Source organism: Leptopilina heterotoma, unplaced genomic scaffold, assembly GCF_015476425.1.
Source record: "Leptopilina heterotoma isolate Lh14 unplaced genomic scaffold, ASM1547642v1 Lhet_114, whole genome shotgun sequence".
NCBI classification, from domain to species: Eukaryota; Metazoa; Arthropoda; class Insecta; order Hymenoptera; family Figitidae; genus Leptopilina; species Leptopilina heterotoma.
Window position 1 is genome coordinate 1,349,566 of NW_025110833.1, and position 899,065 is coordinate 2,248,630.

At 24.6% G+C, this 899,065-nt stretch overlaps 24 protein-coding genes, 6 long non-coding RNA genes and 1 other non-coding gene across 66 annotated transcripts; 12 read left to right on the plus strand and 19 right to left on the minus strand.

Annotated features, from left to right (window-relative positions):
- Window positions 1–5,222: 5,222 nt before the first annotated feature.
- On the minus strand, window positions 5,223–78,440 carry LOC122508298. Its single transcript, XR_006302210.1, has 5 exons — window positions 78,229–78,440; window positions 77,671–77,920; window positions 74,881–75,045; window positions 39,863–39,873; window positions 5,223–5,293 (listed from the first exon to the last, which is right to left on the minus strand). It is a non-coding gene; the product is annotated as an uncharacterized LOC122508298 (long non-coding RNA).
- A 14,007-nt stretch (window positions 78,441–92,447) lies between these two features.
- LOC122508291 lies at window positions 92,448–97,833 on the minus strand. The gene is made up of 5 exons (XR_006302208.1): window positions 97,746–97,833; window positions 96,541–96,674; window positions 95,206–95,357; window positions 94,973–95,092; window positions 92,448–92,693 (listed from the first exon to the last, which is right to left on the minus strand). It is a non-coding gene; the product is annotated as an uncharacterized LOC122508291 (long non-coding RNA).
- Window positions 97,834–101,850: 4,017 nt separating this feature from the next.
- LOC122507388 lies at window positions 101,851–104,439 on the minus strand. The gene is made up of 5 exons (XR_006302117.1): window positions 104,110–104,439; window positions 103,775–103,892; window positions 103,518–103,609; window positions 102,085–102,232; window positions 101,851–101,971 (listed from the first exon to the last, which is right to left on the minus strand). It is a non-coding gene; the product is annotated as an uncharacterized LOC122507388 (long non-coding RNA).
- Window positions 104,440–107,430: 2,991 nt separating this feature from the next.
- LOC122507350 (epithelial discoidin domain-containing receptor 1-like) lies at window positions 107,431–374,913 on the plus strand. Of its 4 annotated transcripts, XM_043620026.1 has the most exons (20): window positions 107,431–107,533; window positions 110,742–110,943; window positions 111,205–111,510; window positions 111,832–111,989; window positions 252,104–252,283; window positions 258,466–258,571; window positions 282,057–282,288; window positions 290,979–291,126; window positions 291,793–292,103; window positions 306,472–306,679; window positions 322,475–322,814; window positions 323,448–323,635; window positions 325,683–325,861; window positions 333,555–333,677; window positions 336,645–336,754; window positions 345,624–345,824; window positions 346,348–346,440; window positions 371,799–371,940; window positions 373,687–374,059; window positions 374,605–374,911. In XM_043620026.1, the coding sequence occupies exons 5-19, from the start codon at window positions 252,175–252,177 to the stop codon at window positions 374,026–374,028; spliced, it is 2,832 nt and encodes a 943-aa protein (XP_043475961.1). In that variant the 5' UTR covers window positions 107,431–107,533; window positions 110,742–110,943; window positions 111,205–111,510; window positions 111,832–111,989; window positions 252,104–252,174; the 3' UTR covers window positions 374,029–374,059; window positions 374,605–374,911. The 4 variants fall into 4 exon arrangements, with proteins under 4 accessions (XP_043475961.1, XP_043475948.1, XP_043475955.1 ...); XM_043620013.1 differs by having other exon boundaries at window positions 373,687–374,913; XM_043620020.1 differs by lacking the exons at window positions 107,431–107,533; window positions 110,742–110,943; window positions 111,205–111,510; window positions 111,832–111,989 and adding an exon at window positions 166,001–166,446 and having other exon boundaries at window positions 373,687–374,913.
- Window positions 374,914–388,223: 13,310 nt separating this feature from the next.
- On the minus strand, window positions 388,224–399,886 carry LOC122508268. Its single transcript, XR_006302206.1, has 6 exons — window positions 399,850–399,886; window positions 399,090–399,331; window positions 398,414–398,752; window positions 393,674–393,797; window positions 390,908–390,974; window positions 388,224–388,346 (listed from the first exon to the last, which is right to left on the minus strand). It is a non-coding gene; the product is annotated as an uncharacterized LOC122508268 (long non-coding RNA).
- Window positions 399,887–400,197: 311 nt separating this feature from the next.
- Window positions 400,198–400,360, minus strand: LOC122508909. Its single transcript, XR_006302274.1, has one exon. It is a non-coding gene; the product is annotated as a U1 spliceosomal RNA (small nuclear RNA).
- Window positions 400,361–408,902: 8,542 nt separating this feature from the next.
- Window positions 408,903–420,156, minus strand: LOC122507380 (F-box only protein 33). Its single transcript, XM_043620053.1, has 7 exons — window positions 419,571–420,156; window positions 418,887–418,981; window positions 418,597–418,788; window positions 416,045–416,449; window positions 415,358–415,606; window positions 413,332–413,524; window positions 408,903–411,627 (listed from the first exon to the last, which is right to left on the minus strand). The coding sequence occupies exons 1-7, from the start codon at window positions 419,808–419,810 to the stop codon at window positions 411,496–411,498; spliced, it is 1,506 nt and encodes a 501-aa protein (XP_043475988.1). The 5' UTR covers window positions 419,811–420,156; the 3' UTR covers window positions 408,903–411,495.
- A 1,012-nt stretch (window positions 420,157–421,168) lies between these two features.
- LOC122508780 (protein GPR107) lies at window positions 421,169–450,274 on the minus strand. 3 transcript variants are annotated; one of them, XM_043622334.1, is made up of 10 exons: window positions 450,077–450,274; window positions 435,094–435,204; window positions 431,925–432,088; window positions 431,281–431,435; window positions 427,817–428,034; window positions 427,564–427,697; window positions 427,070–427,337; window positions 426,150–426,422; window positions 424,060–424,229; window positions 421,169–422,748 (listed from the first exon to the last, which is right to left on the minus strand). In XM_043622334.1, exons 3-10 carry the CDS (start codon window positions 432,050–432,052, stop codon window positions 422,595–422,597), a joined length of 1,500 nt encoding a protein of 499 aa, XP_043478269.1. In that variant the 5' UTR covers window positions 432,053–432,088; window positions 435,094–435,204; window positions 450,077–450,274; the 3' UTR covers window positions 421,169–422,594. The 3 variants fall into 3 exon arrangements, with proteins under 3 accessions (XP_043478269.1, XP_043478265.1, XP_043478257.1); XM_043622330.1 differs by lacking the exon at window positions 450,077–450,274 and adding an exon at window positions 435,420–435,850 and having other exon boundaries at window positions 421,169–422,736; XM_043622322.1 differs by lacking the exon at window positions 450,077–450,274 and adding an exon at window positions 435,420–435,848.
- On the plus strand, window positions 436,378–439,033 carry LOC122508797. Its single transcript, XM_043622351.1, has 2 exons — window positions 436,378–436,568; window positions 437,520–439,033. Exon 2 carries the CDS (start codon window positions 437,626–437,628, stop codon window positions 438,835–438,837), a length of 1,212 nt encoding a protein of 403 aa, XP_043478286.1. The 5' UTR covers window positions 436,378–436,568; window positions 437,520–437,625; the 3' UTR covers window positions 438,838–439,033.
- LOC122508791 (alpha-tocopherol transfer protein-like) lies at window positions 445,006–460,763 on the plus strand. The gene is made up of 7 exons (XM_043622340.1): window positions 445,006–445,159; window positions 452,397–452,620; window positions 455,758–455,917; window positions 456,000–456,061; window positions 456,690–456,883; window positions 457,907–458,120; window positions 460,145–460,763. Exons 2-7 carry the CDS (start codon window positions 452,446–452,448, stop codon window positions 460,351–460,353), a joined length of 1,014 nt encoding a protein of 337 aa, XP_043478275.1. The 5' UTR covers window positions 445,006–445,159; window positions 452,397–452,445; the 3' UTR covers window positions 460,354–460,763.
- Window positions 460,764–460,795: 32 nt separating this feature from the next.
- LOC122508773 (U2 small nuclear ribonucleoprotein auxiliary factor 35 kDa subunit-related protein 2) lies at window positions 460,796–466,144 on the minus strand. Its single transcript, XM_043622309.1, has 5 exons — window positions 465,273–466,144; window positions 462,882–463,186; window positions 462,422–462,718; window positions 462,077–462,304; window positions 460,796–461,767 (listed from the first exon to the last, which is right to left on the minus strand). Exons 1-5 carry the CDS (start codon window positions 465,531–465,533, stop codon window positions 460,993–460,995), a joined length of 1,866 nt encoding a protein of 621 aa, XP_043478244.1. The 5' UTR covers window positions 465,534–466,144; the 3' UTR covers window positions 460,796–460,992.
- Window positions 466,145–466,293: 149 nt separating this feature from the next.
- LOC122508804 (dnaJ homolog subfamily C member 24-like) lies at window positions 466,294–467,020 on the plus strand. The gene has a single exon (XM_043622365.1). It carries the CDS (start codon window positions 466,500–466,502, stop codon window positions 466,953–466,955), a length of 456 nt encoding a protein of 151 aa, XP_043478300.1. The 5' UTR covers window positions 466,294–466,499; the 3' UTR covers window positions 466,956–467,020.
- Window positions 467,021–467,354: 334 nt separating this feature from the next.
- LOC122508809 (F-box/WD repeat-containing protein 7) lies at window positions 467,355–481,789 on the minus strand. Of its 2 annotated transcripts, XM_043622375.1 has the most exons (9): window positions 481,575–481,789; window positions 480,401–480,614; window positions 479,313–479,542; window positions 479,055–479,157; window positions 476,252–476,773; window positions 472,922–473,329; window positions 472,138–472,453; window positions 470,493–470,666; window positions 467,355–470,275 (listed from the first exon to the last, which is right to left on the minus strand). In XM_043622375.1, exons 2-8 carry the CDS (start codon window positions 480,605–480,607, stop codon window positions 470,503–470,505), a joined length of 1,950 nt encoding a protein of 649 aa, XP_043478310.1. In that variant the 5' UTR covers window positions 480,608–480,614; window positions 481,575–481,789; the 3' UTR covers window positions 467,355–470,275; window positions 470,493–470,502. The 2 variants fall into 2 exon arrangements, with proteins under 2 accessions (XP_043478310.1, XP_043478305.1); XM_043622370.1 differs by having other exon boundaries at window positions 467,355–470,666.
- A 5,595-nt stretch (window positions 481,790–487,384) lies between these two features.
- LOC122507601 (roquin-1) lies at window positions 487,385–498,856 on the minus strand. 2 transcript variants are annotated; one of them, XM_043620407.1, is made up of 16 exons: window positions 498,662–498,856; window positions 496,518–496,680; window positions 495,203–495,410; window positions 492,363–492,581; window positions 492,091–492,266; window positions 491,610–491,943; window positions 491,233–491,467; window positions 490,857–491,023; window positions 490,496–490,731; window positions 490,204–490,311; window positions 489,874–490,085; window positions 489,651–489,769; window positions 488,948–489,089; window positions 488,579–488,648; window positions 488,114–488,302; window positions 487,385–487,715 (listed from the first exon to the last, which is right to left on the minus strand). In XM_043620407.1, the coding sequence occupies exons 2-16, from the start codon at window positions 496,677–496,679 to the stop codon at window positions 487,596–487,598; spliced, it is 2,697 nt and encodes an 898-aa protein (XP_043476342.1). In that variant the 5' UTR covers window position 496,680; window positions 498,662–498,856; the 3' UTR covers window positions 487,385–487,595. The 2 variants fall into 2 exon arrangements, with proteins under 2 accessions (XP_043476342.1, XP_043476350.1); XM_043620415.1 differs by lacking the exon at window positions 496,518–496,680 and having other exon boundaries at window positions 498,662–498,853.
- Window positions 498,857–499,970: 1,114 nt separating this feature from the next.
- LOC122507659 (cyclin-dependent kinase 9-like) lies at window positions 499,971–503,432 on the minus strand. 3 transcript variants are annotated; one of them, XM_043620510.1, is made up of 9 exons: window positions 503,414–503,432; window positions 503,101–503,212; window positions 502,646–502,860; window positions 502,466–502,550; window positions 502,292–502,382; window positions 502,016–502,182; window positions 501,610–501,851; window positions 501,329–501,476; window positions 499,971–500,555 (listed from the first exon to the last, which is right to left on the minus strand). In XM_043620510.1, exons 3-9 carry the CDS (start codon window positions 502,750–502,752, stop codon window positions 500,208–500,210), a joined length of 1,188 nt encoding a protein of 395 aa, XP_043476445.1. In that variant the 5' UTR covers window positions 502,753–502,860; window positions 503,101–503,212; window positions 503,414–503,432; the 3' UTR covers window positions 499,971–500,207. The 3 variants fall into 3 exon arrangements, with proteins under 3 accessions (XP_043476445.1, XP_043476430.1, XP_043476437.1); XM_043620495.1 differs by having other exon boundaries at window positions 503,313–503,418; XM_043620502.1 differs by lacking the exon at window positions 503,414–503,432 and adding an exon at window positions 503,318–503,336.
- A 505-nt stretch (window positions 503,433–503,937) lies between these two features.
- LOC122508156 lies at window positions 503,938–549,053 on the plus strand. Its single transcript, XM_043621297.1, has 26 exons — window positions 503,938–504,325; window positions 505,205–506,127; window positions 507,193–507,330; window positions 508,740–508,900; window positions 510,191–510,259; window positions 510,474–510,583; window positions 510,943–511,157; window positions 512,098–512,206; window positions 512,613–512,707; window positions 513,156–513,219; window positions 514,112–514,187; window positions 514,412–514,636; window positions 514,842–514,947; window positions 515,393–515,621; window positions 518,081–518,216; window positions 527,781–527,933; window positions 527,994–528,018; window positions 538,717–538,803; window positions 540,956–541,088; window positions 543,300–543,565; window positions 544,307–544,421; window positions 544,499–544,554; window positions 544,683–544,808; window positions 544,950–545,279; window positions 545,481–545,859; window positions 548,294–549,053. Coding segments are annotated over exons 3-26 (3,537 nt in total). The 5' UTR covers window positions 503,938–504,325; window positions 505,205–506,127; window positions 507,193–507,328; the 3' UTR covers window positions 548,564–549,053.
- Window positions 549,054–550,176: 1,123 nt separating this feature from the next.
- Window positions 550,177–551,785, plus strand: LOC122507677 (transmembrane protein 98-like). The gene is made up of 4 exons (XM_043620524.1): window positions 550,177–550,527; window positions 550,629–550,738; window positions 550,820–550,952; window positions 551,137–551,785. The coding sequence occupies exons 1-4, from the start codon at window positions 550,363–550,365 to the stop codon at window positions 551,410–551,412; spliced, it is 684 nt and encodes a 227-aa protein (XP_043476459.1). The 5' UTR covers window positions 550,177–550,362; the 3' UTR covers window positions 551,413–551,785.
- Window positions 551,786–551,910: 125 nt separating this feature from the next.
- Window positions 551,911–556,258, minus strand: LOC122507654 (ATP-binding cassette sub-family F member 2). Its single transcript, XM_043620480.1, has 9 exons — window positions 556,099–556,258; window positions 555,551–555,730; window positions 555,033–555,436; window positions 554,632–554,795; window positions 554,103–554,330; window positions 553,635–554,022; window positions 553,238–553,429; window positions 552,940–553,143; window positions 551,911–552,687 (listed from the first exon to the last, which is right to left on the minus strand). The coding sequence occupies exons 2-9, from the start codon at window positions 555,723–555,725 to the stop codon at window positions 552,544–552,546; spliced, it is 1,899 nt and encodes a 632-aa protein (XP_043476415.1). The 5' UTR covers window positions 555,726–555,730; window positions 556,099–556,258; the 3' UTR covers window positions 551,911–552,543.
- A 650-nt stretch (window positions 556,259–556,908) lies between these two features.
- On the plus strand, window positions 556,909–559,154 carry LOC122507684 (putative uncharacterized protein DDB_G0289963). Of its 2 annotated transcripts, XM_043620537.1 has the most exons (7): window positions 556,917–557,120; window positions 557,698–557,748; window positions 557,891–557,926; window positions 558,040–558,081; window positions 558,252–558,266; window positions 558,346–558,424; window positions 559,067–559,154. In XM_043620537.1, exons 1-6 carry the CDS (start codon window positions 557,028–557,030, stop codon window positions 558,406–558,408), a joined length of 300 nt encoding a protein of 99 aa, XP_043476472.1. In that variant the 5' UTR covers window positions 556,917–557,027; the 3' UTR covers window positions 558,409–558,424; window positions 559,067–559,154. The 2 variants fall into 2 exon arrangements, with proteins under 2 accessions (XP_043476481.1, XP_043476472.1); XM_043620546.1 differs by lacking the exon at window positions 558,252–558,266 and having other exon boundaries at window positions 556,909–557,120.
- Window positions 559,155–559,828: 674 nt separating this feature from the next.
- On the minus strand, window positions 559,829–561,986 carry LOC122507706 (26S proteasome non-ATPase regulatory subunit 13). The gene is made up of 5 exons (XM_043620566.1): window positions 561,825–561,986; window positions 561,625–561,738; window positions 561,075–561,401; window positions 560,458–560,790; window positions 559,829–560,301 (listed from the first exon to the last, which is right to left on the minus strand). The coding sequence occupies exons 1-5, from the start codon at window positions 561,938–561,940 to the stop codon at window positions 560,034–560,036; spliced, it is 1,158 nt and encodes a 385-aa protein (XP_043476501.1). The 5' UTR covers window positions 561,941–561,986; the 3' UTR covers window positions 559,829–560,033.
- Window positions 561,987–562,119: 133 nt separating this feature from the next.
- Window positions 562,120–567,799, plus strand: LOC122507698 (sorting and assembly machinery component 50 homolog). Its single transcript, XM_043620558.1, has 8 exons — window positions 562,120–562,308; window positions 562,603–562,665; window positions 562,761–562,829; window positions 562,901–563,119; window positions 564,394–564,605; window positions 564,680–565,058; window positions 565,185–565,473; window positions 567,511–567,799. The coding sequence occupies exons 1-8, from the start codon at window positions 562,288–562,290 to the stop codon at window positions 567,693–567,695; spliced, it is 1,437 nt and encodes a 478-aa protein (XP_043476493.1). The 5' UTR covers window positions 562,120–562,287; the 3' UTR covers window positions 567,696–567,799.
- Window positions 567,800–568,729: 930 nt separating this feature from the next.
- LOC122507715 (kinesin-like protein KIN-7I) lies at window positions 568,730–573,786 on the plus strand. 3 transcript variants are annotated; one of them, XM_043620593.1, is made up of 10 exons: window positions 568,730–569,193; window positions 569,400–569,572; window positions 569,708–570,598; window positions 570,678–570,765; window positions 570,927–571,690; window positions 571,759–571,972; window positions 572,176–572,337; window positions 572,700–572,997; window positions 573,151–573,430; window positions 573,624–573,786. In XM_043620593.1, exons 1-10 carry the CDS (start codon window positions 569,049–569,051, stop codon window positions 573,681–573,683), a joined length of 3,075 nt encoding a protein of 1,024 aa, XP_043476528.1. In that variant the 5' UTR covers window positions 568,730–569,048; the 3' UTR covers window positions 573,684–573,786. The 3 variants fall into 3 exon arrangements, with proteins under 3 accessions (XP_043476528.1, XP_043476512.1, XP_043476520.1); XM_043620577.1 differs by having other exon boundaries at window positions 569,400–570,598; XM_043620585.1 differs by having other exon boundaries at window positions 569,400–570,598; window positions 573,151–573,413; window positions 573,624–573,662.
- Window positions 573,787–574,148: 362 nt separating this feature from the next.
- LOC122507735 lies at window positions 574,149–582,827 on the plus strand. Its single transcript, XM_043620603.1, has 6 exons — window positions 574,149–574,265; window positions 575,479–576,687; window positions 578,953–579,166; window positions 579,350–579,459; window positions 579,558–579,932; window positions 582,126–582,827. The coding sequence occupies exons 2-6, from the start codon at window positions 575,566–575,568 to the stop codon at window positions 582,270–582,272; spliced, it is 1,968 nt and encodes a 655-aa protein (XP_043476538.1). The 5' UTR covers window positions 574,149–574,265; window positions 575,479–575,565; the 3' UTR covers window positions 582,273–582,827.
- Window positions 582,828–583,291: 464 nt separating this feature from the next.
- Window positions 583,292–586,098, minus strand: LOC122507757. Its single transcript, XM_043620639.1, has 4 exons — window positions 585,821–586,098; window positions 585,572–585,695; window positions 585,185–585,474; window positions 583,292–584,950 (listed from the first exon to the last, which is right to left on the minus strand). Exons 1-4 carry the CDS (start codon window positions 585,962–585,964, stop codon window positions 584,633–584,635), a joined length of 876 nt encoding a protein of 291 aa, XP_043476574.1. The 5' UTR covers window positions 585,965–586,098; the 3' UTR covers window positions 583,292–584,632.
- Window positions 586,099–586,279: 181 nt separating this feature from the next.
- On the plus strand, window positions 586,280–592,946 carry LOC122507744 (cystathionine gamma-lyase). The gene is made up of 8 exons (XM_043620613.1): window positions 586,280–586,889; window positions 589,162–589,312; window positions 590,090–590,371; window positions 590,655–590,789; window positions 590,971–591,106; window positions 591,355–591,507; window positions 592,041–592,206; window positions 592,513–592,946. The coding sequence occupies exons 2-8, from the start codon at window positions 589,172–589,174 to the stop codon at window positions 592,655–592,657; spliced, it is 1,158 nt and encodes a 385-aa protein (XP_043476548.1). The 5' UTR covers window positions 586,280–586,889; window positions 589,162–589,171; the 3' UTR covers window positions 592,658–592,946.
- Window positions 592,947–593,195: 249 nt separating this feature from the next.
- LOC122507751 (solute carrier family 35 member E2A-like) lies at window positions 593,196–599,583 on the minus strand. Its single transcript, XM_043620626.1, has 5 exons — window positions 598,768–599,583; window positions 596,613–596,864; window positions 595,298–595,484; window positions 594,757–594,960; window positions 593,196–594,167 (listed from the first exon to the last, which is right to left on the minus strand). Exons 1-5 carry the CDS (start codon window positions 599,024–599,026, stop codon window positions 593,969–593,971), a joined length of 1,101 nt encoding a protein of 366 aa, XP_043476561.1. The 5' UTR covers window positions 599,027–599,583; the 3' UTR covers window positions 593,196–593,968.
- Window positions 599,584–599,892: 309 nt separating this feature from the next.
- On the minus strand, window positions 599,893–602,819 carry LOC122507779 (prenylcysteine oxidase 1-like). Its single transcript, XM_043620688.1, has 7 exons — window positions 602,458–602,819; window positions 602,079–602,285; window positions 601,515–601,659; window positions 601,129–601,432; window positions 600,846–600,969; window positions 600,419–600,777; window positions 599,893–600,225 (listed from the first exon to the last, which is right to left on the minus strand). Exons 1-7 carry the CDS (start codon window positions 602,558–602,560, stop codon window positions 599,974–599,976), a joined length of 1,494 nt encoding a protein of 497 aa, XP_043476623.1. The 5' UTR covers window positions 602,561–602,819; the 3' UTR covers window positions 599,893–599,973.
- A 2,639-nt stretch (window positions 602,820–605,458) lies between these two features.
- On the plus strand, window positions 605,459–887,743 carry LOC122507790 (basement membrane-specific heparan sulfate proteoglycan core protein). 21 transcript variants are annotated; one of them, XR_006302150.1, is made up of 58 exons: window positions 605,459–605,582; window positions 674,184–674,385; window positions 674,767–674,963; window positions 675,383–675,530; window positions 676,448–676,616; window positions 678,563–678,723; window positions 682,439–682,576; window positions 683,263–683,460; window positions 684,833–684,949; window positions 754,689–754,796; window positions 772,734–772,862; window positions 774,761–774,880; window positions 775,665–775,778; window positions 780,604–780,711; window positions 793,259–793,375; window positions 798,310–798,459; window positions 804,355–804,504; window positions 808,730–808,840; window positions 813,354–813,461; window positions 813,946–814,086; window positions 818,669–818,779; window positions 819,256–819,408; window positions 819,982–820,104; window positions 820,711–820,773; window positions 822,501–822,515; window positions 823,304–823,528; window positions 824,003–824,140; window positions 824,221–824,469; window positions 824,649–825,525; window positions 825,715–826,020; window positions 828,662–828,872; window positions 829,093–829,233; window positions 829,324–829,617; window positions 829,896–830,113; window positions 830,245–830,470; window positions 836,577–837,224; window positions 837,300–837,732; window positions 840,031–840,330; window positions 842,335–842,483; window positions 842,884–843,067; window positions 843,286–843,558; window positions 846,605–847,162; window positions 847,245–847,659; window positions 849,780–849,993; window positions 850,177–850,453; window positions 850,582–850,842; window positions 851,267–851,527; window positions 855,462–855,731; window positions 871,352–871,503; window positions 871,751–872,058; window positions 875,007–875,491; window positions 876,596–876,761; window positions 880,771–881,164; window positions 881,356–881,725; window positions 883,866–884,067; window positions 884,379–884,729; window positions 886,197–886,619; window positions 886,837–887,742. XR_006302150.1 is itself a non-coding variant. In XM_043620734.1 (57 exons), the coding sequence occupies exons 1-57, from the start codon at window positions 605,508–605,510 to the stop codon at window positions 886,856–886,858; spliced, it is 12,804 nt and encodes a 4,267-aa protein (XP_043476669.1). In that variant the 5' UTR covers window positions 605,459–605,507; the 3' UTR covers window positions 886,859–887,742. The 21 variants fall into 21 exon arrangements, 2 of the variants coding, with proteins under 2 accessions (XP_043476669.1, XP_043476695.1); XR_006302151.1 differs by having other exon boundaries at window positions 675,386–675,530; XR_006302162.1 differs by lacking the exon at window positions 840,031–840,330.
- LOC122507848 lies at window positions 628,884–632,245 on the minus strand. The gene is made up of 3 exons (XR_006302175.1): window positions 631,748–632,245; window positions 631,428–631,586; window positions 628,884–629,403 (listed from the first exon to the last, which is right to left on the minus strand). It is a non-coding gene; the product is annotated as an uncharacterized LOC122507848 (long non-coding RNA).
- On the minus strand, window positions 860,266–893,500 carry LOC122507838. 4 transcript variants are annotated; one of them, XR_006302174.1, is made up of 12 exons: window positions 893,402–893,500; window positions 892,456–892,583; window positions 891,495–891,881; window positions 884,523–884,734; window positions 871,799–871,958; window positions 871,279–871,533; window positions 870,785–870,916; window positions 869,714–869,841; window positions 869,239–869,394; window positions 866,341–866,650; window positions 862,240–862,306; window positions 860,266–860,392 (listed from the first exon to the last, which is right to left on the minus strand). It is a non-coding gene; the product is annotated as an uncharacterized LOC122507838 (long non-coding RNA). The 4 variants fall into 4 exon arrangements; XR_006302170.1 differs by lacking the exon at window positions 893,402–893,500 and having other exon boundaries at window positions 871,279–871,529; window positions 892,456–892,680; XR_006302169.1 differs by lacking the exon at window positions 893,402–893,500 and having other exon boundaries at window positions 892,456–892,680.
- A 385-nt stretch (window positions 893,501–893,885) lies between these two features.
- LOC122507862 (protein-S-isoprenylcysteine O-methyltransferase) lies at window positions 893,886–898,565 on the minus strand. Its single transcript, XM_043620814.1, has 3 exons — window positions 898,229–898,565; window positions 895,348–895,827; window positions 893,886–894,965 (listed from the first exon to the last, which is right to left on the minus strand). The coding sequence occupies exons 1-3, from the start codon at window positions 898,424–898,426 to the stop codon at window positions 894,783–894,785; spliced, it is 861 nt and encodes a 286-aa protein (XP_043476749.1). The 5' UTR covers window positions 898,427–898,565; the 3' UTR covers window positions 893,886–894,782.
- Window positions 898,566–899,065: the final 500 nt, after the last annotated feature.

The window sequence follows — 899,065 nt, forward strand, 5'->3', positions numbered from 1 at the left end:
TATAAGAGGAAAAAAAAAATCTCTAGGATTTGCTCTCATTTTCGTTCGTCCCCGCAGGATGTTACTAATTTACGATAAGACTCACGCACCGAGGGGAATCCCTTGGTGTCGAATACCGGCGCCTGGAACCGTCGAATATGAATCTTCGCCACTAGAAAATGACGGAGATTGCTCTCTGTTTCTCCTTCACCCAGCATCCGTAAAGATCTCGACAAATCCCCTCTACCCCTCTCCGAAAAATCCCAGAACACCCCCCCTGGTGTCTTAAATAGCTCGGACCTCAATGGCGCCCTCAATTATGTTCCAAAAAAATGGGACCACATGCTGATTTCTCTCTTTCTCTATCCTTTCAATGTGTTGTCCTCATTTTCTTTATTTTTCTGCGACTCACTTATCATTCCACTGTTGGCTATATAGAATGTAAAATAAATACTTATATTATACAAATAAACACAAGAATGTTTCTGTGTCAAAATTTTAGATGTCATCGCTGTTAAGGAGAGTGGAAATCTCAGTGGGAGATTGAAAGTATAAGCGATGCAAAAGGTAAATGTCTAAATTTATGGTTTCGCGTGTGCACCGCCATTGGGGTGAGACGTTTGGTCAGTGGGTTGCATTGTCCCCCCCCCCCCTCCACAATCCTCTTTTCACTGTATATAAATATATATATATACTATATGTTTGTAAGACCCATGAGAACGATTTAAAGATTACTCGCCGCGTGCTGCGAAGATTATTGCTGAATCTGCTCAGTGTCAATGGCCCAAAGAGTGGGAGAGAAGGAAAGAGAGCAAGAGAGCAAGAGAGAGAGAGAGAGAACTTTAAAAAGCAGCTGAGAAAGCGATGATGTCATAATAAGAGACGAGGACATTAATTTTCATTCGAAGACAGTTGCCTTTCGACGGAGCTTTATATCTATACGCGATTGAGACATTCAAGACAGCTTGTCGAAATTCCTGAGATTTTTATCTCTTTTGTCTTTACTTCTTTTTTAATTTTATTTTTCAATGTAATTACCTTGTTTTTCAATTAACAAGAGATAACGAACAAGTTGAAATTAGGTACCGACATGGGTAATAAAATAGAAAAACATGTCTAAATTAAAATTAAGGTAGAAAAGAGAAGAATAAGAATTCATTGGAATTAGTAATTGTATTTTATGGTAGCTTTTGAAAAGGAGTAACATGACATGTATTTAATTTTGATGATAGTATCTATGCTTGAATCTAGTTTATTTATTTATCTTGACTATAAATTTCAATTTTATTTTGAAAAGTAATTACAATTTAACGATTTTCAATTTTTGTTTTATTAAAAAAAGTTCCATTTAGAAATGATAAATTACTTTTTCAGTTATGTATTTTCTTTTGTTTTTTTAACTTGAGCATTTTTAATTAAGTTTATGAACTTAGGTAGTCTTTAATTATTCTATTAGTATTCTCCACCTAATTGCAAGTGTAAACTTTAAGCTACACTTTTATCAAGTTTTTAAACTAATTAAATACCTTACAATTAAGTCCGCATGCACTTAGATATCTATATTCTTCAGTACATATGCACTTGAAGACCCCGTCTTGAGTACATGTGCACTTGGATAATCTAGACTTAAGTACATGTGCACTTAAAGACCCCCACAATAAAGTATGTGTACACTTAGAGACCCAATAAGTGCATGTGCACTTAAATACCCCTATGTTCCAGTACAAGTGCACTTAGAAACCCCTATTTGAGTACATGTGTACTTAAACAACCCTATATTTAAGTACATATGCACTTAAAGATCTCCCTAAGTGGAAGTGTACTTAGACGAAGTAGACGAAGTAAAACAGATTTTAAAATTAATAAACAGAACTTAAAATTAAAAAGCAATTTTCTACTATAGTAATTAACAAGAAACAAAAGAAAAAAAAGGACAGCAGGAGAAAAAAAAATTCGACTCTTGTTTTTTTATGGTTATGCCCAGGGCCTTTTTCAGTTTGTAATCAATATTTCAGAAAAAAAAGGTAGGTTGGTAATAGTTCTGGCGATCTGACTGACATTTTTTTTAAAAAGAAACGAATGTAGAAGGATTTCTCTCCTCACTATATATTTTTCGTCTTTCTACCTCTTTGCCTGCCCTTCATTTCTCTCTTTCTCGCTCTTTTTTCTCTTCATTCTCTCCGCTTCTCTCTCCTTTTTTCCCTCTCTTTCTTTTTCCCTTTTTTTTTCTTTTCTTTCTCTTTTCTAAAAAGCAGACTGGCTGGTGTGCTGCGCTTGAGTTTCCCAAACCAGCTCGAAGTTCACTTTATACACCAACATTCAACAAAGCCTCTGCTCTCCTGGGCTTTATTAAAAATTGAGAATGCAATTTACCGCGGCCGCGGAACCGCTCCTAAATAAAGGAAGCCGAGACGACAGCCCGAGACGTTTTACCTTATGCGTATAAGTAACCAGCCTCCTTGCAGGAGAAAACATTCACATTGCTGTCGCCAACAGCATTAACTACCTGTATACCCAGATCATCATTTCTTATACATATATACAGTGAATGGTGGAAGAAAAAAAATGGGGGGAAAAGAAGCTAAGACTGAATTCTTGTCAGGGCAAATTGTGCATTGATTACGTAATTCTATTATTATTATTATTCAATTTTATTATTCAAATTTTAGTTCTACTTTATTCAAATTTTATTTTTGACTTTACTTTACATTTAACTTTTCTTTTCTTTTTTCATTTTCACTTTCATTTTCACTTTTACATTCACTGTTACTTTAACTTTTCATTTTCATTTTCACTATCATTTTTATTTTTACATTCACTTTTCATTTCCATTTTCACTTTCATTTTTACTTTTACTTCGTCAGATTTTTATTTTTACTTTCACTTTCCCTTTGACAGTTTTTTCTTTTCATTTTTCTTTTCACTTTTTTACTTTGAAAGTAAATTTCTATCAAAGTGAAAAAGAAAATAAAAACAAAATTTTGTCATAGAGAATGTAACAAAGTAAACATGACACTGAAAATCTGTCAAAGTGAAAGTAAATATAAAAAATGAAAGTAAAAATGAAAGCAACAAAAAAAATCGTAACCAAAACGGACAATAAAAATCTCTTAAACTGAAAGTGATGAAACTCTTCCAAAGAGATGGAAAAAGTGAAAGTGAAACTGAAAGTGAAAGTCAAAAGAAAATTACCTAACAACACACCCCCTGCCAAAATCAACAGTTGAGAACTAAAAGTTACAAAATCAACCAAAGACAGTGCACAATTAGATGATAATAGAAACAATAGAAAGCTACAATCCAACACTCAGAATAGTTGATTCAATAAAAATCAATGAACCCAACTTGTAATTAGATTTCCCTCTATACAGACAAACATAAAAACTCCATGTAACTCCATGAAGCTTATTCCGGAAACGAAAAGCGGAGCCAGGAAAGTCTTGTTTACGGGTCGCGCATCATTGCTCGATCGTATATCTGCAGATAAATCCCCTATAAAACTGCCATTACATCAATGTTTATCTAGAAAGTTCTCATTCGTAGCCAGAATGGAGAATTCGGAATTTTAAAATATACACAGAAATGCATCGCACAACACAAAATCTTATACATTGTTTCTCCGTTTCTATACCGCACGCAATAAATTTTATACTCGCTTCTTTAGTTTCTTTATTTCTTTTAAGTCTCTTCTCCTACTTTCTTTCATTTTAACTTCTTCGATTTATCTATTTCTACCACATAACATTCATTTTTCTATAATTTCATCTTGTTGTTAACATTCATTTTATGAACGAAATTTTTAACGAAAAAAAAATTTATTTCATTCAAATATACTATGTAAAATTTAAATTAGAAAAAAAAAATTTTTTTTACTAAATATTAACCTATTTAATACACAAGTAATCTTTTAATTGAATCAAATAAAAATTTCTCCACTATTATAATAACAATTTTAATAACATCCACTTTTCTGTAATTTTATTTTGTTTTGTTAATAAAAAAATAAAAATTTATTTAAACCGCACAACATGTGAAGAGTTTAGTTGGGTGAATAAAAATCGGGTATTGCTATTGCGAAAACTCATTGCATAAACATTTATACCCTACTCTGGGAAAGAAAAGAGAATTCAGTTGAGAGGGGGAAGAAGGTAGGATAATCCGATAGGAGGATTAAAATTTCGGTATGGAATTTTATTCAAAAGCGTTTTTTCATTCACTCCTGATTTCATTTTTGTTTTCCAACGAATGGCGCTGAATTTATTTTTCAATGTATACTATATTTCAATTTCCTCTTTTTTTTTCTTTAAATATTGTACTACGTTCAAGTACACCAAATTTTTGGGGTTAGTAAAAACAAAATGTCTACCATTTTTCTATATGTATAGCACAGAATTTTTCAAATGGATCACATAAAATTAAAAAGAAATAATTCTTAATTTATCATTACTATTATCTTAATAGAGATAGAAAATTATAAATGAATAATGAAACAATTAATGAAGTAAAAGAATTAATTAATATCGTAAATTGAAATAATTTAATTAACTAATTTTTCTTCTACTTGCAATAAAGACTCATGGTGGCAATTCTATAATGAAGGTTCAAACATTTTCCAACGACATTATTTTCTAATTTTGACCCTTTTCTTGCTGAAAAGTTAGCAGACTCTCTTTCTCTCTGTATATACATATATATATAGAAGAGGGTTTTTAGCTTGATTTCAACGCGAGAAGGAGCGTGGTTAATGGCGCTCGTTTCATTAAATTAATTAGCCAATCCGTGTGCCTGCTGTGCAGTGAAAATATATATACTATTGCGCAAATGGGACAAATTCTTGATATTATTTTTTGTAAACAAGTCGCGAAGAATTTTGATGTAATGGAAATTAGAGGCAGAACTTTGTGCGGCACACTCGTTAAGGGAATTTAATACTTCGAGAAAAAAAAATGAGAAAAGAAAAAAAAATCTGCCTCCACTTAGAGGCAGGTGGCCCCCCGGCTCAAATCAGTCGTGTTACGTTAACTGAATTCAAATTGATTCTTATAGTGCTGCGAGGCATTAGCATAATTTATGTGCCCTACCTAGGCCAGCCATTGGAGGCTGGCAATAAACCTTTTTGTTATATTTGTATAATATATATTAATTTATATAATGTATATTATTTTATATAATATATAGTAAATAGTAAATGCCCAATTCATCAAATATATATACAATATTATATTTTATTAAGAAAAAAAATTTACCAATTTTCTTAGCGAGACCTTTGCAGTTTCCATGACTTACGGGACAGCTTCAATAAATAAATGCCGTACTGAAACAAAAAAAAATAGAAAATTAAATTTACTGTTAAAAAAATATACAAGATAAATAAATATACAAATAAAATAATGAATAAGTATCTAAATGAATAAAAAAGTAAATAGTTGAGTAGTTAGATAAATAAATATATAAACAAGGAAATAGTTAATTGAATAATAGTAAAGTGGATAAATAAATAAATGTTAACTAAAAACAGAAAAATACACATTTTTATTCATAATATTTTATTTGTTTTATTTTTTCAGCTTTTGTTATCAGTCCACGCAGTTTTTTGGTTTTCATTTGATTACGACATGAGTTTAAATTGAAAATTACGAAAAATTTGAAAGTGTGAGTGTTTGTGTGGATTGCGCTTTTATTTATAGCTGATAACTGTTTTATTCGTATGACTGAATCAGCGTTAGCACATTTGAGCTTTTCCTGTAAGCTTCGGCTTACAATACCGCAACAATGTTCAGTCATTGGCAAAACAGTGATTTATTGTTTAAACATGCTGCTCTTCCCTTACATTCATTAGTGGCAACAAAGCAATTATCAAACAGTTTTTACCAAAAAGAATTCTTACAAAAATATATTTTTGTTCTCTGAAAAAAAATTTTCTAAAATGTATAATGATTTCATTCATTAAATTCTATTTGTTAAAATAGATTCTGATAAAATTTATCCACAGATTGTGTCAGGTTTATTTAGTAAATAAAAACTTTAATTGAAATACTAATTAAAGTAATTAAAATAATTTTTAGTAAATGAACGATGATAACAATACTCGTGGTAAGAGCGTCTGCGTCTGAAGAATTTTTACTGTGCGCTAGGCTTTTATATGCAAAGAACAGGGCAATGGTGGGGGGAGGCGCATGCGCTACAAACGCAACGTCAATGTTTTTCCGCCAGGGCAGTATGAATGTATCACGGAACCCAGTCTTTTAGAAAATTTTATATTTATCAATTTTTCAAAAAAAAAACATTTATTTTTATAACTAATAGTACAATAATAATAATAAAGATAAAAATAATATTAATTTTTTAGATTTAATGCAAATGTTTATCCAATTTTAACAGAGCAATGTCCAATAATCTAGAATGAATTATTTTATAATCATTTCTTTCCTCTCTGTAATTTGGCTTATTTTTATAAATTCTCATTCCATTTATCCAAGACTCATATAACATAATTAATAATTTTTCCATATATCCTTTTTTTTCTAGATTGAGATAATATTTTTCTATTTGATACAGTTCGTCAATAAAAATTGGTGTATTCAAAAATTTCACAAAATACTCATTATTATTGAGTTTTCTGTAAATACCCACAGACTTATGTGGACTATCTTCAAAGAACCTGTTTAGAACAAATTTTCTATAAATTTTCAAAGTTTCACTATAATCGTGAATTTTTGTTTTTGTTGAACAATACGGTTTAAAGTCTCTATACGCGTGTGTTTTCTCATTATTCACAACTAAATTCGATTTACTGCAAATAATATTTTTGTTTAAATGAAAAATTTTAAACACGTCCTCGTTATTCTTTACAGTAAAATACAAATTATTTCCCTTAAAAATCGTATCAACTATTCCAAAGAATGATCCATTGGGATTATCGAAAAATTCTAATTTATCGTAGGTTTCATTTGTCCTTTCATAATCAAAAATTGAAAAATATTCTGGTACCTAAAAAAAAATTTCAATCGTCAATAAGCGTAGTACTTTTTTACAGTTAATTATAATAATTCATACGTTTGCAAATTTATATAAATATAATTTATACAACTATGATTATTTATACAAATATAATAATTTGTAACTTTAATAATTTATAGAAAAATTACAATTTATATATTTAATTTTAATTACAGCAGGCTTCACAGTGCCTCTAAAAAGTATTTTAGGGAAAAAAGGGGACTTAAAATTTAAAAAATAGGGGACTTTTAAGGGACCATAAAAATTAGTTAAATAAAGTACTACTCATAAGACTATTATTATAAAACATAAAGATGACCGACTGACAAAATCATTAGTTTATTATTATAAGAATATTGTTACTGTAATTTTTTCAAAATTACTTGTATCATTTCAATTCAATTAACATTTTCTAGAATTTTTAACTAAAATTCTACTTTAAATCAATAACATCAATTTTTATTCAATTCAACTTTTTCTAAAAAATTAATTCCACAGAATTGTTAGTTAAAAGTACGAAAAACAAGAATTTAATTCTACGAGAAATCAATTATTTAAATACAAAAATAAATAATATTAAATGTTTCTTAAAATTTAATTTTTACGAAGAATTGTATTAACAACTTTTGAAAATATTTAATTTCTTTTAAGGAATTTAATTAAAATTTTAATTAAGTTTATTATATTAAAGAATTTTATAACAATTTTTGAAAATAATGGAAAACTTTTTGAAGAATTTTCTTAAATTTTTTAAAAATAATTGAATTCCTGAGCAGAATTTAAATAATAATTATTGAAAACAATTGAATTCATAAGAAGAGTTTTATTAAAATTTTTGAAAATAATTGACTTCTTGAGAAGAATTTAAAAAAATATTTTGACAATAATTCAATTCATGAAAAGAATTTTCCTATCTATTTATAAAAATAATTTAATTCTTGACGAAAATTTTTAAACAATTTTGAAAATAATTTAATTTCTGCAAAGTATTTTATTATTTTTCAAAAGAATTGAATTCTTCTCATAAATATTAATATTTATCAAAATAATTGAATTTTGGAAAAGAATTTTATTAAAATTCCTTAGAATAATTGATTTTATGGGAAGAATTTATGCGATTTTTTTGTTTATCAAGCTAATTGAATTCTTTTGCAAAATTACTTAAAAATTTTTGAAAATAATTGATTTTCTGCGACGAAATAAATGTTATTTATGAAAATATTTGAATTATTGCAACGAATTTTACTGTTTTATTGAATAAATTGAATGTTTCTTAAAATTGAATTCTTTCCACAAGATTTAATAAAATTTTAAATAATAATTGCATTTTTCAAGGAATTTATTTAAAATTGTATTAAAAATATTTGAAATTCTGCGATAAAAATAATTGAACTCGTAAATGAAATTTTATTATTTATGAAAATAATTGAATCTTTTTATAGAGTTGTATCAAGAAGTATTTTCTATAATTAAATATGTTGATAAATTTTATGAAAATAGTAAATATTTAAAAACATTGAATTGCGAAAAACTTTTGAAAATAATTGAAATTTTGCAAAGTATTTTATTTAAATTTTTGAAAATAATTGAATTTTTGGCGAAAAATTTTGCTATTTATAAAAATAATTGAATTCTTGACGAGATATTCATTAAAATTTATAAAAATAATTGAACTTGTGCAAAGTATTTTATTAAATTTTGTTTAAATAATTGAATATTCTAGAGAAGAATTTTAATATTTATCAAAATAATTGAATTTTAGGAAAGAATTTTATAAAAAATCCTTAAAATAATTGATGTTATGGGGAGAATTTTGTTGGTTATCAAGCTAATTGAATTCTTTTGCAAAATTACTTAAAAATTATTGAAAATAATTGATTTCCTGCTACGAAAAAAATAGGGGAAATTTTCAAAATAGGGTACGTTTAGAGGTCAAAATTAAAAAAAGGGGACTTTTAGGGAAATAGGGGACAGACTGTGAAGCCTGTTACAGTTAAATTTACAATTACAAAAAAAATGTATTCACTTGTTTTATAAGATCGTTCAAATGAAAATTTTTCTAAACTCACCGAATGGTAATCGCCCAACATTTTAATTGTATTCCATTTGTCTAAGACATCAATACGAAGAATTTCCCAAACTGGCGCAATTAGAACGAGCGAAATATTTGACAATAATTTTGATACATCCGTATTAATGATAATTTTCTCAAGAGCTAATAATTCTAAAACTGTCACATTTCCAGGACAATCCTTTCTATTTAAAATTTGTTGCAAGTTTAGAATATTTCCCTTAGCTTGCAACTTATAGGTTCCATTAATACTCAGTGGAGAGCATAAAACATCTATTTTCCAATTCATTGAATTATGCACAGTAATAAAAGCATTCATCAATAAAAATCTGTCACTTCCATTAAAACTTGAAACATCTTTATATATTTTGGACATTTCATTAGAAATATCATTATTATTCACACTCGATTCGTACATATTTATTAATCTCTTAAGCCATGATTTCTTCACTTGCAAATTATGATTAACAAATCTATTTAAGATATTTTGCCATATAATTGAATTGTAATTAATGTCGGACATAAAGTACATGAAACAGATTAATTTGTTAAATGACAGTTTTATTTCTTTTTTACAATTATATGATACGAATTCATCAGATTTAATTTGAAAATCGAAATTCCTTTCGAAATAATATACACTACTTAATGATGACATATTAAATAATGAATGATCAATTAGTAAATTATTTCTCATAGAGAAAAGTCCCTTTTTTAACGATCTTGAATTTTCATCAGAAAGCTTAAAGGGATTAGAAAATCTTATCAAATCACTATTTCTCTTAACAAATTGTAAAATACTTTCTCCTTGCAGATTGTAGGAAAAATTTGTTATTTGAATGGGAAGGCCTCGATATTTTCTGTTGAGATATTCAGATATTGCAATGCAATGATGATGACTTTGTACATCCTCATTCGAAAAATTAATACCACACCAAAACTCATAAAGTGCTGTAGTTGATTTTGAAAAATTTTCAACTTCTACTTGATTTTTTATAAATTTGTGGAAAAATTTTTCTTCTATTTCATTTATTGCACTTTCATTTAATACATTTATTGGAATAAAAATAATTGATCCATGAAATAAATAAGATGGTCGTTTTTCAATGTGAACTTTATCTGAAATATTGAAGTGTACAATTTCTGATGCTCTTCTAAGCATAAGTTTAAAGTTCTCATCGCTATATTCTTGACATGTTAGGGCAATTACATATGTTTCGATTGTTTCCAAAGTTACCTTTGTCAGATATGTTGATAATATTTCATTCGGCATATTTTTAGGATAGACAAAAAAGGAAAGTTTTATATCCTCATTGTAATATAAATAATAATTTCTAACTATCTCGGTGTACATTAATTGTTCAAGGTCAGAAAAATTTTCTTTCCTCTCTGGCAGTACTCTAGTATTATTACTCAAAATTTTAGCTAATTTTATGCCATAATCTAATTCATTTCCTATAATAATCATTACTTTCTCAAATTTTTCCTTTTGATCGACAATTATTGAATTACTGACGTGTTTTACTGTATCCAAATGTTTATAAAGTACAAAAAGATTGTCAACTGTATTGGTAGCAATATTTGTGTTATATCTCTCTCTCAAAAATATGTCTTCCTAAAAAATTACATTTTAATTTAATAATAAAAAAGCAATAACAATAGAATAATAAAAACAATAAAATTACCAAAAGAATAATAATATAAATAATAAAAATAATAAAGACAATAACAGCAACAAATTTAAAACTATTATAAACTTTTTGTCAAAATTAAAAGATTTTTCAATTTACCATAGTCCCATTGTCGGAATGATTCGAGTCTTCTGATAAACAGAAAGTATTAAATTCTACAAGAAGCAAAACTAACAGTAAGACTCCTCTATGGACTTCCATCTTTCAACAAACGGAAACTATCAAACAGTCTAACATGCCAACTAAACTATTTCCAATTTATAGACCTTCTTTTAACAACCAAATTTTTTTTATCATTTTTCGTTTTTTTATAATAATTCAACTGTTATAATATTTGATTAAAATTTTACGATTAAAATTAATTACACTGAAACCCTACTTATTTGAACATGGCTCACGCAATTCGACACGAAGTGTTGCGTTTTTTTGTATTTTGGTCGACATAACTCTTTTCGTCATTGTGTACATTTAATATTTACAATTTGTCATAAAAATAGCTGCATAATTAATTAACAAGGTAAGAATTCTGATGAAATGTAAATATATTCTTATCAAAATGGGTGTGTAAACAAATTAATAATATAAAATTCAAGAAAGCAATTCTAATAATGTAAAGTCATATTTAATATGACAATGTTAGTTTTAAAGAGAATTTAATAAATTTATTCAGAATTTTAGGTCACTGAAAAATTTACTCTACTTTTGGAAAATATTAAAAATACTTTAAAAAAATATTTTTTAACATATTTTTTATCTATAGGTATTTTATGAAAATAATTATCAAATGAATAAAATAATTTTTATTTAAACCAATTTTAACTCAAATACTTTTGTTTCCTTTTTTCGAAAAAGGTAGTTTTAAATAAAATTAATTTACATACATGAGATTTATTTAATAGATAAAAATTTATTTAAAAAGATTAAGAATTTAACATAGTTAATAATAATCTTTGCTACGGCAACTCTCGAATAGTTCTGGCTTTCCTGTTCCACGCTCGGCTTTTATATGCGAAAAACGAGACGGTGGTGGGGGGTCAGCGCACGCGCCACAAACGCGATGGGATCGTTTCTCCGCCAGGGCTGTATGAAAGCATCGCGGAACCCTGTCTTTTAATTTCGATTAAAATTTTATACTTTTACAATATAAAACAATTTATAATTTCGTAAAAGTAGACAAATTTTTGTAAACGCACAACTATATATATTTTTTAATATTAATAAATCGTTCTAATTATTGACCAGCAACAATAACAGCAGAAAACAATGATTTAAACTCATTTTTGTAATATACAGAAACAAAGAAAAGACCATTTGGGTCATCCCGAGTGACCTTCGGTAGTAAATTCACGACGAAATTAATGTTCCATTAGGTGTTTGGTGTGTTTAATAGGTTTTAGGTGTGCGCAGAAATTGGGGGAGCGAAATTACTATATGAACCTTGTCTTGTACAGCATATTGTGGAGAGTAAACTCATTGGGGGCTAAAGGTGGGTTGCTTAATAGGCATATATATATATATATGTGTGTGTGTGAGTTAACCTAAAAGGTGAATTCTGGAATATTATGGTATTTGTTGTGGGTATTCCAGTGTACTTTGAATAAGGGAGGAAGGGCGATGAGCAGCAACTCTCGTTCGTCGTTATCACGCGCTCCTTCTCCCCAAAGGCCATTTCTATTTGTCCTCCTGAGAGGGAAATCGTGTCACAGCTTCCGCCAAGGCACGCGCGTTCACCAAAGAACTCCGTAGAAACACGAGAGGCTTGTCGTTGTCTGCAGGTATATATCCGCTTTTATGGTCGGAACAAAAAACAAGCCAATACTTAAAATACAACTTGATAATGCTCTTTGAACGTGGACTGTGAAAATATCATGATTCAGGATTATTTTTCTTTTCCCTTGTATTTGCATTAGTTACGGATGTAAAAATCCTGGTTTTTTTTTATCTCGTTATTGGTATTCCGACTTCGCTATATCCAGTGTCTTTCTGAGGTCGTTAAATGTGAAATTATTCGATTCCTCTTTGTCAGGTCTTTCTGCTCAAGACTTAAAATTACTTTTCTTGAGATCAACCAGGTTAAGCAAAGTTGAGTAGGCTTAATATTTTGATTGGTGACCGCTATCAACTTTTTCCTTCCCAACGCTTTTTTTCTCTCCAAGAAAAGAATTCTTTCTTTTCTTGAATGCGGTTCGTGAAAAAAATTCTTTCCTTTCTTGAAAAAAAGAGCAATTCAAAGCGACAGGAAAAGAAATTCACAAAAGGGAAAAACAGCAAAATACAAGAACGAAAAAAGAACCGACATAACATTTTTTTAAATTCAAAATTGTATCTTTTTGTAACTTTAGCAAAACGATATTTAATACTCCAATTAATTCTCTAAATAAAAATTCTCCACATTTATTAAAATATATTCTTTTGTTAATTTATTTAAATAAAAAATTTTCTCATTCAAATAAATGACAAAAGGAGCGTCTTCTATCTACACAATCATAAATATGATAATTCCCTTCAACAAAATATCGTCTTTTTCAACTCGTTTTGCAAAAGTACAAACGAATTTTCGAGAGAGGGAGAGACTTAAATTTATAACGATGATTTTCTTGAGGAATGTGGTTAGCTTTGAAAGAACGCGATAGAATATATACATGTGTAAGTATAGGTTCGTTTTCTTAGAGATTTTTTTCCCTTTTCTTTTTTTTTCATCTTGTGTGCATCCAACGAGGAGAATGATTGGTATACGATAATGAAAGAACACGTCAATATTCATGCGGTCTTCGCGCGCCATAATAATATGGTAAATAAAGACTCATCACTTTTAGGTTTACGATCCGTGAATTATACCATAGCGACTTTTCAGTGACATGATTATACTTCACGAGGCGTTGATAATTGCGGTCAAAATACAAAAAAAGGAAAAAGAAATACAATATTTCAAGTTTTACCATTTCGATTAAATTATTATTTCCGCCTTTTGAAACAGCACTGCACATTAATCTTGCAAGTTCAAATATCTTTGTGATGTTAAAATTTTTTTAAATTTATACTATTCTTATATAATTTTTCATAATTTTGTAATTTAAAAAAAAAACCGGGGGTTCGATCAAGTAATTTTATGTTGACTCTCACTTTAACAGATAATCAACAATGTTTTACGCAAAATATTATTATTATTTTTATAACTTATTTTAATAATATTATTAGTTATAATAATGATAATAATAATTATTTTTGAATTGTGATGAAATAAATAATCGGAGGATGATATATGGAATAAAAAAATTCCTATTCTTTCTAGTCTATCCGGTAGATAATAATTATTATTAGTAATAATAATAATTACACTTATTATTGTTATTATTATTAATTTCGTGAATAAATTACGAAAACAATTTTCCAAATTGAAAACTACAATTGCCTATAATTATTACTATTATCATTATTTGAAAGCAGCTCGTTAGAGAAATTGCGTGATTAATCCCAGTGCAATTGGCCATAGTGATTTCGATGCACTTCTCTGAAATTTGGTCGCAGGGGCACACTTGCAACGATAATGTTCCCTCTGCGACCTATGACTCATGTGGAAGCCTCAGATGGCTAAGCTGCATGTTCTCCAATTCTGGTATTATTATCCAGCCACTGCAGACGCAACTTACTCCCTCTATATGTACTTTTTATTACAATTATTACTCTCTCTATTCATTTCTTATTTGCAGAAAAAAAAATTCAAATTTCCCTTTTGTCCATTTCTTATGTCAATTAACTCTTTTTTTTCATTTCTTATCAGGAAAAAAAATCAAGGAATGCATTTTTTTTCTATTTCTACAATACAATTAGGTATTATACATTATGACAACCGAATCGAAAAAAAAATTTCGCCTGTAATTGACTGATTATAATTTTATTAAATAAATTTTCAAATTGAATTTTCAAAGAGAGTGTTTATCATTATTACTGGACAAAATTCTGTGACTAATCTTTCCTTTACATTGTACTATTGAAAATTTAATGCTTAGTTCACTTTTGTAATTTATCATCTTTCAATGATGACAATAACTCTTTGTTACTGATCCACCAACGCAGATGATGCTCATATACATTTACGCAAACAATTTTTTATTTTCGAAAAAAATAGTGCTGGCTTTGTGAAAAATGTCGTCTGCAAGCAGCTCACACGAGAGAGAAAGAAAAAAGGAAAGAAAGAAAGAGAACGAGAGAGAGAGAGAAAGAGAGCAAGAAAGATAGGCACTTTCTAAGTGTGCCTCCTCTTGAGAAATGAGCGACAAAGACAAACTATATACACCAGAGAACAAAATCGAGATGGAGAAAAAGAGGAATAAAAAAAAAAAAAATTTGAAATAAAAAGTAACTACGAAGGTATATAGGAGAATGCATCAGAAATGGAATGAGAGAGGAAAGACGAAGACAATACGAAAGGAAATACACTATCGGGCACACTCTTTGACAAGGCCGACGACAATGAATTATTCAATCGGCTAATCCCGCCCGTGTCGCGATTGCGAATCGGCAAAACGGGCAAACCTCACATCATGTCTCGATGTTGACTGGAGATCGAAATTTTTATCCATTTTTTTCCTTTATCCCCTTCCCAACTATTCTCTCTTTCTTATTCTTCTTACTATTCAATTATTTTTCTTTTTATGCTTCAATTTAATTCGATTTGTCCCTGACTATACATGAAAAAAAAAACGCCGCGTTTGCAAACGTGACTCCTAATAGGACAGCCCTGATTTATTTTAATACTAATGTATTTTTTAAATCTTTTTTTTAGTACAAATTTTAGAAATCAGCTTCAAAGAAAATGCTTGCTCAACGTATTTTTTTAAATTACTATTGAAGGCAATTTCGACAAATTACCTAGAAAGTAATCTTAACTTAAAATTCGCCATCTTAAATCCGCTATTTTGAATTTTTAAAAAATGTGTCCACTCACTGTTTAAATTTAATTTATAAATTTAAATTAAATTTGAATAAAAATAAATAAAATTTTTTACTAATTTTAATTAGTGACTGACTTTTTGCGTTTGAATTAGTAAATTCAACTAATAAATTAGCAGAAATTGCGTTTTTTTAGTAAACTTTACTAATTCAAAAATCAAAAGCAAAAAGTCAGTCACTAATTTAAATTTTAAATTAGTAATTATGCTAATTCCAGGGTTACCACGCCTTTGCTCTTTTCAAGTTCCCTGACTTTTCCAGGTTTTCCAGGTTAAAAAACGGAATTTTTCCAGGTTTTTAATACGAAAATTATTCGAGAATATCAATAACTTCATTTTTAAATAAATATTTAATTATTATAATTTTTTTATATATAAATTAAAATTTTCAAAAATTTGAAATTCAATAACTTATAAGAATATTATTATAAAACATGAAGATATCGATCACTCCGAGTCTTCGACTTGGAGTGATCGCTTTCTTCATGTTTTATAATAATTAAAACTTGCTACTTTGTTACTGTAACTTCTTCAAAAAATTATTTTCATTATTACGATTATTCATTTCTAGAATTTTCAACTAAAATTCTTCTTTAAGTCAATTTTTTAAAAATAATTTTTGAAAAAGTTCTTTGAGAATTTTCAAATTTTTTTTTTACAATTTAATTTTATGAAATTTTGATTATTCTGACAGTCCTCAATTAAATGTATTATAAATTAAAAACTTTAAATAATTAAAAAAAATTCCATTAAACTTTCTGAAAAAAATTAATTCTACAGAATTCTTAATTAAAAGTATGAAAAGTTCAAATTTTCAGTGATTTTAATTTGAAACCTTTTGAAAATTCAATTATTTCTAAAAATTCACGCTATAATGCTTTCAATATTCAATTATAATCTAAAATTTTAAATGAAATTGATTTTTAAATCAATATTTATTAGAAAATTCTACGAGATTTCAATTATTTAACTACAAAAATAAATATTTTATTAAATAATTAAATGTTTCTTAAAATTGAATTTTCATATAAAGAATTTTATCAACAAAATTTTTAAATAATTTAATTCTCTTGACAAATTTTAATAAAATGTTTAAGAATAATTTCATTTGTTGAGAAATTTGATGAAAATTGTATTAAAAATAATTGAAATTCTGCCAAGAATTTTATTATAATTTTTGAAATTAATTGAATTTCGGAGAGGAATTTTATTTTTTATACATAATTAAAATTTCTGTAAATTTTTTAACATAATTGGATTTCTGCGAAGAATTGGAATACTTTTGAAAATAATTGAATTCCTGAGACGAATTTTATTAAAATATATTTTTTAATAATTGAATTCTTTTGTGAAATTTTATTGAAATAGTAGACATTGAAAATAATTGAATTTTGACAAATTTTTGAAAATTATTTAATTTCTACATAGAATTTTATGAAAATCATTTTGAAAAAAATTTTATTGTTACAAAGAATTTCATTATTTATAAAAATAATTCAATTTTTTTAAAGAATTTAATTAAAAATGTATTGAAAATAACACTAAAATTGTAATAAATAAATTGTAGCAAAAGTTTTCTAAATAATTAAATTTTTTTGCTGAATTTTAATAAAATTTTTAAGAATAATTACATTTTTTGAGGAATTGCATTAAAATTGTATTCAAAATTAAAAATAATTGAAAGTCTGCGATGAGTTTTATTATGAATTTATGAAAATAATTGAATCCTTGTAAAAGATGTTATTATTTGTGAAAATCATTGAATAATTATTTTAAATTAAAATTTTATTAAAAATTTTTAAAAACAGGCGAAATTCTAGAAATTTTTTTAAATTCCATTCTATTTCCAGGTTTTCCAGGATTTCCAGGCTCTGTGGCAACTATGAATTCAAGTTTAGAGAAAAATTTAAATATTTATTGTTAACCAAAGTTGAAAAAATACCTTCTCAAGTGATGACAATGTAAAAATCACCCACCTTATTAAACAATATTAATATATTAGATATTACTATAATATAAATTAATTTTTTTATTTAAATTTAGTAATATTATTATGTATATTTATTATTATTATTATGTATTCCAATTTTCAAATAAACCTTAATATTTTTTATTTATAACAAAAACGAAACTTATTTCAATTTCCTCGGATTTCTGCCTCAGAAAAAAATGAAATTAATCCCATTCAGCCAACAATATTGTGTATCTCTTTAATGAAACGAAATACTCTTTTCAAGAAAATTCAAAGAGACAGATAACAAAAAAGAGAAAAAAAAATCTCGGAAATTTTAACGACATTTGTTAGACGATAATAAACAATATGTATACATATATCAAGAAAAAGAGCACGTCGTTGATATTATGTTTTTTTTCCTTCTTTTTTGGAATTAAGGGATACATGCGTGGCAGAGTAGAATAAAAGCGGGAGGCATCTGTTGCGCTTCCGTGAACAACATTTACATAATCGCAAGACTCGCGGTTTCGTCTCTGAGTGGCAGTTTCCATATCTCGTTCCCTTTCTTTTCTTATTTATTTGTTTTTTTTTCTTTCTCTCTGGGCTTTGTATTTTGTGTAGCACGTTTACCATTGTTGAGAGAGAAAGAGAGAGAGAGAGAGTCATTTCAATCTCTCAAGGGTTCCAGACGTCGAATTTTTCCTAACGGTTTACAGAGTATTGCGCCGAGACGAAATAAAACTCTTGAATATTATTGCCAAATGGAAAAATGAAATAATAAAATCGAATTCAAAAATTGTCATTATCAGTAGTTTGATTAGAAATATATTAGAAACGAAATTACATTACCAACACCCATAAAACGAAAAGAGAACGCAATTTGCAATTGTCATAAATATTATTTATCAAATTATGCTGATCAATCACTAGAGAAATAGTGATTCTAATAAATTAGTAATTTCACAATACAAGATTAGAATTATGCATTAGCTTGTATCTGATAGACATTCGGTATGCATAACAATGAATCCCTTTCTGGGTTATCACCCTTTTTAGTTGCGAGAGCATCCCTAACATTTTGTGGGGCGTGGGAGATGCTCAAGGGAAGACGTTAGTACAAGACTGTGGAGTACAAAAGACGGAAGTGAATGATATGATTTGCATGACGTTGCGCGAACTTCATGCCTGCCAAGCTGATCGTCTGCTTCCCGTGAAGATCGACGGACCCACGCTTATATCTATATACATATATATAATATGAATATAGTCGTTAGAACGACCCACCTGCCAACCTATAGATGCGAAGTGACGCGCAATTCTGCATACGAAATGAGCCACAGTAGCATTCACGTTTCACAGCTTCTTCGATGTTCTCTTTCTTGAGATATCACAAGACCAACAATGAAGCAGACATATTTATTAATCTCTCGCTGTATGGGTTGCAATGTTCTTTTAGGAACTGGAGAAATGAAGAAGAAGAAGAAGAAGCAATAGTAGTAGTAGTAGAATGATCATCCGTTTAATTATCAACAGAATTAAAAGTATCAACACCTACACCTAATAAATCAGTTCAAATTTAATGATGATCTGTATTATTATTTTTATGATTATTAACGACAGCAGTTGATATTTCTGATGAATTATTTTCATCAGTGATGAAAATAATTCATCACTGCTGCATTTGTAGCTCTAGCTGCTGCTATCAATAAATATGCTTAATTAAAATCTGTTTAATTCATTTAATTATTAACAACAGTATCATTATCGTCAGCATCAAAAGTAGTAGTGGCTGCTACTGATAATAAAACTACTTATACACTAAATAATAATTCATTCTATTGTTACAAACACCAACTTCATCGTGAGCAGTTGTAATAGAAATAGCTGCATCATCACTATTAGTAGTACTATCAATAGCTACTAATAAATTAATTTAAACTCAATAATAATTCAATGAATTGTTAACAGTATCATCATTACTATCACTTGTACCATCAGCAGCTGCTAGTAAATCTTTTGGAACTTATTACTAATTCATTTGATTTTTAACATCATTAAAAACAACAATAGCTTATAAATCTGTTTGGACATGTTACGAATTATTTTAATTGTTAACATCATTATTATTGTCAACAGTGGAAAAAGCAATACCAGCAATATTAGCAGATGTAGTACAAGTAACAGTAGCAGCAGTAGCACTTAATAAATCTGATAAGACTTGATGATAATTCGTCTAATTATCAACAGCATTAAAGGAAAAAGTAGCAATTAACAAATCCGTTTAAAGTTAACGGTAATCAGTTTAATTACCAGCAGCACTTAAAGCGGAATTTGTTAAAGCAACACCTACTATATCTGTATAGATTTAATGATAATCCGTATTAATATCAATATTATCACTATCACCAAAAGCAGTTGACACTTTTGTTCAGATTTAATGATAATCTGTATTAATATCAATATTATCATTGTAACCAACTGCAGTTGACGTTTCTGTTTGGACCAATTAATAATCTGGATTATAATCAACAGCAGCATTATCATAAACAGCGGCTAAAAAATTGTTTAGACATAATATTGTCTACAGCATCTACATCTACAATTGTCAACAGCATCAATATCATCTTATGCTGATAAATCCGTCTTGATTTACTAATTTGCCTAATTATTATCATCATTAGCATAATCAAGAATTATCATCAGCAGCATAATCATCATTGTCATCATCATCATAAGCAACTAATAAATCTCTTTCTAAATTTAATAATACTCCCTTTAATTTTCCACACCATCATCATCTTCATGATTATTATCATTATCAACCGATAAATCTACACTATCATCTATTTAATAATTAGATAATGATATCTCTTTGTAAATACAGAATCAGATTGAACAAAAAATAAAAAAGCTTATAGAGTACAAGAAAAAGTTCCTAATTCCACAGGCGAATGAATTGTTAAGATTGAATTCGATATTTTGCTATGAAAACTAATCTATATCCTAATAGAATTTCCAATTGCTTAATGATGGCGCTATCGTGGCCTCGTCCTTCTCTCTCACTCTCTCTCTCTCTTATCGTGTTTCCTCTTCAGTAACTCTACGCCACCGTTGTTGTTATTGTAACGCGTTGTTGTCGCGCAGAGGCGGATTTCACTTCGCGGAAGGAACATTGTGCAAAAGCTATTTGGCAAATAAGATTATTACTGCATAAATAACTTTCTTACACCAGACAGATAATCCTACCTATTTTGCCTTCGCACACCCAATGCTATATATACATATATATAACCACATATACGGATATGTGAAATTACCATTGCGTGGTTAGTACACGTTATTTTCGCAAAAGCTTTTGAATGCATCCGTTATTTATTTTACTTGGAGGGAAACTTTTATAATATTGTAATTCATTTAAGATGATGAAGAAGAAGGAGTGAATTTAATGAAGACACTATAAAAGTTTCCTTTTATATTCATTAATCGAAAATGAAAATATTAAATTGGCTTCATGCATATGATCTGCATGTGGATTTATGATATCAATGTATATGTGAATATGTGTACGTGTGTGTGAAAACAAGTAGCTAACTATGTGTACATTACACCGCAGACAATGTTAGCGGTTTTCCGGGTTTTCGAGTCTACAACGCATACATAAGCTTCAATATGACATCTACTATAACCGGAAGGCATATTCCTACAACGCTATATTTGGAGACAAATCTCTCTCCCTCTCTATTCCTCTCTTCTCTGCTCCTCCTCAAATTCCTATTGTTAACAAATTTTGAAACTTATATTGCAACCATGAAAATTACTTGAAAATATATTTCGACATTCATGTTTCACAAAATGAGAAAACATCAAAAATTCTCTTCTTTTGTTAAAATTTAGATTCGAATTTTTGAAAATTAATTTTCTTTTTTTTATAATTATATAATAAAATTATTTTCAACACAAATTGAGATTTAGAGAGTCAAAGTCCATATTAGTGACAATCGAACCAATTTGAATAATTGATAGAAAGATTAAATAAAAAGTTTATTTTAATTAAAAAGAATTAACTAAATTAAAAATAAAATTTAAATGGATTCTATAATGTTCTTCGTTTAACAAGAAAATGACTTTTACTACAAGGGAAATTATGATAAACGAAAATAGATGCATAAACGTCCTCTTAAACGGTATATACATAATTGTCATATTATTCCTTATTATGTACCAAAAGTGTATATGAAGCAATATCCAACTTTGCTTCTTCAATGTAATTTCTAACTCATTGAAACTTTGCCAACAAGCGAATGGCGTTCTTAATAAGCACATCTAATACTATTCAAGTGAAGGAGTATTACACCTTTTATACTTAAATCCATCTTAATATTCCCTAACGTTTTTCCTGTTTAAAATATTATCATAATATAATAATAATAATAATAATAATAATTATTATTAAACATTATAATTACTATTATTACTATACATTATTAATATTAATTACATAATTAATATTAAAATAAAAATAGAGAAAAATGAAAAATACTTTAAAAAATTTTAAAAACCTAACTAAAACTTTAAAATAGTAAAAATTTTAAACATTAATTATTATTTTTTTTTATAAAACTTTTGTTATCTAACTGCTGTTAGTGCTTTTAGTGATGTTAATAATTAAACGGAATATCATTTGGCATAAGCATAGATATATTAGATACTGCTGCAACCGCTATTGATGATAATAATAGTGATAATGATGCTGGTAACAATTAAACTGATTATTATCATCAAGTTTCGACAAATTTATTAGCTTCTGCTGCTGATGATGATGTTAACCCCTTCACTGTCAGTGGGCTCTATAGAGCCATAAAAATGTCGTGCCCTGTATGTCCATGGGCTCTATAGGGCCATCGAAAAAAAAGACATTTAAAAGTTAAGGAATCTGGCTAAAAATCCTTACTTGGGGGTTTTCGGGGTCGCTGAATCCAAATCCGTTGTCAAAAATTCAAAATTCAAAATGGCGGCTTCAAAATGGCGCCCAAAAAAATTTTTAAGTCAACGAATCTGTCTGAAAATGCTTTAAAATGCCTACTCGGGGGTTTTCGAGGTCGCTGATGATTCCAAATCTGTGGTCAAAAATTCAAAATTTAAAATAGCAGCTTTAAAAAGGCGACAAAAAAATTTTTTAAGTTAACGAATTCGTTAACTTTTCAATTTTTTTGGTCAATATTTTAAAGCCGCCATTTTGAATTTTGACTTTTCGACCACGGATTTTGAATCAGTGACCTCAAAAACATATAATATGACAATATCATGATTTAAAAAAAAAAAAATTTCTTTTGAACACTTATGGCACAAAAACTTTATTTTCACTCGACTGTGAAGGGGTTAATAATGAAACGGAATATTATTAAGTATAAATAACTTTATTACTAGCAGCAGCGTCTGTAACTATACTGAGACTGCTAAATATAATGATAATGCTGTCAATAATTAAACAGATTATCATTAACCTTTGACTAAAACGATTATTATTATTAGGATTATCAGCTAATGTTGATGCTGTTCTTCCTAATTATAATCCGTTCAATTATCAACAGCATTAAAAGCATCAACATCAGCTGATAAATCAGTAGATATTGCTGCTACTACTTTTTGATGATGATAATGCTGTCAAAAATTAAACGGATTATCACTAACTTTCGAAAGGATAATTAGCTCCTGTTATGCTAATGATGACGATGATGTTATTAACTGATTGGACAATTGTTATCAACAATTAAACAGATTATCACCAGAGAACAATTATCTCTGAATATGTATTACTTGCAGTTGTTTGTAGAGAAAACACTGAAATTTATGTTGTTAATAATTAAATTAATTATCATTAGGTCTAAACAGGTTAATCAGCTGCTGCTGATTCTTTAGATTCTATTGATGATTATTCAAATTAACATTAAGTTTAGACAGACTGAAAAATTATTTCTAGTACTGTTAATGATTTAACAGATCAGCTTTTAGTCCAAACAGAATTATTAGCTTCTGTTGTTGTTGATACTGTTGACAAATAAGCAGATTAGCGTTAAATCAACATAGTTTCTCCAACTGTTACTAATGATATTAATAATCTTGATGGTTTAGCTACTTATCATTTACTCTAAATAGAAGTGTCAACTGCTGTCACTGACAACGATGATGTTAATATTAATACCGATTATTATCATTAACTCTAAACAGATTTATCAGCTGCTGCTTCAAGTGTTGCGGACCATTAAACGTATCACCATTTACTCTGAACAGTTTCTTCAACTACTGTAGAGACTGTAGATGATAATAAATCATTGATTAATAATATAATAATAATAAATTACTGTTTAGTACTAAATACTGTTTAAAACTATATTTTAAATACTGTTTAATACTATATTAGAAATTATTATCCGTACACAAATTATTACTATCAACACGTTTTTTTCTCTCCTGATTTAGAGAAGTGAAAACAACTTTTTTTTCCACATTCCAGCAAGAAAAAGCGACATTGAAAAGTCTCTTAGTTTCGAAATGTAGGAAACCATTATTTCTATGTCTCTGAATTTACTGTGGCCCTACTCCCAACTGTTTTTGGACAATAGTTGCCTCTATATGTATATACACTCCATAGATGGGGAAACGCGTGGTCGCAATATCTCGGTTGGCCCACTGCCAGGACACTTCGAAATTGCACAGTACTTAAAGTTATTCAGTCAGTGGTACATATGTTGAGTGAATACCTTTCCATATTGTTATTCATTTCGAAAAAAATCAATACTTGGAACCAATTTTACATTCAATGGTTAAACCGAAGAAGAAAATTAACTTCGAAAGAAATTTCTTCTTACCGAAACTTCTTTTTGCTTTATTTGGAATTTCTTTTTGGAAATTTGTTTCATTGAACTCGGTTTTTTGGAATTCTTTTCGAAAATTTCGTTTTGAAACACGGGAAAATCGAGTTTTGAATTCCGTTCGAAAGTTTGTTTTATTCATCCCGGTTTTTTGGAATTCTGTTCGGAAATTTATTTCATGAAAAAACGTACAATACCTACAAAAATTCATTGTAAAATTTTCTGCTAAAGTTTGCAGAGAGACAAAAAAGCCAAAGAGCGTAAAAAATTTGTCATCGATAAAATTAATAATATGCAAACGATATTCGCAGCAATTTAATGTCGAAATTAAAAATGCAGGCACCACTTTGAAGTTCGATGTACTACATAAAAGTTGAAATTTCTTTCTTTTTCTTCCTTCTTTTTTCCCAATGCAATTAAACGAAATTTACGATTTGCCTAAAGCTATATATGTATAGACTTTCAAGGAATGACCTTTCTCGCATTAATAATTCAGAACCTTCCAATGGAATTCGAGGTACAAGCCCTAGCGCTTGCATGTGTATATATATATATAGAGAGAGAGACGATGTTCCACATTCACGTTTGCACGTGAATTTTCATGAATTTACTCGTGCACAATCGACACGGACAGAGAAGTTGGTCGCGTTACAACACCACCCTGGAGCATTCCATAGTCGTATACAATTACTTAACTTTGGCAAACGGACCCTTGAATTCACACAGCTCTAGACTTCCACCAAAACTCATGGAATGTCGCGTCAATTACTTATCCCTAATTGTTCCTTTGCTCCAAAGTCGCCTAACGTGGCTCCAACTTCTCACCCTCTGGATTCCTATATAGTAGCACCTCTCTCTCTTTCTCCCACTCTCTCTACCACCATTGTCATCTTTGGTTATTCTGGTTATTTGCTTATATAGATATAGTACACAATCCAAAAACAACTCGCACAATTTGCCCTTGTTCGAAATCAATGAAATTTGCAATTCAATATTATCGAATCTCCACTTTCCCCACCCCCCCTTCTCTTTACCTCCCCTCTGCGCTCTCGACTCAAAGTAAATGAGATTTTAAAGTTAAATTATTAATAAAGGAATTAATTTTGTGAATTCATTGGGAGATTCATATAGAGAGGATTTTCAACAGGATTTTCATAAAATATCACTCTTTTGATTTTAGATTTAATAGAAGGAATTATTAATAAACAGAAGAGAAAAGAATCCAAAGTAGGTTAATATTATTAATTTTGTATCATTCATTTGCATTTTGTGGGGGGAGATTTTTTATGCAATATAAATCGTAATTCTTTTATTTTTTACACTGAAAAAAAAGTTCTGGTTGGGGTATATTTAACACGATATTCTAGTTAAAACAACCAGAATTCTGGTTAAATTAACTAGAATTCTGGTTAACCTAACCTAACTTTTTTTTCAGTGTACACATTTTTATTTTAGTTAATGAAATTCTCGATGAAATTTAACTTCAAAATAAATTTTTTCTGATACTAATAGAAAAAATCCAGTTATTGATATTGACAAGAAATAACCATAGGAAATATCCTCTTTTATAAAAATGGTTTATTGTTAGAATTTCTTTCTGGGAAAATAATTTGAAAATTCTTTTTTTTTTCTTGAAAAAATGACCATCCACCTTGTTTTGAGTAAAAATTTTGTGATTTAATTTCTGTATGTATATGTATATTGAGGGAGGATTGTTAAAATAATTATGGGGAGGAATAATCTTTAATTTTGGTATATCGATGTTGCGTAATTATAGGAAAAGTATATTAACGAGATAATCGCGGGGATGAAATGTATAATGAATGTAGTATTACTGATTTTGGCAGAAGCGAAATATTTCATTAGATTCGATAATAATTGTTGTATTGTAATTAAATAGTACGGAGAAATATGGTAACTATGTCGATAATAATTAATAAATCCGCTCAGACTTAATGATAATTTATTTACTTGACTATTGTTAATATAACTATTATCAATCTACTATGTACTTGACTATTTTTTATATAACTGCCAACAATAGATAAGTAAATAAATTATCATTAAGTCTGAGTGGATTTAAAAACATTATAATGTTAAAAATTATAATTATAATGTTATAATGTTATGTTATAATGTTAAAAATGAAAAATTATTAATAGCGTCACTGTTGTAAAAAGTAGAAGTAGTAGTAGTTGCTACTGCTAAGAAAGCTATTTATAATTAAAAATAATCCGTTTTATTGTTAATAACATCATCACTATCATTATAGCAGTAGGAACAGTAGCTATAGCTAATGATGGTGATGATGTTATTGACAATAAAACGGATTATTTTAATAAACCTATCGAAACTTAATAATAATTCGTTTAGTTTTTGACAGCATTATCATCAATAGCAGTACCAGTATTATTACTAACAAATCCGTTTAGTTCAAAAAATGATCAAACCATTGACCAACATCATCAATAACACAATCAGAAACAGATAAATCTACTCAGAAATAATGCTCTCCACTTAATTACCCAACGGAATAAACCAAACTCCTAAAAATTTTCCCCTTGAACGATTCCGCCATCGAGCGAACCATCGAGCGAGCCATCGAGTTTACATTAATCTGATTACTTTGTTTTTCTAACATATGGGACGACGTTTTTTTATTTTCCTTCACAAACGTGTGTTTGAAGGGACCGACGATGTTGTTACTTACGACGATTAAAATAGATTATCCGGAAAATTGAATTTAACACTTGACTTGTGAATGGAGGAAATGTGCATTACGAAATTATAAACAAAAATGGTTTTCAATTTTGTATACGTAAATGTATTCCCCTAATTTAATAGAAAAAACGATATCTTATCGTCTGTTACTGGCATTAAAAATATCAATCCATCAAAAATTTTATCCGCACTATAGTATACATATATACAGTCAAACGGAATTCGATGTCTCGAAATAAATCCAAAAAGGCTTATGGTCGACATAAAGTGACTTTAGGGCGAGAAGCACATAACCTACCAGACATCTGTCTATCCTTCTTCTTGTTCTGGTGTGTATAGCTGCTACTGTGGCTTCCACCGAGTATAATCCAATTTGTGCCATCCCCCTTAGTGACTAAGACGCGCGCGCGCGTCACTTTCAACGACGTGCTTCGACTTACAAATGGAACAATAATATTGTTTTTCTATGTTCAACGGGCACGAAGATCCTATCTCTTCTTGCCATTATTTCCGGGAAGAAATTAACTTTTCTTAAATTATAGAGAATTAAACCCCTTTTTTGTCTCTTTTTCTATAATTATATACTTGCTGACAAAAATTTCATATACGCGACAAATTTTCATGTTTTTGGCTCAATTATAAATTAGGACAAGTTTGTAAAATTTTATTTCTTTTTTCCCTGGCATTTTTTGTTGTTAATTATTACTTCTGAATGCGGAAGCGAACCTGTGTGCTATTTACGAAAACTGACGATAAAAATGAAATTTTAATAAAAATTTCCATAGTAAAAATAACGACCAAATTTGTCTGACTAAACATGTCTTTTTCTACTACAACTTTTTTATTCAAGTATTTTGCTTTAAACGTGATAAAAATTAATAAAAATAGCAAAATAAATAAAAAAATTAAAATAAAATTCTAATTTTTAACTATTAAAAATTATAAATTACTGACAAATTTGACCGTCTGACTATAAAATCGTTTACTACTAATGTCAAAATTTCGACGAATTTTCTAGTCTGACAAAAATAAACTCTTACCATTAATGTCTGCATTTAAAAATAAGAAAATTTCAACGAAAAAATAAATTTCCGAAATTTTCGGCTGACTAATAATGTCCTTTTCTACTAATTCCAAAATTAGTTTTACTAATACAAATTCTGATATTAATTTCAAAATTTACAAAAATCCACAGAAGCTAAAGTGAATAGAAATATTTTGAATTATTTGTCTGACTAAAAATGTCTTCTACTACTAGTACAAAAAAATACAACCAAAATTTTCACGTCCTACTGAAAGGAACTTTTACCACTTTTTTTCTACTTATTTCAAAATAACTAAATTTTACCAAAAATTACTGAAAATTAAAATATTTTCTAAATTTTTGTCTGACGAAAATTGTCTTCTACCACTAGTATCAAAAATTAAAAAAAAATAATCAAGTCTTAGTTAAACGATTTTTGCCACTTATTACAAAATGACAGAAATCCGAAAAACTGTCCGAATTAAAATATCTTTAATATTTGACGACTAAAATGAAATTTTAGTCGTCTGACTGAAATTTACTTTTATCACTAGTTCTAAAAATTACAAAACCAGCAGTAACAGAAATTACAAAAAAGTCTTGCTAAAACAGTTTTTGATAATAATTTCTAAATATTAAATACTCTCTAAATCTGAATCAGCTAAATTTCACTGATTCTCAGCAATAAGTATGCCACTATTTTAAAACAGCGTATATGCGCTAATTAATCAGTGAAATTTCACTGATTATTTAGTGAAATTTCACTAATTCACAGCGCATATACGCTAATTGAAATAGTGGCATACTTATCGCTGATTCAGATTTAGAGAGTAATATTCTAGAAATAACGACTAAATTTAAATATTTTAAAAATATTTGTCTGATTAAAAATGACTTTTACCACTAAATTTAAAAATGTCAAAACTTTCAGTATCCAAGCTACAAAATTGGTTTTGCTAAAACAATTTTTGTTATTAATTTCATAATTGCAAAAATTCTGAAGAGCAACAGTCAATAGAAATATTTTCGAAATGTTTTTGTCTGTTTAAAAATGTCCTTTTCTACTAATTCAAAAAATATTATCAATTCCAAAATGTTTTATAGGGGAACAAACTTTTACCACCAATTTCAAAAATTCCAAAAATTTGAAATTCCTGTCGAAGACGATTTTGCAGAAATATTCTGTCTGGCTGAAAATTTCCTTTACTACTAATACCAATTTTCAAAAAATTCGGAAGTCTTCCAAAAGGAAACTTCTACAACTGAAGTAAAAAACTAGTCAAAATTGTAAATTTCTGATTATTTCGTCCCACTGAAAACGTCTTTTACCACTAATACCAAAAAAAAATTACTCGAAAAAATAGTAAAAGTACCATTATTCCAAAAAATACCATCATTCCAAAAAAAATACGAAAATTTATATATACAGAAATGTTATACGAATAAGAAATCTTATTTGCAATAAAAAAATCTTGAAGAGTAAAACATCTATATATATATATTGAGTCGAGAGTAGTGCTCCAGTGTATAAAAGCCCAGTGTTGTCGTCCACCCTTCATCGAATAGAATTCACTGGCCATTGCGCAGTCCATAAAGTTCTCTCAGGGCCTTTTAGAATAGTGCGCTCTCTTTTCCCCTCAGGACGTGTTAAGGTGCACCCCATCTCGGGCATCAATAGGAATGCCATTTGAAGGCGCTCTAAGAAACTGCTAATAGACTTTAGGAGCTAACGGAGCAAAGCTTCCAATAAGGGGCGGAATGGAAAGAAAGCGAAAGTCTACTATATATATAGGGAGAAGAAAAAAAAACCGCTGCAAGCTACATTATGAAAATCGAAGAGAAGTTTCGCTTCTTTTTATTTTCATCTTCTCTACACTGGTCACACAGAAAGAGAGCTTACTCAAAGAAAAAAATATTTTCTCTTTTTCCGCTCTCTCTCCATGACAATGGACTAAAATTTTCTTATTTTTAACTCAATAAATAAAATAAATAAAATAAATAAAATAAATTTATTTATTTATTTATTTATTTAAGTTTGGACGGACGATAATTGCCTAGTGACAAATATCAATATTTCATTCATTTTCGTCTGACAGAAATTGGCTCTTACCACTAGTTACAAAAAGTACAAAAGACGTCTTGGTAAAAAAAATTTTCACTACTAATTTAAAAAAATTAAAAATCTTGAAAAGATTCTATTGAATAAAAATGTACTAATTTTTTAATTTTGTAAAATAAATATTAGTTCTTATTATTTTACATTAACAATATCTATTTACAATAATGTCAAAAAATAAGCAAAAATAAAAAAATTAATTATTTAAGATTCCGTTTGGAATTTAGTATAATGAACGAGTAGAGAGAAAAAAAAGATGAAATTTTTTTCCCTCCCGCTTTTTTGTAAAGAGTAAAAAATTATAAATTATAATGTCGAGATACTTGAATACAAATATGCTAATTCGATAAATAAATTGAAAAATATTTTGCATAGAATATAAGTTTGATCGTTAGCGTACAACGTTTCGTGTTGTTTCTTTTCACTATTATACGACTTTTGAGAACTTGTTTATATCGTAAATGTACCAATTAGCCCTGCATTAAATTATAGTCACTATATATGAACCATCCTTTACTCCGTGTGCATAATTTCTTTACATAATTCACCCATTTGTTTACAATAATAATTCCTATAGTTTCCATGTCAATTATTTATCATCATGTAATTATTTAAATTTTTTGTATTAATAAATCTTTCCTTTTTTCTTGTAAATGTAAATAAATAGTAAATCGTCAGTGAGTAAATAAATAAATATTTAAACAGTAAATAAATAAGGAAATAAATCATAAATAAATAAATGAAAAAATAAATAACAATAATAAATAAGTAAAGGACAAGACGAAATAAAAAAAATTATAAAAACTAATCAAAATTTTATGAGAGGATTTTTCTTTTTTTTTAAGTTTGCTTATGTCGGTCGATTACAACTCATGATTTTCTGATTCGATTCGGCCATTTAGAGAATAAGATTGACCCTTCTGAAAAAGAGGACTTTATTTTACTCTAATGGGCACTACAAGAAGTATTGCACTCGAAGGGCTCTCTACGCTAAAGGAGTCCAAAGATGTTTTTCCCGCTGGGTCCCTCAAGTCTTTTCTTCAACGAAATTTATTCTCCTCAAGTAGTAAATAAAAGATAAGGGGTGGGTCGATCTTTCAACTCGGATAATTAATACATCACTTTGTTTTCTCTTTTTCTTTTTTAACAAGTCAAATGAAATAAAGAACAATGTATAACTATTTGTTTCAAGCGTAAGTGACATATGTGTTGTCCAAGACAATTTTTTAGTTTAGTGGTAAAAAGCTTTTTTAGTCGCAGACAAAAATATCTGTAAAAAAATATTCGCAGACCTTTAATTTTCTTTTTTATTCTTTCCTATTCGTTTTTCTATTTTTTTACTTTATGTATTTTCTACATTTTCTATTTATTATTTTCTACTTTCCAGTTATTTTATTATTTCTGTATTTTCCAATTTTTATATTTTCTACATTTTGTATTTTCCACATTTTCTATTTTTTATTTTCTACTTTCCAATTTTTTTACAATTACTTTCTGTATTTTCTATCATTTGTATTTTCCACTTTTTTCTATTTTTCCTAATTCCTACATTTTTCAATCTTTATTTTTACCATTTTCTATCTTTCCTATTTTCTACTTTCTGCTTTCTGTTTCTCGTACTTTTCTACTTTAACTTTCTCAATTTTGTTACATTTTCCACTTTTTTAATATCGATTTTTTACACTTTCTACTTTTCCCATTTTTTACTTTTTTCTTTAATTTAATTTTTTTTATTTTCTATTAAAATCCTTTTCAATTTTTTCTACTTTCTACTTTATTTACTTTTTCTATTTTATATTATTCCTATTTTCCACTTCTAAAATTTTTATTTTCCTTATTTTCAGTTATTTCTATTTTTTCAACTTCTTATTTTCTTCTTTTTTATTTTTCCCATTTTCTATTTTCTTCTTTTTTTCTGTTCTATTTTTTCCAAATATGAATATCAATAGTTGTAAACAATATTTTTTGTCAATAATTCTCCAAAGTTTAAAAAAAATGTATTCAGTAGTACGAGTAAATTATAGTCAGACAATCTATTTCGTCTCTATAATTTCAATCAAAAATTGATTATTTCTAAAATTTTTATACCAATAATAAACGGTGGATTCACTAAAACTACAATTCTTGAAAATTTTATTGATATTAGTAGTAAATAGCAATTTTAGTCAGACAGAACTAGAAACTCTCTAAATTTTAATAGTTTATTTAGTTAATGAGTTTACTATTTATAATTTATTAAATTTATTTATTTTTACAAAATGTTTGTCTGACTGTAAATGACTTTAACCACTAGTATCAAAAATTACAAAACTACTAGTACCAAAAATTACGAAAAAAGTCATAATATTTGTCTGCCTAAAAATACCTATTTTACTAGTACCAAAAATTATAAAATAATTATTAGGTCTTGGTTAAACGATTTTTGATACTTAATTCAAATTAACAAAAATTGTAGACAAACAGCTAAATAAAAATATTTGTCTGACTGAAAATGTCTTTTACCACTGGCCCCAAAAGTAATAAAAATTTAATTTAATTCTAGTTAAATAATATTTCTACTTACAGAAAAATAATAAAAATCCTAAAAAACGGCTAAATAAAAATATTTTCAATGTATTTGTCTGACTAAAAATACATTTTACCACTACTATCAAAAATTACAACAAAATCTTCAAGTCCTACTAAAAAATTGTTGTAAATTTTTCTATTAGTAGTTAAAAGACATTTATAGTCAGACAAGAAATCTCCGTTGTTTTCGCAAATAAAAATATCTTTCTACTTATAAACCTAACTAACAATTTACCCTTTTTATTCTGACTTTTATTATTTTTAGAAAAAAAAGTCCTTGACATTTTTTTTATAATTTCAATAAAATTTCTCCCCTTTACTTCCAAGTTACTTTTATAAAACATACGAGGGAGAGAGAGAGAGAGAGAAAAAAATATTTTTAACCCATTTAATTCGAGAAAAGCATCGGTTGATGTGTCAGGGGAGAAATTCTAAAAGTTATTTTTCGAAAAGGTCGATCCAATCACCTGAAAAGCAGGAGAACTCGGTGGAAGAGAAAGGGGGTGATATATAGAAGGAAGAACAGGAGAGTGAAAATACCGAGGGTGATCTACCCGAGCATCGTGGCGCCATCCCTCGCAGAAAGCTTGAACCCCATTCACCCTCAAGCAACCCTTTTGTTTCAAGGGTACAAACCGGATTCTCCAAATCCTAATGATAATTATCTCTTCTCTCCCGAAGGCAAAAGCTGTCTTCTAATCCAAAAAGGAGAAACATTAATCTATAATATGCTTGAGATAATTCACGAGAACTAATTTCTTCTTGAATTCCTTTAGTGTTAATGTTTTTTTAAATAGATATCCTTTCCGAATCTAAAGATTTACGATTCGTTGGATAGTCTTATAGAATCATGCGAAACCTTTGATCGACGTGCATGAAACTTTTGATCTTTGTGGGCTTTTAAAATTGACTCAAAGTCCTGGCCAAGAAGTGTATTTTGAGTCTTTTGCCTAGATGAAGAAGAGAAAAAGGGTTTTTTTTTAAAGTGAGGGTGTGCTTTTAAGACACATCGACCTGTGTATAATTCCATCTCGTGACAGCTCGCGGAACTGGATGATGAACATCAAGTGCCTATTGAAAGTCAGAGAAGTCAAAGGAAGCCCGCACTGATGAAACTTTCGAGTTAATTATATTGAAACGAAGACAAAGATGAGGATACGTCATAGTGGATTTAATATTTGAAGAAGGGGAGTTATAGCTCGAGTGGAATATGTACAAAAAATGTAAATACGAAATATAAAAGAACATTAAAACCTTTTTTTTAAATTTATTTTTTACTGAGTTTTATTACTTTTACTACTCCTATTAAATTTAAACTGTTACTACTTTGACTGACTTTGACTGTCTTTTTCTACTTTCACAATTTTTACTGTTTTTACAACCTTTACTACACTCACTATTTTTACTAATTTCTATTACTTTTACTACTATTAAATATTAATATATTAAAATTTTTACTACATTGACTAATTTTTAAAATTTTTACTATTTTTACTATTCATACTAATTTTTACTTTTACTATTTTTACTGTTTTCACTAATTGCTACTACTTTTACTACTATTACTACATTAAAATTGTTACTAGTTTGACTAATTTTTACAATTTTTACTACTTTTACTATTTTTACTATTTATACTAATTTTTACTACTTCTACTATTTTTACTATTTATACCTACTAATTTTTACAATTTTTATTAATATCACTATTTTTAATAGTTTGACTAATCTTTACTACTTTTAGTATGATTTCTAATTTTTACAATCTTTATTAATTTCACTATTTTTATTATTTTGACTAATTTTTACTACTTTTTCTACTTTTTAATTATTTTTACTATTTACATTGCGTTCACTTACTTTTACATTTACTTAAAAAATTAACAAGATAAGTAAAATAATTTATCTGACTAGGAATTACTGATACTACTAATAAAACTTAACCAAAAAATTCAAAGCCTCATAGAAGCCCGAATAGTTTTCGTAATATCTAAGATTTAAAACATTGTCTGACTAAACATACTCTGTACTACTAACCTTAAAATACTAGAGAATAAAGTCATTCTAAGTCAATATTTTACTACTAATACAAAAATAGGAAAGAAATTCTACTCAAATTACTTCACTTTTTAAAATAGTTTGTCTGACTAAAATTGACGTTTACTACTAATATTAAAAATTAAAAGGAAAACGTAGTTATTGCAACGGTACTAATTTTTAACTTTTGTAGACTATAGGAAACTTAGTAGCTATTTTGACTACAACTGAATTTTATTATCGATACTTAAAAAAAATATATACGTCTGACTTCAAATTACTTCTACTACTAATTCCAAATTTTCAATAGAGTATTAATAGATGCAGAAAAATATTATTTCTAACTGAACTAATAGCAAAATTATAAAATATTAAGAGATGAAGCAAAAATTAAAAGTTTTCTAAGGTTACGTCTGACTAAAAGTGACTTTTGATACTAAATACAAAATTTTATATTTAAATAAAATCTTTAAATTCTCTTAAATTAAAATGTTTTAAATTATTTAAAATTTAAGATCCTTAAATGCTCTAAAATTAAAATTTTCCCACTAACCCCAATTTTATAAAAATATAGACAATTTGTCAGACGATTAAAAAAACACTTATAAAAAACTACTATAAGTGGAAATATTTTCTTAATTTACGACTGACAAAATATATCTTTTACCACTAGTACCAAAAATTACAAAAGAATAATGAATAATCAAGTTTTAGTTAACCAAAATTTTTGTTATTACTTTAAAAATAAGAAAAATTATCAAAAAGAACTATTTTTAATAAAAATAGTTTCGTAATGTTTGTCTGACCAAAAATATCTTTTACCACTGTGGCCCCAAAAATACCAAAAGTTATAAATCTAGCTATAGTTAAACGATTTTTTCACTTACACTAGAAAAACAATAAAAATTCTAAAAAATCGAGTAAATCAGAATATTTGTAAAATGTTGTCTGACTAAAGGTGCTTTTCACTACTAGTTCCAAAAATTACAAGAGAATTATCAGGTCTTGCATAAACAATTTTTGCTACTTTCACCAAAATAAAAAATATTTTGAAAAACCGATAAATTAAAATATTTTCAAAATATTTGTCTGACTGAAAGTGACTTTTACCACTAGTTCAAAAATTACAAAACCATCAGTAAATAAACATAATAAAAATAGTCTTTGGAAATCAATTTTTGCTATTAATTTTAAAATAACAAAAATCCTAAAAAGCCACTGTCAATAGAAATACTTTCGAAATAATAGTCTGACTAACAATGCCGTTTCTACTAGTAACAAAAGTTACAAAATAATTTTCGGGTCATGATTAAACGATTTTTTCTACTTATATCAAAATAACATAAATTTTAGAAAAACGGCTCATAAAAATTTTAAATATTAGTTAACATTATTTAAAATATTTTCAAAATATTTGTCTGACTGAAACTTATTTTTACCACTACTTTCAAAATTACAAAACCACCGGTACCAAAACTGATGAAAATAGTCTTACTCAAACAATTTTTGCTATTAATTTCAAAATAACAAAAATTCTAAAAAGTCACTCTAAATAGAAATACTTTTGAAATGTTTGTCTGACTAAAAATGCCGTTTCTACTAGTAACAAAAGTTGCAAAATAATTCTCAGGTCTTGATTAAACGATTTTTTCTACTTATTTTAAAATAACAGAAATTTTAGGAAAACGGCTGATAAAAATCTAAAATATTATTTAATATTATTTAAAATATATTCATAATATTTGTGTAACTGAAAATTATTTTTACTACTAGTTCCAAAAATTACAAATTCACCAGTACCAAAAATAAGAAAAATCCTAATAGATAGTCAATAGAAATACCTTCTAAATGTTTGTCTGACTAAAAATTATTTTTACTTCTAGTGCCAAAAATGACAACAAAGTTTCCACGTTCTACTGAAACGAACTCTTACCACTGATATCAAAATTTATGATGAAATTTTGAGTTGTCTGACCGAAACTTTCTCTCACTACTAAGAGTCAAGGTCGAACTAAACAAATTCAGGTTAAAAAGACGCTAATAAGTAAAAAAACTGCAAAGAAAAAAAAGAGAGTAAAAGTGAGCAAGAGAGAGAGAGAGAGAGAGAAAGAGATCGAAAAAAGTATCCGAAGCAAGCGAGTTTCACTATAAAAACAAGAGTAAAGCCGAACGAGAGCAAAATATATAGTGATGAGAAAGGGCTCATCTCCTAAATACTAATTAGTGATGGAAACTTCCCCTTTCATGTTGATTCGTGCCTCTCCAGAGTTATCTCCAAGTTCGCATTGTTCTTCATCTATGTATATCTCCAACTCTTCGCGAGTTTCACCCCCCACTCCATCCCTCTTTACCACTCCCAAAACTATAGACGCAACAAAACCCGTCAAGGTTGCCATTAGGGGTTGGGCAATAATTTCGAAAGCTACGTCGAGACTTTCCAAATATTGTGCTAAGCGTTTAGGAGACTCAGTGACTCTGCGCAAATGTCAAGAAGTAGAAATCTTCTTTATAATTCAACCCCCTTCGCGTTCACCTCCTCTTCCCAAAGGAGGATTAAAAATGACAAAAAAAAATGTGAAACAAACTTTTCAGTTTCATTTTAATTAACGTCCTTCCCTAAAGTCTTCAATTATTGTGGATTACATTTTATCAAAGTTGTTCCGATCTTTTCATTATATTTGATATTCTAATAATATCTTTTCAAACATTATTCATGAGCTCTCTCTCATAAGACTTTTGGAATATTCGACAAATAAAAAGAAGAAGAAAAAATGGTGAACAATCTTATTGAATCTGAATAATAATGAAAGGAGGGTCTCTTCTAATTATTTTCAATTTCACGAGATATCAGATTCTTTCCCAATTTTTTAAGAGGCAAAAGAAAATTAAATTTCCCTAGAAATTCTAATTCGAAATTTTATAAAATTTTCATGTAATTGCAGAATTTCCATTTTGTAATTTTGTCCAAAATTCCTATCGAATTTCTATATCTTTTTGTGGCAGAATTTGACATTTTTAATATCAAGGAAAAAATTCTGCCCAGTAAGTTGGAATAAAATTTTCAAAATTGCAATTTCAAAAGTCAACAAAAAACTTTTTAAAAAATATTCTCGAAACAAGGGAAAGGGTTTAAAAATTGCAAAACAAAAAAAAATGAATTAATTTACACAATTCATTGAAGCGAATGAGAGACAAAAATTAAATGTGTTTGTCTTGCTGTGTTTTTGTTTAGTTGCACTTTTTTGCTGAGCAAACCCCTGCGCTTAACACCAAGAGTACGAATTTTGGGTGCCAAAATGCTGATCCACTGCGGTCCATTCGAAATCGTGAAACTTGCAGAGGCGTTAAATTCAGACTCTCTATACACCCCCCGTTGAAATTGAATTAAATCGTTTAACGACCTTATGTTTAGAGGGGAGAGAACCCTTCCCTCGTTTCAACTACCAAAACCATTTTGGGAAGCCCGCACACTGGCGCAAGCGAACGATGAGATAAATGTAATCAACATTGTAACCCTGGCTACTTGCTGTTTAAACACATGAAACCAGATTGAAGACTTCATTACATTAAAAGGAAAATATTTTTTCCACAAAAAAAAAGAAGTTTTACTACTTTGACTGAGTTCTGTACTATGACTGATTTTTACTACATTTACTATTTTTACTGATTTTTTACTAGTTTTATTAAGTTTACTGATTTTTACTCTTTTTACTACATTCACTACATTTTAACTCTTACTATTTTTACAGCTTGTCCTATTTTTACCAGTTTTACTACGTTTTTAATTTTTTATTTTTTCTGCAACTGTCACTAAATTTAAACTTCTACTATTTTTACTGCTTGTACTATTTTTATTACTTTGACTAATTTTTACTACTTTTACAACTTTTAATATTTTTTACTATTTTTTTATTTTGACTGATTTTAACTTGTTCAGGGTTGCTACAAAAATTTAATTTTATATTTCCCTGAATATTATCAAAATTTATTTAAATAATTGAATTTTTTTGAAAAATTTTATTGAAATAGTCGATATTAAAAATCATTGAATTGAGAAAATTTTTGAAAATAATTGCAATTTTGCCAAGAAATTTATTCAATTTTTTGAAAATCATTGAATTTCGGAGAAGAATTTTATTATTTATAAAGATAATTGAAATTTTTACGATAAATTTTTAAAAATTTTTAAACATTATTAAATTTTTGTAATCATTTGTAACTTCTCCAAAATGCAATTTTTTCAGTGTTTTTAACTAAAATTCTTCTATAAATCCATTATTTTTGATAATTAATTGGATAAAAAAAATCTAAATTCTTTAGAATTTCTAATTAAATACATTAAAAATTGAAGTTTTATATAATTTTAAATTAACACCTTTTGAACTTCATCTATTTATGAATAAAGTTATTTAATTATAAATTATTGGCAGGAATAGAAAAAATTGAAGGTTTCTTTGTAATTTTGTAGTTTATGAATAAAAAAAAAAAATTCCGAATTTTCTTATAAATTCTAAAAATTTATTTTTTTTAGTACTTTTAACAAAAATCCCTGACTTCCCTGACAAATTATACTTTCCCTGAATTTTCCCTGAATTCCCTGACCTATGGCAACCCTGTAGTTATTGACTGATTATTTTGAGTAGTTTAACTACATTTATTGAAATAAAATAAATTTTTTACTCTAAAAATTTAAAATCCGGGGTAAACACAAACAGTTAGTTTTAAGCGATTCACTGTAACGTATATTTTCTACTATCTTATAAAATTGTTTAAGTGAGATAAAATAAAAACCGAATGAAAAAAAAACAAAAAATGCTATGATTTTTAAAGAAAAAACTTACATTTTTGTAGAAACTTAGTAATTCTTGTTGTATTTACCTCAACTGACCCTGAAAGTAAACAATAAATATATTAGTAAAATGAAAAAAATAAATAAGTAGAATTAAAAATTAAAATGTAAATAACAACTTAAATAAAACAAGCAATTTAATAATTAAGTATAATAATAATGATAATAATAACAATAATAGTAATAATAATAATAATAATAATATGAATAATAATAATAAAAATAATAATTATAATGATAATATTAATAAAAAAAAATAATAAAAGAAATAAACAAAAAAAAAAAAGAAATAATAGAAAAAATAAGTAAGTAATTATCCATAAAAATTTGTGCCGATTTCTACTAAATATCTACTAGACTTCAAGAAGAAATTCAACAGAATATTTCAAAATCACTTTACTTTCTAAAAAACTATATCTATTTTTCTTCATTTAAAATTCAAATTTCTAAACTAGTCTTTTCAAGAAAAAAAAACTATTACAAAAAAGTCCTCTCCCAATCTCAAGATAATCACTCTTTATCTCAATTAAGCGCTACAATTACATGCATTATAAAATGATGCTGGTTTTTCAAAAGAAACGTTCACACAATTTTTGAGGATACATAAATTCTTTGATAAATTGTAGTCGCTTCATTCTCAACTTGTATCAGGGGACTCCCCACTGTGTCGAATCTATTCCTATTTATAAGTCAACGAAAGGAGTATCAAAGAAACACCGGGTTTATACAGTTTCTTATACATATACTTTTTTCCTTTTTCAATGTTTTTAATATTTATTACCAAAGAGACAAGTTATTAACTTGATAAATAATGTGAGGGGAAATTTTAAAGAAATAAAAAATTAGGCAAAACTTGTAATTGAGTTGACTAATCAAGTTACCACAGAAAGAAAGAGAGAGAGAGAGAGAGAAAGAAAAAAAAGATTTATAATCTAGAAGTTCCTCTTTTATATACTCTTTATTCATTCAAAAAATTGAAAGTTAACCAGAAATGATTTCTACGTTTTTTTAACCCCGTAAAGAAAGACGACATTTGAAAGATCTTAAAAATAATTTGTGGGACAATAAAACAACGTTATTTTTCGGATTTCATAAACATCAGAAATTTGTCATGAATGTCTCCAATCAAAATAGTTTATTCAACTTGACTGTGAGTTGAAATTTATTGCGATAAATTTGCTTTAATATTTATTAAATATTATTATTTCAAAAAATTTTCTATATATTTTAAATATTCCTCCAAATTATATTATAATATAATAAAGGTGCCTTTATTATAATATTCTTCAATATTACAAATACTTTTAATATTATAAACATTTTCAATATTATAAATATTTTAAATATTTTTATCTAATTTATGATTCAAATTTTATCAGAAAAATAAATTGTTTAAATAAACAAAGTCATTTTTTTATTATTTTTAACAGGCAATAATAGCAAATTTTAAATGCTGACAATATTTCAGAATTTTTGTGTCTGGACAAAAATGCCTTTTACTACTAGAATAAAAAATGCAAAAAAATTTCATTTTGAATTAAAATCTATTTTCAGAGACAAATAAAAAATATTTTTAAAGTTATATAAAGGTTATAAAAAGAATTCGCAATTAAATTTAAGCACATTCAAATTCTTGTGTCTGACTGAAAAAAACTTTTACTACTAGAACAAAAATTAAACAAAAAATTATTTTCCTAGAAATAAAAAATGTCCACAAGTAATGATCCTAAAAATTGATGTATTTTAGAAAATTTTCGATAGGAATATTTAAAAAATTCTAAATCCATTGTCTGACTAAAACCTTCTGTTACTACTTGTGTAAAAAAACATTTGTTACCAAAAAACCAAACAAGACTTTGATATCATTAAACTAAAAATTGTTTTTTAATACAGATACCAAAATTAAAAAATTCGAGAAAAAGTTCAACTGAATAGAAAATAAATTTTCGAAATTATCGTCTGACTAAAAAATCTGTTACTACTGAATTTAAAAAGCAAAAAAATCTGCAACTTTCGTAATATAAATTGTTTTTAAGAACTGATACCAAAAAGGCGAACATTTGTAAAAAGTTCAAATGTAGTTAAGAAGATTTTCGAAACGTTTGTCTGACTAAAAACATCCGTTACTACTGGCACCAAAAAAAACAAAAGACTTTGATATTTTTCGACTGAAAATTTACTTTTGCCACTGAAGCAAAAAATGCAAAAATTTATAAAAAAACTTCTGACGTATTTTAAAACGATTTCAAAACTGATGTCTGAGTAAAAAATTCCTTTACTACTTACACAAAAAAATAAAAAAATAAATGTTTTAACAAAACGAAATAAATTTATTTTTTTCCTCTTTAAACAATCAATTTCATAAACAAAAAAACATTCTAATTGAAATAAAAAAAAACCCTACTACAAAATTCCATCACATAGCAAAGATTTTCGTAAAATAAAACAGGCTTTGTTTTTATGTTTGCAAAGCAAGAAAACATTCGACTTTTCACATTTCTTTCTATAGTAAAAGTAAAACAAAAAGAAAAAAAAAGACTTGAATGTGATTCTAGAAATAACGTTTCTCACTAGAAACTCGTATATGCGGTCGAGGCTGTTTGTATAGGCTATAATTTTCTGGTTTTGTACTCTCTTTCTCCTTCTCTCTCACAACCGTGTAACGTATGAGTTTTCCACCGGAAGATACGGCGAGCCGATAATAAAAATTCATGCGAAAATCAATAGCGGTATCCTGGTTGGGTTGGAAAAAAAAAGAAAGACTGGAAACATACGTGTCAACGTACAGTGCGATAGAATGGGAAAAGTTTTATGATGATAAGAGTGGCTCACGTGTCACACCGCAGAAGGGGTTCGATAAAAGTATCGAAAAAATGATGAATCCTCTTCAAGCACCGATCTTATCTTCATTCTCGTTTCTAACGCTTATATACATTTATACTTTTATTCAAAAAGAAAATCAAAAATAAACTATTTTTCTTATCTCGAATAAATTATATAAAGAAATAGAGGAGACTTTGTATACTTCCCAAGTTTTAAAGCCCTTCATTTGCTTTCTAATCCTTACATAAGTAGGAAATTCAAAAACAATTTTTGATACTGATTTTAAAATAATCAAAATTCTGAAAAATTTACTGTCAATAAAATTACTTTTCGAAAGTCTGTCTGACTAAAAATTTCTTTTACCACTAGCATAAAAAATTACAGAAGAATTAACAAGACTATAATTTTCTTCTTTAAACTTACAGAATAATTTGCAAATCTGACTGAAACGATTTTTACTTCTATTAAAAATGAATATAAAAAAAATCCTTGAAAACTACTGTAAATAAAAATACTTTCAAAAAGTTTGTCTAACTATAGATGCCTTTTACTACTAGCATAAATATTACAAACAAAATTTTGTTGACACAATTTTTTATACTAATTTCACAATTGCAAAAAGTGTTAAAAAAACTCTTGTAAATAAAAATACTTTACACATATTTGCCTGACTAAAAACAACTTTTACTACTAGTATCAAATATTACAAAATAATTTTCAAATCTTCCCAATGATAATAATTTGCCTGCTTATTTAATGTTTATTTAAAAATTATTTAAATCGTAAAAAAACAAAATTAAAATTCTTTTGAAATTTTTATCTGAATAAAAATGTCATTTTCCACTGGAACCAAAAATTACAAAACGAATTTAAACGAATTAACTTTAGCTACTAATTTCAAAATGATAAAAAACAATAAAAAAAACTACTAGAATAAAAATACTTTTAAAACGTTTGTCTGAATAAAAACAACTTTTACTACGGGAGATAAAAAGTTGAAAAGAAATTTCAAATCCTGATAAACTAATTGGTCAGTTTTTGTCATGTTTGTCTGACTAAAATACCTTTTTCCACTTGTACGAAAATTTACAAAAAGAATTTTCAAGTTCCATTGAAATAGCTTGTACTGACACTTTAAAAATAATAAAAACCTTTGAAAAAAACTAGCGTAAATAAAAAATACTTTCAAAATGTTCGTCTGACTAAAAATGCTTTTTACCACTGACACAAAAAATTACAAAAGAATTTTTAAGTACACCAAAACGATAACTTTTACTACCAATACCAGAACACCAAAAATAAAGGTCTACTGAAAAAAAAACTTAAAATAATTTTACCTAACAAAAATTTCCCGGAAAAAACCTCGAAGCACGGAAGTGATAAACTTTAATATAAAATTCACCCCCTTTCCTCATTCACTTTTTCCCCCATCGGTGACGTGAAACAATTTCACGATGAATTCGAAACGAGGCAAACTTGCTTGAATTATCATTTCAAATAGTTGAAGATTAAATTACGGTCTTTCGCAGAGAATAATAAGGTTTGTTTTCTCTTGTGCCGAGGACAATTTATTCCGCATGGTAGATTCAAAAAAAAAAAAAAAAAAAAAAAAATTGTTCTCACTGCATGTGAACAAATTTATTTGTAAAATACAATTTTTCAAGCAAAAAATGAGAAAATATTTTACTGTATGTTCTTCTATATTTTCTTTTAATTACTAAACAAGAATATATTCTATGACACGAACCAAAAAAAAACATTCACCCTTTTGTCGTTGTATGGTTGTTTTTGAGGACACAATTAGTCCTCGACCAGACTGGCGCCACGGTCCTTGTAACCCTGTTTTTCGATCGAGCTAACAAAAAATCTTCGAACCGAAATACATCGCCTCCATTTATCATTGATTTTTCAACCATCATTAGATATCCGTCACTGACATTTCAAGATCATTTATTCAACAAAACTTGTCGAGGAAAAAAATACAAATCCTTACTATTCAATTTCTTTGTATAATTAAAAGTTACGTATGCGATTTTTTTTACTTTTCCCCAAGAGAAATTGATTTTCCCCTTGGTTTTTTGTACCATGTGGAACAGTTTTACTCTCCTGATTTATTTTCGTATAAATTTTATTAATTAAATAAATAATTATTCAAACTTTATTCAAATAATTATTTTTTGTTCTTTTTTTGGTACAAGTAGTAATGGATGTTTTTAGTCAGACAAAAATTTCAAAATTCTTCCGAAGTACTTTCGAACTTTATGTTAATATTCACCTTTTAGTATCAATTCTTAAAAACAATTTATATTCCTAAGATTTCAAACTTTTTTGCTTTCTTAATTCTAGTAGTAACAGATTTTTCAGTCAGACAACAATTTCGAAATTCTATTTTCTGTTCAGTTGGATTTTTTCTCTGATATTATAATTTTGGAATCAGAAGCAGAGAACAATTTTTAGACGAATGGTATTAGATTCTTTTATTTTTTTTTTTGCTACAAGTAGTAACGGTTGTTTTTAGTCAGACAACAATTATGAAATTATTCCCGAAGTACATTCGAACTTTTTCTAATAAGATTCGCTTTTTTCTAAGTACACGGAGAGACCCACATTCGTAAAAATTACTAAAAATGGTTGCAATGACCGGAAATAAGGGGACTTTTAGCATAATGTGCTACAGAATTAGATAAATTTACAAAAGAAATAGATAAATTTGCTACATTGAAATAGCAAGTTTTAATATTTTTTGTAAGAGTTGTAAATGTAGCAAAAATTGATTATAGTTTTCTCTAATTTAATTAGACAAAATCTGACAAATGAAAACATTTTCCACTAAAACCTTCTATCCACTGTAGTAATTTTTGGTGAGCAAGTGTGGCTAGCGAGTGCAGTCATATGGCGCCTGCATTTCTATTGGTTGCTAACTTCGTCAATCTCCGTAAATGAGCCGATGCCATCCGATCATTGACAGTGACTATGTTTCGCGTATGTAAAATAAATTTGGATATTATCTACAATAATTAAATATAAAGTGAAACGTAGGTCGTTCGGTATCTCAGAAATTGACCATTATAAATTAATAAACTTTGCATTTATTCCTGTCCCAAGAACTATGTCTTATAATAAGTTGTTAAAAGTAAATTGCTTTCTCGTAAGTGCTGTAAATTTTCATCATTCAATATATAAGAAAACAAAGATGTATACTTTCAGTGAAATTCGTTGTCGTGCGTGCAGTTGTGTATTAGTGTATTAATTAACCGCGTCTATATATATAAGTGAAATAAACATGTGTGTGTCTTCAAATATATAAGTGTGTGTGTGTGTCTGTGTATGTAAAAATCCTTCCAGTTTGTCTCCATTAGTCAAGAATTGACGGGAAACCGGCGACAAAAATCCGTATTTTTTCTTTCACTCTTTCTTTCTGCATTTACAAACGACTGTAGTAATTTTACGTACACAATACTTCTGAGTTTACTACAGTTGTTTGGAACTATTGGACGAAATAGTAAGAAACTTTGCTAATTTGGTGAACATTTGTCGGGATTAGTGACTTAGTGTAGAAAATAGTAAAAAATACAAAAAGTCCCCTTATTTCCGGTGGTTGCAATGTGAAAATAGTAAATTCTAGTGTGATTTTATACAAAAATTAGTAATCTCGGTCTCTCCGTGTAGTAGAAAATTATTTTTGTTCCTAATAACAGTGATTTAATTGCTTTTTGAATTTTTGATTCTAGTAGAAAAAGATGTTCTCAGTCAGGCAAGGATTTAGAAATTTTTGTATTATTCAGTCGAACGTATTCTATAATCTTGTAATTGTTGGCTCATCATTTAAGGACAGTTTTAAGTCCTAAAATATTAATTTTTTGGTAGAATTTTTGTTCTAGTAGTAAAAGACTTTTTAGTCAGACGCAATAATTCGAATGCATTTCAATTAACTTTCGAGAATTGTTTCGAAATTTTTTTCAAAAAAAAGTTCTAGTTTAAAATAAAAATCCCCCCTTCCTAAAAAATGGCAGAGAGGGAGAGAGCAGAATACTATTTTTTGGAAAACATATCACAACTTTTTCCGTATCCACTCTTTCTAAAATTCCCAACGAATTTCCCCAAAATATTGCACTTTAGAAAGAAAATGTTATTATACAGGTGAATCATTTTTTCTCCCCCAACTTTTATTCGTTAAAAAAGAAGAGATAAAATGGGATTAAAGAAGAAGAAGACGAAGAAGAAAAAAAAATTTGGCCCCGTTTTTATTTCTGAGTCAGGATAATATGCACTGAATGTAAAATAGACGCCATTAAGATTTTCGTGATGATAAGTTTTGAAAGAAAATCCGCTCAGCAAGTGCGACGCAAAAGAAAGAGAGAACTGCGAAAGCAAAAAAAAAGAAAAAAAATTTTAGAAAGAGAGAGAGAGAGGGAGAACATAAAAGCCAAGTCTCTCGCAGCTTCTTTTTAATTCACCTCTCACGAGAGGTCGAAACGTCGCCAATGCGATGGATACCCGCAATATCGACCTGTCACTATACATCGAGTGGCACTCCCAATGGATTACGAATGTTTTCTTAAAGGAAGTGTATCCTCTCTTCGGGCCAGCAATTTGTATTCAAGATAAACTGTTATTGATGCCTTTCGATATATCAGAATCCTTTAAAATGGATGGCAATGTCCCCGAGGAGGGGGTGCTACGTCGGCGGTCCATTTTATTTCATTTAAAAAATTTAAAATAGATTTAAAAGCCTTCTACTTATAGTCATTAAATTCCTTTATCCCGTATGAAAAATTCATTCTCCCAAACCAACAGTCCATGAATTTAATTAAAAAAAAATTATTCTCACTGAAAATTTATTAATTACAACAACAATATTGATAATTTTAATGCTAATAATAATTATTATTATGATTGTTATAATTATACTGAAAATAATAATAATTCCCAAACTAACAGTTCGTGAATTTACTAAAAAATTATTTTCAATAAAAGTTTATTAATTACATCAACAATAATAATTATAATAATAATTAGCAAATGTTACGCACGCTAGCGCGCGGAACAAGATATTCAATTTATTATTATGCAAATTACAAAATTTTTTATTTTCAAATATGAATTTTTGAATAATTTTACATTCGAACTTTAAAAAAAAATTGAACTATTAATTAATTTACTAATTAATTATTCTTGTTTATTAATTGCAAAAATGTTAATAAGATTCTTCGCAGGAATTCAATTATTTTCATAAATATTAATATTCTTTGTAAGAATTTAATTATTTTTATAAATAGAAAAATTCTTTACAAAAATTCAATTATATTTAAACAAATTAAAAATGTTATTTAAATTTATAAATAATAACATTGTTTGTAAGAATTCAATTATTTTTATAAATAGAAAAATTCTTAGCAAAAATTCAATTATTTTTTAACAAAATCTTAATAACATTTTACGAACAAATACAATTATTTTCTAAAATTTTAATAAATCCTTCGAAACAATTCAATTATATTTAAAAATAGTAAAATTCTTAGAAAAATTCAATTATTTTCAAAAAAATTCCACGAAAGAATTGAATTTTTTCCAAAATTTTAATAAATCCTTCGAAAAAATTCAAAATTAAATTTATAAATAGTAAAGTTCTTTGCAGAAATTCAATTATATTCCAAACAATTTCACGGCATAATTCCATTTTTTTCTTAACTCGTTATAAAATTTTTCAAAAGAATTCAATTATTTTCTAAAATTTTAATGAAATTCATTAATTAAATGTTTAATTTCAGTTATTAAAGAACACGATTATTTTAATAAAAAACACGATTATTTTAATAAAATTCTTCACGAGAGTTCAATTATTTTTTTAAATAATAAAATTCTTAAAAGAAATTCTATTATTATAAAATTTTTTGATAGTTTATTATTGTTATAATTATATTGCAAAAAATATTTTTAAATTCGAATAAAAAATATTTTTTAAATTCCCTTTAAAAGAAATTTGGTGTATTTCCCCCAATATATAAGAGAATTTTCACTAAATGAAGAGGAAGTTTAAAGTAAATATTTAGAAAGCAAATATTTCTTTAGCACCTTTGTTTTTCTTCATTTTATCGCAAGTTAACGAATAATAGAACCTCGTACAGCCTGGGGTAAAATTTTAAAAGGGCACTAATAACTTATATGTCTTGAGAGCGAATGACAATTTATATGCTAAATTTTGAACTTGAAATATCGTTAAACATATAATTCATCTTCAATTGCGAGACGAATGAATTATCCTTACTCATCATCAACCATTATTAAATTAAAGTTGATGCATAATAATTTATCCAAATGCAAACAATAATTAAAACATAAATAAAAAATCCCCCCCTACGAGTGATAAAAATATTTAATCCACCTAAAGATGAACTATTTACAAAATAATCCATTTTTTATAACATTTTTCCTCGTTCGGCAAAGACTTTTAGCACTTGAAACTTATGAAAATATTAGCAGCATCACTGCACTTTGAGAGCGAAAGTTAAATTAAGAAGTTTTGTAGTTTTTTCTCTTCTCTCTTTTTTTTTGTAACTTTTTTTCTCGCACTTTTTCTTCGCGGTCTAAAGACACACTCTATATATATATATATATATATATATATATATATATATATATATATATATATATATATATATATATATATATATATATATATATATGTACAAGAGTCGTCAAGCAGTAAATGGACAGGAGCCATAAGTCGCGACGGGACAAGGGGCTGTGGATTATAGAAGATGTCGCAGGAGTGGTGAGCTGTAAACATTCGCCCAACCCCTTCGGCAAACATCCTTGTCGTAAGTCGTATTACAGTGTTGTATAAGGAGTTCTAGGATCCGCAATGTCTCCCCCCTACACCCCCTCATCCTCTCGCGGTACGAACTTACTTTAGAAACTCAATATGTGTAACGAGAAACTCTTTTTTACTTTTATTATTATTTTATCCTTCATATGAAAAAAAAACTATGAAATTTTATTTTTTGAAGCAAATATTTCGTATAGTAACCATTTTCTTTTATTTTACTAACTAAAAATTAACTAACTCTTTAAGCTCTTTAGTAAATAAAATTTCTACTAAATTAAATATTTTGAAAATCATTTTACACGGGAAATTTTACTTTTCTTGCAAAGGGTATATATTTCACAGTAACAAATTGGTAGCAATAGTATTAATTTAATGTCAAAGAGGGCAAATTGATTGGAATACTTGGTATCAATTTGGTATGTTTTAGTATTAACTTTGGTGAGCTTGGTATTTGTATTATTAACAAGTACAAAAAAGTATTGAATTAATACAAAAAAATATGTCAAAGTATTGGAAACTTCGGATCAATTTAGCAATCATAGTATGAATTTGGTACTTCTGGTATCAATTTTGTTACTTTTGATATAAATTGGTACCAAAAGTTTCAAATCGATTTGACAACTTAAAATAAATTACTTACTAACGGTAAGAATCTGGACAATTTTTTTAATATTAAGACAATATTGATACCAATTAGTACCGAAAGTATTAAATTCAGGGCTCGAACCACACGGAAAAAATAAATTTAGCAAATTTTACGAAACTGTTACGGAGTAGCGGATACAGCTTTTTACGAAACTGTGTTTTGTAAAATGTAAGGAATATTTCAGTATAAACTTCTAAAATATTTAGGATAAACTACGAAAGTTCTGTACTTTATACAGAAATATTCCTTACATTTTATAAAACTCAGTTTTGTAAAAAGTTGTATCCGCTACTCCGTAACAGTTTTGTAAAATCTGCTAAATTTATTTTTTCCGTGCAGTGAAAGTATTTAATAAATACGGACTTTACGGAACAATTATTGACAAATTTACAAATTTCAATTATTCGTAAATTCTTCAATTAAATAAATATGAGAAAATAAAAACTTAAAATAATTTTAAAAAAATTCAATCAAACCTTTTCAAAAAAATTAATTTCAAAATTTAATTATTTTTAAAAATCCACGCTATATTGCTTTTAATATATTTTTTATTATTATCTAAAATTTTAATTGAAATTAATTTTTAAATTAATTTTTAATTGAAAATTTTACTAGATTTTAATTATTTAAATACAAAAATAAATAATTTATTGAATAATTGAATATTTCTTAAAATTCAATTCCCGCATAAAGAATCGTTATCAACAAATTTTCAAATAATTGAATTTTATCCACAAAATTTTAATAAAATTTTTAAGAATAATTACATTTTTCGAGAAATTTGATTAAAATTGTATTAAAAATAATTGAAATTCGGCGATGAGTTTTATTATTTGTAAAAATAATTGAAAATTGAAACCCTAAGAAAAATTTTATTACTTTTGAACATCTTCTATAAATCCATTATATTTTTAATAATTTTTGAAAAAGTTTTTTTAAGAATTTTCAAATTTATTTGTTTATGCAATTCAATTTTACAAAATTTCAATTATTCGTAAATTCTTCAATTAAATATATATTAAAAAATAAAAACTTTAAATAATTTTTAAAAAAATCCGCAATTAAAGTTTCTCAAAAAAATTAATTCCACAGAATTGTTAGTTAAAATTAAAAATATGAAAAATTCAAATTTTCAAAGACTTTAATCTGAAACCTTTTCAAAATTCAATTATTTCTAAAAATTTACGCTCTAATGCTTTTAATATTCAATTATAATTTATAATTTAAAATTTTAACTGAAATTCATTTTTAAATCAATGTTTATGAAAAAATTCTACTAGAATTTAATTATTTAAATACAAAAATAACAATTTATTGAATAATTGCATTTTTCTCAAAATTGAATTCTAATAATAAGTAATTTTATCTATAAATTTTTAAATAACTGAATTCTTTTGACGAATTTTAATAAAATTTTTAACAATTTTTTCGAGGAATTCGATTAAAATTGTATTAAAAATAATTTAAATTCTGCAATGAGTTTTAATATTTATAAGAATAATTAAATTCCTAAAATGAATTTTATTATTTACGAAAATAATTGAATCCCCTTAAAAATTTTAATATTATTTATGAAAATAATTCAATGATTGTAAAGAAATTTATAAAAAAATTTGTAAATAATGAAATTCGTGTGAAATTTTTATTAATTTTTGAAAACAATTAAAATTTTGTGTAGAATTTTATTAAATTTTTTTTTTAAATAATTAAATTCTTTTGGAAAATTTTATTAGAATAGTAGATACCTATATTAAAAATCATTGAATTGAAGAATATTTTTGAAAATAATTGCAATTTTGCCAAGAATTTTATTAAAATTTTTGAAAATATCTGAATTTCGGAGAAGAATTTCATTATTTCTAAAGGTAACTGAAAATTTGACGAGAATTTTTAAAAAATTTTGAATATAATTGAATTTTTGCGAAGAATTTTATTACTTTTGAAAATAATTGAATTTCTGCAATCATTTGTAATTTCTCTAAAATTATCCAAATTATATCGTACAATTTATAAACTTTTCATCCCTTTTGAATCAAATTACGGACTTTACGGACCTTTTCTAGTATTAATTTGAAACTTTTTTCTGCATTTTGGTTCCTTTATAGTATCAGTTAGTATCAAAAGTAATATATTAATTCAGAAAAATATCAATTTTTCTGAAAAATTTTAATAAATTTTGTACTTTTGTAATCAGTTTTTAAATTTTTTGCATCAACTCGTTACTTTTCAAATCAATTTGGTATTTTTGTGTAAATTTTGTACGTTTTGTATCAATTTGAAAAATTTTGAATCAGTTTGATACTTTAGTACTGAATTAATAATAAAAAAAATACTGAATTAAATTGGAAAATTTAGTTTAATTTGTCAAACTTGGTATCAATTTGGTACTTATGGTTTCAATTTACTAATTTTTCGTATCAATTTGCTTCTTTTGATATCAATTGGTACCAAAAGGATTAAATTGAAAAGAAAATTTGTTATAAATTTGGTACTAAACGTGTCAATTTGTAAATTATTTTTCATCCCTTCACTATTGATATCAATTGTTAAAAAATACTACTAAACTGCTGAACAAATGTGTCAATTTGACTGGAAAATTTAGTATCAGTTCAGTAATTTTATTATAAAATTGGTACTTCTTGTATAAATTTGTTTATTTTTGTACAAGTTCGGCACTTTGGAAATCAACTAATAAAAAATTATAAAATTAAGACAGAAGTGTGTCAAATTAATTGAAAATTTTTTGTTCACTTTAGTACTTCTGGTATCAATTTGGAATTTTTAAAACCATTTTGGTACTTCTTGTATTAACTAGTGCCAAACGTTTTTAAATTAATACAGAAAAATATCAATCTTACTGGAAAATTACAACAAATTTTGTACCAATTACCAAATTGATTACAAAAGTAATCAATTTGGTAATTTTTTAATCAACGTGTTACTTTTCGAAACAATTTGCTATTTTTGTACAAAATTGGTACTTTGGTATCAAATTTGTAATTTTAAATTAAGTTTTCCAAAGAATTTGTTAAATAAATAAATTCAGACATAGGCCAATATTGCTCGTTACTCGTTTCTATTCTCTTAGCTAATATTGACTCAATAGAGTCGATAAAAATTTTTCCACCATTTAGTCCTCACTCCTAAAAAACTATCAGTCTGTATATTTTCCTATAAAACTAAATCGCAATAAAATAAATTAATAAAGATGTCAAGGTAAATACCTGCATTATTGAGAAATACACTGGAAGCAATTGAAATCCCAATAGGGATCAGGAGGTGTCAAAGTTGAAACCTTTACCCTCTTTTGCTGCGGGGGAAAAAATACACAAGCACAAAGAAAACTTATGTATGAGACGGGGAATCGTCTTATTGGTTGAAATCGAGTCAGTTAGGGTTGAGAGAAAGAGAGTGTGTGTGTGTGTTAAGGGAGAAGAAGAAGGAAAGTAAAAGACGACGTCTGGGACCTTTAAGCCGCATATGTGAGGGCTCCATAGTTATATGTCGCCAAAAGGCTTCATATACAGAGTTCAGATATTGGATCTATCTGATTTTCAATTATAATCGTAAGTTATCGGTGCGAAAAAAAAGAAGCAGAAGAGAAAAAGCGATCGTTGAAAAATGCATGAGACGGATTTGGAGACAAATAGAAAATACCAAGGGTAGAGTAGGCGCGCACCAATTTCAATGAGCCCCAACTGTTCCTTCTATTTTTTTCTTCACCTCCCTTTATCTTTGCCCCCTTGTGGTTTGCAAAAGTCAAGTTTGTCTAAATAATAAATTGAATAACCAACTTTTTAGTGCCTCTTCCCTGCTCTAATATCAACAATATTTTTTACAAAATGGGTAATATTTTTTTTTCTACCAAACTATTCACGGTAGAGCAATTTATTTACTTCTTTTTTAGGGTGAAGGGTAAGGGTTCTAAAAACAGCTGTCTTGAAGTGAGACCCAGGGTCATTCACGGTTCAATTATTTAATTTAATGTCCTAATCTAGCGAAACAAATTTTTCCAAAGAGGATTCCCTGTTGGATTTTAATATTATTTTTTTTCTAAAGTGCAACTTATCTTAGGTGGCAGTTATTCACATAAATCTTCTGCTGGAGATGATGACTTTTTTTCCTTTGGAAATAATTTTTTATTTGGTTTTCGATTTTACACTTATATTGATTTTTACTTCTACTGTCAATTCGAAGAAAAAAATTGATGCCAAAAAAATTATCCAGCATATAATTGAATCGAATTTTTGTATTAATTTTATACTTTTGATATTAATCTACCACAACAACAATTTCATTAAAATTAAATAATAATTTACTAACATCATTTCTTTTTATACCTTATTCAAAATTACTAATTTGATAGCAGAGTAACAAATTCGTACAAAAAATACCAAATTGATTCGAAAAATACAAAATAGTAAAAAAAGAAATTAATTGATTCCCGAAGTTCTAAATTTATTAAAATTTTTCAATAAAATAGATATTTCTCTTCTTAAATTAAATACTTTTGGTACTAAAAGATACCAAAAGCACCAAAATAGTGAAAAAAAATTCCAAATTGTTATAGGTACTAGAAGTATCAAATTCAAACCAAAATTAGGTACTTTGCTTTGTAATAAATAAATGAATAAATAAAAATTATTTATTATTTGTTTAAAATTCATAATAAATTTATCATTTCTTTTTATAAACTTAATACTTTTGGAACAAATCAATGTTAAAGTTACTAAGTTGGTGAAATTTCTAAATTAAAAAAAAAATTTCCAGACTGATACCAAAAATACCAAATTGGTACCAAATTTTCGAATAAATTTAACACTATTCATTATTTATTTAACACTTTTCGTACCAAATAGTTTTAAAAGTAACAAAATGATAAAAAAAATTTTCCAAATTAAAGCAAAAATTATTTAATTGATACCAGAAGTACCAAATTGGTACCAAGATTGCTAAACTGATTTGAAGTTTCCAACATTTTTATATTTTTCAGTGATTAATATAATCTTTTTTACTAATTGTTTTCTGAAATAACAAACTAATTCAAAAATTAATAAATTATTACCAGAAGTACCAAATTGCTATCAAGATTATGAAATTGATACCAGAAATACCAAATTCATAATTAGGTTACTAAATTGATATGTAGTTTTCAATTCGGTGACTTTTGTTTATTAGTTCAATAGTTATTTTTATATAAATTTGTATTTCAAGTGACAAAGACAAACTAATCAAAAAATTAACGAATTGGTACCAGAAATACCAAACTGATACCAAGATAAACCAAATTAATTTCCAATTTACGAATCAATTTAATTTCCTTATCATTTCAACACTTATGATACCAATTGTTTTCAAAAGTAACAAAATAATAAAAAAAAATTCCAAAGTGACACCACAGTGATACCAATAATATTACTAACTTTATCTTTAATTGTCAAACAATTGTTACCTTTCTATATAAATTTAATAACTTTTATGCTAATTGTTAAGTAAAATACCAAACTGATTCCAAAATTCACAAATTGATAACAAATATATCAAATTGATAAAAAAATTTCCAATCAATTTTACATTTTTTTATACCAATTCAATACTTTTGCTACCAATTTGTCACTGTAAAATAAATTCCTTTCTCAAGAGAAAAAATAATTTCAAGAATAAAATAATTTTCAAAATATTCAATTTAATAAAAAAAAATAATAAACTCCCTTTTCAAGAGAAAAAATAATTTCTCGATTAAAATAATTTTCAAAATATTGAATTTAATAAAAAAAAAAAAAAAAATGTTTCCATCTCGTTTGGTACAGAACATGGGAAATACAAGCTGATCCTATTGCGCGGGGTGAGTTTGATAGTCGCTCGAGGGGTGGCAGCACGCTTCAACATCCCAGAGTTACCCGATTGATTAAATTCTTTTTTTAACATTTTCAATTTTACCATTTTACACTTCTATAAATTTTCCCAAAAAACAAGTTACAATACCGAATATTAATTCCTTTCCTCTTCCCCAAAAAGAGTCAATGTAATAAAAGATATATACACCAAAAACAATTTTATATTTATAAAAACTCTTTTTTTTAATAAAGAAAATATATTTTCCACTTGTTTCAAAAAGTACAATTTTTTAAAAAAAAAAAAAGCAGAGCAAAAAACGATCGCCATAAACCAAGAGGGAAAAAAATCAGTAGCTCACTTTCTCCAACGAATGTCACTTTGTCAAGGTGCATTCATCTAGCAACAATCGAGCATTTAGCTTGATTGCAAACGCAATGGGTGAAAGGTGGGGGGAAAGGGGAGTTTTGAAATACAAAAGGGCGGACATTGAAAAGGGAGAGTGAGTGAGTGAGTGAGAGAATAGTCTGGTTCCTTGCCTTTCAAAAGCAGAGTAGAAACTGGTGGGACATACGATCTAACTTGGAGAGTTTCGTATTCCTGGATAAGGAGAATGATTGTTCGATCGCGGTAAAGTGCGCGCCCTCTCTCTCTCTCTCTCTCTCTTTCTCTCACTCCCTCAACCTCCCAAAAAACATTCAATTTGCGCAGTATCGTTTTACGATGAAATTTTAAGACTGAATAAAGCGACATTCTCTTAAGCGACAGGAAGAAAGTCCAAATTTCGTTTTCGCATCCTGAAGAATAAACTGTAATATAACACCATTCTAAGGATGTTCCTCTAAACATCATTTTCTTTTTTTTTATCTTCACGCTATGGAATTTACTCTTATACACACACACATACCAAAAAAGCTAAAGTAGATTTGGTGTTAAAAGCAATTCACGTGAAAATATATATGTGTACTTTGGATAAATTACTATGCAAATGAGTCGCTTCAAAATATAATTAACTTAAGTTTGTGTGTTAAATAATGCAATTTTGTGTATCAAAATTTTCCAAGGAGAACTTATCAAAGTCAAATAAAACTTGAAGGTGGTAAATAACATTTATTTATGATTAAAGTTTAAGGGGAAAGAGAGAGAGAAAGAGAAAGAGAAGGAAAGGGAGAGAATTTTAGAGCGAACCTGTCACTGAAGTTTGAATGATGAATAATTAGAGTTGGAGACACGTGACGCGCGCTCTTCTATGGTAAGACGTTGTACACATTGGCTTAACTTCCGTTTTGCTATTTAACAAATTATAAAGGTGCCACACAGCGTTTTTTTAAACTAAAATTTAGCGTCGAAAGTTTTCCATAAATAAATTGCGATCTTTATTAAAATATGTATAAATAATCTGGTTCACGCTAGTGGAAAATATTATCAAGTACCATATACTTGAATTTTAAAGGAAAGAAAAATTGGAAAAAGAAACATTTTCCCAGTACTTTTAATAAAAGTTTAATAAAAATTAATAAAAATAGTCAATACTAAAGTATTGCTAAAATAATTCTAAGGTTTTACAAAAGTATTACTAAAGTAATACCAAAAGTTTACGAAAGTATTACCAAAATAACATCAAAATTCTACAAAAGTTTTACCAAACTAATAGTTCCTATTCGTCAAAATATCAAAGAAATTTCGCTCACATTCGATTTGGCAAGGTGTGAGAAAATGAACCTCAGAAATGGCGTCGAGTAAGTGCAATTATGCTAATCAAATCAAAGTAGCCCAAGATACTAGAGCGGACACGTCTCGTAATGAGTGGTTGGATCGCAGAAGAGACTCTATTAGCAAAGGTTAACCTCAAAGTTCCACGTTGAATGCTCTTTCCCAGGGTTCCGTACTTACAACAAAGGAAACCAGTCACCTTAATTTCCTTCGAGGCCCTAAGAAATTTAATTTCGCTCCAAGGACTTCTGTTTCAACATTTACAACTTTCTTCAAGATAAATATTTATCCCCAAACAAGAACTATTACTTTTTTCCCCAATTAACTTTATTAGATTTAAAATTCTTTATTTTTGATTTTTCAAATCAGTAGATAAGATTTCTTTCCAAAATTAGCCTTAGATTTTAAATTCAAATTTATTTTTTGTGAGAGAAGATGTGAAGATTTCTTTGTAACATTTGCTCCAAATTTAAAATATGAATTTATTTCTGAAATCAGTAGTAAAAGGTAGTAATGGTCAGACTTTGTACATTGTTATAATTTTCGTTGTCAGTAGTAACGACCAGTTATGTTCAGACAAAACATTTAGTAAATTAACTTGTTTGGTATTTAAAGGAAAATAATATAATTTTCTACTATTGTAGTTTTACTCGAGAAAAATTCGATAGCAGTAGTAAAGCTCAGTTTCAGTCAGACAAAGCAGTTCTAGCGTAATTTTGTTATTCGTGGTATAAGTAAATAATAGTCAGACTTTTAAAATCATGATTTTAATTCAGTAGTAAACAAGTGTTGTAGTCAGACAAAAATGATAAATTTCTATTCTTTTAGTATCAGTAGCAAAGGGTAGTTTTAGTCAGACATAGTATAGTTTTATATAAATTTTGTTCTTAAGAATGTTTATTTACAAAATAGAATGTACCTCAAATTATTTTTGCCTAATTAAAAATTATGTTTGTTACTGGTCCGATTAAAAATTAAGTTTTCTAATAGAAACAAAGCTAACTGTCTGACTGGAACTGACTCTGACTACTGGTAGCAAAAATTACTATGCCTTCCAAGTGTTTTGTTTAACTAAAAGTTATATTTAGGGACCGTTCAAAAAATACGTAACGCTTTAGGGGGGAGGGGGGGTCAAGCTATTTGTTACGGTCAGCAAAAAAAATGGCGCTAATGTATACAACATTGCGTTACATGGGGGGAGGGGGGGGGGTCCAAATTTCCGAAAAATAGCGTTACGTATTTTTTGAACGGCCCCTTACTGCTGGTACCAAAGTTACTGCATCTAAAAATTTATCTGTCTGACTAGAACTGATCTTTACTACTGACAACAGAAAATTACTTTACTTTCAAAAAGTTTTGTCCGACAAAAATTAACATTTACTACTGGTATTAAAATTACTGAATTTAAATATTGGTTTATCTAACTAAAGCTAGTTATTACCACTGATAGAAAATTTTTTTGAAACTTCTAACTGTTTGGTATGATTAAAAATTATTTTACTACTGCTACCAAAGTTACTAGACGTAAACATTGATTTGTCTGACTGCAACTGGATAAGACTACTTGCAATAAAAATTGCTGCACTTTGGAACTATTTTTTCTAAATTAAAGTTACATTTACTACTTGTACCAAAGTTAAAAGTTCTAATATTAATTTCTCTGTTTTATTTTTTATTTTCTTAATAATTTATTTATGAATTTTTATTATTTTTTATTAAATAATTTAACTAAATTTAACATTTACTACTGGTAATAAATTAACTAAATCGAAAATTGATCTGTCCGACTATAACTGACTTTTGCTACTGATAGCAGAATTTACTGTAAGTAGATAATGTTAGGTCTGACCAAAATTAACATTTACTACTGGTACCAAAGTTAGTGGACCTAAAATTGATTTGTCTGACTAGAATTGTCATTTACTACTGATAGAAAAAATTACTCCATTTTCATACTCTTTTGTCTGATTTCCTTCAAAAATCCAAGTACCAAAAATCAAAGAATCCTATTTTTCATTAACACACCAATTCCAAGACAGAAAATTTAAAAATTCGAAATTCAATTCTCAACATTTCAATATAGTTGCAATAAAAAAACGATATTAATAAAAAATTCAGTGAAACTTGTATTTTTTCAGTTACTTTGGCTTCTAAATAAGAGAGGGAAAAAAAACCTGAACGAAAGCAAGGGCAATAAAATCCCCTCTTTATATATGAACCTTCATAGAAGAGTTTCCTCTTGTAGATGAGAAAGGGGATGAAAAAAAAGTGAGAGAGAGAGAGAGAGAGATAAGAAATTAATTATTAATTTCACAGTAGTGAAAAGCGACGGATTCTCATTGCCCATGCCAACGTAAAATTCGCGTATCTGACTAACGCCGAATCGAAAAAAAATTCTTTTACCCACTGTCAAAAAAAAACCGGATCTCAAAGCTTTACATTATCCATGTATAAAATTACTTCCGTATAAATTCGCAGTTTAATTAACCGTACATTTTTCATACACGTTATTTTTTCCAAAGGAAATCTTCATTTATACTTTTTTGTATTTGTAACTAATGTAAAAATAAAACATAATACTTGGTCCTAACTTGGTCCCGAAATTACCGAATCATCTGCTACTTCTACTCGAACTAAAAAATAGTCGAAAAATATAATTTCATAAAAAACCAATCATAATTTCAACCTGAGTGCTCCATATAAAAAAATAAAAATATAAAAATTTTATAAAAAAATTAAAAATCCAATAAAGAATATAAAAAGTTTACAAAAAATTTTATAAAAATAGTTTTAAAATTAATCTTTATAAAAAATACAATAAAAATTTTTATAAAACGTTGTTTTAAAAATTCATAAATTTGAAAAAAAGAACAATTTCAGTTTGAAAAAAAATATAGAAATCGTATATCAAATATTGCATCACATATTTCTAAAAATTTGTGAGTTTATAACCATTTAGGTGATAAAATCAGAAACAGTAGTGATATACTCAAATGATTGATGTGAAGCATTTAGAATGTAGAATATTAAAAAAAATCTATTTCCGGGCGTTGATAGTTAATTTTTTTTTTGGGAACGGTACCGAGAGTGATGCATTACTCGCTATGTGTATGTCTCTTCTGTTATTCGTCCCATATATATACGTTACATTCATTTATGCTTTCAAATATCGAAACTTTAATAAAACTAACATTTGTTGCTGCCACACTGTGAATGCGAAATTCTATATATAGAAAATCTCTTTTCTTTTCCTGTTTGTCGAATCTTTTTAAATCGAAAGATGTACTTTTATGTGTAAATATATAGTGCGCACATCACATTTTTTACCATTACATTTACAGTATAGCGTTGATGTATACACAAATATACATTAACTACTTGTAAATAAAAAAAAGTAAAAGAAGAGATATTGAAAAGAGGTGGTTGTGATTGAATATAAATTTTACTTTTCGAATGTAAGTGGTATGAACGAAATTCCTGCGATACTAATGGATTTTGGTGTGGGAGAAAAAAGAAATGTAAAATTTAAAAACTGGACTGATAATTTAGAGAACAAAATATTTTTTTCAGTAAATAAATATAATATTTAATGATTATTATTTTTCCATAAGAATTAAGATTTTCAAAAATTTCAAATTCAAAGCTTTTTAAAATTAAACAATTTAAAAAAAAAATGTTATAAAACATGAAGAAATCTATCACTCCGAGTCTTCGACTCGGAGCAATCGATTTCTTCATGTTTTATAATAATTAATTAATTAATTAGTAAAAATGACCGACTGATGAAATAATTATTTTATATTATAAGAATATTGTACCTGAAAGTTCCATTAAACTTTTTTAAAAAAATTAAATATACACAATTTTCAGTTAAAACTTTAAAAGTATTAAAAATTTAAACTTTCAAAAACTATGATTTGAAACCTTTTCAAAATTCAATTTTTTCTAAAAATTCACGCTATAATACTTTCTCTTTTAATTAGAATTAGTAAAATTGTTTACTAATTCGAGTTAGTGACTGAATTTTTGCTTTTAAATTAGTAAATTTTACTATTGAATTAGTAAAAACGAATATTTATTAGTAAAATCTGATAATTCAAAAGCAAAAAGTGAGTCACTAATTCAAATTACAAACCATTTTTACTAATTCAAATTTAGAGAGTTTAATATTTAATTATTATCTAAAATTTTAACTGAAATTCCCATTGAAATCAATTTTTATTAGAAAATTCTACGAGAATTCCATTATTTAAATACAAAAAAAAATTATTCAATAATTGAATGTTTCTTAAAATAATTAATCTCTCATGAAGAATTTTATCAACAAATTTTTAAATAATTAGAATTCGAATTTTAATATAAATTTTTAGAATAATTTCATTTTTCGATAAATTAGATTAAAATTGTATTAAAAATAATTAAATCTCTGTAAAAAAATTTGATTGAATTGAAAACTTTTTGAAAATTGAAATTTTGACAGGAATATTATTAAATTTTTTGAAAATAATTGAATTTTGAAGAAGAATTTTATTATTTATAAAGATAATTGAAATGCTGACGAGAATTTTTTTAAACTTTTGACCATAATTGAATTTCTGCGAAGAGTTTTATTACTTTTGAAAATAATTGAATAATCTTGAGACGAATTTTAATAATATATTTCTTTTTAAATAATTGAATTCTTTTGTGAAATTTTATTGAAATACTAGATATTTAAAATAATTGAATTTTGATATATTACTGACATTAATTTCATTTCTACGAAGAATTTTATTAAAATTATTTTGAAAAAAATTGAATTGGCAAAAAGAATTTCATTAAAATTTTTGAAAATAATTTAATTCTTTTAAGAAATTTAATTAAAAATATATTGGCAATAATACCTATTTGAATTCTAATAAATAAATTGTAGAAAGGCTTTTTAAAATAATTGAATTTCCTTCATGAATTTTAATGAAATTTTTAAGAATAATTATATTTTTTGAGAAATTCCATTAAAATAAATTGTATTAAAAATAATTGAAATTCTGCGATAAGTTTTATTATTTATATGAAAATAATTGAAAACCTATAAAGAATTGTATTGTTCATGAAAATAATTGAATCCTTGTAAAAATTTTATCATTTATGAAAAATAAAAATTGAAATTTTCTAAAATTTTAAATTAAAATCTTTTGAAGTTCGTCTATTTATGAAAATTGTAAATGCAACTTTTTTAAAATTGAATTAATTTTGAAATATTTAAGTAAAATTAGATTTCAAGAACAAACACAATAACTTTAGAAAAGAATAATAAAATTCCATGACTTTTCCAGGTTTTTTCAAGGTTTATAAAATTTCTTGACATTTCCAGGTTTTCCAGGTTTTATTTATAATTATACTGTTTTTTTTGGATTCAATATTTCTAAATTATATAATATTTTATTAAAACCAATTTTACTAATATAGTAATATTTCTAGTAAAATTACTAAGAATTGAAAATAAATTTCAGGTTTAGAAAAATTATGGTAGCAGTAGTAAATATCAATTTCAGTCAGACACAATTGTTATTGAAGCTGCAATGATTTTTGCTATAAGTAGTAATAGGAAGTTTTATTCAGACAAATCAATTTTAAGTCCAATAACTTTGATTATTGCTATCATTTTTTCTATCAGTAGTAAATGTCAGTTATAGCCAGACACATTTATTTTCAGGTTTAGTAACTTTGTTTCCAGTATTAATTGTGTAATTTAAGATTAATTTTTAATTAGGTATCTGAAGTCAAAACCAATTTTTATTAACTATTTAACATACGTAATAATCAATAAAACTTGTTATTTACTTCAGGTAATTAAAAATGAATCGTTAATCGAATAAAAATATCCCTAAATATAACCTATAATATATAATTTAAAATTCTGATGAGGAAAGTAATCATTAAAAATTCATGTTCATTAACTACTAACTCAATCTAAATTTTTTCTACAGTTGAAACTTTCAGCACATAAAATATCCTCCCACTATATAAATAATTAATAAAGTAAAAAAAGAACATAATATATATGTACTATTCTCTGAATTTTCAATATAATAGCTAATAAATGAAATTACATGCATGAGAGGAGATTTTATAAAATTACATGTACATTAAATTCATATAATTTTAGATGAAATTAGCGCACGAATTGTTTAATTATTAACTTCCCCCGTTTACATATTTAGATATTCCATTATATGCACTTTATATGAACGCAGAGTGTAATGGTTGAATAAATCTTGCATTAAAAAGGGTTTCACTTTGAGAAATTCGATCTGGCGTTTGTGAACTGTCGGCTTAAAACTCGTTGTCTATGACTGTATTTATTCATATTCCCTCATCTGTGTGTGTCAGACTGTTAAACTGACAGCTGTCTATAGATTTTACATTTCTATACGTTCACCATTCCAACACACACATATACATCTATAATAATTACTTTTTAACTGCATTCAAAATTGACAGATAATTATTACCACATTGTAGAATTAAACTTAATTAAACTTAAATTGAACTTAAATTTAACATTATCTCTGTTTTCAAATGCACGACAAAACATTAATTGCATTATGAAATAAATTATTTGCAGTAATTAAAATTTTTTTTTCTTTTATAATTCATGTTATTTCGACTTCATATTATTTTTTATAATTTTATTTTTTTTAAATTATATTCAATTAATTAATAAAGTTAATTAACTCTATATTTTCTGCTATGTTGAAATGATTTCATTTTTTTTAATATTTAACTTTAGTTTAATTATATTGAAAAAATTTACTTTTTTATTTATAATATAATTTTTTTATTATTATTAAATTAAGTCAACCAGTAATATGGAGTATTTTATAAAAAAATTGTTACGTGTATTAATTTTTTTGTCGCGCAAAGAAAAAAAAGAGGAGACTGTATGAGAAACACTGTTTATAGATAACGTGCGTTTAGTACACTTGTTCCGCCATATGGGGCTCGTTGAATGATAAGAAATGCCTTTGGTCTCGCGTGTCGCATTATTTTACGTTCTATTTTGAATATTTATAAGGGTTGTCCGTCAGTCGTGAATTTCCATTTCTAGAGTCGCGAGAGACTGTCAGAGTAGATTGGTCAAAAAGAAATATAAACCAGATCCAACAGAAATATTAACCCCCTCACTCTTTCCACCCACCACCCTCTCTCCTTCATCTTTGCTCTTTTATTCACATCCGCAAAGAACAAACTAAAATAGAAAATTCTTTTTTTCGCACAGTAAATATTAATAGTCTAGTCATTTGAATATTTATTCTTCTCTCAAGTGTACCAGTTTTTTATGATTCCTTTAATATAGTGCGAATCTAATAAAAGATGAATACTAAAAATTCATTTTTAAAATTTAAAATTAATAGAGAATATGAAAAAATTGTTTACTTGCTTCTATAAATAATAGAAGTAGTAATTTTTTTCAATTATTCGTATTTTTTAGTATTTATATATTATTTTTCATTATTTTTTCATTATTTTATTTTTATTTGATTTTTATTTTTTTTATTAGATTTTATTTTCTATTTATTATTATATTTTTATTATTTTATTGTCTATTCTTTATTTTATTTATATTATTATTCAATTATTATTTTCTTTCACACTTTCTCTATTTACTTTTTTAATATTTCATCAAATGGACTATTTTTACGGTTTATTATACTTTAGTGTTATTATGGGATATTTAAATTTATTTATATATGAAAAATATTTTTATTAATCTTTTGTTTGTCAAGTTTGATTCTGAGGAGAGAAATTTTTTCAGTCGTATTCGACTGCTTGTGTTATTTTCTGTGAAAACATTCGTCTCTATCAAGAAGTTATCCATCGTTCTCTATACAACACGATTGTACGTGACCACTCGAGATTTTATTTTCAGGGAATGATACTTAAAAACCCAGAGGTACAAGGACTTTATTCTCGATTCTCATCGTTAATACAAAGCGTTATTTTTCAAAAATTTCGATAACTGTTGTTTTAATAATAATAACAACAAAAATAAGTAATAATGATAGTAAAAATAATAATAGCAATAAAAATTTAAAAAAAAAATAGAAATAATAATAATTAATATGCTAAAAATTCCAGTAGAGAAAGAATAGTTTTAGTCAGAAAAAACAATAGACATCTAGTTTCAGTAGAAAAATACAGTTTCTGTCAGACAAAGAATTTCTCAAGTAATTTTGCTATCAGTGGTACAAGTAACTAATAGTCAAACAGTTGAAATCGGAATTTTAATTCAGTAGTAAACTACAGTTATAGTCAGACTAAAATCTAAATTATTTTACTTTTAGTGTCAGTAGGCAAAACAATTTTGTAGTTAGACAAAGCAATTTAGAGCCAATTTTGCTTTTACAAATGTAAAAAAAACACTTTTCGTCAACCGAACAATAAAAAATTTTCCCCCAATTTTAATAACTCCCAGTAGCAATAAAAGAATCTCACTGTTGAAAATTACCCCCGCCTATAAAAATATCTAATTAAATCATTTTATTTATGATCCTGTTAACCCCTCGATTTGGCATTTCAACCATTTTGATAAATGAAAATAATAATTACAGTACGAAGAGAGAAAAAAAAGAAAGGGTATTTCATAAAGGCAAATGATGATGATGATAATAGTAATAATAATAAGAAGAATAATAATAATTTCAAAACCCATATTGCTTTTTTTCGCACATTACTTTCGCCTGTATAGTATATACATATACATGTATAGATTGCGTGAGGGCTGAATCAGGGATCATTCGTCAAAATTATTCACGGTCACGATATCAACGGTTATGGAGAGGGAAACCTGAATGCCGACCCATTCTCCACTTCTAAAGCCCTGCAGGGTGCAACTTTGTGTGCGAAGTGATTAAATTCCGTATGGAAACTCATGATGCAGTAAGGGTGTGTTTTGGCTATATGGTGTTTGTTACCCTTATACGCAACAGTGGCGCATACCATTCAATTTTCAACACTCAACTATCTAATAATCACACAAATCAAAAATTTAAATAATTAACATATTTTTCTTCACGCGGTGCGAAAAACGAGGGAGATAAAATTTAATTTCTAACTTTTATTGTAAGTTTTATTTTTTAATTTTAACTCCCTTCTTTGGTTGCTATTTGCTCCCAAAGTGTTTTACAGTGCACTTTACTTCATAAAGCGGATAAAAATATTAAAGCACTCAGAAAATTATTTTATAATAAATAACCAAATAAATTTTATTATTTTATTTTAATGTTTTATAATTATTATTCTCTTATTTATTTATTATTATTATTATTATTATTATTATTATTATTATTATTATTATTATTATTATTATTATTATTATTATTATTATTATTATTATTATTATTATTATTATTATTATTATTATTATTATTATTATTATTATTATTATTAATATTATTTTGTTTGAATCAGAAAAAAATTTATTTGATTTAAATAACTGATAGCTTTACTATTATCAAATAAATAATTACTTTAAACAAACAATTTTTATTCAAGTCAATTAAATTGTATTTGAAGCAATAGTTTCAATATCTGAAGCAAATAACATTTTACTGACTCAAATCAAAATTAGTTGATTCAAGTAAATATTTATTTGACAATTAATAAATAATCGATTATTTGAATCAAATAAATTTTTCTCAGTGTATTTAACTGAACAATATTCTTAATTCAAAGAAATAATTTTTTTAAACGCAACAAGCACATTTAAATAAAAATTTACTTTCAAGTAACAAAATTTCACTATTACAAAAATGTACCAAATTTATTTTTGAATGAACCAAACTGGTTCAATGTAACAAATAAAATAGCTTAATTCATCAGTTTTGTTAAGTTAAGTTAATAAATTAATAAGAAAATAAGAAAAATAATAATAAAAAATAGAAACAAATAATAAAAACCATATATAATTAATAAATGTAAAATAATAAATAATTAAATATGTTTATAAACATTTTCCCTGACTGAAAGTCTTCAAAACGGAAAATTTCCAACAAAATTTATTTTATTTAAATTTAAATAAACAATTACTTGTCTATTATCAAATAAATATTTATTAGCATAAAGTAATTTTTATTTAAGTAAATAAAATAATGTTCACCTCAAATACTAAAATTATTAATTTAAATACAATTTTGTTTGATTTAAATAAAAATTATTTGATTCAGGTAAAAAATATTTGATTCAAACAAAACTCATTTAATTCAAGTATAAATTATTTGATTCATGTTAAAAATTATTTATTTCAATTAAAAATTATTTATTTCAATTAAAAATTATCTGATTCAAGTAAATATTTATTTAATAATGAACAACGAATAGATTATTTGAATCAATCAAATTTTCTTCTTTAGTCTAAAATTAAAATTGCGTCGAAATATTATTTTTTTGGAATTGAAGAAATTGAAGAATTGAAAAAAAATTCTAATTTTTCGAATCAAGATACACAGATAGAAATGAAAAGAAAAATATTTCTTCTTTAGTCCAAAATCAAAACTGAGTCGAAATATTATTTTTCTTTGAAAATTGAAGAAATTGAAGAATTCAGGAAGGAAATTGAAGAAAAATTCCAATTTTTCGAATTAAGCTACAAAGATTGAAAGGAAAAGAAAAATATTTCTTTTTCAAAAAACAATTTTTCTTTTACGTGGGAAATTAGTGAGTAAAATTTTTTTTAAAACCTCAATGTCGAGTGTGTATGTGTGTGTGTGGGTGTGTTGATAGATGCTTTTGGTTTTAGAGATACAAGCGTGACGGAGCATATAGGCTTCATTGCAACAATGTAATCTCTCGAAGCTTTCAAGGTTTGTGAATGGATCCACCTGCCCGCTATGTTATTGCCCATGACGTCACGGGTCATAGTTCGTCAATTACTCGACAACCCGGATTTAAAGCAGCCTGCACAATTTTGACATGACAATGCATTGTTCCATTTGTATGAGTATGTATGTGTGTGTGGCTTTACGCTAATTGTCATTTTCGTTTAAAATAATCTCCCCACCTCTAATGTGACCAGAAAAAAGAGCCTTCATAACACTGTCAACTAAAATCCCGAAAAAAATTGTCACTATTTTCGTTTTTCCCCAGGGGTGCAATTTTGTATTTTTATTTCAAATTTGACTTTTAATTTGTCTTCTACGTGTCTTTGAGATTATTATTGTTTATTATTATTTTTTTTTTATATTTTCATTATTTATTAATATTATTATCAACGCTCTGTATTAAGATTGAAAAATTAAACTTATTGAAAAATTAAACTTTTTATTTGATTTTAAAAAGGATAAAGAATGGGTAAATTATGCATGTTAACGTGGCTGCGGGTAAATCCATTTGTTCAGGGTCCCTAAGGTTCTGAGTTCGATCCCACATTCATAAAAATAATTTTTTTTCTTAGATTTTAATCCAAAGTGTACAATAATTATTTAATTAACTATTAATAATATATTCTTCCAGATAAATATTTATAACTACAAATATTTAACAAATATTTAAAGATTTACTTATTTAATACGAAAATATATTATACGTAAATAGGTAAAATAAAAGTTTATGTCAAAAAAGTCTAAATAGATGAAAATTTGCAGAAAAAAACACGAAATTCAATAGAGAACAAAAAAAGTAAAAATAAGAAAAATCAATTTACGAAATACCGGAACCATAAGAGAAATTGATGAGTGAGAAGAGATCGTTATCTATATATAGTGTTGCATTTTGAATAATTCAAACGATGGCAACTATAATTGTGTTTATGCAAATTTTTTGACGGGAAAAGGGGTTCTCTCGAATGTTGATTTCCCAAGGATGTGCACACGCGTTGATAAGAATAAAAAAGGGTGCGACGGAGATAACTGAAAATGATTGAATTCATTATGGCACTTGGAATGTTGTCGACTTTGATTATCTTCGACAATTTTCTCCTCACCATGCAATAATAATAATAATAATAATAATAATAATAATGAAAATAAGGGGTGGGAAATGGAATTTTCTTTTTTCATTAGTCGTTTCTATACGTGTATATACATAAAGAGGGGGAAAATTTTTTCTTTTAGAGAATTTATAACGTTAGATAAATGTTTAGATTATATTTCAATGATTAATTGATTAAAAACATTGAAAGAGGGAAGAGCTACAGAGAGGAAAGGGTGCCACTTTTCTATTCTCAGCACTTTAAATTTCAAGCATATGCACATCATCCCTTTCTGTTTTATATAATATGGACAAGCAAGATTCCCTGCGATTAAAGCCAAACATCACCTCGATGGGATTATCTAAATTGGTTCACGAAATGAATTAACGCTTCTCATCGGCTGCAACTTCCCCCCCCCCCCCTCTCGATTTCTCCCTCTACTAACTTTAATTCATCTTTAATCTAAAGGGCCAATTGAATACTAAATATTTTATAGTACTTAATTAGAATTCTCATTATAGAAAAATATTCCCAAAGTAACAGAATTTTTAATAAGATTATAATTTTCAGTAGAGAAAGAATAGTTTTATAGACAGACAAAAAAGTACTAAACAGTTTTTGGTATAATAAGATAGACTTTTTAATTTTTATGTCAGCAGAAAAATACAGTTTCTGTCAGACAAAGAATTTATAAACCTAATTTTGCCATCAGTGATACAAGTAACTAATAGTCAGACATTTGAAATCGGAATTTTAATTCAGTAGTAAACTATAGTTATAGTCAGACTAAAAGTTCAAAGTATAGTTACAGTCAGATCTAAACTTTTTTATAAAGATCAAAGTTCATTCAGAATAAGTAGTAAAAGACAATTTCAATCAGACATAATATTCTTAATGTATTTTTGTTATTAATAAGAAAATTGCAGTCAAACCTTAAATTTTCATTTAATACTTTTTTTAGTAGTAAAAGAAAGTTTTAGTTTTTATTCTTTATTTCTTTGTAAACTTTATGACAGTAGAATAAGCAAACTTCAGTCAGACAAAACATATCAGGAAAGTTTAATAAATGATTTTAGTCAATAGTGGGCTAACAGTAAAATTTACTATTTTTGGAGTGTATTTTCCAAAATAAGAACTATTATACTTTTTCATAATTTGACCCTAAATAATAATTTAAATTTAGTTTTAATAGTAGAAGTTAATTCTTATGTAAAATTTTTATCAGTAGAAATATACAGTTTTAGTCAGACAAAGAATTTATAACGTAATTTTGCTAACAGCAGTACAAGTAAATAATAGTCAGAGATTTGAAAATGTCGCAATTTTAATTCAGTATACTGAAAAAAAAATTTAATTGATTCAAATAACCTATTAATTGACTATTATCAATTAAATATTTAATTGAATCAAATAATATTTATTGGTGTCAATTAAATGGTATTTGAACCAACAATTTCAGTATTTGAATAAAGTACCATTTAATTGACTCCAATAAATATTATTTGATTCAATTAAATATTTAATTGGATAATAGTCAATTAATCGGTTATTTGAATCAATTAAATTTTTTTTCAGTGTAGTAAACTACAGTTATAGTCAGACTAGAAATTCAAATTACTGTTCTTTTGGTGTCAGTAGGAAAAGCAAATTTTAGCTAGACAAAAAATTTTTAGAACGAATTTTGATATCACAAATGTCATTCAAACTAATACTTTCCAATTTAATGTTTTTTTATTAATATTTTTTACCACTAGTACAACAAACATTAATTTAACTAGACAAAAATTGCCAACTATTACAATTTTTGAGTTAGTAGAAAAGTACAGCCGCTGTCAGATGAAGAATTTCTAATCTAATCAGTACACGGAGAGAAGAGTTGCAGTAAATGTGACAGAACGCGTTTAGTAAATCATTTAGTGCACCGGTTAGTGGCGCCAACTGTATGTTTAGTATAATACACTACGACACCTCTCTGTTTAGTAGAATATACTGTTTGCTCAGTGTATCTTACTATCTTACTAAACAGTGCAGTAGATGGCACTGTCTGTACCGTCAGTCCAAACCTAATGATTCTGTTTAGTAGATTTAACTGCCATGTCAGTAGAATCTACTACGCCCTTCTCTCCGTGTAGTAAAATCCACTTTAAGTCAGACAAAGTAATTCAAAGGGAATGTGAATTCTTATAAGTGAAAGTGACTTAACGTCATACTATCCAAATTTTTACTTTGTCACAATGACGAAGGACAGTTTTTTCCTGACAAAAAATTGCAGTGTCAGTAATAAAAATCATTTTTGATAGACAGATTCTACAGAATTTTTTTCTATTAGTCAGAGCTCTAAATTATTTTATGCATTAGTAGCAACGTACATTTTTAGCCAGACAATACTTCCAGAAAAATCAGGTTTCAGTGGAAAAAATTGTTTGAGTCAGCCAAGGAAATTAAGAAAATTTTACCTTAAGTAGTAATTGGGGCATTCCACGCCAAGTCGGACACCTTTTGACTTTTGCATCTCCGATTTTTTTCAAATATTTTTTTTCTTTTAGTGCTGGTTGAAAGGAACTTCCATGATTTTTTTCAAATTTTTTCATGAAGTAATTTAAGAGATCTGGGTTTTTGAAAAATCACGTTTTTTACATAAATTTTTTTTTTAAATGCTTATAACTCGGCCAAAAATTGATCAAATTTGACGTTCGATATATGAAAATTTTTGTTTTTACACGTAGTTTTTGATAAAAATATTTTTAAAAAAATTTTTTTTAATTTACCAAAAAAATTTTAAATTTTAAAAATAAAATTTAATTTTTAAGAATGTATGTATCGATCGATTTTTTTCAAAATTTTTTGTAAGAAACTGGTACTAAATTAAGAATTTTTAATCCTTGTCTGATTGTGGGCAAACGATGGGATCTATTTATTTTGTAATTTTTAATTTTTGTATACGCAGTGAAAACGGTAGGTAGCCAAATGCGTAACTTGACATTTGACCAAATCACGCAAATTTTTCAAACCAAAACTGTTTTCAGACTGAGTCTCTCCGAACTTAACCTTCTTACTGTTTAAAAAAGTGATTTGATCAAATTGCAAGTTAGGCATTTGGCTACCTACCGTTTTACAAAAATTAAAAATTTGAAAATAAATAGATCCCATCGTTTGCCCACAATCAGACAAGGATTAAAAATTCTTAATTTAGTACCAGTTTCTTACAAAAAATTTTGAAAAAAATCGATCGATACATACATTCTTAAAAATTAAATTTTATTTTTAAAATTTAAAATTTTTTTGGTAAATTAAAAAAAAAAATTTTTTTAATATTTTTATCAAAAACTACGTGTAAAAACAAAAATTTTCATATATCGAACGTCAAATTTGATCAATTTTTGGCCGAGTTATAAGCATTTTAAAAAAAAATTTATGTAAAAAACGTGATTTTTCAAAAACCTGTATCTCTTAAATTACTTCATGAAAAAATTTGAAAAAAATCATGGAAGTTCCTTTCAACCAGCACTAAAAGAAAAAAAATATTTGAAAAAAATCGGAGATGCAAAAGTCAAAAGGTGTCCGACTTGGCGTGGAATGCCCCAATTGTAAGTTACATTCGAATATTAATTTTTGTTTTTTTTTAAATCAGTAGTAAAATCCACTTTATGTCAGACAAAGTAATTCGAAGGAAATTGTACCTAAATTCTAACAAGTTAAAACGTCATACTATCCAAATTTTTATTTTCTACCAGTAACAAAGGTCAGTTTTATCCAAAACAAAAGTTTTCAGTATCAGTAGTGTAAGACAGTTTCAGTCAGACAGTTTCTAAGATATTTTTTCAATTTTCCCCAGACCTCTAAATTCTCTTATTTTTTAATGTAATTATTTATCCAGACACTATTTTTCAAACATCTGGTTTCAATAGAAAAAAAAAAGTTTTCGTCAGCCACGGAATTTATAAAAATTTTAATATTAGTTGAAATTGTAACTTATATTCACATATTAATTTTTGTTTTTTTAATCAGTAGTAAAATTCACTTTAAGCCAGACAAATTAATTCAAAGGGTATGTGGATTCTAACAAGTTAAAGTAACTTAACGTCATACTATCAAAATTTGTTTGGATCAGTAATAAAGTACAATTTGACCCAGACAAAAGTTTTCATTATCAGTAATGTAAGTCAGTTTTAGTCAGACAGTTTCTAGGGTATTTTTTCGATTTTCACAGACCTCTAAATTTTTCGCTAAAATGTTTCAAAAAAAATGTTTTCAATAAAAATGTCCAACACTGCATTCTATTCAAAAATTTCTTTTATGAATAAAAATTCAATTAAATACAGAAACAAGTGATAAATTCAAATATAAAAAAATCCGAATGAGTCTATTTACTTCAGGATATCAGTACATAGTCTGATAAAAAAAACTTGCTATCGAATTGAATTGCATTGGATGACAGTAATTTACAGAAGCTCGGCGTCACTTTTACTACTCGTTTTGTTTTCTTTTTTTTTTTTGTTTTTTTGTTTTTTTCTATCAGAGATTTTTACGGGAATCCATTACCCAGAGATGGTGTAACCCGGACCATCTCCGAGGCCGACTCGTCACTGGCGCCACTTTATGACCAAAGAGTCATTTATAATTCGCGGTGTAGGACTGTGATTTTTCACTTTTATCGCATTTTTGTTACAACCCTCTCTGATTCAGTGTATGCTACGGACAGGCAAAGAATAATACACGAAAGAACGTTGGGAAAATTAATTATTACTCACTGGATAGTCGAGAGAGAGGTTGAGAGAGTTCATAGACTAGAACGCAGTACATTTGTCTTTCTCAAATGAAAATGTACTTAATGTTCTCGAAATTTTGTGTCACTATTCGAAAAATAAAAACCGTTGCCATTTAAGAATAAAATTAAAATACGAAACTAACGATCGAAATTTTAAAAAAAAATATTATTTATGTCATATTTATTGACCAGCTATGCTAAATAACCTTGGTCACAAGTAAATAAAGTCCTTATTATTACCCTAGAGTAGTAATGAACACTTTATTTACCAACTATGCTATATCACCTTCCTCACAGGTAAATACTCATTATTACCCTAGAATAATAATGGTCACTTTATTGAATAGTTATGCTGTGTGACCTTTCTCATCGGTAAGAAAAATTATTACCCAAGGGTAATAATGGGCATTTTATTAACCAACTGGGCTACATGAATCCAGAGTTGAATAAAAAATGTTTTAAATAAAAAATTTAAATATTTACCATCGATGAAAATGGATGACGCCCGATTGGAATCCTTCCAAATTCGAAGAACACAACACATTCACTAAATTTATTTTTATACTTTTAAACGCGCACTGATTCCAGAATGATTGATAAATTATTTAAGTGTTTTAGGTTGCAACAAATTACTCGTGACGTTGGAATCTAACAGGCAATATTTTTTAATCTATAAAATTATTACTTTCAAAGCAACCAAAATAAAAAAAAATTTTTACAGAAATTATCAAAGCATGCTTTTTCATTTTTTGTATTTTAAACTATTTTTCTAAACCATCAATTGTATTTCAATAGAAATTTTCAATATTTCTTAAAAAAGGTTTTAACTTCAATTAAATTAATATTTTTTAAAAATAAATTCAGGCTTCGCATCATCTACAAAAAGCAACTACTTACTACTTTTTTACTATTTGCTACTGTTTGGATAATTTGTTTTAAATTTGTGACACTAAAAACTTATTTTTTCTTTTTTTTAAATATTTTTAACCCGCTAATAGTTAAAATAATGAAATTAAAATGTGACGTGCTCCCAAGAAAGGAACCTAAGTTGCAAAACATTTTAGGTTATGTTTATAATTTCTGACGTAAAAATACAAAAAAAGAATAAAATAACAATTACAAATTATTAATGTTTCAGTCTTCATTGCATTTAAAATATTCAATAAAAAATGTTTTCAAATTTATATAATTAAAAAGAGGCTTTTAATCAAGATAAATCTAACACAAACATAACCATTAAATTTTTTGCTTCTTCAGGGTGTCTAACAAGGATTGAGAAAATAATTCCCTGACTTTTCCCTGGCTTTTTCCCTGACTTTTTACTAATTTTATTTCTGCTTTCTAGGGACAAAAATATGGTAACTGACATATATTTAACAATAAATTAAAATCTAAAAAAAAAATTAACTAAAATTATCAAAAATTCGAAAAACCGAATTTCTTAAAATTCAACATTTTTTCTTCTCTTTTATGTCATTTAGCTTCACTATTTTTGGGCTCTTCAAAAACACTTTACTTATTTAATAGTCTTCACCCTTTGATAAAAAATTTAAAATTATTAAATATTTAAAATTATTCAAAAAACCGAATTTCTTTAAAATTTAACATAGAAAGAAACGATAATAAAAATCTTCTAAGTTTAGTTAGATTAAACAAATTTTTTACTCACAAAAATTTTAATTTTCGTATAAATTTTTAGAAATTTCCCTGCCTTTCTTAGGTACTTTTATTTGGAGCTTGTCACATATTTGTTTTCTTCAAAATAATCTTAAATTCAGGAATCACCTATTCACATCGTTTCATTAATATATAAAAATTGTGTTACTAAACTTTATTAATCCCAATTAATATTATAATCTTGTCAAATTTTAATCCATTCAAATTTCAAAAACTATAAAAATTTTAAGAGTGGACAAAAAATTGCAATTTAAAATTACATTAAAAAAATAATAATTATTTTACAAGTTAATTAGTTTTATCTTACATTTTTAGCACTTTTTTTGGAAAAATTATTCCTTTCATTCTATTAGAATAACAAATATACTGGAGTGATTACTGCAACATTATTTTTGAGTTAGACTTTTATTGACATTTTTTATGAATTTTGACTTTTAGAGTTGTCACGGGACAGTAAAATAAGAAAAGTAGGGAAATTTTATCAAAAGTAGTAGAAAAGTAGTAGTAATTGTAGTAGAAAAATATCAAATTATTGAAAAACTCAAATTTATCTTTGAATTTTCTTCTCACTTTAAAAACTTTACAAACAGAAAAGAGTGCCACAGTTGCAATTTTTAGAAAGATTCAATTACTTTATCAGTTATTTATTTTTGTATTTACATAACTAAATTTTCCTAAAATTATCTGATAAGAATTGATTTAAAATAGAATTTTAACTTAAATTTTAGAAAATAATTGAATATTAGCTTTATAAGTTTGTTTCAGAAATAATTAAATTTCAACAGGCTTTTAAAATTTTAATTTTAATTTTAATTTTTAATTAAAAATTTTAATTGCTGTAAAAACATAATTTAAATATTTATTTTAAAAATAATTAACTTATATTCCAAGAAACTTATTAGTTTTAAATAATTTTATTTAGAAACTTTTAAAAATAGAATTTCGAAAAAATTGCCTTTGTAATTTTTTAGAATTAAGTTTCAAAACGTTTAACATTAAAATTATTTAAAATTTCAATTCCAATTCAATCAAAAATAAATAACAATAAGAATTTTAATCTTTATTTAGCAAAAAATTTTATTGAAGTTTTGAATAATTTAATTTAGAAATTCTAAAGAAAATAAACTTTTTAAAAAATTGTAATTAAAATTTTTTGTAATCATTTAAATACTCAAAAATAATTTTAATTGAAACATTTGAAAATTTTGTCAAATTTCACTGAAACAAATTTTAAATTTTAAAGAAATTAATTTTTTTTACTTTTCAAAATTATTTTGAAATATAATCGTACTTTTGAAAAATTTGGAAAATAATTGCTAAACAATTTAGAATTGCAGTTATTACTAGTATAAAGAGAAGTTAATATTCTTTCTGTGAATCAGGAAAATTCATAATGAAATTTACTACTTTATTTAAATTTAATTAACGAGTGCGAAGCCTGATAATTAAATACTAATTAATATTTTCCAAATATTACTGTAAAGAATTTAACAATTAGCTAATTTTCATTAGAATTAGATTAATTAGAATTAGTTAGAATTAAAGTTCTCAAATAATAGAATTTAAATTACTGATTTTGTCAAGAACAAAATTTACCTTTTTAGGTAAAAGCAAAACTGTTGTAATCATCTTTCAAGTATAGTAAATTATATCAAAATAAAAAACCACGATGAAAATTTAACAGAACCAACTAGTCACTCATAATTTGTAACATGTCCACAACACTGATTAATTAGAAACCACTTTAAAAGTTCATTAACTTTCAAAAAAACTAACTAAACAAGACATAAATCAAGCAAAACGGTTTAAGAACGCGCACAGACTCTAAACTTTCTCTAAGTTGGCCCTTAAAAAAACAAATAATTGTGTAGTAACAGTAATAATAAACTAAAACAATCTTATTTAAATATTATAACAACCATGTGAAAAAGTTACCAACAATTTACCTGGAGTAAAAATAAAAACCAACAAATTTCAGAAAGTGATTCCCGGTAATTTTTTCCATTGGGCATTATAATGCATATAATTCTTATATTTTTATAAGATATATTTACTTTTAATTTAATTTAATTTAATTTAATTCTATTTAATTGTGAATTCAAACAAATAAATTAACTTTTTTAGTAATAAAAATAAAATTAGAAGAATGCTTACAATTTCGATGGATCGCCTCCAGCAAAGACAACGATTCCCAGTTAAGTGACAATGATCTTCGAGTCAATCGTCCTCAGAGATCCCTTCTATAATAATTAATCGAAATATAAGAATTCCGAAAACAACAATTTGTTGTAAGAAGACCGAGGCCTCATGACTCAAATTTCTCGTTACTGGGATTTGAAATTTCGCGACCGAAAAGTGACAAACGGAGGAGGAATCTGAAAATCAAAGTATATAATTTTATCAATTTTAGAAAAAAATTATTGAAATTTCAAGAGGAAAAAATTAATACTACACATATAAATATTATGCAAAAAAAATATAATAATGAAATTAAGTACCTATAACAATTATTTACAAATAATGAGTATTGTGTACGAATAATAAGCCTTATAAATGTGCACATAAAATCACAATTTTTTCTTGACAAAATAAAAAAAATTTCTAATTCACATTTATTTAAACATTTTAAACACAACTTATTAAAATTAAAAATTTAAAGTTTAAATAGTATAACAATATTTTTTACCTACGTAAATTTCTATACAATGCTAAACAACAATAATAAAATAAAATTCAAAATTTCATTTTACTAAATATCTTGATTGAATTCTGTAAATTTTTTCAAAAAACAATTTAGAATTATTAATACTTTTCGCCCACGAAATAATAATTTTGTTAAGTATCTATTATTTAATAAGCAGATTTAAAAAAGATACTCTTTTGATACTTTTTACGAAATTTTGTAGAAAAAAAAGTTTCTTTTGATTTTAACAGGAAATTAAAATTTGGTTAAAGTATTTACTTTAAAGATAAATTAATTTATTTCCACAATAATATATTTAATTAAAAAAAGTTTATGAGGGATAAAATGGTTGTTTACTTTCTCAACTTGAGAACGCCAAGGTCATCACTAGGTGGCGTGAAATTTAATTTTATCAACTGAACTGACATCTAGCGGTGACCTTGGCGTTCTCAAGTGAAGAGTAGCATCTCCATATTGAATCTCAAGATGTTTGTAATTTTACAATTATTATTTATGATCAAAATCCAGAAAATTTATAGATTTCTAGATCAGAAATCCAGAAACTTTTCTTAACAATTAAGAAAAATGGATTTGAATTTTGAATTCACTTTAATTTGCTATTTTTATCTTCTAATTTTTAAGGTTTGTCTTTACTTTTTAGTGACACTAACACAGTTTTTAAAGATATCAAATTGAGATAAAAAAAACCCCTCAAAAACGTTACATCGCAATAATTTTGATACGTTTTTTGTCTCAATTTGATATTCTTAGACAAACTATGAAAAATTAAAAAAAAATAAGAAAAAATAATATATCAAACTGCACTCACCAAATCCATGAAATGCCAGGAACAAAATCGATCCCATCAAAACGAAACTCCTGTAGACGATGTTGATTTTCCAAATCCAATGGAATAATAACCAAAGAAAGAATGTCCCAAATGGACTCCATAAATAAAGAAATCTGCAACATATGAAGAATAATTATTAAAAATGTAATCTTAGATGCAATAAATTAAAACTAAAGAAAAGCAAGAAAAAATTACAATTTTAACTTTAGCATAAATTTAAGGGGGAAGGTAAAGTTAATTCGGTGAAAAAAGGCATGTTTTAAGAATTTTTTTTCTCGATGCAAAGGGTTTTGATTTATTATACCAATTTCCATAAAATAGGGAAAAATTTGGACAATATTTTTGTAAATTTGCCTTCATAAATATTAAAAATTGAGTTGATGGTGGTAAATCGGCTTTGCAACAGAGAACTTATTTATATTTATGTAAACAAGATTTGAAATTATTTACAAGTTTGTGTGACAACATGTTACAAAGATATTATCCCTTGGTTCCTCAACCGAGACAAGAGTTTAGAAACCCATTAGGAAATTAGGCTAGTGGGCAAAATACACACCGAACAATGTTCAAGATTAGTATGCGAGTAATCAAATTTCTAAAGTGTGTTTCACAATTTAATGTAGCGTCACTATTTTGAATTGCCTCTATTCATTATCACTAATAACAATTTCCAGAATTTATTCTACAAAGTTATTTTTACATATTGTACGAAATGTTCCAATTAAAAATGACTTTTTTAATGAATTAACAATAAAAAGAACTAATTTCTTTCCATTTAAATAGAAATTTCAAAAAGAATTTAATTATTTAAAAAATATCCCTCGTAGCGAAATTTTTCCCTTATTTTAAAATGTATCTTTGAAAAATATCTATTAAGAGAGAGGAAAATTTATCAACAAAGTAATATTTAAGTCACTTCTAAATTATCATAAAAAAAAGAATTTTTACCCAAGAAGAAAGCCTTGTAATCCTCCTAATTCTACTTCCCTAGTTTCATGAGGACAACATTTATGATGTACGGCATAATTACGGCGATATTTTAAATGAAAAGAAGACACCGTGTCCCTCTCTCTCTCTCCCTCTCACGAGACTCCTAATGCCTTACATTATTTCATTTTAAAAGGATTCTTGTGTACTTTTTTCTCCTCAATGTGAATATAAAAACTAAGCATATAAAATTTTTCGTTTGGACCTAATTTCTCCTAATTATTTCCGCACGAAATTTTTAAGTCATAAAAACGAAATTTGGTATAGTTAGAAACAGAAAAGAACAAAACAAAACAAAAATAAATAAAATATACAAAAACAGGGTTGCCACAAAAATTTAATTTTGTTTATCCCTGACTTTTTCCTGACTGATTTGGACTTTTTCCCTGATCTTAAAGAACATTCTGATTCACTCTAAAAATTATTAGATACCTACTCAAAAAAATGTCCTTTTACATTTATTTTCAAATTTCTTTAATTGTAAAATTATTCGAAAACATTCATAACTTCTTTTTTAAATAAATATTTTTTAATCATTATTATTTTTCTATAGGAATTAAGATTTTCAAATTCAAACCTTTTGAAATTCAATACCTTATGAGAATATTATTATAATTATAAAACATGAAGAAATCGATCACTCCGAGTCTTCGACTCGGAGTTATCAATTTCTGTACTTTATTCTGAAATATTCCTTACATTTTACAAAACTCAGTTTTTTCTAATAATCTGTATCCGCTACTCCGTAACAGTTTTGTAAAATCTGCTAAATTAATTTTTTTCGTGTAGAAAGTAATAATTGAATTGAAATGATTAAAATAGTTTCATGTTCTATAATAAATAAATATTCTGATAAGTTGTTGAATTTCAAAAAGGTTTGAATTTGAAATTTTCGAAAATCTTAATTCTTATAGAAAAATAATATAATGATTAAATATTTATTTAAAAATGAAGTTATTGATGTTTTCGAATAATTTTACAATTAAAGAAATTCTTAAATAAATGTAATAGAACATTTTTTTGAGTATCTTATTTTTAGAGTGAATCAGAATATTCTTTAAGGTCAGGGAAAAAATCAAAATTGTCTCAGGGAAAAGTCAGAAAAAACAAAATTAAATTTTTGTGATAAAACTGCTTTTTCACTCCGCACTTTTTTAGGGCACACACTAAAAAAATGGGAACTTGTGAGAGAAATTTAATTTCTGTTTTTTTATATTTTCTGCTCTTGTCTTTTGCTCCGCCTATCGGTTCTTTAATTTAGAGTGGGGAGATGAGAGCAAGTGAGACAAACTCAACTTTGCGCCTTTTTCGCTCCCCACTCTCTCCATACGCTCCGCCTCTCGTTTCATTTTCACAGAGTGGGGAAATGAGTGCGAGAAGGACAGTATCAAGTAGCAAGCGAATAACAAAGAGAATAAATTGTATCTACACTTTTTTGAAATTTAATCATAAAAGCTAACTGCATTGGGATTTAAATATGAGGCATTCGGAGAGAAGTGACATTAAACTAATGTGTTTCGTTGTAAGTGCTTGCTCTCCGTCTCGAGAATACATGCTTCCCAACGCTTCAAGCACTTTGGAGAAGATAGTCAGTACATGTATGTATATAAGGACCGACAGGGTCAGAGGTGTACATTGGCGCCTACAAGTGTTGGCAAATTAGATTATACATGACCTCACCCTCACCTTGTACCCTTTTTTTTTATTTTTTTCCTCCAGACATAAGAAGGAAGGAAAACATTGTACTCTCCCGGCTAATAAGTACCGTAAGTGCACACAGAATCGATATCCTCTTTAGGAGAAACGTGATCCTAAAAATAAAACTCTTTTTTTCTGCTCTTGAACTAAATTGAGAAAATTTGGAAATTTCTCTCTTTCTCTTCAAGGGAAGAAATTTATTTAATTATGTAAATAAGAAAAAAAGAGAGTTAATATTCGAACTACAATTTTTTTTTATTTTTTCGTCTTTAAGTAGAGTTTGTTTAATTAGAAAAAGGGGATAAAAATGAATTTGGATTGGAGAAATTGTTCTTTTAATATGGGTTGCTTCTGCTCGGTTTTATATGAAAGTCACAAGAGACTCGCACGCATTTCACTTTAAGTCCAATTCACAATTGCTATCGAGTACAATATACAGTACGTAAGCACACATAAGAACATTTATAGGTGCACAGAAGGCTGGCTTCAGTTGTAAAGTTGCCTGGCAAAAAGCTTTTTTGTATTTCAAGGAGGGGGGTTATAGAGTGAAGCGAGACGAAAGAGCAATGCATTATGCAACAACTGTTTGAAGTTCTCTTTTTTTTACACTCGACCGCTAAAAACTCGGATGAAACAAAAGAAATCACTATCAAGAAATATTCTGTTTTTTTGTTCTTTTTTCATATTTATAACCTTTCTTATTATATATAATTCAAAAACTTTTCTTGAACTTTATAATTCAAAACTATAATTTTTGGTTTTCTTTACTTTTATATTCTTATTTATGGTTTTTCAGGGTTGCCACACACACACCCTGAGAAAAATATAATTTCTGTAATTTCTCCTGAAATATTCCTTACATTTTACAAAACTCAGTTTCCTAATCTGTATCCGCTACTCCTTAACAGTTTTGTAAAATCTGTTAAATTTATTTTTTCCGCGTACAATTTTTAACTAAAATTTATTCTTCTGTAAATCAATTGGTTATGATAATTTTTGAAAAAGTTCTTTGAGAATTTTCAATACCATTTGTTTACAATTCAATTTTACTAAATTTTAATTATTCATAAATTCTTCAATTAAATATATTTATTAGAAAATAAAAACTTCAAATAATAATTTAAAAAAAAAATTCAATTAAACTTTTTTAAAAAAATTAATTCTACAGAATTATTAGTGGAATGTATGAAAAATTCAGATTTTCAAAGATTTTAATTTGAAACCTTTACAAAATTCAATTATTTCTAAAAATTCACGCTATAATACTTTTAATATTCAATTATTATATAAGATTTTAACTGAAATTCAATTTTAAAATAAATTTTTATTAGAATATTCTACGAGAATTCAATTATTTAAATACAAAAATAAATAAATTACAGAATAATTGAATGTTACTCAAAATTGAATTCTCATAAAGAAATTTATAAACAAATTTTTAAATAATTGAATTCTTTTGACGAATTTTAATAAAAATTTGATATAATAAAATAATAATAATAATAATAATAATAAAACAATTTAAATTCAGCGATGAATTTTATTATTTATGAAAATAATTGAATTTCTAGAAATTTATAAAAAATTTGTAAATTATTGAATTTCTGGGAAATTTTTATTATTTATAAAAATAATTAAATTTTTGCATAGAATTTTATCTAAATTTTTTTCATATTGTAATTGAATTCTTTTTGGAAAATTATAAGAATTAAAATAGTAGATATTAAAAATCATTAAATTGCAGAAAATTTATGAAAATAATTGTAATTTTGCAAAAATTTTTATTACTTATAAAGATAATTGAAATTTTTACGAGAATTTTTTGAAATTCTTGAATATAATTGAATTTCTGCGAAAAATTTTATTACTTTTGAAAATAATTGAATTCTCACAATCAATTGACAAGTCATCTCTAAAATTCAATTTCTTTTAGTGTTTATAACTAAAATTGTTCTATAAATTTATTATTTTTAATAATTAGTTAAATATATATATTAAAAAATTAGTTAATTTTAGAAGAATATGAATTATTAAAATTTTTCAAATTCTAAGTTCTTTTTTCTAATTAAAATCATTCAAAATTGAAATTTTACAAAATTTCAAATTAAAACCTTTTGAAGTTGATCTATTTATGAAAATTGTAAACGCAACTCTTTTAAAATTCAATTAATTTTGGAATATTTAAGTAAAATTATTCATTAAAAAATTTCTAATTTATTGCACAAAATTTTTCTATCTAAATTTTTCTATAAATTTTTTTTTTTTATCATTTTATGATAGTTCTTTAAGAATTAAGATAAAAAAAGAAATTATTGTCAACAATAGAAAAATTTGAATGTTTTGTATTATAATTCTAATTTTCTTAGGAATTCTAAAACTTTAATTTTTTCTAGTTCTTTTAATAAAAATCCCTGATTTTTCTCTGAATTTCCTGACCTGTGATAACCCTGAAAAAAGTGTAAAAATGAAGCGACACCAAGGAATACTAAAACAAAAATTGAAAAGGGAAAACTAACAAAAAAATCCAGAAAATCCTCCAAACAAAAATATAAGAATCCTCTTACATTCATCGTCACTTTTATAAAAAACAAATAAAGAAAAATAAATTATAAAACCCAAATGATAGTACCAAAAAAAGAAGTGAAAATTAAATTACAAAATTTGCAGCTAACAATTTTTATACTCCGCTTTTTTAAAAAAACGCCCTCAGGCTGACGATTATTATACGAGACGCCCTTACATGAAATTTTACTTTCCAGCAATTACTTAACGAGCCTCAAGACCATCGTGTTTATCCGGCTTGGCTACCGCATTCTTATATGAGCTATACACATGGCATAAGCGTTGGCGTGTAAAAGCAGCACAAAAAAAAAGAGAATAAAGAAAAAAACTTTATCCCGAATAGGGAAAGTTCATCTATGAAGCATTATTTCACTCGACCTCATCTACATATACTCATACTCGATCATTATTATTTATTACTGTGACAACGACAAAATTTATTATCCAACCAACAATAGATCTCAAAACGTTAAAAAAAAATAAAATATTAATGAGAGGGAATATTTTAAGTCAAATTTTTCCCGTTTTGACAAAAAGCTTATACATATAAAATTGTTGATAATATTCAAATAAATTATTCAATGTTTGTTAAAGCCGACCGGTTTGTACATTGCAAATATGGTAGCTTACTGGTACTTTTCCACTTACTGGTCATTTTCGTTTACTAAAAGTATTATTACTAATACTATTAATGCCTAAACTATAGTGTTCCAAAAATAGTGTTACCAAAACTAGTGTTATCAAAAATAGTGCTACCAAAGAAAGTGTTACCAAAAATAGTGCTGCCAAAAATAGTGCTACCAAAAAAAAAAATTATAAAATAGGTTCAAAAAAAAATTTTTTTTTCCTGCAGTTGGTGGAATAAAGAAAAGTTATTCGGCAAGCGAGTCACGAGTGGTGACATAATGGTGTAACTGTCGCGTTCATCATTAGTCACTGGTGCATGCGTACTCACGTATTCCTGTTAGAATTTAATTAGCGCTCCTTTGCTATTCTGCTGTTGAGCCCATGACTATGGTGTGGTGCTCTCTTCCTCGTATAATTTATTCATTTTAATTTGTATCATCTTACATCATTCTGGCAAAAAAAGGAGTCGAATGTCGTCTCGCGCCCTTGCCGCACTAAAAGTGCACGCCAATAAAAAAAAGGATACTCTCGCCACTTTAACACCCTCGTATAAAAGAACATGATGTCAAATTTTTATATTCTATACACTCTCCAAGAAGACATCAAAATTATTTATAAACAAATATTTTTCAATTTACCACAAGAAAGTTGTTACAAAAATTTGATTTTCTTTTTTTCTAACTCATCTAGTATTTCTAAACAAAATTTTTACTTTTTCGAAACCCTAAAGAATATTCTCACCCACTCTAAAAATTATCCCATGTCAAAAATTCCATAAAAGTACCATCTGGAAAATCCATAGAACTTCTACATGGAATTTCCGTGGAGATTCCATGCAAATTATACAAGTTTTTTATTTTAATAATATTTTAACATTTCAATTATGATTAGAGTCCAATAGTTAGCTAAAACACAGGAGAATTCAGAAATTTTTTAGAATTTATTTCCGATTCAGAAAACATTGGTGTCTTAAGAAGCGACGCTGTTCTTAATAATTTTTTTAAAAAATTTTGGAGTCTAATATCAAATTTGAGCTTTTTTCGAATCACGGAGGTGCTCAGTAGTTTTTTAGAATCTCGTCTAGTAAATTTTTTTAAACAATTTTTGGAATCTAATATCAAATTTGATTTTTTTCCATCAAATTCGAGTTTTTTTTAATAAAGAAGAGCTTTTTTCGAATCACGGAAGTACTCCGAACTTTTTTAGAATTTATTTTCGATTCAGCAAAAATTTGTGTCTTGGAAAACGACGCTGGTGTAGACAATATTTTTTGACAATTTTTGGAGTCGACTATCAAATTTGGGCTTTTTTTCACCAAATTGGAACTTTTTTTATTAAAGAAGAGCTTTTTCCGAATCACGGAGGAAGTCAGTAGTTGTTTAAAAATTTACTGCCGAATCAGAAAACATTTGTATCTTGACAATTTTTTTTAACAATTTTTGGAGTCTAATGTCGAATTTGTGCTTTTTTTAATAAAGAAGAGCTTTTTCCGAATTACGGAGGTACTTCGAACTTTTCATGAATTTATTTTCGATTTAGAAAAAAATTGTGTCTTGGAAAACGACGCTGGTCTTGCAAATATTGTATGACGATTTTTGGAATCTAATATTAAATTTGAGCTTTTTTCTTTAAATTGTAGCTTTTTTATTAAAGAAGAACTTTTTCCGAAACAAAAATCCTTCAAAAGTGAAAATGAAAACTGAAACAAAAAGTTTCAAAAACTCCTTTTTTAAATTTAATATCGAAAAAGAGAACAACCCGGAAAGAAATAATTCCAATTTTTCTTCAAATCTCGCAATCAATTGAATGTAATTTATCCTAATGCATTTCATGCATTTCGTATCGAAGAAGCCTGTATAGGAAGCTAAATGTGTAAATGTGTAACCCTTCGATGTTACACTGTGTGTTATGGTTTCCAGACCCAAGGACTTGTGTTTCAAGGGGTTGGAGATGACTTTCCTTCTTTGTGTGTCCTTGGGGAGCACTATAACCCTCGCCCATCGCAAATGTATTGAATATAAAAGTACCTAAGTAGATAGTTCTTAGAATAACATACAGTACGTTACGAGTGTCTATAGAAAATACATACATAGGGGTAGTAGGAGATCAAGTTTTTTTTTTGTCGAACAGGGGAGTGGGATTTGGAATACTTTCTCTCATGTAAACGAATAATAACCACGAATTACGAGACATCGTGTACATTACAGGGAGAGAAATAGATGTGCCAGAAAATATCGACATAACATTTGGATTTTCCCTACCCCTATATATCTTTTTTTCCTCTTTTCCCTATAAGGGTGTCAAGAGTAAATAGTAAAATGACATATCAAATAGCTTTCGTTTACTAAATTTGATCACGTTTTATTTTATCGATACACTTCCATTCGAAAAGTCATTTTTTTATCATTGCAACACGACGAATTGTAGTTTAAAAGATCCTAGAGGATAGATATACACAGGGCTCGAACCAGTGAAAGTATTTAAAAATGCGAACTTTACGGAACAAAAATGAAAAATTACGGACCAATTACTGACAAAAATATAACCAGTCCGAGTCAAAAAAAAAAAAAGAAAATTTTATACTTAAAAATATAAATTAAATTTCATTTCAAAAATTTTTAAATAAAATTCTTCTTTAAATCGAATTATTTTTAATAATTTTCGAAAAAGTTCTTTAACAATTTTCAAATCCATTTGTTTACATTATTCAATTTTACGAAACGTTAATTATTTGTAAATTCTCCAATTAAATACATATTAGAAAATAAAACCTTCAAATAATATTTAAAAAATTCAATTAAACTGTTTTAAAAAAATTAATTTCAAAATTCAATTATTTCTCAAAATTCACGCTACATTGCTTTTAATATTCAATTATTATCTAAAATTTTAACTAAAATTCATGTTTAAATAAATTTTTATCAGAAAATTATGTTAGAATTCAATTATTTAAATACAAATGATATGCAAATAAATAATTTATTGAATAATTAAATGTTTCTTAAAATTCAATTCCCATAAAAAATTTTATGAACAAATTTTTTAATAATTAAATTCTTTCGGCGAATTTTAATAAAATTTTTAAGAATAATTACATTTTTCGTGAAATTCGATTAAAATTGTATTAAAAATAATTGAAATTCTAGGATGTCTTTTATTATTTTTGTGAAAATAATTGAATCCCTACACGGAAAGAAAAAGTCCGTCAACCATTAATGGATTAGTATATTACTTTGAGACGGGACACTTTTTCCGTTGATGGTTACTTAACTTTACTTAACGATTGAAAACGAGTCATGGATTGATTAGAATGCCAGTATGTGACCAATTGTTTTAGATTTAATGCTGAATTGTTATCAATGGCTGTTTGAATGTTTACGAATCATTAGTGAAAGTTTGTGAAACGTTAGTTGACTCGTATTCTAAATCGGCGCTCTTCACTAGCGCATTGTTGCGCAGTGTACCGATGCGCATTTCTTCCGGTTTCTCTATAGTCCATGTGTTTTTGCTGTCTGCTATACATATCCCTATATACTATTATGTGTAATGTGAATATTTAACTTAACTAACAATTTGCAGTTGAATTGCGTCTAGAAATTGACCTCGATGAAAATATATTTTCTTTTATATTTCTCGCTAATTAAAAAGTAGTTATTAGTGCAAAATCATTTCTCACAAGTTGTGAAAAATTTTGTTATTTGGTATATAAGAACAGTTCGCTTCTAAACTTAAAATGTTATAAGTGTGCGTTTCTACGTGTAGTTATTATAAGTGCGAAAATGTGTTGGTCTAAAGCGTCTAAGAGTGTAAATAAAATATCGGAACTGTGCAACGAAAAAAATGTGTTCATTCTGTACCAAATAGTGTCTAAAATTAGGGATAATTCTGAAAGAAGTTGAATTTTTTGAATGCTTTTGATAGTCATAGAAAATTTAATAGACAGTTTTCTAAATTTTAGTGAACGAGTTTTATATATTGATGACAGTTTTCTAAATTTTAGCAAGCAACTCGTCTCTGATTGTGACTCAAAGTATGTTATCCATTGAATGATTTTGTGTCCCGTCTCAAAGTAATATACTAGTCTATTAATGATTGACGGACTTTTTCTTTCCGTGTAAGAAGAATTTTATTGCTCTTTTATAATATTTAATTTTTGCGAAAAATATTATTATTCTTGAAAATAATTGAATTCCTGCAATAATTTGTAACTTTTCCAAAATTCAATTTTTTTTCGTGTTTTTAAGTAAAATTCTTCTGAAAATGCATTATTTTTATAATAATTTTCGAAAACGTCATTTGAGAATTTTCAAATTTATTTGTTTACAATTCAATTTTACCAAAACTTTGGATTATTCATAAATTCTTCAATTAAATATATGTATATTAGAAAGTAAAAACTTTAAATAAATTCAAAAAAAATCCTCAAATTAAAGTTTCTCAAAAAAATGAATTCCACAGAATTGTTAGTTAAAAATATAGAAAATTAAGATTTTTAAAGATTTTAATTTGAAACCTTGTCAAAATTCAATTATTTCTTAAAATCCACGCTCTAATACTTTTAAATTCAATTATAATCTAAAATTTTAACTGAAATTCATTTTTAAATCAATGTTTATTAGAAAATTCTACCAGAATTCAATTATTTAAATTAAAAAAATAGTTACTTAAATAATTGCATGTTTCTTATAATTAAATTTTCATGAAGAATTTTATTAATAAATTTTTAAAGAATTAAATTCTTTTGACGAATTTTAATAATAAAATTTTTAAGAATAATTACATTTTTTGCAAAGAATTAGATTAAAATTGTATTAAAAATAATTGAAATTCTGCAATGAGTTTTATTAATCTCTGTAAAAAAGTTTTATTATTTATGAAAATAATTGAATTATTGCAAAGAAATTAAAAAAAAAAATTGTAAATAATTGAATTCCTGTAAAGATTTTATTTTTTATGAAAACATTTGCGTAGAATTTTATTACATTTTTTTTAAATAATTGAATTCTTTTTGTAAAGTAATTGAATTTTGGAGAAAAGTTTTATGATTTATAAAGATAATTGAAATTTTGACGAGAATTTTATTAAAATTTTTAAAAATAATTGAAATTTTGCAAAGACTTTTATTAAAATTTTGGAAAATAATTAAATTTCGAACAATATTTTTCTTATTTATGAAGATAATTGAAATTTGGAAGAACATGTAATTAAAATTTTTGAAAATAATTGAAATTTTGACAAAAATCTTATTAAAATTTTTTTGAGTAATTGAATTTCGGAAAAGCGTTTTATTATTTATAAAGATAATTGAAGAAACAATTTTTTAATTTTTGAAAATAATTGAAATTGAGACAAGAATTTTTTAAAAAAATTTTTAAATAATTGAATTACGGAGTAGTGTTATTATAAAAATTTTATTTATTTATAAAGATAATTGAAATTTTGACTAGATTTTGGAGATAAGTTTTATTATTTCTAAAGATAATTGAAATTTTGACGAGAATTTTTAAAAAAATTTTGATCAAAATTGAATTTCTGCAAAGAATTTTATTATTTTTGAAAATAATTGAATTTCTACAATAATTTGTAATTTCTCTAAAATTCTCCAAATTATATCGTAGAATTTATAAACTTTCCGTCTTTTCTCAATCAAATTACGGACTTCAAGCAAATTTACGGACCTAGTTCGAGCCCTGATATACAAAAAAGTGTACGTATGAAACAAACGGTGGGTAAAAATACACCTAATCGACACCTAGGTGATGGGTGTCACCTACTGTCTAGATTGTAGGAATATTTAGAGAAAATAGATGTAAAACGTGAGTTTATGGATATGCCCGTTGGGTCTGTAAATTATTGTCGCTGCTTTTACGATCGAGCATACGGTTTCGTGACAGTATATTGATAAGTGTCATCTGTTACTCGAGGGGGTTTATGGCAATTTGAAACATTTTAATTGCAGATTAAACACAGAAGCGCCGCTATTGTGGAGTAATTATTCTACATAATCTCCCGCTGACCACTCAGAGAGATCCTAAACTGTTACTATGGGGGTATTCCATTCCCAGTGATATGAGTTACAGTATACGTTATTATTCGTTTAGCGAAAAAAAAAATTTTAATTTCCTCACGATAAATAAACATTTGGAAAAATGTAATTTTCATAACAGGGAAGAAAAATGTATGAAGTAACTTTTAATATTTACAAAAAAGTAAATAAAACCTAAAGGGTCTCATCAAACTAATTTCACTAATTTCACAATTAAAAGAATGTTTCCAAACTGGGTCAAAATTTAAAACTGCGCATGAAAAATGTAAGCTTTGGCTGCTCTATAGTTTAATACATTTCCGGAAATATTAACATAAATTTATTAATTAGGAAAAATTAAGAAAACTATTTAGAAAATTTTATAAGAATTAGAACTATTTAAAAAAGTTTTTCTTTTCTATATTGTATCAATTTCTTCTCTAATTAAAGAAAAAATAAGAATATTCTCAAAGCAGGGAAAGGCTTTAATAAGAAAAATTGAATTAAATCGACTCACCGAATGATGAATCCCACTTTGGTTGATGGATGTCATATGCCAAGTATTTCTCAATAAAAGAAATACTGATTTTTAATGATTCTCCAATTACTTATAGGATAATTATATTCATATTACTCAATATATAATAAATTCTCCATCTCAAAAACGCATTGTTAATCCAATTTTACAGAAATTATTTTTCCTCTTTTATATCCTTCTTTATGTTTATTTTATATTTTTGGAGTGAATAACTGAAACATAAACAATTAAGAAATTAATATAAACTTAACTACTAATAAATGCATTAATAATTAATTTCATTATTAATTAATTTTCAAATGACAATTAGATTTGGTCGATGCTTGAAAAATTCTATAATAAATATAAACAAACAGAAAAAGAGAAATTTACATACCTATAACAATTTTTTTCCGAAGAAAATATAAGACAATCTCCAAACAATGGCAACATAACCTTAAAATCTCGAAATAATGTAAAACACCCGATTTGTAGTTAATTGTACACCAGATTGTTTTTAAATATCGATGATAATACTTTGGTCTTGAAATTCATGTCATAAGGGAGTTTGTATAATCCCCATTTTTTATGACAACCGAAAATCAGCATCATCACAATACTTGAAAATAGTATTTTTAATTGTTTCTACTTATATTGCTCTATTGAAATTCTGAAACAAATGAAAAAAATTCACAAACGTAAATACCAAGAATGGAGCAAATTTCACATAACCTACAAATCTTGATAAACATTATCACATATTTACGAAATTTCTTTTCTATTTTCATTATTACTTTTAGAAAATATTGATTCGATAAGCAAATATAATCTCAATTATGTAAAGATCTTGCTAATAATCGATAATATATGCCCGATTCAAGAAAATTTGATTTTGGATTCTGACCATTCTGACAAAAATTGACATTTTCTTTTTTCCAAAAATATTGACTTTTTTCATTTTTTCTCGGAAACTTTTACAATATATCAATTATTAACGTTAAGGAAAAGTTATTTACCGTAAAATATTCATAATATTTGTTAGGATTAACACCAAATGAGAAGATTAAAAATTTTCCAAACACACGTCAATCTTTCTTGTGTGGACGCCATGACAGTGAATTGGCGTGCAGTGTGAAGGTAGCAGCAGTGCCGAGAGAAAGGCGCGTTCACATGAACACAGTGGGGGAAAAACAGGCGCGAAAATTCAAATTTCACTTAAAACATTACTTATGTATTTAATAGATAAATAAAACAATTTCTATTAATAATAGTTTGCAGAATGCAACAATTTAAAATTGCAATTATTTTTGTGTTAAAATCAACTAATTAAAGACTTATATAGTATTAATTAATACTGAAGAGTTAATTAATAATAACAATGTATTAATTAATACTATTAAAGTGTTAATTATTAATATAAATAATTTTTTAAATAAATAGCATAATTTATAATTCTAAATTTGCAATATTTATTGAAAAAATTATTAAAATAAAAACTTCCTAATAAATTTTTAACACAATTGTGTTAAAAAAAGCACTGAAATTGATATATAAAATTATTTTTTTGACAATTAATAATTGTTATTTATTTATTAATTTTTTATTATATTTTATTATTTATTAATAATTAATTATTTTAAAAAAGTTAGTTTTGTATGTAATAGCAGAATTTAACAATTTTAATTATTAATTACTTCATGTAAAAATTACCGAATTAACAACTTTTAATATTAAAAGTAATTTGGTAATTTTAAATTAATAATTTTATCATTTCTCTTTAATTATTTATATAAATGTTTTAAAACATGAAAATTTACCAATATTTATTTCATTTTTATAACTTAATATTTAAGAATTATCTAATTGTTAAAAAAATAATTTTTCTATACTATTGTAATGAATTAACTATTAATTAATTAAAGTAATAATTCATTAAATTAACTGAATAACTGAAATTTTGAATTATTTTTTGCTGAAATTAACAAATTTTCAATTTTTAATAAATTTTTGAATTTTAAATAAAAAATTAATTTTGTTTTATAATTGTAAATTAAACGGTGGAAAAATATTATCAAAAATCAGTTATTAAATTTTTTCTAACATTTAATACTTAAAGTATTAAATGTTATAATAAATTTCATAAATAATAATAAAAATAAATAAATTTAAATAAATTAATTGCATTAGTTAATCAATTAAATAAGATTTAAAAAAGAAATTTCTTACTGAACAGGAAATGATTATCTTTTCATAAAACAATAATTAGGACTTTTCTAATGTTTTAAAAATTGTTATCAATTAATTATTTATCAATCATATTAATGTTAGCTGATTGTTAAATTTCAATTAATTTCTTCGAAATGCATTTAATTGAAAATTTCCGAATAACGACTATTAGCCTATAAACAATTGGCGTTTATGACCATAATATTGAAGGGAAAAGATTTCTATAATGATTTGGAAATTTCAAATTAAAGATTCTTAAATTTTGTAAACCTTTAAACGAAAAAAAAATGCACTCAGAAAAAAGTAAAATATCAACTAAATTCACTACTTTTTTAGAGACTGACTTTTTTTTTATTCATTTACAAAAATATTTATTCTTTTTTATTTAATTTCATGATTAAGCAAATGTTTACTTAATTTATTTTTTTTATTCATTTAAAATTAAACTGGCATTCAATTTATTTAAATTTAATTTAATCAATTAAATGAGTAACAAAATTAATAATGTTAATTTCATTTTCTTTAAAATAATTAAATTAAATCTGGAAAACTTTTTTGTATTAAAAAAAAAAATTTTTAATAAACTTATTTATTGAGTCTTAAAAACCTTTGATTTATAAATAAATCGTTAAAGAATTTAGTAAAATAATTTTGTTTTGTTGATATTTATGATTTTTTTTCTGAGTGTTTTTTGTTTTATTTATGTTTTCAATTGTTACTTACTTTGATATTTTTATAGTATTTTAATTTCTGAATCAAGTCAAAGAACTTAATCTTTTCGGATTCTGGATGGTTAACAATGGAATCACTGTTCTCTGGAATCTGCTGTACTTAAACTTCAGTCTGAAAATGAAAGATTGTAAAATTATTTATTTATTATAATTAAGAATAAATTTTGTAGAAAAAATAATTTTAGGCATAAATAATAATAAATTAAAAATTACATATTACTGCACCTATTTTTTGGAGAAAATTTTCCATCTTGACATTAACTAAAAGGCTTTTAATTGTAAGATTGTCACTTCATTATGGCAACAATAATTTTGCAGAAGCACACGTCCATGGAAGATTGTTTTTAATGGTTTTTTGTCTTCACTCTATTTAATTACTGTAACAGATAAAAAAATTTTATAAATATTACAAATTCAAGCATAATGTTTATAAACAATAGCACACAATTTAACAATTATGAATTACAAAAATATTTTTTTAGATTAATTAAACAACAATTATTATTTCAGTGTTAATTGCAAAATAAGAACTTTTAAATATACCAGTCAGCAGAAATTAACAATTCCAAATTTGAATAAATTTTTGTTTAAATTGACAAATTAGATACTTCTAATTAACTTTTTAGCTCAGTTGGGTTAAAAAAATTTAACTGATATTAATTTATCGAAATTAATTTCATTTTAATTACTTGAAATATTTAATTTATTTCAATTATTTTTCTTTTTAAATACTTATGAACTATTTGTTACAATAAATTTTATATATAAAAGCAGAATAATAATAGAATATAAGAATTCATAATTATTAAAACAAAAATAATTAAATTAAATTACTTAATTTGTTTCAATTATTTTTGTTTTAATAACTATGAGTTGTTAGTTAAAAAATTATTTTTATAAACAATAGCAGAGTCTAATGATTCCAATTTTTAATTATTTTATTCCAAAACTAATAAGTTAATTACTTTTGGTAAATTTTTAAAAACAGAAAACTTTACAAAAATTGAATTCTTTTTTATATTTAAATAATTATTCTTTTTATCCTTCAGTATTAACTTAATAACTTTTTAATACTGAAATATTCATTGTTAAAAAATAATTTTTATAATTAACATTTATCGAAATTTAACAATTTTAATAAATAATTATTTGTTACAAAAACTAAACATTTATACACTTAGTAAAATGTTAATCTGCTAAATGCACTATTATTTTGTGTAGAATAAATTTTTTAAATTCTTTTACAAAAGATCAAAGTTCTTCTTTTAATTAATTCACTAATGAAACGATTATTTGTTTTAATTTTTTGCATTCATTTAAAATTCAACTAAAATTCAATATATCATTTAGTGTTATTAAAGAAAACTGTAAAAAATTATAATTCTTTTCTATTTAAAATTATTATATTGAAAATCAATTTTTTGTGTTGGAAAAGAATTTTATATAAACTAAATTATTGAGTCTAATAAATAGATTAAATATTTGGTAAGTTAACTCGAAATTTTGTTGATATTTATAAATTTTTTCTGTATGTATTTAATTGATTTTTGTAATGAATACCTTCTGCGATACGGTGAAAGTACATTTTTTTCTAAAGTACGTTTTGAAACTTCGGCATTTGCTGATTCTGGGTTGTTAACTGTTATCCTGTTGTGTTAACTGTTCCCTGGAAACTATTGTACTTCAACTTCCGTCTAAAAATTAAAAATATGTTTAAAATTATATTTTTATAAATTTTATACTCTAGAATAAATTTTTCTTAAAAAATAAATATATAAGTATTTACAAAAAAAAAGGAAATAGAATGCAAATTTACATAATTCTGCATCAATTTTTGAAGGAAATCTCCAAACATGACATTACCTATTACATATTGTCGCATTTGTTGCAAAGTGGTTTTTATTCTGGTAACTCAATGTTTGCTGGATCACACCTTCTCGAAAGAATTCGCAAATATATTATTCATTTACTCACTTATTTTCAACCCTTTTTTCAAAATTACTTATCTAATTGCAAAAGTTTAGATAATTTTTACTTACAAAAAACAAAGAGCTTTGACACGAACTTTAGAAAATGGTTTGCATTATATTTCGAAATTCAGGTCATTCACCCGATATATGTATGTTACTTTGTAGTTTATGTAAAACAATAAATAATTCCATTTATTACTTTATTTACTTTAAAATGATACTATTTGTCGCATTGTAATGAAGGATTCTTACGATTGTCACTACCGTTAATACAGTATGTGAAATGACTTAGAAAAAAAGGCTTTGGAAATGCACATATTTACGAAAATTTTTTTTTCTATTTTCATTATTACTTTTAGAAAATATTGATTCGATAGGCATATATAATTTCAATTATGTAAAGATCTTGAAATTGAATTAAATTCAGAATTGAAATTCTGAAACAAATGAAAAAAATTCACAAACGTAAATAAAGAGTAAATATCAAGAATGGAGCAAATTTCACATAACCTACAAATCTTGATAAACCTTATCACATTTTTACGAAACTTTTTTTTCTATTTTCATTATTACTTTTAGAAAATATTGATTCAATAGGCATATATAATCTCAATTATGTAAAGATCTTGATAATAATCGATAATATATGCCTGATTCAAGAAAATTTGATTCTGGATTCTGAACATTCCGACAAAAATTGACATTTTCTATTTTCCAAAAATATTGAAATTTTTCATTTTTTCTCGGAAACTTTTACAATATATCAATTATTAACGTTAAGGAAAAGTTAATTACCGTAAAATATTCATAATATTTGTTAGGATTAACACTAAATGAGAAGATTAAAAATTTTCCAAACACACGTCAATCTTTCTTGTGTGGACGCCATGACAGTGAATTGGCGTGCAGTGTGAAGGTAGCAGCAGTGCCTAGAGAAAGGCGCGTTCACATGAACACAGTGGGGGGATAACAGGCGCGAAAATTCAAATTTCACTTAACCCCTTCACAGTCGAGTGAAAATAAAGGGGGCGCATGATTATTCCCCAAATGTCATTTTTGCGAAATGTCATTTTTGCGAACTGCACTTTTGCGAAAAGTCATTTTTCCGAAATGTCATTTTTGCGAAATGTCATTTTTGCGAAAAGTCATTTTTACGAAAAGTCATTTTTACGAATTGTCATTTTTGCGAAAAGCCATTCTTGCGAAATGTCATTTTTGCGAAAAGTCATTTTTACGAAAAGTCATTTTTACGAATTGTCATTTTTGCGAAAAGCCATTCTTGCGAAATGTCATTTTTGCGAAAAGCCGTTTTTGCGAAATGTCATTTTTGCGAAATGTCATTTTTACGAAAAGTCATATCAGCGAAAAGCAAATTTTGCGAAATGTCATTTTTACGAATTGTCATTTTTGCGAAATGTCACTTTTGCGAATCGCCATTTTTACGAATTGTCACTTTTGCGAATCGACATTTTTACGAAATGTCATTTTTACGAATTGTAATTTTTTCGAAATATCATTTTTGCGAAAAGTAATTTTTGCGAAATGTCATTTTTACGAAAAGTTATTTTTGCGACAAGTCATTTTTGCGAAATGGCATTTTTACGAATTGTCATTGTTGCGAAAAGCCGTTTTTGCGAAATGTCATTTTTGCGAAATGTCATTTTTACGAAAAGCTATTTTTGCGAAATGTCATTTTTGCGAAATGTCATTTTTACGAATTGTCATTTTTGCGAAAAGTCATTTTTACGAAATGTCATTTTTGCGAAAAGTCAATTTTGCCAAATGTCATTTTTACGAATTGTCATTTTTGCGAAAAATACAATAGTGAATCTATATATACTACTAGTTTACTATTGTATTTTTCGCAAAAATGACATTTCGCAAAAGTGACAATTCGTAAAAATGACATTTCGCAAAATTGACTTTTCGCAAAAATGACATTTCGTAAAAATGACTTTTCGCAAAAATGACAATTCGTAAAAATGACATTTCGCAAAATTGACTTTTCGCTAAAATGACTTTTCGTAAAAATGGCTTTTCGCAAAAATGACATTTCGCAAAAACGGCTTTTCGCAACAATGACAATTCGTAAAAATGCCATTTCGCAAAAATGACTTTTCGCATAAATAACTTTTCGTAAAAATGACATTTCGCAAAAATGACTTTTCGCAAAAATGATATTTCGCAAAAATTACAATTCGTAAAAATGACATTTCGTAAGAATGTCGATTCGCAAAAGTGACAATTCGTAAAAATGGCGATTCGTAAAAGTGACATTTCGCAAAAATGACAATTCGTAAAAATGACATTTCGCAAAATTTGCTTTTCGCAAAAATGACTTTTCGTAAAAATGACTTTTCGCAAAAATGACAATTCGTAAAAATGACATTTCGCAAAATTGACTTTTTGCTGATATGACTTTTCGTAAAAATGACATTTCGCAAAAACGGCTTTTCGCAAAAATGACATTTCGCAAGAATGGCTTTTCGCAAAAATGACAATTCGTAAAAGTGACTTTTCGTAAAAATGACTTTTCGCAAAAATGACATTTCGCAAAAATGACATTTCGGAAAAATGACATTTCGCAAAAGTGCAGTTCGCAAAAATGACATTTCGCAAAATTGACATTTGGGGAATAATCATGCGCCCCAAAATAAAGTTTTTGTGCCATAAGTGTTCAAAAAAAATTTTTTTTTTAAAAATCATGATATTGTCATATTATATGTTTTTGAGGTCACTGATTCAAAATCCGTGGTCGAAAAGCCAAAATTCAAAATAGCGGCTTCAAAATATCCACCAAAAAAAATTAAAAAGTTAACGAATTCGTTAACTTAAAAATTTTTTTTTAGCTTTTTTAAAGCAGCCATTTTAAATCTTGAATTTTTGACCACGGATTTGGAATCAGCGACCTAGAAAACTCCCGAGTAGGCATTTTAAGGTATTTTTAGACAGATTCGTTAACTTAAAAATTTTTTTTGGGCACCATTTTGAAGCCGCCATTTTGAATTTTGAATTTTCGACAACGGATTTGGATTCAGCGACCCCGAAAACCCCCGAGTAAGGATTTTTAGCCATATTCGTTAACTTTTAAATGTCTTTTTTTTCGATGGCCCTATAGAGCCCATGGACATACAGGGCACGACATTTTTATGGCTCTATAGAGCCCACTGACAGTGAAGGGGTTAAAACATTACTTATGTATTTAATAGATAAATAAAACAATTTCTATTAATAATAGTTTGCAGAATGCAACAATTAAAAATTGCAATTATTTTTTGTTAAAATCAACTAATTAAAGACTTATATTGTATTAATTAATACTGAAGTGTTAATTAATAATTACAATGTATTAATTAATACTAAAGTGTTAATTATTAATATAAATAATTTTTTAAATAAATAGCATAATTTATAATTCTAAATTTGCAATATTTATTGAAAAAATTAATAAAATGAAAACTTTTTAATAAATTTTTAACACAATTGTGTTAAAAAATTCACTGAATAATTGATATATATAAAATTATTTTTTGACAATTAATAATTGTTATTCGCATTTATTAATATTTTATTATATTTTATTATTTATTAATAATTAATTATTGAAAAAGTTAATTTTGTAAATAATAGCCGAATTTAACAATTTTAATTATCAATTATTTTATGTAAAAATTACCGAATTAACGACTTTTAATATTAAAAGTAATTCGGTAATTTTTAATTAATTATTTAATTTTTTTAAAATTATTTATATAAATGTTTTAAAACATACAAATTGAGTAATATTTATTTCATTTTTGTAACTTAATATTTAAGAATGATCTAATTGTTAAAAAATAATTTTTCTATATTATTGTTATTAATTAACTATTAATTAATTGAAGTGATAATTAATTAAAAATTAACTGAATAATTCAAATTTTGAATTACTGAATAAAATTAACAAATATTGAATTTTTAATAAATTTTTGAATTTAAATGAAAAATTACTTCTGTTTATAATTGTAAATTAAAAATGAAATTATGGAAAAAATTTTACTGAAATTCAGTTATTAAATTTTTTCTAACATTAATACTTGAAGTATTAACTGTTAAAATAAATTTTATAAATACTAACAAAAATAAATAAATTTAAATTAATTAATTGAATTAGTTAATCAATTAATTTAGAAATAAGTAAGAAATTTTTTACTGTCTGGAAATGATTATCATTTTATAGAAAATAATTGGGACTTCTCTAATGTTTGTAAAATTGTTATTAATTAATTATTTTTCAACCATATTAATGTTTTTGCTGATTGTTAAATGTCAATTAATCTTTTCGGAATGCATTTAATTGGAAATTGTCGAATGACTAGTAGCCAATAAACAATTGGCGTTTATATAATGACTTGAAAATTTCCAATAATGATTCCTAAATTTTGTAAACCTTTAAACGAAAAAACATATTTGCACTCAGAAAAAAGTAAAATAGCAACTAAATACAACTAAATACTACTTTTTAGGAAACTGAATTTGTTTTTATTCATTTACAAAAATATTTATTCTTTTTTATTTAATTTCATGATTAAGCAAATGTTTACTTAATTTAATTTTTTTTATATTCATTTAAAATTAAACTGGCATTCAATTTATTTAAATTTAATTTAATCGAATGAATTACTAACAGAATTAATAAAGAACTATAATTTTATTTTATTTAAAATAATTAAATTGAATCTGGAAAACTTTTCAGTATTAAAAAAATTAATTTTTAATAAACTTAATTATTGAGTCTTAAAAACCTTTGATTTATAAATAAATCGATAAAGAATTTAGAAAAATAAATTTGTTTTGTTGATATTTATGATTTTTTTCTGAGTGTTTTTTGTTTTATTTATGTTTTCAATTGTTACCTCTACTTTGATATTTTGATAGTATTTTAATTTCTGAATCAAGTCAAAGAACTTAATCTTTTCGGATTCTGGATGGTTAACAATGGAATCACTGTTCTCTGGAATCTGCTGTACTTAAACTTCAGTCTGAAAATGAAAGATTGTAAAATTATTTATTTATTATAATTAAGAATAAATTTTATAGAAAAAATAATTTTAGGCATAAATAATAATGAATTAAAAATTACGTAATCCTGCACCTATTTTTTGGAGAAAATTTTCCGTCTTGACGTTAATAGGCTTTTAATTGTAAGATTGTCACTTCATTATGACAACGAAAATTTTGTAGAATCACACGTTCGTAAAAGAATGTTTTTAATGGTTTTTTGTCTTTGCTCTATTGAATTACTGAAACAGATAAGAAAAATTTTACAGATATTACAAATTCAAATACAAAGTTTATAAACAATAGCTAGCGCACAATTTAACAATTCTAAATTAGAAATACGTTTTTAGATTAACTAATCTGCGATTCTTGTTAAAGTTTTAAGCACAATAGTGTTAAAAAGTTTACTAAAATGATTTTGTTCAATAATTAATACTTAAGTGTTAATTGAAATAAATAAATTTTATATATAATAGTCAGCGGAGATTAACAACTTTTCTAATTTGAATAATTTTTTATTAAAATTGACGAATTAGATACTTCTTAGTAAATTTTTTGGTCCATTTGGGTTAAAAATTTAACTGAAATTAATTTATCAAAATTATATTCTTTTTAATTTATTTAATTTAATTATTTAATTTATTTCAATTATTTTTGTTTTAATAGTTATGAATTATTTGTTAAATTAAATTTTATAAATAATAATAGAATATAAGAATTCATAATTATTAAAACAAAAATAATTAAATTAAATTACTTAACTTGTTTCAATTATTTTTTTTAATAACTATGAATTGTTAGTTAAAAAATTATTTTTATAAACAATAGCAGAGTCTAATAATTCCAATTTTTAATTATTTTATTCCAAAACTAATAAGTTAATTACTTTTGGTAAATTTTTAAAAACAGAAAACTTTACAAAAATTGAATGCTTTTTTATATTTAAATAATTATTCTTTTTATCCTTCAGTATTAACTTAATAACTTTTTAATACTGAAATATTCATTGTTAAAAAATAATTTTTATAATTAACATTTATCGAAATTTAACAATTTTAATAAATAATTATTTGTTACAAAAACTAAACATTTATACACTTAGTAAAATGTTAATCTGCTAAATGCACTATTATTTTGTGTAGAATAAATTTTTTAAATTCTTTTACAAAAGATCAAAGTTCTTCTTTTAATTAATTCACTAATGAAACGATTATTTTTTTTAATTTTTTGCATTCATTTAAAATTAGACTGAAATTCAATATATCATTTAGTGTTATTAAAGAAAACTGTAAAAAATTATAATTCTTTTCTATTTAAAATTATTATATTGAAAATCAATTTTTTGTGTTGGAAAAGAATTTTATATAAACTAAATTATTGAGTCCAATAAATAGATTAAATATTTGGTAAATTAACTCGAAATTTTGTTGATATTTATAAATTTTTTCTGAGTGGATTTAATTGATTTTTGTAATGAATACTTTCTTCGATACGGTGAAATTACATTTTTCTTTCTAAAGTACATACGTTTTGAAACCAGCATTTGCTGATTCTGGGTTGTTAACTGTTATCCTGTTGTGTTAACTGTTCCCTGGAAACTATTGTACTTCATCTTCCGTCTAAAAATTAAAAATATGTTTAAAATTATTTTTTTATAAATTTTATACTCTAGAATAAATTTTGCATAAAAAATAAATATAAGTATTTGCAAAAAAAGGAAATAAAATACAAATTTACATAATTCGGCATCAATTTTTGAAGGAAATCTCCAAACATGACATTACCTATTACATATTGTCGCATTTGTTGCAAAGTTGTTTTTTTTCTGGTAACTGAATGTTTGCAGGATCACACCTTCTCGAAAGAATTTTTTTGTTTCCCGTATATTGTTATATTGAATTTCTGTAACAAAAACAAAAAATTTTATTACTGTCTCCAAAATACGTTAAATAGTACCGAATTTCGCGAAAAATGTCACTTAACCTAAAATTTTCGTGTCTTTACAGTCTTTACAGGAAATACGCAAATATATTATTTATTCAGTCAGTAATTTTAAATAATTTTCTCATAATTACTTATAAATTACTCAATTTCTAGAAACGGAGTAATTCATACTCACCAAAACAAAGGACTTTGCCTTCGTGATCTGAAATTTATCCTCCAACTTTTGATAACTATTATGTCGACATTTAAAAAATTCGTGAAAAATATTCATCGTTTAGTATATTGTTTTTATATTTTTTTCTCAAAAGTGCATATTCTTTTTTTATAAATATCAATTTATACTCATAACAACAACAAAGTGCTTCCTGCGCATAGCCCGACAAAATTTTGTATTTCAGGTCATTCACCTTATCTTTCAACAACTTGCAGGTCTTTCAGGAAAACATTTTCGTTTTTTTCACTGCTCTTGTAGTACAAATTATTCACTTTAATTCAATTTAATGAAAGATTCTTCCGATTTTTCAAAACTTTTGTACAGATTCTAGAAAAAAATGTCGGACGTGAGAAGAAACTTGTCGCCTGAATGTAGGCGAATGTAGCTTAAAGGTGGGTTTTCATGAATGGAGTGGGGGAAAAGCAGGGTTGGATGCTTAAGAATTTTGGACAAATATCTTAACACTTGAGAAAAAACTTTAAATATAACATTAAATATTTTAATTGATACAAAACTTTTTATTTATACTTTATTTATTATGAAAATATTAAATATGTTACAGATAACTGTATATATATGGTGTTTTTCCGTTCAGGTAATGCGCAACTGAAATTACCATAAAAAATGCGCAGAACCTAACCGGAAGTGCATCATATATGCAGAAAACTGCATATTATTATCAAATTTAAAAAAAATGCAACTTTTTTTAAAAATATTTTGTTAACACACTACTTCATGTTGTTAACAAATGCTAATTTGACCTAACCTCAAATTCGTGATAAACTCTCAGTGGTGATACAAACAATTCGACAACAAATTTATATGATTATTCATCTATTTTCATGCATTTTCTAAAAAATGTTCATTGCATTTATAAGAAAGGCAATTTATACTTACTAGAACAAAGTTCTTTCACTATCCGAAGCATATCCCGACTAAATTTTGTAGGTTATTCATCTCAGTATTGTGAACTGCAGGTCCTGCAATTATACATTTACGTCTTTTTCATTTCTCTAGTAGTAGAAAATTATTAAATTTGATGCAATTTAATTAAAGATGCTTCTGACTTTCCAAAAGTTTTGTACTCACTTTCATAAAATGTCTGCCGTAAAGTGTCGCCATCTTGTCGCCTGAATGTGGCCGAATGCAGTTCGAGGGTGGGTTTACATAAAAAAAGTGGGGGTATGTCAGGGTTGGGTGTTTAAAATTTTCTAATAAAACAAATTCGTCAAACACCCAACCCTGCTATTCCCCCACTCCATTCATGGAAACCCACCTTTAAGCTACATTCGCCCACATTCAGGCGACAATTCTTCTCATATCAGACATTTTTTCTAGATATTTACAAAGTTTTTTTAAAATTAGAAGAATCTTTCATTAGATTGCATCAAAATGTATAATTTTCGACAACTAGAGCAAGGAAAAAGGGAAAATTATTTTCCTAAAAGACCTGCAAGTTCACAATCACGGGATGAACGACCAGAATCTCAAAATGACAAAAGGACTTCAGATTCTCCAGTCAAAGCAACTATTCTGTTTTGGTAAGTATAAACTGCTTATTTTCTATTATTACAATAAATATTTTCAAGAAAATATACAAAGTCAATTGATTAAATGAATATTTTATTAGCAAAATGTTTTTACCTACACTAAGGTTAGAGTTTATTGAGAATTTCTAGTCAATCAAAAATTGCTTTTACTAACGAAATATTACTATAAAAAGTTTAATTTTTTTGAAATTTGATAATAATTTAATGTATTTTTAATATAAATAATATGTTTTTTGAGATTGATGATAAAATATTTAATTTATTAATTATTATTTACGCTTAAGTTTAACAAAATTCCTTATGCACCCAACCCTGCTATTCCCCCACTCCATTCATGGAAACCCACCTTTAAGTCACATTCGGCCAGGCGATAAGTTTCTTTCTCACGCCAGACATTTTTTCTAGATAATCACTAAATTTTGAGAAAATTAGAAGAATCTTTTATCAAATTGCATCAAAATGAATAATTTTCAAGTACGATAGCAAGGAAAAAGGCGAAAACATTTTCCTAAAAAGCCTGCAAGTTCACAATCACGGAATGAATGACCAGAATCTCAAAACGCCAGAAGAACTTCAGATTCTGTTGCCAAAGCACTGTTTTGGTGGTTTTGTAAGTTTATTTTTTATCATTACAATAAATATTTGCAAGAAAATATACAAAATTAATTATTTAAATGAATATTTTGTTGGCAAAATGTTTTTGCCTACACTAAGTTTAGAGTTTATTTAGAATTTCTGATTAAACAAAAATTGCTTTTATTAACGAAATATTACTATAAAAACTTTAATTTTTTTGAAATTTGATAATAATTTAATGTATTTTCAATATAAATAATATGTTTTTTGAGATTGATGATAAAATATTTAATTTATTAATTATTATTTACGCTTAAGTTTAACAAAATTCCTTATGCACCCAACCCTGCTATTCCCCCACTCCATTCATGGAAACCCACCTTTAAGTCACATTCGGCCACCTTCAGACGACTAGTTTCTTTGTCAATTGTCAACTATTTATTTTTCTTTCCGTACAAGTTTCTTGACAATCGTAAGAATCTTTCATTTAAAGTGCATTATAATGAATAATCTTGAAGTGAAAATGCAATAAAAGAAAATAATTCTTGTTTTACAAAGTCTACAATTTCACAAATATAAGTTGAATGACCTAAATTCTAAAATACAATTCGGATGAACTTCAGATGTTTCTATTGTTATTCTTTCCTCTGGTAAAATATTTCTTTAACAATAGCGTAAATATTGTTGAGAAAAGGAAAAAAAATGACTAAATGAATAATATGTCAGTAAACTTTGTGTTTAAAGACAGTAAGAGTAATGTTTATCATAAATTTTTGAGGTTAAGCAGAAATCGCATATTATACTGCTTTTGTGCCTATAAATTTATCTTTCATTTGTTTTAGGAATCCCATAAAGCAGAAAACACGCAACAATGAAAAAAGTCCGTCAAAGTGGTGTGATAATGCAAATTACCTGCTGCCATAAACGAGCGTCACGTTTACAACCTGCAGTCAATGGTCAATGTCACGTTGGAAAATTTACTTGAAAAAAAGTTGATGCAGATTATGTAAATTTGTAATTTATCTCCTTCTTTCTTATATGCATGCTTATATTTCTTTATTATATATAATTTATTCAAGCATATAAAAATGAAAACAAAATAATTTTGTACATTATACCTTTAATTTTTAGACTGAAGTTTAAGCACAGCAGGTTCCAGGGAATAGTGATTCCAGTTAACCACCCAGAATCAGCGAAAGATGAAATTCCGAGACCTGATGCTTCAGAAAGTAACATACTTTCATCTTTTGGAATAATAGGTACAAAACATTTTTATTTAATTTGAATTAAAATTAAATTTATTGAGTATGAATCAGAATAAAACATAAAATACACTCATTAAAAATTCATAAATATTAACAAAACATTTTAATTTAATTTGAATTAAAATTAAATTTATTAAATATGAATCAGAATAAAACATGAAATACACTCATTAAAAATTCATAAATATTAACAAAACATTTATTTTTAATTAATTTTTAAATTATATAAAATAATATTTGGTAAATAAAATTTAAATTAAAAAAAGTAATAAAAATTTTGTCGTTCATACGAACGTTCGAAACTTTAGGGACATATTTAAAATAAAACAAAAGAAACAAATTTTTCTCAATTCTATTTTAACATTTTTAAAATTAAATTAAATTTTAACAATTTTAAAATTAAATTAAATTTTAAATTGCATTTAAGTTGAATTTTAAATTAAAATAGAAAATTGAATAAAATAGATTCAATCTATTTAGTACTTAATAAAATAATGTGAAAAAGAATTGAAATATTTTGCAAAAAAATTAAAAAAAATTCAGTCTACACAATACAGTAGTGTATTTAGTTAATATTTAACTTTTTTCTGAGTGTAAATGTTTTTTCAATTAAACGTTTATGGTGTGAATAAAATTTCAACTGTTTATCTGCATTTTCCGAGTAACTAAAAATGTTTTCGTTTTAATTTTATAGCCGTCAACTCGAACCGTTTAGTGGTTAATAGTCCTTTTTCATCAATTTTCAGTTAAATAGATTCCGAAAAATCAATTTGAAACTTAGCAATCAGCTAACATTGGTATAGTTGATAAATAATTAATTGGTAACAATTTCTACATTACCGGAAAAGTACCACCTGATTTTTATCAAAATATAATCGTTTTTTGCCGTCTGAGAAATTTCGTAAATTATAATTAACAGAAATTATTACAAATTTGAAATTGTTGAATTGTGCTAAATAATATATATAAATATTATTTATTTTAGCAATTAATAGACCTATAATTTCTAAATGTTAAATAATTTTCGTAAATGATATTCGGTAAAGTTTTTAACACAATTTTGTTAAAAAAATTTACCAAAAATCGATAATTCGTTAATTTTAACAAAAAATAATTCAAATTTAGAATTGTTAAATTGTGCTTAATATTATTTATAAAAATTGTTTCTTCTGGTAATTAATATTTGTTAAACAATTGTTAAACAATTTTCGTAAATGATATTTGGTAAAGTTTTTAACAGATTTGTGTTAAAAAATTTACCAAAAATCGATAATTCGTTAATTTTAACAAAAAATAATTCAAATTTGGAATTATTAAATTCTGCTAATTATAATTTACCAAAACTGTTTTTAAACAATTAATACTTGAGTATTAAGATTGAAATAATTAAAATTTGATTAATTTCTGTTAAGAAATTTACCAAAAGTAGGTAATTTGTTAATTTTTTCATACTATAATTGAAAATTGGAATTGTTAAATTCAGATAACAATTATTTATAAATATAACTAAATTTAAAAAATTATAAATTATTAATTGTTAAAAAAATAATTTTCTTAAAATTGCATTAAAGTTTTTAACACAGTTGTGTTAAAAAATTTACCAAAAATCGATAATTCGTTAATTTTAAGAAAGTAATAATTTAAATTTGGAATTATTAAATTCTGCTAAATAGGTACTATTTCTAAAAATTATTTCTTAAATAAGTAACACTTACGTGTTAAGATTGAAAAAAAATTAAATTTTGGTAAATTCGTGTTAAGAAATTAACCAAAAGTCGATAATTTGTTAATTTTGACATGAAATAACTGAAAATTGAAATTGTTACATTATACTAACAATTATTTATAAAAATAATTTAATTTAACAAATTCTAAATTATTAATTGTTAAGAAAATAATTTTTTTAAAATTGCAATAAATCTTTTAACACAATTGTCATAAAAAATTTAACAAAAAAGTCTACAATTCGTTAATTCTAACAAAAAATAATTCAAATTTTGAACTATTAAATTCTGCTAACTATTATTTAGAAAAATTATTTATTAAACAATTAATATTTAAGTATTTGTATTAGGATTAAAATAATTTAAATAATAGAATTTAACAAATTCTTAATTATTAATTGTTAAGAAAATAATTTTGTGAAAATTGCATTAAATTTTTTAATACAATTGTGATAAAAAATTTACCAAAAATATCTATAATTCGTTAATTTTTAGAAAAAATAATTCTAATTTAGGGTTGATAAATTATATTAACAATAAATTTATAAAAATAATTTATTTTAATAATTATTTTTAATCATTAATTATTAATATTTTTATTATAATTTAATTTCATGAAAACTTTTAACACAATTGTGGGGCTGTTCAAAAAATACGTAACGCAATTTTTCAGAATTTTGGACCCCCCCTCCCCCTATGTAACGCAATGTTGTATACATTAGCGCCATTTTTTCTGCTGACCGTAACAAATAGCTAGACCCCCCCTCCCCCCTAAAGCGTTACGTATTTTTTGAACGGCGCCTGTGTTAGACAATAATTATTTCAAATTCGGAATTGATAAATTGGGCTAATATTATTTATAAAAATATTTTATATTTATATTTTTATATTTTATAATTAATTAATTATTAATTGTAATTATTAATTAATAATTAGTTATTTATAATTAATTAAGAATTAATTGTTAATTGTTAATATTAATTATTAATTAACTGTTAATATTTATTAACAATTTATTGTTAATTGTCAATATTAATTAGTAATTATTTGTTAATATTTATTAATAATTAATTGCTAATATTAATTAGTAATTAATTGTTAATATTTATTAATAATTAATTGTTAATATTAATTAATAATTCATTGTTGTTTGTTAAAAAAGTAATGTTTGTAAATTAATTGCATTATATTTTTTTAATACAATTATTAAACAATTTTCCAAAAGTCATTAATTCGTTAATTTAAAAAAGTATTAAAAATGTTTAATTCTTAAATTATGCCAGCAATTATTTATAATCTTTTTAACAATTAATAATTTTTAAGAGTTAATAAATAATATTGCTAATATTTGTTCGATTTAAAACAGGCGCCCAAATTCTTGAGCACCCAACCCTGCTATTCCCCCACTTTTATCATGTGAACGCGCCTTTAGACTATTCTCACGCGTAGTTTCTTCTCTCATCCGCCATTTTTTCTAGGTCATTGCCCCCTGAGCATTAGTGCGTTAAAATGTGTTGATAATCATAAGAATCTTTTATTAAAGTACAACAAATCGTATAATTTTGCATTAATAGAGTAATAAATGTAATTAGCATTGTCCACAAGCATTGAGTGAATGATCTAATTCTAAAATACAATGCGGATAAACTTCAGATGTTCAAGTCAAAGCGCTTTGTTCTGGTGAGTACAAATCGAACAAATTACTCCATTTTTAGAAATGGAATAAGTAATTTTGAGAAAATTGTTCAAAATAAGTGTACAAATGAATAATATATTTGCGTATTTCCTTTAAAGACATAGCGAGGACAATGTTTCTCGTAAATTTTAGGTTATGTGAAATTAATACGAAATTCAGTGCTGCCTACTGTATTTTGGAGTTAGTAAAATTTTATTTATTTCTTTCAGAAATTCAATAAAGCAACTTATTTTATTTTGTTTCAGAAATTCAATAGAGCAATATACTGGAAACAATTAAAAAAAAACTCCTTCGAGGAGGTGTGATAATGCAAATTTCCTGTTGTCATAAAAAAGTTGCAATTTTACAAGCACTTGAACAGAATAAGAAAATTCAAGATTAAATGTGAAAATGTTTAAGAATTTTTGAAGATATTCATCAATTACATCCGATATTTTAAGAATCAGAATCGGAAAAAAAGTTGAAAGACAAACTTTATACGCATTTTTCATTTTTTGGTTATGTTGTCATTGGAGATTTTTTTTACATTTCCTTTGGAAAAAAATTATTAGGTATGTAAGTTACTATTCTTTTATTATTTGCTAACATTTATTATATAATTTCTCAAAAAATTTAAATTTAAATTCAAGGTTAAAAAATTAATTTTGTAAATTATATTTCTAACTTTGAGACCGAATCTAAATTATATTGTGTTTTAAACTTAATTAATTATAAAATTAATCATTAATTGCTTCCTCATAAAGAAATTATTAATAATAATAATAATAATTATTATTATTTTATTATTAATTTATTTATTAAATATCAAATAATGATAAATAAATTATTTATTATTAGTCGTAAAATTAATTATTAATTGTTCTATGTTTCAGTTTTTGGTTCGAAAAAATATATTGAATAAAAAAGGATATAAAGGAGGAAAAGTAACTTATGCACATTGGCTTTGGCATATTATTCGAAATAAAGGTTCATTTGCTGAGGAAGACGCGATGGCATGGCATCGATCGGCCAACGTGGGATTCACCGTTCGGTGAGTGGTTTGTATTATTAATTTAAAAAAAATTTTTTTGAATATTTATTAATTTAAGCCTTTCTCTGTTTTGAAATTTTCCTCATGATTTTCCTTTAACTAAAGGAAATTACACTTATATAATTTATAAATAAAAAATTATATTTTTTAACTACAGTTCTAAAATTAAGAGTCTTGCCATAAAATTTTCTCGGCTTTTCTAATTTATTCTATACAATTTATATAATTTCTATAATTTATTATATGAATTTAAAAATTTATTTTATAAAATAAAATAAATTTTCAATTGATATTTATTAATTACTGTGCTGATTTAAAAGAGTTAAAATTTTTCGAAACAGGGAAGGAAGAAAAACAAAATAGTGACGTAATTTATAAAATACACGATTTTGTATAGTAAATTTTGAATACTACATTACAATTTTCGACAAAAGTTTCTTTGTTTAATTTCGTTAAAAAATAAAATTGCAATTTAATCAAATAAAAGCAAAAAAATTTTTTTTTAATTAATCAAAGTTAATTAAAAAATTATAAAAAGTTATCAAATTTTATAACTAGATTTATTTTTGAAATTTCCTTGAATTCAATTGTTAGTAATTTCTTTAACTCACAATTTTCTTTTGTTACTTAGATTTTTATTTTACTTCTGAATAAAAATTCGAATTTTTCTCTATTCAATTCTGAAAGTAATTTTTTTAAAGGATCAGAATCGAAAGTTGCTAATTTCTTTGTTTACGATGGAAAAATGTTAAACTACAACTCATTTAAAAGAAAAATAATTTACTTTTTGAAGATTTACCAAAGTTTAGTGGTTAGTTAAGTTTAGTCTAATGGATGAGTTTTTGAACCACAACCAGGAGATAGAATTTTTATTCTCTTTGGTATATTCTGAACTGTAAACTGTTCTTCCAGTTTACATTCACAATTCTTATTTTTACGTCACTGTTTTGTTTTTTCAATTATTTTTCTATAAATTTCTTAAATATTTTGTTGTAATATATATTTATTTGAAAAAACTTATTTTTAAAAGCTGCTATAGCGCTTTTTCAAATCAAAGTGAATCTGAATATTTTTATGCACTTTTTCGTGACTTTTTTTACAACTGTTTTCGGGAATGCAATAAGGTATAGCAGACCTAGCGTAGCTCCCTTTAAATTCAAAATTTTTTTTTGATGAAAATTAGTAAAAATATTTTCTGGAATATAATAAGGTAGAGCTACCAAAGCTCCCTTTTTATATCTGAACATTTAAATTTTATATTTTATAATTCGAAACGTTTCTTCGATTATAAAAAACATATCTTTTTGACTATTTTTTTATTGTTAATTTACAATTCTCTAAAGGTAAAATTTTATACAACTGTAATTTAAATAATTTTATCCAGTCAAAAGTCAGTTTAAACTTTTATTTCTTTTTGAAGACTAGTTAAATTTGTTTCTAATTTCTCTATTATATTCAAAATTTATTATAAAGTTAAACCGATTAACAATTTAGAAGCTTGTTTTCATAATTTTAATCAACTGCTGTTAGCAGTTTTAATTTCTTTTTTCTATACTTTAAAGATAAGTTGAACTTTCTTCTCGCTTTTCTATTATATTTTCAAATTTTTGAATGATATTAAAGTTAAAACTGAATGCAATCAAAATTTCAAAGTAAATGTTTGGATAATTTTATCCTAGCTTTTGATGAATTGTTTTTCTTTCATAAAATTGAGTGATATTGAGTTCAATATTTAGGTATGTCCCGGGACGTTATTCTGAGTTTTATGCATCTTGGCTGCATGTGAGACAAGCGCCGAGCGAATATGATTTAGAGGTTTTACCCAAAACTAAGAGGTAGAATTTTTAAGCTTGTTTGATCTAGTTTCGTTCTTTAAATGAAGATCGAGGTGGGAAAATGAAAACTAGTTAAATTTTCTTTTGTTTAAAACCAATAAAAAATTTTTTGAAAAATTAATTTGGTGCCAGTTTCAGCTTCATTTTTGTTTCAATATTAACATAAAATTTTCCAAAATTATATAGGTGCCAACTGGGTACCTAATTCTTCGCAGAAATTTAATTATGTCTAAAAATTAAAAAAAAATTCTGGTCAACATTTACAATTATCTTTAGAAATAAAATTCTTTTCCAAAATAAATTTTCAAAAATTTTAATAAAATTCTTGGCAAAATTTCAATTATTTTCAAAAATTTTACTCAATTCAATGATTTTCAATATCTATATAGATACTGTTTTAATCAAATTTTTCAAAAGAATTCAATTATTTAAAAAAAATTTAATAAAATTTTACCGCAAAAATTTAATTATTTTCGTAAATAATAAAATTTTTACAGAGATTCAATTATTTTCGTACATAATAAAATTCTTTTTAGAAGCTCAATCATTTTCATAAATAATAAAACTCATTACAGAATTTCAATTATTTTCATTACAATTGTAATCAAATTCCTCGAAAAATGTAATTTATTCTTAAAAATTTTATTAAAATTCGTCAAAACAATTTAATTATTAAAAAATTTGTTGATAAAATTCTTTATTCAGAATTCAATTTTAAGAAACATTAAAATATTCAATAAATAATTTTTTTGTATTTAAATAAATGAATTCTAGTAGAATTTTCTAATAAAAATTGATTTTAAAAAGAATTTTAGTTAAACACAAATAAATTTGAAATTACTCAAATAACTTTTTCAAAAATTATTAAAAATAATGGATTTATAGAAACATTTTAATTAAAAACACTAAAAAAAATTTCATTTGAAAGAAGTAACAAATTATTGTAAAAATTGAATTACTTATTTTCAAAATTAAAAAAAATTCTTTGCAGAAATTTAAGTATGTTTAAAAATAATAAAATTCTTCTTAGGAATTCAATTATTTTCATAAATTATAAAATTATTTAAAAATTTCTTGATGAAATTATAATGAGAATTGAATTTTAAGAAACATTGAATTATTTAATAAATTATTTATTTTTGTATCTAAATAATTGAATTCTAGTAGAATTTTCTAATAAAAATTGATTTAAAAAGGAATTTTAATTAAATACAAATGAATTTGAAATTTCCCAAATAACTTTTTCAAAAATTATTAAAAATAATGGATTTATAGAAAAATTTTAATTAAAAACACTAAAAAAAATTTAATTTTGAAGAAGTAACAAATAATTGCAGAAATTCAATTGTTTTCAAAAGTTAAAAAAATTCTTTGCAGAAATTTAAGTATGCTCAAGAATAATAAAATTCTTCTCAGGAATTCAATTATTTTCATAAATAATAAAATTATTTAAAAATTTGTTGATTAAATTATTTATGAGAATTGAATTTTAAGAAACATTGTAACAATATTTTTGTATTTAAATAATTGAATTCTATTAGGATTTTCTAATAAAAATTGATTTAAAAATGAATTTTATCTAAAATTTCTAAAAATTTCTTTTTCTAATAGAAGTAATTTTCAAAAATTTTTTTTTAACAATACTTGAAATTTTGTTAAAAAATTATAATAAAAAATAGAAATTATGCAAACTATTTAACAAAATTTTAAAATAATCTAGTTAAAAATCGTAATTAACAAATAGAAATTATAGGGATTTGTTTTCTAAAGATATTTAAAATTTTTTCAAAGAATGTTTTATAAATAAATTAATTTTTGAAATTAATCGGGGAATCGGCTTCGTGGAAATGGTCATCGGGGAATTTGCATTCGGGGAAATATCAATTCGGGGGATTGTATTCGGGGAAATGACCGGGAATCAAATTTTGGTATAAAAATGATGCAAATTATTTTTTTTTAAAATGAACAGAATTTTGTTAACAAATTGTGATAAGAAATAGTAATTTTATAAAAAATTTTCTTAATCTTAATTTTTTAACAATTTTCTAACTTTTATCAAAATTATGGAATTTTACAAATTTTATAGGAAAATGAATATTAGAAATCATTACTTTTTAGAAAAACTTTTTTTTAGAAATCAAAACTTGTTAGAAAAACGTTTTTTAGAAAACAGATTTTATTAGAAATCGCTTTTTTAGACAAAAAGGATTAGAAAATATTTTTTAGAAAAAGTGACCACCTACCTTGTCAGAGAACTTTTTCGAAAATTAATTGACTTAAAGAAGAATTTCAGTTAGGAATTCTTGAAAATAATAATTGAATTGAAATGATGAAAATAATTTTAAAAGAAGTACAATATTCTTATAATATAAAATAATGATTTTGTTCCGTAAAGTCCGTATTTTTAAATACTTTCATTGGTTCGAGTCCTGCTTTTGTTTCATGAAGCAGAAACTAACACCCACTTAATTTTGAAAATTAAATTTTAATGTTAATTTTATTTGTTTAAAACCAACATAAAAGTTCGGAAAAATTAAGTACCTTTCCATACATTGTATAATTTTCCTTTTCTCTTTTAAGAGATTTTATTTTATACTCGTACAGTGAAAATTTATTAGTTTATTCAACCCAACAAATCAGTATAGTTGGTAACAAATTGTTCGATAATTAAAATTTTATTATTTGCTTTGTTGGTTCGTAAAACGCACACCCACACGCAATATTGTTTAGTAATTCTGCGCACCGAATATGATCCACTATTCTCTCCCTCTCTTTGACGCTAACCATCCATATATAATAGTTTATGTCGAAAATAGGCGCACGTCATATCTATACCTATGTGCTCTGTGATAATCTGCCAAACGCTAACCACGTGTCAGCCTCGATGATGTCTGTCCCACCAGTCAACGTTTTATTGATGCTTTCAAAACTCTCGTAAATCTCGACTCTACATCATCCACCGATTTTATTACACCTAACGATATCTGTTCTTCTTTCTTTTTTTTATATACAATTTTTTTTTACTCGAAAATATCTATCGATAATAGATGTAGAGTATGGATTTTTTCTGTGTGTATAGTAAAATATGATCCTTGAGGAACATTAAACATTAATGTTAATATTAATAATATGGTATTAATCATATTTTTTTTATGGTTTCTTCGGAGTGGAAAATAGATTTACGTTGGTGACAGGCTTTAAAAAGAAGAAGAAGTAGGTTTTACTCTTTTAAAAGTAAAATTGGAAGTTTTATGCGCGATCTTGCTTGAGAGTAATTAAAATGTTAGTCTGGAAAAGACCCTTTTAATTTTCTGGAAGTCTAAGCACGAATACTCCTGGGTTCAGCCAGACTTGGTATCTCGAACGACATCTCGTATTAACACATTCCATTACACAAGCCCATTATGGTGGCGCACTATCGTTACTGATGAGCTCTGGGAGTCGGTTGCATAGGTATTTTTCCCTAGTGACTCATGGTGTCCATGTTCTAAAAACCTGACGAAATTCGCTTTTGTTTCTAATAATTTTTTCAAAAATAGGGTAAATAAAAAAAGATTAAAAAGTTGGATTTTTTATTGTAGTTGGTAGATATTTATTGCATTATAAAATTTTTAAATAACAATTTTTAACTCTCCGTCACTCGCAATTGTGAGAAAAATCAACCACCAGTTGCGGTTTTTCAAAATATTTTTCTTAAAATATGTAGACTCAATTAATATAAAATTATTATATGAATTATTTTATATTTAATTTAATCTAAATATTAGTTTAAAATAATAAATTGTTAGAACTCTTTAAATTTTAATTACTTAGAAAAAATTAATCTGATACAGGCTTCACAGTCTGTCCCCTATTTCCCTAAAAGTCCCCTTTTTTTAAATTTGGCCCCTAAATGTACCCTATTTTGAAAATTTCCCCTATTTTTTTCGTCGCAGAAAATCAATTATTTTCAATAATTTTTAAGTAATTCTGCATAAGAATTCAATTATCTTGATAACCAACAAAATTCTTCCCATAAAATCAAATTATTTTAAGGATTTTTAATGAAATTCTTTTCCAAAATTCAATTATTTTGATAAATATCAAAATTCATCTCAAGAATTCAATTATTGTCAAAAATTGTAATTAAATTCTTGGCAAAATTTCAATTATTTAAACAAAATTTAATAAAATACTTTGCACGAATTCAATTATTTTTTATAAATTTTAATGAATATCTCGTCAAGCTCGTCAAGAATTCAATTATTTTTATAAATAGCACAATTTTTCGCCAAAAATTCAATTATTTTCAAAAATTTAAATAAAATTCTTTGCAACATTTCAATTATTTTTAAAAGTTTTCCGCAATTCAATGTTTTTAAATATTTACTATTTTCATAAAATTTATCAACAGATTTAATTATAGAAACAACTTGTTGACACAATTCTACAAAAAGTTTCAATTATTTTTATATAAATAATAAAATTTCATTTACGAGTTCAATTATTTTCATCGCAGAATTTCAAATATTTTTAGTACAATTTTAAATAAATTCCTTGAAAAATGCAATTATTATTAAAAATTTTATTAAAACTTGATGAAAGAATTCAATTTTAAGAAACATTCAATTATTCAATAAAACAATAAAATTCGTTGCAATAATTCAAATATTTTCATAAATAACATTTAATTCGTCGCAGAAAAATTCATATCAAATAATTTTCAAAAATTTTTAAGTAATTTTGCAAAAAAATTCAATTAGCTTGATAAACAACAAAATCGCATAAATTCTTCCCATAAAATCAATTATTCTAAGGAATTTTAATAAAATTCTTTTTTAAAATTCAATTATTTTGATAAATATCAATATTCATCACAAGAATTCAATTCTTTTGAAAAGTAATAAAATACTTTGCAGAAATTAAATTATTTTCAAAATTTTTTTTTAAATTCAAAATTTTTTTAAAATTCTTCTCAAGAAATCTATTTTTAAAAATTTTAATAAAATTCTTCTCATGAATTCAATTGTTTTCAAAAATTTTTATTTAAATTCTTCTTAGGAATTCAATTATTTTTTAAAAATTTAATAAAATTCTTCAAAAAGTTTTCCATTATTTTCAAAAATTGGTTATAAAATTCTTTTATATAATAAATTTCATTAAAATTTTAATCATATTCCTTAAAAGAAATAAAATATTTTCAAAAGTTGTTAATACAATTCTTCGTAAAAATTAAATTTTAAGAAACATTCAATATTATTTATTTTTGTATTTAAATAATTGATTTCTCGTAGAATTAAATTATTGTTTTTTGTACTTTTAACTAACAATTCTGTAGAATTAATTTTTTTGCAAAAGTTTAATTGAATAATAATTGATGTTATTGATTTAAAGTAGAATTTTAGTTGAAAATTCTAGAAAATATGTTAATTGAATTGAAATGATACAAATAATTTTGAATTAATAAGCAATCCTAGAAAGTTTTGTCGTTTTCTCCAACACTTGATTTTTTATATATTCATCATTTTTCAAAAAAAAATTCCCATTTCTTAAATTTAACTTTGACTTCTGCCAATTGTGGTTAACAAAATAACATTGTTTATAATTTTTTCTCATCCAGCGTTAATTAATAAGTAATCCTAGAAAGTTTTGTCGTTTTCTACAACACTAGATTTTTTTTATTCCTGATTTTTCAAAAAAAAATTCTCTTCGCCTTACGTTTAATTTTGACTTTTGTCAATTGTTATTAACAATTGACATTGTTTATCATTTTTTTTCTTATCATAATGTTTTGTCATTTTCTCCTGCACTAGATTTTTTTTATTTTTGATTTTTCAAAAAAAAATTCTCTTCCTTACGTTTAACTTTTGACTGCTACCAATTATTATTAACAATTGACATTGTTTATAATTTTTCTTCTCATTCATCATTAATTCTTAAACAATCATACAATGTTTTGTCATTTCCTTCCCCCTCTAGTTCTTCTTTATTCTTGCTTTTCTCAAAAAATTTTCCTTTTTTCATGTTAAACTTTATTGCACTCATAGAAAAAAATATGTGTTAAATTTGTTGCGTGTACTTTTCAGATGGTGTTGTTTTAACACAATTTTTGTGTTATTTTAACCCCACTTAAAATGTATATTAATTTAACACCTTCTAGTGTTATTTTATCACCAATGAAGTGTTAAAATCACACAGTGTCGGTTAAAAATGTTGCGTGTTGTTTTAACACTACTTTTAGTGTTAAAATAACACTTCTTTTTTCCTGTGCTCTTCCGAATGCTTCACATTTGATAGATTCACTTTTAAATAATGTTAAAATAATTAAGTAACTGATACAATTATTTAAATTTGACTATTTTCTTAGTTACTTATTTACTATTAATTAGTGATTTTATACTATTAATTAGTTTTCTTTTACTACCCGTGCAGAAATTTTGACCGGGGCCATGGCACTTTGCCCGATCTGGCCGCCCTGTCGGGACCCGGTCGGGGCCATGGGATTTCCCCCGATCTTTTCGCTACCCAGGTAGAATTCCAATACTGACTGCATTTTATTATATTAAAGCTTGTTATTTGATTATTAAAGAATGGGGAGTATTTACTTCAATATTAATGATTATTATTAATATTTTTGTAGTAAATAAACTTTTATGAGTGTCATTAAAAATGTAAATAGTTATTAGAATTGCTTTTATTGGACTAAGTTTTTAAAAAAAATATTTTTCTTATTTTCTTTCATTAATTTAGACAGACTATCTTATTTAAATTAATAATTATTTATAATTATTATTATTGTTAATAATTATTTAAACCTATACTTTATGTAACATTATTAAGAATTATACACAAAACACTTAAAACTAAGACGGAAAAATATCGCACGCACGGGGGACCGAACCCTAGACCTCGAGGACGCAAGTCGAATACACATACCGCATAGCCACGCAAGCTTGGAAGCGACCTCGCTTAAACTTCCTTTTGAATCATGGGACCGTTATATACAGTGTTATCATAATAAATTGACTGTATCATATTTATTTATAGAAAAATTATTAAAAATGTATGTTATATATATATATATATATATATATATATATATATATATATATATATATATATATATATATATATATATATATAAATTAATATGTTTATCATAATAATATGGTAAAAATTGTTAATTTAATTATTTATTCTATATTATTTATAATTTAACTATTTTTTAAAATAATAAAAATTTTTTCATTATTAATAATTCACAATAATACTAAAAATTATTAATTAATAATAATTTATTTTTTTGCCTTAAACATGGAATTTCAATTTAAGTGTGAAAAACAATTAAGAGTTTTTAAGAGTTATAAATGTCAAAAATAATATGTTAATATTATAACCACAAAAAAATTTAACATTTTAGGCAATATTTTTGGTTATCACCATGATAACATCGACAAATGGTTCACCTTCGACAATTGGTGCGTTTGTCCTATTGTTTTAAATTAAAGGAGAATAAATTCTTAAGACATCCCTCGAGGACAATTTTTGAGTTTTTAATTGTTTATAATTTTTATTTTCAAATTTCAATCAAAGTTAACAAATTAACACAATTTTTTAAAAACGGACGTTTATTTTCTTATTCCGTTACTGCACATGCTCTAAATCAGTTCAAATTAATCCAATATTACCAGCAGACAATTAAAAACCCATAAAGTAATATATTTCAATTGTCATAAACAACATTAATTAACAAATAGTTAACTTATGATCCTGTCCAACAGAAAATTTTTGTTGCAAATTTTCTTTTTTACTTAGGTTCTTTTAAAGAATATATGTCTTTTTTGCTTATAATATAACTTATTTAAATATTTAATATTATATATCCGTGGTCTTTTAACATTATCTAAATAAAAAAGTAAACGTGAAAAAAAAATTTTTGGTGGAAAGGAACAAAAATTAACTATTTGTTAATTAATATTATTTGTAACCATTTAAATAAGTTATTTTTTAAACAAAAAGGACACATATTTTTAAAATGAACTTAAATTAAAAAGTAGACGTGAAAAAAAATTTTTTTGGTGGACAGGAGCATAAGTTACATAACTATTTGTTATTTAATATATTGTTTATAACAATTTAAATAAGTTATTTTTTAATCAAAAAGGACAAATATTCTTTAAATAGACTTAAATTAAAAAGAAAATGTGAAAAAAAAATTTTTAGTGGAATAGGAATCAATGTTAACTATTTGTTAATTAATATTGTTTATAACAATTTAAATAAGTTATTTTATAATCAAAAAGGGCAAATATTCTTTAAATGAACTTAAATTAAAAAGAAAAGGTAAAAAAAACATTTTTTAGTGGAAAGAAATCAAAGTTAACTATTTGTTAATTAATATTGTTTATAACAATTGATATAAATTACTTTCTGTTTTATTAATTATATGGTGGTCATATTGTATTAATTTGAACTGATTCAGATCATATGCAGCAACGGAATAAGAAAATAAGCCTCCTTTTTTGAAAAATTGTATTAATTTGTTAACTTTGATTGAAAATAAAAATTATAAACAATTAAGAACTAAAAAATTGACCTTAAGGGATGTCTTAAGAATTTATTCGCCTTTAATTTAAAATAAAGAATACTGAAACCGGTTAAGAATTGTAGGCTGTAGACAGTTTTGAACAGTAAATTGTAAAAAAAATCCCATTGTGCGCTGTTTGTAGATCCTTGGGCAAACCCGGTCTGGTCCTGGTCGGGGCCACGAAGTCGGGGCCAGATCATGAAATCCCGACCGGGGCCAGGGCGGTAATCGGGAACAAAAGTGGCGATTTCTGCACGGGTATTAATTAGTTATTTTTTTCAACTAATTCCTGCAGCAAAAAGTGATTTTACTAAAAATTAGTTATTTTCAATTAAATCAGATTTAAAGTGAAACAAAAGTACATAGTTGATTTTCTAATTCGCCCCAAAATAAAAGGAGTGACTTGTATATATGACGATGACAAAAGAATAGAATTTAGGTGTCAGTAAATAGAGCGCAGGATTTCAGATTATCCTATATAGAGAGAAGCCCTTTTCTATCTCATTCAATCTCGGTCATGGAAAGTCTTTGCTATAGGAGAAACAATATACAAAACGGGGTATGAGTTACGAAAGAGGGAGATTTTCGCGTGTTTCACGTCCCGGGCGCGGAACACTGAGCATTCTAGATGCCACACGGCGGAAGATAACATTTACCCCCGTCCCTAGAAATTCTAATCCCCTTTTCAGACGTCACGACTGTTGTGTGTATATACATATATATATATATATATGTATATAACACAGTGATCCTTACTCGTTCTAGGGAGCAACAGCAGCTGACGAGCGTACAAAAGTTTCTCCTGTCAGCCAAACATTGCGTAGAAAGTACGTACAGCAAACAACAATATTCTCTTTATGTATATATATGTTACCGGCAAAGTATGTAATCAGGCATTTTATAAAATACCTAGGCAGTATATAAAATGCCTGTCTGTCTCAGGCAATGTGTATAAAAAAAAGATTTTCTATACATTGCCTAGGCATTATATAAAATGCCCACTAGACTTTAGGCAAAGTATAAAATTTAGTTTTATTTCAAATAATATACATTTTTCTGTTATAAAAATATTAACTTTCTTTTGTAATTTATTTGTTACAACACGGCATACTTGAATGACATTTCGACTGACACTGGACCTTATTTTTTATGCATAAATATTTGTTGCTTTGACAGTTTTTTACAAGAACATTTTACAAAACCTTGGCCTGTTCCTTTTTCTCGGTAGCTTTAACATTATTAACATCACTTATCAACTGCTTATACCGTTCGTCTGATAAAAATATACTGTTTTTTGCCATTGCATTTTTAATTTTAGAAAATTCGGAAAAAATCTATCCCTTGTCACTGAAACATTTCCTATTTCTGCACTCATTTTAAGTTCAAATTTATGTTTCTGCGACTGATTACCTCAAAATGTGAGAATTGACTGACAAAATTTGTATTTTCTGTTAATTAAGTATTATTCTTAAGAGTTAGAAATATTGAACTTCATTGTATAAAATTACTCACTGCTAACATGCAGCTATGTAAACATAGCTAAAATACTTATTGTTATATACTTATTATTTTCTATTTGTAATAGAAAAATCGTGGAAAGTGTTTATAGAAAAAGGTAGACGTTTCAAGCTGCTGAGACTATTATATACTTTACCTTATGCTCGATGGGCATTTTATAAAATACCTAGGAATTTTATAAAATGCCTAGGCAATATATGAAAAAATAATTTAATTATATACATTGCCTGAAATGGACAGGCTTTTTATATACTGCCTAGGCATTTTATAAAATGCCTGGATTTCATACTTTGCCGGTAACATATACATACATACATACCTTTTTAGACAAGCACTCAACGGGGAAAAAAATTTTTATTTTATCTTTTCATTATATTCGTTTTTTCGTCTGGAAAAATATTATTCGTATTAAGAGCATTATGTCCAGGAAAAAAAATTTTAATCTCATTTTTTGGAGAGGAAAATTCATTACCTCTCAATTCATATTTGAAAACAAACCGAATATGGTTCTTGATTCTAAATAGTTGTGTTTGTTATTTCCTTTTCTTTTTTTTTTTGATACCGGTAAGAAAGTGGTTCTTGTATTCGTAAAACGGAAGTAGAAAAAAAAGTTAATTTTCCTTTTGAGATAAAATATTGTAAATAATGCATGAAGTGTTATTGGAATTTTTTTTTGTACAATTGGATTATGTGTGTATAGAAATTGAAACGTCCGTCTTGTGCTCGAGACCGGAAAACGTTCTTTAATAGAAAACTAGTGTACACGGTAGATGATGGTCTCTCTCGCTTGTATATTCGACATAGGGTTCGGTGACGGGCAACAATGCAAGGATTATTTTATAAACACGAGCCCCACAGCGTGAGTAACTGAGGGTATTGTTGTTACTTCTGAACAAGAAATCCCATGGTCCTTTAGATCACTGAAAATTCTATATATCATGTATAACTCACGTGAACTGGGCACTTGAAAGATCTGTCGACTTCCCTCATTCAAAAGTCTCTTTCTCTCCTTTTTTTTCTCTCGCTCTCTTTTGCTCTCTCCTACTACACTCCTCATGATCCGCTTAGCATTTTTAACATTTTTAATCCATTTACAATTGAGTTACCCTTTTGAAATTAAAATTAAGAAATTATCTTTATCTCATTTTGCTTTGACACATCAAAACACTTTTTTTTATGCTGTAGGAGAGAAAGGATTTAAGAGTTAATTATATCGATTTTTTGAAAATATAAAAATTAAATCTTAAAAGGGGACTTTTACCATTTAAAATCAATGATGAAAGTGCCCTTTTAATATCCGAAGCCTCAATTAGCAGTTTTACTCTCTAAATTTGAATTAGTAAAAATGTTTACTAATTTCAATTATAAACTGATTTTTTGCTTTCAAATTAGTAAATTTTACTAATAAATAGTTATTTTTACTAATTTATTAGTAAATTTTACTAACTCAAAAGCAAAAGGTCAGTCTTAATTTAAATCAGTTAGAAATAACTGATTTAGAAGCAAAAAGTCAGTCACTAATTCAAATAGTAATATTTCTACTGACATTTGTTTAAAATAACTGATGTTTCAGTAAATTTTTTTTACTGTTTCAATTAGTAAAGTTTAACTATTTTTTTAAAAATAATTATACAATTAACGAGGAATTTGATTACTTAACAGGGTTGCCATTCAACCTGAAAATCTAGAAATGTCAGGGAATTTTATAAACCTTGAAAATACCTGGAAAAGTCAGGGAATTTTGATCGGAATCCTGGAAAATTATTCTTTTTTAAAGTTATTGGGCATATTCTTGAAATCTAATTTTACTTAAATATTTCAAAATTATTTGAATTTTAAAAGAGTTGCGTTTACAATTTTCATAAATAGATGAACTTTAAAAGATTTTAATTGGAAGTTTTAGAAAATTTCAATTTTGAATGAATTAATTAAATAATAAAAATTTCACACGAATTCTATTATTTACAAATTTTTATAAATTTCTTCACAATAATTCAATTATTTTCATAAAGAATAACATTTTTTTACCAGGAATTCAATTATTTTCATAAATAATAAAATTCCATACAGGTTTTCAATTATTTTCATAAATAATAAAACTCATCGCCGAATTTTAATTATTTTTAATACAATTTTAATGGAATTTCTCGAAAAATGTAATTGTTCTTAAAAATTTTATTAAAATTCATAAAAGAAATTGAATTATTTTAAAAAGCCTTCCTATTATTTATTTATTAGAATTTAAGTATTATTGCCAATACATTTTTAATTAAATTTCTTAAAAGAATTAAATTATTTTCAAAAACTTTAATGAAATTTTTTTTGCCAATTCAATTTTTGTCAAAATAATTTTAATAAAATTCTTCGTAGAAATTCAATTAATTTCATTAATATATATATCAAAATTCAATTATTTTAAATATCTTCTATTTCAATAAAATTTCACAAAAGAATTCAATTATTTAAAAAGAAATATTATTAAAATTCGTCTGTAGAATTGAATTATTTTAAAAAGTAGTAATAGAATTCTTTGCCGAAATTCAATTATGGTCGAAAGTTTAAAAAAATCCTCGTCAACATTTCAATTATCTTTATAAATAATAAAATTCTTCTTCAAAATTCAATTATTTTCAACAATTCTAAAAAAATTCCTGACAAATTTTCAATTGTTTAAAAACTTTTCTTAATTCAATAAATTTTTTTACAGGGTTTCAATTATTTTTAATGCAATTTTAATCTAATTTCTCGAGAAAAGAATATAATCTTAAATCTTAAAAATTTTATTAAAATTCGAATTTTAATTATTTAAGAATTTGTTGATAAAATTCTTTATGAGAGTTCAATTTTAAGAAATATTCAATTATTTAATAAATTATTTTTTCTGTACTTAAATAATGGAATTCTCGTAAAATTTTCTAATAAAAATTGATTTAAACATGAATTGCAGTTAAAATTTTAGATAATAATTGAATATTAAACTCTAAATTTGAATTAGTAAAAGTGGCTTGTAATTTGAATTAGTAACTGACTTTTTGCTTTTGAGTTAGCAGATTTTGCTAATAAATATTAGTTTTTGCTAATTTAGTAGTAAAATTTACTAATTCAAAAGCAACAATTCTGTCACTAATTCCAATTAGTGAACAATTTTACTAATTCTAATTAAGAGATAAAGTATTATAGCGTGAATTTTTAGAAATAATTGAATTTTGCGAAGGTTTCAAATCATAATCTTTGAAAGTTTGAATTTTTCTTAACTTTTAACTGAAAATTATGTAGATTTAATTTTTTTAAAGAAGTTTAATGGAACTATTTTGAAATTATTTGAAGTTTTTAGTTTCTAATACATGTTTAATTGAAGAATTTTCGAATAATCGAAGATATTTCATAAAATTGAATTATAAACAAAAAAATTTGAAAATTTTCAAAGAAATTTTTCAAAAATTATTAAAAATAATTCATTTAAAGAAGAATTTTAGTTAAAAATTTTAGAAAATAATTGAATTGAAATGATAAAAATAATTTTTATGAAGTTACAGTAACAATATTGTTATAATATAAAATACAGTACCGTCCGAAATTGTCAGTCCACCCATTTTCAAAGGAATGACAAAATTTTTTTAACATAAAATTCATGAAATGTAAAATTTTTTTTGGTTTATATTTTGAAAGACGATAAAATTTTGAAAAGAATAAGACCTTACAGAAGTCATTTGGCCAAAATTTGTAGAAGATATTCTTAAAAATCGTCATTTTCAATGTTTTACAAAAATTTGAATAACTTCTAAAATAATGAACGCTTTTTAATAATCTTAGGCTTATTTTAAAGACCATTTTCTACAGAATAAGAATTACTTATAGGCATTAACCTGTCATTTTTAACTTGGAATAAGCATGACGTCAAAGTTGGACAAAAAAATTCAAAAAATTTGAAATAATATTATTAAAAGAAAAATAATTTTTGAAATTCAAACATATATTTTTATTAAATTTTCTTGAAAAATCTACACCATATCATGTTTTATATATGTTCTAGAATAGTTTTTAGTACAAAAAATTGATTTCAAATTTTTCTAATTTTTTTGTCCAATTTTGACGTCATGCTTATTCCAAGTTAAAAATGACAGGTTAATGCCTATAAGTAATTCTTATTCCGTAGAAAAAGACCTTTAAAATAAGCCTAAGATTATTAAAAAGCGTTCATTATTTTAGAAGTTATTTAAATTTTTGTAAAACATTGAAAATGACGATTTTTAGGAATATCTTCTACAAATTTTGGCCAAATGACTTCTGTAAGGTCTTATTCTTTTCAAAATTTTATCGTCTTTCAAAATATAAACCAAAAAAAAATTTAGTTTTCATGAATTTTATGTTAAAAAATTTTTGTCATTCCTTTAAAAATGGGTGGACTGACAATTGCGGACGGTACTGTAATTATTTCATCAGTCGGTCATCTTCAATAATTAATTATTTATTTATTATAAAACATGAAGATATCGATTGCTCCGAGTCGAAGACTCGACTCGGAGTGATCGATTTCTTCATGTTTTATAACAATTTTTTTTTTAAATTGTTTAATTTTAAAAAGGTTTAAATTTGAAATTTTTGAAAATCTTAATTCTTATGGAAAAATAATAATTATTAAATATTTATTTAAAAAAGAAGTAATAGAATATTTTTCTGAGTAATAATTTTTAAACTTAATCAAAATATTTTTTAGAGTGAAGGAAAAGTTAGAATTTTGTCTGAAATTCAAGGGAAAGTCAGGGAAAAACAAAATTAAATTTTTGTTGGCAACAAATGTAGTTTTAAAAACCTGGAAAACTTCCGTTTTCTAACCTGGAAAACCTGGAAAAGTCAGGGAATTTGAAATGAGTAATAGCGTGGCAACCCTGCTTAAACAGTTAATTAGTTAGAAACCTGGTTAGTTTATAAATTAATCCTAAACTTTTTCAAGGTAATTAGTTAAATAATTAGTAATTTTACTAGTTAATCAGATAATTACCTAATAACTTTATTTGCTAATTAGGTTACTAGTTAGTAACTTAGTAAGGTAATTAGTTGGAAAGCTAGTATCTTGGTTAGATATCTAATAACTAGTAATTAGTAATTGTAATTAGTAAGATAATTACTTACTTGTAATTAGTAGGATAATTAGTTGGAAAGCTAGTATCTTGGTCAGATAGCTAATAACTAGTAATTAGTAAGATAATTAGTTACTTGTAATTAGTAGGATAATTAGTTGCTTGTAATTAGTAATTGTAATTACATAGTTAGTAACTTGCTTAGATAATTAGTTAGTTAGTTAGCAATTTTCTTAGGTAATTAGATAGTGAGATAGTAACTTGGTTTATTAATCAGTTATTTTATTATCTGAAAGAAAAAATTATCAAAAAAAAATTTTTTTACACACAATTACGACAACAATCTAGTTTTATTTTTTATAGCTATTGTGGCTCGTGACTTTAGAAAAATATTATTTTACTTGACTCAATACAAAGGCCCTTTTCCCCTTTTCGATTACAAAACCTTCTTTCTCCTGTTCACTCTTTTTTTCTTCTGGAAGTAGTGGACCACTGCCAACTGTCCCACTTCCGGCACGAGCCAAATAAAATTCTTTAATATGCGAGCACATGGATGTACGAGAATAGAAAAAGTAATGAGGGATCAAAATTAAAGGGATTGAAATTTCTGTCCACATGGAATCAACTTTTTTTATATTCCAATGTTTTTTGGTATTTTTGTTTAGGAGTTTGTCATGTTTATAAATAAGGATAGTTTTTTGAAAAATGGAGAATTTTTCTAAATTTTAATAAGAAAATAGATTTATTAATACATTTTTTTAATGTTACTTAATATTAATACATTTTTTTATTGTTAGTTAATAATTGATTACTAAATTTAGTTTTTGTTTAGTTGATTAGTTGATTAGTTTAGAATTTGTTTGTAATTTCAAAAAGAGAAATTTATCCTCATATAAGAGATAGTAAAGCAATGAAACTAATTTTAAATTGATTGCATTTACGTAATCTCTTTGTTGGCTTATTGTTTCCAACGGAACAAGCGCGTGGTAGGGAGTTGATATTTCAAACGCACCTGACTCGAGACAAGCCTTAATAAGAATACGCCTTGATGTAATCCCTTTCGTCCAATCCCTTTATTAGAATTTCCCTTATTCCTTTAGTCCAACGGTTTATATAGTTCAGTTTGCTTATTTTACCTCAAAGCAGACAATTTCAAATAAATAGTTTCCTTTGATTTATATATATTGCGTCGCGTCGTTTGATAAATTACAGACAATTGTAAACATTGAGAGATTTATTTAGATGGAATTTATTTTCATATTATGAATTGTATATTCCACAATTATGTTCATCTGATTTCATATTAAACTTAAATTTTTATTTTTGTCTTTTTTACCTATCTTCTATGCTTTAGTCTCGAGTCTTATGTTTTAGTTTTGGGTCTTGTGCTTACATTTTATTCTTATGGTTTAATTATTTCGCTGTTGTGGTTGAATATTATGCTTTACTGTTGTAAAGTCTTACGCTTGAGTTTTATGCTTATGATTCTTATGGATTGATTACTAGGTTTAAGGTTGTCCACAATGGGTACTTTCTATGTGTTTATGTTGAACACAACAGGTTTCTTTGTATTCTTAAGGCTATGTCCACAATAGACATTTTTTATATCTTTATGCCTAAATTCTTACACTCAAGTCCCATGGTTATTTAAATTAATTCCTAAAGTAGCGACTGCAGAAAATGATTCTTATTATTTCTAATTATCCACCATCTACGCCAAATCCATTAAAATCCAGTTCCAAAAAAGAAAACCATTCAAATTTTTCTCCTTCTCTTGCGGGCTAAAAATGCGGAAGAAATGAAGCTTAAGATAAGGATAAAGGATTATAAACAACTGGAGGAATAAGAGAGCTGGTTAAAAGGGTCATGAAAAGATGGGTTCTTGAAGGGTAGAAGTGAGGTGAGGGAAAGAGGGGGGGGGGGATGAGAATGTTGCGAGAAGGCCTTTTCGAGTCGTTAATAATAATTATGAATTAACGCGCCTCTAAAGCCACACGGGAATTAAAATCACCGCAAACACAAAGTTATGACGAGGATTTATTAAGGCCTTATATAACCAAGGAAGGTGCGCGCGTATCATACAGTTGCTCGTTTTCATCCACGGTCATGTATATGTATTTATAAATTGTTCATATATACACAATTCTTGTTTGAATAAAAGCATATTCTCTGTACTTCCTCAACGCGTATACCAACTATGCAATACTCCAAACTAGGTCCAATTACCTTGTGTGTTATAACGTGCACTACTCCTCTCCTTAAACTTTATGTATAGAAACATTCTCTGCCCTAGAGTCACGTGACTCGTGCAAAACTTTTCGTCTAAGATCCTCTCTCACATATTGTTGCACTCTCTGTTTTCAAGGGAAAACTCCTCTTTTGTTATTAATGTGCGCGCAAGAAGAACGTAATAACTTCTCGTCTAGTTTACAAGAATTTGCCTTTTGTCAACTTTGTTTTCTTCTGTGTCGAAAAAAAATTTTTTTTAGTTTATGAAATTTATTCGTTGGGTTGATGTTAGTGTGTTCTTTTTTGGAGAATTATTGGTTAACTATTTGATATTAATTATGGGTTTCTGTTGCAAAATTATTTTTGGTGATTTATCTTAAGTGATTAACTATTCTTTTCTTATGCTAATATTTTAATGGTTTATTTATGGTTTTAACTTTATGTAAGTAGTGGTTAATTATTGTTTCTCTTATAGATATTTTATTGGTTTATCTTTGGCAGGGCTCGGATTGTGCGACTTTTTCGACTTTTCTAAGGAAATATGACTTTTTTCGACTTTTTTGTGAAAAAATGTGACTTTTTCGAGATTTTTTTAGTAAAATGCGACTGAAATTTAAAAAATTTTTAGAAAATTAAAGCATAAAGTTTTAGTCAAAAAATGTACTGTTATTTTTCGAAAACATCAATAACTTCTTTTTTAAATAAATATTTAATTATTATTTTTCCATAGGAATGAAAATTCATCAAAAGATTCAAATTCCAAACTTTTTGAAATTAAACAACTCATAAAAAATTGTTATAAAACATGAAGAAATCGATCACTCCGAGTCTTCGACTCTGAGCAATCGATGTCTTCATGTTTTATAATAATTAAAGAGGATCGAGTGATAAAATCATTATTTTATATATTATGAATGAATTGAATTTTTGCGAAGAATTTTCTTACTTTTGAAGATAATTAAATTTTGCAAAAAATTTTATCAGAACTTTTAAAAATAATTAAATTTCCATGATAAATTTTATTATTTATATAAAATTTTGACGAGAAATTTAAAAAAAAAATTGAAAATAATTGTTTGTATTTTTAGAATGAATTTTATTATTTATAAAGATAATTGAAATTTTTACAAGAAGTTTATTAAATTTTTTACAAATAATTAAATTTCAGAGAAGAATCTTATTATTTCTAAAGATAATTGAAATTTTGATCAGATTTTTTTTAAAATGTTTAAAAGTAATTGAATTTTGAAGAAGAATTTTGATATTTTTAAAAATAATTGAAATTGTGAGGAGAATTTAAAAAAAAATTTGAAAATAATTGAATTTCTGCTTAGAATTTTCTTACTTTTAAAGATAATAGAATTTTGCACAGAATTTTATCAGAACTTTTGAAAATAATTAAATTTTCATGATGAATTTTATTATTTATGAAGATAATGATAATTTTGACGAGAAATTTAAAAAGAAATTTGGAAATAAATGAATTTCTGCGAAGAATTTTATTACTTTTCAAAATAATTGAATTTCTAGGATAAATTTTATTATTTATAAAAATTATTGAAATTTTGAAAAAATTTCTTTTAAAAATGTTGAAAAGTAATTGAATTTTGCAGAAGAATTTTGATATTTATAAGGATAATTAAAATTTTGAGGAGAATTTAAAAAAAAATTTTGAAAATAATTGAATTTCTGCAAAGAATTTTATTATTTCTGAAAATAATTGAATTTTGCAAAGAATTTTATCAGAACTTTTGAAAATAATTAAATTTTCATGATGAATTTTATTATTTATGAAGATAATGATAATTTTGACGAGAAATTTAAAAAGAAATTTGGAAATAAATGAATTTCTGCGAAGAATTTTATTACTTTTCAAAATAAATGAATTTCTAGGATGAATTTTATTATTTATAAAAATTATTAAAATTTTGAAAAAATTTCTTTTAAAAATGTTGAAAAGTAATTGAATTTTGCAGAAGAATTTTGATATTTATAAGGATAATTGAAATTTTGAGGAAAATTTCAAAAGAATTTTGAAAATAATTGAATTTCTGCGAAGAATTTTATTACTTCTGAAAATAATTGAATTTTGCAAAAAATTTTATTAGAACTTTTGAAAATAATGAAATTTTCATGATGAATTTTATATTATTTATAAAATTTTGACGACAAATTTAAAAAAATTATTTGAATATAATTGAATTTCTGCGAATATTTCTATTACTTTTGAAAATAAATGAATATCAGAGAAGAATTTTATTATTAATAACAATAATTGAAATTTTGACAAGAATTTAATTAAAATTTTTTTTAAATAATTGAATTTCGGAGAAGAATTTTATTATTTGTAAAAATAATTGAAATTTTGAACAGATTTTTTTTAAAAATATGTTAAAAATACCTAATTAAAATTTGGCTATGAATTTTATTAAATTTTATTAAATATTATTCCGGATTGTTTGATATTAAAGTATGTGTTGTCGAGAAATGTGATTTTTTTTACAATTTTGACAATTTCGAGTTTCCTTTATGGCGTTTTTTCTAAAATTTCATGCGACTTTTTTCCGACTTTTTCGGAAATTTTATGCGACTAAAGCGACTTTTTTTGAGTCTTAAAGACGATCCGAGCCCTGCTTTGGTTCCACCTATTGGTTTACTGTGGATTATAATTTTTTCTGGTGTATCTGTTTGAATTTGGTTTTAATCCTTGATAATTTATCATTTATTTTTGTTCTAACAAGTTTATCTTTAAGTTATGGTTTATATTTGGTTGCATCTATTGGTTTTCAATGAGTTACAATTTTTTTCTGATTTGTCTGTTAGAATTTGGTTCAACTGCTGCTTAATATTTTCTGCTTTATGGTTTATCTTCTCTTTGAGTTGTTTGTCAACTGTTAGAATTTATTTGCAAAACCAATAATCAACCATTCTCCAAATTGTACTTTTTTGAAATGTATTGTTTCCAAATTGTTCTAAAATTGTATTTTTCCAAGTTATACTCTTGGAACTAATTATATCAACACTATTCAAAAGCGTTGTTCAAACTACAAATATATTGTTTAACAGTAATTAATATAAACCTCACAAAGCCAAAAGTGAAAAGAATATGCTTCTCACTAGAGATGGTAATTAATAATTAAAAGCTTGAGACGGTTTTTGGGGGGATGACGGGAAACAAAGAAGATTTGTTTTTCGAGAAAATATGCTATAGACGAAAACCGCGATGATCCTTCCTGTGGTGATGGCGGTGGTGGTGGATGTAAACAAAAAGGATATGTAAACCTGAGTTGTAAATGAAGGCCTTTAATATCGAAGGAAGGCATTTTCGAGTACGCCGACGCTTTACCTGGGTGCTTCGTTTAATTGAATTATTAAATTTACTCGGGTGTGAAGGATAGGTGCCAGGGGTTGGCTAATTGCGAGACTAAATAATGGAAGAGACGTACTTGCTCTGTTCATCCCTGCAACAATGTTGTACGATGAGAGTGAGAGAGATGGGGGAGAGAAAGATAACGATCCACAGAGAAAGAGAGGAAGAGCGTTGAGTGCTCGCTGAATAAACAAATACCAAAGTGCACTCATTATTTAGAGCAATGTACCTGTCGACCAACGAATGCCTAACGGACGGGTCACTGTGTAAATATTTCTGATCCTTTGACATGACAAATATCGCACGTATTACATATTCGACAAATGATTTCGCGCCCCTTCCCATTAGAGGTTATTCGAAATTTTTTAATTCCAGGAAAATAACATTTTTTTTACACTCGAACCTGGATAAATGGGACTTTAATGAGATTAAAGAACATTTCTTACCGATGAATTGCTTTATTACTCTATTTAAATTATTATTTTATAGTAAAATTATCCTCTTAATTTTCTATACTTCTTTTATTAAAGGAGACTTTTGAGTTGGCAAAAAGTATTTTTATAGTCGAACATATTATAGTGATAGTTGAGATTTACAGTCGAACCTTGTTAAATGGGACAAACAGCTGGTTCCACCAATTGTTGGGGAAACTAGTGAATGAATTAGATAAACATTTCCTGAATTATTACTATTACTTTCGTTCAATTATTTTCGTGATTAAAAAATATAATTTTCCGCTTATCAGGGTTACATTGATTCAGGTTTGATTGAATGGAGCTAAATTATTCAGAAAAGGGTGAAAAAAGTTGAAAAGATTGAAAAATGGTTTTTTCCCTTGAAAATTAAATTGAACAATAATTGTAAATTGTAAATTTTTGCAAATGAAATTTTCCAAAATTTTTCTGTTTGACTCGTCTCAATTTCATTGTGTTACACTCTATTCAATTAACTATGTACTTGAAATTCGTCAAAATTATTTATCAATAGCGTATTGTTCATTGTGTACTCGTACTAATTAAAATTGTGTCCTATTGTTTCGCTTTGGAGGGAATAAATATCACGTGTATTGTTTAACACGTGCATAGAGTGGCTTCAACGAAAAGCATCGGTCAAGAGGTCATCTCTCTCTACTGTATTCCCTGTAACAATGTATACCAGAATTTTTTTGTTTTTTATTTACAAAAAACAGTAAAAAGAAAAATTAATTTTCGAATCGATTTATATTCCTCTAAACATTGTAGTTTGTTTTTGGGTAATTAAATTTTCGCGTGTTCATCAATCCAAAAGTTTCCACGGTGACTTCACCATTGAATTTTAGAATCGTAAAACCGTACCAAAGTATCATTGCAGTTTGTTGTAGTTAGTTTCCGAGGAAAATAAGTGGTGCCTTCCGTTCTTCTGGCGACGCTGCAATAAAGTACCCTACAATTTCGAACTACTTAGGAAAGTAGTCGTAACCGAAAATATCTTCTCCGTCTTTCTGGCATCGCTTGAATTCCTTTACTGATGGGAAACTGGAACTTCACCTCAACGTCACTTTAAACACTCTTCGGCAAAACGTTTCTTGAATTTTAATTCGAAAATCTCCTTTGGAAAATACTTTACGTTGAGAAACGACATTTATAAATGAGATAAGAAAATGACTTTCAAAAATACAACCCATAGATTGGCAGACAAAAATGTTTATTATTAGTTTGTTGAATCTTCTTTTTTCTCTAGTTTGTTTCGTTTTTTCTTTGTTCCGCAGTTGAATGCGTTTATTTTGATTAAAAAGTATTTATGTACATTCTTTGTTGCTTGGTTTGAAATGTTTTCGAATTTCGTCATTTACTTGCGTTTCTATTCAGCAGTATTTGCGAATTTAATGGCTCGTATTTGGTTTCAATCGAATTTCAGTTTTCTACTTCAGTTGCGAAACTAATTATCAATCTTTATAATTGAGTAGAAATAATTTCGAAATTTGTTTTCATTAACGGTTTAATTTTGGTTTTATTTGTTTGATTGTTAGCTTTTGTGTTTTGATTCCAGTTTCGAAACCAATTATAGACCATTAAAATTATGCATAAGTAGATTCAAAGTGGGAAATGATTTTATTTGACAAATAATTTTTCGGTATTTTCTGATTTTGGTTTTAGGGGTTTGAGTAAAAAAAAATGTTAGTTTTATTTTTCAGTGTTTCTCAATATGTTACATTCTCATCACATGAGAAGGTATTATTTTTTTGGGGTTTATCTTTGGTTCTAACTATTGATTGTGTAAAATACTTTTGTTGGTTTCTTTTTTGCCTCTCTAAATTACTATTGATTATCTATTGTTTCTTTGAAGAATATTTTTAACGGTATATCTTTGGTTCAAATTATTAGTTAACTAGTGGTTATTAATTTTTGTTTCTCTTGCAGACTAGATTTATTGGTTTACCTATGGTTTTAACTATTGTCTCAGTACTGGTTAACTACTATTTCTATTGTATTTTTATTTTTTAATCGTTTTTTTCTTTCAAAATATTAATTTTTAATTATTAAGTCAGTTATTATTTCTCTTACATACTTTCTTATTGGTTTATCTTTGGTTTTAACTATTGTTTAAGTAGTGCTTAAATAATGTTTTTTTGTAGATATTTTAATGGTTTATTTTTGATTCAATTTGTCTTTTGTTGAAATTATTGAATAATTTTCGGATAACCATTGTTCAATTTGTAGATTTTTATGGTTTATTTTTGGTTCTAACTACTGTTTAAGTAGTGATTAACTATTCTTTTCTTATGCTGATATTTTAATGGTTTATTTTTGGTTCTAATTTTATTTAAGTAGTGGTTAATTATTGTTTCTCTTGTAGATATTTTAATGGTTTATCTTTGGTTCTACCTATTGGTTTACTGTAGACTATAATTTTTTCTGGTGAATCTGTTTGAATTTGGTTTTAATCCTTGATAATTTATAATTTATCTTTGTTTTAACTTGTTTATCTTTAAGTTATGGTTTATCTTTGGCTGCATCTATTGGTTTTCAATGAATTACAATTTTCTGTTGCATCTGTTAGAATTTGGTTTAACTACTGCTTAATATTTCCTGCTTTACGATTTATCTTCACTTTGAGTCGTCTGTGTGCTATTAGAAATTAATTCCGAAACCATTGATCAACCATTAGAATTATCAACAATTGATTATGTTTAGTATTAATATATCAATAATTGCTTACTGGTTATTGTAAATTTTTTATCATCAGTTTTTGGAGACGCTTTATTATTTTGGTTCGTTTCTTTTTATTTCGTCTCTATAGTCAAACAATAGTTAGAACCTAAATACTACTATTAAATGGTTTTTATTTTAATGGTTCATTTTATAGATTTGCTTTCAATTTTTTCTCGTATTGAAGAAGTGTTTAAAAAATAATGTTCCATTTTTCCTTTTGTCTGTAGAAAACATATCAAACTGAAATATTTTTCTTTCGAAAAGACACATTCTGTCAGAGTGTAAATTATATTTTCGTTCATAATTTGACTGTTATTGTTGTTGTGAAAAGAAGAAAAAAAAATTATGAATACAGTTCTAATTTGACGATAATTATGAAAAAAAGCAGAGTTCTCGCGTTCTGACAAGATCTATTATTGCTCTTGGCACAGGTTCCAAAAAAATTGTGCCTCTTGAAAGGAAGCGAAGGCGACACAGCCGATCGAAAATTTGGTTTCTCCGAACGATACGCAGGGCTAATATTATTTTTGTGTCTGAGTTTATATAACGTTGACTGCTCTTCAAGTACAGTGAAACATGGAGGTGACTCGTTTTTTTTCTTCTCTTTTTTTTTGCTTTCGTTTTGGAGAGTCGTTGACAGGAGGTGCAACCACAGAAATGAAAACGTCGCCTCGTCTTCCTCCAGATGGACGACGTCATCGTCTTTCTCGTTATCTTCTTCTTAGATTCACGTCCACGCAAAGATTGTTTATACAACTTCACTGGTCGATACAAGCACAAGCAACGTGAATTTATTTTGACAGACTACAGGCACGATTCAGTTTTATAACACAAGTTTCCTCTTCTCGTTAACTTAACCAACACTTTTGGATATCAAAATTATATACATACGAATCAGTTAAATTATTGCAAAAGAATTTTTTTCCGCTTGTAAATTTAACAAAAAAATTAAATTGAAAAATTTGTTTTTCCCGTATTTAATTTTTAATTTTTCTATTTTGGACAAAAATAATATATAAATAGAATTATAAATAAATAAATTCAATTCGAAACGTAATTCTAATATTTAAAAAGTGATCATTAACTTTTTAAGAAAATATTTAAGAAGAGAAATTTTTTGTTATAACACTTGGAAACATTTTTAGAATGGAAAAAAATTAGAAATTCTTCATTACTTTTTTTGTTTTATGAATAAGAGTCTGCGTTATACTTATTTATAATGGCTTGACGGCAACACGTCCGGTCACCTGTGGTGCATCTTGGTTTGACAAACGACTCAAAAATGTTTTCTGGTGCGACAGTAATCGGTTTAGTCTAATAATAAATGTTTTCAAATTTACGACACGTTAGGTTCTCGTATACATCTAATCGTTATTCTTAATGAGAACATGAGCAACTAGCCTTTTGCGATACAAATCAATATATCAAATTCCCGTTTTAGTCGCGCATATGCATATTGCATTATATTTTCTTGAATAATCTAACATAACTGTAAGATTATTTTCCCAAAAGAGATCAGCAAAAAAGGAATTTTGCTGGTACTGTAAAAATACATTTTTTTTGTATTTACTCTCTAATTTTGAATTTGTTAAAAGTAACTAATTTGATTATAATTTTTAACAATTAGTTAGAATTTTACATAATTAATTATAATCTTTAATTTAAAACCTTTGGAATTTGAAGCATGCAGCGTGTATTATAATAACGTAATTTACAACAACAACAACAACAACAACAACAACAACATAAAAAAACAAATAATGCAACCTTTCATCGAACGCGGATTGACTAAATTGCGATTAATCGCCATTGAGTTGCAATTTATTTATATTCCGGAAACGTGTGGGACGAACAGAATGTTGAGGAAATGTGGGTGGAAAAAGGGGTGAGGGGGAGGGAAATAGCAGCATAATCCTGGGTTACGCGTTGGTTCGTATATTAAATTATTAATGGACTTTTCGTGTTTTCGCGAAAATGGTTGCCGGACGTTTTAAAGTGACGAGTCTCCAAAGCTTTTGTGGTCGTATGACTGCGACAAAACTTCCCTTCAAAGTACCACCATAAACGATGTAGAAAAGTGGAGCAAGTTTTGTATCTGAGAGAAAATGAAAAAAAGGGATCAGAAAGAGAATGAAAAAAAAATAGTGTCGGGAAAGTTTTGAGAAAAAATTACTTTACACATTTTATTTCTATGGTAAAATTTTATTTTTTTTAGAGAGAGAAAGAAGGAGTTTAAAAATTACCAGTACGGGCAATGAAGAATATTGAAATTTTTACTTAGGGGGATAGTAAATTTTGATGGTGCAGTCAAACCTCGCTAAATGGGACTTTGATAAAAGGAGCGTAAAAGTAAATCTATTAGAATTTTTTAGTTTTTTTCACTCTAAACTAATAGGATCAGGAAATGGAATTTTTCGATTATTTTCTTTAAAGAGGGATTAATAGTACAGATTTTTATTTTATTAAAGTTGCCTTTAAATAGGTTCGACTGTAATTAAAAATATAGTGATCCGTTTTATATATTCTTTTATTAGGATACAACTTAGCGAGGTTCAAGTGTAATTTAAGATTTAATTCATTTTAGTGTTTTTAGCGTCCCACTTATCCAGGTTCGAGTGTGATAAAAAATTTAGTTTCTCTGCCTATTAGTTCAATAGATTTTTCTTGTTTCAATGATTCACTGAATGATAAATGATATTTACCTGAATGTGTGTTTAACATAAAAAAATATTTATTTGATTGAAATAAACATTGGTTATTTCTGATAAATTTTTTTCTAAGCGTACCATTAAAAGATATGATAGTAAATTGTTAAAAGTTTCAAAGTATTTTGTCACCTATTGAAAAGATTCTCTCACCAATTTTATCTTCAAAATATATACAATCTTTTTTTCTACATTCATACATTTATACAATTTTAGAGTAAAATAAAAAAAAAATGAAAAGTAGATGAAACGCTAATTTGAAAGGAAAACATGGAACTCAACGGCAAGCCAGATTTAATCTGCAAAGTTCAAAGCTCGTTAGTCTGAAAAAATATAGGAAATTGCAATTTGCTTAATCCGATGAAAATTTGCTGAAAGTTGGTTTTGTTCGCGAGTGTAAAAAAGTTAATTATTTTTATCGAACTTACTAATGAATAGAGTTAATAATGAATTGTGTGTTTGTCTTGCCGCACGATGGACTGCGTCGAGCGTCAATGTTTTGGTGAAATCGATCGTCCACGAAGTGGCAATCACATCGAGAGTGAAGACTCGATCACATGATTTCCCGTGGGTGCAGTCATTGGGTAACTACCACCATCTTGTAGTTTTAGAGTCGTTTTTCTTTTCAAAAAAAAAAGTAGAGAAAAAACTAAAAGCGAGATGGAAAAAAATTGATAAAGGGTAGCTTTTCATGCATAACGAAAGAATTTAAGAAAATGGAAGTTTCGCGGAAAATTCCAAAATTATCAAATTCTGAAGATTTGATAATTAACTCTGGTCATCTTAACTTTAGTTGATGGTGGAAGAAATTTTATTTGTCGATTCATTTGTTTCAGATCTGGTCAATATCATTTTTTTCGTTTATAGTCAAACAGATGTAATGTGCATTCTCAGCACAGCTATAGGTAGTGCAATGCATTTCGTCTTCGATATTACGTTTATTCTCCTCCCACCTATTTCCATCGTGAAAAGGAAGATATTACACATAATGCAAGAATATATATCGACAGAATGGACTCTTACTGAGATTTATTTTTCAATGCGCTCAGTGTTGAAAACGATACTCTGCGGGAATATACACGAAACGGATTTTTGTAGGGCATACATAGAGGAATACCCTCGCGGTTTTTTTCTCCGCAGACGAAAGAAATAAATTACCACTTTTGCAAAAAAATAGTCCCTCATGAAGTTCCAAGTTTGCGTATGTTCTGAAAATCTGTTCTGGAATCGAAAGAAAAATAGGGTTATTAAAGAAATGTTAGTACTTTTTTTATGGAACATTTTTGAAATTGTTTTGTATCATAAATGTAATATTATGTTTTGTATCATTTTTGTTTGTAACAGGACCGTAATAATTGTTGTCAAACTGCTTTGTAACAGGAACGTAAAGTTGATTATTTTTTTGCTTAGGAACATTTGATAAACGTTCAAAAATGTAGTTCTAGTTTCTGGAACTATTACAGAATATATATTAGTGTGATGTTAGTGTTTAGATGCTGTAAAGGATTCAACAGAATTATTGTAAATATAGTTACAGAAATGTTCAAAAATGTAGTTGTAGATTCTTGAACTATTACAGACTATGTTAGTGTCATGTTAGTGTTTAGATGCTGTAGAGGATTTAACAGAATTGTTACAGAATTTTTGCAAGAATGGTTATAGAAATTTTCAAAAATTTAGTTCTTGATTTTGGAACTATTACAAAATACGTTGGTATTTGAATGTTGTAGAGAATTAAACAGAATTGTTGCAAGAATGATTGTTCAAAATGTTACAGATATGTTAGTGCCATGTTAGTGTTTAGATGCTGTAGCGGATTTAATAGGATTGTTGCAAGAATAGTTACAGAAATGCTCAAAAATTCAGTTCTAGATTCTGAAACTATTACAGAATATGATAGTGTTATGCACTTCGAAGTGAATGACATTTGTAGTAAACTTTCATTAACTTTTGCTACAAATTCCGTAAACTTGTGCACCAAGTGAAACAGACTACTTTCAATCAGTGCCGTAAAAATTAATTTCCCTTTATTACTGATTCAAATATAAATTGGGACTATTTTGATATTAGAGTAATAAATAACGGAGGTTTAATTTAAGTTGAAGAATATGATTCGAAATGTGGGCGAAATTTTAATATACAGGGAGGGGTTCGCTGGACCGTAACAAGACCACACGCATTGGACTGCAACACCCTGCAACAGTCCTCGATCATTAGAATTTCGATAATATTCGAAGGCTCTCTCCTGATCCCGTGGTATTAGACGAGTGTTACCCTATTGCTCTGTGAGAATTCAATGGCAGTTGAAATGACGTCATGGAGAGGCAAAACGTAATAATGAATTAGGGTACTATACACAAGCCATGGATAAGACCTGTATCACCCTTCGTCATTATATTATATACAGCGCGACATGACATGTGCTACACTAAGCTGCAAGAATAAGACTTTATATGATCGTACTCGAAAAAATGTCGTTTCGAATGAAAGAAATATTTCGCCCTCTATCAAAAAATATTGGGGTAGAGTTAAAGATACTAGAGTTTTGCTATGCGAGGGAGGTGACAATGACTCACTCAAAAACCGCAGGCATTGAAACTCCTGCGGTGTTTCGCATTTTCCCCCCGCGGCGTTATACTGTTTATTGTATTCCGAAAAAGGATCGTCAAGTGCGCGTACATTGCTAGCTTGCAATTGATTGTTTACATTTTTTTTGTAAATTTTAGGTAGAATATTCTGATGGATTTTAGGAGCAGAAGTGTAACACGTGTGATGAAATTCTTCGGTAAAAAGCAATTCATAAATATTCCCGATCAACTTAAAGTTAGATTAATTATACACACGCATACACGCAGATGTTTGCTTCATTTTATATCCATTATGTGTGATTCATCAGATTCTAAAACAGAGGGGTTTTGAAGAGATCCTTTCACGTGTCACTTAATTGCTTCGATACAAACTGCAGATGATGATGGATCATCTTTTCGTATTTAAACGGCAAAAAAAACGAAAAAAAAATTATCAAACTAATTTTGTTTCCATAGTGTTTTTCAATGTAGAAAAAAATTTTTAGAAAAAGGTGTTCTTAATAATTTATGAAAAAGACTATTCTTATTTTTTTAGTAAGTAAGGATTTAGATTCTTTATGAGAAAAAAATATTTGCAAAAGATTGATTTCATATATCATTGCAAAACTGTTTTGTTGATTGCCATATAGGCGTGAGATTCATTCGATTCAGTGATGTTGATGGATCATTTTTTATGGACTTGCGCACAAGTTCTCTATTCGAAATATGGACACGGCACGCGTTGCATTATTATTGGCAAACCCACTTTCAGCAATATAGACTCACTATCTTTCTTAATCAATCTCGATATGCCTCTAAAATGGACCTTTCCAGCTGCCAAAACTAATTGTTCGTTCGTAAAGGGTGATCTAACTTCTAAGTCGTATTTCATAATATGCCACGCGTGCCCTTCAACGTTTCATAATTATATTTAAAAGGGTCCATATACACACTTTGCATATATCACTTTTTCCAAACCCTTTTTGCTGTCATTGATTATGATTTATGCGAAGCGGGAGGAAAAAAAATTGAACTTACTTCTTTTTTTCTTTGCTCCTTCTTTATTATTGAATTTGGAAATTCTTTTATGTTTTTTAAATTATGAATTGGGGTTCTCATCTCTATTTTTCTTCTTGAATGAGTTGTGGTTTGAATAGAATAATAATAATCGTAGCGCCATTCTTCTTGAGCGGAAGCGTTTGGGAACTAAAGTTATGATATAGTAGCGCCACTTGATAGGAGCGAAGGCGTATGTGAACTAAAATCTTTTCCAACAAATAACTTCACGACTTTTCTTAATAATGCTAATTTTTTCGAATTTATTCGCGACTATTTTGCATTTTTGTTATTTTTTTTTTTTTTTGCAACGAAAAAGAATAACCTAATTGGATATATATAACTTTAATAATGAAAAGGAATCAGTGGAGGAACTTTTAATATCAACTCGGGAAGCCTCAAACTGAAGGAAAACTTTGGGAGACGTTAATTCCTTTATTTTAATAATACAATAAAATTTCAATGAAGTTAGGTAAGGAATAAAGGCAAGCAGATTACGTATTTTTTCTTTTTCTTTCTCTTTTTTTTGCTACTCAAGTTAAAAAGTGGAGAAGAGTTTTCATCGAAACTTCCGGGAGAAAACTGTACAACACCCATTGCGGCCAAAAAGGAGTAATGGGGAGAAGGGGGAGTTATATAATGGAAATTTTCCTTGAAACGCAATTAAAATTCAGTCCAACGAACTTGATACGTACTATGTATATAGGTCTATATATATTTTTGAGCTTCTATAGTTTTTACTGGAGGATCTTAATTTTCGTCAGCTTTCTAATCAAATTATTTAATTTGCACCCCTTGTGTCCCTTGAATCTCGTCGTGCCGTCAAAAGTTAACAACTGACAAGGAGGAGGCTAGCCACGAATTTTACTGAATTATTCGGGATTATTGCATTAATGTTTCCGTGCTAGAAGTTAAAATTTTCACTTGGGATCGAACAAAGTATAACCGCACAAAACATTTTAACTTTCCACTCAGGTAATGATAAAAATTTTCCAACCAATTCGTTTCCATTGTCTTTGAATTCTCAATTTTTGGAATTAATTTTTTTAGAAGACTGTAGGTACTACTTCTCACTATTTCTACCTATTTCACAGTTTTCTTGAAAGTATCAAATCGAGTTTTAATTTAAAACATTTTAGTTTGTATATTCCCGGGTATTTTTATACCTTACCGACACTTCATAGAATGGAAACTAACTTACAAAATTTAAGGCACTCGAAAAACTTTTTCTCTTTTTCAAACTTAAAAGATTTCGACTAGAAAATCAAAGTATTATTGGATTTTATTGAATATTATTGCAATAAAATTAGTAAGTTTAATTATTTTTCGCCCTCGAAAAAATCGAATGATGTCTTTTTTGAAGTTCAGAAAGGTCTTAATCCATCAACCTTTCCCTTCTGTATCTGATAGATGCAATACGCACCGTTGACCATTTCGCTCGAATAATCCTGACTTTGGTAAACTTTACTATATATATATAAATAGTGGCAATAACTTGAAGAAATCGTTTTTTTTCTCCTCCTGCAAAGTCATTTTAGTCTAGATTTGACAGGTTTTTTTTAAACGCTCATCAAACATTGCTTTGAAACGGTAACGAATGATTTTTTCGCTTCGTCAGTGATCGACCCTCATTTATCTTCTTACAATTGACAGGTCTTGGGCACGTTCTCATATATTTATATGAACCCGTGTGGAAATCTGCCCAAGTTAGCCCAGTTAAAAACTGGGAGCCAGCTGGGCCCCACCTGGGCTTCCCATTTTCATAAAAATATTAACATTATAATAGAAAAAGTCTGAAAATTAAATATAACTATTCACAATAAATCATTCTACAATTAATTCATAATAATAATAATCATTATTATTTTAAACAATTTATTATTGTCAATAATTATAAACTTTTATTGTACTACACTAACAGACATTTAGTTTTATTGAAATTTTAAAGTTGTTCCAGCTGAATTTATTTATTTAATAATTAACTCATCAAGGTATAACGGTTTTTAATACATTTTAATAATTGTTTAAACAAATAATTGTTGTTATTTAATAACTTTTGATACACATAACTTAGAAACTTGCAATTTTTTTTCCTAATTTTGCAATTAACTAATAGGAACGACATAAAATAAAGAAAATTTATGGTTTTAACAATTCAGAAATTGTTTAAACAAATGATTGTTGTTATTTATTAACTTTTGATACACATAACTTAGAAACTTGCAATTTTTTTCCTAATTTTGCAATTAAGTAATACGAACAACATAAAATAAAGATAATTTATGGTTTTAACAATTAAGAAATTGTTTAAACAAATTATTGTTGTTATTTATTAACTTTTGATACACATAACTTAGAAACTTGCAGTTTTTTCCTAATTTTGCAATTAACTAATGTAAATAGTAAATCATTCGGATGTTTTATGATTTTAATTTTAACAATTTATCAAATGTTTAAACAAATAATTGTTGTTATTTACTAACTCTTGACACATAGCATCTAGAAGAATGAAGTTTTTTCTTATTTTGCAATTAGTTAATCAGAGTAGTAGTAATTGTAAAATTAGAAAGAAACTGCAAGTTTCTGGATTGTTTGTATTAAAAGTTAATAAACAATAACAATTATTTGTTTAAACAATTTCTGAACTGTTTAAATCATAAAATACTGTTATTTCATACTTTTCAGATTAGTTAAATATAAAATTAAAAAGAAACTGCATTTTTTTAGGTGCTTTGTGTCAAAAATTAGTAAATAACAACAATCATTTGTTTAAACAATTTTTGAATTGTTAAAACCTTAAATTATTTTTATTTCATGTGGTTCGAATTAGTTAATTGCAAAATTAGAAAAAAACTGCATCTTTCTGGAAGCTAGTGTCAGGAGTTACTAATTAACAACAATTATTTATTTAAACAATAACGACTGCAATATAACATTAGTAAAATTTATTATATATAATAACAAAAATCGTTTACAGTGAAAATTATTAAATAGTTTAGTTTTTCTTTAACATTTAATAATAAAACTTTGATGTAATTATGGTCATCTTCGTACATGAATTGACAATTGACAAACATGTTAACATTTTACGGAAGCATTTTAGAGTTTGTCTATTGACCCACTCACGGTGGGTTCCGGTCAGGCGAAATAATATTATAAGTGGGCGTGAGCTGGGTCCTACCTGGGCTTCCCAGTTTTTGAGGACCCACATCAATAATTATATAAGCAAAAATTTCTAAGTCCAAACCTAAAAATTTTTTTTTCAACAAAAAATTAATGTTTATAATGACTAAGATTAAGAAAAAACGTGTTTTTAACAAAAATGTATTCACAATATTTTTTTTTATGTAATGTCCACATAATTAATTAGTAAAAATTTCTAAGTCCAAACAATTAAAAAAAAATTTTTTTTTAGACCAACAAATTAATGTTTATAATGATTGTAAACAATAAAAAACACATTTTTAATAAAAATGTATTGATATATTTTTTTCATAATAATATAAATATTATTTTAAGAATATTTATCGTTTATTATTACATTATTAATATTGTTATTATTATTATTAAACTATTTATTTGTCACGGTGTATTCGTATCAGTAAATGCTTTATTGAATCATTACAGCAGATCAACAAGTCACTGACAATAAAACGTCGGTGTTCAGTAGTTAGTCTCCGTAGTATAGTGGTTAGGGCGTTAGTCTAGTAGTCCGTAGGTCGTAGGTTCAATCCCCGCGTGCGTTAAATTTTATTTGTTTCTTAGGTTTGCGTTTATTCCGATTTTTCTGCATTGTATTCGTATAAGTATGCAATTTAGTGATTATATATACCGTTTAATAATTTAATTAACAAATTTCTAATTTTTTTATAAATTTTTAATTTATGAATGAAAGGATATATATTAATTCCCATATATATGCTAACATTATTTATGAATTTGCTTTTGGTCACAATTTCATTAAAAAAAGTAAAAATCGTTAAATAATAACGTTATTTATTTATAATTCGACTTATTTGTTATTAATAAACAATTTATTCATTAATTTGAATGAAAACTAAATCTATGGGCCCCAGCTGGATTTTTCCTAGGTGGGCTGTGGCTGGATTCACCGTTACAAGCCAAGGAATCGCCCACCTGGGCCATCCCTGCTGGGACCCACCTAGAACCTGGGAAGCCCACCTGGGACCCACCGTGGGCCCACCTCACTTTTCCACACGGGAAACGAATTGTTGAGAGGAAATTGTGTAGCCTGAGGAGCTATTTAAATGAAAAAATTAAATATATATTTATGAAAAATAAAAAGCAATTAAAAATTTTTAATTTAGAAAAAAAATGGTTATTTATGAAACATTTGCTCTCTAATATTTGCAAAACTATAATATATAAAAATTTATATGTTAGTAAATCGTGAGGTATTAATAATTAAAGATGACCAAGTAATAAAATAATTATTTTATATTATAAGAATATTGTACATTTTCAACATTATTTTCATCATTTCAATTCAATTATTATTTTCAAAAATTTTTAACTACAATTTTACTTTATATCAATTATTTATAATAATTTTCGAAAATGTTTTTTGGCAATTTTCAAATTCATTTGTTTACAATATTCAATTTAACGAAATTTCAATTATTCATAAATTCTTTAATTAAATGCATATTAGAAAATAAAAACTTCAAATAATACAAAAGAAAATTCAATTAAACTTGTTCAAAAAAATTAATTTCAAAATTCAATTATTTCTAAAAATTCACGCTATATTGCTTTTAATATTCAATTATAATCTAAAGTTTTAATTGAAATTCATTTTTATGAAATGAAAATCAATTTTTATTAGAAAATTCTACAAGAATTTAATTATTTAAATGTAAAAGTAAATAATTTATTGAATTATTGAATGTTTCTCAAAATTCAATTTTCATAAAGAATTTTATTAACAAATTTTTAAATAATTGAATTCTTTTTTCGAATTTTATTAAAAATTTCATGAACGTAATTACTTTTTTTAAGGAATTTAATTATAATTGTATGAAAAATAATTGAAACGCTGCGATGAGTTTTATTATTAGTAAAAATAATTGAATCCTTAAGAAGAAATTCGGAAATTCTGCAATTAAATATATATTGAAAAATAAAAACTTGAAATAATTTTAATAAAAATTCTATTAAACTTTTAAAAAGAATTAATTCTACAGAATTGTTTGTCAAAAATATGAAAAATTAAGAATTTCAATGATTTTAATTTGAAACTTTTTCAAAATTTAATTATTTCTAAAAACCCACGTTATAATGCTTGTAATATTTAATTATAATCTAAAATTTTAACTGAAATTCATTTTTAAAACCATTTTTATTAGTAAACACTACGAGAATTTAATTATTTAAATACAAAAATAAATAATTTATTAATTTCATATTTCATGAAATTAAATTCTCATAAAAAATGTTATCAATAAATTTTTTAAATCATTAAATTCTTTGGACGAATTTAAATAAAATTTTTAAGAATAATTACATTTTTCGAGGAATTTGATTAAAATTGCATTAAAAATAATTGAAATTCTGCAGAGTTTTATTATTTATGAAAATAATTGAATTCCTTTAAAAATGTTTATTATTTATGAAAATAATTGAATGTTTGCGTAGAATTTTATTCAAATTTTTTTTAATAATGTAATCACGGTAAATCGTTAGGTATTAAAATAACACCAAAAAGGATTAAAATAACCCAATATAGTGTTATTTTAATCCATTTTGGTGTTATTTTAACACCTAACGATTTACCGTGATTCTTTTGAAAAATTTTATTGAAATAGTAGATTAATAATAGATTATTTTAATCCTTTCTGGTGTTAATTTAATCCTAGTGGGATTAAACTGTTGCAGATTATTTTAATCTATTCTGGTGTTATTTTAACACCTCACGTTTTACCGTGTTTATAAATATTTATTTTATATTATATTAAATAATAATTAATTAAGAATAATTAATTATATAAGATAATTAATAGTTAATAAAAAATAGTATCAAAACAGTACAAATTTTTATTTTATAATTAACACTATATTATTTTATAAATATATAAATAAATAAAAAAATTAAAAAAAATTTTTTTATTTTATAAATATATGTAAAATATTTTTTAAAAAAACTCCGTGAGAAAAAATTTTAAATTGTTCGATCATCGGATTTCATTATAATCCTAATATGAAATAACTTCATTGTAAATTTTTCGAGCCAAAAGCCACGAAATAACTTTTTAATTAAAAAATTTTTAGCCTGGTATGTCGGTAAAAATTTACCAGTCGAGGCTTGTGGAATATTTTAATTTCCCCCGTTGCATTAAAAAGTTTTATATGTTTTTGTGTAAAGTGCATATTGTACCTAGATATGTACGATGAATTCAACGTTGGTTAATATATAAAATGTTTCGCAAATTATTTTTTAAAATAAAACAAAATTGAAAAATCGTTCTGTAAATGAAAGTTCGATGGTTTTTTTTTTTTTTTTTTTTTTTTTTTTTTGACAGAGAGCGTTTTTTTGATTTATAGAAAAAGAATGGAATGGAAAATTTACAATTTTGGATTAGGGAGAAAACTTTTTTATAGTTGTGATAAAAATTTTCCTTTTTCTGTTTATTAGTTTTGATTTGATGTTTGAGTGCGGAATTGATTTGGAGTGGAGAATTTTGTTACTTAAGAGACATTGTTTACCAGTTATAGAATTTCTATATAGCAAGTCTTATGGACTTTTCGCGCTCTCTCTTTCGATTCTTGTTCAGACGGGCGAGAAATTATTTTCTATCCAGTAGTGTTGACGTATATTTTCAAACCTATATAGCTAAAAAATTGATGGTTTTTTTTTGTTGGTAAAAAACCAAATGGTTTTTTTTCTTTCATCGGAAAAAATATGCTGTTCGTATTTTTAAGGATAAGAAGTGCGATCTTCTTTTTTCCCCTATCACTTTCCATTGTATCAATTTCATAAAATATTTCTTTTAATAAACTCCTCATTAAAAAGCATGAATGGTAATTTTTGTACAAAAGAGATATTTGTGATGCTTTTCTTTGATAATTAACTCTACTGGTAAAAGTTTAATAATTTGTTTTTTTTTGGGGAGAAAGTTATATTTCTCCCTTGTAAATAGAAAATTAAGTTCGATATAGGGATCCTTTGAGGACAACTTTTTATATAGGTTTATAAGTTAGGGGGTTTGTCATTTTCAAATGGATGTATATTTTGGATGGTAAAATGATTAAAGGGATTTTAGAGGATAATATTGAAGAAAAAGTGTAATCCCACAGTTGCATAACTCATGATGGGCATAGGATGAGATATATGTATACGTATAAGAGAATTAGTGTTTTAGCTTTCGAAAAGCGGTTGCGTATGAGAAGAGAGGGTGGAATTGGATGTTACGTTGCGGGACTCAGGTGTGTTTTCAAACCCCCGTTTACACCCCTCGCCACACTCTTGCACGAGGCAAAATGGTATGGTCGATATGACTGAGCTTCACGACCTCCATCCTCTCTTCTCTTTTCTCCCTTCCTCTCTCTCTCTACTCGATACCCTCTCCCCCCCTTACTTCTCTTATCCAGTGCTATATTAGTGGCATTCATGGAATTTCGCTTTTATAATATTTAATCACGTTGAATATTGGAGCACGCTGGCAATGCGAGAGCCAGCCTGTAAATTATTTCACGAGCGGCAGGATTCAAAGCTACCAACCGTTCTCGCTCACCCTCTTCTTCTCACACAGCCACCTTGCCTTCCCTAACCATGTTTGAACAAGTAAAGTTCTTTAGTTATGCGTTTACAAAGTCAGAGACTCGAGAAACTGCCCGGTACATTAACTTTGTTTCTTATCATTTTCTGTCAAAATTGCGTCTTTATTATTTCATCTTTCTCTCTCTCTCTCTCGTTCACTATTTCGCTCTCTTGCTTTTATTCCGATTCGCGTGTTTTAAACATTCATGTTTTGAAATTCAGGAATGTTCTGTTCATTATTGTTATAAAATTGTTTGCTTTTAGTTTAAAATTGATAAGTTGAAAGTTTGCGGAAAATTAGTGTAAAAAGAAAGGTCCCCACTCTGCGCGAAATTAGCGAGAGGCGGAGCTTAAGGTGAAAACTCCGCCTATTTCTTGTCATAGAGTGGGGAGATGCTGTTTCGTTCCTTCTTGCACTCATCTCCCCACTCTGCGCGAAACTAGCGAGAGGCGGAGCTTAAGGCGAGAACTCCGCCTACTTCTTGTCAGAGAGGGGGAAATTTCAGTTTCTTTCTCTCTTACACTCATCTCCCCACTCTGCGCAACTTAGATAAGAGGCGGAGCTTAAAACAAATTTTTTCTATCTCACTTAGTAATTGCCAAGAAACTAATTTTCCATATTCTCATATCAGAAATAATCAATTTTAAACCAAAAAACCGATTATTGATAATTTCGTCAACAACAATCTGGAATTAAATAATAATTTCCACACAACAATCAAGTGGCAAATGTAAGGAAAGATTAAAATTGCATTAAATTTCCGGGAATTAGATGTATAACAATATTAAGTGTCGTTTTTCGAGACCTCAGGCGGTATCTCTCTCCCGTTGAGCTTAGCTTTTATACTGCATATCAGCCAGAGCGAAGCACAAGGATTTTCTGTTGGATGAGACCGACAGAAAAGTCGTGCTCCAGGGATTCGTTCCCCTCCCCTCCCCTCCCTCTTCCTTCTCTTCGTTTTGTGTTGTGCCCCTTCTGGATTTCGCTTTAATGTGGAAAAATAACATTCGCTTAGCACCAACCATAAGTCCACCCACTCAGCCTACACCAAGAGGGATAAAGACTGATTCCGTTATACCCCTGTAGTATCATTTTTCATAACCCTAAAGCAACCGCAAATATAACCGCGGGAAAAAATAAGTCGCTTATTTTATTCTTGCATTTATTAATCGATGGAGTTCATTTTAAAAAAGAGAAAATGTTATCTATGTGTTGGAGAATTTTTACGGGTGGGATAAATTTAAATAAGAATTCTGATTTGTGGTTCTTATTTTCTTTAATGATTTGAATCTCGAGAAAAATCTCGTTACAGTAACTGTTAGTAATTGTAGCGAGATTTTTCTAAAGCCGAGGGGGTATATACTCCCGTATTGGAGTGTACACTCTTCTTGTAATAGTCGTGTAATATCGCGTAATAGGGCGTAATAGTACGTTATTAGGGACCGTCCATAAACCACGTAGCCCCATTTATGGGGAATTTTGACCCCCCCCCTCCCCCCATATAGTACGCTATTACATGTATTAGCGCCATTTTTTCCTCTTGTCGTAGTCAATTGCTTGACCCCCCCCTCCCCCTCAAGAGGCTACGTGGTTTATGGATGGCCCCTTACGTGGGTGTAATACCTAGACATATCTCTGTATTGCCCTGTAATACCCTGTAATACTTGGTAATAAGTGTAATTTTAGCGTAATAAGCGTATTGGTGTGTACACGTTTTCAACCAGTAAATACCCCCTCGTCTAAAGCGGACAGTTTTTGGGAGTAAAATTGCGAATTGTACGGTGGCGCCACTCGACTGGGACGGAGGCGTCTGTGAACTAGGATTAGAATTAATAACGTAGCGCCATTTTATTTGTGTCTTGTAACTTCTTAATAAAATTTTCCAAAAGAATTCAATTATTTAAAAAAATAGTAATAAAATTCTACTCAAACATTTAATTATTTTTATAAAATAATAAAAATTTCACAGGAATTTGATTATTTACAAATTTTTTATAAATTTCTTCTAAATAGTTCAATTATTTTCATAAATAATAAAATTTTTAGTTTTTGGTGTAATAAATGTGTTTTTTCTCTTGCTGGTCTAAAATTATATATTTGTTAAATAAAATTTTTACAAGGAATTATTTTCGTAAATAAAATTCTTTTTAGGAATTTAATAATTTTCATAAATAATAAAACTCATTGGTGAATTTCAATTATTCTTAATACAATATTGTAATGGAATTTTTCGAAAAGTGTAATTATTCTTAGTACTTTTATTAAAATTCGTCAAAAGAATTCAATTATTTAAAAAAATTTTAATAAAATTCTTTATGAGAATTCAATTATTCAAAAAATTATTTATCTTTCTATTTAAATAATTGAATTCTAGAAGAATTTTCTAATAAAAATTGTTTGAAAAATGAATTTCACCCAAAATTTTAGATTATAATTGAATATTAAAAGCATTATAGAGTGAGTTTTTAGAAATAATTAAATTTTTAAAAAGTTTCATATAAAAATCTTTGAAAATTAAAATTTTTCATACTTTTAACTAACAATTCTATAGAATAATTAATTTTTTTGAAAAAGTTTATTTCAATTTTACTCGAAATTATTTTTTTGAAGTAATTGAAAAATTTTCTAATCATTAAAATTTTGAAAAATTGAATTGAAAATAAATAAATTGGAAAATTCTCAACGAACTTTTTCAAAAATTATTTAAAAAAATGGATTTATAGAAGAATTTTAGTGCCAAACAAACGAAAAAAATGTTATTTTGGAAAAATTACAAATTATTTCATTAATTTAATTATTTTCAAGAGTAATAAAATTGTTGGCATAAATTTAATTATTTTTAACACAATTTTAAACAAATTTCTCGAAAAATGTAATTATTCTTGAAAATTTTATTCCATTCAAAGAATTCAATTATTTAAAAATTTGTTGATAAAATTCTTTATGAGAATTGGATTTTAAGAAACGGTGGTGCAATAAATTGTTTATTTTTGTATTTAAATAATTGCATTTTATTAAAGATTAATAATTAATTTCAGTTAAAATTTTAGATAATAATTAAATATTATAAGGAATATAGCGTGAATTTTTGGAAATAATTGAATTTGGAAATTAATTTTTTTGTAAAAGTTCAATTGAATCTTTTTATATTATTTGAAGTTTTTATTTTCGAATATTCATTTAATTGCAGAATTTAGGAATAATTGAAATTTCTTAAAATTGAATATTGTAAACAAATGAATATGAAAATTCTCAAAGAACTTTTTCAAAAATTATTAAAAATAATTGATTTATAGGAAAATTTCAATTAAAAACACTAAAAAAAATTTAATTTTGGAGAAATTACAAATTATTGCAGAAATTCAATTATTTTCAAGTGTAATAAAATTCTTCGCAGAAATTAAATTATGTTCAAAAATAATGAAATCCTTTATAGGAAATCAATTATTTTCATAAATAATGAAACTCATTGCAGAATTTCAATTATTTTTAATATAACTTTATTAAAAATTCTTGAAAAATGTAATTATTCTTGAAATTTTTTTTTATTAAAATTCGTCAAAAAAATTCAGTTATTTAAAAATTTGTTGATAAAATTCATTATGAGAATTTAATTTTAAGAAATATTCAATTATTCAATAAATTATTTATTTTTGTATTTAAATAATTGAATTCTCGTAGAATTTTCTAATAAAAATTGATTCAAAAATAAATTTCATTTATAATTTTAGATAATAATAATTAAATATTAAAAGCAATATAGCGTGATTTTTTTATATTATTTTTTATTGTCTAATATATATTTATTTGAAGAATTTACGAATAATTGAAATTTTGTAAAATTGAATATTGTAAACAAATGAATTTGAAAATTTTCAAAAAATTTTTTCGAAAATTAGGTAATTGATTTAAAGAATAATTTTATTTAAAAATTCTAGAAAATAATTGAAATGATGAAAATAATTTTGAAGAAGTAGGTACATTACAATATTCTTAGGTATAATATAAAATAATGATTTTATCACTGGGAAATCTTTAATTATTATAAAACATGAAGAAATCGATGCCTTTGAGTCGAAGACTCGAAGTTATCGATATCTTCATATTTTATAGTTATGAAATATTTAATTGAATGTTTTAAGTAAAATGTTTTCTTATTTGACTTCGACTGGTTATATTTTTGTCAGTAATTACTAATTAGTCCGTAATTTTTCATTTTTGGTCCGTAAAGTCTGTATTTTTAAATTACCACTTCACATAATAATTATAATGAAAATTATAATTATTAAGACATCCCTCATCAAATAAAACATACGCGTATTTAAATTCGAAAAAGAAGACGAGAATTTTACTGATTTATATTTACAGTTATGGAAAAGGTACATGAGAATAAAAGTGTAAATATAAAAATATGATGGCTTGAATTGATATTGAATGGTACGATCGTAAATTTAAGGACAATGTGCCATCGTGAATAACGTGATTATTTCTGCGATATATATATTACTTGAATGCGTGAACGCATATTCTCTCTCTCCTCTCTCTCTTTACGCAAAGAGCAAAATAGTGTCAAGCCACGAGGCCCAAAGCAACAGCAGAAACAAAAGGGACTCGCATAAACATAAATCTTTGTTCAGTTTCACCCAAAACTTCTCGGTCCTTGTTATTCCTTAGGGCTTGAGGGCAACTGACGAGGGATCTTGGATATTTTGTTTCGCCATTAATAACCACCATGTCTCGAGGAAATAAATTAACAACCTTCCGACATTTCGCGAAGGGACCTCAGAGACCAACAGCTTTTCTCAATTAATCCTGCGTTTATAACCATGTATATTTCTATAACACAATTTCGTTATTTTTCCTCCGCTTACATTCCAATTCCAGAGATTCGATAATTAATTTCTTCTTAATTTTCAAAATTGGTAATAATTATTGAAATTATTCTAAGTAAGTGTTAAAGTTGTAAATTATTCTAAATTGTGTAAAGCTCTTGGAAAGTTTTTTTTATTTTTAGTAGAGATTTTTTCTTTTTCGAATGTTTTTTTTTATACTTTGATATTCGATTTGAAAGCGCATATTATCGCATATTTTGAATCGCTTCGATGTTGTCGAGTATTATACACTGTCGATTATAAGGGGAAAATTAGTCCAGCTAATTCGTTTAGTTATCGGCCTGCCACCATCTAGCATTGTCAGAAGCATTGAATTTGACAATAGAATATATTTATTGAATCTGATTACGAATAACATAGACGCCAGGATTAAAATGGATAAAGACAGCGAGTGCAGTAATTCATCACATTATCATCTCAAACCAATTATTATCGTACATCAAATGTCCAGTATTTTTTTTATTTCGAGAATTAGTTATTTTTTGACATTATAGTTTGACAATCGTACTTGTAAAAATTATAATACGTTCTCTGACATATGAATCAAAACTTTTTTCAAAAAAATTAAATAAAATTATTATTCGCTCTTAAGAAAATTATTATTTCTTAAAAGTGAATAATTTTTTCGGTGTATTTTTTATAAAAAATTAACTGAGCTATCTAAAGAAGATACAGTTCTACTTAGAAATATTTTTTTGTCTAGTTACAGTTTTTTTTACTATTAATTATAAAAATAAGGGAATATTTAATTATGTCTGACTATATACTTTTATATTTACTACTGATATTAAAAGTTCCAAAACAATTTGTCTTACAAATTTTTGTTTACTTCTGGTTTCAAAAATTTACAAGTTTAGTAATTTCCATTCTTTTACTAATTTACTTTCATAATTAAAAAGAAATTTTATGTCTGACAAAAGCTGTCTTTTACTACTGGTGTCAAAGTACCGATAATTTCAAATTTATTTTAATTAAAGAATTAGGTAATTAAAATAAAAAATAGGAATTTATTTTTTTACTTAAAACAAGTTTTTACTAATGTAGGGTTAACAGTAGTGTCTGACAAAAATAAGCTGTTACTACTAACATAAAAATTATTCTCTTTTATCTAACTGTAAAGGACATTTACTACTAGCGTAAAATACAGACAGTTTGACTGAAGTTTACTTCGAAAATACTTTGTCTATCCGAAACTGACATTAACTACTTTCTAAATTTGAATTAGTAAAAATGTTTACTAATTTGAATTAGTGACTGATTTTTTGCTTTTGAATTAGTAAATTTTACTAAAAATTTAGTAGAAATGCTTATTTATTAGTTAAATTTACTAATTCAAAAGCAAAAAGTCAGTCACTGATTCAAATTAGTAAACATTTTTACTAATTCAAATTTAGAGAGTTCTTATTAAAAAATTGCAAAATAATTTACGTCCGACTAAAATTGACCTACACTACTTACACAAATATATAAAAATACTTAAATTTTACTGTCTGATTAAAAATTACTTTCACTACTGATATTAATTCGAAATTATTTTGTCTGACAAAACTGGCATTAACTACTTACTGAAAAATTAAAATAATATGTCTGACTAAAATTGACCTACACTACTGACACAAACATTTACAAATACTTAAATTTCACTGTTTCGGTAAAAATCACTTAGACCATTGAATCAAAAAAGTTAAAATGTTTAAAGTCTGACTATTATTTTCCTTTCACTACTGAGATAAAAATTATTAGAAATTTAATTCTCCGCAAAAATATTTAAAATTACTTAAATTTAAGTGTCTGACTATAAATGACTTTTACTACTGATTCAAAATGGAAAAAAAATTTAAAGATTTAAAAAGGGTTAAAATAGTGTTTTTGTCTGACTATAATTATTTCTTACTACTGAATACTGATTTTTTTTTACTTTATACTAACGTAGAAAATAGAAAGATATAAAATTATTATTCTGTCTGACCAAAACTTGACTGTTACTACTGATTTTAAAAGCACGAGTAGTTTAAACATGCCTGACTAAAATTTACTTTTACTACTATAAAAATTTTACTATTAAAATTACATTAAAACAAATTATAAGTTTCTGGTTTTTCTGTATTTTCTCTTTATATTTTTTATTATATAAAGATCTTTATATTTTTTTATTTTTCTTAAAAAAAAATTTTGTATTTTTCATAGGACAGTAAATAAAAAAAAAACTTGTATTTTTTATAAGACAGTGAATAAAGATTTTGTACTTTTCATAAGAGAGTAACAGTAAATATAAATTTTACATTTTTCATAAGACGGTAAATATAAATTTTTGTGTTTTTCATAAAAGTGGAAATAAAAAATTATTCTCTATTTTACATGTACAAGATACTTAATATAAATTACATGCTATTTTACATAAGACGGTAAATATAAATTATATTCTATAAAGACACAAGAGTTAGTGATTCTTGGTAACTATTGAATTTTAAGTATAAAATATATATATGTATACAGTCAAAGTGAATCGTTGACCCAACATTTTAGTGCCGTTCGATATTTTCGCCTACACTCACAGCCCTCAAGCTAGAACTATAGTAAAATACAAAACCAACTTGGCATACACCTGTCTGATATTTGTAGTAGGACCAATTCCTCCTCTTCGAGACCATTTACCAGTAGTTTCTGACGGTCTAAATAATCCTGGCAAACATTCTAGTTGCCTTTATAAACTGTCTGCTATCGACGTGCCTCAGTGAATAGTTATACTTTGATCACTTTAAACTAAACAAAAAAAACAGCAGCAGCAGTAGCAGCAGCTCTTTCCATTACGTTTAGTTCGACTGCAATTTTGTTTTCAAAATACATTCTCATTCTTCATTTAATTCTCTGTTCATGATGTTTCACATATTAAACAATGAAATATCCATTATTTAATTTCACATGAGATAATAAAAATTTATTCAGAAAAAAAGAATATTAATTTTTTTATTCAATTCTGTCAGTTTGCTTTTTAAACCCAAATAGAGTAAAAAGGAAATTTATAAAAATCGAATAAAAAATTATTAATATTAATTATTCTCTGATGATTCAAATAAATATTTTTTTATTAGTATTCGTTTGATTATTGAAATAAATTTTTTCTCAAAAATATTCATTTGCTAATTAAAATAAATTTTTTTTTGAAAATATGCATTTAATAATGTAAGTTTTTCTTTATAAAGTATTGGTTTAATAAATAAAAGCTGGTCTAGGTAAAAATTTTTTTTTTCGACGTGATTAAGTTAATGATAAAAATTACAAAAAGGTATTTTATAAAATGAGATAAATTGAATAAGAATGATGATGTTAAAAATGGAGCAAGAGGAAAAGAAATAGTAAGAGAATATATTAGGGAAATGCTGTTCACTAAAACTGATAATTATTGTCGAGTTTATCTTGCGCTTCTTCCTTGTCACCGCATGAATCTCACAAGCAGTTCCCTATCTCCCCGAATGTCCAGTGGCCTGGATGGGTATGTTAGTTAGATAGTGGCAAGTTGCACGTCACCTCGCAATCATTGTGACCTATATATATATATGTATATAAATGCGGGGAAATTTATATATCTATATATATAATATAAATTCTCATATTATATTGAATTTAGATATCTCTCGTAAAATAAAATACGTTGTCGAGTCTTGTTACGTCTCATGTCTAATATCATCGTTTACACCAAAGAGACACCTGTCTCTTTCAGGAAATTCACTATTTCCGTTTCTTGTTTTCTATATGGAACCAGTTTGTTTGCTTTGAAAATAGCATTCTGTATATATATATACATCTAAAACTCGCAATAATTGTAATTGACATGGGACAGTTGACAAATAGCAGTAAATCTGGTTTTCTTCGTTTAATTTGACATATATCTTGAAATTAGGGTCGAAACAATACTTTTTCTCTTTTAGAGAAACAATTTTTTATCAGCATTTTCTCTGTCGGTTTTGTACATTTTTGTTTTTGTTGAACGATCTGAAATAATAATTTGTTTTTTTAAAAACCATGAAACAAAAAACAAAATATGTAAATGACTACAAAATAAATGAAGCGAAAAGAATAAATAATGCAAAATAAGTAAATAAATTCTGAACAATAAATAAGAAAAAAAAAGATAAATAAAACGAAATAAATAATTGCAAATAAATAAATAAATTAGGGAAAATACAAAATAATTGAGACAAGAAACTAAATAAAATGAAATAAATAATTGAAAATGAATAAATAAATACGAAACAATAAATGAGAAAAAAAAATAAAATGAAATAAACAATTTGGAAATAAATAAATTAGGGAAAATTAGACAAAAAAAAGAAATAATAATAATAAAAATATCAAAGTATCAAAAATAAATAAAATAATAAAATTCAGTATGAAAATTTTTGAGGTCTTTAAAATAAAAGATGAAAAAAACATTTTCTATTTAAGACAATATAGTTATTGTAGATAAAATAAAAATCTAAAGTCTTATTCATTTTTCAATTTAATAAATTTTTTGTGCTTCTACTGTTGGAAAATAAATATTGCATGCCTGCATTATTCACTGAGAGGATTAAAAAAAATTTATATATGTACAATAATGTGAAAAATGTATAAAAGTAGCAAAATAAAATCCCTCAAGAGGCATCAACCATCCATTTTTTTTAACGTAGAAATATATTTTATAATGAATTCACATAATGCATCAAAAAAAAAAAAAAAAAAGTTGAACAAAAAATTATTATGGCAAATATAGATAAGAAAAGTTTTTCGTTCATCATCATCTTTTTTTAATAACGTTCATAAATATAGAATTTTTATTTATTTTATTTATTTTTATTGCTATTTTCCTTTTTTTATTGTGTTTTATATTTCCAATTTTCTTTGATGTGTAATTTACCTCAATTTTTATTTATTATTTACGATCATTTTTTTCTTTTCAACATTTTTTTTCCTATTTATTATTTGCTGTATTTTTTACATTATTTTTTTTAATTATTTATTCATAAATGGAACATTTTCAATATTTTTTGTAAAAATTATTTTTGTAAAATAAAGAGAGAAAAAATATCGCTCTTGAGAAAAAAAATGTTGATTCAAAAAAGTGAAATTATCCATCATAGTATTTTAACATCAAAAGTACCTTTTATCAATCCGTTTCATTTCTCTTATGTTTTATTTCCTTTCTTTTCGTGGTTGAAACCAGTGAGTCTCTTTTGAGTTATGTCTACTTCATGCTTGCTCATTCTTCATCATGTTAAGTTTCATGTTTTCTTTTGCCATAACAATTTTTACGTAAAGTTGAAACATTTTTTTTTTTTTAAACTCTCAAACTTATTTTCATTACTCTTTTTTGTGGAAAATAAATAATAATAAATGTTAGCAAATAAAAAATAAAATTTAATGAAGATTAATAAAAATAGATAAATGGGCTTGTGTGGAAATTAACGAATAAATAAAATAATAAAAGAGAATTTTATTTAAATAATAATAAAATGAAAATAAATAAATCACAGTTGTTAATGTTTGTATGGAAATTAATAAATATTTATAATATACTTATAAATAAATATAAATAATAATAAATTCAGTAATAGATTTTTGCAAAAAAAGAAAATGAAAAAATATTTATTTATATTTTAATTTCTAAATAGAAGAAATCTTGTGTGAAAAAAGTCTTTGAAATTTGAATATCTAGGTGAAGATCCAAAGTGTCCTTAAGTTTGATTGCTTTCGAAACTAAAACGCTTGAAAATGTAAAAGCTCTTGGCCAAAAGAGATCCTCTGTACGCATTATAATCGAAAGCTTTCAAATTTAAAAGGGTTTTGGAAATTCGAAGATATTTTTACATTCTGAATATATAGCTCTCGGTGAAAAAACGTTTATACATTTCTGTATATCATTTTCTTTTGTTGGTAAAATTTTTTTTGTTCAATCTTTCACTTTTTTTAACAACATTATTTTCTATGTGAAAATAAACATATTTTCAAACACAACATTTTTTCTGTGTGTCTATTGTTAGTAAATGCAAAAAAATTTTTTTGTAAGGAAAATTTGTAACGTAATTTTTTTGAACATAAAAAAATTTCATATTATGTTGAATTATGTTTTGGAACGAGGAAATTAAATAGTAGATTGAGAAAAATTTATTCCCACACTGCTAATTGTATTAAAGAAAATAAGTAAATTAAATTTTTTTTTGTACATGTAGTACACTAGAGATAATTAAACAGTTTTATAAGCAATTGTAATTACGTAATTAAGAGTATGTAGGTTTGTTCCAGTTTCTCGTTAAAGTAATGTATTTACTTAGATTCGGACTTAATCAGTATAATGCAGGGCAATTGTTAATTAAGTAAATTTCATTTATTTACGTATTGAATTTGTTGACATTTTATATTAATGATAAATATTTACAAATTTGTTACAATTTACGTTTTTATTATCAAATAGCAATTTATTTTCCAATGGAGAACTCTCATAATTTGCAAGTATCTTCTCTTGCCTGTTTACTAAAATTCTATTAGCTTTATAAATAATATTTTTTTAATATTTAGATTAATGTTGATCAGCATTCATTTTAATATTAATTAATATTAATTTTTCTATCAGTTTTTCTATTTGTTTCTATTTTCTAAAGAAACGCTTCAAACTAAGTTCCTTTCCATTTGTGATTTTCAAATTTTCCCGCGCTGTGCGAACGTAGATGGCGTAATAGTTCTCTCACAAGCGCTATATTTTTTCTCGCGTAATGTAATTTTTTAAACAGTAAACGACAAATTTAATGTAAAATTATTTATTTATTAGAATTTCTCCGCGAATTAGAGGAAATTTTTAAAAATATTTGTATTTAATATTTTGAAAAGTAACAAATTAAGAAAAATTTTGAAATACCTAATAAAATTCTGGAAAATTTATGAAAAGGAGAAATTCAAGAATCGTCGTGGAGAAATTTTTTTCTAAAACAAATTACTTCTTTCTGTTTACGTTTTTAAATATTCCCGCGCTTTTCGAAAGTAGATGGCGTAGCAGTTCTCTCACAAGCGCTGAAATTGTTCGATATAATTTGAAGAATTTTAGAGACATTACAAATGATTGCAGAAAAATTCAATAATTTTCAAAACTAATAAAATTCTTTGCAGAAATTCAATTATTTTTCAAAATTTTAATCAAATTCTTGGCAAAATATCAATTATTTTCAAAAGTTTTCTCAAATTCAATTATTTTCAATATCTACTATTTTAATAAAATTTTCCAAAAGAATTCCATTACTACTAAAAAAAACTTGAATAAAATTCTACGCAAACATTCAATTATTTTCATAAATAATCAAAATTTTTACAGGAATTCAATTATTTACAAATTTTTTATAAATTTCTTCGCAATAATTCAATTATTTTCATAAATAATAAAATTTTTTACAGGAATTCAATTATTTACAAATTTTTTATAAATTTCTTCGCAATAATTAAATTATTTTCATAAATAATAAAAATTTTTACAGGAATTCGTAAATAATAAAATTCTTTTAAGAATTCAATTATTATTTTCATAAATAATAAAACTCATTGCAGAATTTCAATTATTTTTAATGCAATTTTAATCGAATTCCTCGAAAAATATAATTATTCTTAAAAATTTTATTCAAATTCGTATAATGAATTTAATTATTTTAAAAATTGTTGATAAAATTTTTTATAAGAATTTAATTCTAAGAAACATTAAATTAATAAATTATTTACTTTTGTATTTAAATAATTGAACACTCGTAGAATTTACTAATAAAAATTGTTTTAAAAATGAATTTCGGTTAAAATTGTAGATTATAATTAAATATTAAAAGCATTATAGCGTAAATTTTTAGAAATAATTGAATTTTGAAAAGATTTAAAATTAAAATCATTGAAATTCTGAATTTTTCATATTTTTAACAAACAATTCTTGTAGAATTAATTCTTTTGAAAAAGTTTAATTGAATTTTTTTAAAAATTATTTCAAGTTTTTATTTTCTAATATATATTTAATTAAAGAATTTCCGAATAATTGAAATTGTGTAAAATTGAATTGTAAACAAATGAATTTGAAAATTCTCAAAGAACTTTTTCAAAAATTATTAAGTTACAAATTATTGCAGAAATTCAATTATTTTTAAGAGTAATAAAATTATTATTAAGAATTCAATTATTTTTACTAATAATAAAACTCAATCGCAGAATTTCAATTATTTTTCATACAATTTTAATTGAATTGCTTGAAAAAAATTATTATTTTCATGCAAGTTTTAATAAAATTCGACAAAAGAATCCAATTATTTAAAAATTTGTTGATAAAATTCTTTATGAGAATTCAATTTTAAGAAATATTCAATTATTTAATAAATTATTTACTTTTGTATTTAAATAATGGAATTCTCATGGAATTTTTTATAAAAATTGATTTAAAAATGAATTTTAGTTAAAGTTTTAGATTTTATAATTGAATATAATAAACAATATAGCGTGAATTTTTTAGAAATAATTGAATTTTGAAATTAATTTTTTTGAAAATGTTTAATTGAATTTTTTTTAAATTATTTGAAGTTTTTATTTTCTAATATGCATTTAATTGAAGAATTTAGGAATAATTGAAATTTCGTGAAATTGAATATTGTAAATAAATGGATTTAAAAAGGCATGCCTTTTAAAATTGCCAAAGAACTTTTTCGAAAATTATTAAAAATAATTGATCTAAAGTATAGAATTTTGATTAAAAATAATTGAAAATAATAATTGAATTGAAATGATTCAATTAACGTTAAATAAAAAACGTAAAAGAATATAAATATCATATATAATGAATTAAATAAATTGTAATAAAAAATTGAATTATTAACAACAATTGACTTATGTAAGCGAGAGACAAATAAAATTTTGAAAACAAATAAAAATTTCATCTTAAAAGCTAAACTAAAATGAATGCAAATGCAGTAATGGGAAATGAACTCGGCATGAAAATGTATTTTGACAGTAAAAGATGAAAGGTAAAGGAGTAAGTAAATTTCGACCCCAAGAGAGAAGGAAAAAGAGAGTGCAAGAGAGATGGTAGATAGTTGGAGTAAGAGAGGTTGAAGTTGAAGGAACCGGCAGGTTGTTCTCCTCGTGGTGGTTGCCGGTAAAGTTCATCGTGTCGCCGTAGGTCACGATGGCGCTTCGCTGCTCCAATCTTCTTCAGTCAGTCGCGGGACGCTGTGCGGGGTACTCATTGTATTTCGTCATAACTCAAACCCCCATTCATCATTATCATCACCTTATATATCATTATAAATCACAATGAAGAAAAAAAATTTTTCCCCATATTTTCATCAATGAAAATTATATTTAAATATAATTGACATTTTTCCTCGCACAATCATTTCATATTTATTTTTTTGAAAAGAAATATAATGACGTCAATTTTTTAAATAAATTGTGATTTGTTATTTGTGTGATTTTATTTTTCTTTTGCGTCAATTGTTGGTTATATATTTGATAGTGACAATTTTTTACAATATTTTATAAGTGTCAAAAGAAGCGAAACATTTCTAGTGATAACTAGTAATAATTGTTAAATATTAATAATAATTTAGAAGAGGAAATTTATTCAGGATGGAAAAATATTTTCACTGAAGATATAAATTTTCCAGGACAATAATGGTGAGTGTAAATATGTTTTTTCGAATTTCGGGAAAATTATTTATTACCATTTTTGACCTTGTTTCTATTTTTGTCACTTGAAAGTAATGTAAAAAAATAATACTTATTAATTTTTACCTGGAGTATACAATTTTAGAAAAATAAAAAATATAATGTTCTAGAAAGAGAGAGAGAGAGAGAGAGAGGAAAAAAATTGAAATCTAGTTTAACTGGAATGTAGATTTGATTTTGAATTTATTTACGTCAGTTGACAGTCATTTGGAAGTAAATGACATTAGTTTTATGAAATGAACACGAATGGAAAGCATATATTATACAAATTGCACTACTTGTTGACTTCAGGAAATTGTTAGTAAAATTTAATTGACATTTTCGTTAAAACTCGACATTTACCAATACAAATTTATCAAAAGGCGCAAAATATCTTTTAAATCAATTTTTCAATTCATCCGGAACCAATTTTCTAATTAATCGCGTATACTTGATTAGATGATTTGAAATTCTAGTTTGTAAATTAGATATCAAAGCTCATTCGTTATAATTTTCCCACACAAATTGATTTTGATTTTTTAATTCCAAAGAAAGAAAATTAGATGAAAGATTGAAAAAAGTAAAAATATAAATAATATACAAAAATAAAAGTGGAAAAATTTTATTATTAAAAATACTTTTTCATTTTTGGAAAACATTATATTTTTACTTCAAAGTACAAAAACTTTTTTACCATTATTTTCTTCTTTGTATATTTTATTTTACAAAGAAGACAAAAATTATTTTATTGAAATATTTATTTCAATCTATTATTGAAATTATTTATTGAATTTTTATTAATTTTATTTTATAAATGTTTACTAAATACGATTTCTGTTTATTAAGATAAAAGAAAAAAAAAGTTTTAGAATTCATTGCTTTTGGAAGTAAATGAAATGAATTGATTTGAGAACGCGTCGACGACATTATAATATGCCGTAAAAAACTATAAGCGAGTTCTTGGTTGAATGACACTTGGTGTCTCTTTTTATCTTGTGATTTTGCTCGTTTCTCTCACTCTGTCATTCTCAAAGGCGCATGCGAATTCGGCAAAAGGACAAGAGAGGTGCTTAACGGGGGAGTACATTCTTTTGGAATTACCACCCGTGAAACACTTCTTACATACCTTCTTTCCCAAAGTTTTTTCCTCTTAAGCCCCCCCCCCCCTCAACTACACCCCCCTTTTTTTATAAAATACTCCTAGATTCACTCTGAGATAAATAATCAATTAATCTAATTAGATGGGTACGTTCAAAGAGAGTCGAGAAATTTTTTTTATGTTTTAATATCACTTTTTGATCGTTTAGGGACGGGTGAAAAAATTTGTCTCGTTTCCTACTAACCCACATATTTGTTTGAAATTTAAAGAAAATATATTTTGAAGCAAGAAAAATTTTACTTGTAAAGAAAAATTTTTTTTATTATAGAAAAAAATCTAATGGAAATTTTATTTCTACGGATAATTTTATTTACTATTTTAATAACTGAAATTTTAACTGATGCGAAGAAAGTTTATTTGAAACAAAATATTCATTTTTATATAAACAAATAAATATATTTGTATAAAATAAAATGAATATATTTATTTATAAACATAAGTTTCTATATTATTTATTTGTAATATTTTGAAATTGTAGAATTTTTAAAAAATTTTGAAAAGAGAGAATCGAGAATCATGGAAAAAAGACTTTTTTATAAAAGAAATTACTCAATTTTGTTTGTGCATTTTCAAATATTCCCGCGCTTTGAGCGAGAGTAGATGGCGTGGCAGTTCTCTCACAAGCGCTTTAACCTTTTCTGCTCTTTATAAAGAAACTACTAGAAAATTAATAACTCTTGAACGCGAATAAATTTCGAAATAAATATTTCTTTGTTTCGAAATAATTAAATATATTTACATTATAAACAAATAAAAATATTACAATGAGAAATAGATTTATTTGATTCAAATAACGGATCAAATAATTTTTATTTAAATTAATTAAATCGTATTTGCTTCAGATACTGAAATTATTATTGGTTTGAATACAATTTATTTGATTTAATTAAAAATTATTTGATTCAAGTAAATATTTATTTGATAATATAGACAAATGGAATCGGCTATTTAAAAAAAAAAAATTTTTTTCAAGTTGAATTTACTTGTAAGAAATAAATATTAAGCTCTGATGATAAATAAATATTTTTATACTGACAAGTATCCAAAATACTACTTTTGTTTATAAAAAAATAAATATTTAGCTCAGATGAAAATATAAACTTTTACAACTGATAAAAATCATTAAAAATATTAATTTGTTAATTTTAATTTAATTGGTTAGGAAAATAAATAATTTAATTTAAAAAAAATGTATTTATTTATTTAATTTCAATAAAAAAATTATTATTTTTATTGATGAACGATTAAATATTCCAATTATTTATTTAAAACAAAAAAAGTGGTTAAAAAAATAAAGATTGTATTTATTTGCATACAAATAAATGAATATAATACTGCTACACAAATAAATAAATTTAATATTTACATAAATAAATAAATGTCCGGAATATTAACTTGTCTATAGACAAATAAATTTCATTCTAAAATAAACATTTAGTTCTGATGGAAATAAATATTTTTACATTGATAATCGAATAAATATCGAATATAAAAATTGTTTATTATCAAATAAATATTTAGCTCTGATGCAAATAAGTAAATTTTCACTGTTAAATGAATAAACATTGAGAATATTAGTTCATTTATATTCAACAACTTTCTATTCATTTAAATAATAATAAATAACAATAATATAATGATAATAATTATTTAAATAACAATTTACTATTTTAATTCACTTTTTCGTTGTTTTCTTAGAAATTTGTCCAATTTCTTAAATCCTATAAATAGTAATATACTCTTGAAATTTAAATCAGTTTAAAATAACTACTCTCCAAATCTGAATCAGTGTAATTCTATTTTTAAAAATACTGAACTATCAGTCATTCTTCACTGACTGGACGATTGAAAAATTACAGAAAATTTCAGTGACGCACTCACTATATTTGAATCAGTTAAAATAACTAATTTAGAAGCAAAAAGGCAGTCACAGATTGTCAGTATATGATTTTTAACTGATTCAAATTTAGAGAACGCGTTGAAAATTTCAAATGTTTTTTAATTGAGCAATTAGTGAAAAATGACTGTTATTTAACTCAATTTTTCACTGATTTTCATAGTGAAAAAATCAGTCACAGATTTAAAATGTAATTTTTGGATTGATAACTTGTTTAAAAATAACTGATTGTCAGTTAAAAGTAACTGATATTTCAGTACATTTTTCTGTCTGATTTAATCAGTCTAATTTAACTAATTTTTCAGTTACTTTTTACTGATATAATAAGTCATTTTTCACTGATTTTAAGAGTTATTTTTTTCTGATTGCAGAAGCTAATCTTCAGTCACTGATTGGCAGTTAATTAGCAATTTTTAACTGATTTAAATTTATAGAGATTTACGAGATTACTCTCGTAATTTGAATTTGTTAAAAATCTCATTTTAAACTGACAATCATTTGCTACCTTTTTGCTTCTGCAATCAATTAAAAATAACTGATTATCAGTGAAAAAATTACTGATTTTGAGAAAAAAAAAAATTAGTTAAATTTGACTAATTGAATTAATTACAAAAAATCTACTGAAACATCAGTTATTTTTAACTGACATTCAGTTTTTTTTAACTGAATGATGAGTAGAAATATTACTAGTTGAATTAGTGACTATTTGCTTCTGAATCAGTTAAAAATAACTGATTGTCAGTGAAAAAATTACTACTGATTTTCAGTAAAAAAAATTAGTTAAATTTGACTAATTGAATCAATTACAAAAAATCTACTGAAACATCAGTTATTTTTAACTGAATGATCATTAAAAATATTACTTGTAGAATTAGTGACGAATTTTTTGCTAATAAAACAGTTATTTTTAACTGATTCAAATTTAGAGAGTAAGAAAATTAAAAGAAATAAATTTATTAAACTCTATAAAAGTGAATTTAGCTCTAATGAAAGTAAATATTTTTTTAACTGATTGCATAAAGGTGTGAACGTTTAAATTAATATTTTCATTATTTATATTATAATGTACGCAATAAATGACAGGGACTAACATGAAAAAAAAAATAAAATAAAACAAAATGAACAAACATATATATGAACGTGAGGCAAAGTCGTCCTGTATGATGTGCGGAGATGGCAGGCGTTTATATTCTATTTATATATATGTATAGGGACACGTGTATTGCGCAGGTGTATACATAAATACACAGAATGCCAAGCGAATTGCTTTTCCATTGATTAACGAAACGACCATTAGTGAAATTAATGGCACGCACGATCAATAGGGCCCGCGCGTTTCGTAACTTGCAAATCTATGAATTAGATAGGAGTTAGGAGTATCTATTCGATCTTGAACAGATTTCTCCGAGATTCTGTAAGAGAGAAATAGAGATAGAGAGAATGAGAGAGGGGGGGAGGGAGGGAAGTTACGGAAATCCAGTTTGGTAAATGGAGTGGCTCGATACAAGAGAGCGAGCCAGATTCTAAGGCAGTGGGATGTAATTGATTAGTCAAAGAGATTGGATTTAATTTGTTAGTCGAATTATGTTAATTGCCGCTTCACTGCTATATTCACGAACGCAATGTTGTTTTTCTTAAATGGTTAAAAAGAAAAAAATGTTTAGTTTTTAACAATCGTAAGGGCCGAGAAAAAAAAGTGCTGCACCATTTTTTATGATTTTTTTTGTCATTACCATTTTTTAAAATTTAGATCGTTTTGGATGATTTAGAATTATTTTTGCTTTTGCTAAAATATATAAAAATCTATATTGTAGACAAGACCTTTATGTTAGAAAATATTCACCTTTTGACTTGTGAGGTATGACGAGCAACATTTTTATTATTTTCTTGATGAAATTGTACTCTAAGGTTATTTTTACCTTTTAATATTTATTCTATTGTAGAATCACCATAAAGGACCTAATTTAAAATAAAGAAGGGTTTAGGCCTTTTAACTTGAAAGATTGGAGCTAAATTTTTTAGTTAATTTTATCTTGTTTTCTTTTCTTATTTTGTATAAGTATTTTCTACAATTGACAACATTAATTATTCCATTGCAGAATCACCATAAATTCAATGAGGATTTAAGGATAAAATTTAAGGAGATATGACGAGCAAGATTTTTATTTATTTTTTTTTAGCTTAAATTATACTTGAAGGTTACTGTTGCCTTTTAGTATTCATTATATTGTAGAATCACCATAAGAACCTAATTTAAAAAAAGGTTAATAATTTGAATTTTCTGGTTACTGCCTTCTTGAATTTTTGAAAATATTTTGAAACCACGATCGCCAGTGAATAACATTAGCCCTATTGTAGAAATAGCCTAAATGGCTAAAATTTCAAGGATTCTATTTACCTTTTGACCTGAATTTTGTGGAAATATTTCTTCTTGACCTACATTTTGAGATTATTTTTATTTTCTAAATTGAGAACATTAATCTCATTCTTCATTCTGTATTATCCTAAATCATCCTAAATGATCTGAATTTTAAAAAATGGTTTCACCTGTTGATCTACGAGTTGCCTTTAATTTTATGATTATTTTTTCCATCTTGACCTGTATCTGGAAATTATATTCGCCAGTTGATAACATTAATCTCCTAGTAGAATCACCCCAAATCAATTTCAATTGAATTTCAAACACCGTGTTCACCTTTTGACCTAAATTATTGTAGAATCACCCTAAACGACCTGAATTTAAAAATTGTGTTTTCAGTAAAACATTTCGTAATTAAAGACTACAATTTTTTATTTATAGAGAGCGATGAAGGCAAAATTAAGAATTTTTTTAAGTCTAAACTTTTGGAAAAAAAAATTTTTTTTTTGAAGATTTAAAAATTTGAAATTAATTTACTTTTAATAATTATACTAATACTAAAATTTAATAATATATTATGATAATGATTCATCTATTTTCAGTAGCGCCGCCCACTTTTTGAGTTGCTTCTTGTCCGCTTTGTTTATTTTATAATTATCCTCCTCTGTAAATTCTGTCGACGAACAAACGAATTGCGCCCGCGGTTATTTATGTTTGTTTTTGTCTCAAAATGGAAACCAGTTAACGCAAGTTTAATGAATAATTATATAGGGATATTTTTTTGAAAAAATTTTTGTTCAAGATATAATAGAAATGATTTTTTTATAAGTCTGTTTTGTGTGTAGTTATATTTTATTATATTATTATTTGGAAAATTTCATGTTTGTCGACTTTCATTCAATAGAAAATTTGTAAAAACAACAATGGAACGTTTGTTTGAAATTGTATGGAAAGTTCCGAATTTTCCTCTGGAATATTTTTGGAAAAGTTTTAGTATAATTTAAATTTGTAAATTCTGACGTAACGTAAGAGCCCTTATGGGGGAACGCAATGTAACGGACCCTGGGAGGGAGGGGGCCATTAAAATATTTTAGTAAAAAATTCCCCCGAATCAGATTTTTTAATATTATTATCTGAACATTTTACTTGGTATTCCAGAAAATGTTCTAGAAGATTAATTAGTATCTTGTAATGTTTTATTTATGTTGTAATTTTCTGAGGCTGGTAAATTTAAACTTGAATTTTTGAACAATAAAAGAGTGTATTATAGACATTGACGTAATTTTTTGCAGTAGTAAAAGTAATTTTCAATCAGACTTGGACATTAATGTAATTTTTCTTCAGTAGTAAAAGTAATTTTCTCTCAGACTTGGTCATTGACATAATTTTTTTCAGTAGTGACAGTAATTTTTGGTCAGACTTGGGTATTATTATAATTTGTTTCAGTAGTAAAAGTAATTTCCATCCAGACTTGGGTATTGACGTAATTTTTTTCAGTAGTAAACGTAGTTTTCTACCCAACTTATAATTCTTAATTTTTTCAGTAGTAAAAGTGATTTTTAGTCAGACTTGGGCATTAACGCAATTTTTTTAGTAGTAAAAGTAATTTTTCGTCAGACTTTTTTTCTGTAATTTTTCAGTATAGTAAAAGTATTTTTAGCACGACTTTTAAATTTCCGTAATTTCTAAGTAGTAGAAGTCATTTATTGTCAGACACTAGTCAAGAAAAATTTATTTCTAATTCTTGTTAAAGTTTTAAGTAGTAAAGGACAATGGGGGCCCGTATGGAAAAAATAATGTAACGGCCCCTGAGGGAGGGGTGCCTTAAAATATTTCAGTAAAAAATTCCCCCGAATCGGATATTTGAAAATTACCAGAACATTTTTCACGATATTCCAAAAAATGTCCGAGAAATTTAATTGAACTTTCTTGTAACATCTTATTATTCTTATAATTTTCTGAGGTAAATTTAAACTTGAATTTTCCACAATAAGTGAGAGTGGATAAAAAAATATTTTTCAAAGTTCTAAAATATTTATATCGTATATAAGGAGGCGATTCATTAATATTCTAGCGAGGTGTAAGGAAAAAAAAATCAAGTCACAGAGAGAAGAAAGTCGGAAATAAGTCGGTCGAAGTTTGTAATATTTTCTGGTATAAGCATATACGGGAATATGTCCACGATTCGTTAAACACCCTTAAAACAGGGTTGAGTTTTCCTCATAGTATAATGCAAAAGGGATGGTATCTCACGCGAGAGCCAAGGCATTATTCACATACAATGACTTGCTTGTCCTATAGGCGACGATGTCACGCACGCAATTACTTCGCGGATCGGTGGTTCGATAAATATTTTCCTCGAGAATTCTCCTTCTCTCTCACTCACTCTCTGTTTCTCTTTACAAAGGTTCGTGCAATGTATAACAGTGATATACGTACAAACTTAAAAAAAATTATACTTATACGTTTTTAGTATAATTATACACTCTAAATCTGAATTAGTTGAAAATAAGTAATTATCAGTCAAAAATCTTGGGTAATTTTTTGTTTTAGCAATTAGGGATGAATAAATAATTATTAGTCGAAAATAACTGACTATTAGTATAGAAAATAACTAATACTAGTAGAATAAAACTATTTAATGGTAGAAAATAATTAATTAGTGGTAGAAAATAATTAATTAGTAGTAGATAATAACTAAATACTCGTAGAAAATTACTAATTAGTACTCATCTCTAAATTTTAATCAGATAAAAATGTTTACTAATTTAAATTAGTTCCTGACTAAAAAGTTAAACATTGATTTAAATTAGTAAACATTTTTACTAATTTTTACTGACTAAAAAGTGAGACACTAATTTAAATTAGTAAACATTTTTACTAATTCCACTAATTAGTTTAGTAAAAAGTAACTAATTACTAGTAGAAAATTACTATATTAGTACTCTCTAAATTTGAATTAGTTTACTAATTTGAATTAGAGACTGATTTTTGGCTTTTGATTTAGTAAATTTCACTAATAAATAGTAATTTCTACTAATTTATTAGTAAAAATTACTAAATATAAAGCAAAAAGTTAGTCACTAATTCAAAATAGTAAACATTTTTACTATTTCAATTTTTGAGAGTAGTATAGAAAATAACTAACTAGTAGTAGAAAATAATATAAAATTATTAGTAAATTATTATTTACGCATAAATTCGTAAATAGTACATCTGATGAGTTTGCAAAGAATCTAAAAACGTACATATACACTGTAAAAAAAAGAAGTTAAATTTTAACTCCCCCGGGGGGTCTATAAAAGTCGCACCCATTGGGGAGTTAATGCCAGGGGAGTTAAATAAAGAGAGTTAAAATTTCACACCCAATTGCTAACTCCCTAAGGAAAAAATAACTCGCGCGGGTGTTGAATGAAGGAAGTTAGAAATTAACTCTCTTTTGGAGTTGATTTTTAATTAACTCGAAAAATTTCACTCCCAACTCCCGAGTCCGTTAACTCCCTAAATTTTTTACAGTGTGTAATGCATCGTCAAAGCATTCCAAATGGTATGTAATTTCACCTCTGCACGATGACCACTCCTTTAATATCGGTCCACTGAGAGACAAAGCTTATAATTATTTTTGCGTTAAAAGAATGGCACTCTCTCACGCTTTGGAAAATTAGTTTATCAGCAGTCGCAATTCATTATGTTATTAATGCTTTTTAATAAACGGGTGGCAATTTTTTTTTCCTTCTCTTTCTTTCTTCTTCATATCGCGTGCTAAACGTATAACGAAAAGAGGGGTGGATTCTATATTTACGCTACGTCACTTTCGAGGAAATGCCTCTTGTTGGCATTTTCTGTTACTATATACATATATATAGTATGGGGGCGGGGTTATTTTTTTATCTTTTAATGAAAAATTCGATTCTGCAGAGTAATTCTATTAGAGGCAGATTTTGATAGTCATGAAAAGTATTTTCTAAATTGGGGTGTGCTCGATGTGGGCCGTTTAAAAATTGTGGTTTAGGAAATGGGAGTCAATATTGGATAGTGAGGGAGGGGGGACGCTCTGTTTAGTAAAAATGCTTTTTTTTATTTTGTGTTAAATATTAATTTATTTATTTATTACCTTTTATTTTATAGTGTCACTTTCTTATAGATACGCTTCTCTTAGCAAAGTTACTTTTTGGCCTTTTTGTCTTAGTAGTAAAAGCAATTTTTGGTTTGACCTTTAAATTTTCTTAATTTTTGCAGTAGTGAAAGTAATTTTTGGTCAAACTTGGATATCGACGTAATTTTTTGAGTAGTAAAAGTAATTTTTTACCTGACTTGGAATTCCTAATTTTTTCAGTAGTAAAAGTAATTTTCTGTCAGACTTGGGCATTGACGTAATTTTCTCAGTAGTAAAAGTAATTTTCATTCAAACTTGGGCATTGACGTAATTTTTTTCAGTAGTAAATGTAATTTTCTACCCGACTTAGAATTCCTCATTTTTCAGTAGTAAAAGTCCCGTTTTATTTTCAGTAGTAAAAGTTATTTTTAGACAGGCTAGTGTATTTTTGAAATTTTATCTGTAGTAAAATTAATTTTAAATTAGACTTTTGAATTTGCGTAATTTTTCAAAGCATTAAAAGTAATTTTAGTCTAACATTGAAGTCAAGAAAAATTTTATTTTTAATGGTATCAGTAGTAACAGTAATTTTCAGTCAGACTTTTAAATTTCCTGAATTTTTTCAGTAGCAAAAATAATTATCACTCAGACTTACAAAATTTTTATTATTTCAGTCAGTAGTTAAAATAATTAACGTAATTTTTTCAGTAGTAACAGTAATCTTTTGTTAGATTTTTTCCCCTAATTTTTTCAGTAGTTGAAGTAATTTTTGGATAGACTGGAACATTGAAGTAATTTTCCAGTAGTAAAAATAGTTTTTAGTTAGACATGGACATTAATGTAATTTTTTTAGCAGTAAAAATAATTTTCTGTCAGACTTGAGAATTAACGTAGATTTTTCAGTAGTAAAATTTATTTTCAGTCAGACTTTTGTAATTGCGTAATTTTTCTCTGTTGTTTTACTCAAAAGTCAGACATTGAAGTCAAGAAAAAATACTTCTGATGCTTTAGTAAGTAGTCAAGGTCAATTTGAGTAAAACGTAATTTAAAAAATTGTAACTTTTTAAATTAGTAGTAATAGTAATTTTTAGTCGGATCTTTAATTTTTTGGCAATTTCTATCAGCAGTAAAAGTAATTTTTAGTCATATTTTTGAATTCTCTTAATTCTTTTCAGTAGTTATATGTAATTTTAGTCAGACATTGAAGTCAAGAAAAAAGAACTCTATTATTTTATTAAGTAGTGAAAGTCGATTTGAGTCAGACGTAACATTAAAAATTATAAATTTTTCTTATACTAGAAAATATAAACCATGTTTGAAGAAAAATGAAGAGTTCACTTTCTCTCCGATTCGGAATTAAATTTTTCCCGTCAAAGTAAGAAAATCAATTGGATGAAAGGCAAAAAAAAGAATAAATAAAATAGAAAACAAAAAAAAATTGAAACACAAAAAGAAACTAAATAAAAAATAATTCATTCTCTTTGTTTCCTCGTGTAATCGAATTCAAGACAAAAGAAGAATACAATTACGAAATTCCACGGATATTGTGTTTGAAATGTTTAGAGCTTTGAGTACGATGGCGCTATGACGTTTACAATCGTCGTAACTTTTCTACTTGAAAATTGGGTTCGCAAGATTGAAAAGCAAAGCCCGCGAAATCATAAATCGCCGTCGTTATACGATGCCAGCGATCCAAAGAAGAGAGAAAGAGAGACTTATTTTACTCGCATTCTTAATGGAAGCTTGGCATGCCATAGCAACGAGAGAGTATAAGGTCGACCTCAATCCTCCCGCAGGCTGTTGAATCGAGTCGAGAGAGAAAGAAAGAGAGAGCGAGAGAGAGAGAAAGAAAGAGTAGCTTCAGATCCTTTCGTTTGAGAAAAATCAGGAAAAACCTATATAATGGTTTTGTAAAGGGGTTTGAGGGACTAAAAAACCGTAATGAAATCTTGTTCCTTCAAGTTTCTATTCAATCCGAGGATATAAAAAATTATAAGAATGTCAGGACTTCCTTTCTTTTCTTTTGAAATATACGTACAGTATTCATGTGACACTAATCTTTTTTCTTCAAATAAAGCTTAAAAGCACTGTTACATTTATGTTTTTCAGTCTAAATTCTCTACTTCCACAAGTAACCATTAGAAATAATAGAGTAGCACTATTTTGGATAGAAACATTGTCAAAAATTTACATAACCTCGAGCGAGAATACTAAATGTAGGAAAAGTGCTTTTTTATTATTAATTATTTTTCCCTTTCTCTCTATTTTCTCGAAAAAATAAAATAGTTACAATTTTATTATTTATTTTTTATTCTTCTTCGACAATAAGTGGAAAAGAATAATTTGACTGTAGTCTACCTAAGAAACTTGCTACTACTGTTACCATGAAATACAAATTTTAACACGACTGACTAAAATTGACCCTTACTACTTAAAAATTTAGAAGAATTAGAAATACTATTTTCTTGACTAGTGTCTGACAAAAAACGACTTTTACTACTTAAAAAACTATGTCAATTCCCAAGTCTGACAGAAAATTATTTTTACTACTAAAAAAAAATTACATCAATGTCCAAGTCTGACTGAAAATTATTTTTACTACTAAAAAATTACTTTAATGTCCAAGTCTGACCGAAAATTACTTTTACTACTGAAAAAAATTAGGGGAAAAAATCAAACAAAAAATTACTGTTACTACTGAAAAAATTACGAAATGAAACAAGTCTGACGCAAAATTATTTTAACTACTGATTGAAATTACAAAAATTTTGGAAGCCTGAGTGATAATTATTTTTGCTACTGAGAAACTTCAGGAAATTTTAAAGTCTGACGTAAAATAATTTTAACTACTGATAGAAGTTACAAAAATTTTGAAGATGAGTGATAATTATTTTTACTACTGAAAAATTTAAGGATATTTATAAGTTTAACTGAAAATTATCTTAACTACTAATTAAAATTACATAAAATTAGAAATCTGACTAAAAATTACTTTTACTACTGGAAATAAAACGGTTTAACTAAAATTTTTTTTTATTGAATTAAAAGTTACAATTTTTAATACATCGTCTGACTCAAATTGACCTTTACTACTTAAAACAAAAATTAATTATTTTTTTACTTACTGTTGATTCCTGATTGAAACTTATATTTATCAGTATTAAGAAATCGACGACGACTAAGATGTCTGACTGAAAATGAGATTTACTACTGACACTAAAAATAAAATAAAATTGTAACTTTTTATTTTTGGGAATTTTATTTCGATAACTATAAAATACACTCCCTGAATTTTAATTAGTAAAATTTGATTAATTATCAGTAGTAAAATGCAGCAACGACTAAGATGTCTGACTGAAAAACACTGTTAACTTAATAGTATCAAATTGCAACGAATTTATATCAAAAATGATTAAATTAAAAAGTGATCCAAATTTTTGGCATCAATTCAGTAATTTTTCAAGAATTAACAGATTCATTACTTAAAACTAAATATTCTGATTGAATTAGTAAAAATTCTACTAATTTAAAATTACAGAGTATTTAAAAAAAAACTTCATCTTTATAAAAGTATTTAGAAGTCTTTATAAAAGTTTTTTTATTACCTTAGAATATTTAATAGCAAAAAGAAAAAAATTCCACTACAAGAAATGGTAACACCCTTTACAAACAGGAAAAAAAGAAAAACAAAAAAGAAATATTTATCTATTTGCTCGATTCGTCTGACTGCTTATATCCCCTTAAGATGATGGTCTTGTCATCTGCTGCGCATCGTTTAGCAGCGTGTGACCTGAAATAGCGTTTATAAGCTTACTCATGAAGTACTTGAATGTGCGGGCGAGTGTTCATAGGGATTACAGGCTCAAAGAGATAAACCGACAGACACGCGAAACTGGCCAATGCTCGCTATAATTACTTACTTACAAATAATAATAATCGCAGAACAGGTGCACCATTACAACTCTTTATATATATATACAGACAGTAATTAGTGCACTCGAGTCGACAGAAAAAATAGAATGAAAAAGAAAAATAAGTAAATAAAAAATAAAAGTCCTCCGCCCACAGTAATTTAAAAGTAGACTCATTAATTATATTCCCGATTCCCATCAAGTTTGTTCACTTCAATTTGATCATTAAATGTGGAATTTTGTCACAAAAAATTGATTTTTTTTCACTTTAATAGCTTTTTTATTTCAATTTGTTGATTTTATAAATACTTATGAAAGTGAAAATAAATATCTACCGAAGTGAAAATGAAAAGGAAAATTAAAAACATATTGAAGTGAAAATATAAATTTACGTAAGTTATCATGAAAGTGAATATAAAATTTATTAAAGTAAAAATGAAAATAAAGGTCTCACAGTAAATCGTGAGGTATTAAAAAGTGTTGCAGATTATATTAACACCAAAAAAGATTAAAATAATCAATTTTAGTGAGTCTTCGACTCGGAGTGATCGATTTCTTCATATTTTATAATAATTAAAGTTGACCAAGTAATAAAATAATTATTTTATAGGTATTATAAAAATATTGTACTTCTTCAAAATTATTTTCATTATTTCAATTCAATTATTTTCAAAAATTTTTAACTACAATTTTACTTTATATCAATTATTTTTAATAATTGTCGAAAAAGTTCATTGGCAATTTTCAAATCCATTTGTTTATAATATTCAATTTCACGAAATTTCAATTATTCCTAAATTCTTTAATTAAATGCATATTAGAAAATAAAACCTTTAAATAATATAAAAGAAAATTCAATTAAACTTTTTCAAAAAAATTAATTTCAAAATTCAATTATTTCTAAAAATTCACGCTTTATTGCTTTTAATATTCAATTATAATCTAAAATTTTAACTGAAATTCATTTTTATGAAGTGAAAATCAATTTTTTTTAGAAAATTCTACAAGAATTTAATTATTTAAATGCAAAAGTAAATAATTGATTGAATAATTGAATGTTTCTCAAAATTAAATTCTCATAAAGAATTTTATTAACAAATTTTTAAATAATTGAATTCTTTTGTCAAATTTTATTAAAACTTGCATGAACATAATTACTTTTTTCAAGGAATTCAATTATAATTGTATGAATAATAATTGAAACGCTGCGATCAGTTTTATGATTGGTAAAAATAATTAAATCCTTAAAAAGAATTTTATTACTCTTGAAAAAAATTGAATTTCTGCAATAATTTGTAACTTCTCTAAAATTAAATTTTTTTCTAGTGTTTTTAACTAAAATTCTTCAATAAATCCATTATTTTTAATAATTTTTAAAAAAGTTCTTTGAGAATTTTCAAATTCATTCGTTTATAATTCAATTTTACAAAATTTCAATTATTCGGAAATTCTGCAATTAAATATATATTGAAAAATAAAAACTTGAAATAATTTCAATAAAAATCCTATTAAACTTTTAAAAAGAATTAATTTTACAGAATTGTTTGTCAAAAATATTAAAAATTAAGAATTTTAATGATTTTAATTGAAAACTTTTTCACAATTTAATTATTTCTAAAAATCCACTTTATAATGCTTGTAATATTGAATTATAATCTAAAATTTTAACTGAAATTCATTTTTAAAACCAATTTAATTAGTAATTTCTACGAGAATTTAATTATTTAAGTACAAAAATAAATAATTTATTAATTTCATGTTTCTTTTTCTTGAAATTAAATTCTCATAAAAAATGTTATCAACAAATTTTTTAAATCATTAAATTCTTTGGACGAATTTTAATAAAATTTTTAAGAATAATAACAATTTTCGAGGAATTCGATTAAAATTGCATTAAAAATAATTGAAATTATGCAATGATTATGCAATATTTATGAAAATAATTGAATTCCTAAAAGAATTTTATTATTTATAAAAATAATCGAATCCCTGTAAAAATGTTATTATTTATGAAAATAATTGAATTATTGCGAAGAAATTTAAAAAAAAAATTTGTAAATAATTGAATTCCTGTACAAATTTTATTATTTATGAAAATAATTGAATGTTTGCGTAGAATTTTATTCAAATCTTTTTTTAATAATGCAATTCTTTTGGAAAATTTTATTGAAATAGTAGATATTGAAAATCATTGAATTTTAGAAAACTTTTGAAAATAATTGAAATTTTGACAAGAATTTGATTAAAATTTTGTAAAATAATTGAATATCAGAGAAGAATTGTATTATTTATAAAGAGAATTGAAATTTTGACGAGAATTTTTTTAAATTTTTTAACACAATTGAATTTAGTGAATATGTTACTAAGTTAGTTAGTAAGTTAGTAACTAAGTTAGTAACTAACTTACTAACTTACTATTCTCCCTGGAGAAGCTAAATTCGTTGGTTTTTTACAAATCGTTGACTTTTTTTTTTTGTTTTATTTAAAGTAAAATGTCATTCATAGTTAAAAATAACACCAAAATAGATTATTTTAATCCTTTCTGGTGTTATTTTAACACCTCACGTTTTACTGTGGCTATAAAAGCAAAAATGAAAATTGAAATCTATTACAGTGGAAATTAATTGAAAATAATTTTCTATCAAAATAAAGGTTGGACTTACTTTTGTTCCGATTCTTTAAAAATAACTAAATTAAATATTTGTTAAATTCTAGGTTATGTTACAGAAAACATTTTTTTTGTGGTCATTTTGCTTCAGTAGTTAGTAAAAAATAACTAATTATTAGTGTTGAATATTTAATAGTAAATTATTATTATTTATATTATTTAATAGTCTATTATTAAATAAATATTCATTTTCTTAAATCAAATAATTGAATTTAATTGAATTGAATTGAATTTAAATTAATTAGAATTGAACTAATAATTAGTCATTATAAACTACTTAAATATATACCTTTTCCTTTTAAAAATGATAAAGCGATATGAAAAATAATGACATTGTTTACGTTGACAAGTATGAAAACAAGGGAAAAAGATAAAAGCGCGCAGGAGTCGAGTGCGATGAACTTTTAGGAAAAAGATTTCCTAACCTACATATATAACCTTTGGAATCCCCTTTGGCGTCATGTCCGGATGTCTGGATAAATATATATATATGTATATATATGTTGTGTAGAGGAATAAATGTGTGTGTGTGTGTGTGTGTGTGTGTGTTGGAGGGCAAACAGGAAGCGGTGCGATGAGCAACCGGGCTGCTAGGTGCACTATCTGTTTAAATGGAGAGGGGGGTGGTGTGAGAAGATTCCAACAGTCCAAACATTTGCTCAAGACCTTCCTCGATGCACTGCTCTAAAAGGTATAACAATATTAGTAAATCGAACAATATTAATGAGGCTAACTACTGTTCGATGACAAAATTCACTAGTTTAGGGAGTGTGTTGTATCGTCCTTAAAACGTTATCTTATAACCGATCCCCTGGGGCTGTAATTATATTATTCGATTCGCTATTGTCCACCTCTGAATTTCGACAAGTTTTTGATACTTTCGGTGCTTCCGTTGTTTGAAATTATGTTAAAACTTTGTTAAATTGTAATCTAGATTTTGGGATTAAAATTCTGGATTTAGTTTCGATTAGATCCGACATGATAGATTAGAGGGAAATAATGGAGGAATTTTATGAGGAAAGTCAGAATTTCATTTCATATCAGAATACAGAAATTAATTTGTAGATACTTCGAAGAAATGTTATTTCTCTCTGTAATTTTTCAAATATTCCCGCGCTTTTCGATCGTAGATGGCGCAAGAGTTCTCTCACAAGTGCTAATCTTTTGTGAAAATTTTAGCTCTTCTATATTGATGTATTAAAATTTTTAGTACTTTTTTCCAATAGAGTTTGTCTCACCTTCTAAATAAGTAAATAAAACAATTTTCTTTTTAGCAATTTATTGATATGAATGACAGTCCCTTGTAAAATTATTTATTCGATTCTTTATCTAAACACAGAAAATAATTTGACAACTATAATAATTATTAATAACCATAATGAAAAAATTTTCTGTGAAATACTCCAAGAGAAGGTTATTTCTCTATGGGTTTTTCCAAATGTTCCTGCGCTTTTCGATTGTAGATGGCGCAACAGTTCTCTCACAAGTGCTACTCTATTACGTATAAACTTAAGCTCATTCAAGAAGTGTTAAAATTTCAATTCTTTTTTTAAATAATAGACTCTTAAATGTAAAAAAAATTGACTAATTTTTTATTTACACAATAATTAACTTCCTACATCATATTTAACATTTATGGAAAATTAAATTAATATTTTAATTTTATTCAATTTTTTAAACTTTCTTTAAATTTTTTACAATTTTTCAATTTAATTTACTTAATTTAAAATAAATAATAACATAATAAAATTTAAAAAAAAACAATAATTTACGTATCTAATTGTACTTGTTATTAAGGTCTTGCATACATCATAAATTTTTTCTTCATATCAGCTGAAGGTTCAGTTTTCTTGTTAGCTTTCTGCTTTCCATTAGTTTTCTGTTCTTCATTAGCTTTCTGTATAAGTGAAAGAGACTCAACATTTTTACCATTAGTAGTTGGTCTTTCAATAATTGTTTGAAATTTTCCAAAAAATGTGAAATCAGAATTACTTTTTGAAGATGTTTGTAAATTTTTCGTACCATCAAAATTTACAACTCTATCGGAAATAATTTCCCAAACTGGTGCAGAAATAGTTAATTGCATTCCCTTTACACCGTTCCTTGAATGATTTTCATTAATGATAATTTTATCAATAGCTGTTAGTACCATAACTGTTATTTTTGAGGGACAAGGTTTCTTCAAAGCTTCACTGAAGTCCAAAACTTTTCCAGTAATTGATAATTTGTACTGTTCATTATTCAGTTTAGTGCACGAAAAACTTGTATCTGGCGACTCTGTCTGCTTTAAAAATAATAAAATTAATTAATTACAAAATAATTAAATATAATTATTAATCAGTAGGCACGGGAAAAAATTTTGATTCGAATAAACAATTATTAATCTATTAACAAATAAACATTTGTGACGCGCTCCCAAGAAAGGTACATAAGAAGCAACAAATTTTAGGTTATGTTTGTAATTTTGGGAATTAAAAATCTTAAAGGAGATCAACTCTCAAAGTAAATCACTAATGGTTCAGTTTTCATGACATCTAAAATAATTAATAAAAACTAATTTTAATTTTTTATAATAAAAAGAGAATTTTAATTTAGGTAAAAATAATTCAAACATAACCTGCAAGCTTTTAGGTACCATTTTTCGGACTGCCTCACATTTATTTGAATTGAAATAATTTTTATTTAAGTAACTTAAATGGTATATTTGCAGCAAATACTAAAATTATTGGTTTAAATATAATTTACATGAATTTATTTATTATTTTATTCCAGTAAATATTTATTTGGCTATAGACAAGTAATCAGTTATTTGAAACAAATAAATTTTTTTAAGGTCTTTATTGTCTATTACTATAATTAATTAAATTAATTTTTTTTGACAAGAAAAAATTTCTAATTAATTTTTGTAAAAAAAAGATTAGATACTGTTTTTTAAATGAAATATCTGGGATATTACTTTAATGAAAATGTGATTAAATATTTAAGAACTCGAAAAGTAATTAAAATTATAATAATTTTGTTGGATAAAAATCTAATTTTTTTCAACTCACTTTTGTGACTTCCGTCAAACAGAAAGTACTAATTTGTAAAAGAATGGAAAAAACCAACAAGACTTGCCCACGGATTGCCATTTTTGAAAAAGTGAAATTAAAACTTTCAATGAAAGAAAGAACTGCAATACCGTAACAATTTAGTGTTGAATATATATAGGTCGTTTTCTCGATACATTTACTTTTCGTAACTATGGTAAATAATTGTATTAGCATATTATTTTTCACACTCCCGTTCATAGAAATTCAACTGTGTTAATATTTGAACGTTACGTATACGGCGTAACGTACATAATAGACGGTGACGTCCATGAAAAAAAGAATTTGATTCTTAGTTTTCTATTATAATATTTAAATGATTAAACTATGATAATATTTAAATGTTCTCGTTCGTCATGAAAAACGTCATTATAAAAACAATTTTTAAGTTCTTATCGTCATTTGTTTCTGAGTAATTTTTTTTTTGAAAATTCTTTTGAATTTCTTTTTTAAAAGTAAACAATTCTGAAAATTCGTATTTTTATTCCATTATTTATATTCGTGGAAAAATTAAGTACTAAAAGCACTTTTCAAAAAAAATTTCCACATGAGAAGACATCTGGTGCTAAAATTTCCTTTGTCAGGAAGACAACTGATTGACCAATTAAAATATTACTGGAAATTTCTATCACGCATATTGAAAATTTCAGTTATATTTTAATTGTTTAATTAGTGAAAAATGACCGAAATTTCAATCATTTTTAACTTGATCTTCAGTGAAATTTCACTGATTCAAATCGCGAGAATAATAGAGTCACTGAAGATCAGTCAAATTTCTCTGGTTCAGTTTTAGAGAGTGCATTATTTCCACTATTTGTGGTAAACTTTCATAAAGATGTTGATCTAAATTGTCTCGAAAAATTGTTGGCTTCCTGGTGTTATTTTTTTGCTACTTGTCACAAGCTTTCCCGAAAATTTTAACCGGTAGATAATAATTTATGATATTCCAGTCCTTTATTTTTGCGAAAATAAAATTAAATTGAAAGGAATTAAAAGCAAATCATGTTACATATTCCTCACGAAATTATAAGTAATCAAAAAATCTGCGAAGCAACTCTGCAGATTTTACCGGTAAACATTTTCACGTGGGAAACCAATTTCCCTTTTCGCAATTAATTGAAATTAAGAACAGTCCCTTGAAAGAATTATTTATTCTGTTCTTTATCAGAATACAGATATTAATTTGATAATTATAATAATAAAAAATAACTATAATGGAAAAGTTTTCTGGAAAACACTTGGAAGAAAGGTTATTTTTCTTTTTGATTTTTCAAATGTTCCCGCGCTTTTCGATCGCAGATGGCGTAGCAGTTCTCTCACAAGTGCTACTCTCTTGTGTATCAATTTTAGCTCTTGCAATGTTATATTAAAAATTTCAGTAGGAAACTATACGAAATTTTCGTGTAAGAAATTCGGTTATAGTCTGTACGAATTTGAATATAATTCGATTAAAAATCTGCTTCAGAATTTATTCTGAATGTAATTATTTATTGGAGGAATGGAAAAAAAGAAGCTTGGAATAGGAAAAAGTGTAAAAATTTCAGATTTTTTCTAAATAATACTCATAATTTTTTTAAAATTGTTTATTTTATTATCACAATAATTAACCTCCTACATCGTAGTTATAACACTTACGGAAAAATAAAATAATATTTTAATTTTATTTCATTAAAAAATTTTTTTTTAATTTTCTATTTTAATTTACCTAATCCTCGGAGAACACCTCTTATTTAGATCATTTTTCAAACCTCAACCATCTAAAGTCTTGCAAACATCATAAATTTCTTCTTCATTTGAGGATCAGTTTTCTTTTTATTTTTCTGTTCATCATTTTTACCGCTTCTAGTTTGTCTACGAATAATTGTTTGCAATCCTCCAAAAAATGTGAATTTAGAATTACTATTTGAAGATGTTTGTAAATTTTTTGTACCATCAAAATTTACAACTCTATCGGAAATAATTTCCCAAACTGGTGCAGAAATAGTTACTTGCATTCCCTTTACACCGTTCGTTGAATGATTTTCATTAATGATAATTTTATCAATAGCTGTTAGTACCATAACTGTTATTTTTGAGGGACAAGGTTTTTTCAATGCTTTACTGAAGTCCAAAACTTTTCCAGTAACTGATAATTTGTACTCTTCATTATTAAGTTTTGTGCACGAGAAACTTGTATCTGGCGACTCTGTCTGCTATAAAAATAATAAAATTAATTAATTATATATTTTTTTTCATGATTAACGGGCTTAATTATTATAATATTAACAAATAAACAATATTAATTTCTTGAAGTTATTGAGAGAAAACATTTCTAATTAATTTTAAAAAGAAAAGAGTGGATACTAATTTTTAAATGAAAAATCTCAAAAAGTAATTAAAAGTTGTAACAATTTACATGGATGGAAATTTTATTTTTTCTTTAACTTACTTTTGTGACTTCCGCCAAACAGAATGTACTAATTTGTAAAAGAATGGAAAAAATCAACAAGACTTGCCCACGGATTGCCATTTTTGAAAAAGTGATATTAAGACTTTCAATGGAAGAAAGAACCGCAATATCGTAACAAATTTAGTGTTGAATATATATATATAGGTCGTTTTCTCCATACATTTATTTCCGTAACTATGATTAATAATTGTATTAGCATATTATTTTTTATATTCCCGTTTATAGAAATTCAACTGTGTTAATATTTGAACGTTACGTATACAGCGTAACGTACATAATAGACGGAAATGTCAATAAAAAATAGTTTGATTTTTATATAGTTTTCTATTATAATATTTAAATTATTAAACTATGATTATATTTAAATGTTCTCGTTCGTCATGAAAAACGTCATTATAAAAACAGTGTTTAAATTCTTATCGTTATTTGTTTTTGAGTAATTTTTGTTTTATTTTAAAATTGTATCGAAGCTCTTTTATCGAAAGTAAATAATTCTGAAAATTTGTATTTTTTTATTCTATTATTTTTATTCGTGTTACGAATTTGGTAACTTTTACTGCATTTTCTAAAATCTTAACTTTTTGACAATCAATAAACCAATTTTCTTTTTGTCAATTAGTAAAAATTAATAACAGTCCCTTGAATAATTATTTATTCGTTTCTTTATCATAATACAGTTATTAATTTGGTAAATATAATAATTAACAATAACGATTACAAGAAGAAATTTTGGAAATACTTAAAAAAAAAGGTTTTTTTTCTGTTATTTTTCAAATATTCCCGCGTTTTTTATCATAGATGGCGCAGCAGTTCTCTCACAAGTGCTAATCTCTTGTATATAAATTTTAGCTCTTCTAATATTGCAATAATATTTCTTATCTGGTAATAATAATTTCACAGTTTCTCATTATAATATTTAAATGTTATATAACTTTAATAATATTTGAAGGTTCTCGTACGTCAGGAAAAACGTCACTATAAAAACAGTATTTAAATTCTTATCGATATTTGTTTATGAGTAATTTTTATTTAGTTTGAAAATTGTTTCGAAGCTCTTTTATCGAAAGTAAATAATTCTGAATATTTGCATTTTTTATTCCAATATTTATTTTCGTGAAAAAATAATTTGGAAACAATTTTCTGCATTTTCTAGTCTAAATTTTTTGCAATTTAAACGATGGAGACTTTTGTTAATTCTGGAGTAAATTTGACCAATTCCAGAGTGAATTTTATAATTTTCGTATTAAATTTTACTATTACCACAAAAAATTTTAGAACCATGTGAGAAAAATTGACTTTACGTAATTGGTAAAATTTTCCTATGCTTAGGAATAAAATTTAGTATGAAAATAAATAAAATTGACATCTGACGTACTATAAAATCGACTATTTCTGATAAATAAATTTCACCTCCATAGTAAATTTTACATAAAATTTGTCAAATTTACCAAGATACTGTAAAATTTAACTTTTAGTAATATAGTAAAATTTTCTATTTACGAAATAAATTTTAGACGCACTGTAAAATTTACTTTGAATGTAGTAAAATTTTCTATACTGACAGTACCAAGTTTTACTATAAAAATTAGTAAAATTGATAAAATTTCGTAAAAATTTACAATTCTTATAGTAAATTTTATTAGAGAAATTAATAAAATTGACTTCTGAGTTTTGACGTAGAAAAATTTACTATTTTTACAATAATTTCTAGTAACATAGTAAAAATTATTCTTGAAATAAATTATAGATGAATAGTAAAATTTTACTACGATTGTAGTAAATTTTATTAGAAAATTTAACATAACCAGTTAACCACTGAAGTAAATTTTATGTGAAATTTGTCAAATTTCCCTAGGCACTGTAAAGTTTATTATTTTTGCAATTATTTTTAGTAATATAGTAAGATTTACTATTCTCGAGGTAAATTGTAGTAATAGTAATATAGTAAAATTTACTTTGAATGTAGTAAAATTTAACTGTTGTTATTGTAAATTTTATTAGAGAAATTAATAAAATTTACTTGGGACTTAGTACAATTTTACTATATGAACATAGTAAATTTTAGTATGAAAAAATTTATTGTTAATAGTGTGAAATAGAAAAATATTTATAAAATAATCTCTAAATCTTATTTTCCTTTTTTCTACAATATCGCAAGTATTAAAAAATAATTTTCCAGCAGTACGTTCACGATAAAATCTCCTAAAAGAGAAAAAAAAATTGCCAGAAAAAAAAATCTATCCTGACAATTGAAAGAAAAGTAAATTTTTGATGTGATAAAAATGTAAAGCAATAAATGAAAATGACAGGGATATGTATATACAGTGTAGTAGAGGTTTCTGGTCAAATTGTCAATTTTAGTGTCGACCAGTAGGAGATTTTAATTAACAGGACGAGAGAGAGTGTATGCTATAAACCGGATGGACATATAGATCGGGGGAAATGTGGCCTATAAACCCCCATGGGATTACACGCGAGTAAGCCGAGAGAGCACTGCTATAGTGGCCGTTTGGGTCATTTTGTCTCGAAAATGCGCGGATGAACGAACAAGGCGATCGGTTTGTATATTTCGACAAAGTTCTGCCGGCTTTACGTTTGTTGGCGCCCATTGCTTGCAATGAGAAGGACCAGAGAGGGAGAGAGAAGGTGTTTTGCGTGAAGAGAAATGCGTTTCCGGTTTAAATTGACCCGAAAACGGCATGCGTGTCAACCACACACAAACTACATGTATATGTAAACCAATGGGATATTGTAATGCGCTCAGTTCACGATTCGTTTTACTACCCCATTCCAATTTAATGTTCCCGTTTTATGATTTGCGCATTTCTACTAGAAGTTGATTTTAATGGTTGAAAAAAACGTTAGGTCTGTACAAATGTGTGTGTGTGTGTGTGTATGGGCAATAAACGATTGCTGTCAATTATCTTGAAAATAGTCTGTTTTTAGGGAGATTTTAGTTAGGTTCTAATGGAACCGGGTTGGACCCAGGTTTCTTTTGAAAGTGTTAATATTAATTGTTGTAAAAAATTACTTTGGGACTTTTTGGGTATATTTGAAACCCTTTGGTGTACCCTTTGGGTTATTGGCACCCATAGGTTTTAGAGCAAATGTTTATTGAAAAAATTACTTTTTGTATTTAGCATTTACGCCTTGGTACAAAAGAGTTATTTTTTCCAATAAACAGTTGCTGTTCATCATTTTAACCCTAAAGGCCAAGACTTTCTAAAACCAACCTTAAACCCTGGGTGCTTGACACCCAGGCTTTAAAGTACATTTTGTAAGCTAGAATTGAATATTATCTTTTAGAAAAATTATCATAAATAATATTACAATAATAATAAATAATATTCATAAATAATCATAAATAAAATTACATCATAATAATAATTGTTTGATCATTCAAATAATTAATTGAATCATGAGATTTAAAATGGAATCTCCACCTGCGAACGTCAAGGTCGCCGCTAGATGGCAGTTGAGAAAACCGAATTTCACGCCATCTGATGATAATCTTGGCGTTCTCAAGTGGTAAAATGAAACCGACATTTTATATCTCAAAGACTTTTCTATAATTAAAAAAGAAAACAACTTTTTTTTGGGAGTATTTTTCTCAAATGACTTTAGAAGAAGAGTTTAATTTAAGGGTGATTCTCCCGAAATACTCCTTTTTGTGAGTTACAAACAGAAAATAAAAAAAATTATTATTTATGGATTAATGCAGTCAATTATATTGAGCTTTCAAAAATCTACCACCTCTATAGCATGATCATGCTAACTTTTAGCTTTTAAAGTATATATTTTAAATTAAAATTTACAAAAAAATTAAGAGGTTAAAATTTGGCGCCGGCGTTTTTTATTATATATATTTTTCTATTTACAAAAAATTATTTAAAAATTATAATTTATTAATATTATCTATAAATTTTATAGATTTTGAAATACTTACAGTTATCAAAAATCTCTTTAATCAATTGTCAAAAATTATTTTTCATACATTTTAGGTTCACTTTTCACTGGCAGTTTGTAAACAACCGACAATCATATCAATTTTTAATTTTTATTCAAAAAAGTGAGAGGAATGACGATTTCAACATTTTTTAATTTTATTTAATTGACAAATAATTTTCCTCCAGCTTAGAATGCCCTATCATGTTTATAAAGGATAACTTTATGTGAAAAAAATTTGCGATCAATTTATATATATTAATATTGTTTTTATTAGGGGTGAGAGGAATGACGCTTTAGGTTGTGAATCTCTGCTTATGTCTCAATTTTAATTTTTTTAACGCAAAATAATGACATTTTTTAAAAAGTAACTTAAGAAATTAATATTAGAGATGTTAATTTAAATATTGATCACAATAATTAAGCAATATCTCTACCCACAGCAAAAATATTGGATAATATTCAACGAGTGAGAGGAATGACGCGGTACTACATGACAAATTTCATTTTCTATATTTAAAAAAACTACACGACATATTTTATTTATATTTTTGAAAATTATTCTTAAATATCATAACTTTTAGAAAAAATTAATAAAGTACCAATTTTCATGTTTTAAATAATTGTTTTACCTATTGAAAAAATGAAAAGCACTTAGATGACAGGTTAGAAAATCGATTTTGAGGTGGTAAAATATTTTAAAAATGTATTAAACAATAAAATTTTACAACTTTTTCTTGCAGAACATTTAGAAAAAGTGATAAAATAGGGAAATATGACTTGGTATTTTCCCAAATGATTATAATTATTTAGAAAATCTTGATAACATGCAAAATGAGGTTTTTTGGAGAATCACCCTTAAATATAATTATTTCATAGAAATTATTTTTAAGTTTATTTTCTATCTTATAATATTTCTAATGAAATATTTTCTTTTATTTTTGTTTCAGGTGAGTAAAACAACTTAATTATATATTTCCTGACGAGTTTATTTCGTAAGTAAATACATATATATTGAAATATAATTATATATTATCTGTAAGATATAATTATATATCAAAAGGATAATTTTAAAATTCTAATTCGTTCATTTCGTGAAAAGTATCAGCTTCGCAGTATTTTTATGGCATTCATATTTAATTTTAATTTCAAAAACAAATGCCAAAGTGTGAAATTAAAATAGTAGATTAATATTTCTTCTGGGAAAATAAAATTCTAACGACAAATTTTAATTCAGGGTTAGGATTCTTTATTTATTATTATTTTTAGAAATAATAAAATTCTTCTCCGAAATTTAATTATTTAAAAAAATTTGAATAAAATACTTGGGAAAATTTTAATTATTTTCAAAAATTTTCCTTAATTCAATGATTTTAAATATCTACTATTTTAATAAAATTTTTTAAAAGAATTCAATTATTTAAAAAAAAATCTTAATAAAATTCTAAGCAAACATTTCATTATTTTTATAAGTATTTAAAATTTTACAGTAATTCAATTATATTTACAATTTTTTATAAATTTCTTCTTCATAATTCAATTATTTTCATATAAATAAAATTTTTTACATAGATTCAATTATTTTCATAAATAATAAAATTTTCTTAGGATTTCAATTATTTATAAATTTTTGCAATAATTCAATTATTTTTATAGATAATAAAACTGTTCTCAGTAGATTAATTATTTTCATAAATAATAAAACTCATTGCTGGATTTTAATTATTTTTGATACAATTTTAATCGAATTCCTTAAAGAAAGGGATTATTAAAAATTTTATTGAAATTCGTCAAAAGAATTCAATTAAATTTAAAAATTTTGTGATAAAATTCTTTATGAAAATTCAATTTTAACAAAAATTGAATAATCAATAAATTATTTATTTTTGAATTTAAATAATTGAATTTTCGTCGAATTTTCTAATAAGAATTGATTTAAAAATGAATTTCTGAATAATCGATTTATTATTTTTGAAAATACCTAATTGAATTCTTGCAACGAATTTTATTACATTTTTTTTTTTTTAATAATTGAATTCTTTTGAGAAATTTGACTACTTGTAAACATAATTGAATTCTTGCGAAGAATTTTATTAGGATTCTTTAAAATAATTAAATTTTTTTGAAAAATTTTATGATAATCTAAATTATTATTATTGATTTTTTTCCAATTTAATATTTCTTTTTATTGAACATTATTTATTGAAAGTTATTGATGTTTTGGAATAATTTTACAATTAAAGAAATTCGTAAATAAATGTAATAAAAAATATTTTTGAGTATTTAATAATTTTTAGAGTGAATCAGAATATTCTTTAGGGTCAGGGAAAAAGTCAAAATCAGTCAGGAAAAAGTCAGGGAAAAACAAAATCACCTGGCTCTGCCCGGGACAGGTAAAAATGTCCCAATTCGCCATCTTTGGCGAATATTGGGAAAGTACTGAGTATCAGAAATTTAGGTCAATATTCGCACCAGTATACAGTAATTAGAAATAAACAACAAAAAATTAGATTTTTCAACAAAAAAAAAATAAATTTTTCCCAGTATTCCCAAATCGCAACAATGATGTTGAAATAAATGACAAGAGAAGAAAAAATAAAAAGCAAAATAGATTTATGGACTTGAAACGATTGTTTTTCACGGGACGAAGTGACGTAAAGTAAGCCAGTCTTATGGTGGAGAGTATCCTGTTGATCCATACATATATTCTGGAATCCCATAAGTTTTGTGGCTCTGCTGCGCACAGGAGAAAGAGAGGTGGGATTTCGCAAGACATGCCATACGTTTGTCTGGCACCTCGAAATGTTGCACTGTGGTGCCGCACCACCTCGGAACATCTCTGTTTTACGCATAGCCACTGGCGTAATAAAAGTGATCTCTTCTTTGGTAAATGTTTTTCCCCTATATTCGAACTCATGCGTTGCTCTCTGAATACAAAGAATACAGTGTAGTGGAGCCTATAACGAAACAGTGTCGGGTGCAGAAAGAAAAAAAAAACAGAATAGGTTCTTGTTGGCAGACATGGCCAGGGGTTCCGGTGTGAGAGTCGAGCATGTGGCAATAAACAATTTGTTACCGGGGTTGGCTAGCGGAACCTCATCTCGGCTTTGTCCCCATTCTCTCTCTCTTTCTCTTTCACTCAACAACAACCCATTCTATTTCCCTTCTTGCCGCATCATCTTCCTTCTCACTATCATCCCTACTTACTCTTTTTTTACAAATATTTTTTTCATTTTTGATTCGAAAAAATTTTTTCGGTTTCAACATATTTCAATTTTTATGTTTTTAACTTCTTTTATGTGTTTTGACTACCTGCTATGCAACAGGCCATGTAAGCAACAGAAAAAATACTTCTTTTATTTTTTTTTTTAGTTGTAAATTATGAATTTTGAAACCCAGCTGAAAAAGTTCTGTAGAATTTTACTAGAATCATTCTATATGAATTCTAGTGAATATTCTGTAGAATTTCACTAGAACGATTCTATAGAATTTCTACTATTCTACTAAATTTCAGTGATTTTTAATTAGAAAGAATATAAATTTCGTAAAATAATTTTTTTAACATTATATTATTCTATGGTTACTACAGGGCTCAAACTAGGTCCGTAAATCCCGTAAAAGGTCTGTAAATTTGCTTCAAATCCGTAAAAGTCAGTTTTTTTGAAAAAAAAGTTCGTAAAGTCAGTAATTTGATTAAAAAAGGGCAAAAAGTTCGTAAATTGTACTATATAATTTGGAGAATTTTAGAGAAATTACAAATGATTGTAGAAATTCAATTATTTTCAAAAGTAATAAAATTCTTCGTAGAAATTCAATTATATTCAAAATTTTTTTAAATTTCGTCAAAATTTCAATTATTTTTAGAAATAATTAAAAAAATAAATAAATAAATAAAATTCGTGTCAAAATTTCAATTATTTTTGAAAAATTTCCTCAATTTAATGATATTCAATATATCTATTATTTTAATAAAATTTTCCAAAAGAATTCAATTATTTAAAAAAATGTTTACAAAAATTCTACGCAAACCTTTAATTGTTTTCATAAAATAATAAAAATTTCGCAGGAATCCAATTATTTACAAATTTTACATAAATTTATTGGCAATATAATTCAATTATTTATAAATTTTATATTCTATTCTCAATATAATTCAATTATTTATAAATTTTATATAAATTTATTCGCAATATAATTAAATCATTTATAAATTTTATATAAATTTATTCGCAATATAATTAAGTTATTTTTAAATAAATAACATTTTTACAGGGATTCAATTATTTTTCTAAATAATAATATTCTTTTTAGGGATTAAATTATTTTCATAAATAATGAAACTCAATGCAGAATATTAATTATTTTTAATACAATTTTAATCGAAGTTCTCGGAAAATGTAATTATTCTTAAAAATTTCATTAAAAATCGTCGAAAGAATGCAATTATTTAAAAATATGATGATACAATTCTTTCTAAGAATTGAATTTTAAGAAACATTCACATGTATTTAAATAATTGAATTCTAGTAAATTTTTTTATTAAAAATTGATTTAAAAATTAATTCCAGTTAAAATTTTAGATAATAATAATTGAATACTAAAAGCAATATAGCGTGAATTTTTAGAATTAAGTGAATTTTAAAATTAATTTTTTTGAAAAAGTGTATAATTGGATTTTTTTTATATTATTTGAAGTTTTTATTTTCCAATGTATATTTAATTGAAGAATTTACGAATAATTGAAATTTTGTAAAATTGAATTGCATAAACAAATAATTTTGAAAATTGTCGAAAAACTTTTTGGAAAATTAATTGATTTAAAGAAAAATTTTAGTGAAAAATTCTTTAAAATAATAATTAAATTAAAATTATGAAAATAGTTTTGAATTATTTTTAAAAAATTCTTCAAAATTTCAATTATCTTTACAAATAACAAAATTCTCTCTAGGAATTCAATTATTTTCATAAATGATAAAACTCATCGCAGAATTTCAATTATTTTTAATCAAATTCTTCGAAAAATGTAATTGTTCTTAAAAATTTTATTAAAATTCTTCGAAAGAGTCCAATTATTTAAAAATTTGTTAATAAAATTTATTGTTTATGAGAATTCAATTTTAAGAAGCATTCAATTATTTAATAGATTATTTATTTTGGCATTTAAATACTTGAATTATCATAGAATTTTCTATTAAAATTTGATTTAAAAATGAGTTTTAGTTAAAATTTTAGATAATTGAATATTAAAAGGATTATAGCATAAATTTTTAAAAATAATTAAATTTTGAAAAAGTTTTAAAATAAAATCTTTGAAAATCTGATTTTTTTATACTTTTAACTAAGAATTCGGTAGAATTAGGTTTTTTTGAAAGAGTTTAATTGAATTTATTTTAATTATTTGAAGTTTTTATTTTCTAATATATATTTAATTGTATAATTGCATAATAATCGAAATTTTCGTAAAATTGAATTGTAAGCAAATGAATTTGAAAATTTACTAGTCTGTAACTGATATTTTGCTTTTGAATTAGTAAATTTCACTAATAAATTAGTAGAAATTTTCAATTAATAGTAAAAATTACAATTAATAAATTTACTATCAGTAACTGTCATTTTGCTTTTAAATTAGTAAATTTTACTAATATATTAGTAGAAATTTCCATTTATTAGTAAAATTTACTATTAATAAATTACTATTTGTTAGTAAAGATTTACTTATTCAAAAACAAAAATTCAGTCTCTAATTCAAATTTAGAGAGTAATTGAGCATCGACGCTAATTTCAGAGATATAATTTCGAAACTAAATTATAAATTCACTTTAGAAGAAAAATAGTCTATCAACTGTTCAAAAGTACAAAGAGAGAAGGAATATGAAAAAAATGTGTGTAAAAAGAGTTTTTTTTTAAAGTTAATTACTGAAGCTTCTCGATAAGTGATTTATAATTGAGGAGATGAATTTATCCGAAAATATGATTTCCGGTCTTTTAATTAAGCTGGGATGTAATAGGTGGAGCTGAAGGAGGAGACGATGATTAATGAAGTACGGAGGGGGAGAATTTAGCGAGAGAGACGAGTTTAAAAGGGCGTTTCAGACTTTGCGGTTGAATTAGCGTCATAGAGCGTGTACATTCTGTTGGTTTTAAATATAGAAAATCGTGAGAGAGATGCGAGTGACAAAGATGAGAAGGTAAGGTTTTCTCTCTCGTCTCCCCACTCCGCAACTTGTTTGCCAATCGCCTACTCTCTTCTCCCCACTCCTGGAGTCTATTTAGCAAAGGGGCGGAGCTAGAGAGTGAGACTTGATCTTTCTTCTCTCTCGCTCTCATCTCCCCACTCTTGTTGCCTTTCCCCCTCCCCGCGAAAATAATTTTTACTGCTCCTAGACTGACAGATAAAATAAAAAGTTAATTAAGAACCGATTTTACATTAAATTGAAAATGACTAAATAAGTAATGAAGATATTTATTTATTTAAATATTTGTTGATTTTTTTAGTAATTTTTTTTATTCATTAATTTACTTATGTAGTTATTTACTTACTTGTTTTCAGTTATTTTTTTATTTTCATAATTCTTTGTTTATTTTTTTGGGTCTGATGTAGTCGAGATTATTATTTACAAGTATCAACAGCTTTTATTTATTTGTTAATTCAAATAAATATATTAAAAAAATTGTAGAAAATAAAAAAATAATTCATCACATAGGAAACATGTATTCACGTCTAAGCTAAATGGATATATCGTCATCATTCTAAGGGGTTAAACATACACTTTAGACAAATGTTTATACGCCTCGGTATAATATCATAAATTCAGCGAACTACCACTGTTGTTTCTCTTGTTTGTGTAAATTCCAGTTTTAGTATTGAAATACTCGGGAATCGGTGCTCTCAAGTGTTGTCCTTTATTTCAAACATTTACTATAAAGGACAGTACACACATAGGTACTTCATAACTTATCGGACAAGGACTTTTATAAGGGCCATTACTCGAAAGCCTGGCTAATCTTCTTTTATGTACTTTTATTGAAGGCTACCACCTCTCGCACCATGACCTCATATTCTGCAATTTCCCCAATTTAACGACAAGTCCAGCTTTATAATTTATACTTACTTGTTTTATCTTTCACTGCTCTACACATTTAGATATAAATTCAAAGACAATTTTACACGAGTAAATATGTTTCTACTTGTGAAATAAATAAATAAATAAATATCGAGCTCTATTTCGAAATGGGGAAATATTTCAAGAATTCAGAAACAATTCCTGTAGAATTTATTTTCAGGTTTAGATTTAGTAACAAACTGGGAAAATTATTTTCTAATTCTTGATTCAGTTTAATAGAATTTTTCCTCCTTGGTAATTATTTGCCTTTTTTTTCTTTTTGGGCGGAGCCAAAGTGATGAAGGGGTGGGGGGAGTACGCGCTTGCGGTGGGGACCGCTTCTCTTACAATTAGCCTCTTGTAAACTGCCTTATTGTACAGTAACTTTATCTTAATTAATTAAATTCATTTAATTTAATTCTTGTTCTTTTCGGAAGTACACCCTAATTAAAATTAAGAAAATAATTTTAATTAAAATAATAGAATCAAAATAGTTAGAATTAAAATAAATATAGAATTACATTGAAAATTGAAATTAAGATATTAATAGTTAAAAGTAACATTTTAATAAAATATGTTAATATAACATTCACCCTGAATTGGAATATTTTCTCATTATTTAAAGTTTCATATTTTGAATTCAAAAAATGTTTATTGATCAAAGGTTTAAGGGTGAATGTACAATAAATGTAATTAGAATTATTTCAGGAAAAGATGTGTGTATAAACTTGCGATGAAAATTATAAACTCGTAAACGACTGTTGTTCATCGTGACGTTGACTTAAGTGTTTTCAGATTAATGTAGTGCTATTCATCGGATACCTAATTAACAAGCACTGACGCTCTCTGCCAGTATTGTATACCGTGCGCGAGTCCTTTGCAAACTCACGCGCACCGTGAATTTAATTAAATCGTTCTTGCATTTGATAGACTCGGCAAAAGCTTCTGGCCACGCCTTTTCTACAGTCATTCTCTCTATATATAATATACTATATATAAGCGTAATTAATGTTAGTCACAAAAACATTTTCCCTCAATGGTAAAAGAGACTGATTACAAAATCGCGGGTAAAAATGATTCTTCAAAAATCTTGGAAAATTATATTTCGAGTATACAGCAGACATTGTGAACATTTCTTATTATTTTAAGTAAATTATATTATTAATTATAATTAATAATTATCATAATTATTCAATTTATTAATATTTATTATTAATGATAATTTGTATTTATATTAATTAGTAATTTTAATAATTAATAATAACTATCGTTAATAAAAAAAATATTGTGGAGAACATTTCGAAAAAGGTTAGTTTCAAATATTCCCGCGCTTTTCGGTAGTAGATGGCGCAACAGTTCTCTCGCAAGTGCTGCTCCAGGGTTCCCACGCAACCTGGAAAACCTGGAAATGTCAGGGAATTTTATAAACCTTGAAAAAACATGGAAAAGACAGGGAATTTTGAGCGAAATCCTGGAAAATTGTTATTTTCTAAAGTTGATTTTTGAGAAATTTTAATTATTCCAATTCTTCTGAAATTAGTTAAATTTTTTAATATATATTTTTAATTGATTATTAAAAATAATGGATTTATAGAAGAATTTTAATTAAAAACGCTAAAAGAAATTGAATTTTGAAGCAATTACAAATGAAGAAATTCAATTATTTTCCAAATTAGTCAAAATTAGTAAATTTCAATTATCTTTATAAATATAATTAAATTTGTCTCCGAAATTCAATAATTTTCAAAAATTTCAATAAAATTCATGGCAAAATTTCAATTATTATCAAAAACTTTCCTCAATTCAATGATTTTTAATAAAACTACTACTTTAATAAAATTTTCCAAAAGAATTCAATTATTTAAAAAAAATTTTAATAAAATTCTACGCAAACATTTAATTATTTTCATAAATAATAACATTTTTTAAAAGGATTCAATAATTTTTATAAATAATAAAACTCATCGCAAACTTTCAATTATTTTCAATACAATTTTAGTGGAATTCCTCGAAAAATGAAATTATTCTTAAAAATTTTATTAAAATTCATCAAAGAAATTCAATTATTTTAAAAACTTTTGCTACAATGTATTTATTAGAATTTAAGTATTATTTTCTATAAAGTTTCAATTAAATTTCTTGAAAAAATTAAATTATTTTCAAAAATTTTAATGAATTTCTTTGTAACAATTCAATTTTTTTTTCATAATAATTTTAATAAAATTCTTCGCAAAAAATGTTAATACTTTCAAAAATTGGTCAAAATTAAATTATTTTCAATGTCTACTATTTTAATCAAATTTCATAAAAGAATTAAATTATTTAAAAAGACATTTTAATAAAATATTCGTCTCAAGAATTCAATTATTTTCAAAAGTAATATAATTCTTCGCAGAAATTTAATTGTATTCAAAAATTTACAAAAATTCTTGTCAAAATTTCTATAATCTTTATAAATTTTTTCGGAATTCAATTATTTTAAAAAATTTTAATAAAATCCTTAAGGATTTTATTAATGGCAAAATTTCAATTCTTTTCAAAAACTCTTATAAAATTCTTTGGAGAAATTCAATTATTTTTAATTAAAATTTTAATCAAATTTCCGAAAAATGAACTTATTATTCTTAAAAATTTTATTAAAATTTGTCAAGAGAATTTAATTATTTAAAAATTTGTTTATAAAATTCTTTATGAAAATTCAATTTCTAGAAACATTCAATTATTTAATAAAATATTTATATTTGTATTTAAATAATTGAATTCTCGTGGACATTTTCTAGTAAATATTGATTTAAAAAATGAATTTCAGTTAAAATTTTAGATTATTATTGAATATTGAAAGCAATATGGCGTAAATTTTTAGAAATAATTGAATTTTGAAAAGATTTTTAATTAAAATCTCGGAAAATTTTAACTTTTCATACTTTTAATTAAAAATTGTGTAGAATTAATTTTTTAAAAAAAAGTTTAATTGAATTTTTCTTTAATTCTTCAAGCTTTTATTTTCTAATATATATATTTAATTGACGAATGTCAGAATAATCGAAATTACGTAAAAATTAATATTGATAATAATAATTGAATATTTACGAAGAATTTTATCATTTTTGAAAATAATTGAATTCTTGCAGAGAATTTTATCAATTTTGAAAATAATTGAATTCTTGCGAAGAATTTTGTCACAATTTTGAAAATAATTGAATTGTTTCGAAGAATTTTATTCAAATTTTTTGAGAATAATTAATTAAATTAAATTTAGAATTAATTTTTTTTTAAAAAGTATAATGTAATTTTTTTTTAATTATTTGAAGTTTATAGTTTCTAATATATTGAATAGAGGAATGTCAGAATTATCGAAATTTTAGGTAAAATTTGAATTGTAAACAAATGGATTTTTAAATTCTCAAGGAATAACTTTTTCAAAAATTATTTTAAAAAATTGATTTAAAGAAGAATTTTAGTTAAAAATTCGAGAAATGAAGAATTAAATTGAAAATAATTTTGAAGAAATTACAGTAATAATATTTTTATAATATAAAATAATGATAGTATCAAGTTTTTTAATAATATTCTTATTTGTTATTGAATTTAAAATTTTCGAAAATCTTAATTTCTGTAAAATAAATTATAATGATTAAGTATTTATTTAAAAACGAAGTTATTGATGTTTTGGAATAATTTTACAACTAAAGAAATTCGTAAATAAATGTAATAGAACAGGAAAAAAGTCGTTTTGTCTGGAAATCATGGAGTTTGGTAAAATTAAAAATAAAATTAAAAATTAAAATTAAATTAAAATTAAAAATAAAATTTGGTAAAATATAAATGAATTGTAATTAGTAAAAGTTAGAAATAGAATATAGTTACAGTAATAAATATAATATTATAAAGTAAAACTAATTATAGCTAATAAACCTAAAATATCTCCGAACAATAACTTTATTGAATACCCATAGGCGAAAGGAAGATGAAAAATTTATTTTTTATTGACACGTCACACTCGGTGAAAATAATGCCATTAGAATGATGATGTGCTCCACTCTATCGTACAACAACGTATCATTTTGACCACATTGATAATGAGTCTCGAGTGTCACAATATACGTTATGTACTCCACTGAAGGTTATATATAATTATTACACCAGTGGTTAGAGTTATGGTGTTTGGCGAGGGGGGAGTACATAGAGGAGAGAGGGGGATAGGTGATATTCGATGATCATCCAACACGCTGGATAATCATCAAATGAAACGCGACTGCTTGTCAATATCAATACCGCGGGTACCACCTCGCAAATTCAAACCATCCGTTGCGGGTCACAACACACAAAATTGTTGTTGAATGTATTAATTTTATTTAAGCTTCACAAAAGGTTCATTATTGTTATCCTATTATCGTTTAATGGAAATTAATCAATTATACTAATGGCACTCTGTCTCCGTTATTATTTTGATATATTTGAAAGTTTTTTTCAGAAGTTTAATAAGAATCTGATGGACAGTACAAAAGTTAGTACAAAGCTACTATTTTGTATTTAGAATTGAATCAAATTCTTTTCGGTCGAATAAAGAATTTTATTTATTTATACTTCGCAAAAAGGCTATTATTTTTCAAATATTCCCGCGCTTTTCGATCATAGGTGGCGCAGCAGTTCTCTCACAAGTGCTACTGTCTTTTGTAAATTTAACACTTTTTAGCATTCCCGCTCTTTTTTATAGTTAATTCCGCAGTATAAAATAAAAAAGAACTAAGAAACTGGTTCTTTTGGGCTATGTTAGCTAAATCGGTTGTTATTTATAAAAAAAAAGATTTTTCCACTTTTTTTCTTCCACCTGCTTGTAAGGAGTATAAAATTCTGAAACGATATTCAGAATCCATTTCGTAATATAATCAACGTACCATTGTATTCATATTACTGAAATTAAAAATAATTTACTGTTTTGATCCAGTATAGTAATCATCCACTTATCGGCAGTTAACCCTCTAACATGTAGTGTCTCGATCGTTGCCTTTCATTAAAATACAACTCCACATCTAACAAGACATAAATCATTTTTTATTTTCTCTCTAAATAATCATAAACCAACACAAGTGTAAAATTTTTTTCTTCAAGACATTGCGTTGAGAAAAAAGAAATACTTCATTTATTTCTCTCGGGTATTATAAAATTTTTCCTCAAACCAAAAGGTCACTGGTTTATTCTCTAATTCAAAACAGAAAAAAAAATTGCAAACTACCTCTTGGAATGATAATTTTCTAAAATGGAAGAAAAAAACAATGCACTTCCTACTTCAAGAATTATTATTATATAGGAAAAGAGAGAGAAAAAAAGGATCAAAAATCGGGTTGAAACTGTAGGCAGTTGGGTATTTACATAACGAGATTATTTCATTTTCTTTCGAATGGAGCCGTTAAAACTCTATGTTAATGAGAGAGTTGTGAAAGGTATTTATATATATACGTGTATGTGTGCGATCTGAATAAATGCGTACGTAAAAAGCAGAAATGTATTTGTATTATTATTTGCAATTCTCGAGAGTTGCATTTATGATTCATATATCTCGTACTGTCCGAACATAAATCCCTTAATATGATTCTAAGTGTAAATTGATTAAGTGCTCGCGTGTAACAGGCTTCGGTCAAGACTCCTAATTGGTTGTCTGCCAGCTCGATGTGTATATATGAACCTTTTGTTATTGGTACTGAAATAAACCATACAGTCAACGAGCCTGGATCAGAATTAATCGAGGATCGGTTTCATTAGTTTCGTATTGTTTGGAAATTTTTTTACTCTCTCACTTTTTTTTGCTTAACCTTCGAGTTAGGAACGATTTTTTTCTAACGCTGGCGACTACCCAACGTTGTTCAAATATTTTATATTTAAAAAAAAAAGGTTTTAAAAGATCAAAGATTTTTAATGCAATTGTTGCGAATCACCAAATAATAATTTATTTTACTATTAATATTTATTTTCAATTATTTGCAGTATCCTAAATAAATATTTGGGAAAAAAACAAGAAACTGTTAAATAATAAATAATAATAAAACAATTTGTATTTACAAATAAAAGTGTACAAACAGTATTTTATAGCGTGGAAATTAAATAAACGGAAAGAAAAGGATAGGAGGAAATTTTTCGCCATGTGCAGAGCATTAATAATTTAAGAATCGAAACGAAGCACGACATTTAAATTTGATACCAAAGGTGGGTGGGTCTTTGTCCGTGACTCCTAATTCCTCTTCTCTTATGCACTGTCGTGTCTCTTTGTTTTCTAAATTTTTCGATCCGTTCCCTTACCTTCTTATTTGTAATGATAATATTCTCCTGAAGATGCTGTTGTTCGTTGTTCTATTTTTTACACTAAGAAAAACTGTGTCTCTTATTTTCTACAAATTGCAAATGCGACGTTGACCCACGACCCGCATTATACAGACTAGAGAAAAATAGTAAAAATTTGAATAAAAAATTAAAATAAGGTAAAGGTCCCAATTATGGGACAATTTACAATTTTGTCCCTATTATGAGACAGTATTACAAAAAATAAAATAAATGCAATTAAAATTGGTCATAAGAAATTTCTACTTATTTCAAAAAATTTTACACGTTAAAAGAATAATTATTTGTGTATAGCATTTAATTTAATAAGAAATGTTTATTTGCATTTTAGCTTTTAAATTAAGGTAAGCCAAGTTTTTCGTCAGACTACCGTCCCACATTAGGTGCACTTATTATTTGCTATCCCTATTATGAGACACACAGGAAATATACAGCAAACATAACCTCAAATATTTTCAGTTTTTTCGCATTAATTTTCTACCAGAAAAATTAGTTTTATAATTATTTTTTAAACCAGAATTTGTTTATTGTATTTTATTCTTTATAATTAATATTCAAATTATTAGGATAAGTCAATAGAATTCTAATTACTTATTGAATTAAATAAACGTCTCATAATAGGAACATTCATTATGGGACACCCGTACATACAGAAATCATAGTCCCATAATTAGTGCAGTGCAGAGTTTCATAATTTAATTAATATTATTTTTATTTCATGAAAAATAACCATTTTAGGGTCTAAATATTATTCATAACATATCAATCTTTCAATCTATACCCTAATTATTCATATTAACACTCCCGATTCCAAGAAATTTATCATAGAAATTTAGTTTAGCTTAAACAGCGTCCCATAATTGGTACTTTTACCTTATTGAAGACTGAAAAGAATCAAACAAATTTTTAAGCAGTCGTTAAAATTTATTTAGCGTAAATACAAGAAATATTAACTTCTATAACTATAATAAAAAAAATTATTTCTTCTTTGTGTTAACATTGAACAATGGTAACAATAATTTCTCTAATTTTCGAGATCTGCTAATTATTATTTCACAAAAAAAGACAAAAGTTGAACAACTAAATCCAATTCCGATCAAGAGGAGCAAAACTCCATTAATATTACTTGAATCATTCGACTCATCAAGGGTAGAATTATGCGAAGTAGAATCGATAGAATCTTTTCTTTTCAAAACATTATCGTCAGTCCATTTTTTTCTTAAACCAACTTCCAAGAAGGTGCCAACTAGTTTATTAAAGTGTTTAGAATACGGTGAATTTTTCTCCAGTAAGGAAATATGTACAGTTTGCCACAGTGATTCATCAAGAACTTTGACAAAATTCAAACCAAATTTTCCCTCGAATAAATTCATTACTTCAACTTTTTCCGACGATCTAATAAGACAGGCAATTTTTCTACTCGTTATGTTATTTAAACAATTACTTACAACATTCGGTGTTCGGATACTATCATCAAGAATGTGATTGACAATACCAAGATTGTATTTTTCGATGAATTTCGCAATATTCGGATCGGCGATTAGTCGCATTTCGGAATTATTAAGATCCTTGAGGGTATTTATTAAATGTCCGGAGGTTACTTCAAAATTAACGGCAGTAAAGCCAGCCATTATTGCCGAGGAGTAGAGAATTCCTGTTATTTGTACCCAGCCGAAGATTATTTGCTCTTTAAATTCTGGTGGATCGCCATATGATGGATCTTGAAGGACCATTAGGAGAATATCCAAAAATTGCCAGTAGCCACGTTTTATAATGTAGAAAATAATCCAAAGTGTTAGAGTGAGGAGGAGTATTAGAAGTGCCGTTTCCACAAGTAGCAATTCGCCGACAATGACGAGAACGTCTTTTTTTATAATTGGTACCATGATGAGAAATGTTTCGATACCAAAAATAATATCGTCGTGAACTTTATTCTGAAGGCAACCGGTGATTGTCGCCGTGTCGACCATAATATACTGGATATCATGATTCTCCACTTGTTTTAGAATACCAGTTTGCACATTTTCGCCACAACCGTAATTTCCAACACTCTCCTCTTTAGAGGGTAGAATATTTAATCTGAAGTTCATTAATTCGGACATAGTCATAGCAGTTGTTGCACTCCAGCCGGAATATTCGATTACATGATATGTGGAATTGCGTCTAACGTGTACTGTAGGTGGACGATTATATAAACCTCCATTTAGAACGTAGCCATTTAAATTGTGTAGCTTCTCCGGAAACCAATCAAATTTTATTCCAAATTTCAATTTTTTCGTTATATTTTTAAACGGATTGTAGAAGTAGACAAAGGTATTTTTTCTTTCCGGTTTGGTTAATAATTTTCCAACCTCTTCTTCTTCCTCTCTGTTTTCAATTACGGTCACATCGAGGAAACGTTCAGTCCACATCCACTGGAAAAATTCGGAGAAATTTGTCGAATTTTGTTTGGTTAGAAAAATGAATAAACACTTTGGTTGCGTGTAGTCTTGTACTATTTTTTTGATTACCATCACTGGTGTTTGTAAATCAGACGGTAAATCCGAATCCGTAAGGATGAGAAATAAAGTTTCTGTTCTAGTGTTAAAAGGATTGGTTCCATTTAAGGAATTCTGGAGTATTGTGGTTCTAATTTCTTGAAAAGTGAATATAGAATAGGGAACATTTCCCATAGCTTCACGAGTGTTTTTATTATATTCAACAAAAGTGTCAAATACTTTCTCATTGACCAAGAACACTACTTCATAGACCTTTAATTTCGTAGCTAGGTATTTTGTTATTTCACTCCACCAATTTTTATTATCCAAGGGAACAGAGAGGTGAAAACCAAAAAGTACGACTAATAACGATAACTTGAAAATAGACATTTTTTAAAATTATTCTAAATAATAAAAAGAATATTTGTGACAAGAATTTTTAATGTTCTTTAGCAGAACTGAACTTTGGACATACTGACAAATAAAGTACTGTAAACTGCAACTTGCAAACTATTACTAACTTGTAGAAAAGATAATGAAAATGCAACAGAATTCGCAGGAAAACTGATAAGAGAAAATTATACAGAATTGAAATTACCTATTAGAGAGAGTCTGACAATTTTAAATTATTATTTGATGCAGGAAAGAAGTTATTGATGACTTTTATTTTCTGTAATTGGTGATAAAAGTCAGAGTTTATTATTTACTGGGAGGAGCATTTTCAAAATTAGAGAAATATGTTGATTGTTATCTGACAAATGAGGAATAAAGAGCATTATTGGCTGCTTGAGACTGTGTTTATTTTAATGTATCATCAATTTTATTTTCTTCCTGTTTGAAATTTGTATAGAGAATAGTTTTTTGTAATGAAAGTCTTGATCATGATCCATTTGATATTGCAGAAAGTTTTAGTTCGATTTTTTCCACTGTCTATAGGAGACTTCTTTTTGTATTATGTTTAAAAATTCAGTAGCATAAAATTAATTCATAAAAATGATACCATAGTCTTTTGTTTGGTTCAAATTTATTTTGCAGATTTAAGATTACGTTTCAGATCAAAAATGATTTAGCAAATTAAAAAACCTTTATCGGATTACAAAATATTTAACGGAATAAAAATAGTATCTTCGCTAATTCAAGACTATGAATCAAAGATTATTCAGCGGATTATTAAGTATAATAATAATAATTATTATTATTATTGTAATCGTAATATTGAAAATAATGAATACCAACGATTTTAGAAAACACTTTAATATTATTTATGGGTTGAAATAAATTTTTCGAATGGCAATAACAATAACAGATGGTTTAATCGTGAAGAGGTGAGATGTTACTACTAGTAAAGTAGATCAGAGATATCAACAAAAAGGGACAAGTACATATCTCTTCAAGTATTGTATATGTACATGTATAGCCTCTAGAAACGGAGCAGGAAGAAGCAAACAATATCGTGGAAGAAGACATTTCACCGATATTACATTTCAAATATGGTTATGACTCTTGTATGTATGCATACATATATAGCTATAACTATATATACATATACATAATACATTCAGTACTCGCAAACGCTCAACTGAATTTCCAAATATATTGCAATCACGTGCACTTGTACCTAACCCAGTTAAAGAGCTTCTCTGAGCTTTTCTCAATCTCTTTTGAATACCATTATAAAATGAAATTTGAAAATTTAACTATCAGGAAAAAAGATCTTCCAGTTAGAAGTTCTCTTCTACATTATATTTATATACCATTCTGTTTCTTTTGTATTCATTAAAATAAATACAAATTTATTATTTTACATTGGAACCAATCTATGATTTTTTGATTACATTCAGTTATTGTAAAGTAATATACAAATATAATATGTATAACATTTAAAGTTTAAACACTTGTAAGATTTCAAGATGAGGAGATTTCTTTTTTTTATTAATATAAAAATGTTTCTGTATGAGAAATAGAAAGAAAAACTTGTAATGGAAGAAAATTCTCTGTCTGGAATAAAAAGAAGTGGAGTCGTCACAAATGTTTTCAAGTAAAGTGGGCAAAGTGTTCAATTTCCCGAAGGTATTTTCCTTGACTATTGCAAATTTTTGACATTGTATTCTTGTTTTGCATGAGCACATGTTTATGCAATATAAATGTATATGTACATATTCGAATAAGCATTTCTGTGAATGTAACGGTAAAGCGTCAAACAATTGGACATACACACAACACTCGGATGAGGTGAATTTTCATTGAGAGAAAATACATATATATATCGAAAGCAATGGTTTGCATCTGCAAAAGAGCACTCGAGTGTGCACTCAATGCAAAATCATCTATATAACAAGCCAATACTCCCCAAAATTGATGTCTGAAAGGTATTATTTTCGCTTAAGTGGACAATGAAGATGCATTTTTTTTTTTGAGTCATATAACAGTATAAAAAAATATTTGTAGATTTTTGTTTACATTTTAAAACACAAATATTTACGTATTGTTCCTGTTTTTACTGTATTAGTTGGTTACCGCATAGTAAATATTAGAATAGGTATAAAAGAGAAGCAGGTGAAGGAGTAGAAAAAAACGAAATATGAATATATGAATTCAAGAGAGCTACTATATTGAATGTCACATCTGTCGTGTCGTATTGTGTAAGCACTTGTTCAAATCATCCGATTTACTCTGTTCCCTATATATTCTAATCGAATCCCTTCCATCACTTAAATTCAGACCAAGTCCCAGTACACAATTGCCATCGATATAAATCCAACAAGCCTGCTTTTACCATGTGCTTTCATCGCCTCAGATTTACGATCGAATTAACATCAAAGGTATAATATGCCTCCGCATTAACCGATTTGGTCATATATCGATTAATGTAAATTTGCCCCTTTCGTGAACGGGTGATTTTTCAAAAAATGTTAATTTCCCTTCTCTATTCTTCAATTCTTTTTAATCCCATTAATCTGACAGTTAGTCTTTTATCGGGTAATCTAATCTGCAAAATAATTCTGAATTTGCTAAATAACCTTTAATTCTCAACATAATCTGCAATTTGAAAAATAATTTATTTATATTCTACTATTAAAAATTATTCGTAGCTAAAAAAAACACTGCAACTAATTTGTGTAGTTTCATTATTAATACAATGAATAAGAAACACCAAAATAGTGACAAAAAAACTAATGCAGGGTTGCCACAGTTCAGGGAAATTAGAGAATTCAGAGAAAAGTCAGGGATTTTTATTAAAAGTACTAAAAAAAATTTTTTAGAATTTATAAGAAAATTATGAATTATAAAATTCTTCGTAAAAATTAAATTTCAAGTGTTTATTTTCTAATATATATATTTAACTGAAGATTTTTTAAATAATTGAAATTACATAAAATTGAATTGTGAACAGATGAATTTGAAAATTCTCAAAGAACTTTTTCAAAAATTAAATGAAGATTTAAAGAAGAATTGTAGTTAAAAATTCTAGAAAATGTTTATTGAATTGAAATGATGAAAATAATTTTGACGAAGTTAGAGTAAAAATATTCTTTTATAATATGAAATAATGATTTTATCACATGGTGATTTTTAATTATTATAAAACATGAAGAAAGCTATTACTCCGAGTCGACGATTCGGAGTGATTGATTTCTTCATGTTTTATAATAATTCCCACAGTTTTACAATTTCAAAAAAGTTGAAATTAAAAATTTTTGAACATTTTAATTCCAATGGAAAAATAATGATTAAATATTTATTTAAAGAAGAAGTTAAATTGATGTTTTCGAATAATTTTACAATTAAAGAAATTACTAAATTTATATTAGAGAATTTTTTTGAGTATTTAATCATTGTTAGAGTGAATCAGAATATTTTATTAGAGTCAGGGAAAAAGGCAAAATTTAATTTGGAAATCAGGGAAAAAGTTAAATTTTTGTGGCAACCCTGTAATATTTTAAATTATTACCACGATAATATACAGACGATTTTTTTTTATAAAAGGATTATCAAAAAAATAACCTGGCGCTATTATATTCAAAAATTATTTTCACGTCCACGAAACATGAATTGTTAAAATTCAAAGGTCTACATAATAGCATATATGAGTTTCGAAAAAAAATACACAAAATATTATTGAACGAAAAACCTGTTTATGGTATTATACAATTTTTATTCAATGTTCATAAATGTTTTGTTAGTTTTTTGCGCATTCATATCGATGTATTTGTTTCACATTTTCTTCTCTTATTTTTTTTTTTATTTTTTTTATTTTTAACGTTACCAATGTGTTGTTTGCTCAAACTGGATATATTCATGGTATTTTCAGTTTGGTCCTTTGTAACTGGAAATGTGAAGCTTTTCATCCCTTTACACACGTCAGTTTTTCATTGCCTGTATTTGCTTTCATTGTTTCTACTTTGGACTATGGCCACGAACCTGACGTGAATTTTCCTGTTTTTGATCTGACACTGGATTGGTATCTACAATATTTCTGTATATATATGCGGTAACAAAAGCTAATCGAGGTTCCTGGAGACAGGTAAAAAAAAAATGCATGTCAAAAAAAGAGGCCTCTTTTTTACTGTAAAAGTTGAGAAGGGGAATAAATGTTTATTTTGGATTGTTGTTTCTTTTGATGATTGCAATTTGAAAATTAAGTTATATACTTTGGGTATAGTACAGAAAGAAAGGTTATAGAAAAGTAAGGCTTAGCTTTGATTTGATGAAATTTTCCCCAAGTGAATTCAGTAATTAGATGTTGGAACCCTTCCTTTCTGGAAAGAGATTTTTTTGGAGGAGTGCGAAATCGGAGCAAGTGTGAAGGTGATGAACCATGAACATAACGTGGAGAATATTATTTTCTTGATGGGTGTAGTGAATTCTCACAGCAATAAGACAAGAGCTAGAGGGAGGGAGAGAGAGCAGCCCTTCTATATTGTTACTCTAACTCACTTACATACGGAATTGCTTAATGACGATACTCGTTCGCTCGTTCACTTATAGTTTAGCATGGCAGGGAAACCGCAATATAAGTGGATGGTGTCCTGTGAGCTTCTGCGCTCTCCTCCTTCTTCTTCTTCATCTCCTCTTTCCTATACTATGCTTAAGTGCATCGAGGGTGAGAGAATTCTGAGGGTTCTATATACTGTACCAAAGTCTAAGAGATTTCCACACTTGAACGATTTCACTTGATCGATTCGACTTTTGTCAGACAATCATGAGTTTCTTCCTCGATTCCGCAAGTGGTTCTTTTCTTTTAAATCATCCAGAAGTAGACGATTTAACTGTATATATAAGACTTTGGAAAATAGAGTATTGAAAAGTTGCAGAAATACAAATTTTATACTTTTTGGAAACAAAATTTATTTTCAAAAGAAATTCTAAATGTATGTCAGCTAATTGGAAAATTTGTTCTTCAAAAATAACATAGCGAAAGAATCATATACTAAAAAAAAACACTGGCAATGTTGTCGCTCAGATCAGCAGAACTTTGGTATAATGACCAACGGAGCATTAGGTCGGTAACTGTCTACTAGGCGCACTTTTTTATTTTCTTCACTTAGGATTAGCTGGGGATTTAAAAAGTTTGAAAACTACAATTTAATATTCGTCGCAGGTGTATTTTTGTGCTATTTAAGAATATATTTTTATTTATTTTTTTCGACGCAAAGCTTTTTTAAAGGTATTTTAGCTTCTGAGAACAAGGCCGCCCAACTCGTGCCATACGGTTTTGCATAGGGGGGGACACACAAGGAGAGACAAGTGTATACACATGTTAACCCATCAATTTCTATTATATGTGTGTATACACTCACAAAGACACGGACCATATACCCCAAACTATCATATACCTCCACTGACGGGGATAAATGTCGTCGTTGCGCCGCTTAAGATGAATATCGGGTCATATTTTAGAGCCCCAGTGAATTATGCCTTTTGCTCCGTCAAATGTGCTAAACATTTTCTCGCCGAGTGTATTATTTTAATAATTGCCGAATGCTTTGAGTCTGCTGAGATATGCGATAACCATACTCCCTTTGACAATAATAATCTCCAACCGAGTATTTTTCTAAATTACAATGATCTTTAATTTTCTACCAAGACATAAGTATTTGTTGGTAAAATACTTATACAGAAAATAAAAATTTTCCCCAAGATAATATATTAAATCTTTTTTGAAATTCAATAAAAAAAAACCGCTAATAGGTGTCGACCTCCGATTTTAAATCATTTTGTCACCGCAGCCTACACGTACGAAATTTTTTCGCATTGTAATCATTATTCACCTCAACAAAAGAATAGCAGTTCTTTTGTTGATGATTACATGCAAAAAAAAAAATTCATACCTGACGAGAATAGTTTTTCAAATTCAAAAATACAGACGACAACACACAAACATTGAATAAAGAAAGAAAAAACAGAGATATATTATAAATTAGCAATAATTAGTTGATGTTTATGTAAAAGACATTGTGAGCACACGCACTTTATTCTCAGTGGGCCTTTTGTGTATAGTGAGAAAGTCAAAAAAAGAAAAAAACACTGCAACTAATTTGTATGAGCGCTCTTTGTGCTATGCGCACAGTCGTAAAGTCACTTGTCTATCGTAGAAATGAACGCTAGTTGCGCATATCACTGAAAGAGGTTAACTACGAGACTGGGAATAAATTTGCCGACATGCTGAGCTGACAAACAGCCAATAAAGCGTGTAGAAAAACATAAATAAAGTTTCTTATTATTAATACAACGAATAAGAAACACAAGAATAGTGACATTGCAATTTATGTTTTAAATTATTAATGTCACGGTAATGTTATGACTATATTGAAGTATTATCAAAAAATAACCTGGCGCATAGTTTATTAAAAATGGTTAGAAATAATTCGTAGTTAATTAAATAAAGGTTTTGTTAAAAAAAACCGGGCAGATTTTTGTAATCGATTAAACTCATTTTGAAATATTAAACTAGAGAAAACATAGTCATTTGAAATTAAGATATTGACAGCCAACTGGAAAATATATTACTCCTATGGGGGTATAATAAATGTCAAAGTCGAAAATATATCTTGCAATATGTGCGAAAAAAAAGTGTTTTGTTAGAACATGCCATATGGATTTTACTCTTTTATAGTAAAGGTCACAGGTCGTCCTTTTCATGTGCGCAAGTTTTGTTGGTTACAAATGATGAACGTTGGGTGACATATATATATTTACTTAGTTAAAACTTTGCTTTTCTGTTCTTTGCCGCCTTGCTTGATGTTTTAATGCACTTTGAGCGCATTATTAATAAACACGTAAGTAGACAAAATCTCTCTCGCACTCACAGTCGCCGAATGCTAAAACTGTATGGCATTGAGGTTTAGCCACAATTCGCAAGGGACGGAATACTTTGATGTAATCTTTTTGATAATTTCATCCGCAACTGAGACAAAAAGCTTCTTTAATTATATTCCTCTTTTGAAAAGTGCTAAAGCTTCAGAGATTATCAGTAATATATTTCATCAAAAGATTCCCTTCTCTTAATTTACTTTTCACTTCTATGTTAATGCTTATTTAAAAGCCCCAGCATATTTACCACTTTTATAAAATATCCGATGAGAGTAAAATATTAAAATTATTAAACATGAAACTATAAAGTAATTTTTTGTTTTTATCCGATAACCATTTATGGATGTACAAGATCGTGTAATTTATAATTAGCTGTCGTTGGGTAAAGAGAAAGAATATTTACCAAACCACTATAAGAAATTAACGATGACACGCTGAAAATTTGGGATGACATAAATGTTTGTTTCATGAACGATTAAAACGTTAATTGAATTCTCATTAAATCTGTCGACATTGTTGCGGCTTCGTTATCGATTTTCTTTATTGACAATTTTTTGTTCCTTATTTTTTTACTCCCCATGCGGCATCGAGTTATCTTAAAGAGAAATGCCAACTTTACGAGAGGCTGTAAGGTCGAGAGGCACCAGTGCGCTTAAATGCGTGATATACGAGACGTACGGGCTACTTGACAGGTACTATTATCCACGTGTACCTACAAAAGTTTACAGGTACTTTCTACCTGTGGAAGCGTGGGCACTTGGAGAAACCTGAAACTGTCACGTAAATGAAAAAAGTTTAAACAATAGTAAACACAATAGAGGCACATAAAAACGATCTCGCGAAGAAATTATAATTAATTTTGATTTATTGAATTCAATATACATATTTAGTATCGGATGTAACAATTCCGAGCGCCAGGTTATTTTTTATAGTTTACAATTTAAAAAAATATTTGTAACAGGGGAATATAGTGTTGAACCACCTTTTGAATGAGTCCGGTTATTAAACTCTTCTAAAATTAATTTTTAAGAAGTTTATTTTCTTAAATAAATACTCTAGCATTAAAAAAATGAAAAGCATTCGTTGAATTGAAAGAAAGAGATGCTTCATAAGCCATAGTAATGGCGAGATCAAAAGAGCGATTAGTGGCCTTCAAAGTGATCGTCTCGTCGAATGACAAAGTTTCCATTACCATCCCCCTTCACTTGATTCGCGCAGGATCATAGCTATATGAGAATCATTCGATAGAATTTTATAACGTCGCCGACATTTGCGACCGGAAATTAAATTCTCCATCTAGCTTCTTTAAATTCTTCGTTTAAGAATAAATTTCATGAATTATCTGTCGTGAAAGGATTCCTGTGGCTTATCGAAGTTTCCATATAATAAGACAATTTTTTTTTCTCCTCCTCTCTCTCGCGATAATGTTACGATTTATTCACTATATACTTACACCCACCAACACAAACTTGTTACCTTATTTAAATTACTAAATGACCTTTGAATTCCACTTGTATGAAAAAAATCATCTTAAAATACAATCCCGCGACTTCTTAAAGTCGATTTTAAGTGTCTTGTTCATATTTTATTGATCGTGAATAATAATCGAAAGGGTTTTTACGCAATATCAGACACTTAATCATTGATAATAATTAACGATCTGTATGTAATTTTTAGTACATGCAAGAGGATTATTGTATAGTTTGTTCAGTTTTATTGAACAGTAAAATAAATATTGTCCTTTTTTAATGGTGTTTAAATATTTATGTTTTTACTTGCTGTCAAGATTATTTCTTGTTTACAGAAATAGAACAAACTTAATATTTGAACGGTTGAGAGTTTATTAATATTGCTTTGCAAATTAGATGTATTTTACTTTTTTTATGAACTTTTTTCAAAAGTTAATTTTAGTAAAATTTATTTTATTCTATATTACAATTTTGATGAAGTGAAAAGCTAGTTTTCTTTTTATCAATATCGATAAACGTATAGAGGAAAACACAATTTCTCTAAGGTAGAGGTTGGCTCTCATTTTACTTCGTTTTTCGATTCGATTATTTCTTGGTAAGATCATAAAACTTGTAGCACACTTTCGTATAACTATATGGAAATAAAACGTATCGGTTGGTGCACGTTCGTCGTAAAATAAATATGAATAAATAAATCGAAAGCTTGTACGTGTGTTTAAACCCACTTGGCGTCATTTGGTACGTGAAAGAGAAATAGACATCGAAAAAAATTACTAGACGCATCCATTAGCTAATAACGTTATAGTAAAATTTATTCTCACATGTGAATCCATCAGGGAAATTTTACATTTTACACTTCTTTTAAAGATGGTCGCACTGTTGAATCTGAAATTAGAAATTTAGGACAATTGTACTTAGTGAACGTAATATATTTCTACTTTTTAAATTGCGCCAGGTTATTTTTAAATAAATACTTATTAAAAAATTATTATTATTAAAAGGGTTTCGAAAATTACCGATATGGACTTGTTTACATCGAGATGGTTCGAGGAGTTACTAAAGTTGACGTAGCGTCAGAGTGGGGGTAATGGGAGCAAGTGAGATGCGCCTCAAATTTCTCTCTCGCTCCCATTGCCCCCACTCTACAGTTTTCCTCCCCACTCTTCATCTAAGAAATTCGCAAAATACTCAAAAGTATATAATTCTATTTCTAAATAGAATTCCATTTATTTATCGATTTTTTCATTGCATATTATATATTATTTATTTTATTAGATATTATTTATTGTTTTAATAAATATGAATTATTAAAATAAACTGAAAAATGCGAATAATCGTTGGAATTATAAAGCTTTTAATAGCTCACTGTTTTACCGAGGAAAGTTTAATGTTGCGTCGTGAATAGTACTTTAAAGCGATTCATCATCGGAAAGATGTGGCCGGTGATAAGAATTCAAGTCCCATTTAAAATCCCAGTAACGTAAATGTTGCCGAAAAAAAATTCTCCTTGCAATTTTGCGAGCTTCCCTCCTGTGTTTTTCGCATCGTGTCTCAAGTCCCCTTTTCAGGATTTCGCCGAATCGATAGTATCTTCCTGCGAACACCCAACACGCATGGACCTCTCAGCGAGAACGCGTATTAATGATACTACTGATATTTTCTCTTTCTCTCTTTTTCGTTCTGCATAATCATTTATTTTCCCTTTAAAACATTATATCGTTCTCTAAAATATGTTCGATTTAGAATTGCGTGTAATTAATTTAGTCGAAAAGGAATATCAAAAAAATTTTGGTGCAAAAATGTTTTTTTAGATTTCATTTTATAGGAAATATTATTTTTTTTGTGTTGATAAAAGTATTTTTAAGATAAAAGTTCGGCGAATGAACTTTGATCCTTTTAAAAGTTGAAACCAACAAGTCTTTTTTTATTTTTCTCAAGATAAAGTTAAACTATCTGTGAATTCTTCTGGGATGTCTTCTTCGTTTTTTTGGTTTCAAGGGATAAAAATTTGTTATATAATATTAAATTTTATTTACACTTCGAGGGGGGAGGGACAATAAATGGTAATATTTATTTCTACAATTGCGCCAGGTTAGTTTTAAATAACTTTTTTATACTCAGGGAAATAGATGGAATTAAAAATAAGTGTTTATTTTCAAATAGAAACCGTTATCGAAAGCAAGGAACAAATAATGAATCAAGGGGTTATTGTTTCAAAAATCGAACTGCCTCTAGATAGGTGGAAAATAAAGCTTATCGTAGAGCTTTCTCGATACAATAAGAGCACAATGGAACGTAAGTTCGGAAATCGACCTTTGTATACATCAACTTCCGTCGGTTGATGCGGTGTCCAGAGACCGATTCGAAAAGGCGAGTGGGTGGGTGAGAAAGCTGACTATAGTGGTTGAAGGTCCTTGGGGGGATAAGTGGGAGAGGTGGAGGTGTTTAGAATGTGGGTGAACGAGAATGAGCTTAGGTTGGTTGTGTCTTGCGTTTGTCCTCGGGGGCTCAGCTGTGGCAGGAGCGTTGTGATCGATGTCTTTACTCTCCGCAATTTGAACAATGTCTCGTTGTCTTGAGCGCTCTTGAACGTTTGCACGCTCGCCATTCCTCGCATTCTCTTCTAAAATGAACATTATACCAGCGTGAGGGATGTGGGTCCATTCTTATTTACAATTATACAAAAACAGTCTTCAAATTTTTTTCTCTTCCTCACTACTCTCTCTTTATTTTATTTTCCACACCACAATCATTTCTCTCCAACAATAGAAAGTTTTCTTCTTTAAAAATAGAAACTCACCGCAAAAGTTAAAATTGCGAACTAGATTGTTATTCAAAAGTTTGCTTTAGGCTTTCTGGAAAAGAAATTTATATGCAAAATAACGAATTAGAATTGTCGTCAATTTACAATTTTTGAAATTATTATTTATTTAAAGAAGGAAAGGAAGCTACTTTTTTCTGAAATGAAAAGCCGACTGAGACTTACGAGGAAAATAACTAATAACGCAGTTGGTCGCAGAGCATGCTTAAGAAATTTTCATCCCAAGTGGAACGTTTGTTCAGCTAGGATGAGACTTATGATTGCGTGGAGTTTCCATCGTGGCAAAAAGCCTCCAATGGAAACTTCACTCTCGTACTTTTCCCGCACCCCCCTCTCCTATGCACTTCATCTCGACTTCTCTCTTCGCCTTTGGGAAACCCGTACTTTCTGCACCACCGACGGAATAGTAAATAAGAATGGACCCGCACATACTCCATGCCGAGCACAACGTTCATTTGCTTCAAGTTACGGAGAATTTTAAGCGCCTCCCTTACTTATTAGGTTCCTCTAATGCAAATTCTGTTCTAATATTCATCGAGTCTTTCTATGCTTTAACTATCAAAGAAGAAAATTTGCAACGGCATTAAAGTCTTAATAAGAAGTATTGTGGTACAAAACATACTGAACAATTCCTATTTCTACATTTATAGATAATAAAATTCTAATATTAAAAATATTTCTTACAGCATAAAGTTTTTATATAAAACTAACCTGCCGCAATGATACAAAAAAAAATATTTTTCTTCCACTTGGAAAAAATTTTGAGACGATAAATAGCGACAGATATATTGGACAGAATATGAAAAGCCTCAAACAACTCTGTCGTCATTAAACCTACTAGAAAACTAAGTATTCTCGACTTTTCGGATTTTTGCTACTCGTGAATCGAAAGTTCAAGAAGGGATTTGGAAACTGGAGGGCAGACAAAAAAATGAAGGAAAAAGAATGTTACAATCCGCTGCGAGAATTATCGTGCAATTTTAATTCCAAGAGAAGAAGCGAGAAGCTTGAGCTCGTGTGAGGGCAGATTAACGGCTTAAAGCGAACTCCGCCTAGGAAATGGACGTACGTATCCATAGTACATTTCAAACCATTTCCAGAAGTCTGGGCGTGAAAAATTCTTAGTCGTTTTCCACTTTCTTGTCGATGGAACTTCGATTCGTTAGGTGAATTACTTACTCGGGGACAAAAAAATGTTTTACACAATATAAATTTTTAAATGTTTATTAGAAATTTTTTTTTATACATTGTTCCTACTAATTTCATTTTTTTCAAACTGTTTTATTTGCTAAAAAGAACTCCACAAATCTCGTATTCCATTAAAAGCCACTCTTTGTAATGACCACAAATCTCATTATGAACCACAAACAGAAGAATTAACTTATTCTACTGTTTGAACAAAGGACATTCTTGAAATTAAAACCCATTTTGCAAACATTCTCGAGTAAGATTTAGATATTGTTGCATGAAGGACAGAAATGACTGTTGCTAATTAATCTCTTTAGCATGGCTCAAATTTAATTAATTTCAAAGTTATGTGGTCAGTACTCCCTCTCGGTGAATGGCAGTCTCGACTAAAGACCCCCTTTTTTTCCTCCTTAGTAGACAGTTCTAAAACCGCATACACCATATCAAGGGAAGACTTTGAAAATCCGATTTGAGGTCCTGCTTGTTTGTCCAAGCTCACTGTACCCTTCTTATAAACTCAACCAACCAAAGTTGATCGACTTGCAAATCAAAATTTCAATTTTCCTTTAATTAAAACTTTTTCCCTTGTAAATAATATTTGAAAACTTTTCTGTATCAGTGATTGAGATGATTGTAAATTTAATCAGTTTTAATCAACTCTCATTCCTTTTACTTCTTCTTTATTAAAATCTTATCTTGAGGCAACTAGTATTTTAGTTGGTAAATTTTAGAAAAGGAGATTGTAATTGATAACTAATGTTAAAGTGCCAATAACAATTTTAGGTCAGGTCGAAGTTGTGGCGGATTTTCCATTAAAGCTCCACGTGAAAGTCGAAACGACTTTGACCTGTCTTTAACTCCTGTTGGAAAACTTTGGATCGAGTTAGGTCATCAGACTTATAGGTGTGTTGATGATTTGTTGAAATTTTATAAATAACTGTATGAACTTAAGGGAGAATAAATGTCAGGATGGTGTTAATCATAAAGTATTAATTTATGTTTCTAAAGTTCGCGTCAATACTTTAAACGTCGAAAATAGTTTTTCGGAATTTTTGGATCTGGTAAAATAAATTTTTCAACGCTCAGCGTCGACGTTAACATCAGAGACTTGTTAATCTCTCTTACATATAGTGAACTTCCACTTGGTTAGTAATGAAAATTTAAGGATTCATTCAAAAATAACCTGACGTAATTAAAATTTTAAATGAGGGGAAAAAATAATATTCTGGATTGTATTTTCGTAGTTGAAAAAAATGTTGAAAAATTGAAAAAAATGTTGAAAAATTTCTTTTATCATTCTATATAACTTTAATTATCTTTATAATATTGTTCTTATTATAAATAAATATAATTTTTTAACGAAATCTCAAGTATTTTTTAAAAAAAAATTAAAAATTAGAAATTCACCTTTATTAGAAAAACAATTTTTAGAAAATAAAAAATTAGGAAATACGTTTTAGAAAAACTACTAATACGTTTTTTGAAAAACCATTTTTTTCTTTTATTTTTAAAAAACCTTGAATTTTATTGAAACAATTGAATTAGTTTGTGTTGATTATTATTATAGTTAATAATAAAATTTCATTTCTGTAACAAAAAAATAACAGTAAGAATAAAATAGTAATTTATTCAAGAGCTTTCCAAATTAATATTTATTATTGACTTATTCAATTCTATGAGACTCTGATTTTGTGTACGAAATTCAACTTGGGGCATCAATCCCCACATAATTCAATTTTCATAACTTTCCTTGATATAATGAAATTTATGGGAATCTTTTTATCCGAGTCTCCTTAACATTCCCCTTATATTCTGAATTTTCTTCTACTTCTCCTATTTTCAATACATTTGTGTGTTATACTGAACACCTAACTTCAGTTTGTGAAGAAATAGTACAATGGCCGATAGGGGATAATCAATCGCGGTCTCGGAACGTGTCCCTTGAGAATTTTGGGACTCATGTTTACGTTCGCGTGCTAATTTGCTCTAACCTAATGAGAGTTGAAATCCAAGTTTACTCAAAATACTCTCTCGTTTGCTCTAACCGAAGGCAATTTTCTTATTAAATTAGAGCTTTTGTGTTTTGTATGTTTGATTTTCTGACGAGGGAAATATAATCCCGATCTCTTGGAGGAAAATATAAAAATGAATTATTCAGTTTGAAAAAATAATCAAATTAGAAATTTCAATGAATTATAATAATGAATCCCGAATCAAAAGAAAGAAAAATATTCTTTGATTTACATAACTTCAAGGTACGTTTCGATATTTAATAAAAAAAAAATTCTATTACTAAATAGGTACAGAAAAATTATATGTCACTGATATCCAATTGATGATTTTTCTTTTTTGCAATTAAGTAAAAAAGTTTAAAATCTTCTAGCACGTGTATTATGAGTTCAATTTTCTTCGTTACTTCACACGGAGCGCTATACAACAAGAATTTATTGGTTAAAACCCTTATCGACAGGAAATATAAAGAAACTACATCGTCAACAAAACCTGTAACAAGGTTACCCCAATAATTATTTTTCGCAGAGGATTTATTTTATAACTTTATTTTCCTTCGAATCCACTTTTTTCCTTCAGGCGCGCACTGTCCATTAGCCGGGAGATCGGTTCTCGGTGGAAAAATATTGATGCCATCAATTAGAAGACAGTGCCGACGGAAGAAAACACAGGGAAAAAAGAAGAACAAAAAAAACATTGCTACAACTTGAGAAAAAGTATTTGAACCTTGTTCTCAATGTTCGATGTCATTAAGTTAAGAATTAGAGAGAGTTAAACTTTACAAAAGTTTGTAATTGTAGTTTGGTTGATAATAGTCATAATAGTAAATATAATTGTAACAATTATAATTTGTTCTCTTATACCTATAACACAATTATTCGTAGTTAAAATTTATTTTACTATAAAATAATTAAAATTTATTTTCTCACTTTGTCAAGTTGTTTAGGCAAAATTTCCTCTGATGAGAAAAAGAATATGTTTTGTAGAATTGGTTTTTGTTCTTTATAGATGAAATTGTTTATGTAAGAGAATAGTTTACTAATTTTTTCTCGAAAATTAATTGACACTAGTGATAATAAAATTTAATAATTAGAATCAGAATTAATTTATTCAGTGATGGAAAATAATTTTTCCGAAGAACTATCAAAACTCTTTCTTCTCAGTTTCAAAAGTAGTTGCGAATTGTTTTTAAAGAAAAGAAATTGTGAAAAATGGCGTTATGATTGAAAAGCTAATCGCACACCTGTCGCGAAGCAACTCTTGTAAATAATCGGCCTAGCGGGTGATAATTCACAGGTATATTTATCACCATTGTCCCTCGATATCTTTACACTAAATATCCCGTTTCAAGTTTCTGCCTTGCGAGAACCTCCTTTCGTAGAAACCATTCATTTTGTTCCACCTTTTTCTTATAAATGTGCATGCAGCATCCAAACCATGTAAAATCAATTTTCTCCTTGGCGAAAACAAAATTGTCCAACTATTTTCACTTTTCATAATACAATTTTTGAATTATTTTGACATATATACTATATTTATTTAGTTATCAATTTTTATTAATTTTTGTTTTATTAAGCTTTTATTTCAGGTTTTACAAGTTATTTGCTCCTAGAAATTGCTACAATTTTTTTGTGTATCCAAACCATTTGAAATAAATTTTTTTCTTTGCAGAAAAAAAATTATTCAACTGTCGAAAATATTTGCCAAGGGGCAAATAATTCTTAATACTTGAAACAAAAGCTAGAAATTGACAACTAGATAAATAAAATTGATATGCTTATTCTCCACCTGAGACCGCCAGGGTCACCGCTAGATGGCAGTTCAGTTGTTAAAAACAGATTCCACGCCACCTGGCGATGACCTTAGCGTTCTCAAGTGGAGAAATTAAAGCACCATTTTGTAATTCGAAAAGTTTTACATAATTGAATAAAGAAACTACATTTTTGGAAGGATTTTTCTCACATGATTTTAATAGAAGTAATTTAATAAAATTATTTAATAAAAATGAATGTTATTAATTTTATTTTAGAATAAAAATTATTTTTGTTTACATTTTTTATTTATTCTTTTTTTTATAATAAATTCTAATAATTATTTTCTTTTCTGTATGTTTCAGGTGAGTTAAACAACATATATGTTTCCTGTCGAGTTTATTTTGTAAGTATAAATACACATTGAAATATAATGAGATATTACAAGAAAAATATATAAAATAAATAATAATAAATAAATGCCAAAGGAATAATTTTAAAATTCTAATTCATTTATTTAACGTAAAATATCAGCTCCGCAGTATTTCAATCGAGCTGATAATTAATTAACTTGAAACAAAAATATCGGAAAATATATCCCTTTTGCAAAATTTCTTTTCAAATATTTATACGCGATGTAGTCTGATTTAAATTGTCATTAAATATTTTATATATTTTACTGAATTTTAAAAAATCACCTCTCTTAAAGTGAATCCTCTTTTTAAAATTTAAAATTTCTTTTTTTCCTTTCATAAAATTTTTTGGCAAAAATTAATGATTTAAAAAATTTTTTCATAAAATTTTTCACAAGAATTTAATTATTTTTATAAATAATACATTTTTTTCACGAGAATTCAATAATTTAAAAAATTTTAAATAAAATTCTTCACAATTCGATTATTCTGCAAATATTTTTTTTAAATTTTCAAAAGAATTGAAATATTTTGAAAAGTTTCGATAAAATTCTTTACAAGAATAAAATTTCAAGAAATATTCAATTATTTAATAAATTATTTATTTTTGTATTTAAATAATCGAAACCACGTAGGACTTTCTAATAAAAATTTATTTAAAAAGTAATTTTTGTTAAAATTTAAGATAATAATAATAGAATATTCGTAATGGTTTTATAGTAAAAAAATTTTTAAATTATTAAATTTCAAAAGATTTTTAAATTGATATCTGTGAAATTTTTAATTTTTTTTAAATTTGTAGTAATATTTAAATATTTATTTTGAAAATTTATTAATTTTTCGAAAAAGTTATTAAAGTATTGAATAATTTTATTTAAAAATTGAAAAAAATTGAATTTTAGACGAATTACAGTTGTATTTTTTAAAAATAGTTTTTCAAAAAGGTTTTACATATTGAAATCTGTTAAAATATTTTAATTCCTGTGCAATTATAAATAATTATAAATATTTATTTAACAAAAGTTATTCAAGTTTTAAATGTAGAATTTAATTTTGAAATTATGAAAAAAATTAGTCTTTTGGAAAATTGTAATTTAAATTTTTTGAAGATAGTAAAATTTATTCTCCTTAATAATTTAAAAAGATTAAATTAAATTTCTGATTATTTGTAAATTTTTACAATTGTAATTGAAGAAAATGCTATGTAAAGAATTTTATTTTACTTTTAAAAATACTTTTAAAAATTATTTTAAAATATAAGAATATTTTTTAAGAATTTTAAATTAAAATTTAGAGTTTTTGCTAATTTTTTCTAAATCAAGGGGAGATTTCGACTATAGGGGAGAGTGGGGCAAAATGGGGTACCTTTTTGAAATTGGCTGTTTACAGAGAACCAAACGAATAAATCGATTCAGCTAAACTTCAGAATTCTTCTTTGTACACTTAGCTTTGAGGAAATTATGATAATAGCAGAGAAAAAAATTTTTGAAAGAACTTATATCGTATTTTCTAAGAAAGTGCTAAAATCCCATTTTGCCCCACCCGTGGGGCAAAATGGGGTGGCATCACATAACTATACAAAACATTGAGTATTTTTTCAAAATTCATTAAATTCTTGTTGTATGAGATTATAAATACAAACAAAAAGTAGGATTCTTTATTACTATGAAAAAACAAGTAATATTTATTAGAATTTAACAAAAAAAACATGGATATTGCAAAATATCTATATATCGATAATGAAACATCGATAGTATAAATGCCTCGAAGCAAAAATATCGATTCTTCTGCAGGAAACCTTTAAATATGCATAATATAATGTTTTTAAATAGTTTTAATGAAACGGCGTAGCTTCCGGCATGCCCCACACTTAGGTACCCCATTCTGCCCCACACTGCATATTAAAACAAAATGCAATGTTTACAAGTTATTGTAAACAATTAAACAATCTATTCTATTGGAAATTACTCTAGAATAAGTACTGAAAAAGATCCCACACTTGCCAAACTAAATGCATTATCCCAAAAAGTTTGGTAAGCACTTTAATTTTGAAAAAAAATTCATATTTTTTTTGCTTAAAACTTAAAAGTTGTATAACTTTAAAAAAAAAAAAAATTCTTTCGAGTGTCTTCATAATTAATAACAGTTTCTGATCAACATGAATAATATATGTCGAGGATAAAAAAATTAAAAGTACCTATCATGGAAAAACAGAGGTACCCCATTTGACCCGCCTACCCCATTTTGCCCCACTCTCCCCTACATTTTTAAATATATCAAATAAATTATTTAAATCTTCCATAAAATTAATTTTATAGTAATTTTTTTAATTGAAAATCAATGGTCAGAAATTATTTTGACCCTTTTTGGATTTTTATTTTTCCTAAAAAAATGATAAATTTCTGAATTCATCATATTGTAGACAATGTGTTTTTGTATCTTGAAAGAAAAATTGCTAAATGAAAAATTAATTTTTACAATTTGTGAAGCATTTTTTTTTTTTTTTTTTTTTTTTTTTTTGAAAAAGAACAGTGATTTTAAGTTTAAAATGAATGGAAAGCGTAATTACATGAAATACGACTGTGATTACTGAATTTATTTTATTTGGTACTTATTTTACATATATGGTATAGATGTTTACATTTTGTATTTAAAAATAATTTCAGTAATAATTGCCATGGTTGAAATGTAATTTCTCGCAAGTTGACAAATTAATCGCCTAGCTGGTTTTATACACTCGCAGAATTTTGTAACTACAATATTTTGATAACAACTTCCCAGACTTATTTCCTTTAATCGTAACTTTCTCGAGTGTCTACGAATTTGAACCGGAGCTTTTAGCCCTTTGTGCAAAAGATGGCATTCGCACGTCGTATCTTTATACAAATTTACACAACCATCTTGATACTACACACATTTTACGATCTTATGAACAGGTCCTCTCGAGTGGTTTCGTGCGACTGAATAAGTTGCAGTCATTAGCAAATGCGCACCTCTAGTATATAGATATTACATTACATAGACATTTATACGTATATATAATTATAAATACATATACATACGTATAAATACGTATATATTCGTATATATACTTATATAAACTTACATATACTTACATATACTTATATATACTTACATATACTTATATATACGTATATGTTTATTTAACAAAATGCAAACGTTTCTACATAACGATAATGAATCCCATTTCAGTAATGAGGTCGCAGACCATTGAAAATCGCATACACCCTTACGATATAGTTGGAAACAAAACAGTTGTCGCCCGTTGGATATATGCATATATATATGTATACATATACAAGTTGTCTTGAAAGCGCGTAAAAGTTAATGAATACGAAGATATAACCATTTCAAAGAATCAGAGAGTAAAGCTAAACTCTTCCACGTTGCGCGAGGAAAGGAACCTTTTGCCAATTTCTTTTTTTTTCTTCTTCTCACATTCACTGGGCTTTTTTCCATTTTCTCCTCTTTTTTTCGTACCCTTTTTCTATTCTCTTTCTTTTTTATTATTTGCGCGACTATTCCTATGTATATATATATATATATGTATACATATAACAGCGGGCACCTTTAAACGAGAGATTGAATTTATCCACTCGGAACGATATTAACGGGAAAATCCTCTGTGTCCTACTGTCAAGTGAAAAAAAAGTTACTTTTACGAAGTGCCTGACAGTATTTTCCGTTTAAGAACTCATCCAGGTAAAGCCGAATTGGAATTCTAAATGCTTTTCTCGATATCGTTGAAGTAATGAAAAGATTTATTATTTTTAGATGATTGTGCGAGTATTTTTTTTTTCTATTTGAATTTTAATATTTTCGTTCATTGTTACATGTTTCTTTTTGACTTTTGAAAAGGTTTTAATATTTTTCTCTGAAGGATTTGGTTACGTCACTATTTTATTCCTATTGTTAATATTATTAGTAATTATTATTATTATTATTATTATTATTATTATTATTATTATTACAATTATTATTATTATTATTATTATTATTACAATTATTTATTATCACTAGTTACAGTTAATTTTCTTGTATTATCCTCTGTCATTATTATTGTTTCTATTTATATAATTATTTATTCGAATAATTTTTGCCTTTGAAAAATTTCCCCCTTCGTGAGGAATTGAACCCTCGACTTCTACTCACAAATCTGGAACTTTAACCGTTCGGCTACGTTACTTCATTAAACAACATTAAACAGCAATAAGTAATTAGAATAATAAAATTACAAACTAATGTAATATAAATAAAAATTAAAATAATAAAATCTTGTTTGCTTTTTGTTTTCTAATTTTTTTTTTATTTTTTATAATTTTTCTTTATAAATAAGATTTCAAATTTATCAATTAATGTATTCAAAATAAATAAATTCTTATTGATAATTTTTACAATATTTATGAAAATAATTGAATTGGAAATAATTAAAAAATTTTAAGTAATCGTGTTTGTTAATAATTGTAATTAAAAATTTGATTATTAAATTTTGTTAGTATTTTTGGAAATAATTGAATTCTTTGGACAAATTGTATAAAAATTGTACTAAAAATAATTGAATTCTTGCGTAAAATTTTATTCAAATTTTTTAAAGTAATTGTATTTTTTCGAAAAACTTTATTCAAGTTTTTAAAAATAATTGAATCTTTTCGAGAAATAATATTAAAATTGTATTGAAAATAATGTAATTCCTATGAAAAATTTTTTATTTATAAAAAATAATTTAATTGTTGCAATGAATTTTATTTAATTCTTAAAAAATAATTGAAAATAATTGAATTCCTCTGAAGAATTTTTTTATTTACAGAAAATAATTTAATTCTTGCCAAGAATTTTATTCAATTTTTTAAAAATAATAATAAATATTCGAAAAAATTTTATTAAAACTTTTGAATAAATAATTGAATTTCACCAACAAATTTTATTAAAATTGTGTTGAAAATAATTGAATTGCTGCGATGTATTTTATTATTTATAAAGAAAATAATTGAATTCCTGCAAAGAATTTTATTATATAGTAAAAAACAATTTAATTCTTGCGAAACATGTTTTTTAAATTGTATTGAAATTGAATTCCTGTGAAGAAATTTATTATTTGTCAAAAAATAATTGAATTCTTGCGAAGAGTTTTAATGAAATTTTAAAAATAATACATAATAATTAATGAGTTAATAAGTAATTTTTTTTTAAATTTTGAATCTGAAATTATTTAAAGATTGAAGATTATATTTGAAAATAAAAAATTTTGTAATAATTGAAATATAATATAATTATTATAATTATTATAATAACATTATGAATAATAAAAATGAAGAATAAAAATAATAAATTAAATGTTAAGAAATATATTTGTTTAATATTTAAATGTATGAATTACGAAAAACGCGAAATTTCGAAAAAGACGAAACAAAAATTTTTAGTGTCCCAAAAGGAAAAATAGAAATGCGATCAATGATAATTTTATAAAAGAATATCGCGGGAAAAAAAATTGAGGGTGTAACACTCGTAGCTCGTTAGAAGCTTGTTAAAAGGAAGCTGTGCAAAGTGACAGAATGCGTAAATCTACATACATAAAACTTCAACACAAATCCAACTGTTTGCAAAGAAGCATTTCGGATCTTGTTTCTTCACACTTTATCTCATCCTCCTATTTCTGTCATCCTTATAGTATTTGTTTTTTTTCCTCTAGAGAAAAATTATACAACTCCAATTTTAATGCATTCTCTTTTAAGTCGTTGTTTATTTTCACGAGATAGCAGATATATTCTAAAATAATTTTTATAAATAATTTTTTTTATTTATTTAAAAATTTTAAATAATATAATTGATTTGCAATTGCATGTTTTAAGAAAACAGTGAAAAAAAAATTTTTTTTTGCAAAAATCAAAATACCACGGTTTGTTAGAATTTTCCATTTTCTTATTTTCTATTCTGGTTAATTGGTATTTGTATTTTTTTAATTTGAATTTTGTATCTACTTTTATTTTAATTTTTTTCATTTTATCTTAACTTTTTTATTTTATTTCAACTTTTTATTTTTACTTTTAAGTTTTATTCAAATATATTATTTTCTCAGTGCAGTTTTTTACTAATTTTATTATGAATTATTTTATTTCTTTTTTTTACAATTTATTTCTGTAAAAATTTGTGAATATTGTTTTTGTAAAAGAAAAATGAAATAAATGTGTCGACTCGGGAAATTTACGTAAGCAGAAAGTGGGTCAAATTCAGTAATAATTTTATATTATAAAAATTATTTTCGAAAATTATCTTTTATCCCGTGAGAGTGTTGGAAAATTTTTTTTGCAAAGCCAGCAGAATTTACTTTTATGTAAATTTTGTCTTACGATAAAATCTAGATTACTGCTATTTGCATTAAAAATTTATTCTCTCATTGCACCCACTTAATTTCTGATTCTGTATTAGTTAAAATTTTAGAACAAAATTTAAATTGCTGACCGATTTTCAATTACGACTTTAATTAAAATTGATTATACGTTTTCAGTATTATTATTCATATATAATTATATATACTTATAATTTATAATATTTAAAATTATTAATAATAATAGTTGATAATAGTAATAAAAAAATAATAATAATATTACCTTATAATAATAATATTAATAATAAAAATTATTATTATTATTATTATTATTAAAAAGTCCTCCAAAATTTTATTATTAATATTTACCAAACTGTTCGAAAAATGAATTTAATAAATTATTATCAATAATATTAATAATAATAAAAATTAATATTGTAATTATAATATTAATATTTTAGTTATTATTTTATTATATTCTTTCGTTATATTTATTTTTTCCGTCTATATAAAATAAATAAATAGAATAAATATTATTATTAATATTATATATGCTCTAAAAAATTTTTTTTTACTAATATTGCAATAAAAAGTATGTCACTGATTCAATTAGAATCTTAACTAATTCAAATTTAGACAGTTGGTTTTTTCCTCCAGCTGAAAAATCTCACTGATTAAAATTTCGGAAGCAAATTCGAAGAATAAATCATAATAAATGCACATAACTTGCCATGAACCTTAATTGCCGGAGGCATTCTGTTTTTGCAATTATATACCGTCTCACTTTCCAGAATTGCAATATTTCCAGTTCAACAGATTTGTGGATAGTTTTTTTTTCTTTTCTAATTTTTCTTTTTTTTATTTTTGAAAAAAAAGCAAAAAATAAAAATTGAAAATAAAATTGTCAACGGAAATTCTCACCGCGTTCTGTCAAGCGTGACAACTTTCACGGGAATTTTTCTCCAATGTGTGACGCCGCCAACTCACAACATACCACGTGGTTCTTTGAGTTTTTAAATAAAGCCAGACATACCGCACACACGCGCCACGTTTTTTTTTTAAGCTATGGGAACGAAATAGAGAAAGAAAGTCAAAATGAGAAAAGAGAAATGAACAAAGAAAAAAGAAGAATGCTTGGAAAAAAAAGAGAAAGAAAAATGCACAATGAGGGAAAAAAAGGGTCGGTTTATGTATGTAAATCGTCGTGATGAGGGGGGAGAGAAAGGGAGGGATTTGTTGTTTGTTGTTCTTTCCTTTAGTCGTGCGCTTTTGCCCATTTCGTGCGAGGCCATTTGTTTTATTTCAAAAGCAACAAAACTGAGAAACGCTCAAGTTTATTTGGCGCACTCAAATCAATCGCGATTTGAATTTAAGACGGGAAATTCGATCGTTTCTTTTAGTGGGAAATTAGTGTCGTTAATGAAAAGTAAATTGAAAAGTAAAAAATTTACTTAAAATTATCGTTTACTATAGATTTACTATGGAACGTTTTCTACTTTAGGGAGGAAAATGATCGTTTTTTACTCTAGGGAGAAAAGTGACCGTTTTTTTTGCTCTAGGGGAAAAAATAACCATTTTCTGCTCTAGGGAGTAAAAGTACTTCTTTACACCCTATATAATATAAATAGCTCTTTATCCTAGGAAATAAAGCAACTTTTTTAATCTTCAGAGACGAAAATGAATATTTTCAACCCTAGGTAAGAAAATACAGTATTTTTTAACTGTTCCTACTAATAATATAATTATATAATTTAATATAATTATTAACATAACTATATTAATATAATTATATTTGTTAATATAATTATTGTATAATAAAAATATATAGTAATTACATGACAATTTAAATTGTTAGTTTAAATTATTTTCAAATTTATATTATATTAAATTTTTTTCTCAAAAAATAGTAATTTAAATTTAATTATTAATTTAAAAAATGAAAATTACAAAACAACTTTATTTTCCAAGAACTATATTAAATGAAACGATTATATTCTTGTAAACAATTTTGTTCACGTGTGGATTTTATCATTACAACAAAATAACATGCTCTTCTCAGATTTCTGATCGAAGTAGATATTAATTTAACTGAAAGCCATTTCTTATCGAATCTAAGTGGTAGTGTTAGGATGAGAGAAGGGGTTAAGGGGGGGGGCGAGAGGGGGTGGTTACACACGAGATTGAATCGATTACACGACGTGAGGAAGAAGTAGAAGAAGAAGAAGAAGAATTTAGTGCAACCTTATAAGAAACTTGTTTTTCACGATGCCGCGGTAATGTTATGGCCCCTTGTGCATTTTGAGACGCATACGTCATTATCCCTGGTTCATCTTGCAATTATAAATCATAAAAGAATAGCCAGTAAATATCGGGAGAAACGTATGTGTTTAACCTTTATAACCCTTTATGATTCAAACTCTGCAATACCACAGAACTGTAAACAATTTATCGATTTTGAAAATTTTACCTCAAAAATTCAAATGCTTTATTTTTTTTGTTTCTTTATTCCTTTATTTTGTTATTTCTTTGTTTCTCAACTTTTTGTTTCTTTATTATTACGTATTTTTCTATTTCGGGGCTCGAACTAGGTCCGTAAATCCCGTAAAAGTCCGTCTTTTTTAAAAAAGGTCCTTAAAGTCCGTAATTTCATTGAGAAAAAACGAAAATTTCGTAAATTCTATAATATAATTTGGAGAATTTTAGAGAAATTACAAATGATTGCAGAAATTAAATTATTTACAAAATTTTTAATAAATTTCTTCGAAACAATTGAATTATTTTCATATGTTAACAAAATTTACACAAGAATTCAATTATTTAAAATACAAAATTTCATAAAATTTTTCGAAATATATCTAAAAAGATTTTTATAAAATTCGTCGCAAGAATTCAATTATTTTAAAAAAATTAACAAAGTTCTTTTCAAGAATTCAATTATTTTCAAAATTAATAAAATTCTTCACCGAAATTCAATTACTTTTATAAAGTTGAATAAAATTCGTTGGAAGAATTCAATTATTTTCAAAAGTAATAAAATTCTCCACCAAAATTCAATTATTTTTATAAACTTGAATAAAATTCGTCGCAAGAATTCAATTATTTTAAAAAAATTAACAAAGTTCTTTTCAAGAATTCAATTATTTTCAAAGGTAATAAAATTCTTCACCAAAATTCAATTATTTTTATAAACTTGAATAAAATTCGTTGGAAGAATTCAATTATTTTTAAAAGTAATAAAATTCTTTGCAGAAATTCAATTATTATTTACCAAATTTTTAATAAAATTCTTCGAAATAATTCAATTATTTACATTAATAATAAAATTTTCACAGGAATTTAATTATTTGAAATATAAAATTTCATAAAATTTTTCGAAAAATATCAATTCTTTAAAAAGATTTTTATAAAATTCGTCGCAAAAATTCAATTATTTTCACAAGTAATAAAATTCTTTGGAGAAATTCAATTATTATTTACCAAATTTTTAATCAATTTCTTCGAAATAATTCAATTATTTTCATAAGTAATAAAATTTTCACAGGAATTCAATTATTTAAAATACAAAATTTCATAACATTTTTCGAGAATTATCAATTATTTAAAAAGATTTTTATAAAATTCGTCGCAAGAATTCAATTATTTTCAAAAGTAATAAAATTCTTAGCAGAAATTCAATTAGGTTCAAAAATTAAAAAAAATTCTCTTCAAAGTTTCAATTACCTTTATAAATAATAAAATTCTTCTTCGAAATTAAATTATTTTTAAGAATATTAATAAAATTAAAAACCTTTAATTATTTTCATAAATAATAAAATTTTTACATGGATTCAATTATTTTTGTAAATAATAAAATTCTTTTTAGGAATTCAATTATTTTTTATATAATTTTAATCAAATTCCTCAAAAAATGTAATTATTTTTAAAAATTTTATTAAAAGTCAAGAAAAGAATTCAATTATTTAAAAATTTATTAATAAAATTCTTTATGAGAATTCAATTTTAAGAAATAAGCAATTATTCAATAAATTGTTTTTCTTTGTATGTAAATAATTGAATTCTAGTAGAATTTTTTAATAAAAATTGATTAAAAAATGGATAAAAGTAAAAGTACAATAACTTATAAAAGTATTTAACATTTTTTAAAATTTATGAAAATAATTTAACGTTGGAGAAGAATTTTGTTATTTATAAAGATAATTGGGATTCTTTTTCAAATTTTGAATAGCGCGAATATTTAGAAGTAATTGAATTTTGAAATTAATGTTTTTTAAAAAGTTTAATTGAATTCTTTTTATATTATTTTAAGCTTTTATTTTCTAATATATATTTAATTGAAGAATTTACGAATAAAAATTTTTTTTTTAAATTAATTTAAATAATTAATTTTTGATTTAAAAAAATGTTTTCAATATTTTAAAAATGATAAAGAAATGAAATTTTCAGACTTTATTAAATTCTCCTTTAAAGATATATTATATGTATTTTTCTAAATTGCTTATTTCAACAAAAAAGTTAAATGGCAAAATTTCTTAATCCTTGCATTATTATTATTTTTTTTCTCGAAGCAAGAATTTTAATTTTATCCAAATTTATTTGTCATTAGTGTCTTGAATTTCAACCTTAAATATAAACACAGGAAACACCAAAAGTTGTTTCGAGTTCTTTTAATGAAAAAAAAAGAAAGAAAAGAAGAAACATTGTGCAAGATAAAAACGAAGAATATTTTAAATTCAAATTTTTGCTGGTAAAATAAAAATATCTTACTGCAATCGCAAAGTTTTTTCCCCATTTAAACAAAACACATGTTTTTTAACTTTCTAGAAAATAAATTTTAAGTTGTAATTATTTTTCTTAATGTGAGAGTAAATTATCTTTTTAGAAAAATATATTTTTTTAAACTTTTTTTATTTTCTTTTTCTTTACAATTAGCTTTGTGGAATTTTATGTTATGTAATAGTTTTGAAACATGTTTCACGTGGGTAATGATAATAGTAATATTATAATAAATAAAAACAAGAAATTACATTTCTAGAAAAGAAAATACTTTTCGCAAAACGATACACGCAATTAGCCTAATTAACATGACTATTAAAAGTGTCGATAAAAAGGTGGGTTGCATATTATATTATATATCAAAAGGTAACGGCATAATTACATGTCTGTGTAGATATAACGATTATTAAGAGAGCGCGGAAGACAGATATTAAATTCGCGTGTATAATAATTCCTTCTTCTAATCATCATAGAAGCATAAATAATGGTGTGAATAAAATGATGTCAGTAATCACATGTTTTCGAAGGTTTCACCTCTCGCGGTTTTTTTCAAACTCTCGTACATTATAGAGTCTTATTAAAATGATTGTGGTATATATACATATTTTGTTTATACACATGTGCGCGTTTATGTCTGTGATGTACGGTGAGAAAGAGAACTTTTGTGTGTCGAAGGAAGATTAGTGACTTAAGAAAGGCACTACTCCACAGCGTTTAATGGATATAAAATGCATTCGAACATTTTAAAAGCGAGAACAATTATATCTGTAACGAGATAAGCACTGAAAGCTCCTTTCAAGAAGTCTCGATGATTGAGAAATATAAATATATATACATAATCGTTTCGTGAGATATTTTATTCACTTTAAATATTCGCAATATTAAGAGCAATAGTCTCTTGTGTTATTTAATTCGATATGGATTTGTTTTACTGTCGAATACTTTCTTGGAAAGGAAAAATTATTGTCTCTTTATTATTTTTTATGCAATATTAAATATTTACTGTTTGGTATTTTCTTTTTTTTTTTTTCTCCTTCTTTTTTTTCTTCTACTTTTATTGATGAATATCGTTTATAACCAGCGGTTCTTATGGCCTATTATTACCTTAGGGCAATAATGTGTACTTTATTGACCTTGGGCAATAATACGCCGCTCGTAGGTCAATAAGGTATCCATTATTACCCTAGGGCAATAATGAACCGCTCGCAGATCAATTAAGTATCCATTCATACCCTAGGGCAATAATAATCAGGGTTGCCACAAGTCTTGGAAGTCAGGGAATTCAGGGAAAAGTCAGGGAAAGTAAAATTGGTCAGGAAAATCAGGGAAAAGTCAGGGATTTTTAGTAAAAGTATTAGAAAGAATTGAATTTTGAAAATTCATGAGAAAACTCTGAATTTTGATGTTTTTTTTGTGTGCCTCATAAATAATTCTAATACAAAACCTTCAATTTTTTCTACTTCTACCAATAATTTCTTTTTAAATAACTTAATTTTTCAAGAACTTTCATAAAATTATTGACTTATAAATTATTTAATAAACAATTTTTACAATTTTCATAAATACTAGTTTTGTAGAAGAATTTTAATTAAAAATACTAAAAAAATTGAATTTTGGAAAAGTTACAAATAATTCCAGAAATTCAATTATTTTCAATAATTTTTTTAAAATTCTCGTCAACGTTTCAATTACCTTTATAAATAATAAAATTCTTTTTTGCAATTCAATTATTTTTAAAAATTTTAATAAAATTCTTGGCAAAATTTCACAGGAATTCAATTATTTTCACAAAAGTTTTAATAAATTTCTTCGAAATAATTCAATTATTTTCATAAGTCATAAAATTTTTATAGGGATTCAATTATTTAAAATACAAAATTTCATAAAATTTTTCGAATATTAACAATTTTTTAAAAAGATTTTTATAAAATTCGTCGCAAGAATTCAATTATTTAAAAAAAAATTAACAAAGTTCTATTCAAGAATTCTATTATTTTTATAAATAATAAAGTTCTTCACCGAAATTCAATTATTTTTATAAACTTGAATAAAATTCGATGGAAGAATTCAATTATTTTCAAAAGTAATAAAATTATTCGCAGAAATTCAATTATTTTAAAAATTTTAATAAAATTCTTGTCAAAATTTCACAGGAATTTAATTATTTACCAAATTTTTAATAAATTTCTTCGAAATAATTCAATTATTTTAATAGGTAATAAAATTTTCAAAGGAATGCAATTATTTAAAATACAAAATTTCATAAAATTTTTCGAAAATTATCAATTTTTTAAAAAGATTTTTATAAAATTCGTCGCAAGAATTGAATAATTTAAAAAAAAATTTAACAAACTTGTTTTCAAGAATTCTATTATTTTTATAAATAATAAAATTCTTCACCGAAATTCAATTATTTTTATAAACTTAAATAAAATTTGTTGCAAAAATTCATTTATTTATAGAAATAATAAAATTCTTCACAAAAATTCAGTTATTTTTATAAACTTGAATAACATTCTTTGGAAGAATTCAATTATTTTCAAAAGTAAATAAAATTCGGAAATTCAATTATTTTTAAAAATTTTAATAGAATTCTTGGCAAAATTTTAATTATTTTTAAAAATTTTCTTCAATTCAATGATTTTTAATAATCATTATTTTAATTAAATTTTCCAAAACGATTCAATTAGGTTTTTAAAAAATATTTTGATAATTATTATAATTATTTTTTATACAATTTTAATTGAATTCCTCAAAAAATGTAATTATTCTTAAAAATTTTATTAAAATTTGTCAAAAGAATTCAATTACTTAACATTCTTTAGGAAAATTCAATTTTAACAAGCATTCAATTATTCAATAAATTATTTATTTTTTAATTTAAATCATTAATTTAAATAATTAAATTCTAGAATTTTTTAATAATAATGGATTTAAAAATGAATTACCGAATAATCGATTTATCATTTATGAAAATAATTGGATTCTTGCAACGAATATTATTACATTTTTTTTTAATTATTGCATTTTTGTGAGAAATTTTACGACTTGTAAAACTAGTTATTGATGTTTTCGAATAATTTTACAATTAAAGAAATTTGTAAATAAATGTATTAGAACATTTTTTAGAGTATCTAATAATTTTTATAGTGAATCAGAATATTCTTTAGGGTCAGGAAAAAAGTGAAAACTTTGTATGGAAATTAGGGAAAAGTCAGGGAAAAATAAAATTAAATATTTGTGACAACCCTGATAATGAATTGCTCGCAGATCAATTAAGTATCCATTATTACCCTAGGGTAATAATGAGCACTTTATTATCCTGGTGATCATTATTGCCCTGGGGTAATAATTTGTACTTTCTTCACCTGTGAGCAAGGTAAGTAAAATTACCATTATTTCCCTAGGGCAATAATGAGCCGCTTGCAGGTCAATAAAGTGTCCATTATTACCCTAGGGCAATAATGGGCTCTTAATTTAATTTAATAAATTAGTAAATGAATTATTTGAACCAAGTAAATTTTTCTTTCAGTGCAAGAATATAAGCAAAAAGTAGGGAGTTGTATTTTTTAAAACTGTTTTTGAAATAATTTTCGGTGGAGAATTTTGAAGACTGTTATCACTAAAATGAAAAATACTGACCTTGTTTGTAAATTATAATTATAATTAAATTATAATTATAATTGTTAATACTAAATGGAATTCTTTCCTTACGATGATGAGAACGATTCTGGTTAGTTTGAGGACATAAAAATATGCAATTGAGATTATAAAATTGAAATTACGAGAGGGGTCGCATGTCACTTTTCTATAAAGTCGTTGTTTCAAACTTAAAAGTACTTGACTGATACTTGAAAGAGAGCGAGAGAGACAGAAAGAGAGCTCTAGAAATCTGGTCAAGGTTTTACTTGAAAGAAAAAAGTTTTTCAACTTCCACTTTGAGGTATTATCAACAGTTTTCTGTTCACTTGAGAAAATTTTTATTTTGTCTAAACAAGTATTTTAAGGTAAAAAAAATGTATTTTAGAAATAAATGTTTTTTCTCATTTCTCCAAAGTGGAAATATTTTTTTCTATCTCTTATCTAGATTTATATACATAAATGCAAAGATCACTTTTTGCTATGTAGAATAATTTTTTCTTCTCTCGTCTTTTTCATTTCCTTCTGTCATACACTTTTGGCAAGCCTGCAAAGATTTCACATTGAAAAAAAAATTTTTTTCTTATTCACTATATTATATATATGCACGCGGTAAATTATTTAAATTTGATTTATGAAGCGACTTGTCATCTATTTTACCGAAAAAGAGAGACAGAGAAAGCCTAAAAAGCGAACATCTGCTCGAGAGCAAAGAAATTTCACTTCAGAAGTTAGGCAGGTGACGATTTACTGTTCCATAACATCATCCATAGATCATATTATAAAATATTGTTCCATTTAAATCTGTCGAATTAATGAAATTTTTTTCCCTGGTTTTTTTTATTGGGCAAGAGAGAAAAATAATAATAAAAAAAAAGTATTTCAAGCATTCCGTATTTGATATGAAGAAATAAAATAGAAATTAATTTTCCCATATGACGAGAAATTGCTTTGCTTAGTCATTAGTGGATTGATTTGTTATTTTATGGCCGAACTGATGACAATCGTGATTAAGTGATTCCTTTGATGGCCACTTTGACAGTTATTTGCCGGAGGCATTTCAATTAAAACAACAATAATATATAAACGTAACATGTTACAATTTCAAAATTAAATTACCATACTGCTATATTCTAATAAGCGAAATAGATGCCTTTGTTTAAACATTGTTGAAATTAGTGATGAATTTTTGAAGAATTTTGTAATTGTTAATTAATGTTTTGAATTTACGAATGGACTTATTTATTTATACTTATTTACATGTATATTGTTTATTTACTTTATATTTATTTACATTATATTTCTTTACATTTTATTTATTTGCATTATATTTACTTACATTATGTTTATTTACATAACTTTACTTTATATTAATAAAATTTACTATTATAGTAGAATTAGATTTAAATTATAATAAATATTAATTGTAATTATTTTTTTGGAAATTTGTTTCAAAAAGCGCGCGCTATTTCGACCAATAGGAAGCTATCTGTAGGACATGCGCAGTCGCGGTTCATGATAGTTGCTGGCGTCCCTTATTAGGCCTTGCATTTCGCCCCAACATTTTTTGCTTTTATCAGCAAAAAATGTTAATTTAATTTCAGCGATTGAATTTTAATTGTATATTATTACTAAATGATTATCAAATCATGTTTTTCGGAAAGTTTCTTGTTATGTTTTTGTAGAAATTTTCAAATTTATAGTTTATTTTGAGGTTAGGTCGACTTAGAACGTTGTTATCTTGAACGGAATTTATCTAACAATTTTAATTCTAAAATTAAAATATTAATACTCTTATCTTAATAAAATGAAGATATTGTTATATTTAAAAAAATATTATATATTAGAAATAGTATACCTATTTTAAAATTTAAATGACGAAAGAAATTTTATAAAGCCATATAATTTAATTAATAAAGATCTTAAACTTATTTGTCTGGCCTAATGGACATTAGGGCAAACAAATAAATTTAACCCTTTAATGGCCGAGTTTTTTGCCGTTATTATAAACGTATAATGTTTAGTAAATTCGATTATTCTATTATTTAATATGAAAAAACAATTTTTTTAAACATGTTCCACCCCTTAAAACCACCCCTAACGTATATTACTACCCTTAAAAATTGATAATTAATCTAAGTAATAAATTAAATATTTTTTAGCTCCTGTCAGCTTTATAATTATTTATAAATATTCTCTGGTTGTTAAAAAATGAAAAAGAATTATAAATAACCACTTGAACATCACCCTCAAAGTCAAATAATCACCTCTTGACGATATTAATTTTTGTGAATATTTAAAAAAAATCTATAGATTCTAAATGCATCTAAATTATAAAAAAATGTTTCTAAGTGACACAGATATGGATAATAATGTTAATCACCCCCCCCCTCTTGGAACTCACCCCTATTTAATAATTATTCTTACATACTGTCAATAGTTTAGAACAATTAAAAAAGTCATTTTTATTAATTCTATACGTTTCGAAAATACGAAAAAATATTTTTATGGTGACTGGGTAATGATAGTAAATATAAACTACCCTTAAAAAAATAACCCTAAGGTCAAATAACCACATTTTTATGATAAAAAGTTTTGTATTAGATTTTTAAAAATTATTAATTCTAATTGATTTTAAATCATAAAATGTTTTTCAGAATTACACAGTTATAGATGAAAATAATAATAAACAGCATCCTCAGAACTCACCCCTATTTAATAACTGTTCATAGATACAATTATAGTTTAATTGGAGAAATTTGTTATTATCTTTGTATATTGGGTAAATGGTTTGATATATTTTTTATCAATGTTGAACAATTGTGATTCTGAAAACTGGAAAAAGATAATTTATATTAATTTTAACCAATTTACGACATTTTACCTTTTGCAATTTTTATTCCTTTCTCCTTTTTTCTTTTATCGTTCCATACTGAAAGGATTCATTGGAAACCCCCGAGTAACAAGTTTCCGGCAAATATGATGAATTTTTAATTTATTGTCCGCCATATTGGATCCGCCATTTTGAATTTTTAAAAACTGACATCATATTCGTAATCAGCGACCCCGAAAACCCCCGAGTAACAAGTTTCAGGCGAATATGATGAATTTTTAATTTATTGGCCGCCATATTGGATCCGCCATTTTTAATTTTTGAAAACTGACATCAGATTCGTAATCAGCGACCTCGAAAACCACCGAGTAATAAATTTTAGGCGAATTCGGTAGATTTTTAAATTGTTTTGTTTTTTGGGGGTAGTTTTCATTAATTTTCTTTTTACCCCGAGGAAAATTTTTGTTATTAATTTTTTTTTACAAAGATTACAATATTTTTAAACATTTGTTACTGCGTAAGCCGAAAAAAAAAATTTTTTCTTAAATTTATACCTTTTTTACAATTTTTGTCATTTTTCGCGTTTTTTAAAGGGGTGTATTTCAGAAAGGGTAGTTTTTTGGAAAATGAGAAGCATATGTATTTATTACTCTCGTTCACCCCTTCAAAATGAGACCTTAGCGGATTTGATCCGTTAAGTTTTAAGAAAGTTATGATTTTTTGAAGTAGGTGGTACGTATGTGTACCACTGGCCATTAAAGGGTTAAGATCTTTATTAAAATCTATTATTAAAAAAATAATAATAAATTTTTGAAATCTATTATTTAAAATTTAAATATTATATTTTAATATAAAAATATTATTCCTTCGGCTGATAATATTTAAGGGAAAAATAAAATAATTTCTTTCACATATTCCTGGCGCTTGGGAGAATGTGAAGTTGCTTATATAGTAGACAAAAGTGACGGAGGAGTGAAAAGTAAATCTTCAATGGAAAAGCGAAAATGCAGAAACGTGCCTTAGAACGCTCTGCTAGAATCAGGAGGATCAATTCGCAAATTCATGCGTAATACTCCTCCATATCCTCCAGGATCTTTCGCAGGTTCTTTCTTTGAAGTACTTCTACATGCTTCTCTTATCCCCGCATATATATACATACAATATTTTCCCGTTCTTGTCAAAAAGTTATTTTTCTTATACAAAATCCCTAAAGCACATTTTAATACTTCTCGTATAAATTTCACTTATACTTTTTGCAAATATATAAAATATAAATTCCTTAAAAAATTTTTTTTCTCTTAATTTATTTCTTACTATTTACATTATTGATTATTTCCTCAATTTATTTATCATTATTCAAATTATTTTATTAGTTTATTTATTATTTACCAAAGACGTAAAAAATTGTAAGTTGTTTTTAATTTTTGGAGTAAAAATACAGAAAGAAAATCAATTATTATTAGAAATTATTAATGTTCAAGTCTTCATTACATCTAAAAAATGTTCCAAAAAACAAAAAGAAATGTCTTTTTAAACTCATAAAAATTGTCCTTTGAAAATAAAAATAAACTTGGTCGAGTGGATTAATTTGCATATATCCGAAATAATTGAATAGAAGTTCGATTCCCGTTAGATTCAAGAATATTTTTTTTTCACTTATAATAGAAATTATTTTCGATTCGATAGTTTAATTTTCAAAAACAATAATTGAACATGTTACAAGGCTAGAAAATTAATTATTTTTTTACGTTATTTATCAATTTAAATAAAAAAAAAATAATGTATTTTGAAACAAGAAAAAAAAGTTGAATGTTATATAGAATGTTTAATGGTACATAAGTAAAGGGGGAAGTAAAAAGTTGTGATAGCGTAACTTCAGTGGAATGTTAATGTCAGTTAATTTTCTGTAAAACATCGAGGACCTGGGTCTCACAATGTGTTGCTTGCAGTATAATGTATTGGTGCGAAAATAAACTGGTTTTCTCTGAAACAGAGAAGTGTAGTTGTTTTTCACTTCCGCGAGTGAGACAGGTTGGATAGTGTGTACAATATAATATGAAAAAAAAATTCCAAATAATTGCCGTTATAGACCGATAAAATAACGAATAGGTAAAGTAATTTTTATTTATTTATGTTTTTATAATAAATCTCCGGAAAAATTTCTGTAAATTAAAAAATTTCGGATAATTTTTACTATATCCAGAGCTAAATTTTATTACATCTACTCTCTAAATTTAAATTCGTAAAAAAGTTTACTAATTTGAATTAGTGACTTTTTGCTTTTGAATTAGTAAATTTTACTGATAAATTAAAAAGTAATTAATATTTATTAGTAAAATTTACTAAATCGAAAACCAAAAAATCAGTTACTAATTTAAATTAGTAAACATTTTTACTATCTCAATTTTAGAGAGTGAGAATAATTTTTACTTCTTTGGATTAATGTTACTACATCTTGCAGTAAATTTTACTATTTTCGCAATAAATTTTACTATATGCGAAAAAATTAGTAATTACTAAATTTTACTTAGACATACAGTAAATTTTTTACTACTACTACTTTTTTCTAATTTTACTATCTCGAAAATACTTTTTTTTAAAGCTTGTAAAATTATTTAAACGTATTGTAAAATTTACTATTTCCGAAATAAATTTAACTACTCTTAAAGTAAAATGGACTAAAATTAGTAAATTTTACTTTGCACGTGCGGAAATTTTTGACGGAAATAAATTTTAGTTAGTAAATAAATAAATTTAATATAAACGTAATAAAATTTACTTCGGAAATAGTCAAAGTTAATAAGAAATTCTCAGAATTTCTATCAGGCAATTTAGATTTTACTCTGGAATTAGTAAAAGTAAAAGTTATTTAGTATAAAAATTTACAGTACAATTTTTGCGAATAAAATTTTTTTTATTGATAATTTTTCTCAACTGATGAAAATTATTTTTTAAATAAAAATAACTCATTTTTAATAATAATAAGTGAATATCTTCCTTAAAGTTTCAGGAACTTATGTCAATTTTTACAATGTTTAGAGTAATTTTTACTAAATGCGAAGTAAATTTTTTCTATATTCGCGAAATAAATTTTACTCCTTCCGAACTGAATTTTACTATTTAAGTAATAAACTTTATTATTTCCGAAATAAATTTTACCACCTCTGAAGTAAATTTTAGTTAAAGCTTATAAAATTTACTTCGATCGTATAGTAAAATTTTACTATACGACTATTTCTATTTCCGAAGTAAATTTTATTTAAAGTCAGTAAAATTTACTTTGATCGTACAGTAGAATTTTACTAGACGATTATTACTATTTCCGATGTGAATTTTAATATTTGTAGTAAAATTTACTTCAGAGTTTAGACATAGTAAAATTTACTACCGAAGCAATAAAAATTGATTTTAGAAATGCTCTGAAATCGACAAGTTTAGACTTTACTTTCGAATGACTAAAAGTTTCTTTATTTTTTTTATCATCATGTACTATAAAAATTTAAAATACAATTTTTTGCAAACTTTTATCTTCTTCTTTCTAAATTGTGAATTGGTAAATTTTTTTAATAATTTGAATTAGCGACTGATTTTTTGCTTTTAAAATTCATTTTATAATAAATTAGAGGAATTGCCAATTTGAATTAATGACTGAATTTTTGCTTTTAAATTTTATTTTTATTTTAAACAAAAATAATTTAAAATAAATAATTCAAAGTAAATTAATAATTGAAAATTAATAAATTTTACTAACAAATTAGTAGAAAATACTATTTGTGATAGTAAAAATTATTAATTGAAAAGCAAAATGTAATTTACTAAATCAAATTAATAAGCATTTTTCCTAATTCAAATTTAGTGTTTTTGACAACTTTTTTGAAAATAATTTCGCTATTGTTAATTTTTCTACATCAATAATTTTTTTTTCTAATTTTTCCCACCTGATAAAGTGTATTTTTAAAAAGCCTCTCACTCTTGTTTTCTGCAAAACCAAATAAATAACTTCAAAAGGCCATTATCAATATGTATACCAGAACCCGCAACTTAAAAAAGCAAACAAACACCCAAGTTCCTTTTTTATATATTTTCTCGGAAGAAAGTTTTGAAGGTAATTAAAGTGAGGCCAGTGATCGACCGTTAATTGACTCTCTTCAGGTTATATGTATATGTATATATACGTGTATATATAAAGAATAGAGGGAAAAACGTTCCAAAGAACAATTTTCGAAGATTTATTACTGAAAGGGTAATAGGCCGGCTTTTATATGCGCCAAAAAGAGAATATCTTCGCCTAAACAAGTACAAACAAAATAATTTTTATTACTTCCTCTCTCTTTCTATCTATATATAGTATACATGTTCGCCTTTTTGAATATATTATTATAACCGATAAAAATCGCAAATCATTCCTTGATAAATTTTTTTCATTATGAAATTAATCAAACGAATAAGAAAAAGAAAAGAATACGCATTTTGTTTTAACACTAAGAAATTAAATGCCAATTAAAATCTAATCTGTGTAAAAAAATCTCCTAAATCAATATGTACATATATTTGTATGTGTGTGTGTGTTTGTGTGTTTTGCAATGCGATAAAAAAACATTTCTGAATTAAAATTCGAGAATGGAACACTTCATCACGAGAGAAAGTAATAAATTGAAATTCTAAAATGGAGGATCGATCAATAAAACATTGCTATTTGAATCCATCATATTATTTTTCTCTTCCTCTCTTTTCTGTCTCGATTTTCTCTCTTTATTTTCTATCTCTCAGTGTTGAAATTTATATTTTTAAATAGTTGTATTTCGTTCGAAAATACATGTGTATCTCTCTATGAATATCTATATATATTTATACAAATATATAAAGAGAGAGAGAGAGAGAGAGAGAGAGAGAGAGAGAGAAATTCTTGGAGCGGTATATTTCGCGTGTATTAATCTGCATAAACTCATTCCTATGCAAATGAAGAGATTCGACATTAAACTAGGCACCTTGAAGCCCACAGCTTATTTCGCGGCTTAGGTTAGAAATGTAGGCTATTTATGTATATCGCGATGTGCCGATAAATGCATTTTCCTTCGCAATATCTTCGACAGGATAATTCCCTCCTCACCCTTTTTGGGTAAGAAGAGGGACTATGCTAATTATCCTCCTACACAGGAACGCGCAAACTTTTCGGTGGCTTAACTAAACTTGTTTATTTTCCCCTAAAATAATTCACTTTCTGTAAATACTAAATAGTATATATGTTTCATGCAGGAATTCATCAAATAATTCTTCAATTTTTATTTATTTCAAACATCTTTTTCAAATTTATTTACAACTTTTATTTCTTTATTATTATTATTATTTTAATATAATTTTATTTATTCATACAACTCAAGCGTATACAGTAAAAAAAAAATTAAATTTTAACTCCCCAGGGGATTCTGTAAAATTCGCACCCATTTGGGAGTTAAAGCGAAGGAAGTTAGACAAAGGGAGTTAAAATTTACACAGTAAAAATAAGATTCAACTCCAAAAGGGAGTTAATTTAATAATTAACTCCTTTTTGGAGTTGATTTTTAACTCGAAAAATTTCACTCCCAACTCCAGTGACCGTCAACTCCTTAAATTTCTTACCTACTTGTACAGGCGCATACTAAGTTCCCCTTTATAGCCCAGTGGTCAATAAAGTGTCCATTATAACCCTAGGGCAATAATGAGCACATTATTAACCTGAGAGCAGTCCATTATTTCCCTAGGGCAATAATCACTGTCTTAGCCGCACTATTATTGCAGGACTCGAGCTAGATCCGTAAATTTCGTAAAGGTCCGTAAATATGTTTGAAGTCCGTAAAAGTAAAAGACAAAAAGTTCGTAAATTGTACGATATAATTTGGAGAATTTTAGAGAAATTACAAATAATTGCAGAAATTCAATTATGTTCGAAAATTTTTAAAAATTCTCGTCAAAATTTCAATTATCTTTAGAAATAATTAAATTCTTCTATTCGAAATTCAATTATTTTAAAAAATTTAAAAATTTAAATAAAATTCTTTGAAAAATTTCAATTATTTTCAAAAATTTTCCTCAATTCAATCAGTTTTGATATTTACCATTTTAATAAAATATTTTCCGAAACAATTCAATTATTTAAAAAAAAATTTCATAAAATTCTACACAAAACTTTAATTATTTTTATAAAATAATAAAAATTTCACAGGAATTCAATTATTTTCATAAATAATAAAACTCATTGCAGAATTTAAATTATTTTTAATACAATTTTAACCGAATTCCTCGAAAAATGTCATTATTCTTATATAAAAATATTATTAAAATTTGTCAAAAGAATTCAATTATTATTTAAAAATTTGTTGATAAAATTCTTTATGAGAATTGAATTTTAAAAAACATTCAATTATTTAATAAATTGATTTTGTATTTAAATAATTGAATTCTACTAGAATTTTCTAATAAAAATTGATTTAAAAATGAAGTTCAGTTAAAATTTTCGATTATAATTGAATATTAAAAGCATTAGAGCGTGAATTTTTAGAAATAATTGAATTTTGAAAAGGTTTCGAATTTAAATCTTTGAAAATCTGAATTTTTTACATTTTTAACTATAACAATTTTTTGGAATTAATTTTTTTCAGAAAGTGAATTTGAAAACAAATAAATTTGAAAATTCTCGAAGAACTTTTCCAAAAATTATTAAAAATAATGCATTTATAAAAGAATTTTAGTTAAAACCACGAAAGAAAGATTTAATTTTGAAAAAATTACAAATTATTGAATAAATTCAATTATTTTCAAGAGTTATAATATTGCTTTTAAAAATTAGTTATTGTTCAAAAATAATAAAATTTTTTATAGGGATCCAATTATTCTCGAAAATAATAAAACTCATTGCAGAGATTCAATTTTTTCACAAATAATAAAAATCATTGCATTGTTTCAATTATTAATATCAATTTATAATAATTGAATTTTAAGAAACATTCAATTATTCAATAAATTATTTATTTGTGTATTTAAATAATTGAATTTTAGTCGAATTTTCTAATAAAAATTGATTTAAAAATTAATTTCAGTTAAAATTTAAGATAATAATTGAATATTAAAAGCAATATAGTGTGAATTTTTAGAAATAATTGAATTTTGAAATTAATTTTTTTGAAATAGTTTAATTGCATTTTTTTGAAATTATTTCATGTTTTTTTCTAATATTTATTTAATTGAAGAATTTACGAATAATTGAAATATCGTAAAATCGATCTCTCCGAGTCGAAGACTCGGAGTCATCGATATCTTTATGTTTTATAGTTATAAAAATTTAATTTATAGTTTTAAGTAAAATGTTCTCTTATTTGACTCGGACTGGTTATATTTTTGTCAGTAATTGATCCGTAATTTTTCATTTTTGGTCCGTAAGGTCCAAAGTTTTAAATAATTTTTTAATACCTTCACTGATTTGAGCCCTGTTATTGCCCTAGGGGAATAATGGTCAATAAAAACCACAGGTCAATAAAACTCATTATTACCCTAGGGCAATAATTAGTATCTTATTAACTTATATTAATTAGTAAAATATACATTCATTTTTTATTATAATATTAAATAAAAATAAACCTTAGGGCAATAAAAACCGCAGGTCAATAAAGTACTCATTATTACCCTAGGGCAATAATTAGTATCTTATTAACTTATATTTATTGGTAAAATGCAAATTCATTTTTTATTATATTAAATAAATATTCATTCAATTGATTATATGAAAAAAAAAAACATTTTTAATATATATTTAAACTACTACTATTTTTACTAGAAGTAGGAAGTATTCTAGTAGGAGTAGTATAGTAGTATAGCAGTAGGAAGTCGAGTATTTGATCCTATCCGGAATTAATAATAGAAGTTAATAAGCAATTTACATTTTACCAATGAAGTATAGTAAAAGTTACTTTGTATATTTATCCCTCCATATTGCGTTTGGTTAAGAACTAAGAAAATAGAAATATAGCCTCTATACACCAACAAATACATAAACTGTTTTCGTTTCTTTTTTCTCTTACTTTTTTCTTTCATAAATATATTATACTTGAATTACTTTTTTATTTATTTTATATATTATTCTTTCCAACTTGTCTTTTATTAAAATTCGACTTTTTACAATTGCCATTATTTCTCGCTTTTTTCCCTTCCTATATAATTTCATATCTCATTTTCTTATATGCTCCCTATTATTTGCTCAACTACTTATCAAAGAAGTCTTGACAATCAGATGGGTATATATAGTATAGAGGTAGATTCGAACTACACTCTCTAGTCTAGAAAGAGAGAGAGAGAGAGAGGGATTTGTAAGATGTACTGCATATATATTTATGTATGTTTAATGAAAGAGGAGACTTTTTGCCCATAAAATTCATTATTTATTTAAATGTAATTGAAATTATTGTTGCTATTGTGTACAGTATACAAGTTTGTCTCGATACTTTGAATGTTAAAAAAAGATTTTTTACCCTTCACACCTGCGATACTGACGTGGTCAATAGGGATTCGCTTCATATCGAGCATTGTAGAGTCGTTTTCCGTTTTTTAGATTCGTTGACCTTATATCTATACATGTGGAAAGAGAGAAATGGAGAGAGAGAGAGAGAGGAGAAAGAGAGAGATGTATTAGAGCTGTTGAATTAGGTGTCAATCTAGAGATCGATTTCAGATACGCTTTCAGAACTGAGAGTATAGCGTCCTGAATAACTATAGAAATTACCCTGGTACGTGCATTCACGTGAATGCATAGCCATCGAATACGTGGTCATTCTTATGCACGAGTAGATCGAGAATAGAACTTTCATGTTACAATTTAAATATTCTCTGTAGGAAGATAAGTGCTTTTTGAATTCTATATATTTATGAATATTTTAGGGAAATGTAATTTTTTTTTGTAATATTAATTTTAAACCTTATTTTCAAATTTTTATTAAATCTTTCTTTAAACTTTTACCTTTTATTATTAAAACTAAAACTTTTATTTTTTCATTATATAATATACCCTCTAAATTTGGGTCAGAAGCGCGATTTTTTAATTTGACTTTGACATTTACTTTTTGACTTCCGAAGTGTGTCAAAGTCGATTCGATTTTTTCATTGCTGTTGTAAAAATTGCATCAACTTTTATTTAACTTTAGGTAATTTTCACTTTGATTTTAACTTTTAAAATGAAAGTCGAAATCAAAATTAGAGTTCAAGTCAAAGTCAAATGTAAAAATCAAATTCGAATTTGAGGTTAAAGTCAAATGTAAAAATCAAATTCGAATTTGAGGTCAAAGTTAAATTATAAAATTAAACCCTACTTTAAGTTTTAAATGATTTGAATCATGACTTTTTGCTTTCAAATTATTAGTTAGAATTTACTAATTGGTCAATTGCAAATGGCTGATTGTTAAGGTTCGTTCATATACCACGTGGACGAGAAGTTTTCACTTGATAACAAATCAAATATCATTTTAAATTTAAGAGCATGAGAAAATACTGTTTAAAAATTTATTAACAGAAATATATATAATGAAACTGTAAAAATAATATTTTTCTATTTCCAGGTCGACGAGACATGATAATGATGAGAACAAGGTGAGACAAAAAGGAGGGAAATCCCCTCAGTTATAAAGCTATGGTGAAAGGTTTCGGACGTCACCTCGAGAGGGAGCCACCAAACGTCCACTTAATCGTCTTCATCTTCATTCTCCTTGCTGTTACAACAACACGTGGCGTTGATCTCTGTAAGTAATTAAATCTTATTATTTTCCATATTCATTATTTATTTTTCTTAAACAAAAGAATTTTTCATTTACTAAAAAAATTAACTTTATATTTTCACTATCAAGATAAGAGTCCGTTCAAAAATAATTTTTCCCTGATTCATAAAAATTTTCTAGGTTATTCCATTCATTTATCCTATAAGTTAATGAATTTTAATTTAATCGCGTCTTAAATGTCCGCTACTTCAAATTATTTAACAAATAAATATACAAATAAACATTGGCGGAAACATTTTTTGAATTTAAATCTTATTTTCATAAACTATTGTTTTTTATAATTAAATAATCAATTTTTAACAAAATAAATGATCTGTTAAAATATTTTTCAATTTAGTCTAGTAATTTTTAAAAATATTGGAGCACAAAAAAATATTTCGTCTATTTTAACGTTCAAAAATTTTGGGAAAATTTTATATCCACGATGTTTTACGATTTGTAAACAATAAGTAACTTTAAAAATAAAAAAATAAGGTTAAAATCGATTTTAGTAACCGCTATAAATATTATTTTACTTTCACTAATAATGCGCTTCGATTTTTCAAAGATGGTCCAACCTTGACTACACTTTTTTTTAAATGTTTCTAACTTTTTTAATTTTATAACAATTAATTTACGATGTTTAGCAAACGTTTTCCTCTTTCATAGATCTTTCTAACAATATAACTCAATTGCTTAAATTTAATTTTAAAAAAGTTTTACACAAAGTTCAAACAACGGTCCAACCCTGACTACTTTCGCCTACTTCATGGACATTGATAAATTTTATTATATTTACTTAATTTTTAAATAAATAATAATAATATATTATAATATATTTCTTCATTTTCTTCTTAGGGATTCAATTATTTTCACAAATAATAAAATTGTATTTTTAATACAATTTTAATCGAATTTCTCGAAAAATATAATTATTCTTAAAAATTTTATTAATATTCTTCGAAAGAATTCAATTATTTAAAAATTTGTTGATAAAATTTTTTATGAGCATTGAATTTTAAGAAACATTCAGTTATTCAATAAACTGTTTTTTGTATTTAAATAATTGAATTCTAGTAGAATTTTCTAATGGAAATTGATATAAAACTGGAATTTAATTAAAATTCAAGATTTTAATTAAATATCAAAAAGATTAGAGCGTAAATTTTTAGAAATAATTGAATTTTAAAATTAATATTTTTGAAAAAGTTTAATTGAATTTTTTTGAAATTATTTCAAGTTTTTATTTTCTAATATTTAGTTAATTGAAGAATTTAAGAATAATTGAAATTTAGTAAAATTGTATATTGTAAACAAATGTAATTTTATTAAAATTCTTCGAAAGAATGCAATTATTTAAAAATTTGTTAATAAAATTCTTTATGAGAATTGAATTTTAAGAAACATTCAATTATTCAATAAATTGTTTTTTTGTATAATTAAATAATTGAATTCTAGTAGAATTTTCTAATGGAAATTGATATAAAAATGGAATTTAATTAAAATTTAAGATTTTAATTGAATATCAAAAAGATTAGAGCGTAATTTATTAGAAATAACTGAATTTTAAAATTAATTTTTTTGAAAAAGTTTAATTGAATTTTTTTGAAATTATTTCATTGAAAAATTTTATTTAACACTAAAATATAATTTAATTTTGCAGAAGTAACAAATTATTCCAGAAACTTAATTATTTTCAAGAGTAATAATATTCTTCGCAAAAATTAAATATTGTTCAACATTAATAAAATTAAAAACTAGATTATTTATCTATTTTATTTATTTATTACTTATTTAAAATATATGTCAGCCTAACATAAAATTAAGTACATTAATGATTATAAATTTTTACTAATTAATGTTAATTAATTAAACACTTAAAAATAAAATAAAAATAAATAAAATTCTTCTTAGGGATTCAATTATTTTTACAAATAATAAAACTCATCCCAGAATTTCACTTATTTTTAATACAATTTTAATCAAATTTTTCGAAAAATGGAATTATTCTTAAAAATTTTATTGAAAATCGTCGAAAGAATTAAATTATATAAAAATATAATGATAGAATTTTAAGAAACATTCAATTGTTGAATAAATTATTTATTTTTGTATTTAAATAATTGAATTTTAGTAGAATTTTTTAATAAAAATTGATTTAAAAATTAATTTTAGTTAAAATTTTAGATAATAATTGAATATTAAATGCAATATAGCGTCAATTTTTATAAATAACTGTATTTTAAATCCTTATTATAAAACATGAAGAAATCGATCGGAGTTATCGATATCTTTATGTTTTATAGTTATGAAAAATTTAATTTATAGTTTTAACTTTTAAGTAAAATTTTTTTTTTATTTGACTTGGACTGGTTATATTTTTGTCAGTAATTGGTCCCTAATTTTTCATTGTTGGTCCGTAAAGTCCGTATTTTTAAATACTTTCACTGATTCGAGCCCTGTTATATATCTCAATTGCTTAAATTTATTTTTAAAAAAAGTTATAAACAAAGTTTAAATGATGGCCCAATCCTGGCTATGTTCGCCTACTTACTGGACATTGATGAATCTTATTAAATTTTCTTAATTTTTAAATAAATAATATAATTCTGTTGTCAATGAATAATAACTTGAATTAATTTTTATTTTAAAACAGTTCACTTATTTTAATTAATTAATCACTTAATGATTCTAAATTTTTACTAATTAATGTTAATTAATTAATCATTAAGTGATTAATTAATTAACATTAATTAGTAAAAATTAAAAATAATCAATGTATTTAATTTGAGGTTAGGTTGACATATATATTAAATAAATAATTAAAATTGATAAATAATCTAGTTTTTAATTTTTGAGGAGCTCGACAACAAAAATGAGCCTATTGGTTTTTAAACACAACATTAAACGATGGTCAGTCAAGATTATACGGGAAATTCAAAACATGCGCATAATTATTCTTGGTGCGAAGGAAGAAACCCTGTAGACACCAAAATATCCATGTATAGAGCAAATACAGTTATTATTATTAACGAAGGTGCCGGAAACCTCGACGTATATCGCTCCCTGGAGTTCGTGGGCTCTCGTAATTTTCTCTCTCATTCCCTCTCTTAGGACTCTCTTATACATAAACTCGAGACTATTCCGTCGGTGTGTATACATGTTTTCCTTTTGTTGAGAAGAGTCCAGTAACGAGCTATGGCTGACCAAACGTGCCTTATCAAGCTCATAAATCGAACATAAATAGCCATTGCCAACATCGCATAGTAGGTGATTTTAACTTGAAACAACAAGGTGTGAGTTGCTCACTTTTTAGCGCACTTTGGTTTTTAAAACACGATAAAATGTTTGTTAGAAAGGGGCAATAAAGTTTGTAGAATGCGTCAATGATGGGCTTTCAAGTGTTTTTTTTTTCTTCTTTTTTGTTTCCTTAAACTTATGATCTTTATAATATATATGTGTGTCTGTGTTATATGCGTATTATAAACTGTCAAGTCCTACACTTATTTTTTATGTTGAAAGTTAGTGTTTATCATTTATTATATTTTTATATGCTGTTTCAGCAAATTTTACACTTTTCTCTTCGCAACATGTTACCTGTTTTTGTTGCGTTAAAAAAAATTTTTCTTGGGGTTTTTAAATGGGTATTAGATCCCCTAGGTTCTAAAATAGGTTTTTTATTCCCTAGGTTCTAAAATTGATTCTTTGATCCCTAGGTTCTAAAATGGGTATTATATCCCCTAGGTTCTAAAATGGGTATTCTATCCCTTAGGTTCTAAAAGAGGTTTTTATTCCCTAGTTTTTAAAATGGACATCTTATTCTCTAGGTTAGAAACCATTTTACGCCCCAAACTTTAAAAAAGGTATTTTATTCCCAAAGATTTAAAAAAAAAGAATTTTTTGAAAAATTACAAATGAAAAAAAAAATGAAAAAAATTCAATTATTTTCAAAAGTAATAAAATTCTTCGCCGAAATTCAATTATATTCAAAATTTTTTTCAAATTCTGGACAAAATTTCAATTATCTTTAAAAATTTTCCTCAATTTAATGATTTTCAATATATCAATTATTTTAATAAAATTTTCCTAAAGAATTCAATTATTTAAAGAAATTGTAATAAAATTCTGCGCAAACATTTAATTGTTTCATAAAATAATAAAAATTTACCAAAAATTCAATTATTTACAAATTTTTTATAAATTTCTTCATAATATCATAAAATTATTTTTCTAAATAATAAAATCCTTTTTAGGAATTTAATTATTTTCATAAATAATAAAACTAATCGCAGAATTTCAATTATTTTTAATAAAATTTAATTCGCATTCCTCGATAAATGTAATTATTGTTAAGAATATTATTAAAATTCGTCGAAAGAATTCAATTATTTCTAGAAACTAAAAAAAATCTTCTCAAGAATTCAATTATTTTCAAAAGTAATAAAATTTTTCAAAGAAATTAAATTATATTCAAAATTTTAATAAAATTCCTGGCAAAATTTCAATTATTTTCAAAAATTTTCATCAATTTAATGATTATTATTATATCAATTATTTAAAAAAAAATTTCCTAGAGAATTCCAGTATTATAAAGTATTTAATAAAATTCTACACAAAGCTTTAATTATTTCCATAAAATAATAAAAATTTCACAAAAATTCAATTATTTACAAATTTTTTATAAATTTTTTCGCAATATAATTGAATTATTTCTCTAAGTCATAAAATTTTATTTAGGAATTTAATTATTTTCACAAACAATAAAACTCATCGTAAAATTTCAATTATTTAAAAAAAAATTTTTTTCGAATTCCTTGATGAATGTAATTATTATCAAAAATTTTATTAAAATTTGTCAAACGAATTCAATTATTTAAAAATTTGTTCATAAAATTCTTTATGAGAATACAAATTTTAAGATAAATAAATAAATTTTAAATTTTAAGAAACATTCAAATATTCAATAAATTATTTTTTAATAGTTGAATAATTGAATTCTTGTAGAATTTTCTAAAAAAATTGATAGGAAAATGGAGTTCTGTTAAAAACAAGTGAATTTGAAAATTCTCAAAACACTTTCAAAAATTATTCAAAATAATGGATGTATAGAAGAATTTTAGTTAAAACCACGAAAAAAAAATATAATACAATTTTTATCAAATTTTTCGAAAAAGTAATTATTCTTAAAAATTTGATTAAAAATCTTTGAAAGAATTAAATTATTTAAAAATATGATGATAAGATTCTTTATGAGAATTGAATTTTAAGAAACATTCAATAATTCAATCAATTATTTTATTTTTGTATTTAAATAATTGAAATCTAGTAGAATTTTCTAATAAAAATTGATTTAAAAATGTATTTCAATTAAAATTTTAAATTATAATTGAATATTTAAAGCAATAAAGCGTGAATTTTTATAAATAATTCAATTTTGAAATTAATGTTTTTGAAAAAGTGTAATTGAATTTTTTTTATATTCTTTGAAGTTTTTATTCTCTAATATATATTTAATTGAAGAATTTGCGAATAATTGAATTTTCCTAAAATTAAATATTCTAAAGAAATAGTTTTGAAAATTGTCGAAGAACTTTTTCGAAAATTAATTGATTTAAAGAAACACTTTAGTGAAAATTTCTTAAAAATAATAATTGAATTGAAATGGTGAAAATAATTTTGAAGACTCGGAGTTATCGATATCTTCATCTTTTATAGTTATGAAAAATTTAATTTATACTTTTAAGTAAAATGTTATCTTATTTGACTCGGACTTCATGTTACAGTTAAACCTGTCGGAATGCAACTCTACTTTTAAAATTTTTTTTTTGTATTCAAAACTGTCCAACAAGAATTATTTTTACTTAGTACTAGAATATTGTAAAAATATGATAAAAAATTAAATTATAAAAACTATTTGTTAAGGATTGTATATTGTAATAAAATTTGAAAAGTTGAGTTGCATTCTGACAGGTTTCACTGTATATATAAATATAAAACATTGGGGAAAACCCTTTCGGTCAGTTGGCTATTTAATCGCTTATGATTCCCCTTTATGTGCATACATATAAACATAAATCTGAAACCTTTTGCCCTTAGGCCTCTTTGAAACAGTGCTATGATTCCCACTCGATATATTGTTTAACAGTTATTATATATTATGTTTTCAGCACAATGCATTGCACCGCTGGGCATGGAGTCAAAAGCAATACCGGATGCCGACATCACTGCAAGTTCCAGTTACGACAGCAGCAACGTTGGACCACATCAGGCTCGGTAAGTTTTTTACCTCTGATTTTAATATTTATTTATTTATTATTTTTTTGCCCTTTTAACTCTGTGACTTCGAGGTTTAAATCTCTTAACCAACTTCTGTTAGTTGGGAATTTTTTTGCCTAAATTTTAAGATTTCTCTTTAACTGAATTTGAAACTTTTTAATTTTAAATTATTTTAATTTTATTTTTAAAGTTTTTTACTCTCCGATCGAAGTGGGAAAAATTTTTTAAACGCATTTCGGAATATTTCTAATTAGGAAATTAGTTATTTAAGTCAATTTTTTAAACGACGAATATTTTCGTAATTACATTTTATTGTAGATTTGTAGATCAGTAGTTAAAGTCAATTTAAGTCAGACGAAGATTTTCCTGGTCTTTTCCTTAAAATTCAGTAGTTAAAGTCAATTTTAGTCAGACTAAAATCAATTATTATCAATTATTAATCAATTATTTCTCAATTATTTTTAACTTGACAATCAGTATAGTTCAAATTAAGTTTTGAATGATTTTTGTAATTATTTTATATTTGAAATCAATAGTTAAAGTCAACTTTAGTCAGTCGAAATTTTACTTGATTGTTTCCTTAAAATTCAATAGTACAAGTTAATTTTAGTCAAACAAAGTTTTTCGTAATTATTCTAAATTTTAATTAAGTAGTTAGAGTCAATTTTATTCAGACTAAGCGTTTCTCAATTTTTTTAAACTTGTTAATCAGTGGTTCAAATTAATTTAAGTTTAACAAAGGTTTTGATAATGATTCTTAACTGGAAATCAGTAATTAAGGTCAATTTTAGTCAGACAAAGATTTTCTTCATTATTTTTACTTGAAAGCTAGTAGTTCAAGCTAATTTTAGGCAAACAAAGCTTTTGTTAATGATCCCCAACTGGAAATCAGTAGTTAAAGTCAATTTTAGTCAGACGAAGCTTTTTTCAATTATTTTTACTTGGAAATTAGTACAGTCAGGTCTCGCCAAGTGTCGTTTTCAGTAAGTGTCACGACTCAAAAAGTGTCATCGTTCAAGACCCGACAAGTGTCACTTTCCCCACTTTTTTTTACCCTCTCCAATGCTAAAAATGGACTTCCCCAAACCGGTTTGCAACATAAACCAATGAAATGACCACTTTTATTGAAGGGGCGTGGCTTTGGTCACTGACACTTACTGAGACAGACGGTCCCAAAAAATTCCCAGTGACGACACTTAGCGAGACCTGACTGTATAGTTTAAGTTAATTTTAGACAAACAAAGCTTTTGTCAATTATCTCCAAGTGGAAATCAGTAGTTAAAGTCGATTTTAGTCAGACGAAGCTTTTCCCAATTATTTTTACTTGAAAATTAGTAGTTCAAGTTAATTTTAGACAAACAATGCTTTTCGCAATAATTAACTGAAAATAAGTAGGTAAAGTCGATTTTAGTCAAACAAAGCTTTTCTCACTTATTTTTACTTGAAAATCAGTAATTCAAGTTAATATTAGACAAACGAAGCTTTTCCTATTTATTCTAAACTGGAAATCAGTAGTCAAAGTCAATTTTAGTCAGACAAAAATTATTTTTTAAGTTATGTTAGAATAACTAAAAGTTTTCGTAACTAATTCATTTGGGCAAATTTGACTATTTTCTAAGTTTATTATTTTTAACGAATTACTGAAGCAAAAAATTATCCAAGATTTTATCAATAGTTATTTTTAACTAATTCCGATTTAGAGAGCACGTAGTTGAATTTTTTCTGTAAATATTTTCCAGCATGAAATTCAAATCAAATTCACTTTATTGATAAAAAAAAAAAATCATTTATAATAAAGTGGCAAAAACTTTGAAAAATAGGGAAATAATTTTTACATTTTCGATCGTTTTTCGTTTTTATTTATTTATTTATTTTTTTGAATGTGAAATGAACGCATGTGGATAAAAATAAAGTTTATATTCATTACGCGAAATATCAGGAACAAATTGGAACGTGTGTTTTAATTGAGTACATATATATACAGCACCATGAGCATATAATATAAATTCTGCTACATTTTTTATTTTATTTTTTTTTATTTTCGTTTAAATACAAGTATTCGAGTATATATACTTGTATCATTTATACTTGAATTAACCAATTAACTTATGATGTTTATCGTTTATTTCAATGTTTGCCGTTAACACGGTATGTACATATAATATAATATTCTTCATTTTCGATCATAATTTATTTTTATATATGCTATACCATCTCAAATCATTTTTCTTTGCGAATTTTTTTCTTTTTTTTAATTTTTGATCAAAATTATCCTGTCGCATGGTATGGGGCGTGGTTGCAATTAAACGAATGCTTGATTCGATACACTTAATTGCAATGGACAGCAAGCTATTTATTCTCATATCGTAAGTTTCTATAATGTACAATGGTGCAGTATCTCCATTTTGTACTTGTCGGATTCTTGTTTCGTTTGTTTGATATTTAATGACAGGTGACGTGAGTAAATGGTGTAGTTTTTTTATAAATGTAGTATATTCAACAATTATGAATTTTAAAAAATATTTTTTAGTTAATCTAATCCCGTTTTTTTTAAAAAAGGTCAGTAAAGTCCGTAATTTGATTAAGAAAAGACGAAAAGTTTGTAAATTGAACGATATAATTTGGAGAATTTTAGAGAAATTACAAATGATTGTAGAAATTCAATTTTATTCAAAAGTAATAAAATTCTTCGCAAAAATTCAACTATGTTCAAAAATTTTTTTAAATTCTCATCAAAATTTCAATTATCTTTATAAATATCAAAATTCCTCTCCGAAATTCAATTATATTCAGGAATTTTTATAAAATTCATTGTAAAATTCAATTATTTTCATAAAGAATAATATTCATTGTAAAATTCAATTATTTTCATAAAGAATATTATTCAATGTAAAATTCAATTATTTTCATTGTAATTATTTTTAAAAAAATTTCTTAATTCATTGATTTGTATGTCTATTATTTGAATAAAATTTTTCAAAAGAATTCAATTATTTAAAAACAATTTTGGCAAAATTGTACATGAATATTCAATTATTTTCTAAAATAATGAAAATTTCACAGGAATTCAATTATTAAAAATATAGAATTTGAATAGACTTTTTCGAAAAAAAAGTCAATTATTTGAAACTTTTTTATAAAATTCTAGACAGTAATTCAATTATTTTTAAAAAATTTTAATCAAATTCCTCAGAAAATGTAATTATTTTTAAAAATGTTATTAAAATTCGTCCAAAGAATTCAGTTATTTAAAAATTTGTTGATAAATATTTTAAGAAACATTCAATTATTCAATAAATTATTCATATTTGTATTTAAATAATTTCATAGAATTCTCGTCAAAATTTCCATTATTTTCAAAAATAATAAAATTATCCTCCTAAATTCAATTATTTTCAAAAATTTTAATTTATTTTTTTTATTTGGACCCAAGGCCACAATATAAACAATTTTATTTGACAAAAATTAAGGTCCTGAAAACACTCTACGTTTCAAAAATTTTAATAAAATCCTTGGCAAAAATTCAATTATTTTAAAAAACTTTCCTCAATTCGATGATTTTTAATATATATTTACTACTTTAAGAAAATTTTCCAAAAGAATTCAATTATTTAAAAAAGTTTTTAATAAAATTCGCAAATATTTAATTCTTTTCATAAATAATAAAAAATTCACAGAAATTTAATTAATTATTTACAAATTTTTTATAAATTTATTCGCATTAATTCAATAGGTATTTATTTTCATAAGTAAAATATAGAATTTTTTCATAAACATTTGATTAAAAAATGGATTTCAGTTAAAATTTTAGATTATAATTGAATATTAAAAGCAATATAGCGTGAATTTGTAGAAATAATTGAATTTTGAAAGTAATTTTTTTGAAAAAGTTTAATTGAATTTTTTTTATATTATTTAAAGTTTTTATTTTCTAACATTTATTTAATTTAAGAATTTACGAATAATTCAAATTTTGAAAAATTGAATTGTAAACAAATGAATTTGAAAATTGTCAAACAACTTTTTTAAAAATTATTGAAAATAATGGATTTATAGAAGATTTTTATTAAAAAATTCAATTTTGAAAAAGTTGCAAATTATTGCAAAAATTCAATTTTTTTAAAAGTAATAAAATTCTTCGCCGAAATTCAATTATATTCAAAATTTTTTTTAAATTCTCGTCAAAATTTCAATTCTCTTTAGAAGTAATTCAATTCTTCTCCGTAATTTAATTATTTAAAAAAATTTTAATAAAATTCTTGGCAAAATTTTAAATATTTTCAAAAATTTTCCTCAATTTAATGATTTTCAACATTTTTATTATTTTAATAAAATTATCCAAATGAATTCACTTATTTAAAAAAATTTTAATAAAATTCTACGCCAACCTTTAATTACTAATTTTTTATAAATTTCTTCGCAATCTATAATTAAATTATTTTTCTAAATAATAAAATTCTGTTTAGGAATTCAATTATTTTCATAAATAATAAAACTCATCGCGGAATTTCAATTACTTTTAATTAAATTTCTTTCGAATTCCCTGATAAATGTAATTATTATTAAAAATTTTATTAAAATTCGTCAAACGAATTCAATTATTTAAAAATTTGTTGATCAAATTCTTTATGAGAATACAAATTTTAGGAATCTTTTAAATATTCAATACATTATTTTTTTTTTGTATTTAAATAATTGAATTCTAGAAGAATTTTCTCATAAACATTTGATTTAAAAGTGGATTTCAGTTAAAATTTTAGATAATAATTAAACATTTAAAGCATTATAGCATGCATTTTTAGAAATAATTGAATTTTGAAATTAATTTTTTTTATATTATTTGAAGTTTTTATTTTCTAATATTTATTTAATTGAAGAATTAATGAATAATTGAAGTTTCGTAAAATTGAATATTGTAAAGAAATGGATTTGAAAATTGTCAAAGAACTTTTTCGAAAATTATGAAAAATAATCGATTTAAATTTTAAAGAAGAGATTTTAATTAAAAATTCTTAAAAATAATAATTGACTTGATAATGATTTTATCACACGGTCATCTTTAATTATTATAAAACAAGAAGTTTTATAGTTATGAAAAAATTTATAGTTTTAAGTAAAATGTTCTCTTATATTTGATTCGGACTTGTTATATTTTTGTCAGTTACTGGTCCGTAATTTTTCATTTTTGTTCCATAAAGTCCGTATTTTTAAATACTTTCTATATGTTTCGAGCCCCGAATTGGTCAAAAGTAACTAATTCAGAATTCGAAACCTAATGAGAATTTTTTTAAGCGCACTACTCACCAAATATCGAATTATCAATCAAAGTATCAGAAAAGGAAAAAAGAAGCATCTTTTGAGAAAATTGGACTCGTTTCGCAAATCTCTTGTATATATATAAAAATATAGGTATATAATTTTCTTTTTGCTTGCGGTAGCCATTTGAGTGAGAGTGAATCGCTTTTTAAAAAGAAAGGTGCCACCGCGAAATTTTAGGGCGTGGATTCTTTAAGGCACCCTTTTTATCCAGTTTAACTTGTTGATTTAGCCTCGGGGTTCAAAATTATTATTTTCAAAAAAAAAGAAAGAGAGAGAGAGAGAGAAAAGGAATAAAAAACTCGACACCTTATTTGAAATCAACCCAGAGGCAATTGCGGTATTAAATTAGATGGTGACGAACTGAGGTCCATTTTCGCGGTCGAGGCCCTGCATCCTTCGCATCGAGAGCTCGAGTGGACCATTCAGCCATGATATTGTCTGCTGTAATGGAATGTATTAATATCAGAGCGGGCCCAGCCATAGAGAGAGAGAGAGAGAGGGAGCCACATGAAAAAAGGATAAGTTGAAAAGAGAGGATGAAATATATATGAAGAGAGAGATAGAGAGAGAGAGAGAGAGAGAAAAGTGGGGTCAGACACGGAGATGTGCTGCTCTCGAATGCTGTAGACCTCCAGCAGTTGGTGCTGAACGTCCCATGGGAGAAGCTTATAAAGCGTATACCATTACCGGACCAACAACTCGATGTGCCTGCCACTGCATTAATACGTAACTGGATGAAACGTGTGCAACCTCAATTTCATATTCATACACTGTCCAGACACATGCATTACGATTAATCTTCCTCTATACTGACCCTTCTTTAATATGCACAAATTTCGATGATGAATCAACATTTCGGATTATATATTTTAGCTACATGTGTCTGTCTATGTATATTGTGTTGTTTTCAACACGCAACATGTAATTTTCATGCATGTTGCGCATTTCAATTTCCGGGCTTGTTTTGTATACAGGGTATTTTGAAAATGTTTCTTGTGTTTATTTTGGCAAAATGAAACGTGATTTTTCATAGTTAACATCATATGTCGATTCCATTGATAGTATAAGTTCACTGAGAAAAGAAATTATTTGATTCAAACAAATTTTGTTTAAATCAAACTTAAAATATCTTTGCCATACAGTCAAACATATTTAAGTTTAATTCAAACATATTTTCTGGTTCAGTTTAAGAGATTATATATTGAAATCAAATATAAATTGTGATTGATTTTAAATTATCTGTAGTCAACTTTTAAGTTTGATTCAAACATAAAATTTTTAAACATAATTTTTGTTTAAACCGTAACAGAAAATATGTTTGAATTAAATATAATTATTCAAACAAATAATACTTTTGAATCAATGCAGTAAATATTTTCTATATATTGAGATTAAACTTGCAAACTAATTTCAATTAAACAAAATCGTCTAACATTATTTTTGTGTTTCATTTAAGTATAATGTTTTCTCAGTGTTGGATTGATATACTCTCTAAATCGGAATTAGATAACAATTACTAATTATTAGTAAAATCGTGGCTGACTTTTTGCAACGGCAATTAGTAAAAAATAACTGATTGTTAGTAGAAAATGACTAATTATTAGTATAACAATGAAGGGAGTTAAAATTTACACAGTAACAGAGTGTCTACTGGTCCTTGAAGTCCTGTAAATGTCCTGGAAATTAAAAAAATGTCCTTAAATGTCCTGGATTTTGAACTTTTGTCCATGAATTTTCCATATTTTGCTTTTCAATATTCAATAATTTAAAAGTTTTACTCAAATTTAAAAAAATAATTTTTTTGATCCATCAAAAAATAATTTCAATTTGTCCAGAGATGTTAACTATTTCAAATAAATCTATTTCAAATGCAAAATAGAAAATGCAAAATGCCTATTTTCATTTTACATTTTAAATGCATTTGCCGAAAACCATTTTGCATTTTGATTTGAAATGGTTTTTTTCATTATTTTGTATTTGAAAATGCAAAATACAAGAAAATTTTTTTTATATTGTAGCAATTTTTTCTTTTAAGGAGATTCTTCGGCTAATTCATTTTCTTTTAAATTTTACCAAACTTTATGGGAAAATATTCATTTTTACATACTAAAAATGGAAATTTTCAGGTTCAAAGTTTTAATATTTACATAGGATTTCACATCAAGCATTCGAAAATGAGATATTTTATTTAATTGCTAAAAAAGTTTTCTTACAATTTTTTCAAAAAATTAGTTTATTGTATAAAGTCAAATTAATAGAATAATATATAAAACAGTTTCATAAGGGATACAATCTTATTTTATGGAAAAGTCAAAAAGTTACGTAAAAATAAAGTTCATTTAAAAAAAAGCATTTTATTTTGTAAAACCATTTTGAAAATGCGTATTTTCTATTTTGCATTTGAAATAACTTTTTGAAAACTATTTTATATTTGAAATACTTTTTGTGATACCATTTAGTATTTAACATTTTAAATAGGTTTTAAGACCCATTTTTAACATCTCTGAATTTGTCATTTGATTAAAGAATTTTAAATCAAAGATTTTAATTTTAAATTTTTTCAATATTCAATTATTTCTAAAAATTCACTCTATAATATTTTTAATATTCAATTATAATTTAAAATTTTAAGTGAAATTCATTTTTAATCAATTTTTATTGGAAAATTTCCCGAGAATTCAATTATTTAAATACAGAAATAAATAATTTATTCAGTAATTGCATGTTTTTTAAAACTGAATTTTTATGAAGAATTTTATTAAAATGTATTATTTGTGAAAATAATTGAATTCCAGAGAAAAATTTTATTATTTATGAAAATAATTGATTTCTTGTGAAGAATTTTATTCAAATTTTTTTAAATAATAATTAAATTTTTCAGAATTTTTTAAAACTTTTTCAAAAAAATTCAATTTTATCCAGAAATTTTATTAAAAAATTAAAAATAATTGAAATCTGACAAAGAATTAAAAAATTTTTTTTTTAAATAATTAAATTTTAGTGAAAATATTTATTTTTGAAAAATAAATTGAATTCTTGGGAAGAATTTTATTAAAATTTCTTAAATAATTGAATTTTTTAGAAGAATTATATTTTTTACGAAAATAATTAAATTGTTTCGAAGAGTTTTACAAACATTTCTGACAATAATTATATTTGTAGAAAAATATTGTATTTTACGAAAATAACTGTATTTCATGACCGATTTCATGATAGTTTTTCAAATTTATAAAGTATTTTATCAAAATTTTTAAAAATAATTGAATTCTCAAGAAAGAAAATAATTGATTTCTATCGAAGAATTTTATTTAATTTCTTTTAAATAATTGAATTCCTATAAAAAATGTATTATTTGTGAAAATAATTGAATTCTTAAGAAGAAATGTATTGGAAACAATTGAATTGTATAGAAAAATTTTATTAAAATTGCAATTTAATGAACTAAATCTTGTAAAGAATTTTGTCAGCAGTTTTTTAAATAATAGAATTATTAAAAGAATTTTATTTAAATTTTTTGAAATAATTGAATTTCTCAGAATATTATTTTCAATTTTCTTTATATATTAGAATTCTTTCGAGAAACTTCATTAAAAAATTTAAAATAATTGAATTGATGCGAAGAAATTTATAAAAGAAATTGGTAAGTAATTGAATTCCTGTTAAATTTTTATTACAATTTTGTTTAAATAATAGAATATAAAATTCATATAAAATATAAAGATATAAAAAATAGTTGAAATGAGGAGAATTTTTAAAAATAATTGAAATTCTAACAAGAATTTTATTAAATTTTTTGAAAATAATTGAATTTTGGAGAAGAATTTTATTATTTATAAAGATAATTAAAATTTTGACGAGAATTTTAAAAAAATTTTGAACATAATTGAATTTATGCGAAGTTATTTAAAAGTTATTAAAAAAGAAATTATTGTCAAAAATAGAAAAAATTGAAGGGTTCGTATTAAAATTCTTGACAATTTCATAGTTTATAAGGCAAACAAAAAAGAAACCAAAATCCAGAATTTTCCTATAAATTCTAAAAATTTAATTTTTTCCAGTACTTTTAGTAAAAAACCCTGACTTTTCCTTGAATTCTTTGACTTCCCTGACTTGTGGCAACCCTGTTACACATATAAACGTCCTGGAAAAATAAGAAATCTGTCCTGGAATGTCCTGAAAATGTCCTGGAATTTTAAGTCATATTTTCAGTAGACACCCTGAGTAAAAATAAGAATTAACTTCAAAAGGGAGTTAATTTAATAATTAACTCCCTTTTGGAGTTGATTCTTAACTCGAAAAATTTCACTCCCAACTAGTGACCGTCAACTCCCTAAATTTTTTACAGTGTAAAAATAAAAAATTAGTTCGCTCATTAAATTTTTAATTTTCACCAATTTTTTACTCATTGAATTAATTATAAAAAAAATTTATTTTGCAAAACCAAAATCAAATTCGTAATGACCAATGCCAACAGGGTTGCCACAGGTTAGGAAAGTCAGAGAAAGTAGAATTGGTCTAGGGAAGTCAGGAAAAAGTCAGGTATTTTTATAAAAAGTACAGAAAAAAATTAAATTTTTAGAATTCATAAAAAAATTCTGAATTTTTATGTGTTTTTTTCTTGTTTGCCTAATAAACTATAAAATTATTCCAAGAAATCATTATTTTTTTCTATTTCTGACAATAATTTCTAATTAAATAACTTCATTCATAAATAGATGAACTTCAAAAGGTATTAATTTGAAATTTTATAAAACTTCAATTTTGAATGTGTTTAATTAGAAATTTTAAGTAACTTGGGTTTTTAAAAAAAATTTAATTATCTAGATATAAATAATAAAATTCTTCTCCGAAATTCAATTATTAAAAAAAAAATAATAATAAATTTCTTAGCAAAATTTCAATTATTTTCAAAAATTTTCTCTATTAAATAATTTTCAAAATCGACTATTTTAATAAAATTTTCCCAAAGAATTCAATTATTTAAAACAAATTTTAATAAAATTCTACGAAAACATTTAATTATTTTCATAAATAATTCAATTGTTTTCATTAATAATAAAATTCTTTTTAGAAATACAATTATTTTCATAAATAATAAAATTCTTTTTTAGAATTCAATTATTTTCCTAAAAATAATAAAACCTATTGCAGAATTTCAATTATTGTTAATACAATTTTAATCGAATTCTTCGAAAAAATTCTTAAAAATTGTATTAAAATTCGTCAAAAGAAAAAGAATTCAGTTATTTAAAAATTTATAAATGAATAATTCTTTATGAGAATTCAATTTTATGAAACATGCAATTTAAATTTTAGATTATCATTCAATATTAAAAGCATTAGAACGTAAATTTTTAGATATAATTAAATTTTGAAAAAGTTTCAAATTAAAATCTTTGAAAATCTGAATTTTTTATATTTTTAACTATAACAATTCTGTGGAATTAATTTTTTGGAGAAACTTTAATTACGGATTTTTTTAAAATTTATTTAATTAAAGAATTTACTAATAATTAAAATTTTGTAAAATTGAATTGTAAATTTCAATTATCTTTATAAATAATAAAATTCTCCTCCGAAATTTAATTATATTGAAAAAATTTAATAAATTTCTTGGAAAAATTTTAATTATTTTCAAAAATGTTCTCTATTCAATGATTTTCAATATCGACTATTTTATTACAATTTTCCAAAAGAATTCAATTATTTAAAACAAATTTTTATAAAATTATACGAAAACATTTAATTATTTTCATAAATAATCAAAATATCATAGGAACTCAATTGAGGAGCTGGATTCTATAACCGGCTCTTCGCTCGAACTCACGCAGAAGATAGTCCCTTCGTCATTTATGTCATGAAAATTTAAAAGTCAAAAAAAAAATATTTAAAAATTATGACGTTGTAGAGGAGAAAAAAATACATCTTTTTTCTATTTACAATTTTGTTCTAGAATGCAAGTTATTAATACTAAAAAATAAAAACTAAAAATTTTTTTTCTGAAAAATTAATTACCTTTTGATAAATATATCGTCATTTCTCAGTCAAATATTAATGAAATGAACCGATTTTTTTTAGGCATGCACAATATATCTTACCGAAGCCCACAAGCCAAAGTAAAGTAAAAAAAAACAAATTGTTTATTAATTATTAATTTTGAAAGTTGTTATTTACAACAACAGGAATTTCAATTTTCAACGAGAAAAAGTATGCGACGAAATTTCACATTATGAAAACTTCTCGCGAGAAAGTTTTTCCTTTATTATTCAGGAAGTTTTTCCAAAAAGAATTAAACCGATTCGATGAGAAATAAAGAAAATAAAAGAAAAATAGCGAAACAGTATTTTCGTTCGCAGCGAAAACCCTGTTCGGCAGCCATGTTTATCATATGACTCGTAGCTTACGCACGCTCACACACTCACGCTGCTGTGTAAAATAGAAATGTGTGCGTGCGTACGTTACAAGTCATATGACAAACATGGCTGCCGAACAGGGTTTTCGCTGCGAACGAAAATACTGTTTCGCTATTTTTCTTTTATTTTCTTTATTTCTCATCGAATCGGTTTAATTCTTTTTGGAAAAACTTCCTGAATAATAAAGGAAAAACTTTCTCGCGAGAAGTTTTCATAATGTGAAATTTCGTCGCATACTTTTTCTCGTTGAAAATTGAAATTCCTGTTGTTGTAAATAACAACTTTCAAAATTAATAATTAATAAACAATTTGTTTTTTTTTACTTTACTTTGGCTTGTGGGCTTCGGTAAGATATATTGTGCATGCCTAAAAAAAATCGGTTCATTTCATTAATATTTGACTGAGAAATGACGATATATTTATCAAAAGGTAATTAATTTTTCAGAAAAAAAATTTTTAGTTTTTATTTTTTAGTATTAATAACTTGCATTCTAGAAAAAAATTGTAAATAGAAAAAAGATGTATTTTTTTCTCCTCTACAACGTCATAATTTTTAAATATTTTTTTTTTTGAGTTTTAAATTTTCATGACATAACTGACGAAGGGACTATCTTCTGCATGAGTTCGAGCGAAGAGCCGGTTATAGAATCCAGCTCCTCAATTATTTACAAAAAATTCAATTATTTTTAAATTTGTTAGAAATTTCTTTGTAATAATTCCATTATTTTCATAAACTACACAATTTTTTATTACAGAGATTCAATTATTTTCGTAAATAATAAAATTCTGTTGAAAAATTCAATTATTTTCATAAATAATAAAACTCATAGCAGAATTTCAATTATTTTTAATTCAATTTCAAATTTCAATCGCATTTCTCGAAAAAATGTAATTATTATTAAAAATTTCATTAAAATCCGTCGATAGAATTTTGATTTAAAAATTTATTGATAAAATTCTTTATAAGAATTCAATTTTGAGAAACATTCAATTAGCTATTTAATAAATTATGTATTTTTGTATTCAATTATTTAAAATAAATAAATAAATCATTAAATTTTCGGAGAATTTTCTAATAAATATTGATTAGAAAATGGATTTCAGTTAAAATTTTCGATAATAATTCAACATTAAATGCATTACAGCGTAAATTTTTAGAAATAATTTAATTTTGAAAAGGTTTTAAATTAAAATCTTTGAAAATCTGAATTTTTCATACTTTTAATTTTAACTAACAATTCTGCAGAATTAATTTTTTTCAAAATGTTTAACTGAATTTTTTAAAAATTATTTCATGCTCGTATTTTTTAATATATAATTAATTGAAGAATATTCGAATAAACGAAATTTCGTGTAAAATTGAATGTTGTAAACAAATAGATTTGAAAATTATTAAAAAACTTTTTAAAAAAATTATTAAAAATAATTGATTTAAAGAAAAATTTTAATTAAAAATTCTAAAAAATAATAATTGAATAGAATTGATGAAAATAATTTTTGAAGAAGTTACAGTAATAATATTCTTTTATAATATAAAATAATGATTTCATCACTCGGTCATGTTTAATTATTATAAAATATGAAGAAATCGATCACTCCGAGTCGAAGACTCAAAAAGTCGAAGACTCAAAAAAGATTTAAATTTGAATGTTTTGAAGAATATTAATTCCTACGGAAAAATAATAATTAAATATTTATTTAAAGAAGAAGTTATTGTTATTTTCGAGTAATTTTACAATTAGAGAAATTCATAAATAACAATCTTCTCTCTAAATTTGAATTAGTTAAAAATAACTAATTAGTAAATAAATAACTAAAAAAATAGTCAAATTTCACTAATTGAATTAGTTACTAAAAATTTCAGTCATTTTTGCATAACCTAAATGTGAATTTAACTAATAATTAGTCATTATTAACTATTTCATTAGTAAAATATTACTATTTATGTCAGTGACTGACTTTTTGCTTTATTTTTTTAAAATTATTTTGTAATTCTACGTCTGATTGACATAAAGAAAAATGTCGGAATTTTCTTTCGTGATTCAATGAAGAAAATAAGAATCAAAATTTCCAAGGAACACGAAGACATTAATTGTACAATTTTTTCCACACACACATACATACGTTTGAAATTGAATGAAACGATTTGAGAAATTTTCCCCTCTTGGTCATTTTAATATGTCACACAACGGTCTGGAGGTAAATTGATTGAATAAAATCCTGGACATTTGACTTAAATTATCCAACGCGAGTATATACGCTATATACACACACTGAAAATTCCAATGCAGACAGAAGTCGATGAAATTAACTCCTGGACTATGCATTATCTATAACTTTTCTCTCGACACCAGGAGCATATATTGTGATTTATGCAAAAGATTTCTCGCAAAAAAAAAAAGAATTTCCTCGTTTTCCTGCATCCTAAAGATTGACAGTTTCCACGTGCTTGAAATATTCAAAAACGACGAGTTTATCCACTCTTTTCAAATGTTACCTGCTCGGAATTTTCAATAAATTATTTCCTTCCAGAAATATTATTTTATAAAAATCTTTATTTTTGAATTAGGTTTTCTTTTTAACTGTTGAAAGTTAATTGATTATTTCTGTTTTTGAATTTTGTATTCTTTTGTTCTTTCTAAGCGTTGAACTTTCTTTTTGAATTTTTGCAAAAAGATGATTTTCTGAAGAGAAAAAAATGTTGGTAGCTAATAAGGATGTTAGGATGTTAGCAACTTGAAATTTTAAATTTGCTCTAGTGCTTATTTTTGCTATGTTATTTATGCAGCAGTTTTCTGACTCTCTCTCTCTCTCTCTCTATCTTCGGAACTATCACCGAAAATAGACTGACTTTAAGCGGCTATAAATATTAAAAGATCACTTCCTTGGCTTTACAACTCATCCCTTCTACCATGACTGATGCAGTTTAACTAAATAGCTCAAAACTGAACATTTTCTGTGAATTCTAAAATGAAATGGTCCCTAAAGGGGTTAATTTATCAGGCAAAATTTGCATAAATCGTCACTGTTAATGCTCAAAGTCAGTTTGCAACAAAAGTTGCGAGAGAAAACAGGAAATTCTATTTTATTTTTTGCGAGCTTTTAACTTTTTGTCTCTTCACTTTTGATATTAACGGAAGGAAGTTGTTATATTGTGTTTCTTCAATTTTTTTTTTTTCAAGTCCAATTTAGAAACAAATTATACTTTCATATGATAATTGTAGTATTAAACTTTACAAACAATAAATTTTAGACGTTCTGACATTAAATTTTATGGAAATAAACTTTTTCGAAAATTAACTTTTTCGAAATTTTTTTCTAAATTTAGAGAAATTAACTTTTCAGGGAATTTTTTTTTTAAATTTTATGGAAATTAACTTTTATGAAAATTAACTTTTTTTTCAATTTTACGAAAATTAATTTGAAATTTAACTTTTCCAGAAATTAACTTCTTTGGAATTTTTTAAAAATTTTACAAAAATTAACTGTTTGTAAATTAACTTTTTAGTTAAAGAAATAATGCATTTTGTAACATATTTATTTTTCTATACTTGATATTTTTGTATTTTTGTAACAGTTGACCTGTTTTTTTATTGTCTTTTTATTTTTATATTTTACTTTATTAAAAACCGGATCAAATTAATTTCCCTGAATATTTAAATCAAGAACAATAATTTAATTTAAAAAAATTAATTAAGATGGGCATAAAATTAAAAATTAATTAATTAATTTAAATTTGTACCGAAATTAATTACTTTTTGCACAAGTACTGTATTTTCTAACCCATTTGTATTTTAGTATTTACTCGATATTTTTATATTTTTGTAACATTTGACCCGTTTTTTCTTGCCTTTTTATTTTTATACATTTCTTTATAAAGAACCGAATCAAATTAAATTCTCAGGATTTTGAAATCAAAAATAACAGTCCAATAAAAAAATTTAATTAACCGTTCAATGTAATTTGAATTTTATTTTTGAATTGTAACAAGATTATCGACTGCTGAGACATGGAGAAAAAACGATATGATATCAATATGTAATTGATTCTTCTATTTACGAATACAGTCTATCAATTTTAATTTTACTTCGCCTCTTTTTTCTATTTGAAAACTATTTTTATTGGTTTAGTAAATTATAACAGAGACTTACATAGTCTTTTATTTTTTTTATATCTGGTTAGTTTCCATTGTATTTTTATCATCTAAATACGATTTTTGGGTATTTACCCCCACTTTTCTCAAAATCCTGACGTGATGGACAATTTTGGAACCCAGGATCGTGTTTAGAGGACAAAAATATGTAGAAAACCACTACAATGTCAAAAATAAGGAAAATCTATTTTTTTATCTTTACCCCCACTTTTTTCAAAATCCTCTACTTTTTTCTATTTGTCGCATATAGAAGTTAAAGTACAGATTTGAAGCATTTTTTAAAAAAAAATTTGAAATTTGCTCTATATTTTCGTAAAATAGAACATTTCTGTAAAAATAAAGTATTATTTTTTTAAATTTTCAAAATTTGATGTATTTACAATTGCGTTTACAATTTTCATAAGTAGATGAACTTCAAAAGATTTAATTTGAAATTTTGTAAAATTTCAATGAATTTAATTAGAAATTTTAAAAAACTTATAGTTTAAAAAAATTTTAAAAACTAAAATTCTTCTGAAATTAGTTCAATTTTTTAATATATATTTAACTGATTATTAAAAATAATGGATTTATAGAAGAATTTTAGTTAAAAACACTAAAACAAATTGAATTTTGAAGTTATTACTAAAAAGGTTGAAGAAATTCAATTATTTTCAAAAGTAGTAAAATTCTTATCAGAAATTCAATTATTTTCAAAAACTTTTCTCAATTCAATGATTTTTAATATCTACTAGGTACTTTAACAAAAATTCCTAAATGAATCAAATTGGTTTAAAAAAATTTTAATAAAATTCTACGCAAACATTTCATTATTTTTATAAATAATAAAAAAAAATGTCACAAGAATTCAATTATTTACAAATTATTTTCATAAATTATTATTCAATTATTATCATAAATAATAACATTTTTTACAGGGATTCAATTATTTTCATAAATCGCAGACTTTCAATTATTTTTAATACAATTTTAATGGAATTCCTCGAAAAATGTGATATTCTTAAAAATTTTATTAAAATTTATCAAAGAAATTTAATTATTTTAAAAACTTTTGCTACAATGTATTTATTAGAATTTAAGTATTATTTTCTATAAAGTTTTAATTAAATTTCTTGAAAAAATTAAATTATTTTCAAAAATTTTAATGAATTTCTTTGTAACAATTCAATTTTTTTTCATAATAATTTTAATAATATTCTTCGCAAAAAATTTTAATACTTTCAAAAATTGGTCAAAATTAAATTATTTGCAATGTCTACTATTTCAATAAAATTTCATAAAAGAATTAAATTATTTAAAAAGACATTTTAATAAAATATTCGTCTCAAGAATTTAATTATTTTCAAAAGTAATATAATTCTTCGCAATAATCCATTTATGTTCAAAAATTTAACAAAAATTCTCGTCAAAATTTCAATTATCTGAATATAAATAATAAAATTTTTCTCCGAAATTTAATTATTTTGAAAAATTTAAATAAAATTCTTGGCAGAATTTTAATTATTTTTAATACAATTTTCATCAAATTTCTCGAAAAATGAAATTATTCTTAAAAACTTTATTAAAATTTGTCAAGAGAATTCAATTATTTAAAAATTTGTTGAAAAAATTCTTTATTAAAATTCAATTTTGAGAAACAACATTTTTCTTCGAAATTTAATTATTTTCAAAGATTTTAATAAAATTCCTGTCAGAATTTTAATTATTTTTAATACAATTTTCATCAAATTTCCCGAAAAATGAAATTATTCTTAAAAACTTTATTAAAATTTGTCAAGAGAATTCAATTATTTAAAAATTTGTTAATAAAATACTTTATGAAAATTCAATTTTAAGAAACATTCAATTATTAAATAAAAATATTTTTTTATATTTAAATAATTGGATTCTCGTATAGAATTTTCTAATAAATATTGATTTAAAAATGAATTTCAGTTAAAATTTGAGATTATAATTAAATATTGAAATCATTATAGCATGGATTTTTGAGAGATAATTAAATTTTCAAAAGGTTTCAAATTAAAATCATTGAAAATTTGAACTTTTCATACTTTGAATTAAGAATTCTATATAGAATTAATTTTTTTTTTTAAAGTTTAATGGAATTTTTTTGTAATTATTTAAAGTTTTTAATTTCTAATATATTTTACTGAAGAATGTCCGAATAATCGAAATTTCGTAAATTTAAATTGTAAACAAAAGAATTTGAAAATTCACAAAGAACTTTTTCAAAAATTATTTTTAAAAAATTCACTTAAAGAAGAATTTTAGTTGAAAATTCTAGAAATGAATAATTGTAATGATGAAAATAATTTTTCAAGAAGAACTTTTTCAAAAATTATTTTTAAAAAATTGACTTAAAGAAGAATTTTTGTTGAAAATTCTAGAAATGAATAATTGTAATGATGAAAATAATTTTTCAAGAAGAACTTTTTCAAAAATTATTTTTAAAAAATTGACTTAAAGAAGAATTTTTGTTGAAAATTCTAGAAATGAATAATTGTAATGATGAAAATAATTTTTCAAGAAGTTACAGTAACAAAGTAGGAAGTTTTAATTATTATAATATGATTGTTATCTTCATGTTTTATAATTATATTCTTATAATTATGTTATTGAATTTAACATTTTTGAGAATCTTAATTTTTATGAAAAAATAATAGTGATTAAATATTTATTTAAAAATGAAGTTATTGATATTTTCGAAATAATTTTCGTTTTAAAAACCTGGAAAAATTCCGGATTTTTAACCTGAAAAACCTGGAAAAGTCAGGGAATTGAAAAAGAGCAAATATGCGTGGCAGCCCTGATAGTAGATTGAGCAACTAGTGATTTATTTTCGCCATTCTTTTTAGAGGAGTTGAGAAAAGTACTACTTTCGCCACTCTGTCCAGAAGAGTTGGGAAAAGTTCCGCCACGCTTCTTTAACATGAAAAGTACTTCTTCCAGAGCAGGCGTGGGAGAAAAATATTTTTGCATTTGTTGAAATATGAAGCATCGTGGACAACAATACATTATGGAAACTAGTCCGATATCAAAAACAAAAATTTAAATTTTCGCAAAACTGTATTATTCGAAATGGAGTTTAAAATGAAAATTTGACAAAATATGTCAGCCTTCATGGAGAGAGAAATTTTGATTTTAGTATTTATTAAACCATATCCTCCAGTATGTTTAATTAATGACGTAACGAATCTAAACTTTGTGTACATAAACTGTATGCATATGAGAGAAATCTGACAGTATGACCGAGGTTTATCGTTGTCGTCTTCGCGTGTGATGAATGTAAAACATGATTATTAGCACCAGTGTATAGTCTCAGAATCCGGCCCTCTCTCATGTTACAGTAGTAGTAGTAGTTGTAGTGGTAGTATAGAAGTAACAGTAGCAGACGGCTTTGCCAAGAGTCGTATAAACGGTCCACGCAATTAGAGAAGGCGCTTCGCACACCGTTCTCGGTTCATCTTTTATTCATGCCAACCCCTTTCCCTCTGCTACCGCCCTTTTGCCAAAAGATTAAAACCAAAGCATTCCTTCTTCTTCTTCTTCTTCTTTGCTTGTAGAAGAGATAAAACACCCAAGAGGTGTATCAGTCATCATCTCATCTCGATAAGCACACACCACTTTCAAAAAAAAAATAAAAAAAAAAATATCCCCGATACGAAAAAATCAATTTGCCATCAAATGAGGGGAGCCATTTAACCTACCTATTAAATGTAATTCTGTGTGTATAAATATTTGACGAGCGAGACTGCGCCACTTGGGCATTTAATATTCACAGTAGCCTTGATGGAAATTCGATATTGTTTATTTTCCAACTCAATTCACTTAAACCAATAATCCTTTTTTTCCAACATCTGCGCATAATAAGTTTAAAATTTGGGGCAATTACTCTTTATTGGAGATTTACTTTATGGTGAGAATATTTTTTAAACTCGTTAGTGACTAATATTGATTGACTAAATTTTTTTTTTTAATGATTTTAAATGTTCACTTGTAAACTTATATTTTTCTTCAAATGGCCATAAGTTTTTGTGTTTGACAGATATTATTCTCTACGTAGTCAAAAAATGGGTTTCCACAGGTCAGGGAAATCAGGGAATTCAGGATAAAGTCAGGGAAAGTAGAATTGGTCAGGGAAATCAGGGAAAAATCAGGGATTTTTATAAAAGGTACTGGAAAAAATTAAATTTGTAGAAATCAGAATGAAAACTTTAAATTTTTTGTGTCTTTTTTCTTTTTTGTTTGCCTCATAAACTACCATGAATTCTAATACAAAACCTTCAACATTTTTTTCTAATTCTTACTAGAATGAATTTTTTTTTAATTATTTAATTATTTCAAAAGTTTTAATGCAATTATCTTGATAAATAATAAAATTCTTTACAAAAAATCAATTATTTTTAGGAATTTAAAAAAAATTCTTTACAAAATTCGATTACTTTCATAAATAACAATATTCATCACAAGAATTCAATTATTTTTAAAAGTATTAGAATTATTCTCCAAAATTTAATTATTTTTAGGAATTTTAATAAAATTCTTCGAAAAAATTCAATTATTTTTAGGAATCTTAATAAAATTCTTTGCAAAATTCAATTATTCTCACAAATAACCAAAATTCTACACAAGAATTCAATTATATTTAAAAGCATTAAAATTATTCTCTGAAATTTAAATATTTTTAGGAATTTTAATAAAATTATTCGCAAAATTCAATTATTTTTTGGAATAAACAAAATTCATCAAAACAGTTCAATTATTTTTAAAAGTATTAGAATTCTTCTCATAAATTCAATTATTTTCAAAAAGTTTAATAACATTGTTCGCAAAATTCAATTATTTTTAGTAATGAATTTCTTCGCCATCATTCAATTATTTTCATAAATAAAATTTTTACAGGGTTTCAATTATTTTCGTATAAATATAATAAAATTATTTTTTCCAATTTAATTATTTTCATAAATAATACAACTCATTGCAGAATTTCAATTATTTTTATAATACAGTTTTAAACGAATTCCTCGAAAAATATGTAAAATTATTCTTAAAAATTTTATTAAAATTCGTCGAAAGAATTCAATTATTTAAAAATTTGTTGATTAAATTTTTTATGAGAATGGAATTTTAAGAAACATTCAATTTTTTATATTTTTAACTAATTATTCTGTTTAATTAATTTTTTTAAAAAATGCAATTGTCTTGACAAATTGCAATAACAAATTCTTTAAAAAAATTCAATTATTTTTATAAATAAAAATCATCACAAGAATTCAATTATTTTCAAAAATTGAAATAAAATTCTTTTCAAAATTTCAATTATTTTCAAAAGTTTTTCGCAAATTAATAATTTTAAATATTTACTATTTTTCATAAAATTTATCAAATAATTTAATTATTGAAAAAAATTGTTAATAAAATTCTTCGCAAAATTCAATTATTTTCAGAAATTTTAATTTTATTCTTCTCAAAATTTCAATTATTTAAAGGAAATTTAATAAAAATTCTTCGTATGAATTCAATTATTTTTATAAATTATTATTCAAATTCTTCTCAGGAATTCAATTATTTGAAAAAATTTTAATAAAATTCTTAAAAAAGTTTTCAATTATTTTCAAAAATTGTTATAAAATTCTTTAATATAATAAATTTCAGTAAAATTGTAATTAAATTTCTTAAAAGAAATTAAATATTTACAAAAGTTGGTAATAAAATTCTTTGTAAAAATTAAATTCTAAGAAAAATCCAATTATTGAATAAATTATTTATTTTTGTATATTTAAATAATTGAATTAGAATTTATTAATTAATTAATAAATATATTATTATTATTATTATTATTATTATTATTATTATTATTATTATTATTATTATTTATTTTGGAATTTTCTAATAAAAATTGATTTAAAAATGAATAATTTTAGTTAAAATTTTAGATAATAATTAAATATTAAAAGCATTAGGCCCATTAGGGGGGAATATTTAGAAATAATTGAATTTTGATAAGGTTTCGAATTAAAATCTTTGAAAATCAGAATTTTTCCTACTTTTAACTAATAATTCTGCTTAGAATTAATTTTATTTTATTATTAATTCACCGGGTATATCTTTAATTAATATGAAGACATAAAGAAATCGATTACTTCGAGTCGAAGACTCGGAGTGATCGACTTCTTCATGTTTTATAATAATATTCTTATAAGTTATTGAATTTCAAAAGATTTGAATTTGAATCTTTTGAAGAATTTTAATTTCTATGGAAAAATGACAATGATTAAATATTTATTTAAAGAAAAAGTTGTTAATGTTTGGGAATAATTTTACTTTTGAAGAAATTTGTAAATAAATGTAATAGAACATTTTTTTTTTTAAATCTAATAAATTTTGGAGTTCGGTTCAATAATGTCCACTCTTCTCTATCTGTTTTTTCTTCCGTCATAATTTTGTTGTTTCTAAATATTTTTATATTCGAATCATTAGAAATGTTTTCTTCTTCTAAGTTAAGAATTTTCCTAAAAAGCAAAATATTCAAAATAATTCTCGAATAATACAGGAGAGAAAAAAATTATAAATTAACTCGTGTATAATACACAAAATTTGTTTTGACTTTAATAGTGATGATTCATATGCTTCCTTATTACTTTTGTTCTTGAGAAATAAAAGTGATTGACATCCTTCTCACAAACTCTTCTCAACATTATTGTACACAAGAAAGATCTTCACTTGTGTAAGTCTCTTTTGAATAGCAATTGACCTCTCCGCAGGCAATATATTTCAGACGATAATCGTTTATGACTTTGCCTTTGTAGTACCATGTTTATTCAAAATATTTATTGTATTCATTTTCATTATGGCCAAATGGAGAAAAAAAAATTTTTTTTAATCACTAATTTTTTCTCCATTTTAATTTTTCAACACTTATAATATTAACATTTGCAAATTAGATGTACGGGACGAGATATAGCAAGAGAGAGGGAGAAGGAAAGAGAGACAGGGAAGTCTTTTGAATATTAATGAACCAAGTTCATTAAAGTTTGCTTAACTGTCATCAACTTCTGAATGTGGCATTAAAGATCGATAGAATTATTAAAACTGGTTCGTTTCATAAAAAAAAAATGTTTATTCAATTTTTATTAAAAATTATTTTTTTTTTCATTCTTGTCACAATTTCTCTATTTTATAGTAAATTTTTCTCTTATTCAAAAGAGAAAAAAGAGAAATTTTCTATTTTATGATTATTGCATAATTACCAGTCGGGACAATTTTAGGAAAATTTAATGAACATTGTGAATACTATGAATATTTTATGTAAATATTTTTTCACTCAGGTAATTGAGAGTGCGGATGCAATAATCGATTGTGGGCGTTTTTTAGTTGAAAACTATTAACTTTAATGAAGAGGCCGAATGGAGGCGGTTATTGCATCCGGGATTCTGTATTTTTTTTTTTAAAAACTAATTATGGAAAATTTATTCTATATTTATTTTATAAATAAACAATTTTCTTTTATATAGTAATAAAATTATTTCTTCCGGATACATTTAAAATTTTTTCTCTTTTAGAAAATAATTAATTTTTCATTTTATTTTGATTTCAGATTAAAGTCCGAGAATCACGGTGGCGCATGGTGTCCGAAAGATCAAATAACAACAGAGCCACGAGAATGGTTGGAAATTGATCTTCACACTGTTCATATGATTACCGCTACTGGTACTCAAGGTCGTTTTGGAAATGGCCTCGGTCTTGAATTTGCAGAGGCGTATTTGTTGGAATATTGGCGACCACGTCTTGGCAAATGGGTTCGCTATCGGGACGTTAAGGGACAAGAGGTGAGTAAACATATTTTTTAATTTAAAATTAACAGAATTTTTTATTTTATCAAATTTGAAATAATAATACAGATATCCAAAATACAGATATCATTAAGCAAAAAAATAATAATAGTAACAATTAGAAATAGGTAATTTTTTGTTAAATTTTTTTTTTCAATGGAGTATTAAAATTATGGCTTTTTATTACACATTTAATTAAAATAATACTTAAAATTTGAACAATATTTATCACCCTTGATACGATTCGTTTATTTACCAACACATATATGAGTTCATTAAAAATTAATTAAAATTTTCACTCAACATTAAAAATTTACAACTGAAATTTTATGTTCCACATATTTTTGTGTACATTCGATTTTTATTACATTTTCCAAATTATAAAATACTTTAATAACTGCTTTATACGCATAAAGTTATAAATGATTCGTAAAATTATAAATTCTCTGCAAAATAATATTGAAAATTTTCCCTAAAAATTAAATTCAAAGAATATTGTTGTTAAATTAAATTCTACAAACCGATACTTCAGTGTAATACAGTCCTATCTTCTGGTAATATTTAGTACAGTCCTATCTTCAGGTGATAGTTTGTATCGTGCTGTCAAAAAGTAGGGTTAATGTATTAGCTGTTTTCTAAATGCATTTAAGTGGTTCAATTTTATTAATTCACACTAAATTTTTATATATAATGATAAAAAGTCTCTCTTAAAATATAAAAAAATTATTGTTTTGAATGTAATCAATATTTTAAGTACCGTAATTTATTTTTTTTATTCATACTACAATTTGTCAAATTAGACATAGCACGGTACAAAACATCACCTCGAGATAGGACAGTTTAAAGTATTACCAGAAGATAGGACTGTATCACACTGAGGTATCGAAACATATTTTGATATTTTATGATTTTTTAATAAAATTAATTGAAAATGTTTGTCTGATATAAAATGTATTTAGTAAATAATATGGATAAATATTTGTTTATTTTTTAATTACTTAAAAAAAAGAAAAAAAAACAATATGTTGGGAATGTTAACAATTTAATGTAAATGAATTGAATTATTATTGAATATTTGATGAGACTTGAATTTATACGCGAGGGAAATGTACAGGAAAAAAAAATTCTGAGTATTTCTTGTTTGGGTATGTGAAAAATTTAAAGCATTGAATACCTTAATATAATATTTGAATCAGACAAAACGTACAGTTGGAGAATGCTGAAAAATATTCTGCTCGCATTTTCAATTTTATAAATATGAATTTTTTGAAAAAGAGTGATAAAAATTATTATTTTCTGTATTTTCGAAATATGTTTTTTAAAATTAATATTCTAGATTTTATGAATTAAAAAAATATTTATTTGTTTTAAATAATCAATTTTTGGACTATACAAAAGTAACAATTAGAAAAATAAATAAATAAACGATTAACAAAAGAAACAATGACCAATAACTAATAATAATAATTATTATTCTCATTATTAGACTAATAATAATTATTACATTTAATCAATTATTTTCTAATAAATATTTTTTTTGTATTAAATAAATTTTATTTAAATCAATTCATTTATTCCAAATACATACAATTATTGTTTGAAATATACGGATTATTTAATTAAAATTATTTGTTTAACGAAAATATTTATTTGATGGTAATAAAGTAATTAATTATTAGAATCATAAATTTTTTGTTGTAAAAATTTAATTGTTAAATTAAATACAAATTTTTTAATTCGTAAATAATTTTGTTTATTGCTGTAAAGTAGAAAATGATTTTAAAAAAATGTTACAAAAGTAATTGCAACTCATTCGTTATAACTCAATTTGTACTTGATATTTTTATCCGACATTTTTCAATGTCCAAAAAACAAAAACAAATTTCCGACATCTCATGCGCGTGAAATCTTGTAATATCGTTTTTTTTATATAATGACGAGCATCAGACAAAAGGGGACTAAACTTGCGTCATGAAGAAAAATCAGTTAGACGAATTGCACGCGAATTTATATTATAATGTGTATATATATATATATATATATATAGTTTTTGTATCGCGACCAATCGCAGGTCGAGAAGGTCCAATTCATCAAGTCGAAAGAAGGTCGAAGGTCTCAGAACTTGAGAAGCAAGAATGAGGCACCCTTTCTTAATCTATTATTATCGTGTCACGCAAACCTCCTTTCGCTTCACTCTCATGTCAGACTTTTCATCCGGCATTACAAATCTTGTGAAAATCCGATAATTATAAACGATAGGCGTGCAAAGGTGTTCATATACGTGTATCAAATAAAAATATGAGAGTTAATTTCGGGTATTTTAGATCCGAAATTTATTATTCTTTTTTTTTTTATTCATCCGAAATTTTTTGATTAGATTTTAGATCGAAACTTTTAGTTTTGGTTATATTTTTAGCGTAACTAAAAACTTTTAGTTTTTAAACGGAAATGTTTTGGTGAACTTATTTTAGTGTTACAATCGAACCTGTCGAAATGCAACTCTATTTTAAAAATTTTTAATTTTCTAATTTAAATTTTTGTTGAAAACACTAAAACATTCAATTTTGGAGATATTACAAATAATTTCAGAAATTTAATTATTTTCAAAAAAAAAAAAAATTCAACTATGTTCAAAATTTGAAAAAATTCTCGTAAAAATCTCAATTATCTTTATAAATAACAAAATTCTTCTCCAAAGCTCAATTATTTTCATAAATATCAAAAAAATTCTTGTTCTAATTTCAATTATTTTCAAAAATTTTTCTAATTTAAATTATTTTCAATATCTACTATTTTAATAAAATTTTCCAAAAAGAATTCAATTATTTAAAAAAAATTTTAATATAAAATAATGATATTATTACTTGGTCATCTTTAATTATTATAAAACATGAAGAAAACGATTGCTCCAATAACAATAACAATACTTTTATAAGTTGTTTAATTTAAAAAAAGTTTGAATTTGAAATTTTTGAATGTCTTAATTCCTGTGGAAAATCCTGTTTCAAAAATAAGAATAAAAATAGGAATTGTGCAAATATTTTTCTTCTTTTTCTAAAACAAAATAATAATTTTGTTAAAAAAAATTGTGATTTATAAACAAAAATAATGCAAACTATATACATTTGTTATTTCTTAATCAAAGTTGTTTAAAAATTTTCTAATTTTCTTTAAAAATAAAGAACAAAAAACTGCATAACTTAAATTTGACAAAACATAATATTTAACAAAATTTTAGTCTTTTAATGAAAAGAAGTGAAAATTTTTTGATGATTTCTATTTGTCATTACAATTATGAATTTATTATAAAATAATTATAAAATAAAAATAATTGTAACATAATAATATAATATAAAATCTATCCAAAGTTAACAAGAAACAAAAGTATAAACAAAAGACAACTTTAGATTGTGAGGTACAGAAAAAGTGAATGAATGAATGAATAAATGAATGAAAGAACATTCAAATTATTATAGTTAATTTTGTTTGCATTATTAACGTTATTGTTGTAATTTTTTATTCTATATTTTACATTAATGTGGCATTATTATTTTATTTTGTTCTTTTTTGCTTATTATTATTTTTATTTAACGTTTATTTTCTATCATTTTAATTTTTTTTAAATTTTGTTGCATTATATTTTTATTTCATTATTGTACTATATTTTTATTTTATTGTTTTACTACACTTTTGTTTTATTGTTTTACTATATTTTTATTTTTGTATTATATTTTTATATTATATTTTTATTTTTATATTATATTTTTATTTCTGCATTATATTTTTATTTTCGTATAATGATTTTTCATATTGAGGATGCGCTTGCGCAGAACATAAGCGCAGAAGTGGGAGCAATAAGTAAGAGAGAGAAAAAGGTAGACTTCTCTTTCTCTCCCATTACCCCCTCTCCGGTACTTACGATCCCTACTCCTCACAGGTTCCTTACATACCAACAAACCATATTTTTATTTATACTTCATTATCAATTTTCCTTCTCTATTAATTTTTATTTATTGTATTATCATTTTTATTATTATTATTAATACTATTTTTATTGTTCGATTTTCGTATAACTTTTTATTCTTATATTTTAACTTTCTTATAATTTTTTCTCGATTTTTGTTGTACTTCTTTTCATTTTACTTTCTTTTATTTTATATTCTTATTATTTTTTTTATTTTTTATCTCTATCTGAATCTTATTTTTATCTTATATTCATCTCTTATTTTTATCTTCTTCTTTATACTCTTATTCTTTTTTTAACTTACTCCAAAAAATTATTCACTCTCCATGGAGAATAAAAAAAAATAAAATACTTTCAAAAAACGTTATTTATTGCAAAATAACTTAATTTAATAAATAATAATGTAATTACTGGCACGTCAGTGAGAAGAAAATATGATTTTAATCAAAGGGGAGATTTTTTCGATGATCCTATCATATCCTGAAGGAAAGGATATATGGAACGAATAGGAAAAGGGACGTTTTGCATTAATGAGTAATAAATTGTCGCGAAATCATGCTCGAGGGCAGGAAATCACTTCTGAAGGGAAGAAGAACTAAGAGAGGAGGGGTGAGAGGGGGGATTAAAGTGTCGTACATAACGGGTCGAAAAGACACGATCTATAAGCATCAGCTGGCGATAATAGCGCGTTTACGAGCGTCATACTGTCGCTCTGTTATACTCCTGTAACATTTCAGCTGCGAGATGAGTTTCTTAAAACTAATTAATCGCGCAACTGTAACGCGAATTTATACCGTTCACAACGATGACCTTCGTCAGTTGAACGAAAGAAACGTCCAGAAATTGTTTCTACCTTTTTTCCTTGTTTGCTTGTCATTTAAAATTTTTTGTGATTTTTGGAAAAATTTTATTAACAGTTAAAACGTTATTTAGAATTTATTTAGTATTTATTCAATATTCATTTAGTATTTATGTTTAGAATTTATTTAGTATTTATTTAATATTCATTTAGAATTTATTTAGTATTTATTTAATATTCGTTTAGTATTTACATTTAGAATTTATTTAGTAGGTATTTATTTAAGCACTTTAAAAAATACTTAAAAATTGTGTTTTATTGACTCGGTTATTTCTTATTATCATCATTTTTGTTAGCATTTTTATTACAAGAGTGGCTTATAAATATACAAGTTCTGTTTTATATTTTTGGGGAGTAAAAAATGCGAAAGGAGAGTCTTTAAACATTAGAGTCATAAGTGCAGGCGGTGATCACATTTGCAAAATGGAAGTGAAAAAAGAGAAACAAGTGCATATCGGAGTAATGATGGTTTTATAGGACGATGCCCTCGTTTAAATAACATTCTTTCCTTTTAGTTTATATAGAGGCGATGAGTCAAGCGCAGACTCTACTCATCGACCTCACCGCAAAGTTGAAAGTCATCGACAGCGCTTGCATTTGATGAGTTGATATCACTGCAACGTATCACGTGTGTGCGCGGCTGTAAAAAAAGCGTCTCTGAATTGCCCCGACTAATGGACCATATTGAATGCTGGAGATTATGACACAAGATGAATTTAATGGAGAAAGAGAGAGTAGAGAGAATAGCAATTTTTTACTCTGTGGAGTTTGAAATTAGTAGTTTTAGTCCCTAGTAGTAGAAAAAAAGGGTTTTTATTCTAACTGGAGTGTAAAGGAGTTATTTTATTCCCTAATTGGATAAGGAACTCTTTTTTTTTATTTTTGAAAACAAAAGGGTGGTTAAATTAACCTAGAGTCCAAAAAAAGATGTTTTACTCACTAGGGAAAGGATTTTTGCGCCCTAGTGTAAAAAAGTGCTATTTTACTCCCTGAGTTTTAACAGTTTTAACTTAGGAGAATTATTGAATGAATTTCGATGATGATGATGATAATAATAATAATATTCACAAAGTTTCCTAATAGAAACGTTTCGGAATTGATTTGAGAAAAATTGAACGCGCCTTTCACATAAAATAAAAATAATTTGAAAATTATGAGCGAGGGCAAAATCTTGAAAGGCATTTTTTTTCTTGTTGGTATGATTAAGTAGACATTTGAGCACAAAGAAAGCGGAAGTATCTATAACAATTTTGTGAATATTTAAAGGCGCAGCTAAAACACACTTAAACGCAAAAATTTTCGGCGACTCTGCACAAGTTTGGCGCGAGTGCGAAATACGTGAATTTGAAGTGTCTATAATTCAAGCTCGTGACCTTTTTTGCCTATCGCAGCAAGCACTAAAAACAAATTTATTGCGACAGGGAATGCATTTAGCGGCAGGCGCTTTCTTCTATGTCCGCTACATTTTCGTATATATACTATATACACACCAACCTCAAAACAGATGCGTGTAATTTTTTCTTCTTTTTCCAAAAGTATATACGCATCACTGATGCATATAATTTAAAATTACACTTATATTGAAATAATATCCAAATAAAAAAATATTAATTTTTCGTATTTTATTTCAGTTGCTTTCGATTTCGAAAATTTAACATTTATGCAAAGAGGAATTTTTAATTATTGCTCAAAGTTTTTATTTCATTTTATTTAAATTAAATAATTAAATAAGAAAAAATCATCTATAAAATATTAATAATATTATATTATTAATTAACAATTACCTAATAAATATAATTTAAGGTAACACAAAATTAATTGATAACAAACGATTTTAAAAACTAGGAGCAAAAAGAATGTAACAATCATGTTACAATAATAATAATGATTATAATGGAAGAAACGAGTGAAAGTATATATATATATATTATATATAAATAAAGACGAGGGAGCAAAGGCCGAGAAAGAGTACCCGGTGTTGGTCCGCCTCAAAAGAGACCGCCTGCTGGTAATTAAGGCCAGAGTTGGAGTACTGTGCAGAAACTTTTTCGGTCTCTGTCTTAAATAATAAATAGTGTCACGAAAAACGCGCGCACAGTAAAAGCACGGTTCTCATTAGCAGCTATACGGGACGGGAAATCGTGCGCGGCTTCATCGACGGTTTAGTCGCGAGATGAAATGTGAGATTTCTTCGAATTCATCGTATATAAATTCCAAAAGCAAAATTCCTATTTTCACTTGCAATATGCGTAACGAATGGTGATGTGTACCGTTTGTGATGTATTTATTTTTACTCTAGGGGGAAAAAGTGTTTTTTTTTATTCTTGGAAACGTTTTGTAACATTTTGTAACTTTTATGATTTTTATAAATTTTATAACTTTTACAACTTTTGTAATTTTTGCAACTTTTATAACGTTTACAACTTTTGCCATTTTTATAATAACTTTCATAAAATTTTTAACTCTAGGAAGTAAAATAGATATTAGTGGAAAATTTATACTCTAGGGGGGAAAGCAATACTTTTTTAACTAGTGAGTAAAAAAGTTCTTTTCGAACTCAGAGTGAAGGTTAAGGATAAGGTTAATTATGTTAATAAGAAAAGAGAATCTTTCTGTCAACCTTTCCAAGTGTGTTTTATTCTATTATAACAATATTTAAAGTACAATAAGAAAAGAAGTTCACGCAATAAGAAGAAAACATTTACAATAAAAGAAAAAACTATTCAAAAAAAAGTTTAAGTTGATGATAAATCATTATTTACGATAGTCAACAATGACGGAGGCAAATAGAAGGGGCATTGAAGATAATCATCCAGTGAAGCTTCTTGTGAAGCTCTTCTTCTTCATCTTCTTCTTCTTCTGCTCATTCTTCGAAATGGGATGACCGTATAGTGGTAAGACGGTTGCTCGTTAAAACGTCAGGTGCTCTCGACGTGAAATCACAGACATTTTCCTTGGACGAGGTACCAGTTAAGTCGAGCCAGAGTAATTATTCCCTATTAACGCAGCACAGTTTCACTGACACAAACATATTTTCATTGCCACCACATCGTCTATATAGTTGAAAATTACGTCAGAGTTGGTTTCTTCTCAGTTTACTTACACACAGAGGCAGAGAGGCAGACACATATATATTAATGACATTTATGTTTGTATTTAAAGAAAACCCAAAGAGAGGTGCGAGGGTTGAAAACGAGACGTAATTCTCCACTATTTTGTGCACTTAGCAACTAATGGGTAATCAAAAGTAATATCTTCCTATTTTCATTTCCCATTCTCGCCTCTTCTTATATAGCGCATAATAAAGATTTTTGACCTCTTGCTGAAAATTACTTCCTGCAAATGCATATGCAGTGTTTTTATCTTTAGGAGAATTCGTTTTGAAAGAAATAATCTGATTTTTTAAATGGGAATTCAAAAAAAATTAATGTTTTGGAATATTTTCACTGAAAATAATTTTTATTTAATATCTGAGTTTGAAATTAAAAACACTGTGTCTAAAGCGGAGATTTTTAGGTTAAGTCGATGCTTGACGCATCGACTTAACCTAAAAATCTCCTTACAAAGTTACAAAATGAAATCGTTACTGGAATCGTAGTCAATGCCTTGGAATTAACCAAAAGTTTACATTGTGGACTCGGCCTTAAATGCCTTGAAATTAACTATGTCGACTTAACCAAAACTTTCCATTGTAGACTCAACCTTAAGAATCGAAATCCATGCGTTTCGATTCATCGCGTTTTGGACAATAATTTTATTGTCCACAACGTCATCACATTTTAAATCTAAAATTTAGAAGATGAAGAAGAAGAAGAAATCTAAAATTTAACCTAGAAAGTAACGAAATTTTTTTCTCTTTTTCAGGTAATCAAGGGCAATACGAACACCTACCTGGAGTCAAAAACCGAACTCGAACCACCGATCTGGGCTAGTAAAGTTCGCTTTATGCCGTACAGTTACCATCGACGAACCGTCTGCATGAGAGTTGAACTTTACGGATGCTACTGGAGCGGTAAGATTATAATCAATGATATAACCCTTTTTTTGCAATACTTTTCGAAAAGAAATACACTAGAGCTATAAATTTGGATAATTATTATTAATGTTCCAATTAAGCGGTAGCAATATTGGTAGTATGCCAAATTCCCCAATGCGGCCATTTGTCACAATTTGCAACAGTGTGAGCTAACTATAAAAATCTGCATGCCAGGAAGTTGTTTCAATTTATATAGATATTTATACTGTTCTCTAAATTTGAATTAGTTTAAAATAATTATGATAGTTAAGAATCAGTCACTGATTCAACTGTAGTAACCCAACCCTGGGTTCCCCTTCCCTTGACTAACATTTTCAACAAGGTGATGGCTATGGTAACTGTTATCATAGCAAAATTATTATAAATAAATTATTATACCTTAATTTGTTAAAGTTGCAATTTAAGAAATTAAAAACAAATTCGTCATTAAAGTACGATTTTTCTTTTATTTATCGAGAGAGAAGAATTTTTTCTCTGTCTCCCGATAAACAAAAAGGAAAAATTGAATGAATTAAATGAATTTTAATTACCGAAGTAATATGCAAATGAGATAGGTATTGAATTTGAAAGAGTGGAAATCAGATAAGACAGGTTACAACTTGTTGTAATATAAAGATTATCAAACTCCTTAATCATTTCTAGATGGTGTGGTCTCGTACTCGATGCCTCAGGGTGATAAGCGGGGCAATGACTGGGAGTTCTTTGACGCGACTTATGACGGTCATTGGGACGGTGAATTACGACGAGGCTTAGGTCAATTGATCGACGGTAGGAGAGGTTCGGATAATTTCAAAATGGGCTACTACGATTACGATCGTGGACAAGGATGGGTAGGCTGGAAGAACGACACTCGCAATGGACAGCCAATTGAGATCAAGTTCGAATTCGACAACGTCAGGGAATTTTCGGCCGTTCACATTTACAGCAATAACCAGTTCACCAAGGATGTTCGGGTGAGTGATGATAATCTTTATTTCTAGTAATATATTTAGAAATAGTGTCAAAAAATATTAGCACGAACTGAATGGCGCACAATATGAACCACAAAGCTCACTCCTTGAGAAAATAGAAAGCAATTTCGATACTTGAATAGAAAGTGAGCTTCCTTCGGAGAGCTTAATAGACCACCCTCCAAAGAATCGGTGAATTTTTTAACAGACCTAGTTCCGAAATGTCGAGATTCGCGATTGTTACGGAGTTGAGCTGGGTATTAAATTTGTTTCACATGGTCACAATGGCAGGGTTTGGGTAGCCATCATGAATTTCACAAGTAACCCTAGGGTAGCCTCTGTTTGCCCGGGATCAAACTATAGACACTGTATGTATGTATATAGGGAACTGGTAAAATCGCTTCCGCTCGGTTTAGTGTGGTGTGGTTGTGACGTTCCTTGGCAGCGAGTTGAATACCAAAGAAGCATGGGCCAACGATCAACAGGCTTTACTCCGTATACACATTACCAACACTCACCACGCGGTACTTCCCCTTTCTCTACCTCTCTCTATATACACCATCATATTCACATAGCATCATAGCCTTTACGTTTGTGTGTATATATCTATATACACTCGACGAAAACGTCTTGCCGTCGCGCCGTTCGACGATGCTGCTCCATACCTGCTGCTTGATTGAATATTCCACTCGACGCTTTATCAGGGATACGCCTGTCGAATCCCAATATTCCATACACACAGTGCAGTTTCGTCGATGCAGCTTACGATACCCACATTGTATACCATCGGGTGCCTCGCCTCATTGACGTTATTCCATTACATATATATGGACCCCCCCCCCCTTCTCTCTCTCTCTTCCCACAATTGAGGGATGAAATGCTTCAAATGATGCCCCAGAAAAGCATCAAGGATATTTGATTTTCGTAGATTTAACGAAATCTTATTGAAATAGGGGGAATCTTGAATATTCTCTAAATTACAATTGTCATATTCTTTTTCTCTGGATGGTAAAACTTATTTCGAGATTTCTATTCAGGTATGTGAATTTTTACTTTACTGACTCCTTCCTTACTCATTTTTTTTTTTTGTTCGTTCAGGAAAAAAGGGAATTTACTGTTTGATTTATTTAAGAATTGTAGTGTATTAAGGCCAAATTTTTTAGATCGAACTATCCTACTTTTTTTCTTGAAAAACTGTAAGAAATATTGTTAAGGTTCGAGTGTAATTGTATTATATAACCTACAATTTAAGTGCCTTTACTATTTTTTTCAAAATTTGGGCAAAAAATTTTCAGTTAGATTTCTGAATTATCGACTGATTAAATACGTTTTGGTATTAAACGTCATGTCGGTAAAGTTTTTTCTTTATTGTTCGTTCAGGAAAAAAGGAAATTTACTGTTTATTTTTATTTATTTTTTTTTTTGTCTTTTCCGATTTCAAAGTATTTTTTTTATAATTTATTTTATAATTATTAAAACTTTTGCACATCACTGCTCTTCTTTATTATATTTTAGAGTTATTCACAAAAAACTAGCTTAATTTATTTAATATTTTAAGAGAAAAGTGGTCGAAAAAATTAACATTGATTTCTGTAACAGTCACATGCTGTTAAGGCCAAATTTTTTTAGATCAAACTATTCTACTTCTTTTCTTGAAAACTATAAGTTAAATTGTCAAGATTCGAATGTAATTGTATTATGTAACCTGTAATTTAAGTGCCTTTACTATTTTTTTCAAAATTTGGGCAAAAAATTTTCAGTTAGATTTCTGAATTATCGGCTGATCAAATACGTTTTGGTATTAAACTTCATGTCGATAAAGTAGTTGGACGAATTTTGAAAAACTATACCCGCATAACTGAGTCGATAAAACAGAATTTTAGGCGCAAAATTAAATTAAACTTCTAATCTCCGATTTAAGGCATTTAAAATATTTTCAAAAATATATTTATTTTCAATAAATTGCTTTTTTGTTTACTCACTTTTTCAATAATTTTTCTTTTTTAATGTTTTGAATTTTAAAATTAATGTATAGGTTTTAAAAATCATTGAATTCTTAAGAAGAAGTTTAGCGAAAAACTGAAATTTTTCGAAGAATTTTATTTAAATTTTTGTAAATAATTAAAATTTCTCCGAAGACTTTTATTAAAATTGTATTGAAAGTAATTGAATTCTCGCAGAAAATTTTATTATTTGTGAAAATAATTTAATTGTTTTGAAGAATATCTTTGAATTTTTTTTAAAATAATGGGAGTTCTTTTTAATGATTTTAATTGAAAATTTATTTTTGAAATAATTGAATTTTATGAAAAATTTCTTTCAAGTCTTTAAATCAATTGTGTTTATTGTTAATAATTGTTATTAAACATTTGATCATTGAATTTTATTACAATTTTTTTTTAATAATTGAATTCATTCGAGGAATTTTTATAAAATATTGAAAATAATTGAATTCTTTCAAAGAATTTCTTTAATTTGTTTAGTATAATGAATTTTTTTAATACTTGTAATTTGTAATGAATAATTTTATTAAATTTTTGGTAGAAAACTAAATTCTTTTGAAAAATTTTATTAAACTTTTCGAAAGTAAATACATTCTTTTGAAGAATTTCTTTAAGGTTTTTGAAAATAAAGTAGTTTTTTAAATAAATTTAATTGTAAATATTAAAAATAATTGTAATTTGATTAATGAATTTTATTAAAAGTTTTTGTTTACACTGAAAAAAATACATGAGACATTTTCAACTACATCCCCTTAGTAGAGTAAAAAGTAATAAAACGAACTACTTTTTTAGTTAGTCTGGCTACTTTTGATACTTATTTTAACTGTTTTATGTACTTAAAAATTATTAATTAAATTAATGTAATTTTACAGTTAACTTTGTAACTGCAGGTATGTTATAGAAATGACTACAGAAAGCAGTAGATTCTACTACTTAAAGTAGTTCGATAGACTAATTTTGTAGTAGTTTTTACTTCTTCTAGGAGTTGAATTATTTTCCATGTAATTTATGTTACCGTCAACTGGGGCTATTTTGTGCATCCGGGGGCTATTTTGTGCACGCGAGTTTTTTAATGAAAAAAATTATTAAAATGAATTATTTTAATCTGCTATTTTGTAAAATGAAAGTTTGATTACATGACAATAGAGAGCACTAAATGTTATTATTTAATTCTTTGGCAATTAAGAGAAAAAAATTCCTCAAAACGAAAAATTTGTTTAAAAAATTTTGAAACTTCGGAAAAATTATACCAGATCTTCTAGAGTTTTAATGTGTCTCATAAACTGTGTTAGACATTTGTTTTCAATTGTGTTGTGATGATACATACGTAATGCGCTAACTTTTTATTCATTATTTTAAGAGAAAAGTGGAAAAAACTGAAAAACTAGGATTCCATGGGGCTATTTTGTGCACTTAAAAAAATCAAATATTTTTCATAAATATTTTATTTAGTAAGTAAAGAAGATTCTGTTTATCATTTTTATACATTTTTGTCTTACTTTTCTGTCAAAAAACTGTAAATACGTTAATTAAAATCATTAAAATGATTAAAAGCTCTACCGGTGCACAACGTAACCTCAAAAAATGAACATTAATTAATATTTATAAGTTTTTCAAATTAGTTTTAAAACTATTTTCTCGTTTCTCTTAAAATAACTTGAAAATCATATTAGATATTAAATTGTTATCTATTTAACCTTAAAAATATTTATTTCAAGTTTTTTAAAAATATCATTCAAAACCATTAAAAAAGCTCCTATTGAAATGATGTTTTAAAGTTTTTTATAAGTGTTTAAACGATCATTTTATAATTATATTAGTATATTATTATAAAATATATATTAAAAAAGAAAAAAATTTTATTTACTATCTGCGTAATATACAATTTAAAGAAAGATTGTTAATTTTTAGTAAATCCAGATTTTAGCAAAATTTTAGTGCTTTATTTTACATTTTTTGTATAATATATCTACAAAAAAAATTTTACTAGGTCATTCTTTTTTTAATTTACTCTCAAATATATACACAAAAGATTTCATGAAGCAGAAACGATTAAAAAAATTGTTTACGCAACATTATAGAAAAACAAAGTTCGATGCACAAAATAGCCCCATCCCGGGAGTTATTGTGTTCACGACTTTCAATGACTATAACTAAGACAAAAAAATTTTTTTCTTTGCAAAATTTATAGGAAACCTTCAGAAGGATGTCCACAACATATATCAAAAGTTGATTTTCTTTATTCTCTTAATTCTGAATTTAAATAAATCTTTGAATAAAAAAAAAGCTATTTGGTGCACAAAATAGCCCCGGTTGACGGTATAGATTTTTATAGAAGATTATCAACTGTGAAAAGTTGTAAATGCAACTACTTTAAGTAGTAAAATTAACTACAGTTATCAGTTGAACTGTGTCTGGAATGCCTATAAGTATTAAGCAACTCATCGAAGCGGGCGAGCGTGGTTAGGTGGTTAGGTTATCGGCTTACGAATGTTAGGGTCGAGCGTTCAACTCCCGACGTTTAGAGATTTTTCTCCGTTAGGTATATAGACATTAAATAAATAAGGTATAGGTAAACAAAAGTGGGTAGGGGGAAATATAAAAAAATACAACTCGATAATATTTATAATAAATTATAAATAATTTTATTTTACCATTTTCAGTAGTTACTTTATTACTGAGTTATCTTAGTAACTTTAACTACATATCAGCAGTTAATTCTACTGCAAAACTGTCATTGGTTCCTATTTAACTAAGAAAAGTAGTTAATGCAACTGTATTATCACTTCATTCAACTACATATCTGATAATTAATGTAAGTTCAAAATTATCTTTGGGGACTTATTGAACTAAGGAAAGTAGTTAAAAGTAGTCAAATCTACTAAGAATTTTTTTCAGTGTATAATTGAATTCTTCCAAAAATTTTATTTAAATTGTTTTAAAATAACCGAATTCTTTAGAAAGAGAAATTTTATAAAAATTGTACTGAAAAAAGAACAATTTATTATTAATTAATAAATTTATTATTAATGAAAATAATTGAATTTTTGTAAAACAATTCATCAAAATTTTTGAGAATAATTGAATTCCTTTGAAAAATTTTATTATAATTTTTGAAAATAATTGAATTTGAGAAATTTTATTAAAATTCTATTGAAAATAATTGAATTCCTGCGAAGAATTTTAGAAATTATAAAAATAATTGAATTCTTGCGAAGAATTTTATTATTTATAAAAATAATTGAATTCTTACGAAGAATTTTATAAGAAATAATAATAATAATTAATTAATAAATTAGTTAATAATTGAATTTTTTAAATTTTGAATTGGAAATTATTGAAAAATTGAAGTTGATAATTGAAATTAAAAAATTTTCAGTGGCAATTTTTAATTTTTTGTGAAATTATAAATATTTAAAATCAAATAAGCATGCTCTTACTTTAATTAATATTTAATGCAATATTTGTAATTTAAATACAATTTTAGTAATTTAAATGCAACTTTCCAGATCTTAATATTTTGATATTATTTGTGATTTTTTATTTTGTACTCATATATATATAAATGTAAACGTTAATGATGTATTTTTCACGTGCTTTTAAGATTCGAGATTCAAATATATGATAATTCCCATGAAAGTTGTGAATTTTTAAAAGTACGGACGCATGTTCTACTTTGTAATTCAAAATTCGTCCGGCAAAAGAAAAGGTTACGTGCGCACACTTGAAGCTTTCCTTTGAAAGCAGTTATTTCAACTGGAAATCAGAATAAATAATGGAAAATGTTTGAAATCATTTTAAATATGCATTATAAAAGCCTTTTAAAGGTAAAAATGGTGTAATACAATATAAACGTGCTTCCTTAAAACTACTGCTTTAGATATATTTCCGGGTATGAAGAGAAAAAAATAAAATTGAAAATGAGAATAACAAATTTCTCTATTATAGAGTAATGCAAAATTTAATTATCAAAAAATTCTAATTATAAATACAAATAGGAAATTAATTAAAAATTTATTATTTAGAAAATAAAGTAAGAAATTTTTGCAAAAATTGCACAGTGGGGAATTTATTTCGGAAATTTTGAGATTGCGTCCGAATTTCACTGTAATTTTTTCCTACTTCCGAAAGATTTCAATTGGAATTCTGATCGATTTTCAATTGGAATTCATATTGCAACTGTAATTAGGTTACATTGAAATTTTGATAAATGTAATTTCTGCAAAAATGAAATTCAGTTAAATGGAATTTTTGCTAAAATTAAATTCAGTTGAATGGAAATGTTGCTAAATGGTACTTCTGCTAATAAACTGAAATTTGGTTTAATAGAATTTTTGCTAAATTGAAATTCGGTGTAATAAAATTTCTCGTAAAATGAAAATCTGTTTAATTGCTAAATAGAATTTCTACTTAATTAAAATTTGTTTAAATGAACATTTTGCTAAATGAAATTTTTGCTAAAATATGAGTAATGAAAATTTTGCTAATTAAATTTTTACTAAAATGAAATTCGGTTAAAATGAAGTTTCAACAAAATTGAAATTCGGTTAAATAAACATTTTCCTAAATGGAATTTGTGTTAAAATAAAATAAAAATAATTTATGTCTACTAATAAATTGTTTAAGAAAATGAAACATTTATTAATTTAATCTTCTACTAAAATAAAATTTTGCTAAATGAAATTTCGGCTAAAATGAAATTCAATTAAATAAACAATTTACTAACTAGAATTTTTGCTAAATTCGGTTAAATAATATTTTTATTCATTGAAAATTAAATAAGTGCAACTTTGAAGAAAGTAGAATTCCAATCGAAAATTGTTATCAGAATTCTTCGAAAATCTCCAATATGCAATTTCCAGGAAATTTTTGCAAATTTTTTTTTTATTGCAAAATTAAAAATTAATTTTACATTTTAATAATTATTTTTTCTCCCCCAAAAACAATCAAAATCCGTAATGGAGTTTTTTTCTCTAACACTATCTTTGATGCAAAAAAAAAATCATCCGCAGAATTTTACAAATTAAACTTCCATCTTTTTTTGGGTATAGAAAAATCCAAGCCATGAAAAGTCGAGTCAAATGCTTTTCTTTTCTTTTCTTCTCTTTTTTTTTGCTTGAAAAATCCTACTGTCGTTGAAACACCTCTCATTGTTTTTTCCCCTATTCGTTCTTCTCTATTTTTTCATTTCTATATACCAGCCAAAAGTAAAATTTTTATCCAAGATAACTGTATACTGTGTACCTATATATATGCATGTGAGAAACGTTAAGTCTCTTCCGCGAGCGGAAATGAATTTGTGTATTCGTATGACAGAGATGGAAAATTGTTGAATGTAACATTTTTTTCGGATGATATCGTGTAGTTAAAATATTTATAAACATTCGTAGTAGTTTATAAATAAGTTTTCAATTATTATTCCTAAAGGTATGGAATATTCCATTTGGACATTTATGGAATATTTCAAAGGAATATTCCATTCATGTACATTGAATATTTCGTTTGAAAGTAAATATTTCAAAGGAATGATCTTTTCACACTTCTGAAAAAATTCATTGAAACGTAATTTTTACTGAATTCCAGTTACGCAATATTCCTATGGAATATTCCTAAATTATTCTAACGAAATATTCCAAAGGCTGGGAATTTTAATGTTTCCACGAGGACAGAATATCCCAGAGGAATATTCCTAATTTTCTAATTAAATATTTTAGAAATGTTAATAGAATATTCTAGAAAAGTTGTAAATTTAGAAAGGAATATTTATATGGAATATTCTTGTAATACTCCAATTAAATATTCCTTCTATATTCCAGTTACAATATTTCGATGGAATATTTCTTTATTATTCCTGAGGAACAATCAAAACATGAATATTTCTATGGAATATTCCTTCTATATTCCAGTTACAATATTTTGATGGAATATTTCTTTGTTATTCCAATAAAACATTCCAAACTTCGGACATTTTAATATTTCAAAAATGTGTATGAAATATTCCCAATGTTTCAATAGAATATTTCAGGAATGTGAATATTCCTTCTATATTCCAGTTACAATATTTTGATGTAATATTTCTTTGTTATTCCAATGAAACATTTCAAACTTCGAACATTTTAATATTTCAAAAATCTGGATGGAATATTCCCAATGTTTCAATGAAATATTTCAGGAATGTGAATGGAATATTTCTATGGAATATTCCTTCTATATTCCAGTTACAATATTTTGATGTAATATTTCTTTGTTATTCCAATGAAACATTTCAAACTTCGAACATTTTAATATTTCAAAAATCTGGATGGAATATTCCCAATGTTTCAATGAAATATTTCAGGAATGTGAATGGAATATTTCTATGGAATATTCCTTCTATATTCCAGTTACAATATTTTGATGGAATTTTTCTTTGTTATTCCAATGAAACATTTCAAACTTCGAACATTTTAATATTTCAAAAATCTGGATGGAATATTCCCAATGTTTCAATGGAATATTTCAGCAATGTGAATGGAATATTCTGTGCTACTGGGGACATGTAGTAATATTTTATATAGCAATATATTATATACAATATATATATATAAACATATTCGTAGACATCCACAATTTGAATAATATGATTCGTAAATGTTATAATTTCCGGAGATGATCGCTACTAGTTTTGATGTATACATATTGATTTTAATACGCTTACGTGAATCTATAATATGTAAATTGGGATCGGTCTAGACTGTTGACACTTGTAGGTAATAAGCATACGTATTTTATGTGAATAGATGATATAAAATTTGTGTATATGTGTCGGTTTTGTATAAGTTTGTGGTTTCCCTCCTCCCCCCCCCCCCATCACCCCTTCTCTGTTCGTCATCCGGATATTGACAGTGGTCCAACTCGTCCTTTCCCTATCTATATAGGTTTACCCACACAATATTGGCCTTTAATCGACCAGTAACTTTTTTTAATGTCACTGATAGTCTCAAATTTAATGTCTCATGGGTATAAGCGAGTCCAATATTCGATTTTATAAAACTATTTACTATATAGGTAGTTTCCATCTAGTCATTGACACTTGTTTTTAGTTCGACTCCATACCGCTTGTGAGAGAACTTTCATGCCATCTGGACGGTGACTTGTAGAATTACAATGGCGCGAAATTCAAATTTAATGAAACGAAAAAGCGTTGTAAGTGAACTATTTCTTTGTAATAAATGGTGTATTCAAAAATTAGAAGATAAAACTAAAAATGAGGTATTTAGCTATTATTAATTAATACTATTATGCTATTATTACTAGCGTTGTTGTTATTTTTAATATTATTAATTAATTTTACTATTATTCTCCACACTATTATTATCGCTATTATTATTCCCACTCAAATAGTTTTAATTATAGTCGCTATTTCCTTGTATTCTGAGAATTTTTATTCTTTTTCCATTTTTTTATTCTCGCATCGAAAACATACATTCATTCTAACCGTGTGTATTTCATTCTCCCGTTCTATATTCTCATTGTGAATTATTCGCTTTCGATTAATTGGGAAAATGGTGGATTTATATTTAACGTATTTTTTGGGATGGATGTTAACAAGGGAATAAATAAATCTATTGATATTGCGGCTATCTTTTGAAATAGTAAACATTCATTGCTTTTCGTTTTTATTATTTAGTGTGACAGTACGAGAATTTTCGAAATTCTCTTAAGGGATTATTGTTTTCTAAAGTTATTGTACTTATTCTTGAAATCTAATTTTACTTAAATATTTCAAAATTAATTCAATTTTAAAAGAGTTGCGTTTACAATTTTCATAAATAGGTGAACTTCAAAAGGTTTTAATTTGAAATTTTAGAAAATTTTAATTTTTGAATGAATGAATTAAATACTAAAAATTTCACAGGAATTCTATTATTTACAAATTTTTTTTTATAAATTTCTTCTTCGCAATAATTCAATTATTTTCATGAAGAATAATATTTTTTACCAGGAATTCAATTATTTTCATATATAGGTTTTCAATTATTTTTATAAATAACAAAGATCATCGCAGAATTTCAATTATTTTTAAATTTTTAATACAATTTTAATGGAATTTCTCGAAAAATGTAATTATTCTTAAAAATTTTATTATAATTCATCAAAAAAAAATTTATTTATTTTAAAAAGCCTTCCTATAATTTATGTATTATTTTCAAAAATTTTAATGAAATTCTTTTTAACAATTCAATTTTTTTTCAAAATAATTTTAATAAAATTTCTTTGTAGAATTAAATTAATTTCAATAATTTATCAAAATTCAATTATTTTTAATATCTAGGTATTTCAATAAAATTTCACAGAAGAAGTCAATATTATTTAAAAAGCAATATATCATTAAAGTTCGTCTTAAGAATTTAATTATTTTCAAAAGTAATAAAATTCTTCATAGAAATTCAATTATGGTCAAAAGTTTAAAAAAATTCTCGTCAAAATTTCAATTATCTTTATAAATAATAAAATTATTCTTCAAAATTCAATTATTTTCAAAAAATTTAATAAAATTCTTGGCAAAATTTCAATTATTTTCAAAAACTTTTCTCAATTTAATCAAATTTTTTTTTACAGAGATTCAATTATTTTTAATGGAATTTTAATCTAATTTCTCGAAAATGAAAATTATTCTTAAAAATTTTATTAAAATTCGAATTGTAAACAAATAAATTTAAAAATTCTTAAAAAACTTTTGCAAAAATTATTAAAAAATAATGGATTTATAGTAGATTGTTTAGTTAAAAACCAGAAAAAAATTCAATTTTGTAAAAGTTACAAATTATTGCAAAAAATCAATTATTTTCAAGAGCAGTAATATTCTTCGCAAAAATTATATATTGTTAAAAAGTAATAAAATTCTTCTGTAAAATTCAATTATTTTCAAAAATTTTCCATCACAGAATTCCAATTATTTTTAATACAATTTTAATCGAATTTCTCGAAAAATGTAATTATTTTTTAAATATTCATTAAAATTTGTTGATAAAATTCAATTATTTGAAAATTTGTTGATAACGATTCTTTATGAAAATTGAATTTTAAGAAACATTCAATTATTCAATAAATTATTTATTTGCATTTTATTTGTATTTAAATAATTGAATTCTCGTAGAATTTTCTAATAAAAATTGATTTTCATTTCATAAAAATGAATTCCAGTTAAAATTTTTGATAATAATTGAATATTAAACTCTAAATTTTAATTAGTAAAAATGCTTTCTAATTTGAATTATTGACTGACTTTTTGCTTTTGAATTAGCAAATTTTACCAATAAATAGTCGTTTCTACTAATTTAATAGTAAAATTTACTAATTCAAATTTCAACAGCAAAAAGTCAGAAAGTTCATAGCATGGATTTTTAGAAATATTTGAATTTTGAAAAGGTTTCAAATTATAATCTTTGAAAGTTTGAATTTTTCATGCTTTTAACTGAAAATTGTGTAGATTTAATTTTTTAAAAAGTTTTATGAAACTTTTTCGAAATTATTTCAAGCTTTTATTTTCTAATATAATATTTAATTGAAGAATTTCCGAATAATCGATGAATTTTCGTAAAATTGAATTGTAAACAAAAGCATTTGAAAATTTTCAAAGAAATTTTTCAAAAATTATTAAAAATGAATGAATAATTAATTTAAAGAAGAATTTTAGTTAAAAATTCTAGAAAATAATTGAATTGAAATGAGAATAATTTTTATGAAGTTACAGTAACAATATTCTTATAAAATATAAAATAATGATTTTATCATTCGGTCATCTTTAATTATTATTATAAAACATGAAGATATCGAAGTAATGGAACATTTTTCTGAGTAATAATTTTTAAACTGATTGAGAATAATATTCTTTATTAAACATTAGAGTCAAGAAGTGATTCCTTATAGTAGAATTAAAACAAATATTAGGTATAAATTTTATTTATTGTAAATTTGATTTATTATAAATTTTATTCAAACTCCATTATCAGATATATTTCTAAAGCAAATAGTGACAAGGCAGATGGACACTCGGCATTATTACGCGACCGCATATAGATAAACGAGCGCTTTTACAGGGATTTGAATCGTATTCTGGTCGCAACGCGGCACGCTTTCGAATTGAATATTCCATACCAGACTTTCGACAATCGCAAAACGTTCATTGTATACCCTATACATAGAAACGTTGAGGCACGGACAAGAACAAACGAGCTTTGTATAAATTTATACATTTGTTTTTTTTTATTTATAAACTTTCGTTATTATATATTTATACCGAAAAAATGCGTTCCTTTTTAGTTAACTTTTATCGATAATTCGCTGTCTTGGGGCATTTCTTTCGTGAGGTTTTACGTATTTTTTGAACCGCCCCTAAAAGAGTTAAAAACCTCTTTGGGGTAAAAGGCGCATTTTTTAATAAAATAATTAATTAATACGGAATTTTTTTTATTTTTCATGTTTCTTAATATCAAACGTTTTAATAGCTAATACAATTTTTACTAAGTAACGAATATTTAGTTAAATAATAACAGAAATTTTTTGAATTTCTATATTTAATAGTATTTTTCTATACTTTTTCCATTTTGTAGTAAGCAAAAAGATCAAATTAGCCTAGTGGTAGACGCACTCGACTCGTAATAAGTAGACTAGGGTTCGATCCCCGCCGTAAAATTCTCAAATAATAATTTATACTTTTGTATTTTTATCATAGAATACTCGCATTAATCATTTATTGCGAGTATATTCTATATTAGTTGAAATAATTTTATCAGAAAAATTGCGATAAAAACATATTTTTCAATATTGACATATTTTTTTTTTGCGCTCTGAATTGTAAATGTATATATAAATATTTTAAGCATTTTTCTATATTATTATTCATTTTTCCCGAAGCACGATTTAGTCACGAGGAGAGATGCTGCAGTCGCACTAAAAAAAACATTCGAGTTTCTCTGTTATTGATGCCTCAATTGTTCCGTCGTTTGTGTCCGTTGGACGTTTCATTTAAAATTACTCTTGGATACTTTACACGAGAATACACGAGTGACACGTAATGGACTGTGTCTCAACTTAAATAATGAAATAACATTTTTTTTTTGAAAAAAAAATTCTACCAATATTAATCAGATGTTACCGTCAACTGTCAAATTGAGAGTAATTTTTATTTTTATCTGAAATTCATTGGAATATTTTATCATTTATTTATCATTTTTTTTATTTTATAATATTTTTTACATAATTGTTGATTATTTATAAATAATTTATTTTGCGTCTGCAAAATAAATTATATTTGCATTTGCAAATATAATATTTAAGTAAAATATAAATATAAATAAATAAAAAATAAATAAATAATAATTATATAAGCAAATAATTATAAACTATTAGAATTTGAAAAATATTTTCATAAATTTTTGCACAAATAGTTCTTATTTAAAATGCATTAAAAAAAAATTCTCTGATTTATATATATAACTGAATGATGTAGTCGATCGAACTTGGAAAATTCAGCGCAAAGTTTAATAAAAACGTCTATGAAAGTCGTATAAGAACGTATATTCACGTGGACAGACTTGGAATTCTCGTTTCTTTCGAGCCACCTCAGGCAGTTTTTGATCTCTCGCATACGTCAAAAAAAAAATATATAGAATCGAAGGCTTTAGAAAAATGCTGCCTTTACAATTTTCTCAAACAATCAAACTCTCAATTTTTATTTGATTTAAATAAAAATTATTCAGTTCATGTGAAAATATTTATTTTTATAAAGGAAATTTTGTTAAATATTTATTTTCAATGAGGAAGGTTTAAAATTTTATTTATATTTTAATTGAATAGTTATTTTGATTTAAATAAAAATTATCTAATTCAAGGAAAGATATTTATTTCCAAAAAAAAAATTATTTTAAATATTTATTTTCGATAAAGAATGTAAAAAATTATATTTAGAGTCAAATAATATTTCTTTACCATTTAAAATAGAAATATGACTGAAAACATAAAAATAAAAGAAAAAATTTAATTTTAAAGCAAAGGAGTAATAAAAATTGTAATAAAATAATTATTTTTTTTACAAGACTCACTTAATATTGTCTTCATTTGTATGTAAAACATTTTTTTTTATTTCTTGTCTCTAAAATCCACTTTCATGTCCTTATCAGTTATATTCATATAGCCGTCAAGATGAATATAACGTCTTGAAATTTAATTTTTTCTTTTGAAAAGGGGTGAATTAATTTTGTATAATGAAAAGGAGAAGAAAGTATATATAGAAAAGATGGTAGCAGTGTATAATGAAAATGAAATTAAATTTTTCTTGTATTTATTTTTCATCTCATTTTCTCTTTTCTATTTTATAATTTCAGGTTTTCTCTCAAGTTGACATTCTCTTCAGCATTGGCGGAAAGTACTATACGGGCGAGCCAATCACTTACACGTATATGGAGGATAATATTTTCGAAACACCCCACAACATCTCAGTGAAGCTGCACCATCGTGTCGGTAAATTTGTGAAACTGAAGCTTCATTTTGCTGCTAAATGGATTATGGTCAGCGAAGTTAATTTCGATTCTGGTAAGTGAATTTCTAAACTGCAAATTATTACATACTTTCTAATTAATTTCTCAAATTTTCGCCTTTTGTTTATACTAAATTCCAAATCATTTCATTTATTTTAAAAATAAAATTAAAAGAGAACCCTTTGGGGTAAAAGGCACATTTTTTAATATTACTGCGTAATTGTTTTTTAATTAAAATTTAATTTAAAAATTTAATTTAAATTTTCTCTTTTAGTTAAAATTTTCATTTTCAAACCCAGTTATTAAGAGAAAGATATATTTTTTATGAATATTTTTTCAGAAACAATAATTAAATAATGAAACAATGAAAAAAGATAGTGTGGAAATATTTTTAAAAAGCAATATTTTGATTTGATCATAAATATTGTAAACATTAAAAGAAAAATTGCCTTTCGATGTATAAAAAAATACGCACCTCAAAGGGTTTTTTACAACACGTTTTATGCATGACCTAAAAATTTTTAAGACAATTTTTTTAAAAACATTTTTTATGACATTAAAAACGATCGTTATTGAAAAAAAGAGAAAAATAACTCTCTGCGCATAGGGAAATTTTTCCCTCTATGAAAAAGAGAAAACCAATTGATTATAAATTTGATAGGGAAAGATATAAGATAATACCGCGAATTGTTTTGCCCCTTTTTTCTCCTGAAAGCTGTTTGTGACGTGATATGATTTGCGAAAGTCATAATACATACCATAGAGATTGGGAAGTATTTTTTCCCTTTTTTTTTTATTTTTTAATATCGTTTTTTTTTATTTATTGCCTCTTTTTTTTCGCGAAATCATAAAATAATATATATAGATAGATAATTTTATTTCGATCCGAGAAGTGACTCGAGTTTTCTCCCTGCGTCGAACTGTCAATCATGTAAAAATAAATCCCAATCGTGCAGATACACGGGGTAATTGACAATAGCTTATTGAAAATCTGCCAGTGCGAGATTTAAATTAAGCAACACGCGATTTATGGGAGACAGCTAGGAAAAATATACACAGAATGAGAGTAGAGAGAGAGAGAAAGAGTGAGAGAGATAGGGAGAAAGAGAGAGATAAATTCAATACATTCTTCGCTTATAAAGTCCTATCTTGAAAGGATTTTGTTGCCAGTCTAGCTTCTATAAATCACTTCACTTTCAATGTTTATATCTCAGCGAGACTCTTTATTTTAAACTTCCTCGGATTTCATTTCAATTTTTTGTTTGTTCCCCGATATTGTCCAATTGTAGAAAAAGAATTGTTAACTCAATACAAAATTTTATTTTTTAATAATAATTTTTATTATTTTTAAGGATAACTATAATAGTAACAATAATAATAACAATGATAACAATAAAAATAACAGTAACAATTATAATAATAATAACTAATTGTAATAAGTTTGTAATAATTGTTATAAAAAATTATTATTAACAATTATATTTAAATAATGACAATAATTAGTTATTAATAATTATATAGAAAAGGAGGAACAATTTTACACTTTAAATTTAAATACTAGGGCAAAATTAGTTTGAAATAGTTAACTTAGTTCGATTTTTTGTTTTACTAAATTTGAATTTCGCGCCATTGTAATTCTGTGAGTCCCCGTCCAGATGGCATGAAAACTCTCTCGCAATCGAGATAGAGTCACCGGGGTTATATACATATAACTGACCGTTAGAGATTATATTATTTTTATATTTTAATTACTTTTAATAAAAAATGATAAAACAAAGTGAGTTATGAATATGTGCTATATACTTATAAAAATCTGTTATTATTTATTTTTGCACATAAAAAATAAAAAAGTAGAAATAAAAATTAAATATTCCGCTATTATTGTAACGACTGGTAAAAATATTGTCAATATAATTGTAACAATAACTTTAATAAATAATGTTATAAACAATAATTATAATTATTGTTATTATAATTCTAATAATTAAAGGAACTTATTAAACAGAAATTAATTTAGGAAAAACTAATATTTCACAGAATATTATTTTAACGAAAAGTGTACAAATCACTTTTCCGTTTTGACAAAAAAAAAAAATCCAATTATGTTCAAAATTTTAAAAAAATTCTCATCAAAATACCAATTAATTATTTTTAGAAATTTTAATTAAATTCTTCTCCGAAATTCAATTATTTTCAAAAAATTTTAATAAAATCCTTGTCAAAATTTCAATTATTTTCAAAATTTTTCTCATTTCAATGATTTTCAGTATCTACTATTTAAATAAAATTACCCAAAAGAATTCAATTATTTAAAAATAATTTTAATAAAGTTGTACGCAAACATTTAATTATTTTTATAAATAATAAAAATTTCACATAAATTCAATTGTTTGCAAAAATTGTTTACAAATTCCTTTGCAATAATTTAATTATTTTTATAAATATCAAAATTTTTTTATGGAATTCAATTATTTTTTTAAAAAATAATTAAAAAACAATTTTAATAAAATTTTACACAAACATTTAATTATTTTCATAAATAATAAAAATTTCACATGAATTCAATTGTTTGCAAAAATTGTTTACAAATTCCTTTGCAATAATTTAATTATTTTTATAAATATCAAAATTTTTTTATGGAATTCAATTATTTTTATAAAAAATAATTAAAAAACAATTTTAATAAAATTGTGCGCATAAATTTAAATAATTTTCATAAATAATAAAAATTTCACATGAATTCAATTATTTACAAAATTTTTTTAAAAATTCCTAAGCAATAATTTAATTATTTTTATCAATATCAAAATTTTTTTATGGAATTCAAAATTATTTTTATAAAAAATAATTAAAAATTCTAGAAAATAATAATTGAATTGAAAAATGATGAAAATAATTTTGAAGAATTTACAGTAACAATATTATTATAATATAAAATAATGATTTTATCACTCGTTAATTATTAATTAATTTAAAACACGAAGATATCGATCACTCCGAGTCTTCGACTCGAAGCAATCGATATCTTCATGTTTTATAACAATACTTTTATAAGTTATTGATGTTTTTGAATAATTTTGAAATTTAAGAAATTCGTAAATAAATGTAACCGAACATTTTTTTAAAAAAATTTTTTCCTTCATTTTCTAAAAATTTTAAATAATTTTTTAACAATTAATAATTTTATTTAACATATTTTTATAAATAAAAAAGAGGAAAATTTTCATAATTTAGATCAGTAGAAAGAAATCTGTTATAGAAAAAAGCATATAATAAACAAAATTTATTTGTTAATCATAATTTTTAAAAAGTTTTTTTATTGATTGTCCTATATATAATAAATTTGATATTGTTTAACTTCTAGCATTTTCTTTAGGACACGAAAATGTATATAACATTTAATTAATTGAATTAAAATTGTCAGAATAGATCGTATGTAAATATTCAAAATAAAAATTGTAATTTTCTTTTAAAAAAAACTTAATGTTAACAAATTAAATGCCAAAAATTGAACAATATTATAATTTTCAAAAAATTTTCTAATTTTAAATATTTATTTTTTTATTATAAATCATGAAAAAATTTCTGCATGTTTTCGATTTTTCAAACAATATTTTTTAAAGAAAAAAAAAACGAAAGCATACACAAAAACTAACTTTAAAGTGTGGACAGACAGAATGAAAGAATTTACGAAGATTATTACAGTTAATTATTTCTAAGGACATTATTATTTATTAAATATAATTAAAACGAAACGAAGTCTACAAGTATCAGTATGATACTTTTACCACGGTAACCCAATCTCGATTGCGGGAGAGTTTTCATGCCATCTGGACGGGGAGTCACAGAATTACAATGGCGCGAAATTCAAATTCAATAAAAAAGTAAACTACTTCAAACTATTTTAAATTGATATTAGCCTTCCATTTAAATTCAAGGCATTAAATTGTTCCTTCTTTTCTGTATAAAACGCAGATAATACACTGAAACCCCACTTATTTGAACATGGCCCACGCAATTTGACACGAAGTGTCGCGTTTATTTGTATTTTGGTCGACATAACCTATGTTGGTGACGTAATTCGATAAATTGACATGATTGGTTGGTTTTGTTTGAACTCAACCAATGGGAATGTAAGTATCTTTCCATTGGTCGCGTACTGCGCATGAGCTAAAATAAGTGGGGTTAGGATTGATTCTAACTAAAAATAACTGAAGCAAAAACGGGTTCAAATAAACGAGACTTTAAATAAGTGGGGTTTCAGTGTATTTATTTCTGTATATAAAGCAAAAGAAAATAAATATTAGGTCTATTATTAATAATTAGTATTATAATTTTGGGTAATAATGGAGAAACAAAGAGAGAGGGAGAGAGAATAAAAAGTCGTTAATAAATATTAAACTGCTCCTTTTTGGTTATCCTTGACTTGGGGTTGGATGTAGCTCGTTAAATATTTTTCTATTAAGCAAACAAAGTGCAAATAAACGTCGTTTGGTTTGAAACCGTTTCATGAAGCTTCATTATTGGATAATTGAATATATGAGCTGAGAAAATACGTCGAATTATGTGTATTTATATATACCCATATGTGTGTCCTGTATACACGTGGAAAGATACTATTGAAGAGAGAGAAAGAGAGAGAAAAAGATAGAGAGAACCCTTTGTAAATGGGTAATGGTATGGTATATATACGACGTGTGATGAGAACGAAGCTTCAGCACAGTGGGTTGCTAATGACCATCGTTGCAGCCATTCTGCTTTGTCCAGAGGCTATTTTCCATCCTGTTTCCAACCCCCATCTCGGTTTTCTCACACCCTCCTCCCTTAAAATCCCCCAACCTTCCCTCTCCCCCCCCCACTCTTCCCCATTCCAAAACGTTCACTAACTCCCGGTGAGCGCCACGACTGATAATTTTCTATACGGACGGATATCTTTCACTTTACATCCGATACAGTTCCGAATTTCAATACCCTTTTCTCATCCAATAAACCGAGTTTTGTTATTTCACCTTTATATTGAGAAAATACACAACAAAAAAGTGGAAAATCCTCATTGAATTCAAAACAAAAAGGTGTTGTGAATTATTTTTCTAAAAGCAAAAAAGAGTTATGTGGGTTTAAAAAAAAATATTCTTTTTTTATTTTTATTGACGAAAAAAACAAGTGCGAATGAAATATGAAATTTGTGAAAAAAATTTCGTAAAACTTATTTCTGTTTGACAATTTTTTTTTTAGTGTAAACTTTTTTTTGATTTGGCCAGAAGGGAAATAGTTTGGAATAGTGAAAATTTTGGGTAATGAAAGAAAATTTATGAAAGGCAAATTTTTGTTTAGGCGATACATTTTTCGTTTTAGTGACGAATAAACATTCGTTTGGCAGAATTTTTTGGGAGGAAAATATTTTTATTGAGTTTCCAATCTATGTTCGGTCGGTAAAGCAGTTTGTGTGGGAAATTTGAAAATTGAAAGACAATGCTGTTGTGTGTTCTGTGAAAATTACTAAAATTTTTGTAATCAAGTCAATTAGTCAAATTTAACTATTTTCTTAGTTATTTATTTAGTAATAATAATTTATTTAGTAATAATAATTCATTTTTTTTAATAATTATATTTGCTCTAAGAATAATTAACGCTTTGTGCTCAAATAATTATTTGGCATTTTGCCTGCTGAAGTTCAGTTAAATGAAAATATTGTTAATTGGATTGTTTGCTAAATAAAAATTTTATTAATACAAAAAAATATTATTAAATGGAATTTCTGCCAAAATAAAGTTCAGTGAAATATATTTCCTGATAAAATGAAATTCAGCTAAATAAAAATTCTGTTAAATAGAATTCCTACTAAAGATAAATTTGGTTAAATGAAATTTTTTCTAAAAAGAAAATTCGGTTAAATGGAAACATTGTTAATTAATTTTTTTGCTAAATAAAAATGTTATTAATAAAATAATTTGTTTAATGGGATTTCTGGTAATATAAAATTCGGTTGAATAGAATATTTTGGTAAAATGAAATTTAAGTAAATAAAAATTCAAATGGAATTTCTGCGTGTAGAAAATTTAGTTAAATAAAAAAGTTGTTGAATACATTTTGCAAAATTTAAATTTGTTATATTTTGTTAAATTTTGTTGTTATTTTGTTAAATGTCGGTTAAATGAAATTTCTTCTATTATGAAATTAAGTCAATTAAAAATATTGTTAATTGGATTTTTTGCAAAATGTAGATTATATTAAGGGAAATTTTTATTAAATGTCATTTCTGCTAAAGTAAAATTCAGTTAATTGGAATTTCTGTTAAAATAAAATTTGTTTAATTAAATCTCCTAAAATAAAAAGCAGTTAAATATAAATTTTGTCATAATGAAATTCAGCAAGTAAACAATTTTTTAAATAAAATTTTTGCTTACAGGAAATTTGGTTAAATAAAAACATGATTTCTACATATTTCTAGACCAAAGAAAAATTTCATAATATAATTTAAAATAAATTGTAAAATAAATTGAAATTAATTTGTAATTTCAGCTCAACGAATTTCAGTGAAATAATTCAAATATAGATAAAAAATCTAGATAAAAAATTAAAAGTTAAATCAACAGAAATTTAAAGAATGAAACAAAAAAGAAAAGTAAGTCCATGTTTCACGAGTTTCGTGTTATTTCATCTACTTCGAAAATACAAGATTCTCGCACATGAATCACTTCACAGATGCCATGGATTATTCCTGAAAAAATAGAGATTGCGAAAAATTATTACACACACTATTTTTTTCTATCAATATTTATTACAGGATAATACAAAAAAAATCCCACTTTGTTTTCTTGTGACTCGCTCCTTTTGATGAAAATTAAAAAATAATTTGTTTGCTTTCTGTTATTGGCCTTTTGTTCCCTAAGGTCAAAAAAAAATAAGTTAAGTTTCATCCTCGGTTTCATCTCATAGTAAAAAAAGAGAATAAGTTGAAAAATTCTCCTCTCAATTTGAAAAAGTAACAAAATTGAAAGTTCCACAAACGAAGAATATTTGTTTTCTCTCTCTCTCTCTCTCTTTTTTCTTTGTCGACAAAAGAAAGGTCAATGTCTAGCCTCTCTCTGAACTCTACCACATTCCTCCTGTTGTCTTTAGTTGGCGTCAAGTATATTCTTTTCGCGAGAGCAAGTCAGTGAAAAGATTTAATTGGATGCGCGTATTTTTCTCACCCTCCCTCTCTTCTCCTTCACTCCCTTTTTGTTCGCATCGTTCTTCACTTTAGCTCTTACTATTTCCTTCATCTTCTTCCATCTAATTTCCTACTCTTTTTTTCCTTTTCATTCTTTTTTTGTCTTTTTTTTTGCCTTTCCCTCTCGTTTATACTTCCTCGGGTTGTCATGTTCGAGAAGAGAAGGAACGACATACACTCTTATAGATATTGCCGAGACGAGACGAAGATCGCTTCACCCTATTTACTCGACGATTCATAAAAGACTCGAAGCGATTCGACACGATTGCTCGACTTCTTGTTAATAACCGTGAAGGAAAATAATGGTGCCTTTTCCAAGACTTTCCATCGATTCCTGTTATAAAGAATAAAGAAATAAAAAAAAAGTCTTTTCTCTTTCTTATTTTAAAATAAGCATAATTGGACAAAGAAATACGAAACTTTAGCAAGGTCCCTCCCGTTTGGTTATAAGATTGCCTTTTCCCTTGTCTTCACGGTAAAAAAATTGATTTATGGCAGACATTTTTTTATTATGGTCTCTTCTTAATGAACTTGACATCAGATTTCAATTTCTTGTAATGATGAAAATTATCAGTTTTCATTTATCATTTCTTAAAGAGGGAATGAAACATCATTCCTTAAACGGAGAATAAAAATTCAAACCATAAAAATTCAGTTGTTTAACAACTTTCTTACTAGATAGAAAATGTTCCTTAGATTTTCTTCAGTGAATATGTCTAATTAAAATAATTTATTTTGTCTATTTGCATCTAAAAGGGTTTTTGATCGTCTTTCCAAATCCGTTGGAAAATTTAAAAAATATTAAAAAATACCAAAATGGCGGCCATTTTGCAAAAAAACTTTAAATTGAATTTACTTCAAAACCCTACCTTTCTTTGCACGAATTTTTTTTGGGAATTGTGTTCATGGAGAAAAATATTTTCCATAAGAATTTAAATCGGGCACAATTTAAATTCTTATTTACCAAAAAAAAATTTGAACAAAAAAAAAGGTGGGGTTTTTGAGTAAATTTAATTTAAAGTTTTTTTGCAAAATGTCCGACAGTTTTGTTATTTTTTAATATTTTGAACTTGAAATTTTGAACTTCAAAAGATTTTAATTTGAAATTGTGTAAAATTTCAATTTTAAATGAATTTAATTAGAAATTTTAGAAAATTTCAAAAACTAAAATTTTTCTGAAATTAGTTAAATTTTTTAATATATAATTAATTGATTATTAAAAATAATGAATTTATAGAAGAATTTTAGTTAAAAACACTAAAACAAATTGAATTTCGAAGCAATGACTAAAGATTGCAGAAATTCAATTATTTTCAAAAGTAGTAAATTTCTTCTCAAAAATTCATTTATTTTCCAAAATTTTAATAAAATTCTTGGCAAAATTTTAATTATTTTCAAAAATTTTCCTCAATTCAATGATTTTTAATATCTACTACACTCGATTCTTGTTATAACGAATCTCGTTACAACGTTCTCTCGTTATAACGAACATTAAAACTCTCGATACAACGACAAAAAAACACGAACGAATTTAAGAATTTAATTTAACCAAAATTTTGGTTAACTCTAAAAAAACGACAAAGTTAATCAACCCTTAACTTTATTTAACCTAAAGAATCTAGTGATCCGATTATATTATTAAAACTACTTACTTTTTCTTTAAACTGATTCCATAATTCAGAAACTTTTAATATAAATAAATACACTTTACGAAAAATTTTGCACGTATTTGACGTTTTGTACTGTTAATCACGGATAAATTCATGCGTTTGAATAGAACGTGAAGTAGGATCCTCTCCTTCCGTCGTAATATCGAGATTTTGAACTCCCGAGATCGTCGTTATAACGAGAATCGAGTGCTTTAATTAAAAAAAACCCCCAATAGAATTCAATTAGTTAAAACAAATTTTAATAAAATTCTACGCAAACATTTCATTATTTTCATAAATAATAAAACTCATCGCAGACTTTCAATTGTTTTTAATACAATTTTAATGGAATTCCTTGAAAAATGTGATCATTCTTAAAAATTTTATTTAAATTTATCAAAAAAATTCAATTATTTTAAAAATCTTTGCTACAATTTATTTATTAGAATTTAAGTATTATTTTCAATACAGTTTTAATTAAATTTTTTCAAAAAATTAATTGTTTTTCAAAAATTGTAATTAAATTCTTTGTAACAATTCAATTTTTTTAAAAATAATTTTAATAAAATTCTTCATAGAAATTTAATTAATTTAAAAAATTTGTCAGAATTCAATTATTTTCAATGTCTACCTATTATTTCAATAAAATTAAATTATTTTCAAAAATAATATAATTCTTCCCAAAAATTCAATTATGTTTAAAAATTTTAATAAAATTCATGTCAAAATTTCAATTATTTTTAATACAATTTTCATCAAATTTCTCGAAAAACGAAATTATTCTTAAAAATTTTATTAAAATTTGTTAAGAGAATTCAATTATTTAAAAATTTGTTAATAAAATTCTTTATGAAAATTCAATTTTAAGAAACATTTATTATAATAAAACATTTATTTTTGTATTTAAAGATATTTTAATTCTCGTAGAATTTTCTAATAAATATTGATTTAAAAATGTATTTCAGTTAAAATTTTAGATTATAAATTGAATATTGAAAACGTGGATTTTTAGAAATAATTAAATTTTCAAAACGTTTCAAATTAAAATCAATGAAAATTTGAACTTTCCATACTTTTAATTAAGAATCCTGTAGAATTAATTTATTTCAAAAAGTTTAATAGAATTTTTTTTTAATTATTTGAAGTTTTTAATTTCTAATATATTTAATTGAAGAATGTCAGAATTAATCGAATTTTCATAAAATTGAATTGCAAAGAAATAGATTTAAAATTTTCTCAAGGGACTTTTTCAAAAATTATTTTTAAAAAATTGATTTAAAGAAGAATTTAAGTTGAAAATTCTAGTGATGAATAATCAAAATGATGAAAATAATTTTTGAAGAAGTTGCAGTAACAAATTAGCAAATTTTAATTATTATATAAAACATGAGTCTTCGACTCGGAGTGATCGGTATCTTCATGTTTTATATAATAATATTTTTATTTGCTATTGATTTTGAAATTTTTAAAAATCAATTCCTGTGGCAAAATAATAATTAAATATTTATTTAAAAATGAAGTTATATATTGATGTTTTCGAATAATTTTACTTTTAAAGAAATTTGTAAATAAATGTAATAGAACATTTTTTTGTGTATTTTATTTATTATATTATTTATTATATTTTATTTATTTATTTTTATTTTTTTATATCATTTCGCGAGTGAATTAGAATATTCTTTGGCAGGGAAAAAATGAAAGTTTTGTGTGGAAATCAGGGAGTTATTTAATTTGGTAAAATATAAAATAAATGTACTTTTAAAAACCTGGAAAAATTCCGTTTTTTAACCTGTAAAAGTCAGGGAATTTGAAATGAGCAAAAGCGTCTAAAATTCTTTATAAAACAATATTTTGAAGGCGAAAATGATTTTAACTTACCGAACATGTTTAGCCTGCCTGATTTGAAATCAATTCGGTTGAGGAAAAAATTTTTTTATTTTATTAGGAGAGAAGAATTCTATAAATCAGAAAAGTCTGACTTAGTTAGATCAAAATTTATTGTAAGCATAATTGAAATAATGTATCGAGCGGAAAAGCGGTAAAGTTTAAAGGTGTTCGACAACTATTAGAGACTTTGTCGAACAACTTCCGTCGCGCGTCGCGGCATCATCCTCACTCCTTGTGTTTATATACACGATTTTGCAGAAGATGTCATGAACATTCGCATGCTTGCACACGTGCAGCTGCTACTGACACTCAATGTCAAACGCAACTAATACACTCCTTGATCTCTCTGACTCGGTTAAAATGAATGCGCTTCTCGTTTGCCAATTTTAACCTCTTTGATTTAACTCTCAAAATGGAAATGTACCATGAACATGGTTTTGTGAATCGACAGTTTTCTTTGCTCTCTCTGGCTCTCCTTCTCTCTCTCTCATTTCATTCATTCTATTCTCTAGCTTAATCAGACTCGCTTCCTGTCACGAGCCATTGTACCAAACTAAGGACTTCCCCCCTAGAATTGGGACTCAAGGAGCGGATAATTTCGAATGCTCCAATTGCTCTCTCATTCCATGAAACTTGAGTCCTGCGTTTCATGAGAGAGAAAAGAATCGTATGGATAATTTTTGAGATAAAATTTCTTTTTCTAAACACTCGTTCGGTGGATGATGTTTTATTTCTAGACAGATCTTTATCTGACAGAATCTTTTGTTTAACAATTTTAATTAATTAAGTGGGAATCATTATTATTATTATGTTTTAATAATAATCCCTGAATTTTCTGACTAATTCTACTTTCCCTGAATTTCCTGATTTTCCTAACCTGTGGCAACCCTGATTTTGTAAATTGAATTTTAAATTTCTAACCAGCGACTCAGAGATAAACATAACGAACATATTAAAAAGCGGTACACATTCTCAAATATAATGTGAAACTTTGGGATTTCTGTTTTCTGCAAAAGTTATCTACATAAAGGAATATACACGTGACGGTCGGGCGTCAGCTGTAGCCACGCGACTGAATTCCACCCGCGAAGCTCAAACATGATGTGACGCGAAAGAAACTAGAAATAAAGAAATGAAGAAGAAAAAAAGAACCTCAGACTTCAGACGTTTCGCTCCTTTCAGAAAGAGACCTTTCTTTTTTTTTTATTGTCATTCTTTCCCCAACTTGTAATTTATGTCCTTGTTCTTATTCCATCAAGAAAAATTATTAGTCCCTAAATTCTAATTTTCATCCCTCAAAAAACACTTGTCCCATACTTCCATGTCATGAAATGATAAACACGCTTTTGGAATACTGTCATCTGGAAATCTTGCGGCAAGTTTCGCAAATTTCCCCCATCTTCGAGTGTTAAAAAATTATCAAGGTCCTTTAATTTTTCCCCACTGATAATACAAATATTTTTCCTGTCAGTATAAACATTCTGTTATACATACAGTCTCTGGTGAATGTTTACCGTCTGCTTTTTAACTATAAAAAAAAGGACGCGCATACCAACACACGGGGATATTCTTTTCTAAAGAAAAAGGAAGACTCATATTTTCAGTGAATTTTCTATAGTGATGAGAGTTGGGAAAAGACGAAGCGGAGGAGAAGGGAAAAAAAAGGAGAACTATGAAAACTTTGGAGCTCGCTTTGGAGAGTTATATACAGTTTCCGCGCGCATTGGCGCGCACAGTTGAGGGGCGCAAAAGGTTCCTCTGGTTGAGTTTGGTACTGCTGCAACACCTGACACCCCCACATTGCAAAACCACCGACCCAACGCCATCAACCATCTCTGTCGCCGTCATCATCCGCCTTCCGTGTAACAGCCAGAGAGAAACCCCTTTTCAGTTTACCCGGCGTGCAAAGAATGTTTAATATCAGATTTCATAGAAGGCGGGGTGAGAGGCTCGAGCTGGCACGTAAAAGCCGATATCAAACACGACGACAGCTTTGTTTCCATGGAATAATCCTGTCGGGAATCCAGCGGTCCGCATACCCGTCTAGTCTCTCTAGGTATAAAGTCGTGCGTGTACGTACGTCGAGGTACAGTACTTGATCCTTCTCTTTATCCTCATTCCTTCCCTCTCCTTCTCTGTCTCTCTTTCTCCCTCTTTTTCCCTTTCCTCCTCCTCTAGTAACTCTTTTTCTCATTCTGACTCTCTCTTCTTCTCTTTATCTTTCTTCATTCTTCTTCTTTCTTCTCTTTATATTTCTTCACCTTTTTTTTCTTCTTCTCATCTTTCTTCATCTTCTTCTTTCCTCTTCTCTCTATCTTTCTTCATCTCCTTTCTTCTTCTTCTCTCTATCTTTCTTCTTCTTTCGTCCCCCCTAGAGAAACAGAAAGGGAGAAAGAGTAATTCAGACAGAAATACAAAATCAAGATGAGGAGGGTTACTAAAGAAGGAGTCCATCCTCTTTTGCCTTTCGATTTTCTCCTTATATTTGTACTTTCAAGTAGCTAACAACAGTCAAAAATGAAAAGAGAAAAGAAATAAGACGTTGAATTGGTACTGACATTTACTACCGAGACGTGAAACAGGCGCGCGCGTATACGCGTGTCACTTCACGCTAAAGTACAAGGTGAGAAACACTCCTTTTGCCAGTTGTGCTTTTCAAACAAAAAAGAAAAGAAAAGTTCCTTTCATCAGTTGTCTTCTTTGATATGGACGATGCTCGAAAACAATTGGGAATTATTATCCAAAAGAGAGAAAGAGAAAGCTCCGCGAATAGTTGCAGAAAGTTTGTGATGCAATTATACAGAAAACGCGATTTATGATTAAAATAGTTTTATCCAAGGAATTTATGAAGAAAGAATTCGGGGGAAAACTTTCATTTATACTTGAAATTTTCACCAATTTTGAAAATTGGTGACAATTTATGGCGGTGGGGAAATGGGAGATGTAGGGAAAGTTTGGAAGTATGCTCCATATCGTGTTAAGGATTTTGGATTACTTTTTATTTTTTTTTGCTGTTGCATTTGTGAAAGGTTTAGAAGGGGTAGTGATAAAGGTTTTGGTGGTAGTGGGTCGCCAGAATTCAGGAGTCGGATCTTTGCGAATTTTGGTTATTATTTTGTGGTCAAAATTTAGAAGCTGGATGTTGGCAAATTTTTGGATTAGCATCTATGGATGTTTTAGGAGTTAGGATCAGTAAACGGTTCAGGAGTAGCATCAGCAAAGGGTTTAGATTTTAGAAGTAGTTTTAGCAAACGGTTTAGAAGTATGGCTTCATCAAAAAGGTTAAGAGTAGCTTTAGCAAAAGATTTAGGAATATCTGCAGCAAAAGGTTTAGAGGAATAGCTTCAACAAAAGTTTTAAGAGTAGCACTAAAAAAAAAATTCAAGTACAGCATCCGATATAGATTTATGGTTAGCATCTGTAGAAGGATTAAGAGAAGCTTCTGAAAAGAATTTAGAAGTGGCATCCGATAGAAGTTTAGAAGTAGCATCCGATAAAAATTTAGGAGTAGCATCGAACAAAAATTTAGAAGTATCATCTAATAATAAATTAGAAGTATCATGCGATAAAAATTTAGACGTAGCTGGTGATTAATATTTAGGAGTTGCAGGCGATAAAAATCTAGGAGTTACAGATTACGAATATTTAGGAGTAGCAAGCAATAATAATTAAGAAGCAGCATCCTAAAAAAATTTAGAAGTAGCATCCGAAAAAAGTTTAGAAGTAGCATCCGATAAAAATTTAGGAGTAGCAAACAATAAAAATTTAGAAGCAGCATCCTAAGAACATTTAGAAGTATAGCATCTGATACAAATTTAGAAGTAACGTCCGATAAAAATTTCGGAGTATCATCGAACAAAGATTTAAAAATAGCATCTAATAATAAATTTGGAGTATTATGCGATAAAAATTTAGGAGTAACAGATTACGAATATTTAGGAGTAGCAAACAATACAAATCTAGAAGCAGCATCCGATGAAAATTTAGAAGTAGCATCCGAATAAAGTTTAGAAGTAGCATCCGATAGAAAGTTAGGACTAGCATTTTAGAAAAATTTTGGAATAGCATCTGATTAAAATTTAGGAGCATTCCTTTCATCTGGTGAAAGGAATAGAAGTAGAATCCGATAAAAATTTAGGAATATCATCCGATTAATATTTAGTAGTGGCATCTAACAATGGTTCAGGAGCAGCATCCAGTAATAAATTAGGAGTAATAAAAAAACAAAAAGTAGTGATAACAGTGTTAATAGAAACAAATTTTTATTAATGATCCTAATAATAAAAGTATTACAAAAAGTAGTGATAAAAGTATATTAACAGATTTTACCAATGCTGCTAGTGATAAAAAGAATTATAAACAGTGTAGTGACAAAAGAATGAAAAGAAACAAATTTTTATTAATGATACAAGTGAGATTTACTATCACAATCATTAGCACAAGAGGAATTTGAATATTTCAAACTTGAGAACCGCTGAATGCGAGTCAGATCCTTTTTGATAAATTCGAGCAGATGTGCATGTCCAGGGATAAATTGTAGGTCATCCTTCTTGTCCAAGGCCAAAGCGAACATAAGTATCCATGCTGCGTTGCGATTTCAACTTTGCAATTGCTACATCATCCCCGTGGAGATAATCTCTTAAGAAAAGCAGCTACCCATGTTACATAATTCGAAAAATTTACATTAAAAGTAGAAAAAAAAATCCATTTCTATTACTGCAAATTCATTTTCTTGTACCACTATACGTTCTACATTTAAATGAATAAAAGTACAACGAAGAATGTAAAGTTAAAAACCAGACACCTATTAAATTTACATACATGCAGTAATGAATAACATCACTCTACAAGGGACATAAATTGTAAGTTATTGACATTCATACTGAAAAACAAGACGCATGATAAAAGAAAACAGTACTCTCTTATTTCGAACCTGTATCTTTATTCTTCCTGTATTGAAAACTCTGTTTTTTTATTGAAAGATTAAAAAATTTTTTCTTTCTATAATTAAAATAAAGTGGGAGACAGAAAGAGAAAGGTAAAAGGTAAAATAGAAAAAGTAAAATTTACAGAAGTATGATTTTTCTTTGTGTTACAGATGTGGCTCATGGAAATTTTACCGTTGAAGATCTATCATCGACGGAATCGCCGGTGGAGAACGATGTACTTATTGAAAAGAATAAAGTAGCGGAAGGTGAACTTCCTGTTTCCACGGCAAAGCACGATGATCCAACTTATATGGCGGTCGTGATCGGAGTCCTAACTGCTGTAATTCTTCTTTTAGCGGTTGCCATTTTTCTGATAGTTTCACGACACAGACAACGTAAATGCTTCGCGAGTCCAATGACAGGAAGAGCTCCATCTCACTTGGGATCAACATGTGCCACAGTTGAAAAGGGTGCAGCACTCATGGCATACACACTCGAGGACGACGAAAAGTAATTATATTTTTTCAATTTATTTCAAATTTTTTAAAATTCCTACTTCCTCTCTCTCTCACAGGAAACATTTTTCCCTTGACGAGATTAATATCGAGAATATCCCTTTTGATATAAATGTCCTAAATTCTGCTATGAAATTTCAATTTATTTAAATGTGTAGGAAGAATTTTTAAAAATGTGGATAATGTTCTTTTTTCTCTTCATTGATTTATTTTATCTTTTAGTATAATTATTATATGTTATATTGTTTGGTAAACTGAAAGTTAAAATTACGTTTCGAATCTTTAGTTGTAAAGCTCATTGTCTGTCATTGATTCATTGTTCTTTGCAATTAAATCATTAGATTATTAATTTTATCAATTATAAAGTAATTAAATTAATTGACAAAACACAAGAGGTGGATGCAATTGGCAAGTTTTAAAAGATTTTTATTGAAAGATATTTTATCGGAAGAAAATGGTTGTTATCTCGATGGATCGGTTTATTTTACCCTCGAATGACGTTGCTCGTTAAGGATGGTCCAATATAATGTTCCAATAGAGACCGGACGTACTGAGAGTCAATATCGACAAGACTTGAACGTGAACGGCCTATAATCTGTTTTCTCAATAACCCTGTTAATTTTGACAGGTACGCTGGCGGTTCTCTTCCCACTTTGCCCCGAGATCTTGGAAATCGACTTTTGGATATCGTGAAACTTGACGATTATCAGGAACCATATCAAGCCCTCAAGTATGCTCCTTATTACAGTTACAGTACTGTTGTGATGGAGATGAAGGACATGATTCTACCGAGCAAGGGCATCAATTCTAATACAGGTAATATCTTCTTAATTCATTCAATTTTAATAATTATTTAGTTTAAATATTTACTTAATTTTAATATTTATTCAATTTCTACTAATTCTTTGGACAAATTTGACTAATTATTTATTTGTAAAAAAAATTAGTAAAATACTTGATAGACATAAATCTACAATTTTTTTTAGTTATTTGACATAACCTAAAAATTACACGTGGCGCGCTCCTGAGTAAAGTAAAGTACCAAGAAGCGACAAATTTTAGGTTATGTTTTTAATTTGTTTAGTAAAAAAAACTAAAAGATAAAAAAAAAAAAAAAAAAAGATAATTATAATTTCATTTGTTATAATCGTTTATTTTAAGTTTTTAAAATAATCGTGTTTATCATTAATAAATTATAATTAATAATTTTCCTATTAAACTATATTAAAATTATTCATAGAAAATTAAATTCTTTTAAACAATTTTATTAGAGTTTTTGTAAATAATTACATTTTTTTTTAAGAATTTTATTAAATTTCGTCAAAATAATGTAATTTTTTAAAATAAATTTAATTTGAATTGTTTAGAAAAATTTTATTACAATTTTTAAAAATAATTCAACCTGTTAGAGAAATTTTATTAAAATTATCTTGAATATAATTGAATTCTTTCCTAGAAATTTTATTAAAATTCTATTGAAAATAATTGAATTTCTCGGAAGATTTTTATTATTTACAAAAATAATTGAATTCTTGACAAGAATTTTACAATTTATAAAAATAATTGAATTGTTATGAAGAATTTTATCAGAATTGTTGAAAATAATTGAATTTAAATAATACTTTTAAAAATAAATGCATTCTTTCGAGAAATTTTATTAAAATTGTATTTAAAATAATTGAATTCGTCCAAAATATTTTATTATTTATGAAAATATTTTAATGTTGCGAAGAATTTTCTTATTTATAAAAATTATTGAATTTTTGAGGAGGATTTTATTATTCATAATAATTATTGAATTGTTTCGAAGAATTTTATCTGAATTTTTGAAAATAATTGAATTTTTTGAATGAATTTAATTAAAAATTTTTGTAAATAATGATTTTTTTGAAAAGAATTTTATCATAATTGGCGAAAATAATTGAATTTATATTGAAATTTTTGAAGATAATAGAATTTAATTAATATTTCTAAAAATAATTGTATTTTTTCGAGAAATTTTATTTAAATTCTATTAAAAATAATTGAATTTCTCGGGAGATTTTTATTATTTACAAAAATAATTGAATTCTTGACAAGAATTTTACAATTTATAAACATAATTGATTTCTTTCAAAGAATTTTATCAGAATTATTGAAAATAATTGAATTTTTATTAAAACTCTTGAAAATAATTGAATTTAAATAATATTTTTAAAAATAATTGCATTCTTTCGATAAATTTTATTAAAATTGTATTGAAAATAATTGAATTCCTCCAAAATATTTTATAATTTATGAAAATATTTTAATCTTGCGAAGAATTTTCTTATTTATGAAAATAATTGAATTATTAAAAATTTTGAAAATAATGATTTTTTTAAAAAGAATTTTATCAAAATTGTCGAAAATAATTGAATTTATATTAAAATTGTTGAAAATAATAGAATTTAATTAATATTTTTAAAAATAATTGTATTCTTTCGAGAAATTTTATTAAAATTGTATTGAAAATAATTGAATTGCGAAAAATTTTATTAAAATTTTTGAATAACAATAATAAACAAGAATATTTATTATTTTAAGTGAATTCTTTAAATCTTGAATCTGTAATCATTCAAACATTGATACTTATTCTTGAAAATATAAAATCTTTTAATTTACAAAATAATAATAAATGTAATACCGCGTTCCGCTACTTATTTATAATTATTAGTATTATTCGATCATGATAGAATTTGGATAATTTTTTATTTTCGCTTAAATTTTTTTCGAAATCCCCTTTAAGCTGTAAACACTAATATCAGTGCTTTTGGAATTGTGCGTACAATGGAAGCCTTTAACCGCAATCAATACAACCCGTTTGCTTTATCACCCCCTGTAGCGGTGTATGCCAACGGTGCAGTTGACACATCCTACGATTATGCGGTACCGGAACTTGGGAAGGTGCCTCTTCTCAACTCTGATTGTTCTAATGGAGGAAGGCCACTGTCAAGCGCTGGTAGCGAGCAGGACAGTATTTTTTCGAAAGCCACCAGAAACAGCAAGGCGGAGGATAAAAAGGTAAGAGAGTATTCTTTTTTTATTATTACTTTACTATTAAATATTGAGTATTTTAAAAACAACAAATAGTTAAATATATTTAACTATTTGTTGTATTTAAAATACTCAATATTTAATCATAGAGTTCAATTACACCGCCGATTTGAGATTATGGCTTGGAAACTTTTAAACCGTAAATAGCGGAACGTAAGTAACGGAGTGGGGCCAATGAGAAAGAAAGAGAAAAACGGACGTTTCTCTCTTACTCTCATTGCCCCTACTCCCGCGTCTGCGCTCTGCGTTTTACGAGTAAAAATCTTGAAACCCTTAAAACTAACTTTAAATCACCTGTGTGAAAATAATTTGAAAAATAATTACCGTAGCAGATAAACTTCTATCTAATTTAGACTCTCTTGAATTCCATGTATCGGAGTTAGTTGTTTTTATAACCTAAGAATTAGTTTAAGAATTTTTAATTTTCTTAGTCTGATCCAACCTAACCTCAACGAAAAGTTACTGATCTTATTTTGAAATAATCTATTTCAACTTTTAATTTTTATTATTAATATTCTATTTAAAGAAACATAATTTTTATGTCATGTGAATTTATTTTTAATTACTTAAAAATACTTCTATAATTGAATAATATGCGCTTTCCGATAAAGTGCTTCAATTATTGGAAGTGCACAATTTTCTAAAGTGGCGTTCTTGGCACAGGCTAACATTCGAATTTTCGGTTCAATTTCATTGCGTTGCTGTAGATTATCTTGTAGACAGTTTTTTTCTGTACATTTTTTTTTTTTTTTGATAAATTTCCTTTCTGTTTATAAAAATTTCCTTACTTATCAATTTTATTAAATTTCTTTAAGGAAAATATAGAAATCGGAATTGATAATAATAAATAAAAAAAAAGAACTCAATTAATTTAAGTTGGTAAATTTTTTTTCCAAAAATGTTTGGTGACATTTTTTCTTATACTTGGAAATAGTTTTTTATATTTTATGTAAAATTTATTTATATATTTTATAATTTTTTTACTTGGATTTCATTATTCGTTCAAATTTTCAATTTCAGATGAACTAAAATTTTCCTATATAAATTAATAATTTCCGTCCGAATTCCATTAAATTTTGAAATTAATTGAATATCTATTAAATTAAATTGAATTGAATATTGAATTAATTATTAAAATGATTTGAATAATGAATTGATGCAAATTGAAAATTAAATTAAATATTGATTTGATTTTAATTGAATATTAAATTGAATTGATTTAAATTAAATATTGAATTGATTTGAATTAAATACTAAGTTGATTTGAATTGAATATTAAAGTGGTTTGAACTAAATATTAAATTGGACAATAAACTCATTTTAATTTTAAATTCATTGGATAATTAAACTGTATAATTAATTCACTTTAACTGAATATTTAATTTGCTTTAATTAATATTAAATTCATTATAATTTATATCAAATTGAATATTGAAATGATTAGAATTTAAATATTGAATTGAATATTAAATTGAATTCACTTTAACTGAATATTTAATTTAATTTATTTAAATAATAAATTCATTAGAATTTATAACAAATTAAATTGATTAGAATTAAATATTAAATTGAATATTAAATTGATTTAAATAAAATAATTAATTGAATTGAATATTAGATTAAATTTTAGTTAGTTAATTAATTGGATTGGATTTAATTGGAATGGATTATTAAATTGAATATTATTTTAAATTTTAGTTCTTTTGAATTGTATATTGAATGGAATTGAATTAAATTGAATATGTAATTTATTTGAAATTAATTAAATTGATTACTTTACTGAATTGAATATTAAATTGATTTTAATTAATTATTGAATTAAATAAATAGAATTGAATATAGAATTTATTTGAATTAAATATTAAATTGAATTAAAAATTTAATTTATTTGAATTAAATATCAAATTGGACTGAAAATTTAGTTGATTAAAATTGAATATTGAATTTATTGGAATTTATAATGACTTGAATATTGAATTGAATTGAATATTGAATTTATTGGAATTAATATTGACTTGAATATTGAATTCATTTGAATTAATATAAAATTGAATCCAATATTTAATTGAAATGTAATGTTAAATTATCAACTTAAATGAAAACTTTTCCAAGTGTGCAAGAACTCTTAAAGTTACGAATAGGTACTAAGGAAAAGAAAAATTAACCAAGTAACTACATGAATATTTGTCAAACAATTTTAGAGTACAATTAAACGCGATGTAATGAGGATAATTATTATTTAAATCTCTGGAAAAATTTTAATATATTTCCCGACACACATTCGTTATATATAAAGGAGTTGGAAATTATAGAGAAATTATTCTGGCAACCTCTACATGTAATTGACCTCGAAGCACTACTCTAGGTATATATCTGTATATGTACTTTATGTATATATATATACATATACTTTATGTATATACATATATATATATATATATAAAGAGAGATTTACTGCCATTCGAGGAAGCCTTCATGGATTCAAGCTTGCACACCAGGTGGATGAAAACTGGAGCACGAAATTCACCCAGTGAAATTGACCAAGAAAGAAAATTGATAAAATAGAAGAAAAAGAGTATTTGCTCAACTTCTTGTCTTTTATGTAACATCTCGTTGATTGTGTGGTGTGGTGCTTCCTTTCTGATTTTAGTTGAAGCAATTTTACAGTAAATCAAATTACTTTAGAGACTTTTTTTTCTCTTTTATACAACAACAATTTTTCTTGATGAGAATTTCAAATGTTGTTACAATGTAGTTTTTCAAAGAAAAAAAACACGGGATAATAGTTTTGCTCCAGTTTTCGTAAACGAAAAAAAATAGTTTCTATGCTGCTAGTAAAATAATTAAAAACGAATCTGACCGACAGTCAAGACAAAAAGTTAAAACTCCATTTTGTTTTTGTTTTTTTAGTAAAAACCAACTTAATTATTTATTGAAAATATTAATTAATTATTTATAAAAACAATTTAATTATTGCGAATAATTTTACTGTTCATAAAAATAATTGTATTGTTTCAAAAAATTTAATAAAATTTTAGAAAATAATTATTGAATTCATTTGAAAAATTTTATTAAAAATTTTAAAAAATGATTGAATTCTTTCGTTAAATTTTTTTAAAATTGTATTGAAAATACTTGAATTCGTGCAAAAAATTTTACTATTTCTAAAAATAATAATAAATAAAATAAAATTAGGGAACGTTCATAAACTACGTAGCACGTCTAGGGGGAGGGGGGGTCAAGCAATTGTCTACCATAAGAGGAAAAAATGGCGCTAATACATGTAATTGCGTCCACGTGGGGGGAGGGGGGGGGGTTTGAAATTTCCAAAAAATTGGTCTACGTAGTTTATGGACGTTCCCTTATAAAAAAATATGAAAAATAAATAATTTTCTATTAAAATACAAAAATATAAAATTGAATAAACTTTTTATTATTAACAGAAATTTTTCCTAATAAGTCAGAATTTTACTTAATAACAAAACAATTGATATCATTATATGGAATATTTGGAGATTTATTTAATAATAGAATAATTTATAGAAGACAAAACGTGACAAAAGTGTAATTCCATTTTCGTGGTATAAACTATATAAGCCCTTAAGTTGGAGGAAGTTGCTTTGTTGCAATTCAGAGGGAAACAGACTAGTTTCATAGGTAAAGTCCTCTCCTAGAATTTCACTAGAATTCCAAAACGCTATACTTACAAATATATATATGTATACGTATACGGTTATACTGCTTCCTGCTGTAACATCGAAATGCGTGTATTCGTATGTAGGACCTCGTTGAGGGAGAGAATTTCCAATTAATAATTTAAATCAATATGGCGGAACGAGTGCAGACCATTCGGGGCAGATATATCTCCCACGGGTCCTCTATACTTCTATCCCCCAGCATGGAAAGCGATCCTACCGTGAAATGTTCATACAGTGGTAGTGTGTGTGTGTATATATATTTTAAACGTAAGATCTATTTTTCAAGCGTGCATTACCAGATGAACAAGAAGGAAACGTCAATTATTTTTACTATTCTTTCTATATATATAAATGTTTATTACAAAAGGGAAAAAATTACGAAATGAGAAAAGTGAGAAAAAAATACTGTAGTGTCAATTTAATAATTAAATTAAATTAACAATATGATATTAGATATTTATGTTATTATTATTATTAAATTCTGTAAATTAAATAATTAAGATATGTGTATAATCTATGCATTTAGTTTTCTACTCGAAAGTAGAAAGAGTGATTTTTTCCCTAGTGTGCAAAATTACACTTTTCTACGTATTAAGTGAAGTTCCTATTATTTAGATGAAACTCAAACTGCTGTACATTATTATTTTTTTATTTTAAAATAATTTCATAATCAAAATTTAAAAAAATCACTTAATTAAGTACATAATTAATTATTATTGTTTATATTTTCCAAAATTTTATTATAATTCTTAGCAAGAATTCAATTATTTTTATATAAATAATAACATTCTTTGGAATAATTCAATTATTTTTATAAATAATAAATTTTTTTGCAAAAATTCAATTATTTTTAACAAAATTGTAATAAAATTTCACGAAAGAATTTAATTTTTTTCTTAATTCGTTATAAAATTTTTCAAAAGAATTCAATTATTTTTTAAAATTTTAATAAATCCTTCGAAACAATTAAATTATTTTTATGAATAGTAAAACTCTTTGCAGGAGTTCAATTATTTTCAAAACAATTTTAATTGAATTCCTCGGCAGAATTAAAATATTTTCAAATATTTCAATAAAATTCAATTATTTCCTAAAATTTTAATAAATTCTTCGAAAAAAATTCAACTATTTTTATAAATGTACTAAAATTCTTTGCAGGAATTAAACTATTTTTAATCCAATTTAAATAAAATTACATGAAAGAATTTACTTATTTTCAAAAATTTCCATAAAATTCAATTTTAACAATAATTTTAAATTCTCTAAAAATAATTCAATTATTCTCAAAATATTACAAAAAATTCTACATAAATATCAAATTACTTTCAAAGCAATTTTTAAAAATATTCGTCAAAAAAATTGAAAGAATTCAATTATTTTCAAAAAACAATCAAATTCTTCTGATGAATTAAATTATTTTGAATATTATAATTATTTTTAATAAAATTCTTTAAAGAAATTCAATTATTTTCGAAACAACTTTAACTGAATTTCACGAAAGAATGAATTAGTTTCAAATATTTCTATAAAATTCTTCAAAACAATTCAATTTTTCCTAAAATTTTTTTTAAATTCTTCCATCATTTCAATTATTTTTATAAATAGTAAAATTCTTTGAAGAAATTCAATTCTATTTCATACAATTTTAATAGAATTCTTTAACAAAATTTAATTATTTTCAAATATTTACTTAAAATTCATTTATTTCATAAAATTTTAATAAATTCTTCAGAACAATTCAATTATTTTTATAAATAGTACAATTCTTCTTAAGAATTAAATTATTTTTTTAAATAATAAAATTCTTATCAGAAATTTAATTCTTTTCAATATAATTTTAATAAAAGTTTTCTTCATAAAATTCAATTGTTTTTAAAATTTTCAATTAGAATATTATTAAAGAAACTCGATTATTTTAAAAAAATGCAAAGAAATTATTCAAAAGAATTTAATTAGGATTTTTAAAATTTTTAATAAAATTCATCGCGAGAATTCAATTATTTTCATAAATAAAAAAAATTCTATACATTATTGTAAACAATAACTTTCGATAATAATTATTTTCTTGCTTAGAAATAATTATTGAGTCAGTTCAAAAAATAGTAGACTTTTTCTACTCCCCTGGGTTTTTAAATCAGACTTTAAAGTGAAATTAATATTATTCAAATATTAATGTCTACTGATGTACATTATTTTAAATAATATAATTTTCTTTATAATTTTTTATTTATTCAGGAACATTAATTGAGTCAGCAGAAAAATTGTAAAACTTTTTTACAACCTTACATTGTTTTTAAATTAAAATATTTTATTAAATCCCCATTATTTAGAGTTTAATGTCAACTGCTGTACATTAATATAAAAAATTATTATAATTTATAATTTTTTTCTAACTCAGGAAGATTTACTGAATATTGGAAAAATTGTGATCATTTTCTACCGTCCCAGATTTTTTTAAAAATTGACTGTTCAATAAATTTCCCTTTAGTCAGACATTAATGTCAAGTGCTGTACATTATTATAAACAATATGTAATTTTTTGTTTGTTTTTTCTTACTCTGGAATATATTTTGAGTCTGTAGAAAAAATATTGACGTTTTCTATCGTCCTTGATTTTTTAGAAATTAAACTCTAGTGAAATTCTCCTTATTGAGACAGTAATGTCAACTGCTGTACATTATTGTAGACAATAACTTTTGTTCATAATTTTTTTTTTTTTTTGCTTAGGAACATTTAATGAGTTAGTAAAAAATAGTAGACTTTTCCTACTTTTCTTGGTTTTTTTTAAATTAGATTTTTCAAAGAAATTGACATTTTTCAGATATTATTGTCCTCTGCTGTACATTATTTTGAATAATAATAAATTAAAATTAATAATTTTATTATAATTTTTTACTTACTGAGGAACATTAACTGAGTCAGCAGAAAAATTGTGGATATTTTTTACCCCCTAGATATTTTTAAGTTTGACTTTTATAAATGAAATTTACATAATTTAGATAGTAATGTCAACTGCTGTACATTACTATAGATTAATAATTATTGTATTACTAATTTGTTTATTAATTAGTGACAAGTGTTGAGTAAACACACAGAGATTTATTTGATTTCTACTTGCTTTTTCGATTTTTTAACTCTATGATAAGAGGGGTTACTATTTTTCTCGTATCTAAAGAAGGCCATAATTTCCCTAGTGTGGAAAGTCACGCTTTTTCCCCTCCAGCTCTCAAATTAGTTATTTTCTACTAATTTTGATGAATCGATTTAGTCTTATAAATAGAGAAATAATTATAAATAATTATTCACTCTCAATCTAAACATAAATATGCAATAAATTTTTTTAAAAAAATGTTTTAAACTTAACCCAAGAACATTAATTCAAAATTTCATTTCCTGAAACAACAAACTGTAAATTCAGTACCGAAAAAAAGTATTATTTCTTTAATGGTTTTTCCCTACACACATTCTAAAACAATAACGTATTCATATTCTCAATATCTTCCGAGAGGTATTAGCGCCTTGAGGCCCGAAATTAATTTATGATTTTCAACCCGAATGGATGGTAAACATATATTAAAAAAAAAAAGAATGCAAAAGAAACATAATAACGTGCGGGCATCATTATCGATAGCATTCGGCACGACCCGTAATCATTTGATAGCAAGCATCGCGCCTTCAATAATTGCGCCCCAATGCCTTCGGGTTTGAAATGAAGAAGATGGTCGCGCAACGACTCAATCGAGATTCAGAATCGAGGGACATAATTCATTCGGGCAACGGCACAGGTCCCATAGATCCTGATGGTTTCTTTACCTCATGGTTTTGTATATAACGATATATTTTATCTTGAACCCTGTCGTGATCTTTGATCGTGTATTATCGCGTGGAAACTCTGCACGAGGTATTCTTGCACTCTCTCTCTCTTTCTCTCTATATATATATTTTGTATCTATATGTTTCAGTCACCAACGCAACAGGAGGTACTTTCCGCCTTGAAGAAACGCCTGGAACAGACAAGCGTGCCGCTCTTCCCACGACATAGACTTCGCATGCTCTCGAAAATTGCCGATGGCGCCTTTGGCTCGGTATGGATCACTATATTTTGTTAATACAAAACTTGATTATTTATCACTTAAAGAAAATAGCCAATTTGCATCTGTCCATTTTCAATTTATCGTTTCGCGAATCATACATATATTAATGGCGAGGCATTTATTCTATATATTATACTATAAGCTATTGTTTTTTTGAATATGGATATAGAATCATTAATTTTGAGCACTTTCACCAGGAAATACTTTTTTTTTTTTTGTTCTTGTTATTGATAACGTAGAAGAAAATTTGTTGAAGAAATGAAGAAGTACTCTATTTGTTACAGATTTAAAATTTGAAAATAATTTTTTCCGAAATATTCAATACAATTGTGTTGAATCCCTGCATTACCGACATACTTTTTAATGTTCTTTCTTCAAAAGTTGGTAAAGTATTTTCGAGATTTAGGAAAAATTCTTTTATTTGGGGTGTAGACTAAGTGCCTCTGCTATTAGTTTTCGATTTTGGGGAAAAATTTCGTTGTAGATTTCTAGTTTACCGACAAATGATAAAAAATGTGCCCACAGAAACGAGCACACATTTTTTTAGACGCTTAAATTTTCAAAAAAATTTTTTCCCTGAAATATTTCATACAATTGTGTTGAATCCCTGCATTACCGACATACCTTTTTGTGTTCTTTCTTAAAATGTTGCTAACGTATTTTCAAAATTTTGGCAAAATTTGGTTGTTTGCAGTGTAGAGTAAGTGCCTCTGCTATTAATTTTCGATTTTGGGAGAAAAATTCGTTGTAGATTTCTAGTTTACCGACGAGTGGTCAAAAAATTGAGCACAGAAACAAGCAACACATTTTTTTAGACGCTTAAATTTTCAAAAAAAAAATTTTCCGAAATATTTAATACAATTGTGCTTAATCCCTGTATTACCGACATATTTTTCTGTGTTCTTTCTTCAAAAGTTGGTAAAGTATTTTCGAGATTTTGAAAAAATCCTGCTATTTGGAGTGTAGACTAAGTGCCTCTGCTATTAGTTTTCGATTTTGGGGGAAAAATTTCGTTTAAGTTTCTAGTTTACCGACGAATGGTAAAAAATTGCTCACAGAAACGAGCACACATTTTTGTAAACGCTTAAATTTTCAAAAAAAATTTCCCGAAATATTTAATACAATTGTGTTGAATCCCTGCATTACCGACATACTTTTTTGTGTTCTTTCTTAAAAAGTTGGTAAAGTATTTTCAAGATTTTGGCTAAATTTGGTTGTTTGCAGTGTAGACTAAGTGCCATTGCTATTAGTTTTCAAATTCAGGGATAAAATATTGTTTTAAACTTCTAGCTTACCGACAAATGGTCAGAGAAAATTGCCAAATGACTTTGTTGAGGTTTTTCTTGTAAACTAGAAGATGAACTTCGTATATTTTGGCTGAATTCTGTTATTTTGGCATCTGAACTTAGTGCCCCAGTTATTAGTTATCGAATTCGAATTTTGGTAATTAAATTTCAAAATTGAATTCTAAATTACTGACGAAATGACCGACTTTTTTATCACATTGGTCATTTCGATTTTATCCAGATTTTGAGTCGTAAATTAAAGTGCACTATTTTTAAGATTTTGATAGCATTCGTTTGATTTGGGTCCAAGCTATGTATCTCAATTGCTTATGAATCTGACTAAAAAATTAAATGTGAAATTCCTAAATTATCGACAAAAGATTTTTCCGTTCTTTTTCGAAATTTATAAATTGTATTTTTTTAAATATTTTCCCATAATACGTCTGCCAGGCGTCTAAGCTAAGTGCCTCAACTATTGATTTTCAATTTCTGCTACAAGTTTTAAAGCTAGATTTCTTATTTACCGACGAACTTTTCTCTCTGTTCTTTCTCGCGAAGTCTATAAGTGGTATTTCTTAGATTCTGGCACAGAATTCATCTTTTTGACGTGTAAGCTAAGTGCCTTCCACTTTTAGCTATAGAAAGTAAAGATAGATTTCTGATTTACCGACAAATCGATAAAAGTACATTTTCGAAATGGAAAAGTATTATTTCTTAAATTTTGGCTCAGGATTCGTCTATTCGACATGTAAAATAAGTGCCTCAACTATTTAATTATATTTCTGTCTATAAAAAGTGAAGAAAGATTTCTTTTTTACCGATAAATAGTTTTTCTGTTCTTTTTCCTACTAAAAAAGGGTTATTTCTAAAAATTTGGAACCGTATTTGTCTATTTGCCATCCAAACAAGGTGCCTTTACTATTTAATTATAATTTTGGTAATCAAAAGTTAAAATAGATTTCTTTTTTACCGATAAACAGTTTTTCTGTTCTCTTTATAATTCAAACTGTGTTACTTTTCAAATTTTTACACAGAATTCGTTTATTTTACATCTAAGCAAAGTGCCTCTGCAATTTTTTTTCTCAACTGTGACTATAAAATTTTTTCAGCTAGATTTCTTCATTACCAACAATAAACCTATAAAAGTAAAGTAAAAACTTGAATATCTTAAGGTAAATGTCCAGTAGTAAAATTTTCAATTCCAAATTTCTCAATGTTTTTCCTCAATCTCAAAACTTTTTTTCCTTCGCCACTTAAAAAATTTAATCTAATAAAACCATTATTTTCGAAATAATAATCTTCATCAAACGATAAATTGCTTTTTAAAAGTACTTATTTTTTCCTTCAAAATGCTACCAACAGCTGAAGGAGTTACTTTTATTTGAACAATATCTAAAAGTTTCTTTTTCCGATAATATCGAAATTCGATTAATTGAATCAAACAAGAACTTCATACCCAGCTGTGGTCCTGAATATATCCTTAAAAAAAAGAAGGAAAATTCATCCTGAAAGATTGTATCGATTTCTCGTGTGAAATTGACTCAGAGATTTATAGATATTTTATTATATATATGTATATACAATTATATCCAATTGGAGTGGAAAAAAACCCCAAACACGTATACAGTTCCTTGGAAAACGATTTCTAAGAAAAACATTTATGCTAATACAGGTATACGTGGCAGAAGCTGAGGGAATTCCAGAGTATGGTACCACAACAACCCTTGGCAAGCGACTTGTAGCCGTCAAGTTTTTACTGCCGGAAGCAAACGAGAAAGAAAAGTAAGTACACAACTTACGATTTGCATTTATTTCGCCACAGTCTTGTTTTGAATTGAGTATTATTGCTACTATGAATTCCATAAGAAAATAAGTTTTTCGGGTTTTTTCTTTGCATTTAGGATAGGTGACTTTTTCCCTTTTTATTTATTTGTAAATTATTTTTTCTCTCTCCTTTTATGCTTTTTATTCTGATACCCAAAAATAATCAAATTTCTCTCTCTCTCTCTCTCTCTCTCTCTATTTTTCTCTCTCCTTTTATGCTTTCTATTCTGATAACTAAAATTATTTTAAATTATTTTCCACTTTTCTCTTTTTGTATTTAGAATTTGTTGAAAAAATAATTTAGGATAATTTTTACTATTTTTAAATTTTTTATAGAATATTTATTTCAAAAGAAACTATATAGTTGTAAAAAGTAATCGGTTTTACACTAGTAGTTTTTTATCTTGAAGTATTTTAGAGAAACAGTGAAAATATTGTTGTAGTGGGGAGATGAGAGTGACAGAGAAGGACATGCTTCTTCTGTCTCGCACTTATATCCCCACTCTGTACTCAATGAGCGGGAGGCGCAGACGCAATTGCGCTCACGTCAGAGAAACTCTCCTATTGGTGGAAAAAAGCGCGCTTATTTAAATCGCTGTGATATAAAAAAATTTAGAAAAACAACGAAAACAATTGTTTATAATAATTTAATTCAATTGTAATATAATGTAATATAATACCTATAATAATTTTTATTATATTAATTAAAAAAGTAATGATTTAATGTTATTAATTATTTGCTAATAATCATATTTATTTATATTATAATAAATAAATTTTTTATTATTTATTTATTTTATTAAATAAGTTGTTAGAAATATATCCTTCCATAGTTAGTTAATGTTGAAATTGTATATGATCTTGGGAAGGTAAGATTTGAATAAAAAATTCAAAAGTGTGTCGTTAACACAATTCAAATAATGTTGGTTAACATTAGTTAACTAACAAAGGTATTTAAATCCAAAAAAAGGTTCTTTGTTCAAAAAAAAAATTGTTTAATTAAAAATAATTTTTACATTATTATAGGGTCAAAGAAAAATATCTTTGATTTAAAGAAATTACTTTCTTGCTTTTTTCTTGACTAAAAAAAATATTTATTTAGTTTTAAAAAAAATTTTTTTTAAATCAAAGAAATTAATTTTTATTTTTATATTTAAAGTTATTTAAAAAAATATTTTCCTCTATTCTTTTTCTATATTTTTAACAGACCATGATATTTATTTAAATTCATTACTAAATTATGTATTATTATTGTTATTATTAGGTAATTATTATTTCTATTATTTATTATTTATTATTTAAATTTATATAAAAAAACGATTTCTTTGTTTCAAACAAATTTTCTTTTTTATGTAGAACTACTCTAAGAAAAAAAACTTTTGTTAAATTAAAAAAATAAGTTTCTTAGACTCGTTTTGTTTCATTCAAAATAAATTTTCTTTCAAATAGAAATATTCAAAGAAAATTTGATCTAAAGAATTTTTTTTATTTAAAAAAATGTCTTTGTATCCAAGAAATTTATTATTTAAATAAAAAAAAAATTATTATTGATACAAGGTCAAAGAAGTAATTGTTTAATTTAAAGAGGAAAATTTCTTTAAAACAAATAAATTGTTTTTGAATGAAATAAATTTTTTGTTGAATCAAATAAATGTTCTTTGATGCAAAGAAAAATTAATTGTGAATATAGATATTATTATATAATATTAAAAGACAAATACTTTCATGAATGATTGATTAGGCCTTTTATATGAGTATAAAATAGTCACTTTTGAAAACTCCCTTCGAAAAGTTTCCATAAGAAGAAAGCTAATCTTGCCATTAGCGTAAGTAAAGTCCTTTGAAGGAAGTATCGTACAAAATTGAACCACACAATGAAAAGCTTTTGTAGAAACTTCGGTTGCAATGTACTTTATTCATCAAGTCCTTGTGAATTCTGTACAGTCTCCATAATATTCCTTTTTTCCTTCTTTTATTCTTTTTTTCTTCTTATTCTTATTCTTTTTTTCTTTTTATCGTTTTTTTCTCTTATTTTTTTCTTATTCTTTTTTTCTTTTTATTCTCTTTCCTTTACTATTCTTTTTGTCTTATTATTTTTTTGCCTTTTCCATTCGTTTTTTCTTCTTATTCTCTTTTCCCTTCTTTGCTTCTTTCTTCTTATTCTTATCATTCTTATTTTTACCCTTTTCTCTTCTTTTTTCTTGTTATTTTTTTCTATGATTTTTTCGTGTTATTTCCTCCCCTCTTCTCTTATTCTTTCTTCTTATTTTTTCGTTTATTTCTTTCTTATTCTTTTTCCCCATTTTCTCTTTTTTTTCTTTTTATATTCTTTTAATTTTTATTACAATTTTTTACCTTTTTTTATTCTATTTTTCTTTTTGCTTATTATTTTTCCCCATTCCATTCTTTTTTTCTTGGTTTTCTTTTTTCTTATTCTTTTTTTACTTTTTTGTTATTATTTCTCTTCTTTTTTTCTTATCCTTTTTTTGTATTTTTTTCCTTATTCTTTTTCTCCTTTTCCCTTCTCTATTCTCTTTTCTTATTTTTTATCTGATTTTTCCTTATTCTTTTTCCCTATTTTCTCTTTTTTTATTTTTATTTTCTTTCAATTTTTATTATTCTTTTTTGCCCTCTTCTTTTATTCTATTTTTTTATTGCTTTCTTATTATTTTTGCCCTTTCCATTCTTTTTTCTTCGTTTTCTTTTTATTATTTTCTTATTTTGTTGATATTATTTTTTCCTTTTCTCTTCTTTTTTTCTTATCCTTTTTTCTTTGTATTCTTTTTCTCCTTTTTCCTTCTCTATTCTTTTTTCTTATTTTTTATCTGATTTTTTCTTATTATTTTCTCCTCTTTTCTTTTCTTCTTCCTTCTTATTCTTTTTTTATTTTTTCCTTATTATTTTTTTACCTTTTCTTTTTATTTCTTAGTATTTTTTTCTCTTATTCTTTTATTCCTCTTCTATTCTTGTTTATTTTTGTCTTATTGTGTACTTTTTCTTATACCTTTCTTATAAATTTTTTCTTATTTCTTCCTCATTATTTTTTTCTTCTTTACTCTTTTTTTTCTTTTTATTTTTTAAATTCATTTTTCTTACTTTTTCCCCTTTTCTTTTCTTCTTTTTTCTTATTCTTTTTTTATTTTATTTTTCTCATGTTTCTTCCTATTTTTCTAATATTTTTGTATTCTTTTCCCCTCTTTTCTCTTCTTTCCTCTTATTCTTTTTTCGCTCGTCCTCTTCTTGTTTCTTATTTTTTCTGTTCTTATTTCTCTTTTTAATTCTTTTTTCCTCTTTTCTCTTCTTATTTCATATTATTCTTTTTTCCTATTTCTTTTTTATTATTTTGTCCCGTTTTTTCTTCTTTTTTTCTTATTATTTCTTTCTCTTCTTATTCTGAACTTTTCCCCCCTTTTTTCGTCGAGTATACGCCTTAACTTTAAAGTAGAATTTTCGGAAGCAGACGCAGAGAAAGATTCAGTAAGAACGATAATTCGACATCCTATCTTGGCCTAGACATCAAAAAAGGCCTCGTCGATTCATTCAAAGAAATAGATTTGCATACAATGACCGGGGGGAGATATACAGAGTCGATTCACAGACGGTGAATCGTTTCCTCCGCAAGCGAAAGGAGAAAAGAGATGAGAGAGAGAGAGAGAAAGAGAGACCTAAAAGGTATTGGAGTAAAGATTCCTTTTTGCGATGACAAAACTTCTTTTCCTTAGAATTACAATTTTTGCACACGCGTCATTTTATTTATTTATTTTACTCAATACTAACGGAATTTCTTTTTCTTTTCTTTTCTTTTCTACAAAGTTTGCAATTTCCATAATACCTTTCGCGTATTAAATCATTCCTCTGAATTGATTTAATCAAAAATTATTTGTAAATTTTACAAATGTAAAGTTATTTTCTGTGAATATCCCCTTAAGGTCTCGTTGGCGTGTTTTCTATATATAAAAGTAGAGAGAAAGAGAGAAGGGTCTGTTTTATATGCTGGATTATAAATGAGAAAAGTAGATGAACGTATAGACGGCAAAAGAGGCGCGTCTTTGCCAGGGAGGCTGTGCTGACGGAAGATAAGGATGTTTTATGCTTCATAGCTGGTATCACGTGCAACAAGCCCAACTCTCTCTCTCTCTCTTTGACTCGACACTTTATTAAAAATAACATAGAGGGCTCTCGACCCTTGATCTTACCCGGCTTTTACCCGAATGCCTCGCGGGCAAAAAGGATGCGCATATCATTTCCTTAAAGGGCGATTTTGTCGCCCTTGCGCCGCTTTTGCTCATTTTACTGTCATACGATTTTTCACTCACGATGTAACATCAAAGACCGGAAGTTTCTAATCCATTTCCCAAAAAAATGGTCTTTCAACACTTTTTTCTCTTTTTTAATCGAAATTGAATTTGATTTTTATTTTATTCTATAGGGTTATTTATTATTTTATTTATCTGATTTACTTAGCTCATATTATTTATTTAAATGTATATTTTACTCTCTAAATCTGAATTAGTTAAAATTAACTAATTATTAGTAAATTATGACTAAGTATTAGTTAAATTTTCTTTAGGTATGTTAGATTATGTTAAAAAAACTGAAATTTCAAATTTTTAAATTTCTTTTAAATTAAAGAAAGACTATATATTTATAGTTATTTATTTGCTAATAATTAGTGATTTTCTACTAAAATTAGCTATTTTTTACTAATTCATGAAGAAAAAGGCAGCCACGATTTTACTAATAATTGGTTATTTTTAACTAATTCTGATTTACTTAAAGTATAAAATGTTGCTGTGGACTTTTGATTTTTGTAATTTGTAAACAATAACTAATTATTAGTAAAAACAAGAATTAATTATTTAAATAATTATTATTAGTAAAAAAATTAATTAATAGTAAAAAACTAATAGCCGACTTTTTTCTTCAACATTTAGTTAAAAATATCTAACTATTAGTAAAAAGATAACTAATTATTAGTAGAAAAGTAACTAATTATTTATAAATAAATATTTGCAAAAATAGTCAAATTTTTCTAAAATTGAATCAGTAATTCACTACACGGAAAAAAAAAGTACGTGAATTTTTCATTGACTCGGTACTTGACTTTTGGATACGACACAAAATACTAAAAACAGTCTAGTACTTTTGCATGAGAGTTTCAAAAGCAGTCAATGAAAATTTCTAGTACCTTGCTTGAGAATTTCATTGACTTTCAAAAAAACTGTAAAATAAAAAAATAATTTCCACTTGTTCACACCGTTTTTCTGAAATTCACTCATTCATTCACATATTTGGATAATTAATCACACAAACAAAGAACAATTATTGTATCACTTTTCGACGCTCGTCAACACTTATGAACTAACCTATAACACACACATATATTCGCGTATAACTTAAATATAAACACACACTTAACACTTAAAAGTACGTATCGAATTGTTCTTATATACCACATGGTGAAATTTTTCACGACTTCTGAGACATGCTATTTCACTGAAAACTGAGACTTACATAACATTCTGTTTTGTGAGAAACACAAAACAAAAAATATTTTTTTGAAAGTCAATTCTTGAAGACAAATATATATTAACACTATTTGTTTTTCATAAAATAATAGTATATTCACATCTGAAATTAACACAAACGGAAACAGACGATCAGCTGGCATTTACCTTGGGTAGAAACGCGCAACGCACACTGCGCATGCTCTACAGAATTTTCAAGCGCAGTCAACTAATCTTTCACGTACTTTATAAAACTGAACAAATGACTTTTCGTTAAAATTTAAAAAACACTGTTGCCCATACTAGTACTAAAATAACTCTAGGACTTTTCTATATTTTCTAATAAAAAGTATGATACAGCCTTGTACTTTGTGTTCTATCCAAAAGTCAAGCACTTTCAAGGAAGGATTCACGTACTTTTTTTTCCGTGTATTAACAAATTTTTGCTCTTAACTTTTGTTTACAAAGTTTATTTTCTATAAACTTCAATTCGTAAAATTCTGACTTTACTAATTCAAATTTAGCAAGCTGATTGGAATAGTAAAAAAACTATTTCGATTTAACTAAATTAGATGTTTTCTACTACCATTCAATAATTTTTTGTTACCAAATTTTTTATTAAAAAAAAGTAGTTTTTTACCATATAGTATTTTTCTACTATATAATAGTCTTCCACCATCTCTCCAAATTTGAATTAGTAAAAATGATTACTAATTTAAATTGTTGACTGACTTTTTGCTTATGAATTAGTAAAATTCAATTAATTTGACTAATAAATAGTAATTTCTATTAATTTTTTAATAAAATTTACTAATTCAAAAGCAAAAAGTCAATCAATAATTTAAATTTAGAGAGATCGTAGTTTTCTACTTTAGTTGATTTTTACAATTATTTTTCTGCAAAAATAATTTTGTACAACAGTGTTTTTCTGATACAGTATAGTTTTCTACTGCATCAGTTTTTTATTAATAACAGTCATCCACCATAGTACTTTTCTTCTTTAATAGTTTTCTGCAATATTTATTTTTTACTTAAGTTATTTTTTACTACATTCATTTTCTACTATAGTAGTTTTCTAAAATATTAATTTTTACTAAAGTTATTTTTTATTACAGTAATTTTTTATTACAGTAATTTTTTATTACAGTAATTTTTTACTATAGTAATTTTCTACAATATTAATTTTTTACTAAAGTTATTTTTTATTACAGTAATTTTTTACTATAGTAATTTTCTACAATATTAATTTTTTACTAAAGTTATTTTTTATTACAGTAATGTTTTACTATAGTAGTTTTCTACAATATTATTTTTTTACTAAAGTTATTTTTTATTACAGTAATTTTTTAGTATATTATAGTTTTTTACTATATTATTAGTTTTCTACAATATTAATTTTTTACTAAAATTATATTTTATTACAGTAATTTTGTACTATATTAGTTTTCTACTATAGTTGTTTTCTAATGCAGTCCTTTGTTACTAAATTCATTTTTTACCAAAGTGCAATATTAGTTTACTACTACAGTAATTTTTTACTAAATAGTTTTCTACTATAGTAGTTTTCTACTATGGTAGTTTTCTACTATAGTAGTTTTATACTACAGTAGTTTTCTACTATGATAGTTTTCTACCATAGTATTTTTTACTATAGTAGGTTTCTACTTAAGTATTATTTTGCCATAGTATTTTTTACTGTAGTAGGTTTCCACTTAAGTATTATTTTGTCATAGTATTTTTTACTAGTGGCTACAATTAGCTACTAATTATTAGTTAAAAGGTTAAAACTGTTAAAGATTCATAAAATAATTGAAATCTTTGGAATTAAATTTGATAAGAGTAAAATAAATAAATAAAAAGTAAGAAAAAGAAAAGAGGTAGTAAAATTATTGAATAAAAATTCCCCCCAAATAATAAAACACAAGAAGGATTACTGTGAAAATGAAAAATTACCAGACTTAAAAAGCAACCAAAATTGGTTAATATTTTTTTCATTATTATTTTTTTTGTGATGAGGGAAAAAATAATAATCTTACATTGTACTTTATATGCATATAGCGTGTGTATAGTGTATATAGGTATGTGTTGGAATGGCAATTAAGTAAAAAGTTGCTAAGACCAATTTTGCCAACGCGATTAGAAGCATTTGGACTTAATCGACTTGAGCAGACGTAAATATAGTCTATTTTGCATAAAGCTGTTTGGCTAGCAACGTAAATCCACGTTGGCGAACGACTGGTACACACAAGATTCTCGGTTTATGGTTAATCGATACGGCAGTAGTTTTGTTAACATCGACATTAAGCTATCACGCGAGAGTACTATTACCTGCGTCTATCGTAAGCAGTTAAAGTACTACTTGATGACGCTGCGCTAAAGCTTCAAGAAACCTTAACAAGACTCCTAATTGACCAAACTGTATACATATATGCTATTTCAATTTTCATGTGAAATGCGATTCTGCTTCATTATATTTCTAGATTTATTCTGTTTTATTTAAAAATATATGTGTAGATTTTGTAATTTTTTTCGTAACGTTGAAATTTTTTTAAAATTATTTCTGTTTGTTTTAATATTCAGTTTCTTTCAGTTTATTTAATTTTAATTATTTTCTTTTAATTATTTCCTCTTAATTATTTTCTTTTAATTATTTGATTCTAATTATTTGATTTTAATTATTTGATTGTAATTATTTAATTCTAATTATTTTATGAACAGTCAATTATTGATTGTAATTATTTAATTCTAATTATTTGATTCTAATTATTTTATGAACAGTCAATTATTGATTGTAAAACACAAATTGTGTTGAAAGATATTATTTCAGTTCTTTCCGAATCGGAATTTTAACTTTGAATTTGTCTTCCTCTTTTACACAAAAAAAATTCAAAAATTTTTATTTTTGAACACAGAATTTATTTTATAATTTATCATAATTATTTATTATAATTATAATTTATAAATTTTGTAATTTATTTTGAAATATAATTGAAAATTTCAAATAAGAAGTTGAAGAACAATAACAAAGTAATATTACAGAAAGTTTCAATGTCAGGTAATGAGAGAGGGAGAGAGAAGCAATACAATACAGGTCATAAACGGTTTATTTTGACTAGACTCACAGTCGTTTCTCTATTATATTCTTATGCCCCCACTCTTACTGTATTTTTCTTTTAAAATATTTCAATTTAAACGAAAAATTTATTTCAACGAAACCTAAAAATGTAATAATTTATTAATTTTTTAATAAAAAATTAAAGCAATAAATATTAAAGTTCAAAATAAATTTGAAAAATATGAAAAATAAATTTTTATTTCAGATTAGATTTCCAGAGAGATGTGAGAATTTTGGCAGCACTGGAGGATCGTAATATTAGCCGAGTATTGGGTGCGTGCTGTCGAGAGGAGCCTTTTTGCGTTGTAATGGAATACTTGGAGCACGGTGATCTTTGTCAGTTTCTAAAAACCCACATCACTGCTGAAGATGCTCACTCAATGCCAATTGGTGTCAAGACACTAAGGTAAATTTTTATTTTACTATTTTTGTTACTTTTCATTTTTTTAAACTGCAAAAAAATTTTTAATTTAACATTTAGAGTCGTTTTTGGATTTTTTTATTTTAAATCATTTTTAAACAGTAACAATAGAATAGTATTGTATTCATTCTCTTAATTAATTAATATCAATTAAATTTTAATTTTTGTGTGACTCTTTTAATTAACAATAGATAGATTATAACGATAAGAATAAAAATAGTAATAATAATAATAATTATAGTTCAGTAATTAAATTGTTTACAATAAAAAAACGATAATAATAAAGAATTTTAATAGTAAAAATAATAATAATAGTAATTTTCGAAAAGTTTAAAAGAAACTTTATGATATCACGCTCGAAGAAAACTCGTAAACTTGTTACTTTTAACAGTAGTTTATAGAGTTTCATTTAAATTGCAATGAAAAGTGAGAAAGGAAAGTTTTAAATATTTTCAACGCTATATGTTTATGAAATTAGATGACATTTCCCTATTGGTTCACGTTTCAGTTTCAACTGTCTCATCTACATGGCAGCGCAAATCGCGTCGGGAATGCGTTACCTGGAGAACCTAAACTTTGTTCATCGTGACCTGGCAACCAGGTGAGTCTCATAAACTTTCCTCTTTACATCACTCATTGAATCCATTGGGATTTTTAGTAAAAGAAAAAACTTTATAAATATATATATATATATATATATATATAAAATACGAACACAAAAGAAAAAGAGAACTTTTGCTTACTTTTCTTTAAACTATATACACTACATAACAAATTAAAGATAATCCCCCTTGGGGAAAAAAAGGAATGAAAAAATTAATTCTTTCAAACACTTTGAGAAAATTTAAACCAAGTTGAGAGAATAATTTTTATTTAATTTTATTTTAATTGAAAGCAAAAAGTCAGTTTTAGAATTTTATTTAACTTTATAAGAATAAGGGGACATTCAAGTATTATGAAAGTATATTTTTAGGGTTTTTTACCCCCCCCCCCTTCCCACCTCTATCTTACGTAAGATAGTTAATTTTTTTTCCTTTATTTTATAAAAATCTTTTAAAAATCTCGGGAGTTTTAGTTTCAATTAGAAATTAAAAATTTTGATTAACAAATTTAATTTAGAAACATTTTTTTCCTTTATTTCTAAAGAAAATTTGGACTTTTGTTTCAAAATTTTAAAGTGAAAAAAAGAAGTGGTGCAAATTTTATAAAAATCTCATAAAACTCTCAGTTTTTTTCTAATTAAAAATTGATTGATTATTAAATTGAATTTTTATAAAAATCTGTTTCTATTATTTCTAAGAAAATTTTGTAATTTTGTTTAAGAAATTGAAATGTGAAAATAGAAATAGTGCAAATTATTTCCTTTTAAAAAAAATAGAATTTTCTAAAATAGTAAAAGAGAAATTCTGCAATTTTTTTTATCTATTTATAAATAAAATTTCTATGTTGTAAAGAATATTTTTTGAAAGAGTATAATTAATTTTTTTCCCAAAAAGAGACTTGTAATTTTGTGAATAATAATTATTATTATTGAGAAACAAAAAATATGCAAAATATTCTTCATTTATTAATAATATTTTTTTAACAATTTTTAAATATTTTTTGTTTAAATAAGAAAAAAAATTTGCATGATTTTGATTTGTTAATTACAATTTTTTGTCATAAAATTCAAATTTTTTTAGAAAAAAAAAAGAAAATTTGTGCTTAATTTCTAAAATTTTAATAAATACTTCGAAACAATTCGAAGTACTTTATTACAATACTTTATTAATAGTACTGTAAAAAATTAAATGTTTAGCATTTATAACAATATTCTGGATTTTTTTGTTTGACTCGTAAATTATAAAATTACCACGAATTCTAAAAAACATTAAATTTCTTTTATCTCTGACAATAATTTATTTTAACGCAATCTTAACAAATATTAAAATTCTTCCCAGAAATTCAATTATTTTCAAAAATTTTAAAAAAGTTCTCATCAGCCTTTTAATTATCTTTATAAATATCAAAATTCTTCCTCAAACTTAAATTTTATTCAGGAATTTTAATAAAATTCATTATAAAATTAAATTATTTTCATAAATAACAATATTCAATTATTATATAACAAGAATTCAATTATTTTCAAAATTAATAAAATTTTTCGCAGAAATTCAATTACTTTCAAAAAATTATAAAAAATTGTCGTCAACATTTCAATTATCTTTTTAAATGAATAGCAAAATTTTTTCGACAATATTCAATTATTTTTAGGAATTTTAATAAAATTCATTGCAAAATTCAATAAATTATCTGTTTTTATTTTAATAATTGAATTCTTGTTGAATTTTTCTAATAAAAACTGATTTGAAAATTAATTTCAGTAACAGTTTTAGATAATAATTGAATTTTAAAGAAGTTACTAATAATTGCAAAATTTATAGAAATCATTGAATTTTGTAAAAGTTTCAAATTAAAATCTTTGAAAATTTTAATTTTTTATACATTTAATTAAAAATTCTATGAAACTAATTTTTTTCAAAAAACTTCATCGAAATTTTTCAAAATTATTTCAAGTTTTTATTTTCAAATGTATATTTTTAATTGAAGAATTTCCGATAAATAGAAATTTCACGTAAAATTGAATTGTAAACAAATGAATTTGAAAATTCTCAACAGAACTTTATTAAAAATTTATAAAAATAAAATTGATTTAAAGAAGAATTTTATTTAAAACTTGTAGAAAATAAAAATTGAATTGAAATGATGAAAATAATTTTGAAAGTCAGGGAAAAACAAAATTAAATTTTGTTAGAAATATCGTTGCGATTTCTATACGAGTTGTTCAAATAATAAAATTTAAAGAAAAACTTTTAGAAAAATTATGTTTTTTAAAAAATGAAAATTTTTCATTAAATTTCAAAAAGCAAATTTTTTAAAGTAACAGTGGCAAAAAAAATTTTACAAAAAAAATTTTAACAGTAACAATTAAAGAAAAAAATGATAAAAAATAATGTTTGCCTACTGTAAAGTCTATTAAGTTACCAATTACTAGAAACAGAGAGAGAATGTAACGGAAACATAATATTTGAAATTTTGAAAATGATTTATGCCAATTAGTTGTGTAGGGTTTAATGAAACTGAAACTACTGTACTTGATAAGTTTGAATTGCTTCATTCCTTGTTTCAATGGTGGAGGATAATAGGTAGGAAATAGATATTAGGGAAGGGGATGGTTGGTTGTTAAGGCGTTATAGTGTTGTTACACAGCGAGAGCGCATTGTTTTGTACACGTCAGAACTTTATGAATGAGCTTTGATCTGACTCGAGCGTTAGATGAATTGAAACGGGATATAGCGTACGCGCGTCTAATTATCGACCAATGGAAAACGACTCTCCATCAGAATTGCGATCGCCCTCGAGGCAAGAGAAACCTGCTAGCTGCCTAACGAATCCAATGCTGTGGTGATTTCCCCTGCGGTTTGTTCGTCACAGTCTCATGTTTGTTTTTGGCTTATGGAAATACACGAACCGAAATAATTTCATTTTATCGAGGAATGAAAATCGATGCCCTCATCATGATTATTGAATTTTATACGTACAGTAATTTTATGGTAATTTGCGAAATTTCATTTCTCTTATTCTGTTTGTGAATTGATTATTTTGTTTTTCTTTTTGGTTATTAAATTATCGTTTATTTTATTAGTAAATAGAGAAGGAGAATTTTTAATTAACGAGTTTTTACATATTTTTTTTACTATTTGAAAATGCAATTTTTACCACTTGGAATAAATGTTGAAAAAATTCCACCAGCCGAGGGGGATCGAACCCTTGTTTCCTATGATCGTAGATCAGAAACATATCCACTTGACCGAATTGTAGACACTTCGAAAAAAAAATTTGGCAAAGTATTCTAACATATCTTTTCTAGTTAAATTTGTAATATTTTAATTGGAAAATTTTTTTCTTAATCGACAGTAGAATTTTCTTTTCCCTCACGTGAAAATATTCCAGGCGAACTTTGTTTAATTACTCCCGAGAAATTTAGAGTAATTTCCCTAAATAAACCTGGCTGACTTAACTCCCAACTAGTACTTAACCTGACGAATACTTTCAAAAATTGCCTCTTTCTAAGACTGACTTGTCCAACTACCATAGAAAATATTCGAAATTCAAGTATTTATGTCTGACGAACACTTGTTTTTACTACTAGAAAAATAATTTTTTAAAATATTTTCTCTGATAAAAAGTAAACTAAACTACTAGTACAGAATTTATTAAAAAATCTAAGTTTTATGTCTGACTGACACTTGCAGGGCTCAAAAAAAAAATTCTTCGCAGACATTCAATTCCATTCAAAACTTTTTTTAAATTATCGTCAAAATTTTAATTATCTTTATAAATAATTAAATTCTTCTCCAAAATTCAATTATTTGCAAAAATTAAAAAAAATTTTTGCAAAATTTCAATTATTTTCAAAAATTTTCCTCAATTCAATTATTTTCAATATCTACTATTTTCATAAAATTTTCCAAAAGAATTCAATTATTTAAAAAAAAATTTAATAAAATTCTGCACAAACTTTTAATTATTTTCAAAAAATAATAAAAATTTCACAGGAATTTCATTATTTACAAATTTTTTTATAAATTTCTTCGCAATCATTGAATTATTTCCATAAATAATACAATTTTTACTATGGGATTCAATTATTTTCGTAAATAATAAAATTCTTTTTAGGAATTTAATTATTTTCATACATAATAGAACTCATTGCAGAATTTAAATTATTTTTAATACAATTTCAATCGAATTCCTAGAAAAAATTCTTCATAATTTTAATTAAATTCGTCAAAAGAATTCAGTTAATTAAAATGTTTATAGATAAAATTCTTTATAAAAATTCAATTTTAAGAAACATGCAATTATTCAATAAATAATTTACTTTTGTATTTAAATAATTGAATTCTCGTAGAATTTTCTAATAAAAATTGAGTAATTTGAAAATGAATTTTAGTTTAAATTTTCATACTTTTAACTAACAATTCTGTAGAATTAATTTTTTTTGTAAAAGTTTAAATGAATTTCTTTTGAAATTATTTCAAGTTTTTATTTTCTAAATATTTAATTGAAGAAATTAAGAATAATTGAAATTTTGTAAAATTGAATTGTAAACAATTAAATTTGAAAATTGTCAAAAAATTTTTTCAAAAATTATTAAAAAATAATGGATTTTATAGGAAAATTTTAGTTAAAGTACAAAAATAATTTAATTCTGAAAAAGTTACAAATTATTGCAGAAATTCAATTATTTTCAAGAGTAATAATATTCTTAATATAATATTGTTCAAAAGTACTAGTAATAAAATTCTTCTCTGAAATTTAATTATTTTCAAAAATTTTCCATCACAGAATTCAATTATTTGAAAATTTGTTGATAACGATTCTTTATGGAAATTGAATTTTAAGAAACATTCAATTTTTCAATAAGTTATTTATTTTTGTATTTAAATAATTGAATTCTAGTAGAATTTACTAATAAAAATTGATTTAAAAATTAATTTCAGTTAAAATTTTAGATAATAATTGAACATTAAAAGAAATATAGCGTGAATTTTAAAAAATAATTGAATTTTGTAATTAATTTTTTTTAAAAAGTTTAATTGAATTTTTTAAAATATTATTTGAAGTTTTTATTTTCTAATATTTATTTAATTGAAGAATTTACGAATAATTGAAATTTTGTAAAATAGAAGTAAACAAAATGAATTTGAAAATTCTCAAAGATCTTTTTCAATAATTATTAGGTAAAAATAATATATTTATAGAAGAATTTTAGTTAAAAACATGAAAAAAAAAAATTATTTTTGTAAAAGTTACAAATGATTGCTGAAATTCAATTATTTTCAAAAGTAATAAAATTCTTCTCCGAAATTCAATTATTTTCATAAATTTTCCATCACAGAATTCTAATTATTTGTAATACAATTTTAATGGAATTTCTCGAAAAATGTAATTTTATTAATTTTGTCTGACAAAAACATACCAATACTACTGGTACTAAAATTAATAAAAAGTAAAGTATTTATGACTGACTAAAACTTGTCTCAACCTTACTATTTGAACGAAATAATTTATTTTGTCTGACTATAACTATAATTTATACTACTGATACAAGTTGCAATTTTAATATTTATGTCTGACTTAAATCTGTCTCAACTACTGAACAGAAATAATTTTTTATTTTATTTGTCTGACTGAAATTTACCTATACTACTGATACAGAATTAACTGAAAATTCTAATATTTCTATCGGACGAAAACTTGACAGTAGGTACTCATTAATAACGCAATAATTTAAATTTTGAAAATAAATAAAATTTTACTTAACTACTTGACTTTACTTTTTACTACTGATTATAAAATACTGTAATTAAAAATATCGCGTCTAATTAAAACTTGACAATACTACTAAAACAATATAATCTTTTGAAAAAATTTCTCTGATTAAAACTAGTGTCTACTACTATATCGAAAAAAAAATTATTATCTTTTTTGTCTGACTAAAACTTGTCTATACTACTGAACTGCTACAAAAATAACTTTAAATTCTAATAGTTGGATCACTTTAGAAATTTTTCTTTTTTCATTTTCATTTTTACTTCCGACGAGAAATTCCTGGGAAGGACTCTGAGAATTTCTCGGGCATGACTCCTGGGAACTTTTTCTCATGGGAAATTTGTTTTAGTCATCTAATATTGTTAAAAATATTATTTAGTATAAGTAGTAGAGACAGATTTTAGTCCGACAAAATAATTAAATGCTGAGTTTTCTTGGTATCAGTAGTGTAAACAAGTTTTAGTCAGACAAAATAAATAAAAATATTTCTGTCTGGATGTAGAAATAAATTTCAGAATTCTAAAGTAATTTCTGTATCAGTAGTAGAAATTATTTTCAGTCAGACAGAATTTTTAAAAGTTTTTTCTGCTTCAGTATTAGAGACATAAGTTTCAGTCAAATATAAAAATTGGAATTTGAAGTTATTTCTGTATTAGTACTAAAAATTACTAAAGTAAATCACTATAGAGTACTTCTCGAGAGTGTCTACAAAATATCATACTACTATTTTCACTTTTAAATTTGTTTTCTAATTTTAAATTTCAACAAAATTTTAACTAGAGTACAAATTTAATTTCTCATTATTTAACAATAAAATATTGAAATTAGTTTCATTTAAGGGTCCAATTAGTTTTAATAACTGCAGTGCAAATTGTTTTATCCCCGAAATGAAATAAATCGTAGTCTCTCTCTCTCTCTATATATATAAATAGGATAGAAGGAAAATTCCCAGGCTCATGGAAATTAATTTGAGCTTTTGTTGTACGACGAAAATGATTCGAAGCTTCCGATATACGGTCGTATAAGTGTGCAATTTAGGTAGGAGGTGATAGAGTTTACTGTAATTCTGGGTTGAAATTGTTCTACGACCCTTTCAGTGTCTCCTAGTGTTAGGGAGAAGTGTAGGAGGAGGAATGGCGTGGAAGAGAGGGGACGAGGTGTAATACCTTTGGTAATGGCCGGTAGGGCACCCTACGTTCTATTAAGATTTACGAGCCATCAATGAGAGACACTGGCTTGCCGGAAACTAGGTTCTGCACCAGGTACCTATCGGCGTGTATATCGATTCGACAAGATGTGTTCTGCAATTCAATAACCGAAATTTAGGTGTGCATGTGTGAAAAAAAAAGATAGTCTTTTTGGTTAATAAAGATATTTTACTGGGAAAATTAAATCTTGAGTTGTCTGACAAATAACTGACATTTACTACTGATTTGTTGGGAGTAATTTCCATTTTTACTTCTGACGAAAATGGGCTTTACTACTGATAAAAAATATATATAATTTTATTACAAAAAATACAAAAAAATTAGAACTTTTGTGTCTGGCTTAGCTCTACTACTGACCTATACTACTAGTAATAAAATCATTCAAAATTCAAGTTTCATGACTGACTAAAATTGATTTATACTACTGATACAGAAATTATTATAAATTCCAATATTTAAGTCTGACTAAAACTTGCCCCTACTACTTGAAAGAATTAATTTTTTTTAAACAATTTTATTTGAATAAAAGTTACCGAAAGTTACGAATAAAGTAATTTTTTAAAATTCTACTATTTATGTCTGACTAAAACTTGCCCCTACTACTTGAAAGAATTAATTTTTTTTTAATAATTTTGCCTGACCAGAACTGATCACAGTAAAACGTGAGGTGTTAAAATAACGCCAGAATGGATTAAAATAATCTGCAACAGTTTAATCCCTCTAGGATTAAATTAACACCAGAAAGGATTAAAATAATCTATTTTGGTGTTATTTTTAACTATGAATAAAATTTTACTTAAAATAAGACACCAAAGTCAACGATTTGTAAAAATTCAACGAATTTAGCTTCTCCAGGGAGAATAGTAAGTTAGTAAGTTAGTTACTAACTTAATTACTAACTTACTAACTAACTTAGCAACATAGTTACTAAATTCAATAGTGTTCAAAAATTAAAAAAAAATTCTCGTCAAAATTCCAATTCTCTTTATAAATAATAAAATTCTTCTCTGATATTCAATTATTTTACAAAATTTTAATCAAATTCTTGTCAAAATTGAAATTATTTTCAAAAGTTTTCTAAAATTCAATGATTTTCAATATCTACTATTTCAATAAAATTTTCCAAAAGAATTCCATTATTAAAAAAGATTTGAATTAAATTCTACGCCAACATTCAATTATTTTCATAAATAATAAAAATTTTTACAGGAATTCAATTATTTACAAATTTTTTTTATAAATTTCTTTGCAATAATTCAATTATTTACATAAATAATAACATTTTTACAGGGATTCAATTATTTTTATAAATAAAAAAATTCTTTTAGGAATTCAATTATTTTCATAAATAATAAAACTCATTGCACAATTTCAATTATTTTTAATGCAATTTTAATCGAATTCCTCGAAAAATGTAATTATTCCTAAAAATTTTATTAAAATTCGTCCAAAGAATTTAATGATTTAAAAAATTTGTTGATTACATTTTTCATGAGAATTTAATTTCAAGAAAAATGAAATTAATAAATTATTTATTTTTGTATTTAAATAGATGAATTCTCGTAGAATTGACTAATAAAAAAGGTTTTAAAAATGAATTTCAGTTAAAATTTTAGATTATAATTAAATATTAAAAGCATTATAACGTGGATTTTTAGAAATATGTAATTAAATTTTGAAAAAGATTCCAATTAAAATTATTGAAATTCTTAATTTTTCATATTTTTGACAAACAATTCTGTAGAATTAATTCTTTTTAAAAGTTTAATAGGATTTTTATTGAAATTATTTCAAGTTTTTATTTTTCATTATATATTTAATTGCAGAATTTCCGAATGAATAATTGAAATTTTGTAAAATTGAATTGTAAACGAATGAATTTGAAAATTCTCAAAGAACTTTTTTGAAAAATATTAAAAATAATGGATTTATTGAAGAATTTTAGTTAGAAACACAAGAAAAAATTTTATTTTAGAGAAGTTACAAATTATTGCAGAAATTCAATTATTTTCAAGAGTAATAAAATTCTTCTTTTAAGGATTCAATTATTTTTACTAATAATAAAACTCATCGTAGTGTTTCAATTATTTTTCACACAATTATAATTGAATTCCTTGAAAAAAGTAATTATGTTCATGCAAGTTTTAATAAAATTGGACAAAAGAATTTCAAATATTTAAAAATTTGTTAATAAAATTCTTTATGAGAATTGAATTTTCAGAAACATTCAATTATTCAATAAATTATTTACTTTTGCATTTAAATAATTAAATTCTTGTAGAATTTTCTAATAAAAATTGATTTTCATTTTATAAAAATGAATTTTAGTTAAAATTTTAGATTATAATTAAATATTAAAAGCAATATAGCGTGAATTTTTAGAAATAATTGAATTTTGAAATTAATTTTTTTGAACAAGTTTAATTGAATTTTATTTTGTATTATTTGAAGTTTTCATTTTCTAATATGCATTTAATTAAAGAATTTAGGAATAATTAAAATTTTGTTAAATTGAATATTGTAAACAAATGGATTTGAAAATTGCCAAAAAACTTTTTCGAAAATTATTATAAATAATTGATATAAAGTAAAATTGTAGTTAAAAATTTTTGAGAATAATAATTGAATTGAAATAATGAAAATAATTTTGAAGAAGTATAATATAAAATATTGATTTTATTACTTGGTCATCTTTAATAATAATAATAATAATAATAATAATAATTATTATTATTATTATTCATGTTTTATAGTTATAAAAAAATTTAATGAACTAAAATTTCATTCATTGTAAAAAATAACACCAAAATTGATTATTTTAATCTTTTTTGGTGTTAATTTAATCTACAACACTTTTTAATACCTCACGATTTACTGTGTTATGTCTGACTGAATTTTGACTCTACTACTGAAACGTAATATTATTTTCTATTTTTTTGCCTGACTATAATTTACTTATTCTACTGATAGAGAAATTACTCGAAATTTTAATATTACTCTCTGATTGAACGTTTTCTTTACTGAAATAATATTTTCTATAAATTTTATCTCATTTAAACCTGCTTAATACAAATAATACAATTACAGAAATTAATGAAAATTTGTCTGACCTAAATATACATTTACCACTGATATTTGAGCAAAATTCATCATTACTATCGATAATTACTACAGATTTTAACAAAATGTAATGGAATTTTCTGACTGATTTTTACACACTTTTTCTACTGATGATGTTAGTAGAAAAATTATCTCAATTCTTTCTAAATGAAGTAAAGGAGAAATAGAATAATTTATAAATTATATAAAATGGATAATGATTTTGGAAACGTTGATTACATTTATATTAAGGGTATATTAAATGCGAACCATTGTAGAGAAACAAAGCTTCACAAAATCAAAGCGTAATTGTACAATTATGGCCTTCACTATAGCAATATGCCGTTTAGCTAGATTTATTCAAAACCTTCAGGCTTAAATAAACAGAGAGCTCTGTGCTCGAGTAATTAATTAAATATTATGTAATGCATTGCCTGCGCAAATACAAAGCATTACAATGCTAAATGAATTGTCAAATTTGGATATTTTCTTTAGTTATTGGCTCTATAAAAGACAAGTTTCTATTACTAAAAGTGTTTTTTCTACTGGAAATATTTTTTTAATTGGAAATATTTTTCTACTTAAAATATTTTTTACTAAACATTTTCCCAACTGAAAATATTTTTTTTCTAACAATATTTTTTACTAAACATATTTTTCCAACTGAAAATATTTTTCTACTAAAAATATTTTTTACTAAACACATTTCTTACTCAAAATATTGTTAACTAAAAATACTTTTTACTAAAAATACTTCTTACTGAAAATAATTTTTTACTAAAAATATTTTTCTAAATGAAAATATTTTATTACGAAAAAAATTTTTCCAACTAAGAAATAAATTTTTTTTTACTAAAAATATTTTTCTAACTAAAAATAAATAAATATTTTTTACTAAAAACATTTTTCTGACAAAAAATAGTTTTTACAAAAAATATTGTTTACTAAAAATATTGTTTACTGAAAATATTGTTTACTAAAAATATTTTTTACTAAACACATTACTTACTACAAATATTGTTTACTAAAAATACTTTTTACTAAAAATATTCTTTTACTAAAAATATGTTTCCAACTAAAAATATTTTATTACTAAAAATATTTTCCCAACTAAAAATTATTTTTAATAAAATTATTTTTTTACTAAAAATGTTTTTTGAACTGAAAATATTTTTCCGACTAAAAGTTATTTTTAATAAAAATATTTTTCTGTATCCCTTTGCCGAAAGTACTGTCTTCCCGGTCTGATTTGGCTCCGGGAATAGCGACTTTTGTGGCCGGCTCGACAGACCCAACGAGCGCTCTGATTGGTTACAAGAATTTCAACACACGTACATGTTAGCATAGCAACCACACAGACACGTTAGTTACAGAGCTCACGTTTTGAAAACAACTGACAGTCATCAAAATAATGCATGAAATTTCTTATTTTCTTTTATTATTTTTTAAATATTTATTTGTAAAAGAAAATTTCTTGTTTACTATTTTTTAAATTTTACTTACAATTATTTTTTACTTATAATTTTTTTTTCATGCCCGCCCCGACCAGCTAAGTCTCGGCTTCGCCTCGACTTTGCAAAAGTCGGGCGGGCAACTTATTCAGCTATTTTATTATTCAAACAATAATTATTTAACGTACTTTCGGCTGGGGATACAGAAAAATTGTATACGACACACGGCCAGAAATTTGGATACCCTAGCGGGCGTGATATATAAAGCCTCGGCTTTGCCTCGGCCTTATATATCACGCCGGCCAGGAAATCCAACTTTCTGGCCTAGTATCGTAATATACTATTTTTTACTAAAAATGTCTTTTGAACTGAAAATATTTTCACTGAAACAAATATTCTTTGTCTAATAACATTTTTCGTACTAAAAATCAATTATTTTTCTACTAAATTGAAGTAATTTTTTTAACTAAATAATAGCTATTTTTCTACCGAAATTAGAAAAGTTAATTAATTTGTTTTTGGCTGAGAATTAGTTCATTATAAAAAGATAATTTTTACTAATTGTCAAAAACTAACAGAAGTCAGTTAGATAAAAATTGTCCGTCTAATAAATTAATAAATAAATCAATAAATTATTTTTCTACCCAAAAAATAATTTATTTTTCTCCTAAAAAGGAGTTAATTTTACTAAATACTGAAACGAAAAAGTCATCTTAAATATTTCTATATTACTAACAATAAGTTACTTGAAACTAATTCATATTGAGCAAAATTCAAATTTTCATAAGAAAAATATTATTTATATTCACATTTTTCCACTCATATTGAGAAAAGTGAGAGGCTTTTAACATTTTTTTATAAATACATATAAACATGCAAAAGTTGACGGAGTATTAAATATATATATATATATATATATATATATATGTATATACTAAAAACCGTTATCGACTTATTTACGAGTTTTTCCATCATATGATGCACGGCTAGTTTTTAAATGGAACATGAATCTCGCGTCTCACGGTAAATCCTCGCGACAACCGTGTAACGATATAGAAGAAGAGAGCGAGAGAGAAAGGAAGAGAGTAAAAAAAAATCAACAAAAATTGCAATCGTTTTCCCATAACGGGAATATAAATATCGATAAAAGTAGGCCAAATTGATGCGACGACAATCCCACGACGACAATAGATTTAGTTCAAGCACAAACGTCGGGAAAGTTTGGTAACCGATAAAATCCTTATACTCGCTGTGGAAATTTCAAAACGAAAAAATTGTCAAGTTCAAGCGATTGACTTTAAATGCTCACTTGAAAAAGCCGAAGAATAGAAACTGGGATAGACTTTCTTTGAGAAAAAAAGAAGTTTGAAGTAAAAAACTTTTTTTCTTTGACCTAGTTTTTTTGTTTTGTTCTTTGACCAGAACTTATTTTTTGTTTTACGCACAATTATTTTTTCTTGGAAGAAAAAAAAATTCACTATAGTGAATTAAATTTTTTTTTCTATTCAAAATTTAGTTTTTAATTTCTAATAATTTTTATTAAAATTGACTTTGAAAATGGTAATTTACCTAAATCGAGATTAATAATAAGTTATAGCAGACACGTCTGACGAAAATGGACGTTTACTACTGTCAATAAACTACTCTAATTCGAAGGTTTGTGTCTGACTAAAACTTCCATCTACTACTGGAAAGAAACATTTTTATCAATTACGTCTGATTATAACATGACTCTACTACTGAGAAAGAAATTATTTTAAATTCCAATATTTATATCTGTATTATATTTAATCACTTATAGTACTGATAGAAAATTATTTAAATTATGTACGTGTCTGACTAAAACTTGACTATATTCACTGATAACGTAATAATCTAAATATTAGGGCTGACCAAAATTTGTCTGTACTACTTTACTACTACTTTACTTTAATACTACCTAATTAACAATTTTTACAATCACGTCTGATGAAAATTGAAACTTTATGTCTGACCAAAATTTTCTTCTACTACTGAATCTTAAATAGAATTTTTAAAATAATGTTAAATTATCTATACTACTAATACAGGACCTATTCGAAATTCGAGTACTTATGTCTGACTTAAATTTTCGACTACTACTAGACTTAAAAAATATTTTGAAATATTTCTGACTAACACTGATCATACTGACTCATACTTTTGTAAGAAAATAAAACTTTTAACCAATCTGTCTGATTGAAACAGAATTATACTACTTACATTGTACCCAGGCCAACTAAAAATAATGTATACTACTAATTCAGAAATTACTCGAAATTCCAATTTTTATGTCTGACTGAAAATTGTCTCTACTACTGAACCAGAAAAATACTTTCAAAAATTATGTCTGACTAAAACTAGTTTCTACTACTGATACCGAAATTACTGAAGATTTTGAAATTTATTTCTGACTGAAATTTCTAGTATTTATGTCTGACTAAAACTTGTTTTAACTACTTGGATAAAATAATATTATTATACATTTGGACTGACGAAATTCTGCTGAACCGTAATATTTTACTTATTTAATTTGTCTGACTAAAACTTGTCTACACTACTGATACAGAAATAACTTAAAATTCTATTTCCGTCTGACTAAAAATTGTCTTTTCTACTAGACCGGAATAAAAGTTTTTACATTTTTTAATCAAAAATTTAGAATTCCTTGTCTGACTAAAACCTGTTTTTACTACTTGATAAACATGTTATTATTAACCATTTTGCCTGAATAAAATTAATTTATACTACTGATACGAAATTTACTTTGAATTTTAATATTTACGTCTGACTAAAATTTGTATCTACTTCTAAAACATAAAATTATTTTCTTTAAATGTAGTAGGACTAAAATTGACTTACAATAATTTTGTCTGACTAAAACTTTCTATACTACTGACTCTGCAATTATTTAATTTATCAATTTTTACTAAAATCTACTTTGAAACTAGTAAAATTTACTGTGCGAAATAATTAGTAAAATCTAATTTGGAAAATTCTAAATACTTTTTACTTTTTACTTTCTAAATGATAGAAGTTTTCAATCTTTTTCTTTAGTGATAACAAAAAAAAAATTAGGTTAAAAATAATTGCTTGGAGCCTAAAAATAAATTTTTATTTCATTACTTGTTTCGATTACATTTTTTTCATTATTAGTGCGGGAAAAGAAGGAAATTGAAACTATTAACGAAAATTTAATTGTAACATGTAAATTCTGCTTCGTATTTTTTAAAAAATAATTCTATACATCCTAAGAATATTTTTTTTTGCGATTTGAAATTCCAAGAGAGTAGAAAGGATATTTCATTCGTTTAGAACTTTGTCGATACAAAGGATATAGAATGAGTCATTAGAGAAATTGTGAAAAGAAATCGATGCTTGATCAAGCAAGAATGTAATTCAATTGATTTAGTCGAGAGATTGAAACACCTTAAGGGTTGCACGACAAGCATAGTGTACGTATTTCTCAATTTTCGATTTTATCTTCAGTATCGAAACTTGTTCTCTATTTTTATTTTTAAACTCAGAAATAGGGTTTATTCGATTCGTAAATTTCACTTAAATTGTTTTTTTTTAATTATTTTTTTATTTTATTTTCAAAATGTTATTTTATTATTTTTTAATTTATTTTACTTACTACTACTTAATAATTTTTTTTACTTTAGATATTGTCTTCTTTACTTTTTTAATTTATTTTATTTATTGTATTTTACATGATATAAAAAAAAAAATTTTGAAAATAGTTTTTAACCTTTAAATTCATTTTCTTTACTTTATTCATTTTATTTTCTTAACTAATCTAATCTTCTTAACTATCTTTTAATCTTCTTAATTTTATTAATTTTTTTATTTAATTTCTTCTATTCAATACGATAAAAAAAATTTAGCTGGTTCAAGTAAACAATTACTTGCCTATTACCAAATAAATTTTTCTATGTATCAAATAATTGTTATTCGAGTCAAGTAAATGATATTTGCTGAAAATACAGAAACTATTTGTTCCAATACAATTTTTTTGATTTAAATAAAAATTAGTTGAGTCAAGTAAATATTTATTTGTTAACAGACAAGTAAACGATTATCTGAATCAAATAAATTTTTTTCTATTGTAATTAAGTGAGTATAAGAAATAAATAAATATTGAATAGATTGTTATTTAAAAAAATCATTAAGTAAATTGATAAAATTAATTAACTTAATTATTAATTATTATTAATTAATTCAATTAATTGAATTAATAATTAATATTCAAGTAATTTTTATTCGAAAAAAATAAAAATTATAGATTCGATAACACAGTTTTTAGTACTTTTTTGTAATAATTAACAATTCCAATTAAATTTTTTTGAAACCCAACTCATAATAGCGTGCAACATTCCAAAAATTACGGGAAATTTTCATTGAATGTAAAATTTTAATTAAATTCCAGAGTTTCCGAGACATTACATTCTGTTTTCATTGTATTACATTGCTCAAGTAATTGAATTATAAATTCAATTTAGGAAAAAAAAAAAATTTTTTTTGTCTAATTTCCCAAGGCATGATTACAAAAAAGAAAAAGTATTTTTCTTCTATTGAAAAAATTTTTTCATAACTTATCTAATTAAACTTTATAATAATTTATATAACAGAAAAGAATTATTTGAAAAACATCTCTCACAAAGATATATCGATTTGAAAGAAAGTTTATATAAAGTTAAAAGAGGAATAAAAAAAAGAAAAGAAATTTGATTTTAAATCTTCGATAAAAAGCAATTCGCCGATTTTAAGTAATAATTTTTCAGATTGAAATCGATTTTACGGCAAGTGGAAAATATACTATAACTTTATAACACTCTAAATGCCTTTTGTTCCGACTTGGGTTATAAATGTAGTTCCTCTCCTCCCTTTCTGTAACTTCGAATTTCTCCTCTCTCTCTCTCTCTCTCTCGACCGCTCTCACCCTTCTCTCTCTCACTCTCATCTGAGATGCACAGTCCGGTCAAACTATCCAAGGATCCCATTCATTTATTATGCAGTCGTATGAATATTATATATCGCTCGAGCCCTTCACCAATGAAAATCCATTTCCGATGTAAGTCCTGAAATGCGTATGCAATATCGAGATCTACAAATTCAGCGCTTGGAATTAGCTACTGAATGGAATGGCTATTAAAATTTATGACGGCTAAATTCCTCTTCAAAGAGGACATTACATATTATATGTATATATATCCTTGCGGATAATTTGCTTCAATTCTAGCGAACAATGGTTTACATATTATTGCATAATTACAATTCAAAGGGAATCGAATAAATTTCTCTTTATATAATATTGAAGGAAAAATGGATATATTTTTATTTTAATAGTCTTTGAAGTGAAACGTTTTGTTAAGTACTTTTTCCCTTAATTAATAAGCGGAAAAAATTATAATTGTAATTATAATTAATTAAAAGAAAAAAAGGGAAAACAATTATTATTTAACTATAATAATCGTCGTATTCATTCTGTCCAGTCTGTCCACACCTGAAGTTAGTCATGGTTATTCTTTTGTTTTTTATTCGTTTTGATAGAAAATAGAAATAAAATATAAAATAACGATTTTTTAACAAAATTCATGCTTTTGTTTTTTATATGTTTTGATAGATAATAATACATTTCTTTATTTTGTTTTTATTTTTTTAATTTAATAATATTATTTTTATTTCTCAAATAATTCAAAAATATTTTTATTAATCTAAAAAAATTATTAATATTATTATATTATTCATTATTTCCTTTGATTCTAAAAAATTAGGATTTTGTAACAAACATTTTAGAAAATTAACAAATGTAAATCCTGTAAAATATTTTCTTTTTTTTAATATGAAAAACTTTATTACTTAACAAAATTTTGACTTCTTCCTTGACTCTAAAGAATATTCTGATTCTCTCTAAAAATGATTAGATACTCCAAAAAATGTTCCATTACATTTATTTACGAATATCTTTAATTCTAAAATTATTTGAGGACATCAATTACTTCTTTTCTAAATAAATTTTAATCATTATTATTTTCCCACAAGAATAAATTATTTTTAATAATTTTTGAAAAAAGTTCTTTGAGAATTTTAAAATCCATTTGTTTACGAAATTTAAATTATTCAGAAATTCTTCAACTAAATACGAATTAAAAAATAAATACTTCAAATAATTTCAGAAAAAAATTCAATTAAACTTTTTTAAAATAATTAATTCTACAGAATTGTTAGTTATAAGTATGAAAAATACAAATTTTTAAAGAATTTGATTTGGAACCATTTTAAAATTTAATTATTTCTTAAAATTCATGCTATAATGCTTTTAATATGCAATTATCATGTAGAACTTTAACTGAAATTCATTTTGAAATAAATTTTTATTAGAGAATTCAATAATTTAAATGCAAAAATAAATAATTTATTGAATAATTACACGGAGAAAAATGAGTTTGCTATTATATGGATAGCGAATTTTTAGCTATTGCAGCTAATAATTAGCTGTTTTAGCAAAAAAAGTTAGCTATTTTAGCTAATTATTAGCTGCATTAGCTAACAATAATTGCTATCCATATAATAGCAATTAAGGTTAGCTAAGGTAGCTAAAAATTAGCTGAAATAGCTAACTATTTTTCTCCGTGTAAAATTTCTTAAAATTTAAGTCTGATAAAGAATTTTATCAAGACATTTTTAAATTAATTTTTTAAAGGCACAAATATGAAATTTTATGCAAAGTTAGCAAAGCAGTGATATATTTTGTAAATTTCAATTTTTAACGAAATTTTTAAAAATTTTTTAATTATTTTTTGTGATTAAGCAGTTAAATGATTAAGTACCAGTTTTTATTGTTAATAGGCATTATTATTAATTATCTATTAATACTAGGAGAAACTACACGCGCGTTTTTTTAGCTGTCACCTGTAATAATTTCAAAAGATAACATTTTTGTAATTTTTCATAAATTTTTCGAAGAATTTTTTATTGAAATTTTGTAAAGATAATCGAATTTCTTTTGAGTAATGATAATAATAATAATAAATTAAATACTTTGTTTGGCGGGCGTGACATTTACTACTTATTTATATTATTTATAAAAAAATTTTAAATACAAATTTCATAAAATTCAATTATTTTTTTAATTTTTAAATAAAAAATTATTCCAAAATAATTAATAAAAAATAATTTTTTCTCGATAGTTTTTCAAAAATTAAATTATTTAAGAAAATTAATTTTAAATCTGTAAAGTCTAATTATTGTTAAAAACAGGAAGAGTTTGAAATATATAAAATCTTTTCAATGCTCAAGAATAACATTCAGAATTTTCTTATGAATTCTTGAAATTGAATATTATTCCAGCACTTTTGATAAAATTTTCTGACTTTTTCCTGATTTCCCTGAATAAATTTAGAAAAATAGTGATTTTGTGTAGAATTCTTCTGAATAATTGAATTTTTGAATGTTAATGATATGAAAATAATATTAATTAATTTTGACTAGAAAACTATTAGAAACAAAATAACAAATAAATAATTAATTGTAATTAAATGTAATTTATTTTTGATAATTAATAAGTCAAAAATAATGTAATGAACATATTTTTCATTATCGTCTCATTGGCATTCACGCTTTCATTAATTTTCATGTGACATGTAATGTAAAAATTACATTATTGTTATATATATGTTAAAAGTGAAACAAGAAACTTCACGCGCGCTTTAGCGCGCGTTATTTTTGCTAGTTAAATATAATAATCTTCGTATTAACTATATTCATTCTGTCCGCAGTTTGAAGTTAGTTTCTGTGTACGCTTTTATTTTTTTTTCCTTTAAAAAATATTGTTTGATAAATCGAAAATATTCCGGTATTTTTTCACGATTTATAATAAAATAATATTGGAAATTAGAAAATTTTAAAAAAATTATGATTAACAAATAAAAAATATACCCATTTTGTTTGTTATATGCTTTTTTACACCAAAAAATTATTATGCAAATTATTCTCCTTTTTATTTATAAAATATACTAGAAAATTGTTAATTGTTAAAAAATTTTGATTAAGAAGTAGAAAATTTACCCATTTTATGCATAATTTTTATTTCTCAATAACAATATTATTTACAAACTCATTTTTTTCTTTTAGAAAGAAAAACTTTAGTTATTCCCGTTTCTTGTTATTTTTGTAGAAAATTCTCAATTTTCATAAGGAAATAATTTGCATCAATTCTATTTATTAATTTCAATTGTTTTAATAAAATTCAAAGTTTTTTAAAAATATAGGAAAAATTTTTTTATAAATTATATTTGTAAATTAGGAAATTTAATTGTCAATAAAACTGAAAATTTTTGAAGTTTTAAAAAATAAATGAAAACATTTTTTATTTAAAAAAATGATTTAAAATTTCAATTTCTTAAAAACATTTTGTAATGGTATAAAGATTACCCAAATGTTTCTCAAAAAAATTGGGATTAAAAACAGTTTAATTTTTTATTTACAGGGCAATGATTTCGAGCTTAAAAAACTTATAACCGGTTCTTTGATAGGGACCCTCAATTATTTTCATATTCTATTATTACACGCAGAGAAAATTGATATTAAATTTTGTAAAATTATTTTACAAATTAGGGAAAAAGTGCAACAATGAGAAATTTTAATATAAAAAATACTAAAATTTAAGAAAAGTTATGAGAAATTTAATATATTTATATCAAAATATCAAAAATATTGATTAAATTCTAATATAACTTTACTAAATTTCTCATATGTTTTCCTAAATTTTAGTATTTTTTATATTAAAATTTCTCATTGTTGCACTTTTTCCCTAATTTGTAAAATAATTTTACAAAATTTTATATCAATTTTTTCTGCGTGTATCTAAAATTTAAACTAAAATTTATTTTTCAATCAATTTTTATTAGAAAATTCTAAGAAAATTCAATTAATTAAATACAAAAGTAAATTATTTATTGAATAATTTAATGTCTCTTAAAATTAAATTCTTTTACATACTTTTATCAACAAATGTTTAAATAATTCAATTCTTTTGACAAATTTTAATAAAATTTTTTAAAATAGTTACATTTTTCAAAGGAATTTGATTAAAATTGTATTAGAAATAATTGAAATTCTGCTGTGAGTCTTATTATTTCTGAAAATTATTGAATTATTCAGAAGAAACATAAAAAATTTGCAAACATTTGAATTCCTGTGAAATTTTTATTATTTTCGAAAATAATTAAATATTTGGGTACTATTTTATTAAGATTGTTTTTAAACAATTGAATTTTTTCAGATAATTTTATTAAAATAGTAGATATTAAAAATCATTGAAATGAGGAAAATTTATGAAAATAATTGAAATTTTGACAAAAATTTTATTAAAATTTTTGAAAATAATTGAATTTTGATGAAGAATTTTTTTATTTATAAACATAATAGTTGGGATTTTGTCTAGATTTTTTTGTAAATTTTGAACACAATTGAATTTTGTGATAAGAATTTTATTACTTTTGAAAATAATTGAATTTCTGCAATTTTAATTTTTTTAAATTTAATTTTAATTTAATTTTTTTTTAATTTTAATTTCTGTAACTTCTTCAAAATTCAATTTTTTTACTGTTTTGAACTAAAATTCTTCTATAAATTCAATATTTTTAATAATTATTAATTAAATATATATTGACAAATCTAACTAATTTTAGAAGATTTTAAATTGTTATAAATTTTTCAAAAATCGAAGTTCATTAAAATTTCTAATTAAATTCATTGATCATTGAAATTTTGTAAAATATCAAATTGAAACCGTTTGAAGTTTATTTATTTTATGAAAATTGTAAACGCACCTTCTTTAAAATTGAATTAATTTTGAAATATTTAAGTAAAATTATTCATTAAATAATTTATTTATTTTATGATAGTTGTTCAAGATTTAAGTTATTTAAAAAGAAATTTTTGTCAGACATTAAAAAAATTGAAGGTTTTGTATTAGAATTTGTATAGTAATTTTATAGTTTATGAGTCAAAGAAAAAAGACACAAAAATTCAGAATTTTTATATGAATTTGAATAGTACTTAATATAAATTTGTCTGACCAAAGCTTGTCTTTACTACTGATTGTACAAATAATGAGAGATTAATTCAAATGTGTCTGACTAAAATTTACTATTACTACTAAAAATGAAAGTGAAGAAACTTCAGTTAAATTTGACTAAAATTTATCTTTACTACACTGATTGTACAATTAATAAGAAATTAATTAAAATTTGCCTGATTAAAAGTTTACTATTGCTACTGGAAATTTAATTATTATTATATTATAATTACGCGTCGAAGATTAGTAAATAATATTATTAATGATAATAATTACGTAAATATAATAATAATATATAATACAGAAAAATTAGTTTACATTTGACTCACCACAATTACCTGTTACTATTCACAATTTAATTTGAAGAAATTTACTTTTAATAAATGTCTGATAAATGTTATTTATCTTTACTACTGATAATTAAAGAAGTAAAATTAATTTAGAGTCGTCTGACCAAAACTGTCTTAATCTACTGCATCTCTAAAAATTTTGATTATTGACAAAATTTAAACTCTTGTTCGACTAAAATTTACCCTCACTACTGCAAATTAAATAAAAATTTATTCACACCAGAGCAAAATTTACTTCTTCTACTAGAACATTAATAAAAAAATTCCCAATTTTCCCCAAGTAAGACTTGACCAAACCAAAAAGAAAAAAATAACAAAATGTACAAAATCACTATTTTCTCGTCTAGAACAAGAAATGTTTACATTCCCCAAATATTTTCGTGGAATTTTTTGTAAATATTTGAGTGCAACATTGTGGGTTGGTAATCAGTTATAACTAACCAATCAGAATGATCAATAACGCACTGCTAATTACCCACAGGAACTGACTCGAAATCGGAGCTTTGTCCTGCTTTACCAAATAAATTGATTTCATCAGTTGAATAACTGGTTACCTTATTTGCTCTTTAATTACTGGTTCGTGTTTATGTCTCGTTTAAATTGACAACAATTAATTAAGATTATTGATTATCTATGATTAATTAATTATTCCATCAAATTTAATTAATCTACATATCAGTTGTAATTAATTTTATCGAATTATCCTGTCGTTATATACAGATTTCTAAAATTAAACATAATACATGTATAATAGAAATTTTATTGCATATATATATATATTGAAATAGTCATTTACTTATAGACCAATCGATATTCAAGTGGAATAGAGAGAAAAAATATAATATCATAAATTTATTAACGATAATAATAATAATTGTATTAACGATAGTAATTAATTACATTTATTGATTTTAATTTTATTTAAAATTTGATTTAGAACTTATATTTGATAATTTAAATTAATATTTAGTAATTTAATAAATCTAATAATTTAATTCATATGGAATATTTTAATTAATTAATTAATATTTATTAATGTAATTAAGAATTTAATTAATTACAATTTTGAATAATTGATTTTTATATTTGTCTACACTGAAGAAAAAATTTATTTGTATGAAATAATTTTTGTTCAAGTTAATTAAATTAGTATATTTTCCTGAAGTGCTTGAATTATTGGTTCAAATACAATTCTTTTGATTTAAATAAAAATTATTTAATTCGAGTAAATATTTATTTGATTATTCTTTATTATTTTTTTTTTTGGAAAGTATATTTAGCAAGTAATCTTTTATTTGAATTAAATAATTTTTTTTCGAAGTACACTTACAATTTTTTCCCTTATTTTAAAAGAAAAAAATTTGGAAAAATTTCGTAAAATAACCGTATGTTTAGGCCTTTTATTGAAAAATGATAAAAAAAAGGACGATTTTAAAAAAAGGAAATATTTTATTTATATAAGAATATTTAAAAAAAAATTTTTGCTATCATTCAATGTGTACTTGATATAATGCACTTTACATTATTTCATGGTTCATGAATTTCATGAATAAATTTTAAGAAAAGAGGGAATATATACATGTATATAGTATATGTATATATCAGATTTTAAAGTTTCCTTTTTATCTTTTAACCTACTTTAAGTTTAAAACCTAATTGTACTGCTGAGAAGGAAAAAGAAGTTCACTGTAACTGAGAAGATTAATATGTGAGGTTGAAGTCAAAACTTTTCCAACTTGAAAAGATAAAATTGTTTTCAAATAAGGTTAAAAGGATTATGAAGCAAGTGTAAAATTATCCTGAATACTACGAGAGATATAACTTTATTTTCAAAAAACACAAAGTTCCAATTTCATTATTGGATTAAATTTTCTATTTTTCATTATATAGAGGGATTATTAGTTTTTATTCAATTTTTAATTGGGGATGATTTTTATTTTTATAATCAAAGAAAAGATAATTTATATAATTCGAATAAATAATTATTTGTATCAAATAATATTTATTTATATATTTATCTACTACTTTATTTTATTATACTATTATATTATTATTATATTTTAGAAAAAATTCAATTTTTTTCAAAAATTTGAATAAAAATGTTTGAAAGAATTCAATTATCATGAAAAATGTTAGTAAAGTTATTATCGAGAGTAGAATTATTTTTATAAATAATAAGTCTTCAGAAGAATTCAATTATTTTCCATATACAATTTTAATACAAATTCTGAAAAGAAATTATTCGTTCAAATTGCAATATATTTTTTTAATTACAATACAATTTAAATAAATTATTAATAAATATTATAATAATTCAATTAAATATCTTGTTAATAAAAAATTTATTCGTTTATTTGAATCAAATAATTTTTTTCAGTATTATATAGTTCTTTTTAAATATAGTTATTTATATATAGTTAGTTATTATTTAGATATTATTTAGATATTTGTATCATAGCAGCATTTTTGCTTAGCTCTGGACCAATGATGATAAAATGATATATTTTATAGCTAAATTTGCATAAACGTTGTTTATCGCGTTTCCGAGTGAATCCTGTTGGCAACTATTGTTCATGGAAAGTTTGCAAGCCGCATCATAATCTGAACAGAGTGTGCACAACTAGCTGCAAGCACAATTTTAAGCTTCCGGCACGCCGCATGCACAGAATGCGCACATACGTATGCAGATATGCAGCTGCAATGTCATGCATTGCATGCCACTGTCGTTTCCAAATCGATCTCTAATCTTTTTTTTTCCTTTTTTCATTTATATCTATTTCTTTTCTCCATGCGGGCAGCAAAAAAAAAATTGCATTAAAAGCGTCTGAATTCTTTAAAGAAAAATGAAAAGAAAAAAAAATGCGCACTCTATAATCGAAAGCCAATAATTTCAAGTAAAGTCGGTCATGGAATAAATTTCACATTCAACATTTATCCAATATCTTCTAAGCTTTAAACTTGTATATTCAAATAGACTTGTATATTTTAAGTATTATAATCTTATATAATATTGGCGAATATTCTTTTGTTAGTCAAGTATTTCATTTAAATATTTAATATTTAAATATTTATTTAAATTACAAAAATTATTAAATATTAAAATATTGATTTAAATTCTTTAAATATTATTTTGAAATTATTTATTAATAAATTACTTTATATTAAATAAACAATTTAAATCACAGATTTTTTAAGGATATTGCAAATTGAGACAAAAAATGTATCAAAACGTTGTTTCGCAACTATTTTGATACATTTCTTGTCTCGATTTGAAATCCTTAGAAAGTCTGTGATAATAAAATGTTATTTGTGACATTATAATTTCTTGTCTCGAAGACACAAAAAAATTACAAAAATACTTTCTTTTTTAGGAATTGTTTAGTTGGAAAGGCATATCATGTAAAAATATCGGATTTTGGAACTGATAATGAACTATACGCTGGTGATTATTACAAAGTTGATGAAACTATTTCTCTACCTTTACGTTGGATGGCCTGGGAATCATTATCATTGGTAAGTACTTTTCTTTAATAAAAAAAATGAAGTTTTTCAGTCATGTAAATAATTTTAAATTTATTAAGTACTATAAATTTGAAATTTTAAATTATTTGAATTTATCCTGTAGATATATTTATGTCTGACTAAAACCAGACTACAAGAATGAAAAAAATTTTTAAACTTCTTTGTCTGACGAAAAACTGACTTATACTACTAGTATAGGACTTATTAAAAATTTTAACATTTATGTCTAACTAAAACCTGTTATTACTACTTGAGCGAAATAATTCTTTAAAATTATTTTGTCTGATGAAAAACTGACTTCTACCCCTAGTACAGGATTTATTAAAAAAAAAATTTATTTGTCTCTGCTATTGATAACGTGAAGTTTTAAATATTAAGTCTGACCGACATTTGTCATTACTACTTGAAATAATAATTATGTAAACTTGCTTTGAATTCAAATGGCCATCGGTTTTTTTGTATGCAAGATATCAACTTCCGGTTGGTACCAAAATACCACCTTTGCGCCCATGATGCTAACATAATTTTTTGTCCTAACTGCATGGAAAGTATGTCATTGAGGGCACGGACGATTAAACGCTCATATTAGTTAAAAATTAAACTCTATATAAATGTTAACTCTTTGAAGTCTATAATGATACAAGTTTTAATATAGAAATAAGAAAACAATGTATTTTGGAAATATAGTAATTGCCAATTTTTATAACTGAAATGTGAACAAAACCAAATGTGTCATAACTTTTTTTAGAGAAAATCGAAAAAAAATTACACATTTTTCTAGACAAAATAAAACAAGTTGAAAATGTTTGCATTTTTATAGTCAACATAAAAAGAAACTCGAAAATATCACATTTTAATGAAGAAAATCGAATAATTAACATGCGGGCGCAAAATACTCTTCCGCCTGCTCGAAGGTAGGGGAAGCGGGCGCAAAATATTTTGCGCCCGCTCGGAGGTAGAGGAAGCGGGCGCAAAATATTTTGCGCCTGCTTCCCCTACCCCTGGGTGGTAATGAGTTACTTTGCGCCTGCTCTAAGTGCCCGAAATTACATACTTTCCGTGCAGGTAGGACAAAAATATATTTGAGAACGATTTTTGAGATTTTAGAAATTTTAAATTTTCAACATGTAAATTTTTTTTTATTCAAATGGACATAGCTTTTTTTGCATGCAAGTTATCAACTTCCGGTTTGAACTAAAATGAAGCTTGACTCTTGGCCTAACTTTTGTCTCATTACGAGTAGTGGCTAGGAAAAATATTTGAGACTGTTTTTTATGATTTTAGAAATTTTAAATTTTCAACATTATTCAAACATTATTCAAAAATAAAGCTTGACTAATTCCCTAACTTTTATCTTCTTACGGGTCTTGGCTAGGAAATATATTTGAGAACGATTTTTGAGATTTTAGGAATTTTTTTTTCAAATTTAAACTTCTTTCAATTTAAGTGGCTATAAGTTTTCTTGTATGCAAGATATCAAGTTCTGATTGGTTCTGGTATTATTTATAAATTAGTAAAAATTACTATTCAGTGGTAAATTTTACTAATTTAATTGATTTTGAATAGAATATAATTTCATTAAATAAATTTTACTCAAAATATATGAAAAATAGCAAGTTAAGAAGTTGAAAGTTTAAAAATTACGAGTTAAAAATTGTAAGAAAGTATTAAATATATAAATAATTGGTAAAATGAGAAAAATAATTAATTGGATTTTTTTGTTTTTGAAAAATATAGGGTAAATATACAACGAAAAGCGACGTTTGGTCGTTCGCAGTGACTCTTTGGGAAATTCTAAATCTTGGAAGACGAGTTCCCTACGAGCATCTCACAGACCAAGAATTAATGCAATGTTTAAAGCAATTGCATTGCAATAGCAGCAGCGATTCAACTGAAGACAACGAAAAAGAAGACGTCCTCACATTATTCGACTATCTACCAAGACCAACTGCCTCATCTAAGGACATTTATGATCTCATGCTAGAATGCTGGCGACGAGAAGATTTCGAGAGACCCACATTCCGAGAGATATCGCTCTTTTTGCAAAGGAAAAATCTTGGTTATGCACCAACCTCTTGATATTAGGATTTACTCACTGCAAAATACAAAGGTACTTATGATAAAATTCTTTACAAATAAAAGAGAGAGAGAGAGAGAGAAAAACAATAGAGAAAGAAATGGAACTCGAGAAATCTTAAGAATTTCTGCTTCTCCTGATTTCTTGATATAAAAATAAGAAAAGTGTCAAGACCCATAAACTCAGGACTGATAAAAATTATTTATATAAAATATATATATTCGACTAGCGAATATTTTATAGTGTTGACAATTTAAGAAATTAGGAAGGAAATTTTTTCAGAATATTGTCACACGAAATTTGAAATTGTTAAATTTAGTCGAAGATATATGTCTGTCAATTCTAAAGTATTAACTAAAATTTTCAAAATTATGCGATTTTTTCAAAATTACGCAAATTTGTTTATCAATTTCCTTTAGTTATTTAAGCATTTGTTTTTGACATGAATTTTAGTTGATATTTATGAAAAATAGAAGTAGAAAAGTGAGTGGAAATTTTATTGACTTCTTTTTGTGAAGTTTAAGGAAAGGAATGAAAATTTTTTACTTTGACTTTCACTTGTTATTTTCACTTTTTAGAATGTGGAAATAAAAGTTGGAGTGAAAGATAAATTTTTCCATATTTTTATCGCACATCTGAAACACTCAATGATCGTAGTGAATTTGCTAAATACTATGGCTATGACACATCATAATTGTAACTCTCTATAATAGGTGGGATCAATGAAACTATTAGATTAATATTTGTAAATATTATAGTTGTATATGGTAGAAATCGTTATTGCTGCGTATTAATAATATTAGTAATAATAATAATAGTGAAAATAATTATAATTATAAATATAACTATAATTGTAATAGTAACATTAATAATAATAATATAATAATAATATTAATATTATTAATATTACCAATAATAATATATACATCCAGAAAAAAAATGTATTTCAAGTTTAGACAAATTTTTATTAGTGACAAACTAAATTTTGGTATAAACTAAATTTTATTTCTTATAAAAAAGAAAGTAAATTTTGTTTGTTACAAAATAAATTTTAATTGGAAACTAAATTTTGTTTGCTACAAACTAAATTTTATTTTTTAGAAAACAAATTAGATTTTGTTTGTTAAAAACTAAATTTTATTCGTTCTAAAAAAACTTTAATTAGAAACTAAATTTTATTTTAAACTAAATTTTATTTCTTGCAAACTAAATTTTTTTTCTTACAAAACAAAATAGATTTTTTTTGTTTCCAACTAAATTTTATTGTAAAGTAGATTTTTTTTGTTTCCAACTAAATTTTATTGTAAAGTAAATTTTTTTTGTTACAAACTAAATTTTATTCTTTACAAAACAAAGAAAAAGTTTTTTTGTTATAAATTAAATTTTATTTCTTACAAGGAAAAATAGATTTTATTTGTTACCAAATAAATTTTAATTAGAAACTAAATTTTGTTTTAAACTAATTTTTAATTCAAAACTAAATTGTGTTTGCTACAAACTAAATTTTATTTTTTACAAAACAAATTAGATTTTGTTTGTTAAAAACTAAATTTTATTCGTTCTAAAAAAGCTTTAATTAGAAACTAAATTTTGTTTGTTACAAGCTAAATATTATTTCTTACAAAACAAAGTACATTTTTTTGTTATAAACTAAATTTTATTACAAAACAAAACAAATTTCATTTTGTATAAACTGAATTTTGTTTCTTACTTACTAAATTTTATTTTGTTCAAACTAGCAAACATTATTGAGATTTAATAAATTTAATTTAATGGAAATACTTTATTCAGTTCAGAGAAACTCTACTGTCATTTTAATAAATTTTATTTTGTTTAAAGAATAATTTTATTGTTAAACAAACTTTATTGAAGTTTAATACTATTTCTATTAAAAATCAATTTTACTTTATTCAACTAAATTTTATTTACTTTATTAAACGAAATACAATTTATGTAAAATAAATTGTATTTTATTTAAATATTAAAATTGAATTAAATAAATATTATTTGTATTATAAATAAATGTTATTTCGTTCAACTAAATTTTATTATAAGCAAACTTTATTTAATTCAAATTATTTTGTATTTTAGTTAAAAATAAGATATTTTTTTATAAAAATTTGCTCCGTTTAATTAATATTTATTTGAATTAAATGAATCTTCTATTTGTGTTAAATAAATTTTATTTAGTTTTTATAAATTTTGTATGATTCAAATAAATTTTATTTGATACAAATAAACTTTATTTAGTTCAAATAAATTTTATTTGTTTCAAACAAAAAAATATTTGTATTAAAAATATTTTATTTAATTCAAACTAATTGTATTTTAGTTGTTTCAAACAAACTTCACTTAAAGTAAATTAATTAATTTCAAGTTAATTATATTTTATGCAAATAATCGTGACATATTTTGAATAAAAAATATATCTGGTTGTGTATATAATCAATAATGTAATAGTAATAATATTAATAGTAAAAATAATAATCTTAATAATAATTGTATAGTAATAGTAAAATTAATTCTAATTTTAACGAATAGGAATAAAGATAAAAATAAGAATATTATTATTAATTATAGTATTAATTAATATTATTATTGTAATATGAATATTAGTTATAATGTTGATATTAATTGTAATATTAAAATTAATTATGATAATAATATTAATGTTGAATATTAATAATTATTATTTATTATTATTTATTAATAATTAGTAATAAATGTTAATATTAATTACAATATTAATAATGCTTATGATAATAATATTAAGTTACAATATAAATATTAATTGTTATAATAATATTACGTTACAATATAAATATTAATTATAATAATAATGTTAATCATAAATAACAATAGGTACATGACTTTCGTTGGTAACGTGACTGATAACGTGAATTATTTTTCAAGATGCAATTTAGTGAATAAATAGATCAAAGATCATTTGAAAACTAACGAATGGCTGACATATCGGATATAGATTATTTTTTAAAGCGATTACAACTGTCACTCTTGCGATGCTCTATTTATTACAAAATATGACAGTGACACTCGAAGTTAAACGAACAAAAAAAAAGACTTTGAATTTATATATATAAAAAAATATATATATTGAAAGCATATACAAGTAGCATAAATACGATAGTAATTAATTAATTAAAAAACTAATTAATTAATTAATCGATTTAAATGAGAAAAAAAATGTTACCGTTATTGCATTAAAATACTATTTATATATAAATAAAAAAAAATTGACGTAAAATCGCTATTCAAGGAATAGAAATTAATTAGCGAATTAGCCGTACGTTATTTATACAGAGTAAGCATAACGCTGCCTTTGGCTATATTGTTGCCCCTATTGCTAACAAGTAATTTTACTTGTTTACTGAATATGTGATAATTTATAAATCAATGTACCTATACCTATATGTACTATATCTGTCGATTCAATTATTGTAGTGGAAGAATTTATTTGCATTTCCTGATGGTATTTTATTTTCTCCTCTCAATTAATTAATAGTAAAGTTTAATTGAATTCAAATTCAATTTAATTGACTTAAATAAAAATTAATTTATAATTAATTTAAATTAGTGAGAAATTTATTGATTTTATTTTTAAATTAGTTAACCTAAAATCCAATGGAAAACGTTTGCCTATAAAAAACTATTTTTTCATATATATAAAAATAAGTTTATAAATTATTTATCTAAACTTTTTGAAACAAATCTTGAATAATAATTTTAATCTGTTTAGCTAAAAATCTTTTTTAAAGATTAAACAATTTTAATTTAAAAAGGAAATTAGTTTAGAGTATTTTTTAAAAAATTTTTTGAATTTTTTTTTCAACAATAGTTTCTTTATTCGCCTATCGCGATTAAATTTGAAGTCTATCATCATCATCATCATCAATATGCAAATTTTTCTTCCAGCAATCTTTGTATTAATCCAATAATCTACATCTCACTCTTGCGTGCCTCTTTCCAGTAAATAATTACATCATATCGTGTACAATGTAAATTATTTAAATATTTCCACTTTTCGTCGAAAAGCGATTTTTAATATTTCTGTAATTATTTTTTATTTTATTTTAATGCTTCTGTAAAATTTATACATTTTTTTAAATCATTATAATGAAATTCTTTTATAATGATTTTAATTTATTTAATTTACTCAAAATAATTATTAAATTTTTAACAGTAAAAATTCGAAACAAAAACATTGTTCAAAAGTGATAATTATTAATTTAAACAAAATTTATTTTTATTACGAATTACATTTTTAAAAATTGTAATTTAATTTTCTTTGATTCAAAAAAAATTTATTTGATTAAAAGGAAAATATCTTTGATTTATATTTTTTTATTTTTCTTAAAAAATTTTTTAAGTGCAAATAATGAAAAAAATCTAAATTTATAAAATTCATGAAAAAATATTGAAAATATTTAAATAAATTTGTATTACTTTATCATTTTAAAAGTCTATACATACGATATCGTATAATATACTAATAACAATGAAAACTATTTCAAAGAAAAAATGTGAAGAAAAAATAAAATAAAAAATGATTGTGAAATATTATTGTAAATGAAATCTTCGCTTTATCTCTATATATATTGTACTAATAATAATTATATTGTATTTAATTCATTTTAAAAATGAACGCTCTGCGATTAAGTTATTATTTTTTTATTATACATATCTAAACGTAAGAAAAAAAAATGTATTTTTCACATTCGCCGCTTTAAAATTGTAGAATGAACAAATTTTCACTGCGTAAATTTGTAAGTTTATAGATTTTAGATGTAGAAAAAAAATTTTCTCTCCTGCAAAAAAAAATTATTACATTTTTGCAGACTTGAGTTTATGGAAAGGAATTTCTTTTTCATTTCAAAGAAAAAGCGTAATTTCCGTTTTTCTTGCACAAAAATTCTATTTTAATATTTGAATGTTGATGATTCAAATTGTAAATGATTCAAAATTTATTTATAATTATAAACAAATAATGTTAATTATAAATGAGTCTTTACAATGATTATTACAAATGGTTTTTACAATTTTTATAAGTAATTTTTACAAACAGTTAAAATTATTATTATAAATAGTTACAATAATTAGTATAAATAATTATTTAAATTAATTATTATAAATAATTTTTCACCCAGAAAAAAGTTTTTATTGATTTAAAGAAATCATTTGCTTGACTTGTTTCTTCGATTGGAAATTAATTTTTCTTTGATTGTTAAGAATTTTTCTAAACATTATTTGTAATAATTATTGTAAAATCGTATTATCGTCTATGATAATTTATTATGATTATAAAGAAATTTTTAATTATTTACAATTAATATTTTATTAATTAATCATATAAATATGAAATCAATCGCTATTATTGCAATATATTTATAATTTATTTACAAATGTTTCCTAATTATGAATTAATTATAAATTTATAATTATAAATTATTTAAGTAATTTAATATAATCATAAATTTTTAATAATTTATAATTATAACTATACAGAAATAACATTAAATTATTTCCATTTTAATTTTTTTAATATCCCATCAGTTGGTGAGCTCTTTGATAGTTCCCAAAATGTACTAGAGAAATTTAGAAACTAAAATTATAAATCATTCCCCTAAAGCTCTTATTGTAGTTTTATGAATAAAAAATGTAACTGACAATCACGCTTAAATCTTAAAGACTGAATTTTTTTTTCATATTCAACATTAATGGTTACACGCTATTCTAATCGAAAATACGAAAAGTATTTTAAAAAATCTTTTACTTTTGGTAGTTTTTGTTTTTCTTTTGCTAAATAAAAATTAGAAAATCATATACAGAAAAAAGTCATATCATCTCTTTTTTCAAAATTAAAATTTTAAAATAATATTTTATCAATTTAAACAAAATTTTTAAATTTAAATTCTATTATATTTATTTATTGTAAATACTATGTATATATAAGTTTGTATAAACTAGAGCTCACCCATTTTTTTACTAAAGATAGTTATAAATTTATTTTTTCCCCAATAATTTTTATATTCTTGTAAATATTATCAATTTTCTTTTTTACTTTCCTTGAGAATTTTTTTTACCTATATTTTAATTTTTTCTCATAAAAATTAGAATATAAACAATATTTGCGCACTTATGTATTTGAAAATTAATTACGCATAAATGTATATCAATGAATAATATATATATATATAGAAATGGTAAAAAAAGGAAAAATAAAAATGTACAACGACTTAGTAACTAAACTGCCTGTATTATAAAAAGCGATAAGTGAGAATTAAATCGAAGAAGCGTATAAAAAATATTATAAAAATAACGTAGTTCTGTATATATTATACATATTTAAATAATAATTAACAAATATTATTATGTGAAAAATGCGTAGATTTAAAACTAGTCATTGTATATGTACAATATTATTTCCAGAGTAAATAATTTTAAAAACTGTGCAAAAAGAAAATAGTAATTAAAATAAAAAATATTTGATATAATTAATTTAAAAAAAGAAAAAAAAAAGAAAACATCGATTCAAAGTGTCTCGAGAAATAAAACACAGATTTTAGAATATTATATATTATATAAAATTTTGAGAAAGGGAAAACAAAAAATTTTTCAAATTCAACGAATTATATTTAACAGAAATCAATTTTCCAAAAAAAAAAAATAGGCGAAAATAAAATTGTAAAATTTGAACAGCAAACTGTTCAATAGAAATGTTTCTTTCGCACACTGCCTTTATGACTAATAAAAAAAATAGAACAGAAAAAAATTTTTTTTTCTGATGTTAAAAATTATTGAAAATATTCAAATATTGAAAATTATTGCCATATATTGATCCGTTCCATTTTGCTATGGATCTTTTTTATTTCGAAACAAAAAAAACAAAAGAATTGAATGTGTACAATTAGGTTTAGAACTCTGTCATAATTATATTATATTATTATACATAAAATCCTATGTGATAATTATAAATTAATCCCCCCGCGTGATGGAGAAAACTACAAACTCTCATACTATGATATTATCATTAATTAAATAAATAAAGAAAAAGGAAAAAAATCGCCTCCTTTTCAAGCGGAAAAAAAATTACCAACAGTCATTAAAAATAAAATTTTCTCTATAAAATGTAATGAAAATTACTTGAAAAATTTTTTATACATTTTATGAAAAAATTTAACAGTGGATTTATTTGATTGTTGGCTTTAAAAAAAAAGCTATTTTCATTGTTGTAATTAATAAAAAGAAGAAGAGAAAAATAAAGAAAAATGCATTGTTCAAGGTTTTAGTATGTAACATACTGATTAAAACGAAAAAAAATGTAATTGCAGTAATTATACGAAGAGAGTAATAAATCAGTTGCTCAAATTGTAATGCTTATTTCTACAGCAATAAACATAATTGGTGGATTAAAATTATTAGAGAATTTTTATTATTTTACAAATGATACATTAAATTGCATGTTATTCAAAAATTAAAATGTATAAAAGTTTCAGTTTGTTGGGATAAAAAATTATGTTTCTTTTTTTTCTGTAGCATTTTATACAATTCTTTAACATTTACATAATAATTTTTATTATATTTTATATTTTATTATAATATAATTTTTATTGTCTTATATTTTATTATTATTCGGTAATGATTTATTTATTATTATTGTTTTATTATTCTATACTGCAGTTGAAAATTATTATTACATACAGTATTTAAAAATTATTATTTATTAATGTTGTTAATTGTTTTTAAGTAATTCTTGAATTAATACTTTCATTTTTGTATTTTTTTTTTATTCTTTGTTATTCAAGAATATATTTTTCTTAATTTTAAAATAAATTAGTTATTAGTTAATATATGAAAAAGCCTTAAATTTTATTTGTTATTTTGATGAATGTAATTTTTATAAATAAAAATTAATTACAAAATATGTTTTTAGAAAAATTTACAGATTTAAAATTTTTATTTTAAGTTAATTATAATTTTATTAATTATAATTAATAATGATATTGACAACAGTAATATCAAAAATTTAATTATTGAATTTCATTAAATTTTTAATAATTAATAACAATTTAATAAAATCTCCTAATTTCTTAGAAGCAGTGACTGAAATCCTTCGTGAGAGATCGGAAGAAAAATGGGAGTCGAGACAAGGCACCGAAACATGATACGAACTTGCCCGGAAATATTCGAGACCTCATTAGTAGCTTAGCTCTCATTAGATTAGGACGTTATTTGCAAAGTATTATTAATATTTTTTTTTTAATTAAAAATAGCGAAAGACTTTTTTGTATAAAGTGCTTTTGAAAAAAATTTAGCTAGATATTTTTAAATAATTTAAAAAATATATAATAATTATTATTAAATTTTTATAAATTAATTAGAAAAGTAGAAAACTAAGTAGGTGACTTTAGGCAAGAGAAAATTATTTTCAATGTTTTTTCAAGTGATTTAAAAACGACAAGAGGAGCAAATACAAGACGCAATAAGGGGTAAGTCTATGAAATATCAATATTAGTAATTCATACACTCAAAAAAAATGTTTTATTTAAATCTAAAAATCGTTTTTTTAACTGCATTCTATTTTAGTGAAAATTCAAATTCAAGTTTCTAGAAATGAAAATAGGAGAAGTATTGAAAAAAATAAGAAAAATTAAAACTAAAAATATTAAAAATAGAAATATATTTTACAAATTTTAATTTAATTATTCTTAAAAAATTAAATTTTTTTTTATAAAATATTAAAATTTTGCATTTTAAAACATTTTCCCGAAACTGAAAATAATATTAGATAATTATTCACTTTTAATTTTAAAAGTATAAAACATTTAAAATAAAAAAAGTAAAAAATAAAACTTTTTAAATATTAAATTTTTATTAAAAATAAGTTATTAAAATTGTTTACTAATTTTTATTGCAAGAATTTTACACTTTTTTCAGTAATTTCAATTTTTTTCTACTAAAATTTTAGTTGAAAATTATTATTTTTATATTAATCGATAAACTATTCAATAATTCCTAGTCAGAAAAAAAAGTTCATCCCCTATTGTAAATAAGAAAGTTGATGACCTTGGGTGTTATCTTTGTTGTTAGGAAATTTGTTTTGTGCGGCAAATAAAATTTATTGAAAATTCAAATTTTAAATATTATCTAATAAATTTATTAATTTATATTTCCATTATTTATTATTAATTTCGATTTAAAAATCAGTATTAAAAATAAATAAAAATTGAGCAATAAATAAAATTAAAAGTTTTGTAATTATAGACAAAAAAAATAAATATAAGTTATTAAAAATTTTAATTAATTTAATTAATTTAATTATTTTAATTTTTATTTTAATTAATTTTTTTTTATTATTATTATTATTGAATTAGAAAAACAAAAAAAAATAATCAGCATAAAAATATTATTTCATTTTTACAAATTTTATTTTCGTACTATAAAATTTGAGTGGAAAATTACTGAAAATTTTGAAATTAAATAATTTATTTAGTCGACGTTGAAATTATTCAGAATTACAAAGGAAAGTTAATCCCCTATTGTAAACAAGATAACGACCCTGACTATTGTTAATAAAAGTTGTTTTCTTTCCGTCCTTGTCTATCTTCTCTTTGAGGGCAATAAAAGTACGAAATTGAAATTGAGCCCTTTTCCCTTCTTTTCTTTCCTTCGTGGAAAAATTTCCCCTTCTACCATGAGATTGACATAAAGTCCCAGTTCTCCGATCTCCTTTGATGAGGAAAAGGCTAGAAATAATTAAATTCACTTTTTCATTTGATAGGATATTCAAGAATTCTCTGAACAATAAAACAATTTTAAGAAGAGGAATTTTCCATCAATTTTCGGTCATCTCTGATTTAATGAGTAAGTAGCAAAAAATATAACTATTTATTTTAAATAAACAATTTCTAATTATTAGATATTTGTAATTAAAATTATTAGAAAAATACCACTAATTGAAAATAGTATTTAAAATTACAAAAATTCTAGCAATTTATTTTAATTATTTTTTTATTCATTGCGTTTTTTTAATTCTTCTAATTGTGAATTATTTCATATATTATTTTTCTTTATTTCCATTGATACATTATTTTAAATATTTTAATTAATAATTTATTTACTTATTCAAAAGTTAAAAGATAAAAATCAATTTTTTTAATTATAACTTTTTATTTAATATTGATACATTATTTTAAATATTCTAATTAATAATTTATTTACTTATTCAAAAATTAAATAATAAAAAACGATTTTTTGTATAATATTTTTTTTTAACAGTGCTTACTATTAGTAATCAATTATTTAGGAAATAAAAAAACATTCTTTTTTAATAAAAACATTTTATTAAGTCTCATAATTATATTGTTAATTTTAGTACAATTCTTTATAATAGCAATTTAAAATTTATTTTTTAAAAAAAATTTTTCCAATAAAAAATTACTAAATTTCCTATTTTTTAAAAAATTAATGTCCACTGCTGTACCTTATTTCGAGCAGTAATTACTGGTTATAATTTTTTTTTATACGCATCAATATTTACTGAGTTAGTAAAAAAATTAAAATCGTTTCCTAATTAATAGATTTCTTTTAAATTAGATGTTTTTCTCAAATTTCTATTTTTCAAACATTTATATTTTTCAAACATTTATGTCCACTGCTGTACGTTATTATAAACAGTAATTACCACTCATAATTTTTTTCATACGCAGGAATATTTACTGAGTTTGTAAAAAAATTCAGACCGTTTCCTAGCTAATAGATTTCTTTTAAATTAAATGTTTTTCTCAAATTTATATTTTTCAATCATTAATATCCACTGCTGTACGTTATTATAAGCAGTAATTACCACTCATAATTTTTTTCATACGCAGGAATATTTACTGAGTTTGTAAAAAAATTAGGTACAATTTATTTGATTTTTTCATTAATATGTTTTAATCTAATTAACTATATATTGCTTCCTTGAATTAAACGTGTAGTTAGATAAAATAAATAATATTTTGTAGCTGTATAATTAAAAAAATTTTAAACGTAGGAATTAATTTTAACAATTTATGTACTTTTTTCTACGATTTAAATTTTTTTTACAGAGACATATTTTTTTGGAGCCATCGAAGAGAAGTCTACAACGAAACAAGAGTCGAAAGAAGACACCGTCGCGTAATTGAAAAATGATTTAAAAATCTTCGATATCTCATGAAGTATTTAGCTTTTATTGTATTAGGAAATATTATTACTTAGCTAGGGATTTTGAAACTAAAAAAATACAATTGTATTAGCTAGGAAATTATCAAAGTATGTAAGTAGTTTTAAGTAGAAAACAACATTTTTTATTCTTCAAAAGGATTCATCATCCGGCGTCAACTTTATCTCAACATTAAGGGGTAAGTCAAAAATAATATTTTATTATTCTTTATCTTCTCCTACACCCAGAAAATGTTTTATTTAATTAAAAAAATCTATTAACTTTATTCTTTACTTTAAAAAAATTATTTTAAATTAATTTAAATAAAATTGTATTAATGAAAATTTTTTTTAATAGCATATTACTTTCTTCTTTTTCTAATAATAAGACTTTACTCCATGATGTCTGCTATCTGAAAGCGCCATTTTGGTGCATTTTAAATAAAAATTGTTCTAATCTCTCTCTAAATTTGAATCAAATGAAACCTATTGTTTTGAATGAAAAAAAAATTCATTATCAGAAGTATTAAAAATTCGACATATGATTTTAAAAATAGCAATACTTAAAGAATCTGCTTTTAATGAAGCGACAGCTGGGTGTAGGTTTTAGTTTAAACAGTAGTTAGTATTTATTGTGGACACATGCTTCTAAAAATTGAGAAATCACTGACCGTTAGACACCCTGTTAAATTTAGACTTTGGGCAAGTTAAATTTATTTCAATTAATAAACCGTCAATTGAAACGAAAGTTAATCTATAAGTTTAAAACATTTAAATTAGTCGAATTTAAAAGTTTAAAAATAATTATAAAAATTTAATATTCTAAAGTTTGAAAATAAATTGAAATATCATTTTCTCAATTTTTAGAAATATTAAACATTCATAGTAGATTATATATTTTTATTGACAAAAAAATTAGTGCGTACTTTCGTCGTGCCAAAAAAAAAGATTTCCATAAATTGCAAAAAAAATAGTACTAAACCTTCTCGTAAGTTATATTTTACAAATTTTGCAAATTTTTAATTACCTACAAATATTCTGTTTTTAAATTTTAGTAATTAATTTAAATAATTTCATTTTCTTAATTAAATTTTTTATTCATTTCTTCCTTTAACTTTTTCCTTAATTTCTTTATTAATTTTTTCGATTTTAATTGTGTATTAATTTTAATTCACATTTTTTCTAATGCAACTTAGGCGTATTATGGTCACTTTATCTACCTGCTGTACCTTTATTGACCGCTCGCAGGTCAATAATAAAGTACCCATTATGACTCTAGGGTAATAATGGTATTGACCAGTGGGTTATATGGGAGAACTTAGCAAGCAACGGCACAGGTAGCATAAGAGTGACTATAATACGCCTTTGTTGCATAAACTAAAGTATGTAACATGTATCTAGAGAAAAGATATATTTGGCTCAGAACCAACTAGACTTTTTATTTGTTTCAAATATATTTTATTTACGTCGAATAAAATTTTTATTTGAAACAAATGAAAAGTCTATTTGTTTCATTTTCAAATATTAATGTCCACTGCTGTACATTATTTTAAGCAGTAATTACTGGTTATAATTTTATTCAAACTCAGAAATATTTTCAGAGTTTGCAAAAATATTAATAATAATATTTGTTTATTAAATTGAAATAATCTCCATTGTTTATTTGGACAATAGAAAAGGTCAATGACCCTGGATTTTGCGCGCGGTTTGGGAGGGTTTGTACCAGTCAGGTAGCAGTGAGCCCCTCTGGTCTCTTCACTGTTACCTGACTAGTATTATCCCTTCCGGGCCGCGCGTAGCGGCCCGGAAAATGAGTCGCTCATTTTTATTTCTTATTTCAGGAACTTCTCTTCAACATTCTGCATCGAAAAATTGGTGTCTGAAGAAAAATTATTTTTCTACTCAACATACAGTGTTAGTTCCGGGAGTGTCGAGTTTTTTGTAACAATTTTTATATATTTAGTTTTAATTTTTTTTAAATTAATTTTTCTAATTATTTTTCTTTCGAAAGTGATTGTATTGTCTTATTAAGTGAATTATTTTTTTTTTTAATAATGTGTTTGGTAGAAAAAAGTGATATTATAATAATGTGTTAGTGAGTGTTGAAGTATATAAATGTGTGATTTTTTTTTTCTGAAGAACATCGTGGGATAATCAACTGTGGATGAAGATTTGACTTTGGTAAATAGGGTAAACCGTGAGTTTTTCTAATTTTTATAATTGAAACATTTTACTTCAGCATATGTTTCTAAAAATTGAGAATTAGTTTTTTTTATTTTTTCCTTTATAATTTTTAAATTTGCTTTTTCTTTCTTTTAAATTTAATTTTAACTTTAAATCTGTATTTTATTATTACAAAATTTAAAATTTTAAATAATATTAGATGAATTATAAAGTAATAAATAAAGTTAAATAATATTATTTCGTTTATAATTTCTAATTTACTTTTTCTTTCTTTTAAATATAATTTTAATAATATAAACTTTGTACTTATATTAAAATTCAATTTTAAATTAAGACTTAACTTTATTATGATTTTAATTACGAAAAATTTAGTTGAAACGAAAGTTAATTTACATTAAAAAAACATACTTACTTAATTCAAATACAAAAATCATTTTAGATCATTTTGTTTGGAAATAAATTGAAATTTCATTTTCTGAATTTTTAGAAACATTAAAAACTCATAGTAGATTATATATTTTTATTGACAAAAAAATTAGTGCGTACTTTCGTCGTGCCAGAAATTGTAAAAAAATAGTACTAAATATACGTTTATTTAACTCAAATAAAATATATTTGGTTTGAATAGAGGTTAGCTCGGCATATAAATTCGGACTTACCTCCCTTGTTGCATAATGTACTACTATTATTTACTTGATATTTATTTATGATTTCGTATTTTTTAAAACAAAGAAAAAAAATTTGCAAAATTATATATACAAAGGGAAAAAGGTTTTTGTTAGTACAATTCTTAAAAATAATAAAAATTTTATTTTAGAAAAAACTTTTATTTTACTTCTTAAAAAAAGTACATTTTTTTTGTAATTCTTCTTTCTTCTTAAATTAACGCAAAATAACTGTTGTCGATCCAAAGGTAGCATCAGACTTGAACCATCTAGAAAACAGAAAATAGACGAAGTTTAGAAATTAACAGGTAGATAGAATTTTATTGTTAATTGAATGGCACGCATGAGGTTTACGTACTTTTATTTTTGTTGAGAAAAATTAAGGAAGAAGGAGAATTGAAAATGTCTTCCAGTAAGAAACTTCAATTTCTCTTCATTCCTTATATTTATTTTTAAATTTAAATCAGTTAGAAGGAACAACAGTCATAATTATACATCATTGATTTCGATTGAAACTAATTGAAATTTATGCTGTATTATTATCGCTAAAAATACTTCTGATTGATTTAAATAATCGAATTTTCCTCCAACACTTTCCATCCTTAGTTCCTAAACCTCCTCTCCTTTTTTCTACTCTTTCCGATTTTTCTATCCCCTCCCTTTCCTACTCTTACAATGGAGAGTTAGTTCTCTGTTGGTGGAAGGAGTAGTAGGAAATGGAGGGGATAGGGAAAGAGGAAGTTGGCGACTTCTCTCTCTCCCTAGGGAGAAAAAGAAGTCGTTTCCCAAGTGGGAGAGTTTTACGACTTTCTCTTCCACTTGTGATAAATCTCCCCCACTTGGGAGAAACCAAAGTCGTCCTCGAGGAGAGAGTTTCCGACTTCGATCTCCTCGAGTAGGGAAGTTGGAAATGACCGAGTCTTTCCACTTCTCAGTAGAAGTCGAAGTCAAGGAGAGGAGCACCACAACTCTCCTTGAGAAAGAAAAAGAGGGGGGTGTACGTCAATTTTTTTCCCATCTCTAGAGGTCGGTATTCACAGTGACCTTCTTACCCGTTCGACTTCTTCTGGAATTGAGAAAGTCGCCATCCCCTTTCTGAGGACGACTTCCGACTTTTCTCTCTTCCTACTCAAGGAGAGTGAAGTCGACAACTTCTCTCCTTGAGGACGACTTCGTTTCCCAGGTGGGGAGAGAAAGTCGTCACACTCTCCCCTGGGAAAGGTAAGGGGAGGAGGTAATTCTCAAGTCCTTCACTAGGGAGTCTGTGAAGGAAAGAGTTGGTGGAAAGACTTTCTTCGGAAAGAAGACTTGTTGCAAGTCTTTTCCACCAAAAAGGAAGGGAGGGAGAACTGATGTCTGCTCTTCCATTGGTCAACAGAGACTAGCCGGTCCCCCAGGGAAAGAGACGACACTTCATCTTACTCCCAAAGAGAAACTTCTACTTCCGGAGAAGAAGTTTCCCTCTACTCCCTAGAGAGTAAGAGAAGCGCGTTTTCCCTAGGGGAGACTGAGTCCCTCCAAAGGAGAGGTGACATCAGCTCTACTAGGTAGATAGAGAAGTCGGTCCCCCAGGGAAAGAAGACGACACTTTGCCTTATTCGCCAGGAGTAAAGCAACCACTGCCAAGAGAATAAGTAAAGTGCGTTTTCCCTAGGGGAGACTTAAAAGACAGAAAAAAATAGGAAGACATGAGCAAAAAAGAAGATAGAAGAAAAAAGATAGTTGAGAGAATAGTTAACCCAGTCGTTCACCAAAGAGACAGTGAACGACTGAGTTGGAAAAGTAGTCGGTCCTCCAGGGAAAGAAAACGACATTTTCTTCTTATTCGACAGGAATAACCCAATTTCTACCAGTAGTGAGAGAAACTGTCCTATTCTCCAGAGAATAAGCAAAATGCGTTTTCCCTAGAGGAGACTGAAGTGAAAAAAAATACAAAGAGAAAGAAAAAAGATGATCACTTCCTCTTATTTTTCAGGCGTAAAACAATTATTACCACTTTTGGAATAAATTGTCCTACTCCCCAGAAAATAAGTGAAGTGCGTTTTCATAAGAAAGTTAAATAGGAAATTTGATAGATAAATTGATAAATAAAAAGAAGAAAAAAGAAGTCGTTCCTTCCAGGGAAAGACACGATCACTTCATCTTCTTCGCCAAGAGTAAAACAATTTCTGCTACTTGTGGGAGAAATTGTCCTACTCCTCAGAGAATAAGCGGAAGTGCGTTTTCCCTACAAGAAACTAAGATGCAGATTAAACTGGTAAATATAGAGAAAAGTTATTTTTTTGGGAAGGGGCAAAAAGGAAATTTTTTTCTAGGGAAAACCAAAGTCACTTCATCTTATTCGCCACAAGTGAAGCAGATCTGCTACTGGAGGGGGAAGTTCTCCTATTCCCACCGAATAAGTGAAGTGCATTTTCCCCAGAGGAGACAGAGATGGAAATACCTCAACAGATGGAAAAAACAACGAAAAATAGAAAGAAGAATTAAATCTGAATCGATAAAAATTTCACAGATTCCAATTCAGAGGATGATGTTTTTTTATAAATCAGTGGAATTTCACCAATTCTCACTGGAATTCAACTAAAAGTCAATAGTTTTTACTGATTCTCCGTGAAATTCCACTGATTTATCAAAGAAACCTCGTCCACTAAATTTAAATCTGGGAAGTTTTCATCGATTCAGATTTAGAGTGTGAGAATGGAATTTTGAAAACTAAAAAATGACTTTAAAGAATGAAGTATCAGAAAGGATATTGTAAGAATTAAGTAGAAAATTATGTGAAGAAAGAATAAAGAAAGGAAAATAAAATATTTGTATTTGTTTTACTTACCCCTCTGCATTTCAGGTGATTCCCCTCCTTTTCAGAACGAAGAATGTTGCTAAAGTTGACGCCGAAACTGGAAAAATAAATATTTCAAATTAATTTTCACATAAATAAATTAAATATAATTTTTCATAAAAATAGCAATCTAAATATTTTGCAGCTAAATTATTTGAGCAGTATTATTTTTAATTACTACATGGAAAAAAAACTTCACCTGGTAAAGCAATATATTCTCTAAAATGTACAGTTTTGAATGAAAAAGTTTTAGAAATTCACTAAAAAGCAGTATAATAAATTTGTAGCTGTTGCAGGTAAAGTTTTTTCCTATGAAATCTACTATTAATATAAATATAAAAACATTAACGAAAATTTTCATAATATTTTAAAGAAAAAAAGATGGTTGAAATATTTATTGGACTTACCCAGGATTTATAAAGGACGAATGGAAAATTAAAGAAAAATTTCTTTCTTCGAAAAAGTTTTATGTTGTTGGAAAATTCTTGTTAAATTTTAAATAAATAATTAAAATATTTAAATAAATAATTTAAATATAAAAATTTGAATAAAATTCACTTATTTTGTGAAATAATATTTTATATTTAATTTAACTGCGACACTATGGAAAACTACTCAGGAGAAACAATTTACAAAGAAAGGAAAAGAGGGGGAAAGAACTCAATTTTCATTTGGTACTTTTGTTGTCAATGAAGAAAGGATAGACAAGGACGTAAGGAAAACAAATTTTCCCAACAATGACCACAGTCGTTACCTTCCTTGTTTACAAGGGGGGATTAATGACTTCTTTTTCTAATCGTCAAGGATTTTCAAAATTTTCAGTAACTTTCCATTCGAATTTTAACGAACAAAAATTACATCTTCTCAATGAAAAATAAAACAATTTTACATGAAAATCTTTAATTTTTTCTTTCAATTTTTAATATGACTTTTATTTTTAATTATATTTCATTTTTCCTATCTTTATTTTTAAGTAAAAAATTTATTTGTCTTAAAATATTATTTTGTTTTTATTTTCTAATGAATTTGAAATTAAAATTTACAAGAAAATTTACTTAACATAAAAAAAATTGTAATAACAATTCTAGGGGTCGTTAATGTTGACATTAATTTCGACAAATTAGTATTTTTTAAAACAGTTAAATTTAAAAGGAATCTAATGGGTTAAAAAAATGGAGCATTTTTTTAAGTGCTCTAAAAATGTTCCTGAATATGGAAAAAAAATATAAACAATAATTATCGTTTGTATTAATGATTATATTAATGTACATCAGTTGACATTAATATAGAAAAAATTTGTTTTTTAAATTTATTATATTTAAAAGTAATCTAATCTGTTAAAAAAATGGAGCAATTTTTTTTAGAACTCTGCAATTGTATGGAAAAAATATAAACAATAATTATTGTTTATATTAATATACAACAGTGTACATTAATGCCAAAAAATGAGTATTTTTAAAAAATTTCCATTTAAAATACCTCTAGTAATCAAATTTTTTTGAGAACACTGCAAATTTGTTTGACTCAAAATAATCTATCTTGAACTAAGAATGAAAATATGTAATTATATTTTTAATGTTCTAAAACGAATTTTACTTTTGCAAATAAAAAATCAGTTGCAGTGATAATTTATTAGATTTTAACAAAACATTCATATAGGGTAAGTGCGTCAATTGCTGCGGGTGCTTCAGTTTCTGCGGCATTTTAATAATTTAAGTGAATACATTTGTTCAGGGCACAAATAATTTTGAAATTTTTTTTAAAAATTTCTTAACGATGTAAGTTTTAAAATAGATATAGGAAGTATATACCAAAACATAATATTTATGTATTTTATTTTAATTAAAAGTTGACGTGTGCAAGGTTTTATTTATTTTCATTGCTAACTTTGCTGGCAATGCAAAAATACCTACATAAAAAAGTCTTTATTATTGTTTTTAGACTTAAAGTGGTTATTACTATGATGATTTTAGATAAAGAAAACCTTGTTTTAAAAGAAAAATTAAACTTTACTTTATTTTTGTCTGTTATTATATTTTATTTTTAAGAGTAGTAATTAACACAGAATTTGGGCTTGATTTAATTACTGCGCCCTCAGAAAATCAACTAAGACTGGTTACAATAGACTATCTATTTTGAAAAAGAGCAAGAAAAAATTATGAAAATGAAAGAAAAAATGAAGATTATGGAGGAAAAACTAAAGAAAATTTAATAAATACATAAATTAATTAAGGAAGAATTCTGTTATTAAGTTTTAACTAAATGTTTCAAAAATGTGATAATTCAGAAATTATTTGTTACTTTTGTTAATATATGATATATATTTATTTGTAATAAATTTATATTCTATTCAATTAAACATTGATTAAAATCATTGTCCCATTTTGATTTCATAGTAGTTTGCGGTATTATACACATAAACACGAAATTATGCGCAGAAACTGACCCACAGGAATTAAATTCGCGCAGCAACTGATGCGCAGCAACTGACTCAAACGCGCAGAATTAAACGCATTGAATATTATTTTTAATTCATTAAATTTATTAAAATAAATTATATTTTAGAGATGTTATTTATTGTAAACATATCTTAATAACACAAACTACAAATTTAATAAGACATAAGTTCAATTTGATCAATATAAAAATTATATTTTATAGTTAAAAGACGTCTTGACCAAAATACCGCAGGAATTAGTACACTTACCCTAGTAAAGAAAGTAAAAAAGTACTGTATTAGTAATTTTTTTGACTTACCACTTTTCATCTTTTGTTTCCTCTTCCTTTATAATGTTAAGAACGAAGATTCAAAGTACAACTTTAGTGTCCTGTTGAATACTCTTTCCTTTATGTTCCCTCTCAAGACTAGAGTGCGATGTGTCTGCAAAAAAAAAAAATTTTAAATTAATTAGAGAAAGAAAAAAATATAAATTATTGAAATTAATTCCCACACCCTGAGTAATTTTCTATTGAGAATATATTTTTATATAAAGAAATAAATTTTATTAAACAAGATTATTTTTTATTTTAAAAATAATGGATTAAATTATTAATAAATATTGTTAAACAAAAAAATTTCTAATAAAAAAATTTAGTTTTTATATTTAACTTTCGTATAAACAAATAATAATTTATTCATTAAAATATTGTATCAATGAAATTAAAATATAATTATTTAAATAGTAATTAATAATTAATTTATTTATAACGTACTATTTAATAGTAATTAAATAGTAATTTTAATTACTATTTTCAATTACTGTCATTTTGATAAAAATTTTAACTACAAATAATAATTAGAAATTAAAAAAAATTTGTAATATTTTTTGGTAGTTACTCAGTACATCAGAGATGACCGGAAATTGAAAAGAAATTCCTGTTTGAAGCTGTGTTGCTCTTTGGAGAAATCTTGAATATTCTATTCAAATAAAAATAGTAATTATTTCTTTTTATTTGAGCTATCAGAAATACTTAAATTTATTTTTTGGCGAAATAAAACTTCACCTTATCGAAGGAGATAGAAAAACTGGGACCTGATGGAAAACTTAGCATGGTAGAAGGGGAAATTTTCCATGAAGGTAATAAAAGAAGGGGCAAGGGTTCAATTTCAATTTCGTACTTTTATGGTCTTCAAAGAGCAGGTAGACAAGGGAAGAAACAAATCAACCTTCATTAACAATGGTCAGGGACGTTATCTTGTTTACAATTTGGGATTAACTTTTCCCTGTAATTCTGAATAATTTTAACGTCGACTAAATATTCAATTTACTTATTTACAAAATTTTTTAGTAATTTTCTACTCAAATTAAATATTTAAAATAAAAAAATCTTTGAGAATATAAATCTAAACACATTTGATCCTATTTTAGTAAATAGAATTATTAAAATTCTGTGATCACGCGAGTGTCATGAAGATGAATACGATCCGAGGTGCATACGACTGTTTATGCAACACAGACTGTAATAAAAAAAGCTTAGATCGAAAACACTTTTTTTATTTACAAACACCTGAAGACAAAAACGAGATAATATGTGACATACTACTAGTGTACCGATATACATTCAAACGTACTAAAACGTTTTGTCGCGCGGGGGGGTTCGGGGGGTCTCCCCCCGACGGGGTCCAGGGGCGGAGCCCCGGTCAGGGGGTTCGGGGGGCGAAGCCCCCCGACCACAAAAAAACCAACTTAAAAGAATAATATTAATAATGTTTTTTGACATTTCAAAGAACCGCATTTAATAATACCCCAAGCCACCGCACGCATCGGGGGGCGAAGCCCCCCGAAACCTAGTCATGTGCTTCGACATATTAATAAAAATAATATCATTAAAGAACAAAAACAGAATTTTTCACACGAGCGATCGCGAATCTTAGGTTAGGTTTTGACAGTAGAGTTGGTTGCCAGGGACCCTCACCAAGCGCGAATGCGCATGCGCATACATTTGGTGAGAGTCTTTGGGAACTGTGCGTCTGACAGCATCTAGTTACATTATATCCAACTTCTGTACAGAAATAGTAACATTATAACCCGGTTATTGGGTCTATAATGTAACTAGGGTCTATAATGTAACTAACACGAAATAAAGTGTACTCCCCTCCAGCATTATTCGCACCGGGCTATAATCAGTAACTTACAACCTGCAAAACAGGTGGCGTAAAGTGCGTATTACAGTGCTGTGTTGCATAAAATAGAAAAACATCGTTCCACAAAATTAATGTACAGCAGTGGACATTAATGTCTTACAAATTGTAATTTCATGAAATGGACTAATTTAAAACAAATCTTGTTTTACGTCCTTAATTTTTTTCATACTCAATATATAATTATCATTGTAAAAAAATTATAAACAATTATTAATAAGTACAAGAGCGTACAGCAGTTGACATTAAAGTCTAAAAAATTGGAATTTCATGACAAAATCTAATTTAAAAAATAGGAATTTAATTAAAAACTACATTTAAGGCAAATCTACAGCTATAAAAAATGTCTAATATTTTTTTCCAAACTCAGTACTTGTCCCTAAGTAAAGAAAAAATTAAAGCCAATAGCAATTGATAATAAAATGTACAGCAGTTGACATTAATTTTTTAAAAATTTGGGATTTTATTAAAAAGTCTAATTTAAGTCAAATCTACAGCCATAAAAAATGTCTAATATTTTTTTCCAAACTCAGTACTTATCCCTGAATGAGAGAAAAATTATAACAAATAGCTATTGATTACAATATGTACAGCAGTTAACAAAAATTTTTGAAAAATGGAGATTTTAAGAAAAAGTTTAAATTAAAGCAAAACTAAAGCTATTAAAAAAGTAAAATATTTTTTTCCAAACTGAGTACTTGTCCCTGAGTAAGAGAAAAATTATTACCAATAGCTATTGATTTTAATATGTACAGCAGTTGACATTAATTTTTAAAATGTGGAGATTTAATAAAAAAGTTTAATTTAAAGCAAAACTAAAGCTATCAAAAATGTGAGATATTTTTTTACAAACTAAGTACTTGTCCCTGAGTAAAAGAAAAATTATTACCAATAGCAATTGATTATAAAATGTACAGCAGCTGACATTAATTTTTAAAATGTAGAGATTTTATAAAAAAGTTTAATTTAAAGCAAAACTAAAGTTATCAAAAATGTGAAATGTTTTTTTTACAAACTGAGTACTTGTCCCTGAGTAGGAAAAATTATAACCAATAGCAATTGATTATAAAATGGACAGCAGTTGACATTAATTTTTTAAAAATGGAGATTTTATGAAAATGTTAAATTTTAGGCAAATATACAGCTATAAAAAATGTCTAATATTTTTTTCCAAACTCAGAACTTGTCCCTGAGTAAGGTAAAAATTATAACCAATAGCTATTGATTATAATATGTACAGCAGTTGACATTAATTTTTAAAAAATTTTTAATTTTACTAAAAAGTCTAATTTAAAGCAAATCTATAGCCATCAAAAATGTCTAATATTTTTTTCTTAACTCAGTACTTGTCCCTGAGTAAGCGAAAAAATATAACTAATAGCTATTGATTATAAAATGTACAGCAGTTGACCTTAATTTTTGAAAAATGGAGATTTTATGAAAAAGTTTAATTTAAAGCAAAACTAAAGGTATCAAAAATATGAAATATTTCTTTCCAAACTCAGAACTTGTCTCTGAGTAAGGGAAGAATTATAACAAATAGCTATTGATTTTAATATGTACAGCAGTTGACATTAATTTTTAAAAAATGGAGATTTTGTGAAAAAGTTTAATTTAAAGCAAAACTAAAGCTATAAAAAATGTGAAATATTTTTTTCCAAAGTCAGTACTTGTCCCTGAGTAAGAGAAAAATTATAACCAATAGCTATTGATTGTAATATGTCCAGCAATTGACATTAACTTTTAAAAAATGGGATTTTATGGAAAAGTTTATTTTAAACTTAATCTACTGCTAGAAAAAATGTATAATATTTTTTTCCATACTCAGTACTTGTCCCTGTATAAGAAAAAAATTATAAACAGCTATTGATTATAATATGTACAGCAGTTTTTATTAATTTTTTAAAAATGAGGATTTTTTTGAAAAAGTCTAATTTAAAGCAAATCTAGAGTTAAGAAAAGGTGCTATATTTTTTTGTGATCTTAGTACATGTCCCTTAGTAAACAAAAAATTATGAACAATCATATTATTTATAAAAATGTACAGCAGTTGGTATTAAAATTTAAAAAAAGGGAATTTTAGAAAAAAAAGTTTAAATTAAAGCAAATTTATAGTTGAAAAAAGGTGATTTTTTTTTTGTGAAATCAGTACATGTCCCTGAGTAAGCAAAACATTATGAACAAAAATGTTGCTTATAAAAATATACAGCAGTGGACATTAATTTTTTTAAAAAAAGGTATTTTTTAAAAAAAAGTCTAAATTAAAGCAAATCTAAAGTTGAAAATAGGTGCTCTATTTTTTTGTGACTTTAGTACATGTCCCTGACCCGTGTAGAAAAATTTCTTGGCGCTAGCTAGCAGTGCTAGATACATGGTAAATTTACATGCAGTCTAGCGCTGCTAGCTAGCACCACGAAATTTTTCTACACGGGAAGTAGGCAAAAAAATAGGAACAATCAATATTGTTCATAAAAATGTACATCAGTTGCCATTAAAATTTAAAGAAAGGAAATTTTATTAAAAGTCTAATTTAAAGCAAATCTACGTTTAAAAAAAGGTGCTATATTTTTGTAAACTTAGTACATGTCCCTGAGTTAACAAAAAATTATGAGCAACAATATTGTTTACAAAAATATACAGCAGTGGATATTAATATTTCTTATTTCTTTAATATTTGTTATTTCTTTGTATGAATGAAAAATATTGTTTTATGTGTTATTCTGAAATAAATTTTACTTTTAAAGAAATGTATTAAATCAGAGAAGGAATTTTTTTCTAATAAAACATTTCCGTGGATTTAGGATTGAATAAGGATTGAATATAGAGTAAAATAAAGCAGTCATTTTTTGACTTACCCCTCGTCCTCTGTGAATGAATTTTTCCATAAAGTTGATGCTGAATCTTGAATGCTCTTGCAACTTAAATTATTTTGTACTACTTAAAATTAGCAACTAATTTTTTAAATTTCCTATCTAAAGTAACTACATTTTTTTGTTTGTAAATTCCTATATCTAGATAATTGACAATACAAATTTTCTTTTCATGTTCGTAGTACCATTTCTTCCAGACAGAAGATAAATTATTTTAAATTCAACAATTATTTTTTAGAATTCCATGAGTAAATATTCTTTTACAATAGGTGAAAAATAAATGATTTGTAGCACTTTCCTATAGGCCACTCACTTTCATGATTGCTGTAAAATAACAAAAAAATATATAAATTGTTAATAACGAAAAATATTAAAGTTAATTACTAATTTTGGTAAGTAATTAAATTTGCAACTAATTTAAAAATTAAATTTCACTGTGATAATTATCAATCAATTATAAAAAGGTTTGGTGATAATTTAATTTTCACTTTTAATTTCAAATAGTGAAGATAATAAAATAAAATAATAAATTTTAATTACAATTAGTAAAGATAATAAAATGAAATAAAAAAATAACTTGCAAAACTAATTCACTATTGGAATAGAAAAAATATTTAATAAAATTCAATTATTTGTTGAAATAAAACATTTAAAAATTTACCTCTATAAAAGACGGCGATAAACAGAGTGAAGCTTCGGCAAAGTCACTCAGGTATAAAAGGCATCAGGAATCACCCACAAAGAGTAGAAGAAGAAGGGGAAAGGGCTCAATTTCAATTCTGTAATTTTATTGCCGTTGTCAAAAAGATAGACAAGGACAGAATGAAAACAACCTCTATTAACAATGCCGAAGGTCGTTGTCTTCCTTGTTTACAATAGAGACTTAACAATTTCTCTCTTTTTCTGAAATATTTAAAAGTTGGTTATTAATTTTGAAATTAAATATTTGCAAGTTTTCAGTATTTTCCCTTCAAAATTTAAAAAAAAAAATTCGAACTGCTCAATAAAAAAAATTAATAAAGACTTTTGCAATTTTTTTTTATTAATTAATAATTATTTTTCAAAAATTCAAATTATATTATAACGTTATGTAAATTCAATTGTTAATTAAGCATAAAAATAAGTATTTTAAAATAATAATTTATATTTATAAATAATACTTTAAATAATTATTATTAGAATTAATTAATAAGCATTATATACAAAATTCTATATTCTACTATAAATAACAATTAATACTTTTTTATTTACTGTGAATGATTTAATAATTAATTTATTAATATGAATTAAATTACTTTAAAATATTATCTATTTCATTTTATGTTAATTTCCATTCTTGTAATTAATAAATTTAATAAATAAATAAAACTAAGTTTCACATTTTATTTTCCTACTCATAATTAATTAATTTACCTACTTACTTGTTTACCTAATAAAAAATTCCTATGTAAAGAAAGCTATATTAAGTAAATATTGCTTATCAGCGCGTATGCAGTCGCGGATAAAATAATTGAAACTTAATTAATTAATTTTTACTAATAAAAAAAATATTTTTAATTAGAACCAATGTAATAAATAAGTATCTATACTTTTAATTTATTTCCAAGTATACTAAAATTGTAATTTTATTTTTATAAATAATACTGAAAAATTAATAAAAGTAAATAATATAAAAACAGTACAATATTATACAGTAAATACATTTAATTATAACTTTACTAAATTTTTATATTAGTAAAAAGTACCTAATTAAGTTTGAATTCTTTTATCCGGGACAGCGCGTACGCAGTCCCGACTAACAAAAATTATACGTCCGAGATATCCACATTAGGGATATTCGCAAGGGTCAGCTCAACCTAAAGTGCAATGGAAGAGCCTCGCCCTGGAGGAACCGCCTTGGTGATCACGGTAGCCTCTACGCCAGGTAAGTATGCTTACACTCGTTTCGCCTCGGCTTATATACACTTGATCCCGCATGTCAATTGCGAGAACAACTGATAATTGTGCACCCTACCGAACAATTTAGTAACTAAACTCAGCTAGCATACCGCGCCTGCGCAAAATTGAATTCACTAATGAAAAAATGGCGCGAATTTTCAAATAGCAGAAAATATAAATTTACCCTTTCTCATTGGCTACTGAATATATCGACAAACTGCGCATGCGCGTTATGAACATGAATCTCATTTGGCGCCAACTTTTGAATTTCTGAATTTAAATACAATGTTATTTTTACATCCAAATGCAGGAATTAATAATTTATTCTTATTTAAATCATTAACAAATAATGTAATTAATAATTAGAATAAAGATACTTTTTGAATAAATTGTATAATTATTGGCATAAATAGATATTTTCAAATATGTTTCTCCTTAAAAGCCAATTAAAAAAAATATTTACAAAATAAAAAAAATAGTAAATTATTCAATAACAATATTAATATATTAGATTACTCTGTAAATATTATTATTATTCAATAACTTATTATTTTTTTATAAACACAGAATTAAAAAATCTTTACAAAATATTAAATTATTCAATAATATTAATATATTAATAGTTTCTATTTATATTATTATTGAATAGTTTAATATTTTTTTAACAAATGATTACAAAACATTTACAAAATTTAAAAATATTAAATTATTCAATAATATTAATATATTAATAGTTTCTATTTATATTATTATTGAATAATTTAATATTTTTTTAACAAATAATTACAAAACATTTACAAAATATAAAAATATTAAATTATTCAATAATAATATTAATATATTAGTATTATTTTATTTATATTATTATTGAATAGTTTAACATTTTATTTATTAACAAATAATTACAAAATATTTACAAAAAAAATCAAATTATTTATAATATTATTTTTTTATATAATAATAATATCAATATTATTTTATTAATATGATTATTAATAATTACTCAAAATAAAATGTACTATTAAATTCTTATTAAATAATGAAAGTATCGAATATTTTTCTATCTAATTATTTGCAAGAAAATAGAAAAATCAACCACAGACTTTTCAAATAAAAATACACTAAATACAAAAGTTTCCCTTGCCGTAAATGATTTATTTTATTTATACATTGTTTAAAATTCAATTAATTACATTAGTGACACTTTCACATTGCATTAACAATATTAAATAAAAAAAATCAATAGATGGACCAATTTTATTTCTTTTTTTTTTTTAGTTTATCGTCAAGCAAATATTTGCGACAGTGATATTTATTATTTAATTTGAAGGAGTAAAAGTTGTTTTTTTTATAATATTTTCTATGCATGAAAATTGTAAAAATTGGCTAAAGAGAAAAAAAAGCTTAAATGTCCAATTTTTATTTTTCAAATATAATTTTTTTTCTAAATTCTCTTTCGAAATAACAAATATTAATTATTTATTTACTTTTTTAACAGAATATTATTTTTAAAAATTTCGATAATTATATTTTTTTTAGTCATTAAACGTATTATAATTAATTTAAATCAGCTTATTGAAAGTATTTAAGTCTATAAACGACATTAACTTCATACACCAAATAAAATTTTTTTTTTATAATTCTTCGCAGACATACCAAACAGTAAAAACAGTTGCATTTTGAATAAATCGTTTTTGTCCATTTTTTAACAATTCTGCAATAATTTTTTCTAAATAAAGTTTTTTGTTTAAAATAATAATTTTCTATAGTTGATTACAATTTTATATTCAGTTACAATTTTTACAATTATTTTTCAAAACAATTTTTTAAAAAAAATACAATTTTAAATTAAATAAGAATTAATAATTTTTTTATTCAACAAAAATAGTTTAATTGATTATTAATTGCTTATTTAATTATTCAGTAACAATTAATTAATATAATTACATTCAAAATTTTTCAAAAAGAAATGTTACTCTGAATATTAATAATTGCTTCCGTAATAATTTCTTTATTAATTAATAATCGATTATTTGATAAATAATTACTTTAAAATTAGTAATTTATTTATATTATTTAATAAATAATGAATTATCGATTATTTATTCAATGAATAATTAATTAACAATCGCTTATTTATTAAATAATGAATTAATAATCGCTTATTTATTTAATTAATAATCAATTATCACTCATTTGTTCAATAATTAATTACTTAACAATTAATGACCAATTTCTAATGATTTAAATTTTTACACTATTTTTACTGAATTATTTTTTCATTGCTGGTATGTTTTCGAATATATGACAATTGATTTCAAAATGCAGTGTTCAACTATTTACAATGTAACAGTCTTAGTTAGAAATTGTATTATTTTTAATAACCCATTCAATCGCTTTATAATCATTTCTCTGCTTTTTAAGAAATAAAAACAAGCCTTCAACATTCGAAAAGAAAATTACACTATTATTCAATTAATTTAAAAACGATGTACATTTTTTTTTCGTTGAAAATTTGAAGTGATTTTTTTTTACTTTTGACGGCGAATTTATTTATTTCTTTTTTTAAATTTATTTGACGCTTATTAATTTATTATTTCTAAAACAGAGAAAAATATCCAGTGCATGCTTAATTAGACATGATAAGTTTATCAATATTTATAGAATATTAATTATATCAATTTTTTTGTTTGTTTATATTATTATTTTTCCAAGGATAATCTAAAAATGGGACATTGACAAAAATTGTATTATTATTTTTTTTTTCATTTTTTAATTGTCGAAACTACTTTTTTTCAATTTTATATAATAATTTATACGACAAATGTCAAAAATGTTTTCAAGTCTCAAATATTGGTATAATATAATGAATATATCTTGCACATTTTCTTTTTTTTATATATAGTATATAAGCGAAGTTTTTAATAACAAATATAGTTAGGTAGAGAAAAAAATTTTTGTTTTTTTCTATTGATGAATAATCGATGGACTTAGGCAAAGAAGATAAAGATATAATATTATTTACTATATATTATATATTATATATTGTATATTATATATTATATAGTATATATTATACATTATATAATATTTTATACTAAATATTACATAATATATATTATATTATATATTATACATTACATATTACATATTTTATACCACATTGTTATTAATATTGTTGTATAATAATCTTTAATATATCCTAGCATCCAGGCAGATAGTATATAACACTCGATATAATATTATCGTCGATATATTATCATTTTTTCTAACGTCAGTATGGACGTGTCAATTTTTTTTTCTTCAATAATCTTTTACTTAAAATTACAATTTTTTTTCTTTCTTGCTTTTTTAAATCAGAGAAAAAACATTGTATACGGTTGTTAACACAGGAAACTTTTTTTTAGTAAATTGTCATTCCATCGACTGAGCCCCAAAAAAAAAATACATTAAATAAGATGTAGAAATTAATCCTCTCTCTATATTCGATCTTTCATTTCAAGTACATTCGATAAAAGTGTCTTTTATAAGAGGCGATATTAAAAAAAAATAAAAAATAAAATGTTTCAAAAATCTAAAAATTATTCTTTTTCTCACTCATTCTATAAATGTTAATTTTGATAATTCATTTTTAATATATAATTTCATTACTTCAATTTAAAATTATTGAATTTATTTTTTATTAACTTTGTTTTAAATTAATTAATTAATAATTAATATTAATCCATAATAATTAATAATTAATATTATATTAATCAATATTACTTAACATTAGTTAATAAATTCAATTCATTCTAAATCAAGTAAATCGAATTAAATATTAGAAATAAAATTCTCAGTTTATATTAAATTAAAAAAAGTTATTCTTCTTTCAATTGATTTAAATGTGAAATGTATACGAAAATTCGAACCAGTTTCAACGAAATAAAAAGTTTTTTCTTTTATACATTGCCTTATAGAATAATTCAACAACCTTTCTTTATTATCAGTCTATAAAATGAAACGACTAAAAAGAAAATCATTCAATTTGTTACTCTAATGTTGATAATTAATAATATTAATATATATAATTTTTGCATATACATATATATGAAAATAAAATTATAGCAACCATACAAAAAATATCAATAGAAAATAAAATAAAAAATGCTTTAATAAATTCTCGATTACTTATACTTTTCATTAATTTAAAATTTAATGAATCAAAATTTAATTTAAAATTAAATCAAAATTCAATATAAATTTAATTTACAATTAAATCAAAATTTAATTTAAAATTAAATTCAAATTCAATTTAAAATTTAATAAATAAAAATTTAATTTACAATTAAATTAAAATTCAATTTAAAATTTTGTGAATCAAAATTTAATTGTAAAAAAATTAAAATTTATTTAATCAGAAAATAATTTTTAAAAATTGTAAATCATTTACTAATTGAATTTTCAAATAAAATATTTAATATAGAAAAATAAATTTAAAAATTTTAATTTGAATTCAAATTTTTATAAATTTTTCCTTAAAAAAAATTCAGAATTACAATTGGATTCTTTTCTTTTACATATTTTTGCGACAAGAGTAATGGTGTCGCCGAAGATTATTGTTTCTTTTTTTTGAGTGGAATGAGTACTACTTGATATTGCGTTAAAGTCTCATAAAACTCTTATAAAAACAAAAAAAAGATTGAACTGAATGCATTTTGTGTGGATGTGTTTTATTCGTTCGTCACATGAAACCGCGTAGAGTGCTTCATGTATATAGAAACTTGTAATACTGGTCGTTAAAGTATCCCGATCTTTTTTTCGAAAAAAATTGCTCTTTAAAACAAAAATTTCTCAATATATATATAAAAAAATAATTATAAATCAAATTTACAATTCCAAGTTTTTCAATGATAAATGATAATTCTAATAAATTTTAATTTAACATAAATAATATTTAAACGAAATTTTAATTTCTACAATTACAATTTTGTATTTTTGTAATTAATTTTAAATTTTATTTTTACAATAAAAATTACAATTTTAATTCTGAATTAAAATTTTCATTTGTATTTCTATAATGAAAATTTGGCGCGCCAAAAATTTTTTATTTTCATTTTTATTTTCATTTTTAATTGAAATTTTCATTTTCAATTAAAATTCTCATTTTCATTAATATGAGAATTTTGATATTCAATTACAAGATTAATATGAGAAATAAAAATTCAAAAAATTTTAATTTAACATAAATAATATAATCGAAATTTTAATTTCTACAATTACAATATTTACTTTTGTAATTAATTTTAATATTTTTATTTTTACAATTAAAATTTCAATTTTATTTAATTATTAATTAAAATTTTCGTTTTCAATTAGAATTTTCATTTTTATAATTAAAATTTAGCGCGCCTTAAAATTTTTTTCTTCATTCTCAATCAAAATTTTCATTTTTAATTTTAATTTTCAATCAAAATATTTTCATAATTAAAAGTTTCAATCAAAACAATTTTTAAACAATTTTCAACAACTGCTTTTTAACAATTTTTGTAAAATACTTTCGAAAAACGAAATAAATTTTTTTTCCTTTTTTTCTCTAATTTTCTCTTTCGAATTAATTAATTTTAAATTGTTCGAATTTTTTTCAGATAACAAATTGATTTCCTTATCGATAGTAAAGTGAAATTAATAATAGTAAATAAAATTAATAATAATAAAAAATATTATAATAGAAATTAATTTTAATAATATTAATAAAGAACATTAATAATTATTAATCATTAATATTATTTTGTTTTACTGATTATTAATATTAATATTTATTAACATTGTTAATAATGTATATTATTAATATTGATTAACGAGTATATTGTTATTAATGTTTATTAATATTATTTATTAATATTATTTATTCATATTATAAATATCTTGTATTATTAATATTCATTTACATTATTAAATATCAAATACAAGAAACATAAAAATATTTTCAATCAACTTGGAAGAGTAAAATTTGACATATAAAAACAATGAGATCGTAGATCGAGAATCTTGTTTTTAGTTTTTGACTCGTCAATAAAGATATTATTATAAATATTGGAGACAAAGTGGAAAATTGTCCATTTATAATTCGGCGACTCTATAGCAAATTTCACAGATCACGATTCGACATTATTTTTTTTTTTAATGCTCAGAGAATATTTTTCTACTTCACACACTCTTTCTCTCTTTCTCGCACTATTTTTAATTCGTTCATCCGATTTCTCTCGCTCGTTCGCTCACTTTTTCTTTTATCTCCAAATCGAGAGTATCTCCCTAAAGATTTTTTTTTAATATTTTGTGTTTATTTTACTTATTTTTTTTATCACAGATGTTTTAACTTGCTCGCCCTTAAAAATTTCTTTTTTTTGTGGCAGCCCACTCGGATCTATATGTATATTCTATTCTGTTATTATTTGTCACACCCCCTCAATATTAAACTTCGGATCACAGCTCTTAATTCGCGATTCTTCAATCTTTTATATACGCAAAGAGGACATGCTTGTGTCTGACTAAGGCCTGCCTTAGTAGAAAAATATACATTCGATTCTTAAAAAATAGATCTTATATCACTTTGTTTTTTCTGCAGCTAACCGTACGTTCTCGTTTTTTTTTTTTTTTTTGATATTATACAGTGGAATATTCTTTTTTTTTGATTCAGTTAGCAGTTTGCGCTTTTAATATGTATTATTTTTTTCTTATTTGTTTATTTTGTTTTCAAGCTTCGAGTGAGCTCAGGGCATATAATCAGATCTAAGCTAGCTTTTTTTCGTACCACCTCTCTCAATTATCACTCTAAGTGATTTTTATTTTTTCTTCTTCTTCTTCTTTTATTATCATTATTTTTAAACTTCTTTATGACTAGCGTTTTACAATAATTCTTCAATGAAAGATATACATATTGAAACTCAAACCATAAAATTGGGAGATAAATTTACTTTGCTGTTATATTTCCATTAGTTTGAAAGCATCCAGAGAAATGGATTTTTTTGATCACGAGAATACGAAGTCAACAATCCAGTTCTAAAATACGTTACGGCTCAGTCTTATAGGTTTTTGTTTTTTTTTTTATCATCGCGCTAAATATTTTTGCGCTGTGCCCACTTTTTTTTGGATTGTGACTCGATTCTTTATTTTCTTCCACTAGAATTTTCAAATCAATTGCTGTTCAATTATTAATCGAATTATTAACATGTTAACTAATAATAATATTATAACAAAACATTATTATCAATTTTACAAATTACAATTGTCGCAAATTTTCATTTTTTTTTTTTTAATAAGAATTTTATTTGCGATTTTGAAAATTCTAGAATCGAGAGAACTTACAAGAGATTGGTGGTATATATCACTTATTTTTGTTGTATTTTGTTCTGAACAACGCACGCACTTTTCGCTTTCTTTCTTTTTTTTCTTTACTTGTTTTTTTTTGTTTCGGAGTACGTATTAGTTTCCATTTTCTTTTTCTACGACCAACGATTCTTTTAATTATTAACTTTGCTTTTCTTTATTATTTATGCAAAACAAGTGAAAGAATTACACAAAAGTTTCCGCAAAAAATTCGCTTCTAATTATACATATGTAGACTTATTTGTGAGAAATGAGGACAAGAAAAAAACGTGAATCGTACATAAAATTAGTTTAACTTACTAAATACAGCACCAATTTCTTTTTTAATTAACAATTTTTTAAATTTTTTATCGATTTAATTTAACACATCGTTTTGTGAACGTCAGACTGAAATTAACTGAAACTGACAATTTTTTAATTTATTAAGACTAATTTTTTTCTTTTTTTTAAAATTTAATTGTATTTTTAAATTCAATTTTTCCAGATTCTTTTAATTTCCTTTTTTTAAATTAAAAGATTTCTTTAAATCAATTCTTTCCAAATTGCAATTTCTTTTAATTCAATTTATTTAAATTAAAAAATTTCTTTTAATTCAATTTTTTACTTCAAAAATTCCTTTTAACTCACTCTTTTTAATCAAAAAATTTTTTTAATTTAATATTTTAAAATATAAAAATTCCCTTTAATTCATTGTTTTAAAGATTCGTTTCATTTATTTTTTCTTAAATAAAATATTTTTTTAATTGAATTTTTTCAAAATTACAATTTTTTATAAATCAATTCTTTCCAAATTAAAATTTTATTTCTTTTAATTCAATTTTTTTGAAGTTCCTTTGGATTTCCTTTTTTTTAATTAAAAAATTTTTTTGAATTATTTTTTTGTAAATTACAATTTCCTTTAATTTATTTCTTTTATCTCAGATATTTCTTTTAATTCAATATTTTTGTAATCCAAAAATTCTTTTAATCGACTTTTTTGAAGATTCTTTTCATTTCCATTTTTTAAATGAACGATTTCTTTAAATTAATTTACAATTTTTTAAATTCATTTTTTTAAAACAAAAATTGTTATTAATTCACCTTTTTTGAAGATCCTTTTCATTCCCTTTTTTTAAATGAAAAATTTCTTTGAATTCAATTTTTTAAAATAAAAGATTCCTTCAATTCATTTTTTTCTAAATTACAATTTGTTTTTTATTAGAGTTGTGCAAAAAGCTCGATCGAGTATTTCAAGCTTTTCGTTTTTCTAGCAGAGCTGAGCAGAATCAATCCGAACTTGAACCAAATTCCATCCGACACGTGCAGTATTAAACCTAAAATAATTTTGAGCACTTGAATTTTTCGAGCACTCAAATATTTTTGAGTAACTAAAACTCGAGCCTGGTTCGAGTATCGAGCCCGACTCGAGCTCGACCATGCTATTCGAGCTTTTTGCACACCTCTATTTTTTATTCAATTCTTTTAAATCAAAAGTTTCTTTTAATTCAATTTTTTTAAGTCAAAAAATTTTCTTTAATTTCAATTTTTTTATTCAAATTAAAAATTTCTTTAAATTTATTAATTGATGAACTATTTAAATATTTGATTTCCATGGAATCTCAAATCACGATTTCAGAATAAATACCGAATTTACAAAATAATTGAGATAAAAAATAATTAAATTTCAAAAGATTAATTTTCGGAAATAATTGAATTTTTTTAATCAATTGAATTTTATAAATTGTTATTAGATAATTAATAAAATTCAACTAATTTTATATTCATATTGTACTAGTTAATTAATAATATTCTAATTAATGCAATAATTATTGTATTAATTAAAATAATATATAAAAAATTGCCAATCCAAAAGTTAATTTCAGTTTACGATTCTAAAATATTCCCTTTTAATGTTAAAAAATTCCTTTCTTTTACAACTCAAAAATTTTTTTCCTAACAATAGTTGTTCACGTTCGTTGATGTTTTTTTTTCTAGTTTATAATTACAGTAGTCAACACATTCATGATGCGTTGAAGATTGCCACGAAATTTCACGCTTTTTCTCTCAGGTGCTTAGGATTATTTTGGATTGTTGTCGCGCTTTAATTCATTTGTTTTTCATTTTTATTTTTAACGCTTGGCGCGACTCAGGTACATATTAAGGCCCGTTCCTTTATTTAATTATTATTATTATTTTGTTTCTTGTTTTCCTCCATTAATCTTGTTGGACAAGTATTTTTTTAATTCATCTAAGTCACTTCGTATTCCTGATGCTCCCTAATTCTCTAAAATACTATCTCTTTTTTTTAATATTTTATTTTCGCTTTTCGTTTATAGATCAAGCTCAACATTATTTTTGCGCGGAACTTTACCTTTTTTCGATAAGTAGGCAATGACATTTTTGGAATCATTTTTTTTTCCTCTATTTTTTTTCTAAAAGAAAAAATCGTCTGCGAGTTATTTTTTTTAAAGAAATCGTAAATCACATTTAGCATTATATATATAAATAAATTTTTCGACGATTGATATTCCATTTGCCTATTGCGTTCATTGGCCTTTTTTATACACATGAAACATTGAAAAATTTAATTGCTTCAAATAGATACATTTATAATGATTAAAGACTAAATCATCTAAGATTATTTAGATATTATTAATATTTTGCGCTCTCTCAAATGAGAAACGGTTTTATTTTATTATTTTTTTTTGCATTTTTCCCCTTTTTTATACACGTGCATCCGATTGGTTTTGGTATTAAAAATAACCTCGGAATGCTATAATCGATATTACTTCGAGATATTCGTTCTTGAAAACGATTTATGTAAAATATTCCTGACTTTTTTTTTTGATGTTCAATTTATAACTTTCGCTTTCACTCGTTCTTTCCTTCTATATATCCCGTTCATTCTTTATTTTTAACACTTTCACTCGTTTTTTTTATTTTTTGTGTACGTGTTTTCTTTTTCTACAAACTAAGTTTCTCAGCAGGTTGGAAAAATATCTGTAAACGTCCCTAACTATGTGTGTGTGAATCATAAATAAAATTTTCTGATGGAAGATCTTAGGAATTCAGACCTGTTCTTCTCTAAATCGGACGTCATTTTTTTATTCATGGAGCTTTTCTCTTTCTTTCTCTTATTTTTTTTAAATCCTTTTTTCCCTATTTAATATACATTAATATTTACCCTGTGTAATGGGTTTTAGGTCACGTGGGGCCCTAACGTAGCCCTGTTGTCTAGTTGGATTTTTTTGTTTAGTGACAAATGCGAGATTTCCTCAGGAAATTTGATATAAAATATAAAATAATCGCGTCGTCAATTTTTTTTTCTCACACAGAGAGACTTAAAAATGGAAATCCCTGATTTTTCTTGTTCAATTTTTTTTTAGACAAACATATTCCAGGTCTATTTTTTTGTGAATGAAAAATAATCCAAAAACAATATAGATTTCAAAACAAAAATTTGTCCTGAAGATTCGTTTCATTTGATTATTTTGGTAATTGGTTATTTGGTCGAAGAACGATGGACAATTACATATAATATTTGTTCTAAATTATTTGGACTATCAGTTTGCTACTTACGTCATTTGCAGCTCTTAATTGTTTTTATATCGCAACCATTCACGATGAGACATCATCAGAAAAAATGTAGAGTGATGTATGGAATCCATGGGAAAAAATAAGAGATGAAAGTTGTTTTGGTTTTTTGTTTTTCTTCGAAAATGTTGTTCTTTGTCGATTGATGATTTGAAAGACTTCGGCTTGGAACCATGTGAGAAGAGAATTTACTTTTGATCGTGAAGTACCATTGGCATTATTACTTCTCGACTGTCGCCAATTAAAGGATCGATGACAACCGCTGGAAGTCGTCCATCACTTATTGGATCCCAACGAGATCCTAAAATCTCCTTGATTTCCTGTCAAGAAAAGAAAATATTAAGTCTCCAAAAATACAATTAAATAATAGACATTTTTTTCTATTCGATGTCCTTTTATAATAATAAAATTCTTTGGATAAATTTAATTATTTTTATAAATAAATAAAATCTTTCGGATAAATTCAATTATTTACAAAATAATTTCAACAAAATTTCCTCATAAAATTCAATTATCTTTAAAAATTTTAATAAAATTCCTTGAAAGAATTCAATTATTTTTTTTAAAAAGAATAAAATAATTCTGAGTTATTCAGTTACTTTCAATACATTTGAAATAAATTCCAGGGAATTATTTTAATTTTCTTTAAAACAATTAAATTATTTTCAAAAATTTTAATAAAATTCTTGTCAGGAATTAAATTATTTTCAAAAATAATAAAATTCTTCGCAAGAATTCAATTATTCTCAATATAATTTCCAGATGAAATTCAAGTATCTTTAAACATTTTAATTGAATTTCTCGAAAGAATTCAATAATTTTCAAAATTTTAATATTTCTGAAAATTTTAATAAAATTCTTGTCAAGAATTCCATTATTTTCATAAATAATAAAATCTTTTGGAGGAATTGAATTATTTACAATATAATTTCAATAAAATTTCCTCATAAAATTCAATTATCTTTAAAAAATTTTAATAAAATTCCTTGAAAGAATACAATTATTTTCAAAAATTTTGATAAAATTCTTTAGATGAAATTCAATTAATTTTAGTACATTTTTTTTAAATTCCTAGAAGGAATTTAATTATTTTTAAAAGTCTTTAATAAAATTCTTGAAAACAATTCAATTCTATTCAAAAATTTTAATAAAATTTTTGCGCATGAATTGAATTATTTCAGTTTCGAAATTATAAAAGTTAAAAAAATTAAGATACCAATTTTTTTAAATTCACTTATTAATGCAAATCCTTTCTTAAAAAAGACATGGAGTGGAAAGGTCGAATGTATCGAAAAGTATCGAAGTAAAGAATGGGCAATGAGAATGTAAAATCTTAATAGAAGGGTGTTTTTAAAATTGTTTGTACATGTGAAGGTGGCGCTGCAGTCGTATGTTATTTAAAAAGAGCGCGAATATATAAATTTTATTTTTGTTAAGAGAAAGTACTCATAATAAATCTTATTTTGCATTGTCAAAAAAAACGTCAACATTTCAAATATAAATAAGCAAATTATTAACTGAAAAAATTTGAATATTATTATTAATGAAATAATGGACTTGGACAATGGACATATAAAAACTAGCACCGTAGACGGCCGCTTGCGGCCGTCGGAGGAGCTAGTTTTTGAAAAAATAGAACAATACCTAAAAAAAAATATATAATTAAGTGTTTCTTTTATAAAATAAATATCATTAAATGTATTTTCCTGTACAATAAAAATGAATTTTCCTGCAATAATTTATTTTATATTTTAAAATGTTAAACTAAATGTATAAATTAAATTGTGCTTTTTAATTAAAAACAATTTTGTTTAATTAATGTTTGTTATTATTTAATATTCAAAATATTAAATTAGAATTTCATTAATTTAAAATTTCGATGCATTTAAAAACAAAAATTAGCAAAAAAAAAAAAAGTAAACAAAATAAACTAACTTCAAACATAGATTACCGGAATATAAAATTACTAATTATTCTAGATAATAAAAAAAAAATGACAATTAATAAAATTTAAAATAGCTCACTTCCATAATATTTTCACCATCGTATGATGCTTCGTCAGCTGCGATATCACTTTCAGAGAATACAAGCCGATGCAATGTATTTCCGCGGAGACGTGCGATTGCTAATAAATTTTCCTGAGCATACTTATGTCCTATGAAAACCATTTCCACCAATTTCGTGCATTTCCAGGCCACAACAACCAATGGATCCGGACTGCAAGAAATTTTATATTAAAATATTTTTTATACTTGCTTACTTTTTTTCTTTTTTTTTACAATTTGCAAAAATAAATTATTTTATTTAAAAAAAATAATAAACGTAAATAACTATATTTCCCCTCCCCCTATAGGTATTATATTTTAATAAACGTAACTAAAAATTATAATATTTCAAATTAAACATTCATTAACTACATTTCACTCTATTTTCCAAATATTGAAAACAAAATTGCCAAACTATTAAAAAATTCAAAGAACACTTTATTTTCAATTCGATCTTTTTTTCTAATTTTCTCCTCAAATGACAAATTATAGCGATAATTAAAAACAATTATAAATTTCATAATAGCCTAAGCAATAAAAAATCGATTCTGATATGATTTTTAGCGCAGAATCCAAATCTCGGCCTTGAAACTATTGATTAAAATTGTCGGATTATGCTCTTTTTATGCTACTTTTGAATTATTTACTTTCAATAAAATAAAAATTTAAGAAAATATAGGGTAACTGTACCAATTGTCGAGGGTTTTAGGCAACATGTGACTTTGACATTTTTTTTCTCGGAAGTAAATGCACTTTAAAATTTGATTTTTGTATATTTGGACGAAGGATCTAATAATGTTTAATATTCATATTTATTTTTTTAATATAAACTAAATTGTTAAGCAAAAAATATATTTAAAAGTCAATCGAGCAAAAGCACCATTTGTCGATGGTCTTGTGCTAATTTCTCGAGGGTCTATTCCAATTGTCGAGGGTATGACATTTTTAAACATATAACCCAATATAACCTAACAATTAACCTGTACAGATATCAGAAAATCGAGTAGATATTAATTTTTTCGATAAAAATATTATAGAACATTACCAGAAAACAAATATATTTATTTAACTATAATTGAATAATTTATAATATCGATATAAAACATTTTTATAGTAGATGATACAGGACAGAAAATTATTTAACTGTTTTTTAAACTTTTATAAATAAGTTAATTAAAATTAATCAATTTTGTTAATCAGACATTAATTGAAAAAATAAATTAATTTAAGTCACATTAAATTTGTAAACGAATAAAATAAACTTTTATTACGAACTGTAAATATAATGGTTAATTATAATTAAACTATAGTACAAAATTTTTTAGTTTTAAATAATGCATTTTTTTTATTAATTTTTTTTCCCTCTTCCTCGTTTTTTTGGTTGATTATTTTCTGTTGGTTGTAAATTTTTGGAGCATTTTTTTCTTTTTCTCTGTACCTATAAATGTTTGGCATTTATGTTTGACGTTTAGTAAATAAACACTTAACCATCGATAAATGGTGCATCAGCGAAAAAAGTGACTACACCAATTTTCGAGTCATTACCTCGAAAAATGGAACTGTCAAAAAAAAGGAACCAAATACCGATGATTTGCTTTTAAAAAATATTAAATATTTTTTTTTAACAAAAAAACATGCATACAAAATTAATTTAGTTCGTGTACAAAATTATAATAATAATTTTGTACACAAAAAGTCATTATAAATACGTTTAATTTGCTTTTCTAAAAATCTGTTTTAATCAACCTGAAGTATTAAGAAAATGGAGATTCGTGTAAATTTTACAGCAGTGAATTATAATATTAATTAAATAATTATTTTAGTAGAATCGCTACGAAATTTGTATATATAAATATACAGTTGAAAATACAAAGATTATTTAGAAATTTTTTTTGTTCTTAAATATTATATATTATACTATTTATCTAAAAAAGAAAATTATTATCCTCGACAATTGGAGCACCCTCGGCAATTGGTGCAGTTACCCTAGTAAATTATTAAATACCTGTTTGGTTCGTGTGGATCAAATGTTGCAGGCAAATCTTTCGTATGATCAACAGAATCAATCCACACGAGCGATTGAAGAGTGTTTGGATACCAAATCGATATACAATGCAATGCACTTATATTGATATGTTCGCAAAAAAGTGCTTTCAATTGCGTTAAGGGCATTGCTGGCTGAAGAATTTTTGAATCAAGATCTTTTATAGCCACATAAGCGTGGATCAGATTCAAACGCAATTCACACGCGGGACTAAAAAATTTGCACATTATGATAATGAAAACATTTTTGTATTAATGGCAATATTTCAAATATAGTATTTCTTTTAATAAAATGAATAAGAAAACAAGAAATAAATAAAGAATAAATAAAAAATAAAAAGAATAAATAAAAAAATAAATTAGCAAAAAAAATTAAATTTGTTGATTATAACTATTTTTAAAATTCACAATTTAGTTGTAAATTATAAATAAACTATAAATGTAAAATATAAAAGTAGAAAATAAATAAAGTATAAAAGTAAAATAAAAAAGTACAATAGTAAAAAATAAATAAAGTATAAAAGTAACAATAAATAAAGTATAAAAGTGAAAAATGAATAAAGTATAAAAGTAAAATAAAAAAGTACAAAAGTAAAAAATAAATAAAATATAAAAGTAAAATACAAAAAATGTATTAAAAAAATCTTACTTTTTTTGGGTAAAATTGTCCCATGCTTGATTGGAAGTTCCTGGATAATCATCATCTAAGCCATGAACGTGAATAACAAATCTCTCAAGTACTCCATTATCCAATGAATTAAGTAATGTATCGTTGACATAATCATAATCAATTGTCAATACAGTTAATCGGCAGAAGGAACTAAAGAGACTAGTGTCCAATTCTAAAAAATCATAATGATCCGGATCGTCTTTTACTGATGCTAAACAGAGGGAAGTCAAGTGTTTGGCATGATAATGTTGTAAAGGTTCCAAAATCATACTAGCACTCGATGTCAGTTCTTCGATGCATCCTAAACTCAGACCTTCTAAACAATTTGCCGTCTCAATTATTTTTACAAGCGATTCCATCACTGAACTTGAAAATGTTCGAATCCTGAAAGAAAACAATTTGGTCGAACATTAAAATTAAATCAACATTAAAATACTAAAATTAAATTGAAACTAAAATTGAATCTAAAATTAAAACTAAAATTGAATGTAAAAATAAAACTAAATTTAAATATTAAAATATAAAATACTAAAATTAAATATTAAAATAAATAATATCGACTTTATGATTGACAATTAATTTGTTAATGATTATATTCATATTTCAAATATAAAATTCAATTTTTAAATAACTTCAGATTCAAAATTTAATAAACTTCTTTGCAAGAATCCAATTATTTTTATAAATAATAACATTCTTCGGAAGAATTCAATTATTTTTTATAAATAGTAAAATTCTTTGCAGGAATTCAATTATTTTCAATACAATTTTTAAAAAAATTCCACGTAAAAATTCAAACATTTTTTAAAATTTTCGAAAGAATTCAATTATTTTCTAAAATTTTAATAAATTCATCGGAACGGTTCAATTACTTTATATAAATAGTAAAATTGTTCGCAAGAATTAAATTATTTTTAAAAATAATAAAATTCTTCTCCGGAATTCAATTATTTTCAAAATTTTCAATTAAAATTATTTAAAAAACCGCTGCCAAGTTGTACATTTTTATAATTTTGGTGTTCATTTCATGAACACTTTGCTTCCTCATAGAAATAATAATAATTGAAATATAAGAATTACTTTTTATAAAAGGGTTAAAAATCATTTAATCTTGGTCCAAAAAACGTGTTTTTATATATTCTATAAAATGGTAATAATAGTTTAATAATTACACATAAGTTAATAAACAAGAATGTTGAAAAAATGATATTTTCCACAATTTTTGATTTTTCAAATACCAATAATTTCATAATTTCTGCCCGAATCAGGTTAAAAAAACAGGTCAATCGAAGCGTTTTTTAATGTTCTTCAAGTTGGTAATAATTTTTTGAAGTTACTTTTACATAATTTTAAAAAATTTTTATAAAAGTCTTATTTTTTAAAATTTTAGATTTTTAAAAGTTTAATATCTCCGGTTAATATGGACGAAAAATGTTCAATTAGGGCTCAAAAGATGCGTGTGAAAAAACTCTACAAAACTAAAGAAAAAGATTTATAAGTGTCCCAACAGTTTTTTAAGTTATGTCCAAAAAACGTTTTTTTACAAAATGAAAAATGCAAAAAAAAATAATAAAAAATAATTATTAACAATAATTATTAACAGACACGATTATTTTAAAAAGTTCAAAAAAATTCCTTGTTTAATTAAATTATTTTCAATATTTTCAATTAAAATTATTTTTAAAAAAACTCAATTATTTTTATAAATAATACAATTTTTTGCAGGAATTCAATTAATTTCAATATGTTAATAAAATTTCTTGAATAAATTAAGTTATTTTAAAAAATTATATGGGAATTTTTATTAACAAACAGGATTATTTCAAAAACTTGAAAGAAAATATTCACAAAATTCAAATTCAATTTCGTTCAAAATTTTCAATTAAAATTATTAAAGAAACTCAATTGTTTAAAAAAAATCAATAGAAGTCATTAAGATTTTCAAAAATTTTAATAACATTCTTCGGAAGAATTCAATAATTATTTTTATAAAAAGTAAAATTCTTTGCAGGAATTCCATTATTTTTAATACAATTTTAATAAAATTCAATAATTAAATTTTTAATTATAATTATTAACAGACACGATTATTTTAAAAAGTTGAAAAAAAATCTTCACAAAATTCAATTACTTTCAAAATTTTCAATTAAAATTATTAAAGAAACTCAATTATTTAAAAGAAATGCAAGTAAATTTTTCAAAAGAAATGAATTAGGATTTTCAAAAATTTTAATAAAATTCTTCGAAGGAATTCAATTATTATTTTCCAATTTTTACACCATAATTCTTTGCAAGAATTCGATAATTTTCAATAAATTAATTTTCAAATTGAAAACATTTAAAAAGAAAAATTATTATAAAAAAAAGTTAGGAAACAAAAAAGCAAACAGCAACCAACTGCGAAATACGAACAGATTACCGGAATAGAACGATTGATTATTAATATAGATTTTGTTATTATTTTTATTTATTCATTTTTGCAATTATTTGTATTAAAATAAACAAAATTTGGTTATTACAATTTTACTTACCATTCATCTTCGTTTTCTATTCTAATGGGCCACTCATATGTACAATTAGTTGGTTCCAAAAATAATTTACGTAGTTGTTTATTGTTGCTTAATTTTTTTAAAAGATTTACGGCTTCTTTCACATAGACACCAGATGTTTCGCAATTTACTGTGACGTCTTGCACACTCAAACCAAAGCAACTCATCAGGAACCTGCAATGAGAAATTATAAATTCATAAAAGTTAAATTTATTATCTAATAGACTTTCTCTTTTTTCCTCTCTAAATAATAAAAAAAAAAAAAAAATTACCTTGCCCATGCCACGCTGTCTTCATCTTTGAACGAAAATGTGATTTTCTTCCAGAAACTTGGATGGAACAATGCATATCTCCAATTTTTACAAACCTATTAATTAAATTTGTGAATAATTAATTTCCTTATTTTTAAAAGTAGAGATAAAAGATTATTGAACATAAAGATAAAAAATTTAATGAATTCATAATAATTTTTCTTTCCTTATTTAAAAAAATTAAAATTTGAATATTTTTCTAAAAACAACATTTTGTAAACATTGAGTTTATAAATATAAAACGAATACAAAATGAGTCAGAAAATTTATGTCGTCACAACAAACTAAATGTAGAAACTTTCACCTAAAAATTATAAACAAAGACTTATTTATAAAAATACAAAAAAAAATTGTTCATCAATTATAAAATAACATTAAAACTATGCTTTCTGTTTAAATTAAATATGAAAAACTAATTACAAAAGCAAAAAAATTTTATAATTATTTTTTCATAAAATTTTACATTATTAAATGACCTTCAAGTTATTCACGAGATAAATAAATACAAAGTACGTTTCTCAATTTTCAAAGGAAATTACTTTATAAATACATAAAAACCAATACATACAAGAAAAGTGATAGTATAGCAGCATTAAATGGAAAAGAAAACGGGGAAAAAGTGAAAAAAATAAATAAATAACGTACCTGAGATGCTTGCAATCGACTAAAATGTGGTAGATAAGAAAAAATTTCCAGCAAAATAACACTTGGCAAACTATCCCAGGGTGTGTTATCATCTTGAGCCATTTCTGACGTTCCTTCAACAATTTTATTACACGATGAACAGCTGTTTGTCTTTGATGATGGCGTTAAATGTTCCTTTAAATTCTCCTTCTCCACTGATTTTTCCAGCAACAATTCGTCGCATTTTTGACCTCGTACCATTTTCTGGCCAGCAGAAATCGGCTGGCAACGATTTATATTTCGTTTCTATTGTGTGAAATGGACGATTACGAATAAAACCAATATAACACGCACTTGCGTTCTCTATATAGCCTATTCCCAAGCAGTGTTTAATTTTTCGCGTGTGTGTAAATATATATGTTTATAAAGAGATTAACTTGACGAAAAACGAATTTATCCGATAATCAATGACGACACAACAGAAAACGAAGACAGGCGTTTGCAAATATACAAACGTCGAACATTGAAGGATATATGCGTCAAACTAAATAATTATAAATTACTGAATACCCCAACCCAACCGCCCCTGCCGAAATTCACGATCTGTCAATTCGCCCAATGTCATTTTTATAATGAGGTTATGTGTTTTCACCGTTAGATAGAGCTGGGGAGGCGTTTTTCTACTTTATCGACAAGCAAATAAAATTTTATTTCAAATAATTCGAGATAATTATATAATTTAAAGAAAAAACAAATTAATTAAATTCATTAAATTTATAAATTTTTAAAGAATTTTAATTAACTTTTATGGCAAACGATACGAAAAGAAAAAAGACTTTATACATTTCACACTAGAAGCAAGAGTAAAATTTCTTAAAAAAAAAGAAAACTATAATAACGAATTAGTTGAATTTTTTTTCCTAATTGTTTAACAAAAAAAGTAACAATTTAACAAATATATTAATAGATAAAGCGGTAAAAATTGCAAGCGATTTTGAAAACCACGTGGTCGACATATTTTTAAAAACGTTTAAAAAATGCCAATTTCAAGCATTTCACTTCAAGGAAAGTTAAATTACACACTACTAATCTTATTTTATCAGAAAATATGTTCAATTTGTTATAAATAAATGAAAATATTTAAATAAATTGAAAAATACATACCCATTTTTTCACTTGCACGTTGCACGACACAAGAAGCCCTCTGGTTATCGAAGGAACTAACTATCGATTATTAGATATCGATATAAAAAATCGCGCCAAATTCAAAAGTAATCATGCCTCAAAACGCTAAAATTAAAATAAAAATAATTATTTTTTATAAATAAAATATTTTAATATTTAACTAATTTTGATAATAATAATAATAATAAATAATAATAAAATTTTATAAATAAATAATGAATTATTTAATTATTATTAGTTATTAATTTATAATTATTATCAATTATTCGTAATTATTTTTAATAATTAATAATAATTATTTATAACTAATAATAATTTGTCATTTATATAATAATAAAAAATAATAATAATACCTAATAATAATAATTAGTAATTATTAATTTTTTTACCGAATTTATTTCGTACTATTAATTTATCGCAGAACAAAAACAACATTTTATTAACTAACATTTTTATTTATTAATAATTATATTAATTAGTCAATTAATTTTAACTAATTACCTACATAATTTTAAACTATTCAAAATTTGTGCTCTTCGGCGTCGTTCAAAAAAATGAGGACAAAAATTTAGAAATTCTTTGCATTTATATAAATTTACATATTTTTTTTATGTAAATAAATGTACATAATTTTGAAAAATGTAAATAAATGTTCATAATTTTGAAAAATGTAAATAAATTCTCACAATTTTGAAAAATTTAAATAAATTAATACAATTTTAAAAAATGTAAATAAACTCGCACAATTTTGAAATTTACATTTACATTTACATAAATTTATATAAATTACAAAGAAGAAACTTCTTTACCAAAAAAGAACGGAAAGTAAAGAAAATAAAATAAAAATTTTCACTTTTTTCGGGGAGATATTTTAAGTAAATTGACGAAGATCTTTGTTTGTCGCATTTTAAATACCTACAAAAGCTTTTTCTACATTTTCAAAAAATGAAAATGACAATTTTTTTTTTAATTTTACTCTTAACTCGCGCATGGAAAAAAAAACACACCCACCCACACACCTCATGTAAATTCACTCGAGATAAATTTCTTTTCCAAAATCACAATTATTTTCAAGGTCGATACAAATTTTCATAATCAGATACTTAACAGTATTATTCTAAATTCCATATAAAAATGATTATAAGCTTATATCATCATCTTCTATTATAGCAAAAACATTCATTTTTACACATTCATTCTACTTCTTCCTTTTTCTTATAATATATATATAGCAATATTTTTAAAGTTATCACGGCAAAATAATCATTTTCTTTTTAAATTTATTTTAATTAATTTATATTATAGTCGCGACACTTCGATTAAGTTGACTGCAATGCAAAAATTTACAAGTACATGGAATGAGAATAATGACGCGAAATGATAATTAGAAAAGAAAATGAGAAATAAAATACTGTCCAACCTTTCGTTAAAGTGAAATTTAATCCCACTTGAAATTATAAATAAAATAAGAAAACAAAATTCTCATAAACTAAAAGATAATTTCGATTCGACGCTATTTTTTTGTGAATTTGGAGTTTTTAAGTAAATCGCAAAAAAAATTAAATATATTCATAAAAATATTTTCAGAAAATAAATTTTAAGAATATAGTTTAAGTATTTTTTTTTTATCAAAGAAACTTTCTTATCGGCTCGGATGGAATGTTACTAAATAAGCAGAAAGAAGTCTCTTCGCAAAAAAAAAAATTTACAAAAAGAAAAAAAGAACAGTCAACCTTATAATTTTGTCGTTTCCTCAACAATGTAGATTCATTTCATGCTGTCCTTTCTTTTTGTTCGTAGTGCGTCATCAGTCACAGGATTCTCGGATTTTGGCGAATTGAATTTTAATTTTCAATCTATTCAATCGTATTCGTGCGACGACTCCATTCTAGCAACGAGACTGTCCCTTTCCTCTTGTGTCGATGGCACTTGAGATGTCGTGGGCCTTATCACCTTGCTCACTTTACTGAGTCCCTCGGTCAATCCACTACCACCCGTCACGCTGGAAAATAGACTGCAACGGTCATATTAGATTTTTAAATAAACATTCTCTCAAAAAGGCTTCACAGCTAAAAATAATTAACAGAAAAATTTTTTTTTCTCTCTAAAAATAAATGAAGTAAAAAATAAATAATAGTGCAGAAAAGGAGGAATGCACGATCTAATCTAGAAATGAACATAAATTTCTTGGTGCTTTATCAAAATTGCCACTTACTTGTTAAAATTAAAACAAAAACGTCGAAAAAATGTTTTTCCAAAATCTCCAATTTCAAGATACGAACAATATTTACAATAGCAAATTTATTAACAGTAAATATTAAATATTTACCTAAAAATCTAAATTATCTTAAAACGTTAAATTTTATTTTAATTTATTAATTAGTTTATTTTATTTAATTAATTTTAATATTTATTTACAAGAAAACTTTCTATAAATTACAATAAATCACCTTTTTCTAATAAATTCAAAAAAAAATTTGAACAAAAATGATTTCTCTATTTTAAAAGATATTTGAAAATTTACTCTACAGGGTTATTAACAAAAAAAGAAAAAATTGGGATATAAAAAAAGAAGTTAAAGCAATAGATATTAAAATTGGAGAAAAATAATTGAAACTCTTTCTTTTTTTTAAAAAAAAAAAAAGAAAATTGGCAGAAAAAAAATCAATCCCCCAAAAGTAGTTCATCAGTCGTTGAACTCTAATTATTTACATGAATCGTCCCTCCAAACTGTTGCGAATATTTTTAAAAGAAATTTATAATGAGTCGACATAATATAAAGGACTTTTAGGATCTTTAGGAATTTTGCTATGAAGCCTGAAATAAAATAGAAAAGGCTTCTCTTCAGCAAATGTTTATCAAATCCCAAATGAAAATTTACTGCATAAAAAAAGAAGTAGTAAAATCTAAATAATAAACAAATAAATAATTTGGTAAAATTAATTAATAATTTTGTTATTAATTTTTAGTAATTAGTTAATAATTCAATAGTAATTAAAATTTAATTTCAACAAAATACCAAAATAAAATGTAAATTAAACAAAAATATAAATAAATTTAAAAATATAAATTAATTAATTTAAAAATAAAAATTAATTTTTGCTACTTAATTGAACGTTAAAATTTAATTTCAATAAAACAAAATGCAAATTAAACAAAAATGGAAATAAATTGAAATACAAAAATAAATAAAAAGCAATGAAAGTACAGCTTAACTGTAGCCAAAACAAAATGAAAGATGCATTTAAAACAAACATAATTTTCATTTGGGTCGAAAGTAAGATTTTGAAAAATGTAAAAAAAAAGTTTTTCGATATCTACTCACACTACGTCCATTTCATCATCGTCATCTCCCTGTATTAGTTCATCGTTCAACGTGAAATATGGATTTGCGGAAGCTGGCCGGAATTTATAACCGGTCAACACGAAGAAAACATAAGTTGCCATCTCTCGAAACATTTCATCCAACCATTCATATTGGAATGGAACAGTAATCTGCAAAAAAATTTTACCAACAAATGTTACCAATAAATCTAAATTTCTATTCAAATAAAATTCAATTAATATTCGTATCATTAAATAATTAATAATTCTATTAATAAATCTAAATTCGAATTAAAGTAAAATTAAATTAATATTTATTTGAAAATTAAAAAGTTTACTAACAAATCTAAATTCGAATAAAAAGGAAATTCAATTATTAAAATTACATATTAATATTATTATTATTAATATTATTATTGGGTAAGAATTCCTGAAGTGGGCCCCTATTTTTCATTGGGTCGGTGGATTTTTCTCATTCTTATATGTTTCGATAGCCTATGATGGCATAATAAAAACTTGTAAATAGTTTTCCGAAATTCGAATATTTGCCAAAGTTATTCAAGGTCAAAGTTATTTGTAGCGTTTTAGTAAATAGCTAATTACTCGCGATCGGATGAACCGATTTTATTAAAAATTGGAGGAGAGTTTACCTAAAGAATTGTACTTTAGATAAATGATCAAAATTTTAATTAAAAAATATAATTTGTTTAAATAAATTAACTTTTTAATTTTTGGGGTTAAAAAAAAATTTGTTCTCCATCTTTTTTTTGGATTTTTTTTAAATAATCAAATAGAGAATACTTTTAAGATTTTGTTTCAACAATAAAAAAGTAGGATTCTCTATCACTTTAGAAAATATAATATTTTTAGTTACAAATTTTTTTGAAAAGTTAAAGAAATTTGAAACAAAACAAATGAATGAACTAAACTCGACAATTTTAACCAACCAAGTTTAGTTCATTCATTTGTTTTGCTTCAAATTTCTTTAACTTTTCAAAAAATTTTGTAACTAAAAATATTATATTTTCTAAAGTGATAGAGAATCCCACTTTTTTATTGTTGAAACAAAATCTTAAAAGTATTCTCTATTTGATTATTTAAAAAAAATCCAAAAAAAAGATGGAGAACAAATTTTTTTTTAACCCCAAAAATTAAAAAGTTAATTTATTTAAACAAATTATATTTTTTAATTAAAATTTTGATCATTTATCTAAAGTACAATTCTTTAGGTAAACTCTCCTCCAATTTTTATTAAAATCGGTTCATCCAATCGCGAGTAATTAGCTTTTTACTAAAACGCTACAAATTACTTTGACCTTGAATAACTTTGGTAAATATTCGAATTTCGGAAAACTATTTACAGGTTTTTATTATACCATCATAGGCTATCGAAACATATAAGAATGAGAAAAATCCACCGACCCAATGAAAAATAGGGGCCCACTTCAGGAATTATTACCCTATTATTATTCAAATTATTCAAAAAAAAAAATTGAAATTCGAATTAAAATAAAATTCAATTAATATTAATAAGAAAATTAGAAATTTCGTCAACAAATCTAAATTTCAATTTTAATAAAATTCAGTTGTTATTAATATCAAATTTTTTTAATTTTACCTATAAATCTACGTTCAAATTAATATGAAACTCAATTAATTTTAATATGAAAATTAAAAATTTTACCAACAGATCTAAATGCAAATTAATATCTATGAAATTCAATATTAATATCGAAATTAAAAATTTTATCGTCAACAAATTGAAATTCGAATTAAAATAAAATTCAATTATTACTAATGTCAAAATTAAAAATTTTACCTACAAATCTAAATTCAAATTAATAGAAAACTTAACTAAAATTAATATCGAAATTAAAAATTTTACCAACAAATTTAAATTCGAATTAAAATAAAATTCAATAAATATTAATTTCAAAATTAAACATTTTACCAACAAATCTGAATTTCAGTTTAAATGAAATTTTTTAATCTTAATTATAATTATGAAAATTAAAAATATATTTTAAAAAACATCAGAATTTAAATAATGTTTCTTAAATATATTTAAAATAAATGTTTCCAGTTAAATACCTTCATTAAGTACACTATAATCCTAGTGATGTAAATGTAACAAACTATGATAATGTAGAAGTGCCGAAAAAGCTTGAGTTTTCGTAAATTAATAGCAGCCTTGCCGACAGTGTGAGAGGCTTCTTGAAGATGTCGAATGCTCCAGACAACTGGGAACATTATCGCACCACAGCAAAGTAAATCGACCAATATGAAAACGTCCCTCCAAGTTTTATGCTCTATATCACCCTCTTCACTCTCCTCAATTATAATTTCCGCCACGTTTGCTAAAACCTAAAAAAAAGAAATAATCAAAATTTCTCCATTAGTCCGAATTTCTTTTATATCCATTTTTTTCGAAAAATAGTAATTATTATCTATTTGTTAAAAAATCGAAGTCTTTCCATTAGTTTGAATTTCCTTTATATTTAATTATTTTCGAAAAATATTATTATCTATTTGTTTACTTATTAATTATGATTAAAGTAATTAAATTAAATCACGTTCAAAGTTGAAAGACATGAACTGTGTACAACAAATAATAATTAAATTAAACGGAGAATTAAATTTCGTTTCTGTATTTTAAATAAAATTTTTAACAGGAAAGATAAATTTACATTTTGTTTCCTTTTAACTTAAAAAATTATAATAAATAATTGAATTACATAGAGATTTTAATTTCGTTTCTCTATTTTTAACAGGAAAGATAAATTTGCATTTTGTTTCATTTTTACCTGAATATTTTCTTCTAATAAAAAATTATAATAAATAATAATTAAATTATAGAGAGAATTTAATTTTGTTTCCGTATTTTTAACAGAGAGAAAAACAATGTATCATTTTTACTTTGAAAAAAATTATTAAAACAATTTTTTTGATAAAAATAATAGTTGCAAAAATTTAATAAATAAGAAATTAGAAATAATATTGAAAATGTTTACCTGAAGTGGTATAACAATCATAAATACTTTCTTATCCTTATCGGCTAAAATGTGTTTAATGAATGTCCAACCAGTTCCAATTAGTACAATAGTTATGAATAGAACAGCTCCTTTCAACAAATGCGCTATATAGTAGAGAATAGCCCAGGCTGCAACATGTTCTCCCTTAGTTTGGATAAAATGATAATTAATTCCATGAAACAGAAGCGACAGTGACTTAAGATAGACCAGAATTGCCATAAGATAATGTATCTTGAAAACTTGATGCCTAAAAATAATTAAATTAAATAAAAAATAATTTGCCATTACATAAAATATTAAACAATTTTTGCTACATTTAAAAACAATTTCCCTTAAACTGTTTTTCATTTTTCAATAAAATATTTACAATCTACAAATAACTCACGATAATAAATCATATACTTTGTAATTTATATCTAATTTAATAATTATATATTTTATAATTTATAAATTACAAAAAAAAAAGAACTAACTTGCTCTTCTTTAGAATAAAGACCCAAAAACATCCGGAGAGAAAAAAGAGAAGTGCCATCATGAAGTATAATGCAGGTAATGGCATTTCGCCAGCGCTCAGATAATTATCGTGGTTGCTCTCTCTAATGTGCATCTATTAAAATAATTCAGAAAATTAATTGCTGTTTGAATATGAACATCAATTAATTACAGCTTCATTACAATATTATTAAATCATATAAATGAAATATGTATAATATCTTCATCACTTACAGTAAAATCGACAAATACATCATCATTTTTGTAATTAGGACAACTATGGAAATAAAAATTATAAAGTCCTTCCTCTTGTTTCGTATAAACTTTCATGAAAAAGCTCGTGTTGTAGTATTTTTCTCCATTTTTCACATCAACCGTCATTGGCAATTGAAGGCGGGAGCACACATTCGTTTCCAAATTTTTCTCACCATTTTCAGCTGATTTTCCCAGTTCTGCAATATTCAAAACAATTTTCAATTAGAATTTTCATTAACATTAATTAACAAAACTTTTAAGTTTTTAATTTTTCTATACAATTAAAATTTGCTTTTCATTAAAAAAAAAATATATAAATGTAATACAAACACAAAAAATAATTTATTAGTAGTATTATGTAATTTACAGAATTTTTTATTTTCAAAAATAAACTTCAATTATTGCATAATTTCAAATTCAAAATTTTAAAAATTCACTTATTATGTACATAATTAATTATTGTTCATTATTTTCAAAAATTTTACTAAAATTCTTCGCAAGAATTCAATAAATTTTTCGAAACAATTTAATTATTTTTATAAATAAAAAAATTCTTTCAGAAATTCAATTACTTTAGAAAACAATTGTTATAAAATTATCAAAAATTCGAAAAACTGACTTTCTTAAAATTCAACATTTTTTCTTCTTTTTTTGGCATTTAGCTTCAATATTTTTGGGCTCTTCAAAAATACTTTACTTATTGAAAAGTCTCCACCCTTTGGTAAAAAATCTAAAATTATCACACTGAGAAAACTGGAGTATTGGACTAAACATCTGGAGGGACAAATCGTTCATATTTGAGAGTTAGCTATTGGATAACAATCTAAATGTTCAAATACACCATTGACAGACATTCGTGCCATTTCTCTTGGAAGGAAAATGAGTTTATAACAGAGGGACATATTAACCATCTTGAGAAATCCCTTCCTTATCCGGCGCGAAATGAATAAATATGGCAACCTAACCCCTATATTAAATACATAAAATGTCAGAAAAATAATTTCGCGCGCATCAGATCGTACACATTTTCTGCGCAACTTTTAACCCTCAGATCTTGCCTCAGATATAATGGGAGAGAATATACAAGTAGATTTCCATTATCAATTCAAAATTTATTTTAGAAGGACTATTCAACTCTCTTCATAAGCAAAGAAAACATACACTTTTTGAACCTCTGAATTTGACTCTCCAGTTTTCTCAGTGCAAAAAACCGAAATTTCTTAAACCGAATTTCTTAAAATTCAACATTTTTTCTTTTTTTTTTTTGTGGCATTTAGCTTCAATATTTTTGGGCTTTTTAAAAACACTTTACTTATTTATGCAGTGTGTCTAACAAGGACTGAGAAAATAATTCCCTGACGTTTTACTAATTTTATTTTTGCTTTCTTGGAACAAAAATATGGTATCTGACATATTTAACAATAAATTAATATCTAATGATAGAAACAAACGATAACCTAAAAATCTTTTAAGTTTTGTTAGATTAACAAAATTTTTTATTCACAAAAATTTTAATTTTTGTATAAATTTTTAGAAATTTCCCTGACTTTCAATGAAATTCTCTGACATTCCCCCGACTTTTCCATGACTTTTCCCTGACCAAAAAAATTCTCTAACTTTCCTGACCGTTAGACACCCTGAAAATCGAATTTGCTATTTATAATTTTAGTAAAATTATTAATAGTATCTATTCTTTGAGAAAATTCAATTATCTTCAATATTTTAATAAAATTCTTCCAATTAATTCTGTTATTTTCAAAAAATTTAAGAAAATTCTGAGATGGATTAAATTATCTCCAAAAATTTTAATAAAATTCAATAATCAAATGTTTAACTTCAATTATTAAGAAACCTGAAAGCAATCTAATTTTGATTAATTTTCATTTTTATTTTTAATTGAAAATATGTCATTTAATGTTTTTGAGAATTCAATTTGTATTTTTAAAATTTTTAATTAAAGTTCTTAAAAATTTGATTTTAAAAATTTTTAATTAAAGTTTTTCAAATTTTAATTTTCAAAAATTTTACATTTTAATTATTAAAAACCTTTTTAATGAAAACATTGAACTTGGTGGATTCCTCCATCTTTTAAATAATAATAATTGTGACAAATTAGATTTTTTTTACTAATTATTTCTTTAATTTGTAATTTAAAGTTCTATAAAAATTAGATTTTCAAAAATTTTTATTAGAATTTTAATTAGAATTGAAATTTGAATTTAATTTCAAAATTTATATTAAGAAAAACCGTTTTAGAAGAAAATTTCCCTCGTGTGACATAATCGAAACCTGGGGTGAAATAAATTTCTTATCTTATTGGCGTTCGGTGTGTGAGGACAATCACCTAATTCGACCCTCAGAAATACATGAGATTCAAGTTATTTATAAGAACGAGAACGAAGCCGAGTATTTTTAGCAACGACCAACTAAACTTCCCGCTGCTAGATTGATCTTGTCATTACATGACCCGAATGCAAGGAATAAATCGATTAAGAAGTTTACAATTCCAACAATTTTTCCTAATCACCCAAAGAGGAGAAAAATAAAAAGTTTGTCAAAAATTAAGTTTAAAAAATCCCCTTATTCATCAATTTATCATTAAAATTCCTCGTCTATCAAAATCTATTTTCCAAATTACAAAATTAAAAAAAACGTACCAATTAATAAAAAAAAAATTCTCTCCGCTTTAAAATGAAAAAAAGAAACCATTTCTACCATAAAATACAAGACGATAAACGATTCGATTAAATGAAATAGTAAACTGGAAAATAATTTTCTAGATTTGTCACTGATAGTACAACAGTGATTCAAGCAAACGGGATGCCAAAATATCGTCCACCTGTTGAGTGTGCAGTAACTCTATGAATTTATTAATAACTTCTGTGAAGAATAAATGTGCGAAATGTAGGAGGTTTATATTTCGAGAATTTCCTGTTTTACGATTGAAAGCATTTTCAAGAGAGAAAATTATAATAATTTCTCAAGATGAAGGAGCAATGTTCTCACTCGAAAAAAGAAGAGAAAAAAAAATTTTCATCTATTATTAAGATATAATATTTACACGCCAGATGTTACGTGTTTATAAGTTGCGAGAATTTGCAAAGCAATGAAAGAAATAAATTCGAGAACAATGTAACGGACTATTCTTCCCATCGTCACAGCTCGTTCAAAACTACCCCATTGGAATCATGCCAAAATTACGCGTGTCCTCTCATAAAATATCATCTCTTCAAAGAAACAGCAAGAATTATATTCTCAGAGACTTTTCATCAAGAAATTCATTTTCTTTCAGTGCGAGGAAATTTTTTTTTTTTGCTCCTCTAAGTTTCCATAGAAAAAGTTTTTTTCCTTTTGCAAATAAAAAACAATTTAAAAAAATAATCCAAAAAAATAAATTTCAATCTATATCGAAAATTCAATAATGAGGAAAATGAAAATTTTACCAAAACCGGAAGTGTTGCGTTTACGACGTGAAATGAGAGCGCTATCACTGAATGGAGTTGATAGAGAACCTCTCTTGGCTCGAACAGCTGGCATCATGCTCTCATCTTTGTAAATGTGAACTGTATTAACACTAAGACTGCAATTGACTCTCATTCTGCGACAGATAATATTTATTTTTAGAAGAAATTATCCATTAAATTACCAAGACGAATTATCAGAGATTGAAAATCAAAATCCAAGATTGAAAATAATTCTCTTTTCTTCCACTTGAAATTTTAACTAATTTTTGATTAATTTAATTTAACAATTAACATATAATTTAATTTAAATTATATATTTAAATATTATAAATAAAATTGTAATCTATATTAATAAACTAATAATTACTAATTTTAATTTTAAATTACACTTTGAAAAAAATTCGGAAAATATTAAATGTTTCGAACGTTGAACATTTTTTTGTCACTCCCTTCGAACTTCATTGAAAAAATTTCATTCATCTGAATTGAAATTCATTCATTTGATACGTTCAAAACTAGGGAAATTTAACATTTAGTTTTTCTGAAGAAAAATCAATTATTTTGATTTTCATCTCTAATTGAAGAATAAAAGAGAATTAAAGATTAAATCAATTGATAATTACGTGTTATTTTTTAAATCCATCGTGAAGTATATAACTTCACTGTCGTCCTTTTTATCCCATTCCGATTTTGGATTCGATGATCCTTGCAATAGACATTTCTCCTGATGACTTTCAAGATAAGGATTCATTGCATCACTTGTCGTTCGGTCCAAGGTGAAGCCAAACTAAAAACAAAATTAATAACACTATTAATAAAATTGTAAATTCTAAATTATAATTATAAATTTTTTCTAAATTTATAATATTAATGACAATTCAATTAATCAATAAATAACAGAATATTATATTTTAATAAAATTCCTCTCAAAAATTGAGGCCTTGGATCCAATAACTCGCCCGACGCTCGAAGGCACGCGCTAATACCAGTCGGGTAGCAGTGAGTGGCCCAGAGGCGCTCACTGCTCACTGACTGGCAGTTGCGCGTTCCTCCGAGCGTCGGGCGAGTTATTGGATCCAAGGCCTCAATTCAATTTCTTTCAATAGAATTTTTATAAAATTTCTTGAGAGGCTTAAAATATTTTTAGAAAATTTTAACTAATTTCTTCGAAAGATTTTAATTACTTTTATAAATAATAAAATTCTTTACTGGAATTCAAAATATTTTCAATCAAATTTGAATAGAATTTCTCGAAAGAATTGAATTACTTTTACAGATTTTCATAAAATTCTTCGAAATAATTAAATTGTTTTCAAAAAATGTAATAAACTTCTGGGAAAAATTCAATTATTTTCAAAAATTTTAATAAAATTTATTAATCAAATTTTAAAACACAATTATTGAAAAACCCGATTATTTTAAAAACTTAAAAGAAATTTTTCATAAAATTAATTACTTTTCAAATTTCTAATCAAAATTAAAAAAAATATTATTTTTAAAACATTCAAAGAAATTCTTCAAAACAATTCAATTATTTTCAATTATTTTTATAAAGTTTTAATAAACTTGACCGTGATGAATGTATAAATTAATAAATAAACAAATTTCTTGGAATGAATTCAAATATTTTTATAAATAATAAAATTCTTTGATGAAATTCAATTATTATTAATCAAATTTTAATTAAATTCTTCCCGAGAATTCAAATATTTTTATAAATAATCAAATTCTTTGTAGAAATTCAATTATTTTTAATCAAATTTTAATAAAATTTCTCAAAATAATTTAATTATTTTCAATACAATTTTAATTAAATTTCTCGATAGAATTGAATTTTCAAAAAAAAAAATTTAATAAAATTCCGTATAAGAATTCAATTATTTTTAAAAATATAAATTAAATTCATCTCAAGAATTGAATTATTTTTGTAAATTTAATTAAATCCTTCTCGGGAATTCAATTATGTACATTCAATACAGTTTTAATAAAATTTCTCAAAAGGATTCAAATATTTTTAAAAAATGTAATAAAATTCTTCAATGAATTGAATTATTTTCAAAAATTTCAATAAAATTCTAGGAAGAATTTACCAAAAAGTGTTAATGAAATTAAATAATAAATTTTTTAATTAGATACAATTATTAACAAACAGGATTATAATTTTCAATTAAAAATATTAAAAAATATATTATTTTGAAAAAAATCCAAAGAAACTCTGCAAAAAAATTTAATTATTTATCAAAAGTTTCAATAAATTGTTTCGAATAAATTCAATTTTTTTCAATAAAAATGAAATTTTAATGAAAATTTCTCATAAAATATTAAATTATTTTCAATATAATTTTAATAAAATTCTCCGCAAGAATTTAATTATGACTTTTCCAAAATTCTTCAATTATTTTTATAAATAATAAAGTAAACAACAAAAATTTTGCAAAAAAAGTAGATCCAAGGAAAATTTGTTTGAATAGCAAAATAGGGTTAATCTCTTCTTCATAAAATAATGAAAGGTAAATATATTTTCAGATAATGAAAACTTTCATAAAGCTGTTACAGTCGTTTCACGGCATTTAAAATTCCAAAGCGTGTTATTGTTTGAAAATTTCGTGCCAACGTCTTGTTTAATATTCGTATACTTAGTTACTCATTTCCTGTAAAGTAACGCCCAACAATGACTTACGATCATCATCAAATTTCTCCAAAATTTTGCTGAGTTAGACAAACAAAAATTAAAATAAAAAAAAAAAAGTAAAAAGAATATTAAAATTAAAATAACAAATACATAATAGCCAAAGTAATACTTTTCAGTAATAATTTTCAACAGTAAGTAATTAATAATTAAACTAACAATTTTGAGTACTAAGTAATTAATAATTAAACTAATAATTGTCAGCAGTAAATAATTAATAATCAATCAACTAAATTCCAGGAAAATAACAATTAACATATTTCTGACTAAATTGACAAAAAAAAGGAACAAAAAGTAAATTGAATATTTCGATTCGAAATCGAAATCAAAATTAATTCCATATTTAGACAAATGATAATTTGCATAAGTTTCGAAAAGAAATAAAATTTCTTCTATCGTGAAAACTGTACTATATCCAATTTTTGTAAGGAACAAATAAAAATCGTCCTCTATAAAATATTATTTCTTTTGGCCTTGAACTAATATTGATAGATTAAGATTCCTTTATTCAGCTTTCATACGTCATCGTTAGAAATCGATATCAATTGAAAAATACATTAGATTTTAAGGTAATTTACGACAAAAAAAAATAACAAAACAAGTTCTTTTTTCCCAAAAACTAAAAATTAATCATAAAAAATTCAAAACTATAACTATAATAAAAATAGACAATTTTTTTTCTATTTTCCCCATTCAAGGACGCACGTTATTTATAATTTTGTTTACATAATTCATTAAAATTTCCCCAAGTGTGTTAATTCTTCCACATTTTCAAAAAAAAAAAGAATTTTATAAAAAAATTGAATTAAAAAAATAGTTCCATTTTTACATGAAAGAAAAGAAAGAAATGAATAAATAAAAACGTGAAAGAAAATTTCTAAAGCGTAATTAAAAAGTATTATTGAAGTCTCAATCTTAAAAATCAATAACTCATTTTCATTCGCTTCGAAAGATGAAAGTGGAAGTTATTCCTGTGCATTAAAATAGAAAAGCATAGAAGATAAAATGGATTTTTTAGATTTTGTAGAAACCAATTAAAAATTGGAGCAAAAAAGGATTAGTCATGAATTGCAATAAGAAATGTAATGTTTGGAAATAATTACCACATGATTCTCATTGTAGGGACTGGCCTTGAAATTCGTCAAATTCACACTTAAAACACCTCCCAGGTAAAATCCAAAAGTACTCAACGAAATAAATCGTCGATTATCGTTCTGAAATAAAAAAAAAATAATATTGTCCAGTACATAATAAAAAGAAACATTAGCGTTATCTTAAAACCGGTAAGCCGATAAACTTCACCAATTTATCTTTTGAAAAATAAATATTCTTTTCCCAATATAAACTTCTTTTTAGCGTTTTTTTTCAATTCTCTTAAATAATCCTGATTATAGTGAAAAATTATTTATGAATAGTGGAAATTATTTACCCTTATTTCCAATTTGTGTATCCTTGCGGTGGCAATGCTCAATGTCAAAAGGAACCATAAGGAACCGATAAAGTAATTTTTTCTCGACATTATGATAAGATTTTTCTATTTTTAATTTACAGGATTTACAATATTCACATTACGAATTAATAAACACAGAAAACACGGAAATAGCCTCGCCTTGTGTGTGTGTTTCGTCGCACTGGGATAACACTAAACCCTCGGATAGTAAAATAAAAACTGAACTAAAAGAATATTATAGACAGCACTAGACCAATCTAAATTTTACTTATTTTCTCTTCAATTTGTAATAATTTCACGTGACATTAATTTTTTTCAAAGGGAATAATTGATTTTTTGCAAGAGTACTAAAATACATGAGCAGATTTTGCCATCATCAACCTTTTTAACAATGAACATAACCTATAAATCAATATTTGACGTTTTGACAGTTCTGTTTTATCAACAGTTTTTTTTATTTACCGACACGTAAAATATATCTCACAGTTCTTTTTATTTCCACCAGAGAAAAATCAGTATTTTTTTTTTAAAAAGCATGTTTTTTAAAATTATTTCAAAGATTTGGAAGGAAATAATTTTTAGTTTTTTAAAATAGTTCCTTTTTTCCAGTGTGTGATAAAAAAATTTATTCTCTCATATAAATGTATTAATTATAGAACTTGTATAGGAAAAGTGTAAACTGTAAACAATTTTGAAGTTGGAGACACGTAACTTTTTTGTTTTTACCCAATTTCGACTTTTTATAAATAAACAACTTAAACATTCAACCAAACAAACCAAGTAACTAAAAGAAGGTAAAGAAAGTAACAAAAATTTTCCCTAATATACCAGTTTTCCAATGAATAACTCAAATCAAGAAATGTCCGAAGTAAGATTAATGAAATGTTCTGCCTCAAATTTGGAGGTTATGTCTAATTAAATTTCTTTTCCATAACAGGAGACATTTGAGGAGCTTTTGGATATTATTGAAAAAAATTTCGCTTCATTACAAATTTTCGACTGTGAAACTAAATCTAAATTTATCGAATCAAGCGGATTTTTATTCACAAGATCAAATCAGTTTGAAAATAGCGAAAACATTATCAACCCACACAGGTGGGAAAAATATTTTGATAGAAAGTTTCCAAGGTTTGTATATATATTCTCTTTGTTTATTTATCAGGGTTGCCACAAAAATTTTATTTTTCTCTAACTTTTCCCTGATTTACAGACAAAATTTTGACTTTTTCCCTGACCCTAAAGAATATTTTGATTCACTCTAAAAATAATTATAGATAGTCAAAAAAATGTTCTAAATTACATTTACTTACGAATTTCTATAATTGTAAAATTATTCGGAAACATCAAGTTTTATTTAAAATAAATCATTTCGATTCAATTATTATTTTCCAGAATTTTTAACTAATTCTTCTTTAAATCGATTATTTTTAATAATTTTTGAAAAAATTCTTTGACAATTTTCAAATCCATTTGTTTGCAATTAAATTTTACGAAATTACGATTATTCGGAAATTCTTCAATTAATATATTTAGAAAATAAAAACTTGAAATAATTTTGAAAAAATTCAAGTAAATTAATTATTAAAAATAATTGAAATTCTGGGATGAGTTTTATTGTTTATGAAAATAATTGAATTCCTAAAAAGAATTTCATTATTTATGGAAAAAATTGAATCCCTGTAAAAAAATTTTATTTTTTATAAAAATAATGGAATTATTGCGGAGAAATTAATAAAAAATAAAGAATTTGTTTTTAATTAATTTTAATTCTTTTGGAAAACTTTATTCAAATAGGTAGTAGATATCAAAAATAATTTAAGGTAAATAAAAACGAATTAAAAATAATTTAATTGAGAAAACTTTCAAAATTATTGAATTCTTTCGAGAAATTTTATTAGAATTGTATTAAAAATAATTGAATTCCTACAAAAATAATTCAATTTTTTGGAGAAATTTTATTAAAATTGTATTGAAAATAGTAAATTGTAAATAGTAAATTGCAAATTGAAACCTTTTGTAGTTCATCTGTGGTAACCCTGTTTATCTAAATGTTTGTTATTTACACTTTTTGTATGTTAGACAGGTAAAAAACTCCCAACAACAAGAGAAATCGAATGGCAATGAAAATTCACAGAAGAATTTAATTACGACAATAAAAAATCGGGTTTTTGAAAAAAACCAAAAAATGAAGGACGAAAAACCGGAATATATGGAAGTGGAGGAGTCGAGTGAGGAAAAGCCAATATATCCTCGCATTGGTCCTAAAAAATCATTTCCCTCTTTCTTTCCCTTACCGCCAACACCGACAACGACGACAACTTTTACAACCGGCACACCTTCAATAGTGTTGACACCATCGAAACTTGCGAGATCAAGTCGTTCGGGAATAACAAACGTCTCAAGTTCATCGGAAGAAGAAATAAATCCCCTAAGTGTTAGCCGATCATTCAGTCAATTTACATTCAAGCAAGCCGACACTAATAATTTAAAGGAAAATCTAAATCTAACACCAATTAGAAATTCAGTCCCCAAAGAAATTGTCAACATAAAACAGGAGCTTGAGAAAGGAAAAAAAAAATTACGCCCACTGATGCAAGAGAAGAAACAGAAGCCAATTTACAGTTGTTCTTGTTGGCAAATTATTTTCTTTCTACTACTTCCGATTGTCGTTGTTTTGATTTCGGCAATTTTCAATCAACCAGAAACAACAACAATGTTCTTTAATCCAAAATTCAATTTTACAAATGTCACGGAAAATCTTCCAAAACAAGTTCACGGACAGGAGAAGGCACTGCGTAATCTCATCAATTTTCTCACCCTAGACAGTACAAATTTCAAAATTCTAACATTCGTTGGCGGTACAGGTGTGGGAAAAACTCACGTGGCAAATATTATCAAAAATTCCCTACCGAACAGTTACTATCATTTCGAATATTTTCCACCGATTTACAATAAAATTAACGAAGCCTACTCAAAACTATCGATATGTCAATGTAATGTCATCGTCCTCGAGAATTTATCCACCGAAGATATATCGGATGCCGCATATTTTTCTCATTCACTAAAAAAACGTGCGTCAAATCTTTGTGTTTTAATTCTCGCTCTATTTAATACACAAGTCACCGATAATTATCTGAGAAGAAGTTTAGACTTACAGGGAAGTGTGAGGAGTATTGAAAATAATTTCGAAAAGGAAGACGTACCGGTAAAATCGATAGTATTCGAATCACTTGGAGAGGAGTCGATAGTAAAGTGTATAAAGGACGCAATTAATGAATCACATCTTAAAGTTTCCGACGAGGATTTCAATCGACTAAAGGAGCATTTATTGATGTCGAACAGTGGTTGCAAGGGAGCATTTTCAAAGGTTCAACTTTTTGGAAAAGTCGCTGATTAACGGCGAAACTATTTTGTCGAAAAAAAAAACGAGAACTGTGATTTAGATACGTAAGAAAAATTTCTCGTCAGAATAAAGACACTAAAAATGTGAAATTCAAAGAAATATTAAATAAAAGGTAATAAAAAATAATAGTTAATAATTAATAATTACTACTTAGTGATTAATTAATAATTAGTAACTAATAATTACTACTTAGTGATTAATTAATAATTAATAATTACTACTTAATCATTAGTAATTAATAATTAGTAGTTAATAAATAATAAATTCACCAATAAAATAGAATTTCCCAATAGAATTGAACAGAAAATTTTTGATACCTATAGCAACTTCAATTTTTTTTCCAAAAATCCATCGCTCTTTTAAAGAAATTATTTTCTAATTTTCTAATTATTTTTGCATTGTACACACTATCGTGATATCCTGTATTTAAAGTAAAATATGGGTTTGAAGACTTGAATTACATCTTCAAAATTACACAAATATTTTATTTTTAATAAAGCTATTTTTAATAAATAAATATTCACTGAAATAAATGTGTTTTTTAAAAGTAATAAATTTTATATGGAATAAGAATATTTGGAATTTTTATATTTGTGTATTTTTGGAGTGTAATATATTTTTTTTTATCAAAGACTGTATTGTTGTAATGTGCTATTATTAATATTATGATATCTGTATAATTCTGGATGAAAAAAAAACCACGAGTTAATGATAAAAAATATTTTTTTTCAATTTAATGGCTAATTATTGTTTTCCACGTAACTTTTTTTTTATAGACTTGGATTATTTCGTTATCCTGATTTTATATCAATAAAATTGTTTAAAAGCCGCATTTCTCTTCCGCATTAGTATTATTTTTTTCCACTCATTTCAGAATTGTAAGTTATGCTTTTTAATTACAGAATTAATTAGAGAATTATTCACGAAAAAAAATTTTAAATCTTATTTCTGATTTTTAATTTTTTTCGTAAATAATTCTCGAATTTATAAATTATAAAAATTATAATCTTGGAAAAATAAATGGAATAATAATTATATTGAATAGAAATAGGAGAAAAGGGGGAAATTAAGAATAAAATAGAAAATTATAGAAAATTAAATTAAATTCAACAGAAATGATAAAAAAAATAAAATTATAAATTATCAAAATTTTAGAAAAATGAAGAGAATAAAAATTATATTTAAATAAGAAAAAGAAGGAGAGGAAATAATTTGCCTTTCGAGTTAATTTGAGTCAAGCGCGTAATTTAAATTAACTAGCTGACAAAGTAACAATTTCCACTTATTCTTTATTTTCAGCTTCGCAGAGAGCTATTAATCGTATTTCACTTTCTTATTATTATAAGCACCCAGGAGTTGATTTGATATTGCGTGTCAAACATCGTAACAAAATTGTTACAATATTACGACCGTTATGCAAAGTCAAAAGAAACAACAAGACTACTATTCTAGATTCTCTCTCTCTCTTTCGTTTACTGGGTCAGAACTTTCAGAACGTCTCGATTTTTTTTCTTCCTTACTTTTTTTTATAAAAGAAATCCTATTATTGTAAATTTGAATCGGATATCCTCATTGCAAACGACGAAATTACGCGAAAAGGAAAAAAAGACGAATTACAAAAGATTGAAATCAGAAGTAAAAAAAAATTTTCAATGTAGAAAAAATAATTCCCCAATGTTTCTGTAAACTTATTTTTTGTTTAAACAAAATTCTCTTTTTTGATAGAAAAAAAAATTCTTTTCGAAACAAAAAGTAAGAAATGAACTCGATTTGGTAAATTCTTTTTTCCGCACTATTTTTCATTTTTGTCTTGGAGTGTAAAATAATTGATTTATAAATAAATATTCCAACTTTCAATGAAGACTCTATTTCATGTGCCTAATCTCTAATAGTGTAAAATTCTTACATAAAATGTTATTATCGCATACGATTTTCTTGCACAAGTTGAATTCATACAATATAATTCTTTTTTTTCAACGTTCAATTTCATAATTATTAAGTAATACCTATATTATTCCCAACTGTAATGTAATACATTTAGCATTTTTCACTTGAAGTGAAATTAAAAAGAAAAATAAATTTAATAATTTAAAATATAAACACGAACTTTAAATTAAATAAAAAGGGAAAATGCATGGAAACAATATCTCGATATGAATTATTTTAATGATACACACTGTGAATTTATGTATATAGCGTTATACTATAAAATTGATGATTAATTCTTTATGTAATTTTAAACAGAACGGGGAAATTGAATCATAAAAATTATTCACATATTCAATGTGTTTTAAAGTTTTTTTTAATATTCTTATCAGAAAAAAGGGAAAGCAAATATTTTGATTTATCTTCTGTTACTATTTTATTATTAATAAAAATTATAATACGAATTTAATTAGTCATTATATTACTAATTGATTTATTATTTTAACCAGAAAATATTACGCCCACATATTATTGTGAAAATAAAATTTTTTTTTTTTTTAAATAACAACTTAAATATTTGAATAATTTCAAATTAAAAAAAAATATTTTATTCACTCATTAATTATTATTTATTATTTTCAAAAATTTCAATAAAATTCTTCGCTGGAATTTAATTATTTTTAATTCAATTTCAATCAAAATTACCGAAAAAATTCAATTATTTAAAAAAATTTTTAATAAAATTCTTCGAGTATTCAATTATTTTCAGAAAGAATAAAATTCTTTGTAGGAATTCAATTATTTTTATGAACAATAAAATTCTTCGCCGCAATTAAATTATTTTCAATATAATTTAAATAAAATTTCTCGATAAAATTTACTTTTTTCTAATTTCTACACAATTTTAATTCAATTAGCTCGAAAGAATCCAATTATTATTAATAATATTCACAAAAATTGTTTATAAAAATTTTAATATTTTCAATACAAATTAAATTTTTCAAATAAATGATAATTCTTTTTTATACAATTTTAATTAAATTTCTCAAATAAATATATTGATTTTCAAAAATTTCAGTAATATTTTTCGGTAACGATTTTATTATTTTAAAAAAAATTTTAATAAAATTCGCGAGAATTAAATTATTTTTATGAATAATAACATTCTTTGTAGAAATTCAATTATTTTTAATACAATTTTAATAAAACTCAAAATAATTCAATTCCTATTTTTAACAAATTTAATAAAATTCGATGAAAATTTCAATTATTTTCAAAAATAACAAGAATCTTTTGAAGAATCCCATTATTTTCTATATAATTACAGTTCAATTGCGTCCAAAAAAAATTAAATTGTTTTCTATACAATGTTAATAAAAATGCTGAAAGGAATTCAATTATTTTACAAAATTTTAATTATATTTCTCAAAAAAAAAAAAATAATAATTTTGACTTAAAGTACAAAAGAAAATTTTCGAATTCTAAATTACAATAAATTTGAATTTTAATTAAAAATTCTTTAAATTATATGAAAGAAATAAAGGGAACTAATATAGAAAAAAAACTAATTCGAAAAAGTAGACTAACTGAAAATTTTCTTTTAGAAAATAAAATGTTGAGTAGATTAGATAATTATACACATCTATATAATACGTATGCAATAAAAAAAATGACTCAAATCAGCTCGAAAGTCACATTTCTTTTTGTATGATTATTTTTTTTCAAGGTGAGGAACTGTAATTTTTCATTATAATATTGATCAAATGAAAGTATTTCTCCTCCCGGTTCTTCTACATATAGCAACGCGAGACTGTAATAATTATGAAAGGGCCTAATCTAAAAATCTCGGGAAGAAGATTTCTTAATATCTAAAACTTTATACGTGGTCGTTATACAACATTCATGATGAAAAAAATATAGACGAAAGCTTATAAATATATCCCAGTAGAATTTTTTTTTCACCCAAAAATTATTCCACATATGGAAATTAGAATTATTAACATTATCACTGACGTGATTGTGGTCTCTTTTTTTTAACTCCAGCTATTAAAATGTTAATATTGTATAGAGAATAATTACAATATAAACAATTACGTTTTGTCGAGTATTTGAAAGCAAAAAAAAATTTTTTTTGCATAGTATTGGTTTATTTTTCTTTCAGTTTGCAAACTTTTTTACGCGCATGTGTCAGTCCTCGTGTCTTTTTAATTATTTTTTTAGGAAAAGACAAGAGTCTTTTCTTCTCTTTGGTTTAGACTTTTAGAAATAATTTTTGCAAAGAACAAGAAATGTTTTTTCTTTAAGAGAATTTATACAACAACAATGATCTACCATGCGTGCCCGTGAGTCATGTTCGTTTCTCCAATTTACGTGTAAACTACGTTAAGAAGCAAATCTTCAAGAACTTCCTAAGACTTTTATTGTCCTCTACATTTGACTTTCTCTCGCGATTTTAGACAATGTTGAGAAATATTATCATTCTGTCGAATGTTATTAAAAGAAGAAAAAAAAAGTCGCTCATAAATTCCTCAGCAAAGAACATTTAAAGACTGACTATAAATTTTAAATGCGTTTTCGTTTATTTTGAAACCAAGTTTAACATTATTGCAATATTGCAATATTTTAAGCATCAAATAATATATTTTTCCTGTTTTGAAATTTTTTTTCTTTTCATTTTTACTTATTGGTCATTTTTCAAATTATTTTTAATATAGAATTCTTAATTTCTATTTTAATTTTAATTTCAATTTTTCAATTTTACATAAATTTAATTTTAATATTATTAAAATAATACATAATATTAATAAAATAATAGTTAATATTATTGAAATAATATTTAATACTTAAATTAATTTATTATTTTATTTAATTTATTTTATTAGATTATTTATTTACTTCTTTTGCTTTTTTTACTATTTTTGTTTAATTAAGTTAAAATTCAAATTTTTAATTACATTTCAATTTCAATAATTATATTAAATTTACAAAGAATATTCTGTCTTTTTAACAATGTATAGAAAAATCGAGATAAATTTTCCTTTAACGACAAATGACGAAGGTTGAAATTTGCTCATTAATTACATTCTCAGTTTATGCACTTATTTAAATATTAATACTCGACACGATCAACATTGTTATTCTTATGTATATTTATTAAGTTAAATTGTTGTAAAAAAGTACATATTAAATGCAAAAATCTATTAATGATTTACTAGAATATTTTTTTACTTTCATACGTAATCTGAACTTTTCTCACAAATGATTATCAATTATGAAACTTGCTTCTGTTTATTATTATTTTTATAAAGGAAATGTATCACCAACAGAAGTGATACTAAGATTTATACATAATTTATATTTTGAATATTACACTATTTAATTAAATTAAATAAAATAAAATTATTTTTATAAATAATAAAATTCTTCACACAAGTTGAATTATTTTCAATTCAATATAAATAAAATTTCTCGAAATTTTATTTACACTTTCAAAATGAAAATGAATTACTTTCGAAAAATAAAATTCTTTAGAAGAAAATTCAATTATTTTTTAAACAATTTAAATTAAATTTCCCTTCAAAAAAATTTAATTATTTTCCCCAAAATTTTAATACAATTCTTCGAAAGAATTCAATTACTTTCAAAAATTTAATAAAATTCTTCGCAAAAATTAAATTATGTATTTTCATTTCAATTACGAATAAAATTTCTCAAAAATTCAAATTTGGAATAATTTCAGATTCGAAATTTGAAAAATTTATTTTTTAACTAATTAATTATTATTATTTATCTACCAAAAGATATAGCAATTTTTATAAATTTTTACAACGAAAAGTAATTGAATCAGAAAATACTACAATTAGAAAAAATTGAAAACTACCAACAATTTGAAAAATTGGTCTAAAAACCAACTGTATTGAAAGAAGAAAACAATAAAACAATAAAATTAAAAAAACAAAACAACAATAATAAAATCTTTCAAGAATCTACAACCACGAGAAAAAGAAAACAAATTTAGAACTATTTTCAATTACTACAGAAACTGAAGTTGCAAAAAGTTTTCAAAAATCCCAAACTATTATTTTAAAAAAATTGTACTTTGCACGAGAGAATTTTTTTCGCGACTATTGAACCTCCTTGAAAAAATATATTTGTCCTTCAAAGGTGAATTCAGGATGAGGAATATCTTTTGTTTTATCATTGAGACTGATTAGTGAGTCAGGGACCACACGACGTCGTTATCGAAAGACTAGCCATCTTGCAAGTCAAGATGGTTTAAGAGAGTGGAGAAAGATACGCACTGCTGACGGAAATTATAAAAGTGGGCCCCAGTACTTGTGAAGGGGGCAGTCGTTCAATAGTGTCGCGGACGAAGACTTCGCTTTTAGGGGTACGTTTTTTCTCCACTATAAATTGTAAAACAAGTACGTTTTATATCCTAAAACGAATAATAACAATTAATTTCGTTCAAATAAATGTGTGCCAAAGAAATAATACAAAAACCAAAAAACAGTGACAAACAATGAATCGTGAAATTAAAAGATAAATCGTGAAATTGAAAAAAAAATTGTGCTTTTCTTCAAATAATCCATTTGAATATTTTCTTCATTCGATGATAAACCGAAAGAGAAAGTGAAAGGATCTACATAAACCAATGCAGGGCAAAAAAAAAAAGTTTTTGTTTAGTACCAAAATTGCATTTTTATTTTAATTAAATTCAATTAAATTTATTTTTGTCAATTATTATTCTTTTTTATTCTCTATAATTATAATTTTTATTTTACTTTGTTTCATTTCTACTCTATTTTATTTTTTCCTCTCTTCCTTTGTTCTATTTACTTCACAGTCGAAATACGAAGACAAAAATTATAAAAAAAATTTTTTTTAAAAAGTTTTTTCGTTTGGATTTCTAATTTTTTTCTAAATTAATAAAGTTCTTTCAATCCGTTCGAATTTTTTCTCAAATAATTTAATAAAGTTCTTTCAATTCTTTCTAATTTTCCACTTTTCGAATTTTTTCTAAAATAATTTAATAAAGTTCTTTCAATTCTTTCTAATTTTCCAATTTTTGAATTTTTTCTAAAATAATTTAATAAAGTTTTCAATTTCAATTCTTTCTAATTTTCCAATTTTTTCTCAAAATAATTTAATAAAGTTCTTTCAATAATTTCTAATTTTGGAATTTTTTCCAAAATAATTTTTTCAAAAATCTTTTTTTTTTACTTCTAGAAAATATTTTAACAAAATTTATGAAAAGGGACAATTTTAATATTAGAAAATGTTTAGAATTCAAAATAAGGAATCTTTTGAATTTCGTATTACGTCGAATATGACAAGAAGAGCACGTCAATGGCAAATATTTAATTCAATGTCAGAAAAATCTTTTAATATTCACTAAGCGATTCATTGTAGGTCAAAGTCAATACGATCGGTGAGTCCCAAAAAAAATGTTTTCTTAAAAATGCGAAACGAATGAAATCTATTTTTGCTTCCTCGAGGAAGAATTTTTAAATTCGTAAACTAATAGTTTTAATTAGCATACTATTTACTAAATTAATTTTAATTAGTACAGTAACTACTCTACTAAATTTAATTGGTATACTAATTACTCTACTAATTTTAATTAGTATAGTAACTACTTTTCTATTTTTAATCAGGCCTGTTTTTAATTAGTATACTAATTAGTATACTAATTACTATACTAATTACAATACTGAAAAAAATTTTCCAGAAAGAATATTTTGAAGATACTAAAAAAATTTTGCCAGAAAGAATATTTTGAAGACACTGAAAAAATTTGCCAGAAAGAATATTTTGAAGACACTGAAAAAATTTGCCAGAAAGAATTTTTTGAAAACAATGAAAAAGTTTGCCAGAAAGAATATTCTCAAGACACTGAACAATTTTTTGAAGATACAGAAAAAATTTGTGGGAAAGAATTTTTGTAAAGAAATTTTGTCCCTCGAAAAAATTCTCACTAGAGGAAAAATCAACTCCAACAGTCTAATTTGAATTAGCATTTTTTTCCCTCCATTAATATAATTATTTGAGGATAAAACTTGCATAATGGTAATAGGGGATGTCGCTTCTCATTTGAAGAAATGGGAAATTGAAACCATAATCAAAAACTGCTTTGCAATTTCAAGTTCCATAATTACAGTTATGTCAAGCATCATAAAAGGATTGCGCGAGCAGACATAATACCAACGATAGGGCGATAGACGATTGACGTCTCATGAACGCAGAAACATGATAACTATTGCTTTCTATGCGGAAGAATAGTATTCTTACATACACGTATATATATATTAACACACAACTATTAACCTGAATAGCCAGTTTTCCAGACTGTATACCATTTAACAATCCACATTTAATTCCATAGTTTGAAACTCTTATTCAATAATATATCCAACACCAATCAGGGTCAAAATTATAAAATTAAATCTTATTCATGCTTTGGTAGTTTCAATTTCTCGTAATGAATATATTATGTATCTCAAGGCTAAGGTGCTCGAAAAACTGTACAAATTTTTTAATTTTAATTTTAGAAAAAAGTTTTTAAAATTGGAAATTTTTTCATTTTTTTTTAAATTGAAAAAAGAAAAAAGCAATAACTTTTTTTTAAAAATTAATTACCAAAATTAATCAATTACTTTAATTATTATTACAAAATGTAATGAAACGTAATTTTAATTAATTAGGCGATTATTTTGATTAGAAGTATTTCGGAATAATTTGAATTGAAGATTTAAGGAAATTAAAACGAAAAACGAGAAGCAGAAAAAAAGGACAATTTTTAATTAGCTAACAACAAAACCAAACAAAATATAAATAATTTTTCTGCTTGACAGCAAACCCGAAAGCAAGAAACAATTATTTGATAACGAAAGCAAAAAAAAATAATTATTTGCCTGCCATCGAAACTAAAATAAAGAAACAATTTTTATTTTCCTGACAACAAAACTAAAATAAAGATACAATTTTTGTTTTCCTGACAACGAAAACAAAATAAAGAAACAATTTTTATTTTCCTGACAAACGAAACCAAAGAAATAGAAATAATTTTTTTTCGCCTGACAACAAAACCAAAATATAGAAACAATTTTTATTTTCCAATGAAAAAAATGTTTAAAACAATAAATAAAGATTTTTCAATAAAAAAAAATCTTTTAAACATTCGATAAGGATTTTTTCAATAAAAAGATTTTCAAAATAATATATAAAAGATTATTTGAATAAAAAAAAATTTTTGAAATATTAGATAAAGATTCTTCCAATAAAAAAAATCTTCAAAATATTATTAAAACAAATGTTTACAAATTCCAATTGAAACGACAATTAAAACCACAAAAATCTAATTGCAACTACCGATAATCAAACAATCACTATTCGAAACATTCTATACACAACTCGAAACAATCAGAATTGCAGAAGAAAAAAGAAAAATAAACACCAGCAAAATATTTAACTATGCAATAAAAACATTTCCTCCGTCTACTGTGAAGCAATAAATAATTTGTCCACGGGACCAAGAAAAATATTTTTATTATCCCTCACTCGCAAAAATTATAAATACCTGAACTACTTTTTACTCATTTTTCTTTTTCTCTAAAACTAAAAACTCTATACAAAATTATGGAAACAACACTTTCAATTAACAAATCCACTTAAAAAATATTTCTGCTACTTTAGAAAAATTTTCATTCAGCAAAAAAAATCAATTTTTTTCTGCTAATTTAGAAAAAAAATTTCATTATTTCTAGAAAATCAGAAAAAACAAATTCTTCATTTTTTTCTGCTAATTTAGAAAAATTTACATCATCGGGAAAAAATTTTCCATTTTTTTCCTCTCCTTGCAAATATTTCTTTCAATGTAAACGGTCAAAGAATAAAATGTAAATTATGTTTACAACCTATTTTCTCGACAAACTTTGCGATGAAAAAAAAACAAAGAAAACAAGACTAACTATGAGTCCATAGTTAGTCTTGTTTTCTTTGTTTTTTTTTACTGAAAATATTATTCCATTAGAAAAAAGAATTATAATTCAACATCTAGATGAATATTAAAATTGTTGTTTTCCATAGGTACAAAAATATACAAAAAAAAACTAATTTTTCAAGAAGGGAAAAAACAAAATGTGTAAAAATATTTTCTGGAAAATATTGCAGCCGGAAAAACGAAAAATATCTCTATTAATAAGTTGAAAATTTAAATACATATAGTAAATAAATAAATGTAATTATCTAGTGTATAAATAAATTCAAATGTAAAGTACATAAATAAATTTATACACTTATAAATAAATTCATATTAATTATTATATTAAATTTTCTCTTATTTTTATTTTTTATAGTTGAAAAAATTGTTAAAACAAACGATCAGTCAATCTTGTATTTAATATTTACTCTCTAAATTTTAATTTGTAAAAATGTTAACTGATTTGAATTAGTAACTGGCTTTTTGCTTTTGAATTAGTAAAATTTGCTACTAAATTATAATTTCTACTAATTTATTAGTAAAATTTACAAATTCAAAAGCAGTCAAAATTTTAGTTATAAAAATCGAATTTTATTAATAAATAGTAATCTCTACTAATTTATTAGTAAAATAGACTAATTCAAAAACCAAAAAGTCTGTCATTAATTCAAATTAGTAAACATTTTTAGTTTTTTACTAATTCAAATTCAGAGAGTAGACTTTTATTTATCGCTTTTTGTGCTATTAGTATTAAGTTCTTTTGTACGAAAGGGTTCATTTGAAGCCCGTTTATACTTAAAATAAATATTACTATCTATTTGTTTTTTATTATATTTACATACATATATAAATAAAATTTATATTTATAATATTTTATTTATATTTGTAACATAATAAAATACATTAATATTTTTTATGTATTTATATTATTTGTATTTTGTCTAAATAATATATACAAATAAATATTTACATAAATAATTATAATCCACAATTATATAAAAATCGATCTAAATTTGCAAAAGAAAAAGAAGAGAAAAAATCGTCAAAAATCTAAAGTGATCCAGTTGATTAGGTTTTTTTTGGGGTCATGAGCGTGCGATCGTTCTTTATTCATTGTTAAAAATCGTGCGAATCAGAGAAGAAACAAAGGTGGGTTAACAACCGAACCAGCCTCTTATGCAATATTGGAGAAAGTTGTTGCAAAACACTCACACATGCATAGAATCGTTTCCCACAAACACGGAATATAAATGAATATGTGTTTGGGTCTCGCTCTGTGTGTGTGTGTTTCTCGAGTATTATTTGTTATATCATAAGCACACTTACTTTTGGTCCAGCGATTATATTAGGTGTATGATGCAATTTTACGACTACGCATTAAGTAATGCCGTAATATGCTTAACAGATCTCTAGAAATGCGAGCAACGTGTCATGAATTGGCATACATATATGTATACATGCTTTTTTTTGTATTTAAAAACATGTTGATCGAAGAAATTAGGTCACCAGGTCATTTCACATACATTCGCACAGCTTCCCTGAAAGAAAAAACCGAAAGTGAAATTAATTTCCTTAATTTCATGCCTAATAAATTATTCACAAAAAATAATTCACTACATTAAATACTACTTGCAATTTAATATCTTGCATATGATTAAAATAGTTTCTATATGTTTATTATAGAAAATTTTTTCAGTTTTCATATTTTTTTTTCTCCAAGGGGCTTAAATGTCAATCAAAATTATCGACTCGATATTGCGAAATGAAAATTATCAAATTAAATTAATAAATAGAATAATGTTTTAATAAAACTAGATCAAAATTTTGTATATTTGAATCTATTTTTTTGTTTATATTCTATTATTAATTATTTAAATTTTCAAATTAGAGAAATTTTTATTTTTTGTATTAATATTCGTTGTATTCTGGTAATATGTTCGCAGTTTGAAGTTAGTTTGTTTCCTTCTTTGTTTCCTGAATTTTTAAAAATGTTTTGAATTTTAAAATTAATGTATTGAAATTCATTAAATTCTTGTGAATTATTTATCAAAAAACTTGAAAGTAATTATTCCTTTGACAGTTTTTATCAAATTCAAAATAATTGAATTCTTTCGAGAAATTTTAATAAAATGATATTAAAAATAATTGAATTCTCTCAAAGAATTTTATTATATTTATGAAAATAATTCAATTCTTGCGACAATATTTATTACAATTTTTAAAAATAATTATTGGCAAAAATTTTATTAAAATTTTTTTAAATAATTGAATTCTCTCAAAGAATTTTATTATTTATGAAAATAATTCAATTCTTGCGACAAATTTGATTACAATGTTTGAATCCTTTCGAGAAATTTTATTAAAATTGTATTGAAAATAATTGAATTCTCTCAAAAGAATTTTATTACTTATGAAAATAATTCAATTCTTGAGACAAATTTTATTACAATTTTGGAAAATATTTTAATCCTTTCGAGAAATTTCATTCAAATTGTACTGAAAATAATTGAATTCTCTCAAAGAATTTTATTCTTTATTTTTTACAACTTTTGAAAATATGTGAATTTTTGGCAAGAATTTTATTAAAATTGTTGAAAATAATTTAATTGTTTCAAAGAATTTATTACATAGAATTTTTTTAAAGTAATGGAATGTTTTTAATAAGTTGTATTGGAAATTTTGAAAGCAATTGAATTTTAAGAAGAAATTATTTTAACTTTTTTTTAAATAATCGGGTTTGTAATTGTAATTAATAATTTTGTTATTAAACTTTATTAAAATTATTGACAGAAAATAAATTCTTTTGAACAATTTTATTAGAGTTCTCATATAAACAATTAAAATTTTTTTGCAGAATTTCTTGAAAATAGTTTAGTTTTTTCAAATAATTTTAATTGAAAATTTTGAAAATAATTGAAATTTACAAAAAATCTTATGAAAACTTTTGAGAATGAAAACTTTATTACAATTTGTTAAAATAATGGAACTCGTTCAAAAAATTTTATTAAAATTGCATTAAAAATAATTGAATTGTTTCAAAGAATTGTATCAAAATTTTTAGGAAATAATTGAATCCTTGAGTGAAATTTTATTAAAATTGTTTTGAAAATAATTGAATTTTTCAGAAGATTTTTATTATTTATAAAAATAATTGAATTCCTGCAAAGAATTTTATTATTTATGAAAGTAATTGAATTTTTTTCGAAGAATTTTTATTATTTATAAAAATAATTGAAATCCTACAAATAATTTTACTATTTATGAAAATAATTGAATGCTTGAGAATAATTTTTATTAAAATTGTTAAAAATAATTAACAAGAATAATTAATTATGTACTTAATAAGTGAATCAAATAATTTTAAAAATAGCAAATAAAAATTTTCTACCTTTAAAGTTTAAAGTAAATTTTTTTCAATTATTTAAATGATTTGAATATTAAACTATTTAAATTTTCTAATTATTGAAAATAATTTTAATAATAAAATGATGCATAATTTTAATAATAAAATGATGCATATTTAAATTAAATTCAAATTTATCCACTTATAAAGTATCATCTTTTTGTCAAAGGAAATTAAAATTAATTAAACAAATTAATATAATAAATAATTTCATAAATATACATTTTTAAAAATAATTTTCAGACTGTGATTCGAGTGAATTAACGAAAAAGAAAAGAATCGAAAAGAAAAAATGGGTGGAGTCGAGTGGGCAACCGAAGAAGATGACTACGAGTGTCCTTTGTCCAATGAGACACAAAAAATGGCAAAAGAAGAACTTCGCGAGGACAAGAACACAAGGGATCAGGCTTTGGAACAAATAAGAAATTGGGTAAAACTTAATCCAAGGATTGAAAATTCCAGAATGGGTGAGGTTCCACACATACATTATATTTATAATAAAATTGTGCAACTTTATACGGAGAGAAACTTATATAATATAAGTCTTAGAAATTTATGACAAGTTTTGTCATTATAATAAATATGGGTGGCTACAGACAATTTTAAATTATGTTACAAAATTCAATTATCAAAAAATTATTATCAAATCGACTCAAAGAAAATTCCCTAAAAAAAAAGAAATCTCATTATGTAAAAAAAATCCAATTTCCTTTTTTTTTGCAAAACCAATAACTAAGTGACATAATTTCGGGAAATTGATTCATTAGATTTATACTGAAATAGTGAAAGTTAATTACTGTTCTAATCAAGCACTACTGTAATAATTTATAATTAGAATAATTTTCCAATTTTTCAAATTCTGCAAATACTGCAAATTCTGATTTTAATCAAATTAAATCAAGAAGCAAGAATATAATTAATTAATTATTAATTAGCCAATTTCGCTTTATTTTTTGGGTAACTTTTGGAAATTTTCGTTATTTTTGTAAAAAGTAGGAGATAAATAACTCAAGTGTACTTTGAGATGTACTTTATTCGAAAAGAAAAGAAAGGTGAAAAAACTTAGAAATAAATTACAAGAAAGGCGAGGGTTCTCAAGGTAAAAAAGAGTCTGAAGAATTTAAAACATCGCTCATTCATGATTACGAAACTCAAGGTTACTTTCTATTGCACTTCTGGTATCTCGAAATAATTTTCATCTCCTTAGAGTTCAATTAAATTAGTTTAAAAGCAATTACTTTCCTACTAAAAATAATTATTAGAAAAAAACAATTACTTTACTAAAAAAGAAAGCTAAAAAATTACCTAGAATATATTTATCACGTAAAAAAAAATTTTTAACTACAAAATTAATAACTAGATTTTAAAAGTACAAAATTAAAAAATAATTTTTATGCAGATACTTAAAAAATAAGTTTTATGAATAATAATAATAAAAACGAATTTGTGACTTCTTAATTAAAAAATTATTTTGAAGCGAGAATTAAAAATTGCAGTTTTAAAAAAATCAATTATGAAGAATAAATATGAATTTTCGACTCTCATCGAGATAAAAGGATTGAAAACATTGCAACATAAACATTAGAAGGGAATACAATGTCTCAATATATGTGACATTTGGATAGTGTAAATGGCACAGATTTCACATCATGAATTTTCACAGAAAACCTTGAAATCACTAATTTTTTTTCTTGTAAAATTCTTCGATTCACGAGTCCAAATTTTCTAATCAATAATTTCCTTTTCGTTAAAATTTACAAAATAGAAATACAAACTGAATAATTTTTAATTACTTTGATTATTTAGTAAGACAAAATAAATTTTAATTTTAATTCAAGTAAATTATTATTCAATAAGTTATTATTCAATACATTCAGTAAATTATTTAATTCATTCAATAAATTCTTCAACAAATTAAATAAATAATAATTAAAGTAAATAAAAAATGTCTATTTTCAAAATTTTGTAATACTCCCAATTTATGTACGAAAATATAATTTTTTAGCAATTTTGGAAAATATTTGAATAATTAAATAATAAGGAATTTAGTGTTTTATCAAGTGACTAAAATAGTATCTAATTAATAATTAATTATCAAATTATTATTAAATTCTAATAATTAAATAATTAAATATCAGTTAGGTTCAACTAGATATAAAGTTAATTGATAATCAATATCAATAACTAAAATAGTACCTGATTAATCTCAAATTTCTAATTATCAAATTATTTTCAATTATTAATTATTATCACTTATGAAATTCAGGGTTGCCACAAAAATTTGAATTTATTTCAGACAAAATTTTTACCTTTTCCCTGACCATAAAGAATATTTTATTTTACTTTAAATTTCATAAAATTTCAACAATTTGAATATATTTCTATTAAATATGTATTCAAAAATTCAACGAATTTAAAGAAAAATTAATAAAAAATTTTCAAATAACTAACTTCTAAAAAAACTTTAATTAAAATTAATTAAAATTCAAAATTTCTAGAACTTAAATTTTAAATACAAATTTTTTATACTCTTCGTAATTTTTGTAACTTATTTATAATTTTGTATTTGAAATAATTTAATTCTTGCATAAAATTTTATTAAAATTTTTTTTTTAAATTGAATTATTTTGAAGAATTTTTTGGAAATTTTTGAAAATAATTCCATTCTTGCGATAAATTTTATTAAAAATTAAAAAAAAAATTGAATTCTTATAAAGAAATTTTTAAAATTGTTGATAAGAATTTAATTCTTTCGAAAATAATTTTATTATTTATGAAAATGAATAATTTTATTATTTATGAAAATGATTCAATTCTTTCGATAAATTTTATTTTAATTGGATTTCTCCTAAGAATTTTATTTTTTATAAAAATAATTCTATTCTTTCAAAAAATTTTATTAAAATTGTATTGAAAATAATTTAATTGTTTATGAGAATAATTGAATTTTTACAAAGAATAGAAATGATTAAAATTAATAAAAAATAAAATTCTTTCGAGAAAATTTGTTTTATGTAATTGAATTTCTGCGAAGACTTATTATTTATAAAAATAATTGAATTTCTTGGAAATTTTTTTGACGAATTCAATTAAAATTGTATTGAAAATAATTCAATTCTTATATAGTATTTCATTGAAAGTAGAAAATAATTGAATTCTTTCAAGAAATTTTTTATAAGAAGAAAAAATAAAAAAATTTGTTTTATGTAATTGAATTTCTACGAAGAATTTTTCTAATTATAAAAATAATCGAATTCCTGTTTATGATAGTTTTTTTAAGAATTAAATTATTTAAAATAAATTCAATATCAATTCTTTAAAATTCGATTATTGATAGAAATAGAAAGATTTTAAAATCAACTTGAATATTTAACTTTCCCTAACTTTTCCCTCAATTCACTAATTTCCTTGACAACCCTGAAATTATCATCAATTATCAAATAATTAAACATCAATTACAGGTTCATCTAAATATAAAAATAATTGAAAAATCAATATCAATAGTAATGACAATAACATTCTAAAATTACAATTTTACAGAAAAGTGAAAAATTAATATTTTAAGGCGGAAAAATAAGAGTGATTTTTGAAATTTTTTTCACAGATGGTCGATTTTTCCTGAGATTTTTACGATGCAAAAAATTCAATGTGCCGATGAGTCAAGAAGCTATTGAAAGGTATCTTTTATTACGTCAAGTTTATCATCCAGCATTCAATAATTTGGACATTACCGAACCAATAATGGAAGAATTACTTTCCCTCGGGTAAGATTTGAAAAAGAAAAAACAATATTGAAAACAAAATATAAAAATTGAAACTGTAATTAATCATTTCTTAACTCTTTAGATATCTATTCGCGGTTCCTGGTCGAGATGTTAAGGGGCGTCGTGTGATTGTCGCTAGACCCGGTAAAAACTCAGCGTTACGATTGAAAAAAAGAAAAACCACACAGACCGAAATTATTGCACTTTTGATAAAAATAACTAATATTGATAATTGATATAAATTAGAATTAAATTCAAGAGAAGAAAACGAAACTAAACATCTTAACGCTGACTATCAAAGACATGAGGGAAAAAATTACAATATTTTCCCCTTTTTTTATATAGAAGTAAATAAAAAAATAAATATGAAAATATAAATTAGAAGTATAATTTAAAATATAAATTATAAATATAATTCGTTAAAACTATATACTTTCAAATTATTCAAAAACTGTCTTCGTTACAATTAAATTGTAAATTTCAAAAAGAATTCAACTCTGAAAATCGAAATTCAAATTTAACTCTGAAATTCACTACCAATTGTTATAAAAAAAATGACTGAATTACGATTTTTTACAGTTATTTTCCTATTTCAATTTTTCCGTTAATATAAATAATGAATAAATATTATTTTTTTTAAATTTCTTTTTAATTTGTTTTAATTCTCCTTTTGTCGATTTATGCTAATTGTGAAAAGTTTGTTCCCTCATGTCTGTAATTAAAAATCAAAAGGGATATATTTGAAAAGCATACCGTCTATTTTTTCCTCTAGGAGTATTTGATCCGTATAAATATACAAATGCCGATATGTGTAAAATTCATGGCATCACTTATGAATCGTTGATGGAAGACGAGGAAAGTCAGGTTCGAGGTTTCGTTCATTTCGCAGATGGTGCAGGTGTCAGCTTTCCTCATTTAACCCTCTTTACACCAAAAGAGGCAGTTCGCATCGTCAAAAATGGTGAAGTAAGACATTCCTATTTTCCTGCAGTAGAAAAGAAAAAAAAGCATGAAAAACCGATTAGCACAAGACAAATATTTGCAAATTAAATATATAAATATTTCAGCACAAGTGAGAAATATTACTTTCATTATTTTTGCAACTATTCATAATATTTCGCAAATTTAAAAAAAAATCATTCTTTTCGTATTTTTTTTATAAACCCGTGTATTTTATAAATAAATAAATAAATAATTAATATTATTATTATTTCCATTATATTATTTATAATATATTTATAATAAAATATATTTATAAATAATAAAATTGTAAATAATAATTATAAATAATAACTTTATTAAAAAAAATATTTTAAAATCTAATTTGTTAGTAAATTACACTGATTATTCGCTTCACTAAATTGAGAAGTCGTTGCTCTTTATAAATTTTAATTTCTTAATGTTTATCCATTAGGCAGAATTATGAATATTTTGCAAGATAATTTAAAAGTAATAAACACTTCAAAATCCTGTGATATTTATTACTCGAAATGGGTCATATGCAATTAACATATCCAGTTATTTTGTGTGTTGGTCATAAGTCTCTCCTTTTCTTTTTTTTTTCCTCTAAAAAGATAATTTAGAATTCTTTTCCTCTCCTCTTTTCTCCTCTGGTTTCGATCTTAAATATGTAGGTCTCTGGTAATAAAGTTCGTTTTCGTTGACCCAGGAATGATTTTTGTCCCCCATTTTATAAGTGTGCACAACTTCCAAGGCCATTCACGTAATATAAGAATTTCATAATATTTCTTTTAGACACACCAACGAGAAAACCGGTTGAGAGTATAAATTTTAAAGTTTCAGCGAAATATCCATCAGCTGTTTATCAAAATTACCCAAAAAGAGAAAAAGAAAGAAATATTCAAAATATATTAATTTAAATTTAAATTTACTATTTACAATTTTCTATTATTTTAACTACCATAAAATTGAATTTAAAAAAATAATTTAATTGTAGAGTAAAAAAAATGAATCTTACCTTTCGTCTAGCGAACCGTGCCAATGAGACATAAAGAAGTACACGCAATCAATGCCCATCCATCGCTCAAGTTTGCCTTGGATTTTGGAATGTCGCTGATTTCTGAGAAGATTAAGAGTCGCGTTAAAATTTACACAAGTCTTGAGGATGCGAAAAATCATAAAATGGACACGAGTTTACTGCCAAAAGAATATGGCGGTACAATGCCCATGAAAGAAATGATTGGTAATAAAATATAAATATAAAAATAATAATACATTTATAAAAAAAGACTGTACGCTAAATATTTCAATGTTAGCAAATATTAACAAAAAATATTACATTTTTGTCATATTGAAAATTAATTATTATTTATTAATAATTAATATTAATAATTAATATTAATTAATAAAATTAATTAATTAACCGGTCTTCTGTTCGCAGTTTGAATTTAGTTCATTTTATTTACTTTTTGTTTACTAAATAATTAATTTCTTTCAAGGAATTTAATAAAAATTGTACTGAAATTAATTAAATTCTTCTAAAGAATTTTATCAAAATTTTTAAATATAATTCTACTCTTTCAAAGAATTTTATAAATTTTATAATAAAATTCCTCCGATGAATTTTTGTAACTTGTTAAAATAATATAATTCTTAAAATAAATTTTATTAAAAATTTAAAATTTTTAAAAAGAATTTAATTGTTATCAAGAAATTTTTAAAATTGTAGATAAGAAATGAAATCTTTCAAAAAGAATTTTATTATTAATGACAATGATTCAATTCTTTCGAGAATTTTTATTTTATTTGAATTGAAAATAATTGAATTTCTCCTAAGAATTTCATATTTTATGAAAATAATTCAATTATTTCAAAAAATTTTATTAAAATTTTTAAAAAAAATTCAATTCTTATAAAGAAGTTTTTGAAATTGTTGATAAGAATTTAATTTTTTAATAAAATGATTCAATTCTTCCGAAAAATTTTATTTTAATTGAATTTCTCCAAAAAATTTTATTTTTAATGAAAATAATTAAATTATTTCAAAAAATTTCATTAAAATTTTTGAAAGAAATTGAATTCTTTTCATAGAATATCAAATTCTTAGGAGAAATTCAATTATTTAATAAAACTGATTCAATTCTTTCGAAAAATTTTATTTTAATTGAATTTCTCCAAAGAATTTTATTTCTATGAAAATAATCCAATTATTTAAAAAAATTTTAATAAAATTTTTGAAAAGAATAGAATTCTTATAAAGAAAAGTTTCTAAAATTGTTGATAAGAATTTAATTATTTAATAAAAATAATTAAATTATTCCTTCGAAAAATTTCATTTTAATTGAATTTCTCCTAAGAATTTTATTTTTTATGAAAATAACTCAATTATTTCAAAAAATTTTATTAAAATTTTTTAAAAGAATAGAATTCTTATAAAGAAGATTTTAAAATTGTTGATAAGAATTTAATTATTTAATAAAAATGATTCAATTCTTTCGAAACATTTCATTTTAATTGAATTTCTCCTAAGAATTTTATTTTTATGAAAATAATTCAATTCTTTAAAAAAATGTTATTAAAATTTTATTGCAAATAATTAAATTCCTCAAAAAAGAATTTTATAATTTATGAAAATAATTCAATTCCTAAAACAATTTTGAACAAAATTTTTGTAAATATTTTAATTCTTTCGAGAAATTTTACTTAAAATTGTACCTATTGAAAATAATTTTATTTTGCAAAGAATTATTTTATAACTTATGAAAATAATTTAATTCTCTCGAGAAAATTAAATTTTTATGAAGAATTTTATTAAAATTGTTGATAAGAATTTCATTCTTTAGTGCAGAATTTTTTGAAAATCTCTGTATAAATAATAAAATTTTGACGAATTTGACGAATTTCAAATTAAAATTCTTCTCAACAAATCAATTGTTTATGAAAATAATTGAATTCTTGAGAAGAATTTTATTATTTACAAAAATAATTGAATTCTGTGCAGGATTTTATTATTTACAAAAATAATTAAATTCTTGAGAAAAATTTCATTATTTACATAAAAAAAATAATTGAATTCTTCGCAGGATTTTATTTACTAAAATAATTAAATTCTTGCGAAGACTTCTATTATTTCCTAATAAAAATATATTTAATATAAAAAAAATTTGTTTAATTTTCATCAAAATAATAAAAAAATAAATACCTCGTTTCGCGGCGTAACATTTACTAGCAAAATAAATGAATTAATGAAACGCAAATTTTGTGCAGATCTATGGCGAAAGGAATTACTCGCAATCCGGCCAACACTTCTTAATAATGATAAAATGCGAGTGCGTATGGAATTGTACTCGGAGAAGGCAAGAGAAGGTGCAGTTTCCGCATTGAAACAAGGAATGAATTGCTTCTCCGCATCGTCAAACAGTGATCCGACTATTCACGGAATCAGTGGCTCGTTCCGAAAATTAGAAGTAGATTAATATTTCTTTTTCTTGAAACAAAAAAGAAAAGAAGTGTAATTAAAAGTATAGATCTATTTTTTTGATCAAATCATCTTTTTTGATACTGACAATCACGATCCACTTTTTTTTTACCGGTCAATTTCCGATCGATAAAAAACGAAAATTTGCAATTCAGGTCTTGATTATTCATCCCTTTATGTTAGAATAGGTGAATCACATTCTTCTGCACCATAATAGCACTATCTTCAATTTCACTGTCATCAACTTCTTTCCTTAAATTCTCATCAAAAAAAGTAAGATGAGAAATAGGAATAAAATCACTTATCTTCTTGTAAAATTATATATATAAATATAAGAAAATTCTATTCGCACCTTTGATAATCTTGTACAGTGTGTCTATCGGAATAAATATATTTTTAGATTAATAATCTTGATATTTTCATGACTTTATTTTCCTTCCTTCCTTCCTTCTCATTTTGTTAATCACTCAAAACTTGAAAATTAATCTACATGTATTTTTAAAGAACTATACAATTTTTTTTTTTATTTTTCATCATCATTCAGTGGAAAACTTTTTTCTCTTCTTCGTTTTTATAAAAAATACTTTTTTTTATAAATGCGTAAATTAATTAATAGTTTTACAATTAGAATTATAAATTATTTTTTCTCATCACTCTCCGATTCTGTCGTGTCCCATTCGTAATATTCAGGAATGGCAAACTTTTCCTCCACTGGTTTCGGTTGCAAATGTTCATTTGGTGTTTTCACAATATTTGTTTCTAGTGTTTCAATAATTGATTCCTCATTTTGTTCTTGTGAACTTGATGATGAATTTGTTGACGACGCTGGTGAACTCGATGATGAGGAGTTTGATTTTTCCTTAACGTTGGCAACATCATAGTCCCATTTTGATTCGATTTCTTTAGAATTTGATTTTGTATCTTTCGTGTTGTCTTCATTTGTATCGGAATTGTGGGAACGTTTCGTTTTCTTTCGTGAACTGCGATGTTCCTTTGATCTGTCTCGTTCGTGGCTTCGTTTTCTATGTCGGCTGCGATCGTTTCGCGAACGACGAGATTTACCACTGGAATATTTTCGACGTCTGTGTCTTGAATCACCATTTCCATTTCTATGCTCATCTTCGTAGCGACTTGAACGTCTGTTGGAATTTTTATAATGTTTCGAGTAATATTCCTCTTCTGATGTGTCATCATAGTCGCGATTCATTTTATTATCATTGTGATGATTGCGAAATCTACTGGAAGACGGATAATTGTTACGCTTTGAATTTTGATAACGATCGTCGGAATAACGACGACGACGATCGCCGTCCTTACGATCTGGCTCTGGATCCGGTGAATCCCATCTCCAGTTCCGACTATTGTTATCCATATCGCCACGCACCGAATCATCCCAATTATTTCCTTTATTTCTGTAAAAGAAAAACGAAAATTCCCTTTTTTTAAAATATTTATTAGAATCATTTTATTTGATTCTTCATTTTAGTCGTTTAAATTAAAATAGAAATAAAATAAATAAAAATGTATTTCTATCTTTATTTAAACGACTAAAATTTATTCTCTTTTTATTTTTTATAATAAAAAGAGATTTAATTTTTTTATTAAATTCAAAGATTTTCAAAACATTAATTTAAAAATTGAAAACATTTTAAAAAGAAAAATTATTTTCTTAATTATTAATGATCGAAATACAACAATTATTAACATCGATTTATAATTACCTGCTTTCGCTTCTTCGACTGCTTTCGTCGAGCCTCTTGACCCATCTCGGTGGACTCTTAACGTCATATTCATTATTGGGATTTCTAAAGACATGCAAAAAATTGCAAAATCGTCCTTTCGGGCAACGAGCCATTCCACAAATTGCCGTCCTCCATGATTTTATTCCAGTGAATTCACAATGAATTTGTCGTCTCGCAAACCATCGTCCTTTTAGTTTTCGAACCGCTCTAACAAAAAACCACCAGACAATTATTTTTAAATTTAAAAATTCTTTAACAATTTTATTCAACTTGATTAAAAAGTTTTCTACTAATTCTACATGTATGAATTTTAAATTTATTCACCTCGCAGCGTCACGTTCAGTATAATATTCCACATAAAGATTGCCACGTAAATGCGCTTCCGAATTACGACAGAATTTCAATGTTTTAATTTTACCAAAACTTTCAAGTTCAGGAACAACGTCCTTGTAGAATTCCTCAAAATGTTGTCGCAATTCTGCACGATCAACATCAAGAAATGAATCATTATCACCATCAGCTGGATTATTTTCCAATGAATAATGAGAATAAAATCCGGGAATTAATATCACCTTACTGAGACCAACTTTTTGATGATTTCTTGAGCAAACGTCGCCGTATCTTAAATTGGGAAATGTAAAATTAGTAAACTAGTGAAATAAATCAAAACTAAAAGCAAAAGTATTAATCCAAAAAGATTTACACGGAGAAATAAATTTAAAATATATTTAAAGTATAATCAAGAGAAAAATAAAAGTTTACTATCGTCGAAGAAATATTTTACCTGCACGATCCAGTTTTCGTGAAGAATTGACATATTTCCGCATTTTTCGATTGCGTTTCTGTAATCGTACGAAGAAATTCAGGAGTCTTCGCTCCATTATCAATGTAATCATTTATTTGCTTTTGTATTTCCTCCTGTCTTTCAAGTTCCTTTTCTATTCGACGTTTCTCCTCCTCCACTTTTCGCCGTTGCGCCTCTTGCTTCGTCTCGTACTCCTTTCGAATCATCTCTTCTTGTTCTAATTGCGCTTGTCGTGCTTTTTCTCTTCGTTCTTGCAGAGCTCTCCATTCCTCCTGAGCCCTTAACTATAAAAAGAAAAAAAAGATTAGAAACCTATAAATTTAATTAACCGTATAAAACAGAAAAACTAATCACAAAACTATTTATAATTTTATTTTTTTGACAAAGCTTTATTTCACAACTTGACTCAGTGTATCAAAAAATAACTTAATATTAAAAGAAAATATCTTTTTAAAAACAAGTGTAAAAATTAAATTATTTATTTGAAAAAATTAATGTAAATTTTAATATAAATGTTAATGTTCATATAAATGTAAATATAAATATAAATGTAAATGTAAATGTAAATGTAAATACAAATGTAAATGTTAATGTTAATATTAATGCAAAGTATGAATATAGAAAAGACGAAAAATGTTTCGTGGAGCAAAACGTTTTTGATTTAAGAAAAAAATTACCATAATGGCACAAAAATCTCTTCGAATCAAGAAAAAAATTATTTACAAAAATTCTATCATTGTTGAAGAATTTCACAGATAAGATAAGTTTTTAAAAAAAAATATATAAAAAGTATTACAGTTTATATAAAAATGAAAAAAAAAATCCGAACAAGAAAAAGAAGACAATTTTTTCACAAATACTCGAAATAATTAACTTATATTATTGACTGAGGTCATCCACCTTTAGATACTTCTTTATAGCTTTACTCTCTTAATTTAAACTCCATAAACCACCAGTTATTTAAAATGCAAAATAAAAAGTTAATAAAAATAAATTACCAGTTTAATAAATAAATTTAAAAAAACAATAAATAAAAAAACAAAATAAAAAGGTAATAAAAATAAATTAACAGTTTAATAAATAATCAATTTAAAAAAAACAAAAACAAAATAAAAAGGTGATAAAAAGAAATATTACCAGTTTAATAAACAAACAATTTAAAAAATTACCAATTTAATAAATTATCATGTTAATAAATTACCAATTGTAATAAATTATCATTTTAATAAATTACAAATTGTAATAAATTATCATTTTAATAAATTACCAATTGTAATAAATAATAATTTTAATAAATTAGCAATTAACAAAACGAAAACTTGCGCCGGAAAAAAATAAAATGAAGATACTCTCCGAATAAAAAAAAGGTTATAAACTATCAGGAATTTCTTCTTTTTCCTTTTTCCTATTTCTCAGAAAAGAATTTTACAAACGTGAATTCACATTTCATAAAAAAAAACTTACAATAAAATAATCCGGTGGTTTTGGTGCACATACTGTATCACTAGTTGAAATCATAATTAAAAAATTTTCTGCGACTTCATACACGTGTTGTGTTTACGAGTTCACAAACAAATGAATAAATACATTACTATATTAACAATTTTCGAAATAAATGACTACATTTCACGTATTGTTTAAACAAAATACTAAATATTATCAATTTTTATAAATAAAAAAGGACTAAATTTGAATTTTTTTTTTGTTTTTTTCTTTCCACAAGTGGAATAATAGAAGAAATAGAATAATTTCAAATATTGAAATTAATTTAAGTAAAGGGAAATAAGAAAAAAAAGAAAAAAACTTTGAAAAATTCTGCAAAACTTTCTAGAGTACTGTGTTTAGTTGACAGTTGTGTAAACTTGAATAAACCTCGCTGTGTAATAATCAGAGGAGAGTGATGGTTTTGTTATAATCAATAAAATACTATACAATGCTCTCTTATATCCACATTTACAGAAGGTCTTATAGATTCTAACAATTATTCAAAAGTCCTATAGACTCTATGTTCCTGTAGGTCAATTGCCTCACGGTTTGTTGAATTTTTTATAAATCTAACACTTCCAGGAGTTCAAGAGCCAAGGTGTGTTATACGTAATTGAACAATAAAATTATTTTTTATAACGAGGTTGTTAATTGTATATTAAGAACGATAATAAATCTTATTTTTATTATCAGTAATGATTAGTATTGGTAAAATTAGTTTTATAGTTAATAATATAGTAAATATTGTAGTAAATATTATAGTTAATATTAAAGTTAATATTAAAGTTAATAATATAGTTAATATTAAAGTTAATATTATAGTTAATTACGAATTAGGTGAATATAAAAATGTACTAAAAGACGAAAAAATTGTTTTTCTCTCACCTCCTTCTCCCACCACTCATGCTCCCCTTGAATTCTTTCCTGTTCCTCGACAATTTCCTTTTGTTTTTCTTCCTCCTCTTGTTCTTTAATCCAGTTTGAATATTCCGCGGTTTTTTCAAGTGCCGCCCTCAAACGTTCAGCGTCTGCGTCACGTTCCTCTGCTGCTCTACGACGAAGACGTCTTCGTCGTTCCTTTTTTACTCTTCGTCTCCATTCTTTATGACTCGGTTTTTTTCCACTAGCATTAACACTAATATCCATAACTAAACATATCAACCACAAAATATCTCTTCACGATTCCCTTTAATTGACAGATATGTTCATTCTGCCAATTACCTGCCTTACTCTCGCACTGTTCGCACTCGACTACACGTGTTTTCCAACTAACCGCCATATTAATAAAAACTACTTTATTGAGAAATTTTCCCAATTTTTCAACTCTCTTTTTTAACAAATACACAATCATAAAGTCAGGGTAAAAAACACTTTTTAATCAATTTCGTACTTGCTACGAATACCGGAATTATTTTACACGTTTTACACACAGAAAAAAAGATTGTCATTGTTGGATTTTTAACAATGTAACTATCGCTATCAAAGGGGAAAAATATACAAAAAGCGCGAATATTTAGAGAATCTAAACATTTTTGTAAGAGTAATGTATTTAATTAAGAAAAAACATTACCTCTTGTGTATTGTATCACTGGGAAGTAATTATTTCGGTGACTGAATGTAAAACAATAAAAACTTGAATAAAACTTGTGAAACGTTAATAGAACGTTTACTTACTTGAATAAAACGATATTCAATAATATTCAATTCAATTCAATATTAATTATAACAAAAAACACGAAAAACTATCAGAAAGATGCGAGGGAAGATTTAGTTAAGCTGAGTTCATAGAGGGGCGGATAAAGAAAAGTCCATTCTCAATTATGCACCAATCAAAAAAAACTTACCTTAAAGTCCCATTCACAGTGTGCGCCTCAAGTGTCCAAACATGTGACGTAAAAACTAACCTAAAAATCAAAACATGTCACATGTGCGTTATTTACTCACAAAAAAATAAAATATTTATAATGTAAATTACAAATATGTAAATAATATAAAATATTACTTTAAAGATCAATAAAGTCTTATTTTAATAAACTCAAGTGTTAAAAGCAGCTCTCTAAATTCATATTGTTTTGTTTTCCGAATGTTTTTTTTTAAATTGGAAAAAAGACAATGAGCGCCAAGGATTTTTACGAAATTCTCGGATGCTCCGAAAAAGCGACTTACGAGGATTTAAAGAGTGCTTTTCACAAATTAATATTGAAATCTCACCCTGATAAAGTGCACGACTCGAATAAGGATGCCGACGACTTTCATGAAATTCAAGAAGCGTGGACCATTCTCAGTAAACCTGAGAGCAGAAAACTTTATGATGCCGAACGTAAACAAGCGAAATTAGAAGAGGAAAGTATTGTCGTCCTTGCAAGAATTACTTCCGACGAACTCTATCCCAAGGATGAAAAATTCGCCTATCAATGTCGATGTGGCAGTGAATATATCATTGACAATGAGGACTTGAAAAATAACGAACAATTTTACGTCGCTTGCGACGAATGCACATTTTACATTCTAGTTCAAGTCAACAAAAATTCTCTAAATCTCTCCTCTTCCGCTTCATTCGGAACTTGATTGTAAACTGCAAAAAAAAAATCAATTTCGATATATGAAAATAAAACCGTTATATTTTACATAAATTTTGTTTTTAAATTTTAACCTAAAATACAAAAAATAAATTACGTAAAAGTATTTATAATAAATAAAAGTATTTAAGAGTATTTTTAAATATTTCAGGGTGGTCACAAGTTTCAGATTATGAATTTCCCTGAAAATTTACTGACATTAAAATTATTCTTTTTGCAGGAAAATATGAAAGTTTACGGAAAATGAATAAAATTTATGAATTTTAATTTTTTTCATGTAATTTCCCTGATTTCACTGACATGTGGCCACTCTGTATTTGGATAATTTTCCTTCTGTATTATTCAATTTCTATGGGATTCACATTAATTAATATTAACTGTATTGAAATTTATTTTCTATAAAAAGTTTTTTTATTCGTTTTTCATTAAACGGTTATTTTCGCCTGAATAATTGCATAAGAAATAAATGCGAGTGCAAAATGCAGCAACATTTTCTATTTCTTATAAAAAATGATACAACAGATAACACATTATTATAATTATAAACTATTGAGCAATATACAAATAAAACACGGTCCAACCATGTGACATGGATCCAGTAATAAAAGAAGCGTTCGCACGAACTGCATTTTCCAAAATATATATAATAAATAAATAACTTAATTTACCCGGTAAATATACTAAATTATTTTTTTTTCAATTCTAATTTCCATCGAGTTTAATTAATTACTTCATTTTTGTATTATTTTGTTAGTCGAATGGCAATTCGTGACAGTATTGCACAAAAATAATTAAAATTTCACAACTTTCATTACTGGACCATGGCGAAACCAGACTTATTATTTTTTCACAGATGTTTCCTAAAAACGTCGTTTTTCTTTTAATGCAAAAAACCCTTTTTTTCTCAGCTTTGTGAATAAATCGATCACTGATATTGACTCAAAAGGTTCATAGTTTTGCATTATTATTTTTTACATTACAAAATCATTTTCATTTGCATTCGATTCCTAATTGTTACGATATGAGTTTATAAATAAGAGGCAAATGATTTTTTTTCTAATCCCATGTCACACCTGCAGACATTTAAAAATAAAAAGAAAAAGTTTATAATAAACAGACTTTTTTTTCAGGCTAAACAGTCTTTTTTTTTATTTTTTAAATATAAAGATGGAAGAGTAGCCTGATTTTTTTTTTGACACCACTGACTGTTGTTTTCTTTTTAAAAAAAAGTAATAAAAGTCCTTTCATTCGAAATATCTATTTGATGTTCTATAAAATTCTAAAATTTTAAATTTTTAACACACATATTCTGTCTGCAAGTCAATCATGAGATTATTTTAATTAATTATTAATCGAATGGATGATTCATTCATTCAGATGAAAAAGAAATTTTTTTTCATATATACAATTTACGTTAAATATAAATAGAAAATGTATGTATGAAAAAAAAAATGTGCGTTCTTCTAAATCATTCGTTACTATTTTTTTTCATTTACTCAGAAAGCACTTATTAAATAAAAAATAACAATTTTCATCGTAAAACGATGACGAACAGTTAAATTGTTAATAAATATTAACTAGATTTAATCAAAATGGTAAAGTAAAAACAGTGTAACTATTCCACACGTGTGACATGTTTTTCTCAAACGTAAGTTACACCTTTGTCCATTTTAATATCATTTCGCCTACCTCGGTACTTTTTCAATTTTGTATTAAAAAAAAAAAATATCTTTACTGTGAAGGCAGTTATTATTTTTTCATGAAAATTTTATATTCTATTTTTTCAAACGAAAATATTCTTTTCCCGAGACACAATTAACTAAATATACATTAAACGCAATGTATTTACGATTATTAGAACATTAATTATCAAAATTTTGCATTCAACTGAAAAATATGAGCGTGAAAAATTACTGCTCTTATTATCAGAGGAATAAATCAGAATAATTTCAAATTTCAATTTATAAACCGAACTGACAGACAAATATTAATTACTTTCTTTTAACTAAACGTAACAGCCGAACGAACAATTTGGACGAATGTCCTGTCAGTATAATTTTCTTCAAAATACTATATGAAAATTTAAAAAAAATATTAAATATTCACTTTTCTGAATAAAAAAATATCTTCAAAAAATACGTGAAATAAATTTTTTCCTATTTACAAATATTTGTTTAATTAATTTAAGAAGATTCGATAACAGAAATTAGTTTTTAAACTAAAAGTGAAAGGGAAAAATAATTCAAAATAAGTAGAAATGATTCTAAAATAATAGTTTTTTCAAAGGCTCATTTTCCCTTTTGCACATTATTTTTAGTTTGAATTTGAAATTACTCGAAACTTCTTAAGAACGAATTAAACAACGAATCAAAAAGTTAGTCCAATATAAAAAAGAAAAGTTTTCAAACTTTGTTAATTAGCAAACTTTTGTTTTTAACAAATTGAAAGTTACATTTAGAAACGTAAACTTTAGTCTTCATAAGAGAAGAAAAGTAATAAAAAATAGAATAAAAATTCTTTTACACTTTTTTGACTAAATAATTCTTATAGAAGAAAATTGAAACTAACTTTTTGTCTCTTAAAATCAATCCGAATTTCGATTGAATCGATTTTCACAAGACTGAATTTTCCTAGCGCCCAATTATTACCTACTATTTATTATTAATATTATTATTACTATTACTATTATTATTATTGTTATTATTATTATTAGTATTTTATATAATTTATATTTTTTCCGAATTTTTATATGGCAGATTTTGTCAATTGTCGAATTTCCATTTAATATATTATCTAAAATTTATTTAAATGGAAATTCAATTCAACAAATTCAATTCAAAGTTCAATAAAATTCGATCCAATGGAAATTCGGATTAAAAAAATTTCACAAAAATACCCCCTGCCTTCTCCCTTTCAATTATCAAATGACCAAGTAGACTTTGCGTTAGTTTTGACACCAAGTCGATTTATTTTTTGTAATTTTGAAGTTCGTCTGAAGAAAAAAAAAATTGAAAAAGAGTCAAAACTACTGCAAAGTCTGTGTGGTAAATATAAACAATTAAAATTTCCGCATAAACCTTCAGTACAATTTATATATAAAAAAAAAACAAAAACTTGCCTGGATTTATATCGCCATTATCGTTCTCGATATAAAGCAATAATGAACCTTGTAAGTTCCGAACTCCTCTCATTAACTTCGAGTCTTTTGAGTCTCATATTTTTTTTTCCTCTCTTTCTTCTGTACACTGCGATAGGTACATTTCACATTTTGTTGTTTGCTTTTTTCAATTCGGTAAAATTAATCTCCATCTGCGTCACAAAAAGACACAAGGATGATTAAACGACTATTTCCAAATGCCGCTTACCTTGCATTTCCGGATTTTTCATGTGCAGTCTTATCACAATCACACCACTTAATACATGAAAAACATTGTACAGTAGATTGGTTAAGCTACCTAGTATTTTTTAAAATTATTTACAAAAGTCACGTAGCGAATTTAGATTTTTGTTTTGTGTTTTCTCTCACCCTCAAAAACTTATTTCACTTCCACGTCAAAATCGAGAACAAGAAGTTTTGTCTCCTCAGTTCCATTACGACTGCCAACAGCACACACGAGTTTTGTATCACTCGCTCGAATTCGCCACACCACACCACCGCTTCCGCCGCTCTCTAATGCTACGAGATTCCTTATGAAATCACCTGCGAAAAAAAGAAAAGAATTTGTAATTTCCAACATTTTAAGAAAAAAAATAAAATTTTTAGGAGCTAACGAATGTGAATGTATAAATTCTGGGGTTGACAAAAAAATTTAATTTTCTTTTTCCCCAATTGCCAGAAAGAATTTTGAATTTTTAACACAGACCCATATAAAAAAATTCTAAAAGACTTCATTTAGATTTAGAGTTTAACTAAAAAGATAATTTTTAAAAGCAAAAATTCGATTTAAAACTTTAATGATGTTTACCTTAAAATACTTGATTAATGCAAAAAAATTTTAATAAAATCCAATTACTTTTAGAAATTAAAATAAAGTTCTTAAATAATTGAATTGAATTCTTTAAACATTCAACTTTTTACAACATTTCAATAAAATTCCTTAAAAATTAAAGTATTATCACAATCTTCAATTACATTTATGTATCAAATTAAATTATTATCAGAATATTTCAATAAAATTCTGTAAAAAATTAAATTAATTTCAACAATTTCAACAAAAATTAATTAACGACTACAATTTAATTTTAAAAAATTCATTAATCATTCATTAAGTTCATTAATCATTCAATTCTTTTCAGAAATTTCAATGAAATTCTTTGAACGTTCAATTATTTTAAAAACTGTTAATAAAGTTCTTAAGAAATTCAATTATTATCAAAATTGTTCAAGAAATTTATATAAAAAGTTAAATTGATTTTTAAAATTTTTAATTAAATTCTTAAAAAACTCATTTAATTTCTAAAGTTTCAATAAAATTTTTTAAATAATTCAATTCCTTTCAGAAATTTCGTTAAAATTCTTTTAACACAGAATAATTTTCAAAATTTTCCATGCAAAATTCTTAAAAATATCTAAAAAATGTATTAATGAATTGTTTACTTAATTTACAATTTTCATCTTTTTCTAAAAAAACAGGTCAAAAATATGAAATAAGCTATTTTTGCCAAACTTCAAAGCCAAAAATCATTACAAAGACCACGCTGAATTTCCAAAATTTAGTGATACAGAAAAGGAAGAAAATAGTTTGAATTTTCGGAAATGCCCACAATTTACATCTTTTTCAAAAAAACGGGACAAAAATTCTCGAATAACTTTTTATTTGAGAATTTAATTATTGAAAAAAATCTAATTATCCACATTAATAAGAGTAATATAAAGATATTGTTTTTAAAATTCATTGTGATTGAAAAGTTTTTAAGATGGAAAAAAATGCATGGAGAATACACGATTTTAAAATTATTCGAAAATATCTTTAAACACCAAAAACTAGCATTTTACCAATAATTCCAGAAATTTTGATATTTTTCCAAGTTATCTGATAAAATTCCCTGACAATTTACGGAATTCTTCAAACTGATTTTCTCTGATTTTACTGATCTAAATGGCAATTCTGTTCTTTATAAATATATTTACTAACAAATATTTATGTTTAATTAGAAAAAAAGGCACTAACCAGTTTTAACATCCCACAGTTTAACAGTTCCGTCGTCGGAGGACGTTATCACGAAATGACTATTAAACTGAAGACATGTGACTGCTGACTGGTGTTTATTTGGACCGGAAAGCGTTTGTAGGCAGTGACCGCTGACAATGTCCCAAACTTTGACTGTTGAGTCCGCATTACCTGAGACAAGAATATTGTGACGTAATTCCATACCGGAAGTGAGGGATTGATGACCCATTAATGTATGTCTACATGCACCGGTCTCAACCTCCCAAACTCGAATGCTCGTATCAAGAGAACCGCTCACAACATGGACACCATCAAACTGAAAAAAAATTACATTATTATTCACCAATTTTTACCAAAATCCATTGAGATCAAAAACAGGGACAAAAAACTTGCGAGCAAAAAGAAATTGAGACAACAAAGTAGAGACTAAAAAGAAACTGAGATAAAAAAATAGAGACTAAAAAGAAATTGAGACAAAAAAATAGAGACTAAAAAGAAATTGAGATAAAAAAATTAGAGACTAAAAAAATTGAGACTGAAAAAAAAATTAAAAAAAGGTAGAGACTAAAAAGAAATTGAGACAAAAAAAATAGGGATTAAAAAGAAATTGAGACAAAAGGGTAGAGACTAAAAAGAAATTAAGACAAATATTGAGATTTAAAAGGAATTGAGACAAAAGGGCAGAGACGAAAAAAAAATTGAGATAAAAAATAGAGACTAAAAAGTATTTTTGAAAATTTTTGAAAATAATTGAAAAAAAGTTTAAAATATTTTTAAAAATTACCTGAAGCGAGTAAACACGATTCGTGTGTCCCTGGAGAGTATGAAGGCACTCTTCTCGTTCTGGATTCCAGACCTTGACCATGTAATCGTAAGCCCCGCTAACGACTAGTTTACCGTCGTATTGCACACATCTGACAGCCGCCAAATGTCCCACTAGCACGTGTAGACATTCGCCTGTATCGACTTTCCATACTCGTAAAGTTGCGTCCCTACTGCCGCTGACAACTTTATTCCCATGCAGATGCATACATCTCACTGTCGATGTATGTCCATACAACGTATGTATACAACATCCAGAATCAGCGTTCCATACTTTTAATGTTCGATCCGTACTGCCGCTGATGACCGTCGCTCCCGACATTTGTGACGACCAAACACCGCCCGTGTGTCCAACCAATGTTCGCAGACACTTCACAAATTAAAAAAGAAAAAAAGTATAGATAAATGTATAAATAATAAAATAATCATACAATAAAATGTATAAAATAATAATTATGCACTCGATATGAAAATATATAGTAAAGTAAAGAAAAATAAAAACAGGCTTCTCGCATTCGTCAATTAATTACAGCAGGGCTCGAATTTGTGAAAGTATTCAAAAATACGGACTTTACGGACCAATTACTGGCAAAAATATAATCAGTCCGAGTCAAATAAGAGAACATTTTACTTAAAACTACAAATTAAATTTTTTCATAACTATAAAACATGAAGTTATCGATCACTCCGAGTCTTCGACTCGGAGTGATCAATTTCTTCATGTTTTATAATAATTGAAGATGGCAAATTGATAAAATCATTATTTTATATTATAAGAATATTGTTACTGTAACTTCAACAAAATTATTTTCATCATTTCAATTCAATTATTATTTTCAAGAATTTTTAACTAAAATTCTTCTTTAAATCAATTAATTTTCGAAAAAATTCTCTGACAATTTTCAAATTCATTTTGTTTACAATATTTAATTTAACGAATTTCAATTATTCGTAAATTCTTCAATTAAATGTGTATTAGAAAATAATATAAAAAAATTCAATTATACTTTTACAAAAAAATTTTAAAATTCAACTATTTCTAAAAATTCACGCTATATTGCTTTTATTCAATTATTATCTAAAATTTTAACTGAAATTCATTTTTAAATCAATTCATATTAGAAAATTTTACTAGAATTAAATTATTTAAATACGAAAATAAATAATTTATTGAATAATTGAATGTTTTTAAAAATTCAATTCACATAAAGAATTTTATTAACAAATTTTTAAATAATTGAATTCTTTCGACTAATTTTAATAAAATTCTTAAGAATAATTACATTTTTCGAGGAATTCAATTAAAATTGTATTAAAAATAATTGAAATTCTGCGATGAGTTTTATTGTTTCTGAAAGTAATTGAATTCCTATGAAGGATTTTATTATTTTTAAACATAATTGAATTTCTGCAAAGGATTTTATTACTCTCCAAAACAATTGAATTTCTGCAATAATTTGGAACTTCTTCAAAATTAAATTTTTTTTAGTGTTTTCAACTACAATTTTTCTATAAATCCATTATTTTTAATCATTTTTGAAAACATTTTTTAAGAATTTTCAAATTCAATTTGTTTTTAACTGAAATTCATTTTTAAATAAGTTTATATTAGAAAATTCTACTAGAATTCAATTATTGAAATACAAAAAAAATAATTTATTGAATATTTGCCTGTTTCTTAAAATTGAATTCTCATAAAGAATTTCATCAAAAAATTTTTAAATAATTAAATTTGTTTGAAGAATTTTAATAAAATTTTTAATAATAATTACATTTGTCGAGGAATTCAATTAAAATTTTATTAAAAATAATTAAAATTCTGCATAGAATTTTATTAAAATTTTTGAAAATAATTGAATTTCGGAAAAGAATTTAATTATTTTTAAAAATAATTGAAATTTTGACTAGAATTTAAAAAAAAACTTTTGAACTTAATTGATTTTTTGCGAAGAATTTTATTACTTTGAAAAATAACTGAATTTCTGCAATCATTTGTAGGTACCAAGAAATTTTATTAAAATTGTATTGAATTCCTTCAAAGAATTTATGACTTATGAAAATAGTTCAATTCTGCGACAAATTTTATTAAAATTTTTGAAAATAATTGAATTCTTGCAAAGAGTTTTATTACAAATTTTTGAAAATAATTATAAATAACTAACTAGTATAAAGTTGATACATATTTAAAATCTACGTAATAAAAATAATAATAAATTCAATACCGCATTTCGCGCTCTGGCGCGCGTAACATTTATTGGTAAATTAATAATTTTTAAAAATAAATATTTAAATATTATTATGTTTTTACAATAATTAAAATTCTCAAAGATTTTAATTAAAAATGCTTTTAAAATTTAATTATTTTTAAAAATTTCAGGTATGTTCTATCTTTATTACTATGTATAAAGCTTCTCATATTCAATTGTTTTATAAAATTTTAACACAAATACTTTTCAAGTCAATTCTTTTCAGAAAATTTTATGAAAATTTAATTATGTAAATAAAAAAAATTTTTTTAAAAATTGATTATTTTTAAAAATTTCAACTGTAACTCTAATTTATGATATTTAAAAATTTTTTAATATGAGAAAGAAAATTTAAGGACAATTAAGATTTTCAATAATTTGATATTTTTCTACTACTTTGGGTAAAATTTCCTTATTTCTCTTATTTTCCTGTCTTGTAAGAACCTTGTTATTGTCAAAATTGATAAAAACGTAAAAAAATTTCTAATCAAAAATAATTTTACAGGCTAGGAATCACATCAAGTATAGTTTTTGTTCTAATAGAACGAAAGGAGCAATTATTTTTCCAAAAAAGAGCTAAAAAATTAATTAATGTATTGTAATTTTAATCAATTGTAGTTCTTAATTATATTTATTTATTGTTGTAAATAAATAAACACTTAAAATTTTAATAATTTGAAATTTGAGTCGACTAAGAATACATTAAATTAATTTGGGTTAATAAAGTTACATTTAGTAACAAATTTTTATATATTAATGAAACAAAGTGAATTAGTGATTTCTGAATTTATGATCATTTTGGAGAAAATAAATATTAACTTCATTTCAACTACTAGCGGGTTTAGTAGTAAAAATTCTCGAAAAAAAAGAAAAAGCGTATCTTTTAGTGTCACGAATCTAAAAAAGTATTCAAATAACAAGTAGCAAATCGTAAAAAAGTAGTAGATAGTAGATTTTTACTAGATGAGTGCAAAGTCCGTAAAAATAATTTTCCAAATAATAAATATTAAATTAACCAAAAACTACTTGAAAATATTTTACGATACCTTTCCAGTGATGGCGGACCACACTTTAAGCGTATTGTCATCCGATCCACTGACTATTCTATTCCCAGAGAATTGTAAGCAAGTAATGACATGATCGTCGTGGCCCTTGAGAACTTTTGGTGGACGGATTGGTTTCGTTCGCCAATTCATTTTAATATTGTGCTGCCTCATATACGCCTGCTTCCATGGTGACGAACTATTACCACCCGATGTACGTCCATTTTTTCTCTTCGACGATGGCGATTCTTTAAGATCATCAATGCCGGCCGCTCGACATTTATCCTTCCAAAGTAAATTGTCATCGGCAAGAAAACGCCAACTGCGACATGTTTGCGCCGCACGCAATAAATCCCTCGGCTCAAGAAATGCCAATACCGATAATGCTAATTCCCTTGGCAATAATGAAATAAAATCACGTTGAAATTGTGGTTCAATCACTTGCATCATGTGACGCACTTGCGTTGGTTCACATCTCTCTATTAATTCATCAATTGCCAACATTCTCTCTGCATTTGACCACCTCTGCGAGAGAAAATAAAATTATTAACTAAATTTCTATAAATATTACAATCAAAATTAGAAAATGTTACGCGCGTGAAACATGGGGCTCGATTTTTTATTATTATTATTATTATGCAAATTGCAAAACTTTTTATTTTCAAATATAAACTTCAATTTTTGAATAATTGCAGAATCAAAATTTAAAAAATTCACTTCTTAAATACATAATTATTTTCAAAAATTATAGTAAAATTCATTGCAAGAATTCATTTATTTTCATAAATAATTAATAATTATATTCTTCGGAAGAATTTAATTCTTCGCAGAAATTCAATTTCTGCCTTGGATCCAATAACTCGCCCGACGCTTGGAGGAACGCGCAACTGCCAGTCCATGCCAGTCAGTGAGCAGTGAGCGCCTCTGGGCCATTCACTGCTACCCGACTGGTATTAGCGCGTGCCTTCGAGCGTCGGGCGAGTTATTGAATCCAAGGCCTCAATTATAATGAAATTTCACAAAAGGATTCAATTATTTTTTTAAATTTGTAATAAAATTCCATAGAACAATTCAATTATTATCTAAAATTTTACTAAATTCTTAGAAACAATTAAATTATTTTTATAAATAATAAAATTCTTCTCAGGAATTCTATAATTTTTAATACAATTTTAATAAAATTCAATAATCAAATTTTTAATTATAATTATGAACAGACAAGATTTTTTTTTAAAAACTGAAAATATTCTTTGTTTAACAAAAACTTTAATAAAATTATTTAATAGAATTTAAAGTTCTCTTAATAATTTTAACAAAATTTTATAGTAAAATTATTAAATACAATTATTAACAAAATCGATTATATTCAAAAAATTAAAAAAAATGTTGAATGAATTCAATTATTTTCTAAAATTTTAATAAATTCTTCAATGAAATAATTCAATTATTTTCACAAATAGTAAAATTCTTAGTAAAAATTCAATTATTTTCAAAAATTTTAATAAAATTCTTATAATTTCAATTACTTTTAATTCAATTTTAATAAAATTCAATAATCAAATTTATAATTATAATTATTAACAGAAACGATTATTTTAAAAAGTGTAAAAAAAATTCTTTAATTCAATTATTTTCAATATTGTCAATTAAAAAAAATTATTAAAAAAAACATTATTTTCAAAAAACTTAAAGAAATTCTTCAAAAGAATTTAATTATTTACAAAAATTTTAATAAAATTATTTATTAGAATTTGATTTTCTATTAATAATTTTAATAAAATTTTACAGTAAAATTATTAAATACAATTAAACAAAATCGATTATATTCAAAAAATTAAAAAATTAGTTTGAAAGAATTCAATTATTTTTATAAATATGTAGTATAATTGTTTGCAAGAATTCAATTATATTTTAAAATTTTAATAAATTCTTCAATGAAACAATTTAATTTATTTTTACAAATAGTAAAATTCTTAGTAAAAATTCAATTATTTTCAAAAATTTTAATAAAATTCTTATAATTTCAATTATTTTTAATTCAATTTTAATAAAATTCAATAATCAAATTTATAATTATAATTATTGACAGACATGATTACATAAAAAATTGTAATCAAATTCTGAGAAGAATTTAATTATTTTTTAAAAATTTTAATAATGTTCAATAATCAAGTTTTTAATTTCAATTATTAACAAATACGATTGTTTTAAAAACTTGAAAGAAATTCTTCATGAAATTTAATTACTTTTAAATTATTCATTTAATATTATTAAAAAAAACTCCATTATTTAATAAAATACAAGGAAATTATTTAAAAGAATTTAATTAGGATTTTTAAAAATTTTAATAAAATTCTTTGTGAGAATTCAATCATTTTCATAAATAATAAAATTATTTGAAGGAATTAAATTATTTGCAAAACATTAATTTAAAATTTTAAATATTTAAAAAGAAAAATTATTAAAAAAGTCAGAAAACGAAGAAGCAAACTTACTTCAAACTGCGAACATTGATTATAATCAAAGACCGCGACTAAATTCTAAAGACTAAAATTAAAAACTAAATTCTATTCTATTCTATAAATATTATAAATAAAAATATAATATGAATATTTAAAGCCCGTTCCGTTGATTTTTGTAAATAAAAATAAATAAATATAATATAAATATAAATATTAATATTAAATTATAATAATAAATAATAAATATTAAATATTAAAAAATATATAATAAAGGAAATGTTTCACTTCTTTTGTAGAAATAACAAAAAAAAATTTCCCTTATCCATAAAGATAATTTTTTATACCTGAAATTGTAAAAGCCAATTACTCATTTCCGGCGGTGGATTATCTTTCGTGGGTATCAAGAATCTTACAGGTTTACCTTTATCATCTAATTTACGAGCAATTCTGCAAAAGAAAAAAAGAAATTTGTTGATTAAAATAAAAAAAATTATTATTCATTAATTTATTAATTTCTAAATATTAATTTATTATTTTAATTTAGAAATTAGATTAAATTAATAATTATTGATTATTAGTCATTAATTAGCGAAGATACTTACGCTATATGACACTTATCATCGGCACCGAGTTTTTTACAGGGTAAATTAGACTCTGCTTCGCTTTTTCGTTTTTTCTGTGGTTGCACAACGTCCAAAGGAACGCATGTGTGTAAAATTGGACTTTGAACTCGTTGTAAAGGGGGTTGTGATCGTAAAATAGGGGATTGACAGTCGCTCTCTTCGATTTCCTCATCGCACTCAGCATCACAAAACAGTCCTGTGTCACTAATCTGTAAACAAGATTTTTATTTATTATAATTTAATTAAAACAAAATGTTTATTAATTAAATTAATCGAAATAAATATATCCTTAAAATTCTCAACGAATTTTATTTACTTCCTCAAAGTAAAATTTAACTGCAACAATATTACGTCGAATATTTAAAAAAATAACTCAAAGCTTCCAAATGTTTATGTTTTGCTTTTCATAAGTCAATACTTTTGAAAAATATTACCATTGGCAGAAAATTTCGTTCGGTTAAACGAAACGTGGGTCGTAAATAAATAAAATTTAGATAATTTAGAAATAAAAGAAAGTAACGAAAAGAAAAGAAAAGTGAAGAAAATTCTAGAGAAAATGGAAACTGAATAGAAAAGTAATTACAAATTAAATAAAATAGAAAATTTCAGATTAAAATTGCGATTGAAATTGTAAATTTTAACTTTTCTGGGTGTAATTTTAATTTTTTAGAATTATAGAAAACTGCTAAAATTGAAATATGGAAAAGTATTTTTAGGTTAGGTTTAATTTACATAAATTAAAAATAAAAATAGATAAGGGTAATTAAAGATTGAATAAATTTTGTCTTCTAACACAAAAGCAAACAGAAATATTCAAGAGAAAATGGAAACTAAATAGAAAAGTTAGAAAAGAAGAGAAAAATTAGCACCAAATGGGAAATTTTAATTAAACTTGCGATTGTAATTGTAAATTTTAACTTTTCTGGATATCATTTCAATTTTTTAGAAGAAACTGCAAAAATTGAAATAGGCAAAAGTATTTTTAGGTTAGGTTTAGGTTAAATTTACATAAATTAAAAAGTAAAGATAAGAGTAATTAGAGATTGAATAAATTTTTATTTTCTAACCTCACTATCTTCCTCTGTACTCTCAGCTTCTGCTTCGTCTACCTCGTCGCCGTAATCTTCGGATTCACCATCTTGTGGCAGTGAACAATTTATTGGATCCAAAGTACTCGGTCCTGGAATTCCTTCAACGCCTTCGACAGGGCTTGGACTAGTTCCACCGGGTTTCTCTCGTGTTATTCCTTTCAACGACGATTGCGGGACAGACATTACTGACCTACGTTGATAATAATTATTATCATCAATTCTTTATAGAAAGAGAATGAAAACATTGTAAGAATAGATAGAAAGACAATAAAAACATTGTAAAAATAGAAAGAAAAAAAACATTGTAAGAATAGAAAGAGAATAAAATATAATTAAAATAATTAATAATTTTTTAATATTCTCAAAAAAAGCAAATAAAAAACACTAAAAAAAAAAAATTCTCCCACAATTATAAACATTTTTTCCCTTTATATTAATAAAAGTAAACAAAAAATAAAGTAAAAATGATTTTTTTCAAAAAGCTAGAATCCGGAAAAATATTTCTGCTTAATTAAAAACCATATAAGACAAAAATCGTTCACATGTATCATAATAATCACGAGAGAAATGCAAAAACAATAATAATAAAATACAAGGAAATAAAATATTTTCTTTATGAAATTTATACATAAAATTGCCTCGTGGTCTCAATTCTCGAAAATATCCACGTTTTTTTTCACTTCCCCACATTTCACGCATATGCAATATGAAGCATATTGAACATTGAAGCAATTGTATTTAAAAGCCGATTGTTATGATAAACAAAAAAAACAAACTGATGAAAAAATAGCCTCGAGCCAACAGAATGAGAACGAGTTCATTATTTTCCTTTCAAAAACTTTGAAAAGAAATATTTCAAAAATGGTCGAACAATTTCATGAGAAAGAGATTTTAAATACACATGTTGGATATACGTGAAGAGAAAAATTAAAAAAAAATATATATATATAATTATTACTGTAATCCTAACCTTGATAATGTAAATATGTTACACGAATATATTACAGATGAGCAGATATTTTTGACAAAATTAATATACTCTTTTCACACTCTATATCACCATTTCTTAATGTACATAATTTGAGGTTTCAATTTTCTCCCCAGGAGCTGGATAAGGAAAAAAAGAAGGTGTAAAAAAAAGAAAACTTACTTTGGCAGGTGATTTCTTTCTTTGCCGTCTTTCGATACACGGCTGACTGGAAGTGAAATTAAATTATTAAAGTCACATGCATGAACGAGGTTAGAACACAGGATAATTTTGTAAAAAAGTTAGAGCAGTGTGGTTCATAAAACAAAAACATGAGATAAATATAAACACAGACAAGGATCCATCCCGTAACTTGATTTTACAACACGCGTTCACACTTTGACCTTGTAGCAATAATTTTATCCGGAAGTGAGTTTTAAAACCGGAAAATCTCATTGGCCTGGAGTGGGTTTAAGTGTCATTCACAAGTTGCCTGCCTAGTGTGCCGAGCCAATGAAAACTGACATTAATGGAAGTTTGTCCATTGTTCGAATTATGATTCGCTGATAATTTCTCAGATTTAAAAACGAAGCGTTGTCATTGGTCCGAGAATTAATTTGTCCAAAAAGTCAAAATGATTCTTTTTCAAATTTTTCTTGTTTTTATATATTTTCATAAATAATAAAGAATAAAGAAAATAGAGTAAGATAAAATAATTTATCTTCTCTTTATAATATATTACTTTTCTGTAGAAAAATTAAATTAACAATTAAAATGGTATTTGAAATATTTAAATTCGACCAATGACGTTCATCGTTATAGAAATAAAGTTCAAAAATTCAAATAAACTTTTAAATAAGTAGTCGAATATTTTAATATAAAAGAAACAATCGAAATATCATAATTCGAAACAATTTACAATAAAATTAAACAATCAAGTACGGAAAGGATCCTTAAACAGACAAACTCTTTAAAAACTCGATTTTAAGTATATAAATATATTACACTTTCAGTTATAGTACACTTGTTGCGCAGTACGCAAAAATTTTCGAAATGAAAACAATAAAAATAAGAAGAAAGTCCTTTAAGATCAAAAACAAATTTCGATTTTTATTTAAAAGAGACAGTTTTGAAATAAAATACATATCAGAAAAAATAATTTTACATAAAAATATTTTTTCTCTAAACTTAAAAGAAAGGACCACGTAAAATAAATAAAAAAAATTCAAAGCTTCTTTAAAAATTAAAAAATTAGACAATTACAATTTTCAATGCCGGAGAAATTTGAAACAAAGACGAAATAGAAATAAAATATAAAATACATGGACTTTCTTTTCTTTTCTTTTTTTGTTTTCATTTACGTTGTCCGGTAAAACTTTTTTTTTCGCAGTACAAATTTAGAGTCCGCATAATGTAAAATTTTAAGAAGCAAGAGCTTACTTTCTAACATCTGTTATCTATTTTTTTTTTTAAAGCTGGCTTAAACTCTTGTATTTAAAATACAAGAGGCGGATTGTTTCGACATAATCAGACTGTTAATTTGCCATGTATTAAATTTTTCAATTGAACTTCTTTGCATTTTTTTCTAATTACTTTTTGTTTTAAATTAATATTTTTATTTATATTATAATTATAATTATAATTCAAAAAATTATTTCTCGAGAAAATTAATATTCAATTTTTATTTCTTTACTTTCAAGAATTTTTCTTTTATCTTATTTTCAATTTTATTTTAGTTAGAGAATAAATGGACTCTCTTTTTAGGAAAAATTCTCTTAATCTTAAGATTAAATAATTAAGATACATCTTAAGACATACATATATATTTTTATATATATATATTACATACCAGTATGTATATAATTAATTTTTTAATAAATGTTCAAAGAAAGAACTTCAATTGTTTTACTTTTAATACGTGGTTTTACACTATTAACATTAGATACAAGTGTATCATTGTACACATAATGACATGTTTAACATGCAATTAATCTGAAGCTTGCACAAACAGTATTGTTGCGCTTATTACTTCCCATTTTACACAGCCCTCCTCCTTTTAACTATATATAATATTTATTTATATATATAATATATTTATTCATCCGTTAACTTTTTTTTTCATTTATACGCGCTAAGAACATAACAAAACAATAATATAAAGAGCCAACTGAAAAAATTGTGACTTTAAAGTCTATTTCTTTTTTTAATTAGTCGAAAATAAATTGTTTTCGAGATTCGTCAAAAAATAATCATATTTTTTTATTTTTGCGACTAACTAAAAGTTCTGAATTTTTAACAATTAATCCAGCACCAAAAAAAAAAATAAAACTGAAACTAAATTAACAAATTCTGCTAGAATAAAAATAATTTTTATCATCAGGCGGTTTTTTTTCTCTTATTTCTCGAATTTGATATTATTGTTTTTGTAAAACAAAGACCGCCGGTATTTAATCTAATGAACGAGTATTTTTTTTAAAAAAACAAAATCGCACATAAAATCACATATCAACCACCAAAAAAAAAAAAAATTTTCTATAAAATACAAGTGCAAAGAGAATTTTTGAATGAATGTTTAAAATTACGCTGTTTTTTTCCAAATCTGAATTTGCACCATTTTTTGTTTTATTAAAATTAAAGAATTAAAAGAGGAATTAAAAGAGTAATTTTAAATATTCATTGTACAATCGATTACTATCCAGTTGAGAGAGACAGTTGATGTACATTACTTTGGAAAAACAAAAAAAAAAGACGAAACGTTTATAGATTAAACGATGTCATTGCACTGCTTTATTATCGTAAGAACTCAGCTATGTTCTAGCAAAATATTTTTTCTCTAACTTCCCTTTTCTATTGATAAACAGAAAAAATTCTTTTTGAATCTGCAAACTTTTCTATATTCCGAATTTAGAAGCTAATTCGGAATTAAAAAACCGAATTTTTTTTTTGCGTGTAAAAAATAAATTTCCCTCCCTCAATTTGAAATAAAATGCTTGAACATAATCCGGTTCCTTACAAAGGTATCAAAAATAATCTTATATCTTAAAGTCAGAAAGAAGGTCACTTTCGTGGACCTTCATTTTATTATAAAAGTCTTCGTATATCGATACTTCCAATAAAACTGGAATTATTTAGTATCTCTGCTATATGCATATGCATACATATATATTCTTATATATGTATAATATTTTATTTTCATAAAAATAGTAGTAGCAACCCAAAAAAAAATCTATAGCAGTGCGCGTATATTATATATTTTTTTTTAAATTAGCTACAACAATGCAGCGATCCTGTCAAATCGAAAAATACGATCTCACGAAATTTATACACAAAGAAAAAACAAACGTAATTCTTTGAAATCAATTTTTCGAAAAACATTTTTACAAAAATAAAATACACAATTGCAAAAACAAATAAAACATAAAATCAAAAAGAAAATTGTTCAAAAATACGGAAATGAAAAAAAGAAGAAAAGTTAATCAAACTTTATTTTGTCATATTTTTAATACTGAAAAATTTCACTTGGAAACTAAATTTTCATCAAAGTTGAACTTCGAAATAAAGGAAATATTTTTTAAAAGTTACTATGAAACATATTCTAACTGAACGTTTATTAATTGTTGAAAATTAATTTTTTAATAAATTATACAAAAAATTTGGGAGAAATAAAATTAGAAAGAAATAACAAAAATGTCGTTCATATGAACGTTCAAAACCTAACGGACAGAGAAACTTAAAGAGAAATATTTTTAGAAAAAATACTTCTTCATAAAAAAAAATTTTTAATTTTAAAAAAAGGTAAAAATAACAAAAAAGATTTTTTAATTTTGTAAAATTGTAAAAACGGAAAAATTCAATTTTAGTTTGAACGAAAAAAAAATTTTAATTTTTAAAATTATAATCAATAAAAATAACTTTTTAGATTAAACGAAAACAGAATTAAAATTCTAAATAAAATTTACATTTTCAATAAATATGTCAAAAAAACCAACGTAACAACAAATGAAAAATTTGACTAACTTTTTTTTAAATGCTGCAATTTGTCATTAAGTACGAAATAAAAAATAAAAACTAGCAAATTAAAAATGCTTCCTTCTTTTAAAAAAATTAAAAACAATTTCTTCTTTTGTTTTTAAATCTAGATTTGTTTTGCACTTGTATAACAATCACTCATTTCAGTCTTCTTTAGCTAATTAAAGATTAATAAACTAAATGAGTACGTCCTCTTTTTTTTAGAAAAAAAAAGAAAAACAATTTCGTTTTAAAAGAAATTTTCAAATTTTTAAAAAATAATCGTTTCTTTTTAAAAAAGCGTACACAACTAAAAGCAATATTAGAATTATTAGAAATTAGAAATTTCTCCCCTTTATAAACCTATTAAAATTAGGTTTTTATCACTTAAACGAAAGTAAAATCAATTTTTGTTACAAAAATTTGATCTAGAAAACCCTTTTTCAAAGAATATGTATATAAAATAAAAAAAGATATAAATTTGTTTCATGTTTAGCGCGTACACTGGGCAGTTTATATTTTTCCTAAAGGAATATTTTCACTCTCGTCAGTCAATATTACTGAATTTTTTCTTTCTACTCGAAAAAATTCAGTATTTAAAATTATTTAATTCGTTAATTTGATAAAAATTTTCACCAATTAAATGAAAAAGTCTTTTTTCCCCAAAACTGTAAATTTAAAAACAGTCCATTTTTTTTATTACATAATATCAAAAATGATTTTCTTTAAATCAAAACATTTAATTTCAATTCAATTTACTCGATTAAAAAAAATTTTACTCGATTAATAAAAATATGAAAAAGAATAAAAGTATAACTTTTTATTCCTAAATCTTTTGCATATTTCTTGTAATCGGTAAGGTAAAAAGAGTATTTAAAGAAAAAAGAATTCACAAATTTTTCCAAGACTGTCGAGAGTAGAAAAAATTTATCCGAAATTTGTAAATACTCTTAATTCCGTCGTAAAATTTCGTGAGGATGCGCATTGAAATCTAAAGATAGAATGTTTACTGAATAATATCAACGCTAGCGACATAAATCTTTTTTTTTTTTTTTTTTTTTTTGCAATTTCTCTTTTGTAAAACATATCGATTTTACACTACATTTTCAACGTCTAATATGCCTCTATAATATTGGTTTCTTTTTGTGTTAACCCATCTTATTTCTGGGTTTTCTTTAAATAACATTCGTCCTGAATTTATATTCTTTTTTTTTTACATGTAAAACAATATTACAGGTTTTTTTTTATTTTGCCTCACTGCGCAAATATATAAATAAATATGCTATACTTTGTCATGTTTATAAAACATCGACGTTAATTTTTTTTTCTGTTAAATTTTAACAAATCGGCATTCACAATCACTTGTTTATCTTAAAAAACAATTTTCTGACTACAGTATACACACATATTAATATTTTTTTTTAATAAACTTTACCATGACTATAGGGGAATTACTTGTCAGCTCTGAGGTTGAAAAAAAAATTAAAATAAAATAAGGTGACAGTTTATCCTCAATTTTTGTCACGGCAGTTCTTTATTTATTTATTTAAATTGTTTCACTATTGCTAGTGAAATAATTCGAAAATATGCGTAGTGAAGCAAACAAAGCGCTCCTGATTTTAATTAAAAGACCCTCTCATTTTTTACTTGGTGAGAATATAAAAAAACTACCCATATTCAAAGATTAATAAAAAGAAAAATGTTTTCTTTACTTAAATAAAATGAAAATAAAAGAACCTTCAATAAATTTATTGAAAGTTTAACAAAATTGTTCTTGGTTCACTTTGTTCGTTTCGCTCTCGCATAATTTTTCTTTTTTTTTTATGAATTGAATCATGGATTCAAAAATGGAAAAATACGCATTAAATATATGCCGTACTGGGTTTTCTTTTTTTTGTGAACAATTGACGAGTATTACAATGACGTTGTAATATTCTATGTTCGTTATCATTTTGAAAAAAAACTTCGATCTTGTTAAGCTTTGCGAATCTATCGAGAGGGAATGACGAAAAAAAAGAGAAAAAAAAATTGAAACAGAAACGCCAAGTTTCAAGTAGAAGATAAAAACTTACCCCATTACAAAGTTATAATAGCCGTTTTTAATGAAACGTTCCAAATGTCCCGAACATTAATCCCTTTTAATGCCAATGTATTTCCAGTCTCGTTAAAATAACTAAATTCCAAGTTGTTCGCGCATCACTTTTTAATGCTGTCCTCTTCATTGGACCAACGCTTTTCTTGTTCTTGAAATTCAAAATCCCATCGTAATTCGAGTTCTCGCATATCATTAGCAATCGCTGCTTCGTACGTGTCCTCCTGAGAAAAATTTCGTTATTATTTTTATTATTTACTTTGTTCTTTAAATTTCTGTTTCTATTTATTTCCATTTTTATGTACTTAAGGGGATGTCAAAGTCGATGCGATTTTTTCATTGAAGTTCTGTGTAAAAATCGCATCGACTTTGACATTCTCTTAAGTTTTTTTAACATCCCTATTTTTATTCACTTAAGTTTTTTACATACCCATTTTTATTTACTTAGTTTTTTACATCCCCATTTTCATTTACTCAGTTTTTTACATCCCTATTTTCATTTATTTAGTTTTTACATTCCCCTCTTTTTAAATGTTCATTTATTTATTTCAATTAAATAATATTGAAATAAAGTTGAAACAATATTGAAACAATGTTGAAATAAATAAATTAAAAAACCTACTTCCTCTGATTTATAATCTCTGTTTAAACCGTGATTAGTCAAATTATTTGGCGGCTGAATCCAGGAAGTGTTACTGTAGGGATTCCAATTACGAACATCTTTCTCCTTTTCTCTAATGCCTGCCTCAATCATTTGCAGTTCCTGGGTCAGCCTTTCACCTTCATTAAAAGCAGCACCTTGCGTGGCCAGCTATATTTAATTAAGAATATATATTATATATATATATATAATAATGATGCTATCACTCGGTCGATAAAATATTAAGATGATGAAAAAAATCGATCACTCCGAGTCAGGATTGAAATCCTGACTCGGAGTGATCGATTTTTTTCATCATCTTAATAATATATATTATAATTAACAGAAAATTCTCCATAACGGAATTTAAATCATAAAATATAGAAAAATATTTAAAAATCAACGGTGAACGATGAAAATATTTAGAAAATTGTGTTTTTAAAATACCTTCAAGTCGTTTATTTTCTTTTCCAAGTGTTTCAATTGTTGTTTCACTTTCTGTGATTCCAAGATTAAACTGCAAATTTTATAAAATGTAACAATTAACGACATTTTTACTAACAAGAGAATTTACAACAAAAAAAAACTCTAATATCCTCCAATATTAATTAAATTCGATTATTTTCAAGAATTTTAATATAAATTCAATTATTTTCGACAATTTTAATTAAATTCTTTTTTAAAAAAGGAGAAATATAAATTATTCAAAAACAAAATATTTTAAATTCTTTTATCAAAATAATATTTAATAAATATTTATTATTATTATTTTTATTATTATTATTATGTAGGTCAATAATAAATTATAATACTCACTCCTTGGACATGCAATCCTGTCTTGAAAATTGTACATGTGAAGGTTGCTCTGGAACATTTCGACTCAATGTTATGAAACCTTCGCTAAAGACAGAATTTGCGACTGGTGGTATATCTCCGTTGGTATTAATTGTGGTGTAAGCTGAAAAAAAAATAAAATAATTGAATTCCGAAGAAGAATTTTATTGTTTATAAAGATAATTGAAAGTTTGACGAAAATTTTTTAAAAATTGTTTAACTTAATTAAAATTCTGCGAAGAATTTCTATAACTTTTGAAAATAATTGAATTTCTGGAATCATTTGTAACCTTTCCAAAATTCAATTTTTCTTTAGTATTTTTAACTAAAATTCTTCCATTAATCTAGTATTTATGAAAATTGTAAAAAATTATTAATTCAATAATAATTTATAAGTCATAATTTTATGATAGTTCTTAAAAAATTAAGTTATTTAAAAAGAAATTATTGTCAAAAACAGAAAAAATTAAAGGTTTTGTATTAAAATTCGCTGTAGTTTCATAGTTTACGAGACAAACAAAAAAAACATCAAAATTCAGAGTTTTCTCAAGAATTTTAAAAATTCAATTTTTTCCAGTACTTTTACTAAAAATCCCTGACTTCCCTTACCTGTGGCAACCCTGATTCGGGAATAAAAGAAAGACTTAAAATTAAATTGGTAATTAATTAATTATTAATTACTCACGTTGATGACCATAATACCAAGGTGCGATTGGACTGGTTGCAGGCACTGGTCGTATTGTCGGTAAAGGAGATGTAATTCCTTCTCCATAATATCCAGTCTGTTGTATACCATTAGCTGGCCTTTGGTGTTAAAAAAAGAAAACAAGAGAAACAATTTTTTACTATCATTTCTAAAAGAAAAATTCCAATCATTTATTACTGATAAAATTATTTTTAAATATTACCTAAGAACTGTTTTTGAAAGTCTTGAAATTGGACCATAATTGCTGGCAGTTGAGGCATCAAAAGGTACAAATTCATCATCGAAAAGCACAGAATCAGGCCGACGAAATGAATTATTAAAATTTATATTTGTCGCCGGTGTTATTTGATTCCCAGAAGCGTTTGTCCATATTGAAAAATTTGGCGTCAATATATCTCCTTGCATATCGTAATTCTGAAATTAAAACAAAAATTCATATATTTTCACGCACAAATGTTTAATTTAAAATTGTATTTTTTTAATTTAATTCAAATTTTATATTTCAATTCTTTGAAAAATTTAATTAAAATACCGTTTTCATCGTTGGAGTTGATTGTTTTCCAACAATATTTTCTAGTTGATTGATTATCTCCATTTTCCTCTGCAACAACATTGCGAGAGTTTTGGCCACTGTTCTTTGCTAATAGATAATTATAAAAGACAATTTTATTAGTTTAAATAAAAATATTATAAGAAAATATTTACAATAAATATAATAAATAGGAAGAAATAAAATTTTATTTATTGGAATTTAACAAAATATTTAAAAAATTTTTAAAATCAGAACAGAAATTGTAATTAAAAAAACAAATTGAATATGAAACCTTTTTGTTGTTGCTCTGCTGACTGTTTTGAACATTATTGGAGATTTGCATTGGCTCCCATATTTGTAGATTAGTGGCCGAATAATCCAAGGGCATTCCTGGTACAATATAATGCGAATGTTGCACGTCATTTTTCGAGGGAAATCCCTGTGGTGGAGGCAGCATATAATTGGTCAACGATCCAATAAAATTATTTTCATTAGTAACAGTCGGATGTTGCACAATCGGGGTGAAACCTAAACGAAATTAAATCAAACAATAAATTTACAAAATTAGTATTATAATACAAAATGTTAATTATTATTATTCTTATTTACTAAATAAATTTGTTTGTAAGTAAATATTTTCTATTGTTCAGTACCTTCGCGGTGAACGCAATCGAGATTTTTCGGAGGATAATTTGTATCATCGCACTGTTTAAATCCTTTACTACTTGGAGTAATAACAGTTTTCTCAGCCTTGGATTCCGAAACTCCAGTTAATGGTAAATTCGATCTTATACTCATTTTTCGATTTTTTGATCTATATCTGGAATAAAAGTAGACAAATTTAATTTTTTTTAAATTATTGACTAGTTCAGCTCAATAATTATTTCCGTCCATTCTCTATTTATTTATTTCTTTCTATTTTCTATTTCTTTATTGTTTATCCATTCTCTATTTTTTGTTTCTATATTTTGTAATTTACTATAAATTTTGTCTATAAACTCCTTTTTTAATTTGTGATTTTTTACTTACTTATCGAGTTCCTGGCCACTGTGAGCAAATGTACAATTAGTGGCACGTGGACAAGATCCTTTAATAGCAAGATCGCGACACATGCTGACTTTATACTTTGGTTGTCCCGTATTGTGAGCTCCGTCTTGTGATTTTCTATTGCCATGCTGCTGTATAAATTCTACTAAGGCAGATACGACAGTTCTCACTGCTTCTAATGCCTCTCGACATTCTACCCAAGAGGGTGGTTCACTTTCTGAAAAATCAAATAGTCACAAAATTAATTTTACTATTAAAACATAAGTAATTTAAAAATAAAAGTACCTCAAAAAAGTATTTTATTAGAAATCAAAATAACTCAGGAAATTAAATAAATTATATTTTGAAGTATTTCTAACCTGGACTAGGATCAATGGCTGCTAAAAGTTCCAATTGCGGTCGTAGACTACTTAATTGTCCTGGATCGGGTGTACGTTGAAGAGCCATTATAAGTTCTTGAACACTCTGGGCAAATGACTGTGGCGTTTGTAATTTATCAATGATACTCTGCATATGAGATTTATGGCCAGTATCGCCGTACAATAAAGCTGACCATTGATCAGGAGCTATTCGTAATCCGGCTTCAGTTGCTATTTGAACTATTTGAGCGTCATGCTCTCGTCTCAGTGCTTCGTACGTACGAAATTCTTCCTTTAATTGCATCAATGACGAATCTCCCTCTCGTTTCGATACCTATTTCAATATGAAAAATCATAAATTAAAAAAAAATAGATTCTTCTCGCTTCGATACGTAATTCAATTGCAAAACCACAAATGAAAGAAAAAACACGTAACCAAATTTTAACGAATGGTTAAAAATTTTAAAAATTAAAATATTACCTTAAAGCAACTTGCTCGATACAGAAGTTGTACGACATGGCCAATACTCGTCTTTGAAGCCTGTGTGAAATGAGGTTCCAAACGTTGAACGACGAACATAACGAGGACTTTTCGAGAAAGAGCCGATCCATCTTCCAAAGCCAATAGAACGAGCTTCAAAACCTCTTCTTGCATTGCTATTAAAAAGAAAATATTAAAATCAACAAAAAGCAATTTTAAAAAATGTGTCTATTATTATGGGAAAAAAATTAAGAAAATGAAAATAAAATTACCGGGTCCAAGGAACTGGCATCCTCGAGCGCGAACCGCAGCCCAGAGATTCGCACTGAGTTGCTGAGGATTTTGATGCTGTAAAATAAGTTCCGTTACTGATCGTTCGCCCAAACTTCTTGCGGCTCTCACGGCTCGTGCCCGTCCTTCTGGTTCCACTAATTGACATCCAACTAATGTCACCAGTTTTCTCTGCATCGGTCGAGACACAAGTCCCACTCCTAATTTCGAAAAAGAAAAAAGGAAAAATTCCAGTTCCATTGAAAACTAAAAATTTTGTTTCAATTGTTTTCTACAATTATTTAAATTTTGTATCATTTTTCTGCAAGTATTTAAATTTTATATCAATTTTCTACAATAACTTACATTTTATATCAACTTTTTAAAATCATTTATATTTTCCTAAAAATTTTCTACAATTGTTTAAATTTTATATATAAACTAGAAAATGTTCCCCGCGTTACCAAATTATGCAAACTACAAAATATTTTACAATTTTCAAATATAAACTTAATTTTTTGATTAATTTCAGATTCAAAATTTAAAAAATCCACTTATTAAGTACATAATTAGTTATTATCGTTTATTATTTTCAAAAATTTTAACAAAATTCTTCGCAAGAATTAAATTATTTTCATAAATAATGATATTCTTCGGAAGAATTCAATTATTTTTGTAAACAGTAAAATTCTTCGGAATAATTTAATTATTTTTATAAACAGGAAAATTTCTTGCAAGAATTAAATTATTTTTATAAAGATACTCCATTATTTTCAAGAGTAATAACAATCTTCACAAAAATACAATTATTTTCATAAATAATAACATATTTTGCAGGGATTCAATTATTTTCAATACAATTATATAATAAAATTTTTCAAAAGAATTCCATTATTTTTAAAAATTATAATTAAATTTTTCAAAAAAATCCAATTATTATCAGAAGTTTTGATAAAATGGTTTATAAGAATCTTATTATTTTCATAAATAATAATTTCTTCTTATGAATTCAATAATTTTCAGTGCAATTTTTATAAAATATCTCTAAAGAATTCAGTTAGTTTCAAAAATTGTAATTTAAAATAATAAAATTTGTAATTATAATTATCAACAGACACGATTATTTTAAAAAGTTGAAAGTGATTCTTCGTTTAATTCAGTTATTTTCAAAATTTTCAATTCAAATTATTAAAAAAACATAATTTTCAAAAAAACTTAAAGAAATTCTTAAAAAATTTTAATTATTTACAAAAACTAATAAAATATTAAAGAAACTCCATTATTTTAAAAAAATCAAAGAAATTCTTCAAAAGAATCTAATTAGGATTTTCAAAAATTTAAATAAAATCTTCGCAAGAATTCAATTTTTTGATAAAATATCTCTAAACAATTCAGATAGTTTCAAACATTGCAATAAAATAATAAAATTCCGAAAAGAATTCAAAATTTAATATTTCCAAAAAACTTTTAAAAATCCAATAATCAAATTTTTAATTACAATTATTAACAGACACGATTATTTTAAAAAGTTGAAAGTAATTTTTCACTTAATTCAATTATTTTTAAAATTTTCAGTTAAAATTATTCAAAATCTCCATTATTTTCATTAATAAAATGATAAAATTCTTTGATAGAATTTAATTATTTTCATGAATAATGAAATTCTTCGAGAGAATTCAATGGTTTTTAATACAGTTTTAATAAAATTCTTCGAATGAATTCAATTATTTAAAAAAATTGTGATAAAATTGTGATAAGAATTTAATTATTTTCTAAAAATTTTTATAAAATTAAATACAATTCTATAATTAACAGACACGATTATTGTAAAAACTTTAAAGAAATTTATCTCTTAACTCAATTTTTTTTCAAAATTTCCAATTCAAAAATTACAAAAAAAACTCAATATTTTCATTTTTCATAAATAAAATGATAAAATTCTTCAATAGAATTCAATTGTTTTTAATAAAATTGCAACATAGAATTTAATTATATTTAATAGAATTTTTATACAATTTTTTAAAAGAATTCAATTAATGAATTCAATTATTTTCAATATTTTAATAAAATTCCGTGAGTGAATTAAATTATTATAAAAAATTGTAATCAAATTTTGAGAAGAATTTAATTATTTTCTAAAATTTTTTACAAATTTAAATAATCAAATGATTAAATAGTTATTAACCAATACAATTATTTTAAAAACTTGAAAGAAATTATTCATAAAATTCAATATTACTTTCGAAATTATTAAATAAAACTACTCCATTATTTTCAAAAAATTCAAAAAAAATCTTGAAAAGTGAAAGTCAATTATTTTTAAAAATTTTAATAAAATTTGTAGGAGAAGTTCTATTACTTTCAATTCAATTAAAATAAAATTTCTCAAAAGAATTGAATTACTTTCATAAATAACAATATTTTTAGTAGAAATTTAATTAAAACTAATTTTTTCAAAAAAATTGGATTATTTTTATAAATAATAAAATATTCTTTTCGAAAGAATTAAATCCTTATCAACAATTTTAATAAAATTTCTCAATAGGATTTTCAATTTGTAATATTTCAAAATTCAATTTTCAAAAATTTTAAGAAAATACTTCGAAGGAATCAATTTTCAATATATTAATTTTAAAATTTTAAACATTTAAAGAGAACAGTTTTTTAAATAAGTTAGGAAATAAAAAAACTGACTTGAAACTGCGAACGAATTATCGGAATTATTAATGTACAGATTTTCTATAATCTACAATTTCTTGAAATTTATATATAAATGTACAATTTATATTTATTTAAATAATAAATAAATCTATGTCTATAATAAAACTTTTTTTTTCAATACCTATAGTGGAATTTGGAGTTGCTTGACATGGTTTTAAATAAAGTGCAAGCTCCTCGATGCATCGTTTAGCCACCAAATAATGATTGAGTTCGTCGGGAGGCAATAATTTTTGATAATTCACTGCAACATTGTTTGGAACCTGATTTCCCACTAACTGAAGTAAGGCTTCATTCACTGGTAAACTTTCTATTTCCGTATTTATAGAACTCTGAAAAAAAGAACGGAAAAAAGTTTCAATTATTAATTGCCAAAGAAAATTAACACTACATTAAATTATTTGTATTTGCATTTACGAAAAAAAATAAAAAATTTATGAATTTGAAAATGCAATAAAAAATATGAGACACGAAATAGAAAAATATGAATTGAACTAAAAGAAAATGAATTCAATAGAAAATTATTTAACTAAAAAAATAGTTTTGAATTAAAAATGATATAAATAAAAACTAATTCGAATAAAAAATGATTGGAGTAAAAAAGTGATTCAAATAAAAACTGATTAGAATAAAAATTGATCTGAATAAAAAATGATTCGAGTAAAAACTGATTCGAATAAAAAATGATTTGAATACAAAATTATTGGAGTAAAAAAATGATTCGAATAAAAACTGATTTGAATACAAAATGATTGGAATAAAAAAGTGATGAAATAAAAAAGGTTTTAAAATAAAAAGTGATTAAATAAAAAAATGGATTAAAATAAAAAGGTGATTCAATAAAAAAAGGTTTCCAATAAAAAAACGATTCAAACAAAAATAAAGGATTCTAATTAAAGAGAAAAGAAAAAAAAATATCTTGTTGAAAATTTTTTTAGCGTAGTCATAAAATTATTCAAGTAAAAGAAGTCATTTCATGTCGATTCGCTGGAACCTAGAAAGAAACCGATTGTAAAAAAATAGAGCATGATATTAAATAATGAATAATGCAGTATTTATGAATTTCTATTTTCAAAGTAGACCATTAATAGAAATTTGGGATTTTCCTTACAGAATAATAAAAATCGTACTGAAGTACTACAAAAGACAAACTTACTATCGGAATAAAACATTTCCAAATCTTTCTAAAAAGTCCTAAAAATTTTTTTTCGAAAAAAAAATTGACTGGACATGAAAGATATAAATGTTTTTTTTTTAAATAAAATAACCAATAGTGATTTGATTGGTAGTAATCGACCGATGATATTGATTCGTAAGGGGACGTTTTTATTTTTTTTTTGGTTCTTTTTTGAATGAATTTATTCACTTGGTTTTTTTTTTGTGAAATTAGTGAATGCCACTTGCTTTTTTTTGTTTGCAGTGAAAGCATCATTACATACCTGATCAAATGGACATTGTTTACGATGTAAATTTGCAAGGCACGTGCGGCATATTGTGTGGCCACATCCTAAAGATATGGGTCCACGTATAGCCACATCGAAATCATGGCAGCAAACGGGACAAGAAAGAAATTCAGTCCACTGAGGTGCCTGTATTGGCATTCTATAAAAAAATACAAGTAAGGTGTATAATTCCAGAGAAGTCTTTATACGTTCCTTGTTTTTTTAATTTTATGCGCCACACCTTACAACATTTTTCGTTTCTATTATTTTATTTTCATTCTAATTTCGTTTTTATTCCATTTTCATTTCCTTTTTATTTTCATTAAATCATTTTACTTCATATTTCATTCGCGGAATAATTTCAAATTTAACTCCGAATTATTCAAATTTTATTTCCAAATAATTCTAAATTCAAAATTTCATTTCTAAATTCAAAATGAATTTCTAAATTTATAATTAATTCAAAACTTTCAAATTTTTCTCCCTATTTTATCGAAATTAATTCGCTATTTATTCTCAAGTTTAATTGGACGTAAAAAATAATTTTCCTTCGAAATTTTGTTTTCTTATTTTAATTCGTAGCCAAAATTTTGCGGAAATTCTGAACGGCGCTGATTGTAAATTTAAAATTGAACATTTTTATGATTCGCATTATTGTTTTAATCGAACAAGGAAATGCTTTCGCTTACAAACATTATTGCGGTATTTATGTGGCTAAAATAATCTAGTAATCAACAAGTCTGTTACTATACTGTGCAATAGAGTCGAATAAATATCGCCAAGTGAATCACAATTATGAAAACGTTTTTCCTTTCCTTCTCCTGGTAAATTTTTTTTTACTTTTCAAATCTAATTTCCGAAATTAAATTTCATCACTTTCCTAAGACGATAAAAAAACACGATTTTTTCTCCAATTTTTCAAGGGTCTAAAAAAATTCCTTTTGGGTCAAAATTATAAAAGTGAAGAAGAGAAAGTATAAAAGTCATGAAAAGCTAATAATGTAAAACGAGTTTTTTATTACATTTTTTCCACACTTCTATTATTCGATAATAAAATTTTACAAACTAGAATTAAAAATTAAAAATCAAAAAAAGAATTTAGTAGGAATTTAAATCGTTCTAGATTTTTTCCTTCGTTTTTTTAAAGTATAGCTGGATGAATCTTAGATTCCGTAAAACTTATATTTAAGAGAATGACGCAATAGCAAACAAATACAAAACTGCAGAATCTCGATGAGTAAGTTTATTTTGTGTTTTTAATGACGAAAGAATAATTGTAATTGAATAGTACTATTACCATCACTAAACACAATAAACAATTAAAAAAACAATAATAAAAATACGATAATATTGTCAATATTAAACTCGAAATACGAGACATTTTCAAATGCAAAAACTATAGTTGTTGAGAATTTTATTCTAATCAATTCTATTCTAATTAAATTGCTAAATTTTTACGAAAATAAAAATTCTTTTCTAGAATTGAGGTCACGACGTAAACAAGTAACAATAACTTTTTTTCCCTATCAAAACTCGATCATATTTATTTAAACTCGATCTAATATTTCAGAGACAAATTAAATTTGTTGTTTTTTCGAAAAAAAATAAGGAATATTTACTGTACTGCACAATATGTTGTAATCCGTTCCCTAAGTATGTTGCCTGCATTTTGTCGAGAGTAATCAATATCATCAAAAAGTGAAGAGAAAATAATTTTCAGAGATTTTTTTTATAGTATAATAAAGAAAAATAGTGACTATACGTAATGTTAATAAATTAACGGTTAAAAAATAATTTCCAGGTGTACGTCGCATATCGTCCACGTTGCGTATCAATTCGAGATTCGTCCTTTCGAGGAAAAAAAGAAAATGTTGATCACGACGACGTAAAGAAACGATAAAAAAAACGTTTTTCATGACGTCTGCGTAGCTCGCAAGAGTCGATAATAGTGAAGATTTTTATTCTAATTAATCTCTTTCTTTATTGACTAACTTAACACTGCAATTTTTTCTGGTTTCAAACATTTTTTTCTCATTTTAAATACATATATATTAAACTTTCGATTCCAACACCGTGCCACGAAATGCAATCTTTCACGACATTGGATTATAAAGAACGGAATATTATGATTTTTCGCTTACCTCGTGATTACGTTCAGAAAACATTACATTAATTAACAAATCACATCTCCTATAATTCTTTCACCGAAATATTTAACGAACATCCGCAAAGCACAGATAATGAGATGAACTTGACATGATATTTTGGATTAGTCACTTCTCAATTTCTCATATAAGTAATTTCATCGAAGAAACAATATAGAAATAATTTCGTTCGCAATCAATTCACCAGGTGTCGTCAGTGTTTTCTGTAAGTTCTGGAACATTCCGCTAGAGCCATTTTGATTGGATCACGTGACTTTCAACGCGAGTGTATTCAAATTGAATTCTTTTCTTTGTGTGTGTTAATTTAAAATATTACCTGAAAAAAAACAAAAATATATGCTCGATATAAACACTAGAACAATAAAATAACTTGTTACTGTTAATTACTAAGGCTGCGTCTACAACAGAAAAAATAATGTGTAGAAAATTGTGTAATATACAGTGTAATTGCCCCTGACAGTTGTCAATGCCAAAAACAATACACATTACACTACAAATTACACATTATTTTTTTCTATTGTAGACGCAGCCTAAAACTTTCATTACTTTTATTGCTTTTATTGTTTTCCCCAGCCGAAAACTGTGTTTCGATATTTAAAATATATCGAACCAATAATCGAATCGTTGTTTGGCGGCAAAATTTAAATGCTGAAAAAATTACCTTAAAATTTATTATTAATTTTTCAATAATAAATATTAATAATTAATAATTAATAATCTTTCATATTTAAAAGAAATTAAATAACTTTTACTTACCTATGGAAAAAATAGTTTTTTCGCAAAGAGATTAATTTTTTTTGGTACGCGAAAAAAATACTTTTCATTTCTATAAATTCAACATTTTATTTACGGTTTACGATTTTTATCAACAGTTTTATAAAACTTATTCTAATTTTAAATGTTTGTTTTTAAAGTAAAAAAAAAGAAATATTTACAAATTATAAAAATAATAATCTTGCCAAAAAGTTAAGCGAAGATTATAAAATTATACAAAATAAGAAAATTAATCTTTACTTTATAAAATTATTATTAAATATTAATAATAATTGTAATCTTAATAGTAATTTTTACTATAGACAATAAAATTCAATGTTGATACTAAATAATATTCTAAATTTTGAAAATTAATTAATTTTAGTTTAAGTAAATTTCTTTTTCCCTTTCTAATAAAAATTTTAATAAAAATATAAACTTTCGATAAAAACAAAAAATTTTAAATCATTCTAAATTAGAAAATTTCAAACAAATATCCAAATTAACATTCAATATCAATTTTTAAAATGAATATCAACATTAATTTTAAATACTAAAAACAATAAAATAGTCTAAAAATAAAAGAATTACTTTTGAAGTAAACTTTTTCATTATGGCTCGAATAGAATTTAAAGTTAAATAAAAGAAAAAAATATTAAATTGAGAACCTTTTGCCCTCGACGATCATGTTTCTAAAAATAGACGAGTGGAAATTCTAAAATTTTTCTTTTAGAAAATCCAAATTGTTGACGATCGGCAGACACAAATTTTAAACACAGTAGTAACCGGGAAATGCTAAATAGAGTTCCGATTTATAAACCCAATCTTCGCATCCATTGTCATTAACTTTACTCGTACTAGGCTTGGAAGGTCCACCATTAACTTGCAGTGGATTTTTGGCATAAGCTCGTCTTCGTGGCGTTAAATATTCAAACATACTATGAGAATGTTTCGCCAGCATTGGTCCCAAATCGCATGGCATTGGATCTGTCCAGAAAAAATCATGATTTAAGGCCGTATCAGAATCAATTCTCTTACTTGGATCGAGAACTAAAAGTTTATCCATCAAATCACAAGCGAGTTTATCATTTACATGTACTAGCAATCGCTCCACAACCTGCGGAAAAGAAATTACGTTTCTGTTAATTTTATTTTAATCAACTACTGCTAATTTAATAATTAGTAATTAAAATAATAATTTTTACATTTCATTTTCATACACTTAATATTTTTTTAAATTAATTTTCTAAAATTTCACGAAAGGATTTAATAAATTCCTAAATTTTGATAAAATTCTTCAAAATAAATCAATTATTTTAATAAATTGTAAAATTCTCCGTAAGATTTAAATTATTTTCATAAATAATCAAATTCTGCTCAGAAATTTTAATAAATCCTTTAAAACAATTCAATTATTTCCAATGAATTTTAATAAAATTCAATAGTCACATTTTTAATTATTATAATTATTGACAGAAACGATTATTTTAAAAACTTGAAAGAAATTCTTCATAAAATTCAATTACTTTCAAAATTTGGAATTAAAATTATTAAAAAAAAACTCTATTATTAAAAAAAGTCAAAGAAATTCTTCAGAAGAATTGAATTAGTATTTTCAAGTTTTAATAAAATTCTTCGCAAGAATTCAATTATTTTCATAAATTATAAAATTCTTTGCTGGAATTCAATTATTTTCAAAACTTTTGATAAAATTCTTTGCAAGAATTCAACGATTTTCAATACATTAATTTCAAAGTTGAAATCATTTAACAAGAAAAAGTATTAAAGAAGTTAGAAAAAATTTTTTAATATTAAGAATAAAAATAAGAAACTTTTCCTTATAAAAAACCATAATAACTTTTCTGAGATATAAAAGCAAATTAAACTCACTTTTCTTTTTTGGCCGGAAATTAAATGCATTTTATTGAACAGTTCTAAGTTTTCCACTCCAGGCCAAACTTCTGAAGTAATTGATCCACATAATTCAGAAATTAATGTTAATTGTTGTTGCTCAGTAGCGCCCTGCATTATTGGAGCTCTAGAAAAGAATTATTTTACAAATTTTAATTACAAATAAAAACAAATTTTCTGAATTAAAAAAATTAATTTTCTAAATAAATAACTTAAATATATTTTCAATAAAAAAATAATAATTTTGCATCATCGTGTACCTTGTCCACATTTCAGCCATAATGCAGCCAGTGCCCCATAAATCGATAGCTGGACCGTAATTTCGAGCACCGAGTAATAATTCCGGTGGTCTATACCAAAGTGTAACAACTTTATTTGTAAATCGATTCGGCTGATTAAATTTACTTTCACTAAAGGCTCGTGCTAGACCGAAATCTGATAATTTCAATAGACCGTTTTTCGTTATTAAAATATTTGCAGCTTTCATATCACGATGCAGTATCTATTGAAATAGAAAATTTTTAAATAAACCCATCGATTTCAATTTCAATTTACTCATCGTAAATTTAATTCATTTATTTATAGTAAATTTAATTTGATTAATTTATTTAAATACTATATTTAATAAAATTTCTGATTGTAACATAAATTGCAAAAAAAACATACTTTGTTACTGTGAATATAATACAATCCATTCAACATTTGCCGCATCACGTTTTTTATTTCACCTAATGTGAATTTTACTTTTGGACTCGCAAGCAATCCGGCAAGATCGTGTTCACAAAAATCAAATATAAGATAAAAAGTCGAACGACTGCGATTGCCTGAAATTGCTGAAAATAATCGAGAATGAGACATTATATTATTTTCAATAAAATAAATAAAATAAAAAAATACAGTTTTCTAGAAACAATTCAAAAAATTAAAAAGTTTAAAAAGTACCTGACTTTTTGCAAATTTCGATTAAATTCACAATATTTTTGTGTTTTAGTAATTGCAGTATTTTAATTTCACGCAATGCAGTTATTGGAAACTGAAAAAAGTATAAAAATTTCCCATTAAAAAAAACGGACAGTAAATTTTTTTTACATCTATAAAAAAAATATTTCTACTCACTCCTTCTTTATCATTATTCAATAAAACTTTCTTCATTGCTACGAATTTCGTACTATTTTTCCTGTCACGGGCTTTAAAAACTTCTCTGAAATATAAAAATAAAAAAATAAAATTTCAAAAGCAAAATAGAAATATTCGGTAAAGCATTAACAAAAAATACTTAAAAATTAATTTACTTACCCAAATGTTCCTTGGCCAATTTTAACCAATGAGTCATATTTACTAATTTCTTCACAAAATGGAAAATCAAATTCTTGAATATATTTTTGTCTATCTATTTCACTCATTGTGAAATTAAAAATTTCCTTTCGCAGAAATTGAAACTGTTTTTTCTTTACAAAAAAAGAAAAGTCGAATTGTTGAACTTGACGTGTCCTTATACGTTAATTATTGACCTAGTGGATAAAAAATACAAAATATTGCTAATATTAACAAAATTTACTAATTAAACATTAAATTAAAAGGGAAAAAGAGAAAAAAAAGTAAAATAAGCCTAACAAATCTGATATTTCAATGAAATATGTAATCCAATATTGAGCGAACACTGTATAAACATATTTCACCCAAAAACAATTGCAACAGAACTAAAAATAACTCTAGAAGCAATTTATCATTAACTATAACAAAAAACATACCTTCCTGTGTATATTATTCAATAATAAAAGACTGATTTCTCAAATTTATTCTTTTAATACTAAAATCACAAATTGTCGTTCAACCGATCGCACGGAACTGTCAGAACATAACCTAAAAGCAGACATTTTATGTAATCACAATTATCTCTTTTCCCATTAATTTCAAATTATTAACAATGAAATCTTCAAGTGCAGTAGAATATAAATTTTACCTCACTTTATTTAATTAGTAAATTATAAACATTTTATGACAAAGACCTAATTCGTCTTTATCATCTGTATTTAATTAAGCACTTTAAACACTAATACCAACTGTCAGAATGTAAATAAAAGTCGTTTGTAATTAAAAAAAATGTTTCTCCACACTTCACTTATTAAAAGACAACTAAAATACTCAAATACTATTTGTTTAATAAATTTTTATAAAGGTTTCACGATTATATTTATCCTATTTATTTGGATTGTAATTATTTCAGAAAAGTTTAAAGAGGCCGCAAAAAATGCAGCCAATGAGCGTCAACAAAAGAGGAAGTACAAAAATTGACCAATAGATGTCAACCGGGAAAATTTGAACATGCTTAAAATATTTAAGAGATCTCATTTAAAAGCATAAAAATTGTTGTTTTTAAACAATTTTAGAATAAACAATTTTTTACAAACGATTAGAAAATTATGTAATAATTACTATTTTTAGTAATAAAATAACGGTTATTTTAAATTAGGCGCATTTTAGTGCTGCTTAAGTTGACAAGTGCGGAGAAAAAGTGCACTATTAACTTAACCTTACGGTCGATATTGTTTTGCAAAAAGAAAAAAAACTTCTTATCTGTAGCAATTTGTAAATATTGACTTCAGAATGTTTTAATAATAATAATAAATTGTTTAAATTTATTCTGCAATTTACAAGTCGACGACAGTAAAATTTAGCCAAATTTGAAAGACTTAAATAGTGTTTTTTGTGTAATTTACAAGTTTTTGAAGCATTGTTATTTTATATAGATTTTGCAAGTATTTAAATTGTTAGTGTACAAGGTGTACAGTGATATTTCCTATACACGAATTTAAAACTTAACTTTAAAAACAAGAGCAAATATTTACGTTTTAAGAAATAGAGTGCACAAAAAAAAAACAAATTTCAGTGAACGCAGTTTTCTGTCATCACTGCATGTTGTCAGCAGTTGTCAACAATTATACAAAAAATTAAAAAAGAACATCAAATTTTACGGTACGTGTATAATTACTACAATCGAATCTCTACTATTTAATTTAGTTATTTATTTTGCGGTCTAGTTTTGATACCAAAAAATGTAACATTTCGAAAACTTTGTTTTTTTAGGTTAGGAAATTTCAGAGATAAAGAAAAATAAAAAAATTTTTTCGCGTGTCAAGTGACGTTTTACAAATGATACGTGAGCAAAGAGGTATTATGATGTTCATGTTTTATTATAGATCTGAGATCAATACCAAATTATAGAGTATCTAAATGTGATATAAATATTCATGTTTTTCACGCAATATAAATTGTATATAAAACGTAGAAAATTATTTTCTTGTCTTTTTTTTATTTTGGTGTGAAATGTTTATAGTTTTGCCAATGTATTTAAATACGCTAAAGAATTAAAGACTATAGAACCTAGTGAAATAATTTAATAATAAAGAAATAATTTAACTATAGAAATAGTAATTAAACTAATGGATTTAAATTCAGTCAAAATTCAAGAAAAAGTGTATTTTTTCTGAAAATTCAAGAGACGAAGTTTTTTTCAAAATTATTTTATTTATTTTTATTTTTGAAAGTTTTGAACCTAAATTGCGAAAGTCATTAATATTCAAATATTTAAACTCCGATAATGGACGAATTAACATAAAAGAAATTGCGATACTTCCGCGTGTGAAGTAATTTCGGATTTTTATAAATTCAAGAAATAGAAAAAAAGGGATTCTATCGCCTTGAAAGTATAATTTTGGAAATGACTATTATAGTCACAAAAAAAGAATTAGAAAACAAAATCATAAAATTAGTGAAAATTTTTTTTTGTTTAAATTTAATTTTAAAAATTACTCAATGCTTTGTATTTTTATTTCTTTTTTTTCTATGCGACAGGTCAAAATTACTACACCATATTTGATCAAAATTCCCTTTACTACGCCGAGAGCCACAGGCAAAACCCGTGTGTGAAGTTCACCGTGTGTGACATCACGCTTCATTGTTGGCTGTTTACGTCATTCCTGAGTCGGAGAACGACTCGCGGAACGCACACGCAGAAAAAAGAGCGAGCTAACGAGCGAAAGAGAGAGAAATAAAAAGCAAGAGAGGAGGAAACCAGCCGCGAAACCATAAAAATTTTGTTGCCGCCTTCGCTGACCTGGTATCAGGATTTTGATCGGCAAATAAAATCAGTGTCAGTGCGGAGTTTGGGTGAATGAGAGACACATAGATTAAAAAAAAACAGTTATACACAGTTGATAGTCTATTCTCTCACTATCTCATTTTTATTGATTGAAAACTAAAGGTGAAAATTTCGTGAAACATAATGTCAAACGACGACATTTCACCAGATTCTCATTAAATTTTTCTGCAACTACAATTTTTTATTTTTATAAAAGAAAAGTGTATAAAAGAAAGAAGAAAAATTGTGTGAAGGGAAATTTGAAAGGAAAATTTACAGTGAAAAAAAGTTTCTAGTGTCAATGCTTTTTTTTTATACATATGAGAAAAAGTGTTTTTCCCGTGGGTCGTTCGCACGGAGTCTTTCATTTTAAATATAACGATGTATAAATAAGTATGAGCAATAGCGGGAGTACGCGAGGCTGTCTCGCAAAGATTTTGTGAAGCAATCATACACTCTGATTGGTGAACGTGGTTGTTACTCGAATTTTTGAAAAACGAGAGAGAGAAAAAAAAAGAAAGAGACAATTTTTTTAAAAAAAAGTGTAACAAATGCAGTCGATAAATATTAATTTTTTATTGACAACTGCCACATATGTTATTGTTGTGTGGGCATGCTCTGTGGAGGCTCTGCCAAGGTTAGTGACATACTGAAGCGTCTCTGATAATGTCCAGAGAATTTAATAGCGGTAGACCCTGATTTTTACGGCTTTTAATGAATATCAACTTGTTTACCGGGTTCAGGGGTATTCGGAATAAATTCAGGGTTACAGGGTCCATGAAGTTTTTCTTTTTTCATTTATTTTTCATCGAGGCTTGCAGTCCTTGTTTAAAATTGAAAGAGAGGAAAAAAAAAGAAAACTCGATCTGTAATGTTTTTCTTTTCATGAATATTCTCTCAATAGAATGTTGTTGATTTCATTCATTTTCATTACAACGCAATTTTTATTTTAGTCCACAAAGAACTAAAAGTTCATTAATTGTTATTCAAAGAATAATAATTAATTTTTAAAAGAGAAAAAAAACAAATTAAAAAAAATATTTAGTTTGATAATTAAAAAACTAAAACATCAAAGAATAATCAAGTCAATGTTAATTTTTTAAGAGAAAAAAACATGTTTTTGAATAATGAAAATTTAAGAATAAAATAAACTTTGCCTGCTATTTGCATTTTGATACTTTTAATTAGTTCAAGAAAGAGAAAAAGATTTTTTTCCGAGAAGAGAAAATAAAATAGATGTAAAGAGGAAACAAAACAAAAATTTTCAAATTTCAATCGAGAGTATAGTGATAAAAAATAAAAAGAAATTTTCTCAAACGAAAATATAATGACTTTCAAAACAATTATGAATAATATTTTGTCCTCGAGATGTTGATTACGCGATATCATCAGTGATTTGATTTAATAAAAAAGAAAAGAATGTGAAACTTTGGTATTTTTCCATCAGCGTCAAATATTATTTTACTTTCACTTTATTTAGATCGATAATGTTTTATCAATACTCTCAGACATTTAGGATGTTTTGTTCTAGATTTTAGTTGGTTACTATAAGTTTTAAACTTATTTTTAATTTTAAATTCTTTAATTTAACTCATATTTTTTAATTTATATTTTTTTAAATTCCATTTAATTAATTATATTCTAAAAATTGTTTTCGAAATTACAAAAAAAAATAATTAAATGTATTTTTCTATTTTTCCAGGGAAACTTGAAAAAACGATTTTGTCATTTTGGAAAGTGTCGTCATCAGAATTTATCATTCTCCGGAATTAAACAATGAAATTGAACTGTCGGAAGCAATTATTGCAGGATTGTTTACATTGTCGACTACAGTCTTCATGTATGTGGAATAATTTATTTTTTTAAAACAAGTATTCTAGAAAGCTTAATAGTTTTTGTAAAATGAGAATTTGTTAAAATATTTCAATTTTCAAAATTATTTTTTTTAAATTTATTTTTTGACAATTTACCTTTTTTGTAAGAATATTTTTTTTTGAATTAATTCATTTAGATTTTCAATTTCTGGTAAATATCTACAATTACCAGAAATTTAAAATTGAAATATTTGAAATATTAATTCGACAGTTTTATACCTGATTTTAATTTTGAAATTATTTAAATGCAAATTTTTATTTTGAAAGGAAAACTAATTTTAATTCAAACGTAAATTTGTTTTTTATATTTTATTATATTTTAATTTATTTACTGATAAATATCTACATTTTACCGGAAATTCAAAATCTAAATTAGTTGATTCAATAGTTTTATAACTGATTTTAATTTGAAATTATTTAAATGCAAATTTTTATTTTGAAAGTAAAAGTAAATTTTAATTTAATTTAAATTAATTGAAATTTTCCGATATAATTTAAATTATTTAAAAGCTTTCAATTAAATTTAATTTAAAGTTTTTAAGTTAATTTTCAATTTAAATTAAATTAATTTTAAGTTTTTAGTTAATTTTCAATTTAATTTACATTAATTTAAAGTTTTCAATTTATATTAAATTAATTAAAATTTTTCTATTTAATTTAAATTATTTTAAAGTTTTCAATTTATTTTGAATGAAATAAAATTTTTTGATTTAATTTAAATAAAGTGAAATTTTGCGATTTAATTTAAAATAATTGAAATTTTTCGATTTAATTTAAATTCGTTTATAATTTTTAATTTAATCTAAATTAATTGAAATTTTCGGTTTAATTTAAATTATTTAAAAGTTTTTAAGTTCATTTTCAATTTAATTTAATTTAAATTTAAAGTTTTCAATTTATATTGAAATAATTACAATTTTTCGATTTAATTTAAATTATTTAGAAGTTTTCAATTTATTTTGAATGAAACACAATTTTTTTATTTAATTAAAATTAATTGAAATTTTCGATTTAATTTAATTTAATTTACCATTTTCAATTTAATTTAAATTATTTAAAAGTTTAACTCAATTTAAATGAATTTAAAGTTTTTAGTTAATATTCATGAATTGAAGTTATTAATTTTTCATAAAAATTGCTCCCAATTTAGCAAAATTTTGTTCAATTTTTTTTAATTCCTTTCTGTTCAAGGTAAATTCCTTTATATTTTTTTCTTCTTTTTTTTATAAATCTCGAACGTGAAATTATTTTATTAAAGCACTGCTCACTAGTATTCTTTATAGTTAATTTATTTTTCTTTACGTTTTTATGTGGTTCGATGGATTTTTATTTTGTTTGTTCACACACTGTATTCACGTTGATGTTGTTTTTTTAGGCACATTGGACATACGGAATGCTCTGGTTTTCGAGTGAGTTGCAAGTACATGAAATGTTGCACTACACAGAAGATTGTCCCAAGATCAGCACTGACGCCTGTAAAATGCTTGGAGAATTTTGTATATTTGCCACTGAACTTGCACGCCTCTGCGAGCAAGGGTAATACAAATTTACTAGCTCTACAAAACTTATCGAAATCAACAACATTTCTTTTTTTCTTTCTCTATTAATTTATTTATCTAAAAAAGAAATTTGTTTGAAAAATATTCTTTATTTCTCAAAAAAGAAGGAAAAGAAATTTGTCTAAAAGATTTCTATATTCATAAAAAAAGAAGAAAAAACAAATTAAGACAATATTTTAAACAAATTTCTTATTTAAAAAAAGAATTTTCTAATACAAAAAAATAATGTAGATAATGAATAAATATTGAAAGAAAAAAAAATGAAAGAGAAATTATTCGCAAGTATGAAAATAGTTCAAGATTCGTATGAAAGATGTTTTCGAAAAGTATTTGAACTTTGTGCGAAGAACACAGCTTTTTCTCACTGTGCGGATATGTTGCAGGAAAAAGGCTTTGAACTTCCGAGAGTGATTGTTATGGAAATATTTTGACAATGTCGAAACGCGGAATGCTGCTTTACATTGCAAAAGGATTTGATATTTCAAAGTACGATATTGTCCTTTAATGTGCACGATTATTCGATCTTTATTATTCATTCATTTTTTTGCTTCTTCTTACAGAAAAAACTTTGCATTTTTCTTTATATCTATTCACAACTCAGTTTTCTCTCTATTTTGCTTCTTTGGAAAACTTTTTCATTTCAATTTTGAATTTTAGTTTAATTTTTTTAATTTTAATTACATTTCTATAAGAAATTAATTTTTAATATAATTCCATAACAAATTTATCGAATTTATTTAATTTATTTTTTCATAAAAAGTTTAATCAACTTATTTTCCATAAAAAACGTAACAAATTTATTTAATTTCTATAAACAAAATATTCATTTACTTCCTATAAAAAATTGATTTGAACTTTATTTGAATTTAAATGAAATTTCAAGAAACAAAAGAGGGTGGTTTGTCTTTATTACCACACTCTTCTCAAGTAATTTTCAATTGAGAAAGAAGAAAAACTAAAAGTAGAAATAATCTCAATGATGAGGAGATAAGAATAATAATAAAAAAATCCTCTTCGAGAAAATATCAAATCCTGCTTTGTACAATGATTGAATAAATTCTGCTAACATTTTGAGTGTGATAATAAAGAAAAGAAATATACTTTTTATGTGGAATGCAAAAAGAAATATTATCGTTGAGAAAAATTGATTTGACGATGAAATCTCCATCAAGCCACGATGTTACAATCTATTATAATCGCTGACTATAATGAGCCCCGCGACTATTTTTAATTTATGACTGATTTTTCTTTATTCCCTTTAGAGCAGCTGTTCCTATGAGCACCTCTCAATCATTACTCTGTGATGGAAAGGACACTAATAATAAAACGGGTTCAAGTGAGTGTTGATAGAAAACAAAACTCTCTTCTTCTTAAAAAAAAGTTAATTTAAATTTAAATATAAATGTTCAATTTAATTTGAATATAAATTTTCATTTTAATTTAAATAAAAATTTTCATTTTAATTAAAATATAAATTTTCATTTTAATTTAAATTTGACTTTTAATTTAAAATTTCATATTTCATACAAGAATAATTTTTCTTTTTTCAGAAAGAATGGCATGTGAAGTATTTTTGGGTGGATCTTGCAATCCTACAACGTGGAGGTCAGAAATAGCAATACCGACACTTCAAAGTTTAGGAATTTCTTATTACAATCCCGTAAGTGGAGTATTTTTTTCTTTTCGCTAACGGAAGTATGTAATTTCTTTGGAAAAAAAATTAAGGTCTTTCAACTGCGATTGAAAACATTATCTTCTGAATCGTATTTAGATGATAATGAACGAACAGATAATGACATTGAAATTAATTTAAAATCGATTTAATTAATTTATTTTGACTGTTCTTTTTTTCTTTCTCTATTTTCTCTTTTATTTTATTAAGTTTGCGGCTATTTTTGAAAGTCAAAATTCAATAGTTTAAAAATATTTCATGAAAACTGGAAAAATTTCCAGTTAAAAACTAAAAAGTAAGAAATTTGCTTTTTTTCAAAGTGATAAATAATTTTTTTCGAATTTCAGCAAGTGTCACAATGGGGTCCAGAACTTATTGCTCAGGAATACGAAGCAAAACAAACAGCGCGTGTTTTGCTTTTTGTAATAGATAACCAGACACGTAATACTTCAGGAATGATTGAAGCAGCTCAATTGGCAGCGACGCGCAAAGAATCCCTGGTCCTTGTCGTTTATCCTTATCGACAAGGCCAGACAATTCTTGACGAAGCCGTTTCCTCGCAGTAAGATCCCTTTTTCAAATTTAAAAAAAAACAATATTTTCCTTTTTTTTATTACTATCTAAATTTAAAATATTGATTTAAAATTAAAATAGAAAATCTAGGTACTAAGGCGAAACTTAGTTAATTACCTAAAGAAAGACCAATCTTTTTATTTTGAAAGTCAGTTAATTTAAAAATTAAATTCTAAAAAATTAATAACTTTTTAAAACATATTAATTCGTGAATTTGAATCAATAATAATTATTAGTAAAGAATTATAAAATTATTATTAAAACTCAAAAAATAACTAATTTTTTAGTTAATATTTAGGATTTAAGTTTTTAATTAACTGATTTTAATAATAATTATGAGTAAAATTATGCGTGCGAATCGCGGTATTCTATTTACTACTGTTAAGTAAATTACAAAATTGTTTATTTTCAAATATCAACTTCAAGCTTTGAATAATTTTAGATTCAAAAATTTTTTAAATTCACTGGTTATCTATTTAATTATTATTCCTTTAAATTATACTAAAATTTTTCGCAAGAATTGATTTATTTTTTTATAAATAGTAAAATTATTCTTAAGAATTCAATTATTTTCATAAATAATAAAATTCTTCGAAGGAATTCAATTACTTTCAATACAATTTTTATAATAAAATTTCTTGACAGAATTTATTTATTTTGAATGCATTAATTTAAAAATTTTTAATCTTATTTAAAATGAAAAATTAACAAAAAGTAAAAACAAGAACAAGAATCAGTTAATTTAGAAATGAAACCCTCAAAACTAAATAAAAATTAGTTTGTTTAGAGTTTTAATAATAATTTTACTAATTATTATTATTATTCATTAAAATTCACGAGTTAATAGAATTTTGCTAGTTGATGTAAGAATGAAAAAAAAATTAATGTAAAAATCAGTGGCAATTAAAAAAAACTCTGTTTTTTTCCAGAGAATATTACGACCTAATGAATGGGCTGCTAGTACTTCAATTTTTTATGGATAGGCAAAGGATACCAATATTTGAAAATGTTACAGTTGCACTCAATTGTACGTCTAAGGTAAATAAATATTATTTTAATTATATAATTTAGACTAAATTCGCTGAAAAAATATTTTTAATTAAATTTAAAAAAAATTGATTCGACAAATAATTTCATGGTTAAATTATTTTCATTTGATAATTTTAAATGTAGTTAATTCAAAAAATAATTTTATGAATTATTTCCATTTGGAAAATTTTAATTTAAAATAAAAAAAATCAAAATCTAAAAAATTATTTTCAACGATAATTTAAAATCATTTTTCTAAATTTTAATTTTTAATTAGATACTAATTACTAAGTAGTAATAAAATAAAATAAAGGAAAAAGGAAATAATAGAAAAGAGAAATAAAAAAAAAAGAAAATAAAAATAAATAAAATATCTAATTTGAATTTAATTCTAATTCAAATCGTTAATTTGCAGATTATCCGCAAAGCAATAAAAGTGCAAGATCTGCAATCCGAGGATGGAATCAGGCCTACTCGAATCTCACTTAATCAGCACGGAAGCGATATAGTGTAAGCAAATTTTCATTTTTCTACATTATTCCAGTATTTATTTTTAAACAAAAATAAAAATCAATCGCACAATTTTACAACGCGAGAGATATAATTTAATGACCAATCTTTTTTTTCCCTCCCACTTTCAAATTTTTGTGTGTCTACTATAAATTCGAAAAATTTGATTAGTCACTAATTGCTTTGCCTTACACGTTACGTTATTGAATGATTCAATATATATTCTAAGGAAGCGTACAATGAATCAGAATAAAAAAATAAATAAATGTGTAACAAAATCTCTCTCTCTCTCTCTCTCTTATGAATGAATTAATTCTATCTGACGGAAATTATAAAAAAAAACACGTAAAATAATGTCTTAATCATTATTTTTTCCTTGAAATGGAGAAGAAGTGGAAATAAAAATTCTATAAAGAAATAAACATTCATTTTTTTTTTTTGCTTTCAGAGCATTAAGAGAGATCTTTCAATCTTTAGACGTTAATGACACGGGAACAGTAAGTCTGAATGACGTAAGTATTATTATTTTGTTGTCATAACTTCAGCTTGTGCATTCTTTGAGGAATTTTAATTTTTTTTTCGAAATCAGTTCACTCAGTTTAACTAATTTTAATATTTACTATTATTTGCTTTTTACTGAAACTGTTCTCTTTTTACTACTTTGCAATAAAAGGTCCTAAAATTAAAATTTTCGTCCTTTTTAGAGATAAAATTTATTTTAAGAAATTATTATTAAAAATTTTGTTAGTAATTTAAGAAAAAAACGAAATTTAAATTAATTAATTTGTAATAAAAAGACTAAATACTAAAAATTAAAATAAATACTACAATTAAAATTTTCGGACTTTTCATTAAAGGCCTGAGGGTATTTAGGTCGTTTAATTAAAAAATAATTAGTTTGAATGTTTTTTTGTTAAAATTACTAAAGAAATTGAATTTAAATTTGTATTTTCGTTGAAATCGTTTTTAATTACTTTTGTACTTTCTGTTAAAAAATAATTAACACGAATCTTTTTTTGTTAAATTACTAAAGAAATTGAATTAAAATTCGTTGAAATCGTTTTTAATTACTTTGTAACAAAAAGGCCTATATTTTTATTAGTTTAGATCTTTGTACTATAAAATAATTAATTTGAATATTTTTTTAATAATTACTAAAGAAATTAAAATTTAATTTTATTATTCGTTTTTTGTTGAAAACTGTTTCCTAATAATATACTTTGTAATAAAAAGGCCTGAATTTTTAGTATTTAGGTCTTTTTATTACAAAATAATTAATTTTACTATTTTTTTTGTTAAATCACTAAAGAAATTGAATAATAATTTCTAAAAATAAATTCTATCTCTAATAAATTGATTTGAAAATGTTAAATTATGATTATTCTGATAATTATTTTTTTTCAGGCTTTGGTGACATTACAGTCGAATTCAAAATGTAATGGATCCGTTTCAGATCTTTTTAATGCTGTGAATAAATCGGGTAAAATGGAATTTTTATTTTCTAGTATAATTAATTAATAAAAATAATTACATTATATAATAAAATTTTAATAAATTATATATTATATATTATAAGTTATATTTTATATAATTTGAAGCTCAATTTATTTAATAATGCAAATATTATAACGAAAGAGCTTGTAAATAAAAAAGAAATGAAAGAACTCTATAAATAATAAATTAACAAACAAACTATTGTTTCAGAAACCGGTGAAGCAGTGATACAGAGTCTTTCATTGAACGACGAATCAAAGGAGCAGAGGATAAAATTCGATCAATTCTGTGCATTAGCGAGTGAATGGTCCTGGCGAATGAGGAACAATGGCGTTACCTGTGAAAGTGAGATACCTTCAGTTTGGAGTATTTTAAGTAGGAAGACATCAAAGTTTCTGCGCAGCGCTTTCGTACACCCTTTTAATCGTTTCTTAGGTATTTCTTAAATTATCCAAAGAAAAAAACAACAACCACAATGGAAAAAGCACTGAGAAAAAAAACGTGATTCCCTCCTAATCGGAAAATTATTAAACTCACTCCCCCTCATCTCTCTTTCACTCTCTATTTTTTTGTCGTTTAGTAGTAATTACAAAAGACGAGTCTTTCAATTTTTTGAAACAAAATATTCGAATTGTTCCAGATTGGACCAATTCATTGATGCAGGATTCCGAGAAAAGGGATTTGTACATTGGTGTGATCGGCAAAGATCTGTTATGGTTAGAATCTTCAGCAGCATCTTTAATAAAGTCAGTGTTAAATTCATTCAAATTTCTTTTTTTATGTATCATGTCTGGAAAAGAAAAGACTTTTTTTTAAAAAAGAAATTCTTTTTTTTCTTTAAAAAACATTTTTTTTTAATACACGGAAAGAAAAATAAATAGGAACAAATTTTGTAAAAGTATTTTACAATTTCTGGAGAAAATGCGACAAAGCGAATGTTTGATTTTCATATAATTTCTTCTTTAAATTTTTGTATTTTTTATATCAAAAAGTTCTTTTTCTCTCCAAAATTGTAAAATACTTTTTTACAAAATTAAATACTGTTTTTCTTTCCATGTATTCTTTGAAAACTTGTATAATCGATTTGGTTTTATTTTTTTGCTTTTCTAATCATATTCCAGACTTGATTAATTATAATTATTTATTTTAATGTAATATTGATATTTACGTTTATTTCTTTCTTTATTTAAGATCGATGGGACTGTCTTTTCATCGTCCGAGTTTAAATGAATACAATATTAGGATATTGCCGCAAGAATTGCAGCATATGAAAAATTCGAGAATTATTTTATTAATTATCCCGCAGCATTCGCGTGGTATTGCCATTATGGCCTTAGCGGCTCATTTAATTGGGCTGCACGCCAAGCTTGTCCTTTGTGTTCAAACTCTTCCTGAAAATAGCATCGTTTCTGGCGAACAGGTATTTTTATTATTAATTTCGTTATTATTTATTTATTATATTGTTATTTATTTTTCAATATAAACGGGACTTGCCCTTTCGTACAAAAGTAATACAAAAATTATAATAAGAAAGTAAAATAGAAAAATTAAAAAAATTAAAATTAAAGAATTAAAAAAATAAAAGTTCAATAAATTTAAAGAATTTTAATTATAATTAAATACTACTGTTAAAAATAATAATAGTAATAATCTATAATAATAATTGTGTTATTCCTGTAATCTTTTGTAGTTTAAAGTTAGTTGTTTACTTTTTTGTTTCCTAACTTTCTTAATAATTTTTCTTATTAAATGTTTTCAATTTTTAAATTATTGTACTGAAAATCATTGAATTTTTACAAAAAATTTTATCAAAACATTTAAAAATAATTGAATTCCTTCGAGGAATTTTATTAAAATATTTGCAAGTACTTGAATTCCTACGAAGAATTTTGTTATTTATGAAAATAATTGAATTCTTACAAAGAATTTTATTAAAAAATTTTAAAATCCTAATTATATTCTTTTAAAGAATTTCTTTAAATTTTTTTAAAATAATGGAGTTTCTTTAATAAATTTAATTGAAAATTTTTGAAGTAATTGAATTTTACGAAGAATTTCTCTCAACTTTTTAAAATAATCGTGTTTGTTAATGATTGAAATTAAAATTTTGATTATTGAATTTTATTAAAATTTTTTGGAAATAATTAAATTCTTCTCAGAATTTTATTACAATTCTTGAAAATAACTGAATTCTTTCGAGAAATTTATTATTTATGAAAATAATTGAATTCTTATAAAACATTTTATCAAAACAATTGTTTTGAAAATAATTCAATGCTTGAGAAGAATTTTTATCAAAATATTTGAAAATAATTGAATTCCTTCGAAGAATTTTATCAAAATATTTGCAAATAATTTAATTCCTACGAAGAATTTTATTAAAATTTTTGAAAATCCTAATTAAATTCTTTTAAAGAATTTCTTTGAATTTTTTTAAAATAATGGAGTTTTTTTAATAAATTTAATTAAAAATTTTTAAAGGAATTGAATTTTATGAAAAATTTCTATTAAGTTTTTAAAATAATCGTGTTTGTTAATGATTGAATTTAAATATTTGATTATTGAATTTTATTAAAATTTTTAAAAAATAATTAAATTCTTCTCAGAATTTTATTACAATTTTTGAAAATAACTGAATTCTTGTTAAGAATTTTATTAAAATATTTAAAGTAATTGAATTCTTTCAAAAAATTCCTTCAATTTCTTGAATAAAAACGATTTTGTTAATAATTGTATTTAAGAATTTTACTATTTTTTTATTAGAGTTTGTGTCAATAATTAAATTCTTTTGTTGAATTTCTTTGAATTTTTTAAAATAATGGAGTTTTATTTAATAATTTAATAATTTTAATTTAATTTTATAAAGAATATTTCTTTCAAGTTTTTAAAATAATCGTGTTTGTTAATAATTGAAATTATACATTTGACTATTGAATTTTATTAGAATTTTTAGAAAACAATTAAATTCTTCTCAGAATTTTATTACAATTTTTGAAAATAACTGAATTCTTGTTAAGAATTTTACTATTTATATAAAAATAATTGAATTCTTTCAAAAATTTCATTAATTTTTTTAATATAATCGATTTTGTTAATAATTGTACTACTAAATTTTATTAAATTTATTAATGGAAAGTTAAATTCTTTTAAACAATTTTATAAAGATTTTTTGTAAATAACTAAATTCTTTTGGAAAATCTTTTTTCAAATCTTTTGAAAATAATGTAGTTTTTCTAATAATTTTAATTGAAAATTTTGAAAGCAATTGAATTTTATGAAGAATTTCTTTCAATTCTTTTAAATAACTGCGTCTTTAAATAATTTTAATTAAAAATTTGATTATTGAATTTTAATAAAATTGTATCTATTGAAAAATAATTTGATTCCTGAGAAGAATTTTATTATTATAAAAATAATTTAATTCTTGCGAAGAATTTTACTATGTATAAAAATAATTGAATTGTTTCGAAGAATTTATTTAAATTTTAGAAAATAATTGAATTCTTTAATTTTATTAAAACTTTAAAAAAATAATTGAATTCTTGCAAAGAATTTTATTAAAAATTTGGAAATTAATAAACAATAATAATTAATTGTGTACTTAATAAGTGAATATTTTAAATTATAGGTAATCTGAAATTATTCAAAAATAGAAGTTTATATTTGAAAATAAACAATTTTGTAACTTGCATAATAATTAATTTATAGTAATAATAATATATGAAGTGTAAATGCTCCTTTATTTTAAGACATCTTTTCTCAATAAATTATTAATGTACGAAAGGTCTAGACCGTATATTTTGTTAAATAATAAATAAATAAATAATAATAATAAATATATGAAGATAATATTAAATTCTCTTTTTGATATTCTTTTAGTTAACGGTGCAAGCCACGAAAGACTACAATAGGTGCAGAATGTACCTGTCGGACTATGCGACGCGCGAAGGTGTACCTGTTTTTCAAAAAGTCGCTGATGCCTTACAACACGCGATACAAATAGTTCAAAATCCCTGCTGATTTAACTCTTAAAATCACGGTTTTTTTTATTGTTCACTTAGACGCTTTAATTCGATGACTAATTTATTTTTATTCGAACGTTAATTTAAGTACAACACGATGGAAACGCTTTTTTTCCCACTGAATTCTACTTTCTTTGGTGATCCAATTCTTTTGCCAAAATTTATATAAATTATTTTTTGTTTCCTTTAAATCAAATTTCGATTTTTTATTAACTTTTTACCTCGACATTTTTTTTCTTTTAACAATTTCGAAATTCGAATTAATGGAAACTAATTCATTTTATAATACATGTCTAGTTTATTCAGAAATCGTTTTTATTAATTATTATTATAATAATTCTTAGAATAATAATTATAATTATAAAAATAATAAAATTATAATTAGTTCTTAGAATAATTATTATAATTCTCATAATTAGTTCTTATAACAATTCGTTATAATAATTTATTATTTATTTTTAATAAAATTAAAAATAAAACGAAAAAGATTTTAAATGAAAGATAAGAAAATCGGATCAACAGTGAAAGTGGAATTTACTCCTGGAGGGAATTTTGTTGTCTCCGATTTGTCTACTAATTTGAGACCTCTTGAATTTTGAGAAAATATCGATAAAACGTGATATTTTATCCTTATTTTTTCTCCCAATAATTTTTTTTCTACTGTTTTTAAATATTCCTCTAAAAAAAACCTGACTCATTTTTAATTTTTCTGATTAAAAATCTGTTTTTAATCAGTATTTTAATTATCTGTGAAAAGTTACAAAAAAGTATTGTCTATTTATTTATTCTTTTTTTTGTTGTGGGATTTTTTTTTTGAATACTAAAAAGATGTAAAATATTTCACAGACGACCAAAGAGGAACACAGAGTGAAAGAGAACGAGTGAGAGAGAGAGAGAGAGTGAGAGAGAATCAGAGGTCTCACGAATGTAGACGGTTGTTTTTAATTTGTAACTTTGTCAAGTTTTTATAACCTTTTTTTTGGTAAAATGGTTGAGGATTGATTTGATACATGTGTATATATATTATTAGCTGTTTCTAACGATCTAATGAGAATTATATATTTGCAATTCTGTAAAAAAAGAAGAGTAAAAGGAACACGTATTTTTTGTGTATGAAAGAAAAAATGAGTGAATGAATGTGAAATAAAACTCAAGTTATGACTGAGAATTGTGAAAAATTGAAAATTTTTCAATCGTCGAAGAAATTGTAAATTCGTAACGGAATGGAAAACAATTACTTTTCGAAAAAATAGAAAATAAGGGATAATTGAAAAAAAGAAAGAAAGAAAGAGAGCGAAGAAGAAATGAAAGTGGAACGATTCAAATCTCAAATGCGTTTGATCCTCAGAGAAAAAAAATTAATTAATTTCCTTCTCGTCGAATCAAACGTAGTCAGCTCAAATTGTATTTTTTTTCTCGAAATAATTTCACGTAACAAAACATCATCCCCTCGTTAATTTAATTTTAAAAAAAATAAAAAAAACATCATTAATTTATAATTTTTCGTATTTTCTTATTTATTGTGATTCACGATTTTTTATTTGAAGAAAAAAACAAAAACAAAAATAACAAATCGAAAATTCTAGCTCAATGTTAATAATCGGTTCAATAAAATTAATCTAATTTAAACAAAAATGATCTTAATTTTCTTTTTTTTGGGAGTAATACGAAAATAACTGTGTTTGATAATGTAATAAAAAAATTGCGTAACTTTTTTTTATATTCTTTGGCTCACATTAATCAATTAATGTACATTGAATACTGCAATCATAAATTATTATCATCATCATTATCATCTTGTAAGCACCATTTTTTACAATGGATATTCTATTTTAAAAAACTTTTTTTTAAGCAATTTTTTTCTTATCTTGGAAAATAGTATTGTCTTATATTTTTAAGCGATAACAAGACGGGAATCATAACTGGAAGAAAGAGAGGAATATAGACAGCATATCTGAAACAAATATTCGAAACATTTTAATTTTTTATAATAGGCTTTTCAAAACAAATTTAAAAAAAATGTATTTAAAATTGAAATTTAAAAACATCTACTTTGAAAAAAAAACGGAAAAAATTAAAAGAAAATAAAAGTCAATTCAAATTTCTTGCTAGATAATTGATTTTTACCGAAATTCAAAATTAAAATGTTGAATATTTTATTAATTCGTAAAATTAAAAATTCAGAATGTCCGTTATATAATTAAATAAAAATAAAAACAGCATAATAATATAAAAATAAATAAAAAATTATGACAAATTTTGAAAAAAATGTCAAATATAAATAAATTTATAATTTTTTGAGATTCGACACTCTGATAATTTAATTTCAAATCGATAATTTAAAATACATTTAGAATAAAAATAATAATTTGAATTCTTATTCTAAAGATAAATTATATAAAGTAAATAAACAAATTTAAATATTTCAAGAATAATTTTTTCGAATACTTCTAATTAAGATATTAAATATCTAAACAGTAAAAAATATTTCGAAAAATTTTTTTAACATATTATTTAATGTATTAAGTAATAAAATTATTTTTTTATTCATTTATTAAATTATTAATTTTTTTTTATTCCCATAAGTAAATAATAATAAATATTCCCCCTAGAGCAATATTTATTTCATTTTTTTGCTGAGGTACCAAATTTATCAAATTTATTATAAATAAATAAATTAAAATCCTTTACTTAATACATTAAATAATAGAGCCAATAATAAATTAACAGAAATCAAATTTTCATTACAAAAGAAAAATTCCTTTCGTATCAAGAAAATTTTTTCAAACAATAAATAAAAGAAGACTTACTTTTGGTCGTCGGGAAAATATAAAAGAGCAAGAAGCGAAGGATCCGTGAATGCAGCTTCGGCAGTTGCGAATGCCTCCTTACTTTTCAAAAATCCCTCTCGTAAATTTCCATTCTGTAATAATGCTGAAGATTCCTCGACGAATTTGAGAGCATTTTTTATTCGATTACCAACAGTCTCAGTTATAACAATATTACTAATTTCCTCGAGTAATTGTGCCAGCGATTGTAGTGTCAATTTTGCCGATGTCAATTGCTCAACAGAACGAATTCGCAAAAGTGTATCTAATTCCCATTCGCGGGGCTTGAATCCAAATAGAGGAACAATACTTGCACCGGGAATTGGAGTCTGCGAAAAATATTAGTTTTCAAAATTAAATTATCCAAATTAATTATTAAAATAATTCAAAATTAATTATCAAACCAATTCGAAATCATTCAAAATCATTCGAAATTATTCACTTTTTATTAATTTTATATTCTATCACTACAATTAATATAAAGAAATGCTGACAGAAAATTATATTTATTTTTTTATTTATATATTTTATAACTAAGAAATAAAAGTAATATTAATTATTTGCACTTCTTGATTATAAAATAAATAAATTATACTATTTCCATTTTGCAGAAAATTCTTCGCTAAAAGTTAAAAATTATAAAAGAAATTCTTCACTAATAATTAAACAATTTTATAAATATTTTCTAAATTAGATTTTTTATCGAAGTTAAATAATATTTTAGACATTTAATTAATTACTTTTTTAAATTTTACTTGTTTGAATAAATTATTTTGATTTTTTTATATTGCCTTTTATATTAATCTCAAAATATTCATTATATGAATAAATTGTTATAAAAATTTATTATTTTCAAATATCAACTTCAATTTTTGAATAATTTCAAATTCAAAATTAAAATAAATTATTGTTTATTATTTTTAAAAATTTTAATAAAATTCTTCCCAAGAATTCAATGATTTTCAATACAATTTGAATAAAATTTCACGAAAGAATTCAATTATTTTTATAAATAATAATAAAATTCTTCTGAAGCATTGAATTATTTTCAAAACAATTGTTTTGATAAAATGTTAATTCAATTATTTTTAGTACAATTTTTATAGAGTTTTTCGAAAGAATTCAGTTATTTTCAAAAATTGTAATAAAATTCTGAGAAGACTTTAATTATTTTCTAAAAATTTTAATAAAATTCAATAATCAAATGTATAATTTCAATTATTAACAAACACGATTATTTAAAAAACTTGAAAGAAATTCTTCATAAAATTCAATTAAAATTATTAAATAAAACTTCATTATTTTAAAAAATTCAAAGAAATTCAACAAAAGAATTTAATTATTGACACAAACTCTAATAAAATGGTTTAAAGGAATTTAATTTTCTATCAATATTTAAAATAAAATTTAATAGTAAAATTCTTAAATACAATTATTAACAAAATCGTTTATATTCAAGAAATTGAAGGAATTTTTTGAAAGAATTCAATTACTTTAAATATTTTAATTAATGAAATTCTTAACAAGATTTCAGTTGTTTCCAAAAATTGTAATAAAGTTCTGAGTAAAATTTAATTATTTCCAAAAAATGTTAATAAAATTCAATAATTAAAATTTTAATTACAATTTTTAACAGACACGATTTATTTTAAAAAGTTGAAAGAAATTCTTCGTAAAATTCAATTACTTTCAAATTTTTCAATTCAAATTATTAAAAAAAATTCCATTATTTTCAAAAACTTCAAAGACATTCTTCAAAAGAGTTTAATTAGAAATTTCAAAAATTTTAATAAAATTCTTCGCACGAATTCAATTATTTTTATAAATAACAAATTTGCTCGCGAGAATTAAACTATTCTTAATACAATTTTAATAAAATTTCTCGAGAGAATTCAATTCTTATCAGTTTTGGTAGAATTCGTGAAAGGAATTCAATTATTTTCAAATGTTTCTATTAAAATTCTTCGCAAGAATTCAATAATATTTAAAACAATTATTTTAAAATTAAAACCATTTAAAAAGAAAAATTATCTAAAAAGTTAGAAAACAAAAAAACAAATAACTAACTTTAAATTGCGAACACATGACCGAAATAGAACGATTATTAATATAGATTATTTTAATTTTCTCTTTTATTTACCTCTCAAAATAATTATTATATTTTTAATAAAATTGTTCTAATTATTCTATTTAATTATAAGATAATAAGATTTTGAGAAAACAAATTCATTTCTGCAGAAAGGAAAATTATTTATTTAAACAAAAAAAAATTCTCACCGGATCGGGTATTCCAAGCAAAAGTCTTAATTGTGCAAAGAAAACGCCAATGACAGTAGCATCATTTGGCGTTATTTCAACAGGTTCTGAACTATTTGTACTTATACACGAATCAACAGGCGGATTAACAATTACAACACCGCCCCATCTGAAAAAAAATAATACTCATTCTTCAATTTGTTCAGAAAAAATATTTATATATATATGTAATGTTTCTTATACACCTAATAAATTATTTTAAATAAATAAATTATACACTACAGTGTTTAATAAAAAAAATTATACAATACAATATTTAACCCTCGGTTCTTTTTTGCAAAATTTTTTTATCATTTTATCTATACTTTATTGTTTTTAATAAGGAATTTAAAACTTAGAGACTTATTTTAGTGACATTTAAACTATACTTAAAAAAAAAAATTATGAATTTAATAAGATGAACAGTTTCTGAAACTAGTTGATCTTTGAAAAATGATTGAAAAAAAGTGCTTCGAGGGTTAATGAATAATTTACACATTGTAATATTTAATATTTAAATTTAAATATATAATATTTAAATTAAATATATACAATATTTAAATAAAATATACAATATTTAAATTAAATCGATACCTTCTTTAAAAAAAACCACTCTCACGTTGCCCCTCTAAAGAAATCGAAAAATAGAAAATGTATAAAATAAAATATAACAAGCTGAGGAGCAATTCTATTTTAGAGAAGAAACGTGAATGTGGTCTTTTTAGTATCGAAATTTACAATATTTAAAAAAATATACAATATTTATTTTATAAATAAAAATTATATAAAATAAATTTTCTATATTTATTTGTTATATTTGAATTTTTAATATTTATACCTGGGCGAGTGAAATGCTTCGATATTGGCAGCTTGTGCTCGATGTCCGTTACGAGAGTAAATATGTAATGGTCCTTCCTCGCAAGGAACCACATACGCCACTAAATTTATACACGGATGTAAACTGACTTGCGACGCTGTAAATGCATTTAAAAAAAAGAATTTATTAATTATAAAATAAAAATTGTTTTACTGCTAAAAAAATAGAAAAACTATAATTTTCATACCCAATTTTTTCTCCAATGGGGTAATTAACTGCGGAAGAATATCCTCCGACAGGGCAAAATGCCTCCCAAGAATACTGCTATCGTAAACTTCTTTTGGTTTCACATTCAATGGCACCATATACAACCATTGAGATTTAATATGAAAATCAGCGACTAACGAAATTTCATTTAAGAACGGTTGCAGATAGACTGAAAAAAATAGAAATTTTACAAAAATTTAGAATTTAAAAAAAAATAGAATTAACTTGTTAGTCGACACAAAACTGAAAATTGATTTCGTTAATTTAGTTTCGAGTCGACACGAAACTAAATTTAATTTTTTAATATCGAGTCGATACGAAACTAAATTTAATTTTTTGATTTCGAGTCGATACGAAAATAAATTTAATTTTTTGATTTCGAGTCGATTCGAAACTAAATTTAATTTTTTGATTTCGAGTCGATACGAAACTAAATTTAATTTTTTAATTTCGAGTCGATACGAAAATAAATATTTAATTTAGTTTTTCTTCAGCATAAATCCTTTAAACTAAAATCTTCTCAAGTATGAAAATTTAAACTAAAATGATTTATAAATTCTTTGAATGAAAATCACAATATGAAAATAGTGATTCAGCTAATGAATTTTCGAGGAAAAATGTAACACGATTTACAAAGAAATTTACCATCGGCAACAGTTGGCAGACTCCAATTAACCTTTAAGTTCTCTGGGTCAGGATTCACCACTGTAAGTAGAACATCGTAAGCTGGACTAGTGGGAAATCGTCTTCTATTTTCTTTGTCTAAACTGTATTCCGTAGGATCTGTCAAGGCATTTCTTGTCAGTGCCAATGACTTGTCGCGAAGAATCCATTTGGATACAATTTCCGTCACTTTCTTCACATCTTGAAAAGAAAATACAAGAAAATCAATAAAAAACATCATTTAAATTTAATATTTATCAAATCAATGGACACTATTCTTTTTTAAAAGAATTATGCAGTATTCTAAATTTTTATTATTATGCAAAATACTAAATTTTTTATTTTCAAATATAAACTTTAATTTTTGAATAATCTCAGATTCGAAATTTCAAAAAAATGCACCTACAAAATTAATTATTATTATTATTTATCATTTTCTAGAATTTAAATTGAATAAGTTAATTAATTAATGATTTTTCTATTATTTATTAAAGACGAAACCTACTTTAATCGTCTTAATTGAATAAATAAATAAATTAATAATAAAAAAAAAAAAAATTATCAAAAAAAATTATCAATTTAATAAATGATCTTTTGTTTATCTCTGATTAATGAATTTTATAAATTGAATGTTTGTAAACTAAGTAAATAGGAGACATTGTCAATTGTCGGAGGTTGAAGTACATAAATTAAAGTGGCAATTGAAAATTAATTGTATATCTTTAAATAGCCGATAATAAAAAAAAAGAGAAAAAGAGAGAATACATAGAATGCGAACGGCTATTGCACCCATTCATCAATCAAATATAATTTGTACTCAATTTTCTCGACACTCCAATAAAAAAAATCAAATTTTTTCATTTAAATCACCCGAAAATTCAAGAAGAAAAGAATGTTCTGAATTTATTTTTATCCCAAAAAGAACATTACTACTTGATAATTCATTGTCGCAACATTGTATTCTAATTTTCGAATTTTTAAATTTCAATTTTTTTATTGAAACCGTTAAAAAAATTCAAGATTCAAATTTATATTCCAATCTTCAAATTTTAATTTCTATTTTAGCAATTTTTTGAATAAAAAAAAATTTTTTTCGGAATAAAGAAGGCAATGTTCACCTGAATCAGTTGCAAAGTAAAGAGTACGATTTGAACCAACTAGAATTCCTTCGTTGAGATTTGGCGCTTCCAATAATAAAAGTTCTCCAACTTTGAGATTAAAAGTCAACGAAATTGTTTCCAAATCATTTGTCGTAAAGGCAGACGACATCAAATTTCGTGAAATCACTTTCGAACTGACAACCAGAGAATAGATTTCTGTAACAAAAATTTTTATTTTATTATCTTTATAATTAATAATGTTAATAATAATTAATAAATTATATTTACAATTGATAATATTAGTAATTAATAATATTATTATACTTATAATTATTTTTACAATTAATTTATTTTTTGATTATTTATTTATTAATTCAAATAAGAAGGAAAAAATTTATTTCTCGCACCAATATGAAAAATTAAAAATATGGTAAAATTGTAATCAAACGAAGGAAAAATTGAAACAAATTGAAACAATTTTTTTTCTAGAAGTAGAAAAATAATTTTGTATGAGTGTTATTAAAATCGAATTGTCTTTTTATAGAAGAAAAAATCAGGACTCATTAATAAATTAATCTATATGAAATACGCAATTCCGAGAAATTTGAGAGGCATCAGAAATTATAAATTGTATTTCGCGAATACGTTTAAATGACGTAATGTCGAAAGATTGATGTCAAAGTCATTTGTCCCTCCAATTGATAGTGCAATATAATGGACGACTACAATTTATAATTCCATTTTAATGTCACATTATAGACAATACAGTATTTTGTATTCGCAAATACGTATTTCATTTGCCATCGATCCCATATTAGACTTTAATCGTAATAAAATTGAAAATTCTACAATATTTTCCAATAAATTGACTGCTACAATAAATTTGTTTTTACTTTTTTTCTTTTTCTAGAAATCTATTCTTATTTTTTCTCTTCTTATAAAAAAATCTTATTTCATTTTTTTCTTCTCCTAAAAATCTGATTTCATTATTTTCTTCTCCTAAAAATCTGTTTACATTTTTTTCTTCTCCTAAAAAATTATTTCAATTTTTTTCTGGTTCTAAAAAAATTAATTTCATCTTTTCTTCTTCTGAAAACTTTGCTTTCCTATTTCCTTATTCTAAAAAATTTGTTTCTCTTTATTTTCTTCTTCTAAAAAATGTGTTTCTGTATTTTTTCTTCTCGAACAAAATTTTTTTCCATTTTTTTCTACTTCTAGAAAATTTGTTTACATTTATTTTCTTCTTCTGATAAATTTATTTCAATATTTTTTCATACTATACAAAATTTGTTACCATTTTTTTTCTACGCCTATAAAATTTGTTTCCATTTATTTTCTTTTTCTGAAAAATTTGTTTCCCTATTTTCTCTTCTTGTACAAAATTTATTCCAATTTTTTTTCTATTTCTAAAAATTTTATTTCTATTTTTTCTATTCTAAAAAATATTTTTCAATTTTCAATTTTGTATTTCCAATTTCTTTAGAAGAAAAAAAAATGAGTTTTGAAAAAAAATTTTTCCCTATTACCAGAATTATTGAAGAAGCTGTTTATTTCTTGAGCTAATTGTTCGGCTCGTTCATTGCTGAGGGCAGCGACAATTATATTTGTCTGAATCTTTGTATCATGATGAGAAAGAGCCGCAATTCCCGAATAAGGAAGTGGAACTCGCGGAACTGCCGTTGTGTACCACCAAAGAGGGATTCCAACTCCAAGAAGAAGAACCGCAAACGAAATACTGGCGTAAGTCCGATATTTTTCTGAAAATAAAGAAAACGAATTAATTTCTATTTTCTTTTTCAGAAAGAAAACACAGTGAATGGAAAAAGTAAGAAATTAAATTTCTATTTTTTTAGAACGAAAAAAACGGTGAATGAAAAAATAAGAAATTAAATAAAACAAATTAAGAGAAATAGAATAAAAAATAGAGCAAAAAAAAAAATTAAGAAACAAATTGAAAAAATAAAACAAAAAAGTTAAAAAAGTAAAATAAAACAAAATAAATAAAACAAAAAATTGAAATAAAATAAAAACAATAAAAGAAGAAAATAAAAAAATAAATTGGAATAAAAATAGATAAATTTAGACAGAAAAAATAATCAAAGTAGAAAAATTAAAAGAATAATTTGACTTTGTAAAAAAAACCAAATTCACGTTCGTGATATCAAAAAATTATTTTCTCTATATAAAATGATTGAATACAAGTTTTTTACTTATTAAAAAAAATTTTTAACAGACCCAACAAGAAACATAATCTAAACAAAATTTTTCTCTTTCTACGACTCTCCATCCGAGATAAATCTTTTTTTAAAAATAATTTTAAAATATCTATAAATTTCGGTGAACAGCCGACTATTTTTTTTCTATTTCACAAATTTAGAACTCTAGTCTAAATTTTCGCTAAAATTAATTTTTTCATACTACAGCAAAAAAAAAACTCTAATTAAAAATTTGTCAACAATAAATAAATTCATTATAATTTAAAAACATCTTCAAGTGTAATGAATAAATTCTACAATTAATTTTATTTGTAAATAATTATTAAATAGAAAAATACACCAAAGAAATAATAATAAGTAGTAATAAATAATAAAAAAAAGACGAAAATTTTATTCAAAAAAAAAATATTCCCGTTACTTTGAAGCGTAACATGACCTGTGACATAAAATATGTAAATAAACTAAATTGTAAATGTCTCAAACAAAATTGGAACATTAAAAAATTTTTTCTTTTCGATTTCTTTTCATTTTTAATAAATGTATCAAATTCTTTTTTTTGTCAATAAAATTCCGTACGTGCTTGACAATAAAAGTCTTTTATTGAAAAAAAGAAAAAAAAATGAATAATAATAATAAAAAATGATTTCCCAATCAAAGAAAATTTATTAAATGATTTCTTTGTTAATTAAAAAAAAGAAACTGATTTCTATCTTGAGAAAATGTGATCATTAATCAAAATATAAAAAAATATTCTCGCCATTCGAACTAGAAATGAAAATACTTTAAAAAATTTTCGTCTACAAAAATATATTTTCGAAATATAATTTTTTCGAGAAAATATATTTTCGAATTATAATTTTTTCTCGAATAAATTTTTCCGAATATTATAATTTGCCTCGAAAAAAATATTTTCAAAATATAATTTTTCTCGAATATTTTCGAATTTAATTTGTCCCGAAAAAATACATTTTCCAAATATAATTTTTTTGTATAAATATATGTATTTTCGAATTATAATTTGTCTCAAAAAAATATATTTTCGAAATATAATTTTTTGCCAAATAAATATATTTTTGAATTATAATTTGTCCCCCGAAAAAATATATTTCCAAATCATAATTATTCTCGATTGAATTTTCAAAATAAAATTTATTCTCCAATAAATATATTTTCAAAATACAATAAATTTTTTTTTTACCTTTTTTCTTTAAAACTGTATTTTCAATGTTAATTTTTCTTGAAAAGTTTCTTTTTTTTTTTTAATACACAAACTACAGATAGTGAAAATAACAACATAAAGGAAAAATGGCAAATATATACACAAAGGAAAATGAAAACCAAAAATAGAAAAAAAATCCCCCCCTACCCCTTCTCTCTCTCTTAAATCCCATCACTAGAGGTACGAAAACAGGATACAGAAATAGATACACTGTTATAAAATCCAGAGGAGCATTCGTGTGGAGAATGAGAATAATTTTGACCGTCACACAAGTAGCGAGAAGTTTTAATATAATAAAATGCAACAATTGCTGCACACCTAGTTTAATATGTGTTGTGCAGAAAGAGAGTTAACTTGAACTCAATCCAACATTGATATACTTCAATTCCTGGCATATTCGTTCAATTAATTCAACCTTCCGGTAATTCTCTTTTCTAAAGTGTAGACGTTTCTGATTTTTTTCCAAATTTTTTTTTTTTGTTAATTTAAATTTTTTAATTTAATTACTAATTTTATCAAGTGGGGAAAAAGAAAGAGAAATTTTTGTATAAAAATTCTTTTCTCTGAAGTGCATCTGATTTTTTTATTAACATTGATTATTATCTCCTAGTGGGGAAAAAAAGACAACGATTCGTAAAAAAAAAATAGGGCGTAAAATTAGGGATTTTATTTCGAGGGGGTGTTATCACCAATTACATATTAATTACTAATAATTAACTATTAATTATTAATTACTACCTATTAATTATTAACTATTAATTACTACCTATTAATTATTGACTATTAATTATTAATTAATTATTAACTATTAATTATTAATTACTAATTATTAACAATTAACTACTAATTACTAATTATTAACAATTAATTACTAATTATTAATTATTATCTAAAGAGGAAAAAAGAGTACGTTTTGTAAAAAAAAATTGTGCGTAAAATTATTATTTATTAATTATCTAGTGGGGAAAAAGAAAAAAATTGTGCGTAAAACGAGAATTTTTTACTTCCCAGGGAGGTGTCTCCCCTTCAATCTAAACAATTGACGAAAATATACGATGTTTTATGTGAAGTTTCATGTGATTAATTTAAACCACGATAGACAGATAAAATTTTCAAGGAATAACTTTGGCATCGAGCAATGACCGTGAATATGTCACAAATCCTTGGCTAACTCGTTCTTATGCACTGTAAGTATAATATTCGAAAAAAAAATCAAATTAAATCACGATAATCACTAATTTTATCTATTATTTAATTCTACTAAAATTAAATAATAATATGGGAAAAAAATTCACGAGGGAAAAATTATTTTTTCACTTTTGAAATTTTACTCGAATTTTTCTTTTTTCTATTATTTACACAAATTGTTTATAATAATTTTATAAATTTTTATTTAGACTGATTTAAACTTAACCATGCGTTGCGAGATATTCCACCTTGATTTCTTTTTGTTTTCTTTAAAACGTTTTTTTGTTTTTTTTAGATATTTTTTTGTTTTTTATTTCTCTCTGTGTAAACAATTCTCGATTCCACTGTCGAATTATTGACCAAAAAAAAAATTTAATTTTTGATTTTTTTCGATAAAATAATAAAAGGTTTATTAATTTTTTTTAGATAAAATTAATAAAAATTTTATTAATTTTTTTCGATAAAAAACAATAAATATTTTATTAAATTATTTTTATTATCTTACAAAATATTATAAATAATAATCTAAAAATACTTTTATTTATAAAATTTATATTACAAAATAAATTAAAATTATATTGGTTATTATAATAAAAAATGTTTGAAATTATAATCCAAAAATTTGAAACTCTAATAATTTTATTTTTTCAATATGAATAAATAAATTCTATAAATGAATAAAAAAATAAATGTAATAAAAATCGAAAAAGTAAATTAACCATTTTGAAACTTGAGTAATAATTATAATAATAATAAAATATTATAATAATTTTATATTATTTTTTGGGGGAAAAAAACAAAAAAAATTATTTACAATATTCAGAAAAATATATTCACCGCAAAAAAGTAAATAACTTTATTAAAAAATAATTTTCAAAACCGTACTCTAATAAATATAATAATTTTGTTAAAAAATAATTTCTAAAATTTTTTATAATAAATTTATAACAATTTAATTAAAATATAATTTTTAAATATTATTTAAAAATGTCTATAATTTGGGTAAGTTTTTTAATTCTTTTCATTTCTTATTTCATTCATTTATTTTATTTTTATACTAAAAACATATTTCCCTTAATTTTTGGAGCTAAAAAAAAAATTCTATTTTGTTTCAAATATTTTTAATCTAAAAAAATTTACCAATTTTTGTTTTGACTATAATAGCACATAAAGCTCTATAATTATATTTTCTCTTGAATGTGAATAATTTCAAAAATTTTTGAAAGCATCATGTACTTAAAACTCTATTAAAATTCGTTTAAAGAAAATATCTGATTTCATAAAACTCATTAGTATCTTGAATCAATGGTTTTATGTAGGTATTTAATGACTTTATTTTTCTGCAATTCCTTAATATGAAATATTTAATTACTTCAAGGAAAATTTTTTCAGAGAAAATTAGTTAGATTTTTACAAAATTTGTTGTCATTAATAAAATTATTAATTTTGCCTTTGGAATATATTTAATTTAATAAATTTAATTGAAGAAAATTAAATAGAAAAACAAAAAAAAATTGATTTGAAAAAAAAATAAATAACTATAACAAGTATTTATAAACAATTATTTTTTACCTAATAAGCAAAAATAGTGAAAGAAAATTAAAAAATAAAAACTGTTTTAATAAATATTATTAATTTATTTATATTAATATTATTTATTATTAATATTTACTAATAATAATAATTATTTATTCGAAAAGTATAAACGGATAATTAATAAAATAATTATTAATTTGAAAAAATTAAAATGAAAATTAAAAATTAAAAAATAAAATCGGTTTTAATAAATATTATTAATATTTATTCGAAAAGTATAAACGGACAATTGACAATAATTATAAATTTGGAAAAAAGTGAAAGAAAATTGAAAATTGAAAAATATAGTCCATTATCGAATGAATAAAGTAATTTTTTTTTTTGATCCAATTTGAATAATTGTTTTTTCTTTTTCAACTTGGATCAATTTTAATGCTGATAAATTAAAATGTTTTGTGCGTTTCAATTTTACATAACAAACATTTTCTTTCACAATCAAAAACTAAGAAACATACATATATCATAATGAACATCTGCTTCTGATGCTATTCTTTCAATATTTATACTAGATATTCCATTTATTAAGATAATTTTCAAGAAAAAAAGAAAAAAAAATGTTTCAATGAAATGAATTTTGCTTTTAAGTTTTAAACCTTTTTTCAAATTCTGTTGAAAATTTTCAGCAATCAGAAAAACAAACAATATACAAAAATTTGCCATAAAAAGTTTTAAATTTTTTTTGCAAGGAAAGAAAATCAGGTAAAAATGCAAATAATTTTACACAAAAAAAAGAGATTATAAGGCATAAATACAAATAAACCGATTTAAGAATTAAAGTTTTAAATATGAGAGGAGAGGGGGAGAGTGAGTTAAGAAAAGAGGGGCAAGTTTCAATCATACGTAAGTGGTTTTCAAGTTAATTCTCAGTTCACGATGAACATCTGAAAAAGTAACTTGACAAATTGCATTTATCGAGGGGATTAAAATTTTGGGAAATTTTTTTTTTTAGTGAAAAGTTCAACAGAGTGTAAATTAAATAAGAGCGAAAAAAATAGTACGCAGTGAATGATATATCTTAAAAAAAAGAAGGTGAAATTGTGTCACTATTTTTCATTCTTTCAGGAATTTTTTTTTAAAATGTTTTTCAATTAACTTTTTTGAATTATTTAAATATTTTCTTTTGATTTTTTTAATTTTAAATTTTTTCACCTACTTTTAAATTATTTTCAGTTAAAATTGAAAGCGAATTAAAATTTCTATTGAATGTATAAAAAAAATTAAAATCTTTGGTCAAATTAATCAAATTAGAGGGTGCATTAAATTTAAACAAATTAATATTTTCATTTTTTTAATTTGAAAAAATAAAAATATTTATTGAATTTAAACAAATTAAAATGTTTATCGAATTTAAACAAATTAAAATTTTTATCGAATTTAAACAAATTAAAATGTTTATCGAATTTAAATAAATTAAAATGTTTATCAAATTTAAACAAATTAAAATTTGTATTCAATCTACAAATATTCTGTTTTTAAATTGAAAAATATTTCAATTTTATATATTGAAAATATAAAAATAAATAATTTCAAAAAATAAAGATTTTGAATTAATTAAATTATCTATAAACAAAATTTTAATTTAATTTTAAAATCCAGCGAAATGTTTTCTTCGCTGCAAAACAAAAAAAAAATGTTCTACTATAAAAAACAGTGTGAAATTTGCATTAATTTCGAAAAATAATTACAAATATTCAAACTCTGATAAATAAACTAATAAATTCAAAAATTTAATAGATATTTTTTGTAGTTTTCTGAATAAATGATATTCAATTTAATATTTGAACAAACAATATATTTTTTAAAAATTTATTTCCCTTTTGGAAATTTTCGCTCTCCTCGTTTTGTAAATTTTGAAAAGTAAATTTTTTTTTGAGACAAGAAATTATTTACAAAGAATGAGAAAATAATATACAATATTTGCTTGCGCATTATTATTCTTTAAAATTGTGTCAATAAACTCAACTATTATTTCCTCATTGGCTTGCAGGTAACAATAATAATTTATTTTGGACGATATTGCAACTTTAATCAATCAGAACATATACACTAGAATATGAAGGTAAGTGTAATTACACGGAGTTCATTATTTTTTTAGATTTAAAAGTTCATCGACACAAATTTTAATTGCAAATTACTCAATTTATAATTGAATCAAATTTCAACTTTTTTTTTCTTTGCTTTTTTCAATTTACATTTTTATTTTATTAATAACATTTATTATAACATTTAATTTAATATATTAAATAAATTATTATTTTTAATGTTTATTATTATTATTTGTTTATTTATTTATTTAAATCATTTCCCTTAATCGTAAGGATAAATTAATTATTTATATTTATTTATTGATATAGTAATAATAATTATTAATATTTTTATTAGTAATATTACTTTTATTATTATTAATATTATGATTATTTTCTTTTTTGTTACTATTTTTCGCTTTTACTTTTAGTTGTTATTTTTATTATTGTTAATAAATAAACCGTAGAAAATATTTTTTCATGAATGAATCTATAAGTATCGCGATAAATAATCAACAAAAATGCGGAATTTATTGTATTTTTTTAATGATATAGTTTATTGATTTTGATACACGCGATAATCGATGGAAATTCCTTCATATTAACGTTTTCAAATAGAAATCAATTGTTCGCGGATTCTTATCAATTTGTTGACACTTATTTATTGACATTATATACAGGTATTTGAATCATGTATATATCTTTTATGATAAGAAACTTTTATTTTATTTTTATTATTATCTTATTACTGTTATTATTTTTATTATTATTATTAATTTTATTTTTACACTTTAGATCTAAATTTAGAATTGTTCGCAATTTATTCAATTTTAAATGAATTTGAAAAAAAATTTCAGTAAATTATTTATATTATTTAAAATATTTGTATATTTATTACATTTTTTATTAATTTAATTATTGTACTATAATATCTATTTATTACCATAAAATTATAAATAATTATAATAATAATAAAAATAATAATAATAATAATAATAATAATAATAATAATAATAATAATAATAATAATAATAATAATTATTATTGTAAAACTTGTAAAAATATGTACAATGAAGAATAAATAAATAAATTAATAATAATGAATAATAATAATAAAAAATAATAATAAAGTAATATATTAAAATAATATTGAACAGTTAAATTATTCTCCTAATTAACCCTTGGTTAGATTTATAAATTTGTAGAGCAACGAATATATTATCCAGCCAACTCACTTAGTCAATAATTCATTGAGTAATTTTATAATTGATAAAAGACTAGATACAAATTACGTTATTATATAGGATTATTAAAGGAAGAGATAAAGATTTGTTTTACAATCAATCATAAAGTTTTTTTTATCAGTTTCTAATAGGATTGATTAAATAAAAATTTGAATAAATATACGCGCATTTGAAAGAGAAAAATTTTTCTTCATTACAAAATTTGAAAAAAAAAAAAATTTCCAACAAACTTTTCAATTTTTATGACTTTTTTTAAATTAAAAATTTCATTCAATTATTTTTAAATAAAATAAATAAATTAAATAAATTACATAAATAAATAAAATTAATATATTAAATTATTACCTAAGCTTTCTATTAATTATTAAATAAAGTGTCATTTTTCTTTCAATTTTATTTTCTTTTTAAAAAACAATATTTTTTCCCTTCTTGTATTTTGTTCTCACAAGAAGGAAAAAAGGTGTTCGTTCTTCTACTTTCAAATAAAAATTGTGTTCTACATTAAAATTAAAGAAAGAAGTTTTTCCTTAATTACTCTTCGCATGTGTAATTTTTAAATATAAAATTTTATAACAAACAATTTACACTAACATTAAATTGCATAATATTCATTGCGCATTAAAGAAAATTATAAAATCTAAAAATAAAAATAAGAAAAATTCTGCAATCTTGAAGGCGCTAGACGTTTCATGTGAATTTAAAGAAAAATTTATAAAAAATATGTTTAAAAATTGATAAATTATTGATGGCATGAATATTTAAATTTTAAATATAACTTTGTAATATTCTTCACCGACAATTATATGTATGAAATATAAATTATTTATACAAAAATTGTAATAATTAAAAATTATAATTTAAATAAATTATTTATCCAAAGAAAATAATAATTTATTTATGTACAAAATGATTATAATTTATTTAATTTTATATACAAATTATGAGAATATCTAAAAATATTTCAAATTTCCTCATTCTTTGAGTAAAGAAATTATTGTCGACTGTTTTTGTTCTGTTATCAAAGAAAAATATTTCCCACATAATGAAAATTAAACAAAAATTTCATAAAGAGAAAATTTCTCTCATTAATAATAATTAGTTTTCAATTCTCAAAAAAAAAGTCTATTAAATTCTTGTCGAATTCCACATAATTTCAAATGAAGGTAATTTTTGTTTTTGTTTTCAGAAAGAAAACAAAATTTATTTCTCATTCAAATAGAACTTTAATCCTTAAATCAAATTTTCTCTATCAATCTTAAATCAATAGTTCACGATTAAAACTTTTTATGGATAAAAAAATTAAATTAATATTTTTTGGAAATTCCAAAATATTTTAATTTAATTTTTTCTTTTTAATATGGAAAATAAATTTCTTAGATAATGTATTTAATTTAATATTCAAATATAAAATCTAATATTCGAATTAAATTATTTAAAAAAAATTAATTATCAATGAGTAACATTTTTTATCCGAAATAATTTAATTTGAATAATTTTACTTTTGCTTTCAATGAGAAAAGAAAATTATTTTTGATTCAGATAATAATTTAATAAAGAAATAAAAAATTATGTTCTGGATTAAAATTTTTTATTTTTAAATTAAAATACATTCAATTATAATTAATTTTATTTTTGCTTTCACTGAGCGAATAGAAAATTATTTTTCATTAAAATATAAATTTAACAATCAAATTATTATGTTCTCAGTTAAAATTTTTTATTTTCAGAATAATTCAAATTCAATCAATTTTTATTTTCGATAAGAAAAAAATGTACTTGATTCAAACATAAATTTAATAACTCAAATCAATATATATATATATATAATTATAATATTATAATATCTATAATTTATTCTTTATTAGAATTTTTTATTTCTGATAAATAATTTCTTTCGTTTTTAATTATTTAATTAATTATTTCAATTACCTAATTAATTTTATTCATATTTTGAAAAATTTGATTCAAATGTTAATATTTAAATCGAAATATGATTGGGGTACAAAAGTTCCAAAACGGAAGTTCAAATCGTAAAGTTCCAAGAAAAAAGTTCCAAAATGAAAATATCCAAAATTTATTTTTCCACAGTACAAAAGTTCCAAAATCCAAAATGTCCAAAATATAAATTTACCAAAGTATAAAATTTCCAAAATAAAAAGTGTTTGTTTGAAAAAATAAGTTTAAAAATGTAAATTGTAGCCGATGGCCCTAAGATATCCGAGAATGTCATTATTATTATCCACACAATCTTGAAAATTTAGAACGATATTAAAAATCCTGTCTTCGGCGATTACCGCGAACATAAGTAACCTATAATGTTAGTTAATTTTAGTAATATTAGTTATATTTATTTTTTTTTATTTTTAAAACAATTAAATATATTTTATATAACTTTCCATCCGAATGCTTGCAATATAGAAATCCTTCGATATGTAAATAATTTTTTTTCCGACTTGTAATATTTCTGCCATAATTAATCAAAAATATAATTTCACTGTTCATTATTTTCTAATTTAAATAAAGTGTTTCATATACTTTACAATTTAATACAATTTCACTGATTACTATTTTTAATTTGAATACAATTTTTAATTTCACAACATGATTTTGGAATGAGCACACGTCGAAGGACAATTTATGAAAATAACAACGACAATAACAACTGAAAGTTTCCTGACGTGAAGTTGTACTTTGAAATTTGAAAAATATTTCAAAAAACAATGTTTGGAAAAAACGACGATTGGAAAAAAAATACTTTGGTAAAAATGGTCTTTGGAAAAATAATATTTTGGAAAAAATTTAATTTGGGAAAATAATAATTTGGGCCCTTCGGAATTGGAACTTTTGACTCCATACCCGAAATATAACTTCGATTTTATTTTAAAACCAAAATTTAACTAAAATTGAATAATTAATTAATTTACTTTGATTAAGATTTTTTTTTCAAAAATTACTTAAATTCAAAATTAATTTTCATTGTTTCTCTGTAAAAAATTAATTAAAAAAAAAAACTGATTTAATATTTTCTGATTCCAGTAACCTAAATAAGGGACTGATTGAAATCAGGATGCATTCGAGCTCGAAAGAACTCGATCCGGAAGTAGCGGAATCAAATAAACTGGGGTTAGTAATAAAATAGCACTAAATAATAATTGGCACTCCATACGTGTGTGCAATTGCAATGAATAATAACTCGCATTTATTCAGTTCAATTCCACCACTTGTTAAATCTCTCATTCTCTCTCTCTTTCTCTCTTCATTTAAAACCAATTAAATTCACATCTCCAACTAAAATCACAAACCACTATTTATGATATATTTATTATACAGTTTTTCCTAATACTTATACATACACAATTATATATTCAAAGCACAATTGTTTATAACAATTCGAGAAATGCATAATATCCATCTGTGTGAGATACATCAACAATCGAGTGTAATTTAATCCGATGAATTAGATTTCAACTCTAAATAATTCTTGAGACCAATTAAAAATTTTTTTCTTACGCAATATGTGTTCAATTAACGTGTTTTGTAAATTTCTGTAATTTATCCTTGTCATTAGAATAGAGAGAGAAAAAAAATAGTCTTCAAAATTTCCAGTTTCTGTAAAAATGGAATTATTTAAATTTCTAGATTATTTTTTTTAATATTTTACGCTCTTGAAATTCTAAAATACTTCTTTTTCTTCTGGTAAATTATATGTTTGAATTATCATTTTTTTCATGTATCAATTTTTTTTTAATTTTCATTTTAACCTTTATTTAATTTATATTTTATTTTTTATTTATTCCTGCTCGTTTATATTGAAGTAAATAAACAAATAATTTATAATATTCATATTCTGATATAAATTATTTTTTTTCAACTGTTCGAATTATCATTTTTTTCACTTATCAATTTTTATTCCAATTTTAAATTCTAAAATTTTACTATTTATTTGTTATAAATATTTTCAATTTACATAAATAAATAAATAAAAGAAACAAAAAATAAATTTCTAACTTAATAATTATTGATTTTATTTATTTTATTTTTGTATTTATTTCTATATTGTTATTATTGCTATTTATTATTTATTTACTTTTTTTTATAAACGGAACGAGCCCTTTAGTACATATATAGTATTATTATTATTATTATTAATTTTTTTTATCCATTAGAATACCTTATTTTTTTTCTAAACGTAATTAAACTTATTATTTTGCAAAATAAATTAATAAATAAATTCAAAATTAAATAAATAACGGTGTTTTTTTACAAAAAAAGTAATATAAATGCAATTTGTAAAAATAGTTTAGAATAGAATAAATTAAACAGAATAGAATAAAAGTAGAAAATAGAACAGAAACAAATAAAAATTTCTTCTCTTGTCAATTTATGTAAACAGAAAAAATCCCTCTAAGCAATAAATAAAACAATTTATATATAAATAAAAAAAAATTATGCAACCGAAATAAAATTGGATTTTCCTTTCAAATTAAAATTTACAGTTTTACTAGATACATTGTAACTGTTTCTATAATTATTTTTTTTTCAATTATACAAATTATTTTCAAATTGCAAAAACTTATTTTTTATTTCTCTCTTGCGTATACCATATATTTGTCAACTTCATACGTTTTAAAGTCAGTAAGTCATTAAAGTCATTTACGCACAAAACATTTTTCTGATTGATTATGCATTTCCGAATGTTATAACAATCATATTCTCTCACAGATTGATATTTTTTTTCCCCTCTCTCTATATTCGCATTGTATATTTATGCATTTTTATTCATGTAAATTCAAATGTGATTTTTCAATGAAAACAATTGTGCGTTAATATCTATTGTGTATATCGAAATCATCTAAAAACGATAAATTGTAAAATATTGTAGTGCAAAAAAATGTTAATATTGTGAATTGACTTTCATAATGTACCAACTATACTCTCGTCAGCGACGAGAATAAAATGCGAGAAAATAAAAATTCTTTTTTCAAAATAAATCAAAAAAGAGATGACGAAAAATTATTAGAAATTACAATGATTATTATTATCAATCATAATTAAAAAAATAATAATTATATTATAATTATACGATTATTAATATTATTAATTATGAACTTTATATTAATCGTATATTTTATTTAAATAATAAATCCTAAATAAAAATAATAAATTTATTTATTTTAATTAGGATTTATTATATTATTTGTTTAATATTTTGTTATTAGATAATTTATTAATTTTAGATAAAAAAAACTTATTGAAAAATATTCTACTATTCCAGGAAAGATTTGCCAACTTTTAATACGCCCTTTTATATACTTTTTATAAAATTTTTTGGACTTTATTGGAAATCAACAATTGTAATACTATGGCCACTTTTATTACTACCGATCATCATCTTCAACACCGAAACGGTAAAAGTTTTTATAAATATTTCCACTAACTTAAAGAATTACTCGAATTCTATTTTTTTACTTAACGATTTAATTTTTATTACTTTTATTATTTCTGGTATTTTATTATTATTATTATTATTATTATTATTATTATTATTATTGCTATTGCTATTTTAACAAGTTAAGTAATTGATCATTTTAATACAATTTTAAATAATATTCATCAAAAAATGTAATTAATTTCAAAAAAATTTTGCATGAATTCAATTACATTTCACAAATAATGAAATTCTTCGCTGAAATTCAAATATTTTCAAAAATCTATTATTTTAATAAAATTTTCCAAAAGAATTCAATTATTTAAAAAAATCAAATAAAATACGTTTGTAAGACTTCAATTATTAACATAAATAATAAAATTTTTTCGAGGATTTCAATTATTTAAAAAAAATTTAATGAAACACGTTGCAAGAATTCAATTATTTTTCTAAATAATGAAATTCTTCACAGGATTTCAATTATTTAAAAAAATGTAATCAAAATTCGTTGCAAGAATTCAATTATTTTCCTAAATAATAAAATTCTTCATATGTTTTCAATTATTTTTACAATTCTTCGAAAGAAATCAATTATTAATTATTTTTTATAATTTTTGCATAAATTCCTTGAGAATTTTCAAATACATTTGTTTACAATTAAATTTTAGCAATTTTACGAAATTTCGATTATTTATTGGAAATTCTTCAATGAAATATTTAGAAAAAAATTGAATAACTTTTAAAAAAATTAATTCTACAGAATTGTCAATTAAAAGTATGAAAAATCCAAATTTTTAAAGATTTCAATTTGAAACCTTCTCAAAATTCAATTATTATCTAAAATTTTAACTGAAATTCATTTGTAAATCAATTTTTAACAGAAAATTCGTTGCAAGAATTCAATTATTTTTCTAAATAATAAAATTCTTCACAGGATTACAATTGTTTAAGAAAAATTTAATAAAATTCGTTGTAAGAATTCAATTATTTTCAAAAATAATAATTTTCTACACGGGATTTCAATTACTTAAAAAAAAATTAATTTAAAAATTCGTTGCAAGAATTCAATTATTTTCCTAAATAATAAAATTCATCATAGGATTTCAATTATTTTTAATACAATTATTATTTTAAGTAAATTCTTTGAAAAAAAGCATTATTTTTAAAAATTTTATTAAAATTCTTCGAAAGGAATCAATTATCAATTATTTTTTATAATTTTTGCAAAAGTTCCTTGAAAATTTTCAAATCTATTTGTTTACAATTTAATTTTACGAAATTTCGATTTTTTATTGGAAATTCTTCAGTGAAATATTTAGAAAAAAAACTTGAGTTACTTTAAAAAAAAATTCAATTAAACTTTTCCCAAAAAAATTAATTCTACAGAATTGTTAATTAAAAGTATGAAAAATTCAAATTTTTAAAGATTTCCATTTGAAACCTTTTTAAAATTCAATTATCTAAAATTTTAACTGAAATTCATTTTTAAATCAATTTTTATTAGAAAATTCTTCGAGAATTCAATTATTTAAATATGCAAAAATAAATAATTTATTGAATAATTGAATGTTTCTTAAAATTGAATTTTCATAAAGAATTTTATCAACAAATTTTTAAATAAATAATTGAATTCTTTCGACGAATTTTGATAAAATTTTTAAGAATAATTTAATTTTTCGAGAAATTTGTAAAATTGTATTAAAAATAATTTAAATTCTATATGATGAGTTTTATTATTTTTGAAAATAATTGAATTTTGGAGAAGAAATTTATTAATTGTAAAGATAATTAGACGAGAGTTTTAATACATTTTTTTTAATAATTGAATTTTATTATACTTTTGAAAATAATTGAATTTCTGCAATAATTTGTAACTTCTCCAAAATTCAATTTTTTCCAGTACTTTAATAAAAAATCCCTGACTTTTCCCTGAATTCCCTGACCTGTGACAACAACATGACCCTGTTATTATAATTTTAATAGGTCAACATTAACAAGTAGTTGAATAATTTAAAATAATAAAAATAAAGAAATAAAAAAAAATTCTAAATAATTACTATTTTTATTATTGTTATTTATTTAACATTTTGCATAGATTAATAATTGCAGTCGCAATGTTAATAATTAATATTATTATTATTATTATTATTATTATTATCGTTACTAATAAATAATTTTGAACAATAAACAGATGTATCGGTGCCTTTACATTGTGCTGGTAATGGCACTATTTTGGGTAACGGAAGTCCTGCCACTGCCAATAACAGGACTTCTACCTATTACATTATACCCATTGATGGGTGTACTTAGCACGAGTGCAACATGCGATTGTTACATCAACGACACCACAATGATGTTTTTTGGGAGTCTAGTGATAGCAGTTGCCATTGAAAATTCAGGATTGCACATGCGAGTTGCATTATTAATAATTAAAACAATCGGATGTAGTCATAGAAAGTAAGTCCTTCCTGTCATTTAATTTTCCCCTTCGCAGCAATCTCTACTTTTTCTACTTTTTCACCATAAATTATATTTTCTATTTTTATTTCTTTTTTGCTATAAATTATAATTTATATTTTTTTCAATAAATTATATTTTCTATTTTTATTTTTTTTTTGCTATAAATTATATTTTCTATTTTCTTTTAATTAAATTCCTTATTTTTCTCTTTTTTACTATCAATTATATTTTCTATTTTTATTTACTATACACTCGGAAACAAATTTTATTTTAATCAAATATTGTTTGAATGAAATTAAAAATATATTTTTCTCAGAGCCCACTGAATTATTTATTTAAACCAAATAAAATTTATTTGAACGAAATAAAATTTATTTGAAACAAATGAAAATTTTATTTGTGTTCAATAAAATTTTTACTTGAACCAAATGGAATTTATTTGAAACTAAACAAAAATTTTATTTGACACAGATAAAATTTTCATTTCAACCAAACAGAATTTATCTGAAAGAAACAAAAATTTTATTTAACACAAATAAAATTTTAATTTGAACCAAATAGAATTTATTTGAAACAAATAAAAATTTCTACTTGGCTTTGAGTCAAATAAATCTTTTTTTCTGGGTGTGCAAATTATCATTTATAGTGAATAAGAAAAAATAGAATTGCTCATCATTCGTCAATTTTTTTTCTCACAACACTTGTTAATTTTTTTTTTTCTCGAAATTATTTTTTCAGATTAAGTTTAGGTTTATTTTGCGTTACAATGTTTATTTCAATGTGGATTTCAAACACTGCAGCAACTGCAATGATGATTCCAATAGTCGAAACAGTTCTCCTTGAATTAGAGTCTGTAAGTATGAAAATAGTCTACGACTAAACAAATTCACAGAATAAGAAAGAAAATTAAAATTCGCTTTCTTTTTACAGCAAGGACTAGGCAATATGTTTTATCACGAAAACGATACAGACAATGATGCCGAACCGTAAGTTAATTAGATTTTTCCTTTAAAAAGAGAATTATTAAAAAACCGTATAAAAATTAGTCAGAATTCAATTCTTTCAAAAAAGAAGAAAAATACCAACAAGTGAAGAGAAAAATTTTCTTTTTCAGTACAAAGAGGCCGACAAAAACGACAATGGTTTATTATTTAACCGCAGCTTATGCATCGACTCTCGGCGGTATTGGCACAATGGTCGGAAGTGGGACAAATTTGACAATGAAGGGCATCTTTGAAGAGTTAGTAATGAAAATATATTAATTTTACTCCAAAGAAAAAATTAAATTTTCGAATTAAATTTCTATTTGGTAGTGAAAGTTTATAATTTGTGAAGATTCTACAATTTCTAACTTGTAATATTTTCGAAAAAAAATTTACAGACGATTTCCCGATAGTTCTGGAATAAATTTTGCAGCCTGGATGCTGTACGCTGTACCAGTGATGCTACTAATGGGATTCTTAGTATGGCTTTGGTTACAAATAATGTACATGGGACTTTTTAGGCCGAAAAGTAAAGAAGCTCGTGACATAGATATTGGAAAACAAGGCGAACAAGTGGCAGCAAAAGTAATTGAGGAAAGATACAGAGAACTTGGACCAGTTACGTGGCATGAATCCTGTGTTGGAATACTTTTTCTCTGCGTTGTATTTCTTTGGTTTTTCAGAAAACCAGAATTTGTTCCCGGTTGGCCAAGTTTCGTCACCGATTTGTAAGTGTAATCAGAAAAAACTATATTCCAAAAAACAATTTTTTATTTCTCTTTTCATCTTCAATTTCTTCTCAATTCAAATTTCTTTTCTAAATCGATTTCAATTTCTTTGGAAAAAGAAATTAAAATTCCACTTTTTTTGGAAAAAAAACCAATCGAAAATTAAAATTGCCAACCAAAAATAAAATTTTCCTCTTCCAGAAAAGTAAAAGACTCAACGGCAGCGATAACAGCAATTATTCTCCTCTTTGCACTGCCGGCAAAATTAGATTTTCTAAATGCATTTAATAAGGATCCAACTAAACGACCAACGAAACCCTCGCCGGGAATGATAAATTGGAAAGTTATTCATCAAAAAATGCATTGGAGTTTAATATTTGTTCTCGGTGGTGGATTTGCCATAGCCACCGGAAGTACAAAATCTGGACTATCTAAAATGCTCGGAGAATCATTAACTGGTCTCAGTTCAATGAACGTTGTGGCAATTTTATTTATGGTATGCCTCTTCTCAGCAACAGTCACTGAACTCACGTCAAATGTGGCTGTGGCAACTATCATTTTACCAGTATTAGCCGAAATGGTAACTATTTTCAGAAACAAAATAATAACATTAACAATAATAAAAATAATAAAAATAGAAAAGATAATAACACAAAACAATAAGAAAAATAGAAATTATAATAATAGTAATAACAATAATCAGGGTTGCCAGAAAAAATTAATTTTGTTTTTCCCTGATTTCCAGACAAAATTTTGTACTTTTTCCCTTAACCTAAAGAATATTCTAATTCACTCTAAAAATTATTAGAAGCTCAAAAAAAATGCTCTATTAACATTTATTTCCAAATTTCTTTCATTGTAAAATTATTCGAAAACATCAATAACTTCATTTTTAAATAAATATTCAAAGTTATTTTCAGTTATTTTCATCATTTCAATTCAATTATTATTTTCTACAATTTTTAACTAAAATTCTCCTTTAAATCAATTATTTTTAATAATTTTTGAAAAAGTTCTTCGAAAATTTCCAAATCCATTTGTTTACAATTCAATTTTACGAAATTTCATCGATTATTCGGAAATTCTTCAAATTGTATATTATAAAGAAAAGAATTTGAAATAATTTCGAAAAAAAATTCAATTAAACTTTTTTAAAAAAAATTAATTCTACAGAATTGTCAATGAAAAGTAGGAAAAATTCAAATTTTTAAAGATTTCAATTGAAAACCTTTTTAAAATTCAATTATCTAAAATTTTAACTGAAATTCATTTTTAAAACAATTTTTATTAGAAAATTCTACGAGAATTCAATTATTTAAATGCAAAAATAAATAATTTATTGGACAATTGAATTTTTCTCAAAGTTGAATATTCATAAAGAATTTTATCAACAAATTTCTAAATGATTGAATTCCTTCGACGAATTTTAATAAAATTTTTACGAATAAATTACATGTTTCGCGAGAAATTTGATTAAAATTGTATTAAAAATAATTGATAAGAAAAGAATTTTTTTGTTTATGAAAATAATAATTCATTTTAATCTAAAACCTTTTCAAAATTCAATTATTTCTATAAATTCGCGCTATAATGCTTTTAATATTGAGTTATTATCTCAAATTTCAACAGAAATTCATTTTTAATTCAATTTTTATTACAAAATTCTACGAGAATTCAATTATTTAAATTCAAAAATAAATAATTTACCTTGAATAATTCATTGTTTCTTAAAATTCAATTCTCGAAGAATTTTATCAACAAATTTTTAAATAATTGAATTCTTTTGACGAATTTTAATAAAATTTTTAAGAATAATTACATTTTTCGAGGAATTCAATAAAAATTGTATTAAAAATTATTGAAATTCAGCGATTATTTTTATTATTTATGAAAATAATTTAATTCGCAAAAATAATTGAATCCCTGAAAAAAATTATATTATTTATGAAAATAATATTGAATTATTGCGAAGAAATTTATAAGAAATTTGCAAATAATTGCAACCCTATGAAATTTTAATTATTTATGAAAAGAATTAAATGTTTGCATAGAATGTTATTAAAATTTGTTTTAAATATTTGAATTTTTTTGGAAAATTTTATTAAAACAGTAGATATTGAAAATCATTGAATTGAGGAAAATTTTTAAAAATAACTGAAATTTTGCTAAAAATTTTATTAAAATTTTGACAAGAATTTTTCTTAATTTTTGAATATAATTGAATTACTGCGAACAATTTTATTACTTTTGAAAATAATTTAATTTCTCTAATTATTTGTAACTTCTCCAAAATTCAATTTTTAAAGTATTTTTAACTAAAATTCTTCTATAAATTCATTATTTTTAATAATTTATTAAATAAATATTACAAATTTAACTAATTTCAGAAGAATTTGAATTATTAAAATTTTTCAAAAATCTAAGTTCTTAAAAATTTCTAATTAAATTCATTCTAAATTGAAATTTTGTAAAATTAGAAATTAAAACCTTTTTAAATTCATCTACTTATGAAAATTGTAAACGCAACTCTTTAAATTCAATCAATTTTGAAATATTTAAGTTAAATTAATTCATGAAATAATTTTTAAGTAATAATATTATGATAATTCTTCAAGAATTCAGTTATTTAAAAAGAAATTGTTGTCAGAAATAGAAAAAATTGAAGATTTTGTATTAGAATTCGTGATAATTTTATAATTTATGGGGCAAACTAGAAAGACATCAAAATTTAGAATTTTCTTATGAATTCTAAAAATTGAATTTTTTCTAATTCTTTTAATGAAAGTATCTTTAATTTTCCCTGACCTGTAGCAACCCTGTAATAGTAATAATAACAATAATAAAAATAGTAACGATAATAATAATAATAATAATAATAACAACAATAATAATATTATTAATAATATAATAATAATATTAACAATAATATTATTATTTATACATTATTAATATATGTAAGAATAATAATTTTTCTAAATAATAATTATTTACCGACTTTGTTCTCAATGTTTCAGAGTGTAGCCGTTAAAATTCATCCTCTCTATTTAATGTTACCAGCAGCACTTTGCTGTTCATTTTCATTTCATCTTCCAGTGGGAACTCCACCAAATGCTATTGTAAGTGCTGCCGGCCATATAAAAACAAAAGATTTCGTAATTGCTGGCATTGGTCCTAGTATTATAACGATTGTCATTACATCATTGTCATTTTCCACATGGGGAATGTATGTTTTTAATCTTAGCGAATTTCCGGAATGGGCTTCCCACAAACATGGTAGTAATTAATTAATTTATTTTTTTTCGCCATTATATCAATAATATTAGTCCTATTTGTGTCAATTATTTTCATTAATTATTTAATTTAAAGTCTTTGTTTTTTTACAACCATTGTCATTTTTATTTTTTTTTAAGTAATTTTAAAAATAGATTTATATAATTATTAAAATAGATTTTTATCCGAAATTTAAGTAATGTATTATTTTTTAGAGACTATTTTTTCTCAAAAGAATTATTATTCACATTCGACGATTTTTTTTAAATATATATACTTTTTTACATACAATAATTGTTGCCAACGAATACAAACGAAACAAAAACAGTATTTTGATTAAATCAGAATACGAGATGTGATGAAAATAAAAATAAGATGATTTTTTTTAATCATGTGATATTAAAGCGTGCTCGGTTAAATGCAAATAACAACGCGATGTTAAATCTCTAGTGAATAATATTTTATATACGTTTAATAGAAATGAAATAAAAATTTTAATGATAATTCCTGTTTGTTTTGTGTCTTATTTTAAATAAAAAATATTTTAAAGATTTTCCTAAACTTTGAACGAATATTTTTTGTGCTTCAATATTTTAAAAAAATACTGGACTGAGAAAAATATTACAATTGAACATTTATTTTAGAAGAAATTAATTTTTTGATTTTAAAAAACAATAGTTTGTAAATAAAATTTAAATTAAAAGAAGTAATAAAAATATCGTATGAACGTTTGACACTTTAGGGACATTTTGGAATTAATTTTTAATTTACCTATAGAAATATTTTTATTCTCTTACCATCTGTAGTTGTGTCATGAATCACAGCATCTTCTTGTAAATTAGACATTTTCGTACAATATTAAAGTTTAATCTAATTCAATTTTTTTATTTTTGTGCGTGGCACCTGCGGCATGAGTGACCTAACCTCAAAATCGCGGAACTTTTACACTCGCAATTTTTTCTGTGTATTACACTTAAATACTGATATTCTCATTGAAAAGTAATAATAAAACATAAAAATTAGTTTTAATTGATAATGACACTATGTTTAGAAACTATACTGTCAATAATAGAGAAGATAGAAAATAATCAAAATCTAAGAAAACGAATAGAAAACTCACGGACATAACTGAGAAATTCCAACAACTACGGTGTAATTTAACACGAAACTTCTAACCGGACTAATTCTATCAATCTTGTACAACATAATAATTGTTAATTATCACTTCAGTAAATAATAATTACAATAAAATAAATAAACTTTTGCACTAAACATGACTAAACTGCATGATTACATTTGACAGTTGTCTGGTTGGTCAGGAACGTCAGGAATTCCACCCCCTCCATCTTTGAACGGAGGGAACGCGGAATGGAGGGAAACGGAAGGAATAGCGGGAAATTTAAACTCTTTTTTAAAGTCTGCCATACAATTATTGTTTTATCATCAGTATATAACAAATTTAAATAGTATTAACATTAAAATAGTATTATTAAAAAAGTACTTACTTTTAAAAACAGTACTAAAAAAACTGAAATGATGGAAAAGTACTATATGAAATGATTAAAATGACGGAAGATAAGATTAATGAAGTGGTGGGGTGGGAAATCTTCCGTCTTTTGGCATCCCTGATCTGTCCGTGACAGTCTCCGCCTCCCACGGTGAATGTATGTCTGACAGTCAACAATTATAAAAATTATAAACAGCACTGTAACTGACATTTACGGTAAAGTTGAGTGTGCTAATGCAAGAACAAAAAGAATTTCCATTTTATAAAAGAGTTATCCTATCAATAATACCAATTTAGTATAAAAAGATGAGCTCAATGAGCTCGCCGGTGTCAGTGGGCAATGCAAATTCCACTTCGGGTGTACCAGGAATGGAAACAATTGTTGCAATTGCACTGGGTGCTCTGGCTGCTGTATTTCTTGGTGCCTTATTTGTTCTCTTGATAATTTGTCGAAGACAACGTTGTTATTATGTACGTATTTTACTCATAGTGTATAATACTATACTAACAGTACTATATAATACTACTGTACTACAATAATACTATATTTTTACTCCTTCGATTCTTTGCAGAAGCAAAAAGATTCGCCAGACATGAGTTCAGATTTATTAGAAGGGGAAAATATCTCGGGTCTTACTTTAGATGCTTGGGAGAGTGAAGAATGGTTGGCAGGAGCTGATAGGTAAAAATTAATTATCTAATTGTAAAATATAATTATTATTAATAAAAAATATGAATAATTAGTTAAATATTAAAAATATAGGTGGGTTGACGATGCGACAGGATTGGCACCACCTTGTATTGCAGTTCTTCGATCTTGTCACTCTTTGGCAGCAAGTTTGACAGCAATTGCTGGCACTGTAAACAGCAACACTGTTCCTCTTGAAATTGTCGATGTGAGTTTATTTTTACAATTAAAAAATAGAAATTTTGTCTTTTTACAACTAAAAAATAGAAATATTAAAAAGAAAAATAGAAAATCGAATTAATATCGAAAAGAAATAGAAATAAAAAATAGAAAATAACATTAATGATCTTTGTGGATCGAATTGAAAATATTTTAATAATTTAATTTTTCAGGTCGCAAGGCGAATTCCTCCAAGAGTGGACGACGTTGTTCGTAGTTTGTATCCACCGCTAGATGCTCGATTATTAGAGGCCCGGGTGGCGGCTCTCGTTCTTGCAGTAACACATTTGGCATTGGTGACAAAACACGGAGTACCTAAAAGTCAAGCTCGAAAATTAGCGTTCATTGATCAAGCACTTAATGACATGGACTCACATTTATTAGTCCTAAGAAATGCAGCATTGGCTCAGGAAGCTGGTTGTACGATACCAGCTTCAACTCCCGTTTAAAAGAAAAAGTTATTTCCCCTCCCCCCGAAAGAAGGTACTCAAAAACCTATTTTCAAAAGATGCAATAAATCAACTAAATTTTTAATTCTTATATAAATACAAAATAAGAATGTAAAAATCTTCCAAAAGATATAAATGTTAAATATCTTTTTTAAAAGATGGAAATTTTGTGTAAATAGAAACATGAAAAAAAGGAAATATTTTTATACTTGGATTAACTATTCAAGTAATACTTTTCAAATATAAAATTTTACATCTCAAAGGAAACTTTAACTTTAAGAAGTAATACAAAAATTTATTTCCATAACAATAGTTGAGAATATTCAACGTCAAACGTTGAAGTCTCTTTTTTTATAGATCTCATTCTGAATTGTAATTAATTTTTCCATCTAAACTTGTTTTTTAGTCTATTTTTCTATTCTCATCAAATGAGAAAGTAATTCTAAGTTAAAATAAAAGAATTAATTTTAAATGTTACATAATTTAAAGAGAGTTCGATTTAAAAAAGAGAATTTATTCAAAAAATTGGTGTAATTTTTATTAATCTGAAATACACAATTCATAAATATCGGTTTGTCATTATGCAGAAAATTTTACGTACATTTGATAATCTGATATATTTCTAAGAAACAAAAAAGAATAAGAAAATTGTTATATTTTTTGATAAAATTTTAAGAAAATGTTTTATAATAAAGAATTCTACGCGAAAATCATTTCTGGTGAATTAATTAATGTGTCAGCATGCGTAATTATTATTATTATTATTATTTTTTATTATTATTATTATTATTATTATTCACAGTAAGCAATAGGCTTAGTTTCAATTTTAAACCTTTAAAAATTTGTTTCGCTATTTCACAAAATTTTTCTTTTTTTTAGTGAAACTTGCGAATAGATCTAAATTGTATATTTTTTTTAATACCTGTTTTGTCAGTTAAATAAATTATCTAGATCGGTTTGTGATCTGCTTTCGTGCTACACAGCAGCAACGAAATTGAGATCGCAAGATTATTTGAATTATAAACTATCGAAATCGGTACTATGATTAAGAACAATATTATTTTTTTTTGTGTGTGAAGAAAGAAAACCTTGGGAAATTGAAGGAACACTTCGGTCAATTGTTTGTTTTCTCTATTTTTGGCGACTCGTCAACTCCTTCTGTCTCTTCTGATTGTCTTTCAAAATTTTGCTCTTAAGATGCTCCTTGTAATCCAAAATGTTGCCCTGCCATTTTGTCACTGTGGTGTTCTCGCAAACCCAAATTTCTTCTGCCACCTGTTTGAATTTTATTGTTAGAGGATTTTAGAAACAAAAAGGGAATTTTTTTTGTCTATTTAAATTTAATTCCTATTTCTTCTTCAGGGTTGACACAATAATTTAATTTTGTCTTACACTTTCCTTGCTATTTTCCTAAATTCCCTTAAACTGTGGCATCCCTGTTTTTATTCTCCTTTTTCTTTAAAAAGAAGAACTTAACTTTTCTTCTAAAGTAAAAATTTTTATTATTTAAGAAGGAGAAATACTTACTTGACTAATAAGTCTAAAGTCGTGGGAAACTAGAACCATTCCTCCATCGAAATCGTTAATTGCGTCGGCTAATGCATCAATGGTTTCCATATCTAAATGATTGGTGGGTTCGTCGAAGAGAAGTAAATGCGGAACTTGCCATGCAAGCCAAGCAAACACAACGCGACAACGTTGTCCATCGGAAAGTTGACGAATGGGACAGACCTTTTGTAGAGAAAAATTCAAAATTAGAAACTTTCGATAGCTTTAAAAAAAAATGTTTAACTTTTGTCGTTGAAAAAATAAAATAACAGTTTACCTGCTGACGTCCAGTGAGACCATAACGACCAATGATTTTCCTCATTTCTTCACGTTCCTTCACGTCGGGGAATGCTCTCATCATATAATCCAGAGGAGAAACATCAAGATCCAAAAGTTCATGAAGATGCTGGTGATACCTGGCAATTCGCAAGTGACTGTTTTTTCGAATCATTCCACTCGTCGGTACCAACTGAAACGTAAAATTCATTTTTAAAAATTAAAGATAGGAAAAAAGTAAAGATAGGGAAAAGAAAACAAAGGAAAAAAGTATAGATAGGAAAAAAGTAAAGAAAGGAAAAAGTAAAGAAAAAAAAACAGTGAAGAAAAGAAAAAGTAAGGAAAGGAAAAAGTAAAGAAAGGAAAAAAGAAAACAAAGGAAAAGAATGTAAACTCACATCTCCGTAGAGTAGTTTTAACAAGGTACTTTTTCCAGCTCCATTAGGACCGACCAAAGCAAGTCTTGTATCTAAATCAATACCGAATTCCAAATTTTTGTAAATTAATGGACTGTCGTCATTATATCGGAAGCTGACATTCTGAACCATAATAACCGGCGGCGGAATTGTTCCACACGATGGAAAATAGAAATTTAAAACTTTATCGCTAACTACTTTCTCGGTTAAACCTTGAGCAACCATTTTAGCCAACGTCTTCTCTTTAGATTGAGCCTGTCTTGCCAATTTTGCCGAACCGTGACCAAATCGAGCAATATAATTCTTCATATGCGCAATTTGATCCTGTTCCCAATTATACTGTTTCGCCTGATTCTCCAATAATTCCATTCTAATGAAAAGAAGAGAAATTAAATTAATCTCCGTTAACTTTTTTCAATCTTTTTTCTTAAAATCTATAGCAAAATGTACCTTGTTTTCATAAATGCTTCGTAATTTCCACCGTAGTATTTTAGTTGTTTTTTATTAAGATGAATAATATTGGTACAGATGCCATTGAGGAAATCCTGTGAATGCGAAATAATGACGAGAATTCTTTTGTATGTTTTCAATTCCTCCTCAAGCCAGACGCAAGCATCCAAATCGAGATGATTAGTGGGCTCATCCAACAATAGTAAATGAGGTTTCACGTAGAGTGCTCTGAAAAAATTAATTCTCAATAAAAATCCTTAATAAAATGGGAAAAAAATAATTACAGGCTTCGCACTCGTTAAATAAAAAAAACAGCTGTAAAAAGTAGCTTTAAGACTAAAACGAATTCAATGACTTAAATACAAAAATTCATATTTTTAAAAATAAAAATTGCAAACTCTGGTTTTTTTTAAAAATGAAAATAAAAATTTAAGGACAATTTAAAGTTTCAATATCTTCAAAATGACATAAAAACCAGAATTTTTGTAATAAATGAATGCCAAGTTTTTAACTAGTTTACGAAAATTACCTTGCGAGAGCGATACGCATCCGCCAACCACCAGAGAAATCTTTGGTTGGTGTTTTCTGCATTTTTGCAGTAAAACCTAAACCGTGCAAAATATGCGCTGCTCGCGCCTCTGCAGTGTCGGCTGCCATATCGTCTAATCTCTCATAAACATCCATTAATTGCTCCTGTTAACAAACAAGTTTTAATTAACTAGAAGAAAAATCCAACTAGCGAAAATTATTTTCTATCGTAATTTCATTTCTACTGTAATTTATTTTCTTTATTATTTTTTCTTTTTTACTTATTTTTATTTCTGTTAAGTTTTTTTTCTATATTTAATATTTTTTATATTTAATTTCTTTTCTATATTTAATTTTTTTTCTATAATCAAATTTCTTTTCGAACTTGATCAATTTAATTACCTGAGCGTCTTGCTCTTCGCACTCGATAAGTTCCTCGGCGAGTTTTTCCAATCGCACACGTTCCTCGTCGACTTCCATGACGCATTCAAGTGCACTTTTAGTGCTCGCTGGCATTTCCCTTGTCAAATGAAAAATATCAATTGAATCAGGAATAGGCACTTCGCGATTTCCAAGTACCGATAATAAAGTTGATTTTCCCGAGCCATTGAGACCCAATAAACCATAACGTCGTCCACAATTCAACTCCAGCATTGTGTCCTGAAGTAATTCACAGCCATGAAAAGTAATAGAGAAATTGGAAATTTTAATATCCCGACTGCGAGGATGTGATGCCAGTGATCCTGTGCAGGCTCTTGCCTCTGCATTAAGTCGAGCGTCCGCTTCCAATTTCAAGCAAAGTGCCTCTAAAAAATAAATACCAGATTTCAATTAATTTTCCTAGTTCATTAAAAAATTATCAAAATCAACTACCCAATAAAATATTTAAATAGAAGAAAATTATTATTTAATTTCCCTACCTTCGGCACTTAAAGGCGCAGTCCCATTGGTACCATTAGCATCGCCAGGCACAGGACTTTCTTCTTTACCGTTTTCATTGGTTTTGCCTGAATTGATTGGTTTTTTGCCAGATTGTCTCGCTTTCGCAGCCTCCTTTTTCTTCTGTTGCTGCTTTTTCTTTGCATCGGACGGCATTGTCACTGGAAAAATTTACAACACACTCACCATAAGTAAAATCTGCATAATGATTATAAAAAAAAATACGCGATTCCGTTACGTAAGTTTACAGGTTAGGAATTATGCACCACGTGTACAGTAATAAAATATTTCGCAATATATTACAAAAATTTTTTTAACACTTCTCAACATTATTAGAATATCAAGAAAATCGTTTATGCGTGACCTCCAACTGAGACAAAAGATTACACATCGCCAGCCTTCTACACCTTTCGCGAAATATTTAACTCCTTAATGTTAATCCAGCTGTCAAAATTTTCCCGATATCAACACGTGACAATAAGATTTTCAATTGTTTTCAATTGTTCGATTAATAATTGGAAAAATTTACCTTCTTTGTGCGCCAAAAAAATGGAATTCGTTCGTCACACAGACACGTGCGTGACGAGAAAAGGGAAACGAAGCAAACGGCAAAAGCGAAGCCGTCAAATGACTTAAATGGAAAGAGAGAGAGAGAGAGAGAAAGATCGTCTAGATGTCTCTACTTTCCTCTGAAAATTCCCGCGTCACCTCTTTTTAATTTTGTGTATGCTTTTGCTAAATCAAATAATACAAATTGTTATCACTTTTGATGAATAATTAAAAAGAATTCCACTTGATTCAGTAAAAAAAAGCTGTGTAATATTTAGGAGTAAATTTTTAGGTTATGTCACAGTCGTGTGACCTGTGTGACAAAAATGGATTTCGGCATTTGAAAATAGTACGTACATTGTTTTTTATTATTTTCGTTTATGATAGAAGCACTATTTTTTATTAATTATTAATTAATATTTAATTAAAATAGGTTTAATAATAATGAAATAAGAAAATTTCAAATTTAGGCGCGTTCTTGTAACGATCATCATGGCGTCAAAATGGACCAATCAGCGCTAGGAAATATCAGGGCACGAAACAATGAAAGTATTTAAAAAGAATTTAATTTAATTATTTAAATACAAAAATAAAATTTTTTTTGAATAATTGAATGTTTCTTGAAATTCAATTCCTACAAAGAATTTTATCAATAAATTTTTAAATCATTGCATTCTTTTGACGAATTTTAATAAAATTTTTAAGAATAATGATATTTGTACAATCAGTTACAAAGGGTAATATAAATTATCAGTCAACACGACTGACAAAGTTTAAAAAAAATTTTTTTTTTAAAGCTATACTTAAAAAAAATAACGTAAAAAATCATTTGGTATATAAACGACGAATTTTTTCAATTTTTTCAAAAAGTGGAAATAAGTGTATACTTTCTCGAAAATAAAAGTAAAAATGAATCATGGCTGGGCTTTACTAATTTTTATTGTTCACTGTATTGTGACAGGAATATTGTTAAAGAGTACACTCACGAATCACAATGAGAAGGTAATAAAATTAATTATTAAAAAAGAAATCGTGATAATGAAGGAAACATTTTTAATTTAATTTAAAATTTTATTGACATATTTTTGGTAAATTTTTTAATTTTTTAATTTTTCATATGCTATACATACACTTTTGGAAAAATGTTACATTTACCTTCAAGTTTAGAAATAATTACGCGTATTAATAATATTTTGCTAAATATTTAATAATTGATTGAAAAATTAATAATTAATGAAATAATTGACAATTAATTAAATAATAAATATTTTCATATTTATAATAGTTATAATAATAGAATTTTTAAAAACACTTCAATTTTCCTAAATAAAAATTATGTATTTGAAAGAAAAGTTATTTTCGTTATTATTGAAACAGTTTTTGAAGTAAAAAAAAATGTTAGAGATAAATAAAAAAGACAATAAAAATTTAACAGTGAAAAACTAGCTTCTTTAAATTTTATTAGATTATTTTCTATCTTAGAAAAATTATTAAAACCGGGAAAAATGAGGAAAAAGCTGAAATACTTAAAACCGGGGGGAAATGTTTTTTTTTCTGAAAACAAATTATTTTTTTAAAGACAACTACCAGCACAACGAGCACAACTACTACCACAACCACAAAAAAACCAGTGAGTACTTTATTATAGTATTGAGCAAAAGTAATTTTATTCATTGTTAAAAATTAAATTTATGAAATAATTAAAAATTTTATTTTAGTGCTTTAATTTTAATAAAATTTAAATTTATTAAATGTTTTTTTTATTTCAATAGGATGGTGAAGAAATTAAGCCAATAACAGAAAAAATTGTAAGTTATTTTCGTTTAATAATTTATATTAAATTTTTTTTGTTTGTATTATATATTGTGTATTTTAATAATTTAACAAGTAGAATGGAAAATTAAATTTATTTTTTTTAAAGATAACTACCAACATAACTAATACCACATCCATTAAAAAATCTGTGAGTAATTTATTGTAGTATTGAGTAAAAGTAATTTTATTCATTGTTTCTATAAATTTTATAGTCTTTACATAAAAATAAATTTTACTTTATTTTATTCAATTAATTTTTTAATTTTATTTAATTTGTTTTAATTTAATTAAATAATTAATTTTTTATTTTTAAAAAAGGATTATGATTATCAGGTAAAATACAGACTATTAATTATTTAAAAATTACTTTATTACTTACATTGAATTTAATAACATTTTTTCGTTTCTAAAGGAAAATAATAATAATGATGATGATGATGATGATGATGAAGATTATGAATGGTTAAGACTATAAATAAGTTGGAGAATCGGTAAGTATAATTTAGTAACAAATTAATCATTCTAAGTAAATTTTATTTAATTTTTAAAAAGGAAGATACAAATTTAATTACTAATTTTAACAATATTTTCAAGCTATACTTTATTTATTATATTCTCAGACTTCGCACTTTATAATTAATATTAAAAATGTATCAAAAATAATTAAATAATTAATGTATTAAAAATAATTGAAATGCGGCAACAAATTTTATTAAAATTTTCAAAAATAATTGAATTTCCCCAAAAAAAATGTATTACATTTAAAAATAATTGAATTCTTGTGATCAATATTATATATCTATATGAAAATAATTAATTTATCTATTTATGAAAATTTTATTTTAAATAATTGAATTTTTGTGTAAAACTTAATTTGTGAAAATAATTGAATTTTTCGATTAATTAATTTAAAATAGTGTTAAAAATAATTGGAATTCTTCTATGAGTTTTATTAGTTATGAAAATAATTGAATTCTTGCTTAGAATTTTATCAAAAGTTTTTAAAAAAAATTAAATTTCCATGAAAAATGTAGCATAACGTAAAAAAATGAAGTAAATAGTTAGTTTTAGTAGATGATGAGTGAGTCTTGAAATGTTGATAAAATGAACCAAGTTTCATTTTTATTTTGCAGTCACAAAAATAATAATTATTCCTATGATGTATTAAAAAACCTGTGAGGAATTTATTATAGTTGAAAATAAATATTATTCTAAAAGAAACCTTATTGTATTTTTTTATTTATACTCGTTTAAAGTCACGCATTATACGACAGGCCAAGCACCTGTCAAATGTATCATAAATAATTTCATGTAAAAAAGAAATAAACTTTTACAAAAAAATTAATTCTTCTACAGAATTGTTATCTAGTTAAAAATATGAAAAATTAAAATGTTCAAAGATTTTAATATGAAACCTTTTCAAAATTCAATTATTTCTACAAATTTTAATAAAATTACACTTTTTTGAGGAATTCTATTAAAATTGTATTAAAAATAATTGAAATTCAGCATCGAGTTTTATTATTTATTTATTTACGAAAATAATTGAATTCCTAAAAAGAATTTAATATTTACGAAAATAATTGAATCCCTGTAAAAATGTTATTATTTGTGAAAATAGTTGAATGATTGCAAAGAATTTTATTACTTTTGAAAATAATTGAATTTCTGCAATCAATTTGTAATTTCTCTAAACTTATCCAAATTATATCGTTCAATTTACGAACTTTTCGTCTTTTTTCTATCAAATTACGGACTTTACGAACCTTTTTTTTTTTTTTAAAAAAAAACCGGACTTCTACATACTAGAAGCAAATTAGTATTAACTAAAAAAAAACTATTCTTATCTAAAAAGGAATTGTGTATTTAAAAATTCTCTTTAATTAAAGTTCATATAAGCGTTAATTCATAATTTTTATTGTAAATATTTAAGTTAAACATTCACTCCGAACGTAGCACTTGGAAAAAGTATTATCCTGTTACTGAAAAAAAACTACTGCACTTCATTCATACGCATTTTTGAAGAGACAGTTATGGACGTTTGTCGTAAATAAACAAAAAAACACAAAATTTTGTGAATGAAAGAATGAAAAAAGATCTTCAAAGTGTGAGAATTTCGTTAGCCCGTGTCTCTAAAAGATTTTCCATAGTGTTCACGTCCTTGCACCAACCGTCCAGCCGCTGTACCATTCCAGCAATTTGTGTTCGATCTAAAACACGAGGTTGAACCCAGGTCATATTCACAGTTCCAGCGACTTGATCAATTGCACCTCGAACTAATCCCTGTGCCAGGGCCTTCATAACCAGGAGTTCGACTTCTCCAATTGGCAGACGAGTCTCTTGGGAGATTTCCGTAAATGTTAGTTGTCTGAAAAAACAATTTTTATGATTTAAAAATAACTTGCCAACAATCTTGCAAAGTTTGCAAAGTTTTCAAGATTTGCAATTTTGTTGATTTGTCAACAATTTGAAGAATTCTTCAAATTGGTAGGAATTTTATTAATTTTTTTTTGAGAATTATTACCGATTATTCGCCTGTCGTTTGAATGTCATTTCCATGAGGCACAAGAGGGAAATTTTTTGTCTTAATTTCAGTTCTTGAGCCGCGAGATCAGCAACTTTGCTCCATTGTGGTTTTAATTTCTCCAAGGCGGCAATATCGCCGGCATTAAATGCTTGGAGTAAGTCAACAAGCCAGGAATTCGCCGTATCCTTCAGCGATTCGAGAATTGGATGTGCCAATAGTTCGCCGAGATTGTAAACACCTTCTCCTAGAAGGGCGGCGAGACCTAAGAAAAATGCATGTTGCTCCTGTTCCGCCTTGCTCAAGGTATTCAACTCAATGCAACCTAAATATCTGTTAAAAGAAATTTGCCATTTTATTCAAATTTATTAACTCTATTATTATTATAGACAATAATTTTATCACTCGGTCGTTAAATTAGTCAAACGTCAAGAAGAAGTAAAAAAATCCCTGGTTAAGTCATTGTTTTCTAAAATTAAACAGAAATTTTTAATCCTTTTAATTAAAGATAATAATAACATAAACATAACCTTAAAATGATTTACTTCTTCGGAGCGCGTTTCAATTATTAATTAATTATCCTAATTATCAAAATTCGAAAAATTGGTTTTAAATACCTTAAGGCAGTTCGGTAATATTCTGCATGCTTCCCTTGTAATCGATAAAGGCGGCTAGCTAAAAGATAAAATCTTCCGTGAACCGAAGTTATTCCATCGGCATTATCGAGCATTGCTTCCACATCCTCAATGATTTTCTTCGCTCTATCTTGATCATTGAGAATATCGAGGAGAATTTGACCAGCAAGAACTTTACAAAGTGACAGTGCTTCATTATTACTTTTTACTTTTGCCTCCGTTTTCTCCAAAAAGGTTATTGCTTCCTGTTTATCTGGAAATTGCGCTATCACGTGAACTAGAATCTCAACGAGTGAAAGTGGATTGATCCTGAGAAGAATTGTCTATTATTACTAATTATTAAAAAATAGTTCCTGTGAATGTTTATAAATTTAAAATTCTTTCTTTTCGTTTCGTGAAACAGAAAAAAAAATGTTAAGTGATTAAAATAAGTGCAGGAACAAAAGGAACAAAAGTGAACAATAGGAGGAGAAATAGGTTATGTAGCTACATTAACAAAAACAGATAATTAAACAAAATTTTAGTTACTTACTTATTTTCGAAAGTCGATAGGAAATTATTATAAAGTTGCACCAAATTGTCTTCCTTCTGTAAAGCTGGATGCTTAACAAAAGTTTCTAATTTCAGCGTCAGCTGATGCCAAAGTCTGCAAGTCACCGGACCATTTAGAATTGTATTCTAATTTTTTCATTGAAATTCAAAATAAAAGGGATATTATTTTTGACAATTTACCGTTTATTGTAGAGCTCTTCCAATTGTCCCCATTCTGCAGCCAATTCCTTGTCTGAGACATTTTGTTTTTGACTTAAAAACGTGCCAACGTCTTTCGGTGATACTGTTACCGCCATGTTTTCAACAACACAACAACTCACAACTACACATTCAAGTGTATGAAGTGTATTCAACACAAGAACACATTCAACAACGAACAACCACGAAATTTTACGAAATTCACCGACGAATGTTGTTAAAAAAGAGCACCAACTATCGCTCAAAAGTGGAACTTCTTCATCATCAAAATTATGAAGATTTACAAGTCGGTAAAATCAGAGTATGCCGGTCAGACGGACAGTCGACCTCATTTGTTTGCTTTTAAAAATATCTACTAAATTTCGTTATTCACGGAAAAAAGCCAAATTTATCGTTATTGAGAATTAAATCAGACTCGACAGGACAATTTTAATTTACAAAAGAAATGGGCACCGTTCATGCAAAGGTAAATATCGTAAACATTGTACAGAAGTCACATTGTATAACCTCTCACTTTAGTTTCTTTTTAGTCATCAACGTAATTTCTAATAATACCTTGTTCGTTAATGGTTAAATCTTTAAATATCACACTATTTTTTCAATTATGATATTTTTTAAAACGTAATCTTGATAATTTAAATAGTAATCCAAATGTCTAAATAATTGCATAGAATAATTTCACTCATTTCATCATTCATTTTATTTTTTTCTCGAAACTTGGACAGAAATTAAATTTTACTTTACACTCTAATTTTTTCAGGAACCCACAAAAGAACAGAGTTTTAATTCAGATATAAAGAGGAAAAATTCAGCTAGTGAAGACGTATGTATCTCGTGAATTATTTTTGTAACTATTTGTTTTTTTATTTTATTTCTCACTTGTATTTGTATTTTTTTTCTTACTAATCTTTGTTTTAGATGTATTATAAGAAATCAAACTTTTCTCAAGAACCGACAAGTAATGAATTGAATTTATCTGATGTTAAGGTAAATTTTAAAAACTATTTTTTGGATGTGATGTATTAAAAAACAAAAATAATAGTTTGGAAATAATACAGGTTCGTGTTGATAAAGTGCACGTGGATGGACTTGTGAGGACGAAAGATGACATTGTTAAATTACAAGTGAAAGATCTTTTTAAAGCAAAAAATTTTGATGATGTTATTCTTCACACGTACAGTGTTCGAAAACGACTGGAAAATTTGGGATGTTTTAAAAATATCGACACGTTCATTGACACAAGTAAAGGACCAGATGCAACGCCCGATGGAATAGAAGTAACTTTTTTCATTTTGAAAACTAAAATACAACTTTTTGGTCAAATTAAAAAAAAAATGTCGAATTACAATTATTGGTATTAATTTAGAATCAATTATTAGGGTCATTCCAGCGAAAATCGTCTAGAGCTGGTTGCTCGATAATTTTAAAAAATTCTGTAATTAATATATAATATTCTTCAATACAATTAGATTATCCTTTAGTGGTTTATAGCACCAAATATATTTTACATTCTTTTAAATAATTATTTTAAATTTCTAACTGGTTATGAAGTCTAACATAACCCATTTTTCGAAAATTCAGTATAAATAACTAAAAACAGATTAAAAATACTGCTTTTTATTTTAAATATATATATTTTTGTTAAATACATTTAAATAAACGAAAATTATTTAAAAATAACTCACCAGAACATTTAAATAAGTATTTTTTTGTACTTGCACAGTATAATAAACATCATTTTCTTTTTCTTATATCTTCTGTGGAGAAAAAGGAATCTTCACGAAACCTTTTAAACTGGATTTGTTTTAAAATTATAAATTTATTTTAATTGAAATTTTTTTGGGACCTGTACTCATTAATTATTTAATAAATATGAAAAATTATATAAATTTAACCTGATTTTGATTAAATTTTTATTTTCATGACTAGACTGAAGTTCATCACCTTATCGTTTTTTTAAAGAAAACAAACTTCAGTCTAGTCATGAAAATAAAAATTTAATCAAAATCAGGTTAAATTTATAAAATTTTTCATATTTATTAAATAATTAATGAGTACAGGTCCCAAAAAAATTCCAATTTAAATAAATTTATAATTTTAAAACAAATCCAGTTTAAAAGGTTTCGTGAAGATTCCTTTTTCTCTACAGAAGATATAAGAAAAAGAAAATGATGTTTATTATACTGTGCAAGTACAAAAAAATACTGATTTAAATGTTCTGGTGAGTTATTTTTAAATAATTTTCGTTTATTTAGATGTATTTAACAAAAATATATATATTTAAAATAAAAAGCAGCATTTTTAATCTGTTTTTAGTTATTTATACTGAGTTTTTGAAAAATGGGTTATGTTAGACTTCATAACCAGTTAGAAATTTAAAATAATTATTTAAAAGAATGTAAAATATATTTTGTGCTATAAACCACTAAAGGATAATCTAATTGTATTGAAGAATATTATATATTAATTACAGCATTTTTTAAAATCATCGAGCAACCAGCTCTAGACGATTTTCGCTGGAATGACCCATTAATGAATTCCTAATTCGTAGGTCACATTCACAATCAAAGAACTGGGAAGAATTAGAGGTTCGGTGAACACATCAGTTGGAAATAATGAAGGTTCGGTGACAATTACCACCGAGACACCAAACATGTTCGGAAGAGGCGAACGCATAAATGCTCAATATTCCTACGGAACAAAATCGAATCAAATTAATATTTCCGCAATTAAACCATTTTTCGACAGTAGACACCAAAAAGTGTAAGAACAAACACTTACTTTGTATTTTTAATTGAAATTTCAAAAATAGAAAAATAATTTTCCCTTTTTTGTAGTTTGACAACAAGTATATTTAGAACTTCGAGTGATTTCCCATGGTCTGGATATAAATTAAGTAATATGGGATTTTTGGTGAACCTTGCATTGAGTCAGGGTAAACGCGACAATATAACACACAATTTTCAATACGAAGCTGACGTTCGAAATGTCACGGCATCAAAGCAAGCTGCCTTTCAAGTTCGCGAACAATGTGGTCCAACATTAAAATCATCAGTGAGACATATTTTTGCCATTGATAAACGAGACGCAACTCTATTTCCAACAAAAGGTTCACTTATTGAATTGACAACTGAATTTGCCGGCCTCGGAGGTAACATAGGATTTGTTAAGAATGAATTAAATCTACAAACCAATTGGACCCTCTTCAAGTACTTTGTGCGTTGAAATGAATATAAAAATCATATGTTTAAGATTAAATACTTCATCTATGAGGAAGTAATAATTATTCAATTAATTAGAATTTGTCATGTATTTGATTAATAATTGTACGAATATTTACAGACATTCCAATTGGGCGTTCAATCTGGATTTTTGCGGGGAATTAGTAATGATCTTCAAATAAATATAGTGGATCAATTTTTCCTCGGAGGACCCTTGAGTCTTCGGGGTTTCGAAATGAGAGGTTGTGGACCACAGAAAAGTGGTAATGCTGTCGGTGGAGATATCTACTGGGCGTCGGCATTACATTTGTATACACCACTTCCGTTTCGACCAAGTTTCGCCGAATTTATCAAACTCCACGGCTTTGTTAACGGAGGCAATTTAGACACACTATCACGTATTAAAACTGGTGAGTTCGGAAAATCGTCAATTTTCTTGGTTTTACATTTATTTTATTTTACTTTTATTTACAAGTTTGCCACAAAAATTTGATATTATTTTTCCCTGACTTTCTAATAGAATTTTCACTTTTTCTCTGACCATAAAGAATATTTTGATTCACTCTAAAAACAATTAGATACTCAAGAAAATGTTTTTGATACATTTATTTGTGAATATTTGCAAATATCAAAATTATCCAAAACGACAATAATTTCTGTTTATTATTTGTTAATAATTTAATATTCAGTCATTATTAATATTTTCCATAAAAATTCAATTTTCAAAAATTAAAAAATTCAGAACTTTTGAAATCCAAGAAATTTGTAACTTATTCAAAAATAATTTTCAAGATTTCAGTTCAATTACTTTATAAAATTTTTAACTAAAATTCTTTTCTAAATTAATTATTTTTCATAATTTTTTTTTGAAAATAATTTTCATCATTACAATTCAATTATTTTCTTAATGTTTTAACTAATTTTTTTTTCTTGAATAATTTTTCTTGAAAATTATTGGCAATATTACAATTCAATTATTTGTTACAATTATTAACTACAATTCTTTTCTAAATCAATTATTCTTAATAATTTTTCTCCAAAATTATTTTCTAGAATTTTTAACTTATATTCTTTTCTAAATCCATTATTTTTAATAATTTTTCTCCTTAATTATTTTCAAAATTTCAATTTAATTTCTTTCTAAATCAATTATTTTGTAGAATTTTTAAACAAAATTCTTTTCAAAATTAATTATTTTTAATAATTCTTCATCAAAATTATTGTCAAGATTTCAACTCAATTATTTTCTCAAATTTATGAATAACATTCTTCTTTTAATCAATTATTTTCAAAAAATTTTCTCAGAAATTATTTTCTATAATTTTTAACTTAAATTCTTTTCTAAATCAATTATTATAAATCATTTTTCTTAAAAATTATTTTTAATTCAATTATTTTCAAGATAACTCAATTATTTTCTCAAATTTGTAAATAAAATTATTTTCCAAATCAATTAATTTTGAAAAATTTTTCTCAAAAATTATTTTCTTGACGTTTTAACTTAAAAAATTCTTCTCTAAATCAATTATTTTAAATAATTTTTCTCAAAAAATATTTTTAATTCAATTATTTTTAATAATTTTTCTCCAAAATAATTTTCTAGAATTATTTATTAACTAAAATTCTTTTCTCCAATATTGTTTTTAAAAGTTCAATTCAATTTCTTTCTAAATCAATTATTTTGTAAAATCTTTAAATAAAATTCTTTTCAAGATTTTAATTCAATTCCTTTCTTAATCAGTCATTTTGTAGAATTTTCATAAAATTTCTTTTCTAAATCAATTATTTATAATAATTTTTCTCAAAAATTATTTTTAATTCAATTATGTTCAAGATTTCAATTAAATTATTTTCTTGACGTTTTAACTGAAATTCTTTTTTAAATCAATTTAATTATTTTTTGAGAAAGTTCTTTGAGAATTCAATTATTCAGAGAAAAACAGAATGTGCGACAAAAATAATTCTGAAAACCATATTTATGTTTGCATTTGAACTTTATACGAAATTACGATTATTTGCAAATTTTTTAATTAAATATTAAAAAATTCAACTAATTTCAAAAAAAAATTTAAATAAAAAGTTTTCAATAATTAACTTCTTTATAGTTTTGAATTACAATAAAATTTTTCTTAAATTTCAAATTGAAACCTTTTGTATTTTTTTGTATTTTTTTTATATGATAGTTTCTCAAAAAATTAATTATTTAAAATAAATTATTGCCAGAAATAGAAAAAATTGAAAGTTTTGTATTAAAAACGTGGTGATTTCTAAATTTACAGACAAACAAAAATAATTCAAGAATTTTTTCCGATTTCCCTGCCAATTTCCTAAATTCCCTGACTTGTGGCAACCCTAAATTAATTTAATTTGTCATTTATCAATTTACTTCCTTTGACAAAATTTAAATTATCTATTTTTTTAACAACAAATAATTTTATTCCCTATAGGCAGCGATTATGACGAGTACCTGAAAATATTTACGCAAAATGTCCGCTGTTCAATGGGTTGTGGTATCGCAATGGTTTTAGGGAACATTGCAAGGATAGAATTAAATGTAATTATGCCTCTTCTATTTTCCAGGAGTGATATCTTGACACAATTTCAATTTGGAATAGGTGTCAAGTATTTATAAATACAATGAAAATAGTATTTGTTCTTTTTTCATGCATAGTCCCTTATTATTATTATTGTCCTTTTCTACTAGTTTTCCCAATTAATAAAGTCTAGTCTTGTATACGCAAATTTTTATTATTTTGAAATAAAAAAAAATATATATTTCAATTTTTGTACAATAAAATGAAAATGCCCGCATTGTAGAGTATTTTTAAGAATAAAAGAAAAAAGAGGCCAATAATTATTTTACTTATCTCCAATTTTCAATTGAAATGTTTAAATCGTTTAAATACTAAAAGTATTTAAATTTTTGAATATTAAAAATTAAATATTAACTAATTTTAGTATTTAAATATTGAAAATTAAATATTAAATATGAACTATTTTTAATATTTAAATATTAAATATTAAAAATATTTAAATTAAATCAAAAGAAAGGGTTGAATGTATAATAGTGTTTTTTACCGGTGCGTTAATTAAGTTCATAAAAAGATATTGTGCATAATAGTAATTAATTATGTACTTGTAGAAAATAATTGCTAAAAAATGAAAATAGAAAAAAAAAGTTTATAAAAATTGATAGAAAAAGCATTTATAACAAAATTGTATAAAACTGTTATGCATAATGTTAAATAATAGAAAAAAGCTTGTATTCCAATTGTACATACAAATAGACGTTATTCTTGTGCAGAAATTAAAGTTGACTTCGTTATAAATTAAGAAATTGAATTTATTCATTCCTCTCTTTTTGGAAATTCTTTGACTCCATTTTTTTAAAATATAAATATATTTATTGCAATTATATTATTTTGTAAATTAAATTATTATTTATGTTTAAAATTATTTTTATTTGGAAATTTTAAATATTTACGTTTAAAATTATTTTTACTAGACATGTAAGTATTAATTAAATGTATAAAAATAAAAATTAAATTTAAATAATTAAGATTTTTAATTATTAAAAGGATAAGGAAAATAAATGAATTTTGAAAATTGGTAAATAAAGAGGGCACTGGCATCGAAATTTAAAAAGCTAACCTTAATTTTTCAACTGCCTATAAACAGTATTGCATGGCACACAGTAAGGTTTCTAACCGTTTGTGACAATAGTTATGTATTTACAACATTTACTACTAGTTTATTAGTTTTATTATTTGCACTATTTATTATAGACAATGTGTATATACTTTTAAAGACTCATCGACAATTGTAAATTGTAAATATATTTAAAAGAAAGCCTATATATAATATAGGAATGATTTTTTCGTCCACATCTTTTTGCGACAAGGAAAAAGAATATTTTTTATAAACAAAATTTACATGAATTAAAAGGTTTCGAGAAAACTTTAAGTTACTTTTAATTAACAGAAATATGAACGATCTAATAGATTTAAATAGTCCCGACACTAGTAAAGTGTTAAGAAGAGAACTCGCTTCTCCATTAATTCCAATACCTGCAGGAATAGAAAAAGATGATCTCACCTCTATTCCAAACGGTTTACCAAATTTACTGGCAGGTAAGATATTTTTTTAAATCTATATATTAAAATGTAAGAAGTAAAAAATAGTAAAAGTAAATAAATAGAATATTTTTTGCATAATTAAAGTGAAAATGAAAATAGAATTAGAGGTCAAAAGAACTTCGAAAGAGAAATGTAAATATATTCGAAAAATTAGAAACTAATAGTTAAATTTTTCTTCTAATTTTAAAACAAATTTTCAGATGAGAAACGAGACAATTTTGATAATAATCCCTTCGACAAAGTTTTACAAGAGACAACGGAATATGTTCGCAAAAAAGAAGATCCATTTGAATTGGTTTTGGAAAAAGTGAAAAGCAGTAAAAATTCAAAGCGTAATTCCATTGAATTCAAGGACGATTTTGTACCAAAACATGTAAAACACGCTAATGTTTTAAAATTAAACAAAACTCTCGATGATTCAGTATTAGACAATTCCTTCAATATTTATAATTTTGCTCTCGACAATAATCGTATTAATGAAAATTTATTTTCCCCCAACTTATTAAAGGGACAAAATGATGTTGAAAATGTACCGAAAATTTTCGTTGAACCAAGCAGTCCTCCATTAAATTCATCAGCTCTCAATTATTCCGCCATGAATGATTCGCTAATTGAATCGAATGTCAGTTTTAAGGAAAATGAAATTCGATCACTTGTAGCGAAGAGAGTTTCAATGTGCATTCAAAAGGGAATTATGGAAGCAGAAGGGAAGCTGGGCAATACAAATTTATTATCAAAATCAAGACGTTGTCATTCACAAGGCGATAGAAATTTAAATTCATCGTCAAAGAATTTAAATCACAAACAAAGATTTTGTTCAACGGGAAATATTAAGAATAAACTTTGCAATAGTGAGAGAAGTACATTATCAAGTATAGAATATGATGATCAAATGAATAAAGCATTTCTACAGGAACAATCGAGTATTGATAATTCTGTATTCACGGATATATCAAATATTTCCGAAATTACGAGATTAAATTCCATTTCCTCGGCTTATAATTCATCACTTTCCTTTCTGTCAAATGGAACGATGAATCAAGCATTTATGGAAAGTGGTTCAACATCGAATTCACAAATTCTACCGACCATCGTTAACGTTTCGAAAACTGTATGCAATGATATTTCTGATTTACGAAATAAATTCGAAACATTGAAATTAAAATTATCTCACAGTTGCAGTGATTTTGAGGATGTTAGGAAAGATATGGAGAATGCGGGAAATTCCAAGGAATTCACATTAAATGATGGTATAATAATTAAGGAGAAAATTAAGAATAAAAAAATTAACGATGAGGAGAAATTGATTGACGTTGAAGTTTTTATTCCCACAAATGAATCAAAGTCTTCCACAAGCAAGGATTCGATAACCGATACTTCTTCTGATTCTGTATTTACTGTAAGAATTTGTCTTTTGGAATTTAATTCCATTTTTTTGAGAATTAATTATTAAATTTTATTTTTTTCCTTTTTTGCAGAAAAGTAGTATGAATAAATCAATTTTGAGCGAAGCGAGAAAAATTGCAAAAACTTTCGAGGAAATGGCAGATACGGACAAATCAAATTGTAAGTATATTTTTTACACCAAATGTAAAACTAAATTAAACTAAATCTTTTAAAATAATTTTGAAATGCGAAGCTTAAAAATATAAAAGAAATAAAATTAAAAAAATTTTTTTTTTTAAATTATTAAAATAAAATTTAATATCTAATTTTTATTTTCACAGCCAGTGGATTTGATCTGCTATCCAACACGGAATTTAATTTTGATAATCTACCCGATTCGGATGAGGAGGTGGAGGCAGTTGAAATGAATCTCATAGATTTGCCAGTGTCGCCTTTAAAAACCGATGTGCCTGTAAATTCGTCAAATGAAGCAAACAATGAAAATAAAGAACTAAATGAAACGGCGAACGAAATGAAGAAAATAAAAGAAATAGAAAAAGAATTTACCCAATCTGAAGATTCGGATAGAAAGAAAATTGTCGTCACATCTCTTCTATTGGAACTCGAGAAATTAATTAAAACCGAAAAGAATCCGGATGCTGAGAAATTATTGAATGATCTTGAAAAAGTTTTGGGTGTCAAGTGGGAGAATAATGCCGATTTATTGAATGTTTATTTACAAAATGCAAAAAGTAATGCACAAACTGTTAGAGACGATATTCAAGGGGAAAATACAGAGATTGTTAATTTAGAAACGGAGGAAATTTCGGAAACGGAGAAAAATTTAGAAACTGAAGAAAATTTAGAAGCGAAAAGAAATTTAGAAACGGAGAAAAATGAGGAGAAAGATGAGGAAAATTTAGAAAATGGAAATTTAAAAACTGAGGAAATTAAAGAAAATGCTAAATGTGTTAAACAAGAAGAGAATAAATCGAGTGGACTCACTGTAAAGGACAGTCTCATGAGGAAATCTTCCTTTGTGATCAAGAAGGGCAAAAGCGATTTTATTAAATCGTTTTCAAAACGAATTGATTCACCTTTAAAGGTGAGAAATTTTTGAAAGTAGATAATAAACTTTTTTCATTTTGAAGCAGGAATTTATTTTTTTTCTAGATCAAAGGGCCAATTAGGAAAATAGTTTCTGAAAATTTGTCTCAAGATCAAGTGGTTAAAAAAACATCGCAATCACCTAAAGGGCGTGAACAGTCTCTAACTGCTGGTGCACGAAAAAAATTCTCGAGTGATCCTTGTGAGTTTAACTCATCTTTTGGAAGTCAATCGACTTCCTCGAGTGTACCGAATATGAAGAAGGCAATTTCCATCAAAGGTTTGTAAACTTTAAAGTATTTGGGTTTAAAATTTTAATCACATTTTTCTAAATTAAAATAATTATAAATAAAAATAAATAAAATAATTATAAATAAAAATAAATAAAATAAATTATAAATATAATTAAATAAAAATATCTATTAACAATTATTAATCATTTAACTATTAAATTATTTAATTAAATTAATTTTTTGAAAATAGAAGTCAGTGATAAAGTTGTGACAGTAACGGATGTAAAGAAAACGACACTTTCAAGTTCGACGAGTGCTTTGAAAAATAAATTCAAATGTAAATCTGAATCTGGAGTTTCTAAAAAAGGGCCAATGAAAGCTACGATACCTTTTGGAGGTTTGCAGAGAAGAGGTAAATTATCGCTTTTATTCGAATGAAATTCATATTATTTTATTTTATTCATATTCGTTTATAAATATTGCTTTCAATTATCAATTAATTACGCGCTCGAAACATGATATTCAATTTATTATTGTTATTATGCAAATTACAAAATTATTTATTTTTAAATACAAACTTTAATTTTTGAATACTTTCAAATTCAAAATTTTAAAAATTCATTTATTAAGTACACAATTAGTTATTATTGTTTATTATTTTCAAAATTTAATTAATAAAATTCTTCGCAAGACTTCAATTATTTTTTTATTTTTATTTATTTAGTTTTCTCTTATTTTTATAAATGAATAGATTTTTTTCTTCTTATTTTCTAGGTTCATTTGTTAAAAAAGTTTCCTCTCTATCTGAACTTGAAACATCTACAAGAACTTCACCAGAAAAATCATCTTCTCTTCATGTGCCTACAAGTACACCAAATTCGTCGATATCATCCCTTTTCAAAAAATCAAAATCAAAACCAGTTGCATCATCCACTCCGGACAGTAAGGAACAAAAAAATTCATTAAAACCCAAATCTCCTCAAGGTCGTAAACTTTCCTGCAATATTTCTCCTGTGTCACCATTTTTGAGACCGAATCACGAAAAATTGGTCTCCAAGGATAGTCCAAAAAGGTAAATAATTCATATTTTTAGCTCAGTCATTAATTTTCAAAAAAAAATATTTATTATGGTAAAAATAATTCGTTCAAAACTCAAGAATAATTTCTATTTCAAGATTTATTACTGTATGTAATTATATTAATTTTATTACGCATTTTTTTCTAGAAACGCATCATCTCCAAAAAGAGCAAGCACTCCGAAAGTTCAAAAATCTCCCAGAACACCTTCGGCAATTCCAAAATTTTCTTCACTCCCAACGTTACAAAGGAGGAAGTCAATGAACGATTTAAACAAATCAGGAAAATATTCCGAAGTTTCACGATTGTCTAGTTCATCGAATTTACAAAAAACTTTCGGCTCTGCAAATAAGTCTACAAGTGTACTTTCTAAAACTCCTTTGAGAAATAGCAACAAGATGGATTTAAAATGTAAAACTTTTAACTTAGTAAGTTTATCATATTCATGAAAAAAAATGTTGCAAAATTTTTCTTATTATTTTACATCTTTTCATTTACTTTACAGCTTTTTAAATTAAAATATTTTTTCAATTAAATGTTTCTTGATTATAAATAACAAAAATAAATTCATTTCCTTTTAATATTTTTCGTATAATAATTAATATTTTTTTGTAATTTCAGGTAAAATTGCCGAGACGCGGTGATGAGTACGTGGAAGCAGAAAAAGAAAATTTCTCCTAAGGTCTCTAGTTTTTTTTTAAATAAGTTTCATAAATACTAATTTCCTATTTTTGTAACAATAAAAACTTTACCGTTTATTTTTTATAATAACGCGAATCTCAATATACTTTAAATCAATAAATTTTCATGTTTTTTGTGAATAAATAAATAAATAACAAATAATACAGAAATATATGTTAATTTTTTCCTTTTCCCTCTTGAAAAGAATTAAATCGATTATTTTTCCACAGTGGGAAATTATTCCGATTGTCTGAATTGCATATATCAAATTAAATTTTAAAATACGCTCAAATTATTAATAATCATTCTTGTAAGAGAAAGAAGAAAATAAAAGAAATATTTACCCGAAAAAAAAGTAAATTTTAATTGCAACAAATCAGTGTGCATCGTTAAAAATTCATTAAAAAAAAACTATTATAAGCGCGCGCACAAACTACCAACAAAACAATTTCCTAGTTTGGCCTTCAGCGCCCTCAGAGCGCCACCTGCCCCGCAAAAATTTCATAGCCGCCGCCCGGTGCTCTTCAAGCTCTTTACTTTAATTAAAATTACTTTTCGAAAAGATAACGGACTCCATTTCACGTAAGTGCAATCGATTCTGTAATAATTTCTGAATCAAATAGTGTGTGCAATAATAAGTGCGCTTATATTTTTTGGAGTTGAATCTTTTACTGAAAGGGTCGTTATCGAGTGTCGCAACGAACGAACGAACGTCCCATCGCCTCTTGTTGAAAAAGAAAAAGCAAAAAGAAAAAACCGCACTTCAAGACTAAAGTGATTGTCGCCGCGCACATTATATTTAAGACAATTTATCGAGAATTGTTTCACTTTTTTTCACAAATATTTTCCCAGCGAGAAAATTCATTCTACTCTCTGTCTCTGTCTCTCTCTCTGCGAATACGTAAGATTGTGTTTGTATTTCTATTCATTTTACAACTGCAGGGACGTTTCGTGCTTTCCGGTGATTCAGATCTGTTTAGATAGACGCAGTAAAAATAAAATCGAGAAATTCTTTTTTAATTTGTACCAAAGTCGGAAAAAATTGACAACTTGAAGAACATTATCGGTTTAATTATTTAGAAGTAGAAAAAAAAGTCGCGGTTTTAACTGTAAATGTAGAATCTCCGCTGGTGTTGAAATCAGTAATGGTGAAAGTGAGATATTGTGCGTATGCACTGAGGCTTAAGGGCTGGAGAATTTGTGAAAAGAAATAAAGAAATAGCTAATAAACTCCGTTTCTTTATCTTGTATAATTTTACAATTTAAAACGTTTAAAATCAAGATAATTCGCGAATCATTTTTTTCTACATTGCTTAGTTATTTCGAAAAAGTAAAAAAATTTTCAAAATTTTCCAATTCTGAGAAGCTGTACCTTCTGGGTCATTTACATTTTCTGTTATATTTTATTTCGAAACTTACAAATGTAGGTTAAATTCTGAATGAATCAGTAAAAAGGAATTTATTTTTAATTTATTGAATTTTGCCGCCAAAATTGCGCCCGATTTTTGAAAGTTTATTTTTGCTTCTTTAATTCTTTTTTATTATTTTCGGTCTTTTCGGTGTAGGGAGAAATTTAAATAAAATTTATTGTAGAACGTACTCTTAGTAAAATAGGTAAAATAGGCATAAGGGCCAAAGGGGTAAAGCAGGTAAAATATAGTAATAAGGGAAAATTTCGCATTTATTGATCAAAATACAAATTGCATTCTCTTTTCTAAATAAATTACAATTTTTGACAGAAATAAAATATTAAATATTAAATAATTAAAATATAAAACGTTTTTCAAATATATAGGTGAAAAAATAAATTCGCCAGGGCGCGAATTATTGACTAATTAGAAAGTGACACCTCTTGGGAGTATAAAAAAAAGCTGCACTGGTTATGCAGCATAGGGTGGAGAATCATATCCTACATGAGGAGCAAATATTGGAAGCGATAGATCAATTGCGAAGACGAAAAGCACGTCCCGATGCTGACAGAATTTGTAATTATTTATTGCGAAAATTCTCAGTTGATGCACGTGATACAATTGCCGACCTTCATAAGTTGATAGAAGCGGAAAAAGTAATACAAGTTGATTATAAGGGAAATACAAGTTATCGTAATGCCTCAAAGTGGTCACGCCTTCAACTTTATAAAAACAGACCCGAGGGTTTTGTGAAGGATAAACTTAACTCGGCAATGGTCGCGGGCGCCGTTGCTGAATTAGTTGTTGAGGAACCAGATTATCTCGATCAGGGCGTGCCTGCATTTAGATTAGTTGAACAACTATTAGATGGAATATCAAATCCAACGTCACGACGAATGGTCGAAGATTTTCTCACTAAAGAAACGGCCAGTGGAAATTTAACGCGGCTCGCGAATGGAAATTACTCATTGGTCGCGACAACTGATATTCGACAAGAAACAAATATGGATAACGGCGGTGGCAGTGTCAAAAATAGTAAAGAAACAACAACAACAACTTCTTCTTCTTCATTAACAAGTCCTTATGATTTCGACGAAGCAGACGATATGACAATGCCCGATTCATTGTCAAATACACCGAGATCATCGAGACAGGCAAGTCCCAAGTCCGAGCAGGGTAAAAATAAAGATGATTATTACGAAATTATTGATAATTCAAATGGAAAAAAAGATGATCAACTTAGGGAGGAGAGGGAGAAAAAGGAGAAGACACCACAACCGAGTTCGTCATCAACTTCCGATGTTCAAGAGGAGCAAAAAATTGAGACACAAAGTAGTCCTAACCTCAAAAAAACGGGAAAAGTTGAGCGCAAGCAGAAATTGTGTGTAAGAACAGATGACTCAGCTGATATTGAAATTAAATATGACGAATATAGTAGAGATAAGATAAAGGATTATGGTGAAAAGGAGAGGAGAGATGATAATGGTCATCTTAGTGAGGATCGCGATGAGGAGGATGCGGGTCGAAGTTCCACTAATCCTTCGCCAACACCTTCGAATACAAATGCTGGAGCCTTTCGAAGTGCACGTAGAAAGGTGAGTTTTATGTTTTTATTACTGCTGAGTTGATTTATTTTTATTGTTGTTAATTAGCAAGTGTATGTCTTCATTTGTTTTCCTTTATTTATTATTGTGTTATTATCATTTGAATGCCTCTAATTGAAAATCGTCGGATTTGAAAAGTACTGAAAGTTGAAATCCATTCATCACAAAAATATACTATTCCCCTCAAATGGTACAAATCGATGCCAAATTAATTGGGAATTTTCAATTTTTAAACGAATTCGATTTTTAAATGAGTTTATATTTTGACGAGAGGCTCAAAGTGTCGAAAAGTTTAGTCTGGTATGAATTACATATAACTGGAAATTTGAACATAGATTAAACAATAAGAGTATTAAAACATTAAATTAAATATTAAAATATAAAAATAGTATTGAAAGATTAAAATATAAAAATTGTATTAATATTACTAAAAGTTTAAAATAGTATTAAAATATAAAAATAGTATTAAAATCGTATTTAGATTCTAAAATACTACTAAAATTTTTAAATTCCATATGTATAAAATTTAAATAAAGTTAAATATGTATTTCTAAATGCAAATATTATAAAAAAAATTAGATTTCAACTTTCATGAGTTTCTTTTGGTTACATTTTTAATTTCTTTGATTAATTTTCGCCTTTTAGCAGATTTTTACAATATTGTTTTATTTTTTTAAACTGTGAATACATTAACATAAATAATACACTTATATTTATTTTTGAACCTATTAATTGACTAATTTTTCTATTAATTTTATTAATTTAATGTATTAATTAGTAAATTTTTGTTAATTTAATTTTATTACTTTTAATTTCATTAATTTGATTTTTATCAGTTTTGCAGGGTTGCCACAGGGCAGGGAAATCAGGGAAAATTCAGGGAAAGTAGAATTGGTTAGGGATTTTTATTAAAGTACTGGAAAAAATAAAATTTTTGGAGAAGTTACAAATGATTACAGAAATTCAATTATTTTCAAAAGTAATAAAATTCTTCGCTAAAATTCAATTATTTTCATAAATAATAAAAATTTCACAGGAATTCAATTTTTTTTTCCAAAAAAATTTATTTAAAAATGAATTTTAGTTAAAATTTTAGATAATAATTGAATTTTGAAAATGTTTCAAATTGAAATCTTTGAAAATTTGAATTTTTCACAATTTTTACTGTTGAATTAATTTTTTTGAAAAAGTTTAATTCAATTTTTTTAAAAATTAATTCAAGTTTTTTGTTTCTAAATTTATAATTGAAGAATATCCGAATAATCGAAATTTTCTTAAAATTGAATTGTAAACAAATGGATTTGAAAATTCTCAAGCAACTTTTGCAAAATTTATTAAAAATAATTGATAATTAATTTCTTTTGAAGAACTTTAATAAAAATTTTTAAAATAATGCCATTTTTCGAAGAATTTACTTAAAATTGTATTAAAAATAATTGAAATCCTGTGAAGAATTTTATTTTTTAAGAAAATAATTGAATTCTTGGAAAGAATTTTTATTAATTTTTTTTAAATAATTGAAATCCCGTGTAGAATATTATTATTTACGAAAATAATTGAATTCTTTCAACGAATTTTATTACATTTTCTTTTAAGTAATTTTAATCCTGTGAATAATTTTATTATTTAGGAAAATAATTGCATTCTTATAACGAATTTTATTTCATTTTTTTAAATAATTGAATTCATGTGGAAATTTTATTACTTGTTAGAATAATTGAATTCTTGTGTTGAATTTTATTAAAATTTTTGTAAATAATTTAATTTTTTTGAAAAATGTTATGGAAATTTAAATTATTAGAAAACAGAGAGATATCGATTACTCCGAGTCGAAAACTCGGTGTGATCTATATCTTCCTGTTTTCTAAAAATATTCTTATAAGCTGTTGAATCTCGAAAAGATTTGAATTTGAAATTTTTTGAAAATCTTAATTCGTATGGAATAATAATGATGAAATATTTATTTAAAAAAGAATTTCAGTATTAATCTTTTCGAATAATTTTACAATATTAGAAAAATTCGTAAATAAATGTAATAGAAAATTTGAGTCTCTAATAATTTTTAGAGTGAATCAGATTATTCTTTTGAGGTCAGGGAAAAAGTAGAAAATTTTGTCTGGAAATCAGGGATAAATAAAATTAATTTTTTCTGGCAATCCTGTTTTAATTTTTTTTTTATTTTAATTTTCCATTTAAGTAGAAAATTAATTGACATATTGAAATTAGTTTGACAGCTCCATAAATTAATATTTTCAGCGTGCGAAGAAAGTATTCGATCCTTCAGACAATAATTTGGTTAAGAGAAAAAGAGGAAGGCAACCAGCGTCACAAAATAAAAGTATGACAACATCGCAAGATTCTCAAGAATCCCTTAAACCCATCGCGAAAGATGGACCCAACAGACAATGTAGTTTATGCTCGAAAGAAAAGCAGGAATCACTAATCGCGTGTCGTGATTGTACAGTGAGAGGTATGTATTATCAAATTCTCATTTTTGTATGAGAAAAATTAAATGATGCGTTTAGTTTCGATGAACACTTCTAATATTCAATATCCGACCTTTTAAATATGAGGCTTTCAGATTTTTCGAAATTTGTTTATGTAATGAAATTCTTTTTTAAAATCAGTCAATACGATTTTGTTTTTCTTTCAGCGCATCCGTCTTGTGTCTACACCTCCGACGTTTTGCACCATAAATCCGGGAGCAGTTGGCAGTGTGAACGATGCAAAAGTTGTGTCATCTGCTGTGAAACATCCGACGCAGTGAGTTTTATTATTAATTAAAAAATACAATGGATTTTTTAATCATGAATCAATTCTGGCTTTGTTTTCTTCAAACTAAAAATACACTATTTTTACAGGGACCCTTGATAAGTTGTTATAACTGTGACGATGCATATCACTCGTTCTGTCATTCACCAAGAATATCCATCAGCAAATCAAACTCAAAATGGAATTGTAATGACTGTACGCAAAAGAATTTCAAATCAACTCTAAGCCAAAGTATTGGTTTATTAACAAATCGTTCGGAATCTCCAAATACTGCAACTGTTCTACCGCCGGTTCTCAGTCCTCAAGTTTCTCCAAATCGTTCTTCGCCAAATCATCTGGAGGACGATATCTCTAGTGATGGTATCGATCCAAATATTCCTGATGCTTCCGACTGGACATCCGAGCAAGTCTATCAATATTTTGCCCGACTTTTTCCAAAGGAAGCAGAAATTTTTAGACACCAGGTAATTTTGAAAAAGATACTTTCATAGAACAGAATTTTTAATATTAAATTTTAATTAATCATTACGTGCATTACAGGCGTCGTACTCATCTACTAAAATCTACTATTTACTATACTTTTTACGATTTGCTATTTGCGATTTGCAATTTTTTTTACAAAATTTGGATAATTTGTATTTTTTAATATTTGCTACTAAAAGCTACTTTTTTCTTTTTTCTTTCGTGAGTTTTCACAACTTTAAAACCGCTAATTTTTGAAATGAAAAAAATTAATATTTATCTTCTTCGAAATAATCATAAATTCAGGAATCAACAATTTATCTTCTCAAATTCGCATATAAAAATTTTGTTACTAAATTTAACTTTATTAATCCAAATTAATCTAATCTAATCTTAGACGGTGCAAATTTCTCTCGATTTAAATTTTAAGCGTTGACAAAAAAAACTACAATTAATTAAAATGTTTCTAATACAATTGTGAATATTATTAGTTGTAAAATTATTCGTAGAATTAACAGCTTTTTTTCTAGATAAATATTCGATTATTATTCTTATTATTTTTTTTTATAGGAATTAGGATTTTAAAACATTTTTTAATTTCGAACCTTTTGAAATTAAATAATTTGTAAGAATTCCTTCTGTAACTTCTCCAAAATTATTCCCATGATTTCAAATCAATTATTTCTAGAACTTTTAATTAAAAATTTCCACTAAATCAATTATTATCTATATTAGTTTTTAATAATTTTTGAGAAATTTCTTTGAAATTTTACAAAATTTTGATTATTAATTTTAAGAAAATCCAAACAATAATTTTTAAAAACTAACTTCTTCGGAATTTTCAATTAAAATGATTTAAAATTTCAATTATAGAAGTAGACCTCTTTGAAATTCCATTATTTATAAAAATTTTTAACGCAACTCTTTTAAAATTCAACGATTTTTGGAATTTTTAAATAAAATTATTCGTTAAATATTTTATGAGTAATAAATTTATTCAAATTCTTCAAAAATGAAGTTTTCTTAAATAAATTCAATTTTATATTTTTCCAAGAATTAAAAAAAATTTAAGGTCTATGAAAATTCGTGGCGATTTTAAAGATTATAAAAGCAAACAAAAGAAATTCATGAAGAATTAAATCTTTTTAATATTTTCAAAGGTTGATGGATACAAAAATCCAGAATTTTCTTATAAATTCTATAGAAATTTAATATTTTTCAAGGAATTTTTGATAAAATTTTCCCGACTTTTCCCTCATTTCCCTGATCTGTGTCAGCCCTGACAAAAGTTATTAAAGTTTTAAATAATTTTATTGAAAATTTTGAATATAATTAAATTTTTGAAGAATTGCAGTTTTAATTTTTAGAAATATTTAAATTTCAATAGGTTTTACATTGAAATTATTAAAAATTTTAATTCTCGTGTGAAAAATAAATAAATTAAGAATGAATGTATAAATATTTATTTAACGAAAATTATTAAAGTTTTGAATTATTTTGTTCAGAAATTTAAGAAAATAATTGTATTTTTAAAGAATCGAAGTTGAAATTTTTAAAAATAATTAAATTTCAGAAGGATTTTAAATTAAAATTTTTGAAAATTTTAATTGTTGTAAAATCATAATAATATTTAAATATTCATAGTTTAAAAATTGTTAATTTGTTATTTTCCTAAAAAATTATAAAAATTTGGAATAATTTTATTCAAAAATAATTAATATCCAAAGATTTTACAATTAAAGTATTAAAAGTTTGATTTCTTGTGGAAAAAAAAATAACAATAAATTTAAATATTAATTTAATAAAAATTATTCAAGTTTTGAATAATAAAATTGAAAGAATAGGAAATTTTGTTATATATTTTAAAAAGTATAATTTTTTTTAATTTTAAAAATTATTTTTAAATCTAATCGTATTTTTTGAAGAATTTCAATTAAAAATTTGCGGAATAATTGAAATCTACAAAAATTTACTTTTTTTTATCCATTAAATTGACTAAAAGGAGTTTTTTAGTCGTAAAATTTAATTTTTTGATAGTTTCATTTTCACTGCTTCTTTTCACACTTCAAGATACTTTTTACTACTTTTTTTTTAATTAATTAACGAGTGCGACGCCTTTTATCGCATGATTACAAATGTGTCGATAAAGTAAATGTAAAAGTAAATATTTAACTCGAAGTGAATTTTATTTACAGGACATTGACGGCCATTCTCTTTTAATGATGAAGAGATCTGATGTATTAAATCGACTAGATCTACTTCTAGGTCCAGCGCTAAAAATTTACCGTCATGTTTTAAAACTCCAAGTTCGAAGGGATGATCCAAAACTTTACTGGCTATAAGTAAAGATAACAAATTTTTAGTTCAAATTATCTTTTAAAATTATATTTTTCTTGAATTAATTGTTTCTTAAATTGTTTTAACATTTCATTGTTTCTGCAATTTTAGTTTCAACAATTATTGTTATTACAATTCATTGTTTCTACAATTCAGTTTCAACAATTATTGTTTCCAAAAAAATCAAGTAAATTACTACGACAGTAATGAAACAATATTACTTGTTTTGTCTTTTACATAGTACTTTAAAGAGTATAATTAATATTTAAGTTTATTTAAAAAGATTATTTAAATAGTAAATTATGCTGATGAAAAAATAGTTTCTCCACGTCGAGTGTTATTATTCTACCATTTGAGTTTTAAGATTTATATAGTTATTATATGTATAAAGAAAAAATAGATTTACAAGTGTTAAACCGACTGGTTTTTTTATATACAAAAAAAAGTTATCTTGATCATGAATGAGTGAATAAATGATATTTATTATATATATTAGTATACATAAAAGTAAAAAATTTCTGCGAGAATTTATAATAAATAAAGAATAATAATAAAGAACGCAATAAATTATTTAATAACATTTCTTTTATTTTTCATAATCTTGTTTTACATTACCAAGAGAAATTCTCTTAGCAGACAAAATTTTTTTTGTTTCACTCTAGAAGGAATCAGACGCTTTGGTTTTTTTTTTAAAATGTTTTTTGAAGTCGTAAAACTTATAATAACGCACTGTGAGACTAACATTTTTCTAATATCTAAATATCACAAGACACGACTTTGAAAAACACATCTAATAGTAATAAAGACAAATACATAATTTATACTTATTTGTTTTTTTTTTCTTCTAAGTATATTATTTTTGAAAATGTGAAAAATAATTTTTGGTTCACATTATCGAATATTTTCTATAATTATTCGAGAGATTTTAAATAAAAATCACTTAACTCTAACTCTAAACAAAAAATTATAATCACCAATATTTGGGAAAAAAAATAAGAATTAATCTTGACAAAGCAAGATATTCACAATTTTTTTGTTTTCTTTTGAATAATATTTTCAATACTATTCAAAAAAAGTAATTACTTGAGCACAAGTTATTTTTTTCTAGGATTTGCTGTAAATGGAAAATTTTTTTGCATTCGTTGTACTATAATCACACGATCACTATAATGAGAAAATAAATACTAAATTTTAATTAAAAACAAATTCTCTATAGTCAATATTATCGATGAATATTTTTTTTTTTAATGTAAAAAAGCGAAAAAATGATTATCTCTCCCTGTTTTTTAAAATTCCTTAATACAAGCTCCTATAATAAAGCTTTTTTTTATAATATTCTTATATAAATACGTACATACATTTAGAGAAAATGTAGAATAATTTTAGGTTTAAAACATTGTATGTTTTTTTATTTTTAACGTTTCTTTGTTGACGTTTTTCTTAATGGTTTTTTAAAATGTTTTTTACTTTTTAGAACAAATTAATTTGAAGTATTAATTATTACATTTTGTAAGATATTTCTTTTTTTTGTAATAAATACGATATTTTGAATTTATCATTAATTAGCAAATATAAATTACTCTCGTATTTTAGAAAAGAATGAAAAAATATTTCTGAATAAAAAAAGAAAACATGTTGAGATTAGATTATTTTACTTTTAAGTTTATATCAAAACGATATAGGTTTTCTTTTATTAAAATGACATTCATCATCATAAAAATAATTGCCAATTTTCACTATCACTTTCACTACGCAGTGCATCAAATCTACATAAAATTGCTATCAAAAGACAAAAGAAAAAATTGCATGACGTAAAAATGGCATTTTTTTTTGGAATAATACACAGCTAGCTTACTAGATAAAACACAATGTAAACATCGGTTATTTTAATGTTAATTAAATTATGTAATTAATTAATTAGTTAGACAATTAAGTAGTTAATTAATTAGTCAATTAATTAATTAGGTAATTAATTAGTCAGACAATTAATTAGTTAGTAATTTAATTAATTAAATGATAATACCTTCTCATGTGATGAGATTAAAAGTATATGTAAAAATTCTGCCAAATTTTGTTTTCTACTTTATAACTATAGTCGAAGTTCTATTTCTTTGAATGTTTTTAATTTTTAACTCGAGTCATTAGAGACACAAACTTTTGACGCTCTAATTACTTTGATGACTGAAAGATTTTTCATCTGACTCGTAATTTTTTTTTTTTGTATATATTCATATATTTAAAATGTACCTGCATATTTATTTGTTTTTGTTGAAAATTTTGATTTCATGATAAATTGTTTTCTTTTTAGGAACAAGTTTAAAATGATTCTAAAGAAAATAAATTGGGTTTGATGAAGAAAAAAAAGTTAAACCTTTAAATCACTGTATTTGGGTGGTGGACTTTGGTAAAGAGGAGCCTCATCAGGAATATAGACCATCATTTTGCTCGGAAGATTTTGCTTTTCAGTGTCAGTCTCCTTGATGCCAATGTCAAAATCACTTTGCTCCTTGGGGAAGAGGCAGAGCCAGAGGATTGAGAGTGCAGCTCCACAAATTGCCGAACCCAATAGCCATCGGGGAATTCCAGTGTGACGAGATGCACATTGCAACCAATCGGAACCAGGAAGCGATGCGGATTGCTCGTTCTCTCCAGAATAGTCGGATGGAATTCCATAATCCACAGTCTATTCGATTTTTAAATATTGTTTATTAAATTAAAAATAAAAAAGTATTATTCAATAGTTTTAGTAATTGTAAAGTATTTAAAGTAAATTTTTAATTTATAATTTTTTTGGAGTAAAAAAAATACGATTATTTTTAACTATTAGCGAAGTTTAAAGTAATGAAAATTTAAAACGAAAAAAGTAAATTTTAGTGTCAAAAATCTAAAAATTATTTTTTAAATTAATTCTTCTTACCCCAGAGTCCATTGGGACTGTTTTCACAAAAGTTTGAGGCAATTTAAATCCATCAGAGTCCCACCAGCCGGGAAGTAATTCCTTTCTCAAACTTGGATCTGTCAAAATATCGGTTTCCGGTATTTCAGGTGACATGAGTAAAGCATTCGTGTCAATGCCGACATTTTCTTCAACGTAAACAGCCACGGAGAAAAGTGACAATAAATCCGAAATTCTTTGTTTCGCCATATAATTACAACCTGCTTTGCATGCATCACGATCCTGAGTTACTGTGTAAGCTTCCGAACACGCTGCAAATTCGAGCAGAAAATAATTTCAATGCAAAATTGTCTAATTAATTTCTAAAGATTTAAAAAATACCAAATTGAATATTGAAAATAAACTTACATGCTTCACAGGCCATAATTGCCGTTCCATTAAAACCTTCATTGATAAAACCTTGACTGAGATCGACTAAATTAAAAAACCTACAACCCCTTTGACAACACGATTTCATGTACTTCGTAGTATCCTGAAAATTGACACGTTATTAAAAAAAAATTGTCTATAAATTCGATAAACATGGAAAATACCAGAAATGGAAAATTTTACCAAAGCGAATGTAAAATAGTAATAAATTCATTATAATAAACCTACCTTCGTAATTGTTAGGGTTGTTATTTTCTCGCAAAGGTTAACACAAGGATCCTCACGATTCACCACGTTAAAAAACACATCGCCGAAGGTAAAATTTATAAAAATGAGAAATAATAGTAAAAAAGACTCCTTGAATTTTGTCATTTCAATTAATTCAGTTAATTCAGTAAGAAAGAATCGCAAGAATCTCTTCTTTTTTTTGTGTTGAAAAAAAACTGTGCAGTAAACAGTATATTGTGTGCAGTCCAGTTGTCGTCAGAGGAATAATCGAGAATATCGATTTAAAATGCACAGTTTTCATTGGTTCATTTAAAAACGTTGGGAAAAATGAACCAATAACGTGTCTTCTTGTACAGTAGTTTTTGATACGTGTGTCGTCTGCTGTGAATGACACATCCGATTGTTTACTACTCGTTATTAAAGTTAAAACTTATCAATAAACTCACCCTTTATAACAAAATTATTTTTCCGTATCTAAAATTAGAAATTCTTCAATTCGATTTTATCGATTTGTTTAGATTTTGTGTTGATTTCATGATTTCAACTTTCGAGATTATTCAAAGGAAAAAGTAGTTTTCTACCCTCATATTAATAATTACCCGATAAAGTTATTAATTATTTCGTATATATTCAAAGGTGTGAATAAGATAATTTTCGCCTGTCGAGAAATTCTCTCTTGAAAATTGATTATTATCGAACAAAGTATAGTCAGTTGACTTCATTCACTTTGACACGTGGTCCATTTAATTTTTGGACTTTTTAGAGCTTTTTTTAAAGGTTCAAGGTTATGTTAAATTTATAGATTAGATGCTATATAGACGTAAAAACACCTCTTATTTGAGATGTATTGCATTGTATAGTATAGTTTCTGTTGAAACAAATTGTGTATTTGTATCAGCAGCGAGAAAGTGGGGACTGATATAGCAAACATATTTTCAGGGCAGTTATGTTACAATTTACAATTATTTCAGTCTGACGCCCGTCGTCGTTGAACACTGTACGTGTCATTGCCTATCTGGCATTCGAGGTTCAGACTCACATTTCATCATCCTCTATCATATACAAACAGGTGAGTACACTTGTTTAAATATTAATAAAAGGGCATCGAAATACAACAACTAAAAATATAATTATTAAAATTAAGGAAAAAATACAGGAATTTTTTTTATTATCACACTTAATGTGAAAAATTACCACATTTTCCTTAATTACAACTCAACCACTTGAGTTTTTATCTCACTAATTTGTACGAAATAAAACCAAACCGGCAAATTTGTTCTAAACCGATTGGAAATTTGAGTTTCTATCTTTTTGTTCCATTCTGGACTTAATTTAACGCAATTAACATTTATTGATTTATTAAATATTTGCAGTATAGCTTGCGATTGAATAACGGAATTTTTTTCAATGAAACATATTATGTTATTGAACCTGTTTTTTGATATCTGTTTTGGTAACCACTTGCAAGTAAACTTTCAAAGTCTTTTCACAAAGAAGTCTCATATTTCCTTTTTAAAACAGGAAGAAATAAGGTACAATTAAAAAGCGACAAAATGAGGAAAACGAAACTGTAGATAATTTATATACACGTGTATTTTATCAACTTATTTATAAACTTATAAAATTAGAAAATTAAATAATAAAATCGCAATATAAAATGCTGGGGAAATTAAACTCGAAATTATGAACAATTCCACAATTACGTACAAAATTATTCTTATGGGTACTTTACGTCGTTTTTTTTTTATTGAAGTAAATTAATTTTTATGTAGATTTTATTTTTTATTATTTATTTTGTTTCGTTTATTCATTATTTATTTCATTATTCATTCATTTATTCACTATTTATTTTATTTACTTATTTATTACTTATTTTATTTCGTTTTTTATACGTAGTAAAAAAACCACAATTTTAATTATTTTCGATTTCATTTTATTTTTCTAAAAAATACAATTTTAATTATTTTCGTATTAATTTTAGTTCATACGTACAATGTTCGTATTCGAATATACAATTTTAATAATTATTTGCAAAGTTTGTTATTAAAATGCAATAAAACATGCCATTATCAATTATGTAACAATAAATTGTCATTTTAGAGGGAAATCTTGCTTAAAAACAATATTGCAATAAATATGCCAGTCATAGGTAAAAGATGATTTAACTGATTGAAATGGTTCAACAAATTGCATTAACAGATGTAACGGGAAATTAATTATAACGATATAGTACATAGTTAGATTATAATATTTAATTATTGAAAATGTCTCGTCATGCCTAATTCACAAAATAAATAGTACACAGTAATGATGATTTCTTTAATTTTTATGTTATTTCTTATAATTTTTTTTTACTTTTTTTATTTTATGAAAATTTTACGCGCTGGAATTATATTTTCAGTATTTTTGGAGGTGTTTTTTTTTTGGTAAACAAAGAAATTTTTCCAAACAGTGTAGTCTTTGTGATAAAAATATGAGGGTATTGCTCTGGGTGTGATATTTTCCATGCAGTGTGAATATTTAATGATGATAAAAGATTTTTTCATTTCCATATTTTATTGCACTTTTATCATTTTTTAATTGTCGCGTATAAATTACATTCTAATCGCATTCTAAGTGGTCTTTTTTTAGAAGATTTCTTTTTTAATTCTGTTTTTTCCTTTTTTCTCTTTTTTTATTGTCTTTTTATTATTTCTTTCTTATTTATTTTTTCTTTCCTTTTTCTTTATTTCTTTCTTTTCTTTTCTTTTTGTCCTTTTCTTTCTTTTCTTCTTTCTTTTTCAGTTTTTTTCCTATTGTCTCTTTTTTATTATTTCTTTCTTATTTATTTTTTCTTTCCTTTTTCTTTCTTTTCTTTTTGTCCTTTTCTTTCTTTTTTCAGTTTTTCTTTTTTTTCCTATTGTCTATTTTATTATTTCTTTCTTTCTTTTTTGTCCTTTTTCTTTCTTTTCTTTCCTTTTTATTTCTTTTTTCCCTTTTTTATTGATTTATTTCTTTTCTTCTTCATTTTTTTCTTTCTTTTCTTCTTCATCTTTTTCTTTGTTTTATTATTCCTTTCTTTTTATCACAAAATTATTTTTTATTGCACGTTGGAATTTTTTTCGATAAGTTAATTGACGACTCTTGTCAGTTTTGTTTTTGTAAATTAATGGAAAAATTGGAAAAGTGATAAGCAAAAAGCTTTTGTTATAATTAGACAAGTGTTAACAATGTAATCGAGTTGAGAAAAACAGAAAAATTCCTTGTTTTTTAAAAATTTCCACTAATTAATGTAAATTAATGTTAGTTTTTTTCAGTGGATTTTGTAATATTGTGAAATCTAATTCGAAAATATTTTTCAGCTGTAGAAATATGCCGTCTTACACTCAGGAAGGATTTGCAACAAAGGCGATTCATGCTGGTCAGGATCCTAAACAATGGAGTCATTGCTCAGTAATTCCTCCTCTTGTTATGTCGACAACTTTTCAACAGGATGGTCCAGCACAACATAGAGTCAGTTAAAATTGCAATTTAATTTCAAAACAAAATTTACAATGATTACAATTCTTTTTTTTTTAATTAATTAATTTTTTCTATTTTCCGAAAATTCTGAACGTTTAAATGAACGATTTTGAAACGTTGAAAAATTACAGAGTGGGATAAAAATTAATATTTGAAATTAAACACTCTGAAAATTTGTAATTAATAATTTTTTTAAATGTCGCAATAATATTCTAATTTTCAATTTGGAAAATAAATAAATTTTCGTTTAATTAACGCTCAGAACTTTAGGGGAATGTTTTTTATTTTAATTTTACTATATTGCAACGATATTAGTTTCAAAGGACAGATATGCACAAAGAAATATTCACGCCTTGTTAAGATAAAATATTAAATTAATATTCCTAGAAATCACCTGATGAAAAAATATATGAAAATTAGGTCAATATGTGGTTTTAATTTGTACCAATTGTAATCAATTTGCACAAATTTAAATGATGAGTTCTAATTAAATGATACGATGACTGTAAATATAATGAAGAAGAATAATTGCTTTTGTAACAATTAATCTATTTGATAAATTAATAATCTAATAATCAATAATCTAATAATTCTGAATCTAATAATAAATAGTCTAATGATCAGGTAATAATTTAATAATCAAACAAAATTAAAAATAATTCATGATGTTATAATTAATGCAAAAATTACTAGTCTAATAATTAATAATCTAATATTGAACTTTTCTTTGTAAAAAAAATTAAGGTTTTTCTATTTTAAAATTCACAGGGTTTTGAATACGGCAGAAGTGGAAATCCGACTCGAAATGTATTGGAGTCTTGTCTCGCAGCTGTTGAAAATGGAAAATATGGTCTTGTTTTTTCATCTGGTCTAGGGGCACTCACTGCCTTAACAGCAATGTTAGAAACTGGAGATCATCTTATTTGTGGAGACGATGTTTACGGCGGGACAAATCGTTTTTTACAGAAATGCATATCGGGGATAAAAGTTTCATTTGTCGATGCTTCCATTACTCAAAATGTTCTCAATGCCCTCAGGCCAAACACCAAGGTGATTAATTTAATCTTTTATGATGTCAATAAATTATTTACAAAATTCTTTTTAAACAAAAGAAAAATTTTTATTATCTTTGTTTTTTTAATTTTTTTTGCTTTTTTCGATTTCTTTCGATTTTATCTTGTAAAAAAATATGCTAAAACTGAAAAGAACTTCTCACGTAATGAGAATAAAGAAAAAACAATTAAAAAGGGGAAAAAAGGAAAAAAGGAGAAAAAAGAAAAAAAAATACAAAATTGATAAAATATATTGAAGAATGTAATTTTTTAATTTTTAGATGGTTTGGTTGGAGACTCCGACGAATCCATTGATGAAATTAGCTGATATCGAGGCGATATCAAAAGGAATTAAATCTATCAGATCGGACGTAATTTTAGTTGTTGATAATACATTTTTAACCTGTTACTTCCAGGTGTGTATCACAATATTTATCACTTTACTAAATAAATACTATTAATAAAAGGAATTCCAAAAGACAGAATGCTAAAAAAATAATCCGATAATAATAATAAAAAATAATTCAAGTCTTTTGGTAAATTGTTTTGTTCTTTTCTTCATCAATTAATTTTTCAAACTAAATTTAATATTTTTAGCGACCATTGGATCTTGGTGCTGATATTGTAATGTACTCTTTAACAAAATACATGAATGGACATTCAGATGTAATTATGGGAGCAGCTATTATTAAAAGAGAAGATTTGGAACAAAGATTACGCTTTATTCAAAATGGTGAGTTTTTTTGTTTGTTTTATATTTCCAATTTTATTCTAAATTAAATAAATAAAATTTTTAATTTCAATTTATATAAATTAAAATAATGTAATATTTAAATAAAATAAAATTTTTAAATTAGTAAAAACTAATAATGATTTATACCGTTGGGCTTTGTAATTTCAAAGAAATAAAAATTGAAAAATGAATTATTCGAAATAGTTTCTACTGGATAAATTATTTAATTACTGAATCAATTATTCCAGCGATGGGTATTGTTCCTTCACCATTTGATTGTGCTCAAGTGAATCGCAGTTTGAAAACTCTAGAAGTAAGAATGCAGCAACACATGAAAAATGGATTGGCAGTTGCTAAATTTTTGGAAAACCATCCTTTCGTGACTAAAGTTATTCATCCATGTAAGTTTATTTACTTTCTTATTTTTTTCTTATTTTAAATGTTCCTAAAGATCTGAACATTCAAATTAGGCGAAATTTATTTATCTCTTCTTGAAATTGAAATGTTATTACAAAAAAAAAAAAAAATACGTCACGTAAGGAAAAAAAATTCTACATCTTCTACCTGTAATTTAAGTTTCTAAATTTTACCAAAATTAATTTTTTAATTTTTCTAATTTTTCTAAATTTAAATAAATTTAGAAATAAATTTATTTTATTTAATTTCTAATTTTGATTGAAAATTATTTCGTTTATTTGAACGTTCAAAACTTGTGGTTTATTATTATAATCGTAAAAATAAGTCTTAAATTTATAATAAAAACGTCCAATTCTCAACGGTCATTCGGAGTGAAGGTAATAAAAAAAAAAATGTTTAAATAAATTAATTTTTTTTACGTTTCAATGGCACAGCTGTCCTCTTCAGAAACGTGAGAATTTACAAAAAGAGGTAAATAATTATGACAATTTAATAATATATCCAAAAATGTTTGCAGACCTTCCGTCGCATCCGCAGTATGAATTATCATTAAGACAAACAACTGGTCACAGTGGAATGATCTCATTTTATATTAAAGGTGATTCCCACAAGTTCTTGAAATCATTGAAACTTTTTATATTGGCAGAATCTTTGGGTGGCTTTGAATCTCTTGCTGAACTACCGTAAGTGTAAAATGATAATTTCCACTATTTATCTATATTTTTCTGTATTTATCCGTATTTTTTTATATTTATCTGCATTTTTCAATATTTATTTATATTTTTCTACATTTTTTAATTTTTATCAGTACCTATTTTTCCATATTTATTTATATTTATCCATATTTTTAAATATTTATCTGTATTTTTCCATATTTACTTATATTTATCTGTAGTTTTCTATATTTTTCTATATTTATTTATATTTATCTAAATTATACTTATATTTAAATTTCGAAAATGAATTTAAAAAATGAAAAATTGCTCTAGATCAATAATGACTCATGCATCAGTGCCAGATGATGAAAGGGAGAAATTGGGTATCACTGACCAGCTAATAAGGCTCTCAATTGGCCTTGAAACAGAAAATGATATAATCGCTGATCTTGAACAAGCACTGAAAGCTTCTCAATAATAACTAGAAAATTCCTTCAAATTGTATTAACTGCAGGCAGTATATACTACTTTTATTAATACTGCGCTTTTATCTCTTAAAGAACTTTTAAATTTCTCGATAGTGAAAAGAAATGTTTTTATACCTGAACAATTACAAAAGAAAAAATGCAGCCAACAGTTGCTTTTAATATTTAAATTACCTTTTTAAAAATGCAGTAAAAAAATAGAATTTTAACATAATTGTAAATTTGAATTTATATAAATGAAATGCAGTAAAAAGAATGAGTACAACTTTTGAAAGATGAGAATTGTGTGGAGATATTTTTATACTTTCCTTAGAAGAAAAAAGACAAAAAACCGAAAATTTAGCGATTTATTTCGTTAAATCTATTATCATTTTAATATCTTTATCTACGCTTTCCTTTTTTTTTTTTGATAATAGATGATAAAGTTTGATGCAAACATAATATCTCTAAAACTTTTAAATAAGTTATTTTATACCAATATATGATTTTTAATGTATAGATAAAAAAAATAGAATAAATTACACCTTTTTCTTCAATAATAATGAAACAGGAATATTTTATTTCAAAAGAAATCACATTTTCTCTTATTTTATGTGGTCACCTTTTCATACTGGTTTTGAAATACGATCGTATATAATCATTTTTTTCATCTTGATATACTTTTCTCCCATCTCATAAAACAAGTAATAAAAAAAACGACAAATTACATTTCAACAGAAATAGAAAATACTGTCTTTTAATGCATATCTAATTTGCTTAAAAATTTCATTGCTACAAGTTTGAAAACAGAAACGGAACATTAAATAATAAATTAAACATTAAATTAGAAAAAAAAATTGAAAGGCAAGAAGTTTGTTTCATTAAAATTAGACTTGAAAAAACATGTGTCTTTAAATTATGTCTTATATTATGTCATTTAAAAGCAATATTTATAGTGTCATTATTTAAAGTGTCATTTGCAATTTTAATTAATATTGTGCAATTCTGTTTGACTCGACAATTTCACTTTTGTAATAATATCAACGATAATAGTAATAATTAAAATAATAATTATTATTATAATAATAATAATTAAAATAAAAATAAAAATAGTAAACTAATAATAATAAAATTAATAATAATAAAAATAATAGGTAATAAAAAATAATAAAAATAATAATAGTAATGATAATAGAAATAATAATAATAATAGTAATAATAATATTAATAATAAATAATTAAATACGCTTTGATTTTAACATTATTCTCGGTCTATATAAACAATCTTACTTCTACTCGAATGTATTAAGCTCGTTATCTAATTATTATTGTAAATTGATTTTCGTGGATTTTTGAAGTCTTTGACTCGTGCTCTTTAATTTGTCATATTCTTGAGCTCGATTATATAACAAAACACCTGCAATTACTAAGGATGTGCCAAGTGCGGATAAGCCTGTCACTGGGTTGTTGAATAATAGGACCGATAGCCATATCAGGAAAGCTCTTTTTGCCGTGTTCGCCACACTATAAAAATAAGAAAAGAAAATTTTTCAGAAAATTATTCACAGTCTTTTTTTAAATAACTAAAATTCAATTTTTATATTTTTGGATAAAATTGAATTAATACAAATTTATTTCAATTTTAAGCAACAATTTTTTTTAACTATTAACAATTTTATTAATCAAAAATTGACATATTAATTTTATTAGCCAACAATTTCCATGATCATTTATTTTATTAATATTAATTTTGTTAACCATTAATTACTATTTTATTAACTAAAAATTGAATTACTAAATTTTTGAACCAATAATTGAATTACTAATTTTATGAACCAATATTTGAATTATTAATTTCATTAACAAATAATTTAATTATTAATTTTATTAAACAATAATTGCATTAATTCAATTTTATTATCCAATACTTGAATTACTAATTTTATGAACATTGGTTCAATAATTGAATTACTAATTTTATAAAGCAGTAATTGAATTTCTAATTTTATGAACCAATAATTGAATTACTATTTTTATGGACCAGTAATCGAATTATTAATTTTATAAATAAACTTTCTTCTTAAATATTTATAATAAATTTTGCAAAATTTACCTGTGAGTAACAGGACTTATATAGTCCATAAGAACATATGCCGTTATACTTTGAAAATGGAAGAAAATCCCGTTCAAAATGAACGCTGATAAGAGCCTTAAACTAAAGGTACTTTCGATATTTGCAAGATCAACGAGCAAAATTGACGCTGGAATTTGCACCACCACACTTGCCAAACTGGTGTAAAATTGTAGTTCCGCAGGCCTGCATAAAGAAAAAAATATTATTAATTAATATAATAATTATAATATAAATTTTAGTTGATGAAATTTACTATACGATTACAATAAACGATTTAGAAGAAATTTTTTTTTAATCTTTTGTATAAATAAATTTTTATACAGTTTCTTGATTTGTAATTTCTAAAAAAAAAATTTTTAATCAAAAAAATTTATAAATTTCCTTCTGGAAAATAATTTTTTCAATCATCAATTGAATAATTAATCGATCATAAACTTTATGAACTTCACCTATTTCAATTTTTTGAAAAGACAATTTGTAATAATAAATTACGAATAATAATAAATAATAAATTACGTACGTGTATTTAAAATTGTCACCACTAATTAACATCTTAGAATAAACATTTTGCAGACACTCAGTCAGATTGGTTGCCATTGCGGCTATAAAACCTCTGAGGTCAAAACTAATTTCGTTCAAAGAACATAGAGCTAATCCTCCCATGACAGGAATTAATGATAAATTGACATAGAGGCCAGTATGTTCGCCTGAAAGAAAAAAAATTAAATTAATAAATTAATAATATACCAATTATTCTACCAAAAATTACTCGCGAATTACAGCAGTCCATTTGTTATTAGTATGCAAATTACAAACTTTTTTAATTTTAAAAGACAATTTCAATTTTTGAATAATTTCAGTTTCAAAATTAAAAAAAAAATTTACTCATTAACTAATTGCATTAAAATTTTTTCAATAGAATTTTAGTAAAATTTCTCATAAGAATTAAATTTTTTCAAAGTATTTAAAAAAATTCTTCAAAACCTTTCAATTATTTTCAATAAAATATTAATTAAATTCCTCTGAAGAATTCAATTATTTTCAATAATTTCAGTAAAATTTTTCGCAAGAATATTTGAAATAAAATATTTTGAATAAAATTTGTAGAAACAATTTAATTATTTTCGAAATTTTTATAAAATTCTCCGAAAGAATTCAATTATTTTTATAATTAATGAAATTCTTCGCACAAAATTAAATTATTTTTTAATACAATTTACATAACATTTTTTTCGAAGAAATTCAATTATTTTTAAGAATCAAAAAATAAAAGTCTTGGAAACAATTAATTTATTTTATTTGAAATTTATTTATTTTTATTTATTTCATTTATTTTTTTTCTTTACTTAATCATTAATTTAATTATTAATTAATTATAAATTTTACTAAAGTTCTTTAAGAGAATTAAATGTATTTTAGATTCAAAATTAGAAAAGTTGTAACATTTCTTTAAAAAAAAAACATTTTTTGCTATTAAATAAAAATTCCCTTATTAACAAAACAATTTTGTTTAATTATTTTTTGTTAATTATTTAAGTTAATATTCAAAATTAGAAAATTAAATTAGAAATTTTAAATTATTAAATTCAAAATTTTAAAATCAAAAAGAAGAAAAATTATCAAAAAAATTAGGAAACAAAAAAGTAAACAAAAGCAGCTAACTTCATGCTGAACAGACATCCGTAATACATGACAATGATTATAAATATAAGGGGAAGAAATACCTTCTCTGGTTGTAAAAAAATTATAATTATTTTATAAAATACCTTCTCATGTGATAATGTAAAAATTCTTTAAAACCTAAGTAGTATTTATTTAGTAAAAATTATATTTACCTAATAGATATCTACTTATAAGTACGGTGAAAAGAGGAGCACTACTTTTTATTGTTTCGGTAAAGCTCACAGCTACATAATTTAAAGATACAAGTCCTAAAACCACTGTCATAAATCTCGTACAACCAACTAAAGTCATATGCCTGTAAAATCCAGGAGGCCTCATCAACCGAGAATTTGCTCGGTACATACCGCAAGGAAAGTACATCTGTATAAAGCCGCAAACTGCAGTCATCAACATTTGACACGCACCTTCAAAAATCAGGTTAGTATATCGTTATTCGTTAATTTCCCAGAGAATAAAACTTATACCATAAAAGAAGTTGTTGAAAAGTGTATCAAATTAATCTTAATTAATTATTTCTAATAATTCTTTGTGACGCGCTCGGAAAAAAGGTTCCTAAGAAGCAAACAATTTTAGGTTATGTTCGCAATTTTTGTAAATGAAAATAAACAAAGGGGATGGAATATTAATGCAAATAATCTGTATTTAAAGTCCCTTTACATCGAAAATATTCGATAAAAACTGATTTTACTTTTGTGAAATTCGCATCAGAAACTTTTAATTCAGGTAACAATGACAAAATCATAACCTTAAAATTGTTAGTTTCTCAGGTACATTTTTCGGAGAGTGGCACATTTAATTCTTCGAGTAATTATCTGAAATACAATTTATAATTCCAGATCACTAATTTGTGTTTATTTGAAATATAATTCATAAGGTAATTTATAAATAATTTATAAATTTTAGATCATAAATTTGTGTTTACTTAAAATATAATTTATAATCTCCAGATCATTAATTTGTGTTTAATCGAAATATAATTTATGACTTCAGATAATTCACTAATTTGTCATTCAATTTAAAAAAAGATAATTTAAAGTATTTTAAATACTAAATTACATTTTTAATTTATTCGCAGATCAAAAAATGCATAAATATTAAAGAGATAATTATACGTTCTTGTATATTGACCTTAATAGTTATTAGTACAACAGTTCTCCTATTTCTTAGAAATATTACACTTGTAAAACATTTTATTTATTTTTTAAACCTCTTTTTACAAACTAGACGATCTTGATTAAATATACAAATAAATTATATTTATATAAAAAGAAGCAATATTCAAAGTGTAAGTCAATTCTTTTTTTGCTAAAACACTTTATGATTTTATTATTAATTTCTAGCAAATGTTACGCAAATTATATTGCTAGGCAATAATAATAATATTATAACAATAATATTGGGCAAATTACAAAATTTTTTATTTTCAAATATAAATTTTTTAAATAATTTCGTAGTTAAAATTTTAAAAATTCACTTAGTAAGTACAAAATTAATTAGGTATTATTTTTCACATTTTCAAAAATTTTAAAATAACATTTCACGAAAAATTTTAATTATTTTCTAAAATTTTAATAAATTCTTCTAAACAATTCAATTATTTTTTTAAATAGTAAAATTCTTCGCAAGAATTCAATATTATTTTCAATTCAATTTTAATAAAATTCCTCGGAAGAATAAATTCAATTATTTAAAAATTTTTTAACACATTTCGAAAAAATGTAATTTTTTTCTAAAATTTTAATTGAATTCCTCGGATGAATTTAAATATTTTTAAATATTTCCATAAATTTCAATTATTTCCTAAAATTTTAATAAATTTCAATTATTTCCTAAAATTTTAATAAATTCTTCGAAACAATTCAACTATTCTTAGAAATAGTAAAATTCTTCGTAAGAATTCAATTATTTTCAATTCAATTTTATTAAAATTCTTCTTCATAAAATTTAATTGCTTTCAAAATTTTCAATTAAAATTATTAAATAAACTCCATTAGTTTAAAAAAAATTCATAGAAATTCTTCAAAAGAATTTAATTAGGATTTTTAAAAATTTTAATAAAATTCTTTGCGAGAATTCAGTTAATTTCCAAAATAATAAAATTCTTTGAAGGAATTCTATTATTATCAAATTTTTTGAGATAATTCTTTGCAACAATTCGATGATTTTCAATACATTAATTTTGCGAATACATCAAGAATTTGGTTTAGTTTTAATCAGTGTTTTAAAAAAGAAACAAGGTTGATAATAAACAAAAAATACGTTTTACTTAAAAATAATTTTTTTAGCTAAAAGTATAGTAAATCTTACCTAAAATCGTAGGGTCTCCCTTCATAAATGAAAGAATGTATTTGTTTAAAAAGAGGGTACAACCACTGAAGACGTACCATAGTATTAAAAATAATAATGCTCTAGGGTTTGCTAAACCACCTTTATTATCAGACGTTAAAATCAATTCTTCCCTTTTTTTATGTTCCAAATGATGTTTATTGTGATTCTCCGAAATTAATAATTCTTCACTATCTAATGGTAAATATGTTGTATTCGCACATGCCGAATGATTTTCCATGACCTCTTTCTGTCAAATTTGAAATAATTCACAAAATACGATGTTTCACTGTGTATTGACGTTAAAAAATAACGTCGATTTTTGCTCATGCCGATGCAAATAAAATTTATCGTATAGTTTTTATATTAACTTGAAAATTCATATTATTGAAACGTGTCTCTTCTTTCGAGGTTATGTCTGATATAACCTAATATCAATAAGTGATTTTTTTTTATCTTTTTTATCCTTCTATTTATCAATTCAGTTTCTGTGTGACTGAAAAAGTTTCCTTCACTATTTGATAGCATATTTTTCTTTTATTTATTTGGTCATTTTTATGTTCCACTAATGTAGATATTTATGACAGTTCGGAAAAGTAGCACAAATTCCGTGTTGTTTAAAAACAAAGCCGAAATATTAAGAATAATAAAACACAATTTGTAAAAAATTTTATGCCGGGAATGTTATAAAATTTAGTTATCAACTATATATTACATATACAGTGAAAAGTAAAAATTATACAAAACGTATGTTGTGTTTGTGTTTTAGTTATATAATGAGAACATGTTTCGACGTTTGGAGGCAGCACTTTATGGAGACGAATAGACGATTCGATGGATTCGATGGCTTTTTCGAAAGGTAAGAAAGAATTCGATTTTTTGAAAGAAATTTAAAAAGAAATTTAAAATAAGACATTTATTTTGAAAATATATTTTTCGATTTACATTTTTAATATTAAAATAATATCACATAAATATTATATCGCATTGTTAAAAATATAATTTCTTTCTCTGAAGGCACCGGAATTTAATTATTCAAATAACAGATTTTTTAATTAAAAATTATGAAGAAAACTGATTGATATGAACTTTATAAACTTTATATCCTCTATATCAATGTTTTGTAAATAATTATATATTTTTTCGTTAGTAATTGTTAATTTATTAGTTTGTTTAGTTAATAATTAACTAAAATTCTGTAGAGTAGTTTTTCTTCTTTTCGGATTTTTTCATTTGTGTTGCAGAACAAGTCTTCTTAAAATCTTTATAAGCTAAAATAGCGACATTTCGTCCTCCAATTGCGCTCATTTCCATTGCACTCGCAGCCCATTCAATTGCATTAACATGATACAGGCCCTTGTGAAGTTTAAATTTATCCAAACGATTTTCCGTCGAATAATGCGGATATGCTTTCCAAATAATCTTCTTTACTTGCCCAACCTTAAAAAATATTATTACTATTAATTATTAATTATTAAATTTAGGTTGAAATATCAATAAGTATTCAATTTAATAAATTTCAATAAATAATTTATTTACTTAATTTATTTTCGATTAGTTTAAATTTCACTAATGAAATAATTAATTTCGTGTCTCATTTCAATAATATTTCTCAAAATCATTTTTTGCTAACCTTGGAGAGGATTTTATTGACAAATTTCGGATTCATAGATTCTCTGGTGAATATTTTCCAAATGTCGGACGAGCCTTTCTCTCCATTATCATTAACAGAATTAACTTTTCCAATTGAACTGACAATTGTTTTATTGGGATTACAACTCAAAATACAGTCGATTTCACTCTCTAGGCCAAAATGTAGTGGATTTAGTTTTCCTTCAACGAAAGTGGCAATTGTTGTTTGGTATTTGCCAGGAACTGTAAATATTCCTTCTTCGGGAAATTCTTCAAATTCTATTGAATTTTCTTGATCGTTTGTCAAAGGCCTGGCGATTATAACAATATCATAGACGTCAGTGATAATATTTGTATCGTCTGCAAGAAATACGTAATTAAAAATCAAACTTGATTTGAAAAATTAAAGTAATTATGCGGATTTTTACCTTCTTTTTTATAGGATAATTCGTATTCGATTGAATCTTGATCTTTTAAAATCAAACGTATTTTTTCTACTTCTGATTGAATTATTTTTACACGATTGTTTTGACGTATTAAATTCTCAGGTACCTTAAATAAAATTAGGATTAAAATTAAAAGTAACAGTAAAAGTAAAATTAAAAGTAAAATTAAAACCAAAATTCTTGAATTAAAATTCAAGACAGAATTAAAATTGTGTAAATTGTATTCAATTAAAATTGTTTCGTCAAATTAATGTAAAATATTTACCAGTTTGTTTCCTCCTTTAACAGACCAAAGATTCGCTCCCATTCCGGCTAATGAAACAAAACCAACAAAACTGTGAACATTAGTTTCTTGTCCGTAATTCACAACTAAAGTGGCTTGCACTAATTCATCAATTAATTTTTCTGAAATGCCCTTGTTTAGCAAATGATTTTTAATAGTTTCAGTTAAATATCCAGGAAAATCAGCGTTCATTGCTGCTAGTAATGAAGTTACATTTTCAAATGCTATCTCATTGTCCTGAAGTTTATAAATTTTATCGAAATTGTCCAAAACCCAGGTAACGAGCCTGAAAGGAAGAATCATTAAAATTTTTCAATAGTTTTTCGTTTTTTTTCTTCTATTTATTCTTTTTATTCTTTTTAATATACCTATCGAGCGTAAAAGGTTCAAATCCATATCTATAAATCAACTTTGCAATTGATATCAATTTCCAACTACTAAGTTTCACAACAAATTTGTCTCCATTCCAAATTCCCAATGTTGACGAATCCTCATGATTGTTTTTCTTCAGGTCTAGAAAAATTCATATGATTCAGTATAATCTTGTTATGATATTTATTATTTTTTTAAAATAAAATACAATAGAGACTTCATTATTCGGATAATCGAAAAAAGTACGAAATAAACGTTTAGTTAAAATATTTCAAAAGATTTACATAAACATTTTCTTAAAATTATTAAAATACATAAAAACGCAAAGTTTTGTGTGAAAATTCAAAATTCACTGTTTATATTAGAATTGAGTCTCGATAATTAAACTTTCGAGAAATAAAATTTCTCAATTTTGTTCTGCGGTCCCTTGAAATATTTTTCATATTTAAAACATTCGATAAATGAAATTTGAATTGAGATCCTTGAGATTCAATTTATCCAGAGTCGACTGTAATATTTATTTTACAAATTGCCAAAAATAAATAAATATATACAATTACCAAGAAGTTTAACGAAATCTTGCATGTATTTGTTCTTTGGATGTATTACTGCACCGCCAGCTTCAAATTCATTTCCTCCAATTTCGACGTTCGCCAATCGTCCTCCCAATTGTTTTTTCTCAAAAAGGTCAATTTTCAAATTATCCTTGAATAAATCTGAAAGAAAATGGGACGCAGATGCTCCTCCAATTCCGCCCCCAATAATAGCTGTTGAAATTAATAATCTTTTAAGTAAATTAAAAATTCTTACCTATTTCTAAATTGATTAATTTTAATTTTGAATAATTTTTAATAATTTTTAAACAAAATTTCCTTTTAATTTTGATAAAACGTATCACTAAACAAAATATGTATTACCTGTGATAAATACGATACGTACCTACTTTTGGTTTGCAAAGTTCAGTGCAAAAACTGCATTTAAAAATTAATAAACCAAAAATTAATATTTTAGGCTGAAACATGTTAATTATGTTATTGATCATGTTTAATTTTTAAATTTCTATTTGATAAATATAACCTCGAATTTTAGTGCTATATGTACACTCAAGTTGGAATATAATATTACTAATTTAAAATTCGAAACATTTAGCTATTTTTATACTTGACTTTGTTAGCAAATTGTCCATAAAATAATTTATCTATTGTTTTCATTTGTTTTATCACTTAGAGATATGTAATTTTTAAAAAAACATTGTCATAATTTTTTTACTTTGTTATTGTCACGAAGTGTTATTGTATACATTAGTCACTTAAAACTGTTTTAACTACTGCGAATTGCTGTAGTTAAGGAAGTAAACTACAGTTTCGAGAAAGAAAATGTAGAAACTATAACTAGTTTTTTAACAAATATTTTTTTATTAAAAAAAAATAAAAAAAAGGTAATTCAATTTTTTCACTCATATTTCAATAATTGAATAACCAATGTTAATCGATATTTAAAAAAATTATTATTAATATAAAGATTTATTTGTTCATTTAAATTAGATTTTTTATTTATTATTTTAACATTTCTTTTTGTAATTAACACTTTTTTTTGATATTAGAATTTTTTGCTACTACCTTTTTTTCTGGTAACATTTATTTGCTATTAATTAATTATTAATTGCTATTATTTTTTAATTACAATAAGAAATGTTGCGATATTTTTTTCTAATTAAAGAAAAAATTCTTAAATTATTAAAAAAACGTGCATTATAATTTGTTTACTTAAATCAGCACCTTTATAAATATTTTATACGATTAAACTCTACTCACATGGTCAGTTTGATAATGACTTGTTTATTTGATATGATTCGTGACGATTTATTTCACTTTATTTGAACTATATTCACCAATATACATTCAATTTTAAATCTTCAACAAAATGCATTTGTTCTCATTAAGTTTATGTGACACTTAATTCGCCAGTACTACTGGCGAATTAAGTGTCACATAAACTGGGCCCCAGTAGCTGATTTGTTTCTTTGATATTTATTCAATAATCGTTACTCTAGGGGTCATCCATAAACTACGAGCCCCTTTTTTGGAAATCCCCCCCCCCCCCCTTCTTAAAGTACTATACATTATGAACGACCCTTCATATATTAAACAAATTTAAAAAACAATTGCAAGTCCGTGTGTGTGTCGAATAAAAATTATTTTGTAAAATAAATATTGAAGGTTGCAAAATTAACAACAATTGAACTATTTGTTGAAACTTACATCGTTTTATTTACGATATTATTGTTGTGTGACAATAATAAACTTTGATATTTCAATTAGAATTTATTTCATTAAATCTTGCATACAAAGAGTTCACATAATTCTTCTTATAAAAAGGTAAAAAAACATTTTGATATAAATATATAGATAAATGTAGATCATTCAATATTTTCATTCAAATAATTTTACGTGAAAAACTATTTTAGATATTAATAGAAATTGTTTTTTTTATTTATTTATTATCAGATTAAAATATAACCTTGTATATTGTATGTGAAATTTACTGGTCTTTTATTCTTGAATTTTTTACATTTCGCGAATGAAATAAATCTGAAAAGTGATCTTTTTCATATAGAAATTGGGACTTTAAAATTATTTTCGGTTTTACAGACAGAAAATACTGACAAAGTGTTATTTTTACACGGAATTTGGTGTTAAAATAAAAGAAAATATTAAGTTGGCATAACTGAATAGTGGCTAAGTTCACACGCTAGTACTGCAGGTGGCGCCACTATATCGTGACTAATTTCACACGTGAGAAATTTAACCCTTGTATAGATGGCGTCAGTATGTAGTTGCTAACTTCACTCGCAATAAAAATTGCAACCGTTTGCTTCGTGTTATATTTTTTCGTCACTAAAATTACTTATTATTGAGTTATAAATCTTAAATCAGTGTTTGAAAATTACTCGAAAAGTAGAAACAGAAATAATACACCGATGGAATAACATCCTAGTTTTCGGCAGGATCAAAAAAAGTGCGTGTATAGAAAATAGTGTTCACCGTGTTTGCAAGTGCAATAAGCAGTGTGTGATAATTTCCTTCCACTAACCGTTAAAACGTTTAGAAAACATGTGACTATTTTTGCTTTGAATATTAGTCCCGATTGAATACAGTGTCAAAATAATTTACTCAAATCAGTGTCAATTATACCGATGTGACATGTTCTAGAAGAAGGAGAGGGGGTATCATTATTTGTTTCTAATATTGCATAAGTGCGCTATCAGTGTCTGCAACTGTTACTGCATACGGAGAAGAATACGAACTTGTGCCATGAGTCTGAGGGTTAGAACTTGGTGGTATGGGAAGAGAAGGCAAAGTGGGAGAATTCGCAAACCGCAGAATTATATGGTCTTTAGCGGGGTTGAGGGAGACGAAAAACAAAGACAAAGAAAGAAAAAGAGTAAAACCTGAGGAGTGTGTTTGTGAGAGAGAAAGATAGAGTGAAGTCTATATATGAGATTATGGTCGGGACTACTCGGGAGACTAAAGGATCTAGACAGAGATAGACTTCATCAGTTCGCGGAGGGTGACGGTGCGGGGGTGGAAGAAGGGGGACGGTCCAGAGAGAGGGAAAAGCATCGTGCTTTTGAAAAAGTTTTATCTTGTGCGCGCTCGGCCCGCAGTTACCGAACGCCGGTTTGTACACGCAGACAGTGCAAAACTGTTGTCTTCACGATCGTGTCCGGTTCTTTGGTTGCAAAACCAGATCTCGAACGGCGAGTTGCAGAAATTGTCGCATGTGGGAGATCACGTTTGATGATGACTCCAGGGTGTAGCTTCTAAATTATTTATACTATAATAAACAATTTTTTTTTTCGTGATTAGTTTATTAAAATTCGGGACTAAGTTATCAATTTATAGAAGACAAGAAAAAGTGAGTCAAATTTAGGGAAAGAAAAACTGTGAGAATTTAGAAGAAGTGAATTTTTCGGTCTCGTCCACAGGATGAGGGGGAGTCTGTTATTATGGAATGGTTTTCTACTTCTAATTATTGGAATCGCATCTGTCACCAGTTTAGAGGTTTGTTTTTCATTTCTTTTTTAATTATTGTCGCTAATTTTCGCCATTGTTGACAAAAATGAAAAATGGTAAAAGTAGTAGAACTATTTTTTTGACACTGAATCCGAAAATTGATATACTTATTCATAACGTTTAAAACTTTAAATATTTTAAAGTAACTGTTTTTTATAACCTAAAATATTGTAAAATAGACTGAGAACTTTTATTTTTCTGTTTTTTTTCAGGATAAATTAATTAAAAGTAATTCAAAGCAGATCAATATAATGGTCGTTAGTTGATTAACGAAATTAAGGTTAAATTAATTTTCGAATTGCTTTGTCGCCATTTGATTGTTGGAAAAATGCTTTCCAAATGTTTTGTTCCAAAAAAAATGTGCGAATCGTGTTGTTTTAAATAATTATCGTTTTATAAAACAATTAATTCGTGCGTTGCAATAGAATACCAAATCTCTTTTTGTAAAATAATGAATGTGTACATATTTATAGACAAGTATCGAGAATGCTTATCTGAATCGTTAAATCGTGCGATAGTGAAACATTGCTATTGATATAGTAAACTTTGATTCCGATTAGTTATACACGTTTTAGATATTTGTCTTCCTACAACAATTTTATTACCTTCATTACTGAGACATTTCATACTTGAAAACTATTTCATCTCGATAGAATTCGGTGATTTATTAAATTTATTACAATTTACAAAGTATAAATAAATTTTCGGTTTACAAATTAAATATTTTCCTTATCAGTAGATTTTATCTCTTTCTTTTTACTAAATATTCCAAATATAGGTTAGGTTCTTTTTCTTCAGTTTCAATTCAGCCAATTTTTTTTCCTTTAACCAAATAAAATTATTTAAATAAATAAATAAAAATAATTCAAAAGTCAATAAATAAAAATAACTAAAAATAAAAATGAGTATATCTTTGTTTTATTAAAAAATTCACGTCGGGAATGGTCAGAACGTTTATAATAAAACGAAAAATTACTTTTTTCAGTTTTCTTTTCTTTCAATTTTTTTTTTCGAGAATTTAATTGTGAAGCTATTTTGAAACACAAAACTTTTTTTTCTTTTTTAAATTAATATTTTATTCTTTCTAAATAATTTTTTTTTTAATTCTACACTTGTTGGGGGAGAATGTAAACACGGATAAGAAGCAATAATTTTATAATTTATTGAATTAAAATTTAATGAAATTAGAAAAATTCCAGCAATTCCACTATAAAGTGTGTGCGGCGTTTACACCGCGAGTAGTTAATGACTTTATTAGCAGCTGCAACCATGATGCAGTTTTGCATGTACATATCAGTTTACAAGTATAAACGACCTGAACATTCTTGACATAATCGCAATGAGTAACGCCCTCGATTAACACCATCGATCAATTAAAGGGATTATACTTAACTTAAACTGTTACAAGTTTTCTTCTTCCTTTTTCTCATATAATAACTTACATACATATTCTTTGCTCTCTCAAAAAAAGGAGAAAAGCAAAAATAAAATAAAGCCCAAAAAACTAACACGTGCACGAGCAGACCGTCAATTACGATGAGAATACAAAATTATAGTTATTACGCTCACGACAGCAGTCTTGACTTTAATTTCTGAAAAACCTTATCTCAAATATTAATTCTTTTACTTTCGTGTTATTGATTCATTTACATGTATTATGTAATTATCATTTATAGAATCAATTATACTATTATTTATACTATCATTATTACTATCATAAATCTGAAAAAAAAAATTATTTGATTCAAATAACCGATTATTTGTCTATTATTAAATAAATATTTACATGATTCAAATAAATCATATATTTGAACTAATAATTTCACTACTTATTATTTAAAGCAAATACAATCAAATTGACATAAAAATTGTTTGATACTTGCGTAAATATTTATTTAATAATAGACAAGTAATCGTTTATTTGAATGAAATAATTTTTTTTCAGTGTATATGTAATAAACAATAAATATCATTAATATTATTATATCACTTTTTAAATGGCAATTATTGATTTCAGTATTTTTCGTGACTTTTAATCTTTAGCATTGAAAAAAAAGGATTTGTTCTCAATAATTGTGAATATTTTTAGAAATGGTGTAAAATAATATCTGATTTAGAACTTGAGGGGGTTATCTTTATTAGTATTATTAATAAATATTAGCCACTGAAATTTTATAAATAAAATAAAATTATTTGATAAATAAATATTTATTTGATGATAGAATATTAAAAAAAATCTGAACGTTCAAAGGAAAGAAATATTTATCGCTGTATATATTTTTTGAAAAAATATTAACTGTCTAAAAAATAAAAAACGTAAATAAAAAATTTTAAAACTAAAAATTAATTTTTAATACATGAAACAATATTATTGTAATAAAATTTGAATTTAAAGAGGAATTAGATATAAATAATTTAATTAATTTGAAAGTTTAGAGCTTTAGGGACATGATAATAGACAAGTATAGTCGTTTATTTGAATCAAATAAATTTTTTTTTAAATAGTTGGATTAGACAAAGAAACAAAAATTTATCAAATAAATTTTTATTCAGTATAATTTACTCAACAAAAATAAAAGTTTCGAATGTTCAAATAAATAATAAAGAAATTTATTTGATTCAAATAAACATAGATTTTTTTAAATAAATTTTTGCCTCAGAAGAAAGAATTTAATCACCTGAAGCAAATTTTTATAATATATACAGTTAAACTAATAAATGTTTAAAAAAAATTTATTAATTTTCTTCTCTTTTTTCTGAATGTTGATTTAACAAATTTGGCGATTTCTTTCACAGTTATTCATATATATGCGATGACATTGTTTCAAAAATAATCATATTTTATTAAAATGTTTCCTTAATTTTTTTTTCAAATGTGGGTTATCAATCGAGAAATGAACCGTAAATTCATTATATACTTTTTGATGATTTCATCAGAACAGTATATATAGTCATATCTCTTCTTATTCTGTGTATGTATACATAAACATAAATAATTATACATATATGCGATGAGTATATTAATTTTGACAAATATTTTTTTGCACTTTAATGAAATTTTATGCGTTTCTTTTGATCTTCTCTCGAAATTATAGAATTAGGTACTTTAAATTTGAATTAGTAAAAATGTTTACTAATTTTAAATAGTGACTGATTTTTTGCTTTTGAATTAGTAATGTTTACTAATAAATAATAATTTCCACTAATTTATTATAGTAAAGTGTACTTCATTAGCAAAAAATCTCTCACTGATTCAAATTACTAAACAGTTTTACTAAATTATTTTTAAACTAAATTAACATTTATAATATATAATAATTATAATTTATAATAAACTAAATTTTAATAATTATTAATTATTAAAATATTAACTAATTAATTTGAAAATTTTATTAATAAATAGTAGTTTCTATACTAATTTATTACTAAAATTTACTAATTCAAAAGCAAAAGTAAATGATTAATTTATTTGAATCATTATTTATTAATTGTCTATTATCAAGTAAATATTTATTTGTTAATAGACAAGTAATTTGATATTTGAATATAAAATAAATTTTTTTCAGTGCATTATTATTAAATTGAATTGAAATATTATTTTTATTATTGTTATTATTATATAATATATTTTCTCTCTTGAAAATACAGTAATGAATATTTAAAGAATAAAAAGAATAGTCATTTACAATTTTCATCTCTTATTAGAATATTAAAAATTTGCCTCATATACATATACAAAAATTAGCAGTAATAACATTTGATAGGTGAAATAAAAATAATCCGAATATATGAATTTTAAAATTAAATATATTTGTTTTCTGTGCTTGATGCACTCTGAAAGCATATAGATATGTACATATACATATGTGACGTGTAGAGTAAATGTCTTTTTAGTCTGAAAGAATTTTTCCATGGAGAAGATTATTAATCCAGTTCAACATTTCTGTCTGAATTTAATTATCGCCGTCCAATTAGGTAATTGGTCGATTCGATACTGTATTATATTATAAATTTAAAACCTTAAAACAGGGGTCATTAAACACTCGTTTTGTAGATGTACCCGTTTCAATTTCTTGGCACTTTCCAATATATATATATTCTTCAAAGACTTTAATAAATTATATGATTCTTACATACGATGAGAATAATTCTCAATGGATTCAATTATTCAGAATCAAGGATAAATTAAATCATCCTTATTATTAAATTGTGTCATTAAAAGCTTTCATTTTATAGAAAAATGCATTCATATATATTATTTAAATGATTTTTCATGTTCATTTTTCAAATTGAATCACATAATAATTCTCGTTAGTCGGAGTTGTCACTTAAATTTGAATTTTTTTTCCTGATTCTCAGACTGAGAATTGAAACTAATTCAAAATTACGAAGGACGACTTTTTGTTATTTAATTAGTTCACTGAAAAAAATAATAGGGTTGCCACAGGGCAGGGAAATCAGGGAATTCAGGGAAAAGTCAGGGAAAGTAGAATTGGTAAGGGAAAAGTCAGGGAAAGTAGAATTGGTAAGGGAAAAGTCAGGAATTTTTATTAAAGTACTAGAAAAAATTGAATTTTGGAAAAGTTACAAATGATTGCAGAAATTAATAAAATTTTTCTCCAAAATTCAATTACCTACACTGAAAAAAAAATTCTAATGAGTATTATTTGATTCAATTAAATATTTAATTGATAATAGTTAATTAGCCGGTTACTTGAATCAAATAAATTTTTTTTTTCAGTGTATTTTCAAAAATTTTAATAACATTTTTGGCACAAATTCAATTATTTCAAACATTTTTTTTAAACTCTTGTTCAATTATCTTTAAAACTAATAAAATTCTTTTCCAAAATTCAATTACCTATATTCAAAAAATTTAATAAAATTCTTGACACAAATTCAATTATTTTCAAAACTTTTAATAAAATTCTTGTCACAAATTCAATTATTTTCAAAAAAATTTTTAAACTCTCGTTCAATTATCTTTAAAATTAATAAAATTCTTGGCACAAATTCAATTATTTTTAAAAATTTTCCTCAATTCAATGATTTTCAAAATCTATACTATTTTAATAAAATTTTTCAAAAGAATTCAATTATTTAAAAAAATCTTTATAAAATTCTTAGCAAACATTAAATTATTTTCATAAATAATAAAAATTTCACAGCAATTCAACTATTTACAAATTTTTTTTATAAATTTCTTCACAATAATTCAATTATTTTTTCATGAATAATATAATTCATCGTACACTGAAAAAAAAGTTCATTGAATCAAGTAAATGCATTTTCTTGACCTGATTTACTTGAAACAAACCCATATTTTCTTATTGGAAGAAATTTATTTTCTTGTGTCAAGTAATTTTGAGCATTGATCAAAGTTATTGGAATAAGAAAATATGGGTTTGACATAAGTAAATATCTTACTGTTTCAAACGAACTGTTTTACATGCGCCAAGTCTCGAAAAAGTATTGAATCAAGAATATCATGTTCTCACGTCAAGTAATTTACCTTGAGTCATTTGGTATCTTGAGTCAAATAATTTTTTTATTTCCTTTAAAGCAACTATTTATTTCATCCAACACCCATAGTCTTGAGCCAAGAAAATGGGAAGATTAATACAAGTTAATAATTGTTTCAACTCAATTAAAGATTATTTTGTTTCAAAGAAATATTAATTAATCTAAGCATTTCTTTTACTTGAAGCATTTCTATATTCTCATGTTTCAAAATCATTAATTTCTTGCGAGAATGTTATATTTTCTGGAATGAAATATTTTATTTATTCAATTCAATTAAGTGTAAGATCTTAATATAAGTAAATATTTGTTTCAAGTCGATTAAAAATTATATTCAATTAATCCCATATTTATTTGAAGAAAGAAATTCATTTTCTTGTGTCAAGTAATTATTAGCATTGAACAGAATTCTTGAATTAAGAATGTAGTATTTGGCGGAACTAAATATGTAATTATTTCAACCAAATATTTTACTTTTCCGAAGTACCAAAAAGTATTGAATCTAGAATATATGTTCTTAAGCGAAATAATAAAGTATTGTCTGGAGAATTCATGTTTCTTGAATCGAATCATTTTATTTATTTGCTTTGAAACTTTTTTTTACTTAACACAATGCCGGTGTTCTTGATCCAAGAAAATATTTTTCTTCAAATGTATATGCAACTTAAATATCAGTTTTTGAAAACTGTCCATTGAGGCTAGGATGGCATAGTGGTAGCGTGACGGCTTCTGGTGCGTGCAACCCGAGTTCAATTCCTCCGACCGTGGAAAATTTTCTTTCAAGGTATATTTGTTGTATTTGTGTTAAGTATTAATTAAATGTAAATATATATGTAAAATAATAATTATTTAATTATTTAAATAAAAAATATAAATGTTAATTAATTAAATAATAAAAATGTTTGACCTAAGTATTAGAAAAGATGGGATGGAGGTAAGGGGGGGGGGGGTAATTTAAGTAAATAATTTACTTGTATTGAGAAAGTATTTTTTTGATTGAAAACTATAAATTTTCTCAAATCAAGAAAATATTTTCTCGGACAGAGAACATACTTTCTTGATTTGATACATAAATGATTTTGAATTAATATATTCTGCATTTCTTACATGCTACTTAATTTCTTGGTAGAATTCCATATTTTCTTGGATCAAGAATATCTGTTCTTCTCACAAAATAAATGTTTTCTTCATTTAATCTTGAATTACTTGAACGAACGTTACAAAAAATTGAATGAATCGAATCAAATAATTCAATCATCTATATATATTCTTAGAACAAGAAAATATTTTATTCATTTAATACATTTTATATTTCGTATAAGAAGATTAACTTCTTGGTCGAATTCCATATTTTCTTGGATCAAGAATATATGTTCTTCTCCCAAATATCCTATGTCAAGAAAATCGTTTTCTTGAATCAATACTTTAATAGTCTTGGCCGTATTCAATCCCACGATTTGCTTCAACCAAGAAAAATTTTCTTGGTTCAATACTTTTTTTTTTTCAGTGTAGAATTTCAATTGTCTTTAACATAATTCCTCGCAATAATTCAATTATTTCTTAAAATCTTTATAAAATTCTTCGAAAGAATTTAATATTTATTTTCAACAATTTGTTGATAAAGTTCTTTATGAGAATTCAATTTTGAGAAACATTCAATTACTCAATAAATATTTTTTTTTGGTATTTAAATAATTGAATTCTCATAGAATTTTCTAATAAAAATTGATTTAAAAATGAATTTCTGTTAAAATTTTAGATAATAATTGAATATTGAAAAGGTTTCAAATTAAAATCTTTGAAAATTTGAATTTTTCATACTTTTAACTGACAATTCTGTAAAATTAATTTTTTTTGAAAAAGTTTAATTGAATTTTTTAAAAAATTATTTCAATTAAGTTTTTTTTCTAGACATTTAATTGAAGAATTTCCGAATAATAGAAATTTCGTAAAATTAAATTGTAAGCAAATAGATTTGAAAATTCTCAAGGAACTTTTGCAAAAATTATTAAAAATAATTGATAATTGATTTCTTTCGAAGAATTTTAATAAAATTTTTAAAAATAATGCCATTTTTCTAAGAATTTACTTAAAATTGCATTAAAAATAATTGAAATTCTGTGAAGAATTTTATTATTTAGGAAAATAATTTTATTGAATACTTGCAACGAATTTTTATTACATCCATTTTTTTAAATAATTGAAATTCTGTGAAGAATCTTATTATTTAGGAAAATAATTGAACTCTTGCAATGAATTTTTATTAATTTTTTTTTAAATAATTGAAATCCCGTGTAGAATATTATTATTTACGAAAATAATTGAATTTTTACAACGAATTTTATTACATTTTTTTAAATAGTTGAAATTCTGTGAAGAATTTTATTATTTAGGAAAATAATTGAATTCTTGCAACGAATTTTTATTACATTTTTTTAAATAATTGAAATTCTGTGTAGAATATTATTATTTATGAAAATAATTGAATTTTTACAATGAATTTTATTACATTTTTTGAAATAATTGAAATTCGGTGAAGAATTGTATTATTTAGGAAAATAATTGAATTCTTGCAACGAATTTTATTCAATGTTTTTTATATAATTAAAATCTTTTGAGAAATTTTATTAAAATAGTAGATTTTGAAAATAGTTGAATTTCAGCGAAAAATTTCATTATTTCTGAAATGTAATTGAATTTTTGCAAGAATTTTTTGAAAACAATTACATTTTTCGAGGAATTTATTTAAAATTGTATTAAAAATAATTGAAATCCCATGAAAAATTTTATTATTTATGAAAATAATTGAATTCTTAGATCGAATTTTATCTCATTTTTTTAAATAATTGAATTCATGTAAAAATGTTATTACTTGTAAGAATAATTGAATTCTTGTGAAGGATTTTATTAAAAATGTTTGTAAATAATTAAATTTTTTTTTTAAATTTTATGGAAGTTTAAATTATTAGAAAACAGGAAGATATATTCTTATAAGCCGTTGAATTTCGAAAAGGTTTTGAATTTGAAATTTTTGGAAAATCTTAATTCCTATGGAATAATAATAACGATTAAATATATTTATTTAAAAATAAAGTTATTGATCTTCTCGAATAATTTTACAATTAGAGAAATTCGTAAATAAATGTAATAGCACATTTTTTTGAGTATCTAATAATTTCTGGAGTGAATCACCACAATATTCTTTAGGGTTAAGGAAAAAGTCAAAATTTTTTCTGCAAATCAGGGAAAAGTCAGAGAAAACAAAATTAATTTTTTGTGGTAACCCCTGAATAAGTCTCTTGAAAGTCACTACAAAATCTATTAATTCTATTATGTTTAGGCCAGAAATAAGAAATATAATAATATAATAAATCGTCTGTTTGGTGGAAAACTGTATCATATTTTAAAAATTCGTTATAAATAATACCATTTTAAAAGTTTGTTATATAAATCATCAGTTTGCGATGCAACAATTTTAATTCGTTTTTTATCTCAATTTGATATCCTTAGAAAAACTGTGAATGGTATGAAATGCTACCAGTTTTCCACCAAGCCAACGATTTATATTATTTATCAAAAACGATGAATTTCGGAAAATATTTTTTTCATATAGGATTTCCTCGTGTGTATATTAATAAATTTGATTTTGAATTGACTATATATATATATATATATATATATATATATATATATACACACACACACAGACACGTATGCATATAATAAAGCAATCGATATGGGGTTAAAAGGCATACAGAAGATTATAGGCCCTGGTCGTCTCAATTGAAAAGCGTTCAAAAAGATTTATACTTTATGAGAAATATGGTAATGCGCACCCGTCGAAGTCATAACGTAACGGACCTCTTCTATCGTTGCTTATGCGTAAGGATTTATTTAAAGGTAGAAAGACATACGATATACTATACAGAGACCACGTATATTTATATGTGTGTATAGCGTTGATACAGGCAAAAGAGAATGCACATTGCTGGTTTCGCGTTAAGGTTTCGTTGGAATCATCGCAATTTCAAGAGTCAATGTCACTTGATAACTCGCCCGCCACATTGAAATACTATAGATATTTTTCCAGAGTTCCAGCGGAAACTCGCATTTCTAATGCTTCAGGGGAAAGAATTTTCTCTTTAATTTGTTTATTGTACACAATTCGTTTCGGAATTGTAATCAATAACGTTGAGGGGAATTTTGTATTTAATTTTTATTCATTCTTAATTAATAGCAATTTTTTGTTTTCTGCTTAATTAGAGAACTAATATTTAAATATTTGATCCGAAGTTTATTAAAATTTTTACAAAAAAATTGGAGTTGGTGAAACTGGCTCTAATTAAATTTTGTAAATTTCAGGCTTCGTACTTATCTACTAAAACCTACTATTTACTACTTTTTTACGATTTACTACTATTTCGATACTTTTTTTTTAGATTTGTGACTCTAACAACTACTTTTTTCTATTTTTGAGAATTTGCACTACTTTAAATTCAACTATTTTCAAAACTTTTTCGAAAATAAATTATTTTCAATTTTTAGTATTTTAATAAAAAATTTCCCAAAACAATTCAATTATTTAAAACACTTTTTTATTAAATTCTTTGCAAACTCAATTATTTTCATAAATAATAAAATTTTCAAAGAAATTCAATTATTTAAATCACAATTTTCATAAAATTTTTGGAAAAAATCAATTATTTAAAAAGATTTTAATAAATCTTAAATAAAATTTTTAAAAATGTAAAGTTCTTCGCAAGAATTCAATTATTTTTATGAATAATAAAATTCTTCTCAGGAATTCAATTATTTTTAAAAATTTTTTGTAAACATTCAACTATTTTCATAAAATAATAAAATGTTCACAAAAATTCAATTGCTTAAATCACAATTTTCATAAAATTTTTTGAAAAAAATCAATTGTCTAAAAAGGTATTTATAAAATGCTTCTCAAGAATTCAATTATTTAAAAACAATGTAATAAAGTTCTTCTGAAGATTTCAATTATTTTTATAAATAATAAAATTCTTCTCAGGAATTCAATTATTTTTATAAATAACAAAATTCATTGCAAGAATTCAATTCTTTTTATAAAAAATAAAAATCATCGCAGGATTTCAATTATTTTTAATGAAATTTTTAAAAAATTCCTTGAAGAATGCAATTACTGTTAATAATTTTATTAAAATTCTTCGAAAAAATTCAATTATTCAAAAAAATTTTTTATAAAATTTGTTTATTATTAGAATTTAATAATTATTTTAGTACATTTTTAATTAAATTTCTTTAAAAGAATTTAATTATTTTTAAAAAATGTTAATGAAATTCTTCGTAACAATTTAATTATTTTTGAAAAATTTTAATAAAATTCTTCGTTGAAATTTAATTAATTTTTAAAATATTTTGAAATTCAATTTTTTGCAATATCTACTATTTCAATAAAATTGCCTTCAAGAATTTAATTATTTAAAAAAACTTTTTAATAAAATTCGTCGCAAAAATTTAATATTTTCGTACGTTATAAATTTTTTTCGGAAAAATTTAATTATTTTCAAGAACCCTTTTAAAATTCTTTGGAGAATTTCAATTATTTCTAATACAATTTCAATAAAATTTCTTGATGGAATTATTATTTTTAAAAGGTTTAACAAAATTTTTTCATAGAATTAAATTATTTTTAAAAATTGTTATAAACTCTATAGAAGAATTCATTTAATTTCAGTGCAAATTTTAATTAAATTTCTCGTACGAATCTAAATTTTCCGCGAGACAATTGAATTTGTATTTTTACAAATTTAATTTTTTATTATGTTACTTTTATCTATTATTTTCATAAATAATAAAATTGTCACAGAAATTTAATCATTATTTAATTAATTTAATTTAATTTAAATTATTTTCAATACAATTTTAAACAAATTCTTCGAAAAATGTAATTATTCTGGAAAATTTTGTTTAAATTCTTCGGAAGAACCTCAATAATCTAAAAAAAATTGTGATAAAGGTCTTTAGAAGAATTCAATTTTAAGAAATATTCAATTATTCAATAAATTATTTATTTTTGTAATTAAATAATTTAATTCTCGTAGAACTTTACTAATAAAAATTGATTTAAAATTGCATTTCAGTTAGAATTTTAGATAAAATAATTGAATATTAGAAGCGTCATAGTGTCAACATTATAACGCTTCTTTTTAGAAATAATTGAATTTCAAAGGATTTTTAAATTGAAATCTTTAAAACATTTGATTGTTGTAAAACTGTATAGCAATATTTAAATTTTTATTGTGAAATAAAATGATTAAAGTTTTGAATAAGTTTATTAAAAAATTTCATGAAAAAAAATGATTGAATTTTGGAAGAATTGCAGTTATTGTATAATTTTTAGAAATAGTTAAATTTCAAAAAACATTGAAATTATTTAAAATATTTTAATTCCCTTGGAAAAATAAATATTTATTCAAAAGAAATTATTTTATTTTTGAATGTAATTTAATTTAGAAATTATGAAAAAATTCACTGAGAAAAGTCTTTTTTAATCTAAAAACAAGTAGCCACCAAATTATGTTCAATTCAAACATAATTTTTTTAGTTGATTGTAAATAATAATAAATATATTAATCTGAAATAATGAAATCTAATATTTAAAGTTTAATAAAACAAAAAATTTTTTTTGGGCTGTTCACATAAATTATGTCTTACTTTTTGGAGAGGGGTGGGGAGGGGGGGGGGAGTCGAGCAATTACTATTAGTGACACCCAAAAGAATGTCACACTAATGTACCTAAAAGCGTGGGGGGACATGCTCTCTAAATCTGAATATGTGAAAATTCACATATTTGTACGTTATAAGTCGTCTTCTCGATCAATAAGTGCATATACACTTATAATAAGTGAAATTTCACTCAGAATAAGTGAAAAATTCACTTATTTATAAGTGTATATGCACTTATTGATCGAGAGGACGACTTATAACGTACAATAAGTGAAATTTCACATATTCAGATTTAGAGAGTGGTAGTGGGGGTTAAAAATGCTAAAAATTATAGTGTGACACATATAATATATATATATGCACGACTCCTAAGTGAATTTTAGTGATTCGATTTGATTCAGATTTAGGGACTTATTGAAAAGAATTTCGTGAATACAATTATACATATATTATGTATATATATATGGTATATGAGTAAACCGGTATCCTGGTTGCGCAAATATTGTCAGGGTCGTCGAAAATGTTAAGATGTATGGGAGACGAAACAAAAATGAGCGTATATCAAGAAAGTTATATTATATACAGAGGAGAGAAAAAAAAGAAATCGCTTGGAAGCAGTAATTAAATCCTTTTTACACTGGCGAATGCAGCGTCAGAAAATTCACATACATGTCCATACTTAGCATGAAATTTGAAAGTCCAGTCTTATTTTTCTGTTATTCGCAATACACCTTATTCTATATTGTATAATAAATTTAACACTTTTACATATTCACTACTGTATTACAAGTATTAATATACTGTGTATTACTCATTACAAGTGATTACAGAAAAAAATTTATAATAATTTTCTCGCAGGTTTAATTTTCAATTTTTTAAAGCACTTTTTGCAATTTTGTTTATCAATATTCTATATTGAGGTTTTTATTTCACTGCATTTCAATTAAATTTATGGGCATTGAATATGAAATTACAGTATTAATAATAAACTTTATATCTTGATTATAGGTTTCAAATTCATAAAATTTTGTTTAAAGAAAGTTTTAAATATTCAGTTTCACATAATTTCGTTTCAACTCGTACAAAGTTTGGTGAGAGTCAAATATCTAACTTTTGATTGAAAATATTATGGTATTGTGTGTTTATATTCATTTACAAATTGGGATTTTGTTGTACCAAATTAAAAAATCTACAGAGTTTTACTAGATTACTATAAAATATAATTTCTACATGAATTCTAATGTATTATAAATATATATAGAGATTTACACAATTATTTTTCTGTGGATATTAATTTAGGTTCCTAGAGTTTCGAACGTCCATAAGAGCTATGATATTTTTATTGTTTCTTTTAATTTTATTTTTCGCACAAAATATTGTTTTTCATAAGAAAGAAAATAATTTTTTTCGAAAATAAATATTTCAGTTACAATACTTTTCTTTTTAGTCTAGTAATTTTCAAAAAAATATTGGAGCATGAAAATGTGAACGTTCAAAACTTTAGGAAAATCAATCATTTTTGTTTTAAGATGTCCCTGCACATATAGCGTGTCGATGCTCAGCATCAAAATTTATTATTTGCAGTTTTTAGAGATGAAAACATCAGCAATTTGAGTTTTTTCATTGTTTGAAAAAACACTCAAAACCCATGGCATTTTTAACCTAAAACGGTTGAAATAATTATTTGGTTCAATCTTTTTGATTTCGCGAAAAAATCGCTTTTCGACCCTAACGATTCTACTCCAATTTTTTAGGGTCTTTGAAATACAAAATTTATACAGAATTTTTACTGGAATTTTTAAACAATGATTCTATAGAATAATTTTATTAAAATTCTGCAAAACTTTTTCAAGTTGGTACAGAAAATTTTCTTTTGAATGTACAGTTTTGTAATTTTATCGAAATAGTATGTGACAAATTCGTTTTAATTTTGAACTTTCATGAAGGTATTTATTTCATATGTACTCCTGTTAAACATATATCTTTATGCTTTAAACAGTTTCTATCTCTGCAGTATCCCACTAAAAATAGATGGGAATCCGTTTAGCAGGTCTCACTATAGAGAAAGTCTAGGGTAAAGTTAATAAATACTTTAATGTTATACTGGCTTTTTGAAAAGTGATGTTTCAAGTGTTAATTGTCAGTGTACAGGCTCTCCTTGACTCATAAAAGACATATATATTCTTGACTATAGATTACCGACGACAAATTTCTTTCAATTTCTTTACGACATTAAAATATTGATATTATTGATTTCATCTCTTGAGGAAAATTTATTTCTTTTCTAAATAATAATAATAATATATATTATTGGAAAATAAGGTAACTTTTTTTAAAGAAGAAATCCAAAAAATAATTTTATTTTAGCTTGAAATTTATGTTATTTTTTGAGTAATTGTGTTTTGAGTAACAATTTCTTATTTTATGCACAAAAAAATTAGAGTCGCAGTTAATTTAACTTGAAAGAGAATTCTTTTTTGATTTTTCTTTTTTAAATTAGTTGTAGACTTCAGGTTTTCATTGAAATCGAGATTGAAATTGATTCAATTTATTAGAGTTCCAATTTTAAATTTATAAAAAATTCTTATTTATAATGAAGAGAATTTGAAACGGATACACCGAAAAAAAGTAACTTTTATTATTTACTTCAGTAAAACTTATTCAAACTGTCTGGAAATTCCGAAGCATTTCTGCTTTTTGCAACTTTTACTATTTCCGGTTGAGTGAATTTTCCTACGTTCGGAGTACAGTTCACTAATTTTTAATAAAATTTATAATTTTTCCGAGAAATTAACTTATTCTAACACTGTTAAAAAATAAGTTTTGTTTTAAGCCTAATTTTGACTAAAACATGATCCCCAAGTTTTGAACGTTCAAATGAACAAAATGTTTTTTATTGAAGATATTTTTATAAATTACTAATTACAAAAAATTTAAAAACTGAAATATTTACGTTTAGAAACTCAGTAATTAATTTTTTAGATAGTGACGCAAAATAATTGCAATAAAAATTTAATTTGTAGAAGAAATAAATAAATATCGTTCATTTGAACGTTCAGAACTTTAGGATCTTACTAAAACAACTTACATTAATCCAAATATTTACTAAATTTCTGCTTAGAAAACTGATTTTAAAACTTATTTTCAAATGAAGCCCAAAACTGAGTTAAATTTAAGAAAAAACACGTTTTAAGCTGTAATTGCGCTTTAAGACTTTGATTTTGCAGTGAAAATAGTAAAATTTACTCCAAACATTTAGTAGAAATTTACAAAAATGCCTAACAGTTGAGTTTTTACAAATCAGTTAAAGTTTCTAAATATAAATCTTACTTTTAGTCCCAATTTTGACCAAAACCGTTTATTACATTTGAATAGGCCATATTTTTGATTTTTGACTGAATTTTACCCTTGAGAGTACAATTTTAAATCCTATCTAATATTATATCTTAATTAAATTTTAAACTTAAAAATAGTTTACTAAAAATAGTTTTATACCCTAAATTATATTATAATTTAAATAGAAATATTTATACTCTAAATGACGTCAGACTTTAATGCTTAATGATTATTTTTATTAAAAATTGAAGTGAATAATTAAGATTTTGTAAAAAAAAAATAGGATGGTGTGTTGAAATGGCGCGACAGTAATAAATTCTAAGAAATTTAGAAGTATGGTGGTCAGCACTTCTTTTTTAAGGAATGTGAAATCGTGAGAATAATGTAGTAACCATCCGATAAATTTCTCATCAGTTAATAAATGCACTTTAAGTACTTCCCTCTGAATGCAATGAGTCCGATGTTTTTTGATTGTGATAATAATTTCAATATAGTGGGTGTGTGTATTGACTGATCACTATTATAATAACTTAATTCGCGTAAACATTCATATTTACTCAACTCGAAAATTGTTTTTTTATTTTTACGTTTAAAAAACCAAAACTTTATTATTCAGATAGACAAGAAAAAAATCTTTTGCTATTTTAGAGAAATTTATCACTATGTCCTTTATTAGAATTCCTATTTTTTGAATTAGTTTTTATTCTTATTTTTATTCTTGTTTTCATTCTTATTTGAATTTTAAATTTTAAATTAATTTCAAGTGTAATGTTTTATATAAGAGGAATTAAGTAATTATTGAAAATTCTTTGTCGAAACGAGAGAGATAAAGTACGCTAAAGAACTATTGAGACGAGAGCATTCGCTACCTTTATAATCACCTACATTTAAGAGATAACTGATTACCGCACTTTAGCTCCAAAGGTGCGGGATATCATGAATAATTAGCAGCTTTTAAGCACACTGCAAAAGTCATAAACGTAAATATCCAAGGACATGCATACTTCCTTATTGATATACTAAAAATTTTTGTTTTATTTTTATTATAATTTACAATTATTATTTTATTAGAATCATTTTTATTCGCCTGCTATCTATATATCTATTTTTTACGACGATTACTTTCAAATATCATATATTTTTAGTGGATAATTTATTTATCACTATTTATTATAATTATGCAAATTATTATTCAATCACTAACAACAAAAAGCTTATATTGTTTATTATTATTATTTATTTGTTTCATCTTATTTATTTTATAAAACAATTCAAGTTTCATTTTTCTTTCAACATTATTTAACACACATAATATATGTTCCAGTACAATTATTAATTCATTGAATCATTAATACAATAGAAAAATGTAAATTCATTAATTTATCCATTTTTCATGTTTGATGACAATGAATATTGTTTTTTGATTTCTAAACATAATTGCAGTGTATGATGGGATAGTAATTGCTAATTGGCAATGGCTTTCAAACAAAGATGACAAATGCCTATTAATCTTATCTTTGCTTATTTAACAGTTAAGTATATATAGATATAAATATGTATATTATATACATATTTACACGTTTTTAAATTTTTATTTCTTATTATATATTATGCGATGAGTTATATTTGCCAAATCGATAAAAATAGTTGCTTTATTAGTTATAATTTTTATATTAATCTATGCTAAATTTTCATAATAAAAATATAACATGATATTTGAAATTAATCGTAAGAAAAAAATATACAGATAACAATTATCTTTCTCTATACAATAAAATGATAGACAATTTATCGACAGTTTATTGTTTAGACCAACAACATCTGGTGAGGAATGAACAATATAAATAGTTCATTGTTAGGTAAAAATGAACAAAATGGGATATTATATTATTTTATTTATTTATATAAATTTTTTTCAGTGCATTATTATTACTATATTGAATGTAAATTAATTAATTAATTGACCGTAATTTTTTCTGTTGATTTCTTTTGTAATTATTTTTTCGCAGTGATTTATTTTGTAATTTTTTTGCTGATTCTTTTTTTTTGTAATTTTTTTTTCTTCGTGTAATTATCCTTTTTGTAATTATAACGTATATTTTTGGTTTGTCGATAATCCCTAACTATGCTTGTGGTATATCAGGGTTGTTACACTTTTCACAAGAATTTCGTTCATTATTGAATATAAAATCGAGACCGCAATCGATCCTTTCCCTTTAAACTCATATACTTATCACGTTAATCGGATATCCTGACGTTCTCCGATGCATGAAATGAATTGTACACAAAATACACAAAAGCTTGATCTTACTGACCTCAAATTTAGCACATTATTTTTATAATGATTTTTTATTTGAAAAGAAAAAAACTGATTTAATGATAATTATAACAAATTATATAAAAAAGGGAATATAAGATTTTAGGCTATTTTAACACTAAATAATAATAATAATAATAGTATTCTTCTCTTTATATTTTTATTTTTAAACCAATAATTCGTTTATTTTAACGAACGGTTTTTAATATTACAAAAAAATGAGAGTTGAAAGTATATTTTACAAGTGAATATTATTTTTTACATACGCAATTATAGGAACAAATTTATTTTATTCAAATAATCGATAATTTGTCTATTATTTAATAAATATTTACTTGAAACAAATATTTTTTATGGGAGGCAATTAAATTGTATTTGAACCAATAATTTCAGTATAGCAACGTAATTTTGACAGTATTATCGAAGTATTGTGAATCTCGTCTATTCTCGTGGAAACTTCGATGCTTGGTCAGGTAACGCCGCCTGTCTCTATAATATATAGAATGACAAATTCTATATATTGCACGAGTATTTCTTTCCACGAAATTATTATGCGCTTTATTTATTATTTATTTAATGGATTAATAAAAATGAATTTATTATAAAATTAAATATTATATTTATTAAAATTTACTGATTTATTGTTATATAGAAATTTTTTACTGATGAATCAGCGATTTACTGTTTAGCGGTAATTTACTGATTACAATTTTTTATTGATTAACAATATCTTGCTGATTTACAGTAATTACAGTATATATTAATGAAATTACTTAATTTAATTAATTAATTAATGGTAATTACAGTAATTTACTGATTAACAGTAGTTCACTGGTTTACAATAATTTATTGACAATTTAAAAAAATTTTTTATTAAGATTAATAAAATATTATTAATTAACCTTAACAGTAATTTGCTGGTTTTAGTATTTCAATGCTTTTTCAATAATTTACTGATTGACAGTAATCTACTAATTAACAGTAGATTACTGATTAACAATTTATTAAGTTAACAATTTTTTATTGATTAACTGTAGTATATTGAATGAAAATATTTTATTGATTAACAGCAGTTCGCTGATTTACAGTATATTAATTTTTTTGTCTACCTGATTAACAGCTGTATAGTTGACTGATTTCCCACCTGATTAAAAGTAGTTGACTGATAAACAATATTTTTCTTCTTATCAGTTATTTACTGTTTTACAGTAGTTTACTGATTCAAAAGCAGAAAAAGCCGCGATTTAAATACACAACTGAAAATAGTAACCGAGCTTAGAGAGAGAATTCAGTTCAATGAATTCTAAATATTATTTTGCCTTGTGAAAGGTAAATTTTAAAATCATAAAAAAAGGATATTGGAATAATTCTTGAACTATATGGATTTTAAAGTATTTTAATCAATTTTTTTTCGAAAGGGGGAGAGAAAGAAGTTCATGTATGGTCGTGTGGGCGACGAGTCAAACAGGTTTGCGCGCACTCATGCGTCTGTTAAGAAGAGGCAATGAAATAAAAAAAAAGGGGGAAAGAGTGGGACAAACAGAAAATCCGACACGAGGTATTACGATCTTATCCCGTGACATGTACGTTTTGCGGTTCATAGGTCAAAAGGCAATCACACCCCTTTGTTATTTTTGTTAAAAAAAACTCAATTGTCAAATATTCTCTCTCTTTCTCCCTTTCTCTCCCTCTCTAAATGAAAATTTTGGCTTTTTCATTGTACGTGAAAATTGATTTCCCTATCAGTATTTTTTTAATTTACTATTTTTTTTTATTCTATTTACCTTCATACTTTACAACAATAATAAAACGTAGTATTAACAATAATAATAAAAAATAATTATAATAATAATAACAACAATAATAATAATAATAATAATATAGTAATATCAATAAAAATAATAATAATATTAATAATAGTTCAAATTCAATTATGTTCAACAATTTTTAAAAATTCTAGTCGAAATTCCAGTTATTTTTATAAATAATAAAATTCTTCCCCGAAATTCAATTATTTTCAAAAAATTTCCCCAATTCAATGATTTTCAATATATCTACTATTTTAATAAAATTTTCTAAAGAATTCAATTATTTAAAACAAAATTTTAATATAATTCTACGCAAACATTTAAATATTTCCATAAAAAATATAATTCTTTTTATGAATTCAATTATTATTCATAAATAATCGCAGAATTTCAATTATTTTTAGTACCATTTTAATTAAATTATTCGAAATAATTGAATTATTCCTTTAAATTTTCATAAAATTATAAAAGAACAATATTTACAAAAATTTTAATAAAATCCTTCGCAAGAATTCAATTATTATTTTTGCAAATATAATTTTTCACAGGAATTCAATAATTATATGAAAAAATGTAATAAAATTCGTTAAAAAAATTCAATTAGTTTCAAAAACTTTTTAATAAAATTCTTGAAAAAATTTAAATTACTTTCAATAATTTTCCTCACTCCAATGATTTTTAATATTTACTATTCATATTTTCCAAAAGAATTCAATTATTGAAAAAAAAATACCAAGTTGAAGTCCACAACGTTGATCAACGAAAAAAAATTGTTCACTTAGTAAATTAATTAAAAATGACGCATAAATATTGACACAAAAATATTTAGAAAAAAAAATTGGTGTTTATATTTTGATAATAATTATTTTACAATTAAAAATTAAATTAAAAATAATACTTGAATGCATTAAATAAATTTTTTTCGTTGATAAACGTTGTGGACTTCAACTTCGTAAAAAAATTTAATATACCTAATATTCTACGCAAACATTTAATTATTTACATTAAAAGTAAATTCTTTTTAAAATTCAATTATTTTTGTAAATAATAAGATTCTTTCTAGAAATTTATTTATTTTCACAAATAATCACAGAATTTTAATTATTTTTAATATATATGTAATTTTAATCAAATTCCTCAGAAAAATGTAATTAGGTATTTTTAAAAATTTTATTAAAATTCGTCAAAACATTTCAATTATTTAAAAATTTGTTGATAAAATTCTTTACCAGAATTGAATTTTAAGAAGCATTCAATTATTCAATAAATTATTTTTGTATTAATATAATTTAATTATTGTAGAAATTTCTAATAAAAATTGATTTAAAAACGAATTTTAGTTAAAATTTAAGATAACAATTTGAAATTTTTATTTTCTAATATATGTGACGCTCCACGAGAAAAGGGACCTTATGACAAGAGTAAATAAGTTCCCTTTTCTCGTGGAGCGTCACATATATTTAATTGAAGAATTTACGAATAACTGAAATTTCGTAAAATTAAATATTGTAAATAAATGAATTTGAAAATTCTCAAAGCACTATTTCGAAAATTATTAAAAATAATTGATTTAAAGAAGAATTTTAGTTAAATATTGTAGAAAGTTATAATTGAATTGAAATGATGAAAATAATTTTGAAGAAATTATATATTTACTATTAAATAGTTAAATTATTAAATAATAATTAATTATTAATAGCAATAATACTATTACTACATTATTTGGCATTAAATATTTTTTAGTTTTGGATTTTAAGTTATTCTCCTTACACTGAAAAAAATTTGTTTTCATTTAAATAACCGATTATTTATCTATTATTATTTCAAATAAATATTTACTTGAATCAAATAAATTTTATTTATATGAATAAAATGGTATTTGCTTTAAATACGGAAATAATTGATTTGAAATAGTTACAATTTATTTTATTTAAATAAAATTCATTTGGTTTAAATAAAAATTATTTGATTCAATTAAATATTTATTTGATAATAGATAAGTAATCGGTTATTTAATAAACAAATAAATTTTTTTTTAGTATACAATAATTTAGACATAGACTATTTGTGCGTGTGTGTATTTTCTGTATTAGAATAAAAGACAGAATTATAAAATTTGGAGAAAAATCATATTACGTAATATTTGAACGTCTCTTCAGTTATGAAATGTGTGGTTAAAAATAAAAATATGCAAATAGATATTATAGATTTCTTTTAGTGCTAATGTATACTCATTTTCAAAAAGATCAATAAGAAATTTTCCTTACAGTTTTTGAACGTTCAAATGAATGCCAATATTTTTTTATTGTAATCTTCAGATGAACGAAATTTATTTATTTCTTTTTCGAAATCGGTTATTTTAATCCAATAAATTTTTTTTTGAGTGTATTAATAATATTAAAGAATTAATATTATTAAATTTATGATATTAATGTTGAAAAATTGATATTAATAGGTATATTAATATTAATAAATTAATATAAATATATTAATATTAATAAATTAATATTAATAAATTAATACTAATAAATTAATTCTATAAAATTAGTATCAAAAAAGTTATATTAAAAAGTTAATAAATAAAATATTAAAAAAAATTAATATTAATATTAAAGTATAAAATGTATTTGAAGATTATATGCAGCAGGTTGAATGTACCTGTGCAGAAGAGAAGTAATATACATATATATGCAGGAAGTATTATTTCTGTGCCTTGAGGCCAATAGTTTTCAACTGAATTAATATACTTTGTGCATAGCAGTCAAATGCGACACCATAAAAATTCAAACTGACAACTATGACAAGCGGGAATATAATAGTGTGAGTTTAAAATAAGAATATATTTTATATTTTACGTATTTGATGAGTGCGGGAATAAATAATTGAGTTCAATTATTATGATAAGAATGTATTAAATTCTATAGTCGACACTTTTAGATGTCCGATTTTTTCTTTCTTTTAGTTTCTATAATTACTTTAAATGATAATCTGTCATGGTAATATTTTTTAATAGAAATGAATTACATCACTTTTGGCTTTTAAAAATACAGAATATTTACATTTCATTTTTTCTTCTTCTCATTATTCTATCATTTCTATTTTTGCATATTGTATAAAAATCAATTAGGTGCTGTTTACTTTCTCGCATAATGTGACACGTTCTTAAAAAAATAAAATTTGCGAGAATTTACAATTAATTATTATTAATATCAACCATCACAATAATTTTGAGTCAAACATTAAAAATTAGTTTATAAAGTTTCAAAATGTTTAATTTTGCTTTTCGGCGATATTTTTATTACTTCTTTTAATTAAAATTTTATTTACGAAATATTATTTTTCATAATTGAAAAAATAAATTTTAGCAAAATAAATGTTCAGTTACAGTATTTTTCAGTAATTTGAAAAAAAATATTTCGTTTATTTCAACGTTCGAAACTTTATGGAAAAATGAAATAAATCGAAATCTAAAAAAAATAAAGAAATTTAAATCTATTTGATTAAATGAGTATACATTAACATTAAAAAATCTCTATAATATTTATGTTTCTTTTCTATTTTTTTCTTGTTCTTTTCTCTATTTCCCTTTAATTTTGTAATGATCGTTTTTTTATCGTTCGTTCCACTCATCGTGAATATTCGAATGCATCTATATGTATGAATCTTGATGCAATATTATACCTTTAGCGGGACTTATGCCACAGAATTTTTTTTCAAAATCATTTAAATATTCAATTTATTCTTCTGTAAAGAGTAATCGTTGCGAAGAATAGTAGTGTACTTCGAATAAGACAAGTTTGAGTCCTCCCGGATCGCATATGATGAAGCGTTCACGATCAAGTTTGTAAAAAAAAGTTCAAGAGTCTGTATATCTATAAAATAATTGAAGATTATACGTTGTGATATGACGTGTATGTATACAACTTTTGATTATATGGTTATGGCAGTATAATATTATGATAATTTGAATTACTCGAGAGCGACCGTATATATCAGTAAATTTGTTGCGGGTTCAAGACATTAAGTAGAATCAATCTATGACTTTTAATCGTACGGATGGAAATGTATGATCCTTAATTGTAGATGATAGATGCACCCCGGGGAAATTTAACTGAAAAATAATGGATTTAAATATTTATTGGGTTATATAATGTGTTATCTAATAAATGTTTATATCATAATTAATTATAATATTTATATTATAATAACTGTCATTATTATATTATATTATCTCTCTAAATCTGAATTAGTTAAAAATAACTAATTACATTGGTAAAATCATGGTTGTTTTTTTGCTTCAGCAATTAGTAAAAAATAACTATAGTTAATAGTAGATAATTACTAATTATTAGTAAATAAATACAAAAATAGTCAAATTCGACTCACTGAATTTGTTACCAAAATTATGATCCACAAGTTTTGAACGTTCAAATGAACGAAACACTTTTTATAAATAACTGTTCGCAATAAAAATTAAAAACTTAAATTTTACACTTAAAAACTTTATAATTCATTTTTTTATACCGACAAAAAATTATTGTAATAAATATTTAAATTAAAGAAGAAAATAAATAAATTTCGTTCATTTGAACGTTCAGAGCTTTAGGATCATACCAAAATTTTCATTTTCTCTTAACTTAAAATTTAAATTAACTAATAATTAGTTATTATTGATTATTTTATTACTATTTGAATCAGTGACCAACTATTTTCTAAAATTTTAAATTAAATACAAATATAAATTTCTTTTATTATAAAAGAGATAATATAAAAATAAATAAATTATAGAATAATTAAAGATTTCTAAAATTTAATTCTCATGAAGAATTTTATCATTTAATAATGATTTATTATTTAAGAGTTTAATAATTTTATCTTTTTATCAAATTTTTTGAAAATACGTAATTAAATTCTTTCTGAGAATTCTAATCAAAATTTTTTAAAATCATTGAATTTTTTGAGGAATATAATTAAAATTGTAAAATCAATGAATTTTTGCAAAGAATTAAATTAATTTTTTTTAATAGGTATTTTAATTCTTGAGGAGAAATTTAAGTATTTTTAAAAATAAATGAAATTCTGCCAAGAATATTTATGTATCAAAATAATAATTGAATTTTTGTGAAATAATAGTATTAATTTTTTTTAAATATTTGAATTTCTCAGGAAAAATTTTAGTATTTTTGAAAATAATTAAATATTTTTATATTAAAATTTTGGAAAATAATTGAATTTTTTCGAGAAATTGAAGTACAATATTAAGGATAATTGAATTCATATAAACAAATTTTAATAAATATTATTAGAAATAATTTTTGGAAAGAATTAAATTAATTTTTTTTAATATTTTAATTCTCGAGGAGAAATTTAAATATTTTTTAAAATAATTGAATTTTCCGAGGAATACAGTTAAAATTGCATTGAAAATAATTGAAATTCTGCCAAGAATATATATTTTTTTGAAAATAATTAATTTATTTTGAACAGTTTTATTAAAATATTTTAAATAATTGATAAATTTTGAAAAATTTTAAGAAAATTCTATTAAAAATAGTTGAATTACTATGCAAATTTTATTATTTATAAAAATAATTGAAGTTTTGCAAAGAATTTTATTATATTTATTTATAATAAACACTAGAAAAATTTATTTTTATCGAATATTATTTAATCAACAAATTTTGAACGTTCAAATCTTCGAAATATTTTCGGTTAAAAATATTTTCAAAAATTACTGATTACAATAAAAAATAAAAAATTTAATTTCACATCTAAAAACTTTGAAATTAATTTCCTTTTATAGTGAAGCAAAATTACTGTAATAAATATTTAATTTAAAGAAAAAATAAATAAATTTCGTTTATTTAAACTTTAAGAACTTTAGAAATATCAAATAATTTTTATTTATATGAATAAATTATAATAATGGACTTAATAATATTATATTTATTTATAAAATATTATTTTGCCTTAAATACTAAAATTACTGGTCCAAATACAATTTATTTAATTTAAATAAAAATTTAACGGGAATTTGGTTGAAAATTTTGTTAACTTTTACATGTCGAACGAGTCTCGATCGACAAATTCGAGAATATCGTCAAAATAACAATTAAAATAGTACAATTTCAGTACTTTTTCAGTCTATCCTTACGGCAGGGAAGTGGTAGAAGTTGGACTAGTTGTTCTAGAAATAGTGGCACTAGTTATTAGTGCAGAAGCAGTAGTAGTAAAAACAGATGACCAAATACGGCGTTTTTCGCCCTTTATTATTCCCACATGTGATGAAAAAACCTAAAATGGTTAAAAGGATTTAAAAGAAAATAGTGAAATTATTGTTACTTGACTGCACCAAAGTATATATAGTACGGTTCTTGCATGCATCATTGAGCAACAAAAGCTAGAGTACAAATTTATGGAGCAGCTGATAAAATGAAATTTATTGATACCCATACCATACATATCTTCGTTTTTCATTCTCCTCATTCACAAGGTCTCGACATCTTTGGAAACATACCTTGTTTACACTTTAGAAATATCTTTATAACTCCATCCCTGTTAAAACATTGTTTTTTCCGTACAATTATAACAAATAATAATTGTTTCCATCACACAATTGTAATCAATAATTGTAACAAAAAAAAAGATAATCGTTTCTGCATTTGCGATTTGTTGATTGCCTTGTTTTCACTGTTTTTTATTGTTACATTTTCAAAATATTCTTTTCTCTCAAAAGGAATTAATATAACTGTAACACTGTAATTTCTGAAGTTTCGGCACTTTTAGCAACTTTTTCCTTTTAAAAAAACGTATTTCCTTCTGAAAGGAAAGGAGACGAAATTGTGAGGAAAGAAATGTAAGAAACGAGCAAAAACGAGTTAAATTTACAGGTTATGTTTATGATTCATAATTAAAGATTCCTTCTTTACCCTCTGTCGCACATTGCGAACTTACCCCCCTCTAGCGGCGAGGAATGTAACTCTCACGGTACTGCACAGTACTCGCCAGCAGTCCAGCACTCGCCAAGGCCAAGGCGTTCGATCTGACAATTTGTCCTGACAATAATCGTTTTTTTTTAATCAAAAAATAGCAAAGAGTTTATTTTTTATAATCGAAAACAGCTCCTGGTAACTAAAACATTTCGAATACAGTGGAATCAAGGAAAGTGGAAGTTAAATTTACAGAAAGGTAACTTCAATCAAGGTAAAACTATTTCTTGCGAACATAACCTGTAATTTAGTAAATTTCAGAGCGTGTTACTATATTTTTGCAGAAAATTCTCTAAAAGTGGAGAAAATTGGAAAATTTCGATTCCCTTTTCCCCTTTTTTCTTTGTGTCTAAAAATTTTGATTCAATACGGAATATTTTTTGCGGCAAGTGATACAGTTTTGGAGAGAAAATAGAAAAAACACGTTTCAAGTGAAAAGTACTCCATTTAGTGTCATGTTTTTTATTGAAATAATATATTAATTTATACATTATTTGCTTAAAAGTTACGTAAAACTGGTTATTTTAGATACTCGGTTTGTTAATTTAACATTCGGTCTGTAACATAGTAAAATGTTATTCGTAAAGCGAGAAATTTCCAAAATAATACATTGTTAATTAACATTAGGCTTTTTTCCAGTGTAAAACAAGTTAAATTTACAACTTGACAATGTTTCGCATAATAAGGGATTTCTTCTTTATCCTCTGTCGCACATTGCGAACCCTCCCCTCTAGCGGCAAAGATCGTAACTCTCAGTTCTCGCTTGGCGTCCAATCTGACAATTCCTCCTGACAATAAATCCTTTATTTCAATGAAAAAAACACCAGAGAGTTTATTTTGTATAATCAAAAACAGTTCCTCGTCCCTATTAAACACTTTTGAGACAATGGAAATAAGAAAAGTGGAAATTAAATCTACAGAAAGGAATCTTGAATCGAGGTAAAACAATTTCTACCAAACATAACCTATAATTTAGTAAATTTCAGAGCGTGTTACTATATCTTTGCAGAAAAATCTTTAAAAGTTTTTAGGAAAATTGGAAAATTACGATTACTTTTTTCATTGTGTTTAAAGAGTTTGATTCAATGCAGAATTTTTTGTGGCAAATGATACAGTTTTGGAGAGAAAATAGAAAAAACTCGTTTCAAGTGAAAAATAGGCCATTTAGTGTTATGTTTTTTTTTTTATTGTATGCGGTCATGAATTTTGAAATGGACTGGATGGGACTGCATATACATATATATGTAGAGGGTATGTATTAGCTGTAAAGGCAGACGAATCTCGTCCTTGAAAAACTCACGAATCCTCGAGAAACAAGAAATTGTGAAGGGTTAGGAATGAATAGATAGTGATTAGGTTCATATACATATATATTCAAAATGGTTGAAAAAGATTCTGAATGTCTTTATTTCCCAGTGTCTGTTAGTATCTATTCCAATCGTACTTTAATATTGTAAGAATAAAATTTCATATCTTTATAATTCTTTTATTCTTTTTTCACAATATCTTTGATATCATGAATTTATGACTTCTGTCATTTTACATCATAAATCGTCTTTTTAAATTTATTTTTATAAATTTATCATTTTTATGAATTTTTTATTTTTACAAATTTGTTAATTTTATAAATTTATTGTTTTTATAAATTTATCATTTTTATAAATTTGATATTTTTACAAATTTGTTATTTTTGTAATTTTATTTGATATTTGTACAAATTTGCTATTTTTATAAATTTATTTGATATTTTTACAAATTTATTAATTTTATAAATTGGATATTTTTACAAATTTGTCATTTTTATAAATTTATCATTTTAATAAATTTCCTATGTTTACAAATTTGTTATTTTTATTTAAATGTGTATTATTTTTAAAATTTAAATATTTCCACAAATTTTTTATTTTTACAAATTTGATATTTTTACAAATTTGATATTTTTACAAATTTTTTATTTTTGTAAATTTATTTGATATTTTTTAAAATCTATTAATTTTATAAATTGGATATTTTTATAAATTTACCATTTTTATAAATTTTATATTCTTACAAATTTATTATTTGTATAAATTGGATATTGTTACTAATTTGTTATTTTTAATTAAATTTATTATTTTTAAAAGTTTGGTATTTTTACTTTGTTACTTTTTATAAATTTATCATTTTTATAAATTTCCTATGTTTACAAGTTTGTTATTTTTATTTAAATGTATTATTTTTAAAATTTCGTTATTTTCACAAATTTGTTATTTTTTATAAATTTATTGTTTTTATAAATTTATCATTTTTATAAATTTTGATATATTTTACAAACTTTTACATTTATAAAAATTTATTGCTTTTAAAAATTTATCATTTTTGTAAATTACATATTTTTACAAATTTGTATTTTTGTAAATTTATTATATTTTCATAAATTTGATAGTCTTTAAAAGTATAATGATGATATATTTTTAAAAATATATACGATGAACAAATTTCTGTATATAACATTTCAAAGTCTATATTTGATGAGTGATGTGAGACACAAGTGTTGGCACAAGATTTCCATTCTTCGAGGAATCACCAACAATAAGTTCAAATGTCAAAAATTAGAAACTGATGATTAATTCAAGTTAAATCTTGAATTTGCAATCGACGGTCTGGCCAAAAGTAGGATACGAAGAAATAAGACAGTTTCGTGTATGTATAACATCACTCGATGACAACAGTTGAAATTATACTAGGAAATTGCAACAATAAATTTCATTAAATTGAAAACGACATTCATTTATCTTGGCATAAGATTTTATAGATTTTCGCTGATATATCGTTTGCATACTTAGACACATTAAAGATTTTACTTTAATCTTTAATAGGTTAACTCAAATTTAACATTATTGGAAACTATTAGTTATATTATACCTATAATATTTATATTCTTATAAAATTATAATATTATTTACGATTTTTATTTTTTATATTTTTTATTTATAATTTATAATTTATATTTTTTTTATAATGACGTAAAATTATTGTTATCAAAATTTAATTTTAATAAAAAATAAATAACTTTCGTTCATTTGAATGTTCAATACTGTAGGGTCATTTTAACAAAAGGCAAATATTTATTATATTATTTTATTATAATTATTATAATTATATAAATAATTATATTACATTATTAACTATTATTTAAAATAATACAAAAAGTAATAATAGGTACTATATTATTATATAATTAATATAAATAGAATATTATAAATATATATTATTGATATGAATAAATATAATCGAATAATATAATATGTTTTATAATAATTACATTATCCTGAAAGAGTTTTGAGTCCGAATCGTAAATATAGTTCATGACATCATTCAACGCTCGTTAAATGTATGAAATGTACCCTTTGCTGTCCAGTATTTATGAAATTAACGTAACTTATTAACCTCTTCGCAGTCTGGAGAAAATAACTTTATTGCACTAAAATTGTTTCGGAAATTTTTAAAATAAACGTGACGTTTATATAATATACGTTTTTGAATTCACCGAATTTATACATTTTTCGATATAAAGTTAGAAAAATTTATAGGCTTTAACTAGAACTATATTCGCATAACCTCAAAGTGACAGATCACTCGTAAAATATAATGAATTATTATTAATTAATAGTAATTATTAATTAATTATTAATAATTAATAGTAATTATTAATTAATTAGTCTTTAATTAATAATTAATTAATTCTTAATAATAATTAATTAGTCTTTAATGAATAATTAATTAATTCTTAATAATAATTAATTAGTCTTTAATTAATAATTAATTACTTCTTAATAATTTATTAATAATTAATCAATTTTTAATTATTTCTTAATTATTAATAAACGGATAACTTCAAAATATTTTCGAAAGTTTTGACAAATCGTATTTAACCAAATTAATTAATTAGTAAAGAATTAACTAATTCAAAAGCAAAAAGTCAGTCACTAATTCAAATTAGTAAACATTTTTACTAATTAGCAATAACTAATTAATAAATTAAAACTTTCAGTCATATTTAAAAGTTCACTATAAATATTTATAGTGAACTTTTAAATATGACTGAAAGTTTTAATTTATTAATTAGTTGTTGCTAATTAATTAACTAATCAATTAGTTATTAATAAGCAGTAAAATTCTAATTATGTCAAAAAATTTTAATTTATTAATTATTATTAGTTGTCAATTTATGCGAAAGTTTCAATTTATTAGTTAAATTAAAAAATTTCCTTTCAATTGGCAAAAAATTCTGTTATTGTGAACGAAGCTTATTCACAGAATAAGATTTTTAATTTTTTTTATTCATATTAAATAAGATTATTCACGTTACATCGTTATTCTCGTCGTACAATTTATTTTCGCTCTGATATTGCTTAAATGCTTTAAAAAATTTTTTATTTTTGAAAATACTTTATTATTTATAAAGTTAAACGATTTTATTATTAAATCATTCGGTTATAAGTGATTCATTCACAACGAGCCGTATCTTTAAAAGAATTATATCTCTAGTATCTCAATGATGGCGAGATTAGAATCAAGATTCAATGTTTTATGCATACTTGTTAATTATATGCGTTCAAAGTAGTCTATATTAAAATGTTGTGGCAGTCACTTGTCAGTTACATGAAAGTGTTTTGCCCTGAAGTAATTTTGTACATTTTATTATTCTTAATATCATCTTAATCTACCTATATTATAAATACGTATTTTCAAGTATTTTTTTTAAGGTTTTTAATTTTAATATAATTAATAAGTATAGCTAATGGTCCAGAAAGAAAAATAATAATAATAATGTTGATTGAATTATTGGAAAATAAATTCATCCCGGACTTTGAACGTAATTTTTTTTAATATCTTATCGCTGCGGGAATATTTTTCCGAAAATCGATTATACAATAATTTCTCTAAAATGCTTTTGATGATGACAAATATTTTACTTGTCCTTGATAAGTAATTGAAATAGTTAAATATACTTAAAATTTCCTTACGACGAAATTGACACTTGACATTCGATGAGAAACTGATAAATAATTGTCTTCAATGAAATTGAATGTTAATGTATCAGTATTAATCATCGTTATTATATGGCTAACTTTAATTTCCACCTCTTGATATGGGGGAATTTTTTAATTAAATTTGAATTTTTAATTTTTATTACAATTTTATTTTACTCATACGTATATTTATTTTATATTCATTCATTTTTTTAGTAAATTTTTTTATAATTTAAACTTTTAAATTAATAATTAGCAATAATTAATAATAATAATAATAAATAATAATAATAATTAATAACAAATAATAATAATTTAGTAACAAAATTGTTTAGTCACAAATCGAAGTTATATTAAGCGACAAAATCGGAAATGTGTATAAAAAATTTGGTGAATTATTTGCTATTAAATATGTGTGGGTACTTTATTCAGATGTTGGTTAGATGAATTGAAATAGGTCGTAATTAATGAAATGCCTTCGTCTAAATATAGTTCTGAATTAATAATAAAAAATAGGTTATTGTTGAAGTTAGTTACTAGAGAATTGATTTATGTTTTCCTGGTTTATTGCGATACTCTAATCAAATTGCCAATATTTAAAAACTGTCATTTCAAAGTATTAATAATTTCATTATAAATTTTTTTATGTAAATTATTTAATCCAAATATTTTAGCAAATTTTCGCTAATAATCCGTGAAATTTGCATGGTTATTATATCAAAAATGTAAATATTAAAAAAATTATAAAATATAAATATAAAAATAATAATCATAATTACTTTTAGTCATTTACAAAAAACGAAGCAAAAAAGTTGCAAAAAAAAATTTTTTAAATTATTTTTTATGAAAATAATTCAATTTTTGGGAAGAAATTTATAAAACATTAGTAAGTAATTGAATTTTGTAGAAGAATTTTGATATTTACAAAGATAATTGAAATTTTGAGAAGAATTTAAAAAAAAATTTTGAAAATAATTGAATTTCTTTTCTGCAAAGAATTTTATCAAAATTTTTGAAAATAATTTAATTTTCGGGATGAATTTTATTATTTATGAAGATAAATAAAATTTTGACGAGAGATTTAAAAAAAATTTTGGAAATTAAAAGAATTTCTAGGATGAATTTTTTTATTTATAAAGATAATTGAAATTTTGAAAAGAATTTTATTATTATTTTTACAAATAATTAAATTTTAGAGAAGAATTTTATTATTTATAAAGATAATTAAAATTTTGAACAGATTTTTTTAAAAATGTTTAAAAGAAATTGAATTTTGCAAAAGAATTTTGATATTTATAAAAATAATTGAAATTGTGAGAAGAATAAAAAAAAATTTTTTGAAAATAATTAAATTTCTGCGAAAAATTTTCTTACTTTTGAAGATTATTGAATTTCGCAAAGAATTTTATCAGAATTTTTGAAACTATTTAAATTTCCGGGATGAATTTTATTATTTATGAAGATAAATAAAATTTTGACGAGAAATTTAAAAAAAATTTTGAAAACAATTGAATTTCTAGGATGAATTTTATTATTTATAAAGATAATTGAAATTCTGACAAGAATTTTATTAAAATTCTTTGCAAATAATTGAATTTTGCAGAAGAATTTTGATATTTATAAAGATAATTGAAATTTTGAGAAGAATTAAAAAAGATTTTTTGAAAATAATTGAATATCTGAGAAGAATTTTCTTACTTTTGAAGATAATTGAATTTTGTAAAGAATTTAATCAGAACTTTTGAAAATATAATGAAATTTCCATGATGAATTTTATTATTTATAAAATTTTGACTAAAAATTTAAAAGAAATTTGAAAGTAATAGAATTTCTAGGATGAATTTTTATATTTATAAAGATAATTGAAATTTTGACAAGAATTTTATTATTATTTTTACAAATAATTAAATTTCAGAGAAGTATTTTATTATTTTTAAAGATAATTGAAATTTTGAACAGATTTTTTTAAAAATGTTTAAAAGTAATTGAATTTTGTAGAAGAATTTTGATATTTATCAAGATAATTAAAATTGTGAGGAGAATTTAAAAAAATTTTTTGAAAATAATTGAATTTCTGCGAAGAATTTTATTACTTTTGAAAATAATTGAATTTCTAGGATGAATTTTATTATTTATAAATATAATTGAAAGTTTGACAAGATTTTTATTAAAATTCTTTGCAAATAATTGAATTTTGCAGAAGAATTTTGATATTTATAAAAATAATTGAAATTTTGAGAAGAATTAAAAAAAATGTTTTGAAAATAATTGAATTTCTGCGAAGAATTTTCTTACTTTTGAAGATAATTGAATTTTGTAAAGAATTTAATCAGTACTTTTGAAAATAATTAAATTTACATGATGAATTTTATTATTTATAAAATTTTGACGAGAAATTTAAAAAAAATTTTGAAAATAATTGAATTTCTGCAAAGAACGTAGTTCCGAGCCCTGTCCTGAGAAAAACTGAATTTATGATAATTATTTTTACTTATATTTGTAATAATTATTATACTTGATTAGCATTAATCATTTATTTCATTAGCTGTAAAAAGTGAGCTCTTTGATGCAGTATTCGCGTAGTGATTGATTATAAAATTACTCGATAACGGTCATGTAATTTTATTCAATTAGAAAAATTACGAAATGGCATACATTTTTTTTACATTCTAACTTGATATCGATGTTATTAAAATTATGAAGTACGATATGTATTATGCAGCTGAGCTATCATCAGATAAATTAACTGAACAGCTCACACAATTCGTTGAGATTAAGGTCGAATCTCTCGAGCCTCTGTGGTTAATCTATCTTTAGCACATCCTCCGTTTTTTACCTCTTGCTCCTCTTAACTTTCTTCCCTTTTTTTCTCTTCATTTCTCTTCTTTTAATTTTACATCTTTTGGACCCATTTGACTTCTTTTTTTTCTTCTAGACGAATAAAAAGTTTGTTACTTTCAAATTTCTTTTCAATTTCTAATTATTACAACTTCTCGCTCTTTAACCCCCCACAAAAACCTTGTTTCATGGTTTTCTTCTTTATTATCATTCGCCGTACTTTATTGTCTATGATATGATAATTTTTATGTTGGATTAATTATTATTAATTAATAATTAATACTAATAGTAGTAATAATAATAATAATTTCTTATTATTATTATTATACTTGTTATTATTCTATAAGTTAAGCAAAATCTTTCTTAAAAAAGAGCCGTATTAACACCTTTTTGTTTTTTTTTCTTTCAAACATTTTGTTCTCTTCTTTTTCTTATAACCTTTTCAGTTGTTAATTACATTTAAAGTATAAATGGTCTTTCATGATGAGTAGTTTTGAAGGAGAAAAATATTAAAGAAAAAAAGCAATAGCAAAGAAAATGGAAGAATTCTTTTATTCTTTTCATGACATGTGCAGTGTATTTCAAAACTATAGGTACTTAAATTCTTGTTTCTCATTATGGTGAGACGAAAATGAGCTAGAGTGTTATACGTATAGCGAGAAAGAAAAAGGCGATACCTTATCAGTTGTAAATCAGTGGATCTCAACTTTTGAGATAAAATTTTAACTCTTTTCATATGACTATATAAATTAAATAATATTTTCATGGAATAATAATTAAGTTTCATATAGAAATGCAATATTTATTCTATTAATTCTGCTTTTGAATTTTATTATTAATTCAGTAAATTTTTTTTGTTACAGGTAAAGGAGAAAAATTCTTATCTTCATTTCCTTATACTTTTAACACATTTGGTGAGTTTTATAAATATTCTATATTAGTTTTATTATTTATTAATTAACTTTTTTTTGTTAATTTTAATACACAAAAAGCCCTAAAACTATTTTAAATATTAATTCTGTTTTATTATTTGTTTATTATTTATTAACTCTTATGTTAATTTTAATATACAAAAAGCCCTAAATATTTTATATGAAATTTAAATTCTTACGTGTACGTACGCATTTACGCATTTAGAGAGTAAACAATTAAAAATATATTATAATAATTACGGATTTCGTTTACTGTATATATGATTCGATGAATAATAGTAACTACGTGAATATGAAATGGAATAAAAATTATAAAGAGCTTTAGTTATTAAAATAATGTGGGGATAATTTCTTTTGTTGTTTAAGTGACTTGACCTGGTATTTTGTATATAGAAATTTTTGTCGCGCGTATGAATTTCTGTAGAGCGATTTGTGCAGTCGGGTTAAGATAAAGAAGGAAAAATGAGTTTGTAGATGTGAATGAATGTAGGGATTAAATATGTAATATTTTTATGAAACTTTAAAACTTCTTTTATGTATATAGACAATTTTTTTTTGTTTTCGGGCATTTTTTTTATATTTTTAATTTTTATGAAACTTTTCAATTTTTTAAAAATTCTCTCTAAATCAGAATTAGTTGAAAATTGAGTCACTGATTCAATTTAGTAATATTTCTACTATTAATTAATTGTTCTTTACTAAACTAATAAATAGTAATTTTTACTAATTTAGTAGTAAAATTTATTAATTCAAATTTAGAGAGTTGTTACTAATGTTAATTAATAACTTGATTTTTATTATAATTCAGATTTAACGAGTATTATTATGTGAAAAAAACGCTTTCATTCTCTGGATATTTGGTTGCTATCATTCCGCGATATTCTTCGTTTATTGCCAGAGAAAGTGACACACGAAAAAGTATTTCATAAGAGGTCAATGAAAATCCAACCATTTATAGTAACTTAAAAAAATCTTCGACCGGGATTTCGAGGACATGTTTTGCATCTTTTTTTTGTCAATGATGAATTGCATCTTTAATGTCATTAATCTCTTTAAAAGTCTATTTAAAAAATTTATACAAAATTTATTAAAATTAGAATGAAAATTAGAAAAAAATTTAAATCGATGTATTGTAAATTATATATTGTAAATCGATGTATAGAAAGAGAAAAGAATATTATTTCTGGGAGACAGAGTTGAAATTTTGCATATTATATACGGAAAAAGAGGTTACTTTTTTGTGTGTCGAAAAAAATCTCTTTAATCATGCGAATAAAAATAGTTGTTCCATATCAAAAATTCTTGTCTGAAAAATTTTTAACAGTTTCTTTTATAACTTTGTATTTATTCTATATTTTCTGTATATATTTCTCTGGGTGTAGATTTAGAGAGATGTAAAACAAAATTTAGTTGAACCAAATAAATAATTTAATTTAATTTATAATAAATAATTATTTAAGATAAAAAGTGAGATAAATAATTTGAGATTAAAATGATTCCGATATAATTGAATTAATTGTTGAGATGAAAATAATTCCGATATAGTTATTCATAAACTATAAAGTGAGAATTGCGAATTATCTTTCATCGTCAGTGTCAATTAACACAGTGATACCTCAACGGAAAGCAATGATACATTAACCACGTTCCTTTAAGTTTGAACGTCACACGTCGAAATTAATGTTTCGCATGACGCAGGCCCGACCCAACAAATCAAGTTCTCGATACAACATATCAGATCACAAGTTTCGCCGAATTTATATATATACATATATGCATGCGTACGTACACGTACTAATGAAGCCAATGATGGTCTCGTCAGTTTTCAATTCTGAATTAAAGAAAGTTTTTAATTAACAACCTACAGATATCTCGAGCAATCAATTTCATTGATATTCTGGTTCTGATAGTTATTCAATACATTTGAAAATATTTTCTTTTTCTACTGTTTTCTCTTTATACGGTGTTTTCTTTTTACACTATTTTCTTGTTATACTCCTTTCATTATATACCATTTTCCTTATCAATCAATTGTACAATGTATGTAATATTGTACAATTGATTGTAGGGAATATTTTTTGTTTCGAAGATGAGATTTCAAGATCCATGGGGTATTAAATCTACAAATGTTATTATAGAATTTGTTTAGTATTTCCAAAAATGGTTGTATGATAGATATTTTTAGGAATGACAATAAAATCGAATAGTTCTCTTCTTTCCCTCTTCGTTTTTCAAACGGCGAGGTAATAAATTCTTGTTGTAAAAGAAAGGCGTCGCGTGTTGCTTTTTCATGATTTGGGGTAAATATTTTTTAGTCGCTGAAAATAGAAGAGATTTAGAGAAAAAAAAAGAAAACGATAGATTTAATCTCGTCTGTGTATAGATTCTATAACTATGTTTTATACATAGCCTAGACACTCTACGGAGAAAGATCATGAACTGCTAATTTAGGATCCCAAGCGTCAAACACTTGCAGATGCATACCATAATGGTATAACAGTATTTCTCTCTATAAGACAAGAGTTCTCTACACTTTCGTCGTCGGCATTTCGGTTTTTTTTTCACTTTCTTATATACGAGATTGATTTTTGCCTCGGCAGTTTAACAGCTCGACAAACACTTGAGTAATTTTAAATATCAATAGTGAAAAAAACAGAAGTCGGTTTTGGTTGAAATCTCTTTCAGCGAGTTGAATGTTGGTTCGAATATGGATAATAATTTCGAATGTATTTTCGGTACCTTTGAGGATTTCAACTTTATATCGGAAAGATTGAAATGATGTTGTTTTGATCTCTTTGGTCAAAAATCGGATTGTAGCTTTACACCGAACAGATTGAAATTATGTTTTAATCTTTTTTGGTTGAAATGATGAAGATTGAAATGATTTTTTTTTTTTTTTGATTTTTGAAGATTGAAATGATGTTTTAATCTCTTTGGTCAAAAATCGGGTTACAACTTTACACCAAAAAGATTGAAACGATGTTGTACAACATCGTTTCAATCCTTTTGGTGTACAGTTAGTTTGATTTTTAACAGTAGGTAGTAATTTCTATGTAGTACTTCACGTAGGAAAAATACTTGAGTTCAAAATACTCCCTGTATTGATTTCTGCTACAGCAAAAATCGCTGAATTATGATGACAATTTTTAGCATTGGTTATAGGCACATGTGGTTTTTTTCTGCAAGTTATAGGCGCGCATGTGAAAAAATAAACGATTACACATTGTCTGCGTGCGTAAGTTGATTAGATATTCTACATACGTACACGTAGGAAGAAGAGACAGTAAATTGTACTGCAAGTTACAAAACACGTTTGTTGACCTATGCTTTCGTCTTGTACTGTGCTAATCGCTCGGCTCTTCTCTAATTTCTCGACAATGCTGCATCTGTATTCTCCGAATGTCAAGGAGTTATTAGAGAGAGAGGGAGAGGCTTTCTTTCAGTCATCAGTTCGCTCTCGAAAAAAATATGTATCTCACATGTGAGTAACATCTTGATACTTAAAGAGAACCAAATCTTCTCTCCTTCGATACTGGTAGGAGAAAAAAAATTCCGTTTGTCACATTAAAATAATACTTGTTTTTATCTCGTGTCGTATATTATTATACGAAATCAAATCATCAATGAAGTTTAAAAATTATTCTTTAATCTAAATCTAATTCTAATCGAGATTCTAATTCATCTAAATCTATATCTAAATTCTAATTCTATTTTCAAGCTTCTATCTATACTAAAACCTACTACTTGCTACATATTTTTAGATTTGTGACACTAGCTATTGGGATTTTTGCACTACTATCCGAATTGTAAATAATTTTATCTGATATCTTCCATTATCAGAAAGAACTTTTGCCTGAAAATTCTATTTTTCTTATGGGTACAACCGGTTCAAAAATCTCATAAAAATAAAGAAGTTTTATCGATTTCTTTTTCGTAAATATAGGTACCTAGAAAAAAGGCACAATGGTGGTCTTTAGAGCGCGAGAAATCAATTGTTATTTTATGCATTAATGTCTGTCTCTGAGACGATTATTTAGTGGTTTAATATTACAAAAGTGACGCAAGGCACATAGAGTTGAGGCAGCACAAAGACTTGAAGTAGACTACTACTGCAAATGCAGATGCATAACATTAGATATCATATGATTACTAGTGAATGTAGGCGGTGATTTTCTACCGAGAGAGCCTCAAGCGGCAGGTATTAATCCAATTTTCAAAGAATGATTTGAATACCATAGAAAATGATCTTTCAATAACAGACCATAAAGCATCGCAAATTTAAATCAAAAAGTAATTTTTCAAACTGCAGCCTACTTCATTATTTATTATTTCAAAATTATTGGCATTATGCTTAGTGTTCTATTTATTATTTCAAAATTATTGAAATTCTTTTCTATTTATTGCTTCATAATTATTGCAATTCTTCTCTATTTATTGCTTCAAAATTATTCACATCCTTTTCTTTTTATTGTTTCAAAATTATGAACATCCTTTTCTTTTTATATAAAAAGAAATCTTGACACAATATTGTGTCAAGATTATTGACATTATTTTCTATTTACTAATTCAAAGTTATTAAAAATATTTTCTATTAAAACTAATTTAATATAGTTCAATAAAAATCAAACAGAACGGATGTTGATAAAAAATTTGGTAATTTGCTTAATAAAAATAGTAAAAAATTGAAGTTTTGCACGCAATATTTGCTGGTAATAATAATAAAAAATATATCCACCGATTATATTATTGAATATATTATTATACTATAATAAATAATAAATAGTATAATAATAGTATAAATATGTAAACAGTACAAAATAGCATAAATTAAATTTATATTTTCTGCAGTTTAATTTACACAATTTTTTTTAAATTTATATTTTCCTTCACAATATTATAAAATGCAAAAGGATTTTTTCGTCATCATCGTGATATTATTTTTTTTTTTTTTCAAAAGCAATGATACATGTCGTGTTCTTCTTTGGTTGTAAAATATTTTTTCAAACATTCAGAAGGGAAGATTCATGTATATATGAGAAAAAAAATGTTGGCGGCTGCAAAAGTTTCATTGAAAAACTTTGGTAGCATTTTAAGTCACTATTTACAGTCTGATTCACAGAACGAATCTGTAATAATTGTATGTGTAGGTGGGGCATGAAAGGTAACGATCTTGCTTTCGATAAACGCGTGACATAAGCACCAAAGCTTCCGAGTCTGGAAACCTAACTTTCTGATGGGGATTAAAAAAAAGTTGGAGAGAAAAAAAAAAATATAACCACGCACGTTCTACTTATAAATTAAAGGATTTTTCTTTTTTTTAAAAGAGATTTATTGTATAGCACATTGCGTGTCTTTTTTTTGAGGCATTTCACGTCAGAAATATCACGATTTGCAAAGGGTATGCCGATTTTCGCAAAACTTCGTAGGATTATAGTTCTATATAAGAGACTTCTTTCCCCCAAATTTAAAAAAAAAAAATTCAAAATTGTTGAAGATACGCCATTTTGAATTTTAATATTAATTTTATAAAATTTTGAATATCTCGGAATATTGTTTATGGATTTTTATGAAATTTACACATTTTTCAGGTAAAAGTATGTACTTTAAAATGCAAATAAATTTAATAAAAAAAATTAATTTTTAAATAAAAAAATTTTAAAAAAATGTTTTAAACAATTTTTTGTTTATTTACTCCTCTCTGAGAAAAATGTTATTAACATATTTGGATTCCTTATGAATTCACCTTTAATTTCATAAAAAAAAAAATTGATGGAGACTCAACTGGTTCCGGAGATATTGAATTTTTTGTAAAAAATAGTCATAGTTACAGCAGCAATGCACGACTGCGGTAACGTACTACGCGACTTGTGCAGTATGGTGCTATGGCGCGGCGACGCTTTTTTTTACAAAAAATTTAATATCTCCGGACCCAGTTGAGTCTCCATCAATTTTTTTTATGAAATTAAAGGTGAATTCACAAGGAATCCAAATATGTTAATAACATTTTTCTCAGAGAGGAGTAAATAAACAAAAAATTGTTTAAAACATTTTTTTTTATTTTTTTATTTAAAAATTAATTTTTTTTATTAACTTTATTTGCATTTTAAAGTACATACTTTTACCTGAAAAATGTGTAAATTTCATAAAAATCTATAAACAATATTCCGAGATATTCAAAATTTTATAAAATTAATATTAAAATTCAAAATGGCGTATCTTCAACAATTTTGAATTTTTTTTTTTAAATTTGGGGGAAAGAAGTCTCTTATATAGAACTATAATCCCACGAAATTTTGCGAAAATCAACAGACCCTTTACAAATCGTGATATTTCTGACGTGAAATGCCTCTTTTGTTTTATATTTTCCGTTCATTTGAACGCTCAAAAAATTTAGTAATATTAATAGTCATAGTAATAGTTAATAATAATAGGAGTAATAAAAAGTAATCCTTATTTAAAAAAAAGGAAATTAAAAAGTAAATTATTTTTCAATTATTATTTCTCTCTTTATTATTATTTTATTATTTTTCTCAACATTATATTACTTCCTCATAGAGGAAGTATTGTAATACCAAAATTTTTCGAGTTCGATTTTTTGACATATCTTTATGTTATTTGACCTCAGGAGTTCAAAAATGACATTTTTAAAAAATATCATTCCGTGTGTGTGTGTGTGTGTGTGTAAACATCACATTTTCATAAATATCTCGAAATCATGAAGAGCTTTTGGGTTTAATTTTTTTTTAAATTGTAGATCTCACCTGCGGACATAAAGCGAGAGTACTTTCTGATAAATTAATAAAGTTTAACTAAATTTTTTTTTTATTTTTAATTTTGCAAAAAAACCTTTTTTGCCCATAACTTTAAAAATATGTTAGGACACCTATAAATGTTTTTCCATAATTTTGTAGAGTCTTTTTAAACGCATCTTTTGAGCCTTAATTGAACATTTTTCGTCCATATGAACCGGAGTTATTAAACTTTTAAAAATCAAAAATTTTGGAAAATAAGACTTTTTTGAAAATTTTGTTGAAAAACGTAGAAGTGACTTTAAAATTTTTGTTATCAACTTGTAAAGCATTAAAAAACGCTTCGATTGACCTATTTTTGAACCTAATTTGATATAGGCCAGTCGTTGGGTCGAAAAAGTACACATAAATGCTAGCAGCAAAGTCTAAATGGTTTCTTGTAGTTTGCGGGCCCCATATAAGAGCCCAATAGTTTGCTCTCGATTCTCAGTTGCGAAAAAGGTTATAAATAATTGTCAAAGTTTGAAAAACGTGGTTTTTTGATTCCCGTTGCTTCCGGTTACATTTTAGAGAAAAAAGTTGTTATTGGAAGTTGTAGAGCTTGAAAATAGCTTTTAAATGATTGGTCACACGTTAAAAAATGTTAATTAGTTTATTTGCAAATGAATTTAAACCATTAAAAATAGCACTTTTTTAATTGTTTAATAACTTTGTTAATAATTATCGAATTTGTTTCTAACTTACCAGAAATATTCTCCTTGCGAAGCTGAATAAAACACAAAAAAATTCAACTCGATCGGATAATTAGTTTATGCATAATTCCATTTGTTAACTAAAAACATGTCATTTTTCAACGGAATTTCCAAATTTTTGGCCAGGCGAATTTCGTTTTTTTTCTTGGAGAGTACAGTTAAGGAGTCAAACTTTCATTCCATTTAAATGGGAAATTGATTTTTTTAATCTAAGTGCATAATAATAGACGTTAAAAAAAAGTATGTTTTTTTGACATAAACAAATGGAATAACTCGGCCAATTTTCACTTTATCGATTTAGTGTAAAGGGCATTTAATTTCACTTGTTTTCACAAAACCTTTCCAAAAAAAAATCCAATCTTACTTCAAGGGGGGGGGAGTTAGTTTTTTCTTTTTAAAAAATTCCTGACTAGTTAATTATTATTATTTTTAATTGAAATTCGCACCATTTATAGTTAAATACTTGTATTTTATGAAAAAAAATTGATCATACGGATTTGTCCTTTTATTTTGCATTTATATCAAGTGAAAGTATATGCATAGTTTTTTCTACCTTTGGACGGCGGAGTGGGGGAACCGGTGGCGCGTGATTCTCGCCCGCCACAAAACAGAATTCAGCCGTTCAAATTTGCAAAAATGGTCATAACTTCGTTAATTATTGACCGATTTTAATCTTTCTTTCTTTAATTTGATCTACTTTTCAACACTGAATCCAAAAATGAATTTGCATTTTTTGTAAATAAAATATTTTTTATACTAATAAGAAAAAAATTTTTTTAACAACAAATTATTATTCTTATTTTTATATTTAACAAAAAATTTTCTTTGTACATATTATTCCATTTAATTTAAAATAATATTATATATAAAAAAATCTAAAATTATTTATCTGTAAGCGTGTAGCATCGAGTGTAAGCATTGTAGTAGTAAAATAATCATTTTCTTTGGTTAACAATATTATATAATGATTATTCTTTTTTATTAAATACCTTTGTAGGACCCCAAACATCGGCACCTTCACGTGTAAATAATAAATCGGCGTGCCTTACGCTTACACTCGATGCTAGACGCTTACAGATAAATAATTTTAGATTTTTTTATATATAATATTATTTTAAATTAAATGGAATAATATGTACAAAGAAAATTTTTTGTTAAATATAAAAAATAAGAATAATAATTTGTTGTTAAAAAAATTTTTTTCTTATTAGTATAAAAAATATTTTATTTACAAAAAATGCAAATTCATTTTTGGATTCAGTGTTGAAAAGTAGATCAAATTAAAGAAAGAAAGATTAAAATCGGTCAATAATTAACGAAGTTATGACCATTTTTGCAAATTTGAACGGCTGAATTCTGTTTTGTGGCGGGCGAGAATCACGCGCCACCGGTTCCCCCACTCCGCCGTCCAAAGGTAGAAAAAACTATGCATATACTTTCACTTGATATAAATGCAAAATAAAAGGACAAATCCGTATGATCAATTTTTTTTCATAAAATACAAGTATTTAACTATAAATGGTGCGAATTTCAATTAAAAATAATAATAATTAACTAGTCAGGAATTTTTTAAAAAGAAAAAACTAACTCCCCCCCCCCTTGAAGTAAGATTGGATTTTTTTTTGGAAAGGTTTTGTGAAAACAAGTGAAATTAAATGCCCTTTACACTAAATCGATAAAGTGAAAATTGGCCGAGTTATTCCATTTGTTTATGTCAAAAAAACATACTTTTTTTTAACGTCTATTATTATGCACTTAGATTAAAAAAATCAATTTCCCATTTAAATGGAATGAAAGTTTGACTCCTTAACTGTACTCTCCAAGAAAAAAAACGAAATTCGCCTGGCCAAAAATTTGGAAATTCCGTTGAAAAATGACATGTTTTTAGTTAACAAATGGAATTATGCATAAACTAATTATCCGATCGAGTTGAATTTTTTTGTGTTTTATTCAGCTTCGCAAGGAGAATATTTCTGGTAAGTTAGAAATAAATTCGATAATTATTAACAAAGTTATTAAACAATTAAAAAAGTGCTATTTTTAATGGTTTAAATTCATTTGCAAATAAACTAATTAACATTTTTTAACGTATGACCAATCATTTAAAAGCTATTTTCAAGCTCTACAACTTCCAATAACAACTTCTTTCTCTAAAATGTAACCGGAAGCAACGGGAATCAAAAAACCACGTTTTTCAAACTTTGACAATTATTTATAACCTTTTTCGCAACTGAGAATCGAGAGCAAACTATTGGGCTCTTATATGGGGCCTGCAAACTACAAGAAACCATTTAGACTTTGCTGCTAGCATTTATGTGTACTTTTTCGACCCAACGACTGGCCTAATAATAAATTTCGAAATTATTGACATTTTAAAAGCCAAAAATTGTGAAGAATGACATTTTCTCAACTTTTTTGTTTGAAAATTTTTGTTTAACTATTAAATTATTGTAACTATCTTGTAGGGTATTTAAAAATACATTGATTGACCCAAAATTCAATCACTTTTACCATATTTATAAAAAGTTATTCATATATTTCTATTATTTTTATCTCTGAGGAAGTAAAGTGTTCATGAAATGAGCACCAAAATTATACAAAAAAATATATAACTTGACAGCGGTTTTTTATTAGTAATGATGTGGTACATATAATATAGAGAAATATAGAATTATAAATATTAAATATACACTCGTAAGGAAATCAAATATTTAAAAGGTATTCTCAATTTTTCGACCCAGTTAAATTAGTGAATAACTATATTATTAGAAATTAAAATATTACTTTTAACATTTTTTTTCAAATAATTTTTGTCTATTAATTTTTTAAATAAAAATTCGAATAAATCGCTCGCATATTAATTAAGTAATATTTCAATTTGTAACTCTGCTTTAGAATTGAGTAGATATATGAAAATATCTTCGGATCATGTTTCCAATTACAATACAATTAAGCTCAACTATTAGAGAAGCCAGGGTGAACATCTGCTCTCATTAATGCTTGATTATGGCGAAGCAAGAATATATAACGTTTTTTTTAGTATTTTTTTTTTATTTGTTAAAACGCAAATTTTTCAAGATGTATAATTATATCGGTAATGTTCAGTGAAATTTAATTAATTTATAATAATTTTCTTTATTGTTATTATTCTAGTCATTATTATAGCAATAATATTATAATTATTATTATTAATTTTACGCGCGATATACGATATTCAATTTATTGGGGCGGTATCAATTGCCCAAAATTCAACTGTATACAGGAAAACTGCACACGTTCAAGTGCACACGGGAAAACTGAATACAAGAAAATTTAAAAAATAAAATCATTAAATTAAATTTAAAAACTGTACAAATTTAAACTGCATACTGGTTAAACTGACCACGGGAAAACTGTACACTATTAAAAATTGCAAATTTTAATAAAAAAATGAAATTAATTTAAACTGTATACAGTTAAACTGACCACAGGAAAACTGCACACAAGCTTATTTTTAATAAATTTAATAGAAATTAACTTGTGTGCAGTTTTCCTGTGGTCAGTTTACCGGTATGCAGTTTAAATTTGTACAGTTTTTAAATTTAATTTAATGATTTTATTTTTTAAATTTGCTTGTATTCAGTTTTTCCGTGTGCACTTGAACGTGTGCAGTTTTCCTATATACAGTTGAATTTTGGGCAATTGATACCGCCCCCAATTTATTATTGTTATTATGCAAATTACAAAATTTTTTATTTTCAAATATAAACATAAATTTTCGAATAATTTCGGATTTAATATTTCAAAAATTCACATATTATAAACATAATTAATTAATTATTATTGTTTAGTATTTTCAAATACTTTAATAAAATTCTTCGCAAGAATTAAATTATTTTCATAATAAATTAAACATTCTTCGGAAGAATTCAATTATTTTTAAAAATAGTAAAATTCTTTGCTGAAATTCGAGTATTTTCAATACAATTTTAATGCAATTTCACGAAAGGATTCAATTTTTTAAAAAAATTTAATAACATTTTTCGAAAGAATTTAATTATTTTATATTTTAATAGAATCTTCGAAACAATTATGTAAATTATTTTTATTAAAATTCTCCGTCAGAATTAAATTATTTTTATAAATAATAAAATTCTCCGTCAGAATTAAATTATTTTTATAAATAATAAAATTCTTCTCAGGAATTCAATTATTTTCAATAGAATTTTAATATAATTCAAGAAGCAAAATTTCAATTATATAATTATTAACAGACGCGATTATTTTAAATAGTTGAAAAAAATTCTTTGTTAATTCAATTATTTTCAAAAACTTTCAAATTATTAAAGAAAACTACATTATTTTCAAAAAACTTAAAGAAATTCTTCAAAAGAATTTAATTATTTGCAAAAACTCTAATTATTTTAAACAATTTTATTTTCTATCAATAGTTTTAATAAAATTTAATAGAAAAATGATTAATTACAATTATTAACAAAATCGATTATATTGTAAAAATTAAAGAAATATTTTGAAAGATATGAAGTAAATTATTGTTATAAATAATAAAATTCATCTGAGGAATTCAATTATTTTTAATTGAATTTTAAAAAAATTCGAGAATCAAATTTTTAATTACATAATTTTATTAACAGACAGGAATATTTTAAGTAGTTGAAAATCGATTACAATGAAAAAATTAAAGAAATGTTTTGAAAGAATTCAATTATTGTCAAAACCTTTAATAGTTCTATTCTTTGAAATAATTCAATTATTTTCAATATTTTCATAAAATTCTTTGAATGAATTAAATTATTTTTCAACATTGAAATAAAATTCTGAGAAGGATATAATTATTTTCTAAAATGGTAAAATTTGTAAATAATAAAATTCTTTGCGACGATTCAATATTCAATTATTTTTAAAACTTGAAAGAAATTCTTCAAGAAAATTAAATAACTTTACAAATTTTCAATTAAAATTATTAAAGAAACTCCATTATTTAATAAAAAAAATCCAAAGAAATTCCTCATAGGAATTTAATTAGAATTTTCAAAAACTTTAATAAAATTCTTTGCAAGAATTCAAATATTTTCATTAAGTAATAAAATTCTTCGGAGGAATTAAAATATAAAATAAAAATATTTTCATTAAATAATAAAATTCTTCGGAAGAATTAAATTTAACAGTTATTTTCAAATTTTTTGATAAATTTCTTTGAAAGAATTCTACAATGATTTTTATAATAAATTAATTTAAAAATTGAAGACATTTACATAAAATGAAAAATTATTTTTTTAAAAAATAGGTACATTAATATTTGCTTATATGGACTTTGAAAATTATTATACACGTGAATTTAATTGAAGAGAATTTTAAAACAAAATTGTTACATTGGTGTCATTGGTGAATATTTCATTTCGATTGGTTTATTCAAATGATGAGTCAAGATTAACAGTTTCAATTCACGCGTTATCATATATTATAAATTAAGTCATACAAAATGATTTATATTACTGTTTTGCATAAGATTCGTGGAAAGGAAAAAGAATTTTTTTTTTTTAAAGAAAGATATCAAGGTTGTGTCGTGTATAGTGAAAAAGAAAATAGAAGAAAAAAAATTGAAGATTTCTTTTGACGACAATGGCAAAAAATGAAGAATTTTTCTCAAGTGAGAAGTGAAAAAGAAAGGGCAAGGTTGAGGGAAGAAAAAAATGAGTAGTAGTCGATTGTACTGTGAGAGAGAGTTGAAGAGAAAAGAAGTGTTTAGGGGATGAGAATTTGTCACTTGGATGTTAGACAATAGACTATTAGGAGTTTCATGGTAAGCTGCACTAAGGCGGCAGTAAAACAGAATTGAAACAAGGGAACGAGAGAGAGGGAAAGGAAGAGATGGAGTGTGAGGGTAAAAATAGTTGGAAAATAGTACAGAAACTCTTGTACACCCTCGCACAGGCCGCGCAGTTTCTCTCTCTCTCTCTCTCTCTCTCTCTCCCTCTTTTTTTTGTTTCTATTTGTCTCGACGTTTAAACGCGGAAGGATGTACGTCTTTTCGTCGTTTTTTCTGGCGGGACTCCTTTTCTTTTTTTTCTTCTTTTCATTTTTACAAACAACACTCTAATTTCTGCAATCTCTGCGCTTTTTGTTTTTGTGTGGTATTTAAAAGACAAAAAATTATTTTAATTTGTTTTTAAAAAATCGCTTTTTATTTCAAGTTTTATAGATATTTATACTGTTCTCTAAATTTGAATTAGTTAAAATTTAAAAATAATTAATTTGATAGTAAAAAATCAGTCACTGATTCAAATATAGTATGTAAATAATAAATAAATTTAAAAAAATTAACGAATTAATAGAAATTTTGTGAAATTCAACTAAAATAATTAAATTTGTTAAAGAATTTCATTAAAAACTTTTTAACAAATCGAATTTTCAAAGTATTTTAATTTAATAATTGATAAATAGTTGAAATTTATAAAGAGTCACAATCTAATGTATTCATGTTTGTTAGTACGAAGATTAATAATTAAAATTTTTATTAGTTATTTTGAAAAAAGGTACACAGTTATAACTTTTTAATAAAATTGAATTTTCGCAAAGTTTTTATAAAAATTCTGAAAAATAAGATTTTTGAAATTTTTCAATTCTATTTTTCAAGATAATTGAATTTTTATAAACAAATAATTGAAAATTTTTGAAATAATTGAATTTTCTTTACATTCTATTAAAAATAATTAAATTCTTTTAAAGAATTTTATTTAATTTTCGAAAATAATCAAGGGAAGTTTGTCACCGTAATTATAATTTTATTTTTAAAAATTTCTTCGCAATATATTCAATTATTTTCATAAATACTAAATAGTCAAACTAAATGCAGAATTTCAATTATCTTTAATACAATTTTAATCAAATTCCTCGAAAAATGTAATTATTCTTAAAAATTTTATTAAAATTCGTCGAAAGAATTCAATTATTTCTAAAAACTGTAAAAAAATACTTCTCAAGAATTCAATTATTTCCATAAATAGCAAAATTCTTTAGATTTATTAAATTCTTTTGAATATTATTTGAAAAAAAATTCTTCAGAAAAATTGAATTATTTTCATAAATTTCCATAAAATTCTAAAAAAAATTCAATTATTTTCAAAAGTAATAAAATTCTTCGCAGAAATTCAATTATGTTTAAAAATTTTGATAAATTCTTCTCAAAAATTCAATTATCTTTATAAATAATTAAATTGTTCTCCACAATTCAATTATTTTCAAAAATGTTAATAAAATTCTACGCAAACATTTTATTATTTTCATAAATAATAACATTCTTTGGAAGGATTTCATTACTTTTATAAATAGTAAAATTCTTTGCAGAAATCCAATTAGTATCAATAAATTTTAATAAAATTGAATTAATCAAATTTTCAATTATAATTATAAAAGGATAAGATTATTTTAAAAAATAAAAAAATTCTTTTTGTTTAATTCAATTATTTTTCAAATTTTTAATTAAAATTAATTTAATTAATTAAATTAAAAAACATTATTTTCAAAAAAATTTAAAGAAACTCGTCAAAAGAATTTAATTATTCATAAAAACTCTAATAAAAATTTTGGAAGTCATTTGTAGATTTGTTTATGTTCGAAATCAAATAAATTTAAATTTGATGAGAAAAAAAACCGGGAAAAATTAGGACAAAGTCAATTTTAATTTAATGCTTTGAAGACTAATAAAAACAAAAAATCGTTAAACATAATTGAATTTGAATTAGTGACTGACTTTTTGCTTTTGAATTACTAAATTTTACTAATAAATTAGTGAAAAATTACTATTTGGTAGTAAAATTTACTAATTCGTAAGCAAAAAGTCAGTCACTAATTGAAATTAGTAAACATTTTTAATTTTTCCTAATTCAAATTTAGAGAGTAATTTCTAAATTTTTCTTTTTGCAAAAATTGTACAATATGTACTTAGTCTCTACATCTGAATTTTAGTAAAAGTTTGATTATTGAATTTTTGTAAATTAAATTATAATTTTTATTTCACAACAATTATGTTTAATGATTTTTTGTTATTATTAGTCTTCAAAGCATTAAATTAGAATTGACTTGTTATTACAAAAATAACTAACTTTAAACTGAGGACTGACATCCGGAATTCAACGATATTAATTTAGATTTTATGTAAATTTTTTGTCACCTTTTCTTGTCACCTATTTTTAAAAAATCATTTAAATTTTCGCCTATTTCGAATTGAAAAGGTATTCTGTGATAAAAAGATATACTGAAATTACTATTATTTCTAAATATAAAAAATACAATGTATTTAGAATAATTAAAAAATTTTTTTTTTAGAAACAATTTTCTATTGTTGTTTGAGATATTTTTTCAAAGTTTTCTTTGTTTTGTGTTAGATATTTTTATGTTACATTGATAATAATGAAGGCGTCATTTGTCCCGCTCCCTTTTTATTTTACATGTTTCATCTTCCATCACGAGGTCAAAATTAACAAGTCAATATAAAGAGAATCACATTTCGTATTCCTTGATATACTCACAATGTTCTTTTATTGCACCAACTACGCTCACTTTTATTTTCGAGTTGTGACATCATATTAAATGTGCAACAAGTGGACTTATCGAGTTCCTCTCCTTTACCCTAAATTTACTCTAAATGAACCAACATACATTTGCAGAATTCTCATAAACTTCATGCGAGTGTCTATTAATTTAACCTTGATTTATTTTCCCATTAATCATTAAAGTATTCATAAAACAATTTTGAGAATTTCTCTGCTTAAAAACTGACATTATAAATCTTAATCAAGAGATAAAATTTTAACTACATAATTTGAATCAGTGAATGAATTTTTTTTTTATTTCAAAATCAGTTAGAATTTTTGCTCTTATATATAGATTAGCTATAAGTCATCATGAAAAGATTTTTTTTACTGATGTCACTAAAATTTCGAACTTTATTTATTTATAAACTTATTTATATTTAAAATTTAAATAGTGGAAAAACATTTCAAAATTCTCCGAAACTTTCGGAGTATTTTTACTGATGAATCAGTAAATTTATAGGGTTGCCACGGGTCAGGGAATTTAGGAAAAAGTTAGGGATTTAAGAGATTTTCGACTTTTTTTTGTACAAAATTAGGATATGTAATTAGTGAAAGAAAATGATTTTTTCACACAATACGTGTTAAATCTTTAGTGAAATAGAAAGTTTTTGTTGATAATTCTGTCATTTGTACACTAATTCCAAGCTTCAACGTTTTCTGTAAACATTTCTAAACTTTGAGTGAGATGTTTTTTTATATCATACGCGCATGTATACCACGCGCAGAAACAAGATTATGTGACTTGTAAATATTTGCATAAAGCGAAATTTTTAGAAATTATTAATAGAATAATTTGAATTAAATATCACAAGTCATTTGGTTGGTATGGTTAATTTTTTTTTAATTTGAATTTGAAAATTGATAATTTGGTTATTTTGAAATAAAGTTTTCTGTGTGTACATATTTTTTTGCTGTAAAGATTTTCAAAAATTACTTACTGCATTGAAAATAAAAAACGTAATTCAAATGTTTTGAAACTTTATGAATTAAAATTTATTACCTAGTAATACCAAACAAGAGTTGAATTTTTAGAAGAAAATTATTTCAGTGTAGGTTAGGAATTGAAAATATTTTCGGAGTAAACTTTTTGGTACAAATATGGTGTAGAGTTTTTGATAATAATTTTCGTTAAAAAAAACAAAATTCTTGTTGACTATTGCTCCTAGTGTGTTGTCAGTTTAATATTCTTTATGAAATTCAAAAATTCTACTTTATTTTTGGAATCTTGAAAAGTGTGTTTGGAAGTTAGTTTGGTATTCTGGTAAATATATACATATATATTCTTCATATGTGCGTACAACAAACCTTTCATCCATATATATAGTCTTATTCTCACCCCTGCTCTATTCAACATCCCTATTTTTTTTTCTTTCTTCTCTTTCATTCTTGTTTCTATTTTGTTCTCTCTGTCTTCGTGGATCAGCGTTCATTTTCAAATGTTTATAAAAGAGAAGAATACAAAGCATTTGTTTCATCTAGACAGAGATCTCGGAGTTATATACTGGCCGAGTTCCACTCACAAGTCCGCCGAGTTTGTAATACTTATTTCCTTTCAACAAAGATATTTATCAAAAATTTTAGAAACGATATTTTCATTTATTGTCTATCACAAATTTTGGTATTAACAATTTTTTTTTTATTTTTTTATTGTTAAGTAGATTTTTTCTTATTAGGTGTTAATTAGATTTATGAATTCTTCTAGTAAAATTCTAATTGACTAGACATCTTGTCTAATACAGGCTTCTTACTCGATAATTAATTTTAAAAGAGTAGCAAAAAGTGTCTTAAAGACATAAAAAAGTAAATAAAAAAATAGCTATCGAAAAATTAAACCTGACTCAATTTTTTTATAATTTCTTAATTATATTAAAAAATAGAAAAAAATTTTAAAATTAATATTTAAATACCCATTTACTTTGTCAACAGAAATTAAAATATTTTAAATGATTTCAATGTAACGCATTTTTTAAATTTTACTATTTCTAAAAATTACAAATGTAATTGAGGCCTTGGATCCAATAATTCGCCCGACGCTCGAAGGCACGCGCTAATACCAGTCGGGTAGCAGTGAGTGGCCCAGAGGCGCTCACTCCTCAATGACTGGCAGTTGCGCGTTCCTCCGAGCGTCGGGCGAGTTATTGGATCCAAGGCCTCAATTGTTTCAAAATTCAATAATTTTTTTTCTGTTGAAATTTATAAATAAAATTATTCAAAACTTTAATCATTTTATTTTATTCAATTCTAAATCAATTCTAATTAGAAAGTTCTACGAGAATGCAATTATTTAAATACAAAAATAAATAATTTATTGAATAATTAAATATTTCCGTATTTTTAATTCTTATAAAGAACTTCATCAAATTTTTTTTAAATAATTGAATTTTTACGATTTTACATTAAAATTTTTTATAATAATTAAATTCATTTAATAAAATAATGTAATTAAAAATTAATTGAAAATAATTATTACACTCTAAGAAACAAATGACATACATTTTTTTAAATAATTGAATTAGCGGAATTAATTTAAAATTTTAATTAAAAATAATTGAAATTCTGCGATAAATTTTAATATTTATGAAAATAATTGAATTTTTCACACAAATTTTAATAAAGTTTTTTAAATAATTGCATTCTTGAGAAGAATTTAAAAAAAATCTTTTTAAAGAATTGATTTTTTTCAAAAAATTTTATGAAAATTGTGTTTTAAATAATTGAATTTCTTTGAAAATTGTATTATTTATGAAAATAATTGAATTCTTTCAAAAAACCTTTTTAAAATTATATTGAAAACAATTAAATTATTATAAAGAATTTAATTAACATTTTTTAAAATAATTAAATTCTTTCAAAGAATTTTATTAAAATTTTTAAGAATTGTTGCATTTTTCGCGGAATATATTTAAAATTGTATTAAAAATAATTGAAAACCTGCGATGAGTTTTAATATTTATAAAAATAATTGAATTCTTGAGAAGAATTTTTTATTTATAAAAATAATTGAATTCTTGGGAAGAATTTTATAAAAATTCATTTAAATAATTGATTTTTTTAGAAAAATATTAGGAAAATTCTGTTTTAAATAATTGAATTCTTGAGAAGAATTTTTTTATTTATAAAAATAATTGAATTCTTGGGAAGAATTTTATAAAAATTCATTTAAATAATTGATTTTTTTAGAAAAATATTAGGAAAATTCTGTTTTAAATAATTGAATTCTTGAGAAGAATTTTTTTATTTATAAAAATAATTGAATTCTTGCGAAGAATTCTTTTATTTATAAAAATAATTGAATTCTTGCGAAGAATTTTATAAAAATTTATTTAAATAATTGATTTTTTTCGAAAAATATTAGGAAAATTCTGTAATTGAATTCCTGTGAAAATTTTTTTATTTATGAAAATAATTGAATGTTTGTGAAAAATTTTATAAACATTTTTTTAAAGTTTCTCAACTCTTTTGGGAAATTTTTTTATTAAAATAGATATTGAAAATCATTGAATTTCGAAAATTTGTGAAAATAATTGAATCGTTTGAAAGAATTTTATTGAAATTTTCCGAATTGTTTCCAATAACTTAATTAAAATTTTTTAAAATAATTTTTTTATTTCAACTGCTAAAAAATGGAAAGTAGTGTAAATTCCCAAACAGAGAAAAAAGTTGCATTTAGTGTTCGAAATTAAAGAAAAGTATCCAAATAGTAGCAAATCGTAAAAAAGTAGTAAATAGTAGACCATCAAAAAAATTCGCACATTTGTAAAATATTCTCTTTTTTACTAATAAATAAGTTCGTCTTTAATATTATAAATGTCAAAAAAAAAACTTTTTTTTTTATATATATATGGGAGTAATTTAGACTGGCACTTGTGGAACGTTTAAGAAACGTATAAGGTGTTTAAAGGGGTTGTTGTGTCGGTACGTTGCGATGCTATGTGAGCGCCCCTGATATGAAGGATCACATAAGTGGTAAGTGAGTTTCGTAATTTGTTGAGACCGCCACTCATCGCCTCGGGTTTCACTGCTCGTGCCGCCCGAAAAAGCTGGAGAATGGGAAAATCACATAAAAAAAAGGAAAAGAAGCAGAGATGTGGGAACAGTGCGGGAAAAAAATCTTGAGTTTTTAAAATAGGTCTAAAGACCATTTAGGTTACAAATCTCACTTTTTTTTGACATAGTTTCAAAAATTTTTTATTTTGCAATTTTTTAATTTAAAAAAATTTAATTAATTTGGTTCATTTATAAAGAAAAAATATATTTAATTCAAACATAAATTAGGGTTAAAAAATATAATAAAAAATTTCTCCAAAACTTCAATTATCCTTATGAATAATAAAATTCCTCTTCGAAATTTAATTATTTACAAAAATTTTAAATAAAATTCTTGACAAAATTTAATTTATTTTCAGTTTTCAAAAATTTTCCTCAATTCAATGATCTTTAATATCTATACTATTTTTAATAAAATTTTACAAAAGAGTTCAATTATTTAAAAACAATTTTAATAAGATTTTACGCAAACATTTAATTATTATTTTGATTAAAAATAAAAATTTCACTGGAATTCAATAATCTACAAATTCTTTATAAATTTCTTCGCAATAATATGCAATTAATTTCATAAAAAATAAAATTCTTTTCAGGAATTTAATTATTTTCTTAAATACAATAAAATTCATCGCAGAATTTCAATTATTTTTAATTGATTTTTGGAGAAGTTACAAATGTTTGCAGAAATTCAATTATTTTTAGAAGGAATAAAATTCTTTGCATCAATTCAATTATGTTTAAAAGTTTTTAAAAATTCTCGTCAAAATTTCAATTTTCTTTATAAATAAAAAAAATTCTTCTCCGAATTTCAATTATTTTAAAAAATTTTTCTGAATTGAATATTATTTTGAATACATAATTACTATTTTAATATAATTATTTATTAAATTTTTTATAAATTTCTTCACAATAATTCAATTATTTTCATAAATAAAAAACTCATTGTAGAATTTCAAATATTTTTAATACAATTTCCAGTTCCTTGAAAAATGTAATTATTGTTAAAAATTTTATTAAAGTTCGTCGAAAGAATGTTATTTTCAGAAGAATTCAATTTTTAAGTGAATTATTTATTTTTGTATTTAAATAATTGAATTCTCGTAGAATTTTTAAATAAAAATTGATTTAAAAATAATTTTAAGTTACAATTTTAGATAATAATTGAATATTAAAAGCATTATAGCGTAAATTTTTAGAAGTAATTGAATTTTGAAAAGATTTTAAATTAAAATCTTGAAATTGATTTTAAGATCGATTCTTTGAAGAATTTTTAAAAAAAAATTTAAGAATAATTGGATTTTTGGAGCAATTTATTTTAAATTGTATTAAAAATAATTGAAATCCAGAAGTTGAGTTTTGTTACTTATAAAAATAATTGAATTCTTGCAATGGATTTTATTAAAATTTTTTAAAATAATTGAATTCCTGTGAAAAGTTTTATTATCCATAAAAATAATTGAACTCTTGCGAAGAATTTTGTAAAAAAATTTAAAAATTTTTTATTAAAATTTTTAAAAATAATTGAATTTCTGTGAAAAGTTTTATTATCCATAAAAATAATTGAACTCTTGCGAAGAACTTTATTAATTTTTTTTAAATAATTGAATTCTTTTGGGATTTTTTTTATTAAAATAAGAGATATTGAAAATAATTAAATTCAGAAGAATTTTTGAAAATAATTCAATTGTTACAAATAATTTCATTAAAAGTTTTGAAAATAATTTAAATTTTGACAAGAATTTTATTAAAATGGTTTAAAATGTTTAAAATATTTAAATTCCTAAGAAGAATAAAAATAAAAATAAAAATAATTGAATTCTTATGAAGAATTTTATAATAAAAATCTTTTTACACTAAAAAAAATTTATTCAATTCAAATAACCGATTAATTAACTATTATCAATTAAATATTTACTTGAATCAAATAATTTTTATTAGAGTCAATTAAATGGTATTTGAACCAATAATTTCAGTATTTGAAGTAAATACCATTTAATTGACTCTATAATAAATATTATTTGATTTAATTAAATATTTAATTGATAATAGTCAATTAAGTAATCGGTTATTTGAATCAAATAAATTTTTTTTCAGTGTAAATAATTAATGCTAAAACATAGAAAAAATTATATTTTAGTGTCATATATCTAAAAATTTAAATAGTTTGTAAATAGAAGCAAATTTAAAAAAAGGAGTGAATAGTGGTTTTATTGTGTACGAAGTTTGTAAAAAGAATTTTAAGACTGAAAGGAAGTCTTAAATTAAGATTTAACATTTTTAAGACAGTCAATATGCTGAATTTATACAATGGGTTTTGACGAGATTTTCTTTTATGTTTCTACAGTTTTCTCTTTAAAATAAGACGAATTTTTTTACCGTGAAGCTAAAAAGCAAAGATACATTGTAATAATAACGATACAATAATAGTGGATACTACAATAATAATAGTAGTTAGGTAATTATCAGGAGAGTTCGTCATGATTCGCAGGTGTTCGAAGTGTGCGATATTATAGATGGAAGTGAAGAAATCCCCAATTTAAGGGACTTCTCGAGGGCGTCAACTTAACGAAAATATACGTTAGCGTCGTGCCGAGGAAGGTGAAAATGGAGATGGAGGTAGTGTGTAGGTGCTGAAGAAAAGAAGAGAGTCCACACCAGGAGGCGATCGTCTTTTGTCTTAAGCCAGGGGTATATTAATGTGAAGAACATGCTACACGACCGCAGAAAAGAGCAAGCACCGTCGACAGAATACTAAAGAGGCATCGCCAAATCTTCCAAAGAAGACCTCGTTTAACCGCGCCTTTGCATTTTAACAGCCTCTCGCCAAAGAGAGGGAACAACTTATAAAGAAAACTGAAGAAGAAGAAGAAGAAGAAAAAAAATTCACCCCCAACCCCAAGACATATGGCAACTAAGAAAAACGACTAAAAAAAAACCCTATTGAATCCTGTCAAACAAATTGCCAAAGAAACTTGAACCATTTTAGATTTTTTTTCACACATACACTTCATCATCGATAAAATATTTTTTAACATCTCAGTTAAATTTTTGTCTTAAGGCAGAATTTAGACCAAATTACTCATATAGAAGTTAAAAAAATTAAATTCTTACAGAGAAAAAAATTTTATTTCTCGAGCAAGTTTTTTGTCATTTAATTATAAATTTCGCTTTCAAGAAAATCTGAACACGTGTGCTGATTCCCAGAGAAAGAATCACGATTTACAGTGAGATTCTGTGAGGATGATCTTATATGAACTTTCATATCCTCTAGCGGTCGCAAGTGCTTTTTTCTTTTTGTCAATTCTTCCCACTGTGCACTCCGACCAAGAACTAAATTGCGGAAGCTAAACAAGACTTTTTGTTTCAGTTATTCGATATATACATGTAGAAAAAAAGGAAATAACTGCATTAAAATATATATTGTTTTCATCATTCTTTATATTCTGAAAAAAATATTTGATTAAAATAAATCATTATACTTGTCTATTATTACAATTTGTATAATTACACTGAAAAAAAATTATTTGATTCAATTGATTCAAAATTTCAAATAATTTTTATTTGAATCTAATAACATAGATACATTTTTTGTAAAATTTCAATTTTAAATATGAATTTAATTAGAAATTTTAAAAAACCTAGATTTTGAAAAAATTTTAATAACTAAAATTCTTCTGAAATTAGTAAAATTTTTAAATATATATTTAATTTATTATTAAAAATAATGGATTTATAGAAGAATTTTCGTTAAAAACGCTAAAACAAACTGAATTTAATGATTTTTAATATTTACTACTTTAATAAAAATTCCTAAAAGAATTCAATTAGTTAATAAAAATTTTAATAAAATTCTACACAAAAATTTCATTATTTTCATAAATAATAACATTTTTTTACAGGGATTCAATTATTTTCATAAATAATAAAACTCATCGCAGACTTTCAATTATTTTCAATAAAATTTGAATGGAATTCCCCGAAAAATGTAATTATTCTTAAAAGTTTTATTAAAATTTATCAAAGAAATTCAATTATTTTAAAAAACTATTCATATATTTTCAATACATTTTTAATTAAATTTCTTTAAAGAATTAAATTATTTTCAAAAAAAATTTGACGAAATTCTTTGTAACAATTCAATTTCAAATTCAATTTTTTTCAAAAATTTTTGGCGAAATTCTTTGTCACAATTCAATTTTAATAAAATTCTTTGTAGACATTTAAATAATTTCAAACATTTGTCAAAATTCAATTATTTTCAATGTCTAGTATTTCAATAAAATTTGACAAAAGAATTCAATTATTTAAAAAGAAATTTTCATAAAATTCGTCTCAACAATTCAATTATTTCCAATAGTAATATAATTCTTTGCAAAAATTTCAATTATGTTCAAAAATTTACAAAAATTCTCATCAAAATTTCAATTATCTTTATAAACAATAAAATTTTTCTCCAAAATTCAATTATTTTCAAAAATTTTAATAAAATTCTTGGCAGAATTTCAATTATTTTTAATATAATTTTCATCAAATTTCTTAGAAAAGGAAATTATTCTTAAAAATTTTTATTAAAATTTGACAAGAGAGTTCATTTAAAATTGTGTTAAAAACAATTGAAATCCAGCAGATGAGTTTTGTTGCTTATAAAAATAATTTAATTCTTGCAACGGATTTTATTAAAATTTTTAAAACAATTAAATTCCTGTGAAAAGTTTTATTATCCATAAAAATAATTGAACTCTTGCGAAGAACTTTATTAATTTTTTTTAAATAATTGAATTCTTGCGAACAATTTTATGAAAATTGTTTAAATGTTTCGAATTAAAATCTTTGAAAATTTGAACTTTCCATACTTTTAATTAAGAATTCTGTAGAATTAATTTTTTTTTTTAAATTTTAATTGAATTTTTCTAATTATTTGAAGTTTTCAATTTCTAATATATTTAATTGAAGAATGTCAGAATAATCGTAATTTCGTAAAATTAAATTGTAAATAAAAGGATTTGAAAATTCTCAAAGAACTTTTTCAAAAATTATTGATGCAAATAAATTTTATATTTGGACTCAATATTAGTCTCAATTGAAATAATTAATTATAATGAATAATTGAATATTTGATACAAATAAATATTTAGTTGCCTACTTCAAAATATTATTTTATTGATGCAAATAAATATTTATTTGAATTAAATTAAAAACCATATGCATTATTGAATCAAGTAATTTTCATAATTGATTTAAAGCAATATCTATTAGATCCAGTTATTCCATTTATTTGACTTAAGTAAATATTTATTTGATACGATAAAATAAAGTACTCAGTTCTAATAAATATTTACTTGGTTCAAATAAATATTTATTTAATAATAAACAATTAAACCATTTAATTCAGTCAATTAATTTTTATTTGATTCAATTAAATTTTTTTTCAGTGTATCAATTATCTTTGATGTAAATATAAAAACTGAGTGATTTGAGTAAATATTTATTTGGTAATTGACGAGTAATCTTTTTTGATTCAAATAAATTTTTTTTCAGTGCAGTTCATGCTTAACAGTTGATAAGGAAACATATTCTACATTGTCAAATTTTTATATATCACTCGCAAACTTTCAGAAAAGTATAACTCTTTCTCTAATATGTAAATCTCGAACTACATAAATAACTTTAAAGATGATTCATGGCATTAAAGAAGCTACTTTATAAAGTTCAAGCAAAATTAACATAATAGGTCCTAAAAAGTTACAATTTTTACTGCTTTCTCCTTCAAAATATTTCTTATTTATATTCTTTATTCGATGAAAAAAGCATTTACTAAATCAGGGTTGCCACAAAAATTTAATTTTTTTCTTTCCTGATTTCCAGACAAAATTTTGACATTTATCCTAAAGAATATTCTGATTCACTCTAAAAATTATTGGATATACTAAAAAGAATATGTTCTATTACATTTATTTACAAATTTCTTCAAAAGTAAAATTATTTGAAAACATCAATAGTTTTATTTAAAAAAATATTTTATCCTTATTATTTTTTCACAGAAATTGAGATTTAAAAAAATTTTAAATTACATACGCAACCTTTTTGAAATTCAACAACTTATAAGAATATTATAAGAAATCAAAAATAAATTTAACAATTTGAAACTAAAAATAGTTTTTAGTGTCGAAACGACAGCTAGTTTTATTATAAGATTCGAATTCGAAAAAATCGTTTATTTGAAAGTTCATAATTTTGGAAATGTATTTTTATTTCTATTTTATCATCGCCTTATATATTTTGATGTTTGTTTAAAATAAATTATTTTTTCTTTCTCTCTCTCTCTCTCTTTCTCTCTCTCAAAAGTATCTAAAGCAAATTTGTTTGACAGAAAAAGAGAAAAAATAAAAATTATTTCTACAGGAGTCTTAAATATTTTCCGGAGATTTATCGATAGATCAAGTAGTTTGTTTTTTTTCTGCACACTAATTCTTGAATAATTTATTTTTGGATAATCGATTTTCTTACATAAGAACGAGAATATATATATATATGTCGCCATTAATATTTTTAATTGAGACAAATTTTTGCAAATATTTGAAAGATTTATACGACTCAATTTATAATAAGAATGTTTTTTTAATGGGCTTTTTTATAAGGAAAAAGATTAAAACTCCAAGTTGTAATATGTAATTTTTTTATTCGCAAAAGAATTTAAAAATTTTTGTTTGAAATATTAATTCTAATTTTATTTTTATTCAAGGTGCGAATTTATTTTTAAAGAGTTAATTAATATGATAAGCTCTTGAAAAAAGTGAAGAGGTAAACGCGCATCGCGAGTTGTAAAAAAGTTATGTGTCTCGTAATGAATTAAATTATTTCAATCGTCGTTTGAATATCAATGGATACGAGGGAATCAAAGTAAAAAACATTCTTCAACACTTTGAGGTTTAATTTTTTTTAAATTAGGTTAGAACGAATCTCTCTCCCTTTGTATATTATACGATTTAATTCCCAACTTGTGTGTTATAAAGTATAAAAATATACACGAGATTTTACGAGCTGAGTGAATTTTTTTTGTTTAATGCGCCCTAGCGATTTTCCGATGTAGGGCAAATAGGATCAAAAAATTATAATTAGTAAAGTATGAAGAAATGTGAATTTTTCCAAATTATTTATATTTCAAGTGTTATATTTTAATTTTTTTAGATTAATTTTATTATTAATGGAGAATTTTATTTTTTTACGCGTGATGCGCTTTGAAAAAAGGGATCTTAGAAGCGCAAAGAAATTATTCCTTACTCTCTAAATCTGAATATGTGAAAATTCACATATTTGTACGTTATAAGTCGTCTTCTCGATCAATAAGTGCATATGCACTTATAATAAGTGAAATTTCACTCAGAATAAGTGAAAAATTCACTTATTTATAAGTGTATATGCACTTATTGATCGAGAGGACGACTTATAACGTACAATAAGTGAAATTTCACATATTCAGATTTAGAGAGTATGATAGATTTATTAATTATTTTAATTAAAAGTTCCTTCTTATTTGTCTAAAATCGAAATCAGATTTTCATGATTATTCTCGGTTCAATGTTTTTTTTTTATTAATATTTGATCCTTTTTCTGCATTTTTATTTCAAAAAATTAGGAATAAGAATTTAAAAATTTCTTCTTCTAAGGTCTCTTTCTTCAATGCGCGTCCTTAAATGCCAACGACCGTTAACAGAAGCAACTGCGCTTGCGTCAACTCTAACTCTCTTATTGGTCGAAAATGGCGCGCTTATTTCAAATGCTTTAATATAGGAAAGTTTCAGAAATACAGTAAAAAGAAATTTAATCTAAGAAAATAATTATTTTTCACTTTAATAATATTTTCTAATCAACATTAATTAATTTTACTAAATTCGTTTAATATTTAGGAGTAATAATAAAAATGAATTTTAAAATTGGAAAATTAAATTCTTAAATTCAGAAATTAAATGAAAGAAATTTTAGAAATTAAAATATTTGACTCGGTTAAATATTTTGAAATGAATAACACAGAAGATGGCGCCATATCTGATGTTTATTTTCGCGTCTTTTTAAATCCTATACAAGGATTATTTTAAGCCCACAGGATTTTTTCTTTGACATAGTGTGCGAAGAGTTAAAAAAGTGTGCAGAAAAAAAAATAAATATATAGATTAAATAGGTGAGGGATCAAATGTCGATGATGATTGGAATGCGAAACGAATTATGAGATGGCTTTTAACACGTATCTCCCATGCATCTTAAGGATTTTGGATGATAGGACATGTTTTGTCGAAGTATGAGCACGTAGTTCTTGCGAAAGGATCCTGGACTTAGTTGGAAAATCCCACGTAAAACTTGTCCAGAATAACAAAGTTTCGTCTCTCGACATCCATGTCCCGTAGAAAGGCCTTCTTAGTTCCTCTCTTTTTTTATATCGTGTCATACTCTTGAACTGGAAAAATTAACAATCTTAATACCTTGTGAATTACTTGTTTTATCCTCCGACGTTATATTATTATTAGATCTCCTTTAGACGACAACTTTTTATTTTTTGTGCATATTTTATATATAATAATACGGATAAAATAGGCGCGTAAGGAATGTTCATTTATGTCCCTGAATTTAGTGACGAGAAGAATTTTTCTGCTCGAAATTGAAAAGAAATAATTATTTCAAAGGCTTTTTTGATTTCGATTCTCTCGACGCTAACTTTAAGGACCTAAAGGATTTCCGGTTCTTTTTTAATTTTTTTGAAATTAAAAACGAAAATTACCACGAATTCTATAATACAAAACCTTCAAATTTTTCTATTTCTGACTTTAATTTAGAATTAGAAAGAATTAATTTCTTTATAATAAATTAATTCTTGAAGAATAGTCATCAAATTATTACTCATAAATTATTTAATGACTAATTTTACATAAATATTTCGAAATTAATTGGATTTTAAAACTGTTGCGTTTGCAATTTTCATAAATAGATGAACTTTAAAGGGTTTTAATTTAAAATTTTGTAAAATTTTTATTTTGAATGAATTTAATTAGAAATTTTAAAGAACTTGGATTTTAAAAAAGAATTTTAATTAAAATTCTTCTGAAATTAGTTAAATTTCTTAAAATATTTAATTAATTATTAAAAATTATTAGAAAAGAATTTTAGTTGAAAACACTATACAAAAAAATTAAATTTTGGAGAAGTTACAAATAATTGCAGAAATTCAATTATTTTCAAAAAAAAAAATAAAATTTCTCGCAGAAATTCAATTATGTTCAAAAAATTTTTAAAATTCTCGTCGCAATTTCAATTATCTTTATAAATAATAAAATTCTTCTTCAAAATTCAATTATTTTCAGAAATTTTAATAAAAATTCTTGTCAAAATTTCAATTATTTTGAAAATTTTTTTAAATTTTCGTCGCAATTTCAATTATCTTTATAAGTAATAAAAATTTCACAGAAATTCAATTATTTACAATTTTTTTTACAAATTTCTTCGCAATTATTTAATTATTTTCAAAAATAATAACATTTTTAACAGGGATTCAATTACTTTTATAAATAGTAAAATTCTTTTTAGGAATTCAATTATTTCTTCATAAATAATAAAACTCACCACAAAATTTTAATTATTTTTTATACAATTTTAATCAAATTCCTAAAAAAATATAATTATTCTTGAAAATGTTATTAATTTAGTTAAAAACACTAAAAAAAATTGAATTTTGGAGGAGTTACAATTGATTTCAAGAATTCAATTATTTTCAAAAACAATAAAATTCTTTCTAGAAATTCAATTATGTTCAAAAACTTTACAAAAATTCTCCTCATAATTTCAATTATTTTTATAAATAATAAAATTCTACGAAATTCAATTATTTTTAAAAATTTTAATAACAATCTTGGCAAAATGTCAATTATTTTCAAAAAATTTCCTCAGTTCAACAATTCAATATCAATTCAATTATTCAATAAATTAATTATATTTCTATTTAAATAATTGAATTCTCGTAGAATTAAATAAAAAATTATTTAAATATGCATTTTAGTTAAAATTTTAATCTTTAGATAATAAATTTTAAAAGGTTTCAAAAATTAAAATATTTGAAAATCTGAATTTTTCATACTTGTAACTATAACAATTTTGTAGAATTAATTTATTTGAAAATTTTTAATTAATTTTTTTAAAAATTATTTGAAGATTTTTATTTTCTAATATATATTTAATATTGAAGAATTTCCGAATTATCAAAATTTCGTAAAATTGAAATGTAAACAAATGGACTTTAAAATTCTCAAAGAACATTTTTAAAAATTATTAAAACTAATGAATTTAAAGAAGAATTTTAGTTAAAAGTTGTAGAAAATAATAATTGAATTAAAATAGTGAAAATAATTTTGAAGAAGTTTAAAAATATTATTATAAAAAAATGCAAAATAATGATTCGGTCATCTTTAATTATTATAATGTTTAAAGAAATTTTTTATAACATTCTTATAAGTTATTGAATTTTATAAGTTTTGAATTTGAAATTTTTGAAAAATGTTAATTCTCATGGAAAACTAGTAATGAATAAATATTTATTTAAAAAAGAAGTTATTGATGTTTTCGAATAATTTTACAATTGACGAAATTTGTAAATAAATGTAAGAGAATATTTTTTTTAATATCTAATTATTTTTAGAGTGAATCTGAATATTCTTTAGTGTCAGGGAAAAAGGAAAAATTTTATCTCAAAATCAGGGAAATGTTAGGAAAAAACAAAATTAAATATTGTGGCAAGATGAAGGTAAACCATTTAAACGTGCCTATAAAGTATCTTTTCTTTCTGTTTAAGTTTTTTTGCGCTTTTTCAGAGAGAATCGCTTAGTTATATTATTAAAATAATTGTACACTTTTAAAAAATTAATATCGAATGATGTGCGTGTTATTAATTAGTAACAGAAAAAAAGTTTGCATACAATAAATCGCAAACGTGAATAAGTATCGTGAAAAAACATTTAGCGTTCTACACTCGAGTTAAGATTAATAAATGCTAGGCGTGATGTCGTTATCCTCATTTGACGCAAGTTCAAATTATGTAATTCGAATGTATGACCTCATCATCTTAACGTCATTTTAAAGGCGCCTAATATTCTTATCACTTATCAGTGTATCAACATTTCGGTTTCGCTAATTTTAACTGTAACAATTATTTCTATTTTTCTAATTTTAACTTGAAATTATAATTTCGGTTTCGCTAATTCTAACAGAAATAATTTTCCCCCATATAAGCAGATCTTAATTTTAATAATTATATAAAGAAATATATAAAAATTATATAAACGAAATATAGAGTATTTCCACATAATTACATAGACGAAATAAAATGAAAATGTATTGTCCCTTATCTTATGGAATCTGTAACTTCCGGTTTTGAATTGCTATATCTTTTACACTGTCAGCTTAACGTAATTTAATATCTCTATAGCATACCTTTGTTGAATAGACATTAAAATCTCATGGCATTGTCATAATAGACGCTTAAAAACTGGCAATTTCCCAGAGGTAAATTCAATATAGTGACAAAATTTTATTTTCAAAAAAAAAATTATATTCCGCAAATTTGCGGCTATTTTGTCTCTTGGCATAAAGAAATTGAGGTAAGGTTAAATCTTCAGAAGCGCCATTGTTGTGTATTAAAAACGAAAAATCTTCTTCGTATTTATCTAATTATTCATCAACGTATAAATTATTTTTGATGTTTTATTATTGATTCAAGAGGTGCAAAAGAAAAGAATCTTAAGCAATAAAAAATTGTTTACTGTCAGTGGAAAATATGAAATGAAGAAGTAAAATGAGTAAAATGCTGAGAGAAACTCATGAAAAAACTATATACTACCCGTAACCCTATGGCTAATATATTCTTTATAGAATTCGTTTTATTTTATTCCCCCCTTTTTTTAAAAAAAAAAAACGATTTTTATTACTTTTTATGTTTTGAGAATAATTTTGTAACCAACTCTGGAACAGACTCGTAAAATGTGGCGCGCATGTTTTTAAAAATTCTTGGGTATATAAAACGATTTAGAGATTTTTCTTCTTTCTGATAACTGAAGCTGTCTATGGTTCATCAATTTCTTGGCAAAAGACCTCGTTGACCTCAAGGATGTGGGCAGTTTCAAGTTCCTCTACTCTCTTACGAATCACGACCAAAGATTCGAGGGAATGGCTCACCGAACTTGAATTTATATCGTGTGTTTAGGTGCGAATTGGTTCTTTATGAGAGGCACGTGAGAATACTTGGAGATACGTCCTATGCATTCCAGGTCTCAGATAAATGTCTTATATGTACACACGTATATAAATGCAATACACATTTATAAGCAATACATGTCTGTTTGTTTGATTCACAAGTCAGACAAAATGCATCTAAATTTGCAAGATCCTTTCTTTTCTTTTTTCAATATTTTACCTTTTTTTTTTTATTTCTCCTGGTTGATTTTTTACTTTAAATATTACAGAGGAAATCTTTTTGGAGTGTTTGAAAAATCGTATGGTTTGGAGATAATGGATCATTTAGTTTTGAGCTTAAATCTTTGTACTGTTTGTTGTTGCTCTTCTACTTAAATGACTTTAGGCACTTCCAACTGTCAAAACAATTTTGTACTGTTTGTACCGAGACAATTCTTCTGGATCCGATAAGGCTCCTGGTGGACTAACTAAAAGAGATTCTATTGGTAGGGTTTCTTAAAGATGGACATCGTTCTTTTCTTGCTACTGGAGTTTTTTAGTTAGTTCACTTGCCATCAAGTGAATTATCTAGTATAGCCACATATAAAATTCGAACCCCCATGCTAACGCATGGCGGTCCAAATTTTATCTGTGGCTCTAATTCCTTACGGAGAGGAATTGTTTAGCAGTGTTTTGGTACTAGGTAAATTTAGGATGGATTAAACTAGAAATATTAATTAATTCTTTTGTAATGCATTACAGAATGATGATCTGGTGTTCGCTGAGAGCAGATTGTCCGAGGCTGAAATTCCTCTCGTAGAGAAACATCAGGATGAATCCATTTTGCAGAGGATAAAAAGGGGATTATTTGATTGGTTCTCATCGCCTACGAAGTCAAAATCGACGTCAACGTCGACGTCGACATCAACATCGACTTCAACAACAACAACCACAGTCGTTCCAGGTTTGCAACTATATTTATACTTAAAAATAATTGTGATTATGGTAGGTGTCTTCCAAAAAGTACAATGACCAGTGGACGAATTTTAATATTCTGCGCATTTGAACACATGTTTGATGTATTTAACATTATTTGTTCAACCACGTGTTCGAATATCGTGGTTTAAACTAAATTCTCCGTCTTATATGCTTATACAGTTGCAATACTTTTTTCGTTGACTAAAGTCTATACGAAAAACTTGAGTGCCCTTAAGTACTCAAGTGACCGTTGGTTGTCGACAAAAAACGACAAATCGGTCGCCTGGTGGAGACTACAATGGAATGGCAAACATTTTTTAGTATTGTTTCTCGTGTGAATTTATAAGATTTTTTTCGTTGTATGCAGAACAAAAAGAAGACGACAGGATTGTTGCTCCGTTGATTGACGAAGAGGAATCAATTTTCAAGGATGGTTCAACTCTGAAAAAGACTGCCGATCATGGAACACATTTCTCATTGCCAAACAGAGTGTCACGAGAAAGCGGCGAGGAGAACGCCATCTACGATGGAGAGTCTTTGCTGGATGAGGAACACAGAAATGACGTAAGTAATGCGGAATAATCTTTTTACCCTAGAAATCAGTGGTCCCAAAACAATATCGGATATCGCGATGATAATTCTAGTATCACACGCACTAAATCGGTTAAAGTTGGTTGGTTTTTAATTGCGACCCCATTAAGTGTAAACCTCGTTGTGATAGCCATTTTTGGTTGTGTCCCAAGTAGCCTAGAGACTTTAGCTTTAGGACTTTAGGAAAAGCGTTTAACCAATGAGAATTATCTGCTAGAATAATTTCTATTAAATCAGAAGTTCCTATTGGTTGAATGTTTCCCACGCAGACATGGGACTGTACCTTGAAACATGTTCTAGAAAAAACAAGATGGCTGACACAACGAGGTCATTAGCACGTGATTTCAGATTCCTATAAAAATTTATATTATAATTTATATTAAAACTACCAGCAGTCAAATGACATCGGACAATCGGAATCTCGACGGACAGAAACAAGGTATCGAATCGGCGATGATGAAGATCTTGTTGGATCAGGAGAGGCTGAAGGAAGTGCCATTGACTTGGATCCCCCTAGGAGAACCGATTCGAAAAAGACAAGTAAGTTACAAATTTTGCTATAATTCTTGTTATAAATCGCAGTTTCTCGATTTTACGAAAAAAATTGTGTCGATTAGATGATTTAGTATTATTTTACCTTGAGTTCGCAATAAATATTTTTAGGTTAAGTGTATGCTTTACTAATTCGTTGGAAACAATGGATTCTAGAGTTTACAACGCGCTAGTTACGAGTAGACTTAACCTAAGGAGTTAACTTTAAAACTTAGCCTGAGGTTAAGGCAGTCCACAATAGGAAATTTTAGGTTAAGTTGGAGCGTTATTTGTGCGTTATAAACAGTAGAATCTATTATTTCAAATGCGTTGCTAACGTGTAGACTTGACCAAGTTGAAGTCCACAACGTTGATCAACGAAAAAAAATTGTTTACTTAGTAAATTAATTAAAAACACGGAGCAATATTGTCACAAAAATATTTAGAAAAAAAAGATTGATGTTTATATTTTGACAATAATTATTTTACAATTAAATATTAAATTAAAAATAATACTTGAATGTATTAAATAAAGTTTTTTCGTTGATAAACGTTGTGGACTTCAACTTCGTTAGACTTGACGTGAAAATCTTTATTGCGGATTGAACCTGAAGATTTTAAGGTTAAGTCGTCGCTTTACTAACACATTGTAAATATTTTTTTGTTTTAGTTTATTGTTTATAATGCATTAGTAACGCGTCAACTTAACCTAAAAAAAATGACTCAACCTGATATTTAAATGTCCGAAACGACATCTCTTGGAAATTTTTCTAACAAGTGAATTTAGACTATTGGTCTGAATTGGACCAATCAGCGTTGCGTTTAGACGTAGTGGTGGCGAAAAATGGTACTATTGCATGCAGATTGCAAAGAATAGGTTAAACTCCCAACAATAATTCCAATAAAGTATTAAAATTTATTTTTAGGATTTTATCGAGCAACTCTTACAATTGGCGAGCCGTACAGGAGGGACTACGCCGATAGAAATTCTCAGGAGTACAAAGCTTTGAGTTACAACTTAACAGAAACTTTGGCGCGATTATATCAAAAGGAAGCACCCGAGGATTTCACTCACGTTACTGTCGTCAAGATAGAGTAAGAATTTTTATAGTTATTTTCAATCATTTATCAAATTGATAAGAGAGTTATAAAATAGTAGCAAATGTTACGCGCCCTAGCGCGCGGAACGCGATGTTTAATTTCTTATTATTATTATAATGCAAATTACAAAATTTTTTATTTTCAAATATGAATTTTTAAATAATTTCAGATTCAAACTTTAGAAAAATTCAAATATTAACTAATTTACTAACTAATTATTCATGTTTATTAATTTCAAAATATTTTTAAAAAATCTTCGAAAGAATTCAATTTTTTTAAAAAATAATAACATTCTTCGTAAGAATTCAATTATTTTTATAAATAGGAAAATTTTTTTGCAAAAATTCAATTATTTTAAAACAAAATTTTAATATTTCACGAACGAATACAGTTTTTTTCTAAAATTTTTATAAATCCTTCGAAACAATTTAATTATTTTTTTAAATAGTAAAATCTTTGCAAAAATTCAATTATATTAAAAAAAAATTCACGAAAGAATTCAATTTTTTTCTTAATTCGTTATAAATTGTTTCAAAAGAATTCAATTATTTTCTAAAATTTTAATAAATCCTTCGAAACAATTCAATTTCATTTATGAATAGTAACATTCTTTGCAAAAATTCAATTATATTCAAAACAATTTCACGAAAGAATTCAATTTCAATAGAATTCAATTATTTTCCAAAATTTTAATAAATTCTTCAAATCAATTCAATTATTTTTCTAAATGTAAAATTCTTTGCAGGAATTTAGTTATTTTTAATACAATTTTAATAAATCTTTCGAAACAATTCAATTTTATTTATAAATAGTAAAATTCTTTACAAAAGTTCAATTATATTCAAAACAATTTCACCAAAGAATTCAATTCTTTTCTTAATTTGATATACAAAATTTGAATAGAATTATATTATTTTCTAAAATTTTAATAAAATTCAATAACTAAAATAATGTTTAATTTCAATTATTAACAAATACGATTATTTTAAAAACTTGAAAGAAATTGTTCATAAAATTCAATTATTTTAAAAAATTTAAATTAAAATAATTAAAAAAAATTCAAAGAAATTCTTCAAAATGAATTTAATTAAAATTTTAACAAAATTCTTCGCAAGAATTCAATTATTTTCCTAAATAATAAAATTCTTCGAAGGAATTCTATTATTATCAAATTTTTTGAGAAAATTCTTTGCAAAAATTCGATGATTTTTAGGTAATACATTAATTTAAAAATTGAAAATATTTCAAAAGAAAAATTATTTAAGAAAGTTAATAAATAAAAAAGCAAACAACTAACTTTAAATTGCGAACATATTTCCGAAATACAACGATTATTAAGAAGAGGGTAAACCTATATTTTCAACTACATGAAGAAAATATTTTAAGTATTTAATAAAATTATTTTTATAGTAATTTTTTGAGAGGAATTCAATGGTCATAAAAAAATTGGTCAAAAAATATTTTGATCCTTTCTGAATTTTTATTTTTTCTAAAAATTGATTTCAATATCTATCAATTTTTAGAAAGAATAAAAATTCAAAAAGGGTCAAAATATTTTTTGACCAATTTTTTTTATGACTATTGAATTCCTCTCAAAAAATTACTATAAAGATAATTTTATTAAATATTTAAAATATTTTCTTCATATAGTTGAAAATATAGGTTTACCCTCCCCTTAATATAGATTATCTCTTCCATATTATTTTCTTTATCCTGTGATTAATTGGTTAAGAATTTTTCTTTTTTTTATCCTTTTCTTCTTGTTATTTTTGTTTTTGCTCCTTTTCTTGTTATTTTTCTTCTTGTTCTTTTTGTTATTTTTCGTCTTGTTCCTTTTCTTCTTCTATATAAAAAAAATCGGTATAAATTTTCTCACCATGTTAATATAGAAATTATATAAAGAGGCTCATTACCTACTAAGATAAAGTATCTATTTTCAGAAATACAACCGACGCTTTCAAGTCTCAAGTCACACTTGACATTGGAACCTCAATTTCTAACGAGGATGAGGTGCGAAACATTCTTGAAGCAAATCTGCAACTTCACACTTTGGGTTATATCCAAGTTAGTCCAGAGGGATTCTCCTTCCGCAGTTTTCAAGGTAAGCCAATCATTCTCTTTTTCTTTTCTATAAAATAAATATTTTTCTCTATAAAATGATCTCTTTTTTTCATCTTTTTTTTTCTTGTAGAAATTTACTATAGTTTACTGTATATTTTTTTTTACTATTTTACCAAGATTTCTATTTTATTGCATAGTTATGCATGTAAATATAAATCAATATGTTGAAAACCATTAGTTTTACGAAATGCATGCATCATAAAAATTATTTTTTCAATTATGATGATGCTGATGATGAATGAAAGTTGTTATTGTTAATGTGATGCTAGGAATTAGAAAAATTTTCACTCTTGCTTCTTATGAATATATAAACAAAATTTTTATAAAAATGTTTATTATTATTATACTATTCTTATTTTATATTATGCTTGATGTTTATTATTATACACTAGCAAAAATTATCAAATTTTTATTAATTTATTTATTGTTGTATATACAGAAGTTTAAAATAAAAATAATTCGTAGATGTCGCAAATTTTTCCGAGAGAAAACATTATTTTTGTGTTGAATTCCCGCTAAACTATTATAGCTATACTCGCAAGTAGTAGTGTCGTGTTACGGTGGGACTGGCATTTAACTTTTTGTATCCCCCGCTTGATTGACAGACATTACTACTTGCAAGTAGTACGACGAGAAGTTAGCACTAAAATAATATTTTCTTCCACATAAAAATGCGATAATAGTCTCGAATTAATTTCTTTTTTTAAATATAAAAGGTGAAATTATAAAGAGTGTTAAAATTGATAAACTGAAAGAAATATTTTGAGATTTTCCTGCTAATTAAATATTATATTACATTTTAATAATTAATTTTATCTAATTTTTCCTTTATTATAGAATATAACTTTTTAGCTTCAAATTTCAATGAGAGATTTTTTATATAACTGTTGAATTTGATCGCTTTAAGAAAAGAAATGCAGGGTTGCCACAGGTCAGGGATTTCAGGGATTTTTTATTAAAAGTACTGGAAAAAAGTTAAATTTTTAAAATTCATAAGAAAATTCTCAATTTTAGTGTCTTTTTTTTGTTTTTCTCAAAAACTATGATATTACCATGAACTCTTTTCTAAAATTCAATTCTTTTCAAATATTTTCTTCAATTCAATGATTTTTAATAAATATCTAGTATTATAATAAAATTTTCTAAGAGAATTCGATTATTTGCAATAAATTTTAACATAATTATTAGCAAATATTTAATTATTTTCAGAAATAATAAAAATTTCACGCAGGAATTCAATTATTTACAAATTAATTATAAATTTCTTCGCAATAATGTAATTATTTTCATAAATAATAAAATTAAATCATAGATTCAATTACTTTCATAAATAAAAAAAAATTCTTTTTTGGCATTCAATTATTTTCATCAATAATAAAACACATCGCAGAATTTCAATGATTTTTAATACAATTTTAATCGAATTCCTCTAAAAATTTAATTATTCTTAAATTTTTTTATTAAAATTCGTGTAAAGAATTTAATTATTTAATAAGTTTTTTATTTTTGTGTTTAAATAATTGAATTCTTGCAGAATTTTCTTATAAAAATTGATTAAAGAATTAATTTTAGTTGAATTTATGAAAATTTGAATTTCTCATACTTTTAACTAACAATCGTAGATCATTTTTTTTTTTGAAAAAATTATTTTCAAAAATTTTAATAAAATACTTGTCAAAATTTCAATTATTTTCATTATTCAAAAATTCTACTGAATTCAATGGTTTTCAATATCTGCTATTATAATAAAATTTTCCAAAAGAATACAATTATTTACATACAAAAAATTTTAACAAAATTATTCGCAAAGATTTAATTTTTTTTATAAAGAATAAAAATTTCATAGGAATTCAATTATTTACAAATTTTTTTATAAATTTCTTCGCAATAATTCAATTATTTGAATAAATAATAAAATTCTTTTTTAGGAATTTAATTATTTTCATAAATAGTAAAACTCATGGCAAAATTTCAATTTTTAATACAATTTTAAATCGAATACCTCGAAAAATGTAATTATTCTTAACAATTTTATTAAAATTCTTCGCAAGAATTCAATTATTTTTACGAATTCAATTATTTTCATAAATAGTAAAACTCATCGCAGAATTACAATTATTTTTTATACAATTTCAATCGAGTTTCTTAAAAAATGTAATTCTAAAAATTTTCTTGAAATTCGTATAAAGAATTCAATTATTTAAAAATTCGTTGATAAAATTCTTTATGAGAATTCAATTTTAAGAAATATTTAATTTCTATGTAATACATTATTTATTTTTATATTTAAATAATTGAATTCTCGTAGAATATTAAAAGCATTATTGTCTGAATTTTAATTTTTTAATATTCTCGTTGAATATTAAAAGAATTATTGTCTGAATTTCAAATTAAACTCTTTGAAAATTGGAATTTTTCACACTTATAACTAACAAGTTTGTAGAACTAATTTTTTTTTGAAAAAGTTTAATTGATTTTGTTAATTATTTGATAATTTTTCTTTTCTAATATATTTAATTGAAGAATTTCCGAATAATCGATATTTCGTAAAATTGAATTGTAAAGAAATTAATTTCAAAATTCGCAAAAAACTTTTTCAAACATTATTTTAAATATTGATTTAAAGAAGAATTTTAGTTGAAAATTCTAGAAAATAATAATTGAACTGAAAGGATGAAAATAATTTTGAAGAAGTTACAGTAACTATTTTTTTATAACATAAAATAATGATTTTATTTTTAATTATTATAAAACATGAAGAAATTGATTATTCCGAGTCAAAGACTCAGAGTGATCAATTTTACTTTTGAAGAAATTTGTAAATAAATGTAATAGAACATTTTTTTGAGTATCTAATCATTTTTGGAGTGAATCAGATTATTAAGATAAAAAACAATAATAGTAATTATAAAAAATAAAAAAAAATAATAAAATAATAATTATTAAGTACAAAATTTTGTCTAAAAATCAGAGAAATGTCAGAGAGAAAAAAAATTAAATTTTTGTGGCGACTTTGAAATTAGACGAAGTAGGGAAATAAAAGTATCACCTCCTTGGAGGGTGAGTATAATAACAGTTGTAAAAGTTGCTACAAGTATTAAAATTAAACGTAAAATAAAAAAAAAATATAACAGGATGCAAGAAAGTAAAGTGTCAACATAATATATAATTAACTGACAGTTAAATTTCAATTAAAAAGTATTTCTTTCAGTGTATAGTTAAAATCGAAATTATTCTTATCCATACAGGTGTAAAATTTAACAACTTTTTTCTATTCATTAATACTCGATTATCCTTTCAAAGAATTTTATTTCATTAACAACCTTCGCAATGAGAGATTTCTATAATTATATATTTTCATAAGAATTGAATATGAATTAATATTGAATCTCATTTATCTCACTATAATTTATCTTCTTTTTTGACATATACATAATTGAATTATTGAGCATCGAGAAAGAAAGTCTTGTAATTTTCATTTAAATTTATGACTCAATATAAATATATTTATAAGCGTTTGAATTATTTAAAATAATTTTTTGCGCATGCTTTTCTTATTTTTAAGTATTTTTAAGTATTTTCAAGTTCCTAAGTTTCTTAGAATTTATTTGGGCTTTATTTTTTAATTCCTTTCCATGTTGATTTACATCCGGATTTGGCTTCCTTGTTTGAAATGTGAATGTGCCACAAACTAGGAATAGGCGATACTGCATATGAATGCAACAGCTTAACGGAATTGACGTGTCGTAGTGGTGCCTGTGTTCCTCTTCATTCTCGTTGTGATGGTATTAAAAATTGTGACGATGGATCTGACGAATTGGACTGTCCTTCAAGTGAGTATTGTCGAATTATTTTCAAACCCCTAAACGTGTAAGATTTTCTTTTTTTAAAATGCGTATTTTATCACAAAAAAGAAATACGTTTTTTTGAGTTTATTTAATAATTTTTGAACCCCGGACTCTTTTTGGATAAAGTGACAATTGTCTCCCAAATCCATAATGTGACTAAAATGAATACATGATTTTAATTTTATTAATTTATAACACAAAAGCCATCAGTTTTAATTTACATCCACTTGCTCTTTTTAGAATGAATACAGAACGTTGAAGTTTTTAAAATCAACTCAATTCTTTAAATATTCACTTTTAAGTGCGCAAAAAATATCGAAATTCGTGACAAAAAAAATGACTTGAATTATTCATATTGAAAAAAATACAAGTTATGAAATTTATAATTTAAAATAATGAAAAAAAAGCTGTCATTTTATCAATATAATATTAATGACAATTTTATTTTGGAATTATGTTCCCTTTATCTATCGTTTATTCATTTATATAATATTGTAGAGATTATTCATAAGTAAATTATTTAGAATTTTATTCATACATTATCGAGTCGTGCAAAAATGAACGAAAGAAAAAGTTTTGTTTCGTTCAATACTTTTTGCCCCCGACTGTAATATATAATATATTTAATAAAAGAGAAAAAAAATCGCAACAATATTGTACTGACATCACAGCAACTGAACATGGTCGAGATGAAGAACCGGATTCTAACCAATTGTTCAATACGACGAACAGACCAATTGAAAATAAATGTCGAGCAGATGACGTTGTGACATGTCCTGATGGAAGTCGACGTATTTGTGGTGTTCAAATGTGTGATGGCACCCCTGATTGTGACGATGGAAGTGATGAAGAAAATTGTCCACATCCAGGTATAAGTCGACCTTTTAAAATGTGGTCGGTGGATGGGAAAGAGATGTTTTTATTAAAAAATATTGCTTTTTAATATCGAGTGCAATTAATTATTTGTTGTCTTATGTTTCGCTTACGCATGATAGTATTTAGCTTCATGTTTCTTCTCTGAATTCTAATCTATAGGTGTGTACAGTTAATTTTTTACATCTTTTTGTGGTTTTAGTGGCGTGTGCTGAAGAAAGGGAGTAAAATTGCTTCGAATCTACAAGTTCTAAAAGTATTATAGGTTATGTTTGTGATAAATTTAAGGCCAGTGGACTATTTTAAACTTTTATTTTTTTTAATATAAAAAAGTAGTTTTTAACATAACCTCAAAATACATTATAAAACTTTTTGCGCAGACTCGAGGTATTCAATTATCGAATATCGATCAATTTCTCGAGTCTGCGCAATAAGTTTTGTGAATGTGAAGCATGAGTTGGAAAAGGACTGAAATATATTTGTGTTCTTTTCTATCCCATGAATCTGGTTAGTGAACTTCTTGTACATTGGCCTACATTCACCACATAGTTTTTTATTTTTTAGTTAAACTGTAAAACTTGCAGCAACTTTTAAAATCATAAAATTCAAGAGAAATATTGTTTAATTTCAGTTCTTGACGTTCTTGATAAAAATGCAGTTTTTAACATAACCTCCAAATATATTATAAAACTTTCTGCACAGACTCGAATGTCGATAAATTTCTCGAGTCTGCGCAATAAGCTTCCTATTTGAAGGTTATGTTAAAGATTCTATTTGTGTCAAAAAGTGATGTTAATCATTATTTCTCTTGAATTATATGGTTTTAAAAGTTACAAGTTTTACAAGTTACAAATTTTAAATTCTAATAATGATTATTTTTCTGTATTTTTTACTTCTGCAGTTCCAAAAAAGAAAAAAAAAATTATTAACATAACCTAAAACTTTTTGTTCTTGTCCCTTTCTTCAGAGGGCTTCACAATTATTTCTCAACTTTCCGGACTGGTCTTGGAAACTTTCAACAAGTTTGAATAATAATTATTATTATAAGATTGTTTAATATCTTACCTATCTATATATCTTATTGTCTTATCCTTTTATTGTCGCCCATAAGACAAATTCGAAAGGAATTTGACAAAATTCAAAACGAAAAAAAATAGTCGATTGTTATTAATATTGGTACTATTATTTTGTTTGTATAAAAATTGTTATTAAGCGATTTAAATAGTTCTTTTGGGAAATTAATGGTCTTATTGTTTGCTTCTCATAATATAAAGTGATTTATTTGTGATTTTTTGTTTTTTGTTAAAAAAAAGTGATTTATTATTTTTCTAATATAAGAATAATTTTAACGATTTGGAATTTTTTCAGGTTGCAGTATTGGAGAATTCGCCTGCGATGTTTCACGATGTATTTTGGAAACTCAACGATGTGACTACAAAATCGACTGCCATGACAACAGTGACGAGCACGACTGCGACTATCCCGGTGAGTCACTTAAACTTTTTTTTTTATTTACCATTTTAAGTATGATTCTTGAAAAAAGAAATTTTCGCCTAGGCGAATGGAAATATTGGGGAGGAAGAATAGTTTTCCGAACCGAAAAACTATAAAGAATACAAAAAAGTATTTATTGAGCGAATAAAAAATAAAAAAATAAATAAAAGAACGCAATACTATTGTTTACACAACAGTGAAAATAGTACATTTAGAAGTTTATAAAAGAAAAGTTACATGCAGATTATTACAAGAATTACATGTAATTACGGAGTTATTACTACTGGTTGCGAGAAAATTCTCGTTTTTTCGGTGTCCAGTAAAAAAAGTAATTTTAAAATAATTTTACCTTTGAAAATATTAGAAAGATTTATTTCTTTTTGAATTTTTTGTTTTGTTTGTCGTATATATTTTTTGAAATCATCACGATTTTTAATACGAAACCTTAAATTTCTTCTATTTCTGACAATAATTAAACTTGACAAAATTGAATTTATTTAAAATAATTTAATTCTTGAAGAACTATTATAAAATTATTGTCGTAAATTACTTAGCTAATAATTTTACTTAAAAATAATTTAATATTTTTTATTAAAAAAATAATTGAATTTTGGAAAAATTGCGTTTGCAATTTTTATAAATAATTTAATTTCATAAGGTTTCAAATTGAAATTCTGGAAAATTTGATTTTTAAATAATTCCAATTAAATATTCTGGAGAAATTTGGTTTTTGGAAAATTTTTATTCAAATTTTTTTGAAGTTAGTTAAATTATAAAAATTATTTCAATTGAAAAATTTTGGAATAATTGAATTTTCGTATATTTAAATTGAAAACAATTAAATTTTAGACGTATTTGAAATGAACTTTCTTCTTTATATAATTTAATAATTGAATAATTGAATTTTCAAAAAACTGAATGAAAATTAAAAATAATTGATTTAGAGTTGAATTTTAGTTTAAAATTTGAGCAAATAATTAAATATTAGAAGAGTTATAAGTAGAAGTTTTCAGAAATAATTCAAAAAGGTATTGAATTAAAATTTTTGAAAATTTGTGTTTGAATTTTTTTTAATTAAATTTTTAAAGATTATATTTTATTATTCTTAAATTTTTTTATTAAATTTTTTCGAAATTACTTGAATTTTCGCGTATATATATTTAATTGAAAGATTTTTGTGTAATTGAAATTTTAGTAAAATTGAATTTTGAACAAGTGTATTTCAGAAATATTGTTGCTTTAAATTTTCTGAGAACTTAATTTAAAATTATTAAAAATAATTGATTTAGACTAGAATTTGAGTTAAAAATTCGAGGAAATAATTAAATATTAGAAGAGTTATTAGTAGAAATTTCCAGAAATTCAAATAATTCAAAAAGGTTTCAAGTTGCAATTTTTGAAATTTTGAATAGTTTTAATTGAAAATTCTGAAAATTTTCGTTTCTTTCTCTTTAATTTTATATCGAATTCTTTTGAAAGTAGTTAAATTTTTTGTGTAGGTAGTTAATTGGAAAATTTTTGAGTAATTGAAATTTTGAACAAGTATGGATTTCTAAAATATTTTAGATGAATTTTTTCTTTGAATATTTAAATTCTGGAAAGTTATTAAAAATAATTGATTTAGAGAAGAATTTTAGTTCGAAATTCGAGAAAATAATTAAATAGAAGAGTTTAGTAGAAATTTTTGAAAATTTCAATTTCGAATAGTTTTAATTAAAAAGTCTGTATTTTAAATTAAATTCTTTTGAAATTAATTAAATATTTGTTTATACTTTTTGAATTGAAAAATGTTCGAATAATTGAAATTTTGTAAAATTGAATGTCTATTTCAGAAATATTTTAGGTGACCTTTTTTTAAATTTGAATAATTAAATTCTTTAAGAATTTTTTTTTTCTTTGAATAATTAAATTCTTAAAAATTATTAATTCAGAGAAAAATTTTAGTTAAAAATGATAGAAAATAATTGAATTGAAATCTTAAAAATAATTTTAAATAAGTTTCAGTAGCAATTTTGATGAAATATTGAATTTTAAACTCTCTGAATTTGAAGTAGTAAAAATATTTACTAATTTGAATTAGTAGCAAAGCTAAAAGTCAGTCAATTCAAGTTTAGAATTTGAAAAACTCTGAATTACAAAGTTTATTGAGTACTTAGTACTTTCGTTCAAATTTCATTTAACATGTGTCGATAGGGCAGAAAATGATTGCAGTAAATAAATTTTATTTTATCACTCGAGAAAAAGTAGTTTCCGGGGGTAAAAAGTTGCTCAGAGCGGAAAAAGTAGTATTCCATGGGTAAGGTCGGTAAGTTGATAAAAGAGAACTCGAAATTAAAATTTAAAATCAATATTACACGTATAGGTAGAAAACTGGCGGAAAATTAAATTAAATTAAGATTTATTTTCTTGGTGTGATAAATGTAATCGGGCAACGGTTGTCGCATTCGCGGTAATTAAGCCCAGCAACTCTCGTGAATGTTTTTTATGTGAAGAAAAAAGAAGATGTTCTTTCTGGAACTCTCTCTCACGTAAGAAAAAATAAGGTCAGGTACAGAGTTGACTATAGTGAAACCGACAAGATCCGATGAATATTCAAAACTCGAGAGCTTTTTCTCACACCCAAGTTCTTTCTCTTGGAGGATTATTTCGAAGTCAACAAGGTGGAAGGGCTAGGAAGTCGGGCAGTAGTTTGTTGCTCGATTGCGCCCACACGTACACTTTTTTAATGCTGATTATCTATGCGAAACAGCACAACACTTTTTTCAATATTAGACAAAAGAAAGGACGTGTAACTTTTTTCTATCATTAACTAATTAATTGCAATTGGATGGAATTAAGTTAATTTCATTTCATTCAAATTTTTGGTTTCCAGAACTAGTTGAATTAATTTTGATTAAATTTAACTTTTTGGTATTGGGAACTAATTAAATGCAATTAAATTAATTTAATTTAATTAAATTTGTTTTTTTGTATCAAGAACTACTCTCTAAATTTGAATAAGTAATTTTAACTAATAAATACTAATTTCTACTAATTTATTAGAAAAATTTACTAATTCAAATTTAGAGAGTAATTAAATGCAATTAAATTAAATTAAATTGTAATTTGATGCAGTGAAAATTTTACGCCAAACAAACATTTTTCAAATGTGTTACCTATTTCCCCTATTTCGTTAATTTTCATCCATTTCAACAATTTTATAAATTTTCCATACATTCTGAATCAAAAATTTACTTTCTAAACATTTTTAAATTAATTTATAATTATGTTAATAATAAATCATAATTTTAACTTTTAAAACTTTCATCGATTAAAATCTAGTTGACTCTGAATTTTAATTCGTACAAATATTTAATCTGTGAAATTCTAAATTATCTTTATTTTTAATTAAGCTCCAATTAAATGGATGTAAATTTCAATTTATCAAAATTGTAAACAATATCAGGTCCTCGTACTGATCTACTAAAACATGCTATTTAATATTTTTTTACGATTTGTTATTTAAATACTTTTTTTTTATTTGTTACACTAAATGCAACTTTTTTCTATGTTTGAGAATTTAATACAATTTTTCCTCAGGAATTCAAATATTTCGAAAAATTAATATATTTATTTGCAAAAATTCAATTATTTTTATAAATAATAAGATTGTATATTATTGTATAATAATTTCGAACAATTTTATTATTTATGAAAATAATGGAATTTTTGCAAAGAATTATATTAATTTTTCAAAATGTTTGAAATCCTGGGGCAAAACTGTATTACAATTTTTTAAAATACTACAATTTTCCCTCAGGAATTTAAATACTTTGAAAAATTAATATAATTATTTGCAAAAATTCAATTATTTCCATAAATATTAAAATTCTTCGAAAATATTCAATTATTTTCATAAATAAAAAAATTTTCACAGGAATTCAAATATTTTTATAAATAATGAAATTCTTCTCAGGAATTCAATTTTTATAAATTATTTTTTTAAATAATTGAAATCCTGGGATGAGTTTTAATATTTATAAAAATAATTGAATTCCTGAAAAAAATTTTATTATTTATAAACATCATCGCAGGATTTCAATTATTTGTAATACAATTTTAAATTAATTCCGCGAAAAATGTAACTATTCTTAAGAATTTTAATAAAATTCTTTGAAAGAATCCCATTATTTTAAAAAATTTTAATAAGATTTTTTGAAAGAATTCAATTACTTAATATTTTTCGAAAAAAATCAATTATTTAAATAAATTTTTATTAAATTCTTTGAAAAAATTCAATTATTTTAAAAAATTTTAATAAGATTATTTGAAAGAATTCAATTATTTTCATAAATAATACAATTTTCAAAGAAATTCAATTATTTAAAAGTTTAAAACACACTTTTTATAAAATTGTTTGAAAAAAATAAATTCTTTAAAAAGATTTTTTTAAAATTCTTCTCTAGAATGCAATTATATTCTTAAAAATTTTAATAAAATTCTTCGAAAAAATTTAATTATTTAAAAAAATTTGATATAATTTGTTTCTTAGAGTGTAATAATAATTTTTAGTTCATTTCTATAATTACATTTCTTATGACTAAATTTAATTATTATCAAAAATTTTAATGTAATTCATCGTAAAAATTCAATAATTCAAAAAAATTTTGATGAAGTTCTTTATAAGAATTCAAAGTTAAGAAATATTTAATTATTCAATAAATTATTTATTTTTGTATTTAAATAATTGCATTCTCGTAGAACTTTCTAATAGGAATTGATTTAGAATTGAATAAAATAAAATGATTAAAGTTTTAAATAATTTTATTTATAAATTTCAACAAAAAAATGATTGAATTTTGAAAGAATTATTTTTGTAATTTTTATAAATCGTTAAATTTCAAAAGTGCTTTACATTGAAATCATTTGAAATATTTTAATTTCTGTAGACAAAGTAAATGGGTATTAAAATATTAATTTTTAAAAATTATTATATTTTTTAATATAATTAAGAAATTATAAAAAAATTGAGTCCGGTTTAATTTTTCGATAGCTACTTTTTTTACTACTTTTTTATGTCTTTAAGATACTTTTTGCTACTTTTTTAAAATTAATTATCGAGTACGAAGCCTGCAATATAAATTTTTAATTTATATTTTAATAGACCTTAATTTCAATTTTTCAAAACTTTCAATGATTAAATTTTTAGTTGACTCTTAATTGAACACTTTTAGAATCTTTTAAATTCTAGTTCACTTTATTTTTAATTTTTAACTGAACTCAAATTCAGTTTTTAAAAATTTTAATTTATCCAATTTTCAAACAATATGAATTTCGAATTCCTAATCCTAATTTTATCAAATTTATTAATTTCAAAACGTTAAGTTTTGAAATTATTGAATTTGGTAATTAGGATTAGGAATTCGAAAATTGATTCTTTTATTTTTATTTATATTGTAGGGAGAATTTATCAAAAAATTTTCTGAAATAATTCACCTTTTCACATCTATATTTCAAAGAGAAAAGTTGAAGTAATTCCTGGATTCGAAGGAAAAAGAGTTTTTTTTAATAAATTGAAAATTGTGGGAAATTAAAAATTTTTCTTGTGAAAATTCTTGGGGTTAATCTCTTTAAAAGACGACTCTGAGAATTTATTGAGATTCCGTTTATAGGACTAGTGAGCGTTGTATTAAAGTTGAACTGCTTAAGTCATCAATTTTTTATCATTCTATTTGATGACTTGAGACAGACTCTAAGATGTCTAGTGGTGATATCATTTTTCAAATGCAGTCACTGAGGAACAAAAGTACGATGGATTTAGATCGCCCTAAAACAGGACGTCGAATATCAAGTGTATAAATCAAATTAAATTTATGCATTCCACGACTGTCTTCATACATTTTACCACATTATACCATCTCAATTTACTGCTGGAAATTATCTAAATCGAGAGAGAAATTTTTTCATTTATTAAATATGTACATTTCCCGTCTATCGAAGATTTAAAAAAACCGGAAAAAAATAGAATATTAGAAATAGAAAATTATTGTAAATTAGATAGAAGAACAAGAGGGAATAATTATAGTTTGATAGAATATTGAGAAGAAAGAGATTAGAAGGAAAAATATTATTTGTCATGGAAAGTAAAGGGGCAAAAAAAGAAAAATGATTGTTTTAGTTATGAGTTTTTTTTAGTGTGTCACATTTTTTATTCTTCTTTCTTCTGGACGGGGACAATTATGAACTGAAGACAGGAGGTTAAAGAGGGACTCTGTGAGACGTAAAAGTACGAATAGACCGCACGCTAGGCACCACCACGACAAACGTCAGTTTCGAAGTCTTGGCACATTATTCAGATGCGTCCTATACATATACATAAAAGACATAAACCGTACTTATGCTCCTGTCGACTCAATACCAATGTACTTTTCCTAGTTACATGCTATTATTTACTAATAACTAGACTATTATTAGAAAGGCATGGAAATTCAGTCATTTCTTTACTGTTCTATGCATCTATTTATTTTATCGGAAATTCTTTTTCATGGTTATAATAATTTTTATGACAGTCGGTGCAGTTTGCTTTAAAAATAGTAGTGAGCTAAATTTTAGGTAGGTTCAGTTGGGAAAATTTTATTATTTTATTATTAATTAATTTATTTGTTTTCATTGTGAAAATTAAAACTTTTTTTATTTTCACAATGAAAACTTCAATTCTTGAATAATTTGAGATTCAAAAATTTAAAAATCCACTTATTTGTTACATAATTAATTAGGTATTAATGTTTATTAATTTTTAAAATTATAATAAAATTCTTCGCAAGAATTCAATTATTTTCATAAATAATAACACTCTTCCAAGGAATTCAATTATTTTTATAAACAGCAAAATTCTTCGCAGAAATTGAATTACTTCCAATTATTTTTCAAAATTTTAATAAAATTCTTCGCTAGAATTCAATTATTTACAAAAAATTTTAATAAAATTTTTAATTATAATTATTATCAGAAACGATTATTTTGAAAAGTTAAAAAAAAATTCTTTGTAAAATTCAATTATTTTCAAAATTTTCAATTAAAATTATTAAAAACAAAAACTTGAAGAAATTCTTCGAAAAAATTTAATTATTTACGGAAACTAATAAAATTGTTCAAAAGAATTTAATTTTCTATAAATAATTTTAATAAAATTTAGGTAATAATAAAATTATTCATTACAATTGAGGCTCTGGATCTTAAAAGGGCACTTTTACCATTTAAAATCAATGCTGAATGTGACCTTTTAACATTCGGAGCCTCAATTATTAAAATCGATTCTATTTAAAAAATTAAAGAAATTTTTCAGAAGAATTTAATTATTTTTAATATTGTAATAAAATTCCTTGAATTAATTCAATTATTATAAAAAATTGTAATACAGGCAAACCTCGCTACGGTATAGTAGGAAATTTTAGAAACAATTAAATTTCAAAAGGTTTTTAAATTGAAATCTTTAAAAATTTTAATTCCTGTGGAAAAATAAATGACAATAAGTATTTAAATACTTATTTAATTTACAATAAAAATTATTTGATACAAATAAATATTTATTTGATGTTAAACAAGTAATTGTTTATTTGAATTACATTTTTTCATGTCTTACCAAATCTGAATCAATTAAAATTTCAACATATTTAAATTGGTGACTGATTTCTTGCTTTTTTGAGTTAGTTAAATTTTGACCGAGTCATCAGTATTTTTTTTTATTGATATAGACATTATTTTCTATTGATAATTAAGTAAATTTTAACGGATTAGAAGGCAAAATATCATTTACTAATTGGAATTTTTTAGAATTAGATATTTTATCTCATAAATCTCTAAAATTAGTTAAAATTTTTACTGATTAGGAATTTTTTCTATATATTCATAAAATAACTATTATGAAGAAAAAAAATTCGCAGTTGCATTTTTTACCGCTCAGAAAAGAAAAATTCCAATCTCATTCTCTCTGTGTATATATTCAGAATTTGCCAAGCATTTATTTTCTTTATTTTCAATTTGTTTCCATAAATTTATAATATAAACGTTCCAGAAATTCATTAAATAATGATGTGAAAATCCTGCTCTTCGAAAATTCGTTACATTTTATAACAATATTATTTTCTCTTTTTTTCTGCTTTTTTCTAAAAGGGGAAAATATTTATATTTTCCTCTCAAATTTATTAATGCGTGCATATTTAATTGTTTCAACATTCTCCGAGAAGGTGTTATTATTTTTGAAAAGTGAATAATATGTGGAAAAGTTGAAATAAAGAACACATGGAATAATAATTACTGCGCGACAATTTCATTATATTTTCTCAATATTTTGTTTACATTAAGTATTGCATTAAGATATATATAGAGAAAATATCGAAAATATAATTTATGAATTCACCGAGGCAATTTAAAGGTTTCGCTGTATTTGGTTCTTCATTTTAAAACAAAATTATATCCCTGTGTATATTCAGAAGATGCTTAGATTTTATGCTTAGAGGGGGGAAGTAATAGTCTCTAATGATAGTCATTTGCTGGTTAAAAGAAACCGGAAGATCCGTTCTACAACGAAATATATAGTTTAGTAGTATTATGCAAGTATCAAAAAAGCATTTTCAATTTTCAATGCTTCAATTTTCTGTAAAATATTTCTTTGGTATAGGAAAAATCACTTTCAATTTTTTACTGAATTTTCAATTATTATTATTATTATTATTTATTATTTAATTTTTAATTTTTAATTTTTTTATATTATTGTTAGGATTTTATTTATTATATTTAATTTTTTTAAATTTTCCTTCATTGCAATAGAGGAAAAAGTTTATTTGAAACAACCATAAATTTTGGGTCTAATCAATCAAATAAGTGTATTGCTATATGTACACTAAAAAAAAATTTATTTGATTTAAATAATAAACGATTACTTGTCTATTATCAAATAAATATTTAGTTGCGTTAAAGAAATATTTTTTTGCATCAAATAAATATTCATTTGTATCGAGATTTTTTTATTTAAGTCAATTAAATGGTATTTGCTTCAAATACTGAAATTATTAGTTCAAATCAAAAATTTATTTGATTTTAATAAAGATTATCTGAATCAAGTAATTTTTTTTAATAGAGAAGTGATCGATTATTTGAATCAGATACATTTTTTTCAGTAACTATAGAAGTTTTATTAATTGCACTAAATTTTTCAATTCAATGTTTTTATTTGAATGTATCAAACACTTTATTGCATTGAATAAAATTATATTTTCCCTGTGCAAATATTTTGATAGGTGGTCACTTTTTCTAAAAATATTTTCTTAATCCTTTTTGTCTAAAAAAAAAGCGATTTCTAATGAAATCTGTTTTCTAAAAAAACTTTTTCTAACAAGTTTTGATTTCTAAAAAAACTTTTTCTAAAAAGTTATGATTTCTAATATTTATTTTCCTGAACAATTCTGTTCACAAAATTATGAGCTTCTTTTTGAAAAAGAAGAAAACATTTTATAAAATTCCTATTTCTTATCACAATTCTGTTCACAAAATTATGAGTTTCTTTTTGAAAAAGGAGAAAACATTTTATAAAATTCCTATTTCTTATCACAATTTTTTAACAAAATTTTGTTCTTCTTTGAAAAAAATAAATAATAATTTGCATCACTTTTTTACCGAAATTTCCAAAATTAATATATTTGTAAAACATTTATTTGAAAAATTTTAAAAATCTTTAGAAAAAATTTATTTTTTAATTACGATTTTTAACTAGATTATTTTTAAATTTTGTTAAAAAATTTGAATAATTTATATTTTTATATTACAGTTTTTTAACGAAATCTTAAATTTTTTTTTTAAAGAATTAAAAAGTTTTCATAAATTTTTTTTTTAATCATATATACCTATTAAATAAATTACCTTTATTAGAAAAAGAAATTTTTGGAAAATGCCCTTTATTAGAAAAAAGAAAATTAGAAAATCACTTTCATTAGAAAAATGTTTTTTAGACATTCACCTTTATTAGAAAAAAATTGTTTTGGAAAAAAAATTAGAAAATATGTTTTTAGAAAACCTGTACCTCAACTAATATTTTCTTCTATACAAGAGAAGAATTTATTCAAATGAATTGAATTTTTCTACAATTCTACTAAAAACAAATTGAGTTTATTTTTAAATTTTTTGAATAGTTTAATTTTAAATTCTAAAAAATTAAGTTTTTAAAACATTTTAATTCTACTTTTGAAAAATAATTGAATTTGTATAAGAAAGTAATTGAAAATTTTTGAAATAATAGAATTTTTCTGAAATTTTATTAAAAATAATTGAATTTTATTTGAATTTTTGAAAAGTTTAATTTACAAATTCTGAAAAATTAGACTTAAAATATTTCAATTCTATTTCTTAAAGATAGATAAATTCTTATTTATTGAAGATTTTTCTGAAATTCTTTTAAAATAATTTAATTAATAATTAATTAACTATAATATATAATTCTTGTAATGACAAATAGAAATCATCAGAATTTTTGTCACTTCTTTTCATTAAATGACTAAAATTTTCTTAAATATTATGTTTTGTCAAATTGAAATTATGCAGATTTTTGTTTTTTACTTCTAAACAAAATTAGAACATTGTTAAACAACTGTGATTAAGAAATAGAAAATTTATTTATTTTGCATTTTTGTTTATGAATCACAATTTTTTTTAACAAAATTATTATTCTGTTTTAGAAAAAGAAGAAAAATATTTGCACAATTTCTATTTTTAATCTTATTTTTAGAACAGGATTTTCCACAGGAATTAAGACAATCAAAAATTTCAAATTCAAACATTTTTTTAAATTAAACAACTTATAAAAGTATTTGTTATAAAACATGAAGATATCGATTGCTCCGAGTCTTCGACTCGGAGTGATCGATTTCTTCATGTTTTCTAATAATTAAAGATGACCGAGAGATAAAATCATTATTTTATTTTATAAGAATTTTGTGAAATTTTTATTATTTATGAAAATAATGAAATGTTTGCATACAATTTTATTGGAATTTTTTGTAAATAATTGCATTTTTTTTGGGAAATTTTATTAAAATAGTAGATATTTAAAATCATTGAAATTAGAAAAATGCATTTTATTTTTGAAAATAATTGAAATTAGGACAAGAATTTTTTTGACATTTATGAAAATAATTGAACTTTGGAGAAGAATTTTGTTATTTATAAAGATAATTGGGATTTTTACGATAATTTTTTTCAAGTTTTGAACATAGTTGAATTTTATAAGAAGAATTTTATTTATTTATTTTTTTTTGAAAATAATTGAATTTCTGCAATTATTTGTAATTTCTCCAAAATTGAATTTGTTTAGTGTTTTCAACAAAAATTTAAATTAGAAAATTTTAAAATTCTATTATTTTTAAAGTTGCTAATTTTATTTATAAAATTATAATTTATATTTAATTATATAAATAATATTCGCTTTAGCTCGCGAATTGTTGCTAGTTTTATTTAAAGTTTTGAAAATAATCGAGGAAACATAGTCAGAGTTATTACTAGAATTTTACTATCAATTCAACATTTAGAGAGATGGAATAGAATTTTTAAAAATAAATAAACTCTCCATGATAAATATGTTTTTTTTATATAAATAACCTTTCGGTTATAAACGTTTTATACACAGAACAATAGAATTGTTCTGTATATTGAATTCGGAAAATAAATCGTTTCAAGCAATGAATGAAAAGTTTGATGTCAAAGGGACATTTTTTTTACTTGCAGGACGTTTTATATGCGTTAAATTGCAAAGTCGCGAAAATACTAATGCGATATGAGTGGATCGATTTGCCTCGAGTTCTCGAAGCGAGCAAACATTTTTATTATATAAAACAGAGGAGAAGAGAGAGAATGTCTATGCGAGCGAGCTTAAATGTTTTGGGTGTGTATGTGTGTGTGTTAGACGATCGCGGATCGAATCGACATCGTGTGTCTCCGAGGCTAAAGATGCGATCACAAAAAGCCACGCAAGCGAGGAACACGTGAATTTCTGCAAAGTAGACACGCCAGTAGGGAGCATCGTTAGTATCGTTATCGGTAAACGCTCCTTTTTTTTTATACGAAAACAAAAATTTCAATACCTGAAAAATTTCTATTATTCACTAAAAAAATTATTTCCTACAATTATTATCGAAGAATTTTCGACTAAATTCTTCAAGAAGCAACAGTTTGAGTTAAAATCAAATGATCCATCTCTCAAAATTTGAATTCGTGTAAAAATCTTTACTAATTTGTAGAGTTGTGCAAAAAGCTCGAGGCTCGAGGCTCGAGCGAGCTTTTTCGAGCTTTTCATTTTTCGGGCCGAGCCGAGCCGAGCCTAATCAGTTCGAGCTCGAGCCGAGTTCGAGCCGAGCCGAGCTGTGTAAAAAGCTCGAATAGTTTCGAGTACTCGAGTTAATTCGAGTACTCGAATTTTTCGAGCACTCGAGGGAATTCGAGTACTCGAATTTTTTCGAGCTCTGAGTAAATTCGAGTTCTAGAGAAAATTCATAGAATTTTCGCATTTATTATATTTAGCAAATAGAAATATTGATTCAGTAATTCAAAAAAATTCGAAATTTTTTACTTATTAATAGTTTTTTTAGTAAGTCAAAAGCTCGAATCCATTCGAGTACTCGAATTTTTCGAGTACTCGAATTCACTCGAGTGCTCGAATTTAATCGAGTACTCGAATTTACCCGAGTACTCGAATTTTTCGAGTACTCGAAGTCACTCGAGTACTCGAAAATTTCGAGTACTCGATACATCGAGCCGGCTCGGGCTCGGCTCGGCTCGGCCCGAAAAAATTTCGGCTCGGCTCGGCTCGACTTTTCGAGCTTTTTGCACATCTCTACTAATTTGTAATTTGAAATAGTGACTATTTGCTTTTGAATCAGTAAATTTTATTAATAAGTCGTGATTTCTGCTAATTTGTTATTTATTGTTTATATAACAGAATTATTTATTTATTTTCTGGAAAGGTATTATAACATATAGGTGTCATTCTGAACAGTTCATTTATTGAGTAATTTTTAATTAAAACGAGTCGCGCGGTAGAAGTTTGTAAATTAAAAATTTACTTGGAATTTAATATTCTCTTTATAATTACATATTCAGTGAATATTATTCACTCAGGGACAAATTATGTTTGAACCAAATACTTTTTTTCGGTATAAACCGAATTTTTGGTCTAAATAAAGTTCGATTAAAGTAAAACAAATATTTATTTCTTCTAAGTAAACGTTTCGATTCAGTTTAATAAATTTTGCCTTCGAGGGAAAAATTTGTTCATTCGAAGTTGGGAATATTCTTGAGCGTCGAATAAATTTTTAGGCGGTGAAAATTCTGCCTGGAAATCAGGGGAAAAATCAAAGATTCATTTGCTTGAAAGAAAGAAATTTTTTTCATCTCGAGTTGAAGAAACAAAATTTTGCGATGATTTTTCGAAAAATATTCCTCAATTTCCATTATTCTTAGAACAGTGCATAGTTTTTTCTTTCGTTAATCAATAACTATACTTGTTTCGATTAATTATTAATTTTTAAATTCCTTCTTCAAATGATGTCAACTATAAAGGGAAGGCAATTCACAGGCGAAGTGACATAGTTGTGGAATAGAATGTCGTCTCAAAGTGGAATATTCGTTAATGAATATGTGCACCACACTTCTCTGTATCTGAGAAACTTTCGTGTTAATATGAATTCCAAGATGCATAAATATATATATACTTAAAACTATTGTAACTTTATTCCTACATTTATCAATTATTCTATTTTAGTAGCTGCTGCATCTGTAACTTTTTAATATTAAAATTGGTCTAAGGAGAGAAAAATTTTATTTAATTTTTTAATTTTTTTATTTTATTTTCAAAATTTTGATGAAAATGATTTATAAGAGAATTTATTGGTCATTATTGTTAACTCAGCACACTTTGCTTTCATTTACTTAATATATAATTAAATGAAAGAAAAAGATAGAGAGAACTATAAAGTGAGATGGAAACAACGAAACTTTATAATTATAGAAGATAATCGATATTTCGAAGGAGACTAAATTCCACAGGATACTTGGAAATAAATGCTCCAAAGTAATGAGAATTTTATGGCTATTTTCCATCAATAATTTCAATGTGAAACAACGTTAAATTATTGAAAATTATCCTTATAAAGATGAGTTTTAATGACTGTTGGAGGGACAATTTGTAATTATCTTATAGACTATGTTTTGAAGTGTGTACTATCTTGAAGAACATATAAACAAAGCAACTGAATTTTGTTTATGTAATGATCCATAAAAATCGTAATTTGGAATTTTTATTTAATGAGCGTATTGAGACTTTTAGACACTTTTCTTTTTACTATTTAGCTTTTATTTTTAAAAGTAAGATAGTAAGATTAACATTTTTAAAAATAATTGAATTATTAAGTAGAATTTTATTATTTACAAAAATAATTGAATTATTGCATAAAATTTTCTAAAAATCCTTTTCCATAATTACAAGGCTCGGATTGTGCGACTTTTTTTCGACTTTTCTAAGAAAATGTGACTTTTTCGACTTTTTTGTGAAAAAATGCGACTAATCGACTTTTTCAAAAATTTTTTTTAGTAAAATGCGACTGAAATTAAAAAATTTTTTATTAAATTTAAAGGAAAAAGTTTGCGTCAAAAAAATGTTCTGTTACATTTATTTACAAATTTCTTTCAAATTTTTCGAAAACATCAATAACTTTTTTTAAAAATAAATATTTAATTATTATTTTTCCATAGGAATTAAAATTTTTCAAAAGATTCAAATTCAAACCTTTTTGAAATTAAACAACTTATAAAAAATTGTTATAAAACATGAAGAAATCGATCACTCCGAGTCTTCGACTCAGAGCAATCGATGTCTTCATGTTTTATAATAATTAAAGAGGATCGAGTGTTAAAATCATTATTTTATATTATAAGACTTTATAAAAAAAATTTGTTAATTATTTTTTTTTGAAAATAATTGAATTTTGCAGAAGAATTTTGATATTTACAAAAATAATTGAAATTTTGAGGAGAATTTAAAAAAAATTTTTGAAAATAATTTAATTTCTGCCAAGAATTTTTTTACTTTTGAAGATATTTGAATTTTGCAAAAAATATTATCAGGACTTTTGAAAATAATTAAATTTACAGGATGAATTTTATTATTTATGAAGATAATTAAAATTTTGACGATAAATTTAAAAAAAATTAAAAATAATTGATTTTCTAGGATGAATTTTATTATTTATAAAGATAATTGAAATTTTGACAAAAATTTTATTAAAATTCTTTGCAAATAATTGAATTTTAGAGAAGAATTTTATTATTTACAAAGATACTTGAAATTTTTAACAGATTTTTTTTTTAAAGTAATTGAATTTTGCAGAAGAATTTTGATATTTATAAACATAATTGAATTTCTTTAAAGAATTTTCGTACTTTTGAAGATAATTGAATTTTGCAAAGAATTTTATCAGAACTTTTGAAAATAATTGAATTTCAGAGAAGAATTTTATTAAAATTTTTTTTAAATAATTGAATTTCGTAGAAGAATTTTATTATTTATAAAAATAATTGACATTTTAAAGAGAGTTTAAAAAAAATGTTAAAAATACCTAATTAAAATTTTGCTATGAATTTTATTAAATTTTTTTAAATTTTATTCCGGATTGTTTGATATTAATGTACCTGTTGTCGAGAAATGTGATTTTTTTTACAATTTTGTGTTTTCTTTTTGTCGTTTTTTTCTAAGATTTCATGCGACTTTTTTTCGACTTTTTCGGAAATTTTATGCGACTTTTCGTGACTTTTGTTGTAAATTTATGCGACTAAAGCGACTTTTTTTGAGTCTTAAAGACGATCCGATCCCTGTAATTGAATTTTTCGGAAAATTTTATGCAAATTGTGTTTTAAATAATTGAATTCCCTTAAAAATTTTATTATTCATGAAAATAATTGAATGTTCGCAAAGAGTTTTATAAAATTTTTTTTAAATAACTAATTGAATTCTTTTGGAAATTTTTTTTTTATTAAAATAGATATTGAAAATAATTGAATCGTTTGAAAGAATCCTATTATAATTTTTTGAATTATAGGAGTTACTAGGAGTTTTATTAAAATTGTTCAGAACTTATTTATTTATATATTATTTTAAATTTATATTTCAATAAAAAAAAAAATAGATTTCGGTTTAGAAAAACTTGGTCTTGACAAAATTAGTGCCTAAACAATTATTCAATTGTGAAGTTCTTTAAGAGAATTTTCCCTCTTATAAGCATCAGAACCGTTTTGGGGTTACGATCAGAGTTCTTTTTTTGTGGGAGCAACTAAAGAGTTTTAATTGAACCGGAGCTCGAGACATTGGATGGCATTGTTGCGCCAAATAAAAAGAATAATGCTGCAAACACGTGCGCATTGGTCCCGTGGGCTTGATTATTCCAGAAATAACAATTCTAGGCCAAACTACTGGCGCTCGAATCTTAGAATTAATCTAAAAATTCAACTAGATTACAAGTATAAAATATACCATTAAAGGAGAAAAATTATTGTATATATAGACAAATTAAATTAAATAAGTTTCTGGACTATTTCTTTCCGACTCGAAGTGACAAAAAGTTTGGTTAAGTTTTGATTGGTTTTGATTGATTCTGATAAATTTTCTATCAATTTTCTTTTAATTTTTTTGTTTAATTATACAAATGAATGCAAAAGACAAGAAAAAAAGAAAGAAAGAAAGAGGAAGGAACAAAACTCACCCCAGCACATAATGGATAAAAAATTGAATAAGAAACCAACTAGCAAATATTTTACGATTAATATTCTATTTAGAAAAAGTTTCGCTAAAATGGAGAAAATTTAGTTTCGGTATAGGTTGTTTCAAGGGATTGAGACACGCCTTTCGAGCATTTTTGCCCGTCCACCACCCAACTCACGCGGTATATATCACGAGGGTGTCGTAAATTGCAAAAAATCAGAATTACTTCAGTAACAACGTCACCTCGCTATGAGCACTTACACAGGATTGTATACAGGTCGCCTCGAAAGTGGAAGCTGTGAGGAAACGCCTACCAATCTGGCTTTTCCTCGCACCTTTTCTCCTTTACAGTGGTTCTGCATACCGCGATGAGGTAGATTTAATTCTGCTAAAACGAAGCTTAAAACCAAAAATGAATTCTAAAAAGCAACGGACAACAAAGGACACGTTTCGCGCTAATGAAAAACATCGGTCACATCTTATTTCAAAACTTTCTATATATATTCAAATATATATTCCTATATTATCCTTCCACACACACACTGCTTATTCATAAATCGAAAATAAAATGTTTTTCTATTTCTCCTTTTCTGTATTTATGAAACATTAAAGTGTTTTCTCCATATCTCTCTAAATCTGAATTTATACTTCGAATTTTCATTTTACCATCGGTCATTTAATTAAATGACCGGATCAAAAATCGAGAAAAATATTTTGCTGTCAATTTTAAAGGGCGAACAAAAATTATCACAAAAATTTAATTTTCTTCTTCCCTGATTTCCAGACAGAATTTTGACTTTTCTCTGACCCTAAAAAATATTCTGATTCACTCTAAATATGATCAGATACGAAAAAAATATTCTAATACATTTACGAATTTCTCAAAGTAAAATGTTATTCAAAAACATCAATATAGTTATTTTTTACTCGAACTTCAAAATTATTTTCAATTTCAATTCAATTGTTTTCTTTCATGAAATTTCAACAAATTAAAAATTTTTCAATTATATATTATGTTTTCAAAAATTTCAAATAATTTCAAAAAAATGTTAATAAAAATTTTTCAAAAAACTAACTTCTTCAGAAATTTTGTAAGCTCGTTAAATATAAAATCTGAAATAATGAAATTCTTGCATAGAATTTTTTTTTAAATTAAAAAAAATGAATTGTTTTTGAATTTAATGAAATTTTAAATAAATTCCTCCAAAAATGCAATTATTCTTAAAAATTTGATTAAAATTCTTCAAAGGAATTAAATTATTTCAAAAATTTTTGATATAATTTGTTTATTATCGAATTTAATAATTATTTTCAATTCATTTCAAATAAATTTCTTTGAAAGAATTTAATTATTTACAAAAATTTTATTTAAATTTTTCGAAAGAATTCAATTACCTATTTTAAAAAATGTTGACAAAGCTCTTTATAAGAATTCTATTTTAAAAAATATTCAATTATTCAATAAATTATTTTTTTTATATTTAAATAATTGAATTCTCGTAGAACTTTTTAGTGAGAATTTATTTTAAAACATTGAATTTCAGTTAAACTTTTAGATAATAGTTGAATATTAGAAGCGTTATAGGAGTTTTAAAAAATAATTAAATTTCCAAAGATTTTTTAAATTGAAATCTTTGAAAAATTTAATTATTGTAAAACTAATAATATTAAAATTTTTATTTTCAAATAAAATGATTATTGTTTTAAATAATTTTATTTAAAATTTTCAACAAAAATATTATTGGATTTTGGAAGAATTACAGTTGTAGATTTTAGAAATAGTTAAAGTTCAAAATGAATTTACATTGAAATCATTTAAAATATTTTAATTCTTTTCGAAAAATATATAGGTATTTAAATATTTACTTTCAACATTTTTTTTTATTTTTGAACAAATAGAAATCATCAGAATTTTTTTCACTTCTTTTCACTAAAAGACTAAAATTTTGTTAAATATTATGTTTTTTTAAATTGAAATTATACAGATTTTTGTTTTTTAATTCTAAACAAAATTAGAAAATTGGTGAACAACTGTAATTAAGAAACAGAAAATTTATTTATTTTGTATTTTTGTTTATGAATCACAATTTTTTTTAACAAAATTATTATTTTGTTTTAGAAAAAGAAGAAAAATATTTGCACAATTTCTATTTTTAATCTTATTTTTGGAACAGGATTTTCCACAGGAATTAAGACATTCAAAAATTTCAAATTCAAACCTTTTTTAAATTAATTTTAAATTATTTTTTATGAAAATAATAATTGAATTCCTTAAAAAAATTTTATTATTTATAAAAATAATTGAATTCCTGTGAAATTTTTATTATTTATGAAAATAATTAAATGTTTGCATACAATTTTATAAAAATTTTTTTAAATAATTGAATTCTTTTTGGGAAATTTTATTAAAATAGTAGATATTAAAAATCATTGAAATTAGATAATTTTTTTGAAAATAATTGAAATTAGGACAAGAATTTTTTTGCCATTTATGAAAATATTTGAACTTTGGAGAAGAATTTTGTTTTTTATAAAGATAATTGAGATTTTTACGAGAATTTTTTTTAAGTTTTGAACATAGTTGAATTTTATAAGAATTTTTTTTTTTTTTTTAATAATTGAATTTATAAAATTATTTGTAATTTCTCGAAAATTGAATTGTTTTTAGTGTTTTCAACAAAAATTTAAATTCAAAAATTTTTAAATTCTATTATTTTTAAAATTTCTAATTTTATTTAAAAATAGGCAGTAAGAAAAATAGCCGCGCGAATTGTTGCTGGAAAAATATAAAATTTAAAAAATCGTATTGTATTACGACAGGTTTCACTGCATTAGTTTAATCTTTTCAAGAAAACTGTACAATAAAAAAGTAAATAATAAAACTGTTGCTTGCTGGGGAAAAAGTATAAATTCTTTCTAGAATGAAAGTTTCTTATTCTTAAACAAATTGAAACCATACGAGAGGTTGCCTTGTAATTATTCTTTCCTCTTCTCTTCAGCATATAATTGTCCTTAATTTTTGACTAGATCCGCTATATGAAAAGGAAGTTGAGCACAAATGAATAAAGGTTAGGGGTTGCAGTTCTAGCGTTGACTGGAGGTCGAGGAGCATAGTCATTTTATATTCAAAGATAATTAGAAGAGATGCCAGTCCTCGAAGGGTCCAAGAGTGGTGAATTAAGTTAGAATTTTTACACGAATACATTTCATACAGTTCATACATTTTATACATTTTGTACATTTTGTACATTTTCCGAATATATAAGAAATTTAATCCAAACGGAGAAAATAATTATAAATTTTTGAAATTAGCAAATTTCTTTTCTCTATTTAATTTTGTTCAGTTTTAAATATAGGTATCCTATTTTTTTATTGAAAATTAATTAAAAGTAATATAAAATTTTGTTTACTGATTGTGTTTTTAATACCAGTACTACTATAGGGTTCGAGTTTCATCAACTGAAATTATTAAAGTTTCTGTGTAGGGTTGGAGAGTAAAAGTGCACGTTTCCCACTATGTATATAGGGAAAGTTGTATAAAATAAGTTTGGAAACGTACTGAATAACCAGATCTCCTTCGATTCGTTCTCGACGACTTTTCACCTCTCGTTGTTGAAGTAAAATTTTCCTGAAAAAACATGTTTATTGTAAGGCATGTTTATTCAAACCAGTATGCTATATTGTATTTTCATACTAATGGACTTTTTCAACTCATCTTATCCTGACGCTCAAGTCCAGGCTCTCCTGAGATTCTTATTCTCTTTTACCTTTAGCCTCTCCTCCTCATCCTCATCCTCCTTGCATCTCCTTGTTTCTCCCATCGACACAGATGCGCTGAAATTTTCTTTTAAACGATAATGAGCGTTGGTTTTTAAGGTGTTTGTTATACATTTTTTGGTACTCTCACATACTATATACTTTCAAATAGTTGCTTTAGATATTTTTGTAATTTTAATTTATGCGCTTTTTTGCGTCTAGTTGTGAATTTAATTAACTAAAATCGTACTAGAATATGAAATGATTTTATCACTCGGTCATATTTATGTTTTGTAATAATATTCTTATAAGTTGTTGAATCTCGAAAATGTTTGAATTTGAAATTTTTGCAAATTTTAATTCCCAGGGAAAAATAATAATTATTAAATATTTATTTAAAAATGAAGTTATTCATGTTTTCGAATAATTTAGAACTAAGGAAGTTCGTAAATGACGCTATTTGGTTAGAAATCCTTGGTTTTATTAAATATTATAAATTGAAAACTGTCATTGAAGAGACAGAAAAGTTTGATGGGCATATCACGTTTCTGATTCAATTATAATTTGGACTTTGTAGGACGTCTAGTTGAAAAGTTTGATTCTTTACTAGTTTCTTCCATTACTGGAAAAATGCACTATTTCTGCAGTCTTTTGTTTAAGAGAACTATATATCAATTGATTGTCAACTATTAATGAATGAGCGCATTGTCAACAACTATTGCATAAGCTTTATAAATAGAAAATTACACACTGTAAAACAAGTTGATTCATAACATTTACTGATTTATTTTATTTTTTCTTTTCTTTTTTGAAAAATAGTTTTTCCTTCTAATCTACAAGTTGATTCATAACTCACATAGAGAATTTTTTTTTTAAAACAGTTTTCCATTTAAATTTTAAATTGAAAATTTCATTACATTGTCAATATTTTTAGTTGATTCACTCTCTAAATTTGAATTAGTAAAAATATTTATTAATTTGAATAAGTGACTGACTTTTTGCTTTTGAATTAGTAAATTTTACTAATTTAATAGTTATTTCTACTAATTTATTAGTAAAATTTACTAATTCAAAAGCAAAAGGTTAGTCACTAATTCAAATTAGTAAACATTTTTACTAATTCAGATTTAGAGAGCAAATAAGATTTTCGCCATTCTTGACAAACTTATCGCTATTTCAAAAAATTTTATTTATTATTATTTTATTTAAAACAAATAAAATTTATTTGAAACAAATAAATAAAGACTGTTTAATTTAAATAAATATTTCTTTGATTTAAATAAATATTTGGTTCAGTTTAATAAATTTTGCGCTCGAAGAAAATACTTTTATTTAACTCAAATAAATTGTATTTGTTTTAAAAAAAAATTTTCTCTGGGTGTACAATAATATTTCAATGAAATAATATATATAGTATTATATATTTATTTGTATACTATATATAGATTCACAATTATATACTTTGCAGCAGAAATAATAATGACTACCTTGATTTAATTGTGATGAATCACATAAAACAACATTATAGCAATATCAGATCATATGAAAGGAACGTTATATATAATTTTGTTTACATTATTTATTGATAAGAACTGTATAATGAAAATCTTTAATTAATTGATCAGAATAAATTGATTATTTAAATTCTTAAAGAGTTGAATTAAACCTTAAATATTTTATATCCAATTTATTACAATAAAGATATCAGAATAATTTATGTATACATTTATTATCGGTGAATATATAATTTTTGGATAATTAAATTAGTATTCCAATTGTAATTCAATTGATTAAAGAATTTCAAGTTTCAGTTTTTTATATTCTGAACTTTGATATTATGAAAAAAGGAAAGAAAAAAAATTACTTCTTTTAATTTGAATTTTATTGACAAAATATTATTTTTTATAATTATTACCGTTAGTGTAAAGATTTGACGGTTATAATTTTTGCCATCGGCACTTGAGGGGTGAAAAAATTAATTCTCAACTAAATGAGTGTTGAATTCAAATATTTTTCATTGTAGTCTTATAGTCTAGTGATTTTTAAAAATATTGCATTGAAAACAAAATTTATTCGATTACTTGTCTGTTATTAAATAAATATTTACTTGAATCAAATAATTTTTCAATTTTATTTCAAATTCAATAAAAATTTAATTTAATTTAATTTCTTTATGCTCAAATAAAATTTGTTTGGTGTAAATAGAAATTTCGGTATTTGAAGCAAAAACCATTTAATTGACTTCAATAAAAATTATTTGATCTGAGTAAATATTTATTTGATAATCATTTATTTGAATCAAATCGATTTTTTTTTCAGTGTGGTGCACTGAAAAATATTTCGTTCATGTGAATGCTCGAAAATTTAGGATTATGGTTTTCTAAAGAAATACCCGCACATAAAAAACTATTTTTAGCAGACAAAATTATAAATTATTTTTATATTGAAAATAAAATATTTTCATAAAATACCGCAACACTGTGGTGTAAACCGCAAATGGTATATATGCGTATAATATAGATGTGTACATATATTCTATACACATATTATACGTATATATATATATATATATAATATGTGTGATTTGCAATTCGAAATGGTAAAAGTCCTGAGGGCATTTAATTACTACTAATATTTCATTATGTAATAACGATTGTTATAGTGAAAGCACATGTTGCCAAAAGATTTAGAATATGTTTAGAACTTTTATACAAAATATTGGTATAAAAATTGTTAGAAAATTGTAAAAGTGATATATTTTTAATATATATTAAATATAAATATGTATTAAAAATATATTAGGTATATATATCTATATATTATTGATATAATATTTAAACAATTTCTTTAACAAATTTTATTAAAAATTAATTTAAGGAATATTTTTTATAATTTACTAGAAATCAATTATTTTTAATTTTTTTGTATGCATATTTTTAATTATTCACCTTAATAAATTAAAAAAAGCCACGATGAGGTTACTGTAATTATTGTTATTGGGAAGAAGTTTAGTTAAAAATTCCATAAAATAATAAAGTTATTATTCTCGATTTCAATTAACTGACAACGTTTTAGAGAAAATATTTTTTGAATTTGAATCATTTTAAAAGTAACTGATTTTCACTGATAATCAGTTATTTTTTAACGATTGTAGAAGCAAAAAGTCTTGTCACATTCTAAATTTGAATCAGTTAAAAATAACTGATTTGGAAGTAGAAAGGTAGTCACTGATTCAAATAGCAATATTTCTACTGATTAAGTAGTTAAAAATAACTGATTGTTAGTTAAAAATAACTAATGTTTCAATACTTTTTTTATAAACTGATTCAATTGGTAAAATTTATCTAATATTTCCGTTATTTTTTACTGATAATAAGTTATATTTTCATTGAAATCAGTTATTTTTTACTGATTGCAGAATAAAAAAAATCACTAATTGTCACTCTCTAAATTTGAATTAGTTAAAAATATTTAAATTTAATCGACTGAATTGAAATCAGTGAAATTTTCACTGATTCAGTTTTAGAGTGCTGTCTAAATTTGAATCAATTAAAGCCACTATTTAATTGCTCTCTAAACTTGAATCAATTATATGTCTCTGATAATCAGTGAGCCTTTTTGCTTCTGCAATTAGTAAAAAATAATTGATTGTCTGTAAATTTGGATGATTTAAAAATAATTTATTAGGATTTAAAAAATTAGTCACTGATTTAAATAATAATATTTCTACTGATTATTTATTTAAGGGGACCCGCACCCGAAATTTCAACTATAATAGAATATAATTGGAAAAATTTTTTATATTTTTTTCCTGACACTATTTTGATTCAAAAATAAGGTGAAAAAAAACAAAAAAATTGTCATGATTTTTTCGGAAATTAAAAAATTTTTTTTTGTAACTTTTGACAAAATTAAAATTTTACAAAATCCATGCCCTTAATTATAAAATGGAGTGTAAGAAACTCATTAAAACAAAAACCATGAAAAAATAATAAAATTTGTGAAAGAAGAAGCATTTTTTTGCAAATTTATGGTTTATAATGTTATACCATAAACTCATAGAAAATGCTTCTTCTTTCACAAATTTTATTATTTTTTCATGGTTTTTGTTTTAATGAGTTTCTTACACTCCATTTTATATATTTAAGGGCATGGATTTTGTGAAATTTTAATTTTGTCAAAAGTTACAAAAAAAAATTTAAAAAAAAAATTTTTTAATTTCCGAAAAAGTCATCAAAATTTTTTTTGATTTTTTCACCTTATTTCTGAATCAAAAAAAGTGTCAGAAAAAAAATATACAACATTTTTTCAATTACATTCGGTTATAGTTGAAATTTCGGGTGCGGGTCCCCTTAAGAAAAAGTGATTGTTAGTTAAAAATAACTGATATTCTTCAGTAAATTTTTGAAACTGATTTAATTAGTAAAATATAACCAATTTTCCTGTTATTTTTTAATGATCAGCATTCATTTCTTTACTACCAATCAGTTATTTTTTTACTGATTGCAGAACCAAAAATTAAGTTACTGATTTTCAGTTAAACAGTGACTTTTAACTGATTCAAGTTTAATGAGAAATTAAATAGTGATTTTTAACTGATTCAAATTTAGAGAAAACTCTAAATCTGAATCAGTGAAAATTACACTGATTACAATTCAGTGGACGAGTTTTTTTTTAATCAGTGCGTTCTACTAAGTTTCAGTGAAATTTCACTGATTTATTAAAAAAAAAGCTCGTCCGATACACTCTAAATCTTAATCAGTGAAAATTACACTGATTTCAATTTCGTGTCCCAGTTTTCCTGAATTCATCAGTGGGATTTCACTGAGAATCAGTAAAAACCACTGATTGTCAGTGAGATTCTACTGATTCATCAAAAAAAAGCTGGGCCACTGAATTGAAATCACTAAAATTTTTACTGATTCAGATTTAGAGTGTGAATCAAAATCAGTGAAATTTTCATTGGTTTCAATTCAGTGGATGAGTTTTCTTTATTTCATGAATCAGTGGGTTCTACTGATTCTCAGTGAAATTCCACTGTTTCTTAAAAATAAAACTCGTACTCTGAATTAAAATCAGTGAAGTTTTCTTCACTAATTCAGATTTAGAGTGTCAAGAGTGACTTTCTGTTCAAATTAAATTAAATGAAATAAAAATTTTATCTCTCTTTTCGCGAAGAATTAATTTTATACTCTTGAAGTGTTAACAGTGAAAAGTGTGTTAAATATATATTAATTATTCACGAAGGAAGTAAATTTAAATTTCCAGTAAGAAAAATATTATTCAAGGAGGAAAAGGAGTTTAAAAATGAAAAAAAATTGTTCCTTGGACCACGTGACGAAAAAAAGTTAAAATCTAAATACGAGAGAGAGAGAGAAAAAGAGAGGGAAAGAGAGAGACGAATGAACAAGAAAGGCGCCAAACCTGCGGGTGGAGTTGCGTGCGCTTTCGTCGGTTCGCGGTGCCGTTTGGTTCGCGCGGAATGTCCATTACGCCTCGGAACCGTTGAACCTGCAAGAACTCTCGCGTTCGTCTCTCATATCATATGCGATCGTTAGACAGTCCTCGGCTTTAGATGCGACCGGATGGTTGCTCGTACCCGGTCGGTTGTTATTTGTTTATAACCTAAAACATAAGATTTTAAATTGAATTTTTTATAATTTTATTTAAAAAAAAAAATTCTCCGTTTCATTTTTTTAATTTTGCCGCCATTCATCATATTTGTGAGAATTGAAAAATTTCACTTTTGTGCGAAGTAAAGAAATCCTCGTGTGATTTATTTCTATAGGGAGAAAACCATAAAATCGTTTTTTCTTCTTCTTTTTTTTGGGGGGAGATCGTGAAAAACATTATGTTAATTTTTTGAAATTGCCATATGAATTCGTTATTATCGATCGACGCGGTTTGTGTTAAAACTTGAGACCTGAGTTCTGCATACTTTAAACGCTTAAAAGTTTTACGGTCATTTAAAAAAGTTTTCTGCTAGTAGAGAGACCTTTGGGAAATAGAAATTGTCATATCTTGTTTCTTTCGATTCTTTTTCTTTTCTGTTTTGCTTTTTTTTTTTTTTTTTTTATTTTCTTGATATATAAGAGTTGAAGTAAATTGAAATTCAGCGTTTATTAAATACTTAGAGATTGAATAAAAAAAAGCATTCGGGAATTATTAAAATGCTTAAAAATTTAATGGAGAATTGGGTACTTGTTAAATCCTTTCGAATTGAAAATTTAGTAGTTGTTAAATGCTTGGAAAGTGAATGAAAAATTTAGGAGTTATTTAATATGTAGACTGAAAAATATTATTCTATATTTAAAAATATATTTTGGTTGGTGTTTTAAGTATATTTCCGCATGTATTTTGTTCTTATGGTTAGCATATAATGTTCTTGAAGAAACATTTTTTAGAGTGAACAAATTTTAAGGATAAAATAAATTCTGACAGTAAATAAAAGTTTTCTTTTTTTCAGTAAAAAAAAATTTCTTAAGGACAAAATTTATTCTGATAGTAAAAAATCTTTCTTAAGGACAAAATTTGTTCTCACGGTAAAAAAAATTTCTTGAGGACAAAATTTATTCTTACAGTAAAGAAAGCTTTTCTTAAAGACAAAGTTTATTCTTAAATGAAGAATATTTTTTCAGTGCATAAATCGAGTAAAAAAATTAGTGCAACATAACAAGAATTGAAAATAGTTTTGAGTGGCTATAAAATTTCTTTTCAGAACTTTAAGTTTCTGTAGAATAAAGAAATATATGTAATTTTAAAACAAATTTGAGCCGAAAATAGTGAGTTAATGTTAGTTTAGGAAGTTTAGGAAGTTTATTTGTTATTTTAGGATCTATAGTCGGATTACCCTTTATTTTGAGCCTAAAAATGGGATTAATTTGAGAAAAAACAGATTTAAATTGTAAGTGTTTTGAGACTTTATTTTTAGTGTCATAATAGTACAATTGAAAGTTTTTAATCAATTTAATGCGTTTAGAAAAAATGTGTATGTAATTATTTTATTTAGCAAAAATTTTTGTACACTCAGAAAAAAAAATTATTTCAAAGAACCAAATTTTTTTCTACATTTTTTTCTATTTATTTGTTTTCTATATCTAGTTAAAAATATTTTTTTTTCGTTAGGAAATTGAGCCACTAATTTGCATTAGTAGGAATATTCACTAATTTTTAGTAAAATTTTAATAAACAATAGTAACAAACAACTAATGTTGTTTTTGTATTACTGTTTATTAAATTAGTAAATTAGTACAAAAAACAATTTAAAAAATTGAAATAAAACAATAAAAAGCAGTTATTAATACAATTGGTCTTATTATCATCTAAATTATCAAATATTACTAAACAAAATAGTGTTTGTTAGTTACAATTTGTTTTACTAAAGTTGTAGTAAAAAATGACTAAAAAATTAGAGAAAATTCTTTTTTGTAATTAATTAGTGACTCAATTTTTTACTAATTCAAATTTTGAATTTTAGTTAAAGTAAATAAGTAAATCTGCTCTAATTTATTTATTTGTTTCAAATAGATTTTATTTATTTCAAAAATACAATTTTTATTTAAAATTATAAATAATTTGGATCAATTTTCCATTATTTAATTCAAGTAAATTATATTTTGTTTAAATAAAAATACACTGTAAAAAATTTAGGGAATAAATTGCTATTTATTCCCTAAATATTTTTAACTGGAGAAGGAAGTAAAAATTTTGGAGTTAAAAATCTACTCCAAAAAGGGAATTAATTTACTCCCCCGAGAGTTATATTATTCAAATAGTGGAGTTAGTTGGAGTAAAAAAATTAAAATTTGTAAATTTTTAAAAACTTAGTGTGGTAAAATTTTAACTCTTAATATTTTACTCTTTTTCTTTTAACTCCAAAAGTGTGTGATTTTTATAAAACCCAGTTGAAAGTTAAATTTTAACTCCCATTTTCTACAGAGAAAGTTTAAAAAAAATAAATTTAACGGTTTGAAGTTATGATTGAGTTAAGTCAACTTTTGGTTAAGTGAAACAAACTTTTTGCCTGAGTGTATATATAATATTTTTTTGAAAACATTGACACGTGACTGCAAAAGTAAGCTTCATACTCAAGTCACGATAAGAGAAATCAGAAAAAGGATTAAAATGCTGCTGATCTTCAACTAATCTTCCATCACACTTAAGAGTTGATAAGTTTAGTTAAAAAGCAGACACTTTTGTCGGCAGTAGTAAATCCCTGTCATTTTGCGTAGGCCGTTCTCGAGAAGTTTGCGCTCTTGTTTATATATCATGGAATAAGATAATGATTCATTTCACTGTATTTCTTCTTTTTCTTCTTCTTCTTCTTTTTTTCCATTCATTTTAATAGAATGTTCGCACATCGCAAATAACTTCTTGTTTTAATATTTCAAAATTTTTTTCCCTCCGAGAAAGCAAAAAATCAACTTGTCTTCATAAAATTATATACATATAGTAAATATGTAATGAATTAACTGTTTTGATATATATGTTACATGTTTATATCTATCTATATGTAGTTTTAATTAATTACGAACACGAGTTGGACTTTTTTTTCTCTCTCGACTTTTTTTCTTCCTGTAATCTTTACAAATTTATAAACTCGAAATACACTCTCGTTGGATCTATATTGAGATCATTGAGGGCTGATCCTCTTGATTCTTACTATTTTCGTGACATATCGAAATACGACTTCAACTCTTATATATTCGAGTATAGTAATCGTAAGCTTTGAGGAAAAAAAAATAAATTTTTGTCATATATTTAGATTCCGACACAGAGTTACTGATAAATTATTCTTTTTTCCTAAAATAAAGAAAATCTCGGGAATTTTTTAGTGCATGTGTAATATGTTTTTATAAGGAGATATTCATGTGAGCGGCAAAATAGTTACTGAATTGTTAATTTGATAATTTTTTTGATTTTAACTATTTTTGAAAATTGGGAATGTAAGTTTCTACTTTTATCCATTAGTAATTAATATTGATTGATTAATTAATTGGTTGATTAATATTAATTTTAATACATTTATTGGAAGATGAAAATTAGTTGATTAATATTAAATTTAATAAATTTATTTTAAAATAAATATTAATTAGTTGATTCATATTAAATTTAATGAATTTATTTCAGTAATATTAACTACTTAATAAATATTAATTTTACATAATTTGATAATTGACATTAATTTCAATAAATTTAGTTTAATAATAATACTTAATTAATATTAATTTTATTCTGTCAATTTAATTTTACATCAATCAGTTAATTAAATGAGTTATATGTGACCTGGTCTATGAAAAGGGACCTTATACGTGTCAAAAAATCATTTTTTACTTTTTTGTTGATTCGGATAGGGTTTGAAACGCTCTTTAAGATAGTGAAAACCAAAAAATCATAAGTTGATTAGAAGTTTAAAAAAAAATTTAATTTAATTTAATTTAATTTAATTTTTTATTATTTAGAAAAGTTGACAGTTTCTTTGACAACTGTCAACAGTTAAAATTCAAATTTGATATCATATTCGTAATCAGCGACCTCAGAAACCTTATTACTGTCTTTTTTACAAAAACGATCACTTTTTAGAGAAGTTGACAGATGTCAACTGTCAAATTGTCAATCTAACATCATATTCGTAATCAGCGGCCTCGAAAACTCTTACAAACATGTGTCACTTATCTATACTTATTGTTGCTAGTTAGAAAACTTAGATAATTTTTTCTATGTTTGGGGATTTTGTTATTAATTTATATAAACAATTATTAAAAAAAAAATTTCATTACTTGTATGTTTTTTATTTAGATACTACGGTGAAGAAAATAAGCCTAAATTGATTAAAAAACATTAATATTTAAAAAAGTTACAAGGGTTTTTCTAAGTTAAACTTTAACTGCTGTTTTCTCGAAAACTTGTTTTCGCACGTAAGGTCCCTTTTCACTGTCCAGGTCACATATATTATTAAATTTTTGAAAAATCGAATACTGATTTTTAATTATATACTTCGATATAGCTGATGAATATTTTCTACTTCAGCGAGATATATTTAATAATTTTTAGTTTTTACATTTTCTCATTGACTGAGAAAGGTTTCTTTTAAATTGAAAATGTAGGTACTTTTTTCCTATACAATTAATTATTGATAAAGTGATAATTTGAGAAGAAGAAATTTTAACGAAAGTGTCAAAAATATTGGCATTGGAATATTTTCAGTTTGTAATACATTAAGCGTATATTTATTATTTATTGCTCGGAGAAGAAAAGTTAGCTATTTTTGATAATTTTTGGATGCCTTAGCTAACTTAGTTCCCAGTGGGAAATGTTGTATAGAATTTTACTAAAATAATTCTATACTTTCTATAGTTGAATTATTAAAAATTTTTACTAACTTGTATTAGTAATTTTTTGCTTTTGAATTAGTAAATTTAACTAATGAATTAGTGGAAATTACTATTTATTAGTAAAATTAGTGAATTAGTGACTGATTTTTTGCTTTTGAATTAGTAGAAATTCATATTTATTTAGTAAAGTTTACTAATAAATTAGTAGAAATTCCTATTTATTAGTAAATTTTACTAATAAGTTAGTAGGTAGAAAAATTACTACATATTAGTAAATTTTACTAATTAAAAAGTAAAAAATCAGTCATTAATTGAAAATAATTATTTAAATTAATTTTTAGATTATGTCAAAGTAACTATTATAATAACTAATTCAATTTTCCTATTTTTGTAGTTATTTATTTACTATCTAATGAATTAGTTTTTTTTAACTATTTGCTGAAGCAAAAAGTCAGCCAAGATTTAACTAACAATTAGTTATTTTAAGTAATTTAGGTTTAGAGAGTACAAAAATTCTACACTGAACAAAAATTTATTTGATTCAAATAAACAATTATTTGTCTATTATCAAATAAATATTTGCTTGTATCAAATAATTTTTATTTCAGTCAATTAAATTGTATTTGCATCAAATACTGAATTTAATAGTTCAAATATGATTTATTTGAATTAAATAGAAATTATTTGAATCAAATAAATTTTTTTTTCAGTGCAGCATATTTTACTAACTAAAAATTATCTTAAAAAACATTTACTCCAACTAAGATTTAGATTTAGTTTTTTAAAATTCAGTTTAATTTTTTTCAGTTCTAGATTGACTCTAAATCTGAATGAATAAAAAATAACTAATTGTTAGTAAAATCTTGGCTGACTTTTTGCTTCAGCAATTAAAAAAATAATTATTTGTACAGAAAATAAAAGAAAATAACAAAATAACTAAAATGAAAGGTACAAAAGAAGCAAAAAATTGTAGGTTAATTTTGTAATTTTTGGAATAAAAATACACAAAAGGGAACAACTTCCAATAAAAACCACACTTGTTGTAGTCTTAAGTGCATCTAAAATAATTAATAAGAACTGAATTTAATTTACACAATTAAATAGAAACTTTTTATTTTGGTAAAAATAACACAAACTCAACCTTAAAATATTTTAGTTCTTAGGTGCCTTTTTTCGAAGCTCGACTTTTTTTTAGGGTTTTAAGTTATTACTTTTTGCTTTAAGGTTATGAGAAAATAACTAAAATTTTAGGTAAATTCAATTCAGTTAAAATTTTACTGTTTTTGTAGTTAATTATTTACTTATAATTAGATATTTTCTAGTAATAATTAGTTATTTTTCACTAATTTACTATTAAAAAAATTAGCCTACATTTGACTAATAATTAATTATTTTTAACTAATTCAGACTACAATATTACTATAATTAACTCCTGATTTAATTATAGTAAAATATTAGTATTTGGAATCAGTGACTGTCTCTTCACTATCAAATTAGTTATTTTTAACTAATGAAAATTTAGAGAGTAGCTTTTTCATTTTGAGGCTTAGGTTTTCTTTAATATTATAGAAAAATATAAAGTACTATATTGAAGTTTAAAAAAGTATATGAAAATATAAAGAAGTATATCGAAGTATAAAGAAGTATATCGAATTTTTATTCAACACCTAATAAGTTTGGTTTAATTAAAATTTATGTTTAATTCAAATATTTATTTTTTGGTTGGCTATTTATTTTTGGATTAAAAAAAATTTTTTCTCTGTGATGTATGAAGAAGTATATTGAAGTATAAAGAAGTATATCGAAATATTAAGAAGTATATCGAAGTATAAAGATGTATATTAAAAAAAGAAATATATATATTGAAACATAAAGAAGTTTAAATACATTGAAAATAAAAAGAAGAGTTTGAAGGTGATTTTCAAATTTGTTACACAGCCAAGAGTCTATCGAACTTTCTATAATCGCGACGGCGACGTCTCTATTGCCGTCAAGGGAAAGAAATTGTAAAAGAGACTATTGCCTCCCACGCTTGACTCGTTGACAGCAGCAGTGGGGTTTAGTTAGTCAGTTTACTATGTCAGTTTGTAGTGCCAGTCGACTAGGTTCAGGCAACGCGATATTCTCCATCCGATCAAAGGCCTGACAATAATTTATTTTTCTCACCGAATATTCAAAAAAAAAAAAAACCCACCTAATTGCAAATTTCTCAAAATCATCAACAGTGTTTCTCGCGACATGTGACATGAAGTCTTTTATTTTCATTTCAAGATCGCCACTGGCATTTAGATCAATCCAATCATCGTGATATCGATACTCTATCGAATACTCTTCTATAAACACTTTTACTAAAATTTAGGTAGTTAAAAATCAAAAATGAAAAATTCAAAATTGTCAGTAATCAAATTATGAAAAAACTACCGTCTAGTGATTAAATTAATTCCGATTGTATTTATTTTCTTGATTTTTTATTCAAAGATTTCCTGTTCCGATGCAAATTTTTTGATGAAGTTAATGATCCTAATTTGAAAATTATCTTAGAGAAACTGTGCTATATTACTTTTCAAAATTTATCATATTATTAGCTGAAATATATTTTTAAAACGGAAACGAAGAAACTAGTATTGTAAAATTCATAAAGAATGATTAATTATTAATTAAATTGTTCTTATTTATAAACTTTTCCAATAATTGACATAAAATTTCAAATATTCTCGTTTCCTTTTCTCCACTTTATGTGTGTTTAAAAAAACATTATGTGAAAAAATTCAGATCATGCGGTTTAAATGAAATATGAAATTGATAATGAGAATTCCTTCTTCCTTTTTTTTCTTATACAATTTTAATCACAACAAAAGGAAACATTTCTGTTATTTAAAAAGGCATAAAATACAGCGTGGAAAGCATTTAAAAAAATAATTAAGAACATTAAAAGAGGTGGAGAGAAAATGTTAAGTCTCGGTGGAGAGAGAAAGAGAGAGCCCCATTGTCCGTTACCAAAAACAATTTTCTTACTTTGCAGCAAACTCCTTTAATAATCTGTTCGAAACAAAAACCAAATAGTCACTATACTACTGGCAAAAAGAAAAAGAAGGAAATATCATAACAGAAAATAAAGGGAAGAAAAGGATTGGGAAAAATAGATTTTTTTCTTGGAAAGAAATTTTTAAAGACAACAGGAAAATTTGTTTAATTGTTAATATTTATTTTTGTTGATATTTTTCTTGTTTCGATTTTTGATACTTCTTTATATTTATCGATTGACTAAAGTGACTGTTTTTCTAAGGATGTCAAATTGAGACAAATTTGATATTCTTAGATAAACTGTGAGCTGATAAAATTAATTGTATTGATTGAATAATTAATAAGTTCTAATTAATTAATTGATTGATTGATTAATTTATTTATATACCAATTTATGGTTATATTTATTTATATATTTATTTATTTATAAGTTTATTTATTGATGATTCTATTCGATAATTTTTCAGAGTCTTGAAACATTGTTTCTTTCTTTTTTTTCTCTTAATTAATTTTAAATTTTAATTTTCGTTAATTATTTTTGGTTTTTAATTTTTCTATTATTACTTTTTTTAATTATGTCCTTTTAAACATTTTTTTAATTAATAGTAATTAATTAATTTAATTTATTAATCTATTTATATTTTATTAACATTACATTGCCTTTTTTCTAAATAATTTTTTTGTCAATTATAATTTTTTTATTCTTATTTTTACTGTTTTTACTTTTTATCATTATTAACGTTTTTTAAAAACATTTTTTAATTAATTAATCAATTTATTTATTTACATTGCATGGCATATTTTTCTAAATAAGTTTTTTGACAATATTTTTTTTCTTACTTTATTTTTATTAATTATTCCTTAAACACCTTTTAATTAATTAATTTATTTATTTATTAACATTATACACTGTTTATTTTTCTAAACAATTCTTTTGGCATTTAATACTTTTTACTTTTTGTTTTTATTTTCATTGAAGATTTTTTAGAGTTTTTAATTAATTAATCTGTTTCTTTATTTATTTATATTTCAATTAACTAATTAATTACTATTAATTATTTTGATGTTTTAATTAATTTTCTATTTTACTTCATGTTTATTTACTATTTATTTTTAGTTACATTTATTCATTTTTATTTATTTTATTTTCATTTATTTATTTTTATTTCCTTTTAATTTTGTAATTAATTTTTTTTTGTCAATTAATATCAAGTGTTTTTCTCAACTCTCTCTAAATTAGTTGAAATGAATTGGCTCGAGTTTTATAAAACGTGAAATTGTCTAATTGGTATTTAGTGAAGTTTTATGAGTGAATTCGCATTAAATATATCTTTTCGAAATAATATAGTAATATTATTATTATTCTGTTATATAATCGCGCAGGGATGAATTCTTTTAGAGAATAGCAATTCAGTTGCTTTTGCTCTCGCACTTAATATCAAATATCTTATATATATTCGTAATGCTTATCTTTTTAAAAATATGCATTCTCCGCGTGTTTAGTTGGAGCTCATGCTGTGAAAAGACATTTTCAAGTGTTATCAAATGAAACATTAATGAAATAATTAATTAATTATTGAAAAATAAGTGAAATGGGAGGTTCGAGGAAGCGGCTCTTGGCAATCTTCCTTTTGTTTCTATTACCATCAGCTGCAATTTCTAGAGAAAATAGGGTTCAACACAGAAAAGGTGAGAATTTAAACGAAAATTTTACTTATTTTATTATAGGTAAAAATTGAAAATTAAAAAAATATTTAAATTAGAAAATTGCAAATTTAATGTGCAAACATTTTAAATTTAAATAATTGGAGAAAAAATTAAAATTAGTACAAATTTTATATATTTCAAATTGCAAATTTTGATAGTATATAATATATAAAAATTAGATTTATTTATTAATATATTAATAATTTTTTGTAATAATTTTTTTTTATATTTATAATATTTATATTTATTATAATTATAAAACATAAATAATATTAATATAAATAAATAATTAATCAATAAATGAATTTATCTAAATTTGTAATTTGTAAATATTGTGAAAAAACAACTATTTTTGAACTAAATCCTAATTTGATTCAATAAAAATTACGTTCGATTCAATTAAAAAATATGTTTAATTCAAACATATTTTTTTGATTGGCTATACTTATTTTTTGGATTAAAAAAAATTTTTCTCAGTGAACTAAAAATTTATTTAAATTAAACAAATTTATTTTTAAAAGGACTTGTCCTATCTAGATGAATAAACATAATATTTTCCGTGTATGGTAAAAAGAGGGAAAATTTGGGATTTCGTGTACAAGTTGAACGTTAATTATAATTTATTTTTGATACTTTGCGAATGAAGCAGTAACACTTTGGGAAAGTTTCGTCCGAAATGGGCAAACGTAATGGGCAAGGAATTCACTATGTTCCATTATAAACAAACGACTTTGACGATATGTTCAAATTTACCCTCCATACACTTCGAGAACGCTCCCTCGACTTTATACTGGGCCGTTACACTTAAAACAACACCACATTGAATTACAAGTTTACGAGATTTTAGCAACTCAAACTTATTGTGAGAAATTACGTGAGAGTTCTTACTCAGAATCAATTCACTTGAAATTTATTATTATTTATAGAAAATAACTTTAGACAGTATTAGTTGGGAAAAATAAGGTTTATGATTGTTATTCAGAGAAAATAATTTTATGATATTATTTTGTGCTAAATAACTTTTTAGATTTCGATGATTTATTAAATTAAAGAAATTGTAATAGTTGAAAAATATTTTTTTTTTGTTTTTAAATTATTGGCTAATTTCCAATTGCAATAAAGTTTCCGTTCTACTTTAGGGGCACGTCTTGTGAATTGTTTTTGAAGTAACACGTAAAGCTTTTATGCAATATGGGCTGAGAATTGATAAAAATTAACAAAAAAATTAAATAAAAATTAAAAAATCAAATAAAAACAATTTGTTTTTATTTTAATTTTTTAGTTTTAATAAAAATAGAAAGAATTAAATAAAAATTAAAACAAAAAGTAGAACAAAAAGAAGAAATTAAATAAAAATTTCAGCAAAAGTTAAACAAAATATTAAATAAAAATTTTAAAAATTAAAAAAAAAATATTTACCAAAATTTAAAGAAATATTCAGAATTAATTTTTCTCAATATGGAAATTTCTATAATTATTCAGGCGCTTTTCCGCTTTTATTAAGTCGACACTTTTACAAATAATTAAATTTGTCAAACATTTTTTTTTATTGCATACCATTTTTTTCAATTTTCTTAAAATAAATGAGCCCTTTTAACATGTGTCAAGATTTCTTGTTTGGAAGTTCGTTAAATTTGTACATAAAATTTTATGCCTCGTAATAGCTGAAAAGTGTGATTTCGTGTCTTTTCGAATTCCTGAAACGTACTCTGCATTTTTTATAGAGCCACAAAACAAATGTTGGCATCGAGCAATGAGGAATCGTGTTTCAATAGCTGCACACATGCAGTTACATTTACATTTAAATACGTAAACACTATAATGCTCTTTTAGAAATATTTTTTAGATTTAATTCTAATAATTTTTTTTTTTTTTGAAATCGTTTTTGATGAAGACTTTTTGAAATTAAATTTTTTAAATTGGAATGTTTCTAAACAATTAGAATACTTGGAATATATTTCAAAAATAATTGTAATACTTAAAATATATTTTTAAAAAATTATAGTACTTAAAATGTATTTCCTTTTAAATTTACAAACACAATTTATTATTAAATTGTTTTTTTAAATTAATAGTTAATTAATAGTATTGAAAAGTTTCTAAATAAACAATTGTTTTGGCTCAAAAAGTTGGTTTTCTAGAACTCAATGCCAATAAATAAAGTGCTACCAAGTTTCATGTAAATTAGTGAGAGTTCTCAGAAAAGTTACAAATTTCTTCTGGAATAGCAAATATAGTCAGAAATAGATATTTTGAAAAAAAAGTAAATTGCTTAATATCTAGATATTAAGTTTTAACATAAAGTCCTTTGAAACTAATTATACAGTTTCCTACGTTAAAAAATAGAAAATAATCAATTCCATTGAGAATGAATTCGAATTTAATGGTTACGATTCTGAAAATTAATTTGCAAACTCGTAATATTACCTCAAACTATTGTCATCTCATCTTACTTTGAAATTAATTATTTCACTCCTAGTTTTTTTTGTATAATTACTCATTGACTATAATTAGAAATAGCTGTCATATATGAATAAAGTGTAAAAAATGTGATAGAAACGAGATAATAATTACAGTTGAAAAATTAACCGGATATGTGTTAAAATGAAAAGTGATTAATACTTCAGGAGTATTTAATTCATAAATATTCTGTCAGTAAAAAAGTTCATCCTAAAAATTAATAAAAAAAATTAATTTCTAATTTGTTAATAAATAAATTCTGAATTAGTTAAAAAGGAATTCTGAATTAGTTAAAAAAGAATTTTTTAATAAGTTAACAAATAAACGTTTTTCTAATAAGTATATAAATTTTTACTTGAAGGTTATTAATTATGGAAGAGTTACTCATATCGAGACACAAGTAAACTATAAAAGAATTTTTTCTTTTTCATTTAATGAAGGACGAACAAAAAGGGAATATTGATTTTAAAATAAATGAACTTGCTGGGAAAGAATGTTAATAATGTTTACAATAAATTGGCAAAAATTGGCAAAATAATTAACTCTCAAAGTGAGTAATAATTGATAACAAGGTGAACACTATAAATAAAATCTTCTATGTAAGTGAAAAAGGAAGTTAACTGGAATAATGGATTCGATTCTTCTCGTGCTTTAAGACTACGAGAGCGCGGGCCATTTATGTCCATTGAATTAATTAATCGACGCTAATTTGATTATTAAGCGCAAATTGACGATTTGATTTACAATTTTCAATGCACCATGTATTTGCCAACACATACATTTACACACACACACACACACATACATACACTCGTAGCAAAAAAGAAGTTGAGTTAGGAAACAGGAGTAATTATTAGTTATAATGAGAGTCAATCACGAAAAGGCATTTGAATATCGATGAACTTTTTCTCCTTTCGAGTTTTACCTTATTTGACAAAGGAATAGTATTTCTAAAAATACAATTATTAACTGAAAATAAAAAAAGTTTTAATTAATATTAATAATTATTATTAGTATTAATATATTATCATTATTATACGATTGGTTAAAAAAAGAAACATTTTTAGTGTTGCGACAGGTCGGGGAAATCAGGTAATTTTGGAAAAAGTCAGGGAAAGTAGAATTGGTCAGGAAAATCAGGGAAAAGTCAGGAATTTTTATTATAAAGTACTGGAAAAGATTTAATTTTGGAGAAGTTACAAACGATTGCAGAAATTTAATTATTTTCAGAAGTAATAAAATTCTTCGCTAAAATTCAATTATTTTCAAAAATTAAAAAAAAACTCTCGTCCAATTATCTTTAAAATTAATAAAATTCTTCTCCAAAATTCAATTATTATAAAAAATTTTAATAAAATTCTTGGCAAAAATTCAATTATTTTGAAAAATTTTCCTCAATTCAATAATTTTCAATATCTACTATTTTAATAAAATTACAAATTTTTTTGTAAATTTCTTCACAATAATTCAGTTATTTTCATAAATAATAAAATTTTTTACAGAGATTCAATTATTTTCATGAATAAGATAAGTCTTTATAGAATTTCAATTATTTTTAATAGAATTCCTCGAAATAATTCAATTATTTCTTTAAGTTTTTATAAAATTCTTCGAAAGAATTTATTTATTAACAAAAATTCGTTGATAGAGTTCTTTATAGAATTTTTGAAAATTTGAATTTTTCATACTTTTAACGTTTTAACTGACAATTCTGGAGAATTAATTTTTTTGAAAAAGATTAATTGAATTTTTTTAAAAATTATTTCAAGTTTTTTTTCTAAATATTTAATTGAAGAATTTCCGATTATTCGAAATTTCGTTAAATTGATTTGTAAATAAATGGATTTAAAAATTCTCAAGGAATTTTTGCAAAAATTATTAAAAATACTTGATAATTGATTTCTTTCGAAGAATTTTAATAACATTTTTTTAAATAATGCCATTGTTCAAGGAATTTACTTAAAATTGTATTAAAAATAATTGAAATCCTATGAAAAATTTTATTAGTTAGGAAAACAATTGATATCCTATGAGGAATTTTATTATTTAGGAAAATAATTGAATTCTTGTAACGAATTTTTATTAATTTTTTTTTAAATAATTAAAATCAAGATAATTTGAAAAGTGTAGAATATTATTATTTATGAAAATAATTGAAATCCTATGATGAATTTTATTATTTAGGAAAATAATTGAATTATTGCAGCGAATTTTTATCGAAATAATGTGAAGAATTTTATTCTTTAGTAAAATAATTAAATTTTTTCAACGAATTTTTATAAATTTTTTTTAAATAATTGAAATCCCGTGTACAATATTATTATTTATGAAAATAATTGAATTTACAACGAATCTTATTACATTTTTTTTAAATAATTGAAATCCTGTGAAGAATTTTATTATTTAGTAAAATAATTGAATTCTTAGAAAGAATTTTATTATTTATGAAAATAATTGAATTCTTGTGAAAGATTTTATTAAAATTTTTGTAAATAATTTAATTATTTTTTTTGAAAAAATGTATTTAAATTTAAATTATTAGAAAACAGGAAGATGGAGTGATCTATATCTTCCTGTTTTCTAACAATATTCTTATAAGCTGTTGAATTACGAAAATATTTATTTAAAAAATAATTTAAGTATTGATGTTTTCGAATAATTTTGCGATTATAAAAATTCGTAAATAAGTGTAATAGAACATTTTCTTGAGTATATAATAATTTTTAGAGTGGATCAGAATATTTTTAGTGTCAGGGAAAAAGTGAAAATTTTGTCTGGAAATCAGGAAAAAGTCAGGGAAAAACAAAATTAATTTTTTTGGCAACCCTGATTTTATTTAAATCAAATATATTTTTTATTTAAGTTAAATGAACGTATATTTGTCTCAGAACCAACAATAGACTTTTTATTTGCTTTTAGTGTTTTAAATAAAAATTTCATTCGACATAAATATAAAATATACTCTATAAATTTAAATTAGTGAAAATGTTTATTAATTTAAATTAGTGACTAACTTTTTGCTTTTGAAATTTAAATTAGTAAATTTTGCTAATAAATTAGTTGAAATTACTATTTATTAGTGAAAATTTACTAATTCAAAAGCAAAAAGTCAGTCACTAATTCAAATTAGTAAACATTTCTATTAATTTAAATTTAGAGAGTATATTTGAGCCAAATATAATTTTATTTAAACCAAATAAAATTTATTTGAAACAAATAAAAAGTCTAGTTGGTTCTGAGTCAAATATATCTTCTCTTTGGGGTGTAGGAAAAAAGTGAGGAAAAGTCAGGAAGAAGAAGTAAAAGTTTGTAAAAAGAAAATTTACAAATTTGTAAAATCAAAGTGTAGTGACTTCAGAAAGAGAATTTTTCTTTATTATACAATAAATAAAGTCTATATAAAGTGATAATAGAAATTTGAGAGAAAAAAATGGTTTAAAATTATAATCAGAAATTCCTCAAGATGATGAGTTTACATACGGCCGGATATTCTCTTGTAGGATACTTGATATAGTAACAAAATGCCGTAAACAATTTCTTCGTTATCTAAATCAAAACAGAATGCTGACTCGTTAGATTCACATACGCATAAATATATTTATATCATTATATCTATATATATATATATATATGTGGAGAGCATTTGAGAGTGCAATGCCCAGTTTTCATTCGAAGGAGCGAGCTTGGATGGTTTTCTGAGTCGTTAATTGTCTAACGAAGCCCCTCATGGTTGAATCTGTTGGTGAATAGCTTAACTTTGTTTTCGCGCCACAAACAACAAGCCATTTTCGTCTGGCATAGTTTTCCTTATCCTCCGGAACCGGAATCCTCATCCTTCTCCACTGTTCCTAAGGATCGCTTTCTCATTTCTCTTCCCCCGCGGCGCGCACAGCATTAACTTAACTTTTGTCAAAAGGAAATTGATTTACACAAAAGAAAAATTTATTCCATTTTCTCTCTAAAAAAAACAAAAAATATAGCAAATTCAAGGAGAAATTAAAATCTGGGTGAACGTTAAAATATTAGATGGGATAAAGGAATTATTTTTCCACTGTAATTATTATTGGAAATTATTGTTGAAAGTTCAAAAATCAATTTTTAGCAAAAAAAAAAATAAAAAAGGCAAATTTATATTTTTTTTATCGATAAGAATAAAAAGCAAATTTTCACGAGATCAATAAAGTGTTTTGCACATAGTAATTTAACAAAAGATGAAATAATAAATAAGACACGATAATCATTTAATGAAAATCTCGAATGCTAACAAGATAAACAAATCACGCTGGCAAATGGTTAAGGTTAAGGCATTGATCTTACTCTTGATCGTAATCGGGATCGATAATCGTGAGTGACCGTCTCCGAGAAACGATACAGAAAGGGTCGATAATTAATGCCATAAATCCAAGTTCACCCCGATTCACGTCTATAGCGGTCAAGACTTCGATTTATCGATTTGAGGGTGGATATGGATAGGTGCAGCGATTCGAGTACCGGCCGGATGTACAACGGAATATGACGTACCACTTCCGGCCTGTATAAGGAAAACGGCCCATTGCCGCCGTGTGGCCATTAAAAAGATTGGAAACGCCAAGAGACGTATTTATACGTCGCATTCAACGAGTTCTCTCTCTCTCTCTCTCTCTCTCTCTCTCTCTCTCCCTCTTTATACATGAAAATATAAACCGTCGACTTTTATTAGCCGATTTAAGCTTTTATTTCTTTGAAAATTGATATTCACTTTCTACGCTTGTAAATAATTCGCACATACGCTTTTCTCACTTCTGGTGTATATTTTTATGAAAAAAAAATCATTTCAAATAATTTTTAGTATACAGTTTTAAAATTCATCTGTTATAAATTTTATATAAATTTTCCATGAAAACTTATTAATCACTAAAAAAGTGTCAAGAATCAGTTCGGTGGTAATTTATAACAGTTATATTATATTCGTACCACTCTGGATATAAAACAGAAATCGTGAAATAAAATTTTGTAGAGAGTACATTTCTGGATACTTTTACATTATCATATTCGTTTTCAGATGTTTTAAAAAATCATTTATTCAGAACGAGTTAAATTATTCAGTTGTTCATTATTTTACTTATAAGAATATCTCGATTTAAATTATGATCTACATTAAGTAGAATAATATAAAAAGTCCGTAACTTTACTTCAAGTCCGTAAAAGTCCGTTTTTTTAAAAAAAAAGTCCGTAAAGTCCGTAATTTAATTCAAAAAGGATGAAAAGTTCGTAAATTGTACGATATAATTTTTAGAATTTTAGAGAATTTACAAATGATTGCAGAAATTCATTTATTTTTAAAAGTAATAAAATTCTTCGCAAAAATTCAATTATGTTCAAAAATTTTTTTAAATTCTCGTCAAAATTTCAATTATCTTTAGAAATATTAAAATTCTTCTCCGAAATTCATTTATTTTAAAAAAATCTAATAAACATTGTCAACATTTCAATTATCTTTATAAATAAATAGCAAAATTCTTCGACAAAATTCAATTATTTTCAAAAATTTTATTAAAATTCATTGCAAAATTTCAATTATTTTCAAAAGTAATAAAATTCTTCTCCGAAATTCAATTATTTGCAAAAAATCTAGAAAAAGGTCAACATCTCAATTATCTTTATAAATAAATAGCAAAATTCTTCACCAAATTCTATTATTTTAAAAAAATTTTAATAAAATTCATTAAAACATTTCAATTATTTTCATAATTAACAATATTTATCACACGAATTCAATTATTTTCTAAAGTTATAAAATTCAATTATTTTCAAAAATTGTAATGAAATCCATTGCAAAATTTCAATTATTTTTAAATGCAATAATATTCTTCGTAAAAAATAAATATTGTTCAATATCTACTATTTTCATAAAATTTACCAAAAGAATTTAATTATTTAAAAAAAATTTTAATAAAAATCTACAAAATTTTTTAATTATTTTCAAAAAATAATAAAAATTTCACAAGAATTTCATTAATAACAGATTTTTTTTTATAAATTTCTTCGCAATCATTCAACTATTTTTAAAAATAATAACATTTTTACGGGGATTCAATTATTTTTGTAAATAATAAAATTCTTTTTAGGAATTCAATTATTTTCAATAGAATTTTAATCAAATTCCTCGAAAAAATTCTTAAAAATTTATTATTAATAAATTTTGTAGAATTTTCTCATACACATTGATTTAAAAATAGATTTCAGTTAAAATCTTGGATTATAATAATTGAATTCTTTCTAAGAATTTCATTAAAATTTTGAAAATAATTGAATTTTATCGAGACATTTTTTTAAAATTGTCTTAAAAATAATTGAATTTCTACCAAAAAATGTTTTATCAAAACTTTTTAAAATGTTTGAATTTCTGCTAAAATTCTAATATTTTTGAAAATAATTGAATTCTTGCGAAGAATTTTATTAAGACTTGAAAATAATTGAATCTCTGCAAAGATTTTTATTATTTTACGAAAATATTTAAATTCTTGCGAAAAATGTTATTAAAATTTCTGAAAGTAATTGAATATCTTCTAAGAATTTTGTTATTTTTAATTTATGACAATTTTATTAAAATTTTTTAAAATAATTGAATTCCAGTTAATTTTTTACAAGAATTTAATTATTTTTGAAAATTCAATGCAGAATTTCAATTATTTTTTATACAATTTTAATCGAATTTTTCGAAAAATGTAATTATTCTTAAAAATTTTATTAAAATTCGTTGATAGAATTCAGTTATTTGAAAATTTGTTGATAACGATTTTTTATGGGAATTGAATTTTAAGAAACGTTCAATTATTCAATAAATTATTTATTTGCATTTTATTTGTATTTAAATAATTGAATTCTAGTAGAATTTTCTAATAAAAATTGATTTTCATTGAATAAAAATGAATTTCAGTTAAAATTTTAGATATAATTATTAAATATACATAATATTAAATGCAATAGAGCGTGAATTTTAAAAAATAATTGAATTTTGTAATTATTTTTTTTGAAAAAGTTTAATTGAGTTGTTTTAATATTATTTTTAGTTTTTATTTTCTAATATTTATTTTTATTTAATTAAAGAATTTACGAATAATTGAAATTTCGTAAAATTGAATATTGTAAAGAAATTAATTTGATAATTGTCAAAGAACTTTTTCGAAAATTATTAAAAATAATCGATATAAAGAAGAATTTTAGATAAAAATTCTTAAAAATAATAATGGAATTAATAATAATTTTAATTATTATAAATTATATTTATTAATAATTATTATTAATTATTGTAAAACATGAAAAATTGAATTTCTAGTTTTAAGTAAAATGTTTTTTTATTTGACTCGGAGTGGTTATATTTTTGTCAGTAATTGTTACGTAAATTTTTTGGGATAATGATTCAAAGTTGATTCAAATTGTAATTAATTATTATAGTCAATTAAATTTAAAACTTAATTAAAGTATTTCTTTTTTCTCTGTTTCAGGTGAGTTAAACAACATTTTTTCTGTTGACTTCATTTCGTAAGTAAATACATATTGGATTTCCTACATATATAATTAAATATAAATACAAAATAAAAAATATAAATAAAAATATAATTATCAAAGTAATAATTTAAAAATTATTATTCGTTTATTTAACGATAATTTAATTAATTATAAATTTCATGAAATTGATAATTAATTGAATTCGAAAGAAAATATCTGAATAAATATATATATTTCTTTTGCAAATTTTTTTTCAAATGGTAACAAAATTGAAAAAACAAAATAGCGAAAAAATTTTAAAGTGACAGTATGAATTTTTACATATTTATTATTATAATATTCATATTAGGAAAAGCGAAAGAATTAAAAAAACAGTAAAAAAAAAGTACTGTACCTAACTATATATTTTAGTGTGTGTTGGTTCTGGTTGACTATATACATACACATTTATGTATATATAGTATCAAAAACGTTGTATCGAAAAAGGCTGTCAGGAATATATATCTTCTGCGATAAAAGAGTATTTGCTCTTGGCGTTTTTTATTGGATTTGCGGATGCCGTCGCGTCCCAAAGTAAATATATTTTTCAAGCGCACTGCCACATCTGCTTCGACCACCATAAACTACCCATAGTCTATCAAATTTCTATACCTTCTGCAGCAGCATACTCTTTTTCCGACCTGTTAAGAAAATCTTTGTTTTTAGTTTAGAACTCCTTTTTTATACAAAAACTTTGCTTTTCAAACTATATAAGTATGTAAATGTACAGGAAATAATTTTTAAATCTTTATTTTTACACTCTGAGAATTATTTCTTTGAAACAATCAAAATTCGTTTAAACAACAAAATAGATTATTTGATTCAAACATAATTTTTTTCTGAGTATTTTCAATTTCGAAATTCATTCCAAGATCTGAATTTATTATGTCATCTATTTTTATTTTTTAATGCCTTTTATATACATAAAATTAAGTCATTTTGAATATTTTCAATTATTCCATCGCGCTAACAGTACGAATATAAAGTAAAATTTAGATCAATTTAAAAGACTCGTAAAAACCAATCTCCATTCTTTTATTGCCTAATATTTATTATATTTGACCCTTTTATCGCATTGTTTAGAACATGCTTTCAAATTAATATAGATAAATATACTTTTATGAACTGTAATGTTCTCTTACATCATATATAATTTTGCAGAGAAGATAAAATTTTTCCAGATTAAATCAAAGATTCGAGAAGGAAAAAAAAATCATATACAATGAGAGTAGCATAAAAAAATGCTAAGGGGTTGAACGCACCTAAAACTTGCATACATTTTAGTCGTTTCACGAAATATTTTATGCAAAAAAAAAAAAAAAAACTCGAGACTTTTTCCTCCCTTGTGTTCGATCTTGTAATTCCGCAAAAGTGAAAAATTAAAAATTTTTTAAAGAGTCTGCTTGGTTTCTAGTAAATAATAAAATATTAATATTACTTTAGATATTAATATTAATAGTATTAGTTATTTACTAGTAAATAAATTGAAGGCGACTTTATAGAAGAAAAGGAGAAAAAAAATAAAAGTAGTAAATAAATAAATCTAAACTTGTGCAGGAATGGGTAAATTTAGAATATATTTGAAATAAGAAAAGTTTCGTGTTAAATATTTTTTTTGGTCAATTTAATATATTTAAAGAAAGTAAACTTTAGACGCGAATAAAAGTATCATAAATTATGTTTGACTGCAGTGGAACCACTTTGAATGCATTGAAACAGTTTCACAGAGACTGTGGACGTTTGAGAAATATCTAAATTTTTAAATGCTTCATTCATGATGCACGTATTGTTTTTCATCCGAGACAAATAAAGAGACAAAATGGTAAATTAAATGGAAAAATTAATTAACGATCAATAGTTTACTGATAAATAATAAAACATCTAAATTAACGAATCTGCATCTCATAACTGTAAATTAATTTTGACGAAAATTAGCAGAAGAATTTATAAATTTAAGATGACTTTATAAAAGAAAAGGAAAAAAGGAAGACAAAAATAAATAATAGAAAATAAAACGAAGAAAAGGGAAAATAAAGAAAATAATTATAAATAAATAAAGCTAAAAGAAAATTAAAGATTGAAATTGCAAACTGTTGCAATGTAAATTGAAAATAAGAACAAAAATTCGAGAAATTTACAAAATATTAAAAAAAGAAGATTAATGGATTAATTAGCGAATGATAAAGTTGTTGATTTAATACAATTTTCACACCTGGTGGTTTAGATATTATGCAAATGATTGATTAAGAATAAGAACACAACATAGTATAAATCAGAAGAGAATGTGCTCGCGCTTTGAGAATGAATAACTATCCATATGTTGATAAGATTATTTCTACAACTATTAACCTTATACAATAATTGTAGGAATTCCACAACTCGATAGATTTATGTTCGTTTCCAGGTAATGCGATTTATTTCTTCAAATGATATAATAAATTGACTATTCAAATCATCAAGAAACTTGTACTTGTTTTCCGAAGCTTTTGTTTTTGTTTTTTCTATAACTCCATTGTTCTTTTTTGAGACAAAATGATGCGTGGGGTGACAATGCCATAGAGTAATGTGTATTTTTATATAAGTTTTAATGAAAAATGTAATATAGAAATTTTATTTGTAATAACAAAATATTTTTAGTTTTTACACTTTTGAAAAATCTAAAAATGAGTATAAAAGAACTTGCTTCGTTCTCATGTACTAAAAGCTACAAGTTTACTACTTTTTTACGAGTTGCTACTATTTGGATACTTTTTTTTAGATTTGTGACAATTATTTTCAAAAATTTTTCGAAATTCAATAATTTTTAATATCTAGGTACTCTTTTAATAAAAAAATTCCTAAAAGAATTCAATTATTTAAAAAAGAATTTTTTAATTCTTGCAAACATTCAATTATTTTCATAAATGTAACATTTTTACAGGAATTGAATTTTTTAAATTACAATTTTCATAAACTTTTTCGAAAAAAATCAATTATTTTTATAAATAATAAAATTCTTCTCAGGAATATTAAAATTATTTTCATAAATGTAAAATTATTACTGGAATTGAATTATTTAAAACACTATTTTCATAGAATTTTTCAAAAAAATCAAATATTTAAATTTTAAAAACATTTTAAAAAAATTTTTCAAAAAATTTCAATTCTTCTTATAAATAATAAAATTTTTGTTATGAATTCAATTATTTAAAAAAAATTTTATAAAAATCCTTGCAAGAATTTAATAATTTTCATAAATAACAAAACTCATTGCAGGATTTCAATTATTTTTATAAAAAACAATTTTTAAATGAATTGAATTTTTAAAATTATTTAATTATTTTTATAAATAATAAAATTCTTCTCAGGAATATTCAATTATTCTCATAAATACTAATATTTTGACAAGAATTCAATTATTTAAAATACAATTTTCATACAATTTCTTAAAAAAAATTAATTCTTTTAAAAATTTTTTATAAAATTTTTCGCAAGAATTCAATTACTAAAACAAAATTTAATAAAATTCGCTGCAAAAATTCAATTATTTTCATATGTAATAAAATTAATTACAGGATTTCAATTATTTTTAATTCAATTTTTAATGAATTTCTCGAAAAATGCAATTATTCTTAAAATTTTTATTAAAATTCTTCAAAGGAATTCAATTATTTAAAAAAAAATGCTACATAATTTGTTTATGAGAATTTAATAATTAGTTTTTTTAAATACATTTTTAATTTTAATTCTTAAAAGAATTTAATTATTTTCGAAAAATTTTAATGAAATTCTTCGCAACAATTGAATTATTTTCGAAAAATTTTAATAACATTCTTCGTAGAAATTTAATTAATATCAAAACTGTCGAAATTCAATTATTTTCCATATCTACTATTTCAATAAAATTTTCCAAAAGAATTAAATTTAAAAAGAAATTTGTTTAATAAAATTCGTCTCAAGAATTCAATTATTTTCATAAGTTATAAAATTCTTCTGAAAAATTCAATTATTTTCAATAAAAATTGAAGAAAATTTCTTAATAAAATTTAATTATTTTAAAGATAAGTTTAACAATAATTGTTAATAGAATTAACTTGTTTTTAAAAATTGTGATGAACTCTTTGTAGAATTCAATTATTTTCAGTATAATTTTAATTAAATTCATCCTACAAATTTAAATATTCTTGGAAACAATTGATTTTGCATTTTTTCAAATTTTATTTTTTTTTATTATTTTTATATTATTATATTTTCATACAAAATAATAAAATTTTTACAGAAATTCAATTAATTAATTAATTTCATTTAAATTATTTTTAATAGAAGTTTAAATAAATTGTTCGAAGAATGCAATTATTTTTCGAAATTTTATTAAAACTTGTCGAAAGAATTCAATTATTTAAAAGAAAAATTAATAATGTTCTTTAAAAGAATTAAATTTTAAGAAATATTCAATTATTCAATAGATTATTAATTTTTTTTTAAAGAATTGAACTTGGTAGGACTTTTTTATAAGAATTGATGCACAAATTAATTTCAGTTAAAAATTTAGATAATAATTTCAAAACATTTTTTTAATTGAAATCCTTGATAATTTTAATTGTTGTAAAACTATAATGATATTTTTATTTTTATTTTGTAATCAAATGATTAAAGTTTTGAATACTTTTATTTAAAAATTTCAACCAAAAAGTGATTGAATTTTTAGAAATAATTAAATTTCAAAAAGGCGTTACATTGAAATAATTTAAAATGGGTATTTAAATATTTATTTTTAAAAAATTATTCTATATTTCAAAGTAATTTAATTTAGAAATTGTGAAGAATTTGAGCAGTCAAAATTAATTTTTCGATAGCTACTTTTTAACTATTTTTTTCGATCTTAAAACTACTTTTTTAAAATTAATTATCGAGTACGAAATCTGAACTGATTTTGAATAGTAAATTGCCATTTGGCTACAAATTAATACCTAAAATCTGCTTCTTTGTATAATTTTTTTAGAGTGTGAATATTTATTAAGAAAACCTTGATTCTATCGTCTACGCGGTCTTTGATAATGCACCTGACAGTAAAATCAAATCAATTGACATGAATGATTTAATAAATTATCACACAATGCCGGGTATTTTGTTGTCGGTTGCCCGCAAAAGATGGTCACATGTAAATATTTACACGTATACATCACGTTATGAAATATTTATAAATCAAGGAGAGAACAATGAGATTCAATAATAGCTTGGAATCTGCTCTCCTTTGTAATAATTGTAGAAAGAAATAGCATTATCAGATTTTTAATTCAAGTAGGTAAATAAGAGTTGTTGCCTGGATGACATATCTTGTCATGATTCATGAAATACTTTTTCTTCTTTCTATTTTTGAATCAGGTTAAAATGTTTCTAAATGTTTTTCAATTATTTTTATCAATAAATTTAAATTTTATTTAAATTTAAATGAATAAAATACGTTACTGCATTCAACTAATTTTTTTTGCTGCTTTAAACAAATATTTTGGAAGAAAATTTTTGTTAAAAATGTTTGTCAACTTTTTGTCAACTTTTTGAAAAAATTCTTTCTTACAAGTTGCAGTCAACAAATTAGAATTGAGATGACTCGATGCAAAACATGTATAGATGGTTATCATTTGCTTCTAGGTACAAATAATTAATCCGTGAAGCAAAGCTAACGGTGTAACAAAAGTCTGTGTACAGCACATGTGATTAGATTAGTTTTATATAAATTATCCATTCGCCTATAGGAATGACTTAAAAAAAAACATGAATTGTACTGTCATTAAAAGGAATATAAACATTATATATGCATAAAGGAATGAATACGACGAATGCTGAAAATGAACCATAAATCAACAGTAGTCAATATTTTGCAATAGTATTCCGTTTATCATCCTTTGGAATGCTGTAATATCATTTCAAGATTTTCATTCATAATTGTTTCTTTTTTCATATGATGATTTATTCTCTACATTAATATGTAAATTATTCAACTGTTTATTTTGTCATTAGATCCATATTTATTAGACATATAGAAATGAATTTTTGAACGATATAGACTATCAATTTAAATTTAAACTAAAGTATAAATTTAATTTCATACTAACTATTAATAAATGTATACTATTAATAAATTTATACTAACTATTAATTTAATTTTAAACTAAACTATCAATTTAGATTTAAACCATACAGACTATAAATTCGAACTATATAAATTATAGATTTGAACTGTAAATGAAAAAAATTGAAAGTTATAATATATCATTGCTGGTTGTATGTATATTAATTTAAAGTGGAGTTTTTAAAGAGCGTATATGTGATAATTGGACCCAGTTAGAAGGATGAGAATTATAATTCCAATTGGCTTGTAAACTGTGGCCTCTTCAGATCCCGGAACCAAAAGCCGGCACAGGGAAGATGCCACGCGGCAGATATCCTCGACAAAGTAATGAACAGATTTCATTTGCGAAAGCCACGACGAAAGAGTTTGTTGATTCCGACGATAACTTGAGAAAAATGAAAGCACTGGCTTTACATTAATCCTTGCTAAAGGTTCAAGAGCACTTATCTGCTATTTCTCATAACGTTGCAGGCTATATAAATTTCATTCGATTACATACAACGTATGCAGAGATGCTATATGTAGAATCAGACCCAACACACTGCATAGAAATTTTGTCTTTTTTTTTTTAACAAAAGACCAAAGTAACAAAGCATTTTTTATACACTGCCTAATTTATGAAAGTCGGAAACTTTTTGGGTGACGAATAAACCATAAATTCTTTGTTTCAAATAATGTAATATTTAGAAAGAAACAATTAGGGATTATTTTTGTTGCACATTTATTAAAGGCTTTGGACTCTATTGATAGTTTTTAGCACTTTTTCCACTAGATACAACTATTTAGTTATTTTATTTTTAGAGGTATGTTACTATTGACAATTATTTTGTTTAAAAAACCACTAATTGATCTATTTCTTAAATCGAAATTTTAATTGTTTATTTATTTAGTAAACAATTTAATTCCGAGACTAAAGATAAAGCTAAAGATAAACCGAAGAAAATTGTTTTTAAATTAAAAAATTATCGTGAGAATTTAATTTTTCTTTCAGTAAAAACTTTCACAAACTTTTAATTTAAAATAAAAAGAAAGAATATTTTAGTAAAATTTCTTTTTTCATACAATTTCAAAAAAATTGCCAATAAAACAGCTTTATCTTTATTTGTGCACTAGATATCTAGTATTTGAATACAATTTCTTAAAAGAATTCAATTATTTAACAAAAAATATTAATAAAATTCGTCTCTAGAATTCACTTATTTTAATAATAATAAAATTTTCACGGGAATTGAATTTTTAAATTTATAAAATCTTTCGCAATATTTTAATTATTTTTATAAATAACAACATTTTTGTTAGGAATTCAATTATTTAAGAAAAAATTTAATAAAAATCCTTGCAAGAATTCAATTATTTTCATAAATAATAAAACTCATCGCAAGATTTCAATTCTTTTTATGAAAAATAAAATTTTGAAACAAATTGAATTTTTTAAATCACAATCTTCATAAAATTTTTCGAAAAAAATCAATTATTTTTATAAATAATAAAATTCTACTTAGGAATTCAATTATTTAAAACACAACTTTCATAGAATTTTTCGAAAAAATCAATTATTTAAAAAGATTTTCATAAAATTTTTCGCAAAATTTTAATTATTTTTATAAATAACAACATTTTTGTTAGGAATTCAAATATATAAAAAAAAATTAATAAAAATCCTTGCAAGAATTCAATTATTTTCATAAATAATAAAACTCATCGTCGGATTTCAATTATCTTTATGAAAAATAAAATTTTTAAAGAAATTAAATTTTTTAAATCACAATTTTCTCAAAAAATTAATTATTCTTAAAAATTTGTAATAAAATTCTTAAAAGGAATTCAATTAATTCAAAAATTTTTAATATAATTTGTTTATTAGAATTAAATAATTCTTTTCAATACATTTTTAATTAAATTTCTTGAAAGAATTTAATTATTTACAAAAATTTTAATTAAATTTTTCGTAACAATTCAATTATTTTTAAAAAATTTCGAAATTCAATTGTTTATAATACCTTCTATTTGAATAGAAAAACTTTCCAAAAGAATCCAATTATTTAAAACAAATTTATGTAAAATTCTTTTCAAACATTAAATTATTCAAATTTTCACAGGAATTCAATTATATTAAAAGATTTTCATAAAATTCTTAGCAAGAATTCAGTAGTTTAAAAAAAATATATTAAATTTTTTCACAAGAATTCAGTTATTTTTATAAATAATAAAATTCTTTCCAGGAATTAAATTATTTAAAAATTTTTTAATATTATTCGTTTCAAGAATTCAATTATTTTAACAAGTAACAAACTTTTCATAGGAATTCAATTATTTAAAAAAACTTTGATAAAGTTTTCTATAATTATTCAATTTTAAGAAATATTTAATTATTCAATAAATTATTTTTTTTGTATTTAAATAATTGAATTCTCATTGAACTTTCTAATAATAATTGATTTTTTAAAATTGAATTTCAGTTAAAATCTTAGATAATAATAATTGAATATTACAAGCGTTAAACTGACAAACCAATATATTTTAATCAAACTTAATTATCTTTGTTATACATTCAATCAAAAATTATTTTTGAATAGAACGTAATAATTTTGATTCAATACATAAGTTTGATTCATTAAAACTACGTTTAATTCAATTATAAAATATATTTCATTCAAACATATTTTTTTGGTTGGCTACTTATTTTTAGATTAAAAAAATTTTTCTTTTAGTGTATGAAATAATTTTTATCTAAATCAATTAAAGTTTGGTTTATTTATTATATTTTTGTATATAATATGTAAACATATATATTAACATCTCTTGCGTGATGTCATTTTGATAATATGAGAAAAAAAAAGAAAAGAAAAGCGCCTCATACGTTAGTAAAAGTTTCAGTGCCCGTAAAAGTGTCGTAAAATCAAATTGTTATTCTACCTAGGGTAATTGCATAATTATTTATGAGTTTACAATGGAGTTGACGGTAAAACAATTGTGAAAAAACCATTTCATGCTTTGAAAATCAATTCCTTCTTTAATGAAAATTTATTATATTCTTCAACTTAAAAACCTAAAATATGTATTTTCCAAGTGTGGGAATCAAGATCGGACAAACTTTATTCATAAACCAAAGTTTGATTAATTATTTTGAAATTATATTTTGACTTTATATTTTTATATTATTATATTTTGCTTTGAAAAAAATATTTAAAAAACTGTCAAAAATTGAACCGACCGTTAGGAAAAACAGTTAGCCAACCAAAGGACCTTGGTTGTCAATTTTTTTTTGTTTTTTTTATTCATGTATCCAGATAGGAATTTGTATGTATATAGAAGACAGTGTGACAAGTTTCTCGACTCGATTACACATGGAATTCTGTAAGATTATGCATATATGACATTATTCTTCTTCAACTTGAATATTCCAATTATTCTCTGATTACATCATAAAGCCAGAAGCATTATGATGTCGTGGAATATCGATGATGGTATTTCTTATAAGGCTAGTAGAAAGTACTGAGACAACCGAGTCACTGTATCGTGCCAAGATGTGTACAACGTGAAATTAAATTCAATAAAAGGAATTTTTCTTTATTTTTTTCCAATTAATGAAAAAAAATCGAACGTAAACTGTACGTAAATATACAGAGAACAATGGCATTTTTGAGAAATTGAAAATTGCTCATAAATTATTAAAATAAATGGTATTTTATTATAAATGAGTTATTATAATAAATATAATAATATATTATACACTCAGAAAAAAATATATTTGACTCAGAGCCAACTATAGACTTTTTATTTATTTCAAATAAATTTTATTTCGTTCACACAATTTTCCTAAGGATATCAAATTGAGACAAAAAACGAATCGTTTTTTTGATATCCCTAGAAAAATTGTGATAATTATATATTTTATAGTTTGTTATTATATTTTACAATATCTTATTTACATAAGCATATAAATAATCTTATTTTTTATGTTACCCATAAAACTTGAGCAAAAATAAAATTAATTTAAAGAACGTTTTTATCGGAAAGTTAAAAACATATTGAAAGATGAATAATAAATTCTTGAAAGTGACAAAATTAATTAAAATTTAGAAGCACGATAAAATGGAAAATTTATGGTGCAATTGATTCTTTTTATATATTTTTTCATACACGTATATATATGCGAAAATATAAAAAATCAATTGCAAATTTAATATTAAAAGCGTTACTTTCAATACTTATTATTAAATTAATCATTTTAATGAATATTTCTTTTTAATTAGCTGTAATTATACAGAGGGAATTTTCCTTTTTTTTACTGGCACTATTATGTAAAAAAAATTATCTAAAGGTATATAATGTATATTTATGTGTATCTATGTGTATTGTTTTAAAAGTATGTGTGTAAAATATTGAACAAGAGATAAAATTTCATGTACAAGACTCTTGTTAGAGCAAAGTTTGTGGATTACTTATCTATTTGTTGAAACGTCATACTCCGAACTGTCCTCTGCGTTATTAAAAGGAAGCTTACAGCTTTATGGAATGCAGAGTATGTCGCGTGCGATGAATCAGATAAGGAAATCGCTCTCCAAAACATGTATATAACATTGAGAGTAAAAACTTGAATTTTCTCTATCGAAGATGTTTTCGAATTTTACATGAATTTCTGAAGATAGAATTTTACTTTTACACTAATTTTTATTATCACATTTGTACTTTCATTTATTTTGGTAAATTAATTTTATTATTTCATTTCTATTATTTACTTATTTTTATTATTTTTATTATCATTATTATTACAATTCTTTCAAACGAATCAATTATTTTCAAAACCAAACTGTTTTCATAAAAAAAATCCCCAAAAGAATCCAATTATTATTTAAAAAAAAATTTATTAACTTCTTTGCAAACATTAAATTTTTTTCATAATTAATAAAATTAACACAAGGATTATTATTAAAAACAAAATCTTCATCAAATTTTTTGAAAAAAATTAATTATTTAATAAGATTTTTATAAAATTCTTCTACTAGAATTCAATTATTTAAAAAAAAAATTAATAATGTTTTTTCCAAGAATGCAATTATTTTTATAAATAATAAAATTCTCCTCAGAAAATAAATTATCTTTCAATTTTTATTTTTGTAATAAAATTTGTTGCAAGAATTCAATTATTTTCATAAACAATAAAATTTTCAGAGGAATTCAATTATTTAAAACACAATTTTCAGAAAATTTTTGGAAAAAAATCAATTGTTTTCAAAAAATTTTATAAAATTCTTTGCAAGAATTCAATTATTTGAAAAAAAAATTAATATTGTTCTTCGCAAGCTTTCAATTATTTTTATAAATAAAAAGTTTCTTCTCAGGAATTTAATAATTTTTATTTTTTTAATAAAATTTGTTGCAAGAATTCAATTATTTTGATAAACAATAAAATTTAATATTGTTCTTCGCAAACTTTCAATTATTTTTATAAATAAAAAATTTCATTTAAAACATTTTTAAATAAAATTCGTTGCAAACATTCAATTATTTTTATAAATAAAAAATTTTCACAGAAATTCAAGTATTAAAAAAGATTTTTATAAAATTCTTCACAAGAATTCAATTATTAAGGAAAATTTAGTAAAATTCTTCGCAAGTGTTCTATTATTTTTATAAATATAGTAAAATCATTGTCATGAATTACGATATTTAAAATTTGTTTACAAAAATTCGATGCAAGAATTCAATTATTTTTATAAATAAAAAATCATCTCAGGATTTCAATTATTTTTAATAAAATTTTAAATGAATTCTTCGAAAAAATGCAATTATTCTTAAAAATGTTATTAAAATTCTTAGAAAGAATTCAAATATTGTAAAGAATTTTGAAAGAATTTGTTTATTAAAATTCAATAATTATTTTAAATAAATTTTGAATTAAATTTCTTGAAAGAATTGAATTATTTCTAAATATTTTAATACAATTCGTTGCAAGAATTCAATTATTTTCATAAGTAATAAACTTAAATTCTTCGAAAGAACTCAATTATTTAAAAAAAAAAACTTTGATAAAGTTTGTTATAAATACTCAATTTTAAGAAATACTTAATTATTATTCCATTTCAATTATGAAAAAATTGAGTCGACAAATTTAATTTTTCAATAACTAATAAATTTTTCAATTACTTTTTACTGTTTTTTTTCAGCCTTGAAGATACTTTTTGATACTTTCTTAAAATTAATGATCTATTACAAAGCTTTTAAGTATCATTTATTAATATATTTTTTAGTTTTGTTTATAATTTAAATATTTATTTACATTTATTAATATTTTTAATATTTTTTTTATATATTTATTTACATTTATTTATATTTATATATTCCTTTTTATTTATAATTTATTTACCAGTCATCAGTTCAATCTTGATGCACATTTTACGCATTTGTAGCAAATTTTTTACGGAAAAGCAGGCATTAAAATGTTAAAAAAGAAATGTATGACAAGAACCGCCCCTCAGCTAAATCGTCCGTGGCTTCTATAATGGACTTTTCTCGCAAAAATATGGTCCATTCACCATATTCCCTCTATTTTATTATCATCCACTTCTCCTCTTTATTTATCATTTTTAACAGGAAAGATATTTTCTAAACCCGTGTAATTTTTCTTTTCTCAACAATATGACAAACAATTATCACTGATTTTTTACTCTACTTAAATTATTTTCTCATAAAAAGATTTTAATAATTAAAAAAAAAAGTTTTAACGAAAGGCAAATATTTGCTAAATTTGATTAGTTTTCCGAAACTGATTGTTTTAATGCAATTCTCTTGATAAATAACAAGATTCTTCACAAAGATTCAATTATTTTTAGGAATTTTAAAAAAATTCTTTGCAAAATTCAATTATTTTTATAAATAACAACATTCATCACAGGAATTCAATTATTTTCAAAAGTAATAAAATTCTTAAAAGAAATTCAATTATTTTTAGAAAAATTTTAACGAATATTTCGTAAATATTTCAATTATCTATTTATAAGTAGCAAAATTTTTCGCCAAAAATTCAATTATTTTCAAAAAATTTAAATAAAATTCTTTGCAAATTTCAATTATTTGAATAAATAAAAAATTTCACTGAAATTCAATTATTAAAAAAGATTTTTTTTTTAAATTTTTCACAAAAATTCAATTATTAAAAAAAATTTAATAAAATTCTTCGCAATGAATCAATTATTTTTATAAATAACTTTTAATTCATCTCGGGAAATCAATTATTTTCAAAAAATTTTTAAGTAATTCTGCCAAAGAATTCAATTATCTTGTTAAATAACACAATTCTCCCCATAAAATCAATAATTAAATTCTCATCGTATTTTCTAATAAAAAATGATTTAAAAATGAATTTCGGTTAAAATTTTAGATAATCACTTAATATTAAAATCATTATATATATAAAATCAATAATTAAATTCGCGTAAAATTTTCTAATAAAAAATTATTTAAAAATGAGTTTCAGTTAAAATTTTAGATAATAATTTAATATTAAAATCATGATAGCATGGATTTTTAGAAATAATTGAATTTTCAAAAGGTTTCAAATTAAAATCTTTGGAAATCTAAATTTTTCGTTGTTTTAAATAATAATTGATTTAAAGAAGAATTTTAGTTAAACATTCTAGAAAATAATAATTGAATTTAAATGATGAAAATAATTTGGAAGAAGTTAGGGGTAACAATATTTTTATATAAAATGATAATCCGAGTCGAAGACTCGGAGTGATTGACTTTTTCAATAAAAAAAAAAAAAAAAAATTCGTAAAAATGTGATTTAAATTTGAAAGAAACGAAATTAGTAGGGAAGAATTTCTTTAGATGTTTAGGAAAAACATTTATCTTCATTGCGCTTGCTCTTTGGATTGAATAGGACAATAGCATTGCTGGGAAAATGAAATTTTCCGTTTAATATTAGCCGCGACTGAAACTTAATTAAAATATTAATAAATAATAACCGCCAACGATTTTCTATATTGTATATGGAATATAGAATTGCGGATGAAAAATTTCTTTTATTAGGTATATAAATGCACTTATGAATTCATGTCACGTAAATTCATCCGTATGTAATAGTACACAGAACGGGAAAAAAACTGTGATACGAACATTAATTGAACCATGTGTGTCTGGGGGATTCGACAGATTTTACAAGCCGATTTGCAATTTGAACGTTATAATTAATGGCGCGCGACACGACTCACGAGGAGGAAAAAATGGCAGAATGCCAACAAGAAATTTTTTTTTTTTTTTTGATCGGTTGCGAACAATATAAATTATGCGTATTTCTTTAAGACCGCGAAACATAAAATGAATTTTGGACTAAAATAACTTCTTTTTTTTTATTATAAATTTAGAATCATACTTTCTTTGTCATTCGGTTAAGAATTAGATTATTGTTTTAAATTCATTTCTTTGTTTCCTTTTTTATAAAATTATCATTTTATTTTAAGTCATCTGAAATTTTCAATTCTCACAGTATATACGGTTGTTAGAAACTTGATTAGCAATTAGTCTTCTATAAATATTATTCATGATCATATAAAACATTCATACAGAAATCTGATCAAGAGTCGCGACTGGCGCCAATTTAAATAGCCATTTAAATAATGAAGGGAAGAAAATTAAAACTGTAAGAGGAAATTGTTTTTATATAGAAGGAAACTCCTCTCTTTTCTTTCTCTCAAATTTATTTCCTTTAATTGTTTTTCCAGTGTTTCAAAATTTGGTATTTTTGAAAAAATTGCTTTTTAAATTGTAGGAAAATTGTATTTGTAAATAGTATTAGCTGTTACTTGTACAAAAGCAATCGATGGTTTTTATTTGGCTGGTACTGTTAATAATCAGTGAGCGGTGTGGTTTTTTCATAAAATTATCTCTTACAAACAATCAAGTTTTATCGTCCAACAACTTCAGTTTGTAAACAAACATTTCATACGCTTTATTCTTCTAATTTTCTTAGTCGCAAGTTGTAGAATAAAACTTTACCTTTTGAAATCTTATTTAGTATTTAAGTTAAAGTGTAAATTTAAATCCATTTGTATTAATCGTTAACTCTTTAGATTCTGATGATAAATAATCATTGTAAAATTCCGAATATCTTGAGATTCAAAAATGGAGATGTTACTCTCCACCTGCGAACGCCAAGGTCACCGCTAGATGGCAGTTCAGTTCTTTCTTAGAATTTCTCCTGCCACCTGTTGATGACCTTGGCGTTCTCAAGTGGAGTAATTAATCCACCATTTTATCTCTCGACAAATTTTTTTTCATTAAACAAATTATCGTGAGAATAATTTAATTTCTTTGAGCAAATTTTTAATTTCTTATTATAAAATAAAAAGAAAGAATATTTTAGTAAAACTTCTTTCTCTATAGAATTTAAGGAAAAAGTATCGACAGATTTTTGAATTTATATTGAAAGGAGATAAAATATTTTTTTGTACTTAAAAAATCCCTTCGAAAAAATATTTCGAAATAAAAAGTGTTCAAAGGAAAGAAACATCAAGTGCCATAAAAGCGTTTCAGAAATAAACTTCTTGCAAGTTAAACGTTTTGGTAACCATTAGACTTGTTGGGTGGCAATAAATTTCGTGGGGTTCTTCGGCGTAAAAGTCGATCGCGTGAACTCGAGAATAGCCAGATTCTGCAACTGTGTACATATATACATACCTGTATGTGCACTCTCTCTCTCTGTACCAAACGGACGTCATACACACAAAATATTCGAATCTACTTTATATCCGTGAAAACACGCACTCGCAGATTTAAGGAAATAATTTACACTCTCAGAGAGAAAATTTATTTGAAATAAGTAATCAAATTTTGGTTTTGTCAACGACACTCAGAATAGATTACCTGTGCCTTAAATTAAATAAATTTAACTAATCAGGCTTCGTGCTCATCTACTACAAAGGTATTCGATTATTATTATAAAATGTTTCATATAATTTGTTTATTAGAATTTTAGTAATTATTTTAAATTCAATTTTAATTAAATTTCTTAAAAAAATTTAATTATTTACAGTTCACAAAATTTTAATGAAATTTTTCGTAATAATATAATTAGGTATTTTTTAATAATTTTAATAAAATTCTTTGCAATAGTTCAATTATTTTTAAATAATTTTAATAAAATTCTTTGTAATAATTCAATTATTTCTAAATATTTGAATATAATTCTTCATAGAAATTTAATTAATTTCAAACATTTGTCGAAATTCAATTATTTTCAATATCTAGTATTTGAATAAAATTTCTTAAAATAATTCAATTATTTTCACTAATAATAAAATTTCCACAGGAATTCAATTATTTAAAATACAATTTTCATAAAATTTATCGAAAAAAATCAATTATTTTAAAAAATTGGTATAAAAATCTTCATAAGAATTCAATTATTTAAAAAAAATTTAATAAAATGAGCTGCAAAAATTCAATTTGTAGGGTAGAGTGGGGTAAAAAAGCCACATTTTTACTTTTGATGCTGTAAAATCTGTATTTAAAATTTTTTTCTCAAATTTCCAATTGTTATTGAAAGTTTAGTTATTAAGCTTGAAAATTCTTGACGAAAATAATTTTTATCTCATGAAAGGACTAAGTTATAAGAGTTTTACGAAAGCACTGCAAGTGGCTTTTTTGCACCACCTGGTGGGGTGAAAAAGCCACCCTACGATTTTAGCAAAACATGTTATCAATTTAGGTATTTTTATAGTTTTCCTTTATTTATATGACAAATAGTCTTATTTGAAAAATATTTTAATAATTATGAAAGAGTTTTTAGCAAGCAAAATTGAAAATTATATTAAGTTTACCTGTTTTCGATTTGCACTGCCAATTTTTCGTACCTTTTTTAGAAGTTCTCTTTAAGTTTCACCACAGATAACATATTTCGTTGCAACCGTTTATTCATTGTTTATTTTTTAAATGCACTTTGAACTACTTTTTCGTCGTGTATAATTTATTTTATTAAATAAACACGAGAAATTTTGTAAAATAAGAAGGTTAGTTTAAATAGAAAACAAGTGAATTTCACAAAATATTCAATGGATTTTTTGCCCTGGCTTTTTTACACCCAAGACCAGTTATTAAAAAAAGCAAAAATAAATTGTTAATTCAGTTCAATTTCCAAAAATTAACATTGTATACGTTTTCGGTATACTTTTCTCCTTATGTACAAACATTTACTTTTATTATTCGTTCACTTAATCAGGTTGTAACATGTTTGAAAAGTTCACCAAAATGTTTTCAAAAAAGCAACAAAAAATTAAAATTACAATAAAAACAATATTAATCTAGGTACAACATTCAAATTAGATTCAAAAGTTGCGTATTACCTAATAGTATTTATATTCTAAACAGCTGATAAATCGGCTTAATAGTTTTTAAATAAAACTCAAATGGCTTTTTTACCCCACTCTACCCTATTTTCATAAATAATAAAACTTATGGCAGGATTTCAATTATTTTTAAAATACAATTTAAAAAAAATTCCACGAAAAATGCAATTATTCTTAAAAATTTTTTTCAATTCTTTGAAAGAATTCAATTATTTAAAGAAAAAATTAATATAATTTGTTTAGTAGAATTTAGTAATGATTTTCAATACATTTTTAATTAATTTTCTTGAATGAATTAAATTATTTTGAAAAATATTATTGAAATTCTTCCTAACAATTCAATTACTTAACAAAATTTGTCGAATATTAATTATTTAGAAAGATTTTTTATAAAATTCGTTGCAAGAAATCAATTATTTTGATAAGTAATAACATTTTCACAGGAATTCAATTATTTTTATAAATAATAAAATTTTTCTGCCTTTTTCTCGAAGGAATTCAATTATTTAAAAAGATTTTTATAAAATTCTTCTCAGTAATTCAATTATTTAAAAAAAATTAATAAATTTCTTTACAAGAATTCAATTATTTTTATAAATAATAAAAGTCTTTGCAGGAATTCAATTATTTTTATAAATAATAAAATTCTTTGCAGGAATTCAATTATTTTTATAAATAATAAAACTCATCGTAGGATTTCAATTATTTTGAATACAATTTTAAATAAAACCCATTACAGGATTTCAATTATTCTTAAAATTTTTTTTAATTCTTTAAAAGAATTCAATTATTTTTAAAAATTTTTTATATAATTTGTTTATTAGAATTTAATAATCATTTTCAATAAATTTTTAATTAAATTTCTTGAAAGAATTTAATTATTTAAAAAAAAATTTCGAAATTTAATTATTTTTAATATCTACTATTTTAATAAAAAAAATTTCCTAAAGAATTCAATTATTTAAAACATTCTTTATTATGATAAGTAATAAAATTTTCACGAGAATTCAATTATATAAAAAGATTTTTATAAAATTCTTGTCAAGAATTCAGTTATTAAAAAAAATTTAATAAATTTCTTCGCAAGAATTCAATTATTTTTATAAATAATAAAATTTTTGCCAGGAATTAAATTATTTTAAAATATTTTAATACAATTTGTTGCAAGAATTAAATTATTTTTATAAGTAATAAACTTTTCATAGGAATTCAATTATTATTTAAAAGGATTTTTATAAAATTCTTGGCAAGAATTCTATTATTTTTATAAATAATAAAATTCTTCACAGGAATTCAATATTATTTAATTAACTTAATTTAATTTCAATTCTTTTTAATACAATTTTAAAAAAAGTCTTCGAAAAATTCAATTATTCTTCAAAATTTTATTAAAATTTTTCGAAAGAATTCAATTATTCAAAAAAAAACTGATAATTTTTTTTATAAATACTCAATTTGAAGAAATATTTAATTATTCAATAAATTATATTTTTTTGTATTTAAATGATAGAATTCTCATTGAAGTTTCTAATAAGAATTGATGTAAAATTGAATTTGAGTGAAAATCTTGGATAATAATTAATAATTGAATATTAGAAGCATTATATTCAGAAAACAATATATATTTTAATAAAACATAATTATCTTTGTAATACAGTCAACCAAAAATAATTTTTGAATAAAACATAATAATTTTGATTCATAATAAATAAGTTTGACTCATTAAAACCACGTTTAATTCAATCGTAAAGTATGTTTTATTCAAACATATTTTTTGGTTAATATAAATACTTATTTTTGAATTTAAAAAAATGTTTTCTCAGTAGTATAAAGTGTGAATTTTTAAAAATAATTAAATTTCAAAAAGAATTTATATCCAAATCATTTTAAATATTTTAATTCCCATGAAAAATAAATAGGTATTTAAATATTTATTTTAAAAAAATTATTCTAATTTTGAATGTGATAATTTAATATTGAAGTTATGAAAAAATTGGGTCGTCAAGTTTAATTTTTCGATATTTACTTTTTTACTACTTTTTTCTATCTTGAAGATACTTTTTGTTACTTTTTTAAAATTAATTATCCGCAGTACGAAGTCAGAAATTCAGAATTAATTCAAAAATAAAAATTTTCCACTTCTGACACGTTTTATATACTTTTTGAATGGAAAATATTTCATTAAGGTCCATTAAAGTCATTATTATGTTCCTAGTTTGACTTTTAGTCATGAGAATTAATTGAAATGTATAACTAATAAAAGAAGGGATTGTTCGTTATACAATAGAGCACACAGCAGTTTATGAAAATAAAACTGGTCAGTTTTACTCGCAGTTATTAGGTACCTTTTATATGCGGAGTTAATTTAATAAGGATGAGTTTATACCTTCGATAAGCGACCTGGTGGATTAAATTCACGCCTTAACCGCCATAAAAGGTAGTTTTAAAATTAGTTTTTAAATTCTTCAAATAAAGTGCATTTGATGTACATTATTTTTTTTTCTTATTTATGGTTATAATGGACATTTATAGCTATTAATATTATTTTACTAACAATCTGTTATTTTTAACTGACATTTAAAGCTATTAATTATTATTTTATTTACAATTAGAGAATTATTTATATCAATTAAAGAATTATTTATTATTATTATTATCATTTAGATTTAGAGAATATGTGAAATTGAATTAAGTGTTGAAAGAAGAGACATAAAAAGTTGCGAATATCATTAAATTGTTAAATTTGTACCAGCACTGAATTTTCGCATTTCGGGTGCATAACGAGGTAATATCGCGTGCAACGAACTGCATATATATATATATATAAACTCTCAGCAAATGGAAAAAACGGGTCTGAAAAATGAACCGATTGTAGATAATGATTGTAAATATCTTTTTTATGTTTCTCAAAAAAAAGTATTCTTGAGAAATAAAAATAATTGAATAAAATATGTCAATTTTACTGTTCGGATTTAAATTTACTGCATAGGGATAGGACACTATAGTAATATAGGTGTCTTAATGGTAAAATTAATTGAGAAAACTTTGTTGCTTTTTTTACGCACGCAAGACTGATTATACACTTTATACACTTAAAATAAAAACAGAAAGCAAATAAAGTACTCTTGTAAAAATTTTTAATCCAAAGTCACTTTGAATATAGCTAGCTAGAAGTTTTGTCAGCAGGCAATTGAGACAAAAGTTCTTTCAAGCCTTCATGAATTTCATACATACAGAATACTGAAGGCGTATTGAACTTTTTAGTGGCTTCCTCGTTATACTATAAACTGCAATTTTCAAAATCCTTCTGCCTCGTCGATAAAGTTTATTCACTGGCATTAGGAAGTCCGTGAATTTATTTTCTTATAGAGTATTTTCTTATATTTTCTTAGGGAATATTTTCTTCAAGTATAGCATATTATTTATTAGCTTATGTTTGGTGTGTATAGGTAAAGTAGAGTGTCTAAACTAATGTTGTTGATGGTTGAAATTGTGGCAGCAGAGGAATTAAATGCTTTGATATAGGAAACTGCTATTAAATGACACAACACTTGACACCGGCTTGTCGTGTCATTTGCTTCTGAATCGTGCCAAAACCATGCGAATAGGAACGTCAGGAATGCCCTTTAACCTGTGGGGGATAGTTTACGCCTCGCATTTCGCGGCCTGCCGCTTTTCAGACTCACACTGCCCACACAGATTCAGTGTCAATGAAATTCAACATACTTGTTAATTTTCCATAGTTTCGGAGGTATAATTACTTTGATCGCATATTTTTGATTTTCTTTATATAGTGTTTTTCCCTAAATTATAGTATAAATATTAGGTAGAAATTCACACAATAATTTTTCAGGGTTGCCACATGTCAGGGAAATCAGGGACAAGTCAGGGATTTTTATTAAAAGTATACTGAAAAAAATTAAATGTTTAGAATTTATGAGAAAATTCCGAATTTTTTTGTCTTTTCTGATGATCCTAAAGTTCTGAACGTTCAAATGAACGAAATTTATTTTTTTCTTTTTTAATTTAAAAATTTATTACAATAATTTTTTGTCGGTATAAAAAAATGAATTATAAAGTTTCTAAGTGTATAAAATTTAAGTTTTTAATTTTTATTGCGAACAGTAATTTATAAAAATATTAATAAAAAAAAAGTACTAATAAAAAGTGTTTCGTTCATTTGAACGTTCAAAACTTGTGGATCATCTTTTCTGTTTGCCTCAAACTATGAAATTACCACGAATTCTAAAAGAAAACCTTAAATTTTCTCTATTTCTGTCAACAATTTATTTTAAATAACTTAATTATATATTGAAGAACTGCCATAAAATTATTACTTATAAATCATTTAATGAAGAATTTTTTTTGAAAATTTTAATTTCAATTCTGTTAAAAATTTAAAAAAATTTTTTGTTCAATTTTAAAAATTTTAACGCAATTCTTTGAAAGAATTTAACTATCTTAATAAACATTAAAACTATTACCAGAAATTCAATTATTTTCAAAATTTAAAAAAAAAATTCTCGCCAACATTTTAATTATCTTTATAAATATCAAAATTCTTCGCCGAAATCCAATTATATTTTGGAATGTTCATAAAATTCATTGTAAAATTCAATTATTTTTTTATAAATAACAATATTCATCACAAGAATTCAATATTAATAAAAAAAATTAAAAATTCTTCGCAAAAATTTAAAAAAAAAATTCTCGTCAACATTTTAATTATCTTTATAAATATCAAAATTCTTCGCCGAAATCCAATTATATTTTGGAATGTTCATAAAATTCATTGTAAAATTCAATTATTTTTTTATAAATAACAATATTCATCACAAGAATTCAATTATTTTCCAAATTAATAAAATTCTTTGCAGAAATTCAATTATTTAAAAAAAATCTAAAAAAAATTGTCAACATTTCAATTATCTTTATAAATAAATAGCAAAAATCTTCGACAAAATTCAATTATTTTCAGGAATTTTAATAAAATTCATTGCAAAATTCAATTATTTTCAAAAGTAATAAAATCCAATTATTTTCAAACATTTTAATAAAATTAATTTGAAATTAGTTGTTGTTTACTTTTTTGTTTTCTAACTTTTTTTTAAAAATGTTTCTTTTTTAATATTTTCAATTTAAAAATTAATATATTGAAAATTATTGAATTCATGCAAAGATTAAATTGAATTGAAATTAAACATTTAATTATTAAATTTTATTAAAATTTTTAGAAAATAATTCTCAGAATTTTATTAAAATATAGAAAATAATTAAATTCTTTTAAAAAACTTCTTTAATTTATTGAATATAATTGATTTTGTTAATAGTTGTAAATAATAATTTCACTATTAAAATTTTATTAAAATTATTGATAAAAATTTTAACTTTTTTAAAACAATTTTTTTTAGAGTTTTTGTAAATAATTATTAAATTATTTTGAAGAATTTCTTTAAGTTTTTTCAATTAATGTAGTTTTTTTTGAATAATTTTAATTGAAAATTTTGAAAATAATTGAATTAGGCAAAGATGGTTTTTCAACTTTTTAAAATAATCGTGTCAGTTAATAATTATAATTAAATATTTGATTATTGAAGTTTATTAAAATTGTATTAGAAATTATTGAATGTTTGCAAAGAATTTACTATTTTAAAAAATAATTCAATTGTTTCGAAGAATTTATTAGAATTTTAGAAAATAATTTGACTTTTTCGAAAAATATTATTAAAAATTGAATTCTTTTATATGTAATTTTATTAAAATTTTAAAATTATATTAAAAATAATTGAATTTTTACAAAGAATTTACTACTTATAAAAATAATTTAATTGTTTCGAAGGATTTATTAAAATTTTAGAAAATAATTGAATATGAATATTAATAAAATATTTCTTTTTTTTAATATTAATAGTTTTGAATAATTTTCTTTACAGTTATTATTGACTTTGACATGTGACAATACACATCAAGTTTGTTATCAAAAGTGCAATCATCTGTTTTAATTTTAAATATATTTACAAAAAAAATATTTCTGTTAGAAATAAAATATTAAATATATTTTTCCATTCATTTTTTTTCTTCTTTTTTCCATGTTGAATGCGTAATATTTATAGTTTGGAAATAGTATTCCGAAAATTTGTTTTTTCATATTAAACGAATTTTACATGACACCTATATGTATATTGAATATCTTTGAAATTTTATCCTCACCTTTGATATTGACTGTCAGGTATTTATATTAAACGTCAGACGAACCTCGTAATCAAATTATGACCCCATTGACTCAAGTGCCATTGCCACTTTTAACCGATGAGTCGTATGAACACTTCAACACAACATATAGGTGTATATATGTAAGTGAAGATCAACTTGTTTCTCGAATAATATCTGCGTCGACGGTTTTTTTTTATTGGGAATCAAATTTTCATATAAAAAATTGAGAATGAATTAATTCACACTCAGAAAAAAATTTATTGGAAACAACCAAATGCATTGGTATTAACTACATTTTTTTCTTTCCTTAAACAAATATTTTTTTTAAATAAACTTTTTCTTTGACTTTTTTTGATTATTGATAAATTATATTAATTCTTTTAATTATATTAATTAAAAAACTATTCTTTAATGGCTTTTATTTTTTCTTTAATAATACTAATGAATAAATTGTTTTTTGTTGCAGCTTGTAGCTCGAATCAGTTCAAATGTAGAAATCAACAATGTATAGACATTAAACAATATTGTAATGGAGTGCCAGATTGCTTGGACGGTTCGGACGAAATAAAATGCCGTAAGTAATACAAATTTTCATTTTAAATATTAATTGTCGATAAATTAATATGCTTTACAATTTTTGGACAATGGTGCATTTTTTGAAAATTCAATTAGCTGTGTTTTATTAGTCCCAATTTTTAATTCAGGGTGTCTATTATTTTTTTTGGGAAGTTTTGAAATTGTACGAAAAAAATACTGCCACTTAAACATTTTTGAAATTTTTCTTTCTCTTTGGATTTATATTTTTAGGTTTCGTACTCACCTACTAAAACCTACTATTTACTATTTTTTTTACAATTAGCTTCTGTTTGGAATTTGGATACTTTTTATTTTAGATTTGTGACACTAAAAGATATTTTTTACTATGTTTGAGAATTAGCAATACTTTAAATTCGCTGATAATTGGAATAAAAAAATAATTCTCAAAAATTTTAATAAAATTCTTATTAGAAAGGATTCAACAAATTTTAATGAAGCTCTTCTTAACAATTCAATTATTTTAAAAAAGTTTTCGAAATTCAAGTATTTAGAAAGATTTTAACAAAATTCGTTTGCAAGAATTCAATTATTTTGATAAGTAAAAACATTTTCAGGGGAATTCAATAATTTAAAAAGATTTTCATAAAATTCTTGGGATGAATTCAATTATTTAAAAAGCATTTAATAAATTTCTTCAAAAGAATTTAATTACTTTTATAAATAATAAAATTTTTCTCAGAAATTCAATTATTTAAAAAGATTTTCATAAAATTCTTGACATGAATTCAATTATTTAAAAAAACACTTAATTAATTTCTTCACAAGAATTCAATTATTTTTATAGATAATAAAATTCTTCAAAGGAATTCAATTATTTAAATAAAATTTAATTAAATTCGTTGCAAGAATTCAATTATTTTCATAAATAATATAAAACTTATGTCAGGATGTCAATTATTTTTAAAATGCAATTTAAAATAAATTTCACGAAAAATGCAATTATTCTTAAAAAAATTTTTTCAATTCTTTGAAAGAATTCAATTATTTAAAAAAAAATTAATATAATTTGTTTAGTAGTATTTAGTAATGATTTTCAATACATTTTTAATTAATTTTCTTGAATGAATGAATTTATTTTCAAAAATTTTATTGAAATTCTTCCTAACAATTCAATTACTTAACAAAATTTATCGAAATTTAATTATTTAGAAAGATTTTTATAAAATTTGTTGCTAGAAATCAATTATTTTTATAAGTAATAAAATTTTTACAAGAATTCAATTATTTTTATAAATAATAACATTTTTCTCGTAGGAATTCAATTATTTAAAAAATTTTTTATAAAATTCTTCTCAGTAATTTAATTATTTCTAAAAAATTAATAAATTTCTTTACAAGAATTCAATTATTTAAAAAAATTGTAATAAAATTCGTTGCAAAAATTTAATTATTTTCATAAATAATAAAACTCATCTTAGGATTCTAATTATTTTTAATAGAATTTTAAATAAATTCCTTGAAAAATACAATTTTTCTTAAAATTTTTATTAATTTTTCAAAAGAATTCAATTATTTATAGAATTTTGAATATAATTTGTTTATTAGAATTTAGTAAGCATTTTGAATAAATTTTGAATTACTTTTTTTGAATTCCTTTAAATATTTTCAAAAAATTTTAGTTAAATTCTTCTTAACAATTTAATTATTATCAAAAATTTTGATAAAGCTCATTAGAAAAATTCAATTTTAAGAATTTAAGAATTTTCTAATAAAAAGTGATTAAAATTGAATTTCAATTAAAATTTTGAATAATAATTGAACATTAGAAGAGTTATAGTGTGAAGTTTTAGAAATAATTGAATTTCAAAAGATTTTTTGAATTGAAATCTTTGAAAATTTTAATTATTGTAAAACTTTAATAATATTTAAATTTTTATTTTCAAAATAAAATTAAAGTAAAATTTATTAAAAAATTCTAAAATATTAATGAATTTTGGAAAAATTGAGCTGTAAGTTTTAGAAATATTTTTAAAAAGACTTTGCATTGAAACCATTTCAAATATTTTAATTACTGTGGAAAAATAAAGAGATAAAATTTAAATATTTATTTAAAAACATTAATCTATTTTTGAATGTAATTTAATTTAGAAATTATGAAAACTTTAGTCGTCGTCGATTTAATTTTTCGATAGTCGATAGTCTTAAAGCTACTTTTTAAAAATTAATTTTCGAGTACGAAGCCTGTATTTTTCTTTTATTGTTTTACAATATTAATAAATTTACAAGAAAAAACTGTCAACAAATAAAAAATCAGAGAAATTTCAATAGAAGAATAGTGTTATAAGTAGACACCCTAAAAATTTTGTTCATAAAATTTTTAAAATAACTGATTTTCTTCTTCTCTAATTGAAATTCACTTTTCCCTTATTGCAAAGAAAAACGTTAATTAAAAATTCTCTCCCTGGCAACATTGTGTGTTTAAATTTTCTTTTATATAATACTCCCGCGCAGTGAGTTGATGAAATTTATTAATCGAGTCATTAAAATGTGAAGCAGTGGAGAAATTATTAAAAATGGATATAAAAGAAAACGTTTAGAAGGGCGTCGAAAACATGTTGCTTTTGTTGGGATTCAGTAATGTTGATGCATGTTGACCCGTTGTAGCATTATGCACATCTTTTGTTGACATGCACCATTGTCCGTGGAGTAAAGAACGGCTTCATTGTATTTTTTATTATGTACCCACGTGCACAGCACTTTCTGCGTCAATAGAGGTAGCTTAAGATTCTGAGATCAATGTTTTTCACCTTTTACTTGTTGGTCTATGAGTTTGACAGTCTTTAACCTTTTTCTTTCTTTTTTTTTTATTGTCGTTTTGATGACTGATATTTAACAAAGCTTAAGGATTTTTAGATTTTTTTTTCATTCACTGTTGCACATGATAGATATCTCATATTTTCTTTGCACTTTTTGTTATGTAAAAGCGAATTTCATATGAATATCTTTATTTCCTTTTTAAATATATTCGGTGGATTTCTATTTACACGCATAATATTGAGACGATATCGCAGTGATTTTTATTTCAATATATAAATGTTTTTTATGTTTATTGTTGGTAGATCAATTGTCATTCCGATGTGTGACTATCTGTATTAATAATCGTTTGTTGTTTTTGTTGCTTTTTTGTTTCCTAACTTTTTTGATAAATTTTCTTTTTAAATATTTTGAATTTTAAAATTACTCAAATTTTAATTACATTTTTTATGAAGATTAGATAATAACAAAAATAATTTTGCATTAGAAATCATAATTTAATTTCTATATGTAGTATCAATAAATTAATTTTTAGAAATTTCATATCACTTTTTCTGCTCTAATTAGTTCAAAATTTTTACTAATTCATATTTAGAAAGTAAATTTTCTAATATTATTTTTGCAAGAAAAATTTATAAATTATTTTATTTAACATTATTTTGCATAAAATAAGTGATTTTTTTAATTTTAGAAAAGCAATATTTTTTTATAAACAAAAAATGCTAGATAACTTTTATAATTTTTTTTTAATCTGAAATAATTTAATTTTTGCATAGAATTACATTAAATTTTTTTAAATAATTAAATTGCTTCGAAAAATGTTATTAAAATTTTGAAAATAATTAAATACTTTAAGAATTCGGGCTATTTTAAAAATAATTAAATTCTCAAATATAATTTTATTACAATTTTTGAAAATAATTTAATTCCATCTGAAAATTCTATTAGTAATTTTAAAAAAAATTCAATTCTTTCGAGGAATTTAATTAAATTTGTATAAAAAATAATTTAATTCTTCTAAAGAATTTAGACAACATTTTTGAAAATATTTAAATTCTTGCATAGAATTTTTTCTTAACCTTTTTGGAAAGAATTGAAATATTTAGATGAATTTTATTAAATTTTTTTTAAAATAATTAAATTATTTAGAAGAATTTTTTTTAAATTGTCTTGAAAATAATTTAATTCCTGCAAAAAATTTTATTATTCTTAATATAGTTGAAACTAAATTTTTCTGTAGAATTCAATTATTTTATTAAAATTTTTAAGGAAGTTTAATTCTATCGGAAATTTATTTAGTAATTTAATTTGTTTAGTATTGAAAATAAAATTGAATTCTTTCGGGAAATTTCGTTACAATTATTTTGGATATAATTAAATTCTCATAAAGAATTTTATCAAAATTTTTTTAAATAATTGAATTAATTCCCAAAAATAGTTGGATTTTTAAGAAATTTCATTAATAATTGTATAACGTAGAGTGTTTTCAGGACCTTAATTTTTGTCAAATAAAATTGTTTATATTGTGGCCTTGGGTCCAAAAGATTTGAGAAAGTTGTTAAAAATCAGCAATTATTACTTTATTTCATCGAATGCATTTTCACTGTGAACACAGCTCATCAGGACTACAGAAAAAATATAAAAAAGTTGTGTAAATAGAAAATATGAAATCAATAGCAACATTGTGTGTGGAATAGACCTACCACATTGTTCAATGATACAAATTTATAAAACTTTTATAATTAATAATAAATTTTATAATTAATAATTGTATAAAACACAATTGAATTCTCACAAAGAATTTTATTAAAATCCTTAAAAATAATTCAATTCTTTCGAGGAATTTAATTAAATAAAAAAAAATAATTGAATTCATCTAAAGAATTTAAACAACATTTTAAAAAAATAATTAAAGTCTTGCGTAAAATTCCTTTTAGCATTTTTTGAAATAATTGAATTCTTTAAAAAAATTTAATTAAAATTGTATTGAAAATAATTAAATTCCTACAAAAAATTTTATTACTTATAAAAATAATTCAATTATTTTTAAATTTCAATTTTAATTCAATCGAAAAATTATTTAAAATATTATTGAAAATAATTGAATTCTTTCAGGAAATTTCGTTACAATTATTTTTTATTTATATTTTTTATATTTAAATTCTCATAATGAATTTTATCAAAATGTTTTTAAATAATTGAATTCATTCTCAAAAATAATTGAACTTTCAAGAAATTTTATTAACATTGTATCAAACAGAATTGAATTCTCATAAAAAATGTCATTATAATTTTTAGAAATAACTGAACTCTTGCATAGAATTTTATTAGAATTTTTGCAAATAATTGAAATCTTTGTATATGGATTTTATTGAATTTTTTGAAAATAATAATTTCATTCTTTAAAAGAATTTTATTAAAATTCTAGTGAAAATAATTGAAGTCCAGTAACAAATTTTTTTTATTTATAAAAATAATTCAATTATTTTCAATACAATTTCAATAAAATTATATACTCCAGTAACAAATTTTATTATTTATAAAAATAATTCAATTATTTTCAATACAATTTCAAAAAAATTATATACAAGAATTCAATTATTTAAAAAAAATTTTTAAGTTCTTAAAAAAATTCAATTACCTATTTTCAAAAATATTAATAAAATTCTTTATCAGAGTTAAATTATCTTTACTACAATTTTAATTAAATTTCTTAAAAAATTCAATTATTTTCAATGATTTTAATAAACTTTCCCAAAAATTCAATTATTTTCATAATGATTTTAATAATCTTTCCCAAAAAAATTCAATTATTTTCAATGATTTTAATAAATTTTCCCAAAAAAAATCAATTTTTTTCAAAACAATTAATTTTTTCAAAAGAAGAATTCAATTATTTTATTACAAATTTTAAACATAATTGAATTCCTGTAGAGTATTCTATTATTTATAAAAATAATTGAATTTATGTAAAGAATGCTATTAAAATTTTTAAAAATAATAATAATAATAATTATAATAATAATAATATTAGTTCATTAGTTAATAAGTTAATAAGTGGGTTTTTTGAATTTCAAATATGTAATTAATTAAAAAATGCACAAAAATTATTTTCAAAATATTTGAAATTGAAAAATTTTGCAATTCGCATAATAATTTGAATATTTCGTGCGTCACATTTGCTAAAATTATTAATAATTTTTATTATCTTTGTTGTAGTTATTTTTTTTTTTTAGGAGTGTAGAAGAAATTAAATAAAAACAAGTAGTGATAAATATAATCTGCAATTTGTTTGTTGATTGATTTCTTTCTCGGAGAGAGTCACACACTGCGAAATAAAATCGACAATAGATTTACTGACAATATGTGTAAACACAATTACAATTATTCTTCCGAGATGAATACTCCTTTTATGAAGTATTTTTTTTTTTTTTTATAACTTGCGGTTTGTTGAAATGGGCCGTTTCGAATTATAGAACGCTTTAGCTTATTAGCACCCACACGTTTATTTTCATCGTTTATAAAACTCATTAAATACACGTATATGCACCGCATGTGCGTATATTATACACGTGCAGAATGCACACCACGTTATTGTTGAAATTAACTACACTTCCATTATGACTTCGGTCTCGTCATAGTTTTCAAAAAATTGATTATTTGCCGAGATTTGATGAAATATAATAATAGGTACTGTATTTGTATAATAATGTTATTTAATACTCGCATTTATCATTTTTGTAAATATTTTATTTTCATTATTATTTTCATACTTGTTATATTGTGTGCTTTTATTTAATTTTGAAATCGTAGACAATAGAAAATTGTCATTATAAAAAAAATGAGGGACAAATTGAAAATAAGTGATTGTTATTGTTTGTTGTTGGTCGAGTGTATAAACGCATGTATGAATGTATATGCATGTTTCCTATGGGTGCTATAGGTATTATTTATTACGGTTGGTATTGCACGTCACCCTGCTTTCGCATGTGAATGTCCTGAAACTAATCATGAATAAGCCTTCGCGTATTATACGATGAGCTCAATAATTATAATAGCTGTGACAATAATAACTGCATGCACGAGGGAAGGCCATTGCTCTCCATCCCTTATTTATATTTAAAATTTTTCTTCTTTTAATCACATTAATCCCCCTCACGTTCTTATTAATATTAAACATAATTTTCAATTCCTTTGAAGTCAACGTCACATCTTTCTCTCTTTTTCTAAAGCTCTTCATTTTTTTCTTTCATTTTTAGACATAAAAATTAAAATCATATTTTCAATATTTCAAAATACGATTTAAATTTAAAAACGAATATTAAGTATTACAAAATTCGATTTAAATTTAAAAGCGAATTTTAAATATTACAAAATCAGATTAATCTACTAAAACCTACGATTTACTACTTTTTTTTACAATTTGTGACAATAAAAGATACTTTTTTCTATATTTGACAATTTGCACTACTTAAAATTTGCTAATAGTTGTAAAATAAATTATTCTATAATAAATTAAAAAAAAATTTTTTTTTTTCAACAAATTTTAATAAAATTCTTTCAAATGATTCAATTATTATTTTACATATTTACTATTTTAATAAAAAAAAATTTCAAAATAATACAATTATTTGAAAAAAAATTTATGAAATTCTTTGCAATCATTCAATTATTTACTTACATAAATAATAACATTTTTACAGAAATTCAATTAGGATTTAAAACACAATTTTCATAAAATTTTCAATTCAATTATTTTTTTAAATTCTAAAATTTTTCTTTGTAAATAAATTATTTTAAAGAATTTTAATAAAATTCGTTGCCATAAATCAATTATCTTTATAAATAATAAAATTTTCACAGAAATTGAATTATTTAAAACATAATTTTCATAAAATTTTTTCAAAAAAATTAATTATTTAATAAGATTGTTATAAATTTATTCGCCAGAATTCAATTATTTTTAATTTTTTATACATACTAATATTCTTCTCAGGAATTTAATTATTTTTAAAAATTATAATAAAATTCGTTGCAAGAATTTAATTATTTTCATAAAAAAAGATTATTGCAGAATTTTAATTATTTTCATAAAAAATAAAAATCATTGCAGGATTTTAATTATTTTCATAAAATAATAACATTTCCATTGGAATTCAATTATTTAAAACACAATAAATTTCGATAAAATTTTTCCAAAAAAATCAATTATTTAATAAGATTTTTATAAATTTATTCGCCAGAATTCAATTATTTTTATAAAGAATCAAATTCGTGTCAGGAATTTAATTATTTTTAAAAATTATAATAAAATTCGTTGCAAGAATTTAACTATTTTCAGAAAAAAACTCATTTCAGTATTTTAATTATTTTCATAAAATAATAAAATTTCGATAGGAATTCAATTATTTAAAACACAATTTCGATAAACTTTTTCCAAAGAAATCAATTATTTAATAAGATTTTTATAAATTTTTTTGCAAGAATTCAATTATTTGTATAAATATAATAAATATTCTTCTCAAGAATGAAATTATTTTTAAAAATTATAATAAAATCCGTTGCAAGAATTCAGTTATTTTCTTGAACAATAGAAATTGATATCGAAGGATTTCAATTATTTTTAACACAATTTTACATGAATTCCTCGAGAAATGCAATTATTCTTCAGAATTTTATTTAAATAATTCTTCAAAGGAATTCAATTATTTAGAAAAATTTTAATAGAATTTGTTTATTAGAATTTAATAATTATTTTCAATAAATTTTCAATTAAATTTCTTGAAAGAATTGAATTATTTACAAAAATTATAATGAAATTGTTCTTCGGCAACCGAAAAATTCAATTATTTTTAGTACAATTTGAATAAAATTCCTTGATAGAATTTAATTTTTTTTTTTTTAAAGTTGTAATAAAGTTCTTTATAAGAATTCAATTTTCAGAAATATTCAATTATTCAATAAATTATTTATTTTTGTATTTAAAAAATTGAATTTTCGTAGAATTTTCTAATAAGAATTGATTTAAAATTGAATTTCAGTTAAAATTTTTGATAATAACTTTAATAGATTTTTTATTTGAAATTTTTGATAATAATTTCAATAGATTTTTTGAATTGAAATTTTTGATAATAATTTTAAAAGATTTTTTGAATTGAAATTTTTGAAAATTGTCATTGTTGTAAAACCAATAATATTAAAATATTTTATTTTGAAAATAAAATGATTAAAGTTTTGAATAATTTTATTTAAAAATTTAAACAAACGAATGATTGAATTTATTGGAAGAATTACAGTTGTAATTTTTAGAAATAGTTAAATTTCCTAAAGGCTTTACGTTGAAACCATTTAAAATATTTTAGTTATAAATAATTATAAATAAATGGATAATTAAATATTCAATTTAAAAAAAATTTTTTTGAATGTAATTTAATTTAGAAATTATAAAAAAATTGAGTCGTCAAACTTAATTTTTTCGATAGCTACTTTTTTACTTCTTTTTTTCGGTCTTGAAATTACTTTTTGTTACTTTTTTAAAATTATTTATCGAATACGAAGCCTGTAGAAAATACATTTTCTCTATTGAAATAAAACTTTAAATATATAAAATACATTTTATTCCATTTATTATGTTAAATTCTAAATCATGAATGCCACACGTCAGGGAAATCAGGGAAAATAAAGGTTTTTGTGGCAACCCTGTAAATGTTTAAAAATTAAAATAAAGAAAAATGTCTTTTAAATGAATTAATCAAAAATTAAAAATAAATCCATATGTAATTTCACAATTCTTTAATGCATAGAAGCGTAATAATATAATTGAATAAAAAATTTGTAGAATATTTAATTATACATTTGAAAATGAATTATAAAAGCGGTGAATAAAAACGTAAAAGGAGCTATTAATAATAATTATTGGAAAATTGATAAAGGATTGTATTTAAGTCACAACTGGTGTAAAATGATGAAAAAAAAATGAAGAAATAATAATTAGAGTCGCGTTAGTAAAGCCTCAAGTAGGTGCTAGTCAAGTGGGAAAGTTGGTATAGTGATTTTTTTTTTTTTTTTACTTTTTTTTCTTTTTTTTTAATTATTCTTTTTAATCACCTGGGGAACATTCACTAACAATATTAGAATATATAAAGCTGCCACGGAATAACGCTTATGGAATGAGGACAGTTGTGAGCGACATAAAAATTTCAAACCGCATCCACCAAAATCCCACCCTTTTTCATTGAAATTTACTCGCGTTTATTAGCCGCCCTAATGACCGACCACACATTTTAATCCGACATTAATCTCTCGAGAATCGGTTCGCCAAAAGTTACCGCGCTGTCAGAAATTTCGTTTTCATTCTCCGCGTATATAGTGTGTGTGTGTGTGTGTGTATTTTCGCATTCGCCGTCATATACGAATTTCGGTTTGAGAATTATAATATATGTCACTATACGTGAAATTGATCGAGCCACGTGAAAATTAAATTAAAGCCAATGGATTTAATTTATAACGTATATGTATAATTATTATTTGTGTTTAAATATGAAAATAGAGGGTAACTTTTAAATTAGAGATTGTAATTATTTTATTTATTCTTTAAGCAGACGGAAAGGCAAAATTATTAAAGAGTTTATTACGAAATGCAATTATTTTCTACATTGAATACTCAGTCAAGAAAATTTTACACAATTTTACTGGAATAATTTTATTATTAATAGTAATTTACCAGAATTCGGGTTAAATAATAATTTTGTGGAAATAGACAGAGATAAGTAATTAAAAAATAATAATAAACAATGAGATTAATTATTTATAATTTATTTATTATTGCAATTTTTTTTTTATATAAATGAAACGAAAGAATTTAATTAATATTTTTCTGTTTATGAATAAATAAATAAATACAATCCTTCCTCTATGAGGAAGCAATATTAATAATTTATAATTTACTAGCAACTGACTTCTTACTCACTTTTTTAAATAAAATTAGTAATTTTAAAAATAATAGAACGTAAAAATTTTTAATTTAAATTTTTTTTATAAAAATAAAATATGAATTGGAATATATAGTTTTAATATTATTATAATTATTATAATAATCATATATTCTGACATGGGGAATTCAGGGGAAAGCCAGGAATTTTTATTAAAAGTACTGAAAAAAATTAAAATTTTAGAATTCATAAGAAAATTCTGAATTTTTGGGTCTTTTTTGTTTGACTTATAAACTATAAAATTACCACGAATTCGAATACAAAACATTCAATTTTTTCAATTTCTGACAAAAATTTCTTTTTAAATAAACTTAAATTTTGAACAACTATATCATAAAATAAATAAATTATTTAATAAATAATTTCACTTAAATATTTCAAAATTAATTCAATTTTAAAAGAGTTGCGTTTACAATTTTCATAAATAAATGAACTTCAAACGGTTTCAATTTGAAATTTTATACAATTTTACAAAATTTCAATGTTGAATGAATTTAATTATAAATTTTAATGAACTTCGATTTTTAGAAAATTTTAAGGGGATACCCCACCTTAATTTTGACCCCTTTAAAATAAAATTATTAAACGAGGTAATATTTTTTTTCTTGCATCATTTTTAACCTGAAAACATATAAGATGGTCAAAAATATTTAATTTTAATTTTTGAAGAGGTTAGAATTTTTTTCTTCTGACCTATTGCATATTATTGCAAATCCATGCGAGAAGTTGTTTAGAATGGTAAAATATGCATGGAAAAAAAATTTCGTGAAAAAATATTAAAAACTGTAAGAGAAGATCGATTTTTAATATTCAAATCTTTAAATTTTGCCGAAATTTCGGAAGTCCTGAACCTTTATTTTTTTTCAATTTGATGCTCTGAGTCGAAAAAACATCGTTAAAATTGACGATTAGCTTATTTTCATGGTAAAAACTATAAAAATCATGGCTTTTTGCATTTATTTCGGTATATATAAAGTATACCATAAAAGCTTCGGACTATGATTTTTATGGAATTTACCACGAAAATGAGCTAAATATAAATTTTAACAATGTTTTTTTAATAATAGCATCAAATTACGTAAATATACACAATTTGGAAAAAAATTAAAGATTTGCGGCTTTCGAAATTTCGGCAAAATTTAAAGATTTGAATATTAAAAATCGATCTTCTCTTACAGTTTTTAATATTTTTTAACGAAAATTTTTTTCCATGCATATTTTACCATTCTAAACAACTTCTCGCATGGATTTGCAATAATATGCAATAGGTCAGAAGAAAAAAAATTCTAACCTCTTCAAAAATTAAAATTAAATATTTTTGACAATCTTATATGTTTTCAGGTTAAAAATGATGCAAGAAAAAAAATATTACCTCCTTTAATAATTTTATTTTAAAGGGGTCAAAATTAATGTGGGGTCTCCCCTTAATAATTCAAAATCTTCTAAAATTAGTTAAATTTGTTAATATATATTTAATTAATTATTAAAAATAATGGATTTATAGAAGAGTTTTAGTTAAAAACACTAAAAAAAATTGAATTTTGAAGAAGTTACAAATGATTGCAGAAATTTACAATTTTAATCGAACTCCTTGAAAAATGTAGAATGTGCATAGTTTTTGCGACAAATGACATATCATAGTTTATTTTTTTTTTTATTTAATTTAAATATGAATTCAAATATTGGATATTGCTGATAAAATTTTACATGACACTTGGTTTATCAGAAGATTTGTTATCTGAAAAGCTCACAAGCGAAGCTTTTTTGGTATGAACTGACACTATGTATTATTTTTTATTTATATAATATATTTATACAATATTTATTTTATTATAAATTTTATACTTTTTTTCTATTATTTTATTTTGCAAAAATATAAAATTTAAATAATTATAAATAAATATAAATAAAATAATATACAGAATGTTTCAGACGAAAAAATAATTCTTTTAGTGAAATAAAAAATTCATAGCCATTTTTCAATGCGTCAAAATTATCGAGATTTTCTTTTAAATTGTTTATGGAGAAAATAATGAGTTGATTTAAATGTTTTAACATTTGAAAATTTTTTAAAAATTTAAATTAATGTTTTATTACTGGGGAAAAAGAGTATCCTTCATTTTTTCAATATTTGTGATAAACGATTTTTATTGAATACATAGTGAAGTGTATAATATGTCAAACTTGTATTATGTACTGTATTGATCAAAGAGTAGTGAAATTGAATTTTTTTTTATATGTAAAATTTTGATTATATAGAAGTATAAAGTAATATTAGAGGAAAAATTAAATGTTTAGAAAAAAGTTTCGATTAATTTTCTTTTTTCTTATTTGTCTTTGTTCTACTTCACTTAAAGAACATGATACAATTTGCTATGGATAATAATTTGATGTCATTTGTAAGATAAAAGCTTGATGCATATGCATAAACTAATTAGAGAAAATGGTTATGTTGATGAAAGGAGTTGAAGTAATTACAAATATTACTTTCTGCGCACGAAAATTATTTTTTTATTTTAAATTGTCCGGTGAATTTAATGTTTATTGTCAACAATGAATTTTTTTTACATTTTTTTAAAGCATTTGATTTTTAAGATTTGCGAAAATTTCCCTATTCCCATTTATCTTTATTTTACTTATAAATAATAAAATATAAATAAATTTTAATGTGTATTTTTATGGATGTAAAAAAAGCCTCATGTTTTCTATTTTTTAATATTATTAAATTATTATAATAATTTATTTATTATAATTATAATTTATATTATGTTTATTTTTAAGACATAGAAATTAAGTATTTGAAACCTAATTAAAAGAATTATTTTAATCAACAAAAAATCTCTTTTAATTTAGTTGGAAAAATTAATTTTCAATTTTAATAATAATTATTCAATAAATTTAATGTTGGTAATTAATATTAAATTATTATGAAAATAATATTATATGATTTAATGTAGAAAACAGAAGGCATTGTGTATTAGTTACTGTTTTTATATGTTTGAATGTTAATAAATATTTGTGTTACGAAGTTATTTAATGGACATATATACGTGATTATATTATTGTTAAATGAAATTTACTCGTCATATTGAATTAACTTTTGCATTTGTGACAAATTAATAATCAATCATCTTTTTCTAAATGTATGTCATTATCGTTTGTGTTATTGTCGATGTTTGTTAATTCACTTCTTCCTTCACCTTGATTTCTCAAATCGTGTATTTCTTCATACAAATTGTATTTTCAATATTCCATTTATTGCAGTGCTGACTCTCGTGGATCTTAATTAATCATATTTATGTGAAAAATAGGTATTTGTATACTGTGTCTGGGATGTGAATTAATTGTCATATTTTTAGTTGTAAGTGTCGCAATATGGTGTTTCTATCTATAAACAGTGTTTTATATTGTCATCCTCTTCGTCAAGAAATATGTTGCTGCTATTAGATTCGATTTTCGATTATAGGTTGTACTCGCATATTCTTCGCTTTTGCACAAAGTTTCGTGTCTTTTATGTATATTTTATGCTTTAGGCTTTATACTTAAAAGTGATTTGCAATTTTTTTTTTATTAAAGTCGACGATATTTCTTATTTGACAAATTTTTAATTTCTTTATTCAGATTTTAAAATTATTTATTTTTTATTTATTAATATTTCTACTTTTCGTTTTCATTTTTTAGTTTTTATGTTTCGTTTTCTTTTAGCAATATTTATTAAAATTTATTTATTATTATTTTTTATATTTTTGTTAAATTTACATTGTATCTCTTTTCCTCTTTCTTCTGCGCGATTCTTACTCGTTGTTATTGTCTTCTTAATTTATTTTTTATTCATAATCCAAAATGATGCATACTAGTTGTGAGGAAAATTTATTGCTATATTACAATATTTTATGGGAAAGAGAAAAAACATTAAATTTTATAAAAGTAGTTTATAATTAAGGGGAAAAATACGACAAAGAAAAATTCTGATACAGAAAATGCTGAAGATTAAAAAAAAATTCTGTTAAATTTATTATACTTAAAATTGAAATAAAAAAAAAATTTTTAAATTAAATTAAAGATTGAATAATGTTCTTGATGTTTCTTATAAATATATAACAAGTAATATAATTAATAATACAATTAAAATATAACTAGTTATCTGTAGGTACAGTAATAAAATAATTTTATATTCTGAAATAAATTTAATTTTTAATTCTATTAAAAATATTTAATTTCTTTTTCATTTTTGGCAATTATAATTAATTTCATATAATTTTTTTCTGATTTTCGCATTTTTATTATTTTCATTTATTAATATCAAAAATTCCAAATTATTTTCATAAGATTTTATAAATTTTACTAGCTGTCGTACCCGTCTTCGACGGGTTTTAGTTTCTACCAATACATTTAAGTTTCTACCAATCTGGAAAATCAGGAAATAGCTAGGGAATTTAATTTGACCGGAAAAAAATAATAATTAGTTACCATTATAGCTATTTTAGTAGGAAAATATTACTATTTGAATCAGTGATTGACTTTTTGTTATCAAATTAGTTATTTTAACCAATTCAAATGCAGAGAACAATATTTATCAATTTGTAGTACTTTAATTAATGTATTAAAAAAATTAAATTTTCCATACAGTTTTTGGAGTTATAGTAGAGTCTAATTGGAACTAATTGTATCGCAAGTAGACCCTACGTTACGACTGCTAAAACCTAACATAAGACCTAAATTTTAGGCTGAAAGTAGGGCTTAAATTTTGACTCGGGTCTGTTTTCATAAATATTATACATCAATAAAAATTGAAGTAAAAAGCAATTTTTTAAAAGCGAATTAATATAATGAAACTTTTTCTTAATTTGATAGGAAAATTCCCGGTTCGGCATATTCCCAGCTTTTTACAGTTTTTCCCGTTTGGTAGATACCCAGTTAAATGTATTAGTATAAACAGAAAACTGTACGACAGCAAGTAATACAATCTATATTTATATGAACTTAAGAAACAGTATTTTCATAAAATAAGTAAATTTTTATAGCCATTTGTAGATTTATTTATGGATAAAATCAAGTAAATTTAAATTTGACAAAAAAGAGATAAACCGTGAAAAGTTTGGACAAAGCAGGGAATTTTGTTAAACAAAAATAGACACCGTGTTAACTTTTGTCTTTACATTGCTCAAAACATCTCTTAAAGTTAAATCTAGAGTTAAAATGAAAAAACGTTTTAACATGTAAGTTTTTGCCTAGTGGCATAATATGCTTGTATTGTATCACAGGTGACTTACAATTCTTGACATCCTGCGAAATCATTTTAATCATAAAAAATTTCCATTTTCAATATTTCTGAACTTCTTGAAAATATTAGATTGATTTGATAAATAATTTTGAATTGCACTATTTTGACATCAAAATATTAATCAGAGACTCCAAAAATACTACTGAATTATACTTCATATAGTAATTAGTATCGATTTTTTGATATATTGAAAATTTTTTTATATTTCTTGTAGGATAGTATTTTTTGCAAAATTATGATAAAATCTGACTAAATAACATATAATATTCATTTTTAGAAAGTTTAAAAGCTATCCATTAAAAATTGTGAAATTTGGAAATTTTCCATTTTTCAAGTTTTTGAAAATATTTTTATATTTACATCTTAGTTGTAGAATAGTATTTTTTGAAAAATTATGCTAAAATGTGACCAAATAACATGTAATACTCAAATATAGAAAGTTTAAAAGCAATCCATAAAAAAATGTAAAATTTTGAAATTTTCGATTTTTTGAAAACATTTTTATACTTACATATTAGTTATAGGACTTTATTTTTTGCAAAGTTATGCTATAATGTGACTAAATAACATATAATACTCAAGTATATAAACTTCAAAAGCAATCCATGAAAAATAAAAAATTTTGAAATTTTCGATTTTTTGAATTTTTTCAAGAAATTGAATATCTCCCGTTCTAATTAATATTTTTTAAATCTGTAAATTTATAAACCTTCCTTGGGTCAATACCTAATAACCTACCAAGTTGGACTTAAATCGATTCACATGTTTTTGTGTGATTGGGGTACAAAGTTTTTGTGACAGACAAACATACATACATACATACATACATACATACATACATACATACATACATACATACATACATTAAATTTTTTAAGAACATTTTTGGAATCTCTGATGTCCATAATAACTAATCATGTTAACATTTTTAAGTTTTAAGCAATGTACAGACAGACATCTGATTTTATTAATAAGGATTTTATAAAAAAAAAATCTTTTCGTGTTTTGAATAAATTTGAAGCGATTTGAAGAAAGGTACAGTGGGGACAACAAACTTTAGAGGGCATTCGTTACATTTGATATTAAAATACACGGAAATTGAATTAATTCTCAATATTGGAAAAATTATATTAATTTGTCTAATAAAATTGCAAATGTACCCCAAATAAAATATTCAATGAAAATTAGATGAATTTTGTACCGAATTTTACCGAATCCGTAAAATTGTAAAAATCTGTAAAACTAAAAGTAGAAATAAAAATTATAATAATAAATTTTTATTTACACTTAATAATATTACGAACAGTTCGAAGCAACCTTCAGATAACAAAATAGGAGAAGCAATACAATAGACAGTCATAAACGGTCTGTTTTGTCAGACTTGCAGTCGTCTCTATTGTTGTCACTTCCCCCATCCCCTCACAATTTTTCATTCTAATTATTTCAATTTCAACAATAACCCGCAATAATTTAGTCCTTCTGGTACCTTTCTTCAGAGCTGATCTAACATTATTTTTCCAAAGAAAATTTAAATCAACGAAGAAAAAGTCATTGACATTGTATACATATAGGTATGTGAAATCTTTAATGTTCTTCTTTATTTCGAAATAATATTAGCAATAAATTGAATGTAGCAATATAATCTATATCCAAGTTATTTTGTGTTCAGTTTCTTCTCTCTCTCTCTACAAAAAATTTCTTGGCAAAAAAAAAAAAATTATTGTGTTATGCTTAATAAACTTGAAATATTGAAGCTTTTATTTCTCTGTTCTTCGACTGCCTGGATTCAATTTTATATATATTCTCCTGGAGAAACAAAGTCGTTTAGATTATTTCTCATATCGTTAGTGTATTTTTTCGATTAGTTTGGATTGAATTCTTGCAGAATCTAGAAAATGTACAGACGACGAGTTTGAATGCACGCCAGGGTACTGCGTGTCAAACTCCAGACGATGTGACGGAGTAAATGACTGCCAAAACAGAAGGGACGAGCTCTATTGTGGATCGCACAACAGTACGAAATATATTTTTGCGATAAAAAATTCACTTCTCATTTGGTGTATACATATGTATATATAAACTAAGGACTAAGTATTTTTATTTATTTTCTCCTAAATTATTTATTTTTTCGTACATTTTATATTTTTTATTTCATAGGTATTTTTTTATTTCTGTATTTTTTTTACTCCTTTACTTCTGTACTTTTTATTTTTGACTTTTGTATCTTTTTATTTTGTATTTTCGTAATTTTTATTTTTGTATTTTTTACTTCTGTATTTTTTTACTTCTGTATTTTTTACTTCTGTATTTTTTTACTTCTGTATTTTTTACTTCTGTATTTTTTACTTCTGTATTAAATTATTTTTGTATTTTTTATCTTGTATTTTCTTATATTGTACATATTTTATTTTTTTATTTTACATTTTCTTCTTTTGTATTTTTTTTATTTCGAAATTATTTTATATTTTTCCTTTTTGGTAACTCTTTCTATATTGTATTATTTTTATTTTGTATTTTTAATCACATATATAATTTTATTAATTTATTTGTTTAGCATTTCATCTTAAGATGCAATATGGAGATGTTACTCTCCACCTGCGAACGCCAAGGTCACCGCTAGATGGCAGTTCAGTTCCTTCTTGGAATTTCTCCTGCCACCTGGTGGTGACCTTGGCGTTCTTAAGTGGAGAAATTGAACCACCATTTTATTCCTCAACAATTTTTTTATTTTGAATTTATTTTGTATTTTTTTTTATTTTGTAGCTATAGTTACATGTAATTTCATAAATTTATTTATTTAGCATTTCATGGGTTTGCAAATAAACCCTTTTGTACATAAGTAATAGGTAATGGCAAAGAATTCCATATTCAAATAGTAATAATATGCTATATGGGTTGTTGTATCGTTATCATTCAGAAGTAGTCGAAGATTGGTGGTAAATCTCTAACAATATTCAAATAAATAAAATATTACAGTAAAATGTAATAAAATAATAAAATAAATATTATTATAATCATTTTTTTTATAATTTGCAAATTATAAAAAGAAATTTTGAAAAAAAAGATTACTATTAGTTATTATAATTATAATAATTAGTGATAATTTTTTCCTTAATTTTTTATATTTTTTTGCATTTTTTAAATATTTTTTATATTTAAAAAAAAAAAATTTATATTTTTTTACATTTTTTTTCTATATATATTTAAAAAAAATAATTTTCTTTTCTCAAATTATTTAATCCATACAGGCACATCGATAATGCAATATTGAACATAAAGAGTAATTTTTCATTATTTATATCTCTATGGATCATTTATTGCGCCGACAGTATACACAATATCTAATGTATTAAAAGTTTTATCTACTCAAATAGTTTTAAGCATGAATTGAAATTTGACATTTGCCTGCGCATGTGAATGAAGTTGTTTTTATTAGCGGATAAATACAATTAATAAGTAATTACTTTAATTGACATTTTAGCAATAAAGTTTAATTAAGCGTAAATGTATTCACTGGTTTTTAACAATATCGGATTATTTATTTACATAGAATTTCAGTCTTCTTCTGAAAGTGCAACAATTAAATTATACAATATATTGAAAGTGCAACAATATTATAATTTTAATTACAACTGTTAATATTTTGCATTTTCCCGGAATTGTATAATATTGATATTTAATATCAATGTAAAATTTACTTACTTTATTAGATTAATTATATTAATTTATTTACTATATTTAATATTATTTTATTTATATTTTACATTATTTACTTTATATTTTACATTATTTACTTTATATTTAACATTATTTACTTTATATTTACTATTATTTACTATTATTTACTTTTTTGTAATTTTCAGTTGATTCATTTTTTATTTATTAAGTTCCTTTTGTTTTCAATTGATACAGAAACTCGAATCTGTGGTCCGGATCAATTTGAGTGTGATAATGGTCGTTGCATCAACATAAATCAGAAGTGCGATGGTCGACAGGATTGTCGCGATTATACTGACGAGCACAATTGCAATGGTATTATTACTTATTTTGGTTTTTTGGTTTATTATTAATTTTTGATATTTGATATTATTTTTTTTAAATTTTTATTATTTATTTCTATGACTTATTTTTATTCTTTTCTATTATTTTTGTATTACTATTTATAATGTAATTTATTGTTTATTTAATTCTTTGCGTTTTTGTCAAATTGATTATTTTTGTTAAAAATATTTTTTTGTCTACAGAAAAAAACTTAATGGAATAGAGAAAAGTTTCTCTAGATTAGAGAAAGTATCTATTGAAACAACTATAAATTTAGCTAATTTAGTAAAATTTGTATCTGTTCCAGTTGAAGAACTTTTTCCGTGAAAAGATCGTTATTTTTGTCAAATGCGTTCTTTTTGTTAAATTTTTTGCTATTAAATTTATTTTTGTTAAATTTTTTTATTAAATTTATTTTTGTCAAATCCCTTATTTTTGATAATTCTTTATTTTTGTTTAAGTTACTTTTGCTAAATTAATTTTTGTCAAATGCATTATTTTCGTTATATGTACATTTATTTTTTTGGTAAATTTTTTGTTTACGTTAAATTTATTTTTGTCAAATTCGTTACATTTTGTCAAATTGATTTATTTTTTTAGTTAGTCAAATTCTTCATTTTTTTTAAACTTATCGTTGCTTCAAAAACCTCGGGGAAAATAACATTTTTTGAAATATTTTCGTTAGGAACAATTTATCGCCGGATTGAAATTTGGAAATTGAAAATTTATTCCTATAATCACTAATATAATTTAATTTTTGAAATTGAAATTCCAGTGACATCGTGTCCTGCAGATCAGTTCCGCTGTTTGGATGGCACCTGTTTGAATATAGATAAAAGATGTGACGGAATTCAAGATTGCCGCAATGGAGACGACGAGATCCAGTGTGGTAAGTCACTAATTTTTATTTTTATTTCTCATTTAATAATAATTCGACTTATAAATTATAATTCTGACAGTTGATCTTATTAAACGTTCGCGAACTCTTGATCAACTGTATTCTTTATACCGAATACCGAAAATTTTTAATATTTGCCACTGTCAAATTTAAAAAAAAAAAAAAAAAAAAAAAATACAATATGTTAAAATCTATGGAGAATTAGTCGATTAGCTTTTACTGAGGCTATGAAGACTTATTGCGCAAGGCGTGGCATTTTCATTAGGCGAAAGTTTTATCTGAATCCTCGATGTAGGCACCTGCAGACTATAATCTCAATTTTTATATACTTTAAACCAATTTTTATATATACAAGTTTTTTTTAAAAGTGTCTTTTTTTTGAGAATTGTCTTAAAAATCGTTTTTTATTTCTAATTATATAGTAAAGTTGATAGAAATTAATAAAGTTAATGAATAATTTTTGAAGCGCTTAGAAACATTGATCTTTATTTACAAGTTTCAAGACAAAAATTCAAATTGACGAAATAGTTACTGTTTGGATGATAAAAGGGCGCAATTATGACCGCTGCCTTTCTACAGTAACTGCAATTTTAGTCTTTAGTATTTATAAGTAGTTCGATATTGAAGAATATCTTTCTATTTCTCTAGAAAAATAATGGTATTCAATTTTTTTTTCCTAAATAAGAAAACTAGTTTTTTCTTGTTTCTTTTTAATCTTGTAGTTTGTGTACAGTGTAGAAAAAGTAACAAAGCTCATTTAAAGTCGTCGCGCTTCTCGTAACTAACTTGCAAAGTACATTATTTATAATATTACTAATAACAGATTCTAGTTGTAATATGAATAAAGTAATAATTGTTTAATTTTACATTAATAACAGTTAACAGAAATAATTAACAGTTAACAGTCAACAGTGGCTAACAGAAAATTTAAGAGTCAACAAAAATAGTTAACAGAAAAGTTAACAGCCAACAAAAATAGTTAACAGCCAACAAAAATAGTTAACAGAATGGTTAGCAGTTAACAGAAAGGTTAACAGTTAACGGAAATATTTAACAGCTAACAGAAAAATAGTTGTAAATGTTGATAGTTGATAGTTGACAGTTAACAGTTAATAGTTATGTTCAATTTGTCATTTGCGGACTAAATTCCATGTGTAGAATTTTTCCAGCATCATTTACTCGGTGGAAGGTCAGCTTGATTCGTCTCCCTTCCCATTACAAGGCAGCGTAAAAAAAAGGAAGAATTATTTATATATGCAATATGCAAATTTGACGTCGTAAATTTTTTTCATTCTTATCGATTCTCACACCACCTACATTACCCCACCTCATCCGAGTAAATGCATACCTAACTTAATTTATCCGCCATCACGCACGACAGAGCTTTTCAATTTTCCAGTACTTTACACTGACCAAACTCATTGAGACATAGGAATTTTTTCCTAGTTTTCTCCGTGCCCCATGGTTGTGTACCACCTTCCAAGAGTTTTTCAGATTTTTTTTATGTCTTTATGAGTTTCGTTAATAAATAAAAACTTTCCTTCTTTTTTTTTTGACAAAACTTTATATTTTTTCTTTTTAATTATAAATATAGAGAGTAGAGAATCTAAATATCTCTCTGAGTATTGTAGGAAATTTAAGAAAGGCAGTAGTAAAGTAAGAGAGAATAAAATTAAGAAAAGGTAAAAATATGAAAAGGAAAAGTTGAAAATTTAGGTTCTTATGAGCTTTTTTCTATGTGACAGGATAATTTTTTCTTTTGAGTGATATTCCGGAAGAAATTTATATACTTTTTCAGGTACACCTGACGAATTTAAGTGAAACTTGGTAGAATCATTTTTCTTGGTTTAAAGTTGTAGAAATACAACTTGTTGGAACCAAAATAATTGTTTATTTATGAGTTGGGTTGCCATAATTGTTTATTTATGAGCATTATTGAATAGCAATGAGCATATTTATAGAAGAATTTTTTAGTTAAAAACACTAAAAAAAAATTGAATTTTGAAGAAGTTATAAATGATTGCAGAAATTCAATTATTTTCAAAAGTAATAAAATTCTTCGCAGAAATTCGATTATGTTCAACAATTTATAAAAATTCTCGTCAAAATTTCAATTATCCTTAAAAATAACAAAATTCTTCTCTGAAATTCAATTATTATCAAAAATTTTAATAAAATTCTTGGCAAAATTTCAATTATTTTCAAAAATTTGCCTCAATTTAATGATTTTCAATTCCCTACCTATTTTAATAAAATTTTCCAAAAAAATTCAATTATTTAAAAAAAAATTTCATAAATTTCTACGTAAACATTTAATTTTTTTCATAAATAATAAAAAAAGTTCACAGAAATTCAAGGTATTTACGAATTTTTATAAATTTCTTCGCAATAGTTAAACTATTTTCGTAGATAATAAAATTAATTGCAGAATTTCAATTATTTTCAATACAATTTTAATCGAATTCCTCGAAAAATGTAATTATTGTTAAAATTTTTATTAAAATTCGTCCAAAGAATTCAATTATTTACAAATGTATTGATAAAATTCTTTATGATAATTTAATATTGAGAAACATTCAATTATTCAATAAATCATTTATTTTTATATTTAGATAATTGAATTCTCGTAGAATTTTCTAATAAAAATGTATTTAAAAATGAATTTTATTTAAAATTTTTAAATAGTAATTAATCGTAACAATTTCACAGAAATTTAATTATTTACAAATTTTTTATACATTTCTTTGCAAAACTTGAATTAAATTCTAAAATTTTCCTCAATTCAATGATTTTTAATATTTACTATTTTAAAAAAATTTTCCAAAATAATTCAATTCTTGAAAAAAAAATTTAATAAATTCAACGCAAACATTTAATTTTTTTCATAAATAATAAAAATTTCACAGGAATTCAATTATTTACAATTTTTTTTATATGTACATTTCTTTGCAATAATTCAATTATTTCCATAAATATCTAATAATATTTTTTAAGGGATTCAATTATTTTCATAAATAATAAAATTCTTTTTCGGAATTCAATTATTTTCATAAATAATAAAAATCTTTTTCGGAATTCAATTACTTTCGTAAATAATAAAATTATTTTTAGGAATTCAATTAATTTCATGAATAATAAAACTGATTGCAGAATTCCAATTATTTTTAATACAATTTAAATCGAATTACTCGAAATAATTCTTAAAAAATTTTTATTAAAAATCGTCAAAATAATTAAATTATTTTAAAATTTGTTGATAAAATTCTTTATGAGAATTCAATTTTTTGAGAAACATTCAATTATTCAATAAATTATTTTTTTTTATTAAAAAAAATAATTGAATTGTAGAATTTTCTATTAAAAATTGATTTAAAAATGCATTTTAGGTAAAATTTTAGATTTTAATTAAATATTAGAAGAGTTATAGTGTTGAATTTTGAAAAGGTTCTTTTTTTATTAAAATTTCTGTATAGGTAATTAATTTTTTTGTAAAAATATTTAATTCTAATTCTTTTGAAATTATTTAAAGTTTTTATTTTCTAATAAAATATATTATTAAATATATTAAATAAATTATTAAATATATATTTAATTGAAGAATTTCCGAATAATCGAAATATAAAATTGAATTGTAAACAAATGGATTTGAAAATTCTTAAAATCTTTTTCAAAAGTTATTAAAAATAATTGATTTAAAGAAGAATTTTAGTCAAAAATTGTAGAAAATAATAATTGAATTGAAATGACTTTAATCATTTGACTCTCCTTGTTTTATATTACAATAAATTCTCATAAGTTTTTGAGTTTCAAAAAGGTTATTGAATTTCAAATTTTTGAAAAACTTAATTCCTATATGGAAAAATAATAATGATTAAATATTTATTTAAAAATAAAGTTATTTATGTTTTCGAATAATTTCACAATTAAAGAAATTTTATTGCCTCGAAAAGTTGACTTTCCTGAAATTTATATTAACAAATAAATTTATTCTAATAAATAAAAAAATATTTATTCTAATAACCACCAAGTTTCATTTAAAACTGTGAGAGTGCTCCGAAATAGAATAAATTTCTTATGGAATAATACTTGAATGATTTCATTTTACTCTCTAAATTTGAATCAGTAAAATTTGTCTCTAAAATTCAGTGAATCTATTCTCACGATTTAAATCATATCCGCAACTTATTTTCGGTATGATTTTATTGATAGAAATCGTGAGAATAATGTCAGTGAAAATCAGTTCCATTTTTACTATGTCTAAATCTAAATTAGTATTTTTCCTAATTTTTAGTAGAAACCTACTAAATTAGAGTTAAATTAGTAATAAGTATACTAATCTAAATCTAAATTAGTATTTTTTCTAATTTTTAGTAAAAAAACTACTAAATTAGTATTTTTTCTAATTTTTAGTAAAAAAACTACTAAATTAGTATTTTTCCTAATTTTTAGTAAAAAAACTACTAAATTAGTATTTTTCCTAATTTTTAGTAAAAAACTACTAGATTAGATTTAAATTAGTAATTAGTATACTAATCTAAATCAGTATTTTTCCTAATTTTTAGTAGTTTTTTTACTAAAAATTAGAAAAAAATACTTTAGTTTTAGAGAGCACTGATTCAGTTTTACTGAGTATTGTCCTTTGTACTTTTTTTGAGAATTTGTTTTTGACCTTTTTTTTATACTAGTGGGTGGTGGGTTTATGTTTAAAGAAAGACTGTTAAAGAAAGTATAAAAATACGGTGGAGGGTCTATGGGTGGGATAAAAGCAGAGCAAAAAAAAAAAGAAAAAAAAGCATGAGTGTGGTGTATGGAGCAGGTTGCAAAGCTGCGGAATTTAGCTGCGCGGACGGAACTTGCATCGACTATGGGTTGCAGTGCAACGGCTACGAGGACTGTCACGACGGCTCTGACGAGAAAGATTGTGGTAACTATATACCATCACAGTCACAACAATTTTTCCTTCTCTTTTTCCCCTCTCGCCTCACACAATCACCTCACATATACACATACTTTGCACCACTAAAAAAAGATTTCTTCAAAATAACATTTCTTTTCTCAAGCTTCGTCATTACGTGACATCGATATAGTCGCACATTTTATCAATAATATACGTCGATAGTCACATTTGCATTTATCAATGCATCGATGTTCACGTTTTATCAATAGAGCGATACACGCAAATTTTGTCAATACATCGTCCTCGATAAGACAAAATTTTGCTTCCTCTTAGAGGATTGATTTTTTTTACGTAATTTATTTTTTTTTCTTTTTTACAAAAAATATTTAAACACACAGAACATAGTTTGATTTAATTTGTATTTAATTAATCCATTTCTATTTAAATATTAACTTATACACTGAGAAAAAAATTATTTGATTCATATAACCGATTAATTGTTTATTCTCAAATAAATATTTACTTGAATCGAATAATTTTTATTAATTAATAAATAATTAATTTTTCTTTGATTCAGAAACAATTTATTTGTTTCAAAGAAATTAAAGAATTGTTTCTTTGGCCCTATGTCAGTATAATGAAATTTCTTAGATTTAAAGAATGTCTTGAATTCAAAGAAAATTTGTATAAATCAAAGAAATCTTTTTTTTAAATCAAAGAAATTTTCTTCGTACCAAAAAAACCGTGTTTTTGTTTGAAAGAAAAATTTAATTTTAGTGAAACAAAACGAGTCTAAGAAAATCCTTGATTTGACGAAAACTTTTTTTCTATGTTTGCATATTTTTTATAAACAATATTTGTCTAAAAAATTATTTGATATATAATATTAATTATAATATTTAATTGCTTATAACAAAAAATGATGATTAATTTGTTTCAAACTATTTTCTGGGTGTGTAAAAATGTATTCTTTAAGTTTTAAAATGTGAAAATTTCCTCGCTTGTAATAGAGGAAAATTATAAGGTGGTTAGAGGTCAAGTTGAAGAAAAACGGAAATTTTTTATTTTCTTTTTTTTTGAACTTCTTCTATATATTCAACCCGAATGCACATGCATACGTAATAATGCAATACACATTCTTGCACTTTATCGTACAGGCACGAACGCGTGGAGGACAATGTGTATAGAGGTTGGAAAAGCCATAAAAAGCCATAAAGAGGGACTTCCTGACTTGAGGCATTTTTCCGGTTTCAAGTTTTGTCTTCGCAATTCTTCGTCCTCTTTTTCTTCCTTTTTGCTATTTTTAAAAGTCAGTTAACCGACATACTTCTTTGATCAACTTTAAATCATTTTCCTATTTTGTCTCTCATTTTTCTTTTTCTCATTTCCTTTACTTTCTTATATTCATTTATTTTCTATTGTCTTCAAAGTTATTTTTATTTTTCTGTTTATTTTTGTGATTTTTCTTTATATTCCTTTTTCTTGTTTTTTATTTTTCTGTATTTTCCATTTCTTCCCTTTTCGGTTTTTTGCTCTTTTTAATTTTTTCTTTTTTCTTTTATTCTCGTTTTTCACTTTTTTTGGCTTTCTCAATTTTCTACTTTTTATTTTTTTCATTTTTCTGTTTTTTCTTTACTTTTATTTTTCTTTTTTGATTTCTTCTTTATTTTCAATTTCCTTTTATTTATTTTCTTTTTTTCATTTTTTCACTTTTCTTTTTTTTCTCTTTTTTCAGTTTTCTTTATTTTTACTTTTTTGTTTTTCCTTTTTCTATTTTTTCAGTTTTCGGTTTTTTCTTTATTTTCGCTTTGCGATTTTTCCACTTTTTGATTTTTTCCCTTTTTCAATTTTTTCTTTTTTTCCTTTTTCTGCTTTTTATGTAATTTTCCTTTTTCATTTGTGATTTTTTCTTTGTTTTCAATTATCTTTTTCTTTCATTTTCTTTGAACCATTTTTTCACTTTTTGTGTTTTTTTTCTATAATTTTCCTTTTCTATTTTTGATTTGTATTCATTTTCAATTTTCTTTCATTTATTTTCTTTTCTCCCTTTTTCACTTTTCTTTTTTTTCTTTTATTTACTTTTCTATTTTTTCTTATTTTCAGTTTTCTTTATATTTACTTTTTTTGTTTTTCCACTTTTCGGTTTTTTTGTCCTTTTCAATTTTAATTTTTTGTGTTTTTTTTAATTTTCCTTTTCCATTTTTGATTTTTTCGTTGTATTCGTTTTCAATTTTTTTTCATTTATTTTCTTTTCCCCATTTTTTTAGTTTTCTTTATTTTAATTTTTTTTTTGTTTTTCCTTTTTCTATTTTTTTTTTTACTTTTTGGTTTTTTCTATATTTTCACTTTGCCATTTTCCATTTTTTGTCGTCTTCAATTTTCCATTTTTTCTGCTTTTTCTTTAATTTTCCTTTTCCATTTTTGATTTTTTTGTTGGAATTTTCAATTTTCTTTCATATTTATTTTCTTTTCTTATTTTTTCACTTTTATCTTTTTTCTCTTTTTCATTTTTTCAGTTTCCTTTATTTTAAGTTTTTTTGTTGTTCCTTTTTCTTTTTTATATTTTTTCTTTGTTTTCATTTTTTTTTATAAAACTTTGAATCTAAGAATTAAGGTCCTAAAAACAAAAAAACTAATTTTTATTTATTTTCACTTTTTAATTTTTTCTTTTTTTAACTTCTTTTTATATTTTCTATTTTTTCACTTTTCTATTTTTCCTTTTATTAATTTTTCTTTATTTTCACTCTCCGATTTTATTCTTTTTCTCCAATTTTCTATTTTTTTCTATATTTTCTCCTTCATCATATATATTTTTAACTTTTTTTTTCTTTCTTATTTTTTTTTGACTTGTTGTATTAGCTTCTTCCTGTGTCCTTTTTTAAAAGTTTATCTTTCTCCTGCCACTGCGACTATCTCAGTATTTGTCTTTCTCCCTTGTTCCTACATTGACAAGCAATGAATCGACAGTTGTACGTCGACAGAAAGGATTTACGGCTTATCATGAACGAAATGGTGACGTAATTACAAAGTAGAAAGAAAACCATTGACTTGTTGCATCTTGCCCTCTTTATATATAGATAAAAGCGCCTCTACCCACGTATAAAAATCGATTAGAAAAATATCCAAATAAATTTAATCGAAATTATTTCCCCTTCGATTAATCATTTTCCCTTGGATAATTCAAAGTTTATTTTTACCAAAAAGTCTATTTTCAAAAATAAAATACCTACAAATAAAGAAAAAAATAAAAATACAAATAACAATTTTAGATTTTACAATTTCTTTTTTAATTTTTTATTCGTTTTATCAAGATTTTTTTCTGAATCTTTTTTTCGAGCTTATTTTTGATCTATCCTTATTTTTTTTGTCAAGTGCTATTTTTAAAATTCTCAAGATAGTATAAGTTGACTGTTTAAAGTAATAAATTTTGAATTTGCTTTAAAATTTAAAATTTCTCTCTCACTACAAGAAAGATATTTTTCTTTTTCTATAAATATATACGAAACCGTTCGTGCCTGTCGATCTTTATTACATGTACTCGTTTTATTTTTATTTCATTGCTGTCGTCATTCTCATACTCATCCACGTAAACACCATGACGTGTTCGTATATTAGATGAAGTTTCAAGGCGAATTATCAAAATTGAAAAAACTCAAAGGAACAAAATTTTTGGACACGGATCAACGACAAATATTAAAACCACCATTCAATCTCATTCGAAATCAAATAAAAAGAAGAAGAAACATTGTAATGAAAATACGAAGAATAATAAGAATTGCACCGAATCGTCATCTGTAGGAAGAACAAAAAATGAACAAGTAAAATTAGTCGAAACTAATGAAATAGAAGAAAATAACGAAATCGGAAAATATCAAATCGGAGAAATTAAAATTGGGAAAAGTGAGAAAATTACAAATGAGGAAATTGAGTCAAACGAAGAAATAGAGTCGAACGAAGAAATTGACTCAAATGAAGAAATTGAGTTGAATAATGAAATAGAGACAAATATTTCAGAGTCAGAAAATGAAATAGAGTCAGAAAAGAAAAAATCAAATAATAAAGAGACGAATAAAAATCGAGAGAAGACGAAAAATAAAGATTTAACGAAAGCTGAGAAAAATATTATCATTACCACAAATACGGAATTGTCGAAATCTTCAAAATCGCCAATGATTACAGTTCTTCAATACGAACCGATTTTTGATTTCAATCGAACTATTATTCTAACGACGAAATATCAGAAAGAAGACACTTCCGTCAAGAAAACGACAAATAATGAAATTTCAAATAATGCGATTATTAGAATTGAAAGTAAGCATACAAAGGAAAAAAAGAAGACAAATAAAAAGGGTAAAAAAGGCTCGAATAGGTCAAAAAGAAAACGACACTTTTCGACGACCACTGAAAATTCACTTAATTCGGAATTAAACGTCACGGCGATAGTGAATCAGAAAAAAGAAGAGAACTCTGGAAGTACAACGGAAAATTTTACCGAAGATTTTAGAGTTGTTGTCTTTTCGGATTTGAAAAGCGATTCGGAATTCGCTAGGCAAGAGGATAAAGTGAATAATGAGAAGAAGAAATTAAAAGCTAACTTTACGCAAGAAATTGTAAAAAATAGTTTGGAAAATTCGAGTATTCATTTTCATAACGGTTTCAGTAATTTTAATAGCAACAGTAGTTTTGGTGACGAAATTAAGGACAACGAAGTCGAGAATGGATTAAATTCACCGCCGAGTAACAAAGTCGATAATAAATTCAATTTAACGCTGAATAACACAGACGAGGGGAAAATTAATTTGCCCCCAAATAACAAAGTCGAAGGCAAATTGAATTTACCTCCGAATAACAAGTTTGATGGTAAATTGAATTCACCCCCGAATAAAAAAGTTGAAGGTAAATTGAATTCACCCCCGAATAAAAAAGTTGAAAGTAAATTAAATAAAATAAACAAAGAAAGTAAATTAAATAAAATAAAGAATGAAAATAAAATAAGCAAAGAAAGTAAATTAAATAAAACGAACAAGGAAAATAAATCGAATAAAATAGACATTGAAAGTAATTTCGTAACAAAGAAAAATAGTAAACTAAACAAATCGAAAAAAGGGAAAGAAAAAATTGATCATAATTATAAAAAGATGGAGAATTTAACTGATATTGTTGTGGGTAATTATACGGCAAAAGTTGGATCATCGGTTCATAAATATATTACGAAACATAATATTACTTATATTGTTCCGAATGTAACGGATGTTGTTCAAATTAGTAACAAAACGACTGATAAGAAATTGGAAAATTATCAAATTACAACAACTCCTAAAGCGATTAAACGAAAAAAAGGAAAGAAACGTAAAAATAAACTTAAAAAAGCTAAAGTCAAAGTGGAGAGTCAAACTGATGTGAAGAATGATGATAAACATACGGGAAGCGAAGGTGTGAAAAATAAAAACAGCGAAAGTTTTAACATTGATGAAAACGGTATTAAAAGTAATGGAAGTTTTGTAAGTAAAGAAAACGTTACTAAAAGTGACGAAAATGTTATTAAAAGTAAAAATGTTGCTGAGGGTAAAATAATTGTTACCAAAACTGACGAAAATTTTATTAAAAGTGATAATGTTGCTGAAGGTAAAATAATTGTTACCAAAACTGACGAAAATGTTATTAAAAGTGATAATGTTGCTGAAGGTAAAATAATTGTTACTAAAACTGATGAGAATGTGATTAAAAGTAATGAAAATATTACTGAAACTAATAAGAATTTTATTAAAATTAATCAAAATGTTACCACAAGCCAAAAACCAAAAAAATGCGAGACGAAATGCATCAATTTTTGGCGAAAACTTTATTTGGATTTATTGAAAAGAGTTTCGTCAAAATCTAACGAAACTTTATCAGGTTTTACTCCAGTAAATGAAAATGACATCGATTTTGGACTCTCCTCCACTTCCTTAAATAATTCCCTCGACTGTTTCGAACCAATTTTAGATCAAAATGGCAAGTCTACAAACGAGACGGAGAAAAATAAAGAAGTTGGTAAAAATGAAGAGGAAAAAGTGGACGATGAAGGGGAGACAAAGAAGAAAGGAGAAGAGGAAAAATGGAAATTTCCGGAAGTTGAGAAAGAGAGTAAAAAAATCGAAATGATAAAAGAAAAGTTGAGTAGTGTCAAGGAAACAGAAGGCGAAAAGGAAAATGAGAAGATGAAGGAGGAAGATTTCAAAGAAAAAGGGTTGAAGGAGGTAAATAATAATGGTAAGAGGAAAAAAGAAGATGGAAAAGAAGGAAAAGAAAAAGAGGGTAAAAGGGAAGGAAAGGAAAAAGATGGTAAAAAAGAAGGTAAAGAAAAAGAAGACAAAAAAGAAGGAAAAGAAAAAGGTGTCAAAAAGGAAGGAAAAGATGTTAAAAAGGAAGGCAGAAAAGGAGGAAAAGCAAGAGAAGATAAAAAAGAATTAAAAGAAAAAGAAGGTAAAAGAGAAGAAAAAGAACATAAAAAAGAAGAAAATGAAGATCAGAAAGAATTAAAAGAAGATGATGATGAAAAATATATGCAGAAAAAAGCGGAAGTGAAAAAGTTCAAAACGAATAAATTGGAGAAAATATTAGGTAAAGAGGACAAAACAGGAAAAGTGGGTAAAAAAAGGAAGAAAGGAAAGAAAAAATCTCGTACCACTGAGAAAACAATTTCCACAACTTCTTTACCAGTCACAAATTTAAATTCTGCAAATTCAAATTCTACAAATTTAAAATCTATCGATTTAAATCCTACAGATTTTAATTCTACAATTTTAAATTCATCAAATTTAAATACAAATTTAAATCCAAATGTAAATCCAAATTTAAATCCTACACATTTTAATACAAATTCGAATTCTATAGATTTAAATTCTACAAATTCCAAATTTTACAACAACCAAAACTCCTTCACTGTCTCCAAAGAAAAAAACCCAAATTCGATGAATGATCTGGAAACTTCCGAATCGAATAAAAAAGCCGATTACAATCTACAAGAAGAAAAAAACACAACTAATTTTCCATCAATTGAAACTACTACCGAATCACTAAAACTTGGAGGTTGGACTTTTAGTTTAGATCAATTTAAAAAATTGTTCACATCTCACTTTTTTGAAGAAGAAGGAAACAATTCGGAAAATAATAAACAAGACAAATCCACATCATCATCATCATCAGTTAATAAAGAAGAACAAGAAGAAAATTATTGGCAAACAAATGAAATAACATTCAATAAAATATCAACCGAATCACTGTCAACATTCGAGGAAAATAAAAATACATTTCAAGAAATAAATATCACTGATACAACAAATTTACAACAAAATTGTGAATTTTCTAATTGTACGACAAAAATTGACGGTACAAATTTGACAAATACAGAAAAATATTCATCATTAGTAAAGAAGATACGAAAGCCAAAGGAGGAGAAGAAAAAGAAAAAGAATAAGAAAAATTGTAAGAAGGAACCAAATTCGGAGAAGTGTATGAAGAAAAAAAGTGAAGGTACTACCACTACTAGTGAAAAGACGATTGTTACCACGACAGAATTTGAAAATCGTGAATTTGTCTCCGATGAGAATTTCGATTCAAAGGAGGCGAGAAACAAGAAGAATAAAAAAATGAAAGAAATGATTGGTGATGGTATACGAACGGGTAAATTTTGGAATCGAATTTTACAATCTAATGAGAAGAAGGTCCCACTGTCGGAGAGATTGAAAAAAAATGACAAGTCTATTTCGATAAAGGAGGAGGGAGATAATAGGAGTCGAAATTTTGGGAATAGTAGAAGAGTTGAGGACGATAATTTGGATCAAAATTCGGATCCAAATTCGAGGAATAATAGAAGAAATAAAATGGATCACGACGAAAATGAAGATAAGGTTCAAAATTCTAGAAACAATAGAAGAAATAAAATAGACAACTTTGATAATAACCAAAATCAAAATTCTGGAAATAATAGAAGAAATGGAGTCAAGTACGGCTATGGTAAAGATAAGGATCAAAATTTTGGGAACAATAGAAAAAATAAAATAGTTGATGACAAGGACGAAAAAAATCACGAAGAAGATGGTTATGTTAATGGTGATGATAATAATGAAAATGATGATGAAGATGATGATACAGATGACGATTTCGACGACGAAGACTATAAAGAAGACGACGAAGATGATGATAACGAAATAAATGCCGAGGACTATGATACAATTAACGGAAATCAATGTCTCGATAATGAGCATTATTGTGGTGGGATTTGTATACCGAATGCATTAATATGCGACTCGAGGAAGCATTGCAGCGATGGAAGTGATGAGGAGAATTGCTTCAATAAAAATGATACTAGTAAAAATCGAAAGATGATTAAGACTGGTACTAACAAAATTCTTGAGTCAACAATCTACGAGAGTCGAAATCCTTGTGGAGAGTGGGAATTCTATTGTGATGGGAGATGCATCACAAAGGAAAAAATTTGCAATGGATATATTGATTGCATCGATGGGAGTGATGAGGATTCGCGAAATTGTAGACCAGGTAGATGAGAACACTAATTATTTATTAGACAAATGTGTATTCGTCCAGACAATAATTATATATATGCTGTACAAAAAAACGGCTTTTCCAGTGGGTAAATATTTCGATATAATTTTTTATACTTTTGAATTTTTGATGCAGGATTTTCTTTGGGTATATTTTGGTTGTACTTGTAATGAATAATTTGCAAATTAAAAAATGCTCCAAATATTTTTTTAAGAAGAAAAATATTTAGAGCATCTTTTAATAAAAAATTTTGCTTCTTGATAATATTTTTCGAGCATTTTTAAATTATTTACTTCACAATTGAATTTGAATTTCTATTAAAATGTAAACGAAAATAATAAATGGCAGCATTAAAATGAAATGAATAAAATAAACGACATTTTCGATATTTTTCTTTTTTTTGTTCTTAAAACTTGATCCGAGGTCTGAAGTTAAACTACATAGAAGTTTAAAAGTTCGTAATTTATTAAAAATTTAATTGAATCATAAATTTGATTTCAATAAAATATTTCCCTTTACATATCCTGCGTCAAAAATTCATGTACCAGAAAGTACGTTTTGTACTAGCTATACAGGAATTAAATTTGGAAATAAAAAAAAAATCGAGAAAACAAGAGTCTTTTCGCATTGGTGGATTCAACATGACAAAAAAAAAAAGAAAGTTGGTGGTACTGTAAATAATTTACCTGTAAACGCTTGAAATTGTGTGTCGTCTCCGTTTTCTGAAAGTGGTTGGAATACACACATGTAAATATGCATGTGAATGGGATTAAAAATATATATTCTCGAAAGTAAACTTCACTTTCTGGACGTGCATTGAAAAAAATATTGTTACGAAAAAGATTAACAATTGTTAATTAGTATAATTTTTATTTTATTTAAAACTTTAATTTAATTTGAATAATTAATAACGAAACATAATTTACAATATTTTTGGGAAAAAAATAAACAATTGTTAATGATGTTGTTATAAAAGAAATTAATAACTGCAGTCAGAAAAAAAAATTTTTTGATTCAGAGTCTACTTAATTATTTGGTTCACGTAAATTTTATTTCTTTGAAATAAATTTTATTTCGGTCGAGCAATTTTTATTTTTCTTTATTTCAAATAAATTTTTATTTGGTACAATAAATTTTATTTGGTTCAAGTAAATTTTATTTGTTTCAAATATATTTTATTTGATCCAATTAAATTTTATTTGGTTTAAGTAAAAATTTTGTTTGTGTCAATGAAATTTTATTTGCTTCAAGTAATAATTTTATTTACTTCAATTAATAATTTTATTTGGTTCAAGTAAAATTTTATTTGAATCAAGTAATAATTTTATTTGGTTCAAGTAAATTTTATTTGATTCAAGTAAATTTTATTTGATTCAAGTAAAAATTTTATTCGGTTCCAATAAAAATTTTGTATTAGTACGAATAAAAATTCTATTTAGCTCAAAAAAAATTGATTTTTATTTGTGCTAAATACAATTTTCATTATTTAAGCACATTTCTGTTTATTAAACTCATTTTATTATCCTATAAATATTTTTTTATTTATTTTACTTTATATTTAAATTTTTATTCAGCCCAAATAGAATTTGAATTTAAAACAAATAATTCAGTAATCTCTGTGACAAATTTACTTTTACTTGACTCAAATAAATTATATTTCTTTCAAGTAAAACATTTTTCTGAGTGTACTACACTGAAAAAAAATTTATTTAATTTAAAAAAACAAATTACTTATCAGCTATTAAATAAATATTCACTTGAATCAAATAATTTTTATTCAAATCAAATGAATTTGAATTAATAATTATTTGAACAAAATTTCAGTATTTGGAGCAAATACCATTTAATTGATTAAAATAAAAATTATTTGATTCAGAAAAAAATTATTTGATTCAGAAAAAAATTATTTGATTCAGAAAAAAGTTATTTGATTCAGAAAAAAATTATTTGATTCAAGTAAATATTTATGGGAAATAATAATAGACAAATAATCAATCACTTGAATAAAATAAATTTTTTTTCCAGTGTATTGAAAAAAAATTGTTACTAGTTTTATAGTTGATTTCAAAAAAAAAATTAGTGTACATAAGTTAGTGTATTGCATTATAGTATAAGTAGTATAATTAATTCCTATTTATATCAGTAATTCCAAAAATCACAATTTGTAAAATTGTGCTTTCTTTCCCCCACACGTTTTTCACTCCCCCCCCAAAAAAAACATTTTCCTGTACATAATTTCACAGATGAATACAAATATATACCAGTAAAACTCTCTTTGTGAATAACAAAAGTATAAGCTTTAAGTGTTAGAAAGCTTATTAAAGTTCTATGTACATATGTATTTTAAAAGAAACTTTATTGCGGTTCAAGAGTTACAGGTGCTTTTGATGTATCAAGTAATAATATCTCCAATCATCAATCTACATACTTGCTGCTCTTAAAACTGCTTTCAATGTTTTTTCTATATACGTTCATAAATTTTTTTTAGTGTTTTCAAACCAGCGTCCTTTACACGTCTAGGGTAAAACGAATTTCGTTTAATTTTCATACAAATGAAATAAAATTTTTTTTATTTTGTCGTTGGCTTGTTACTTGGGGCAAAATTTGCAGAAAATTTTTATTTTTTGAAATAATGTGAAAAAAAAAATTAAACAATGGAAGAAAATAAAAAAAAACTTCTGTATTTTTTTGCATTTTTTTAAAAAATATTTTGTACTTTTTTAAAAATTACTTCAGTATTTTTTAGATTCTGCATTTTTCTTTTTCTGTATTTTTTTTTAATTTCTGTACTTTTTTATTTTCTCTATTCTTTTAAAAAGTAATTTTGCAGTATTTTAAAAAATTACTTTTGTATTTTTTTGAAAAATACTTTTGTATTTTTTTTAATTGCTTCTGTATTTTTTATTGTCTGTATTTTTTAGTTTCTACATTTTCTTCATAAATACTTTTTCGCATTTTTTTGAAAAGTACTTTTGTACTATTATTTATAAAAATTACTTTTGTATTTTTTATTTTCTGCATTTTTGAAAAATATACTTTGTACTTTTTTAAAAATTACTTCAGTATTTGTTAGGTTCTGTATTTTTTTTTAATTTCTGTATTTTTTTATTTTCTCTATTTTTTTAAAAAGTAATTTTGTAGTATTTTAAAAAATACTTTTATATTTTTTAAATTGCATCTGTATTTTTTTATTTTCTGTATTTTTTACTTTCTACATATTCTTCAAAAATACTTTTTCGCATTTTTTTGTAAAGTTCTTTTTTTGTATTATTTTAAATAATACTTCTGTATTTTTATATTTCCTTTAATTTTTGTATTCTTTTTAAATACGTATTTATATCTCGAAATAGAAAAATACAGAAACTACTGAAAATAAAAATATACAGAAAATATTCGAAATAAGAAAATACAAGTATTTATTACAGTATTTATTGGAGTATTTTTTGTATTTTGAGTATTTTTTTTAAAAAATACGGAAAATAAAGAAATATTTCTGTATTTATTAAAAAAATACTCAAAATACAAAAAATACTCCAATAAAAAAAGAAGCAAAAAACATTAAATAAAAAGATACAGAATATACGGTAAATACAGAAAATTCTGAAAATATAGAAAATACTGATAATAAAAAATACAGAAAATATTGAAAATAAAAAAATACAGAAAATATTGAAAATAAAAAAATACAGAAAATACTGACAATATAAAAAAATACAGAGAAAATACTAAAAATACAAAAGATTCAGAAAACAAAGAAGATAAAAAATAGAGAAAACAAATAAAATACTCACCTTGTGCATTTATTTAAAAATTAAAAAAAAGGTAGATTTACAACACATGAACGGTGGATTAAAGGAGAGTATAAATTAGACATTGATCGCCTACGCAAACAAGGTGTGAATACGGGTCAAGTATTTGATGAGACTTAATCGAAATCGTTTTACCTAATGACACGCTAGGCGCCATGTTTGATGAAAAAAAAGAAAAAAAAAAGAAAGGGAATCTATTTCATTGCCGGGCCCTGTAGGTTTGGCTCCGTGCCCTTCAATGGACTTCACCTGCGAGGACGGCTCTTGTATACCAGTAACCTCGGTTTGCGACGGATACGACGACTGCCCCAAGGCAGAAGATGAGCTTCATTGTGGTACATAATCCTTTCCTTAAAACCACTTTAGACACCAGAGAAAATTCGCTGTTCTTCATTTTTTTCAACTTTTTATGCATTGTGTTGTTTTAAATTAGAGAAAAATGGTTAATTTCCCCCCTTTTTTTCCAAGGGACAAATTTCAATTATTTTAATTTCACAATTAATTGGATTGTTTAACAATATTATTTATTTATTTGTTTTTGTTTTGTTTATTGATTTAATGTTTGTTTACTTATTTGACTAGTAATTTAGTAACTTATTTTTTGTTTAATTATTTTTCTTTGATTATTTTTTTGATTATTTCTTTGATTATTTTTTTGAATATTTCTTTGATTATTTATTTAATTATTTATTTAACTATTTATTTCTTTATTTGTTTAATTAATTTGCTTAATAATTTATTAATTTTTTTTTTATTTAGATATTTTTTGATTATTTAATTATTTATTAAATTATTTAATTGTTTATTTAGTTATCTATTAATTTGTTTAATAACTTATTTACTTGTTTATTTTTTTGTTCATTTATTTATTTTCTTATTAACTTTTTTGGTTTAGTTATTTATTAATCTATTTAGTTGTTTAATAATTATTTTACATATTTATTAGTTTATTTATTTAGTTAGTTATTTGAATATTTAATTGTTTATTAATTTGTTTATTTGGTTTTTTTATTCTTTATTCGTATATTTACTTTTTTTTATTTTTTATTTGTTTAATAATTCATTTACTTTTGCATTTGTTCATTTATTTATTCGTTTCTTTACATATTTACTAATTTGTTTATACATTTTATTTATTTAGAATTAGAATTAAAGTCAAAAAAGCCTTTGTAATACAAATCATACATTTATTTGTTTATTTAGTTGTTTAGTAATTTGATTATTTAATTTTTTATTAATTTGTTTATTTAATTCTTTGATTACTTATTTGTTCGTTTCCTTATTTAGTAATCTATTATTTTTTATTGTATATTATTTGTTTACTAATTTATTTATTTATTTAGTTACTTTATTATTTTTTTGTTTATTTAGTTACTTTATTTTTATTTATTTATTTATTTATTTATTTATTTGTTTAACAATTTATTTACTTATTTACCTGTATATTTATTTATAACTATAGTTATAAATAAATATACAGGTAAATAAGTATAAAAAAATCTTGACGAAATATATTTCGTCAAGATTTTTTTTCTTTCATTTTTGTTTAAAACAATTTTTTTATTCTTTATTCGTTTATTTACTTTTTTTTATTTTTTATTTGTTTAATAATTCATTTACTTTTGCATTTGTTCATTTATTTATTCGTTTCTTTACATATTTACTAATTTGTTTATACATTTTATTTATTTAGAATTAGAATTAAAGTCAAAAAAGCCTTTGTAATACAAATCATACATTTATTTGTTTATTTAGTTGTTTAGTAATTTGATTATTTAATTTTTTATTAATTTGTTTATTTAATTCTTTGATTACTTATTTGTTCGTTTCCTTATTTAGTAATCTATTATTTTTTATTGTATATTATTTGTTTACTAATTTATTTATTTATTTAGTTACTTTATTATTTTTTTGTTTATTTAGTTACTTTATTTTTATTTATTTATTTATTTATTTATTTATTTGTTTAACAATTTATTTACTTATTTACCTGTATATTTATTTATAACTATAGTTATAAATAAATATACAGGTAAATAAGTATAAAAAAATCTTGACGAAATATATTTCGTCAAGATTTTTTTTCTTTCATTTTTGTTTAAAACAATTTTTTGTGAAATTAAAAACTAAATGAAATTTACAATTTTGCAAAAAAAGACGACAAAACTCATCTATTGAATATTATACATTTTTTCTCTGGTGACGAATTTTCCAAAACCTTGCTTCGCTCGCATTCATGTAATAGCTGCGCTTTTCCCCGGGAAAAAAATGATTTTCTTAATTTAATAGAATTTTAGTAAAACAAATTTTAATTTAGAAATATATATATTTTTTATTCTTGTCCTTTTCAGTAAAACATTTTTTGTAATTGAAAATGAGAAAAATTTACTCACCATTTTTTCTCCTTGAAAAATATAATTTTTTTCCCTCTCAAATAAGAATAACTGTAAATTAATTTAATTAAAATAATAGTGTAATTGTGTTAATAATCAATATTTAAATATTAGTAGCCAGTATAGAATTAAATTTGTAATATACATAATATATTGTGTGCTCTAACATAATTAGTAAATATACTAATTTTTAATGTAGTCAGCTTGTAACGTAGGAAAAGCTTCTTTTAAAATATTTATATAGGTAATAATAATTCGAAAGATAAATTTAATATATTTTTTAATCTCATTGTAAAAAGCTTAAAAAATATTTTGTTTTTTCTCTTATATAAAAAGTAACTAATTGTTACTATATTGTATTTAGTTAACGGTTAATTAATATTAAAGCAAATAATTATTTAATATTTAAATAAATATGTTAGTTAATATTATTGTTAATTAGTTTGCGAAGAAGTTAATATTAATTAATATTAATATTACTTAATATTAATTAGTTAACTAATTAGTTAATATGAATATGTTTATTAGTTAGTTAATATTTTTTAGTTAACTAATTAATCCATATTAATTAGTTAACGATATAGTTAATATTAATTAGTTAATGAATTATGTAATATTAATTAGTTAATTAACTAGTTAATATTAATTAGTTAATGAATTAGTTACTATTAATTAGTTAACTAATTAATTAATATTAATAAATTTATTAATTAATTAGTTAATATTAATTAGTTAATATAAATTATTTAAGTAACTAGTTAATTACTTAGTTAACTAATTAGTTTATATTAATTAGTAGACTAATTAGTTAATATTAATAACAATAAAAATTAGCTAATATTAATTATCAATTTTTTTTTTTTTAAAAACAGTTGTTCGAATAAAATGTACAAAAATAGTTTTAATAGTTTAAATGATTAAAATTGAAATAGTTTTAAAAAATGATGAATATACATTTTTATTTTTTTATTTTTTTTATTAACATTTGAAATCTGACCGCGTATGATTATAAAATAGACTAGTTAGTTTATATCTAATGAAGAAAACATCATCATCATCATCATCATCATCACTTGATGAAAGTGAATGCAACCTACATTCATTTGTCATATCTATTATTGAAAGGCTAATTAAATGCGAGTGACATGTAACTGGAACTTCTCACCATATACTTTTAATAATTAATCACAAAAAAAAGAGAAAAATTAATGAGTAAGAGAGCATGTTGCGTTTCAAAAAATTACGTCACTTCATTTTACGAGATCACGTCAATCATTTATTTAAACTTTGGTGCAGTATCGTGATTATTCAATGGAGAATATTTCAAGTTGCACGTCACTCGAGAGTTCTAATTGATTGAAGCATATGATCAACTTGAGTCGTTGCATTCCTTTGATATTTCACCAGAAGTAAATAGAATCATCTGGCTATCTTTTTGAAAATAGAATCTTTATTCTCAGAGTATGATAAATCTTCCTGTATTTTATTAATAGAAATAGAAACATTTTAATTGACTATATATACTGTCAAAACAAAGAATTCAGATAAAAATATATATGCAGGGAAAAATTGAGTGAAAAAATTTTAATTCTATAAACTTTTTTCTTATAAATTAATCGAAATATCAATATATTATGATCCCACTTGCTTTTGCAAATTTTTTGTGTGTTGATTTTCAGTTGCCATGAAAAATGTTTCAATTTTTTATTTTTATTAGACTCGGTAAAAAATGATATTTGATTAAAAGCCATAGGGGGGGGGGGATTTTAATTGGAACTATTACAAATTTTACTAAATTAGCGAAATTTATAGTTGCTTCAATTAAGACTTTCGCTATTTTAATGAAACTTGTCGCTGATCCAGGTAAAGCTTTTTTTGTGCAATTTAACTTTTTAATTGCTTCAAATAAATTTTATTTGGTTCTGATAAAATTTCATTTGGTTCAAGTACAATTTTATTTGGTTCAAGGAAAATTCTATTTGGTTCAAATGAATTATATTTGGTGAAAATAAATTTTATTTGCTTCCAGTCAAGTTTTATTAGATTAAGAAAAATTTTATTTGGTTCCATGTAGAGTTTTATTTGATTCAAGAAAAATTTTATTGAGTACGTGCGAATAAATTTAATTTGGTTCTAGTAAAATTTTATTTGGTGTAAAAAAATTTTATTTGGTTCCAGTAAATAATAATTTGGTTCCAGTGCAAATAAATTATATTTGGTTCTAGTCAAATTTAATTTGGTTCTAGTAAAATTTTATTTAGTGCAAATAAATTTTATTTGCTAACAGTGAAATTTTATTTGGTTCCAGTAAAGTTTTATTTAATTCAAAAAGAATTTTACTAAGTACTTGCAAATAAATTTTATTTGGTTCTAGTAAAATTTTATTTGGTGCAAATAAATTTTATTTGGTCCGAATAAAATTCTATTTGGTTCAAGAAAAATTTTATTTGGTTTCAATAAAGTTTTATTTGGTTCCAGTAAAGTTTTATTTGGTTAAAGAAAAATATTATTAAGAAAAAGAAAAATTTTATTTGGTTCAAGTAAAATTTTATTTGGTTTAAAAAATGGATTTTATTTGGTGCAAATAAATTTTATTCATCCCGAATAAATTTTTTATTCAAAGCAAATAAATAGTTCACTATAGGCTTTGAGACAAATATACTTTTATTTAACTCAAAGAATATTTGGTTTTAAATAAAATTTTCCTCTGGGAATATTAATATTTTCAAATATTTCAAATATTTTCAAATAAAAATAATATTGAATACATTTTTTTGGTAACAAAATGTCTATATATATATAAAAAAAATTGTTTTGTCATTGTTGCTTTTGCTTTTACGAATGTCCATTTTTTTGTTAATTTCTGCCAAAAATAGATCGAGATTGTACTCCAACTCAATTCAAATGTGCCACTGGGGGGAAATGCATCGAAGGCATCTACAGATGTGATGGCCGTCCGGATTGTCCAGATAAAAGTGACGAGGATTGTCCTTCATTAACGCCTAAAGAACCCGTGTCTACAACGAGTACGCTATTTTTGTGTTTCATTGCTTTTTTTTCTATTTTTACACTGAGAAAACATAAAATAAATAATATTATTAATTACAGTAATAAATAAATTTTAAATAATAATTATTATTATTGGATAAAATTATAAAAAAGAAAACGAATAGATTATTTTATTGATTTTAATTTATTTTTTATTTAATATTTATTTATTATTTATTTATTAGAACTTCAGTAGAATTTTAAATGAATAGTTAATATTAATAACATTTTAAAATAATTTTTGCTGTTTTTTTTTTTGCAGTTAATATTGACTTTGGCAAAAAATATATTTCATAATTAAACTCAACTATTTTTGACTCTGCAGCAAAGATATTCGAAGATTTAAACAAAATATTTTTGGGTAAAAAAGAAACAGTTTTCTCAGTGTTTAAATAAGCTTTTCCTTTCATTACCATTTGTTTAATGTGTCCTTTTTTTATTTTATGTAAATTTTAATTTATGCTATAATTTTACGTATTTTCTGAAAATATTACAGAAAAAATTGGGCTACAAATGAATTTAACATTAGTTCACTCATTTCGATTAAAAAATCATAATGAGTAGCAACAGAAATTTTCCCCAATTTTTTCTCTAATAATTTAAAAATATTTATTATTTTTATTTTGGAATTTAATTTCGTGCTTTTCGTTTCATATGGTGTGGTTATATTTATTATTTTTATACATTACCAGAGATAAATGTAAAAAACAAACATTGCAACAGAAAAGTATATTTACTGAAAATTAATTATAATATATAAATTTAATGATTTAATATTCTCGCATATTTTTTTATTTGTTGATTTAAAAATGTTCTGAATTATTTACGAAATGAAAAATAATCAGTAAAGTAAATAAAATATATTAGACCGAGAGGCTATGGTTCTAGTAAGGAATATAACCAGGTTACAATAAGACCTTTTTATTGGTAACGAATGACTCGAGATTAACTCTGGAGAGAGTACAAAGGAACTGTGGTGGTAAAAAGTGTGTGTGTAAAGAAAGTGTGTTAGCGCATGCGTACGATTGACATAGCAGGGACGTAGTTAGTATAAAATGATACATATTTGACACTTCCCCTCAAACAAGTCCGTGTTTTGTCTTTGTATTATTATTTTGAAATAATTTCCCCCCATTTAAACAAAAATAAAAAGCACTGAACTAAACACTTCTTTTGATGTCACGTGATCTCATACCGAACTGAGATATACACTTGAGATGCTTTGTTCCACTTAGTCCTTTAGTAAAGACATCAGCCATCAAATCATTCGTCGGTATGTAGTCGATGGAAACCTTGCCTTTTTCCAGGGCCTCCCTGATGAAGTGGTACCGAATTTCTATGTGCTTACTTCTTGAGTGGAACACCGGATTTCTGGCAAGTTTCTGCGCACTTTGATTGTCGTTATACATTTGGACCTTTTTTTGATTTCCTAGTCCGATTTCTTCTAGCAGTCCCAGCAGGTGAATGGCCTCCTTCGAAGCCTCCGTGAGCCCCATGTACTCCGCTTGCGTGGTCGATAAGGCCACGGTACGTTGTTTTTTGGACTCCCAGGTCACTGCCCCTCCTGCCAAAACAAAAACGTATCCTGTGTAGGATCTTCGATCTTCTGGGCATCCGCCCCAGTCGGAGTCTACGAAGCCTTCCAGATGTCTTGAACACTTTTGATATCTCAGAGCGAGCCTTGATGTTCCTCGGAGATAACGCAGAATTCTCTTTGCTGCAATCCAGTGTTCTTTTCCGTTCGCGTTGTTGAACTGGCTCAAGTAGTTCACTGCATAGGCGATGTCGGGTCTTGATCCCACGGCCAGGTACATCAGAGTGCCAATGAGTTCCCTGAAGGGGTGATTATTTTCTTCTTCTTCAGCTTCCGATTGATCGAGTTTCTTTAATTTAATTCCGGCATTCGTCGGAGTAGCAGCTGGTTTCGATTCCTCCATTCCGAATTTGTTCAAGATTGTTTCGATGTATCCGCTTTGACATATTTCCAAGAAGTCGCTTCCTCGATTGAATTCCATTCCTAGGCAGTTTTTGACGTTTCCTAGATCCTTCACAACGAATTTCTGTTTAAACGATTGTTTGAAGTCTGACAGAAAATCAATACTACTCGATAAAAGCAATATGTCGTCGACGTAGATTGCCGCTATCAGAATCTGCTTCTCTCGTTTCTTGGTGTAGATACACGGGTCGGCATTCAATGGTTTCATTTCAAGGTTTCGTAATTCCGTGTCGAGCTTTTTGTACCATTGTCTGCCCGCCTGTTTCAATCCGTAAAGTGATTTCTTGAGTAAGCAAACTTGATTTCCTCGACGAATTTTTCTCAGCATTTCCGAAGCTGTCACATCTGAGTTTGATTGTTTTGATTTAAATTTTTCTTTTGTGACTATTTCAGGTAACATCTCTTCAAAGAATTCCGGGATCTCCATAAAGATGTTTTCTTCGATGTCGCCGTTGAGGAAGGCCGTCGCCACGTCCAATTGGTGAATAATTAAATCGTTTTCGACAGCTAGTGCCATTAACAATCTGACTGAACTTAGTCTTACCACTGGTGAAAAAGTTTGATGAAAGTCTACTCCGGGTCGTTGTGAGAATCCTCGCGCGACGACGCGTGCTTTCCTTTTTTCCAATGTTCCCTCGGCATTGAATTTGTTCCTGAGTACAGTTCTACATCCGATTACGTTACAACCTTCAGGGCGTTCGACGATGGTCCATGTCTGGTTTTTGATCAATGCTTCAAATTCTTCCTGCATGGCGCGTTTCCAAAGATCTGCATCGTCTCCGTTTAGAGCCTCCTTGATCGAAATTTCCTCTGCGATGTTCGAGTGTTCCGGGTGTTGCTCAGCTGCTTCTTCAACGTTGCGTGATCTGTAATTTTTCCTTGGCCTTCCACGTGCTCCGGTTCTTATAATCTGCGGTCTTCCAGCTAGTCGTATTTCCTGTTGTGCGATATTGTTATTCTGGATGGCGTTTTCGACCATTTCTCTAGCCTCGATGTTGTTTTCGTTCTCGAGGGTGTCATCTTCGTCGTCTTCATCTTGTGATTGATCGAATCCAAAAAATTCTTCTTCTTCTGAGCTCTCGACCTCGTGATTTCGAATTTGGTGGTTGTTTCTTCGATCTGTCAAGGTGTGTTCAATTTCAATCCAGTTTTCCTTTTTCGTATGTTTACCTTTTTCGTTCGACGTTTCCTCGGGGAGAAATTCTTCGAATTTTTGTTTCGGAAGAAAAGTGTTCGTGAGTTCGATGTCTCTTGTTATTTCGACTTTTCTTTTATCCGGCAACCAGACTCGATATCCTTTTGATTCTGTAGAATATCCTAAGAATATACACTTTTGCGCTCGTGGTTGAAATTTTCCTTTTCCCGGTGACTTGTCCAAAGCGAATCCATGACATCCGAAGGTTTTTAGGTGATGGAGGTTTGGAGGAGTTCCGGTCCATTTTTCGAATGGTATCTGACCGTCTATGCTTGTGGAGGGACATCTATTCCTTACGTAATTGGAAGTCGCTATCGCCTCTGCCCAGAACACCGGGGGAAGGTTAGAATCTATTAGGAGACATCGCGCCATCTCCACTAAGGTTCGATTCTTCCTTTCGGCTATGCCGTTCTGTTGTGGGGTGTGAGGTATTGTGAACCTTCTTGTAATACCGCATTTTTCCAGGTGTCGATCCAAGTCCTTATTTCGGAATTCCGTACCGTTGTCCGACTGCAAGCATTTTATTTTCTTTCCGGTCTGATTTTCCACCACAGCTTGGTAACTTTTAAAAGCGTTCGCGAGTTCGTCTTTACTTTTTAGGAATTTCACTTCACACATACGAGTAGCGTCGTCGATGAAGGTCACGAAATACCTTGCATGCCCGAGAGATTGTGTCCGCATCGGCCCGCACAAGTCCGTGTGCACTATATCGAGTATTTCCGTTTTGCGCGATGATTTTTTTGGAAAAGGCCTTTGCGCGAATTTTCCCGTTACACAAGTTTCACATATTTCGAGTTTTTCACTTTCACTGAACTGTATTCCTTGATTTCTCAACAAACTTTTTAGGTCCTTTTCGTTCAAGTGACCTAGTCTTCGATGCCACAATTCTAATTTTTTTGAGTTATCACTTTCCGAGGCAACACTCGCGAGTTCCGACGTTTCCTGAATATAATATAGTCCGTTAATTCTATTCGCGGATAGTTTCACGATGCCGTTCGCGTCACGAATTACCGCCGAGTTTCGTGTGAAAGTTACGTCGTATCCGTTATCGGTGATTTTCCCGACGGAAATCAGGGGTGTTCTTAAATCCGGCACGTACAGGGTTTTATCCAATTTCAGAGGTTTTGTTTCATTATTCTCGATAACTGAAATTTTTACCGTTCCTCTTGCTTCCACATTAGTAGTTGCACTGTTTGCCAAATTTAATTTTTCACTTTCGCACTTTTCACTATTTGTAAACTTGTCTTTATCGTGGCACATGTGCGACGTACAGCCGCTGTCGAGGCACCACTTCGTTCCCGCTCGGCTGTCTTCGGTTTTCAGCGCTGATTCCGAACTCGTGATTAAAAAACCCATTTCTTCCGCTTTACTCGCTTTTTCTCCTCTCTTGTCGTATTTCGCGTTACACTCGTTGGCCTTATGCCCGACTTTCCTGCACTTATGGCATTTGAAAGGGAAGAATTTTTCTTCCCCTTTTTCGGCGTTTGATTTCTTCCCCTTCCATCCAAGTTTCTTGTGATGACCACGATTCGCGCTGCTAGCCAACATGGCTTCCGATGAATTTTCACGTTGAGCAGACTTCCTGGCGTCACTCTCTTCGATGATTTTTATTTTCAGGGTTTCAGGTTCCGGCAAATTATCCCGCGTTTCGATGGCGCATCGAAAGTTTTCGTAGGTGGAGGGGAGACTGTACAGCAGCATAATGGTGAGTAAATCCTGGTTGATGGCCACTTCCATCTCCTGCAACTTGTCCACTGCATCGAAAAAGCCGCGGATGTGTTCTCGAACATCGTCATGCTCCGCCATTTTATGCAACATCAGCTGTTTCAGCAGGGTGGCCTTCCTGGCCGGTCCTGTTGACTGATATATCCTTTGCAGCTTCTGCCATATTTCATGTGCGGTTTCGCATGTTTTCACCTGTTTTAATTCGGATGGTTCTATTGCGAGAATTAGATCCGATTGCGCTTTACTGTCCGCCGTTACCCATGCGGCCGCTGCCGCTTGCGATGCCGCGTCGCCAACCACGGCTACCGGTTTAGGTTTGTCGCCGTTTACGTACTCCCAGGCGTCATTCTTTATTAGTAATGCTCGAACTTGAAGTTTCCACGTATCGTAGTTATGCTTTCCGAGAGCTTCAATACGCGTCGAGTACGTAGAACTCATTTTGCGAAATTTTCAGAGACCACGCTTCCCCTCGAAAAGTACTTCGTTTCTTTCTCGAATTTTTTTACAAAGGTTATTTCACTTCCGAACTATACGCGATGAAATCTGGGCCCATAACCTATTAGACCGAGAGGCTATGGTTCTAGTAAGGAATATAACCAGGTTACAATAAGACCTTTTTATTGGTAACGAATGACTCGAGATTAACTCTGGAGAGAGTACAAAGGAACTGTGGTGGTAAAAAGTGTGTGTGTAAAGAAAGTGTGTTAGCGCATGCGTACGATTGACATAGCAGGGACGTAGTTAGTATAAAATGATACATATTTGACAAAATAATATGTAAAATAAAAAACTAGTAAAAAAAAAATTAGTAAAAGAAATAAAAATATTTACAAATAATTTTCTCTAGTTTTTATAGAAGAAAAATAAACATTTCTCTCTGGTTATTGTATTTTGTGAATAGAATAAATGTGCTTTCGTGTGCTTTTTATCCAAAAATTTCCCTAAATGTGCAAATAGACCATTCGAGACCATCCTGGAATATTGTGCAGACAAGGAATTGTGATCCAAGGACTGAAATGCGTTGCGACGATGGCCATTGTATTTCCCTTCATCAAAAATGTGACAATGTTATTGATTGTCGAGATCAAAGTGACGAACGCGATTGTGGTAAGAGCTTCATTCACAATTTGCCATTTTCCTTTTCTCCACTTTCTTTATATTTTCATTTTTCTTCTTAATTCTTGGGAATTTTTCCAAAATCACATTTTGCTATAAACAAAACTATTTCTACTTACAAGTTATTAATTTTTAAGTAAATTGTATTAACTTGTGAATACATTTTTTAAGTTATAATTTATTATTTGTAACTATAAATAATTTTGTTTCAAAAAATGGTGATTTTTATAATCTTCTTTGGAATTTTTAAGAAATAATGTTTCTAAACTCAGTTATTAATTTTTATCACTACAAAAAGAAATACGCTTCTTTTAATAAACGTATCAAACAAAGAATTCTATACAATTTTGCAGTGATGTAAATATAGTTACAAAAAAAATTAAATAGGTCACGTTTTCTGAAATACGTTTTAATATTAAAAGATTATCTTTATTATTTAACTCTAATTTTATCTTGACTTCTTTCTTCTTTCTATTGTAAAGTATCAATATAAATATACCAGGATAAATATAATAAAAATGAAAATTTAAAAACGTGAAAATAGTATTTTAAATATATATATATATAGAAAATGTGAATATTCAATTTTTTTGTAACAAGTTCTTAGAAAGCAAAGCTTTTAGGCTACAAAAAGATATAATATAAAAATTAGTCAAGTGCTTCTGCACTCCGGAGAAATTTAATTGGGTCAAATCAAGCGCGAGGCTTTCTTCATTTTCAAGAAATACGCATTTTTTTTTTCTAAACACGACTTTAGAATCATTTTCAACATTTACGACAATTAAGTTGTAAAAGACATTTCATTAGAAATTTTGCAAGTAAATTTTTTGCTTTCGGTGCTTTCCATGCCAGAATAATGACAAGAACAACAAAAAACTATGAAGAAAAAAAATGTTTATGCAAATAAACGATAATTAATGGAAACAATAAAAATAAATAATTGTAAATATTAATAGTTTTTTAATTAATTTTTCAATAAATAATTGTGATAATAAATAACTATAATATTAAATAATGATAATAAATAATTTGAATAATAATTAATTATAATATTAAAATAATAATGAAAATAATAGTAATAATTAGTAATAATAGTAATGATAATAATAATAATAATAATTATATAAAGATAAACTTAAAAAACTTAACAGATAAAAATAGCAAATTAAAGTGAAAACGAAATTTAAATTCATTTTTCTTAATTGTAATTAATGATTCTCAATTCGAGAAATTAAACCACCATTTTGTTCTTCAATATATTGTTTTCAATTTAAAATGTTATTGGCAAAAATAATTCAATTTTTCGTTTAGTAAAAACTTTGATTAAATTTGTTAATTTTCTATTAAAATTAACAAATAAATTGTATATTTGAACCAATAATTTCAGTGTTTGATGCAAATACGATTTAATTGATTTAAATAAAAATTATTTGATTCGAGTAAATATTTATTTGATAATAGACAAGTAATCGGTTTCTTGAATCAGGTAATTACTTTTTATACTGTAATAATTACAATAATTATTTAAATTATTAATAATATTAATATTATAATTTTACTATTAATAATAGTAATAAAAATTATAATAATATAATAGTAAGAATAATAATGATTACAATCATAATAATAAAAATAATAGTGCTAATAATTTTTGTTATTATAGTAGTGATTATTTTTATTACTTATTTTTATTATTATTATTATTATTATTATTATTATTATGTTATTTATCATTAATAAAATTTTAATTATTAATAAAATTATTATTACTATTATTATCATTACTATTTCATTGTCGAGTTCATTGTACACAATTTCTTTAGTGATTCATTCATTGTTGGATTCTTTTTAAGTAGTACAAGAGATTTTAGTCAGACGCGACGAACCTTAAGTAGCTACAGGTAGTGCGCGTCAGACGAATATTGAATTACAACAGTAACGTTTTGCTTTCAATTATTGTGAATTTTATTTTTAATGTTATCATTTAAATGTTGTTGATTTGTTTATAATTTTCCATTTTTAATGTAGAAATTTTTAAACACCACATTTTAATGACTGTAGGTATATAATATCAATTTTATAAAATCGCGTGACACGTTCTGAATAAATGTAGGTACTTTAACAGAAAAAAAATTTTATTTTTTCTTTTCAACTAAAAATAAATAAAGCAAAACTATAATTCTCAATGCAATTTGAATTAAATAATTATTTTTGATTTTACATAAAAAAATAAACTTAAAAAAAAAATAAATTTTATTTTTAATAACATTTTAATCGAATTCCCCGACAAATGTAATTATTCTTAAAAATTTTATTAAAATTCATCGAAAGAATTCAATTATTTCTAGAAACAAATTCTTCTCAAGAATTCAATTATTTCCACAAATAGCAAAATTTTTCAGATTTACTAAATTCTTTTGAATATTATTTAAAAAAAAAAATTCTTTACAAGAATTCAATTATTTTCATAAATTTTCATAAAATTTTAAAAAACAATTCAATTATTTTTCAAAAGTAATAAAATTCTTCTCAGAAATTCAATTATTTTCAAGAATTTTAATAAAATTCTACACAAACATTTCATTATTTTCATAAATAATAACATTCTTTCGAAGAATTCAATTACTTTTATAAATAGTAAAATTTGCATAAATTCAATTATTTTTAATACAATTTTAATAGAATTCCTCGAAAAATGTAATTATTCTTAAAAATTTTATTAAAATTTGTCGAAAGAATTCAATTATTTTTAGAATCTGTAAAAAAAATTCTTCTCAAGAATTCAATTATTTTCATAAATTTTCATAAAATTCTAAAAAACAATTCAATAATTTTCCAAAGTAATAAAATTCTTCTCAGAAATTCAATTATATATAAAATTTTTTTTAAATCCTTCTCAAAATTTCAATTATCTTTATAAAAAATTAAATTGTTTTCCACAATTCAATTATTTTCAAAAATTTTAATAAAATTCTACACAAACATTTAATTATTTTCATAAATAATAACATTCTTTTGAAGGATTCAATTACATTTATAAAAAGAAAAATTCTTTGCAGAAATTCAATTTTCAACTTAATTATGAACAGACAAGATTATTTTAAAAAATTGAAAAAATTCTTTTGTTTGGAAAATAATTCAAACATTTTCAAAATTTTTGATTAAAATTAATAAAAAAAACATTATTTTCAAAAAATTTAAAGACACTCTGCAAAAGAATTAAATTATTCCTAAAAACTCTAATACAAATTTTTGAAGATATTTTTAAAAATTCTTCGCAATATATTCAATTATTTTCATAAATAGTAAAACTCATTGCACAATTTCAATTATTTTTAATAAAACTTTTAATTGAATTCCCCGACAAATGTAATTAATTATTCTTAAAAATTTTATTAAAATTCGTCGAAAGAATTCCATTATTTCTAGAAACAAATTCTTCTTAAGAATTCAATTATTTCCATAAATAGTAAAATTTTGCAGATTTACTAAATTCTGTTGAATATTTTTTTCAAAAAAATTCTTCACAAGAATTCAATTATTTTCATAAATTTTCGTAAAATTCTAAAAAACAATTTAATTATTTTCAAAAATTTTAATAAAATTCTACGCAAACATTTAATTATTTTCATCAATAATAACATTCTTTGTTTTGGAAAATAATTCAATTATTTTCCAAAGTTTTAATTAAAATTAATAAAAAAAACATTATTTTCAAAAAATTTAAAGTCACTCGGTAAAAGAATTTAATTATTCATAAAAACTCTAATAAAAATTTTTAAAGCCATTTGTAGATTTATTTATGTTAGAAATCAAATAAATTTAAGTTTGATGAGAAAAAATAACCGGTAAAAATTAGGACAAAGTCGGGAAAAAACCGGGAATTTTGTTGAACGAAAATAGTAGACAAAAAACATAAAAATTTTTTTGTAGTTTCTAAAATACCTTTGTTCACAGCGTGTCACATTTAAAATAACAAAAACCATATATAATACAAAGAGTTAAAATTTAAAAAAAAACAGATTCAAAAAATAATTAAAAATATTAAATACTTAATATAAAAAAAAAAAAAATTTCCAAAACATGCATGAAAATCAATATATATTTATATATATAATATAATATTATATATGCTTCTAATATACATTATTAAACGCTGATTGGTGTTTTCTCGAAGCTTGTTGTTAGCTTTTTTTGTGTGTATGTCTGCGTAAAGGACTCTGCGTTCCTGGGGAATGGAAATGTATGAACAACGAGTGTATTCTGGAAAGCGAGAGATGCGATGGGATGCTTCAATGTGTGGACGAATCGGACGAAATCGGTTGCGGTAATTATAAAGCTAAAAAAAAAGTTTTTAAACTTTTTTAATTACTTTTGCTTGACCCACCTGCAACCATCACACATATAATATAAACTGTTGTTTAATAAGCATTATTTTATTATTATTATTTAATTTAACAATGAAGAAAGAAAGGCACGGTTTATTAAATTTTATTCACTAATAACTTATTATATTTACTTATTATATTTTATGTATACGTAGTAAACGTATTTATTTCCACCTTAATTAATTTTTCATTTTTTTCCCCTTTTTTTTGGGAAAATATTTTCGCACATATAATTTCAAATTGCGAGAATTTAATATATTTTTAAATTAAATTTCACAAAATTAAAATTTATATTTTCTGTTAAATTTATTATATATAATAATATCAAATATTAGCTTCATTTGTAATGCAGAGTAGAAAATGAAGTAGAGGAGAAAAATATTAATTATTATTATTAATAATTAATATTAATAATTAATAACAGTATTAAAAATAGTAATAATTATTTTAGTTATTAATACTAATATTAATATTTCTCTTTAATCGTAAAAAAGTATAATATATATTTTTTGCTTTTAATATATTTTATTTATGAATTTTCCATGATTGTCTATCTTACATGTAGGCATAAATAATGAAGAAAATGAATTAAAATTGGAACAAAAAACCAAAAGTAGAATGAATATTTTAATAGAAAAGTATGAGGAGATAACTATAATTAAATTAGTTGTCGTATATATCAATAGAAATTTTTTTTCAGTATAAGGAGTGATTTTATAATTGACGTATATTTTCGTGGCATGAACTTATTTTATATTTAAAATAAAATTTGATTTAATTTTGAGAAATATTTTCCACAAGCATGATATCAAGTGGGTATTTTTGTCCTTCAACAAAAATGGTTTATTCTTCTGTCGCACTGTATATATTTATATATTTTTTTTTATTGTACATCCTAATTAGTTATTCTCATCTTCAAAGAATGCTCTCTATCTCTGAATGACACGCACCCTACTTTTATTATCAATTTACAAAAATATTTCGCATATTAACAACTAACACACTTGTTTTTATTTCTAATTTATGTTTATATGAATTTTTTGTATAAGTTTAGATATCATTTTGAAATTTTGAAATTTTGAAATTATATTTCTGTATTATTTATCATTATTATAATTATTTATTTGATAATATAATTGTATGATTATAAATTATTTATTCACTGAATAATATAATTATATGATTATAAGTATTTTTTGAATAATATAATTATGTTAATTGTAATTATTGAGAACATATATTTTAAAACTGTATTTAATTAAAATTGTAATTTTATATTTAAATTTTTATTTTTAGATATATCTTATAAATGTTATATTCAAATATAGTATTAAAATAAGAGCGAGGCGTCTTATTTTAAAGCCTCACAATTTTCCCTGTGAATGGATTTATAGGAATTTGTAATTTGTAACTATTAATAAAATTATTTTAATATATCTTTTCCTTTTCGTGTCAATGCACCCGGAAATCAAAAATATTTGACTGAGAGTCTTCTAAATTATTATTATATTTTATTTAATTGTAAAATCAATTTTATTTAGTTCAAATAAAATTTTGGTTTAGTTCAGATAAATTTTAATCGATTCAAATAAATTTTATTCGGTTCAAATAAAAATTGTGTTTAGTTAAAAATAAATTTTTAATTATTCTAATGAATTTTATTTGTTTCGAATTAATTTTATTTGGTTTAAATTAATTTTATTTACTTCAAATTAATTTTATTCAGTTGAATCGAATTTTATTTGGTTCAAAAATAAAAATTGTATTTGTTTCAAATAAATTCTAATTGGTTCAAATAAATTTTAAGTTTAGTTCAAATAAAAATTTTGTTTGTCTCGAATAAAATTCCTATTTGAAACAAATATATATAATTTAATAAACTCTATGACAAATAAAGTTTTATTTGACCCAAATAAATTATATTTGGTTTAAATAAAACATTTTTCTGGAGGTGCGCTTTTTAACAGTTCTTTCCAATTGTCTCTACAGGTTCTAATTTTTAATAGAGAATAAAATTTTAAATTTAAATTTTGAATATAAAATATTTTTATTAGATAATTTTTCGTTATGAACTTATATTTATTTTTAATATTTATATTTTGATATTAAAATAATTTTTCTGTATCCCTTTGCCGAAAGTACTGTCTTCCCGGTCTGATTTGGCTCCGGGAATAGCGACTTTTGTGGCTGGCTCGACAGACCCAACGAGCGCTCTGATTGGTTACAAGAATTTCAACACACGTACATGTTAGCATAGCAACCACACAAACACGTTACTTACAGAGCTCACGTTTTGAAAACAACTGACAGTCATCAAAATAATGCATGAAATTTCTTATTTTCTTTTATTTATTATTATTATATTTTGTATATTATTAAATATTTATTTGTAAAAGAAAATTTCTTGTTTACTATTTTTTAAATTTTACTTCCAATTATTTTTTACTTATAATTTTTTTTCATGCCCGCCCCGACCAGCTAAGTCTCGGCTTCGCCTCGACTTTGCAAAAGTCGGGCGGGCAACTTATTCAGCTATTTTATTATTCAAACAATAATTATTTAACGTACTTTCGGCTGGGGATACAGAAAAATTGTATACGACACACGGCCAGAAATTTGGATAACCTAGCGAGCGTGATATATAAAGCCTCGGCTTCGCCTCGGCCTTATATATCACGCCGGCCAGGAAATCCAACTTTCTGGCCTAGTATCGTAATATACTATTAATATTAATTTTAATATTAATCGCAATATTAATTTTAATATTAATCGTAATAAATTAGTTAATTAAAAACATTCAAATAAATACTAATTTTCTAATATTTCTATTTTAATATTTACAGTTTAATATTAATTTTTTACTGGTTTAACTGTTTAAAAGTCTGAATATTATTAAAATTTTTTTTTGTAATGGTTTCTAGTGCAAAAAAATAATTCACTCATAATGAATGCCTAAGCACGTTTGAAAATAGAATTGTGATTTTCTATATATAATTTATTGAGTTAATTACGTCACTATCGGATGGTTTTTTGGGAGAAAAAAAAATACTTTTCTTTTCCCCCTCTCCTCAAGCACTGATAATGTTAGAAATGCATTATAACTATTATACAATATTCACATTCTTTGTGCGGTTATACTCTGTCTCTATATATCTTGTGAATTTTTTCCCTAGAATGTATATTTCCATGAGTTGGTCTCTTCACTTAAAAAAAATATTTACCGAATGTTTTTTTTCCATAATCTCGAATGCACTTTGAAATGGTTTGATTATTTATTATAACCCCTTTTTCTGTCTTTTTTCAGCACAGGTTGCCTGACTGTATATATATATATATATAAATATTTTCACATATATATGATATATTGTATATTATTTATTATTTGTATATAGGATATTAATATTTATAACAAAAATTATTGTTAGTAACACTTTATATTGGGTTGGAATTATTTTTGTGTGAAAATAGTTGCACAAAAGTTATTCGAAAATGATTGTTTTACTGTTGGAAGAATTAACGGAAAATGCAAAAATGTGCACGAATTTCGTTATAGAAAATATCACGTGTTTTGTAAATATTTTTTGCTCTTTAATTTTCTTTTACAATTTTCTTTTTAAATTTTCTTTTTTCTTATAAATTTTCTCGTTTTTTCATTTTAAATTTTCGTTTTATATTTTCTATTTGAATTTTCTTTTTGTTTAAATTTTCTTAATTTCTTCTAAGTTTTCTGTTTTTGAATTTTTTTTTTTAATACTTTTTATTTAAATTTTCTTTTTCGACTTTCTGTTTAAATTTTCTTTTTGGTTTCCTTTCAAAGTTTCTTTTTCGATTTTCTTCTACATTTTCTATTTTAAAATTTTCCTTTTTAATTTTTTTCTAATTTTCTGTTTTTGAATTTTCTTTTTATATTTTCTGTTCAAATTTTCTTTTTCAATTTTCCGTTAAAAATTTTCTTTTTTAATTCTCTTTTTCGTTTTTCTTATAAATTTTCTGTCTTTGAATTTTCTTTTTATATTTTTTATTTAAATTTTCTTTTTGTTTTCCTTTCAAATTTTCCTTTTCGATTTTTATCCAAATTCTCTATTTTAAAATATTCTTTTTCGATTTTCTTTAAAATTTTCTTTCTGTACTTTTGTTTTTTATATTCTTTCTAAATTTTCTTCTGATACTATCTGTTTCAATTTGCTTTTTCGAATTTTTCATTGCAAAATTTATTTCCTTTCTAGCAAAAATTTTCTCTAATTCACATTTTTAATATTCACATATTTTTCCCTTTTTTCTCTCTTTTTTTTTGGTTTTCGCTACGAATTTTTGTTTCAGTTTTCTTTTATTTGAATTAGGAATATTTTTTTTAAAAAGCGTGCACTTAATTCTGTATATCTGTACATTGGATTTTTTTTAACGCTACATAAAAATATTGAAAAGTCTCACATTTAATTTTTATAATTACAGAATGTAAAAGCGATGAAAGAATGTGCGCTAATGGTATTTGCATCAAAGCTGACTTTTTCTGTGATGGAAGGACCGATTGTTTAGATGGAAGTGACGAGAGAGATTGTAGTAAGAATTTTTTAATTATTTTCAAACAATTTTCTGCATTTTAATTAGATTCTTTAAAAAAAATTTATATATATTTTCACGTGACGCACTCTTTTCGAAAAGGTGACCTATAATTATTATTTGCTGTTCAAATTCCTTTCGTCAAAATGCGTCGCGTGTAAAATTCGAAAAGTATCACAAGTTTTCTTTTGTGTGAATTATTTCCTTAAATTTATATTATTGATTAAATTAAATAATTAGACAAATAAATATAATAATTAGGAGTTTTTTTTACTGTTCCTAACGTCCCCTTGTCTTTTTCTCTCTCAAAAGACGCATGCGCAGAGAAGACTGCTTATGCATCAGTGCGCATGCGTTAAGAAATAAAGACAAGAAATGGGACGTTAGGTGACTGGCCGACTCTTTTTATCGACCTGATGCGCATTACATTAGTTTACTAATAATTAAAAAATAAAATTCTAAAGTGTTTTTTTTTTTAACACAGAAAATCCGAACGAGATTCCAAGTTATCCAAGTTGTTCACCAAATGAATTCACCTGCGCCGATGGATCCTGCATTCCCAACTCGTACGTCTGCAACCACAGGCCCGATTGTTCCGACAGTTCCGATGAAGTAAATTGCCGAGGTAAATTTTTATTATAATTATACTTTCATGCATTTAAAAAAATTTTTTTTTCATTTTTTTTTCTATTTATTAGAAAATATTCTCACGAAATTAGCCTTGTGGCACGATCACAAAATGAATTGCATAGATTTGTAGACTTGTAGTGACATGAAGTGCCTTAATGCTGCAAGAACCAGCTAACCATGGTGTTAAATGTTTTCAAATTATTTCCCAATAATTTCTCTTTTTCCAGAGACAACAAAAACTTAATAGTAAATAATAATCAATAATTTTTAATTGATTTTTATATGACAAATTTTTTCAATGAATTCAAAAGAAACGAAAGAATCGAAGGTTTTTCAAGTTTTTGAACAAGTAGAGTAGATATATTAATAAATAAATAAAAAACAATAAAATATAAATAAATGTGAATAAATATTTAAAGGTAAATATCGAAAAATATAAGTGTAAATATAGAAAGTAAAAAAAATACAGAAATGAAAATGTCACGCTCTCCCAAGAGAGGTAACACTTTCAGGTTATATTTATTTTATTTTTACCTTAATTTGAAGTTTGATTTTAGTTATTTGAATTTGAAATATGATTCTATTGAATATTTTGGATGTGATGAAAACTTGAAAATCAATAATTTCTAATAGTAATTGATTCTCTTTCTGTATTTTTACTCTGAAAATTATAAACATAACCTAAAAATTTTTGATGTTTTTTACTTAGATGCCTTTCTTGGAAGGACGTCACTTATAGAAATATAAAAAAAAATACAGAAATATAACTATAGATAAATAAAAAAAATGAAAATATAAAAATCAGAATAGAAAAAGAAAATATTGAAATATAAAAAGTATAGAAATAAAAACCTAAATATAGAAAAATAAAAAAAATACAGAAAAGTAAAAAAAAATATTGAAATATAAAAATAAGTTGAGAAAAATGAAAAAATATTGAAATATTAAAATATAGAAAAATAAGAGAAATAGAAATAAAAACTTAAATAAAGAAAAAGATAGACATATAAAAATTAAAAATAGAAAAATATTTATTAATACAGAAATATAAATAATTATAAATTAGTAAATACAAATTTCCGTAAAAGGTACAAATGTCCATAAATTTGTCCATAAATGGTAATGAAAGGAAATTTTTTATTTTATGCATATTAAGTGGAAATGTCACATTTTAAAATCTTTAAAAAAAAAAAAAACAAAAGTCATAAATAATTGAAAAGTTTTTTTTATTTAAATTGTATTGAAGAGAACAGGTTACTTTTAGGTATAGAAGCTCCGGATAAAACCTCTTCAAGGGGGCATCCAGAGACTGTGGTGGTAGCCCACCAGAATCCGGATAGTGGGGCTATCAGCCCAAGTACAGGTGCTGATATCAAGCTGACATCAATTCAAAGTACAACTAGGAGTTGTGTGCCGGGTGATTTTATTTGTGCCGATGGCACTTGCATTCCCAAGGCCCATCATTGCGACCATTTCTACGATTGTCGCGACTTTAGCGATGAGCAGTACTGCTTTGGTTAGCGCAATCTTTAATCCCTGATAATCCGCTGGCATCTATTTTTAATTCAAAAAAACGAAAAAAATTTCAAAAAATTTCAATAGTTTATTTCAAATTTATTAAAAATTCTATTGATTTAATTTTAAATTTTTAAATTTAATTTCGAAATAACTTTGAAACCTCTTTTGATAATTCAATTTTTGCAAAATTTTTATTTAAACGTTTTGAAAATTGAGTTCTTAAAATTTTCGTCTCTCGGGAAAGTTCTCTAGTTATTATTATTTGTTGCACTGAAGAAAAATTATTTGATTCGAATAAACGATTACTAGTCTATTATTAAAATAAATATTTATTTGTATTCAAATAATTTTACTGTCAATTAAATTGTTAAATTGTTTATTATCAAATATTTACTTGTATCGGATAATTTTTATTGTCAATTGACTATTAAATTGTTTATTATCAAATATTTATTTGTATCGAATAATTTTTAATTGTCAATTAAACGTTAAATTAATTGTCAATTGAATGGCATTTGCCTTAAATACTGAAATTATACGTTCGAATAAAATTTACTTAAATGGAAATTTTTTCTTTCAAGTGAATATTTATTTGTAACGAATATTTTTTATTGGCAATTAAACGATTAAATTGCATTTGCTTCAAATAGTTCAAATACGATCGAATAAAATTTATTTAATTTAAATGACAATTTTTTGTTTCAAGTAAATATTTATTTGTATCGAATAATTTTTATTGTCAATTTATTATTACTCAATTAAATGACATTTGATTAAAATAATGAAATTATATAAATAAACAATTTATAAATTTATTTTATTTATATTATAAACAATTTATTTGATTTAATTGAAATTTTTTTTCAACTGGATATTTAATTCTATCGAATAATTTTTATTGTCAACTAAACGTTAAATTTTTTATTTCAAGTAAATATTTATTTAAAGTAAATATTTATTTGTATCGAATAATTTTTGTTTGTTTCAAATTTTCAATAATAGATAAATAATCGGTTATTTGAATCAAATTAATTTTTTTTTAGTGCAGTATCTTCATTGTTATTATTGTTGTTTATTATAAGAATCGAAAAGTAGAAATCAGTTTTTTGAGCTGTAGAATATCACAGAGAGGAAATGTGATTTATTCAGTGTAATTAATAATTTCTTCTCGGGAGAAATATGTGAAAATAAAAATAAAAAAAGAAATTGAAAAAATGCCTCGGATTATCTTGGTGTTACGTCGTTTCCTGTCAATCTGTGTTAGCAGCCGAATAGACAATGTGTAGGTTGTTGACGTTGAAGTAGAAACTTGCATAAATCTGGTCCTGCAGATTCAAATGTCAAGTTTGTCAGATTATGGTATCGCAGAGGCATTTTTGTAATCGATAGTGCATCTTTGCCTGGTTTAAGTATTACATTTCTTTTTTGTAGGTAGAATTTTAGAAAACTATTATTCTCAATTTGCACTCTATTGTAATGTGTTTTTCTTTTAACTTTTACACACTGAAAAAAAAAATTTACTTACTCTTAACTTGGAAAATTAAATTCAAAAAATTGAATTTTGTGCTAGGAATTTTATTATTTATGAAAACAATTGAATTCTTGCCAAAAAATGTTATTAAAAATTAAAAATTTTAGATTTAGAAAATAATTATTTCTTTTGAAAAATTTTACAACAAATTGAGAAAAAAATTGAATTCTTTCGTGAAATTTTTTAGAAAATAATTTAATTCTTTTGCAAAAAAGTTTATAACGAATTAAAAAAAAATTGAATTCTTTCGTGAAATATTTTTGAAAATAAAATTGAATTTTTGCAAAGAATTTTTACCATTTAAAAAAAATTGATCTGTTTTGTTTTGATAAATTTTATTAAAATTTTAATTAAAAAATAATTGAATTAAACAAAATTTTTAAATAATTTGAATTCTTACGAAAAATTTTATTAAAATTTTTGAAATTATTACACTCCGAAAATTATATTCTAAAAATCAAACTCTTAGGAATTAATAAATTTTTTCAGTGCAAAATAACACAAATTATACACATAAATATAAAGTGCAAATTGGAAAAATTGATTGTAGAGAATAATGGAATTTTTTTTCATAATCATAATCAAAAAATCATTAATATTCATTCTGTATTAAATATGAAGTTATCAGACAAATAAAAAACGCCAGTATTTGCAAAGACTTTCAATAAATTAAAATTGTCTGGTAGCTGCTCATGTTTTCATTATTATCATAAACTATAGAAATCATTTTTTTCCCTCGTATTCTTGTTATGTTCTGTTTATAAGGTGGATACTTTTTTTTGCAAATATTTATGATAATAAGTATTAAAGTATACTTGTTTAAATTTTTTTATAGTTCGGAATGATATATAGTGAAAGTATATATTTATAGATTATCATGAATCGTAATTATGAGATCTGGATGTTGTAGAAACTTTCAGTAAAGAGTAATGTATCATTCATATAATTCATGATTTATAAACACGTTTCATGTTCGTTAATTCAAAGGTGTGCAGAAAATCGGTTGCCTATTTCTTAAGTTGTTGAATTGAATATTCATAATATGTTATCATTTATTATTATATTCGTATGATTAATTAATTTATTTAATCAATAAAATGCCTTTTGGGTAAAAAGAGAGAAGAGAGTAAAAATTTACATATTGAAAAAATATAATCAAAATTGGTTGAAAGAAAAATTTTTGGGTAAAATGGGAAAAAATAGAAGAGTAATCACATTGAAAATATAATAAAATACGTAAAGGAAAAATATTTATATTTTATTGTATATTCAGTAAATAGTTTGGTGAATTTGCATTTATTTCATTAATTTTAATTCCGATTTCTATAATAGATGTTAGAATTGATTTTTAGTCATATTGATGATGATAAGATTTTTATGTGCCATTATTACTTGTATATATTTATGTGATGTTACCTCTGTGCAGTCTGTGCTCGATTAATATATTTATCTATATATACTTTTGTGGAGAGTTTTATTTCGAAATTCATTTTAAAATTGAAACTAATTTGAGAATAATTTTTTCTAGGTTGCACTCGTGATCAGTTCCAGTGTTGGAGTAATGGTGTTTGCATTCATGGAAATCAAAGATGTGACAGAATTTACAATTGTGATGATGGTTCTGATGAAACTGAGTGTCGTAAGTTTATACAATTTGATATTGTTAATGATTACGATTGTTTTTATTTTTTTTGTTTCTATTTTTTTTTATTTCTATTTTAATTTTTTCTATTTTTATTTCTACTGTTTTTTTATATTTATTTTTACTATTCTTATTTTTAATTTTATTAATATTTTTCAGTGTTAATTTGGTTAATTATTAATAATTTTGATAATTTGAAATTTTCGATTTACAATTTTCGAAATGAATGAATTGTAATGATAATGATAATTGTAAAAATTTATGATAATTAGTTCAAAGAAATGAAGGGACTTTAGGTATAAAAAATTTTTGGTTCTGTCAAGAAAAAAAAGTTAAGGTCCTTTTCACAGTGGTTCGTCACAATATATTCGTCTGTGAATAAATGAAAGGAAAACTATTTCACTGAGAATAATTTAAAAATTCGTATCATATGCCATTTGAAATGGGGATTAATTTGTAAAATTTTTTTTTAGCAAATGTTGATAATACAACTCGACCGGGAGGTCATCCCATGCCTGGCTGTCCTGGAAAATTCATGTGTCGTTCTGACAATACGTGTTTACCTCTATCTGCTCGTTGTAACGGAATTCCAGAATGTAGAGATCGCTCCGATGAAGAACATTGCGGTAAATATAAAAAAAATAAAGTAGAAAATTAATAATTTCATTTTAAAATAGTCAAAGATTAGGTAAATATTTTTTTCAATTCAAAGTAGAAAATTTTAAATTAAAAGGGTCAGTAAAAATTTGTTTGGATATTTGTTCAAAAAGAAAAAAAAATGAAATATTAAAAATGCTTTCGAAATTTTTATTTTTAAATTCTAATTATGAAATATTTTTTTTTTTTTGAAGACTTAAAGTACCAAATTTTTTTCAATTAAAAAGGACAGTAAAAAAATTGAGATTTGTTTCAAAAATTCAAATATTAGAAAAATGTTTTCAAAATTATCAACTTAATTTTTTTAATTTTAATTTTCTAAATTCTAAGTGCGAACTGTTAAGTAAACATATTTTTTAGAAAAGTCTCAAAGTGCGAAATTTTAAATTGTGAGAGACAGTTAAAAATTGTTTGGGTATTTTTTTTCAAAAATTGAAGTACTGGAAAAATATTTTCGAAATTCTCATCTTTCAAATTTTAAGTTTCTAAATTTTAATTATGAAATTTTACAATTGGAATAATTTATGATGGTTGTCTAAAAGAATGTGAACCTGACCATTGGAGATGTGAAAAAGGTCCTTGTATTCATATTACATTGAGATGTAATCATATGATAGATTGTCCTTTTGATAATTCGGACGAATTGGACTGCGATTTCTACGATAGTGAGTTCTTACAAAAAAAAAAAAAATTCACAGGAGTGTTTATTTGACTGCGCAGAATTTTTTTTTTAATATGCAAACGTGATTGTTTTTTTTTTTAACTATAAATCTAATTTGTTTTTCTACTCGATCTCAATATTTCTATTTAATACCAATATTTCTTAATATAAAAATTTTCGTTTAATACCAGTTATTTCTTAATATCAATATTTCTATTTAATACCGATATTTCTTAATATAAACATTTTTTCTATTTAATATCACTACCTCTATTCGATCGTCTATTTTTCTATATTCTCTAATTTAACAGAAAATAAAAAATGAATGATGAAAAAATTCTTTTCTAATATTCTAATATATATATACTTTTTTCAAAATTTGTCTTGCCTTAAGTTTTTCTCTCTTCTTTTATCTTCTTTCTTTTTCTGAATGAATAATTAAAATTTTTCAAACAATCTGATTTGGAACTAATTATATGAATTTCTTTTATAGAATTTAATTTACGTATCTTTATTCAATTTAAAAAAAAATAATATTTAACACAAAATTAAAAAAAAAAACTTGTAATTGAATAATTTTTATAAAATACTAAGCAATTGGAATTTTTAGGTAACTCATCCTTGGCTGGCCTGGATTTGAAAACATATCCCAGCGAACAAGTCATTAAAGAAAGTAAGTATTTTTATTTTCTGATACAAAATATTCAAATTATATTTTCGAAAGAAAAAAAAGTACTTTTTTCAAAATGATGGACAGTGGATAATTAATTTTATTCTTGTTCTGAAATTGCATTTAATTTATTTTACATTCTGTGAATGAAAACAAACACAAATAGTATTGATGCTTGTTTGGAAATTTTTCATTTCAAAAATAAATTCAGAGAGAAAATAATGATACTCCGAAATGTAGAAACGATTTAAGAATCAATCGAATGAAAAATAATGATAGGAACAATCTATATTAATAATCGTTGAATTCCGGTAATCTGTTCGCAGTTTGAAGTTAGTTGCTGTTTGCTTTTTTGTTTCCTAACTTTTTAAATAATTTTTCTTTTCAAATGTTTTCAATTTTTAAATTAATATATACTGAATGAAAATTGTTAAATTCTTGCAAAGTATTTATCAAAAAATGTCAAAATAATTGAATTTTATGAAGAATTTGATTATTTTCAATAATTGTAATAAAATTCTTTAGTCAATTTATAATATTAATAGAAATCATCGTAAAAAATTCAATTATTTTTATATAATAAAATTCTTATCCGGATTTGACTTATTTTCAATACAATTTTAATTAATTTCTCGAATTTCCTCGAAATTTTTAATTATTTTTAAAAATCTTGTAAAAATTTTCCGAGAAAATTGAATTAGTTTAAAAAATAATTCAATTTTTCATAGGAGTTCGATTATTTAAAAAACTTTTAATAAAATTCAATTCAATAAATAGTCAATTTTTCACAGGAATTCAATTATTTTAAATACAATTTTAATAAAATTCGTTGGGAAAATTCTCTCTATTAAATTATATTAAAAATTTTCTTAGAAAATTAAATTCTTTTAAACAATTTTATTAGAATTTTCGTAAATAATTAAATTTTTTGCTTGAAGAATTTTATTAAATTTCCTAAAAATAATGTAATTTTTTAAAATTAATTTTAATTGAAAATTTTGAAAGAAGTTGAAATTTACAAAGAATTTTATTAAAAACTATTGAGAACAATTGAATTGTTTAGAAAAATGTTATTAAAATTATCTTGAATATAATTGAATTTTTTCCTGGAAATTTTATTAAAATTGTATTGAAAATAATTGAATTTCTCAGAAGAATTTTATTATTTACGCAAAAATAATTGAATTTTTGCCAAGAATTTTACAATTTACGCAAAAATAATTGAATTCTTGACAAGAATTTTACAATTTATAAAAAGAATTGAATTTTTTGTTAGAATTGTTGAAATTAATTGAATTTTTATTAAAGCTCTTGAAAATAATTGAATTTAAATAATATTTTTAAAAATAATTGTATTCTTGCGGGAAATTTTATTAAAATTTGTGAATAATAATAAACAATATTTAATATTATGTACATAATAAGTGAATTCTTTAAATTTTAAATCTGTAATAATTCAAAAATTGATGAAATTATAAAATTTTTTAATTTACAAAATAATAAGAAATGGAATACAGCGTTCCGCGCGCTGACACGTGTATTATTTGCTAGTAGTTAATATAAAATAAATAGTCGTCCATTAATATTAAATAGTAGTAAATAGTGTAAATTTAAAATTTTAAAAAGTGCTATCTGAAACGAAAAAAAATTTACGAATGTAAAAAAGAAATTTTCGTTTTTGACTGTTTATTAATAAAAATGTTTGTTTTTTTGTTTTTCGCTTCGGCCAGACCCAGCGAAATTAGGTAAGCTCAATTTAAAAGAGATATTGAAAAATCATGCTATGAGTTCATGTGGGTATCATTTCCAAAGGCTATTAGTAATTTTTTTTTTACCTTTGTACAGTTGAGCAACGAAATACTGTGTTATATAGGTTTTTTTTCTCATCGAATAGAGATTTAAATTTGAAATAAAAAACAAAATATTTTAGTACATACATAATATTCTTTCAATAGTTGTGCAATTTTTTTTAATGTAGCTTTAGCTGTCATGTACTCTTGCAACACAAACATTTGTATTATATTTTTTTTCACTAAACACATTCTCACACTAACATAGAAAAGGTGAGCCTTGAAACGCAATCAGAATAAAAACTAATGTTGCCTGCAGGAGAATATAGACATTAAAAAAGATCATTCCGCTTAGATTTTGTAATAAAAATATTTAAATTTAAGCATGACATCGCATGAACTATATGGAATTTCTTTAAAATGGGATGATAGACGTCATATTTATGTGATGAAAAAGATATTGGACAAATACCTTCTCAGAAAGGTGGAAAAGTTAAAAGAAGTAGAAATTAGCGGTAAACTTATCGACAATAAAAAATTTTATTTAAAAAAAAATTTTTATTGAAAGGCATAACATTTTTAATTTATAATTTTTAATTGGTAACAATTTTTGAATTAAATTGTTTACTACACTTATTTAACATTGTTACATTCTGTACATCTTTATTACTCTCATGTATATTAAAGGGTGAAAGGGCTGTTATTTTCCTTGGAAAAAATTAATTTGCTTTTTTTGTAATTAGGTCGAGAAGTCGTGTTCCAATGTCGTGATGAAGGACCTCTTCGATCTAAGGTTCGGTGGATTAGAGGAAATGGTTTACCGCTTCCACCGGGCAGTACAGATGTTAAGGGACGTTTGGAGATTCCGAATATTCAACTTGAACACGCAGGAATTTACGTTTGTGAAGCACTTGGACATTATCATAGCCCTGGAAATCAGAAAATTGTCAATCTTCAAGTTGAAAAGTGTAATTATTATTGTTAATTATTATTCATGGAATCGATTACAGTTCGAATTTCCAGCGTTTCCAAATTCATTGAATCGAATTTTTATTACAAAAAAGAATTTAATTAACTGATTTCTTATTTAACAGAATTTGTGTTTTATCCAATATTTTTACATCAGATTATCTGGTTCATCAAATCTTTATTTAACAGAATTTGTAATTGGCAAAAATTCTACTTAAAATAATAATTTAACAGTCGAATTAATTAATTAATTAATTATTAATTAATTCTTCAGGCAAATTATTACGTAATCGAATAGTCATTTAATAGAAATTTGATTTAACTGAATTCACATTCAAGATGTTTAATAGAATTTTTATTTCAATTTTTACATTAAAATGTATTTTCATTGAAAAAAAATTGATATTTAACTAAGTTTGGATTTAGCATCAATTTGGTAGAATTATTAAAAGGACGAATTTTCATTTTAATAGTCGAATTTCCCACCAATCGACCACCGCAAACTTGTGGTTACGATCAAGCCACTTGCAGCAATGGAGAATGTATTCCAAAATCCAAAGTGTGCGACGATGTTTTCGATTGTTCTGATGGATCTGACGAAATGAGATGCAGTAATTATGAATAGTTTAATATATTTTTACATTATTATATTAATAATTATAGTTACTGTAATAATTCTTTGAAATTACAGAGAAATACGGATGTGAACCAAACGAATATCGTTGTGCCAACAAGCAGTGCATAAGTAAATTGTGGCGTTGCGATGGAGACAAAGACTGTAGCGATGGAAGTGATGAAGAAAATTGTGCACCAACACCACCTGGCTCACCGTGTCGAAACAGTGAATTCCAATGCAGAAGTCACAATCAGTGCATTCCAAAAAGCTTCCATTGTGATGGCGAACGCGATTGTCAGGACGCTAGTGATGAACTCGGATGTTGTGAGTATTAATAATCTGTATAAATAATCGATATTAACAACTTTATTATCATTATTTTATTTTATTATTTTTTTTATATAAATAATCGTTGTATTCCGGTACCTTTTTCGGAGTGAGTCACCTTTGAAATTTCCTATTTTGCAAAGAATAAATTTTACGATTATTAACATTTTCTTTAGCTCCCGTCTACATCACAAAGCCACCTCAACCAATGGTCATTCTAAAACCAGGAGACGTGATGATCCTCACTTGTACAGCAACCGGAATTCCAATTCCAGAGATCAATTGGCGATTGAATTGGGGACACATTCCAGCGAAATGCACCTCAACATCAGTAAACGGAACGGGAACTCTGACTTGCGAAGATATTCAAATATCCGATCAGGGCGCCTACTCTTGTGAAGCTCTAAACATCGCCGGCTTCGTTTTCGCCGTTCCCGACGCGATTCTTGTAGTGAAATCCGAAGGTGAACGAATATGCCCACCTGGAAAGTTCAACGCCGACGCCAAGTCTCCAGAAGAATGCATCTCCTGTTTCTGCTTCGGAGTTGCCACCGACTGTAGAAGTGCCAATCTCTTCACCTACCAGATTCCTCCACCTTTCGACAGGCACAGAGTCGTGAATGTTGACACCTCTTCGGGAATTAGAATCGGAAGTGACGCCGATCGAAGTTTGATTGGAGTGCAACCAATTGGCACCGATGGAGCACAATTGATTTCTTCCTATTACAACGAACTTGACAATTACAATATTCCGTATTTTGCTCTTCCGGAAGTTTTCCGTCATGAACAACTCAAGTCTTATGGAGGTTATTTGAAATATACGATTAGATACAGTGGAAATGGAGTTCCAAATGAAGCGCCAGCTGTGATTTTGAAAGGAAATAATATCACATTGATTTACAAGGGTAAAGAAGTGCTGCCACATTATGACACCGAGGAAAGTGTTCGATTCTTTGAAGGTTATTGGAACAAGAAACTCGGAAGGTACGAGGAGCTTGCGGCCCGAGCTGATATCATGATGGTTCTACAAAACATTGACGAAATACTCATCAAGTAAGTTCATGTGCTTGAAATATTATTTACTATTATTAATATTATTAATTATATCGTAAGTTTTCGGTTATGTGTTTGGAATATTATTTTTTATTATTATTAAATTATTAAATTATTATTGCTAAATGAATAATATATATACTTGATTTTTGAAACAGACCGAATTTTAATTTATTGAATTTTTTCCAGAGCTAAATATGAAGATTCACCGGAACTGGATGTGACAATTACGAACATTGTTTTCGACTCTGCGGACACTACGAATACTGGTCTCGGTTCTGCAGCTTTCGTTGAAGAATGCATGTGTCCTGCGGGATATTCCGGATCGTCTTGTCAGTCGTGTGCTTCCAGTCACAGAAAAATGCATAGTGGTCAATTTTTGGGCCACTGCGTTCCGGACAAAGTGGAAGTCTGCCCGCCAGGATATTATGGTGATCCTTCGAGAAATATTCCTTGTCAACTTTGTCCATGTCCTCTCACCAATCCGGATAATCAGTATGTTTTTTATACTTTATACTCTTTTATACTTCTTTATGCTCTTTTATTTTCATACTTTTTTATTTTTTATCAGGGTTGCCATTGATCAGGAAATTCAGGGAAAGTAGAATTTGTCAGGGAAAAGTCAGCGATTTTTATTAAAAGTACTGGAAAACATTTCATTTTTAGAATTATAAATTAGATTATCATAGAATTATTATTTAGAAATTATTTAATGAATAATTTTACTTAAATATTTTTACATTAATTGAATTTTAAAAGAATCTTTTAAAAGAAATCTTTTAAAAGAACCTTCAAAAGGTTTTAATTTGAAATTTTATAAAATTTCAATTTTGAATGAATTTAATTAGAAATTTTAAATAACTCAGATTTTTGAAAAATAATAATTCAAATTCTTCTGAAATTAGCTTAATTTTTTATTATATTTTATATATATATATATATATATATATATTTAATTAATTATTAAAAATAATGGATTTAAAGAAGAATTTTAGTTAAAAACACTAAAAAAAATTAAATTTCGAAGAAGTGAACAAATGATTGCAGAAACTCATTTATTTTCAAAAGTAATAAAATTCTTCGCAAAAATTTAATCCTATGTTCAACAATTTTTTTAAATTCTTGTCAAAATTTCAATTATCTTTATAAATAATAAAATTCTTCTATAAAATTCAATTATTTTCAAGAATTTTAATGAAGTTCTTGGCAAAATTTCAAAAATAATAAAATTCTTTTTAGGAATCCAATTACTTTGGTAAATAATAAAACTCATTGCAGAATTTAATTTATTTTTAATACAATTTTAATCGAATTCCTCGAAAAATGTAATTACTCTTAAATTTTCTTATTAAAATTCGTCAAAAAAATTCAATTATTTAAAAAATTGTTGATAAAATTCTTTATGAGAATTAAATTTTAAGAAACGCATTAATGAATTAAGTTAATTAACTTTATTCGTCAATAATTTAAAAAAGTGCGACTTTTTCGATTTATTTTAATGAAATAGGATCTTTTTTTTATTATATTTTTTTTAATTTTATTTGACTGAGGAATATTTAATAATCATTTAAGGATTATATGATTATTTCTTCGACCCTCAGCGAGCCCTTCAAAATTCAATGGCGTAGATACTAAACTTTTGAAAATTATTTCTAGAAATGAATAATTAAATTTTGAATTTGAGGATTGTATGATTATTTCCTTGACCCTCAGCGTGCCCTTCAAAATACAATGGCGTAGGTTCCACCGTTTTTTTATTTTTAACTTTAGAAATAATAACGAAACTAAATTTTTGATAGAAGAGATAGCAAATAATTCGACAAATTTTAAACGTACTTTAAATAAATTTTCCTTTTTCTTAAAAAGGAAATTTATTTTATATTATTATATTTTTTATATTAATTTTTAAAAAACTTTCTCAAAATTGCTAAAAATAATTGGTTTAAAACAGAATTTTAGTTAAAAAATTTTAGAATATAATTTAATTTTGAAAAAATTACAGTTGTAATTTTTAGAAATAATTAAATTTCAGAAAATTTGAAATTGTAATTTATCAAAACTCTGAATAATTTATTACTCGTTTGAGGATTTTATTTTGTTTATTTCTTTGTCCCTCAGCGTGCCCTTCAAAATACAATGGCGTAGATACTAAACTTTTGAAAATTAAGGCGCTAGCACAGCTCCTACTGCCTGCCTGCAGGTTGACATGGTAACACATAAGAGTAAGAGAGTCAGAAAATTCAAATTAAATGTTTTTCTCTCTCACTCTTATGGCGCCTGCCTGCGCAGGCAGGCAGGCAGTAGAGGTGAGAGTGTACCTTTATTTCTAGAAATCTCAATTTTGAATTTGTTGATTGTATGATTATTTCGTTGACCATCAGCGTGCCCTTCAAAATACAATAGCGTAGGTACTAAACTTTATAAATAACAAGAATAAAAATTAATTTTTGGATAGAAAAGAAAACAAATAATTCTACAATATTTTAAAGTATTTCAAATAAATTTTCTTTTTTCTTAAAAAATTAAATTTTCAAACAAAAATTTTTTAAATTACTGGAAATAATTGTTTTGGAGAATAATTAAAAAATCTTAGAATATAATAAGATTTTGGAAGAGTTAAAATTGTAATTTTTAGAAATAAATAAATTTCATAAGATTTGAAATTACAATTTTTGAAAATTTTAATTCTTGTGAAAAAATAAATAAGAATAAGTATTTTAAATAATTTAACAAAATTACTGGAAGTATCGTATAATTTATTACTCGTTCCAGGATTTTATTTTGTTTATTTCTTTGTCCCTCAGAGTACCCTTCAAAATACAACGGCGTAGATACTAAAAGTTGGAAATAATATGAACGAAAATTAATTTTTGTTATAGAAAACAAATAATTCTACAAATTTTTAACGTAATTAATTTTGTCTGGAAAAATTTTGTTCAGGAAAAGTCGGGGAAATAGAGAATTAAATTTTTGTGGCAACCCTGTTTATGCTGTTTTATTTTTATACTTTTAATACTCTTTTATTCTTACGGATCTTGAAGTGGTTAATAAGTATAATGCTGTTTTATTTTTATATAGTTTATACTCTTATTTTTAGTTTTTATTTTTAAAAATTTGGAATTTCTTTTTATTTTAGACACGCTCGAACATGTCGTCTTGGACCGCGTAATGAACCAATTTGTGATTGTCCATCTGAATATACTGGAGATCGATGCGAGAAATGTGCGGCTGGATTCCAGGGCGATCCTTACAGAGGAAAATGTATACCGCTGTTGACAGCATTGTGCGATCCAGTTGGTAGTATCAGTAGTTACGTGGATCCTCGTACTAATTCATGTCGATGCAAGGTATGTACAAGAATTTCTTTTTTCTCTATTCTATCAATAACTAATAAATTTGATTTTTTCGTGACTGCTATCAATCTTTATTTGGAAATTGAAACAGTAAGTTCTTTCTAGATTTGTAAAATTTTACTTTGTAAATATAAAAGTTACTCTATATTTTTCTTCGTGTAGGATTATATATTTTAAAATTACAAAATTATATTAACAAGGATTTTATTTGTAGCCCCACACAACTGGTCCTTTGTGCGATGAATGTAAGGATAACGCCATTCGTCTTCCCTCATCGAAACACTTGAGATGTCTTTCGTGCTTCTGCATGGGTGCCACCAACAGATGCGCTGCCTCCAATTTGTACCGAAGCGAGGTAGGAAAATAACAAAATTTAATCAATTTTTTATATTTGGTAATTGTGATAGATTTGGTAAATTAAATGTGTGTAATACATTTTTTTTAGATTCGAGTAACATTTTCCTCATCTACTCGAGACTTCTCATTGGTTGAGTCGAGATCACCAAACGCCGAACCTATCTTCAACGATCTGAGAATTGACGCAGTTTCGCGTGAAATGATTTATAGAAATTTCCCCAATCGTGGCAATAATGATGTTTATTATTGGCAGTTACCAAATATTTTCTTGGGAGACAGAGTTACATCCTATGGCGGATATTTGAAATATACGGTTCGATATATGCCTTCTCCTGGCGGACAAAGTTCCAGAAATAGCGCCGCTGATGTCATTTTGATGAGTGTAAGTTGGCGAATTTTTACTTAATTATGTAATTTAGTTTTCTTTTATTATTTGGGGCTATGTATAAAATACATAACGCTTTTTTTAATTTCAACATCATCTAAAATATTTATTTTATGAATTATATTTATGAATTTTAATTAATTAATTTGATTAATAATTTAATTTTTAAGAAATAATTAAATTTCAGAAGATTTAAGATTGTAATTTTTGATAAGTTAATAATTAAATTTCAGAAGATTTAAGATTGTAATTTTTGATAAGTTTATTCTCTTCAGTCCAACAGTGAATTAATCTTGCTTCACTACGCGTCCAGCAACAGAACGAGCTCAGTTGATTTTAATACACCACAAACATTTAATGTTCCATTGTTGGAGGAATATTGGCAACGAGAAGATGGCACAAAAGCTGACAGACAGTATCTCTTGGTAGCATTAGCTGATGTCAAGGCAATTAGAATTAAAGCCACTTATACCACACACACTGACGAAGCTGCGTGAGTAGAACATTCATGAAATTAAAAATTTTCTGATAATTATTATGAATACAATTTATATAATTATAGTTTAATTATGAATAGAATAGTCTATTCAAGTCTATGATATAATAAATAAAATAAATTTGCAGACTGTCAATGGTTTCACTCGATACGGCAGAAAGATTTAATACTGGAAGAGAACGAGCGCCTGAAGTTGAGGAATGTAGTTGTCCAGCTGGTTACAAAGGTTATTCTTGTGAAGATTGCGATGTTGGATACACACGAGTTGCCGAAGGAATATATCTTGGAAGCTGTGATCCTTGCAATTGTAATGGACATTCTAAATTCTGCGATGCTGAAACCGGTGTATGCAAGGTAAACGTAAATGAATTACTATTAACAGTAAATTATATAGTATAGTATAGTATAGTATAGTATAGTATAGTATAGTATAGTATAGTAAATTTTAGTTAGAATAAAGTTAAATAGCGCGCTGAAACTAGCAGTCGCAACCAGCAGCCTCCCATAGGCGTCCACCGCTCATATTTCAAGCATTTGCCCCTCCACTTAAAATAGCTAAAAAAGTACTATAAACATACGACAAACTTTTTGAAAATTACACAGGGCATATCCCTGAGTAAGAAACAAATTATAAACAATTATAAACAATCATAATTGTTTATTATAATGTACAGCAGTTGAGATTTTATTCTGAAAAATTCTAAGTTAAGAGAAAAGTCTAATTTCTGAAAAATTTAGGGGGGTAGAAAACGACAAGAAAATTTTCTTTTTACTCTACATGTATCTCTCAGTAATAAAAAAAATATGAACAATCTTAATTGTTTATAATAATGTACAGCAGTTGACATTATTTTTCTGAAAAATTTTAAGTTAACAAAAAAGTCTAATTTCTGAAAAATTTATGGGGGTAGAAAACGACGAGATAATTTTTTTCTTACTCTAGATATATCTCTGAGTTATAAAAAAAATATAAACAATCTTAATTGTTTATAATAATGTACAGCAGTTGAGATTTTTTTTCTGAAATATTCTAAGTTCACAAAAAAGTATAATTTCTGAAAAATTTAGGGGGGTAGAAAACGACGAGATAATTTTTTCCTTACTCTAGATATGTCTCTCAGTATTAAAAAAATATAAACAATCTTAATTGTTTATAATAATGTACAGCAGTTGAGATTTTTTTTCTGAAAAATTCTAAGTTTAGAGAATAGTCTATTTTCTGAAAAATTTAGGGGGGTAGAAAACGACGAGATAATTTTTTCCTTACTCTAGATATATCTCTGAGTTATAAAAAAAATATAAACAATCTTAATTGTTTATAATATTGTACAGCAGTTGAGATTTTTTTTCTGAAAAATTCTAAGTTAAGAGAAAAGTCTAATTTCTGAAAAATTTAGGGGGGTAGAAAACGACGAGATAATTTTTTCCTTACTCTAGATATGTTTCTCAGTAATAAAAAAAATATAAACAATCTTAATTGTTTATAATAATGTACAGCAGTTGAGATTTTTTTTCTGAAAAATTCTAAGTTTAGAGAAAAGTCTAATTTCTGAAAAATTTAGGGGGGTAGAAAACGACGAGATAATTTTTTCCCTACTCTAGATATATCTCTGAGTTATAAAAAAAATATAAACAATCTTAATTGTTTATAATAATGTACAGCAGTTGAGATTTTTTTTCTGAAAAATTCTAAGTTAAGAGAAAAGTCTAATTTCTGAAAAATTTTGGGGGGGTAGAAAACGACGAGATAATTTTTTCCTTACTCTAGATATGTCTCTCAGTAATAAAAAAAATATAAACCATCTTAATTGTTTATAATAATGTACAGCAGTTGACATTTTTTTTCTGAAAAATTTTAAGTTAACAAAAAAGTCTAATTTCTGAAAAATTTAGGGGGGTAGAAAACGACGAGATAATTTTTTCCTTACTCTAGATATATCTCTGAGTTATAAAAAAAAAATAAACAATCTTAATTGTTTATAATAATGTACAGCAGTTGAGATTTTTTTTCTGAAAAATTCTAAGTTTAGAGAAAAGTCTAATTTCTGAAAAATTTAGGGGGGTAGAAAACGACGAGATAATTTTTTCCTTACTCTAGATATATCTCTGAGTTATAAAAAAAATATAAACAATCCTAATTGTTTATAATAATGTACAGCAGTTGAGATTTTTTTTCTGAAAAATTCTAAGTTAAGAGAAAAGTCTAATTTCTGAAAAATATAGGGGGGTAGAAAACGACGAGATAATTTTTTCCTTACTCTAGATATGTCTCTCAGTAATAAAAAAAATATAAACAATCTTAATTGTTTATAATAATGTACAGCAGTTGACATTTTTTTTCTGAAAAATTTTAAGTTAACAAAAAAGTCTAATTTCTGAAAAATTTAGGGGGGTAGAAAACGACGAGATAATTTTTTCCTTACTCTAGATATATCTCTGAGTTATAAAAAAAAATAAACAATCTTAATTGTTTATAATAATGTACAGCAGTTGAGATTTTTTTTCTGAAAAATTCTAAGTTTAGAGAAAAGTCTAATTTCTGAAAAATTTAGGGGGGTAGAAAACGACGAGATAATTTTTTCCTTACTCTAGATATATCTCTGATTTAAAAAAAAAAATATAACAATCTTAATTGTTTATAATAATGTACAGCAGTTGAGATTTTTTTTCTGAAAAATTCTAAGTTTAGAGAAAAGTCTAATTTCTGAAAAATTTAGGGGGGTAGAAAACGACGAGATAATTTTTTTCTTACTCTAGATATGTCTCTCAGTAATAAAAAAAATATAAACAATTTTAATGTAGGAAATTATTTGCTGATTGAGAATTTTTAATTAAGGAAGATTTCGACTATATCAGCAATTAGTGACATCTATTAGACGTCAATTGAACTCTTTGGTTTAGAGTCAGGTGTTATTCTTAAGATAATTATTCCGATATGGTTGTCGGTAAATAATTATATTTTTGAATTTAATTTTTGATCTGAAAAAATAAGCTGCGTGAACGACTGCACTGTGCATCTGTGAGGACTCGAACCCCAGTTAATAGCTGCCTTTCGCGGGACTAACGCCTACCAATGCACCATGCCAACACAGCCTGGACGTTCACGTTTCTTATAATCTCAGATCAAGCCCATACACTAGTCGAAGAGCTGTATAGTTAATGTAGGAAATTATTTGCTGATTGAGAATTTTTAATTAAGGAAGATTTCGACTATATCAGCAATTAGTGACATCTATTAGACGTCAATTGAACTCTTTGGTTTAGAGTCAGGTGTTATTCTTAAGATAATTATTCCGATATGGTTGTCGGTAAATAATTATATTTTTGAATTTAATTTTTGATCTGAAAAAATAAGCTGCGTGAACGACTGCACTGTGCATCTGTGAGGACTCGAACCCCAGTTAATAGCTGCCTTTCGCGGGACTAACGCCTACCAATGCACCATGCCAACACAGCCTGGACGTTCACGTTTCTTATAATCTCAGATCAAGCCCATACACTAGTCGAAGAGCTGTATAGTTAATGTAGGAAATTATTTGCTGATTGAGAATTTTTAATTAAGGAAGATTTCGACTATATCAGCAATTAGTGACATCTATTAGACGTCAATTGAACTCTTTGGTTTAGAGTCAGGTGTTATTCTTAAGATAATTATTCCGATATGGTTGTCGGTAAATAATTATATTTTTGAATTTAATTTTTGATCTGAAAAAATAAGCTGCGTGAACGACTGCACTGTGCATCTGTGAGGACTCGAACCCCAGTTAATAGCTGCCTTTCGCGGGACTAACGCCTACCAATGCACCATGCCAACACAGCCTGGACGTTCACGTTTCTTATAATCTCAGATCAAGCCCATACACTAGTCGAAGAGCTGTATAGTTAATGTAGGAAATTATTTGCTGATTGAGAATTTTTAATTAAGGAAGATTTCGACTATATCAGCAATTAGTGACATCTATTAGACGTCAATTGAACTCTTTGGTTTAGAGTCAGGTGTTATTCTTAAGATAATTATTCCGATATGGTTGTCGGTAAATAATTATATTTTTGAATTTAATTTTTGATCTGAAAAAATAAGCTGCGTGAACGACTGCACTGTGCATCTGTGAGGACTCGAACCCCAGTTAATAGCTGCCTTTCGCGGGACTAACGCCTACCAATGATATAGTCGAAATCTTCCTTAATTAAAAATTCTCAATCAGCAAATAATTTCCTACATTAACTATACAGCTCTTCGACTAGTGTATGGGCTTGATCTGAGATTATAAGAAACGTGAACGTCCAGGCTGTGTTGGCATGGTGCATTGGTAGGCGTTAGTCCCGCGAAAGGCAGCTATTAACTGGGGTTCGAGTCCTCACAGATGCACAGTGCAGTCGTTCACGCAGCTTATTTTTTCAGATCAAAAATTAAATTCAAAAATATAATTATTTACCGACAACCATATCGGAATAATTATCTTAAGAATAACACCTGACTCTAAACCAAAGAGTTCAATTGACGTCTAATAGATGTCACTAATTGCTGATATAGTCGAAATCTTCCTTAATTAAAAATTCTCAATCAGCAAATAATTTCCTACATTAACTATACAGCTCTTCGACTAGTGTATGGGCTTGATCTGAGATTATAAGAAACGTGAACGTCCAGGCTGTGTTGGCATGGTGCATTGGTAGGCGTTAGTCCCGCGAAAGGCAGCTATTAACTGGGGTTCGAGTCCTCACAGATGCACAGTGCAGTCGTTCACGCAGCTTATTTTTTCAGATCAAAAATTAAATTCAAAAATATAATTATTTACCGACAACCATATCGGAATAATTATCTTAAGAATAACACCTGACTCTAAACCAAAGAGTTCAATTGATAAACAATTTTAATTGTTTATAATAATGTACAGCAGTTGAGATTTTTTTTCTGAAATATTCTAAGTTCACAAAAAAGTATAATTTCTGAAAAATTTAGGGGGGTAGAAAACGACGAGATAATTTTTTTCTTACTCTAGATATGTCTCTCAGTAATAAAAAAAATATAAACAATCTTAATTGTTTATAATAATGTACAGCAGTTGAGATTTTTTTTCTGAAAAATTCTAAGTTTAGAGAAAAGTCTATTTTCTGAAAAAGTTAGGGGGGTAGAAAACGACAAGGTAATTTTCTTTTTACTCTTCATGTATCTCTCAGTAATAAAAAAAATATGAACAATCTTAATTGTTTATAATATTGTACAGCAGTTGAGATTTTTTTTCTGAAAAATTCTAAGTTTAGAGAAAAGTCTAATTTCTGAAAAATTTAGGGGGGTAGAAAACGACGAGATAATTTTTTCCTTACTCTAGATATATCTTTGAGTTATAAAAAAAATATAAACAATCTTAATTGTTTATAATATTGTACAGCAGTTGAGATTTTTTTTCTGAAAAATTCTAAGTTAAGAGAAAAGTCTAATTTCTGAAAAATTTAGGGGGGTAGAAAACGACGAGATAATTTTCTTCTTACTCTCCATGTATCTCTCAGTAATAAAAAAAATATAAACAATCTTAATTGGTTATAATAATAATGTACTTAACATTAAAAAAAATAAGTATTATTTATTATTTTTTTGAGGGTGGTAGAAATCAACGAGACCATTTTTTCTTACCCTATATATTTCCTTGAGTAAGAAAAAAATTGTATAGTCGTTTTCTACCCCCCTAAATTTTTCAGAAATTAGACTTTTCTCTTAACTTAGAATTTTTCAGAAAAAAAATCTCAACTGCTGTACATTATTATAAACAATTAAGATTGTTTATATTTTTTTTATAACTCAGAGATATATCTAGAGTAAGGAAAAAATTATCTCGTCGTTTTCTACCCCCCTAAATTTTTCAGAAATTAGACTTTTTTGTTAACTTAAAATTTTTCAGAAAAATAATGTCAACTGCTGTACATTATTATAAACAATTAAGATTGTTCATATTTTTTTTATTAATGAGAGATACATGTAGAGTAAAAAGAAAATTTTCTTGTCGTTTTCTACCCCCCTAAATTTTTCAGAAATTAGACTTTTCTCTTAACTTAGAATTTTTCAGAATAAAATCTCAACTGCTGTACATTATAATAAACAATTATGATTGTTTATAATTGTTTATAATTTGTTTCTTACTCAGGGATATGCCCTGTGTAATTTTCAAAAAGTTTGTCGTATGTTTATAGTACTTTTTTAGCTATTTTAAGTGGAGGGGCAAATGCTTGAAATATGAGCGGTGGACGCCTATGGGAGGCTGCTGGTTGCGACTGCTAGTTTCAGCGCGCTGAGTTAAATAGAGTTAAAGAAAAAAAAGAAAAAAATTAGAGAATTTTTTAAAAAGATACAAAAAATTAACATTTATATATTTGAGGAATGTTCATTAAATAGCTTTATTAATTAAAGAAATAAATAATACATGAAGTTAATTATTAATGAAAGCAATAATACATTTTACAGAATTGTGATCATCACACATTTGGCGACCACTGTGAATACTGCGAATATGGCTACGAAGGGGACGCAACTCGTGGCTCACCACACGATTGTCAACAAAATGGTACAGTGACACCAAGTTGCGATCCTGCAGGTTCCGAAAACGGTCTATTAGTTAGCGAACAGTGCATGTGTAAACGAAATGTCATTGGTTCTCGATGCGATCGCTGTCGTCCTTCAACTTTCGGTCTCTCGATAAACAACACCGATGGATGTAACCAATGTTTCTGCAGTGGTGTCTCCAATCAATGTCATGAAAGTTCTCTCTACATTCAACAACTGCCAATATTTATTTACGATAATAGTAATAAATTCATACTCACCGACAGTTCAAGACAACAAGTCATCGACACTGTATTCGACTTGAATATTGCAACAAATGAAATTGGCTATCGATACTCAGGATCTCGTAGTCCCAGACTATACTGGTCTCTTCCTAAAGAATATGCTGGCAATAAGTTGACTAGTTACGGTTCCAATTTAATTTTGACTCAACACATTATTACTCAACCCAGGGCACGCACTTATTCAGATCAAGATGTTATTCTCTTCGGAAATGGTATCACACTCTACTGGAAAAATGCACGAGATTTAGTTCCTGGAGTTAAAATGGTAAGTTTTTTCTTGCTTTTTTATTATTTTCATATTTTGCAAGAAAATGATATGAAATACTTTTTTCCTCTTTAGACGTACAACGTACCGTTTAGAGAATCGGAATGGTACCGAATTACTCAGGAAGGGCCACGCAGAGCTTCGAGAATTGATCTTATGACTGCTTTAACTGACGTCGAGGCAATTTTGGTTCGAGCGACTCACAGTGAAGAAATGATTGGAACTTATATTAGCGACATTATTTTGGAATTCGGTAGTCAATCTTATGGAACACAGCGAGCGACTCAAGTTGAGGTTTGCACTTGTCCCGAAGGATATGACGGTAACTCGTGCGAAAATTGCAAAAGAGGATACTACAGAAGCAAGAGTGACAGGTCCCGAAGTTTCCTTGGCAATTGTGAAAAATGTCCTTGCAGTAGCAATGAATTAAGTTGTGACTTGAGCCGCACTGGTCAAGTCATTTGTCACTGTGCGCCTGGATACACTGGACATGATTGCTCCCAACTACGTAAGTAGAAATGAACATAAACTACAAATGTGACTGTGCGCTTAGAAAAGTGTACCTACGAAGCAAATTATTTTATTTTATAATTATTTTAATTATTTTTTAAAATTATTTTTACCTTAATTACAATTTTCTGTTTAAGTTAAAACCAAAATCAGCTTTCATTGATTATTTTAGATGTAATAAACTCTTTTACTTAAAATTCTTTTTTAAAGAATTTTATGTAAAATTGAATAATTTATTGACGAACCATCTTGTTCGGTGATACTAATTCCCAAAAATTACAAAAAAAACTAAAATTGTTTGCTTCTTAGGTTCGCTTCTTCAGAGCACGTCACAAATAATACTAATAAATACTTCCTCTATGAAGTAGTAATACTAATTATTTGTACATAATCAATTAAGTTAATTATGTAAATATTATTTCAAGGCTTACAAAATTTCTAATATTTTAATAATAATTAATATTTAATAATAATTTTTTTTTAAATGATTGTTTGGAAAAATGTTTCTGTAATTATTTAATATGAAAATGATTTAATAATGAAAAGGTTTCTTTTGTATGAAAAGTTTTATGAAAAAGTTTTAAAATATTTTAGAAAGGAATTTAAAAATCTGTAAATATTTATTTATAAATTATAATATACTGAAACTATATCCTAAAGAATAGTTTAACGTTTTAAGAGTGGATTAAAGAAGTTCAAAACAATCGAATTAATAATAAAAATATGAGAAGTAAAAATAAACTTCATGTAAAAAATAGGCCTTTTATTGACAGAGTTGCCACAGATTATTACAATTTTAAAATGAAATTTTTTTTAAGAATTTAAATTATAATTCCTATTAAATTATATCAAAAATATTTTTGAAAATTAAATTCTTTTAAACAATTTTATCAGTTTTTGTAAATAATTACAATTTTTTTTAAGAATTTCATTAAATTTTGTAAAAATAATGAAATTTTTTAAAATAATTTTAATTAAAAATTTTTAAAATAATTGAAATTTACAAAGAATTTTATTAAAATTTTTAAGAACAATTTAATTGTTTAGAAAAATTGTATTTTAATTTTTAAAAATAATTGAACCTATTTAATTTTATTAAAATTGTATTGAAAATTTTTGAATTTCTTAGAAGAATTTTATTATTTACAAAAATAATTGAATCGTTTCGTAGAATTTTATAATAATTGTTCAAAATAATTGAATTTTTATTAAAACTCTTGAAAATAATTGAATTTAAATAATATTTTTAAAAATAACTGTATTCTTTCGAGAAATTTTATTAAAATTTTGAAAATAATCATTTTTTAAAAAGAATTTCATCAAAATTGACGAAAATAATTCAATTTAGGTATATTAAAATTCTTGAAAATAATAGAATTAAATAAATTTTTTTAATATTAATTGTATTCTTTCGAGAAATTTTATTAAAATTGTATTGAAAATAATTAAATTGCTTTAACAATTATATTATTATTTATGAGAATAATGAAATTCTTGAGAAAAATGTTATTAAAATTTTTGAATAATAATAAACAAGAATATTTAATATTATGTATCTACTTAATATGTGAATTCTTTAAATTTTGAATCTGTAATCTTTAAAAAATTGATGTTTAAGTATTTTTGAAAATATTAAAGTTTTTTAATTTACAAATTGAAACAAATTTTTTTGAAATATTCGAGTTTTTGAAGAAAAAAATTCAAGTTTGCAATTAATTTTTATCTCGAACCGTGTATAATGCAGGGAGAGTAAATAAATATATATATTATAATTTTTATTTTTTATAATCGAAGGTATTTAGAATAAAATAGTAAATAGTAAAAATCAAAATCTTATTTAATAATTGAAATTACAAAGAAGTTTATTTAAAATTCTAAAATTATGTTTTTAAAAAATTCTAATTCTATTTTTTTATGATAAATTAAATTTTTGAAAATAATTAGTTAAAATTCTAAATAATTGTTAATAATTTTTAAATAATTGAAATTTCGTAAAACAATATTGAAAAAAAATTAGGAAACAACAGAATCAAATTTTAATGGCAACTCTGATTATTAAATCATAATTTTTAATGTACAAAGTATTAATTTACCGTATTAGTTTACAGTATTAATTTACAGCACGTGTTAATATTCTAAATAATATTAAATTGCGAAATTTTGAATCGCACTAATTATTTCCAGAGATATAGCTTGACTAAACAAATAATTAATAATTATATTTTGAATCTAGCTTGATCATAATTTTGTTCTATAAAAATGTTTGCACAACTAATATAATTGTTGCATGCATCAGACGAGCTCAGAGTAGGTCTTATGCCCGTGAATGTTGTAATGCCATCAAACACCATCGTCAATTTTACATGCAACTATGAAGTGATCGCAGAAAGATTTAAGATTATTTTTAATATATCGTCCTTCGAGGGAAAGCGAATAACAGCTAGGGGTTCAAGTCTCAGTCATATGCACTGGACTGGGTATGGTGGCTATCGATATTGGAGTGTCAACATTGGAACAACTCCATGCCTTGTCGAATGTTTTATATTGGATAGACAGGGCAAAGAACTGGCTAGGATTATGACATCTGTGAAACCAGGTTTGGCGGACTAGATGACGAGAGGGCTTTCGTATTTTTGTCCGTCCCTGGGTCTTGAAATTGTTTTTGTAATCTTTTGGTGTTTGGACACTGGGAAATTGAAGACTTTAATTCTTCTTCTTCTTCTTCTTCTTTCTTCCTTTCCCCTCTCTTCTCTTCTCTTTTTCTTTTTTCTACTATTCTTTACTAAAAGAAACTACTATAATTTATTTTTTTATTTTTTTAGAATATTAAGGGAACACTGTAAAAAATATTTTCTGTAGACTTACAGTTTTTTTTTATCGAATTTCAGAAATTTTTGTAACTAGGTACTTTCAAAGTAGGTAATAATTGTGCCTAATTATTACCTATTTTGAAATTGGTAAATTTATAAAAATTTGAGAAAACTGACAGTAAATGTATATTATTTTTCCCGAAGGGAATTTAAATTCGCTGAGTTTAGACAAACAAAAACTAAATCTACAGAGAATTTTTTTTACAGTGAGTCTAAAGAAAGTATATATATTCTTTCTAGTATATTTACTGAAGAGAAGAGAATACTTTTGTAAATTTTCCGCATTCGTTAATTCTAGACGCTTTTTATTTATTGTTCCTTTTATAAATTTGCTTCTGTAATCGGTGATGCTTAATATTTGGGGGAAATTTCTATTATTAATTCAATTTATTTGAATTTTAATATTTAAATGGTAATTGTTTAACAGTGAATGTTCATATTTAATAAATATTTTTTTGATTCATTTACAGAACTCGGATAATAATTATGACTTTTTTCGATTTATTTTCAAAAATTCGACTTCTTTAACTTTTTTTTCACTCATTACAGCAAAATATCACTTTTTTAAATATAAAATGACACTTTTCTTGATTTTCAAACTGTGAAAAATAACTATAGACAAATCTTTTTCTCTGGAGGTGTCTTATAATTTTTTGCAAAATTTTCGAATTATTTTAAAATCGAAAATTCATAAAATTGAATTTTTAATAATTTGAATTAAAAAATTCTAAACAACTTAATTCATTTAAAAATTTTAATTGACATTTTTTTTAAATTAGATAAATATTAGTAACTTTTTGACATTTTTAAATAAATATTCAATTAAAAAATTTGAATAATCGAAATTGAATTTTAAATTGTATTTTATGTGAATTTTTCTTAATAATTCAATTCTTAAAGAACTTTCTGAAAATTATTAAAAATAATTGATTTAGAAAAGAATTTGGTTTGAAAATTTTAGAAAATAATTGAATATTGAAGAGTTATTAGCAGAAATTTTTAGAAATTAAATTTCAAAAGGTTACAAATTGAAATTTTTCAAGAACTGAATTTGACTTTTTTTGAATTCAATTCTAAAAGAACTTTTTCAAAATTATTACAAAGTACTTGCTTTAGAAAGTACTTTTAGTTAAAAATCTTAGAATATAATTGAATTTTGAAGATGTTGTTAAAGTAGCATTTTTTAGAAATAATTAAATTATTATATAAAAATAATTACATAATATTTAATTATTTATTTCAAAAAAATTATTAAACTTTCTAATAATTTTAATGAAAAATTCTAGAAAATAATTAAATGTCGAAAATATTGCAAATAATTGTAAATTTCCTTAAATTTTATTCCAATAAATTTAATTTTTTTAGGAATTTTATAACAATTTTCTGAGAATAATCATGTTTTTGAAGAAAAGTGTAAAAAAAATTTTTTGCGTCATAAAGTCGATCCGAGGCCTGCACTTAGAGTTTTGAATAAAGTTATTTATGAATTATTTAGAATTTAGAATAAAATTATTTATATGAACTATTTAGAATTTAGAATAAAATTATTTATCAAATTATTTACAACAGATTGTTAATTTATAATATTAAGACTCTTTTGAAAACGGAAATTTATTTTCTTGTAAATAAAGCTTACAATGTGTAATGTAATGTGTATTATATGTCCAAATGCGAAAGAATATCTCTGACGATATTAAAAAAATAATTTAATTTCAAATTTCTGCAAACAGGTTTCCCAGATTCATCTCGTAACCAAACAGTGGACACTGGATATCCTCCGGAGCCAACAATAACCGTCGAAATTACAGAACCTGCTTTCCAAATTGTACAGACTGGAAATACTGTTACATATCATTGTTCGGGCAAATCGAAAGAATCGGTAAGATAAAAATTAATATTCTCTTTTGTCTAAAAAGTGTTAAAATCTTGTATTTATTTCTAGATTTTTTTCATTACATTTTTATTTGTATATTTATTTTTTTTTGCAAGATCCTAAAGTTTCGAACATTCAAATGAACGACGATATTTTTATTACTTCTTTTAATTTATTATATTTAAAATTATTTAAATTATACTTTTTTATAAAAATTATTTTGTGTATTAGAAAAATTAATTGTTAAGCAATTTAATTTACATAATTTTCCATTTTAGTATATAAATTTTTGAAAATAGTTGGAAAGTAAATTTTGGTCATTTGAAAGTTCAAAACTTTAGTGACATTTATTGGATATTTACATATTTATCAATTTATTTATTTATTTATGTTTTCTAAATTTCAGAACCAAGTCAGAATCAAATGGGAGAAGGATGGAGGAAGACTTCCACCGGACAGAAGCATTGACGATGAAAGTGGAGTGCTAGTCATTCAGGATGTCACTGTTTCGGATAGCGGCGTTTACATTTGTCGCGTTACTGACGGTTACGAAGAGGCAACAAGTAATGTCACACTTTCCGTTGGAGGAGGTATGTAAATTTTATTTCAATCAGTTTTTTTTTGCCATCAAAAATGTGTAATATTATTTAAATTTTTTTGGATGTAGCTTTTCCAAAAAATTACAATCTACCAGGTAATATGCGTTGTGTAAATAGAAAAACTCAACGACAGTGCAAATTTTGTTAAATTGCGCAGTGTAAAAGAATTATTCGATGAAATAAAAATACGTAATTTTTTGCAATTTTAGCATCTGAACCAACTAAACCCAGAGCGGAGATATCACCACGCTATAAGGAGATTTACGAAGGTGAAAGTTTTGAATTCCGCTGCCAAGCGACGGGATATCCTCAACCTGAAGTAAGATGGATACGAGGAAATGGTCCACTGAGTCAGGAGGTCAGAGTTCACGGCGGTGTTTTGAGATTCACGAATGTCAGGAAGAGCGATGAGGATGAGTACAAGTGTGTTGCGAAAAATAGCGAAGGTGTTACTGAAGTAACGGCTGTGCTGTACGTTAAGGGTAAGTCCATTTTTAAGTAACTATTTTCTAAGTAAATTTTACTAAATTGAAAGTATATTTTATTATATTAAATATTTAATTTTTATTAAAATTTACTTTCAAAAATAATCAAAAATATTATCAAATTTATTCTAAAAAATGACTATTTTTAGTTTCAAATTTTGCAATTTCTAAAATTAATTTTCGCGTAAAAATTCTCTAAATTTTCTTCGAACGTTTTTACTTCAAGAATTTAAAAAATACCTAATTGAATTATTTCGCTAAATTTTTTAATTAATTAAAATTTTTAATTGATTAATTGATTAATAAAATTAATATCTGAAAATCAAAAATAAAACAAAAAATAATAAAAATTAATTAAATTATTTAACTAAATTATGAGCATAAAAAGTATAACTTTTCGACTTTATTCGTTAATATTTAATTATATTTAATGATATCTTCTAAAAATACGACATTTTCGATGTAAATTTGAATGAAATAGAATTTTTTCGTTTTTATTATTTTATTTTATTCCATTTGACCAAGGAATTTTCAATTGTCATTTAAGGATTATATTATGTTTATTTCTTTGTCCCTCAGCGTGCCCTTCAAAATTCAACGGCGTGGATATTAAAATTTAGAAATAATATGAACGAAAATTAATTTTTGATAGAAAAAAAAAAAAATAATTGCACAAGTTTTTAACGTATTTCAAATAAACATTCCTTGTTTTAAAAAAATTAAATTTAAAAAATTGTTTTTTTTAAATTGTTAAACATAAATGTGGAAAAATAAATAAGAATAATAGTTAAAATAATGCAACAAAATTACTCGAAGCACTGAATAATTCAATTTTAAATTTGAGGATTATACGATTATTTTTTTGACCCTCAGCTTGCCCTTCAAAATACAATGGCGCGGGTACTAAATTTTAGAAATAATAAGAGCGAAATAGTATATTACGATACTAGGCCAGAAAGTTGGATTTCCTGGCCGGCGTGATATATAAGGCCGAGGCGAAGCCGAGGCTTTATATATCACGCTCGCTAGGTTATCCAAATTTCTGGCCGTGTGTCGTATACAATTTTTCTGTATCCCCAGCCGAAAGTACGTTAAATAATTATTGTTTGAATAATAAAATAGCTGAATAAGTTGCCCGCCCGACTTTTGCAAAGTCGAGGCGAAGCCGAGACTTAGCTGGTCGGGGCGGGCATGAAAAAAAATTATAAGTAAAAAATAATTGGAAGTAAAATTTAAAAAATAGTAAACAAGAAATTTTCTTTTACAAATAAATATTTAATAATATACAAAATATAATAATAATAAATAAAAGAAAATAAGAAATTTCATGCATTATTTTGATGACTGTCAGTTGTTTTCAAAACGTGAGCTCTGTAAGTAACGTGTTTGTGTGGTTGCTATGCTAACATGTACGTGTGTTGAAATTCTTGTAACCAATCAGAGCGCTCGTTGGGTCTGTCGAGCCAGCCACAAAAGTCGCTATTCCCGGAGCCAAATCAGACCGGGAAGACAGTACTTTCGGCAAAGGGATACAGAAAAATTAATTTTTGATAGAGAATAAAATAAATAATTCCACAAATTTTTAACGCACTTTAGATAAATAAACTTTTTTATTCTAAAAATAGCTCAATTTTAAATAATTTTAATTGTTAAAAAAGTAAATAATAATAAGTATTTTAAATAATTTAACAAAATTACTTGAAGTATTAAATAATTCAATAGTCATTTAAGGATTATATTATGTTTATCTCTTTGTCCCTCAGCGTGCCCTTCAAATACAACGGCGTAGATACTAAACTTTAGAAATAATAAGAACGAAAATTAATTTTTGATAGAAAAGATAGAAATAATTGCACAAAATGTAAACGTACTTTAAATAAATTTTCCTTTTTTTTAAAAAAAATAATTTTCAAAAAAACTTTATCAAAATGGCTAAAATTAATTGATTTAGAAAAAAATTTTAGTTTAAAATTCTAGAAAATAATTGATTTTTGAAGAAATTGCAGTGGCAATTTTCAGAAATAAATTTAATTTGAAGAGTCGAAAAAAGTCTTTTATTTGTTCTTTTTCTAAAATTTCTTGATTTAAATTTGTGTAGAAGGGAAATAATATTTAAGTATTTAAATATTATAAGTAGGTATAAATAGTTTAATATTTTAAAAAATTATTAAATTAAACACATTATTAATTTTAGTGAAAAATTACAATTAAATTTCAGAAGACTTGAAAATGTAAATCTAAAAAAATTTTAAATCCTGTAGAAAAATAAATAAAAATAAGTATTTTAATATTTAATTTATTCAACATTTGTATAATTTAATTCAGAAATTCTGAAAATACAGTATTTTTACAAAATTTTATTTGAAATTTTTTAATAATTGGATTTTTGAAAATATCTGAAAATTTTTCAAACAACTGAAAATTTTTTCAAAATTTTATTGAAATAAACTTTATATTTTGAAGAATCTTATTACAATTTATTTTAAAAAATAATCATATTTTTGAAGAAAAATAAATATGAAAAATAAATTATTTGAAATTCATTGAATAAATATTAGGTTTTAATTATCATTTTTTTAGGTCAATTTTCAATTGATGTAGAAGTATAGAATATTTTATAAATTTATGAAAGTAGTTAGTGTTTGATCGAAATAAACCTAATTTTATGCCAAAAATGTGGTATTTTATTGCAATATGTGATAGAAAATTCAGAATTAAAGTTATTTTCTGGTTAATAAAAGTCAAATGCCTGTAAATCAAGAAAAAAATCAGGAAAATTGCAAAAGAATTTTTGTGGCAACTATATGAAAAAAATTAACTACTTTTTCGACTTTTTTTGTACTGTGAATCGAATAAAACTACTTTTTTGCGCCTCTAAAGTCAATACGAAGCTTGTTAGGTTTATATTTTTTATCTTTTACTTGGTATGATTTTTAAAATTATTCGCTCAAAACGTAAAATTGTGAATTATTTTTTTAGATTTTTTTACAATATTTTAGATTATTTTTATTAATTTACATATTTATAATATTTAAAATTTTAGATTATCCCGATTCAACGCCTCATTCGCCGATGAACATCACTCTCCAACCATCAGAATGGACAGGAAGCAGTGGAGATACAGTGCGAATTACTTGTTCAGCGCCGAGAAACAGTAGAGTAACGTGGAGTCGTTCGGGAAAAAATCCACTTCCACACTCGGCGACTCAACACAATGGAGTTCTGATAATTCAAAATCCAACGCCTAATGATTCTGGAGTTTATATCTGTACAGCTGTTAATTATGAAGGTCAGGAGAGAAGTGAAATGGCCCGAATTACCATTATGCCCAGGCAGGAAGTTCCGGCTGTAAAAGCTCAACCCGAAAGACAAACAGTCTCTCAAGGCACAAATGCCGAAATTAGATGTATTGTATCTGGAGAGCAAGGAATGCATTTCAAATGGATGAAACATGGAGAAACTTCTCTTGGTCCCAATGCTCAGGAGATGGGCGATACTTTGAAATTCCACAATATTCAAGTTCACGATCGAGGAATCTATATTTGCCGTGTCAGTAAAGCGAGAACGAGTTATGAAGCTAGCGCCATGATTGAAGTTGAACGTGAGTAGCGAATATTAATATTTTTTTTAACCCAGGTTAGTTTATTAAAAATGTTTGATAAATTGTAATTTTTTTTTTGTAGAACGTCAATCTCCGATTGTGGAATTGTACCCGAGCAAACTTCAAACTGTTCTGGTGGGAGGCTCGGCGGATATGCAATGTCGTGCACAGGGTCTTCCAACTCCGGAAGTTCAGTGGTCTCGTGAAGATGGTCGGCAATTCTCGCAAAATATTGAGCAATTGCCAGGAGGACTTTTGAGATTGACGAATATCAGTTACAATGACGAGGGACACTATGTCTGCACGGCTGTAAATACAGTTGGCAGAGCAACTTTAGCGGCGCAAATTGTTGTTCATTCCAGACCAATAATTACCATCAGTCCAAATAGTGGAATTTTGAATGTAAAAACTGGCGATAGAGTAAAACTGATTTGTTCCGCCACTGGCAAACCTCAACCGAACATCGTTTGGACCAAGCGAACGGATCCTGGATTCACGTAAGTAATCAAATTCTTATCTTTCATGTGTTAAATATTTAATTAATTTAAGTAATCAAATTCTTTTTTTTTCATCAACATATTTAATTAAAAATTTAAATACAATTAGATTGCAAGTACAATTAAACTAGCTGAAAAGGAGTAAAAAAAACGGCGGGTTTCAAAAAAGTTTTTTCGATTTATTTTAATGAAATAGGATTCTTTTTTTATTACATTTTTTTATTTTATTTGACTAAGGAATATTCAATAATCATTTGAGGATTATATTTTGTTTATTTCCTTGACCCCCAGCGTGCCCTTCAAAATTCAACGGCGTAGATACTAAACTTTTGAAAATTACTTCTAGAAATGAATAATTAAATTTTGAATTTGAGGATTGTATGATTACATCTTTTACCCTCAGTGTGCCCTTCAAAATACAACAGCGTAGGTGCCGCCCTTTTTTTATTTTAGACTTTAGAAATAATAAGAACGAAAATAAATTTTTGATGGAAAAGATAGGAAATAATTCCACAAATTTTAAACGTATTTTAAATAAATTTTCCTTTTCCTTAAAAAAATTAATTTTTAAAAAACATTCTCCAAATTGATAAAAATTAGTGTTTTAGAAAAGAATTTTAGTTAAAAAATTTTAGAATATAATTTAATTTTTAAAAAATTACAGTTTTAGTTTTTAGAAATAATTAAATTTCAGAAAATTTGAAATTGTAATTTATCTAAATCACTGAATAATTTATTAATACTTATTTGAGAATTTTATTTACTTCTTTGACCCTCAGCGTACCCTTCAAAATACAATGGCGTAGATACTAAACTTTTGAAAATTATTTCTAGAAATGAATAATTTAATTTTGTATTTGTCGACTGTATGATTATTTCGTTGACCCTCGGCGTGCCCTTCAAAATACAATGGCGTAGGTACTAAACTTTAGAAATAATAAGAATAAAAATTAATTTTTGATAGAAAAGAAACCAAATAATTTTGCAAATTTTTAAAGTACTCTAAATAAATTTTCTTGTTTCTTAAATAAATTAAATTTTCAAACAAAATTTTTAAAATTACTGAAAATAATTGTTTTGGAGAGGTAGCTAAAAAATCTTAGAATATAATAAAATTTTGGAAGAGTTAAAATTGTAACTTTTAGAAATAAATAAATAAATAAATAAATTTCATAAGATTTGAAATTGCAATGTTTAAAAATTTTAATTCTTGTGAAAGAATAAATAAGAATAAGTATTTTAAATAATTTAACAAAATTATATATATTACTGGAAGTATGGAATAATTTATTACTCGTTTGAGGATTTTATTTTGTTTATTTCTTTGCCCTTCAGCGTGCCCTTCAAAATTCAACGGCGTAGGTACTAAACTTTAGAAATAACACGAGAACGAAAATTAATTTTTTATAAAAAATTAAATTTTCAAATAACTGTCTAAAAATTAATTTACTAAATAATTTGAGTTAAAAAATTTTAGAATATAATTAAATTTTGGAAAAATTACAGTTTGTAAATTTTTAGAAATAATTAAATTTTAGAAGATTTGAGATTGTAATTTTTGATAATTTTAATTCTTGCAAAAAAATTAATAAGAATAAGTATTTTAAATAATTTATAACAAATGAACCCTCGGATCGAAGAACTCGACCGCCGCACGGTCGAAAGGGATCATACCAGGCAGGTAGCAGTGAGCGCCTCTGGGCCCCACTCTGCTTCTTCGATCCGAGGCCTCAATTTATTACTCGTTTGAGGATTTTGTTTATTTCTTTGTCCCACAACGTGCCCTTCAAAATAAAACGGCGTAGAAAATTAATAAACTTTTGAAAATTACTTCTAGAAATGAATAATTCAATTTAGATATATTCCGAAAAGTTTTTATTACAATTACTTCAAGAGAATTGAAATCTTGAATATATTTAATTGAATAAGGGAGTGAATACGAACGAATATTCTAAGTAAACTTACAAATGTAAGTAAATTAAGAGTACAATTAAATTTCCTAACAAAATGAAAGTGGAGTTTTAATTTTGTAATGAATCATTTACAATAAATCACTCTTATATTGAGTAAATCTTTTAATTAATCACTTTTGTGATCATTTGTCTCCGTTCTGTTTCCAGGGATCCTTTCAGTAAATCAGGAAGTAATGCAGTTTACGAAATTTACTCCGTTTCTCCGGACGATGAAGCCACTTATACCTGCCAAGCGACAAATTCAGCAGGAGTTTCAGAAGAAAGTGTACATATCAAAGTTGATGAAGACATAATTGACCAACCACCTTTGCCATGTCGAGGAGATCAACCATGCAATGAAGACATTTCCTATCCTCCATCTGTAAATATCAAATAAAAAATTTTCATTAATTTATTACTATTAAATTAAAATTACTGGTAAATTAAAATTATTATTATTAGTATATTAAATTTACTACCAAAGTAAATTTTGGTACCAATTTACTTATTTTTATTTACTATTCGATTCGATTTTAATTTATAATAATGTTTTGTCTTTAAACAGAATCCCAATTCGGTGGTCATAGAGGATACATTTAATAAAATACCAACTGGAGGAAAAGTTGAATTACGCTGTCAATTAAAAGGAAGGGACGTGGAACACATCTATCTAGATTGGAGGAGAGGTAGACATCTTGGGCTTCCAGAAGGAAGTACAATTCAAGGTGGAATCCTAACTATACCCGTAGTAACAAAAGAAGCTGAGGGAGAATACATTTGCCTTGGACTCGATCGACATGGTTCAATTTTATTCGAGGCTAAATCAATCCTCGAAGTCGTTTGTTAGTATAACAAAAATATTTTTATCTATATAATATAATTACTACAATTTTACAATAATTATAAATTATTTACAGTAATTGTGAATTAGAAAATAGATTAATCAAATAAATTTTTATAATTTTTTCAGCTGTCCCTAGAATTGAATTAAATCCGACAAAACAAATTGTACGTCCGGGAGAAAATCCAAGCATCTTGTGCCGAGCAACAGGTGACGAGCCGCTTAAAATTGAATGGACAGCCGTTGGTCGTGAAATGCCCGATTCCGTAACAAGAGATCGAGGATACATTAAATTCCACGGCATTACTTATTCTGATGCAGGAAGATACGCCTGCATTGCCACAAACTCAGCCGGAAGTGCTAAAGCTGTCGCGGAAGTTTTAGTTAATGGTATGAAATTCCTAAACAATAATTATTAACATTATTTGATTTTGTTTTTTATTTTATTTTTTATTTTATCTTTTATTTTATTTAAATTTTAATTCAATTATTTTCATAAATAATAAATTTTTTTGGAAGAATTCAATTATTTTAAATAGAACAATTTTAATAAAATTTCTCTATAGAATACAATTATTTTTAAAAATATTATTTAAATTTAATTATTTTTAAGTTTTAATAAAAATTCAATTATTTTCAATAATTCTGATTTAAAATTCTTCGAAACAATTAAATTATTTTTATAAATAATTTTTTGAGAAGTATTTCATTAAAAGTTTTTTAAATAATTGAACTCCTGTGAAAAATTCAATTATTTTTTATAACAAACTTCAAACTGCGAACAGATTATTAATATAGATTATTGTATTTTCAGAAAACGAAGGAAATGTGGTGCGAGCCTTAGAAAGAGACATATCAACGTTTGCTGGAAACACGGTGAAATTGAGGTGTGCCGTCCAGGAAAGAGCTGCTATCCAATGGAGTAGAGTAGGACAACCTTTGCCTGCAAATTCGCGAGCAGGTGACAATTATCTAGAACTTTTCTATGTTCAACCAGAAGACAGTGGGCAATACACTTGCAAAACGAGTAACGAAAACGGTGTATCGAGCGATTTTATAAACTTAAACGTCAGCCGTAAGTATTCAAAATTTAACTACAATATTAGATTTCTCATGCTATAATGATTTGTTCCACATGCTATGTTTTCTATGAAAATAATTTTTTCAAGCAAAGCACTGGTTCGCAGTGAATAATTGGCCATAGCTTACCAAGTTTTTTTCGCCTATCCGCATTGCATCATTTGGCTTCAAAATTTTTAACAGTCTTTTTTGGAGAAATTGTAAATATTATAATATCAAAATTGACAAAAAGTCAAATATAAAAAATTGTAAACATGTATTATCAAAATTGATAAAATCAAATGTGACGCGCTCCAAAGAACATGGTTTTGCAAATTAGTTTTTGATGAACTTTTGAAATAACTAAATCTTAAAATTTTGAAGAATTCAATTTTCCAAAAAATTCCAATTGTGATATTTTTTAAATTAGTTAAATTTTTTAATATAAAATTCATTGAATAATTTTCGAATAATCAAAATTTTGTAAAATTGAATATAAGTAAACTATCATTTTCTTTTTTGAATAATTCAATTGTCAAAAAACTTTTTGAAAATTATTAAAAAAAATCGTGTGTTGAAAATTCTAGAAAATTAGAAATTTTTAGAAATAATTAAGTTTCGAAAGGTTTTAATTAAAATTTTTGAAAATTTGAATTTTGAATAAATTTAGTAAAAGACTGAACAACTTCAAAAATTTTTATATATTTATTTTCTAAATTAGATAATTATTATCAATTTTTTTGAATTTTTATAAAATATTCATAAATATTTTGATTATTAGAAATTTCATAAAATTGAATTGAAAACAATTGAATTTTAAAATGTATTTTAAGTGAACTTCATTTAAATAATTCAATTCTCAAAGAACTTTCAGAAAATTGTTTAAAATAATTGATTTATAGAAGAATTTTTAAGTTAAAAATTCTAGAAAATAATTGAATATTAGAAGTGTTATAGTAGAAACTTTTGAAAAAAATTTAGTTTCAAAAACATTTAAAAATTGACATTTTTTAAGTAGGTATAGAATTTTGAATAATTTTAATTAAAAATTATAAACAACTGTGTATTTTGAAAAGCTTGGATTAAAATTTTTTTTTAAATTAGTTATTTTTTTTAGTAATGTTTTATAACTTTCGAACATTTTATTCAATTGAAAAATTTTTGAATAATGAGAAGTTACAGTAGAAATTTATAGAAATAATTAAATTTCAGAAAGTTTGAGTAATTTTATTTAAAAATTTCAGAAAATAATTAAATTTTGTGAGAATTACAGCTGAAATTTTAAAAAGTAATTAAATTTCAGAGGGTTTGAAATTGAAGTTTCTAAAAGTTGTAATCTGTTCGCACTTCGGAATTTGAAGTTAGTCTTTGTTTGTGTCTTTGTTCCCTAACTATTTTATTAATTTCTATTTTTAATATTTTCAATTTTAAAATTATTGTTCTCATGAAAAATCATTGAATTCTTGAGAGATATTTATAAAAATTTTTGAAAATAATTAAATTCTTCGAAGAAATTTTTTTAAAATTGCATTAAATAATAAAATTCTTCGGAGGATTTCAGTTATTTTCATAAATAATCAAATTCTTCAAAGGAATTCAATTATTTTTATAAATAATAAAAATCCTCAAAGGAATTCAATTATGTTCAAGAATTTTAACAAAAATTAAATTATTTTCAACAGTTTTGAAAAAAAATTTTATTTAATCGTTAGAATAAAATTTTTCCATGAATTTTAATTATTTTAATTCTCAGGAATTCAATTATTTCCAATGCAATTTTTCGAAATAATTCAATTATTACTAGAAATTCACAAGAATTTTAATTATTTTCATAAATAATATTCTTCACAGAAATTCAATTATTTCCAACATAATTTTAGAACAATTTTTCGACAGAATTAAATTATTTTTAGAAATTTTAATAGAATTCTTCGTAGAATTTCAATTATTTTCATAAATAATAATTTTCTTCTAAGAAATTAAATTATTTTCAAAAAAATGGAATTAAAATCCTCCCAAGAATTTAATTATTTTTAAAAACTTTAATAAAATTCTTCGAGACAATTCATAGATTTTTAAAAATAATTGAATTCGTAAGTTTGTAATTGAAATTTTTTGATAATAATTGAATTTCCGAAATTAAATAATTGAAAAATTTTGACTCATTGGTATCTTTTTTTGGAGCGCATCGCAAATATCAAAATTGTAAATATTAATCAAAATTGATAAAATTATCTAAGAAAAAGAAACATTTCACTGCTGGAATCGGCGTTCTATTAAATTTTAAAATTATTCAAAAATGGTACATTTTTTTGTATAGATACAGTATATATAATTTAAATAGATTAAAAATTATTGAAATAAGACTAACACAAAACCATCACAAAGCTTGTCATTCTATTAACAAAAAAAAAAACAAAAAAAAAGTGGTGTGGAGTGAAAGATATAAAGAAATAAAATTACGACAGGATCATCGCTACCATGGTTCTATCAGTCATTCGTCAGATTAGGTTTTTTTAAAAAAGCTCGCGTTATGATTTAGTAGTTAATTTGCTTGCGGATTGCATGCCAGTATACCGATCGCAGTGCAGACACGGGGATTATCAATGCAGAAGTCTACTATGCATTCCGTTGGATTACTTTTGTGACGGCTATGCTCAGTGCATCGACGGTACTGACGAACGCTTCTGCCGCATCACGCGATTCCGTCAAATTCTTCAGCAACGACGTGGTTTGTTTTGAGTTCTGTGTATCGTGTGACGTCCATATATTTATTATGTAGTTTCTCTTTATTTTTTTGTTTTCTCTACCCCCTTCCTGATTTCACCGGCCAATTTTTATATTATATGTATTGCACACTTGTCTGATTTTTTAATTTCAAAATAACAATTTGTACATTTACCCTTCAAATTCTTTGTAATTTTACAATTTGTATATTTACACTTGAAATTCTCTGTGATATAGAAAAAATGTTAACATAGAATTCTAAAAAAAAAGTAGCGAGGTTTGGAAAAATTATTTTTTCTCAAGATATGATTTCCAAGCTTCTTTTTTAGTAAATAATAATTTTAATTAATTTCATAGTTCTATATGGAAAATTAATGCGTTTTATGAGAAATTGGAATTAGAGGGGACATTTTTTTTGCAATAGTTCGCAAAAGCAAAATTGAATAAAGTGGAATAAGTTTCAATTTTTAATTTACGTCTTCGCAGTGTAATTATAGAAATATGAAAGTTAATTTTTGTAAAATTGAAACAAAATTAAGGTTGCATATATGTGTATGTAAATATGTACCCTGTTTAATTTGCTTAATATTCATATAGCTTATGAAAAAAAAAACAAGAATCCGAAATATTAAACAGGGTTTTAGATTAGTTTTCGTGTCTGTATGTTTCGTAGTGAAGTCTCTAAGAAAAATCTATTTCACATTGTCCCGAATAGATTTTTTAACATGATAGTTTTTCCTTTTTTTAAGGACTTAATCTCTGTGAATCTTAATAATTGATTGGAAACAAAGATATATTACTATCTAACACACGCTTTGGAAATATTTATCATTTTCTTTTAAACAAATTTTTGAAAACACAGAAAATACTCGAAAATACTTTTATATGGAGAATAATTGAAAAAATATAATTGTACAATAATAATAATTATTATATTATATATTATTATATAAGTGAATAATTTAAGTAAAGAAAAAAAAATCTCGAAAAGAACAAATAGAGAAAATTAGAATAATATTTAAAAAATAGTGAATAATTTAACTAAAAAATAAGAAAATTGCAAAAAATTCGTTTGAAAAATAGAATAAGAAAAAATGAAAGAAAAATTTTCTATGTTTTCAATATTTTTGCAAAGGGAAAGCAAATGCATTTTGTTACTATGTGAATCGAAGAAAGAATTTTGAAAGGAATCAGTGATTTTAATAAAAATTTTTTGCTTTTAGCTGCCACTGCGCCTTATATTTCGGTGAAGCCATCTCAGGATCTTATTAATATTGGAGACACTGTTGACCTCATTTGCACAACTTCTGGTGTTCAAAATCCTCGATACTTGTGGACGAAACTCAATGAAATCAGTTTACCGCATAATGCAAGAGCACATGCGAGCACTTTGAGAATTTCAAATGCGTCTGTTAGTGACAGTGGAACGTACAGATGCACTGTGGAAAGTCGCGATGTCACTCTGGATGGTGAATATAATCTCGTCGTTCAAGGTAATTCATTTTAATTTTATTATTCGAATACTAATTAGCATTATTTGGTATTTAATATTTATTTAGTTTTTAGTATTATTTACATTGACCCTCCGTCGAACACATTTTACGATGTCGATCAGAAGATAGACATTTCAATTTTATTTTATTTATTTATTTATTTACAATATAAACTGGACAAGCCCTTTATTTTTATCTTTATAAATTCTCTAAAGTATTATGATTCGAAAGAAATTGGAAACTAGAAAATGTAAACTCTCTTTCTATGTAAGTTTCGAAAAAATTTAGAGACGATATTTTTAAAAATCGGGAATATTCGATTTAAAATAGAAATTTCTCCAAATTCTCTTTTCAAAAATTGAGAAAAATTTAAAGACTTAAAAAATACTTTTTTAATGACATTTTTGTTCTAATTAGTAAAAAGTTTTATTATTTATGAAAATAATGAAATTCCTTCAAAAAATTTTAATAAAATTTAAAAAAATAGTACTTTAAGTAATTGAACTCAAGTGTCAGATGGAGGGTTAATAATATAATACTAAAGACTTTGAATAAGCTTTTTTTTAAAAGTTAATGTAAATAATACGAATTTGTTTATTGCTTGCGATCATTTTAATACGTAAGTAAAACAATATGGAGATTTTTTTTTAAACCCAAAATAACGCTCCATGGGAAAAAAAGAGACCTTAGAGGATGTCTTACTGCCATACTTATTACTCTTATTTACTTGCAAGTAAATAAGTAAAGAAAAATTAAAATTAAAAAAAGTTTATACTTTATTTTAATATCTATTTTTAAACAACAGAAAATAATTGTATAAATTTCCGCCATTAAGGTTGTGCAGGTGTCACCGGAGTTATTTTTTTTATACGACGCGACACCCTTAATAAGAAATCGTGTCCCACGTGAGAGATCGGAAGAAAAATAAGAATCGACAGGACACCGAAACACGTTACGAACTTGTCCGGAAATCTATACGAAACCTCATTAGGGACTTGGCTGTTCATTAGATTAGGATGTTATTTGATAAGTGTTATTAATATTTTTTTATTTAAAATAACTAGAGTTTTTTTGGTATATTTTGAAAATAATTTAGCTAGGAGTTTTTGAAACAATTTTGCAAATTGTATTATTGGTAGATAGGAAATTAGCAAACAGTACTAGATAATTTAAGACAAGAAAAAAAATTATTTCAAGTGTTTTTTTGCAAGTGATTTAAAGACAATGAGAAGAGGAAATAAAAGAAGCAAAGGGGTAAGTCTAAGAAGTATCAACACAAGTACATCTTTCATTTAAAAAATGTTTTATTTAATTCTAAATATCGTTCTTTTAATGGCATTCTTTTTCCATCCCATAGATTCGCCTTAAATTAGACATTTTCCAAAAATTTTCAAATATTAATGTCCACTGCTGTACCTTATTTCTAGCAGTAATTACTAGTTATAATTTCTTTCACACTCAGAAATATTTACTGAATTTGCAAAAAAAATTAAGGACTTTTTCTATCCAACAGAAATTAGACATTAAACAAATTAGCCTTAAATTAGACATTTTCCATAAATTTTCTATTTTTAAAATATATTGTCCACTGCTGTACATTATTTTAAGCAGTAATTACTGGTTATAATTTTTTTCATACTCAAATGTTTTCTAAATTTGCAAAAAAGTTGAGGACTTTTTCCATCCAACAGATTTTCCTTAAATTAGACATTTTCCATAAATTTTCTATTTTTAAAATATTAATGTCCACTGCTGTACATTATTTTAAGCAGTAATTACTGGTTATAATTTTTTTCACACTCAGAAATGTTTTCTGAGTATGCAAAAAATTTCAGGATTTTTTGCATCCAATAGATTCGCCTTAAATTAGACATTTTTCTAAAATTTTCTCATTTTCAAATATTAATGTCGACTGCTGTACATTATTTTAAGCAATAATTACTGGTTATAATTTTTGTCATAGTCAGCAATGTTTTGCTGTACATTATTTTAGAAAGTAAATGCTGGTTATAATTTTTTTCACACTCAGAAATATTTACTGAGTTTCCAAAATAATTGAGGAATTTTTCCATCCCATAGATTCGCCTTAAATTAGACATTTTCCAAAAATTTTCTAATTTTCAAATATTTATGTCCACTGCTGTACCTTATTTCTAGCAGTAATTACTAGTTATAATATCTTTCACACTCAGAAATATTTACTGAATTTGTAAAAAAAATTAAGGACTTTTTCTATCCAACAGAAATTAGACATTAAACAAATTAGCCTTAAATTAGACATTTTCCATAAATTTTCTATTTTTAAAATATATTGTCCACTGCTGTACATTATTTTAAGCAGTAATTACTGGTTATAATTTTTTTCATACTCAGAAATGTTTTCTGAATTTGCAAAAAAGTTAAGGACTTTTTCCATCCAACAGATTTGCCTTAAATTAGACATTTTCCATAAATTTTCTATTTTTAAAATATTAATGTCCACTGCTGTACATTATTTTAAGCAGTAATTACTGGTTATAATTTTTTTCACACTCAGAAATGTTTTCTGAGTATGCAAAAAATTTCAGGATTTTTTGCATCCAATAGATTCGCCTTAAATTAGACATTTTTCTAAAATTTTCTCATTTTCAAATGTTAATGTCGACTGCTGTACATTATTTTAAGCAATAATTACTGGTTATAATGTTTGCCATAATCAGCAATGTTTTGCTGTACATTATTTTAGAAAGTAAATGCTGGTTATAATTTTTTTCACACTCAGAAATATTTACTGATTTTCGAAAAAAATTCAGGAATTTTTCCATCCCATAGATTCGCCTTAAATTAGACATTTTCCATAAATTTTCTATTATTAAAATATTAATGTCCACTGCTGTACCTTATTTTTAGCAGTAATTACTGGTTATAATTTTTTTTACCCTCATAAATGTTTTCTTAGCTTGCCAAAAAATTCATGAATTTTTGTATTCAATAGATTCGCCTAAAATTAGATATTTTCCTTAAATTATTTCATTTTCAAATATTAATGTCCACTGCTGTACATTATTTTAAGCAGTAATTACTGGTTATAATTTTATTCATACTCAGAAATATTTTCAGAGTTTGCAAAAATATTAATAATAATATTTGTTTATTAAATTGAAATAATCTCCATTGTTTATTGGGACAATAGAAAAGGTCAATGACCCTGGATTTTGCGCGCGGTTTGGGAGGGTTTGTACCAGTCAGGTAGCAGTGAGCCCCTCTGGTCCCTTCACTGCTACCTGACTAGTATTATCCCTTCCGGGCCGCGCGTAGCGACCGTTATAGAATTTAGGGGCTCAATTTTGAAGTTAATAATTTTGAGTCGCTCATTTTTATTTCTCATTTCAGGAACTTCTCTTCAACATTCTGCTTCGAAAAATTGGTGTCTAAAGAAAAATTATTTTTCTACTCAACATACAGTGTTAGTTCCGGGAGTGATTGAGTTTTTTGTAACAATTTTTATATATTTAGTTTTAATTTTTTTTAAATTAATTTTTCTAATTATTTTTCTTTCGAAAGTGATTGTATTGTCTTAATAAGTGAATTATTTTTTTTTTTAATAATGTGTTTGGTAGAAAAAAGTGATATTATAATAATGTGTTAGTGAGTGTTGAAGTATATAAATGTGTGATTTTTTTTCTGAAGAACATCGTGGGATAATCAACTGTGGATGAAGATTTGACTTTGGTAAATAGGGTAAACCGTGAGTTTTTCTAATTTTTATAATTGAAACATTTTACTTCAGCATATGTTTCTAAAAATTGAGAATTAGTTTTTTTTATTTTTTCCTTTATAATTTTTAAATTTGCTTTTTCTTTCTTTTAAATTTAATTTTAACTTTAAATCTGTATTTTATTATTACAAAATTTAAAATTTTAAATAATATTAGATGAATTATAAAGTAATAAATAAAGTTAAATAATATTATTTCGTTTATAATTTCTAATTTACTTTTTCTTTCTTTTAAATATAATTTTAATAATATAAACTTTGTACTTATATTAAAATTCAATTTTAAATTAAGACTTAACTTTATTATGATTTTAATTACGAAAAATTTAGTTGAAACGAAAGTTAATTTACATTGAAAAAACATACTTACTTAATTCAAATACAAAAATCATTTTAGATCATTTTGTTTGGAAATAAATTGAAACTTCATTTTCTCAATTTTTAGAAACATTAAAAACTCATAGTAGATTATATATTTTTATTGACAAAAAAATTAGTGCGTACTTTCGTCGTGCCAGAAATTGTAAAAAAATTGTACTAAATATACGTTTATTTAACTCAAATAAAATATATTTGGTTTGAATAAAATTTTTCTCTGCGTGTGGGAGGTAAGCTTGACATATAAATTCGGACTTACCTCCCTTGTTGCATAATGTACTACTATTATTTACTTGATATTTATTTATGATTTCGTATTTTTTAAAACAAAGAAAAAAAATTTGCAAAATTATATATACAAAGGGAAAAAGGTTTTTGTTAGTACAATTCTTAAAAATAATAAAAATTTTATTTTAGAAAAAACTTTTATTTTACTTCTTAAAAAAAGTACATTTTTTTTGTAATTCTTCTTAAATTAACGCAAAATAACTGTTGTCGATCCAAAGGTAGCATCAGACTTGAACCATCTAGAAAACAGAAAATAGACGAAGTTTAGAAATTAACAGGTAGATAGAATTTTATTGTTAATTGAATGGCACGCATAAGGTTTACGTACTTTTATTTTTGTTGAGAAAAATTAAGGAAGAAGGAGAATTGAAAATGTCTTCCAGTAAGAAACTTCAATTCCTCTTCATTCCTTATATTTATTTTTAAATTTGAATCAGTTAGAAGGAACAACAGTCATAATTATACATCATTGATTTCGATTGAAACTAATTGAAATTTATGCTGTATTAATTATTATGGCTAAAAATACTTCTGATTGATTTAAATAATCGAATTTTCCTCCAACACTTTCCAACCTTAGTTCCTAAACCTCCCCTCCTTTTTTCTACTCTTTCCGATTTTTCTATCCCCTCCCTTTCCTACTCTTACAATGGAGAGTTAGTTCTCTGTTGGTGGAAGGAGAAGTAGGAAATGGAGGGAACAGGAAAGGAGGAAGTTGACGACTTCTCTCTCTCCCTAGTGAGAAAAAGAAGTCGTTTTCCAAGTGGGAGAGTTTTACGACTTTCTCTTCCACTTGGGATAAATCTCCCCCACTTGGGAGAAACCAAACTCGTCCTCGAGGAGAGAGTTTCCGACTTCGATCTCCTCGAGTAGGGAAGTTGGAAATGACCAAGTCTTTCCACTTCTCCGTAGAAGTCGAAGTCAAGGAGAGGAGCACCACAACTCTCCTTGAGAAAGAAAAAGAGGGGGGTGTACGTCAATTTTTTTTTCATCTCTAGAGGTCGGTATTCACAGTGACCTTCTTACCCGTTCGACTTCTTCTGGAATTGAGAAAGTCGCCATCCCCTTTCCGAGGACGACTTCCGACTTTTCTCTACTCAAGGAGAGTGAAGTCGACAACTTCTCTCCTTGAGGACGACTTCGTTTCCCAAGTAGGGAGAGAAAGTCGTCACACTCTCCCCTGGGAAAGGTAAGGGGAGGAGGTAATTCTCAAGTCCTTCACTAGGGAGTCTGTGAAGGACTGAGTTGGTGGAAAGACTTTCTTCGGAAAGAAGACTTGTTGCAAGTCTTTTCCACCAAAAGGAAGGGAGGGAGAACTGATGTCTGCTCTTCTATTGGTAAACAGAGACTAGCCGGTCCCCCAGGGAAAGATGACGACACTTCATCTTACTCCCAAAGAGAAACTTCTACTTCCGGAGAAGAAGTTTCCCTCTACTCCCTAGAGAGCAAGAGAAGTGCGTTTTCCCTAGGGGAGACTGAGTCCCTCCAAAGGAGAGGTGACATCAGCTCTACTAGGTAGATAGAGAAGTCGGTCCCTCAGGGAAAGAAGACGACACTTTGACTTATTCGACAGGAGTAAAGCAATTTCTACTAATTCAGATATTGCCCCACTGCCAAGAGAATAAGTAAAGTGCGTTTTCCCTAGGGGAGACTTAAAAGACAGAAAAAAATAAGAAGACATGTAAAAAAAGAAGATAGAAGAAAAAAGATAGTTGAGAGAAGCAGTTAACCCAGCCGTTCACCAAAGAGTCAGTGAACGACTGAGTTGGAAAAACTAGTCGTTCCTCCAGGGAAAGAAAACGACATTTTCATCTTATTCGCCAGGAACAAGTCAATTTCTACAACTGGTGGGAGAAACTGTCCTATTCTCCAGAGAATAAGCAAAATGCGTTTTCCCTAGAGGAGACTGAAGTGAAAAAATACAAAGAGAGTGAAATAGTATGGAATTTAAAAAAATGACTTTAAAGAATTTTAGTTTTGAAAAAAGAATGAAGTAAGAGAAAAGATAGTGTAAGAATTAAATGAAAAGTTTTTTGGAGAAGAAATAAAGAAAGGAAAATAAAATATTCGTATTAGTTTTACTTACCCCTCTGCATTTCAGGTGGTTCCCCTCCTCTTCAGATGGTAGAATGTTGCGTGAGTTGACGCCAAAACTAGAAGAATAAATATTTTTAATTAATTTCTATGTAAATAAATTAAATTTTCTGTCAACGCCAAAACTAGAAGAATAAATATTTTTAGTTAATTTCTATGTAAATAAATTAAATTTTCTGTCAAAAGACCGTTCACGTGAAATAAATCAAACATTTTTTTTTATTTTAATTTATTAACTTTATAACTGTTCTAAAGCTTTTGTTAAATAAACACAGATCTTTTATTAACTAAATTACTTGTTTACGTACACTTTCACTTATTTACTACTTAACACCTATATATCAGAAAATAGTTTTAGTAGGCTAGAAATATAATTTAACATTTAGCCCCAGCATGGGGCTAAATTTAAAAAAAAACAAAATTTTCCAAACAGGACAAAACATGTATTTTACGAGAAAATATCAAAAACTTTTTTATATTGAAAATTGTTAAGGAGAAGTTGCCCTACAATATTATCTAATATTAATTAATTCTAATTTTTGAATTCTATTTTTATTAATTTTTTATTTATTGTTTTTAAATAAAAATAGGTTTTAAAATATTTATAAATTATTTTTTCTTAATGAATTTAATATTTTATTCTCTTTAAAATTTCATTTGGCACAAAATAAATTTTCTAACCATGCTCAAGGTGGTTAAATGACTTGTTTACATTATGGGATTAACTTTTCTATTGAATTTTGAATTATTTGAGAAAAGTACCTGCAGTAAGTTAAAAATAATTTTTATACTATTACGATTGTTATTTTATTTATTTAACGTAATTAAATTCACTTACTTGCTCTCGAAAGAAGTCTAATAAAAAAGTTGAATTATGTATATATAAAAGATCTCTTTTTGATGAACGATGAAAATTGATAAAGGCCGTAGCGAAAAATAGAATCGAGAATGGGGCAGAACCGTTAAGAATGTTTCGAGTCGTCATTGTTATTTGTACTTTACTATTATTGTTGCCTCCCATAAACATTGTATTCATATGTCTCCGGACATAATTTTAATTTGAAAATTTGTAATACGTCTAATGAATAAATTTTAATTAATTAATATATTTTCGATAAAGATACTCCTCAGTCGACGATTGAAGATGTTTATTACAAATAAGCTTATTTAAATGTAATCAATATTTTTTTGAAAATATAAAACTAATTTCATTAAATATATAATCTTTTCTGCAAATCTCAGATTAAAATGATTTAAGCTATTATTTTATATATTCGAAATGTTTACTTTTGCATTTATTATCATAACTTATTTCAGGCTCAGTAATAATGTAAAGTTTATTGTAATTTTAGTGTAAAATAATTAAATTTTTTTTATACTTTTTTATTATCTTATCTTAGGTTTAATTTAAAAGTTAACAAAGTAATTCTGTATGCTATTACTAAGTAGGGAGGCAACTTTGTATATTTGTCAAGACAAAACTGTAAAATTTGCAAATATTCAATATCAATCAATAAATATTAATTTTAAGTAGCAGGAAAAGGTTAATTTCATCCTTTCCTTATAATTAAAAAGATATCTTTGTGAAAATACTAAATATAAGAGAGTCAACAGTTATTAGTTTGCAAAAATGACATTCATTCGTGTCAACCGAATTCTTTCTATCTAATTAAGTACCCTTCAGGGTGTGTGATTCACCATAGATGAATCCAATACCCATCGTGGACCCTTCAGAGAGCATTGGTCTCAGGTGACTTCCCAAACGCCGTTTTCAAATATTTTTGTAACAAAGGAGATAATTGACACCATGAACAACAGATTATACCATTACAAAAAGAACGCCAAATTCGTTTGCTTTAAACCAATCTTTAATGTTTACTATGTTTTCGAACTACATTGTGATTAGAACAAATTTCTAATTCTTCAACTGTTAATTATTTAGGAATTAGTTAGGAAGCCCCCGCTGGAGAGATAAGTCTTAACCACATCCACATCCTCCCGATTAGAATAAATTTCTAATTCTTCAATTACTTATTATTTTTTATTTCTCTCTAACCATGTACACATTTTTCAATTTTTTGTTTTTTTTCTCTTGAGGATGGGGTGTAATGAAAGAATTTACTTAATATGACCCGTACCTGCTTAAAAGCATCGAGCATTTTACTAGTTATTTTTCCACTACTTTTGCATTCCTCAGTATTTTTCTTTAATCATTTTTTATTTGACAACTTTATGTATTCAACTATTTGCTCTATTATCTTTTATTTTTAATATTTCCTTGAAGAGATCTACTATTAGGCGATGGGTGGCATTTATCTAACATTGCCTGTATCTACTTATAGTGTCAAGTTCATTAAATACTTTTTTATTTCTTAGTTATTTATTTATTTTTTTAAATTTTTCTTTAACTGATTTTTATTTGTTAACCTTATGTATTCAACAATTTTTTCTTATTTCGACCATTTCCATGAAGGGATGTTCTATTAGGAAATATGTGCCATTTACCTAATTTGTTCCGTATCTGCTTAAAGCTTCAAAACTCGTTAACTATTTTTTATTACTTTATCTATTCATTATTTTTAAGTAGTTTACATTTTTTATCGGTAGCGGTAGATATGGTTTCTTCCGAACGGATCCACGCTTTGCACAGTGCCAAGGTAGATCTCAACTGCCCAGGCGCTAATATCCTACGACTGCACGTCCAGAAAGCCCGCTGGAGAGATAAGTCTTAACCCATCCACATCCTCCCGATTTGTTTTCTCGGGTCTTAATTCTACTCAATGATCGACTTTCTTAATGTCAATCGTGAATTGAATCTAAATAACTCTGATTTCGAAGTTATTTTAAAGTGAAATCTGTTGACTCACTTATTTGGCAAAATAGTTTTCTTTTCTTTGGCAACTTATTTTCAGCTTTTCATTTTTTGGCAAGTTTTAGGTTTAGCACATTTTTGAGATACTTGCATATTTTACAGTAATGCCTTGAGCTTTATCAAAAGTAGTGTCGGAACAACGGTCTTTCTTAAGGAAAACAGGATTTTAACTGTACCAAAAAATTACCGTCATTTCTCAATAAACTCATTAGCGTTATAAATATTTTATAAATTCTTAAACATCAGAGTAAATAATCAAGTTTTTTATGCATTTTGTATTTGTATAAACTAAATTACAAGAATCAAGTGAGTCAAAAGATTCGTCATTAAATGAAAATTCATGCTGAGTTCCCTGACTACCAGTTTAACGAGTATATTGGGAATGTTCATAAACTTTGTGTGACTGCTCAATTCATAACCAGTCAAGGATGTACCAACGGATGTTCATGAGCTTGCGTCACGGTCTAATTCCAAACCCCTCGTTCTAACCAATTGACTCTTTTTACATCAATCGAATAAAAGCTAAAAGTAATCTTAATTGTTTTAAGAGAATGCTTTTGACTCACTTTCTTCTCGTAATATTCTTCAATTACTTTTATGGAAAATATCCTATTAATATCAATCTACGATCATTAATGAAGAAGCTTGTTATTAAGACATTTTTCAGAAACTTTGATTTTAAAATCTCATATTCGATATTAAATTAATCATTAATAAGATTAAGTATACATTTCAATTAAAATTTACCATATAGGATGTCTAACTTGTCCTAGATTTCATTTGATTTTCATTTGAAAGTTAACAAAGTAATTGATATTATGGGGATAATAAATGGATTGCAATTTTTGACATTGTGCTTAAAAAGAAAAATGACATCGAGTTTAGGTATCACAGCGGTAATAATTATTATTAGATAAATGTTAAAAAAAGTACAATTTCTTTATAATTCTAGCTTTAAATGTATTTATGCATATTATTTTGATTTTACAAGAAATGTATAGTTAATTAATTTTAGAATTTCTATGTTTTACTTTTGTTTTTTATGCAAAGTATACTATTTTTGATGAATATTTTTTTCAATAATATACTTTCTTAAAGTGCAAGGTTTTTTTAATTTTGTACAAATATATCAAGAATGATCTTAAGAACAAATAGGATGTTGGTTAGCCGCTGTAATACCTAAGAAATAGAAATAAATAAATATAAAAATTAAAAACTTACAGTAAATACCATTCCTGTTCGATCGAAGATATTTCTGTCTTCGTTCCTTGTACGATTCCTTCCACTTCTCTCTTGTCCTCTTCGGTCACTATTTTTTCCTTATTTATTTAATACATACAAATCACAATTTCTATCTAAACAATATTACATAATTTTTAGATCGCAGTACAATAATAATAATAATAGCAAAATACTAATTATACAACAAAAAGTCGCCGTTAATTTTTGAATTACATTTTTAAAATAATATATAACATAATAATATTCATCTTCTCTTCCTCTTCTTAAGAAGAATATGTTGAAATCATCTCTGCAAAAAATGTATTAAAATATAATTAGAAAAAACGAATAAGCATTAACTCCGTTCGTATTTAACGCAAAATAACTTTATTATACGTTTTTGTTTTCGTTCTTTATAAGAAAGAAGATAACGTTTTTTGCTTCTTGATAAAATGATAATTATCATCAAGAAGTTACAAAAACCAAAACAAAAAATTTTCGAATAGATTATTATTTACCTAATTTAATTAAAATTTTTGACCTTCTGTCAATAAAAAATGAAATAAAAGAAACTTGTGGTATATATGTATATCATTCAATTCGGATATTAGTTAAAATATTTTAATTTTTAAACTTGTCTTTTTATATCAAAAAATAATTTAATAAAAATTTACTAAAATCGATAACATATATATTAGGGTCAATTGGGGTAAATGTAAACGGAATATCTATGTTTCACCAAAAACATTAGTTTTTTTTTTGTTAAAAGGTAAAACGGACGGATTTCTTTTGCCTGAACTTGTTGCTAGTGTTCCCTAGAAAAATTTTATGAGGTACAAAGAAATATTGATGCACCTGAATCGCCTAAAACTGACTGTTTACATTTACCCCGAGATTTTGAAATTTTCCTAAAATTCGGGGTAAATGTAAACACCACTGTAGTTAAGCGAGGTTTAAGAAACAAGTTATTTCAAGTATACTACTGTTTTAAGGGATGGAAAAACTGAAAAAAAAATTCTTCGTAGATGTGTAGTAAATCAACCAGTTGACTGATAATGTATCATATAAATAAACAATCCAACCGTTACAAAATTAGTAATGTAAAAACTTGAATAACTTGAACAAATTTTAATAGATTTTCATTCAACTTGGTAAAAAGAAGTTTTTAAGGTTGCTGAATAAGAATCTAAAATCGAATTTTTAAATTTCAAAATGGTGGATCTAATATGGCGGATGAACCTAAAAATAATATATTTAAAAATTGATCAAATTTGCTTGAATCTGGCTACTAGGGGGTTTTTGAGGTCGCTGAATACGAATTTGAAGTCAAATTTTGAATTTTCAAAATGGCGGATGAACCAAAAAATATTTTTAAAAATTGATCAAATTTTCAAAAAAAATTTTTTTTTTATCAAATTTTTTTTTTCAAAGAGAACCTAATTTCCTTTTCTATGTAATATTTACATTGCCAAATTAATTAAATTGTGAAATAGAAGCAAATTTATTCAATTATTTTCTTTTAAAATGTAGTTCAAGTTCTGTTTACATTTACCCCGAGTTTTCGAATTCTCGGGGTAAATGTAAACACTTAATTATTTATTAAGTAAATTGACAAAAATCAAAAATCAAAGTCAATTTTTGTTAGGGCATTAATAAGGAAGAATTACATATTTTTGTTTGATTTTTAAATTTATTTTTATGCAAATGCGAGACAAAATACTGAAACAGTAAAATTTTGATTTTCAATCTTTTTTGCATTAAAAAATAACTTACAACTATAGCATTGCCAATTGTCAAAATAAAATATTGGCAATACTCAGAACATCTTGTAGGTGAGCTGAGGTAAAAATATTGACGTCGTACTTATTTTTAAATTTGTAAATTTAGCTGAAACATGAACTGTTTACATTTACCCCTTGTTTACATTTACCCCAAATGACCCTAATTGGACTAAAGGAGATAATTTTATTAATATGACAAAAATTGTTTGAAAAAATATTACCTACTATATTATGTAGAAATAAATTACTTTAAAATTAAATAATAAAATATAATTTATATTTTTTGCGAACTCTACTAATGTCCCTGTATGTGAAAAAATATAAACAATACATATTGCTCATTAATGTCGGAACAATGGAAATTATATAAAAAAAGTCTAATTTAAAAAAAGTAAAAAAAAAAAAAAAGTAAAAAAAAAAAAAAAAAAGTAAGTAGTTAAAAAATGGCCTCTTTTTTGCAATCTCATAAAACTTTTGCAATGTTTTGGCTAATAATTAAGTTGTAATGTAATTAAATTGTAAATGATAATGTACAAATTCAGAATTATTTGCAATAATTGACATTAAAAAAAATTTGTAACAATTTTTACTATTGTTTTCATGTAGTAATAATAATTTTTAATTAATTTAGTAATACTTGAATAATAAAGCCATGAAAATTGTATTTTTTGAAAAAAGTTTAATTTAAAAGAAATATAGGCGATAGATAAATGTCATTTTTTTACGAACTCTGCTAATGTTCTCGAGTATTGAAAAAATATAAGCAATAACTATTGTTTATATTCATTATAAAATATCTCCATCCCCTAAGTTGCAATAAAATTAAACTATAAAAAATACTAATTTTTCAAATTAAATGTCAACTACTTACTCTAAAATATAATAGTGTAGTAAAAATATTAGCAATAATTTTTGGATATAATATTGTAAAGTAGTTGTTATTAATTTCCGAATAATGGAAAATTTCAAAAAAATTTAATTTAAAAAATATGTTTGATATTCGCATTTGAAGTAAAGAATATCGTTAATGATTATTTTTAATTCAACAAAACATTTTTCTGTGTGTAGGGTATTATAATAAACAAAAATAAATTTTTTTTATATTTTTTTGACTAACCTTTCACATTCAATTGGAGAATTTTGCCATAAGGTGACGCTGGATGTTGAGATAGATGCCTCTTGAAGAGATTTTGAATTATTGTTTGACATCTTGTTAATTTCTGCTTTCGTTTTATCTCTCCGGTGATTGTTGAAAATAAAATAAAAAATATCTCTGAAAAAAAAATTATATTTTTAGCATCAAGAATTAAATTCTATTTTTATTATTTGATTAATTAAAATATATAAAAATGTAAAGAATAGTTTATAATTTAGTGATAAGTAAGTAATGATATAATTAAAAATGTACAAATAAATAAATTATTAAAAAAATTTAGACAAAACTAATTTAAAGAGCCGGTGGCTACAATTATTCTAAATGTAACAATTTTTATTTTAAATTCTGTCATTCTTTCACTAATTTTTTGATTTAATTAATTTACAAGGAATTATAATTTCAATGTTTATAAAGAATTATATTTTTTGATACTTACTTATTTATGAAAGACGACCGGAAAATTCATCATAAATTTCTTGCTTCTTAAATGGACCAACTTTGGAAAATTCTTCTGCATCTTCTTCGATTGATGGTTCTTTACTTGAGACACTTAATCCGCCAAAACTGTTTGAAAAATTGAATAAAATTTAGTTAATTGGTAGAATAATACTTTATTCCTAACAAGTTCACCCATCAAAGGAAGGTCAATGACTCTGAGACTATCGCAAACTTACAAAGGTAGAAGGAGAAACTTATTCAGAAAGGCAGGTAGAGAAGGGGAAAGGGCTCAATTTTCTTTTCGAAATTTTATTATCCGTCTGAAGATAGACAAGGACAGAATGTAAACAACCTCTATTAACAATGCCGAAGGTCGTTATCACCCTTGTTTACAATATAGGACTAACAAATTTTCTCTTGAATTATTAATTATTTGAAAGTCGTAAAATTATTGAAATTACTTATTTCCAAAATTTTCAATAATTTAATATTAAATTATTTTTATAAGGAAATAAAAATTACTAAATAAAAATATACTCAAATTTCACATGATAAATTTTTACTTATTTCTATTTCTATTTATTAATTATCAATTTTTTAAAATTTTTATTTATGGTTTTTTATTTGCAATTATTACAAGCCCTGTATTTTTAATATATCCCTTTTTTCATTTTTACAAATTTAAGAAAAACCTTTATTTGTGAATTTTCTTTTTAAACAATAATATTTTAAAACAAATATTCTCACAGTCATGAAGGTCATTGACTTTCTTGTTATAATGAGGGATTTTATTGCTTCCTAAATTCTCAATTATTGAAAAATTGGCAAATAATATTGAAAATTATTATTTTGAATGAAATTAATAGTAATTTTTTACTGGAATTTAAGAAAGAGAAAACAAATTTAATTTTAAATAATTATTTTTTTCTTGTATAAAATTAATAATTGTTGTTTCAGAAAATTTAGAAATAATAAAAAATTTTACAACCACGTGGTGTTTGAAAAATTTTTCAGGACTGGATTTAAATAAAACAGTTTTTTTAGCATAAAAAAATATTTTTTAACTTACTCCTTTACTTCTTGCTTCCTTTTTCTCTATCATCTTGAAATTAAAGATCCAAAGTTCGCCTTTTTTCTTCCTATCCTATTGACTACTGGTTCCATTTCGATCTCTCTCGTCAGACTGTGTTGTATTCAGTCACTGAAAGAGAAATTTTTTATTTTAATTAAAGAGAAAAAATGTTGAATAAATATTTAATAATAAAATCTTAATTACACAATAGAATATTAATGTGATTTGCCTATTATTACCTAGGTTGAAAAAATTTTAATAATTCTTTTCTCTTCAATTGTTAAGGATATCTATGCAATAAAACGAGTCTGAACGTGTTTTATCGCATGGACATAAACATAATATAATTATATGAATAATGAATAAAGGACGCGAGAGACATGAAAACGCATCAGGTCGATAAAAAGAGACAGCTAGAGTACATAACGTCCCCTCTTTTGTCTTTATTTTCCAACGCATGCGCGACTAAATATAACCTAAAAATGTCTTACCTCATGGTCTCTTCCCGTGGAGCGTCACAGCCATTTTAATTTGATGATAACCATGTTTTTTTATTTAAACCAGGTGGTACTGCCGATGCTCCAGCAACTGAAACTGTGTCAGCTCCGTATGGATCAGATATTGAAATGAACTGCAGTCACAATTTAGATACCCCAGTGAAATTCCATTGGAAGAAACTTGAAGGACAAATGCCATCGAATATTGATCCACACGAAGTAAGAACTTGAAAAAGACATTCTGTCTAACTGACAGAAAAGTTTTTGTTACTAATTTTTTCTTTTTAATTACACTGAGAAAAATAAAAACCCCGCTAATGCTGCTCCCAAGAAAAAAAATCGCTTCCATGCTTACTGTCTCTTTTTAAATACAGCAGGACGCTTTAAATTTTTGCAGTGTACTTAATAAAATTCTATATTCAAGATAATATTTTTATTTATGAATCTAATATTTCTGCTTTAACAGAACAAATTGAGGATTGAGAATATCAAAGCAGAAAATGCTGGAACTTACATTTGTGTGGCGGACAACGGTCTTGAGACACTTGAGGTTCCAAATGTTCTTGTCGTAACTGGAGTAGTGCCATATTTCCATCAAGCTCCACAAAGTTACATTGCTCTTGCCCCATTAACCGACGTCCAATTGAGATTCAACATCGAGGTTTCGTTCAAAACTGAAAGTTACGATGGATTAATTCTTTACAATGATGAAACAAATCGTGGAAGTGGTGACTTCCTATCGCTGGCTATTGTTGGCGGATATCCAGTTCTAACGTGAGAATTAAATTACTTTTTTAGGGTTAACAATACCGAAGGACGTTATCACCCTTGTTTACAATATAGGACTAACAAATTCATAGAGGATACGAGAGGCCTGAAAGAGCATCAGGTTGATAAAAAGAGACAGCTAGTGTAACGTCCCCTTCTTTGTCTTTGTTTTTTAAAGCATGAGCGTCACAATGCGCAACTGAGCTTGCTCCACTCTCATTGGCAGAAAATAGTGGCGCAAGCGCAGTTGCTACTGACGGCGATTGTTGGCATTTCTCTGCGCATGCGTCTCTAGAAAGAAAAAGAAAAAGGGGACGTTAGATACACTAGCTAACTCTTTCTATGGGCATGACGCTTTCATCTATGTGATTCGTACCAATCGAATGTGTACACACTCGAGTCCTATTTATATCACTATGATTGTAACGCGTCAGCAAAAAGGGACCTAAAAGGAAGAAGCACATAACCTACAAAGTTTTGCTTCTTACAGACTTCGCACTCGATAATTAATTTTAAAAAAGTAGCAAAAAGTATCTTTCAAACTAAAAAAAAATAGTATAAAAAAAGAAGCTATCGAAAAATTAAGGTTGACGACCAAAAAAACTCGTTTTGACACTTTACAAAACTGACAAAAATTCCATTCTATATTTTATTTTCCTGATTTTTTCCTAATTTTCATGAAAAATATTTACTTCTTTCTTATCCTGCTAATAAATTGAATTCCTACAACGAATTTTATTATTCACGAAAGAATTTTTAAATATTTATAAAAATAATTTAATTTTTAATTTAATTTTAATTTTATAAAAATAATTTAATTTCCTGCGAAGAATTTTATAAAAATTCTAATTTAAATAATTGAATTCCTGAGGAATTTTTATTTTATTCATGAAAAGAATTAAATTCGTACGAAAATTTCTACAAAAAGTTTTTTAAATAATTGAATGTCTGTGTGGTAGAGCTGTGCAAAATTCGAACCGAACCGAGTTTAGTTCGGTTTTGAGGCGCCGAAATGTCGAATATTCGACATCCGAACTGGGCTAGTTCGAATGTCGAAAAACCGACATTCGAACTAAGCTAACTCGAATGTCGAATTTTCGACATTCGAACTAGGCGAAAAAATTCGAACAGTTCGGTTCGAATTATTTTGCACAGCTCTACTGTGTGGCTTTTCATAACATTTTTTTGTAAATAATTGAATTCCTGAGGAATTTTTATTAATTAATGAAAAGAATAAAATTCTTACGAAGAATTTTAGAAAAAAAATTTTAAATAATTGAATTCTGTTTGGAAATTTTATGAAAATAGTAGATATTAAAAATCATTGAATTTGCAAAAAGTTTTTAAAAATAATTAAATTTTACCAAAAATTCTATTAAAATTTAAAAAAATAATTGAATGTCTGTATGGCTTTTTATTAAACTTTTTTTGAAAATAATTGAATTCCTAAAAAGCATTTTATAAATTATGAAAATAATTGAATTCTTGTGATGAATATTGTTATTTATGAAAATAATTGAATTTTTCAGTTAATTTTATTAAAATGCCTCAAAATAATTGAATTTTCGGGAATAATTTTATTATTTATCGACATAATTGAATTCTTTCAAAGAATTATGTATGTAAATAATTGAATTCTTGGGAAAATTGTATTAAAATTTAAAAGAATAATGGAATTATTTCCAAAAAAATTTAACAATTGTATTTACAATAATTGATTGCTTTCGAACAATTTTATTAAAATATTTGAAAATAATTAAATTCCTGTGAAAAATTCTAATATTTTTGTAAATAATTAAATTCTTCCAAAGGATTTAAAAAAAAACATTTTTTTAAATAATTGATTTCCTCAAGCAATTGAAATTAAATTTTTAAGAATAATTACTTTTTTGGAGCAATTTCTGTAAAATTGTATTAAAAATAATTGAAATCCTGCAATGAATTTTATTATTTATGTAAAAATAATTGAATAGTGGCTAAGAATTTTATTAAAATTTTTAAAAATAATTGAATTCCTGAGAAGAATGTTATTATTTATGAAAATAATTGCATTATTTTGAAAAATTTTATTAAAATGTTCAAAATGAAATAACGAATTCAATTTCAGTGAAAATTTTTGTTATTTTTGAAAATAATTGAATTCTTTATAAGAATTTTATAAACATTGTTTTAAATAATTAATTTTTTCGAAATATAATAAATATCATGAAAATTTTATATTAAATAATTGAGTTTGTATGGGAAACTTTATTTGTGAAAATAATTGAATTTTTCGATTAATTAATTTAAAATAATAATATAAAAATAGTATTAAAAATAATTTAAATTTTTCGATGAGTTTTATTATTTATGAAAATAATTGAATTCTTGCTTAGAATTTTATCAAAAAATTTTTGAAAAAATTGAGTTTCCATGAAAAATGTTATTATTAGTGAAAGTAATTGAATTATTGTGAAGAATTGTATAAAAATTTTGTTAAATAACTGATTTTTTCGAAATGTTTTTGAAAATGCTATTCTAAATTAATTGAATTCCTGTGGAAATTTTATTATTTATGAAAATAATTAAATTTTGAATGAATTTTCATCAATTTTTTTTTAAATAATTGAATTCTTTTGAGAAATGTTATGAAAATACTAGACATTGAAAATAATTGAATTTCGAATATTTTTTGAAAATAATTGAATCGTTTTAAAGAATTTGATTACAATTTTTGAGAATAGTTTCTTGATTTCTAATATTAGCGAATTTAAAGTAGTGGAAATTCTAAAAAAAGCAGAAATTAATAATAGCTTTTAGTGGTTGAAATCTAGAAAAAATACCCAAATAGCGTAAAAAGTAAAAAAGTAGTAAATAGTAGGTTTAAGTAGGTGAGTGCAAAGCCTGTTATGTTCCTTTGTTCGCGACGCGTCATAATTTTGCCTTTACCTCTATCTTTTGATTTTAAATTTCAGATTCGAACTCGGTTCGGGACCAGCGGAAATACGAGCCAATAAATCAATCACCCTTAGTACTTGGCACACGATTAAAATTCAACGACTCCGAAAGGAAGGAAATATGCTCGTCGATGGAGAGGGACCGTACACTGTTTTTGCATCGGGTAGGAAACAAACACTGGACTTAAAGGAACCACTTTACGTCGGTGGTGTACCACGAAATCAATCAATCAACGAGTACGTCAAGTATCGAACCTTCACGAATGGAGTACAAGGATTTGTCGGTTGCATTAGTAAATTAGTGATTGGCGAGAGTCATATTGACTTGATGGGCGATCAAACGGAAAGCACTGGAATAACGAGTTGTGAAACTTGCGCTGAAAATGCTTGTCGAAACGGTGGAGTTTGTCAAGAAGCTGCCGTAAAGCATGGCTATAAATGTCTTTGTCGTGCAGGATACAGTGGAGTCCACTGTGAATCTATAGGGCAATCTTGTTATCCAGGTTAGGATAAAAATTGGGAATTGGAAACAATTTAAAAAAATAATTTTACATTTTCAAAAATCTTTCTAAAAATGACCATAAATAATTGATTTAGAGTAGAATTTTTATTAAATATTCTAAAAAACAATATTGAATTTTGAAAAAATTACAATTTTGATTTTTAGAAGTAATTAAATTTTACATTATTTGAAAATAATCATTTTAAAAAATTTTATCTCTTGTGAAAAAATAAATAACAATAAGTATTTTTAAATAATTTGACAAAATTACTTCAAGCAATAAATAATTTAATTTAAAAATTCAGAAAAATTGAGATCTCTGAAAGAATATTAATAAAAAAAATTTCTACGAGAAAATTCAATTCTCAAAAATAATTAATTGAAAAATTTTCAAACAAATTGGACATTTCGTCAAATTTTATTGAAATAAATTTTATATTAAAAAAGATTTATTACATTTTTTAATAATATAAGTTTCTAAAAAATTTAGCATCTCAATGAAATTTATTAAAATTTTGTTAAATTCTAGAAAAAAAATATTAAAAAATTGGAAAACATTATTATATATTTTGTCATGTTTTTATTTTTTCAAGATTTTACAATTGAAATTTCATTAAATTTCAATTGTAAAATCTTAAAAAAATAAAAACATGACAAAAAATATGTAATGTAATAATTTTTCAAATTTAAATTGTTCTATAATATTATTATTTCGTGTTAAAAAACAATTTCTATAGTTTTAAACTGTTCATTATTTTTATTTTAGATTTTTAATAGAAAAAAATAATTTTTGAAAATATTTATATATCGAAAAAATATTTCGTTCATTTTGACGTTCAGAATAATTGGAGCTTGTTAGATATTAAAATTATTTATTATTTTTGTTATTCATTATTTCTGTTGTTTGGTATTTTTCTTTTTTCTATTTTTTATCATCTATTTTTTCTACTATTATCATTTTTGTTTTTTATTTCTTTATGATTTATTCTTTCTCTTATTTATTTTTTTTTTATTATTTTTTATATTTTTATATTATTTATTTTATCAATTATTTTTAATTTCTTCTATGAAAGCAAAAAATGGCTAAAAATTAATATAATTACAGGCGCTTGCGGGGAAGGTAAATGCGTCGACTTAGAACCCGGTTTCGTATGCTACTGTCCATCTGGAAAATCGGGATCGAGATGCGAGCGAACAATTAATATTCATAAGCCATTATTCAGAGATACTAGATCATATCTTGCATATCACACACCAAAAGCTGTCCGAAGGTAAGAAAACTCTTAATCTGAACAATATTTCTATTCTCGACAAATTAATTTTTTATGACAAATTCTTTCCCCTTCAATAAGGATAAAAAACATTTATAATTTTATGTTTATTAGTTAATTTCTTTATCTATCACATATCTATAATTCTATTTTTCAATTAATTAAATTTAAAAATTTCCCTATTTTTTTGTCTTTTTTCCTAATAACCATTTGGGTTTTTCTTCTTTCTCTTTTTATCATTAGTACTAAATTTTCCAAATTAATAAACGATAATCTAAAAAATAAAAGAGTAAAACTAAATATTTTGTAAACAATTTACTCAACTATTTATTAATTAGTATTTAGAAATCTTAGTAGTATAGTAAAAGTATACCCAGTAAAATTAATTTTGATCTAAATAATTTTTTTCTTCCGTGCACGTAATATTTTCCAAAGAGCTTCTTCTACAATATAAAAAAAAATTTGCACGGTCTTAATCTTTGCAATTATTTTCAGGGCCAATGAGTACACGACAAAACAAAAACGATCGCACTTGAGATCCAGGCTACTACCACAAAATTTGCACTACACAAAACATTAAAATTTAGCACGAAATTAATGCACTGAAAGTCAATTATTAATTTCTAGATAACTATATGTCGCTCTCATTCTAAGTCGCAAAAAATCTACTAGTTCTTTTTTTTTATTATATAAGACATTTTGCTCTCGAAAAAAAAAATATATTGGCCTTATGAGTTTATTGACAAAAAAAAATTATCACTAGCTTTAGATTACTTTTTTTTATATCTATAAAAAATAATTATATTACACTGATTAATAGTGTGCTTAATATGTATTTCGCCTTAGTTATTCACAAAAGCGAACGTCGCGGTGCTATAATAATTTTAGGACTTGAGTCAATTAATTATTAATTATTAGTTATTTTCTATTGTACAGCTTTTTAATCAATATATACACGTAGCACGTCAAAGATAATAGATTTATTAATATTATTAACAATATAAGACGTGATGTCACTGCCAAATCAGTCGCATTTAACAAAGATACAATTGCTTAGATAAAAGTAAACAAAAACAATAAAAACTAAACGTTCTCATTCATAAATGAGAAGGTCTTGTTTTTTTTAAAAAAAACAATAATTGTGTGTATAAACAATAATGTCAATTTGCAAAAAGAAAAAATGCCACCGTTTGTACTTACATTTAGACTATACATTATTCGTTTACATCTTTTTTTGTATAGAATCGAACATCGATATACTCAATAGGCTTGTAAAGCCTAAATTATATATAATATATATATATAAAATAAATATATAATAAATATTTTACAAAACGAATTTTTTTTTCTCTGAAAAGTAGCTATTTTATTTTTTTGTTCAATTGCGTTTAGAAAGTATTTCCGTTCTTTTTCTTTATAAAGACACGTAAATCAGGTGAGTCTTTATTTCTAACTTTTTACAGCTTTTTGCATCAAAAATTATTTTCAGCATTTTATTCGTTATTGAATTTTACGTTGCTTGCAAGGATTACTCCGAAATTCGGGGGAAATTTAACATAATTTTTCAGGTATTTTTGTGAAAGGCTTTTTTAATTCTAAAAAACGGTTGAATGGTGAACATTTTTAATGGTATTGGGGCAAATAACAAAAAAAAAACACGTACTATAAAACAATAATACTGAAAAAAATGATCCACAAGTTCTGAACTTTCAAATGAACGAAATACTTTTTATTAAAAATATTTTCATAAATTATTGATTGCTATGGAAATTAAAAATTTACTAGCAAACAACTTACTAGTTGCTTGCTTTTTTATTTTTCAACTTTTTTGATAGTTTTTCTTTTTCAATTTAAAAAAATTTTAAATTAAAGTACTGAAAATCATGAAATTATTGCAAAGAATTTTATGAAAAAATTTGAAAATAATTGAAGTCCTTCGAAGAATTTTATTATTTATAAAAATCATGGAATACTTCCAAATAATTTTATGAAAAAATTTGAATTCTTGCGAAGAATTTTATTAAAATTTTTGAAAATTCTAATTAAAGTTCTTCGAAGAATTTCTTGGAATTATTTTAAAACAATGGAGTTTCCTTAATAATTTTATTTGAAAATTTCGAAAATAATTAAATTTTACGAAGAATTTTAAGTTTTTAAAATAATAGTGTTTGTTAATAATTGGAATTAAACATTTGATTATTGAATTGTATGAACATTTTTAAAAATGAATTAAATTCTTCTTAGAATTCTATTACAATTTTTTAAATAATTTAATTCATTTAAAGAATTTGATAAAAATATTGAAAATAATTAAATTATTTCAAAAAATTTCTTTAATTTTTTGAATTATTCGATTTTGTTAATAATTGTAATTAATAATTTTACTATGAAATTTAATTAAAACTAATGACAGAAAATAAAATTTGTTTAAATAATTTTATTACAGTTTTTGTAAATAGTTAAATTCTCTTGAAGAATTTCTTTAAGTTTTATGAAAATAATTGAATTCCTTTGAACAGTTTTATTATTTATGAAAATAATTGAATTCTTGCGAAAAATTTTATTAAAATTTTTGAAAATTCTAATTTAATTTCTTCGAAGAATTTCTTAGAATTTTTTTAAAATATGTAATAGATTTCTTAATAATTTCAATTAAAAATTTTGAAAATAATTGAATTTTGTCAAGAATTTCTTTCAAGCTTTGAAAATAATCGTGTTTGTTAATAATTGGAATTAAATATTTGATTATTGAATTGTATGAACATTTTTAGAAAATAATTAAATTCTTCTCAGAATTTTAATACAATTTTTTTATGTAATTTAATTCATTTAAAAAATTTGATTAAAATATCGTAAATAATTGAATTATTTCAAAAAATTTCTTTAATTTTTTTAATCTAATTGATTTTGTTAATAATTGTAATTAATAATTTTACTATGAAATTTAATTAAAATTATTGATAAAAAATGAAATTTTCTAAAATAATTTTATTACAGTTTTTATAAATAATTAAATCTCTTGAAGAATTTCTTTAAGTTTTCTGAAAATAATTGAATTCCTTTGAAGAATTTTATTATTTATGAAAATAATTGAATTCTTGCGAAGAATTTTATTAACATTTTTGAAAATTCTAATTAAAGTTCTTCGAAGAATTTCTTGGAATTTTTTTAAAATAATGAAGATTCCTTAATAATTTTAATTGAAAATTTTGATAATAATTTAATTAAATAAAGAATTTTTTTCAACTTTTTAAAATATTCGTGGCTGTCAATAATTATAATTAATTTGTGATATTGAATTTTATTAAAATTTTATTGAAAATAATTGAATTTCTGAGAAGAATTTTTTTTATTTATAACAATAATTTAATTCTTGAGAAGAATTTTTTTATTTATAACAATAATTTAATTCTTGTGAAGAATTTTATTTTATAAAGAATTAAATAGTTTCGAAGAATTTATTAAAATTTTAGAATATAATTCTGCAAAGAATTTTACTATTTATAAAAATAATTGAATTCTTTTGAAAAATGTTACTAGGTATTTATTATTTAATAAGTCAATTTTTGAAATTTTGTATATGAAATTTTTCAAATTTTTGAAGTTTATATTTGAAAATAAGAAATTTTGAATCTGAAATTATTCAAAATTTGATGTTCTTATTTGAAAATAAGAAATTTGGTAATTTTCATAATAAATTGAATATCATGTTTCGCGTGTAATATTTGATAGTAATAAATAATTGCATAATAATTCAATAATAATTAGTCAAAATTAATTTTTTCTATAGTGACGCTAAATTATTGTAATAAAAATTTAATTCGAAGGAAAAATAAATAAATTCCATTCATCATTTCTACGTTCAAAACTTTACGATCATAAAAATAATACTTTAATACAAAAAACATTGTTTTTATAAAATGAAATTTTTTGCGCAAATATATAATATGCCTCTTGCTATTAAATAAATCTCCGAAATATATTACTAAAATAATGAATTGAATTTCAGATTAAAATTAGCGATGAATTTCAATCCATCGGATGAGAGTGATGGAATTCTAATGTACGTTTCGCAAAGTGAAGAGGGACTGGGCGATTTTGCGGCTATAATTGTCAAAAATAAACACGTTGAATTTCGTTTTGATGTCGGCTCAGGAATGGCAGTTATCAGATCGAATATTATCGTACAACCAGGGATTTGGACTCATATTTCAGTGAATAGAGATTACAAGCAAGGTTCTCTCTCGGTTCATGGAGAACAACCTGTTGAGGGAAGATCACCCGGAGCAGCACGAACAATGAGTTTGAATACTCCGCTATACATCGGTGGAGTTGACAGAAGAAAAATTATCGTCAATAGAGACTTGGGAATTGATAAAAGTTTCCACGGTTGTATAAATGAGGTAATTTGGAAGTTTTACGAAAGTAATTTTTGCTCTAGTAGAAGCACACTTCGCATTGCATTTGGAACTTTTTTTTCACGATTTGCTACAATTTGGATACTCCTTTTTTTTTTTTTTTTGAAAAATGAAAATAAATTTGCAAATTAATATTTTTTGATACTTTTTTACAAATTGACATTTCTTTTTTCTAGTTGGAGGTTTCTGGTATGAATATTGATTTGCTAAAGTCGACAATTGATTCTGTGAATGTTGAAGATTGTTCTACGGTTCATCAAAATGAGACGATACAACAGAATATTAACACGACGCAATCGTCTACTTTAATGAGTACCGTATTTAATCCCTGTGTTTCTAATCCCTGTATTAATGGATTATGTCAAAGTATTATGCAAGATTATTCCTGTACATGTGAATACGGTTACGTTGGAAGGAATTGCGAGAATGTTTTAAAGCAATGCGAATTATTAGTTCCCTGCAGAAACGGTGGTACTTGCACTGATTTACAAGGGACCTACAAATGCGATTGTCTTCTCGGTTACAATGGACAAAATTGCGAAAAACGTACGTGACACATTTAACAAATTTTCCAATAAGTTATTTCATTACACTGGAAAAAAATTTATTTGATTCAAAGAAATAAATATTTATTTGTATCAAATAATTTTTAATACAAGACAATTAAATATTTGTTCACAAATGAAATACTGAAATTATTTATTCAAACACAACTTAATTGACTTAAATAAAACTCTTTTTTTTAGTACTTTTGTAGCCTAATCAATTATTTGATTCAAGTAAATATTTATTTAAGAAAAGACAAGTAATCGGTTATTTGTGTAAAATAAATTTTTTTTAGTGTATTTAATTAAATTATTATTTAACTAGCAAATGATACCCGCTGAACGCGGTATTCCATTTATTATTATTTTTTAAATTAAAAAACTTTATATTTTCAAGAATAAACATCATTTTTTGAATGATTACAGATTCAAAATTTAAAGAATTCACTTAATTCACTTATTAAGTGCATAATATTAAAAATTTTTTATTATTAGTATTCAAAAATGTTAATCAAATTTGTCGCAAGAATTTGATTATTCTCATATAAATAATAAAATTCTTTAGAGCAATTCAATTATTTTCAATACAATTTTAATAAAATTTCTCGAAAGAATACAATTATTTTTAAAAATATTAATTAAAATCGACTATTTTTAAAGAATTTAAAAATAAACTCAATTATTTTGAACAATTTTGATGAAATTGTTTTAAAAAAATAATTATTTTCAAAACTTTTAATAAAATTCCTCCAAAAAATTCAATTATTTTCAAAAATTCAGATAAAATTCTTTGAAAGAATTGAATTATTTTTCTAAATTGTAAAGTTTTTGTCAAGAATTCAATTATTTTTGTAAATAATTTGTAAAAAATTCAATTCTTTTCAATACAATTTTAACAAAATTTTTCTAACAGGTTTAATTATTTTTAAAAATTGTAATAAAATTTTTGTAAACAATTCAATTGTTCTCACTAGTTTTTAATAAAACTCTTTGTAAATTTCAATTATTTTCAAAATTTTCAATTAAAATTATGAGTATTGTTTTAAAAAATTACATTATTTTTACAAAATTTAATGAAATTGGTAAAAAAAAAATGTAATTATTTACAAAAACTCTAATAAAGTTGTTTAAAAGAATTCAATTATTCGAAAATGTTGATAAAATTTTTGAAACGAATTCAATCATATTCAATTTTTTTTAAATACTTTACAAGAATTCTATGATTTCCAGAACATTGAAAATTTAATTATTTCTGAAAATAATTGAATTCTTGAATGGAATTTTATTGAAATAATTAAATCCCTGCGAAAAAATGTATTATTTATGCAAATAATTGAATTTTTGAAAAATTAAAAAAAATAAGTGATTTTTTAAGAAGAATTTTATGAAAATTTTATTTAAAATAATTGAATACCTGAGAAAAAATTACTATTTATTGATATAATTAAATTGTTACGAAGAATTTAAAAATAATTTAATTTTCCCTGGAATTCAATAAAATTGTATTTAAAATAATTGAATTCTCAAATTGAATTTTATTAAAAGTTTTTTTAAATAAGTAAAATCTTGTGAAAAATTCAATTATTTTTTAAAGTAAGTGAATTTTCAAGGAGAAGTTTTACAAGATTTTTAAAAATAATTGAAATTTTCGAAGAAATTCAATTAAAAATTGTATTGAAAATTAGTGAAATTCTGATAAGAATGTTTTATTTATATAAAAATAAGTTAATTTTTTTAAGAAGATTTTTATTATTTATATAAAAATAATTTAATTTTTTTACGAAGATTTTTATTATTTATAAATTGACTTTTTGCAAAGAATTTTATTACAATTGAAAATAATTGAATTCTTAACAAAATTCAATTACTTTCGAAATTTTCAATAAAAATTATTAAAAAAAACTCCACTATTTTTAAGAATATTGAAATAAATTCTTTAAAACAATTCAATTATTTCAAAGAATTTTAAGAAAATTCTTGCTAAGAATTAAATTATTTCCAATACAATTTTAATGACATTTTCTCGAAAGAATTTAATTATTGAAAAAAATATTGATAAAATTCTCGAAGTGAATTCAATTATTTTTAAATTTTTTTATAAATTATAATATTTTTTGTAATTGGAAATTTGTAATTTATAGCCGCAGAATTTTCTTACGACGTGGCGTTTAAAGGCGACGGATGGTTAGAACTTGATAAATCGATAATGACACACGAAGAGGAAAGAGAAGTTCTGGGTTTCGAAATTTCGACGAATAAATCGAACGGTTTGATTATGTGGCATGGTCAAACGTTTGATGATTTACGTCCAGCTGACTACATATCTTTAGCAGTAGTCGATGGGTAATTGAAAAATTAAATTGATATCTCATCTCTTAATTGAAAAATTAAATATTCCCAATACTCAGAGATTTTCTGTTATTCTATTAATTGACATTATAATAATGATTTGCCAAAAATTTGAACGTTCAAATGAAGAAAATTTTCGTCTCTTTAAGAGGAGGTTTCTCACCGATATTTTCAAATTATATCAAAAAATAATTCAAATATTCCATAAAATTGATTTTCTTTGATTGGGACCCTCAATTGCATGAGAAAATGATATTAATTGTTAAATTAATAAATTAATGGCATTAATTGTAATTTTTCTCCAGATACGTGGAATATCAATACAATTTAGGATCCGGACCAGCAGTGATTCGAGTTGCAGCTCAAAGAATAGATGATGGTGAGAGGCATAGAATAATTCTAAAGAGGCAAGGAAGTGACGGAAGTATTGAATTAAATGGCGAACATACCGAAAGTGGTGTGAGCGATGGTTTACAGCAAACTCTCAACACACGTGGCAATGTTTACTTGGGAGGTGTTCCAGACTTTGCAATGACATACGGAAGATATCGAGACGGCTTTTCCGGATGTATTTACACTCTCGAAGTTCAAGATTCGGGAGCAATCGATATCGGCGAAAAGGCGATTAGAGGAAAAAACGTTTCCCCTTGCACGAGGTGAGCTAACAAAAAAAAAAGATAGTAGGTTATAAGAAATATTATTATTATTATTATTACTATTATTACTAAACAAATAATAATACGAGAGGTCGCTGAAAGTCGAAAATATTTTTTTTCCCTCCCGAAGAGAATAAACAAATTTTTTCAAGGTTTCGTTAAAAAAACTGTCTTGATGATTTTTTTATTTCCAAAATGAATTAAAAAAGGGAATTAATTTTTCTAAAAAGTTTTTTTCCTAATAGCTTCAAATAATAGTTTTCGACTTTGAGCGCCGAGTCTAACTGCAGGAACATATAATGAGTAATAAAATAAATAATAATTATTCAATAAAATTGGGAATAATAAGTAATAAGAACTAATAAGAACTAATAATAACTAATAAAAAAGTAAGTAATAATAAACAAAAAAATATTATAAAAAATAGGGTTTCTACAAAATTCTACTTATAAAATTCCATGATTTCCCGGTGATAAATGATAAAATTTCCATGACACATTAAAACAAAATTTTTTGTCTTTTAAATCAGGTAAATGTCATGAAAAAAATTTGTTATCAGGGAAATTAACAAAATTGAGACTTTTTCGACTTTTCTTTCTAAACATTGCAACAAAATACCACAATTTTTAATTAAAAAAGTGCAACTTATTTTGATTTTTGTAATGCAAAAAATAACTATAAACAAATCTTTCAAAAATTGTTATTGAATAGTTAAAATTTTGTAAAATTTAATTGAAAATAATTCATTTATTTCAAGTATTTTGTTACAATTTTTGAAAATCAACTTTTGAAGAATTTTAATTGCAAATTTTTAAAATAATTTTGAATTATCAAAAATTTTAATGAAAAATCTTTAAAAGTAAATTTAAAAATAAAATTTAGCTTCTAATTTTTTAAAATTCAATATTTTTAATATTTTCAATTACATATTTCCAAAAATAATAATATTTTAGAATTATTTTTAACATTTTGAAGAAAACAATAATGTTCAAAATTTTTAATTAAAATTTAACAAAAAATTCAATAGTTTTTTTAAATTATACAAAAATTCTTTTGAGAAATACAATTATTTTTGAAAAATTTTAGAATATTTTTAAAAAACCAATTATTAAAATTGTTTTGTAATAATTTTTTAAGATTCAAAATTTACTTTTTGGACTTATTAAAATTTTTGAGTAATCATGGTTCTGTTTATAATTAAAATTCTTGAAAAGTTTGATCATTTTTATTTATACTTGTCAAAAATTCAATTATTTTCAAAAGATTTTACTAAATTTTAATTGTTTGGAAATTTTTCAAAATTGAAAAACTATTATCGTTCAAAAATTATTTTAAAATATTTAAAAAAAATTAATTGTAAGAATTTCTTTATTATAGTAGAAGCCCGGAAAAAATACTATAAACAAAAAAATTTCTTTACCAAAATCTAAGTTAGTATTCAAACAATTTTTTTTTCATGCTGCTTAGAGCAAGATGGATTCCATCTTCGCTCGTATTTCCGGACGCGGATACCGATATTTTTGATGCATTTGTACCTCCACCACCTGTAAATATAATACATCCAAAACCTACACCTAATCTTGCTTTTCGTAGCGTCGAGTGTCTCTTTCTTTTGTCATTCACATCACTCTTTAATTCCTTAATAAATTTTAGCCATGCTCATCAACATTTATCACTCATTAGACTATTGTACATTATTTTTTTACTTTGAAAACAATATGAAAGTCGTTTTCTAAATTAAATATACAAAATTTGGAAAACATTAACTACGGATATAATATTTATATAAAATTATTATAAAAAAAAAATACATAAAAGCAAAAGTTACCTGTAACTAATAAATTTGTAAATTATTTTTTGCTTTTCTAATCATGGAATTGAGCGTTTGAGGTACGTCTTCAGATAGTTGGAAAATTGATATTTACTCTTAACTAATTTAATTGTTTTTAATTTGATTAAATTATTTTCCTTTTATTAAATTGTTTTTATTGAATTAAAATGTTTTAATATAATTAAATTGTTTTTATTTAATTAAATTGTTTTAATTGTATTTAATTTAGTATTTATTTTTAATTCTAATAAAAACTGTGTGCTTTCTCTTTTTCAGTGACTTGAGCAATCACATTTAATTGCACCAATAGAAAAGCAACGGTGTAATAATTATGATTAAAACAAAATGCTTGTGCCTGAGAATCAACAGATTCTTTATACGACAAGTTCTCATCGATAGATAATCAGACTGAACGAGAACGCTGTAAATAATTATAATGAAAACGCCAAGAATAATCATAAACAATTTACAATAGTACATACTTTTTTCAAGTTTTCTGGCAATCAATATTTCAATTTTCGATTAATAATAATTTCAAATAATTAGCAGTTTTCGTAAAAAGTGATTGTTACAAAAAACTGATAATTATTGTAACATATCATATCGTATTATTAGATCGAAAAGGATTCTAATGATAGAAAATTAACAAAAAAAAAATTTTTAAGTACTTGAGCACAACTTGAAAGTAGTATTATAAAATAGGATATAAGTAACATGTCATTTATAGCATTTTTTCATAGTTACGTAGTTAATTTTTTATTATTGCATAAAAAAACAATATTTTAACAAGTAGGGTATGTTTTTAATCTATACTTAATGAATTTTAATAATGTTAGAGTATCACTGCCATTATGTTTAATCAATGAAACGCATTTTAATCTCACAGTATTGATTTCTAGAAAATATAATTTTTAATTTAATTTTAATTCATTTTAAATTTGTCATTTTAAATTAAAATTATTGTAAAAAATTATTTTCTACAAGTATATGAATTGTTTCTGAAAATATTTTCTTTCTGTGTTATCATAATTATAATGCAAAAAAATGTATCAAACGAACGGCGTGTATATAATTGATAAAGGGACGTAAAAGCTTCTAATGAAAGTATTAATGATAAAATAACAATTTTTTAATGTCTAAAAATTAAATATCAACCGGAATGTTTGTGCGTAACAAAATTATCAATTATCATCGAAAAAATATATATGTATGTATGTATGTATTGTTATATGATAATTATTGAAAAGAAAATGAGACAATAAATATAATTTTGCTAAAAAAGAAAAATTGTTTTCCTTTTACACCAACAGAGAAATTAAATTTTCATTTATTTAATGATTATGCTATAATTTTTTAACTATTTATGTAAATCAATTTTTCATTTTTTTCTAATATATTTAAAATCTAAATTTTATTTAAACAAAACAATTTTCAAACAAATTATCTAACAAAGGCAAGGGTCATTAACATTCTTCTTTATAAGAAGGCATTAATATTCCCCTCTAATTCTAACTATTAAACAAAGAAATCGAATAATAAGTGAAATTAACATCATTAAAGTTTTAAATAATTTTCCACTCAAAATTTAATGAAAGTAAAAAACACCAAATAAAATACAATGTTTTACTTTAAAGAAATTAATACAAAAATTCTAAATACAATTCTTATTTTAATTTCTAGGTACTTCTTTTCTAAATTCATCAATTATTACAATGCAATGTTTTTATTCTTTTTTTCAACTATAAACTATTATTAATTTTTGCAAGCAATAAATAATTATTTAAACAATTCTAATTTTTTTAAAGAAATTGAAAATTATAAATTTTCACTAACCTTACGGGGAGGGGAATTACGTAATCCAACAATTAAACATAATTATAAACAATAATTATTGTTTACATTAATGAACAGTAGTTGATATTAATGACGAAAAATTTGTATTTTTTAAAAAAAAACATTCAATTAATAAAAATGTTTAATAAAAAATGTCCGTGAGTATGGAACAAAATATGAACAATAATTATTGACCATATTGATGTACAGTAGTTGACATTAATTTAAAAGAATTAATTTTTATTTTTAAAAAAGTTTAATTTAATAGATATTTAGTGGGTTTAAAATGTTCTCAATTTTTTTCAACTCTTCAATTGTACAGTAGTTGACATTAAAGTCGAAAAATTATTTTTGATTTTTAAAAAAGTTTAGTTTGATAGAGACTTAGTGAGTAGAAAAAGCTCTTAATTTTTTTGCCAACTCTGAAAATGTCCCTGAGTATGGAAAAAAATATAAACAATAATCATTGTCCATATTGATGTACAGTAGTTGACATTAAAGTCGAAAAATTAATTTTGACTTTTAGAAAAGTTTAATTTAATAGAAATTTAGTGGGTACAAAAAGTTCTTAATTTTTTTTCCAACTCTGCAAATGTCACTCAGTATAAAAAAAATATGAACAGAAATTATTGTCTATATTGATGTACAGTAGTTGACAGTAAAATCGAAAAATTAATTTTTATTTTTAAAAAAGTTTAATTTAATAGAGATTTTGTAGGTAGAAAAAGATCTCAATTTTTTTTCCAACTCTGCAAATGTCCCAGAGTATAAAAAAAAATTATAACATTAATTATTGGCCATATTGATGTACAGTAGTTAACATTATTTTAAAGAAATTCATTATTATTTTTAGAAAAGTTTAATTTAATAGAAATTTAGTGGGTAGAAAAAGTTCTCAATTTTTTTGCCAACTCTGCAAATGTCCCTGAGTATAAAAAAATATGAACAGAAATTATTGTCTATATTGATGCACAGTAGTTGACATTAAAGTCGAGAAATTATTTATTATTATTAGAAAAGTATAATTTAATAGAGATTTTGTGGCTAGAAAAAGTTCTCAATTTTTTTGCCAACTCCGCAAATGTCCCTGAGTATAAAGAAAATATGAACAAAAGTTATTTACCATATTGATGTACAGTAGTTGACATTAAAGTCGAAAGATTATTTATTATTTTTAGAAAAGTATCATTTAATAGAGATTTAGTGGGTAGAAAAAGTTCTCAATTTTTTTTTTCAACTCTGCAAATGTCCCTGAGTATAAAAAAAATATGAACAATAATTATTGACCATATTGATGTACAGTAGTTGACATTAATTTAAAAAAATTAATTTTTTTTCAGAAAAGTTTAATTTAATTGATATTTAGTGGGTAGAAAAAGTTCCTAATTTTTTTGCCAACTCTGCAAATGTCCCTGAGTATGACAAAAATATAAACAATAATTATTGTTCATATTGATGTACAGTAGTTGACATTAAAGTCGAAAAATTATTAATTTTTTTTAGGAAAGTTTAATTTAATAGAGATTTCGTGGGTAGAAAAAGTTCTCAATTTTTTTTTCCAACTCTGCAAATGTCCCTGAGTATAAAAAAAAATATGAACAATAATTATTGACCATATTGATGTACAGTAGTTGACATTAATTTAAAAAAATTAATTTTTTTTCAGAAAAGTTTAATTTAATTGATATTTAGTGGGTAGAAAGAGTTCTTAATTTTTTTGCCAACTCTGCAAATGTCCCTGAGTATGACAAAAATATAATCAATAATTATTGTTCATATTGATGTACAGTAGTTGACATTAAAGTCGAAAAATTATTAATTTTTTTTAGGAAAGTTTAATTTAATAGAGATTTTGTGGGTGGAAAAAGTTCTCAATTTTTTGCCAATTCTGCAAATGTCCTTGAGTATAAAAAAAATTTGAACAATAATTATTGACCATATTGATGTACAGTAGTTGACATTAATTTAAAAAAATTAATTTTTTTTCAGAAAAGTTTAATTTAATTGATATTTAGTGGGTAGAAAGAGTTCTTAATTTTTTTGCCAACTCTGCAAATGTCCCTGAGTATGACAAAAATATAATCAATAATTATTGTTCATATTGATGCACAGTAGTTGACATTAAAGTCGAGAAATTATTTATTATTATTAGAAAAGTATAATTTAATAGAGATTTTGTGGCTAGAAAAAGTTCTCAATTTTTTTGCCAACTCCGCAAATGTCCCTGAGTATAAAGAAAATATGAAAAAAAGTTATTTACCATATTGATGTACAGTAGTTGACATTAAAGTCGAAAGATTATTTATTATTTTTAGAAAAGTATCATTTAATAGAGATTTAGTGGGTAGAAAAAGTTCTCAATTTTTTTTTCCAACTCTGCAAATGTCCCTGAGTATAAAAAAAATATGAACAATAATTATTGACCATATTGATGTACAGTAGTTGACATTAATTTAAAAAAATTAATTTTTTTTCAGAAAAGTTTAATTTAATTGATATTTAGTGGGTAGAAAGAGTTCTTAATTTTTTTGCCAACTCTGCAAATGTCCCTGAGTATGACAAAAATATAATCAATAATTATTGTTCATATTGATGTACAGTAGTTGACATTAAAGTCGAAAAATTATTAATTTTTTTTAGGAAAGTTTAATTTAATAGAGATTTTGTGGGTGGAAAAAGTTCTCAATTTTTTTGCCAATTCTGCAAATGTCCTTGAGTATAAAAAAAATTTGAACAATAATTATTGTGCACATTGATGTACAGTAGTTGACATTTATTAAAAAAAATTAATTTTTATTTTTAGAAAAGTTTAATTTAATTGATATTTAGTAGGTATAAAAATTTCTGAATTTTTTTTCCAACTCTGCAAATGTCCCTGAGTATGAAAAAAATATGAACAATAATTATTGTCCATATTCTTGTACAGTAGTTGACAGTAAAGTCGAAAAATTAATTTTTATTTTTGTAAAAGTTTAATTTAATAGATATTTAACTGGTAGAAAAAGTTCTTAATTTTTTCTCAACTGTGCAAATGTTTTTAGCAGATTATTTTTCTGTGGGTTATTTGTAATGAACTAAAATATGTTACTTGCTTGACTAACCTGTCATGTTTAATGGAAGAATCTTGCCATGAAGTTGACTCAGGATGTTGATAATCTGTTGGTGGGATGGAAATTGTTGCTTTCTTGAAACTTATGATAACTTATCTTGCTAAACTCCTAGCTAATATAATTACATTTTTTAAATTTAAAATCCCTAGCTAATTAATTTAGATACAATTTTACAGAATTAATCTACGCTAAGTACAAAAAATTTACAAATATTCGTAGTTTTAAGTGAAAATTTTTCCTAATACATTGATGACAATGGAATGAATTTTTTTCCTAATGTCTTCTAGGCAGTCTTGAATTACACTTCGATGTCTTGTTGTTTCTCTTTTCTGCACTTATCGCCGGTGAATGTTGAAAACAAAGTAGAAACAAATTTCTCTGCAAAATAAATTTATTTTGTAGAACAAGAAAAAATTAAATAAATTGTTAAAATTAGTCTCTATATTTAGAGTTTTGTTTCGGTTTATTGATAATAAAATAATTTTTAATTTATTTTTATTTTATTTAATTTATTAATAAATAATTTAAAACGGTTTGAGATATAAAGCAAAATTTGTAGCATTAAGAATTTAATTCTTTTCTATTATTATTAAATAAATAATACAAATAAACATATTACAACAATTATTACCTTTCCAATGTACGAATATGTAATTTATTAATAAAATAATATATTTCAAAATATAAAAAATAATTTATGATTTAGTGATAATTAAATAATAAAAAAATGTGCAAATTAATTAATTTAATTTAAAAAAATTAATTTTAAGAAAAAATCGTTATGTACCTATTATTTTTTATAAAAAATAATTTAAATAGTCTGTAGCTACAATTATGGCGAGTATAAAAAATTTTATTTTCAATTACTTTGATTCTTATACCTTTAATTTAACTACAAGGTATTATTTTAATTTCAATATTTAAAAAAAAATTCATGTTTTTTGATACTTACTTATTTATGAAAAACGACCGGAAAATTCATCATAAATTTCTTGCTTCTTAAATGGACCAACTTTGGAAAATTCTTCTGCATCTTCTTCGATTGATGGTTCTTTACTTGAGGCACTTAATCCGCCAAAACTGTTTGAAAAATTGAATAAAATTTAGTTAATTGGTAGAATAATACTTTATTCCTAACAAGTTCACCCACCAAAGGCAGGTCAATGACTGTGAGACTATATCGCAAACTTACAAAGGTAGAAGGAGAAACTTATTCAGAAAGGCAGGTAGGGAAGGGGAAAGGGCTCAATTTTCTTTTCGAAATTTTATTACGGTTTGAAGATAGACAAGGACAGAATGTAAACAACCTCTATTAACAATAGCGAAGGTCGTTGTCACCCTTGTTTACAATATAAGACTAACAAATTTTCTCTTGAATTCTTAATTATTTGAAAGTTGTAAAATTATTTATTTCCAAAATTTTAAATAATTTAATATTAAATTATTTTTATAAGGAAATAAAAATTACTGAATAAAAATATACTCAAATTTCACATGACAAATTTTTATACTGATTTCTTTATTTGTGAAATTTTTTTTTTAAACAATAATATTTCAAAACAAATATTCTCACAGTCATGAAGGTCATTGACTTTCTTGTTATAATGAGGGATTTTATTGCTTCCTAAATTCTTAATTATTGAAAAATTGGCAAATAATATCGAAAAATATTATTTTGAATGAAATTAATAGTAATTTTTTACTGCAATTTAAGAAAGAGAGAAAAAATTTAATTTTAAATAATTATTTTTTTTTTCTTGTAAATTAATAATTGTTCTTCCAGAAAATTTTAGAAATAATAAAAATTTTGTACAACCACGTGGTGTTAGAAAAAATTTTCAGAACTGGATTTAAATAAAACAGTTTTCTCAGCATAGAAAGAATATTTTTTAACTTACCCCTTTACTTCTTGTTTCCTTTTTCTCTATCATCTTGAAATTAAAGATTCAAAGTTCGCCTTTTTTTTCCTATCCTATTGACTACTGCTTCCATTTCGATCTCTATGGTAAGACTGCGTTGTATTCAGTCAATGAAAAAGAAATTTTTAATATTAATTAAGGAGAAAAAATTCTTAATAAATATTTAATCATAAAATCTCATTTATACAATAAAATTAATGTGGTTTATTATTACCTGGGGTGATAAAATTTTATTGTTTCTCTCCTATTGTGAAGGATTTATACAATAAAACGAGTCTGGACTTGTTTTTAATTCAGTTAAATTGTCTTTATTAAATTAAATTGTTTTTAATTCAGTTACATTATTTTTATCGATTTTTATTCAATTTAATTGTTTTAATTAAATTTAACTTAGTATTTATTTTCAATTTTGAAAGAAAATAGTATTATAAAATAATATATAAGTAACATGTCATTAAAAGCATTTTTTTCATAGTTACGTAGTTAATTTTTTATTATTGCATAAAAAACAATATTTTAACAGTACGGTGTTTTTTTAATCTATACTTAATGAATATTAATGTTAGAGTATCACTGCCATTATGTTTTATCAATGAAACGCATTTTAATCTCACAACGTTGATTTCTAAAAAATGGTATTTAAAATTTCATTCTATTTTCCATTTATTATTTAAAATTCGTCATTTAAAATTAAAATTATTGTCAAAAATTGTTTTCTACATTTCTGAAAATATTTTTTTTTGTGTTATTGTAATTATAATACAAAATGTATCAAACAAACGACGTGTATATAATTGATAAACGGACGTAAAAACTTTTAATAAAAGTATTAATGATAAAATAACAATTTTTTAATGTCTAAAAATTAAATATCAACCGGAATGTTTGTGCGTGACAAAATTATCAATTATCGTCTAATAAATGTATGTATGTTTTGCTATATGATAATTATTGAAAAGAAAATGAGACAATAAATATAATTTTGCTAAAAATAGATGTTTTTTTACATCCTAATAGAGAAATAAAATTATGATTTATGTTTTGATTTATTTTATGATTATAATTTGATTTTTACGTTTATGGCAGATTAAAATATTAACGTGTTATAATTATTTTAAAAAAAGTTTACAAGCGTTAATAAAAATATAATTCTTTAGACTCGAGGATAAATTTTACAATTTATAAATTATTAATTACTAATTTTATAAAGTATTAAAATTACTAATTTTATAAATTATTAATTTCATTAATTATTCATTTAATTAATTTAACTATTTAATAAATTTAATACTAACTAGTATTTTTGTTTTTCTACCCGTATTAAATTAGTTAATCAGTCCAACACGCTTTTTTTACATTTCTATAAGTCGATTTTGTAGCCGGAAATAAAGGGTAAACCGGTACCGACATCATTTTGATACTCTATGTATTTTTCGCCGAAGAAATTGAGAAGCATAATTTCCTCAATTTTTACTCGCTCGTTAAAGAATTTCCACGATGCCGCTACATACGCGAGGAAGCAAAATGGATTCTGGAGAATTAACTGCAAGAAAAAGGAAGAAAATATTTTTTTAATTATTCCCTTCAGTTCTTCCTCTCTTCTATTATTCATTGTAATATGTCAGTCACCAAAAAAGTCGCTTTAGTCGATTAAAAATAGAAAAAAAGTCGAAAAAGTCGTTTATTTCATTCATTATTGTCACAAAAAAATTTATTTTTTATTTCCCTGATTCTTCACTGATTTCTAAATTCAATTAATCAAAATGTGGTATTTTGTTGCAACATTTGGAAGAAAAGTCGAAAAAGTCGTAATTTTTTAATATAAGTCGATAAAAGTCGAAAAAATTCATAATATCCGAGGCCTGCGTATATTTGTTAAGTAAATAAATATATGAAAATAAACTTGAATAATTTTAATAATTTACCTGAGTGCCAATGGACCAATAAAACCATCCGACATAACTGGGATGCCTGAATAATCCATAAACACCATGAGTGATGAGTTCGTGATCGACATTCTTTTCAGTTTGAACTATATGATTGAAATTTCGTTTTGCAGTAAATATGGCTAATTTTCTTAAAATTTCCCCACAAAAGCACAATATAAATCCAAAATAAGAAATTGACGATGGCTCCTTCATTGTTGGGAAATAATAACGTTCGACGAAAAATTCCAACCAACTCGAGCATGCAGCCACTCCATAAGCGACACTATGATTAAGAATAAAGCTGTCGATTGAAATTGCATTTGGATTTGTCCAGGCTATTGTCATAAATTCAGAATAATGGAAGAAAGCAAGGACGGACGTGTAGATTCCAAATATTTGCCATGACTGCGGTGCTGTGGCAAAAATTAGAATTCCAACTCCAAAAATGTATCCCAACAATGATGCTCGCACTGAGACCTATAATTTTTAGAATACATTTAGTAAATATTTATTATTGTATTATTTATTAATATTACTTATTTATAAAGTCTGGAAAATTCTATTTTAATTGAGGGGACGGCTTCTAAAAGGGGATACGCGTGGATTCTCACGTATAAGTATTGACGAATAGTGTGATTTTAAAACATTTTCAATTTTCAAATTCAATGAAATAAATTTATACACAATGAAAATGCGCATCTTTTTTCTTTAAGAAATAAATTTATATCTTTTTTAGTTTATGAAATAATGAGAAAAAACTAAATTTTTGAAAACCAAAAAATTTAAATGTTTTACGTCTTTAACTCGTGCTGGTGTTTTTGATTTTTCATATTTTGTAATCAAACAAAAACAAACTCACAGATTAAGGTTTCCTGAAACCAACTATATTTTTAAAACTTCAAAATCTTAATTAATAAAAAGTTTATTAATTTTTTCGAAAGACATTGCAAAAAATGTTTTTTTTCAACTTTCAACGCTTCGTTTATCTAGGAAATTTCAAGGTACGAAAAACTTTCAGTGAGAAAGTTTTTTATTACGATACGGACAAGTTTTCTCTAAAATTTTATTAAAATGATATGGATATTTACAAAGTTATTAATGTTTAAAGCATATGGTACGTCAGATTTCTCGCGCCTGAAACGCATTGAGTCCCAAATTGTTCGTTTGCAACGCGTTAAAAATATTTTGTCAATATATATAATAAAATTTATTGAAATTTATTTTTAACCTAAATATTTTATTTTGTTATATGTACAAAAGTCAACTAAAATAATATTTCTTATTTTTAAGTTTCTTGTTCCATTTAGTTCAAGGTTTCTACTCTTCGTCAAAATGATCTCGTTTACTACATTTAATGTTTTTAAAATAATTATTAAAAAACTCCTGTCCGTTTGGAGAAAGATATCGATTTCCTTAATTGTGATAAAAAAATCTCGAAATCCTGGGAAAATTGTATTGGGTTTTACCGAACCCTTTTTTTTGCAGTCAACGGTCGCGGCAACCGCGACTCATCTGGACACCATATTTTTCCGTAGAGTGAAAACAAATGACAACTTTGGGAAAAATAGCATATAAAAAAGGGTTACTTCCTTAAAGTGCACATGATAACAAAAAAAAATCTATTGTATGAAAATGTTTGCCAAAATACAGATATAAATAAAATAAAATTTGTTTTAACTTCAAGTATTAAATACAATATGGAATTATTGTACAATTTATTTTGCGAATAATTCTGCAATATTTTTTTTAAAATAATTTCATATATCTTTACGTACAATACATGTTAGAATAAATAAACTGATGCTACTGTTATATAAAGTTAGATGAATCGTCATAATCCATAGTTAAATATTATTTAAAAATAATTACTTTGATATTAAAAAACCAGTCAAAAATTAAAATAATAATATTTTTACTATTCTTAATAAACTTTTATTAGTTAAATTAACATTACATTTATGTCAAAATAACTGTGTACTAATTATTTGTATGTCAGTAAATTTTAACTATTTCCAGACGATTTTGGCTAATTATTATTGGTTACTTCTTAATAATAATAATATTGCAAAAATTTATCAGTGACTTTAATAAAAATTGTATTTATTTTAAGTAAACAAATGAATAAACTAAAATAGTCTTAATATGTTCCATGCAAACGAACAATTCGGTACTCAATGCGTTCCAGGCGCAAGAAATCTGACGCACCATACGCTTTAAACATTAATAACTTTGTAAATATCCATATCATTTTAATAAAATTTTAGAGAAAACTTGTCCGTATCGTAATAAAAAACTTTCTCACTGAAAGTTTTTCGTACCTTAAAATTTCCTAGATAAACGAAGCGTTGAAAGTTGAAAAAAAAACATTTTTTGCAATGTCTTTCGAAAAAATTTATAAACTTTTTATTAATTAAGATTTTGAAGTTTTAAAAATATAGTTGGTTTCAGGAAACCTTAATCTGTAAGTTCGTTTTTGTTTGATTACAAAATATAAAAAATCAAAAACGCCAGGACGAGTTAAAGACGTAAAACATTTAAATTTTTTGGTTTTCAAAAATTTAGTTTTTTCTCATTATTTCATAAACTAAAAAAGATATAAATTTATTTCTTAAAGAAAAAAGATGCGCCTTTCCATTTTCCACAAACTTCGGTAATTCAAATTGCAATTTGTAATACTTTCAAAAATTGACCAAGTGGACAAAACTTAAACGCGAGAATCCACGCGTATCCCCTTTTAGAAGCCGTCCCCTCAATTCTAGAAATAAACTAAATGAAATTTAGAAACATTTTATTTGGGAACGGCAACTAACCTCAAAAATTGTCAAAGAGAAAAAAATGAATTTAATGAATTTATAGAAATGTTAAAAAAATTACTTACTTGATAGGAAAAACCTCGAAAAGTGAGAATTAACAAAAAGTTCAAGAGAGTAAACTGAAGTGCATGTAGAATCCAAATATTTTCAATGAATTGTTGATAGTAATCAAATTCTAACCTCAAAAGTACCTCCGGAAGAATGGAGATTATCAATGATATAAAAAAAGAAAATAAACTAATTCTTCCTTCTTTGCTCAACATTTTTACAACTACACTAATATTTTCTGAATCTAATAAAATATTTATTGTATTCCTAATAAAAATAATTCATTGTGTTCTATGTATACAACGTATACACCTGCACAGTCTATCGCCATTACTGCGATACTGACGAATGACGATTATACTGACTGATCATAACAGGGTTGCCAAAAAAATTAAATTTTGTTTTTCCCTGATTTCCCAACAAAATTTTGAATTTTTCCCTGATCCTCAAGAATGTCAAGAATATTATGATTCACTTTAAAAAACGATAATAAAATAAATTGTAATCATTATTATTATTCCATAGGAATTAAGATTTTCAAATTCAATTATTATTTTCTAGAATTTTTGACTAAAATTCTTTTTTAAATTAAATTTGGCGATTTTTTTCTTCTCCCGCTAATAATTTCAATTCTAAAATTTTGCAAAATTCAATTATTTTCTAAATTTTAATATAAATTTCTTTAAAAAAACGATTATTTAAAAATAATTTTTGAAAGTAAATTAATTAAACTAATACAATTCTTTAAAATTCCTTAAATAATAAAATTTACTTTATTTAAATTTGGCGAAATTTCCAAACTCTAAATACATTTAAAACTTCCTAATTAAAATTTTTCAAATGATTAATTTTTC

Coding starts and splice junctions, on each gene's coding strand:
- LOC122508156 (XM_043621297.1), top strand. Junction 515,622..518,080: donor GCATCGTTTCTGGCGAACAG/GTATTTTTATTA, acceptor ATATTCTTTTAG/TTAACGGTGCAAGCCACGAA. Junction 538,804..540,955: donor GCGGAATCAAATAAACTGGG/GTTAGTAATAAA, acceptor CTACTATTCCAG/GAAAGATTTGCCAACTTTTA.
- LOC122507735 (XM_043620603.1), top strand. CDS start 575,566: ATGCAGCATAGGGTGGAGAATCATATCCTACATGAGGAGCAAATATTG. Junction 576,688..578,952: donor TTCGAAGTGCACGTAGAAAG/GTGAGTTTTATG, acceptor TAATATTTTCAG/CGTGCGAAGAAAGTATTCGA. Junction 579,933..582,125: donor CAGAAATTTTTAGACACCAG/GTAATTTTGAAA, acceptor TTTTATTTACAG/GACATTGACGGCCATTCTCT.
- LOC122507684 (XM_043620537.1), top strand. CDS start 557,028: ATGAATCATGGCTGGGCTTTACTAATTTTTATTGTTCACTGTATTGTG. Junction 557,121..557,697: donor TCACGAATCACAATGAGAAG/GTAATAAAATTA, acceptor ATTTTTTTAAAG/ACAACTACCAGCACAACGAG. Junction 557,927..558,039: donor AGCCAATAACAGAAAAAATT/GTAAGTTATTTT, acceptor TTTTTTTTAAAG/ATAACTACCAACATAACTAA.
- LOC122507601 (XM_043620407.1), bottom strand. CDS start 496,679: ATGCCAATACAGGCACCTCAGTGGACTGAATTTCTTTCTTGTCCCGTT. Junction 491,468..491,609: donor AGCCATTGATCCTAGTCCAG/GTTAGAAATACT, acceptor TTGATTTTTCAG/AAAGTGAACCACCCTCTTGG. Junction 487,716..488,113: donor GAGATTATAAATCAGAGGAA/GTAGGTTTTTTA, acceptor AATTTTTCTCAG/GAGGACACGTACGAAGCAGC.
- LOC122508804 (XM_043622365.1), top strand. CDS start 466,500: ATGAGCGCCAAGGATTTTTACGAAATTCTCGGATGCTCCGAAAAAGCG.
- LOC122507698 (XM_043620558.1), top strand. CDS start 562,288: ATGGGCACCGTTCATGCAAAG. Junction 562,830..562,900: donor TGAATTTATCTGATGTTAAG/GTAAATTTTAAA, acceptor GAAATAATACAG/GTTCGTGTTGATAAAGTGCA. Junction 563,120..564,393: donor CAACGCCCGATGGAATAGAA/GTAACTTTTTTC, acceptor CCTAATTCGTAG/GTCACATTCACAATCAAAGA.
- LOC122507715 (XM_043620577.1), top strand. CDS start 569,049: ATGAACGATCTAATAGATTTAAATAGTCCCGACACTAGTAAAGTGTTA. Junction 569,194..569,399: donor TTTACCAAATTTACTGGCAG/GTAAGATATTTT, acceptor ACAAATTTTCAG/ATGAGAAACGAGACAATTTT. Junction 571,973..572,175: donor GAAGGCAATTTCCATCAAAG/GTTTGTAAACTT, acceptor TTTTGAAAATAG/AAGTCAGTGATAAAGTTGTG.
- LOC122508780 (XM_043622322.1), bottom strand. CDS start 435,509: ATGTCGAGAAAAAATTACTTTATCGGTTCCTTATGGTTCCTTTTGACA. Junction 432,089..435,093: donor CCTACAATGAGAATCATGTG/GTAATTATTTCC, acceptor TTTTGTTTTTAG/TTTGGCTTCACCTTGGACCG. Junction 424,230..426,149: donor TTATAGTGTACTTAATGAAG/GTATTTAACTGG, acceptor ATTTTTTTGCAG/ATTACTGTTCCATTCCAATA.
- LOC122508773 (XM_043622309.1), bottom strand. CDS start 465,533: ATGGATATTAGTGTTAATGCTAGTGGAAAAAAACCGAGTCATAAAGAA. Junction 462,305..462,421: donor ACTGAACGTGACGCTGCGAG/GTGAATAAATTT, acceptor GTTTTTTGTTAG/AGCGGTTCGAAAACTAAAAG. Junction 461,768..462,076: donor AGTCGAAGAAGCGAAAGCAG/GTAATTATAAAT, acceptor TTTCTTTTACAG/AAATAAAGGAAATAATTGGG.
- LOC122507350 (XM_043620013.1), top strand. CDS start 252,175: ATGGTGAAAGGTTTCGGACGTCACCTCGAGAGGGAGCCACCAAACGTC. Junction 325,862..333,554: donor GCAAGGCGGAGGATAAAAAG/GTAAGAGAGTAT, acceptor TATATGTTTCAG/TCACCAACGCAACAGGAGGT. Junction 345,825..346,347: donor ATTGGTGTCAAGACACTAAG/GTAAATTTTTAT, acceptor TTCACGTTTCAG/TTTCAACTGTCTCATCTACA.
- LOC122507757 (XM_043620639.1), bottom strand. CDS start 585,964: ATGACAAAATTCAAGGAGTCTTTTTTACTATTATTTCTCATTTTTATA. Junction 585,475..585,571: donor AATTATGGCCTGTGAAGCAT/GTAAGTTTATTT, acceptor TCGAATTTGCAG/CGTGTTCGGAAGCTTACACA. Junction 584,951..585,184: donor CAGTCCCAATGGACTCTGGG/GTAAGAAGAATT, acceptor AAAATCGAATAG/ACTGTGGATTATGGAATTCC.
- LOC122507706 (XM_043620566.1), bottom strand. CDS start 561,940: ATGGCGGTAACAGTATCACCGAAAGACGTTGGCACGTTTTTAAGTCAA. Junction 561,739..561,824: donor GAAGAGCTCTACAATAAACG/GTAAATTGTCAA, acceptor GGTGACTTGCAG/ACTTTGGCATCAGCTGACGC. Junction 560,791..561,074: donor TATTACCGAACTGCCTTAAG/GTATTTAAAACC, acceptor TTCTTTTAACAG/ATATTTAGGTTGCATTGAGT.
- LOC122507862 (XM_043620814.1), bottom strand. CDS start 898,426: ATGTTGAGCAAAGAAGGAAGAATTAGTTTATTTTCTTTTTTTATATCA. Junction 895,828..898,228: donor TTCGAGGTTTTTCCTATCAA/GTAAGTAATTTT, acceptor TAAAAATTATAG/GTCTCAGTGCGAGCATCATT. Junction 894,966..895,347: donor ATTGGTCCATTGGCACTCAG/GTAAATTATTAA, acceptor TTTTTCTTGCAG/TTAATTCTCCAGAATCCATT.
- LOC122507790 (XM_043620734.1), top strand. CDS start 605,508: ATGAGGGGGAGTCTGTTATTATGGAATGGTTTTCTACTTCTAATTATT. Junction 824,470..824,648: donor TAGTGATGAACTCGGATGTT/GTGAGTATTAAT, acceptor CATTTTCTTTAG/CTCCCGTCTACATCACAAAG. Junction 884,730..886,836: donor AACGTTTCCCCTTGCACGAG/GTGAGCTAACAA, acceptor TCTCTTTTTCAG/TGACTTGAGCAATCACATTT.
- LOC122507779 (XM_043620688.1), bottom strand. CDS start 602,560: ATGATCAATAACATAATTAACATGTTTCAGCCTAAAATATTAATTTTT. Junction 601,433..601,514: donor GAACCTTTTACGCTCGATAG/GTATATTAAAAA, acceptor TCTTCCTTTCAG/GCTCGTTACCTGGGTTTTGG. Junction 600,778..600,845: donor ATTATCCTATAAAAAAGAAG/GTAAAAATCCGC, acceptor TATTTCTTGCAG/ACGATACAAATATTATCACT.
- LOC122507677 (XM_043620524.1), top strand. CDS start 550,363: ATGAGCTCAATGAGCTCGCCGGTGTCAGTGGGCAATGCAAATTCCACT. Junction 550,528..550,628: donor GAAGACAACGTTGTTATTAT/GTACGTATTTTA, acceptor GATTCTTTGCAG/AAGCAAAAAGATTCGCCAGA. Junction 550,739..550,819: donor TGGTTGGCAGGAGCTGATAG/GTAAAAATTAAT, acceptor TTAAAAATATAG/GTGGGTTGACGATGCGACAG.
- LOC122507654 (XM_043620480.1), bottom strand. CDS start 555,725: ATGCCGTCCGATGCAAAGAAAAAGCAGCAACAGAAGAAAAAGGAGGCT. Junction 555,437..555,550: donor TGCGCCTTTAAGTGCCGAAG/GTAGGGAAATTA, acceptor TTTATTTTTTAG/AGGCACTTTGCTTGAAATTG. Junction 554,331..554,631: donor ATGCGTATCGCTCTCGCAAG/GTAATTTTCGTA, acceptor TAATTTTTTCAG/AGCACTCTACGTGAAACCTC.
- LOC122507751 (XM_043620626.1), bottom strand. CDS start 599,026: ATGGAAAATCATTCGGCATGTGCGAATACAACATATTTACCATTAGAT. Junction 595,485..596,612: donor TATAAGTAGATATCTATTAG/GTAAATATAATT, acceptor TTTTTCTTTCAG/GCGAACATACTGGCCTCTAT. Junction 594,168..594,756: donor ATAAGTCCTGTTACTCACAG/GTAAATTTTGCA, acceptor TTATTTTTATAG/TGTGGCGAACACGGCAAAAA.
- LOC122507380 (XM_043620053.1), bottom strand. CDS start 419,810: ATGGTACGAGGTCAAAAATGCGACGAATTGTTGCTGGAAAAATCAGTG. Junction 418,789..418,886: donor GACAGCGTGGCATGGGCAAG/GTAATTTTTTTT, acceptor TTCTCATTGCAG/GTTCCTGATGAGTTGCTTTG. Junction 411,628..413,331: donor ATGGTGAAAATATTATGGAA/GTGAGCTATTTT, acceptor TTTTCTTGACAG/GAAATCAAGGAGATTTTAGG.
- LOC122508809 (XM_043622375.1), bottom strand. CDS start 480,607: ATGTCTGTCCCGCAATCGTCGTTGAAAGGAATAACACGAGAGAAACCC. Junction 479,158..479,312: donor GATGATAAGTGTCATATAGC/GTAAGTATCTTC, acceptor TTTCTTTTGCAG/AATTGCTCGTAAATTAGATG. Junction 470,667..472,137: donor ACTGTGGGATGTTAAAACTG/GTTAGTGCCTTT, acceptor TTTTTTTCGCAG/GTGATTTCATAAGGAATCTC.
- LOC122508797 (XM_043622351.1), top strand. CDS start 437,626: ATGAAGGACGAAAAACCGGAATATATGGAAGTGGAGGAGTCGAGTGAG.
- LOC122507659 (XM_043620510.1), bottom strand. CDS start 502,752: ATGAGTGAAATAGATAGACAAAAATATATTCAAGAATTTGATTTTCCA. Junction 502,551..502,645: donor ATTGGCCAAGGAACATTTGG/GTAAGTAAATTA, acceptor TTTATATTTCAG/AGAAGTTTTTAAAGCCCGTG. Junction 502,183..502,291: donor CGAAATTTGCAAAAAGTCAG/GTACTTTTTAAA, acceptor GATTATTTTCAG/CAATTTCAGGCAATCGCAGT.
- LOC122508791 (XM_043622340.1), top strand. CDS start 452,446: ATGGGTGGAGTCGAGTGGGCAACCGAAGAAGATGACTACGAGTGTCCT. Junction 452,621..455,757: donor GATTGAAAATTCCAGAATGG/GTGAGGTTCCAC, acceptor TTTTTTTCACAG/ATGGTCGATTTTTCCTGAGA. Junction 458,121..460,144: donor GCCCATGAAAGAAATGATTG/GTAATAAAATAT, acceptor AATTTTGTGCAG/ATCTATGGCGAAAGGAATTA.
- LOC122507744 (XM_043620613.1), top strand. CDS start 589,172: ATGCCGTCTTACACTCAGGAAGGATTTGCAACAAAGGCGATTCATGCT. Junction 589,313..590,089: donor ATGGTCCAGCACAACATAGA/GTCAGTTAAAAT, acceptor TAAAATTCACAG/GGTTTTGAATACGGCAGAAG. Junction 591,107..591,354: donor ATTACGCTTTATTCAAAATG/GTGAGTTTTTTT, acceptor CAATTATTCCAG/CGATGGGTATTGTTCCTTCA.